The sequence below is a fragment of the Ambystoma mexicanum genome, chromosome 1p (genome assembly GCF_040938575.1).
Source record: "Ambystoma mexicanum isolate Mex_15411 chromosome 1p, UKY_AmexF1_1, whole genome shotgun sequence".
Lineage (NCBI taxonomy): Eukaryota > Metazoa > Chordata > Amphibia > Caudata > Ambystomatidae > Ambystoma > Ambystoma mexicanum.
The window spans coordinates 863,496,902-864,650,334 of NC_090921.1; positions in this window are offsets into that span (position 1 = coordinate 863,496,902).

The window sequence follows — 1,153,433 nt, forward strand, 5'->3', positions numbered from 1 at the left end:
CCATAGTAAAACACATGAGACCCTATGGAGTAAAAGACCCCATAGCCCATAGAACACATTGACATTCAAAGGAATTAACCACATTTCTGTCCAAGAGTGGGATAAAAGAGTCTCACTCTTGGCAGGATGGACAAAAACAAACTCCAGAAATCCAGCAAAGCTGCTGGGGGACTCACTAGGTTAGGAAATTCAGCCTAAACAGAGAATTCTCCCTAACACCGCGCACCCCTGAAATACACGTACCCTGCTGAATTTGCGTGTGAAACTTCCCGCGCACCACTGAAATACACATGCCCTGATGGAATCGCGTGTGAAACTTCCCGCGCACCCCTGAAATACACATACCATGCTGAATTCGCGTGTGAAACTTCCCGCGCACCCCTGGAATACACATACCCAGGACAATCGCATGTGGAACTTCCCGTGCACCCCTGAAATACACGTACCCTGCTGAATTTGCGTGTGAAACTTCCCGCGCACCCCTGAAATACACATGCCCTGATGGAATCGCGTGTGAAACTTCACGCGCACCCCTGAAATACACATACCCAGGACAATTGCGTGTGAAACTTCCCGCGAACCCCTGAAATACATGTTCCCCGCTTGGCGTTTGCTGTTTGGCAGCCCTGTGGTCTAGGGTTAGCGCAGACATTTGCGATGAATTGGGGATTTTGATGGCTTTTCCTTGCATGAGGGCGTTCTTGGGGGCGTAACTGGCGCTGCTGCAGGGTCGCTGCGCCACTCTGCGCCACGGCTGGTTTTGGAGGCTAAAATCCATGAACACGCTGTGCGATGAAATGGATTTTATCGCACGCGGCTCGCGCAGTGTATCGCACGGGGACACTGTGCGCCAGCCGAGTGCGCCACTTTTGTGCGAAATTCTATGAATTACCCTGATAGTGTTAAAGGTAAGTCACCTAAAAATACATATTACATAAAAAGAAAAGAAGAAGAAAAATATACCAATGATTATAATGCAATCATTGCCCACTTATGGAATGCAAACATAGATGTGCAGTACATTGCAGACAATTCCACTGCAGTTGCACGATATGTCACAGCATACTTAACCAAAGCCAAAAAGACAGAGCTCCAAGACCTTAATGCCAACTCTTGCAAGCTGTTTCAAATTCAATGAAATAATGTTAAGTAAAGAAATGCAAACAATAATGGAAATTAGCGCCACAGACAAACTAGATGTACATGGTATGACACTATCTATGTGTGACCAAGCCACAACAAGACTAAAGAGTTTAGAAAAATCAATCTCAAACACAGCATGCTTATAAAAGATATTAAAATTATCCTTAAATTGCAGAGTAATGCTTAAACGTAACCTTGAAGTGGACCAAGGACTAGTTAATGGAGCACTGGGTACAGTTGTTGGCTTTCAAACATACCCACGTGACAACAAAATTCAGTTTGTCAATATACTCTTTGACAAACTTTCAGAAATAAAAAGGATAGGATGCTCAACAGCTTTATTCCTTCTCTTCAAAGACATGTATGTAGGCAGAGAACAATTTTCTCTAACTTTTGCATATGCAGTCACGATTCATAAATCACAAGGTCTTACCCTAGACAAAGCATTGATAGGCATTGGTAACACAGTCTTTAAAGAAGGCATGAGCTACGTAGCACTATCACGCTTACGTACACTTGACAGTCTATTTCTAATCAACTTTGATGCAAGTAAAGTAAACGCTGATATTCCTTGCATTTTAGAATACAATAGACTTCGCTCACTATACACCCCCCATCTAAACACATTTTCTGTTCCACAAAAAGTAATACGTTATAAAAGAAAAATAAATCAAACAGAAATGCAACAGGATGTCACTGCAAATCCTCCAAAGAGAGTAAAAGAAACTAATACTTCATCAAGTACCACAAGCAATAAAGAATCAATTTGGGAAAGTAAACCAGGTACTTCTTCAAAGAAGGAAGACAAATTCCAAAAAATGCAGTCAAATACAGAACTACCTGGTCCATTTAAACTCTCAAATACAGTTGGTGTAAGTTGCTATGCAAATGTAGCAATGAATATTCTATTTCAATTACCACCAATTGTTGACAACATTTACTTACACAGCACAGACCCATTGTGTTTGCAAATGTTAGTACTTCATAGAAACGCAACAAACAATCCTGACAACACGTATAGTGTTTATGGAATAAGACAACAATTGGACTACTGTGCTGGAATGGTGAAATTCACTATAAACTCACAGGAAGATCCACAAGAATTTCTAATGTACTTACTACAAGTACTGGAAAACAATAACATACCTATAAATGAAATCTTCCAGATTTCATACATGTGGAAACATACATGCACTCTCTGCAACAATGTGACACAAGAACAAATCCCCAATGAACGCTTCGTATATATATCAATACCTAATTGTGAATCCATTCCATTTCAGCAACTTGTACAAAATGCAAACCATGGTAGATTATGTTCGACCTGCAATTCAGATAATCGCTCCACGTTAGAAATACAAACAGATAGTAAATACGTAATACTAATGCTTCTACGTTACAATGCAGATGGTACCAAAAACAACTGCAAGCTGACTGGATTCACACATGGTCAAATATCACTTGGTAAGAAAACCTTCACAACAATAGGTATAATCTACCACACAGGAGCCACAACCAATTCAGGGCACTACACTGCATATATATAAAAATAAAATGTGGGTGGTTTGAATGTAATGATAGTACCATTACTCTAAAGCAGAGATTACCAGCAAATCTTACAAACGCTTATTTAATGTTCTTAAAACCAAAATTTGATAACTAAACTGTACTTTATAGTAATTTATAGACCCCCAGGTCCTCTCGGTACCTTCGACGAGGACTTGCATAGCCTGATCACCAACAACCTTAAACCTACCCCCCAGCTTCTATTATTAGGAGATTTTAACCTTGGCTTTAATGACCCCACGGACAAACAAGCCTCAGACATAGCCAATACCATCAATGCATCAGGCCTGTCTCAGAAAGTCAACAGACCCACTCACTCCAAAGGGAGAATACTAGACTGGATAGCAGATTACAACTGCACAGCCTCCATCACTTCCATCTCTCCCCAATCATGGACAGATCACTCCCTTGTAACCTTTAACCTATCTACAGCCAGACCCTCTCCGACGGTCCCATTGCTAGCCCCGCCTTGTCTAACCAGAAACAAAAAGAGTATTACAGCGGAAAAAGTCATCCCTGCCATCCTACCCACGTTAAACGCTCTATCGGACAATCTAGACCCTAGTACTCTAGTTGAAGAATATAACAAAATTATGCTCAACACACTGGACAAAATCGCCCCGCTCAAACTTAGAAAAAGCAAACCCAAAGCGCACCTTAACAAATGGTTCACTCCCCAATTGAGAGATTTACGACTCCTAAAAAGAAAAAGTGAAAACTCCTGGAGACTATGTCCCTCTATCGAAAATAAAGCAAAACTATCCTCCATCTCCTCTCACTTCAAAAAAGAAGTGAACCTTGCCAAAAAGAACTCCTATGATGAACGTATCACCAACTCTAATTCTAGCATGAGAGAACTCTTCGCCATACTGAAGGAATTAGAGTCACCAATAGCCATACCAGACTTAGTTACCAAGGATAAGACCTGGTGCACAGATATTCAAAATGCGCTAGCAAATAAAATCAATACACTTCAAACCAAAATACAACAAAAAAAAGATATGCTCAACCTTCAGCACTACCCTAACACCTCTACATATAGTATCCCACCAGAGGCAAACAACAAATTTCAATTCTCCAAAACATCCCCACTAGAAGTAGAAAAAATCATTCTCTCACTCAAACCTTCTAACTGCAAGGGTGATATCTGCCCAGCACAGTTAATAAAAGACGCTGCCAGAGACCTCTCACCATTTATCTCTAAATTAATCAATGCCTCCTTCACATCAGGCACTATCCCAGCCAATTTAAAACATTCCTGGGTGCTCCCACTTCTCAAAAAACAGACCTTAGACCCACTTATCCCAACCAACTACCGCCCTATTACCACTGTGCCATTCCTCCTCAAAATATTGGACAAAGCTGCCTATATTCAGATACAAAAACACCTTGACCTGTATAAGCTCCTAGGAGCAAGACAATCTGGTTTCCGTCCACTTCATGGAACAGAAACCGCCTTAATTGATTTAAAGACGCAGGTCGACGAGCTGAGGGATGGAGGAGGAACAGCACTCCTGCTCCTACTTGATCTCTCTGCAGCATTCGACTTGGTCGGTCACAAGGTACTCTGCAAACACCTGGATTCTGCTGCCCATTTCTCTCCTGAGGCCATCAAATGGCTCGAATCCTTCCTCAGCGAAAGAACAATGAGAGTTTTTTCCCCATCGGCCGCAGCTGACCCTACCCCTATATTATGTGGCGTTCCCCAGGGCTCCTGTGTCTCGCCTACCCTATACAATATCTTCACCAAGCCCTTGTTCGATGATCTAGACCTTCTGGGTATCACCTACACTAACTATGCAGATGATACACAGATTCTCCTCCCGCTTTCTGGGGATCATAGGAAGGACTCGGAATTGGTGAATAGGGTATATCTCGTTATTCAAGCATGGATGGCCACACATGGCTTGTGCTTGAATGACGATAAGACGGAGTTGATAATCCTGGGAACACATATGAACACCAAAAAATTAGGTCAGGAATTCTCCTCCTTCAATATTGATGGAAATCCTATCAGGGTCTCCAAGGAAGTAAAAACCCTCGGTTTCTACTTGGATTCCACACTATCTTTCGACAAACAACTAAAATCCTTGGCCTCTACCACCGCATACACCTGCAAACTGATAAGAGCAGGCAAGCCCTTCCTCTCTAATGACAGTTGCATGATCCTGGCTAGAGCACTTATCCTCTCCAGGATCGATTACTGTAATGCCCTTTACAGTGGTGCCAACAAATCTACCATACAGAAACTTCAAACGCTCCAAAATAATGCTTTGCGAGCAGCGCTTGGCATAAACAAAAGAACACACATCTCCACCATTAGACGCCAACACAAATGGTTATCTACAAACCACAAAATTCAATTAAAAATTATCTCCCTGACACATAAAGCTCTTAACAACGCCGCCCCAAGCTACCTCACGAACAAAATGCAAAAAAAACCCTCTATTAGACCTACCAGAGCTACCAATACTAACTGTCTGGTAGTACCTAGATTTAAACTTACCACGGTCGGTGGGAATAGTTTCCCTGTGAAGGCGGCCAAAACCTGGAACCTATTACCCAACAATCTAAGAGCAGACCAGCCGTACTCACTATTCAGAAGGAATGCTATCCAATATCTTATCTCCAACGACCACTAGATTTAGGCTTATAACATTCCCAGACTTGACACTTGTCCCTCTCCTCCTTCCCACGATATGTTATGCGTACCATCCTCTATGTAACTCATCGACCTGCACGATGATGGTCCTGCACATTTGTATACATTTGTACACTATTACTGTAACTTGTATAATTTGTATAATTTGTATAATTTGCACAACTTGTATATTATCTATAATATCCATTACTGTATCTTGTATAATATGTATAACTTTTACTGTATCCTGTATAATCTGTAACAATGTAAGTTTCGCATTATCCTACCTGCTGCGCCCTTCTACCTACGGGTCTGGAGCGCATTAGAAATAAAACAAACAAACAAACAAACAAACAAACTTAAACCTTAAGTAAACTTGTAGTAAAAAAATATAAACTGTTAGAATTTTGCAAAAGCTATCTAACTGCCCAAAGATTTGACAACAACTAATCAGATAAATGAATACCACTAAATTAGAGCAAACAATAGACAGTTAGAATATGCCAATTGGTATCTAACTGTCCCAAAATGTAACAATATCCAAACAGATAAATCAATACCACTAAAATATATAAAAAAATAGACAGTTAGAATACACCAGTTGGTATCTAACTGTCCCAAAATTTTACAATATCCAAACAAATAAATTATGTTACTGCTCCAAAAAAATGCAACAAGCCAATGTATAACGCATTAGCCAGAAACAACAAGTGAACACTGAAAACAAACAAACAAATAAACTGTAGCATAACAGAAAAAGGTTTTTTTTTATCCAACATGGATTTTTTTTTCTCCCACAGACCCAATGATTTTAGCAACGAACCCAGAAACTGAGCAAATTGCACAGTACTCGTTTGTAATCTACTAAATATGAGGGTAAAAAAGAAAATGTTGATTAAACAATGTAATAAGTCATTACAAAATACTAATACTAACATGCTATTTTCTTTTATCACAGAAATGAACAAGACATACATGTACTCCAGGTACTAAACCAAACAGTAAGTATATTATACACTCTATGCCCTGGCCACAACCATCGTAGCATATCACACCCATAGTATCTTATAACTTTGTTCCTTATGCATTTGTTTTCGACCCAACGTTACAAGTAACTATAAGTGTGATATGCTGCGGAGGTTGTGGCCAGGGCATAGAGTGTTGGGTGCATGGCCAAATGGCCATGCACACAACACTATATGCCCTGGTCACAACCACCGCAGCATATCACACCCATAGAGTCAAATATATCAACTATGGCCCATGGAAACTTTTAATGTCCGCGGACATTATGAGTGTTCTTAGAAAACTTTCAACTTGCCAGCGAACAATACGGACAGCATCTTCAGGACACCCCCTACGAACATTTCAGGACAACGCGAGAGTTCTAAGAACACTTTCAACTTGACAACGAACAATACGGACAGCGTCCTCAGAACACCCCCATTTTGTTTATATGCGAACATTTCAGGACACTGCGAGTGTTCTTAGAACACATTCAACTTGCCAGCGAACAATACGGACAGCGTCTTCAGGACACCCCCTACGAACATTTCAGGACAACGTGAGAGTTCTTAGAACACTTTCAACTTGACAACGAACAATACAGACAGCGTCCCCAGAACACCCCCATTTTCTTTATTTACGAACATTTCAGGACACCGCAAGTGTTCTTAGAACACATTCAACTTGCCAGAGAACAATACGGACAGCGTCCTCAGGACTCCCCCATTTTGTCTATTTATGAACATTTCCGGACCCCGCGAGTGTTCTTAGAACAGTTTCAGCTTGCTTGCGAACAAAACGGACACATATTGAGTCCTAGGAAGACCCCCCATTCAGTTTATTTAGAACATTTCAGAACACCCATGATGTCCGCAGACAAATCGAACACAACAAGAATGTCTACCACATAAAAAAACACAATTTTCAACCTATCTCATACTCTCCCACCCTCCCCAAACACTCCTACACACCAACACACTGTACTAAATACAAATTTTGAACCAAGATTCACTGTGCTGTCGGCAGACGTCCGCGAATCCAAGATGGCGGGCGCTACCGAAAATCTGACGCGCTTCATTCTCCACACCATCCAATAAGCGAACATGTCGCCTGTCCGCGGACACCACGCAAACTGATTGGCCAATCAGGACACTGTCTGCGGAGCGAACATGGAAGTGTGTCCGCGGACCGAACACTGATATCACTAATTTTTTATGACCTACTTTTTGGTCATTTTTTAAAAAACTACTGGACAGATTTTCACCAAATCTGCAAAAGCACGCTTTCGGGACCAAGCCGCTACTTCTTGCAAATTTTGGTGAGGATTCGTCCAGGGGGAGCGAAGTTATAAGCCTCCCAAAAAGTGCTCTTCTTATCTTCTTATGGAAACACCAATTTAACCATAAGTACATGGCCACTACATGTGATATATATATATATATATATATATATATATATATATATATATATATATATACACACACATACACACACACACACATATATATATATATATATATATATATATATATATATATATATATATATATATATATATATATATATATATATATATATTCAGTGAAAAAAACTTTGTTAAAGGAGGTTATGGTTAAGTTGCGCTACTAAAAACCTATGAAATTCAGTGAAAAAACGTTGTTAAAGGGACGTTATGGTTCCAAGTAAAACCCAAAAACCCTTGAAATTCGCCAGTTATGGTAAGCTAAGCAACCATAACTCGCGCCACCACCGTGCACTGCTAAGACTAGCACCCAGGACATCAAAGATGACATCACAAATGTCATGCTAATAGCACCATGGTCTTCCGCCAGGGTCGTAATGAGGCCCACATTCTAGTTTGCCTCACACTTGTAAGCCGGATTTTCAATTCTCTATACATTATCAGCTCCTCGTGTTAGCTTGCCCTTTAGAGTGTAATATTTCCAAGGACTGACAGTAGCATGGTTTTAAAAAAAAATGATGTGGATGCTATGGGCCTCATTCCGAGTACGGCGCTAACCAATGGCGCTATTAACGCCTTGGTTGACGCCGTACCCGGACCGGCAGCACCTTGGTGGATGGCGGAATTACCGCCCCATTCCAAGGGTGGCGGGGCGGTAATTCCCCAATCCCCATTTACCCTTCCCCATTCCCATTTTTGCCCCATAGGGCATAATGGGAGTGGGGAAGGCGTTAATTACGCCACCGTAAATTACGGTGGCGTAATTAACATCAAGGTCCCTTAGCGCCATGGTTTTTAACACCTGCTAAAAGCAGGTGTTAAAACCTCCATGGCGCAAAGGGAACTCGGAGTATGGCGGTAAGGGATTACCACCACCGCTCTCGTTAGCGGTGGCCGCTATCCCTTACCGCCATACTCGGAATGAGGCCCTATGTGTTTTTTAGTGTGTTATGAGATATGTTATAGAGGCCATGTTGCTCTAAGTAGTCAAGTGGTCTTGTATCTTGTGCTCTTTTATTAGGCAACATGGCCTGAGGGGGCATGCACCTTCCTTGTGTTGAAGCTGAGCAGGTTCAGTCCTGGATGCCTATTTCCACTGTATTTCCAGAGTATGGACTACAGGTGTGGAGTTTTATAATCATGAATATTGAAAAACTGCTGAAAAAAAAGTTTTTTTTGCCCCCCAGGACCCCACCAAGTTCCCCCCCACATCTGTGCCTGCTCCCCAGCCCCAGATAGTCTCCTCACCTCCCCTGCCCTCTCCCTTCCTCCCCAAAACACACAGAGTTTCTGTGATGCAGTTTGATTTGAGAAGTCGGCTATGTGTGTGTATAGCTGAGGGTACAGAAAAACCTTGTGTTGCAGACTCGGTCCCTAGTCCACTTCCAACTCCCACATTTCACTTGGTGTCCTCTTGCCTCCTCTAAACTGATTGCATTTGCAAGTCTTTTGACCTGCAAATGGCTTTTTTCCTGTGTTTCATTTTCTGATACCCTCGGCTTTAGCCGCAGCTATCTCTTGCATTGAGAAAAAAAAGATGGCCGCTGTCCATTTGTAAACACCCGGTTCTTGGCAATTTACCCGTGATATAGCTATTTAATTTGGAGAAGGGGGCAACTGCTTTGCCATCAGATATGTAAAAAACTACTGGACGGGATTACCACAAACCACAAAAGGGCTCAAGTCAACGCTTTGTGCCCAAGTTATCTGGCACCTGGTCCAAATTGATCAAGCTGTTTTGGCTTTGCGGTGGAGAAAAAATTGAACATTTTTGTCAATGGAAAAGGAATGGGGACTGGGTATCAACTTTATTTTCTTAATAACTTTTTGCAGTCATACCTAGTTATCTTCAGAATTTCGACCAAATCCATTTCACAAGCCAAATGTTATTGGCAATTCTTTTTTTCAGGTTTCTTATGGGAGTCCAACTCATTTCAACTATAGGGCGGCGACCGCTGCCTTATAATATATATTCCTTGCAGAAGATTGTGATCCACAAACCACAAAATTCTGAGTACAGTCACATTGTACATACAACATACAGAATATCCATAACAGCTAATGGAGCCTTTCACAAAATGACTGCTGCTCTGCCGGAGTTCAAAGTAGAGTAGTAGCTTTACCTTCTACTTATTTACAAAACGTCTACAAACGAATAGTGATTCCAATCATAAAGGTAAAACAGGGATAGCTAAAAGATATACCTCATTTGGTTTGTGTGGTAACATGGGCGGAGTGAAGGCTACACTCTCAGAAGGGGGGTGAATGTAATCTTGTAGCAACCCAAACAGCAATAGTATACATGTCCAATCAAGGCTCTATAAAAATGTATGTTTTAATTAAACACTCCAACTTAAAACTAACTAGTAAAAACACTAATAAAACCCAGCCCTGCAAATGAAGACACAGACATTTAGAATGTAAAGATGCAAGCAATCTGGATACTTAGCAAGAAGGAAAAAGTCAATAAAGTACCACAATGATATAAAAGTATACTCTTCATGATGACAAAAGTGCAAAGGGCAGGTAACAGTTTTCTAGGGCCCCTAAAAGCTGGACTAGGGTGACATGGGCCACTTCAAGGTACCTGATTCTAAATGTGGGCAGTTTGACGGTGTCAAACCGGGCTCTGGGATGTTGCAGATCCATTTTAAACCAGGTAAAGGTGTGATGAGTTGTATTTATCCAAGCAGCGAGCTGACACTGAGTCAGTTCAAAGAGGCTGGTCAGTGTGGTTTGGATGGTTTGGTTGAGTGATGCAATTCAGAAGGCTCACCAGGATTAGTTTGAAGGTAAACTCAGTTTGAGACATGGGAAACTGCTAGTTTGGTTTGTCGTGTGATGCCATGCTTCAGCAGTTCAAGTCGCGGTCTGGCAATTCGAAGCTATCATGGTCTGATGCAATGTTTGAGCAGTGGGCATTTGAGATTTGAGGTTGTCTCCAGCAGTGAGCTGGTTGTTAGAGACACACATGTGAAGTGCTCTACCTGGTATGATGTTGAAGTGAGCCGGTTCATTGGTGCAGCAGAAGCAGCTCAGAGTTTAATTGAATTCCAAAGCAGCACCAGCGAATTCTTGTTTTTTGTATGTGGTGAACATGTCTCAAATGCAGTTCAATATAGTGAAAGCAGGGATCCTGGCTGTTCTGGTACACAGGATGGTGTTACCCGCTGCAGGGGTTTCAGGGCAGGGTGAATCCTTTTAGGTTCTGCTCTCCCCATCTAGGAAAGTTACAAACTGAGTGGTGGGTCCTTGTCGTCAGCAATAGTCACCCCGGTATGCTCTGGGAGTGGATAGGGAGCAGAGATCAACTTGTCCAAAAGAGGCCCACATTTTTTTATTTTTAAATCCTGGATGGTCAAAATGTTAAAGAAGGGATTGGTGACCCTCACTATTCCAGTCAAAGGTCACCATGGTGTGGGAGTTAAGCAAGCCGGTCTAATCTTCGTCCTTGTGACAACTGGACATTGCCTATTTGCATCAAACAAAATGCCTTTTGCTAAAGGAATTGAAGGGCACAGGAAGGAAGTGGAGGTAGAGTGAAAAGCAAAATGGTGGAATTCTTCCGCAATTGTGCTGAGCTCCCTCTGACTAAACTAACCCGAGCCCTTCTCAGAACCATGGCATCAAATGTCCTTTGGTATGGAACACCTGGCATGATGCTAGTCCTTTTGTTTAGGTTGTGCACTTTGATTCCTGTATACCAAGACAGCTCCCATGGAGGGGCTATCTTGCTGTACACAAGAGTTACCTGACTTCTCAAAGAATCAAAGATAGGTAGATACCACTGGCTAGTGCACAATTGGGTGCGGCAGGGGCAGCCAGAGTAGCGGGAAGACACACAGGAGAATTATACAGAAGTGCAGAATCTACTTTAAAAAGCTACTGTCAACATTTTAAGACCAATGGGCATAAAAGTCCCTTGAAATCCTGAGTTTTTCTAACACTCCTAATATGTAATGTGGCCAATGCAATGTATTAGATAATTGAAAGGAAATAATTCTACAAAATAAGTTAATGTTAACCACTTGGAAAGTTGAATGCAACTGGCCTCTCCATCTTCCCTCCTTCTTCTACCCCAGTCTATCTACTCTGTTTTAGCAACTCCTACTCCCGAAAACCCTCCAACAACAGCCTGTCTGTGATTTGTGGCATAACAATCACTAACAAATGAATACACAAAGTCATTAAACCAGCTCAGCAAAGTGGAGGTAATGCTATCATGCAAATCATGAGCATCTGTATTTCTGCCATCACTATGATCATAAGAGCAAATGCCTGGCTAGCTTTTGACGTGTGTTATAGGAGAGCAAGAGTGCAAAAGTATATCAATTATGTTATTGGTAAATCAATGACAAGTTTTGTTAATACTATTTTTAAACAGAACAAAACCACACACTCAATTAATTTTTTTTTTTTAAAACTACAAAAACAGCTTCTAAACATGCACAATGCCAATAAAGATACATTTTCCAACTTTTGTGCAGGTGAATGGTTTCACATCAGTAGTACAGAACCATATTTCAATGAGGAAGCAAATAAACAAGAACAACATTGTCAGACAATCGTTGTCACAAAGTTGTCTAACCAGAGTGCTTTCTCACATTTTCCATTTGAGTGATGGAGGTGTGAAGGACCTGTGCTACCACAGGCTGCAACTGGAGCAGGGATGGGCAAGGGGAAATCTGGCAACTTGGATGCCATGGCACATTAATAGGGGATGAGTTGTATGAGAGAAACTGTCATGGTGAGGGGGACAAGGGGAGATGTATCATGGGGTGCCCACCCATTGGCACAGCCATCATGGGACTTGAATAGGATTACAAAAGAAGGAGGCCTCTGTAGGTTCTGCAGGGTTGACAGAAAAATATGTGGAGGAGTCAACTCAGGAGAACTAGCAGTGATCTTTAAGCATGCTTTTGTGCTGTTGTGGGCGGTATGGTGGCATGGATTATAATTCATTATAATTCATTTATATTTCATGTGTTGTTCCTTGTCCTCTTACTCCTCAAGGACACAGTGCATCTCAAAACAGTTAACCACTGCCAGTAACCCTGGTGTTTCAAACTGTTGCTGTGTCTGAACATCCAGCACCCAAGAGCCTTTTCTACTGTCTTGTTTACGAGGCATAAATGCTGCATCTGGCTTCACAGTACATTGCACATTCTCTGCATACAGGAGGATGGATGCAGGGGTTGCCCTACAGGTGTTGGCCTATGTTCTGAACATATCGTTTACAATGTGGAAAATAATTTGTGAATGGAATTTGCAATTAAATATATTGGAATTGAAAAAGTTTATATGATAACCTTGAGTTCTCAAAATAATGAACTATTTTAGAATTGAATGGTATGCATGGACGATGAATGAATGGTTTAGCTATGATGTTTTATTGAATTAGATTTGTACTTGTAGCTTCATAACCAAACAATATTTCTTTTTACATTTAACTAGAATGAAATAAAACAATGTTTAATCAGTCACAGCTCTAGTCTCTACCTTCCCAGTTTTTTCTAAGTTACATCTGGCACTATCACTGTTCTATATCTATGTTCTGAACATACCAAATATCTGTTTGGCTTTGTAAATACTTGCGCTTAATATCATAGGGTTACTGCATGTACTGCTCCTTCTTGCCTCTACTCATCATAGAGTTTGTCAATAGATTTTGTATGTGCCAGTGCTTTCTCCTGCTCTTAAAAGTGTTATCCAGAGGCTTAGTCTCAAATTCCTCCTCCAAGATGGGGTACACTCTGAAATGCAACACTGGGCCTATATCATGGGTCAGTGGAGGCATCGGTGTGGAAGTAAACAAAAATAAGGAATGCTAATGTCACAAACAGGACATGACACTTAGCACAGTATAAAAATCAACTAAGAGAAGAGTGTGGAAGAAAACGTTGTTTGTGGGAGGATTTGTCAACTCTAATATAGTCAATGGGCCTCATTACAAGTTTGCGGGCACAGTAACAACAGTACCGGTAAGCTTGACGGTACGTTGTTACCATATCTGCAAACTACAAGTTCTGCTCGCCGGTGCCTTTTTGTCCGCCAGGTCTGACCTGGTGGACGAACCGACAGCCGTGAGCAGAGCATGTCGGATGCACCAGCACAATTCACGTATGGTGCCGGTGCATCCTTCCTCCACATTCCCATTGAGCCCTATGGGGCTCAAATGGGAATGGGGAAGAATATTTTCTGGTGCCCAGGAATGGGCAATTACCGGGTCCACCGGGGTTGTAATACCCCGGTAATTGCCCATTCCCAGGTGCCAGAACCATGTGCAACTTCGGCGGCAGTCTGCCGGTTTTACCCGCAAGGCTACCGTGAAACCTGTAATGAGGACAAATGAATAGAAATATTTCCTTTGTGGTGGTTTTTCTGGGATGGTCATACCACTGAAAGGTATGAGGCTTTTTGGGGGAATGAACATTAGACCAAAGCAGGGGACAACCTAAAAGGGCATGTGACATTTAAAGTTTGGATTATGAAATGTAGATGAATATTTTTCGATTGCACTTGTTCAATTGCATTTTGTTTTTTGTGTTTCTGAATAAGTAACACATATGCACAATACTGTAAACCCACTTTAAACTCATCAATGACCAACATAATATATCCTGTACTTCAGTAGGAAAGTGGCTGGACAGAGACATTATGTACAGTAACTTACCTTGGCCATAGAATGTAATGTTGATCTTTATTAGAGATCCTGAAACTATCTTCACTTTGGGGCAATGTTTTCCTGCATGCTTTCAGGCCTTTTTCCTTTTCTACATAGACATCTTACTCACTAAAATGCACCTATCAACACACGTTGGCTTGTTTGAATGGCATTGTTCACTCAATGGCCCTCATTACGACCCTGGCGGAAATCGAAAAACGATGGCGGGAATGCAATACCGCCATCGATTAGCGCTCGGTGCGATTACGACCCGTCACCGTAAAGTACGATGCCATTAGCGACACCGTAGTGAACGCCAACGCTAACTGCACCAAGTACGCGCACGCGCGCCATGCCAAACCGTAATTACCACCATGGCGCAACGGTACGCGAATTCCGACCCTAGCGGACATGTACCTAACGCCATCAAGCATGGCGAAAAGTACTATACCGCCATGGTGAGAAGTACGGCATCGCGAATCAACCGTAAACGGCCCTACTGAGTGCCTGTACACCACTCCCTGGCCACATTGCACAACTCCTCGTAGGTGCAATGAAGTCACACAATGCAACCAGTGAAATGTACAAGTCACCCATGCATGCCAACTAACAAATGAATCCAGGGGCTCCAAGTGCCTTGTGAGTGGGCATCCATATCTGCCATGGCACCATTGCCGCACTGATGCAGCACAGGCATGTGAAGGTCCAAGTACAGCAACATGAGCAGAAAAATGAGACAAACAAAAACAGAATAGAAATTTAATGCACCACAAAACCACCAAGGGCCATACAGCCATTAGGTCATGAACTCCAAAATACATTCCAGTATTGTGGGCTGCATCCGCAAGAAATGACCAGCTTCTGCTTGTGTGACGCCCTGTTCCATCATGGTACACAGGGGCTACATTCACGTCCAAAAAGGCAACACGGAAGCGCCTACAACCGCAGGGCCGTCCCATCAGGTAGGCACTAGTCCAGCAGAAAGGACGATATGTTGCTCCTAGCCACTAGCACTGCGTAAGGGCATGTGGCCCATTGGCGATCGTCCCATAAGATCGTAATGGTGCTCCACTGATTGACACGAAGCAGCAGGTGTCGGGAGTAAAAGCCATCTGCAGGAGTGGCGTACAGATGGCAGCGGCAAAAGGGGAGGAGATACCTGTCACCCAAATGAAATGAAAAAGAATAGTATGGCCATCAGAACTACATTTGTATAACTCACTTAAATGATCACACTAAATCTACAGCCATATGCATGCTAGCCCACTCAAAAGGATTATACCCACCCAAAAATCACTTGCGAATCACAACCATAAAAATCAAGGTGAAAACACCATTACAAACGAGTGTTTGTGTGCATGCGTCTGTGAAGACAGAATCCATTAGATGGGATTAGTAACGTGCATAGACACAAGTGCCTGAAGGCGTGTCGAGACAGGGAGGGTTCAACAAGGGCAGAAAGACGATGGTCCCACTATGGCAGCTCTGCATGACATAGCGCAGGGGAGGTGGATATATTCCAAAAAGCCCTGTACATGGCAAACTCTCCATCAAATCATCTGTCCATGCATCCATACATCATTCCCTCATCCCGGTATGAAAACGCCTGATTATTTACTCACATCACATTTGAAACTTCCATTGAGTCTGTGCGTAATGCAGTCTGCAAAATCCACTGTTCTCCAGCCCGGAATTCTAGTGTTGTGAAGTAACATGTATTTGGGAACGTCCTGCCTTTTTGTCCACTACGCTATTGCGCATCCCATACTATCCATATCAATCATAGCATTCTCGCCATGGCCCCTGTCCCAAGGACATTAAACAATAGAACGTTATATTTGCAGTCAGACCTGTGGGCGTCTCCTCGCCGCTAGCTGAAAACCGAAAGCGCTGTCCTTCGAATTCCTCATTTGCAACATCACGTCGAAAAGGCATCTGTGACCGCTTGAAATCACAAATTCATCCATGTAGTGCGGCAGTGTGTGAAAATGGCAACTGGCTTCACTCACAAATGGGACGCCCCGCCCGTCGGTGGACCTCGGTACGGTGCTCGCCCAAAGGGGATTGCAGCTGGCACAGGTGGAATGAATCACCACAGGTGGAGGCTATACAGCCTGAAAACACATAAATTGCACACCCAACCCCCTCCCACAACCACACCCACTCCAAAATGCTACCGGCAGGACTAGCGATGTTGGCCCTGGGGGACCTGATAGCACTGCAAGTACTCCAACTTCAAGAAGAAGACGAACACCAACTACTACAACAACCGGCCGCACAGAGGAGACGCAGGAGGAGGAGGAGGGCAAGGCAGGGCCAGCAAGGCCAACCAGCACAGCCACTACCACCACGCAGGCAGCCCGCAATCCCACGCCTCCGAGCTCATCCGTTCAACCTCACTGCTGAGCAGATCCACACCCTCTACCGTTTGGACTGGGACACCATAACCGCCATTGTGGACATGACACAGGCTGACCTTGTCAGCATGATAGATAGCCCAACCGCCATCCCACCCCTACTGAAGGTGGTGTCTGTACTCCACTTCCTGGCCACAGGCACCTACCAGCACACAGTCGGACAGTTGCATGGCATTTCACAGCCACTGTTCTCACGGACACTATTGCAAGTGCTCGATGCCCTCCTGAAGCACGCAGACGACTACATCTCTCTACCACGCTCGGAGCAGGAAATTACGAACACAAAAGTGGGATTCCATGCACTTGGCGGCATACCGGGTTGCATTGGTGCCATCGACTGCACCCATGTGGAATTGGTCGTCCCACATGACATGGAGGCCCAGTACCGCAACCGAAAACAATATCATTCTCTTAATGTACAAATGGTGTGTGACTCCAACAGGATCATTACACATTGTTGTGCCCGATTTCCTGGATCAACCCATGATTCTATGGTCTTGAGGAACTCTACAATACCACGCTACATGGAGCGACACGCAGGGAACAGATCCTGGCTACTCGGTGAGTCTCATTTCATGCATGATAATGTGGGGTATGTGATGCGGCAATGACCTGGCAGGAAGGGGGGGGGTGCGTACGTAGCAATGTCATTCCACAAACATCCTTTATTGTCCACATACAGGTGATGCCGGGTATCCACTGAAGAGATGGCTCCTTACACCACTCCGGAACCCACAGAACCAGCATGAGGAGGACTACAACCATGCCCACTCACGTACCCGTGTAGTCATAGAACAGGCATTCGGCCTACTGAAGACTCGTTTCCGCTGCCTCAGCAGGTCTGGCGGGGCACTCCTGTACCGCCATGAGAAGGTTGCAAAGATGGTCATGGCATGTGTCATGCTACACAACATGTGCGTAAGTAGAAATGTGCCCATGCCCCCTGACGCAGAACTGCAAGCACCTGAAGATGGTCATGATGAGGGTGGGGATGTGGCAGCACCTCAAGGAGTCCGCGAGGCACAGGAGGGGCGTGACATTCGTCAGATTCTCATAGATTCATGCTTCTAGCACTCACGCCTGGTGGCTGATACATGGACACGGGACTTGTGGCACTGTGTGTGTCTGGAACATGCACAATATGGACTGTACGCCTATGAAGGCCTCGTACACAAAGATCAATGTCCACACATCTCATTGGATGATTGTGAAATGTTTATGGCATGTGTGAAATTATGTTACACACCCCATCGACCCGCCACCCAAGTAAGCCCAACACACCCCCTCCACCCTCCTACCTCCCCCCCGAACACCAGTGTCCAAAGATGCTCATTGTCAGTGGGCAGACGCTATTGCAAGCCCCCTCTCCGGGTATTAGGGGCACCCCTGCCTGTGGAGCGCAGGTTCCTCCCAGATCTACGTTGGGGGCTGCCCTGGACGGAACTTGCAACGGATGATGTCTCTGCCTGCTCACGTCCATGCATGTCCCTAAGGGTTTGTGAGAGCTCAGTGAGCACACGGCGCACAGCGGCAAGTTCAGCACATACGTCTTTGGACGTCGCATGCAGTTCCCCCCTCAGGCTCTCGGTGCTTCTCTCCATTTGTACTCTCAGGCTCTCGGTGCTTCTCTCCATTTCTTCCCTAAGCGTCTCAGTTGATGTTTCTATGGCTGCCTTAGTACCCCCACATTCATCAGCATGGTCCTTGAGGAGCGTGGCCAGTTGCTGCTGTTGCACGATCACCTGGTCGAGGGACTGTTGCCTCTGCTGTGCCATGGCCATTTGCGGTGGTGTCACAGAGGGGCTGGTCACCTCATGTTGCCTTGCCACAGGGCTTGTGGGGGATGGCCAGTCGTCGTCTTGTGGGTGTCCCTGCGTGGTATCCTCATGGTGTACGGGATGAAACAAACAGGGGGATTGAGACAGGTCATGGATGGATCTTACTTCGACATCCCCGTCTTCTGTGTCGGAGCATGCTGCCATTAATGGAGTGTCACCTATGGTGCTGCTGCCACCAGAGGCAGTGCCTTCTGTGGCATCCATTGGGGGGACCTGTGGTGGTGCTGTTGTGGGCATGCTGGCTGCTGGGGTGCCTGTTGATGTTCCCTCCTGTGTGCTGCCACTTGATTTGTGCTGCTGCCGTGTCTTGATGCGTGCAGCTGAGGTGGAGGGTCTTTGGCCGTTGGTCTTGGCCCTCTTTGCAGGTGTGCTGGTAGGGGTGTCCTGGAGCTCGTCGTTTGAATCAGACCCTGTGGTGGAGTAAAGGAGGGCGAGCGTTATTTATGGGTCTGTGGAAATTGGAATGGCAATGTATCACATGCATTGGGGTGGTACCTGAGGGTGAATTGGGTCGGGGCCTTGGAGCTGGTTTCATTTTTGTGTGGATTGAGGATGCAGTTGTTTTGCAGCCTGCAGTTAGGGTGTGCCTGCTGCACGTGTAGAGGGTGTTTTTAGGGTTTTTAATTATTTATGTATTTAATGTGAGTTTTAAAGTGCGCTGTCAGGCCAATGTATGTGGACGTTCTCCTGGACATGTGTTACTGTTGCACTATGTGGACACATGGTACTTCACATGATTGGACATTGTGGATTTGGCATTGTATTAGTTGGCCCACCTACCGGATTCTTCGGATGTCTGCACTCCTTTCTCCATCCCTCCGACTCCCTCTATACTCTCCATTCCAATGGTGGAGGCACAGATTTCTTCCCAGGGGGTCAACTTGATGGGTGATTCCGATCCTCCCCCGGTAGCTGTGGCAATGTTGCGATTGGCGGATAGTATGCTCCGTACGCGTATCCGCAGGTCGTCCCATCGCTTTCTGCATTGCTGTGGGTTGCGGGGTGCGGTCCCCACCGCACTTACCCGCTGTGCCACCAGGGCCCATATGGCCTTCTTGTTCGCAAGTGCCGTCCTGGTCATTTGCGTGGAGAAGACGACGGCAGCATTCTCCTGGAGGGTCTCTGTAAGCACGGTGAGTTCCTCACGGGAGAAGTGGACCTGCCGCTTGCGGTCGCACGCTTTTTTCGCTACTTTTCCCATTTCTATTGCTTTCACTGGGGTGGATGACGGGTTGGGATGTGTCTCAGGGTAGTATTTTTAATGGTTGTGTGGGAATTCTGATTTTATAGGTGTACGGCGTGCTGTTTCCCGTTCCGGGCCCATGTTTTTACTTCCGTTTCCGTATGTTTACGGTCACCGTACTTTCCGGTTGCTGCTCATTACGGTGACTGCTAAGATGGGTGGCGGAATTGCACCTAGGGCGCCGTACGACGGCGGTGAGGCGCGTTTTGGGGACATTTCCGCCATCGCGGACTTTGCACTTCCGCCATGGCGTAGTGCTTGTGCCCGATGGGTCGGAATTGGCCGCACTTTGCTCCGTCGTGCGATGGCGGAAACGCTATTTACGCTATGGCGGTCAGGTCAGTCACTTTCCGCCAGGGTCGTAATGAGGGCCAATGTAAATTGTCTGCTCTTCCATTTGGAGGAATTTGCCATCAACAGATCACAGCTTGACAAATAATATATTTAGGCATGTACATAAAGTAACAATGGCCCTTGAAATCGCTCACTAATTATTAAGTACCACAAAGACTATTGACAACTCAGGGGACATCCTATCAAACACACCCGTTTTTTATGTTTATGGCATGGGCATGCCATCAGGTGTTCACCACTGAGATATAGATGTACAGCCTGCATGGCAGCCACTCCAATCCACATGGATGAATCTGTTACTCATTAAAAATGTGTTTGAAAATGTAATTGCGTGTTTCAGAACCCAATGGATGGCTTTCATGAAAGAAACAAAACAATTAAACAGATGTAAAAGGAGATACTTTAACAATATGCAGTATTTTGTCTGCACAAAGTATCAACCTTTAAATACAGTGAGAAGGAAAATGGCAGTGGTGTACTGGGTGTGTTCAAATTTGGTAATAGGATGATTGCTCCGGGCAGGGGCAAAGATACACATCTGGACCAGCTTATCCTGGGCTACAAAACAGTTTTGCCAATGTGTGTAAAGACAGATATTAAGAGATTTACACAGTTACTGTATAGAAGCCAGTACAAAAAAATCATCCTATTACCTTCCAACACACAGTAGCATAATGTGTCAACATGCCCAAGTCCATCAAGTAAATACATGTCCAGGAACTAATGCTGTAGGACTTCTAAAATGCAAAAGAACATTTTGGCTAATCATCTCCTGAAAATAAATGCAGCATAGTGTAAAAGCAAAACACACTAATGGGGACTGATACTATAAGTTTAAGAACAAAGGGGCTGTCGACAAAACTGTTGTAACCCCCAAAGGTACAGAACAACCCATATCACCATAAATATTGAGAAAGGTACATCATTTTCATTTAAATGAAGGAAGCCTTTCTGTGTCACACTGCTCATTATTGGTTGTGTGCCTGCATTTGCTCAGGGGTTTTTGTTTTCAAGTTGAAAGACCTTTGTGTAGGTCTTACCAAGATGGCCGCCCACCTCAAGAGCACAGGAGTGCATTGTGTGTTTACTATAGAAGGCCTATGATTGGCTGAGCCCCTCTTATCTGGGCCAGTCACAGAGCCAGCAGGCTTAGCTGGCCAACTTCCAAAGGCTCCTGGATGTGCCTGTTCGGACCTGGAGGTCCAATCTAATTGGCTTTCAAAGGTATACTGCAACAACTTGGACCCATGGACCTCTGCTCTCCCTGCAGGTGTACCAGTGAGTGACGGCTGAACTCTCCCATGTTCTCCTCCACTAACTGTCTGATCCATGTCACTGTTCCAATGTCCTCTGCCTTCCTTGACTCAACTAACCTACCTCTTCTCTGTCTGCACGTGTGCCCTATTTATGAAAAGCAATCAATTTTAGGTGTGTGTGTGCCTTTTCAGCTGTGCCCCTCTTTGCTTTTCATTTGTGCCCTATTTTTCTTGAAATTCGAATTTAGAGTGGGTGTGCCTTTACATCTGTGCACCTCTTTGCTTTGTATTTGTGTCCTATTTCTCTTGAAATTCGAATTTGGAGTGTGTGTGCCTTTACATCTGTGCACCTATTTGCTTTGCATTTGTGCCCTATTTTTGATAATAGAATTTAGGGGTGTGCGTGTGCCTTTACATATTTGCACCTCTTTGCTTTACCTGTGCGCCCTATTTCTCTTGAAATACAAATTCCTTTTTATATTGCATTGTGTGCCTTTTGCTACTACTAAGCCACCTGGTGAGTTTTGCAAAGAACAGTGCAGCACAGTCACTCTTCTTTCATTCCTCTCCTAAACTCTGCAGCCCCTATGGCTCTCAGCATCTCACTCATCTCCTCTAACTGTTACACTATCACATATCCCCCCCTCTCATGACGGTCGGAAGGAAAAAGCACAAAAAGACATCCTAAGTGCAAACCCTAGCATTCCCATCGCAAACATCCATGTTAGCGCTCCTTCTAGAGAGGTCTTCACCAAAATCGTCTTCTCTGTCCCCTCTCCAGATCTACGGACCCACCATCTCATCTCCACTCTCTCTCCTTCCACATCCTCTCCCATTAATGGTGGCACCAAGTGGGAAGTCCGCTTGGCCAGCTTATCATCTTCACATTGATTCATTAATATCTACCACACAGGCACTATCCTATTCCAGGGCCCTCAACCCAACCTCCTTCTCTTTGATCGGACCCTACCATCTCTCATTAACTTCCTTCTGTGTCCTGCCTCTCTATCACCCCCTTCCAACTGGTGTACCACACCCCTGTACCCCATCTCAGAAAACCTTCAAAGGCAGAGGCCTCCTCCATAAGGTGACTCTTAACACACTCTCAGCTAACAAACATGCTGCCGACATCTGCCTCCTTCTTTAAGACATTGACATCGCCATTCTCGCTGTTACTGAGACATAGTTCAATGCCAGCTTGGTCACTGCTTTTGACTCCTCCTCTCTGATGCATTCTAGATCATTTCCAAGCCTCAAACATACTGTACCAGCGGTCAGGTTCCCTTAATCTTCCCTAAATCGGTTCCTTCCTTCATTTTACCACCCAGCTCTACTCTTCTTTTGAGTGCCAGGTGTGCAAATTGGTCATATCTCCCCCCTTCATCCTGACCATTGCTACCATTTACCGGCCTCCATGCGCTACCACCCTGTTCCTCTCTGAATGGGCTGATTTATGTTGTTCCTTACTTTCATCCACCTCCAATAAACTCCTCTTGAGTGATTCAGCATCCAACTAGACTCCCCTCATCTACTCTTTTCATTGACCTCTGCACCTCTATATCCCTCTCCATTCTCCCTTCTGTTCCAACTCAGCTGGACACACTCTTGATGCACTCATTCACTCTGACCTCTCTCTCTCCTCCCAACTGGTCACCTCTCTCTCGACCATTCTCTCCTCTCCTCACACCTAGGTGTCTTGGTCCCTATGCCTGCCCCACCAAAAGCCCTGCCAACCTCATTCACTAACATCCACCCGGTGAAACATGTGTCAGCTGCTGCCTTTGCTTCCCCCTTTATCCTCCATTCCCCCAACTTCAGATTCTACCAACTACTTTGCTCTCAGCAACCTCCACTTGTCCATCACCAATACTCTTGACACTCTTGCACCAGTCATGAGGATCCACCTGAAACCTGCCTCTAAGCTTAATACCTGGTATGACTCTGATCTTGCTCCCCTGAAACAAAGGTGCAGAGCCGCTGAATGGAAGTGGCAATCCTCAGGCTCATCCTCTGACAAACTGTCCTGCTGCCTGCTCCAAGGGAAATACAGACACTCCATCTGTGTCAAGAAAAGGACCCACATACAGGCACAGGTTTCCAGTGCATCCAACAACACAGCTGAACTTTTCAAGATCTTCAGGGAACTAGGCAACCCTTCTGCAGTCTCCTCACCGTCCCCTTCCAAGGCCCTCCGCAATGCACTGGTCACTCACTTCTCCACCAAAACTCAGGACATACTGAACACCCTTGTTACTTAACACCCCCTTGCCTCCCTTTGCCCCTCACCCTCCTCTTTCCTTCCTCACCTCCTTCTCCCCTGTCACACCTGAAGAAGTTACCAGAGTTGTTCACTCCATGTAGGTCTCTCTGCTCCATGAATGTCTCCTCTAAACAGGTTTCCCCTTGCTCATCCAAAACCATCAAGGACCACATTGGCTCTCTTGCCCATTCACTCGCTGATTTCTGCAATCCTTTTTTGGCCACTGGATCTTTCCTCTCCTCCCTCAAGTACTCCCTTGTGCCCCCCTCCTGAAAAAGCCTTCAACAGACCCTAGAATGTCCTGCCAACTACTGCCCTTTTTCCATCACCCTCTTCCTGGGGAAACTGCTGGAGAAGCTGGCCTTGCCCCAGCTCAATTCGCACAACAAACTTGTTGGTGGTCTCCATGACCATAAAGCTGGATTCCGAGGATCCAGAAGCCGGGAAACTGCTCTTCTAAACACCCGTGAAGAACTGCTCAGGTCTCTGGACTTCCATCCTCATACAAAGGCTTCTCCTTACCCTTGGTCTCTCGGAACAGGTACTGGACTGGCTGACATCCTTCCTAAATCACCACTCATCCAACTCATCCCGGGTACCTTCTCCTCCCCTTCTTCCATTTCCACCTGTGGTGTCCCTCAGGGTTATTTTCTCTCCCCTCAGCTCTTTAACATCTACCTTGCTGTGCTGGCATGCCTCATCTCCTCATTTTACCCAACTTTGAGTGTTATGCAGACAACACACAACTCCTATTCCAAACTTCCTGCTGACCCCCTTTCACCTTCCATCATTCCTGACTGTCTATCTACCATCCAGTCCTGGTGCACCTCCAACAATCCCTGCCTCAATGCCTGTAAAACAGAGATCCTTCCCATCGGGGTGCCCGCTCACTCGTTTTTCCCTTCACTGTGGCCTTCCACCATGGGCTCTCCCCCTACTCCTTCTTCTGAAGCCAGAAACCTTGGAGTCATCTTCGACTCCTCTCTCTCCTTCCTCCGCCACACTCAGGACATTGCCAAGAAGTCCCACTTTCAACTCTCCCCTCTCAAAAGAATTCTCCCTTTTCTCACTTTCCCCCAAAGGCTCAATGCTACCCGAGCACTGGTTCTCTCCAGGCTTGACTATTGCAATAGCCTCCTCCTGAATCTACCCTATTCCACTCTGCAACCCCTCCAGCTAATCCAGTATAGGGCAGCAAGGCTTATCTTTGTCCTCAAGCCCAGGGACAACATCTCTCCTACCCTAAAAGTCTCACGGTTGCTCCACAGAATAAATTCAAATCCCTCTGCATCATCCACACGGCTGTGTGGTCCTGGGGACCACACTATCTCGAACTTTATCTTACTAAATACTCTACCTCTAGACCGCTATGCTCCTCTGGGACCAACTTGTTGTGTGTAAAGAATTTTATTAAACAGAGGGCAGGAAGTTGTTCACTTTCTTCAGCTGGCTCCCTCCTATGGAACAACCTCCCCCTCCATCTATGCCTTGAGCAGGACTTTCTTAAATTCCGGAAGCTCCTCAAGTCTTTCCTTTTTACCTCCTCCTTCCCATATTCTCTCCTCTGCTAATCTCACAGTTGGTGCGATTGGTGTCATGAGCCCTTATGCATCTTTGGGGGCCCCTGACCTCCCTAACCCAATTGCCCCAGCTTCTGTCTACCCTCCGCACTTCCCTTGGCACACCCTGTGCCCTGGAGTCTCGCACTTACACCCAACGTGGCTCCAGGCCGTGTAGCACTCAACAAACCATGCACTTCATCTGTTGATCACCCACAAGCACAGACACTCCAGCACCTACTCCTCTGACCTCTTCATTGCTGCTTTTGCATATTCTAAATACTCACAAGGCATAGTAGGGTTGTCCTTTTTTTCCTTTTTCCCTCCACTGTGTTATGTATTTTTGTTTTTGTTTTTTAATTTGTTTCACTCACTTGTTCCCTCGCTTTGCCCTGTCGGTGCTTCAAAACAGTATGTACTCGCTGTATAAGCACCTAGCAAGTGAACAATAAATAAATAAATATCAATGATTAGAACAACAGAGACACATCTCTTGCTAACATTCTAAGTGTATTGAGACACGAATTGCTCAAGAGGAGTCCAACAGAGAAAGAGAGCAAATTCTAACTGTCCCTAAAACAGCCTCCACTTACTTTAGGGGACGACGGTGTGCCGCCTATCTACGAATGGACAGAATGAGAAAAAGGTTATATTACGCACTGCGTGTCTCAATACATATATTGCAATTGCTGTCTACAGCTCTAATGGACATATGTACACCATGCATACACACAAGAAGGAACCTGTATCAGTAACTCTTATTACAAAGTGTTTTCATCCTCAGGTATATGTAAATGTATTCGTCCTGGGGTGAAAGGCGCTGTATTAAAAATTGCAGCAAAAAAACGTTACAGTCCCACTATTTACAACAGAGACGTAGTATGGCGTCAGAGAAAAAATGCACCTTGGCAGCCAAAAGTCAAAGGTTTGTCACGATTTAGCTTACTGCTTAACTATCTGTATAAAAGCAAACAGCTGACTAACTTGCACACATTTATATTTCAATAATTGTTCATGTTGGAGGAGAATTGATACCATGAGATTATTGCGCAGTGGACTGGACCCACGGTTGTTGTTCATGATGCTTGCTTCCCAAGTGAGTTTCTAAGCACTGCAGCATGAACACTTGGTCAATGAACCATTACTGAGTAGATACAATGAATGACAAGGAGACACCTAATGTCAAAAACAATAAACAATGGCTTTTGTTTCATTGCTGGCCACATCTCAGGGATAGTTTAGTGTCAAAATAGTTGTTATTTCAGCAAACAACAGAGTGATATGTTCATATGTTTCTCTGAAGCATCGTATACCATGAGTAATTTCTCTCACTGTTTCTGTTTCCTGTTTGGTTCAAACTTAAGAAGATGCTAGGAAAGTATATTCATGACGGATTTAAAACATGATAAGGTTCTGCAACTTCTGTCTTCTGAGAAGACATTCTGGGAGCTAATGTCACTCTGCTGAAAGTTCCAGAAAGTTCCAGAGTCTCTACTGCATCATAAACCATATTTAGGAACGACTACTTAGGCAGAACACTAACATCGTATTTTTGCTCTGACATGGCACGTTTTTCCATCTATTGTGTTTCAGAATGGGGTGTATGTAGTATCATGGGCAGGGCAAACGCTAGAAGCAAGAAATATTGGCATAGATGTAAGGGAAAAGCTCAAACTGAACAACATGTCTGATTTTAATGCACACTTGACTTAGCCATGCACAAGCCGTGCAAGCTTGTGCATGGCTAATTCAAGTGCGCATTGATCTCCTATGAGATGATGTAAGGTGACACAGGCATTTGTAACCTGAAAAGGAACATTGTTGCCATTGGACAATGTGATGCCTACCAACTGCCAATTCGTATGCACTTGGTGTTCACCTTCCTCTGCAGGAATGCAATAATATGGCCGCCTTTCATGTCACCAACAATTAAATTAACTGCAGTTGTCTTTAAACAAAAGATATATTTGATCAGTCTCAACATACACTTTTAGTCAGCTAACACTGAATTAGACACTCATTCAGATTTATTATGATAAGAAGATTCAGTGAGCTAATTTCAGGATGATGACTCCTATAAATTCTTATAATTTATTATTTAGTACTTTAGCTTTTAATCATTAAGTACGTGAAGACTTTGTAGGTCAAACCTGTATTAATGAAGACAGTAATGTATTTTTCAAACTCTGCTCTTCACCCACCTTTGAAAGATTAAATTAACAGAAATGTATTTAAATACACTTTAGGCAGACATGCACTGATATGCCAATCTTGAGATGAATGTTTAACTCCAAAAGCCCCAGTTTGATTTACCGGGTGTGTGCGTGGGGAGAACGGGGGTACATCATTGATGTATTGATAATAAGTCTCCAAACTATGTGTATAACTTGAACACAATCATGTGCTGTCTTTAACCGAACCTCTATATCCAGTCATTGCTGATCAAATAAAATATGAATGTCTTTCTTTCATCCTTGACGATTTGCCATGCCAGGTTACATGAGGACTTTAACAGTGGGTTCATGAGCTATACTTTGATCAAGAAGAACGGAATTCGTTCTCTTTCTTATGTACAGAAAGGATCAATTTTCTGTGATGCAATTTGCAGGTTCTGTGGTACACCGACCATGCAGCAATGGAGTGCTCCAGCAGATTTCCTATTCAAATACAAAGCATACAACCTACAGCAATCCAGGAAAAGCTATGAAACACAATTTTTCAGTGTTTTACTATATTTTATTTTTGTATGTATTTTACTGAAACTTTATATGAGTGCATTGTGCATAAGGTGGCAAGGCCATCTAACCCATTAAACCCAAAACGTGCTAGGCATCACTCTCTTTGCCTAGTTGCCAGTTATAGAATTCTAGAAATCGGTACCAAGATTGAATGCCGCTGCAATAAAGCATGGGGCTATATACGGCGGTTTAAGCCCAGCATGAAGCAAAATACCAAATGTGTGGAAATGTGATTGGCTAGCCCTTATGTCATCACAGTATACATCATTGAACACACGTTTCGAGGTTGGTTGTTGCCAGTTTCCTAGTTAGTGAAACCAAGTTCCATTCATAGAACTACATCTGTGTTTCCACAGGTTCTGATTTCTAGACAGATGGAAGCTTTATTACACATTTCTAATAAAAACACCAATGTGCTCTGAAGCCTTAGGTTTGTTATATTCGGAATTGCTGAATCAGGCAGACAAAAAATATCAAATAATCTAAAAGTCACTAGTAATTTGTATTTTTCATTTTGAATATGGGATATGAGATGCAGAGTGAAACACTTTCAAAGAGACCCATTTAAAGGACATTCTCACTTTTTTAGAGCATGATCTTTGCCAGGAGCATCATCTGAATGTATCAGGCACATGTACCACACGCATTGGACAACTTGCCAACTTTCTTCACTGAGCAATATGTAGTACATGTAGAGGTAACAATGGTGAGTTGAAAGGCTTTTATTTGATTAAACTGTTTTCAAAATTCATAGAAATTCTTGCTCATCACTTTCATTAACCCTTACTCTTTCAGTACAGAATTTAATATTACAAGTTTTCACAGAACCCCAACTGAGGGATCCTGTCTTAACAGAGGACAAAAAGTGTGATACAAGTTGGAACTGAATTGTGAAGGAATGTAAAGCCCTGACTTGATGAGGACTGAAGGGTCAAAACACGTGTCGACATAAGGGCAATCAAAAGAACATATCATTATAATTTAAATAACTCAAAAAAGAAACCTAAAGTATTGAAGTCAAGTCATTTACTATCCAAGTGGGCTTGCACTCATCCGAGAGAACCGCTTTATGATAACTTGCAAAAGGCTTTTGAGAATGTAAACAGGGTGTAGTATACCATTATTTAGCAGATAGCTATGGCAACAGTTTTCCAATAGATAGGCGTAGGTGTTTAATTAATTCAGTGGATGGAAATATTACAGGAAACATTGGTCACATTTTCAGAATCATCTGGAACCCATTTCAGTTCTGAATAAACATATGCAAAGAAAGATAATCTACATACAGACAACAAACCTCCTTTTTTTAGTTAGCGGCCACATGCAGGGATGACAGAGACATTATTCTGGTCTGAACCTTCCCAATCAAGGCTCACCAGGTATATCCCTAAAAAGGAAAACCACATACCAATGATAATTGAACATAGTGAGCAGCCAACTTTCAATCTCTCATATAAAAATATAACAGATGTAGATTTAGCACTTCTAAGGAAATGTCTTACATTTGTTATGACCTGTCAAACAAACTGGTTCAACGTGGACATTGAGATTTTCCAACTCTATTGGAAAGTTTGTTCAGAATTATGACTAATTGAAACATAATGGTGATGCTGTCCTAAGAAATCAGTCCACCTTTTCAGCGTAGGATAGAATGGTTTCGACAGATATCCTGACCTTTGAAAAATGTGCACTGAGTGATCGCTATCTATGAAACGGCAAACCCAAATATGTGCCTACTAATCCATATAAGTAAGAAATTGAGGCATTATAATCCCATAAGTACAATGTGGATATTTTGACCAAACCTGTTGTTATAAGAGGGGGGCATATTGTTATGAACAGCAATCAATCTGAAAGTATGATACTTGACTGTTTGAACGTATATCATTATAAGAACTTGAACAAAGATCCTACTGCAGATATTAAAGCATGAACATATGTAAGATCACCTTAGCTTTGGTACAACATTTGATTTCAAAACATGAGCAAACGTTTTTGAAACCACAATTTTCATATACAACCACTTATTATGCATTACCAAAATTAAATAAAAATCAAAGTCATACTCCTGGCAGAACAATTGTACTTGCACTTGCCACCACATGGCCGCTTTTATTTATTCGTATTTATTCTTCTATCCCATGTACTGCACTTCCCCCGCTCCCTTCCCCCTGGCACTTTTCCCTTTCTTCCCACCCATGCACTTGCGCAATCTGAATGACACCTGGCCTAGTAGGATCGTTGTCTGTCTTCCCACTGTTTTCCCCTCCCTTGCCTCGTCGCGCCTTGAAACACTTGTGTATAGGCGCGTTATAAATGCCATATCATATCATATCATATCTTATCAGGTTGCTGCTGGATTTTTGAACCACTCTGCAACTTTTGGGAGTTGTCTCTACAACCACTGCACTATAAAACATACACTTAAATTCAATATAAAACATCAGCAATTCATGTACTTGAAAACATGCCATCCGATATGCAGACAGCTCATTTAATGAGTTACATTATGCATACTGCCCGTATAATAATAATAATTTAGCATTTATATAGCACTACGAACCCTCGGGTATCTGAGCGCTGCTTATTATTACCCACGGTGTGTGGTGATCATTTATCGACCTCGGAAGGACGAAAGGCTGAGTTTGGCCCTGCCAGGATTCGAACCTGAGTCAGCAGGCTCTGCACGGATGTCAAAGCGAGCACTCCTACTCGTATCGGATCGGCATACACGAATGGACTCTAAAATGAGGAATTGCAGTGCATAAGCGATATGGCATTCCAAAGGAATTCATCATAGGCTTAATTCAAAGATGATTACTAACAACATATTAAAGGAACAACAATTATTGCCAAATTTGTAATTTCGTGGCTATATGTGTATGTCCGAATATGAGAAAAACGTTCTTATTAATAACTAGCCTTTACGGTCAGTATGCCAATATATTGCTAATGTAATCATTGTTTTATGTATTTTTATTTGATTTGTATCTAGTTCTAAAACGTTTCCAAATTAAAATACATCAAAGCATCAAAACGAAATTATACACATGAAAATAAAAAAGGATCGACAATACGACTTAAAATACCAAATATTACATCACTTAATCCATGTTACATATTACACACACAAACACGGCCCCGTACAATTCGTTCAAGTAAACAAGCAGACCACTCCTTCCCACTTAGTCAATAACCCTAAGGACAACCTGGTCTAAATAAGTCTTAAAGCGGCTAGTGGTAATTCAACAGTAATGATCATCCAAGCCCAGGGTGTCGATTAGTAGTATTGAGCGCGGTTCTCTGAGCAACTCCTTAGCTACTATATATCAATTAAAAATGTTAATCTTTACTAACTTTAATATTATAACTACTAAAATGCACTAGTCATATCAACTGTGCAATTAAGATAAATACATTAATATTGCTCCAAGGGAATCCACGTCGTCAATATCTATTAAAAAGACACACACATTCCAAAATGTGTCCAGCTTTATGGATTCATAGCTGTACACAAAGCCGCCCATTTTGGCCATAATAGCAGGACCTAGATGTGGGCACTCAGAAAATAAATATTTAGCAGTCTCAAGCAGGTCCCGGGTACTACAGATACGACAAGTTCTATGCTGCAATGGGATGTTATTCTGGTTCCCAGAAGACCCTTACACAGGGAGTTGGTCAATCCTTAATCTAAGTATAAATCACTTATCAGCTGGACTAGGGCACTGTCTCAAATATCTTTGCACCGTCGCATTGTTGCAGTTTTCTTTTAAATAGATATTGCAAAGTTGTGAGACTGGTACCATGTTTAAGTCTGGTGTCCAGCCAATATTTTCGTAAAGTTTGACAGTCAAAGTATCAAATTCCTGTGATTTGGGCGACATCCCCCGCCCCATATGTGTCCCCATCAAAGTAAGCATTTGGAATTTCGGGCTGGCATTACATTTTATGTGCAACATCCCTTGTTTACTCAATGCCTGGCCTTTCAGCGATACAAGGTTCATTTCCAATCTAAGGAACTAAATCGGGGTTGAGGAACGCGATTTTAATGTCCTCTTCCAAAAATAACCCTCGATTCTATCAAGCCACTGAAGATCAGTCATGGCAAGAGCATTAAGGCCATATAGTACCGTTGCACACAGGCTCTGTCTATACAGGGCCATAATCCCATCAAGTGAGAAGCCCGCATTGTGATTAGCAAACTGTCCTATCAGGTGGGTCAAATGTTTTGCCTTTATGCTTTTTACTTTTTTTTATATGAGAATAGGATCTGGAAAAACTAATATCCAGACCTAAGTAAGGGTATTTTTCCACGTTCGATAGCACACCCAAGCTGGTGGTGAAGTCTGGGCATTTAATCTTCTCAAGTGCTATCACCATAACTTGGTTATATCCATGTTAATATATAATTAATGTGCCATGGTATACTCCACCAGTATATCAAACATTGCCTTTACTCCACTGAATGTAAAATGAAAGAGTACAAGATCATCTGCGTACAACACGCAAGGAACAGTCCGCCTCCCAACTTTACTACAACAACCAATTGCCTGATGTAAGAGCTGCAGTAGGTCGGACATTACATCAATGGTGCCAGAGTGCAGTCCTGTTTAACTCCCTTATAGGTCCGCTCTGGAATAGTTAGTCCACCCTCAACATTCAGACGACCCCTTATCAGTGTGTCATAATGAAGACCTTTAATTATACTCAGGAGCCACAGTGGGCACCCCCATTTTCATTTTAGCCCATAACTTTTCACGGGCCACTCCGTCAAAGGCCGCTCGGAAGTCCACAACAATGGTATACAGAGTAGCCCCCCGGGTGATGTAGCTTCTCTATACAGAGTGTCCATGAGCGTAATGTTATGTGGGCTGCCAAAACCCTGGCGAAAGCCCGTCTGGGTGAAACTTAGAATATTGACTTTGTCCACCCAGTGTTGCAGTGCCCCTAAAACAAAGGAAGCTAAACATTTTCCAGTAGAGTATAATAGGGACAAAAGTCTGTAATTAGCCTGTATGGCACGGTCCCCTTTTTTGTAAACAGGTATTAACACCACATGTTGCCAAGATGACAGTTTCAACTGAGATAAACACAATTTATCAAAATGAATTTTCAAAATAGATGTCCACATCTTGGGAATTCTGTTTCAGGACAGCATTTGCCAGGCCATTAGGTCCCGGGGCCCTAGAGGTTCCCAATTTTATTTTCAATGTCTTCCTCACTTAAAGTAAGGGGCCATACCCTGATCAAAAATGGAGGGTGGGGAACCCTAGGGGGATGTCGTGATCCCCCTTAAAGTGGTTAAGCCACTCAGATAATTTCCAGACTGTCTACTTTAGCTTTAGTCAACAGGGACCAGATATCCTTAGGGTTACCTTTCATAAGCAACATAATCATATTTTGCCAGTGTATATTTTTTATTGAACACTTCCAGTGCTTGAGCCAACCCCTATGATTATTCTTAATGTGTCTTATCCGACTGTATTTCTCAACTATCGACCAGTTGGCCAATTGTACAGCTCTAGTTTCTCTGTGCATTCTATGCTTGGAGTTCCATATGTCCCGGTCGAAATTACTTATTAGCTTTATTGCTGATCAACAGTCGCCTCATAAGGCATTTGCCAGTTTTAGAGGCAAGCTATATTAAGCCTATTTAAACCAAGCCTTGATCTCATTGCAACTCAGGTCACCAAAGGAATGCAGCTCTATTCCCCTTAACGCAGTAAATAATGCCCCAACCTTTTGTAAATTCCTGCTGGTCCAACATATACGGTTCCCAGCGTGGTTAGGCTGAAGTCAAGAACACCCACGAGTGTCCCCCTGTTTCGAGTTTGTGTCACCCGCTTTAATAGTCAGGGTCAACATGTCATGGTCACTCTAATTACAGGCTACAACTCTAAGCTCTCTTACAGCCAATAGGCAAGTACTGTATCCCCAAAAATATTCTAGATTGGCCTGACATGTATTTCCTACCCAGGTATACTGTCCTGGGATGTCCCCCATGGTGCTGCCACCACCTAAAAAAATCACCAATATTTTCCCCTTGTTACTTTCTCCTTGTAGAATTTCACAGTGTTTAGCAACATTGCAGTATGCCACACACTGCGAATCATCAGGGCATCTAGCACATATATCTCCCCCAAGTAGTTCCAAACCCTCCTCCCCATGGTAAGAGGTATTTAACAGCCTCCAGGATTCAAGCTTCATGCCAGACCATATCTCCACACCTTGAATATTACCACCGTGCAATGACTTCCACACCTCTCGTTATTCTTGTAATTAGTCCACCCAAGGGCCTTCCCTTGGGGCCTTTTTTGGCCAATGTTGGTATAAATGGAAGCCCTCCTGAGTGGTCAGTTACGTCCCAATGATGTGTTGTGGGGCACTTTTTTAAATTTAGGGGGTACCCAAAAAAAAACTTTGTGTCCTGAGAAGGGGCGTATATGGGATGCCTATGTAGCTGGGGGAAAATCTAAACATCTAGACCCCTGGTTTTGTCCCTGATTTGCCAGCACCCTATAACACTGCTCAGGAGGGTCAATAGTAGGTCGCACAGGTGGTTCAAACTTCGTACCACACACTAACAATCTCACCCTAAAACATACAAAACATCAACACTAGCACACAATAGGGATGCTACTCCAGGGGAGGCAAAATGTAATAAGACCCAGTTGGTGCTACTGTCCCACTTAGGTAGTTCCAACTCAATGATATCGGCAGATGTGATAGTGGACAACCAGGGGATCGTTGTCCATAGTCTAAGCAAAGTTGACCTATTCAAGAACGGACTCCTGGCCGTAGTGTTTATCTCGTCAAGCTTCACAACTCTTCCAGGCTTTATTAGTCCATGCTTAGCTCCTTCTGTAACAAAATTTGGTTTGGCAACAATCCCCTCCCCATCCACGTGATTAGACACAGTGGCCAAACCCGACTTAAAATTGGAGTCCCGTCAAAGGGCAGCGTGAGTTTGGATGTAACTATATCCTTAGGTACTCCCCTTGATGTATTAAAATTAGGATCAGAAGGTGTCCATTTTTTAATCATGGACATTTCAGCGCACAAGGCATCTAGTGCGTCTTCCTCATATTCAACAGCAATGGTTACGGAGTCCTGGGACCTCCATGTAGCTACATTATCATCAGGGGAAATGAGGAACCTAGTATCAAGGTATTCCTTGTGGGACACTGTGCTTGTGTGAAATCCCACACTTTGAGCCTGAGAGATAACAGTTATATAAACAGGGCTATTTTGTGATAGAACAGACATTGCCCCAGGCAATTGTTCAGGTTCTCTCACTTTGAATTTAGCCACAAAAATGATATGATATTGACTTTACACTCTTACACTAGAGTCATAAATATGGAAATTGCTTGGTTCTCCTTTGGAAGCAAGAGCTCCAAACATGACATCTGTTGGGGCGTTCCATGCTGCAAAACCAAGCATTTGTTCCATTCTCCTTGTAAAACAAGAGCATCAAAGATGGACATTCTTTGGTTTCAGAATACCACATGACAGCCCTAAACATGCACGTCGCCACAACATTGAAACACATATGTTTTTTTTCGTGGTGGAACATCTTCTAAGAATCACATAACATGCCAGATATTCTCAGGCAACAATATTTTATATTATCTTATATAACTTCAGAAAGCTCTCATTCAGCCACATCAAAGCCACTATGTCAAAAGTGTAGAAAACACAATAAATGATGTTCAAAGCCTGTCAAACTGAGGCTACAACTAAGAACGTCACCCTAGCTTTGACGATAACAGCAAAGTAATCAATGCTCTGAAGGTGCTGAGGTCGAGTTCTTACCTCTCAATGCCTATAATTCCTTGGGCGCATCCAATAAATTCATGAGCTACAGAAGGAAGACTCCAACATTAGCAGTTATTAAGCTGGACAATGATATCCAAAGTAAGAACATCAACAGTGTAACAAATCTTTCTGATCATGAAGCTTGCGAAAATACAAAAAGGAAACTATCTGGTGTAGTAATTCTAATCGCACACTACCATCCAAAGATTGTCAGGCCGATTCATGGAATAATTAGCGCGGCGCAAGTGGGCAAAAACGTGCGATTCGCAGTGGAATAGCGAAAATCGCAGTGCAAGTGCAAAAATCGCACGAAAAGCAGCGCACGTCGATTCATGGAAGGGCGTGCGCGAGAAAACCAGCGGATGTGCGATAAAAAAGTGCGCGGCGCACGTTGGCGCACAGGCCATCTAACAGCGTGCGCCAGGTCACAGCGAAAATCGCACAGGCCACAGCGAAATTCGCACATAGTGCGGCGCACGCAACAAAAGTAGGCGGAACACGGGCGTAACACTCGGAATGGGGAACAACTTGCCAAAACGTGGGCGTCACGGGGGAAGTACAGGGCACAAGTGCGCGGAACGCCCACACGCTCGCCTACAACACGTATTCATGGAATAGAATAGGGCAAAAAAGCGCACGCTCAAACCAGCGCACAGGCACAAACACGACCGCCACAAGAAAGCAGGCGGTAGCGTCTCTGCGGCTGTAAGAAATGTGCGCCAAAAGGTGCGCCAACAAATAGCACCTATATACTGCCATGATGAATGTCCCATACTGTGGCCCTCCAGGAAAAATGACGTGCAAAGGGGTACCCACAAACACAGACACCCGCTGACAAAAAATACGTGTGCGTGTATACCGGGGTGCGCGGGAAGTCTCACACGCGATTTCAGCAGGGTACGTGCATCACAGGGGTTTGCGTGAAGTCATTCACGCGATCGGGCCTGGGGGAGCGGGCTACGTGGATGTCAGGGGTTCGCGTGAACTTTCACACGCGATCGGGCCTGGGGGAGCGGGCTACGTGCATTTCAGGGGTGCGCGGGAAGTTTTACACGCGAATACCCTGGGCGCGTGTATTTCAGGGGTGCGCGGGAAGTTCCACACGCGAATAGCCTGGGCGCCTGTATTTGAGGGGTGCGCGGGAAGTTCCACACGCAAATAGCCTGGGCGCGTGTATTTCAGGGGTGCGCGGGAAGTTCCACACGCGAATAGCCTGTGCGCGTGTATTTCAGGGGTGCGCGGGAAGTTCCACACGCGAATAGCCTGGGCGCCTGTATTTGAGGGGTGCGCGGGAAGTTCCACACGCAAATAGCCTGGGCGCGTGTATTTCAGGGGTGCACGGGAAGTTCCACACACGAATAGCCTGGGCGCGTGTATTTCAGGGGTGCGCGGGAAGTTCCACACGCGAATAGCCTGGGCGCCTGTATTTGAGGGGTGCGCGGGAAGTTCCACACGCAAATAGCCTGGGCGCGTGTATTTCAGGGGTGCGCGTGAAGTCATTCACGCGATCGGGCCTGGGGGAGCGGGCTACGTGTATTTCAGGGGTGCGCGTGAAGTTTCACACGCGATCGGGCCTGGGTGAGCGTGCTACGTGTATTTCAGGGGTTCGCGTGAACTTTCACACGCGATCGGGCCTGGGGGAGCGGGCTACGTGTATTTCAGGGGTGCGCGGGAAGTTCCACACGCGAATAGCCTGTGCGCGTGTATTTCAGGGGTGCGCGGGAAGTTTTACACGCGAATAGCCTGGGCGCGTGTATTTCAGGGGTGCGCGGGAAGTTCCACACGCGAATAGCCTGTGCGCGTGTATTTCAGGGGTGCGCGGGAAGTTTTACACGCGATTTCTGCACGGTACGTGTATTTCAGGGGTGCCGGGGAGTCCCACATGTGATTTGACAGTGTGGGTCCTCCCAGGTGTACCCTGTACACCCTCCACGGCCCCTGCAGGCAGCCCACACCACAGGGGACTACCCTGCATCCCTGGTCATGTCCCGCAGGCAGCCCACCCAACATGGGCATGCCCCCCAGCAAAGGCACATGTCTCCTTGAACTAATAAACACCAACTCATGTCCCCTTGCACCCCCACCCCCAGTACTGTGGGGCACCTGCCAGCAGGCCCCCACCCATGTCCAACTCATGTCTCCCACCACCCCCACCCACCAGCAGTGCAGGGGCAGCCTCCACCAGGCCCCCACTCATGTCACCCACCACCCCACCCCCCAGCAGTGCAGGGGCACCCTCCACCAGGCCCCCACTCATGTCACCCACCACCCCCACCCCCCAGCCACCAGGGTCACCCTCCACCAGGCCCCCACTCATGTCTCCCACCACCCCCCACCCCCCAGCAGTGCAGGGGCACCCTCCACCAGGCCCCCACTCATGTCTCCCACCACCCCCCACCCCCCAGCAGTGCAGGGGCACCCTCCACCAGGCCCCCACTCATGTCACCCACCACCCCCACCCCCCAGCCACCAGGGTCACCCTCCACCAGGCCCCCACCCATGTCTCCCACCACCCCCCACCCCCAGCAGTGCAGGGTCACCCTCCACCAGGCCCCCACTCATGTCCCCCACCACCCCCACCCCCCAGCACTGTGGGGCACCTGCCAGCAGGCCCCCACCCATGTCCAACTCATGTCTCCCGCCACCCCCACCCACCAGCAGTGCAGGGGCAGCCTCCACCAGGCCCCCACTCATGTCACCCACCATCCCCACCCCCCAGCCACCAGGGTCACCCTCCACCAGGCCCCCACTCATGTCTCCCACCACCCCCCACCCCCCAGCAGTGCAGGGGCACCCTCCACCAGGCCCCCACTCATGTCTCCCACCACCCCCCAGCAGTGCAGGGGCACCCTCCACCAGGCCCCCACTCATGTCACCCACCACCCCCACCCCCCAGCCACCAGGGTCACCCTCCACCAGGCCCCATCCCATGTCTCCCACCACCCCCCACCCCCCAGCAGTGCAGGGTCACCCTCCACCAGGCCCCCACTCATGTCCCCCACCACCCCCACCCCCCAGCACTGTGGGGCACCTGCCAGCAGGCCCCCACCCATGTCCAACTCATGTCTCCCACCAGCCCCACCCACCAGCAGTGCAGGGGCAGCCTCCACCAGGCCCCCACTCATGTCACCCACCACCCCCACCCCCCAGCCACCAGGGTCACCCTCCACCAGGCCCCCACTCATGTCTCCCACCACCCCCCACCCCCCAGCAGTGCAGGGGCACCCTCCACCAGGCCCCCACTCATGTCTCCCACCACCCCCCACCCCCCAGCAGTGCAGGGGCACCCTCCACCAGGCCCCCACTCATGTCACCCACCACCCCCACCCCCCAGCCACCAGGGTCACCCTCCACCAGGCCCCCACCCATGTCTCCCACCACCCCCCACCCCCCAGCAGTGCAGGGTCACCCTCCACCAGGCCCCCACTCATGTCCCCCACCACCCCCACCCCCCAGCACTGTGGGGCACCTGCCAGCAGGCCCCCACCCATGTCCAACTCATGTCTCCCACCACCCCCACCAACCAGCAGTGCAGGGGCAGCCTCCACCAGGCCCCCACTCATGTCACCCACCACCCCCACCCCCCAGCCACCAGGGTCACCCTCCACCAGGCCCCCACTCATGTCTCCCACCACCCCCCACCCCCCAGCAGTGCAGGGGCACCCTCCACCAGGCCCCCACTCATGTCTCCCACCACCCCCCACCCCCCAGCAGTGCAGGGGCACCCTCCACCAGGCCCCCACTCATGTCACCCACCACCCCCACCCCCCAGCCACCAGGTCACCCTCCACCAGGCCCCCACCCATGTCTCCCACCACCCCCCACCCCCCAGCAGTGCAGGGTCACCCTCCACCAGGCCCCCACTCATGTCCCCCACCACCCCCACCCCCCAGCACTGTGGGGCACCTGCCAGCAGGCCCCCACCCATGTCCAACTCATGTCTCCCACCACCCCCACCCACCAGCAGTGCAGGGGCAGCCTCCACCAGGCCCCCACTCATGTCACCCACCACCCCCACCCCCCAGCCACCAGGGTCACCCTCCACCAGGCCCCCACTCATGTCTCCCACCACCCCCCACCCCCCAGCAGTGCAGGGGCACCCTCCACCAGGCCCCCACTCATGTCTCCCACCACCCCCCACCCCCCAGCAGTGCAGGGGCACCCTCCACCAGGCCCCCACTCATGTCACCCACCCCCCCCACCCCCCAGCCACCAGGGTCACCCTCCACCAGGCCCCCACCCATGTCTCCCACCACCCCCCACCACCCAGCAGTGCAGGGTCACCCTCCACCAGGCCCCCACTCATGTCCCCCACCACCCCCACCCCCCAGCACTGTGGGGCACCTGCCAACAGGCCCCCACCCATGTCCAACTCATGTCTCCCACCACCCCCACCCACCAGCAGTGCAGGGGCAGCCTCCACCAGGCCCCCACTCATGTCACCCACCACCCCCACCCCCCAGCCACCAGGGTCACCCTCCACCAGGCCCCCACTCATGTCTCCCACCACCCCCCACCCCCCAGCAGTGCAGGGGCACCCTCCACCAGGCCCCCACTCATGTCTCCCACCACCCCCCCACCCCCCAGCAGTGCAGGGGCACCCTCCACCAGGCCCCCACTCATGTCACCCACCACCCCCACCCCCCAGCCACCAGGGTCACCCTCCACCAGGCCCCCACCCATGTCTCCCACCACCCCCCACCCCCCAGCAGTGCAGGGTCACCCTCCACCTCACCCTCCACCAGGCCCCCACTCATGTCCCCCACCACCCCCACCCCCCAGCACTGTGGGGCACCTGCCAGCAGGCCCCCACCCATGTCCAACTCATGTCTCCCACCACCCCCACCCACCAGCAGTGCAGGGGCAGCCTCCACCATGCCCCCACTCATGTCACTCACCACCCCCACCCCCCAGCCACCAGGGTCACCCTCCACCAGGCCCCCACTCGTCTCCCACCACCCCCCACCCCCCAGCAGTGCAGGGGCACCCTCCACCAGGCCCCCACTCATGTCTCCCACCACCCCCCACCCCCCAGAAGTGCAGGGGCACCCTCCACCAGGCCCCCACTCATGTCACCCACCACCCCCAACCCCCAGCCACCAGGGTCACCCTCCACCAGGCCCCCACCCATGTCTCCCACCACCCCCCACCCCCCAGCAGTGCAGGGCCACCCTCCACCAGGCCCCCACTCATGTCCCCCACCACCCCCACCCCCCAGCACTGTGGGGCACCTGCCAGCAGGCCCCCACCCATGTCCAACTCATGTCTCCCACCACCCCCACCCACCAGCAGTGCAGGGGCAGCCTCCACCAGGCCCCCACTCATGTCACCCACCACCCCCACCCCCCAGCCACCAGGGTCACTCTCCACCAGGCCCCCACTCATGTCTCCCACCACCCCCCACCCCCCAGCAGTGCAGGGGCACCCTCCACCAGGCCCCCACTCATGTCTCCCACCACCCCCCACCCCCCAGCAGTGCAGGGGCACCCTCCACCAGGCCCCCACTCATGTCACCCACCACCCCCACCCCCCAGCCACCAGGGTCACCCTCCACCAGGCACCCACCCATGTCTCCCACCACCCCCCACCCCCCAGCAGTGCAGGGTCACCCTCCACCAGGCCCCCACTCATGTCCCCCACCACCCCCACCCCCCAGCACTGTGGGGCACCTGCCAGCAGGCCCCCACCCATGTCCAACTCATGTCTCCCACCACCCCCACCCACCAGCAGTGCAGGGGCAGCCTCCACCAGGCCCCCACTCATGTCACCCACCACCCCCACCCCCCAGCCACCAGGGTCACCCTCCACCAGGCCCCCACTCATGTCCCCCTGCCCCCAGGTCCTGACGATACTCAATCATGGCAGTAATGGGCAGCATACCCAGCACAAACACCCAGGCAAGGATTGCATCCACCCACATAGTGAATGCAATTACATGATACAACCCCAATGGCAAGTCTGTAAATGAACACATGTCCGTCACACACACATACACAATGGGTGCAAGTGAATGTCAAAACCCATATCATGACATGTATGAAACCAATGAGAAAATACCACAAGTGAAAGTTAAAAAAACATGTATTAAAGATGAAAAATAAGTAAAAAAATCAAACATACAACAATGGGGATAACAAAATAAATGGTCCATGTCCGAGAACAAATGTAAAAATAAAAAAAACAAAGTAATCCAAAAACAAATGTTGTCCGAAGCAAAATCATGTGGAAGTAAAATAAAGAATAACCATTTCCTCATGCTGAACACAATAATTAATAAAAAAAAAATGTCTTCAAAAAGCTAACTATATACAGGAAAATTCCAGGGTCCATGAGCCCAACACCATAAATGAAACCTACTACTACCTAATGAAAATAATATATACAAAAAAGTGGCCATTGTCCGAGCGGTCCAAAAATACAAAAATTAATAAAAGAAACCTAACACTAACTAACTAAATAACTATATACAAAGGCAGCGGGCAAGTCCTGCGGCTCACTCGGTGATGTTGCTGGCCAGGGCATCATCAAACTCCATGTCGATGTCCTGGAGGCGGGACTCTGTCCTGGCCCCGAGGTCTCGCAGGGATAACCCCATGTCCAGCTCAAACCCCCTGCGAGCTTCCTCGAGGCACTCAGCCCGCCTCAACGCCCGACGCATGGAGAACTCCGCCCTGACCATGGTGAGCCGCTCCTCTTCCGCCCGCTGCCACTCCGCACCTATCCGCTGGACCAACTGCTCCCACACAGAAGACACCACCATCCCAGGGTTGCCCTGCCCTCCGGCCGATGCCTGCCCCTCTGATCTTGAAGGCCCCGAGCCATGATGCCTCCCACGTCGAGCCTGCTGCTGCCTCCGACGCCACTGCCTCTGCCAGCACGACGGCATCCAGGCTGATGGAAACCACCGACGCCGTCGTGCACGTGCCCTGCCCGATGATGCTGTCACATCTTCCATCTGCTGGGGTCCAGTTGCTGTGTTGTCCACCCCTGCTGGACCTCCGACTCCCAACTGTGGCAGGGATGGGATCCCCACCGAGCTGGCTGCATTGGTGGGGGCAGGTCCACAGGGGGCCCTGGTGGCATCTGGGCCGGAAGACGGCAAGGAGAACGACTGGTGTATAGCCTGCACAGAGGAGGAGAGGGCCGTCAGATTGGACAACACATGCAGACAACCCCCGAACATGGCCGATCCCAATTGGGCCACGTCGGCACGGTGCACTTCGTGATGACGTGCGTCCTCCTCCCGGGAAGCACGCACGGCATCACGAATCACAGCCGTGCGCATCGCGACCCCAATCAGGACCTTCTCCACACGGCCAGGGGTTCCCACGTCCGCAGGTGGAGTGGAGTCAGGTGACATGGACATCCCCTCTACCTGCGGACGGGCCTGGGACGGGGCATCCCTGCTGGTGCATGGTGGTGCACTCACAGGGTCAGGGACAGCGACATGCACAGGCCCCTCCACGGTGACCTGTGCTGCCTCCTGCCCCTGGACTGCACCACTTGCACCAGCAGGGATGCCCCCACCAGGCCCCATGTGTGCCCCAGTGGCGGCCTCCTCCTCCTCTGTGCAAACCACCAACCTGGATGGCTCCTCACGGTCTCCCACCGTAGCAGGCCCCTGTGGGGGCTCACCCACCCCTTCCGCTGCAGCCGTGGGGGCATCCCCGCTGCCTTGCTCCACAGCGCCGTCTCCGCCCTCTTCTTCACTAGCCGCTGCGTAGAGGGAGACAAAGAACACAAGCATCAGGGCACTGTACAATGGTCCCCTAGACAGGAAGCAATAGCAGATGAGCACCACTGTCAAAGTACACTTCCATCATGTCCCTCCACAACACATGGGTCAGTCCAGGCAAAACACACACAGTAACAGGCATGGTGCATGCCATGGACATTTCCATGCATGTCCAATGGACTCTTGAAATATTCAATGATATGTAACTCACATGCATCATGGCTCATGCCTATCACATGCACACACTTCACCTCAGTCACATCCATCTGGCCCCAAACACACCAAACACAGCGGATACAAGGGTAATTTGGCAGCTTCACTGAATCTGTGCATTGTCACACACATGTGTCATGCATCCATGGCATGCACAAGTCACAGACACGCAGGTCAGGCACACAGACATGGATACCATATATGTACCTGGCATCAGCACCCATCCCTCACCCCCACCCATGTACAGGTACAGAGACTGGCATGCTGTCATGTTCAAAATCTGCATAGGGCTCCCCATGCGGCATTTGAACACATGCAACAACCATGTGGGTCACACATCACTGGTCGCACATGCATTACCATGATGTCCCTGCACACATACATGCATACATGGCCTATGGCACACATACAGGCAAGTATCAGACAACCAGCACACCGCAACATGCCCTGTCTCACACAGTAATGCTTGGACACTTACCGCTCAACCCCAGACGGGCCTCCCTCTCAAGGATCTGGGCGTGGAGCGCTGGGCGTACGCGTTCCAGGACCCTCATCTGGATGGAACTCATGCGGCCCTGGCCCCCTCCACGAGGCGCCGGGCCTTCACAAGGGTCCTGGACCTCAAGTCCTCCCAGCGCTTCTTGATCTTCAGGACGTTGCGGGTTGCCACCCCCTCCACGTTGATGGCAACCACACAGTCGGCCCAGATCCTCTCCCGTCCTTCCTTGCTGGCGCGGGACAATCCAAAGAGGGCATCATACTGCCCCAGGACATGCTCCACCAGGACACCAACTTCGTTGTCAGTGAAACTGGTGCCCCTCTGCCCCTCTGGCCTGGGGTTGCCACTGGTGCCAGATGTGGAAGTGCCCGACATGGCACCCCCAGAGGCAGGTGTGGGTGGGCAACTGGGTCCTGGGGCTGGGCTGTGGAGCGATGTAATCCCAGTCGGGAGTCTTCAGTTCCAGCAGGGGTGGACACAGCAACTGGACCCCTGCAGATGGCTGATGTGCAGGCACCAAATGGCAGGGCACGGTGGCAGCAGGCAGGCAGGCAGGCAGGCAGCAGCAGATGGCACGTGGGAGGCTGCTCGGGGCACTGGGGGGCAGTAACTGGGCCTTCTGGGCAGGAGCGTGGTCTTCCGTGTGTTTTCGCGTGGCCAGCTTGATACGGAGTGATTTGGCACGTGAAAATCCTGCACGTCAGCGTGAAATCCGAGGAAAGGCCCTTAGCGCGTAAGCGCGTCAGCACGCATACGCGATTCTATTGGACCAGAGTCCCTCAGCGCGTAAGCGCGTCTGTGACGTGACCCGCACGGGTGTTCCCCACTCAGCACGTGATGACGGAGCACACGTGGAAAGACTGCACGTCGGAGTCTCATCGCGTGTGATTGGTGGAAATGGCCCTACACGCAGAAGTGACAAAGCGTCTAATTGGTGGAAATGGCCCTACACGCAGAAGTGACAAAGCGTGTAATTGGAGGAAATGTCCCTACACGCAGAAGTGACAAAGCGTGTAATTGGTGGAAATGGCCCTAGCGCGTACACGCCGCGTAAGTGACGCTGGACGTGTGGGCCTGTATAAAAGGTACGCGTAGAACACCACTTCCTTGTACGTGCTTTTCGTGGAGAGCGAGTGGGTGAATTCTGTACTTCTTGTCGTTTCACACGCGATTTACTTCACGGCGTTTCAAGTTCGTATTCCCTGTTACCTCTGACAGCTTTTTCTCTTCTTTCGCTTTTACTGGTTTACCTGGGCCTGTTCCCTCAAACAGTGTTCCCTTCTAGTGTTGTCCTGTCTCCTCAGACAGCGTACAAATCTTCTTTTGGCGGGGGTGTTGCCAACCAAACGTGCTCCTTTTACACGCTCGTTTACCAGGCAGACGGTGAGTCACGCACTTATCTAACATCTGTGCTTGCCCCGTGTGTAGCCTACCCCTTCAGAGGTCATTCTAGGCTGCTTGTGACACGCATACGTTCATTCTTGTGTTACTGGGTGCCACAGCGTAGTGCAGGTTTTTCTTTCTGCACACGTGGTCTAGGAGGGGTTGACCCACCCCCCAGCAGTGCAGGGTCAACCTCCACCAGGCCCCCACTCATGTCCCCCTGCACCCCCACCCCCCAGCAGTGCAGGGTCACCCTCCACCAGGCCCCCACTCATGTCTCCCACCACCCCCACCCCCCTGCCACCATGGGCAGCCCCCACCAGGCCCCCACTCATGTCTCCCACCACCCCAACACCCCAGCAGTGCAGGGTCAACCTCCACCAGGCCCCCACTCATGTCCCCCTGCACCCCCACCCCCCAGCAGTGCAGGGGCACCCTCCACCAGGCACCCACCCATGTCTCCCACCACCCCCACCCCCCAGCAGTGCAGGGTCACCCTCCACCAGGCCCCCACTCATGTCTCCCACCACCCCCACCCCCCAGCAGTGCAGGGTCACCCTCCACCAGGCCCCCACTCATGTCTCCCACCACCCCCACCCCCCTGCCACCATGGGCAGCCCCCACCAGGCCCCCACTCATGTCTCCCACCACCCCCACCCCCCAGCAGTGCAGGGTCAACCTCCACCAGGCCCCCACTCATGTCCCCCTGCACCCCCACCCCCCAGCAGTGCAGGGTCAACCTCCACCAGGCCCCCACTCATGTCCCCCTGCACCCCCACCCCCCAGCAGTGCAGGGGCACCCTCCACCAGGCACCCACCCATGTCTCCCACCACCCCCACCCCCCAGCAGTGCAGGGTCACCCTCCACCAGGCCCCCACTCATGTCTCCCACCACCCCCACCCCCCTGCCACCATGTGCAGCCCCCACCAGGTCCTCACAATCCCCAATCATGTGCGTAATGGTCAGCCTCCACAGCCAAAAAGCCCTACCAAGTAACCCATTCACCCACATGGAAATGAAAACACATGTTACACCCCCAATGTTAATGAAGCAAATGAACCCATGTCCGTCACACACATATTTTCAAATTGAATGGGAAAACACACAACATGACATGCATGAAACCAATGAGATGAAACCACACAGTGAACAATGGAAAAAAAAATGTATTGGACAAAAATACGAATGGTAAAGAAAGAAAAATAACTACAATGTAAATGTGAAAAAATAAGCTGCATGTCCGCATAAAAACACAAAAGTAGAAAATCAAATCCAAAAAATGTTGTCCAAAGTGAAATGTAAAAACTCTCCATACAACAAAGAACTATGTACAAAAATAACAAGGGTCCATCATCACAACTGAACTAAGGAAACCTCCTAAAAAACCTACCTAAATATCAACTATATACAAAAAGTGGAGCAGTGTCCGTCGACTCCAAATCATAAGAAAAAACAAAGGAAACCTAAAACTAAAGAACTATATACAAAGGCGGCGGGCAAGTACAGCAGCTCACTCCGTGGTGTTCCGGGCCAGGGCATCATCGAACTCCTGTTCGATGTCCCGGAGGCGGTCCAGTTCCATGGCCCCGAGGGTCCGCAGGGACGACGCCGTGTCCTCCTCCAACCCCCTGCGGATTGCCTCGAGGCACTCGGCCCGCCTCAGAGCCCTCCGCATGGAGTTCTCCGCCCTGACCATTGTGAGACGCGCCTCTTCCGCCCGCCGCCGCTCCGCACCTATGGCGTGGCCCAACCGCTGCCACACGGAAGACACTCTCTGTCCTGGGTCCTCCTGCCCTCTGGCCGATGCCTGCCCCTCCGATGTCGAAGGCCCCGAGCCTTCATGGCTCCCACCATGTTGCTGCTGCTGCTCTGCCTCTGCCCGTGCACTGCCTCCTGCTGCCTACACATCCTCCGCCGGCTGGGGTGCAGTTGTTGATGTGGCCACCCCTGCTGGACGTCCGACTCCCGACTGTGGCAGGGATGCCTCCTCCACCAGCCTGGCCGCACTGTCAGAGGCAGCTCCACAGGGCACCCAGGTGACTGATGGGTGGGAAGATGGCACAGAGGACGACTGGCGCGTAGGGGGTCCAGTTGAGGAGGGGGTCGGAACAAGCCCCATCAGACGGAGGAATCCGGTCTGGGTGACCTGTCCCAGCAGGCTGACGTGGTCAACGAGCCATTCGAGATGACGTGCAGTCTCTCCATGAAAAGACTGCAGGTCACCTCGCATGGCCCGTTGACGCAACGCCACACCAGCCAGGACAGGCTCAACCCGGACCTGGATAACCACGTCCGCAGCCAGAGGAAGGCCAGTTGACGTCAGCTCATCCCCTGCCTGGAAACGGGTCTGAACGTAGGCATCCCTGCTGGTGCAAGATGATGCAGGGACAGGATCGGGGACAGGATTGCACACAGGCACCTCCGCGGCGGCCTGTGCTGCCTCCTGTCCCTGGTCCTGGACTGCACCACTAGCACCAGTGGGATCCCCACCTCCAGACCCCGTCTCTGGTGCTTGCACGGCCTCCTCCTCCACCAGACCCCCCACCAACCTGGATGACTCCGTGCCATCTTCCCCTGTTGGGCCCTGTGGGGTCCCAGCTGCCCCTTCTGCTGCCGAGGAGTCCAACTCCAACCTCCGCCTCTTGGACCTCCCCCCGGCAGCTGCGGCCTGGGACGCGGCACCGGACTCCTCACTCCCCGACGAGATGACAACACGGGAGGGGAGCCGGGCCTTGCGTCTCCGGCTGGCGGTCGGATCCCCGCCGCTGTGCTCCACAGCACCTTCTCCGCCCTCTTCATCAGTTGACGCTGCAGACAGGGAGAAACAAAACACAGGCATAAGGGCACTGTACAATGGACACATACACACATGACAGTTGCACATGAGTGGCATTGGCAAACCTCAGACATGTCATCACAATCCCCAACACACATGTCATTGCAACTCGCACACATGAGCCATACCACAGCCATATCGCAACTGCCACCACCATCCATACACATACAACAGCATGAGCAGCCAAAGGTGACCCAGACATCACATGCAACACAGGAAGTGCACCACACATGTACACACACCACCACACTTGCATGCATGTGTACACCTCTGCCAAGTGTCGCACTGTTCAGACGGGCATCCATGTCACATCTGCCAATCAGGCTTACACATACCGCTGTCACATGCATCCATGTTGCATCACTGTTGCACCCTTGTCAAATACACACACATGCACACAGTGCTCATACATGCAGCCCAAAACAACATACATGCGTGACATCACGGACATGTCTACTTACATACACATACATACAAACATGTGTGCACGCACAACTGCATTTGCCATGCAAGCCTACACACACAAGCACCATCCATGTCTCACACATTACAGCCCTCGCATGTGTCAGCCCCACGGCCATGACATGAGTGGGGGCCTGGTGGAGGTTGACCCTGCACTGCTGGGGTGTGGGGGTGGTGGGAGACATGAGTGGGGGCCTGGTGGGGGCTGCCCATGGTGGCAGGGGGGTGGGGGTGGTGGGAGACATGAGTGGGGGCCTGGTGGAGGGTGACCCTGCACTGCTGGGGGGTGGGGGTGGTGGGAGACATGAGTGGGGGCCTGGTGGAGGGTGACCCTGCACTGCTGGGGGGTGGGGGTGGTGGGAGACATGGGTGGGTGCCTGGTGGAGGGTGCCCCTGCACTGCTGGGGGGTGGGGGTGCAGGGGGACATGAGTGGGGGCCTGGTGGAGGGTGCCCCTGCACTGCTGGGGGGTGGGGGTGGTGGGAGACATGAGTGGGGGCCTGGTGGAGGGTGACGCTGCACTGCTGGGGGGTGGGGGTGGTGGGAGACATGGGTGGGTGCCTGGTGGAGGGTGACCCTGCACTGCTGGGGAGTGGGGGTGGTGGGAGACATGAGTGGGGGCCTGGTGGAGGGTGACCCTGCACTGCTGGGGGGTGGGGGTGGTGGGAGACATGGGTGGGTGCCTGGTGGAGGATGCCCCTGCACTGCTGGGGGGTGGGGGTGCAGGGGGACATGAGTGGGGGCCTGGTGGAGGGTGCCCCTGCACTGCTGGGGGGTGGGGGTGGTGGGAGACATGAGTGGGGGCCTGGTGGGGGCTGCCCATGGTGGCAGGGGGGTGGGGGTGGTGGGAGACATGGGTGGGTGCCTGGTGGAGGGTGACCCTGCACTGCTGGGGGGTGGAGGTGGTGGGAGACATGGGTGGGTGCCTGGTGGAGGGTGACCCTGCACTGCTGGGGGGTGGGGGTGGTGGGAGACATGAGTGGGGTCCTGGTGGAGGGTGCCCCTGCACTGCTGGGGGGTGGGGGTGCAGGGGGACATGAGTGGGGGCCTGGTGGAGGTTGACCCTGCACTACTGGGGGGTGGGGGTGCAGGGGGACATGAGTGGGGGCCTGGTGGAGGTTGACCCTGCACTGCTGGGGGGTGGGGGTGGTGGGAGACATGAGTGGGGGCCTGGTGGGGGCTGCCCATGGTGGCAGGGGGTGGGGGTGGTGGGAGACATGAGTGGGGGCCTGGTGGAGGGTGCCCCTGCACTGCTGGGGTGTGGGGGTGGTGGGAGACATGAGTGGGGGCCTGGTGGGGGCTGCCCATGGTGGCAGGGGGGTGGGGGTGGTGGGAGACATGAGTGGGGGCCTGGTGGAGGGTGCCCCTGCACTGCTGGGGGGTGGGGGTGGTGGGAGACATGGGTGGGTGCCTGGTGGAGGGTGCCCCTGCACTGCTAGGGGGTGGGGGTGCAGGGGGACATGAGTGGGGGCCTGGTGGAGGTTGACCCTGCACTGCTGGGGGGTGGGGGTGGTGGGAGACATGAGTGGGGGCCTGGTGGGGGCTGCCCATGGTGGCAGGGGGGTGGGGGTGCAGGGGGACATGAGCAGGTGTGCAGGGTAGTCCCCTGTTTTGTGGGCTGCCTGCAGGGGCCGTGGAGGGTGTACAGGGAACACCTGTGAGGACCCACCCAGCCTAATTGCGTGTGATTATTCCCGCACACCCCTGTAATACACGTACCTGGCCAAATCGCATGTGAGAATTCCCGCACACCCCTGTAATACACGTACCCAGCCGAATCGCGTGTAGAACTTCCCGTGTACCCCTGTAATACACGTACCCAGCCAAATCGCGTGTGATAATTCCCACGTACCCCTGTAATACACGTACCCTGGCCAATCGCGTGTAGAACTTCCCACGCACCCCTGTAATACACGTACCAAGCCAAATCGCGTCTGATCATTACCACGCACCCCTGTAATACACGTACCAAGCCAAATCGCGTGTGATAATTCCCGCGCACCCCTGTAATACACGTACCTGGCCAAATCGCATGTGAGAATTCCCGCGCACCCCTGTAATACACGTACCCAGCCGAATCGCGTGTAGAACTTCCCGTGTACCCCTGTAATACACGTACCCAGCCAAATTGTGTGTGATAATTCCCGCGCACCCCTGTAATACACGTACCTGGCCAAATCGCATGTGAGAATTCCCGCGCACCCCTGTAATACACGTACCCAGCCGAATCGCGTGTAGAACTTCCCGTGTACCCCTGTAATACACGTACTCAGCCAAATCACGTGTGATAATTCCCGCGCACCCCTGTAATACACGTACCTGGCCAAATCGCATGTGAGAATTCCCGCGCACCCCTGTAATACACGTACCCAGTCGCATCGCGTGTAGAACTTCCCGTGTACCCCTGTAATACACGTACCCAGCCAAATCGCGTCTGATAATTCCAGCGCACCCCTGTAATACACGTACCTGGCCAAATCGCATGTGAGAATTCCCGCGCACCCCTGTAATACACGTACCCAGCCGAATCGCGTGTAGAACTTCCCGTGTACCCCTGTAATACACGTACCCAGCCAAATCGCGTGTGATAATTCCCGCGCACCCCTGTAATACACGTACCTGGCCAAATCGCATGTGAGAATTCCCGCGCACCCCTGTAATACACGTACCCAGCCGAATCGCGTGTAGAACTTCCCGTGTACCCCTGTAATACACGTACCCAGCCAAATCGCGTGTGATAATTCCCGCGCACCCCTGTAATACACGTACCTGGCCAAATCGCATGTGAGAATTCCCGCGCACCCCTGTAATACACGTACCCAGCCGCATCGCGTGTAGAACTTCCCGTGTACCCCTGTAATACACGTACCCAGCCAAATCGCGTCTGATAATTCCAGCGCACCCCTGTAATACACGTACCTGGCCAAATCGCATGTGAGAATTCCCGCGCACCCCTGTAATACACGTACCCAGCCGAATCGCGTGTAGAACTTCCCGTGTACCCCTGTAATACACGTACCCAGCCAAATTGCGTGTGATAATTCCCACGTACCCCTGTAATACACGTTACCCGCTTTGCGTTCCTTGTTTGGCAGCCCTGTGGACTGGTCCAGGGTTAGCGCTGCCCTTTGCGATGATTTAGCGATTTTGATGGCTTTTCCTTGCGCGAGGGCGTTCTTGGGGGCGTTACTGGCGCTGCTGCAGGGTCGCTGCGATACTCTGCGCCACGGCTGGTTTGGGAGCCTATAATCCATGAATACGCTGTGCGCGGAAATTGGTTTTAGCGCACGTGCCTGGCGCAGTCAATCGCACGCGGACACTCTGCGCCAGCCGCTTGCGACACTTTTCTGCGAAATTCTATGAATTACCCTGTGTATTCTTTGCTTTGTTTTCGCTATCACTGTTAATATCAGCATTGTATTCAGAGGGGTCATGTTGCCTTTTCCATACGTCGACACCATTTCAAATACGCATTTTGCTTTATTCCATTAATGACAAATGATGCCATTGCAGAGTAGGGCAATTTCTAGCTACCAGCTTTTTTGATGCTGTGAATACAAAGTGCAAACAGGTATTACCTGGTGGAATACATAAGCCAATGCATTTGTGCCGTCAACTGATAGCACCCATTTGCAATCATGTGTCAACAATAAGATTCAGTAAAATGTGTCCCATTACACTATTTCCACATATGCCACACAACCTTACCCCCTTCTTCAACCTATTTAACCCCTTTGCAACTCAGAATACATTGGTGCAAACCGATTTTTGAATATGTATTTTGTTCCTACAAAACAATTGCCTTTAAAAGAGCCCTCTGTAAAATGTTGACATTGTGACCCTTTCTTACAATTGAAGAGCCCCTCCTGCAATATTTGTGAACTCTCCCTCTGAGTCCAAGGGAAGACACTTAATCATGTATACCGTTTTCCTTTCCTCATTCCCAATACCCTCTCACTTTTTCGGCACTACGAAAGCACTAGAGAATGAGCCTCCCAAGACCTGCCCCAACTAATGGTTATCTGGAAATAAAGCCATCCATGCCACACTGACACATCATTCAGTCTCTCCATGGCGGGCCAAATGTCACCACACCCACATTACTAACATCACCAGCAACACGCTTCATTGGTGCTGGTGGTGATGTTGGCAACAAAACACTGCAGGTGGATGGTGCCACTGGTGCAGTATGCGCAGATGGCATAGGCACGCTCAGGGGAAATACTGGTGACACTCATTTCTGTCCCCAATGCTGGAGTGCGATTTGGAAGAGCGGTCATGTGGCTGTGCATTGGAGTGGTTAGCATTGCAAAACCATAACATTCTATGCTGCTTTTGAATTTCCTATTATTTGGGCTGCATTTCTCAGGGTCTCCTCCTCCCTGACCTACTTTTAGGTTGCATTCTTCGGTTATATGTTATTTTTTGGACCTTACATTATCACGTGGTAATTTACTTCAACACATTTACTTCGATTTACCTTGTTTTTCTTTGAATTGTTTTTTAAATGGGGGCTCAAAATACCTCTCCTTCTCCTCACTACTTACCCCGCTCCCAGTTCCCCACCTCACCTATACCACCTAACCCCTAAAATACATATATAATCCACCCCCAGGTCATTTTGCCAAAGTACTTCAGAAAAACAATGGCAAACATTATTTCCCAAAGCCTTCCTCTTTCTTGATCTGCTTAGCTTCTAGCAAAGTAAAGCTAGCCCAGGCCTATAATACAGATACAAGGAATGGGTTTTCAGACACAGAAGTAGTTGTTAGAAAACTCAAAAAAGTAGTCTGGGGTTCTAACACAAATGGGAAGGTTTTTAGTGGTCACAACCTAGTGATAATTTTTCAAGTTGTATTTTTGGGGTAAAATATAAGGTGAGGGAAGGAAATGGGCCAAGGTTGAAAAGGTCTAGTTGGACAAACACACAGTCACATGGGGCTAGATTAAAGCACTGAAAAGTCTTGACACAGTTTGGGATTTTTGAGCTTTTCTTGTCACAAAAATGAGAAAAGACGGACAGGGAAATCTTTTTTATGTGTAATTTAAATCCTTTGCTGAAGCAAAGTAAGGGCAACATATAATATTTTTTTAAAAACATGGTAACGAACACACAAGCAACAAACATACAAAGGGGGCAATAACGATCAAAACAATCACTATCCAACTAATACATTCACAAAAGACCCCAAATGTACACTATATTCAACAAGATTACCTCAGAATTTACGTTGTGGGTTTGATTTATGCGGGCCTGCTCTTACAGCCTAACACATCCCACAAAAGGAAAGTACAAATGAGTTGAACTTTTTATAGACACACCAACCCTCCCCAGGGTCCACCAAAACATCTTGAGAAAGTGCATCCCAGCAAACGTAATCACAATTCCAGTCATTGGTTTCTAGTGCCAGTGAATCTACATATGGTTTAGGTTCAGTCACCAAAGTAAAACATTCACGGCAAACTTACACACTTACACAGCACTTACACCGCATTGATTCTATTTTCAGAGAAAACCTGCGCAATCCTTCTGAGCCTCCAAATCCGGGCCATTGGATTTGTTTGAAAATAATTATTATAGCATTTTCTTTATAACGCGCTTCATGCCACGCTGCAGCCCCTAAGAGCGGGACCGTGTATCAAAAATGTGGTACTGAGCCCGCTCTTGTTTAAAAGATGATTGTATTGCTATGTGTGTGCTATTTCTAAAGGTACAGTTATAAACAGTTGTACAAGGAGATACACAGGCTAGTTGTGAAGATTTAAAGTGAGAGAAATACCAGATCAACTTCATAAGCAGATAATCAAATCACCCATGTTGAGTTCCAAGTAGCACATTGTTGGGAATATTTGTAGAGGATGCTCTTGCAGATCTGTTTGCAGATAGATGTTGTAATGTTGAAATGGTTGATCACATTATCCTGGCATTAAATAGAACCACTGTTGATTTAAGTTAACATAGGTGACAGTGCAGCAGGTGCGGCTGAAGACAATGGCCAAAGACGCATGCATGGAAGAGGTTTGGATCAGTATATTGAAGGCAAGGGTGCTAGTAAGGTAGCTTCTCATTTAGATTTCTCCAATGTTTCTGTTAGAGAGTTGTTTCCAGATATGGATTCAAATAAGTATTCTGATAGTTGCAGTGTGGGTGGATATAAAGTGTCCTTTTAACATCAAATTTAAAGTCAACGCTGAATAAATTGGGTCTTTTTTGCATGAAATGCACTACAATTAGTAAAAGGAATGGGATTCTTTACATTTTTGTTTTGCAAGCCTTGTTTAATATTTTGCAACCATAGTCACATGACACATTCAATATTATAGACAACAGGGGTAAAGCAGGGGTGTACACGGCCCCATGGCTCTACAACTTCTTTGTCTCCGATATCCCTGAATATCTGCAGGGAGTACATAACTGCCCCCCAAAGATCGGCTCGTCCCATTGTGTGATTCTGGCCTATGCCAATGATCTGATGTTGCTTGATCATATATTCAGTGGAATACTCAGATCAGCGCAGAGGCTATGGCAGTATGCAGAAGCTAATGAACTGGTTATCAACCATAAGAAGACTGAGCTGATTCTCTATACAGCTGGTAAGGTTGTGCGTACGAGTATGCATATGGGAATGGTTGAGATAAAATACACAGAGCCTCATTACGAGAATGGAGGGAATGAAAAAAGGAAGGTGGAATGGTAATAGCGGCATCGTTAACGGGTCCGGGTCATTACGACCCGACAAACCACCAATACCGGCACGGCCCGTACCGTGTCCCCTCATACCGGCATGGGCGCGTACACGCGCCCCTTCGGGGATCAAATACCGGCATGCCGGTAATTGGAGGACATCACAACCCACGCGGGCATGCAAATACCAGCATCCCGAAGGCGGTAATCAGGGGCTGCATGATGGTGGCCATACAGGCATCGCGGACCACCCGTAAACAGCAATAAGCAATGAAGCCAACTGCCACAGGTGCACACAATCACCAGAGGTGGACCCAATGGAGTCTGGCCCAGTATAAAATGAGTACACCCACACACCACACCACTTCCTACACCAAAATGCTACCACTAGCTGTTGCAATCATGGCGCTGGAGGACATGCCTATACTGCTACAACTACAGCAACAACAGCAACTACAACAACAACTACAGCAGCAGCAACAGGCAGCACAGATGAGACGCAGGAGGAGAAGGAGGGTGAGACAGGCCCAGCAATTACCACCAGTGCAGCCAGTAGTTCCTCGTAGACAGCCGCCAATCCCTCACATCAAACCCAGTCCATTCAATCTAACCCCTGAGCAGATCCACACCCTGTACCGGTTGGACCGGGACACCATCACCACCATAGTGGACATGATACACAACAACATTGTCAGCCTGATAGAAACACGCACTGCCATCCCCCCGCTACTAAAGGTGGTGTCTGTTCTCCACTTCCTGGCCACAGGCACCTACCAGCACACAGTGGGCCAGATGAATGGTATTTTGCAACCACTATTTTCACTCATGCTGAACCAAGTGCTGGACGCCCTCCTGAAGCACGCAAGCAAACACCTATCCCTACCACGGACTGCCCAGGAGATAGCCGCCACCAAAGTAGGCTTCCATGCACTGGCAGGCATGCCCAATTGTGTTGGTGCCTTGGACTGCACCCATGTAGAATTGGTAGTCCCCCATTCCGTAGAGGCGGTGTACTGCAATCACAAGCTATACCACTCCATCAATGTGCAGATGGTATGTGACTCCAGCAAGATCATCACACATTGCTGCACCCGATTCCCCGGATCAACACATGATGCCATGGTGCTGCATAACTCCACGCTACCCTGTCACATGGAGCGACATGCTGGACCATGTGCCCGGCTGCTTGGTGAGTTGCCTGACTGGCCCATGGCAGTGCATCGGGGTAGTGATGTGTTGGGATGCATACTCCACCTGGGTGGGAATGGGGGGATGCATACTCCACCTGGGTGGGAAGAGGGGGATGAATACTCCACCTGGGTGGGAAGGGGGGATGCATACTCCACCTGGGTGGGAATGGGGAGGGATGCATACTCCACCTGGGTGGGAATGGACGGTGAGTGGAGAATGCATGCAGAGCTAATGACACCTGACCTGAACCTCCCAACCTCAACATGACACATCATTGGCACACATCTGACCATTTACGCATATCAATGACCACATGTAAGACGCACATCCTGCCCACCATGTGTATGTCAAGCAATGCATGACTAAACAGGATCACAACTGTGCCAATGTGGCTAGTGTGACCATGCACAGTGTAGTATACACAGCATAAATGGGAGGCTAAACATTGTCATACAACCACAGTACATCCGCCTCAGCATGCATTATTTCAGCCTGCATCATCTATTGAAGGCCATCCAGACCACCACACCTCATAGCAGTATAGAATGCATCTAGATAATATTTGTGCATACGTACAGGGATATGTGCATGTCCACACCAAATATCTGTGGGCATGACGTGAATCCTGAAGGTGGCAGCTCAGAGTGACACACACCTATTTGTATTTGCTCGCAGGTGATGGAGGATATCCCTTGAAGATGTGGCTACTGACCCCTGTGCGGAACCCGCGGAACAGCCATGAAGAGGAGTACAATCGGGTTCACACCTGTACCCGTGTCGTGATTGAGCAGACTTTGGCCTGTTGAAGGTGCGGTTCCGCTGCCTAAACAGGTCTGGTGGAGCACTCCCTTATAGGCCTGAGAAGGTGGCAAAGATCACCATGGCCTGTGTCATGCTGCACAACATGTGCGTCCAGAGAAATGTACCACTGCCACCTGACATTGACATGCATGCACTGTGTGAGGATGATGAGGATGGAGACAGATGTGAAGCAGCACCCCTGCCAGTATGTGATGCACAGGATGGCCATGCAGTACGCAATCACTGATTCACGAATACTTCTGAACCACAGGGACTTTGATAGACATGTTTCGGTGACACACTGGGTCCATGTGGACATGCACACAGGGAATGTTGGGAGTTGGGCACTGAACACCATCATACATTAAATGGATAGACACAAAATGAACAATGTCCAGGCATTGAATGTTTTTTTCACACAACGGGTGTATTGAATCAAACTGCAAAAATGTGACAACCCCCCCAAACCTCCCCAGTGAACCCCCAAGACCCCCAGTAAACTCTCAAAACCCCCAGTGAACTCCCAAACCCCCCCAGTGAACTCCCAAACCCCCCAGTAAACTCACAAAACCCCCCAGTGAACTCCCCCTAATGCTCCCATTCACCCCCAACACCATCTGAGCCACTCCCATTGTTCTCCCACACTATTTGCGGGACTTCTTGCTGTCTGGGGGCAGCATTTCAGTATGCCTCACACTTCTTCTCGTAGGACGCACAGGGCTGATGGGGACAGAGGAAGCAGGTGTGGTGGCTGTTGAGGAGTCAGTGGGGATTTCCACGCCTGCTGCAAGTCATGGATGCTGCATGTGCAGCAGGATGGATGTCAGTACATGTGTGATGGCCCCCAGACATTCTCCCATCAGCACTGCCGAGGCATTGACTGCGGCTGTGTTGGCCGTTATGGCGGCTGTGGTCCCCGCTATGGCTGTGGCGATCTCCCGCCTGGTGTCCTCGCCATCCGCGATGTATTGGCGCAGCAGTTCCAACATCGACTCCTGTTGGGCCTCCACCCTCACCAGCCATACCTCAAGGCTGTTGGTGGGAGCAGCAGTGGTCGAGGGTGCTGTCACAGGGCCTGCATTATCAGTGCTGTCCTCGGGGATGGGGCTCAGGTCGGAATCATGAAGGCAGGGATCAGCACTGCTGTAGGTGGGTGAGGGCTGAGTTTGGGGTGGGGGGTGGGCACGGGGCTTGGGGTGCATGGACATGCCACATGCGTGACTCCTTCCTGGTCCACATACTTCTCCAAGTCATCTTCGGTGGTGGTCAGTGGTTCTTGGGCCTCGCCTTCCACTGGTGTGAGTGTGGGCAGCTGGGTGTCGACAGTGTCAGGCGCATTGGCTGTAGGTGTTGGCAGCTGGGTGTTGACAGCGTCGGGCACACAGGCTGTAGGTGTGGGCTGCGAGGCTGCCCCGGAGGTGGTGGTGTCAGTTGCCCTTTTCTGTGGCCGGGACGTGGATTCCCTCGTGGTGGTATCCTGGCTGTCATCTTCTCAATCAGTGCCTGGGGGGGTAGAAGAGATGCAGGGCATCAGTGATGGTGCTACATGCCAGCTGCATTCTATGGTGCTGTGGAGTATTTCATTAAACATGCATTCATGTCTTACAGGTGTGTCACACAGGGTAGTATGAGGGGGCATTTTGGCATTTGCTGCATGGCAGGTGGCATGCCATTGTATTGAGATTTGTGTGATGTATTACATGGGCACCGTCCATGTGTGTTGGCTGTGTGTTGGTAATGGGATTGGCACTCAGCATGCATTTCAGTGTGGCAGGGTTTGGCCTTCCATCTGGACTTGAATATGTTCATGTGGGTGTTGGGACATGCATTGCCTTGCCTAGACTCTCTTCCACATCACTTGTGCTACGTTTCTCCTACAGGGATCTGCAGGGTCACTCACCTCCTTCTGCTGATGTTGCCGCACCCGTCTCCATCTCCCCAAATCCCTCGATGGACTCCAGATTGATGAAGGTGCTTGCCGTCTCCTCCCAGGTGGTCACTTTGGCAGGAGGGTGGAGACCCCCGCCTGTAGCCATCGCCTCCCTCCTGTTGCTTGCAAGGATATTACAGATCCTGAGGCGGAGGTCATCCCACCTCTTCTTGCAATCCTTAACGGTCCATACGGTGGTTCCAACAGCAGAGACCTTGCGGGCTACCTCCTGCCACATCTCCTTCTTGCGGTGCTGCACCTCTCACTTCAGGTTCTGATCTTTGATCACATCAGCATGTGCGGCAAGGGTGTCAGCAAGCATGTTCAATTCTGCATCAGAAATGGGTTTTTTCCGCAGGCGGGGGTAGTCTTCTGGGTTGCCTTGGACATGGTGTAAGTATTGCCACTGGTCTATCCTGTAAACAACTGTTGCTTTGGGAGGATTGCAATGGATTGTGTTTTTAAAGATGGCCGCCGGCGCATTTCCCGTTCCGACGCAATGACGTTACTTCCGGGTCTGGTATTACGAGCCCGGTATTAGCATGTTGTTATTACCGGGTCGGTATTAAGGGGTTCCTCCAAGGCGGAGGCGGTATCGGCGGGTCCCGTGATGGCACTATCGGGGGGTTGGAGGGCCTTTAGCGGCATGCCAGTATGGCCATTACCAGCATGGGGGTTCGCGCGTGCTCGCACACTCGTAATCACCTGCTATTAGTGGCGTCATATGAGCACGGACCCGCTCGTACCTCCATGCCGGTAATGACCCCGTTTTTACTGCGCTACTCGTAATGAGGCCCACAGACTCCTATAAATATCTGGGTGTGGAGTTTGACAGTAAAGGCAACTATTTCCATTGCATCCAGGCTCGTAAAACAAGGGCAGCGGAACTAACAACTATGATCCATAAGTTCACACAAGACCAAAGTGGGTTTTCCATCTGGGGAGCATGTCAGCTTTACATTCAATGTTTTGTGCCCATGGTAATTCATGGATTAGAACCCTTGATGCGCATGAATCTCCACTGGTTACAGGTACTGGAGGGAACGTTTTGGAGGCGTCTTTTGGGTCTTGTGCAATGCATTCGTGCTCCGGAAACAAGCAAAATTGTACATTCAAATACAAAATAATCCCACCAATCCCCTACTGATATCCGTAAAGGAAGACATGGGGAAAAATAGCGAGTCCAAGCTCGAGAAAGACATGAAAGCACTGTTTGAACAGATCTGCTGCTCTCCCAAAAGGGGACAAGACAGTAAATGTATGTTTTATCATCTACAGAAACGCCTATTTCTATGGGATTGGCAGAACTACTTTACACATCTAGCAACAATAAAAACCTGTACGTTTGTAACATTTGTACTTTATACCTATAAAAAGGGTCAAATGTACCTGGATCTTTGCCCAGGCCCTGCTCTTAGGCATTTTGTATTGCCGATGCGTATAAATTACTTGCCAACATTGGAGAACACTGAACTGGGGCAAGGTGCGACCAAAGCAGAGAAATTCTGTAGGGTTTGCGAGCTGGAAATAGCTACTCATATACTCACTCAGTGTCCGAACATGAGCATTAGTTATGGTAAAAATCTTGGAAAATTCATACATTGTTTTGAACATTTAAAAAACAATGAGTTTTGGTATCAATGTCTGAACACGCTGAACTCTGGTCTGCATTTAGCTCTTTTTAGAGTTTGGAGGGAAGCTGACAAAATATTTACCACCAAAGGGCAAGTTGAAATATCTCTTGTGCAGTTTGTGAGCCAAAACCGCTGACCATTCATGTAGATAAATAGCTGAAGAATGAGCCTTTTGGCCTCAGAGATTCCCTAGAGAGGTTACACTATAGTGATTGGATCAACTCATCTCTTAATGACGTGTCATTTATTATCTATTCACAATTGCACTTTTGGTTTCTATTGATTTCCCCTTCTGTTAATTTGATGATTTGATGAATTGATGAATTGAATTGAATTGATCTTTGATATAGTTTTGAGAATATAGTTGTGTTTTTTAAAAATGTGCTTGATTAATATGATTGTTGTATTTAATGTGTAAAGTTTTTATGTGTTTATAAAAACTGTATCACATTAAATAAATAAATACATAAATACATAAATACATATTTTGGTATTGATCAAGACAAACAGATAGTGATTATCAAAAGGAAATATACAACCAAACAACTAACAAACAACAATTCATCACCAATTAGTTAATGTGTTGACATCTATGAGCGTTAGCCTAAAACACCCCCAAATGAATCCCACCATGGGTACATTATCCAGTCCGTATCATCTACCTTGAGGTAAGTCAGTTGGTTAGGTATGTGCTGCCAATCAAAGTTCTTCAATCTCAGTTTGAGAGTTAAGTGTTCACAAGATCTTAAAGAACATATCACTTGAGAGAATATCCCACAAAATGCTTGATATGAATCATTAGGATTGAAGTAATTTTTTTCCATGGCTATCATGGCTCATATTCATATCCACCATTGTGCTTATATCTGGCCTGCCTCTGTTTCCTATGAGTATGGCAAGTTCTGTCTGGCGGCCATCAGGAGGTGAGTGATCACTCTATCTGTCGACCCACTTAGGGGCTATGCCCCTTCCTTATCCACATCCAGCAGAATGATTACTGATGGGTCCCACAGGAGGGTAACTATTGCTAAACACTTTATGTGTGATAGCACTTCTTTCCAATAAACGTTTGATATCTTACATGACCACCTAATATGTCTGATATTATCAATCTCCACACAACCCCTCAAACACCCTGGCAATATATTCCAATTTCTCAGTGACATATTCCATTGAAAAATCATTTTGTAAGCACATTCCTTAACATTTATGCTCTTGGAGGATTTTTGTGCCTGATATTATATTAGAAGAGAATGCCTGTCGTTCGATCCCCAGATCTGGCTCCCACTACTGCATGTATGCTTATTTTTCAGTGTCATCTGTGGGGTAAAGCAGTTTATAGCACCTGGTCATCTGCCTTTTTGTGATCCCTCTATTAGATGTTATTCTAGGGACCTGGATTCCCCAGTGCCTCTTTTCTTCACCTCCAAACGGGTGATCCAACGTCTTAGTTGTGTTTACCTCTATCTTTCCTCTTCAGGTGACGTGAATTTACTTGTATTTTCCTCAAATGGCAACAGGAGTGGGTTCTCATATGGTTGCCATATTCTAAGCTTGCCTATTGATTCCCATGCCTTAATGGCCTGACTGGTGTTTCCTAGGGTAAAGTTGGTTAGACAGGACTGGCGAAAGCAGACCTAGTCCCAATGGTATCTTAAACATGACTTGCCCCTTACTCCAATACAAGGTTTTGGTGGCAGGGAAGAGGTAGTTTCCCTGACCCCTTGCGTGATGTGATAAGAATCTTAAGTTATCTAATGATAACGGAGTGCACCCAGAGCCCCTTCAATGTTGAATGAGGTAGGGTTTCCAGGCTACTCTTGGGTGTTTTTTGCGCCACATAAATGACAATATTTTTTGCCCTGTATATGATTAATACTTTTCATGGGGATTTTACTGGGAGTGCATGGAAGGCATATAACAACTTGGGAATCATGGTTGTTTTTATTGTGTTTATTCTGCCAAGCCATTATATTTGTTGTTGGTCCTATCTATTCAGGTCCCCCTCACCTTCTCTAAATACATTTTGGAAATTGGCTTCATAAAGTATATCAAAGGATGGAGATAGGGCAATACTCAGGTACTCAACCTTCTCTGCAGCCCATCTGATTTGGAGAGTGGGTGGGATTGCATTCAGTATAACCCTACGTTCACTAATACTTATCCCCACTGACATTTTATAATTGATTGAGAATCTCGACATGGCCCCAAACTCCACTATTATATTAATAGCCCTTGGTATGGATTTGGTTGCATTTCCGAAGTATAGGATAATATCGTCTGCATACAATGCAATTTTATGTTGCATTTTCTGACATTGAATACCAGTGATAGCTTTTTCCTCCCTGATTTTTTGTGCTAGGGCTTTAAGCGCTGGGGTGAAGATTAAAGGAGACAATAGGCAGCCCTGGTGGGTCCCTCTCCTGATTTTAATAGGATTGGTGTAACGTTGATTAAGGACGGGATGATAGCTCAGGGGCAACATGTTTGTCATGGCAGCAAGACAATGCAGAGCAACACAGGCTCAAATTGCAGTCCTGTTTAAATATTCATTAATTAACTTTAATTTTTGTATAGTAGAATTGGACATTTGAAAGAATCAACTTTGTGTACCTTGGGCCAAACTCATACAAGACAAAATTGTTGCCCATGTAGGGCCAATTTTGTCTGTTGAATACCTTGTTTGTATTAAGAGAGATAAGGACTGCCTTCTGCTTTGAACCTGGCCACCAGGTGATTAGGTTAATTGAACATCTGATATTATCAAAGGTGGTGCGGCCCTAAATGAAGGCTGCCTGGTCTGTATATATTAATTTGTGTATGATTTCTATCAAGAGGTTAGCTAACATTTTGGTGAATATTTTCACATTGATGTTACAAAGCGCAATGGGCCTATAAGAATTACAGCCTGTTGTATCCTTCCCAGGGTTTCAGTATGCGAGTAATCCTGGATTTCATCATAGACTCAGAGATCTGTTCCGAACACATACAATTATTGAACCCTCTTGTCAGGTGGTGGGGGGTCAGCGTGGTATGGAATGTTTTATAAAACGTATTATGGAACCCATCTGGGCCCGTGATTTATTAGATGGGAGTTACTTCTCTTATATGTGGCCTAATGATCAAGTCCCTTATCGCTAAACTGTTCAATTGTGATTGTGAGCGGACTAGCGGAGGGGGCAATATATCTTCTAGTGCTGGAGTGATTGGTGCATGCTCAGAGATCAGTTTGGGTTCTATTTCTACTGCAATGATTTTGGAGACTAGTGTAGATGCAGTTAGGAACATATTCAACATCGAATGGCTTCTGTGGACTGCTGATTTAAATGTGTAGTCTCCCCCTTATAATGGAACCACCACGTCCCTATTATCCCCAGTTCCTAAGATCTGCTGATGATTCTGGGAAAGTGTTATCCATATAAGGGTCTATTGCACAATTGAAATCACCCCCTATTATTAGTTCTCCTTCTGCATAGGAGTTTAGCATAAGAATCTGGTGCAGTGGGAGATTGCTCTGGTTATCATTTGGCCCATAAACATTCATGTATCTCATAGAGAACACTTTTAACCATCCCTTGACCACCAGGTATCTGACTCTGATTCGTTTAATGTTTCATTTAGTTGAATTGGACACCCTGGCTCAAGAGAATAGTCACTCCCTTTGCCTTTTTCCCTGAACTAGTGAAGAGGCTATGTGAGTAAACCGTGTTCCCCAGTCATTTATTGTCTTAGCTTAATATATGAGACTCTTGATGTAGCGTGATTGCCCAATCTAACGTCTCTTTCTGTTATGAATTGACTTGTGTTCAACAGCTGAGTTTTGACCGTGGACATTCCATTGCTCTACGCACAGATAAGCTGTTGGGACTAGGATGTATCCCCTTTCATTAAGGTCAAGTGTTGCATTTGGTGGGGAGGGAACATTTCGGTGTCAGTGATTATAGCAAATTGGTGGTGCCCTAAACATGTCAACATAATCTTGGACAATCTGTTTAAAATAACCCTTCCTGGTATCAATGGCTTATAGAACCCTATCATCATGCCTTGAATGTCCGTACCAGAGAAGGAAATGATAGAAAACAAAAAGACTGCCTAACAGGCAAATTCCCTTGCCCTACAGTAGAGTCCTACCTTATTCCCCTCGGCTCCCTCTATCTCCAGAGTCCCCATTGTCTTGCCCATGACATTATCTCAGTTTCCCAACCTTTTGCTTTTCTTTCAACCAATCAAAGGCTCATATAAGACCTGGGGTTTTGATCTCCATGCTAGATGAGACTGATTTGCCCCTCCAATGAGATCAGGTCCTTGGGCAGTTAAACATGTATTCCATCCTCATCTGGATTCAATTCCTAAGCCATGGCCAAATATTTAGAGTGACTAGAGTTCTGAGAGGAAGACTTATCAAGTTGACCCTTTACTCTGGCCATCGGGAGCCTCAGTTTGCCCCTTTTCTTCATGGGATCCTTTCTTATTATTCGCTGTTCCTCAGTGTCCAATGCTGAATTAGGCTCTTCCGTGAACAGCAGGTCTGCTGCTTCTTCTTCCTTGGAGATATTGTATTTTGAACCCTTGATTTAAAAATCAGTGTACAGGAGAAGCCCCATTTGTAGACAATGTTCCTTTCTCAAAGCCATGATGTAACCACATTCAACTTCTGTCATTTGAGCAGGGTAGTCTGTGACAAGTCTTGGTAGAACATGAGTTTAGCATCCTTAAAAATGATATTTTTCTGCATCTGTGCTTCGCGCATTATCTGCTCCTTTTTTTTTTAAGAAGTGACATCCAGGAGCAGTTTATTTTTCTGTTGATATGAGGTGTAAACGCGATGGGTGCAATCTACGATGATTGTGTCACCCGTAGAGGAATGAAGGATGTGTCGGAACAAGCTCTCAACATAATCAACCAGCTCTTGGTCCTTTACCTGTCTTGGAATCCCTCAAATTCTGAAAGTATTCCACTGAGTGTGGTTTTCGATGTCTTGTTGCTTTCCAAGAAACCTCTCCATCTGCCTTCCCATGCCATCCATTCTTTCCAAGAGAAGAGCTTCTTCATGAGCCTGTTCCACCACTGTGTGTTGAACTTCGTCCTGACGAGATTCGACTGCATGATATGATTATTGAGCTCTGCTATTGATCTTGTCAATTTATCCATGCTGCACTGGATTTCCTGCTTCAACTTGAAGAGCATGGCCTTAAGGTTGCAGAGGGATTCCTGTGATGCCTGGGGAGATGATGATATGTGAACATGTGCATTAATCTGCAATGGTTGTTGTTTGTCTGTTTTCTCCTTGGATTGTAGCATCCGCTTGATGTTTCCCGCACCCACTCCCTTTGGTTTTGCTGTTGATACAGCAATGTTTACAATTGTACTCAACAAGTTAATTTCTTTCCCATGTTGGAACTTGCAGCAAATCGTCATGGATTCTCCTCAGACAAGAAAAGAATCCCAGGCTTGTTAATAGTGCTGTAGCTGTGGGGCAGGTTATCATGCAGCTAACTACTAGTGTTCTGTGTAAGTCTGTCAATGTTAATGCACCACAGCTTTTGTGCATATATTTTACTTAACTACAGATCCACACACTCCACAAAATCACAACTTTCATTACCCTGAAAACAAATTCCCCATGGAGGTCCAAGCTCTGGTTATCTCAAACATTGATCGGGGAAATGCCCTTCTTACTGGGATTCCAGCCAAACAGCTTATCACCTTAAAAACATCACACCATGCTGCAACCTGCCTCATTGGTGCTTTGTTCAAAGGAGAATTGCCTAGCATTTTGGTGCTGGATCTCTGTTGAAATGTTTAGGAACTTGAAGTTTCACCCTAAGTTACACAAAGTAATCCCTGCATGGACCCATTGCGCACTGTGCTTAGAGAGGCACAGATTCACCTCACTGTGAAGGCCAAAAAACGCCAGCACACTAGTCAGGGGTTGCTGTTGGTACTCTTGTTCAGAGGAGAATTGCCTAGCATTTAGGTGCAGGACTCCCCAGGCGGGTGGGACCAGACTGATACCCAAATCAATATTTCTTCTCTGTGAAAGGTACAGTGAGCTAAAATGTGGTTGTAGACCCTCCTGAGTCAGAACCTACCCATATAACAGGTTTGTTGGTCATGTTCGTTCTCAGAAAGGGAGCTCCCAGACCTCTAATTACAGGTCCCCTTAAAATCAACACTACATAAGCTTCACTGGCTCCACCTCCCTGACATACTCAAATCTGCATGTGTCACATACAAAGCAGTCTCAAACGGAACACCAACATACTTAGCTTGGTAACTAACCTCCACACCTTTGTAGGCTTTCCCAGCTCAAGTAGAAAAACTATCAAAAGGTTGGAGTCAAAGTTATCCCGCAAAGCAAAGACTCACAAGCAGTCCTTCTCCTCCATGCTTCGATTATCATGAACTCAGTTCTGATAGAGTCTCAAAATGCACCTACCATCCCCAGTTCTATAAGAAATGTGACTCTTTCTGCCGGACAAATACAAATCAGCATCTTCCTCCACCAACAGTCCTGTGTTACTGTGTAAAACTCCAACCAAATTCTGGCACAATCCTGATGTAAAGTGCTCTGCTGTTGTTAAACTAGGTTCACACTAAAAGCAATAAACAGATTAATTAACTTGAATAACGTAATGGTTTAATGCAGTCATTGTGCTAAGAAACAATGCAGTCATTGTGCAAAGAAACAATTCATTCTGTTACTGTATAATATCCGATTAATATTTGCAGTCGTATCCTCGGACGTGTTCTGATCTACAAATCTGTCTCTTGATTTGTTTGTGTGCCTACAACCTTTTATGCGTGTTGATATTTTTCTATTAGTCTATGTGTTTATGCTGTCTATTACTAATGTTTTGACCTGGGAGTGGTGCTGAATTCAATGTTAACCTTATCTTAAGGTAGGTAACCTAAACATATTCTTTATATATGCTTTACATCTCTTTGTCACTTGATGAAATTCTGTTTGGTAAATCAAAGAATATTAGCAATTAACATTTGATGTTGTTCCTCCAACCGCTTATGATGTTATGCAGTTTATCCTGGTTTACTAAATATACAACTGAATCAGCCGTAACACATGCACAACTCTTGCACTGGTTTACCTCCTTTTTTATCTCTTATGGCCCACATAACGCCGGCAATAAGTCACTGCAGTCACTGCTACTGATCGGTGAGTTGAGTTCAATCTCCTTGGTCTAAACAATCAAGCCTTTCATGGCCATTAGAGGCTTTAATTGTGGGGGAAATGTACACTTCTTGCTCTCAAAATCTTGGTTTGACCTCTTCATTCTTTATATAATCCTTCCCTTGTAAAATGTGCTTTATTTCCCTACTGGTCTGTAACACTGTGAAATGTAGTGCCCATCCAGCTAGTAACTCAGAGAGGCTTCCTGAGAACGACTCTGTGCAAGCCTGCGCGCTGTGCATATTCATAGAATTTTTCACTCAAAGTAACCATATAGGCGTGCTGTACGCATTCTCCTGCCACCATTTCTACTATTGAAGGCCCCCCCATTGTTCAGACCTGCAGATGCAGCCTGCATGCTACTCTGCACTGCATAGCATAGCCCAAGTAAAGAGTCATCCTCAAGCCCCAGATTAGATAATTGGGATTTATCCACAGGCTCATTCACCTCAAGTACAGATGGAAAGGGGAGGGGGGCATGTACGATGGCCTTCGTTACCTCAGGTTGAAAATAGGCAGTTATACATCTTTGCTGACCTGCAGGCTCAGTCTTCTTAGTATGGCCATCTACCATATTCTCCCCTGAGGGTGGAAAATCCACCGGACCATGATCTCTCACGAGACTAGCACGTTCACTGCGTAACTTCCCATTATTTTATGGTTGTTTACGAAGATTATAGATTTTTGCTTTTTTAACTGTTTTCCAGGCATCCTGCCCGGTATATATACAATAACCCAAGTGAACAAAAGGGGCAACAGTAGCCTGTGCCACACCAAAATTACTGGCTGCACTTTCACGCAGCAGGGTTTATTAGAAACCAAATAAACACCAATTTATTAAAGCTCAGGGGACCCTACACAATGTGCCCCACAAGCACACAGTTTAGGGAAGAGGCAAGTAGCCCAGAATCAAGTACCATCCTAACCAAATGTGTATCATATGATGTACCAAGGAACCAATGATAAGCAGACTTGTGTTACTTCGGCTCGGGGCAACCGTATACAACCGTATACAACCATATACATTGACAGAAGTTAGCAATTACGCATGGCCCAGCTGGCACCCGTAAGGCCCTTGATCCGCTGTTCTGGTATTTACAGTTAGATGACAGGCAGGAGATCAGCAACGAACGAGCGGCCCAGAACTTTGGTTATAGTCTTTTCAGGGCAGCTCCAGACTCCGTACCAGGAGCTTCATGTTACCCGCTCCAACCGCCAAGATCGCTTGAAGAAGGGAGCTAGCAACGCTATGTTGCTCTCACCGAAGGTGTCAAGCCACACCAGCGTTAACCAACGAATACAGGGAACACACAGAGACTGGAAGCACGTTCATAGGTTGGTTGGCATCTGTGTGGAAGTTGAGCATGCAATGGATAGTGTTATACCAGACAGTGTTTGGAACAATTTGATTGAAAATAAATTTCAGACTAAAGTGACAACAGTGTGCACATTTTTCACTTCGAACCTTCAGATGTGGGAGGATAGTTTTGGATGTCTGGAGGTTAAACCATTGATTTTAAGATCTAAGGCATCTAGGGCTGCAGGGGCCCAATGGTATACCAAATCTGTTTTTTAAATCAGAAGCCAAAATATGGTCTAAAGGTTTGTTACAAATATTCAGGGCAATTTTACTGAAGGGTGTGATCCCAGATTCCAGGTGTCGGACTTATATTGTGCCAATAAAAAAAAAGAAGTATTAGATCACCAGGTAATTACCATTCCATAGCTATAATGGAATCTTCATCTGAAATATTCACAGGGGTTGTTATTGAGAGATATTATAACTTGGCCTGATGGTGTAAACAAGCCTAATAAATTCCAATCAGCCTTTAGGAAAAACGGTGGAACTACACTAAATGGGCTGATCCTCCAGCCAGTAAAGAGACATCCATTTCACAAGAGGAATCCTCTACTGTTTGTGCAAAGTATAGATCTAGCCAGCACATTTGACATCTTAGATTGGTACAAACTATGGAATAAACTGCATATTTGGGAAATTCCCAGTGGTTTATTGAGACTCCTGGTGGAGCTATCCTCTAATACAAGTGTGTAAATAAGATTAGACTGTAAAGGAAAACTGGGTTTTCCAATGATGACAAATAAGGTCTTAGAGCAGGGTTTTGTCCAAGCTCCCCGCCTGATTAACTTGTACTTCTCTGATCTTGTAGAGTATTTGGTCAGTTGTCACACATTTCCATCTAAATTGTGCAGCCTAGTGGTCAGAGCTCTCCTTTTTGCAGATTACATAATTACAAATTGGGCCACAACAAGCTCTGAAACCTCTCCATGGTTACTCTTTAATAAACTGATTCTCAATGTTGAGAAAATAGCAATAATGTCTGTTGCCAGCTCTAAAATTTGAAATTATACTGTGTGAGAAATGGAAAACAACCAGGGATGTAAAATATCTGGGATTCGTATTTAGTAACAAAGACAGTTGTGGTATACAAAATATTAGGCTGAAACAAAAACTAGCACCTCTATAAACAAAGAGTAAGACATTGTTTTATAAAATATTGTAAATGTACGTTGCAACATGTTATCAGATTGTATATGGGGAAGGTGATTGCATCTATGTTATATGTTCTTGAATTCCATACAGTGGACTGGAAGAGTGTCGAGAGAACAGAAGGAGTCTTTAGTAAAACATATTGTGAATTGCATTTGCTAGTCCTCTTGTAGTGACCAGACATTAATTGGGCTTAATTTCAAAGGAGGTTATGGTACAAATTGCAAAATGAATATTATATAGGAACATTTTAGTTCCACTAAAACAATACTTGTTTGAAGTTTTAGATGTAATTAGAGTCCTTAATTCCTGGAAGGCTCTTTCACAGTTTGTTCAAGAGTGTGATTGTGAGGGATCAGGGCTCAACCAAAGCCTTCATGTTGACAACTCTTGTGTTTAGAAAGAAAAAAAAAAACTTGACCTGTGGAGTAGAGGCCCAGATGTATTGGGTAAATACAAATTATATTCTGAAACGCCTAAGCAACACAGACGATACCAAAGTTAACCTGGGCGTGTGGTTTGATTTCCACATTTTAAACACTGCTTGGTATACATGCGGTTTGGGTTCAACCTTTTATGTACACTAGAGAGATGGGGACCGGTGAGACAAGTGGAAATGAAAGACTGGTTGTGTAGGTTATGCAAACATTAGGACTGTGAGAGACACAGATTCAAAGGATACATTTTAAAAACCTTGATTTCTAAAGGTTCCTGGGTTGGTGTAATGACTAACTGGACCTAACACTAAAGGGATAGTTCCCTTAACTGATGTTTCTAAGAGGTTTCAAAGTTTAGAAGTCCAAAATAAAAATCTGTCTGTGACTAAACCTTTGCTTGCCCTCACTCTTTTGACAGAAATGTGCTAGGAAGTCTTTCAAAAGTAAAAGGTGGTGGTTCAACAAAAATACCAAACCAGGATTGGTTTCAGGTGGTCTTCTCACCAATGGTCAGCTGGGCAGCTTCAAAAGGATGAGTTCAATCAACAGGGACTGTTCATAGGACCTTCTCCATAATACAAAAAATATCAATTGTCTTTAATGTCTTGGGGTTCCCTTCGCCAAGCTTCAGTTTCTTCGGCAACACTGAATCAGCGAGACTCCACTTTCATAGGCCTCTCAGGGTTTCCTTTCCCTGGCTTTGGCCTTTTTTTCAGACCAAACACAAGTATAATTCCTGGGCCTCTCAGGGTTCCCTTCCCCAAGTTCAGGCCTCCTTGAAGTTCAAACACAAATGCCCTTCTGGGGCCTCTCAGGGTTCCCTTCCCCAAGCTCAGGCATCTTACAAGTTCAAACACAAAAACACTTTGCAGGCCTCTCAGGGTTTCTGTCCTCAAGCTCGGGCCTCTTCCAAGTTCAAACAAAAATACACTCCTTGGTCCTCTCAGGGTTCCGTTCCCCAAGCTCAGGCCTCTTTCTAGTTCAAACACAAATACACTTCTCGGGCATCTCAGGGTTTCTTTCCGCAAGCTCAAGCCTCTTCCAAGTTCAAACAAAAATACAGTCCTTCGTTCTCTCAGGGTTCCGTTTCACAAGCTCAGGCCTCTTTCAAGTTCAAATACAAATACACTTCTGGGCCCCCACAGGGTTCCCTTCCCCAAGATCAGGCCTTCTTGAAGTTCAAACACAAATGCACTTCTGGGGCCTCTCAGGGTTCCCTTCCCCAAGCTCTTTCCTCTTTCAAGTGCAAACACAAATACACTTCTCAGGTTTCTCAGGGTTCTTTCCCCAAGCTCAGGCCTCTACAAAGTTCAAACAAAAATACACTTCTTGGTCCTCTCAGGGTTTCCTTCCCCGAGCTCAGGCCTCTTTCAAGTTCAAATACAAATACAAATCTTGGCCTTCTCTGGGATCCCTCCCCCATGTTTATGCTTCTATTGAACTTCAAAGAAAACACAAGTGCAGTTTGTCAGATTTGCCTAATTTTTCATATACAGTTCTCTCCAAGCATTAACATCAGAGGCTTTCGAAACCGCCAGGTTATTATCTCCTCCAAAGCGTGACCACTCCGAGTCTTGACCCCTCGCTTGGATTTTCCTGCTCTTGACTTTCCTTCATGTGTTCACTGGCACCTTTCTTTTCTTTGCCTGCACATTTGCACTCTCTTCTTCGTGCACACTGTAACCTTTCTTTCCTTCTCTCGCACACTCGTGATTTCTTTACCTCTTTGTGCCCACTGGCACCTTTCTTCTTGCTTTCTTGTGCATTCACTTTCTCAACCTTCCCATGCCCATGGGCACCTTTTCCACTCTGCTAGTTCGCTTGCACCCTTCGCTCTCTTTTGGGGTTGCTTGCACCCTGTTTAATAGTGTCATTTTCCTTCTCATGTCTTGTGTGCTCTGCTTTCTGACTTTCTCGAACTTTCTCTAAATCTTATTATTTTTCTCTCAATATGCTTTCTTCGCAAGATTCCTTTTCTTTCCTCTTTTCCACTCCATGCAGTTTCATACACTTTCCTCTGCCTGCTTTGCTTCAGTCAGTCGCATGCTCCTGAGTCTCTCTCAATATCTCTCTCTATCTACGAGACTCACCCGGGAAGCAATGCAGTGATAAGCAGCTCCTCCTGGTTGTGTGGGCCTGAGGTCAGGGTCTCACCACCTGCCCCTCAAGCACCCTTGGGGCTGGCACAGGTCGCAAGAGAACAATCAATGTTGTACCTGCCAACAGCAGCCTGCAAGACACTTCACTCTGGTTTTCTGGAGACATGGCTCCCTAGCCACGCTGCAGGCCCTCAGAACCAGTGGGACAGCGTCCCGGCATACCTTTCTTTCCTGAGACATTGATCCTGCTGCTCTCTCCGCTGTGGCTTCTCTGGTGCCAACAATGTTGCCAGCTCGCTCATTTGGCTCTGCAGAACTACACCTTTTGCAGTTGGCAGTCAAGTAGAGTCAGGTGTGTGTGATAATTAGGGAATGCCTGACTCTGCCTAACTCTATCAATTGGACAAACAGAGTTCTTTCTATGGACAGTTTCCCTTACATTCCCCATATTATTCCTATGGGAAATATTCACTAGTCCTGGTTGCCTCTTCCTTGTCCCAGTATTTGGGGAGTGGGTGATGATATGAATTTAAACATGCTGCCTGAAAGCTGAGGGAAAGGGTTTTAAGGTAGATTGAGATTGTAGGGGAGATTCTGTTGTCAGCACCCCTTTGAGGGAGTGGTCTTGGTTTATAAGACAATCATTTAATCTTGTCTGCGTAGTGATTATAGGGACAGGAGCCTCAAGGAGATTCATGACTCCGACAGGTAGATGATGGAGGGATCTCAATACAGGAACGCTGCCCTTTTGTCACTTGTGTCTTCTTTCTCCCTTTTTGGTCACAAAGGACAGGCTAAGAATCCACATAGCCCATGGAGGCATCCGGGATATCCTTTTCCTCCCCTTTTATCCCGTTAGGATACCGTGTCTCACCTAGGGTGACCCCTTCCGAAAACCCTGAGTTCTTCGACCCAGCTGATCCTCCCTCGCTCATCCACCCACAGAGTTGGGATCCAAGAGGGATGGCGCTCCCTTGGCCATCTGAATAGAGGACTTTTAGGGGTTTGAATGGGAGAACACCCCTAGGTTTCTCACAACTGCCAAGAAAGTCTCAAGCAGTGTCCGGTTGTCCAGCTACTAACACTTTGAGGATATTGCACTTTAGGTGAATTGTTACAAAAAATGATAATTTGAACAGGGAGTGGTTATGGAATCGACTGATGTGTGCCCATGGTATGTCCTTGATTATAGTGTTAGTTAAAATCCTAGTCATAATTTGTTGGGCAAAGTGGTTTATATGAATTGGTGAGGATGTTATTTTTAGGAAAAGATTTTTTAGAACCAATAGTTTTCATGAGATGTTCTTAACATGTTTTTTTGTTATGTCAGATATTAGAATTTGTAGTAATGGTATATATGCAGTAATGCATTGTATCAGATTTTGTGTTGTGTTTATGATTTAATAAACCTGAAACACAAATAAAAATACAATTACAAAGAAGCTATTTTTGTGAGGTAGTCCTGCCTACCCAGGTAATTGCTGTTTGCATAATTGATTCTTGAAATAATTGGGGAGATGATGGCCAGGACTGTGCATGTGAAGGAGACGTATGGCATAATCCGTTGCATAGAGCAGTGATGGTAGAAGCACTTTTTGACTGTTGCATGACTTTCAGTTCCAGTGTGAGTTCATTGTCCATCAATATGCCTAGCTTCTTGATTACTTTGGATGGTTTAGGGCAGTTGCCCATTTCAAAAGGCAATGGTATAGGTCTTTCAGGCACAGCATGAGGTGAGATTATGGTTTGGGGTGTTAATTTTGTATGAGTCTAAGACAAAGGTCGTTGCTGGGTGGTCTGTTTTTATAAAAATGAAATACAAAGGTTGAGGGTGCTTCTTAAGGTCATGTTGTCTATGGCATCTGTGCTGTGATAGGCTGTGATTTTGAAGTTAACATTGGATTTTTGAGATGGTCAGGTATAAGACTTGCTGTGATAGTTCTTGAGAAATTCTGGTTCTTGTCCTTATATCTTCATTTTCTCATGGTGTGCTCTATGGAGGGTATTTGACATGCCACTACGTGGAAAGATAACATGAACCAAAGTGGGTTTTGAATCTGGCTCGTTATATCTTTCCCCAAGTATATCTCTTAACTGAAGGTGACTGGTTGCATGGAAAAATCGAATAGACCACAGTAAGCTTTTACTCTTAGGAAATGTAAGTGTGGAATGTGAAACAGTGGGGTAGTATGTGACAGTCTGGATGTTTAGGTATACCTAAATATGAACAACAAGACGGCTCAATATACAGCAATGCAATGCACTTTTAGTGATGCTTATATATGAACAGAAAGAGAAGCACACCACTCCCACTTGCCAAGTGTCAACCACCACTACCCATTGACTAGTGTTGAGTGCACATGTTGAGCCTTGCAAAGGGTAAGACTTATAAAACATAAAGCATCCCCACTCAGCGAGAGATGTGTGAAAGAGAGTGCAAAAACAAGGCAAGACCTTCAGTTCTGGGTATCTGGCTGTGGGCAAGATGGAGCACAATATGTGGCAATGTACTCTTAAAGGGACCCTCATTTATGAAACACAATAGTGCACATAATACTTCACACAAACAAGGCAGAAACAAGTTTTGATAGAGCGAAAACTACATGCTTGAAGCTCTATCCACAAGAGATGTGTTTCATTTGTACCATAGGGTAGTCAATGATGTTATGGAAGGGGGCATCAGATTCACCAAGTCACATGCCTACTCTGCTTTACACCTATTGTGCCACCACCCTTTCATCAAAGGGTGTAGGCCTCCAACTGTGTAGAATGGAAACTAGAAATAAACAGGAAAACCTCCAATGTAATATTTCCAGGCAAAGGAAAAATGAAATCTGGAGGTTTTATGTTATAAAGGTGGACAACTATATGTATTGTGTGATTTTAACTACATAGGGTTTAGATTCTCAAGTTCCTGCAGTTGGCCAGACCAGAAGTAGATGGCTACAGGATCATTAAACCAGGTATCTGGAAGATTAATTTATCTGAAAAGACACTTTGATTGTTCAGTAACCATAGAGGCCCTAAACATTTATAACATATATTTAGGGCCTTTTTCACAGAGTATTTTCTGATGGGATTGTGCCACTGTAAAATGCGTCTGTGAATCAGGCCCTTAATGTCTGGGAACCTATGCAGAGTACAAATCTCGATCAGGTTAATTCAGCTCTTCGGATCACCAAGGCAGAAAGGCATTTTTCACAATACTGCTTTTTGTGCCTGAAAGCATGGTAGGGTTTGCAAATAGGTCAGAGTTTGAAATGTACCCAATAGATAATACAATTATTCTTTGGGCCTCATCACGAGTTGGACGGTATCCCAGCGGTATTACCACCGAGATACCACCTGCTCTAATAGTGTTACCGCCACCCGGTCCGGCGCCTATTAGCGCTCGATCAAGGGTTGGGCGGTAATGGGTATTTCCCATTCCCCATTAGGTCCACTGGACACAATGGGGCATTTTCGGTGCACTTAGCACACGCTAATAGAGCCACCCTAATTGCGCCTGGAAATTGCCATTTCTCTGGTGCATTTATCCCCAGCTTTTAGCTTTTAGCTGGGGGTAAATGCTGTCAGACTCATGTTTGGACGTACCCTTAAATGCAGTGGTAATAGCGTTACTGAGGCATTTAAGGGATACCACCCAACTCGTGATGAGGCCCTCAGTCTGCTAGCTCATTTTCTGAGAACTTGGAATTACTGAGAGGGGAAATGTATGAAGAATAGTCCTTGCTGATGTTCTATTACTTGATTCAGCAGTGGACATACAGATGTTGAAATGAGTAAATAGACTTTACTGAGTTTGGTGATGATGAATCTGTGGTTGAAGTATAATTCATTAAATATCTATAATCCATCAAGAATCAAGAAATGCTTCTGGGGATAAAGTGTCAGCACCTGTGTGATAAGACAACCTTGAGCCTGGGGCGCATAACTTCTTTTGGGCACTAATGGGATACAATTGAACATAGTATATTACCTAATTTACTTGAGCATTTCATTACATGATACGCCGGGAGGTGGTGACATTTACACCAGATTACGAACAGGATTAGTTACATTAATAGGTCAATTGGTAAAGATCAAGAAAAGATACTGTAATTAGAACTTATTACCATTAATACAATTGTATAATGCTAAAATAATACCATCAATAACTTTGCCCTTTAGGTTCCTTATCTGTATGACTAGTGACTGTTATGTCTCTTGGAGGTCCTCATTTGGAAACAGATCCTCAAAGTATCTTCCTTATTACTAATGGTATTAATTAGGCATGAGTTAGGCCTTCAATAATGATGATCTATCATTTTGTCTGAAAATAATCTTCTTAAACTATCATTATACAAAGTTTTAACATAGATCTTAATTGATACATCTTCAAATATAATTAACAAATGTATTAAGGGATGTGATGATGCCTTAGATGATGCAGGCAGTAATTGTCTAACACTACTTGAATATCCAAACAAGGTGAAAATTAAAATGATGTGGTATGATTGAGCTTTCCAAGTTGAAGAAATATGAACATATTGATTGTATATGGAATATAGTCACAGATTTTGAAATGTAATACACTACGTGGATATCTAACCTTTTTTTCCACATAGAAAATCTACATATGTTTTCATGTGATTTAGATGTAATGTGCTATAACACTTGAGAGAGTAGGACCCACATTTGGGTCTAGGCAGTGAAGAGGTAGGTGTTGACTTTGTAAATCTATGACAAAATCTAACCCTAAAACATCTGATGACTGAATGTAATGTGTCAAAAACTTTAAGACATAGGGCCTAATTACAAGTTTGGTGGTAGCCTTGCCAGTAAAACCGTCAGGCTGCCGCCAAATTTAAATTGCTCATGCGCAGGTGCCGGAATGAAATGCTCCCCATTCCCATTTGAGCCCCATAGGGATCAATGGGAATGGGGAGGTTGGATGCACCGGCACCATTCAGAACCGTGCCGGTGCATCCGACATGTTCTGCTCGCTGGTGCTGGTACACCCCCAAGTTCAGACCTGGCGTGCGGGAAGGCAACCGTGAGCAGAACTCGTAGTTTGCCGGTGCGGTAACAACGGTACAGGCAAGCTTACCGGTTCCGTTGTTACCAGACCGGCAAACTTATAATGAGGCCCACAGTATATTTTGAGAATGTGTGCACAACGAGTTGCTTATTGAAACCATATATTCCGGTTGAGACTCATAAAGCATAATCTAAACTATATACATGTTGCACTTTTATCAGGTGCATTCAATCTATTCATGGGTTTCTAATGAAATCGGGACTTGTATACAAAATATGTATGTACTGTATATTTATATTGATTGTGTGTGTTCTGTAAAGTTTTATATAACCAACTAATGACTTGGTTATATAAAATAATAAATAGTACCATAGAATGATGTGGGAATTAAATATGTCTCTTTGGATTTTACAGCAGCATTGTGTGGTCACTTTACTTCAGTTTCTGACAGCATACTTTCTTGATATTTATTTGTTTTTAATATTCTGTATCTATCGGCTGTTTTTAATGCCAGTAATGCTTTATTAAACATTGTGAGGATGACACATATGACCAAATAACACATAACAGCCACATGCGTGTAAGCCCTGATAGCAGTGTATTGTTAATTTTCATTCATTTATTTTGGCAGTAAGCTCATTATTGTCATAATAAAATATTCCCAGTGTGAGCAGGTTTATTTGTGATATCTTTGACTTGAAATCTGCTGCTGCAAAAAGGAAAGGCAAGAAAACAAGCCTTCTCTGCCTATGCCCCAAGGCTATGGAACATCTTCCCCATCAGCATCAGACTTGGCTCCAAGGTCCTATAATTGATAAAAGAACTGAAGACCAAACTTCAAGTAGTCTGTCCTCCTTAACACCTATGCTATCATGTCACCCCTCATGCCACCTGACTCACTAGACACTGCCTGCCCATCTCCTCTCTGCCACACGTACAGCTGGATGATGACATATCCCGGGAAATCAGTTGTGGCATAGGCAACACATCACTATCTGTAGTGGTCTTCATTTCTAAAAAAATGACATTACGAGTGTTTGTACATGTGTCATTGTTTTGTATACCTTGTTCTCCAAGTTGTATTATCCCACCCTATTCTCTTGTGTTCTCCAAGTTTACTTAACATTCCCCATCCTATGTCTTGCAACCACCCAGTATAATGTCCTTTTTTTTATTCTCACCCAGTTTATATATCCCTGCGTGTTTCCTGTAGTGGTATTTCCTTATACTTTTTAATATTGGTGTATGCGTTTTTTTTTTTTATCCAAGATGGATTGTTTTTCCCAATGAGCCAATGATTAGTATGTGCAAAAAGAACAACAGTAATGTATGCATGAATGTTGTATTTTATACAGTGCATTTGATGCACTGTATACAAATTATGAGGGTAATAAAAATGTGTTTTGAACTGTTTATTAAAGTGTGTGTGTTCTTGAACGGATTATGCTTTATTTTTTTTCAGATAGAAGGACATTGTTTATTTTTGTAAACATAGATGAATAACCATGGCTACAGTCTTGTCCAATGGGCTGTTCAATTTTGGAGGCGTGGGTAAACCCAGCGATGACTGTGAGGATCCTAGCCATGTGTTTGATGAATTATACCCATGGCTAGAGCTGCAATGTGCAAAAAAGTACTGTTGTTACTGTCTGTTTTGTTATTAATATGTTATACTCAGTGTATTAAAAGAAACACACACATACAAATCACTGGGCGTCATTGGATATTTTATACCCCACGGCTATACTACATTTTTGAAAAAAAAAGATTGCGGACATCTATTTAGGATCTGTTGAGTGTAGTGTTTGTAAACAATGATTGTAACATTTTTAATACTTTGTATACATTAATAATACATATAATTGTACATATTTGAGAAAGGTAAACAAATATTCAAACACAGTTAGTGCAAAACAGGTTTATTTGGGTGGGGCTGTAGTTGTGGGTTTTTCATAAAATTTTAGGTGGAACACATGATACGTCTACTTTGTTGCCTAATTATCAGAATTATTTCTGACCATGATTTGTCTTAAACCTTGAGAGTCCTTTTCCATTGATTGTATTTCTTGTTGAATATTAATTAATAGTTATTTTACTTTTGTTAAGGAATATATAATTATATTTGTGGGTGCTTGTTGTGGTGATACCTGTTTGAATCTCCTTGAGACTTGAATCACTTCCCCATCTGTTTGAAAATATTTCAAATATGTTTATACAATTGAAAATATGACACACTTTAAAAATATTTGTGTTGGTTGTGTAGGCATTTGATAGTTTGATAGTAAGTAGTTAAATGATATGTGTTTGGTGAGTCATATTTGTTCCTTTAAATATTATTGTTAGTCTAATTTTAAATGAATAGATAGAATGTACTTACACAACCCTGATTGTCCAGTATTTTCTTCTGGTGCATTGTATTCAGCGTCTTCTTTTTTAATTTCTTCTTCTGTAGGATAATTGACCTCCAGCCATGGCATGTAGTTTTCCATTTTAGTGTGGTAGAAAGAAATACTGCTTGTCACGTCAGATATCAGAATTAGGAATGGAGGAAGAGTACATGAGGGGAGAAGGTGGAATGTTTGTATTTGTTTTCTCATTGGTTGTTCATTGGCTGTGTGGTGGGTGGCTTCCAATAGGATGTGAAGTACTGTGGATGCTGTTGAATTGTTGAACCTATCAGAGAATGTATTCTTTGAGTGATGTTTTTATGTGCCAATGAAACTGTAGATTATATTGTATCATTGTATAAAGAGTTTTTGTTGCTCGAGAGTGAGGTGCAGTATTGGGAGATTGCTGTATTTTTGGTGTTATATTTATTATTTGATTGGACATTTCAAACATGCCGCCAATTTCAGAAGGAGAACACTTTGATGGTTCAGAAGACTGTGCAGAAGTTGAGAATCATTTTGAGAATGGGGTTTATAATGATGTTGAGGACATAGGTGATGTGTTGTCAAAGCATTGGTTTACAAAGCTTTTTTGGTTCTATAATATTAATTTAGATGGAGTGTTTGAAATGAGAGGTTTGGGAACAGAAAATTAATCAATCATCTAAAGAAAGAGCACAGAGAAATGTTCCAATATTTTTTTGTAATAGAGGTGAAGAGTATTTCTTTGATTGAAAATATATTTTTAGATTATACATTTCTAAAAGTACGCAAAGGCTCTTTTGAGAGCCACAAAAATAACTTTGTAAGTATATTGGAAAATGCTAATTCCTTTGATGCCTTTTTTTTTAAACAGCCATGGTTATGATTGCCGCCAATGGGACATCATACCCTGTCAGATGGATTATATCCATGGATAACACCAAGCCAATGGGACGTCATGCATTTTTGGAGTGGTTAGCCACGTCTATGAATTTTGCCTTAGCCGCGGGTATGGTGATTCCAATTTCTGTGCATTGACCATATAGTTTCATTGATTTTACACTACAACATGTTATATGTGTTCCTTATTTGTACCTGTACGTTGTTTCAATTGGTACAACTTGTCATTATGACTACTGGTGGTTGACTCAATCCGCGGCTATGAATGTGCCAATGGCAGGTGGTACTTTGTGGCAGGCTTTTGTAGTCATGGGCATGAAACTGCTCATTGTACCCCCAGTTATGGGTGTTTGTAGTTTGGTGCAGTGATCATATTATTTCATGGATGTTTTAGCACAGAATTGTACATGTGTTTCTGTTTGGTTGTCATCACCTCATGGCATGTGTAATATAAATTTGAAACCTTTGCAATATGTGTTTCCAAGCGCATTTGAAAAATGTACGTGCAGTAGCATCTATAGAAGGGGTTTCACCGTGTAAATGGGGTTATAGCCACGGTTATGAAATGTATCAAATTATGAAAAGAACATGGTTTATTTAATTGTGTTTGCACAAAGCATTCTTTGGAAGGATTGTGTTGGGGTTTATTGACTGTTACAGGTTGTCAGTCCTCTTTTTGTGCGATTGATTTCTGAAAGCTATGAAAGTGACCTTTTTGTGAATGTTTGCCATTATGATTGCAGAACTCAGAGTGTGTGCATGTTCTTTGTTTGGCTATTCTGAAGATCTATTCATTATTTGGAGCAGCTGAAGGTGAGTGTATTAAGTGTGTATAGATGTCTGATTTAGTCAAGTTTATAAGTATTGTTTGAAAAGTAGGGATTTCCATAATGTAGTTCAGTGTTTTTAAAAGAGAGTGATGAAGCAGTATCACATGTTATACTATGGTTATGTGTGACAAAATGTATATTTGCAATTAAAGGTTGTTTCTCAATGATATTCGAAAATGTGATATGAATGTGGGTGCAAAACAAACCCTAGTGTCAACAAAGCAGCATAACTCTACTCTTGACAAATATTGGAGCTGTGTATGTGCTATGTAGTTGAATATTAATGTATTTTCTGTGACCCTGTTTTGGTGATTTTCTACTGTGTTATAATTGTGCAAGTGTTTGAATTTGTCTTTACATTTGTGAAATGTTACGAGGCAGTGCACCAAATGAATGCTAAATTGGTTATGATGTTCAACAATGTTCTTTTGCTTATTTGTGGATATGTGTGCATTCTGCTAGCTTACTGGGAAAGTTAATTTGGGAAAGTTCATTTGAACTAGTAAGTTTGGAGTGAACATGTTTTCTCCTGTGAAGTGGTTTGGGAATTGTACGGGGAAGATATGGCTAGAGCATGCCAGGTCTTATTCAAGTCTTTTGGCATTTCAGGCAAAATAAAGCAGGTAAATGGTTTCTGATAAATTATGAAGCAAAATGAAGAAGACAAATTAATTGTGGCTAAGTGGGTAGGGTTTTATATGTCAGTAATGTATACACTGTGGTTGACTCTTTCTATATAGTTATGAGATTGCAAATTACATGGTTTATGCATATATTTCTCTGAATATGTGCATGCTTTATCATAAATTGTTAGGTTATGAATGAAATTGGTACTGTGGCAAATAAGAATAGCTCACCTTTAATTAGGCTTATTATTAAAGAAATGTACTGTGCCAGCCACTGATATATCACAACCCAACAAACGTAATGCCCACCTAGTGAAACTTTAATTTTCTCATCTTGTTTATGCTGTATGAGCTGCTGAATAGCATGTCACATTACTAAAGCACTTAGAGGAGAAGTCTATATTCGGCATTTTATTATACCGAAGTGTTTCCACTCCCATCTAAATGTTGGTAATAATTTAGGAATACTAACCAGCAACTATATTTGGCAGTTTCACAATTTGCTTGTAAATGGGGTGCTTTGGAAGGGCAGGAATCTATGTGGGTTTCATGCTATGTAATGTAATATGTTTTTACACTATGCACTGACATAGGAAGATGTAAAATGAATAGTGGTGTATAGTAATTGGTATCATTAAATAAGCAGAATACCTCTACCCTTGAACAATATTGCTGCTGTGTTTGTGCTTTGAAGTTGGATAGCAAGCTCTCCACTATGATCCCATATTTGTAGCTACGTTTGTGTTAGATTTGTGGATGATTTTGAATGTGGCCTTAAACATGACAAGTCGTATGATGGAGCGCAGATGATAAATGCTAAATTGGTTTTCATGTTGACAAATGTTTTTTGTTTTATTTGTGGTAAATCACAGATTCTGCCATGTTACAGGGAACACTAATTTTAATTGGTAAGTATCCAGTGAACATTTCTTCTCTTTAGTGGTTTGTGAATTGGACTCTGAAGTTATGGTTACAGTATTCCAGGTATTACTGAAGAACTGTTGAGTGGGATTATTACAATTACAATTACAAGCATATTATTGATGAAGTTCGCTAGGGTAGCTTTCTGGGGCTGCCGAAGGCACTTGGCCATTCCAACACTAGTGAGAGTGGGGATGGGCTGCGGAGGGAGGATATACATGCTGATATCTTTTGTTGAGTAGCAATAGTAGCGATTAGTTTGTAGGTGAAATGCAGGACAGTGGGTCAGGCCATTGGCCTTATGATGCTTGAATAGGTGGAAATATGTGAGGTGCTTGATGTTGCATTTTTTTTTTATGAAAACACCTAAGGAGGACTGATTCAGTTGGTGGTGGGAGAAGCAAGGCTGCAGCAGGGTGCAGTTATGTGACCAGTGATATACTAAATGCTGTGTGCCTGTAGTTGGCCTACAGTTCTGAAGTCGAGGCTTGTAAGGCATAACAACTGGGGCTGGGTGGAGCAACTAAGTGACAGTTCATTATCTTGCAGCTCTCTAATCTTCTTCCTCATGAATTGAGGATACCCCAGAGAATGTGTTTGACTCTTTGTAAATAGGTATGAGCTTGCAAATGAAATTTTGTATGCATATATTTCTTTTAATATGTGGATGCTTTTTCATGAATTGTTAGGTTATGGGAGAAATGGGTACTGTGACGTAAAAGATTAGTACATTATTTATTTAGGCTTATCATGAAAAAATTGTACTGTGCCAACCACAGATATATCACAATCTGACAAACCTAATACCCAGCTAGTGAAACTCGACTTTTCTCATCTAATTTACACTTTTGAGATGATCAATATCATCCCACATTACTCAAGCACTTAGAGCAGAGGTCTACATGGGGCATTTTTGTATACTGCAGTATGTCTACTCCCATCAAATTCCTGGTAGTAATTTAGCAATAATAATCATCAACCATACTTGGCAATTTCACAATTTGCTTGGAAATGGTGTGCTTTGGAAGGGGAGGAACTTATTTGGGTTTCATGCTTTGTAATCTCATATGTTGTTACACAATGCACTGACATATGGAGATGTAAAATGAATAGGTGTACATAGTCATTTGTATGATTAAATAAGCAGCATCCCTTGAAATATATTACTACTGGGTTTGTTCTTTGCATTTGGATAGCAAGATCTTCACTATGATCCCATATTTGTAACTGCTTTTGTGTTAGATTTGTTGACGATTTTGAATGTGGTCTTAAATATGACAAGTCCTATGATGGAGTGCAGCTGATAAATGGTAACTTGGTTTTGATGTTGGTAAATGTTATTTTCTTATTTGTGGTAATTCATGGACTCTGCCATGTTACAGGGAAAGTTCATTTCAATTGGTAAGTTTCCACCGAAAACATTTTCTCCTTAGAAGTGAGGCACACTGGGCACAACCACCACAGTCGTAATATTTGTATAGTAATTATAGGTAATGTAGTAGGGGTATGGCCAGAATCACCATAGTAGCAATATGTGTATAGTAATTGTAGGTAACATAGTGGGAGTACAAAGTGCTTGTAATATGGAGGAATGATGTAATTGAACTGTATATGGTACTTATGATTGTAGTACAATTGAGGATAGTGCTCATAGAATATGTATTTGATTATTATTGCTCTGGTTACTTAGTTTTGTAGCGTTAGGAAGCTGGAATATCTGGTTTATTTTCTGTGGAAAAAAACAGTACAATTGGTTAAGAAGGATAGTTCAAAAGGTGAGGTTGTATACAATTTTACGTATAACTTTGTTTAGCCTCTCATAAACAGTACATTCTAAGTACTTTGTTTGGTTCAACATTAGTGTATGAAACAATGCTGCTGTTTTGACATTAAATAATCATTGGGTCATTGGCAAAAACAAATCTGTACTGGAATAAAACAAACTGATTACAGTGAGTATAAGGATGATAGTATGTTTGTTTGGAGTATGTTGTGATTAAGGAATTATTGAAGTAGTTAGATACCTGTTGGTGTATTCTAACTACATTAGATGTTTGAAGATGTTTTGTCGTATAAGAATTGAGATGGCATATTTGATGTGTTTTGGAATAAAGGGTGTTTTTTCAAGTAGTTAGATACCTGTTGGCATATTCTTATTAGATTGACTTTCAAAACTACTATTGTTGTATTATGGATGCAGTTAGATACCTGCTGTTGTATTCTAACTGTAAATTGTGCTAAAGTTTAATGACTAAAGTTGGGTTGAAGGAATATTAAGTATGCTTTTGTTAAATTTGCTGGTAACCTATGTTTTGGAGTACCTGAGCTATTGTTATATTCAAAACAACCACTTCATTTTTGATATATGTGTTATATTTCCCTGAGTTTATTGTCGCACAAGTGTAGTATATTATACCTACTGTTGTGAAGGTTTTCTTTCCAAGAGATACTTGGCCGTGTGTGAAGCTTACAGTTATTTTAGATTCTATCTGTATTGAACCTTAAAAGCATTAGTATAACATATTGGCTATGTGAATTTATTTGTATGGTGGAAAATGTGTCTGAATTTGCAAAAATGGCATAATATGCCATGATTTCCATTCTGCAGTTGCTGGTGACATGGACTAGATGAAGAATTTTACATGGATACAAAACGTTCATGAGTGATGTGGTCTTGTGAAACATGGTTGAAGAGAGTGCATGTATGATTCCACGTGTATGAAATCTGAAAAATGTCATTTATAGGGTTGTTTTTGGTTTCCAGTACTTGTAGTAAGTACATTAGGAATTCTTGTATATCTTCCTGTGTGTTTATGTAAAATGTTACCATTCCTGCACAGTAGTCCAATCCTTGCCTTATATCTGAGACACTGAAAGTTTTGTCAGGATTATTTGTGGTTATTTCTGTGAAGGACAAGCATTTGCAAACACAACTGGTCCGAGCTGTTTAAGTAAATATTGTGAACAATTGGAGGCAATTGAAAGAGAAGATTCATTGTCAGATTAGCATGACAATTTACTCCAGTTATGTTCATAAATTTAAATGGATCAGATAGTTCTGTTTGTGGATCGTTTGATGGGCCTGCAGATGTTTCTGGAGGAGAGAGATTTGTGTTTTTCTTTTCTGACGATATGCAGTTGACTTACTAGACAGTTTTGTGTTTGCATTGTTTAATGCAGAAGGATTTGGTTGTTGTTCTTTTAGTGGTATTGTTGGGAGATATGCTATAGCTTCTGTTTGTATTACTTGTCTTTTAATAGGTTTCTTTTTTGAGTTATAGGGTACATATCTAGATGGGGGGAGTATAGTGCCCATAGCTAGTTGCATTCCAGGATGCAAGGAATTTCAGTGTTGACTTTGTTTGGATCAAAGTTAACTAGGAATAGATCATTTAGTGTACGCAGATATGAAAGTACTATGTAACTCATACCTTCTTTAAAGACTATGCTGCCAATGTCAATCAATGCTTTATCTAGCGTTAGACCTTGTGATTTTTTAATAGAGACAAAATATAGAAGAGATAGCGAAATTTGCTCTATTCGTACATACATGTCTTCGAAAAGTAGTAAACGTGCTATTGTCTGGCCAATTTATTTTAACTTCCGCAAGTTTGTCGAAGTGGATGATGACAAAATGAATGTTGTTGTCGTGTGGAAGCCAACAACTGTACCCATTTCTCCATTGACTAAACCTTGTTCTACGTCAAGGTTACGTTTTAGAATTATTCTACAGTTTAGACACACAGTCAATATTTTCTCCAATCCGGTTGTGTTGAAGATACTTTTTTCTATGCTATTTAGTTGTGCTGTTGCTTGTTGACACATAGGAAGTGTCATGCCATGCACTTCCAGTTTGTCTGTGGAGCTGATGTGCAGTATGGGTTGCATTTCTTTTTTCAACATTGCCTTGTTAAACTGACTACAGCTTGCAAGGGTTGGCATTAAGGACATACATTTAAGATTTTAGTAAGTTAATTGTGCCAAGACATCAGGAGCAGATAAGTTTCATCTATATAGGTCATGGATTAGTCTACTATTTAAGATGGATTTTGCATCTTTAGTAAGCAGACCAGTTCTAATGCTTTTTAACATGTTAGCATATGTGATGTCTGCCGACTGATGCATGTTTTGAGTTAGCTGCCTGTAGTGAAAAGGTTGCCAGCGATTTACATTTCCATTGCTGCTAAGGGAATTGTGGCATTGTTTGTGTCCTAAAGTTTTGAAAATAGGTTAACCTTTCACTGGTGTTAACTGCAGGACGTCTCCGAAAACAATAACATGTTTTCCTACAACGAGTTCTTCGTAGTTGGTTTTAAGGACTACTTGCATTCTCAGATGAATTAAAGCCAACATGCGGTTGGACACCATGCTTACTTCATCCATCAGGAGCACTTTAATTTGTTTCAGAATTCTGCGTACTTCAGTAGCAGTTCTTGCTAATATTTTGTAGTATTCTAATTTGTTTTGGTGTTCAATGGGGAGGAGTAGTAGTTGGTGTCAAGTTACTCCTCCTATGTTGTAGGCAGCTAAACCTGTGGGGGCTTTTACTACAGCCAAAAGGTTGTTGTTTGTTAAGTTTTGTAGAAATGTGCTGATTATTTTAATGAAGAATGTTTTATCAGAACCAGTTTCACCACTTACACACAAGAGCAGATGTTTATAATGTTTACAGCTAGATTTTTTGTTTTATGTTTAAAACCATGTTAAATTTCTTGAGTGACTTATGGATAAATGGTAAGTTGTTCATTATTTAGCGATGATTCCAGCACTGACAAGTCTACCCTCCGATTGTTTATATTGATACATGACATTTTCTACCTCAGTCATAGCTATTTCTGCTTCATTTATAATGAGTAGTTCTCCAAGTGGTTCTTGGCTTCCAGTTAGGGAAGGTTGACTGCCTTCAGGAGTGTCTTTGTCTAGTGGAGCTTCAATGTCTTCTTCTTCTTGGTGTTCATTGTCCAAGATTTGTTTGTATTGTTTGAATTTGTCATTTGTTATACTGCTTTCATTTGCTTTGAATGCAGTTTCAAATGAGTCATAGTCACCCAATAATTATTTTTCTTTTCTCCAAGGTTTAAAAATTTGGAGAAGGGCCATGTAATACAGTTCTCTATGTTGTTGAGATTTAAATGATAACTTTATATGATTAATTTGCCTGGGTTTGTGAGTTTGACAAGGCTTTCTTCAGAAGTTGAGACTGAATATTTGCCAGTTGTTTGATTTGGTGTGACATTGTTTTTGTAGGTGTAGTTTTGGACAATGTCGTACAGGCACATGTTTTCCAAAGCAGTACTTCTGTTTGGGTAGTATGTGTCAATTAAATTGTGTTTTAAAATGTGCTGGCTGTTGGAATCATTTGTGGCTATGTTTTCTATCTGTTGGTAGAATTTTAGTATTCTTTTTCAGGATGAAGCTGAACCAAGATTCAGCCAGACAATATGTTCAGATGTGCCATATAAGGATCTACTTGTTAAACTGTAGCACCGTCATTCTCTATGGGATAGCATTTTTATACTGAAGTTGTTCAAATTCTGTGATTGTGTTTTGTCAGGAATAGGAGAGTTGGAGACTGCAGAAAGATGGGCCTGCTCCATGCAGATTTGAAAGAATTCAGCCGTGTTGTTAGAGGCTGCAGAGACACAGGCCTGGATGTGTACTCTCTTCCAGGACAGGATAGTGAGTCGGTATTGCCTTTGGAGAAGGTGGCAGGCCAGTTTGTCAGAGAATGCACCCGATGCCCTCCACTTCCTCCCAGCCACCCTGTCATTGCATTTCATGGTGGCGAGGTCGGAGTCATACCAAGAGTTGCACTGTGAGGTAGGCTCCAGATGGATTCTCATGACAGGGGCAAGGACATCCAGAGTGTCGGAGATAGAAAGATGCAGGTTTGAAAGGGCTATGTTGTCAGAGTGTATATTAAGGGAAGATACAGACAAATATACAGCATGTACGACAGCTTTGTTGTATACAGTATATAATTATGATCCCCACATGCACTCTCCAGTGGAAGCATCAAATCTACATGATGGATAACACTAGCAAAAGTGCACAGTGATACCAGGAAAGAACAATGAAATACCAGAGGGTGTTATGTCATGCTTCCAACTGGATCAAATAATTGTCATCCAAATGTAAAATATATCTGTGACTCCACTGAACATCAGCTGAGGCAGATTCCAATCACCACAATGATATGATATGATATGATGTGGCATTTATAACATGCCTGTACAGAATAGGCCAAAATGACCGTAACCAAATTACCGACCCCACCAAAAGACCTAAAACACATATTAGAAAACGTTTGAACTACCAAAAGTTGACAGAGTGTAGATTAAGGGATGATACAGGCAAATATTCAGCATGTATGACAGATCTGTTGTATACAGTAAATAATGATGGATCCCCACAGGCACTCTCCAGTGGAAGCATCAAATCTACATGACGGATAACAGTAGCAAAAGTGTACAGGGCTGCAAAAGGTGAAATTTCATGTTTCTGAGCAAGTACACCGCCAGAAGAATGTAATCATCAGGATTCCAATCAGCACAATGATATGATATGATATGATATGATGTGCCTTTTATAACACGCGTGTACATAATAGGCCACAATGACTGTAAGAAAATTACCGACCCCACCAAAAGACCTAAAACACATACCATGGGTCTTTTGGTGAAACACAAATGCTGCAGGGGCTGCGGGGGGTGTCCCCCGCAACACCTCACTCACTATACTATACAGAATAGTGAGCGGGGGTTGCAGGGAAAGTTTTAAAAAAAAGGACTCTGCGGCGCTGGTTCCCGATCACGAAAGTGAAAGGGTGCCGGCGCCGCAGGGACACAGCGCGTTGGAAGGAAAGTTAAGTAGGTAGGTGGGGTGTGTTGGGGTTGTGTTGGGGGTGGGGGTAGGGGTGTGAGTGGGGTCGGGGGTTTGGGAAGGGGTTTGCGCACATCAGGAATGTTCGGGGGAGAAATGACCGAAGATTATTTAGAGCAAATAATCTTCGGTCATTTCTCCATTGAACATTTCCGTGTAGGACAACTCACACAGATTTACCTGTACACAAGTGTTTCTAGGCATCTAGGCATGACAAGACAAGGGGAGGAAACAACAATCTTTCTAGGCCCTGTGTCATTTAGATAGCGCAAGTGCGGGGAAGTGAATGGGAAGAAGTACCAAAAAGGGGGGGGGAGAAGTGCAGGTAATCAGATGTGCAGCCAGCTAGTGGCTCAGTGCAGGTAAAGGAAAGTGCAGCCAATGGGTGGATCTTAAGCACAGAGAGAGGTGACATAGGATTATGATACAGACCACAAGTGCTGGGGAAGCCAAGAGTCAGTGCGAGGTGCATCTGGAAGGTGGGGAATTGGGACAAAGTTAAGAGGGTGGCCAGGTGATCAGTGTGTGGACCACACGGGTCATCAGCATGGGAGAGGAAGAGAGAAATCAGAAGTGAAGAGGAAGGTCTTGTGTTGCTTCTGAAACCAGAGGTGGTTCTGCTTCAAGTTTGAGAGAGGCAGGGAGGCTGTTCCAGAGGTAGGCTCCAGCCAAAGATAGAGATCTGCCCCGAACTCTCAGCTTGGAAAAGCGACTGACCCTCAGACAGTTGGAGGTGGATGAGCAGAGAGCTTGAGATGGGATATGTGTAGGAAGAGAGCGTTGGAAGTAGTGCAGTTCCAGGCCCCAGAAAGCCTTGTGGACGATGCAGAGCGTCTTGAACTTGATCCTTGCTGACAGCGGGAGCCCTGAAGAGATTTCAGTGCTGGAGAGATACGATCCCTTGGCTTGAGGTCAAGCACAAGTCTTGCAGCCCTGTTCTGGATAGGTTGTAGAGGACAGAGAGTAGAGGCAGGAATATTTAGAAAGAGGCTGTTGCAGTAGTTCAGCCTAAAGTAGACCAGAGCTCTAGAGACATTGAGCTTCTGGGGGAAAGTGATGAAAGGCAGAATACCTCTGAGGAGGTGCAGCTGATAGTTTGACTTCTTAGAGATGTCAGAGATGTGAGGAGAGAAGGAGAGGGTGGGGTTGAAGATGACCCCAAGGTTCTTAGCCTCCCACGTAGGGGTAGGAAGAGGGCCCAGAGTGGGCAACGTAGAGAGAGAGGAAAGGAGCGAGCTGGTGTTCCAATGAGGAGGATCTCAGTCTTACTGGCATTAAGGCAGAGATCATTGGTGGAATACCATTCCTGGATTGTGGACAGACAGCCTGGAATGAGAGAAGGAGTAGAGGCAGCCAATGGGAGTCTGAAAGGGAGTTGGGTGCCATCCGCATAACACTGAATGTTGGAGCAGAGGGCGGTGATGCGGTGGCCAAGAGGTGCCAGTTATTGGCTGAACAGCCAGGAAGAAAGGTCAGACCCCTGGGGCAAACCACAAGTAGAGAGAGAGATAGAAGAGAGGAAGGACCTCAGTTGGACCTAGGAGGGTCGATTAGTGAGAAAGGAGGTCAGCCAGGCCAGTGCCCGATCAGTGATCTCCCGGTTATCACAGAGGGAATTGACCAGGAATGCATGGTTGACCGTATCAAAAGCAGAAGAAAGATTGAGGAGAATGAGGACAGAATGAAGGTTAGAATCAAGGTTAGAGAGCAGATGTTCACGTATGTTCAGGAGAGCAGTTTCTGTTCTTCTGGCTGCTCTGAAGCCAGACTGGTGGTCATGGAGACAACCAACAGATTCAGTGTGAAGATTAAGCTGGGAAATGGCCAGATTTCCAAAAGTTTGCTCGGGAAAGGTGTGATGGATATCAGGCGACTGTTAGCCAAAGAGGAAGGATTGGCAGAGGGCTTCTTAAGGAGGGAGTGCAAAAGGGAGTGCATCACAGGGGAGGGTAAGGTTGCAGTGGCAAAAGAGTGATTGCAGAAATCGGATAGGGGTGGAGCATGGGTATCAAATTGGCCCTTGATGGTTTTGGAAGAACAGGGAAGAACCTGTTTTTATGAGACTTTAATAGATCGGACTTGTCTAGAAACGTTGTTAGGGTGAACAAGGGAAAAGAAGAGAAGGGAGGAGGAGAAGAGGCAGCATGCATGCCGGATTGAAGCGAACGCCTTGGCGAAGGCTGCATGCCGTTACCACCCATGCTCTCCTCCCCCGCCAGAGTATGACAGCCCCACACTCCCTGGGGTTCATCCAGGGTGCAAATGGCTTTCATTTTCATCTCCCCTGGATATTTGTGCTGCTTGCACAGCCAGTCTTCTGAGGGGAAATAAGAAATTGAAATACAGATGTCCACTGCCATAGGGAAAGGGGGACATGTCCCTTTTCCATTTCTATGGTGCAGTTAGAGTGGGAGGTGCGGCGGACCAGAGCTCAAAGATCCTATCCCACAGGTAAATGTGGCGGGAGGCGTGGGAGAGAGGTTTTGTTTGGCTTGGGAGGCTTGGCGGCCAGGATGGCAACAGGGAGAGGCTCCATGTTGCCTCCCCATGATACAAAAAAAAAGATGGCGTGTTTGGGATAGGTCCTCAGGTGGCTGGAACAGCAGGGTGTATGTGTATTCACACCCTCTGTCCAGCCACCTGATTGGCCAATGTTCCATTCCAATAGTGAATACTCTTTCAGAACAAAAGGAGGGTCATTCTGCCCTTTGCATGAGTGAAGGACTGTGGAGCATCTATAACAAGTTGGAGAAGCAGGAAGGCATCTGCCTAAAGCTTGGGACCATACAGTAGGATAGATGATATGATGGTAGTGGCACACTATCTTGAACATGGCTTGAAACCAGCTCTGCAAGCATGAATATTGTGGGATACATTTACAGGCCCCAACAGAAATTCCCTTCATCACAAAACCGCATTTCAACATTCACCCATAAACGGATGTGTTGTGTTCTCCTTGGCACATGTGTGGCAAGCTTTGAACACTGCCACCCCAGAAAATGGCTGCATTTGTTTTGCTTCAAACCAAGCACAAGAAAATTATCTGCATTCAAGACAGCATTTTAAACACCACAATGTTTTGCTCCATTAAACACAACCCTGCATGTGCATTTCATTTGATTGCCATAAAGTAAGGCAATCCCTCCCAGAACGGCATTGTTTTCATTAATAAAGTCCATGAAGAGCAAAGAATTGCGTTTCAGACCGCACGGCTATGAATTACTTTTATTTAACCAGCGCACAAAAATTACTGCAAAGAAAAGCAATAGTGTGGCTCTATCTCTGGCCTTGTGTCAATTGCAAAGAAACTCTTTTCAGCATATCTCTGTGTCCAGAAACTGACTGTATCTTTTAAAGCCTTCTAGAAAGTTAATTCAAATGGAACTGTGTGCAGTGAAATCACATTGGTGAAATTAACATGAAATAATATAAAGACACGTGTAAATCTGCTTTTGAAAGCAGACAAATGTCTTTTGAAAACAAAAATGTTAAATAATACAGTGGTTCGCACAGGAACACAAGTGTATAGGTGGGTGGAGAGGCTGAAAAGCTATGTAGATTATGCTCTCTCCTCCTGCCCCTAAAAAAAGACTTCAATCAGCCTGGCTGCGGCCTAGGAATTCCTGTCAAACAAGTCTGGCAGGAAGGCTTGCCTCCCAATTTCGCACTTACCAGTGAACTGGTGCTCCAAGGACATGTGCTGAGATTAACAGTGTGATAATTACTGGTTCTGCCAGAATGACAGGCAGAACTGCCTCAATGGACAAAAGAAGGGGGTGAAGCTCTGTGTTTTGACCCAGAGGTGTGATTTCCTTCTACATCCCTTCCCAGCACCCACTGGATAGCTTCAAAGGGCGTCATGGTTTAAATACCTTCTCTTGGATAAACTACTGTTTCCAAGAGCAGTAAAGTGAAATTGACTTTACTTACATTTGTAACTTTCTAGACCCAGCACACACTATCTTACAATAGGGTGATGGAGGGGTTACCTAGTATCCCCTTTGTCTAGCTTCTCATGTAAAAAATGTTATGTTACCCTTTCCTCACTGAATGGCTGGTGGCAGTGGTTTCGTTTTACTACTGTGGTGTGCCTTTACCACGGCCTGCGTTTGCAGCTGCAGTAAAGCACCCAAGGGTAACATTTTTGTCAAAATGGCCCCGGTCTTCTTTCTTCGCCGTTTCTTTGTGGAAAGGTCCTTCTTGAGATTTACTCTGCGCGCCAAACCAGGTTTGGTGCCATTGTTAGATTTGCCTTTGGCGGGATTCACGAGTGAAGCCCGCCTCTGGCTCCAGGGTGTCTGGGGTAGGCAGGAAGTGAGGGAGGTGCCCAAAACTCCCTGTGCTTAGTCTCCTAGGAGACCCAAATGCATTCTGTAGTGATTGGCTGGCTGACTGTCTGGCAATGACAGCCACCCTGCAGAGTGACTGACAGCTGGACTGGAATGAATGGGAGAGAACTGAATAAAAGGCGAGGCTTTTGGCTTGGAAGGCAGAGTCGACCACTGGACAAAGGAACCAAAGAAGAACTTGAAGAGGACACCTGCTGCAACTCCTGGACTATTGATTTGCCTGGTGAAGCCCTGCTGCTGTGCTGAAACTCCAAATACGTATCAACAGAGAAGACCCTGCATGGACGACTTTTCCCCTTGAGTTGGTGGGACCAATCATCTCCAAAGTAAGCCACCTGGACATCCATCTCGGAGCTGGTTAAATTTCCACAGAGTTGCTGCTAGAAACCGTATAGCCAGGGAGAGGAGCACCAGATTATTTGCGTTACTTTTAAGCCGACCTAGAGCTCCAGGAAGATCCTCCGGACTCCCAGGAAGCAGGACTGACCATGTCTGAGCCCCCTCAACAGAGTGCAGGACCCCAGAAGCAATGAAAGTCCATCTTGACAGCCAGGAACTGCAGTGTTGCTGTTTGCAGTAGACGCGAGGAGCTGAAACACTGAACAGCTACTGATTTGTAGATTGCCGGTTGCGAGCGGTGACCGTCCCACTGCAGTGCAGGAGTCCCCAGAAGTCCTCCCTCTTGTCCCCGCAGCTGATGCCCAGGAACAGAGAGATCTGCAGAGCTGCACAGGAACAGAAGTGATCTGCTGCACTTTTTCTTCAATGCAAAGGTACTGTAAAGTCTGAGAGAACTTACCTCTCACTGTAGAGTTGCTTGCATCTTCTACTACTCACAAGTCTAATCAGCATGTGGACCCTACATTTGATTCTTCTTTTCTTCAAAGACTTCTAAAACATTGTGCAAAGACTTTTCTACACACATACCAGAAGTGCTTCATCCTATATAAGACTTTTGCCCATTGACGCCAGTTGTACTGAAAGACTCTTCTTGGGGGAACCAAATGTATTTGCCTGCTTGAGCATATATGTGATTTTGTGTTCTAATAACCTTTTCCTTTTACCAACTTCGAAGAGTATTCTAAATGCCAACGGTAAGATATAAATATCCCAGTACCCTAGCTATTGAAATCACCTGAGGGTGTAGGTTGTGACTGTGGGCCAGCCCAAAAGGGTCTTTACTGATTTAGAAACTCAGAGTGTACAGTATTTAAGTGTATTTGTGTGTTACTGTTTATTTTGCTCCCTTCTGAAGAAGGCTTATGATAAATAACTGACTGATAAATAAATTAATAATTGCTTATTCAAGAAACGTTGGGTGTAAGAGTTTATTTGAATACTTGTCACTGTGAATCTCTGTGTAACTCCCCTACAGCTCACATTGACCCCTCTTGAGATAAGCCTGGTTGCTCAACACGCTACCAAAACTGTGCAGTAGAAGATTATACCAAAGGTTGGGTTTCCTATACCTGTAGTCAGAGTTGTGTGTAGTGTACCCAAAGGGTGCTGCATACAAACTGTGCCTAACACCTGTTAGTCTGCAATATATTACTGGATTTAAGGAGCCAGTGGCTGCAATGTCATTTTATATGTAACAATGTTAACTCGGTTTCTGAGACAATGTTGGTCATCTTGTCTTGTGATGACAGTTGTTTTATCTCTGATCTCTATGAATATGCAAATGCCTCTTTTAAATGTCAGTTAAGAATACAATTTTATCTTAGCCTAACTCAGAAAATGTTATGTATTCTGATCTGGCAACCAGTGTATTTAAATTGTTGCATGGATCTGTATGGATTTTAGTCCATATTTCTATTTCTTTGTAAATGGTGTAAACCGAATAATGTGTTTACTACTACGCTAAGCCTCCTGCTAAGATTCAGTTGGAGTTCAACCCAGAGGAATGTCCAGCATCACTTGCAGTCACTTCCAGTGCACATTGCACCAGGTGGAGATGCTAGAGTATAGAACTAAGCATGTATGGTGAATCCATCATGGAATGCAGTATTGTAGCATAGCCTTTATTCTGTTTTAAATCCGCCATATGTTTCTTCACTAGGAACAAAGGGTCCTAGCTGTATACATCTTCCCTTGCACATATCGCCTCCCGCTTAACAGGCTTGGATGGTGTGTTAAGAGTTTCGCCCAATTAAACCCTTAGAAGCCTTTACCTTCCGATGTTGATCAGCTTTTGAAATCCTCCTTATCACTGGCCTTCCTAGCATGGACTAAGTTGGCATGTTGTCGAATATTCAAAGGCATTGTCAGATCTACAGCTCACACAGTAACATAAATCAACACCCAGCAAAGTCAACAAAAAATCCACACAACCAGTGAGAAATATGCCACCCCTCAAAAACCAGGAGCAAAGATAGTCACAATAGCTCCACAAACTGTCACTGAAGAGTTTAAACAACACATTATGGAAAAACATCCAGAACATCCCAAAATACCAAACACAGGAACACACCAAAACCAAGACCGGTCCTTCTAGGTTAGCATCAAGTGCCTGCCAAAGTGGCAAATATTACACTCTATGAGCTCTGTACTCTAAATGAAAGGCACAGCATGGACAATATCAGAGATGGCATGCTTTTGTGATTGACTCCTCAGTACCAGAGATGATGTAGCATTCTCTAAGGTCTGGGTCCTTCGGTGCCATCTTCCCTCACGCCTCCTGTATTCCCTGCCTCCACGACAAGCACCACATGGCTACACAGGCATGCACGCATACATCTGATTGAAGTGGGACTCAGTCAATATTGCGTTCATTAAAGTCACGGCACATAAACGGGAAGTCGAAGCTTTGCTCCCCAATCTTCAATAAGCCTCTTGAACAGAGGGGAGTACAGTTTAAAATGTGTGGCCATTCCTTTTTTGTCTTTTATGCTTAGAATGCCAGTGAGAGTTGGAATTTGAGAATGGCTCCATGAACATGGCCGGGAGGATAGCTCAGTGGCAATGGGTTTGCCTTGGAAGCAAGTCCACACGAAGCAACACAGGTTTGATACCTGGGTCCACGCTTAGAAACCTCTTTTTAAATACGCAACTAAGACAAAAAAAACAAAAAAACAATTATACAACTAAAAAAAATAATAATAATAATTTCTGGAGCAGTGCCTCGATGAACGCGGGCTGTGGGAGAACTTTAAAAATGCAAATAAATAATGATTGTACATATAATGTTTTGGTAGAGAGTAGCAAGTCATCCGTATTATCCAAACACGTTCTTCGGACTTAAATAACTGCCACTGGCAACTAACACAAAAAAATGATGCTGCATTCCGTTAATTCAAGCAGGAAACAGTAATAGATATAGCGGTTGCATTATATTTCTAAAATAGTACATATAAAAGGAGCGACGTCGACAAAAGGCTAGATGCTCCTGTTTCAAAACGAATTTCCAAAGACAGATTATTCGAGGTCTGCTGCTTTATACTTTTCCTTAATGGCAGCCCCCATCTCTGAGTGAGCACTGGCAAACCATCTCCACTGCACATCAGGACACACGTCTTGTAATATCAGAAGTGTGCTCAAGCTTGGAGCAAAGTCACACGGGCTCAAAGTAAAGGTCTTTGAACAAGCGTCAGAAATGACATCCATATTCGGCCATTTGACTTAATTGCTTTTGGTTCAAATGCATGCAGCATGGAATTGCCTTGATGCAATGTCACAGCAAATGATACTGTGCACAGACAAAAGGAAAGTCGCTGCCAGGTAAGAAATGTGTCATCGCCCTCGTTAGCTTTGAAAAATAGAAGGGGACAAAAACATGATGAAGATAACCTCCAATTCCTCCGGAGATCTGTTTTCTTTATAGCTTGATATTTTTGATGACGACATTTATAAAAAACAATATTTTAACAAGAAGTAAGGTTTATCATGATTCTTTTTGAGTGAGTGACATAATCCCTTCTCCAATTTATTTGTGGTGTATGAACACGTAGCTAGAAGGTCAATTTGTTGGCTGTCGTGTGGGCACAATGTAAACAATATAACATATAAAACCCGTTGTACAAAATGTAAAACTAGGCATATGTATAATTTAATAACAGCACCACCATACAATGCAAAGGTAGTCATTTTACAAGTCATGGAGTACAAAGGTAATGCGTACAAGCAAGGTGTTGGACATGTATGCCTTAATTTTACACTCCACAGATTTAACACTTTAACAGAACATGATTTAATGCCTGCATGAGATGTTCCCTCCCATGCAATTAACAATATTTTTTAAACATTACCTTCAAATTGTACCTTATATATAGCTCTTGAAATATAAGGTGAAAAGAAGAGGGGCCAATATGCACTCCTGCCAAACTCCTTCTGTGATGGGAAATTGACTAGTTGTTTCACTGCCAGCACCTTAATGAGCAGGAACAATAAAATCATGCACTTCTTGCTGCCATCCAGCTCATCTGAGACAACAGACAAACCAGGAAGTGGAAAAGCCAGAGTCCCCGAGGTCCGGCATCACTGCCCTCATGGACAATGTTTAAGCAATATGCCCCGAGTGGCGGGGCATTACTGACTCAGGTAATGCCCCGGGGCTCATAGTTAACAAAGCCCCCGGGGCATTACCGGAGTCGGTAAGGCCCCCGCCGCGAGGGGCATATTGCAATTAGTACCCTGGCCCACAAGATCTGCGTGACCGGGGCACTAAAAGCAGCGTTTCGGGACAGAAAAAAAAAAGAAACAACCAAGAAAATGGCCGCCACAGAAAGGGAAAATGAACTCTGTTTTCCCTTTCCATGGTGGCCATCAGGAGCGGATGCGCTGGGAACAGAAGCGTTCCCAGTGCGTCCGCTCTCGAAAAAAAAAGAAGGTAAGTGGGGTTGGGAGGGCGGAAGGGAGGGAGGAAAAAAAAACGTACCTGGGTCCCCGGCGGGGGACGATGGAAGGCTCCAGCCGTGTGGAGGCTCGGAGCGGGAATGGCCCCACTTCGAGCGTCCTCATTGGCTGAGGGGCTGCCACGCCCCCCTCTGGGAACAATGGCCATGGAATCCCAGCCGAGGGATTCCCGGCCGGGTAATGCCTCGGCAAGAGCCAATCAGAATGGTTCTTTCATTCTGATTGCACCCTCGCCGGGTACTAATGTGGCAAATGCAGAGGCCCTCTTCAGGGCGATAATCATAGTACCAGCTAGTGGAGGAAGATGGCCATCGGGCAGGAGGTGGCTGACAAGGAGACAGCAGTGGGGATCATCCCACACACACAACATGACTGCCACAAGCGCTGAGATGACTTGCGGCTGAGGGTCTGTAACATCCTGGTCACCTATCGAAAGGAATCAGGAGGAGGGACAGTGGCTTGCCTGACCCTGATGCCCTGGGAGGAGATGTGCAGCTCGATCCTACACATGGTGCGCATTGAGGGAGTTGGGCAACAGAGGCCAGTGCAGGGACTCAAGGTGATGGTGCTAAGTACAACACACCTCATGTAAATGTCAATTTTTAGTCCAAATAAATGCATCCCCAGGCAGAGAAACAACAGATGGCCAAAGGAACAGATCCAACACTTGTCAGTCACAGCAAATGGCCCAATCACACACACATACCAGGGGTTGCAGGCAGATATAGCCATGCACAAGCACTGCAGCCAAAATGCACAGGCCCACACACAGACTCATGCTGTGCACCCATGTACACCAAGGGAGTACAGGATGGACTCATAGCCCCCATCCCCTGCACACACAAGAACAAGCCACCTTTGCAGTTCAACAGTCAGTATGCACTCCCACCACTCACATGTTGAAGCAAACATCAGAGAAATCAGACCAAATAAATAGCATGACAAGAGCAGGACACACAAAATGTAGCATGAGTGTAATGCAAGCCCGCATATGTGACTCCCTGAAGACTAACAGCATGCTCCTCTCCCCCAACAGCCGCATCCTCTCACAGCGACATGGCTGAACAATCGTCAGGCAGGGCACATTCAGGCAGGAAGTCTGCAACACCACCACCTGCAGCACAAGCACAACCACCTCCTGCAGTGCAAGCACCACCACCTCCTGCAGTGCAAGCACCACTACCTCCTGCAGCACAAGTACCACCACCTCCTGCAGTACAAGCACCACCACCCCCTGCTGTGATGGCCACACAACCAGCACCACTATCACCTCCTGTTGTTATGGCTGCACAACCAGCACAACCACCACCTCCTGTTGTGACAGCTACACAACCAGCACCACCACTGCTATCTGCCAGCAACACCACACCTGTCACCAGTGGCCCCACTGTCCATCCTGTGCCCTACACAACACCATTACCACACCAAAAACCACCCTATCATGGCAGGTACAGCACAGAGGAGGAGGAGGAGGATGAACACACCCCCTACCTGACCCCATTGTGCAGCCCAGCCACTTTGCGAAACCCCCTCCTCCACCCATGCCCAATATCCGGGACATGGATGTGCAGCTTCTTGCTATGGAGGACGGGCAAAGGACAATGACATAACTGACCCAGCAACAGCTCAATGAACTGCAGCTCCTGTTTAAGTGTATACTGACCAGCAGCCACAGGCGTACACCTGCACAGGTATGTACCTCCACTGCCCTGGTCATGCTAGCCCAAACGGGAATGAGGTTATCTCAGCCATGGCTGAATCCCTCTCCCACACACTGGAGGTCACCCTAGAGCACTTGGGGCCCCAAGGGTTTATCCCAAACTCAACCATCACCACCCCAGGAAGCTCACAGCAGGGCAGCCCAAGGCACCACTCCCAGAGTAGTTCTGCAACACCTGGGGAATCCAGGGGCCATGGGACCAGGAGGCAGAGAAAATTACTCTTCGTGGGACACTATCATGTTTGACTTTGTGACCTTTGGGTGTTTGGGGTGTGACGGGAGGGGTAGGGGGCGTGTGGGGATGGCATGTCTGGGAGGGGGAGTGGGGTGTGTGGGGATGGATTGTGTGGGTTGGGGTGTGTGTAGGGACATGGTGTGTGGGGAGTGGAAGGGGTGTGGGTGGGGCAGGGTGTGTGAGGAGGGGTATGTGGGGAGGGGGAGCAGGCGGGGCTGTGTGGGGATGGGAGATGTGGGAGGGGCAGGGTTGGTGTTGGGGCAGGGTGTTTGGGGAGGGAGAAGGGGCAAAGGGTGTTGTATTTAGAACATCATTTCATAACACAATACTTTACACTTGAAGCAATGATTGGACATTCCTTAATCTGGTGCAGGTATATATTGTGTGCATGCATCATATGCAGTAAGGTGCAAGGGAAGTGCAGAGTGGAAGGGGTACTCAAGATATCTATGAGTTCTTGATGGGCCATGCGCCCACCCATGGCCTCCATTTGCACATGCATGGATCTGGCTGGCTCTGTATCATCATCTACATCGTCTGGTGGAGGAATGTCCAGAGCTGGTGGTAGGGGTATATTGCATCTGACAGATAATATTCAACATTGCCAAGGCCCAGACTATCTTCCCCGCCTTCTCTGGCCTATAAATGAGTGCACCCCCAGACCAGTGTAGGCATCTTAAACATGCCTTCAAGAGCGTGAAGGTCAGTTTGATGATCGCCCAGGTCCTCACATGTGCCCTGTTGTATGCCATTCCCTCCTGTGTCTGGTGATCCTTCAAAGGAGTCATCAGCCATGGAAGCAGCAGGTATCCTGAGTCACCTGCAAGGAGTAAGGACACAAGGTTAGCCTTATCTTGCATGTAGCCGAACTGTGTAAATTAGCCATATTTTACACTTAGCCTGTATGTGTAGGTTAGCCACATCATGCATCTGTTCTAATAGTATGGCTTTGCCTTATGCTCCCTAGTGTGCCCTGAGACAGGCACTGTGTAACATCTGGATAATGCTGGGTTCTGCTCCTTGAGACGAATTGTTGGATGCAAGAAATTCATCACACGTAGATGGATTGTTTAGGGGTAGGTACAAATGCAACACAAACAAGTCCCAGTTTCACTGCGCCAGGTATAGCAAAATAAAAATCGGGAGTCCAAGTGATTTGTATGAAAGAACAGCCTTTAAAGTCCAAGGTTTAGTACAAGCAACAGCTGTACTTATCTCAGTGGAATTATACTGGCAGTATATCCACACTACCCAGATACCTGCAGCCTTGACGCTCTTTGTCTAATTTATACTTACAAGCGCTGTGGATCGTAACTTTTTCTGCCAATTTGTTTAGGGGTAGGAAGTGTGACACACTTGGATGGATTGCTCGGGGTTGGAATGTATTGCCACTAACTGACTGTACTAAAAACTCACCAATATGCATATGCAGTCTCACACTCTGAACTAAATACAACCATGCTTCAACCGCACCACTAACTGCATGCACTTCACAACACTGACATGAAAACAAACCATACACAATCAACACCACATCATGGCTACCAATCAAAAAACACCCCAACGCTCAGCGACCTGTTTCTCCAAACAGCCAAGCTGCCAAAAGCACATCAAGGTTTTATTGCCCTTCTTCCTCTCAATCCCACTAAAAATCCGCCCCAACACTAAATCCATTGCAGATGGGTCAGAGCGTCAAGAGACTACACAATTGGCAACAGTGCGTGGTACAAGGCCCATTGACATTGACATTAACATGTGTGAGTAATGATGCTCAGCAGTGGTCTTGCCTGTGACAAAGCAAGCTCAACTGTCAGTCTGTGCATGCATGCCCCATGTCTCAATGGAGCAGACATCTTATGGCCCTAGGTGGCCCAATGTACTGATTCACTTACATTGGAGGGGTGGAGGTGTTGCATTCAGGTACCTGCAGTGCATTGTGTGTGGATGTCCTTTTGGGTTTGAAATAGCCTGGCCAGTGACTGCTACGTCTCCAGTCATATACTACTCCTGTGTGTTGTGGCCTCTCAATTGAGGCATGTTCTGGTTGTCCTGGATGTGCAGGGTGCTTGCTGGACATGCATTTGTGACATATTTCCCCCAACCCCTTTTCCAGTCACCCATGCTGCAATGTAAGTGTAAATGTACATGTACTCATCCTATATCCAGGTATTTTGTCCTCTGTGATATGCCATGTAAGCTGGTAGGGTGCTGTTCCACAGGACCATGGAGTTATGGGTTGATATGTGGAATTGGGCACAGCAGCACATGATGGTCAGGTAACCTGAACATTCAGGGAATGATACTGTGTCTGATTCCTGTAGAACTCCTCTGAGGCATGGGGCTGGAGCACCAGCTCAACGTGCGTGCAGTGCAATGTTGCCAACACTTTAGGCATGATCGCAATCACATAGAAGTAGGCCTTGGTCCATTTACTTGTACCTGGGTGGTTGGGAGAGTGATTTGCTGGCCCATATGGCACAGGAGGGCCTCCAGTACCTGCACCAGCACTCTGGAGAAGGCAGGCTGGGAAATGTCATGCAACTGGCTCTCAGAGTGCTGGAACATGCCAGTGCCCAGGAAGTGCAGGACCGAATACAGCTTCAACAGGGGTGGTATAGCTGTCCTGATGCTGAACCTGCTCCTAATGTCATCCCAGATAAAGGTCAGTAGGTCATGAATGGTATCCCTGTTTAGGGTGTACAGGGCGTGTATCTGGCTGTCTGCAGATATGTGCCAGGTATATGGCCCTTGTGCGGGGGATCACGGCACACCACTGCCTCACCACCTGCGTCACCTTTATCCCCAACCTCATCCTCCTCCTCCTGCTCCTCCTTCTGTCTCTGGCCTCCTGTCGCCAATGCTGCTGCTCCAGTACCATTAGCTGCACATCAGCATGCAGCACCTCCAGGTCTATGCTAGCGACATTGAGCGGTAGCATGATTGTGTTGGGAAGTGTTCTTGGGGTGGGTGTGGCCCTTTAGCACTGTTCCTGTGTGCATTGGCTGCACCTGGGTGAATTGTGTGCACCTCTGTCCTTATTTCCTTCACCTGGGTTTATTTATCGGACGCTCTGATGTGGTGGTATCTCCAGCTTGGATTTGGTGGTAATACCAGTGAATATCTGCCTGTATTACTGGCAAAGCCATGCTCATAATGTGCTGGTGATACCATTGTGCCGGTATTACCAGCACATGTTTCCGACATTGCTGGTATTTCCTTTGCCTGTGCTACTGGCAACAGTAATTCTGGGAGAGGTGTTATCAGCACCGGTAACTCCAGCAAGTGAGTACTGTGAAACACATCCTTTGCCAGACCTGAAAAAGTTCTGGCAACCGGTATTACCAGCACTTTTACAGGATACCAGCAAACTTGTAATAAGACTCACTGTCTTTTTTCATAATATCCATACATTCATTTATCATTCTTTTTTCCATATCAACAAGGCATCTACAGGTTCAACCTGTATTCCCCTGTAGTAAGATGGTTGTTATTACTAGTATGGTAGAATTATCCCTTAATCTGTACATTGTTGGTTTGTAGCCTTAAAAGGGCAGTGAAGTTGCCCTCTTCGGGATCGCTGTTTGTCACATTAATATGGCCACCAGTGTGTTGCAAGTTAATTGTTACAACTATTGTGCACTAGATTTGTGAGATGCCAAAAACAATCTGGTAACGTCGTCAATGTTCCTGCTTCTGGGGTTACTTTTTCTTCTAACGATTCCCACATAGATCTTTGATTTTCATTGGTACACTCAATTGGCACAATTTGGCACCCGGTCCCAGTTCTCTGTTATTTTCATGAACCAGTTTCTGGGTCACCAATGGTATGAAAAATAGATGAATGCGTAAGATGAAGTGGTGTCTTGGATTGAGAAGTATTTATTTGGGGTAGGGTCTAGTTAAAACAAGTGTTTCTTTATAACAAAAGAGAGATTTACAAGTCATAGGGCAAGTACATTGTGAGGAAAGCAGACAACTAGGGATCAATACCAGGGAGTAGGAAGCTAACAATGAGGTTGAGGGAGAGCAGGCCATTCGGCATCAAGGGATCTACATGGAACCAGGGGGAGAAACAGTGGAGAGCAGATCACCCAGTAATGGGTTAGGTGGGAAGTGAGATGTCTGGAGACTTAGGTATGAGGAAAGGGACTTGAGCTACTTTTTCAAGAGTAGACGTGAGGGGGCTAGTCTGTTGTTCATGGGTAGGAGGATCCAGAGTGTTGGAGCATAGAAATGGGATGCCTACCTTCTGGTTCTTTCCCTCCTACCACAGTGAAGCTCAAGTGTGCACATGACCTTGTTCCCAGTGTATCATAGGCCTCCCAAATGTTGAGTTTCTCATTAAGGTATTTTGGGGACTTGAGGATAATGGTCTTGTTAATGTTGCAGCAGGATTTTAAGGTGATATGTGCTTGCAATGGTAGCCAGTGCAGTACATTGATCTTTGGGGCAATCAAAGTCCTTTGTTGAGTCACCCTGCAGCATGTATGAGTTGTCAGAGTGGTTGCCGGAAGGCTTTTCAGCAGGGCATTACCTCCATCCAGGTGGGAGAGGACCGAGGCTTGAACTGCAGATCTGAATTTGATTGGTGGGATGAAGTGCCTGATTTTCCATAAAAGGGAACATTGATACCAAGCCGTTTGTGTCATTCTAGCTACAGGCTCCTTTAAGGAGAGAAAACTGTCAATGTATGACCAAAGTGACTTGGTGCATCTGGTAGACTGAGGCTTGAAGACCTTGAGGTTCATACTGGAGAATTAAGTCTAGATCTCAGGGTGTTTGGTGCTGTTGAACAGCAGTAGCTATTTAGTCGTTGAGTGGTTGAGATTCAGGATAGCAGTAGACCTCCTTGATTGGATCAATGTGAGACAGGCCTTGTGCCTGCGGATGCCTTTGATGGAGGATATCTTGAGGTAGAGCTTTCATATGCATATTAGTTGATGTTGATGTTGAGTGGAGCAAGATAGAGTCCACAGGTGATGGGCAGTGTTGTAGATCTGGTGGAATCCATTTGCATGACTTTGTGGCATTTAGCATGGTAGTACTTAAATCAGCTGAGACCGGTACCTTTAATCCCCATGCAGCGATGTAAGATGTGGTAAATGTGAGGTGGCCTACTGTGTCAAATGGGGCTGAGAGGTACAGGAGAGAGAGATTTCCATTGTCAGGGATATTAAGGGCACAATTGTTTATCTTGATGGTAGACGCTTATGCGCTGCATCTGGGCTTGAAAGCAGATGGATATGACTTGAGGCGGTTGTTGTCATTAATGTGTTACAGTAGTTTGGCTACTGTTTACTTGAGGATCTTACCTAGGAAAATAAGATGGATGATGGGGTGGTATGTGTTGAGGTTGTGTGAGACCACTGTTGATTTCTTGATAAGTAGCAGGATTTGTCTGGTCTTGAGGGTTAACAGGAATTTGCCTTGAATAAGAGAGGTGCTGATGATTGCTCTATAATGTTGGAGTGCTTAGAAATGTCTTCAATATAGAGGCAGAGAGGAAGTCATCTATGTACATTTTTGCCTTGAGGGATGCAAAGCTAGCAGACCGTTACTCCATGGTGAGTGTCTTGAATGTTGTCCAGATAATAGTGGTTTTGTTTGATGGGATGTGTGCTGCGCTCTCGGATGTCTCAATGGTATATATGTGCTGATGGATCATGCTGATCTTGTTGATGAGGAAACAAATAATGACAGTATATTTTTCAATGGATGATGGATTAGATTTTGTGGTTGGCCTGGCTATGGTGTTCTAGTTGTTTTTGGCATTGGCAGTGCTGATCAGTCATGCACCTCGAGAGTTCCTTGAGCTTATCAAGGTCAGATGCACTGTGGGAATGTTTCCAGGTCTGTGTCTTGTCTTTTGATAGTTATTTCCCTGAGAGTGAATTCTTGAGCATAGCAGTGTGTGGAAGGCTAATAATTGAGCTCTCACTTTTTCACTGGGCATCACAGTTGATGATAGCTATTGAGATCATGGAGGAGTTGCAATCCTGTTTTGTCTGTGGTAGATAGGGCCATGTGTGGTCAAGGTTAGTGAGGTCTTTCATGATAGTGAGATGAGGTCTTTCATGAAAGCTTCCATTGGGGAACTATCTTCATGATGAATTTGCATTACTGGGGCACAGTAACTAATGTCAAAAGGTATTTCCAAATTGTCTGAACAATACAATGGAATTGGAGAGCTGTGAAAGAGGGTGGACAGGGCAGTGATAATGAGATGAGGTTATTACATTTAGTGTGCATTTGGTCTTTCATGTGGTGTGTTGAGAAGCTGGTGCAGATTGTCCTTCATGGACCTAGTTGCTGCGTTCCCAGGAACATTGACTTCACCACAAAAGATTGTGGCATGCATGAGAGATATTGTAGTGATGTCTCAGATGAATGAAGTGTTGGGTCTGTAGATTAGGTGAAATATGACTGTATCTATTGAGGAGGGTGGTAAATGGCAGGAGAAGTTCATGAAAAAGCCGATGGTGTTATCCTAGCCATGATGCCTTGTGAATGATGATGATGATGTCTCTACCCAATGTGTTTAGTAGGCCTCTTTTTCAGCTACTCTAGCTGTTGGGGATGAGAACATCTAAGATGTGGGTGGATGTCATCCAGATCTCCGCCATGAACATGGCATACAAGTTGTGTGTGGTGATGAGGTCGGCAATGCTGCTGCAAGGTTGATTTCTGAGCAGATATTTGTCATGCAGTGGAGTACAAGGGAGTCTATGGTGATGTGGTTGAGGTTTCTGAGATGCACTGTCCATAATGTTGCTGGCGAGTCATGTGGTTGTAGATAAGTAGTGTTAAAGGAAATACTTGTTGGGGGAGAGGGGTGAAACATATATTTGTGGAGGATTACCTGATGTTTGAGGAGCAGGGTCTCTGGTCATGGATCCATCCACTCCAGACACATCCAGACAGGAATTGAACAGTGTTAGGGAGAATGTTCAGTTTCCATGCTAATTTCTTTATTTTAACCTGATCGACCCCAAGCACTTTTGCTGGACTCTGAACTTGTTGATTTTAAACTCCTGAATGAGAGGAACTTGTTGCCACTCACTCATTCTTTTTCTCTGACAGGGATTTTTATTTTTACTGTTTTATGGAGTTTGTTAAACTCCATATGTTTAATAAAGGAATCTACTTTTTGCTTTGCGACAACCAGCACCCTATGTGCAGTGTCACTGAAAAGGCCCTTGCACTGCTCTTTATGTTTAACATTTTCTCGTGAGAACTACAGTTCCCAAGACTGTTGTAGGGCCCTGGGGGGTTACATTTTAAATCCTTATCTCACTCCTCATGTACTTTCTGTTACACTGACTAACTTAAATGGCTGGTGGCAGTGGTTACTTTTTTCATACCTTTTGTGCAAGTTACAAGCAGGCTGATTTGGGTGACAATTGGGTGACTAGCAGCACAATTGGGTGACAATTTTCTAAAAATTGCTCCTGTCTTCTTTTTTCCCCATTTTTTGATTGTCTTGTCCTTCTGGGTTTTTCTTTTATCCTTTAGAGTAGATTTGAGTCTTTTGTGAGTTTTGCCTTTGGCAGGCTTCATCCCTGAAGCCCACCCAGGCTCCAGTGTGTCTGGGAAGGCCAGAAGTGAGGGAGGAGCCAGAATCATCACTGTCCATTGTATGTAGGTCTGCATGGTTGAATCCACTTCTAACTGGAGGACAGCCAACCCCCAGGTGATTGACAGCTTGACAGCTCTATGAGTGTGAATGAGTAGGTACCAGCATAAAAGGGGGGGATTTCTGGACCACAGACAGAGTCAACCACTGAAACAAGGAATTTAAACCAGAAGATGAGCAGGGATGCCAGCAGCACAATCCAGGACCGCAAAAGCACTGGAGAGGCTTTAAAGCTGTGCTGACTCTGTTTTCACATTGACAGGGAAGACCCATCAAGGACTACTTCCTCCCTTAGGCTAATGGGACCAACTAGTCACAAGACCTTTTTTTTTTTATTGTGGGGGCTGCCCCGACTTGCTGCAACTTTCCTGGGCTGCAGAATTGTGGTACCTGGACCATCATCAAGTGCATCATCTTCTGAAGATCGAACTGGACTGAAACTTTGCAGACATCTGTGTGGATCTCCAGAAGCAGACATTCTTTACCAAAAGTCTCCTCACCAGAGTCCAAGACCGAGTAATTGAAGAGAATCCAACCAACAATATTAATTTCTTCTTGGTGCCAAAACCACAAAGAGCTGCTAAAGTGAGCTGAATCCATTTCTGCCGACCCCTTCTCTTGAGGGCTGCTGCAGAAGCTCACCAGAGATCCCCCTTTCATCACCACGACCCAGGAGCAGGAATCATAGTCGGCAACGTTGCACCTAGAAGAAACCCAGCCACAATGTCTTATTTACTTTTAAGGTGCTGTGGGGCTTGTGTTGTAATTACCCTGTGCCATTTTCAGTGCTTCCCTGCTTTCTTCAATTGAGAGTTGCCCTTCACACTTCTGTGCAGGTCTTGCAGTCTTGTAGGCTCTACTTAAGCTCATGTGTCTCTTCAAGAACCACTGACTGGTTAACTAATGTTTCCTCTGAAGATCTTCATCAGAACTGGAACTGTCCATTTGACTTTGGCTGCACTGGTTTCCCAAAGGTCCATCTTCTGATCCTACTGGCTTTGGCAATGCTGCTTCCACCATAGGTTTTAATTGTGAACACCTTTATTGCTAGGAAACAGACTGTCTAAATCCCTCTGGTAGAGTGTGCATTTTATTTACAGTTGCTAGTTGTGTTCTGCCTAATTTTCAAACGTTCCCTCCCTTCTCAATTTTGCAAAGGTGACATGTGCTGATTCTGACCTAAATTTTACATCACTCTCTGTGCTGGATATGTAAAACATAGAAAAAGTTAGGCACATGCATTATTGTTTCTTTTATAAATTAATTCCCTTTCACTTTGGATGGTATTGTTAGTTGCTGCATTTTAGATTTGCTTGTGTGCCTTGTGCATATACATAAATATATTTTAATATCACTTTAAGTGAGTAAGTGTTTACTTAGATACCTGTGTGAACGGATATCATTGTACTGCTCTACAGCTCATATAACTCCCTCCTAAGTTAAGTCTGGCTTCTCAGCCACTCTATGGACTTTTGTAGTACAGGCCTATATTAAGAGTTGGATCCCTAATACTAACAGATAAGTCTTATGAAATCGTACACCAAATGTACTTAACACCCTTTTAGTCATCTGCCCTTCACTTCTGATGCCCAGGCGAGAGATGCCCTGTGATCTAACAATTAAGAAAGGGAGGGAAGGGGCAAACTTAATCAGGTGGACCGGGCATAGGTCATGTGACCTAGATGAAATGCAACCATCTGACAAACTGCAAAATGAAAGGGCTTGAAGATAATTTAAGTAGGGCAGAAAGAGTGGTAAAACAAGAAGACACCAAAAGATTGGCTGTGATTGATAGGTGGATGGGGCAAAGGTCACGTCACCTAGATCCTTTTGCACCAGCTGATCAACTGCAGAAAAAAAGATTCTTGTAGTGATAATAAATAGCATTTATGAAGTTCCTTTTTTGTTAAGTACATTATTTAGTAAACAGTCTTGAGAAAACCTTTTTTCCTTCAACAGTAAATCTTGATACCATTTTTAATGTTATTTTACATCTAATGAAAGTGAGATTTTGGCTTTTTGGCAAGGTGGTGACTGAATAGTGACATTCTCATTACAACATGATTAGTTCAAACATTTTCTCGGTGTCATTTGTTTAATTATAATTTAAGTTGTTTTTCCTCCTATCGTGTTTAAAGCTGTTAATGTGCAAGGCCATTGCTTACTCTTGAATTGGGGACAAATAGGAGTGAAAGGGGAGTAAGGGTGAGTGAGTCGATGAAAGGGAGAGTGAGTGGGACTGAAAGGTGGAGTAATGTTGAGCAATGGAGAATAAAAGGTGGATGAAAGGGTGTGAAAATGGAAGTAACATGAGTGATAGTGGGAGTAGAAAGATCAAAGGAATCTAAAAGTAGAAGCAAGAGAGAGTTAAAGTGAGATTAATGGGAAAATGGAGAGCACAGGTACAAGAGAGAATTAAAGGGGGAATAAGGGAGGGTAAACGGTGTAGCAAGGGTTATTGAAAGTGGAAGCAAACAAGAGCAATGGAGAGTGGAAGAGAGCGTGATGGGGTGAAAGGGCCCGGATGACAGCAAGGGAGAATAACAAGATGAGTAAGAGAGAGTGAAAGTGAAGACTTGGAAGCAGCACACAGGAGAGGGAAAGAGTGAGCAAAGAAAAACAATAAAGAGAGACAGGGATAAAGATGGGTTAAATGTTTGAGCAAAGTAGAGTGAAAGGGGATTTGATGCTGAATGAAAGGAGATCCACGGTGAAATGAAGGGAGGTGAAAAGTGGAGAAAGTGAGATGAAAGGGACGTGAAAGAGGAAGCAAGGGAGAGTGAAAGAGGGAGCAGTTGGGAACAGGGGGATGATTCTGCAGCAAGGGTGAGTGAAGGGGTGCATGTGAGAGGGATTGGGTGGGCAAGGGAGAACAAGGGAGAGTAAAAGGTAGCAATATGGGGTGAAAGGAGGCAAAAGGGAGAGCAGAAGACAGTGAGTGAATGTGAGAGTAATGGTGGCAAGAGGGAGAGAAGGGTGAGCAAGGTAGGGTGAAATGAGGAACAACAGATGTTAAATGTGAATCACAGGGCTAAAAGGGGAAGTTACGTGGAGTAAAAGAAGGAGAGGGAAATGGGGAGTAAGGAAGAGAATATGTGGGATAGAGAGAGTAAGGGAGAGTGAAAGAACATTGTGTGGATGAAATGTGGTGAAAGGGAATGTGTGGGGGTGAAACAAGGAGCAAAAGAGAGCAAGGGAGAATAAAAAGGGGATCAAGGGAGAGTGAAATCGAGGAAGGAATTCCAAGGAACACTAAGACGAGAGAGGGACAGACTTGAAAAGGGAGGAGAAGGATGTCAAAGTGGGAACAAGGGAGCGTGAAATGGTACAAGGAAAGAAAGGTGGAGTGAATATCTGCAAGGGAAAATAAAAGGGGATCTATAGAGGGCAGGGGGAGAGAAAGGGGAGCAAGGGAGAGTCAAAGAGAGAGCAGTGAGTTTTATGGGAGGAAAGATTGCTAAACAGGAACTGAGGGGGTAAAAGTGAGTGAAAGGGGGAAAGCGGTGAGCAAGGTGAAGAAATGGAAAGTATGGGGTGAAATGTAGAGCAAGGATTTATGGGGAGAGTGAAAGGGGCAGAATGAAGTAGTTGAGAATTAATGGAGGAGTGATGGGGCTAAAAGGTAGCAAAAGGGGAAGTGAGAAGGTGAATAGGGGAGCAAGAGAGATCAAGGAAAAGTGAAAGAAGCAAAGGAGAGTGAAATGGCAAGCAATGGAATGTGGGAGGGACACCACAGGCCCATGAGAGATTGAAATGTGGAGCAAGTGAGAGTGAAATGTGAGACAAGGGAGAGCAAGGGGGAAGGAAAGCAGAATATAACTAATGAAGAAGAATTATTAGGAGAACCAAGGGGTGAAAGAAAGGGGTAAGGTAGAGTAAGAGAGGGGAGCTAGGAGCATGAAAGGGTAGCACAGGAGAGTTAAGTGGCATCAAAGGAACAGTGAATGAGAATGAAAGTGGGTGAAAGTGGAAGCATCAGGGAGAAAGGGGGTGCAAGAGGGAATGGAAGGGAAAGGGTGGGAGGGTGAACGAATTGCAAGAACAGCAGATGGAGAAAGGGAGAAGGGAGGAGCAAATTGGAGTGACATGGAATCAAAGGAGAGCAAAAGGGAGACAGGTGGCAAGATGAGAAAGAGCTAGAGGATGAACAAGAGAGAGTTAAAGAGAAATGAATGGATAGTAAAAGGGAGAAGGATATGGGATTGGATGTGGTGAAAGTAAAATGGAGAGCATTGCAGTGTTAAAGGGGGATTGAAGAAGATGAGGAGAAAGGGAGATTAAAAGGAAAACGATGGGCGTGAAAGGGGAAGGGAGAGGTGTGGAAATGGAGGAAACAGAGTAAATGGGAGCAAAGAAAGCAAGGTTGTTTGCAAGAGATTATGAAAGGGGAAAAGAAGATATGGGTCTAGAGTGAAAAGGAGAGCAAGGGAGAGAGAACTGGAGAATGGGGGCTGAAAGCGGATGCCCATGGTGAAGGGTGGAGTAAGGATAACAGTGGAGTAAGGATTAGCAAGAGTCAGGGCAATGGAGAACAAGTGAGATTGAAGGAAAGCGTGATGGTGATGGAGGACGAATGACATTAAAGGGGAAGCAGAGGGTGAATAGGGGATGATGGGTGATTAAAGGACATTCTAGGGTGAAGCAAGGGAGACTGAAAGAGAGGCAGTGTAGAGTGAAAGCGAGATCATCAGATCAAACAGAGCAAAGGAGTTGGACATGAGGTGCAAAGGAAAGTGAGTTAGCAACAGGGATTTAAGGAGACAGAAGGGAAAGCAACAAAGAGCAATACATAATGATTTGGAGAATTATAATGATGAATAAAGGCAAGGAGTAGTGAAAGATTGAGCTGGGCAGACTAAAAGTGGGAGCAAGTTAGAGTTCAAAGAGGTGTGAATTGGAGAGTAAATGGGGAAGCAGCATGGTGAGAGGGGAATCAACGGGTAGCAATGGAGAGTGAAAGGAAAATCAGGAGTGAGTGAAGGGAAGCACGTAGAGCAAGGATGATTGAAATGGGACAATAAAGACAAAGGGAGTGTTGTTAGAGGTATTTTTGGATGTGTTTTTGGTTGATAGACTTTTTGGTTGCTGGTACTTCTGGTATTTCATGGTATAGTGGTATAGTGTTGAGACTAACTTTAGAGTACCACCAGATAATTGTTCTTATACCGGATCACTAATGGCAAGTAAATACTGGACTTAGTAAACTCTCAATGATGACTTTATGCCCTTGTGGTATTATATTTGCAATACCACATTATGCCCTTTTGGCTTGCACCGCAGAATATATTTACCATGTAAATGAAACATGAACATCATTCAGAGCCTCTTAGAAGAACACAATTTACAGTGAGTAACTTTGCTTTGCCTTTTACCACACGTGAAAAATACACTATCTGATCACAAATCATTCGATCTTCATGCTCACCTGAATTAACTAAACTCACCAAGGATAAAATTGATCATACGTGTGTCCTGAACTGCTCTCAACCCCAGTCTTGTTGTCGGGCAGAAAAACTCTTTATCTGGTTCACTACCTTTGTACCTGGAACAAGCCCACAGAGTCCACTGCTAGCCTTTCTGCCACATGCTTCTCCCAGAGTCAGCCAAAGGATAAGAGCCCCTGAGACTGCAAACTCTTCTGGGAAAATTGCCAACCCAGGAACCCAAGAGTGAGAGAGAGAGTCAGACCTCCCCCCTGCCAGCCTTTTTAAACCCTCAAAAATGTAAAGGTGCCAGCATTTTTCTATGATGCAACGTGTCACAGAACCACCTCACTTTTCGTCATTCACTGTCCAGGAAGTTCTGGTGCATGTGACCAGCCTGACTGCTTAATACAGATGCAAAAGTAACATTTCTACCATGCTCTGTTCTTCCCATTCCACAAAATGAACAAAGAGCCTTCTAAGAGATCACCTGCAAAAGATCATTTTACACATTTATTTGCTTGCATTTCGAATTAACCCTGTATAGGACACACAAACATTGCACATTCAATTTATCAAATTGCACTGAAACTTGCATATAAGAGCCATGGTCTGGTTTGCCCAGGATATATGAAATGCATGTTTGAAGTTAGAAGGAAAAAGATTAGTAATTATTAGTAATTAATACATGTTAGTATATTCCCCATTGCAACAAAATCCATGAGCAAAATGCATATTGTGCAGAAACAATCTTGAATTCAGCATGTAGCTGGCATGTGTTTTATGCTTTACAAACTGACATACGTTCTTGCTAAGAATAGGATCAACTCTCATCCCTGTTGAAATGTGGAGTCCTACTTGAAATTCATAATACATTTCCCTACAGAGTGAAAGTGTGATTAAGGAAGAACGGGGAGTGGAGAAAGTGAAAGGATGAGCAAGGGAGAGTGAAAGGGAGATGAAAAGGGATGGAAAGGATGAAAGGAGAACATAGGAGAGCAAGAATATGAGGAAGAGTGTACAAAGATATTTGTTTTGACATTTAATTTTAGGATTCAAATTATGGTGGCATGTCTAATCTCATTTCCCCTGTATACATTTCCATCTCATAATTCTGGGAATTGAACAAATAGTATATTTTCAAAAACTTGAACTTTATTCAAAAGAACACAGTCACCTTCACAAAACAATTTGGTCTCCAAATTTAGCCCAAGGAAATCACTACAATATTATAGAAACCAGAACAGTTAATCAGTAAACACATTTTACCCGCCCACATGAACCTCACTGCTGGTTCTCATGAGAACATTCATTTCCCTCATTGTAAACATTTCTGTTTATTCCATCTAAGCAATGCTGTGTGCTTCAATGACAGAATGTCAACATAAAGCATAGCCTTTCTGTTTCAAGGCATCAAAGTGAAATCTTCTTTTTCCCGAATGATACCTTCAATGTATCCATTGAATACTTTCTTTATATTAAATCTGGTTGAGGGGTGTCTGAAATGTGAATACATGATGTTCTAAATATCTATGGACAGATTTAAATGAACATGGGGGAAACTCACTTTGCTTCTAAACATATGAAGAGGTATTTCTTTTATGCCACATACATTTGGATGTGAATGTGTGAGAGTAATACAATACCAATCATTGGAATCTACATGCCAGGATGAAGAACTCAAAACTGGGAATGCAATGGTGACCTGAATATTTCCTGAAATAAACTGATGTAGGTTGGTAGATATATTTTCTGGCTATAAACTGCAGTTTGTCCCCCTTGATAGGTCACACATGGCAGGACATTCAATTTCACAATATTTTAGTTAAACAAAAAATATGGATTTCAAATACAGTCATTGGAAACAAATACAGTTCTGATAATACACAAATGAAATGCACTTGGAACCCAGGGACATAACTGTGATGAAATCCCTTTCTTTTTTATTTGTGCCGTTTTCCCCAATAAATGTTAAGAAGCTTGCTGGATACTTTTGAAGTGGCAAACACTCAAAATGTCTGGGCCTTGTTGTTTCTTTCAAGGAGCACAGTTCTGACCTCCCTGAGCATCTTTCAACATGTTTTTACCATTGACAAGCCAGTCTCTGCAGAAATTATTAAAGGCCTCAGAAAAGGTTTTTGGTTGAAATTCACTCATACAATGCTGAAACATGTTCTTAGATGCGTGTGCATTTACTTGGGTGCCCTTTTCTTCATGGCAGTGAGCAAGAGGCAGCCATCTTTTACACAAAACAAACCCTTTTCTCTTTCAGACTTTTCTGTTTCCATGTTGCTGCAATGTTTCTTACAAATCTACCTCCCAGAACCAATGTTTCTAGGAGAAGGACTGAAATTTTCAGAAACCATTTTTTTTGACAATGTACATTTCTTGTTTCATTTATTTTTTGCCATGCGGTCCAGATTGGCCCCACAATGTGGATTACACTCTTAGCATTGTCTTGTCACGTCAAGGCTTACATCTTTCTTTCTTCAGTTAGTGCTACTCGTATCTTAGCTCCACTTTCCCTTTGTGTGGGGTGTGCAATTAACACCCTTTCCCTGGGATTCTTCCATTTTCCTTTCTTTGATCAGGGGACTAGAATGAAGGAAAAGTAATTACTGGAGAAAGGTGTAGCCCAGATGAAATGGGACTTTCAGAGCCTTCATGTTATTTTTAATGACACTGTAATTGCCATTATTGTCTGAGGATCTCCAGGCAGTTGCCACCATCAGCCTTGGGTGAAGGTGGGGTGCAAGGTGCTACCATCTGCATTTGTTGGATGTCATGATTAATATTTTTCACTACGGGAATGTTGACATTGATATTGTGCCTCATTTCTCTGACAATTGGATAGAGATGACCCATGCTTCAAAGGACAGGGTCTGCCAACAAGGGGGAATTCACACATGGGTGAAACTTACTATAGACCCTTGGAAGTTGGCCAGGCACTCTGGGGTCCTATATTGACTTATCCATCTCTAGAGTCGTGGCTCCAAATTTAATAGAGATTACAATGCTTTTGGATCAGCGACCCATCTCTTACTCATGTTTGCTATTTGCATGGGTGAGAGAGTGTGATGGATTCAGCATGCTAGTGGTACTGGAGGTTTGGGTCATTCCTGAGCATCTGGGAGACATGGAGCATTTTTGTTGGTTTCTATTAGTATTTTTGGCAATCACAATTGGGGGCTGTTTCAAGGGCAATATCCTTTTTGTGAACCCCATTTTTTTGACATATTGCTCAGTAATGAGATGTGTTCAAGACTTTCATTCTGGTTGTCTGTCATCTCATGTCTGATCTTTGTCATTCCCTTACTGGATGCTGGAGAGGGTTTGAATACTTGATGAGAATACCTTTGGCGGTCTGTGTTTCTATCCTATCGGCAAAGCGATATTCCGACATAAAATGTTATGATGCTCCATTTCCACCCAGTGTGTTACTGCTCTTTGCTATATGAATGTTGATTTCATTGATAGGTCTCTTGGTGATGATGTTAATGTATGTATGTATGTATGTATTTATGCTTGTAAAGCGCCGGTAGCCCGCAGGCATCAGGGAGCTTGGACAGTACAACACATATAGCAAGGCATGAAGCCTAGCCACTTCCTAAACCAGATGGGTAGCACTAAGTGAAGGAAAACTGAGCTCCTTATCTGAAAAGATGGGTCTTAAGACGTTTCCTAAATGCCAGATGATTGTTTTCTGTTCTCAGTGTCTCTGCAAGATTATTCCACAGTTGTGGGGCCAGGACCACAAAGGACCTGCCCAAACCAGATTTCAGTTTGAAATTGGGAACAGACAGAAGACTCATACCTTCCGATCATAACCGTCTATGAGGAGCATATGGCACTAAGCTGTTCTTTGGGTAACATGGGGCTTTGCCATAAAGGCACTTGTGCACCAGTGAGAGGAATTTAAACTTTATTCGTTCCTCGACTCTAAGCCAATGGAGGGACACTCTTTCATTCGTTACATGATCCCTTCTCTTCAGATTTTTGACTAGCCTAACAGCGTCATTTTGAATGACTTGGCATCTAGCCAAGTCCTTGACAGTAGCCCCGATCAAGAGTGCATTTCCATAGTCGAGCCTTGACAAGACAATGGCGCTGGCTATCATGGCCAAATTTCTTTCATTCAAGAAAGGCTTAATAGCTTTCATTAGCCTAGGTAATATGCCGTATTTTTTTGTAAATAGTTGGTCTGAGCATCAGAGTTGACCGCTCAGTTTACCATCATGCCAAGGGTTTTAACTTGGGAGGATACTTGAATTTTGACGTCCTTGATCTGAACTGACTTATATTCCCACCCAAGTTTAGCTATCTGGCGACTAGAACCGAAGAGCATCAATTCAGTCTTAGAATCATTAAGACACATCCAATTAGCCTGCATCCATTCATCTATCATCCTATAGACTTTTCCAATTGTAACACTGTCTGATCACGATTTCCCTCCAGCTCCAAAATAAGCTGTGTGTCATCTGTGTAGTTCGTGAAAAACACTCCAGCCTTGACTAGAATACTACACAGAGTGTGCATATATATATTGAAAAGCATGGGTGACAGACTGGCGGGACACCAAAAAGAATAGAGCACGAGTCGGAAAAGCTACATCCCCAATGAACTCTGGCTTGGCGGTCAGATAAAAAAGACACCAGCCACTCTATCGCTTCTTCGGAGCAGCCCACATTTTCCCTGAGAGCTTTGATAAGGAGTTGATGATCTACCAGATCGAAAGCCGCGCTTAGATCCAGAAGCATCAGCATCCCTACTTTGTTCCTATCCACCAAACTGAGCATGTGGTACTTGAGATCCAGCATAGCTGTCTCTGTGCTGTGTGTCGCTTTAAAGCCTGATTGTTGCTGATGTAGGGCAGAGAGACTCTCCACATTCAGTTGTAGTTGCTGAATGGCTATTTTGTCCAAAATGTTAATGACAAAATTGGAGTTGGTTATGGGGCGAAGATTGGCCGGGTCCTTGGGATCTGGAGTTTGAAAATGTTAATTTTATGGGGCTGTGGTGGGGATATGCAGTTACGTGCATTATTATATTGGGCTGTTGGGTGTTTAAATGAGTTTCTGTTTAGTGAAGGTTTTAGGAAATGGTCTATTTTGTTTTGGGGATTGGGCGGGTTTTGGTGGCAAATGTCTATTAGTGAGTTGTTCAGATACACATGTTATTATATGGATGGCTCTCAAGGTGTCTTATTCTGGAGATAAATGTTTGTATTTGAATATGTGGTATTCTTGTGGATAGATATGATAATATGCTAACTATTTTGTGTATGCTGTTTCAAGGGAGAATGTATTGATTGTATATGGATTGGGCATATGTTCTAAGAGTTGCATTTTAGCAGCAGTGGGTCGTTTTTTGTCTTTATCATTTGGTCCAGTTTGGACAATGTTCAATTTGATTTGGTTGATTTTGGTTCATGTTGTGTTTGTGTGTTTTATGTGTTTTATGTGTGAGGGTTTATCTTTGATGCTTTATGCCAGTTTTATTTTTGTTAATAGGATTGCTTCGATTGATGAGTCTCAGACTTTGAGGGTTTTGAATGTTTATTCAAATTACTTTTTGAACTACAGCTAATGGGGACATTAAACTTTGTAACATGGAATGTTAAGGGGTTGAATTGTCCTAGAAAAGGGAAAAACATAGTGGCAAAGTTGAAAAGGGAAAAAGCATATGTGATTTTTCTGCAAGAGACTCATTTGACGGAAAAACCTGAGAATTATTTTGCTACTTCGAGATATATGAAAGTGCTATTAAATTGTTACTCGGGGAGATCAAGGGGAGTGGGTCTGCTAATTCGCAAAACTTTGGGTATGAAGGTTGAGAATGTTTGTTATGGATGATGAAGGATGATTTATTTTGGTGGATGTTCAATATGAGGGGAAGATTTTAACGCTGGGATCTATATATAGCCCATGTACTAATGGTATTGTGTTGCTATCAGAATCCCTAAAAAACATGAATGGTGACAGAATTGTCCTGGGGGGGAATTTAATTGTGTTCTGGATGCTTCTCTTGACAGGCTATCAGAGTACAGGTTTACAGGTTCTATGTTGAGTGGTGTTTTTCAAGATTTTTTGGATGCATTTGAGTTGATTGATGGTTGGTGGTCACTTCATCCCACAAGTAGTGCATTTTCATTTTATTCCCATGTTCATGACCCTTACTCGAGGATAGATTATTTGTTCGTTTTGGATAGATCGATTGATGACATTATTAGCGTCGATATGGGGGAGAGATGTCTTTCCGATCATGCTTTAGTGAAAATGAATATTGATAAGGGAGTAGGCGACTTGAGTAGAAATAGATGGAGGCTAAAGCCATTCATTCTAAAGGATGAAAAAGTTTGTGAAGAGATGAATGTCTTTATTGAGAATTCCTTTGAGGAAAATATGGAGTCTGTAGATAATCTAGTGGTTTGGGATGCTTTTAAAACAATCGTTCGAGGGGAATGGATTAATTGGACGTCCAGAAAGAGGAAAGAGGGTGAGAAAAGGATTAAAGATCTTGAATCAGAACTTAAAATTTTGCAACACAAGTATACGCTGTCCAGTAGCAAGCGTGAGAGGTTAACAATGGAGGAGGTTAGGAAAACACTAAAGGAAGTTTTAGATGAACAGTTTTAAAGAGGTGTGTATTTTATGAAGCAGAGGTTTGGGAGAAAGGGGAGAAGAGTGGACGTTTATTGGCTAATAAACTGAAAAGTCTATCTGAAAGGTCATTTGTTCATAGGATTTTAGATGATACAGGGAATATGAAGGTTAAAAGTAGAGATATCTGCGAATGTTTTAAATCCTTTTATGCGTCTTTGTATTCTGAGGGTTCGCAGAATTATGAGGTTCTGTTGAATAATTCTTTTGCAAAAATTGAACTGTCTTTTGTCTGATGAGGGGAGGGAAAGTTTGTATGCTCAAATTTGTGAAATTGAAGTGCAGGAGGCTATCTGTCTACTTAATGTGGGTAAATCCCCTGGGCTAGACGGGATACCGGTTGAGTTTTACAAAACTTTTGGTACAGCTTTCATCCCAAAATTGTGTTGTCTATATAATCATTTTCTTTCAGATGGGAGGTTGTGTCCTTCAATGCGAGAAGCAGTCATCACACTAATTCCTAAGCAAGGGAAATACTCTACTAAATGTGGTAACTATATGCCTATATCCCTTCTGAATGTAGATAAAGATGTTTATCAAAATTATGGCTATTGGGTTGCAAAAATACATGGGGGAGTTGATAGATTATTCACAAGTTGTTTTTATGGATAAGAGATATGGATATGATAATATTAGGACTTTATTGAATATAGTTGGCTTATCGGATAAGGAAATGAATGAAGTTTTACGAGTTTATTTTCGATGCAGAGAAGGCGTTTGATTGTGTTAGCTGGTCCTTTTTAAATTATAGTTTAATCAAGATGGGTTTTGGTCCACAATTTTTGAATGTGATTGGTGCCTTACAATATAACATCTCGGCTAAAATATGGGTGAATGAGGTTATGTCTTGCTCTTTTAAACTTTTTCGGGGGAACCAGGCAAGGTTGTCCACTTTCCCCCTTCCTGTTCAATTTGGCTCTTGAGCCACTGCGGGCATATATTACACGGGAACTGAATATTTGTGGATGCAAATTAAAAGAACGTGAAATAAAAGTATTGGCATATGCTGGTGATTTAACTGTGGTTTTGACTAATCTGGCTGAAGGTGGAACTTTACTTCGGGAGATGTGGCAGGAAGTGGGACGAGTATCGGGCTATAAAGTGAATTGGGGAAAAACTGTGGTTTTCCCATTGCAAATGAGTCCGTTAAGTAGAGGGCTGTTGGATTGGGATTGTCAATGGGCATATGGCTCAGTGAAATATTTGGGTGTTTATTTGGTGCAGGATATTAGAAGGACTGTGGACTTTAATGTAGACAAATTAAAAGAAACCCTGCTGAAAGACATACGTAGGTGGGATAGATTGACTTTCGCTCTTTGGGCTAAAATCAATGCTTTCAAAATGGTATTGCTTCCGAAGGTTTTGTATTACATTCAAACCCGTCCCTTGAAGTTCACGAAGTGGGCATTAAAAAGTATTGATAACATTGTTATGGATTTCCTGTGGGGGGTGGGCAAAAAGCCTAGAATTCCTCGATTTATTTTATCATTCAATACGTAGTGTTACAGATGGGAGTTTTGGTTACCCAGTGTTGGAAAATTATTATAAAGGGTTCCTTTTGAAAAAAGCTTCTTATTATTTTAGGGTGGATGGGGGTTTTGATCCCTTTTGGCTTCGAATGGAGAGGGACAAATTGAGTCCATTTCCAGTGGACTGCTTATATTCATAAGGAAAGTTACCAAAATCAGGAGTTAGGATAGAGGCATTAGCAGCTACATAAACTGCTTTGGTTTCGTTGATTCTAGGGTGTGGGCAAAATTATTTTTTTTAATAACTCTGCATCTATTTGGTCGAACCCTGGTTTACAAATTGAGAACAAAGTGTTGAACTGGAGGGAATGGGCTAATAGGGGTATTTTGAAAATTGATGATGTGTGGAAAGATGGTAGAATGGTTTCATTTGAAGGCCTAGTGGATCAGTATAGTTTAAGCAATAGGGAGGTTGAGAGATAGAGATCACTGGAATGCTTGATGTTGGAGAGGTATCGAATGTTAAGTGAACCATTAAGTGACAAGCCTCACATATGCGTATTGAATGATACTGCTCCAAATGTAGTGTCTACATTTACTCGACTTATGCCAATTCAGGGGTGTATGCGGGATTCCTGGGAGAACATGCAGAATAAATGGGTGACTGAGTTAGGGAGGGATATATCTGAAGCTGAATGGGATTGTGCTTGGAGGGTAACAGTGAGAGCCAAAATGGACTTGAACTTGAGATACATTCATCAGCGAATTTTGGGATGTATTTATTGGACACCAGTGAAAATGAAAGAACAAGGTTTTTCATAGTCGGATTTATTTATCTGCATATGCTTTGGGAATGTGATAGAGTAGTACATTTTTGGAAAGAGGTCATGGATCGGGTAGATCTAGTGCTAGGTAGGTTGTTTCCATAAACTTTTATGTCTGCTGTTTTTCTCTCAAATGAAGGCAGAGATCTGGAAATCTGTGGTGCGTCTGATTGGATTGATAGGGCATTGTTGATTGCAATAAAATCTATTATGAGAGTGTGAAAGTCATGTAAAAAGCCACATACTGATGGTTGGATGGTGGATATGCGCACACTTTCAAAGTATGAAAGGTCTAGGTCGTCTTGGCTTCATCGAGAGGCTGAATACTGTGAAAATTGGGATTCCTTTAATGATTTGTTTGGGTAAGGTATACTATTAATACATTTGGTGGAATATAAGATTTGGTGAGGCTGTTTTTGTGCTGTGTTCTTTTTTTTGTCAGTTTGTGTGTGGGTGTGAATGTTGTTTGTGTTGTCAAAGTTTATATTAGAATGGGAGGGACATTTTGTGATGAAGGCTTACTGTTAACTGATGGTTGTTTTTAACAAAAGAAATGCAGTGTATAATGTTGCTTCTCTGAGTCTCACCAATATGTTTTGATGTTGTTAATGTTTTGAAAATTAAATAAAGTTGTTATAAAAAAAAAGAAAGGCAGGTATAGTATAACATACTAACATTGATATTTTTTTTAATGGATTTTGATACTCCTATTTTAACCTACCCTATATTACCACAAAATCAGTATTTATATTGTCAAATAATATCTCAAACATTTTTCAGACGTTCTTCCCTACAGTTAAATCATTCATACTCACTTCTTTACATGGATTTCTTTCATTGTTCAGAATTCATTTGATTTGATTTAACTGATTCCTTGCTCTGATGCAGAGCATTATGAGGGTAACAGGCTTTTAGCTGGTTGACATGGACCCAGTGTTTCCTCCATAAGTTTCCCTTTCAAATGCAATTTATGTAGGCAGTGAAAATTATCTTTTCGATGATCTCATGTGATCCCTTCCAACTGGCAAGGAATTTATATTCATTGGATTAGTTCCTTTGAAAGTTATAAAGTTGGTTTCTATCACCTACTTCATACTCCTTTTTTATGTCGACAGGTAATAGGAGGCTTTTGTACTTTCTGAGTATTTCTCTAAATTCCTCTGTGTGTAGACAACAGCATTTTGGAGGTGCTTTCATAATTCACAATGCAGTCAAGTGTTATAGAGGTGTTCATCAACTTCTATTTCTGTGTTTGGTATAACAGAATTTTTGACAAGACCATTTTCCTACCAGTGATGTCCTCAAAAGGGGACCTTTTGGTTGCAGAGGTAGGTGTGGACCTCAGAGTCAACAGGCTTGGAAATCCCAACTTCCATAAGCCACAACAAACTTCTTTAAAATTCCTACATTTATTTGATTATATCGCTGCACCACTCACGGGATGGTGGCCGGTAGGTTATATGTAATTTACATTTAACTCCAAGAATTTCCCACATTTTAGTCATCACCTTACTGGTGAAATGACTACCTCAGTCAAACTCAATCTTTTGGGAAATCCCAAAATGAGACAATATTTGATTCATTGATCACAAGCTGCTGTCTCCACCTTGACATTTGACTTGGTATGCAGTGAATTATATTGAATACAAACGGGTGGCCCATCAACTTGCAAAGTGTTAGAGGAGCTAATGTGTCGGCCACCAGGCCAAAGATTGTAGTCAGCACAGAGAAATGTATGGTATCTGAGGCAAGACAAGACGCACAAATGCTGGAGACAATATCCACATTAGAGGTTGTATGCCAGCTGCGACGCTGCTGGTGTTTGCATTCGGGTTAACGTGAGGAATATGGGGCAGAATAAGAAAAGGAACAACCATATGGTCAGACCATAGAATGGGAAAACATGGGAAGGTAGAGCCTAACGGAGTCCTGGAAAACACTTGATTGAGTGTGTTGCCAGCTGAGTGAGTCGGGGCGGTAACCAATTGACCCGGCCCAGGATCATTCATAGCTTAAAATGCCTAATAATAGTGGTTGGTGGGGCGTTGAAATAAAGATTAAAATCACCTGTATTTATCGACATTTAAGTTCAAGATCAGTGACAAATTCTAAGAATTGGTCACAGAAAAGCCTGGTACGCAGTGAGACTCTGAGGGTAGCCAATCAACCAGCCAGTATAGCAGACAGGTACATCAGTTAGGTCAGCATGGGAGGCAGAGAGAGAAAGCAGAGGAGAAGAGGAAGGTTTTGAGCTGCTTCTGAAACTTCAGGTGGTGCGGCGCAAGTTTGAGAGCGGGAGGGAGGCCATTCCAGAGGGAGGCACCTGCAGAGGAGAGAGATCCACCCTCCATTTTCTGCCTGGAAATGCAACTAACCCTTAGAGAGTTTGAGGTAGCTGATCGAAGGGCTTGAGAAGGAAGGTATTTTGGAAGAGAGCTTTGGATGTATTGTAGGCCCTGGCCCCAGAAAACCTTGAGAACAATGCAAAGGGTCTTTAACTTCATCCTTGCAGCCACCGGGAGCCACTGGAGAGATTTCAGTTCATGGGCTTGAGGCCAAGGATAAGTCTTGCAGTCCTGTTCTGGATTATTTGCAGACGGCAGAGAGTAGAGTAAGGCAGATTGATGAAGAGGCTGTTGCAGTAGTCCAGCCTAGAGAGAACTAGGGCTTTGGAAACTGTGAGCTTCGGGGGGAAATTGAGAAAATGAAGAGTGCCTTTGAGAAGGCGCAACTGGTAGAGCGACTTCTTGGCGAAGTCCGAGATGTGAGGAGAGAAACAGAGAGTGGAGTCGAAGATGACACCAAGGTTTTGCCTTTTAGGAAGGTGAAGGAAGAAGGCCCAAGGCTGGTGGCCAGAGTGAGAGAGGTTAAGCAGGGACAGGGGTGCCAAAGATAGATAGATAGAGGAGAAGGTAGAGATCAGGTGGGCCAAAGGGGTCAAGTAGAGGTTGAAAAACAAGGATGAGAGGATAGAGCCCTGGGGAATGCTAGAGGTAGAGAGAGATGTGGAGGAGAGAAATGGACCAAGTTGGACCTGGGAGTTTGCCCAGGAAAGGGGTGATGGAGATTGTGTGATAGTTAGCCGGGCAGGTAAGATCGATAGATGGCTTCCAGAGGAGGGGGTGCACAAGGGAGTGCTTAAGGGGAGAGGGTACATTTCCAGTGGTGAAAGAGTGATTACAAAAATCGGCCAAGGCTGGAGCAAGGACAAAGGCCATGGCAACTGGGCCATGGAGAGGATATAGTATAAGAAAACCCTTGGAATTCATGTTAGTTAAGAGAGAATTATGATGAACTAAATGATGACACAACACTATGAATTTTGGCGGGTATGAGAAGTGATAACACGATAAGGGGAGGAAGGATAGCTCAGGGGCAACACAATTGTCCTGAACCAAGGCAACGTGGCACAACACAGGTTAGAATCCCGATCCCGTGCTTTGAAACCACTATCAGGTATTAAACATGTTATAAATGAACAATACAATAAAAAAAAGAAATAACAATCTTATCTTGGTTCTTCCCTATGAAGCAGTATTGGTGCTGTTTGATGGACCTGCATGAACATTGTCCGTAGAAATATGCATGCCATTTTGATGTCTCTCATTCTTATATGATGTCATCAATGATGCCATTGACAATGCCATTTGTGATCTCATCTGTAATTGTGTGTGAGTGTGAGCAATGCATGATGGGGTTGTGAGTTATGGTAGTGTAGCTTACCATAACTGGCAAAAGTTATGCTTTTTAAAATATATGTCTTTATTGGCATTTTGATGTATTACATCATCAACAAAAACGTTAACCAAACTCCTAACCCCCCCTCCTCCACTGTGTCGCTGCCAGCCCTTCCCTTGTGCAAAACTTGGTGATGGTGTCCAATGTCCGTTATTGGCCCATGAGTCGCAGTGCGTGAGGGCAGTAAGGCTCATTATAGTCCTCCTGTAGGAAGGCCAGCACTAGCTCCCAATCATTAGAGAATTTAGCTTGCTCCCCCTGTATTGCAAACATAATCCATTCCATGGATACAAAGAAGAGATATTTTGATTTCCATATTTGAGCTATCACTAACAGTAGTGCAACGTTTAGAATGACAAATGCTTTACGATAATGTACTGACCATACCGCGTTGTCCTGTCCACTCATGCCAAGAAGTCTCTCTTTGTGGTTTCTGTCACCCCGAATATCGAATATTCTTATCATGTTATTGCAGACCAGTATTGTTTCAGCGTTGGGCACCCCCACCATATATGAAGCGAGTGCCCCCTTTCTCTGCAAAAAGTTATGGTTTTAATATTTAAAATGGGTGCACTGAAAATATAATGTCCCTTACAAATTTAATTTGCATGGTTTTTAAACTGCAGGCTTAGCCATTACATCCCTTCGACTAATGTTTTTTTTTGTTCTTTTTTTGTTATTGAACATATTAGACCAGGATTTTCTTTTTTTAAACAGTACTCACCAAATTTCTCTCCTTTGTTAATCAGTCGAAAATGTCCTATATAATGCTTCTATAATTCTGGTCTCACTAGCAGATACACAGTAGCAAATTCAGATAGCTGAATGTCCTGGAACATATTAAGAGTATGCCATGATTTCAGAGACTGAACATCGACATTATTTCTTCCCAAATCGCCCACGTTTCCACACTTTGCTGTTTGTTAGGCAACATTGTATGCATTACCCTGTGGGAGACTGCACCAGCCTTGTCCTCTTGTCAATAGTTATCCCAACCTTAGAGCATGTACTGCTCAAGTTGGTAGAGTGACTGAGCAGCCAGGCTTATCTCAAGAGGGGTCAATGTGAGCTGTAGAGTTTTAACATAGAGATTCACAGTGGCAGTTTTCAAATAAACACTCTCAAGGTTTCTTGATTAAACACATATTTATTAATTTAATGGTCAGTTGAATAAGCACAAAAATAACACAAAAACATACTTGAAAATACACACTCTCAGTTTCTTTAGATCAGTAGATACCCATTTGGGAGGGCACACAGATACTTCCTACACTATGATGTGACTTAAATAACTAGGACACATGGACATTGATATATCATGGGCACATTTAGAACAATACTGAGCTTAGTGTCAAAAGGAAAGTATGAGCCAATAAAACAATGTTTAACAAATATTTTTAAGCATGTAAGTACTTTTGAACCCCAATGTAAAGTTTCCTAGCTACACAAGCTATAGAATATGTGCCTTTTGTTGAGGGATGGTTTAAGCACAACGTCAGAGGTTAGAAGAGTCTTTCAGGGAGCCAGGACAACCAATGTTAATTGAGCAAAAGACTAGGTGAGCTGAAGCACTTCTTGCAGGTAAGTAAAAAGTCTTGCACAAAGTTTTAGAAGTCTTTGTAGAAAATGAAATCAATGTTGGGCCACAAGCTGGGAGGCTTGTGAGGGGCAAAGATGTAAAGAACTCTGCAAAAGCAACCAAAACAAGTCTCAACTGATAGCTAGCAAGGCTACATGACAAAAGGTTAAGTCCCCCTTGGTTTACAGTACCTTAGGTCTGAAGAAATTGGTTTCAGTTGCCTTCTGTTCCAGTAGTAGTATGGCAGATCCTTTTCTTCCTGGGCCTCAGTCGTGGCGACAAGAGGGAGGACGTCTGGGGACTCCTGCACTACGGTTTGAAGCAGCAATGGGCAAACTTCAGATCAGTGGCACTTTGCGGTTTCAGCTTCTCGCAGATAGCACTGCTGCGGTTCTCAGATACCTTATGGGCTTTCCTCGCATCTGGGGTCCAGCACTCTATTGAGGTGGTTCAGGCTTGATCAGTCCTGCTTCATGGAAGTTCGGAGGATTTTCCTTGAGCTCAGGTCCGACTTAAAGATGAGACACTCGATTCTGGTGTTCCTCTCCCTGGCAATCGTTTCCTGCAGCAGCAGTGGAAGCACAGCCAACTTCAAGAGGATGACCACATGAGTTTGTCTTCGGGTCTATTGGTCCCACCAATCCAGGGGGAGAAGTCGTCCTCTGCAAGGCTTCTCTAAGCGAGGCCAATTCAAAGCTTCAGCACTGCAGCAGGGCTTCACCAGGCAAACCAATGGTCCAGAAGTTGCAGCAGGTGTCTGTTCCAAGTTCTTCTTTGGATTCCTTCCTCCAGTGGTCGACTCTGCCTTCCAAGCAAAGACCTTGCCTTTTATGCAGGTTTCTCCCATTCATTCGTAGCCTATCTGTCACTCACACAGCAGGGTGGCTGTCCTCCAAGGACAGCCAGCCAGCCAATCACCTTTGGGTGCATTCCTGTAACCAAGGGGATTAAGCACAGGGAGTTTTGGGCACCTCCCTCACTTCCTGCCCTGCCAGACACGCTAGAGCCAGAGGCCGGCTTCACCAGTGAATCCTGCCAAAGAATAAATTAACAAAGGGACCAAACCTGGTTTGGCGCACAGAGTAAATCTCAAGAAGAGCCTTTCCAACACGAAATGGCAAAAAAAAGAAGAGTGAGGCCGTTTTGACAAAATGGGCACCCATGGGTGCTTTACTGCAGCTGGAATTGTAGAACGCGGTAGAAACACTCAATGGTAGTAAAAAGTAAACCACTGCAACCATCCATTAATTGACGAAAGGGTAACATAAACATGTTACATGAGAAACTAGACAAATGGGATACTAAGTAACCCCTCCAGCACCCTATTGTAAAATAGTGTGTGCTGGGTCTAGAAAAGTTACAAATGTAAGTAAAGCCAATTTCACTTCACTGCTCTTAGAAACAGTAGTTTAACCAAGAGAAGGTATTTAAACCTTTTGGGAAATCTGAAAGACTTCCCTGTGCCACTGCACTGAAGCTGCTGTGTGTCACAATGTAAAAAGATGATGCCTATGGAGTTTGTCAGGCTCCAAAGTCACAAGAAACACAGTTTTCAAATTAATGAAAAATGCATGAGAGAATGGGGAAAAGGATTCACTCTCTCCAGGATAAAAATTCAAAGTCCTAAAGTCCAGAAAAAGAGCTTGGGGTCTCTAATGTCTGAGAATTCTCCTTAACACAGTTTAAGACTTCAGCATTTTCATAGTTGTTACTTGTACCGACTTCTGCACTTTGATACGTTGTTTTTTTTTTTAATAGAACATTTTATACCTATGCAAAACCTCTGGATATTACTGAACAGACTGTAGAATGTTCTTTTAAAGAGACGGGAGTGTTGAGCCGTTTTGGGAACTCTGCTTCATTTTGCTGTGGCTGAGGACCGGTGGATAGGAGTCTTTCTACAGTGTATGTTATTCCTGCCTGACATTCATGACTACATAGCCTGCCCACTAGCAGAGCGATGCAGAGTGAGGCAGGAGTGTTGAGCTCTGTTGGGAACTATCCTTCATTTTTCTGGCATTACTGTCTGTGGCTGAGCCCCGTGGATTGGAGTCTTTCTACAGTGTTTGTTATCACTACCTGATATTCACGGCTAAATGGCCTGCCCACTCGCAGTGCGACGCGGAGTGAGGCAGGAGTGTTGAGCCATGTTGGGAACTCTGCTTCATTTTGCTGGCGTTACTGTCTGTGGCTGAGGACCCGTGGATTGGGGTCTTTCGACAGTGTTTGTTATCCCTGCCTGACCTTCACGGCTAAATAGCCTGCCCACTCGCGGAGCATCACAGAGTGAGGCAGGAGTGTTGAGCGGTGTTGCACGGGGTTCGTGGACTCTGGACTTGTCCCTGCTTTGCTTCACTTTCCTCCTTTTTTCTGCCAACCTATTGTGAACCTACTGCAAATTCACATTGCAAGAGTGTTCATTGTCTGGTGCATGGACTAGGACAGTCTCATAGGGTGAGCCCAGCCTATGACCATAATTTTGTGATTGTGGCAGCGGCTGCTTTGAACTGTGTCCATGTCCCACGCTTGCTCTGTGTGCCCAGAGACTCTGGTGAACTTAGTCAAATGTCTTCCGCCGACCCCCATTTCCTTTTACCATACCTACGTCTTCCTTTGTTTGTTTTCCCTCGCTGGTATGCCGGGCAAAACACAGAACCGCAGGAAAGATGTGGCTTGCCGTATTAAATTAAAAAGGCCTACGGTCTGCACTCTGGAAAGTATGCCGCAGTGAGAATACCTGCCCTGGAAGCCACTGGACAGCGCATGACCACCCTCCCTGCAGTGGAGGCACCGATTGCCCAGAAAGGTCCAATAGACACCTACTTTCCCACTAACTTACCTAGTGCTCCAGCTGTATTGACAATAGTGGAGGAACGTAACCATTCTTCACAGGGCGACATCAGCTCTCAAACTCTCGATCTTGATAACGACTCTTTACTGCAACTGTGCTATGCTGTCCGGGGCAGTGACCCATCTGCCTTGGTTACTTGTGAAACTGGGCCAGTGGCTCTGCCTGTGGTTCTGCAGATGATTTATCTGAAGCCGGTGCCGGCTCTGATCTGGGTTTGGCTGTTGCTGCTTCAGCAAATAAGGCTGGAGACTTGGGCCTTCCCTCCACCCCTCAACCTCCATCTTTGGTTCCTTCATCACTTTCCTCTTTCTCTATTCCACTGCTAAACCAAGCATGCCTACTAACCAGAGACTATCAGCTAGCCCTAACCTGCTTCATAGGTTTGGAACAGTCCACATGGACTCAGTCCTTGATGCTTATAGTACACACAAAACATCTGGGTCTTTGCAAAGTAACGGAGTGTTACACTGTGCTGTCAAGATCTTACTAAAACTCTGTGGGGCAATGCATGAGGACCTTAAAGAGCAGGGGTCAACTATATCAGCGATGCATGATTTGTTAATTAATTACAAAGATGTTGATCTGCCGCCCTCTTCAAGACCTCAGGAGCAACAAAATGAAAATAAAAATGTGCCATCAACTATACCAACCACCCCCTACAGATCTTAATTTCTGATCAGGCTCAGTTTCTTGACAGCGAACCTTTGAACATTAGTGAAGCTGCGGTGAGCTCTTCAACTTACTTTGCCTCCAGGAAACAACTTGGATTGGCCAAAAAATTACAAGTAAAAGCCATTAAGCAGTCTACGTGTAGACCTATACCATCCGGACTGAGCTCACCCAACCTTTATATTCTACCTTATCTCCACAAAACAACATTTTGTTGAAGAAACAACGGAAAAGAGTGCCCCAATGCAAGAGAAGGTCTGCACAGACTGTGAGAACATTAACAAGCTGGTTGGTGGCAGAGGCTCCAGCAAAAGATTGAATGTCGCTTGAGCGGCAAATTGTTCTGAGCAATGTCAACATTAATCACTCTGAAAACAAGATCATTGCGAGTGAGGATAATAGGTTACCAGACATTTCATCGAAAAAAATTGGTCGACTGGACAAATGGTCGAACCAATTTCGTCGAAAACCAAATGGTCAAATTTTTTATTTTTTTTATTTTTACCCTTTTTTATTTTGGGGGGGGGTCCCCCCCAAACCCCTTTTTTTCTAAAAAAAACCCCTTTTTTTCCCTAAACTAAAACCTTAAAAATAAATATATAAATTTTAAAAAAAATCGACCATTTGGTTTTCGACAAAATTACGTCGACCAAATGTCCTGTCGACCAATTGTTGTCGATGAAATGTCCGGACACCAGGATAATAGTATACCTCACTTGGCTTTGTATGATCTTGGACAACAGCAAAGCTCTAGAAAAGATCCACCAGTTGCTCTGGATGCAAAAAAACATACTATTACCCCGTTCGATGAAACTAAAGGGTCTTGCCAAATCAATTGATGTACATTAATGGCACTGTTCAACAAGATACCGTCACTGAGGATTTTGAATTGAGGGGACTTTGACTTTGGTGAACCTCTTTGAAATCTGCGTTGATAAACAATGCAGATCCACTGCTGTCTGCCGGACACAGCAGCGCTTATCCGACAGCATCAGACATCCCTGGTCCACTTGGGCTTTCTATTGGATAGTCCATTTCTTTCAGAAGAGAGGCCATTGCGATGTAGCGAATGCAAGTGCTCACGGGCTGGTGTAAAATCCCGAACCACACAAATATCTCTCAAGTGGCTGCAAAGTTTGATGATACCCAAGGATGGGAATGGCTTCAGAGAATGATTCCCCAAAGGAGATTGAACCAGTGAAATAACTCCATCTTAATTTGGAAGACTCAGGGTTTCAATCAATGGCTTCATCAGGGTGGGTCTCGGTATCTCCTTACGGCAAGTGACATTTTTGTGCTGCAAGAGACCTGGGAAACCTTTAAAATAGACATAGATGGTTATGTAATATTTCAAACACCAGCCATAAAAGGTGTCCATGGACGACCAGCTGGTGGCCTCTTGATTGGAGTAAAAAACTTTAATCCAAGAATCATCCATCTGGGTCCACTGGGTGGGAATATATTGGCTGTGGAAGTATCTGTACCTGGGGGGCAGGGGCAAGGACTTGATATTGTCTTCTTGGAGTAAATCTTCGACTTGTAACCTGGTTTTTCTCTCTGTGGAGAATGGAATGCCAAATTGGTAGATAAAGCAGGGTATATGAAAATTTATTTGAACACTGTGTAATGACGAGCCAAAAATCTAATGACAGGGGAAGGTAGTAGTTGGATTTCCTAAAAGAATGGAATCTGACAATATTAAATGGTCATACTATTGGAGACCAACCTGGTTGTGCAACCTGGTCAACGGGCTCAGAAGAGGCGACATTGGATTACATCGCTGGCAATGCTTGTTTGCTGAAATGAGTAGCATGCCTAAAAGTGACCCCTAACGACTACAGAGACCATGCTACTCTCTTGCTGGCTGTTAAGTCCTCTGCCAACACCACAGAACCCACTTTTGTGGGGACATGATCCCTAATCATGCAGGGAACAGAATTTGCTTGAGTCAGAATCAAATGGACAGGTTTTGCACCTTGGCTTTCCCCTCGGGGACTGTTGATAGGCACAGCCTCAGAGGCAAAGACCCAGAGGCTATTGAAGCCTGGATTCATAGGCTTACCCATTCAATTGGTAAATTCGGTGGAAAACCCAACTTGGTTGGGAAAGGTGAGGGTGATAAACCCCTTCATATAAACATCAGCGATCGTAAGCGCAGGATGCACAGGGAGATCTGGGCTCTTAGGGCACATAGCCAGCACCAGGGCTCGGTATCCCAGGCGCACCACGCAATTCAATCTGTAAAGGGAAAATTCTGCATCTGTTAAAACATTATCAGCTTTCAGAACAGAAGTCTGCCTGGCAGCGCTTTGTCCAGGTAATGACAACTCGAGACTGCCATGAAATATGGAAAGTCTTGACGACTGCCAGGGATGACAGACTGACCAAGATTTTAAATCCTTTATCTAGTGCTGAATGGGTTGCACATGTTACTGCAACATTTGTTACCAACAAAATACCGCCACTGATCGACCATTCTTTTGAACCATGGCCTTTGCCCTTGAGCCGTGGGATTTTGACTGTCGTATTTTTCAAGCTTAATTCTGGCTAATACAGTGTTGAAGAAAGATCCTGCCAATTGGTCAAAGGTTCTGTTGATCCTTTTCTATCGAATCTGTAGACAAAGTAGGATACCGGCCTCATGGCAGCAGTCAGTGCTTATTGCGGTTCACAAAAAAGGGGACCCGACTAACACTAACAACTACCGACTGCTGTCCATGCTGGATATGACTGGAAAAATCTTTGCATCTCTGGTATTAAAGGAACTCCAAACCTGGGCAGATACCAATAACATCCACCATCTTGTGCAGACTGGCTTTCGGTTTGGTTCTGGCACTTGCAACAACATTAGTATATTGGATCAGCTTACCCAGACTACTCAGCGTGGTAGGGATGTCTCACTGTACATCGCGTTCATCATCTTTAGAAGTGCCTTCGACCAGGTCAATAGGGACGCACTCTGGGCTAAGCTTAGGGATCTAAAGTGCCGAGACTGTCTTGTACATATACTGATTCTCCTGCACAGTAACAACTATGCCAGAGTAAGATTGAGCAATGGGGTGAGGGGGTGGATGGGTATAACCATAAACATGGGAGTTAAACAAGGGTGTGTAGCAGCCCCTTTGCCGTACAACTTGTGTATAGCCGATCTTCTCCCCCGTTTGTTTGCAAAGGCCAATTGCCCCCCAAGGATAGGTGATCTGCCAGTGGTGGGCATGTTGTATGCCAATGATTTGTTCCTGTTCGATCCGACCTATACTGGCATGAAGAACATGCTCAACGAGTTGTCTAACTATGCCACCAACAAGGCTTGACTATCAACCTGGAGAAAACCAGCGTAATGCTGGTCTCTAGGAATAAGGTTAATAGGACCAGGATGGATACTTTAATCGGTACAATCAATTATGCTCCATCCTACTCCTATTTGGGCCTAGAGATCAATGCCCGGGCTGACTGTAGTCACCTAATCAACATCAAAATACGAAGAGAAACCATCTGACTCTCCAGGTGTGCAAGTTTGCAAGAGGTCATGCAGGAGTCAGTGTATTCGGGATTATCATGCTCTACAGGCAATATTTGTTTCTCTCCATCCTGTACGGCCTTGAGGCACTTGCAATCCAGGATCTTTCCTGGCTAAACAGGCTGGAGGGATATTTTTGGCACTCGACATTGGGCCTACGACCTTCTTGCTCAATGGAATATCTGCATCTTGTACTGGGCCTAACTTCTTTCTTTGTGCCAGGGGGTGCCTTTACCTAAAATCTCAATCTGGTTCCATTTGCAAACTACTAGCAGCTCTGGGGCAGAATCATGATGTGGAAAGGGTATTTAGGGGCACCAACTACAAGACCCGAAATGAGACACTCTTCACGGAGATAAGTTGGACTCCTGACTTCAGTAAAAATATGGCTTATTACGAAGTACGGGGTACGAAGCAGTGTCGCACGTGGTTCATCGATATAGGAAAACTCAACCCGACCCGCTTCCATGCCCCGACCCGGCCATAAGACTTTTTTTACTGTAGTAACGCACAAACCAATTGCCAGTCCGATCTGTTTCAGCACCTCGATTAGGCCTAGCTGCTGAGAACAGGTACTGCTGCATATACAGAATAAAACGAAAACTGGAATCTGCCAAGCACATGGTCACGCAGTGTTCTTAATTAGGGCCTCTGTACATGTGCAATTTGGGTGGTTTTGTACACAGCTATGAGGGAATTGTAGCAGATTCCTTTTGGGAATACTGATTAAATGCAGATACTACTTCTGCACAAATTGCTCTATATCGTGTATAGCTGCATGTTAAATATCTGGTGACTGAATGGGGAGATTCACTCTCTAAGACCTGTGGCTATAGTGGCATGTGTACTATGGAAATTAGCTGTAAAAACTGTAACAATGGTGGGCGTTTTTTTCTGGGAAATGGGCTTTGAAATGGCAGAAATATCTTGGCATCAAGGCATCTCTGTTCCTATGTTTATTCCTCATTGCTTTTGAACTGGAATTGGTGTATGGTAAGGACAACGGAATTAAGAAAGGAGTTCTGTTAGCTGGGGTATTGCGCCCCAATATTAGGAATAGAAGGTGATTGATGTGGCAGCCCTTTACAGGATTAACAGAATCTACAGTCCCAAAGATAGTTTATGAACTTATGAGTTTATGAATTTTTATGAATTTCGTCTAACTGTCTAATTATTTAGCTTAATTTGATGACTAGACCAACATTTAGTTTAAATTATGAATTTGAAGCAAGTTAGGGTGCTGCTGCATGAATTGTTCTATGGGTGAATTGTTTTGTGTGCAAATTGTTTATGCGAGAATTGGTTTATGTAAGATTTGCATTTAGTTGTATTTGTATTTGTATTGATTTTCTGATTCTGTGTGTAAAGTTATAGAACTAAATCGCAATAAACTCATTATTATTATAATTATTAAAATAATATCATACATGTACGTCAATTAAATGTGTGCAAACGTTGGACCTTCGAAGTAGAAATCATCACTTATTAAAACACCAATCGTGTAGTACCTAATACAATGCAAGATTTATTTTATTTATTTATTTGTTTATTTATTTATGCATTTATATAGTGCTACGAACCCTCAGGCATCTGAGCGCTGCTTATTACCCACGGTGTGTGGTGCTCATTGTGCTATCTGACCGGCCATCAGATAGATTTAATTTAAGAACACTAACAGTGGTGCATGTACTATTTTGTTGTAATTATTGCATGGGGGCTTTGACCTTTTTTTGTAAATAAATCTTAATCCAAGAACGCTCACTATCCTCTACCCGCAAATGCACACACATGTGTTGTGGTTACACTTCTTGTCAGGGAGCTTCAAGCAATATTTTCAGACAGTCCATGTTTGTCCAAAGAAGTTTGCACAGAATCAGAACGGAACGCACGTGTTTCAATTTAAAATATAAAAATACATTTCTACTGCCATTGGCTGAATTGTTTAAATTCATTGCGGAAAATATAGTTTCAGGATGTATGCATCATTATCCCTAGAGTCAAAGAAAACATTGAAAAGTGAGAACGGAATCGATTCATTCTGTCATTTAGAAGCCTGTCTTGAAGTGTACATGATACTACTGCGTTTAAACCATACAGAAATGCCTAGCTAATAATAACCGCACACACACACTTCCCCTTTTTACCACTGAATGTATTTTTATTTTTCATTTGCTAAGGTGAGCTATTTTCCATAAATATGATAATCATGCCACTGCTCTTTCAAATGCGAATCTTTGACAAACGCATATTTGTCCGCCATTTCGAGAGCTGGAAAGCCATAGATAACATCATGTTTTTCCTTGAAACAGAAATAGCTCGTATTTATATTTTTAGAAGCAGAGTTAGCACCCAAAAGCCTGTTTTTTTTTTCTTCTCAAGATGAATGTTTTACAGCCACTTGGGCGTCTCCTTTTCCATGGTCTCCTGCAAGGTCATTCGATTCAGTAATCAATAGTGTAATCTGAATACGCAATATATACTTCATAGTGTATTTTCGTAATGTTACAAGAATAACAACACTCAAATACTTCAAATGGAATAGGAATTCTGAACAGACAGCGATACGTGTTTACGGGTTGAAATATCTCTTAAATACAGAACAGCAATGCGCATGCGAGCAGAATGGCAGCCATATATCATTAGCTCATAAAGCCCCCACGTTATAGCTCTAGCATGTGCCTTTTGTATACTGAATTAACCAGTTGAAGCACATTTTTCAAAGTAGACCTTTTTCCTAATTTTTAACATTTGTTTGTATAGCGGCTAAAAGGCACATTTGGAAGACTGGGCGCGCAATGAAGTGGGAGCGCAAACTAACACATTCTTACTTCATATTTTCATGTTGTCAAAATGAAAGCATTCCTGCACTGCCCACCTGACAAACCTTGCACTCGGGTCTGTATCTGCAAACCCTACAGTCCCCTTACCTGCACTTAATAGACAATTGTTGTCTGCACTTTTAACCCTCCAACTTGCCACCTGCTGGCCGCGCTACTGTTTTTGATCTTGTGTCTGTCACTTGCCCTTCCTCCCGTTCCCTGGCACTTTTCCCCTCCACTCTCTCCTGCACTTGCGCGATATTAATGTAACTTGGCCTAGTAAGTTTGTTGTCTTTGTCATCCTTCTGTTCCCCTGCCTTGCCTCATCACGCTTTGAAACACTTGTGTATAGGCGCGTTATAAATGCCATAGCATATCATATCTTGGTTTCCCAGTCCTTTGTCGCTGTCATCTTAATATGTGTTCAATCATTCATACTGCACACCTTTTTTACACCAGTTTCTTACAAAACCTTCTGTGGTAGCCATGTTCACTGCCATCCATTCACATAAATCATGTTCAGTCATTAAAATTCGGTCACTGTTGCCATCAAACTGTATCCTGCTTGAAATCCTTCACAAAACTCGCCCTTGCATTCAAGCCTTTAGTAAACTGATGCGTCCAGTCATTCACAGAATTCTTGACACAGATTATTCTTAATGGCAGTGAATGGAAAATAAACCTCTCCGTGAAATGACTGCTCACAGTCTCCCTTTAAATCATTAATTCGGAATGATCGTGCAGTCATTAACCCAAATAACAAGGGGGGTCCTGGGAGACTCTCTGCCAGACTTGAGTCCTGGTTACAAGAGCCTTACCCAGAGTCTTTAGCTCACTATCTTTCACAGAGAAGAAATATCCTAAACATATCAGTCTTTGGGCCTCATTAGGACCTTGGCGGAGGACCATGGCGCTAAGTTGCCAACTCCGCCATGGTGGTTGGCGGACTTACCGCCCCATTCCGACCTTGGCGGGGCGGTAAGTCCCCAATCCCCATTTACCCTTCCCCATTCCCATTTTTGCCCCATAGGGCATAATGGGAGTGGGGAAGGCGTTAATTACGCCACCGTAAATTACGGTGGCGTAATTAACAACAAGGTCCCTTAGCGCCATGGATTTTAACACCTGCTAAAAGCAGGTGTTAAATCCGCCATGGCGCTAAGGGATCTCGTACTCAGGCGGTAAGGGTCGGCGCTGTTTACGCTGGCGTAAACCCCTTACCGCCTGGGTCGTAATGAGGCCCTTTGTCCTGCCCTGGGGCAGTCCAGCACCAAAATGATAGGCAATACTCCTCTGAACAAGAGTACCAACAGCAACCCCAGACACGTGTTTCGGTCTGGTTGAACCTCATCAGTAGGGTGTAGTCATTAACCCAAACAACATTATAGTCATTCACTTAACCTTCTCTTGCTTATTGAGAAATATTTTGAAGTTAAACAACTCACTATCACACTGTTTTTCACTACTGACTTGCCTGCAGATCTCTAGCCATCCCTCACTCAGAGACAACAATCCTGCCATTGGATGCCCTTCATCTATAGTTCTCCTCTTGTCATTCTTCCAACCAATTCTCTAAGAAAATTGATTCAAATCCCGTTGACAATAATTGTTCAAGGACATTCTTCCTAAACGTTCTATTGCAGCAATCCACTCAAACCACTCTGAAAGTCTTCCACACAAATGTCTACCCCACCCCTTCATCCAACACTCTTTACACTCTGCACAGAAAATAGCCAAAATAACTGTATAGTAGCTAGATTATTATGGCTTTCACGTCCGAGCAGGGAAAATGGCTTTTCCCAGGAGCTTCGTGATTCTTGCTCACCCTGTAAAATTTTTAAAACACTGCACACTCCAGCCAGGAACTCTTTGCACTGGCAATGGATGTGGCGCACAATAAAAACACTTTTTATCTTTATTGATTCTCAGATTCTACTCTGAGAAGGCCCCCAACCCATCTCACACCCACCTTAACAAATACCCTGTGTTGCATGGACTATGAACCAGGCCAGCGTGTAACAATGAAATATTTATTAATAATTTATTACAATTCAATGAAAATCAAGCAAATCAAAATTAGGGCAGCAGATGTTTATTTATTTATTAGCAATTTTATAGCGCACAGCAGCCCTCGGGCATCGTGGCGCTGTTACAGTAAACATGTCTGGTTACAGAGATCATAGCAGTCAAACAGATAAATGCAGTGAACAAACTTAATTCCAGATGTTTGTTTGGTTATGCATACTTAGTTACAGTCAGAAGCAAGGGGAGGGGGAAGAGAGGGAGTATCAGTTGAAGAGTGTGGTTTTTAGCATTTTGCAGAAGGAGGTGAGGGAGGTTTCAGCTCGCAGGCATTGGGCAAGGCGTTCCATAGTTTGGGGGCTAGGTAAGGGAAGCCTCTGCCCCCTGCTTTTGCTCTTTTGATGGGTGGGATACGCAGTTGGTTAGCGTGGTGTGCTCTTTTGGGGCGCATAGAGGTGTCTCTGTTGATGGTTGTGATACTGGAAATGCATTGGAGGGACTGGGCCTCCCTGTCCTTGTCCTGTAGTCCTTTTTCATTTGTGTTCTGTATTGCTTTCTGCCCAGGAGTCCATGTGGGACCCCTGGCAGTGCAGCTCTTCCTGTTTTTGGTTTGGTGTAGAGACCCATGGGATACCCTTATGGCACCCATGGGTGGGGGTATAACCCTGTGCCACTAGTGTATATTTTTGGACACCTGTGTGTGGCCCACATAGCAGGGTATGGGCTGGTGGCAGCTCCATGCTGAATTTGACAGGTGCTCTGAGTATCCTCCATTTTGGGATACCCAGGCGCTGCAATTGGAATCAGTTGATTCCTGATAGGAAACAAGATGGCCCCTGTGGCCTCTGGCTTTCTATCGCCTGTTACTTTGTTTTCCCAAAGTCCTGGGAAGCCCTGACTCTGTCCATTCCCCCTGAATGGCTGTTGGGTCTAAGTTCCATATATGGTGTTGTTGTGAAGTCCAGGCCGGACTGGCTGGAGCCTTCCCAGTGACTGTATGTTGTGGGTACACCCTGTGGGTAGGACCTGGGTAAATGGAGTGGGTGACCAATATGCACTTCTTGTTGTGGTTGTCTGGTTTCTGGTGTTTGACACAATGACTGAGACAGCCCTGCCCGAAACTGGTATGAATGCAGTGTTTAGTGTTGAATGGCTGGGTACTTTTCCCAATACACATTCCTTGTTGCGAGTGTCTGAGAGGGAGTAGTATGGCCTGAATGCACTGTATGACTGATTGGCTGACTGACTGCTGAATGCCCTTCTGAGTGATTGGTTGCCTGAGTGTTACCCAGCAGAATAAATGAGAGATCAACTATTATATCTGACAGCCTCTGACTGCTAGAATTCGTTCAGAAGCTGAAGTTGAAACTGACGCTTAATCTCGAAGCCGAGCCTGAAGAAGAAGGTTGACTGCTGTCTCCCTTCGCCGAAATCCAAAAGCCGTCAAGACTGATCCAAGAGAGGACCTGGTTAGGCACCCTATTCCGGTGCTCCGAGGGACCATCGAGCACCACGAACCTTCACCGAAGCGCCCTGGAAGTCAGACCATCGAAAGGCTGCCGACCGGAGACTGGGACCGCCAAGGAGAACGAAGACCAGCACCGGACATTCTGTCCACCGTCGTCGAGCAGGGTTCGCATGTTTGCTGTAACCGCTAGAGGCCCGTCGAAGCCTTGTTGCCCACAAGAGGGGACCGCTTGACGCCATGCCACTGACAACCAGAGCCGCACACTCCTTTGCCTAAGAGTTTTGATTCACGGATGCACTTGTCCGCACTGCCGCCTGCCTTATCCTGCCAGAGAAGGCCAGGCTGTCAACGTGCCGAGGAGCATCTGCTGGTGGGTTTCCTGCCCCCCAAAGACTGTAGAGACGCCAGACGACTTGACACCCTTGCTGGGCCACAGTTATTCACAAACTCTTTGCGGTCCTGAACTATCGACATCGAGGTGCCCCGCACGCTTCTTCCTTGCAGGACGCCTTCGCTCCATCGTCGAAGAGCTCTGCTGGGACTGAATTTGCCGCCTTGATGCTGAGTTCACTTTCTTTGAGGGATCTCGACGATCCGTGGCTCCTGCTTTAAAGGGAGCCACTCAAGAAGGACCCATTGACGACCCAAACTCTGCTATTCCAGGTACATTGGGGTGGTAGAAAACATTATAGAAGGAAATGAGAACAATATATGGACTGGGCTTGTGATATATCTTTACTTTACAGGTTGCCCAGGTGGGGGGATCCCCACACAGAACTGTGTCTAGGTAACAGGGCCAGTAATCTGCCAATTGTTCTAACCAACTGCTTTCCTCTTATGTCTATTGTTGGTTAAGTTTATTACGTGATTTGTGTGACATTTAACCAAAGTAAAGTTGATGCCCTTTAATGAAATCTTATAATAATTGTGGTACCACTTAGCACTGTATATATCTGCCATTGTAGATTTACTGAGCACAAAGTGAGTTATTGTGATTGTGTACATAACCTTGAACTTAATTATATAAATACTGTGTCTTAACTAATACAGTGTGTGGACATTCGTTTGTGGGGGCTTGGGCACTACACTGTACTTAAGAACCAGCCTGCATCACCTCCTGAGAAGCTCGGGCTTGATTGCTCGTCCATTGCTATCAGCGTAGAGAATCTTGGTTGGGGTCCTCTGTGCCTCTCCTCTACCATATAGAGAGCAGAAGTACAGGCCCCCCCTCCAGTCTTTACAATGGTTTCAGATAGGTAAGAAGGGGCAGAAAGGCTAAGGCATTTATGGGTTAAGGTAAGAGTCTTAAATGTAATTCTTTCCTTGATTGGGAGCCAATGGACATCTCGTCTAGCTTGTGTGATGTGGTTTCTTTTAGGGATTCTGAGTGCTGCTCTGAGCGCATTGTTCTGGACAACTTAGAGTCGTTTTAGGTTTTTTGCTGTTGTTACCGCAAGAAGCACATTGCAGTAATCTAGGTTGGCACCAATGGTGACTTGAGTGAAAGAGCGTCAGTTTTGGTTAGAAAGTTATGGCTTGATGACGTTGATTAGTTTAGTGGTGTGGGCAGAGGTGGAGGCAATGGCACTAACCTGTTTGTTCATGGATGGAGTGTAGTCAAGATGGACTCCAAGGGTTTTACCTGAGGTGGAGACGGAGATGGTGGTGTTGTCAATGACAAAGTTGCTATATTTTTGGTTTAATTTGTCAAGTATTTCTTTGGGACCTACGAGGATAATCTCTGTTTTGTCTCCGTTGAGGCATAATCGGTTGGCTAACATCCAGGCTTGAATGGAGGATTATATTTGAAGAAGGTCTGCAGAGTGATGGTCATAGGAGCCAGTGAGGGGAAGGAGGAGTTGTGTATTATCATCGGCATAGTTGGTTTAGGCTATAAAGAGGAAGGCCAGTTTGTCGTAAAAAGGGGCTTGGTGGACAGGTTGTATAGGGTGGCCGCAGTGCAGGAGCCTTGGGGCACACTGCAGTGGATGGTAGTGGGAGCAGTGTTGCTGCTGTGGGAGAGGGCCTCATACCTGCGGGGGCAACTGCATGTATTTCGTGGGGTATGGAGATAATTCTGGAAGTCAGCCTTTGAGGGGCCCTTTGAGCCGGTGTACCATAAATTTGTTGACCGTAACTGTACCCATCCACGGTCTACCTCTACACTCTCTTGAAAAATGCTCCCATTTTTCATAGTTCCAACATTGTGTCAGCCCCATTCTTCCTCCCCTGAGTTCTAATCCTCAAAATCCTCCTCGGAACCCACCTCTTCCTCGCTGTTGTCCTCCCTGCCACTGCAGGCTGGATTACTGTGTGTTCCCAACCCACTGTCCTTTTTCTCCTTCTAACCACGCTGCTGCTATTCTGGCATTTACAAAACTAGCAGTGTATCCTGCCACTTCTGTCTGTGCTGCCGTTGATTTTGATGCCTCCACGGCAACCTTAGCAATTTGTTTTACATTTTTTTATTTGATTTAAAGGCATAGCAATTTTTACAAAGAGCATATTTAAAGTCTATGCTCAAGACAACTTATCCCTCCCTTTCTGCTAGTGGGGTCATTTAATTAGTTACAGTTTGTCCATTTATCCCGATGGGCTTTCAGTGTTCAGATCCAAATGTCTTAGAAACTGGGTAACACCAATCACACATCCGGTGTCCTCCCCACTTGAGAGCAGAGCCCAACGTTCATTGTCATCCAAGGTAGAGTAGTTTGTTAGGGCTCTTTCAAGATATTTAGATCTGGGCTCTTTTAGGGCACTACATTCCAACAACAGGTGACGTCTGGTTTCCACCTCGTTTTGCCTAGAGCAGAATGGACAAGTTACTGATTCCGACTGTTTTCTCGCGGCCAAGATTTCCATTGTTCTCACCTGGTTGAGACGGAATCTTAGGAAGTGTCCACTCATCTGTTTGTCTGGACATTTCTTTAAGTAGCCTCTGACCCCTTGAATTTTCATTACTGGTGTCGGAATGGCAGTGGTCAAACAATATCTACTGGCAGAATCCAACGTTGCTATCCAATCGTTCTAGTACAGCTTCTTTGTGACTCTGTTGGGATTTTTTACCAAGAACTCTTCAGAGCAGTCCAAGTCAAGCAGTAGTTGTTGGTTGACATCCTTCTATTTATTTAGCATTATATTGGAATCTGCATCGATTTTCTTCTTTATCAGATCCAAAGCTTTTGGCTTCGAAATACACAACAGTTTCCTGAAGAGCAGTAGCGAGGGTCTTGCTTTTGTACTTGCAAGCGATGGTAGACAGAGTTCACACCTAATTAGAGCCATTGGTGTTGATTTTGACAGACCTAAGATGGATCTCCAAAAGTAACTCTCCAACGTCAACCAAATTCCATCAGGGAGACACGGCATAGCGTCAACCCCATAAATTAAACACGGTAGCACCTTCGTCTTGAAGAAATTCAACACCTGGACGTGCGAGAATCGTCCAAACTTACGGTCCAATGATTTTGCTTGTGCTGTCACAGACCGCAGCTTTGTCCAGAGGAATTCTTGCATCGCTGCCTCATTTAGATGGTTAGACAGCATAACTCCAAGGTATTTGAAGGCCAGGACCTCCTCCAACACTTGGCCCTCCAGCTTCCAGGTGAATTTTCTTCTGTTTTTCTTCACCTTTCTCATCACCATGATTTTGGTCTTAGCTTTGTTTAGTTGTAAGTTGTTGGTTTTAAGGTAAGAAATCAGGTGCTCTAGTTGACGTTGCAACCCTATTGGGGTATGGTCTAGGAGGATGATATCGTCCGCATATAAAAGCCTCAATGTTTTTTCCCCGCCCATTGTTGGTGGAAAACTTCAGACATCTCCCTCAGTCTCTTCATAATCGGCTATGTATGCATTATAGAGAGATGGAGCCAGCGGGCACCCCTGTTTGACTCCTCGAAATGTCTTTATTTCTTCAGATGAGACGCCATCACCGCTTAGGCGAACCCTCATCGAGGTCCCTTCATGCAATGCACGGATTGGTTCCAAGACTGATGCTGGACAATGTCTGATCTGTAGTTTGCTCCATAGGCGTTCCCTGTTGACCTGGTCAAACGCTTAAACCAGGTCGAAAAAAGCCATGTACACAGTTGTACCGCTTTGGAACGCCTTTGACTTAAGAGTGTTAATCGTCAAGATGTTCATCGCTGTTCCAGCGTTCTTGATGAAGCCTGATTGGAACTGATCTACATACTTCACTTTTCCAAGCCAGTTTTGGAAACTCTCCAAGGCCAAGGAAGCGACAACCTTGCCGATTACGTCGAGCAAAGCGATGGCTCGATAATGGTTAGGGTCATCCGGAGCCCCTCGCTTAATTGGAACTACTATGGCTTTAGTCCAAGAGGACGGAATCGCACGATTGATGTTACAGTTTACAAAGATCTTCCTTATCATCTTGGTCCATAGTTCGGGATATTTTTTTAACTCCAAGTTGCACAGCCCGTCGGGTCCAGGGGCTTGTGAATTGTTAAGTTTCTTGATCTTATTCAGGATGATTGTCTCGTCACAACAGATGTTCCAAGAACTCAGTGCTTATTGACTTTAGATGTTACAGTAGGCACAACAGGGATTCTTTCTGACGTTGGCCTAGAGTAAAGGTTAGAGAAATGTGAAGACCATTGCTTTTCCGCTACATGATTTTGGATTTTGTTGTCTGAATTCATTGTCGTTCCTTTAATCAAGTTCCAAAAATCCTTTGATTTTTTTCCTTGGAGTACACAGAGCATCTTTTGTGCATCTTATTGATACAAGGTATGACGGTGTTGGAATAGCCAATTTCTATATTCCCTTTTGCCAATTTCCATCTCTTTTAATTTTCTTCTGAGGGAACTTTTTTAAAAACTCTGCTGAGTTGACGAACTGTTCTACGTCTTTTGACCACTTCTTGATCATATTGATGGATATGGTTTGAAGACTGGTTCCTAAATTTTCCATTAGGTTTTTAAAATCTTGTGAGAAGAGGAGCATAGTCCAACCGTTCCATAGTGAGTTTTCTAGAGCTTCCCTCCTCAGTGCTCCTATATTTCTTTGATATTTCCAAAATAGCACCCTCTGAAAGTTTCAGCCGTGTTCCTCCACGTCCGACTTCTATTTCCAGAGGTGCGTACAGTCTCTCATCTTGTGGAGCGAACCAAGTGGCAGGCAAGATGTTGTGATCACTGTGCTTTGTTGCTGTTACTGATGACGTCTTCATGAGCGTCAATAGATCTTTCGATATATACATATGGTCAATGGTCTTCTGTTGCTGGTCTCTTTGCCATGACGGAGTTTTTAGGTTGCTTTTCCCTCTTAGCCAATGTAGATTGTGCATATCTCTGTCTGCCATAAAGGCTTCTAATAGATTACCTCTGATTATACCAGGTCCGTCTGATTGACCTGCGTTGCTGGCAGTTCCCATTCCTGCACAGATAGCATTGAAGTCTCCATTTAGAATGGCATGTTGCCAATGATGGACTAACGCTGATGAATCCCTGATATCTGCGATCGCTTTTAGGACGTCTTCATTTCTGATCAATGCCGGGTTCCAATATACGTTGGTTACAAGTCATTTCTCAATTACGATCCTCCCCGTACTTTCTTGGGACCGAGAACAGTTCAAAATGACTGCTTGAATCAGGTGAGACGAATGTACGACCTTGTGTACCTCAAGGCCGCATCCTAACCGGATTGCCATTAACAAACCTGCTGATGGTCGACCCCTCAGGCCTTTTTGAGCTTTAGTAAAGACAACTTCATATCCCTCTAGTTCCGGTTTCTGTGTCAACCAGATTTCCTGTAGGGAGAGAAGATCAAATGATCCCAAGTTCACGTCGCTTTTCCCTAGTAAATGGTGAAACCCTCTTGTGTTCCAACATCCCATAGTTAGGCTTGTTCTGAATCTTTTGGGCCTTGACAAAAGACTTGCTGTGTCGAAATGCCCCAGCGGGTCTGTTCTCTCAACTGATGGCTAATTTCTATGATCCTGGGAGCAAATTTATTTTGTACTCGTTTTGCTTCGTCTGCTTGCCGCTTCTGAGTCGTTGCCTTGTACCATTCCTTTGTTTGTCTGCAGTGGTTTACTTTTATGCTCTGTATTTCAAGCCACCCCTTTGACTCAACATGAACAATTTTGTCTCGTGCCTTCTGCATATCCTTCGGCAAGCCCTGCTTAACAATGAAGAAGAAAAGGGGTATTGATTGGTATAATGAGTTACCCGTTTCTGTTCTCCACATCTCCTGAACTTTAAGAATGAATTCAGCAGCATTTTCATCATCGCACATAGTACATTGCATGATCGACTGTAAGTCGTGTGTGTCAGCCTCAGAAAATGTTTGCCACAGCGCATCCCATATTTCTGCTTGAAACTTATTAAAGGATGCTCCATCTTGTGTGTTGTTTCCAGAGTTATGATTTGATATCATGTGGCATTCTTAATGCACCTGTACACAAGTGTTTCTAGGCGTGACAAGAAAAGGAGGGGGAAACAAAGGGAGGACAAAGTAATGATCTTACTAGTCCTTGTGTCATTCAGATTGTGTAAGTGCAGAGAAGAGGGAGGGGGTGAAGTGCCACAGGTGAGGGGAAGGGGCAAGTGCAGTTAACTCACAAGTGTAGCCAGCGGGTGGCTCATAAGTGGAGACAGAAGGGGCTGTATGGTTGCAGATACAGACCCTTAAGTACTGGGGAGCCCGGAGGCAGTACGAGGGCAACTGGACATGCAGGAGCCTGGGCCCAGGTACAGAGAGTGACCAGGTGACCAATGCGTGGAGCAGTCAGGTGGATCAGCTGGGGAGAGGAAGAGAGAATGCAGAAGCGAAAAGGAAGGTCTTGAGTTGTTTCCAGAACTGGAGGTGGTTCTGCTCAAGTTTGAGAGAGGCAAGGAGGCTGTCCCAGAGGGAGGTCCCAGCCGAGGAGCTAGATCTGCCCCCAACTTTTGCTTGGAGAAGCGTCTGACCCTTAGACAGTTGGAGGTGGATGAGCGAAGAGCTCGAGAAAGAAGATGTTTTCGAAGAGAAAGTTGGAGGTAGAGTGGTCCCAGGCCCCAAAAGTGCTGTGGATGATGCAGCGGGTCTTGAACGTGATACTTGCAGCCACGGGCAGCCAGTGAAGAGACTTCAGAGCTGGAGAAATATGATCACTGAGCTGCAGGCCAAGGACAAGTCTCACAGTCCTGTTCTGGATAAGTTGTACATTTTGAAGAGTAGAGGCTGGAAGATTGAGAAAGTGGCTGTTGCAATAGTCCGCCTAGATAGGACCAGCGCTCTGGAGATAGTGAGCTTCTGGGGGAAAGTAAGAAAAGGAAGAATACCGCTGAGAAGGTGCAGCTGATAGTTTGACTTCTTAGAGACGTCAGAGATGTGAGGAGAGAAGGAGAGGGTGGAGTCGAAGATGACACTAAGATTCTTCACTTCACAGGAAGGAGCAGGAAGAAGGCCCAGTGTGGGCAGCCAGAGAGAGAGAAGAACAGAGGGAGTGGGTGTCACAATGATGAGGATATCAGTCTTACTTGCATTAAGGTGGAGATCACTGGCAGCACTTGAACATTCCTGAAAGGTGGCCAGATAGTCTAGTATGAGAGAAGCAGCAGAGGTGGCAGAGGGAAGCCTGAAAGAGAGCTGAGTGTCATCCGCATAACATTGAAAATTGGAGCAGAAACTGTGGATGTGGTGGGCAAGAGGTGCCAGGTAGTGTCTGAAGAGCCAGGGAGAGATGTTAGACCCCTAGGGAACACCACAAGTAGAGAGAGAGATAGAAGAGACCAAAGAAACCAGTTTGACCTGAGAGGGTGAGTCAGTGAGAAAGGAGGTCAACCAGGCCAGGGCCTTATCAGTAATACCAAGTGTCCTGGAGGTGATTGAGCAGGATGGCATGGTTGACCGTGTCAAAAGCAGAGGATAGATTAAGGAGATTGAGGACAGAAGGCCTTCTTGACAAAGAGTCAAGATTGGAGAGCAAGTCATCATGGGTGTTCAGGAGAGCGGTTTCTGTGCTTCTGGCATCTCTGAAGCCAGACTGGTGGTCATGGAGGCAACCAACAGATTCAGCATGTAGATTAAGCTGGAAGATGGCCAGCTTTTCCAAGAGTTTGCCCAGGAAAGGAGTGATGGAGACAGGGCGATAGTTAGCCAGTGAGGAAGGATGGCCGAGGGCTTCTTTAGAAGGGGGTGCACAAGAGAGTGCTTAAGGGGGAGGGGAAGGTTCCCGTGGCCAAAGGAGTGATTGCAGAAATTGACCAAGGCTGGAGCAGGGATGTCGATGTGGTCCTTATTGGTTCAGGATGAGCAGGGAAGAACCTGCTTTGACAAGACTTTCATAGATCGGACTTGTCTATAAACATTGCCAGGGGTGAACAGGGGAAAGGAGGAGAAAGGAGGAGAGACGGCCTCAGACGGGCCCGGAGTGGTAGACGAGGAGGAAGGGGAGGTAGAGGAAGAGAGGGTGGACAGGATGTCCTGAATTTTAGTAGTGAAATGAGAGGCCAAGGCCATGCAGGGGGTCTTGGGCGAAGCAGGAGTGGTAAAGACTGCAGCAGGATTGTCCTTCTCCTTGCAGATTTTTAAACATTTGGCCTAGTTGTTAGATGCTGCAGAGATGCCGGCTTGGAAGTAGGCTCTCTTCTTAGATAGGACAAACAGGCCAGTTTGACAGGGGGTGCTTCTGATGCCCTCCACTCCTCTCTGCCGCCCTACACTTGCATTTAAGGGTGGCTAGGTCAGAAGAGTTACTCCTGGGGACCCTGCTTTTACCCACACATCGGCATCATGAACTCTGATAGTAGCGACCAATAGGCTTTTGATGTCTCCGACTGCTAGGAGCACTCCCGATGCCTGTTTTTCAAATACATAGATCCACTGCCCTGTGCCCGCCGAAAGGGCTGGGAGCGCTTTTATTAGATTATTTTTGTCCATCTGTGCCCATGGCGCTTAATGAGGCTTGCATGTCCCCTTATGTATGTTAGGCATTTGCAGTTATGCTTTGTACCCCTCAGTCTTCTTCCCACTTCCCCTTTTCCTTGCTACCACCATCCAGCCAAACGTACTCCTTAACCTCCCAGCCCATAAACTTTCCACCCTAGAAGTTTGTTCGGGTGCCTTTTCTGCCTCCTCATCCTCGTCATCCTCAAACTCATCGATTGTACTCCACCCGTCAGCAATGTCATATCCTTGGCAGTCTGCCTGTTCACTACACTCTCTCTCCTTTTCCACATGCACGTTTTTTATGGGTGTATTATCTAGCCTAAATAGGAAGTCTCCTGCCTTCCATCCATCTGGTGCCTGTTCTTCCTGTCTCTGAGCTTTCACTTCATTTTGCACTGTTCACAGTCTATCAAATTCTGTTCTTGCTGAGGCCAGTGCCACCTCTAAATCTTCCTTATTGACATCAGCATATCCTGGGGCATCCGGAGGGGACACATGGGGGCGGTGTGGCTGTCGCTCCTGTAGACACGTAAGTTGGGTTGATGTAGACTACAGCGGGGCAGGCTGATAGTGGGTATATCCCTCTGCGCTCTTTCGCTGCCCCGCCCTCTCATCCTGGGCAATCACCCTTGCTACCATGTTGTCTGTCCATTACATTCTTCTTTGTCTTTGAACATCTTCCAAAGTTCTAATATGTCCTTCCTTTTTTGTAACTGTTTTCCCTTATATTTGCTTTTAGGAATATGGACATATGTTCTAGCATGCCTTTATTACGGGACCCCTGATCTGGCCACAAGTGGGGCATCCCCAATCCTCTTGTTTCTGTCACCCACTGCTTATGGTACTTCTCAGGTATGCCTCAGTACAGCAGTAGGGCCTTACACATATTTTCAATTGGGGTCCCTCCTCCCATGTTGGCGGTGAGTGTGCCCTTGTTTCCCTTATGCTTGTACTAGTGTGCTGCACACGATGTTACAGCTTGTAAAAAAACACGTTCACTTTACACCTCCTACCGTTTGTCAAAGAAATTCAAAAAGTGTCTCACCCCCACTTTTTTTCTCTCCACACTGTCGTTCACATGCTGAAATATAACACAGATCACACAACGTCCCCCCTGGGCTTCCACCCTACACAATAAAAACACCAATAAAACAAGCTAAAATAACAAGCTAAAGTAACAAGCTAATATAACACCAACTACTATTCCCGAGCCATCTAATTATGCAGGGCTCCAATGTATTTCCTCTTTCCTTTGTTGAGTGACACCACCTTCTCCCCTCACTCGGGGAGGCTTGCTACCATTCCATTTTCCTTTCCTGAATATTTTCCTCAAAAAACGAATAATACCAAAAAACAAAATGATCTATATGCATGCCACACCTACAATTTCAATATCTGCGTGTTCACACTGTTCACAATCTCCCATACGAGGCTATACTCACATGCACTGTTCACCCAAACTCCTCCATCACATGATTCTAACAACATCTGTCTGCACTTCTTCTCAGAGCAGTGCCGCGCTCCAAAGAGCAGACAGAAATTCTGAATAGATGGCTGCTGCACGGCCACTGGGAAATGCACTTTTTTTGGGACTGGTCACTGTATGTGGGTGGGGTACCTTCTGAGAGGCTGCCTGTACACTTCAGCAGGTATGGGGGCCCAGGGATCACATCAGGGTCAACAAATGAAGCACACCCACAAACACTCATGCCAGAAAAAATACAAACCGCTAGGGAAAAAAGGCCAAGAGATTCTTGCAAGGATAACAAGTTTTAATCACACAAAAATGAGTATGCCAGCAAAGAACTGTGTTGCTCGAAAAAATTCTGCCGAAAAATGGTACAAGCAGAATGTTATAAGGAAACAAATCATTATCAGTGACGAAAGAAACATACAGTAAAAACCTGCGTGGCTGGCTAGTGAGACCCTATACATGGTCATCCCGCTCCATAGATGATGCCAAGCCATTGGCCCCAGCCCCATCCGTCCATCTTCCATCACATGGGGTCTTCTGGGCTCATCATCTCCATGGAACCAAGGTCAAGTTCGCAATTAGTTACTGTGTAAGACAATGCTACTCTATCATTATGGTATGCACCTGGGATGCTCGGGGACTGGCACACGGAGAGGCTTAAAATCGAGCTGACTCACACATTCTTCACTCATTCATTATCACACTGTCCACACCCAAGGCTTCCACACTCGCTTTGGACATTAATTTATTCCACCCTATACCTCGCATTACCAATCTTGTCATTATGCAATGAGGTGGAATGGTTGTGTTCTTTTACATCTTTTATAACCAGTGGGTATATGGTTGGTGGTCTGGGGTCACCTATTATCATGCAATTTAGGGGGCTTGGACTGGGACAGTTGTGGGTGTCATAACTCATGGTGGATTGGATGGGGGTCGGAGGACTGCTTTGGCATGGCTGCGATAAACATGCACTGTGAGGTGCTTGTTACTGTCTCGTAGCCTTGCAGGTGTCAGGATCCGTCCATGGAAGCTGTGGAGCTCATGGCGTCTTTAAGAATAGTATACTTCGGTCTAGTCCTCACCCAACATGGCGTCGCTGGACTATAAGACACAACCACGCCCCCTTTCCGGCGCGTTGTATCTGTGTTTCCTTCAGACTCTTCAACGCTGCGAGCTACGGATCGTTCTTCCAGAGTTCCCGCTTAGCCTTTGGCTTTTCATCCCTCCGTTCATTCTGCCCTTCATATCTTGTATTCTCTCCCTTCTCGCCTGTGTTCCAGTTTCTGCCTTCCTTCGTGTCTTTCTTTCTGTCCTGTCCGCTCGTTCTGTATTTCGCACTTTCTCGGTATTGTTACAGCGGTATTGTTTCTGTTTTCTTTCCCTGACCGCGGCACTGTTTCCCTTTTCATTTCACAGCGCCGCGGCACTCCTGTCTTGTTCGTGGTCGCAGAACTGTTTATTTTAGGCATCCGCGATCACGACTTGGGTACCTTCACTCTCTGGGGTCTGCCAGAACTCTCGGTAAGTGGGAAGTGTTTCTGTATAATAATTCCCTTCTTCAGACTCCTATCGAAGTCCAAGCTTCCTTATACCGTTTTCCGCATCAACACTGGAAGTTGCTAAGAAAAGACTCCAATTCATCTACAGTCTTTGACTATCCATCTCAAGGAAGAAATACATCCTACCAGGGTTTTTTGTGCCTTTTCGGCTTTTTCCCTGCCATTGGAGGTTTGGCTCCTCGGGGTTCCCCTTGGGCAGGTGTTCCTTCCCTGTCAAGGTGGCCTCTGAGGGAGCCAGGCCTTATTTACGCGATAAGAAGAAGAAGACATTCCAAAGGAAGTTGCCTGCCGAAGACAAGAAAGCAAAGAGAAGACCCACCACAGAAACCAAGGACAACATCTCCGAAGGTTCAGGTGAGGAGGAGGTTGGGAAAGGAGGTTACTCACCTGGTGATTTTGACAGTATACAACGCCAGACGACACCCATGGTGTCCTTGGAGCAGTATCAGGAGTTGGTGGTGGCTATGCAGAACCTTACGGTTGAAGTACAGGCATTGAAAGCAGAGAATGTCGCTCTAAGACAGCAGGTAGTCCTGCAAAGAGATGACCGGGGAGATTTACCCCCTATGGCCCTGTCGTTTGGAAAATATGATGGGCATCCTGGAACTCTCAAGGAGTTCTTGGATGCCTGCCAGGTATATTTCACATTCCATCCCTACGCCTACCAGACAGCCCGGTCCAGAGTGGGATTCATCATAGCTAACCTGATTGGTAACACCCTGGCTTGGGCCACTCCGTTGGTCACAAATAATGACCTTGCGCTACAGGATTACGACCGCTTCATACAATTGTTCAAGGAGAGATTCGATCGGCCGGAGGTCCTGTACACTTCTTTAGAGGCCATTTTGGATGTGGTACAGGGCACTTCAGATGTCCAGACCTACTTATCCCGTTTTATCCGGCTTGCGACAAAGGCAGACTGGCCGGACTCTGCCAAACAGACTATATTCCGGAGAGGTCTTCATGAGGATATCAAGGACGAGCTGGCTCGGATTGCTCGCCCGTCGTCTTTTCAGGAACTCACTACTATAGCCTTACAGATTGAATTCCGTCTTAACGAACGACGAAAGGAAAGGAGAAGACCTCGTCCACTGACTACCACACCTCTTTCCCTACCTTCCCGAGAAAACACCGGAGGGGATGAACCCATGCAGATCGGAACAACCAGGGGGCCTCTAACTCCAGAAGAACGAAGAAGACGCCGCGAAGCAGGACTGTGTATGTACTGTGGCTCTTCTAAGCATCTACTTCGCAACTGTCCAGAAGTACCACCTTGTCGAAAGGAAAACTCCAGCCCCCGAACCTATGCAAGGGAGGTGTCGGGGGAACCAGCTACAGCCCTTGCTTCATTACAAGACCAATAACAGGGGGCGAAGACAATAGACTCATGGTATTCAAGGTCCAACTCTGGATAACGAGTCCTGAGCCCATCGAGGTGTTGGCCATGCTGGACTGCGGGGCCGCAGGGAACTTTATTGACATCGACTGGGCCAGAAGGAACAAGGTGCCCGAGCGCCTCAAGAATAAACCTATTCCAGTGGAAGGAGTGGACGGTACTCCTCTGTCCTCAGGGCCCATAGTCAAGGAGTCCGTTCCCTTACGAATGAAGATGGAACAGCATACAGAAGACATGGTATTTGATATGATTAAGGCGGCACACTTTCCGTTGGTCATCGGAATTCCCTGGCTCCGAAGGCACAACCCTTCAATTGACTGGTACACAAACAAGGTATGTTTTGATTCGGATTATTGTCAAGTACATTGCATGGAGGTCCCTAACCTCCAGATCGGAGTAGAAGAGTTAAGTAATCCAATAAAGAAGACAGTGTCTTCTATCCCACTCCAGTACCAGGAATACGCTGAAGTCTTCAAGGATATATTGCCAAGAGTACTTCCTCCCCACAGGTCGGAAGATTGCGCCATCAACATCGAGCCTTCCTCTCAAGTTCCGTTTGGTCGGATGTACCCTTTGTCTTTGCCTGAAAAGAAGGCTTTAAGAGATTACCTAGACGCTCACCTCCAGAATGGACTGATCCAAGAATCCAGGTCATCTTGCGGAGCTTCACTGTTCTTTATACCAAAAAAGGACTCAGCAGAACTCAGACCCTGCATAGATTACCGGGGGCTTAATCAGGTAACGATTAGAGACCGCTACCCCATGCCCTTGATAAGGGACGTTCTGGAAGCAGTTCAAGGAGCACAATTCTATACCAAATTGGACCTCAGAGGAGCCTATCATCTTTTGAGGATCCGTAAGGGTGATGAGTGGAAGACTGCTTTTCGGACACCTTTAGGTCTCTTCGAATACAAGGTGATGCCGTTCGGGCTTGTGAACGCTCCCGCCATTTTCCAGCGGTTTATGGACAGGATATTTTCAGACTTATTGTTTGTGTCAGTAGTGGTGTACTTGGATGACATTTTGGTCTACTCACGCAGCCTTCCAGAACACAGGGATCAGGTCAAGGAAGTATTATCCCGTTTACAGGCAAACCAACTATTGGTCAAGCCCGAGAAGTGTACTTTTGAAGCCAGGTCAGTAGCTTATCTGGGCTTTATTCTCTCTGCGGCAGGAGTACAGATGGACTCAAGTAAGATATGTGCTATCCAAGACTGGAAAGAACCCCAAAATGTCAAGGAGATACAGAGATTCCTAGGGTTGGCGAACTTTTATAGACAATTCAGTCCAAATTTTTCCCAGCTAGTATAACCCATCACTCATTTGCTTAAGAAGGGCATCACGTTTTCATTTGATCAAGACCAGAGGGAGGCCTTCAAGCGTTTAAAGGAACGTTTCTCTACAGCCCCTATTCTAGTCCAGCCAGATCAGAACCGACCCTTTGTCCTTGAGACCGATGCCTCAGCTGGAGCAGTAGGAGCAGTGCTATTACAAGAAGCAGAAGACGGACTGGAACATCCAGTTGCCTACTATTCAAAAACGTTGTCTAGCAGTGAGCAGAACTACTCAGTCCTTGAAAAGGAACTATTGGCCATAAAGCTGGCATGTCAAGAATGGCGCCATTTACTACAAGGGGCAAACCATAAGTTCCTTGTTCGCACTGACCACAGGAATTTAAAGGTACTCCAACAAATGGAATGCACCAATTCCCGCCATGCCCGCTGGGCATATTATTTCTTACAGTTCGATTTTTGTCTTACCTACATACCTGGTACCGAAAATCATGTTGCTGATGCCCTATCCCGGAGCCAAGGTGAAGAACCCACCAAGATCCAGGGTCATGAATTATTGCTCTCTAAGGCACTGGGAGTGTCCACCGTGATCCCTTTCTTGCATAAACTTATGGAACAATATAAGGAGGAAGAAGCACTGCCCCGGTCAGTCATTCAAGACCCAAATGGTTTGTACTACCTAGGGAAGGCTCTCTATATCCCTTCTAAGACCCTGCAGAGACAGATACTCAAGTGGTGCCATGACTCTCAGTTGTCGGGTCATCCTGGCATACGCAAGACACAGGATCTCATAGGTCGACAATTTTGGTGGCCCACTCTCCGCAAGGACGTAGACAAATACGTCTCTTCGTGCCCGGTGTGTGCCAGTAGCAAAAATCCTACAGGGAGACCGATTGGCTTGCTACAACAGCCAAAAGTACCAGGAAGGGCTTGGGAACATATCTCCACAGACTTTATCGTGGAGCTACCCCTCTCAAAGGGAATGAATACCATCATGGTAACTATCGATTCCTTTAGCAAACTGGCACATTTTTCAGCCTTACCCCACCTACCATCGGCTCCAGAGATGGCAGCAGTATTCCTCAGGGACATTGTCAGACTACATGGCCTGCCTAAGACTATAGTCTCGGACAGAGGATCCCAATACACCTCTAAATTCTGGACCACCTTATGCCAACAGCTAGGCATCGACAGAGCGTTGTCATCGGGTTACCATCCGCAGAGCAATGGTCAGACCGAGAGGCTAAACTCCACCCTTGAACAGTACCTTCAATGTTTTTGCTCTAATAAGCAAGAAGAATGGGCATCCTTTCTCCCTCAGGCGGAATTCGCCTATAACAATGCTCTTCATACATCCATCCGAATGAGCCCATTCCTCTGTACTTACGGGTACCATCCTAACCCATTGCCATGGTTAGGTATACCTTCCACCAGGACACCTGCTATTGATAGCTTGTTTGCGGAACTCCTAGAAGTTCAGAAGACTGCCAAGAGGGCACTAGAGTCCAGCAGACAGACGCACAAGAAGTGGGCAGACCGATAGAGAAGTAGTAATCCGGCCTGGAAGCCCAACCAGTTAGTCTGGTTGTCCACAAGGTTTTTGCCAAGATGGGTCCATGCTGGCAAATTTGCACCACGATATATAGGGCCTTTCTCCATTCTCGCACAGATCAACCCGGTTGCTTACAGACTTAAACTACCGGACAGACTCCAAAGGGTGCATCCAGTCTTCCATGCCTCTTTGCTCAAAGAATACCAGACGGACCCGTATGCACGAAAGCTGCCTAACAAGATCCCTTTACACCCACCTGTTCAAGAGGAGTATGAGGTGGCTTATCTGGTGGACTCACGATACCGTAAGGGAAGACTTCAATATCTGGTACACTGGAAGGGTTATCCTCAGGAAGAGAGAACGTGGGAAACTAGAGGTCATCTCCATGCTCCTAGGCTCATTCAATGTTTCCACCGCCTCCACCCAGGGAAGCCCGGAGGGCCCCCGAAGGGAAGGGGGTATACTGTCAGGATCCGTCCATGGAAGCTGTGGAGCTCATGGCGTCTTTAAGAATAGTATACTTCGGTCTAGTCCTCACCCAACATGGCGTCGCTGGACTATAAGACACAACCACGCCCCCTTTCCGGCGCGTTGTATCTGTGTTTCCTTCAGACTCTTCAACGCTGCGAGCTACGGATCGTCCTTCCACAGAGTTCCCGCTTAGCCTTTGGCTTTTCATCCCTCCGTTCATTCTGCCCTTCATATCTTGTATTCTCTCCCTTCTCGCCTCTGTTCCAGTTTCTGCCTTCCTTCGTGTCTTTCTTTCTGTCCTGTCCGCTCGTTCTGTATTTCGCACTTTCTCGGTATTGTTACAGCGGTATTGTTTCTGTTTTCTTTCCCTGACCGCGGCACTGTTTCCCTCTTCATTTCACAGCGCCGCGGCACTCCTGTCTTGTTCGTAGTCGCGGAACTGTTTATTTTAGGCATCCGCGATCACGACTTGGGTACCTTCACTCTCTGGGGTCTGCCAGAACTCTCGGTAAGTGGGAACTGTTTCTGTATAATAATTCCCTTCTTCAGACTCCTATCGAAGTCCAAGCTTCCTTATACCGTTTTCCGCATCAACACTGGAAGTTGCTAAGAAAAGACTCCAATTCATCTACAGTCTTTGACTATCCATCTCAAGGAAGAAATACATCCTACCAGGGTTTTTTGTGCCTTTTCGGCTTTTTCCCTGCCATTGGAGGTTTGGCTCCTCGGGGTTCCCCTTGGGCAGGTGTTCCTTCCCTGTCAAGGTGGCCTCTGAGGGAGCCAGGTCTATTTACGCGATAAGAAGAAGAAGACATTCCAAAGGCAGTTGCCTGCCGAAGACAAGAAAGCAAAGAGAAGACCCACCACAGAAACCAAGCACAACATCTCCGAAGGTTCAGGTGAGGAGGAGGTTGGGAAAGGAGGTTACTCACCTGGTGATTTTGACAGCAGGGCACCTTCCTTCTTGGGATAACACGTATTAGCAACCGTTGTGGAAAAAGGAACGTTTCTATGAAGGGTAACAGCGTGGGTCTCTTTACCATCAGAGCTTGGGCCTATTCAGGTTTTTTCATTAGGTTTGTCCTCTCTGTCTACTGTGCAGCCATGCAGGCCCAAATACTTCAACCATAGCTACACAATGGCGCTTGTTTATATGCATGCATTATTTCTAAGCATCTACATTTCACATAATATTGTGTCGGAGCAGGGTCCTTTAACATGCCCCCATGCCCCATGGTACATCACAAGTGTATTTATGAGATTTGCCTTACTCTAAAGCACGTAGGGGTGTGGGATAGGTTCTTCTCCTTCCCAACACCTCTCCCATATAAGTATACAAACTGTAACTTCGCACCCCTGTGAGGAATCTCTCAAATGATCCCCAAGAGTCTCTTGGAAATGTCTAAAACAGAAATGCAAGTCTGACATGATTGTATACATAAAATTGTCAAAGTTGTACTCAGACAGACCATCATTGTTCAGGCACGTACATTTTTATTACAAATATAACACCTGAGCGCCTTCCCTATTAACAACCTTCCAATTGTATATTAAAAAAGCAATATCCTACAAAATATTGAAAATGTATATAAATGGTTTTTGTATAGTATTGTGCAACACATTCATTTAGTGCAGTAAAGACTGAGGACCTGATTTACAATGTGTAGTGGAGGACTATTTGGCACACTATTGTTGGGACAGTCCTGAAATAAAAAGAGCATTACATTGCATGCAAATAATGTTTCTTATTCAAGTGACTGCTCACTCATAAGAAGGGATATCTAGTGTAGTATCATGATGGTATCATGATAAGAGTCGTTGGATGAGGAGTATTCAGTTGTGGCTGGATTGCCGTCTCAGTGACTATGAGCCAGCTGGACCACCTGTTTTCTATGGGACACTGTGTTAAAGGTGGAACGATGGCTAGTCTACAGCAACATGTCAACCCCAATGGAAACTGCCTACAGTTGCGTGTCCTGCCATATTTCACATACATAACACATGCACAATGAATAACATGCCATAACATGCATATTATGTGCACATTTGTCGATGCATTCCCACTTGTAAAGCCATATTTGATAATGACTGGACCCATGTGACATACAAAGGCCAGTTAGCTGGAATTAGCCATTAACACATACAGTATGATATATTCAAACAATGCAATTAAAATATTTCAGTGGGATGCTTCATAGTAAGGGGTTTGGGGGTTTCTTATTTCTATGTTCTGGGAAAGTGACTAGTCAATGTACCATTTTCAGAAGGATTTAACTTTATAGTTAGATCTATACAAATTGGCATAGTGTAGTTGCTATGAATGTAACATTTTCAGACTTTGCGCAGAAGAAAATGTAGTCAAAAGAAGGGATTTGATATTCCCCTTATTGGCAGGACAATGCTATTGTTGTGGTGGTATTACGTAACTCATTCTGTGGATGTGTGTTGGCATTCAGGTTTGCTGAACATTTCATAAGTGTTGGAAGGGATACTAAACAGATAACCATAATGGATAGCCTCCCACTGATAAGCTAAACAATGTTCTGGTAAAGCTAATTCCATTGAAAGAGGTGACAGAGCCAGGAATTGGCTGTGTTCAGAATAATTCCTGGGTAAACAAAAGGAAAGTTTGACAAGAGAATCTCCTCACACAAATCATCCCAGATCGGCCACAAAGGGAGATGAGCAAAGGTGTGTTGCCTTTGATGTTAGCTAATTGGTAAACATGCCACTGGAATGCTGTATGCGAGAATACACTTAGACGTAAGGTTTTAATGTAATGGATGGCAGGATTGCTGGGTCACAGAAACATTGAACATTAAGGACAACGCTCTAGGAGGACAATTGTCCATCATAAGTTCAGTATGTGATGGCTGACTGAAACCTCAAAAAGCAGAGGTTTTGAGGCCTTCATCCACTGTCTATGTGTATTCCCGAAATGGTGAACAGTGCAGGAGCACACATACACTATTTCACTACCTCTCTACCCCCAAACAGACAAGTTCTTGATTACCAACCAATCATACGATACAGAGTGGCTAGGGAAGTGAAAAAGGTTAGAACAAGGCATGGTTAAAACAAAATAAATGAACACTGTGCTAGTTACCACACACTCTTAAGTAACAGAAGAGAACCCTTTATAGTCACAACAGGGCAGTGGCTAGGATAAAAGAAATGCACATTGTCCTGGTTACCACCAGCATACGGAACATAGGGGGAAAAAAGCACTTGGAGTCAGAAAAATGCGTTTTCATTATAGATGAAATGAGTAATGTTCTGATTACCACTGAATTATAAGAAAAGAGGAGGCATGATAGCTTAGTATATGTCAAATGTTGGTTTGGGACTTATTCATTATCAATTACAAGTAATTCATTATCAATTACAAGTCCCATCTAATGTTTGGCCTTACCAAGGTATGATCTGCACTCTGTTTTGGAAAGAACCAGGCAGAGATGGTCCAGGGTTAAACATCACCAGCTTTTTTTATGGCTCTTGGATCTAGATTAACCTAAGGCCCCTCCTCTGCTACATGAACATGCACTGTCAAATCAGATTCTCAGGATTATGAGCTATTGGCTCTAGTATTTCACTCTATCTGAACGTAGCTTCATTAGAACTGAATCTAAAAAACGTGCAGAGGTTGTTTTTCTTCCCCTTAAACCACAGACACTTGTGCCTTTATGACAGGTTGCAGCCATATGTGTTCAAGAACAAAATTGGGGGAATGTCAGTGTAATCCAGAGAGTTCAGAGAAGAGGGAATGAAAATTTACATTCTTGTTTACTGTGCAGTATCTACATCAAGCGAAACAGAGAGATGAAGTCCAAGACATTGGTGGTGTCAGATAACACCATGCAGAACTCATTAACCTTTAATTGGCTAGGTTGAAACAGGATTTTCGGCCAGTCTTAGTTATCCCTGGACCATCTAGTCATGCTGTTCATCCCCACACTTCAATTGGGTGATAAATCGAAGGATCTAATTTGTTCCCCTTTCTTTTTTTAAACAATATAGTTTTATTTGAGTTTTTTGACAACAAGGACAACTTCAGGTACATCATCGCAAAAATGTTTTTATAGAATAATCAGCAAGTGCAGTATACATATAACACGCTCTCTTTAAATAGTAACATTGACCATCCTCTCTTCCCTCTCTTCTGGTCAATATGAAAAACAAACAAATGAATATCCTTGTCTCCATTCCCTGTTACAATTATCCTGTTAAAAACCCATTCCCGACCCCCTCTCATACCCCCCCTCAGAAATAGCATCACCCACCACCTACCCTGACTCCATACGGTCAATCCTATGTTCAACCAATTCTTCAAGGTATGTTTCCTTGCCATCCCATGCCTCTCTGTCGTTTCCCCGTCCTTACATTTAACTTACTTGTGCACCTTTTATCCAAATGTTGTTCTACAAAGGCCAAGCATTCATATCTGGATTGACTTTGGGCATTCCTGTAGGATAGCTGTCAGGCTCTCCATGTCATATATTATCTTTACCTTACCCGCACAGTCCCTGCATGAGTTGAGCCATTGTCTCTTCCAATGTATTGTGAGGCATACCCTGGCAGCTAGTATCACATTCCTAGGCATTTGCCCTAATTTACAGAACTGGTCTTCATGTTCCTCTATCCCAAATAGCAACATGAAGGGCAGTAATTCTCTCTCTTTCCCATCTACCTTCTTAATCTATCCAGGTTCCTCCTTCCAATAAGCTTGCACCATGGGACAACCCCACTGCACATGTGAACATGTTTCTGTTTCTCCACATCCCCTCCAACAGGCCTGATTAATTCTAACATACATCTTGGCCAAAATTTGGGGGTCATACTGGCATCTACTCAACAGACAATAATTATGCTTTTTATATTGCATGGACAACAACGCATTCCATGCACCTGCACAGATCTGCACCCATACCTTCTCATCTATGTCTGTCCCCAATTCTTTCTCCCAACGGGTCTTCGTCATATTCTCTTTCACTTCTTTTGCATCTCTCAGGGCCTTGTATGGAGCAGAAATCAGCCTTGTCATTGTTGTGTGTCTGTCTACTACTAACTCAAAATCAGCGAGTGACGTGCCCCCTCTCCCTTCCCATTTAGAATCTAATAGAGCCCCCTTGAGTCCCCAACAATACATGCAGCTGATCAAAGGCTATAGATAGTTTCCCTTTCTGTGAGAAACCTGAAGGTGTCTCACCCACTAGTCACCTGGGATCTGTCATCCAGGTGGCCAGGACACGGCCATCGCCATCGGATCCAGTTCCTGGGGGTGGACCAGTGAACTATGGTCCACCCCCAGGTGGACTCAATGGTCTCAACTATGTATCCCGACTGGTCAACAGGATCTGTTGTTTAAAACTCAAGTATTATTAGACACACTTCCTCTCTCCCATTATAATATGCAACAGTGGGATCGAATAATACAGAATATTTGACCAGCCTTTACCTTTATTAGACCTAGTACTTTAACCCCCCCCCCCAACCTCCACGCTCCTTAACCTTTCTTTTTGTTGGTACCCAATTGTCAAATGTTGCGTGTCCATCAGGGTTAGAGATCAACCCACCGAAGTCAATTCCTCCCACACACTCAGAATCAGAAGAATCAGATGACTATGAAACTTTATCCAAGGGAGTTGAGACCTGTTTCTTTTCTGATAAAAAAAAAAACACAGAAGGGACCCTTACCACCGTCGAAGAAATGGCCGACCTAGCAAATGTCATCGCCCAGTTGGCAGCACATCAAATGCAGGCCGCAGCTAGGATCCAAGAACACTTTACTAAGTTGGTTGAATTCCAAGCTAGACCCTTACTAACCGCAGGGGGTACTTCAACCATACCTAGAAGGCAAAAATCTAGGACATTTATTCTGGAATTTTGAATGCCTAGCCGAACAACTAGGATGGGAACAGAACCTTAAAAGGTGCTATTTGGCTCCTCTGTTGAAAGGTGAACTGAAAACAGCCTATCAACTATTTGATCTTGCCCAGGGTGCCACCTTTCTATCAACCAAGGAAGAGTTGTTAAAAAGAGTAGGGCAAACCTGCAATTTGTATCGACAGAAGTTGAGGGTCGTTAGGTTAAACCTAGGAGAAACCCCCTAGAAATGGGTTAACGTGTCAAAAACACTGTGGCCCCAAGGATCAATGACCAATCTTTAGAAGAGCTGATGGAGATGATCCCCTAGAACAATTCACTAATTCCTTTCCCACTTTTTTGCAAAAGGCCGTTTTACAGTTAAGTCTACCTACCCTGCCCATGGCCATTGAAACTGCACAAAAGCACTCAGATTCAGATAAACACTTCCACTTGGCACATCGAGGAGAGGAGCAGAAGGATTACAAACATATCCACCGACCTCAACCTCAACGAATAGATAAAAAAGGGGGTTTGTATAGAATCATGGAAGGGAAACCAAGAGAAAGAGTAGAAATCAATCAAGAGTTCTGATCCTAAATCCAAAGATGAACGTAGAAGGGAGGAAACTAAAAGAAGAAGACCACCCCCTACTGTCTGCTTTTCCTGAAGAGAAATGGAGCATTTATCTATACACTACCCGAAGGGACACACCTATGGAAATAAGCTGTTTAAAGGGTGAAGAATGGGAAGAACCCGAAGAAGAGCTAGACACCTTTAGCATATGTTTATGTCAGTCTTCTGCTGATTTCACATATAAAAAGGCTTGGGTGAATGGGAGGCAAGTAAGGGTCTTAATCAACTCGGGTAGTAAGCATACAGCTATACGAGCTGATTTAGTCACAACAAAGGACCTCAAAAACGATGTCCTAGTTAGAGTTACCTGTATTCATGGGGACACTGAAGTGTACACATTAAATATCTGAGGCAAGTCCTGTGTAATATTTTCAGCCATCATTCCTGGACTCCGGAAGGAAGTTATTCTGGGTTTGGATTTCCCTTCCTTCTCTACTCTCTTGCAGGAAACCCCACCTTCCTTTGGAGATTTTCTACCCCAGAATTGCTGGCAGTCAATTTACTATTCTCAAAACTCTCCCATATGGGACTGGGAAAAATCAGAATTAATGAAACCTGAGGCAGCCCTTAGAAACCACTTCATAGGTTACTGTTGAGAGACCAATAATACCACTCCACCTCTACCTACACCGGACACAGAAAATCCATGGAATATGCGAGAGTTCTTGGACATCTCTCATCCCTGTTCTCTCCCAGGTCTTAACAACAAAGAACCTGGACAAAGAACAGGCATATCCATCTTGCATAGGGGAAGGGTATGTGAGAAACCGGAAGCACCCGCTAGTCCCCGTTGATCTGTGATCTAGGTGGACAGGACATGGCCACCACCATTGGGTCCAGTTCCTGGGGTAGGACCAGTGTGGGAAGATCACCTGGTTTGGGGGTCCTCAGGGAGTGTAAGTGAGACACTGAAGGGTGAGGCACAGTATCCCCTACCTTATAACACCTTTTCCCCATCCTATCAGGTAGGATACCTAGAAACCCTGCCCCTTCACCAACACAAACACTTTCTCACAGACAGTTCATCATGAGCGACAACGGACTAACATATGAGTCATATACCTGCCATGTCCCAATGCAAGTGTCAGGCAGAATCAGGCAATTACTGATAATTACACACACCTGACTTCCATCACACTTCCCCACACAGATAAAAGGCGGAGCACGAAAGCATGAGGTAGCAGTGACTCCGACATCGCAGTTAAACTAAGGAGAAAGGCGACAAGCCAGAGAGGACGACAAGGAAGGACCGCGACTTTCAAGAAGCCTCAAGGTAAAGATACATAAGACCCGGAATTGCAGCTGACGAATGGTGTAGCGTCTGGCAAAGGTACACAGGGTCCATGCACATTGATAGCCAAGCAGGGGAGAATCCATTGCCACTGTGATACTGTTCTTGACTCCGACAGCAAAGCAACGCCAGTGAGTTCAGCACCGCCGGTGAGTTGGAGAAACTGATAGCAGACCGGACTTTGTTATGCTCAAGGTTACAAGTGGCAACATTGTATGAACAAAGGAAACGTGTATATGATTGAACTTTATGAAACTGAAATAGGTACCAGATACAGAGTAGTCTGGTACCACGTGGGTGCTCACTCAAAGGTCTCTGTTGGGTAGCCCCTCCCTGAGTGTGTAAAATGTATTGAACTGTGAAATCAAAGTGGTCCTGCAGCGGGTTAATTTCAATCTTGTGCACATTCGAAAGTCTTTGACTGCCGTGAGCTGGAATTGGACTGAGCCCGGTTGAAGGGGACTGATTGTCGAAAGGGGGTCTTCTGAGCCCAGAAGAGGTGAATCCTGGGAAAACTGTTAACTCACTGAGAAGATATTGATGTGGTAAATGCGAACCAGATAGAGAGATGCCTGTGAATAAAAGTTGCTCTGAACCCGACTGAGTGAGGTAAATTTCTAATGAAGGATGTGAGCCTGGCTGCAGGGGATCCAGGGCGAAGAGTGAATCGCCCCAACTTGAATATTTGGAAAGGCCCTTTTCTTTGTTATTTGTGGTACATTAGGCCCTCTCAAGCAAGATGCTTTGAACAAAAGAGACTTGGGCACAGAAGGCCCTGATGCTGGTAAAAACCCACCTTGTCCCGTGCTAAAAACATGGAGAAGGGAGGCCAATGGCCTAAACATCCTGACTCATCATTTTGTGAACACTTATTTCTTTTTGTGAACATTATCCCATACTATTTTGTAGCATAGTGGTACTTTTTTTAGTGTAGGACCTTTTCATTTGACTAGACTCCACTAGGACTGTATTGTTATTATTTGATGGTTGTAGCTTGCTCCCATCTTACTTTTAGATTTAGATAGCCATTTTTCAAACCCCTGATAAAGTTCAATAAACACCCTTGAACTGTGATCACATGTGTCTGTCTTAATTTGATACTATGCCTTCCTTATATTTTACACAGCTGCCCGCTCTCACCAGACCCTGCTCAGACCACAATTAAAAGCACAGCAATTCCTGTATGACCTCTCAGATTGGGGGTGCCCATTTGCAACTTAGATATGACGGCCAAGATGTTATCCCTGCCATACTTTTCTGCTTCTTTCAAATGTCCTAGAGCACCACGAAGAAAGGATGTCTGCGGATCTTAGGCGGGAGCTCGGCTTCTGGGACTAAACAGCTACTCTCCCAGTTGCACCGCTTTAAACAACAGATTTTCCAGGTTTACCCATTGTTGATCCTTGTTCTCCCTAAGATGATCAGCAGTCCCTCTTAGCTGGGCTGCCATGTAATAATGCTCTTTTCTAGGGAGTCCTGTTCCTCCCCTTTCCTTACCTTGGATCAGCATGACGTGCTATGCTCAGTTTTTTCCCCCTGGCACAGTAATTTCATCCACACCCTTTTATTTGTTCCCCTTTTTGAATATTGGAACAATATGTGAAGTCTTCAAGTTCATTGGGGCAAGTTGTCCCACAATTATTTTTTTGGAAGATTATGAACCCATAGTGCTGTTAGACTTAAATACTCTATTTCAAAGTACGGTCGGACCCAGACCCGAGAGTTTCCAAAATTCTTAATGATACTGATGATGCTGCCATTGTCAAAGAACAAATCCCAGGCATCCTATGGTCAGCATGGTATAAAGGGAAACAAATTGAGTCACTCACATTGCCTCTGTTGGGGTGCTCAGGAAAGTTCCACACGAGCAAGGGTGGTTTATGCTGGCCATGCCGTATTGATGACTGGGGGCACGGCAAACTGAGTGTGATGTTGCAATTTCATATATATCGAGTGCAGTTAATTATGGATGGGATATGTAACTTTTTAAGTGTTACATTTTGTTTAGAACTGATGCATATTCTAATAGTGCAGAAAGGTACAATGTTAAAACCACCAAATGTGACATAAACATGATTCACAGCTGGGGTGCTTAGAAGTACATGGAAACTAAGGACAGGGAAGGGTTTTAATGTGCATTCAAGGAAGAGGACAGTGTATAGAAAACAGGTATTGAATATACATGCACATTTGTACAAATACATGGGGAATTCCTGAATCTCAATATATTGGGCTGTTTACAAATTAATCAAAACACGGTAGTCTGGGCTGTTTGTGAAGTGAACTTTGACTGTTGAGAAACTGATTCTGTGAGGTTTCAGAGGCCAGGGAATGAGTGAATACGTAACTTTCCAACCTTTGCAGTCAGCTCAGCTGCAGAAACTGGCCATGAGTTTTATGGTTTGATAATATCTCAGACGGCAGATGTAATCTCCTGATGCATGGGAGCTTGACAGAATGGGTTTCACTATTTGTTTTGGCTATGACTACAACACAGGTTGAGTCAATGTCCAAAACTAATGTAATGGGTAACCAGGAGCTTCAATTTTATTTTCAGATTTACTATGTGCAATATGTCAAAGGACAAATCCCAGGCATCCGATACAATCTCTGTCACGCTCCCTATGGTCAGCAGGGCATAAAGGGAAGAGAATTGAGTCACTCACATTGCCGCTGTTGGGGTTCTTAGGAAAGGTCCCCACAAGCAAGGGTGGTTTATGTTGCATGTGCCGCATTGATGACTGGGGGTGTGGCAAACTAAGCATGATGTTGCATTTTATATATATCGAATCCAGTTAATTATGCATGGGATATATCACTTTTTAAGTGTTACTTTTTGCTTATAACTGATGCAGAAAGATAAAATGTTAAAACCACCAAATGTAACATAATCATGATTCACACATGGAGTGCTTTGAAGTACATGGAAACTAAGGACGGTGAAGGGTTTTAATGTGCATGCAAGGAAGAGCCCCTTTGTTGAAAACGCTCCTGCAGTAGATCACATTCTGTTTCGAAATCAGTGACGCGATTACAGTTACGTCTGGCCCTAATGAACTCCCCTGTTGGAATATTCCACTTTACTGGCCTATGATGGCAGCTTTGCACATGTTGGAAGGCCGAAACACGTGTAAACAACCATAGGGGCAATGAAAAAATAAAATCTTTGCTGACTGCAATCACAGTGACCAAAGGCAATTATTTTTGGAGCAGACCAGATTGTGGTGGCGCGGTTTTGGTGCGTCCCACTGACATTACTTTTATTTAGGTTTTCCTATTTTGCGAAACCACAAAAAGAATGTATTAAAGACATGGATGGCAATATTGTTGAATCAATTGCGCAGATTTGATGGCAGGTATGGTCAATTTTCCTTGATTCCTGCCTTGAAATTTTATGAGGGGAAAATTGACCCCAACATTTTATACGGGTTGGAAGTTCAGGCAACTTGAGTACTTGACTTCCTAACCTCTTTGGAAAGTTATATCTGTAAAAATATGTTGCGATTACCCATTTGTACATCTGTCGCACTGATTCGATATGAGATGGGCAAGTATTCTCTTATAGCTAGGGCCAGCTGGACATTTTAAAATGTTTAAAGTATCATTTTAAATCCAATTAAAAACTCTCTCTATGTATACTTGCATCTCATTTTAGACAACGGAGGGGATGGTTTTGCTAATGAGTTTTTAAATTTCTGCAGCAATTTACTCAAACAAATGCATGTCGGAATTGTCCACTAATCCTTGGAAAGTTAAATGACAATTATTTCATCATGATTGGGTGGTTACCATTGAAGCGATGCATGCTGACAAATCTCTGAGTCACTTAAGTGGAGACAAAAGCGGGTAGTCGTGGTTCATATTTGACAATATACCCCATATAAGACTTAGAGGTAATTTGCTCAGTTTTCGTTGGAACTTGCTACCTTCCACAGAGGTTTTACTTTGTTATGGGCAGTTTCATCCTGATTTGGACATGTTCCGGTTCTGTCAGGCAGAGAAGGACATCGAAAACGTTGAAGCATTTTCTTACAACTTTCCCTGCATTGATGGCCAAAAGACTCATTTACTTTAACAGATATGTGAATCTATTCATTTTGTGTGATTATGAGTCGATTGTGCAGCTTTGTTTTTTGGGGAGAACGGCTGTGATGTGATTGCAGTGACACATTTTATAGAGGCTTTGTTGTTAGAGCCTTCAGCATAGGAATAACGCATGCTCATCACTTTATCTTTTACTTTTTAAAGTCAGATAAGATAAAACAGTCTCGTTTTTTATTGGTTTTATTTTGTTGTATTGCAGAAGTATGAAATTCTATTTTAATTTGAAATATTAGTAATCTTATTTATTTACTGTTTAGAATGAAATGGAATGTCACTGTTTTACTTACTATGCTGTTATTAACTGTGGTTTTTAATGTTATTTTTTCCTTTCAATTATCTCTTTTATAATTGGTGTTGTGTATAAGTAATCTTGATGTATTAAAACAAAACTACATGTTGTTAAAGGGTATTATATAACAATACAACAATAAAATTAAAATAAAATTACATGCCCTAAGCAGTTAATGGGGTAATGGAATTCATAGATATCCATTGTAGTTGGGGTGCCTTCATTGACATACATGCTCTGCCACATGCCACACTATATTTCTACAAGATGTCTAAGGAAGTAATCCTTGCTTTGAACCAGTTGGATGTAATCACTGGGTCTGCACAAGCATTCCAGCACCAACGTCAAATCATCCACTGTTTAGGTGATTTGGAGAGGTTGTACAGTTTGTCTAAAGTACTAACCACATGGCATAGAGGGGGACACATGTTGTTTGATACTCTTTTTAGTTCTAGACACCTATAAGGAGATCGCAGGTAGACTTTTGAAATTCAGGGAAGGATGAATAAACTTGAGCGCATTTAGAGTAGCTGAGTAGAAATAAAGGTAGGGGGTATTGAGTGATTGTGAACCTATACAGAGAGTGAAATCTAGAGCATGAAGTGGATGAACAACACAAATGTCATCATCAGAGTTTTGGGTATGTGGGTGGCACACCAGTCAGTGTCATTCTCTTGAAGTGAATAGGCAAGACAATGTGCAAATGACAACTGAGAGGAGGTGTTGGGTGAAGTTATAAAGACATAGGTCAGCTAATGGAAGAGACACACACTTAATTTTGCTGGGATGAAGCAGAAGACCCTTGGGGAGGAAGGTGACACACCAGTCAGTGTCCGTCTCTTGAAGTGAGTGACTGAAACATGCACAACCAGGTGACAGCTGGGAGGATCAGGAGGAGGAGCTGTGAATCCCTGAGGGATGCTTCTGTTAGACAAATGCTCACCTGATTTTTCAGAGAGAGAGAGAGAGAGAGAGAGAGAGAGAGAGAGAGAGAGAGAACAATAGAATATGGGAGGCAGGTAGCACACCAGTCAGTGAGTGCCTAACACATTTGATACAGCATTTCTGCACCTAAACATGGCAGTGGCAAGCACAGGCTGCTTGTGGTTTTTTGTCTCATACAGCATCACTTTCTGTGCATGGTGAATGTCAGATTTGCATGCATTCAATTCAATGTATCATCCACTCAAACTCTATAACCGCCCATCACAAGGATCTCTTGAATGCATGCACTAGTGCTGGTAAGTGCATTGGTAATGCTGCATTGTAATGAACATCAACCAATATCAGGGGAAAAAGGGAAGTTGTTCAAATCTTATCCCTTGATGATCAACGAAGAACAACCTCTGAATTATTTGAACAGTAAGATGAGTTGGAAAATATCGGTTCTCTGTCACCAATGCTCCATCCACTGATAATTCATACAATGATTATGATGATTATATGAATAATGATTAAAAGTAAGATTATTATCTACGAAGGGTAGATAGAAAGATAGATAGATAGATAGATAGATAGATAGATAGATAGATAGATAGATAGGACAGACTATTGCTCCTAGAAGGCTTTGTTCCGCACACACTCACCCTACCCCCATTCACTCTACCCCACCCACCCTAGCCCCACTCTCTCTATCCACACCCTACCCCACTCTCTACACGCTCACCCCTCACCCTTCCCCCACTCCCTGCCACCCACAATACCCCACCCAGGCTACCCCCACTCTCTCTATCCCCACTCTACCCCACACTCTCCACCTCCATCCACTCACCCTACCCCCTCACTCTAACTCACCCACCCTACCCCCACTCTCTCTATCCACACCCTACTGCACTCTCTACACCCCCACCCGCTCACCCTACCCCCACTCACTCTACAACACCCACCCTACCTCCACTCTCTCTATCCACACCCTACCCCACTCTTTACACCCTCATCTATTCACCCATCCCACACTCTTTACTGGTACCGGTTGCCAGTTATAGGATCGACAGTAAAAGGATCGAATGGTCAAAGGATCGCCACCAAAGGGTCGAAAACCAAAGGATCACATTTTTTATTTTCACATTTTTTGGGGGGGGGGGTCCCCTCCGCAACCCCATATTTTTTGTTAAAAAACGCTTTATTACCCTAAAAGAAAACCCAAAAAAAAAATTTCATTTTGAAAAAAAATCGATCCTTTGACCTGTCGACCCTTTGGTGTCGATCCTTTGACCTGTCGACCCTTTGTATTCGATCCTTTGACCAGACACCACTGGCACCCACCAACACTACCGTTGCTCTCTTTATCCCCTCACACCCTATCCCAGCTCTCTCTACATACTACCTCTCTCTCTACAGACACCCACCTACCAACTCTATCCCTGCTCTCTCTAACCCCACACACCCACTGTACCCCCACTCTCTTTACCCCACCCAACCTACATCCTCTACGTCTGTACCCACCAACTCTAGCCCTGCTCTCTGAAGCCCCCAACCTACCCTACCCAATACTATTGACCCCCACCCACTCTACCCCTATGCTCTCTACCCTCACCAACCGCACCCCTGCTCTCTCTACCCCAACCACCGACACTGACCCTGCTCCCTCTACCCCCAACCACCCACCCTGACCCTGCTCCCTCTACCACTAACCACCCTACTCCCACCCACCTTACTCACACCCTCTCTACTGCCACCCACCTACCCTACCACAGCATGTTCTATACTGCCACACACACTCACCCTACCGCCACTATCTCTACCGCCACCCACCCATCCAACCCACACACTCTACCCCCACCCAAACCTCACTCTCTCCCTCCCAACTACCTACCCTTCCACACTCTCTCAACCACTACCCGCCACCAGACCCCACACTCTGGACCCCCATACCCACCCTATCTCCACTCTATTTACCCCAACGCTCTCTTCCAGAGCCCCCCACTCTCTCTACCCTCATGACCTCATGGTCCCCACTCTTTCTACCCCCACCAACTCACCCTATCCCCACTCTCTCTGCTCCCACCCAATCACCTTACCCAAATCTCTAGCACCACCTTACAAAACTCTCTCTACCCCCACGCTCTTACCCTGCCCAATTCGCTCTAACTCCATCCACCCTAACAACTCTCTCTACCCCGTCCACCCAGACAAGCAACTCTCTCTACGTGCACCCACATTACCAACTCTTTCTACTCCACCGACCCTCCCCTCACCCTATCTACCCCCACCAACTCACATCACCCCTCTTTTTCTACTCCGTCCACCCACTGTACCCCTCTCTCTCTGTCCCCAACCACCCTTCCCCACTCTCTCTACCCCCACCAACCCACCATACCCCACTCTCGGGACCCTCATACCCACCCTACCCCCACTCTATTTACAACAACCCTCTCTCCCAGAGCCCCAACTCTCTCTACTACCACCCACCCTTCCCCACCCTCTCTACATCCACCAACTCACCCTATCCCCACTCTCTTTACTCCCACCCACCCACCCACCTTACCCAACTCTCTCTGCCCCCACTCTATTACCCTACCCGATTTGCTCTTCCTCCATCCACTCTACCAACTCCCTCTACCTTCAACCACACAACCAACTCTCTCTACCTCTGCCACCCTACCCTCACCCTCTCTACTCCCACCAAGCCACCTCACCCCGCTCTCTCTACTCCATTCAACTGCCCTACCCCTCTCTCTCATTCCCCAAACACCCTACTCCCTCTACATCCTACCTCCTCCCTCTCTTTACCCAACTCTTCTACCTTTCTTTACCCCATCACACACCCTATACTCTTTATTCCCACACCCTACTCCATCCTACTTCCTCTATTCCCTGACCCACTAATTCTGCCTCCTCTTCCCATCCTCTCTCATCCTTCCTCTTACACTCTCGCTTTATTTCTTACCCTCTCACTCTCACCCTTTCTCGCTCATAATTTCTCTTGCCCATCATCGATAGCATGCTCTATAAATGGCTTCCTCCAATTTTCTATTCCCCTTCTCGTTGTTTTGCCCACCTGCACCCCTTATTGCATACCCCTTTGAAACTTTGCACTCTCCTCCTTGCAGCCTGGTGACTATAAAGGAAAAATGCAAAGTACAGCAGTAAACGCCAAAACTATTGTCATTGTCAATGCTCGTTTTTGTCGAATCCGACAGACGGGAAAACGCCCTCCAGTTTGCCTTTTGCACCATAGAAAGCTTTTTTCAGTTAATATATACATTAATTTATGACCTTACAAAATATCTCTCTGCAAAGCTCATGCGAATTGCACTTTTCTCCTGTCAGTCATTGCCACAAAGCGTGCATCTTAGGTACAATCCTCATGTCTGTCTTCCTGCAAGGATTTTTAGTTAGCCGCTTTACAGAACCTATATCCCAGCATTAGAAACGTCTCAGAGGTAAGAACGAGCAGGAGCTTGGAAATCCCAGGGGACCAGTCGAAGCTCAGATGTTGCCTCCAATCCACACTGATGACATCCCACACTGTCCAATAAAACCGAACAACACAATCCAGATATGTGACCAGAACTGTCAGCACTGATACATACCGAGCAAATTGAATTAGGAAGACAAATATGCCATGAAATTCAATTTCTAGATTGCACAAAGGAATACTATAGTGACCTTGTAGGCTGCCTCTAAAAGTACAAGATAAAAAAGAGGAGGAAACAGTTTGTTATTTTTTCAGGTCTAAAATAAACAATGTTTGTTGTTTCCCGGATGTTCACATTTATTGTTATGTATGTACACAGTTTCAAGCAGTACAATGGGTGGCTTTTTAGCGTGGACTCTGGACAATGTCTTTGCACGAACATTTACACTGCACTTGAAACTAACATGCACCTTTCTAAGTCACATCTCCAAGTTTAGAGGGCACAGAGAGACTGGCATCAATTCTTGAACTCCTTCCAACTTTGCGCTAAAATTGGATTACTTTTTATTTCAATTTTGATGACTTATGCAGGGTTAATGAACAGGTGTTTTATAATCTGGACCGTACTGGTTTTTCTCAAGGTTCCTGACAACGAAAGACACGGCTTAAGAAGTGGAAAGTCTTTTTTCGGGTCGGATGCATATCCTCCATGCATTGCACAAGTCAGGGGCGGGTGCACATAGTGTTATTGCCACAGGTTCAGACACATTTTGAATGCGCTCTTACTTGCCACTCTTATGATCTCATAATTATATAACGTGGAAAATGCATGCAGATCGTATGTGCATATTTCCTCCGGACTGCAAGGACGCCAGAGATGTTTTCCTTGCTGGAACCTCATAATATAGGATCGCATGCCGATAGCGCGCATTTAATTGCATTTGAAGGTGGAGAGTGATGCATCACCTCAGGTTTTTCACAATGCAGTCAACAATTGGTGATAAAGGCCTACAAGCTATGGCTACACACAGCTCATTCAAAGCTCCGGGCGTAAGCAGTGCAGTGCTTGCTGAATAGAACGACAGACATGGTGAGACAGTGGAAAAGGGACTGCTTGTCAATCCATATGTTATGGGAATGATTGCATGTCAATGGGTGTACACTCATGGTTTAAATTCGCTGACATAGAGTAACACATGTGAAATATGACCACACCACTAGTGGACAGAATCGTATACCTGAAAGATTTTGAAATGTCATTTAACATTACCGGGGTAGCAGCTCACATCATTCTCGTATGCAATATGCCAAGTCTAATTTTCACCTCAAGAATCCTCGGAATTATTGCCAATTACCTACCTTCATTTTAAATGACTGGCTTTCCCTGTTTCACACCAGAAGCATCCAAGGTAGTAACACATACATTAGTCCTGCTTGAGCGAGAGCTTTTCTTTGCTCCTAGATCCATAACGTTCTACAAATATTCAATTATCAATTGCTTTTGTTGTGAAAGATCTTCCAAAGAAGCCTCAGATTATCAAACTAGCCTGAGTTCTGGTTCTTTCTGATATGGAATATTGCAAACGTTTCTACCTGAAATCAAGCAATGTCACCAATAGACGTCTCCAGTTTATAAAAAGCAGAGCTGCCAGAATGCTCCCGGGCACCGAACACTGCAATGCCATCTCTTTGGGGCCTTTGAGCTCCTAAATGTATTTCAGATTAATGCAAACCCCGACATACATGGACCTAGTAATTATACACTGGAAGTGGAAAGAATCTAACCAGCTTTCCAAATTCCTAAAACCATGCAGTTCAGGCCAATCACTTAGCTGCAAAAACAACAATAGCATCAACGCCACCAGATGCCATAACTACTGTTGGTTGGCAGGGCTTGCACCATTACCTCCCAGCTTATTGGAATAGCTTACTGAGAGACCTCTGACTCCAAGCGTACTACTACTACTACCTCATTATAGCCAGTGGGCCTCATTACACGGACGGCGGTAAGGGTTAACGGTCACCGTTAATGGCAACGGTGACCGTTAACCCTTACCGCCGTACTACGAGGTCCCTTTGCGGGTTGGAGGATTTAACGCCTGCTTCTTGCAGGCGTTAAAATCCAACCCGCTAAGGGACCTCGGAGCTAATTACGGCACCGCAAAATTGCGGTGGCGTAATTAGCGCCTTCCCCATTTCCATAGAGCCCTATGGGGCAGAAATGGGAATGGGGAAGGGCAATGGCGGAAAGGGGATTTAACGCCCCTCCAACCTTGGAATGGGGCGGTAAATCCCCTTTCCGCCAAGGCGGTGCCGGTATTTTACCGGCATGAGCCATGGCGCTAATAGCACCATGGCTCACCGCCAACCGTGTAATGAGGCCCAGTGTCTTTCTCTTTTTCTCCAAGGAACTGCTAGCTCACGAGCCTTGGCTGAATCATCACCACCACCAGTGCTCCATACATAGAAGGCGCTGAACACCCAAGATCCTGGGGAAGTTGTGAAACAAACTGAGAGCCACCAGCCACTGCACAACCTAATTCAGCCCTGTTTTGGTGCAGAGAGCGTTAGCCAAGTCTGAATGTATGGGAGTGTGTTACACCCACACCATTACAGTGTGAGTCTGGGCACTGAGCACCTATCGGAATCAGCCTGCTTCAGAACATTTCACATACCTATGTGGGAGCCACAGAATGCTCAACAGACTCATTTTCTATCAGGGAGCTCATTAAACAAGTTGGGACCTTGACGTTGGTGGGCTAACGTTACTGAGCACTGCTGGACCCTCATACACCTTTTGAATATTTTGATGTATTTAACACCTCCCCAGGCAAAAGGCCGTCAGTGGTTGACCTGTGTAACTGGAAAAAAGAAGGTAGCCAATGGAGAGGGAAGTGGGAGGATAATAGGGAGAACAGGAAACAGAAAAGTGGGGTTGTTTAGTCGAGGTGATGGTGAAACAGGGGGAACAAGGGGAACACGATACCAGGTGGAGGAAGATGGAGCAGAGGAGTGGAAAGAAGATTTGTTACAGGGATTTCCACAGTGAGGTGTTAGTTGATCGGAGAGAGTGTTAATGGATTTGGGATAGATGTTAACAGTGTGTGAGTGAGGACATTAGAGGAAGAGTAGAGACTGAATGAAGAGTGACTGGATAAGTGAAAGTAGGGTGATTGAGGGAGAAGGTGTGGATGGAGTAGTAGTACTATTGTGAAAAGGTATTAGTATTAGTCTGGAGGTGGCAGTAACAGTGTGAGGGAGAAGATTTTATTATATTTATTTATTTTGGCATTTGTTGAGCGCTCCCAACCCTGAGGCATCTGGATGTAATAGTGTTGATGAGGGGGTAATAGTGGGGTTGGAAGTGGTAGTGTAGAGCGGGAGAAGTAGTGATGAGAAAGTAATAGTATTGTGGAGGGGCAGTGGTAGTGTAGAGGTGGAATAACAGTGTGGAGAGGGACATGGTAGTTGAAGTAAAGGAGAGGAAAGACTATTAAGGAGTCAAATTGGAGGTTGGAGGTGGACAGACAAGACAGAAACATTAGAGGGACAGAAGAGTATGTGTCAGGGAGAGAGATGCATGTTGGTGGATGGAATAGGAGAAAAAGGAGCAGATGGAGACATGGGAGAGTATCTGTGAGGTCTAAGGAGAGCACCTATTTGGGCCTAAGTGTCTGCAAGGAACCCCACTGCCTAAGTCATTTTGTCAGGCTAAATTGTTCCCTTATGGAGACTTAGATAGTTAAGGCGTTCTGCCTTTAGGACCTCACCATTAGATAAGACAAATCTTAGACAGTAGGTTTTACTGATATCTAGTGACCATCCTGGGGTCTCTAAATGAGCGATGACCCTGAGAGAGCCCATTGACCACAAACATAATAAAAACCCTTACATTGTCTTCAGGAGTTTGCTGTGTTCTTGAGTCCATCTGTGACAGAATCATGAATCTCTGTTTGCACCCCTGTACTTTTCTTTATCCCAGTCAAAACCCACATCTTGATATACTGCACTATCCACAATCAAATGAGCGGAGATTCCCTGTGTACTCTATTGACCCGCTGCATCAGTAATGGACTCAGAATAACAAAGAAAAAGGTATTCAAATTGCACCATTAGCAGTATATAGTTAGGGTACTCCCAAAATGTGCATGTGTTTGGTTAGGGACACAAGAGAGAGGGTGGACGCAACAAACGAGGTACACTTATGATAGTATGGGTGGGGAATTTGTTATCATAGGTGTGCCTTCTTTGGTCCCTTGCCAGCATCTGATAGGGTATATAGGTATGAGGTTTCCAGGAAGGTGCACCCTGTAGCAAAACCTAAACTGAGATTTTTAGAGGATCATGGATTTAAAATGGTGCCATGGTTCAGTCAAGGAACAAATGACTTAATTCTGAGCAATCTATGAATAGTTAGTATTATCATACATGAAGCTGCACTTAAGACAGTTAAACTACATGTGTGGCTTTTTGAACAGGTACCTGAAAAATAACTTTGGACTGACCATATTAGATTATTAGGGACTAGCAATTAGTGCATGTTAGGCAAATTATATTTTCCGGATCACACACATCGGTTAATTGGTGAAGCTGTGATTTAAGCCCAGTCTGTAATTTTGACATTTGACCCCATTACTTTCTAGGTGTTGTCATGTAGCAAGAAAAGGGAACAAGGTTAGAAACGTGACATTCTGACAGCAAATAAAGGCCATAGTCAAAGCTGCACCACTGCTGCTACAAATTCAAATAAGGTACTGGCTTACATCGCCAGTGAAATGGCACTTCCACTCAATAGTGCCTCTTAATCCATTGCTTTGCAGAAGCTGTGTGGCAATTCAATGTACACATTTCATACAAAAAGCATGTTTCTTTGAACTGCTACTGAAGCACCATCACCAATCTCTCATTCAGTGATTTGTAAGAAAATGAGGTAACTCCCTCTACCGTTTATCTGGCCTTCATCACTGACATTTGAATAGAATTGTGATGATTAGCTGTGCATCACATTTAGATAGATTTATGAAGCTTAGCCATGAGCCACAATTAGATACATATTTGAAGATTAGCCATGCGTTACACTTAGACAGAATCTTGAAGATTAGCAACTGAGAAAAACTTTGAGAGTACCCAATTTACTAACCACCCCACTCTTGCTCCCCTCCTACACACAACCCTTGTACTATACACACCCATGGCCTAACCAAACTACACAGAAACACACATCCAACATAACTAACACTAGCATACAACAACAATCACAGGCACTGGACCTAACCCCTATGGACACAACAAGCCAGTGCACAGAACCATAACCTTAAAAGACACCAGCCAAAGTACACATAAAACACACAAACACACACCCAACATAACAGACATTGACATACAACAAACAACCCAGGCACTATGATTCACCCTTACAGATACAACAAGCCAGTGCACGCAAACAACCCATCTGCAACCCAACACACACAGCCCCCACTTTCCCCTGGTTCTGGATCTATCATATCCCACTACCCTCACTAACCAACCCCGTCTTCTTTCTTGTAGAGCCACATGAGTGCCTGGAGACTGCCTCTGGGAGGTAGCAGCGCACAGTATAAGTCAACATAACATAACATCATGTAAGTGGAGAGACACAAATTTGTCGTCTAATTGAACTGAATTTGGAGAAAGACGAACTTTATAATCAGAACTTGGTTACAAACTTTCCTATTGCAACTGTTGATAGACAGTCCTGATTTTAATCTGGGAAGGGAATCCAACCCAGATCACCAGGAGACAGACGCAGTTATTGAATTTGAGTTGAATATAACTGTTATTTCTATTAAATTTGACTTGCCATTGATTACCTTTATGAGTTTGATGTATGCACAAGTGTGAAGGGCATTTGTTAGAGTGTTTTGTTTTGTTGTTTTGACAGGCAGGGAAATCCTCTTTAGCTTAGGGATGGTGAGGCATTTATCAACCCCTTTTGAGTTAATAAAACGGCATCTTGTGAAAAACCTTCACCAAGTTGTCCTCCTCACATTTCTGACCCCTCACATATGGTGTGAGGTATGGGATAAGAATCAGTTGATACAATCTGGGGATCCAATGTAAATATGGTAGATACTAATCCTATTGATATTGAGACAGAAGAAAATTGGTGTGGACATCATTTTCTGTTGTTTAGGTCATATGTCCCATCATTAGAACCTAACTCTAAAACCTATACTACTGGAGAAGACATGAATTTTGATCCCATAGTCATCAATGGATTGGGAGTATTAGAAGAGAATTCTGAAAATAAATTGCCTCAGGTCTACAATTTGATAAAATCTCAGGGCAGGCCATTAGTCATGTTTACGATCTATTCTTCCCTCACAAATACATGATTTCAAGAAAGGATAACTTGTAGTTTCTCTATTGTTAGAAACAGAGTGCCCTGTCTAGATATCTGCCTGCATAAGGCCATGGCAAAGGAAAGGGTTACAAGTATATCCCATGGTTTCAGGTAAGGAGCTGATGTTTATGTTACTCTATATTTCAACCCATCTACAAGAAATACACAGAGGTGACAGATTTAGAAGTTGGATTATTTTAATCCCTATTTTTTAAAGTTGGGAGTACAATGTTTTTTTTTTTTTAGGGAGTACACATTTAAATCCAATTCCTAATGAGAGTGTTTTTTAAGCTATTAAAAATGTTTTAACTGCAAAAAAATAAATATGTTTGTAATATGTATTTGTTTGCATCTATTTACTCATGCACATTAAATGATACATGGTTACTTCTTGCAATCAGTCAGTTAAAATAGTAGTTTCTTCCTGTGGTTCTACGTGTAGTACTGGTCCAAACATATTCACCGAGCTGTGGGCATGAAACCAGGGGCGCAAGATTCTATATGTCTTTTTCCTGATTTTTCTTAGGAGTATTTGCCAATTTGTAAGGAGTAAAAGTGGCTGATGCACCTCTTATCTATTGGGGTGGGTGATAGAGTAGGAAGATTGATATATGATGTTGCTTGGGAAACACAATCCTCATAATAATATTTTTGACAGTACATTTAGAAAAAAATGTCCTTCTTGTTCGATGAATGAGGCTAAATGAGAATGTAGTGCTCAAAAGAGAGAAGAATCATATACCAGGATGACGTGTTTTGAGCATGAATTAAATTCACTCCAATAGTAGAATACCAAAATGTGAGCCTTTAAAATCCTCATGGAGTTCAGATGAGAATCATAATCAGAGACAAAATATAAACTTAGCCCGTTATGAACATACTCAAGAAAATGAGACAAATGTTCAAAGAAATCCGAACACCTCATATTTTAGAGATTTAGATTTCACAGAAATAATACTTCTCGGGAGTTGGGATGTTTTATATGTGGGACTTTTGAACATCCCACATATCAAAGTGATTCACACATTCCATCCATTTTAAAAAGAAGACAGGAAGACAATTGTGAGCTTCCCAGCTGAAATGCTATCTCGTCCCATTCTACCAAAGTCCTGTCTAATGAAAAACCTGATGTGATATTTTGTACAGGGGAGACCACTTGTTATAGAATCCCAGAGGTAATTCAGGGAGAGACAGCCTGGGCCCAGTTGGAAACATTAGGTTAAGGTTCTGCAGTAAAAATGGATATTCCTCCTACAGATTGGGCCCACTAGCCCTTATGACCCAGCCTCAGAAAGGGACTGACAATGGCAGAATCAACAAGACATAGGGACGACAATAGACCTGCAATTCGCTTAACCCAATAAAGATTAATAATAGGGCAACTCAACACCGATGACACTGCCAAGCAGGCAAAGACATCCACCAAGCCTTGTAATAAAAACACCTCCACACTAGACAGAGAATTTCTCTTGGAGAACCAATGTTCTGAACCGTTTGAATAGCTATGGTCAGCTCAGCAGGCATTAGAACATAATCAGCATTAGGGGTCTTCCACCTATCCGTATAGACACTGACATATATGCTCACTTTCTCCTCAACACCAACCAACAATAGAATGCAGCTAAGCCCCTAGGTCAATGTTGGCCTAGTTGCACACATACTGACACACCACCTTGACTACCTCAGTAGTCTTTAGAACACAGCTATAACCCACACAATAAATTGGCCTAGCTCCACACATAATCTCATACACAAGTTCCACCACCGCTGGAATGCAGACTCTGAGGTCAACAGCCTTGCTGCACACAACCACTGCACCACACCTAGCATTGGAAGTCAGCTACTCACCACATAAACCGCACTTGCTACACACATACTGGGGGCACCCAATACTATTTACTACCCTACACTCACCACTAACTTGGTCTGCAGACCCCCAGGGCATTCAACCCACAGTGCTTTGAGATCATACCAATGGTATATAAGTTGCTATACAAATGCAAAATAACATAACATTGTCCAGATCCGGAAAATCGTTCATGATATTTTGTTTGATGGACGAATATATCAAGAACATCATCAGGCTAATGTTATGTTTTGAAAATATGCTTTTATACTGTGTCAAATCACCAGTATAAAAGATCTACACTATTTGGATGTAAAACTAGAAATCAAAGAAGACATTTTAGCAACAAACAGCTTTCATAAACACACTGACGTAAACTACTCCGTACACTATTTGAATCAGCACCCAAGGCATCTAAAGGATAATCTTCCTTTCAGCCAATTCTTAAGGTTGAAACAAATTGTTTCAGATGACAACACATTGGAGGTTGATAACAATAACGTGACTACAAAGTAAATACAAAGAGGCTAACCTAGCACCATAATTAAGACAGCTAAGACTAAAGCAAGCCAGGTGCAACGTGAAGATCTCTTGAAAGTTAAACCCAAATCACAGGAAATCCCCTTTCCCTATACTTTGAAATATTCCAGGCAGAGTCACCATGTGGCAAGACTCATTAAAACAACTGGGTTTAATACAACAGGACTCCCATAGCCTACAAGTGGGATATAGATGTTAGGGATCAGCTTGTCAAGGCAGAAAGAATAAAAACTAATTATCAAACCACACTGCAGAAAAAGAAGAGTGGTATATTTCCTTGCCTCCATTGCAACAACTGCAAAAATATTATGAAAGGCAGTTACGAGAGACACCCCCAAATAGGGGCTAAAATTAAGCTTAGAGACTTTGCAAAATGTGACTACAGTTCTGTTATTAATGGTCTGAGTTGCCCCAGTGGGATTATTTACGTGGGACAGACAGCAAGAAACGTGATAGACTGATGAAATGATCATATGAGTAATATAAGAACAAATAACAGACGCTCACCCATTGCTAGACACTTTACTGAACAAAGGCATTCAGTAGCCCAACTTACATTCATGGTACTTGAAATGGTGCATAGATCCAAAAGAGGTGGGGGTCTGGCCAGGAAATTGAATTAGAGAGAACTATATTGGATTGAAAAGCTGGACAGTCTGAGTCTGAATGGCATGAATGAGGATTTGTATCTAGGAGCTTTTCTGTAACATGTTCTGCAATATTCTCTCTGAAAGCCAGAAATGTTGGTAACAATTGCTTTGTTTCTATTATTTTAATGGAAATAATATGTAGACTGTAAGCATGTTCACCTTTCTGAATCATTTACCTGGAGTAGTTTTTATTGTATCCTTTTATAATCTAGGTTCTGACACAAGTGGCCCCCCTTAGATGGCAAGAACATCTTTATTTGAGGACAGTTAACAGCATCATATGCTCAACACAAGTATACGCACTGAAGTGGTATATACATATCTATAGGACTATTCCCCCTAGAATACATTAATTATATAGAGCTTGAATAGATCTCATAATTTTGGTTGGTAGTCTCCACATTGTGTGGTTGGTTGCATAATAGCATATATTCTAAATTACTATTAGGTACCGACCAGGTCACGCGATACCAACATACATCACACTTCCCTCTAATACTGCAATTCACCATCCCTTATGATGTTTCCATGATTTACTTTGAAAAATATCCTCCTAACCTATTGATAATTCAAGATTACTTGGATATTCTTTGTATATTGGTATGAGCACACTGTACTACATGCTACATCATTTGTTTATCAATGATGTCATCATGCGAGAATGTCACGATGACGCTATGCAAATAGTGTCCATTTTTAGCCTAGTGTCCAAGATCAGGAACAAGCAGATGCATGAGCCAAACTGCATTAATCAGATGTTAAATCTTATGGACCAGGATGTTTTAGATAATTTAGATGTTTTGATACTGAGTCACACTGGGGTCTAGCAGACTATGGGCAGCAGTTTCATTTTTACCTATTCTTGCTTCTGATGTTCATAGGTTCTTAGGAACCCGGCACATCGAAATAGGATTATCCCTACTCTCCACACTACATAGTGTTATACTAACACATCATTAGAGATACCAACAAGAGGTACACCTCTGCATATCTTCACTATCACAATGCCTCTGATAACATAAACTGGTATTAGTTAAGGTTAGGCACCTCTTTTGCTATTTCTATTGTTACAGTCCCAGTTGCTATCACTTCCCTTTATATCCAACTTGGACATTATTATTCGCACAAGTGGAAGTGAAGGTATGTTACAGAATTATGAGCAGTTATTACCTATGACCATGAGCAACATGATACCTTGGGCAGTATGACTTTAAGAATTCATAAGACATTATTCTCAACAAGGAGAATACAGACAAGGCCAGTACAGACAAATAGACAATATAGCATATTTGACACCAGACTGTCTATATTCAAGGTGAGAAGACTTGTATCCCCTGACACAGAATATTCTGTACCAATAGTGTTTATCAAAGTCTTAGATAATTGTAGTAATTTTATATTTAGTTGATGAAGAACCTTCTACCTTGTGCATAAGAATTGACAATACCAACATGGAATAGCATATCCTGATCTACACCAGGTGAATGAACAGGGATGGGTCATGATAGACGCAATCTGTGATTACATTATCATGTATTAATATATGAATTCCCTACACTAAAATAACTTTATTATTTACTCTCTATCTGAAATTATAGATTACTGTGAAAGTTCCCAAATGAAATAGTGTGAATTTTTGTCCTGAAGAAGGGACGACAGTCCTGAAACGTGTAGAGCAGATACCTTTTGAATTTTATGTTTTGAATACACTTTGAGGACTAGATTGTGAAGAATCGTATGTCAATCTTGTGGACGTCATAACTACCGCAAAACGTTTTTTGAATAGAATAAACCAATGTGTGATTGAATTCAATACCAATTGAGAATAGCAATCACACATATTGTTTGTTACACAAAAATTCTTGGTATGCAGGGAAACACAAATGATTCACAGACAGTAGACACCAGTTTTTTTTTACCCTCAAATCACCAGTATATACATTTCAGAGCACATAGACTTGTCCTTGGAGTGGCATAATATTGATGCTCATTATGGTTTTGGCCGTTTAGGAAAAAAGTGGAGGTAATAAAGTTTGCCTCCATTTTTCCTGCACTGCCAAATTACAAGTTTACCTGTATTACCTCTGGTGGTATTACTGGATGGTATTATCGTATTACCATCCGTAATACAGCCAGAGGTAATACTGGCAAAAATCCCCAATGCAGTCCTATTGACTCCGTTAAATAGGGATTTACACCAGTAAACCACCAAATGTAATCAGGTGGTATTACCACTGCAGGTCATATCTCCAGTGGAAATATATCCTGACCAAGTACCAGCATCAGTAATTCTGTTTGCTGGTTTTTCAGCTGATTTAATGCCAGAAAACCAGCAAACTCACAATGAGGCCCAGTGTGCTCAATGTGAGGGGTATCCAGACCTAAATCTACTGGAGGAAATAAGATGATAAAGGAAAGGTAGGAGGATGGCAAAGTGGGAAATAGATGCTACAAACACAGGGATTGTGCAATACAGGAGAAGACATATGTTTGACATTACCATAGGTGCATGCCAAACCTAATAGGGATCATAACTCTGGAAAAAGGAACAGACAGATATCCCATAAAGTGTTTTCATCATTTGCTTGTGTTTCCAAGGCAAGTTTGGACAACTGTAAGTTAATGTAATATGCATTGTTCAGTGCCTGAGGGACTGAAGAGTTTTCTGGGGAAATGCATGAGGTTTGGGGGTTATTTCCTGGGGCATGTGTATACTTTGTATGCAGGGACACACTCCAGAATGAACATTCTGCGATTACCATGTCTGAGCCAACAGTGGCATAGTCAAGAATAGATAGTGTATAATGCTGAATAGTTTTGGTAACATAATTTAAGGGAATGGAGATGTCAAACTAGTACAGTACATTTGAAAATGTATGAACCTGCGGTGTCAAAAAGGTTATAGTTAGGAGTTTGCTGTATCATGTCATATTAGACTATATTTTAGTTTACAGTGAGACAGTGTAGTGTTTTACATAATTAAAGTAAGCTAATACCTAGCCATCTATTTTGAGAACATATACTCTGGGTTCCCTATGCAGTCTTTGTTCACTAGACTGTGTAAAGGGCAGATGTGCATGTCCAGCAAACAGGTATGTGGGTAGAGAAGGACCAGATGCATGTACTTCTGTATGCAGTGGCAGTCTGATATTCGTCTGTTATGTTATGATATGGGATGCTAATGTGCTTCTACTGTAACCATAAGGGTATGATATATGTACTTCCTTGTATAACTATTTATGCCACAGTAAGGCAACCTCAGAGGCCTAAGGAGCAGGGGGAATATCTCATGATCAAAAGTATGTTCGACCATGAGGTGATTGAGCCGTTCTCTAGTCCGTGACCCAGTCCAGTGGTTTGGATAGCAAAATCAGGCACCACTGATTGATTACTGTGTGTACTATATTGCTCTGAATGATATCATTGAGACAGATGCACATCCCCTTCCACATACAGATAGGATGATAGATATACTTGGTGTTTCAAAGAACATAAGCACCGTTGACCTCACTAGGATCCATGCAGCACGACACAGGTAAATCGACCCCCTAATTTACCTCCTTCTGCTTTTTGCCAAAATCTGTTTCTTTGAATGGCCCCTCCATCCTCCCAAACATCCTTTACAATCATTTTGTTGTCCACACCGCATTAATCTGCAGCAGATGCCACGAGACAAAAGCCACTCTAAATTGGCCACCGCCATTTCTTTTTGGCCATCCTTGTGGCTGATCCGCATTGGCTGCTATTCTCTTCTTTTGGACCAATCGCGAGTTGGCAGGCTCGAGCCGGCGCTCCCACAAAGGCACGAACACCAAGGCTACTGCCAGTCGGGAGCCTGTCTGGAGCTGGATGGGCACTGGGCCCCCACACGCTTGGCCCCACCCAGTAAGGACTTCCTCTCACGCCTCTATTCCAGAGACTACTTGTATTACGTACCCATGTAAGCTCCTAAAGAGCACTGTTTATGCTACCGGAACCATTTGCTGTTGCAATTCCTACAGCATTCTGTATACATCATGATCATACACAAATATGCACACCTGAATCAGGATAGCACTGTATACCCAATTTACTACTGCTATGTTATAATGGATATATAATGTTACCACTGCAGACCGGCATACTAGCTCCCATAGTAGCTCCCATGTTTATGCCGGCCCCAGCCTCTGCCACCATTAACAGTCCTATCTAAGATATCGTACTCTTTTCTCAAATGCAGAGTTTTCCGGCACCTGTGCTACTTAACCTCAACTTAACCTCAAATGCGCATTTGTTACCATACTAGCTTTGTGTATCAACACACCTATGCCCATTTTTAAGCTACTTTCACATGCACTGATACCTAAATCTAATCAAGATATATGTGCATCTCTGCCTACTGTTGTTTTTAGGCCCTACTGCTGAAATTCTAATCTACCTACTGTGTTTTTTAGGCCTCACTGCTGAAAATTGAATCAGCCTACTGTTGTTTTAGGTCCAACTGCTGAAAATCTAATCTACCTACCTATCTGCTGAAATTTGAATCAGCCTACTGTTGTATTTTAGGCCCTACTGCTGAAAATCGAATCTACCTACTGTGTTTTTTAGGCCTCACTGCTGACAATTGAATCAGCCTACTGTTGTTTTTAGGCCTCACAGCTGACATTTGAATCAACCTAATGTTGTTTTTAGGCCCTACTGCTGAAAATCTAATCTACCTACTGTTGTTTTTAGGCCTCACTGCTGAAATTTGAATCAACCTACGGTTGTTTTTAGGTCTCAATTCTGAAGATTGAATAAACCTACTGTTGTTTTTAGGCTTCTCTGCTGAAATTTGAATTAGCCTACTGTTGTGTTTTAGGCCACCCTGCATACAATGATGCCCATAGCCACCAGCAAACTCTCCGCCCATCCCACCACAATGCTCACCCTTCTTATCGCACTCTCAGCTCTCTCATTTCTCACCACCCACCCCCTCCCTAGGTGAACACCACTCAGCCCTGCCACCATTCCCACTCAATTTACGACCATATATACCCCTTCAAAAACATACCCATCACTTGCAGAGGCATGCTTTGCACCACCTTGTATCACAACTATGCGCAGATTGGAAAGACTCAGAGTTCGCACACTGATTGCAGAACTAAGCACTCAACCCATTTCCACAGAAATCAGAAACAACAGACTAGGCTCCCGCACCACCCACAAACACACCCTTTGCCTTGAACACTCGAACACAAGTAAACAGTCACCCACCAACCACAAAAGACCCCACACTGCCACTACACACGACACACCAGATGTCACCTACACCACAAAAAAATCACACACACCTCACATCAAATGTGCTCTCAATAATGTATGCTCCCTCCCAGCCCATGCAACTGAGATTCACAACCTCATAACCGACAACAACATTGACCTACTAGCCATCATAGAAACTTGGCTCCATGAAGCCTCTGGCCCCGCCATCGCACTTGCACTACCACCAGGCTTCACCATCCTCAGATAAGATAGACTAGCATGAGTGGGAGGCGGAGTAGCCATCATCTACAAAGAGAGCCTCCACCTTTAACTTATCAGTCACCCCTAGACCAGCAACTCTGACCTTCTATCTGGTAAACTCACACTGTCCCCCAACAGCACCATCAACATTCACGTACTGTACCACCCCCAGGCCTCCCCCTAGACTCTCAGAAACACCTCACCCACATACTCATTAATAACATCAAAAACTCCACCAAGACCGTCCTATTAGGAGACCTCAACTTAGGATTTAGTGATGAGAAAGACAAAAACGCAGATACCTTCACTAAAGAACTAAATGACTTGGGATTCACCCAAAAAGTATTAAGTCCCACTCACTCCAAAGGCTGCATCCTAGACTGGATTGCAGACCATAACTGCCTATTAACCATCACCGCTAACACCACCATGCCATGGACCGATCACAACTCTATCGAATTCACTATACCCATCACCAAAAGCATCAAAACCCTCACCCCTTCTACCGCAGCACAAGTGAGAAGCTCCAAAAAGCTCACTGAGGACAACCTGCGCCCTTACCTCAACATCCCTGAACTAGCACCCCCTTTCGCCAAAGACCCTAACACCATAGCTAACATCTACAAGGATATTATCACTAAAGCAATTAACAAGATAGCACCTCTCAAAGCCAAAAAAGATAAGAAATCGTTACACACCAATTTATGGTTCACTGAAGAACTTCAGTCACTTCGCACATGCAAAAGGGTAGCACTGAAAAACTGGCAAACCAATCCTACTGTCAACGCCAAAAACAAGTTCAACTTAATCTCCCACCAATACAAAGCAGCCATCACCTCATCTAAAGCGAACGCTTTCAACACACGCATCTCCAATGCTAAATCACACTCTAGAGAGATCTTCTCCATCTTCAATGAGCTCATCTCCCCACCCAACACACCCGATGAAATAGTAAAAGATGAAGCATGGTGTGCAAGCATCCAGTCGGCCATGTTACACAAAATAGACCTCCTCCAAAAGAAAATGAAAGACCACTGCAAAGCCCTACCACCGCAGAAGGGACTAAATCCATCAACTCAACTCCCTACTCAACCAACTCTACCAAACCTGTGTTATCCTTAAGGGATATCACTGAACAAGAAGTTTTAGATCTCCTTAAAAACATCAAACCCTCTCCCTGTAAAGGGGACATATGCCCACCTAAGCTCATCAAGGACTGCACAGACAGACCACTTCGCTCCATTCTTCACGGCCTTCATCAATGCGTCTTTCAAATCAGGCATCATCCCAGCCAGTCTCAAAGAGGACTGGGTCCACCCACTCCTAAAAGAAACAACTCTCGACCCTCTACAACCTAATAACTACAGACCAATAACCACGGTGGCATTCCTCCTGAAATTACTGGACAAAGCTTCCCATTGCCAAATCCAACACTTTCCGGAAACCCACTCCATCCTAGGGATCAAGCAATCTGGTGTCCGGAAAGGACACAGCCACGAAACAGCTCTGGTGGATCTAAAGAATCAGATCACCCAAATCATGGACAAAGGCTAGCCAGCCTTGCTGCTTCTGCTAGATCTCTCAGCCACTTTCGAACTGGTTGGCCACAAGACTCTCACATCACACCTCACACATTCAGCTAACTTCTTCAAAGAAGCAGCGCTCTGGGTCACCTCCTTCCAAGAAAGAATATCCATGAAAGTCTTCTCGGATATAGTAAACGCTACACCTACCACAATCCACTGTGGAGTCCATCAGGGATCCTGCACAGCACCCACATTATACAACATGTTCACGAAGCCCCTCTTCGACAAGCTTGACTCACTTGGTATCGCGTATACGAATTACGCTGACGATACACAAGTACTTCTACCCGTCTCAGGATCATACTACAAAGATGCCAAGGCACTCCACAACATCTACTCCACCATCTAGGATTGTATGGCGGTAAATGGCCTCTGCCTCAATGGGGAAAAGACTGAAATCATGATACTAGGCCAAAAGAACACCCTAACCAAGCTTGACAAATTGTATGCCAACTTTAACATTGACAACTACACTATCCCTGTATCTACAGCAGTCAAGACGCTGGGAGTATACCTAGACTCCTCACTAACCATGACCAGACAGGTTAGCGCTATCACCTCCTCCTCTGCACATACCACCAAACTAAAAAACTCCATAAAATCTTACCTATCCAAACCCAATTGCCTATCAATGGCTAGAGCAACCATTGGAGTAAAACTAGACTATTGTAATGCCCTTCTGGCAGGCACATCCGATAAAAACCTAAACAGGCTTCACGTCACACAGAACAATGCTCCCCATGCTGCCCTAAGCATCCCAAGGAGGGAGCATATCTCCCAGGCTAGACAATCAGCTCATTGGCTCCCAGTCAAAGAATGCATCACTTTCAAAATCCTCACCCTCACACATAAATGCCTCACTCTATCCACACCCTCATACCTATCTGAGACTATCTCCAAGTCCTCCTCCACACGTCCCACCAGGACACAATACAATAACTAACTCCACATCCCACGTATCAACAGAGCCAAAGCCGGTGGCTTAGGCTTCCCATATATTGCTGCCAAACTCTGGAACGCACTACCTACAGAAATCATAGCAGAAAACTCACTCCCTGCATTTCGTAGGAAACTCAAGACCCAACTCCTTGTGCAGTAAAATGTAACCTTCTCTGTAAATATGTAAAATATCACATTACCTGTAACCTTATGTATCATCATGTTTATGTAACTAAGCTATGTATGTAACAAGCTCCACGATGCCCAAGGGCTGTGTGTGCTTTACAAATCTGAATAAATGAATAAATAAATAAATAGTGGATACTGAATGAAAGTGCCAGGGAAAAGAGTGCATGTTCTACCCATAGGTTCTTTACTAATTCACAGTAATGTATTTTGAGTTAAATAATGCTCCAACCACATTTCATAGACTTTCCCAATATGTTCTGAATGGGTTAGATGACTGTTGAATCGCATATCTGTATGATATTGCTGTCTTCAACTTTGCTTGGGCGGGACATATTGAATTTCACAGGAGAGTGCTACAGGACTTTTGACAGGCACACATGACCATAAAGGCAACCAAGTGCCAGATTTGTCAGGGTTCAGAAACCTATCTCTGACATGCGGTCGGTGGGTGCATGATTTAGCCTCTAGCCAGAAAACTGCTGGTTCTACATGACAGGCAGATCCACACTATCCAAAGCCAGGCCAGATCGTCAAGACTCACTGGATATTACAGGAATTCCATGTCAGACTATTGTGCCATAGCTACCCACTTGAATGCTCCCACCACCACCACTAAGATGTTTCTAATATAAACAGGTCTGTAGAGTACTACAATGCCTTTCACAGCATAGAATATTATTTTTTTAAAGCCCACTTACTCAAGGATCCTGATTGAAAGAGACCTTGTATTGTCCCGATGGATGCCTCATACAAAGGTACTTGAGTACTTGTATCCCATCTGGATGAGAAGAACATGGCACACCTTGTATGCTTCATCAGCAGGCAATTTAAGGACAGAGAGTTGAGGTAGGACAACGTGGAGAAGGAGTACTCATGTCACTGTACAGACTTGTCATAACCCTCCTTAGATAGGCTGAGTATGAGCTATAAGTTTTCAAGGCTTTGAAGACACCATAGAGCATAGCCCTGGTTCTAAAATAAGAATTCTGATGCTCTTTCCAGGATTTATTCCTGATAGGAACAAGACACCATTGAGGGGTGGTCTCCCTTTCGCTAGCTTGCAGCAGAGGAGGGAGTGTTAGGAATGATTTTTGATTTTGCAACTTTAATTCAATTGGCTTATGGGAATGTGAGGAATCTATTTGAGGTACTTGTGACATATAACTCTGCGCCCTCTTTGTTCTCGTACTTAAATTTTAAAAGTTGCATGAAACGGGGTAACAATGGAGTCCTCGATTCCTCTACTCCATTGGGAAGGGGCAATTTGAAAAATGGTTACTCTTGGTGTGTGGTCATGCGCCCATTTGTTTGAATTCAAATGAGTTGTGGCTTACCTACGAGGACTGAAAGGCACAACTCGAAGAACACAGAGGGAAACAGGGATTAACCCATGACTGGATGAATAAGCTGCTAAGGATAATTAAAGCGACGTTTTATATTGGCCCTGATTTGAAACAGACGTTGTATACGTCAAAACACGTGTTATCACTAAAGGGCACTGAATTTCTACATAAATCGACACTGTGAATCAAAAACAAACTTTGTGTGATTTTTAATTTTCAATGGAATTCAAACAAATGGGCGCATGACCACACCCCAAGGGTAACCATTTTTCAAATTTTCTTCAATTGGAGCTTGCAGCTATTTGCTATATCTTGAACCCTGTCCTGATTTTTGTTGGTAACTAAAGCCTTTTTGATTCACTTCCCTTCCTCAACTCACTCATTTTGGGGGCACTGTTCAGCACTAAGATCTTATGGATGGGAACACAGTGCTGGAAATGTGTGCCTTAGGCGGCTGCCATAATACATTTCTTTGGTGAAGTACGAACTACTATAACATTGTCAGGTCACATCAGTCTGAGCGAATGGTGGCCAGGTGGACTGTTGTTTGTTCGGGTACACTGTGTGGTGTGCAGTTTGATTGTGTAGGACGCGCTGCTGCACCAGCAGCCAGCATCCACCTGTGGGTGTATGTACACATGGTTTGTTGGTGTCTAGATGTGAGTGAGACTGATGCATGCAAATGATGCTGTTATGGTAGAGGGTGGGGAAGTGGATTTCATGTGTGGGCTAATATGTTAACAGAGTTTGGGATTCCTTGGAGTTTCCTGAGTTGGTATGTCGGAGCGACTAAGTAAAGGAAGCTGGCATAGTCTATACACGAGAGGATGATTGCAAGGATGGAAGAGAATTGGTGTGAGTAAGAGAGGTACGGGAAGATGCACCTGAGAATCAATAGGTGGAACAGGCAGGTTCTGGACACAGAGTTGATGTGCTTGGAGAGAGATATATTTGAGTCCATATTTTTTACAGAAGTGGATGCTGCAGGGATAGGTACTAGGGAGTGTGGTCAGAGGATAGATTGGGGAAGGAGATACAAGTTACTGCATTTCAGGATTTCCATTTTCCCAGAGTTGAAGAAGGAGTGGTTGACTGACATCCCGTGGTTGATTTCAGAAAGCCAGGAGGAGAGGTCAGGGTGGGGGAAGGCTGGAGACTTGGGGATCTTGTGGATGATCTGAGTGTCATCTGCATAGTTGTAGCACCAAAGTTTATGAGATTGGATGAGTGCAGGGAGTGGACTAAGATACATATTGAAGAGGAGGGGATAGAGGGAGGCTTCCTGCAGGACCCCTTTCAGAACAGGGCAAGGGAGGGAGGAGAAAGAAGGGATGTTCATAATTTGCATGCATTTTGAGAGGAAGGAGTGGATCCATGTTAGTGCAGCGTCTTTGATTCCTAGCGAGTGTAGCCTGTCTGCAAGTATGGTCTGGTCAATTCAGTCAAAGGCAGAAAATAGGTCTAAAAGGACGAGAGTAGCACATCCCTCCAAATTCGTTGGCCTTTTTCGGTCATCGACAACCGACACAAGAGAGGACACAAGAGGGGACTCAGCTCCATGAAGGGGTCTGAAACCTGTTTGGGCTGGGTCAAGAAGGTTGTTGTTTCTGTGAAGAGGCAGAGCTGTTTTTATGCAGTGCAGTACAAACTTTTGGCAATGAAGGGGGTGTTGGAAATAGGGCGGTAGTTGGAAGGAAGGCGGGGGATAGGCAAGGGTTTCTTGATGAGAGGTTTAACGTCTGAGGTTTTGAAGGCTTTCAGGAAGATACCAGAGAAGAGGGACTGGATAAGGATGGCCTGTGCAATTCCGCCTGCACATGTTGTCATTGGGATGTTCTTAAGAAGAGCGGTGGGACAGGGGTCTTCAGGATAGCCTGAAGGTCGGCTTTAAGCTAGAAGTTCAAGGAACTCATGGTGTGAGATGGGGGAGAAAGAGGAGATCGGGTTAGAGTGGGGGAGAAGGGCTGGTATTAGGTGGAGAGTTGAGGAATGTGGGGGCGTCGAAGCTAGCTTGGAGAGGATGGTGCGGTGTCTATAAATGGCGATATTGTGAAAGTGTTTGCACAGGGCATCACAAAGTGATTAGGACTTGGGTGGGGAGGGGTTGAGCAGTGATGCATCTTAAATTCCTTGATGATTCTGACCAGTTCCTGTTTAATGTTGTTGGAGATTCAGTTCCCATAGAATGTTTCTAATTTCTGACCCATAGGCACTTGATTCTCCAAGTCCACTCCAATCATTGCTTGAGGGTTCTGATAGATTTGAGGTGGGCTTTGTACCATTTGTTGTTTGGGCCCAGCGTCTGAGAGGGACGTCTTGTTAGAGTCAGCGGGATGAGGGTAATTGCGAGCCAATGATCGAAAAGGTTGATAGAGGGGGCACCTTCCTGGAGTGAATGAGCTGGGAAAGAATTTAGGAGGGAGTTGGTAAGATCACAGTTAATAGTGAATTTATTCCAGAGAGGGACAAAGGAGATGGGCTGGTGTCCAGATTAGAGGGCTTGGTCAGGGTAAATAACAGGTTTGTGGTGCTTGAATACAGCATCAAGGTTTAGGCCTGCCAAATGGGTGGGAGAGATATCAAGTGCCCAAACTTTGGGTCTTCTCCTGGCATGTTCGTAAAGTTGGAATACAGAGAGCTCTCATTTCTACGCTCTTCCAACATTTTCAAATAAAGAGCACTGTTAGCCAATCTCGTTTGTGTATTTTATGAGATAATGCCCATTTCATAACATATTTCTTCAATCAGGGTAGATATCAATAAGCCTAGAGAAGAACACCATAATTTACACTCTAAGAATTTCAACCACCTGGTTTCTTTTGCATAAACATTTTCCAAACAATATAATGCACAAGGGACAATGCTTGAAATCTAACGCTCTCTATAGAAAATTCCCCACTGTCGCCAACAAAAGTCTTGCTAGCATTGAATTGTCTTTGAGTTTTATCCATCAATACCTTTGCCAATATCTTTACAATTAAGGAAATCGGTATTGAAACACCTAAGTATACATATGGTCTGAGTATGTTAATTACCATATTATCTATTTTCCAGACAAAACCTGAATACTTAAAAAAAAATAATGATTAACCATGATCTTCATTTTCCTTAAATTAATTTTCAAATCATTGCCAAGGAGTACTTTCATAAAGCATAAAGACTACGCGGAAGTCCAACGGGGGTTCGATCCAAAAGGATTGTATCATCAAAGTATGAAAGCCAAGCAATCAACTGTTGCCCAATATGTGGTGGAAAATGATTGTACTCCTGGAGGGACTAATCAAATACAGACATATATTAATGATATGAAAGGGGGGGTGGGGGGGTCAGTACACAACCATCTTTTAGGCCATAATTTGTGCAAATAGGGACAGAAAGCAATCCTCATTGATTTAAACTCAACAGAGAGCAGGTGTATGTATATACAAGTTTAATAACATGTAAAATAGACCAGTCCAAACACCACTGCTCCAATTTGGCCCACAATGTCTGTCTATTGACTGTGTTGAACAATCCTGCATAGTAAACAAAAAGTAGATATACAAAGAACTGTCCTTTTTGGCAAGCGTCTGTCGGATTAAATACACTAGGCACCAAAGGTTGGTCAGTGTATTTACACCTTTTTGGAAACCATTTTGGTGATTTTTAATAATCTTATATTTTCCTATCGAAATATTAACCATAACCTTTTTGGATCAAGGGGTCATCCCTTTTCAAATGTACTGTACTAATTTGACCTCTGCATTCCCTTAAAGTCCATTACCAAAAACATTCACCATTATACACACAGGTTTTTATTATTAAGCTTTATATATTGTTTTTGCAAAGTGTTTTTGACCATCTGGTAATATGACAAACAGTTTTCTCTAGCTGCTCTCTTAGTCTACCAGGGCATTCTTTCATCCCAGCCCAGGCATCCCTAACAAATAATATCATCTTAAAAACTAGAGCTATGCATCTCCTTTGGTCTACTGTATCATTCCTGACATGGGAGGACCTTAAATCAGCAGCCTTACCTATCCTTCTTCCTCAGGGACTACCATACTCTAATAGTCCCCAAATGGTTGTAGTCAAGAATAAAAGGTCCCTTTATTTTCGCATTGACTCTCACATTCACTCTCTACCTCTCAATACCATGTATTCCTCCCCTGATTTCATGTATCACTGTTTCCCAACTCCCATTCCTTCTTTCTCCTCTCTCAATGGCCATCCTCCCTTCCTATTTTCACACTTTCTCCTCTTTTCTCCTGCTCCTACCTGTCTCCATTCAGTGTCCCTCCTTCTACTCTATCACCTTTTCTTCTCACATCTTACTCTCCCTCTCTCTCTCCTACAACCTTCTGTCGACTCTGCCCTTCCAGTGTTCTCACACACTTCTCCCACCTACCATTAAAAATGTTGTACCCTCCTACTTTCTACCTTCTTCCCTTCACTCTATACCCACCACCACTCCTCTCACTCTCTAACTATTGAACGCTCTCTCCCTCCACTCTCTCCACTCTCCCACTATCCTTCTGTTACCTTTTACAATTCGCTCCCTCCACTACCATTCACTCTCTTGCGCACTCTCACAACCACAGCTGCACTCGTTTTACTATGTATCACTCTTTAACACACATTTTTCACCTACACACCTATTCAACTGATCAAGAGACTTGTCAGTGCTCTGCTCCACCTTCCTTCCTCCTTCTGGTCTTTTAGTCCACCTGCATGTATCCTGAACTCAGTCAAACACACCACAATCTTTGTGACTCTCACAAGTCTTTTATACCCATATCTTCTTCCTGCTGACGTTTCCCCCTCCCCATTATTTGTAGGTTCCACCTGACTCTGGGGTCCAATCAAGTATTTTACCATATTTGGCCATGGCTTTATGAAGTAACAAAACCCTTCATTAATGTCACCCCCTCTGTGTATGAAACAGTTCAAAACGTCTCTGGCATAGGGTTGACCTGATGCTCTATCAGCTTTCCCTCCTTCCAAGCGGAGATGAGCAATGCGGTTCTATTGAGACTGATGCCAGAGCATCAGACTTGGTATCTCTGTCATTGTTTTCATTCAGCATTCTGCTCTGCTTGCACAATATGACAGGACATGCAGTGTTGGAAGTCCTGTAAAAAAAGCAAACCTCAGGTCAGAATGGAGGGTGCATGCATTGGTTGATCAAAAGTAGTCCATGTCATTACACACAAGGCACATTCAGTGCGCCCAGCCATTGGAGCCCTCCCAATTCCCTCAACCCACCTCTGAGGTAGAGCTGGCTCTGGCAAGTGCCCTAATATGCCTCATACAGCAGTCTGAAAGTAATGTGCTCCCTCCTGGCAGGGTCAAATCCCTGATCCTGTCAAATAAGTAATGCACTGCCTTTCTCTACTGTGTTCTAAATGCACTCATTTTTATTAAGCCTTCCCTAAATATCCTAACAGTTGAGAATGTGTCCAAAGAAAGTCTGGGGAAGTGAAAGGTACCCATTGTGGGAAATCCAAAAGATGTAGTGAAATTGTATGGGTGATGTGTGTCCAACACTCCAAAGAGCACTGAGACCCTGACACATCTAGGAAACCAAGGACAAATTGAGGTTGGTGCAGGAGCAGAAGTGAATTACTCAATTGATACTTTATGGTGGTTGTGGTTCAAAACCTGAAAAGACTCTGAAGCATATGCGAGTCAAGGGAACCAAAGAAAAATTGTTGTGCGCACAGAGGCACCCATAGAATATCGGACATTGATAAAATTGTCCTGTTAAAAATGGTCTCTACTACTGTAAGGTATGCAATTGTTCTGACAGTAGTTCTGACAAGACAATAAAACCAAGAGGGCAGAAATGTATGTGGCAATGCACTTGTGAACATTAATGGATCAAGAAAACTAGCACTAATAAAAGCAAACAAGACAAGCATACAGGCCCTATGCCAATGAAGTGACTCTAGAGACCAATGCCAAATAATCCAAGTGAGCCACATGTACCAGCAAAAACCTGATCGAGGAAAACTGGAGTTCAAGCATTGAGTAAACTACTAGAGTCACATGTGAACACTAACAAATCAAGGAGATAAAATCATTAAACAAATATATAACTAATTCAGTTATTTAAAGAAAAGATTAAAAACACACATAAACCCAGACTATCATTGTTGACTTCCTGCAAAGAAGATGGCTTCAACCAAATTCAAACAATGTCTGTCTGAGGCCCTATCATTCAATGCCCACATCGCCACATCCACTGCTGATAAGCATGTATCTCTCCTTTGCCATCGGCCTGACTGTGTAATGATACGCACTCTTTGAAAGGACTCACCCTGTCCTCTCTGCAAAAACTGGTTTAATGCTCACATGCTCAAAATCAATTGTCAAAATTGTCAGACTGGGAACATTGTGAGATCCTTAAAGCAAAACAAACAACCAACAAATGTAAAGCCATATTTGTGACACCAAAGGGGTTCTACTCCATACACATCGAAGCTGAAATAAATTATCATTGAGAGTCCTTTAAAATTGAGTCATATTTCATCCTCACTTCTTGATCCCTCACTAACATCACACAGAGTTAGGACATGTGTGACAAAAATGTGTCCCATTGTTCTAGAACACTCAATTAAAGAAGAACAGGCTACTTGAACCATTCATCTTGTAATTCGATCGTAAAAAAGAAAATGTATGTTCAACGCATATGATTGCTAAATTTCCTTCTGCAGTGTTTCTATTTCATGAAATTTTGCATGATTAATGGACAACTGAAAGGAAGTAAAATGGATTGCGTATAATCACCATTTCCCTTTTGTCTTGAGAAATTCATCACTAATAACATGGTTCTGCTTGGTTGTGCACCGAGGGAATGACTTCAATCACATAATTTGTCTAAGTAAGCACACAGTGAGCTGTCCTTTTGACTCCAAAATATTTTGTCTGTTCTAGATGTTGAGAGAAGGAGAAAGGAGATTGCCTTGTTTACACACCATAGAACCTATTCTATCAAATATGCAATTCCAAAAGCCCAGGAACTTGTGAAATATTCCCTAACTTTTAACAATTTACTGTCCATTTACATTACACCAACCTCTCAGTATTTACAAATGACAGGGGCCAGGGTTTAACCCATAGCCCTTCTTGGTATTGCTCCCCTCAGTATTATTACCCTTTGATAATATACATACACATTAATTTATTTTGTCTGTCTCACAGTTAAGTTGACACCTATATTAGCAATGGTTCCATTCCACCTCTAGGAACTGGTGGGCATGAATCTGCAAGTTGGGGTCAGTTTCCCCATCACAGCCTGTCTGCTGTCTCTAACACTGACGAGTCCTAGGAGTTTAACTCCAGGTAGGCCATACTTACATTGCTCTGTTTATAATACAAAACGGGTCCAAAGGAAAGCAATGTTCTCCATTCTCTTTTCTCTCTTGTCAATTCTCCTTTCTCTTTTTCTTCCAATCATCAGTAAGTGAGTCAGAGAGTGACCCTCAGAACCTATGGGTTTGAACTTTTATAGAGCAGAAACCACACCACTTAAAAGTGTGTATCCTGTCTGTAATCTAATTTGTCAATATATGTGATTGGATAGTGCTCCAAAAGTGACATCACACTAATCTAACCCCTCTGTGCTCATTGGACATAACAATGAAAAAGGTGGTCTGTGAAGCAAACTCCCAAACCTAATTTACGTCCCATTTGACGTGATGTCATCTTAGAGATGTCTTCATTAAACCTTTCCACAAATATAATCATGTTACTAATCAATTCATCAAGTTACTCTCATGTAGGCACATCAAATAATGTAATTTTCATCTCAATACAATTTATGGTAGATGAGTTATACATGTTGGCATTTTACACTCTCATACATTTACACAAAAATGATTTCACCATCTCAAAGTAATAAACTTGCCAGCAGTATATGAATAACAAACGTGCACCATTTCTGCACAAGACTATGCACATGTGCTTTATTTACATAACATAATATGAACAAAAAATGTTTTGGATTAATCTAATAGAGCCTTTAAAACTGAACATTTTTTTGTTTTTATTATGTTTGGGCCTCCCATTCAAAATTTAGAAGGGAAAAAGTGAATCCCATTGTAACTTTTATGATGCATTATTTTTCCAATGGACAAAATATTAGATAGCAACTTCTTTTACAAAACATCTGGAATGAATTCCTTCCAGCTAAAATTTAGGGAATTTATTACTCCTGTGAATGTTGTTGTCATGTCAAATGTTCTCTGTAGTTAATATAGCAGGGAAATGTATGATATTAGTCCCACCCCTTTGAATGTTTCCAGGATCTGGCAGACCCTTAGATGAGCCATCAAGTCTTACCAGGGCTGAAGAGTTTTCTTCAAGAGAGGGTTGACTGATTGAAATATCAGATTAGATGTGAGGGGACAACTACTGACTGCAGCTCAGAATAAATTAAATGTATATTTAAGGATTTAATCCCAAACCCAGAAAAAATGGGTATCATTTGTTTTTTTTTTTACAGGGCCTAAATCCTGTGATGCAACTCCGGGTACAGTCTTAATGTTTTATTGTTCAGCTTCCTAAGCATTGATTTTCATTTATTTAATGGGAAGGAAATCCAACCCCTTAAGTCGTGTTCTTGCTGTGTTGCTAAGGGTTGGGGGAAGGAAGGAATACCATTTCACAGTTCAGGCCAAGTTTCATTCAGGTTGGTTTCAATCACAATTATAGCCTTTAAAGTCACTATTTATTTTCCCTTTGCTTTAATATTTCCATAAAACAGGGCAACATCATACATCATACACTGTATTTGCTTATCAAACTCCTATCAAAGGTCAACCTGTTCAACATTTGTAGTTTTCATGATACTTATTCTTAATCCAGAAAAGGAAAATATACACAAAATATACACAAACACCACCAGACGAATGCAGGCTCAGATTCCTTTTTGGATCTTCCATGAAAGGCTGTGATTTTAATCGCAAATTTGAAAAGGTTTTCCATTTTAATAAACGTTCACTCTATTCTTCAATGTAACACTATTTCTTGTTTGTGCCGTGTCAAATAATGTTGAACATTTGCTATTATTTTAGAATGGCTGCACACATTGCACATTTCCTGAAACCTGTGTTTTTAAGATGATGTGCAAAGGCTGCAGCTCATATGATTGCTTTGAAAATTGCAGTATAGATGTCCCTACAGCCCATCCGTACCACAACTGAATTGCTAATGAAGTACTGATTGTTCACAAATCATGCTAAAGTTTCTGTGAACCTGGTGACCGCAGTTCGAGTCCTGAGGACAGCATAAGTTCTCTAGTTTTACACACAGCCTCTAAAATTTGCAAGGAAATGGCGTCTGACCTCAGAAAAAGGTGGGGGGATGCGTCCACCCATGTGCACCCTCGATTTGAGCCCTGTCTTGGTCCTTTCATCTGTGTATCCATTTTAGTCTTCCATTGCCCTAAATAAGACTAGTCCAATCTAAGCTATCTATTAAAACTCAACATAGGAAGTTACTTTCAAGGGAAAACGTTTCTGAGAACATGTCCACGTATCCTAGGAACAAAGACTATTTTACTGATCCAAGCTTTGTATTGGCCACACAAGAGGAACACTAGAGCAATATGCAGTAAACCTTTTTTTGATTCCAAAACGCGTGTGCTGCAAACTCTCATCTAAGAACAGGTTATCATGCCATGTTCTTTCTGGAGAGGAGCGCATGCTAACTTTTTTGCATTATTTGCAAGGAACTTGGGGTTGGTAGCCCTGAGTTACCTGGGGGCAACCAGACATGGACTCCCTGCTCACTATGCTCATAGAGGCACAGCTTCACTTCACCGATGAGGCCCAACAAGGCTGAAACACATGTATAAGGTTGCTGGTGGTACTCTGATTCAGAGAGGAACTGCCATAGCATTTCGGTGCTGGACTGCCCATGTGGGCGGGACAAAGACTGATATGCAAATGGATATTTCTCATCTGTGAAAGGTACAGTGAGCAAAACACATGTGCTGCAAACTCTCATCTCAGAACAGGTTATCATGCCATGTTCTTTCTGGAGAGGAGCGCCTGCTACCTTTTTTGCATTATTTGCAAGGAACTTGGGGTTGGTCACCCTGAGTTATCTGGGGGCAACCAGATGTGGACTCCCTGCTCACTGTGCTCAGAGAGGCACAGCTTCACCTCACTGATGAGGCCCAACAAGGCTAAAATACGTGTATGGGGTTGCTGGTGGTACTCTTGTTCAGAGAGGAACTGCCATAGCATTTCGGTGCTGGACTGCCCATGTGGGCGGGACAAAGACTGATATGCAAATGGATATTTCTCATCTGTGAAAGGTACAGTGAGCAAAACACATGTGCTGCAAACTCTCATCTCAGAACAGGTTATCATGCCATGGTCTTTCTGGAGAGGAGCGCCTGCTACCTTTTTTGCTTTTTTTGATTCCACAGCTCTCTTAAAAAAGTACAAAAGAGATGTGTATGCAAATTAAAAATTGGTTCTTAGATGGTATCAATGTGCACGAACAGAAATCTTGAAAGACACACCCTAACTGAAAATTCTATTTACATAAAAACAACACCAACTCTATAAGAATGAGTTTCAGAAATCCAAAAAGTAATATTTTAGAAAGAAGATTGAGATAGCCTCTAATCAATATACGTATATTTAAATCTTTTTAATAAACTCACCATCCTGTTGGTGGCTGTAGATATGATGTTTATTTCCCAAAATTTGATCGATAATCTGTCTATTGTTTTCATTTACAAAATTGAAAAGACCAGATCCAAGTTTTAAATTCAATTTTCCTAGAAAAAACCAGGACAGCAAAGACACTCACTCGATTTTTGACTTGTTGATAGAGCTTAAGAAAGAAGCTGTATTTTATTTATTAAAATATTTCAAATGCTTTGGCTCTCTGAAGGACAACCTGCCAACTAAAATTACATATAGTTTATTTTTATGTTGTTGTTTAAAGCACAGAAAAAAGCAGAGCGCTGTTCAGAGTGTTCATAGCCAGCATTTGGGATGGCATATTTTATAGGAAGGCAGTACTGTGAGTTGGGGTCTGTGAGTCGGTATGTGGGTCCATTGGAATTTGTTTTTGGTCAGGTGTTGTTGAAACAGCATGTCTTGAGAGATTTGGAAATTGGAGAATTGTGAGAGCATTCCGAGCTGACACCGGGATTGAGTTCCAGAGGGTGGGTCAATTATGAGAGAAGGATTATTTGTGTGTCATCTCTTTGCAGACTAGTTGCGATTCAAGACAGTTGGTAAATCTGCTGCTCGAGGAGCATGTGCCACCATATATGTGGAGCTTAGCTACCAGGTGTGCTGCTCATGCTTGCTTGTTAGATGACACATGGAGCCTTGAACACCATCAAGGCCTGAAGACAAAGCCAATGTAGTTCTCATAAGATGGGGGTGATTTGGTCAAATTTCCATGCACCCATAATAAGACATAGTGCAGTGCGGTGGGCTGTTTTTAGGGGAGCAAAGTGAGCAGATAGGAACCAGGTCAGGAGGATATTTGTCCAATCAATGATCGAGATCACAAGGGCCTGCACTACCATCTGAAGCATACTTATTTATGTTACATAACATAATCATTATTCCATACCTCCTAGTGAGTTTCAGGGTATTCACAATGGCTGTGAAACAATCAGTGGTTGGACCCCCATCAGAAAAGGACTTTCCTGGATCTGAGAGAACCATGACATTTTAGACCATTTTCACAGCTGCTATATCTCACTAAACTACTAAAGCAAGTGGTATGTAAGCTACAAACATTTGCAGAGCAATCATTTCTGCTAGAACTTGTCCAGTTAGGATTTCGACATACTGGCATCAACAAACAAATTACAACAACCATTCTGGGTCAGCTAGGAGAGTAGGTTGAAGGAAATGCCAGAGCCCTGATTTTGCTTGATCAAATACTGGCTTTAAACTATGTTGAACATCAAATTCCTCTACAGGCTAAACGAACAGGAGTTCAAGATATAGCCTTAACATCTTCCTCTTTAACTGTACACATCTAGTGGAACTGGGCTCGGTTTCATCTGAGCCCACTCAACTCCATTGTGTTGTACCACACGGGTTGCTACAATCAGCCTTGACTTCAACCTATGCATACACCTGCTGATGGATATATTTTGGCAGTGTGGTCTTTCATTTTTTAACTATGCAATGATGCTCAAACCATGGTGAAGTTCCTAGGGAGTAAAGATTCAGCATCAGTCAGAGTGATGTTAACCCTTTTGTCTTTAAAGTGATAGGTGGATGATTGTTAAGATAAATCATAATCAACCCAAGGTTCTAGATGTTAATTCTACCTTGAATACTTGGAACTCACCCTTCAGGCTCACCTCCTTTGGCCCCTTACCTAACACACCTTCAAAGGTTAGAAATCTGGGAACCATTCGTGATATAGAACTTACCTTAAACGGGCATATAAACACTGCATCTTATTCCTGTATTTTTAACATGCAAAGGCTAAAGAGATTCCTTCCCCTGCTAACATTTCACAAACGAGAAATGGCTGTAAATGCCTTCATCTGATTTTGCTGTGATTCTAACAACTCTTTTCATCTTGGTCTCTCAGCTAAGCTGCTGCTATAACTACATATTTGTTAGAAAATTGGTATTTGTGTTGCTCAATTTAATATACAATTTTAACACAATTCATATACATACAATACAACAAATTACTGATAATATAATTAAAGAAACCAAAGAAATCGAGAAAAAACATAATGTCTTAAACTCACATATACATTCCTATGTGTCATATTATTCTCACTTAAAACACATTTAATCAAAACATTAATCCTTGCAAATGGCATTTAGTGTTTACCAATACCAGGACAATCGAAATTTTCTTTAATACAACTTTTTTGGCGAAAAGCCTTTCAAACATTAGTCATCACAATTATCATGCTATGTACTGAGACAGAATTTAGCCAGACATATTCCTCTCCAATGTTGTGTAAGGAATCCATTTGTTTCTTATAATACACCAAATAAACGACCCAATTCATGGAAATATCTGCACAGGAAATAGGGACTTTGCGCGGGGGAAATCCCATTTGTCTATTCATGGAATCGACTGCTCGGTACTTTTTCATACATTGTGAGGCCAAGTGCCTTACATGAGACACCATGAAGAGCATGGGCGTGGCTTGCGCAGAGGGCAGGGTAGGGGGCAGAACTCAGAAAATGAGGAAGAAAAAGGGAAAATATGGGCGTTCTGAGGGACGGCCCGCAGGCAATCCATTGCACGCCCACTATTGCATACATATTCATGGATCCAAGCATGCAACCTCTCACCGGGGAAATGGCCATGCAAGGCCCACATACTATCCACCACCCAAATGGAGGCGTGCAGACATTTGCGCATAGGCTTCACCATGTAGAGGTAAGATCGGGCGTTGGATTTAGGGGTATGTGTATGCAGACGGTGTTCCGATCTGACTTAGGGGTTCACGTATGCAGTGTAGTGGAGTGCAGGAACGGTTTATGGTCGGGGTGCCAGTAACAGTTATGTGGGACCACGTGCAGGGTCCGCGAGGTGCAGGCCTGCTTGCGGGGGACCACACACACTGTTTGAAGGGTGCCTGAATTTGCGTCCACGGAAGCATGAAAATGTAGCTGTTCTGGCTGTATTTGCTTTACGTGGTGGTGTGTCAGGGGCATTCCAGGCTTGCTTTGCGGGATCTCTGCACACATTTCCATGAATCGGGCCCAAAATCTCCCCATAGCTGAACATAAAGTTAAGGTATGGCATATTGTTTCAATTAAATGCATATTAATACAGAGCCGACATATTCTATTTTTCTTTTAGAGCACCTTCCCAATTCCTGATAATTTATTTAGCCGTATTAGAATACATATACTCCTTAGTGAAGGATCTAACCACATAATCCACATTCGGGGCCCAATCCCATAGCTGCGTCCGCCTCTTAAGGCTAACCCTTAGAGCACCATACCTACATCTTAAACATCTTAAACTAAGCCAATATCATCATGTATCACCAGATTTGGCGAAATTGGCATTGGCTTCCGATCATAAACAGGGCCTTAGCTCCGGATGACTCCAAACTTGTTTTTGTTAACATAAGCGTCAACCTTACCTTCTTCTCAGCCATTAAGGTCACAAGGAGATAGAAAATGAGAGGCTTGTTGGTGGTAATTCTTTTGTGCTCGCCACGATGCAATAGAATTCTGTACAACCTTCCTTATGGAATCTTCTGTCTTTCAGGAAAATAATTAAAACGTACCTTTTTTAATTTTAATTTAAATTTACCATAAACACGTGTGTTATTCATGCCTTCCTGATGGTACATGTGCACTCGTACTTCTGCTTCAAAATTTATGTGATGTGTGTCCATAAAACCACCATCACATAACATACATACAAACAAAGAAACTGGAGAAAAAAGGTCCTGGAAACCACTGACCCATCTCTGCAGTGAGTCTCTACAGGTCCAAAAAGAGCATAAGACAACTGCCACCAAAACCACCTTCAGTCAGGCCCCCACCTTCACCACACTACAGAATCAGGTGTGGGACCACATAATTTCTAGAATGGGAAAGGCTACCGAATTCCAGAACGGTATATTTTTCATGATTTCTAAGTAACCTGTATGTATGCAAGTTCACCCAGGCTTTTCTTCGTCTCGCAAAGTGTAGCGGCCTAAATTGAAAAATTAGAGCAAATGTGGTGGGAAACGTGTCAGTTAAAATATCCTGTCTCTGAAAATTACCATAATGAACCGGCTGTCTGAACTTGTCATACCTGATGTAGACCATTTTAAAACAAAATGTATATTCAGACGGTTTCTTCACGTGTTAGGTCATTTGATTTGTGAGTGGTAGCTTAGGCATAATTTTGTCTCATGCTCCATATTCTTGATAAGTATCATGCTAAAAACAAGATATTTTTCTTAGTGCAATCTTTGATCGCTGACTGCGGTTTAAATTGAGTCATATCAATAAGGACACGTATTGTTAACGTTTTGCTCTCCATTAGCCATTCGCAGTTAGGTGATCTTCCCACAACAACTGAGTTTCGAAATGAACAACTGCCAGAAACAACTTACTTTTTCTCTTTACACATTGGAGGTCATTCAGCTCATTCATATTGTTAGTAGCATAGAATGTGTGCAGGTGCACATATCCCACAGGGATATCTTGCATGAATGCAACTGCATTTCCGGATCAGAGCCAATCATAAGATATGTTAGCATTTTCAGCTTAGATCTACTTGAGTGTGTTAGTGTATGCCAGTAAGGAACCCATTGTGAATTTGATTACACAGTTGCAAACAGAAGTTTCTGCTGCAGAAAGACTGTTACTGTACATTGCTTCGATTCACTTTAGTATGAACTCTAACAGCAAGACATCAACTGCAGAGTCAAAGCCAACTCCATGATTGGGAACTGAGCAAATAGACTGTCTCCTGTTCCACTGCTATCGGCCCATAAAGCAAACCCTGCCGTCCTGCCATCTGTAGGCTTTTCTCAACATGGTAGTTGCACCAAACAGCAGCAGCAGAACTTGAACCAATATCGCGCCTGGCACAAATGCGGATAGCTAATAGGGTTCGTTTACTTTAAATAGCCCCACCCCCCACATGTCTCAGTTGCAATAACTGTCATGAAAACACATATTAGTATGTTCCTGTTGTGTACCACCTTCCGAAATATTGTATTGCGGGAGTCTACCCATGATTCTGAAACATTGTATTGCTGGAGTCTACTTAGGACTCAGACAGCGTCTAGTGAAATTGAACATGTGTTACTTTGTTTTTAACACAGGCTACGATGGAATACGTGTGTGATGAATAATGGTACTATTGCAAGCCATCATCATTTGTTTTTTTTAAATGGCAGTTGAATGAAAAAGGAAACAGAACATCAAGGCTATGACATTATGCCATGGTCAATGTTATCTGAAGTTTACATTTCAGAAAATGGTTTAAGAAAGCACTTTTCATTTTTTTTTTATTTTTGTTTTACATTGAAGTAATATCGGAATAAAACCTTTCATGAACAATTTGTATTTAAACTATTTGCCTTAGTCTCCGAGGCCATCATATCTCTGTATTTACTGCATTGTTATTTTTTAAAAGAAACAAAAACAAACCAAGACACAATCCCATACATATATAAACTAAAAAACGTTTAAAAACACTTTGTAAGACTTGCTTTATTTTTAGGCCTTGCTCTGTTGAGTTTTTGTTTCCAGGCAGGGCGTTGGCGAATCTAAAATGAAAGAAAATAAATACTGAAAAAATAGCGCTGTTGAACTGGTAGTAGGTGGATGATGACATACATATGCGAAGCATTCTTCACTGACGTGTCAGTGCAAAGTGTTGATTCATCTGTGATTTGGTCCATCTCCCCCAAAATAATAGTCCTAGTGCAGAGTGGGAAGGTGGTTGCAACAGTTATCTATTATTCCCTCAAACAGTTCTTCACTACTACTAACTTGACTGGTTGAGGCCTGCATGAACCTTTCCCAAATTGTTGGTGATTTGTCAAGGACGAACCACAGATGAACTTTTGGAAAATGTAATCTGAAGATAGTCCACATATTTTAATGGGGAACACTTTCCCAGATCTCCAGGCGTTTTCAGTAATGCACAGGGCTGGATGTAGGATTGAGATTTTTTTGTAGTTTAGGGAAACTGAGAGTAGGTGTTGAAAGGAGAGTACAAAGCTGTAATCATTGACTCAGATAAACTCATGAAGTGGGATTTAGCGCTGCTCTGGCTTTTGCAGAACTGTAGGACACTTTCACTAAATTGAAACAGTTGACCAAGACAATTGTCATCTCTTGAGATTTAGGACCCACTAGTCAATGTACAACTGTCAAATCAAGTAGACAAGATAAACGCCCTCCAATGACATCTTGGAGGAGAAGTGGGAGGAGCTGGGAATCAATGAGAACTGGCAGTGGGAGAGTCATGCTCACCTAATGTTCCTTGAAGGGAGAAGCAGAGATTTATGGAGGAGGAAGAAACATAAGTGTCTGCCCCGTGAAGTGAATGAATGTGACATGTGACATTGGGTGATTCCAGGGAGACAGCGAGGCAGAAAACAGGCATCCCTGAGGGCAGATTGGAGAGCTTTGCATCCCTGATTTTGTTGGAGGCAGAAGCATATTTTTGGCGATGTGGTTGACAAACCAGCCAGTGACTCTCACTTAAATAATTGTTCAAGATGTGCCATTGTGTGACACCTGGAAAGAGACAATTTGTCAGAGAGACTTGCTCATCTAATTTTGCTGGGAGGGAACAGCAAATATTCGGGGATATGGGTTATACACCAGCCACTTGTGGCCTCTTGTAGTGAGTGGATGAAACACTGCCCATCAGTTCACTCATGTTATTAGTAGAAGGAGGAGAAACCCATCCACGAAGGCAGCTTGTGGTAGATTAATGCTTGCCACATTTTGCTCGAATGGAGCAGCAGAGATTCAGGGAAGTGGTTGATACATCTATCAGTGTCCAGTTCTTGGTACGAGAGAATGAGACCGGTGTCATTCGGTGGAACCTGCAGATATTCAGGGAGTCGGGTGACTGACCAGTAAGTGTTCATCTGTTAAAGGGAGTGAAGAGAGGGAGCTGACAGGAATTCCTGTGTGAAATGTGGGGAAGAGTTGAACTTGCTTAATATTGCTGTGGGGAGCAGCAGAGAATCAGGAGGTAGCAAGTGGCACACCGTTGACCACATTGGGACAATGAGTGAGCACCCAAATGAGTGAGAGAAGGGGGAGAGATGATGTTTGTGATTTTTCACTCCTGCAGTACCACCTATTGTGCGCTGTAAGTGATTTCAATTTGGCACACACCCAAGTCAATGCCTAGCGTGTAATGCACAACTGAAATACTTATTTATTTTTGTCTAAACCTGCTTTGTTCTGAATGATGTACCACTCATATGACGCCCCTCTCCTGGAACCCCCCCCCCCCCCCCCGGTCACACAGAACCAGGAATCAGGCTGGTTTGCAAAGTTAAAATATTTATTTATGTATTTACAATTTAATCACATTATGTTTTAATGGGTACGCAATAATCACCAATGGGGTGATGTAACGCTGAATAATTTCTTTAATACACAAGGAGTAATAGTGAGCAAACAAACAAAGAATACTTTTGTGTGTGTGTGTGCAGATAGCACTGTGGTTAAAAGTTCCCCCTGCACACCCATCAACCCCCAATAGGAAATATAATGAGAACAGGGGGCAGGTATTTAGGAATGGCAGAATTCAAACAAAATATCAATCCCACTTTCCCCCAGCAAACACAAGAGAAAAACGGAATTGACTGTCAAGCTGTCAGAATGGCTTTTAAAGTTATCTTAGAATGGACTGGGTAAAAACACTTGGAGGCCGATTCATGGAATAATTAGCGCGGCGCAAGTGGGCAAAAACGTGCGAATCGCAGTGGAATAGCGAAAATCGCAGTGCAAGTGCGAAAATCGCACGAAAAGCAGCGCACGTCGATTCATGGAAGGCCGTGCGCGAGAAAACCAGCGGATGTGCGATAAAAAAGTGCGCGGCGCACGTTGGCGCACGTTGGCGCACAGGCCATCTAACAGCGTGCGCCAGGTCACAGCGAAAATCGCACAGGCCACAGCGAAATTCGCACATAGCGCGGCGCACGCAACAAAAGTAGGCGGAACACGGGCGTAACACTCGGAATGGGGAACAACTTGCCAAAACGTGGGCGTCACGGGGGAAGTACAGGGCACAAGTGCGCGGAACGCCCACACGCTCGCCTACAACACGTATTCATGGAATAGAATAGGGGAAAAAAGCGCACGCTCAAACCAGCGCACAGGCACAAACACGACCGCCACAAGAAAGGAGGCGGTAGCGTCTCTGCGGCTGTAAGAAATGTGCGCCAAAAGGTGCGCCAACAAATAGCACCTATATACTGCCATGATGAATGTCCCATACTGTGGCCCTCCAGGAAAAATGACGTGCAAAGGGGTACCCACAAACACGGACACCCGCTGACAAAAAATACGTGTGCATGTATACCGGGGTGCGCGGGGAGCGGGCTACGTGTATTTCAGGGGTTCGCGTGAAGTTCCTCACGTGATCGGGCCTGGGGGAGCGGGCTACGTGTATTACAGGGGTTCGCGTGAAGTTCCTCACGCGATCGGGCCTGGGGGAGCGGGCTACGTGTATTACAGGGGTTCGCGTGAAGTTCCTCATGCGATCGGGCCTGGGGGAGCGGGCTACGTGTATTACAGGGGTTCGCGTGAAGTTCCTCACGCGATCGGGCCTGGGGGAGCAGGCTACGTGTATTTCAGGGGTTCGCGTGAAGTTCCTCACGCGATCGGGCCTGGGGGAGCGGGCTACGTGTATTACAGGGGTTCGCGTGAAGTTCCTCACGCGATCGGGCCTGGGGGAGCGGGCTACGTGTATTTCAGGGGTTCGAGTGAAGTTTCACACGCGATCGGGCCTGGGGGAGCGTGCTACGTGTATTACAGGGGTTCGCGTGAAGTTCCTCACGCGATCGGGCCTGGGGGAGCGGGCTGCGTGTATTACAGGGGTGCGCGGGAAGTTCCACACGCGAATAGCCTGGGCGCGTGAATTTGAGGGGTGCGCGGGAAGTTCCACACGCGAATAGCCTGGGTGCGTGTATTTCAGGGGTGCGCGGGAAGTACCACACGCGAATAACCTGGGCGCGTGTATGTCAGGGGTTTGCGTGAAGTTCCTCACGCGATCGGGCCTGGGGGAGCGGGCTACGTGTATTACAGGGGTTCGCGTGAAGTTCCTCACGCGATCGGGCCTGGGGGAGCGTGCTATGTGTATTTCAGGGGTTCGCGTGAAGTTTCACACGCGATCGGGCCTGGGGGAGCGGGCTACGTGTATTACAGGGGTTCGCGTGAAGTTCCTCACACGATCGGGCCTGGGGGAGCGGGCTAAGTGTATTACAGGGGTTCGCGTGAAGTTCCTCACGCGATCGGGCCTGGGGGAGCGTGCTACGTGTATTTCAGGGGTTCGCATGAAGTTTCACACGCGATTGGGCCTGGGGGAGCGGGCTACGTGTATTACAGGGGTTCGCGTGAAGTTCCTCACGCGATCGGGCCTGGGGGAGCGGGCTGCGTGTATTACATGGTGCGCGGGAAGTTCCACACACGAATAGCCTGGGCGCGTGAATTTGAGGGGTGCGCGGGAAGTTCCACACGCGAATAGCCTGGGCGCGTGTATTTCAGGGGTGCGCGGGAAGTACCACACGCGAATAGCCTGGGCGCCTGTATTTCAGGGGTTTGCGTGAAGTTCCTCACGCGATCGGGCCTGGGGGAGCGGGCTACGTGTATTACAGGGGTTCGTGTGAAGTTCCTCACGCGATCGGGCCTGGGGGAGCGTGCTATGTGTATTTCAGGGGTTCGCGTGAAGTTTCACACGCGATCGGGCCTGGGGGAGCGGGCTACGTGTATTACAGGGGTTCGCGTGAAGTTCCTCACGCGATCCGGCCTGGGGGAGCGGGCTACGTGTATTACAGGGGTGCGCGGGAAGTTCCACACGCGAATAGCCTGGGCGCGTGAATTTGAGGGGTGCGCGGGAAGTTCCACACGCGAATAGCCTGGGCGCGTGTATTTCAGGGGTGCGCGGGAAGTACCACACGCGAATAGCCTGGGCGCGTGTATTTCAGGGGTTCGCGTGAAGTTCCTCACGCGATCGGGCCTGGAGGAGCGGGCTACGTGTATTACAGGGGTTCGCGTGAAGTTCCTCACGCGATCGGGCCTGGGGGAGCGTGCTACGTGTATTTCAGGGGTTCGCGTGAAGTTTCACATGCGATCGGGCCTGGGGGAGCGGGCTACGTGTATTACAGGGGTGCGCGGGGAGTTCCACACGCGAATAGCCTGGGCGCGTGTATTTCAGGGGTGCGCGGGGAGTTCCACACGCGAATAGCCTGGGTGCGTGTATTTCAGGGGTGCGCGGGAAGTTCCACACGTGAATAGCCTGGGCGCGTGTATTTCAGGGGTGCGCTGGAAGTTCCACACGCGAATAGCCTGGGCGCGTGTATTTCAGGGGTGCGTGGGAAGTTCCACACGCGAATAGCCTGGGCGCGTGTATTTCAGGGGTGCGCGGGAAGTTCCACACGCGAATAGCCTGGGCGCGTGTATTTCAGGGGTGCGCGGGAAGTTTTACACGCGAATAGCCTGGGCGCGTGTATTTCAGGGGTGCGCAGGAAGTTTTACACGTGATTTCTGCACGGTACGTGTATTTCAGGGGTGCCGGGGAGTCCCACATGTGATTTGACAGTGTGGGTCCTCCCAGGTGTACCCTGTACACCCTCCACGGCCCCTGCAGGCAGCCCACACCACAGGGGACTACCCTGCATCCCTGGTCATGTCCCGCAGGCAGCCCACCCAACATGGGCATGCCCCCCAGCAAAGGCACATGTCTCCTTGAACTAATGAACACCAACTCATGTCCCCTTGCACCCCCACCCCCCAGCACTGTGGGGCACCTGCCAGCAGGCCCCCACCCATGTCCAACTCATGTCCCCCACCACCCGCCCCTCAGCACTGTGGGGCACCTGCCAGCAGGCCCCCACCCATGTCCAACTCATGTCTCCCACCACCCCCACCCCCCAGCCACCAGGGTCACCCTCCACCAGGCCCCCACCCATGTCCCCTATCACCCCCACCCCCCAGCCACCAGGGGCACCCTCCACCAGGCCCCCACTCATGTCACCCACCACACCCACCCCCCAGCCACCAGGGTCACCCTCCACCAGGCCCCCACTCATGTCTCCCACCACCCCCACACCCCAGCAGTGCAGGGGCACCCTCCACCAGGCCCCACTCATGTCTACCACCACCCCCACACCCCCAGCCACCAGGGGCACCCTCCACCAGGCCCCCACTCATGTCACCCACCACCCCCACCCCCCAGCCACCAGGGTCACCCTCCACCAGGCCCCCACTCATGTCTCCCACCACCCCCACACCCCAGCAGTGCAGGGGCACCCTCCACCAGGCCCCCACTCATGTCTCCCACCACCCCCACACCCCAGCAGTGCAGGGGCAGCCTCCACCAGGCCCCACTCATGTCTACCACAACCCCCACACCCCGAGCCACCAGGGGCACCCTCCACCAGGCCCCCACTCATGTCACCCACCACCCCCACCCCCCAGCCACCAGGGTCACCCTCTACCAGGTCCCCACTCATGTCTCCCACCACCCCCACACCCCAGCAGTGCAGGGTCACCCTCCACCAGGCCCCCACTCATGTCTCCCACCACCCCCACACCCCAGCAGTGCAGGGGCAGCCTCCACCAGGCCCCCACTCATGTCACCCACCACCCCCACCCCCCAGCCACCAGGGGCACCCTCCACCAGGCCCCCACTCATGTCTCCCACCACCCCCACACCCCAGCCACCAGGGGCACCCTCCACCATGCCCCCACTCATGTCTCCCACCACCCCCACACCCCAGCAGTGCAGGGGCACCCTCCACCAGGCCCCCACTCATGTCTCCCACCACCCCCACACCGCAGCAGTGCAGGGGCACCCTCCACCAGGCCCCCACTCATGTCTCCCACCACCCCCACACCCCAGCAGTGCAGGGTCACCCTCCACCAGGCCCCCACTCATGTCTCCCACCACCCCCACACCCCAGCAGTGCAGGGGCAGCCTCCACCAGGCCCCCACTCATGTCACCCACCACCCCCACCCCCCAGCCACCAGGGGCACCCTCCACCAGGACCCCACTCATGTCTCCCACCACCCCCACACCCCAGCCACCAGGGGCACCCTCCACCAGGCCCCCACTCATGTCTCCCACCACCCCCACACCCCAGCAGTGCAGGGGCACCCTCCACCAGGCCCCCACTCATGTCTCCCACCACCCCCACACCCCAGCAGTGCAGGGGCACCCTCCACCAGGCCCCCACTCATGTCTCCCACCACCCCCACACCCCAGCAGTGCAGGGTCACCCTCCACCAGGCCCCCACTCATGTCTCCCACCACCCCCACACCCCAGCAGTGCAGGGGCAGCCTCCACCAGGCCCCCACTCATGTCACCCACCACCCCCACCCCCCAGGGGCACCCTCCACCAGGCCCCCACTCATGTCTCCCACCACCCCCACCCCCCAGCCACCAGGGGCAGCCTCCACCGGCCCCCACTCATGTCTCCCACCAACCCCACACCCCAGCAGTGCAGGGGCACCCTCCACCAGGCCCCCACTCATGTCTCGCACCACCCCCACACCCCAGCAGTGCAGGGGCACCCTCCACCAGGCCCCCACTCATGTCTCCCACCACCCCCACACCCCAGCAGTGCAGGGGCACCCTCCACCAGGCCCCCACCCATGTCTCCCACCACCCCCACACCCCAGCCACCAGGGGCACCCTCCACCAGGCCCCCACTCATGTCTCCCACCACCCCCACCCCCCAGCCACCAGGGTCACCCTCTACCAGGCCCCCACTCATGTCTCCCACCACCCCCACACCCCAGCAGTGCAGGGTCACCCTCCACCAGGCCCCCACTCATGTCTCCCACCACCCCCACACCCCAGCAGTGCAGGGGCAGCCTCCACCAGGCCCCCACTCATGTCACCCACCACCCCCACCCCCCAGCCACCAGGGGCACCCTCCACCAGGCCCCCACTCATGTCTCCCACCACCCCCACACCCCAGCCACCAGGGGCACCCTCCACCAGGCCCCCACTCATGTCTCCCACCACCCCCACACCCCAGCAGTGCAGGGGCACCCTCCACCAGGCCCCCACTCATGTCTCCCACCACCCCCACACCCCAGCAGTGCAGGGGCAGCCTCCACCAGGCCCCACTCATGTCTACCACCACCCCCACACCCCGAGCCACCAGGGGCACCCTCCACCAGGCCCCCACTCATGTCACCCACCACCCCCACCCCCCAGCCACCAGGGTCACCCTCTACCAGGCCCCCACTCATGTCTCCCACCACCCCCACACCCCAGCAGTGCAGGGTCACCCTCCACCAGGCCCCCACTCATGTCTCCCACCACCCCCACACCCCAGCAGTGCAGGGGCAGCCTCCACCAGGCCCCCACTCATGTCACCCACCACCCCCACCCCCCAGCCACCAGGGGCACCCTCCACCAGGCCCCCACTCATGTCTCCCACCACCCCCACACCCCAGCCACCAGGGGCACCCTCCACCAGGCCCCCACTCATGTCTCCCACCACCCCCACACCCCAGCAGTGCAGGGGCACCCTCCACCAGGCCCCCACTCATGTCTCCCACCACCCCCACACCGCAGCAGTGCAGGGGCACCCTCCACCAGGCCCCCACTCATGTCTCCCACCACCCCCACACCCCAGCAGTGCAGGGTCACCCTCCACCAGGCCCCCACTCATGTCTCCCACCACCCCCACACCCCAGCAGTGCAGGGGCAGCCTCCACCAGGCCCCCACTCATGTCACCCACCACCCCCACCCCCCAGCCACCAGGGGCACCCTCCACCAGGCCCCCACTCATGTCTCCCACCACCCCCACACCCCAGCCACCAGGGGCACCCTCCACCAGGCCCCCACTCATGTCTCCCACCACCCCCACACCCCAGCAGTGCAGGGGCACCCTCCACCAGGCCCCCACTCATGTCTCCCACCACCCCCACACCCCAGCAGTGCAGGGGCACCCTCCACCAGGCCCCCACTCATGTCTCCCACCACCCCCACACCCCAGCAGTGCAGGGTCACCCTCCACCAGGCCCCCACTCATGTCTCCCACCACCCCCACACCCCAGCAGTGCAGGGGCAGCCTCCACCAGGCCCCCACTCATGTCACCCACCACCCCCACCCCCCAGCCACCAGGGGCACCCTCCACCAGGCCCCCACTCATGTCTCCCACCACCCCCACCCCCCAGCCACCAGGGGCAGCCTCCACCGGCCCCCACTCATGTCTCCCACCAACCCCACACCCCAGCAGTGCAGGGGCACCCTCCACCAGGCCCCCACTCATGTCTCGCACCACCCCCACACCCCAGCAGTGCAGGGGCACCCTCCACCAGGCCCCCACTCATGTCTCCCACCACCCCCACACCCCAGCAGTGCAGGGGCACCCTCCACCAGGCCCCCACCCATGTCTCCCACCACCCCCACACCCCAGCCACCAGGGGCACCCTCCACCAGGCCCCCACTCATGTCTCCCACCACCCCCACACCCCAGCAGTGCAGGGTCACCCTCCACCAGGCCCCCACTCATGTCTCCCACCACCCCCACACCCCAGCAGTGCAGGGGCAGCCTCCACCAGGCACCCACACATGTCCCCCTGCCCCCAGGTCCTGACGATACTCAATCATGGCAGTAATGGGCAGCATACCCAGCACAAACACCCAGGCAAGGATTGCATCCACCCACATAGTGAATGCAATTACATGATACAACCCCAATGGCAAGTCTGTAAATGAACACATGTCCGTCACACACACATACACAATGGGTGCAAGTCAATTTCAAAACCCATATCATGACATGTATGAAACCAATGAGAAAATACCACAAGTGAAAGTTAAAAAGAACATGTATTAAACATGAAAAATAAGTAAAAAAATCAAACATACAACAATGGCGATAACAAAATAAATGGTCCATGTCCGAGAACAAATGTAAAAATAAAATAAACAAAGTAATCCAAAAACAAATGTTGTCCAAAGCAAAATCATGTGGAAGTAAAATAATGAAAAACCATTTCCTCATGGTGAACACAATAATTAATAAAAAAAAAATTTCTTCAAAAAGCAAACTATATACACAAAAATCCAGGGTCCATGAGCCCAACACCATAAATGAAACCTACTACTACCTAATGAAAATAATATATACAAAAAAGTGGCCATTGTCCGAGCGGTCCAAAAAAAAAAAAATTAATAAAGGAAACCTAACACTAAATAACTAAATAACTATATATAAAGGCAGCGGGCAAGTCCTGCGGCTCACTCGGTGATGTTGCTGGCCAGGGCATCATCGAACTCCATGTCGATGTCCTGGAGGCGGGACTCTGTCCTGGCCCCGAGGTCTCGCAGGGATAACCCCATGTCCAGCTCAAACTCCCTGCGAGCTTCCTCGAGGCACTCAGCCCGCCTCAACGCCCGACGCATGGAGAAGTCCGCCCTGACCATGGTGAGCCGCTCCTCTTCCGCCCGCTGCCGCTCCGCACCTATCCGCTGGACCAACTGCTCCCACACGGAAGACACCACCATCCCAGGGTTGCCCTGCCCTCCGGCCGATGCCTGCCCCTCTGATCTTGAAGGCCCCGAGCCATGATGCCTCCCACGTCGAGCCTGCTGCTGCCTCCGACGCCACTGCCTCTGCCAGCACGACGGCATCCAGGCTGATGGAAACCACTGACGCCGTTGTGCACGTGCCCTGCCCGATGATGCTGTCACATCTTCCATCTGCTGGGGTCCAGTTGCTGTGTTGTCCACCCCTGCTGGACCTCCGACTCCCAACTGTGGCAGGGATGGGATCCCCACCGAGCTGGCTGCATTGGTCGGGGCAGGTCCACAGGGGGCCCTGGTGGCATCTGGGCCGGAAGACGGCAAGGAGAACGACTGGTGTATAGCCTGCACAGAGGAGGAGAGGGCCGCCAGATTGGACAACACATGCAGAAAACCCCCGAACATGGCCGATCCCAATTGGGCCACGTCGGCACGGTGCACTTCGTGATGACGTGCGTCGTCCTCCCGGGAAGCACGCACGGCATCACGAATCACAGCCGTGCGCATCGCGACCCCAATCAGGACCTTCTCCACACGGCCAGGGGTTCCCACGTCCGCAGGTGGAGGGGAGTCAGGTGACATGGACATTCCCTCTACCTGCGGACGGGCCTGGGACGGGGCATCCCTGCTGGTGCATGGTGGTGCACTCACAGGGTCAGGGACAGCGACATGCACAGGCCCCTCCACGGTGACCTGTGCTGCCTCCTGCCCCTGGCCCTGGACTGCACCACTTGCACCAGCAGGGATGCCCCCACCAGGCCCCATGTGTGCCCCAGTGGCGGCCTCCTCCTCCTCTGTGCAAACCACCAACCTGGATGGCTCCTCACCGTCTCCCACCGTAGCAGGCCCCTGTGGGGGCTCACCCACCCCTTCCGTTGCAGCCGTGGGGGCATCCCCGCCACCTTGCTCCACAGCGCCGTCTCCGCCCTCTTCTTCAATAGCCGCTGCGTAGAGGGAGACAAAGAACACAAGCATCAGGGCACTGTACAATGGTCCCCTAGACAGGAAGCAATAGCAGATGAGCACCACTGTCAAAGTACACTTCCATCATGTCCCTCCACAACATATGGGTCAGTCCAGGCAAAACACACACAGTAACAGGCATGGTGCATGCCATGGACATTTCCATGCATGTCCAATGGACTCTTGAAACATTCAATGATATGTAACTCACATGCATCATGGCTCATGCCTATCACATGCACACACTTCACCTCAGTCACATCCATCTGGCCCCAAACACACCAAACACAGCGGATACAAGGGTAATTTGGCTGCTTCACTGAATCTGTGCATTGTCACACACATGTGTCATGCATCCATGGCATGCACAAGTCACAGACACGCAGGTCAGGCACACAGACATGGCTACCATATATGTACCTGGCATCAGCACCCATCCCTCACCCCCACCCATGTCCAGGTACAGAGACTGGCATGCTCTCATGTTCAAAATCTGCATAGGGCTCCCCATGCGGCATTTGAACACATGCAACAACCATGTGGGTCACACATCACTGGTCGCACATGCATTACCATGATGTCCCTGCACACATACATGCATACATGGCCTATGGCACACATACAGGCAAGTATCATAGAACCAGCACACCGCAACATGCCCTGTCTCACACAGTAATGCTTGGACACTTACCGCTCAACTCCAGACGGGCCTCCCTCTCAAGGATCTGGGCGTGGAGCGCTGGGCGTACGCGTTCCAGGACCCTCATCTGGATGGAACTCATGCGGCCCCGGCCCCCCTCCACGAGGCGCCGGGCCTTCACAAGGGTCCTGGACCTCAAGTCCTCCCAGCGCTTCTTGATCTTCAGGACGTCGCGGGTTGCCACCCCCTCCGCGTTGATGGCAACCACACAGTCGGCCCAGATCCTCTGCCGTCCTTCCTTGCTGGCGCGGGACGATCCAAAGAGGGCATCATACTGCCCCAGGACATGCTCCACCAGGACACCAACTTCGGTGGCAGTGAAGCTGGTGCCCCTCTGCCCCTCTGGCCTGGGGTTGCCACTGGTGCCAGATGTGAAAGTGCCCGACATGGCAACCCCAGAGGCAGGTGTGGGTGGGCAACTGAGTCCTGGGGCTGGGCTGTGGAGCGATGTAATCCCAGTCGGGAGTCTTCAGTTCCAGCAGGGGTGGACACAGCAACTGGACCCCTGCAGATGGCTGATGTGCAGGCACCAAATGGCAGGGCACGGTGGCAGCAGGCAGGCAGGCAGGCAGCAGCAGATGGCACGTGGGAGGCTGCTCGGGGCACTGGGGGGCAGTAACTCGGCCTTCTGGGCAGGAGCGTGGTCTTCCGTGTGTTTTCGCGTGGCCAGCTTGATACGGAGTGATTTGGCACGTGAAAATCCTGCACGTCAGCGTGAAATCCAAGGAAAGGCCCTTAGCGCTTAAGCGCGTCAGCACGCATACGCGATTCTATTGGACCAGAGTCCCTCAGCGCGTAAGCGCGTCTGTGACGTGACCTGCACGGGTGTTCCCCACTCAGCACGTGATGACGGGGCACACGTGGAAATACTGCACGTCAGAGTGTCATCGCGTGTGATTGGTGGAAATGGCCCTACACGCAGAAGTGACAAAGCGTGTAATTGGTGGAAATGGCCCTACACGCAGAAGTGACAAAGCGTGTAATTGGTGGAAATGGCCCTAGCGCGTACACGCCGCGTAAGTGACGCTGGACGTGTGGCCCTTTATAAAAGGTATGTGTAGAACACGTTTTCCTTGTACGTGCTTTTCGTGGAGAGCGAGTGGGTGAATTCTGTTTCACACGCGATTTACTTCACGGCGTTTCAAGTTCGTATTCCCTGTTACCTCTGACAGCTTTTTCTCTTTTTTCGCTTTTACTGGTTTACCTGGGCCTGTTCCCTCAAACAGTGTTCCCTTCTACTGTTGTCCTGTCTCCTCAGACAGCGTACAAATCTTCTTTTGGCGGGGGTGTTGCCAACCAAACGTGCTCCTTTTACACGGTCGTTTACCAGGCAGACGGTGAGTCACGCACGTATCTAATATCTGTGCTTGCCCCGTGTGTAGCCTACCCCTTCAGAGGTCATTCTAGGCTGCGTGTGACACGCATACGTTCATGGGGTTGTCATGTCGGGGCAAACACCATCTGGGACCACTGACAACCCCCGGCCAGAGAGGCAGAGGGGCACCAGCTTCAGTGCCACCGAAGTTGGTGTCCTGGTGGAGCAAGTCCTGGGGCAGTATGATGCCCTCTTCGGAAGTTCCCGCGCCGACAAGGAAGGACGGACTCGGATCTGGACTGACATTGTGACTGCCATCAACGCGGAGGGGGTGGCAGTCCGGGACTTACAACATGTCAGGAAGCGCTGGGAGGACTTCAGGTCCAGGACCCTGAACAAGGCCCGGCGCCTCTTGAAGGCAGCGGATGCCAAGGGGCGCCGGGGCCACTTGTCGGAAGAACAGATGGGGGTCCTGGAACGCATATCCCCAGCGCTCCACGTCCAGGTCCTGGAGAAGCAGACCCGTCTGGAGTCGAGCGGTGAGTGTACATGCATCCTGATTGTGAGCAGTGCGTGTGGTGATTATTCGGTATTGTGCAGGTTGCACATCTGTTTGTATGGGGTCGAGTATGGGTGGGGGTGTACATGGCCGTGGGGCTGACACATGCGAGGGCTGTATTGTGTGAGACATGGATGGTGCTTGTGTGTGTAGGCTTGCATGGCAAATGCAGTTGTGCGTGCACACATGTTTGTATGTATGTGTATGTAAGTAGACATGTCCGTGATGTCACGCATGTATGTTGTTTTGGGCTGCATGTATGAGCACTGTGTACATGTGCATGTGTGTGTATTTGACAAGGGTGCAACAGTGATGCAACATGGATGCATGTGACTGCCGTATGTGTAAGCCTGATTGGCAGATGTGACATGGATGCCCGTCTGAACAGTGCGACACTTGGCAGAGGTGTACACATGCATGCAAGTGTGGTGGTGTGTGTACATGTGTGGTGCACTTCCTGTGTTGCATGTGATGTCTGGGTCAACTTTGGCTGCTCATGCTGTTGTATGTGTATGGATGGTGGTGGCTGTTGCGATATGGCTGTGGTATGGCTCATGTGTGCGAGTTGCAATGACATGTGTGTTGGGGATTGTGAAGACATGTCTGAGGTTTGCCAATGCCACTCATGTGCAACTGTCATGTGTGTATGTGTCCATTGTACAGTGCCCTGATGCCTGTGTTTTGTTTCTCCCTGTCTGCAGCGTCAAATGATGAAGAGGGCGGAGAAGGTGCTGTGGAGCACAGCGGCGGGGATCCGACCGCCAGCCGGAGACGCAAGGCCCGGCTCCCCTCCCGTGTTGTCATCTCGTCGGGGAGTGAGGAGACCGGTGCCGCGTCCCAGGCCGCAGCTGCCGGGGGGAGGTCCAAGAGGCGGAGGTTGGAGTTGGACTCCTCGGCAGCAGAAGGGGCAGCTGGGACCCCACAGGGCCCAACAGGGGAAGATGGCACGGAGTCATCCAGGTTGGTGGGGGGTCTGGTGGAGGAGGAGGCCGTGCAAGCACCAGAGACGGGGTCTGGAGGTGGGGATCCCACTTGTGCTAGTGCTGCAGTCCAGGACCAGGGACAGGAGGCAGCACAGGCCGCCGCGAAGGTGCCTGCGTGCAATCCTGTCCCCGATCCTGTCCCTGCATCATCTTGCACCAGCAGGGATGCCTACGTCCAGACCCGTTTCCAGGCAGGGGATGAGCTGACGTGAACTGGCCTTCCTCTGCCTGCGGACGTGGCTATCCAGGTCCGGGTTGAGCCTGTCCTGGCTGGTGTGGCGTTGCGTCAACGGGCCATGCGAGGTGACCTGCAGTCTTTTTATGGAGAGACTGCACGTCATCTCGAATGGCTCGTTGACCACGTCAGCCTGCTGGGACAGGTCACCCAGACCAGATTCCTCCGTCTGATGGGGCTTGTTCGGACCCCCTCCTCAACTGGACCCCCTACGAGCCAGTCGTCCTCTGTGCCATCTTCCCACCCATCAGTCACCTGGGTGCCCTGTGGAGCTGCCTCTGACAGTGCGGCCAGGCTGGTGGAGGAGGCATCCCTGCCACAGTCGGGAGTCGGACATCCAGCAGGGGTGGCCACATCAACAACTGCACCCCAGCCGGCGGAGGATGTGCAGGCAGCAGGAGGCAGTGCACGGGCAGAGGCAGAGCAGCAGCAGCAACATGGTGGGAGCCATGAAGGCTCGGGGCCTTCCACATCGGAGGGGCAGGCATCGGCCGGAGGGCAGGAGGACCCAGGACAGAGAGTGTCTTCCGTGTGGCAGCGGTTGGGCCACGCCATAGGTGCGGTGCGGCGGCGGGCGGAAGAGGCGCGGCTCAAATGGTCAGGGCGGAGAACTCCATGCGGAGGGCCCTGAGGCGGGCCGAGTGCCTCGAGGCAATCCGCAGGGGGTTGGAGGAGGACACAGCGTCGTCCCTGCGGACCCTCGGAGCCATGGAACTGGACTGCCTCCGGGACATCGAACAGGAGTTCGATGATGCCCTGGCCCGGAACACCACGGAGTGAGCCGCTGGACTTGCCCGCCGCCTTTGTATATAGTTCTTTAGTTTTAGGTTTCCTTTGTTTTTTCTTATGATTTGGAGTCGACGGACACTGCTCCACTTTTTTTATATAGTTGATATTTAGGTAGGTTTTTTAGGAGGTTTCCTTAGTTCAGTTGTGATGATGGACCCTTGTTATTTTTGTACATAGTTCTTTGTTGCATGGAGAGTTTTTACATTTCACTTTGGACAAAATTTTTTGGATTTGATTTTCTACTTTTGTGTTTTTATGCGGACATGCAGCTTATTTTTTCACATTTACATTGTAGTTAGTTTTCTTTCTTTAGCATTCGTATTTTTGTCCAATACATTTTTTTTTCCATTGTTCACTGTGTGGTTTCATCGCATTGCTTTCATGCATGTCATGTTGTGTGTTTTCCCATTCAATTGGAAAATATGTGTGTGACGGACATGGGTTCATTTGCTTCATGAACATTGGGGGTGTAACATGTGTTTTCATTTCCATGTGGGTGAATGGGTTACTTGGTAGGGCTTTTTGGCTGCGGAGGCTGACCATTACGCAAATGATTGGGGATTGTGAGGACCTGGTGGGGGCTGCACATGGTGGCAGGGGTGTGGGGGCGGTGGGAGACATGAGTGGGGGCCTGGTGGGGGCAGCCCATGGTGGCAGGGGGTGGGGGTGGTGGGAGACATGAGTGGGGGCCTGGTGGAGGCTGCCCCTGCACTGCTGGGGGTGTGGGGGTGGTGGGAGACATGAGTGGGGGCCTGGTGGAGGGTGCCCCTGCACTGCTGGGGTGTGGGGGTGGTGGGAGACATGAGTGGGGGCCTGGTGGAGGGTGACCCTGGTGGCTGGGGGGTGGGGGTGGTGGGAGACATGAGTGGGGGCCTGGTGGAGGCTGCCCCTGCACTGCTGGGGGGTGGGGGTGGTGGGAGACATGAGTGGGGGCCTGGTGGAGGCTGCCCCTGCACTGCTGGGGGGTGAGGGTGGTGGGAGACATGAGTGGGGGCCTGGTGGGGGCTTCCCATGGTGGCAGGGGGGTGGTGGTGGTGGGAGACATGAGTGGGGGCCTGGTGGAGGCTGCGCCTGCACTGCTGGGGGGTGGGGGTGGTGGGAGACATGAGTGGGGGCCTGGTGGAGGCTGCCCCTGCACTGCTGGGGGGTGGGGGTGGTGGGAGACATGAGTGGGGGCCTGGTGGGGGCTGCCCATGGTGGCAGGGGCGTGGGGGTGGTGGGAGACATGAGTGGGGGCCTGGTGGGGGCAGCCCATGGTGGCAGGGGGGGTGGGGGTGGTGGGAGACATGAGTGGGGGCCTGGTGGAGGCTGCCACTGCACTGCTGGGGGTGTGGGGGTGGTGGGAGACATGAGTGGGGGCCTGGTGGAGGGTGACCCTGGTGGCTGGGGGGTGGGGGTGGTGGGAGACATGAGTGGGGGCCTGGTGGAGGCTGCCCCTGCACTGCTGGAGGGTGGGGGTGGTGGGAGACATGAGTGGGGGCCTGGTGGAGGCTGCCCCTGCACTGCTGGGGGGTGGGGGGGGGTGGGAGACATGAGTGGGGGCCTGGTGGGGGCTGCCCATGGTGGCAGGGGGTGGGGGTGGTGGGAGACATGAGTGGGGGCCTGGTGGAGGCTGCCCCTGCACTGCTGGGGGGTGGGGGTGGTGGGAGACATGAGTGGGGGCCTGGTGGAGGGTGCCCCTGGTGGCGGGAGGTGGGGGTGATAGGGGACATGAGTGGGGGCCTGGTGGAGGGTGCCTCTGCACTACTGGGGGGTGGGGGTGGTGGGAGACATGAGTGGGGGCCTGGTGGAGGCTGCCCCTGCACTGCTGGGGGGTGGGGGTGGTGGGAGACATGAGTGGGGGCCTGGTGGGGGCTGCCCATGGTGGCATGGGGGTGGGGGTGGTGGGAGACATGAGTGGGGCCTGGTGGGGGCTGCCCATGGTGGCAGGGGGGTGGGGGTGGTGGGAGACATGAGTGGGGGCCTGGTGGGGGCTGCCCCTGCACTGCTGGGGGGTGGGAGTGGTGGGAGACATGAGTGGGGGCCTGGTGGAGGGTGCCCCTGCACTGCTGGGGGGTGGGGTGGTGGGAGACATGGGTGGGTGCCTGGTGGAGGCTGCCCCTGCACTGCTGGGGGGTGGGGGTGGTGGGAGACATGAGTGGGGGCCTGGTGGAGGGTGCCCCTGCACTGTTGGGGGGTGGGGGTGGTGGGAGACATGAGTGGGGGCCTGGTGGAGGCTGCCCCTGCACTGCTGGGGGTGTGGGGGTGGTGGGAGACATGGGTGGGGGCCTGGTGGAGGCTGCCCCTGCACTGCTGGGGGGTGGGGGTGGTGGGAGACATGGATGGGGGCCTGGTGGAGGGTGCCCCTGGTGGCGGGGGGGTGGGGGTGATAGGGGACATGAGTGGGGGCCTGGTGGAGGGTGCCCCTGCACTGCTGGGGGTGGGGGTGGTGGGAGACATGGGTGGGGGCCTGGTGGAGGCTGCCCCTGCACTGCTGGGGGGTGGGGGTGCAGGGGGACATGAGCAGGTGTGCAGGGTAGTCCCCTGTTTTGTGGGCTGCCTGCAGGGGCCATGGAGGGTGTACAGGGAACACCTGTGAGGACCCACCCAGCCTAATTGCGTGTGATAATTCCCGCACACCCCTGTAATACACGTACCTGGCCAAATCGCGTGTGATAATTCCCACGTACCCCTGTAATACACGTACCCTGGCCAATCACGTGTACAACTTCCCACGCACCCCTGTAATACACGTACCAAGCCAAATCGCATCTGATAATTCCCGCGCACCCCTGTAATACACGTACCTGGCCAAATCGCATGTGAGAATTCCCGCGCCCCCCTGTAATACACGTACCCAGCCGAATCGCGTGTAGAACTTCCCGTGTACCCCTGTAATACACCTACCCAGCCAAATCGCGTGTGATAATTCCCGCGCACCCCTGTAATACACGTACCCAGCCAAATCGCGTGTGATAATTCCTGCGTACCCCTGTGATACACGTGCCCTGGCTAATCGCATGTAAAACTTCACGCGTACCCCTGTAATACACGTACCCTGGCTAATCGCGTGTATAACTTCACGCGTACCCCTGATATGCACGTTACCCGCTTTGCGTTCCTTGTTTGGCAGCCCTGTGGACTGGTCCAGGGTTAGCGCTGCCCTTTGCGATGATTTAGCGATTTTGATGGCTTTTCCTTGCGCGAGGGCGTTCTTGGGGGCGTTACTGGCGCTGCTGCAGGTTCGCTGCGATACTCTGCGCCACGGCTGGTTTGGAAGCCTAAAATCCATGAATACGCTGTGCGCGGAAATCGGTTTTAGCGCACGAACCTGGCGCAGACAATCGCACGCGGACACTCTGCGCCAGCCGCTTGCGACACTTTTCTGCGAAATTCTATGAATTACCCTGTAAATATGGTCAGATTTGATGAAATTGCTGTCAATTCTTATGGGAGCCGCTTTGGATAGTTATACACAAATACAAGCAATGATTTAAGGCCAGTAAACAATTTGAAATCTTAAAATTCAAGTCTGGAGCAATCAAAAGCTGTTTTACACATGTCAGAATTTCCCAAAAACGAAATTTGTGGCAAACTTTTCACTGCACGATAATCGCAATAACGGGAAAACTGTATGGATTTGGGATGCGATTTTAGATGTGATTTAAAGCTGTGGGTGCTAGCTACAAGCAGAAGTTGAAATTGTTTCTAGCACAAAAACTGAGGAAGTTATAGACGTTTTAGTGGAGGTCGTTTTTTCAAGATAGGCGCAAGAAGGGAAAACAGGAATGCACTTTTAAAATGTCAAAAAGGATTTCTTACGCTATAGGATGACTATGAACAAACAAATACCCTACAACCACTTGATCAGGGTGACTGCTTGCAGAGGAAACTCGCCTTTTTCAGATGAGAAAAGATCAGCGCAGAGATAGTTTTAGCAATACTAGTACAGAGGAAGATATGATGGATTGGATAGAGAGTTCAGACAATTCAAAAATACTCCTAACAACATAGGTTCTGAACACAAGAAAGGATGGGTTTAAGATATGGATTAACTAAGAAAGGTACATATCCTAGTGACACAGTTCTTTCTATAGATACTCACTAGATATGTTTAGGATTCTGATCTGTCAAGTTTCCGGTCAGGGAAGGGGATATGGTTCTAGGACAGGCACCTTGGCTCATCGGATTGGGTCTGCAATCAGCAAGGCGCTCTGGTCACAGCATGGCACAGGACTGGACTGGATCTGCAATGGCTCTGGTCACAGCACGGCACAGAACTGGATTGGATCTGCCCTTCTTGGTTCTGATGATAATTATTTTAGCAGGCAAGCAGTATAGCGTATCCCAGCTGTATTTTGATGCTTCCCCTTAGGTTTGTGGGATTCTGGTTATGGAATTTGAGGTGTAGCTGAAAATGGTTCAGCTATGCAATGGATTTCTGCTTTGCCAAGTTTCTGGAGTCTGGAGCAAGGAAGATGTAAAGTTCATTAGCAGGGTGCTCCGCCAGCATCGGGATAGTGAATGAATCTGTCTGTCCTTTTGAGTGGTGAGCTGTCTCTATTTATGCTATGATAAAGGGGTGTGTGGGCTGGTTTATCCTAAGCTCACCCCTTTGACAGTTGATTGGGTCAGAGTCTCCTCTCTGCCTTGATAGGAGTAGAGAAACAGGGTGTCACCTTTATGGTGTGATTTTATGAGGCTGAGGATCCACCCCTGGCCCCTTAAACATAAAATCTACTTTTGGCACCATACATATTTACACATGTGCAACCTCTATGAGAATCACATATACAGATTACATATTTGATATAGCAGCTATCCCTCCAAACCCCATAGCGGTGGGATCTTGTCTCGGCTTTTCACAGAATTTTTCCCTTTTCATGAGGAACGCAATTTCCAATTTATAAGCAAATTTCTACAAGTGTGCATGTTTAACATGGGCATACGTTTATAAAGTTTCATACTTCTAGCAGCAATACATTTTGTGTAAAATCACATTTTCTGCCATTTCTTTCCAGAACATGTCACACGATTTTGCGCCTCTTGAAACGTGCAGCCAAAATTTAGATTCACAAATCTGTCACTGCTATATTTTACACAATTTTCACTGGCAAATTATAAGTCTTTTAAAAAGTGTTCTTTGTGAAGGTTCAGCCACAGATGGTTGTTTGTCTCTGCCTCCTTCTGTCTCCCTGCAGTTCAGAAGCAGTCTCCTCCCTGTTTGCTCTTGGCAGAGGCCATTTACGACTGTCCACACACCCCGCATTTCCTTAGTGGCAGCTGTTCATTGTTCCCTTTTGCCTCTGTAGACCAGGTTCTTTCCAAACCCTATGATTATCACTATGTTGTGATTTCCTGGTGGGGGGAAAGGCCATCCTTCTGTGGAGAAACCTGATATTCCGGTTTGGTAGCTTTTAGCCAGGCTTGATTTAATTGTTAATTCTGTTGCATTTTCCCTTAGCTTAAAACAAACCTGTGATTTCAAAATAACCGCTAGAATACTTATTCAAGGTTTTAAACCATGGGATCAAACAATTACAACATAGGTTACTTTCAGTAACAGGCCTCTTAGATTGCAAACATTTGATTTCAGTTTATATACATGTTTAAAGTTTAATCAGGCCGGCTCCTGACAGCTGTCATTCAGGCAGCCAGGGTACTGCACCCAGATTTTTTACATATCCACAGACAGGCCACTTTTGCTCTGGAATTTTCTTTATGCTCTCAGCTTTTCAGGGCCTTGCAAGTTCACAATGATTTCTTAAACTAAGTGAATTTTAGTTTCCAGCAAGAATTTTGGGTTTTTGAGGGTGTTTTGTACCCGCATTATGCAGTTTCCGTAACAAAGAAAAAAGGATTTAAAGGAAGATTTTGGGGTTTCATTTAGAAACACACTGCTTTTTCCTTCTGTACTCCATTTTTACTTGTTGTGGAGCCCAGTGACATATTCCAGGAGTGAGATCTCTATTCCACCACTGACAACATGCGTGGCAGATTGGGCAGCCATCTTTTTGTGCGTTGCAAAGCGCGATTTCCAGATGTTTTGGTGCGCACAACGGTTTTGTGGCCATTTTATTATGTTTCTGGCACCATCATAACACAGTCCTGCAGCATAGCAGAGCAAAAATTGGGTTAAAACATCCCACAGCGCAGTGGGATGGCCAGAATTGTATGTGGTCATTTGGAGTCATCATTTTAGTCATGTTCAAACCCCCCATCAAATGTCACACAGGGAAACATAAGCCAGTACAAGAACATGCACAGATTTTGACCCCACTATGGAACATCCACCAAGATTGAAAGAGGAGGTTGTACTTTAGGTTTCTCCAAGCAGTTCATGCCAGAAAGGGGAGACGTGCAGATCTTGTCTAATGAAGATCATAAGGGAAGAACAAGAAATGGAGTAATTGAACTGGGAAAGCTATTAATGATGATGAGAAGGAGGATAATCTAGACAAAGATTATGCTCCAAAATAGACCAGACAGTAACAATCGCTGTTGGAAAGCAACAATACAGAGGTGGAAGAGGAAACAACATTAACATAGATGCAGAACTGTGCAATTACTAGAATGTCTACCTGAAAGAAAGACTCCAAGCTGAAACCTGTGGACACCAGTGGTACATAACAGTGATTCCTCAATTTGCTCAGGCTACTATGTAAGAGTTTGAACATTCTCAGGAATATTAAAAGTACCTTGACAGACAGTGCCTGCTCGATGCTAACTTGGCTTTGCTATAATGTTAGAAACAGATTTCGTGGCTTACTCTTTTGTGGAAAACAGTGAATTCTGGAACTTTGTCGGAAAATGCAATCATTGCTTGTAAATTCCTGACTAATGTTTTTTTCTCTCACAAGCCGATCCCAGAATTGTACAATGAGGTAAAGGCTATATTGAGGGGTTGGGTGTACTACAGCAGTCCATGAGCCAAAAGGTCCACTTCACGGTGGATATGTGGACCAATAGTTAGAACATTGATTACATGGTCATCACAGCACACTGGATGATATTTCCTTCCTCTAACTCCCAAAAGGGGTCCCAACGTATTTAAGCAGTCCATGGTTTGTATGCACCAGATTCATGACAGAATCCACATGGGATTTCACATCTGGGAGAATATGGAAGAGGTGGAATTACAGTGGCTAGGTCCTCACAGTTTGAATTGGGCCTCTGCTGCATCAAACAATTGTTTAAATCTCATTGCTACCTTAAGAACTGGCAAGGCAATGCACGTCTCCTGCTTGGCACATGTCCTTCATCCCATTTTCACAAGCAATATCAGTGATAGTAGGAATGTCAAAGGAATGGCTGCTCTGGTTTTAAACAACAGCTATCATATCAACTAGGCTTGCCAGGGCAACATTAACATGTGCTAATTTGAATTGCACCACATATTGCCTCTGCTCAGCATGAAGACCTCGGTGACCACACATTGAAACTTTGCACTTGCTAGAAGCTATGTAAGCAGTGCAATGCCATCACAGATTATGGCAAACTGGGCCTATATATGAGCCCCTTTAGCCACTATGTCATGTCTTTTGTGGAGGCCACCAAGCGTGCTAGCTGATTCAATCTATCGCAGAGTGAGTTTTTTAAAAAAAAAATGATTTACTGGTGTACCTGTTTGAGCACAACCTGCCAAACATGGTGAGAGCCTGCGCCATTGCGGGTGATGCTGATGTAGCACAGCTGGTGGTGGACCAGCATTCAGCATTGTGATCCAGGGGCAGGAGATTTAAAGGTAACGTCGAGTACATGTTGCTTTCATTTTTCGCCCAAGTTTCAAAATAAAAGTTCACTCTTTTCATTTGCACGCCTCAGGGGTGGAAAAATCATAACACGCATCACAAGGAGAAAACTGTATGCAAATGTGCAAGTTTATTTTGTTTCAGCATTTGAAACATCATTCATGCACTGAATGGAGGCAGCACTAAGAACACCGACCTGCACAAATGTTGCCACCTGAACCGGGCTCACCCTCAAATGATGACATGGGCAGTGCAACACTGACACGTGTTCGAATCCTTTGGTGCAATGTTGGTGCAGCCTAATTTGGGAGGTTGCAGGTGGCAAAGGCCAGATGATGATGCTAGGAGCTAGAGGGCTGCACATCAGTTAGGGGATAGTGCTGACACAGAAGTTGGGGGGGCTGTACAGTGGAAGGAGTGCAACAAAGAGGGTTCAAGAAAATGTGTTTCAAGAATAAACAAAGACTCTTGCTGTGGCAGGTGCCACGCCTGTGTGCTGACTTTTGGGGTCAGTGGGACACATATGGCCTATATCAGGTCATTGCCGGTGCTTAGGGGCATATATACATAATGTTTTTTGCATTGCCAGATCTTTCTTCATTATTGGATATGCCTGGCATTAGAAACGCCCCCACACTGTCTGCTGATGCAGATTGGACGCCCATAAGGATGATGTGCTTTTGTATGATGCAGGTTTTTCAGTCTATTTAAAAAGTCAGCTTCACACGCAGATGCATTACAATGATGCAGAGGCACCAGCAGCTCCCCTCGGTGGTAGCGGCTGAGCTATTGCATGTTATGTTATTTCATTCTTTAAGCGCCAAAGCCCGTGGGCATCCAGGTGCTGTCACAGAAAAGAAGAAACACTAAACAAGTATATAGTTAAAATATACAGTTTACTCGTACAATCTGGTTTTCAACAGTTTTCTAAAGGTTGAACGATCTTCCTCCTTATGGAGACTCTCTGGCAATTTGTGCCAGGTCCTTGCCACTTGGAAGGGGATGGCAAGGCCATTTCCCCGGGCCCTTTTTACACGATCGACACTGAGGACAAACTGTCAATACTTTAAAAGTAATCCTAGCGGAAATCAGGAGTCAATGCAGCTCCCTCCATGCTGCAGATGTGGGTTCATTTCGGCTCAGTTGATGGACTACTACATGCACAAATAACTGTTGGTTAATATTCAATAATTTACTGTTGAAGGATAAGGGATGTTGGGTCTGAACAACTGAATTCCTCAAAGTTACGATTTGATGATTTGACAATATTGACTGGATTGTGGTTTCAAACCTAAGGGCCTTTATACCCACAAGATTCGTTTGCTTTACAGAAATGCAACACATTCAGTGTAATGTGCTTAATATTAAACGTCCTATGTTGTCATTAAGCAGTATGTTTACTTTCATTTGTATTTTTTTTTCTCTCCAGAATGATATGGCACTGGTTGATTACACCCCAAAGGACAAGCCTGCTTACTGATTTAGTGTTGCCATAAACCTTCTTTGAAATGATAAGTGTTTAATTCCCAAAAATGATCCAAACGACTGCTTGTCGTCGAAGATGGATTTACATTATACACTGTAAAACTATAATTACATGTTTGACATGTATATTGGATGAATCACACCAATGTTTACAGCGATTCTGAGAGAATAAATCGTTCAGTAGCTAGACATGAACTATTTTTAATTACATTTAAAAGTGAATTGCTGTTTTGCAATTTTATACATTTTGTTGGTGGTTTTAATCACTCCTGTTTGATGATAAATGTAACTTCTTCATTTTCTCTGCAAGCACGTGCGCTATATCACTAATATGTGTCTATATGTCACTTTCTAAATGAGTCTAAGATAAGCGATCTACTGTTATCAACAATATCCTGTACATGGAATGTAAACATTATTTTAACCATTTACATTTGTAGTATAACATCAACTACCTGGTATTTTGAATGGCTCTTTTGTTGCTTTCATTATAACATTTGCTACATGTTTTTACACTCCTGGCTCTCGCATGGCTCTTCCATGGTGCCTTCATCATATATCAAAAGCTCTGATTCTTTCGAACATAGCCAGGGCTTCTTGGGAGGATAGCTCAGGGGCAAGGTGCTCGCCGTGGAAGCAAGATGTCACGGAGCACCACAGGCTCGATCCCCGGGTCCGCGCTTAGAAACCTCTGGGTATTAAGCACATTATAAATAATCTATCATATCATTTCATAACACAATCTTTCTTAACCTATCCTCATTTTCTATGTTTTGTTTTGCATGTCTCTATCAAAGGCCCACTCTGCTCCTTAGGAAAGTTTCTCGATAATTGTGTAATTTAAGTCATTTAAACTGCAGAGCACCGGTTATGTGGCATCATCATATGGCATTTATTGATCGACCTGATACTTCAAAGTAAGACTGCGCACGATGTCGTAGACGAAGCCTGTCGTCTCCTGTGGAAAGGGATAGACTACACAGTGCTACTTCAAGCTAAGGGACCAAACTCTTCATTGTGTTTAGAATGTGGAAACGACCTTTTAGACACATCTGTTATTAAGTTGACTGCAACACCATAGGAAGAGGGTTTCCATATCAATGGGAGTCATTACAACCCTGGCGGTAGGGGGTTAATGGGGCCATTAGAACTGCTGGCCCCGTTAAACCCATACCACCTCATTACGAGGTCCGGTCGGGGGACACGCCAAGGACGCCTGGTTTGGTAAAACCAGGCGCCCTTAGCGGGTCCCGCGAGCGGCCCAGCATGCTAACAACGGGCCCGTCATTAACGGGCCCGTTGTTAGCATGCTCCCCATTCCCATTGAGCCCTATGGGGGCTCAAAATGGAATGGGGATGCACAGGGTCTGGGTTTCCTGAATAGGGAAATACCGGGCCCTCCAAGGTTGGAATGGCCCGGTATTTCCCCATTCAGGGAAATCGGACCCGGTAGCGGCATGTCTACCTCCATACTCGGAATGACTCCCAATGTGTATGAAGTTGCTAGTTTCCTTTAATCATGCCTCACTTCGTGTACATCTTCAGAGCTTGATGACAGAGCTATAAATGCAGAGGGCCTGATTCTCCCAAAGTAATGCACACAGGCAAATGAAAAGAGCACAGCGGAGTTGTTACTTTTAGAAATGCACAGGTCATCATATTCTCAAAGGTGCTTTGCCTATTTCTTGGCGGCAATGCATAGGATGCGCTTGACAACTCCCTTAAATGCATTAATTTTGGGAGTATCGTCCGGAATCTAATATGTGTCTGTCTCTCATCACCAGTGTGCGTTCTGGTAGAGCATTTCCTGATAACGGGGCGCATAAGGGTTCATCACTGAGAAATGTCAAACAAAAATAAAGCATGTCTATCCTTTCGGATGCGGTTTGAACTGGGGCAAAACGAAAAGGAGATGGCTGGAAGGTTTTGAATAAATCATAACCACGGGCAAAGCTCTGGGCAACCCTCCAGACCATCGTTTTTCAGTCTGCCAAGCCATTACAGAAGGGGAAAAACCATATGCAAATCAGGCATGGTCCTACCCCAAAAGGGGCAGTCCAGCCCGAACTGCTAGGTCACATCCCTTCTGCACGAGACCACAAGCATCCCCAGACATGTTTCAGCCTTGTTGGGCGTCATCAGTGAGGAGTAGCTTGGGTCTCTAGGCCCAGCAGGCTCGGGACCCACGTCTGGGCATACCCGTCCCACTCGGGGTGACTTTAGCAAAACGAAAAGGAGATGGCTGGAAGGTTTTGAATAAATCATAACCACGGGCAAAGCTCTGGGCAACCCTCCAGACCATCGTTTTTCAGTCTGCCAAGCCATTACAGAAGGGGAAAAACCATATGCAAATCAGGCATGGTCCTACCCCAAAAGGGGCAGTCCAGCCCGAACTGCTAGGTCACATCCCTTCTGCACGAGACCACAAGCATACCCAGACATGTTTCAGCCTTGTTGGGCGTCATCAGTGAGGAGTAGCTTGGGTCTCTAGGCCCAGCAGACTCGGGACCCACATCTGGGCATACCCGTCCCACTCGGGGTGACTTTAGCAAAACGAAAAGGAGATGGCTGGAAGGTTTTGAATAAATCATAACCACGGGCAAAGCTCTGGGCAACCCTCCAGACCATCGTTTTTCAGTCTGCCAAGCCATTACAGAAGGGTAAAAACCATATGCAAATCAGGCATGGTCCTACCCCAAAAGGGGCAGTCCAGCCCGAACTGCTAGGTCACATCCCTTCTGCACGAGACCACAAGCATCCCCAGACATGTTTCAGCCTTGTTGGGCGTCATCAGTGAGGAGTAGCTTGGGTCTCTAGGCCCAGCAGACTCGGGACCCACGTCTGGGCATACCCGTCCCACTCGGGGTGACTTTAGCAAAATGAAAAGGAGATGGCTGGAAGGTTTTGAATAAATCATAACCACGGGCAAAGCTCTGGGCAACCCTCCAGACCATCGTTTTTCAGTCTGCCAAGCCATTACAGAAGGGGAAAAACCATATGCAAATCAGGCATGGTCCTACCCTAGCAGTTCGGGCTGGACTTCCCCTTTTGGGGTGGGGCCAAGCCTGATTTGCATATGGTCTTTCCCCTTCTGTAATGGCTTGGCAGGCGAAGAACGATGGTCTGGAGGGTTGCCCCGAGCAATGCCAGTGGTTAAGATTCAGTCTAAACCTTCCAGCCATCACCTCTTTGTTTTTGCTTTGTCACCCCGAGTGGGACGGGTATGCCCAGACGTGGGTCCCGTGCCTGCTGGGCCTAGAGACCCAAGCTACTCCTCACTGATGAGCCCCAACAAGGGTGAAACATGTCTGGGGATGCTTGTGGTCTCGTGCAGAAGGGATGTGACCTAGCAGTTCGGGCTGGACTTCCCCTTTTGGGGTGGGGCCAAGCCTGATTTGCATATGGTCTTTCCCCTTCTGTAATGGCTTGGCAGGCGAAGAACGATGGTCTGGAGGGTTGCCCCGAGCAATGCCAGTGGTTAAGATTCAGTCTAAACCTTCCAGCCATCACCTCTTTGTTTTTGCTTTGTCACCCCGAGTGGGACGGGTATGCCCAGACGTGGGTCCCGTGCCTGCTGGGCCTAGAGACCCAAGCTACTCCTCACTGATGAGCCCCAACAAGGGTGAAACATGTCTGGGGATGCTTGTGGTCTCGTGCAGAAGGGATGTGACCTAGCAGTTCGGGCTGGACTTCCCCTTTTGGGGTGGGGCCAAGCCTGATTTGCATATGGTCTTTCCCCTTCTGTAATGGCTTGGCAGGCGAAGAACGATGGTCTGGAGGGTTGCCCCGAGCAATGCCAGTGGTTAAGATTCAGTCTAAACCTTCCAGCCATCACCTCTTTGTTTTTGCTTTGTCACCCCGAGTGGGACGGGTATGCCCAGACGTGGGTCCCGTGCCTGCTGGGCCTAGAGACCCAAGCTACTCCTCACTGATGAGCCCCAACAAGGGTGAAACATGTCTCGGGATGCTTGTGGTCTCGTGCAGAAGGGATGTGACCTAGCAGTTCGGGCTGGATTTCCCTTTTGGGGTGGGGCCAAGCCTGATTTGCATATGGTCTTTCCCCTTCTGTAATGGCTTGGCAGGCGAAGAACGATGGTCTGGAGGGTTGCCCCGAGCAATGCCAGTGGTTAAGATTCAGTCTAAACCTTCCAGCCATCACCTCTTTGTTTTTGCTTTGTCACCCCGAGTGGGACGGGTATGCCCAGACGTGGGTCCCGTGCCTGCTGGGCCTAGAGACCCAAGCTACTCCTCACTGATGAGCCCCAACAAGGGTGAAACATGTCTGGGGATGCTTGTGGTCTCGTGCAGAAGGGATGTGACCTAGCAGTTCGGGCTGGACTTCCCCTTTTGTGGTGGGGCCAAGCCTGATTTGCATATGGTCTTTCCCCTTCTGTAATGGCTTGGCAGGCGAAGAACGATGGTCTGGAGGGTTGCCCCAAGCAATGCCAGTGGTTAAGATTCAGTCTAAACCTTCCAGCCATCACCTCTTTGTTTTTGCTTTGTCACCCCGAGTGGGACGGGTATGCCCAGATGTGGGTCCCGTGCCTGCTGGGCCTAGAGACCCAAGCTACTCCTCACTGATGAGCCCCAACAAGGGTGAAACATGTCTGGGGATGCTTGTGGTCTCGTGCAGAAGGGATGTGACCTAGCAGTTCGGGCTGGACTTCCCCTTTTGGGTTGGGGCCAAGCCTGATTTGCATATGGTCTTTCCCCTTCTGTAATGGCTTGGCAGGCGAAGAACGATGGTCTGGAGGGTTGCCCCGAGCAATGCCAGTGGTTAAGATTCAGTCTAAACCTTCCAGCCATCACCTCTTTGTTTTTGCTTTGTCACCCCGAGTGGGACGGGTATGCCCAGACGTGGGTCCCGTGCCTGCTGGGCCTAGAGACCCAAGCTACTCCTCACTGATGAGCCCCAACAAGGGTGAAACATGTCTGGGGATGCTTGTGGTCTCGTGCAGAAGGGATGTGACCTAGCAGTTCGGGCTGGACTTCCCCTTTTGGGGTGGGGCCAAGCCTGATTTGCATATGGTCTTTCCCCTTCTGTAATGGCTTGGCAGGCGAAGAACGATGGTCTGGAGGGTTGCCCCGAGAAATGCCAGTGGTTAAGATTCAGTCTAAACCTTCCAGCCATCACCTCTTTGTTTTTGCTTTGTCACCCCGAGTGGGACGGGTATGCCCAGACGTGGGTCCCGTGCCTGCTGGGCCTAGAGACCCAAGCTACTCCTCACTGATGAGCCCCAACAAGGGTGAAACATGTCTGGGGATGCTTGTGGTCTCGTGCAGAAGGGATGTGACCTAGCAGTTCGGGCTGGACTTCCCCTTTTGGGGTGGGGCCAAGCCTGATTTGCATATGGTCTTTCCCCTTCTGTAATGGCTTGGCAGGCGAAGAATGATGGTCTGGAGGGTTGCCCCGAGCAATGCCAGTGGTTAAGATTCAGTCTAAACCTTCCAGCCATCACCTCTTTGTTTTTGCGCGGTTTGAACTGGGGCAGAAATTCTCCTGTCATGATTCGCACACACACCCCTGCGCCTGTTTCCAAAAGGCGCAGGGAAATGCTCTTAATTTCTGTGCATTTCAGTGGGCATCCCATTTGTGAATGCGGGAAGCGTGTTGAAATGTGCAGAAGGGGATGGAAAGGGCAATTGAAAGTGATCATCTGTGATACTCCCAATCAGATGCCCTTTGAGAATAAGGCACCCATTTTTTGCCACTTGCTCCCACAATAATGTTAACAATCTGGCCTATACTGTCCATTATTTTTATCCTATGAAGTTAGGAGAAAATAACTGTAAAACGTTAATCTATTATAAATAGCATCAATCTCCCAGTCTCCTATGAGTGGACACGATAGCAACTAGTGCTTTTATTCACTGTACAGTTCCTGCACCGGTATCGTACCACACATCGGACCATTTTACTGTGATCCCCATAACATGGGATTTTTAACATTGAATTTAACCGAATTAATAGATGGGGTGGGGTCTACATTAAGGTGGGGAAATGTGGGAAGTGTCTCTGGGGGGCCTTCGCGGCATCTGTAGGTGTAGAAATGGGTTAAATGGGACTTGCAGTAAAAAAAAGTTTGATATTTTCAGGTAGATCCCCTACACCAGTTCACCAACTGATGCAACAAAATACATTTTCTTAGATCATTAACAAGTGTTAAGTGTACCAAATTACAAATGTGTTGCTGTAATCCATGGAAAGAAATATAGTATTGTACATATATATGCAGCTATGTGTAACAGCTTCTCCTAAAAGCCCTTACCCCTTGTGATATCATGCACACAGGATAGAAGGAGCTTGCACAACCAAACACAATTCCCCTATACCACCATAGACCCAAAGGGGAACAGATCCCCGGACACACACTCTAGCATTCATCTTCTAAGGCTTTCATCTTCGGTACTCTGCAGCCTGGCTGGACAAAATGGACGTGGCTTTTCCCCTTATTTTTGACTTTTCATTAAACATACGCCCCCCAGGTGGGGAAGACGGGGATGGATTGGCCAGGGAGGGCTCACATTCTAGGAGAGTAGGAAGGATAAAAACAGAACAGGGAGCAAGAAGTGTGGGTTACTAAGGTGAGGCCAGAATTGGAAGTGGAGGAAAGAGGTGAGAGTGGGCATCTTAGAACCAACCTGCGATCAACCGCCTAATTGCAAGTCACTGTTCCAACATCACAGTCGATTAGCAACAACGTGATAGAGTTGGCACAGTCAGACAGCCCATTAGGGGTATAGACAGCTGGCTTTAACTCATCACCTCTAGTACAAATCTGTTTCAGACAGTAGGGGTCCATCTTCAGTGCCATTACGGATGCTTGTTTCATGGAGTGGGGTTAAAAATAGAGAAGTGAGCAAGAGCGAGGGAGGGCAGTAGGCCCCATAACACCTCTAATTAAGACCGGTGTACTGACTCTGAGAATGGGAGTCATTCGTGTGCCATCTTTGACTCTACACTAGGACAGACCCTTCTTCACATAAATCAGTTGCATGTCATGCTTAATGTCTGCAGTGTGCGACAACTCTTTTGAGAAAGCTGCACATCTTCCAAAAACGCATTTTGTGGTTTAGTGATGTACTTATAGTTTTATACTTCCTGGAAGTGGATCTGTGCAAAAACGCAATGGAACATGTAAGCACAGTAAATTCAGACATCCATCTTCTCGTGTATGGTGTGCACATTTTACATACAACTCGAGGGACTCACTTCCTTATTCGGCATTCTTCAACATGCCTGAGCCAGGATGTATAGCATCTCCTGTTTCAGGCCCACCACTGCACAGACGCTGAGGCATAATTGAGTGACACAACACAGACCAGAAACAATGATGACTCATTGCAGTATTTGTTCTCCAAGTAGTCTGTGTGGCAGGCAGCCATTGTCCGTGTTGGCATTGCCTTCCCGAGTTGCCCTCCAGCTAGAGTGCAGCTGTAAAACACTTTTGATGCTGCTGAAACAATTGTCTCTGACAATAGGAGATGTTGTTCTGTACCTCATGTTTAACAAGTGATATTCATTACAATGAATGAACAGCACATTACACCAGATTATGGCCTTTTCCCAGTCTTGTGTAAAAGTGCAACCGTCTTCACAAAGTCAGCTGCTGCTCATAATTGAATCAAAGTATGAACACTTGCCCAGTGGAAGGCAAGTCAGACAAGGCAGTTGAGTAGGTGATGGTGAATAGTGTTGTTATTATGAAAACTAAAAGTACAGGTTTGGAGTGCAGTGACGTGCAGTTTAGCTGTATGAGGCTCTCATTGCAAAAGAGAGAAAATGCATATGTTACTGTGAGCCCAGTTGGAGAGTGTGCACTGTGACTGAGTGTTCTCCTTACTGGATTGGAAAGCGTTGCAGACTACAGGGAGTCATTTTGCCATTTGTACCACGCCACCTGATGCCGTACTGAAATGACGGAAGACTGCTTTAAAGCCACACGTCCTACGCAGAAGCATCCAGAAGTGCAGTGAAGTGCAGTTTAGCTGTGAATGGATCTGATTGCAAAAGAGAGAACATGTGTCTGTTACTGTGAGCCCAGCTGGAGCGTATGCACTGTGGCTGAACATTATGCTAAACGGATTTAAAACCATTTTTTCACAGACTACAGGGAGCCCTTTTGCCATATCTTCTATGTCACCTGATGCCATAGTATACTAATGGCAGACTGCTTTAAAACCCCATCTCCTATGCTGAAGTGCGCAGAAGTGCAGTGAAGTGCAGTTTAGCAGTTCAGCAGGACACACAATTTGGGACTCATGAACTTCTCATTGAGAGAAGCACCAGATCCAAATTAAAGGTAAAACCTCATTGAGAGACTGTAATTGAAGTGGTGCCACTTTCCTCAGCGAGTGAGTCCCTGTTGTTAGTTTATGTATGACCTAAGGAGTGAAGCAAGGGCGTAATATGACTGCAGTTTCTAGAAGTCACCACTTGACGATATCTGACCAGGAAATGCTGTTGGCGCTGAGCATTCCACTTCCAGCCTAGCCCAGGAAAAATCCTACGTTGCTAAATCAGAACTTGACAGTAGAGGAAGTGCTTACTGATATGGCTCTTGTTCTGCAATCTGCCACAACAGGGTGTGGCCTTTGCTTCCACTCATTCACTGCTCCCTGCTGTAAAGAGCATTGCACCTTCCTTGGCATTGCCCCTGGCCCGTTGGCAGAGTATGGAACTAACTGTCCTGCCATGGATGGTTCCTGAACGGTTGATGTCCAATGAGTCCCAAGAAATACATGTTGAGGATTTGACCCTGGGGCATGGGAGTCCCCCTGCATTCCTCCCCCAGTATTACTGATCCTTACCTTGGGCCCACAAGATTTGGACTCCACCATCTCCTCTTTCATGTCCACCCCAAACCGAGTGTCACCGAGGAGGCTGTCTGCACATTAAGAAATATGGACCTAAGGCTTGGTGGTGGGGCTAGAGGGGCAAGATGACATTCTGAGAATACCCAGATTCATTCTATACTGGGCACCTTATGTCAGGGTATTAAGGCTTAGTCAAAGGTCCACTCCGCCTTATTGTAACGTCTTAAGTTTAAATTTGACAACAATAAGGTGCGCAGTGATGTTTGTGACCTTTTGTTCACCCGGACCCAGTCTCTGTGCTGGGGTGATAATGGGAAAGCTGCCCGTATTGGATTGGACTGAGCCCCAGTCCCAGGTGTTATGGATTGTCCTGGTGGTTCTGTGACCTTAGGTCCAAGGTCCCCTTAGAAGTCAATATTATTCTGCATTCACATCTTAATGCGAATATTGATGCCCCACTTGGAGGTGTGTGTATTAGTGCTGTGTCCCTCATGGCCCTTATGGAAAATGTGTATAATATTGATAACAGTTGTACAATGCTGGCACGAGATGTAGTCCTTGTTGGCAATATGGAACAGAGGGGGTAACACGTGGGATCGTCTTATGAGCAAGGGGGGGTGAAGAGGGTTATTTTAAACAAACTTAAGGAAAAACCTGGTGTACAGGGGAAAAAGCCTAAAAACATGTTAACACAAAATTATTTAAGCAGGCTTTTAAAACATTTGTAATTCCCTGCTAAATCAACCATCAGTGAAGTCAATCCTGGAGTCATCAGTGGCAGTTCCTAGAGTTGTCAATTTAGAACCCGATCCTGGCTCAATGGTGGCAAGCATGGCTGATTGTGTGATCATAGAATACACACTCACGTTCACCCATAGTAATCCTATTCCATCAGAGGCCGCTACAGGGGGTCTACGGGAGGGAGATGCCTCATGGGTAGGAAGCCAGAGAAACACAAATGTCTTTCCTGCTCATAGGCAAAGTGGAATCTGTATGGCTGTGAGCCCAATAGGCACTCAACAATCGTTGTCTAGTGGGAGGTCAGTTGTTCAGACCTGGGGGGTGGGGGGAATGCACAAAGGGATGCATACTCAGAGGAATCTCCCCATAAGGGTGGAATTGGAGCATCTGAATAAATATCTGATGCAACAGGAAGACATGTGCTCTGGGAATAAAACCATCCAGACATACAGTGTCCTGAGAGGCTCCAAAGACTGCAAGGGTAGTTGTTTCACCCTTGATGCCCGAGGCTCAGTATGACTGAGAGCTTTGCAAACCGGAGACATGATGGTTGGTAGGGTGCCCCCAAAAGGGGGTCAGAAGGAACTCACATATGGGATCCTCGTAGAAAGTGTTCTTTATGATAATAGGCATCTAATTTTAAACCTGGCTAACATCCTTCGACTTTTGATTGCGATTCCCAACTAATGAGACCTTGACAGCGTGGATTTCATTGATCATTTTAGAAATGACTGAGCTGTATTATACATTAGCTCTAATATCATTCTTGATTTCATTATGAGGGAAAAACAGACATTGCCAGACTTGGGTTTTGATCTATCCCTCCTTCAAGAGACAGAACATAAAGTAGGGTGGGGGGATTTTCTTCATCCCTCCCTTTGTCAGATATTATGATTTCGGTGAAGGCAAGCAAAGGTCTGGTACAAGAATTTCAGGTACTCAAAAATGGTATGACTGGATTAAACATAGTGAAGGACTGGTCTTGGCTGGCAGCTTCTTTGGGTGGTAGGGCCGAGAGAGAATTTGGGCAGTCCTCCTAACATAGAAAGCACTGATGGTGTGTTGAAGTTCCTATCGTGGAAAACTAGAGGGCACAGCCATTTGGCAAGTAACGTGGTAGTTGGTCTCCTTTTAAAAACGTACTGTATCATCTCCCTGCAGGAGAAGTGGCTGCTAACGATCCCGGCATTGGATGGGTATGTCGTCAGTGCTCAGGTAGCAAATGAGGGGACTTGGGTCACCAATTTGTAGGCCTACTGATATTGATTAAGTCAAGAAATGTGTGTGTCGGGATCTTGGCAACACATGTAAAGTTATCCTCACTCCATGTACAAGAACCTTTAATATTGCTTCTATATTGGGATGCTCGTAAGAGCGATCTAGACAATTTTATTAACCACTTGATATTTAATATCATCGAGTGGTATGATCAATGCCCAGGGGGACAGATTATTTGATCGGGGGATCTGAATGCTATCTGCCCGATGCCTGACACTGATCGGGATTTCACTTTGCGGTTATATGGGCGGAATTGGTGGAAAACCTGTGCGGTCTTGGTTTATGTCTGTTGAATGGGTCCATAAAGGAAGACTGTCCATGAAACCATAATTGGTCTAATGGAGAAACACCCTCCACATTAGACAATATTTTTGTAGGGTACGCCCTGTTTTAAACATGCGAAAGACTCCAGATTGTGCAAACTGAATTTAGTGACCACTGTACGCTGTTGGCTCTTTTTGACCATGGGAAATCAAGTGTAGGGAGGAAAGATTGTATGACTGCAGGTGTAAGGGTGAATCAGGCTAGGTATAGAGTGTAGTGGAACCCTGTTCCAGCCTTGCAGGTAAACAAGACGCTTGCAAATGATTTGTCTTTCATGTCCCAAGATTGGATGTATGAAACATTAATGGGGCCATGGTACAGTGGATTCTTGGAGATCTTATTATAACAAGTGTGGTCACACTAAAAGGCTCCAAATGAGGATTGGTAGGCACCACATGAATGTTTACAATGCTGAGGTGGCAGTGAAAAAGAGAGACTTGAGAACTCAATTAAAAAGGAGATGGGGCTCTTGTACACAAAACAAAAAAACGGAAGCAAAGTTATAAGACACAGATTAGCGGAAATCATGCCATTAGATCTTAATGTGACGCACAATATATGTTACAGGTATTACATAACAAAAATTCACAGGTGTTCTGGAGATTTGTAAATTATTCACAAACTCTGCAAGCCCAAGTTGAGATCAATGCGGCCTCAGAAGCGACCTGAGAAGCTGATTCGGTATCCCACTATCAGAAGGTATTTGCATTTCCTGAGGTTGAAGGGAGTCATGATTGTGGCACACTCCCCCTAAAATTAGAGGTTGGAAGTTGTGGATGGAAAGAAACACGTAGAAGAAATAATCTGAAATATCAGTACTTCTCGTGCTGCAGGACCGAATCAACTTTCTAGTCTCCTTTTTAAGGGTAATCCAACCGTGTGAGCATCCACCATGGGGGCCTTGTTTAATCATATAGGGGACTCCTATTATTTGCCTAAATCATGGTCCACCATGTTTGTTGTACCCATATTTCAGAGGGGCCTTCGCTCAGATCCACAAAGCTACTGACCGGTTACTATTTATAATGTGGACTGTAAGGGCATCAGCCTTTCTGTTGTAACATCTACAGAACTGGCAAAGCGGTTAAGGTAGAATTCAAAAGTGGTAGACAGGATTAAGAAAGCTATTAGGTACCTCCCTTAATGGATTTTGTTAAAGTCAATCCTGAGTCAGGTTTTGGTTCTGACAAATACATCATAGGCAATGGGTTATAAAGATACACAGCATCACAAGTGATGTACATTACATAGGTTACAAATCCATGTAGTCGGTTGGTGCAACCCTATATACATATATCCTGCTCCATACATGATGCCAGGCGATTGGTCCCAGCATCTTCTGTCCATCCCCATTCACATGGGTATCTTCTTCCTCTTCTTCCATCATCGAGTACATAGACTCCAATTGGAATAAATCATTATTTGTATAGCTCTACGGTGCCCCTGGCACCAAGGACATGACTGAGGAGGATAGCTTCTACAGAGCTACGTGAAGCCCTGCTCCAATCCCAGACATGCCGGCACTTCCACAGCTTTCAGACCCGCAATTCTAAATGTGTTACTTTCTCCCTGACACCTCGCAAAACAAATTACATGAACCAAAGGTGGGGGCAGCACATCACCACTCTCTGATCTTCCTGATCGATTGGCCCTTTTACAGATGTATGGCCAGGGATCTTGGGCTGGTCAGTGCACTCAAATGCATGTGTCCTGGTCTTGTGGGTCCCGGGCGGCTATAACTCAAAGATCTGGACTGGTTAAGCCCTCAACCCCCACCCCTCCTCGTGAGATAGCTCTTCAAAAATGAATTCCGACCCTCTCTAGGCCTTTCAGGACACATTCCTTCTGGGTTACATGCACTAATGATTAGACACTATGGAGAAATGTGTGTGAATTAACCTTTTGCAGCGCTGCCAGGGCTGCGAGCAGAAGATGAACGCACACCCTTCTAACCCTCGGGAAAGGATTAAGCGTACTAGCATAACTGTGGCAACAGGCCTCAATTTCAAAATGGCGTCTAACTTCTAAAATGGAGTCTCATTAAATGTGTGATATTAATACCAGGAATCACTACGTTTCCACTACAATACAGCTTCTGTGGGTGACACCCTCCATTCTCCCAGCTACCCTTCACCATCTCCTTCTACAATCGCCTCGTCCTAAATCGCAGAGGGGCCTGGAACATCCGACCCAACTCTGCCAACATTATTGTGGGCAAAACTTGCCCATGGGATATATCAGAAGGATTATAGAACCTGATAATAGGACTTCAAACATCCAGATAAGACTGGACCACAGAGGATCCTTATCCCACAATGTCACCACTTTTAGTGGTGTCAGGCAGGGGTGTGTCTTGCCTCCCTGCCTGTTTAACCACTACTTATCTGAAATTGGTGACAGTTTAGAAGCAGCTGCATGTGTCACTCCTTAAATCCATTGGCTGAAGCCAATGTGGCAAACTTATGCACACAACTTCCTACTGTGTGACTTTATGCCAATAGGCTTGCAACATCTGCTTATTGCATTTACTAAATATCCACAGGTGCGGTGCATTCGTGGAGAATTCGATAAAAACTAAGATCTTGCATTGCTCTAAAAGCAAAAACAAATTTGCATTTAACTGGAATGGGGGTGGTGATCACCTGGAAAATGTAGAAAGTTTCATCTACCTCAGTTTCCCCATCACAACGAAAGTGAACAAGCCACAGACAAAAGAATGGTGTAAACACACTTTAATCAACAGGGTGGACGGTACATTTTGAAAGTACTCAGTGATGCCCACCCTGAAATTGTATGAGGGGGAAAATAGTCTCAAGCTCCTATATAGAATAGAAATACAAGCAACTTGGATTCTAGATTTTATTCCATGTTTGGAAGGAATGATTTGGAGGCAAAATCTTAGACTGGCAAGTTCAGTACCTATAGCAGCAATACGATTAGAGCTGGTCCTTTACACGTAAAAATGCAAGGCTCAGTGAAAGTTCTTATCCTTCTTTTTCAAAATGTTAGTACCAGTGAAAATTCCCTTTTTTATGAATTCAAAGACTTTAGTGGATCTAAATGGAGACGACTTTATCTCTGAGTTCTCCACTCACTAAGCCACCCTGCTTGAGAGAGTTGCGGTATCTAGAAATGATCTAATCAAGAATCCTGGGTGGGTGAAGCGGGTCCTTTATCAAAATGATTGGGCCTCTAACATGGATGAAATGCATGGTTATAACTCCTTGAAACATCGGGCTTTAGAGTATAAAAGTCTGTAGGTCCTGGCACCGTACTTGGCAATGTATCTGGATAAAAGCATCAGGCAGATTTTTAAAGATTAAAATGGAACATGGTCTTAACAAAGGAAGTATAGGCAAGGAATGTTCTACTTTCACCGGGCAAGGCAAACTGTGATCGATCCACCTTGAAAGATGTGCCAACTCCTTTCTTATTGGCCATGTCGAGGTAGTGTGGGATTTATGTCTGGCTGGAAGGACAACTTCCTCTGTTCTAGCATTAATAGGATTTTTAAAATCACTTCTGCTAGAACCTCCAGAAGTGGATAAGGCAGTACAGGTCATTGAATATACGGAATATTGAATTTTATATTATGTTTGTATTCAGGCAGTGGACCAGCAGGGTCGGAAATAGGTGGAAAGACTTGGTTAATAAAATTGTGTGTAATGGTTGTACCTGCTTTTGTCTGAATTTTAGGGAAATGGCGAGTTATTCGTCATTGAAATTAAATGACTAATGTAATTGTATATAATTTGTTCTACTGTTTGCTTGTTTGTGTTTTAGGGAAACTCTTGTTCACATGATTTTGCGTTTAGTGGTATTTTAGGAATGTGCAGGTTTTTATGTATTATTTTGTATGCATTTATTCTATTTTATGTCTGTTTCGAAATACTTGTTTTTATCTTAATTTATGAATTATAGTAGAATGTCATCAAATATGTTAAAAGTAATGTTTTATAACTGTATGATATAATAATTTGTGGCGATGATGATGATTGAATGTGACTTTTCTATGGAGGAGTATAATATGTTATTTATGCCACAGGATATGAGGTAACATGTCTGCTACACTCTGTATGTCTATGATCGGAATGTAACACAGGGGTACATTAGAAATGCATCTGCTAAGATGTACCACGTACCGCATAAACTGACTGAGTCACTCACACATCTGATATTTGGCACACTTACATAGTGAAGGAAGTACAATGCAAATGTTGTATGTACGCCATCTGGAAAGGGGGCACACACCTATACACACACACACACATTTCTACTACACTCCACCAGAGGGATACAGACATAAGGTTTTCTGCACCCCCGTGGTGAAGGGGGCACAGACACAATTACAAATGCTGTTATGTCGGGTAGAGGTAAACACATATTTAAAGCCACAGTACAGCAAGGAATTTGGTTCACTTCTCAAGGGGGAGCACACCTCATTTTCGTCATACTCCCCTAGGAAACAGACTTGACATAGAAGGTCTAATCTACTCAACCCCAAACCAACTCCACTTTTAGGTATGTGATTTGAAATTGGTACCAATATTGGAACTGGAGTGCTTGCTATGGCTCGATGTCTTGCCATAGTCTTCTATAATGTGGAGTGGGTTCATTTTAATTAATGCTACCTGTTTAACATTTGGAACAGTGAGGCTTTACCTATGGTCAGATACAATTTCCCTGGCAGCACTAAATACTTGGTCAGACTGTGAACGAACAGACAGGCAGCGTATGGATTCTATTGCAACTCTCGAAATTGCTTCTGGTCAAGCTGACAGCTTACTACAGTAGTACTGCAGTGGATAGTCCAGCCTACAATCAGAGATATGTCAAATAGATATGCATCCATAATCTGAGTTGCTGAGCATCTGCAAAGTCTTCTTGAAAACACACCCACACTGAACATTCCCAAATGAGTGAGGTGTGTAGCCAACAGGCTCGGTATTTCCAGCCTATCACTAAAACTAGAGGTTTTCACAAATAGAAGGATAAGATGGCATATGCAACAAGATCGACATACCTCCTGATGAAGAGGACAATGTTTTTGAATGCTATGATGCTGTGTTAAGCACTGGTTCTATTTTGATTAACCCAAAACATTGTGAAATTCATCTGTTTCACCAATTAGTCCAACAGACCGAAATTGACCATATTGGGCCTTTTCATGCCAGAAATGTAGTTTTTGCCAGAAATGGTTCAGGCTTGTAAACATTAATAGCCTGATTCATGGAACGTTTTCCTATGGGATTGCAGCATTATGAAACACTTCCATGAATCAGGCCATAAATTTGATTGTGTTCCTTCATAAAAATGAATTTTTATCTTGAAATGTCATTTTTGTCAATTGGGGCTAAAAAAATGAAATGTTGAATGCAAATAAAATTTAACATAAACACAAGGAAACCTGCCGAAAATGTTGTGAAAAAGGTGCAGAAAGCAACACACCAGCGAAATTGGATTGAAGGGAATTGTCATCAATTTCGTTTCTCGGGCAGTCATTTCATCCACCTCTAGTTTAGACAGTTCTTTAAACTATAGTATTCCCACTTACTGTGTCTCAGTCTGATGGTTTGTTAGAATGCTGTAGTCACTTGAATAAAGCTTGAGATATTTGACGATCATACATTCAGTGTGATCATTCATTGGCTATGTGCCACTGCATATGCAAGGTTGATCGCACAACTGTGCTGTTTCTGCATCACCAGCCACATTGTGTATCATTATTGTACTTGACAGGCCAAGTTCTAACAGGTATACTAATTGCAGAACTTCTTTGTGTGATGCACTGTACTGACTAACGAACTTGTTGACCTTGCCAAAATGCCATGACATAGAACAGACATACAAAATAATCAATGTATTCTCATCTGTGAGTGTTGTAACACTCCTTAAAGGTATTGCATCATTTACTTAGCTGTTCCAAAATGTGCAAAAAATAATTCCAGGGAGTGTATTCATGTTGTGCTGTAGCATAGCAACGTATGGTGCATTTACAATGCTTACAGGACCTTTCTGCAATTTAGACCCAAAGGATATGTGATCTGATCTTCTGGAGCACAGCAACCTTGTCCTTCACCGGCTGCAAATTGCTATTGAAACATGTCACCACATGTAGTTGGGCATGAGCAAAGCAAGGAACATATATTGCCATGCTAATTCGAAGGGCAGCAAGAAGGGCATTGCACTTGCCACTTGTTGGCCGTTACCTATTATTGTTATCATCTTTCTCATGTACTGCACTGTCCCTGCCCCCTTCCATGCACTTGCGCGATCTGAATGACACATGGCCTAGTAGGATCGCTATCCGTCATCCCTTTTTTCCCCTCCCTTGCCTCGTCGCGCCTTGAAACACTTGTGTATAGGCGAGTTATAAATGCCATATCATATCATCATATCATATCATATCAAAAGTCAACCCACTGTCCACAACAATAAAACACGGCTGACGGTATTTTGATTTAGCTACTTTGCCAACAGCTCTCCACGCCCTCTCCCAAATATCAACTCCTCTGTGGCCTTCATATCCTTACACTCACAAACCTGCCTCTGACCGGATTACAGGCACTTGCGATCCTCTAGGATTACATAGGAAGCTGCACCCTCTTCCACTGCTTGCAAATGAGAAGATTGCCCAGTGCACCATCAACTCCATGTAGTCATATAGTCAAAGATCTTTCCAGGCTCTGATCCAACCTTTCTAGAAAATGTATACATTTTTTAACGGTGTTCGATTGTAGGTTTTGTCAAAAGCATAAAAGCAAAAAAGTCCACAAACAATATTAGTGAGATGTGAGCAACCTGTAAAATGTGTACGTTGTACGTAAGCTGATATGCATCCACTAGATAAACCTATCACAGTGGGAATTAAAGCTAGGACCAGATGTCTGGAGCAATTATGGCAGAACTGCAATATTTTATGTGGAGAATATATAGGTGTGGTGGTGATATGGTACTTGGCTGAGGGCTTATGTTTGCATCCCTCTCCCATGCACAGAGTGGAATTGTGTATTTCTTCAATAGGTGAAATATGAGAAAGTAACAATGAGATTAAAGAACCCTTTTTGTTATCAGTAGCTCCCAGTTAAAGTTAGGAATACCTATATAAAATGTCTTCAGTAACTTCAAAATACAAACAAATCAGTGTATGTATTATTCTCCATACAAAAATACATTTAAAAAATTGCTATTGGGTCAAAAGACCTTTTTTTATTTCCAACAAGAAAAAAAGATTGATTTAGAAAGACTGCTCTGTGACCCCACAGAGCGGTCTTTCTAAATTGAACTGTCATGCCCCTTCCGCACACGAGTGCGTGCAGTGGCTGACAGTGCAAGGTAAGTGTCTGTGTGTCTCTGTGTGCGTGTCTGGGTGTGTGTGCGAAGAGGTGTGCGTATGTGGGGCCGTGGTGGGTGCGTCGAGGAGCAAAGGGGGAATTAAAAAAACAAAAACCCCTGTAATGTCGTTATCCTGCAATCTGTTTTATATGCACCCTTCAGAAAGCGCAAAAAAATGACATAGAACCAAAATATCTCCTACAACCTAAGTGTACACATTTGTGTTGAGATATTTTTTTCATTCACTTTTTTCATTATTTCATGCAAAGAAGGTAACTTTATTTGCAAACAGAATCAACCACAAGTACACCAAAATTGACTAAATAAAAACACACATATTTAAATATTAATGACACAGGCACAAATTCACCAAAATCACATATAAAAATACAGAGAAAACCTTGCAGTTTTTAGTATTATTGCACAACGGAGCACTTTATTGCACAGAAGAGCCCAGACAGGTGCATGATTCTTTCCTTGTTATAGCTCCTAGCAACTTGGACTTTCATCAGAGGACAACATAGTACAATATTCCTTAGCACTCTTCTGATAAAATATGAAACATGAGCTGCCTTCACAACTAAGAGGTAGTTTACACCTCTATTAAATATATACATCATAACAAAGTTCAGAAATACTACAAAGGAGAAATATAATTTCACTTCCTACCTGATCTTAGTTCCAATGAATACATATATCAACTTTCTTCTTATCGTTTTGAGTAGGCTATTATTTATTACGCTCTATGTTAATGTCAAATGGTCACATTTCACTCCATCGTCATTATGACAGAAATAAAAGGCTTTTCTAAATGTGTGTCATGCCTTCCTTTTAGCTGTAGAATTACACACCCCAATGCATAGCAACTCGCATCTGGATTGTTGCGCTTATAAGTGGCATACAAGTTGGTGACACAATCAAGCATGCTTCCAGTGCTAGGGGATGAGGCAGTCCCGGTGACCATCTTACATGACAAGAACACAAGTGGCAATTCTTGTCAGGATGAGGACAATAACATTACAGATTGGTTTGGAGGAGGACAGCAGATTGCATGCATTGGTTGAAATTAAATGTTCATTATTTGAGTGATGATTGAAAATGTATGTTGCTTGCCACGAAATATTCATGTAGTTCTTTGTAGTCAGGAGAAGATTATTATCTACTCCTTATGAGAGTATTGATAGAAAATCGTGAAGGATTGCAAATGAAAAATATTTGAATTCTTTGTATAAAAGGAGAAATTGTATTTAGTGACTTATCAGTACATCATTTATTAGTTGAGGTGAGAGAAATAGCAGATTCTTGCTAAGGGAATGACTTATATATCTTCATATGCAGGATGAGATTACCTTCATTAATTGTAGATCAGTGTTCCATCTTTTTGTGGTGAGACAAAATACTTGCTGCTTGTGAAATTGTGACTATGAAAGCCTTATAATTGGCCTCATTCCAACTTTGCCGGTATCCTGGCAGCTGGCAGGATATTGGCAAATGTAGATACCGTTTCCGGCACCCGGTCCGCCGGCATTGCTGTCAGATTATTACAGGTGCCGGAGTGATGATGTAGCGGATTCCATGAGGGGGTTTGCCATGCCACTGAAAGAGAGGGCCTTTTCCTCTGGTAAAACACCTGGCGGCTTACCTCAAGCTCTTAGCTGGAGGTACCCTCGCTGACCCACTGTCAATCCCGGACTGGCTGACATAGAATGAGGACCAATGTTGTTTGTTCAAGAGAATGCATTCTGAGGCTGTAAATGAGAGCCTCATATTTGAATGACTACTCAAGATAGTGGCGGAAAAAGAAAAAAAAGTGCAGTGCTGTAATTTGTGATTATATACCCTAGCTGTAAATGTATGTGTTATGTTTTTTGTGATTTGACACAATAGTAGTTATATGTCAATTAAATGTCTATGCATACTTTGGAGGTAGAAGAGTGCATTCAGTATGTTTAACTCAGGGGCTTTTGTTAGGCCGAGTTTGAATGCAGTACCCTTTGGGACCACTACACACAACTAAGACTACAGGTGTAAGCAAAACCAACCTTTGGTATAAGTCCGTACTACACAGTTTTATGATAGCGCTGCTGAGCAGTCAGGCTTATCTCAAGAGGGTATTCGAGCTGTAAGGATGTTACACGGAGATCTATAATAACAAGTATTCGAATAGACACTTATACTCAAGGTTTCTTGGTAAAACACGTATCAATTTATTATACAGTCAGTTAGAAAGCATACACTAGAAGGAGGCAATCTATATCACACAAAAATATACTTCAGTACTTCACAATGTCAGGTTCTGAGGCATTTGAACTACTTTGAAGGAGGAGCAAAATGGCATTCAGAGCACTTGAAGTAGGAGCAAAAAGGCATAAGTTAATAAAACGGATATTACAGTTACTCATAAACAGTGCAAATAGTTTGAGTTCGCCAGAGGAGCTGATTCAATGCAATCGGTTAGGCCAAAGTCAATGGGCTAAAGTCTGGTATAAGATAAAGCAGTTCTGGAAGATAAACGGAAAAGTCTTTGCCAAAATTCTCAGAAGAAGTTTGTAAAAAAAAGATTCATATTAGGCCTACAAGTTGCCAAAGTTTCAAGCACCTTCGCGGTTAGAGGTAAATTCTCTCAGTCGGGTTTTCACAGTACCTTAGAATGAAGAAAAAGATGCAGCTGAAGATGTCTGTTCCTGGCAGTTCCTGCAGATCTCCCTGTTCCTGAGCCTCAGTCGTGGGGACAAGAGGGAGGACGTCGGGGGACTCCTGCACTGCATGAGGACTGGTCAGAAAAGCTGGCAAAAGCAAATCTTTGATTCTGGTAGCTGTCGTCAAGCACACAAACAGGTGTCTCGCTCCATGGCTATTTGGTTTCCTGCATCACTCGGAGGAACATACAACCAGCTCCAAGAATGGCGTCCAGGTGGCTTACGAGTTGATTGGTCCCACCAATTTAAAGGGAGAATTTGTCTTTGAAGGGCTTCTCTGTCGAGATGGACTTGGTGATTCGGATCTGCAGCAGGGCTTCACCGGGCAAACCAACGGTCCGGGAGTTGCAGCAGCCGTCCTCTTCAAGCTCGTCTTCGGTTATTTCATTCCAGTGGTCGACTCTGCCTTCCAAGCCAAGAGACTCGCCTTTTAAAGAGTTTTCTCCCATTCATTCCAGCCTAGCTGCCACTCACCCAGCAGAGTGGCTGTCCTTGACGGACAGTCAGCCAGCCAATCACGGCAGAGTGCATTTGGGTCTCCTAGGAGACTAAGCACAGCGAGTTTCAGGCACCCCCCTCACATCCTGCCCACCCCAGACACTCGGCCGCCAGAGGCAGTCTTCAGTCCTGAATCCTGCCAAAGGCGTAGGAACAAAGGGACCAAACATCATTTGGCGCCCAGAGACAAACTCTGGAAGGACCTTTCCAAAAAGAAATGGCGAAAAAGGAAGAACGGGACCTGTTTAAACAAAGGAGGCTCAGACGCCACCTTGAAAAACATGGCTCCCACGATTTAATGCTACCGGTGTTTGCAGCCGTGGAAAATCATGGTAGTTCATTGTAAAACCACTGCCACCAGCCATTTTGAGAAGAAAGGGTAGCATTTGACTGCTACATGAGTTTCTAGACATAGGGGATACTATGTAACCCCTCCAGCACTCTATTGTAGGATAGGGTGTGCTGGGTCTAGGAATTTGAAAAGACTAGTAAAGTCAATTTCACTTTACTTTCTCTGGGGAACAGTAGTTTGAGGGTGCTTTGTGACACAAATTAAAAGATGATGTCTATGGAGTGGTCTAAAACTCCATAATCAAAGAAATAAACACAGAAAACAAACAGAATTAAAAGGACAGTGTCCCAAAGTTCAGCAAAAGAGCTGGGGGTCTCTAAGGTAGAGAGGAATTAGCACATTTATGAGAATTCTCCCTAACAGCTTATAATAAGTGTGTGGAAATACAACATCCCCTCCTACCCCAGTTTCCAACACCATCATTATGAGGTGAGTGGCAACATTGGAGGGGAGATGCGGTGCTTTCCAGCAGCAAAAGCTGCTAAAATCACACGTTGGAGGGGAAACGTTTGCCATTGACATTGTAAGCATTTCTTTATAGAATGCCACTTTTCTAATTTAAGAAAGTTTTCTCACACGTTCCTTAAACTAGAAAAGTGGTATTGCAGTCTTAGAAATGCATTGTTTCTAAAGGGAAAAAAAAGTGTGCACTGTAGCTTAATGGCACCTGAAAGGTACCGTATTTTCACTAGTTGTGATGTTGTGCTAAACCAGTGATGCTGGGAGGAGAATCCCCTCCATGTGGTTGATCTACATTCCTCGTGGTTGCTAGGGCTGTTATCAAGCTTTAAAATGGGCACATGCAGAAGCTGAGGCTTGTGTCACTGCACCACATTCTTTCACTGTCAGAATATGGTTCATGTAAGAAAGGTGTTGTTTCTGCTTGGAACAAAACATTTTGATTTTTACATGGACCTCTGAATCAGGCCGTGAGTGAGCTTTTTTGGGGGGTTAGGCAAAGCAATTCTTGATTTTGAATACCATTTCTCAAAATACTTCGTAACAGAAGGATATTATATTTTCTCTCTGTGAATCAGTGTGCGGGACACGTGCCAACATTTAAAGTGACAACCGTTATACACGTTTATGACACTTCTTTTCAGATCGAGGAAACACATCTCACATATTTGTTTGTGGCAGGCATTAGACTGCATTGGGTATCTATAATAGTGTCTGCAAAGCAGTGCTCCCTCCTTTTGTTTCTAGGAAACAAAAAACATCTTTGAATGTTTAAATGAAGAAGCGTGCGTTCAAGGCATATAGTATAGCTAACTGGGTTTGTGTGGTGATACAAAATGCTAATTGTAAAAGAAACACTGCATAATTGTGTGTGGGACAGATGAAATTACAGTCAGTGGCTGTAAATCAGTCTGACTTCCTTTTTTGTGATGACATCAAGCGTGTGCTGTTTCTGTAGAAAATTACTTGCAATTCTTTTTTGGCAGGAGGAGATTGCATTCAGCGGTTGTAAATCAGTGCACCAAGTTTTATATAAAAAGCAGAATACATGATGTATGTGGTGTTTTAATTTAGGCATTTCAAAGATTCATTCATATCAAGCGAGATCATTCAATGGCTGTTGCTAAGCATCTCATCGTTTCGTGCTGAGACTAAGTACTACTTGATGACGAGAAGATTATATTGAATGGATGCAAATGAGTGTGCTTTTTCGTGATGAGAGGAAATACCTGATATTTGCATAGGATAAGTCTTAGAAATCATTGTAGTCAGGAGTAGGCCATATTCAGAGGCTGTAAATCAGTGTCCCTTTGGTTTGTAGTAGGACAAAATATGTGTTGCTTGCCAAGGTCAGAATATACATTTTTATCCTTGCTTTTATAGACAAAGTATTTCTTGCAGGGAAAAAGTATTTTTGTGAGCTGGGAAAATAGGTATTTCTTGCAAAGAAAAAGTCGTTGATTTCTTTTGAGGGAGACAAGTGCATTCAGAGTGCATAACAAAGTATGCTATCTATTTTTGGTTAGGTGAAATATTTATATGAAGACAAAATCCAGTGTGGCGATATTTCAAACAGGATACAGTTCTGAGGTTTAATCTGTGTCTTTTCAAGGACAACCACGCTTCAATGTTGGCAATAGATGTACTCCTCTGTACCTTTGTAGAAAGCAGTGGATTGAGGCATTCATTGGGATCGCTGATCCCTGCTGGGAAAAACTGTGTCTTCCCTACTTCACTTGAAATTGATTAGCATACTTCTACAAGCATGTTGTTGAAGCACTAAGCATAGCAATGGGCCACTGTGAAGGTAAGTGTGCCTAACTATGTACATGTTGACCAGTGTTTAGGGCACAGATTTAATGGCTATCACTGTGTACTGGGTCGCTATCCTCATACCTCTCCTCCTCCAAACCAAGGACATCAGAAAACCAATGTCATTTACCAGCAGACCACCTTTTTTATAGAAGGATTTTAGAGCAGGTTCACCAGGGGAGTTGATTTTGGCGTCAAATTAAATGAGCTGGTGGCACATTAGCTCACTCTTTATGTTTTACAATAGGAATCTATAGCAGCTGTGGCTATCTAATGCTGTATCTGAACTGACAGTAAGCAAAACCATTGTAGGCAAATCCATGCATGTGTCTGCTTTGTCCATGTCTTCCATTTTGTGGTGATAGGCCAGTGTTCAACACTAGATAAGATAGTTAGTGTGGCCTACAACAGGTACACCCACTTAATGTTCTCCTACAGTGCCCAGAACATGTTAGAAAAACTGCAGTTGCTGAGGTTAATCTTTCAAACTAGAATTCGAGCCGCTCATGTAGATATGAATATTTGATGGTTTACCTCGGCTCTAATACACCTTTTTGGTAATATTAAATTATAGAATACTAGATCAGTATCCTAGAATTCATTGTTAGTGGCGCCTAAGGAAAATATACAACAGAGACATAAACACGATTGTAAATAAATAAAAGTGCATAGGGTGTAATTTTTATTGTGCCTGCAATTTAGAATTGCCCCGATCAATCTTTCCACAAAGTTGACTTGTGCAATTCTGTTGTGGGCTGTGTGGCAGCACAATGATCCACTAGACAACCTCCTGGCATATATGAGGGCCGGCACGGCACTTGTACACACACAGTGTACGTACACTAATACTTGACAGGCACCCACCACCCTCAAGGTTGCTTTTGGCACATTTCACAATGACCTAACAACTACTCCAAAACACTCCAATACTCTCCTAAATTCCCAATAAATGCTCAAAACTTCCTCTAAATCCACCAGTTAGCTAGAATGTCCTATCCTCTCCTTACAAGAGAGTCACACAAGAAACATGAAACAAACTGGGCCTTTTATTGACCCTGCAATTGTTTATAGAATGGGTTAAGGTCTCCGACTGGCTAGTTGAACTCCTCTCTTGAGTGTCGGTCCTTGCATGTAAACATGAAACTGTGTACCCTAACATGAAGCTTAAGGCAGTGTTTGCCCTTCTGCAGATTCCTCCAGAATACTGCTAGATGCGTCTAACCCACCCCGAAAAGCTCAATTCCCCCCTGTGGCACATTTTAGAAAGGTTTAAACAACCCACATTTTAACCTTTAAATATAAATTAGCATCAAATAATCGGAAATTTGTTTCATATTCTTCTTCATTGGGGAGTCAAAATGAAGCAATGTATTGCAATGTGACCACATTCAACACAGAAAATTGGGGGAAGGTCATTTTAAGCAAAAGGCTTGACTACATGATCTGTCATCCTGCAGACTGACGACATGTGAGAAATAAACAGAGGAGAAACGTGATGATGGTCTGTAGCTTGCTACAAGGTGATGAACAATATGTACTCAGTGTATTTAAATCCTTTATCTCTACCACATGTCATACTCAGTCATTGGAAGTGTAAAATTTAACATGCTTTAAGTAAAATCTAATGGGAGGCATGATTAGATGATTAGGGACTTTTTCAGTGCCATTCAGGCTGTAACATAGACTTTCTCATACTCAAAGTGTAAAAGGAGTTCTGCTCAGTTCTATTTTTAATGTGTGTTGTGCCCTATACATGGCCCATTATTGCATGTTATTGCAGTTCACTATTTCTGACAAACAAACGTATCAATTGCTCCGAATCTTTCAAAGAAGACCAACTGTGGCAATGTCTCGGTCTACAAAGGAATCCATTTGTATAAATCAATTGCCAATAAGATTTGGATTTTTTAAGTACATACAGCTTTGGCAAAGGTTTCAAAAACAGACCTTGGGACCTGAATTGGCGAGCTTCCCTGACGTTCTGCAGAAACAGAGAAAAGCATTTGGAACTGATACACAAAGCGTTTAACATAACATCATAAATAGTAGTTTATAGTCTCACTTTACCGTAGGTGCTCAGGCTAATTTTCACTTGCAGTATCATAACTTATCAGCATATTTTACACGGCGGGGGAGCACCACGTAGAGAGGAACCATTTTGAGCCAGTTCCAAGTACCTAGTTCAGAGTGAGGGAAGGAGGTTTTTGTTTACAGCTCTGCTGTTTTTGCAACAAGCTCATGTATCTACTCCGGAGTCCAATTAAAACATCTATTTGTGTTCAATTCATTTCCACTGTAACAATTTAATTTGGCTCTGTTCCTTATTTAAAGATAATGAAATGTGTTTTTACGCAGTAGCTGAGCTCCAGTGTGTATAAAGTACATTCGACCAAATTGTACTGTGGCAATATTCCTCTCCTGGGCCGTGTACAGAAGCTTTTCACACAGCAGCAACGCATTGCTTGGTTCTGTCATGAACAGTAGTTTTGTTGTACTCTGAATCTAACACAATTCAATTAATGTTAAACACACACATGTTTGTCTCGGGTTACCAAGATTTCCTTTTAAGATCATAGACTTACAGTTCTTCTTAATTCTTCAAATGTCTTGCATTAGTTAGTAAGTCATAGAATTTCACACAAAAGTGGTGCACGCGGCTGGCGCACAGTGTGCGCGTGCGTATGTCTGCGCCAGCCGCGTGCGCTAAAATCGATATCCGTGCACAGTGTATTCATGGATTTTAGCCTCCAAAACCAGCCGTGGCGCAGAGTGGTGCAGCGACCCTGCAGCAGCACCAGTTACGCCCCCAAGAACGCCCTCGCGCAAGGAAAAGCCATCAAAATTCCCAATTCAGCGCAAAGGGCTGCGCTAACCCTGGACCAGTATACAGGGCTGCCAAACAGCAAACGCCGAGCAGGGAACGTGTATTACTGGGGTGCGCGGGAAGTTCCACACGCGATTTCAGCAGGGTACGTGTATTTCTGGGGTGCGTGGAAGTTTAACACCCGATTTCAGCAGGGTACGTGTATTACAGGGGTGCGCGGGAAGTTCCACACGCGATTTCAGCAAGGTACGTGTATTACAGGGGTGCGCGGGAAGTTCCACACGCGATTTCAGCAGGGTATGTGTATTTCTGGGGTGCGGGGAAGTTTAACACCCGATTTCAACAGGGTACGTGTATTACAGGGGTGCGCGGGAAGTTCCACACGCGATTTCAGCAGGGTATGTGTATTTCTGGGGTGCGGGGAAGTTTAACACGCGATTTCAGCAGGGTACGTGTATTACAGGGGTTTGGGGAAGTTCCACATGCGATTCCAGCAGGGTACGTGTATTTCTGGGATGCGGGGAAGTTTAACACGAGATTTCAGCAGGGTACGTGTTTTACAGGGGTGCGTGGGAAGTTCCACACGCGATTTCAGCAGGGTACGTGTATTTCTGGGGAGCGGGGAAGTTTAACACGCGATTTCAGCAGGGTATGTGTATTACAGGGGTGCGCGGGAAGTTCCACATGCGATTTCAGCAGGGTACGTGTATTTCTGGGGTGCGGGGAAGTTTAACACGCGATTTCAGCAGGGTACGTGTATTACAGGGTGCGCGGGAAGTTCCACACGCGATTTCAGCAGGGTATGTGTATTTCTGGGGTGCGGGGAAGTTTAACACGCGATTTCAGCAGGGTACGTGTATTACAGGGGTGCGCAGGAAGTTCCACATGTGATTTCAGCAGGGTATGTGTATTTCTGGGGTGCGGGGAAGTTTAACACGCGATTTCAGCAGGATATTACAGGGGTGCGTGGGAAGTTCCACACGCGATTTCAGCAGGGTACGTGTATTTCTGGGGTGCGGGGAAGTTTAACACGCGATTTCAGCAGGGTACGTGTATTACTGGGGTGCGGGCAAGTTTCACACGCGATAGGCCCTGTGCGAGTGGGGTACCTGTATTTCGGGGGTGCAGGGGAGTCCTACACGTGAATGGGCAGTGTGGGTCCTCCCAGGTGTTCCCTCTACACCCTCCATGGCCCCTGCAGGCAAACCACACCACAGGGGACTACCCTGCACCCCTGGTCATATCCCGCAGGCAGCCCATCCACCATGGGCATGCCCCCCCAGCCAAGCCACATGTCACCTTGCACTAGTGATCACCAATGCATTACCCCTTGCAGGCCCCCACTCATGTCCCCCAGCACCCCCACACCCCCAAGCACTGCAGGGCACCTGCCAGCAGGCCCCCACTCATGTCCCCCAGGACACCCACCCCCCCATCAGTTCAGGGCACCTGCCAGCAGGCACACACTCATGTCCCACTCATGTCCCCTTGCACCCCCACTCCCCAGCAGTGCGGGGCACCTGCCAGCAGGCCCCCACTCATGTCCCACTCATGTCCCCTTGCACACCCACCCCCCAGCAGTGTGGGTCACCTGCTAGCAGGCCCCCACTCATGTCCCCTTACACACACACCCCCCAGCAGTGCGGGGCACCTGCCAGCAGGCCCACACTCATGTCCCACTCATGTCCCCTTGCACCCCCACTCATGTCCCCTTGCACCCCCACCCACCAAGCAGTGCAGGGTACCTGCCAGCAGGCCCCCACTCATGTCCCCCAGCACCCCCACCCCCCAACAGTGCAGGGCACCTGCCAGCAGGCCCCCACTTATGTCCCACTCATGTCCCCTTGCATCCCCACCCCCCAGCAGTGCAGGGCACCTGCCAGCAGGCCCCCACTCATGTCCCCTTGCACACCCACCCCCAAGCAGTGCAGGGCACCTGCTAGCAGGCCCCCACTCATGTCCCCTGGCACCCCCACCCCCCAGCACTGAGGGGCACCTGCCAGCAGGCCCCCACACATGTCCCCTGCACCCCCACCCCCAGCAGTGCGGGGAACCTGCCAGCAGGCCCCGACACATGTCCCCCAGCCAACACGTCATCACAATCTAGATCCCTGGCCCTTATGGCCAGCCTCCACATGCCAAAGACCCACCAAGTATTGCATCCACCCACATAGAAATGCCACTTACATGATACAACCCCAATGGCAAGTATGTAAATGAACACATGTCCGTCACACACACACAATGGGTGCAAGTGAATGTCAAAACCCATATCATGACATGCATGAAACCAATGAGATGATACCACAAATGGAAGTATAAAAAAATATATATTAAAGATAACATGAACGTAAATCAAATTAAACACACAACAATGGGAATAACAAAAGAAATGGTCCATGTCCGATAAATTATGAAAATCAAGAAAACATAAGCAAAAGAAATCCAAAATGAAATGTTGTCCAAAGTCACAGTTCAAAAAATCTAATCCAAGGGAAAATAAAAGTAAAAACCATTGCTCCATGGTGAACACAAAAAAAATATATTAAAAAAGATGAATCCAATGTAAAACTATGTACAATTGAAGAATCCAGGGTCCATGAGCCCAACTTAAGAAATTAAACCTACCAAAAACTACTATCTAATAAAAAAAACTATATACAAGAATGTGGTCCATTGTCCAAGCGGTCCAAAATAAAGAAAAAACCAATGGAAACCTAATACTAACTAACTAACTAACTATTTACAAAGGCAGCGGGCAAGTCCAACGGCTCACATGTTGATGTCCCGGGCCAGGGCATCATCGAACCCCTGCTCGATGTCCCGGAGGCGGTCCTCTTCCATGGCCCCGAGGGTTCGCAGGGACGATGACATCTGGAACTCCAGGTCCCTGTGAATGGTCTCAAGGCACTCGGCCCGCCTCAAGGCCCTACGCATGGAGTTCTCCGCCCTGACCATCTTGAGCCGTGCCTCTTCCCGCTGCCCGCTGCCGCTCCGCATCTATCGCATGGCCCAACCGCTGCCACACGGAAGACACTTCCCGTCCGAGGTCCTCCTGCCCTCCGGCCGATGCCTGCCCCTCCGATGTTGATGGCCCGAGCCATCATTGCTCCCACCTACAGCCTTCTCCTGCTGCTGCTGTCCATGTGCCCTGTCCGATGGTGCCTGCACATCCTCCATCTGCTGGTCTCCAGTTGTGGTGTCCACCCCTGCTGGACCGCTAACTCCCGACTGTGGCAGGGATGGGATCTCCACCAAACTGGCTGTGTTGATCAGGCCAGGTCCACAGGGGGCCCTGGTGGAATCTGGGCTGGAAGATGATGTGGAGAACGACCGGCGCATAGCCTCCACAGAGGAGGAGAGGTCCGCCAGGGTGCGTGTCACATGTAGGAACCCATTGACCAGGGCCCCTCCCAGCAGTGTCACGTCACGACGCTGCTCTTCGTGATGGCGTGCGTTCTCCGCCCAGGGAGAACGCACGTCATCACGAATGACATTCGTGCGCAACGCGACACCCACCAGGACGGATCCTGTACGGTCGCGGGACTCCTCGCCCGCAGGTAGTGGAGAGGCAGGTGATATGGCACTCTCCCCTACCTGCGGACGGGCCTGGGACGGGGCCTCCCTGTTGGTGCATGATGGTGCAGTCACAGGGTCAAGGACAGCGACATGCACAGGCCCCTCCGCGGTGACCTGTGCTGCCTCCTGACCCTGGCCCTGGACTGCACAACTTGCACTAGTGGTACTACCCCCATCAGGCCCCATGTGTGGCTCAGTAGTGGGCTCCTCCTCCTCTGTGGAGACCACCAACCTGGATGTCTCCACACCATCTTCCGCCATTGGAAGCCCCTGTGGGGGCTCACCCGGCCCTTCCGCCACAGCCGTTGTGGCAGACGCAGCACCAGCCCCCTTGCTCCCGGATGATGGTAATTCCTGGGAGGGTGGCTGGGCCTTGCATCGCCGCCCAGTGAGGCATCCCTGCCGCTTGGCTCCACAGTGCCGTCTCCGCCCTCTTCTTCACTTGACGCTGCGTAGAGGGAGACATAGAACACAAGCATCAGGGTACAGTACAAAATACCCTAGACAGGAAGCAATAACACATGAGTGGCACTGTCAAATGTCACTTCCATCCTGTCATTCCACAACACATGGGTGAATGCACACAACACACATGCAGAAACAGTCCTTGCGCCTGCAATCAACATCAACATCCATGTAGAAGTGCCCCTGTAAACCAAGATGTTGCCTTCAAAGTCACATGCATCCATGGCGTTTCAAAGTCACACACACACTTCTCAGGCACACACACACACATGTGCACCATACATGTACATGACATCAGCACCCATTCCTCACCGCCCCTCCATGTCCAGGAACAGAGACAGCCATGCTTTCATGTGTGCATTCCACATAGAGCTACCCATGTTGCATTAAAACACATGCACCAACCATGTGGTTCACACATAACAGGTCTCACATACATGACCATGATGTCCCTGCACACACACATCCATACATGGCCTATGTCACACATACAGGCAAGCTTCAGACTACCAGCACACTGCAACATGCCCTGTCTCACACAGCAATGCTTGGCCACTTATCGCTCAACTCCAGACGGGTCTGCCTCCGAAGGATCTGGGCGTGGAGCGCTGGGCCTACGCGTTCCAGGACCCTCATCTGGATGTTACTCATGCGTGCCCGGTCCCCCTCCGCGAGGCGCCGGGCCTTGTGGAGGGTCCTGGACCTGAAGTCCTCCCAGCGCTTCTTGACGTGCTTGATGTCACGGGTTGCCACCCCCTCCGCGTTGATGGCAACCACTACGTCGTCCCAGATCCTCTCCCGTCCTTCCTTGTTGGTGCGTGATGTTCCGAAGAGGGCATCATAATGCCCCAGGACATGCTCCACCAGGACACCAACTTCGGTGGCAGAGAAGCTGGTGGCCCTCTGCCTCTCTGGCTGGGGGTTGTCAGTGGTGCCAGATGGTGTAGTGACCGACATGGCAACCCCAGAGGCAGGTGTGGGTGGGCAACTGGGTCCTGGGGCTGGGCTGTAGAGCGATGGAATAGCAGTCAGGAGTCTTCGGTTCCAGCAGGGGTGGTCACAGCAACAGCACCCCTGGCTGACGTGCAGTCAGCAAATGGCAGGGCACGTGGGCAGCAGGCAATCAGGCAGCAGCAGATGCCAGGTGGGAGCGTGCTCGGGGCTCTGGGGGGCAGTAATTCGGCCTTCTGGGCAGGAGCATGGTCTTCCGTGTGTGAACGCCTGGCCAGCTTGATACGGAGTGATTTGGCACGTGAAAATCTTGCACGTCAGCGTGTAATTCGAGGAAGGGCCCTTAGCGTGTAAGCGTGTCAGCGCACGTACGCGATTTCATTGGACCAAAGGCCCTTAGCGCGTGAGCGTGTCTGTGATGTGACACGCACGGGTGTTTCCCTCATAGCACGTGATGACAGAGCACACGTGGAAAAGCTGCACGTCCAAGTGTCAGCGTGTGTAATTGGAGGAAAGGACGCGTAAGTGACGTGTACGTGTGGGCCGGTTTAAAAGGTACGTGTAGAATGCCATTTTCTTGTACGTGCTTTTCGTGGAGAGCGAGTGGGTGAATTCTGTACTTCTTGTCGGTTCACACGCGATTACTTCACAGCGTTTCAAGTTCGTACTCCCTGTTACCTCTGACAGCTTTCATTTTTCTACTTTTTTTGGGCCTGTTTCCTCAAACAGTGTTCACTTCTCCTTTTGTCCTGTCTCCTCAGACAGTGTACAATTCTTCTTTTGGCGGGGGTGTTGCCAACGCGCACACGCGTGTATTTTTCACGTTCTTATTCCAGGCAGACGGTGAGTTCCGCACGTACTTAGCAACTGTGCTTGCCCCGTGTGTCGCACTCCCCTTCAGAGGTCATTGTAGGCTGTGTGTATTAAGCGTACGCTTATTTTTGTATTTCTGGGTGCCACAGCGTAGTGCGGGTTCATTTTTCCACGCACGTGGTCTACGAGGGGTTGCGTGCACGTTTATGTTTGTTTTTGGGCTGCCTGTGCGTTGAGTGACCCGTCATCTTCCCCCAGGGGTCACAGACAGCCTTGTTAGAGCACTAGGGTACGAATTCCATCTAGTACCCTACCCCTTTGACCCCCAATTGCCCAGGACAATAGTTTTAGTTTACTGCTCCTCCCATACGCACAACAACATCATTGCCATGGTTGGGAGGCGACCAAGCGGTAAGGGAGGCAAAGGTGGCCGACCTTTAAAGGGTGGACGTGGTGGGTGCGGTAGCAGACATGGCCAGGATTTGCAGGGTGCCCCTAGACCCCCATGTGTGGAGGACCAATCAGGGACACCCATGCTCCCCCCCATGGTTGAGGGAAACACGGCTGAGACCATCCCAGCTCAGCCCCTGTTGGACCAGCCCATTGTGGCACCTGACCTGGCACAGGATGACTCCCTGGCTGACTTCCAGGTCATCAAGTCTAGGCCACGTGTGGCGGTGAAAGTTGTCACCAAGGCACGTGGATCAGGGGCAGCTATGTCATCTGCTGCCCCAAGTATGCAGGGTGGTGAGGCTGCAGGGGCAGCTGCAGCTCCATCCGCCCCAGCTCTGACTCTCCCAGCCAGGACAGTGTCGGTCCTGGTCCATCCTACTGATGTTCCCCCTGCCAACAACACACTTCAGACAATGCCTGCACCAAGTCCTATGGTCAATGTGCATTCGCACACTCCAACAACCGAGTCCACCGGTGATTCTGCCCCTACTGACCAGAGCGGTGTTAGCCACTCTGGCTCCGCTCCACCTTCTAAAAAGAGGAAGAAGGGTGCTCTGGCACGACAAGCTGAGACCCCAGGCCCGGCTACACACTCCGGCACGTCAAGGAAGCCTTGCTTTAATGATGCAGAGCTTAATGCACTTGTGAGCTAAGTGTCGCAACATAGCCACGAAATGGTGGTGACTGCAGGGTCCAAGACCACACCTGGTCAACGTAAGGCAGACTGGCAGACCATCGCCAACCACATAAGTGCCCTTGGATTTGTGAGGCGCTCAGCTGATGATTGCTACAAGCGGTGGAATGACCTGAAACGCAGAGCAAAGGACAAGCTGGCCTCAAAACATGCCGCTACTCTGGTGACTGGCGGTGGGTCTCCAAAAGAGGACAACGAACTCACTGAACATGAGTCTGTTGCTGGGACCTTCTTCACAGAGGAACAGATCTGAGGTGTGGGAGAACTACCTGATTACGAAGCATTGTCCGGTGAGTGCCCATGCGTGTGTGTGTGTGTAGTGCATGTGTATGTATTTTGGGTGACGGGTTCTGATTGCGTGCCAGGTGAGGGTGTGTACTCCAGAGTGTTATGGGGCACCCATTTCCTTCCTCACATGGGATCACGTGCCTTGTATTTGGCTATGACTGCATCCCTTCTGCCCACAGTATCCTATTAGGTCCACAACTTGCAACTAAATTGGTCAGAATTTGTAACTGTGCCTTCAGGATAATATTTTCCACTCTCCCCTTTTTTGCTAGACATTTATCAACCATATTGTGACATATGTGATATGCTTCGGTCTTTGTTTACTGGCCACACTGGGGAAATGCTTTACCTGGTTATGTACACAAGGAGACCATTCAGGCTGATGGAGTATTGGCCAGCACAAATGTTTAGATGAGTGCCTTTTTGCATGTGGAAAATGACAGATGTTTCCTGCGATGTCAATGTGAGGAAAAATAGATCAGCCAACTATTACTGAATTCTTGTACCTTGCATGTGCTGCAGTGAGTGGCACATGTGTACTTAGTCCTGGTATGCAGCATTATTCATGTCATCATGTCCATCTCACATGGATGGGTGACAGTACTGAACCACTAACATATGGCTGTAGTTGTCAAATGTACCATGGCTATGCTAAATGCCATCTATGCGCTGCCATGTGTCATGTATGTGTATTGGATATGCCACTCACAGGCCAATGTGTGATGGCAGTGCTTGTCATGATGCCTACCTCCAAGGAGCCAGACAGGGCCCGGCACCCTCAGAGGCAGGCAGCATGTATACTAGGGAAGTCCCAGCCACCCCAGATAGGGGCTCTTTGGACTCAGTCCTGGCGCCGTTGGCGTCAGGCTCATAAGGGATAACAGTCCTGGCACCATCGGCGCCAGGCTCATACAAGATATGGAAGGAACAGTGTTTGGTGCAAACTTACCTGGCAGACCATGCTGCAATTTCCTTACCTGGCAGATCATTCTACAACTTGCAGATGAAAAAGGAACTACTTAACCACATGGGTGTGGCTGGTGGCAGGATACATACCTTCAGTGGAAGGATACATACCTGGGACTACTTGAAAGGCTATTTAAGCCACGCCCAGACAGCAAACCACGCTTCGCGTTGTTCTGCTCATAGCAGCTGGACGCTCACTGTGCCTGCTCCTGCTCCAGTCCTCGACCACGCCTGCCAGCATCATGGAAACACCTAAGGATAGAAAAGGGAAGAAGAAACAGGTGAAAACAAACCTTACCTGTTAAAGCTGCATTCCGGATTCAGTGCGCCAACGTTCCTGCAAAAAGACATCATTTTAAATACTCACGCGTCGCATACATCTCGGCGCACTTCTCTTACCTGCACGTGGCGCCTTCGGCTCTGCGACGCCCATCCGGATCTCCTGCAGCATTCCAGCACCTACGGGGAGACGAAGAGAAGAAAGCAAGGTGAGAAGGGGAAAATAACCAAGAAGCACTTACCCGCCAAGCTAATTCTTCTTACCTTCGGGTCGATGCCATTCCTTGGGCATTTCAGCACCCCAGCCCCTATGGGGAAAAGGCAAACATCACATTAGTGAATGCAAGAACCGTAGCAAACGAACTATTTTAAACTTACCTGCTTACAGGTCGGACTCAGCTTCTGCTTCGTACCGGCTCCATTTCTTCGGCATTCTCGAACTCCGGCCCCTAAGGAAAAAGAGACAGGAAAAGACAGTAGTGGGCCTACACCAAAACTCACCTGAAATCAGGTTTTTGACGGAAATCGCCCTCAGCCCGGAGTCTAACATTACCTGCAAAAGAGAAGAGGAACAGTTTAGACTCAAGTTTGCCATAAACATTTACGGTACTTACCGGAACAGACAAACGAACTCGAACTTACTATCCAGTGACGTAACTGGATCCCAACGTGCCCCTGCATTAGAAGCAGGATGGAGAGCTCGCCTTTTCAATCCCTAAGGTGAGTCTCCACAGGGAATTACAGAAGGGTTGCAAGGAGGGTGAGAAGGGGAACGGGAGATCAACACAAAACCTGCAGAGTATTAACCCTTCCTTTTCGCTCACAGAAGGGGATTCATCCGAGCCAGACAAGCTGGATTTGGGAACCCAGCCCACTCCATCTTCAGGGTGCTGAACATCTCCTTCGAAGAGGCCACTGCCGTCCAGACCACGCCCGCGCCTCCGTGGGAACCAGGTGAGCGTTACAGAACGCGAAGCCTACCCACAATTACCCACCCAGGCGCCATGGAGACTTCCGAAACAGACCAACTGGCCCAACTATTGGGGGAATTACAGGCGGAAGTTCACGCCGCCCGCCAAGAAACCAACGTTCTTCGAAGAGAACTGATCTTGTCCAAAGAACGAACCGATGACCTGGCTAAATAGCTTTTGCAGAATCAGGCTGGACAAACGCTATTACCTGCTTCCGGGAGAGAGTCCACTCCTATGGCTTCCACCAACCCGGTGCAAATTAACCTGCCGGGAAACATGCCTTTGGCCCCACCTGAACGTTTTGCGGGGGACCCCAAGAAATACGCTGTTTTCATGAACCAATGTCGTTTACACTTTTTATGTAGACCTGGGGCCTTCCCTAATGACCAAACTAGGGTGGCTTTTGTTTTATCGTATCTCAGCGGCTGTGCAGCCGATTGGTCTATTCCGTTGGTAAATCAAGACGATCCTATCCTTCGTGACTTTCAACGCTTCCAGGCTAGTATGGAGAGATTATTTGCCCGGCACGCCCAGGGTGAGGCCTTGGATAACGAACTTCTGTCTTTGCGTCAAGGGAACCAAGACCACATTTAACAGACTGATCATGGAAACTGGGTGGCCTGAGAATAAAAGAATCACCTTGTTTCATCGAGGACTTCGTGGAGAGCTAAAAGATGTTCTGGCTCAAATTGTGAATCCACCCCAACTCTGTGAGGAATACATTGATTTAGTGATCCAACTTGATCATAGACTCCAGAATAGAAATACTGATCGGACTAGATTTGAAACTCGGGCTTTGGTAAAAACCCACGCAAACCCGAAGAATACCGACACTTCAGAGCCAATGCAAATTGGGGGAGTAAAAGGACCCCTAGCGCAGAAAGAACGAGAAAGAAGACGGCAGAACCAGTTATGTCTCTATTGCGGAGAGTCTAGACACTTTCTACAAAATTGCCCGGTAAAACCACCAAAGAAGGGGGTGGGAGCCACAGACCAAAACCTTCCAAAATCTGATTCGGGAAACGATCAAGCCCGACAAGCGTAGAGGTCCGCTTGCCGAGCGTGAAGTCAAACTCTTTGACCTCGCATTTCATCATGCCAATGACCCTCGTGGATCCAAAGCAGCCTCAATGATTACATGGCATAAAGGCCTATCTCGACAGTGGGGCTATTGGGAATTATGTTGATCTTGAATTGGCTTCCAGGATTGGTCTCCCTCTCCGACCAAAAATCACCAAAGATGTCATTACCACGGTTGATGGGACCGAAATTGCCTCTGGGCCGGTAACACATTCTACCACAGAAATGACACTGGTTGGCCAAGATGGTCATAGGGAAACCATAGTGTTCGACGTAATCAAGGCTCCAAAATTTCAGGTAATCTTGGGGATCCCTTGGTTAGAAGCACATAATCCTCGAATTGACTGGCGAGCACAGAGTATCGCCTTTCCTAACTGCAGACAAACTTGTTATTCCGGAAATCCACAAGTGGGTCTAGCCTCAGTAACCTCTGTGTCAGCACAACTACCACTTGAGTATCAGGACTTTCAGAACGTTTTTCAAAAAGAACAGGCCAACACCTTACCACCTCACCGGCCATATGATTGTCAAATTGATCTGGTACCCAATGCTCAACCGCCTTGTAGTAGGATTTATGCCCTTACCGAACCAGAGAATCTTCATTTACGCCAGTATTTGGATCAGTATCTTGCCAATGGGTTTATTCGCCCGTCAAAGTCACCGGCTTCTTCAGCTTTGTTCTTCGTGCCGAAAAAGGAAGGTGACCTTAGAACATGTATTGACTATCGCGCCTTAAATCAGATAACGGTTAAGAATCGTTACCCCCTGCCTCTGATCCCTGAACTCCTCGACCAGGTGAAAGATGCCTGCATCTTTACCAAGCTGGATTTAAGAGGGGCTTACCATCTGGTGCGCGTTAGAGAAGGTGATGGCCTTCTGCACCAAATACGGACTCTTTGAATACCAAGTGATGCCCTTCGGGTTGTGCAACGCACCTGCTGCCTTCCAGTATTTTATGAATGACATCTTTCGAGAACTCATAGATGTTTGTGTCATCATATATATTGACGACATCCTAGTGTACTCTTCCTCGGAATCTGATCACCGAAAACATGTTAAGGCCGTCCTGGAGAAACTACGCCAGCACAAACTATTTGCAAAGCTCGAAAAGTGCATTTTTTACGTCACAGAGGTTGAGTTTCTTGGTTTCGTCCTAACGCCAAAGGGAGTTCGAATGGACTCACGGAAAGTGGACGCGATCCTCAAATGGCCATCCCCTAGTTCTGTGAAAGGGGTTCAGAGCATGCTTGGTTTTGCCAATTTCTATCGAAGGTTTATCCCGGAGTTTTCTCGAGTGGTTCAACCCATCACAGCCCTTTTACGGAAAAACAAACGCTTCGAATGGACTACGGAAGCAGAACAATCATTTCAGGAACTAAAAACTAAATTCACCTCTGCACCTGTGTTAAAACATCCCCGTCCAGATCTCCCTTACGTTGTGGAAACTGACGCATCTAGTTTAGCCATGGGAGCGGTTCTATCACAGAGGGACCCAGTCTCAAACCAACTGCATCCTGTGGCCTTTTGGTCCAGAAAATTCTCAGCTCCAGAAGTTAACTACGCAATCATAGATAAAGAACTATTAGCTATCAAGTCAGCTTTCAAGGCTTGGCGTCATTACCTTCTCGGCGCAAGACATGCTGTTACCGTAATTACAGACCACAGGAATTTGCAATACTTAAAAACGGCCAAAGCTCAATCCTCACGCCAACTCCGTTGGGCCCTGTTCTTTGCAGAATTTGACTTTGTGATCACCTATCGCCCCGGCTGCAAGAATGGCAAGGCGGACGCACTCTCGAATAGGAATGGGCGATTCTACCCCAACTCTTGATCCAGTTCCGATTATTCCCGAACAGAGAATTTTGGGGATGATCTCCTCACAAACTCTAGAGGATATTCAAACTAGAGTTACATTGCTTTTCGACGCTGCAGCCTTGCAAGAATGGATCCTGAAAGATCCCAGATTTTCAATTAATAACGATTTACCTTATTTCCAGGGGCGACTGTTCTTGCCTCAAAAGGATTTGCAAGATCTTGTTATTGCCCATCATCATGAGACACTAATGGAAGGACACCCGGGCATCGCTAAGACTGAAGAAAAAATTAAAAGGCATTTCTGGTGGCCCTCCTGGCGAAAGGATATCAAATCTTTTGTGATGACATGCGCAGTGTGCGCCCAAAATAAAAGTCAAAAGCAAAAACCAGCCGGTCCGTTACGACCTCTGGATATCCCACCGGCACCTTGGCACACTTTATCGCTGGATTTTATAACTGACCTACCTCATTGCCATGGATTTAATACTATACAGGTAATTGTAGACCTCTTCTCCAAGATGGCCCATTTTATTCCCTTGAAAGGGCTGATTTCAGCCTCGACCCTAGCCAAGGAATTTCTTGAGAACGTCGTTCGTCTACATGGTTTTCCATCCATATTAATCTCCGATCGGGGAAGCCAGTTTATTTCTCGGTTCTGGAAGAGATGTTGCCAAATGGCACAAGTTGATGTGCGTTTATCTACCCGCCACCATCCTCAGACCGACGGCCAAACCGAGAGAACAAACCAGACATTGGAACAGTATTTACGGTGCATGTTGCATCAATCAGAATATAATTGGAAAGACCTTTTATGGATTGCTGAATACGCATACAACAATTCTGTGCATTCAGGAATTGGCCAGACTCCTTTTTATACCTGATTTGGCCACCATCCCAGAACTTTGCATCTTGAACCACCTCAAGACCTTGAAATGCCCGCCGTGCATAACTTACATGCCACCATAACCCGAGCCTTCAAAGAAGCCAAGACTCATTTACAGCAGGCCAAGGACAAATATAAGGAAAATGCTGACTTACATCGGAGCGAAGTACCTCCTTACCAAGTTGGAGATCAAGTGTGGCTGGTGACTAGACATCTACCACTTAAAGGCCCGCAAACTTTTAACCCAAGATATATAGGGCCTTATCCAATCAAGGCTGTAATCAACCCGGTAGCCTTCAAACTCGATCTGCCCCCCAACATGCAAATCCATCCGATTTTTCACGTATCACTGTTGAAACCTGTACAACCCGGAACCAGGCTACTCAAGCCACCAGAACCAATCCCAGTAGATGGGGAACTGGAATTCGAAGTTAAAGACATATTAGATTCTAAGATGTCCAAGTCAAAGGTTTTTTACCTAATTGATTGGAAAGGATATGGACCTCAGGAGAGATCTTGGGAACCAAGCGATCATATACATGCACCTCGTCTAATACAAAAATTTCATCGTAAGTTTCCACACAAACCAAAGCCTCCGGACAGTACATCCTTGGGAGGGGCCTTGGGGGGAGGTACTGTCATGATGCCTACCTCCAAGGAGCCAGACATGGCCCGGCACTCTCAGAGGTAGGCAACATGTATACTAGGGAAGTCCCAGCCACCCCAGATAGTTGCTCTTTGGACTCAGTCCTGGTGCCGTTGGCGTCAGGCTCATAAGGGATAACAGTCCTGGCACCATCGGCGCCAGGCTCATACAAGATATGGAAGGAATAGTGTTTGGTGCAAACTTACCTGGCAGACCATGCTGCAATTTCCTTACCTGGCAGATCATTCTACAACTTCCAGATGAAAAAGGAACTACTTAACCACACGGGTGTGGCTGGTGGCAGGATACATACCTTCAGTGGAAGGATACATACCTGGGACTACTTCAAAGGCTATTTAACCCACACCCAGACAGCAAACCACGCTTCGCGTTGTTCTGCTCATAGCAGCTGGACGCTCACCGTGCCTGCTCCTGCTACAGTCCTCGACCACGCCTGCCAGCATCCTGGAAACACCTAAGGATAGAAAAGGGAAGAAGAAACAGGTGAAAACAAACCTTACCTGTTAAAGCTGCATTCCGGATTCAGCGCGCCAACGTTCCTGCAAAAAGACATCATTTTAAATACTCACCGCGTCGCATACATCTCGGCGCACTTCTCTTACCTGCACGTGGCGCCTTCGGCTCTGCAACGCCCATCCGGATCTCCTGCAGCATTCCAGCACCTACGGGGAGACGAAGAGAAGAAAGCAAGGTGAAAAGGGGAAAATAACCAAGAAGCACTTACCCGCCAAGCTAATTCTTCTTACCTTCGGGTCGATGCCATTCCTTGGGCATTTCAGCACCCCGGCCCCTATGGGGAAAAGGCAAACATCACATTAGTGAATGCAAGAACCGTAGCAAACAAACTATTTTAAACTTACCTGCTTACAGGTCGGACTCAGCTTCTGCTTCGTACCGGCTCCATTTCTTCGGCATTCTCGAACTCCGGCCCCTAAGGAAAAAGAGACAGGAAAAGACTGTAGTGGGCCTACACCAAAACTCACCTGAAATCAGGTTTTCGACGGAAATCGCCCTCAGCCCGGAGTCTTCCATTACCTGCAAAAGAGAAGAGGAACAGTTTAGACTCAAGCTTGCCATAAACATTTACGGTACTTACCGGAACAGACAAGCAAACTCGAACTTACTATCCAGTGACGTAACTGGATCCCAACGTGCCCCTGCATCAGAAGCAGGATGGAGAGCTCGCCTTTTCAATCCCTAAGGTGAGTCTCCACAGGGAATTACAGAAGGGTTGCAAGGAGGGTGAGAAGGGGAACGGAAGATCAACACAAAACCCGCAGAGTATTAACCCTTCCTTTTCGCTCACAGAAGGGGATTCATCCGAGCAAGACAAGCCGGATTTTGGAACCCAGCCCACTCCATCTTCAGGGTGATGAACATCTCCTTCGAAAGAGGCCACTGCCGTCCAGACCACGCCCACACCTCCGTGGGAACCAGGTGAGCGTTACAGTGCTACCCAGCATGCAGCAAATGTGTTGCTCTCCCATATTGGTGTCATCAGTGTCTGCCTTTTGCCTCCCCTTACTACTCAGTGACAGTGCAGGCATGGGAGGGTTATAGTCATGTGGGACATGTGTGAATCATGTACTGGTTCTGTAGCTTGACAGGCCTATTTGTGTGCTATGGCGCTAATGCCTGTTTCCATTTTTTCTCTTTCATGTTTTTGCAGGGGATGACGCACTTGATGCTGTTGATGTTCAGAAGATGGTGCAGACCCAGGAGGAATCCCAGGCATGACCGGGCACCAGCGGGGGGACGTGGTGTGGTGGTGGGTGAGAACCCAATCCTCCTGCAGACCGTACTTTCCAGGGATGTCTCTGGGTGCACTTCCCCAGTCCTCTATTCAGGTGCTGATTCGGATGATGAGACCTATGTAGCGTCACAGGTAAGTGTTTCTGGCAGAGATTCTGTTCTGGCCAACCCACCTGCACCAGGGGTAGATCCCTCTATGGGGATGTCAGTGTTGGTAGAGGTGCCTTTGGCGGTTACGGATGCAGGGTCACACTCCACAGCATCTGATCCTGTTCCTGGGTCAGCAGATCAGAAGGGGAATGCAGTCCTGCAGCCTCAGGCGGTGCCAGCACAGCAAGGTGCACATCGCCTTGCCCCAAACAGGTGTGGTGCCCGTCGACGTGGTGGCCGTACACCACCAGGAAATAGCGTATGGGAGAAATCCATGTACGCTATGGCAACCCAACAGTCAGCATCAGTTGAAATGATGGCTCAGGCAATGGAGAGGGTGGCCACTTCCATTATCCCCCCTGAAAGGCAGATGGAGCAACTACAGCAGGCAACAGAATCCATTTGCCAATCACACAGGGAAGACATGTTGGCATCCAACAGGGACCGACGGGCGGCACTGGAGACTCTGCACCACTCCATCTCAATAGAGTCCCAGGCCCACAGGGAAGCCCTGAGTGAAGAACTCCATAACCTCAGGCAGACTCTTCTTGAGCTTGAGACTTCCGCTAATTTTAGGGCAGAACAGCGGCTGGAGCCCCTCACAAGTACGCTCTCAACTGAGATGCGGGCAACTCGGGAGGAGATCCGGGCATCACGTCAGGACGAGATCTTCCACACCCGCATGCTTGCTGCCATGGAGGACCATACCAGGGCTTTGCGTGGGCTGCCTTCCATAGCACCACCACCTCCTGATGCAGCAGCAGAGGGTCATGAGAGCGACGGCAGCAGTTCTCCCACATTGGCATAGCCGGGCAGGCCATGAGCCCATGGAGGTGTTTTTTTTCCCAACATCCACACAGGTGGCTGTTGGTGCGCACCCTGTCCTCGGACCTCCTGGGTGGCCTCCCCGCCTGCCCCCCACATGGACATTTTTGATTTATGATTTTTGATTTTTTTTAAAAATAATTTGACAGTGTGTTGCCTTGTGTGGCTGCCGTGGGCATCCACTTTATTTCGGCTGGGCACATGCAGGCTTGTCCTGAGTTTGGGTTAGATGCTTGGGTTCATGAGACACACACCCCTCCTGCTTCCCGTTTCCATGGGCTTGCAAAGGGTGTGACCAAGTGACAGTGATGGACACACTGACGTTGGGCTTCCATGAGGGTAGGCACTGTCCCCTGAGGAGGTGGCGATGGGTACCATGAGTGGGGTTGTGACATTACTCAGTATCTGGCATGCATGCATGTGCTGTGGCATTTAACTCACCAAGCAGCCATGTATCGCCATGCCGCCCAGCTTCTAGGTCCCGGTTTAGGGTTGACATTCTGTAAATGAAACTGTCGTGGGTGGACCCTGGATAGTTGGCATATACTGAGGTGATGATTCCCTTGGCATCACATACTACCTGCACGTTGATGGAATGCCAGTGCTTGCGGTTTCTATAGATGTGCTCTGATGCCCTCGGGGGACGTAGGGCCACATGGGTGCAATCAATGGCACCTAGGACTTTGGGGAATTGTGCCACCCCGTAGAAATCCTGGACGACAGCCTGCCTTTCTGCAGGTGTTCTGGGCAGGTATATGTGCCTGCACACTAATGGGCGTGCAGTCATGATGGCCAAGAACTGGTGTAGGCAGCGTTACTGTGTGCCCCCCACTATGGCACTTGTCCACTGAAATGATCCGGTGGCCAAAAAGTGCAGTACATTGAGGACCTTCTCCAGGGGGCTGAATGCTTGGGTGCAGAAGGTGGGTGATGTGAGGTCATCCTCCCACTCACTGACCAGGTTGAGTATTATGTGAGGTGGAAACCTGTACCTCCCATACACCTGGTCATCAGGCATGCCAAAAAGGCTGGTTCTGGTTGTGAAAATTCTGGCCCTGACTATCCTCCTCCTCCTCCTGCGGTATCCCACGACCACTGCTGCTAGGAACTTTATGTTCATCCTGGCGTCTGAGCTTGCTTGTTGTTTGCGCACACTTTTATGCTGCGCGGTTCCACCTATGCCTGCTTCCTGCTGACGTACGTGTTTCCGGATTAGCGTGTCTTTTTTGGCGCGTGCGTGTGGGCGTTCCGCGCATTTGCCTCCTGTACTTCCCAACCCACCCCAGATTTACACGTAGCCCGCTCGCAGAGGCCCAATCACGTGTAAAACTTCCCGCGAGCCCAACTTCCTGCAAGCCCAACTTCCCGCAAGCCCCTGAAGTACACGTACCCTGCTCGCCCAGGCACAATCGCGTGTGAAACTTCCCGCGCTCCCACGGAATACACGCTATTGTTGACACAGCGGGTGTCCATGTTTGTCGCGTACCCCTTTGCACATCATTTGTCCTGGAGGGCCACAGTATGGGAAATTCATCAGAGCTGTATATACAAGCTTTTTGATAGCGCACATTTTTTTAATGCGCAGGGACGCTACCGCCTGCCTTCGTGTGGCGGACATGTGATGATGTACATAGTTGACTTTTGGTTTGTGTCATGGAATCGCCATTTCACTGCTGGGGGTGGGGGTGCTGGGGGACATGAGTGGGGGCCAGCTGGCAGGGGCCCCTGACTGCTGGGGGGTGGGGGTGCAGGGGAACATGAGTGGGACATGAGTGGGGGCCTGCTGCCAGGGGCCCCTGACTGCTGGGGGGTAAGGGTGCAAGGAGACATGAGTGGGGGCCTGCTGGCAGGTGCCCTGCACTGCTGGGGGGTGGGGGTGCAGGGGGACATGAGTGGGACATGAGTGGGGGCCTGCTGGCAGGGGCCCCTGACTGCTGGATGGGTGGGGGTGCAAGGGGACATGAATGGGAGCCTGCTGGCAGGTGCCCCTGACTGCTGGGGAGTGGGGGTGCAGGGGGACATGAGTGGGGCATGAGTGGGGGCTTGCTGGCAGGTGCCCCTGACTGCTGGGGGGTGGGGGTGCAGGGGGACATGAGTGGGACATGAGTGGGGGCCTGCTGGCAGGTGCCCCTGACTGCTGGGGGATGGGGGTGCAAGGGGACATGAGTGGGGGCCTGCTGGCAGGTGCCCCTGACTGCTGGGGGTTGAGGGTGCAGGGGGACATGAGTGGGACATGAGAGGGGGTCTGCTGGCAGGTGCCCCTGACTGCTGGGGGGTGGGGGTGCAGGGGGACATGAGTGGGACATGAGTGGGGGCCTGCTGCCAGGTGCCCCTGATTGCTGGGGGGTGGGGGTGCAGGGGGACATGAGCGGGACATGAGTGGGGGCCTGCTGGCAGGGGCCCCTGACTGCTGGATGGGTGGGGGTGCAAGGGGACATGAATGGGAGCCTGCTGGCAGGTGCCCCTGACTGCTGGGGAGTGGGGGTGCAGGGGGACATGAGTGGGGCATGAGTGGGGGCTTGCTGGCAGGTGCCCCTGACTGCTGGGGGGTGGGGTGCAGGGGGACATGAGTGGGACATGAGTGGGGGCCTGCTGGCAGGTGCCCCTGACTGCTGGGGGGTGGGGGTGCAAGGGGACATGAGTGGGGGCCTGCTGGCAGGTGCCCCTGACTGCTGGGGGTTGAGGGTGCAGGGGGACATGAGTGGGACATGAGAGGGGGTCTGCTGGCAGGTGCCCCTGACTGCTGGGGGGTGGGGGTGCAGGGGGACATGAGTGGGACATGAGTGGGGGCCTGCTGCCAGGTGCCCCTGATTGCTGGGGGGTCGGGGTGCAGGGGGACATGAGTGGGACATGAGTGGGGGCTTCCTGGCAGGGACCCTGCACTGCTGGGGGTTGGGGGTACAGGGGGACATGAGTGGGACATGAGTGGGGGCCTGCTGCCAGGGGCCCCTGACTGCTGGGGGGTGGGGGTGCAAGGGGACATGAGTGGGGGCCTGCTGGCCGGTGCCCTGCACCGCTGGTGGGTGGGGGTGCAGGGGGACATGAGTGGGACATGTGTGGGGGCCTGCTGGCAGGGGCCCCTGACTGCTGGGAGGTGGGGGTGCAAGGGGACATGAGTGGGGGCCTGCTGGCAGGTGCCCCTGACTGCTGGGGGGTGGGGGTGCAGGGGGACATAAGTGGGGGCCTGCTGGCAGGTGCCCCTGACTGCTGGGGGGTGGGGGTGCTGGGGGACATGAGTGGGGGCCTGCTGGCAGGTGCCCTGCACTGCTGGGGGGTGGGGGTGCAGGGGGACATGAGTGGGACATGAGTGGGGGCCTGCTGGCAGGTGCCCCTGACTGCTGGGGGGTGGGGGTGCACGGGGACATGAGTGGGACATGAGTGGGGGGCCTGCTGGCAGGTGCCCCTGACTGCTGGGGGCGGGGGTGCAGGGGACATGAGTGGGGGCCTGTGTTTGATCATATTGCAAGGTGACATGTGCCTTGGCTGGGGGGCATGCCCATGGTGGATGGGCTGCCTGTGGGACATGACCAGGGGTGCAGGGTAGTCCCCTCTGGTGTGGGCTGCCTGCAGGGGTCGTGGAGGTGGTAGAGGGGACACCTGGGGGGACCCACACTGCCAATTCACGTGTAGGACTCCCCACGCACCCCCGAAATACACGTTCCCTGCTCTGACAGCAAAATCGTGTGTGAAACTTCCCGCGCACCCCTGAAATACACATACCCAGGCCAATCGCGTGTGAAACTTCCCGCGCACCCCAGATTTACACGTACCCCGCTCACCCAAGGCCAATCGCATGTGAAACTTCACGCGAACCCCTGAAATACACGTACCGCGCTCACCCAAGGCCTATCGCGTGTGAAACTTCACACGAACCACTGAAATACACGTACCCCACTCGCCCAAGGCCTATCGCGTATGAAACTTCCCGTACACCCCCGAAATACATGCACACGCTATTTTTCACACAGCGGGTGTCAGTGTTTGTCGCGTACCCCTTTGCACGTCATTTGTCCTAGAGGGCCACAGTATGGGACATTCATCATGGCTGTATATACGCCCTTTTTGTTAGCGCACATTTTGGCGCACATTTCTTTCATGCGCAGGGACGCTACCGCCTGCCTTCGTGTGGCGGACGTGTTTAGGCCTGTGCACGTCTTTGCCCGTGCGCTGGTTTGCCCTATTCGATTCCATGAATACGTGTTGTAGGCGAGCGTGTGGGCGTTCCGCGCACTTGCCTCCTGTACTTCCCCGTGACGCCCTCATTTTCACGCGTTGTTCCCCATTCCGCGTGTCACGCCCCGTGTTACGCCTACTTTTGTTGTGTGCGCCGCGCTATGTGCGCTTTCGCTGTGCGCTTAGCGCACGCGGTTTGAAGACGTGTGCGCCAGCGTGCGCCACGCAGTATTTTGGCGCACATCCTGGAATTTCCTCGCGCACGGACTTCCATGAATCGCTGTGCGCAGGTTTCGCTGCGATTGTCACACTGGCACTGCGATTCGCACGCTTTCGTACGCTTTCGCACGCTTGCGCCGAAAATGTCAGCGCACATTATTTCCATGAATCAACCCGGTAATGTTTTGCACAATGTTCCATATTGTTTACAATTTCTTCAGTGCGACAAGGAAGGACATGGGATAGGGGTAATCATCAGCAGAGGTTGTGTTCTCTTTAAGCAAGCACTGTCTCTCTAGATAGCAACAACAAATCGGGAACTCCTTGACAGTGGTTGTCATTCCAAGAAAATCTGTCGGAACAGCCCACATTTAATGTCATTCCTCCCGATTTGTTATGGTCATTTAAAACTCTCTGTGCTCCAGGGTTTGGGACACTTCCTGACCGAAATCATACTGCAGCCAAAAATGGAGGCCATGAGTAAGAAGAGGAGAAAGAATGGAATGCTCAGATGGATACATCTGTCAGTGCTGTGGCAATTTTCACACCAACTCAACATTGTCATTGTTTGTACATTGAAAAAATACATAAGTAGGGAATGCATTTATCAACATAAATGGTCTGTGTTATAGAGTGGTGATAGGTGTGTCTTTACCAGTGTGTATGCTGTACAGAGATGTTATTAATTGTAAATATTTGTGAGCAGCATTATTCAAATGGCATGCATGCTCCAGGTTACTGTAAGGTGTATACCAAGTTCCCAGGCTGCCTGGAATGTTATTATCTTAGATGTTTACCAGGTCACCAGGCAGCCTGGAATTTTATTATCTTAGATGTTTACCAGGTCACCGGGCTGCCTGGAATGTTATTATCTTAGATTTTTACCAGGTCACCAGGCAGCCTGGAATGTTATTATCTAGATGTTTACCAGGTCACCGGGCAGCCTGGAATGTTATTATCTTAGATGTTTACCAGAAAACTGGGCAGCCTGGAATGTCATTATCTTAGATGTTTACCAGGTCACCGGGCTGCCTGGAATGTTATTATCTTAGATGTTTACCAGGTCACCGGGCTGCCTGGAATGTTATTATCTTAGATCTTTACCAGGTCACCAGGCAGCCTGGAATGTTATTATCTTAGATGTTTACCAGGTAACCGGGCTGCCTGGAATGTTATTGCAGTTATTTAGGAGATGGCATCTCTGCCCAAAGTTCCAATCATGGATATAAAGCAATCAACCCATGGAATTGAGGACAGTTACCCATCTCACGGAAATGTACCAAAATGTCACCCCCAGAATTCCGACTCCTGAAAATTCTGACTTTTTTCTCTGACACATCTTATCCCCATATATATGTGGGAGTTATAGAATATAATAGTTGTATGGGGGGCTGCGGGGCATCTCCCCCCGCATATGCATGAGGTGTAAGGGGGGGTTGAAAAAGAAAGTCAGCATTTTCGTGAGTCGGAATTCTGGGGGTCGCAGTGATCACATAGATCCTTTTCACATTGTCTTACACTGTAGACTGCTTTGTGATAATTGATTGTGTGTCGATTATTTGTAACCTCTATTTAAAAGCATAGTTTTAATAAAAACACTTGTTGATTTGACAAAGGCACAATCCAGGTAACAGTTTTAAACCGTTTATTTAAGATACAGTAGTATGAGGCCTCCTGCAATAAGATGATCACAGCGACCCCCAGAATTCCGACTTCCGAAAAGGCCCACTTTCTTTTTTCAACCCCCCTTACACCACATACATATGCAGGGGAGATGCCCCACACCCCCCTCATACTACTATTATATCTATAACCCCTACATATATATGTTTGGTAAGAGGGGTCCAAAAGAAAAGTCGGACATTTCGGGAATACATCATAAAATATGTATGTATTGTAAAAGAAACAGAGAATCATGCAAGAGTAAAAGCCAGTTTGATTACAAACAATCTGTGCATTTGGGAATCACATGCATCCACTTTTCCAACAGTGAAAAATGCAAGGGTAAAGTACTGTTTAGTTGCAAATAATGCTGATGTACTCTAAAGGCCCCGCCAATATTTTAATGTTGATTGGGAGAAGCAAATCATCTAGAGCACTGGGCTGTGATGGTGCATGTAGTACCTAGATTAATTCGGACCCCATTCACTGGGCTAGTGCCCTTAATTGGCTCGCCCACTGGATTGGAGAAGCCCAGTCGGTCCCCCTGTCGTGGTGTAAAAGTATTATTCTGCCCATTTGGAAAAAGGGCAGCCGTAGTGACCCTAGCAATTATCACTAGTTAGCGATGTTTTCTGCTCCTTCAACAATCTTCTCTGACTTATTGCCAGATGAACTATGGAATTGCGCTGAAAGTTCCAGCATCTTTCCATTTATCCAGACAGGTTTCCAGAAGAGCTTGAGTACGACTAGCAACTGCCTCGCCTTGTCAACAACTATTCAACAAGCCAGGAGCATCTGCCGGAGGACAGTGTATGTAGCATTTATTGACTACAGCACAGCTTTCGGCTTAGTTAATAGGAGCAGGCTCTGGAACAAACTTGTCAGTTCGAACATCCCTGCTGGGCTTCTCACTATGATAATTGCCCTTTATGATAGGACTAAAGTTAAACTCGGGCTTGATAAATCCGGCAGGGACTGAAACAGGGGTGCATTCTTGCCCCCTTGCCTTATAATCTATACCTGGCAGCCATGGGAATGGCCGTGAGCAACCCTACTTCAATACCTCCAAAAGTGGGGAACTGCTCGCTCCAGTGGATGGGGTATGCAGACGATATATTCCCTTTCAACCTCAATCCTGCTGGGCTCCAGGCAGCTTTAAATCAACTCTGGAAATCTCTGACATCAATTCCCTGACTATCAACATCAATATAACCAAGGTTATGGTTATAATGCGCCTTATGGCAAGGTTCAATCTTTAAACTGGTGGCTGGATGGGAACAAACTGGAGGTGGTCAATGAATATAAGTACCTAGGTGTCCTGTTCGACAATAAATTATCGGTTACCCAACACATTGACCACCTCCAGATTATGGGTGGTTTGGCTAAGTTGGCCATCAGAGGAGGTGGATATTCCTTGGGGATACTGTACCAATTATACACTGCAAAGATACTTACGTTCCATCTGTATGGAGCCGAAAAGTGGGAGTTCGGTAATATACAGGATGGAAACAGGCTGGAATCTAAACTATTGAAGATATTGTTTTGACTACCAGCTCGGTCACAGTGGATTTGATCCACCTCAAATTTGATATGGCTCCATGTGAGGCGAGTTTTAAGTTGTCATGTGTTAATACAAATTTGAAACTGGCGAATGCCCTCAGTGTCTCCTTGAACTATTATATCTTGAGGTGGGATGGTTAAAGGCAGGTTTTATGCCAAACAGCAATATGGTTAACATCATTGTGATGGCGGATCATGACCAGCAGGAAGCAAAGCTATTCGGGAAGAGTAACAGTGCTTTGTTCTTTGATTATATCCTCCTAAGGGAACGGTACCCTGAATACATACATCAGTTTGTGGGTAACACCCAGGTTTGGGATTATCTGAGGATTAAAATAAATGCAGTTAAGACTCTTGAAATAACCGGAGCCTGGTCTAACATTCCACAGGCCCTTCGTCACTGTAGGATCTACGGGGAGCTTCAGCTTGAAACAGTCAAACATCTTCTAATGAACTGTGAAGCAGTAGTGACATTAAAGACTGCGGCCTGCCAGGCTACCAGAATGTATGATGGTGTAAATAAGGGGATGTGGATGCTGTTCTTGAAAGGCAATGATGAGACCTGTATTATTTTTTTCACAATTATGTGGAAGAAGTTGACTTCAATTTTGAATACCCTTTATGTGTATTGAATGGAGGTGTGAGTCAGTGCATGGATGACCTTGTTGGAAAGGCATTAATGGGATTTTCTCTTTTAGGACTGTGTGATGTTTCTTGTTTCTCTTGCATGTGTTGAAAACTTGTCAGTATCGGATAACCATGTAACAAGTTAATAAATAATAATAATAATAATGCAAAATAAATGTATGCATACATGTAGACATTTCTAATGCATCCGTTTTTCCAACATGTTTCTGTCATAATAGTTGAATTTTTACATTTGTCAGGGAGAGCAAGTATACAATACTGAATTTTTGTCTGGCATGTTGTCCCAATAACTCTATTTTAAAAAACAAACACAAACATAGATAGGAGGGAGAAACAATCCCAAACTAGAAAAACTTCAAATCTTGATATCCTCTGATTGGATCATGTTCATACAATTGTAAACATTGTTCCATTTTTCCTTATCAATTAATGTCAACACAATTGAACAAATCCAGATATTAGCAACTGCAATAAGAAGGGAGTGGGTGGTGATTGAAGCAACTTGCGAAACCTGTATTAATATAGTGCAGCAATTAAGAAAACAAAATGCCTTCGATTTCTTAGCTTGTGGGTAGCAAAATATATTCACTTTATCCGTATCTCATAATTTACTCCAAAATCACAATTTGTCCTACACAAACAATGTTTTGATGTAAGGTATGTTGGTCACTTGGCTGCAAAAAGACTTTACCTTATGTGGTATTCCTTTGAAAAATAAGAGGACAGACTCAATTGCATCTGGCCTAATATGGGTATGTCAAATGTTTTTATTTGAGCAAAATCTAAAATCGAAAATGAAATAGTCTAATTTTAAATCCCACAGCTAATTTGTACACCAAGTGGCAGAGAGGTGTCCCCAATTTGGAGATATTCCCTTGGTTTTCTTACCTACTGTAATGGCACTTAATGCAGAACACAATGGGCCTGATCACGACTTGGGCGTTACCTCCGGCAGTATTACTGCCGGCGGTAATAGCCCTACCGCCGAACTCCCCGGCGCTAATAGCGCCGGATCATGAGTTCGGCAGTAAATTAATTCCCCATTCACCATTGAGCCCATTCGGGAATGCCCCATTCCCCATTGGGCTCAATGGGGAAAATTCCCGCTCTTACCGCCAGTGGATTTCCCGCTGGTGGTAATAGCGCAAATTTCCAGCGGATTTCCCCCCAGCTAAGAGCTGGGGCGAAATCCGCCGAAGTCCTGATTTGGCGGACCCTTAAATCCGGCGGTATTAACGCTACCGCCGGATTTAAGGGTTACCGCCAAAGTCGTGATCAGGCCCAATATCCATTATGAACGAAACAACTTGCCGACTAGCAAAACTGGCATAGATCCTGTGGCAAATGTTGCAGAATTCCTTTAGCATTAATCAAACTACATTTTGGTCCCATCATGAGCATCACAATCTCACACGTACAAGATGTTGACTAAATGTTTCCCTGGTAACATAACGTTAATGCCAGACTGAAGTGCCACTATTTAATTTCCATGTTTTCACTGGGTTCATTTGTATTTATCTTGAGCAGTCTTTGATGTGATATAATAATAGTTGTCGGGCATTTTGTGTTAGGGCCCTGCTAGAATTAGTGGCAGTTAAATTAATTGCTTTTTATTTGGAGTGCTATATTTATGCACTGCAAATATTCGGTTTGGGTTACACTGTCAGATTTATTTAGCAATCTTTTGTTAGTTGAGAAACAGGGCTATCTCTGATACTAATAATTGCTTTTCATATTTATATATCATGTATTTCTTTATAAGTTGTCAGTCAATTTTAGCCTTTTTCATAGAACTTTGTCTGTTGGGAGCATTACACTGTAACAATTTCAGAGCTCTGTTTGGTATTTTTACTTGTCATGTATTATGTTTTAAATGTTTATTAATATTCATTTACTTTATTTTATTTTAATTGTTATTCCTAACTAGAGGGTCTCAGTGCAACTTACAGGGTTCAAAAGCTCAAAACGAGCAGATAAAACAGAAGTAACTAAATGTATGCGGATAGACTAGGTAGATCAGAAAAAGACAGGCGGTAGCAGGGAAGGTGGAGGGAATGGATTATTTGTTGAGAGATCTTGGTGATGAAGGCGGAAAACCAATCAATGATGGTGCCTGAGATTTTCATCCTGTGAGATAGGATGTTGAGTAGAATGGTGTGGCTGATGGTATCAAAGGATGCATGAAAGTCACAGATTATAAGTAGGGTAGTGTCCAGGACGAAAGCCAGATTGAAAGAGGTTTAGCAGGTTCTTTTTGTTGATGTGTTGTTGCAGTTGGGTTGTGACAAAGAGTTTCATGATTCTGGTAAAATATGTCAGTATATAAATGGGGTCATATTTTTCAGGTAGTGTGGGATCAAGATGTGGTTTATTGAGGAGGGAGATTTTCCCACCTCTGACTGCAGAGCATTTATTACAGTAAGACAGGTGGATGCTGATGATTATAAGCCTGTGGAGAGCAAGGGTGGTGATGCAATTGGATGTGGCCTGAGGTGGGCATGCGTCATCCAGGATGTCTGCTGGTTTTGTTTTTTATTCAGTTCGATGAGTGTGTCTCTGTTGAATGGGTGGAAGGTGCCCCATGTTATGCAATCTTGGCCGTTGTGGGGGTGGTTGTGGGAGAGCAGAGGGGAAGACTTGTCTGATGTGTATTTAAGAGTTGAAGTAGTTGTAATGCTTACTTGGGCTCTGGTTCTTGCGGGGGTGCTGTGGAGGTCCCCACCAATCCTACAAAGGTTGCAGTTGGGCAACTGTAAAGATGAAAGAGATACATGCACAGGAGGTGTAGTGTTGTGCCAGTACTTTTTCCTTCAATTCCCATGGTTCAGTCAGGGGTTCTGCAAGGCAAGACAGGGGTGTGAGTGAATGCTCTAGGGGACCCTTTCTGTTTGTAGGGTGTAGTGTAAGCCACATGTTTAATTTGATGGAGCATGAAGGCGGCCTGAAAGCTGACTTAGACCAGTTGCTTCACTTGGTCTAGTGATGCAGTCCTGGTGGCATACACCTCATTTGGCAATGAGTTGGATAAAGTCTTTCTTGGTGGCTGTCTCATCCTTTTCTGTATTCTGAATGTCTTCAGTGCTGAATCATGATGGCCTGCTGCTTCGTCTTATGCCTTCTTCTTCCCTCACAGGGCAGTGCCCAAAAAGAATCCTGGATGTATTTGACCAGAACAGAAGCAGGATCAGATTGATAAGGGTCCTTAGGCTTATTGGCGTGTTTCCAAATGTCTTCAATGGTGTCTGGAATCTGTGTACTGTGATACCAGGTGTTGCACTTTCCCAATGTCTCTTTCCCGAACCTTGCTTTTCTTTCCCTCACATGGAGAACCCCAGAGGGTTTGCCAGTGAAGCCAGGTGGTCTGGAACCAGAGCATGTGGTGCCTGATGGCCAGAGCAGGAACAAAATCAGTTAATGATGCAGTTAGAGGTGGATAAAAAAGGAGGCCCCAGCCAGTGTGGTAAGTGTTACTTGTCAAAAACGCTAAGCATGGCTGGGAAGCAGGTGTGGCTTATATAGCCTTCCTGGTTAAATAGCCACTGAGACTTTCAATCCCATGAGATTGTGTAATGTGTCGGGATTTTGGAGGAAACAGGTTTTGGCCTATGGTGCTGTTCTTTTGGGATAGTCTTTCCCACAAGGCCTGCCTCAGCCTCGCATCAGGTCCTGCCATGACCTGACCTCAAGGGGGGGTCCTGCAGTGGGTGTAGAGTGTCAGGGGCTATGGTGGCATGACATCAATTCCCCCTAACAGTCTCTCCCCTGGTCCTGACTTCTTAGGGTGTTCCCTGTGGAATCGTCTAACTAGGTGTGCAGCATGCACTCCAGTAGTTGTTCCCATGAATGGTCTGGTACCCCCTATCTTTTCCACTCAATAATTTAGTGGATGATTCCACTAAAAGACTTGGATTCCTGTATGGCACGCACTTCATATTTGGGCACTCCATTTAACAGCTGTGGTGGTGGAGTGTGCTGGTTGGGACACAGGTTGGGGCATACCGGTTTGATTAAGGATACATGGAACACAGGGTGCATAAGGAAGTATTCTTGGAATTTGAGTCATACTGCAGCCACACACATTAGGGTTCTTATGGTGTGAGGAGCAATGTACCGGGGAGAAACCTTTGAGGGCACTGTAGGTAAATATTCTTGGTGCCCAAATACGCCTGGTCCCCCACTTGATTACTATGGGATAACCTGCGGGACCAGTCCGCAAAGTACTTGTACATGTCTTTGGCATGCTGGAGGTAAACCTTGGCTTGGGCTAGTGTGTCGTGGATGTTTGTTGCACGGCCTAGACAGCAGGCATCTTCCAGGGTTCCACAGGGTTGTAAATGGAAGTCTGCGGAGGCCATCCATGTAGTAGGTCATAAGGGGTGTACCCCTTCAAAGTGTGAGGAGTGTTATTGTATGCATATTACTCTACCCATTCCAATTCTGTTGGGGATATCATGTACCGGAGGTACACTTCTAACCACTGCTTTACCCTCTATGTTTGCTAGTCATTTTGTGGGTCATCGCTGGATAGAAGAACATCTATTTGGGCCAGAGAGCAGCAATGAGATCAGGTGTGAGAACACAATTGGCTGCCTCGATCAGAGATGACAGCAGATGGGAATCCATGGAGGCAGACAATTTGCTGAAGAAAGGTCTGTGCTAGGGTCAATGCACTGGACACGCCTTTTAGAGGAACAAAATTAACCATTTTGGATAAATGATATACCACCACTAGGATGGTGTTGAACCCCCAACAGAGGGGTAGACCTGTGATAAAGTCCATTCACAGTGTGTGCCACGGGGGGGAGGGGGGATATTGACAAAGGTTTTAAGAGCCCTTGAAGTTTCAGCTCTTGATAATTGCACTGAGCAGAGGTGTAACAAGCTGAAACTTTCTGTGTGAAGTCCTTGGTTAGAGGGGGCCACCAGTAACTCAGTTGGACCTTTGAAAGTGTCTTTTTTACGCGGGTGGCCTGTCCAGAGGGTGTCATGGTAGATTCATATGATCTGTTCTTGCAGAGCATTACTGGGCAGATAACAACGGTCAATGTGATATGGTAATCCATTTGTTATGCTATGTTCGTACATCGTTCCACATAGATCATGGTCCTTGGAAAGAAGGAGTTTGCGGATTTCCAGGTGGAGTTTAGACCCTTTGTCCATTCCCACTGGAATTCCTTCAGTGGGTTTGATGGGAGGTTGCTGAGGAGGTGTCTGTACCCATTCCACTTCATCCTTGATTAGACCCATCCTGGAGAAAATATCAGCCTTGCCGTTGCAGGCCCTGGGCAGTGTGTGATGAGAAAATCAAATTTGGAAAAGAAGAGTGTCCAACATAACAGAAATGCCGAAAGAGCACTTGGCTACTTCTTCTTTTTTTAAAATTAAAATATGTATTGGTTTTACTTACTTGATCACAAGAAAGACGGTCAACCATTTGCTTTAACATCAATCCTCCTAATTTAAAAGAAAAAAAGACAAGATTTCATCACGTTTGCCCATCTTCACAGTTTAAAACACAATCCTATTTGATCATCATCTCCTATTATGAGGAAAAAACATGGAAAGCCACATCTCACCCCATTCTGTGTTTATCAGGATTCATTAGCAATGGAGAGGCCACCTACTCTTCTAGGCAGATCAAGGAGATATTATCACATGTTCCACCAATTTCATCACCGCTAGGGCAAGAGTCGGGGCCTGATTCATGGAATGTTATCCTATGGGATTGCGCCCTTATAAAACACTTCCATGAATCAGGCCCCATTCTTTCACCCAATAGTACCCATTCCCACCACTGTACAGTCTTCATTGTTGGGGGATAGCTAATGTGTGCATTCAAAACTTTCAATCGCAGCTCTGTGCACTACAATAGATGAAAAGATGGCATAGTGTTTCAACCATCCCTGGCAACCCACAATATCTGCATTACAAGTTTTCTCGATTGATGGGCTTTTTTGATAGTTCTACCTCTCTAGTAGTCAGAATGTTTAGTCGGCATCTCAGTAGAAGATCCTTATAATGTGGGGATGGACATTTCAGAAGGTATGTACGTTCCCTATCTAAACTTGGCCTCAATTTATCCATATTCCTCCTGTTGACCGTTTGCATCAAGTCCATATGCTGGATGTTTTTATTTAGCTTTCTGAGGATTTGAGATGACATCTTCAATCTCCATGTTCATGTCTCCCAAAATAGCTTCCATCTTTGATCTTCATCAGGTTAGGCCTTTATCAAGGGCACTATCATCTAGCTTGAAGATTGCTAAGGGTAGCACCAACTCTGCCAACCTATATTTTCTGAATAGTGTTACAGATTTGCAGAGTACTATCGACTCAAGCGACTCAAGTCGTAGTTCATGTCTAATCGTTGACACCGTGAGGGATCCTGGAAGTTTGAGTATCCTGTGCCAAAATAGGACATCAAGCAATGCCCAGATTTTCCAAGATATATTGAGCATCGCTTCGGAACCATATGTCAGCACTGGCACACCTTTTTGCTAATAGAAAGTTATTAAAGGAAGTAGGGAGTATTTACAATATTGCGGTGCAGCACGACACCTTGGCCCACCAATTTCTTCACCTTTGATCCAAGGGATGTATAGTGAGCCCTATCATCTATATTCTTGTTAATAGTTACACCCAAATAAACCATTGTGTCAACCACCTCGAGATCCTCACTCGCAACTTTCCAGGTTAGTCCCGACTTGGGATTCCCATACTGCAAGCCAACAGGAGTTTGGTCCATAAAAAACAGATCATCGGCGTATAGGATCCAGGAAACTTCTGTACCATTCACCTTTCGAGGGAATACTCTGTTTTTTGCGACCCTCCAAGGTCAGACACATAAAAACTAAACTGTGAGTGCCAATTATTTTAGATAATACCCCGTGGCCGACAGTCAGATTCGTATTGAGGTGTCAGAATAGATCGCCCTCATGGCCTTCAGCAAGTCCGCTGAGCAGTTCCAGGTTTTTAGTTTTTCCCAAAGACGCTCTCTATTTACAAAGTCCAGTACCTGTACAAGGTCCATAAAAGCCATACAGAGACAAGTCCCCGACTCTAGAGCTCTTTTTTTCAAGATGCCAATAATAAACAGATTAAGTGGGGTCCCAACTCCCTTCACAAATCCAGCTTGTCTGGGATCCAACCTCCCAGTTTTAGTTGCCCAAGTACTAAGGTCACAAAGTAGGTATGAGGCAAATAGTGTCCCCAATGAATCAAGAATAGCAATTGGGTGATAGTTTCTTGGGTCACTATGATTGCCCTTCTTCAGAACTATAATAGCCTCCCGCCATGTCGTTGGCAGTTGCTTCGTCTGCAATATCTGTTTGAATGTTGATGTTACCAACTCTCCCCAAGTGACAGAGTTGTCTTTTAGCATTCGATTGGAAAGACCGTCCGAGCCCACCGCACTGGAGGATCTGAGTCTGTTGATAATGAGACCTATCTCATCTTCCACGATTTTAATAGACCAGCTTGGGAGACTCCCTCCGACATTGGCATTGGTCCCTTGTGGCGCCCCAGGATCAGCAAAGAGAGTAGAGTAGTGAGACATTCAACATGCCGCGTTTACTTGGCCCAGCATGTGGCAATATCTAAGGTTACCACCATTATTTAAGAGTTCCCACAAGTTTCTTGTATTTTTTGGCAAGCTGCTTTCAGCATTTGCTCTGCATCTCTTTGAGTTCCAGGCTTCTTGTAATGAGAGTGATAGAAGCCATGTCTGAATGGGATGAACCTAATGTAGTTGTTTGTGGGGTTTTGAATGTGCGCTTGTTAAATGAGATGGGATGGTCACTGACAGATCGAGAACTGGATGGAAGAGTGTTGCAGTGGTTCCAGGAGACAACTACTCGAGGCGTATTGATGTTGAATGCCAAAGTAGAAGTAGAGCATCATCACGTTGCTGTGGTTCAAGAACGGTACATTCAAATCTAAAATTCTTTCCAAATAAAGCTTCTGGTTTTGCTCTGGAGTGGTTGTAGCCACTGAAGGCATCTTTTTAGTTCTTGTCTGTCTTTTGGTTTCTGTATTGATTACTCAAAGGGATTCCAATCAGCGTCATTTTTCTTCCATTGTAAGGAACCTTGCATATGTTTGATTGACTGGGGCTTGCTTGACAGTAGCCCTTATGCCACTGTTCAGACACGTAGAGGGTTTATGACTGACTTGATCAGCCTGTCGTTCGATTTTGGCCCACTCAGAGTGACTCAGATTATCCCAATCTGCGTTGTCATCTTCTTCTTGATTGATTTCTTCCACAGGTTTCATTGATCAAGTCAATCTTCTCCTAAGTTTTGTCGAGCCTTGATGTTATAGTAAGGCTTGTGTGATTCGGTATTTCACATACTTCAACTGCCAGTGTCAGCTCCTTTCTAGATCGTTTTGGAGACTGCCTTATGGTGAATGGTGGAGGTTTTCTTAGGTTGTGCAGAAAAGATCTTGACCAATTTGATTTGTTTTTCAGCGTAAGAGTATGATTTTTCCTTTTTGTCCCTATAGGGAATTGAACTTCTTTGGGGCCCATAGGTAATGCTTCTAAGGTTGACCTCCCTTGAAACATTTGTCTCCTTTCCTTGTTCAAGGGTGATAGGTAATTCTATAGCCAGCACTTTAACCACCCCCTGTTCTTCTGGTGCTCATTAATTTAGCTGTATGTGAGGTCACAGTCTGCTCTTGCTTCCGTTTAGATCGCATCCATTTGCAGTCCTCTAGCATAACCTCCATTATAAGGGATTTTTCCATAGACTCTCTTCACGCCATGTCTCAAAGGCGATTCTGCCACTGTAATGAGGTTTCTGCTTCTTTGTTTAGTTGATCTTCCACTTTGGTAGCAAGGCCTTCCAATGCACTAATTTTTGATTGGATCATTGCAATCAATGTCGACTGTCTTGGAGGGAATTGTGAATAGACTTATATAGTTTGGTGAAGGGCACCAATGATGTTGAAAGTGAAGCCATTATCACCAGCTGAAGTTGATTTGGGTCCATTGCCACCCTTTGGGCCCTATTCTGAATATCTCGCTTTCCCCATGAAGAGTTGGCATGGATCATCCCTGAGGTGTCATTAGAGTGGCTAGCTGAGATGCTTTTATCCCGTATGTGGGTGGTCTGCGAAGTAGACGTCGGTGCTAGCCGAGGCATCAACAAGGGCGTCCGATCCTCTACGTTCATAATCCTCCTCATGTATCATTCTACTCGATGACCATCCTTGGTTTCCAAGTTGTGAGTTTAGAGCACACAGATCATCATTTGACAGATTGAATTCCAGTGCTGTTAACCAGTCTTGAATAGTTGCTAGGATTTCTCTTTTCAGTGTTGAAATTTTGGCTGTTAGTTCAGTTAAGTCTCGAGATAGTTGGGCAGCGAGTTAGGAGTTTTTAAAGGTATTTGTAGCTTGCAGCTCCAATTCGGTTGGGGTGGTACTTCTATGTGCCGTCTTTCCCCGTTCCGTATCCCATTCATTCTCTGCAACGGCTTGGGGCCTATGATATTCCCCTATTTTGGGCCCATTGCAGCTAGTCTCTTCCATGGTCATATTCAGTTTTACAGGCAATGGTTATTGCTTGAAGCTTCCAATAGCCCCCATTTCCACCCCTTCCATCAGTTCAGCTCAACTTGATCAGAATTTTCAGCTGTGTGGTTTTGTCGCTCCTTTAGGTTCCCCGCAAAAAACCTCTCCCTGCAGCCTGTAAATTCCTTGTGGTTTAATCACCATAGCCATTCTTGCTGCCAAGCTCTCAGATGAGGTGAGCTGGTGCCCAAATCCCCGGTACAGGGGCGGGGAGCACTAACTCAGTCCTTGCTGTTTGGTAGAGCATATAGTCATTCAGGGTGGTCGGTCTTACCTGCTGTCTGCTTCGTGTTCCCACTGGACTTTTTGGTGCATCAGCATTTCTTACCCAGCAGCAGCTCCACAGCAGTTCAGGTAGTTCAGATAGTTTGTAAGTGAAGTTTACTCGATTGTACCAGCCTCTGCCTGATCCCGACCCCAGAGCACCAGAACACCAAAGCACTCTGGCACTCTGCGTGCTCCACGGCAAAAACAGTAATTCAATGCTCCTTCTCAGTAATAGGCAACAAAGACAGACTTTGATGCAAGGTCCTCAGCATTGCGAAATGTGTTGTTTCAGCCAGAAGCCAAGTATTTCTGCTTTAACACTAGCCCGCAAATATGAAGTGTCCAATTTCCCCCTTCAAATTCAGTAATTGCAGGTTACGATGGTCGGTAAGGACTGTAACTTTTTTTTGGCCCCGAGCAGGTGGCGTTTCCACTTTTTGAAGGCCGCCTTTATGGCCAGCAGTTCTTTGTCAATGATGGGGTAGTTCAACTCAGGGGGGAAGGTCTGCAGTCTTTGTGTTTTGTTGAGACAAGACCACCTCCATGGCAACATGCAAGGCATCTGTTTCCACCACAGCGGGTTGTTCGGGATTAGTATATAGCAGTACAGGGGCAGTTGTGAAGTGTTCTTTTAAGGTTTTGAAAGTGTGTTTTCAGCTTTTGGGTTCCAGGCAAATGGCTTATTGTTTTGCTGGAATGAGATGGTGATGTGAACCACCTGCAAGAACCCTGGCATGAAATGCCTGTAAATGCTTGGGAAGCCCAAGAAACTCTGCACTGACTTAACTGAAGAAGGAAAGGGCCATTGAAGGATGCCTTCCCCCTTCCTGTTATCTGTAATGATGCCTTGGGCTGTCAGGACGAAGCCCAGAAATTCCTCTTTGCATATATGGAACAAACACTTCTCCAACTTCGCGAAGAGCCGATGTTTTCATAGTCGTTCCAACATGGCCTTCACGAATGCTGTGTCTTCATGGGTGGTTTTGGAATAGACCAAGTTGTTGTCTTTGTAGACAATGGCACGTATATCTATTAGCTCCCTTAATATGTCAATCATGAAAACTGGAAGGCCGCTGGGGTATTGCAGAGCCCAAAGGGTATGACTTGGTACTCAAAGAGTTCATATTTTGTGCAGAAAGCTGTTTTCCACTAATCCTATTCTTTTACACACACAAGATGGTAGGCCCCATGTAGGTCGAGCTCCACACCAACTGCTGCTTTTTTCACCTGGTCCATTAGTACCGAGATACGAGGGAGAGGGTTCTGTTTTTTTATTGTGATCCAGTTCAGGGCCTGATCATCAATGTATGTTCTTAGGTCCCCCTACTTTGTTGGGATGAAAAAGTTTAGCGAGGCCGGTGGGGAATTGAAGGGTCTGATAAAGTCATTGGCGAGATATTGATTAAGATATGTTCACAGGTGTTCATTCTCTGGGGCTGTAAGAACAAAGATATAACTGCATGGAATCTGGGAACCTTGCACAAGATTAATCTGACAGTCATATGGTCGATGAGGTGGTAGCATGTTGGCTTGATCCTTCTGGAACATGTCCCGGTAGTCCTGGTAATCACTTGGCAAAACTCCCACCAATCGCAAGGTGAAGTCTGTCATTAATTGTGGGATAACGGTCAGTGCTTGAGCTTTGGTCTTGGTGACTGGGTAGCAGGTATACCTGCACGACGTTGAGAAGGTCAGGGTTCTTTCTCTAGAGTTAATCATGAGATTCTGTTGTTCTAACCAGGGAATTCATAGAATGATCAGGAACTGAGGAGTACTGAACGAATCAAAGGTGATAGCTCATTGATAAGTGTGTTGGAAAAGCAGGATTATCTCTTTGGTACTGGAAGTCACTGGTCCGGACGTCAGATGTTTTAAATCTACCAACCTTATATTTTTTGGCATTGTCTTGCAGCGAGTAGGTACCTGCAGCTGACTGGCTAGGTGGATATCCATTTTGTTCCCCACAGACACACAATCAATATAGGCGTCCAATCCATGCATCCATTGGTGTCTGATTTTGGATGATCATAGTGACAGTATTAATGAAATGCGAGGCATATACCTTCCTTGGACTCGACAAACAGACCACTATGTTTATCAGTATTCCTTGTTTCCTGACACAGACCCCTTTGGTTCACCACAAAGCACTCCAACTGCCTTTCTGGTCAGTTTATCTAGACACTCCCATTAGAAGTGGCCCACATTGCAGCAATAGAGGCAGAGTCGTTGTCTCCAGTGCTCTTGTTCATCCTTAGTAAGAGGGCCCCGAAATCCACCCAACTGCATTGGCTCAACTGGGGGCTTGCTGCTTCAGTGTATGGGCGCTTCCTTTGGGTGTACGTACAGGGGTCATGAATCATAGTGAGTACTGTTGCCCTCTCTTTCAGACAAATGGGGGCCCAGTTGTACAACTAGATCTATAGAGTCTGGCGAGCGTATCAGCGGGTTTACCACTTGTGCCATCACAACTTTTAGTTCTGCTCTCAATCCCCGATGGAAAAGAGCAGTATGCTTTTCTTCAGGCCAATTTGTTTCTGTTACCCGGCGGTTGATTCTCCCTCAATGAGTGTGGTTCAGTCTGGGTTTCTTCAAGGCAAGGGTATGAGTGAATGCTCTAGGGAACCCCCTTTCCATCTGTAGGGTGTAGGGTGTAGAATAAAGTGTAGTATAAGGTGCAGGCTTACCTTTATGGAGGCTGAAGGTGACCTGGAAGTTGGCTTGGACCAGTTGATTCACTAGATCCAAAGATGCAGTCCTGCTGGTATCGGCTTCATATGGCACCAGGTTGGATAAAGTTCTTGGTGGCTGTCTTGTCTTCCAGTGTAGAGTGAATGGGCCTCATTACTAGGTTGGATGTAGCCTTGCCGGTTTTACCGGCAAGGCTACCTCCAAACTCACATCTGGCTCCGACACCCGTGAATGGGCAATTACCGGGCTATTCAGGCCCAGCCGGACCCAATAATTGCCTTTCGCGGGTGCCGTGCCCAGTACATCCCCATTCCCATTTTGGGCAAGGGGTAGGGGTAGCACCGGTTCCGTTAATAATGTTACCAGTGCTACCATCATGTTCGTCTCACGGGTGACCTGGTGGCTGCAAGGGCACCCGCAAGCAGAACCCCTAGTATGGCGGTACAGTAGCAACGACGCTGATAGCAATACCGGCACCGTTGTTGCCTTACCGCCATACTTGTAATGAGGTTATTGCTGGATCAAGATGGCCTGCTGATTCTTCTAATGCCTTCTTCTTCTTCCTTCCTCACAGGGTGGTGACCAAAGAGAAACCTGGTTCTTGACCAGGACAGGAGCTGAATGAGATTGGTAAGGGTCTTTATGCTTGCTCTGTGTGTTTCCCAACGTCTCTAATGATTTCTTCAATCTGTGTGCTTCAATACGAGGTGGTGCACTTTCCAATTGTCTCTATCCTTAACCTTGCTTTTCTTTCCTTTACAAATAGGACCGCAGGTTTATCAGTGAACCCAGGTGATCCGGAACTAGAGTGGGTGGAGTCTGATAGTCAGAGCAGGAGCAAGATAAGGTAAAGATGCAGGTAGAGGTGGAGGGAATAGGAGGCCCAGGCCAATGTTTTAAGTGTTAGTTGGCAAAAACGGTAAGCACAGACTGGGGAAAGGTTGTAGCTTACATAGCCTTGCCCAGTAAAATGGCCCTCCAGTCTTCCTGATCACGTGAGATTGTGTAATCTTGCTGCATTTCATAGAAAACAGATTTTAGACTATTGTGCTGTTGTTTATGAGATTAGCCTTGCCCACAGGGCCTGCCTATGGCCTCGCATCAGGTGCTTCCAAGGCCTGACCCCAAGGGGATCCGTGAGTGGGTTGATGAGGTGTGTGCGGTGTCGGTAGTCAGGCCCCTGGTGGCATAACAGTAGTCCACATAGGAGTTGCATACTGAGATGGATGAGGTTGTGAACGGCATGAATGATGGTTTGGCGAGGGATGCGACAATGCTGAAAGGTTTCTGAGCATAAATAGCAGTGGTGTGTGTGTGTTCTTGGAGGTAGGCAAGGCATATGGCAGAGTTGTATGTGTTGCAGCAGTGTTTGAGTGATGTCCTGGTGGCAGAGCATAGTTTCTTCAGCAAGTCTATGTTGTGATACTTTGCTTCCTACTTTATAGGCAGGTGGAAACTGTTATACCATTGTTTATGGTGATAGTTGTTTAGGTTTTGTGATATGATGGGGCTATTTCTTCAAGTGCCGGTGTGATGATGGTGTTGCAATTGTTGAGGAGAATGAAGAGATGTGTGTATGGGGATGATGTGGGTGACATGAATGGTGTTAAGGCTGTTTCTGGAATTTGTTTGGTTTTTCTGGTGGGGGCAATGTAGATATGTGGCAGGTGGGGGTATCTTGTCTGGTAGAGTGAGTGTAAATGAGATTGCAAAGTTGTCAGACCATGACAGCCACATTTGATTTTCAAAGGTACATTTGTTTGAGGTCCTATGAGGTGAGCGGAGTGAGGATACTGTTTAGAATGGGGTTGCTGTTTGGATGGAATCAACCACTATTGAAATTGTCATGGTAGATATTGGTGCCAAGGTAGATAGTGGTGCAGAGAGGGCTGTGGTTGTTAGTTGTGAAGTCAATCCTGTCAGTGTGGAAGTTGGGATTGTGTTTTGGGGGCAGTCAATGAGGTGGACAAAGATGGGCCATAATGGAGGGGATCAAGTGAGAGCGAGGGCTTTAAAGGAACTGTACGGTTGTGTGTGGTTTCTAAGTCTGAGTGAATCTGTGTAAATAGGAGAAAGAAGTGGTTGATCCTAAAATTTAGGAACTCCCGTCCCCTGCACACTATCTGGTATCTGCAGAGCAGATCAATAATTTTCTAGTATTGTGTATTGCTACATTTCATAACATTTTTTTTCAATTGACAGTTGAATAGATGGAGCAATCAGAGAAATAATAAGTTCACCAAACTTATATAGACAACAGACAACAATTTATTGTACAATATCTCTGAGCCCGACGCGTTTCGAGTAAAAACTCTTCTTCAGGGGCAAAACTCATATTTCACAATCAATTTCTAGAAAAAGATAGCGAAAGATACAACTTAATATCTTATTAACCATGTAATTAAATTATTGATGAAAACATTTTTAAAAAAACATTTCCAAAAAACATTTCAAAAAGAACAATTCAAAAGAAATATTCAATCATAAGTCTAATTTAGAATACCTGAAAAAAGGGGGGGCTGGGATACTACCTAATAACCCTGTTTATTCCGAGTGAAAAACATTAGTCCAGTCAGATCAATAGTCATTCAAAAATTATTATGAAGAAAGAAGAAATATCATTTCTCAACTGAACGTGAAGTCAGCTATCTAATTGTCTCAGAGATGAATCAAGAATAAACTCTGCAGTTTTAGATATATTAAAAAAATAGGTGTAACATGCAACTTACCAACTATGGGATAAGCATAGTTGAAGCATGCACTATGTCCAGAAGATGGCAAGTGTTTAAGAGAGGAAGCGTATGCGTCCGCACTGTATAAATAATATGTAAACTATGAAAAAGTAAGCAGTACACTCGAAGTGTCAATAGAGAAAGATAACAGTGCTAAATCCACACTTACATAGAAATCTGTATAAATTCCAGCGAGTGGTCCGTTGACAGAGTCAGACGAATGCAGGCGGTACGTGCTAGTCAATAGTTCTACATAGAAAAAGAATGCAAGAGAAAGTAAGTAGTTATAGGAAGGGTCCGGGGGACACAGGTGTCCATAGACCAAGAGAGCACTTTGTTAGGGAGAATTCTCTGTTTAGGCTGAATTTCCTAACCTAGTGAGTCCCCCAGCAGCTTTGCTGGATTTCCGGAGTTTGTTTTTTTCCATCCTGCCAAGAGTGAGACTCTTTTTCTCCCACTCTTGGACATGAATGTGTGTAATTCCTTCGAATGTCAATGTGTTCTATGGGCTATGGGGCCTTTTACTCCATAGGGTCTCATATGTTTTGCTATGTGTGTTACACTGCACCCTCCATGCCGTAGCACTGGGGCGTGCCTAGCGGACCTCCATCATAGACTCCATACCCGGGGACTGACTACTGTCTCCCCGGGCATGTAAAGTCACCATTGGCTTTACTAGACCTAAATTTACTAACAGAACTAGTACAAACCATCCTATTGTGGACGTACTAATAGGGGTAATTCGATTACTCCTGGGTCTGTTATTCGAGGGGGCACTGTCCCGTCCCCCATCGTCGAGTTTTGGCTGGCGGCAGTGGAAACTACTTGTTATGTTCAACCCCTAACATAACCCTATGGGATTCTTCCCATTGTTGGAGATTGATACTTTTCCTTGTTAATCTCTAACATACTGTGGGATGTATTTACCCATGCATCCGAGCCCTACCTCAAAACTGTGCAGTACTGACATGAAAACATCATGATGGCCAGAGCTTCCCAGAAAATGCCCAGGGCTGCCACCCATTTTTGCCGATGTTATGGGCACAGAAGGACACTGCCTAAAACCACCATTGGACTACCCACACAGTAGTCTGAAACCATTGGGAATGGCAATGCTGATTGCCAAAAGCAAACCCATAACTGTTGGGAATTCATTTTCTTAAATCCCAAAAATGGGTGCAGTACCAGTACTCACCACTATCCAAAAGCCGGCATTTTAAAACAACACCAGATTTTACTTTTTGCAAAACTGAATAAATGAACCCAAAACAGGCCAAAGAAAGACTTACTGAGAGGTGGATACAATCTAAAGTTATATTCTGAAGTGACTTGAAGGTTTATAACAAGACTGGATGAGCTGTGATTTCAGCAGTTTAAGTAAATTTGGACTGAAAGACACTACAAATCTAAATGTTTAAAAGAAATGAGTGACCTACTTTGAGTGTCACATAGGTTGCAATTGTTTAAATGTCATAGTTTTAAACTTAGAATCAGCATTCTAGCTGCATATGTAAAAAAATGTCTTGACTTAAACTGGGGAACAAAAAGTGACATTTTATCTGTAACCTGGCTTAAGGAACTGAATTCTGCCTGGCAACTACCCCCATCAGGAGTGAAACTTGCGTCACAGATGTGTTCCCAGGCCTAGCTGCCCTTTTGCTGCTCACACCAAAAGGGATATGACACTTCCCTGATTGAATTACCTGGGCTCTGCAGGAAATTGAACAAAGCCCTGTCCTGACTCAGGCAAATGTTTTATTGGCGGGAGTCGTAAATGGAGCTTCCTCTTGGCAGAAGCTGGGAGGGGCAGGGTCTCTGAGCTTGCCAGAAACTGGAAAGACTGGTTTCTGTACCATGTGACCTGAAAAGACACACCTCTATAGCCAGAATATGGTTTTAGAAAAAGATGAATAACTCATAGTTCGGACATGTGAAAATTTTATAAATGACACCATAATTCTTGTGATTTTTCTGCCCACATTTTAAGAGGTTTTTAGAACCGGTGGCATGTTCAGGGGGGTTTTAGCGGAAAAGAGGATATTACTCAAAATGTGTGCATGTGAAAAATCTGACACTTCATCAACTAATGTCCATACTCCTTGCGCACATGTGTGTAAATTTGGGGTAATGTCCGGAATTGCAAACCAGTTAAAAAGTGCAAAATATTGCCATTTCTGAATGCAAGCTCCCAGGAAGAGCAAAGTTTGGACAGGGTATATCTCCTGTGATATGTGATGTGTGCATGTAATTTTAAACCAATGTTTACCTGTGCAAATATGTCTTTTGTTATTAAATATAGAATGTGTGCAAGTTGACAGGAGGAGTGGACTCTCTGCAGGCTATAAAATGACATCACGCTGACACACACTTCCTCCCCCAATCAAGTGAGAAATGGAAGTTTGACCAATTAGAAGCTGAGAGAGGGGTAGGGTCGGTGATGCTAGAACACACCCACATTCTAAACACATAAAAGCAGACAGACAGGACAGATAGGGACTTTCAAATCCATTTGCAGCTGGAAGCTCTGCCGGGAAAATCCATACTTTACCTCCATCAAACCTCCAGAGAGACAAACTAGAGACTTCAAATCCATCAATCTCCAGAATCCAGAAGCAGTGCTGTACCCAGAGAGAGAGCAGAGCTGACCCAGACCCATGTTAGCAGTTCCAGAGACCAGATCACTGTGAAGTGCAGAGACCAGAGTCCCGTTTAAAACCTGACCAGATCCGTGGCGAGGCCCATTTCACTCAAGAATATAGTGTGAGTACCTAGAAAACTGTGCAGAACCAATCTCCTAGTTAAAATAATATAATTCAATCCTATTTTAATCTAAGTAGAACTGTCTCCTAACTGTCACCTGTCAATTGTAAAGCTGTCACTTGTCATTTTCTAGTTGCAAGCTGCACTTGTCTTTTTGAACTTTAAAATTTCAAATCTGAAAAACGACCTTTATTCAATCGCTCATATCTCCGCAACCGTTTGTGCTAGAGACTTGCAGTAACTTTCATCTGGAAGCTGAGATCCTAGGCTTTCTTAGGACCCCAAAACGATAGTGGTAGTCCTTGTAGTTCCTCTGTAATAGCGCTCGGCGCATTCGCGAATTTTACCGCGATTTGCAAATCTCTCCACGTGTAAAAAGACAGCAGTTTTGTTTTTCCTTGCCAAAAACTTTGTTACCTGCTAGTTACTACTAAAGCATTGTTAAGGTGATCCTGAATTCATAGAGAGTAGCTATCACTCACCCTGAACCTCTGAAAGGGAATTAAAAGCATTTTAACATATTTTCACTCCATTGCCAGCACATATCAAAGCATTTTGCCTGTGTTTTCAAAACTCCTATCTGTTTTCTTTAAGCGTGCTTGGGGGGGATTGAACTGAATCACATTTGATTGCATTTCTGAGAACTGTGTGCCTTCCTTCCATTTCCTTGCATTGCATAAAGGGGGGGGGGGGGTAAATTGTCCAAGAAAGTGATTACATTGTCTTTTGCTGGAATCCTATCAAGTTATTTTCTGTACTGTATTTCATTCCACATTGCATCTATTTGAAACTATAAAAGTATTGTTGCTATCTTATCCATTTCATGTCAACTCCTTAGTGATTATCAAGAAGTGTGCTAGTGCCAGATTCTCCGTTGTTAACCTTTATCATACCAGATTAAGTGTGATATCCAATTATTAATTTATTATAAAGCATGATATAATATATATTGTTTAAGTTATCAAATAAACCTTTAAACTTGCAAAACAGAACTACTTCTTGGCTCAGTGGGGTCAGGGGGATTCCAAGGGAGGGGTGTTATATAGGGGTAGTCATCCAGAACGCATGAACTGGACATAAAGATATATCAATAAGGGTTTTCATTCAGTATTCTAGACTAGGCGTTGACTTGGCTGTAGTGCTGAATTGAATCCTCTTACAAATTGGGGGCTCGTGCCGGACGTTTGGGTTAGATCTACCATTTGTGCAGATTAATACAGCGTGCCAGCTGACCAGATACACATATCCGGTCGGATCACCACGCTGTGTTACGCTGTAAAGCATTCCTCAAAAGGGACACTCCAAGAAAAGTTCTGTTCTGCAAAAATAAAATACTAACTTCTGTAAGTCAGGACAGAGACCAATCTCTAGAATGACGACCTTGGTAGACATGAAAATAGCCAGAGAGCACCTCTTGCATAAGCTATTTGTGAGAGGTGAATGGACCGAACAGGGCCAGGATGCGTGGTTGCAGGCCATCACACAACAGGTCACTGAAACAGGGTCAGATATATATAGAGATCAGGGTCCCTTACATGTGGCCCTGAGTGAACTATATATGGCTCCTAAAGCCAAAGAGGAACACAATAAGATTGCCAGGATAGCAGCATACCTGTACCTATACATGGGAGACATGCAGGATAGATGTGCTGAAAGCCAAAATCTGGCAAATAGGCAACAGATGGCATTACAGAAGGCCCAATCTGATCTGGACTCTTCTGAGCAGAGGCTGCAGAGGAGCCAGGAGTCAGAAAATGACAGCAGACAGTACATCACTAAAATAAAGGAGGATATGGATGTGCTGCAAAAGGAAAAGTCAGAACAGGATACCAGATTTCTGGCCTTGCAGAAGGAACACCAAGAAGGTTTGGACTCCCTACTGCAAAGCCAGAAAAAGCTGGAGCAACAACTGGACTTCAACAGGGTATGTGCTGAGCAGGTAGTCACCCTGCAAGGCCACCTAGATAGGGAAAGGGCAGAAAGCAATAAACTGATTCTGAAAGACCTGGATACCCAGGCAGAGTTTGATGAAGAGCGCCGGAAAGCTGGTGCCCTTCAAAGGCAGAGGGACGACCTGGCAGCACAGATGCAGGCTCTCAGTCAGGAAAGAGACACTTTAGGCCAGGAAGTCTGCCACTTAAAAAAGGAAATTGAAGAAAATCACTTGGCCCTCCAGGGGCTGGGTGACCTCCAAAAAGAAAACCAGAACTTGGTAGAGCACACCAGAAGGGTGGAAGATGCTCTGGCAAGAAAGGAGCAGGCCAGTAGGGATGGGACTCAGGAGGTAAACCTCCTGCAGCAAAGACTGGCCTAGTTCTCCAGGACCAACCAGGAAGCACAGAGGGAAAATGAGGCTCTCTGCCAGCACAATGAGAGGCTCCAGCAACAGGTAGCGATGCAGGAGAAACTGATAGAGTCGAGTAAGGCCTTAACAGAGGAACTGAAAGCACAAATGCAGGCTCTTGCATTGCAACAGGGAGCAGGGGCGGATAGAGATGAGGTCCGCTGGGAAAGAGAGATTCCTGACCATAACCGCAGGAGCCCTAACACCAGGGGCCTTCATCTCCCCCAGTCCCTGGACTCTACCACCCCCATGTCCCCTGGCGCACATGAGCACAGGGCCACAGGGATGGCAGATTACTATCCAGCTAAGAGTATGGGGCTCATAGGCCAGTACCACTCAGGAATGGAGGGGTGGGCATCTGGGTATGGGCACCCAAGTACAGTATAGTTCAATGGGGAACCCCAGAAGAGTAGGCCCATTAAGGGCATCCTGAAAACCTCTGCCCAGTTAGGTCAGTGGAGGGGGTACCCATCAAATCCTGGCAGCAAGGAGGAATCTGAAGACTCCTCTGAACTGCGCAGGACACAGGAGACCAGGTCCCCACATTCTGCCAGCCATTCCCAGGCTCGCAGAATCCGGGAAAACCTGGAAGAACAGACGGGATCCTCTGGGAGCAGTGCCTCTGAATCCGAGGATGAATGGACAAGGGTTACCCGAACCAAAAAGGCCAATAAGGCAAAAAGGGCCTTGCTTAAGGACCCCTTAAAGCAGATTAAGGCGATCAGGAGCGTCATCACGCCTTACCATAAGAACACTAAGTATTCTGTTTGGGAGCACTTAGAGTTGTTTGAACAAATGATGGAGACTTTCCATTTGAAGGACAGCCAAAGCTGTATTCAATATGTAAAGTGGACCTTCTCCCCGGAATACTCCAGTTTCTTTGCGGGGCTGGAGGACCAAAATCATTTAAGATGGTCCACCTATAAGGCGGCCATCTTGAAACATTTTTCTGTTCACAGAAATCCTCAAGAGGCTCGCAAGGCAGCCTACAATTTGCAATGTGGGGAGGATCAGGCCCCACAAGAATTTGTGCAGGAGTTAAAGCGTGCTTTTGCACAGACCACAAGAAGGGTGCGCACGGATAGCAGGGAATTTATTAATACGTTTTTCCATGCCTTACCCAAATATATCATGACCCAGCTCGTGAGGGATTTTCACGAGAAAAGATCTTTAGACTGGGTCATTGAACAGGCTACCCGGATCTATGAGGTGCAGAAACCGATAGATAGCAAAAGTAATGCCCAGAAAAACCCCAAAGCCAACAGCACCCCTGCTGCTGCCAAGGTGGCAGAGGTAAAGGTCACCCCCGTTTTGGATTTGGAGATGGGGGGGCCTAAAAACCTACCTGCACCTAATAATGCTAGGCCCAGAAGGTCCTCGGGTCAGTCACAGACAGGTAGCCAAGGAGGCAGCCCCACAAATGGGGTCCCTCGCTCTCCTGATTATGTAAGTCCCCGTTACAAGGGAAATCGACCCATCCTGGGTTATGTGTGGACTCCTCCAGCCCAAGGGGGGGGGGATCCAGCCAAGCACCTAACCCAGGGAACGTCCCTCCCAACTTCCCACAGGAGGGCAGAAATTCTCCAAATCCTGGGCAGAACTTTTTCCCCAGGTATCCACCCAATTTCCAACCCCAAAATCATCCATCCTTCTTTCCCCAATTCTCTGAGCCCAGACAACCTAATCCGGGAGAGGGGAGGCCAAGGGTGGAGGGGTACCCAAATCTTCCCAACCCGGGGTATTACCAGAGGAGGGACAGCTACCCTTCCCGGGATCAGCCCAGGGGAGAAAACAGGGCCCCGTATCAGCCTGAGCGGGTTTCCCAGTTAGAGCGCCAGGTTCAAAACATGGCGCGGGATCTGGGTCACATACTGAGGGCTCAGCAGAACCTTCAGATCGGCATGCCGGAGCAGAACGCACCCAACTCTGGACCTGGTGCCCCAGAACAATGACGGGGGCAGCACCCCGATAACTCACCGGTTCCCAGGGAGGAGGCACAAAGGGAAGGGGGGTGTAAAGCCTTGGAGGAAGCTTCCTTCCTCACTTGTAAACAGCCCCTGGAAACCCAGGAACCGGAAACAAAATCTCTTGCCCCTGAAAGTCTGCCTCCTAAGGAGCAGAGGGGGGGTAGGAGAAACAAAAGACCCAAACAGACTCAGTTTGAGGAGGAGGTACAGATCTTCCAATTTGAGGGAGAGGGATCCTCAGAGGATCCTGGGAAAAGGATCTTCTCCTTCAGAGAGGGGGGAACTCCTCCCAAAGAAAAATGGGTCCCGAGGGATGCAAATCCAGACTGGGGAGATGTGGAGACTGAGCTACCGCCGCCCACCATCTCATCCCAGAACCAACAGCAAGAAACTCCCCTGGTTCAAACCCACCCTGGGGACTGCCTCCAAAAAGGGGGGGGCGGCCCAGAACCGGAACCAGGGGAACCCACAATGGCTCTGATCTCCAGTTGCCAACTTTTTCTTTCAGATTCCCAAGGCTCTCCACAGAATTCTGCCCAAATCTCTTCGCTAGCGATGTCCAAAACCAGAAAGTTAGCCCGCCAGTTGTCCAAAAATGTGCATTATCTGTGCCCCCTTGAGGAGAAGGAGGGAAGATACTATGCCCCGGCACAAGTACAGGGACAGGGTACGATTTTGGCACTGGTGGACACTGGATCTCAAGCTACCCTTCTGTCCAGAAGGGCCTTTGACGAACTGAATGCAGGAAGGGGAGAGAATTACCAAATTCCTCTCACCTCCCTTCCTGGACAACTCCAGAACTTTGACGGGAAGGAAATTCCCGTCGAGGGGACGGCAGATTTGGACATTAAAATCGGGCGACACAAGTTGAAACACCCAGTCATAGTTGTGACTCCAGAGGGCACCCCTTGTTTACTAGGGAATGACCTCCTGAGAAGGTTGTCACCCCTAATAGATTGCGTAAACAAGGTCCTCTGGACCCAGACTAGCCGACCAATAAAATTAAAACGGAGTGTCAACCATGTTAGTTTAAACGGCACCTGCCACATGGTTGAACAAAAATCTGACCAAGTAGAATTTCTCTTCCAGAATAGCCAAATTCCAGACGTGACAGTAATAGCAGTAGGACAACAGACTGGTGATGCAGGGTCCTCTCTATTTCTGAAAATCAACCTTCCTTCCAGTCTAAAGTGGTACTCCACGCTGGAAGGAAACACTCTGAAATTCTATACTAATCCACAATCAGAAACTCCCACTCCTATAGTCCAGAAAGATGTGAAATCAGCTCAGAGCCTGGCTGATATTCAGCAAATTGGAGAGCAGTTGTTCATCCCTGTTCAGTTAAATGATGGGAAGGACTCTGTTCTCGCTCGAGTTTGTGTGAGCAACGGTAAGAGCTTCATCAGCGAAGCCATGTTTCGCCAACTCCCAAAAGATCCAGCCATTCCCACCTTCAAACTGATAGACAAATGGGAAATGGACCTGGAAGCACCTGATTCCAAACATCTCCTGCCAAGCAGGTGTATGCTCAAAATCTCCATTGGCAACAAGAGCATAGTCCACAATTGTTGGGTCGTGCGAGACGTCCCTGCCGCCTTTTACTTAGGCAGTGACATTCTCAATCGCTTTGCCATTAGTTTGGACCTAATAAACTTCAAAGCTTGGTCCCGATTAGCGGATAATCCCATGAGCTTTGATGATCCAGAAAAAGCATTTAGGTCAGCTCAATTGCTACCTTATGCGGTTGAAATTCAGGTTAAAGAGGAAGTCACCATCCCAGAAAGGACCCGACAATTCTCCCTGGAAGTGAAAGCTAAAAGAGGACAATATTTGCAAAACCCTGATGCTTACATGCATCTAAATGCTTCTCTCCAACAGCAAGGGTTGGGGGTAAACCCAACACCATTAGTCAACATAGAACATGACACCATTCTAATAGAGGTGGATAACAGCGACTTAAAGAGTATTACTCTAGCCGCAGGCACCATTATTGGAATGGCGGTTGATGACCGACATTTTTCCATCGACTTAGTAAATGAACTGTTAGGACCAATCCCCAAGGACTGTTTTGACAGTGACAGTGATGACAATACAACACCAGACAGGATTTTTACCCGGCATGGGGGGAACTTCCTGGTGTACACTTCCTGCCCCTATGGTAAGGAAGATGTGACTTGTGACTTCAGGAGGGATGAGGTGATTTTCCAGGTCCATGAGGGCTGCCTTTCCCACCTGAAGCCTCCAGTCCAAATCAGCACTCTGACCAGGGACTTCTCCACCCAGCTGGAGGAGGCCGCTGAGATAGCCAAGCCAGAAGTCTTTCCAGGCTTCAGGCAGATGGTGGAAGAGAGAGTCAACCTAGCTGATGCCTGTGTGACTCTGGAACAAAAGCAAAAGTTGAAACAAGTTTTCTTGGATTTCCAAGATCTCTTTGCGGTAGACTCATATGACTGTGGTCGCACCGACATCCACACAACCACAATCCCCACGGACCCTGGCATGACTCCTGTGTTTGTGAAGCAATATCGCTTGCCTCTCGCATCAATGGAGTCCCTTACTGAAATAATTAAGAACCTTGAGTCCAGGGGAATAATCCGTCCAGTCCACAGCACCTTCAATAATCCGGTGCTGGGAATATTGAAGCCAAACGGCCAGTGGAGACTCTGTGCTGACCTTAGGGAGCTCAACAAACGGGTCCATACTTCCCGATGGCCTCTTCCCTACATTGACTAAGGGCTGGCCCAGATTCAGGGGTCACAGGTATTCACTGCAATAGACCTGACCAATGGATACTGGACTGTGCCTGTCAGTAGGGAGGACCAATACAAACTGGCTTTTACCTTTGGGGGCCAGCAGTACACATGGACCCGGACTCCCTTCGGATACCTCAACTCCGGCAATGAATTCAACATTTTCCTACATAAGGCCATGCCCAACCTGGGTGCAAGGGGTAACCTGGCTTATGCAGATGATGTCCTCATTAAAAGTTCATCTGTGGAGGAACACATAGCGGAGATCCATTATGTTCTGACGCAGTTGAGGGCCGCCGGAGCAAAACTTTCCTTTCAAAAAGCACAGTGGTGTAGAACCCGTGTTAATTTCTTGGGGCATGAGATTACTCCTCAGGGTCTCTGTCCCCAGGAAAAGAAAGTGGAAGCACTTCAGAAACTGAAAGACCCCACAACTCTGCGAGAACTAAGGAGCCTCCTTGGACTGACTAATTACAGCAGAAAGTTCATTGAGGGCTACGCAGAGATCACCAGACCCCTGATTCATCTCCTGAAGGGGGGGGTCAAGTGGGAATGTGGTCCAGAACAAGCCGAGGCGGTAAAACAACTCAAAAGAAGCCTCTCACAAGCGCTTTGCCTAGCTTACCCGGTCAGAAACAAGGAGTTCTTCCTGGAGACAGGGTTCTCTAATACGTGCTTGACGGCAGTATTATACCAAAAGCATGACAAGGTCAATAAAGTAATCTCCTATGCGAGCAAAACTTTATCCTCTGTGGAGGAAAAATTCAACGATTGTGAGAAGGCACTCCTGGCAACGGTGTGGGCATTGAAGAATTACCGCCCGTTTATCCAGGGGGAACACATCATAGTGGAGACTCCACACCAGCCTCTGCAATATCTCCAAAGTGACAGAATCCGGGCCGGAAATGTGAGTAATTCCCGAATTACTTCCTGGATTCTGTCAATGCAAGGCTTTCCTGTGGAGGTCAGATATGGCCAAAACAAGAAGAGTCACCTCGCGCAAGGTCTGGCTGACTTGCATGATTGTGCCAGAGAAAACTGTCTCGAGGACGAGAGTCTAAAAATAAAGGACAACACGGAGGCATACCTTAATTCCCCACACAAAGTCTTTGAAGAGGACAAGTGTGAGGGAATGCCCACTGTCTATGTGGATGGATGCTCTTACCATGTTGACAACAACGGGGAGAAAGAACTGGTGGCCGGCGTAGGGAATGCATGGGTGAATGAGTTCCCAGAACCCTCCGCTGGATACAAAATTGGTCCCCGAAGTAGTCAGGTGGCAGAATTGATGGCTGTGCATCAGGCCATCCTCACTGCTGTCCAGCATCAACTCCACGAACTGGTCATAATCACAGATTCGGATTATGTACGGAACGGGTTCGTGGAGCACCTGGTTAATTGGAAAACCAGAGGCATGTTATGTGCTAACAACAAACCCTTGAAACATGGGAAGTTGATCCAAAACATTGATGATCTGGTCACCTCGAATGAGATGACCATCTATTGGAAAAAGATCAAGGGTCATTCCAAAGTAGAGGGACCAGACAAAACTGGAAATGACTTAGCTGATCAGCTGGCCAAAACCGGGGCCATCCAAGGGGATCTAATTGAGATTGAGTCCCTGTTGGGGGAAATCCAGGTCACTGCTATCACTAGGTCCCAGACAAATGCTCACAACGACCTTTCAATTGCACAATGGAGTAAGGAGACCCCTGATGCTGATTTGATTACAGCTCAGAAGGGGGATCCAATAATTGGTAAATTTTACCAGCACCTTGAGGACCCTGAGAACTTTCCCCTGACGGATACCGATTACATTGGGAAAGAGGACCTAAGAGTGTTGATGAAATGTCCAAAAATGTTCCGAATCCAAGACGGTTTGCTGGTAAGGAAATCCAAAGCTGGCCACGATCAGTGGGTGGTTCCTACCTCATTCCGAAGCCTGATGTTAAGTCACGCCCATGATGCGGCCACCGCCGGTCATAGGGTGTTTCACACAACATTGGAAATCTTAAGAGAGGTTGCATACTGGCCACACATGGGGCAGCACCTCGACCAATACTTGAAGGGGTGTCTTGTGTGTGCACAATTTCAGCCATCATCCCTCACGCACCACGCGCCTCTCCAAAAGCGGGGGATGACACTGCCAGGGTCAGATTTACAAATCGACTTTGTAGGCCCTGTGATTCGCTCTGCTAGGGGGAATAAGTACATGTTGACTGTCACATGCTTGTTCACCAAGTGGGTGGAATGTCTCCCAGCCCCAAATTGCAAGGCAGAAACGGCAGCTGCCTTGATGATTAACCACATCTTTTCTCGTTTTGGTCTACCTCAAAGGATTGAGTCAGACAGGGGTAGCCACTTCACCAGTGAAGTAATGACAAAGATGTGGGAGATACTGGGGGTCAAAAGGAAGTTGCATATTGCTTACAGGCCAGCTTCTTCTGGGGCAGTAGAGAGATATAACCGGACAATTGTGAGCATATTAAAGAAGTTTGTGGCAGATTCTGGGCCAAGTTGGGATATCCGATTACCTCTGGTCCTAATGGCCATCAGATCTACCCCTTCATCTGCAACCAAAATGTCACCATTTGAGTTGATGACTGGGCGCAAGATGGTGCTTCCGCAGCATTTGCTCTACAGGACCCAAGAGCAGACACTGATAAATGCCTCCACAACTCATGAGTATGTGGAGAATTTAAGGAAACACCTCCAACATGCTTTTGCTTACGCTCAGCGGAATCTAGAAAGATCGGCTGATAGCATGAAGACCCACTATGACCTGAAGACTTCCAGGAAGGAATATCAGGTGGGAGACCGGGTCTATCTATACAACTTCCAAAGGAACCAGGCCAAGCAGCGCAAATTTTTGCCTACATGGAAGGGACCCTTTGAGATCATCGACAAGATCTCTCCTGTGGCGTACAAAATCCACATCCCCAAAGGTCCTTTGGCAGCGGGGGAAGACAAGTGGGTCCACATAAACCAGTTGAAATGTTGCCATCCCAGGCACACTCTGCAACAACTGGAGGAATCCTCTGGAATCCTAGCGGGCACTGTCTCAGACTAATTCAGTTCCAACCATAAAACATACCACATCTAGTCTCTAAAATATTGTGATTTGCATGAAACTGTCTCTTAGTTATACTGTTTTTTTTTCAAAATAAGAATGTAATGTTTCGTTATGATGAAATGCATATGCTGCCCCACTATATCAATGGTGGGGGAAAAATGTCTATGGATAGGTATTGCCGCTCTTCCTTTGTCGTCCTAGGAGAAAGAAAACCTGGAGATGGGACAAGGAGGACGATCCGGAGACCGGGAGCAGAGACGCAATGGGCCCGGGGTACCGCCCAATATTCCCATCAGGACCGGCGAGGAGAACCGATCGACCAGTACCGGATGGAGGAAAAGATGCTGAACTGTGCCATCTATTGGAAGAAGATGAGAAAAACATCCCAGATCTTGCGGGTCCCACCAGTGAAGGATCAGATGGCCACCGCAAGAAGGGGGGCTTGTGGGATGTATTTACCCATGCATCCGAGCCCTACCTCAAAACTGTGCAGTACTGACATGAAAACATCATGATGGCCAGAGCTTCCCAGAAAATGCCCAGGGCTGCCACCCATTTTTGCCGATGTTATGGGCACAGAAGGACACTGCCTAAAACCACCATTGGACTACCCACACAGTAGTCTCAAACCATTGGGAATGGCAATGCTGATTGCCAAAAGCAAACCCATAACTGTTGGGAATTCATTTTCTTAAATCCCAAAAATGGGTGCAGTACCAGTACTCACCACTATCCAAAAGCCGGCATTTTAAAACAACACCAGATTTTACTTTTTGCAAAACTGAATAAATGAACCCAAAACAGGCCAAAGAAAGACTTACTGAGAGGTGGATACAATCTAAAGTTATATTCTGAAGTGACTTGAAGGTTTATAACAAGACTGGCTGAGCTGTGATTTTAGCAGTTTAAGTAAATTTGGACTGAAAGACACTACAAATCTAAATGTTTAAAAGAAATGAGTGACCTACTTTGAGTGTCACATAGGTTGCAATTGTTTAAATGTCATAGTTTTAAACTTAGAATCAGCATTCTAGCTGCATATGTAAAAAAATGTCTTGACTTAAACTGGGGAACAAAAAGTGACATTTTATCTGTAACCTGGCTTAAGGAACTGAATTCTGCCTGGCAACTACCCCCATCAGGAGTGAAACTTGAGTCACAGCTGTGTTCCCAGGCCTAGCTGCCCTTTTGCTGCTCACACCAAAAGGGATATGACACTTCCCTGATTAAATTACCTGGGCTCTGCAGGAAATTGAACAAAGCCCTGTCCTGACTCAGACAAATGTTTTATTGGCGGGAGTCGTAAATGGAGCTTCCTCTTGGCAGAAGCTGGGAGGGGCAGGGTCTCTGAGCTTGCCAGAAACTGGAAAGACTGGTTTCTGTACCATGTGACCTGAAAAGACACACCTCTATAGCCAGAATATGGTTTTAGAAAAAGATGAATAACTCATAGTACGGACATGTGAAAATTTTATAAATGACACCATAATTCTTGTGATTTTTCTGCCCACATTTTAAGAGGTTTTTAGAACCGGTGGCATGTTCAGGGGGGTTTTAGCGGAAAAGAGGATATTACTCAAAATGTGTGCATGTGAAAAATCTGACACTTCATCAACTAATGTCCATACTCCTTGCGCACATGTGTGTAAATTTGGGGTAATGTCCGTAATTGCAAACCAGTTAAAAAGTGCAAAATATTGCCATTTCTGAATGAAAGCTCCCAGGAAGAGCAAAGTTTGGACAGGGTATATCTCCTGTGATATGTGATGTGTGCATGTAATTTTAAACCAATGTTTACCTGTGCAAATATGTCTTTTGTTATTAAATATAGAATGTGTGCAAGTTGACAGGAGGAGTGGACTCTCTGCAGGCTATAAAATGACATCACGCTGACACACACTTCCTCCCCCAATCAAGTGAGAAATGGAAGTTTGACCAATTAGAAGCTGAGAGAGGGGTAGGGTCAGTGATGCTAGATCACACCCACATTCTAAACACATAAAAGCAGACAGACAGGACAGATAGGGACTTTCAAATCCATTTGCAGCTGGAAGCTCTGCCGGGAAAATCCATACTTTACCTCCATCAAACCTCCAGAGAGACAAACTAGAGACTTCAAATCCATCAATCTCCAGAATCCAGAAGCAGTGCTGTACCCAGAGAGAGAGCAGAGCTGACCCAGACCCATGTTAGCAGTTCCAGAGACCAGATCACTGTGAAGTGCAGAGACCAGAGTCCCGTTTAAAACCTGACCAGATCCGTGGCGAGGCCCATTTCACTCAAGAATATAGTGTGAGTACCTAGAAAACTGTGCAGAACCAATCTCCTAGTTAAAATAATATAATTCAATCCTATTTTAATCTAAGTAGAACTGTCTCCTAACTGTCACCTGTCAGTTGTAAAGCTGTCACTTGTCATTTTCTAGTTGCAAGCTGCACTTGTCTTTTTGAACTTTAAAATTTCAAATCTGAAAAACGACCTTTATTCAATCGCTCATATCTCCGCAACCGTTTGTGCTAGAGACTTGCAGTAACTTTCATCTGGAAGCTGAGATCCTAGGCTTTCTTAGGACCCCAAAATGATAGTGGTATTTCCTCTGTTGTTAACCTTTATCATACCAGATTAAGTGTGATATCCAATTATTAATTTATTATAAAGCATGATATAATATATATTGTTTAAGTTATCAAATAAACCTTTAAACTTGCAAAACAGAACTACTTCTTGGCTCAGTGGGGTCAGGGGGATTCCAAGGGAGGGGTGTTATATAGGGGTAGTCATCCAGAACGCATGAACTGGACATAAAGATATATCAATAAGGGTTTTCATTTTCATAGGCGTTGACTTGGCTGTAGTGCTGAATTGAATCCTCTTACAATACCACCGGTTTATTTATCTTAAATAAGTCTATCGGATGGTATTTTCTGCCAGAACTCGGTTTTTAAAATGGCATCTGTGTTCGTCTGTGTGACTCCTAAACCAAAGATTGAGCCCTTTGTCCCACTTTTGGCAGGCTTCTGTACAGAGACCCTCCAAAGTGGTGCCATTCTGTCTGGGTTACCACAGGGGTGTGGGAGGGGATTAGGCACCCTGGACCGAGTTGCCTTGCCAACTTCGGTCGCACTCTGGTGTGATTGGCCCAAGTGGTGAGCATCCCCGCTCACCACTTAGCGTGTTGTGAATGACAGCTAGGCTGAATGAATGGGGGTTTTCTGCATAAAAGCAGGGCTTTTGGGACTGGATCTTCAGAAGTCGCCACAGGACCTAAGAATCCGACGAGGGTAAAGCTGAGCCGACCTGCAATGACGACACCTCCGGTGGAGCCCTGCGGAACCGACTCACCACTTCTCGACGACAGAGGAGATCTCCCTGCCGGAGAGTCTCTTCCCCTGACTGGTGGGAACAACCAGTCCCCTTTGCTTTTTCTTCGCTCCAGAACGCAGTGGTCGAATTGCCCGTGCAGAGCACCTCTGCAACCCGATAGCCACTACCCCTGTACCGCGACCAAAAGGTGGTGCCTTGTGACGGAGCACTCCTCGGCTGGTCTCTTCCCTGGTGGTGCACCGGACTTCACTTTTCTTCGATGATGAGATCTTCTCTACTCTTGGCAAAGACCCGACGTGCATCCACCACCAGGAACAACTGCCCCCGCCGGAGCTGTCTCTCCACAAACAAGGTACCGTGTCCGCCTGGCTTCCCTTTCTGCCGGATCGAGTGAGGTGTCTTCATCCTCGTCTTTCCATTGGGTCGCCTCCAAGCTTTCTTTAACGTGTTGTTGTGAACTGGTCCAATCTTTCCATAACAATTTTGCGATTAAGGCTCGAAGCGCATTTCCACTGAGACACTTTTTGGGACATATCGCCTTGCCTCTCTCCGAGTGGGCCTGGCCTCTGAACTTTGTGATCTGCAGTCGACTTTGCCTTACTTGCCTTGCATTTGTCAGAAAAGTATTGGTACCGAGTTGACTTCATAACCTGCCTTATTTTTCTCTCCCGTCCTAACGAATACTAGAATACCATCTAGGTTAAAGCATACACCTCTGTCTGCAAATAAGTGATGCCGGTGAACCTAGACTTGTTAAACTATTATTAGGGGGATTGATCTTTTTCTTCGTGTAGTAATTGTGATTGAAGTTGTTTGTCGTATTAGTGCCAGAGTGTTTTCCATAGATGTGTTGTTATAAATAAATACCTTTATATCTTTACACCGAAGCCTTGTTCCGTGTTTGCTTGTTCTACTGTGTAGATTGCCCTATATTGTATACTCCACATACTGCCTAACTCTTCTTGAGGGACGTCTGACTGCTCAGCCACAGCTACCAAGTGAATCTGTGTGGTACAGACTGCTACCAAGTGGGTTTACTGCCAAACACCTGTAGTCCTAAATCTTTTGCAGTGGTCCCAGAGGGAACTGCACAGGTTTCCGCCTAACACACTTACTTTGGAATGTGTCAGTACTTCAACGGGTAGATCATGGTGAACCTCCTCCTGAGCAAGCGGATGGGGTTTTTTCATGATGCTGCTCTTAAATACTGTCTGAGATGATGATGTACGATCGGGCATGCGTGGTAGCCGATGGACCGCCGCGCATGCGTTCTAACGAAGCAGTAAGTAATTGGTGTGCGTCATGGGTCTGACGACATGGCACAGCCGGCGTCAGACTCATATGTAAACAAAAGAAGTCACGCATGCGCGAGAACGACGGCATGAATGCCTGAGCAAAAAAGAACTTTGAATTGCAATTAATGTAAATGTAGACATGAAGATATATATAGTAGAGTGATGGAAATAAGAATTAACCATCACGGGAGTTGTTAGCTAGGTAGGTAAAAGAGTGAGTCACGTGGTGGGTAGGTCAGACAGTACTTTGTCAGTTAGTAACACAGTGAGCAAAAAAAACATATTGTTCTAAAATAAACAATCTAACAATTTAGACATTAGTGTGATATTCATTTGGTGGAACTTCATGTTAAGATAAACAAGTAAATGATAATGCACATTGAAACATAAATGTGGCACATTTTTCAAAAAAGAGATATTTCAACCATTCAACAACCCAAATGTGGGGTATTTTTTAACTATTCAATCCATATTATTACATTTTTTGAACAAACACATGTCTGCATGTCAATATAATATGCATAAAATAACTAATTTTAGAGGTTACTAATGCTGCACAATATGGAAATTGTGGTCTACTTAGATGTGAATAATGTGCAGTAGTGAAAAGAAGGAATTGGGATGGGTTATCTGATCTTCATAAAAAGGGGCCAAGATAGTAGTCCTCGTTCATGCCTAGTGGGGCAAGTGAGTCAAGACAATGTATCCAGTAGAGTTCACGCTGTGATAACAGTTTTTGTAAGTCCCCTCCTCTTGGGAGTGGGTGTATGACTTTGAGGATCACCATTCTCAGTTGTGCCACTGTATGCTGATAGTCTCTGAAATGTCTGTATACAGGAGATTTGGTATTCTTAGTATGGATATTTGACTTGTGCTCAGTCCAGCGTTCTTTGGCTTTCCTCGTTGATTTTCCTACGTAATATTTCCCGCAGGGACAACGTAGAGCATAAATAACATTTTTTGAATCACAGGTAGCAAAGTGTTTTAGTAGAATTTTCTTCCCAGTGTTAGCATGTCGGATGTGGTCTCCTTTTATTATATTAGAACAATGTTGGCAATTCAAGCACGGATAGGTCCCCCTTTAAGGTTTGGACAAGAAAGTTTGGTTATTTATTTTCCATTTTTCAGCTCTAATCAGTTTGTCACGAAAGTTCTTCCCCCTCTTATACGCCAGCATCGGTGGTACAGGGAAAAGTCGATTCAGTTGTGGGTCCGTTTTGATTATGTCCCAATTTTTGTGGATTATTCGTTTCACCTGAAAACTCTGACTAGAGTACTTTAGTGAGTGTATCAAACTCCTTTTTTCAATTTTGATCTTTGGGTCCAATAGGTCTTCGCAACTTTGTATTTCTGTTCTTAGTATTGCTTTGTTGATTAGATCGTCCAGAAAGTTTCTGTCTTTGAACCTGGATTTCATAATGCAATATTCGTCTTGTAGTATGTCAGCCTCTGATGTTATTCACTTGACCCTGAGGAGTTGACTGTACGGTAAGTTTTCTTTTAAATGTTTCGGATGAAAACTTTGAAAATGTAAAGTACTATTCACATCTGTGGGTTTCCTGTATTTTTGAGTTCTGAGTCCTGTATTCGTTATTCCAATAGTAACGTCCAATAAGTTAACCTTTGGTTTACCAATATCCATTGTAAACTGAATTCTTTTGTTGCATTTATTAAGGTATTCCCAAAAGATATTCAGTTAATCCTCGGTGCCTCTCCAAATTCTAAACATTTTGTCGATATATCTATACCAACTTTTGATCTTATCTTTCCACCTGGGTTCAGTTAGGACATGGGTATACTCAAAGAAATACATGAAAATATTTGCATAAGAGGGTGCAACTGGTGACCCCATGGAGGTGCCTGAGGTTTGTAAAAAGAATTGTCAAATAAATCAGAAATAATTATTGAAAAGAATGATGTTGATAAATTCAATTGCCAATGTTTTATGAATCTTGATTTCTTCATGTTTCAATAAAAAACCATTCCAGTGCTTCGATACCCTGGTTATGGGGGATCGAGGTGTATAAACTGCTTACATCCATTGTAAACAGTAACAAGTTGGGTTCATCCAGTTCCAGTTTATTGATGTTTTGTAAAAAATGTGTAGTGTCCTTTAGATATGTTTCAGTTTTCTGAATCAGCGGTTGTAGTGTGGTGTCAAGATATGTAGCCAAAGGGTGAAAAATACTGTCTGTTCCGGCAACAATTGGTCTGAAAGGAGGGTCTGTTTTATTCTTATGTATTTTGGGAAGGGCGTAGAAGACCGGTGTCACTGGGTTATTGTTGGTCAGAAATGTTCTTGTGTTTCCAGAAATCCAAACCGACTCTTCTGCTCTGGAGATGGTCTTCTCAATGATTTCCTTGATATTGATGATAGGGTCATGATCTAATTTGAGATAAGTGTCCTGATCCGATAATAATTTAAAACCGCCTTCATTGTAAAATATGGTGTCCATGATAACCAAAGCCCCATCTTAATCAGCTTTTTTGATAGTTTTACTATTGTCCTCTGCTAGATCTTTAATGATTTTGAGCTGATGTTTCTTAATGTTTTGCTTGTTAGATTTGTTGTATTTGAGGCATTTGAGTGCTCTGGTGGTCTTAGTTTTGAATAGATTTACTAGAGGATGATTAATTTGAGGATGAAAGTGGCTTTTATCTTTCATTTCAAGATATGGACATTTATCTCTCTCACTTTAGTTGATTGTTAGGTTATCAAAAAAGATTGTCAACTCATTTTTGTGGATTAGATTGAAAAGATTCACTTCTTCTTCAAACAAACTTGTACTATTTGTTGGTATAAATGATATACCTAAATTGAGGGTTTTCAACTGAGATTGTGAAAGTGGTTTAGAAGAAATGTTGACTATTATATGGTCTTTCAATGTTTGTTCTTCTGTCGGGCTTTTTTTTCCCTCTCCTGGTTTTTCTCCTTCTCCTAAAAAACGTTCCGGTGTTGGTATTGGTGTTGATGCAGGCGGTGGGGCAGTACTTTGCCCTTCAGTAGATGTAGGTTGTAGTACTGGGGTGCTGACGGTTGATGGAATTTCTTCTAATTCTCCGCTGGTCACTTCACTACTGTCAGTATTGTTGTAAGTAGGTCGCGGTTTGGGTTGTCTTGGAGCAAAACTTGTCTGTTTATTGTTATAAGATTTTTGCCAAGAATAAACAATATCCCGGGCGTAAACTAGAGTATCCTGTCTGAATTTTCTTATTTTACGTTGTTCAATTTCTTTCTTATAGTCGTCTAATTCGTTATTGGTATCTTCCAGTATGGTTTGTAATTCTGTTGCAGTTTTAAGTTTGGATAATTGAGAAGAGACTTCTTCAATTTCTTGATTAATCTGAGATAGAGACTTTAATAATTCCTCAATTGTAAGTAGGATGAGGTCCAACAAGCATTTGATCAATATTTGCTCCCAGCGTTTCAAAAATTCCAGGTTATCTTTACATAGTGTAGATCGAAGGTATATCCAAATCCTCTTGGTATTCTTTTGGATTTGAAGTATTGTGCTATGGTAGTAGTGTGAAGTTTTTGAGAAATTTCTCTTCGGATCAATCTTTCTAGTTTTTGGATTAGATTTTGTGGATTGTCTATGCTCAGTGGTTCCTTACTGGTATCTTTGATGAGTCCAAGTATTCTCACTGCTTCTTCATCAGAGAAGGCCAAAGTGGTAGCTGATTTATCAGTAAGGGTGTTCATTTTAGAAAATGACATATTATTTTAGTGTGGCTGGGTGCCAGTGTTAAAAGGAGTTGCCAACCCCTCCCCAAAGCTGGGAGGAGAAACAAACAGTAAGGACAAGGGCAAGAACACAAGGCACAGCAGTAGTTAGAAAAGGGAAATGTTTAAGTATTTTTTTAAGTGATTTTAGTAAAATTAAGAATAATTTGAGGTGCGGGGGTACAGAGCTCAACCTTGGCAACTAGGATGGAAGAAATAGGAGAAAGAAGTTGTTGTTCCTAAAATTTAGGAACTCCTGTCCCCTGCACACTATCTGGTATCTGCGGAGCAGATCAATAATTTTCTAGTAGTGTGTATTGCTAAATTTCATAACATTCTTTTCAATTGACAGTTTAATAGATGGAGCAATCAGTGAAATAATAAGTTCACCAAACTTATATAGACAACAAACAACAATTTATTGTACAATATCTAGGAGCCCAACGCATTTCGAGTAAAAACTCTTCTTCAGGGGCAAAAATCATATTTCACAATCAATTTCTAGAAAAAGATAGAGAAAGATATAACTTAATATCTTATTAACCATGTTATTAAATTATTGATTAAAACATTTTTAAAAAAACATTTCCAAAAACCATTTAAAAACATTTCAAAAAGACCAGTTCAAAAGAAATATTCAATCATAAGTCTAATTTAGAATACCTGAAAAAAGGGGGAGCTGGGATACTACTTAATAACCCTGTTTATTATTAGTCCAGTCAGATCAAGTCATTCAAAAATTATTATGAAGAAAGAAGAAATTCTCAACTGAACGTGAAGTCAGCTATCTAATTGTCTCAGAGATGAATCAAGAATAAACTCTGCAGTTTTAGATATATAAAAAATAGGTGTAACATGCAACTTACCAACAATGGGATAAGCATAGTTGAAGCATGCACAATGTCCAGAAGATGGCAAGTGTTTAAGAGAGGAATCGTATGCGTCCGCACTGTATAAATAATATGTAAAATATGAAAAATTAAGCAATACACTCTAAGTGTCGATAGAGAAAGATAACAGTTCTAAATCCACACTTACATAGAAATCTGTATAAATTCCAGCGAGCGGTCCGTTGACAGAGTCAGACGAATGCAGGCGGTACGTGCCAGTCAATAGTTCTACATAGGAAAAGAGTGCAAGAGAAAGTAAGTAGTTATAGGAAGGGTCCTGGGGACACAGGTGTCCATAGACCAAGAGAGCAGTTACTTTGGAATGTGTCAGTACTTCAACGGGTAGATCATGGTGAACCTCATCCCGAGCAAGCGGATGGGTTTCGTTCATGATGCTGCTCTTAAATACTGTCTGAGATGATGACGTACGATCGGGCATGCTTGGTAGCCGAAGGACCGCCGCGCATGCGTTCTAACGAAGCAGTAAGTAATTGGTGTGCGTCATGGGTCTGACGACACGGCACAGCCGGCGTCAGACTCATATGTAAACAAAAGAAGTTGCGCATGCGCGAGAACGACGGCATGAATGCCTGAGCAAAAAATAACTTTGAATTGCAATTAATGCAGAGTAAATGTAGACATGAAGATATATATAGTAGAGTGATGGAAATAAGAATTAACCATCACAGGAGTTGTTAGCTAGGTAGGTAAAAGAGTGAGTCACGTGGTGGGTAGGTCAGACAGTCCTTTGTCAGTTAGTAACACAGTGAGCAAAAAAAACGTATTGTTCTAAAATAAACAAACTAACAATTTATTTAGACATTAGTGTGATATTTATTTGTTGGAACTTCATATTAAGATAAACAAGTAAATGATAATGCACATTGAGACATAAATGTGGCACATTTTTCAAAAAAGAGATATTTCAACCATTCAACAACCCAAATGTAGGGTATATTTTAACTATTCAATCCATATTATCACATTTTTTTAACAAACACATGTCCGCATTTCAATATAATATGCATAAGATAACTAATTTTAGAGGTTACTAATGCTGCACAGTATGGAAATTGTGGTCTACCTAGATGTGAATAATATGCAGTAGTGAAAAGAAGGAATTGGGATGGGTGATCTGATCTTCATAAAAAGGGGCCAAGATAGTAGTCCTCATTCATGCCTAGTGGGGCAAGTGAGTCAAGACAATGTATCCAGTAGAGTTCACACTGTGATAGCAGTTTTTGTAAGTCCCCTCCTCTCGGGAATGGGTGTATGACTTTGAGTATCACCATTCTCATTTGTGCCACTGTATGCTGATGGTCTCTGAAATGTCTGTATACAGGAGATTTGGTATGCCACTTCTTTCTCCTATTTCTTCCAATCTAGTTGCCAAGGTTGAGCTCTGTACCCCCGCACCTCAAATTATTCTTAATTTTACTAAAATCATTTCACAAAATAATTTAACATTTCCCTTTTCAAACTACTGGTGTGCCTTGTGTTCTTGCCCTTGTCCTGAATCTGTGTAAATGACACCACCTTGATTGTGTGTGCTGCTCTGTTGTGGATGAAATATGGTGATGTAAGGAAGTCAGGGATACTATGTGTGTGGTTGGGTTTAAGCAATGTTTCTGTTAGAAATAGTATGTCTGGGGAGCACTTAGTAATTTGCTCATTGATTCTGAGTATGTGTCTGTATGTGTGCAGGTGCAGAGTAACAGTTGAGCAGAATGCAGGTCTATGTGATCGGTTGTTTCAGCGGAGTGGTGTGTTGGGGTTTGATTTGAATATTGTTTGTGTGTTTTGTAAGGGATAAAACAGGGGCCAACATGTAGCAAAGAATGAAACAGAGCCAAGATAATTGCAGGAGCTGTAAGCTCTGTCTGCCCTTCACAGGGGATACCAGAGGACAAAGACTAAAACTGATGAAAGCTAATTGCAGGATTCCTTAGTTCTGTAAGCCCTTTGTTCTGGAACCATGGTGAGTGGCCAACTGTGGGAAAGTCTTAAATGCCCAAAGTAACCAAGGTTTAGAAGGAAACAGCTGTGAACAGGAAGTGCACGCTCTTTTTTAAGTGAAAGCAGCAGCAGCATATCACAGAATGCAGTTAAAGAGCTGGAAGAAGGGCTAAAAAGGGAGCTTCAAGCTGCACAATGGAGCTCTTTAGGGAAGGGGGGGGCTACCCGTGCCTGTGAAAGAGAGGAAGAAATAACTGTGTTGTTTGTAGGGATACAAATGTATGTGTCAGCTAACTGACAACTAAAGCCTACAGGGGCAGACCTAAATAATACAGGAATGGGGATCAAGACCTTTTTAGAAGTCATTTCAACACTTTCTGTTGAAACGATCTTTGACAAAGTTGAAAGCTAAAAGTCCTAACCAATGAGTTCATTCATGAATTGAATCTTGTTGTACAACAAAATAATGTTTGTAGATAGTTTATGTGCCTCAATGTGATGTTGTGAACCCTTGATGTTATGTTAGGCCACTTGTAAAGTGCAGCTTTCACCAACAAGGGCATCAAGGTGCTAGGCAGACAGAATGGAACAAGACAGCAGGAGGCAGAGAGCACAGCATTAGTCACGAGAAAAAAGGCACAGTTTTGAGTTGACGGTGGAAAGTGAGATGGTCCTGAATCTGGCGCAACGGAAGAGGAAGTGAATTCCACAGCCGAGCAGCACAGACAGAGTAAGAGCGACCACCAAATTGGGCACGTCGGATGCAGGGAACAGGGATAGCAAGAGAGAGGGCAGAACAGAGAGAACGGGTGGAACGTACCGGGCAAATTTTGCCTGCAGATAAACAGAACCACTTTTGTAAAAAGCATGATGAACTATACACAGGGGGCCTCATTCCGAGTAGGGCAGTAAGGGTTAACGGTCACCGGTAACAAGACCAGTGCCGTTAAACCCTTACTGCCCTACTACGAGTTCCCTTTGTGGGTCCTTCCTTAATGCCTGCTTTTAGCAGGCATTAAGGACGGGACCCGCAAAGGGACTCCGGGGTCAATAACGGTACCGTAATTTACAGTACCGTTATTACCGCCTTCCCCCTTCCCATTGAGCCCTATGGGGGCTCAAATGGGAATGGGGAATGGCCCTGGTAAATGAGGAATTACCGGTCCCTCCGACCTCAGAATGGACCGGTAATTACTCCATTCACCAGGCCAGAGTTTGGACGAGTTCAGAGGCAGCCATGCCGCAAATAGCGGCGTGGTTACCTTCGAACTCGGAATGAGATCCAGGGACCTGAAGTTAGTTGAAATTAATATAATGTAATACATTGAATTTTTAAGTGACAACTAGTGTTTGTTTGTACTCATTTGCAACGGTTCTATTAAACATTAATTGACAGTAATTTGAAGCAATTGCTGGACCAAGATTTATTTTGTTTGTTACCTGTATTTCACCTCCCATGTATTTGTATAGGGTGTCCAATTTGTTTGCCACATTGCTTCTTTTGATGAACATCTGACTAGCATTTCTTTTTTAAGTAAACAACAACATCTGGTGCATGTAGATTGATGTCTCTTTTGGCAGTTACATCTGTGGATCGTCAATGTTCGGTTGTAAACCTTTTATTTAATTGGGGGAAGAAAAAGTATAGTTTAGTTTAATTTCCAATGACCAGAACCATGTATACCCACAGATGGTTGTGGATCCAACGAGTCAACGAGTCAAAATGGAGTGCATTTTGACTCGCTGTGCACTGTCTGAAAGTTTTGAAATGCCAGTCATCTTAGATCCATGTTTGCTTGTTGAACGTGTAGACAATAAAACAGTGTAAAACGATTGTACCGTGCCTTGTAGGTGCCCAGCAAGGCATGCCCTGACTTCAGGGTGGATGAGGGATTGTCCCATAGGGATGTGGGCCTCATTAAGAATTTGCCGGTATCCTGGCAGTACTACTACCAGGATACCAGCAAACAGAATTGCCATTAATGACACTTGGTCAACGGAATTACTTGCAGATTACAAGTGTCAGCACGGACAGTAAATCCCCATACCATGGTGTCCCATAGGACTCCATGGGGGGATGTTGCCGCTATCACCGGCCGTACCAGTAATACAGATTGTTTTTTGCAGGAGTCAGATTTGCCTCCAGCTCTTAGCTGGATGTAAATCCTTCACCCCTACTGGCAAAGTTGTAGTTGGCCTGTCCGGTAAAAGTGTCAGTAGTCAGTAAAAGTTATTATCATCAGTTTTACTGTGTACCGGCCAACTCATAATGAGGCCCAATTTAATTGTCTCCTGTTTGCAAATACTGGTGATTTGTGGATGCAGGAACTGTTAGTTGGAGACAGATATGTTTCTGGAGCTTCACTGTGGACAATTTTTAAGTGTATTCTTTCATTTTTATGTGCTATCCACAGACCAATACATTCGTATCTGTTGCGACTTGGATCAATGATCGGTAACATCACTTTCTGCAGCCATTTTTAGTCGATCCACTCGCCAGCTGAAGGCCACAAGACATTCCCCAGAAAAACAATTCAGGAAGTTTTTGCCAATCCCAGCACCAGTGGGGACAAAATCAGAGAGACCAACCACTGATGTACGCAGCGATCCTATGACTTCTGGTGTTTGGCTTCACTTTCTGTCCATAACATCACTATATATGCCAATCTTGGATCAGTGACATCACTTCCTCTGACCATCTTGGTCAGTGACATCACTTGCTTTGGCCATCTTGTATTAGTGACATCAGTTACTGCAGATATTTTTAGGCAGCCCACCCTCCAGCTGAAGGTCACAAGAGACTCCTCTAGGAACACCAATTAGGAAGTAATCACCTCTTCCCAGCAGCAACAGGGACCATGTAAAAGGGGCAAAATCAGAGAGAACAACCACTGATGGAATAGGCGATCAGGTGAAGAGAGAGTGTGTGTCAACACTTCTGAATACTCTAGGAGCATCCAGCCTGGGACGGTGCAGTGAATGTTGAAAACCAGCCTTTCACCAGCCTCTTTGCCGCTTCACCTATGAGCCTTTGCTTTTGGCTTCCTATCTGCTGCACCTGTGAGTATTTCAGCTTGCTAATTACTGTGCCTTCTCTCCATACTGCGATACTCACCTATAATACATTCATGCATGTTCTTCCTGCTGCTCCTCCTACTCACCTCTCCTTATGCTTTCTCCAATCACGCTACAAAATCCTCCCTTCCAATCCCTATCATAAAACTCACATCTCAAAACTCCCTCTACTCAATCTCTCTTTCACCTACTTTTTTTTTTTTTAAACAATTTTATTGGTTTTATTCAAACAACAAATAACAAACCCAACTGGGAATACAGTGGTTACATATCTTGCTCGTAAATACACATACATTTTGCTTTTTTGCCCACTGTCTTCCCCGTCCCACCCCCCTCCCAAGCCTACCATCTCCCATTGTTAGTCTCCACCTTCTGCAGTGGTGGGGGCCTCTCCCGCCACGTTTATCGAATCATCATCACTTGGTCCATCATAAGTGGGCCCAAACAGCTCTGCTATTAGCTGTCTCCAACTCACTAGGGCCCCGGCTTCACCCTCTATGTCTCCTTTACATGCTTCCTGCCATGCCACTGTTTCTGCCTCCGCCCACTTCTGCAAGTCCCTCCACCACGTCTCCACTTTGGGCTTGTGGCACGCTTTCCATCCCATCGCAATCCTTCTCTTCACCAACACATATGCCAGATCTTTCAATTTGCTCACATGTTTAAGCTTCCACGGTCTGGGGAACCCTCCCAACAAACAAGCCCGCGCCATATCCACCTTCATACGGATTCCCTTGTCTTCCATTTTCTGCGCTATATCTCTCCAGTATTTCGCTATCTGTGGACATGCCCAGAACATATGCACCATCCCTGCATTTTCTTCATTGCATTTGGGACACACCTCGCTTCCAGCATTCTTAAATGTGGCCACCTTTAATGGCGTCAGATATGCTCAGTGCGTTATATATAACTGTATTTGTTGCAGCCTAGCGTTTCTCGACACTTTCTTGTGATACCCTTGAACCCTTTCCCACATCCCGTCACTCATCACATCTCCCACTTCCTCTTCCCAGGCCAGTCTAAGCTGCACCACTTCCTTGCCCACTTGAGTCATCATCATCTCGTACACTCTAGACGTTTCATGCCCCCCTTCCGCTATATCATATATCACATCTAGTGTGGTGTCCGGTTCCTCTGCGAGTTCCACTTCGGACCAGGTATCTTTAATTCGTTGTACCATCCTGTGATATGTAATATATTGCCCAGTGCTCAACCCAGTTTGTTCCACCAGATCCTCAAATTCCAGTATTTTCCCCTCTTGCCACACGTCCCCCAATGTTGCAATTCCCAACTGGTTCCCAATACTTCCTAATCCTTAACCTAAGTTGCTCTTCTGTTCCCATCATTGTAACCAATGTGATTTGCGGAGAGCACAGGGCCGGCTTATCCATCAACCGGCACGCCCTCTGCCACATCTCCACCCAAGACCCAACATCTTCGGGCGACCTCTTAGCTCCCGCTTGGGTAACCATATTATTTCTCTCAAAAAGTATGGAGTGCAATCTCCCTGATGCAGCCTATGTTCTAAGGTGGGCTCAGCAGAGAGCCACTTAGCTACATGTTGCAACTGGCTCGCTACATAACATACTTCCCAGTTAGGTAATTTGATGCCTCCTTTCTCATGCGGGTTTTGGAGTTTCCATAGGGCTACTCTGTTCCTCATCCCGTACCATAGGAATTGCCTGCATATACTATCTAGTTTAGTAAAGAATTGCCAGGGTATGGAGTATGGGATGTTCACAAAGCAATGCAATAGTCTGGGCAATGCCACCATCTTGAGCATCGCCCCCCGTCCCATCATTGCTAAGGGGAGTTTTGCCCAGAACTTCATGCTGTTTTCCAGTTTCTGAACCGTTCTTACTGTATTATGCATATGTTCGGCTTCTACTGTATGATGTATATCTATCCCCAGATACCTAAAGGTTGTGGTCTCCCACGGTATCTGGAGTACCGGCAAATTCTTCGCCAAGAGCCCTCTGTATCTACCCAGCGGAAACACACAGGATTTATTTGGGTTCACAGCTATACCTGAGAGTTCAGAAAACCTATCTATCACTTCTAATACATACTGCAGATTCTCCTCTGGGTAGCGCAAATACAATGGCATGCCGTCTGCGTATAGAGAGATTAAGTGTGATGTTTCCCCACCAACAATGCCTATTTCATCATATTGCTGTCTCAGAAAAATCGCCAGGGGTTCTAAGGCCAGAATATATAACATAGGGGACTAGGGGCATCCCTGTCTGGTCCCCCTACCAAGTTGCCACCTTTCAGAAATCACAGTTCCTGTCTTCACTCTCGCTAATGGCTCGCTATAAAGAAGTTCTACCCAGTGAAGATATCCTGGCCCCATACCATAGCTGGCTAGGGCCGCCTTCAGCCAGGGCCTCTTGACCGAGTCAAATGCTTTTATCGCATCCAGCAACACTATCGCCATTTCACTAGTGTTCCCTTCGGTATGTTCAATCACTCGATGGAGTCGCCTTAAATTGTTCGAGATATTTCTATTCGGGACATATCCTGTTTGATCAGGGTGAATTAATTTGGTTATGACCTTTTTCAATCTGTTTGCCAACACCGCTTTTAAAATCTTACTATCTTGGTTTAACATAGATAGGGGTCTATAGGAACCACAGTCACTCCCAGGTCTATCTGGCTTGGGGAGTGGTATAATAACTGCTTCAAGCAGCAATTCCGGTAGTCTCCCAACTTCATATGCTTCGTTAAGCATTTCCAGCAATGGGGGGAGAATCTCTGCTTTGTATGCCTTATAAAATTCACTCGGGAGTCCATCAATTCCTGGGGTTTTGCATGTGGGCAGCTGCCTAACTACCTCTTCTAGCTCTTCTAGAGTGATCGGGGCATCCATCATCTCCCTTTCTTCTTTACTAATTTGGGGCAGCCCAATATCTACCAATACATCTCTTATTTCCCCTCTCTCGCTTCCCTTCTCATCTCCATACAAGCGTCTATAGTAGTCTACAAATTCTTGGTTGATCCCCTCCTGCGTATCCACTACGTCGCCATTATCTCTCACCATTGTTCTAATTGGGGGCCTAGGAGTCTCGTTTTTGTAAAGCCATGCCAGGAGTCTTCCTGGTTTGTCACCTCCAGCGTGCTTTCTTTCTATGTACTTTTTATAGTTAAGGTTACATAATCTCTCCCAACATCCTGCACATTTCAGCTGCAGGCCCAGAGCCTTTTCCATATCTGCCATAGTGTTACTGCCTTGTTCTAATACCCTCTCCAATTCTTGCTCGGAGTCCAGTAGTTCGGTCAGAATCCCGTCCTGCAGTCCTTTAGACTTGGCTATGGCTATTTCTCTCACCACCACTTTAAAAGCTTCCCAGAGTGTGCCCGCTGTCTTTACACTGCCAGTATTTATCTCAAAATAACTCATTATTTCCTCCCGCATGTTCTCCCTGAATACGCTGTCTTTAAGAGCTTCTGCACGCAATCGCCACGTGGGTATCCTCCCCCTAGGGGGTCGGTATTGCCATGTTAGCAACAGTGGCGAGTGCTCCGAAAGGACTCTAGCTTTGTATTCTGCCTGCGGTATTTCGGTCAGCAACAACTGCGTGACAAATACATAGTCCAATCTTGTATGTAGGATCTGTGGGGCCGCATAATGTGAATAGTGTCTATCCTGCGGATGCCATGTTCTCCATACATCTGTGAGCCCAAACTCCGCCAATAGAGCCTTTAGTGCCTTTGCAGCCGGGGTGGGTTTAACTATTTTAGTGTCTGATCTATCTATGGTGGGGTCAACGCACAATTGAAGTCTCCCCCCCACAGTATAGCCCCTCCCACGCTGCCGCTGAGCTTACTATACAGGGTCCTAAAATACACAGCTGTATCTTGGTTCGGAGCATAAGTATTCACACTGCTCTCGCACTCGTTCGGCTACCATTCATTTCATTGCCAACACTAAATTGTCAAACCTTTGCCGCGCACCTGTGCAACACCTCCCACCTCCCGTTTTTAATTCCTCCCCCCTCCCTCACAATTTCACGTTGCTTGTTGTGCGTGGCATGCTCACCAAGTTCTCTTGATGCGGGGCCGCTCGACTGCATGCACCCCTCCAAGCGGCTCGCCACCTCCCCTCGTCTGGATCACGTCTGGACACTCGCCAACCGCGGGCGGGATACTTCTCAACCGGCTCCCGAAGGCCAATATCCGGATTGCGCTGTCTGGTCTTCTCGCAGTTCCGCGATGGTCCTGTAGTCCTCAGAAGGGGGCAACGGCAGAGGGGGCCGCGCCGCCGGGCCTCCTCGCAACGAGAGTACCTGGAAAAAAATAAAAATAAAAAACAGATCTTAAACAGATCTCAGCAGTGCCTCCAACTTGTCCGGGGGGAATTCTGCCGGGGTCGGCCGGGCCGTCCGTAGACCTCCGGGCAGGGAGGCCCCAACTCCTCCCGTATATCCCAAAAGAGATAGAGTATGAGACACACGCAAGAAGCAAGGTGACTCTGCTGTTTATTAGACAAAACGGCAGGGATGGGTCAAGGATCGTACGCGTCCGTCCTGACACACACACAATCGTGGGGCTCGCAGGCCCTTTTTACCTTAGTACGACGCACTACTTGCATCATCTTACAAAGTTTAGCAAAAAACCTATTTCCACTCTGGATTGGTTACTCGAGTGGTAGGGTTAGTATAGCATACATATAGAGAACGGTATTAGTGGTTGAGGGTTAGTCAGGTGATATACTTGGGCTGTCCCTTCAATTTGATACATGAAAATTGTTACATGAAGACCTCTGAGGATTGGTCAATGTTAATGGCGTCAATAATAAGAGCCCCATGTTCTGATTGGTCCACTCGCGAGCCTCCCAGTCTGGGACTATCGCTGTTCCCAGCTCGCGGTGCACCTGTCATTTGCAACAATGTTTTTACTATGGGTAGGTGTAAACAATGTGAGGATTTATTCATATGTTGGGAGGTCGACTACTCCCACTGCTGCAGATGTCCAATGAGTCTTTTAATTGTATCTGCCTGTGTCTTGAAACGTGGGATTCAGGCGTCTCCTTCCTCCTGGGCTTGGCATCCTGTCAGGTTTGGCTTTGTCACGTGAGGTGGGACCGTGTTTGAGGCAGAATTCAGCACAATTAATATTGTTTTTCCCACTGTGCGCCTGGTTTATCTTGCAGGTGCGACCTTGGCGTTGGCTTGCGGCGTGCGAGATTGCAACATCGTGCCCTTGGCTGTGTGCTTTCGCCGGGCTCATTCTGCAGGGTCAGCAACCGAGCTCTTGCTCATTCAATGTTCATGGAAGCTTTTGCTTGCGGCCTACTTGGGCCTGGTGCATAGGTGGAACCGTTTGATGCAGGGCGCTTTAGGTTATGGTATCATATTGCTCTATCCTCAGTATCGTGTCTCCGTTATATTCTTCATTATGGTGCATGGTTCTTAGAAGAAGCGTGAGCAAGCCTTTTTTGATAAGTTCATTATGCGTCTTGCGTTTCTGCATTTTGAGAGCCTATGTGGAAAATAATAAAGATGCACGTCCGTGGGTATGTCTGTCGCCTATGTCATAGCACTGAGTATGTTCTTCGTGTGGATTGGTGTGGGAGTGTCCGGTGTGCATGTGTGCACAGGTGTGCTGACCGTTGGCTAGGTCGTCATGGCATCTCTAACTACGTGTAGGTTTAGTCGAGTTGATCCATGCCGCAGGTGTCGGCATGGACAGGGCAGGCTGCTGGGCAGGTAGGTGGGCACATCCGTATGTTCCTGTACCAGGGTATTTGGTCGTCTTGTAGATAGGCAAACTCCTCTCGTGGCGGGTGTCTAGGCCGTGATCCTCTAGGCCAAGCGCGAGAGGGGAAGGGCGAGAGCCTGTTCTTCCATTCTCCCACTTCACCACATAGTGACATTGCGAATGTTCTTGAATGGGAAGGCTGTCCGCAGGACGCGTATTGTGCGTAATACTTTGTGCGCATGTGGATAGGTGTCCTATGAACAGGGTTGGCCTCTCCGGACTTATTAAAAGTGCGACACATGTCCGGCGACCATTTTCAAACAAGCTGGGTGTTTGTAGGCTACAGCAAGTGCACTGTTCATGTGCAGAACTGTCCATAGGACGTGGTAGATGCCGCAAACTACTGAAAGTTTGTCTGAACTTTTACGACTATGCTGGACAGGGGCGGTATTACCAGGACACAGAGGATGAGATATGCATGCATATAGCTGTGGAACGGACAGACGTGTACTCCCACAACTAATTAAAGGTGCATCACAAGATACAGACATACAGCCACTTCTGGCATCCTACGGAGGATACCTGCATTGTGATTGTGCATACGCCAGGCAGGTGCGGTGACCGTAGGAAACCTCCATTTTGCTTAACTGCAGCCATCCCTGACAGTACTGTGCGCCGCAGACTCATAATGCAATTTTAAAATAAAAGTAAAAGCCACTCACACACTCTGTAACACTTTACATCTATACCTTTAATTTTTAAGATACATAAACACTATTAGGAATGGGAAGGGGTATCATGAATGGATACATACACAGGGGAATTGGGGATTTGTACAAGTTCGTCATGAGGGGAGCCAAGGATTGATGTCTCATCATAACATCTCTGATCACAGCGAATTTGTGGGGATGGTGGGCTGTGAAATGGGGTAAGGGTACTCGTGCAAGTGGGGCAGTGGTATTTTATTTTTTCCATAATATGTCCTTGTACAAAATCTTTTGAGGCAGAATTCTTTTTAGATTTTTAGAAATTGTTCCATTTTGGCATCCAGGCTGTCTAGTTTGTGATTTACAGAGTTTTGGTCATTTCCTGTGGCAGTATGCTATTGTGGAAAAGGTGCCACATGTGGTGCATTCCTTTTATTTCCAGTATGTCCTGTTACAGATAAAAATATCTGTTAGGTGTATCTGAAGGAATACATATTAACTGCCTTACTTTCAGACTGTGCTGCTGGGGGTTGCTATCGATACTAATTTCGTCATGAGGGAAATTCTCTTCCAGCCACTGTAGTGTGCTTGGCATTTCTGTGTACAAAAAAACCCATCTTGGTTTTATACTATTGTACACTGCACAAGCTGTGCAATTATAGGAGAAACTTTAGTGTACCTACTGTGTTGTAGTGACCTGCTGCTCTCACTACTTTGCAGTCCTTACTCTGCCACTTCCTTCTTCGTTCCTATGTAAAGCAGCAGTGTGGTAATATGGACGCAGACGTTATTTCACTTGTTGGTGCATTCCCTCATGGTGCATACCCTATACCTTTGCTCTGTTTGTTTCACAAGTACAGAGTTTGCAGACCTACTCCATTTTCCCTTCCAATGCACGTACATGGTGCTGTTTGTATATGTTCCTTGTATTTGCTGACTGTTACCACTATGTAAGAGCACCCCTGCCTTTTTCAGCAGTTTGAATGCTACACGATATCCGTGAACAGACGCACACTCCCTGGTTACTGTGCCCATCGGGATGCAGTCATACATTTGGTATGCTGTATGGTACATCTATACAAACTAAGGGTATCTATACAACCTATGAAATTCAGTGAAAAAACGTTGTTAAAGGGACATTATGGTTAAGTTGTGGTACTAAAAACTATCAAATTCAGTGATTTTTTTTTTCTTAAAGGCACGGTATGGTTCAGTTGCCCTAAGAAAAACATAGGTTACACCAGAAAGATGTGGTTAGCCAATGCTTTTCACAAACTTAGCCTAGACCTTCTACATCACTGGTAGTTCCATTCACTATGGTTAATTGTCCTTCACAACCTTCAGAAACATCAGAATCTTCACTTGGTAAGCCAGTGAAGGAGTTGTCAGAATCTGTTGGTGAAATTGCATTCATTTTTTCACCTCCAAAATGATAGATTATAAATTCCCACCAATACTATGTATAGTCTTCAACTCCACATCTGCAGGTATCAGACCTCTCTCTTAAACTAAGACAAAAGAAATACCACCTTTCAGTACCACAACTTCTTGTAGAATACACCTTCTATAAATCAATCACACATTCTTTTTCAAACTCATAGGGCCTCATTACGAGTTTGGAGGTAGCCATGGAGCTAATAGCTCCATGGCTACCTCCAAACTCGTAATGCCTCCAAACCGGGCTCCTTTTCCGGGTTCCTGCAATGGGGACTTACGGGGTCATTCCGACATAGGAGGACCCGGTAAGTCCACCTTGCAGGAACCATTCCCCATTCCCATTTGAGCCCCCATAGGGCTCAATGGGAATGGGGATGGAGATAACAACGGGCACATTATAAGTGTCCCATTGTTGCCTCCCTCTTCCCCTCGCGGGACCCGGAAAGGACGCCTGGTTTTACCAGTCATTCGATTTGGGTCCAGCGATGGGAAGCTCGTAATCAGCCCTGACAGAATGAAGGGGGCCGGTCCCATACCGGCCCTCTTCATTCCGTCAACGCCTACATCGTAATGAGGCCCATAATCTCATTGGTGTAATCCATTGGTTGCCGTGGTAATGGTAGCCCATCAAAAATACATGACGTGCTCTTGGTGGAGAGATAGCTGCAGCTATAATTGGTGTGGTGTTCCCGATGCAACTCGGATGTCCGCAGGAAGAGAATTCCAGGCAAGTTGAGTACGATGAGAGAGAGAAAAGAAGAGGGTGCACGTGGAGGGTGAGGTGCCACAAGGGTAGTCAAGGAGGCAGAGCTTATATTACAAGAAGGCTTTTAGAGTTGGATAGAGAATAGATAGAGAATAGATACAGTGGTGCTTTACTGTGGATATATTTTACTGAACCAGGAGTACATTTTTAAATCAGACCCTTTTTTACATCATCAGCATTCCAGCCTGTTGATGGTACAAGGGAGTAGGTGCGAAGTGGGGAAATTCAAAGAGAGTCCTGGTAGTGAAGTTAATGATCTTGTTGAGAGGACAGAAACTATCGTTGTGGAGACAAAAGTTGATGCTTGCACAGTAGTCCAGTTTAGAGAAGACAAGTGTGGCCAATAGATGGTTTGCAGTGTGGAAAGGAAGGACATGCCTCATTTACTTCATATTTAGGAGTTTGAAGTTAGCCCCCATTGCTGTTCTGTAGATGAAAGTAAAGAAAGTGTGAGAAGGGTCACAGATGCAGACGTTTCTAGCTGAATAAGAGTAGGGAATAGTGTAAGGTGGGAACTAGATAGGCGGGGGGATAGATGAGAGTGGTGGACAGTTAAGAATAACACCTCTGTTTTGGTAGAGTTTAACATCAGACAGTGCAAAGCAATCCAACATTTAATGGCAGTGAGACGGTTGGACATTTTGATAGAGAGGTCATTGGAGATTTCATAAAAAGAGAAGAAGATGTGGTTGTTGCCGCTAAGAGTTGGTACAAGAACCCAAAGGAGGCCCCAAGAATAGAGGTGTAGAGTGTAAAGAGGACCCAAGACTGATCCATATCGAACACTAACAGTTAGAGGAATGAGTTGAGAGGTGTTGTTGCTGGTGGTGTAACAATAGAGTGATCAGATAAGGATGTGTGACATTAGTATTAGTGCCTGAGAGACCAGTGGAGATGAATAAGTGAACCAAAGAGTTACTACTGATGTCGGTGGGTAGATTGTCGGTGGGGAGTTTAGAGCGTGGTCACTAAGAAAAGACCGAAGTTTAGATTTCTGAGAAGTGGTAGAAGCAGTAAGGTTAAAGTCTTCTAAGGGAATGAGGGGATGTTTAGTGGAAACCATATCAAGTAGTCTTCTGAATTCATCAAAGATAAGTCCAGTGGAACGTGGAGGTCGATAGATGGAGATGTTGTGAACCAAGTGAGGCAGAACTATTGTAGAGATGGTAAATTCAAAAGCGGTAGGAGAGTACATGGCTTAGAGATTTGTGAGGCCTTGAAGTGAGAAGAGAGTAGATGTCTGAAGCCTCCACCTCTTCCAGTCAGGCGGGGAGAGTTAATGACGGATAGTTTGGAGTTGTGTTGTTCATTGATAGTAAGAAGGTTTAGGTGAGGATCGCGGGTGTGAAAATAGTTAGTGATAAAGGACGGTTTGTTGCATACAGAATGAGCATTCCAGAGTGAAATTTTTAGTGGATATGGTACGAAAGAATAGAGAAGTTGAGTCTCAGAGGAAGAAGGTGAGGTTGATATGTGTTAGGGGAGGTATGCTTAGTTCATTGGCTTTGTTTGATGGAAGTAGGTGAAAGAGGCGGGCGTGGCTTGGCAGCTATGGAATAGGCTGGAAATACCGCGAGCTCCGTGATCCAACAAATTGATCCGACCAAGAAACGCATATTTTCTGGATCAGTGGTGGCCCAAAAGTATGTGCAGGTGTGGGAAGATACAGAGCAGAGTATGAGTGGGTCGACGGCAAATTTGAAGCAAAGAAACGGTTGCATCGTTACTTTGAGCTGAGAAGGGGGCTGCGGAGAGAGCACCAAAATGGCCTCGGACGAGAACAAAGAGATCCCAAGGGGCGCACCCCTGAAATGAAGGGCTGTCTCTGTCTGACAACAGCAGAAGAAGATCGCCAGAGATACGAAATAACTATCACATTGCCCAGTTTGGGTGGCCGCGAAGAAGGAAAACGAAAGGGAAAACGCTGGTGGAGTGCTTCGAACGGAGCGTGGATGATCAAAGAAACTAGCAGACACCACTGGCCCTTCGAGGACAGTGAGAATCCACAGTTGCTGGTATTGAGGCTGATTTGTGACTCTTAGGCACAGCGCCATGTCTAATAAACCCCCAAGACTGAAGAGTAAGCAACCTACACTAGAGGAATATACAAAGACGCCACCAGGCCCGGAAGGAGCCAGGAGCAAAGACAAAGCCCAAGCTGGGAGCAGTGCCACCATGGGCGCGAATCAGGAGGTCCTCGAAGCGCTCGCCGATTTGAAATCAGCTTGGGAGACCAAGCTCGAACTGGCGGTGGCAGAATTAAAAACAGCACTGAAGCTTCAGGTCGGGGCAGTGCAGGAGGATGTGAATCTGCTACAACAAGATGTACGGTCTCTGGCGGAGCGCGCCTAGAACCTCGAGAAGGAGATGGGCCCTAACACAGAGGACTGTGCTTCTAACCGATCAGAACTTCATGCCCTGGTACAGCGAATGGGTAACCTGGAGAGCAGAGTGGAGGAGGCAGAAGGGCGGGCACAGAGAAATAATATCCATATTGTTGGACTACCAGAGGGAGCGGAAGGCCATAACCCCACGGATTTTGTTGAAACAATGTTGCTACAGGAAATCTTTGGGGAGTGCTGTCTCAGGGGTTCGCAGTGGAAAGGGCGCACAGGGCCCTAACGAGGAGACCACCCCCAGGAGGCCCACCTAGGCCGGTGATCACTAAAATACTTAATTACAAAGATCGTGAAAGGATCCTGGAACACTTCCGCAAAGGTGGAACAATACAGAAAGGCTCGGCAATTATAACGGCTTACCCAGATTATACCTTGGCGGTGCAGCGGAGCAGAATGAACTTTGGGGCAGTCAAAAGGAGGTTGCGAGAAGCGGGCCATAAATATATGTTGCTCTACCCGGCCTCACTGAAGGTTTTTCATAAGCACAGAACTTTGCTTTTTGAAACTCCGGAAGAAGCCATGGGATGGCTCGACACCCAGGGTTGCCCCCAGGAGTCGGACGTTCAGACAGGAGAAGGTGGTGACGCAGACAAGTAATGTACGAGAGGGGTACTGGGGGTCTCAGAACTTAAGACTATGGGACTCGAATATAGTCACCGCAGTAGCCAGCGGAATGGTGTTGTCGGGATTAGATACATTCATGATCTGCGAACATTGCGATTTAGGCTTTAACTAGGAGCCTTGCAGGACCAACCTGTACATCCCCCATTTATAGTTTAGTTAGGTTACCGATAGTGCGGTGACGCCCTGCTGGGGTCTTGCCCGGGGTACCAGGGTAGGCCCAAATGCAGCAGAGCCTGAGATCCAGGGATGGAGCTGGGCAACTGTTGGGGTTGGCGTAGGGTGGGTAGGAGGGAGGGAAGGGGTTGTGGGCTGTGGTTTGTTATAGTTGGGGTAGTGTTAAGGGGTAAGCCTACACCTCATGGGAAACAAAATGAACCATGGGAGACCTTAAGATAGTCACTTGGAATGTTTGGGGTCTCAACAGTTATCTGAAGCAGAACAAAGTAATGATGTACCTATGCAGACAGAAAGTGGATATAGCCCTGTTACAAGAAACTCATTTAACGAAAGATAAACTAGAAGTGATACGGAAGAGAGAGGGGGTTGGAGCACGAAAACATCACGTGCGGCCGCTCGTAGACACTGATTGGCCTAGGTTGCGACTACGTGTAAGGGTGTGTGTGTGGTTTCCTACGATTTGGCATTTATTGATCAATGAGTAGATGAGGATCCCTATTGTTCGAGCAAGAAACTCGATAGGTAGATGACGTTTCACTGTAGGCGGCAGCTAGTTAGTTGCCCAATACGGAAGGTAATTGGCTGGTAAGCCCTACTGTCGAGGGGCGTATCACACGCGAGGCGACGCAGCATGTGCAGTCCGATTATATTATTGATTACCTTGTTCCAGGAGTGACAGGAAGACAACTGTGAGGTTAATGGGGGTAGATTACAAGTGTATTTTGGACTTAAAGAATATATGAAGAACTTACCAGTAGCTCGAAGAGATCGGTGACGTCACCAGTAGGGCTTTCATAGGATATCCCGAGCACAAGGCATCTTTCTTTCTGAGAGTGGTGGGGAAGAGAACTGTGGTAAGGGAGTGGAAACGGAGATAAAAGGTAATGAGGTGATCGGGGAAAGGCGAAACGGGGGACGTGGCTGCGCACGGAGAACACCGTCCACGGCGAGGGTAGAAGAAGGAGGAGGAGCAAATGAAAATAGGGCGACTGTATAAGAACGTCACAAGGGTTACGCAGCCGCAGGGGGCTACGTGCGCCTCGGCCGCAGGGGGCCGTAAGGGTGTTGTGTAAAGGAAAAAAGAAAGAAGAAAATATAAAAATGTAAATACTATATTTTAACAATTTTCCTTAGCGGACTATCGCAAGTCCCCAAATCTACGGGGCCAGGTAAAGGTATAAGGTGTATTGTAAGTGTTAGCAAGATAATAGCTACCAAATAGGGGAAGGATAACAAGTGGAGAGCTACTATGTTACACGGGACAGGATCGGGAGGGTGGGGGAACACCCTCACTACCCCACTACAACACATATGTACCACACTGTCACCCCATAGGTAGAAACTGATCAAGTATAGCATAGAATGGACACAGGGGACGGACAACAAAATGATAACACCATGGCCGCCTAATGGTAGCTTTGATCCATATACCCAACATTCACTATTAAACCATCTGCATAATACATACAAAGGGAAGAAGTTGACAAACCACGTGGAGGTGTTTAACTTATGGAGGATGTTCCAAGGGTCCCGACCAGGACCGAATGGAATGTTCACTGTGGGGGAAATATCGGAAGAAAAAGAGATTAAGGAGGAAGGAGAGAATGGGAAAAAGGGGAGTGAAGACCCAAAGAACACGGGGAACGGACAAGAGGGAGGAGAAAAGAATAATAACTCAAAAGAAAATGAAATAAAAAAGGAACAGAGCAACGATATACCCCTAGCAAAGGTAGTGAAAACAGAGGGAGGGGGGTTGTACCCTTTAAGAGAATTAGGAGAAATAGAAAGAGGACAGTTAAGGGCGCTGAGGGGTACTCGAACCCGGCATACAGCCCGCCACCATATGTGGCTCATAGGAAGATGCCAGCATGGGAGGGGAGGACTGGAGAAGAGCAAACTGTGGAAATAGGGCATGATGAGTGGGTAGCTGCGCAGATACTATTAAAATTACGAGGTTCATTAACAGGAGAAGAGAAGGAGGTAGTAAGGAAAATAGACGAGGATAATACCAGGGAGAGTGGAATGAGAGGGGAAGAGCTGTTACGACAAAAGGAAGAGATTTTGGAGGAACGACTAGCAGAGTTAAGGGATGAGCAGAATGAACTGATCAAACAGCTCGAGAGGGAGGAAAGAGAGAGAGCGAGGGGAAGGAAAGAAGGTAAGAACGAATTGGAAAAAATAAGGGAACGAACTGAGGAGCAAAGGAGAGAAGCTGAAAGGGTAAAAGCAGCAGCAGAAAGGGTATCAAGAGCAGTGCTACGAGAGGGGAAAAGGGAAGAAGAAGAGAAAGAAAAAGAAATGGCAATGTGGAAGAAGAGATTACTATCAGAAACGACTAAGAAATACGAAGAAGGGAGGGTGATAGAGAGTATATTAGAAAGGGAGAGGGTGAGATGGGAAAGGAAGAAAGAGGATGAAAGGATATTGGAAAAGGTGAGTAGCGAAGTAATGGAGGAATTAAAAAGGAAAAGGGAGGAAATTGGTAGAGAGATGGAGGAGAGAAATGAAGGGGAAAGAGAAGATAGGAGAAGGGAGAGTGAAGTAAGGGGGTATGTGTATAGAGACGCAGAAGTAGCAACAACATCAGCGCAAGGGGGAACGGTTGGTAAAGGAGAAAAGGGAGAACCGGACCTAATAGACTTAAAAACAGTAACAATCAAGGGGAAAAAGAAAGAGTGGGGGCTGCCGTTTGTGAATTACTTTTGTAGTGAGGAAGAAGAAGGAATGGAGAAGGAAGGAAGAAACAGTGAAAGGGAAAGTCTAGATAAACTATACACCACCCGGACCAATACAGACTCACCATGGATCTGTAGGAGAAAGGATGAATTGGAGAGAAGTGAGGAGGAAGAGCAAGGGATAGCGGAAAGACAGACACATGAAGCCACACCGTCACCATCACACCCTCTCCCATCCCACCCCACATGCTCAACCACCTCACGCTCATTACGCACAATCAAACTTGCGCCCTTCACAAACGAATTGACACCCTATGCAGGTCGGCTTAGAGACCTCCCTAGACGCAGGCAGGAAGGACGTATACACACGCCCACATTAAATACAGGAAATGATGGAAGAAGGGGTAAAAATGGAGAAGAAAGAGTTACGAGCAGGGGAAATACGGACGAAATTGACGATGTAGGAGAGAGGGAAGAAGAGGAGGGGTGTGAGGACTCGATTTTATGGAACCCAAGGGATAAAATGAGACACAACTTAATGCCACTTCTGGAGAGGGGAGGGGTTAGACCACAGTACAACCCTTGGAAGCATACAGACAAAGAAAATATAAAATGCAGGCTCCCATCATTAAGTGGAGGTGCGGGTAAATGGATATATGAAATGGAAAAACACACCGCAGGACAGAAACTGGCAGTGGGAGATGTAAAGGGCCTTCTAATATCGATATTAGGGGATGCAGCGGATGACATTTAGAAGAGAGCGGGATTCTCTGGGGTAACAATAGCAAACACATCGAACGATGGGGCACGATTCGCAAACTGCAGACATGCACTATGGCAGGCACTGAGGGTACAGTACCCAGACACATCAGACATAGGAGCAATTACCTCACGCAAGATGCGTGAGAATGAAGATCCTGTTGATTATATCCAGGAAATCCAAGAGAAGTGGCGCATGGAAACTAGAGAACAATGGGACAAAACACCAGCAATATTTTATCATATACTAGTACAAGGGCTCCCAGAAGGAGTTCAGAAACAACTGAAGAAAGTAGTGGGAATGGAAGCAAAAGCATGGACAGAAATACAACTGACAATAATGCATCATTGCAGGACATGGCAAGGAAAAATGAAACAAAAGGAAGAGGACAGGAAAACGGAAGAGACTAAACTAGTACAGAAAAAACTTACTAAATACACAATGGAAGGGGCACTAATAACTACACCTACAACAATGACCCAAAGCCCCACACAAGTAGTGGCTGCACAAGATCCCTCCCAAATACCACCCTCACAGACTATAACACAACAGGTGCCGCCACTCCAACCATACACGACCAACATGGGAGGAGGATACTCAATGCCAGGAGCTGGGTATTATAATTACAACAGGGGACGAGGGGGAATTATGAGAGGGAGAGGATACGGATATAACACACTACAGTAGGTGGGAGGACTTAGAAATTCCTACCCCACCGGACAACCAGTATACCAGGACAACACAGGAAGCTTTCCATGGCAGAGTAGGGAACCACCGGTGTGTTGGAGTTGTGGATTAGTAGGGCACATGTCACGCACGTGTAGAGTAAGACCAGGAACACCATCATGGAGCGAACAGGGACAACCAAGGCCCACACAGGAACAGCAGGGCATACAGCAACAGCAGACGTTGCAACAGGGAAATGAACAGCAACAACTAATAACACAACAACAGCCACAGACATATTCACTGCCACAACAACAGGTAGCGATAACACAACAACCCCAAGCACAACAAACACAACTGGGTAGGGTGACGGTCCTGGGACACAACCCTTACACAGGAAATGGTCAATCGTTGTACCCTCAATAGGACAGCCCACAGACGGCCTTGGTGTGTCCCATCCTGTCAGTAACACCTAATAGTGCGGAGGAACCATGCATAGAGGTAACGATAGGTGACAAAAAATTATCATTCCTTGTTGACACCGGGGCGACCCGGTCTTGCATAAGGGAAGGTAAATTTAAGATGTCGGGCGAAGCCATGAACACCCAAGGATTCTCTGGGGCTAGAGGGTTGGTTCCCTTTACTGATAACATTCCCTTATCTATAGGAGACTATGACATGTCAGTCCCACTTTTATGTTATAGTGCCTCACCAGTAAATATACTGGGGAGAGACATCATGAACAGGTTGAATATGACGATCTCCTTTACGGAGGACGGCATAATTTGCTCTACTCCAGGAATTAACATACTCACAGCACGACAGATTATGCAAGCATACTGCGGACAGACAGCGATTAGGGCTGAGCCAGTAGATGGTGAACTATTCCAGTACGGGACAGACATGGCATTTGCATGGATGCCAGGGATAGAGGGAAAGATCTGGAGGAGGCCAGCCGCCTATTTGTTCAGACCAGAAACACCAGTCAATGAACCAGAAGGAAAGGTGGTTCCAGTGGACATTGAGAGCATTATAGCAACAGCTGATTACATTGCGGTACATGCCCAAGACAGAGAAGGAAGAGCATGGAGGGCAGTGATAGCACTAGCAGAAGGATGTAGACTCACCCAGGTGTCAGATGAGGAGCTGTTCCCAGAAGAAAAGGAGGAAGGTGAAATGGTGTTTATGATGAGTGTGGAAATATGGCTAAAAGTGGCGTACAAACAAGTGGCACAGAAAATTGCAATGGCACTTGAGGCTCCCACATCCACCCCAGTTCCCTTCTTTGAGGAGGATATGACAAAAGTACCCACATCATTATGGACTACCGGCCCCTATGACGTGGGGTGCATAAAAATATAGGGGGAGTAAGGATACAATTGAAGAAAGGTGCAATACTCCCCAGAGTGAAACAGTACCCACTATCAAAAGAGGCAGATGAGGGCATATATGAAACCATAACGGCCCTTATAAATAATGGCATATTGGTCCCCTCAGAATCACCATGTAACACGGCTGTATACCCAGTGCGCAAGGCTAGAGGGGGTCTTGGCGCTTCATACAGGATCTCAGGCCCTTGAACAACATAGTAGAAGCAGAATACCCTATAGCCGCAAACAAGGCCACAATATTGTGTTTCATTCCAGCAGGAGCATCACGATTTACAGTGATCGACCTTAAAAATGCTTTTTTCTCAATACCATTGCACCCAGACTCACAAGATTTGACAAGCTTTACTTACAGAAACACAAAGTGGAAACACACCAGATTGCCACAAGGGTACTGCGAATCACCCTCAATATTCAACAGAGTAATACAGATGAATTTGGGTAACATTGAAGTGGAAAGCAGCGGCGACATAATAATTTGCAGTACAAACGAAAGAACATGCAGAGAGGACTCATTAAAGATGCTGACAATACTGGCTGAAAAAGGTTACAAGGTAGACATGGAAAAGTTACAGTACTGTCAAGAACAGGTACTTTACATTGGTCAGCTCATATTCCAACATGGAAGAAAGATTGCACCACAAAGAGCACAGGCCATTTCAAAAACGCCAGTACCACAAACAGTGAGGGAACTGCAGCAGTTCCTGGGCCTGTGCAACTACTGTAGAGCATGGGTATTTGATTATAGCTCATACATAGGACCCCTGCTTGAGGCGTTAAAGGAAGCTAATAAAGGGGAGAAAAAGTTGGGGTGGACAATGGAAATGAAAGAGGCTTTTGATGAACTGAAAGATGCAATATCAACTGCTCCGGTACTGGCAACCCCAGCCTATGAGCGACAATTCTGAAAGCAGTGTTGGCTCAAAAAACAAGGATGGGCTACAAACCAGTAGCATTTTACAGTGGCCACTTAGATCCTGTGATGTTAGGTCATTTCCCTTGCGAACAAGGTCTCGCCGCAGCTGCTTTTGCGGTAGGGAAAGCATCAGCAATCACCATGTGGTGCCCGACTACACTGTTTGTGGAACATGCACTATTTGCAATATTGAATAAACCTAAGTCCACCCTAAACACGCAAAGGGCATCAGGTTATGAGATCATCTTATCCAGAGCTGAACTATCAATTGTTAGATGTAGCACGGTCAACCCTGCAAGGTTCCTAGCAGAAGTACTTGAGGAAGGAGATTATGCACACGATTGTACGCAAATCACTGAAATGTACTCATGTACTAGAAAGATTGAACAGAACGCACTAGAGGGAGGTGAGCTCCTGTTCATTGATGGGTCATCAACTATCGATCAAAGGGATGGAATAAGGAGGACTGGGGCAGCAGTGGTTAAAATGATGGAGGTACCGGTGTGTGTGGCAATGAAATGTGTACAACTACCACAGCATTATTCCGCTCAAGCAGCAGAACTAATTGCACTAATCTTGGCGTTGAAGGAAAGCTTTGACAAACGAGTGACCATATATTCCAACAGCGCATATGTTATGTCCACTGTCCACTCAGGGCTGTCGAAATGGAGAAGAAGAGGGTTTAGGAGAGCTGATGGCACTCCAGTGCAACATGCCCTCCTATTGGCTGAACTAATTGAAGCAATAAATGACCCCCAAGAATTAGCTTTGGTCAAATGCACCGCACACACCAATGGTGAAGACTACATTTCAAAAGGGAATGCAGCAGCAGACGCACATGCGAAGTATGCTGCATATTTTGGTGCAATATGGAACCCCCCAGAGTCAGAGAGAGGGAGAGGGAGGGGAATGGCTAAGGAGATGTTGATAAGAGAAGGGTACACCCATCTCCCAGCCACACAGATAATGGAGCTACAAGCGGCTGCACCAATGGCAGAAAAAGAATTATGGGTAAAAAGAGGATGCACAATGTCACCAACTGACGCACTATGGCACCAGGATGACACTGGAAAGATTGTAATACCACTGGCACTATTGAACACCGCCCTGAGCCAACTACACCACCCAGCCCACACAGTCAAGGAAGTAATTGCAGCACAAATTAGGGAAGACTGGTTCTGCCCTGAGTTAAATTCTCATGTGTCAAATTTTATCAGCAATTGTCTCACATGTCAACAGTTTACGGCTGGTCACACTCTGAAGGTGATAAGAGGTACTATACCCCGGCCAGAGGGACCCTTCTGACATCTCCATATTGACTATGTTGATATGATCAACGTATGTCAAGGAAATAGGTATATGATTGTAGTAGTATGCCCATTCTCGAGGTGGATTGAAGCAGGGCCCTGTTCACACCCAGATGCATTCAGAGCAGCTAAATTCCTAGTGAGGGAGGTCTTCCCCAGGTGGGGAGTGTGCGAGGTACTGCGGTCAGATAATGGCCCACATTTCGCAAACGAAATGTTCCAGCACATCACATCCTTACTGAACATCAAGCATAAATTTGCATGTGCATACCACCCACAGGCCAACGGTATATGTGAACGCCTGAATGGCCTATTAAAGGAGGCAATTGCAAAAATACAGCAAACAACAAAGAAGTGTTGGTTGTATTGCCTTCCACTAGCCCTATTTGAGCTAAGGAATAGACCAGGTTCCGACCACCACCTCACCCCTCACGAGGTGGTTACCGGACATCAAATGCGCCTTCCCCTAATGCCAACATCAAGAGCATTCTTCCCCTAACGCCAACATCAAGAGCATTTACCGATCACGAGAGTACTGCAAATGTCCTTGGTGATGAAATGTACCAATATGTGTCTTCTTTGATTACTAGTGTAGTGTTTGTGTCTCAACAGCTCGAGCGCACACGGGGCGGGTCTAACAGCGATCAACAAAAAGACGCGGATAAAGAATTGGAAAAGGAAAGACTGTGCAAAGTTGCTAAAGGTGACCACGTACTACTTCGCAATTTCAACAGAAAGTGGAACAGACCACGCTTCACTGGCCCCCATCTGGTAGAGGAGGTATCAACGAGAGCAGTAAAGCTACAGGACAAACGTGCCTGGAACCACCTACACGACGTAAAGATCTACAAACTCCAGACCCGCCCCAGCACCACCGACAGGGCCACTGGAAGAACAACAACAGCGTCACCAACGGAGGAAGAGACTTCTACTACAACTAACGGCCTAAGTGTCCCCATACCCTGCCACCCCTCAGATTCTCCACAGACAACTACTAGAAAAGAAAGGGGTGATCCCCATATCGCCCACCCCATGGTTACACGATTAACGAGTAAAGAGACTTCCGCCAGTTGAGCCCCAAACCGTCTGCCCATTGACCCTCTACCCATTGTAGTAATAACTGAACTGAAGGACATTGTCTTGCACATATACACATGTAAACACCTGAATGTTCTCTTTCTTTTCTCTCGCACATGCAGGTACAGCGTATTATTGTACTATTAAGAAAGTAGATAACTAACCAATTCACTGCCCAGGAGTAGATGGTACCCTCAGACGATAATTACCTGGAAGAATTGTCACACCAATTTGTATATGAAATAAAAAGGCCAATGTACCTGAAAAGAAGGAGGGTACGTGTCTACTACACAGCATTCCTCTTGGCCATAGAACATTCAATGCCCCACCTCCAACCATACTTGCCTGCCCTAAAAGATCGCTTAGATTGGCGTGGGAACAGCTCTTCGCCTGGGCACTGAATGACTACTTGATAGGGAGAGCTTAAAAACAACAACTAACATTAATAACGAGCATATTAAGAATTTTCAGGCGGGCAACTGTAACGTTGCAAGAATAAGCTGCCGGACTGCAGCAAGGTAAGAGCAAAATGCCGGTGAAATTAGCATTTGTAATAAAATTGATAGGGATTTTAATGATCACCGGATTCTTGGCTGCCTCTGTATGGCAGTACAGCTATGTTATCAATATTATTGCTGTACCCAAACCTAATACACCCCCACCCCAGCTGCAACAGGTGTTATGTCAGGTGGTACTAGTAAAATCCCACACAAGGAAAATAGAGTTAAACGCAGCACATACTCAGATAATAAAGGTATTGATGATTACATACAAGATTCAGCACACATCTCAAACAACATATGGTACCAACACATGACCCACATAGGTAAGCAGACAACAGAAGACAGCTGCTACGTTTGCTCATTAATCCCATACGCCATGAGCGCTTCTCGAACATTTGTTGCCACGGAGATAGATGAAAAAATAGCACGATGTATAATATACCTGGCACTGTTCCAGACGAAAGGAAGATTTCAAGGGACAGTGGTGCAACTGGTGTGGAAAACACGAGATACATATCCATATGAAAACAACTTCCTCAAGACTTATTTGAGTTACCACAAGAGCAGTTTACATGCTGAAGGATTCAGATACATAACAAGTGGTCCTGAAAAAGGAGAAACAAAGAAAGTAACACTACAGTACCTACCATGTGATTGGTACACCACTGAAGTCCTTGGTAAACACGGATGTTGGGAAAGACCACTGGTGATAATAACAGGGAAGGTGTACATGAAGAACAAATGGGACATAGGAGTGGTTGGCAGCAACATGGTAAAAATAGAAAATATTTCAACTATTGATGGACACAACCATAGATGTTGGACGACTGGGGTCAAGTACTTACCCGTGCTCACATGGATGGAGAAGGATGAAGACCCAATAGCAATGCTGCCACTAACTGTGCCTAAGGTATGCTACCAACATAAAGGGGAGGTGGATGTAGGATACAACACCAACTGTGAAAGCGTGATGGAGTTACCTGAGGGGGGAGCAGGAACAGCAGTAGTAATGGACCATTACTGGGCCTGTGGAGAAAAAGCATACCACACACTGCCCCCTCTGTGGAATGGTATATGCACAATGGTGCACGTTAATGTACCATCACTAGTGGTACCCCAGAAACATGTCAAGATGGCGAACTTCCCCAAAATGGATGAAGGGAACAAGAGGAAGAAGAGATCTGTACAACCTCAGAAGGGGCCAGAGAGCAAAACCAACGGCAATAATACTGTCCTGAATAGAAAGAAAAGACAAGGAGAACCGCTGACAGGAAATTACCTATGGGGAAGGTCGGAAACAGCACTCACTTCAATCCCACCAGAACACAGACTATTCAGCAGAGCAGCAATGTTCTTCTCCTCAATAATACATCCAGGACTACAGGCTTACGCAAACGCAAAATGGCTCCAGATAACTCGATGGGAACTAATGATGACTATTAATTCTACGGTAAATGGATTCAACGCAATAAAAGAGGAACTGCGAGCTGTGAGGATGGTAGCACCTCAGAACAGATATGTACTGGACCTCCTCACAGCAATGGAAGGAGGAGTTTGCGCTAAGATAGGACAATCATGCTGCACATTCCCCCCTGCCAACGATGCTGACAATGGTACACTGACAGAAGCAGTTTTACAATTGGCCCAGATGCACTCAAAAATGATGGATGAAAGTAAAGGTGTGAAAAAGGATGAGAGCTGGTTTTCAATATTATGGTCATGGATGCCATCTTGGCTGTCAGATGGACTGAAGATTATAGTTGGATGTACTATTTTGGCTGGAGCTACACTGATCATAATAAGATTTTGGAAGGCCCGGAAGGCACGCACCACAGACGAGATGATCGAAATGGTTGGCATGCACCTCTTGATGCCAACAGAGGACGGCCAACCCACAGGCACAATCATAAAAGAGAGAGAGAAGTTGCGCAACCAGATCATCACCAACCACCTGGACCCACCATCTGTGAAGCTCGAAAACCCAAGAAACCCAAGGAGCTACATAAGGAAATGGGTATACTGCACTCCTGGGGGAACCTGTGCATATATGTATTGGTCATTTGAAGACCATGTTAACCACTATGGACATTTGGGAGGAATAACTAAAATATGGAGAGTAAGAGGAGATAAAGAAAAGGATGTGTGTGTGGTCGACAAGTCAACCAGAGGGGGGACTGAAGTGGGAGAATGGAAGAACAGGCTCCCGCCCTTCCCCTCTCGCGCTTGGCCTAGAGGATCACGGCCTAGACACCCACCACGAGAGGAGTTTGCCTATCTACCAGACGACCAAATACCCTGGTACAGGAACATACGGATGTGCCCACCTACCTGCCCAGCAGCCCGCCCTGCCCATGCCGACACCTGCGGCATGGATCAACTCGACTAAACCTACACGTCGTTAGAGATGCCATGACGACCTAGCCAACGGTCAGCACACCTGTGCACACATGCACACCGGACACTCCCACACCAATCCACACGAAGAACATACTCAGTGCTATGACATAGGCGACAGACATACCCACGGACGTGCATCTTTATTATTTTCCACATAGGCTCTCAAAATGCAGAAACGCAAGACGCATAATGAACTTATCAAAAAAGGCTTGCTCAGGCTTCTTCTAAGAACCATGCACCATAATGAAGAATATAACGGAGACACGATACTGAGGATAGAGCAATATGATACAATAACCTAAAGCGCCCTGCATCAAACGGTTCCACCTATGCACCAGGCCCAAGTAGGCCGCAAGCAAAAGCTTCCATGAACATTGAATGAGCAAGAGCTCGGTTGCTGACCCTGCAGAATGAGCCCGGCGAAAGCACACAGCCAAGGGCACGATGTTGCAATCTCGCACGCCGCAAGCCAACGCCAAGGTCGCGCCTGCAAGATAAACCAGGCACACAGTGGGAAAAACAATATTAATTGTGCTGAATTCTGCCTCAAACACGGTCCCACCTCACGTGACAAAGCCAAACCTGACAGGATGCCAAGCCCAGGAGGAAGGAGACGCCTGAATCCCACGTTTCAAGACACAGGCAGATACAATTAAAAGACTCATTGGACATCTGCAGCAGTGGGAGTAGTCGACCTCCCAACATATGAATAAATCCTCACATTGTTTACACCTACCCATAGTAAAAACATTGTTGCAAATGACAGGTGCACCGCGAGCTGGGAACAGCGATAGTCCCAGACTGGGAGGCTCGCGTGTGGACCAATCAGAACATGGTGCTCTTATCATTGACGCCATTAACATTGACCAATCCTCAGAGGTCTTCATGTAACAATTTTCATGTATCAAATTGAAGGGACAGCCCAAGTATATCACCTGACTAACCTTCAACCACTAATACCGTTCTCTATATGTATGCTATACTAACCCTACCACTCGAGTAACCAATCCAGAGTGGAAATAGGTTTTTTGCTAAACTTTGTAAGATGACGCAAGTAGCGCGTCATACTAAGGTAAAAAGGGCCTGCGAGCCCCACGATTGTGTGTGTGTCAGGACGGACACGTACGATCCTTGACCCATCCCTGCCGTTTTGTCTAATAAACAGCAGAGTCACCTTGCTTCTTGCGTGTGTCTCATACTCTATCTCTTTTGGGATATACGGGAGGAGTTGGGGCCTCCCTGCCCGGAGGTCTACGGACGGCCTGGCCGACCCCGGCAGAATTTCCCCCCAACAGTGGCTGCACCATTGGTGCACGTGGGCCCTTATTTGGCGGACAGGATCCGGACCCCAGGACATCGGAAAAATACTGTTTTCTGCAATGTAAGGAGTGTTACTGTGAAAGTACACACTGTGCCATTGTACATGTAACTATTTTTGGAATGATTTAGGCACGCTTTCCAGTTTCAAGTACTCCACAGGAGCCCTATAAAAGGCCACACCCCAAAGTTGCTCCACATTCTGTTGTTGGCTTTCCAGAGCAGAGCAGCAGTCCACATTGCTTTGCAACTAATGGCAACCATGGCTGCTGCTACTGCCTCTAAATCAGCAGCACCCACACCCTCACCACCACCACCATCTTCCGAAGGGCCTGGACAAGGGAACAGGGGTGGTGATGTAGAAAGGGCTCAAGAGGAGAATGACAATGAAGTAGAGCAAATACCCATTGCCTGCAGCCAATGTGAGTGCTGTGTGTGGAAACTGTTTACCAGTGTAGGAGACGTGCTGAAATCTCTTGCTAACCAGGTGAGATGCACTTACTCCATCGCAAAAAACCTGCCTTATATAGCCACAGTACCACCTCCATGCGGCAGCACCTCAAATCGAACCACAAGGCAGCAGCTCGGACGGTAGTGCCATTCGAACAAAGCAGTAGGTTACTTTCCTCTACGGAATCATCTGCATCTGCTGCTGCCACTGCCACTGGGACAGTGGATCCCTAAACCAGCCTTGTAGGCCATATGCACCGCAGCAGACCCTTACCTTTCAAAGGTCACTGTATTGCGCATGTACTGCGATGTGGTACTCTGCAGGGGGGAGCAACTTCGAAATGCTTTCGAGGCTTCCATCTGGGAGCATGAGAATGACTGCCCCCTACCTAAGTGAGGCCCACCCAACAGCTTCCTCTCTCCACTTGCCCTATCGTATCCCTGTGAATGGTGCACCTTCTCTACCCTCCCTTCCCTTCCTTTCCTGCTGTGTCGCGTGTTACAAGAACAAGAAAAATACAAAACCACCAAAAAAGAAAAAAAGTTTAAAAAAGGCTCTTTTCAGAGCCACCTTTCAGAGTTGAAAAAGTAGAATTGCCAATGAAAGGATGTAGGCCGCCTCGCAGCCTATAAGCTTTGCGGATACTGCGTTAAGGTATGGGAGGCTTGGCTCCTTCAAAAACATTACACTCATTTCCAGGAGAAAGTGCTGGCTGTAAAAAGCGGGTTTTTGTGCAGCATGTTTGTTTTTCGAAGGGTTGAAATAGGCAACACCTACTAGAAAAATGCTTGCTGTACTTGCAAAAAGGGCTGCAAAGCATTTTGGATAGTTCACAGAAAAAGCTCATTGCCAGCATCTTTAAGATGGTCTCCATCTTTGGGAGAAATGTTCATGCTACTAAAAGTAATATTTGCATAGTAGAAGTAGGACATGCCAACATCTCTCAAAAAGGCACAAGCAGCCTTGTTGACATTGCGCCTCGCTTTCTCCATTTGCGGACCAAATGAAAAAGAATGCAAAAAAGAACACAGCCACATCTGTCGATGCGAGAAAAAATTACTCGGGAATTTGGAAACATATCCATAACCTGCCCAAGAGCCTACTTCATCGCAAACTGCAGAGAAATTCCGGTAACATGTCCTAAACTGTTCCCTCCACAATGGAGAATAATAATGTATTTATGATCGAGCATCATCAAATTGGCACAATAAGGAACCAAATTCAGGGACTTCATTGCACGTATTCCATACCAGTGCACATCCTCATAATAGAATGCAAAATGTGCAGCCAGTCCACAGAGTTCTGCATGCACTTTTAACCAATGTATCTAGAATTCCCCCAAAATCCATACACTAGGCCTCCTGAATGACACAACCATAACCATACACATCTGCATTCCCCTGTGCAAACAGACCTTCTGCCACAGTCTCTGTGTACACACCACACCCAGAAACCTTATTGACCATTCCCTTAGCCTCCACAGTCCCATTTCCATGCCTGCCATCCTCAAAAGCCCCGGATGTGGAACGCGCGATCCTGTAACTACTGCGGTGTCCGCTGACATATGTGCTGTGTATAGCAGTGGGGGAACATATTTCAACCAGGGTAGGGGATTTTCACTGTAGTGGTGGCTCTGAAAAGAGCTTGTTTTTGTATGTGCTTGTAAACAAACACTTTTCTTTTGTTTTTTTGGTGGGGGTTTTGTTTTCTTCTCCTGTAGATTGTAAAATAAAATAGCATTTCCAATGGCAGACAAAGAAATGCCATTTGCACTGAAAAAGTACACATTACAAGAATTAAGGATCTCATTGTCACAGGAGAACATTCCACAAGTGCACAAAAATTCAGACATGTCTCTGTTTATGAGACACCTTCCAACCTCTGGCTGGGGACAAAATAGATTTAGATAGTCCCATGCTCTTCTAGGTGGTATGCATGAGAAAACCACCTTGGCAGTGGGAAAAGCCTGCACCACTGCTTTCACCAAGTTCTTCAGTCAATGGAGCAAATGTGCACAAGTGATGTAGCCCAAATGCAGGGCTCCATAATGCACTACTACAAGATGAACAGTAGTGACAGTGGCCACATCTCTGCAAAGTGCAAGCACATCGTTTAAACTGCACACAGGCACACTGTGCCACAAAGCTACATTCCTTCCTAATTAAAATTGCCAGCAATGCCTCTTTCCTGGCATACCTGTGCAGATCATGCACAAAGGCATTACCCACAATCCTCACTTTGAGTCTCTCCATCTCTGCCAGCCTCACTACACAGAGCAATGAAAAAAAGAATTACCGCCCCTTCCTGTATAGCACACCCTCAACACCTGATTGGATAATCCCCACAGTCCCTTTTCCATGCCAAGCATGCTGAGAACGGCAGGATGTAGCACGTGTGCTTCCCCAACTACCACGGGGGCCTTGACCCAGTAAAGCAGGGGCAGTCCTTTTTCCCTTTCCACTACTCTTTTTCCAGCACTCACCCATTGGGTACTGTTAAACAGTCATACAGGCATCCACCAATCACATCCAAGACCTCTGCATCTAACACTGTCATCTCTGTCGAACACTCCATATGTACTGTTAAACACTCAGAGTACAAGTCTCTTTTGATTCAAAAGCACCTCCACTAGATAGTTCTGTAAAACTATCCAAGATTTCTGCATTCAGATTCATCCACATTGGCACCCAGCACCCCAAAGTACAGGTATCAATATTTTGTATACAGTACTTTTGCGACTATGTTACAAGTGCCTCTGAGCAGGGTACCTGCCATTGAACCTCCATAACGTACTCAAAAAGCATACTGCCATTTCTCCCATCACCTACCATCAAATGGCACTTGCAATTGTATGTGCTTTAAAAGTTTTTATTTACCCATATCAGCCGTTGTAATAGCCAAACAGTTACTCTCTTCTTTCCGTCTGTCAATTGTACAGCTTTTTTTCCGCACTCACGCATGTCCTGTACAATTTGTAAAATTGTCTCAGAAAAGGACCACTGAATGTATCCTACCAACCTAAACCAAGTACATACATTGCATGCATCACAACAGGGTGCCTGCCACTTATCTTGCAAACTTGTCAGAATGCAACATTATTTAGAAAGGCCAAACAATGTATGTGTGCAATGACAACAGTACCAATAGTAAATGTGAATAAATAAATCCAACAACTGAAATGATTGCTATACTCATGAAGAAAGCATATATGTGCAGAAAAGTTGGAATTTCACACACAAAAACATTTTCTTTTCCAAGTTATACTTCTTTCCAAACCTTTTTCTCACCCTTCTCCAACTAGGACTAATCCATTTGCAAACTAAATACTCCTACACCAATACACACACTTGGTAAAGTGTACGTCATATGGCATATTTACAAGTAAAGCACTTACCTCCTTACAAACAATGCTGATGCTTCCAATTCCTCATTCATATACAAAGCCATCCATTTACACACACACACACTATGTATTCCTGCCAACACATCCCCCTAACCTTTTAAGTAATGTATTCTCCAAATGCAATCAGTATCCCATTAACAGACGCATTTTCTTACTATCTTCTTCGACAGTTGCAGTATCCACCTCTTTCCTAAAATCCAGTGGTGTGTCAACTTGAAAATGCAACCTAGAGTAAGCCTACTCTCGACAGCCAACAAAGTAAGTGCAATGCTATTGTGGAATTTCACCTTTTACTGAGACAGTGCAGCGTTCGTGTATTTTAAGGTACACATTTACATCAACCTACTGGTATTTGCTTCATTCTTATTCATTGCACCACAACAGTTGCTCATTTTGTGTTATCATGTGGCAGCCATTATAGTAACTCCCAAATAGCAATATAGCATCCAAACCCTACACTAACACGCCATTACACAATCACACAGCTCTATCTATATTCCCACCCTCATATTTATCCATTCATGCACAACTGCACACATATACATCACACATATACATCACAGTTTCCTTTTTTCTTTTTCCAACAACTACTCCAGAATACCTAGCAAAAAGGAACTCTGTAGAACACAACGCAGAAATAGATCAGCTCCTGCTACAAGCATAGAAAGTAGTCATCCAATCCTAGCAGATTTTGTACAGAAAGATGAAAGAGAACAGCTAATACAATCACTAATGAAAATAAAAGCACATACCAGTAAGGACAATGTAATGCCTCTATCAAAATGTAGAAATGAAAAGAAAGGTAGTAAAAACAGTGCAACTCTCACTACTGGTAATAGAGCAGGTACAAATGCTCATGTCACCACAAGGAATCATTCCAGAAAAGTTCCTTCAGAACCTTATAAGTAGAGGGGCGAATTCACACTCAACCCTTAAAACTTACCACAGAAAAGTAGTCCTGGAAGCTCTTGTAGACAGTGCAATGCTCCTGAAACAAAAATGATTTCTGTTAATTTTAAACAGAATGAAACCACTAACAAAATTAATTTGTAAACTACAACCACTACTTTGAAACAAGTGCAATATCAGCATAGACACCCTTGGCAATATCTGTACAGGTGAGTGGAGTCACAACACCAGCACAGAGCCATACTGCAATGAAGAATCATACAAACAAGAGCAAACAGACCGAATAGCCATACATAGCACTGCACGAGGGAATGAAAAGGTAGACAATACCATAATGGAAGAAGAAACACTGCTTTCACAAATTTCCCCATCAAACATAGATGCCATTTCCATGGTATCAAACCAATATGCCCCATCTACAAATGGCCTTGCCCATCAATGTGTAACAGTCGTCATAACTCTATCAAGTCTTTGCAGTTGTTCTGCAATCACCATATGAAAGGCAACGCCAAAGGAAAAAGTAAAGTATCCTTAGCCTGCATTTCTGGACCTGCTTGCAAAAGCACCTTCCACCATATCAAAATGTTAGCAACACACAATTGTAGTGTAAGAAATCTTGTTTACAAACTGTACTATGCAAAAAGTACTCAGACCCAAAACTGCCTGGTCCATTCAAATTTTCCAATACAAGTGGTGTAAATTACTATGCAAATGTAGCAAATAATTGTGTATTGAAAATGGCAACAAATGTTGATAAACATTTATTTAAAACGGCTCAGACCAGATGTGTTTACAAATGATAATCCTACACAGTAATGCAGCAAACAATCCTCAAAATAGGTACAGTGTCTCAGGAATAAGGCAGAAGGGGTACTACTGTGCTAGAATGGTAAACATACAAGGAGAACCACAAGATGTTGTGATGTACTTACTACAAGTAGTGGAAAGCAAAAGCATATCCATAAATGAAATCTTTCACATTTCCTACATGTAGAAACATACATGCACTCTCTAGGAAAAAGTCCCTAACAAACGCTTTCTTTATGTATCTATACCGAACTGTGATTCCATTCCATTTCCCAAAGTGGTACAAAATGCAAACCATAGCATATTGTGTAGGGCTTGCAATTCCTATAATTGTTCCACCTTACATATACAATCATATAGGCAATACGTAATATGAATGCTTTCAACATACAATGCAAAAATAACTGCAAGCTTACTACCTTCAAACCATGTATCACGTGGCAAAAAACCTTCACAATAGCCATAATCTACCACACAGGTTACACAACCAGTTCAGCTCACTATACTGCATACATTAGAAAGCACTTACAATATTTGAAGAAGTTCTAAAGGAATGTGTTTCATTTCATGAACGAAAGCCCAAAAATCTCCTTGCCCAAAGGCACTAAAGTGGAAAGATGGCCCTGTCACCCACACATGCGCAGCCATCGCATACACAGTCTGCCAACATACACAGTTGATTCGTAAGACACTGCAGATATAAATAGTAGATAGAGCCTGTAAATGTGCATTTATTTATTGTGTCAGCTGTACATTCATTGCACCACGTATAAGGTACCAGCATGTCTCCATGTACATAATAGTCAGTTCTACGTAACCACAGTACTTACAATCGGAAATGTACGATGAAATCGTAACACGTTTTCGCCTGAATTTGTTTTTTTAGTCGCATGGTGGCTGGAAATCGAAACCTAACATACCTCTCTATCAACAGGAGAAATGCTCATTGTAGAATAGGCTTGAGAGGCCCGCATGAATTTCTCCAAATGCAGACGTTCTATGAAATTTAGAAAGAAAATGAAAGATAACTTAGTGTCATCGCAGTGCACATTTTCTGTAAAGGTAGTCTGCAAGTGTCCAGTATGGCGTACAGAGCAATTTCCTAGAGACACAGTACAACCATGGAATTTGCAGAAATTATGTAAGCACAACTGTACAAAACATGTTTATAAGGATAAAGTAGTAGGATACAGCTCTGTGTGCATAACTATTAACGTACCATCCCATACTCTTTGTCCGTTTGCAATGTACTGGGTTTTGTAAGAATACTGTTGTACGCTGCATTACACTGCCATCTCTGCAGCTTTCAGCCTTAATGAGTACTATGGGCCTCATTCCGAGTACGGTGCTAACCAATGGCGCTATTAACGCCTTGGTTGACGCCGTACCCGGACCGGCAGAGCGCCTTGGTGGATGGCGGAATTACCGCCCCATTCCAAGGTTGGCGGGGCGGTAATTCCCCATTCAACAAGGCTCTTCCCCATTCCCAAATGAGCCCCCATAGGGCTCAATGGGAATGGGAAGATGCAAATAACGGTGACCGTTCATTACGGTCACCGTTATTGGCTTGGAGACCCCTTTGCGCCCTCGACTTTAACACCTGCTCAAAGCAGGCGTTAAGGGCGAGGGCGCAAAGGGAACGCGGAGTATGGCGGTAAGGGATCACCGCCACCGTTCTCGTTACCGGTGGCCGCTATCCCTTACCACCATACTCGGAATGAGGCCCTATGATTGTTGTTTGTTTTGTTCACATGGTTCTCCAGGCCATTCACACCTATATGTAGAGCACAACAGTGAAAATATACACAACTCCTGCACTGAAACAGCACACCGTATGTTCAATTGTGTGCCAAAAGATTGACTGTATTGTCTTTACAATGACCTTTCAAACACTGACCAGTTTTACATGCCTTCATTGTATTAAAATTAATAACGGTCAGAGACGTTTTGGAAAACCAGCTCCTCCATTGTCCTGCAATCGGAGTGGTCCCGTAGGTGCTTTTTTTTCTTTTGTATGTTTCTTTGGACACACACAAATAGAATGTGCTGTGGGTCTGACGACAATCGCTGGCACTGACATCTTTTGTAAAAAGCAAACACATGAAAGAAGGGCCTTTTGGCAACGTTTGAAAGATGAAGCACATGTGTGTAGCTGTGGAAGGAGATTGGCACCTACAAAACAGACAGCAAGCCTGTGGGTGAACATCCGACAGTGCTCAATAACACACAGTAGCTCACCCTAAGGTGCATGACCCGGCCATCTACGGCTCTTTGTAACATAACATCCTTCCCTCAGAGTCCTTGTCCTTTACGCTGCCACTGATAATGGCTACTTAAATGTATTCTTATTCTTCTTCGTTTGCAGATACCTGATACCTTACTGCCCGTGTCACAACTTCCACAGGCCAACAGACGGATTGTGGAGCAATCATTACAAGGTTACCGTAAGTGCTGTGTTGACGCTCATCATCATCTGGTACGACCGCTATGGCCTGTATGTCCATTTGCATTTCCGGCAATAAGAAGCAACATGCATACCTTTAAGATGTAAGACATCACAAAGGCAGCAACTGTCACCTTTCCTAACTTAAAAAGAATGTGTGTTCTCCAACACGAACCACCAAGGACCATAAATTAATCCTTTTACTGCTTTGCTAAACAACAAATGAAGTACACAAAAGCACACACAGCATTGTACACTGGAAGTTACCCGTCAAAAAGAAAAAAGTGTGCGTTTCAGGCAGCTTACACTTTCTTGTGAACATTCTATTAAAAATAAAACCACTGGCGACAGTGCACAGTGTAGTTCATAAATTATTCAAATATTCTCTGACCAACTACTGTGTATAAGAAGACAGGAACTTCTTTGTGTGCATGTCTGTTTTACCTTGTGTTTATTTTCCTGTTGTCCGGGTGCTCACATGGCACGTTGGGCTACGCTGGGCACGAACGTTATGAAAATAGCAGTAGTACACGGTTTGAGCAAGTGATGCACACATAAAAGTAGCACAAAATGGCAATGATGAGTGCGTTCTTTGTGCATCTGAAAGAGCACACAAAACAAAGGTAATAGTAAAATGGCCAACCGTCCTGTATTTTGCAAGAGTTCACTGAATTGATGGTTTTGGCCGGTGATTTGATGGCACTCTGTGTGGACCTGTAAACATGCGAGTTTGCGAGTTTGCCTGAACCCCCTGCCGGATTAAAGCCTTTTGTGCCCTGAGCGTAATAATGGAACACCAGGGGAGAAAGGAGGTATGGGAGCTTTGCCTAGATATGCAGCATGCAGCTCTCCCATGTTGCTCTGTGTAAACAGAGCATGGTATTGGCAGCAGATAAACATCAATAGGGGCCAGGGGGGGATATTAGCAAGCACTATTGTCCTTTAAGAAATGTGATCTCAGAGTGATTACAAGCGACAGTGCAGCATGCTGTCTTTCAAGTAAGACTGTAATTGTCAGAGTGAAGTGTGCATTATTTGCTCACACAGTAGTGTGTCCAGTACTAATGTACCTTCCATGCTGGATGGGGGAGAAAAGAATAACAGCATACGCATGTAGCTGAAGATATTTGTATAACCAATTATGTAGTGCAAGGGTAGGTCATTGTGAAAAGCTTCTTTTGTTGTAATGGGATATGTTTTATTCCAAAGCATTTCTATAAAGAAACATTTAATAAATATGTATGTGAAGTACACCTTCAACTGTATGTGGGTGGCTGCGTACATTGTCCATATTTAAAATGTGTGATGCTAAGGAAATCTTTTCATGTCGCAACATCTTACTGCACTCCCTAAGCAAAGGGTCTCATCAGGGGCAAACCATAGCAAACGCAAATGGTGTCATGTCGCTCCCTACACCATATGGAAGTGTATGCATGCCATCTCTACCAAGTCTAAAATCTCCTCCAGAAGCATCTGCAAAGGTGACCACCCTCGGAGAAATGCAGAGTTAAAACTGTGTACAATGCAGCAACATATGGTTACAACAATTTACCAGAAGGATCAAAGGAAAACAAAATTCACTACATAAGCATGTTTGTCAAATCCATATACCAGTATCACAGTGTTGGCATGCATGGCTGCATTTTGTTGTGGTGGGTGTGGCCAAGGCCTAGCCTCTTGGGTGCATGGCCTACCTGCTTTGACCATGCGCCCAAGGCTAGGCCTTGGCCACACCCACCTCGACACAATGCAGCCATGCATAGGAACCTGTCAAGTTAGCGCCTCTCCCAACATTTGAAGGGTTAGCCCCCACAAATTGTAGGTTTTGTTGTGCCCCTGAACAGAAGCACACACACCGTTCACCATATACACACATAAACACAACCAGCCATCCCTACATTTAAGTGTGCACTATTCCACCATACAGACACACCCAGGCAGCCATCCATACATTTAAGTGTGCACCCTTTCACCATACAGGCACACACAGGCAGCCACCCTTACATTTAAGTGTGCATCCTTCCACCATACACACACACAGGCAGCCACCTATACATTTAAGTGTTTACCCTTTCACCATACACTCACACATGCCCTATCACTTCAAAAAGAAATTGTTTCTTTTTTATGTCACTCTGACTTCATAAAGAAATTATTTCCGGTAAGGACCGCACCATAACAGAAATAATTTCTTTGTGAAGGCAGTGTGACTTCAAAAATAAACTATTTCTTTTTGAAGTCATAGGGCTCCCCCCCCCATGACTTGGAAGCCCTCTGGCCTAGGGTCTTCCATGCCATGGGGTGGGGAGAGCCCTCAGATTTCACAAAGAAAGTTTCTTTTTGTAGTCACTCTGCCTTCATAAATACATTTAAATTTTGGAAAGACAAATATTTTTCAATTTTTTCTCCAAGTGGGGCCCCCTCCCAGGATATGTGCTGGTGGGGCCCCCAGCACTGCAGGGGCCCCCATAATGGCAGTGAGCCCACGTCGTGTGGATTTGTAGTCCATAAGATATTTGGTACCTTTTCCAAATCTTCCTGAAAAAATTGCGGTTTATTTTTTACCAATGCCATTCTCTGTGGTATTTCTACATCCTCTATTTTGATCCAATAAGTAAGATTTATAAAAAAATACTGACGCATCTTCTGAATAGTCATCCTTAAATAACTTCTTGTCAGTCAAGTCTGTCAATCAATATCCTACATCAAGGGATATCACCATTCTCCATCCCCTTCCCTCATCGTCTATCCCATGAAGCATCATCCTTTCTTCTTTAACTATTGCTGCTTCTAGTTATAAAGGGATAATTTGCCCTTCCTCATCATCCATAGGGATCTCTGGCCTGAACAAAAACCTATCTGGTATTCTTAATAGCTTACCAATCAGTTTAGGCAACCATGACAATAAGACAGGCACTCCATTCAAAAATACTTCCTCATTTAGAGGCACTCCTCGTAAAGATTTCCTTCCTGTAAATGCTAATATAAGCTCTCTCAAATTTACATAATGTGTCCCTGGAGTTGAACACACTATTCTCTCATCAGTAAAAGATATTGTTATTTTAAGTTTTTTCATGAAATCACACCCAAGTATGTTTACGGCGTTTGTCTAGAGTATAATAATGGCATAGCCATATTGGGTTCACCTATAGAAATTGGTAATTAGTCTGTGAAAGGAAGTAAACTCATTGCCAGAGAACCCTTAAACATTCACGGCAGTGCCTGACATTGGGTATTTTCCCTCACACACACAGGAACGAATGGGTCCACTGTCTATGAGAAATGAAAACATTTTGCCTCCTATCGTCACCTTGATACTTAGTTTCTCTCGGGGGTCTGGTGTCACAGATAGTACTGAACACATCAGGTCACTCTGTGGATATAAATCCATACCCGTACCTGTGAAAGGATTTCCTCCTACACCAGTCAGATTTCCTGATTTGGGTGCGGCCACTTGTGTGGCTCCGTATCCATGTGCCATTGTGATGCACCTGACAGTTTCATTGGAATATATTGTGCTTGCTGTGTCGGTGCCTTCTGTTGTTGCCCATGCGATGATTGCTTCTGCATTGGGAGTTGATGTATTTGCTTTGATAGCGGCACATATGCCTGAGGTTGCATGTGATCTTGGGCATGATATCCTTGTGAATCAGTATTATACTGTGGAGCATATCCCATCCCCCCTCTTGGAGATTGCCAATTCTGTTGTTGCATGCCTCCCCTGCTTCGGCATACTCTAGCTAAATGTCCTAATTTACCACAACTCCAACATACCAGTGGCTGTTTGCTGTTAAATCCTCCTCTTCCTTGAGGGTTATGAAATCCACCTTGTGGTCCTCCTCGAGGCCCTTTCCTTCAGCCTCTTGGAATAATGTTATGCCCATTCTGATCCATGACATATGTCGCATTATCCTGCTGTAGTAACTGCACTATTAGTGTTGTTGCTCCCTCATTATGTGTCAGTACCGCTCCTTCTATGGCATACTTTGATAATTTGTTCTGCACCAACTTAAGCTCTTTCTGTTTTCTACTCTCAGCTTTTTTTTAATCCTTCTCCCTTAATATTCTCATTGCCAATTGTATCTCTGGCCAAGGTTTTGCTTCCATTCCCACCTGTTTCTTTAGCTGCCGATGCACCGGCTCTGGCAGTCCTTGATATAAAATGTGATAGAATAATGCTACTGTCTTATCCCCTGAGAGTCAAATGACTTAAACACAAAACACAAAAACGTTATTAAAAATGGACATTGAGAAACATTAGATATCTCAACCTCGCTGTTGTCCATGTCTATGTCAGGCCAGTAATACATTGAATTTGGCTATTTCCTAATTACTTATATTGGATCCAGTTGCTTATAGCTCCTGAAATATTATTTAGATAGCTTTAGTGGTGCTATGTGTCACTCCCTGTTTGCCACACCACTCTCCCTCGCTTTGTCCATGTATTTGTAGTCCTATCCCTTGTAGCTCTAAATTGTCACTCACTCCTCAGTTCTCTGTTTGCCCGATAAGCAGGTGCCCCTTTCCCTTGCTGCTTATTGGTAGAGCAGCAAGGTGATGCTACTATCAGGCTACTAAAAAGAAAGTGTCGACATACAGCAAATACAAATTATAATAGCACGATCATGAAACACACATGCACAATTGAGTCGGCAGGGTCAGTAAACATGGAAGTCATTTTTCCTCTGATGTCAAAAATATGAATTTGTAAATAATAGTTTTAAACCCTATTTAAAAGGTTAGTTTCTTCCTGGGATGTAGTGAATATAGTGCTGCTACAAAAAAATACATTAACTCACCTCTAGAGAAAAGGGCACTCATGCAATTCACAGCTGCTAAATGAATGTATCCATGGAAAACATATATATGCTTACCTATATAGAACCTTTGTGCAGGCTACTCCTATATATGCTTATTTGTTCAGCACTCTTGTGCAGCACATTAGCATGCTAGTTGGAGCTGAATGTGGGGTTTGTTCAAAATATAGGAATATGATGACATTGTTTGGGCTCAGAATATGGCCTTGACAAAATTATAATAACAAGAGCATGAAGCACATCTGAAACATTTGGTTGGCAGGGTCATTTAATAAGGAGGACATTTTTCGCTCGCAGTCTGGGTTAAACATTTACATTGTGAGAAGGCCTGATTCTGAGTTTTGAAAGTAGTGTAGCAAGTCAAAATATATTCTCCTCTCCCATTTTCCAGCACAACCATTCAGAGGTGGGCGGAAGGATGTGAGAGGACATGTCACACTTTCCAGCAGCAAAAGCTGCTAACATCTATCGTTGTGTGGGCAGCTTGTGCAGCAGTATCACTGCAAAACATGTCTTAAAATACTGCCAATTTTCTGATTTACAAAAGTGTCCTTCAGCTTTCAATAAATTAGGAAAGTGGTGCTGCAGTCTGGCAAATGCCTCAAACATGAACCAACAGTAACCCTCCACATTATATATAAACATGCATGTAACTTTTGTAAATACATGAAGTTTCTATATAAACATAATGGAAAGTACCTATAATTTTCTGTTTTCAAATCACTGTTTGAATATACCACGCGTTATTATTTGCAATAATGTGCTTCATACTTATACATGAAAATATTATCGAAAAGTATATAGCTGTAAGATTATTTTTTCTCAAAACAACAAGGTGTATTATTTCAGATATATATATATGAATACATGTATTATAAAACAATATCATTACTTAGGAAAAACGGTACTGATACATCTATATTGTGTTAAAAGTATATCTTTTTTTATGAACATGCATCTTACTTTATTTTCCATAATAGATATGACAAGTACACTACAATGGCTGGAGTTACACTTTCTGAAAGACGATTTCAATAAAGAAGACGACACTGGAAATTATTCTGTTTTTTTGCATGAAATAATGTACTCTTCCTATTTACATATAAACTATACATTTGAATGTATTATGCATATTTTATATTTCACAGTTTAGAACAACATTAACAATAACAGAGGAGAGGAATATGCACAAAATAATCAAGAAAATATAGAATCTGGACATTTTGAACAAAGATTTACAGAATATAGAAAACACTATTAATTATGTATGTGAGAATTCAAGCAAAACAAAAAATCATCGAATACAATTATGTAAAGATACAAAGAACTATTTTATCAGAAAAAAAATAATATCATCATAACACTTGTAAATGTGGTCATTGCCTGCAACAACTCCCTCAATCAAGTACAGAGGAAATTAGTAATCTACAATTTGATGACGTTTGAATCCTTCCTTCCCCTAATCATGTACCTGTATTGCTTCCTAATTTTATCATTGTCGTTACCCATACTGATTCTTCTTCTTCATGTTAATTGTAACTCATGTATGTAAAACAATTTTTTAAACAGTTTAATATATTGTAAAAATATATACCTCATGGAACAGTTAAGCTTAAGACAACATCTCTATGGAGTTTTCTGCAAATAACATTTTTCAATATCTTTCGAACCCTTGCATGAACAAATCTGAACATATTATTAACATGTGGTTTTCCTAAAGGAAAATAAAATGTGTCCTAAATATCTCAGAATTGCCTGCTTAAATGCTTCCAATTCTTTGCATGCACATAGATTTAATCAGGAAGTGGTGCACTGAAAGCAAATTTTGAATATCGACTTGGCCAAATTTGAGATATAAACATGTTAATATTTATTTATATCTGACACATGCACAATGACAACAATGTATTCTTATAAAAAATATGAACAACCTGTGATCTGTTAAAAAACACACCACACACTATGGGCCTCATTACGAGGTAGGAGGTAGCCATGGTGCAATTAGCACCATGGCTACCCCCTTACTGCATTCCGGGTCCGGGTTCGCGGAATAGGGACTTACCGGGTCATTCCAACCTTGGAGGACCCAAGTCCCCATTCTGAGAACCATTCCTCATTCCCATTCGAGCCCCCATAAGGCTCAATGGGAATGGGGATGGAGCTAATAACAGGCCTGCTAATAGTTGGCCCGTTATTAACTCCAAGGTCCCTTTGCGGGTCCCGTCCTTAACGCCTGGTAAAACCAGGCATTAAGGGAGGACCCGCAAAGGGAACTCGTAGTAGGGCGGTAAGGGATTACCGGTACCGGTGCCCTTACCGGTGTCGGTATCCCTTACCGCCCACCTCATAATGAGGCCCATTGCATACAATCTTCGGTATAGATCTTGTTCCAAATATTATGATTTATGCAGTACCTTGAGAAGCAGCTTTGAAACAATTGTCTTCAGATATGTGAAACCAGAATGCTCACTTCTCAAGACTAACATCCATAATGGGCATGGAGGCATCCATCCAGTGGCCCCCTTACCGATTATGGAGGAGCCGAGGAGCCAGCCCAGTGAAACACTGAGCATTCCCTCCGCTGCTTTTTCCAGATGGGGGAGTGCTCCTGGGCTGGCTGAACTGTCAAAGGGAAACACTGTTTCCCTTTGACAGTTCAGTTCACATCCCCAGCTGCACATGCTCACTGAGCAGTGCAAGGCTAGTGGTGTTTTTCTTCTACAGCCTTGCATAGCTCATTGGAAATGCTGGCTGGGGCACTGCATGTCTGTATGTGCGAGGGGGAGCTCCTGCGCCACCTCGCACATACGATAGAGCAGCCTGGTGTGGAGAGTTTCAGCACCCACACGCAGGCCCCTGCAGAACATATGTTTATGTTAATTTATTGTTTATTTAAATGTGTATGGATGTGTGTATGCTTGTGTTATGAGTATGTATACAGGATGGGTGCTCGTGTGAATGAGTGATTGCTGTGTGAATGTGTGTGTGTGTCTGTGTGTGTGTGTGTGTGTGTGTGTTTCTTTTGTCCATAGAGCTGATTTTGGTGAGTGGGGGATAGAAGGGGGAAGGAGGGTTGTACAACACCCTACCCACCTGACTAAATCATCTCTCCTTTGAGGCACTGTGGAGCACAGAGGACAGGAATGGTATTTTCTTTACTGGATATCTATCATAGATGTCCAGTCAAAAATAACATGCATGCTTTCCCCCATGGCTCCTCAGCACCTTGCATACACACATGATCATGGTGATTGTGTTAGGCACTGTGGGGCCCAGGGGACAGGGATGGTATCTTTTTACTGGACCTCTATCATAGATGTCCAGTAAAGAATATCATGCCTGCCCCCTGGACCCCCCAGCGCCAATTGCAAACTGTTTGGCTTTTTACCCATTTTTTTTTTTAAGAATGCTCTAAAATGCAACATTTTAACCCATTATATTAAATAAAATCATGGGGGTAAACCCCCCCCAAACCCCTCTTGATTGGTTCTGGGGAGCCACAAAATGCTCGGTCACAATGGCATATCTGGTGGAAATATTTATGCCCCTTCACTTAAAAAATTCACCAGCCACCACTGGCTCTGAGACTGTGCTGGGAGCAGGGTGGGGAAGCCCAGGGACTTTGGTGGGAGCAAGATGGGCGGGAGCCATGGGATAGTGGTGGGAGCAGGGTGTGGAGAGTCCAGGGTCTGTGGTGGGGTGCAGATAACACAGGGAATGGGCTAGGAGAGGGAAGAGGGAGTGCAGAGACTGTAGTGGGAGCAGGTGGGGGAGCCCAGGGACTATATTGGGAGTAGCATGTGATAACGGCGGGCCATTTGAACTTACTGACCATTTGGCATTTTGGGGGGGGCACAGGATGCCCACATTTCGCTCGGGGGTGCAAGGCCTAAAAAGTTTGAAGACCACTGCCATCGACTATAGACTTATACCGTTCTATGTTTATCCATGTGCAAACATTGAACACGTGCAACCACATTTGCACAAATATATACATTTGTATTCTTACCGCTAATAATGCTATTATGCAAGCCCCAAATGATTTGGACATGTAAAATCCTACTCTATCGCCTCTTTTAATGGAACAAAATGACATTAAATTGTGCCTATACATTATGCCTGTGCAATTATAATGTTACATTGATGCACACACATAGATCAAATTAATTTCTCGAAATAAATATTTGTAATCGTTTAATTATTTCTTCATTAATATGGTAAACGTTTCACACGTCGGTGCATTTAAACACCAGGAGCATACAACCATCTATTAATGTAAGCAGCGGTCTTCTGCGCCGAAGACAAACCACACAAACCGACAAACATTGGGAACATGATACTGGTAATATTCCGCAAAATAGGGGGATGATTAATTCGACTTAATTATTGTGCGCATAATGCTTGTTAAATAAAGATTAGTTCACATATATCTGTTTTAAAGAAGACCTCCTAGAATATTAGCTCCTTTTGTTTTGATTATATGGTGTATGCAACGTGGTCTGTTTTCTTTTTCGGATGCTAGAAGTTCTAGGACTTTCAGAAGTTCAAGATTTGTTTGTGGAGAAAAGACGCATCTACATTAGGAATTAATTAATTAAGGCAGGCAGCTGCACGTGTGTATCCTATCGTATTTAGGAATGTGTGTAGCCTATACACAGGCATATTTTTATTCAAATATTCTCAACATTAATATTCGTATAAGTATCATAATTTTCACATTCGTGGACCCATTGCCCATGGGGATTCAGAAGTTGACAAACCTGTGTTTTTTGCCTGCAAGATCTAATAATTTGATGCCTGGGGCCAGATTACAGAATTTTTTCAACAACACAAATGTAAAGTTGCACGGTATTAGCACTAAGGGAAACTTTGCCCTAGTTCAAAAAACATTGCTGCCATATTAAAAAAAAAAAAAACAATTTGCACCATGACAGAGGTTGAGTTATTGGCAAAATTGTACAGTCTCCTAGTACATGCAACTTGAGAAAAATGCCAAATTGGCATCCATTAGGGTTTATTTATTTTTATTTATGTATTTGTCATTTATAAGGTGCGTATACAACAAAACAGTGTTTTAAAGCACCACAAGGCAAAAGGGAAGGGAACAAGGGAGAAAAATAAACAATGGAAATAATAATGAATAAATAAAAAGAAATTGAAGTCCTACTAAGCTTTGTGATATTCGGACCCTGCAAGTGCAGTGGAAAGAAAGAAAAAAGAAAGGGGGGTGGGTTCAGGGTAAGTGCTATTAGGGTCCCATAGGGAAGGAAGTGCCAGAGGTGCCTGTTGGGGAGGCAACAGGTAAGTGCATGGGTGCAGACAACCCAGGGGAAGAGTGAGGTCTGCCGCCCAACAGGTAAGTGAGGGGCTGAGGCGAAACCATCTGACAGGCATGTGTGGGCCCAGTGGGCAGTGCAGGGGGGTGCTGGGTGCTATTGGACAGAAATCCAAGACCCTGCTGGACTCTTGAGGGAGCAGGCCGCCAATCTCAGTGACAGGGGGGGCTGGTTAGCATGGGAACAGGAGGGTAGAGGGAAGGAAGATCCTGGTCATCTGGTCAAAACATTAATTCCTATGGCCAACTACCAGATGGCCCAGCTAAGAGAGTGGCCATCTGGTAGTGCCATGAATTCCAATGGGCCTGGGCTGAAAGGTCCCTCAAGCCTTTATGGGCCTGGAAGACAACAACCAGGGTCCCCTGGCTGGCAAGCTCCAAATGAGTTAGAGGTTTGTAGGGTAGGAAGCCTCCTGGGATATGCAGGGACCCATACTGAGCAGGGAGGTAGCCACCACCCATCACCGATGGGGATGGGATTGCAGCAGCCAGGATTCCTCCATCCTGGGTCTCTAGCAATCGTGGATTAGAGCTTTGTCTCTGGGAGAGGGTGTGCAGTGACCACCGCTGGGCAGAGCAGCCGCCACCCAGCATTCAGGGCTGGTGACCAAAAGAAGGGCCAGGACTCCCAGACATCCAGGGATCTGGCTGGATGCATTAGAGCTTTTCACTCTGGAGCGGACTGAGGCCCCCACCATGGGAACACAGGGACCTCTGCTCAGGAGGGGCGCAAGCACCCGACAATGGAGGCCAGTGCCCACAGGCAGCGGAGGCACACCGGGCCACGCCAAGGCACTGGCTCAGGTGCATTAGAGCTTCATCCTCCAGAGAGGGCCAGAGTCCACACTAAAACATAAATGATTGAATTGTGCCAGACACAGTCTGCTGTTTAGCACTGAGTCGCCAGGCTCAGACTGGCCTGTAGGGCAATAGGGCAATGCCTGTATCAAAAATGCTAAATGCTAGTGTGGGCAAAATGGGCCACTTTTTTGGCCCAATGTGTGCCACTTTGATGAGTTACTTCACTATGCAGCTAGTAGTTTTGACCAGTGTTGCTGAATAAATATTCTATAAATATCACAATTTGCTTACATTTTAACAAAAAACACCCCCATGGTTACTATTTAAACAATCTGTGACTAAAGGAATGACCATGTGAGACACCCATGCCAATTTCCTACTAACTAAAAAAAAATATATTTTTTTTTGTGCATTTTTTTTGCATTTCATACTGGGCATTTCATACTGGGCACTCCTACCCCACCACCTTTCTCCCTCTGGATGTGGCCGCGCCCCACAGTTTGAAGACCTCTGGACTATGGTCTATGGTCACTTCAGAGCCTTAACGGCCTAGGCATCAAAGTGCTGTTTCACCGATATTGACACGTAGTAATTTCTGTTTTTTTATGACTATTTCTATTCTACTTACCTTTCTTCTTGAACACTCATAGAATTCCTGAGAAAATAATGAAGTTCAAAAAATATTTTTGCAGTCAATAATGTTTTCTACACTAAACACGTGCAGCTCGGTAGTGCCAGTTGATTTTAACTAATTCCGAGTGACCTTTAGCCAGGAAAGAACGTGTTCCAAGAGGACGCTCTAGGGGCAGTGGCTTACAAATCACCCCGCGTCTGCTACAAGCGAACAAGGTTAAAGCCGCTACAATATTAATTAGAAATGTTGTTGAAATAAAAACATTCTTAATAAACCAAGGGAATAAATGTTGAGCCTGTCGGTTTTGCATGGCCCTGTGATTCAAAGATTAATGGTGCTTAAAAGAGTCATAAAATGTCAGGGCTCTTTTAGAATTGTGTTTGCTTGTGCTTCAGACAGCCGCCCTTATATTTCACGAATTCAATGGGGCACTGCAAGAACACCTACTCGGCCTGGCATCATGCGAGCTTCTTGTTATGCTTTTTCACACCATCTTTTATTGCTTCATATATAAGGAACAACAATCGTGCTGACACGATCTCGAATATCTGTATTTATTCTATATTGTGCATATTTACCTTTTTGTTTCTTTCAACCCAAGATACTGTTCTGATCACATTTTGCCATTCTGCAGCACTATTTCTTCTTTTTCATTCTCATTCGTGTCTCCCATTATGGTTCAACATGGGCACCACCAGATTGCTTTTCCTTGTATCCCCTGGATTTGGTTTGTGGATCGTCCCCCTGGTTACCTTTTCCCCAAACTAGCAGAGTTTGAAGTTTTGATGCCGCTGGATTGCTTTTTTGTCCCCACCCCTTAAATGTGACACTGGACACCCCTGGATTTATTTCAGCTCCACCCCCTCATACTATGACCATGCGCACCACTTTCTTGCCTTCTGTACATTTATTGCAGATTAAATAAATTTTCATTTTGTTTTTCAGCCACTTACCTACGTTGGACACATTACGTGTGTGGATATGTATAGGTGGCCCCCCACAGCCATGTTCATCTAAATTCTCTTGAGTGCCAAACCACGCATGTTGGAGAATGTTCCAATTTTTGTATATAAGACAAATCATTGCTAGAGGTGAATAGTACAGTTCCCACTAGGGCAAGGAGTGGCCGAATGTGGATTTGCTACACAGAGTGGGAATGGAACTGGATCTCCAGAAGAGATCCCAGTTCCCAATAATACTCAACACTAATTAGACCATGTGTATATCAATGGACACAAGGGGGCGTGGCTAACTGCCATGTGAAGAGGACGCATCCCTGGCGAGCTCCGTAGGATGTGATCAACATTTGCTGCCGAATATGAGTTTTTGAAGCACAATAACCCTGTACGTTGCTATGATCACTGCTAGAACATCCGTAAGACCCACCTGGGCAAGCTCCGTGGCTTAGAACGCCCTGCAGAGACCGGGTGCCGTCCGGCATATACCGCAGAGCCGAGCAAAAATGGCAGCCGCCGCCTAAAAACCAGCGGCGCACAGAAGCCGCCAACAAGGAGCCACAGGCCGAGCCGGAACAGATCATGGACTCCGGGGTGCAGAGTGGAGACCACCGCACATGGCCAGCGGTTGGCGCTAACTGGACACCACTCCGTCTGGCGGGCGAGAGCAGCGCTCCGTGTGACGCAGACACATAGACCCTTTGTGCCCCATGTACAGGGCTTCCCCCGTGAAGCTGGACAAAACACTGTGTAGGGCCAGATGTACCGCAGGACCGAGGCCCGCATTCTGGGCGAGGACGTGCTGGGTGCTGAGAGGCACGGGGTGCGCTGCTGCTAAGCCGCCCACCGCCCGTAGACGATATTGCCTCGCCCAGACTGCGAGTAGTGTGGCTCAGCGCCAGTGAACCCAGCCTCCCACCCGAAGGTTGGCGCCCTACTTGGCTCTAGGCTGCAGGTGGGGCGCCAGTGAACAGCGAGTAGGACGGCTTAGGATGGCGCCTGGGCTGAACGGAACGAAGCCAGCTGCGACGCAGGAGTGGCGAGGAACGAGGCCGCTGTCGCTGGAGAAGGATAGCCTGCCTGGGGAGCAGGATCACCGAAGCGTGGGAGCGGAAAACTGGCGCTGCGGAAGCCAGGGCTCAGTGCCCGAGGTCAGAGCTGCCCCTCCGGGTGGTCTCAGGAGGTGAGGAGTCAAGAAGAGTGAACCCACCTGGCCACCATATCACAGCTCCTGCTCCCCTCCTACATATAGAGGAACACGCTGCCAGCAGTGCCCAGATCGCGCCCTGGATGGGGGAAATACAACATAGGCCAGCAGCTGGGTGGCCTGCCTGCCCTGGCCACCGGACATACTGCGTGCCGTACTAGGCCGGTCTGCACCCAGTTGAAAGCTAGATTTGACCTGCCTGCCACAAGGCAACTATCAGCCCGCTCCTGGGCCACTTCACTGGGCATTGCGGACAATAACAATCAGACCATAAGGGGTTGACAATGCCCCAACAAAAAGCCTGCTTTCCAACTCGCGTGCTTTGGAAAGCACATACACAATAGGCGCCAACACCACTGGGTGCCTGCGGCGCGGTGCCACCACCCCAACACTTTACAACAGGTTAAAAGCCACATCGTATAGCTAACAACGGACTAACTGCAGCCCCCGTCGGCTCTGGAGAGATGTCTGTGAAGGGAGCTAAAACCAAACAGCGCCAAACCACAATAGAAACCTACGCTGCCGGAGGGCACCCAGTGGCACTGCAAAAAAAAGTGCAACGGAGGTGCTCTCGGATTCCACTGAGGTGGCGGACGAACTAGCCAATTCCTAGATCCTTCAAGCCATCATGACCCTCCGAACTAAAATGGAAAACAAAATTGATGCAGTAGCCATAGACTTGGGACTCCTGCAGCAGGATGTCTGCGCCATATCCGGCAGGACCGAGGTTCTATAAACCCAGGTCCGTGAAAATACAGAGGCAAAACTACTGCTCCTAAAGGATGTGGACACACTACAACAAAGGGTGAAAAACCTGGAAGACAGGGCTGAGGAGGCGGAAGGGCGGGCACGCCGAAATAACATCAGGCTCTTAGGGTTGCCGGAGGGCATTGAAGGAGCGGACCCCACAAACTTCATTGAGAACCTCTTGATTCAGGAGATTGGAGCAGGGAAACTCTCACAGGGCTTTACAATCAAAAGAGCCCACCGCTCGCTTACCAAGAGACCGGCCCACGGGGCCCCGTCCAGACCAGTGATAGCAAAAGTGCTAAATTACAAGGACAGAGAGACTATATTGGCTTTCTCGAGGTCAGGCGGCCAAATTCAGAGAGATTCAGTGAAGATTGCTATTTACGCTGACTATACATTCCAGGTTCAAATGAAAAGAGCGCAATCCATTTATTCCAAAGCCAGACTGAAAAAAGTCGGGTTGCGCTACATGCTCCTATTCCCAGCAAGACTAAAAGTAATACAGAACAACAGAGCGCACCTATTTGACACCCCCTCGGAGGTTTGGGAATGGATGGACAGGGAGCAGTTCCCGAACATCAAAGACAAAGGGCGTAGCTCGCGCCGAACTGCGTCATGAGCGATCACACACTGGACTGGCAACCTACAAATGCACAGAAGCAAATAGCAACTGCATTGGAGAGAAGCAGGAATGATCCTCTAAGAGAGCAACGCCGGGAATGGAATGTCAATTCTTCAACCCCCAGAATAGTTTTTTCTAGGGTGTATTATACCCGCCCGTAGGGCACCAGGAGACCACTGCCCGGTCGAATGGAGCGGAAACGGGGGAAACCTGGCTGGACTGGTTTTCAGTTGGAACTGTTTGCAGGCATTGGTGGGAGGGAACAGGGACATTGGGATTAAAGTTCAGGTTACAGTTGAAAAAGTTTTTTTTTTAGGGAAACAAACAAGACCACCCAGGATGCCAAACAGCACCAAAGCCGACAAGGAAACAGCACTAAGGAAGCTACTACCGATTTCATCCGGACACCTATAACACATGGCAGACACGATTAGAATCATGTCATGGAACGTCAGGGGAATGAACAACTTTGTGAAACAACGCTGTGTCCATGCCCTCATCAAAAGAAGCAAGGTCAGGATTGCCTTATTGGAAGAGACACACTTGAATGGGCGTAAGCTAGAAGCTTTAGCCAAATTTTGGAGAGTAACCCTGGTAGGCTCCTCTTACTCCTCTTATGCTAGAGGAGTCCTGATCTGGATTGCCCCCTACATCCCCTTTAAGCTAATCTGCACTAAAACTGACGACGAAGCCAGAATGGTCCTGATTCATGGCACTATTGAGGGCAGGGAGACATGCATAATCAACACTTACGCACCCAACCATGATGCCACAACCTTCTTTCACTCACTACACAAGCGACTCAGCCCTTATAGAGAGTGCACCCTTATTTGGGGGGGAGACCACAATTGCACCCTTGATCCCCGAATGGACAGATCGGACGATAAACACACACACACCCGTCTCCACCCACAAAAATACTATTAACCCTGATGCAACAACTGGGCCTAGCAGACCTTTGGAGTAAACAGAACCCCGAAAAGCAGGAGTATTCATTCTATTCCCCTCACCATTCTGACTCCACTAGGTTAGATTACCTATTAGTCAACGAAGAGCGCTTAGCGCAGTTTGAAGATGCTCATTACCTAGCCAGGGTACTTACTATCTGACCATTCCCCATTAGTGACCAATTGGGTGGTTTTCCCACCCAGACCCCCCGTTCCCACATGGAGGTTAAGAAGTTAAGCACTGCTTGAGCCAACTTTTCGCGAACAAGTTAGGAGCAGCACTACCAACTTCTGGCAGGTAAATGAAAATAGCATGCAGCACATAGGCACTGTTTGGGAGGCCTACAAAGTTGTCATGAGGGGCAAAATGCTAGCAAATATTGACGGGGCCCAGAGATCACTTCTAACCTCTCTCACAAACGCGGAAAAAGAACTAGCCAAATTGGAAAAAAAAGACATCCTAGAGCCAGGTCACATACAAAAGGTGGTGGAACTCAAACAGGCCTGTCTAAAGTGCTGGGACATGCTGGGGAAGCTCAGCTACACGAAATACATTGAGAGAACCCATGCCCTCGGAGACAAACCTGGGAAATTATTAGCATGGCTCTACAAACGGGAAACCCCAGATTGCCTATCTGCCATGTCTGTGGGCCCGACGGCGCCGCAGCACATACACAGCTGGGCATAAATGCGGTGTTTGCCGGATTTGATCAAGAATCGTATGCCAGCACCCCATATCCCCCTGCCGTCGAAATTGACAATGTACTAGACATCATTAAACTACCCAGCTTAGACGTGCACTTGACAGAGGCCTTAGACGAACCAATCACCCCGGAAGAGATAATAGCCACCATTAGGTCTATCTCCTCTGGGAAAGCCCCAGGTACAGACGGGCTCCCGGGAGAGTTCTACAGAGCATATGAGGATATACTGGCACCCCTCTTGGCCAGAGTGTTCAATGAGGCGTACGATGTGAGCATCCTCCCAGACACCATGAAGGAAGCCATCATCATCCCCCTATTAAAACCAGGGAAGGACGAGAGGGAATGCGGCTCATACAGGCCCCTGTCCATGTTGAATTCAGATAACAAAATTCTAACGGCACTACTCGCTAGAAGGCTGCGTAGAGTAATTCCCCTCCTGATCCACCAAGATCAAACGGGCTATGTGTCCGAGCGATCCATCACTGAAAACCTATGTAGATTACACCACGTCTTCTATAGCACCAAGGACAGACCCGAGAAATGCGCCGTGGCATCCTTAGATGTCACTAAGGCCTTCGACTCGGTTAGATGGGAATGGTTATTCGCAACCATGGCAACAATGGGGATATGCCCGGCCTTCCTAAAGTGGACCGAACTGATATACACAGACTCTACAGCCAGAGTGCGCACTAGTAACACCTTCTCCGATAAATGGCACCTACATAGGGGCACTCGGCAGGGCTGCCCACTTTCCCCCATGCTCTATCTACATCTTAGCAGCTGAACCTGTGGCAGCTTATCTGCCCCAGGAATACGGCGACAGAGGTATAGTGATAGATGGGGTAACACACCTGGTGTCAATGTATGCCGACGATACACTTCTATATCTAAATAACCCTGAACACATCCTACCATACATCCTGGATACACTTGAGGGTTTCTCTAGATTCACAGGGATCCAGATTAACAAGGAAAATTCATGCCTATACCACCCAGCTGCCCTAAGCAAGGACTCCCCTGACACCCTTCCCCCATTGGCCTTTCAGTGGATGGCCACATCCTTCAAATACTTGGGGATCACCATTCACCAAGACCCCAACATGGAATACACTTTAAACACCATTGAAGCCAAGGAAAACTTGTTAAAATGTATGGCCTTTTGGGGGAAGTTGCCGCTTTCTGTGGCGGGCAGAGCTGGACTCCTAAAAATGGTGGCACTCCCCCGCCTACTACACTACTTTACCAATGTCCCATTCAACATCCCCCCATGCTTCTTTTTCTGGCAAGGAGGCAGGAATAGAGTCTCAGTAGAAATGCTGCAAAGACCCTACGACAGGGGTGGACTGAAAATTCCCAACTTCGAACTGTATACTTGGCAGCCCAACTAAAGCATGTCATACAATGGATGGCCGATGAAACCACGCTTGACACCCGGCTTCTGCAACCTGCTATCCCCCAGTTACTGCTCAGTGACTTATTTTGGATCCCAGCGGAAATGACCCGTAACTGCCTCTACCTGGTGAAACTGGGACTACAGATCTGGAAACAGACCTGCAGGGCAGCCAAGATGGAAGTCCCATATTCCCCACTGATCCCCATAGCGGCCATCATGGTTAGTGGACCCTGGGGGCAAAACGAAGTAAGGCTAAAATGGGAGCCCTATGGAGTGGCCACCCTGGGCGACCTTGTAGACGACCAGGGGATACTCACATTCGATAAGTTGCAAGAAACCTGTGGATTGCAGATGGGACAATTCCTGCTCCACAAAGCTGTGGTGCGTAAGCTTTTGGACCGGTGGCCAGATGAGGAGAACTTAGAGACCGGACATGAGACCGTTGAGAACATGCTTGCTGCAGTCGAGGGAGGGCACGAAACCTCCAGGCTTTACGACACACTACTGAACAGCACAACCAGCACTAGCCTCAAAAGCAAAGCTAAGTGGAAACACGAATTGAGACTGGAGTTCGATGACAAGGAATGGGAACGCATCGCCCACTACCACAAAAAGGTTTCCAGGAACGCCGGACTGCAGCTCATCCAATATTACATAATCAATCGGGCGTGTCTTACGCCAGGGGTGATCTCCAAATTCAATGGGGCAAGTATCATCGAATGCCCTAAGTGCCGTGAACCCCGCGCGGACATGACACATGTTTTGGGGCTGCAGGGTGATACAATCCTTTTGGGCGCAGATAGCTGCTAAAGTAGCGGAAGCGGACATAATTCTGCATGTGCAAACACCTGCAGCATGCATCCTGGGTAGCTACAAAAGAGGCAAAAAGAATAAGCCCCTTAATAAACTTAAGGACCTAATGTATATCCTATCAAAAAAGACGCATAGCCATAGGATGGAAGAGCATTGGAAGTCCTAGCATCGAACTGTGGTGGGAAGACCTCCGCAAATGGACAACGGCAGAAACTGGAGCATGGGAAAAGGCACTACGCAAGCAGAAACTGGACACCAGCAAAGACCGACATCAATGGGTGGTGATTACAGCACCACTATTAAACCCCAGGCAAATAGAGGACGCTTCAAGTGGCACAAACAGCTCTTGATCGCAGTTTGGCATGAACTATATTGAAGAACTGACAGTGGTCTTGAGAGGGGAGGGGTGGGCGGGATGGGCGGGGGGTTATATATATGTTTTACAGAATGCATATTATGGTTGTATTATTGTATTCTGTGTTATTAAAAATTAATAAATATATTTAAAAAATAAATAAATCAATGTACACAAAACTCCTGCAGTGAATAACGGTTAACTGGTGTTTGGGGTTAGAGTACAGTGGGGTGTTTTGAGGGATAATAGATCTACTGCAAGAATGAGCATTCCTCCAAATAATTATGCATAACTTATCTCTTTTCATGACTTGTCTATGTTGTCCCCATTGCAGCTTAGCTTACATCCATATACCCCACTATAGCATCCTGCTCATGAATGGGAACCTAATGGAAATAGTATGTAGCATACAACACATTAAAGTGATCAGTCAAACCAAATCAGGTTGCTAGGTTTGCACTGTAAGCCTAATTCTGTGTCGAAATCTGAAATGGTGCTTGAGCACGCAAAATGGCAGGTTTATGCATTTGAAGGTGCTGATGCGTGTCTACGTGTGTCATTGCTACTTGGTCCAAACTGGGGCAGTGGTGTCTTGAGTTGTTTTCAAAGTGGACATTGAGAATCACCTGTACAACGGAGCAGAGCAGGGTATGAATAATGGGCATGCTTGGACGATAGGCTCCATTCTGGCCTGCATTTTATGAAGTAAGGGCACTTTCTACGTGTTAAGGTGACTCTGGCTGCTTTGAATGGGTCCATCTACTTTTGTAGTGCACAACCAAGAAATTAAAACGGAGTGTTCATCAAAAGTCAGGGATTGCCAGGAAGGGCTGAGTTATGTAATTTAGAGAGGTGTTCGGGGGACCTCACTGAAATCCCTTTCATTGACCTAAATGTATCAATGTTTTGATCAAATAAAACTGTGTGGTCATTAGCAGGTGGTGGAATAATGTTTCTGTTGTTGTATGTGATTGGTTTGAGTGACTTTGCAGATCACAACCCATTGCCTCCCTGTCGCCTCACAATTAAGTGCACAATGAAGGCTTTCAGATAAGAAGTAGGCCATGTTAACTTTGTGATGACGTGTTTCTGTATAGATAATGTACTGACATATCTAGCTCGCATTGCTGTAGTTACTATTTAATGTATGGAAAACTGCTTTTGCACATAATCTTCAAGTCATCTATTAAGCCTGGGAAGAAATAACACCCATGTGTGAAGAGCAGCGCTATATCACTAACTAGTTTCATATTTAGGCTGTAAGTCAGGAATTACCTCAGTTTCTCATGCAGGACTCAGTGCCCATTAATAGGAATCAACAGTTAAACTTATCTGGGTACTGATTACTCTTTACATGTCGTCCAGCCCCATTGGTGTTCTACTACACAGTTACCCATCTAATGACGTCTTGCCTCCACACCTCACGCTTGTGAAAGATGCAGGCTCCTGCCTTGGCTAGAGGATTTCAGCTTAATCAAGTTCCCAACACACGGTGTGCTATCCAGGGAATTGTTTGGGAGTTGAGAGAGCCAATCCCAAATTACATTGTGCTTTTGTAGAGCTCAAAATATGTCAATTTGCAAGATTAACTTTTTACTGCACCTGAACTGATAGATCTTTTCTGTGGTGCTTCAACATTAACATCCCAGCTGGGATAAGTTCAAACAGGGGCCACAGCCAGACACTCAACTGCTTATGTGGATCAGTGAAGACCCTGAAGAGAAAAGTGAAAAAGAAACCCACAGGGTGCTAAGGCCAGTTCTTTGCCATCTTTAGTGGCACTCTTCAATACAGTATACCGATATGCAGGATATTGGTAAGCTTCTATGGAGATCGAAATGTGAATGTTATCAAACACACTGTCTCCTACATGTCGTAATGAAACCCTCCCAGTTCCAAAATAAGCAGCGCAAGGTTATATACATTATGGAACACTTGTGGGTGAGGTGACAAATTAACCTGGCCACTTCGAATTGATAGTGTATTCTGGACCATCAGTCTAAATAAATAACATTTGCATAATTTTCTGACCACGCTTCCAATTCTTATAAATATTGAGGTCAAATAAAAATTAATTTCCATGGAGAATGTTTGCCTCAAAAGAGCAGAATAAGGGATGCTTGGAAGGCCTTTGCATGCCAGCATCTGGAGATAACTGGAAACTTCTCTAATAACGTGTCTAATTCTCTCTTGTGTGCACTTTTTCTACTACATATAATATCAAGCATTCACTAATGCGTTCTCACCACCTGAACTTCCTCTTCACGCCTATGATTGTGCAATAGCCTTGATTCCAGCTCAGATGGTTCCGCACAAGCAAAACTACTGCTTTTCTGTAGACGAGCATCAGTTGAAATTTGACCGCACCCACTCGGTCACTGATGGTTTTGTAGAGAAGCAATCTGGAGGATTCCAGCTAGGAATTGACTACTCTGAGTTAGAGCAGATCATGTTCAAGAAACAGTATTCACTACCACTGGTTCCCTACCGGTCGAGCAATTTGGAGATGTCCCCTGATTCACAAAGCTGAATTTATGAGAAGCACATCATCTGTGATGGATCCAAAAAGGAGACAAGTGGAAGACAATATTTAAGACCAGGTATGCCAACTTTGAGAATACAATTATGGCACTCAGCCTTTGTAACAATCCTGGTGAACAGCAATAGTCGATCACCAGTGTGTTTCATGGCATAACCAGCATGTATGTAGCTCTTTATCTTGATGATATGCTCATATAACATACACGACCATGGCCACCTTGTACAGGATGCACTCATTTGAATGGGAAAACAGTGTCCTTATGGGAAATCGGACAAGTGCCAGTTCCACACAAAGGATTTGAAGTTCATGACCTATATGCTCAGCCCCAATTGGAGTAAAGATGGTTCACATGAAGGTGCAATCTGTGATGCATTGAACCACACCTACTGCTCTCAATGAACAACTGCTGTTCTTGGGATTTACCATCTTTTATTGTGCAGATTTGTCAAAGATCATCTCACGCATCCCATAATCAACTGACTCTTTCTTTGAAAGGAAGACCCACAGGAAGCCATCACCCAGCTCAAAGAAGCCTTATGTTCATCCCCTTTCTTGATCCAATGTAAAGTTCACAACCCATTTGCACTAGAACCTGATGTATCCAGTGGTGCTGCAGGAACTTTGCTGTCTCAAAAAATAGAGTAGGTGCTCCTTCTTCATGTGGCATTCCATGCACACAGATTGACCACAGCATATTGCAATTACACCATCTACAGTTACAAACGTGTAGCCATGAAAGATATTCACACAATGGTATTTTCTGATGTTGAAGTGCTTACAGATCTCAAGAACCTGGTATTACTGAAGAAGGACAGATGTCTCAGCCCTTGGTCAGCATGCCGATTGCATGCTTGAGTTTTGCTCTTTTCGACTGAACTTTTTCTAATTTCCCAGGTTAATTTCAATTCAAAGCCAATGCTTTGCACAAATAACCCCAAACTCCACAAATCCAGTTGAACCTCTATCTGTATTTGTGTTTATTTGACAAACAGGGATGTCAATGTTGATTAGAAAGCAATTACAGTAAAACAATATTGGTGGAAATATTCTTATGAAGGATGCCTCTACAATGGCATAAAGATGCGAACAAGTAATGATCCAGTTCATGTGGTTGTAAATAAATATTACATTTACCTGAGGCAAAACAAAACAAACAGAAATAAAGTGTATAGAATAAAACAGGGAAATTTCAAAGGTAACATTAATCTAATGGGGCAATTGCTAAAAGCGCCAAAGGAGACTAATTAGATATAACAAATTACATTATTAAGCATTACTGGAAGCAGTGGTGAGTCAGGTAGGGAGGATGGTTAACAAGGCAAGGGGGCACCCTATTTAGTAAGTGAGTGAAGTTTAGGCTGAGATTTGAAGAAATCCACAGTTGGGAAGGCTTTGATTGTTATGGGGAGTGGGTTCCAGTGGAGGGGTGAACAGGGAGCAGAGAGGAAGGGAGAGGAGGCACAGGGAGGGTATGCAGTGGTGAGGTTGTGGCCAGAGGAGGATCAGAGGGAATGAGATGTTGAGTAAACTGAGATGAACTCTGACGAGTACTAAGGAGCAAGCCCATTCATAGGTTTGTAGACTAGGATAAAGCACTTGAAAAGAAAGTAGTTGTGTATGGAAAGTCAACCAGCATGTTGTCAGGAGTTAAAAGTGGGGGAGGATCTGTGTAGGTTGTAGAAAGTGCAGGTAGAAAACTTAAAGGACGTTGTATAGAGACAGGAAAGCCAAGGAGCAAACATGAGCAATAGGTCAATTGTATGAGCACAAGATAGCAGATTAGAAATGGTTATTAGGAAAAGGACTAATTTTCCAAATTTTGAGGCGGTTAATATGACCAGCCAAGGCAACGGTACATATGAATTGTTGCAGTCGTAGGTTGCTGTTAAAGAGGACTCCAAGATTGTGAGCCTTGGTTGAGGGATCAAGAAGGTCATCATACGGGAAGGAGAAATCAGAGTGGAGGGATGGCATTGGAAACTGGTGGAAATATAGAATATAAATAAATATAGATAAATAGAGTTCAGTATATGACAGCAGAGAGCCATCTAGCCGTCAATTGCAGTGAGACAGTTATTAATCTGTTCCAAGATAGCTGGTGTGAAGGAGGAAAAGGAGGACACTGTTGACGGTCATCAACAAAAAGGTGATAGTGAAAGCCAAAGGATGAGATAATTCTATTCTGAAGCTTTTTCCAGACACCACCATTGGGGTCTTTTGGGGATTGAGAAGAAACTCACAGTATCACTTCAAGCCTCTAATGTAATCAAGCTTGAGAAACAACATCCAGAGTTGCAACTGACTGCTGAAGGCATATTATACTTACAGGATCATTTATATATTTCACTGAAGGAAACTTATATCAAACTTCTTAAGTGGTGCTATAATCCAAAGGTCTGTGGACACCAGAGACAGAAAAAAGTGAAACAAATGTTGCAGCAAGGATTCTGGTTGCCCCACATTATGAAAGGCCTTGAAGCCTTTATATAAATAAGCACGGTAGGGTCACAACACAAGAACCTAACAGACACTGTGGGTCAAAACAACAATGGATTCTATGAATGAATATTCCCATAATGCAAGCACATTGTTATTTGGGATGTGACCAACATCTCTTATAATATGGGGCATGTTATCCCACTCACAATTCTTCCATCTGTAGAAACCCATTCCACTCACTTCTAACATCTTATTATCCACTTGCATCGGTTACCAGACAGGGCGGTATTGGATCTGGATCTCACTGGATCTCACTGAACTGCTAAGATTTGGCATGCTCTATCTGACCAATTAGGTTTTCAGTTTCATCATTCCAGAAGAGGGTCTTATTTTTTTTTTTAATTTAAGGGGCATATTTGGTTTGCAATTGAACCTTATACACTATATTTACATAACAAAACTGGTAATTGTTAAAAGATAAATTCATGTTTAATAGTACATTTTACACAAAGTTTACAAACATTAAATAATCAAACAGTACGTATGTATCAATGCATTGTACACACAATTTCATATAACAATAACAAATCAGTTTGCTTGAATCAAAATCATTCAAGTGTAACCCCTTAAGTGCAAAGGACAAGCAATCTCGTCCTCCACACTACATTCATAGTGCGGAGGACGAGGTAGCTCGTCCTCCAAACTACTCACTTCTGGTGGGATGGCCCGCCCCCCCCTGCTGCCGCACTGCTGTCCCCGACCCCCAGGTGTGAAGGGGAAGACCTCCCCTTCCGTGCCTCGGGGTCTGGGTGCAGACGTGATGGCTTTGGCGCATGCTACATGTGCTGACGTAATCATGAAAAGGCTTCAGCATGTACATTTCACAGACACGCTTTTGCATGCTGCTTGGGCATTTATAGCCCAATTTCCTTGAGTAAGAGCATGCTGGAAAGGGTAGACTCTCAAGGATATTGCTGGTTGAGGATCATTCGATCTTTGACCAGCAATGGCCACTAGACCACCAGGACATTGATTTTGGGGGAGGGGGACCCCCACCAGGCCAAACAGCCCCCGACCAACAAAGAAAGGGTCTGGCCCTGTACCCGAGGGCCACCCCCCAAGAAATCCCCCCAGGGAGGGGCAGAACCTTGCTGCTTCCCTGGGGGGTCAACATGTAGGCTCTGACTATATTTATTCATCCCAGGGAAGCAGCAAGGACCACTAGGCCACCAGGGATATGATCTTGGGGTGGGGAGCAGGGCAATCATCCCCCACCCCTAACTCAAGAAAATGCCAACCAGATGGCATTATGTTGTTTTGCCTTTTCTGGGGGCAAATTGGTGCATATTTGCACTGATTTGCCCCCAAGGAAAGCAAAAACAACATTATCTGCATATATAGTGGAACGCTTGAAGTATCAGGGGGTTGGCCCCGTGTCTATGGGCCACCCCCCTTAGTATTCCCCCAAAGGATGGCCAGACCCTTGCTACTTCCCTGGATGGGTGGTAAATTAAGGTTATGACCCCATTTTGCCACCCTTGGGGAGCAGCAAGGATCACTAGGTCACCAGCGATATGATCTTGGGGGTGGGCCCCCCCAGGCCAGTACGTCCCCCACAAAATGCCAACAAGATAGTATAATGTTGTTTTGCCTTCATTGGGTGCAAATTAGTGTTGTTTTGCACCCATTTGCCACCAAAGAAGGCAAAACAACACAGGGCAATGTTGCCCTGGAATCCCCCCATGTAGGGGCAGATCTTTTCTGCTTCTCTGGGGGGCAAATGTGAGGGTCTGGTCCCATTCTGCCAACCATGGGAAGCAGAAAGGAGCACCAAGCCACCAGAGAAATGATTTTGGGGTTTTGGGCTGTTTTGCTCGTTGCCCATCGCAGTACCCTCAGCTCTCCTGGATCTCTGGCCAGGCCATGTTAGAGCTTTTCCCTCTGTGGAGGGATGGAGGCCCTGCAAGGGCTCCCTGAGACTGCCAGGCAGATGCCCTAGGCTAGGGGCAGTACCCCCGGCTGCCTTAGAGCTTTGGCTGGGCTGCCTTACAGATGTACCCTATAGGGAGGGATAGGGACACTGCCTGGGCTCCCTGGGAACGCCGTTGGGCTTGGGTATGGTCGACACACATTGGAGCCAGGTTCCCTAAACTAGGGACAGCCCCCCCGGCCATACTGGAGCACTGACTCTTTGTTACAGCTTTTGCCTCAGTGGAGGGATGTGGATCTTGCCGGGGCTCCCTAGGATCGTCACTGGATTTGTGTATGGTTGATCCACAGTGGAGAGAGGCACAGAAGGCCGGGGACAGCACCCCTGGCTGTCCTGGAGCTCTGGCTGTGCTGAATCACAGCTTGGGATGGTGACCCTGCCAGGACTCCCTGAGACTTCCGCTGGATTTATGGATGGTCGACCCACATGGGAGACAGGCACCCAAGGATGGGGACATCACCCCCAACCGTCCTGGAACTCTGGCCTGGCTATGTTACTGGTTTTCACTCCAGGGAAGGATGGGGACCCTCCCGGGACTCCCAGGTACTGACGCTGGACTTGTGAATGTTTGACCCACATTGGAGAAAGGTGTCCAAGGCTGGCACCCCTGGCTGTCCTGGAGCTCTGGCTGAGCTACATTCCAGTTTTTCGCCCTGTGGAGAGATAGGGTCCCTGCCGGGGCTCCCAAGGGCTGCTGCTGTACTCGTGGATGGTCAAACCACATGGGAGACTCTTGCGCAAGGCTGAGCGCTGCACCCCTGGCTGTCATGGACCACTGGCTGTACACAGTTGTTGCCTGAACTGGGCAAATGACCCCCTCTTGAACTTGAAATGTTGTCTACTTTTCAGAAATGTATCTGTGTCCACAGTCAGCTTTCCTACCCTCCTCTTACATTCCATCAATGCATGACCTATTAAAAAAGGGGAAAAAAACACCTACCTCTAGCAAGACTGATGGTAACCTTATGAAAAATATGTTTTTGTTTCCACTCAACCTGTTCTTGAAAGCTTGGGAAATCGCAAATTCAGAACTGCAAACCATTTGTTCCTAGCTCTTACAAGAAAAAAAAAACAGGCTTCTCTGTACATCATTTTATTTGCATTTTCTGAAAAACCACAAAATGTGGTTAATGTTTTGTTACTTTCTCACTACCCACTACAGCAAATGACTGGTGGCATTATGACTGCCTACATGTCGGAAGAAAAGTGTGCAAATTTGGCAGGATATCACTTGTAACAAAACAGTTACAAGGGATTGAATACGACATACCAAAAGATTTCCAAAAAAGGGCTCAGCATCGGGAGCCAAAACCTCAGCAGTTAAGGGGTTAAAAGGGTAATCATGCTTTATTCTTAACTTGCAAGTGGTAGCTACACAATCAAATGCCTTCATTAGTTTTAACCAAAAAGCTCCCATTGCTTAATTTTTAAACTCACTTGTATCCTCCCCTTGAATCTTGCTCACAAACCAACTCATTACAAACTCTCTTTGTTGTGAACCAATCCCCTAAATATTTAGCATCTCCCATCCCTTAAGCTTGAGAATTCTATGTACAATTTTCTATGTGTTACATTTTTTGCCAATCCCACAGTTGTACTTTTCCTCATCAGTTTTTATTTTTTTCTGAGATGTTAGGGGATCTGTAAAATTCCAAATGAATTTGATTTCTTTAAAAATAAATTGCATGGAATCTCTGAAAAAGTTCAGCTGTGAATCAACACCTAAGGAGGAGGCACCTTTTCAGGATATCTGGAAACACATTTGTTTCTGATAGTAGACGTCTCAGGTAGAAAGAGGCAATCCTAACTGTTGCTTCAGTAGATAACAATGTCATCCCCATCTTGCATTGGATCAAACACATTGGAGTAGCTTAGGATAACACATTTCCAAAATTGCATTTCCAGCCTGTCTAGCCAAGGGCTAACATCGACAATATGTGCCTATAAGAGAAATATGCCTGTGCAGGAACTGCACAGAACACAGTTGCACACCCCAAACTGGTGAACCAGAGGTTCAATATTAAAAACATATATCTTCTTTTTTCTTGCACTTTACTTTCAATGCATGAAGCTGGTCTACATGTCTGAACCCACCACGCTTCTTCTCAGGTATTGGAGTCACTATATATTGGCACGGGTGACAGAACTTTGATTTTCTTATTTTGGACCGTATGTTTATATTGTTTTTTTTATCTTGCTTTCTATAGGTCTGTCTGATAAGAATTTAATTATCTTGTAACTATATAACCTGTAATGAGTTCTTGACGTCATTGACCTGAAACGTGCAGGATTGTTCTACTGTAACTCTCATTTATGTTGAACATGTTATATATACTGTGGAAACCCTTTGTACATTTGAGTGATGTTTTGTTTTTTATTTCTTTAGGCGATTATTGGCATATGTATGAGCTGATACTTGGTTTTCTTACATGTGACTATGTACTGCAATGCATTGCACTATGTTAATATATTAAATAGTATGCTGAACTAACTTTGAAAACAGAGTATTGAAAACAGATTTTAATATTGAACCTCGGGTTCACCAATTTGGAGAGTGCAATTGGGATCTGTGAAGTACTGCTGAGACACATTTGCACTCTCCCCACCTCTTCCCCTCGAGCATTGGGCTCCCAAGGGGTCTGTTTTGGGTCTGTTTCTATTATCTCTCTTTACCTCTGAGCTCTCATCCATAATCTCCGCCTTTGGTCTCTCTCATCACCTTTATGCAGACGACACACGACTGTTTATATCCTTCTTGTCTTTTACTCACGAAATTCATCATACCCTCACAGTTTATCTCTCTGCCATCAAATCCTGGATGGCTTCTCATTTCCTTCCTTTAACCACAGAGATGACTGAAGTGCTATTATTCCCTGCTAACACTATTCCACCTCACCCACTACCACCCTCTATTTCTTTTCCACCTGCTAGTCTTACTATCTCTCCCACAGCTCGGAATCTTGGTCTACATCTCGATTCTAATCTTTCTTTTGATCACTACATTTCTCTTAGTTCTCACTCTTGCGTTTTCACCTTAACAACATTCGTAAGGTTCGCTCCGTTCTTATCTTTCAGGCCACTAAACATCTTATCTCCTCTTTAATTTTTTCTTGACTTTTTATACTGCTCTAACACTCCCTTTGGTCTCCCAAGTTCTTGCCTAATTTCCTTGAAATCAATCTATAACTCTTTTGTTCATGTACTTAGCATTCTTTCCAAGGGAGACTCCATCTCTTTCACTCACTTCACTTGGTTGGCTACCCTTTCATTCTCAACTTAAATTCCATTTTCTATGCTTAGTTTTCAAATCCCTCTATCTACTTGATCCTTGCCATCTTGCCTCTCTCCTTTCCTTTTATTATCCATCCACCCCTTGCATTCTTTTACTCTTTTTAGACTAAATGTTCCACGTCCACCTTGTGTCCAGTCCTGCTTTCGCTCTTTTCAGCTTCTCGCCCCACCTTCATTGGAATGCCCTCACTGCGGCTATTCGTTCTATTATTGACTATTGTACTTTCCATTCTTCTTCGAAAACTCATCTTTTACACACTTCCTGATTGTTTGCTGCCAGCACTGATGGTCTGATGTGTAACAACCATTATTATTATACAGTTTTGGACAAAAGCGCTATATAAAACATAATAAAATACAAATACAAATACACATTTATCATGTTGTTACATAGAGCTTTGGAGTAAACCCTTTTCCAGGTAGCACCTATATGACATTTATGAAACCTTATAATTGTTATACCTATTTTGATTATAGCATTGTATCCTGTGTGCAGTGCCCACCTTGTGCTTTGTCAATATTTGCCACTCAACCATATTATATTACAGGCACACATTTTTGTTTGTATAATGTTATTGCCAGTTTGAAGGGGAAGTCACTGAATTGCCTTTGGAGAATATTTAGTCTGGAGGCTAATCTGTACCCACTTTGTTATTTACCTTCCAGTAACTTTCTGTCAGAGTACCTCTTGTGCATTATCACACCCTAATATATATATTGTATTGTTACTTTGAGAATTGTCGATTGAAAATTCAATATATAATTTTATCTGGAGGTCTTATTTCCAGATTTTGTCATTTTGATTTTTTAAAGTACTTCAACGTGATTTTTCTTGGAGCAATGTATCAAGGCCTTTAGCGCTAGATGTAATTCCATTTCAGTGAGATCAAGAAGGCAAACGTGTTATCCAGCCTAATCTGTACTCGCATGTTGGTATGTAGTTGTATTAGGCATTTTAGACATAGAGGGTTATCCACCTTAGTGTCTAGTTTTTGTCAGACACACAGTCGAAAGATGTTGAATATTCTATATAGGGCCACAAAAGGAGGGTGGGGGGTAAATTGAGCATATGGGCTGTTTTACATAGGAGTTTCAATGTTAAAATGTTGTGCGCCATTGAACACTCTAAACGTCATTTGCAAATCAGAGAATATATTCTATTTATCTGCCTACCTCTGCAACCTTCCCAGCAGAACAGATGAACATATCTTGCTGACTATACTCATGAGGGCAATAATGTGAAAAGAACTAGAATCTTTGCCTCAGCCCTTTTTATAAATTGAAATAATGTATTATGCTTGCCATGCTGGCGGGTTTCGACCAGAAGCGATTATCACATTGAACATTGGATTTAGGAACTTGGCCAACCATAGTGGTTTAGATTTTAATAGTGTGATGTTTAACCTCTCCAGAACCGGTGCCCTTAACCTTTTCATCTTTCCCATAACATTTAGTATTTTGCTCTGTTAAGATACTGATTTTATTCAAATTCCAACAAGTTTACTTTTCCTCTAATTTAACACAGTCAAACAGACCAAATTCTTTCACAATGAAGTCGCTCCAGCTCTTCGCCCCACTGGGCATGTTTTGAATCTTCATTATATCCTCTTGTCTTTCATTAATCAGTTTCCAAAAGTAACGGGTATCTCTGGTTAGAATACAAGTTATCCGTTTTTCATTTGCTTCTGCCTATTCATTAACTTCTGTGAAATTAGCCTATGTGTTATGTCTGCTCTAGCTTCTTTTGTTCAAGTATGAGGGTGTTCACAATCCAATGTCCTTATTTCTTTTCTATGTAACAGTTTTTATTTATTAAGCACGCTTATAAGATATATTATCTAAACGGATTCTTGCATATTTATCATGTGATACTTCAAAGGCGGCAGATATCCAATCCTTTAATGTATCTAAGAAATCTTCTATAGGATTCTTCTCTGTTGTGTTGTTAATTAAAGGTCTTACTAGGTCAAGTTCTCGTTGCCTTCAGAATGGATGAAAGGTGGCAATTTGTTTGCTCAACCAATTCAGCCTTGTACACTGAACATTGGGACAGACTTCTCCAATTGATCGTACAAGATGGAGGGAGCTTTCATACTATGTTGGTTTTCAAGGTTAATAAGACAACATTTCTATGTTGTGTGTATTGTATCTTAATTAACAAGGTGGGTCCTGGGAGTCTCTCTGCCAGACTTTAGCCCGGGTTACAAGAGCCTTACCCAGAGTCTTTAGCTCACTATCTTGCACAGAGGAGAAATATCCAAAACATATCAGTCTTTGTCCTGCCCTGGAGCAGTCCAGCACCGAATTGCTAGGCAATTCTCCTCTGAACAAGAGTACCAACAGCAACCACAGACACATATTTTGGTCTGGTTGAACCTAATAAGGTTCAACCAGACCGAAACAGGTGCTGTGCCTTTCTAAGAATAGTGAGCAAGGTATCCACGTCTGGATTCCCCTAGTAACTTAGGGTGAGACCCAAAGCTACTTAAATTATGCAAATTAACAAGGGGAGTCCTGGGAGTCTCTCTGCCAGACTTTAGTCCTGGTTACATGAGCCTTACCCAGATTCTTTAGCTCACTATCTTGCACAGAGAAGAAATATCCAAAACATATCAGTCTTTGTCCTGCTCTGGGGCAGTCCAGCACCGCAATGCTAGACAATTCTCCTCTGAACAAGAGTACCAACAGCAACCCCAGACATGTGTTTCGGTCTGGTTGGACCTCATCAGTAGGGTGGAGCTATGCCTCTCTAAGAATAGTGAGCAAGGGATCATCGTCTTCCCATGTTCTGTCATTTCACATTAACATGTCACATGTGCCTTAGTATTCCCCTGGCATGTGTGGCTAGTTCACAGTTCAATGTCTCCTCATAGCGCATTTACGAAAGTGTTGAATGTCAATGTGCCCAGTGCTGGCATGGACATGATGGGGGCGCGGGCACTTGTCAGAAAATTCCATGCATCAGTTGTTTACTGGACCAAGTGTGCGCATTCGCAATGTCTGATGGGTGCATGTAATGCCATTCTTGTCAGAGTACTCCTTGGAGCATATGTACATTGTTGTCTCTTTTGACACATATCAATATGTCTTTCTATCTCCATTTGCAAGTGAGGATGCGCCAGATGCAGGGGTGGAGGACGAGGAAGAGTCAGATGTGCGGCAGACTACCAGTGGGGGATGTGGTGTGGTAGGTCCAAAGAACCGACTTGTGCTGCAGACCATCCTGAGTCATGCTGGAGACTCTTCAGACTCTTTGGACTCAGATGTCTGTGATCCTGAACTGGATGTGCATGCCTCAAAGAGGCCAGAGGTGAGTGCCCCAATTTGTGGATCAGTCGGGGCCCGTGAGTCTGTGGCAGGCGACTTCACTAGGCCAGTCAGTGGTGGCACCCATGTCTGCGGTGTTTATGGCTACTAGGACACCCTTCCCTGATTTGGTATCGGGTTCTGGGCCTGATGTGGAAGCGGGGGATGCAGACCTGAAGCCAATGACAGGGGCATCACAGTAAAGGAGTACGTGCCGTGGATCAGACCACCTCGGGCCGCTCACGTGGGGGATGTATGCGGGCTGGGGAGACAGAGTGGGAGCAGCAGATGCTGCGAGCCACCCTCAAAAATGGATATGTGTTGGCTAAGATATCTGAGGGCATGGATAAGAAGTCCAAATCCATGACCCGGGTAGAGCAACAGCTGCAGGTCATATGGTCCTCATGCTGCTCCCACGGACTGCACATGGAGGCTGACATCAAGGGCCGACGGGCTGATCTGGGGTGTCTACAGGCTTCCCTGCATGCAGATGCTCAGGCACACAGAGATACCTTGAAGCTTGAGATGGAGGCCCAGCGGACAACCCTCCATGAAGAACTAATTGATATTGACTTTGATATTTCTTTCTATCATGCTCGTACACAAGTGTTTCAGAGCACGACAAGGCAAGGGAGGGGAACAGGGGAGAACAAAACAGCGATCTTACTAGGCCCAGTGACATTGAGAACCCGCAAGTGCATGGGAGAGGGGCAGAGGAATAGTGCATGGAAGGGGGAGAAGTGGAAAGTGCAAAGCAGAGAAGAAACACATAAATAATAAATACATAAATAAATACATAAATAATAAAGGCAACCAACAGTGGTAATGCAGCCAGCAATTTGCAAGTGCTAGGTTTAAGGGAGCAGAACTGGTAGGTCTGATAAGTACAAGAAGAAAAACGGGGGGCTGTATGGGTACAGATACAGAACCCAGTGCAAGAGGTGGCCCACAGGCAGTGTGGGAGGGTGGCAGGGTGAGCAGGTACCTGGTCCAGGAGGACAGAGGGTGGCCAGGTGCACAGTGCCAACAGAGAACATATCAGCAGGGGAGAGAGGGAGCAAAGGCAGAAGAAAAGAGGAAGGTCTTGAGGTGCTTCTGGAACCGGAGATGGTTCTTCTCAAGTTTTAGAGAGGCAGGGAGGCTGTTCCAGAGGGAGGCTCCAGCCGAAGACAGAGATCTACCCCCAGCCCCTTTCTGTGAAAAATGACTGACCCTGAGGGAGTTAGAGGTAGAGGAGCGAAGTGCTCAAGAGGGGAGTTATTTGGAGAGGGATAGCTGAAGGTATTTTGGACCCAGGCCCCAAAATGTACAAAGCAAAGGGTTTTGAATTTAATGCTTGCATCCACTGGGAGCCAATGGAGAGATTTCAGATATGGAGAGATATGATCCCAGGGCTTGAGACCAAGGACACGTCTCGCCATCCTGTTCTGGATTAGTTGCAGAGGGCGGAGAGTAGAGGCAGGTAGATTTAGAAAGAAGCTGTTACAATAGTCCAACCTAGAGAGAACCAGTGCTTGGGATACCATGAGCTTCTGGGGGAAGGAGAGGAAAGGCAGAGTACCTCTGAGGAGTTGCACTAAGAAGTTTGACTTTTTACAGACCTCAGAGATGTGGGCGGAGACGGAAAGGGTGGAGTCAAAGATGACCCTGAGTTTCTTAGCCTCACAGTTGGGGGTAGGAGGGTAAAGGATGGTGAAGGTGTGCCGATGAGGAGGATCTCAGTCTTGCTGACATTCAGACAAAGTTCATTGGCGACACACCAATCTTGAATGGCAGTTAGGCAATCAGAGATGGGAGAAGGAGAGGAGGTGGCCAAGGGCAGCCTGAAAATTAGTTGAGTGCCGTCAGCGTAGCACTGGAAATTCAAGCAGAAAAAGGCAATGCAGTGGGCGAGAGTTTCCAGCTATTGGTTGAAAAGCCAGGGTTAGACCCCTGGGGAACACCACAGGTAGAGAGGAAGATAGATGATAGGAAGGACCCAAGTTGGACCTGGGAGGGTCGATCAGAGAGGAAAGAGTTCAGCCAGGCCAGAGCCTGATCAGTGATACCCAGGTTTTCATGGAGACGGTTGAGCAGGATGGTATGGTTGACCGTGTCGAAGGCAGAAGAGAGATCGAGGAGGATGTGGACAGAGGGAATGTTAGAGTCAAGGTTGGAGAGCAGATCTTCAAGGATGTTCAGGAGAGCAGTTTCCGTGCTTCTGGCAGCTCTGAAGCCAGACTGTTGGTCATGGAGACAGCCAACAGAATTGGAATGAAGGTTAAGCTGAGAGATGGCCAATTTTTCCAGGAGTTTGCCCAGAAAGGAAGTAATAGAAATTGAGCGATAGTTAGCTGGACAAGAATGATCAGCTGTGGGTTTCTTGAGAAGAGGATGCACAAGGGAATGCTTCAGAGGGGAGGGGAAGGATCCTGAGGCAAAGGAGTGGTTGCTAAAATCAGTAAGGGCCAGAGCGAGGGTGTCAATGTGGTCTTTGATGGTTTTAGAGGAACAAGGATGAACCTGTTTTGAGAGGTTTTCATAGATCGGACTTGTCTAGCGACCTCATCAGGGGAGAAAAGAAGAAAGGACGAGAAGTTTGGTGGGGGCGGGTGGCTAAAAGAGGGTCAGCAAGCGCAGATGGAGAGGGGGGAGGGAGTGGGGTTGAAGAGGGTGGGCAGGATGTCCTGGGTTTTTGAAATGAAGTGAGAGGCAAGGGCATTGCAAAGAGCCTGGGATGCAACAGGAGGGGTAGAGACTGCAGCAGGGTTGGCCAGATCCTTGCAGATTTTAAAGAGTTTGGCCGAGTTGTTAGATGCCACAGAGACATGAGCTTGAATCTGGACTCACTTCTTGGTGAGGACAGAGTGTCGGTTTTGCCTTTGTAGCCAGCAACATGCCAATTTGTCAGAGGATGAACAGGAAGCTCTCAATTTCCTCTCAGCCGCCCTACACTTATGTTTAAGTGTAGCTAGGTCAGAGTCATACCAGCAATTGCACTTGGATTTGTACTTCAAACGGATCCTCATGAGAGGAGCAAGAGCAGCAAGAGTGTCAGAAATTGAAGAGTAGAGCAGAGACAGGGCTGTGTCAGGATGTGAGACAGCCAGAGGTGGAGGGGGCGGGAGAAAAAGTGGCAGCAAAAGCCTCAACTGACACACGCTTCATGGGCCGGATGTCCAAGAAGGTAGGTGGCAGTGTTGGGGTAAGCTTGGCTTGGGGGGGAATAGAGGGATAGATGAGAGGAGAGGAGAGAGTGATCACTCCAGGAGAGAGGAGTGGTCAGATGGTTGGAGAGGGGGTGGTCAGAGGAGATCAAGACATCGATTGTGTGCCCTGCAGAGTGAGTTGGGACAGAGGGGAGGATGGGCAGGGAGAGGGAGTCGCAGAGGTCACGGAAGAGAACAGAGGAGGAACAAGGAGAGTCTAAATGTATATTGAGATCACTGAGGAAGAGGAGTTGAGTGGTAGAGGCCAGGAGGGAGGACGAGAGGCCCGCCCACTCAGAGAGAAATAAGATGATTTGACCAGTAGGCGGGTAGATGATAGCCACAGTAAGAGAAAGGGTTGGCAGAGAGAAAGTCTACAGACAAGGCTTTCAAAAGAGGAGTAGGTCTGAGTGGGAATGATAGAGGCAGGAATCCACTCTGGAAATATCAGGGCTACCCCCCACTGGACCGGGAGGATCTGGGTGCAGAGAGGATCTTGTAGCCATCAGGGAAGAGAGTGTCAAAGCTTATGACAGAGATGGCCGTGAACCATGTCTCAGTAAGACCAAGGACATCAGGTCCAGCTCTTCAAGGAGGTGGCAGATGTCAGAGGAGTGTTTGACAGCAGAGGGAGAGTTCAGAGTGGCAATATGAAGAAGGTTGCTAGCCCTAAAGACATTATGGGGAGGGGTACAGATCAGAGGTATGCCCTGCAGAGGAGAAAGTGCCCTAGGAGGTGCAGAGGAGGAGGAGAGAGAGGGCAAGGTAGCCAAGGGGGGAGAGGAGGGGACAGCAGGAGATGAGAAGAAATTGATTAGTCGAGGGAAACACCTATCAAACAGGAGGAGATTAGCCTGAGGGTCTTGGACCATGACAGTGCCATTTTGGTAGACATTAATGATGACTTTAGAGGAGTCAAAGGAAGCCATGAGAACTCCCCAGCAAGTACCACCATTAATGGGAGAGGAGGAGATAGGACAGAGCACAGAGATCATATGAGGAGTCGATAGATCTGGTGAAGGAACGACAAAGAGGATGTCGGTGAGGGTCTGTCTGGAGGAAGCATTGGAGTAGATGTCGGCGATAGGAAGACCAGGGTTAGAGGCCAAGCTATCCTTTTTGAACTTCTCCCTACCAGAGTTAGTGAGAAGGGAAGGATAGTCAATGGAGAAGCAATTGGAAAAGATAAGAGAAACAGAAAGCGCAATGGGGGTGGAAGTGAGGAGAGGATGGAGAAACTGGGGGGCTTAGGTAGGTAGGTGTTGGACAAAAGAGAGTGGTGAGGTCACTGAGCTGGCAAGTTACAGAGAAGCATCAGTATACAAGCAAAATACAGAGAATTTCGCAATGGGCAGCAAGATTTGACTTTTTAGCACAAAGTAAAAACAGCAAGATTTGACTTTTCAATCTTGGATTCAGATGTTACCAAAGTGTTTTATGAAGACCTGCACATCAGGATGACAACATGGGAGTAAAAAGAAGAAATAACAGTGATAGTCAAAGGTGGTAGGAATGAGTCCATAAGGAGGGAACTAACCCATAGTTCTGCTGGAGGCAAAAGTCAAGGCAGTCCAGATTTCTTAGAGGAGGTGGCAGCATCATTGTGCTTAAGGTGCAGGAAGGACCCCAATTAGCGTTCCAGAAGCGGACAGGGTGCAGACAGGGGCCTTAGAAGTGGGCCTTCGAAGTGGGCCTTGCTGAGAGGGCCCGCTAAAGCCTGCCGGTCCCTGATTACATGCAAGAAAACACTCAGCAACCAATTGGAGTGCTACACACTGAGAGGTGGTTCAGCACAGCTTGCCTACACAACAAAGAAAACCATGGTGGCCATCTTGGAGAAGGGCCAGAAAACTGTTAGATAAGCAGGCGATAGTGGGGAAACTTGTGCTTTCAAAATAGCAAGGCAGCTCCAGGTATTAAAAAGCTTAAAAAATGGCAGCACAATGAAAATGCCAAATAAAACAGTCCTTACCAACAAATGTATGCAAATTATGTTGTTTTTTTGCTTGATTTTTTCTTTCAAATTTCAATTTTTTCAGGTTCAATAATTCCCCTGGAGGTGCAGTAATGCACAGAAAGTGCACCTACCTAATGGATTGGTCAGCAGCCAGCCACAAACTCCACGTGTGCAGGAAAACAAGAGATGGCCAGGAGGGTGGAAACAGGACCTCACTCTCAGTGAAAAGCAGATGAAAGAAACCAGTTCCAGCCAGTGGGCCTTGCTGTGAGGGCTGGCTAAAGCCCGCAGGTCCCTGATTGGATGCAAGAAAACACTCCGCAACCAATGGGAATGCTGCACAGGGAGATTTGGTTCAGCACAGCCTGCCTACACAACAATGAAAACCATGGTGGCCATCTTGGAAGGGCCAAACAACAGTCAAATAAGCAGGCAATAGTGGGAAAACTTTTGCTTTCAAAATAGCAAGGCAGCTCTAGGTATTACAAAGCTCAAAAAATGGCAGCACGATGAAAATGCCAAATAAAACAGTGCTTACCAACAATTTTATGCACATTTTGTTGTTTTCTTTCTTTTCTCTTTCAAATTTCTGTTTTTTAGGTTCAATAATTCCCCTGGAGGTGCAGTAATGCACAGAAAGTGCACCTACCTAATGGAATGGTCAGCAGCCAGCCACAAATTCCACATGTGCAGGAAAACAACAGATGGCCAGGAGGGTGGAAAGAAAACCTCACTCTCAGTGAAAATCAGATGAAAGAAACCAGTGCCAGCCAGTGGGCCTGGCTTAGAGGGCTGGCTAAAGCCTGCCGGTCTCTGACTGGATACAAGAAAACACTCAGCAACCAATGGGAGTGCTGCACAGGGAGAGGTGGTTCAGCACAGCCTGCCTACACAACAAAGAAAACCATGGCGGCCATCTTGGAAGGGCCAAAAAACAGGCAAATAAGCAGGTGTGTGGGATTGAGGGGCCAGTAGGCCCCACGTCTCTCCTTTCCTTAGTACAAACTTGGACCATGAGCCTCCAATGGTGGGGAGTGCCCCCATTGTCCTTATGCGATGTCAGCATTGGTTGGCACTCACGTAGATAGGGCCGTTGCGCAGGACACAGGGCATCCATTTTTGTACCCCCTTGACTCCATCTTGGTAACCAGGCCTCATTGCGATAATACGAAAAGGCTTCTCTCCCCTTTGCAGCGCCGCGCACACAGCAGGCATGGCCCCCACCTTTTCTCTCACCATGTCTGGAAAACTCTGCAGCCCCATTCCCACGCCGAAGCCGGAGGTAATTGCAACAAAGAACAAATGTAACATATCACTCTTCCTCTGAGATCACTGCCCTGTGTGTGAACCGGCTTGAGCCAAGCGCAGTTGCTCATCCATCTCCACAAATCTGTCCATGCCCCCTCGCCCTCGCCATTGGAAAATTACTGACAGTGTAACCCTGTGTCCCTGCAGGGTTTTCTCTTGATGTACCAGATATGCAACCTCACCATGATGCCTACCAAGCAGACCCCCAGCTAACATTAGACCCCTGTCACAGTATATTGTCTCCCACTGCTAACAAATGCCAATGTACCTTAGATCTTTTATGAGTCCAGACCCTAGCTTCAAACAACGTTATCATGATGGTCAAAACCCTTTAACCTGATGCCATTATAAGCTTCTGTTGTTAATAACGTAGATATATGGATGTAGTTTATAGTTTATAGGTTTACCATGAATTGTTCAAACAAATTGCAGATGATCATTATTTAGTGCATGCTTCACAAAGAGGTATTATGTTAGCTTAGTTAGTTGTCACCCTGCTTCACAGCAACCTGACCTTCACCTCTCCTGGACACTGACAATGGGGTCATGTGATGTCCACCCTCCCGGCAAAGGAGCAACCAATCCGGATGGAACAGTGAAGCCGCAGCAGTACTATAATGACTGTCCAATCCTGTACCAACTCAACACCCTATGTTAATTGTGTCATCTATGACGATTTTCTTCTTTATAATGTGAAGTAATTGTGATATTTGTCAGAGCGCTCTCGGGCAGCAGAGTTCTTTGGATGCCATTTAGATAAAGGTATTTTTTTAACTTTGCAACTGGCATTCTTAGCCTTATTCCCCGTCAGGGGGTGTCTCATTTATTCTTTCTGCACATCTAAAGACGGGGAGGGCTCTTACATTTGGTGACCCCCACAATGTGATTTGGGACAGGTGCCTCAAGGCCCGAGCAGTGCAGCGAGATTCGGGACGCCCCCCAGCAAAACCATCGCCTGTGCGGTCAACCAACCTGTACGCACAACGAGAAGGGGCCAAGGGTTCCCGGTTAACGAATACCCAATTGTAAAAGCTGCTCGCCGAGGTGGGCCACGGCTTGGTTGGGGTGCGGACCAGATGTGGATAGACCGTGAACGGTGACTCTCGTACCACCCGACTGAACACGTGAGTATCGGTTGCGAAAGTTCCCAAGAGGTAAGGGAAGGGTTAAGGAAGAAGGGGAACAGGTGACAGTAGACTAAAAGAAAGTTAGGGTGGGTGTGAATGATACTGAGGCTTTTCTGATCTATCCTTTATATGGCCATTAGGTTTTGTGGAGATAAAGAAGTAAGAGAAGAGTGAGGAAACCTAGCCCGAACGGGGTCGAAGGCAGAGCCGCGTAGCATTGTCTCGTCCAGTGCAGATAAATAAGTGAAGATAAAGAGAAAATAGTAGGAGTCTCGTATATGTAGTAGACTTGGAGTAGTAATTTAGAATATTCTTTTTCCATATGAGTAGGATTCTCGGTGAGGTAGCGAGAGGGGAGTAAGATGTGGGGAGTGCATGACAAAAAATAGAACAGGGGGTAAAAGAAACTAAAGTAAGGGGAAAAGGGGAGTAAAAAGCGCTCAGGTAGTATTTGTTAAATGTTATATGTTTTTATGTTTTATGTTTTCACGTGTGTCAAAGGTATTATATGTTGAACGGTTAGTAAGTGTTTATGTGCATACAAATTGAAAAAGGTAATTAAGGTTCATCAAGAAAAATTGAAAATGCAATGTATACGAAAATGTAATAGTAAAAGACAGATATCCACAAATGAAATAATTTATGGTTTAAGTAAATAGTAAAAAGAAAAGGGTTGTCCAAAAGATGCTGATACAAAAAGTAAGAAGAAGGTTGCATAAGAAATTGAGGTGAGAAGGGTGTCAATCAAGTGCCTGTGCGTCGTGGGAAATTATATAACCATGGGGGGAACAACACCGTTAGCGCACATCTGCCAACATCTCCCATTGTATAGTGAGAAAATACAGAAGTATCATGACCAGTGGATGGCAGAGATAAAGGGATATAGCGTAAAACCCATATGGCCTGAGGGAGGTTCTTTCGATAAAAGGGTGCTGGATCTAGTATCCACACATTTGCTGGCGAGATATAAGGGAAAACAGCTACAGAACAGAAGGGAAGTGCTAGATTTGTGGCGGATGTTCAAGGAAATAACTCCCTCAGGTGAGGTAAGTACAGACAAAGAGGCCGAGAAAGAGAAAACGCCAAAAGAAGTAGGTGGGACAGCGAAAGGAGAATGTACGACAACCACAACTGAGAGTGATACTACTAAAATATACCCGTTGATGTCAAGGCCCGCGGTAGGATACAGCGAGCCCCGATATGTGCCCACGTGCCCTACCCTGACCACCCCAGCAGAGGCAGCAGCCACTGCACCACCCCCGTATGACAAAGGGAGGCTGTACGGCCCAACTAGTGGCCCACCAGTAAACCTATCACAGTTAACTGGGGACTTAGACAGACAGCCTGCACACGCAGAGATAGAAATAACACGAATAAGAGCGTTATGCGATAGGGGACAGATGCTACCAGGGGAGGGGAAGGGCCACCATTGGCAGCGGCAGACCTCACGCACCCACCAAGCGTCGCAGGAGAATCGGCATCAGCAACGCCAGTACCATCACATTCAGTGCCATCACAATTGGCACCCATACCAAGAGGGCAAGAGCAAGAGTGGCAATCGGGATAGTTCCTGTTCCATTTAAATGGTAAACCAGTGAGAATAATACGCCCAAAAACCCCAGATAGCCAGCGTGGGGAAAGACAAGAAGAAGAAAGGGAGCAAGAAGAAGAAGTAGAAGAGGCGTGGAGTGATCTCGATGAATATGAAGAAGGGGTAGCGGCGGTGGAATCCCCACTGCCATTCCATTTCGATGACTTAGATGAAAGGTCGCCGCCAAGACAGGTGATGAGCAAGACAAAGAAGGGGACGGTAAGTAAGATAGGAAGAAAGCACAATTTACAAATGCCACTGATACACAAAGGGACAGGAAGGCCACACTACATTCCGTGGGCCCAACTGGATAAAACAATTTATTGAAACTTCTCCCCCCACTCTCGGGAGGGGCGGAGAAATAGTTACACATGTTTGAGAACACAGCAGGAGTCCCATTAGCAATAGGGGACGTGAAAAGTTTGTTGGTGTGAACTGTTGACGATCAAGCAGACGCTGTAAGGGTGAAGGCGGGGTTCCCGGGAGTGACAATGAGCTGTGACCGCCATGATGGATCGCCATTTAATAAAGTTACAGCACAATTATGGGATGCATTGCGGTGCATGTTTCCAGAAATTACAGATTTACACTTAGTGATGCAGTGCACAATGGGAGAGGAGGAGGAGCCTATGCAATTCATCCTCCGGGTGCAAGACCTGTGGAAAAGTGAAATGGGTACGGCGTGGGATCAATCCACCGCCCTGTTTTATTTTATAATTAAAAAGGGCCTTCCGAAGGAGGTACAGAAGGCCTTGGATACAATAGCTGGGATAGAAGCGAAGGGCTAGCCTGAGATCCAAAGCATAATTGTACACCACTGTAGGAGGAGCAAAGAAAGAAAAAAGGATATAGCACAGAAAAGACTGGCAGACAAAGCAAAATTAGTACAGAATAAGCTAGTGAAGGTCGCAGCACTGAACGCAACTACATCAACTGATAGAAGCAGTGAAGGGGATGACAGAGCAGGAAATGCACCAGTGAGAATGGCCGTAGCATGGGCTGCAGGAATACAAGAACAGTGGGATGGAGAAGAACAATACGGAGGGCCCCAGTGGCAAGGAAGACCAACAAGAGGACGAGGTGGGTACAAGGGGCCACGAGGGGGATTTGGAGGAATAGGAAACAGAGGTGGGCCTGGGATGAGAGGAGGACCACAAGGGTCAGGTTGAAATTGTGGAAGATGGGGGCACTATTCAATAGATTGTAGAATGTGACCTGCGGGGTACTTTCAAGGACAGCCTCCTATGGGAAATGAACAGCAATACGGACATCCACACCCAGGAAGCCCCTATGGGTTACCTATGGGAGGGGGCGGGCAAGGTGATCAATATTATAATGAGCCCCAAATGCAGCAAAGACATCAACCCCGCAACAACAGCCACAGCAGAGGGGAGCACAACAGCTTATGGCCAGACAAAATACAGTAGGGAACGCAAACAATAACATTTTTGCGACATCTGCTAATGGTGCACCTTTTCGTGGCACGGCAGTAGTAGGAGATAATGTTTTCTCAGTGCCAAGAACTGAGATTTATGCAGATTAGGACAGCCCACAGAGAGCACTTGCGTGTCCAGTCCTATCCACTACCCTACGTGGAGAAGAGAAACCACTAGTGGGAGCAGAGATAGGAAACAAGCAGTTTATCTTTATGGTAGACTCAGGAGCAGAACAATCATGTCTCATGGAAGGGTTGTTTCCGCTCTCGGGAAGAAATATGGAAACACAGGGGTTCTCTGGGGCTATTTTAAAAGTTCCTTACACAAAAGATGTTGACATAACAGAGGGGGGAAAAACAGTGCGTGCACCCTTACAGTATCATGAAGACGCGCCAATCAATTTGTTGGGAAGAGATTTTTTAGTAAATTAAATATGACTATCTCCTTTACCGAGCGGGGAATAGTGTGTTCAACCCCAGGAGTATGCCCCGTACGAGCAATGCTAATGATCAGTAGTATGACAAATGAAGTTGCAGAAAGAGGGGTGCCCATTGACATGGACATGTTCATTTACGGCATCAGAGTGTTGGCCCGGCTGGTGCCAGAGATAACAAGAAAGGAATGGAGGGTACCTACAGATTTTATCTTTCGCCCAATTGTGAATACAGACGTTGTGCCATGAACCATCTTGTCTATTGATCTAGAGGTGGTTCAGGTCTCAAGCAAATGTATCGCAGTGGTAGGACTGGACACCTAGGGATGCGAGTGGAGAACCGTACTATGCATAGACCCAAACATAATGTTGCACGATTTAACTGATGAAGAACTTTTCACTGACAATGAGAGTGATGGAGAGATAATAATGGAAATAAGTATACCATGCGACATCATGGTTCAATGCAGGGAGATACATAACCCACTCATGGCCAGTGTTAACGTGCCACCTACAATTTTTAAGGAAGATGTGGAAAGATTACTGCCTGAGATCTGGACCACAGGTCCCCATGATGTAGTGTTATTGCATGAAGTAACACCCATTAAGATAACATTGAAGCCAGGTGCCAGACCCCCAAGAGTCAAACAGTACACACCATCAAAAGAAGCAGAGGAGGGAATAAGAGAAACAATAAGTATAAGTGCTCTGTTAAAACAAGGGATAATAGTCCCGTCCAACTCCCCATGTAAAAAAGCAAAAGGAGGGGCATGGAGAATGATACAAGATCTCCGCCCACTCAATGACGTCATTCAGAAAGAGTTCCCATTAGTCCCTAACCCTGCATAAATACTGTGCAGCATACCCAAAGAAGCAACATGTTTTACAGTGGTAGATTTGAAAAATGCTTTCTTTTCTATACCACTTGATCAAAGCTCCCAGTATCTCACGGCGTTCACGCTAGGAGGGAACAGGTACGAACACTGCAGATTACCGCAGGGATACTGTGAAAGCCCAAACATTTTCAATAGGCTCTTACACGAAGATCTTGGAAATATTGATGTAGAGAGCACGATAATACAATACGTAGATGATCTGCTCATCTGCAGCAAAACTGAAGAAAAATGCAGAGAAGACTCTGTAACACTGTTGAATTTAATAGCTACGAAGGAATATAAGGTAGATAAAGGAAAATTGCAATTCTGCCTAGCTGAGGTCCTATACCTACGACAACTAATATCTAAATATGGCAAAAGAATACTTCCCGACAGGGCAGCGGCTATACGCCAAATGGTAATACCAAAAACTGTAAAAGACATGCAGAAGTTGCTCGGCATCTGTAATTACTGCCACGCCTGGATACTTGATTACGCAGCCTACACGCACCCACTGCAACAAGCACTGAATGAGTCCCAAAAGAATAATGTCCCAATAAAATGGACAAATGAAATGATGACACAGTACTTCAAGCTACAAAACCTGATCGCGCGCGACCCAGTTCTCGCAAACCCAGATTACGATAGGGAATTTTACCTATTCTCTCATTGCAATGGCATACTGATGACTGCAGTATTAACACAGAAAATGTCCCTAGGCCACATGCCATTGACCTACTACAGTGGAACGCTGGACACGGTAATGCAAGGTCACTTTGCGTGCGAACAAGCTCTCGCTGCAGCAGCCTTCGCCATTGAAAACAGCGCCACAGTTGTAATGGGCTGCTCAGTGACGTTGTACGCGGAGCATTCACTCTTTGCAATTTTAGAGCGATCCAAATCAACGCTGACAACACAGAGGGCAACAGCTTATGAGATAATAATCTCCAGCCCAAATGTGCATGTAGTGAGATATAAAACAGTAAATCCAGCCACGTTCATTACAGACCCATGTACTGTAGAAGACATGCAGGAGCATGACTGTGCAACATACGAGGGAGAGGAAGATGATATCCCCAAAGCAAGTGAGAAGGCATTACAGGAACGAGAAATATACTTCATAGATGGGTCAGCATTCATAGATACTGAAACAGGGGAAAAACATGTGGGGATGGCCGTGGTAAGAATGGAAGAAGACAGCTATGAAACGATTGTCCAAAAACACCTCCCTTCTCATTATTCCGCACAAGCGGCAGAAGTGGTGGCATTAATTGAAGCACTGCATACAGCAAAAGTATGTGCAGTGACCATATACTCAGATTCGGCATATGCCACGACAACAGTACATTCATGATTATAGCGATGGCGACGAAGAGGGTTCCGATGGGCAGATGGGTCGCCAGTTGAACATGCAACATTAATAAATCAATTAATAGAAGCATTAGCAGAACCATCAGTAGTGGCGGTGGTGAAATGCCAAGCTCATACTAATAACACATATGCAATCTCATTAGGAAACACGGCAGCAGACGCAGCAGCGAAAGACGCCTCGTATTTCAATGTACCCCCAACAATTGAATGCAGTGTCAAAACACCCACCGCACAACCATTAGAAGAAGGGTATAGCAATACACCAATTACACAAATAATAATGTTGCAGAGGAGAGCAACAATAGAAGAGCAAGAGTTATGGGCCAAACGAAGATGTAAGCAATCACCAACAGATCTGATCTGGAGTCAGGCAGTGACTGGGAAGGTAGTGATGCCAGTGGAATTGTTGGAGGTAGCATTCCAACAGATGCATTTCCCAGCACATGTAGCAAAACAACTTATTGCAGCAGACATACAGGTGCACTGGTTTGTTCCCAATCTGCAGGAGCATTTGTCAAAATTCACCAAAGAATGCACCACATGCCAGTCATACAGTTCAGGAATGACCCTAAGAACATTGCGAGAAACTTTACCGCATCCTGTGGGGCCCTTCAGCAAGCTCCACATTGATGATGCGGACATGGGGTAGAGATGTAATGGGACAAGATACTTGATTGTGGTGGTATGCCCCTTCTCAAGATGGGTGGAGGCAGAACCATGCCCCCACCGAGACGCGAAGTGTGCTGCCAAGTTTTTAGTGCAGGAGGTGTTCTCCAGGTGGGGAATTTGTGATGTAATAAGATCAGACAACAGCACACATTTTGTGAATGATCTCTTAAAGGAAGTGACGTCTCTCCTAGGTGTTAAGCACAAACTGTGTTCTATTTAACAACCAATGGCTAACGGGATGGTGGATAAGATCAACGGCCTGCTCAAAAGTAAATTGTCAAAGTTGTGCAGCACACTCAAGAAGAATTGGGTGTATTGCCTGCCCCTAGCACTGTTCCAACTCAGAACACAACCAAGCAAAGACCACCATTTGAGCCCCCATGAAATTGTAACTGGCAGGCGCATCCATACGCCACTCTCCCCGATAAGAAAAGCATCCGATGCGCACCAGGCTGCCACAGTGCTCCGGAAAGAATTTAAAGAATAACTTACCCAGTTGACGCGCACAGTGCGTATCATAGCGTGACAAATTGCACCACCCTTTACTGAGAATGCTGCAACAGACACTGTAATGCCAGCCCCAGACAGCCCAAGTGACCCATTAATGCCAGGAGATAATGTATACGTAAGGAGTTTTGTTCGACGGTGGAACTCGCTGAGGTTTCATGGACCTTATTAGGTTGTCTATTGCACACCTACAGCAGTTAAAGTGAAGGGACTGAAGTATTGGGTGCATCTCTCGGATGTGAGGAAGGCACGTGATACAGCACCACTGAAATAGTGAATGAAAGTGAAATGTAATTGCAAGGAGGGTAAAAGGAACAATGCACATGAATGTGCTTGCATCTCTCTCTCTCTCTCTCTCGCTCCCGTTCTCTCTCTCTCTTTTCTCTCATCCTTTCTTTCTATCTCTCATTCGTATGTAAAGTGAATAAAAAGAAACATAAAGTTTGTACATACAGAAATGATGTTAGTAGCTTAATACAAGTAAAGTGCATAATCAGTAGAAAAGCTTTATTGTAAAAGATTCATAGTAATACGTGACTAATAAGAAGACTATCACAAACAGTAATGAACTATGCAATGTAAAAAGTGAATGTATGCTCGTCACTTAACTATTTTATATCGCCCCTCCAGGTAATACAATGGCCGAAAGGAGCGCGCTCACAGACAATGATTTAATATTAGTTAGCAATAGGTTTGCCACCAGAGCCAATAAGTATAGTAATGTTGAGTGTGCTTTTAAGTTTTCTGCGGTCTTGTTGTCTGTGATGCTATTCTTGATGGCATGGTACTACACACTCCTATATATTATCCACAATATGAAAAAAGTTGGGAGCGGGGCAGAGCTAATACGAGAAGGGTCAGTACTAATATGGACAGGGATAAAAACAATGTGGAAAGAAAAGTATTCTGCCAATGATAATGATGCTAATTTAACCTACACTATGATGCACTTTAATGACACAACTGCCCCTCTCCTACCAATTGCCGCTATAAGCATGTATAATAACAATGAAACAAACAAATATGATGACGACTATTTTTGGTCAAAGGAACTAACCAAAAAGAATATTAATGCACAGATAACCAGAGACCCTACCTCATTTTATGTTGCTGCTACTCATGAACTACCAGGACCTCTAGCTGAACACACAGTAAATAATGTTAATGACACAGCATGGACTGGGGTGTTCCCAATACATTATCGAAAGGTTAGAAGTTATCGCAAGGGGAGAGGAAAAAGGGGGGCGGATGGAAAAAGATATGACATCTATCATGGCTTGGGATTAGACGAAATAGAAGACCCCCGCCATCCCAACCAATCAAATAAATGGTACTCAGACATGAGTGCCACAGCAAAGCAAGCCACAAATGAGAGCTGCTATGTTTGCTCTCTCATACCACACGCATCAGGGACGCCCAAATTACTGGTGCCACAAGAGGTGCCCTTGTCAGACGCCCAGTGTTTAATTCATCTCATATTGTGTAGAATTCAGAGCACCTTCTAGGCACACAGAGTTAAAATAGAGATGCTTCAGAATGAGAGAACATGCACAAGCAGACGCCAAGGAGTAATATGCATCAAAGAACCCTTCTTCGTCATAAAAGGAACGAGATTCGCAGAAAATAAATGGCATGATGAAACGATCGAGTGCAAAGCTGAGGCACTCAGAGGACTGACTGAAGAGAACTTTCAATGGGTAAAAGAAACATGTACCCCAATCTGGTCCCAGCACATTGCCAAACTCACGTGGGTCAAAGCACTAGAAAAGCCAATCAAGACTCAAAAAGAAATACCACATGAACTATGCTTTCACGGAGAAGGAAAAGTGCCCATGGGTGCGGATAAGCAATGCAATAAGACAATCATAATTACAGACATGAAGAAGGGCACAGTGGCCCTCTTGGATTTGTATTGGATCTGTGGCAAACAAGCATACCTGCATCTCCCGGCGTCATGGAAGGGCACTTGTGCCCTAGCCACCCTACATTCAGCTCTGATGGTGATCCCGGAAAGTCATATCCAAGGTGGAAAAGGAGAATCGGCTGGCATATCAGCAGCAGGAGAATCGGCTGGCATATCAGCAGCAGGAGAATCGGCTGGCATATCGGCAGCAGGACAATTGGCTGACATATCGGCAGCACCCCAACCAGAAGTAACAGAGCCTCCAGCATATGAACTGTTGTCAGAAAACAACTTAAAAGACAAACTCTCTTGCAAAAGGAGATCATCCAATCACATCTCCTCTGAATCATCTGCTCTTCTTGCCGCAATCCCACCGAAGTACAAGCTCTTCAACTTCACAGAGACATTCTTTGCATCGCTCCTAACACCAGGGCTCCAGTCCCGAACTAATGCCAAGTGGTTACAGATAGTGCGCTGGGAGCTGATCCAACTCGCCAATGACAGTAAAGAAGGGTTCAACATGTTAAAAGTGGAGCTCCGTGCCTTGCGCCTATTGACAATGCAGAACCGGTACATCTTAGATCTCCTCACGGCGATGGACGGCGGTGTTTGCCAAAAAATTGGGAGCGCATGTTGCACATTCGTGCCATCTGAAGATGCAGATAATGGAACACTTTCCCATGAAATATCAGCAGTATACAGCATGGGAGAAAAGATGTTGAAATAGGGGGGAGTAGAACCAACCACCTGGTTCGACATCATGTTCAGCTGGATACCATCCTGGTTCAACACAATGATGAAAATTGTCATTCCTATCATCTTCTTAATGCTATTTTTCTGTGTGTGCCAATTAGGTATCCGATGTTGTGCAAAATCTATGCCTAATTCAACTATGATGATGGTAACGATGGGCCGACAGGCAATGGTACCCACCATGATAGATGCGTAGATGCAAACTGGGGAACTTAACCCACCAAAATATTGCATGACAGCAGTATACCGCCAGAATGGGGACAGGGTTGACACTCTATATCATACCACCATAAAAGAACCCAGAGAGCTGCAATGGTACAATGAAGTGTGGGTTGACCTGGATGGGGATGAAGGGATATATATGACATGTACCAATGATGAATATGCAAGCAAACGGCACAGCCTGAAGAGCGTATGTAGGGCATGGATTCCCATCAAAGGTACACCAGTCTGGGATGAAGCAATAGCTGAAGCTGAGTATTATCGAAGAGAGAACAAAAGAACTGGTAGTTTGTTACTTTAGATGTAATGAAAGGGTGGAATGGGTGGGAGTGAGGGGCCAGTAGGCCCCCCGTCCCTCCTTTCCTTAGTATAAACCTGGACCATGTGCCTCCAATGGTGGGAAGTGCCCCCGTTGCCCTTATGCAATGTCAGCATTGGTTGGCACTCACATAGATGGGGCCATTGCGCAGGACACAGGGCATCCATTTTTGTACCCCCTTAACTCCATCTTGGTAACCAGGCCTCACTGCGATAATACGAAAAGGCTTGTCTCACCTTTGCAGCGTCGCGCACACAGCACACATGGCCCCCACCTTTTCTCTCACCGTGTCTGGAAAACTCTGCAGCTCCATTCTCACGCTGAAGCCGGAGGTAATTGCAACAAAGAACAAATGTAACATCTCACTCTTCCTCTGAGATCACTGCCCTGCATGTAAACCGGTTTGAGCCAAGCGTGGTAGCTCATCCATCTCCACAAATCTGTCCATGCCCCCTCGGCCTCTCTTTTGGAAAATTACTGACAGTGTAATCCTGTGTCCCTGCAAGGTATTCTCTTGATGTACCAGATATGCAACCTCACCATGATGCCCACAAAGCAGACCCCTGACTAACATTAGACCCCTTTAACCTGATGCAAATATAAGCTGCTGTTGTTAATAATGTAGATGTACGTATGTAGTTTATAGGTTTACCATGATTTGTTCAAACGAATTGCAGATGATCATTATTTAGTGCATGCTTCACAAAGAGGTATTATGTTAGCTTAGTTAGTGGCCACCCCGCTTCACAGCAACCTGACCATCACCTCTCCTGGACAGTGACAACGGGATCATGTGATGTCCACCCTCCCGGCAAAGGAGCGACCAATCCGGATGGAACAGTGACGTGTCAGCCATATCGTACTATAATGACTGTCCAATCCTGTACCAACTCAACACCCTATGTTAATTGCGTCATCTATGACGATATTCTTCCTTATAATGTGATGTAATTGTGATATTTGTCAGAGCGCTCTCGGGCAGCAGAGTTCTTTGGATGTCATTTAGAAAAAGATATATTTTTAACTTTACAACCATCTCTCGTGGCCTTATTCCCCGTCAAGGTGGTGTCTCATTTATTCTTTCTGCACGTCTAAAGACGGGGAAGGCTCTTACACAGGCAATAGTGGGGAAACTTGTGCTTTCAAAATAGCAAGGCAGCTCCAGATATTAAAAAGCTAAAAAAAAATGGCAGTATGATGAAAATGCCAAATAAAACAGTCCTTTCCAACAATTTTATGAACATTTTGTTGTTTTTTTCTTCTTTCAAATTTTGATTTTTCAGGTTCAATAATTCCCCTGGAGGTGCAGTAAAACACAGAAAGTGCACCTACCTAATGGAATGGTCAGCAGCCAGCCACAAACTCCACATGTGCAGGAAAACAGATGGCCAGGAGGGTGGAAACCGGTCCTCACTCTCAGTGAAAAGCAGATGAAAGACTGACTGACTAACAACCACAAGGAGAATGATCCACAATGAGGTGGGTGCCTTCAGGCAGTCACTTTTGGAGGAACTCCGTGCACATGCAGACTCTGTTGCCTTCCGTGATGCAATACATACAGACATCACTGGGCTAACTGTTCTGGTGCATTCATCAGTGTCACACATGGCCCCTGCCTCTGAAGTCTAGGCCTTGGCACTGCATGGTATGCCTCCAGCACCATGCCCACTTGCAAATCAACCACAGAATGGTCCACCATTGCCATGAGGTCCATAAGCGCTTGGAGGTTTTTTTAAAACATTTTTTTCTTCATAGGCCATGACGTATGCAGTGGTGGACATGCAGCCATGCTCAGTGATGGCAACTGCCATGGTTGCATTGTGGTGTATGGGATGGCATGTGCAGGTAACATTGGGTTAAGTGAATATTGACACATGTATGCAGCGTGTATGGTACTGTTCTATGGCCCTTACAATGCCTTGTCCCATGTTGTTACAGTGCTCCAGAATGAGGTTGTGACTGCACTCACAGGGGAGACACTCTGCACGCTTTGATGCCCCAACTCCCCATGCCCTCTGCCAGGCATTGAACCACCTGTCACACAGTTGGATGCTCAGTTACCAGTGGAGGTGATGCGGGAATCACATCATGATGGCTCAGTCAGCAGGTATGCACGTACAGTCTCTTGCATGTTTTGTCAATGTAATTGTGCCCCATGGTTTCTGCTGCAGTACACATTGGGATCATCTGGTGGTGCTCACCTTGTATCACGCAGAAAGTCTGTGCTGATGTGTGTCTTTACACATACATTTGTGTGTATGTGCATTTGCACTTCTATGCCAGTGGCTTGTTTCTTTCGATGCACTCATGATGTTGACTGCATGTTTGGAAGTGATTGTGCAGCTTTATTGTCACATTCCTCATCGTCAGTGTTTCGTTCTGTGTGTCTGCACATGCTGCTTGGCCACATGCATTGTTGGTACTTCTGCACTCTGGTGGTTTCTGTTCTCCAACACTTGTCACACTGACTGTGGTGATGTCTCCTTGCTGCCACCCTTCTTCGCCCCTAGTCCCTATGTTGTATACCGTGCCCTGCAGGTGTTCTCCCTATTCACACTACTCTTTGATGGTTGCCAATCCTAAATCCACTTCTGTCTCTGCTTACATGTCCCGCCCAAACAGGCCAGTGGTCACCATGAGCCATTCACATTGATAGGCATGTATGCACAACCTACAATGAAGCACTTCATGACATGGGCTCTGGTGACTCTGTTGTGTAAATATGTGTGTATTATCTGCACAGGACATGTTTCTCACACTTGATGCATGTTGGTTTTGACAGATATGCACATGTGTACCTTGAACTGACTACTTCTGTATTACGCAGTATGGTGATTGTTTGTACATGTTTTGGAACTGTTGGTTATCATCACTGGTGTGTATTACTTGTTTTCTGTTTTTACATTCTTCTTCATGTGTACGTCCACAGCATGTGGGTGTACATTGCATTGACACACTGTAGTTGCATGAATGTCTGACATACTCCACTTCCCAACACTTGACTTTATTTTGTGTTCCGGTGTCAGGTTCAATAGAGCCCTGGAATCCATGCACACTTACTGTGGCTGTATCACTCATGGGTGTGGTATGTTGGGGGGGGGGGGGTGAAAGTACAGCTGCATGTCCATTGGCTGTGTTGTCCAACATGGGTATATTTTGGCTGATGTAGGGTAGGGGTATATGCTGTAAGTGCCTTAGTTGGGGAAGAGGGGTAATTGTGTCTTGTTGTGTAATGCATGCAATTGCGGGATTTTGTCTTGGTTTGAGTGAGATAGGGCTACTGATTGACCCTACACGCATGCTTATTATTTGCATGTCTGTCTATCACCGCCCACCAGATTAGTCCTTTATGGCCTCATCATGTGGATATTTTCCTGCTATGTTGGGCATGTCCATCCCTGTCTCCACTCCAGACAGTGTACTCCTTGATATGGTTTTCACTTGTCCCTCTCTCTCTCTCTCTCTCACTCTCTCTCTCTCTCTCTCTCTCTCACTCTTTCTCTCTCTCTCTTTCTCTCTCTCTATCTCTCTCTCTTGTGCTACTCTCCACTCCTAGGCAAGTTCCAACCTGTGTCCTGTCTCCCTCATGCACCATGTGGTCCTTCTGCACTGGGTGGTCTATACCTGTTTTCTGATTCCCTAAATGGTTGTCATATATCTCCACTGTCTTTAAGTTGATGCAGGCCAGGTGGGTACCCTGTGCAGGTAAGTGAAGGGCACTCAGAGTGTCACTTGTAGTGCAGTGTTTAGCAGGAAGTCTGGCACTGTGTGCATCTACTTTTGTTTAACTTGTTTTGCGGGGCACAGGTAAAGGTCGTGGGTGCAAGTGTCACATGGTGTTCTTATTGTCATGTGTTTGTACATGCTGTTTTATAGTCATATCATAGAGGCACAGGTTGCAGGATCGTAGTTGTGGGGGGGGGTATCTGTAGGGCCTTTTTGTCAAAGTAAGGTGAGAGGACCAGCTGTTTGTGGGCTGTGACACATGTTGGTGGTGGTGTGTGTTTCCTTGCACTTTTCCCATGTGTATTGCCTGAGACATGGCATCCCATATAATGATTCAATGATATTGATTCATGTACATGGAAGACACTATTAAACATTTCATGGTCAGGGTTCACCATTCTTGTTTTGCAGTCCTAAGAATGATCCACACACAACACCATTTATGCACATGTTTGGAATGCTATGTTGTCAACAGACACCAGGCATACTACATTGAGCTGGGTTAGTTATTTGCAATGCATGTGCCATGCATGCTGAATCCTTGGGATTACAGCGGCATGTTGGCAGCTGCTGGGTGCATGTCAATGCTACTTTCAATTTAATGCACATTTGACCAAATGCAATTGAGTCACAGTGAAGTCTGCATTACCTTGTACTTTCGAGTTGTTGGCTCCGTTTTGTGTGCTTTTTACTTTGTCTCTGTGTCTCATTGCTTTGTCATGTCTGCTTTTGTGTTTCATGCCAGTTACTTCGGTGCCCAGCATTCCGGTCTGACATCTGACTCTGTGAAGTGCTGCCATTTGCAAGATCCTGTCTTCAGTGCAATTGGTATTTGGTTTCAGATGTTCTTGTCTTTGCATCATCGGCTCCCATGCCAGTGTTCACTGAACTGTCCCTGTGCTACGCTGATGATGGTATGCCATGGCATGGCATGGAAAATACTTCCAGGGTGATCCAGCCTTTAATTGATCTCAGTGATTTACTTTTTTTGAGTCCGATCATTGTCATGCTGACTGTTGCCAGATGTATATGTTGAGTATGTATCATCAGCTGGATAATGGGGTAGGTGTGACGTGGACATTCACTGCATGGCACTTGGGAGTTTAGGCAGTGTGTGCGTTGTGGGTGGGTGTTTGTCAGTATGTTTGTTATGTGTGTTTGATCTGCATGCAGTATGCAGATCTGTCTGCATGTGTGCCAGGACACATGTTGATGGTCGGCATGTAAGCTGTTTGCTCTTTTTGCATGTTACTCAGTGGGGTACATTTTTCTGTGTGTTTTGGTGCATGAATGTGTTGGCTGCACTCACATTAATTTGACTTTCTCTTCAGATCTATTTGTCGTGATGAGATGGATGACGGGCTTGAGAGGATACTTGAAGTTGTGTGCATGCACAGGAAACAGGTAAGAAGTGCATTTCTCTTACAGTGCACTGTTGTTGCTCTTTGATTGTAAATATTGAAAATAACTACTTTGTCACTGAATATATTATGCGTTGTTGCAGTCAGGGAATGGGTTGGCCAGTGTACGTGTTTTTTGTTGTGTAACATGTATTGTGGGTCCAGGGCTTTCCTTGCATGGTTTAATTGGCTTCTAGATAGTACTGTACCTTACTACTTGTGGTCAGATGTGTGAGTTTTGGTGTCCACATGCAGTACAGTTTGTCTATATGAGAGTCATCTGGTAGTTTGTCTAGTGCAATGTATTGTTTTTGGTGTACTACACTGTTATTTGCAGTAGCTGTGATTGTATTGGCAAATCGTGCAATGGTCATGGTCATGACTTACTGTTGATGTTGCTATGGAATGTCTATGCTACTTGCTGCATCTGTGCCTGTGTCCATTTGGGTGTGTCAATCACTTTTTCTCAATTGTCAATTGTGTCCTGCATGGTGCGTTTTTTGATATGGGGTGCATTGTCTCCATGTATGTCACATGTGGATACTGACAACACTGCATTTTCGTCACAGCAATAAGAATATATTTGTGCCTGTCATGCACATTCCCACACAGGTGTGAAACCCTATTGCATTGGCCTTATGGGGAATGGTGTAATTGATACTTTTGGAGTCCATGAATGCCTGGCTGCTCATAATTGATATTTGGCAAGTTGATGAATTTATCTGTGGCAACACATATTCTGGGGGATAATTTCTTGGACATTAGTGATGTTTTTGTGCCTCAGGAGAGGTTTCACTACATGCTTACCGCGGTGGTGGTATACTATCACTAACATGACTTTTATTTGGCCACACTTTGTGCATGTTGGTATATGTCTAATGAATGCACATAATATTGCACTCCCAGGGGCACAATCCCAGAGTGTTTTTCTGTGCCTGGAGAATTGGCCGATGGTAATCATTGAATGGCACGTTGGATGTGGCTGGATCGTGTGCACTCCACAGAGGCACGATTTTAGGTACAGTAGGATTGCACCAGCTGGGTATGTGCAGCCTCTCCACATGCCTTTTGGCCAGCCATGTGCAAGGGTCGTGCCTTTGGGTGTGGGCGGTGGCCCATCAGCATGCCCACAGCGACACCATGACGTGTTGTCGACATTGTTCAGGACACATGCTGCCACAATGATCCTGCACACAGCTGGTGGTGCTGTAAGAATATTCAATTCAACACTACAGCTAAGTCAATGCCTAGTCTGGGATACTGAATGGAAACCCTTATTGATATATCTTTATGTCCAGTTCATGAGTTCTGGATGACTACCCCTATATAACACCCCTCTCTTAGAATCCCCCTGACCCCACTGAGCCAAGAAGTAGTTCTGTTTTGCAAGTTTAAAAGGTTTATTTGAGAAATAAGACAAAATATAGATACCACGCTTTTATAATAAATTAATAATCGATATCGCCCTTATAAATATAATGTTAATCAACAATGGGTAATCTGACACTAGCACAATTCTTTATAATCAATGAGGAGTTAGTATAGGATGGATCAAGTAGCAAAAATACTTTTATGATTTCAAGGGAAAAGCAATGAGGAATAAAAGGCAGTACAGAAATACTTGAGATGATTTTAGCAAAAGATAATATAATCACTTTTTCTCTGGCAATTCACCCCACTCCCCTATGCAATGTAAGACATGGAAGTAGATGGAAAGAGGAGCACACAGTTCTCAGGAAAGCAATCAAATACAATACGAAATTCAGTTCCCCCCCAGCAAGCTTAGAGAAAACCGGTATGAGTTTTAAAACACAGGCCCAAGTGCTTTGAATGTGGTGGCAATGAAGTGAGAAATATGCTGAAAATGCTTTTAATTCCCTTGAGGGGGTTCAGGGTGAGTGAGAGATACTTGGGATGAGTTCAGGCTCACTTTAGCAATGATTCAGAGATGGTGATTAAGAGGCAAACGAATTTTAGCAAGGAAAGAAATGACTGCTGATGGTTACACGTGGCTGGATTTTTAACCAAATCGCAAATCGCGGTAAAATTCACGAGTGCGTGATTCGTGATTGCGGAAAAAGTATAAGGAGTAGGAAGTCGGTTCTAGACTTGTTGGAAAGCTTTGATTCAGAGTAGCCCAAACGATTCCAGAGATATGAATGATTTTGTAAAGGTCGTTTTTCGGATTTAAAGTAAACTCAAAATGACAGGTGACAGCTTGCAGCTTCAGAATTGACAAGTGACAGTGGTGCAGCTTTACAAAATGACAAGTGACAACTTCTAGGAGGCAGTTCTGGTTAGATTAAAATAGTTTGGATTAGATTATTTTAAACTAAGAGCTTATTTCTGTCACAATCTGACCTAAGAACTCACAATATATTTTGGAAGGACTGGACTTCATCACGGATCTGATCAATCAGGCTAGCGGCACTTCACAGCGATCTGGTCTCTGGGTCTGCGGTTCTGCACGGTCTGGTCTGGTCTGTTCTGGCACTGGTCTGATCTGTTCGGATACAGCGGTTTCTGCACGGATCCTGGATCTCTCCACTGGTCCTAGAAAAAGTTCTTGGCAAGGGATTCAAGCAGCTCGCCCGGCTGTGAGTAGCTTGCAATAATTTGAGGCCTGCTGCAGAGAATTCAGCTTGTGGTTTTAGGCCTCTGATTTAGGTTCTAAAGTATAAGTTCTAGGTTCTGGAGTATGTAGCTGGAGTCAGTCTGGAACTGGTATCTTCTGGATGTTGTGTGGTCCGGCAAAACGCTCCGCAGCAACTGGATTTGAATGTCCTCTCTAGCTTCCAGTGGCTCTTTTTATGTCTTTTGAAAGTGGGTGTGTGCCTGGGCCTAGCTAAGCCTGCCCCTCTCTACTTGTCATTGGCCCAATTCTCCCCTCTCCCATGTTTGGGGGAAGGAAATGTGAGTCAGGGTGATGCTGTAGGTTTTATGGGTCAGAGGATCCTCCCCTGGTCAGTTTGCCCACAAATCTATATTTGATTCAAATACATCCTTCCCAGATATACAATTTGTTGAAATTACATGTGCACATTATGTATTCCTTATGGTCCATGCTTGTCCGCCTCTGATCTTCCTGGGGGCTTGCATTCAAAAATGACAACATTTTGCGCTTTTTAACTGGTTTTGTAATATCGGACATTTACCCAAATTTACACACATGTGCGCAAGGAGTATGGACATGAATTGATGAAGTGTCCGATTTTTAACATGCAGACATTTGGAGTGAGACCCTATTTTCCGCTAGCAACCCCCAGAATACACGACAGGGTCCTAACGCATCTCAAAATGTTCACAGAAAAATCACAAAAATAATGATTTTACTTATATAATTCTGACAAGTCCGCACTATGAGTTATCTATCTTTTTAAAATTATGCTCTGGCCCAGATGGGTGTGGTTTAGGTTCCAAAGCACATGGGGGAAGCATCTGCCTGTCCCCGCCTCCAGCTCGGGTGGCTCCCAGAGGCACTTCTCCTCCCACATCTCCCAAGAGGAAGCAACTTTTATGACGCCCCCAATATAACATTTGCCTGAGTCCAGGACAGGCCTTTGTTCACCTCCCTGTAGTCCCCAGCTGCTCCACCCCTAATCTAATCAGAGAGGTGACAACTCCTTTTGGCAAGGGGAAGAGTGGCTGAGCAGGTTTTAACTCCTGTGGGGGTAGATGTCAGGCAGAATTCAGTTTCATTAAGCCAGGTTTCAGCTAAAATGTCACTTTTTGTTCCCCAGTTTAAGTCAATACAATTTTTACATATGCAGCTAGAATGCTGATTCTAAGTTCAAAACTATGACATTTTAACAGTTACAAACTATGTGACACTCAAAAGTAGGTCACTCAGTTAATTTAAACATTTGATTTTGGTGGTTTTAATCCAGTTTCAGTTAGGCTGCTGACATGCATAGCTCAGCCAGTTTTGTTATGAACATTGTTTTGGGCTCTTCATCTTCCCAGATATTGTATGCACACATACTTCATTCTGCCAGATGTCCGCTGGTGTTCAGTGAGATTTTTGGATGTGTTGCAATGTTTGAAAATAGGCATTTTGAGCTGGCATTCAGAGAAACCAAAGGTAATTTTAAAGTGTTTTTGAGCTAACAGGCGCTGCTGTTTTACCTTTGGCACCCATTCCACTCATGGCACCCTGGCTCATCATGCTCCCACGGGTGGGTGGCGAGTTAGGCAGCCATTTTGGTGTACGCGCAAACTGCGTGGTTCTCCTGGATTCTGGCGCACATGTGGGCTTTTTGGCCATCTTGGATTTTCTAAGCCCACAGCACCAAATGTTGCAGCATGATAGCTCAAACGTGGGTCAGGACACCCAACAAGGCCCCCCCACGTGACGGCACTTTGAATTTGAGTCGATGGGGAGTCGGATGCACAGAAGGTTTTGACCCACGCACTGGTATGTCCGCATAATCTTCTTCCAATTCTGCAAATGGCACAGTTCAGCATCTTTTCCTGCATCCGGTACTGATCGATCGGTTCTCCTCGCCGGTCCTGATGGGAATATTGGGCGGTACCCCGGGCCCCTTGGGTCTCTGCTCCCGGTCTCCGGATCGTCCTCCTTGGCCAGTCTCCAGGTTTTCTTTCTCCTAGGATGACAAAGGAAAAGCGGCAATACCTATTCATGGACATTTCTCCCCCACCATTGATATAGTGGGGTGGCATATATATTTTAGAACTCAACAGATATGAACATGCACATTTTTTTAAATTAAGCGACAGGAACACATAAACTTGAGAAACACAGAATTTGATAGGCTATATGTAGGATATTTTAGGGTTGGAATTGAATTACTCTGGAGCGGTACCCTCTGGGATTACAGAGGACTCCTCCAGCAGCTGCAAAGTGTGCCTGGGATGGCAACACTTCAACTCGTTTATGTGGACCCACTTGTCTTCCCCCTCTGCCAAACCGCCTTTGGGGATGCGGATCTTGTAGGCCACAGGGGAGATCTTGTCTATAATCTCAAAGGGTCACTTCCATGTAGGCAGAAATGTGCGCTGTCTTGCCTGGTTTCTTTGGAAGTTGTATAAATAGACCCGGTCCCCCACCTGATATTCCTTCCTGGAAGTTTTCAGGTCATAGTGGGTCTTCATACTCTCGGCTGATCTTTCTAGATTCTGCTGAGCATAGGCAAAAGCATGTTGAGGGTGTTTCCTTAAATTCTCCACATACTCATGAGTTGTGGAGGCATTTATCAACGTTTGCTCTTGGGTTCTGTAGAGCAAATGCTGGGGAAGCACCATCTTGCGTCCAGTCATCAACTCAAATGGTGACATTTTGGTTGCAGATGAAGGGGTAGACCTGATGGCCTTTAGGACCAGAGGTAATCGGATATCCCAACTTGGCCCAGAATCTGCCACAAACTTCTTTAATGTGCTCACAATGGTTCGGTTGTATCTCTCCACTGCTCCAGAAGAAGCTGGCCTGTAAGCAATGTGTAGCTTCCTTTTAACCCCAGTATCTCCCACATCTTTGTCATTACTTCACTGGTGAAGTGGCTACCTCTGTCTGACTCAATCCTTTGAGGTAGACCAAAACGGGAAAAGATGCGGTTAATCATCAGGGCAGCTGCAGTTTCTGCCTTGCAATTTGGGGCTGGGAGACATTCCACCCACTTGGTAAACAAGCATGTAACAGTCAACATGTACTTGTTTCCTCTAGACGAGCGAATCACAGGGCCTACAAAGTCGATTTGCAAATCTGACCATGGCAGTGTCATCCCCCTCTTTTGGAGGGGTGCACGGTGCGTGAGGGATGATGGCTGAAATTGTGCACACACAAGACACCCCTTCAAGTATTGGTCGAGATCCTGCCCCATGTGTGGCCAGTATACAACCTCTCTTAAGATTTCCAGTGTTGTGTGAAACCCCATATGACCGGCGGTGGCCGCATCATGGGCGTGACTTAACATCAGGCTTCCGAATGAGGTAGGAACCACCCACTGATCATGGCCAGCTCGGGATTTCCTTACCAACAAACCGTCTTGGATTCGGAACATTTTTGGACATTTCATCAACACTCTTAGGTCCTCTTTCCCAATGTAATCAGTATCCGTCAGGGGAAAGTTCTCGGGGTCCTCAAGGTGTTGGTAAAACTTACCAATAATTGGATCCCCCTTCTGAGCTGTAATCAAATCAGCATCAGGGGTCTCCTTGCTCCATTGGGCAGTTGAAAGATCATTGTGAGCATTTGTCTGGGACCTAGTGATAGCATTGACCTGGATTTCCCCCAACAGGGACTCTATTTCGATTAGATCCCCTTGGATGGCCCTGGTTTTGGCCAGCTGATCAGCTAAGTCATTTCCAGTGTTGCTGGTCCCTCTACTTTGGAATGACCCTTGATCTTTTTCCAGTAGATGGTCATCCCATTCGATGTGACCAGATCATCAATGTTTTGGATTAACTTCCCATGTTTCAAGGGTTTGTTATTAGCACATAACATGCCTCTGGTTTTCCAGTTAACCAGGTGCTCCACGAACCCGTTCCGTACATAATCCGAATCTGTGATTATGACCAGTTCGTGGAGTTGATGCTGGACAGCAGTGAGGATGGCCTGATGCACAGCCATCAATTCTGCCACCTGACTACTTCGGGGACCAATTTTGTATCCAGCGGAGGGTTCTGGGAACTCCTTCACCCATGCATTCCCTACGCCAGCCACCAGTTCTTTCTCCCCGTCGTTGTCAACATGGAAAGAGCATCCATCCACATAGACAGTGGGCATTCCCTCACACTTGTCTTCTTCAAAGACTTTGTGTGGGGAATTAAGGTATGCCTCCATGTTGTCCTTGATTTTTAGACTTTCGTCCTCGAGACAGCTTTCTCCGGCACAATCATGCAAGTCAGCCAGACCTTGCGTGAGGGGACTCTTCTTGTTTTGGCCATATCTGACCTCCACAGGAAAGCCTTGCATTGACAGAATCCAGGAAGGAATTCGGGAATTACTCACATTTCTGGCCCAGATTCTGTCACTTTGGAGATATTGCAGAGGCTGGTGTGGAGTCTCCACTATGATGTGTTCCCCCTGGATAAACGGGCGGTAATTCTTCAATGCCCACACCGTTGCCAGGAGTGCCTTCTCACAATCGTTGAATTTTTCCTCCACAGAGGATAAAGTTTTGCTCGCATAGGAGATTACTTTATTGACCTTGTCATGCTTTTGGTATAATACTGCCATCAAGCACGTATTAGAGAACCCCGTCTCCAGGAAGAACTCCTTGTTTCTGACAGGGTAAGCTAGGAAAGTCGCTTGTGAGAGGCTTCTTTTGAGTTGTCTTACCGCCTCGGATCATTCTGGACCCCATTCCCACTTGACCCCCCCGCTTCAAGAGATGAATCAGGGGTCTAGTGATCTCTGGGTAGCCTTCAATGAACTTTCTGCTGTAATTAGTCAGTCCGAGGAGGCTCCTTAGTTCCCGCAGGGTTGTGGGGTCTTTCAGTTTCTGGAGTGCTTCCACTTTCTTTTCTTGGGGACAGAGACCCTGAGGAGTAATCACATGCCCCAAGAAATTAACACGGGTTCTACACCATTGTGCTTTCTGAAAGGAAAGTTTTGCTCCGCGGCCCTCAACTGTGTCAGAACATAACGGATCTCTGCTATGTGTTCCTCCACAGATGAACTTTTGGTGAGGACATCATCTACATAAGCCAGGTTACCCCTCGCACCCAGGTCGGGCATGGCCTTATGTAGGAAAATGTTGAATTCATTGCCGGAGTTGAGGTATCCGAAGGGAGTCCGGGTCCATGTGTACTGCTGGCCCCCAAAGGTAAAAGCCAGTTTGTATTGGTCCTCCCTACTGACAGGCACGGTCCAGTATCCATTGGTCAGGTCTATTGCTGTGAATACCTGTGACCCCTGAATCTGGGCCAGCCCTTGGTCAATGTAGGGCAGAGGCCATCGGGAAGTATGGACCCATTTGTTGAGCTCCCTGAGGTCGGCGCAGAGTCTCCACTGGCCGTTTGGCTTCAATATTCCCAGCACCGGGTTATTGAAGGTGCTGTGAACTGGACGGATTATTCCCTGGGACTCAAGGTTCTTAATTATTTCAGTAAGGGACTCCATGGATGCAAGAGGCAAGCGATATTGCTTCACAAACACTGGAGTCATTCCAGGGTCCGTGGGGATTGTTGTTGTGTGGATGTCGGTGCGGCCACAGTCATATGAGTCTACCGCAAAGAGATCTTGGAAATCCAAGAAAACTTGTTTCAACTTTTGCTTTTGTTCCAGAGTCACACAGGCATCAGCTAGGTTGACTCTCTCTTCCACCATCTGCCTGAAGCCTGGAAAGACTTCTGGTTTGGCTATCTCAGCGGCCTCCTCCAGCTGGGTGGAGAAGTCCCTGGTCAGAGTGCTGATTTGGACTGGAGGCCTCAGGTGGGAAAGGCAACCCTCACGGACCTGGAAAATCACCTCTTCCCTCCTGAAGTCACAAGTCACATCTTCCTTACCATAGGGGCAGGAAGTGTACACCAGGAAGTTCCCCCCATGCCGGGTAAAAATCCTGTCTGGTGTTGTATTGTCATCACTGTCACTGTCAAAGCAGTCCTTGGGGATTGGTCCTAACAGTTCATTTCCTAAATCGATGGAAAAATGTCGGTCATCAACCGCCATTCCAATAATGGTGCCTGCGGCTAGAGTAATACTCTTTAAGTCGCTGTTATCCACCTCTATTAGAATGGTGTCATGTTCTATGTTGACTAATGGAGTTGGGTTTACCCCCAACCCTTGCTGTTGGAGAGAAGCGTTTAGATGTATGTAAGCATCAGGGTTTTTCAAATGTTGTCCTCTTTTAACTTTCACTTCCAGGGGGAATTGTCGGGTCCTTTCTGGGATGGTGATTCCTCTTTGATCTGAATTTCAACTGCATAAGGTAGCAATTGAGCTGACCTAAATGCTTTTTCTGGATCATCAAAGCCCATGGGATTATCCGCTAATCGGGACCAAGCTTTGAAGTTTATTAGGTCCAAACTAATGGCAAAGCGATTGAAAATGTCACTGCCTAAGTAAAAGGCGGCAGTGACGTCTCGCACGACCCAACAATTATGGACTATGCTCTTGTTGCCAATGGAGATTTTGAGCATACACCTGCTTGGCAGGAGATGTTTGGAATTAGGTGCTTCCAGGTCCATTTCCCATTTGTCTATCAGTTTGAATGTGGGAATGGCTGGATCTTTTGGGAGTTGGCGGAACATGGCTTCGCTGATGAAGCTCTTACTGTTGTTCACGCACATTCGAGCGAGAACAGAGTCCTTCCCATCATTTAACTGAACAGGGTTGAACAACTGCTCTCCAATTTGCTGAATATCAGCCAGGCTCTGAGCTGATTTCACATCTTTCTGGACTATAGGAGTCGGAGTTTCTAATTGTGGATTAGTAAAGAATTTCAGGGTGTTTCCTTCCAGTGTGGAATACCACCTTAAACTGGAAGGAAGGTTGATTTTCATAAATAGAGAGGACCCCCCCATCACCAATCTTTTGTCCTACTGCTATTACTGTCACGTCTGGAATTTGGTTGTTCTGGAAGTGAAATTCTACTTGGTCAGATTTTTGTTCAACCATGTGGCAGGTGCCATTTAAACTAACATGGTTGACACTCTGTTTTAATTTTATTGGTCGGCTAGTCTGGGTCCAGAGGACTTTGTTTACGAAATCTATTAGGGGTGACAACCTTCTCAGGAGGTCATTCCCTAGTAAACAAGGGGTGCCCTCTGGAGTCACTACTATGACTGGGTGTTTCACCTTGTATCGCCCAATTTTAATGTCCAAGTCTGCAGTCCCCTAAACGGGAATCTCCTTCCCGTCAAAGTTCTGCAGTTGTCCAGGAAGAGAGGTGAGAGGAATACGGTAATTCTCCCCCCTTCCTGCATTTAGTTCCTCAAAGGCCCTTTTGGACAGAAGGGTAGCTTGGGATCCAGTGTCCACCAGTGCCAAAATTGTACCCTGCCCCTGTACTTGTACCGGGGCATAGTATCTTCCCTCCTTCTCCTCAAGGGGGCACAGATAATGCACATTTTTGGACAACTGGTGGGCTAACTTTCTGGTTTTGGACATGGCGAGAGAAGAGATTTGGGCAGAATTCTGTGGAGAGTCTTGGGAATCTGAAAGAAAAAGTTGGCAACTGGAGATCAGAGCCATTGTGGGTTCCCCTGGTTCCGGTTCTGGGCCGCCCCGCTCTTTTTGGAGGCAGTCATCAGGATGGGTTTGAACCAGGGGATTTCGGTATTGTGGGTTCTGGGATGAGATGATGGGCGGCGGTAGCTCAGTCTCCATATCTCCCCAGTCTAAATTGGCATCCCTTGGGACCCATTTTTCCTTGGGAGGAGTTCCCCCATCTCTAAGGAGAAGATCTTTTCCCCAGGATCCTCTGAGGATCCCTCTCCCTCAAATTGGAAGACCTGTACCTCCTCCACAAAGTGGGTCTGTTTGGGTCCTTTGTTTCTCCTACCCCCCCTCTGCTCCTTGGGAGGCAGGCTTTCAGGGGCAGGAGATTTTGTTTCCGGTTGCTGGTTTTCCAGGGGCTGTTTACAAGTTGGGAAGGAAGCTTCCTCCAAGGCTTTACACCCCCCTTCCCCTTGTGCCTCCTCCCTGGGAACCGGTGTGTTATCGGGGTGCTGCCCCCGTCATTGTTCTGGAGCACCAGGTCCAGAGTTTGGGGCATTCTGCGGTGGCATGCTCATCTGAGGGTTCTGTTGAGCCCTCAGTATGAGACCCAGATCTCGTGCCATATTTTGGACCTGGCGTTCAAGTTGTGAAGCCTGCTCAGGCTGGTACGGGGCTCTATTTTCTCCCCTGGGCTAATCCCGGGAAGGGTAGCTATCCCTTCTCTGGTAGTACCCCTGGTTGGGATGATTTTGGTACCCCTCCACCCTTGGCCTCCCCTCTCCCGGATTAGGTTGTCTGGGCTCAGGGAATTGGGGAAAGAAGGATGGATGATTTTGGGGCTGGAAATTGGGTGTATACCTGGGGAAAAAGTTCTGCCCAGGATTTGGAGAATTTCTGCCCTCCTGTGGGAAGTTGGGAGGGAAGTTCCCTGGGTTAGGTGCTTGGCTGGATCCCCCCCCTTGGGCTGGAGGAGTCCACACATAACCCAGGATTGGTCGGTTTCCCTTGTAGCGGGGACTTACATAGTCAGGGGAGTGGGGGACCCCATTTGTGGGACTACCTCCTCGACTCCCTGTCTGTGACTTGCCCGAGGGCCTTCTGGGCTGTGAATTATTTGGTGCAGGCAGGTTTTTAGGCCCCCCCATCTCCAAATCTAAAACGGGGGCAACCTTTACCTCTGCCACCTTGGCAGCAGCCGGGGTGCTGTTGGTTTTTGGGGTTTTTCGGCACGTTATTTTTATTTTCGATAGGCTTCTGCACCTCATAGATCCGGGTAGCCTGTTCAATGACCCAGTCTAAAGATCTTTTCTCATGAAAATCTCTCACGAGCTGGGTCATTATGTATTTGGGTAAGGCATGGAAAAACGTATTGATAAATTCTCTGCTATCCGTGCGCACCCTTCTGGTGGTCTGCGCAAAAGCATGTTTTAATTCTTGCACAAACTTTTGTGGGGCCTGATCCTCCCCACATTGCAAATTGTAGGCTGCCTTGCGAGCCTCTTGAGGATTTCTGTGAACAGAAAAATGTTTCAAGATGGCCGCCTTATAGGTGGACCATCTTAAATGATTTTGGTCCTCCAGCCCCGCAAAGAAACTGGAGTATTCTGGGGAGAATGTCCATTTGACGTACTGGATGCAGCTACTGCTGTCCTTCAAATGGAAAGTCTCCATCATTTGCTCATAGAGCTCCAAGTGTTCCCAAACGGAATACTTGGCGTTCTTATGATAAGGCGTGATGACACTCCTTATTGCCTTTATTTGCTTCAATGGGTCCTTAAGCAAGGCCCTTTTTGCCTTATTGGCCTTTTTGGTTCGGGTAACCCTGGTCCATTCATCCTCTGACTCAGAGGCACCCAGAGGTTCCTGTCTGATCTTCCAGGTTTTCCCGGATTCTGCGAGCCTGAGAATGGCTGGCAGAATGTGGGGACCTGGTCTCCTGTGTCAGGAGTCTTCAGATTCCTCCTTGCTGCCAGGATTTGATGGGTACCCCCCCCCCCACTGACCTAACTGGGCAGAGGTTTTCAAGATGCCCTTAATGGGCCTACTCTCCTGGGGTTCCCCACTAAATTGCACTGTGCTTGGGTGCCCATACCCGGATGCCCGCCCATCCATTCCTGGGAGGTACTGGCCTATGAGCCCTATACTTCTAGCTGGATAGTAATCTGCCATCCCCGTGGACCTGGGCTCATGTGCGCGAGGGGACATGGGGGTGGCAGAGTCCAGGGACTGGGAGAGATGAAGGCCTCTGGTACTAGGGCTCCTGAGTTTATGCTCAGGAGTTTCTCTTTCCCAGCGAACCTCATCTCTATCCGCCCCTGCTTCCTGTTGCAATGCAAGAGCCTGCGCTTTCAGTTCCTCAGTTAAGGCCTTACTCGACTCTATCAGTCTCTCCTGCATCGCTACCTGTTGCTGGAGCCTATCATTGTGCTGACAGAGAGCCTCATTTTCTCTCTGTGCCTCCTGATTGGTCCTGGAGTACTGGGCCAGTCTCTGCTGCAGGAGGGTTACCTCCTGAGCTGTGTCCCTATTGGCCTGCTCCTTTCTTGCCAGAGCATCCTCCACCCTCCTGGTGTGCTCTAACAAGTTCTGGTGTTCTTTTTGGAGGTCACCCAGTCCCTGGAGGGCCAGGTGATTTTCTTCCATTTTCCTTTTTAAGTGGCAGACTTCCTGGCCTAAGGTGTCCCTTTCCTGACTAAGAGCCTGCATCTGTGCCGCCAGGTCGTCCCTTTGCCTTTGGAAGGCACCAGCTTTCTAGTGCTCCTGATCAAACTCTGCCTGGGTATCCAGGTCTTTCAGAATCAATCTATTGCTTTCCTCTTTCTCTCTGTCTAATGGAATTTGCAGGGTGGCTACCTGTTCTGTGCATGCCCTGTTGAAGTCCAGTTGTTGCTCCAGCTTTTTCTGGCTCTGCAGAAGGGAGTCCAAAACTTCTTGGTACTCCTTCTGCAAGGCCAGAAATCTGGTATCCTGGTCAGCCTTCTCCTGTTGCAGTCCATCCATGTCCTCTTTTATTTTAATGATATACTGCCTGCTATCATTTTCTGACTCCTGCCTCCTCTGCAGCCTCTGCTCAGAAGAGACCAGGACCAGGTCAGATAGGGCCTTTTCTAACGCCAGCTGTTGCCTATTTGGCAGATCTTGGCCTTCAGCACATTTGTCCTGCATGGCTCCCATATATAGATACAAATATGCTGCTATCCTGGCAATCTTATTATGTTCATCTTTGGCTTTAGGGGCCATATATAGTTCACTCAGGGCCACATGTAGGGGACCCTGATCTCCCCATGTATCTGACCCTGTTTCAGTGACCTGTTGCGCGATTGCCTGCAACCAGACCGTTTGGTCCTGATGAGTCCACTCACCTCTCACAAATAGCTTATGTAAGAAGTGCTCTCTGGCTATTTTGATGTCTACCAGTGTCGTCATTCTGGAATTTGAGTTCCTTCCTGACTTACAGAAGTTTGTATTTTATTTTTGCAAAACAGACCTTTTCCTTAGAGCGTTCCTTTGAGGAGTGCTTTACAGCGTAACACAGCGTGGTGATCCAACCGGATATGTGTATCTGGTCAGCTGGCACACTGTATTAATCTGCACAAATGGTAAATCTAACCCAGAATATCCTGGCTCGAGCCCCCATTTTGTAAGAAGATTCAATTCAACACTACAGCTAAGTCAATGCCTAGTCTGGGATACTGAATGGAAACCCTTATTGATATATCTTTATGTCCAGTTCATGAGTTCTGGATGACTACCCCTATATAACACCCCTCTCTTAGAATCCCCCTGACCCCACTGAGCCAAGAAGTAGTTCTGTTTTGCAAGTTTAAAAGGTTTATTTGAGAAATAAGACAAAATATAGATACCACGCTTTTATAATAAATTAATAATCGATATCGCCTTAGAAATATAATGATAATCAACAATGGGTAATCTGACACTAGCACACTTCTGTATAATCAATGAGGAGTTAGTATAGGATGGATCAAGTAGCAAAAATACTTTTATGATTTCAAGGGAAAAGCAATGAGGAATAAAAGGCAGTACAGAAATACTTGAGATGATTTTAGCAAAAGATAATATAATCACTTTTTCTCTGGCAATTCACCCCCCTACACTACGCAATGTAAGACATGGAAGTAGATGGAAAGAGGAGCACACAGTTCTCAGGAATGCAATCAAATACAATACGAAATTTAGTTCCCCCCCAGCAAGCTTAGAGAAAACCGGTATGAGTTTTAAAACACAGGCCCAAGTGCTTTGAATGTGGTGGCAATGAAGTGAGAAATATGCTGAAAATGCTTTTAATTCCCTTTAGGAGGTTCAGGATGAGTGAGAGATACTTGGGATGAGTTCAGGCTCACTTTAGCAATGATTCAGAGATGGTGATTAAGAGGCAAACGAATTTTTAGCAAGGAAAGAAATGACTGCTGATGGTTACACGTGGCTGGATTTTTAACCAAATCGCAAATTGCGGTAAAATTCGCGAGTGCGTGAATTTTGATTATGGAAAAAGTATAAGGAGTGGGAGTTGGAAAGCTTAGATTCTAAGCTTTCAGATGAAAGTTAAACCAAGTTGGTAGCCCAAACGGTTCCAGAGATATGAACGATTTTGTAAAGGTCGTTTTTCGGATTTAAAGTAAACTCAAAATGACAGGTGACAGCTTGCAGCTTCAGAATTGACAAGTGACAGTGGTGCAGCTTTACAAAATGACAAGTGACAACTTCTAGGAGGCAGTTCTGGTTAGATTAAAATAGTTTGGATTAGATTATTTTAAACTAAGAGCTTATTTCTGTCACAATCTGACCTAAGTACTCACAATATATTTTGGAAGGACTGGACTTCGTCACGGATCTGATCAATCAGGCTAGCGGCACTTCACAGCGGTCTGCCGTTCTGCACGGTCTGGTCTGGTCTGGTCTGGCACTGGTCTGGTCTGTCCGGATACAGCGGTCTCTGCACGGCTCTTGGATCTCTGCACTGGTCCTAGCAAAAGTTCTTGGCAAGGGATTCAAGCAGCTCGCCCGGCTGTGAGTAGCTTGCAATGATTTGAGGCCTGCTGCAGAGAATTCAGCTTGTGGTTTTAGGCCTCTGATTTAGGTTCTAAAGTATAAGTTCTATGTTCTGGAGTATGTAGCTGGAGTCAGTCTGGTACTGGTATCTTCTGGATGTTGTGTGGTCCGGCAAAACACTCCGCAGCAACTGGATTTGAATGTCCTCTCTAGCTTCCAGTGGCTCTTTTTATGTCTTTTGAAAGTGGGTGTGTGCCTGGGCCTAGCTAAGCCTGCCGTTCTCTACTTGTCATTGGCCCAATTCTCCCCTCTCCCATGATTGGGGGAAGGAAATATGAGTCAGAGTGATGCTGTAGGTTTTATGGGTCAGAGGATCCTCCCCTGGTCAGTTTGCCCACAAATCTATATTTGATTCAAATACATCCTTCCCAGATATACAATTTGTTGAAATTACATGTGCACATTATGTATTCCTTATGGTCCATGCTTGTCCGCCTCTGATCTTCCTGGGGGCTTGCATTCAAAAATGACAACATTTTGCGCTTTTTAACTGGTTTTGCAATATCGGACATTTACCCAAATTTACACACATGTGCGCAAGGAGTATGGACATGAATTGATGAAGTGTCAGATTTTTAACATGCAGACATTTGGAGTGAGACCCTATTTTCCGCTAGCAACCCCCAGAATACACCTAATGCATCTCAAAAGGTTCACAGAAAAATCACAAAAATAATGATATTACTTATATAATTCTGACAAGTCTGCATTATGAGTTATCTATCTTTTTAAAATTATGCTCTGGCCCAGATCGGTGTGGTTTAGGTTCCAAAGCACATGGGGGAAGCTTCTGCCTGTCCCCGCCTCCAGCTCGGGTGGCTCCCAGAGGCACTTCTCCTCCCACTTCTCCCAAGAGGAAGCCACTTTTATGACGCCCCCAATATAACATTTGCCTGAGTCCAGGACAGGCCTTTGTTCACCTCCCTTTAGTCCCCAGCTGCTCCACCCCTAATCTAATCAGAGAGGTGACAACTCCTTTAGGCAAGGGGAAGAGTGGCTGAGCAGGTTTTAACTCCTGTGGGGGTAGATGTCAGGCAGAATTCAGTTTCATTAAGCCAGGTTTCAGCTAAAATGTCACTTTTTGTTCTCCAGTTTAAGTCAATACAATTTTTACATATGCAGCTAGAATGCTGATTCTAAGTTCAAAACTATGACATTTTAACAGTTACAAACTATGTGACACTCAAAAGTAGGTCATTCAGTTAATTTAAACATTTTGATTTTGGTGGTTTTAATTCAGTTTCAGTTAGGCTGCTGACATGCATAGCTCAGCCAGTTTTGTTATGAACATTGTTTTGGGCTCTTCATCTTCCCAGATATTGTATGCACACATACTTCATTCTGCCAGATGTCCGCTGGTGTTCAGTGAGATTTTTGGATGTGTTGCAATGTTTGAAAATAGGCATTTTGAGCTGGCATTCAGAGAAACCAAAGGTAATTTTAAAGCGTTTTTGAGCTAACAGGCGCTGCTGTTTTACCTTTGGCACCCATTCCACTCATGGTACCCTGGCCCATCATGCTGGCACAGATGTGTGGCGAGTTAGGCAGCTATTTTGGTGTACGCGCAAACTGCGTGGTTTTCCTGGATTCTTGCGCACATGTGGGCTTTTTGGCCATCTTGGATCTTCTAAGCCCACAGCACCAAATGTTGCAGCATGATAGCTCAAACGTGGGTCAAGACTCCCAACAGTGCACATAGCAACACACAACCAGAGTGGTCAAGGGAGCGGAAATGGGACTTAAGCACTCTGAATGCGCGCTCCACTATGCCCCTAGTTGCTGCATGGGCATTATTGTACCTTACCTCTGGTGGTGTTGTCAGATTCTGTATGGGTATCATCATAAATGCGCTCAGCAAGTAGGCACTGTCCCCTTTAAATGTACACATTTTCATTATCACGTCTTATCAGTGTCTATTGGTAAGTTTGCAATGTGCATGCATGTGTGTGTCCAGTCATATTCACCAACGAGCCATGCGTTCCCGTGCTTGCCAGGTAGCAGGTTCCAGTGTAGTGTTGACATCCGGAATATATAACTGTTGTGTGTGCTTCCTGGATAGTTGGCATACACTTCAGTTGTGATGCCCTTGACATCGCACACAACCTGAACACTGATTGAGTGCCAATGTTTGTGGTTGCGTTATATGTGCTCAGCTGCTCTGGGGGGGACGTAGCATGACATGGGTGCAATTTATTGCGCCATGCACTCGTTGGAAGCACGCCATAACAATTAGGTCCTGCATGACTATTTTCCTGTCTGCCGGCATCCTTGGCATATAAATGTGGCGGCGCACAGAAGGTTGTGCAGTTATTCATGCAAGCACCTGGTGTAGGCAGAGTGACTGTATGGCCTGGGAGATGCCGCATACCATGGCAGTGGTACGATGGAAGAATCAGGTTGCCAGGAAATTTAAGACAGTAAGAACTTTTTCTAGGGGCTAAGGGCCTGGGAGTACATGGTGGGTGATGTTAGCCCATCTTCCCACTGCCTGATCAGGTCTAGGATGATATGGGTGGGGAACCCGTACCTTCCATAGACCTGGTCATCTGGCGTCCCGAAGAGGGTGGTGCATGGGTTGAAGATGCCAGCTGGCAATCCTCCTCCTGATGTGTCTGCGCACAATTGCTCTGACAAATGCTGGATTCATTGTGGTTGGATATGTTTCATTTGGTGTGTATTGCATGCTTTATAGAAGCGTATTGATGTTTACGGCTGCTATCAGGTGCGTGAACTTTTTCGCGACTCGATATTCAGAGTTTGAATCCATGAATATGTGTTTATTTGTGCTGGTATGGGCGTGCGATTGCTTGTCAGTTGACCGTCCCTCAACACGCCCATATTTTCACGTGTAAATCCTCATTCTGCATGTTCTGCCCCCTATTTTGCTCGCTTCATAGGACCGGCCCACAGTCTGTTTGGAGTCTCGCGCAAGGCGTTCCTCCACTCGCAGATAATTCCATGAATCAAGTCCCGAGAAGCTGAGCCTAGTGTACAGGATGGTTGGTACAACAAAATAAGATTATAAAAACAGACTGGAAACATCTCATTAATACATTTAAATATAATACAAATAAAATGAAACTCAAATTTATTCTGTATGGGAAACCAGTGAAGTTGAGCCAAGTATGGTGAAATGTGCAAAGTATAATTGAAATGTTATAAGATCCAAACCGCCAAACAAGGAATAGATTAAAATGGAAAAAAGGCATATTTATATAACCCGACATACGATAAACAACAATTATTTATTAGGGATAATACCAAAGTAGGTAACAGGGTTTTTGTGGCAGAAAACATAAAAGGTGACAGATTCTCTAAACATTAAAAAAAGTTGAAACTGACAAGCTTTGGTCACTAGCAAAATTTGATTCTGTAGATTAAATGCTGACTTGAATACACATTCTAAATAACGGAAAGAAATACAGCATTCCAAAGTAATTGTGGAAATGAAATGAAGCTACTGCGTACAATATTCTGAGTAGCTGGAAAAAACAAGATCTCCATTTTTTCAGAGTTTAGTCATTAAAAATGAGATGCCATTCAATTTTTCTAAAAATGAACGACAGCGGGAGAGTTGCTGATGTAACGAATAAGCCACTTGAATCACCCACTTTTGCAGGCCTAGGTGACGGTCTACAGAAAAGTCAAAAACACTTTTGTGAATCTCTCATATGTCTTTTTGAGACTTGTAATTGACTTACTCATGAGTAAATATAATATTCCTAAATCTGGGAGGCCAAGGAAGGGTGACCCTATAATTCGTGTGGTAAGTAACGTTATGGTAGGCTATTAGGTACATGGTTGTACAGGTCTGGTAAAAGCAGAGGCATCCTTACCCAACATAGATAGCCAATAACTGTCTCCCCAACTGTAAGATTCGGAACCTTGACACGAGGACACAGCTGTCATTCACCCAGGGCACCCTACATCCGACACCAAGAAAAACAGGATACAACACCACTTCCCTCTTTTCATTGTCAAAACAGGACCCAAGATACAGCCCACCGTTTTGTATTAGCACGTTTGGCTTATTATTACGAAAAAAAGTTTTTCTAAATTGGCTTTCAAATTCAAGAGAAATGTTAAAGTCCATCCATCGCTGAGTCTTAGCTTACAATAACTATTGCTCCTTGTCTGCCATGTTTAATTCAATTGTATAAACTGACGCCGTTAAACCTGACACATACTGCGGCAAATATCCTATTCGAAATCGACGTATATTTTCAAAGTTTGCAAGAGGTGTGTCTGTTTTTCCACCTTTTGCTGTCAGATCGTAGTTATTTTCTAATAATGAACACGGGTTCACTATTTCAATAAAGCACTGCTTTAAAACCACAGTGGTGTGATGCACTTGAAAGGCAACATCCGAAACAACGCATATAAACGCAGTTTAGTAGCAATGCCTTCATCTTGTCTCTCCTTTGCGCTGTTACTACCAAGGCAAGTTCTGTGTTGTAAACACCAATTCAAAATGATCCGAAAGCTCTCTTGATATTTTCGATATGACAGTTACATGGACGAGCCAGTCCTCCTACAGCAATAGGACTATTTATTACAAAGTAAGCACATTTGAGGATAGGAAAAGAGCCTTTTGATGAGTGGCTTGTAATAGTGGCCGGTGTTTGGGAACTGCAGGAACTGAACGCCACATCCCTAATGGAGCTCCCTAGTTAACACTCCCTAGTGAAACACTCGTGTATAGGCGCGTTATAAATGCCATATCATATCATATCATAACAACACGTGCTGACTATGTGAGTGTATTTACATGATGAAATACAACTATATATTAAACATCTTTCATTACCATTTCGGTTCTCTTCTATTATTATATGTACAGGCCTGATGCCTTTTTCTGCTACCTACAGGAGCTGTTCATTTTTGCTCTCTGCTGAGCAAAAGTCAAAGGCAGAGTCTAAACAGCTTGTAATGAGTTTTCAATGGCCCATCTCACTGAAATTGAGGGCAAAGGAGCAGCAGACTTAGACACTGTCAGACCTGTGAATTTATTATGGAGGGTGCAATGTGTTCAGCGGAGAACACGCGGAGGAGGGGCCGGAAGATCAGTGTGGGCTTGATTAAAAACTCTGCAACGAGATGTATATTGGCCATTTACATATTTGAAGGCAGCCGCTTTGCACTGGTCTAAGTGCTGCGGGAGACCATCACCTTGCGTCAATGGCAAAATAAAAATGAAGCATAAATAAAACACACGGAAGTGGAAAATTCACAAGGAACACAACGAAAAACCGTTTAAAATGTAACACGAACTGAGAAGTGAGCATGGCAGGCAGTACCACTTGGTCACTGATTCAAAATTGCCTCATGGGCAAAGCGTTGCCCGTGTGCATCTAACCAGGTCGTCATTGTCTTACTGCAGGTAGGCCACTAAGTGCCTGATTGACAAACGCGTTTTTAATGGGAAAATCCTATTGAAAACCACATTGTAAATCAGGCCTTTATTGTGGCCTGCTCTTTACACCCTTGCCAGAAGGTCAACACTTTCAACAATTACTTTATACTACAAGAGTGCATCTTCAATGTTACCAATGCAGAGGCAAAACTCTGATTAATCTATGCATCCTCTCAACTCACAGGAGTTATTTCGCTCACACAACAATCCCCATAACTCTCCATAGATTACAATGAGCTCTCATCCACCAAAACGAAACACATCTGATGTCATCCACCCTAGTGTCTCAAAGGGTTGACAGGTATGGCGTGTGCGTATACTGTTGTGGTTACTGCATCATTTAAAAGGCGGTTTTCTCAGCATTTCCAAGCAAGAGTGTAGACTGCCATGCATGTAGTAGGATGTCGCGGAGAGGCAGCAAGGGCGAATTAACCCCACGGTTCAATTTAGAAAGGGGCTCTGTGCCAGGGCTCAGTGGAGAGCCTCTCATCTAAAAAAAAATATATAAAACAGGAGCATCTGGATGTTATGCCAGGGTCTTAATTCGAATAATTTTGGGGGCAGCAGAGTTTACTGGGTGATAATGAACCTCACCCCAAGTTAAAGGTATTCTCTATTGTCGTGCTTATTTAATTGGTTGCGGGTCATTAGCAAGCAATACCCCTCACTACTATTGCACAGCATTATTTTATAATTGAATACCAGGTGTCATTGATAGTGCACCTACTGTACCTGAACATGATCTGGAGAACTCTGTATAATTCCTGTGGTTTGTCATTTTAGCTCTGCTGTACTTTTTTTCTTTTCTTTTTTTTTTACATACCTGCATGCTCCTGTTATCAACTTGACACAGAGGACCTGGTTCACAAAACAGTCTACACTGCGCAAATTGACTTTGCACCATAATCGTGTGATTTACAAAGTTCAAGGTGCTGATTCACAGAATTTCTTGCGTGGAAAAATCGGGACTTTGGGTGTCAATTTTCCCGCAACCCCCCCTCTAGGTCGATTCATGGAATCGACTTTGCATAATTTTTCTGTATAGTCTGTAGCCTTTGCGCTGGTTTGTCCCTGCGTGCAGTCGATTGCATTGCGCTAGACTCCTCGCAGAGTGTGAGTGTGGCCTGCGCAGTGACCAGAGTAGGGGGCAGAACATCCAAAATGAAGAAGAACAAGGGAAATTGTGGGCGTTCCAAAGGGAAGGCCCGCGCAAGGCAATCACACGCCCACAACTGTGCAAAACAAAGCGTATTCAAGGATATGACCGCGCAACCTCATGCCGGTGAATTCACGACGCAAAGTGCTCGATCTAACCAAAACAAAGCGTATTCAAGGATATGACCGCGCAACCTCATGTCGGTGAATTCACGACGCAAAGCGCTCGATCTAACCACCACCGAATGCAGGCATACAAATACTTGCACATAGGAATCACCACGGAAAGGTTAGATCATATGTTGGATTTAGGGGTGCGTGCATGCTGTCATTGTTCTGATTGAACTAAGGGGTAAGCAGTGTATTGGGGTGCAGGAACGGTTTATGGGGTTTGCAGACATATTTACTGGGAAATTACTACTTTTACTAGACATGACATGCATGTTTAGGGATTGCTTGGACTAGTTACGAGGGACCGTACACAATGTTGCCAGGGTGCTGCCTTGGTTGTCGGGTTTTGCATGCAATTTTCCCTAGGTGCATTGCTTCGCGGATGAGGAGTACAAAAAGTTCTGTATACGCAGCTGGAATTGCTATGCGTGGCGGCGTGTACTGAGCGTTCCAGCCGCAACTGGCACTTAGGGTTAACTTTGCAGAAATTATTCCATGAATACGTGGAGCACGCAGCAAAAATTATTTTGCATGCAGGGACACGTAAAGTCATTTTTGGCGCACAAGCTTTGCCAGATCAATGCACACATTTCCATGAATCAGCACCCAAGTAAGATTCACAAAAGGCACATTGCTCTGACGAACCAAATGTGGCCAATAGCCCAACTGCACCGTGCCCTACCACATTAATGCAAAGAAATGGCTAACAGAAGGGTGGAAAATTAGATGGAATATAAAAGGATCCTCAATATTGGTGATAAAAGTGACCGTAATGCATGTGGGTAGGGAGGCACCTGGCAGACTTCCAAACACACCCACCAAAATGCGAAAGCAACCTAATTCACAAGTATAATAACACAGCTGTCCCACATACCCCTACCACCCTAAAGCTTATTGCCTATCAGGACCGGATGAAAGTATAAATACAAAATGCAAGCATAGCCAAATCATTTGACAATGGCGGATCATACAATGCTCACACTGATGCTAGCTCACAATGCTATAAGGAGGAGTCCCAGAGTTTCCACAATTGCATGACTATATTTGGAATGGCAGTTGAGGAGTTGTATAGAACCTACATATTCCCCACATGTTATCCTAGGCATGGTGAAGGAGTGGGAGAATGATTTAACCTTATGCACCATGTAATTGCATGATTTACCCTCACACGTGAAGGTTTTAGTAGACCGACACTTTCTCGCAAATTCTTTATTTCAGCATACTACATTGGTCACAGGGGGTATATCCCATCCCACATAACTGCAGTGTCTGACTCAGTTGTTGTAGTACACCATTGCATTTCTGCACAATCACATTGCCATGTGCGCACTGTGCAGGTAAGGCAAGCAGTCGCCCAAGTCTTCGATGCCATAGCACCTTCCCTCAGGGTCCTTCGAGCCATTGACTGAACTCATTTGGCACTGCAGCAACACCACCCACCCAGACGACATATACAGGAAGTGGAACAATTGGCTTTCCATCGATGTGCATGTAATCTGTGACTCAAATGGACAGATGATGCCTGTAAATGCCAATCACGCCTTATTCATACTGTATAACTGCATCCTCGTGATTTCCCTCTTCATCAGGCCCTGTCATCCAGAACATTTGGCAATATGGGCCTCATTACGATCCAGGCGGTAAGGGGTTAACGGCGCCGTAAAAGGTGGCGGCGCCGTTAACACCTTACCGCCTAATTACGAGGTCCCTTTGCGGGTCCCGACCTTAACGACTGGTTTTTAGCAGCCGTTAAGGATTGGACCCGCAAAGGGACCTTGGAGGTATTTATGGTACCGCAATTTGCGGTACCGTAACTACCACCTTCCCCATTTCCATTGAGCCCTATGGGGGCAAAAATGGGAATAGGGAAGGGCCAATGGTGAATGGGGAATTATCGCCCCACCAACCTTGGAATGGGGGGGTAATTCTGCCATTCACCATGGCGCAATCGGTAAAATCCCATAGGCAACCATGGTGCTACTAGCGCCATGGTTACCGCCTGGGTCGTAATGACCCTCTATGTGTCTGATTGTTGAAAATGACTAATCACACACATTTTACCACCCCACGTTTGGCAGCATCTAGTCACTCTGGAAAGACCAGCCATGCACCCATTACATTGACCTATGTGGACTTACCATGCATCACCCCAGATAGTTAGGGTAGATCTGTCACATATCGCTTCCAGAAGATTTGTGAAGACCAGCCATTTGTCACTTTAGCTGGCAATCTTACAGCACGCTGAAGCACAATTATACTGAATAATTATTTCTGAATAACTAGAGACCAATTTTGAGCAGCCAATTTGTTGCACTCAGAGGAACCAGCGGGAGAAGCTAGCCCTCTGAGATCGGAGAGGTGGTGGGGATGGCCAGGGGACGTCAGCTGGATGTGTTGGAGGGTACCACTGAGAAGCAACCGGATGAGCACTGAGAAATACTTGGAGGGACAGTTGAGAGTAACCCAGGAATTAACTAATCTACCCTACTCCTTCTCCTCCAACATAATTCCACAACCACTATACATGGCTATGGACTAACCATAATACACATATATACACCAAGCATTAACTAACATTTGCACTCAACACTTCCCAGACACTCGACTTACCCTCAGATGGAACATACCAGTGTACAGAATCCATATAACATCAATCAAACCACACACAAACACACTGAAATAGACACCAACACAACATTCTCATGCATTCAACATACAACCACAACACTAGACTCCCCCTTATGGATACAACAAACCAGTGTGCATGAGTATGCTTCCACCCTAACCGCACATGACTCACACAACCAACAAAAACACTAGTACACAACCAACTTCATGAGTCATACCCTTACGTTTACAACAAGCTGGGGCACACAACCTCCTGGTTCTGAACCTATCTTATCATCCTATCTTTACTAACATATCCCACCTTCTTTTCATCTGAGAACCTGGAGACTGCCCCTGGGGGGTAGCGGTGCACAGTATAAATCAACATAACATAACACAACACACACATGCAAAGCATGCATTTATCACAGGCAGAAAATTAAGTAAAGGGGTAGACCTGCACTCAAGTCCCTGATCCTTTAGGTATTGTACAGTTATCACAAAAAATTGGATCAGTACAACGGGATGAATCTGGTTAGATTTAATACATATCACATTTTATTCAATTAATTCATCACAAGGAAAATTCATCCTAATGTCATAAAATCTCATAAAAATCAATCGATTCATACCATCATTCATAACTGCATACAGAACTCATTCAGACATTAGAATATAAAGCACCCTAGTGTTCCCTACATCAATAGGTATTGAGACTGTTATTACATCAAATATTTTCCATTATCATGTTCAGCAGTGACCCAGTCCATAGTATCAGGTGTCATTGTATAACTGGTATAAAGTTTAACCAGATATCTTTTGCAGGCACGTGTTTCGGTCAGAGACCTTCTTCAGGATGTCGGGCAATGGAGCAAATACTCCGCCCTGTTCTTAGCGTATATGGGCCAGTAATCAATCCCCAAGTTACAATTCTCGGGATTGATTATCTTTGATTTAAGCGGTATAAACCTGTTGTGCAACGCCTGGTTGTGTTGTGCTCTTTTTCCAAAGGTTAACATAAGTTAACTCGAGTCTACCTGAGTGCTACTATTTTTCTGACATACATTTGAATGTACTCATTCACTGCTTGTGGGGGGGGGTTGGGTGGCAAGAATATAATGTTGGTGTTTCTATCTGGTCAGGTCGTGTGATATTATGTTGAGGTTTCATTATAATGTTTTGTTTTACATGTCTAAAGTACAAGTGTTTTTGAAGCATCCATAAGTCAGAAGATAACACCCTCTGAACAATCAAAAAAAGGAACAGAAGGTAGACCTGGACATCTAGTGTGTTAACTAGACGCAACACCACTGTTTTAAACTAACATGCAGATGCTACCCTCTAATAACAGGACACAAAGTATCTGTAAGTCAAAGTGAGAATGCGAGTCAAAGGCAGGTTTTAAATGAACTCCCATAAGTGCCCGGCCTCCTCAGCTTTAGAGGATTTTTTTATCACACACCAATATAACCATTCCCATAAAGGTCCTAGCAAGACCCCCAGGGAAGCCATGGTAGACACCGTCCCTCAAGTAAATGTACCCATATTTCCTTCCAGCTTTCTCTTTTAGGATAGGGGGCAAGCAGAAGGCTTTATCTCACAGTGTTGTGGGCATGGGCTCAACATGACACTGTGGCAGGCTCAAAGTCTGACCACGGCAGAGCAATAGATATGTGTTGTGTCTTTAAGCATCTTGCACTGAAACACAAGCTTGTACTGGTAAACAAAATCGTTTTGGTAAGCATGACACACACAGGAAGTACAAAATAATCCAGGTTGTTTTGCTCACTTTTCAGGGAGATGTTTCAATCTCATCAGGTTCGGATTTCAGACATGCACCCCTTTCCAAATGATGTTTGGGGGAGGAAGGAAGGGAGGAAGGAAGGAAGGAAGGAAGGAGGGAGGGAGGGAGGGAGGGAGGAAGGGAGGGAGGGAGGGAGGGAGGGAAGGAGGGAGGTGTGGAGGGAGGGAGGGAAGGAGAAGGGTATTGTTCTCTGTGTTTTTTAGGGAATGGCTTCAACATGCCTTGGCTCTATATGACCTTTGGAAAGGCTCAAAGCCTGACCACTGAAGAGCAATAGACAGGATTTATGTCCTTAAGCACCTTGCACAGAAGCACAGGGTTTAGCCAAAAAAAAAAAACATCCTTTTGGTAACCATGACATAAACAGGAAGCCTCTCCCCCCACAAAAAAAATCAAGGTTGTTTTGCTTGCATTTCAGGGAACTTTTTTCAAACTTTGTAAAGAAAGGATTTGCTTTCTGTGTCTTCTCCGGCATGGTTTCAATATGCTTTTGACTCATCATGAGATGAGCAAATATCTCGTCACCACTGGTGATGAGATACCTTTCTCCAGCTGTCTCTTTTGGCAGTGCAGTACCCCAAAGAATACAATTCAGTTCCATAACAAATGTGGTCCAATTATACACATTGTTCCACCACCTTCTTGAACATCTTATTTATCCCTCACCGTCATATCAACCTGACTTTGCTCCTCCATACCCCTGCTGAATGTTCTATTATATGCCTCCATTGCCTCACTGTCAGGCTTCAACACCATAATCTATGGCAGTAGATGCCATTCCAATGCAAGATAACATATCAAGAGACCATACACTGCAACCAACCCATGAAACCCTCAACCAGCAAATCACTATGCCACACTGGCTATGTAATAAGAAACAATCATCCTAACCACACATCACACAGACATAACAGTTTATTCTTCAATGTGGGGAGACTATAATCCAGACATTTGTTGCAAAAATACATAATCTACACTCCTGATCGTGCCCTTGCAGGGCACTCTCTGAGACTGAACAGGCTTCAGGTGACTGATCAGAATGATGCCTGTGCCATAGACATGGCATGACAGGTATTAGGTAAAGCAATCAATGTAGACCATATTTCATGCACGCCTCCAAAAGTAAAAAATAAATAAAAGTAATACGTAAAGATGACACCCGGAAACATGGCAAACAAAAATAAATATGACAGCAGCAGACATCCCAAACCCCACCATCAAAATTAACTGAACATCAATTAAAGTTGTAAAGGAATCAAGTAAAGGTGTTGTGTCTCCGGTCACAGGGCCTCTTCCTCTCGTGCAGCATGCAGGCCTGGGAGCCCACTAAAAAGACGCAGTCCCAAAGCCTGATTCTTCATGACCACTGTAAAGTGTGAGAGATAGCCATACAAAATAACACATATGGCACCTATGCAGGTGTGATAACAATGGCCTGCTCTGTTGTAATGAGCCAACTGTCTCTGGATGATGCCCTGTACCTGCCCTAGTGTTGGCTTCCAACACTAAGGACTCCAGTGAGGCTTTACATGGTGCTGACCATGAACCAGCCCCTGCAGTTCTGGATACAGCAGGGAAAGGTACATTTGTGTCTATTCTCACATGTGTCCATGCATGCCGTGTACAACAAACAGATATCTCATGTTGTGGCACGGTATCATAAGTATGGAGTAAGATGGAATGGGTCTGTCCCACTGACACAGCCCCAGACATGAAGTGGAGGAACTCCTCCTCCTTCTGGTTGGCTCAGGCTTATGCAGCAGTTACCCAAATATGTCATTCACATCAGTAGTGACTTCCTCAAAGACGAAGGAGTTATCAGGCCTCTTCACAATTGCATCGCCTGCAATCTTTGAAAATGTTCACTGGACACTGCTTCTTGGCCAATGCAGGTAGAGGGTGCAGCCTGCCCCTCTACTGAAGAATCATCATCTATAAGAGATCTCATAACTCGTATCATCAAACTCTCCAGAGTGGTTGGAGCAGCAGCTGACTGAACGGCGTCACTGAAGACGCCTTACTTCTACAAGCCCACCACTGATCACATGTTTTCTACATCTTAACTGTGCTTGGCTTTGTGCCAGCAAGCGCAAGCTAAGCGCTAGTTAAGTGCAGCTGTTGTGCAGCAGCTGACTGCATGGCATCGCTAAAGATGCCTTACTTCTACAAACCCACCTCTGATCATAAGGAGGAGGAGTTGTCTACATAATGACTGACATTGGCTTCGCGTGAGAGAAGCACAATCCAAGCATGGTTGTTGTCAGTTGTTGCAGGAGGTGCAGCATACAGCATCAAGCTGTAAAGGTGAACCACTACTCCAACAAGCATTGTTAAAACCTCCTTGAGTAATATTACAAACAAATGTCAAGTTATAATCTATGTAGCAGTGTGGCCATTGTTTAGAAGGAGACAGAGATGAAGTCAATTTTTTATCTGACCCTGACAACAAAATTCTCTCTTCCTCCATCCCTCACGAAGTCATGATCAAATCATCTGAGAAAAGGCAAAAGAAAGAACAAGGAAAAATAACTGTGTCCTATGAAGAAAATATGCTGACTAATCCCTCCTTGACCATGAGCCTCCCCACCCCGCATACAATAAATAAGGTTTCAGTGTGATTCATAATAAGGCAAGTCCAAATGCCATTAAAATGATGTCAATAGAACCCATATCTTTTGCCCTAGTAGCAGATAGAAGCAGAGACAGTACCAAAGCAAGGGCATATAATATATGTGATCTGTGTGACTTATCTCTACATTCTGTCAGCAACTCCTCACCTTCAGAAGCACATCGTAAGGACGATTTACATTTTTTGGCTGATGTGGCAAATGTACTTAATTTTACTGGCTTAAAAGACTCTCCAAATTTACATTTTTTACAGAGGCCACCTCTTTTCCTAGCCCGAGAGCACTGGTTCCCTCTACATTGAGGGCATTGCAACTTTTATTAAAGGCATTAGTCAAGCAATTTGAGCAAACAAAATATGAAGTAGAGCGACAAGGGGTCTTAATAGAATCAGTAAATGCCATGTGCAAACAGGTACTAGGAAGGATGAATAAAGATGCGTATGAGAACCCTGAGAAATTTCAAGTCATAGACCCTGTATCTAGGGCTGACTCAGCATTCTTATTTGATCAACAAGTGCAGCCTACTATGAGCAACCCACTAACTAATTTGATAAATGTACCAAATGACAAAGAACAGATGAGCTCTGCCACTATTTCCCTTTCACAAAAGGATGAATTCATTTTGAATGAAGATTATTTTGTTGTAGGAAAACAAACAAGAAAAGGGACCCAGAGGGAATAAACATGAGAGACCATTTTAAGTGTGTAAAAGAAACACCAGGAAGGCCAAAGAAAGACAATAAATCAGGGCGTGAATGGAGAAGAAGAACCAATTTGTGACTAAGTGAGACAACAGGAAGGTTGAACGTCTGATCTTCTAGAATCGGAATATAAGGCGATTAATATGGAAAAGTCTGACACCATCTTTTTAATTAAAATTTCAAAACAACAGCCTAGTAATAAAAAGGAAAACAAGCAAAACAAAAAAGTCTTGAATTTAAAGAATGGAGACTTAAGGACTATTTGGGCCCTACACAAACACAAAAAACAGACCTGTAAAAACTCTCTGAATACATGTTAGCAAAAATATGTACAAGCCCCATGAATGTGAGTACAGATGATACTAGTCAGGTGCAAGCAACAAAAGATCATCCAAAGAGGCCAAAACCGAAAGAAGAATCGAGTGAATGAGAGTTGGGCAATTCCTGCCACTAACTTCAGTAAAAAAAGCTGGAACAAGAAAAGAGACAGATTTCAAAATACTCAATAAGACTGAATTGTTACAGAATTATAAGCTTCAATGGTATATGAAAGATATAATTGGAGAAAAACATTTGCCCTTGACTGTTCCAGGGTTCTTACTATCTTCAAAGCAATACTGAAGTTGTGCATAAGTATTTTGAGTAAAGCTATGATCTGCGCTTGATCAAAAATCGCTTTGTCTCAGCTTTTGTTACTCGCTCTGCTCTTGGAAATCTTGAAAATGTTCATACAATCAGTTTTGACGTGTACCCTTTCTTGGATTCAAAAGAAGTGAAATAAAACAAGATACTTCCTTCAGTAGATACCCAGTAGATAACAACAATACAAGACAAGTGGTACTACAGTGAAGTCTCATCTTAAAATCCCAAAAAGTAACATATTAGAACCGGCTACCCAAGTTGTTTTCTTCTTCAAGGAATCATCAGTCCTGACCGAGGGACCTAAAAACATACAGATTTTTTAGGGGATCTCTAGGGAACAATCACATCTATAGGGAAAGAAAAGATGTCATTAAGACATAATGCTCTCAAAAATGTTTTAAATTAGGGAATCCTGGCTGTTTGGAACTTCGTCAAACGATGGTTACTACACATATTGCAGTTTAGCTAAACAAGGCCGTCAGGGTCACCACAATGGAGGCTAAATTAGAAGATTCTATAATAGTTTACATTCAGAGACTTTTTAAGAACATCTCTGGGGTCATAACTGTAAGGCAGTACTACCCAAGGAATAAATACACATGCATCATGGCCGTACAGGTTTAGTTATTAATGTGATTAATGTGTTGCATAGGAAAACAAGTAGAAGATTACTTACATGACATGTTATTAGAGAATGTACCTGAATCTATTCTGATGCTAAATATGGGCAACCGTTTGGGTTTAATCTGGAGTGACTTTCTGTAACACATGGTATATGGTAATGGTAAATGGTAGATTATGGGGTGACAAATCCGGAAACCATACACATGTTGATGCTATGTCTAAAACGACAATAGACATTTTTTTGAAGTCGACATTAAACTATGACATGTTTTCCAAGTAAGTTATTACGGAAAATTCTTATAGCGCCCATGCTTTTTTATCTATGAATTTGAAAGCGAGTCTCATAAAATAGATAATAATTCACACCTTGTGGAGGTAAAGGCCGACTTTAAAGGGAATGCATTTTCAGGGTCTGACAGAAATATAAAAGCCTTATTTTGCCTCATATAGTGTCAAGCATATGCTGCAATATTTTACATTTCCTCAAAATGAGATTATAGAGGAAGCAATCCAACTATACGAGGCCAGATTTATAAGTGGATATCTAATTTCCAAGCTGAGCAAAATTCCCAAATAAAAACAGTGATTAAATATATAATGCATGGCCTGCGGTAGTGGCCCCGTAGTTATGGTTAAGTTGCTCAACTCATAGAACAAACACTTTTAGGGTTTCTTATTAAATTGACCCCCAAGGATGAATCCTCACCAAACTTTGTGAAAAAAGTATACAGCCCCCTAAGAATGATTCTATGAAGTTTGGTGTGGTATCTTCCCGGGAGGGGAGGGGGGCAAAGTTATAGGAGGGGTCCCAAAATGTGTGGAAATCCTCAAAGACACAAAGGAAAATATGTTTTGTCCAGCCCAAATCACTGAGCAGATTTTTACCAAATTTGCGATAGAAGCAGCGGCTTGGTCCCAAAAGTGTGCTTTTGTAATTTTTGTGTAAATCCATCAAGTAGCTTTGAAAAATGGTCAAAAAGTAGGTAAACAAATGTGTGATAACTGGGTCGAGCCCAAAGACTAATTTCCTGATTCTGGGTCCACGTGCATCTCTTGGCCAATTAGGATCTGGTGTGATGTCTGCGGACACTGGAAGTGCCCACTGATTGGATGGTGAAAAATGTGAGCTACATCATATTTTTGGGAACGGTCGGCATGTTGGATCTGCAGAGAAACGCCAGTGTCTGCGGATAACATGGTGAGGAAATGGTGTGGAAAACACATTTGGGGTTATTTGGTGGCCGAAAAAGGGTCTGAAATGGTTTGGGGAGTGGAATAAAGTTGACATGGACTGTCTTTATAGGTGACAAAAAGGTGTGCAAGTGCCACCGAGTCCTCGGACATCACTGCTGAATGTGAACACCGATGTGAGAAAAACGTCTTGAAAACACATTTTGAGTTATTGGTGGCTGAAAGAGGGTCTGTAAAGGGTGGGGGTGTGGAATAAAGTTGACATGGAGCTGTTTTTATAGGTGAAAACAAGGTGTGCAAATGCCGCCGGATCTGCGGTCACTTTTATTTTTTTTAATGTGCTGGCTGTTGGGATCATTTGTGGCAATTGTTTCTATCTCTTGGTAGTATTTTAATACTCTTTTTTGGGATGAAACTGGACCAAGGTTTAGCCAGACAATGTGTTCAGATTTGCCATATTAGGCTTTACTTGTGAAATGGTCTGCAGCTTCATAGCACCTGCTTTCTCTATGTGAGAACATGTTTATACTGAAGCTATACAATTTCTGTGACAGTGTTTTGTCAGATCACATGTCATCCCAGAGGTCTTTTAGCTGTGTTGTCTCAGCTTTGGTGAAATAGGCTGTGACATATCTTGCAACTGCAGTGGAATTGTCTGCAATGTATTGTATGTCTATATTTGTATTCCACAAGAGGGGAATGATTGCAATGTAATCATTGATGTACTTGGATGCTTCATCCCTTTTAATGTTGTATGTGTTTTAGGTGATTTGCCTTTTACGCTCTGTCTAACAGAGACATCAAGCTATTTACATGTCCTTTTTTGCAAACTGGTCTTGGGCAGCCAAAGTGACATTTGGCATAGTATGTACCTTTGTTTTTATAACTATTTTGACAGTAGTTGCCACACGTATGTTTTTGGAAGTGTAAGATTTGTGTACATAGGTCACTGTGTGTGGTTTCTGAAGGGATTTTGCAGGTGATGTATTTTTCAATAAACTGTAAAACAGTGGCATCACTGCCATGGCCAAATTTGTTAGCATTTTTATCCACAAAAGCATGTGGATGTGTGGTTCTCCTCTGGATTGATATTCTTTTCTCCAAAAGAAGTGCTCCACTTCTCTGAGTCGAGGGGTAGTTTTATTGCAGATGAAGTGCAGCACAGCAATGAAGCGATGATGAAAGTACCTTGATCCATTGACATGGTCAGGAGAACAGAGTTCTCTTGGTGTTTTTATATCTATTCACTCTTTATTTTGCTTTGCAGTGTGTAAGAAGTCATGAAAGTCATCCCATGCATATTCTGCACAAATTAAAGTAACAAACCATGTAGGGGGGCCTAGGTTCATTAGCATAGAATGTGCATCAGCGAGACGTCTGAACCAGTATTTAGTTATATCACACATGTTTGCCAAGAGATTTGTGATACTTGACTGCAAAACTCCTTGCCCTGTTGGAAAGAGTAGAGGAAACAAATGTGCTTCTACACTTTTCTCCCACATGCTCATTGGGGATTCTTTGGCTTGACACATTTGATATTTTTGTAACTCATCTTCTATGGTGTCTTTGGAGTGCATTGGGTGAATTGTATACTGGTCTAAAATGTTGGCTGCAGTAACAGGATCTACACATTCAAGTGGTCAATCTAGAATGTTGTGAGTGGTTTCTCTTAAAGTTTTCCTCTATGTTTCCTCATCTGTGTTGTACTGATTGTTTTCTTTGAGATATAGTAGGGCTTGTGAAACTTTTTTTTACGTTGACTAGCAGTTGCCAAATAATTGTGTCTTTATTGTTACACCATTAACTAGTGCAATCAATGATTGATGTATTGGCTGTCCTACTACTAGAGTTTCTATATTTTCATTAAGATCTAATGGCAAATATACTACTTTGTCACAAATGCCTTTTAATAACTCAGATGGAGGCAATTTGGCCATTGTTGGTTGAAGGTGTGTCATAGCTTGAAATGGGCATACTCTTTGGATTATAATGCACTCATACAAGTTAAGTCATTGAGGAGCCTTTGGAAGTGGGAATATTTTTTAAATAATTATTGATAGCACTTGATGGCATTAGCTTATTGTCCAGCTTTGTATTTCAGTATGTGCCAACTATTGAGGGGTCAGTTATTTTGTATTTATGTCCCGTTGTTAGATATAAAGCTAATTGGAACCATTGGGAGTCCTCGTCCTCTATTTTGCAGGCCATGTCTACTATTTGTGTGCTTTTTTTATAAAATGTTCCGCAGCAATAGACACATACTTGGTCTGGTATTTCAGCAGATGTGTTTTGAAATTTTCCGATTTCTTTTTTGTGTGTGTTATTCAGAGGTTGTTGTTTGTGAGTTTTTCGCTAATGTTTTGAGAAATTACTGAATTTACTACGTCAACGTAAGATCCAAAATATTTACTTTGTATGTGCTCTATTTCTCAAAGGAGTTCTTTGGTTGTTCAATGTAGGAGAATGTTATTTACATTTTGTAGTTGTAGAGCAGGACTTTTTGCATAGTACAGTCTATGCACAAGATTTTGTATAAACGAATGGTGGACTAACATTTTGGTTGAAGGTGCTTTTGCAAGCAGTTCCTGAAATGCAGGCTAATAAATGTCCTTTCAGTCCAGTATGGCTGCGCACTGGGCAGGAGTCAATGGTTTGTAAAGTTTTCATTCTACTTTTGTCTTTTAGTTTCACCTAGTGATTGAGGAATTGTTGTAAAGATTTTAACAATTGTTGGCATACGTTACATATTGAGCTGCATGTCCATTTTTACACTGGACAGCTTGTTCGGTGAAAGGGACATCTGGTGAAAGTGTGTTGGGGATCTTTTTTCTTGCCATCCGGGTTCTTTAAGCATGCCAGGCATGGAAAGGGGACTGCAGAGACCACGGACAGTCGTGGATGTCTGTGGACAACAGGAGATCAACCAATCAGGTTTTGTGGGTGTGGAGGGAAGGAAGACTAGGTAGCAAGTGGTATCTTGATTTGTGCAGTGAAGATGGCTATGGCTTTTTGGAAGCAGAGTGTTTGCATCCTGGCCAATTCTTGGGTCCATTGGCTAAAGGTGTATTCTGAGAAAAGTGAATTATCTGAGAATCTTGGATTAGATGATGTCAAGCTCCATGGTGTGGAGTTCAAGACATGAAGTGGGCGGAATTCCTCTCATTTTGTGAGAATATGGTTAACTTGCAGCATCCGGACATCATTGTAGTTCACTGTGGAGGCAACAGTTTGGGCTATGTTACTGACATTCCTTACAGTTTGTCATGAAGTATACATTTGGAAAGTTGATGGAACTGTTTCCACATTTGCAAATGAATATCAAATGTTGTATTGTCAACATCTTTTGAAGAGTTGGAGTGCATCTGACTGATTCAGGCAATCAGATTGTTCTTGAAAAGGTTTGAAATGCATTGAAGCAGGTGCTGTGAACAAATACAACATGGATTCACATATTCTTTAGTAGTTGAAGTAAAAAAGGAAAATCAGAAAAACAATAAGAAGCGTTGTGAAAGCAAGAAAAATAATTAAGTTCAGTTAGAACATTTGTGAGTTCAGTACATAAAACTAAATAATAAAAAAATGTATATAAAAACCCCTAAGAAAAACAGGGTTCTTTTAAGAGCCACCATTTCTGAACGAAAAACAATTAAAATGATGTTCATTCTCCCAACCCATGCCTGGAATTTTCATGGTGTCCTCGGACAACCGCACTGTCCGCAGGCTATGAAGACTGCAAATGGTCCTGTGATTTTGTTTTAAGTTCTATTTTATAACTGGGAAATGTGGCTCCTAAAGGAACCTGTTTTTTTTATTTTGTGATTTTGTATTTCTTTGTGACTTTTCTTGTTTTTTACAGGAAAGGCAAGGTAAGGTGAGGGAGGGAAGGAAGGGAAGGGAGGTAAGGGGCACCAACCACAGAGATGGTGGGGCAAGTGGACAGGGGAAGATGTTAAGTGGGCCTTAAATAAGGTAGGTGGCAGTGTTTCTCATGCACCATGACGTGGCCTCGAAAGCACTATGAAACTGCTCCCCTTGCAGGTCAGTTCACTGCAGTACAAACATACTACTGTGGCCCTGAAAAGGTAAGGGTCATCAGCATTCTGTATGCGTTGAGGGGCAGCCAGCAGGATCCTCTGCCCCACAGGCATAGCATGTGTGGTGGCAGGAGCGATCAAAGAAGATGGGGTAGAGGCTGTCAACCTTTGTCTCCCTGAGAAAGGAAAAGCCTTTCTCAGAGCACCCAAGTGGTTGGATATGGTGTGACAGCACATGGAGGTGGTCCTGTAGGAGTGCAGCACAGGTTTTCCACAACTGACTACAACCCCACATGCAGTGCATCTCAACTAGGCTGTTTGAGCCTTCTGTAAACCCCCAATGTTGCTGAAAAAATTTGCCACACCCATGACTCACTCCTAGCGCTGGAGGTAGGCACTTCCTCTACCTCACCATGCTCTTCTTCTTCATCCTTTACTACCTTGCAATGCCTGTTCCCTTGTCCAGGTGCTCCAGGTGGTTGTTGTGGTGGTGGAGGTTTCTCCTGGGAAGGAGGAGGGATGGGCATGAGTGAAGCCATAGATGCAAGCAAAATTATCTGCAAAGCAGCTGCTCTTTTTTGGTGCTCTCTTCTGGTCTGCCAGATTGCGAATGACTAAAAGTAATGGGTGGGTCCCTTCAGAGGAACCATCCACAGGTGCAACAGTCCGCAGACTACTGTGAAGAAAATATGCCTTGAAAACTTGTATAAAGTTGACAGATCAACAAAGAATGGGTCTAGGAGCTCTGCAATGGTGGACTAATTAAAAGTGTGCCATGTCACCAGACATAAATGGGAACAGCCTGCTTATTCCACAATATATGTGCACCATGATCTGAATAAAAATATTCTGACTGTCAGTGAACAAAAACACCTGTCCTAGGTATGTCAGTGAACAATAACAAGTGGCCTAGATAAGTGATGTCATCAGTGATGTCATCGATGACATTTGAGATGTCATCTTTGTTGTCCAGGGAGTTAGTTTTAGCAGTGCACAGTGGTGGCATGCGTTATCGTTGCTTAACTTACCATAACTGGCAAAATGCAAGGGTTTTTTGGTTTTACCTGTCACCATAACAGCCCTTTAACAAAGTGTTTTCACTGAATTGCATAGGATTTTATTTGTGCAACTTAACCATAACAACCCCTTAGAAAGTGTTTTCACTGAATAGTGAAAATACTTTGTTAAAGTTCTGTTGTGTTTAAGTTGCACTAATAAAAACCAATACAATTCAGTGAAAATACTTTGGTAAAGGGACGTCATGGTTACAAGTAAAACAAAAAAACACCAGAAATGTGCCAGTAATGGTAAGCTAAGCAACCATAACTCGCGTTCGTACCATAGTGTCACTCAAATATATTAATCCGTATAGAACTTTGTTAGGCAAAAAGTTTACAATTGTGGCATTATTCCCCCAATCCTGACTACAACTACCAGTATACAATTCAGCAAAAGGTAAAAGAATTGTCTCTGAGTGTGAACCTTTCAAGGTATGACAGTAGCACGATTTAAAAAAAATAAAGCAGATGCTGTGTGTTATGAAATATTTAACACTAAGAAAACACACAGCATTTGGGACTGTCTACCATCCATGCAGCAACACGGACCGACCCTGCATAGTTTCAAAGCAAGGAAGGATCCCGCTCCCTTAGGCCATGTTTCTCTAAGTGGTCTTGAAAAGTGGGCTCATTTATTAGGCAATATGGCCTTAGGGGGCTAACCCCTTCCTCCCTTTGAAGCAAAGCATTGTTCGTCTCAGTTACTGCCGGGATAGGAAATCCACTGTTGCTGTAAAATAACTATTTGTTTTCATTATTGACTGGGAGACTACAAATACCAGAATGCAATTCAGAAAATGTCAAAAATAGTCTCTGCAAAACTTTCAAGGGCTGACAGTAGTACGGTTTAAAAAAATAATAATTTGGATGCCCATTTGGTTGTCCATCCATGCCCTAACCGGGACTGACCCTGCTTAGCTTCAAAGAAAGGAAAGGGCCTACCCGTTTCTCTAAATGGTTTTGTAAGTTTGGCTTATTTATCAGGCAACATGGCTTGAAGAGTCTGGCCCCTTCCTCCCTTTGAAACTAAGCAAGGTTTGTGCTGGTTACTGCATGGAGGGGAGACCTGGATGGCAATTGTTTCACCCATGGCCAGTGTGTTTCCACTGCAACGTCATTATAGCTGTAAAAATATCTTTAAAAAAAAATGTAACTGCGGGTACAGAACTACACATAGCCTCGCTATCCGTAGTCCTTTATAGCTGTGAATATTGGAAAAACAGCTGAAATAAATGTTTTCCTGCCCCTCACCAAGTGCCCCCCTCACGCAGTTTACTTTGAGACTATTTGAGTCAATAGCTGAGGTTACAGAAAGCTTTGTGTTGCAAACTCAATCCCTAAAACCCCTCCAACTCCCAATTTGCACTTGGTGCCGTCTCACCCCTTGCACCGTAAGCCTGATGACATTTGCATGTTTTTTGACCTGCAAATAGATTTTTTCCTGCGTTTCATTTTCCCATATCCTCGGCTATAACCACAGTTATCTTTTGCATCAATAGTAAAACAAGATGGCGGTCATTTCATTTCTAAACCCCCCAGTTTCGAGAAATTGCAGAGCTATAGCTATCTATTTTTGAGAAGGGGGCACCCCTTCTCCGTCAAATTTTGAAATAGTTATTGTACAGAATAACCCCAAACTGGCATGGATCCCGAGTCAACGCTTCGTGCCCAAGTTGTTTCTAGACCTGGTCCAATTCCGTCCAGCATTTTGGGCTGTGCACTTTGACAAAAAAGGACCTTATTTGTCTATGGGGAAATGAATGGGAAATAGGACACACTTTTTGAAAAAAAAATGTCTTCTTAAAACCTTTTATTTTATTGACACATCTTTATGAAACTTTGCAGTCTGCGGGGGCGCAAGTCCTTAATTACTTTCGAAATTTCAGTCAAATCCGTTACTCAAACCAAAAGTTATTAACAATAGAATTTGGGTTCCTTTGGGAGTCCGACTCAGTTTAACTATAGGGTGGCTATGGTTAGGACATGTGATCCAGTAATTAAAAATATGAAGAAGGGTATCAGGAAAGATCTAAGAAACCTGAGAGGTCAGATATAATTATACAAAAAGGAGAGACAGGGCATTTTTTGGGGTGTTCTAGCCTACTTGTTAAAATCTATCATTGGTTTACACAATGATACTTTTGTTAAAATCAAACTAGACAATAACAGGAACTGAACGCATCCCAACTATTGAGGATGCCAAACAAGGCAGCATTCTGGCCTGCTGGTATGGAGCTCGGATTTCCCCTCCTAAATAAGGAACATATCATTTGGCATGGTCTACATAAGCAGAAGACAATTCCCTGGATTGTACACCCATTTGTCTACAGAGGACATGGTCACGAGGACTTTGCAACAAAAGAAAACACTTAATAATAAAAATATATAAAGGAAAAACTATCTTTTTTATGGCTCAAAGTAAAAAATAACAATCTAAATATAAATGCTCTTTTGGTAAACAAATATTGGAGGTAGTCTCCAAGATAAAATACCTTGGACTGGAAATATAAGTGGGTAAATCTGATAGAAAGTTATTGCAAAAAAGTGGGAAAAAGCAAAGGTCCTGGGAGCCTTTTTGAGGGGCATAAATCTTAAAATAGCCAGAACGTCATACCGGATATAACATATGGTCTTGCATTCCTTACCTCTAATATTGATGACCATCTAAATAAAATAGAGGGAAAATGTTGGCGCTCTTCCTTTGCCTGCCCATTAATACTCTGATGCCACTGATCATGTTGAAGTTACAACAACTGAGTACAGTAATTCAAATTAGAAGTGGATCCTGTTACATTTAAATTCAATCTCGCGCCTAGAAACACTTGTGTACAGGAGCATTATAAATGCCATATCATATCATATTATCGAAGCAAAACAAGGAGACAAAAAATACTTATTGAGAACAGCCATGACTGGAAACATTGAAAGAGAGAAACAAATAATTGTTTAAAATAATATTTTTTAATTATAATGAGATTGATCCGAGTAAAATTAACAAAAAAATATTTAAAACTAAGGCTAATTATTGGAAATGGATAGATAGTTGGTCCATTACAGAATCTAGACCAGGGGTCTGAAGACATACTTTATACCCATCTAAATAGGGCCGGTCTCAAAAGTATATTTGTTTTTTCCACACATTGTTTAGACGTATTGTTTCAAAGTTCATGCAGTGGTCGAAGTGAGCGGGAGCGGTTGGGAGCGGTGCTTCTCTACTTTTTAATGAAGTTTTACTGTTCCTATACTTTTATTTTAAAAAGAAACCGTTCCAGAATGGTTTAGTTTTAAAATAAAAGTGTAGGAAGAAGTTGAAACTTGCACTTTCAGTGCACTGCACTGAACGTTCCCTTAAAAAGCAGGTTCATGTGATTGGGAGTTTGCATTGTGTTTGGAAGGGTGGGTGGCAATGGTGTTTGTGGGGAATGGGTGCAGGCCAGCAGGGAACATAGTTCCACTACTTCTTTTCGTACACTTCGACCACTGAGTTCATGTTGAATCTACTAGACACACTGAAATCAGCGGACCGAGAATAGGAAGAAAACGTTCTGATTGCCTCTGTCGAGTCTGTAAATCAGCTCAGGAGTTAGAAACATATAAACATTTACTCCTGAATTGCCATGCTACTATGTCCAAAATAATTACCTCTTTTTGTAATTTTGTGAATCAGATTGGATTTTTGACAACAGAATCCTTCTGAGCACACTGCTTAAATGGCCAATAAACCAGACTAAACCTTTTGTTGTGCTGTTGGATGCATATACACCAAAAACATATTTTGAAATAATTTGAGAAGAATGCAGACCTGGTGTGTACGTTTTCATTTTATAAGTAGGTGTATTTAAATGTCATCATGGTTGTTAAATAGAATTGTTTGTTCTGCATTCTATTTCGTCTTTTTATTTTGTATTTTATATATGTAATCAAATAATTGTGTAAAAGGTTATTTTTAACTGAATTACACTTTTACAAAAAGAGCACATTCAAGGTACCTCAGGAAACCAGCACTATATGTATCCAAACTGGCTAATGAAGCCCTAGGCCCATCACAGATGACCTCCTCACAGACCTCCTCATCTTTGTTTGCGCTGTGTGGGCACCATTGACTGTGTGGGAGACCAGTTTAAGGGAACTAGATATTGAAATCATTGTTTTTACCACATTTGCTTATTGTGTGTGTTTATTTTAAAAATATTAGGTTGACCTTTTAGTAATTTTAAAAATCGAAAAACTGCAACTCCCAGGTGTGTAACATTTATTAGGTAGCTGTGCGCTACACTTCCTCGCTGAAGAATGTATTACCGCAGGGACTTTATACTCACTATTGCCGGCCGACCCGACACGGTTCTTGGGACTGCAGTTCCCAGCAGTGCTCACTTCGGGCGCCTCTGTCAATGCATCATCTTCTCACGCTGCAAGCCTTAACTGGCCCGCATCAATGAAAAGTGCTGACTTTAAGCCTGTTTAGGCCTGTTTGCGGCCGGGGCGGCAGGCAGCAGGACACGCTGCCCATGTGTGACTGCAGGTGTGGACCATTTCAACTGGATGTGGGACGCCCTAACTTGCCGGGATTATGATTTTGAGCTGTTTTTTGTTTCTAGTTGTGGCTGGGTAAATATGGTGGGTTATTAATATAATGGTCCAACCTTGCAGAACTAAACAACAACGAGGGTAAGTTTACTCTCCATGTGCTGAATAAAACCCCCGGTATGGGGATTTTAAAGCATGTAAACGCTGTGTGCCCAGTATCTACTGCTGCTGCTAAATTGTTATACAAGCACCTCTGATTAATGCCAGGTCTGCTGTTGCTCATGCAACTGAAGTGTCTTAGTTTATTGACTGTTTTATCCGCCTTAAGTCCCGCTACGCGGTGATGTAAGGTGTTCTAAATAAAAGCCCCGCCCCCGCTCAGAAAGAGCAGTTCCGGGCAAGACAGCAACACGTTTGGTGTCCGTGTCAAATCATTGCTCCCGCCAGAGCTGTGCAACGGGGCCTGGGAGCCTAGGGCCCTGTTCTCATGTCTCCTGCCGACGCATCGGCAGGGAGACACAATCTAACACTGGCGACGGGGCAAGTGATATGAACGGCACACGCAACGGCCATTAAATTAAGCCCTCCGCAGGGGCACAATTTTTGGAAGGAAGGTGGGGGGCCCATCCCCCACCAGAAAAACAAAATTGTATTTCCCTACAATCTCAACTGGATGAATTGTGGACGCATCCAGAAGTTGTCACAAAGTGGCCATACATCCATTCCTGAAGCCCCCAGTCCAGCTGGCAGATGTTTTGGGCCCAACTGCCTGAAAAGGGTGACAGACAGAGAATCGCGCCCAGACCCACATCACACGATGCGAGAGCCAAGCAGGGCAACAAACACCAAGGTGAGGGGGCATCGCAACACGTGCACACAGGCAAGCACCAGAACCATGCACCATGGTGACAGGAAGCTCCACTCCCAGGCCCAGCACGCCTTCCAGACTTGCCGCAAATCTTTCACCATCCACACCACAGGTACACCCACAGCGGGGAACATCGATCGCACTCGCCCCTTTCGACCCATACACCGACCCTTCATCGGTTGGCTCCCGGTGGCAGCTGTGGTTGCAAAAATGTGAAATGGCTATGGATTGTAAAGACATTACCACGTCAAGGAAAATGAGGTCGCACCTTTTGCTGAATGTCGGGGACGAGGTTCTGCGCATATTCAACTCGTTGTTAATAGCAGATGGCCTCGACGTCTACCAACAAACCAAGGATGCACTCACGGCCCACTTCATGCCCCAGCTCAATCCAGACTATGAGACATTCATTTTCTGTACTACCATCCAACTGGAGGACGAGACACTGGATGCCTATCACACCAGGCTACGGAAACTCGCAATCCCATGTGAATTTACCAACATCGAAAAGGAAATCCGACGAAAGATCATTAATGGGATACATTCAGAGAAGTTGAGGAGAATGGTGCTCAGCGAAAAAGGCATTGTCTCTCACCAGAATCCTGGAACTTGGGTGCCATAGTGAGTTGGCCCATGTCACAGCAGCGCACAGTACACGAGGGAAGGGGCCTGCGGCAATAACGCATACTCCAGATGGCAACCAAGAACCCCGGGACCCACGGAATGTGGGTGGTGCGGAGGATCTCGCCACGTCAGACGCAACTGCCCCACCCAAGGCACCACGTGCAGGGCATGCGGCAGAAAGGACCACTACGCCAAAGTCTGCAGATCATCGGGGCTGCCACAACAACCCCAAACTCCCCAAGACAGGACATCAACCTCAGGAAAGAAGAAGCAAGCCAGTGCTCACCGAGTCGAGACCACAAATTCATCGATCGAGGAGGAAGGGGACGATATGACACAATCCCAGCAAGAGGTTGCAAAAGAGCAATGGAAGAAAGGAAAACAAGTATACCTGGTCTCAGCACTAAACTACGGGGACAACACGCCCAAATGAAAACTGAGAAGGTGGAAATGCCAAATAGCCTTCCAAGGACAAGACATGCAAATGACCATAGACACCGGGGTGTCCGTCAATGTGATGCCGCTGACCGCATTTAGGAGACTATGACCCCCACCCGTCCTCAAAACAACGGACACATTGTTGTTTGCTTATGGTTGCAAGACTCCACTGCCCATAGTAGGTCGATTCCGGACCACACTCAGCAAGGGTGACAAGTCGCTGCAGTCCAAGATCTATGTTGTAAACGCCAGAGTCGAGTGTCTACTCAGCGGAGACATGGCAGAGGACCTCGGTCTCATAATCTTCATATGCGAGGTGACCGAGTCACAAGACATCGACAGCATTCTCGGGAAGTACCCGAATCTACTCAAGGGGATTGGATGCCTCAAAGGGAAGTCCATCAAATTGAACTGTCCAACCACGAGCAGTACGACACAGAAGAACGCCATTCCACATATGGAACCAGGTGGAGAAAGAGCTCCGGGCACTCGAGAAAGCAGGCATCATTGAGGAAGTGACCGGACCAACACCATGGGTGTCACCCACGGTCGTCACGAAAAAACCCAAACAACCCGGTAAAGTGAGAATATGCATTGACATGCACCTCCCTAATGCAGAAATAAAGCGGGAGTGCCACATCACCCCGACCTTTGATGAGATAGTGGCAGACCTCACAGGATCCAAGATATTCTCGAAGGTCGACCTCAACGCCGGATACCACCAACTTAAACTCCACCGTGATTCCAGGTACATCACGACATTTTCCACTCACATTGGCCTGCGCAGATATAAGCGTCTCAGCTTCGGGATCTCATCTGCAGCCAAAGTATTTCAGCAAACGATCTAGGAGGTGATACGTGGCATCCCAGGGGTACTAAACATCAGTGTTGACATTGTCATACACACAGAAAACAAGGAAGAACACATACAATGGCTTCACATGCTACTTAGCAGACTCAAGAGTGCAGGGCTTACAATCCACAAGGACAAGTGTGAGTTCCTAAAGGAGGAGATCTCTTTTTTTGGATACACCTTCAAAAGCGCAGGCATCTCGGCAGACCCACAAAAAGTAGTAGACATCCAGGCTGCCTCTCCCTCCACCACACCAACGGAAGTATGCAGTTTCCTAGGAATGGCAACCTACTGAGGAAGGTTCATCCCCAACCTGGCCACACTATCAGAACCCCTAAGAGAACTCACAAAGGCCAGTACGAAATGGGTGTGGGGCCCCACCTGCCAAGAGGCGTTCAAACAAATCAAGGCATCGCTCTCGGCAGACACCACCATGGCATATTACGATTCCAAGTTGTCGACCGAGCTGTACATTGATGCCAGCCCAGTGGGCCTAGGAGCCATCCTAATACAAGTGGCCAACACAGGAGAGTCAATGCCGATCGCATATGCCTCCTGCGCCCTGACGCCGATGGGGCAACGGTACTCTCATATCGAAAGAGGCGATCGCAGTGCTGTGGGGCTACCGCCATTTCCATCTATACCTCTACGGCAGAAAGTTCAAGGCCTACACGGATCACAACCACTTCTTCCCATCTTCACAGGTTCATACACCTTCAAAAGCGCAGGCATCTCGGCAGACCCACAAAAAGTAGTAGACATCCAGGCTGCCTCTCCCTCCACCACACCAACGGAAGTATGGAGTTTCCTAGGAATGGCAACCTACTGAGGAAGGTTCATCCCCAACCTGGCCACACTATCAGAACCCCTAAGAGAACTCACAAAGGCCAGTACGAAATGGGTGTGGGGCCCCACCTGCCAAGAGGCGTTCGAACAAATCAAGGCATCGCTCTCGGCAGACACCACCATGGCATATTACGATTCCAAGTTGTCGACCGAGCTGTACATTGATGCCAGCCCAGTGGGCCTAGGAGCCATCCTAATACAAGTGGCCAACACAGGAGAGTCAATGCCAATCGCATATGCCTCCTGCGCCCTAACGCCGATGGGGTAACGGTACTCTCATATCGAAAGAGGCGATCGCAGTGCTGTGGGGCTACCGCCATTTCCGTCTATACCTCTACGGCAGAAAGTTCAAGGCCTACACGGATCACAACCACTTCTTCCCATCTTCACAGGTTCATCCTCACATCCCCCAGAAAGTGGCTACTACACTTACAACAATATGACTTTGAATTGGCGTATCAGCCAGGCAGTGGAAACCCGGCTGACTTCTTGTTGAGACACCCGAGAGCAGCCACACAGGGGGAAATAACACGCAGCGGAAGAAATGGAGGAACACATTTGCCAGGTAATCCACACCATGAAACCAAGGGCCATCGGCATTGAAGACATTGTGGAGGCCACGCAAGCCGATCCATGCTGTGACCTAGTGAAAGACACGATAATCTCGGGGAATGGAAGTCTTTGCTACGGAACATCCACAATCGGACAGCGGAAGCAAAAGAATTCCTAACTGGCATCTTCACAGTGAGACAAGATCTCTCAATCACAGAGGAAGGGCTCATCCTAAGAGGGACCTGTATCATCATCCCCGCAAGCATGCAGGACATAGTCGTGGCATTTGCGCACAAGGTTCACCAAGGGATGGTAAGAACCAAGACCCAGATCAGACACTGGGCCTCATTACAACCCAGGCGTTAAGGGTTTAACGGCGCCGTCGGCGCCGTTAACCCTTAACTCCTGATTACCATTTTAACGCCTGCTTTTAGCAGGCATTAAAATGCAAGGCGCTAACCCGCCTTGGTGCTAATTACGGCACCGTAATTTACGGTGCCGTAATTAGCGCCTTCCCCACTCCCATTATGCCCTATGGGGCAAAAATGGGAATGGGGAAGGGTAAATCCGCCATCCACCATGGTGTAAACAGAGTTTACACCATGGTGGTGAAGTAGGGAACTTACCACATGGGTTGTAATGAGGCCGACTGTGTCTGGTTCCCACAGATCGATGGGAAGGTGGAGCACCTTATCAACACATGTCCCCCATGTCAAATAACTGGGGCGCCGCCCAATACTGAATCTATACTATCAGCAGAGCCAGTGTCCTTTAGATGGGACGCCATTAGCATAGACTTCTGCAAGGTACAGGAAGGAATGTACGTACTGGTGGTGATCAATGACCACTCCAGGTACCCGGAGGTCGAAATGGTAACCTCCATGGCGGCAGAGGTGGTCATACCGGCGATGGAGAACATGTTTGCCACTGACGGCCTCCCAAAGCGAATTCGGAGCGACAATGGCCCACCATTCCAGGGAGAGGAGTTTAGGAAATATAGTTTGGAAATACCTCACCGAACTCAACATTCAGTAGCACCACATTATGCCCAGGTGGCCGCAGGGAAACGGCGACATCGAACGATTCATGCGAACAATAAACAAAGTCCTGCACCTGTCGCGCGCAAACTCAAGCCCTGGAGAGTGGACCTCTACAGATTCCTGAGGCATTACGAGTAACACCACACAGCACAACAGGGATACCGCCGGCGGACATAATGTACGGAACGATCATCAATTCATCCATCCCACATCACCCGAGCAGAAGCACAGACACATACGACAGTGCACGCAGAAAACTAAGAAGAATCGTGGCCAACAAGCATATGAGCAACAAGAGGAACGCCAAGAAGTCCCATCACTGTGTAGGCAACCAGGTGGTAATGGTGAGAAACCCATTCAAGTTTAAATTGGACACACAATACGACTCCATCCCATGGACCATAACCCAAAGGCATGGGACTATGGTAACAGCCAGGAGGGGACAAAGACAAGTAACAAGAAACACGTCTTGGTTCAAGACAGTCCCAAAAGATCTATGGACGGATGGCGAACCGCAACCTGAAGAAGAAGACAACCAGCCAACGGGAGAAGAGTGAAGTAACCAGGAAGGCGAAATGTCCAGGGACGACAGGGTGGAAGAACTGTCGAGTGAACCAGAGCTGGGTGAGCCCAACTATGAAGGTGAGCAAGCCGAGGGGAGTCAAGGGATAGCACCCATGGGTGGACCGTATGAACTAAGAACTGCGCCCCGGCCCCCAGCCAGGCTCAGAGACTATGAGTGGTAGAAGACCAGCCCGAGAGACTACTGAACTCACTGTCTTAAACAGTTGTCCAAGTTAGTATTGTTGTGTTAATGTTTGGTTATAATAAAGGAGGAATGTTATATCCACCTTACGCCCCGCTACGCGGTGACATAAGGCGTTCTAAATAAAAACCCCACCCCCGCTCAGAAAGAGCAGTTCCGGGTAAGACAGCAACACATTTGGTGTCCGTGTCAAATCATTGCTCCCGCCGGAGCTGCGCAATGGGGCCTGGCAGCCTAGGGCCCTGTTCTCATGTCTCCTGCCGACGCATCGGCAGGGAGACACAATCTAACATTGACAAACATAAAGTCAACATTCTTTTGATTACAGAGATGTGGTTTTCTGATATCTCTCGGGCCTCCCTCCATTATTTGGTGACAGAAGATTTCCAAATAAAGTCTGCTAATTGGGTGGGAAACATACAGGGAGACAGCGTTCATTTATAGATCCTCCTTGCAAATTTCTCACTTAGATACATTAGACTGGGCTGATATGTCACAGATCAGTCAGCTGACTGTCTGGATGTCACCCATGTTCTCTGTTAAAATATTGTGCTGGGATATAGAACCACAGGACCAGCCAGAGCTTTTTTTAGAGTAGTTGTATTTATTTCTGTTCCTTAAAGGGAGCAAATATAGAGAAGCAATCTACCTGGGTGATTTTAATGTATGGTTAGAAGAAGACTCTACGCCAGACTCCAAGCAACTCTGGGAGATTATAGATAACCATGGGTTGACATTGCTGTCCACTTCTCGATCTCACATTAAAGGTCACTGTCTAGAAATGTTGTTGGTGAGAGGAAATAGTGTAACCCTGACTGATCTGTTGCCTTTTCAATGGTCAGATAACTTTGTCCGATTATTCTTACTGAATCTAGCCATGGAGAGCACATTTCTCACTAAGGTAGGCCCATGTTATTTCCTTGAACATTCTATGGCCTAGATCACATTTCAGGATTTGCAGTGAAGCGTGCATTAGCTACTATTGATCCTTTACCACAAAGTGATAATTTCTTTACCTCCAGTGCTATAAGTATCGATGAGATATGTTCCAAAACAGCACCTTTGAGACCTAAAATGATGAAATCATTAAATGATTTTCCCAATATTGAGTCCCTTTACATAAACAGGTTAGAATAACATATCGAAAATGGAGGGAATCCAGAAGAGCAGATTGGGCCCTCAGGGTCAAATTGGTCTTGAAGGAATATAAACAAGCCATCTTTAAAGCTAAAACAGATTTTCTCCATAAGGAAACGGTGCAGGGAAAAATCATCTGAGAGAGCTGTGTCCAGTTGTCTCAAAGTTTTCTAATCCAAGCTGTATTTTCTATTGAACCCTCTTTAGTACAGGCCAAAGTATTTAATACCTATTTTAAGGATAGCATTTAAATTATTGAGGAGAACATTTTGTTAAACCTTCGGTCTTGTTCGAAGAGTATCCCAAGACAGATGATACAACCCTGTCCAGTGCAAGCTGGGATAGCTGGGCATGTTGTTCTGTTCGATTTTAGACCGGTGTCAGAGGACTATTTTCAAGCCCTCAAACCCACTGATGACCTATTTTTCCCAATGCCAGCATGTGCAGCGAGGTGGTTGGCTCTGGAGATTACTTAGTCTATGACCCATTTCATAAATAAATCACTTGAGCAAGGCCCAGTGACCTTGAATCTAAAGAAAGCCATTGTTGTGCCCCTTCTAAAAAAAATGAATTTAGATCCAGCTAGTCTTCAGAACTTATGGCCCATAGCTGATCTCTCATAGCATGGGAACATTCTGCAGAAGGAGGTTTCCGACCGGCTTCAAAATTACATGAAGAAGGTGTCACTGTTAGACTCTTTTTAATCTGGTTCCTGGCCCAAATTTGGCACTGAGATGGCTCTGCTGGCCATATACGATGATCTTTTAAAGGTCATGGATGGAGCAGAGTTATCACTGTTTGCAGCCTTTGATGAGGTTGACAATCACATTCTACTCAGTCGTTTGAGAGATGTAGGTAATGTCTCCAAGCAAGCAATCAAATGTTTTTGATCCTTTCTATCTGACCATCAACAACAGGTCAAATTTGGGGGATTCATTTTGGACCCCATATCTTTGGGTTGTACCACAAGGCTCCTCATTTTCATCTCTGCCCTCCAATCTGTACTTGCGGCCCTTAATTTACATCCTTACGAATCATAGGTTGAATTTCCATTCTTATGCCGCTGACATCCAGGTCTACATTAAAATAGGAAACAATCGAGAAAACATACCTTAGGGTCGTCAAACAGTGACGTGATGTAGTGAGTGAGTGGATGTTGGAATATCAGCCCCTACTCTACCCAACCAAGAACGCAGTGGCATTGTTTGGACCTAAAAACCTACACAATGCAGTATAGTGCTCCTCTATTTCTAGCTTCCTCAGCACAGAGATGAAGTGTGCTTCCAAGGTTACAAATCAGGGATGCATCTGGCAGGATAACCTTGGAAGTGAAGGCCAGTTTAGCACCAAGGTGCAGGCGATCTTCTACTCATTGTGATTATAACTGCAAGTTCTGCCATTTATCCCAGGAGAGGACCATGCGATTGTGGTTGGTGGCCTGGTGAATTCACACCGGGATTATTGTAACAGCTTCTTGGAGGGTATACTGGCCAAACATCTGTAGAGGCTTCAAAAACACAGAACCCTGCTGTAAGATTGGTTTGCCATCTAGCTAGGTCTGCCCATGTATCGGCCTTCCAGTGAACACTCCATTGGTTGTTTGTGGGGATAGAATTAAATTCAAGGTGGCATGCCTGATCATTAAATGCCTGACCTGACTTGGCCCTGCCTATCTGGGGGACAAAATCAGCCATTACCAGCCAACAAGTTTGCTACATTCAGGAGATCAGATGTTTTTCACTGTCCCCCCGTCTTCATTTGTTTCAAGGGGAGATAGGTTTGCTCCAGATTTCATAACAGTCTTCCTTGAGATATTAGAGCTCCTCGAGATATTAGAGCTCCTGAGTCTTTGTATCAGTTCCATAGGGCCCTTAAGACCCACCTTTTCAAATAATGGAAAGGTGTTCATTGGGGAATTTAAGGGGTGTTTTTTTTTTTCTTCTGGTGACTGGATCATTTTGCATGGTCCCTTGGTGTCTCCGCTTTGTGTATCACCTGCAACTTTAAACGGTTGAGTACATGCTGTGTACGTTACAAATGCTAAAAATCAAAATCAAATCAAATCAGATCCAATGCCAGAGAAACAACCAAACATGATACAGGCCAAGCCTCCTCCATGCATATTTAATTCACACATTCACATATGGCCCTAGGGAATCACTGCCATTAATACAGTACAATCACCACACAACCGTACATGCAACCACTACAAACCCACTTACAATCTTTGGGCATACCATACAGGTCCAATATTTTAATGCCATTCCTTCTACATCTAAATCACACCTGCCAAGGACACTGACAATAATCCCTCAGCCCAAGCATGCATGCCACTTTATTTCCACATTTCACTGCCTGTTGTCCCTGTTCTAAAACCATTCCCTTCTCACAAGACATGCGCCACCCCATTTCACAGGCAAATATGTTGGCTCCCTTACAAATGCCAAACCAAGCCTTTCAGCCAGAATCAAAGGGTAGAAGGATCACTGTACACAATCTATAGACTTTTACCAAACACCACAGATGGTCCCTTTTGACGAAAGCACTTGAAAATGCAGTGACTGCTGATATGCCTGCTAGGTCCTCTCCCTCCAATTAGATCAGATTTATTCAGGTGAAAGTGTGCATGATCTGAGCATGTCCATGCCAGTCACCCTGTTTTTCAGGACCAATTGTTGACTGTGCCTCCCCTGAACACTGCTCAATGTGTGTGCCAGTAACAGCAGCAATGCATGCCAGACTGTCATGGGGACAACATGTCTATAGACAAGTAATTAGGTTGGCATCTATCTGCTTGTCATGTCCCATACTCCTAACTGAATCAACAAAGCGCAGTATACACCCACGTGAACAGGAGAAAACAGGTCCTACTCATGCACACACTCTGGGTTCCTGAAAGCAAGACACTTAGAGGACTTCTCTATCAACCTACCCTCACACAAATGCTATTATGTGATGGAAAATGCATGTTCTATATCAGGCCGTCATGAATTAACACCTGATTGGATCACAAGTCATGTGGGACTTACATCAACTTTACCACCTTGTCCTTATACTGTTCATAACTTTTACTGGTGTCCCTGCTATTTCTCCTCTGCAACCACTACATGTTTGTTGTGAGTCAAAGCTGTACATGGCCAGAGTGGTTGTCATTATGGACCATGATGATTGACATTCAAACACTGCAGCCTTAAATTGGTTGGTGAGCACAGATCTCCAGATGCGCTCTGAAATATTATTTTGATTAACTCCTCAGCCAGTGGTGTCCAGAGGCTCTGTAGACATGATTTCTACATGGCCATTATTAAAGTGAACCCTATATGAAGTAATGTGTAGTGTCACCAGAGGGCTATCGCCTCTTGTACTGGCTATGGTAACCATTGTGTTGCTTCCCAAGATCAGCTTTGTCAGATACCACATTTCTCTTGTGGCAATGGCTGATTTCATGATGAAAGGAAAGCTCTGCAATACTGCCCCTGGGATGATGCCTTGAAACGTATGTGCCAGAGCACATTACATAGGAAAAGTCATGTTCATTTGACAATAGGAACATGGAGAGGAAGCAAAGGGCACCGAATAATAGTATAACTGATCTGGAATCAGACCTGCTGAAGGTGAAAGACCTTATGCAATTGTACATTTTGCTGAAACCCTTATCCAGGAATTCACAATCACAAGAGACTCTCTCAAATGTTGATGTGGCACATACACAAGCATGGCAAATGAAACACACAGTTATGTGCCATAGATCAAGAAACAGGCATGTTTGTCTGGAACAATAAAACATTGCACACTTCACCCTTCCATAGCAGAAGGGAATGTCCATCCCTGGCATACAAACATGAACACGCCCATCGATCCCATCAGCCATAAATACTGCAGTCCACTGTAGAATAGCTACAATGGAATCAATAATCTACAACAAAGTTTTCATGCAGACATGTCACTCACCAGATTTGCCGCATATGTATCCATGCCTCCCACATCAACGCCATGCTCACTAGAAATAATGCCACCGACTAATATTTCACTGTGTTTAGATCCTATGTCTAGGATGATCCTCCACCAGTTGCCTTGGCCAAACCAACATTCATGCCCAACCTTTTCACTGGTTCCTCTACTAAGATCGCCCATGTGTTTATGTACCTCCTTGGAAGTACAATGTTTCACTTCAAAGGCAATTATCTCATTGATCACCTGCTGCCATATTTGAGCACATTCTTTAACTGAAAGGATAATGCGAACCAAAGAATTCAGAATGTCCAGCTGTGCATCCATGAATGTCTCCCTCTCACTCATACCGCTTCACACGCTGCAATTAGTGCACACATCCACTGTTATTGCACAATGGAGATACAATCCATGCGAATGCACGGCGGAAATGTAATTCAAATAGGTGCCTCCTTCTCATAACATTATACTTCATGAAAACCACTAGCACATGCCTTTCCTCTACATACTGCCTGGTAGTGTTCCTTGATGCCACATGTATCTTGTTGTTCCTCCTTACTTTATAAATTTTCATACTCTGCCTGCCGTCTCTAAAAGATAGCCCCTACTGCCTGGTTGTCATCATTGGTGGCTGGCCACTTGCACTGTCCCAGAGTGATTATTTGATCGACACATCCTGTCATCTCCCCCTGGTGCATTGTGCACCAGTCTAACATGTATCCCCCTGTCACCTCAGTTGTCTCATCTGGAGACAGAACACCTCCATTGGACCATCAAAGACCCTCAGTCCAGGTGCAATCAGGACAAACTCTCTCTGCTACCCGCCTCACCTCTAAAATAGCTGGAACATCATCAGAACCAGCCATGGTGGTGAGGCCAAGGAATGCAAGCCTCTCTGCCAATGAAGTTCAGATCCTGAGTGACCATGTCCTGAGGCATTTTGAGTCCTTCTTCAGTACTGACAAACAACTTGGGACCACAGCCCCTCCAGTGATCTGGGAGAGCATTTAAGCTGCCATCTAAATTGATGTGCTGGCAGCAAATACTATGGAAAATCTGAAGAAGCACTAGGATGACATGAAGATCTGGAACCAGAAGAATGTGATGATGCCCATTAAGGTAGGACACTGTGTGGAGGTCAATTCTTGTTTCTGCCAACAGTGAATCTGCTACAGGTCCTGATGCTAGGGAAGGTGAATCCTGTACTTCATGCCCAGGTGTTTGGCTTGCAGACCCTGATCCAAGCTGCTGGTAGATGCACAAAGGAAACCATGCCATGCAACGCCACTTTTGAATGGATGACACTGCATGAGTGTGACATCATGAATGGGGGCACCTATTGTTTGAGATGCTCATCCAAGCCATGTCCCTGGCTGCACCCATGCTTTACCATAAATTAAGATGACGCATGATACATTTGAAAGGTGTCAGGGAACATGGTGATATTTAGTGGATGTGTGATGAACAGTCCAGAATGCTGGCCTCTGACAGTGACTCTTGGCAAATACACACGTGTTGCAGAGGGTTCTCCCAGACTGTCTAGCATGCTGATAGCAAGATGGAAAGACAGGTGGATTGCAGGTCAATTGATTGTGTGGCGAAGTGCTCTGTCCATTGCACTCTCTATGCAGACATGAATGTGAGACATGCATCTATGTCCACACTTCATTTGCAATAATCTCTGCAGGGCCACATGTCACAGTTTTCATTATGCACATGTATTACACATTCTGACAATTATGTATTCCCTCATCCTTATTTCCTATCTCAATCAGCTAAAGAGGGGGCTTCCCCTGAGGTGGCGCTGTAGGCCAGGACAAGTTTACAAAAGTTTTCTCAGGCAGCATTAAATGCAGTCAAATTCGGTTTAAAGGCATACTAGCAAAATTTACCTGTTCTCCGAGCGGGTTCTGTAGACAGACATGGAAACACTCTCATCAATTGTTGAAAATCTCTGCTCCTGTACGTTGCTGTTCCAATTCACTTTTTCCTTGATGTGCATTGCACCCTGAAGTAAACTGCAATGAGAATGGGTGCATGTGGCTGGCTAAAAACAAAAAATGAGAACTAGGAAATCTTCCTAATCCATGGTTGACATACCCCTAAGCAGACTTTGGGTGGAGAAGAGAGTTGGTGTGCTACTGCATATTGGGAACCTCTGTGTTCTCACCCCACCTGTCACCTCACGCTGACGTTGTGCCGTTTGTTACTGTGCATTGCAGGGCAATTATCTCACAAACTGTGCATACTAGGGCCTTGAAACATGATTTTACAGATCCCATAGGGACCTCCAGTTTTGTTCCTGGTGTCGAGACCAGTCCTTTTAGCACCACATCGATATTTCGCCCATATCAGACAACTGTCTCATGCGTGAAGGTGCTGAAATCCGAGGAAAGGGGTGGGGTGTTCAAATTCCATGTAGCAAGTAATGTCCAGAGGCTCTTAGCAGGTAACTATGCACAATTTGGTGCAGATTGATGAAATGGCATGAACGTGTATAAGGATCAACGCTTTGTCAAGCCACAAACCCAGCCAAAGACCCATACATTTTTACTTTTATAAATATAGATACATATGCAGAAGAATGGGTCACTGAAGCACTGCTCTTTTCCCCTCCACAAATATCTGTTGCTAATGCTATTTGCTAGTCCAAAGAAGGGAATGTGAAACATATATGTTTGCTGGCATTATTTCCCTCGACCCAATTACTTCCAGGTGAAGAGGATGGCAGAGATGAACATGCCAGGCACTTCTAGCAGAAAGCAGGCGGGACAGTATACCAATGACGCGTCATGTTTTTTTTCTCATGACTTTCCTAGCTACCCTGTGTGGGAGATTGATTACATTCTCATGACTAAATGAATCTCATTGTACTATTTGGTAGTCTGTGAAATCATCATAGTTGTCCCATACTGAAACACATGTAAAATTACACATTAGATGTATCTGAGCTAATTAGTGAACTATTGGTAAACATACTTTTTTGTGTGGAAATGCTGTCTAATGATGGCTGGTGAGTGTGGAGGAGGTACAACAACATGAAAGGACGGTATAGGGGGGTATAGCAGGCTCGGACAAGCGTTTGCAGGGAGAAGGGCTGGAGGGTTCATTGGACCTGATGGGACTGGATGCAATTTTGTTTTGTCAGCCATTTTCTTTGTTTAGGTTGCTGGCAAGCTAGCGACTGCAGGCACTCTCGTTTCCATTTGGGCAGGTTGAGCAGCCGGGAGGGGGTTTAAATTATATGTAAGATTATTTAACTATAATTATAAGATGTATCAATGAAGATATAATGTTACATTTCATTACAAGTTTAGTATTATGTTAGCATTTGTCAAAAATAAAAAAGTAAATTATATACTTTTAATTGTGTATGTTTCTGAAAATGTGTAATATTATGTATACTGATAATAATAATGTGCTATTTATATAGAGGTCTCATCCAAAACGCTTTGCATAGGACATATTTACATGCATTGTTATTTTATTGTATTTATTGTATTCATTAATTTTAATTTTTAATTTTTATTCTGTATCTGGTATTTCACACATTCCTTGATTTCTTCTTCATTATTTCATTATCAATGAATGTGTGTGCCTTTCTGTAAATAAAGTCAATATTGTTGGTTTTATTTTAAAATAATAACAGTTCATGTTATATATTTATTTCCTTAAAGTTTTATTGAACTCGATTATAGCTATTTGAAAATGTTGACTTGTATTTGTTTTTGTTAATAATGTATTTTCCATGAGTTTATAAATGCTTTATTAATCCTGAATATTGTCAGGTTTGATCAACATTAATATTATTTGTGTTACTATTGCACTAGTCATGCATTATATTTATAGTTATTACATCTGATCAATAGTCATTCATTTTGTTACTCTTGTCTGTCCACAAAACACTACAATTTTGCTTTTATTATTATTATTATTATTATTATTATTATTATTATTATTATTATTATTATTATTAGTGTGGTTTGGATGGATTACATGTCTTTTGACCTTGCAGGATGATGAAACAAAATAATTATTTGGAACACAATTTGATATCTCTTTTTTGGTCTATATGTTCACAACACAACTGCAACACTGAAATGCTTCATAGCATTTTTACTTTGTGTTGTGAATACAATTAATGTTAAGTAATTTCAAGAAAAAATGTCCATCAGTGTCAATGAATAAATATATGGTTTAGAGCAGCATCAGCCGACTTACTCACCATTCCTCAGCTCAGGTACCAGAGGTAGGTTGGATAATCTTTCTCTGTCCATCTGGCAAAGCTCGGGTTTGGTTCCCATCCATCCACCCGCTCTTTGAAAAAGCACTTGGAGTTCAGACTTTGTTCAAGAAATGTCAGTTCCCTTAAAAACATACCTGAGATGACAGTAATCCAAAACTAGCACCCAACTAGCTTTTGTGGTTTTGGCACTATACTAATCCCAGTACCACACCGCCATACCATGAATGTTTGTTTGTTTGTTTGTTTGTTTGTTTGTTTGTTTATAAACTGCTGCTCGCCCAAAGGTATCTGGGCAAGTTACTAGAATGTGCGGTTTCTTAGTTACAATACAAAAGATTGCAGGTTATAATACAATACAGTATAACGCATAATAGGAATGTGTAAAGATACAGATTTTGGCATAATAAGACATACAGTCAATGTACAGGGATAATATACAAAGATACAAAAATGGCATTACCATTGTTAGCGAGGTCTTTGTAGAGGATATCTCACAAGGTGGGAGGTCTTTGGAGGTGAGCCAAAGTTTGGTGTTTTTCCTGAATTTTTAGAAGGATTGGTCAACTCTTAAGGTGGTGGGTAGGGAATTCCAAAGTTGGGCAGCCATGAGGAAAGCTGTTGCCACCTGCTTTTTTCAATTTGAACCTGGGGAGTCTTAGGCAGCCGAAATTGGTAGTCCTTGTGGGTGGGCAGCCGGAATTGGTAGTCCTTGTGGGTTGTGAAGAGTTATTCTTTGTGAAGGTTTTGGTGAGGTAGTTAGGGGCTGAATTGTTGAGGCATTTGTAGGTCAGGGAGGCTGTTTTTAGTTGAATTATGTCCTTAATGGATAACCAATTGTTGTCTCGTCTGAACATGGATATGTGTTGTCTTCTGGAGATGCCTAAAGCTGTTCTAAGTATGTTGTTCTAGAGGATCTGGAGTTTATTAATGGTCTATTTTCTGGCACCTTGGTATAGTCCACTACGGTAGTCTATTTTTGACAGAACTAGAGCACTAGCCAGCGTAATGCAACTATCTGTGGAGAGAAAGGGTTTTCAGGCATGGATTAGCTTGCAGGTGTAAGCTGTCGCTGACGCCGTGGCACTAATTTGTTTGCACAGGCTTAGGGAGGAGTTTAGATAGAAACCCAATGTTTTTATCTCTTTAGCCCCCTTGATGTCATTGCCATCACAGATATTGATTACTCAGTTTCTTCTGATTGGAGGAAGTGGCTAATCGTAGCAGCTCTATCTTCTCATCATTCAGACACAGACCATGAGTGGCCATCCAAGCCCCAAGGACGTGATAGATTTTGTTTACCAGGGCTAGATCTTTCTCATAGTCGCCTGTCAGAGGTATGAGGATATGGGTGTCATCTGCATAATTAGTTTAGGTGACACCCAGATGGTCTAGGTCATCAAACAATGGTTTGGTGAACACATTATACATGGTGGGCGATACACATGATCCTTGCGGGATTCCGCAGGTTTGAGGATAGGATCGGCAGCTGCCGATGAAGGAAAAACTCTCATCAATCTGTTGTTTAAGAAAGATTGGATCCATGCCATTGCTTCTGCTGAGAAACAGGCCACTGATGACAGATGTTTGCTAAGCACCTTATGATCGACCAAGTCAAAAGCGGCTGACAGATCTAGTAGAAGTAGGAGGGCAGATTTTCCTTTGTCTTTCAGGTCATCAATCTGGATCTTCAAGTCAATCATGGCTGTTTCTGTGCCATGTTGGGGTCTGAAGCGAGATTGTCAGAGTCCTAGTAAGTTATTGGTCTCTAAGTATGATTGTATCTGACTATAGGCTGCTTTATTGAGGATCTTTAATAGGAAGGGGACTGTTGTGATAGGTCTAAAGTTTGTGGGGAACTCAGGTCTAGAGAGGGTTTCTTTAGAAGCAGGAGTACCTATGAGTTTTTCAGGTTGGTGGGGACGGTACACGTGCAGAAGGATGCGTTGATAACTATGGTGATAAAAGGTTCTAGTTCATGGGCAGCTTCTTTAGTGGTTGATGCGGGGCAAGAGTCTCCTCGACAATTGAGGGGTTTGAGTGAAGCTACAATATTTTCCACTCCGAGGGTGGATACTTGGGTAAACTTACATCATTGAGGTGGTTTAGGAAGGTTAGGACAGGATTTCGAGCTATTTGTTTGAGCTGGGAGGTTACTTTTTTGGCAGTTATTTTATTTTGTAGTAAAGCGGTCTTGTTAGCTAGTGCATCTTGGATCTTGGTGCAGCAGGTTTTGTCCTTAATGCAGTTATCCACTGGAGGGATGGGAGATTCCAGTTCTCTTAACATGGTAAATTGTTCTCTGGCACTCAAGCTAGATTTGACAATCCTATCGTTATAGGTGTTACGTTTAGCTGAGAGAATTTCTGTTTTGTAGTTAGACGTGATTTTGAGTAGGCTATCTTTGTTGGCTGGGGTGGGATTATTTTTCCAGGTCGGTTCCCATTTCCTCTTTTCCTTTCGCAGGGCTTTGAGGTTAGGTGTAAACCAGGTGTTCAAATGTGCTTTAGGTTTGCCTTTGCGCAATTTGAGCAGAACAATTTTGTCTAGAGCTAGGGTGATTGTTAGGACACTTACCTGGCCTTCTCGTCGCATCCGTCCCCGGACGTGGCAGTTGTACCCATATTACCGGCTTGGGAAGCGTGGCTGTAGGCAGCGGGCCGGCGCTCGACACCTTCGCTTGCATGCGCGAACCTCGCGGGTAACCAGGAACGGGCAGACAAGCTTGTGTTCCAAGCCTCGTTCTGGTGCCCGCTCGGCCACTACGCATGCGCAGCCCCGCTAGCGTTCCAAGCCTCGCTTTCGTGCCGGACGCTGTAAATAGCGTCCGGCCCTCTACAGATCGTGTCTTAACGCGGTTTGTTCCCCACTTACCGTCGCTTGGTGCCCTTGCATCAGGTTCCTGCTCCTTGGCTCCTGCTTCCTTGTCCGGTTCTCTGGCCTCTCGGGCTGCCTTAGCTTCTGTTGGGTCCCTTCCTTGTGGTTCCTGCCTTCCAGTTTCCACTCTCCTCCTGGGTTCAATTCTATTGGGATTAGTTTCCCTTGGCTCTGTGGCCCTTAGGAGGTTGTGGGTTCCCCCTCCTGGCTTTCTCCCCTCTCCTTGGGCCTTCCTGTTCCCTGGGTTCCACTCCCTTCCTGATCTCCTTGTTTGCCTGGATCTTCCTTGTCTGTTTGGCTCTGGGTGCCAGCCCTCCTGATTATCAACTGCCTTGGAGGATCGTGCCTGGACATCTTTGAAGACCTTCTCAATCCTCCAGTTTGTGAACCTCTACCGGACCATACCAGCTCAACACCTCATCACCTCCCTGTCAGTGCTTGCACTGTCCCGACGTCACTTTAATCCGCAGGGAGGTGAGCCAGTGGCGTTGGGAGGTGATTCCAATCCATCCCTGTTCCATTAGGGTTGGGTCGGGGTCGCTTCCTAGCGTTACAATTTCTGCATTCTATTTGACGGTCTACCAGTCTGGCGTCACCGGCGAGACCAGCAACTGAAACTTCAGGTACGCAGCGCTCCAGAGACGCACAGCTTAACAGTGATAGTATTATTAGTTTAGAGTTCCACTAATTCTGCCGGATCGGAGGAGGCCAGTAGAGGATAGAATAGAGGTTGGAGAAAAGGCTTGGAATTGTCCACTGTGATATTTCTTTTGTTTCTGGTCAGGATGGGTGGGGCAATAAGGTTTTGTTTATTCTGAAGTTTGCAATCTTGGATAGCAAAAGTGAGTAGGGAGTGGTCAGTCCAGAGGTATGGTTCAATGGAAGTTATGGTGGTTTCACAATTAAGGTTACCTACCCCATCTGAGGTTCTTCCTTTTTCATGCGTAGGGTGGAGAGCTCTTTGGGTGAGGCCAAGCTGGGGCAAGGAATTTGCTAGAATCATGGCAGGTTGGTAATTGGGGTCATTGAGACCAAGGTTGATGTCACCTAATATTAAGATTTGTGAGGAAGGTTTGGTATTAGTGGAGAGAAGAGTGATGATATCTTCCTCGAAGGAGCCGATGCGTCCAGGGGGTCTGTAAACCATGTGCATCGTTATAGTGCGTGAGTTTGTGAGAGGAAGTTTAACTGTCATCAATTTGCATGACTTAGTAGGAGAGTGTGAGGCTATTCTAAGACCCAGGGTAGATTTGGCAATGAAGGCAATTCCACCACCACTAGATGTTTCTCTGTCGGATCTTAGGACAGTCTAGTTGTCTTGAGTGGCAATGAGGAGGGAGGACCCTGCGGCTGCATGTAACCAGGTCTCCGTTATAGCTACGAAATCCAGATTTTTATCAATAATTAGGTCGGAATTTCTACTGCATGTGCTACCAGGTATCTGGCATTGATCAGTGCACCACTGAAAGTTGTGGGACTGTTGCTTTGGTCATTGATATCAGGTGTAGAGATAGACATACTGGCTTTCGTGCAGACTTTGTGGATTTTAGGTCGTTTTTTTTTTGCCTCTAGCGTTTCTGATGGCTGTAGGGCATGGGATGATTTCTACTGGTCTGGGGGAGATATTCTGAGGTGATTGGGTGTATTCTAGTCTACTAGGCATATTGGCAAGTTGGTTAACATGAGGGTCACTCAGGTTATTAAGGGAGATAAGCTATAATGGAGGTGGAGTGGTTCTGACGGTCATAGAATTCAAAGGTGACCGGAATAACATGGGGTTGATCCAATCCGGGAGGATCAAGGGTGGTAGAAACAAGGTAAGCTTGATCCTGTTAGCAATGTTTGGAAGAATAGGCATAGGGACAGGACTATTGAGTGTTGGATTCAGAATTTTTGTAAATGAGAGCTGGGATTTAGGTTGGTTGGCTGTATCACCTGATAGAAGAATGGCATATTGACTAAACTGGAGTATAACACTGATGATAGCGAAGGTGACATACAATGGTGATAACATAAAGGTGAGCTTATGCAGGTCATAGGTAATAGATGCATGGGGTCTCATTAGAAGTAACTCAGTGGGCTAAATGTGAGGCTCACAGTGGGCTAGATGTGAGGTTCAAGGGCAATAGAATATCACAGTGGGCTAAGCATTTCACACAATAGCACAGTGGGCTAGATGTGAGGCTCACAATGGGCTAGGTGTGAGGCTCACTCACAGTGGGCAGGGCATTACAGTCTAAATCAGTCAGTAACACAATGGGCTAGATGTGAGGTTCAAGGGCAATAGAAAATCCCAATAGGCTAAGCATTGCACTCAATAACACAATAGGCTAGATGTGAGGCGCAGGGGTGCTCAGAGATTATAGTGGGCTAGGCATTGCAGTGCAGATCACTCGCTAACACAATGGGCTGGAAGTCAACATAGGCTAGTTCATACAGATGTTAAGTGTAAAGAGATATACATGTGATTGTATGTCTCATAGGTTCCATAACATAGTAAGTTAAAAGTTATATTATACATGTATGGTAAGTTGTACGGCCACAGAATGGCATATGGTCGCAAAATGGTCAAAGGCAGCAGGAGTGGATGGCTCACGTAATGATGTTTGACATTGAGTGTTGATGTTGGGTAGAGCGGTGGTTGGACTACCGCGGTATTCAGGCGACCAGAGAGTGAGTCTGATACAATAGTCAGAGGTGCTGTATAGTTGGCAAGGCATTACACGTGTGGTGTGAAGGCTACATATAGGAGGCTGGAGTAATAGAGATTTAGACGCGGTGGACTCTTTGCGCAAGTAGGTCGGGCAGAATGCAGAACAGAGTTTAGGAAGATATTGGGCAAAGCATGTCGTTTAGGGTAATATTGAGATGTGGAGAGAGAATGTCGTGGGGGTACGAGTGCTCTCACCTGGGCAGTAATAGGAGCATAGCACACCGTGACGAACAGGGGCAAAGAGGGGCCTCCCGGTGGTTTCCATTGGGTGAAGTAGGTCTCAGTTGCTTGGCAACGAGACAACAGCCTCGTTATGAGGCTGCGTTGTGCCCGCCAATTTGAAATCAGGCGGCAGATCGCAGTGTAGATAACAGGCACGTTGCTGGTCAAAAAAAGCTCTGAATAGTAATGGTAACACGCTGATGTACTTAAAGCATTAAGGGATGATCAATTGTTTGTAAGCCTCTCCGTTACATCAAAATAGGAGTCGAAGTAGAGAACAGGCAACCAGTGAACACGGAGGGTGCTGGGGTGCTGCAGATTGCATGCATCACATGGAGATCAGCAGGCAGCTCGTGCAGTGGTAGGATACGGGCTCCTGCCCTTTCCCCCTCGAAGTGAGGATACCTCTGGTGATCTGGGGGGCAAACACAGCCTTTTTCTTGGCCTTCTTTGTGGTTCGGCGCTTCCACCTGCCAAAGGTTTTTATTGGGTGAAATAGGTCACAGTTGCTTGGCAATGAGACAATAGACGCGTTACAAGGCCGCATTGCGCCCACCATTTTGGAATCAGGCATCAGATCCCAGTCTAGATAACAGGCACTTCGCTGCTAAAAAAGAGCTCTAACTAGTAATGATAACACGCTGCTGTACTTCAAGCATCAAGGGATGATCAATTGTTGGTAAGCCTTAACGTTACATCAAAGTAGGAGGCGAAGTAGAGAACAGGCACACAGTGAACACAGAGGGTGGTGGGGTGCTGCGGATTGCTTCAGTTGCACAGAGATCAGCAGGGAGCTCCTGCAGTGGTAGGATATAGGTTCCTGCCCTCTCCCCCTCGAAGTGAGGATACTTCTGGTGATCTGCGGAGCAAACAGGGCCTTTTAATTGGCCTTCTTCGCAGGCCGGTGCTTCCGCCTCCTGGCGGTTTCTATTCAGTGAAAAAGGTTTCATATGCTGGACAACAAGACAACAGCCTCGTTATGAGGCCGCATTGCGCCCACCATTTTGGAATCAGGCCGCAGATCGCAATGTAGATAACAGGCACATCACTGCTCAAAAAAAGCTCTACATTGTAATGGTTACGCGCAGCTGTACTTCAAGGATGAAGGGATGATCAATTGTTGGTAAGACTCACTGTTAGAGAGAATTCTCATTAATGTGCTAATTTTCCTTACCTTTTGAGACCCCCAGCAACTTTGCTAGATTTTTAGCACTTGAATTTTTACCTGGAAAGAGTGTGAGCCTTTGTTCCCACTCTTTCATGTATTTTGATGTATGTTTTACTTTTGTGTTCTTTGGATATGGAGTTCTAGACAACTCCATAGGCATTATCTTTTCTTGTGTGTCACACAACACCTTCAGTGCAGAGGCACAGGGATGTCTTTCAGACTTCCCAATGTTTAAATACCTTCTCTGGGACTGACTACTGTCTCACAGTGAATGTAAAGTTAAATTGACTTTGCTAGTCTTTTTAAATTGCCAGACCCAGCACACACTGCCTTATAGCAGAGTACTGGAGGGAAAACCTAGTATTCCCTATGCCTAGAAAACTCATGTAGCACTCAAATGCTACCCTTTCCTCTTAGAATTGCTGGTGACAGTGGTATTACCATGACGTTCCCGACCGCAACCCGTTTAAATGCTTTGGTAGTTAAAATCAACCGGAGCCATGTTTTTCAAGATGAGATCTGAGCCCCCTCTGTAAAAACAGGTTCTGATCGAGTTATTTTTGCCATTTCTTTTTGGAAAGGTCCTTCTAGTGTTTGTCTCTGCACGCCAAACCAGGTTTGGTCCCTTTGTATGTTTGCATTTGGCAGGCTTCTGTACTGAAGACCGCCCCTTCGCCTGAGTGTCTGGGGTGGACAGGAAGTGAGGGAGGTGCCCAAAACTCCCTGTGCTTTGTTTTCTAGGAGAGCTGAATGCACTTTGGCATGATTGGCTGGCTGACTGTCCGGCAAGAACAGCCACCCTGCTGGGTGAGTGGCAGCTAGGCTGGAATGAATGGGAGAACACTGTTTAAAAGGCAGGTCTCTGGGACTTGGAAGGCAGAGTCGACCACTGGAATAAAAGAACCAAAGATGAGCTGAAGGAATATGACTGCTGGAACTCCTGGACCATTGGTTTGCCCGGTGAATCCCTGCTGCAGGTCCGAATAGCCTGAAACTCCCTCGACAGAGAAGCCCCTTCAAGGACGACTTCTTCCCATGAACTGGTGGGAACAACCAACTTGCAAGCCACCTGGAAACCATCTCCATACTGGTCAAATTTTCCTCAGAGTGCTGTTGTAAACCAGATGGCCAGTGAGAAGAATACCAGTTTGTGGACTTTAAGGCACTCACACCTTAAACCGATGTTTTGCCAAGCTTATGGATCCGTTCCTGTGCAGTGCAGGAACCTCCCAACATCCTCCCTCTTGTCCCAACGACTTAGGCCCAGGAACAGCGAGATCTACAGGAACTGCCAGGAACAAATGCCTCAGCTACAGCTTTTCTTCATTACCAAGGTACTGTGCAAACGTGGTTGAGAAATCCTCTCGGCCGCTGTGAAAGTTCGTGAAACTATCCCAACTTTGGAGTCTTGTTCGCTCCTAATCTAACATATAATTCTTTTTCGTGCAAACTACTTCTAAGAACATTGGCAAAGACTTAACCGTTTAGTACCAGAACTGTGCTATTCTATCCAACTAATAGAATCCATTGATCCATTAACTTTTGCCCAGGCCTATTGAATTGAACTGCCTCTAGTAGTGAACTGAAACTATTTGCACTGCCTAAAGTAAGTATTTGTGTTTAATTCTTATAACTTGTGTCTTTTACTCCCATTTAAAGTTACTGAAGTGCCATTTTGCTCCCACTTCTGGGGAGCCTAACTTGTTCAGAAACGTATTGGTTTGGTACTGGAGTGTATTATAGTGTGATATTGAGCTGCTTATTGCTAGTGGAATGTTTTCTAAATGACTGTGTAAATAAATTAATATTTATTTACCAAACAACCTTGAGTAATGTTTGTTTGAACCACTGTGATTGCAAGTCCTTTGTGTAACACCTTGAACTGCTCACATCCCTCGTGAGATAAGCCTGGCTGCTCAGCCCTGCTGCCACAATATTGTGTAGTACAGACTTATACCAACGATGATATTTTGCTTACATCTGTAGTCTTCATTGTGTGTAGTGTTGCCAAAGGGTACTGCATGTAATTCTGCCTAACACTGGTGGCAAGTGGTGAGGATAAAGAATAGTTGTTACATTGAGAGTGGTGCTCTTACTGTTGTTCAAATAACCTTCACAAGGCTAAGCACCACTAGAAAACCAATTGTTGTATCATGCCAAGATATGGATAACTATAGACAGATGGCCCTAGTCATTTTAACAGTTGATCAACTAAATGAAATGTGTAAAACTAGGAGCCTCACTGTTAAAGGCAAAAATAATGAATTGATAGAAAGATTGTTGGAATTTCAAAGTCTGAGAACTAGGTCTGCTACACCTACTCCTGCAGCAAATCTGGAAAATGATGATGAGGATTATAATGTTTCAGAGTCCAACTCAAATGTTATTGATGAGTTAGAAGAGACAGAGGAGTCTCAAGATGTAGGCCAGACTGCACCTCTACCTGCTCTTAGGCCTCAACATTTAGTAACAGGGACCCTACCAGGTCCAGTACCGAGTCCAGAATGTGTCTCTCTTGAGAAGATGAGACTTGAGTTAGAGTTCAAAAGCCTACAAGCAGAAACTGAAAGTAAACATCAAGAACTTAAACTAAGGGAAATGAAATTACAACATGCTCTTGAAATAAAGAAATTGGGCCTCATTACATGGTATGCGGTAGCCATGGTGCTATTAGCGCCATGGCTACCCCCTTACCGCATTCCGGGTCCGTGTTCCCGGAATAGGGACTTACCGGGTCATTCTGACCCTGGAGGACCCGGTAAGTCCCCATTCCGGGAACCTTTCCCCATTCCCATTGAGCCCCCATGGGGCTCAATGGGAATGGGGAAGGAGCTAATAACGGCACCGCAATTTGCGGTACCATTATTAGCTCTGAAGTCCCTTAGCAGGTCCGCTACCGTGTAATGAGGCCCATTGTCTCTTGAGTCTGGTTCTCTCCCAGACTCTTCTAGGTCTTCCCGTCCTAAGATGCCTCACATGCCCAAAGATGCAGTAAGTATGTGTGAGGGTATGCTTGATATTTTGGATTGGCTGACTGCTTTTGAATATAACTATGGCATTGAGGAAATTACAGGGAATCAGCTGATTCCTTGTTTTTTGTCTAGGCTACCCAAGGATGTAACTGATGCTGTAATGGAGGTGGGGGAAATAGACAGGATGGAGTATGAAAATGTGAAACTAGCTTTGATAGCTAGGTTTGGGAAAACTCTATCCCAGTATTTTAAGAGTTTTAGAACCCTCAAAACGCATTATGGTACCCCTTGGGCTACCTGGGTGTGTGAATGTTTGAAAAACCTAGATGGTTGGGTTAAGGGTTACAGAGTTAATACTTATGAAGGTATGAGAAATCTGTTCATGTTAGACCATATCTATGATGCCTGCTCTCCTAAGCTCAGACAGCACTTGACTGATTACAAGAAAATTGATACAAAGAACTTAGCAAAGGCTGCTGACTTGGGGGTTGCCAACAGGGCTACTCACCGAAGGATTCTGTGGCTACTCAGAAGAAGGATGAGAGAAAGCAGCACAAGAAAGATAACAAAGAGAATTCCAAAATCTCCAATCCAAAAGAGGGCCACAAACATAAGAAGGGTAAGCCACCTCGGAAACCGAATCAGGCTAGTGAAACCACTGGTGCTAAACCAGAGGGAGGTCAGACCAAACCTAAATGTATCAAAACATTTGGAAAATGTTTTTCTTGTGAGTCAACTGACCATGTGAAAGGGGATCCCAGATGTAAGGGTAAACCTTCAGGGATCCCCACTGTCTCCTTAGCCTTCTCCCCAGAGGAAGAAGTACAAATGTCAAGTGGAAACTTTCACCTACTGGCTGAGAAACCCTTGAGAGTCTCAGCCAGTGTTTCTTTAGTGCCCCTGGGTCTGTGGGAACAACAGAACGTAGATGTCTATAATTCCATCCCAGACAATACCAAAGGATATTACAAAGGCAGTGTACTTGTGAATGGTCAAGAGACCCCTGCCATCAGAGACACTGGGGCCAGCATTACTGTAGTTGATGAATATCTTTTCAAAATAGATGATGTTGCTAAGGCACCCACATACCTCATGAAGCTTGCTGGAGGCCCTGTCCAAATGCTTCTACAGTTTCCAGCTCTCATCCAGTGCACTGACATGACTGTCAAGATACCTGTTAGTGTGCAGAGTGAAGTACCTGGAAGAGTCCTGTTGGGGAATGACTTAAAAACTTTTGGAGTTGTATCAAGCATCCTCAGGCCTCACAGCAAAAGGAAACAGGAGCAGACAAGGAAGGACAGAGAGAGTACCTTAAAAGGATCTCAAGGGGAAATTATAGAGGAAACTATATACCCAGTCCACAAGAACTTACTGACTGCTATTTCGAAGAAGAAGGACGAAAAGGGGAAACCTAATAAACTCCAAGAAAAAGCCATCAAGCACTCCTGTGCTACCTACAAGGACATCTGCGAGAGGACTGTCCAAAGACATACCTGTGACTCTCCACCAGCTGATAAAGAACCAGGATTGGTTGAATCAGCTGCTGAAGATTCAGAGCTGGAAGAAGACCTTCCCCCTGTTGGAGACCTGGATCCTGCAGACCATCCTGAATGCCGTCTTTACTGGCAGAAGGTGGCCCCTGTAGAGCAGACTTCAGCAGAAGTCAAAGAGAGTTTCCTACTCTTGAAGGCCTTCGCCAAGAGGCAGCTTCCCAGCTAGAAGGGCAAGGGCCATGGAAGCATAAATTATACTGGGAAGGTGGCCTCTTCTACAGTGAACCAACTGAGTCTATCCCAAACGACTACAGGAGACTTGTAGTGCCTCTAGAGACTAGATACCAGTTCCTACAGTTAGCCCACAAGATTCCTTTGGCTGGTCACTTGAGTTTCAAGAAGACTAAGGAGAGGCTTTCTCTGTATTTCTACTGGCCTAAGATGGGGTCTGATGTAGATAAATTCTGTAGGAGCTGTCACACTTGTCAAACAACTGGCAAGAGTGGAGCCAAGAATGTGGCACCCTTACCTCTCCCAGTGTTGGGAGTCCCTTTAGAGAGGTTAGGAATCAACATTGTTGGTCCCTTAGACCCTCCAATCTCTTCAGGCAACAGGTTTATCCTGGTTGTAGTAGACCATGCTACTAGATACCCTGTAGCTATACCTATGAGGACTGCTACAACTCAGGCTCTTGCTAAGGCCCTACTTGGTATTTTTACCAGGGTAGGTTTTCCTAAGGAAGTCATCTTTGACAGGGGATCCGATGTTATGTCCAACTACATGCAGGCCATATGGACAAACTGTGGAGTGACGTACATGTTCTCTACTGCTTACCATCCACAGGCACATGGATTGGTAGAGAGGTTTAACAGTACAATGAAGAGCATGATAGGTGCTTTAGAGGAAACCCTTAGAAGAAAGTGGGACCTTCTACTGCCATGACGTCTATTTGCTTATAGAAAAGTCCCTCAGGAGGGAGTTGGATTTAGTCCCTTTGAGCTTCTCTATGGCCATCCAGGTTGAGGTCCCTTCACCCTAATTAAGGAGGGGTTGGAGAGTGTTCCTTCCCGCAAGCCAGTGAGAGTCACTGACGATATGATAGGTCTCCGGGGGAGAATGTCACACATGATGGCAGAAGCATCAGATAACTTGAGGGCAGGTCAGGCTCTGGTGAAGCATTGGCATGACCAGAAGGCCAACATGGTTGAGTTTACTCAACACCAGCAAGTTTTACTTATGGTACCTAGAAGGCAGAGGGCCTTACAGGACAAATTGATAGGACCCTTCAAGGTTGTGGGAAAACTTGGAGAGGTCAAATATCTGGTGGACTTAGGCAATCCTAAGGAGGCTCCCAGAGTCTTTCATAGCAACCGTCTAAAAGCTTATGTCTCAAGACCAGAAGCAGGAGCTTTGCTTCTAGCTTCAGCTCAAGAGGAGGAGGAGAGTTAACCTCTACCTGATCTACTCAGAGGACAGCCTTTAGATGAGAAGATAGGAGTCAATCTCTATTCTAATCTGACACTGGAACAACAGGAGGAGTGCAAGTTTAAGTTAAATCAGTTTGCCTCCCTGTTTTCACTATCACCAGGCTTGGCCCCTTGGGGCCAGCATGATATTCTCACTGGTGGCTGTTTACCTGTTAAAAGCAGAGATTACAGGATGTCAGATCTTGTAAGAACCAACATAAAGGAAGAGGTCAACAAGATGCTTGATCTCAGTGTTATAGAGCCATCTACCAGTCCATGGTCTAGTCCAGTTGTACTAGTGCCAAAGGCCGGATCCAAAGAGTTGAGATTCTGTGTGGACTATTGAGCTCTGAATGCAGTCACAAAGACTGATGCCCATATTCTGTCCTACTGTTGCATGGCATGATTTTTTGGGCATCAGTGGTAAAGCAATTGTGTTGTTATATGCTAGACTGGTATGTTTTGGTACAGCATGTGTGACTATATTTCATTATGTTAAAAGGAGTGTGAGAGCCCCTCTACTGAGAATGAACATGGGTCATATACCTTGTTCTATAGAATTTTATCTACTTAGGAGGGTCTGCAACCACGTGTTAGATCACTGCACCCTTCACAGAGGAAAAATAACCATTTGCATATCAGTCTTTGTGCCACCCACAAGGACAGTCCAGAAATGCTAGGAAATTCTACTCTGAACAAGAGTACCATCAGCAACCGCAGGCACATGTTTTAGCCTTGTTGTGCCTCCTCAGTGAGGTGAAACTGAGGCTCTCTAAGGCAACGTAAACAAGGAGTCGTCATCGGGTTTCCTCTTGTTACTAAGGGTGAAACCCCAAGTTTGACAAAATTGGAAAGCAGTGTGGGTGCTGTAGTATAATTTATTGTGTCTTTGAGTACAGCACCACTGAATGTGATCAAATTATTTACAGCAATAATGTGGCACATATAGCCAGCCCTATGTTGCTAGCATAACATATGAATATACAAATGGAGACAGGCTGCAGATTTAAAAGTACACCAGAATAGTTTTTCTCTCTTTTTCTCTTACTTGAAATGCCTCATTCACAAGAGACTACATTATCTGTCTAATTGACTGACTTAATTAACAAATACTAATACTACTACTAACTCAATGACATTATAATGTAATTTCTATGTGGAAAAGAGGCAGAAAGACATGCTATGCTATTCATTTTAAACGGCCATTTGGATTTCCTTTTTCTCTCTCTGTTCATTGTGTTTGCAGGAAGCAAAATCTGCATGCCAGGAAATGAGTTTAGCTACAGTTTCTTACTGTACAAATTGAGCTATTGTGGAAGGAAGGATGATAGGGTCTTTGAATTTGATTGGTGCAGAGTATCTGCAGTGGTTCCACGTAGGCAGAGGGGGACGAGACAGAGGTTTGCTGGAAGAGGCATTGCTATGAAGAGGCATTTCTAGTCTCACTTAGCACCAGCTTGAGAACTGCATACAGAATGATACAGAAAAACACATCACCACTCTTGCTGAAATGCACTTCAAACTTCAACGTTACGAGGACAACCCTGGGCCCATTCCTCGGAGGCGAGCGAAGGGAGGTCGCGTGTGGGAGAGCTGCAGATAGCTGGTAATTATCCAAGTGAATTGAGGTTGTGTGCTGTACGGATGACCTTCTATAAATATCAGGCAGGGAGAGTAGCAATAGGGAATCCCCTGTGTTTAATTGCCACACCATAATGTTGCAAAGTGAATATTGTTCTATCGCTGTAATTTTTCCTTCTTATTGTTACAAATAATGTGGAGTGAATTTCGTTTTATTGCTGCAATTGTTTTCTGTTTGTTAGACAAGGTGGCAGCAAGAAGGGTAAGGTATTATTTTGAAATGCAACTCTTTATAATACAAATGTTATGGACACGAACCGTGAAGAGCGTTTTTGCTTTTGTCTTCTCTTGGTGCATTTAGGATAATATTTCGGGAGAGGGGGAAGAATCTTTTTAGGTAATACATGTGTCATGTTTCCCATGCAGATGGAATAATAGCACTAGCAATTATAAATAGCTGTGTGCGTGTTTCCACTCAGTGTGTGGTGTCTGAGTGGAATTTAATACAATAGACATTGCTGGGTGTACATGAACCAGCAAAGAGGCCTATGGAAACATAGTTCGCTAATGTATATAAATTAGGATAATACCACAGGTTAATGCGAATACTATTTGTGAAGCTGTGGTGTTTCTGAATGTAAGTCTGAGGCCTCTATAGATCACAAGAACAGAGTTTGTGTATATTGGCGCCACAAATAAAACAGAAAAATTATGCTCACCAAAATACCACCAACAATAATGTATACCACTGACTGATCCCATATAATGTAATAAGTAATGGTCACTGAAAGGAAATAAGGCTAAACACAATCTAAATGCAAGGAGTAGTCATCGCCAAACTACCATTATTTTTGGTGGTAAGAAAATACCGCCAGACCCCAAATATACACAAAATATCCAACATATTTATGGTGCGTTGGCCGGGAAAGTGATCATGGAGCACCTGCTGGGCGTGACAAGTGTGTCTCACATTTATACATTAGAGGGGACCCATTTCATAATAGCAGTGTGTCACTAAAAACGAATTTCTGAATGTCTCAAATGGATCCACATTCTCTGAACTAGTACAATATTTGGAGGCAAAGTTATATGCACATGGGATGTGGTCATCGAATAATGCCATAGAATAGCATGATCGCATTTATGGTGAAGTGCAGAAAGAACCACTAGACAACATTTTTGCAGAAGGCAGTATAATTCAGGTCTGCCTTCTGAGATTATGAAATGCAGCTGATAAACATGCAGAGAAAGATTGTCTGATACGGATATGCGCCAAGCCATGTTTTATTTTGAATAGGTCCCTGTGAATGCAAGAAAGTGATACTAAGCTGGTGAACAGGTTAAAAGTCGACCTAGATGGGGCAAGTAAAAAGGAAGAAATGTTAAGAGCAGAATTAGAAGGATGTAAAAAAGACATGCAGTTAAAATGCAGAGATTTTGATATTCAACTGTCCAAAAGCAAGAAACAGTTTGAGGACAGTGAACAAGAATTGTTACACTTAAAAGCGTTGGTGGACCACATTAGACAAGATAAAGATGAGATTGTTTTAGAAATGCAGATTTTACAAGAAGAAAAGGAAAGTGATCTCCAAAATGCAGAACAGGAAATGGTTAAAATGTTTCAAGAAAAAGACAAGAGAAACAAATAATTCAATGAATGCCAAATGCAAATGTGCGACATGCAGGAGGTAATTAATAAAATGAGTGATGAAAACAACTATTTTCGAAATGAGGCAGACAGGCTCCTTAGGAAGTGTAAGGATTTGGAACAGCAGATATGTATTTCCAGATCCCAGGATAGACGGCAGGGCACCACATTCAATGGAGTTGAGGTGAATTCTATTTCTATCCAAAGAGCTAGTGCCGCAGTGATTGGGACAGTGACTGAACTTGGTTGCAGCACCCTTGGGGGATTTGATACACCCATTGGGGGTCGCCACCAATCCCATACACCTGGAACCAGGGTTGAATAACCAAGTAGTGCAATTCCATGCATTGCAACAAGTAGCCCCATAAAGATAATGAAATCCATCAAAGCCCTGATCAAACCATTTAAAAAGGGAGGGGAACGCTGCATAGAGGATCACTTAGAAGTGGTCCATGACATATTTAAAGCCCTCCAGATACCTAAGGAACAATACAGACAGTATTTTCATTTAACTCTAGATGCCCCCACCGCCAGTATCATAAGGGGATTGAATGAACAGCAGAATACGACATGGGCAGAGTTTGAAAAAGAGATTAGGTGCCATTTTTCTCCTTTCCAGTCATTGCAGGAGGCAAAGAATGTTGCTTACACAATCACTGCTGGGCCTAATACATCCCCTCACCAGTTTTTACAAGCCTTAAAAAGAGCATTTTCTCACTTTGATGTATCTTTTGACCCCAATTCTAATGAATTTAAAACTGCCTACTTCTATGGGCTACAGAAAGCCATCATATCACAGTTGGTCCGTGAATTTGATCGTGACAAGTCCCTTGAGTGGATTGTACACCAAAGCACAAAACTATATGAAGTACTGTATTGTCAGGGTAGACAAATTGATAAAATGAAAGACACTAGATCAAAAGCTAAAGAACCCTCACCAACAGTGATGGAAATCAGGTCAGCCAAAATGTCCCTTGAGTCTGCTCAAAGTCTAGGTAAAAATAATTTGACACCTGAACAAAGGGTAATCAACAAAGGTCGTCAAATCCTGTGCCAATGTTTCAATCACATGATCCTAGTAATAGGGAGAGCTACATCAGCCTAGATACTTAGGAGATAGGTCCCCAGGCAGGCTATCGGCCTGATATGTCAGGTATGAACAATAACCAGAGACAAAATCAGGATCAAAGAAATAATGGTCCCTATCATACATTGGGGACACAGAGCAGATTTGATCCCAATACCATGATATATGGTAATCAGGATAGACCCCGATATGCGGATCGATTTACTGATAATGGGAGTCAACATAGGGGTCAGTACCCACAACGTGAGAGACAGGACATGAGGCAGAATATGAATTACGTTCCATGTCAGTACAATGATTCCCCACCAGGGGACTACAACCAAAGGATGGGTGCACCCCGCTCCACTCCACATATGAATCAAGATTTCAGGGACAATCCCAGTAAAAATCATTCCCCTGAGAGGTATCAGAATAGATCCAATCAGGGGAAAAACAACCAATATCGATCTAGGCCACAGAGAGAGGATTCTAGAGAGATTCCAGTGTCTCGAGGCCCAAGGGAAAATGTTAGCTGAGCAAATAGGAAAGCTCTGTACAGCACAAAAACAGTCATCAAAGGAGGGGGCAGAAGGCCATAGCAATGACCGGGTGATTTCTGAAAAGTGACTAAGTACTTATAATACCTGCAGTGCAAAGAAAACAGATTGCTCTGATGTGATTTTCCATAATGACTCTGAGATGTATAAGGATTCAAAAATAAAGATACTGGTAAATGAACATGTGACAGAAAGTGCAAATACCCTTATGAAAGAAGTTCGGTGTAACCTAGAGCCAGCTCAAACATTGGAGATTTGTACAAATAAAAAAGGAAAACCTGAAATTCCAAAGGAACAAAGAGACAGACGGGCCTGGGACGGGGCATCCCTGCTGGTGCATGGTGGTGCAGTCACAGGGTCAAGGACAGCGACATGCACAGGCCCCTCCACGGTGACCTGTGCTGCCTCCTGACCCTGGCCCTGGGCTGCACCACTTGTACCAGTGGTACTACCCCCACCAGGCCCCATGTGCGGCTCAGTAGCGGGCTCCTCCTCCTCTGTGGAGACCACCAACCTGGATGTCTCTGATCGTCTTCCGCCATTGCAAGCCCATGTGGGGGCTCACCTGGCCCTTCTGACATAGCTGTAGTGGCAGACGCGGCACCAGCCCCCTCGCTCCCGGATGATGGAAAGTCCTGGGAGGTTGGCTGGGCCTTGCGTCGCCGCCCGGTGGAGGCATCCCCACCGCTTGGCTCCACAGCGCCATCTGCATCCTCTTCTTCACTTGACGCTGCGTAGAGGGAGTCATAGAACACAAGCATCAGGGTACAGTACAATATTCCCCTAGACAGGAAGCAATAACGCATGAGTGGCAGTGTCAAACGTCACTTCCATCCTGTCCCTCCACAACACATGGGTGAATGCACACAACACACATGCAGAAACAGGGACTCTTCTAACCAAAATGTTGCCTTAAAACTCACATGCATCATGGCTCAAACTGATCCCATGCACACACATCACCGGAGGGTCATGCATCATGGCTTGTACACCACAGGCACAGTGGGTAGACACAGTGGATACAACGGTGACGGCACTGCATGAGTGAATCTACACATCATCACGGACATGTGTCATGCATCCATGGCGTTTCAAAGTCACACACACACTTCTCTCACACATACACACGTGCACCATACATGTACATGACAGCAGCAACCATCCCTCACACCCCCTCCATGTCCAAGAACAGAGACTGGCATGCTTTCATGTGTGCATTCCGCATACATCTCCCCATGTTGCATTGGAACACATGCACCAACCATGTGGTTCACAAATTACTGGTCTCACATGCATGACCATGATGTCCCTGCACACACACATCCACACATGGCCTATGTCACACATACAGGCAAGTATCAGACTACCAGCACACTGCAACATGCCGTGTCTCACACAGCAATGCTTGGCCACTTACCGCTCAACTCCAGACGAGTCTGCCTCCGAAGGATCTGGGCTCTTGGGGGCAGGAAAATGGCCTTCAGGGCAGGAGTGTGGTCTTCCGTGTGGCCAGCTTGATACGGAGTGATTTGGCACGTGAAAAAATTGCACATCAGCGTGTAATTCGAGGAAAGGCCCTTAGCGCGTAAGCGCATCAGTGACGTTACGTGCGCTTGCGTTGCCCACAACACGGGTGCATCGTGAATCAGCACGTGAGAAAACTGCACGTCACCGTGCTATTGTAGGAAAGGGCCTTAGCGCGTAAACGCGTATGTGACGTTTCACGTGTGGGCTGGCTTAAAAGGTACGAGTATCACGCTATTTCCTTGTAAATGCTTTTTGTGGAGAGCGGGCGGGTGTATCTTGTACAACTTGTCAGTTCACGTGTGATTACTTGACAACGTTTCGAGTTTGTACTCCCTGTTTCCTCAGACTGCGTTCTTTTCTTCTTTTGGCGGGGGTGTTGCCTATGCGCACACGCCTGTCTTTTTCATCTTCTTTTTCAAGGCAGACGGTGAGTTGCGCACTTATTTTCCAACTGTGGTTGCCCCGTGTGTCGCGTACCCCTTCAGAGGTCATTGTAGGCTGTGTGTAACACGCGTATGCTTATTTTTGTGTTTCTGGGTGCCACAGCGTAGTGCGGGTTTATTTTTCCACGCACGTGGTCTACCAGAGGTTGCGTTCCCTTTGTGCTTTTGTTTTTGGGGGCCTGTGCGTTGCGTGACCCGTCATCTTCCCCCAGGGGTCACATACAGCCTTGCTAGAGCACTAGGGTACAAATTCCATCTAGTACCCTACCCATTTCACCCCAATTGGCCAGGACAATTGTTCACTGCTACTCCCATACGCACAACAACATCTTTGTCATGGTTGGGAGGCGACCAAGCAGTAAGGGAGGCAAAGGTGGCCGACCTCCAAAAGGTGGGCATGGTGGGCGTGGTATTGGACGTGGCCAGGATTTGCAGGGTGCCTCTAGACCCCCGTGTGTGGAGAACCAATCAGGGACACCCATGCCCCCCCCAATGGTTGTGGGAAACGTAGCTGACACCATCCCAGCTCAGCCCTTGTTGGACCGGCCCATTTTGGCACCTGAACCGGCACAGGATGACTCCCAGGCTGACTTCCAGGTCAGCAAGTCTAAGCCACGTGTGGCAGGGAAGGTTGCTGTCACCAGGCCACGTGGATCTGGGGCAGCAATGTCATCTGCTGCCCCAAGTAGGCAGGGGGGGAGGCTGCAGGGGCAGCTGCAGCTCTATCCACACCAGCTCTGAGTCTCCCCGCCGGGACAGTGTTGGTCCAGGTCCATCAAACCGGCGTTGGCCCTGCCAACATCACCCTGCAGCCAATGCCTGCTCCAAGACCTATGGTCATTGTGCCTTTGAACACTTCTAGTACCCAGTCCACCTGCGCTTCTGCCCCTACTGACCAGAGCGGCGTAAGCCACTCAGGATCCACACCACCTTTGAAAAAGAAGAAGAAGGGTGCTTTAGCACTACAGGCTGAGACCCCAGACACGGCTAAACACTCCTGCACGTCAAGGAAGCCTAGCTTTAATGACGCCGAACTTGATTCACTTGTGCAGTATGTGTCGGCACATAGCCGCAAAATGGTGGTGACTGCAGGGTGCAAGACCACACCTGGTCAACGTAGGGCACACTGGCAGACCATAGCGGACCACATTAGTGCCCTTGGATTTGTGAGGCGCACAGCTGATGATTGCTACAAGCGGTGGCATGACCTGAAACACAGAGCAAAAAACAAGCTGGCCTCAAATTATGCCTCTACTCTGGTGACTGGCGGTGGGTCTCCACCACAGGACAACCAACTCACTGAACATGAGTCTGTTGCTGAAACTTTCGTCACAGAGGAACAGATCCAAGGCGTGGCAGACCTACCAGATTACGACGCATTTTCCGGTGAGTGCCCATGCATGTGTGTGTAATCAATGTGTATGTTGCTTGGGTGACGGGTTCTGATTGAGTGCCAGGTGTGGGTGTGTACTCCTGAGTGGTATGGGTCACCCATGTGCTTCCTCCAAAACATTAACTGGCCTTGGATTTGGATATGACAGTATCCCTTCTGACCACAGTAGCAAATTAGCGCCACATTACTGCAGTTGCCCTTGAACTGTCACCTTGCAACAACATTGTTCAGAATTTTTCAGTGTTCATTCAGGCTGATTATTCAATTCTCCCATTTTCGCAAAACATTTTTCAGCCCTACTGCCACATATGTGACATGTATCTGTCATTGATTACACCCCATATTGGCCCACATCTGTTACCTTGTTATGTGAATGATTAGACCATTCAGGCTGATTGAGTATTGGCCTGCTCACATTATTGTTTGGGGCCTGTTGATATGGAACATGATAGTTTGTTCATGTCATGTTGAGGTGACCAACCATTGATGTGTACATCTGCCTGCAATCACTGTATTATTGTACACTGGATGTGTTGCAGTGTGTGGCACATGCATATTTTGTGACACTATTTGGCATTTTTCATCTAATCATGTCCATCTCACATGGATGGATGACAGCACTCATTCACTGACATATGGCTGTACTTGTCAAATGTACCATGGCTATGCTACATGCCATCTGTGTGCTGTCATGTGTATTGGACATGCCACTCACAGGCTAATGTGTGATGCCAGTGGTACCCAGCATGCAGCAAATGTGTTGCTTTTCCATCTTGGTGTCCTCAGTGTCTGCTTTTTGCCTCCCCTTCCAAATCATTGACAGTGTAGCATTCCAGGGTTATAGCATGTGGGACATGTGTAAATCATGTACTGGATCTGTGGCTTGTCAGGCCTATGTGTGTGCTATGGTGGTCATGCCTGTTTCCATTTGTTGTATGTCATGTTTTTGCAGGTGATGACGCACTTGATGCTGTTGAGGTTGAGGAGATGGTGCAGACCCAGGAGGAATCTCAGCCACGACCGGGCACCAGTGGAGGATGTGGTGTGGTGGTGGGTGAAAACCCTTTCTTACTGCAGACCATACTGTCCATGGGTGTCATTGGGTGCACCTCCCCAGACCTCTATTCAGGTGCTGAATCGAATGATGAGACTTATGTAATGTCGCAGGTGAGTGTTTCTGGCAGGGATTCTGTTCTGTCCAACCCACCTGCATCAGGGGTAGAACCCTCTATGGGGATGCCAGTGTTGGTAGGTCCGCCTTTAGCGGTTATGGATGCAGGGTCACACTCCACAACATCTGATCCTGTTCCTGTGCCAGCAGATCAGAGGGGGAATGCAGTCCTGCAGCCTCAAGCAGTGCCAGCACAGCAAGGTGCAGATCGCCTTGCGCCGAACAGGTGTGGTGCCCGCCGACGCAGTGGCCATACACCACCAGACAATACTGTATGGGAAAACTCCATGTACGGTATAGCAGCCCAACAGGGAGCATTGGTTGAAATGATGGCTCAGGCAATTGAGAGGGTGGCCACTTCCATTCTCCCCCCTGAAAGGCAGATGGAGCAACAACAGCAGGCAACAGACTCCATGTGCCAATCACACAGGAAAGACATGTTGGCGTCCAACAGGGACCGAAGGGCGGCACTGGAGACTCTGCACGAAGCCATATCAATAGAGTCACAGGGCCACTGGGAAGCCCTGAGGGTAGAACTTCAGAACCTCAGGGAGACTCTGGTTGAACATGAGGCTTCCCGAAATTTTAGGGCTGAACAGCAGCTGGAGCAGCTCACATGTTCGCTCTCAGCTGAGCTGCAGGCAACCTGTGAGGAGATCCAAGCATCACGCGAGGCTATACATGCAGAAATGCAGGCAACCCGTGAGGTGCTGCATGGGGATCTCTGCACTATCATCCTCCAGAATCAGACCTTCCAGACCTGCATGCTTGCTGCCATGGAGGACCATACCAGGGCTTTGCGTGGGCTGCCTCCCATACCAACACCACCTCCTGATGCAGCAGCAGAGGGTGAAGCGAGCAACAGCAGTTCTCCCACAATGGAATAGCCGTGCAGGCCAGGAGCCCATGGAGGTATTTTTTTTTCGCAACATCCACGCATGTGGGTGTTGGTGTGCACCATGTCCTCGAATCTCTTGGGTGGCGTCCCCCACCGCTGATCCCCACATGGCCATTTTTGATTTGTTTTTAATATGCTTTTTTTTTTCTCCAGTGTGTTGCCTTGTGTGGCTCCCGTTGGCATCCACTGTGTATTCCAGCTGGGCACATGCAGGCTTGTCCTGTGTTTGGGTTAGCTGCTTAGGTTCCTGACACACCCACCCCTCCTGCTTCCCATTTCCATGGGCTTGCAAAGGGTGTGACCAAGTGACAGTGACATTGGGCTCCCATGAGCTGTGTGGGCAGTCTGTAGTCAATACTGTGTGGACATCCCTAGTGGGTATTGTTGTTGTATTGAACACTGCATGGTGTATTGATATGTGCTTGTGCATCCATGTCTTCCTCCTTATTCGCAGGTACCTTCTTCATGTCTTCACAAGGCCATCTCCTTTGCAGATGCAGTTCATGTTGTATGCAGTACACTGACACATTTGCGTGACAGCAACGCTCTGCAGTTGGAAGGGGTCGATGTGCTGGCTTATTCAGGTTGTAAGACTTTCACTACTTTGACTTTGTACTGTCATATTTTTGCACTGTTTCATGCTGTATTGTGTTGCTGGTAAGTATTTGGTCATGTGTGCTGTTTGCTATTGATTACTGGGAGCATATTGTCTGTGGCCTGTTTCCATTTGAGACAGTGCACTTTGTGACACTTGTGTCAGGTGTCGTGCATTCCTTTGTTTGCTTTCACATTGCATGACATGCCATGGTGTGTTGGGTGGCGGAGATGGGGAGGGGTTGGGTGACATGGCACTATTTTCATGTTGTATTTTGCAAGGGGGTAGTCATTCATGCAGCATAAATGTATGTCTTTTAGTGACACAGCAATGGTTGACTTTCGATAGGTAGGGATGCACACAATGTGACACTTCCAGCTGACCAATCTCATTCAGGCTGGTATGGCTGTGACAGTTGACTGTTCATTTTGTCATCATCATTGATTGTCAGCTGGTATGTGCCAGGGCTGTGTGCACTCCAGAGCGGTGTGATTTTAGGTGAAGTAATTAGCCACCAGCTGCATACGGGCTGCCTCACAATGTGCCCTTTCCCCTCCCATGCGCAGCGGCCATGCATGTGGTTGGGGATGTGGGGGCACCACCATGTCCACCGGCAGGCCCCGGCGTGTTGCAACGTTGTGCAGGACACATGCTGCCACTATGATCCTGCACACTACTGGGGGAGCATATAGCAGCTGCCCACCAGAGCGATCAAGGGAGCGAAAGCGTGACTTGAGCACTCCAAATGTGCGCTCCACTATGCCCCGGGTTGCAATATGGGATGTGTTGTATCTTACATCGTGTAATGTGGTGGGGTTCCAAATTGGCGTCATCATGTGGTGCTCAGAGTGTAGGCACTGTCCCCTGGGGACGTGATGATGGGTATCATTAGTGGGGTTGTGACATTACTCAGTATCTGACATGCATGCATGTGCAGTGGCATTTACACTCACCAAGCAGCCATGTATCGCCATGCCGCCCAGCATCTAGGTCCCGGTTTAGGGTTGACATTCTGTAAATGAAACTCTCATGGCTGGACCCTGGATATTTGGCATATACTGAGGTGATGATTCCCTTGGCATCACATACTACCTGCACGTTGATGGAATGCCAGTCCTTGCGGTTTCTATAGATGTGCTCAGATGCCCTGGGAGGACGTAGAGCCACATGGGTGCAATCAATGGCACCTAGCACTTTGGGGAAGTGTGCCACCCCGTAAAAATCCTGGACGGCAGCCTGCCTTTCTGCAGGTGTTCTGGGCAGGTATATGTGCCTGCGGACTGATGGGTGTGCAGTCATGATAGCCAACACCTGGTGTAGGCATCGTGACTGCATGGCCTGTGACACACCCCCCCCCACTATGGCACTTGTCTGCTGAAATAAACCAGTGGCCAAGAAGTGCAGTACATTGAGCACCTTTTCTAAGGGGCTCAGTGCTTGGGAGCACAGGGTGGGTGATGTGAGGTCATCCTCCCACTCACTCACCAGGTCGAGTATTATGTGGGGTGGAAACCTGTACCTCCCGTACACCTGGTCATCAGGCATCCCAAAAAGGCTTGTCCTGGGTGTAAAAATTCTGGCCCTGACTATCCTGCTCCTCCTGCGGTATCCCACGACCACTGCTGCGAGGAATGGTATATTCATCGTAGTGCCTGAGCTTGTTTGTTGTTTGTGTGCACTTTTATGCTGCGCGGGTCCGCGTATGCCTGCTTCCTGCTGGCGGATGTGTTTCCGGGTTAGTGCGTCTTTTTTGGCGCATGCATTAGCCCTGTTCGATTCCATGAATACGTGTTGTAGGCGCACGTGTGGGCGTTCCGCTCATTTGCCTCCTGTACTTCCCCTGTAATGCCCACATTTTCACGCGTTGTTCCCCATTCTGCATGTTACGCCCCGTGTTACGCCTACTTTTGTTGTGTGCGCCGCGCTATGTGTGCTTTTGCTGTGCGCGTAGCGCACGCTATTTGGTGACATGTGCGCCCGCGTGCGTCACGCAGGATTTTAGCACACATCCATGGATTTACATGAATCGATGTGCGCAGCTTTTGCTGCGATTTTCGCACTTGCGCTGCGATTCGCACGCTTTTGCACGCTTGTGCAGAGATTTTCAGCGCACATTAATTCCATGAATCGGCCTGTATATGTGATGATCATTAAAAGAGGGTTGAAACTAGTTATATTTTACAAAGTTGAAATATATTAAATGATCAATGATGGTTTATGTATGTTTGTTTTCTCTCTAACATGTGCTTAATCTCAGAAGGCGAGAGGAAAAGGGCAAAGTGTTTTACAAAGTGCATGGATATTTTTTTGTAGTAAAAGGGTAAAATTAGTATAGTGTTATATACTTAATTTGTTTCTTTTCTATTTGATTTAGAATACTAACAAATCTTTGGTCGGAGGTCACAGGACCGGAGGACACGGGAGACGATGGAGTCCTGGAGTCCCCTGGATGAAGATCAAGTGATACATACCTCCGGGTAGAGGTGAAGACAAAGTAACCGTTGTTGGTGCATGAATTCCGATATGTCCTGGAGTATGGAGTTCCACATCTTTATTGTTTTAATTAATTATTTTAATTTGTTATGTTAATTCTTTGTTTTAATTATTTATTTAATTTTATTGTTTTATGATTGATTTCAAGTATAAGAACAAGACTCTGGACTATAAACACCTCGATTGGGAAGATATATGTAAAATATGTTATGAGGACGGACTGATGGCCTCAGAAATTAATTTCAATATTACGGTGGTTGAACAATGATTTATTGTGAAATGTGTGAATATTCATTTTGTTGAATTGCTATGATTTAAAAGAAGAAAAGGAGTGTGTTTTGAGTTTCTTCCAATTGTGCCTTGGACCACTGCCAAATTCTCAGAAAAAGGAGGGATAATGTAGTATAATTTATTTTATCTTGGAATACAGCACCAATGAATGTGATAACATTATTGACAGCAATAATGTGGCACATATAGCCAGCCCTATGTTGCTAGCATAACATATGGATATGCAAATGGAGACAGGCTGCAGATTTAAAAGAACAGCAGAATATTTTGTGTTCTCTTTTTCTCTTACTTGAAATGCTCATTCACAGGAGACTACATTAGCTGTCTAATTGACTGACTTAATTAACAAATACTAATACTAGTACTAAATCAATAACATTATAATGTTATCTCTATGTGGAAAAGAGGCAGAAAGACATGCTCTGAGATTCATTTTAAACGTGCATTTGGATTTTTTTTTTCTCTCTCTGTTTGCAGGAAGCAAAATCTGCATGCCTTGAAATGAGTTTAGCTAAGGTTTCTTACTGTAAAAATTGAGCTATTGTGGAAGGAAGGATGATACGCTCTTTTGAATTTGATTGGTGCAGAGTATCTGCAGTGGTTCCACGTAGGCAGAGGGGGACGAGACAGAGGTTTGCTGGAAGAGTCTGACAGAAAAACATTCTATTTGCTTTTTGCTGAGCTGCTGACACGGACCATCAGAGATTGGGCTATGAAGAGGCATTCCTAGTCTCACTTAGCACCGGCTTGAGAACTGCAGATGAACTGCATGTTCTCGCTGTGCACTTCAAACTTCAAGATTACGATTACGAGGAAAACCCAGGGCCCATTCCTCGGAGGCGAGCGAAGGGAGGTCGCGTGTGGGAGAGCTACAGAAGTAATTATTCAAGCGAATTGAGGTTGTGTGCTATACGGATGATCGTCTATAAATATCAGGCAGGGAGAGTAGCAATAGGGAATCCGCTGTGTTTAAGTGCCATGCCATAATGTTGCAAAGTGAATATTGTTCTATCGCTGTAATTTTCCTTCTTATTGTTACAAATAATGTGGAGTGAATTTCGTTTTATTGCAGCAATTGTTTTCTCTTCTGTTTGTTAGATAAGGTAGCAGCAAGAAGGGTAAGGTATTATTTTGAAATGCAACTATTTATAATACAAATGTTATGGACACGAACAGTGTAGATTGTTTTTGCTTTTGTCTTTTCTTGGTGCATTTAGGATAATAATTCGGGAGAGGGGGAAGATTTGTGCGTGTTTCCATTCAGTGTGTGGTGTCTGAGTGGAATTTAATACAATAGACATTGCTTGGCGTACATGAACCAGCAAAGAGGCCTATGGAAACATAGTCTACTAATGTATATAAATTAGTGATAATACCACAGGTTATTGAGAATGCTATATGTGAAGCTGTGGTATTTCTGAATGTAAATCTGAGGCCTCTATAGATCACAAGAACAGTCTAAGAAAAAGAAGAGTTTGTGTATATTGGGGCCACAATAAAACAGAAAAATTATGCTCACCAAAATACCATCAACAATAATGTATACCACTAACTGATCCCATATAATGTAATAAGGAATGGTCACTGAAAGAAAATAAGGCCAAACCCAATCTAAATGCAAGGAGTAGTCATCGCCAAACTACCATTATTTTTGGCGGTAAGAAAATACAGCCAGACCCCAAATATTCACAAAATATCCTACAGTGCCCTTCTACTAAGAACGAACATTCAATGTAATTTCTTCCACTCAGGAGGGTCTACAACCACCTTTTAGCTCACTGCACCCTTAACAGAGGAAACATTTCCATTTGCATATCAGACTTTGTCCCACTCACAAGGGCAGCCCAGCACCAAAGACTGATATCCAATTTGTGGTTGTAGACCCTCCTGAGTGGAAGAAATTCCATAGAACAGGTTATTTGACCCATGTTCATTCTCAGCAGAGGGGCTCCCACACTCGTTTTCATATTTCCTTAATGTGGCATGGCATTTTTTACTGGTCATCAAGTGTAAATCAAATAATGTCAGATCTATTATGTGCAAGACTAGCCTACTCTGGTACAGCCAGCTTCCCTATATTTTCTTAATGTGGAATGGCAGTCTTACTGGGCATCAGCGGTAAAGCAAAGATAAGCATTACTAGATGCTACACTGGCCTGCTTTGGTGCAATGAGCCTGGCTATATTTTCCTAATGTGGAATAGCATGTTTTACTGAGCGTCAAGCTTAAAGCAAACATGATGAATGGTCTCATGTGCAATATTGACCTACATTGGTTCAGTCAGTTTGAACATGTTTTCTTATTGTGGCAAGATACTTTACTGGAAAAGCCAGCAGGAGTTTGTTCTTATGTGGAAATACTGGCATATAATGGCAGATCCAGCATGTGCATGTGTTTGTATAGTATTATTACTGACATTATAGGCATAGCAAACATGAGTATGTTCTTCTATGGAAATAGATATATATATATATATATATATTGGGGCAGCATTTCTGAACTTAAATGGGCACAGCTGCCATTATTATTTTATTTTTTTAGTACTGGCATATATTCTGAGAAAGTGCACCATGAAAATGTGTTGCAAAATGTTTCTCTGCACTGATTATGAGTTGCATCTATTTGACTTTATTCATAAGTTGCCCTTCACCATTCTCACCTGTTATATTTAAAATTTTCTTGGGGTGTGTTGTATATGTGTCTTATCTGAATGAATCAGTGATGTCACTAGTGGAACTTGGAATGTTATGTCAAGTGAAAAGATGCCCACCCCAGAGCTCTAGGAGTGTCAGTTGGAAATATATAGCCTAGGTGGTGGGATCCAGTGGGTCCAGCTCCAATTTAACTGCTATAACTTGTACCTTATGAAGATGTCTAATAAGTCTACTTACTAGGAAGCTTAACTGGATCCTCATGGGAGTCACTTTATAACATTGTATTTGTATTTGTATTTGTATTTATTAATTTATATAGCGCTGTACGCCAAAGTGCTGCACAATTGAACAACTTGATACAAAGAACATAACATAACAATATAACGGTAGAAGCAGATTACAATATGAATCAATCAAATAACAAACCATTAAGAAGAGCAATAAGACTGGAGGGAATAGGGAGAGAAGGCAGTGGGAATATGGGGGAGAGGAGAGGAGGGGGGAGCAGGGGGAGAGGGGGGAGGGTGAGAGAGGGGTGGTAAGGAGAGGAAGGAGGGAATCAAGGGAAAGGAAAAAGAAAGGAGGGGGAGCAGGAAGGGGAGGGTTTTGAGTTGTTGGCTATGAGTTGTTTGTTAAAATAACACAGGAAAAGGATTGCAGTTCATTTGGAGTGTACATTGAGTGAGCTCGGGTGGGGGGGGCAGCCATATTAGATCATCTGCCCCCATATAAGGTTTCACAACCCAGGGCAGACTAGGGAAATGAAGGGACCCTGTGCTGTGCAGAATTTGTGTTTTAGTGGAACACTCTGGTGACATATGGACAAAGATAGGGCACGTGGTTTGGTACTATATAGCACTGTGAACTACAATGGCAAGAGTTATAATGAGCCAGGAATTTGATACACCATGGGATTTGTGCACAGAACCATGTGAGGCTTGAAGTAGGCCCTGGATGTTGTGATTTTGTGTATATGTAATAGTGTGAGGTGCAGTAGATGCATTCAAGGAGCGCTGAAGAAGGATCTTATATGTGCTGCAAGCACTGTGACGATCCTCCAGATTATGTAAATTCTCCCCAGTGTGGATCCCATTTGCATGAGGCTAACCAATAGATCCCATAGGGGTTGAAATTTGCAGGAGGATCTCATGGGGGTGGTCTTTGCTCCTGCAGGCAAGGATGTACATCTGGAACACAGCCCCTTTATCTCCCAATCACACAGGGTAAAAACGCAACCTATGGTAAAGGCTCAGACTATATATTACTGTAAACTTTCAGACACTCTCACTAGGATAGGTACTGGGACAAAGAAGAACCGATGAACGATACCATCAAGCATGAAGAGTGTTCAACCAGCAAATGTTACCCTGGGGCAGTCCCAGCTACTTTACCTCAACAGTAAATAAAGACAAGGAGAGCAGCTTTCTTAAAAAGAGTGTCATCTGAAAGGAGAAGTCAACGAGCAAGGATGCTGCCAAAAAGCCTGCCAGTTGGAAAAAGGGCATTCAAAGGCTGTGTCGAAACAGCAGTGTGAAGTGACAAGAATAAACTAAGGGACGTGAGGTAAGCATCTCGTCCATCTGCTGTGAGATGAAAATCTTGAAGCTAAGAATCAGTGTGGTGGTGGCATGACTTGTGGTGGGTGGACCTTGTAGTCCAAGAGCTATACCAAGACAACCAACACTAGACTACCACAGAGCTGCATAGGCAATTCCATCGGAAGTACAAGCAACACTGTGGTGGTTTTGTGACCTGTAATGTTTTGTCTGAAAAATTGTGCCCAGACCACCAATGGAAACAGACCACAAAGTCAAGTGGGCTGAAGAAGAGCAGGAGCTGAAAGAGAAGGAACAAACCCATGACCCCTGCCAAAACCGTTAACGAGTTCCCAGAGAGAAGTTAACAGGAACAGTAATAAGTCGGGCGGGTCGGGAAAACTTGAGAAGGGGATACAAAAAGACAGGAACGAAGAAGATAATTTTGGGAGGCAACTCACTTCTCATTTCCATAAGAATGTGGTATTGAAGAGTCTAGAAGGACTTGGGTACACTCTTCCTCATCCATTGGGGGCAGTCTGAAGAAAATTGGTAACACTTTGAAGAATCAAGGAGAGCTCTGGGAGACCCTCCATCCTCCTAATGGGAGAAAGTTGAAAGACAGTGTGCAAGTCAAAAAAAAAGCCTGCTAAAAGCTGGTGGTAAACTAGGAGGAGGGAGTCATACTCCTAGTCCCATAATATCTTTGGAGCTTTGTGATACAAGAACTGTGAGAGACGTTTAACCAGGAGAAGGGAGTCGTTCTTCTGTTAGAATAAGAACTCTTCTGTTAGCTGAGTGATTTGTGTTTAAGTGACAGGGATAGAATAGGAGTTTTCACTAGTACAGTACCTTTGCCTTGGACATCAGACTTCCTGACAGAACTGTGTTTTAATTTTGTTGAGGTAAGGAAACCACCTCCAGCTTCAGGAATCGATAGGATTGCATTTATTTAAACTCAAACAAGACTTCACTTGGTCAGACTCCTCATTCCAGGTTACCTTGCAGGAAGGTGGAGCGGCAGAGCCCTGAATGGGCAGTACAGAGGGGCTGTGCAGCTCTGATGTAACCTCAGTTTGGGGGTCCTTGCTGCAGAGATTTGACATGTCTGTTTGGATGCAGCAGTGCATGGCATCAGCATGGCATGGAGGCAATGCTAAGGGAGAGAACCAGGAAGCACTCCCAGGTCAGAGCTAAGGACGTATGTGAATGTCTTGCTGGGGAGATGAGTGAGCGCTAAAAGCAGAAGGAATGAATACATGACTTTCTTGGGCTGACCCCATAGATGGAGCTTCACTGGAGCAGAATGGTGTGCAATGATGGTGACGAGATATTACCAGGTGGACATGGACAGGTGAAAAGGGTCAGTGAGAGGGTTGTTAATTATAATGCTTTTCTAGATTAGGGAGTTTTAGAGTTGTCAACTTCAACAAGGAATGTAGGGGAAGTCTAAAGTGATGGTAGTTTCAATTGTGCAAGAGGTTCGGATGAGATTACTGCTATTCACATTTTAGTGTTCTTTGACATGTGTAATGCACATCGTTGAAATGTTTTAAAAATTTGGGAATGGATAGGCATAAGTGTAATGCCGGAGCTCAGGTTGCTTCGGTGGCAATAGATGTCAGAGGACATGTGTGGAAGGTTTTTATGGCATTTTTTGATGATATCGATTTAACAATCTATACATATAAAACACTTAAGTATATTTCCGTAATCAGCTGATGCAATTCGTCAGTGTTAGGTTGCCTCTGGTGTCCAGATGGCAAAGTGCACCTCTGTGTGCCCTTCCACTTCAACAACAGCTATCGTTTTTAACAAACAGAAGCAAAGTCCTATGCAGTCACCTTCACCGTCGACTATCGCAAACATTCAAAATAATGTGAAGTTAGTTCTTGCCATCCACACTTCTCTTCACACAGGGTACAGTGGTTCCAGTGTCAATGAACAATTAATTACCGGCTCAACGTTGCAGTTTCTAAAGAGCAAAACGCTCTAGGATGAATGCCTCCTCATGAGCTAAAACTGAAAGTAGATGCTGTAATTATACTACTGTGCAATCTTAATCCTTCACAGGGACTCTGCAATGGAACAAGGTTGACAATTACATATCTACAAAGACACATCATAAAGGCCCATGTAATCGGAGGAACTTGGATACTGTTCTGCTACCACACGTACCTCTCATTTCATCTGATACAAATATGCTTTTCAAATTCAAAAGAATACAATTACCTATCCATTTAGCCTTTTCAATGACCATTAATAAGTCACAGGGACCTATGCTCCCTTCCTGGAAGCAATCAGTGGTAAATCCAATATTTAAGAAGGCGGACAGAAGAGACCCAGTGAATTACCGACCGATATTGACCTTGAAGATCAGATAGATTGGTGATAGATAGATATTCTAATATTTTTTTAGAAATTGCAGGTTTATGGGTTTTATAGAGTTGCACCTCAACTATGGATGTTTAGGACTGGAAATGTGTTGATTTAAAACTCTATATCATACAGGAAAAGTTTGAAGTATTTAATGTGTTAACCTGTGAATGACGATGCATAACAGTGATCGTACAATATTTAGATGGTCTGCGGAAATATGGATGGGTGTAGAAGGCAACACAGGCAGTAGGTTGTCCAGATATCGTAACATGAGTGTGATTCAGAGGTAACGCATGTATGGATATTATAGTGATTGAAGAACTGTGTGTGTCTAATATGTGACAGGTACTTCTTACCCAGTGGTTATGGATGTATGCATAAACTAGTAGGCAACACAGGTGACCCAGGAGTAGTGGATATTTGGATATTGTTGTGGGCAAAACAGGTGTGACCCAGATGTATTTATTCTTCATTGAGGCACTTTGTGTGTCTAGCAAGAAATGAATTCATGTTACCAAGAGGTCATAATTGTATGGATATAATAGGGGGCAAAACGTATGTGACCAAGAGGGTATGGATGTATTCCAAAACACATTATGTGTTGTGTGATGGTGTGTGTGTGTGCTAGTGACATTGGATGAAAAGACTGAAATTGTTATTAAGGCACTGTGGTTGTGCTCTACTACCATTGGATCTGCTAATTAAAGTGTTAATGAAGCACATGTTAGATGTCTAACATGTTAATGATGCATTGAATAATGGGAGGGGTGGAGGTGTGTTGCATTTGTGTTGATATATGTGCAAATAAGTGAGTTGTGTTGTATCTGTGTTTATAAATGTGGAAAGAAGGGTGGTGTAATGAATATGTGTCTTAACTGAGTGAATGAGTGATGTTATTAGTGGAGCTTGGAATGTTATGTCAACTGGAATGATGCCTACCCTAGAGCTCCAGGAGTTTCAGTTGGAAATATGTAGCATGGGTGGTGGGCACCAGTGGGTCCAATTCCAATGAAACTGCTGTAGCTTGTACTATAAGAAGATGTGAAAAAAATGTATCTGGAAATGTGACTGGAGCTTCATGGGTGTCACTTTATAACAGTGGAAAATCCCTCCTAAGACCCACTTGGTTGTTTTGGCTCCCAAACTATGTGTGTTCATGCCTGCATGTTTGTGGGAAACATTTACACACCACCAATTACAAAATGTGCTACGAATCAATGGCACAGCCACATACCCATGTCCAGTGGGCACCACAGGTTTGTGCATTTACAAAACAAGAAAGCCTATCATACAATATTAAAAAAAAAAAATCACTGAAAAAATCTTTGTTGATGGCACCTTGCAGTGCACCTTAAAACATCAAAACCACAGGAATTCACCAATTGTGTTTATAGTTACGAATTTCTTTGCCGGGTTTACTATAGCATGGCCAGAACAATGACGCAAGGAGCCTCTAAACAACAAGGTGACGCACAATGAACTGTTCTTCCAATGTTATATTCAACATTGTCATCTTATATAGGTGCCACATTGCAAACCTGGCATTTATCACCACAGGTAGTTTGGTCATACGTTATTGAAATATGTCTCAAATGGGTCCCATGCTTATGACATCATCTAAAAGAGTTGTTATACATGATAGGCATACTGCAAATGTGCCTGTCTGCTTTCAACATTGAAATTAACCTATTTGAAAAAGATGCTTAAAAGCACAATTAATGTTGACATTAAAAATGAAATTGACATGAACTACTAACATGATAAAAAGATATATACAGACATATATACAAACATGGTAAATATATTTGCAGCAAACAAAATGTCTCAGATTTTGACTAATTATCATGTGTCTTTTTTAGTTTATTGCTATTAATATAATAATCATCTCTCATTATGAATCATTCCTTATCTACCTCACTGATACATCAATGTATTGTTAATCCCCAGTGCAACTTTGATTTCATCAATCATTCTTGTATATGTTAATAATAACTAATAGGATAGTGGGACAATCATAAGATTATTTTATAATGTTGCTATTGTTGAGGGGGAGTTTTATAAATCACATCGCCTAACTCACATATTTTAGCTCTTAGATTAATGCTGAGTCCTGTTATTGCTTGCCATGTAAACTGTCAAGTTAAAAGAAGATTTTAAACCTTTCATTTATCCTCAAGAAGCATTACACCAATAAGAAGACGTGATATTTTCACCAAGAGTGAATCGAGTATGCGTTTTCCAGCTTTATAGCAGCAGCCAAGGTTGGACATGGACCAATGTGAGAAGTAGTAGGGGAACCGCCTTTGAGAAGGGACATCTACAATAATCAGTATCCTGAAATAGCTAAGATTAGTTGTGGACCTACTATCCGGAGGTGTACGGTTCTTGTGATAGACTCCAAAGTAAAACAGTTAACAACTCCCACTCAGACATGTCAGTAATTCAGTCAATCATTACACAGCCACGTAGCTCTGTAGTTATGGTTAAATTGCTAATCCCATAGGAAGAGCACTTTTTGGGCGGTTTATAACTTCGCTCTCCCTGGATGAATCCTCACCAAACTTTGCAAAATAAGTATATGGCCCACTCTGAATTGTTTTTGCAAAGTTTGGTGAGGTTTGGTCCGGGGGGGGACAAAGTTATAGGGGGGTCCCAAAATTCCTTTTTTTCCCATAGACTGAATGGGGAAAAAACTTTGCACATGCCTACAGCAAAAACCGCTGCACGGATTTTCACCACATTTGTGGTAGGAGTAGCGGCTTGGTCCCAAAAGCGTGCTTTTGTAAATTTGGTGAAAATCCGTCCAGTAGTTTATTTTAAAACGATCAAAAAGTATGTCTAAAAAATGTAATGATATCTATGTCCGCTCCACGGGCACACTTCCCTGTTCGTTACGCGGACAGGAACCCGATTGGCTGATCGGCTTGCGTCATGTCTGCGGACATGTGATGTGTTCGCTGATTGGATGGTGAAGAGCGTGAAGTGCGTCAGATTGTTCCGATGCGCCCGCCATCTTGAATCCGCCGATTGCACAGCGGCGAACAGAGGCAAAATGCTATTTTTGGGAGTGTTTTGGTGTGCAAGAGTGCTTGGGGAGTTTTGCGGAGTAAGAGATGGGTCAAATACTGTATTTGTTTAGGTGGCAGGTGCCCCGATGTGTTGGCCATGCCCGCGCTGGCCGGGATGTCCATGATAAGTCAAAATGAGGGGTGTCCTAAGGACACTATTCCCGTCTGTGCAGTCTGCAGGCAAGTTGAAACTGTTCTAAGGACACGCACGGTGTCCACGGACATAAATATACCCATATGGCATAGTTAAAATGTTTGATTCTATGGGTGTAATCTCTGCGTGTGATATGCTGCGGTGGTTGTGGCCAGGGCCTAGAGTCTTGGGTGCATGGCCGAAGGCCGTAGGCCATGCACCCAAGACTCTAGGCCCTGGCCACAACCACTGCAGCATGTCACACCAATAGATCACACCCATAGAATAGAATATCAAATATTTGCAAATCTACAGTTTGTGTACTGTTTGATTTGTATAGTTTGTATGTGAAGTTTTGGCTTTGTCATGTCATTAAGATTATATAGTTTGGTAACAAGCACTGCAGTATAACATATCCATGGAAGTAAACATTTTGTATTGTGGTGTATGGTTAGATGTTTGCTTCAATGGTTCTGTTATGCAGCAGTATTTATGCATTCTATTAGAATATACTTACTCTTTGATTTTTTGTGATTGGATATATTTTTTTCATGAGTTGGGTAACTGGAGCAGATGTTCTTTTTCAATTTCTGTGATAAAAGAAACGATCATGTTAGTGTAGGTATTTTATAACGACTTATTACATTGCAAAATAGACATTTCAGCATTGTTTTGACCCTCATATTTAGTAGTTTACAAACCAGTGTACTGTGCAATTTGTTCAGTTTCTGTGTTTGTTTTTAAAATCATTGGGTCTGTCGGAAAAAACTTTTTTGTTATGCTACAGTATATTTGTTTGTTTATTTTCAGTGTTGACTTGTTGTTTCTGGCTAATGTTCTATCTTTTAGTTTGTTGCAGATTGTTAGATACCTGTTGTCGAATTCTAACTGGTTATAGTATTTTATTTATATTCTCAAATTGCTAATCTATCTGTTGGGTTGTTGCAGATTCTTGGGGCAGTTAGATACATGTTGGCATATTCTAACTGTTTATTTCTTTTTATAATTTAGTGGTATTGATTTATCTGTTTGTTTGTTATAGAATCTTGGGGCAGTTAGATACCTGTTGGTGTATTCTAAATGTTTGTAGTTTTTTAATTGACGTTTTATTAATGTTTATGCACAGATTAGTTATTAGGGGTATTGATTTAATTGTTTGGTTGTTGAAAAATCTTGGAGCAGTTAGATACCTGTTGGCGTATTCTGCTTATAGTTTTCTAATTGAAATTTTATTAATGTTTAAGTACATATTAGTTATTACATTTTGGTTTTAAGAAGATTAAATAAGCGTTTGCAAGATTTGCTGGTAATCTCTGCTTTAGAATAATGGTACTATCATTACATTTGAATCATCCACATTTCTTTTTTTATATATGCAGTGTAGTGACCTGCATTGGTTGTGGCTCCTGCATGGTAGAGTATACCTATTGTTGTGAAGGTTTTCTTACCAAGTGATACTTGACCATGTGTGAATCCAGTCAGCTTACAGTTGTTTTGGTACAATCTGCGTTGTAACATATAAGCATTAGTATTACATATTTACTATGGCCCTCATTACGACTCTGGCGTTAACCAATGGCGCTAATAGCGCCATGGTTAACACATGTAACTTACCGATTCCGCCAATGGTAAATGGGGAATTACCACCCCATACCAAGGTTGGCGGGCGGTAATTCCCCATTTACCATTGGCCCTTCCCCATTCCCATTTTTGCCGCATAGGGCTCAATGGGACTGGGGAAGGTGGAAATTACAGTACCGCAAATTGCGATAGCGTAATTACCTCGAAAGTCCCTTTGCGGGTCCCTACTTTAACGGCTGGTCCAAACCAGCCATTAAGGTCAGGAACCGCAAAGGGACCTCGTAATCAGGCGTTAAGGGTTTAACGGCGCCGACACATTTTATGGTGCCATTAACCCTTTAACGCCAGGGTTGTAATGAGGGCCTGTGTATTTGTATTAGTAAGGTGGAGCCATTATCTGAATTGTAGGTAGTACATAATCTACCATGGTTTGCATTTTGTTCAAGTTGCTGAAATGGAACGGGTTCACAATTAGGTATGGATACATACACAAAGCGCTCATTAGGGATCTGTTCCTATGCCACATTGTTGCAGAGAGTGCATGTATGTTTCCACATGTATGAAATTTGGAAGATTTCATTTATAGGTATGTTTTTGTTTTCCAGTATTTGTAGTAAGTACATTAGACATTCTTGTGGATCTTCTTGTGAGTTTATAGTGAATTTCACCATTCCAGCACGGTAGTCCAATTCTTGTTTTGTTGCATGAACACTATATGTGTTGTCAAGATTGTTGGTTGTGGTTCTATGAGAAGGACAAACATTTGCAAACACAATTGGTCTGTAGTGTGTAAGTAAATGTTGTCAACAATTGGTGGCAATTGAAATAGAATATTGATTGCTACATTTGCGTAGCAATTTACACTAGTTATATTTGAACATTTGAATGGACCAGACAGTTCTGTGTCCAAGTCATTTTTTCGGAGTGTGTGTTGCTTCTTTGAAGAAGTAACTGAGTTACTTTGAGTAATAGATCCTTCTTTGTTTGTGGTAATTGATGAAGTATTAGCTTATTTTACTCTCTTTGGAGGATTTGCAATGAGATCCTGTTGCATTTCTGTTTTAATTAGTTTTCTTTTCCAACTTTTTCCTTTTTGTGGAACAGGATATTTTTTAGATAGGGGTGTATAGTGAACATAGTCTATTGTATTCTAAAATGCAAGGAATATCAGTGTTTACTTTACATGCATCAAAGTTGATTAGAAATAGACTGTTAAGTGTACGTAAGCGTGATAGTGCTACGTAGCTCATGCCTTCGCCTGTGTCCCCAATATCTATGAATGCTTTATATAGGGTAAGACCTTGTGATTTGTGAATGGTGACTGTGTATGCTGAGTTAGAGAAAATTGTTCTTTGTGTACATACATGTCTTTGAAAAGAAGGAATCAAGCTGTTGAGCGCCCTATCCTTTTTACTTTTGAAAGTTTGTCAAAGAGAATCCAAGTCAAGGTTACGTTTAAGCATTACTCTACAGTTTAAGGATAATTTTAATATTTTCTCCAAACCAGCTGTGTTGGAGATAGAATTTTCTAAGGTATTTAATCTTGTTGTGGCTTGTTGACACATGGGTAGTGTCATACCATGTACGTCCAGTTTGTCTCTGGAGCAAATTTCAATTATTGGTTGCATTTCTTTTTTCAACATTGTTTCATTGAATTTGGAACAGCTTGCAAGAGTTGGCATTAAGTACATACAATTGACATTTTTGTGTGCTAATTGTTCCATGACATCAGTAGCACAAGAGTTATGGCCATAAAGTGCATGGATGTGCCGGGGTTTTAATATTGCTTGTGCTTCTTGAGATAGTACACCAACTCTAACACTTTTTAAAATGTTGGCGTAAGTGAGATCTGCAGATTGGCACATGTTTTCTGTTAATTCTTTGTATTGGAAATGTTGCCAAAGGTTGACATTTCCTATGCTGCCAACAGTTGTACGGCAGAGTTTGTGTCCTAAGGTTTTAAAAATAGGTTCACCTTTCACTGGTGTCAATTGAAGAAGATCTCCGAAAATAATAATGTTTTTTCCTCCAAAGAGCTCTTCATGGTTTGTTTTAAGTAATTCGTTCAATATGAGGTGAATCAGAGCAAACATTAGGTTGGAGACCATGCTCACTTCATCTATTAGTAGCATTTTCATTTGTTTTAACACTCTGCATAGTTCAATTACAGTTTTGAAGTTTGTAATATTCTAATTTGTTTTGGTGTTCTACTGGAAGGAGTAGTAATTGTTGTAAAGTGACACCACCTATGTTGTAGGCAGCTAAACCTGTGGGAGTAGTTACAACAGCTGACAGTTTGTTGTTTGTCAATTGTTGAAGGAACTTGCTGAGGATTTTGATTAAGAACCAGTTTCACCGCTGAAGTATATTAGTATAGGTTTGTAATTTTGGCAGGTACATTCTTTATTTTCATGTTGTACGCCATGTGCAATTTGTTTTGTTACTTCTTGAAAAATGGTACGCTGCTCTTTGTTCAATTTTGATTGTAGTACAATTAAGGGGTCGATTCATGGAACAAACATGCGCCAAAAATCCCAGCGCAAGCAGGCGCAAGGAGGCGCAATCATGAGAAATCAAGCGCACACGCACACGTGCGATTCAGGGAAGGCGCTGCGCTAGTTTCCCGCTGGTTGTGCGCCAAATCCATGCATGTCACACACGGGCACACACATCATCAAACGGCGTGCGCTACGCGCAGAGAAAAAGCGCACATAGCACGGCGCACACAACAAAAGTGGGCGGAACAGTGGACGTAACATGCGGAATGGGGAACAACGCGTGAAAAAGAAGGCATAACTGGGGAATTACTGCAGGGAACTACACGGAACGCCCACACACACGCGAACAACCCGTATTCATGGATTTGAATACGGGAAACCCATGCACGGCAAAAGACGCACAGGCGTCAACGCGTCCGCCACAAGAAGGCAGGCGGAAGCGTCCGCGTGCACAGTATAAAAGTGCGCACAAACAACAAACACGTATATACAGCTACGATAAATGCCACATTTGTCGCAGCACTGATCGTGGGACACCGCAGGAGGAGGAGAATAGCCAGGGCACGCATTTTCTTACCACGGACAAGTCTTTTTGGGATGCCTGACGACCAGGTCTACGGCAGGTATAGGTTTCCACCCCACATCATCCTAGACCTGGTCAGGGAGTGGGAAGATGACCTTACATCCCCCACCCTTTGCTCCCAAGCATTGAGCCCCTTGGAGAAGGTGCTCAATGTCCTGCATTTTTTGGCCACTGGGTCATTTCAGTGGACCACTGTCATAGTGGGGGGGGTCTCACAGGCCACACAGTCACGCTGCCTACACCAGGTCTTGGCAATCATGACAGCGAGCCCCTCAGTCCGCAGGCACATATACATGCCCAGAACACCCGCAGAAAGGCAGGCCGTGGTCCTGGATTTTTACAGGGTGGCACACTTCCCCAAAGTGCTCAGTGCCATAGATTGCACCCATTTGGCCCTACATCCACCTAGGGCCACTGAGCACATCTACCGAAACTGCAAGCACTGGCATTCCATCAACATACAGGTGGTATGCGATGCAAAGGGAATCATCACTTCTGTCTATGCAAACTACCCTGGCTCCACCCATGACAGTTTCATATACAGAATGTCTGCCCTGAGCCGGGCCCTAGAAGCTGGGCAGCATGGTGACACATGGCTCCTAGGTGAGTACAAATGCCTGTGCACATGCATGCAAGTCACACACAGACAAATAACCAAACCCTAATAATCTCAACTATAATCACCTCCCCAGGGGACAGTGCCTACCCTCTGAGCAACCACATGATGACGCCAATCCGGAACCCCACCACATCACCCCAGGTAAGTTACAACGAGGCCCATATTGCCACCAGGGCCCTAGTGGATCGCACATTCGGAGTGCTCAAGTCACGCTTCCGCTCCCTTGACTGCTCTGGCGGGCAGCTACTCTATGCACACCCAGTAGTGTGCAGGATCATTGTGGCAGCATGTGCCCTGCACAATGTTGCAACACGGCAGGGCGTACCAGAGGACATGGTGGTGCCCCCTCATCTCCAACAACAGGCACAGGCGCTGCCCATGGGAGGGGATAGGGCAAGTGCCGAGGAAGCCCGGACCCAGCTTGTGGCCACATTTTTCAACTAAACTCCCACCCCTGCGGAGTGCACACAGGCCTGGCACATACCAGGTGACAATCGATGATGACAAAGAGACAGTCAACTGTCACAACCTTACCACCCTGAGATTGTTGCCATGGAAGTGCCACATTGTGTGCATCCCTAGCTACTTAAACACAAGCTATCCTGTGTGACCAAAAGGCACACATATGATATATGATATGATATGATATGGCATTTGTAACGCGCCTATACACAAGTGTTGCAAGGCGCAACGAGGCAGGGAGGGGGGAACAAGGGAAGACAGACAACGATCCTCCTAGGCCAGGTGTCACTTAGATCGTGCAAGTGCAGGGGTAGGTGGAAGGGAAAAGTGCAAGGGGAAGAGGAGGGGGAGTTCAGTACAGGGTAAGTAGAATAAAAAATAAAGAAATAGGCCAGCTGGTGGCAAGTGCTGGGAAGGGGGGCTGTAGGGATACAGAGACAGTGCCGCAGTGCAGGGGTTGTCAGGGAGGCAGTGCAAGTGGAGAGTGGCTGGGCCAGGGACCGAGGTCGGTGAGAGTGGCCCAGTTGCAGATTCAGTGCAGTTTCAGTGAAGAAATTAGCAAGGGAGAGGGAGAGAGAAAGCAGAAGCAAAGAGAAAGGTGTTGAGGTGCTTCCTGAAGCGGAGATGGTTCTCCTCACGTTTCAGGGAGGCAGGAAGGCCGTTCCAGAGGGAGGCCCCTGCCGTGGAGAGAGATCTACCCCCAGCTCGTTGCTTCGAGAAGCGGCTGACCCTGACGTGCAAGGTGTGAATCACACACACCTGAAAAACAGGCCATGACCATCACTGTTATGTCACTCACACCCTCCCAAACCACAACATGACATGGCAAGCAATAGCCATACACCAACACAGTACAAATAAGGTACACATTGCCAGGTGAAAAATGTAAATTGGCATCAGACAATGATGCCTGACATGGAATCAGATGAAATGACTGACCAACAACCTCCCACCCAAAATAAGTCATTCCCAAATGCATCACAAAAGTAGTAGCCGCAACATAACAAAGAATGCCTGTCTACATGCACATACTGCATTGCAAAATCAACACCGCAGCTTCTGTGTGCTGTGTCCAACTCCTGCAACACACTGCTCAGCGCATAGCACAGTGAACAGCCATTTTGTGTGATGCACACCCTGAGCATCACATCTAAGCGACAAACCAAATCAAAAAGAAAATAGGCATGTACAGGATCCAAAATTGGTCACAGAACATGTGCTGCAGGGACACAGTGGGCAGCAGAAGGCAAACAGAGTGTACATGTGGATATCGAAGGGTTGTTGTACATGTAGTGCATCATAGTGCGAGTGTGCGGGTCAGCAAGGACATGCACTCAACATATGCATGTGCAATCAATTGACCATCAGTTTCCTCTACACATCACATGTGAACATTCACCATGTGTACACCCCAGCATGTCAACCCACAACTATCCCCTCACACCTGAAAGGTAAATACAACACATGAACATGCATTGATTAGCAGAACACATCATGTACATAGGATACCACAATTACAATGTCAGGGTTCCCATCACACTGCAGGGCAAGGCAACTATCAACAACAAAACACCCCCCCTCACAAATGACCATGACCCACTGAACAACTGCACCTGGGTCATGGAGCCTTCAACCCTCAATTTCACCTGGCCACAGGATCACTCTTCCCCTTCGTCACCATCTCCCACCTTGCGTGTTAAAAGTTGCCTGCACCCTCAGAGTCCACCTTCCTTTGCAAAGACACAAAATCCAAGGCATAAAAATGAACCAGAACAGCCTCCAGTAGATGACTTGAAGTAGCAGTACCTCACAAAGTCCAAGTACTACCACAATGATGTAACAACCAAGGTAGCACAGTAAAACAATGTCACAACAGGATGTGAACCATGTGTGGTACATAACATAGAATGATGCACCACGAATGGATGTGTACTGTCACAGCTCCCGTGTACAGGCGCAGGAGTGGCACGAAACAACCAACCCCACCGTGGCCTGGGTGCCTGCAAGGTCAAACTCACACAGTCCTCTGAGACCCTGGTGGGGAAGGAGGGTCAGGGATATGCAGTTGGGACAGCCCTTGGCATACTGGATAACTGGAATGAGGGGCAGGAAAGGGGAGTAGGAATGACACGTGAAAGTAGGGAATGCACTAAAATGGAGTACTTGCATTAACACATACACAATCATAACAAACTTGTACATCATTGTCAGGGCCTTCCAGAGTCCAGGTGCAGGAGTGGCACAAACCAACCACCCCCTCTAGGGTTTTGGCGCCTGCAAGCTTGTGGCTTACACAGGCATCTGCAACCCCAGCGGGGAAAGAGGGTTAGGGAACGTTGGTTGGATAGGTACGGGAAGCAGGAACACCGGGTAGAGGGTACAGGGTTTAGAATTGGATAGGACTCGGGGTGATTATGGAAAAAAAAACATACCGAATTGAATTACACCTTCATCCATGCATCAGTGCACCCCCCAGCAAGCCTATGTAGAGCAGTTTGAAAGAAAAACAACAAGACACTCAGGTTTTGAGTGCTGGCCTCCTGCCTGCGCACTCTCAGGTCCAGTTAAAGGAGCACTTCATTGCTGCAAAGAGAGCCACAGTTAATAATCTGTGCGTGCCCATAACACACAAACACACCACCAAATATGCCCCCTAGCAATAAACTACTCTACAAACAGACAATCTGGTGTGGATGCTTCGTACCCATACATAACATTCCCCCAGTGATGGTTCATACACAGTCAATGCAGTAAGTCTGGCGCTGGTGGGTGCGTGGCAAATGGAACACCAATGTGTCACGATTCACACAAGATGCAATGTTCCCTGGGTAAGCAGACAGACGCATATGGCAAGGTATGACTTCAGAAAAAGTTGTGTCCCACCATGACCGTAAAAAAATAGGCAGTGCATGTTTCAAAGTCTACATGGAAATGAAATGCACTGCATCTGAGTCTGTCCCTTGCTGTATGTCCCTGTGAGCTGCTCCTTTCCATGTCTCGTAAGGCAACATGGGTGATACAAGTGCCTCAATGGCCCATGGTGGACTGGAGGGTATGTGCCACTGCCCCTGCAGGTGCCCCAGACAACCTTACAATCAACTAGCCATCAGTCCACCAACACATCTGAGCTGTATTGTGTGCTTCAACACCAATATTCGTCCAAGCTCACCCTCAGTGCTGCTACTAAGCCTGCATGTGCAACTGGCCTGGTGGAAGCTTTGCTGTGTTGTGGCCCCCCTGTGCTGCTCACCTTGCCTGGAGTTCCTTGGAAACGTCAGCAGCTCTAGGATGTATGTCTGCAGTCCCTGTGCCTCTGCTTGCGTACACATGTGCATGTGGGCACCAACAAACGTGTCCAGAATCCAGACGTCCAATCTGCTGGCAAAGGTGGTTTGGAGGCTCATCACCCTGCAGAAAGGGCATGAAACATGATTAATGCTTTAGAGTCATCTGTGTGAGTCTCTTCAGGCATCTCATTACTGGACCATGTCAGAGACGTACATCAGAAATCACACCATCAGTCCGTCCTTCACATCCAAAGTGTGGAACACACTATCTACGGCATGAATTTCAACAAGCAGGTGTACAGTAAAGACAAGAAACATACTACACAATGCATAGCAATGAATGTACACATTAATCATGAAACACCCCATCTAGCAAAAGCAGAACAGTGGTCAATAACACCGCAATCATCCCCACTAGGGGTGTTAACACAAGTTACACAACACCAGACATGCCACAGATATGACAGTCCAAAGCCCTTGTGTAATAGGCTGTTACACCGAACCATCCTTGCGAGCCCATGGATAAGGGAGGTAGGAGTGGCATATGTGAGTCAAGGACTCCAAGCAGCAAACACATACACAAGACAAGCCTGAAGGGCCCAGCTGGAACAGACAGTGGATGCTTTCAAAAGCCACAAAGCACTGCACCGTCACATAAAAGCACAATAGACAAGCAATTTTAAACTATATTAACTAATTACACTAACTATGAAAAACCTACATTACCTAATTAAACTAACTATCAAAAAGAAACTTAACTAACTAAACTAAAAGAAAAATCAAAAATGGTCACATACGACCCGGGGGGGAGGGGAGGCACCCAGGAGGGGGGAGGTACAGGGTGCTGCTCAACACCCACATGTGATGATGCTGAGCCAAAAAAAAAACCTCCATGGGCTCAACGCCTGCACAGCCCGACCTATGTGGGAGATAGATGGTCGTCCGAGTCTGGCTCATCCTGGAAAGGAGGACGTGGCACAGTAGCCTGGCCATGCCTTGCTGCAGCTTGCCCCTCGATGGCAGCAAGTCTGCCGGACGGGTGAGCCTGGTTCTGCGTGGCGATGTGACGTAGGTTTGCTTGCAGAACCTCATGTGATACACGTGCTTCCTCTTGCAAGGTAGCACGTGTAACAGAGAGTTCCTCCTGCAAGGCCTGGCTGGACAACCGTTACACCGCCCGACAAGCCTGTAGCTCAGCCGAGATGGTACGCTCAAGCTGTGCAAACCTCTCTCTGCCCGCTGCCTCTGGCACATCAGAAGGACACCCAGGGTGGATTTGAGGGAAGCATACTCCTCCCTCAGGGCATCCATCTGTGCCACTCCGTGAGCAGCAATTGCTTGACACAGAGACAACATTTCAGCTTGGCGTGCCCTGTCTGAGGCCGCCATGCCCAGCCTGAGCGAGCGGGCCGTGGACCGTGCCGCCTGCTGCTGGAGAAGCACCTGCCTAGCAGGGGGAGCACAGATCGGGCCACACGCTCCATGCTCTCAGCGATGTTCTCCATTGCTGCCCCCTGCCGTTCTGAATTGGCAGTCATGTCTTGCTCCCACTCAGTATACTGTGGTTGCGCGCGGCGACCGCGTTGCTGGGCTTGACCCCTGCGGGAACCAAGGACCGGGTGTCCTCGCTGTGTTGGCACTGCCCGCGGCTGCACAACTACATGCCCCCGTCGACGTGATGTCCCAGGCACATCAGTGACTGGTGTGGAGGGTGACCCTGCGTCCCGATCCACCATGGGCGGAGGAACCAAGACTGTCTGACCCCTCAGTGCAGGTGTCGCGGACAGAGTAGTGTCCACATCAGAATCACTCACCCCTGACACATGGACTTGATGCTCATCCAACTCGACATGGACGTCAGAGTCGTCATCAGGGCTGGACTCATAGGCAGGCAGAGTCAAGATGGACTGTAGCACTTGGGGGTTTTCGTGGCCTACCACCCCATGACCCCCACTTGTGCCGGGTTGATGTAGTGGTAACAACCCTGTGTCTGGCATGACAACATCATCCTCTGCCTCCATTGCATCATCACCTGAAAAATAGAGAGAAAAAATGTCACTACACATGTCAGAAGCACACGACACACACACACACCGATGACAAACACATCAGGCAGACATGTGACACACAAAATAGAACCTGCCATGCATGCTGGGTCAACTTTGAATTGCTTCTGTGATCAGACCTGTTGAAAGGTGGCAGTTTGCATAGAAGTGGGTCTATGCAGTGCAGCAAATGTGTATGTCACCAACTACCTACATGTACAAGGACTCCATGGTTTGTGTCAGGAAATGTGAAGGCAGTGCAAGGTCAAATTCAGGCATCACGTGCAATGTGCATTCAATGGGTAGCATATCTACAAGCAAAGCACCCCTCCACCCAAGTACAAAAGCACGGATGCCTAGCATGGTATCAAAAGGCTGACCATAGACCTGTGTATTGACAGGCAGTGTTGACTGGCATCAACAGCTTAATGTGATTCAAGTGACAACACTGCAATGATGATGGGACAGTAAGCAGGACACATGATGAAAACTCTGGAGGCCACCCACGTGTGAAGAAGACACTACAACAGTCGGACAGAGTCATTGGCCATTAAACAGGCTGAGGCCTGTGACCCACACAGATTGTCAGACCCTAAACATGTGTGCAACGCAGTACTGAGCCACAGTTGACATGGGAAGGCTGATGAAATGCCATGCAATGTATGTCACCCAGGACTTGTATTACAGTGATCATCCAGTCAAGGACACATAGGGGCATGTGTGCAATGCACATGGAGCATGAATGGGCACTCATGTCCCTGCGGGGCATCTGACCTATGCACAGTACAAGTGAGATACCCTGCATCAAGTACTAAGGCTGTACCACACAACATATGTCTGGCAGATTGTACGCTGGAGGTCAGCATGTACACAGGACGCATGAACATGAAAGTACCCAATGGCAAGATTGAAGCAGACCAGTGCAAAGGTGGAACTGGGGTGCAGAGTGGCGGAGGAGGGGCAAGGGAGCATGCCTACATGGAGTACCCGCTTGCAGGCAGAGGACACATGCACATCAGTCATGCTATGACATTGTGGCTGGGCTGAGAGGAAGATCACCCCACGCCACATGCAGAAGGGCCAGTGAGCTGGAACATGGACCGGAGGGGTATACTGGTAACCAGCATGTGACTAGGGTGCAATAGTGGTGATGCGGACAGTCCCCGTCTGCTCCACATGTCCACCATCCAGCAGAGCAGACATGCATCACGGAAGCATTGCATTACTTGCACATCAGAACCATGTACATGTCACATGTAGTGGCAATCATGCACAACACATCCCACAAGTAAAACGCACACGTCCTCAACTAACACGCATCAACACTCACTGGACTGGGCATCAAAGTCCAGCATCTCTCCCACTCCTTTGACCGATTCAGGTGGTATGAACGCTGCAACGAGTGACTTATGCAGAGTGAGCTCTTCCTCCTCTGGTGCAGGCCCACTGCCAGAGTCAATTTGTAATTTGAGGCACGCTTAGCCTTAGCGCTGCGTTTGAGGTCATTCCAACGCTTTTTGTACTCTTGCACTGGTCGCACCTCATGGCCGAATGACCTGACATGCTCTGCAACTTGCTTCCAGTGGGTGTCACGGTGGGCAGCCGTAGTCTGACTATTGGCACCCACTAGCATGTCACGGCTGTGGCCCCGCACGTAGTCCATGAGGAAGTCCAGTTCCTGCTTGCAGAAAGGCTTCTTCCTCGACGTGCAGGAGTTTGTGGCTGTGTGTGGGGTCCCAGCCTGTGCTGCAGGTGCAAACTTCCTCCTCTTGGACTGTGGCGCAGACCCTGGCTGGCTAATGCTGCCCTGACCAGTATGGCCAGTGGGTTCGGTGGATTGAGCCAAGGGAGTGGCAGGTGGAGGGACGACCAAAGGCCTGACTTGTGTCAGTGGCAGCAGGGTGCCCTCTAATGGACCCTGCGCAGCAAAATCCGCTGTGGCAGGGTCATTGACCGCAATGGTCTTGGTTGGGAGACTCACAACGAGGGTGTTGTTGGGTGCATCTGCCCCTGCACTTGCCAACACCCGGCTGTTCGGGACAGCAGATGACATAACTGCCCCAGGGACACTTGTCTTGGTCAGAGCAGCCCTGCATGCCCCTACGGTTTCCCTCCCGGCCTGTTGTAAATCTTCCAAGGGCCCCTCAAGTGCCAACGCAGCCTGTGCTGGCAGACCCTGAGCCTGGGTGGCGGTGTCCACAGCTGCACCTGCAGCTACCACTACCCTTGGGCCCGTGGCAGTCCATGTAACAGACTGCCGGGTCACCCAGGTGCCAGTGACAGATGCAGAAGCTGCATCTCCCGGAACCACATGGGGTGGTGGCATGACTGCACCGACACATGGCACAACATTGTGCTCAAGTGGCGCACCCCTGTCTCTTCCCCCTCTGTGGCCGACCTGGACACCCTGGAGTCCCCCTACTCCCTGGTCACCAGGGCCACGTCCCCGACCAGACCCGCCAAGAGGAGTACACCCAGCTGAGGCGCCCCTCACCTTTGCTGGCCTCCCAACCATGGCACAGATGGAGTAGTGCCGGCACAGATGGAGTAGTGCCAATGGGATGTGTACAGCACAATTGACCTGGGCAATTGGGGTGAAGGGGGTGGGAAGCAAGATGTCAACAGCCCCCCTGCACCTGCAAGGCTGTATGTGACCCCGGTGATGTTGTGACGGGTCACGCAATGCTCAGGCACCCCAAAACTGCAGTAAAACCGTGCACGCAACCATGCAGCATACGTGCGTGGAATCAACCTCCCGCAGTACGCGGTGGCATCCAGTAACATGAATAATGTGTACGCGTGGGACACGCAGGCTACTATGACCTCGAAAATGGGTCCGATACACAGGGGCACCCGCAGTGGGAAAAATAGCGTGTGCGACTCACCGTCTGACTAGCGTGATGCAGAAAAACATGCGTAGCCAATACCCCCGCCAAAAGAAGAGATAAGTCCTTGATACCTTGTAAGTTGTGATGGCGCGTGAAACAACAGGAAGCAGCAACACACATCGGTCTCCACGAAAGGCACATTCAGCGAACTGCTGCCCCCACTCACCTTTAACCTGTGCTGAGGGAAACTCCCGCGCGCGTCACGTCACTTACGTGCATGGGCCCTTTCCTCAGATTACACGCATTCACACGCGGACGTGCAGTTTTTTCATGCGCGCTGAACTACTATGCTAACGTCACGAGGGAAACGCCCACACACGCCCGCGTGTGTCACGTCACAGAGGCGCTTACGCTTGAAGGGCCTTTGGTCCAATGAAAGTGCGTACGAGTGCTGATGCGCTTACGTGCTAGGGGCCTTTCCTCGAATCACACGCTGACGTGCACATTTTTCACGTGCCAAATCACTCTGTATCAAGCTGGCCACGAGGTTCACACACGGAAGAACACGCTCCTGCCCAAAAGGCCGAATCACTGCCCCCCAGAGCCCCGAGCATGCTCCCACCTGCCATCTGCTGCTGCCTGACAACCTGCTTCCCACGTGCCCTGCTATTTGCTGCTTGCACATCAGCTAGGGGTGCAGTTGCTGTGACCACCCCTGCTGGAACAGAAGACTCCCGACTGGGATACCATTGCTCCACAGCCCAGCCCCAGGACCCAGTTGCCCACCCACTCCTGCCTCTGGGGTTGCCATGTCGGGCACTACACCATCTGGCACCAATGGCAACCCCCAGCCAGAGAGGCAGAAGGCCACCAGCTTCACTGCCATCGAAGTTGGTGTCCTGGTGGAGCAAGTCCTGGGGCAGTATGATCCCCTCTTCGGAAGTTTGCGCGCCGACAAGAAAGGACGGACTCGGATCTGGATGGACATTGTGACTGCCATCAACGTGGAGGGGGTGGCAGTCCGTGACTTCCAACATGTCAAGAAGCCCTGGGAGGACTTCAGGTCCAGGACCCTCAACAAGGCCCAGCGCCTCTTGAAGGCAGCGGATGCTAAGGGGCATCGGGGCCACCTGTTGGAACATCAGATGAGGGTCCTGGAACGCATATGCCCAGCGCTCCACGTCCAGGTCCTTGAGAGGCAGACCTGTCTGGAGTCGAGCGGTAAGTGTACATGCATACTGATTGGAAGCTGTGCGTGTGGTGGTGTGTCAGTAGTGTGCAGGCTGTACATGTGTTTTTCTAGAGCCATGTATGGATGTGTATGTACAGGGCTGTGTGGCAGACACATGCAAGTCCTTTCATGTGTGAGACACATGGATGGTGTATGCGTGGGTAAGCATGCAAGCCAAATGCAGATGTGTGAGCACACATGTTTGGATTACTGTGTATGTCAGTTGGCATGGTTGTGGTGTCACACATGGATGTTGGTTCCTGCTGCATGCATCTGCACCGGGTACATGTGAATGTGTGTCTATTTGACAAGGGTGCAACAGTGATGCAAAATGGATGCATATGACACTGATATGTGGAAGACTGATTGGCAGATGTGACATGGATGCCGATCTCAACACTGTGACAGTTGGCAGAGGTGTAAACATGCATGTAAGTGTGGTGGCGTGTGTGCATGTGTAGTGCATTCCCTGTGTTTCACGTGATGTCTGGCTCACCTTTGGCTGCTCATGCTGTTGTATGTGTATGGATGGTGCTGGCTGTTGCAATATGGCTGTGGAATAGCTCATGTGTGTGAGTCAAAATGACATGTGTGTTCGGGATTGTGATGCCATGTCTGAAATTTGACAATGCCACTCATGTACAACTGTCATGTGTGTATGAGTCCATTGTACAGTGCCCTGATGCCTGTGTTTTATTTCTCCCTGTCTGCAGTGTCAACTGATGAAGAGGGCGGAGAAGGTGCTATGGAGCACAGCGGCAGGGATAGCACCGCCAGCCGGAGAGGCAAGGCCCGGCTCCCCTCCCAGGTTGTCTTCTCGTCGGGGAGTGAGGAGTACGGTGCCGTGTCCCAGGCCGTAGCTGCAGAGGGGAGGTCCAAGAGGCGGAGGTCGGAGTTGGACCCCTCGGCGGCAGAAGGGGCAGCTGAGATCCACAGGGCCCAACGGAGGAAGATGGCATGGAGTCATCCAGTTTGGTGGGGTGTTTGGTGGAGGAGGAGGCCGTGCAAGGGACAGAGACAGGGTCTGGAGGTGGGGATTCCACTGGTGCTAGTGGTGCAGTGCAGGACCAGGGACAGGAGGCAGCAGAGGCCGCAGCAGAGGTGCCTGTGTGCAATCATGTCCCTGATCCTGTCACTGCATCATCTTGCACCAGCAAGGATGTCTATGTCCAGACCCGTTCTCAGGGAGGGGATTGGCTTACACCAACTGGCCTCCCTCTCCCTGCGGATGTGGCTATCTGGCACCAGGTTGAGCCTGTCCTGGGTGGGGTGGCGTTGCGTCAACGTGCCATGCGAGGTGACCTGCAGTCTTTTCATGAGGAGACTGCACGTCTTCTCGCATGGCTCGTTGACCGCGGTGACCCACTGGGACAGCTCACCGGGGCCGGATTCCTCTGTTTCCTGGACCTTGTTCCGACCCCCTCCTCAACTGAACCCCTTATGCCCCAGTCGTCCTCCATGCCATCTCCCCACCCATGTATCACCTGGGTGCCCTGTGGAGCTGCCTCTGACCCTGCGGCCAGGCTGGTGGACAACAGATCCCTGCCACAGTCGGGAGTCGGACGTCCAGCAGGGGTGGCCACCTCCACAACCCAGCCGGAGAAGGATGTGCAGGCAGCACGAGCCAGGACACAGGCAGCGGCACAGCAGCAGCAGCAAGGTGGGAGCCATGATGGCTCGGGGCCTTCATCATCGGAGGGGCAGGCATCGGTCGGAGGGCAGGAGGACCCTGGATGGGAAGTGTCTTCCGTGTGGCAGTGGTTGGGCCATGCGATAGATGCGGAACGGCAATGGGCGGAAGAGGCACGGCTCAAGATGGTCAGGGCGGAGAACTCCATGCGTAGGGCCCTGAGGCGGGCCGAGTGCCTCGAGGCCATTCACAGGGACCTGGATTTCCAGATGTCATTGTCCCTGCGAACCCTCGGGCCATGGAAGAGGACCGCCTCCAGGACATCGAGCAGGAGTTCGATGATGCCCTGGCCCGGGACATCAACATGTGAGCCATTGGACCTGCCCGCTGCCCTTGTAAATAGTTATTTGGTTAGTATTAGGTTTCCTTTGGTTTTTTCTTTATTTGGGACCTTTTGGACAATGGACCACATTTTTCTGTATATTTTTTTATTAGGTAGGAGTTTTTGATAGGTTTCATTTCTTCAGTTGGGATCATGGACCCAGGATTGTTCATCTGTATATAGTTCACTGTTGGATTCTACTTTTTTGTTTGGATTTCCCCATGGAGCAATGGTTTTGACTTTTGTTTTGCCCTTGGATTTCATTTTTGGAACTGTGACTTTGGACACCTTTCCTTTGGATTATGATTTGTTGTTTTTCATTTCAGACATGCCGTTTTTTTTTTATTTCCATTGTCGTTTGTTTGATTTTAATTCCATGCATGTTGCTTTTAATACATTTTTTTTCATCCAACTTCGATGTGTGGTATTATCTCATTGGTTTCATGCATGTCATGATATGGGTTTTGACATTCACTTGCACCCATTGTGTGTGTGTGAGGGACATGTCTTCATTTACATACTTGCCATTGGGGTTATGTCATGTAATTGGCATTTCTATGTGGGTGGATGAAATACTTGGGGGGGTGTTTGGCATGTGGAGGCTGCCCATAAGGGCCAGGGATCGAGATTGTGATGACGTGTTGGCTGGGGGACATGTGTCGGGGCCTGTTGGCAGGTGCCCCGCACTGCTGGGGGGTGGGTGTGCAATGGGACATGAGTGGGGGCCTGCTGGCAGGTGCCCCTCAGTGCTGGGGGGTGGGGGTGCAAGGGGACATGAGTGGGGGCCTGCTGGCAGGTGCCCCTCAGTGCTGGGGGGTGGGTGTGCAAGGGGACATGAGTGGGGGCCTGCTGGCAGGTGCCCCTCAGTGCTGGGGGGTGGGGGTGCAAGGGGACATGAGTGGGGGCCTGCTGGCAGGTGCCCCTCAGTGCTGGGGGTGCAAGGGGACATGAGTGGGGGCCTGCTGGCAAGTGCCCCTCAGTGCTGGGGGTGGGGGTGCAAGGGGACATGAGTGGGGGCCTGCTGGCAGGTGCCCCTCAGTGCTGGGGGTGCAAGGGGACATGAGTGGGGGCCTGCTGGCAGGTGCCTCTCAGTGCTGGGGGTCCAAGGGGACATGAGTGGGGGGCCTATTGGCAGGTGCCCCACACTGCTGGGGGATGGGTGTGCAAGGGGACATGAGTGGGAGCCTGCTGGCAGGTGCCCTGCACTGCTGGGGGTGGGGTTGCAGGGGGACATGAGTGGGTGCCTGCTGGCAGGTGCCCCGCACTGCTGGGGGGTTGGGTGTGCAAGGGGACATGAGTGGGGGCCTGTTGGCAGGTGCCCTGAACTGCTGGGGGGTGGGGGTGCAAGGGGACATGGGTGAGACATGAGTGGGGGCCTGCTGGCAGGAGCCCCTGACTGCTGGGGGGGTGGGGGTGCTGGGGGATGTGAGTGGGGGACTGCAGGCAGGTGCCCCACACTGCTGGGGGGTGGGGGTGCAAGGGGGTAATGCGTTGGTGATCACAAGTGCAAGGTGACATGTGGCTTGGCAGGGGGGGCATGCCCATGGTTGTTGGGCTGCCTGCAGGACATGCCCAGGGGTGCAGGCTAGTCCCCTGTGGTGTGGTCTGCCTGCAGAACCCGTGGAGGGTGTAAAGGGAACACCTGGGAGGACCCACACTGCTAATTCACGTGTAGGAATCCCCTGCACCCCCGAAATACATGTACCCCACTCGCACAGGGCCTATCGCGTGTGGAACTTCCCCGCACCCCAGAAATACACGTACCCTGCTGAAATCACGTGGTAAACTTGCCCCCACCCCAGAAATACACGTACCCTGCTGCAATCGCATGTGGAACTTCCCGCGCACCCCAGAAATTCATGTACCCTGCTGAAATTGCGTATTAAACTTCCCGCGCACTCCTGAAATACACGTACCCTGCTGAAATTGCGTGTTAAACTTGCCCGCACCCCAGGAATACACGTACCCTGCTGAAATCGCGTGTTAAACTTGCCCGCACCCCAGAAATACACGTACCCTGCTGAAATGCGTGTTAAACTTTCCCGCACCCCAGGAATACACGTACCCTGCTGCAATCGCGTGTGGAACTTCCCGCACACCCCAGAAATACACAGACCCTGCTGAAATGGCGTGTTAGACTTCCCCGCACCCCAGGAATACACGTACCCTGCTGAAATCGCGTGTTAGACTTCCCCGCACCTCAGGAATAAACGTACCCTGCTGAAATCGCGTGTTAAACTTTGCCGCACCCCAGAAATACACATACCCTGCTGAAATCGCGGTTGAAACTTCCCGCGAACCACAAGAATACACGTTCCCCGCTTGCCGTGTGCTGTGTGGCGGCCCTGTATACTGGTCCAGGGTTAGCGCAGCCCTTTGCGCTGGATTGGGGATTTTGATGGCTTTTCCTTGCGCGAGGGGCGTTCTTGGGGGCGTTACCTGCTGCAGGGTTGCTGCGCCACTCTGCGCCTCAGCTGCTTTTGGTGGCTAAAATCCATGAATATGCTGTGCGCTGAAATGGATTTTGGCGCATGCGGGTGGTGCAGACTATCGCACGCGCACACTGTGTGCCAGCCGCGTGCGCCACTTGTGCGCTTAATTCTATGAATTACCCCCTAAGTCTTCTGTTATCTTCTTCATAGTGACACATGGTGTTCTCTACTTCTGTCATAGCTAATTCTGCCTCATTTTCTATTAGTGGCTGTCCCAGTGGTTCTTGGCTTCTTGTTATAGAAGGTTGACTTCTGTCGGGAGTGTCTTTATCTAATTGGGCCTGGCATACTTCTTTATGTTGCTGTTCATTGTGCAACATTGTTTTGTACTGTGTAAAGTTTATGTCAGTTATAGTGCTTTCTTTTGTTTCAAAAGTGTCTTCATATACAGTCATAGATATCTAGTAATTCTTCTTCTTTTCTCCATGGTTTAAAAAGTTGTAGCAGGGACATATAATAGAGATCTTTATGTTGAGGAGTTTTAAATGACAATTTCATATGATTAATTAAGCTTCATTTGGTAAGTTTCACTAATCTGCATTCACAATTTGTCACTCTGTATCTACATTTATTTTCATCTGGTTTTATATTATTTTTGTATGTGAAGTTTTGGCCTGTGTGGTATAGAGACATGGTTTCTAAAGTGGTATTCCTGTTTGGGTAGTATGTGGCCAGTAAATTGTTTTTCAAAATGTCTTGGCTGTTGGGAATCATATTTGGCTATTGTTTCTATGTTCTGGTATGATTTGAGAACTCTTTTTTTAGATTTAGCTGGACCAAGACTTAGCCATACTATATTTTCAGATTTTCCATACAAAGCAGTACCTGTTAAACAATCTGCAGCTTCATAGGAGCCACATTCTCTATGAGAGAGCATTTTTTATGCCTAAGCTGTACAATTTCTGAGATAGTGTTTTGTCTGATGATAGGTCATTCCAGAGGTCTTGAAGCTCTGTTTTTTCTGCTTTTGTTAAGTAGGCTGTAACATATCGTGCAACTGCAGTGGAATTGTCTGCAATGTACTGCACATCTATGTTTGCATTCCAGAAGAGGGCAATGATTGCATTGTAATCATGGATATATTTGCTTCTTCTTTTCTTTTTATGTAATATGTGTTGTACTGTCTTGACCAAATTTATGAGCATCTTTAATCCATAAAAGCATGTGGATATGTGGTGCTCCTCTGGCTTGGTATTCTTTTCTCCAAAAGAAGCGTTGCACTTCTCCCAGGGGAGGAACAGTTTTATTACAAATAAAGTGTAGCATAGCAATGAAACGATGATGGAAATATCTTGAAACATTAACAGGATCTGGAGAGCAAAGTTGTCCAGGTGTTGTTTGATATGCGTAGGAAATCATGTAAATCTTCCCAAGCATAGTTTGCACAACTTAATGTAACAAACCAAGTGGGTGAGCCGAGGTTTCTTATCATACAACGTACATCTCTGTGACGTCGGAACCTGTACTCTTTGGTACCACGCATGTTTGCTAACAGATTTGTAATGCTTGATTGTAAAACCTCATCTTTTTCTTGCACTTTTTGTATTAATTGCGTAACTGACATATTTTGAAAGTGGGTTCCTGATTTCAATGTGTGTGCAATTCCGTAACATAGAGTTGCTAGTTCACTTTCAAAGAGTAGGTGGAATATGTATTCCACAATTTGTCTAAATCGGGGATCTTCAGAATACATTTGTAACAAGCGGTATTTTGATGCTGTTATCTGAATAGGTCTATCATCGTTCCTTCCTGTTTTGCAAGTAGGAAAGAGTAGAGGAAAAGCATGTGCTTCTATACTTTTTTCCCATATGCTGATTGGTGATCCTTTGGTTTGTAGCATTTGATAAGTTACTAGTGTATCATCTATTGTGTCATTAGAGTGTAATGGATGAAATGTATAATGGTTTAAAATATTGGATATTGTAGCAGGACCTAGAAGTTCAAATTGACCAGTTTGTGGTGACTATTGAATTATTTCAGTTGTTTACCTTAAGTTTTCTTCAATATTTATTTCTTTGTAGTATTCATTATTGTCTTTTAGATATTGCAAGGCTTGTCTAACTTCATGTAAGTCTACGAGTTGTTGCCAAATTTATTTGTCTTTTGTAGGTACACCATTTACTACGACAATTAAAGATTGCTCTGTTGGACGTTGCACTCCCAGAGTATGCACATTTTCTTTTAGATCTAATGGTAAATAAACTACTTTGCCACAAATCCCTTTCACCAATTCCGACGGAGGTCAGTTTGGTGTTTGGTTGAAGGAGTATTATTGCTTGAAATGGGTGCACTGTTTGAATTATGATGCTCTCATATAAATTGAGTTGTTGGATGGGTTTTGGTAGTGGGAATAATTCCAAGGTATTTGTAACAGCACGTGTAGGAGTTTGGTTGTTGCCAAGTTTTGTATTGCAGTATCTGCAAATTATTAAGGGGTCAGTTATTTCGTATTTCTTTTCTGCCATAAGGTAGAGAGCTAATTCAAACCATTTGGAATCTTCATTGTATTCTATTTTGCATGTTACATCTATAGTTTTTGTGTTACTTTTATAAAAGGTTCTGCAGCAACACACACACACATGGTTTGGTACTTCAGCGGATGTACTTTTAAATGTTAGTATTCTTTTTTGTATGTGTGTATTATAAGGTTGCCATGTGTAGAATTGTTGCTAGTCTGTTGTAAAGCTATTTTATTTTGTAAGTGGCTTTCACTTCCAAAATATTTTTTCTGGATATGGTTGATTTCTTCAAGTAGGTATTTGGCTGTACCATGTAGAAGCTTGTTATTTGAATTGGCTAGTGCTAAAGCAGGACTTTTAACATAGTATAGTTTATAGACTAGATTTCTTATAGTTGAATTATGTGTTGATATTATTTTGATATGATGGAAGGTGTTTTTGCTAATAGGTCCTGAAATGCAGTCTAATGAATGTCCTTGTAGTTATGTGTATTTGCGCACTGGACAGGTATCCATATTTTGCAGTAGTTTAATTTTGATTTGGTCTTTGCTTTGCAGATACTGATTGAGGAACTGGCGTAAAGATTTGAAAGATTTTCTGGGAATGTTACACATTGACGTGCATGGCCATTTGTATACTGGACGTTCTGTTTCAGTCGAATGGAGAGGTAATTCTGACTTTTCTGGGGATATTTTTGTAAGCAGTATTTCTTGTTGCATTATGGTATTAAGTTTTTCATAACCTTGCCCACTGCTATGTATGGCAATTGTGTATGTTTGGTTTTGTTGGTATGTTTCTTCATTAAAATATGGTTCTATTCTCATGGTGTGACTTTTTATTGACATTCCGTTTATTGAGAAGTCTTTTTTAGTTAGTTTTGTTAGTGGTTTCATTCTGTTTAACACTAAAATAAATAACTTTCTTTTGAGAAGGATTGCACTATCAAAGCTTCTAAGATTAATTTTCTACGGTAGGTTTTAAGTGTTGTGCATAATTCGTCTACTGATTTTATAAGATTCTGAAGGACTTTTGCTAAAATTGGTATGTTTTTTTTGCTATGGTTACTTGCTAGTATATCAAGATTTATAGGAGCAGTTTTAGCAGTAGTGGTAGCTGAATTCTTGTTAATCATTTTCTGTTTCATTTTACAGAGGCAAAGTTTCTGTACTGGAAGCTTGTTTTGTTTTGTTAAATGACTGTATTAGCTGTTTTGTTTGAACTTTTTGTACAAACTCTGCTAGAGATGGATGCTTATTTTGGACACTTGTATTTTCATTTGCTCTATTTCTGCATTTCTTTGTACAGACTTGCTTTTTGGTATGCATTCTTTGGGGTCTGTTGAAAAAAAAAGAAGGTATGGGTTGGGCCGTTCTGCAATGTATGTGTGCTGTGTGCATGAGTGTCTGAGTATGATGGTAAAGATGTATTTGGTGGTGTGTGATTGTGCATTGGGCAGCTACAATTAGTTGGGAAGGTTATTCTTCTATTTGTGTGTTACTATACTGTGGTTCAAATGACAGTAGAAACTGAGCTAGTGGTGAGGAGAAGCACTAATAGTAAATCTAATGGTATGACATTAAAACAGTTCTTTGTTTTGTAATACTAACATTCTAGGGGTGAGTTATGTTATTTGTGTTCGAAATCACAGGGATTTGTGTGCCATTCTGCCTGCTAATCCCTGTTAAATAAATGGGGATTTGTGGGCAGAATGGCTCAGAAATATCTGTTTTTTTGGTGCGCAAATTACATGAATGAACTATACAGTGTTTTTGAGTAACAATAGGAATATTAAGGTAGTATTGTGCTTACTTTTTTTTGTGGAATGAGAAGGTTTCTTCTGATATGTTGTTTGTAGTTCAGTTGCTGCTGATTTACAGCAGTGTGGTCTTCACTGCAATTGTAAAAGAAAGAAGTTAGTAATTTTGTGTGTTTATAGCACTGATGTTAATTTAGACGTTGATTTTTATGTTTTTGTAGTAGTATTCTTGTTTGATATCTGAACATAATGTATGCATGCATTTCATTTGACTATGTGTAGCCTTTATATTTTATTTACAATATGTTAGTTCAACATGGTTTGCAAATGAGTAGAATTTTAAGTGTATGAAATTCACTTGGTTTTTTAAAGCTGTGTTGTAGATAGCAGACAGGTTTGGAAGTGACAGTTGATTATAGTAGATGGGAAAAATTGCAATATGTTCATTTTATAGGTTATGCAGGTTTAGTGGCATTACTCTGTTTATATGCATTAATAAGAGTTGTACATGTACTGTGAATAAAATGTGCATACCTGTAGTTTGTATTCATGCATGTGGATATGCATGCAGCTGTAAGTAGAAATCTTGGAGACTTGTAGAGTAGTTTTTGTAGTAGGTGCTTTCCAATGATATGAGACTTGTACTCAGAGTGATCAACAGTACATTTGAAATGCGGGCTCTGATGATGAGGTTAGATGTAGAGGTCTTGGATGTGATTGGTGGATGGTTGTGTGACTGCTTAGCTGTATCCAAGAGGAAATGGCACGAGAGTGATGTGGAAAGGGTAGAAGGGATGGCTAAGAGTTACGCGCTCCGCGGACACCGCGGCTGTCTGCGGGCAGGGCGTGCCACGTACAGGGTTTTCCAGCAAATCCAGCATGGAAAGGGAACTGTAGGGATAAGCCAATCAGATGTTGAGGTTGTGGATTTGTGTTGAAAGAGACTGAGTGTAGTGAAGATGGCAGAGGTGGAGAAAGTCAGGGTGTTGGTGCTTGGGGATATGTTTGTGCATGCTTTAAAGCAGTATGCTCAGTGCAGGCATGTGCCAAACAATTTCAATGTTAAATGAGTGGAGGTGGTGTGGAGCACTGTGCCTGATTGCAATGTACAGGGAATTGTACAAGTTTGTGAAGATATGGGCAGGATAAACAGTCCACATCTGGTAGTTTTGCACTATGGTGCTTTCCATTTGGGCTACGTCAGTGCCCCTACTTTGTTGGCAGATTTGGAACACTTGATTCAAGCAGTAATGAACATCCTTCCAAATGCCAAAATAACTTTTTTCTGGATTACTACCTAGGGCATATGGGACAATAGTTCTGTTTGTTGTCCTCAGCAAAACATTGGTAGGTGTGAAATCAACCGAGGCATGTGTGCTTTCATGCTTAGAGCTGGTATGTTTTTCTGTAATGATAAGAATATTGATTCCAGTAATGCTGTTTATTTTAAAGAAGATGGCATTTCCTTATCTTTTTTGGGAAATGCTATGCTGTTTTGGAATATAAGGGTTGCTTTGGAGAAGGTTATGTGAAGAATTTAGTAGTAAAGTAAGAAGAACACAACCCAAAAAAAAAAATACAAAATAACAGGTGTCTGTCAAGCATCTGCAACCCCCCCCAAAAACAGATCTTTTCAGAACCAACCTCAAAGGGGAAATGGGGCACACTATATAATTTTACATTCACCACGCTCAGGTTTTCGGTATGTCCGTGGACATGGCGGTAGTCTGTGGACAGCGCGTATGACATACAGAGGTTTTGAGGTGGAGAGGCATGCAAATGAGAATAAGCAGAGCTAGGGATTGGTCAGTAAAGTTTACTGGGTGTGTTGTGTAAGGAGTTTGTCAGATCGTCTTTTTCCTGAGAGAAGAACATATAGCTATGGCTGTGTGTTTCCAAAAACAGATTATCTGGATTTTGGTAGATTCATGGATACATTGGTTGGGGGTGCATGCAGAACGCTGTGGAGTAGCAGCAGATCTTGGATTCCCTCATGTGGAAGTGCACTGGCATGGAGTAAATGGAATGAAGTGGCTGGACTTGGTACCTCTCTGTGCTACTTTAGAGACAGAGTGTCACCCAGACATAATTATATTTCATTGTGGAGGGAACAGTTTAGGACATGTGTCTGGAATTTCTTTGCAATTTGCAATGAAAGAAGGACTTGGGAAGGTAATGGACATGTTTCCAAATTCCCAAGTAATTTTTTCTTGTATTGCGCAAAGACAAATGTGGCTGCGTTCTTCTTCATTTGGTCCACAAATGGTGAAAGCGATGCACAATGCCAATAAGGCTGTATGAGCCTTTCAAAGAGATGTTGGTATGTCTTCTTTTCACAATGAAAATATTATGTTTCGTAGCACATACATTTTTCGCAGAGATCGAGTCCATCTTACTTATGCTGGCAATCGGATTTTTTGAGAAATGTACAAAAGGCATTGCAAGCTTTTTTGGAATTACAGTCATCTGTTTTGCAGTAGATGTTGACGATTTCAAGTTTTTCAAAAACACAAAAACACCACCAAAAGCCTGTTTTCAGAGCCACCACTTCCTCCCAGAGAAAAGTGCATTGGTTTTGCTAGGGCAGCACCGTAGAACTTTATATGTCCTAGACCTGTCCGCGGACTTCTAAAAATGCACAGGACCCTGCACTGCTTATTTGCCACTTCTATTTTTAAACTGTGAAAGGTGGCTCTGAAAAGAGGCTTTTTTTATATTTGTTCTTTTATTTGTTTTGGTTTTTTACACACGACACACTAGGAGAGGAGGGAAAAGGAGGGTAATGAAGGGACACCAACCACGGGATAAGAAAGGGCAGGTGGAGAGAGGAAGATGTAGGGTGGGCCTTACTTAGGTAGGATGCAGGTCTTCTGGTGTTCCGTGACTGCCGTTACTTCGAAGACTCTCTCCCCTGCAGAGTACTGAGGCAGCTGGAGGGATGCGCTCTCCCACAGGAGTGTCTCTTTTGGTGAGAGGAGCGGAAACGGAGCATGTGGTAGAGGAACTCAACCTACTACATTCATCACATGGTACAACCTTGCGAACAGCCCCACCATGGAACAACCTTAGGTGTCGCTTCATGGATGTCGTACCAAAGCTGTATGAACCAAGTCTCCCACGACCATTTTGCACTGGTTGCAGGAGACTTTGTTCGCACGTGCTTTTGGTTCGTTACCATTAATGGTAAACAACCGCCACACCCAAGACTCCCGGTGAGTGCTGTTAGTAGGGCATTCCTCTACCTCATCTTCTTCATTCTCTTCATCCTTGTCCTCTACATCCTCACGCCTGTTCCCCTCTGCAGGTCCTTGGGGAGGTGGTGGTGGTGGAGGGTTTGGGGTGGTGCTGAGGCAGATGTAGCAACAGCCGCCATGGATGCCATCAGGCTTGATGAGATAATCTCAGCAAGAGCAGCAAAGGCAGAAAAAGTCAATCTGCAATAGCCAGAAGCACAATGAAGATCAGCTCTGGGGTCTGGCCTTTTATAGTGGTGGATGGGTGCATTTCGCGGACAGATCAAACACACCCAAAAAGGTTCAAAAAGTTCCAAAAAGTATGTGGGAAACCAGGGTCATTGTCTGGTACATGTGCAATGGTGAATTTTTACTGTAAAATAATGTGGATTGTCTGAAAAAGTTCTTTTAAAATGTTGGGGAACCGGACAGTGTCCGCAAATCAGGACACATGCTCAGCATGGGTGCAGTCCCAAGATGACGTCGGGAACACATTCGCGAAGGGAATGGGTGTCCGCAGGACACCAAATGCACGGGAATGGTCATGAGCATGCGCGCTGGTGTTCTACGGACAGTGTTCGGGTCCTCAACAAATTAAAAATGCGACACAATGAGATGGACAGTTACGGACAGGCACACTGTTCGCAGGACTTATGAGTGGGGTGCGTATGTGCATAGATGTTCCACAGACTGTACGGACAGGTATAGTGTCCTTAGGACACCTCCATTTTGTTTAATTACAAATATTCCGGACACCGCGTGTTCTTAGGACAGTTTTACCTTGCCTGTGGATGGTACGGACAGGTATAGTGTCCTTAGCACATCTCCATTTTGTTCACTTACAGACATCCCGGACACCAAGTGTGTTTTAAGAACAGTTCCATCTTGCTTGCGAACGGTACAGACAGGTATAGTCCTTAGGACCCCCCCATTTTGGCTGATTACGAACATTCCGGACAGGCGTGCTGTCCGCGGACACCCCAGCTGATTTTAAAAAAAAAAGACATAAAGGATTGAATTAAAAGACACATGCTATTTTGTTTTTATCATATACAGATACACAGTTTATGAAAGAGAGGAGGAAGCAGAAATGGATGCAAATATAGGTGAAATAGGGGCTTGAAGAGGATGGATGGAAGGAGATGAAGGGATTGAAGTCTCATCAAAACGTTTTTCTTGGTGTTGCAGGTTTGGGGATAATTGACTGGGACATGGAGAGGGGGAACAGGTACATGTGGTACAATGGTATTTATTTTTTTCTTTTATGTGGTCCTCCACAAATTGTTTCAAAAGATTGACATTAACTATGAGCATGTCCATTTTTTGTTCCATGCACTGCAGAGTATTTTCCAATGTGTCTTTGGTGTATTATTTTCAATGTTTGTATGGTCTGTTACAAAAATATATATATTAAGTTCACATGAAGTAATGATTATTAATTTGCTTATAAAGAGAAGTGTCTACCATTAGTATTACTGTCTTCAGACATTTCCTCGCGTGGGAAATTTTCCTCAAGCCATTCCAAAGTACTGGACATTTCTGTGTAAAAAATAAAAAGTTTAGAAATATATAAGAAAAATAAAGTTTACTTACTAGTTTCTGGTAAGTTGTATTCTTACTGTTGTGTCGGTCTGCTGTTGCTCCAAGCTGTGCAGTTTCTGTGAGGTAATAATGTTGGAAGCATTTCTTTTTTGTTTTGGTATATTCCATTTTAATACATGTGGTATTTAAATGGTTGCTTGATGTGTTAGATATATAGGTTCCACTTCTTATTTCTTATTACATATAATGTGTTTATGTGCTGCTTTTTGAACTTGTGCAGTTTTTATATGGCACGCTAGAACAATTTAAGATACCCCCTGAGTATTTGGGTAGAGTTGATGTTGTCCGCGTCTGGTCGCGGACATACGCACAGTCTGCGGACATCAACATCATTAGCAGGGGGTTCAGTATGTTTTTGTTACATTTATATAAAGTAAGGGATTCCTAGTAAACATCTATCAAGTTCACACTATGAAAATGTATATTCAGTAAAAAAACATTGTTAAAGGGATGTTATGGTTAAGTTGCGCTACTAAAAACCTATGAAATTCAGTAAAAAAACTTTGTTAAAGTGACGTTATGGTTAAGTTGCGCTACTAAAAACCTATGAAATTCAGTAAAAAAACTTTGTTAAAGGGACGTTATGGTTCCAAGTAAAAATGAAAAAAACCCTGGAATTCGCCAGTTATGGTAAGCTAAGCAACCATAACTTGCGCCACCACTGTGCACTGCTAAGACTAATACCCAGGCCATCAAAGATGACGTCACAAATGTCATTGATGACATCACTGATAACATCACATGTGCATTTACTTGTCATGAAAACTCTGTACAAGGGATTCTTATTATAATATTGACAGAAAAAGTGTCAAGGATAATTGGAATAGATATCTTGAGCTATGTAGTGCATTAGGCAATGCATTGATATAAATAGCATACTATTATGAAGTTCTTTACAGTATACTAAGCTACTCAAGTATAAATATAAGCATTGTGTGCAGCATACATGATGGAGGTGCAATATTCATAATCTTACCATGTTTAATAGTGAAATGATAAATGCTTTCTTATAAGAGTTTTGTGTACTGTGCAACATGTAATACGTAGCTAATAAATCCACTCACTACATAATTCCATTATTACATACAAAACACAAAGACACAACAACACATACAAATATGAGTATATATAGAGAAAGTAAAGTATGCAAAAAAGCAGCAGTAGAAGCAGAAAGTGTTCACAACCTAACTGATTATCTTTATGCACAGAAAGGGTTGCTCTGGTTCAAACCTAGTACTTCCCTATGTACAAATATAACATTATGTGACTGCACCCTAAAGAAACTAATGCAAATACAAATATGAGCACATCCAGAGAAAGAACAGTAAGAAAATAACAACAAAACAATAAGAAAGTGTTGATAACCTTACTGATTGTGTATTTTTCCTATGTATATGTTTTATATGCTGTGAGTGGACCCTAAGTGAATTATTGTAAAACATATTTAAAGTATAATTCTATAAATATACTACTTTTTGATTTTTTTGTTCCTAATTATTACTGTCTAAGATATATCACTAAAGGAAAAAAACAGCGAGTCAGACATGTGCACAATTATGCATTTGGTAGCCCTTTTTCTTAGGGGTAAAGCTACCCTCAAATAAGAGTGCAAAGTCCAGGAAACAAAAGGGGATTCTGCTTTCAAAATATATAACATAGCAGGCATTCATTGTCTAAAATTAAAATTGTGCCATCATTGAACTAGTGTGCATTTGCGAATAATGTCATGTGATAAGCAGAAAAAAAATAAATGCACTCGATCTTCTGGTCCCCCTTTAAATATCTGACAAGTTACGTTATCCAACTTAAGCTCTGTCCAATATGTTGTTACCGCGCTCAGAGGAAGTGTGTTGAACCAGGCTCTCGTTATGAGAAATCGTTCACTGAGGTATTTAGGAAAACCCCGGTATTATATCAGTGAATTAGAACTAATGATCACATGAAGTCTATTGACAGTTTATGCAAGTTCCTATGTTCTCTTTGGATGGCCATGGACTCCTGAAGCATTCTCTTAGACACGTGTGCATATCTTGTGTTAATGGATGATGGGATTACAAATACGAATTCAGCATCTGCCCTAATAGACTTTTTTATGTGCTTGAGCTAAGGGACATAACAGATAACGTAAGCAGCCCGAGTCATGGAATACTTGGGGAAAAAATGGACTTTGCGGGCCATTCTGCTTGAAAACCCCCTTTAGTCAATTCATGGAATTGACTTTGCAGGACTTTTCCTGACCTTCCAGGGACTCCATGCTGGTCCAGCAAGTCTTTGTGTGCAATTGAGTGGATTGTGTGAGACTTCTTGCAGAGAATGGGTGAGGCCTACCCAGAGTTTCATTTAGGGAGCAGAATGTGCATATGCCCCATTTACCATGCAGAATGAGGAATAACGTGGGCGTGCTGAGGGACGGGACATGCAAAGCAATGGCACGCACAATCCACTGCAAACCCAACAGAATTCATGGATTCCAAAATGCAACCTCACATCGGGAAAAGTCACAGGTAAACCCTGTGATCCAACCGCCACATGCTATCAGGAGTAAAGCTCAATGTGCAAAGGATCCAATGTGTATAAAGCACACAATGCACCCTATACAAATGCTGCAAAGCCACAATGAATGCTGAAATAATGGGATCCATCGTACATGGACACAGAAAGAGGAGGAGGATGCCCAGACCCCAGATTTTCTTTGCAACATGCACCACGTTGTTTGGGATGCCTGATGACCAGGTGTATGCTAGGTACTGGTTCCCACCCCATGTCATCTTAGACCTTGTCAGGGAGTGGGAGCAAGACCTATCATCACCCAATATCTGCTCCCGAGCACTTATCCCCCTTGAAAAGCTGTTGACAGCATTACATTGCCAACACTCCTTCCAGCGCACCACTGCCATAGTTGTTTGGATATCTCAGGCTCCCAAATCTAGCTGTCTCCACCAGGTCTTGTCCTGCATAATATCGCATATGTGTATGCATAAGCATATATATATGCCGAGAACATGGGAGGAAAGGCAGAGAGTACTTGTAGCCATTGACTGTACACATGTTGCACTATGGCTCCCCCGAATGATGTAGCACATAAACCATAATCGCAAGCACTGGCATTCCATTAAGGTGTAGGTCATCTGTGACACCAATGGAGTGATCATGCAATTCAATGCCAATTTTCCTGGCAGCATGCATGACAGCTATATTTACCACCAGTCACCACTCTACCGGGCTGTGTCATTGGGAAAATATGGCAACACGTGGCTCATTGGTGAGTTTGAACTGTCATGCACATGCATGCATGCATGTCACACAGGGAACAACATACCATGACAATAAGTGCCAATAACAACAATGTAAACATGTTCATGAGAAAGTGCCTACCCGCTATTACCGTTCAAGATGACGCCATTCAGGAATCCTGCCACACCAGTTGAGATGGCCACAAGATGCATAGTGGAGTGCACATTCAGGGTGCTTAAATCACATTTCTGCTCCCTAGAATAGTCTAGTTGGGTATCGCTAAAGACCCCAACAGTAGTCTGTAAAATCATCATTGCAGTATGTGTACTGCACAAAATAGTCACAGGTATACCAGTTGATATGCAGGTGGAACCTTGCCATCAGCCTCAGGCACCACCCTTGCTTTTGGATTTTCCAAAGGGCACAGGTAGAGGCTGCACGCAACCAGCTGGCGCAAACATACGTTACCTGAAAACCTGCCCCTGTGGAAAACACACAGTAAGGCCACAGCCCTGGTGCCATTGCATGATGAATTGGGGCCTATACTCTGTGCCAATAGCAATACCCTGAGAATGTGTATCTGTGACAGGCAAATTGTGTGTGTCCACTAGACTAAATATGACATGCACCAAATACCAACACAGTCATAGCATAGGAAACAACAGTATCCATTTTGTTGTGATGAAGCACATTCTGATCCCAGCCCCTCCCAAATCTGATTGTGGAATGATCACTAACATGCAGGGAATGCATAGGGGTAGGAATAGGGGGCGGGGGCAATCTTTTGGATAGAGGTGACTGACAGGAGACATGGTATTGTAGAAGCATATACATATTCAAGTGAAAAGAACATTTTGCTTTGCGCTAGTGTCATGTACAATATATTGCATGCACATGATATACAGAACATGACCTAACACTGTTTTCAACAGTATGCCTCAATCCTTATAGGCTATGTTGGAAACACAGAACAACAAGGCCACTTCTCGTGCTTTACAATCATACCCCAATAACCAGGCAAGGCAGGGAACACGCACGTACACACACATACAAATATATCAAGTTGCATGCTTTTGTGGGAACGCTGATTGAGAGTGTTGATTCTGCCGGTCTCCCTGCTCTGCCAAGGATTACACTTCAAAGACTTGTTACCTTGGAGATATGTCTGAGCGGCTCCTCCCATTTTCCCATAGGGCTATTTCAGCTTGTGCATGCGTGCTTTTGCGTGCACTCTTTTGTGGGAGTGCTGATTGAGAGTGCTGTTAGCGGGTCGGCGGGGCAGCCGGGCAGCACTCTCGGTCGACAAATCCCCACGTTGCTTCTGATATTGTTGAATTTGTTTGTTTAAACAGTGAGTGTACGCCCATCTCAGTTTGGATCGAGATGTACACTCTCACCACCCCCATGCCTGTAGGGTCCAGTGAACTCATGAAATCATTAACAGCTGATGTGTGCGCTGACTCTCACAGGAAGCCAGTGGTTTCAAAAGCATCTAGAACTAAGAGAGGCTTTACTCGCCCACTGATTGTGGGCGCAGACCTTAGAACCTTTTGGACCCTGTGGCCCTCATTCCAACTCAGGCGTTAAGGGTTAACGCCGTCGTTAACCCTTAACGCCTGATTCCAATTTTAACGGCTGCTTTTAGCAGCCGTTAAAATCCATGGCGCTAAACTGCCTTGGTGCTAATTACAGCACCGTAATTTACGGTGCCGTAATTAGCGCCTTCCCCACTTCCATTATGCCCTATGGGGCAAAAATGGGAATGGGGAAGGGTAAATGGGAAATGGGTATTTACCGCCCCAATCACCTTGGAATGGGGCAGTAAATCTGCCATCCACCATGGTGTAAACGTAGTTTACACCATGGTGGTAAAGTTGGTGTACTTACCGCCTGGGTCGTAATGACCCCCTGTGTGTCAAATAAAAAAACGACTTAGCTAAATTGGATTCCGGCATTATTTTACATTGGAAACGCCCATACCCATGCCTGGCTTAACACAGGAGAAAATGCAATTTGGGGATATGCATATTACGGACGCTGAAATCCTGTATAACTTGCGGGCTGTTTTTGGAGTTAATGCTGATCAAACCTTATTGCATAGCAGCGAAAAAGTGAGTAATGTAGACACAAATGCTTTGTTGGTTAGTACTGTTATTACAGCTTCACAGGTACGTGGCAATGATAGTCTATTCGTTCCAGGACTATTTTCACAGGTTGTGATTGATGGCAATGCGGATCCTAAGAAATATGTGAAAGAAAAAAAGAAAATAGTTTCGAAATGCATAATAATATGAACATGAGACAGGAGGAGAGTATTGTTGTAGATGTGTTATCAAGTATGGTATGCCCTGATTTAGAAATTAAAAAAGCTGCACAGCCCTATTATTCTGATGTTGGTCATAATCTGAAATCATGTCTGGATACTTGCAGGGTAATTCATGCAATTTCGCACAAAAGTGGCGCACGCGGCTGGCGCACAGTGTTCCCGTGCGATAGACTGCGCCAGCTGCGTGCGATAAAATCCATTTCATCGCACAGCGTATTCTTGGGTTTTAGCCTCCAAAACCAGCTCTGGTGCAGAGTGGCGCAGCGACCCTGCAGCAGCACCAGTTATGCTCCCAAGAACGCCCTCGCGCAAGGAAAAGCCATCAAAAGTCCCAATTCAGCGCAAAGGGCTGCGCTAACCCTGGACCAGTTTACAGGGCTGCCAAACAGCAAACGCTAAGCGGGGAACGTGTATTTCAGGGGTGCGCGGGAAGTTCAACACGTGATTGGGCTGGGTACGTGTATTTCGGGTTGCGCGGGAAGTTCCACACGCGATTGGGCTGGGTCCGTGTATTCCAGGGGTGCGCAGCAAGTGCCACACGCAATTTCAGCAGGGTATGTGCATTTCGGGGTGCGCGGGAAGTTCCACACACGATTCCAGCAGGGTATGTGTATTTCGGGGTACGCAGGAAGTTTCACATGCGCTTCCATCAGGGTTAGTGTATTTCAGGGGTGCGCGGGAAGTTTCACACGCGACTGGGCCTGGGAGAGCGGGGTACGTGTATTCCTGGGGTGGGTGGGAAGATTTACACGGTCACCTACAATGCGCCAAAAAAGACGGTCCAATCCGGAAACACGTACGCCAGCATGAAGCAGGCGTACGTCGACTCGCAGGAAGCAGGTGTATTTTGACACGCACAGCATAAAAGTGCGTGCGATAAAATCCATTTCATCGCACAGCGTATTCTTGGATTTTAGCCTCCAAAACCAGCAGTGGCGCAGAGTGGCGCAGCGACCCTGCAGCAGCACCAGTTACGCCCCCAAGAACGCCCTCGCGCAAGGAAAAGCCATCAAAAGTCCCAATTCAGAGCAAAGGGCTACGCTAACCATGGATCAGTTTACAGGGCTGCCAAACAGCAAACGCCAAGCGGGGAACGTGTATTTCAGGGGTGCGCGGGAAGTTCAACACGCGATCGGGCTGGGTATGTGTATTTCGGGTTGCGCGGGAAGTTCCAAACGCGATTGGCCTGGGTCCGTGTATTCCAGGGGTGCGCGGGAAGTGCCACATGCGATTTCAGCAGGGTACGTGTATTTTGGGGTGCACGGGAAGTTCGACACGCGATTCCAGCAGGGTGCGTGTATTCCGGGGTGCGTGGGAAGTTTCACACGCGATTCCATCAGGGTACGTGTATTTCAGAGGTGCGCGGGAAGTTACACACGCGATTGTGCCGGGTACTTGTATTTCAGGGGTACGCGGGAAGTTTCACACACGATTCAAGCAGGTTAAGTGTATTTTGGGGTGCGCGGGAAGTTTCACATGCGATTGGGCTGGGTACGTGTATTTCGGGGTGCGCAGGAAGTTCCACATGCGATTGGGCTGGGTCTGTGTATTCCAGGGGTGCGCGGGAAGTGCCCCACACGATTTCAGCAGGGTACGTGCATTTCGGGATGCGCGGGAAGTTCCACACGCAATTCCAGCAGGGTATGTGTATTTTGGGGTGTGCGGGAAGTTTCACATGCGATTCCATCAGGGTACATGTATTTCAGGGGTGCGCGGGAAGTTACACACGCGATTGTGCCGGGTACGTGTATTTCAGGGGTGCGCGGGAAGTTTCAAATGCGATTCCAGCAGGGTACGTGTATTTCGGGGTGTGCGGGAAGTTTCACACGTGAATGCAGCAGGGTACGTGTATTTCAAGGTGCGCAGGAAGTTACACACGCGATACGCCATTTGCGAGTGGGGTATGTGTATTTCAGGGGTGCACGTGAACATTCAGACGCGGCTGGGCCTGGGAGAGCAGGGTACGTGTATTCCTGGGGTGGGCAGGAAGAATTACATGCGATTGGGCTGGGTACGTGTATTTCAGGTGTGCGCGTGAAGTCACACATGTGATTGTGCCGGGTACGTGTATTTCAGGGGTGCGCAGGAAGTTTCACATGCGACTGGGCCTGGGAGAGCGGGGTACATGTATTCCTGGGGTGGGCGGGAAGAATTACACGCGATTGGGCTGGGTACGTGTATTGCAGGGGTGCGCGAGAAGTCACACATGCGATTGTGCCGGGTACGTGTATTTCAGGGGTGCGCGGGAAGTTTCACACGCGATACCAGCAGGGTACGTGTATTTTGGGGTGCGCGGGAAGTTTCACACGCGACTGGGCCTGGGAGAGCAGGGTACGTGTATTCCTGGGGTGGGCGGGAAGATTTACACGGTCACCTACAACGCGCCAAAAAAGACGGTCCAATCCGGAAACACGTACGCCAGCATGAAGCGGGCGTACGTCGACTCGCAGGAAGCAGGCGTATGTTGACACGCGCAGCATAAAAGTGCGCGCAAACAACAAACAAGCTCAGACGCCAGGATAAATATACCGTTCCTAGCAGCAGTGGCCGTGGGATACCGCAGGGGGAGGAGGAGGATAGTCAGGGCCAGAATCTTCACACCCAGAACCAGCCTTTTTGGGATGCCTGATGACCAGGTATGGGAGGTACAGGTTTCCACCTCACATAATACTCGACCTGGTCAGTGAGTGGGAGGATGACTTCACATCACCCACCCTGTGCTCCCAAGCACTCACCCCCCTGGAGAAGGTCCTCAATGTACTGCACTTCTTGGATACCGGATCATTTCAGCGGACAAGTGCCATAGTGGGGGGTGTCACAGGCCACGCAGTCACGGTGCCTACACCATGTGTTGACCATCATCACTGCACGCCCATCAGTCCGCAGGCACATATACCTGCCCAGAACACCTGCAGAAAGGCAGGCTGCCGCCCAGGATTTCTATGGGGTGGCACAATTCCCCAAAGTGCTAGGTGCCATTGATTGCACCCATGTGGCTCTACATCCCCCCAGGGCATCTGAGCACATCTATAGAAACCGCAAGCACTGGCATTCCATCAACGTCCAGGTAGTATGTGATGCCAAGGGAATCATCACCTCAGTATATGCCAACTATCCAGGGTCCACCCACGACAGCTTCATTTACAGAATGTCAACCCTAAACCGAGACATGGAAGCTGGGCGGCATGGCGATGCATGGCTGCTTGGTGTGTATAAATGTCACTGCACATGCATGCATGTCAGATACAGAGTAATGTCACTACCCCACTAATGATACCCATCACCACCTCCCCAGGGGACAGTGCCTACCCTCAGAGCACCCACATGATGACGCCAATTCGTAACCCCATCACGCCTCCAGAAGTAAGATACAACACAGCCCATATTGCAACCCGGGGCATAGTGGAGCGCACATTCGGAGTGCTCAAGTCACGCTTTCGTTCCCTTGACCTTTCTGGCGGACAGCTGTTATACGCTCCCCCAGTAGTGTGCAGGATCATAGTGGCAGCATGTGTCCTGCACAATGTTGCAACACGCCGGGGCCTGGCTGCGGACATGGTGGTGCCTCCACATCCCCAACCACATACACGCCCGCTGCGCATGGGAGGGGAAAGGGCACGGGGTGAGGCAGCCCGTATGCAGCTGGTGGCTAATTACTTCACATAGAAATCACACCCCTGTGGAGTACACACAGCCTTGGCACATACCATCTGTCAATCAATGATGCCTCAATCAGACAACGATGATGAATGAAGGGACAGTCAACTGTCACAACCATAGCAGCCTGAGATTGTTCACCTGGAAGTGTTACAATGTGTGCATCCCTACCTACACAAACACCACCAATGCAGTGTCATCAAAAGACACACTTCTATGCAGCAAAAATGAATACCCACTTGCAAGATACAACATGAGAACAGTGCCATGTCACCCAACCCCTCGCCGGCACCGCCACATAACACACCATGGCATGTTATGCAATGTGAGAGCAAACAAAGTAATCCCCACAACATGACAGTGTCACAAAGTTCAGTGTCCCTAATGGAAACTGGCCACACATGAAATGCTCACAGTAATCCAGGACCAACAACACAGCAAATATTTAGCAATAATACAAATCAGCTACACAACCTCAAATCTACCATAAACATGACAGTACGAATTTTAAAAAATTGGTAGTCTCACTACCTGATAATGCCAGCACTTCAACCACTTCCAACTGTACAGTGTTGGCGCCACGCAAAAGTGTAGGTGCACTGCTTACAACATGGACTCCATCTCCAAAGTAGACGGCCTTGTGAAGAAATGAGGAATGGACCTGCAAATCAGGAGGATGAGATGGATGCAGAGGCACATATCAATACACCATGCAGTGTACAATACAACAACAATATGCACTAGGAATGTATACACAGTATTGGCTACAGACTGCCCACACAGCACATGGGAGTCCAACATCACTGTGTAAGTCAATGTCACTTGGGCACACCCTTTGCAAGCCCATGGAAACGGGAAGCAGGAGGGGTGTGTGTCTCACAAACCCAAGCATCTAACCCAAATTCAGGACAAGCCTGCATGTGCCCAGCCACAATAAAGTGGATGCCCACACAAAGCAACACACTGAAAAAAAAATCAAAAATCAAAAATCAAAAATCAAAAATCAAAAATGGCCATGTATGGGCTAGAGGGGTGGGGGAGGCCACCCAGGAGGTCTGAGGACAGGGTGCACACCAAAACCCACCTGTGTGGATTCTGCGGAAAAAAACACCTCCATGGGCTCATGGCCTGCACGGCTACCCTATTGTGGGAGAATCGCTGCTGTCGCTCTCCCAACCCTCTGCAGCTGCATCAGGAGGTGGTGGCACTATGGGAGGCAGCCCACGCAAAGCTCTAGTCTGGTCCTCCATGGCAGCAAGCATGCGGGTGTGGAAGGTCTGTTTCTGGAGGATAATCGTGTGGAGGTCCCCATGCAACAACTCACGGGATGCCCGGATCTCCTCCCGAGTTGCCTGCATCTCAGCTGAGAGCGTACGTTTCAGCCACCCCAGCTGCTGTTCTGTCCTCGTGTCAGTTGAAGCCTCAAGCTCAACAAGAGTCACTCTGAGGTGACGGAGTTCCACCTCAGGGCTTCCCTGTGGCCCTGCGACTCTATAGAAATGGCTTTCCGCAGAGTCTCCAGTGCCGCCCGTCTGTCCCTGTTGGACGCCAACATGTCCTCCCTGTGTGACTGGCAAATGGAGTCTGTTGCCTGCTGTAGTTGCTCCATCAGCCTTTCTTGGGGGACAATGGAAGTGGCCACCCTATCCATGGCCTGAACCATCATCTCAGCAGATGCTGCCTGTTGGTTTTCCATACTGTATATGGATTGCTCCCATGCGGTATTGCCAGGTGGCATACGGCCACCGCGTCGGCGGGCACCACACCTATCTGGGGCAAGGCGAACTGCGCCTTGCTGTGCCGGCACTGCCTGAGGCTGCAGGACTGCATTCCCCCTCTGATCTGCTGGCCCAGGAACAGGATCAGATGTTGCGGAGTGTGACCCTGCAATCGTAACCACCAAAGGCGGACCTACCAACACTGACATCCACATTGAGGGTTCTACCCCTGGTGGAGGTGGGTCAGACAGAACAGAATCCCTCCCAGAAACACTTACCTGCGACCGCACATAGGTCTCATCATCTGAATCGACACCTGAATAAAGCTCGGGGGAGGTGCACCCAGAGTCACCACTTGAGAGAATGGTCTGCAGCAAGTGTGGGTTGTCACCCACCACCACACCACGTCACTCACTGGTGCCCGGTCGGCCCTGAGACCCCTCCTGGGTCTGCACCATCTCCACAACCCCAGCAGCATCAAGTGCGTCATCCCCTGCAAAGACATGAAAGAAAAGAAATGGGAACAGGCATTAGCACCATGGCACACAATTAGGGCTGAGAAGCAACAGAACCAGTACTTCATTGACACATGTCCCACATGACTATAACCCTCCCATGCATGCACCGTCACTGCGTATGAAGGGGAGGCAAATGGCACACATTGATGACACCAAGATGGAAGATCAACACATTTGCTGCATGCTGGCTAGCAGTGCCATCACACATTGGCCTGTGATTGGCATGTCCAATACACATACATGACACATGCCATCACACAGATGGCATGTACCATAGCCATGCCACACATGTGACAATAGGACTGAGAAATGCCTAGTGAAAGTGGTGGAATGCAAACAATCAGCCTGAATGAACACAGAAAATTATGCAACAATGTTGTGGCAAGATGACACTTCAAGGGCAACTGGCGTGATGTTGGGCTAAATGTCTACTGTTGCCAGAAGGGATACTGCAATACCCAAATCCTGGTGCGCAGAATGTATTGGATGAAGCACATGGGTGACCCAAACCACTCTGGCACACACACCCTCACCTGGCACTCAATCAGAAGCCCTCACACACACACCATACACATGGATGACACACACATGCATGTGCACTCACCGGACAATGCCTCGTAATCTGGCAGGTCTCCCACACCTTGGATCTGTTCCTCCGTGACGTAGGTTCCAGCAACATACTCATGTGGAGTGAGTTCAATGTCCTCTGCTGGAGACACACCTCCAGTCACTAGAGTAGCGGCATGACTTGAGGCCAGCTTTTTCTTTGCCATGCGCTTCAGGTCATTCCAGCGCTTGTAGCAATCATAAGCTGTGCGCCTCACGATTCCAAGGGCACTTTTGATGTCCACGATCGTCTTCCAGTGTGCCTGACTTTGAGCAGGTGTCGTCTTGCACCCTGCAGTAATCAACATTTCCCGGTCATGTGCGGACACATACTCCACAAGTGCATCACGTTTGGCCTCACTGAAGCTAGGCTTCCTCGAGGTGCCGGACTGTGTAGCGTGTCTGGGGCATCAGCCTCTACTGGACGAGCACTCTTCCTCTTCCGCTTGGAAGGTGGTGGGGATCCTGAGAGTCCTACGCTGCTCTGGACACTAGGGGCAGGAGCCCCGGTGGACTGTGTACTAGGAGTGTGGGAATGAACACTGAGCATGGGACTTGGTTCAGGCATTAGCTGAAGTGTGATGTAGTCAGGGGGAACGTCAGCAGGATGGACTGGGACCGACACTGTCCTGGCTGGGTGAGTGAGAGCTGGGGTGGATGGAGCCGCAGCTGCCCCTGCAGCCTCCCCACCTGCCTACTTGGGGCAGCAGATGGCATAGCTGCCCCTGATCCATGTGGCCTGGTGACACCAACGTGCACCGCCACACGTGGCCTAGGCCTGCTGACCTGGAAGTCAGCCTGGGAGTCACCCTGTGCCAGGTCTGGTGCCACAATGGGCTGGTCCAACAAGGGCTGAGCAGGGATGGTGTCAGCCACGTTACCCTCAACCAGGGGGGGCATGGGTGTCCCTGACTGGTACTCCACACATGGGGGGCTAGGGGTACCCTGCAAGTCCCGCCACGTCCACTACCGTATCCACCACGCCCACCTCTTGAGGCTCGGCCACCTTTGCCACCCTTACCGCTTGCTCACCTCCCAAGCATGGCACTGATGTTGTTGTGTGTATGGGAGTTGCAGTAAACTATTGTCCTGGGCAATTGGGGGTCAAAGGGATAGGGTACAAGATGGAATTCATACCCTAGTGCTCTAGCAAGGCTGTATGTGACCCCTGGGGTAAGATGACGGGTCACGCAACACACAGGCACCCCAAAAAAGGGACCCCTCCTAGACCACGTGCGTGGAAAAATAAACCTGCACTACGCTGTGGCACCCAGATACACAAAAATGAACATATTCGTGTCACACGCAGCCTATAATGACCTCTGAAGGGGTAGGCGACACACGGTGCAAGCACATATGTTAAATACTTGCGCGACTCACTGTCTGCCTGGAAAAATAGCGTGAAAAAGACGCGCATGTGTGCGCTGGCAACACCCCCGCCAAAAGAAAAATTGTATGCTGTCTGAGGAGACAGGACAACAGAAGAAGCGTACGCTGTTTGAGGAAACAGGCCCAGAAAAAAGACAAAAAGAGAAAAAGCTGTCAGAGGTAACAGGGAGTACGAACTTGAAACGATGTGAAGTAAATCGCATGTGAACCGACAAGAAGTACAGATTTCACCCACTCTCTCTCCACAAAAAGCACGTACAAGGAAATGGCGTTCTACACATGCCTTTTAAACATGCCCACACGTCCAGCGTCACTTCCGTGTATACGCGCTAAGGCCCAATCCTCCAATTACACGAGCTGACACTCTGACGTGCAGTCATTGGACGTGTAACATGCACCCGTGTACAGGGTAATGCCCGCGCACGCACGTCACAGACGTGCATACGCGCTGAGGCCCTTTCCACCAATTACACGCATTGACACTCAGACGTGCTTATTTTTTCCACACGCCATGGAAAACGCCCATGCGCGTAACATCATAGACGCGCCTACACGCTGGGGGCCTTTGGGCCAATGAATTTGCGTATGTGTGCCGACGTGCTTACGCGCTAAGGGCCTTTCCTCAAATTACACACAGAAGTGCTGGATTTTCACGTGCCAAATCACTCCGTATCAAGCTGGCCACGCGTAAGCACACGGAAGACCACGCTCCTGCCCAGAAGGCCGAACCACTGCCCCCCAGAGCCCTGAGCACGCTCCCACCTGCCATCTGCTGCTGCCTGACTGCCTGCTGCCCACGTGCCCTGCCATTTGCTGCCTGCACATCAGCCAGGGGTGCTGTTGCTGTGACCACCCCTGCTGGAACCAAAGACTTCTGACTGGGATTCCATCGCTCCACAGCCCAGCCCCAGGACCCAGTTGCCCACCCACTCCTAACTCTGGGGTTGCCATGTCGGGCACTACACCATCTGGCACCACTGGCAACCCCCAGCCAGAGAGGCAGGGGCACCAGCTTCACTGCCACCGAAGTTGGTGTCCTGGTGGAGCTAGTCCTGGGGAAGTATGATGCCCTCTTTGGAAGTTTGCGCGCCGACAAGGAAGGATGGACTCGGATCTGGACGGACATTGTGACTGCCATCTACGCGGAGTGGGTGGCAGTCCGACAATTCCATCATGTCAAGAAGCGCTGGGAGGACTTCAGGTCCAGGACCCTGAACAAGGCCTGGCGCCTCTTGAAGGCAGCGGATGCTAAGGGGCGCCGGGGCCACTTGTCGGAAGATCAGATGAGGGTCCTGGAACGCTTATCCCCAGCGCTCCACTTCCAGGTCCTTGAGAGGCAGACCCGTCTGGAGTCGAGCGGTAAGTGTACATGCATACTGATTGTAGGCTGTGCGTGTGGTGGTGTGCCAGTAGTGTGCAGGTTGCACATGTGGTTTTATGGGGCCAAGTATGAGGTGTGGGTACAGGGCCGTGAGGCTAACACATGCGAGGGCTCTCATGTGTGAGACATGGATAATGCTTGTGTGTGTTGGCTTGCATGCCAAATGCAGATGTGTGTGCACACATGTTTGAATGAATGTGTATGTAAGTAGGCATGGTCGTGATGTCACACATGGATGTTGGTTTCAGCTGCATGTATCTGCACCGTGTACATGTGCATGTGTGTGTATTTGAAAAGGGTGCAACAGTGATGCAACATGGATGCATGTGACACCAGGATGTGGATGACTGATGGGCAGATGTGGCATGGATGCCGATCTCAACACAACGACAGTTGGCGGAGGTGTACACATGCATGCAAGTGTGGTGGTGTGTGTGCATGTGTAGTGCACTCCCTGTGTTGCATGTGATGTCTGGCTCACCTTTGCCTGCTCATGCTGTTGTATGTGTATGAATGGTGCTGGCTGTTGCGATATGGCTGTGGTATAGCTGATGTGTGCGAGTTGAAATGACATGTGTGTTGGGTATTGTGATGCCATGTCTGAGGTTTTCCAATGCCACTCATGTACAACTGTCATGTGTGTATGAGTCCACTGTACAGTGCCCTGATGCCTGTGTTTTATTTCTCCCTGTCTGCAGAGTCACCTGATGAAGAGGGCGGAGAAGGTGCTGTGGAGCACAGCGGCAGGGATCGCACCGCCAGCCGGAGACGCAAGGCCCGGCTCCCCTCCCAGGTTGTCATCTCGTCGGGGAGTGAGGAGTCCGGTGCCGCATCCCAGGCCGCAGCTGCCGAGTGGAGGTCCAAGAGGTGGAGGTCGGAGTTGGACTCCTCAGTAGCAGAAGGGGCAGCTGGGACCCCACAGGGCCCGACGGGGGAAGATGGCACAGAGTCATCCAGGTTGGTGGGGGGTTTGGTGGAGGAGGAGTCGTGCACGTGACAGAGATGGGGTCTGGAGGTGGGGATTCCACTGATGCTAGTGGTGCAGTGCAGGACCAGGGACAGGAGGCAGCACAGGCCGCCACGGAGGTGCCTGTGTGCAATCCTGTCCCTGATCCTGTCACTGCATCATCTTGCACCAGCAGGGATGCCTACGTCCAGACCCGTTTTCAGGCAGGGGATGAGCTTACAAAAACTGGCCTTCCTCTGCCTGCGGACGTGGCTATCCAGGTACAGGTTGAGCCTCTCCTGACTGGTGCGGCGTGGCGTCAACGGGCCATGCGAGGTGACCTGCAGTCTTTTCGTGAGGAGACTGCACGTCATCTCGAATGGCTCGTTGACCGCAATGGCCTACTGGGACGGGTCACCCAGGCCGGATTCCTCCGTTTGCTGGAGCTTGTTCCGACCCCCTCCTCAACTGAACACCCTATGCGCCAGTCGTCCTCCGTGCCATCTTTCCACCCATTTGTCACCTGGGTGCCCTGTGGAGCTGCCTCTGACTGTGCGGCCAGGCTGGTGGAGGACACATCCCTGCCACAGTCGGGAGTCGGACGTCCAGCAGGGGTGGTCACATCAACGACTGCACCCCAGCCGGAGGAGGATGTGCAGGCAGCAGGAGCCAGGGCATGGGCACAGGCACAGCAGCAGCAGCAACGAGGTGGGAGCCATGATGGCTCGGGGCATTTGACATCGGAGGGGCAGGCATCGGCCGGAGGGCAGGAGGACCCAGGACGGCAAGTGTCTTCCGTGTGGCAGTGGTTGGGTCACGCCATAGATGCGGAGTGGCAGCGGGCGGAAGAGGCATGGCTCACGATGGTCAGGGTGGAGAAGAATTCCATGCGGAGGGCCCATAGGCGGGTGAGTGCCTCGAGGCAATCCGCAGGGAGTTGGAGGAGAAAATGTTGTCGTCCCTGCGGACCCTCGGGGCCATGGAAGAGGACCGCCTCCGGGACATTGAGCAGGAGTTCGATGATGCCCTGGCCCGGAACATCCAGAAGTGAGCCGTCGGACTAGCCCGTTGCCCTTGTAAATAGTTCTTTAGTGTTAAGTTTCCTTTCGTTTTTTTTTTTTTGGGGCGGATGGACAATGCCCCAACTTCTTGTATATAGTTCTTCATTAGGTAGGGTTTTATTTCATAGGTTTCATTTAAAGGATTGGGCACATGGACATTGGATGTTCACTTTGTAAATAGTTTGACAATGGATTTGGATTATTGATTTTTTTTCCCATGGATCAATGGTTTTTTATTATTTTTGCACCTTGGATTTATTTTCTCAGACTAATACTTTGGAGACTTGCTTTTGGATTGCTTTTCATTTGGATTTCATGCATCTTTTTCATTTATTGGACATGCAGGATTTCATTTCTTATTTCCATTTTCTTCTGTTCCATTTCATTCCCTTGATTTTCTGTTTAATACATTATCATTTGGTACTTCAATGTGTGGTATTCTCTCTTTGGTTTCATGCATGTCACAATGTCTGTTTTATCATTCACATGCTCTCACTGTGTGGGTTTGACGGATATATGTTGATGTACAGACTAGCCATTTGGGATGCATCATGTGGTGGTGATTTCTTTGTGGGGTGGATGTCATACCTGGTGGTGTGTTCGGACTGGGGTGGCGTGGGGGGTGTATTCAGGGGGCATGGTGACCATGATTGTGGATCGTCATGAGGTAGTGGGGGGACATGTGTGGGGGCTTGCTGGCAGGTACCCTGCACTGCTGGGTGGTGGGGGTGTAGGGGGACATGTGTGGGACATGAGTGGGGGCCTGGTGGAGGGTTCTCCTGACTGCTGGGGGGTGGGGGTGCAGGGGGACATGAGTGGGGATCTGGTGGAGGGTGCCCCAGACTGCTGGGGGGTTTGGGTGCAGGGGGAAATGAGTGGGGGCCTGCTGGCAGGTGCCCTGCACTGCTGGGGGGTGGGGGTGCAGGGGGACATGTGTGGGACATGTGTGGGGGCCTGGTGGAGGGTGCCCCTGACTGCTGGGGGGTGGGGGTGCAGGGGGACATGAGTGGGGGCCTGGTGGAGGGTGCCCCAGACTGCTGGGGTGTGGGGGTGCAGGGGACATGAGTGGGGGCCTGCTGGCAGGTGCCCTGCACTGCTGGGGGGTGGGGGTGCAGGGGGACATGAATGGGGGCCTGGTGGAGCGTGCCCCTGACTGCTGGGGGGTGGGGGTGCAGGGGGACATGAGTGTGGGCCTGGTGGAGGGTGCCCCTGACTGCTGGGGGTGCAGGGGGACATGTGTGGGGGCCTGCTGGCAGGTGCCCTGCACTCCTGGGGGATGGGGGTGCAGGGGGACATGAGGGGGGACCTGCTGGCAGGTGCCCTGCACTGCTGGGTGGTGGGGGTGCAGGGGGACATGTGTGGGACATGAGTGGGGGCCTGCTGGCAGGTGCCCTGCACTGCTGGGGGGTGGGGGTGCAGGGGGACATGTGTGGGACATGAATGGGGGCCTGGTGGATGGTGCCCCTCAATGCTCGGGGGTGGGGGTGCAGGGGGACATGAGTGGGGGCCCGCTCGCAGGTGCCCTGCACTGCTGGGGGGTGGGGATGCAGGGGGACATGTGTGGGACATGAGTGGGGGCCTGCTGGCAGGTGCCCTGCACTGCTGGGGGGTGGGGGTGCAGAGGACATGAGTGGGGGCCTGGTGGAGGGTGCCCCTGACTGCTGGAGGGTGGGGGTGCAGGGGGACATGAGTGGGGGCCTGGTGGAGGGTGCCCCTGACTGCTGGGGGGTGGGGGTGCTGGGAGACATGAGTGGGGGCCTGGTGGAGGGTGCCCCTGACTGCTGGGGGGTGGGGGTGCTGGGAGACATGAGTTGGACATGAGTGGGGGCCTGCTGGCAGGTGCCCCACAGTGCTGGGGGGTGGGGGTGCAGGGGGACATGAGTTGGACATGAGTGGGGGCCTGCTGGCAAGTGCCCCTGGATGCCGGGGGGTCGGGGTGCAGGGGGACATTAGTGGGGGCCTGGTGGAGGGTGCCCCTGGATGCTGAGGGGTGGGGGTGCAGGGAGGCATGTGTGGGACATGAGTGGGGGCCTGCTGGCAGGTGCCCTGCACTGCTGGGGGGTGGGGGTGCAGGGGGACATGTGTGGGACATGAGTGGGGGCCTGGTGGATGGTGCCCCTCACTGCTGGGGGGTGGGGGTGCAGGGGGACATGAGTGGGGGTCTGCTGGCAGGTGCCCTGCACTGCTGGGGGGTGGGGATGCAGGGGGACATGTGTGGGACATGAGTGGGGGCCTGCTGGCAGGTGCCCTGCACTGCTGGGGGGTGGGGGTGCAGAGGTCATGAGTGGGGGCCTGGTGGAGGGTGCCCCTGACTGCTGGAGGGTGGGGGTGCAGGGGGACATGAGTGGGGGCCTGGTGGAGGGTGCCCCTGACTGCTGGGGCGTGGGGGTGCAGGGGGACATGTGTGGAGGCCTGCTGGCAGGTGCCCTGCACTGCTGGGGGTGGGGGTTCAGGGGGACATGAGTAGGGGCCTGCTGGCAGGTGCCCTGTACTTCTGGGGGGTGGGGTGAAGGGGGACATGTGTGGGACATGAGTGGGGGCCTGCTGGCATGTGCCCTGCACTGCTGGGGGGTGGGGGTGCAGGGGGACATGTGTGGGACATGAGTGGGGGCCTGGTGGAGGGTGCCCCTGACTGCTAGGGGGTGGGGGTGCAGGGGGACATGTGTGGGGGCCTGCTGGCAGGTGCCCTGCACTGCCAGAAGGTGGGGGTGCAGGGGGACCTGAGTGGGGGCCTGCTGGCAGGTGCCCTGCACTGCTGGGGGGTGGGGGTGCAGGGGGACATGTGTGGGACATGAGTGGGGGCCTGCTGGCAGGTGCCCTGCACTGCTGGGGGATGGGGGTGCAGGGGGACATGTGTGGGACATGAGTGGGGGCCTGGTGGAGGGTACCCCTGACTGCTGGGGGGTGGGGGCACAGGGGGACATGTGTGGGGGCCTGCTGGCAGGTGCCCTGCACTGCTGGGGGTGGGGGTGCAGGGGGACATGAGTGGGGGCCTGCTGGCAGGTGCCCTGCACTGCTGGGGGGTGGGGATGCAGGGGGACATGAGTGGGGGCCTGGTGGTGTGTTCGGACTGGGGTGGCGTGGGGGGTGTATTCAGGGGGCATGGGGACCATGATTTTGGATCGTCATGAGGTAGTGGGGGGACATGTGTGGGGGCCTGCTGGCAGGTGCCCTGCACTGCTGGGTGGTGGGGGTGTAGGGGGACATGTGTGGGACATGAGTGGGGGTCTGGTGGAGGGTGCTCCTGACTGCTGGGGGTGCAGGGGGACATGAGTGGGGGCCTGGTGGAGGGTGCCCCTGACTGCTGGGGGGTGGCGGGGAAGGGGGACATGAGTGGGGATCTGGTGGAGGGTGCCCCAGACTGCTGGGGGGTGGGGGTGCAGGGGGAAATGAGTGGGGGCCTTCTGGCAGGTGCCCTGCACTGCTGGGGGTGGGGGTGCAGGGGGACATGTGTGGGACATGCGTGGGGGCCTGGTGGAGGGTGCCCCTGACTGCTGGGGGGTGGGGGTGCAGGGGGACATGAGTGGGGGCCTGGTGGAGGGTGCCCCAGACTGCTGGGGTGTGGGGGTGCAGGGGACATGAGTGGGGGCCTGCTGGCAGGTGCCCTGCACTGCTGGGGGGTGGGGGTGAAGGAGGACATGAATGGGGGCCTGGTGGAGCGTGCCCCTGACTGCTGGGGGGTGGGGGTGCAGGGGGACATGAGTGTGGGCCTGGTGGAGGGTGCCCCTGACTGCTGGGGGGTAGGGGTCCAGGGGGACATGTGTGGGGGCCTGCTCGCAGGAACCCTGCACTGCTGGGGGGTGGGGATGCAGGGGGACATGTGTGGGACATGAGTGGGGGCCTGCTGGCAGGTGCCCTGCACTGCTGGGGGGTGGGGGTGCAGAGGGACATGTCTGGGACATGAGTGGTGGCCTGGTGGATTGTGCCCCTCACTGCTCGGGGGTGGGGGTGCAGGGGGACATGAGTGGGGGCCTGCTCGCAGGTGCCCTGCACTGCTGGGGGGTGGGGATGCAGGGGGACATGTGTGGGACTTGAGTGGGGGCCTGCTGGCAGCTGCCCTGCACTGCTGGGGGGTGGGGGTGCAGAGGACATGAGTGGGGGCCTGGTGGAGGGTGCCACTGACTGCTGGAGGGTGGGGGTGCAGGGGGACATGAGTGGGGGCCTGGTGGAGGGTGCCCCTGACTGCTGGAGGGTGGGGGTGCTGGGAGACATGAGTGGGGGCCTGGTGGAGGGTGCCCCTGACTGCTGGGGGGTGGGGGTGCTGGGAGACATGAGTTGGACATGAGTGGGGGCCTGCTGGCAGGTGCCCCACAGTGCTGGGGGGTGGGGGTGCAGGGGGACATGAGTTGGACATGAGTGGGGGCCTGCTGGCAGGTGCCCCTGGAGGCTGGGGGGTGGGGGTGCAGGGGGACATGAGTGGGGGCCTGGTGGAGGGTGCCCCTGGATGCTGAGGGGTGGGGGTGCAGGGGGACATGTGTGGAGGCCTGCTGGCAGGTGCCCTGCACTGCTGGGGGTGGGGGTGCAGGGGGACATGAGTAGGGGCCTGCTGGCAGGTGCCCTGTACTTCTGGGGGGTCGGGGTGCAGGGGGACATGTGTGGGACATGAGTGGGGGCCTGCTGGCATGTGCCCTGCACTGCTGGGGGGTGGGGGTGCAGGGGGACATGTGTGGGACTTGAGTGGGGGCCTGGTAGAGGGTGCCCCTGACTGCTAGGGGTGGGGGTGCAGGGGGACATGTGTGGGGGCCTGCTGGCAGGTGCCCTGCACTGCCAGAAGGTGGGGGTGCAGGGGGACCTGAGTGGGGGCCTGCTGGCAGGTGCCCTGCACTGCTGGGGGGTGGGGGTGCAGGGGGACATGTGTGGGACATGAGTGGGGGCCTGCTGGCAGGTGCCCTGCACTGCTGGGGGATGGGGGTGCAGGGGGACATGTGTGGGACATGAGTGGGGGCCTGGTGGAGGGTACCCCTGACTGCTGGGGGGTGGGGGCACAGGGGGACATGTGTGGGGGCCTGCTGGCAGGTGCCCTGCACTGATGGGGGTGGGGGTGCAGGGGGACATGAGTGGGAGCCTGGTGGAGGGTGCCCCTGACTGCTGGGGGTGGGGGTGCAGGGGGACATGAGTGGGGGCCTGCTGGCTGGTGTCCCTGACTGCTGGGGGGTGGGGGTGCAGGGGGAAATGAGTGGGGGCCTACTGGCAGGTGTCCTGACTGCTGGGGGGTGGGGGTGCAGGGGGACATGAGTGGGGGCCTGGTGGAGGGTGCCCCTGACTGCTGGGGGTGGGGGTGCAGGGGGACATGTGTGGGACATGAGTGGGGGCCTGGTGGAGGGTACCCCTGACTGCTGGGGGGTGGGGGCACAGGGGGACATGTGTGGGGGCCTGATGGCAGGTGCCCTGCACTGCTGGGGGGTGGTGGTGCAGGGGGACATGAGTGGGGGCCTGGTGGAGGGTGCCCCTGACTGCTGGGGGGTGGGGGTGCAGGAGGACATGAGTGGGGGCCTGCTGGCAGGTGTCCCTGACTGCTGGGGGTGGGGGTGCAAGGGGAAATGAGTGGGGGCCTACTGGCAGGTGTCCCTGACTGCTGGGGGGTGGAGGTGCTGGGAGACATGCGTGGGGGCCTGGTGGAGGGTGCCCCTGACTGCTGGGGGGTGGGGGTGCAGGGGGACATGAGTGGGGGCCTGGTGGAGGGTGCCCCTGACTGCTGGGTGGTGGGGGTGCAGGGGGACATGTGTGGGGGCCTGCTGGCAGGTTCCCTGCGCTGCTGGGGGGTGGGGGTGCAGGGGGACATGAATGGGAGCCTGCTGGCAGGTGCCCTGCACTGCTGGGGGTGGGAGTGCAGGGGGACATGAGTGTGGGCCTGGTGGAGGGTGCCCCTGACTGCTGGGGGTAGGGATGCAGGGGGACATGTGTGGGGGCCTGCTGGCACGTGCCCTGCACTGCTGGGGGGTGGGGGTGCAGGGGGACATGAGTAGGGGCCTGCTGGCAGATGCCCTGCACTGCTGGGGGGTGGAGGTGCAGGGGGACATGTGTGGGACATGAGGGGGGGCCTGGTGGAGGGTGCCCCTGACTGCTTGGGGGTCAGGGTGCAGGGGGAAATGTGTGGGGGCCTGCTGGCAGGTGCCCTGCACTGCTGGGGGGTGGGTGTGCAGGGGGACATGAGTGGGGGCCTTCTGGCAGGTGCCCTGCACTGCTGGGGGGTGGGGGTGCAGGGGGACATGTGTGGGACATGAGTGGGGGCCTGCTGGCAGGTGCCCTGCACTGCTGTGGGGTGGGGGTGCAGGGGGACATGAGTGGGGGCCTGCTGGCAGGTGCCCTGCACTGCTGGGGGGTGGGGGTGCATAGGGACATGTGTGGGAAATGAGTGGGGGCCTACGTGCAGGTGCCCTGCACTGCTGGGCGGTGGTGGTGTAGGGGGACATGTGTGGGACATGAGTGGGGGCCTGGTGGTGGGTGCCCCTCACTGCTCGGGGGTGAGGGTGCAGGGGGACATGAGTGGGGGCCTGCTCGCAGGTGCCCTGCACTGCTGGGGGGTGGGGATGCAGGGGGACATGTGTGGGACAAGAGTGGGGGCCTGCTGGCAGGTGCCCTGCACTGCTGGGGGGTGGGGGTGCAGATGACATGAGTGGGGGCCTGGTGGAGGGTGCCCCTGACTGCTGGAGGGTGGGGGTGCAGGGGGACATGAGTGGGGGCCTGGTGGAGGGTGTCCCTGACTGCTGGGGGGTGGGGGTGCTGGGAGACATGAGTGGGGGCCTGGTGGAGGGTGCCCCTGACTGCTGGGGGATGGGGGTGCTGGGAGACATGAGTTGGACATGAGTGGGGGCCTGCTGGCAGGTGCCCCACAGTGCTGGGGGGTGGGGGTGCAGGGGGACATGAGTTGGACATGAGTGGGGGCCTGCTGGCAGGTGCCCCTGGATGCTGGGGGGTGGGGGTGCAGGGGGACATGAGTGGGGGCCTGGTGGAGGGTGCCCCTGGATGCTGAGGGGTGAGGGTGCAGGGGGACATGTGTGGAGGCCTGCTGGCAGGTGCCCTGCACTGCTGGGGGTGGGGGTGCAGGGGGACATGAGTAGGGGCCTGCTGGCAGGTGCCCTGTACTTCTGGGGGGTGGGGGTGCAGGGGGACATGTGTGGGACATGAGTGGGGGCCTGCTGGCATGTGCCCTGCACTGCTGGGGGGTGGGGGTGCAGAGGACATGAGTGGGGGCCTGGTGGAGGGTGCCACTGACTGCTGGAGGGTGGGGGTGCAGGGGGACATGAGTGGGGGCCTGGTGGAGGGTGCCCCTGACTGCTGGAGGGTGGGGGTGCTGGGAGACATGAGTGGGGGCCTGGTGGAGGGTGCCCCTGACTGCTGGGGGGTGGGGGTGCTGGGAGACATGAGTTGGACATGAGTGGGGGGCTGCTGGCAGGTGCCCCACAGTGCTGGGGGGTGGGGGTGCAGGGGGACATGAGTTGGACATGAGTGGGGGCCTGCTGGCAGGTGCCCCTGGAGGCTGGGGGGTGGGGGTGCAAGGGGACATGAGTGGGGGCCTGGTGGAGGGTGCCCCTGGATGCTGAGGGGTGGGGGTGCAGGGGGACATGTGTGGAGGCCTGCTGGCAGGTGCCCTGCACTGCTGGGGGTGGGGGTGCAGGGGGACATGAGTAGGGGCCTGCTGGCAGGTGCCCTGTACTTCTGGGGGGTCGGGGTGCAGGGGGACATGTGTGGGACATGAGTGGGGGCCTGCTGGCATGTGCCCTGCACTGCTGGGGGGTGGGGGTGCAGGGGGACATGTGTGGGACTTGAGTGGGGGCCTGGTAGAGGGTGCCCCTGACTGCTAGGGGTGGGGGTGCAGGGGGACATATGTGGGGGCCTGCTGGCAGGTGCCCTGCACTGCCAGAAGGTGGGGGTGCAGGGGGACCTGAGTGGGGGCCTGCTGGCAGGTACCCTGCACTGCTGGGGGGTGAGGGTGCAGGGGGACATGTGTGGGACATGAGTGGGGGCCTGCTGGCAGGTGCCCTGCACTGCTGGGGGATGGGGGTGCAGGGGGACATGTGTGGGACATGAGTGGGGGCCTGGTGGAGGGTACCCCTGACTGCTGGGGGGTGGGGGCACAGGGGGACATGTGTGGGGGCCTGCTGGCAGGTGCCCTGCACTGATGGGGGTGGGGGTGCAGGGGGACATGAGTGGGAGCCTGGTGGAGGGTGCCCCTGACTGCTGGGGGTGGGGGTGCAGGGGGACATGAGTGGGGGCCTGCTGGCTGGTGTCCCTGACTGCTGGGGGGTGGGGGTGCAGGGGGAAATGAGTGGGGGCCTACTGGCAGGTGTCCTGACTGCTGGGGGGTGGGGGTGCAGGGGGACATGAGTGGGGGCCTGGTGGAGGGTGCCCCTGACTGCTGGGGGTGGGGGTGCAGGGGGACATGTGTGGGACATGAGTGGGGGCCTGGTGGAGGGTACCCCTGACTGCTGGGGGGTGGGGGCACAGGGGGACATGTGTGGGGGCCTGATGGCAGGTGCCCTGCACTGCTGGGGGGTGGTGGTGCAGGGGGACATGAGTGGGGGCCTGGTGGAGGGTGCCCCTGACTGCTGGGGGGTGGGGGTGCAGGAGGACATGAGTGGGGGCCTGCTGGCAGGTGTCCCTGACTGCTGGGGGTGGGGGTGCAAGGGGAAATGAGTGGGGGCCTACTGGCAGGTGTCCCTGACTGCTGGGGGGTGGGGGTGCAGGGGGACATGAGTAGGGGCCTGCTGGCAGGTGCCCTGCACTGCTGGGGGGTGGAGGTGCAGGGGGACATGTGTGGAACATGAGTGGGGGCCTGGTGGAGGGTGCCCCTGACTGCTGGGGGGTGGGTGTGCAGGGGGACATGTGTGGGGGCCTGCTGGCAGGTGCCCTGCACTGCCGGGGGTGGGGGTGCAGGGGGACATGAGTGGGGGCCTGCTGGCAGGTGCCCTGCACTGCTGGGGGGGTGGGGGTGCAGGGGGACATGTGTGGGACATGAGTGGGGGCCTGCGTGCAGGTGCCCTGCACTGCTGGGGGTGGGGGTGCAGGGGGACATGTGTGGGACATGAGGGGGGGCCTGGTGGAGGGTGCCCCTGACTGCTTGGGGGTCAGGGTGCAGGGGGAAATGTGTGGGGGCCTGCTGGCAGGTGCCCTGCACTGCTGGGGGGTGGGTGTGCAGGGGGACATGAGTGGGGGCCTTCTGGCAGGTGCCCTGCACTGCTGGGGGGTGGGGGTGCAGGGGGACATGTGTGGGACATGAGTGGGGGCCTGCTGGCAGGTGCCCTGCACTGCTGTGGGGTGGGGGTGCAGGGGGACATGAGTGGGGGCCTGCTGGCAGGTGCCCTGCACTGCTGGGGGGTGGGGGTGCATAGGGACATGTGTGGGAAATGAGTGGGGCCCTACGTGCAGGTGCCCTGCACTGCTGGGCGGTGGTGGTGTAGGGGGACATGTGTGGGACATGAGTGGGGGCCTGGTGGTGGGTGCCCCTCACTGCTCGGGGCTGAGGGTGCAGGGGGACATGAGTGGGGGCCTGCTCGCAGGTGCCCTGCACTGCTGGGGGGTGGGGATGCAGGGGGACATGTGTGGGACATGAGTGGGGGCCTGCTGGCAGGTGCCCTGCACTGCTGGGGGGTGGGGGTGCAGAGGACATGAGTGGGGGCCTGGTGGAGGGTGCCCCTGACTGCTGGAGGGTGGGGGTGCAGGGGGACATGAGTGGGGGCCTGGTGGAGGGTGCCCCTGACTGCTGGGGGGTGGGGGTGCTGGGAGACATGAGTGGGGGCCTGGTGGAGGGTGCCCCTGACTGCTGGGGGATGGGGGTGCTGGGAGACATGAGTTGGACATGAGTGGGGGCCTGCTGGCAGGTGCCCCACAGTGCTGGGGGTGGGGGTGCAGGGGGACATGAGTTGGACATGAGTGGGGGCCTGCTGGCAGGTGCCCCTGGATGCTGGGGGGTGGGGGTGCAGGGGGACATGAGTGGGGGCCTGGTGGAGGGTGCCCCTGGATGCTGAGGGGTGGGGGTGCAGGGGGACATGTGTGGAGGCCTGCTGGCAGGTGCCCTGCACTGCTGGGGGTGGGGGTGCAGGGGGACATGAGTAGGGGCCTGCTGGCAGGTGCCCTGTACTTCTGGGGGGTGGGGGTGCAGGGGGACATGTGTGGGACATGAGTGGGGGCCTGCTGGCATGTGCCCTGCACTGCTGGGGGGTGGGGGTGCAGGGGGACATGTGTGGGACTTGAGTGGGTGCCTGGTAGAGGGTGCCCCTGACTGCTAGGGGGTGGGGGTGCAGGGGGACATGTGTGGGGGCCTGCTGGCAGGTGCCCTGCACTGCCAGAAGGTGGGGGTGCAGGGGGACCTGAGTGGGGGCCTGCTGGCAGGTGCCCTGCACTGCTGGGGGGTGGGGGTGCAGGGGGACATGTGTGGGACATGAGTGGGGGCCTGCTGGCAGGTGCCCTGCACTGCTGGGGGATGGGGGTGCAGGGGGACATGTGTGGGACATGAGTGGGGGCCTGTTGGAGGGTACCCCTGACTGCTGGAGGGTGGGGGCACAGGGGGACATGTGTGGGGGCCTGCTGGCAGGTGCCCTGCACTGATGGGGGTGGGGGTGCAGGGGGACATGAGTGGGAGCCTGGTGGAAGGTGCCCCTGACTGCTGGGGGTGGGGGTGCAGGGGGACATGAGTGGGGGCCTGCTGGCTGGTGTCCCTGACTGCTGGAGGGTGGGGGTGCAGGGGGAAATGAGTGGGGGCCTACTGGCAGGTGTCCTGACTGCTGGGGGGTGGGGGTGCAGGGGGACATGAGTGGGGGCCTGGTGGAGGGTGCCCCTGACTGCTGGGGGTGGGGGTGCAGGGGGACATGTGTGGGACATGAGTGGGGCCTGATGGAGGGTACCCCTGACTGCTGGGGGGTGGGGGCACAGGGGGACATGTGTGGGGGCCTGATGGCAGGTGCCCTGCACTGCTGGGGGGTGGTGGTGCAGGGGGACATGAGTGGGGGCCTGGTGGAGGGTGCCCCTGACTGCTGGGGGGTGGGGGTGCAGGAGGACATGAGTGGGGGCCTGCTGGCAGGTGTCCCTGACTGCTGGGGGTGGGGGTGCAAGGGGAAATGAGTGGGGGCCTACTGGCAGGTGTCCCTGACTGCTGGGGGGTGGAGGTGCTGGGAGACATGCGTGGGGGCCTGGTGGAGGGTGCCCCTGACTGCTGGGGGGTGGGGGTGCAGGGGGACATGAGTGGGGGCCTGGTGGAGGGTGCCCCTGACTGCTGGGGGGTGGGGGTGCAGGGGGACATGTGTGGGGGCCTGCTGGCAGGTGCCCTGCGCTGCTGGGGGGTGGGGGTGCAGGGGGACATGAATGGGGGCCTGCTGGCAGGTGCCCTGCACTGCTGGGGGTGGGAGTGCAGGGGGACATGAGTGGGGGCCTGGTGGAGGGTGCCCCTGACTGCTGGTGGGTAGGGGTGCAGGGGGACATGAGTGGGGGCCTGGTGGAGGGTGCCCCTGACTGCTGGGGGTAGGGATGCAGGGGGACATGTGTGGGGGCCTGCTGGCACGTGCCCTGCAGTGCTGGGGGGTGGGGGTGCAGGGGGACATGAGTAGGGGCCTGCTGGCAGGTGCCCTGCACTGCCGGGGGGTGGAGGTGCAGGGGGACATGTGTGGAACATGAGTGGGGGCCTGGTGGAGGGTGCCCCTGACTGCTGGGGGGTGGGTGTGCAGGGGGACATGTGTGGGGGCCTGCTGGCAGGTGCCCTGCACTGCTGGGGGGTGGGGGTGCAGGGGGACATGAGTGGGGGCCTGCTGGCAGGTGCCCTGCATTGCTGGGGGGGTGGGGGTGCAGGGGGACATGTGTGGGACATGAGTGGGGGCCTGCGTGCAGGTGCCCTGCACTGCTGGGGGTGGGGGCGCAGGGGGACATGTGTGGGACATGAGGGGGGCCTGGTGGAGGGTGCCCCTGACTGCTGGTGGGTAGGGGTGCAGGGGGACATGAGTGGGGGCCTGGTGGAGGGTGCCCCTGACTGCTGGGGGTAGGGATGCAGGGGGACATGTGTGGGGGCCTGCTGGCACGTGCCCTGCACTGCTGGGGGTGGGGGTGCAGGGGGACATGAGTAGGGGCCTGCTGGCAGGTGCCCTGCACTGCTGGGGGGTGGAGGTGCAGGGGGACATGTGTGGAACATGAGTGGGGGCCTGGTGGAGGGTGCCCCTGACTGCTGGGGGGTGGGTGTGCAGGGGGACATGTGTGGGGGCCTGCTGGCAGGTGCCCTGCACTGCTGGGGGGTGGGTGTGCAGGGGGACATGAGTGGGGGCCTTCTGGCAGGTGCCCTGCACTGCTGGGGGGTGGGGGTGCAGGGGGACATGTGTGGGACATGAGTGGGGGCCTGCTGGCAGGTGCCCTGCACTGCTGTGGGGTGGGGGTGCAGGGGGACATGAGTGGGGGCCTGCTGGCAGGTGCCCTGCACTGCTGGGGGGTGGGGGTGCATGGGGACATGTGTGGGAAATGAGTGGGGGCCTACGTGCAGGTGCCCTGCACTGCTGGGCGGTGGTGGTGTAGGGGGACATGTGTGGGACATGAGTGGGGGCCTGGTGGTGGGTGCCCCTGACTGCTGGTGGGTGGGGGTGCAAGGGGACATGAGTGGGGGCCTGGTGGAGGGTGCCCCTGACTGCTGGGGGTAGGGATGCAGGGGGACATGTGTGGGGGCCTTCTGGCAGGTGCCCTGCACTGCTGGGGGGTGGGGGTGCAGGGGGACTTGTGTGGGACATGAGTGGGGGCCTGCTGGCAGGTACCCTGCACTGCTGGGGGGTGGGGTTGCAGGGGGACATGAGTGGGGGCCTGCTGGCAGGTGTCCCTTACTGCTGGGGGGTGGTGGTGCAGGGGGGCATGAGTGGGTGCCTACTGGCAGGTGTCCCTGACTGCTGGGGGGTGGGGGTGCTGGGAGACATGAGTGGGGGCCTGGTGGAGGGTGCCCCTGACTGCTGGGGGTGGGGGTACAGGGGGACATGAGTGGGGGCCTGGTGGAGGGTGCCCCTGGATGCTGGGGGGTGGGGGTGCTGGGAGACATGCATTGGTGATCAGTAGTGCAAGGTGACATGTGGTTTGGCTGGGGGGCATGGCCATGGTGGAGGTGCTGCCTGCGGGACATGACCAGAGGTGCAGGGTAGTCCCCTGTGGTGTGGGCAGCCTGCAGGGGCCGTGGAGGGTGTAGAGGGAACACCTGGGAGGACCCACATGGCCAATTCACGTGTAGTACTCCCCAGCACCCCCGAAATACACGTACCCTGCTGAAATCGCGTGTGGAACTTCCCACGCACCCCGGAATACACGTAGCCTGCTGAATTTGCGTGTGGAACTTCCCACGTACCCTGGAATACACGTAGCCTGCTGTGATCGCGTGTGGAACTTCCCGCGCACCCCGGAATACACGTAGCCTGCTGAATTCGCGTGTGGAACTTCCCGCGCACCCCGGAATACACGTAGCCTGCTGTGATCGCGTGTGAAACTTCCCGCGCACCCCGGAATACACATAGCCTGCTGTGATCGCGTGTGGAACTTCATGCGCATCCCGAAATACATGTACCCTGCTGAATTTGCGTGTGGAACTTCCCGCACACCTTGAAATACACATACCCTGCTGCATTCGCGTGTGGAACTTCTCGTGCACCTTGAAATACACGTACCCTGCTGCATTCGCGTGTGACACTTCCCGCGAACCTTGAGATACACGTACCGTGCTGTATTCGCATGTGACACTTCACGCACACCCCGAAATACACGTACCCAGGCCAATCGTATGTGGTACTTCCCGCGCACCCCGAAATGCATGCACATGCTATTTTTCACGCAGCGGGTGTCCGTGTTTGTCGCGTACCCCTTTGCACTTTTGTCATTTGTCCTAGAGGGCCACATTATGGGACATTCATCATAGCTGTATATAGGTGCTTTTTGTTAGCGCACATTTTGGCACACATTTATTTCAGGCGCAGGGACGGTACCGCCTGCATTCTTGTGGTGGACGTGTTTGGGCCTGTGCGCGTCTTTGCCCGTGCGCTGGTTTGCCCTATTCGATTCCATGAATACGTGTTGTAGGCGAGCATGTGGGCGTTCCGCGCACTTGCCTCCTGTACTTCCCCCGTGACGTCCATGTTTTCATGCATTGTTCCCCATTCCGAGTGTTACGCCCTGTGTTACGCCTACTTTTGTCATGTGCGCCGCGCTATGTGCGATTTCGCTGTGGCCGTGGCGCACGCCGTTAGATGACCTGTGCGCTGGCGTGCGCTGCGCACTTTTTCAGCGCACATCCAATATTTTTCTCGCGCACAGACTTCCATGAATCGATGTGCGCTGGTTTCCCTGCGATTTTCGCACTTGCACTGCGATTCGCATGTTTTTGGCTGCTTGCGCCGATATTTTCGGCGCACATTGATTCCATGAATCGGCTCTTTTATCTGATGTGGGACAGAGACCCAGATAGAGGACGAGAGTATGCAACTGATTAGACATTTAAATGATGATTTCAATCTATCAATTTCACCCATCCTAAATCAAGAGGTGAACAAACAAATATTATATTTAATTTCCTCGTTTGTGAGTGCTATGTAAGACCCACACTGAGAACATCATTTGGTTTTAAAAACCCAATGCCTCCAGCTTATGAAGTTTCTTTAGCTGCAATGAGCACTGGTATTTTTAGTTTTACTAAAATATACGAGCGCACGGGAACTAAAGTGGAGTTACACTCCACTATGTTGTCCATAATTAACACAAATTTTGATCAGGTATATGCAGAATTAAACCAAATAAATATACGACTATTGGAAATAAAACAGGAACGTCCTCTATCTACTTCCCTGTGCAAGAAATGTATTCAAACACTGGACACAAAAATGAAACTCGGTTTGTGCTGGCCGAATGTTTTTGTGCACAAAACAGGAAAATAACTATTGACAACATTTCCATACCTATAAAGTTGCAGGAGTCATGTGTAATTGTTCAGCAAGTTCCGTCTCTATCTGTGAATCCAGCTTTGCCCTCGATGAGTGAAGATATAGCCAAACTTGGTAAACCTGCTATTGAATCGACGTACAACTTATTTATACCACAAAAAATAACTAAAGAAAAAATAACTTCACAAAACAAAAAAAAATATTTTAAAGCAGAACAAGAAAAGAAAAAAATCAGATTCATGCTAAAAACTTAAGCACAACGGTATCTAGACAAAGATTTCCACAAGCTTTGTTCTTGCCATTTTAAAGTGTTAAAAATAAAAAAGAACGGAGCTTAAAAAAAAAAGGAAGAGAAAAGCTCACTTAGGGCAATTGAAACTGATATGGATCAAAATGTCATGGAGAATCAGATCACAAAAGATACTTCTGTTCTGTCAGTGCACGAAGATCTCAACATGAGCACTCTGATGAATCTTACTACTCATTGGGCCCCATTACAACAATTGCAGAATGGGTTAACGGGCGCCACTAATGGTGGCAGCGCTGTTAAACCCATTCCGCAATATTACGAGGTTCCCTTGCGGGACCCGATGTGGGCGTCTACTTTTACCAGGCGTCCTTACCGGGTCCCGCGAGGGGACCAGGGAGCTAACAACAGGCTGGTTGTAATCGGCACGTGTTAGCTCCCGCACCCATTCCCATTGAGCCCTATGGGGGCTCAAATGGGAATGGGGAAGTTCTGGGCCCGGGTTCCCTGAAGTAGGAATTACCGGGCCCTCCAAACTCGGAATGGCCCGGTAATTCCCCATTCAGGGAACCAGGACCCGGACCAGATTTTGGAGACAGCCATGCCCTTAATTAGGTCCTGGCTACTTCCAAAGTCGTAATGAGGCCCATTCTGTCGTTTTTGATGAGCATGAATAAGATATTGAACAGGGTTCCAATGTGCCTAATAAAGCACTTGCTTTGGTTAATCCTAATTTGGTAGTAGAAACACAAGTGTTTGAAACACTGGAACAGCGTAGAAGGGCCCCAGTAAATCGGGGCTATGATAATAAGGCAGCAGCCTGGTCCAGGGATGTTAAAAAGCAAAATGCCCTGGGAGAAGTTAGACGGAATGATCCATGCTCCTCATGTTATCTCAGTCTAGAGATGAAGATTAGACACCATGGAGATCCCTACCCAAATAAAGCTATGCTTCTTTCGCTTTTCCATGCTATCCATTCACTTGTAACAATTCAATCAAAAGACATACTGCCTCATCATGAGTTTGGCGGTAACCCTTAAATGCGGTGGTAACGCTATTACCACCGCATTTAAGGGTCCGCCAAATCATGTGCTTGGCAGATTTACCCCAGCTCTGAGCTGGGTACAAATCCACTTCGATTTTGCCAATTTTCCACTTTATTACGGCCGCTGGTAATAGCGCCGAATATTCCCCATTGTGCCCAATGGGGAATGGGGAATTCCCGAATGGGCCCAATGGGGAATGGGAACGTACCGTTCCGCCAAATCCGTGGTCCAGCACTTATAGCACCGGGGGGTTGGCGGTAACGATAATAGCCCCGGCTGTAATCCCGCCGGGGTTACTGCCCAAGTCGTGATGAAGCCCAAAGACTCTATTACCATCTCTAGAAAGACACTTATGGAAATGTGGCGACAGTTAAAATCTTATCTCAGATGGTTCGACAGGTGATCTGGGATGCTAGAGAGTCTATATATGATAAAGGATTTGATGTACAAATGGGAAAAATGTGTAATTAAGACACTTATAAATATGGTAAAAGTAAAGACTGTAACAATAATAAAATCAGAAGGAATACTGATATTGAATATGTCCCTCTTATACTCAGTTGCCAGGGGTCGAAAGGAAAATTACAACGTGATGTGTATTATCAAGAAGCATCCTGACTTCCCTTCACATAAAAATAAGACCTGGACATGGCTATCTAATAATAAAACACAACATAAATTAGACATGCACAAACAAAATAGAACCATCTGCAAATGGACCATTTTAAAATTGCTGTGTGGAATATATATGATGCTATACAGACTTGCAGAAACATCTGCATGGATGTCTGTGAATGTGAAGTTGTTGCATTGACATCTCAGGGAAAGGGTTGCGATGTGTCATTACACTGCATTTGAAGCACAAGTGTATGTGTATACATGCAATATGTGCATGCTGGCCACATAACGAGCAATTGATATAGATATGTGTGGCTGTACATGTTGCTTGCTTGCAGGTCAGGTTGTCATAGATGCATGTTGGTGACTGTGTTTTTCTGGGCAGGTGCCCTTCTGCAGTTCCCATGCCCCTGAATTCATGTCATACTTGTGTTGGGTGGTCATTGGTGTGGTGGCGTTGCATGTTTTTGGTGATGTGTCTGTGGCCACACAACAATATGCTGTGTTCACATGTGCTTTTATCATTACTGCAAATCATCCTTCATACAACACTCATGCGGCAGTAGACCTACACTTTGCACGGGTGCGCGTGTGTGTGCGTGCATGCGTGTGTGTGTGTATATGCGCATGATTGGTGATGATTGGTGATATTAATGTTATGTATGCCACACATGCATTGAAAATGATAGCTGATCAATGTCTTTTGGCAATTTTCCATAGTTGCTGCAGCTTGTGAAGAGGTTGGAGACATCACTGTGGAGCAAAAGGGCAGGGATTGGGCCACCAGACCCATGTGCACATCCCTGTCAGCCCCCAATGACACCACCTCATCTAGGGAGAGTTGGCTGGGGGAGCACAGGTAATATCAGGTAAATTTACTGGGGGAATTTCCCAGGAGGTTGTTGCAGTGGGAGACTCCTCAGTGGCTGTGGTTCAGGGTGCAGGAACAGAGGGGCTATGCAGAGAGGAAGACTCTCATGAGTCATCCAGGGAGATAGAGGTGGCATTTTAGGAGGAGGCAAGTGAAGGCCACCACACAGAGTCTGGTGGGGGCATACAGGAGGGTTTTCACGGTGCAACCCTTGGTCAGGGACACAAGGATGAGAAGTGCACCATGGAGGGAGCTACACAACATCCTGTGCCTGGTCCATATGAGGCAGCAGTGACCACTGTCATGGATGCCTACACCCAGAATGAGCCTTTCCTTCTGCCAAGGAGGCCAGCCCAGAGTTGGTGTGCACCCGGCTGGCTGGTTTGGCGAGGCAGACAGGTACGATTCGAGATGCTGTGACATCATGTACTCATGAGGATCTGGCACAGCATCATGGTTCTATGTGCCTCTACCTGGGTCAGCTGGCATTTACACTACTCTCGGGTGGTCTCTTTGCGCTGGCACATTGACTTGCCCCCTCGTCAAATGCCTCCTCAGTGCCCCAGTCATCCTCTGGGGAGCCTTCCTTGCTGGTTAACATAAAGTTCCCCTCTATGCCAATCACACCCACACCGCCCGGTCTGGCGGTGAGCACATCCCTGCCTCCAGTGGAACTACCAGAAGAGGCAGTCACTGTGCCCGCCCAAACACCAACACAGGGACAGGCAGCAGTGGGACAGCCAGCACCTCAGGAGAGTGCTGGCAATGTAGCCCCCCCCCAACATGTTACATCCAGATGGTGGGGATACCTGTGCAGACTACGCTCAGCGAGGCAGCAGCAGATTAATCTCCTAATCAGATTCCCCTTTTCATATGCTCCAGTCCAAAGGTATTGTGTATGTGTGCCTTGCTGCATCAGTATCCTGATTTGCAGCACCTGCTCTACCAGTGGTACAGAGCAGGTTCAGAGGTCGCAGGTGCCCTCCTGACAGCTGCAGTGACATCCACGTCTCTTCAGCACAGGGGCTGCATTTCAGATATGCACCCCAGTTCCCAAAACTACATAACTCTGTAGATTCTGTCCTGGTGGCATACTCAAATTTAAATATAGGCCATACCTAAATTAGGGTATGGTGGACATCATCTCTCAGAGTTAACCCTGCCATATTAAATTGATAATGCACATGTTTCAGCTATGTGGACCCAGTTCAACTGTGGAAGGTTTATGTGAATTCCCTCAGTCAGGCTAGACTGTGCGCTACTGGCAGGAATGTAGCCTGGTGGGATAGCTTCTCTTTGTTCCTTTGTAAGGGAAGATAACACCCTTCTCCCAGGGACAGCTGCTTCACAGGATGTTGACCAGGGACAAGGAATCAAAGGGCACAACCATTCGCAAAGAGCCAAGCCTCACATAGGTGGGCTGCATTTCTAAAGGCCTTTGTTAGAGAGAAGTGGAGGGGGCAGAGTTTGAGTAGTCAGGGGAACTGTGCCCAAGAGAAGGAACATTCTAAAATGTATAATCTCTCTGCCTCCCTTTCCTTTTCCATTCCCCTCCATTTTCTGTGGAGCAAAGCACTTTATGTGTGACATCAGAAGGGCAATATCCATTTAGTTCAAGGGTAGTGACTGAACCCCTGTAGCAGACTAGCTTTAGTCCAAACACCTACATACCTTTGCCTATAAAGGAAGGAGTCTCCAGCCACTTTTTTTTAATAATCTTGAAGCAGCTTTGGATCATCCTTTATGAAGATTTAACTGGACCCTGCTTAGTGAGCAGTCCTTTCTAAAGTCCTACAGTTGTGAGGTGCAGCAGGTCTTCCAAGGCAGAGGCACGCTTTGTCCCCTAACCATCCCCAGGGTCCATTGGGGTGGTACTCTGCTGCTGGACCATATTCCTGGTTGGCCTTTAATACATCCCGAACACAAAAGAGGGACAACATGCATCCTATACCAGACACTCAGGTTAACAAATCAATCACCTCTTGTATGGAACAACTACCATACAACTGCATATTGAACATACAGCAAATAACTATTGGAAATCCCAGAATATCAAATCTGAGTTAACTTAAATTATGCATTAATGCAGGAGATTAAGGTTTGAGAGAATGATTCAAAAACATCACATTTAACTTGTCAACTAAGAAGTGATAGACAGACTTTAGGCATCAACCTGCAAAGACCAACAGGGCTACCAATCAATCTTATCTAACAAAAGTGAATTATATAATCTAGGTCTCATTTCTACAAGGCTAGTAAAATTTTACTTAAAAAACACCAAAGTTATGCTTTATGCCAAACTTATATTACCCAGAGTGGAAAACAATGTTTCATACCAAGCAGGCTTACTACTTGTATCCAGCAATGCCCATCAGGCTACACAATCCCCCAACCTCATTCCTAATTTTACTGAATGTAGTATTCCTATAGATCATAGAAAGATACATCCTGATGTATCTTAACTGCACCTTTGTATATTCAGTGAACTTTCAGACACTTAAAGGAAGTTCATGACTGATTAGGGGGGACTAGATTGTATGCTAAAATATCCTTATGGGCCTTTAAACAGTACATGGTGGCATCCTTGTGATACATCTTAACAGCTGGAGGGATATCCATCAGTTGAAACAGGGTTGTTGACATTACGGAGCGATATGCCTCCCAGAACATCAAAGAAATTTCCAGGATTCATCAAGTATTACAGGTTCCTTATCTAACCTCTTATATATGTGTGCCAATTATGCTCCAATTTAATTAACGTACAATCAATTTGGTGAAGACAATGTCTTACTTTAAGTATTAAAAGAACACAGACACTGATGGATGTGTAAGAAATGCTTAATTCAGAGTGTTCATATACAATGTATAGCCTGTAAATAGAAACTTAGTCAGAAAAGATACAAATATGTAACAAACGTGCATATTTTGGACATTATACACACACAATTACAAATAAGTGCATTTGTTAGTTATTCTAAAACTATGTTTCAATTTTCTTGGGAGATTTATGGCCTATTCCATATTACATACAGGCTGTCAAAGTGTACTTGACAGAAATAGCTTAGAATCGGTCTGTGCCCCTGATCACTGCTGTTACACTAACTCAAGTAACATATGAAAACTATGTATGGAGAAAGTGGGATGAAACCAGATTTAGCGATGTTACGGTCAGACTTGAGTGGATGTGAGTGTGTTTATAAGAAGGTAAGGCCAAAATGACAAAGTGTCAAGTCATGGAATGATATAGAATGTTGTGAATTTCTGGAAACATTCATATCAATACTGGATTTAGAGTTGCAGATAATTTTCTTCTCTCGTTTTAGGTGTACTACTTGGATTACAAATTTCTGCTAATTGGAATTCTTAGGAAAATAGATCAGGTATGACTTTTAAATAACTTTGGTATCTTCTTGAAAAAAGGGTTTCTGTAATGCTTCAGGTAATTTGAAATGGTCTGATTTTTATAGTTGTAACACATTTGAGATCTCAACAAGTTCACATGCTAGTAGTTGTATAGGAGTTATATTGTCCCAAGTGTATGAAGACAACACAATGATGGTTAAATGATACATCCTACAGTCACCTTTTCTCCTATTAGCTCCCTTACATATGATCGGTAGATATAGAAGAGTATGTCCAAAATGTTGGTTTGATGTACACATAAGCTCTGCCACTAGCACAGGGGCCTTTAACCTGCAGCTCTCCAGCTGTTTTAGACTGCAACTCCCATAATTTCTCACCATTCAATCTGATGGCTAAGGTTGCTGGGAGTTGTACTACAAAACATATGGAGAGCCAAAGGTTTCAGACCCCTGTTTTAGCACCTGACATCAGTACATTTCAGATACAGATTTTAGGTAGAATAATTTCACAATTTTAGGAATACAAGTTCTTTATATCTCACAGTTATAAAATCGTGTGTCAATGGTTCTTTCGCTATGCAAAATGTGTATCAATCGATCCTATGTTTCTAGGATATACTGTTTGTAAGTTATGATTGTAATTCACATCTGAACGTTACATGAGGACAGTCTACTAAAAATGTTTGGATGTGGTCTAAGCTCACCATAAGGCACTTATGCTTGTTTTTAAAATAGGACACTGGGAGGACAGAAAATAGCATTTTACAAGGCTCTGCTTTTAACACATTACTGCTACCACAACCACATTTCACTTCCTTTCCTCTTAAACCATTCCCTATTTCCAGCCTCTCATGCAACCTGGCTTAAAGTGAAATTGTTCCAATGCGCATGCTTTTTTGGAATGCTTGTATACTTAAGGCCTGTTTAATGTAGTCACCTGTGGTAAATTACAGCTTTGGTGACCAAAGGAATTACTGCCGTATTACAAAGTGACGGGAGCACTAAATTGACGTTAACGATAATTTTGCCTGGCAGATTAACCACTGTAAATCAACCAGAGATGGTAATTACGCCCAGAATCGGCAGAGTTACCATCATCGCATCGCCAATTTGGTGCAAATTTCAGCGGTGATCTTTGAAAATACAATCCACCCTGATTCTACCATTTCCGGTTGCCATCAGAACAAATGAGTCCCAGGGAAGATGACACAGGATAAAAGGCAAAGGCACGGCGCCAGACAGGCGTTCGCAAGCTGAAGATCAGTGAGGGTGAGCTTCAGGTGCTTGCTGATGAGGGGGTGGGACATGCTGATGAGCTATATGGCACCAGACACCGGAGAACGGTTGGTCAAAGGAAGTGTGCCATCTGGTCCAGTGTGAGGGACAAGGTTGCAACAGTGCACAGGGACCCACAGGACATTGAGGAATGCTGCAGCAGCCTCCATGACAAAAACACAGGCACAATACTTCAGCCACAGGAGGCGGCACAGTTGTGCCCTTTGTCCTGATCCCACGGAAGGCGAAAACCATCAGCATCCTCCACATGGAAAGAATAAAGGGTATTGGGAGTGCAGATGTGGGAGCATGCAGTCAAGGCTATGTTGGTTAGTATGAATGTTCCCTCTCCCATGAGAGGGAGAGGAAACATTCTCCAAACGATCATCTCATGCATCTTGGGATAGACGGTCCCAATGTACAGGGGAATGGCTACCCACATAGCAATGTGTAAAAAGTCAAGGTGGGATATTGTGCAAACACACATGCACTGTAGGGGAAATGTGCATGTGAGGCCATTCAACCAAGAGAAACAACAATGTGTGCTGTGAACAGCCAAGTGGCAAAGTGTAGCCCCTGAACCACCACATGTCAATACCATATTGGCAGACCAATAGGCAATGATCCCATGAATGTGCTTTGTACATACTCAGCAGGCACTACTCCCACATCACACGAGTTGTTCACACTGGCCTGCAATCCACCCTGTCCATCAGACAAAATGTGTGTAGGATGACCATTCATCATATTGCATGATTGCCTTGCTAGACCACGTACAAGTATGTATGATGACTGGCAGCATGTCATTGTCCACCCAACAGGTTTGCAGTCTAATGCAGCTGATAAAGTGGGGCACTCTACTTGCCAGGGGACTTCCATTTGTGGCAGCACATCAACCTCCACCCCTGCACAAGCCAGCCATGGGAAAAACCATAGGAAGAGCAGGAGCGATGCACCAGGGCCAGAGCACAACCATGCAAAGTGATGAGATGGCCACAGCCCCCATAAGTGTGCCCAGTGGGCACTCCAACAGCAGTGCACATATCACAGCTGACACACAACCTGATGGAGGCACAACACATGCCAGCAGGTGCAGCACCCCCAGCAGCCACAACTGCCACACCACAGCCACCCCTGTGAGCCTCCCTCAGGAGAAACAACCAGCCACTGGAACACATGGCTCAACACCTGCACCTACCCATCTGCTGCCTGACTCCCCCTCGTCACCTTAGGCAGACTGCCATTCTCATTGCCAGTGTCATTTGGATTCAGGATGCAGGGTGTAATGGCAGTAGATCACCTGATGAAGATTATACTGGGTTCATGTCCTCTTGCTTCATCCCAGCCCTCTCCATAGCCCACAGTGTGTGCCACATCATTCACTAGATGCTGTCCAGAGGAAGATGGACAACATGGAGCGCTGCCAGTTGGACATTGAAACATAGTGGAGATGCAGGTGCATCATCTGCTGGCCATATGCAATACTGTGCATGGTTCCTCACAGAGAATAACTAGATCATTGGACCTGAAGTGCTGCCAGTTGCCAGTGGAAACTTCTGAAAATGCAGCTGTGGCTCAAAGGGTGATGGAGGTCATAGCATTTCGTTATTTTGCCAAATCTATGCACGTCAGCATACTCTTTAACCTGCAACGCATCTGATCCCGGGTGTCTGAGCCTTCCATTTTCATCACACCGTGGGGTAGTCATTGACGGGTAGCCCATGGCACTGCTCCTTGTGCAATGGGGCCCGGACATTGCCAAAGCAGGCTGGCAAGGGCAAGAGGTCATGAAAAGTACTTAAATAATCATTACATAATTTCACTGGGCACAAGGGAAGTATGTTGGTACAGGTGTTGGGATGGGGAGGGCTGTGGACTTGGGTGTTTGGGGACGAGGAGGTGGGTGGATAAGGGTGTTGCAATGGGGAGGTGGATGATTATCAGTGTTATTGATGGGGAAGTGGGTGTTTATGGGTGTTGGGGATGGATGCTTTGCACAGTTCACTTAAAATACAAGATCACTTGAACAAATGCAAGGAAACTTATGTTTGTGTGAAGGGAATGTATTCAAAATGTAGCTATGTAAAAAAGTGAGCACAGACGCCTGTCCCTGCAATCCTCACACTCGCAGGGTAATTCATAGAATTTCGCAGAAAAGTGTCGCAAGCGGCTGGCGCAGAGTGTCCGCGTGCGATTGTCTGCGCCAGTCACGTGCGCTAAAACCGATTTCCGCGCACAGCGTATTCATGGATTTTAGGCTCCCAAACCAGCCGTGGCGCAGAGTATCGCAGCGACCCTGCAGCAGCGCCAGTAACGCCCCCAAGGATGCCCTCGCGCAAGGAAAAGCCATCAAAATCGCTAAATCATCGCAAAGGGCTGCGCTAACCCTGGACCAGTTTACAGGGCTGCCAAACAAGGAACGCAAAGCGGGTAACGTTCATATCAGGGGTACGCGGGAAGTTTTACACGCGATTAGCCAGGGTACGTGTATTACAGGGGTACGCGGGAATTTAACACGCGATTGGCCAGGGTACGTGTATTAGAGGGGTACGCGTGAAGTTTTACACGCGATTAGCCAGGGCACGTGTATTACAGGGGTACGCGGGAATTATCACACGCGATTTGGCTGGGTAGGTGTATTACAGGGGTACACGGGAAGTTTTACACGCGATTTGGCTGGGTACGTGTATTAGAGGGGTGTGCTGGAATTATCACACGCGATTTGGCCAGGTACGTGTATTACAGGGGTGCGCGGGAATTATCACACGCAATTTGGCTGGGTACGTGTATTACAGGGGTGCGTGGGAAGTTACACACGCGATTAGGCTGGGTGGGTCCTCACAGGTGTTCCCTGTACACCCTCCACGGCCCCTGCAGGCAGCCCACAAAACAGGGGACTACCCTGCACACCTGCTCATGTCCCCCTGCACCCCCACCCCCCAGCCACCAGGGGCACCCTCCACCAGGCCCCCACCCATGTCTACAACCACCCCCACCCCCCAGCCACCAGGGTCACCCTCCACCAGGCCCCCACCCATGTCTACCACCACCCCCAGCCCCCAGCCACCAGGGGCACCCTCCACCAGGCCCCCACTCATGTCACCCACCACCCCCACACCCCAGCAGTGCAGGGTCACCCTCCACCAGGGCCCCACTCATGTCTCCCACCACCCCCAAGCCACCAGGGGCACCCTCCACCAGGCCCCCACTCATGTCACCCACCACCCCCACCCCCCAGCCACCAGTGGCACCCTCCACCAGGCTCCCACTCATGTCTACCACCACCCCCACCCCCCAGCCACCAGGGTCAGCCTCCACCAGGCCCCCACTCATGTCTCCCACCACCCCCACACCCCAGCAGTGCAGGGTCACCCTCCACCAGGCCCCCACTCATGTCACCCACCACCCCCACCCCCCAGCCACCAGGGGCACCCTCCACCAGGCCCCCACTCATGTCTCCCACCACCCCCAAACCCCAGCAGTGCAGGGTCACCCTCCACCAGGCCCCCACTCATGTCTCCCACCACCCCCACCCCCCAGCCACCAGGGGCACCCTCCACCAGGCCCCCACTCATGTCTCCCACCACCCCCAAACTCCAGCAGTGCAGGGTCACCCTCCACCAGGCCCCCACTCATGTCTCCCACCACCCCCACCCCCCAGCCACCAGGGGCACCCTCCACCAGGCCCCCACTCACGTCTCCCACCACCCCCAAACCCCAGCAGTGCAGGGTCACCCTCCACCAGGCCCCCACTCATGTCTCCCACCACCCCCACCACCCAGCCACCAGGGGCACCCTCCACCAGGCCCCCACTCATGTCTCCCACCACCCCCAAACCCCAGCAGTGCAGGGTCACCCTCCACCAGGCCCCCACTCATGTCTCCCACCACCCCCACCCCCCAGCCACCAGGGGCACCCTCCACCAGGCCCCCACTCATGTCTCCCACCACCCCCACCCCCCAGCCACCAGGGTCAGCCTCCACCAGGCCCCCACTCATGTCTCCCACCACCCCCACCCCCCAGCCACCAGAGGCACCCTCCACCAGGCCCCCACCCATGTCTACCACCGTCCCCACCCCCCAGCCACCAGGGTCACCCTCCACCAGGCCCCCACCCATGTCTACCACCACCCCCACCCCCCAGCCACCAGGGTCACCCTCCACCAGGCCCCCACTCATGTCTCCCACCACCCCCACCCCCCAGCCACCAGGGGCACCCTCCACCAGGCTCCCACTCATGTCTCCCACCACCCCCAAACCCCAGCAGTGCAGGGTCACCCTCCACCAGGCCCCCACTCATGTCTCCCACCACCCCCACCCCCCAGCCACCAGGGGCACCCTCCACCAGGCCCCCACTCATGTCTCCCACCACCCCCACCCCCCAGCCACCAGGGTCAGCCTCCACCAGGCCCCCACTCATGTCTCCCACCACCCCCACCCCCCAGCCACCACAGGCACCCTCCACCAGGCCCCCACCCATGTCTACCACCACCCCCACCCCCCAGCCACCAGGGTCACCCTCCACCAGGCCCCCACCCATGTCTACCACCACCCCCACCCCCCAGCCACCAGGGTCACCCTCCACCAGGCCCCCACTCATGTCTCCCACCACCCCCACCCCCCAGCCACCAGGGGCACCCTCCACCAGGCCCCCACCCATGTCTACCACCACCCCCACCGCCCAGCCACCAGGGTCACCCTCCACCAGGCCCCCACCCATGTCTACCACCACCCCCACCCCCCAGCCACCAGGGGCACCCTCCACCAGGCCCCCACTCATGTCACCCACCACCCCCACACCCCAGCAGTGCAGGGTCACCCTCCACCAGGCCCCCACTCATGTCTCCCACCACCCCCAAGCCACCAGGGGCACCCTCCACCAGGCCCCCACTCATGTCTCCCACCACCCCCAAACCCCAGCAGTGCAGGGTCACCCTCCACCAGGCCCCCACTCATGTCTCCCACCACCCCCACCCCCCAGCCACCAGGGGCACCCTCCACCAGGCCCCCACTCATGTCTCCCACCACCCCCAAACCCCAGCAGTGCAGGGTCACCCTCCACCAGGCCCCCACTCATGTCTCCCACCACCCCCACCCCCCAGCCACCAGGGGCACCCTCCACCAGGCCCCCACTCATGTCTCCCACCACCCCCAAACCCCAGCAGTGCAGGGTCACCCTCCACCAGGCCCCCACTCATGTCTCCCACCACCCCCAAACCCGAGCAGTGCAGGGTCACCCTCCACCAGGCCCCCAATCATGTCTCCCACCACCCCCACCCCCCAGCCACCAGGGTCACCCTCCACCAGGCCCCCACTCATGTCTCCGACCACCCCCACCCCCCAGCCACAAGGGGCACCCTCCACCAGGCCCCCACTCATGTCTCCCACCACCCCCAAACCCCAGCAGTGCAGGGTCACCCTCCACCAGGCCCCCACTCATGTCTCCCACCACCCCCACCCCCCAGCCACCAGGGGCACCCTCCACGAGGCCCCCACTCATGTCTCCCACCACCCCCACCCCCAGCCACCAGGGTCAGCCTCCACCAGGCCCCCACTCATGTCTCCCACCACCCCCACCCCCCAGCCACCAGGGGCACCCTCCACCAGGCCCCCACCCATGTCTACCACCACCCCCCCCAGCCACCAGGGTCACCCTCCAGCAGGCCCCCACCCATGTCTACCACCACCCCCACCCCCCAGCCACCAGGGTCACCCTCCACCAGGCCCCCACTCATGTCTCCCACCACCCCCACCCCCCAGCCACCAGGGGCACCCTCCACCAGGCCCCCACCCATGTCTACCACCACCCCCACCCCCCAGCCACCAGGGTCACCCTCCACCAGGCCCCCACCCATGTCTACCACCACCCCCACCCCCCAGCCACCAGGGGCACCCTCCACCAGGCCCCCACTCATGTCACCCACAACCCCCACACCCCAGCAGTGCAGGGTCACCCTCCACCAGGCCCCCACTCATGTTTCCCACCACCCCCAAGCCACCAGGGGCACCCTCCACCAGGCCCCCACTCATGTCTCCCACCACCCCCAAACCCCAGCAGTGCAGGGTCACCCTCCACCAGGCCCCCACTCATGTCTCCCACCACCCCCACCCCCCAGCCACCAGGGGCACCCTCCACCAGGCCCCCACTCATGTCTCCCACCACCCCCAAACCCCAGCAGTGCAGGGTCACCCTCCACCAGGCCCCCACTCATGTCTCCCACCACCCCCACCCCCCAGCCACCAGGGGCACCCTCCACCAGGCCCCCACTCATGTCTCCCACCACCCCCAAACCCCAGCAGTGCAGGGTCACCCTCCACCAGGCCCCCACTCATGTCACCCACCACCCCCACCCCCCAGCCACCAGGGGCACCCTCCACCAGGCCCCCACTCATGTCTCCCACCACCCCCACCCCCCAGCCACCAGGGTCAGCCTCCACCAGGCCCCCACTCATGTCTCCCACCACCCCCACCCCCCAGCCACCAGGGGCACCCTCCACCAGGCCCCCACTCATGTCTCCCACCACCCCCAAACCCCAGCAGTGCAGGGTCACCCTCCACCAGGCCCCCACTCATGTCACCCACCACCCCCACCCCCGAGCCACCAGGGGCACCCTCCACCAGGGCCCCACTCATGTCTCCCACCACCCCCAACCCCCAGCCACCAGGGTCAGCCTCCACCAGGCCCCCACTCATGTCTCCCACCACCCCCACCCCCCAGCCACCAGGGGCACCCTCCACCAGGCCCCCACTCATGTCTCCCACCACCCCCAAACCCCAGCAGTGCAGGGTCACCCTCCACCAGGCCCCCACTCATGTCACCCACCACCCCCACCCCCCAGCCACCAGGGGCACCCTCCACCAGGCCCCCACTCATGTCTCCCACCACCCCCACCCCCCAGCCACCAGGGTCACCCTCCACCAGGCCCCCATTCATGTCTCCCACCACCCCCACACCCCAGCAGTGCAGGGTCACCCTCCACCAGGCCCCCACTCATGTCACCCACCACCCCCACACCCCAGCAGTGCAGGGTCACCCTCCACCAGGCCCCCACTCATGTCACCCACCACCTCCACCCCCCAGCCACCAGGGGCACCCTCCACCAGGCCCCCACTCATGTCTCCCACCACCCCCACCCCCCAGCCACCAGGGGCACCCTCCACCAGGCCCCCACCCATGTCTCCCACCCCCCCCACCCCCCAGCAGTGCAGGGGCAGCCCCCACCAGGCCCCACTCATGTCCACTATCACCCCCACCCCCCAGCTACCAGGGGCACCCTCCACCAGGCCCCCACTCATGTCTCCCTGCACCCCCATACCCCAGCCACCAGGGGCAGCCTCCACCAGGCCCCCACTCATGTCTCCCACCACCCCCACCCCCCAGCCACCAGGGGCAGCCTCCACCAGGCCCCCACTCATGTCTCCCACCACCCCCACCCCCCAGCAGTGCAGGGGCAGCCTCCACCAGGCCCCCACCCATGTCTCCCACCACCCCCACCCCCCAGCAGTGCAGGGGCAGCCCCCACCAGGCCCCCACTCATGTCCCCTATCACCCCCACCCCCCCAGACACCAGGGGCAGCCCCCACCAGGCCCCCACTCATGTCCACTATCACCCCCACCCCCCCAGTCACCAGGGGCAGCCCCCACCAGGCCCCCACTCATGTCCCCTATCACCCCCACCCCCCAGCAGTGCAGGGGCAGCAGGCAGTCAGGCAGCAGCAGGTGGGAGCGTGCTCGGGCTCTGGGGGGCAGTAGTTCGGGCTTCCGGGCAGGAGCGTGGTATTCCGTGTGCGTACGCGTGGCCAGCTTGGTACGGAGTGATTTTGCACGTGAAAATCCTGCACGTCAGCGTGAAAACTGAGGAAAGGCCCTCAGCGCGTAAGCGCGTCTGTGACGTGACCCGCACAGGTGTTTTGTGATTGGTGGAAATGGCCCTACACGCAGAAGTGACAAAGCGTGTAATTGGTGGAAATGGCCCTACACGCAGAAGTGACAAAGCATGTAATAGGTGGAAATGGCCCTAGCGCGTACACGCCGCGTAAGTGACACTGGACGTGTGGGCCTGTATAAAAGGTACGTGTAGAACACGTTTTCCTTGTACGTGCTTTTCGTGGAGAGCGAGTGGGTGAATTCTGTACTTCTTGTCGTTTCACACGCGATTTACTTCACGGCGTTTCAAGTTCGTATTCCCTGTTACCTCTGACAGCTTTTTCTCTTTTTTCTCTTTTACTGGTTTACCTGGGCCTGTTCCCTCAAACAGTGTTCCCTTCTACTGTTGTCCTGTCTCCTCAGACAGCGGACAAATCTTCTTTTGGCGGGGGTGTTGCCAACCAAACGTGCTCCTTTTACACGCTCGTTTACCAGGCAGACGGTGAGTCACGCACGTATCTAACATCTGTGCTTGCCCCGTGTGTAGCCTACCCCTTCAGAGGTCATTCTAGGCTGCGTGTGACACGCATACGTTCATTCTTGTGTTTCTGGGTGCCACAGCGTAGTGCAGGTTTTTCTTTCTGCACACGTGGTCTAGGAGGGGTTGCGTGCACGTCATCTCCCTTTTTTGGGCCTCCTGTGCGTTGCGTGACCCGTCATCTTTCCCCAGGGGTTACATTCAGCCTTGCTAGAGCACTAGGGTACAATTACCATCTGGTACCCAACCCCTTTGACCCCCAATTGCCCAGGACAATAGTCTACATCCACTCCCATACGCACATTAACATCAGTGCCATGGCTGGGAGGCGAGGATTCCGTAAGGGTGGCAAAGGTGGAAGAGCCACAAGTGGTGGCCGTGGTGGATCCGGTAGGGGACGTGGTCGTAACTTGCAGGGTGAGCCTGTCCCCCCATGTGTGGAGGACCAGTCACGGGCACCCATAATCCCCACCCTCCCCCCCTCCCATTGAGGCTGATGTGGCTGACACCATCCATGCTCAGCCCTTGTTGGACCAGCCCATTGTGGCACCAGACCTGGCTGACTCCATGGCTGACTTCCAGGTCAGCAGGGCTACGACACGTGCGCTGGTGCACGTTGATGCCATCATGCCACGTGGATCTGGGGCAGCAAGGTCATCTGCTGCACCAAGGAGGCAGGGCGGAGAGGCTGCAGGGGCAGCTGCGGCTCCATCCACCCCAGCCCTCACACACCCAGCCAGGACAGTGTCGGTCCTAGTCCATGCTGCTGACATTCCCCCTGACACCATCACACTAGAGCCAATGCCTGCACCAACTCCCATGCTGAGTGTGCAATCCCACACTCCTGATACAGAGTCCACCAGGGCTCCTGCCCCTAGTGTCCAGAGCGGCGCAGGACACTCAGGATCACCACCACCTTCCAAGCGGAAGAGGAAGAGTGCTCGTCCGGCACAGGCTGATGCCCCAGACACGGCTACACAGTCCGGCCCGTCCAGGAAGCCCAGCTTCACGGATGACGAACTGAATGCACTTGTCGAGTATGTGTCCGGACATGACAACGAGATGGTCATTGTTGCAGGATCCAAGACCACACCTGCACAACGCCAGGCACACTGGCAGACAGTTGCGGACATCGTAAGTGCCCTTGGAATCGTGAGGCGCACAGCCAATGATTGCTATAAGCGCTGGAATGACCTAAAGCGCAGGGCAAAGAGTAAGCTGGCCTCAAGTCATGCCGCAACTCTAGTGACTGGAGGTGGGTCTCCAGTAGTAGACATGGAACTCACTCCACATGAGTCAGTCGCTGGGACCTACGTCACAGAGGAACAGATCCAAGGCGTGGGAGATCTGGCTGATTACGAGGCATTGTCCGGTGAGTGCACATGCATGTGTGTGTCATCCATGTGCATGGTGTGTGTGTGAGGGCTTCTGTTCGGGTGCCAGGTGAGAGTGTGTGCACCTGAGTCGTATGGGTCAGCCATGTGCTTCATGCAATCCTTCCTGCGCAGCTGCATTTGGCCATAGCAGTATCCCTTCTGCCAACAGTAGACATCTAGCACAACTGCACGCCAGTTGCCCTTGAAGTGTCACCTTGCCACAACATATTTGCTTCTTTTTCACTGTTCATTCAGTCAGTTTGTTTGCATTCCACCACTTTCACTAGGCATGTTGCTGTCCACTAGTCACATGTCTGACATGGGTATGGTAAAGTGGAGTGACTTTGTTACCTGGATATCATTTGTACACACATGTCCCTGTGCAATTTGACCATTTCAGACTGGCAGCTACAGGTGAAAAATCTGACCTGTTAGAATTAGAAAAGAAATTACATGCGGGAACTGGACTGAATGAATAGGTGCTGCCCTCCTCTCCATCTTCACTCAATAGCAATGGTACATGCCATCTGTGTGATGGCATGTGTGTTTCACCTGCCAATCACAGGCCAATGTGTGATGCCACTGCCAGGCAGCATGCAGAAAATGTGTTCATCTTCCATCTTGGTGTCATCGGTGTGTGCCATTTGCCTGCACTTCATACACAGTGAGGGTGCATGCATGGGAGGGTTTTAGTCATGTGGGACATGTGTCAATCAAGTACTGGTTCTCTTGCTTCTCAGCCCTCAATGTGTGCCATGGTGCTATGCCTGTTTCCATTTCTTTGTTTTCATGTCTTTGCAGGGGAAGACGCACCTGATACTGCTGGGGTTGTGGAGATGGTGCAGACCCAGGAGGGGTCCGAGGGCCGACCAACCACCAGTGAGGGACGTGGTGTGGTGGTGGGGGAGAACCCAAAAGTGCTGCAGGTCGTGCTCTCAAGGGGTGTCTCTGGCTGCACCTCCCCCGAGCTGTATTCAGGTGTTGATTCGGATGAGACCTACGTGCCGTCGCAGGTGAGTGTTCCAGGGAGGGATTCTGTTCTGTCTCACCCACCTGCACCAGGGTCAGAACCCTCCATGGGGATGTCAGTGTTGGCAGCTACGCCTTCGGTGGTTACGGATGCAGGGTCACACTCCACGACATCTGATCCTGTTCCTGGGCCAGCAGATCAGAGGGGGAATGCAGTCCTGCAGCCTCAGGCAGTGCCGGCACAGCAAGGCGCAGTTCGCCTTGCCCCAGACAGGTGTGGTGCCCGCCGACGTGGTGGCCGTACGCCACCCGGCAATACCGCATGGGAGCAATCCATTTACGGTATGGCTACCCAACAGGCTGCATCATCCGAGATGATGGCTCAGGCCATGGATAGGGTGGCCACTTCCATTGTCCCCCCAGAAAGGCTGATGGAGCGACTAGAGCAGGCAACCGACTCCATCTGCCAGTCACACAGGGAGGACATGTTGGGGTCCAACTGGGACAGGCGGGCGGCACTGGCGACTCTGCAGGAGGCCATCTCCATTGAGTCCCAGGGCCACAGGGAAGCCCTGAGGCAGGAGCTCCTTCACCTCAGGACGACTCTTGTTGAGCTTGAGGCTTCAACACACCAAAGGACAGAACAGCAGCTGGAGCGTCTTACCCGTACGCTCTCAGCTGAGATGCAGGCAACGAGGGTGGAGGTCCGGGCATCCCGTGAGTTGTTGCATGGGGACCTCCGCACACTCATCCTCCAGAACCAGACCTACCACACCCGCATGCTTGCAGCCTTGGAGGAGCAGACTAGGGCCTTGCGTGGGCTGCCTCCCATAGTGCAACCACCTCCGGATGCAGCTGCACAGGGTGATAATAGCGACAGCAGTGATACTCCCACAATAGGGTAGCCGTGTGGGCCATGAGCCCATGGAGGTGTTTTATCTTCCCAGGATCCACGCAGGTGGGTTCTGGTGTGCATCCTGTCCTCGGACCACCTGGGTGGCCTCCCCAACCCCCCCGGGCCCATCAATGGCCATTTTTGATTGTTTCTTATTTTTATTTTTATTTTGATTTCTTTTATTCCCAATGTTTTTGGGACGATCTGTTGGCTTCCGTGGTTCCTGTGGGCATACGCTGCATTGTGGCTGGGCACATGCAGGCTTGTAATGTATTTGGTTCAGATGCTTGGGTTTGAGTCACACACACCCCTCCTGCTTCCCGTTTCCATGGGCTTGCAAAGGGTGTGCCCAAGTGACAGTGAATTACACAGTGACGTTGGACTCCCATGAGCTGTGTGGGCAGTCTGTAGTCAATACTGTGTATACATTCCTAGTGCATATTGCTGTTGTGTTGTACACTGCATGTTGCATTGATGTGTAACTCTTCTTCTGTGTCTACCTCCCAATTTGCAGGTCCCTTCCTCATGTCCACACAAGGACCTCTAGTCTGGAGATGGGGTCCATGTTGGCAGCAGTGCACCTACAACTCTACATGGCGACAACACTGCACAGTTGGTAGTGGTGGGAGTGCAGGCATTTCCAGGTGGTGAGACTACTAATATGTAACATTTGTGATGTCATGTCAATGGTACTACGTGCTCAAGTATGTTGTTGGTCCGGCATTGCTGTGAGCATTTCAGGTGTTGCAGGTTTCTAATAGTGCCACTGTACATAGTGAGACTGATGTCATGTTGTGGGGATTACTTTGTTTACCTGCAATTAGCATGACATGGCACGGTGTGTCGTGTGGCGGTGCTGGGGTTGGGTTGGCTGACATGGCACTGTCCTCTTGTTGCATTTTGCAAGTGGGTATTCATTTTAGCTGCTTCAATGTGTAACTTCACAAAACTGCATTGGTGGTGTCTGTGTGGGTAGGGATGCACACATTGTGACACTTCCAGGTGAACAATCTCAGGCTGACATGGTATTCCCGGTTCATTCTCCAGACATTCAGGATCAGTGTCAGGTTGAGTCATCATTGATTGTCAGATGGAATGTGCCAGGGCAGTGTGCACTCCACAGGGGTGTGATTTCTATGTGAAGTAATTAGCCACTAGCTGTGTACGGGCTGCCTCCCCCCGTGCCCTTTCCCCTCCCATGCGCAGCGGCTGTGCATGTGGTTGGGGATGTGGGGCCACCACCATGTCCACGGCCAGGCCCCGGCGTGTTGCAACGTTGTGCAGGACACATGCTGCCACTATGATCCTGCACACTACTGGGGGAGCGTATAACAGCTGCCCGCCAGAACGGTCAAGGGAGCGAAAGCGTGACTTTAGCACTCCGAATGTGCGCTCCACTATGCCCCTGGTTGTAATGTGGGCTGTGTTATATTTTACCTGGGGTGGCGTGGTGGGGTTCCGAATTGGCGTCATCATGTGGGGGCTGAGAGGGTAGGCACTGTCCCCTGTGGAGGTGGTGATTGGTATCATTGGTGGGGTTGTGACCTTGCTCAGTATCCAACATGCATGCATGTGCAGTGGCATACATACTCACCAAGCAGCCATGTATCGCCATGCCGCCCAGCTTCTAGGTCCCGGCTTAGGGTGGACATTCGGTAAATGAAGCTGTCGTGGGTGGAGCCGGGATAGTTGGCATATACTGAGGTGATGATTCCCTTGGCATTACATGCTACCTGCACGTTGATGGAATGCCAGTGCTTGCGGTTCCTATAGATGTGCTCAGATGCCCTGGGGGGACGTAGAGCCACATGGGTGCAGTCGATGGCACCTAGCACTTTGGGGAATCGTGCCACAGCGTAAAAATCCAGGGCGGCAGCATGCCTTTCTGCAGGTGTTCTGGGCAGGTATATGTGCCTGCGGACTGATGGGCGTGCAGTGATGATGTTCAAGACCTGGTGTAGGCAGCGTGACTGGGTGGCCTGTGACACCCCACCCACTATGGCACTTGTCCGCTGAAATGATCCAGTGGCTAAGAAGTGCAGTACATTGAGGACCTTCTCCAGGGGGCTGAGTGCTTGGGGGCACAGGGTGGGTGATGTGAGGTCATCCTCCCACTCACTCACCAGGTCCAGTATGATGTGTGGTGGAAACCTGTACCTCCCATACACCTGGTCATCAGGCATCCCGAAAAGGCTGGTTCTGGGTGTGAATATTCTGGCCCTGACTATCCTCCTCCTCCTCCTTTGGTAGCCCACTGCCACTGCTGCTAGGAACGGTATGTTCATCCTGGCGTCTGAACTTGTTATTGTTAAAGTCCGCAAATTTATGCTTTGCGCGTGTTCTAGGCGAGCGTGTGACCCGCGCACCCCTGGAATCCAGTTCCCAGTCCAATAGCGTGTGGAAATTCACACGCACCACGGGATACAGCGTGTGACCCGCGCACCCCTGGAATCCAGTTCCCAGTCCAATAGCGTGTGGAAATTCACACGCACCACGGGATACAGCGTGTGACCCACGCACCCCTGGAATCCAGTTCCCAGTCCAATAGCGTGTGGAAATTCACACGCACCACGGGATACAGGTTCGCTGACGTACTTGCGTGTGTAAGTGCCCGCGCACCCATTAAATACACGTACATAGGCCAATCGCGTGTACGCGCACTTTTGACCAATTACACGCGATGACACTCTGACGTGCAGTATCTCCACGTGTGCCCCGTCATCACGTGCTGAGTGGGGAACACCCGTGCGGGTCACGTCACAGACGCACTTACGCGCTGAGGGACTCTGGTCCAATAGAATCGCGTATGCGTGCTGACGCGCTTACGCGCTAAGGGCCTTTCCTCGGATTTCACGCTGACGTGCAGGATTTTCACGTGCCAAATCACTCCGTATCAAGCTGGCCACGCGAAAACACACGGAAGACCACGCTCCTGCCCAGAAGGCCGAGTTACTGCCCCCCAGTGCCCCGAGCAGCCTCCCACGTGCCATCTGCTGCTGCCTGCCTGCCTGCCTGCCTGCTGCCACCGTGCCCTGCCATTTGGTGCCTGCACATCAGCCATCTGCAGGGGTCCAGTTGCTGTGTCCACACCTGCTGGAACTGAAGACTCCCGACTGGGATTACATCGCTCCACAGCCCAGCCCCAGGACCCAGTTGCCCACCCACACCTGCCTCTGGGGTTGCCATGTCGGGCACTTCCACATTTGGCACCAGTGGCAACCCCAGGCCAGAGGGGCAGAGGGGCACCAGCTTCACTGTCACCGAAGTTGGTGTCCTGGTGGAGCATGTCCTGGGGCAGTATGACGCCCTCTTTGGATCGTCCCGCACCAGCAAGGAAGGACGGCAGAGGATCTGGGCCGACTGTGTGGTTGCCATCAACGCGGAGGGGGTGGCAACCCGCGACGTCCTGAAGATCAAGAAGCGCTGGGAGGACTTGAGGTCCAGGACCCTTGTGAAGGCCCGGCGCCTCGTGGAGGGGGGCCGGGGCCGCATGAGTTCCATCCAGATGAGGGTCCTGGAACGCGTACGCCCAGCGCTCCACGCCCAGATCCTTGAGAGGGAGGCCCGTCTGGAGTTGAGCGGTAAGTGTCCATGCATTACTGTGTGAGACAGGGCATGTTGCGGTGTGCTGGTTCTATGATACTTGCCTGTATGTGTGCCATAGGCCATGTATGCATGTATGTGTGCAGGGACATCATGGTAATGCATGTGCGACCAGTGATGTGTGATGCACATGGTTGTTGCATGTGTTGAAATGCCGCATGGGGAGCCCTATGCAGATTTTGAACGTGAGAGCATGCCAGTCTCTGTAGCTGGACATGGGTGGGGGTGAGGGATGGGTGCTGATGCCAGGTACATATATGGTAGCCATGTCTGTGTGCCTGACCTGCGTGTCTGTGACTTGTGCATGCCATGGATGCATGACACATGTGTGTGACAATGCACAGATTCAGTAAAGCAGCCAAATTACCCTTGTATCCGCTGTGTTTGGTGTGTTTGGGGCCAGATGGATGTGACTGAGGTGAAGTGTGTGCATGTGATAGGCATGAGCCATGATGCATGTGAGTTACATATCATTGAATGTTTCAAGAGTCCATTGGACATGCATGGAAATGTCCATGGCATGCACCATGCCTGTTACTGTGTGTGTTTTGCCTGGACTGACCCATGTGTTGTGGAGGGACATGATGGAAGTGTACTTTGACAGTGGTGCTCATCTGCTATTGCTTCCTGTCTAGGGGACCATTGTACAGTGCCCTGATGCTTGTGTTCTTTGTCTCCCTCTACGCAGCGGCTAGTGAAGAAGAGGGCGGAGACGGCGCTGTGGAGCAAGGTGGCGGGGATGCCCCCACGGCTGCAGCGGAAGGGGTGGGTGAGCCCCCACAGGGGCCTGCTATGGTGGGAGACGGTGAGGAGCCATCCAGGTTGGTGGTTTGCACAGAGGAGGAGGAGGCCGCCACTGGGGCACACATGGGGCCTGGTGGGGGCATCCCTGCTGGTGCAAGTGGTGCAGTCCAGGGCCAGGGGCAGGAGGCAGCACAGGTCACCGTGGAGGGGCCTGTGCATGTCGCTGTCCCTGACCCTGTGAGTGCACCACCATGCACCAGCAGGGATGCCCCGTCCCAGGCTTGTCCGCAGGTAGAGGGGATGTCCATGTCACCTGACTCCCCTCCACCTGCGGACGTGGGAACCCCTGGCCGTGCGGAGAAGGTCCTGATTGGGGTCGCGATGCGCACGGCTGTGATTTGTGATGCCGTGCGTGCTTCCCGGGAGGAGCACGCACGTCATCACGAAGTGCACCGTGCCGACGTGGCCCAATTGGGATCGGCCATGTTCGGGGGTTTCCTGCATGTGTTGGCCAATGTGGCGGCCCTCTCCTCCTCTGTGCAGGCTATCCACCAGTCGTTCTCCTTGCCGTCTTCCAGCCCAGATGCCACCAGGGCCCCCTGTGGACCTGCCCCGACCAAAGCAGCCAGCTCGGTGGGGATCCCATCCCTGCCACAGTCGGGAGTCAGAGATCCAGCAGGGGTGGACACCAGAGCAACTGGACCCCAGCAGATGGAGGATGTGACGGCATCATAGGGCAGGGCACGTGCACGACGGCGTCGGTGGTTTCCATCAGCCTGGATGCCGTCGTGCTGGCACAGGCAGTTGCGTCGGAGGCAGCAGCAGGCTCAACGTGGGAGGCATCATGGCTCGGGGCCATCAACATCAGGGGTGCAGGCATCGGCCGGAGGGCAGGAGAACCCTGGAATGGGAGTGGCTTCCGTGTGGGAGCGGTTGTGCCAGCGGATAGGTGCGGAGCGGCAGCGGGCAGAGGAGGAACGGCTCACGATGGTCAGGGCGGAGGACTCCATGCGGAGGGCGCTGAGGCGGGCTGAGTGCCTCGAGGGTCTTCGCAGGGAGTTTGAGCTTGACACTGCGTTATCCCTGCGGGACCTCGGGGCCAGGGAACATGCCCGCCTCCAAGCCATTGACCAGGAGTTCGATGATGCCCTGGCCCATGACAACAACCAGTGAGCCTTCCGAATAGCCCGCTGCCTTTGTATATAGTTGTATAGTTAGGGTTAGGTTTCCTTTGTTTTTTTGATTTTTTTTTGGTTGCGATTGGACAATGCACCACTTTTTTGTATATTGTTCAGTTTTTAGTTAGTAGTCATAGTTAGGTTTAATTTGGTTGGGCTCATGGACCCAGGATGATCTTCTTCATGGTTCTTCATTGGCTTATTTTAATTTTTCAGATTATTTTCTTGGACATTCATCTTGTTTTGTTTGATTTGCTTTGTGTTTTTTCTTATTTCATTTCCATTCTACTTGCTGTTCAATACATATTATTTTTTTAATCTTCAATGTGTCGTATCATCTCATTGCTTTCAGGCATGTCATGTTGGGTGTTTTGTCATTCACTTGCAGCCATTGTGTGTGACAGACATGTGTTCAATTGAATTATTTAAATTGGGGGTGTAACATGTAATTGCCTTTGATATGTGGGTGGGTGTGATAGTTGGTTGGGCCTTTTGGCAGGGGAGGATGGGCATTACGGACATGATTGGGGAATGTTGGGACCCAGGTGCAGGAGGGCATGGATTGGACATGGGTGGGGGCCTGCTGGCAGGTGCCCCACAGTGCCGGGGGGTGGGGGTGGTGGGGAACATGAGTTGGACATGGGTGGGGGCCTGCTGGCAGGTGCCCCACAGTGCTGGGGGGTGGGGGTGGTAGGAGACATGGGTGGGGGCCTGGTGGTGGGTGCCCCTGGTGGCTGGGGGTGGGGGTGCTGGGAGACATGGGTGGGGGCCTGGTGGAGGCTGACCCTGGTGGCTGGGGGGTGGGGGTGGTGGGAGACATGGGTGGGGGCCTGGTTGAGGCTGCCTCTGGTGGCTGGGGGGTGGGGGTGGTGGGAGACATGGGTGGGGGCCTGGTGGTGGGTGACCCTGGTTGCTGGGGGGTGGGGGTGGTGGGAGACATGGGTGGGGGCCTGGTGGAGGATGCCCCTGCACTGCTGGGGGGTGGGGGTGGTGGGAGACATGGGTTGGACATGGGTGGGGGCCTGCTGGCAGGTGCCCCACAGTGCTGGGGGGTGGGGGTGGTAGGAGACATGGGTGGGGCCTGGTGGTGGGTGCCCCTGGTGGCTGGGGGGTGGGGGTGCTGGGAGACATGGGTGGGGGCCCGGTGGAGGCTGCCCCTGCACTGCTGGTGGGTGGGGGTGGTGGGAGACATGGGTGGGGGCCTGGTGGAGGGTGCCCCTGGTGGCTTGGGGGTGGGGGTGGTGGGAGACATTGGTGGGGGCCTGGTGGAGGCTGCCCCTGGTGGCTGGGGGGTGGGGGTGGTGGGAGACATGGGTGGGGGCTTGGTGGAGGCTGCCCCTGCACTGCTGGTGGGTGGGGGTGGTGGGAGACATGGGTGGGGGCCTGGTGGAGGCTGCCCCTGGTGGCTGGGGGGTGGGGGTGGTAGGAGACATGGGTGGGGGCCTGGTGGTGGGTGCCCCTGGTGGCTGGGGGGTGGGGGTGGTGGGAGACATGGGTGGGGGCCTGGTGGAGGCTGCCCCTGCACTGCTGGTGGGTGGGGGTGGTGGGAGACATGGGTGGGGAACTGGTGGAGGGTGCCCCTGGTGGCTGGGGGATGGGGGTGGTGGGAGACATGGGTGGGGGCCTGGTGGAGGCTGCCCCTGGTGGCTGGGGGGTGGGGGTGGTGGGTGACATGAGTGGGGGCCTGGTGGAGGGTGACCCTGCACTGCTGGGGTGTGGGGGTGGTGGGAGACATGAGTGGGGGCCTGGTGGAGGCTGACCCTGGTGGCTGGGGTGTGGGGGTGGTGGGAGACATGAGTGGGGGCCTGGTGGAGGGTGCCCCTGGTGGCTGGGGGGTGGGGGTGGTGGGAGACATGAGTGGGAGCCTGGTGGAGGGTGACCCTGCACTGCTGGGGTGTGGGGGTGGTGGGTGACATGAGTGGGGGCCTGGTGGAGGGTGACCCTGCACTGCTGGGGTTTGGGGGTGGTGGGAGACATGGGTGGGGGCCTGGTGGAGGGTTCCCCTGGTGGCTGGGGGTGGGGGTGGTGGGAGACATGAGTGGGGGCCTGGTGGAGGGTGCCCCTGGTGGCTGGGGGGTGGGGGTGGTGGGAGACATGAGTGGGGGCCTGGTGGAGGGTGACCCTGCACTGCTGGGGTTTGGGGGTGGTGGGAGACATGAGTGGGGGCCTGGTGGAGGGTGCCCCTGGTGGCTGGGGGGTGGGGGTGGTGGGAGACATGAGTGGGGGCCTGGTGAAGGGTGACCCTGCACTGCTGGGGTTTGGGGGTGGTGGGAGACATGAGTGGGGGCCTGGTGGAGGGTGCCCCTGGTGGCTGGGGGGTGGGGGTGGTGGGAGACATGAGTGGGGGCCTGGTGGAGGGTGACCCTGCACTGCTGGGGTTTGGGGGTGGTGGGAGACATGAGTGGGGGCCTGGTGGAGGGTGCCCCTGGTGGCTGGGGGGTGGGGGTGGTGGGTGACATGAGTGGGGGCCTGGTGGAGGGTGACCCTGCACTGCTGGGGTGTGGGGGTGGTGGGAGACATGAGTGGGGGCCTGGTGGAGGCTGACCCTGGTGGCTGGGGTGTGGGGGTGGTGGGAGACATGAGTGGGGGCCTGGTGGAGGGTGCCCCTGGTGGCTGGGGGGTGGGGGTGGTGGGAGACATGAGTGGGGGCCTGGTGGAGGGTGACCCTGCACTGCTGGGGTGTGGGGGTGGTGGGTGACATGAGTGGGGGCCTGGTGGAGGGTGACCCTGCACTGCTGGGGTTTGGGGGTGGTGGGAGACATGAGTGGGGGCCTGGTGGAGGGTGCCCCTGGTGGCTGGGGGGTGGGGGTGGTGGGAGACATGAGTGGGGGTCTGGTGGAGGGTGACCCTGCACTGCTGGGGTTTGGGGGTGGTGGGAGACATGAGTGGGGGCCTGGTGGAGGGTGCCCCTGGTGGCTGGGGGGTGGGGGTGGTGGGAGACATGAGTGGGGGCCTGGTGGAGGGTGACCCTGCACTGCTGGGGTGTGGGGGTGGTGGGTGACATGAGTGGGGGCCTGGTGGAGGGTGACCCTGCACTGCTGGGGTGTGGGGGTGGTGGGAGACATGAGTGGGGGCCTGGTGGAGGGTGACCCTGCACTGCTGGGGTGTGGGGGTGGTGGGTGACATGAGTGGGGGCCTGGTGGAGGGTGACCCTGCACTGCTGGGGTGTGGGGGTTGTGGGTGACATGAGTGGGGGCCTGGTGGAGGGTGACCCTGCACTGCTGGGGTGTGGGGGTGGTGGGAGACCTGAGTGGGGGCCTGGTGGAGGGTGACCCTGGTGGCTGGGGGGTGGGGGTGGTGGGAGACATGAGTGGGGGCCTGGTGGAGGGTGCCCCTGGTGGCTGGGGGGTGGGGGTGGCGGGTGACATGAGTGGGGGCCTGGTGGAGGGTGACCCTGCACTGGTGGGGTTTGGGGGTGGTGGGAGACATGAGTGGGGGCCTGGTGGAGGGTGCCCCTGGTGGCTGGGGGGTGGGGGTGGTGGGAGACATGAGTGGGGGCCTGGTGGAGGCTGACCCTGGTGGCTGGGGGGTGGGGGTGGTGGGAGACATGAGTGGGGGCCTGGTGGAGGGTGCCCCTGGTGGCTGAGGGGTGGGGGTGGTGGGTGACATGAGTGGGGGCCTGGTGGAGGGTGACCCTGCACTGCTGGGGTTTGGGGGTGGTGGGAGACATGAGTGGGGGCCTGGTGGAGGGTGCCCCTGGTGGCTGGGGGGTGGGGGTGGTGGGAGACATGAGTGGGGGCCTGGTGGAGGGTGACCCTGCACTGCTGGGGTTTGGGGGTGGTGGGAGACATGAGTGGGGGCCTGGTGGAGGGTGCCCCTGGTGGCTTGGGGGTGGTGGGAGACATGAGTGGGGGCCTGGTGGAGGGTGACCCTGCACTGCTGGGGTGTGGGGGTGGTGGGTGACATGAGTGGGGGCCTGGTGGAGGGTGCCCCTGGTGGCTGGGGGGTGGGGGTGGTGGGAGACATGTGTGGGGGCCTGGTGGAGGGTGACCCTGCACTGCTGGGGTGTGGGGGTGATGGGAGACATGAGTGGGGGCCTGGTGGAGGGTGCCCCTGGTGGCTGGGGGGTGGGGGTGGTGGGAGACATGAGTGGGGGCCTGGTGGAGGGTGACCCTGGTGGCTGGGGGGTGGGGGTGGTGGGAGACATGAGTTGGACATGGGTGGGGGCCTGCTGGCAGGTGCCCCACAGTGCTGGGGGGTGGGGGTGGTGGGGGACATGAGTTGGACATGGGTGGGGGCCTGCTGGCAGGTGCCCCACTGTGCTGGGGGGTGGGGGTGCAAGGGGACATGAGTTGGTGTTCATTAGTTCAAGGAGACATGTGCCTTTGCTGGGGGGCATGCCCATGGTGGGTGGGCTGCCTGCGGGACATGACCAGGGATGCAGGGTAGTCCCCTGTGGTGTGGGCTGCCTGCAGGGGCCGTGGAGGGTGTACAGGGTACACCTGGGAGGACCCACACTGTCAAATCACATGTGGAACTTCCCGCGCACCCCTGATATACACGCGCCCAGGCTATTCGCATGTGGAACTTCCCGCGCACCCCTGAAATACACGCGCTCAGGCTATTCGCGTGTGGAACTTCCCGCGCACCCCTGAAATACACGCGCCCGGGCTATTCGCGTGTGGAACTTCCCGCGCACCCCTGAAATACACGCGCCCAGGCTATTCGCGTGTGGAACTTCCCGCGCACCCCTGAAATACACGCGCCCAGGCTATTCGCGTGTGGAACTTCCCGCGCACCCCTGAAATACACGCGCCCAGGCTATTCGCGTGTGGAACTTCCCGCGCACCCCTGAAATACACGCGCCCCCAGGCTATTCGCGTGTGGAACTTCCCGCGCACCCCTGAAATACACGCGCCCAGGCTATTCGCGTGTGGAACTTCCCGCGCACCCCTGAAATACACGCGCCCCCAGGCTATTCGCGTGTGGAACTTCCCACGCACCCCTGAAATACACGCGCCCAGGCTATTCGCGTGTGGAACTTCCCGCGCACCCCTGAAATACACGCGCCCAGGCTATTCGCGTGTGGAACTTCACGCGCACCCCTGAAATACACGCGCCCCCAGGCTATTCGCGTGTGGAACTTCCCGCGCACCCCTGAAATACACGCGCCCAGGCTATTCGCATGTGGAACTTCCCGCGCACCCCTGAAATACACGCGCCCAGGCTATTTGCGTGTGGAACTTCACGCGCACCCCTGGAATACACGCGCCCCCAGGCTATTCGCGTGTGGAACTTCCCGTGCACCCCTGGAATACACGTAGCCCGCTCCCCCAGGCCCGATCGCGTGAGGAACTTCACGCGAACCCCTGTAATACACGTAGCCCGCTACCCCAGGCCCGATCGCGTGAGGAACTTCACGCAAACCCCTGTAATACACGTAGCCCGCTCCCCCAGGCCCGATCGCGTGTGAAACTTCACACGAACCCCTGATATACACGTAGCACGCTCCCCCAGGCCCGATCGCATGAGGAACTTCACGTGAACCCCTGTAATACACGTAGCCCGCTCCCCCAGACCCGATCGCGTGTGAAACTTCACGCGAACCCCTGAAATACACGTAGCCCGCTCCCCCAGGCCCGATCGCGTGAATAACTTCACGCGAACCCCTGTGATGTACGTACCCTGCTGAAATCGCGTGTTAGACTTCCCGCGCACCCCGGTATACACGCACACGTATTTTTTGTCAGCGGGTGTCCGTGTTTGTGGGTACCCCTTTGCACGTCATTTTTGCTGGAGGGCCACAGTATGGGACATTCATCATGGCAGTATATAGGTGCTATTTGTTGGCGCACCTTTTGGCGCACATTTCTTACAGCCGCAGAGACGCTACCGCCTGCTTTCTTGTGGCGGTCGTGTTTGTGCCTGTGCGCTGGTTTGAGCGTGCTCTTTTTTGCCCTATTCTATTCCATGAATACGTGTTGTAGGCGAGCGTGTGGGCGTTCCGCGCACTTGTGCCCTGTACTTCCCCCGTGACGCCCACGTTTTGGCAAGTTGTTCCCCATTCCGAGTGTTACGCCCGTGTTCCGCCTACTTTTGTTGCGTGCGCCGTGCTATGTGCGAATTTCGCTGTGGCCTGTGCGATTTTCGCTGTGACCTGGCGCACGCTGTTAGATGGCCTGTGCGCCAACGTGCGCCACGCACTTTTTTATCGCACATCCGCTGGTTTTCTCGCGCACGGCCTTCCATGAATCGACGTGCGCTGCTTTTCGTGCGATTTTCGCAATTGCACTGCGATTTTCGCTATTCCACTGCGAATCGCACGTTTTTGCCCACTTGCGCCGCGCTAATTATTCCATGAATCGGCCTGACCGTGTTTTCAAGCACGTCATCTACAGACAGCCAATCATTGTCCGGTGGAGAATGCATGCTCTAATCAGGCGGACATTAAGCATGAGATAGAGGTGGTGTAGCATCGCACAGGCTACACATATTTGGCCAACATTCTATGGCTTGTACACCAGGGTCCCTGTCGTCCAGAGGAGACACAAGAATTGTCCCCTCAGCAGGCTACATATCTGCTCATTTCACATCCTGGCCCTAATGTGTGCCTCATAGTAGGCCACCTCCTATGGCATACTTGGATTGCATACAGATATCATCAACCATGCAATCTTTGTGTAACCAGAGTCAGCTGGAAGTGCAAAATTCACTGATGTCAGTCATCATAGTGCATTGAGGATGCGTGGCGTATTACAAGGCATGTTGATGGACACTCTTTTGAAGCAGTAATGGTGCATTGTTGTACTAGATGGTTTTCCATCCCAGTAATTGAATGAATTGTTATATACTACAGGGGTACATATCCACTGTCACTTTGAGATGCACCATGCACACAGCTCACAAACACCAATTGTGAGAAACATGGATTATGATTGGATTTGCAATGTGCATGTTGTCTGTGTTGGACCAGTGTATTTCTATCATGCATGTGCCCTGATGGGTGACTGGTTGTTCTTGTGCATGTCTGCAGTTTCTGCATTCCTTCTGTTATGGCTTCACATACAGGGTTTGCAGAGTACATTCCATTACTGTCTGCTAGTGTTGCATTGCCATTGTGCAGTGTTGAACTGTGGCATTTGCTTTGTGTGTTCCCTATGCAATATGGTTCCTGTAGTCATCTATGTATTACTTGTTGGGGCAATATTCATTACTGACATAATGCTGCACATTGTCCTGCACAGCCTACTCCTGTGGGTTTCTGGATGTTATGTGCGGGGTAAGAGTTCTGCTTGTAAAGGGCATTGCCACGGAATGCATTGGTCGGTAGTATGTTCCCACCTTCGTTCACAAAGAATTTCACTTGTGATTTGCGAATATTTTGTGTGTTGGCCTCTGTGGCTCTCCTTGTATGCAGGCAGTGCGCTCTTCCGTACTACCGTGGCATCATGGGTGGAATCAGGAAAGTAAGTACAGCAGTGTGTGATCATGACCTGAACATTCATTGAGTCATACTGCTTCCTGTAATGGCATGCCTCTTCGTATGACTGGATGACTGGGGGGGTAACCAATGCTACATGGGTGCAGTCCAGAGCAACAATTACATTGAGCAGGTTGGCTCTTGGAAAAAAACATGACCTTGTGGCATTTGTCTGTGCCGGGGTGGTGGCAGGAAGATGTGCCAGGGTTTTTGGTGCAGGAGTGCTTCCAGCACCCGCCCATGCACAACTGAAAATGTGGACTGAGACATACAATGCAGTATGTCCGCAATGTACTTGTAGGGGCCAGATGCAAGATTATAAAGCACTGACACAAGATACAGCAGTGGGGATAAGACAGTTCTAATGTTAATCCGGCTGTGGATGTTTTCGTGGATCAGGGAGAGTAGCTCTGCAATGGTCTCTTGTTCAGCCAGTACAGGTTTATTAGCTGGACATCAGTTAACACCCAGGGTGAGGGCTTGAGCCGGGGAATGACTGCTCACCTTGCATGGCGTCTCCTTCTCCTCACTGCTCCATGTACTCAGTGGTGCTGCTCCTGCCTCTACACCTCAATGTAGAGCAGGAGGTACTGCATGTACCAGTTTGCAACTGCTAGTGACAGCATGGTGCTGGAAAATATGTGTGGGTCAGCTGTCGGCCTTACATACTTTCAGAGTGGAGTGGGTGCACCTCTGACATGGTTTATCAGCTATATGCATTTAGCTCAACCCTTTAAGTGGAAGTAACAACACTGTGTTTTTGGCAGCATTTCGGCCCATTTTCAAAGGTATTCTATCTGTATTTCAACTTGTGATACCACGGGTATACAATTTTGCCCCTTAGCAGTATTTCCATCAGCAGAACTAGCGCCCACCCCTAATTCGGTTGTGTGGTAAAAGTGACAGTAATTCCATTACTGCCACTTTTACTGCATACCGCCTAACTCGTAATGGGCCCCACAACCATTTATTAATTCTAAAGTTGAACAGTCATGCAAGAAGCAAGTATATCATAGTATAAAAACACTCCATGTATTTGAGGGCATCCCTTTTTGCTTCATCCAATGGGCTGCCCATTGTATATTGATCTGTATGTCATGCAGCTGTCACTTCATCAGATGCTTTAACAGATCGGCTTACTTTTAACTAAACCTCCTTTGAGGAATACATGGGGCCATACATTAGGGAAAAAGGGGTTCTTTACAGAACACTATTCTTCCCAAATACAAATTTGATTTTGATATGCATGGTAGACAACCGGTACAAGAAATTACATCAACTTTTTACATATATAACATATTTTCTAAGAGAAAAGTAACTAAGGATTTTATCGTTTAGTCTGTTTAACATGAATGACTTGCTATTTCAGTGTAATGCATCATTATATGTTTCTGTCACCAAGTAGAAGGCATTAATCCAACCAAACAGAGGCGGGAACATGAGGAACATCAAATGACATGGGAAGGAGGTGGAAGAATTCATAGCAGCAGAGATTGGAGATAAGGAGTGAAGAAGAGGCAGTCGTGAACCAGAGGATAAAGGTAGTACCCTTGGTTCCGGAGGAAGAAAACATCTTGGACCTCATTATAAGTATTGTGGAATGGGTTAACGGGTGCCGCTAATGGTGGCGGAACCGTTAAACCCATTTTGCAATATTATGAGGTTCCCTCGCGGGACCCGATGTGGACGTCTGGTTTTACCAGACGTCCTTACCGGGTCCCGCAAGGGGACCAGGGAGCTAACAACGGGCCGGTCGTAATCGGCCCGTTGTTAGCTCCCACGCCCATTCCCATTGATCCCTATGGGATGGCCAAACTCGGAATGGCCCGGTAATTCCCCATTCAGGGAACCTGGACACGGTTTTGGAGGCAGCCATGCCCTTATTAGGGGCATGGCTGCCTCCAAAGTCGTAATGAGGCCCCTTGAGTCAAAATGCCTGGGAAGAGAGAGAGAGAATGGCGACGTTGGCTGAAGAAGCAGAACTCTGGATATCTGGACGATAAAAAAACAGGATGAAAAAAAAACAGCATAGTGAATAACCAGTCCCGACATTAAGTCAGACTGCTGTCATGCTAGGACTCTGATCCTTACTGTAAAACAACCATATTCTGGATCGTACCCATCCTGACAAAATTATGAAAATGCAGACGTATCTTGTTTTTCATTTTGGCCCCAACTTGCAAATTTTGGCTAATAAAATATAGCATGTTCCTTTGTTTATAAATATCAACATGGGGACAGGCGGAGCATTCAAAAGAAAGCATTAGAAGACTTAGAAAAACAGAAGAAAGGACAAGCAAGGCAGAACAGCATTTTCTACTACTCGCTCTCTGACCACAGTACTCTGCCAATACTCCAATCTCTCTCTCTCTCTTTCTCTCTCTCTTTCTTTCTTTCTCTCTCGCTCTCTCTCTCTCTGATACATTATAGACCATGTGCAACAAGGATATATGATAGGGCAGATGGAGAAGTGACAGTCTAGAGGCCCCACTCATTACCATAAGAGAAATGCCATCGGTTATTTTCCTTCAGAGAAAGCACTGCTTGAAATATTATTACCCCGGGAATTGGACACCATTTGACCTTTCTTAGTCCGCTGGTTGACAATCTGCAAGACATCTCAAACCTGACCCTGACTTGCTTATGTGCTAAGCTCACTGGGCACTGTGTTTGGAAGAAATCGCTCACGTATAGTGCATTTCTTAAAACATAGAAAACATCTTCGAGCAAAAATGAAAGTGATCGATATCTAAGTGCAATGGTGAAATGTTTTCTCTTGTGTTCACTGTGCACTGCCTCAGCCACAAGGTTCTGGAACACGTTAGTTCTTACAGTGTAACCTGAACGTGGCACATTAGTTAAAAATGCCAACTTTAAAACTGAAAGTATTTTACCATAAGTTAACAGTGACATCTTCTAATATGAAAAAAGAGGTACGGGTGTGCCTCTGCGAGGACAAACATAGCTGGATGACCTGTTCTATGGGAAGGTGCCCACTCGAGAGTCTGTAGCCACATTTTACCTCACTGTACCTTTTACAATGGAGGAATATCCAATCAGCATATCTGTCGTTGTCCCTCCCACTTGAGCAGTCCTGCACCGAAATGCTAGGTAATCCCCCTTTGAACAAGAGTACCAACAGCAACCCAGGCACGTGTTTCGGCCTAGTCGGGCCTCGTCAGGGAGGTGGAGCTGTGCCTCTTTGAGCACAGTGAGCAAGGCGTCCACGTCTGGATAACCCTAGATAACTTAGGCTGAGCAGCCCTAAGTTCTTTAAACATAGAAAAAGTGGTATGCGCGCCACTCTGCAAGAACGAACACAGCCTATTGAGCTGTTTTTTGGGAAGGTGCTCTCTCAAGAGTCCACAGCCACATTTTAGCTCACTGTGCCTTTCACAAAGGAGGAATAAACATGTGCATATCAGTCTTTGGCCAGTCCACTTGAGTAAGTCCAACACCGAAATGCTAGGCAAGCCACCACCTGTTTCAGCGTAGTCGAGATTCATCAATGAGCTGGAGCTCTGACTCTCTGAGCACAGTGAGCAAGGGACCCACGTCTGCATAACCCAGGGTAACTTAGGGTGACCAACACTAAGTTCCTTAAACATAGAAAAAGAGGTACGGGCGCCCCTCTGCAAGAACAAACACAGCTTAATGGACAGTTTTATGGGAAGGTGCCCAATCAAGAGTCTGTAGCCACATTTTAGCTCACTGTACCTTTCAAAAAGGTCCCCATGGGCGGGGACGCCCATTCCTCTTTTTCTATGCTGTAATATGATGCCGGAAACACGAAGGTGAACAATTACAATATTTTGAAATGGGAAGCGCTATATTTGGGTCTTGCAAAAAAAAAACAGGTGTATAACAGACACGACTTTTGAAAGACGAGATATCCTGAGAAAAGAAATTCAGCGACTTGGACATTTTCCCATTGCGAAGACGCTCTGATCCAGGGACTCATGAAATCAAAGTCCATTCTGCTCCCGAGCCTTTTCCTTTCTGCAAACATTTCCGAGGAGCAAAATGACAGAGGGTATAACAGTATAGTTATTGTCACAAAAAGGAGGGAACAGGCATGGCAGACACAAGAATACATAAATGAAAAGCATAGCACTGGAAAAGCATTTGGCTCACATTGTCATTTACGGCCTCGGAATTAATAACGCAGGGAAGTCACCACAGGCACCAACCGAATGCAGTAAAACCATTGGCAGTCTGTGAAGTCTCAAAGTTGAATTCCCCCGGGGAGAAAAGGACACCGCCTAATCTGTATTCAGTCCTGACATTGTCCACATCTGATATGGAACATTAGCTACTAACTCTCTCAATAGAGTAGTGTCCTTCAGTTTATATTACTTTATGTTAATAGTAAAAAAATTACACACAACATCATTTATCATTGTTATACTGTACTGCACACTACAGAGCTGATTTTAATATATTTACCATGCCAGGAATATGGATGCGCACAGACACACAAACACGCACACGAAAATCAGAAGAGATGGGCTCAAGCTAAATAATGCTGCAGAACAGAGAGGAACTATGGTTCTCCCTCTGTGAGGTAACCAGCTTGATCAAGTAATCTAATGTTGGAAGACTGATTGAATAAAATGTATTCCATGTGTAGTGCATTAAGGGGATATCGTATTTATAAAGTGATAAAGAGTAAATCACGGCAGACCTCATTAGAAGGCATCTGCCTCAACCTTATGTAACCGTGTCTCTCCACTGGGAGAACTAGATGATAAACAAGTGTAAAAAGAGGGGATGAATATGATTTTGTGTGTGTTTGGAAAAGCCTAAAGTGTTTAAATGGTGCCAATTCACACACAACAGGTGAGTGGTATGCTCTAATAACCGAATGCAAAATGAATTATGGAGAGGATTAGAAGACGTCTGAAAATTAAAAGTAAACTTTGAAATATCGTAGTCAGCTCTCTCTGTGATTGATGATATGATATGATGGGTTATTTATAAGCAGACTCGGGGTTCGAACCTGTGTTTCTCCGTGTCGAGCACGTTGCCCCTGAGCTCTCCTCCCGATACCCTCCCGAGCGCGCGGATGTCTGGATCTGACAAAACATTAGAACCAACCAGATGCAGATAACCTATTAAAAGCGCACTTCACCTATGTAAAACCTGTAAACCTACGGTTCTTTAGGTGACGGTATTAGTTGAATATGCATCTTTCCATGCGGAGAGTAGGGGTAGACTCATGCTAAAGCCGAGGTTTTCTTCCAGAGGATCTCATCAGATATACTGTGCATGCTTCTGTCTAGCAGTAAAAGGGATTTGAACCATCTAAAGGATTCCCAATGTTCTTCTTGGATAATGGACCATGCTGGCTGAGTCTCTTCTTCAGTAGTGCAATTGAAAGCAAACCTTTCAAACTCACATCATAATATAGGTTTGTTTATTTTATATAGGTTCCTTCATTAATAATATCGCTGAATGTGGTGTGTATTGCAGATTATATGTACATCCTGCATTTTTCTGATGAAATTTACTTCAGGATGCCAAGGGGAAAACTAGGCTAACTAAATTTGAGTTGATTGGCTGCAGGAAGAGTGGGGTTGATAGTCTGCGTGCAACTTGAGCAACATGCACTTTTGAAAGACAAATATGTTTATCTATTCTGGAATATGACCTCAGAAATTTAATAAAAAGATGTTTTGCCCATGTAATGGTGATATCATATCTCACAAGGTTTAAAAGGAATGAAATGGCTTCCACTGGCGGAACGAATTATACCCTAACGGCCTGATTTGCAGAAAGAATTGTGCAGTGCAAATGTAAATAGCGCCAATAAAAGGCACTATGCGCTAAGCAATAATAAACCCAATTATTTACAGATCTGCCACTGCACTGGAATCCAGCACCATGCCCCACATCTGCATGCCTTCTGCGAGGCGCACGGGACTGGCCACCGCAAAAGACAAGAAGGGGACGGAATATGCAAACCACCTCATTAAAACAGAATAATGAGGGATAACATGGGCGTGGGGAGGGGGGCACCCAGTAAATGCACAAACACGCCCCATGAAATGCAAACAAGGTTGTATTCCCAGAACAACCTCTGGACCTGCGCCAACCAAAATGTCACAAAAACCCACTGGCATTCATGAGCAGGCGCAATGTGAGATTGCGCCGTGCAATCGCCGGAGACAGAACCCGCCGTGCAAACGTACTAAAAGGCCCGCACCATGCTGGTCCCTGCACTGCTTGCATACCTACTGCTACATGGAAGGAGAAGGTGAAGGAGAAGGAGGTGTGGGATGTTTTTATCCACGCATCCAAGCCCTACCTCAAAACTGTGCAGTACTGACATGGAAAACATCATGATGGCCAGAGCTTCCCAGAAAATGCACAGGGAAATGCATGAAGAATAGGCTGCCACTCATTTTTGCCGATGTTATGGGCACAGAAGGACACTGCCTAAAACCACCATTGGACTACCCACACAGTAGTCTGAAACCATTGGGAATGGCAATGCTGATTGCCAAAAGCAAACCCATAACTGTTGGGAATTCATTTTCTTAAATCCCAAAAAGGGGTGCAGTACCAGTACTCACCACTATCAGAAAGCCGGCGTTTTAAAACCACCAGATTTTACTTTTTTGTAGAAAACTGAATAAATGAACCCAAAGCAAGCCAAAGAAAGACTTACTGAGAGGTGGATCCAATGTAAAGTTATATTCTGAAGTGACTTGAAGGTTTATAACAAGACTGGCTGAGCTGTGGATTTCAGCAGTTTAAGTAAATTTGGACTGAAAGACACTAAAAATCTAAATGTTTAAATTGACTGAGTGACCTACTTTTGAGTGTCACATAGGTTTCAATTGTTTAAATGTCATAGTTTTAAACTTAGAATCAGCATTCTAGCTGCATATGTAAAAATGTTTAGTTTTATTTCAATGCAGAAAACTGGGGAACAGAAATGACATGTAGCTAAAAACTGGCTTAAAGAGATTCCCATTTTGCCTGGCAACTACCCCCCATCAGGAGTGAAACTTGAGTCACAGCTGTGTTCCCAGGCCTATCTGCCTTTTGCTGGCCACACTAAGGATATGCCATCTCTCTGATAATTGAATTAAGGGGAGCCCCCACAGAATACAGGAGCTCTGAACAAAGCCATGTCCTGACTCAGGCAAATGTTTTATTGGCGGGAGTCGTAAATGGAGCTTCCTCCTGGAAGGACAGGGGAGGAGCACTGCCTGTGAGAGCAAGCTGGCTTGGCAGAACTGGAAAAAACAGAAATTCAACCTTGTTCTGGGGGGAAACCACACCCCTTTGGGGCCAGAACATAACTCTAAAAAGATGAATAACTCATACTACAGACTTGTGAAAATTATTTAAATGACACCATAATTCTTGTGATTTTTCTGCCCACATTTTAAGACGTGTTAGGACCCGGTGGTATGTTCAGGGGGGTTTTAGCGGAAAAGAGGATATTACTCAAAATGTGTGCATGTGAAAAATCTGACACTTCATCAACTAATGTCCATACTCCTTGCGCACATGTGTGTAAATTTGGGTTAATGTCCGAAATTGCAAAATCAGTTAAAAAGTGCAAATATTGCCATTTCTGAATGCAAGCTCCCAGGAAGAGCAGATTTGGACAAGGGTATACCTCCTGTGATATGTGAGGGGTGCGTGTAATTTTAAACGAATATGTACCTCTGCAAATATGTTTTTTTTTATCAAATATAGATTGTGAGCAATTTGACAGGGGAGGATCCTCTGACCCATAAAACCTACAGCATCACTCTGACTCACAATTCCTTCCCCAATCATGGGAGAGGGGAGAATTGGGCCAATGGCAAGTGTAGAGGGGTAGGGGCTAGTGATGCTGCACACACACCCATTTTAAAAACAGATAAAAGCAGACAGACAGGACAGATAGGGACCTTCAAATCCATTTGCAGCTGGAAGCTCTGCCGGAAAATCCATACTTTACCTACATCAATCTCTAGAGAAAGCTTTGCAGAAAGATCCAGACTTCAAATCCATCAATCTCCAGAATCCAGAGAGAGAGAGAGATGACCCAGATCATTGTGCAGTGCAGAGACCAGACCAGAGTCCCGTCTAAAACCTGACCAGATCCGTGGCGAGGACCATTTAATTCAAGAATATAGTGTGAGTACCTAGCAGAACTGTGCAGAACCAATCTCTTCGTTAAAATAATCTAATGCAAGCTATTTTAACTGGAGTAAAACTGTCACCTGTCATTTCTAGTTGCTAGCTGTCATTTGTCTTTTTGAACTTTAACATTCCAAATCTGAAAAACGACCTTTATTTAATCGCTCATTTCTCCGTGACCGTTTGTGCTAGAGACTTGCAGTAACTTTCCTCTGAAAGCTGGGAATCGTGGCTTTTCTACGAACCTAGAACCGCATTCCTACCCCCTATGGTTTTGCCGTAATCGCGAAAGACGCACTCGCGAATTTGCTGCGATTTGCAAAATTTCTCAATCCTTGCTAAAGTGAGCCTGAACTCATCCCAAGTATATTTCACTCACCCTGAACCTCTAGAGGGAATTAAAAGCATTTTAGCATATTTTTCACTTCATTGCCAGCACATATAAAAGCATTTTGGGCCTGTGTTTAAAACTCCGATCTGTAGTCTAAGCTTGCTGGGGTGAACTGAATTACATTTGATTGCATTTCTGAGAACTGTGTGCTTTCCTTCCATTTCCTTGCATTGCATAAAGGGGGGAGGGGATTGCCAGAGAAAAGTGATTACATTGTTTTGTTGAAATCATATTGAGTATTTTCTGTATTGCATTTTCATTCAACATTACATCCATCTGACTTATATAAAGCATTCTCTACCACCTTATTCTTCTGTTCCTATTCACAAGTGTGCTAGTGCCAGATTCTCCGTTGTTAATCTTTATCATATCAGATTAAGTGTGATATCCAATTATTAATTTATTATAAAGCGTGATATATGTATATATATATATATATTGTTTAAATTATCAAATAAACCTTTTAACTTACAAAACAGAACTACTTCTTGGCTCAGTGGGGTCAGGGGGATTCCAAGGGAGGGGTGTTATATAGGGGTAGTCATCCAGAACGCATGAACTGGACATAAAGATATATCAATAAGGGTTTCCATTCAGTATCCCAGACTAGGCATTGACTTAGCTGTAGTGTTGAATTGAATCCTCTTACAGAGGGCCAGAATCTAGCATACACGCACAATGCTATTTGGCACGCCCGATGAAGATGTTTATGGCACATACCGCTTCCCCCCATTTAATCCTTGAGTTGGTCAGGGAGTGGGAGAATGACCTGGTGTCACGAACCATGTGCTCACAGCCAATACCACCCTTGGTGAAAGTCCTAACAGCACTACATTTCCTGGGCACCGGCACATTCCAACGGACCACAGACATAGTTAGTGGTATCACACAGCCCACACAGTCACACTGCCTCAAGCAGGTCCTAGGCTGCATCATTGCATTTGTGCACAGCCACATTGACATGCAATGCAATGTACAGGCAAGGAAAAGAGTGGCACAATAATTCTATGCCATTTGCCCAGTTTCCAAGGGTACTCGGGGCAATAGATTGCACACATGTTGCAGTACAGCCCCCACGAGCCACCAAACACATATCCTGGAACTGTAAAAACTGGCATTCGCTTAACATACAGGTCATTTGTGACACCAAGGAATACATAATGCATGTGAACGCAAACTACTCTGGATGCACCCACGACAGCTACATACTATGCCATTCCCCCATCCACCAGGCACTGGCATCTGGAACATTTGGAAACAAGTGGCTCATTCGTGAGTATCACCCTGCACACGCACAAAAATGCCAGATTGTGGTCCATATCAAATCCAAACCACCATACCATGACATTCCAAAACCTATAAATATTCTCCGTCATCCACAGGGGAAAGTGCATACCCGCTCTCACCATTCCTAATAATGCCTATCCAAAACCCCACCACTCCATCGGAGGTCCGCTACAATACAGCACACATTGCGACCAGAGGCATAATCAAATGCACATTTGGAGTGCTAAAATCACGCTTCCACTGCCTCAACCATTCAGGTGGAGTAATGCTCTATGCACCAGCTGTATCATGTAAGATAATATTGGCATCTTGCATCTTGCATAATATAGCCACGCATTGTGGAGTATCAATAGAGGTGCATGAGGGGTTGTACAGCAGCCATATGCAGGACCCATACCAATAGCAGGCTAAAGGGCCAGGGGCCAGAAAATACAGAACCAGCTCGTCCAAATATACTACACATGAAAACCATACAATGTGACAGCCACACCATAGCCACATCCCAGAATGCCTTTAATGATGAAACATGCAGAGGCGTAGACAGGGTAGTGCCTGAGCGGGCAAGGCCCACCCAAAAATTCTAAATGCCCGCGTTGCTCTGAGCTGGAGTGGTGCCGACTCTTCACAGCATTTTTTGTTTTTTTGTTGTTGCACACCTCCTCCCTCCGCTCCACATTGCTTTGCAAGGGAGGAGGCCAGTGCAAACCTTTTTTTTAAAGTTGTTGAGCGCACACCTGCCGCGCTCAGCACTGGCTTCTATGCAACAACTTTTTCCATGCAAAGGTCAGTCCCAGGCCAACCATGCCTGCACAGGAGCGCCGGGCAGTGTACCGGCTCCTTTTTTCTTTAGGAAACCAGGTCTTCAGATTGCAAAATCGCATCCCCCTGCCGTCTCTTTCTCTGGCAGCTGCTCTCTGTGTGCCGAGCAGCTCTGTGTCCAGGCTGCTGCTGCCACCATGCCTGTGCCGACCGACTGAAGAAGAAGACTCTTCTTATGAAGGTAAGCACTGCAGTGCCAGCAGTGAGCCAACCATTATTTTAATATTATGTTAATGCTATGTGTATATGCCTGTGTGTCATGAATGCTGGTGCCTGCGTGTTTATTATGTGTGTAGTGTCTGATATGTCTGATTGAGTGAGTGACTTGTGACTGAGGGACTGTGGTGTTCTTGTGTGTGTATGTTGTTAGCAGAGAGTTAGTATAGTGTGTTTGTGCAAGTGTGTCTGAGTGAATGTAAGCTCATGGGTCCCGGGTTGACTGAATAAAGTAGGCATCTATACAATATCTATTGTTACTACTACTGTAGGATAGACACTGCATAGATGTCAACCAACCAAGTATGCATTAAGTTCCTAAGTTTTTCGGCTGAGAGGGGGGCTAAGAGGCCTCACGGCGCATAATTCTGTGAGTGCTTTCATGCCTGCCCATTGCCCTCCTTCAATCACAGCCAGCAGGGAAGTATCCATCATTGCAAAAGTGGGGGGAGGGCAGCGGGGTGAGCCACGAAAAAAGTCCTGCTACAGTGACTTTTTCCCACAAATAAAGTGCACGGAATTGCATACAGTCTCATTCACACCCACAAACTACCCAGCTTTGCCCCAATCTACTTTTGTTTTAACATTAGTGGCAGATGGCTTTTTAACACATAACAAAAAAGTTAAACTGCAGGATCATAACAGATGCAAGAAACTAATCTATTGGAGCTCTTTCAGGCGCTCTGTAGAAAAATAAATGCAAACCTCTTAATTTGCATATGAACCATAATCAGTCTTTGATACTTGGACGCACCATGGAAGTCAGATCAAGTGACTAAGTGGCAAAGTGGAAGTCAACTTAAATACATTAATTTAAGGAATAAGTTCACTGTTTCTCATTTTACCAGGGAGGAAGACTGAGTCCACCCTCTGTAAAAAGTGAGTGGACTCCATACACCCACGTGTACACTCGCCTTTAGTCCTATAAGCAGTCCCTCTCCTGCAATGCCACAACCATATGGGACACAATCAAGGCAGAAGCTCAAAATGCTCACCATCATCCAGTTCCTCAAACACTAAAAATGTCTCTTTCAACACTATATGCCTCCATCCACCAAAAATACTCTGCCACTGTAAAGAAATGCCAATACCAATGCTGGCACCGTGCTGTTCTAAAGCACTCTGCTTATCTGAAACTCGATTCACCCTGTCAGTAATACAATTAAAATATAATTCTACCTACGTTACTGTTGCAAGGATGACCTTTTCGGCTGTTGCAGCGGCTTCTTCAAAACAACAAGGCAGCATGGAGCACGCTGCATGGAGTGTGGTGCAAGGAGTGTGGAGACTACAGGAGTCTGCCGGAAGAAGTGGGGGCATGGCCCATTTGCTTAACGGTACATTGCTGGTGTTTGTGGGGTGGGTTAATGCAATAAGACGACCTGCCATTCAGTCCTTTGTCCTGGGAGGATAGCTCAGCGGCAACGTGCTCGCCTTGGAAACAAGATGACACGAAGCAACACAGGTTCGATCCCCGGGTCCGTGCTTAAAGAAAAACCTCTGGGTATTAAGCGCGTTATAGATACGCAACTAAGACATAGGCCCTCATTACGACCCAGGCGGTAAGTATCTGACATTACCGCCACGGCTTAATGAACGTTTATGCTGTGGACCGATGGCGGAAAGAGTGTCACCTTCCGACCCTACCGGCATCGTACGCCACGCAAGGTGCACTACCGCCACCCATCTTAGCGGCGACCGTAGTGAGCGGACACCATAGTTAGCGGTGACCGTAATTAGCGGTCACCGTAAATAAGCGGAACCGGAAGTAGCGTCATCGCGGCGGAACGGGAAACAGCACGGCGGCCATCTTGAAAAACACAATCCATTGCCATCCTCCCCAACCATACCAGATCCAACCAAGAGACCTGTCCCAACCCATCACCCACCCAATTACCCACCTAAAAATGCCCAAAGTTGTGAAGAAGGCATGCGATCGGCAGCGCCTTACCGATTTTCTCAGGAGGAACTGACCATGCTTGCTGAGACTCTTCAGGACAATGCTGCCGTAGTATTTTCTAGGCAAATGACCAGGCTGGCAATAGCCAAAAAGAAGGCCATATGGTCCCTGGTGGCAGAGCGTGTCAGTGCGGTGGGGACTGTACCCCGCAACCCACAGCAGTGCAGGGAGCGGTGGGATGACCTGAGGCTCTGCATCAGAAGCATCATCTCCGCTAATCGCAACCTGGGCCTGGCTACCGGGGGAGGATCTGACTCCCCAATCAAACTCCAACCATGGGAGGAAATATGTGCCAGCACAATAGGCATGGAAGGCATCGAAGGTGTAGGAGGGATGGAAAGAGGAGCGCCGACATCAGGCAAATAAGGTAGGTGCCTCAAATCAAGACATGCTATAGTCACTGAAGTCCAATCATGTGTAGCACAATGTTGCCCTATAGTGTAAATGCAACACATCAGCTGGACACTGCCCACAGCCACATGCAACCTCCACCCTGTATACATGTAGCATGCACACCCTAACTGCAGGCACCCACATACCTCCATCCTTATTCCACACAAAAAGGAGACAACCTTCATGCCCCTGCCTCAAATGTGCCTCATCTAGTGACCAAAATCATGTCAATCATTGCCATTCCAATGCCCGCAGACCCATCAATAACACTCTCCCTCCTTTGCTCCACCACAGGCTCAGAATCCAACCCCGAGGATGAGGATACCCCTGCCACAAAAAAAGCCAAGAGGGCCAAGACCACCGTGCACAGACCCTCCAACTCACCTCCAGTTAGCCAGACACCGCAGCAGGCAAAATCCTCTGCCAGCACACAGGACGGGCCACCGACAGGCACCCCAGTAGGCAGCAGGCCAGCAGCACCATACGTCCCCACATTGTCCGCCACAGAAGGCACCGGTTCTGCAGGCAGCAGCACCATAGGGGAAACAGCTGCCATTGCAGCATGCTCTGACTCCGATACAGAGGAGCCCGATGTTGGACACCCCACTGACCTGCCTCATTCCCCCTGTCCATCCCATATCAGCCCCCATGAGGATCCCACACAGGGGCACCCAGAGGAAGAGTACTCGCCATCCACCCTATGCCCCGCTGAAAGTCCACAGGAGGGGAGCAGCCCCTCCGTGACACCACCTGCAATGGGCATGGCCCAGCAGAGTCAACAGTCCCTTGAGGATATCATTGCACGTCAGCAACAGCTGTCCACGCTCCACAATGAGCATGCTGCGGAATGTGGAGGGGCTAGGACAGCCATAGAACAATCTACGGAGACCCTAAGGGCCAAAATTGAGCAGAGCACGGAGACCCTGAGGGCTGCAACGCAGTCCACCTCAAGGGACATTTGTGGGGAACTTGCCGCCGTGCGCCGTGTGCTCTCTGAGCTGTCCCACACCCTTCAGGACATGTATGCACGTGAGCAGCCAGGGAATCCTCTGCTGCCAGTTCTGCCCAAAGCAGCCCCGTCCGACGATCAGGACGGAACCTGCGCTCCACAGGCAGGGGTGCCCCGGGGGCCGGGAGAGGGGGCTTGCAATAGCATGTGCCCACTGTTACAGGCATCTTTAGCCACTCACAGGGTGTGTGTTGGGTTGTTCAGGGGGGAGGGGGTGTGTTGGGGTGTTCAGGGGGGAGGGGGTGTGTTGGGGTGTTCAGGGGGGAGGGGTGAGGGAGGAGGGGGTGTGTCACAACAATTTACAATTGAAATACACAGTTTCCTTTTTCCCAAATCAAATGTGTGGACATTTTCATTGCGTATGTGTGCTTTATTGGTGTACAGTCCACAGTGTGCATGACCCAGAGACACACAGTGCCCCAAGTGCCGTCTACATGTGATACACACCAGCCATGTGTGCTAGAAGCATTGGTTGATTATATTTTGACGCATTTCACGCCCCTCCTGTGCATCGCCTCCTCCATGAGGTGCGGTCCCATCTGCACCCTCCTCATCATCATCGTCAGGTGGTTGCAGTTCTGCGTCAGGGGGCAGGGGCACATTTCGTCTGCCGCACATATTGTGTAGCATGACACATGCCATGACCATCTTTGCCACCTTCTCATGGCGGTACAGGAGTTCCCCACCAGACCTGCTGAGGCAGCGAAACCGTGCCTTCAATAGGCCGAATGCCTGCTCAATGACCACACGGGTACGTGTATGTGCATGGTTGAAGTCCTCCTCGTGCTGGTTCTGTGGGTTCCCGGACTGGTGTAAGGAGCCACCTCTTCAGGGGATAGCCTGCATCACCTGTATGTGGGCGAGAATGTATGTGTCAGTCATGACGTCTAATTCAGAACATGATGTGCCACCATTGCTTGCATCCAACTGTTACTTTGGACCACTTCTAAATGCACTAATTGATTCACACTATGCGACCGGTATATGCTCATGGCTCTCATGGCCTGTTTTGCATGCCATCAACCAATGTATGCAGAGGGGTCGAGTGCCTTGTGAGTGCCCATCCACTGTGTTCGTTCATGCCGTTTGTTTTGGTAGCCTGGCATGTGTCCTGTGATGTCAATGCTCACATCATTGCAACATTGCTGTCGGCCTCATCATGACCCCAGTGAGCAATACTGATGTTGATAGGGACATTTTGGGGGCCCTGCTGTCTGTGTAATGGTGTGTTGATGTTTCTGTCCGTCATGTGCCTCCTTTGTGCGCGGCTATGGGGGACAGGCCTTTCGGTTGATGGTGTTTGGTAACGTGCATGTAGGTGCATTTCGTTGTAGTCAATGTGGTCTGAATTGGTACAATGCACTTGCAGATGGTTGTGTCATGGTTGGGACACGACCTTATTCACATGGTAAGGCTGCATACATAATGTATTGGGTTTACTGGTGTTGGGTGAAGTTGGGGTTGCTTTAGGGTATGATCTGGCTCTGTTGTCTCTGCTACTCATAGCCAGGTGGAGCATGCATCATTCCCCCCCTTTCAGCCAGGTGGAGTATGCATCATTCTCCCCCCCCTTTCAGCCAGGTGGAGTATGCATCAATCCCCCCCCTTTCAGCCAGGTGGAGTATGTATCATCCCCCCCTTTCAGCCAGGTGGAGTATGCATCATCCCCCCCTTTCAGCCAGGTGGAGTATGCATCACCCCCACCCCTTTCAGCCAGGTGGAGTATGCATCATTCCCCCCCCCTTTCAGCCAGGTGGAGTATGCATCATTCCCCCCCCCTTTCAGCCAGGTGGAGTATGCATCAACCCCCCCCTTTCAGCCAGGTGGAGTATGCATCATCGGCCTGCATGTCGCTCCATGTAGCGTGGTATTGTGGAGTTCCTCAGGACCATTGAATCATGGGTTGCTCCGGGGAATCGGGCACAACAATGTGTGATGATCCTGTTGGAGTCACAGACCATTTGCACGTTGATTGAGTGGAATTGTTTCCGGTTGCAGTACGGTACCTCCATGGCATGTGGAACCACCAATTCCACATGGGTGCAGTCGATGGCACCAATGCAACCAGGTATGCCGGCTAGTGCATGGAAACCCACTTTGGTGTTTGCAATCTCCTGGGCAGTCCGTGGTAATGAGATGTGGTCGTCTGTGTGCTTGAGGAGGGCATCGAGCTCTTGGATAAGTGTACGTGAGAATAATGGTTGTGAAATGCCATGCAAGTGCCCCCACTGTGTGCTGGTAGGTGCCTGTTGCCAGGAAGTGGAGTACAGACACTACCTTCAGTAGGGGTGGGATGGCGGTTGGTGTTTCGATCATGCTGACGATGTCGTTGTGTGTCATGTCTACGATGGCGGTGATGGTGTCCCGGTCCAAACTGTACAGGGTGTGGATCTGCTCAGCAGTGAGGTTGAATGGACTGGCTCTGATGCGTGGGATTGGGGGCTGCCTGCGTGGTGGCACTGGCTGTGCTTGTGGGGCTTGCTGGCCCTGCCTTGCCCTCCTTCTCCTCCTGCGTCTCCTCTGTGCTGCCTGTTGTTGTTGTTATTGTTGTTGTTGTTATTGTTGTAGCACTTGCATTGCTATCATGTCCTCCAGCCCCAACATTGCTAGTCCTATTGTGGAGTGTGACTGGGTATGGGAAGGGGTGGGGTGTGCTCTTTTTGTACTTCCTGAGTCTGTATTGCCTCCACCTGTGCTGTTTCTGTGCACCTGTGGCAGCTGGATTCACTTTACATTGGCCATTTACGGTTGGTTCACGATAGCATAATTAGCACCATGGCGGTAAGGTACTTAATGGGCTGGGTGATGGCGTTAGGTGCATGTCCGCTTGGGTCGGCATTCGCGTACCTTTCCGCTATGCCGGTAATTACGGTGTGGGAAGTCGCGTGCGCGCGTCCTTGGAGCAGTTAGCGGCAGCGTTAACTACGATGCCGCTAATGGCATCGTAGTTAACGGTCACGGGTCATAATCAGACCTAGCGGAAAACGATGGCGGTAATCATTTACCGCCATCGTTTTTCACTTAGCGCCAGGGTCGTAATGAGGGCCATATTCCTGTAACAGCGCCTTGATGCCCCCGGGCTGTGTGAGCGCTTTAAAAAAAAAATGCAAATTAAAATAAATACATTGTTTTAATGATGTATTTCTTAAACAGCAAACAGGGAGAAAACTCAGAGCACAGGACTCCTTTTTGGACGTGACCGTTTCCACAAGTCTCCACATTTGACTGGTAATGCACTTAGTGGGGAACGGATAGCCCCCACAGCTGGCACCCCCCTGTCCTCCATCCATGATTTTACGATCACATCGACATACATAAAAAAAGGATAACTGACTCCTTTAGGATTCGAAGTGTCAGCATGGGTGAGTTGCCTGGAGCATGTGGGCGCCCACTTTGTGAATTCTCCCCATTGATGAGACCAACCAAGGGCCTAATTTACAAAGGGTTTTCCAATGGGAATGCACCATTATAAAATGCTTCTGTGAATAAGGCCCTTAGACTAGCCCGAGGAATTGCCCTTCCCCTGCTCCTGTCATTCGACCTAGGTACTAGGTCCATCTAAACACAGCTCGACCTTCAGCCGTAACTCTTCTGTAATTTTTCTTGCTACTATGGTGTATCATAAACTGGTCTCTTATGTGTTCATCCAGCTTCACACCAAACTTGCATGCTGCCGCTAAATGGCGAAGAGCAGTGAGATATTCCTCCACACTTTCACCATCTTGCAGTACCCTTACCCCACAATTGAATCTTTCAAGGAATGCGCTAGTTTTAGGATTAAAATGGGTATCCAGTCTAAACAACGCCATGTCAAATTCATCAGGTAGATTTGTTTGACTCATTCAAATTAGATAGAGTCTCATATATACACTGTCCCCACATAGCCAAGAGAATGCATTAAAAGAGACACTTTGCGATCAGTAGAAATAATAGTTACACACTCAGGACACATGTAGTGTAGGAACCCTTTTCTCCATTGGCCCCACTTAATTTTCACAGAACCCGAAAATGCCATGAATATGTGGGGCAGAGGGGCAGGTATACCAGGCATTGCCATATTGTACACTACAGAACCCAATTGCTCAGCCCAAAGAGGAAATATAAAATAAACCGATTTTATTATTTCCATTCCCATATATATATATATATATCATTTTTTAATCTTTTCTTTAGCCAACTCACTCACTTTACAACATTATCTGGATAGCAAAACGGTAGCTGGCGTGTAAATGTCAGCCAATTGCAACCATTCCCACAGCTGACGAGCTGATTAATTAATATATCTTCCTGCCGCCTCTAACATGTTGACAGTCACCACACATCCATGCAGGATGTTCGCTGAATATCTCTCCTGTGAGTGCTGGGTCTGAAGACTCACTGTGCCAGCATTCTGAAATCCAACCTTGCAAGGAAAGGACCTGCCAGGGACGTCATTTCACCAAAATGCCAGGGGTAGCGGAAGTGACATGACACGATCCTTATCCTCTGATGACATCACAGGAAATGATGTAATTTGACCCCACCCCGAAGTGATATCACGGGAAGCAATGGAACATGACTTTTAACCCCTTGACAATGCAGGAATTTGCATCACATAGCATTGTTCCTAAGTACACTACGAAAAATATGATTACAATATTACTATAATGTGATATAAATTTCATACAAGAATGGATCGCCATATGTATCGTTAAGATCAGTGTGTATAGGCCCATATTACCAAATTCCTATGAATGCAAGCAGACGTCCATGGCCAAATAACAATTATGTGTTATTATATAGCACTTACGCTTAAGCGCTTTATATAGAAAAAATATACTTACAATATCACCCAACCTGTGTTGGTACTCATTTATCGACCTCAGAAGGATGAAAGGCTGAGTTGAGGTGTTTAAGAACAGACTAAATCAGCGACTCACCCCCTGAAGTGTGCCTGAAATAAACCTTTAAAGAGTCTAGAAATGAGCCACGGGCCAGGAGGTTGCATTTAAAAAAAAAAAAGAGAGACCACTTTTTCCCCCAAATTTTTTTTTAGGGGTAGCATGGGAGACCACAGGAGTAGCAAGGGAGAACTCAGGGGTCGTACTTGCGACCCCTGGTGACCCCTAAATGACGTCCATGGGACCTGTGAGAGCAAGTTAAGCGTAGGACATACGTAACTTCGCTTAAGACATCAGTCTCTCCATCCCCTTCCCCAGAGTGGACACCTCTGGCAAACGAAACACTGGGGACTCCACACACCTGGCCAGTACCACAAAGGGGCTCCCCCTCTCAGTAGAACGCCAAAGCAATACAGAGACATGGAGAAGGACGAGCAACCAGCAACTCAACAGCTGAGGTAGCTTAATGGAAGCACTAATTCATGGACCCAAAGTGGCAGCCACCAGAGGCAGATATGAACCGGGGGTCACCCAGACAAGGCTCAAAGTTTGTCACTAATGAAATAAAGTGCTTTAGACACCAAGTGAGCAGTTTTAATATTTATTGCTCACAAATATCTGCAAAGCGACCCCCAGCTCCCTGTCTCACAAACTCCAGCAGTCAATTGGCACAACACTCTCTGTGCTTCAAACACAAACATTCGAACAGCATGTGTTGGTTCCGTGTAGCTGTGGAGACGCATCACAAACGTATTTCTGCTTTTTTTTCTTCTTTAATTGACACATGTGTGTAAGGTTCCTTTTGTAAACCAATCACATAATAAACAATAAATAAATAAACAGCTGACATATTCTGTTGATTTTTGTGTTGATCAATGTCCAGGAAGTGGTCATGATCTGTTGATTTTGTCTATTTGATCCCTCCTGGAATTGGTAGCAGGACCACCGAGTAATGGTAATCAGACAGTATGTGCTGCCATGTTGCCCTTTTTAGAAGCCTATTTAGATAAATAATGTATCTCTAATTAGATTATTAATGCTGCTTTCGCCAGCTATTGAGGTTTGTCCTACCAGATTTCCCTTTCTTTCTTGCATCTTAAATGCTTTTGATAACGTTATGTTGGTGGCTAGGGAATTTCTTACACCCAAGCGCTGAACGTGTACTCAGCCCAAGCTTTTTCCTATATGATACACAAATGAATCTCGAACACAGAAGCAGTGAAGAACTTTAAATAATACCCTCAGGAATATGTTTGCTGTGGCAAGATCCTGCAAGAACTACAAAAGTCTATATGTGGGTGTGCTGTCTAAATGTTCATATGCTGCACGTGGTCCATATAAGATTGATTTCTGCAAAATTGTTTCACATAGGCTGTGGACACTACAAAAACATGATAGTAAGAATTATTCTCAATCAGTTTGGGTGAAATATTTTACCATGCGTTCGAATTCTCAGCTCCATCTCCATACTCCAATTATTTCAACTATTTAATGGTCAGTGATTGTACTGGCGTTGAATAACAGCTCGTCTTTCACATTTTCATGTATTGAAGTTCAGGCAAAAGCGTGTCTGTCAGCCAACGGGAAAGCTTGAAGTCTATACATGATTTGTCTGGCTGTATTCAAATAAGGATATGCAACTGAGTACTGGTAGTCACCCACATGTTCAATACATTTACTCAAGTAATGTATTTCCGGCTACTTGGGGACAGCAAATATTATTCCTTTATTTGTGAAGGGAGACACTAGTGGTGACCATCCAATTTCCCTAATTGACTCCTCAGAAAAATGGTAGGGCACACTGATTCATAATAGATTCCTTGATTGGGTTAAAACGAACACAATCCTCTCAGAGGAGCAGTATGGCTTCCAAAACGAAGTAGGAACCTTTGAGCAGCCTCTAAACCCCAGGTTAAATTTAGATAAATATACAAATACACACTTGGCTGTAGGAGCCTTATTTTCTTGGATTTAGGGACCTGAGCTCAGATTTTCACCATGTTGGATGCCCAAAATGATGGCAGTTATAGTGTCTAGTAGGCATGCCACGGGCTTAACTACCGGTGTTGGTGGTGATTCATGAAACTTTCTATGCAAGGATATATTTGATGAGGTGGGAAATCAGTCTGCATTTCCATCATCCCAAGAGTTCAGGTCGGGATGTGTGTTAGCCCCATTGCTCTTAACCACTATGTTTTTTGTTTATTTATTTATTTATGCATTTATAGCAGCACACCAAACCCACAGGTATCAGGGTGTTAGTTACAATAAGTGTGAAGTGGCAATCTTAAAAGTGCCAGCCCACACATGCATTAAGGCGTATAGATGGTCCTTGCGGGGATAGTCTAGCAAAGCCACACCTCATGGTACATGGGGCTACATTAGGCATACAGATACATGATAGTCAAGTTAAGGTAAGGGCACATCTAGCAAAGCCGTGCCAAATGGTACAGGTGGGCTACATTACGCATACAGATATGTGATAGTCAAGTTAGGGCAAGGCACATCTAGCAAAGCCACGCCTCATGGTACTGCAGATTACATAGGCATACAGATACATTATAGTCAAGTTACGATAAGGGCACATCTAGCAAAGCCACACCTCATGTTATGGGGGCTACATTAGTCATACAAATACATGAGAGTCAACGTGGTGTGATTAAGTTGATGCTACTCCAGAACGGCTAAATCCTTGATCTGCTCACTGCCATGATAGGCAGGTTTGTTGGGCAATCAGACTATCTTGCTGTACCTACATAACACCAAATTACCCCGAAAATGAGTCCCTGATGTACATTACAGAGGCCCTGAATAATCTGAAGACAAATATGTAAACAGAAGGTGGAATTGACGCAGATGATTGGTTCGATAACATGTTCTCATGTGTGCCAACCTTGATGGGAGCACTGCTGAATATATTGGTCCCCAATCAGAGAGTAGTGGCTACATAAGAAAGGTGCTAAAATGCATCCCTGTTTCTCCCATCGATCATAGGGAATCCCTCCAATAGTTATTCATTCCCATTCAACATAATTTATCAATATTTATATTAATATAACACAATTAATTTAAATAACCCATTCAGGATCTTGTAACATAACAAGATCTTCCACAGGCTCTCCCTCTCCTCTCCAATGAATCAAATGCTGCCTTGATATCCGAAAAGGCCACATACAGAGGTAGTTTCTAATAATGGCAATGCTCTTCAATCAGACAGTTTAGAGTGAATCCACATAACTGGGCGCCAAACCTCTTCCTAAACCCCAATTGACAAATCTGTTTTTTTGCCAGGACCAATCTTTTAGGCATTTTAGAATACAATGGGCAAAACATGTTCCTACAGAATCAAGAAGGAATATTGTCTATAAGTATATGTCTCCCCTTTTGAACCCGTTTTGTGAATATGTACTATAATATATGTCTATCACAATTCTGGTTAAGATTCAGTCTAAACCTTCCAGCCATCACCTCTTTGTTTTTGCTTTGTCACCCCGAGTGGGACGGCTATGCCCAGACGTGGGTCCCATGCCTGCTGGGCCTAGAGACCCAAGCTACTCCTCACTGATGAGCCCCAACAAGGGCGAAAAAACTGTTTGTGGATGCTTGTGGTCTCGTGCAGAAGGGATGTGACCTAGCAGTTTGGGCTGGACTTTTTTGGGGTGGGGCCAAGCCTGATTTGCATATGGTCTTTCCCCTTCTGTAATGGCTTGGCAGGCGAAGAACGATGGTCTGGAAGGTTGCCCAGAGCAATGCCAGTGGCTAAGATTCGGTCTAAACCTTCCAGCCATCACCTCTTTGTTTTTGCTTTATCACAATTATGGAGCCTCTACCTATTAATGCAATTTTTAAAAAATGTCAGGATTGCGTTTAAGATTCCAAGGTGGGAGTCCATCTGTTCCATACTTGAATTATTCATGCTTTTGATTGTGCTACTTAATTCATTGAATATAAATGTCTTCTCCAGCTTTGACAGACTTATAATGTCCAATGACTCCCAAATTTCTCCTGTTATCCCAGATTTACCTATGAAAAAAACACCCATCTTTACTCCTCAAAAGGCACAATTAGGGAGTATTTTAGCCCCCTAAACTGTCAGAAAACATTTTCTAAAATTGTTTTGAATTCTTCATGGCCATTATCCTCAATAGATTATCCTCACTAGAATCCCTACATCATTGATTGTTGGGATTTTTTAAGAGCTATTATCCAATTTGTATAGGCTTGAGGATTAACAGTTTGTGTTCCTTTTGATGTTTTTGAGCCAGGGATCATCTAGGTTGTAGGCTTTTTGAGTTCCTTCCATGTTATCTTTTCTCTCTCCTAAATTAACTTATTAAACTATCTTTACTTTTTTATGCTTTTTTCTATGCCGCACCAGGCCCTCTCTGTTTCCAACACTTTCAGTACTATCCATGAGAAAAGAATAGGATCCTTTAAATACCTGAATATCTCACCATGAATCAATTGCACTAGAGCTTTGATCTGCAGAATGCATTGTGTGTGTTAAAATTGGACCTCTTAAGGCAATTCCATCCTAATTTCAATTCTAAAATTGCTGTATATGCTTCTCTATTTGCACATTTCTTTGCCTATTCCACTTTTACTGTTAATTGTTTATGATCACTTGGTCCAAAATCAGTAATCCTGAACTCTTCTACATTATCTAAGTGCTAAGAGGAGACACAAATAATGTCTAATCTATGCTTAATATTATCGCTTGACCAGGTGCAAGGACCTGGTATGTCCCCTTTATAGTGCCCTTCAGCATTTACATATCCGAAGACTGGAACCAGTCTGCCCACACTTTCCCTCTCTCATTAACTGGTTGCCAAGAAAACACACTTTTCCACCTTTACTGGTCAATAATAACTTTTTCTCATTTGAATTGTAGATATCAAGGCATCACGCATTAAAATCACCAAGAACTAACACATTAAACCTTAAAAATAAACCAAATACTCATGAAGACACATCCTAAATCTGACATACAATCTTCCTTTATTAAATTTAAGGATTAAATAGGTTAATATTTAATAAACACCCTTCTTTCCCTGACATCACAACACCACAGAATTTGTTCATTATCACTGCCAAAAGCTTAAATGTGAGATTTAGTGAATAATTAATCAATATTAAGAGATCCTCCACTCTGTGTCCTCTGGGGCTCTGAGATGCAGGGTTAAAAAAACACATATAACCATCACAATTATATCATCTCTCAACCACACCTCCTGGATACATATGATATCAAAACATATACAACACATTGCCAGTTTTGAATTTCTTAAGAAGCTATTGAATCCCATAGAGTTCCATTATACGTTTGACAGGTGATTATCATCACACACTTAGACTTGCTAACAGTAGGGGAGATAACGTGGAAACATAGGCATTATCTTTGATAGCCATGACCAATATGAGGTTACCACATCTCTAACATTACCCAACAAAACTTTATCTCAAGGGCCTAAACTGTTTATAGTACTAATTTTCAGATTTATTTCATACATGTCTATACCTTTTGAGCCACCATACAATTTCCTTTATTGACATTTTTATTCACCTCTCACAAAGCGGCATTGTTAACACACCAATTGCAAGTATTAAAAACTGCATTATGATCCTAGTTTTAATGTACACAATAACCGAACCCAACAAACGATCCTCCTCAAATGCCACCCAATCTATTTCAGAAGAGATGAGAATATATACTTTTGGGATTAACTTGAACAATGATAATGGGCCTCATTATGAGTCCGGCGGTAACTGAGGCGGTAAATCCGCCTGGTTACCGCCAGACTCGTATTACCATTCCGCCTCTGTGATTCCCAGAATTACCGGGGCATTACAACCCCGGTTTCCTGGGAATCATGGAGGCGGAATGGTTTTAGTCCCCATTCCCATTGAGTCCCATGGGACCCAATGGGAATGGGGATCATGGAAACACCGGCCGCATCTCGTAATGCTGCTGGTGTTTCCTCGTCCGCCTGCAGGCGGGCAGTGTTAAACCCGCCAGGTCAGACCTGGCGGGAACATCACCTCCTGCCTGCAGGAGTTGTGATCGCCCGGCATGGAAACAACGGTGGCGGCGGGTTTACCACCACCGTTGTTTCCATACCGTTCAATTTGTAATGAGGCCCAATGTCTTACACTTGTTCAGCTAAACAGAGTTTTTCTCAAATATGGGTTGAAAACGTAAGCAAATAGATTTGACTCTTCGGACCAAAATGGGCACAGGACATGTTTATTATAGCCAATGTCAATCACACTATTCTCAAAATCCACCAAACAATGTTCCTCCAAATCCTAGTGGCACTCCATTGTTCACTATACTAGAATTGTTCAAAGTTTCATAATGATTTAACTTTGTTTTGGCTGGTTTCGAAAAAGTTCTTATCTCTTTTGATCTAGCCATTTAAGAAGAAGCTCTTTATTAAGTGTTGCCTGCTTATTATAATAATTAGTCAACAACTGTCCACCTCGACTTTTTATGACTTCTGGTGCATCCCGCTCCCCTTCAAAACTTCCTGAGGCATCTCTATCGAGTTCTTACAATTTTCAGGAAAATTCACCTTCCTTTTCCTTTTTTTATTTTTTGTGCCTTCTGCATTGAAGCCTCTTCTGTTTATTTTTCCTCTTATTTCCTTTAGAGGAATTGGCAGATTTCAGTGGCGTAGAAGGATAGGACACTATTAAGTAAAACAGTGGTCCTTAATCTACTGCTGGTTATTTAATCCTTATGTCTAATCCAAAGGAGACCTATTTGAATCAGCTACTACTAAATTGCTAATGTATGTAGATGATTTACTGATCTTGCTACATATTGCAATTACAGAATCAGGTAATGTGCTTTTTTGAACTCAATTGCTATGAATTACAGAATGGACAATTTATAATCAACCATACAAGGCTTGATTGAGGAGAACACAGTGATTGTTTGCATCAGAATTACTGTAGCCATGGCAGAGCCTTTCAAATTGCCAGTAAATCTGGGAACCCTGCCGTCTCCTGCATTCGAAGCTAAAATCCTGGGTATTATGTTTGACCATTTTGAAACATATATTCCTCAAATTAACAATCTTACAAAAAATACTATCAGTTGCATGTGGTTAGAAAGGCTCTCCATACATTTAAATGCCATAAAAATCACATCCCCCAAGACAGTGCATTGCCAGATTGAATTATATCTACAACACCTATATCAGCCTCAATAAACTCTTAGTTCACAGATTACAACGTTCAGTTAAACAGGACGGCAAGAGAGGAGTTTTCTATGAGAATATGGCACTCAATATCACTGGCTTTGAATGTACTGCACTTACGTCCAATCAAAATGGGCCTTATTCAAATCCTGCATGAATACTAGACAATTGTACTTAAAATCAGGCAGGTGTAGATACGAACCAAATATAAATTTCAAAAGTCATAGAAGCTGAACTCTGTTAGTAGTAGCTCAATGCATTGGAATAAACCTTCCATTGACATCAGAGTAGCACTGAACCATACAAGTTTGAATAAACTTAACAAGACCTTACTAATCCAAAAGGCATTTGCTCAGTAATCTCAAGACTCCATATTCTTGCCTGTAAAAATCTCTTAAAGATTATCCTGCTACACATATTGTAACCCACCTCTCCTCTTTAACATATATCCACCCTCAGCAGCACTTAGGTGCTTCATAGCTAGATTCATGCTATATAAAACACAAACACAATCACAAAGAATACATTGCTATGCAAATTTAAATATACATGTTTACTCACATTGTGGCTGATTACAATTTCACTCTCTTTAACCTGTTTCCTGCTCCCCTCTTCAGATGCTACAACGCAGCTTTGTTTGCTATCAGCTGGGTGTGCTAGAAAACCTAAACATATAATGAAGTAAAAATAAAGGCCAAGAAAGACAATACGGGTATTTAAATGTCTGGGTCACAAAGATACAAAGTGAATCTTAACCCATGAACCCCTCAAGTAAACAAAAATATATTCAGATACAATGTAAATTATATTAGCATCCAGCGAGGGGGTGTAGCAGCCTCCCAGCCAATAAGGAGGCTCAGAACGGGGGCCTTAACACATGGTAAATCCCCTGCTCCAAACCTCCTCGGAAGCGGGACCTGCAATCCTCCCTGTCAGGACTCAGATAAGTAAGCCCCCACGGTCCCCCCATCGCCCTCTGCCCACCCCCCATACTCCATTTCCACATATCTAACCTACCCCCAGCCCATCCGACGTACCTGTTCTCCTCGCATCCCCATCACAGAAATGGTCACCATGGAAAGGGAGAAGGAGTATGGGCCTCATTACGAGGATGCCGTCAACCCCGTAACACTGAATCCGGCGCCTGACTTCCCAGTGCCTTCAGGACATTACAAGTCCCGGAGGAGCAGGAAGTCAGGCCCCGGATTTTGTAACTCCCCATTCCCATAGAGTTCCATAGGGCTCTATGGGAATAGGGATCCGGAAGCCCTTGTTTCTGGACTGCTGCACTTGTAATGAGGCCATATGTGTAGTTACCTTAGCCCTCTTCCATGGCCGCCATTTTGGCTTGTATTTTTCTCAAGTTGAGAAACGGGGAACACTCTGTTTATCAACTTGAACAAAAACCGATTAGCTTGCCGGTATAACAGGCTGGAACGCTAAGAGCAATAAACCCCTACTGGAGGGGTATTACCAGGTCAGGTAATGCGATGGTGCTATTGTTAACTTATGTCACTGCACATTACCTCCCATTTTGGGGTTCATTGCTTAAATGTGTGAGCTACGGATGGGAAATGAATCACTTACCTAGCAAATGAATTACTGTAAAGTATCTGCATTACCAAACTTCCCTTGTTGGTGTGATATTCACCCAGGAGAGCAAATATCATGTTTGGGGCACCCGCATATGATTGGAAAAAAGGACAAGATACATTTAGGGAGAAAACAAACTACTGGATCAAGCCAGATCTAAATGTCAGAATGTGTAAGGATCACCTAGGCAAGTCTCTACAGCACCCAGATGGTATTTTAAAATGCAACAATCTTTATTGAAGAAATGCAATCTGTGGAAAAAACAGATGCAACTTGTAACAAGGCATAACAGATGCACCCTTTGCTGAAAGCAGATGGGCATTTTGAAACTCAAAAGACTTTAGTGAAGAAATGCAGCCTTAGTATATAGTTATTTATTCTCATTTTGCGCCTGTAATACTTGCTCATACAAGTCACATTTATTAAAATAAAAACGTTCCCTGTAGCGTATATTGTTTCACACAAGAAATGTGCTTTGTCGTTTTTACATTATCTATTTTGGCTCTGGTTCAAAGTGGAAAAAAGAGAAAAAAAACAATTGCGACGGGCACCGTTTTAGCCTGTTTGCTGCAAGCGTTCTTTTCTGATGATTTGCAAAACTGTCCTTGTGCTTCATGAACTAAGGGCCTGCAGGCAAATGCTCATGCAAATGTTTGTGAATAAAGGAAATGATGTACATCAACATTTACCATCAGGTACACAACAACATTATGTGAGCCGGTTATGGCAAAGTCCCCTATGAAAAAGAATTGCCTTCATCAGCCCCCTTCAGATGAAGCACAGTATGAGCAGTGTTTCTCTGCAAGGTAAAGCTATTGAAAAATGGGATGTAATTATGTATAGTTTGGTCATACGGATGGCCAAAGGTATGCCATGTTGAGTCAGGGACAAGCCAAAGCCATTCAAATCCGGAAACAAATCACCTGCTCCAGTTTTGTAAATCAGTTTCAGAAAGTATGTCATCTTGTTTCTATTCCCTACAGCCACAATTCCTCACAGTTTTACCTCAACAAAGGCTTTTGGGGGTGCACATCATTTGCGTGTTGTGTTTCCGACTTTCTAGCCAGTAAAAGACAAAGCAAGGTTTCTTCATTGTGTGCTACACAAGATTTCGCAAGTGCTCATTTTGATACTGTAAAGACTTTGAATAGAGAATATGCAGGCAAACAACTATAATCTGCATTAGTACCCGACGAGGGCGGTGTGACGGCCTCCCAGCCAATCAAGGGGCTCAGAATGGGGGCTTTTCCACACAGTAAAACGTCCTGCTCCAAGCCTCCTCAGAGCTGGAGGCTGCCATCTTCTCTCACTGGGAATCAGGTGAATGCTACATGCAGTTCCCTTCTTCCTGATCCGTGGATGCCACCTTGTTTTGTCATTTTTTCGCAAGTTGAGACAACATGCTGTTTTTCAACTTGAGAAAAACATGCTATTAGTATCCTGGTAAAATGTGTCAGGGTACTAATAACTATATAACCTTGTGGGGGGCATTACCATTCTGGTAATGCCCTGCGGCTAACCTTAAAGCCCTTGCTTCACTCTGGCTTCTAACTTATGCCCCGGGCATTACCTGACTGGTTATGCCCCCCTGCCTGGGTTATATTGCTTAATTATGAAGTTCTTGTGTGGGTCCAGGCATATAACATGGAACATGAGGTTATTATACACATTAAAGAATTCTGGATTTTCCTAATGAAAAATTAAAAAAGAGGAAATCGGGATTTCAGACAACCCACTTCTTTGATGTAAAAGAAAATGAGACAGGCAAAGAAAATTCAGGGTTTGATTTACAAAAGGGTTTTTTAATGGGAAAATCCCAATGTGAATAAAACATGCCAGACCTATTTCACCATAATCGGGTAAACAAAAAATTGGCAAAATATCCATACTTTTCATTCATAATGCAATGCAGCGCTTTTTTGTATGAATTCCATTTCCAAAGGCAAAAATGTTTAAGCTAAACACAGGAAAGTCATCAGTTTTGTTCTATTGTGACATATCTTTGAATGTCCTCCCTTCTCCCCTAACAGCTGGCATATATACAGACGCGGACACCTCAACAGATGCAAGTGATACCACAGGAGCAACTGCAATTGCTTCCCACACAGGCTCAGGGTATACCAGCCTATGAACAAGTACAAGCGCAAGGTGGGGAAATGGTGGGAACATAAGGTACAGTGAGCATACTTCAGGCCCCAGCACAGACAAAATTAAAAGAAAAAGTTACAATACTGGGACAGAATACTGTGCTCCAATACACAAGAGTGGCAGTGGTCGGTGGCAGTCCATTCACGTCTTCCACAAATGCATTTTCCCAATAGGGGTGCCCACGGAAAGTGTGAGTGTGTGCTGTCCTGGCAGTAACTGAACACCCTGAGCGGGAGCCCATGAAGCAGTTCAAATAGGACAGAGGGGATTTTCCTTGCTCATAGATACTGGGGCAACCAGATCATATATAAAAGAAGAGGGATTCCTATTATCCAACAGAATGTGGACAAACAAGGCTTTTCAGGGACGATTTTGAAGGTTCCTCTGACTTAAGATTTACCCTTAACAATAGGGACACATCATAGTGCAGAACCATTATTAGATTCAAAACACACACCTATCAACCTTCTAGGAAGAGACTTGCTCAGCAAACTGGATGCCACAATTTCATTTTTGGAGAAGAGGATGGTGTGCGCCACCCCTGGGATGTACCCAGTCAGGGTGAAAGTGTTGATACAGGCAAACCTTCCCCACAGAATGATAAGAGGGATACCCACACACACACACACACAGGTGTTTCTGTATGGGGTGCAGGTGCTGCTGGGATGGGAATGAGGAGTTGAAGGAAAGGTGTTTGATTGCCCAATGAATTTCTGTTCAGACCACAGTACCCCACCACAGTTATTTCAGGCCCACACACACTGCTGTACCTAGAGGAAGTAGTGGTAAGAAACGACATGATCATATTGGTCGCTACCGAAGACGACAACATGGAGTGACGATCAATATTATGTGTCAATCCCAGTAACAGACACAGAGTTATTTGCTACAAAAGACGATGAGGAAGGAGAGGTAGTATTTGAACTGAGCATACCATGTCCAGTACATATAAAAGAAAGAGCAGTGTCTCAGATGCTGCAATTGGCAAAGAAAGAAATCAAATATTTGTAGGAATGTCTGGAGAAAGTTCCAAAGGTCCTGTGGACAAAAGGATCCCATGATGTGGGTATACTGAAAGGGGCTGGAGAAATACACATTACACTTCATTCGGATCGCCTGATCAGGCAGGAGCCCCTCCTCAGCTCCATTCATCCAGGAGCTGCCTCACTGGATTACGATTGCCTGCATCGAGCTGCAAAGGACAGGAGTTCTCTGTGCAGCGTTCACTGAAGCGATCCCATTGACGACTACAGCTACATTCCACCTCAGTGAGCAACGAAATAACCTACGCTTTTTACTTGCATCCTGATCAGCTGGTAGCCGATCAGCTGGAAGCACTCGCTCCCGCCAGCCTGATACAAACATGGGTGACCGTAGATGCGGCCATCCTATGGTTGCTAAGCAACTTCCTAATGAATCCCCCACAAGCCACAGCCGGCAGGAGGATGCCGGCCCTCCACAGAGAATGCCCGGAAGGAAAAGGCATGTTTCTGTGCCTGTTCCGAGCACAGTTAAGCAGGGTAGCCAATACTTTCTCTGCTACTTTTGACTGGCCCAAACCTACGTGAGACTTGCATAAATCTAACAATGCCCATGCACGAACTACAAAAGTGTATGTTCTTTTAGTTGTGGAAGCTGCCCTCAATTATAACTACAACACGGACGGTTGCCAATACCTTGAGCTCCGTTCACGCCACCCGAATACCCATAAACATTTTGTTTGCAAATGCCTCATTATATGCTTATATGTATTGCATGATTTTGAAAATCGATTCATGGTTTCAATAATTGTTGCCTGACTACGTGTCCACCTATATTAAAAATATTACCGCCTAAATTACCATACTTGACTGCATACCATGTTAACTTACTATGTAGCGGCTTGTATATAATTGAACTAGTTCACATGTCGATATTGACACGTGCATTACTTAAATATATTTCCATTCATTCACTGCCTTAGCTCATCTACTGGTCTGCTAACAAATGGAACAAGTTTATTGCATTATACTTTCTCCATTTTTGATTTTGCTCATACTTCACAGCATCCTCTGCAATTTGAATCAATCTCCTATATTAACTCTAGCCTTGAATCAGTACACTTTGCTTACCTGTTACCGAGCCTGCATACTTCATTATTTCTTAAGCTACGTAAACGTGCGTACATGCATGGTTCTATTGTAACTTGGATTAGCCTACCGGATGTATCTAGCATTGAACGAGTCAATTTCTGCATTTGTATGAACTAAACTAGCCTATGTCTGCATATTTCTGATAAATCAAATTAGCCTACTTGTGATTCCAGTACTAAGCCTCTCTTGTATTCACTACAATTGAACTAGTACCCCATACAAATGAACTTGCACACTCTTGCTCAATGGTAACAAGTCTATTAATATTAAGATATAGCTTGATAAGCCTATCTAATTATTGTGCCATTACAAAATGTGTGCTTTAGGGCTATTTTTACTCTTCTCTGTTCTAATTACAGCCTTAGTCTGCTTACTTAGGACCTGCTTAGTTGTTTACCACTTCTTAGTCCAAAATAGAACTATGACCCAGTCCCCCCAGACAGACCTGCAATTCCCAATTAATATTAACAATATGGCGAAAACTTCACGCTAGACTTCGCGCTAGACTAGCTAAATTATTCAAACCATTGGCTAGAACTCTTCCCAATAAAAATGATAGGAAGACTACCCCACTTAATGAAACATCCAACAACTGTACCAAAAAACCATGCAGCGTACTGAAGGCACATGTGACAAAAATACACCCCACTCCCAAAACTATACCTTCAGGAATTTCCGGTAACCTGTTACCTATTAGTTCTCACCTCAAGGGAGCCTTAATAAATGCTGGATCTTTGGTAGCACATGCCATCGAAATAGCCAACCTTATCCAGAATGACCACCTTGATTTTTTGGCCATTACCGAATCGTGGTTGCACAATGCGGCAGACCCAGCCCTTATGTTAGCCATCCCTGAAGGCTACACTATCCTTAGATCAGATAGAAATGAAGCACGTGGAGGTGGCATAGCCCTTATCTTCAAATCTAACATTTCCATTAGATTAGTTCTGTTATCTGATACTCACTCCTGTGAAAGACTCACAGCCAAGTTACATATTAACAATTTGCAGACTCTCATCATACACTTAATATACTGACCTCCAGGCCCTATGGGAACTTTTGAGGAGGACCTATCAAATATCCTATCACACACCTAAAAAACTCTTCACAAGTCATTTTACTAGGGGACTTCAATTTAGGCTTTAATTACCACAAAGACCTTCACGCAAATAGTGTGGCCAATATCCTGACTGAACTCGGCCTTACCCAATGAGTTCTTCATCCTACACACAATAAAGGTAGAATAATAGATTGGGTTGCAGATTACAATTGAAACATCTCCATCTCCTCGATCTCCCCCCCTCATCTGGACAGATCACTACCTTTTGACATTCTCTCTAGTAACCAAAAGACCGTTCCCTATTCCCACTCAACTGGCTCTGCCTATTCCAGCTAGAAACAAAAAGAATATCACCACTGAAAACTTACTCCCCCTGATTCTCCCCAAACTCAATTCCTTGCCTGACACCCTGGCCCCAGAAACACTGGCGAACAAATATAATAATATTATGTCACTTCACTGGACTGAATTGCACCTATTAAAATGAGGCAAGGCAAGCCCAAAGCTCACCTTAATTTGTGGTACAAACCATACTTAAAAACATTACATACAAAAAAAAGGACAATGCAAGGTATCCTGGAGATTACTACCCTCCGATGAAAATAAAACTAACCTAAGCAACATAACTGCTCGCTACACAAATGAAATACTATTGGCCAACCATGACACTTTTAATACTAGAATATCCCAAACTAACTCGAGTAAAAAAGAACTTTTCATTATTTTGAAAGAACTAGAAACTCCCACCCCAGTACCAGACAATTGTGTCAAAGATAAATCCTGGTGTTCAAATATAAAGCAAACACTGGTCAATAAAGTTATGACTCTACAAACCAAAATTGCTAAGAAAAAAGCATCACTTACCACTATACCTGCCTACAACAGTTCCCCATCACCCTGCATTAATACCATAGGCCACCCTCGATTCAAGTTTTCTAAAGTTTCTATCATTGAGACCCAAAAAACGATTCTATCACTCAAAACTTCGAACTGCAAGGAAGACATTTGCCCTGCCCAACTAATAAAGGATGCAGCCAGAGAATTAGCCCCCTTTATTACCAAATTGATTAATGCCTCATTTTCCACGGGTACTATAACAAGCAATCTTAAAGAATCTTGGGTGCTACCTCTACTTAAAAAATTGACATTTGACCCTGCCATATCTACCAACTACCGTCCTATCACTACAGTGCCATTACTCCTGAAAATCATAGACAAAATTGCCTACATACAAATTCAGAAGTATTTGGAATCTTACCATTTGCTAGGAGCTCGACAGTCCGGCTTTCGCCCTCAACATGGAACTGAAATAACTCTAATTGACTTAAAGGCCCAAATTGACAAGCTCAGGGACCAGGGAAAGCCAGCCTTATGCCTCCTCCTGGACCTATCTTCTGCATTCGACCTTGTGGACCATTAGGTCCTTTGCTGTCACCTGGACTCGGCCGTTAATTTCTCTAACTCTGCTATAGTGTGGATCCAATCCTTCCTCAATAATAGGACTACGAGGGTCTTCTCCCCTACAGCAGCGGCAGACCCCATATCTATTACTTGCGGAGTGCCCCAGGGATCATGTGTCTCTCCTTCATTATACAACATCACGAAGCCCCTTTTCGATGATCTGGACCATCTTGGTGTCACCTACACTAACTATGTTGATGACACCCAGATTCTCTGACCACTTACTGGGGATTATGACAAGGATTATAATCCTGGGCACCTCCTCCACTATTAAAAAATTGGAACATAGATGTGCTTCTTTTAATGTGGACAACAACCTTATTCCTGCCACCTCAGAAGTGAAAACTTTAGGTGTCTACTTGGATTCGACCCTTACCTTTAATAAGCAGGTCAATGTGATGGCTTCCACGACTGCATAGACTTGTAAATTAATTAGAGCAGGTAAAACTTTCCTATCCAACATGAGCTGTATCACCTTGGCCAGAGCACTTATTCTGTCGAAGCTGGATTACTGTAATGCTCTTTCCATTGGAGCTAACAATGCTACCATTAAGAGAATCCAGCTTCTCCAGAATAACGCTTTGAGAGCAGCACTTGGGATTTCAAGGAGAGGCCACATATCTGAAACCAGAAAATCAAACAATTGGCTTTCAACTCAGAAAAAAATCCAGTTAAAAGTCGTTTCACTTGTATTCAAATGCTTAAATGAGGCCGCACCCCGCTATCTCTCAGAGAGATTCACCAAAACCATCCCTATCAGATACACCAGATCATCTTGTACTAACTGCCTTACAGTGCCTAGATTCAAACTCTCTAGAGTTGGGGGATGTAGCGTTCAGGTCAAAGCAGCTCTCCTTTGGAACTCACTACTGCCCTCTCTGCGAATGGATCAATCATACTCTAAATTCCGTCAGAACATAAAAACGTGGCTTAAAGACTCAGACAAGTAATATTGGCCCTGGATTCCTACGTACCATCCTATCTGACTACTGTGTATATATGTATATGATCTTTTTTTTACTGTGTAACTATGATGTATATTGCCTATGTTTATGATATTTGTGTAACCAAGCTGTAAGTTATCTTTTAAAATGCACCCTGATACCTAAGGGTCTGGAGCACAATACAAGTAATAATAAACAAAATAAACAAAACAAACTAAAAGAAGGAGCTTTGTTACCAAGAGTAAAGCAATACCCCCTCTCCTGAGAAGCAGACAAGGGAATATATGAGCAGGGTGTAATACACGATTCAACGCCACCTTGCAACAATGCTATGTATTTGATCAAAAAATCATAGGGAGGGGCGTGGAATTTCATACAAGTTTAACGCCCCCTTAACAATATTATTGAGATGGAATGCTCATTAGTTCCAAACCCCACAACATTTTTTTGCAGCATTCCCGCAGAGGCACACTATTTCACAGTGGTAGATTTGAAGAATGCCTTTTCTCCATTGCCCTTCACCCAGATTCCAGGAATCTCACTGCATTTACGTATCACAGAACCAGATTCAAACTGAAAAGAATGACTCAAGGGTACTGTGAGGGACCCAGCATATTCATCACAGTAATATAAATGGATATGAACAATTTAAAAGTTGCTAGTACAATGATACAATACGTGGATGACCGTTTAGTGTGTAGCACAACAGAAAAGAAAAGCAGGAAAGACTGAATGACACTACTGACATTGCTAGCTGACGAAGGATACAAAGTGGACAAAGAGAAATTGCAGTATTGTCAAAAAGAATTAGTTTACTTGGGCCAAATTGTGTCAGTAGATGGCAGAAAAATAACACCTGAGAGAGTTGAAGCAATACATACAACTGCCAGACCAAAGACCGTGAAAGAAATGCAGCAGTTTCTAGGGCTGCACAATTATTGTAGGGCATGAATTTTTGATTACTCCAATTTCACTAGGCCATTACTACAAGCACTAAAAGAGGCTCAGAAAAACATAAATCACATAAAATGGACAGCGAAATGGGTGAAAATGCTGATGGACTCAAACACGAATTAGCACATGCACTAGTATTGGCTACGCTCAATTACAAAGAGAAGTTTCACTGGTTTTCCCATTCAGACGGTAAGGTAATGAATGCTGTACTGGCACAAATGAAGGGACAGGGACACAAACCACTGGCCAATTAGAGTGGATCTTTAGATCCAGTAATTCAGGGACGCTTCCCATATGAGAAAGCACTTGCTGCTGATGTATTCGCAATTGAGAAAGCTTCCACAATTACTATGGGGTGCCCTGTTATTTTACACATGGAACATGCACTGTTCACAATACTAAAAAGGACCAAATCAACATTGACAACTCAGAGATTCTCAGGGTATGAAATAATACTGACAAACCCTGCTACAGAAGTGGTGAGGTGCAGAACAATAAACCCAGCAGAGTTCATTGCAGAAAAAATTGAGGAGCGAGATTATGTACATGATTGCATAAAAGGTACCCCACTGGTAAAAGAGGAAGTGATTGAAGGGGGGGGCAAGATTTTCATTGATGGAAGCTCAACCATTGATCAAGGTACGGGACAAAGACATTCTGGTTCAGCAGTGGTGGGACGCAAACATGGAATACACAAGGGACAGGTGTTCATAGTCTACTCAAAGACATATTTGCCAGCTCACTACTCTACAGAAGCAGCAGAATTAGTGGCACTAATTGAGGCACTAATCATGTCGGAGGGTCAGGCAATTAACATCATTTCCCACACTGCAAACGTACCATTCACTGTGCATTCAGAGCTGGCAAGGTGGGAAAGGAGAGGGTTCAAAAAAGGGATGTCACACTTGTACAGCATGCAGCATTATTGAGTAAACTATTAGAAGTGTTACCACTTCCAGAAGAATTGGCTTTAATAAAGTTAAAGGCCCACACAGGAGGACAAGATTGCATTTAATTAGGTAAGGGAACAGCAGACAAAGCAGCAAAAGAAGCAGCATATCTGCCAAAAGGGACACATGTGCTGTTCCCTGGTGAAGAAGAAAACATAGCCCTAATGGCACTAATAAAAACCAGCAAGGAAGAAAATGCATTGCCAGAACATTTCAATACAACCCCAATAGTACAAATAATAGTATTGCAGGGAGAAATACCAGATGAGGAAAAAGAGTTGTGGAAGAGACGAGGATGTTCTTTGTCCCAACAGATTAATTTGGGGGCATGATAGCACAGGAAAGGTGGTAATGCGAAAAAAGTTGTCAAAAGTAGCACGAGAACAGTTCCACTATCCTACCCACATATCAAAAGTGAAGACTGTTTTGTGCCAAATTTATATAAGAATGTTTCTATATTTGTGAATAGCTGTATGATATGCCAGAAATTTCTGCCAGGTCACACTTCAAGAGTTGTGCGGGGAACGTTGCTGCGGCCGGTGAGGCCCTTCCGGCACTTGAATATCAACTATGTCGCTATGCAAGAGAGATTTGCCTTTTACAGATACATGCTTGTAGTTGTATGTCCATTTTCACGTTTGCTTGAGGCTGGTCCTGTGCCAAAATGACACCCACTCAGCTGCAATATTCTTGGTGAGGGAAGTTTTCCCATGGTGGGGGATCCCAGATGAAATTCGTTCAGACAATTAGCAGCATTTTGCAAATTATTTTATTAAATAAATCACCGCCCCCCCTGGGGATAAGGCATAAATTATGCACGGTTTACCACCCACAAGCCAACGGACGATAGAGAAGATGAATGGCCTTTTAAATATGTGCTTAGCTAAGCTTATGCAAACTCTGGGAAAATCCTGGTTTCACTGCATGCCTCGTGCACTTTCAGCTTTGCGCTATTCACCTGGAGGAGATCATCATCTCACTCCTCATGATATTGTTACAGGGTGGAGAATGCATGCACCTATACATCTGTCATGTATAATCTCTGATGCTCAATCCTCTTCTAGTATTCTAGGGGGAGGGTTTGATATGTAACTCACAGAACTTACAAAATCGCTTCAATATATATCCCTGCAAAGAAGGCCGAGAGTGCACACAAAGTAAACGACTGATCAGAGAGGGCAATTTCCACAAGCAGCACTTCTCTACCCAGGAGACAGGATGTACATAAAAAGTCACAACAGGAAGTGGAAAGAGGAGAGTTTCACAGGTCTTCATTCTTTGACGTACTCAACACCAACACGGTAAAGATTGAGGGACGGCGAGGATGGGTCCACATCACCAACTTGTGCAAGGACAAGAGCACCGCATCCCAATGACAAGAGGAGCAGAGCAAAGCATAATGGGAAGTATTTGTGATATTTCATTAAGCATAATGGGAAGTATTTGTGATATTTCATTAACTTTTTTTTCAGCAATCATACTTTACAAAAGGCCAGCAAAGGAGGAAGGTGAGAGTGTTTCTAAAGACAAATTTGTCATGATTAGACGGCAAAGATTTTATTTCTTTTGGAGTGTGATAATATTAACATATTTTTTCTTTATTTGGTTTTAAAAGGAAAACGTGGTACACAGTAAAATGACAATGTGAATAGAGGAAATATGAGTTTAATGGATGAAGAGAGCTTTCATCATGACACTGAGAAAGGGTAAAGTTTATCATCTGGAAATGTTTGGTATGATGAAATGTTGTGGGTGGGAAGAGAAAGGGAAAAAGGCAATTGTTATGTCTGTTTACTCATCCCAAGCTTGTCCTGCCTCACGTTGTGTTTTATGAGGAAGCAGGATGCCTAATGCACCTATCTGTCTGCAAAACTAGAGGATTTCTCCAAGTAGCACATTTCACAGTACAGTGGGTGGGTGAAGGGGAAAAAGGTTATGGCGATAATTACGTGAAACTAAACAAAATGCCTGAAAATAGGGAGACACAAAATATGGTGGTGAAATATATAATGGAATGCTCTAAAATGGGGAGCTAAATAATAAGTGAACAAAACGTTGCAGTGCATAAATAAGAAGGGGCAAATCATTCCCTGCTGTCACACAAGACCACTAATGAGAATAAAATGGGCCGTGTGGTATGATGGCAAATGGGAGGGGGAATAATGGTGTGTCCCGAGTCTGCCGGGCCAAGAGACCAAAGGTACTCCTCACTGATGATGCCCAACAAGGCTGAAACATATGTGGGGATGTTTGTGGTCTCGTGCAGAAGGGATGTGACCTAGCAGTTTAGACTGGACTTACAGCATTAACACATGAGTACCACTTGACTTTCTGGAGTATTTCGAGTGACTGTCCCCATATAGGTCCTTATTCTCATCACCTTGTGCATTGGCAAACATCTTTTGAGACGTTATACTAACAATTGAAGAGGACAATTAATGTTGCCCCTGAGCATTAACAGGGATAATTGAATAAAAGATGCGCGCTAATGAACTAATTGTGGAAAATGCAGAGGACGATATTGATGAGTGGGTCCGAACACAGGGCAAGGATTTAGAAAACTATGAACAATTTTGGATCTCATGTCGTAAGGATGGACAGGGGTGTATATGGGTGGCGACTGATTGGATGGTTGGGAGGAAGCTGGGGGTTACATGATGAGATTAGAAAATATATGGATTCACAAAAATAAAGTAGCAGAAATGGAACAGCGTGGGGAAATGAGCTAGTTATTGATAGATCAATAAAAGTGGGGAACAATGTGGTAAAAATGCAAGTTCAGCACAGTAAAAAGGAATGAACTTACCAGCTGCTGGAGTAGTGCTCTGAAAGGGGAGGAGATTCATTGATAGCCATACAGTAATTTGAACTCGGCTGGAGAATGCCTTAGATAACAGTGTCTCACTTTTAAAGAAACATAGATAATAAAGATGTGTCACAGGTAAGTATAACAAGGTTTAGCATTAGGCTGAGAATGTTAAGCATTAGGCTGAGGCACGGGAGACAGGCCTCAAAGCATTCTTTTTCAGAAATGTTTACTTGTTTCTTTAATTTGTTTAGAAACCACAGTGGCTGGTAGCACATTGCAAATCCCACAATTCCAGGATTGCATGTTAGGAAGCAAACAACGTTTGTTACTTTCAAGGTTATAAACCAGAGCTCACGGGTCCTGGCAAAAGGCAGTGAATGCACAACCCTTTTAAAATTCGGCACATTTAATTTACGAAGCCTGGTCTACTGGCGCTTTCAGAAAGCTCATGGTAGTTTCAAATTTCCCCTGAATACATTTCTGCCTGGGAAGAATGTCGAAGAATTCTCAATGTGCTACATTTACACAGTAACGTGTTCTTGGTTCAAGGCTCTGACAGTGTCATGGTAGAAGGCTTTCTCGTGAGAACGAAGATGAGATGACCAGGACAGATGAATAAAGTTCCGCTGGTCATCCCAAATGTTTCAATGAATTGGCACTATGATGTGGGAATTGGGGGTTGGATTGTGACGTCACAAGCGGAACCAGGGGTTATGTGGTAAGGTCTACAGGGCCCAATCATAGAAAATAATGTATGCCCTTCTATAGCGGTCTGATATGCAATCACCAATTAGCTTCTTGTGGGGAGACTTTTTATGTTGCAAAGTGTCTGATGTTAATTAGTTTAGACGATTATAAAAGCTTTTGATTTAGGGGCGTTTCTTTGACAGTGCCTTTTCATGCATTTCTGTTCCGTGTTCTGTTTGAATATTGCTGTCCCAGCAATATGTCTGGGGCCCTGAATAAAACTTAGTTACTTCTTGCCTGGAGTACACTCCTTTTTGACTACTTTTGTAATTCTTTTACTGTTAAGTTCCAAGGTGAAACCCTGTACACGGCCATCAGGATCACATGTTGATGATGAAAGACCTATCAATAAGATATATGAAATCATCCAAGCATGGATGATGGAGAATGATCTGGCACTCAATAAAGACAGAGCTGACGGTGATAGCCACAGGCAACAAAATAAAGAGGTTGGGCATAGACTGCAACCGTTTTCTAGTGGCAGGTTGCAATATTGAAACTAAGAAGAAGGTGATGACCCAATACATTGTCTTAGACCAGACTTTGAATATGAGGGCTCAAATAAATAGCCTAGTGTCTTCCACTGCCTATTACATCGAATTGCTAGTTCAACTTCAACCTTACATCTCTCAAACAAACTGTGAGACTGTGGCCAGGGCAATTGTATCATTGAAAATCGACTACTGTAGCAGCCTTTTGGTAGTGATAGCCAAGTCTACCTTGCACGTCTACAAATGCTACAAGACAGTGTGGTCAGGGTTATTGCCATCCTAAAAAAGAGAGAGCACATCTCAGCAGCTGGACATAACCTGCAGTGGCTTCTGATCGAAGCTAGGCTTCACTTTCGGTTGTTGTTGATTATGCAAAAATGTGCCCTCGTTATCTAGCTGATGCTCTGATTAACAAGAATAGTGTTAGCACATTGAGGTCCAACAACACTAATTACTTAAAAATTATGCTTTGCAATCTTACCCAGGTTATGAGATGTGATTTATTTATGGCTGCGCCCAAGGCTTGGAATACCATTCCGCCGGATCTCAGAAATAAAATCAACAGCAATTTTCAGAAAGAGGCTTTCGACATTGTTATTCAGTTAGAGGGGGCTGTTTCCCTTTTCTTTCAGACTGTTTCTATTTTATTTTGGTTTATTTGTGTATGCTCATCGTCATGTTGTGTATGTTCATGTCATGTTACTCGTTTTTTTGTTGCACCATTAAGCCTCTGGGTCATATGACTCACAATATAAATGAATAAGGTAAAGTAGAGTTCCTCCAGTCTCCACCTCCATGACCACTGAATAGACACTCAAAGTTTTCCTCTGACCCATGAGCAAATCCCTGATGACATGGAAGTGCATGCCAGCCTTCCTAACAGTAGATCAAAGGTGAATGCTATATGTTTAAAGGTGGTAGAACCCTGTCCTTAAAGACTCACTAATGGTTCCATCTTTCTCAAGTGGGCTTTTGTGAGAACAGTGCTATTGGCAATTTCCATTTGGTACCAGGTTTGGGGTCGCAGTTCAGTGTTATTTCCACAATTGGTCCTCTACATGTTATTCCAGATTTGATGGACTTTTGTGCGAGATAAACATTTCGGCAGCAATGGGGTTGTAACAAGGGTTTTAGTAGTATGTGTGGAGGAGGTACAGAGTAAGTGGCTGGATTAGCGCAATGAGTTGAAATAATCCCTGATTTTTCTATGATTCCTTAAAGCATGCTTCATTTGATAGTTATATAGGTTTCAGTGGACATAACCAAGGGATGATGGGTACATTGGGACGACCATGCTTCTTCTTTCTCGAAAGAATATGCTCCACCCACTGGGCTTCCAGATAGTTTCCTACATCTCGATTCAGTGCTCCCTGGTCTTGGTAACATACCTTCTTTTATCAGCATACCTTTTATGTCCAGGACCAATTCATTCTATCTCGGGCCCTTTCACCCCGCACCCCCCCCCCCCCCATTCTCCTTCAAATCTAAATCATACAGCAGCTGGCCCCCATTTTCCCCCAGATTCATTCATCACCCAGCCTAAACACTGACACTTTGTCACACCAACTAGGCAGCTTGGAGAACCAATAGTGCAGTGGGATAATATTCTTTTTGAGATCTGATGGGTTTCTCAAATATGCATCCACTATCATGACACGAGTTGTTGAGTACCCATGCCCAGACAAATTGAACAGAGGAAAATTGGTAAGGGATGCTGTAAAGATGTGTTTAAGGTGTGTACACCCTGCAAGGTTTCCATTGTACCTGACAGCATTGCAGGTGAGAAATTGGACTGCTAATGACAGACTTCTAACTTTCAACAGTATGGAATGCAGAAATATTCACCACAAAGCGAAGGACACAGAAAGATTCCAAACGATATACAACGTTTGATTTCATGTGTTTTGCATGTGAATCATCAAATAAGATTGCCCTTGTTTGTCTCACTAGCTTCTCAATGCCCGACTCACCACTGTTTGTATGTTCCATTGCATTTTTGTAGACAGATTATTGTTCAGTGAAGTAATCAATTGAATCACCTCACTAAGTGATACAGGGCCATGGTTCAATGGGCCAGAGTAGACAGCAGCTATTGAACATTAGCTGGCAATGGGTCAGTGTTAAGAAGATCAAACACAATAATTGACTTTGACTTTGTAGACATTTACATCATTCTTTTACTCCCATTTGTGTTTGAGCATATACCCTGTTGAATTCCAATGGGGTGACACAGAGTGTTATGATATTTATATCAGGGACAGGGGAGCAATAGTTGAAAACATATGTTACCAAAAGCACAGGATAGGCATACAATGCCCCAGATTTAGGCATCACATCAGAGAAATGTTCCTATGACAGACAGGTGCAAGTTATCTGCCAGAGAATTAGACACTCTGCTATCACCTCTTTCACGTTATCCTACATGATTGCTCTTGCAAAGGTTCTTACGTCAAAGCCTTACAGTAACAAACTTATTTTGTGGATGAAATACAATTGCTGTCTAAACATGCAGTCAGTGCATTGCCCTCTTGTACACATCTCCATGGTAAAATGGACATTCCTAAACTCTGATCTGTCTGATGCCTTTCATTCCAAATGAATGTCTATACTTCGTCATAAAGCTAAGGTATAGATTTGTGTGAATAATAAATAATTAGCACCTACCATGAACTCCTTAAAATATTTGTTTTTAACGAAGGTCAAGGGCAGAAGGTCTATATCTCTGTATAGTTCATATGAAATGCCAGCATGTGATGAAATAGCTCATGGAAATTGTTATGGCACATAGTGAATGATCTCCTGTGACTACTGTGTGCATAGTACAGCTCACAGTAACGTTCTGCCAGAATTACACACCTTGCTGTTCTTGTAGGTATGTACAGTACTGCCATGTGTTAAGTGTGCCATAGTTCTTGTTGTGTTGCTTCATAGTTCTGTCGCATTCCTGTACGTTATTTGATTTCATATGGCCTATTATTGTTGAGCATTGATGAGTATCCAGATTAGTCCATTGCTTCCCATGGAACTCAAGTATTTGGCAACATGTGCAGTTGGCAACATGCAGCTATTTAAACTGCACAATGAATTATCACAAAACATGTATGTGCTGCAGAAATTCAGTAGGTGAAATTGGCCATTGCATAGTGGTGTGAGTACAGCAAAGATGCCCTACCCTAAATGTTACTAGTGGCTGGAATCGCATGGATGACTCTGTAATTACTTGATCTCATACTAAACAGACACTTCACGGACTCGGATACATGTGGGTTGTGATGGCAGGTCCCCTTTCAGAGTTTGCCTATTCCTCCATGCAGGTGGCAGGGGTTAGACTAAATGCCAGTTTTCTAAAATGCCTCTTTCAACTGTCTCATATCAAAGAGGGCATTGTCAACCTCATCATCACCACGAGTGCTATCATTGAAAGCAGAAGACCCCAATGACTAAAATGGGTAGGAGATGCATTGGGTGTGTCTTAACAGAAACATTTTATTCCTCTAACATGGGTGATTAACCCTGACCTTTCTGTCTTCTGTCTACTTATCTGTTATTATTTATTTTTACTCATGAGAGCTTTGAATCTAGAACCTTCTCAATAACACCCGATTCTGACACAGATTAATTGGCACAATCCCCTGCTGACTCCTCACCAGATGCCTCTGGAACATAGATACATTGCCCGGACTGTTGTGGCAGGGCCTTAATTCCTGGTTGTTCTATACTCTTACCCTTAACAAGTGTGGCATGGCTTGGCTTTAGTAAAGTTAAATGCAAAATCCTGTTTTGCACAGAGCACACCAAACTGTTCAACCATTTGCAGTATCTATAAGATAATTAGTGGGGTGCCGGGGAGAAAAACAACCTTGACACTGGGTTGTGTTCATCTATGCGAAACCAACGGATGCCCATAAACTTATGGATCCCTCCTGTCCCATGCACACCCTTTTAATTGCAAATACAATCAATATGTGTTACATTTTTAATGATTACTGTGTATACATTCTTAGGAAACCAGTTTTTTTTAATACAAAATTGTGTATTCAAATCAATTGTTGTTATAACTCACAAATTCATTTCACTTATATACAGCAAAACGTTTGTTTCTGTATTAATGGCATACTGAAATCAATATACTTTGAAAATAGTGTACTAAATGCAACTTCTGGCTTGTACAAATCTATCCTTTGTGACCAGTTTTCCTCATGGGTAAACAATGTTTCCAACACAAATTCCTTACATAAGTGTTCAGATGTATAGTTCACATATTGGTCTGGAAAATATCAAAAAATGAAGACCTTTTCTCGACGCGTTTTGGGGTTTGACCCCTTCTTCAAGAGTTGTTCACCCACTTTTTTCTTTTCTTTCTTTTCACCTTAATCACCTATAACATATAATATTATGATCAGATATGGTCTGTTATATTACTATAACCTCTTAAATAGTAATAATCATATGGATGTTCATTTTTATATAACGGTATCATTGTATCCTGGTATCATTTAGTCTAGATTCTAATAATAAATAACATAGGGTGTCCACGGTCTCAATAGTAAGCAATCTCAAAAATAAATAAGCCAACTATAAAAAGGATATATGAGGGTCTCTTTTAACAAGAAGCTAGAGAGTTTCCACGTTTATCTTCAGTTCAACCTACTTGTAATCAAGAGTATTCCTAGGATAAAGTTACCTTGGAGTCTGTAGTGGCTTGCCTTGACTTTTCCAGATGTAGCTATTACCAAGTTTCTGGTTTGGTGGGAACTAGAATCACTGTTATTTTCACAATTTTCTGAAGCTGCCCCTATGGGATATATACACAAATTATAAGCACCCCCTGGTTTTAATTGCAGAATTTGTTCAATAATAATTAATAGGATATGTGGAAAAACGTACCCACTCTCATATGGGTCTAGTCAGCAGTCACTGATATGGATTATTCAAAAACAGTCCCTCTGGGGTGGATATGTCTAATTAGGATTAGAAATGATAAATCTATAAGAATGTGTAAAGAGGACATGTATGGATCCCCAAATTGTTACTTTGGTTCAATCAGTGGATCAATAATGGTCCATCCTGTTTTACCTTTGCTGTTTGTATCGGTGAGCACCTTCGGGGGAAGCCGCACTACACCTCGCGGTGTCTGTACTATAAACATCGGCCATCTTGAGGAATAAGCACGGACAATTTAGGGATCCATACATGTCCTCTTTACACATTCTTATAGATTTATCCTTTGTAATCCTAATTAGACATATCCATGGAGACAGCATAACTAGATAGAATCTTTTCTTATGCTAGCCAGTGCTTCTGTGAGCCCATTTAGAGCAGACACAATGAGAATATCTTTTTCAGTGGACAGCTATGCAAACACGGCCAGATAGTGAAATCACACTGCCTTTGTTGTCAGAACTCACAGGGCACTACCACTTCTTCTTAAAATGCTGCAATTGGTCCTTGCCAGTGAAAATAGCGTTCCATTTCTTTTCCACAATGCAAATTACTTTGTGGTAATTCACTTAATGGAGATTACTTTGACAGTTTACATTTAAAATTATACTTTTATGGAGGGAGTCACACAAATCCTACTTCCCTCTTAATTTCAACCCATACACCCAACCTATGCCCACCCCCTTTTTACTCCTTAAACCACAAAGACTTTACACATAAAGGAAAATAAAAAACATCATAATAAAATAGAAAGAAATAAAGGCAATTTTAAAAAGTACCATATATGCATACAGTACAGCTCATAAATCATAAAATGCATGAGATACATAGATAACAATTCATACAGAATTCATACGAAGTTTACGGTCAACATTTCAAACAAACAAACAAAGCAAAATTACAATGTTTCAGGCAAACAGACAGAGAATCAGACAGGCAAGACAATCACACACACGCTGGTAGGATTTCCATGGCGGACCTCACTAACAACAGTAACTCTACACATGTCAAGGCTCTTTGTGAGACTCCAGCAGCTGTTCAAATGATAACCAAACACTATAGAGGGCCAACTGCAGACTCTTATTTCCTGTGTTCAGACACCGGAGCCAAAAGGTCCTCTCATCAATTGAGGACAGGTTGTGAACATAGTCACTCAGGTTTAACTTAACCACAGGAAGCATAATGGGCACTCTGTCAATATATGCTTTCCAGTTTCAGGGCAACCATGATTTTTGCAAAGTTGACAGAATCTTTCGGTCCGCTTCAATTTCTTAGCAGGCCCAGTGTTCACCAATACTGGCAATCTGTTTATACGGAAAAGCAATAAGAACCTGCAAAGATGTTTTCAGGGACATAACATAAGGTAACGCTGCGCTCTCCCAGGGCTATATAACGCATATGATGTGAACCCATATGACTTCAGACTCAGGAGATGTGCATGATACTTTAGCCTATCCCAATCCATCATTTGTCTCTTGAGCTCCTTCCGGAGTTCCCAGTAGCCAAGTTCACAATCAGGGGCCGAGTCAAGAGTACTAAAAAGACTTAGGGTGGACTTAGCAAACCCTGACTTTGCTTTGTTTGCCATGTCCGAACCCAACAATCTTAATAGATCGCACTGAGGATTGGTAAGGGTCTTTAAGTATTTTAGGCCACGTTTCAGCAGGAGCATAGTAGCCATCAAGTAAGATGCCCAATTCCTGGGGAATGATTTCCATCAGGAGACAGGGAGGGAATCCCAGTATTTGGTGCCAGAAATGGGCCTCAGCCCTGACTGTGGAATCAGAAATTACAATATTAAGGCTTTTACACCATGCAAAGAGAAATACACCAACACAGGCTTATAAAGATTCCCAGAATCTTTATTGCAATACTGAGCAGTTTACAAAACAAAGTACACAAATAGCTATTTGGCCATCAGTACTTCACAGAGACCACCAGAAGCTTCAATGTGAGCAGTGAACAGGAATTGCTAGCTGGACATCAGCATGTTTATACAGTTTTCTTCATAACGATGTCCAGCCTCCTACAAGTTAATCATGTACTGGGCTAGGGTCGCGCCAGGTTCATTCCTAATTTACATATCTCGTGCATGCGGTTTACTTCGTAATACATTTTACTAACAAGCACTACTATTCTCTGGGTTTAACTTTACACTCTTTACACATTTGTTTCAATGCAGGTCAAACAGATGTTTTGAATGTCATGTTTAGATAGCATTATTGTTCTTTTATACTTGTAGGTTAACATCGCCGATTCAAGTAAACCCCTGATCCCGAGGTCAACAAAGGACAAGGTCTACATGACCCTAACATGTAGCCTGCAGGCAGGTTGGACATTAACTCGTCTACAGAGGTCGAAGAGGTTAAGTTAGAACAAGAGAACAAAGGTCGGCCATTTAAGGCCACGGGGTGACTTTGCACGAATAACTAAAATGTCGGCTTTGACCTAAAAGGGAGGCTTGATTAACTTAAGGTTACAACCTTGCAATGTGGATTTCCTCGCAGAGCGACTGGGCATAGGCCAACATATACAATGAGGAAAAAAACAATATTATATCAGTTTTAACAAACCCTCCTTTTGGCCTATGCTAAGCGCTAAACTACTTCCAATCACTTTACGACTAACTCCAAATTTCAACGTCTATACACCCGAATCATTATCAGACATATCTATTGCCATCAAATCAGACACTAGAGTTTCTTTCAACACATACTCCTTAGAAACCTTATCTGGGACGTATATTTTATGCCCTAATACACTTGTTGTTTGTGCGCAACACCCCCCTAATACTGAACATATACCAGGGAGACACTGTATACAACAACAAAGGAATAGAAAACTACCCAAGATAATTAGCAGGGCCGAAAACAACTTCCATCCCCATATCCGTAGGAGGTCCCAAAACCATGTACTAAGCTCCCAGTTTCCCTCAGGAACATGTACTTCCGAACTAAGAACATGTAGATTTTGGATCGCCCTAAAGATTGTTGGAGATGAGTCTGGTACGTAAACGCAGCAAGCGGACCCCACTAATTTACATACTCCTCCACGCTCTGCCAGAATGACATCTAATGCCATCCGGTTCTGAAGAGCTACTAATCTTATTGCTTTGTGTTCTAACGTCATATTATAGAGTATATCAGTGGTCCGGTTGATGGTTTTCTCCAGTACTCTCGCTAGTCCCCTGATATCTTCTGAATTCATAATTTGCCCAAAAAATGGCACAAAGGATTTCATAATGTCTCCTAGAGTTTGCGCTGGAGTATCCCCCTTCACATCACGTCGTGGACGAGTCTTCGAAATTTCCCCAGTACTGGCAATAAATACACCAGGTAATAGAATCCCTACATAGCAGGTTCCTTGCCAATCCCTGGGCAACCATGGAAATGCCACATTACCGCAAACGAAATAGACAGGTTCACCTACATACAGAGGTCTGTTCTCACTAGTCAAATTTGCAACGTTGGCGCATCTCCTAAAATCACCCATTGACCGTGTTCCATTCCTCTGTATGCAGAAGGAAACTGAATCGGGGCTATGGTTACTAGAATAAGATGGAGACGTGGCATCCTTATTGCCTATAGGAGCCATTTTGAAAAAGATCAAAGACTGGAAAGGAAGAGACAATCTATCAGAGGGCCTAACAGAAGCAACGTTTGGCTTACGCCTATTTGCAAACAGTGAGCATCCCAGGGGCATCAAAACACGTTTTTCAAAACTATTCAAATTTGTACCATCTAAGTTCCCTGAGATGCTGTCATTCCAATTGCCAAAAAATAGTGCTCTAGGAGAAGCATAACAAGCAGTTGTCAAAGGTAAAGGCTGAATGTACCAACCTAGCCCCTTATCCCCATGTTGCAGTAAATGTGAGCAAATCCAGCAGTTGGTTCTATTAAAAATTGCATGAGTGGCATTCATTATTAACATAAGAGTATTATTCTGATAGTTCCGTCTATGCAAAGAATCTCTAGGCGACAAGGTATGCAATTGCATGGAAGGAGTAGGTATAACAGATACATTTTGAACAGGTAAAAAGTCCTCTAGCGGATATGCTTCCTCCAGGTATCATAACCCAAAACAAATAGTTACTACAAACCCAGTTATTATTACTAAAAGGCAACAATACATTTTCGGGGTCCCCTTATACGCTTGATCATTGTCTCTGCTAGTCACATATTTATCTAAAAGTTCATTGCGAGTGGTAGCGGGTGCAGGCATCGTAGTCTTCAATCGAAAAACACCAATTGTCCGTTTGCTGGCAACTCCAGTCGCGCATCTTCTTAATGTCTTTCCCACAACCCTTAGCCAACAGAATCCTTTCGTACAGTCGGGCCAAAAGGCAAGCCCTCAAATGATTTCCTCAATCGCACAGTCAAACCGTGCCGTACGTCTATCTTCTCCGATGTAAATTATATTTCAAAATTTCCGGTGCTGAAGGATCAGAAAAAAGTATGTCGTCTCTTCCCACTGGAGGTGGCGAATGAACGGAAATGGGATCAGAAAATGGATGATCCGGAAGTAACACTGTTGGAGAGTGCAGAGACAAGATGGCCGTTTTGTCTGGCCTTACGAACTCTGGAACGGTCTCCGATACACTCTTGTCGATTGTTGCTGTTTCGGGCACGTTGGTTACAGCGTTGGAAAGGGATACTGTGTCTTCTGTATCATATGGCACGGGCTGCGGGATCCGTTTGGTGTGTGTTGCATGAATCTAGTTCTTTCGCCCTGCTACCCGCACAGCAGTTTGGGTGACTAGCAGGACCTGGTAGGGACCCCTCCACCGAGGTGCAAGGCAAGACGGCCTTTCAAAAACTTTCGTGAGGATCCAGTCCCCTGGTCATAGACTGTGACCGGGACCCTCGTATCGTACAGGTAATGCCTCTCGCACCTGCTGATAAATTGAAAATAGATTTTTAGTCAGCTGGTTACAGTAATCTGAAAGAAGCACATTCTCTATCCCGCAATGAGTGACTCTTTGGCATACGCCAAATATTAGCAGGTCTTCCCATTACCACCTCAAAGGGAGAGAGCCCAGTCTTAGTTTGAGGGGTTGTTCTCATCGACAGCAACACGATCGGTAAGGCATCCGGCCATTTTAACTTGGTGCCGGCACACGTCTTAGCAAGCTTGTTCTTTATAATGCCGTTGTGCCTTTCCACTAATCCGGCACTTTGGGCATGTCTGGCCGAATGGAACCATTTATCAATCTGCAATCCTTTGCATATTTGTAGGATTACGGCAGCGATAAAGTGTGGCCCATTATCCGATCAGATGACTCTCGGCAGCCCGTACCTTTTCCTACATTGTGCTGCAAACAGACCATGCACCCTTGGACAAAGCGCTCTGCAATTTTGAAAATGTTATCATTGGCCCATACACTATGCAACATTTTAGTCAATTTACACGCACAGACATGGGTCGGACCATGAGCCATAATGACCATCATTGTAATGTAGGCGTCTGGGAGTAACCATTTTCCTTCAACATTGTCCACCCATCACCATCCAATCTACCTGCACCCTCGATCCATTTCTTGGTCTCCTCTGCAGTAGCATCTGCTTGAATGTCTCTTACAGAATCGATGCTTACACCAAATGTACAAACATTTACAGTTTCCCTTACAGCATACATTTCTGAATTAAAATCAGTAGCAGTTTGTTTAATTATCTGATCAGCGAAAGCATTCCCTTTTCCTACATTGTCTGTAACCTTTTGATGTGCTGTACATTTTACAATGGATAACTGAACAGGGAGCGCGAGCGCTGAAAGTAATTGCACTATTAAAGTGCTGTGCTGTATTTTTGTGCAATGTGAGGTCAAGAAACCTCATTCTTTCCAAAGCCTACCGAAGTTGTGAACTACCCCAAAGGCATACTGACTGTCGGTATATATATTCACTGTAAGCCCTTCAGAAAGTTCACAAGCTCGAGTTAATGCTATAATTTCTGCGGCCTGCGTGGAATTATGCATTATTCTTTTGGTTTCCACAATCGTGCTTAAGGTGATGACGGCATAAGCAGCCGTGGATGTACCATTTGGAAGTTTGAAACAGGAGCCATCACAAAATAGCTCTCTTTGTGGACTATTCAAAGGCGTGTCTTTCAAATCGATTCTACCTTTAGTCTCTTGTTCTGTAGTGTAAAGGCAATCGTGTGACGTTTCGGCATCTTCTTGCGGGACAGGTGAAAGTTCAGCCAGATTTAGTACACAACACCTCTGAATTTGAATGTGGGGAGCAAACAAGATCAATTTGTATCTTGTCAATCATGCAGAAGTAAGGCACACCTGCTGATTGCTGATTGGGTACTGCCTGCGATTTTGAACCTGCCTATTGTGATATGTGCACTGCCTTAGTTAAAAGCACACCTGCTTACTGCTGAAAGTGCACTGCCCGCACTGATTATGAACCTGCCTATGGTAAATTTAAAAGTACACTTGCTCTCTGCTGACTCTGTACTGCCTTAGTTGAATTCAAACCTGACTATTGTGATATTTGCACTGCCATAGTTAAAAGCACACTTGCTCACTTGTTTGCACATTGTACCTTAGACCATTCTGTGATTGTTTAATTTAGGTGGACCTGCAGCTAGAGCTGCCCCCGCCTGTTTGCACATTGTACTTTAGACCATTCTGTGATTGCTAAACTTAGTTGGACCTTGCAGCTACAATTGTCCAGTCGCCAGTGTTTTAGGCATTTTGCGCTAAAATTGAATCTAGATGCCAGTATGCTTGCACATCCTCAGTGTATTTCTACAATTTAAATGTACTGTATGCTAGCTCACTGTACTCCCTAGTCATTAGTGCCCCAAGTATTAGCATTTAAGACACAACACTACTTAGACAGAAATGTCCCCTACCTGCCTCATCACAGTCACCTTAATCCTAACACTCTTCCCCGCTATACTTAGCATAATGGCCTCTACTATCAAAAGTAGCCCCCCCAAGGATAGAAACTTGAAACAGACTGCCCAGTTATTACGAACCTGCAAGTAACCATCCGAATAATGCCAATAGACATACTAATACCCAGCCCAAAAACATAACTCGATTAGTCAAGCAATCCACTTATACCGCCGCTCAATCCTCTACTAAAGTACCCACAACCTTAGAGACCATACTACCTAAAACTTGTCAAACTACTAAACACAACAACTCTTTGACACTAATAGGATCCCCTATTAATGCAAGATCAGCGGTGGCCCACGCCACAGAAATTGCTGACATCCTAAATAATGACAATCTGGACCTACTGGCCATAACTGAGACCTGGCTTCAGGATGCAGCAGGACCAACACTAATGCTAGCAGCAGCGGACAAATACCAAATTCTCAGAGCTGACAGGCCAAATGCCAGAGGCGGTGGACTAGCCATCATCTTCAAATCTACCCTTCCCATCAGACCCGCCATTCCAGCCTCCTACTCATCCTGTGAAACATTCACAGCCAAAATGTCCCTCTCTAATAATCGTACGCTCTCAATCCACCTGATATTTAGACCTCCGGGGCCGCTAGGCACCTTTGAAGACGATCTAACCAACCTCATAGCCAACAATACTAAAGATCACTCCCAAACCCTACTGTTGGGAGACTTCAACCTTGGCTTTAATGAAACTGACAATAAACATGCAGAGTCAGTCGCAGCCCTGATCAAGGACCATGGGCTTGATCAAAAAGTCCTCTCCCCTACCCTCATCAAAGGAAGGACCCTCGATTGGGTATCTGAACTGAATTGTAATATCAGTATTACAGATATTGCTCCTCAAACCCATAACTTTCTCCGCCACACTAGATCTCCTGAGCCCCAAAATCAACTACACGGTTCCTCCTCTGCCAACTAGAAGCAAGAAGGATATGACTGCTGAAAATATTATCCCTCTCCTCCTTCCAGCCATATCGGGACTGGAAAGTCACAACCCTGACGCCTTAGTAAATACTTTCAATGATGCTATGATTAAAGCCCTAGACGCTACTGCCCCACTCAAACTGCGCAAAGCAAAACAGGAAGCCCACCTAAATGCCTGGTTTACGCCCCACCTCACATCTCTAAGACTACAAAAAAGAAAACTCCAATCTATCTGGCGCCCCTCACCCACTGAAAGTAACAAAAATACTCTAACTGAATTTGCCAAAGCCTACAAAAAAGAAATAATCAAAAACAAGAAGAACACCTTCAACGATAGGATTGAGAAAGCTAACTCTAATACTAAAGAGCTATTCGCCATCCTCCGCGAATTGGAATCCCCCATTCAACCCACAGACAATGCCCCCAAGAACAAAATCTGGTGTACCAACATCCAAACTGCCCTCTCTAACAAAATTTCCTTGCTCCAAAGCAAAATTGCAAAACAAAAGGCCACACTGTTACCCTCTGACCAACGAATACCCCAACCTCAGGAGAAGAAGTCTACCGCACCCTTCAGATTGAAGACTATCTCCATAATTGACACAGAAAAAATAATATTGTCCCTCAAACCATCCAACTGCAAGGGGCGACTCCTGCCCTGCACAAATAATAAAGGATGCAGCTAGGACTTAGCCCCCTTCATTAGCGAGCTCATAAACTCCTCCTTTAAATCCAACACAGTAACTACCAACCTCAAAGAATCATGGGTCCTCCCACTACTGAAAAAACAAACCTTAGACCCCACTATCCCTACCAACTACAGACCTATCACCACTGTGCCGTTTCTACTTAAGATCTTAGACAGAGCCGCTTACATACAAATCCAGGACTACCTGGAAGCCAACCACCTGCTTGGCTCACGGGAATCTGGCTTCCGCCCACTCCATGGGACGGAAACAGCTCTATTAGACCTCAAGACACAAATTGAGGAACTAAAGGATGTTGGAAAAACAGCCCTGCTCCTCTTACTGGACTTGTCGGCAGTGTTTGACTTGGTAGACCATGCAGTCCTATGCAACCACCTCAAATCTGCCGCCAACTTCACTGGAGATGCCATTGCTTGGGTCTAATCCTTCTTAGCTAATCGCACTATGCGAGTCATCTCCACCTACGACTCGGCTGACCCTATCAAAATAACTTGTGGTGTCCCACAAGGATCTTGTGTCTCCCCCACCATGTATAACATCTTCACCAAGCCTTTGTTTGACAAGTTGGACAGACTGGGTGTCACCTATACAAACTACGCAGATGACACCCAGATCCTCATACCCCTTTCGGGCGACCACGAGACAGACTCAGCCTTGGTGAGCAAGATATACACCCTCATTCAGGTATGGATGGCCTCACACGGCCTCTGCCTGAATGACGATAAAACCGAGATACTAATCCTAGGCTACGAAGCTAATATCCAAAAACTAGGCCCAAACTACACATCCTTCAGCATTGATAACAACCCTATCAAAGTGATGCCTGTGGTTAAAACCCTTGGATTCTATCTGGACTCCTCCCTCAATCTCAAGAAACAGGTCAACTCCCTCACCTCCTCTACCACCTACACCTGCAAACTCATCCGTGCAGCCAGACTGTACCTCTCCAGCTCTAGCTGCATCACTCTAGCTAATGCTCTCATCATGTCTAGGTTAGACAACTGTAATGCCCTGTACTCAGGAGCTAACAAATACATCACAGACAAAATTCAAAGACTGCAGAACAATGCCTTGAGAGCAGCACTAAATATCCCCCACAGAGAGCACGTCACCAAATTCAGGAAAGAGGTTAATTGGCTAAAAATAACGGACAGAATCTTACTCAAAACAGCTTCCATCACCTCTAAATGTCTGAACAAACTAGCCCCCCCCGTATCTTATGGAAAAAATTACAAGGAAAACTTCCACGCGACCCATGGGATCGGCCAACACCTTTAAACTAGAAACTCCCCGGTTTAAGCGATCGACCGCGGGAGGAACTAGCTTCCCAGTCAAAGCTGCTCACTGTTGGAACAAGTTACCTCTCGACCTTAGAACTAAACAACCGTACCCTAAATTTAGACAAAAATAATTAACTGGTTGCGGGCCAATGACACATAACCTGACTAACACCCACCTACAAGTATATGATACCTATCTTTATAGTTTGACCTATAAATTTAATCATATATTCAGCTACTAGACAGTCTTGTTAGAATGCTTCGTACTCCTTTAAGCTTTGTCTTGTACTTCCACACATGTTTGTATACTTTACTGTATTTATTTCTTTTTACCTTGTGTTCGGTATACTCACGCCAAATATTGTATTACTGTATATACTTCTTTTTGCCTTGTGTTCGCCATATTCATGCCAAATATTGTAACAAGCTTAAGTCTTCATGTACATTGCTGCGCCCGGTTACCCAAGGGTTTGGTGCGCATTACCAAATACATAAACAAACAAACAAGGTGTTGCGTTTGAGTTCTATTCAATAAAATAACTACAGAGTGAGGTAACATTAGGGTTAATGCATGATCCAGGACCATTCCCTCGCTCTGTTTTACAGATGCAGCAGCAGCAGCGACAGCTCTCAAACATCAAACATCAAACATAGCCGCACGGCCTATTCTTCCCTCCATGTTCCTGCGTTAACACAGCCAAAGCACATCCATTACATTCATGCACATACAACACAAAGGCCTTTTCATAATTTGGAGTTCCTAAAACCGGTGCCCAACACAGCACGGTTTTGAGCAAATCAAATGCTGTCTGGTGTTCCAAAATCCATGGCAATGGCAAAGGAATTTCCTTCTTTGTCAAAGCCAGCATTGGTTTAATCGTTAACGAAAAGTTAGGGATCCACAATCTACAATAAGAAGCCATACCTATCAGGGCTCTAACTTCTTTCTGCGTATTTGGGACAGACATGCCAGAAATAGTTTTTATCCGTTCAGGTGTCAACCTTCATCCCTCCTTTGGCAGGAGATAGCCTAAATAGGCAACCTCCTGACAACAATATTGGAATTTCTTGAGTGAAGCTTTGTGGCCATGTTTTGCTAGATGACAAAGCAACAACACGGTGCCTTCTTTACAGGCACTCTCAGAATCAGCAGCCAAGAGGAGAGCATCTACATACTGTAGTAACGTGCAAGTAGTAGGCAACTCGAGAGTATCGAGTTGCTCTTTCAATGCTCTACTATAAATACTTGGACTCTCAGTGTACCCTTGTGGTGCACAATTGAATGTGAACGAGGGTCCACCTAGGGTAAACGCGAACAAATAACTATTATCCTTATGTATAGGAATACTGAAAAAAGTGTTTTTAAGGTCAACAACGCTAAAGTGAGTGGCAGAAGCCAGAATCATAGTTAGCATCGAGGTAACATCAGGTACAATGGGAAATTGAGGAGCCACAATGTTGTTAATAGCACGCAAATCAATTATAAATCGAAAAGGAATTGCATTATCACCTTTTTTATATACTGGCAAAATCGGGCAGTTACACACACTACCTGTAATTTCCTCAATTACTCCACGATGTACAAAATCAGAAACTATACATTTCAAAGCCTGTTCGCCTTCAACTGAGATCTTATATTGCGGGATGCGAGGCAATTTTACTCCATGTTTCAGAATAATTTTAACAGGTTCAATTTGAAGAATGCCCACATCATTATCATCAATTGCCCATAAGCATTCCGGAATGTTACTGAATTCTGGAGGTAAAGGTTGAGTCAAAAACTGAGAGGTGAGTGATTGCTGAGGTGAAATTGTTAACCAAACTCCATCCGGGGAGCAATATATTACTGCATTCAATTCCTTGAGCAAATTTAACCCCAGCAAATTCTCCCCACAGTTCGTAGTAAGTAGAAATGGACACTGCTCCGTGAAGGGACCCAGTGTTATCGGTACCGGCAAAGACACTCGACAAACTACAGGTGTGCCTAAAAACCCTACGGAGACGTTGGACTGCCCTGAGAAGGGAATGTTTGGAACCCGTGAATGGTCAATGGAACACTTTGTGCTCCCGTATCTACTAAAAATAGATGCTTCCTACTTCCCACCGCCATCTCAATGTAGGGACCGTTCTGATGAACGGGAATAGGCGTTGGTTCCAAATACTGCTTCGGGCAATCCTAACGAAACAAAATGTTGTCAAAAGGAAGTTCTTCAGAGAGGTACACAGCAGAAGGATGATCAAAAATGTTTCTATTATCCACACTCGAAACTTGCTTATCCTGTGAGGAAGGTTGCTGTGATTCTGGTGCAAACTGACCTCTGCCAGGGCCCCCTGCACCTGGGCGAACTCTGGATTGTCTACCCATGTTCCCAATCGACCTTTGCTGCATGGTCGGACATTGTGCCCGCCAGTGACCTTCCTGTCGACAATAGGCACACTGGTTAATGGTTACTGGCGCCAGGGGCGTACTTCCCTGTGGAATGTATTGACCTCTAAATTGATTACCCCCTCTAGGGTTTCTAACAATCTGTTGCAACAGTTTTGTTTTCAGGTCACCTTTTTTTTTTCTCAAGTTTTTCATTTTCAGTATTTACACGATTTTCATAGTACTGAGCCATGTGCAGTACTTCTGATTGAGACTTCGCCTGACAAGCGCTTTCAGAGGACATAATCTGTAACTGGATGTCAGGCAGCAATCCTCGTACAAATTTGTCGACAAACAGCCTTTTCCCTGACTCTGTGCCTAAGTCTTGCCACTGAAATCAGAAAATACCTTTTCAAACCAATTGAAGAACTCAGTGGCACCCTCAGACTTTCCTTGGACACAGGCCGTAAACTTGTCCCAAATTATTCTTTTTTCAGGAACTATAGTTTTTAATTTTACAATAATCCTATCGGGCAAAGTTAATATCACTTGAGGCGGTCGCTCGGCAGCTGGTCTTTCTCTGTCGAACCTAACCATGTTATCCCATGCATCTCCTAACCCAGGTACATCATCTACAGTCCTAATCTGTTTCCACAAATCAACTGGCAGGAGTACGGGAAATAATAAATCGATATCACTTAAGGTGAATACCGATGATTGTAAGACCAACTCTATTTCTTTATAGAACCCCGTCAGATTCTTTCTTATATCAAGAATAGATTGCTTTATGGTGTTCACTTCCTGTCTCGAGAACGGGACATGAACAAACTGCGATACATAATGTGCAGGAATGTCCACAGCGACTATACCTCATGCAGCATCGGCCGATATCTCAACTTTTGGGACAAATGTCGGAGGGACCTCTCTCATAGGCAACTGAGAAGTAGGCAGCTCCAAACGCTTACTAAGGAACAGAGCCAAATCAAGCATTAATGCAATCGAAGAGGTATCCATCGGCTCTCTTATAAACACTCAACAATTCTGCGGGACAACAAATCTTTCTTTTTACACACTCATTCTGCAGGTATTCTTCCATAACCTGAATCACTTTCTTTTGCATTTCTAACGTATACTGACCATACGTGTCATATACTTCATCTGGAGTTATCGATATATCCGAAATCCATCTTATTGCATCCTTTGTACAAATTCGTGCCTCCTCACCTATCAATTCACGGCGAGGTGAAAACCGTTTCTGTAAGAACATAGTACCTAAACTATCATCATCTACTTCTTCATTCTGTAACTCTTCCAACTCCTTCTTATACACAAAAATCCTCTTGACATGCTCATATACTTTCTCCGCAGTATCTCTAGACAACGCTAAGGCGTTCAAATCCCGTAACCCTTGTGGGAGATCTACATCGTTTAATCTATTCCACATTATGCTCAATTGAATTCCTAACCCTTCAATAAAAACATTCTTTTCCGGAATACTTTTCAGGTTTTCGAGTGTGGAAAAAACATCAGCTTGTTCACCCTTCTCCATACAATGTTTAGCCCAAGCAATTAATTCATTCTTTTTATCTGAGGACACAGTATTACGAGTCACAACCCTTGACCCTGCTCCCTGGTCTACTACAAGCGATGCAGAATCACTTGGAAGAGGAAGAGTAGGCACATTCTGAATGTCAATAGGTGGAAGCAACGGGGCAGGCAATGGAGCAACAGCTGGAAGAACAGCAGGAAGAACAATAGGAAGGACCGGGGGGACAATAGGAGGAATAATGACGGGAATGGGCAAAACACCAGGAGGAGGGACGTACAGGGTGAAGCAGAGGCATCAGGCCTTCGTTCATGCAAAAGTGTATTAATCAATTCATCGTACGTATGAAAATCTTTTGAAGGGTACATTTTCTGAATGCCTAATTGAAACGCTCTGTCCGTATTCCTAACTGATTCCAATCGTTTATTTTGATCATACAACAGCGCCTTTTCGGCATTCGTCATATGTCGACGCATATGTTTCTCTCTACTTTTTTGTTGCTGCAAAGCTTCTGTTTTCCAACTGTGCAATGCGTCAAATGCTGCAGGTCTAGCCTTTTTCTTTACCAATACAGTCGGCCACCGAAGATTAGAATTATGTCTGGTCAGTCTGTGCCAAATATCGTTAAATGCTATACTACCAAAGCCTTTCTTACAGTACATAGTACATGCGGGCAACCCCTCCTGTGGTGCGGGATGGCTATCTTCCAAAGTTTGTCTGTCGCTGCGGAATAATGCCCTGAAGCAGGCAGACAATTTCCCAGGCATATCAGAATTCTGGTGTTACCTGGTCAGATAATTGTGCTTGCGAGTACAATGCTCCAAATTCAAATTATCAGGGTTAAATTAAGAATCGGGTCATGATTCACCTGACCAAAGGACTGGGAGGCCTAATCGGGTTACTAAGAACAGGTCTAAGGACCCACGTGTCTGGTGATTTCGGCAAATGTACCCACCTTGATATATGGACGTTCAGGGATCGGATCATGCTGTTCTGTCGAGGAATTTGCTTCTCGTCCAGCGGGGTCGTTTTGTTGGCACCGTCCAATCCCGGTCCAATAGCCGAGCAAACCTTCAACGAGACGAAGTCGATCTTGAGGGTCCCTATTCGGGCGCCATCTGCGGAATCAGAAAATACAATATTAAGGCTTTTACACCATGCAAAGAGAAATACACCAACACAGGCTTGTAAAGATTCCCAGAATCTTTATTGCAATACTGAGCAGTTTACAAAACAATGTACACAAATACCTATTTGGCTGTCAGTACTTCACAGAGACCAACAGAAGGTTCAATGTGAGCAGTGAACAGGTATTGCTAGCTGGACATCAGCATATTTATACAGTTTTCTTCATAGTGATGTCCAGCCTCCTACAAGTTAATCATGTACGGGGCTAGGGTCGCGCCAGGTTCATTCCTAATTTACATATCTCCTGCATGCGGTTTACTTCGTAATACATTTTACTAACAAGCACTACTATTCTCTGGGTTTAACTTTACACTCTTCACACATTTGTTTCAATGCAGGTCAAACAGATGTTTTGCATGTCATGTTTAGATAGCATTATTGTTCTTTTATACTTGTAGGTTAACATTGCCGATTCAAGTAATACCCTGATCCCGAGGTCAACAAAGGACAAGGTCTACATGACCCTAACATGTAGCCTGCAGGCAGGTTGGACATTAACTCATCTACAGAGGTCGAAGAGGTTAAGTTAGAACAAGAGAACACAGGTCGGCCATTTTAGGCCACGGGGTGACTTTGCATGAATAACTAAAATGGCGGCTTTGACCTAAAATGGAGGCTTGATTAACTTAAGGTTACGACCTTGCAATGCGGATTTGCTCGTAGAGCGACTGGGCATAGGCCAACATATACAATGAGGAAAAAAACAATATTATATCAGTTTTAACATGGCAACCCAGGACAGATCATCCAAGGTTAAGGATTCTAGACCGTACAAGACAGCCGGACAGAAGCACTGTTTGTACAGTTTCAAGATGCCATTGAGACTTAAACCCTGCAGAGTTATTACTGAAGGCAACAATCAACGCTGTTAGTTGAATTGTCTTCATTTCTCTGGCAGCTTAACATGAGGGATAGTTTCACTACTCTCCAGCTCCACCCCCAAGTACCTATAGCTCTCAGAGTAATCAAAACAAGTCCCCTACATTAGCAAAGCCGGGTGGGCTACTCTTTGTTGAGTAAAGAGCATAACCTCTGTCTTTTGCCTAGCTTGTTTTCATCTGCATAGCTCCACAGCCCCTCTGCTAACTTTCTGATACCCGGAAAGGTCACATCCATAAGGAGAAAGTCATAGGTATAGACATGGTATTTATCAAGCGCTGAGCCAATCCTAGGCGGACAGGTGTCCAGCATCTCAAGATATTCTAGCAGATCGGCTAAGTACATGTTAAACAATAACAGGGCCATTCTATACCCCTGTTTGCCCCCTCTGGAGCTAGCCATAGGCCTGGATAGTGTCCCTTCATTGTTCGGCGTAACCTGCATGGAATTATTAGAATGAAGCAATTTTATGAAGCGTAGTTTAGCCCAAAGTCTTTCCCTGGGGACCAAATCAAAAGAGGACGTGAAGTCCACAAACAGTGCCTGCAGACCATGGCCACCCCTAGTTCTTGTGCCCTCAATTAATCAGTCCATAGCCCTCAGGTTGTGAATAGTGGAGTAACCCGGCCAAAAGCCTGTCTGGAAATGATCCAGAATCTTATTGTAATCCGACCATGACTGTAGGCGATCTAATAGGAAGGAGGCAAACAACTTTCTGGGATCATCTATGATAGCCAGTAGGTGATAGTTAACTGGTAACAACCGGTCTCCTTTCTTATACACCAGAATAAATATTGCTGACAGCCTTGAGACCAGGATCCTACTTAACCACATCACCTTCTCAAACAGTGTTTCCAGATTTGTCTCCAGTGCTCAGGAGATTTTTGGCTCAGCATCCAGTCCATCAGGGCCAGGGGCTTTAGAGTATTTAAGCTTTCCAATCTTAAGGGAGATGGCTTGCCGGTGTATCCTGAATCGACCCTCTGAACATGGGTGATTTATTGAGCTTGGCTCACAGGATTGATAACGTTTTCGCACAGGCTTCCTTTTGCCGCCCCTAGAGCCTGCCATATCTTCCTCATATCATCCGAGCAAAGCACAGCAGCCCTCTTATGATAGCTTTCTTGTTTTAAAGAATAACACCACCATTTGACCCAGTGTAGATATTGTTGTTTTATCGTTTTAAATTGGTCAGGGAGTTTGAGGACAGAGATCTTTTTTTTTGCCTCAAAAAATTCCCTTCTCTTTTCTCTTTTCGATCTGTGAGCCTTTTGTCATAGTGCTGGCGTTTGTCGGACTGGAATACTGTGCATGGTGAACCCTCTTTTACAACTGCTAATATGGTGGTTGAGAACTGTCCCTCAATTTCATCCATCATCATATTTGTTAAATTAAAAGGGGTCATGTAGTGGCCGGGACAAAAGAGGCTTTTTGCCAGCAGGATATTTTTCACGGACCAGCTCACTCTATTACCAGTATGGCTCACCCGTAGCTTCCTAAGCTGGAGGTGAGTAGCAGTAGACACATTCATTTCAGCCTCTAAAGTTAAGATGGCATGGCCACTCATTAGGCTGTATTCTCATCTGAATGGAGTGCTGAATCAGCGCTGCATTGGCGAAGAAATAATCAAGCGTAGCTTGGTTATTGCTTACCTTCCACATAGGGAGACCCGGTATATCACCCTTAAAGTGACCATTCATCATAAACAAGTTCCAATCAGTGAGAAAATTCAACCATTTATCACCCTGTACATGCTAAGGCAAGGATATTCTGTCAATGCTAGCAACATTACTGCCAGGGTCAATACTATGGGGCATCTCCATCGTGCATTAAAATCCCCCCCCCAATGAAATTTGAAACCCTCTCTTTTCTTCCACATAACCATCTGGCAAATACATTTGCTAAAGATTTCTCAATACCGTCCGTCTGTGTGCCCCCAGGACACTTACCAGTAGTGGAGACTAAGTGACCCCAAAAGTAACTGCAACTTCTACAACCAAGAAATAGTCCATGGAGTCATTCTGGATGGTTTTAAGCAGTTTCAGAGGGTGACTGACCCCCACCTAGAGGACACCATATATCTGTCCACGTAACCCTTGTTGGCAAAAACCTGGGTGGTATCAAAGCCATCAACATGGTAAGGGTCCCGCAGCCAAGTCTCCTGCAGCATAATGATATGATTAACAGCCAAGCAATGCTGTCAGATGAGTAAACCCCCTGGTGTTCCAGGAGGAAATAGCAAGTCTTCATTGGTCCTTTGTAGTTATTGCAGGAAGGGTTGCCGCTAGCTTCTTTGTATTTCGTCGACATTTGCCTCACCCTCCAGCCGACTTTTCGACTTCCACTTAGGTATCAGCTGGTTGGGAGAGGTTTTGCTCTATGGGATCGGAAGAGCAGGTTCAGGGGTCTAGGGGTCAATGTCCAATTCAATACTGAATTCATACAGTTGATTTTTGCAATTGCAGATTCAGCAGGATTGAGTCAGTGACCCTTCTATGGATTCTAGAGACATGTGCATTGAGGCATTTAAGGGTTTAAACAAATGTGAAATCTTCTGAGACTAATGCCCTGAGAAAAGGTATTTGATGTAACGGGGTGAGCAACTCAGAACGATTAACCCACTTATCTCGCTTCTGCTGACGGATACATTTGATGGTGAGGATAGATATGTCTAAGTCGGTCTTTGCCACCAAGCTGCCCCAGATGTGCAGCCTACCTGCAGGTGGACAGGGAACATCATCAGGCTTCATTCTGTCAGGAGTGGAATAGGCATTCAGCCTCCCTTTGCCATGCCTATTGACAGTTGGAGTTTCCACTACAGCCACAGAGTTGTCATCCAGATCACAGCCATCTGTTGACTTGCCACTGGACACGATCCAGATAGTCAGAGTGCCAGTTCTTTTAACCATCTTTCTTTTCTGGTGGGGCACTTTTTTGTGCTTTTTTAGATTTTTTTCCCCCTGAGTGGCCAACTGCGGTGGGCAATGCCAGCCTTTTTTGACCATGAGATTTGTTTTAGGGAGGCTTTTCTAGCCTGTCGCTTTTGTCTACATGTGTGGTAAGTAGGATAATGCTCAGGACCGTCCCTGGTGGCAGCTGCCCCCAAAATGTTGACTAAAATGTTGCCTATCTCTTCTCCCGTTGTGGTACTGCCCGCTACGCTCTGCCCAATGCCTATTACCTTTGGGCTATCATTTGTGTAGCAGTAGTTTGGCAGGGCTTTAGGAGGCAGAGCTGAGAGAGGTGGGGTGGGAGAACAGGGGGACCAACATTTAACGGGGCGGAACTCTCCTCGTTAGGCCCCATATGATTGGCATTTGAGTGAGATCTTTTGTTGTGCCTGAAGTGGCCTCCAGGTTGGTGTTACAGGGAGATTTCGGATTCCCACCCCCTAGCAGGCTCTCCTGGACAGAATAGCAGAGGTCCAGGAGGGAATTATTGTCTATGTCGCTCAACTTAGAGCTGACTTCCAGCTCTATGGCATCTGTTGAGACCGACAGGTCTGGGGGCTCATGCTCAATGTTATTAATTTGCACCACCATTTCAGTCCGTGTTATGGGAAAGAAAGCTGTTAGCAACCCTGGGGGTAATCAATTTGGTTGAGCCATGGGCTGAATCCCCACCGAGCTGTTACTAGTTTGCAGGCACATAGCATTTTTTGCCGTTTTGTTGTTTTTGCAATTTACCTTGGCCCCAGCAACTGCGCGCGTGCATGTGTTTACGGGCATTTCCAAACGGACACAGAGTGTTAAGAATTAATTTGCGAACTGTCAGCGTATTGTAGGTCCTCTTGGGCAATGAACAAACATACTACTATGAGGACCATGCAACAGGAACTCCCAGGGTAAGCAATCAGAACATAATCGGCGGGGACTAAGCGGGAGACTCTCATTACATTTTGCAGGTTCACATAACAGTCTCACCGTTGTGCTTTTATGTAGACTTCTGGGGTAGAGTAATTCAGGAGAATATATATCCACAGGAGCCATCGCCATACGCCTTCTACAGACTGCATACTATCACTTGTTTGCCTCGCTTCTCCAGTTGCACTAGATTCACCAGTCGCAACTGCAGCACTGGTGGTATGGTATGAACCCAGGAAGCTCCATGAGATCAACAAAGTGCCGGCACTGGAGCTGGAGCAAACCCTGAATGTGGACAAACACTCCTGACCACTAGAGGAACGGTCCACTAGCGTAGCATGCGTCCATATGTGTCAAGCCGCACTGAGGGAATCAGGAAACATTCAGCTGCTTCCGTTCACACATTTTGATGTAAATGGTCAAAATAATTTCCACAACATAAATGACCATGAAGTAATTTTACTTTGTGGAAACGTGAGACCAAAACGAGACCTTTTTGTTTCTAAAAAATGCTTTGTTTTCACTCATCATTCTTACCAGCTACTGTACCAACTGAGCCTAAGCCACAACATGCCCATACCTCAGGTTGTTTTAGGAGGGTGTCTTGGGTTACACAGAGAATTGAGTAAACACCAAAATGGTTGCTCCAACTTATGAAGTCTTGGACCTGTATGTCCCAAATTCCAAACAGAGCAACCAATTGGGAACCTCCAGTCATGGTTCTTCACTGATTGAACTTCACAAAATAAGCCCTACAACACGGGAGGGGTGCACAGTTATATAAACCAGGCCCCCAGGCTATATTTGTGGGTTTTAATGTATGTGCTGGGGAAATGAGGTTGCAGATGTTCAGAGAGCAAGTAAGGAGTTTGGAGAAGGCTTGAAAGAAAGGATGTAATCTGGAGGAGGTTATAGCTCAGTGAAAGGAGGAAGTTGTAGACTATATGGGTAGGCAGGTTATCTGGAGGATTTTGGTTTAAGAGAGAACAATTCAGTTTGGTGTCATCTGGAGGTTCTAATATGAGAGAAAGGGGAGATTGGAAGTTACCTGAGGGTGGTTGGTGTAGAAAGGAGAAAGGAGGTTGGAAGTTATCTGAAGAAGCTTGGCAAAAAAGAGATAGATATTTGGAGGAAGTATTAAATAAATTCAGGCGGAGTTTGTGAGAGATTTGAATAAGGTGCAATAGAACATCAAGAGGAATGGACGAGAGATTTGGAAGTGTCAGACGAACATCAGAAGGGGGTGGAAAGAGAACTGAAGGAGACAGAAAAAAACCAGCTATGGAAAGACAGGGATCACAGCCATTCAGGCCTGCAAGGTTTGAGATTGCAGGGTTAGCCTAAAGTAGGATTTGGGGTGAAACCAATTTCAAGTTGTCAAATCGATGATGGTAGTTGTAATATGAATGTGATCTGGAATTGAGGAAGAACAGGTCCATAGCAGAGGTAGTAAGCTGGTGAAGGGGGCAAGAGTTAGGACATTAGTTGAAGAAGTTAATGTAGGCCAGCATTGTGACAAATTGATGTCTGCCTGGAAGGAGTGCATGGATGAAAGGAGTCTAAAGGGCCAACTCAGCCCTCACACTTTTACAAAACAAGAGTGAACCCAATCTTAAACGTAAAACAGGTAAAGTTAAGATAAATGCCTTTTTTTGTATTAATGTGGGTTGAAGGAAGGCTATACTCTCAAGCGGGGTGTGAATTTTATTTTTAAAAAAATTTAAATATTTGTATCACGCACCTAACCCTGAAGTAACTGGGCACTGGAAAACTTCACATGTTACAGACAAAGGCATAAAATACATAATAGGATATACTTATACACAGCAAGGCAAATGGGTCGACATGGGTTACATATTGATCTAGCCTTCAGAGAAGTACAGATAGGGTGAGAGAACAGCAGGATACTGGTCAAACAATGGGGTAGTGCTGTAGGGTAGCTTGGTCTAATCAGTTGAAAGTTGTGTCCGTAAGCCAGGATTTAATGCTGGTTTTGAAGGTATTGAATTACGGTTCTAATCTGATGGTAGGTGGTAGGGAATTCCAGAGGTTGGCAGCCTGCACCGGGGAGCTGGCACCACCTGCAGATTTGAGGTTGAATCTGGGGACTGTAAGGAGGTGCATAAGTGACGATCAGCTTGATGTAAGGAGAATTTGTCAGAGAGGTATTTAGGTGCAGTGTTGGAGATACATTTATGGGAGATTGCCAGGGTGTAGAGTGAGATTCTGTCCTTCACTGGGAGCCAGTTGTTTTTTGCCTGTGGCAGGAGATGTGGTTAGATCTGGGGATATTTATTGCAGATTTTAGGGCGTTATTAGTGAGAGACTTGTAGTCTGTTGAGATTCTGTTAGGAAGTTCCTGAGAAGAGCGTGTTGCAGTAGTCTAGTTTGGAGAGACCCAGGGCTCTCTCTCGTGTCATGCAGCTGGTAGGAGATAAATAAGACTTAAGGGCATTGCTTAGCTTGTTAGTGTAAGCTCTTGATGAGGCGATGGCGCTCACTTGTTTTTTTAGTGATAAGGTGGAGTCGAGGTAGACACCTAGTGTTTTTATTTCTTTTGCAACTTTGATTGTATTTCCGTCAATGATGAAAGATGTGTACTGTGGGTCGAGTTTATTGAGGCGAGCTTGAATGCCTACAATCAGGAGCTCTGTTTTTTCATCATTGAGGCAGAGGCTGTGTGTCGCCATCCATGCCTGTATTTCCAGGTAGATTTTGTTAATTAGTTTGGTATCATTGTCATAGTGTCCTGACAATGTGATGAGAACCTGGGTGTCATCTGCATAATTTGTGTAAGTGACACCCAAGTTGTCAAGTCGGTCAAATAGGAGCTTTGTAAAGATGTTGTATAATGTTGGGGGATATACAAGATCCTTGGGGAACTCTGCAGAGGACGCGGATTGGATCTGCTGATTCAGATGGCGAGAAGACTCTGGTGGTGCGGTTAGCTATGAATGATTTAATCCAAGAGGAGTTAGTGGAGAAGGCTACTGCAGAGGCTAGGTGACCAGTGAGGATCTGGTGGTCGATCAGGTCAAATGCAGCGGATAGGTCTAACAGGAGGAGCAGGGCCAGAATGCCTTTGTCTCTACTCTCATCCATCTGTATTTTCAAATCCAGGAGTGCGGTCTCAGTGCCATGCCTGGGTCGAAAACCTGACTGACGCAATCCAAGTAGATTATTGTCGTCTAGGTGTTTCTGGATTTGTAGGTAAGCAATAGGGGTGTCACGGTATTCGTTTTATGATGGTACGATAACCTTCTTGCCAAATGACGGTATATCATGGTTATCGCGGTATAGCAGGTGGAGTTAACTGATCTTACCAAATATTTTCTAAAAGGTCATAAATTGACAGAAGTATCATCACAAACAAAACCAGGCACCCAGGGCCAGAATTGGGCTTTTCAACATACTTTCCACTGAAATGCCTTGCTTCCACCAAACACAAACACATTTGTGGGGACGAGGGGTTGGGGTGGAGGCCTGCTGCAACTGGCAAAGCAAACTGAATAGTCTGTTGCTGGAGGAGAGAGCTGCTTTTCCTGAAAGAACGTTAATTTGTTGAAACATTTTCCTTGGCACTGCGAGCCACGGAGGGCTCTTGCCGAGGCACACTCGCTTCCGGGAGGAGGCGGAGCCAACCGGCGATCGCGTGGGTAATCACGTGACTTTGTGCTGCCTCATAGAGCAGCCCAAACCGCCTGAGCGGTGTATTCTGTTGCTGGAGGAGAGAGCTGCTTTTCCTGAAAGAACGTTCATTTGTTGAAACATTTTCCTTGGCACTGCGAGCCACAGAGGGCTCTTGCCGAGGCACGCTCGCTTCCGGGAGGAGGCGGAGCCAACCAGCGATCACGTTGGTAATCACGTGACTTTGTGCTGCCTCATAGAGCAGCCCAAACCGCCTGAGCGGTGTATTCTGTTGCTGGAGGAGAGAGCTGCTTTTCCTGAAAGAACGTTCGTTTGTTGAAACATTTTCCTTGGCACTGCGAGCCACGGAGGGCTCTTGCCGAGGCACGCTCGCTTCCGGGAGGAGGCGGAGCCAACCGGCGATCACGTGGGTAATCACGTGACTTTGTGCTGCCTCATAAAGCAGCCCAAACCACCCTTGCGGCATTAAGCCCGTCTGCGGAGTAAAGGGCTGTGCAGTCTATCTTTAGCTGCACTGTTTTGCTGCTGTTTGGCTTGGGGTGGCGCAAGAAGACTTGCTGGGTTTAGCTCACTAAGGTGAAACAACAGGGGTCAACTGTTGCTCTTAGCTGGACACTGGGGAGGAGAGACGGACTCTGGCTGCTCCTCAAGCCATCGGGCGTTCCCAAGGTGATGCTATTATACTACATATAAATTCATTCTCATAAAAAAAAAAAGTATATGTGACAGTGATTTTAAAAAACAATTGATAAGCACTTTATATTCTTTTAACCGCATATCTTTTGTTCCCAGCTATTATTTTCATTGATATTGCTAATAGCCATTTTGGAGATATTATCATTAATGCCTAGAGGCTGCGAGCTGTTCTCCCCTTTGTAAGTAATATAGTATCTGTGCCTTTACTTTTAACATGCCCGCACTTAGAAGTGGGTTTGAAACTGTTGAGAATCAAGCACCTATAATAGTAGAGGTTCAACCTGGCTCCGGGATGCAGAATGAGGCACCTGTGTACATAAATTCTACTGGAAATATGCCTAACCCTATTTTAGCTGTGGGTAAGACTAAAGAAAATTCAATTTTTAGTGCTGAAGGGGGTCAGAGGGGTTCCTTTTTTACCGACCCCGTAGTGTCCGATGTTGTAGCTCCTAGCAATGGGGATATGGAGTTAGCAGATTCTAAATCTAATGGGGCTCACAGGGATGTTCCAGACTTTACACAGGACCTTACAGATGAAGAATGCCTCCAACAAAGTTTTATTGGTACTAAAAGGGTAGTTCGCTACCACGCTTCCACCCCTCTGCAGAGGAGGATTTTGAATGGTAAAATACAAGCTGGAGAAGGTTTAGAATCGTTAACTTGGAAGGGAATAAACCCATCCGGATTCATGCAATTTTCACATATTTCGCCAGCTACATTCATTTGTGGAAAGGAGAATAAGGATAATGTGCAGTCTTCCCTAGATTCTCCAAGGTTAGAAACCTTTAAGCAAAATGATGGGAGGGCCCATTCTAAAGGGACTTCTAGTCGCCCTAAGTATAACCCCAATTAACCTATTGGGGAAAGCGATTTAGATGACTCTTTTTTACTATGGCAGATGCTACGGTGTTTTGCTTAAAGAAATTGTGGATTTAGAGATACCAGCATGTAGATCTGTGCGTAATGGAAAGGGGGCAAGGAGTCTATCAGAGGGTGTGCCTTCTAACTTACACCCATGGGATGAAAACAACTACTTAACTGGGAATCAACCAGTGGGTATGCAACAATCTCTGGTTAAACTGATTATAGAAACAGACAACTCGCCCACACACAATAAAATAGCCTCTACTCAAACTGACAAATGGGAGGATTATATAGTGGAAATGGAGGACAAAGCAACGGATCCTCAGCAATTTCTAGGAGAAAACCATGTAGTAGAGGAAGATAAACAAGAAACATCTGGTTTAAGCAGGAAGGAGAGAGGTGATTATTTGTTACCACTTCTATCCAACTTACATATTAGTCTAAATTTGGCCTTGAAAACTCTGGGGGAGTCTCAAGAGACTATTGTTGGCTCTATGATAGGGCAACAAGCGGCTTTCAATCAGCTGGTGACTCGTCTGGCATTTTTGGAGGGAATAGTAGAGGGCAAGACCATGAATGAACAGATCATTAAAGAACAGAATCGATGTGACAAATTTAGAAAGGATCAAGATATAAGGTTAACTACCATAGATGCAAAAATTACCACTTTGTTGGAAGTTATGCTTACAGGAGACCGTCCTACTTCATCTAAGAGAGAGCTAGGGGAACTTGATTCCCAGGGCCAAAGAGACAATGAGGACAACAATAATAATTACGGAAAGAAAATGGTTTCTCCCGATAGTCCTTCTACCCTCTTAGATGTCATAATGATGGCAACTGAAGGGTGCTCCGAAGAACAGGAGTTGGATAACCTTAGTGCACAGACGCACGCGAGTGTATCTCTTAATGACGAAGAACCCTTGAACATCAGTAGTGAAGATATAAGATCTCCTCAACACACTACACCAATAAAAGGGCTAAAATGTAAACATAAGACCAAACATAGAGAGAAAAAATCAGTAAATCAAGATCTGGAATTAGAGGCAAAGACTAACAATGATGGAATAGGCCCTGTGAATATTTCCGAATATAATATAAATGAGATGCCCCAATCCCCAGTTGGTAGACGCAAAAAAACAAAAAAGCAGGGTAGGATACTTAAAAAAAGCAAAAATATGCCCAACACAAAAATTAAAGGTAGAAATGCCAACCTTAAAGGAATTAGAAACATCCCTCTCCAGGAAGAGCGGGAAGTTAGGGGGGCTCCCAAGGATGCTCATAAGGAAGAGAATCCAGTCCAGGGCGGGTTGAATAATAAAGGCCTGGTGGCTAGTGGGAAAACTACTATCGACTCAAATAAGGAAAAGAATAACTTGCTGAAATGTGGCCTTGAGCTTACTCAAACCAAACAAACAAAGATGACAGCTTTTGGCACAATAATTAGTACCAAAAATGCAAGAACATCCGTAGGCACACAACAAGTCAAATTCCCTACGGTTTCCCAAGAAACACTGCCAGCTATAAGTAATACTACCCATCCCGTTAAGGGGCCGACTGAATTGTTTGGTAGGGATAGGGGTTGTACCATCAATATTATGGGAAGAAATCCCCAAAATACACAACCTTCCAAACTACAAGATCCGGAAGGTAATGTTATGATCAATTCTGGAGTAGATCACACAAAGAAGCAATCTACTATGATTCAGGCTCCTACTAAGCTCTGTACAGGGAAAATCGTGGGTTGGATTAATAATAATATAACAGACTCACAGGTTAGCTTGAACAGAACTCATCTCTTAAATCTGTTTAAAAAGATCCCCGTGTTACGAGCTATAACAACAGACAATATAGATGCCATATCTCTTCCTAACTGTAATAATCACAGAATGGTAAGCTGTTTTCATTCGGTGATGGTAGCAGATATGGTGCGTGCCCAAGAAAAAAACCTTAATTCTTTGGGCTACGATCTATTCTCATTAGTAGATAATAAAGAGGCCAACAACTTTCTTGAATATAAGGAACCGAACAATATTCAAAATAAACAAACTACTCAATTTGATAATAATAAATTAGAAAATTTGGGTCCAGGATTGGCACTTATTTCAAGCCTCCTGAATAATAATCAGGATTGGTCATGGCTACAACCGGCACTCAAAACCTTGGAAACATTTAGACAGGATAAGGGGTGTTCCTAACTATATAGAGATTGAGGTGATCTCTTGGAATTCTTGTGGGGGAACCCATCTCAACACGTTTCTGAATAAAAGGGAAAATTATGTACGCCCCCGTATCTATTTCTTACAGGAAACTATGATGCTGTCGGATATGCACATAGAAGGCTTCTATACTTTTTCTTCAGTAGCTATTAGGGGTCAGTTGGGTAGACCCATTGGAGGTCTGATTATTGCCATTGATCGTAACTTGGGGTTCCTAGGTGAGGTGATCTGTAGGAGTAACTGGCTTCTGGCTATTATGCTCTCTATGGAGAATAATGTAGAGCCGATACTCCTCTTCAATCTCTATTGGAATCCGTTAAAAGTAGATATTGAGGAAGTGGAGGACTCTTTAGATATGATCCTGGGAAGCTGGTTTGAGAAAGGGTTTGGAAATCGCATTATCTTGGGAGGGGATTTTAATTCAGCCTGTGCCGACGGTGCAGTGCTCAACGAAAGAGGGGTATTACCTAGACTTCTCAGTACGACTATTAAAAGAGGTATAAGGTGGGATAATTATTTGGACAATTGGGACTTGGGTCTTTTAGACCATGCCCTAGATTGGAATCCTCCTAAAAATACTTGGAAAAGAGGAAGTAATAGCTCTAGAATTGACTTCTTCTACGTATCTAATGGCTGGAAGCAAGCTTGTGGAAAACTGTCACTTATGGAGGTCGAGTTCAGTGATCATGTTCCCTTATGTTTTTCTCTCTTCATCCCCGACACGGGCATTTATATCAATCCCATGTTGCAGGGTTTAGAGGTGGGAAACAATGGGAGAAGGGTTACTTGGAATAAGAAAATAATTAAGAAATTCAATACCTTGGTGTTGGAAAGTCTGCCCAAGGTGCAGCTTCAAATTATTAGGGGAGATGACATTGAGTTGGGAGGTTCCTACTACAATATTATATTGTCATGTGTCTATAAAATTAGTATGGCCAGAGATCTGGGGGTTCCGAAACCAAGGGTGCGGGCGGCTGATCCCAGAATTCAAAACGCCAAGCGTACTAAATATAGGGAAATCAAAGCCTTGAACAAAGTGTCCATTCCTTTCTCGGAACATAGGCTGAGAAAGAAAAAAATAATTCAGAAACACAAAAACTTTATCAAGTCTCTGAGAATGGATCATTATCACGAAACACACCAACTGATGATGTATAATCTATGCAAGAGCAGAGATGTCAAATTTTGGTCTACCATTAACTCTATACTCACGCCTGCAAAAGATAAATTAGACTGCCCCATTCAAGCGGATGTGTGGACTCTCTTCTATAAGGAAAAGTTCGCTCTACCCTCTAATCTCTCCAGGGAACAGGATGTGAACTTAGGCCCTCCAGTCGTAGGTGAGTGTCTGTGGGATATAGAGGATATTAAATGGGCCATCAACAAGCTTAAATCTTCTAGAGCACCGGGCCCTGATGGCATTCCCCCTTTCGTTATAAAGTCGGCCCCGGAAATGTGGGCTAAGTTACTCAAACCCATATTCGATGATGTATTTAAATATCATACCATCCCTAAAACCTGGTCGCAGAGCATCATAATCCCTATCTATAAAAAAGGGGACGCCCTTAATCCACAGAATTACAGGCCTCTAGCATTGTTAGATGCAGTGAGCAAAGTCTTTGGTATTTTGCTTTTGAGGGACCTTAACAAGGTTATTAGTGGGAAGGCTTGCTATAGTAAATTCCAGGTTGGTTTCAGAGAGGGCTTGGGAACCGACCTGAATGGGATGATTTTGGCTCATTTAAGAGATACAGTTCATCAAACTAAAATGGGAGATGTATATATGGCTTCCCTGGACCTCTCTAATGCCTTTGATGGGGTTATTAGAGCAAGATTGTGGACAAAAATGTTAGCTATGAATGTTCCACGCAAGATTGTCCAAATCTTGGCTCTTTTACATAGGAATACCTCCGTCAGGGTACGTTTATCACAAGAAGGTTCCCTATCCGATGCTGTTGATACTGAGGTTGGGGTCAAGCAGGGCTGCTCCCTTCCACCCACGCTCTTTAACCTGTACGTTAGTGATGTGGAGGACATGTGGCAGGGCCCTTCCATTGCTCCGGTTAGGTTGGGTAGCTTGGCTATCGAGTGGATGGCCTTCGCAGATGACTTTATCCTTTTTGATCGTACCCCGAGAGGCCTTCGCAGAAGGATGGATATTTTTTACCAATATGCACTGGCGAATAATCTTTCCCCCAACGCTTCGAAATCCCGAACAATTGTAATTTCTAGGAAGAGAGTTGTTAAACCATGTAGCTGGAAGATGGGAGATAATTCAGTGGAACAGGTTCAGGCCATAACCTATCTAGGTTATAATTTCTCCAATCAATCAAGCCTAAAGATGTGGAAATTGAATCTTGGGGATAAAGCAGCTAAACTAAAGATTCAGATGAAATTTCTGAGGGCAAAAGTATGTAAATTTTCGCTCCTGCCTATTAGACGTTTCTATCTTGCGAAATGTGAACCGGTTCTTTTGTACGGTTTGGATATTTGTACAAAGGACTTGAGTTCCTATCTAAATGTGATCCAGGGGAAACTGTGGAAGGAAGTAATGGGCCTTTCTAGGGCAGTCCCCAATTCCATTATTCGGCACGAGTTATGTCTCATATCACTTAAAGCCAGATACTTGTGGAGGCAACTCTCTTCTTTTAGAAAAATACATGATCCTCCGATAAACACCTTATATGAGCTGGTGAATAGGGTAGTCAAATCGGGGGCTGTACTATCTATCAAGAGTTTTAGCGATAGAATGTTTTCTCTGTTGGAATCGCTGGGACTTTGCTTAGATGATCTGATTCAACGACCGGGATTAGTTAAAAAAAATGTATTTAGGTCAGACTGGGTAGACACAGTAAATGATATAGAGTCCCATGTAACCTACAAGGAGTATGCTAAATTTTTGCATGCAAGGGAATCGATTCCTTTATATATTCAAAGATTTCCTTGCCAGAGGGTGAGAACCACATTTATGCGTTTCAGATTTAACCAGATGCCCACCCTAGAAAGAATTTACCATTGGACCCATAAAGAAAAAGGGTCGAATGAAAATTCTAAAAGTCTCTCATGTCGATTTTGTGGAGCGACCGACATGACAGAAACACTTAGGCACCTTCTCCTTACATGCACCCATTTTGGGACTACACAAACTCTCTACTTTACAGATAGATTTGATGGGGATTGGGAAATGTCGAAGAATCTGTTCTGGAGTCGCTGCATGTGGGGTGTAAATATCTCCCTAATCCTCGCATTGAACTCACTCCTACTTAATATACAGGAGGAACTGGAAGTAAAAAATAAGGAATTCAATGCGCAGAGACTGGAGTAGACCTATGGTATATGAAATGATCTACGGTATATGAAATGTAAACTGTATATAATACGTATGGAATTTGATTTTATGTCTGGGAACGATTTTAAAGGCTGATAAATGCGTTGAAATCTTTTTATATATAGATAATTGTATATTTGTATATCTGTTCATAAAATGAAATGTATTTTTCTTATTTGTTTGTAATGCACTTTATGTTGTATAAGGTTTTATGTAAACTAATCATACAACAATAAAATAAAAAAATAAAAAAAGCAAACTAAATAGCTTTTCTTAAGTGGTCATTTAGGCTTTTTGCTTCCCCACTGGCTACTGGTGAAGATGAACATGTTGCCATCTTGATAACCTGCATGCCACAGATCAATGGAGGCTGATGGTAGTATACGCTTGTGCACATACACACACACGCACACACACACACGCACTTTCTCTTTACGTTACAGCCTTTAGTTTACTTGTGGGCCAAAAGGTGTTCAGTAATCACTGACATGTTACCCTTTGGTATGGCAGCAGGGAATACCCACAGAGATGAGTGAATTTCGCAGTGTGACTTATTATATGTAAATTCAATGATAGAACCAGGGAAATCCCCCATTGCCATATGTTTAGAGAATATTATCCATTATAAATATATAAACCCCAAAACCGCCTCCCCAAAGTAAACCCTATTCCTTCTTGGCACTGTATCTATTCTTCCTATTACTACCATATTGATTTTGTGTAAGGCACGTGTGGTTTATGGAATGGCATTAAAAACTGCTCCAACTGAAACTACTTGGCAGACGGCACATCCAACAGTGCAAAACCAAGACTGCGCAGCAATTGCTTACTGCAGCCTTTCCAAATCAGATTGAAAAGCACACTTAACGGTATGAACGGTATAACGGTATAAACAATGTGACGGTTATTATTGTTCAATTAAGTGGTTCACGGTATCTTTAACGGTAAACCGTTATACCGTTACATCCCTAGTAAGCAACGATATCCATAATTTTTAAGAGGAAGGGGACGGTAGTGATTGGCCTGTAGTTTGTTGGTATGTTTGGGTCTAGATAGTTTTTTTTTAGAAGCGGCATGACCCAGGCCTCCTTGAGGTTTTTAGGGATGAGGTCTTGGAAGAGGTATTTATCAGTGTGGCGATGAATGGAGATAATTCCTTGTCACAGTCCTTGATAGAAGGGGCTGGGCACGTGCAACCCTGGCATCTTGAAGGCTTATGGCCTTTAATGATGTTTTCCACTTCCCTGGGTGTGATCGTGGAAAATGAGAATGGCGGGCTTTGAGGACGCTGGGGCTTATGTGGTCCTTTATCTGGTGAACTGTTTGTCAGGCTATTCTTTTTGGCTTCTATTTTAGTTTGGAGAGCGGATATTTTGTCAGCTAGGGCTTGTTGAATTTTGGAACACCAGGCGGCATCCTTTATGCAGTCCGAGGAGGGCAGTGCTGGGGATTCCAGTTCTCTTAGAATTCTGAATAGCTCCTTGGACTTTGATTTGGCATTGAGTATTCTATTGTTATAGATTTCATTTTTGGTAGTATGGATGGCAGAGTTGTATGTTGCTGCTGCAGTTGAGAACAGTGCCTTGTTGTGGGTGGAGGTTGCTTTGTGCCAGGTGGATTCTGCTGTGGGATTCAGTGGGATCTAAGGTTTTGTAAATGGTGTTGTCCAAGATGTTGTTAATAAGTGGGTATAGATTGGGTGGTGTTATGTTACAGGTGTTCCTAGAAAGAGAGGGGGAGTGATGGAGGGGCTGGGTGGAGCAGTTCCCTGAATGGCAAAGGATATGTAGTGGTGGTCTGTCCAGGCGATTGGTTCATTCTAAAGAATTTTTATGGAGCAATTCAGGTCTGATAGCCAGTCTAGTGTGCAACCCTTGGCATGGGTAGGTTCAGAAATTTGATGTTTGAATTCAAGTTGGTAGAGGGAGTTTTCGAGAGCTAGAGCATTGGCATCATTGGTGTCCTGGAACCCAAGGTTGAGGTCTCCAAGGAATATGATGCGGGAGCCTGGTTTTGTATTTGAAAAGAGGAGGCTTGTGATGTCTTCCACGAATGTGGTCCTGGGGGTCGGTAGATTAGGTGAAGGAGGATGGTTTGTGTTGCTGTTAGAGGGATTTTAGCAGAGGAAAGTTCTGCTGAAGGTAGGCTGGCGAAGGTAGTATCTCTAATGCCAAAAGTAGATCTTGCTATAATGGCAAGGCCTCCTCCTCTACCTGAGATTCTGTCAGATCTGATAATCGTGTAACCCTCTGGGAGGACTAGGGAGAGGGCAAAACCTTCTGCCTGGTGGAGCCAGGTTTCAGTGATAGCCAGGAAGTCGAGGCTGTTTTCAGAGATAAGGTCTGCAATGTTGGGACCATGGGCAACTAGGGAGAGTGCATTAATCAGCGCCCCTTTGATGGAGGGAGGCATTGCTGCTGAATTTGTCTCATGTGGTTTGGTGCATTCAAGGCTGAAGGTGTAGTTGTGTGAGTGGTGGTGGGCTGTTTACGAATCCCTAAGGATGCTGTGGGTGGAGTGGCAGGAGTGTGCACTCTGGATTTAGGGGTGCATTTTGAGGAGTGGGAGGGTGACCTGGAGGTCTGCATAAGAGTGGTGAAGCGTGAGCCTAGTCTCCAGGTCCTTATGTTGACAGGGCGTGGAATCAAGGGTGTCGGGGGTAGCGTACCGAAGGAACCATTCCAGTGGGCTGAGTAGGTTAGATAAGGTGTTACTTTCTTGAGAGTAGATGGAGGGGTTGGGGCAGTTGTTGGCTTGGGGTGGCAGGAGGAAGTTGGTGTGCGTAATGGATTGGATGAGTGGGAGGATTGAGGCCATGGTGAAGGTGAGTGGGCACAACACAGGGTCAATGCGGTTAAAAAGGTGGGCGCAACAGTGTATAATAATCAATGGGAACAGGAGGTACAAGATGTCAAACACTGCAGTGCTAAATTGTTAATCATGATGCAGTATGACGAGGTTACAATGGCAGGGAAGTAAAAGCAGTCATACACAGCAGTGTTTGAGCTATTAAGCTTTGAGTAGTGTCTCGCATTTCACACTGTAGTGGTTAAAAGGCTAGACAAAACAAGATTTAACATTCACAAAGAATGAGATGCAAAGAGACACAGCAGAGCAGAGCTGAGACTGATAGCCTAAGTACATGCATAGTTATACTGTTTACAGTCAAAAGGCATTGCAGTTTACAGGAAGAAAGGGTTGCGCAGCAATCTGTGACAATAGGGGGGATTCGACAGGCTGGGCACAACGTGTCACACTTTAGCAAAAGTCGAGGGTGGGTAGTAGGGGTATGATACATACGTCGAGTAGTTGGGCATTGCGAGTAGGCCTGTGATCAAAGTTAGTTGGGTAGTGTAACATACAGTGGGGCTGGTATGTAGGTATTATGCTACAGATTGTGTTGCAGACACAGATTGGTGAGTCTAGGCCGGATGATGGCATGCAGAGTCTAGGCCGGATATTGGCATGCAGAGAAAAGTGTGTGGACCCGATGGTACTCACATGAAATATACAATATAGACTGGTGCAGATGGAGAGTTTGGTGTCCGGGATGGGTTGGGCACCCGGCCTCTCACCCTTCTGGATGGAGTTAGGCTGGCAGTAGGGATCTTAGCCTGGCCAAGGTAATGTAGAACTTATTCGAAGTGAGAGCAGATTGGGCAGAGAGACATGGCACCGGCCGCTGGACGTCCCTGGTTAGACACGGGACAGGCACCTTAGTGTGCATCTTGTTGGGGGCCGGCTCACTCCTGCCGGTGCCCCAGGAAAGGTTAAGTAGGCAGGGAGGGGCCAGGCAGGTAGACACTGACGATTCCTCAGCTCAGGTCCGATGAAAAATGTAGGCGGCCATTTTGGACTGACTTGTGGATTTCAGCACAGCCAGATGAAATGTAAAAATGTAAAACATTAGCAGCCCAGACATCAAAGTATAACAGTCAAAATGGCCATGCGAACATGTTCTCTGCTTCCATACATATATTTGGGCCAGTAGAACACATAGTGCCACAGGAAAAAACTCTTGTATTATAACTGCCTGATTAGAAGCAGTAAAACTGTATAATTTTAAGGTGCTGAAATACATTTGTGCAAAGAAATATTAATTACAACATATTTCTATTTTATCTTTAGAACCTATTTCTAAACACTTATAAAATACTCCCATTGGGAATGAGACTTAGTTTTTAACTCCCCCAAAACATCCTTTTACTCCCAATTTAGCAAAATAGTCTCACTTCAAAATCTTATCGGTAGCACTGATAACAGAGTAAATAAAAGGAATGTCCAAACAAGCTTCTATAAAAATACATATATTTTAATTAAACACACCATATGCAATAATAACGAACTAGATAACACTATAAAAACTCACCCATGGAGAAAGAACCCAGCATATGTAAGATAGCAAGATGCAGCACTCTGGGTAATAAGACAGGAGAGAAAAGGCAATAAAAAACACAATGTTCAAAAAGGATATAGGACTTCATTACGAGTTTGGAGGTAGCCATGGTGCTGCCTCCAAAATTGTGTCCGGGTCCGGGGTCTGTGAGGAATTACCGGGTCATTCTGACCTTGGAGGACCCGGTAATTCCTCATTCACAAAACCATTCCCCATTCCCATTCGAGCCTGACCAGACGTTCTGTGCGGGTCCCACAAGGGAACCTAGTAATAGGGCAGAATGGGTTTACCGGACCATTGCCAGTGCCGGTAAACCCATTCTGAAAACCTCGTAATGAGGCCCATATTCTTTTGTTGCAAATGGGATTAATGTGACCTAGCCAGTCTCTAGCCCCCAAAAAGGACAAGAGGACAGACACCAGGCAATTATACCTTTGCAGTCTATTGGTGGTTTGGCAGTGGAAATCCAGGCTTCTCAGTACTTTTCAGGGGTTCAATTTGGTTTGTATTGTGGATTCGAACTGAAGAAGGCCACAGTTCAAAGCAGTGCTCGATTGATGCAGATCGTGGGTGTCACATGGTTCAGTTCAGTCGTCAATGGTTGATGGCAAAGGTGCTGAAGGCAGGATCCGCAGGTGATTTGGACGGATGGTGGGGCTTTAAGGATGCAGTTTGGAGGCAACTCTTGTGATGAAATGCCTTTTGCCCCACAGGAGTACAAGGGTGAGTCGTGGTTTACAGCATCCCTAACCAAAAGATAGCAATGACAGTTAGTGGAGCACAGCGCCTGAGAGCATCAAAGGAGGGGGCACTTGAGGGCTGTGACCCTGAGGCTTCTTCGGCCAGATAGCACAAGAGACAGTTCTCACCGCTAGCTCCCCATCCAAGCCTGAAGTCTCCTGGGGCACCTACCCTTGTGTGAGAGGGCCCAGTGATTGGTCAAAAGCAAGCCTGCTTTAAGTGTCCAATCCCTGACCTTGAGACATGTGCTCTTTACCTTCTGACATCACACATTTGTTACATGAAGAGGGGGGACAGGAAGGAAAGATAGATGGTGAAACCTTCCTGTAGCTGTAGAGACCTCTTTCTACAGTATCCATGCCCTCTTCCCTTTTCAATAGAATCAAAGGCCCTTTTGGTATGCAGCATCCTGGTGTGAGATCACTCCTTTTTCGAATGGGAGTGCTCTCTGATTCCTGTACCCAGGACAGCATCCTATGAAGTGGCTCTCTAAATGGTTAGGATTTCACCTGCCCTCACAAAGGAACAAATAGAGGCAACCCCTAGGGCTACAGTCTTGCTTGGCAGCAGCAGATAGCCTGGCTGCAGGGCAATATTTATAAGCTCTTCACAGCTGAGTAGGTCTCACAGGTCTGACACGTGTGATATCAAATTGATGTGGCTTGAATAATTATGAGAGATGATAGCCACCATACCCAAACTCAGCTACGGATTATATTTAAAGTTAAATGCCTCCAGGTTAGGATTCTCATAATTATATCATATGGAGTTTATGTAACAGGGGTGAATAACTTAAATGTTGGCCCTACACTGCAGTGACTGGACTGTCACAGCAGCTGTTAAATGGGCACCTTTGTCATCTGACTTGCTCTTTGCCATTGCAGATCAGGATAATGATCCAGCGGGGCACAGGTGTACACTATGCTTTTAGCATGGAGTTCATGAAAGGGGAAACTGACTAGCAGATTACCCATCCTGGGAAGAAATTACCTGTATAATTGTATTAATGTAATACAAATTAAAATCGCAGGGTTTCTACAACATTGCCAGATGGCAGTCAATCAGAACCCCAGGATCTATTTGTTTGTTGGAAGGATTGAAGATGAAGAGGCTATATGTTCCTAAATAATGTTTCTTTGTTTGAGCCGAGGCTGGCATGGTGCAGCGGCAAACTTGTTAGAATATGCGGAACTGCAGTTTGAATATCAGTGAGTGCCTAAGGCAGCTCTGGAGGGTCCTATTGATTTGATTTGATGATGAAAGTAAAGGGATCTTTGCTATCGTGTATCAAGGGAGCTGTGAGACTCAATCCAAGGTCACAGGGGCAAATGTTGACAATTTCATGGGCTCCCAAACACAAGGGAGTCTAGCACACACCTGCAGGGTTCCTTCATTAAGGTGAGGTCCTGGATACAAGTGTGGCTGGCAGAGAAGTGGGTCTTGCTACATCCACAGATCACCTTCAATGTGCCCTGGGGATGGTTTGGGGACATGGCTTGCCTTGGACTTCATGTCTTCACCTCACAACTGGAGGACTTTGGAAAGGACTGTTCTCCTAAAAGGGTCCAAATGAAGACTTCTCCAAGGGTTGGAGCTCGGAGATGATTCATAGAAGAAGTGGGAGACCCCTTATTTTAAAGGCAAAAGTCTACTGATGATTGCATGCTTTAAGGGTCTATTCCATGTTGATGTGGCTTGTTTAATTGTGAGAGATACTAGCCACGATACTTTAAACACAGGTATGGCTTATATTTACAGTTTGATGGGCCACTGGGATAGTAACTCTCATAGGTACATCATGTCTACATGTCTTCAATGGAAACCCTACGCTGCAGAGACTTGGCTGTCACTGCATCTGTCAAGAGGGTATTTGTGACCCCTGAACCTGTTTTGTGCCACCAGAGAACAGGCGCTGCACATCACAATACTGATCTAGCAGGGCATGGGTTTGCACTATGCTTTTGCCATGGATCTTAGGACAGAGGGATCTGATTTACAGATAACCTTTTGGTATTTTGTATTTATTGGTATTTATTGAGCAATTTTGCGGGTCTTGACAAATAAAATGTGCAGCGGTACAACAAAATCAAGAGCACATGCCTGGAAAATGATCAGGGTATGTTTGGGGTCAAAAAACAGAGATAAGATGTGGTTCTTAACATAAGTATGGAAAATATGTAAGTAAGAGGTAAGGAATTTGAATATTTCAGGCAAAGGATCAAAAGTGTGGTGCAGCGCACAGGGGCTTGCGCACAGAGAGGAGGTACTGTGATTGAGATTTAAGGGAATGTGAATGAGAATAGAAAGACTAAGAGATAGGCGATAAGGGGGCCAGACCAGATCTTGAGCACAGTTAAAGAATATACAAACGAAGTGAAGGCATAGACAACGGTATCAGAGAAGCAGATCAGAGAGATGAGGAAATAGAGTAATGGGGAGGTAGAAGAAAAAGCAGGTGGATGGCAGAGTTCTGGGTAGAGTGAAGGGAGGTGATGTGAGAGGCAGGTTGACCAACAAGAAGGGATACACAAGGGTTGAGGTGTGAGACGATACATGAGGTGTTCAAAAGCTTAGTGGCATGAAACAATAGTACAGGATGAGCTTGATATCTACAATCTTGACAAAGATTGTAGATATGATAATAGATGCATGCAATGTTAACGACATGAGTTGAGATAGATAGTGTAGAGTCAAATATTACAGCATGGCTACAAGAAGTAGGGGAAACTAGGAAGTGTACAGCAGCAGAGAATACCAGAAGGCACAGAGGAGGGAGGGGGATAGGATGGAGAAAGAAGATCATTTGAGTTTTATTGGGGTGCAAGTGAAAGAAATGAGAGGTCATTCAAGACTGGATAGAGAATAGTTCGGAGGAGTCTGCAGAATGCAGTGAATCAGAAAAAGAAAAGATGGAAAGGAAATTATGTGAGTCATCTGCGTAGAAATGACAGGAATGGTGGAATAATTGGATCAAGGCAGTGAGGAGAACAGTATAGAGGAAGAAGAGTAGTGGTCAATAGACAGGACCTGGAGGGACACTGCACACTAGAGGGCAAATAGAACAGATGTTACCACCCCGGAGACAGAATATTAACATTCTGAGAGATAGAATAAAAACCAACTGAAACTAGAACCCGAAAGACCAAGAGAGTAGACATAAGTGGGGAGAGTGGGGTGAACAGCACTGTTAAAAGATACAGAGAGGTCAAGGAGAATGATTATTGAGGTAAAATGGTTTTGACAAGAGGTATTAAGGGTGTTTGAGACATGAAGAAGGGCGGGTTAAGTGGAATGTGCACGATGGAAGCCATAGTGAAGCGGAGGTAGAAGAGAGTGAACTTGTAAAAAGGAGGAGGCTTAGGAATAGACAATCCCTTTAGATATAAATCTGAGAATCTGAGAATAGAAAGAGGATGCACGTTAGAGGGAACTGTGGGGCCAGGGAATCATATTGCCCTCAAAGACGATGCATTCTGGGAACCAACTGAACTGCACATATTTGGGTGCCCTGCTTCCTTAGAATGCTATGGGGGTGGTAGGTTCTATGGGTGCAGGGAAGGGAGTTGGGGTTTGCAACAGTTTCAAGTAATTAAAATGCCTATAAAAAGATGTTAAAAAGGATAGACTTTTTTAAATATAGGGATGTTAATTGCATGTTTGAAAAAGGTGGGGAAATAGAGGAGCAGAGAAAGAGATTAAAGAGGGGTAAGATGGGGAGTAACTTTGGGGAAGTTGGATAAGCTTGATTCAGGAAATGAGAAGTATCAGAGTCAGCGATAGAAGAAAAGGAAGAGAGATGGTGGGGCAAGATGAGAAGGCATAAATGTAGGAGGTAGGAGTGGGTAGAGTGGTGAAAGAAAGAAGCCAAGTGTATAGATGAGACTTTGCTGGTAAATTAGTCAACAAAGTTAGAGGAGGAAATTGGGGAGGCAAGGGAAGGTTCCAGAGGTTGGGATCAGAGGATATAATTGAGGATTTGGAATAGACAAAGTGTATAATGGGAAGTGAAGAAGTATTTTTTTAGCAGCTAGAAGAGGAGAGCTGTTGGAAGAGTAAAGAGCATAGAGAGTGTTCATATCAGGGTTAGAATGTGATTTTTTCCAATGACGTTCAGCCCTGTGAAGGGAAGAACAAAATTATTTGATGTGAGGGTTTAGCCATGGTTGAGAGGGTTCACCAGAAGGGAGAAAATTGTGGGTGGGATTGAGAGAGCCACAAGTCGACAGAAGAGACTTTTGTATGTCAGAAGCTGCCTCGTCATCAGTTGCAGCAGTGATGGAGGAGTTTTGAGGTAGAGAAGAAGAAAGTGTAGAGAGGTAGAGTGAGGGTTTGAAGGATTGAAGTTCATGCTGAGAGAACTTCATAGTTGCAGGAGATGGGTTAGAGATGGGTTAGAGCTGGGTGGGACGGAGGTGGAAAACGATAGGAGGTGATGGTTAGAAGAGCAGATAGTGTAGGCGTTAAACAGAGGGTGGGAATTTCTCACAGGTGTAACATCCACAGCTGGATGAAGACAGGGTGCAGGTTTCCTTCACGCCCTGTGCTGAGAACCAAAATAGGTGAGAAGCTCAAAAGGACCATGAGAAAAGGGCGTGGGAACCCCTTTAACCTGGTACTAAAAAAACTAATGGAGACCAGAGCCAAAAATACTGAAGAGAAGAACAATACTGGAAGCCCTTAAACGGGAGACTGACACTGTGTAGAAAAAAGGACACTGTGGAAGACAGAAAAGAAGGGGTTAGGGAAAATCAAATCTCGAATTATGCCATATGTGGAACCCTCCCTTAAAATGATAGGGCGGGCAAAGAGTATGAGAAATCCTAAAACCCAAATTGAGACATAAAACAGGGTCCCTGAAGAGAAGTAACAAAGGATTTGGGAAACAGTAAAGCCTGATTCTGGAAACAAGGGAGAACCCCTGCAGAAAGTGAAGAACATTTCTCTTGCCATAAGTTACAACATTCTTGTTAGAATGTTGAGTTACATTTGTAATGCTTTTAGTTGTTTCACCAACTAAACTTATCTTGAGAAATATAAAGAAACATAGTTTGGTTCACACTTCCGTCTTAGACTGGATGACGATTGCTGTCACCCACAGAGCATACAATCGTCTCGGGCACCAATGAAAATGTGTCCAACAGTTGCAAATGGCAATTCAGTCTTTTTGTGACACATTGCGTGAATAATATCCAAGGTTTAAAAAAAAAATGTAATGCAAATTGTGCATTGTAAAGAATATGTATTCAGCAACACTTGTCAAAACTACTAGCCGCGTGGTGAAGTAACTCATCAAATTGGCCATAAAGTGGCTCGCTTTGACCCAAAAAACTGGTCCATACTAGTATTTTGCGTTTTTTGTTCCGGCATTGTACTTTTGCCATTCAGCACAGTCTGAACGTGGTCACTCATGTGCCACTCCTTTTACTGAACACCCATTTCTTTATTAAATGGCCTTCATTCAATACTTAAGTGGTTGTTCAGAACTGTCTTCGATGCACTACATTTTTGCAATGCTGATCCCCTGACTATCAAAGTATTTCCCTGAATAACCTAATTCAATATTTCTGTGCCTCGTCCTCATGCTCGTTACAGAAAAGTGCAGCTCCACGTTTTCTGTTTTCTGTTTACTGGCCCCCAAAATAAATATCCCTCTTTGATGCTTCATTTGTAGTGTTTGCTTACTGCAGTACTCATTATGTTATAGAGCCTATCTGCCAACTAATAACGCAATCCAAAGTCCTTTTGCAACTTCCTCACCTCCCACACTACTGATGTTGTAAACAGTGCCAACTTTCTTTGCAATGCCTCACAATAATAACCTAAACTCTACTCTTCACACTTTTCTGACCCCCTACTTGCTATCAGTATATGCTTGAGCTAAATATCGAATGGTGACATTTGCAGCTGTGTGTACTTAACAATGGCCATACTACGACTGTTCTGCTCTCTATTATACTTGCACTGAAGCTCAGCTTGTTTTCTAAGCTTACGACATTCAGTTTTGATTGCTAAGAGGTTTCTTTGCTAAAGCATGCCTACCTTCCGTTGGATTTGTGAAAGAAACAAAGAACCTCTTTGAGTGTGTTTGCTAACAGTGTCCTTTCAAATTACTGAAGTATCTCTTTAGTCTAGTTGTGACATTACCCACCGTCCTTGCAGGCAGGTTGCTATGCTGTAAACGGAGCTAAACTTGTTAGGCATCTATTGATCTAAAGGTGTTTTTTTAATTCTGTACATCTTTGATATAACTTCAATTTGCGGATCTCAATGGAACTATTCTGAGGCTACCAATGGTTGGTAGTTTCCATTCCATATCTCTGATCCCTTAATACCCAACACTCACTCTTTTGGACAACAGAGAGACCCTGTGTTAGGCAAACTTTCTATGCAGTTCCCTCTGGGACCACTACACACAACTAGGACTACAGGTGTAAGCAAAACCAACCTTTGGTATAAGTCTTTACCACACAGTTTTTGGTAGTGAGCTGATCAGCCAGGCTTATCTCAAGAGGGACTGTGAGCTTGTAAGGGTGTTACACAGAGGTCTAAAATTACATGTATTCAGATAGACACTTATACTCAAGGTTTCTTGGTAAAACACTTATTAATTTATTACACAGTCAGTTAGAAAACATTCACTGAAAGGAGGCAATCAATATCACACAAAAATATACTACAGTACTTCACACTAATCGGTTCTGAAACATTTAAACTACTTTGAAGTAGGAGCAAAATGGCATTCAGAGCATTTAAAGTAGGAGCAAAAAGGCATAAGTTAATAAAAACGAATAATAGAGTTAATCTTAAACAGTGCAGATAATTTGAGTTCACCAGAGGAGTTGATTCAATGCAATAGGTAGGCCAAAGTCAATGGACTAGTCTCTTGTATAGGTAAAATGATTCTGGTATTTAAATGGAAAAGTCTTTGCCACGGTTCTCAGAAGTAGTTAAAAGAAGAAAGGTTTGTATGTCGGGTCACAAGCTGACTAGGCCTGCAAGTTGCCAAAGTTGTATGCACTTTTGCAGTGAGAGGTAAGTTCTTTCGGTCAGGTTTTCACAGTGCCTTAGCTTGAAGAAAAAGATGTAGCTGAAGACTTCTGTCCTGGCAGTTCCTGCAGATCTCGCTCTTCTTGAGCCTCTGTCATGGGGACAAGAGGGAGGACATCAGGGGACTCCTGCACTGCATGGGGACTGGACAAAAAGCTGTCAAACTGGCAAATCTTTGATTCCGGTAACTGTCTTCAAGCACACAAACTGGTGTCCTTCTCCCTGGATATTCGGTTTCCTGCAGCACTCTGAGGAAAATACAACCAGCTCTGAGAATGGTGTCCAGGTGGGTTACGAGTTGATTGGTCCTACCAACTCAAAGAAGTTGTCCTTGCAGGGCTTCTCTGTCGAGATGAACTTGGCGATTCGGACCTGCAGCAGGGCTCCACCGGGCAAACCAATGGTCCAGTAGTTGCTGCAGCCATCCTCTTCCAGCTCCAAGAGACTCGACTTTTCAACAGTTTTCTCCCATTCATTCCAGCCTAGCTGCCACTCACGCTGCAGGGTGGCTTTCCTTGCTGGAAAGTCAGCCAGTCTATCACGCCAGATTGCATTTGGGTCTCCTAGGCGACTAAGCACAGGGAGTTTCGGGCACTCCCTGACTTCCTGCCCACCCAAGACACTCAGGCGCAAGAGGCGGTCTTCAGTCCTGAAGCCCACCAAAGACGTAGAAACAAAGGGACCAAACCTAGTTTGATAGGCAGAGACAAACTCTAGAAGGACCTTTCCAAAAAGAAATGGTGAAAAAAGAAGACCGGGACCTGTTTAAACAAAGGGGGCTCAGACACCATCTTGAAAACCATGGCTCCCGTGATTTTTAGCTACCGGTGTTCGGGGCTGGGAAAAATCATGCTAGTTTGTAAAACCACTGCCTCCATTTCAATAGGAAAGAGTAGCATTTGACTGATTTGACTGATAGGGGATACTAGGTAACTAGGTAACGCCTCCAGCACTCTATTGGAAGATAGTGTGTGCTGGGTCTAGGAATTTAAAACTTTACATTCTCTGGGAAACAGTAGTTTATCCCAGAGAAGGTGTTTAAACCTTGGGACAGCCTAAAAGACTTCCTGGTGTCACAGCACTGAGGGTGCAGTGTGACACATGAAAAGATGATGCCTATGGAGTTGTCTAAAACTCCATAATCAAAGAACACAAGAGTAAAACACACCTCAACATACATTACAGAGTGGGGAAAAAGGCTCACACTCTCCTGGTAAAAAAAATCAAGTCCTCGAAATCCGGCACAGTTGCTGGGGGTCTCTAAGGTGAAGGGAATTAGCAAGTTTATGAGAATTCTCCCTAACACTCTTCCACCCCCCCCCAGACTAAGGGACAGGAGGATTTAATCCACCCCTGGATGAATCGCCTTACTTCAGTCGGTCATACAGTCTGGAGAGACCATCAGAATTTTGGTGATTACACCCTGACCTGTGTTCAATGGTAAAATAAAACCCATGTCGGCTGATTGACCATTTTAACAATTTAGGATTTTCCCCTTTCATCTGCATTAACCATCTCAAGAGTTGGTGGTCTGTCTGAATCAAAAAAGTAGATCCATATAAGTATGGTCTAAACTTCTTCAGAGACCACACAATGGCAAAACACTCACTTTCTATGGTTGCCCACCTTGTCTCAGGTTCCTTCAGCTTCCTGCTGATGAAGCAGATTGGGTGTTCCCTATCTTTCTCATCCAGCTGACACAGAACTGCACCTATACCTATATTGGAAGCACCTGTTTGCACAATGAAGGTTTGGCTGTAGTCAGGAACTCTTAAGACTCGAGCTTGACAAAGGGCTTTCTTAAGTCCTTCAATTGCCTTAGTGCACCCCTTATTCCACCTGACTTTCTTGGGGAATTTGGGTGAGGATACCACATTCAAGGGAGAATCTATGGACCCATAGTTCTCTATGAAGTTCCTATAATAACAAGTGAGACCTAAGGAGGCTCTCACTTGGGTTTGAGTAGTAGGGGTGGCCCATTCTTGTACAGCTGGTACTTTACTAGGCAATGGTCTTATTTCACCTCCTCCTACCTCATGTCCAAGGTAGACCACTTTGCTCTGACCAATTTGACATTTACTTGCCTTTATGGTCAGATGTGCCTGCTCAAGAGCCTGCAAAACATATCCTAAGTGGTCAACATGTTCTTTCCAAGTAAGGCTGAACACTGCAATGTCATCCAAGTATGCCATGCAGAAGTCCTCCATCCCATTCAGAACTTGATTAACCATCCTTTGGAATGTAGCAGGTGCATTCTTTAATCCAAAAGGCATTACCTTAAACTGGTAGAGGCCTGCTGGGGTTGAAAATGCAGTTTTCTCCTTGGCATGGTCTGTCAGGATTATTGCCAATAGCCTGACAGTAGGTCAAATGTACTGAGGTACTTGGCTGAACCAAGTTTGTCCACCAGTTCATCTTTCCAAGGTAAAGGTTGGGCATCAGTCTTTATGACTGTATTTAGAGCTCTACAGTCCACACAGAATCTCCACTCCTTGGATCCTGCCTTTGGCACTATTACAACTGGCTAGACTATGGACTTGTAGATGGCTCTATTACTCAAGATCAAGCATCTTGTTGACCTCTTCCTTTATGTGCGTTCTTACAGGTCTGGCATCCTGTAACCTCTGCTTTTAACAGGTAAACAGTCACCAGTGAGAATATCATGCTGGCCCCAAGGGGTCAAACCTGGTGATAGCTAAAACAGGGAGACAAACTGATTTAACAGAAACGTGTACTCCTTCTGTTGTTCCAGTGTCAGATTAGAAGAGAGATTAACTCCTTCTATCTTCTCATCTAAAGGTTGTCCCCTGAGGAGATCAGGTAGAGGTTTACTCTCCACCTCCTCCTGAGCTGAAGGTAGAAGCAAAGCACCCACGGTTGGTGTGGAAGACTCTGGGGGCCTCCTTAGGATTGCCTAAATCCACCAAATAATTGACCTCTCCAAGCTTTCCCACAACCTTGAAGGGTCCAATCCACTTGTCCTGTAAGGCCCTCTGACTTGTAGGTACCATAACTAGAAATTGCTGGTCTTGAGTAAACTCAACCATGTTGGCCTTCTGGTCATGCCAATGCTTCACCAGAGCCTGAAATGCTTTCAAGTTATCAGATGCTTCCGTCATCATGTGTGTCATTCTTCTTCCGGAGACCAAGCACATAGTCAGTGACTCTCACTGGCTTGGGAGAAGCAGCACTCTCCAACCCCTCCTTAATTAGGGCCAATGGGACTCTAACTAGATGACCATAGAGAAGCTCAAAGGGACTAAATCCAACTCCCTCCTGAGGGACTTCTCTATAAGCAAATTGAAGGCATGGCAGTAGAAGGTTCCATTTTCTTCTAAGGGGTTCCTTTAAAGCACCTATCATGCTCTTCATAGTTACTATTAAACCTCTTTAATCCATTTGTCTGGCGATAGTAGGCAGTTGAGAACTTGTAAGTCACCCGCAGTTCTCCCGCATGGCCTGCATGTAGTGGGACATAAAGTTTGATCCCCTGTCAGAGATGACTTCCTTAGGAAAACCTACCCTGGTAAAAATATCAAGTAGGGTCTTAGCAACAGCTTGAGCTGTAACAGTCCTCATAGGTATGGCTTCAAGATACCTAGTAGCATGGTCTACTGCCAACCAATACAAATTGATTGCCTGAAGAGGATGAAGGGTCAAAGGGACCAACCATGTCGATTCCTACCCTCTCAAAAGGGACTCCCACTACTGGGAGAGGCACCAAGGGTGCCATATTCTTGGCTCCACTCTTGCCAGAGGTCTAACAAGTGTGACAGCTCCTACAGAATTTATCTACATCAGACCCCAACTTAGGCCAGTAGAAATATAGAGAAAGCCTTTACTTGGTCTTCTTGAAACTCAAATGACAAGCCAAAGGAATCTGACGGGCTAACTGTAGGAACTGTTGTCTGATCTCTAAAGGTACTACAGGTCTTCTGTAGTCCCCTGGGATAGACTCAGTTGGTTCACTGCAGAAGAGGCCATCTTCCCAGTACAACCTGTGCTTCCCTGACTCTTGCCCGTCCAGCTGCGAAGCTGGCTGTTGGCGAAGTCCTTCAAGAGTAGGACACTCTCTTTGACCTCTGCTGAAGTCTGCCCTACAGGGGCCACCTTCTGCCAGTAAAGACTGCAGCTCAGTATGGTCTTTAGGATCAGATCTCCAACAGGGGGAAGGTCTTCTTCCAGCTCTGAATATTCAGCAGCTGATTCAACCTTTCCTGGTTGTTCCTCAAATTCAGCCTCAGCTGGTGGAGCAGTCACAGGTGTGACTTTGGACAGTCCTCTCGGGGATGTCCTTGTTGGAAGCACAGGAGTACACTCTTCCTTTTTCTTTGAGACCTTGGTTTTCCTCCTTGTCTCTTTCTTCTTAGAATTAGCAGTTAGTAGTTCCTGTGGATTAGGTGGTATAGACATTTCTGTAACATCTTCTGGAGAGTAAGTTAAGGTACTATCTATGGCCTCCCTTGTCTGGTCCTGTTTCCATTTTCTGGGAGGCTTGGGTTGCTTGATACAACTCCAAGAGTTTTTAAGTCATTCCCCAACAGGACTCTCCCAGGCACCTCACTCTGCACCCTAACAGTGATGTTGTTGCACTGGATGAGAGCTGGTAATCTTGGAAGCATTTGAACAGGGCCTCCAGCAAGCTTAGTGCAGCATGTGGGTGTCTTAGCAACATCCTCAGGTTTGAAAAAAGATTAATCCTCCACTATAATGCTGGCCCCAGTGTCTCTAATGGCAGGCATCTCCTGACCATTTACAAGTACACTGTCCTTATAATATTCTTTTGTGTTATCTGGAATTGAATTATAGACATCTAAATTCTGCTGTTCCCAAAGACCCAGGGGCACTACAAAAACAGAGGCAGAGACTCCAATGGGTCTTCAGCCAGTAGTTGAAAGTTTCCACTTGCCATTTGTACTTGTGACTCTGGGTAAAAGGCTTAGGAGGCAGTGAGGACCCCTGAAGGTTTACCCTTGCATCTGGGATCCCCTTTCACATGGTCAGTAGACCCACAAGCATAACAGTTTCCAAATGTTTTGACAAATGGGGGTTTCTGCTGACCTCCCTCTGGTTTGGCACCAGAGATTTCACTAGCCTGATTCGGTTTCCCTTGTGGCTTACCCTTTTTCTATTTGGGGCCCTCTTTTGGATTGGAGGTATTAGAAATCTTTTTTTCCATCTTTCTTCTGCTGCTTCCCTTCACCCTGTTTCTGAGTTGCCCCAGAATCCTTGTTAGTAACCCTGTTGGCAACCAACAAGTCAGCAGCCTTGGCTAACTTTTTTGGATCAATTTTCTTATAGTCAGCCAAGTGCTGTCTCAGCTCAGGAGAGCAGGCATCAAAAATAGATCCTAACAAAAATAGATTTCTCATTCCTTCAAAAGTGTTAACTCTGTAACCCTTTACCCATCCATCTAAATTCTTCAAACATTCACACACCCAGGTAGCCCAAGGGGTACCATCATGCTTTTTGAGGGTCCTAAACCTCTTAAGGTACTGGGAATGAGTTTCCCAAATCTAGCTATCAAAGCTAGCTTCACATTTTCTTACTCCAATCGTTCAAGATCCCCCACCTCCATTACAGCATCAGTTGCAACCTGGGGGAGTTTAGAGACCTATGTAGTTGGAATGTTGTGCCTCGCAATGGTCGCACGCGCTCTCTGTAGGCTTGTGAGCGAGAGCCGCGCGACCGGAGGCGAGGCGGTTAGAGTTTGGATGAGCGGTGGATGGGGCTCCGGGGAGCTCCTTAATAAAGTGTACCTTTACACTAAAATACTGGGTCAGCGTGCTTCCTACATTTGGCAATGAGGAACGGAGCTCGCCACGGAGCCGGCGGGGTGTCCCTTCGGAGGACAGCAGTCGGAGAAGAACGGCCGCGTTGGTGAACGGGCCGTCTGAAAAGAAGGCCGCGCATTACGGAGAAGGTGTGGGGCCGCAGGGGGACTGTCTCCGCAGCAGTTGACAGCGAGTTGCTGCAGGAGGACAGTCTCCGCGGCGGGCGAGGAGTGTGGCGCTCTTCGCTATCCCTGCCTCGGCTCACTAAATAGAGTTTGAGCCTGCGCAGCTGTCCCGGATTGGTGCCGCCCACCCCAGCCCTCTTTGGATGTTAAGGTGAGGAGCAGAGGGGGAGTGGGGACTGGGCTGGACAATCAACAAGAGGGGGACATTCAAGAGAAAGGATTTGTCACTGACAACCTGGAAGATAGAACTGTGCCACCCAGAGGTTATACCATAAGAAGAAAAAGAAAGGGTATAGTGCCATCTAGTGGACAACTTGGATTCAAGAAGTTTGAAAGACTATTGAACTGTAACCAGAGCATACAAAGAAGCAGAGACATTATGAGAGGAGGTTGTGGAAGGAAGAGCCAGCTAGAGATTGGCAAATATAGAGGATACAATAAGAAGCTCAAGTCTGTGAAAGTGAGCAGCGTAGTTAGGGAGTAACTACAACCAGATAAAAATAAAGATGGCTGCAGCGAGTATGTCACCGCCACCGCCGTTCCTGTAAGAACCAGGTACCCCGCCAATAAGATGGGACAGGTGGAAGAAGTTGTTTGATACTTACCTGATTGCCATAGGAGGTGATAAATTTGCATGTGCAAGGAAAGAAGCAATTTTGCTCCATAATTTAGGAACTGAGGGCAGAAGCGTCTATGATGGACTGCCTGATCTTCCGCAGCAGGGCCAAGGAGAAATGGATCAATACTCTATGGCAGAGAGGAAGTTGGAAGTACATTTTGAAGCTAAGAAGAACATAACGTTTGAGAGGCATAAATTCTTCCAGAGGGTACAAGGTCAACAAGAACCAGTAGAGAATTTTATTGCAGCACTGAGGTCGCTTAGTCATACATGCGAGTTTGGACCGCTCGCAGACTCTCTGATGGTCTGATGCACGAATAATGTGAAGATACAAGAGAGGCTGTTATCAAAAGATGCATCATAGAGTCAGCCATAGACACGGCAAGAAGTATGGAACAGACCCATAAGTACATGTCAACTATGAAAGGAGACAAGCCGGAAGGGGAAGTGGCGGCGGTGAAGGGGTTCCGAAAGGGGGTCCCGAACAAGGAAATACGGTGCTACAAGTGTGGGAGCAACCGCCACATTTCTACAAGCATGTTTTGCCTGGCCAAGAATATCTCCTGTCTGAAATGCAAGAAGAAGGGTCATTTCGCGAGAGTTTGTCGTGAATTGGGAGTGGTGCACAATATTGAAGCAAGTGGGAGAGTACCCGAACAAGAGGAAGAACAAGTAATGGGACTAAGGGGCCAAGCAAAGCATGTGCTGGAGATATCGGAAGTCTCTAATAAAGGAGGTGCGCCTACGGATGTGTTCATGATCAATGGAAGAGTAGTGACAATGAAGGTGGACAGTTGTTCACCATGGACTTTAATGTCAAAGGTAACATTTCTGGGTTGCATGCAAGGAGATATGAGACTGTTGAGGGAGCACAATATTGAGCCCTATGCGTATGGGAACGTGAGAATTGAAATTGTGGGGATGTTCCAGGCTTCCACTAAGTATAAAGGAAGAAGCTGCGAATCAGAAATATATGTTACTCAAGAAGGTTCATCACTCCTGGGATGGGGTGAACAGTGGAAGTTGGGAATAAGGATACAAGCGAATGCAGAAAGACCAATTGATGTTGCAGAAGTAAAGGACAAGTGGGAGAAAGAATACCCGAAAGTGTTTCGAGAGGAATTAGGGATGTTGGAAGGATTCGAGCATCAGATTCAGCTGAAGGTGGGCGCCAGTCCAAAGGTGCACAAGGTGAGGCCGGTGCCTCAGGAGCTGGGTGAGAAGCTAAAAGTGGAAGTAGAGTTGTTACTTCAAAGAGGGATAATAGAGAAGAGTGAAAGCTCGGAATGGCTGTCACCGGTAGTGGTGGCCATGAAGTCGAATGGAGACATTAGACTGTGTGTAGATCTGCGAGATCTCAATAGGAATATCTTAATTGATAGACATGCCCTGCCAATAATTAGTGACCAGTTATCTGTGCTTAACAATGCCAAGGTATTTTCAGTTATTGATCTTTCTCAAGCATATCATCAGATTCCACTAAAGGAGGATTGTCAACACCTGACGGCATTCATTACAGTGTTTGGAACATTCAAGTATTGCAGGATGCCGTTTGGACTCGCATCGGCAGCAGCGGTATTCCAAAGGGTGATGGAGACAGTGATGAACGGAGTTAAAAACATTATTGTGTGTCCAAGATGATATTATGATTTATGCTAATTCCATAGAAGAGCATGATGATGTGTTGAGACAGGTGTTGAACAGGTTGAGTGAGGCAGGATTGACGGTAAAAAGAAGCAAGTGTAAGATTGCGGTAAACAAGGTAGAATATCTCGGCCATGAGATAGATGAACAGGGAGTGAGACCTAAGAGGAGTCTAGTAGAGGCAGTACAATGTGCACCAGTGCCAAAGGATAAAGAACAAGTGAAATCATTTTTAGGTTTGGCCGAGTATTATCACAAGTTTGTGAAAGATTTTGCCAAAGTGTCCATTCCTCTTAGAATGTTACTCAAGAAGGGTGCGAGGTTTGAATGGTCAGCAGATTGTGAAGTAGCTTTTGAATATATTAAGCAAGCGGTAAGTGGGGCATCATCCATAGGTAGGTTTGATCCTAAGGACAAAATTGTTTTGGTGGTTGATGCGAGCATGTTGGGGCTGGGTGCAACATTGGTGCAGTATGACAGAGACAATACAGAGAGAGTGATTGCGTTTGCGTCTAGGACACTGAGAGGTGCGGAGTGCAAATATTCCGTCATTGAAAGAGAAACCTTGGCCATGTTCTGGACTGTGAATCATTTTAAGTACTTCTTGTGGGGAAGAAGATTTGTGGTCAGGTCGGACCACAAGCCCATGGTTCAGCTTTTTGAGAGTGGAAGGTGGGCCTTGGGTTCCCCAAGAATAAGCAGGTGGGGTTTAGGACTTCAAAATTTTAACTTTGATGTGAGCTATTTGCCAGGAAAGAGAAATGTGGTAGCGGACTGCCTGTCCAGGCTGCCGGTAAATAGTGATCTGGTGGAAGAAAAAGAAAGGGAGGCAGAGGAGGAGTCAGTAGTGGCAGAAATACAAAATGCAGTTAGCAAGGAAGAGTGGACACGTGAAGAAGATTTAGATGAGGATCTTAAACTTGTGAAGTGTTGGACTGTGAGGGGATGGCCGGAAAAGAAGGAATTGGATAGTAAATTCAATGCCTGGTGGGAAATAAAAAACGAGTTGAATTTGTGTGACAACAGGCTAAGGAGGGGTAGGTGCATTGTTCCCCCACAATCAATCAGGTCTATGCTAGTAAATCTGGCACATCAGGGACATCCTGGAGAAGCTGCAATGAAAAGGAAGTTAAGGCAGAACTATTGGTGGCCAGGGATAGACAGGAGTGCGGAGAGGTTTGTCAAAGATTGCATGGATTGCCAAACCAGTCACAAATGCAGGGTGGTGAGAGAGGCGCCATTAATACCGAGTGTAGTGCCAGACCAGCCTTGGAGCAAGCTAGCAGTGGACATAATAGGTCCGGTAGCAGGTTTGGGAGATGGGTTAAAGTTTGTATTTGTGGTGGTAGATTACCATTCCAAATGGTTCGAATGGGAAGTGGTGAGAGAGGTCACGGCTAAGAATTTGATTGTTTTTTTGGAAAGTGTTTTTCTTAATGAGGGAGTACCTGTTGAAATTGTATCCGACAATGGGGTACAATTTGTATCGGTGGCAATGAAGAAATTTCTTGCAGGATATAGTATAAAACACACGAGGACAGCATTGTATAGTCCCAAGGCGAATGGGCTTGTTGAAAGAGTTAACAGGTATATAAAGGGGGCCCTACAAATGGCCATGAAATCGGGACAACCATGGAGGTAGGTATTAAAGATGTTAACCTGGAATTATGTCACTACACCACACTCTGTGACTGGAGTATCTCCATTTGTGTCTATGAAGGGTAGGGAACCTGGAACAAGGCTATGTCCAGGATGGTTAGGCATGGCCATGGTAGTCAATGTGGATCGGGTCAAATAATGAAACTCACTGCTTTGAGTCAAGAAAAGAATAAGAAATTGTTTGATGACAGAATGAGAGTGAAGGAACAAGAATGGAAGATTGGAGAGTTGGTGTATGTTAAAAATCTCAGGTTAGTGAACAAATGTGTAGAAAGTAAGTTCCTGGGACCGAAGAAGATATGTGCCGTGAAAGGCAATGTTGTTATCATGGAGGGAGGAGAAGTTTGGTCAAAAGGAAGATTGGCAAAGGTGGGGGACGGGAAAGACAATGCGTTGGATGAGCAGGTGAAAGGAAGGAAAGTGAATGTGAGCAATGAAAGGGAAGTGGAGGAAGAGAGGAAAGAAGGAGAGGTAGTTGTAAATATGATAATACTGGTGTGAGTGGCAATGAAGAGGGTTCGCATAGGTTTAGGTCAAAGCCTGTGTGGATGAAAGACTATGAAACTTGATATTCTATTATAAATGCATATTAGATTGTAATGCATGAGTTTAGATTTTAATGCACATAATGTTTACACTTAACTTCTGTTTTAGCTAATTTTCTCTAATGTGACTATGTTGGTTACATTGGTTATGTGTTGTTGTCTTTATTGTTCTTCTTTTACGCTGCTTTTAGTTTAATTGCTGTAAAAGGGGGAAGATGTGTAGAGACCTATGTAGTTGGAATGTTGTGTCTCGCAATGGTCGCACGCGCTCTCTGTAGGCTGGTGAGCGAGAGCCGCGCGACCGGAGGCGAGGCGGTTAGAGTTTGGATGAGCGGTGGATGGGGCTCCGGGGAGCTCCGTAATAAAGTGTACCTTTACACTAAAATACTGGGTCAGCGTGCTTCCTACAGGGAGCCTAGACAAAAGCCAAGGAATCCGCTGATTCCCTGTGAAACCCTGAATCCCATAGTTATACTCAAAAGCAGCCACACAATCCAAAATATCAAGCTTCACCTCATAAATACTCACAGCTTCCTTAGGCATGCAAGGTCTCTTAGGACTGGAAGACCTAGAAGACTTGGCTTAGAACCATTTACAAGAGACAATTTCTTCATTTCAAGAGCATGATGCATTTCAATTTCTCTGAGTTTGATTTCTTGATGCTTACTTTCAGTTTGCATTTGGAGCCTATTGAACTCTAACTCAAGTCTCATTTTTCAAGACAGACACATTCTGGACTCAGTACTGGGCCTGGTAGGGTCCCTGTGGCTAAATGTGGAGGCCAAATAGCTTGTTGAGATGCAGAGGGGCTTACATCCTGAGACTCCTCTAACTCTTCTTGCTCATCAATAGCATTAGAGTTAGACTCTGAATCATTATCATCCTCATTAACATTTTCCACATTTGCTGAAGGAGTAGGAGTAACAGACCCATTTCTCAGACTTTGAAATTCCAACAATCTTTCAATCAATTCATTTTTCTTTCCTTTAACAGGGAGGTTCCTGACCTTACACATTTCTTTCAGTTGATCTACTATTAAAATGGTCAGGGCCTCCTGTCTGTAGTTTTCCATATTAGGCATGATAAAATTGCTTTTCTAGTGGTGCTTAGCCTTGTGAAGGTTATTATTTGAACAAAAGTAAAGCAGAACTCTCAATATAACAACTATACAATTTATCCTCACCACCTGCCACCAGTGTTAGACAAAGTTTGTATGCAGTGCCCTCTGGGACCACTATACACAATTAGGACTACAGGTGTAAGCAAAACCAACCTTTGGTATTAGTCTGTACCACACAGTTGTTGGTAGCGAGCTGAGCAGCCAGGCTTCTCTCAAGAGTAAATGTGAGCTAGTAAGGGCATTGTAAAATGGCATTCAGAGCATTTGAAGTAGGAGCAAAAAGGCATAAGTTAATAAAATGAATAATAGAGTTACTCTTAAACAGAGAAAATAATTTGAGTCCACCAGAGGAGTTGATTCAATGCAATAGGTTGGCCAAAGTCAATGGACTACTGTCTTGTTTAGGTAAAAACGGCACTGGTATTCAAACAGAAACGTCTTTGCCACGGTTCTCAGAAGTAGTTAAAAGAAGAAAGGTTAGTATGTCGGGTCACAAGCTGACTAGGCCTGCAAGTTGCCAAAGTTGTACACACTTTGGCGGTGAGATGTAAGTTCTCTCGGTCGGGTTTTCACAGTACCTTAGATTAGAGAAAAAGATGCAGCTGAAGACTTCTGTTCCTGGAAGTTCCTGCAGATCTCGCTGTTCCTGAGCCTCAGTATTAGGGACAAGAGGGAGGACATCAGGGGACTCCTGCACCGCACAGGGACTGGCCAAAAAGCTGGCAAACTGGCAAATCTTTGATTCCAGTAACTGTCTTCAAGCATACAAACTGGTGTCCTTCTCCCTGGCTATTCAGTTTCCTGCAGCACTCTGAGAAAAATACAACCAGCTCCGAGAAGGGTGTCTAGGTGGCTTACGAGTCGATTGGTCCTACCAACTCAAAGGAAGAAGTTGTTCATGAAGGGCTTCTCTGTTCAGATGAACTTGACAATTTGGACCTGCAGCAGGGCTCCATCGGGCAAACCAACGGTCCAGTAGTTGCAGCAACGTCCTCTTCTAGCTCGTCTTCGGTTATTTCGTTCCAGTGGTCGACCCTGCTTTCCAGTCCAAGAGACTCGACTTTTAAACATTTTTCTCCCATTCATTCCAGCCTATCTACCACTCACTCTGCAGGGTGGCTGTCCTTGCCAGACAGTCAGCCAGCCAATCACGCCAGAGTGCATTTGGGTCTCCTAGGATACAAAGCACAGGGAGTTTCGGGCACCTCCCCCACTTCCTGCCCACCCCAGACATTCGAGCGGCAAAGGCGGTCTTCAGTCCTGAAGCCTACCAAAGGCGTAGAAACAAAGGGACCAAACCTAGTTTGGCGCGCAAGGACAAACTCAAGAAAGACCTTTCCGAAAAGAAATGGTGAAAAAATAAGACCGGGACCTGTTTAAACAAAGGGGGCTCAGACGCCATCTTGAAAAACATGGCTCCCGTGATTCCGTGTTCGCGGTCGTGAAAAATCATGGTAGTTTGTTATAAAATTATAAAACCACTTACACCAGCCATTTCGATAGGAAAGAGTAGCATTTGACTGCTACATGAGTTTCTAGGCATAGGGGATACAAGTAACCCCTCCATCACTCTATTGGAAGATAGATAGTGTGTGCTGGGTCTAGGAATTTAAAAAGACTAGTAAAGCCAATTTAACTTTACATTCTCTGGGAAACAGTAGTTTATCCCAGAGAAGGTGTTTAAACCTTAGGACAGCCTAAAAGACTTCCCTGTGTCACTGCACTGAGGGTGCTGTGTGCCATACAAGAAAATATGATGCCTATGGAGTTGTCTAAAACTCCATAGAACACAAGAGTAAAACACACATCAAAATACATGAGAGAGTGGGAAAAAAGGCTCACACTCTCTCCAGGTAAAAATATCAAGTCCTCAAAATTCAGCAAAGGTGAAGGGAATTAGCACATTCACGAGAATTCTCCCTAGCACCCTGCTTCCATGGTATACCAGTTCCTACTCTGGCCAGACTATCCAGAAACATCATGCTAGCAGAGATTCCTTCTTACCATATGGTGGACACATAACTGCCTAACCCATCAAGTGGGCTTCACATATGAATTTCAAATAAATGCACCCCTCCCAACTGGTTGATAAAACTCTTCCGCACACTATTCTGCAGATTGTTGAACGGGGCATCACCAGAGTGCTAGGCACCTGGGCCTCTATCTTTCGGACACTGATGAATTTCCTACAAAAACTACAAAACTATTAAAATTAGCAACACGAGATATTGCAGTGAATCATTCTCAGGACCAACCAAAACATTTGATGGCAAGTAACACTCTGACCAAAAAGACAGGCAATATGCATTAGGTGCCAACGAGGATACAAAACATACAGTTAAAAAAAGAATGCCAAACTGCATTTCTGTGGTCAGATATTTATGATCTCCAAGGAACTATGAATTTATTCTGAACGTGACTCTACCACTCCCTCCTTCAAGCAACTCGCTAACAATGTGAAGACATTCTTCCAAGATAGGGTCAGTGCAAGCTCTTTGCAGTTCAGCCCAGATAGATCGAACTACCCACCCTGGAGTATGATGCCTTGTAATGGCATTGTATGCACTGTTAGTCCTAACGCCTCTGAAGAAGTCATTAATATTTTTGAAATAACAAAGACCTCTTCCATGTTACCACCATCAAGGACAATGGGCCTCATTACAACTCAGGCGTTAAGGGTTAACACCGTCGTTAACCCTTAACGCCTGATTCCGATTTTAACGGCTGCTTTTAGCAGCCGTTAATATCCATGGCGCTAACCCGCCATGATGCTAATTACGCCACCGTAATTTACGGTGGCGTAATTAGCGCCTTCCCCACTCCCATTATGACCTATGGGGTAAAAATGGGAATGGGGAAGGGAAAATGGGAAATGGGGATTTACCGCCCCACTCACCTTGGAATGGGGCGGTAAATTCGCCATCCACCATGGTGTAAACGTAGTTTACACCATGGTGGTAAAGTTGGCGTAATTACTGCCTGGGTCGTAATGACCCCCAATATCATCACACTGGCGCGAGCATCATCAAACCTGGCCAAAACCTCCCTCATTTTAGATGTTCTTCCAAATGGTTTTAAGCCTGTCGCCATCTCTCTGCTGTTTAAGAATCAGATCATAATCTGCTAACAAACCTTTTTCCCATCATGAATACCAGGTGCATTGGGAAAATACCAATGAAATGAGCTGTGCAATAACTCCTGAATTACAGCAAATCAAATATACCACTGCATGGTAAAGCATCTAGTGACTTGCCTTCTCATAGCACTGAGACAGTCATACTTTACATGAATGATATGTTTGTCATACTATGATGGAAATGTTCCCTTGGTCCTTTTCCTGTTCAATCTCCCAACTTTTGGTACTGTCAATCACCCAGTACTGTTGCAGAGACTTCACCAAGTACTGAGTATCTGGGGCACCACCCTCAAATGGATATTTTCCCTTCTTAATGGATACAATTACCACAGTCAGGTTTGTTCCACTCGCAGCCCTTTACCTTCAGATATGGTGTTGTGCAAGGTTCAATGTTCTCCCCATGGCTGTTCAACTAGTACATACACATTTGGTGAGCGTTAGGGATGTTCTCAATGCCTTTGAAGAGCTAAGTTATGAAGAGAAAGTGCAATCAGAACATTGACTCTGGTTGAAACTATTCGTGATATCTCCTTTTGACTAGTTGAGTTGCAAATTGAATCTTTGACAATCACTTTCGCATCAATGTATCAAAATAAATTAAACATTTTCTTCTTGGGTACATGGATTCCCAATCCTCTTTCCTCTGAATGGCCAGCCAGAAAGTGCCCTCCCCCAACTCTCATAATTGTATGATTACCTTCAACAGACAAGTCAGGGATCTCTAAAAAATACCACTTCCACTACAACATAATAAATTGTAGCTTATCAACCCTCAATTTAAACGAAAGTGACCACAGTGATGTCACTGGGCAGATTGAACTGTTGCAATGGTTTGAATTTGGGCCCCTCGCAGCATCCAATAGATCACTTGCATCACATCCAGAATATAGATGCATGCCCTATCATGAGAATACAACCTTGTGATGAAATCAATCCAGCTCTGAAGGGACTGCACCTTTTCCCCTTGAAAGAAAGGATGGCCTTCAAATCCCTACATGTTATGTATAAGGCGTTCTTAAGGGGTGGACCTTCCTACCAGAAAACATACTTTAGGATGTACATTTCAAAGTGAATGCTGTGATTGACAATGGCCAGAAGGTTATCCCTTTCATTTGACAAGAAAAAGAAATTAGGATTGCAGTATACAGGGTGCAATGGAGCACTAGGGGTGGGCATAGTTATCACCTGACTGTAGAGACCCAATCACAATCCTATCCCCTATACCAAGCTCTTTCCCTTAAGCCAATCACAATGCCAAGTAAATTATCTTAGTTTGCCACGTAGTATTTCGTCAATGATGACGAGTTTTACTATAATATGTCTTTTTTATGAAATGTTCAGAGTGCGACGTCCGTTGATATCTGCTGTATTCCCTATTTTAGACAACTGTGGTTAAAACAGTTTTGTTTTGCTAACTTCGTGAGTCGGTCTTATTATTTGGTGTAAGAGTAAAATTCTGCATCCCCATCCAACTAATAAAGAGCTACTTCACATGAAAGGACCTTAACGGTTCACGTGGTAGCAAAGGATGGTTAGACCCATCTACTAGTAGGTTTCCAGAGATTCGGACAATCGGACACCCTCCGCCATCTAGCTGGAAGATCGCAAGGTTTCTTGTATAGAGTGGCCGACATAGAATACTTGCAAGAAAATCGAGACCTTGGGACGGGTCTCTCTTTGACGAAATCCCTCCTGGTTTCCACAGGCGCTTTGCGTATGGAAGGCGAAAGTGGTCAATTGGAGGAGGGGAGACAATACTGAAGGCCTTGAGCTGAAGAGAAAATGGTGAGTAGACTGAGGGAAATGGCAAAAAAAGGGGATGGGATGGTGGTAATATAGAAAAGAAAAAATGTTTTTAAAAGTATAACAAAGAGCGTTTAAGGTAAAATGAAGAGAGTTTTTAAGGCCCAGATTTCCTAGCTCAAGGAGCTTTAGAAGAAGTCATATCAAACCCCAATCGGGATATAAATAGGAGGCACATAAACAGGTTCATGAGAGGTAATGACTTCCACTCCAATCTGAGTATTTTTAGGGGCGAGACGATGAGAAGGAGTACCTTGGTTTATAGTTATAAAGACTAGTCTTGTCTGTCTGTGTGTTTTGTGTGAGTGACACAAATAAATTGTGTAAAGGTTGAAGCTAGAGTTAAGGGCCTATTATCTTTGTAGCGTCATTATCTGCGCCAATCCAAAGATAGACTGAGATCATTGAGAAATAGAGGCTTTGAGCAGCAAATGTTGGAGCGTGCTGATATTTGCTGGATGGCCTGGATGTTGGGACTGAACACAGGTTTTAGTTTATGGACAAGTGAAATCCACAAAAGGATGGGAAGGGGGCCTGATGACCTGCACAGCTCATCTATTGAAATCAGAATATCTGCCAGAAGTACAGAGAATTAATGATGCCTGTTTAACATCATGGGCTAATCACGCCAGATTTTTGACATGGGTAGAAGATGAATCAGGTCCAATGATGATGATTCCATTGATAAATGCAACCCTATGCTGTCACAGAAAGGGAAAAAATTACACAAGAAACAAAGGGTGCAAAACTACAGTTGATCTTATTAGGATGGGAGTAGGGACAGCCCTCATGATGGATCAACACTCGGCCTATGGATTCAGAGCCTACATGAAGCTACCCATGGTTCGGAGGGGGGGGGACATGCTCCCTAGTGATCATTCATGTTCCAGCATTAGTGATTCCAAAGAGTGACCTGAACAGGAGGCAATATTAAAATGCACCACCCACACAGGAAAATAAGATAGGATATCAATGGGAACAAAATGGCTGACAGAGTGGCAAAAAAAGAGGGAGTTCAGAAATACCCCAGTGATGGAGAAAAGGTGCCACTCATCAATTCAGCAGAAAGAAAGAAGAGTGGGAAGGAAGAAAGGGAGGAACACTTTAACACATTTTTTTTTAGTACACATAATAGAAATACAAGGAGAGGTTCCAAAACAGGAAAAAAGATCTATGGATAAAAAGAGGAGGTTCACTGTCACCAGCAGATCTGATTTAGTGGCAGACTAGCACGAGAAAGCCTGTGATGGCCAGAAAATGTTTAAATGTAGCTTAGCACAGCTGCATCTCCCTACCCAATGCGTCGAAATAAAGCATAGCTGCAGAGCTGAGTGAGGGATGGTACATTCCAAACATGCATGAATGAGTGAATGAGTTCTTGGGAAATTGTATGGTTTGCAAACAGTGTCTGTCTGGCCACATTTTAAAAACTTTATGGGGTCCAATACCACGGCCGGAAGGGCCCTTCTGACACTTGCATGTCGATTATGTTGACATGCAAGAAAGATGTACCTAATTTTAGTGGTCTGTCCATTTTGATGTTTGACGTTGGCTTGAGGTGGGGCCCTGTGCAAAGAATGATGCACAATCTGCTGCAAAGTTCCTTGTGAGGGAAGTATTCCCAATGGGTGTATGGGAGGAAATAAGGTCAGATAATGGCCAATACTTCGCCAACGATCTCTTTGCTGAGATAACACTTCTCTTAGGGAACAAACACAAACTTTGCACAGATTACCGGCCGCAGGCAAACAGGATAGTGGAGCGAATGAATTAATTAGGAAAAGAGCGCATGGCTAAGCTAACAATTACTATGTGCTGAAATTGGCTTTTTTTTGCCTCCCTTTTGCACTTTTCGCCCTTCGAAATTCATCTTCTGTGGATTACCACCTGAATCCACATGAAATTGTAATGGGGAGGAGAATGCATGCACCTGTCCCTCCATCACGTTCAATTTCAGACGCTAACCATAGCTCAGAAATCCTTGGCCATGAAATGAAAGAACATTCAATTTAGATGACCAATGTGCTTCTCTACATCTGAAGTGAGCTCCAGCAATATACAAGTGAGCCGACCATTGAAGAATTTGCACAAGCATGGCAAGCATGTCCCCAAACACAGCCTCTTGATCTGGTGATAAAATACTTATATATATATATATCCCAAATCACAGAAGTGAAACGTGTGTTACAGAGACATTGGAAAGTTTCAACAATCGATAAGGACATTGGAGGCCTGCTGAAATAACATCCAGACATCAGTTACAGAAGAAATACTTCAATCAAGGATAAATTGGTCCACAGTTTCATGGATAAAGAAGTAGCCAAGGACATGAGTGCCTGGTTGACCAATCGGAAGAAAGGTTTCAACAAATGCACAAGATGAAATATGTGTAAATTTCCAAAGAACTGCACCACCAATAACAAAATCAACTGAATATATCAATGAAAAAATCACGTGTGATACTGAATGTGTAGTATATATTCTGATGTGCAAATTTAAAAAGTGGTACATGGGCAGTACCAAATGCAAATTAAAAATAAGGGTACAACAACATGTGAGAGCCATACAAAACAAAGATGCCAACTATCTGATGGCAAAACATTTTACTGAATGCCATAAAAGCAATATGGACAGTTTTGCTTTCTTTGGTATCCTTGCAATTGAAAATGGCACGAGAGGGGGTGATCGAGAAGAAAAGCTCTGACAACAAGAAACCCGTTGCATCTTGGACTTCGAAACAAAACAACCGCAAGGCCATAACATAGACGAAGAACTATATACTTTCTTAGGGCACTAGTATAAGCATCATCTTACACAAAAAAAACCTGGCACTTCTTACCAATAAGGACTGACTGATATAACGTGTTTTCATAATTGGGTTTTAAAAGTGAAAATCCATTATTGTTGTGTATTTTTAACTGCACTTTTTGATAATATGTTGTTGTGATTTGGGGTTTTTATGCACCTTTTTTAAATTAGTCACCATGTATGTTTTCTTCTGGCTATTGTGAATGGATTTTACTGCAGACTAGAGACATTGAAGAAAAACCGGGGATGTAACTTAGTTTAAGAGTAGAAATAGATTTCTACACTGAATTGAAGTTGAAAGCACTAAGCACTTTATGATAATCGGAGGCTGATATGCACTAAAGCACTAGGCTCTTTAGTAAGCTGCTAGCACTAGGCACTTTTTTCATGCACTATGCACTTTATGTACAAAGGCACAAGGCACTTTATTTAAAGAGATTGTGCAGATTGGACCGTGTTGAGGGACTTTTTTAAGGAACTAAGGTAATGGATTTGTTGGTTGGACAATTTATACTGAGTGAAAAGTAAATCCTTACATGATTACTCAATCATGGATTAACGTAGCTTAACTTTGTAGGGACTAAGCCCTGTTCAAAGATGTCCGCCGGCTGTACCAACACAATTAAGTCCCCGTTCATGGTCGTTGGATCCCCATGTCCCATTGCTATGTCTGCAGGCATGTTTTATGCATTCAAACACTATGGTGGTAGCACTTGGGTGTTGTGAGCAAGCAGCAAGTAACGTCCCGGAACGCGTCGACTTTTCTGGGAAGCTACAATGCTGTATTTTAACTAATAAAGAAGCCATTTAAACCTTTAATCACATATTTGAACTTCACATGAATACAAAATATATAAAAAACTAAACATCACATGAATGAAATACACAATATGATAATGTCCTCTAAATTGATCTTGGAAGCTGACTCTTTATGATAATTAACAATTTGACCAAAGATAAGGTTATGGGTGTCTTCTCATTGGATAACAATATTTTCCACCATATGTCCTTTGATCTGTATCGATACTTTTTAATGACATCACACATTATCATTGTTCTCTGGCTCGCAAAAATTGAGCAGTCCATTACCAGATGCTGTAAGTTTTCAACAGATTTCTCTTCATTGCATAAACAACATGTCTGCGGTCCTGCTTTTACAGATTTACACCAGACAGTTTCTTTAGTATGGATCGGATTTCATTTGAATCATAGAAACTGATCTCGAAAGAACCAATGAGGAAATATTTTTAAGTAATTGGGGATTTTGAATGTGGTTTTTGACTGACTTCCCACAATTTCCATTATCCCTTATACTTACATCTTTCTTCTTCAGTATTTAACCAATCCAATAAGTAGAGTTTCCTTTTGATTTTATCAGGATTATTCATTAAAGTGTCATTGGTTTCTGCAAAGAATTTAAGATGGTCAGACACTTTTCTTCCCATTTGTTCAATGTCGGCTCTGATTGAAATGCTAGAGCCTCTTTTAGGCATAGAAAACCTCCTTTGGCTGATCCTCTCTGCATTTTCTGTAAAAGGCAAGCATCTTCCATTCCGCAATTGCTGCCAAAGATGTCAGCCCCAGTTCCATTCTTATTGATTGTATGGGGGTTCCTTTTGGAAGTCTCATTACTGTTTTACAAAAACCTCCTTCCAGTAGTGACCAGCTCTTTACTTCAAAATTAAATGAGGTCTCTGCTCCATATGTTAGAATGGGAACAACTTTGGCTTTATAGAAATGGATTAATGGTATAAGGCTAAAGTTACAATACTTTTTTATCAGAATTTTAGCTAGATGTGCCACGTTTGTTGTTTTCGTGATCAAAGCCTGCTGTCTTGGTGCATCTATCTTGCTTGAATTCAGGCAAACTCCCAAATAGAGAAATTACTGTACTACTGGAATATTTGTTCCGAGTAGCGACCACTTCAGATTTTTGGCTTTTATTTGATGATGTTGCAGACCCAGGGGTAAGATGGCTGAGTTTTTTTAGGGTGATTGTGAGGCTATTTGTTTGTAAATAATTATGTAGAGCATTCAATTGCCGTTGGAGGCCTACTGGGGTCTGGTCTATAAGGACCACATCATCAGCATACATGAGCCTGTTTACTTTCGTGTTAGCTATTGATGGAGGAAAGTGTCTGATGTTTTGAAAGGTGTTGCCAATATCTGAGGTGAAGAGATTGAACAATTTGGATGCCATGGGGCACCCCTGCTTCAATCCTCTATTAGTTGTAACAGACTTCGTCAGCAACCCTGTTTTGTTGAGTCGTATTTGTCCAGTGGTATTTTGATGAAATGCTTGAATTGGAGCTAGTATAGATTGAGGACATTTCCACTGAAATAATTTTGTCCAGAGTTGAGGTCGAGATATGCTATCAAACACTTGCGTAAGGTCAATGAACGCAATATAGATTTTGTGATTTCTATTTCGTTCAGTTCTGCTCTTCAGTAGGATTAAGATTAATATATTAAGGGACGTCCTAATTCCATGAACAAATCCTGCTTGCCATATGTACACGTGATCGAAATTTTTGCCCAATGAAATAATGCTTTAAGTATAAGAGTGCCAAAGATCTTGCCAGCGGCATCAAGCAACGCTATGGGAAGATAGTTTATGGGTTCGACCTGATCACCCTTTTTGTGGATAGGGGCTCTGATGGACTTCTTCCAGGATAGTGGAATTTGATTGACCTTAACAATGTAACTGAACAAAGTTGATAGAAAATTTGCACACTGGGCAGCATCAGCTTTTAGCATTGTGTTGCTAAGACCGTCTGGACCGCAAGCTTTTGCGGTAGATAGCTTATTAATGATTTCCACAATGGTTTCACTAGATTTATCTATTAAATGCCATTCTATCGCAGGTTTTGGCACCAGGGGTGGATGTTCACTTTTGTCCAAAAAGGAATTGAAGTGGGCAACCCATTTCTCTGGAGCTGTAGGTGTCATAAATAAGGAATCTTGCTCTACTTCTGAATTGTTTATTATTTTCCACATCTCCGCTGTATTCTTATTTTTCAATGTAGACAGCATAGTTTCTGCATCTTTTTGGATGAGGATCTTTTTGTAACGCTGCATCCAATTTCGATGATATTGACAGATTTTGTGTTTTTGCATCGAGGCTGTCAAAGTTCTATCATATTATAGAGCATTCAATTGCCGCCTCATTAACTTTTTTTGGGCTACAATTTGCTCATCAAAATTATGAGTCGAATATCGATTTACATTTCCCAAGTCTTTGAGTTTCAAAATTTCTGAATAAATTCATATACTCAAGTGTATCGGTTGGTCCTTTTACTTGTAATGAATTGATCAAAGTTGTCAGTGCATTAGTCAACTTTGGTATTTTTGATGCCGGAAATCGCAAATGAGTTTTGCCCATGGTTACTTCAAGAGACATTGGGACAATTGTCTCTATAGGTGACTGGAAATAAGGTTGCAGACAACAGATTATGGTCGCTATCCTGCATATTAACCACTCTCATTTTCTTGTCCCCAGAGAGTAATGAGTCTGAGATGAATATGTAATCTAAAATCTGACCTTATGTAGTGTTTTTTCTTGTAATTTGCGCAGCCGAGTCATCCATGGTGGAGCCATTAAGAACTGACAGGTTTTTTTCTTCCATGACCATATTCCACTGCATGCCTCTTCGTTCAGCCGAAGTAGCTATGACGTTATTAGAGATGATAAGTTCACCATTAGTATTTAGGCATTTACAGTTGAAATCTCCACAAACAATAAGCATCGTGGTCACCCAATTTTTTCTACAGTGATCAATCCACCTTTCAAATTGCCCTGGAAATTCCCAGCTAAGTAATGTGTTTGGATTCCAATATAGGTTAAGTATGGTGATTGTGCGATTGATCTTGTCTTCAATGTTTGTCAATTTTCCCACAAGTATTTGAATTAAAGAGGTCGCATTCAGTTCAGACACGATCTTCAATTGTAAATGATTTTTGTTTATAATCAAGAGACCTGACATTGGGCGGCCTTTCACGCCTTTGGTGGCAGGATTTAAATGTGTTGAATAGCCTTCCACGATTGGTGTCTCACAAGCCAGGTCTCTTGTAAACAACATATATCATGGTCTTCAATCTGGTCATTCTGCTGAACAAAAAGATGCATAAAACCCCTAGAGTTCCATGATGCGATTGTTAGGGGTTTATAGGCGATTATTGACCTAGCCTATGGCATTTGAATTTTGTCCGCCACTAGGTTCATTAGCCATTTCCAATTGTCTTCAGTACCTTTGACAGGCAATCTTTGGTCCTTTCTTTTGGGGGATCTCTCCTGTTGATCTGAAGCTCTGTATGAGGGTGATCTAGGTCGACCTCTTTGACCTTTTCATCCCGGTGATCTTCCTTGACAATCTGATATTCTATATAGAGGAGATCTGAGTTTCTCTCTGTGAGTGGACCGTCTATGATATTCAACTGATCTTTGTTCAGGTGTTCTGCGCCTTGTGGTATATTGATGATGGTCACGTCCTTCTCTTTTGTGCACATGATTTTCATCACTGTTATAATGCGTTAATGTTCCTTTTGGCACATTTCTTCTTGGAGATTGTTTTCTTAAATTTGATACATTCTTACTTGGTAAAGTTGTTGATCTAGCTGCAATCAGCTGATCTATGACATTAAAGCCCAACAATCTTAATTGTGATGTTCCTTGCTTTAATAATTGAGCTTTTAGTTGAGTTGTGGGATGGATTAGTACTCTGTCCAATCTTTCTTCATCCATAAATTCCACTCATGCTATATCATTTGATCTCAGTTATCTCAGTGAAGGAACGTGATGTAAGAGTCTGATAACATTTGCATGATTCAGGATAAGACCATCTTCTTCCGGACAAAGTCTTTCAATTAGTAATCCATCTTCATAATGAACTGATCGGACCTGTTGTTGAGTTGTCAGTTCCTGATGTTTAACTTGGGGTTGTTTAAACAATTTCAAAGGGGATATGTAATGAGAGTCTGCAGGAGTCGCAATCGGAGGTGTCTCACTGACTGCTGCAGTGGACTGTGGTGCTATATGTGCTTCCTCACTTGTTGGTGACGCAGAGTCAGGTTCTAGTGCGACTGGATTTTTTGATTTTTCCTAATTCGACTCTGGCATTACATTCTTGACTTCATCTAAGATGCCATGATTAGTTGACTGCAAAGTTTAATGTGTAGTGCAAGACAATGTTAATTTAACTTTGTTGATATGTAAACAATCTTTGCACGTACAAATCTCTTCAATACGAAGTTTAGTCGGTCCTTTTGGCGCACAATTCCATTGCGCTTTTCCTTTGGGAGTTAGGCTGTCCACCGCATTGTCAGAGTCTGAAGTAGCCATAGATATGGCATCTGTTTCCGCTTCAGTCTTCAGTCTCACTGTCTCTAGTAATGGAATATGTAGATAACTCCATTAATTCTAATGTGACATTTTCTCTCACTTGTTTTTCTGAAATTGGCTCTTTTGAAGTGACTTGTTTGTAGTGTCAGAGGCAACTTGATTCACTTCTGTTTCAATTTGTTGCAGACGTTTATCGGTCATTTTCAGATCTTTGATTGAATTAGTGGTCTTAATTTCATCATTCTTAGTGATTCTTTGATTTGCTAGAGGTTGGAATTTCGGGCCATTAGCCTTAGCATGAACTGACCCACTTTTGATTTTTGGTGCTTTGTTAAACTTTGGCAATGTTTTTCCTGGTTTCAATTTTGGAACTATTGTTCCCTTCACAAATATCGAACATATCTGTGGTTTTGGCAGATGCACTTCAGGTTCTGATAGAATGGCGTCGTCGTTTGAATTTATCACTAGTGTGTCGTCACTTGGGCCCATCACTGATACAGTAGATGTCTTTGAATCAACATTCAAATTGATTGATGGACTGTGGGGTGTTTTAAACACCCATTGCCGTTTATTTGATTATCAGTTGGCTTTTGAACTACATCAAGATGTTGTGTCTTTTGAACCTCTGGTCAAAAGGGTTCTTCATTGATGTTAGATGTTTTTCTGTTAATGCTTCTAGGTCAACTGATCCCAGTCGTCGTGACAGGCGTCGGGTCTCTCTGTCTTTAATTACTGGGTCCATGAAGTAGAGTGGTTATTTTTGCCTGACTCATATCCATTTCTTTTTGTATTGCAGTTACAAAACCTTCTACGAAGATCACCTTGGAAATTAACATAGCAAGAACTGTCATCTGATCTTTCAGTTGCTCGGTCATTTGTTCATGCAGTTTCATGAACGGTGTAGTTAGTGTGGACACAATTGTGAAATTTTGGTCACTGGTAGATTGAATTGAAGTATCATTTGGCTGTTTATAAATTGAAGTCTGAGTTGCAGCGTCTTCAGGCTTTGCTGAATTTGATTGTCGCTGCTTTCGTTTTGTGGCGTCCACATTTGCATCTTGTTCTGTTTGTGATTTTGATTGTCTTGTGTCTTGCGATTTTGACATGTTGATTCCTAGTGATTCCAAACAGGTGGTAGATTCCAAGAGTAATTGTTCAGGAATCTCAGTGTCACATTTGCCTCTGTTTTGAATGGTGTATCCTCGTGAGGCGTTGGTGCAACCTTTGTTAAACTGGTGGCGTTGAGTAAGCCTTTCCAGTTTCTACTCCCCCGGGTTTCCAAATGGACTTTTCGGGAAAGTAGTATGGCATGGAAAGTTGTTTTCGTGGTATGGTATATCATTGCTTTATTTTGCCTCTGCCCATTACTTATCTTTATCCATGATGTTAAAATCACCTTTCGGGACATCAGACGAGTTAATAAAAGATTTGGAATAAGAACTGGACACAGCTGTCGTAGTATGTGTGCATGATGCTAGTAATGGCTTTGTCACTAAATCATGAGTCACAATGTGCTTTGGTATGTTTAAAGCAGACAGCGGTGTACTGCTTTGAACAATTGTTACAACGTCTGTAGATTTTGTATGTCTAGTCGTGGGTGTTGTGTCAGATGTTATGTCAGTACTTCGATAGCCAGCTATCATAACTTCATCACTTAGTAAGTTTGAATGTTCAGCGGTCGTTTTAACAGGTAATTGCAGTACTTCAAGTTCAACTGTTTGTCTAATTTTCTCATTTGTTTCTGTATCGAGTAATGCACCTGCTCCTTCTGTAGACACGGATACTCGCAGTTCATTGTCAACAAGTGTTCGCATTACAAGACTTAACTTAGATGTAATTGGATCCACATGCACATCAAAGTTTGCAATGGTCGACAGTTCTTGGTGGTTAAGTGATTCTGGGGCAGCAACGTCAGGAGATGTTGGAGTCAAGCAATTTATCAATTCAAGTTCTAAAGATTTAGACGACTGTTGGGGTGGGATATAGGGCATCATATCTGGCGATTTGGTAGAGGCAGTGATTATTACTTTTACAATGTTCATGGGGCAAGATAGGAAAACACTTGGCTGACAAATAACTTCTTGCACATCACTCACCTTCGTGGTTGTTAAAGTATCTGAGGTGTTTGGATTCACTGGTAAATCACTTGCGTGTTCCCTAGTGCACCTCGCCGGGCCTCCCAATCCAACAAAGTGACTCCAGTATGGATGCACAAGGCTCACACCCTGGCCGAACACTCGGCCAAACACTCCGCCATGCTCCGCTTGTGGAGAGTGTTTTGGCAAGTTTGGCTCCTCCATCTCATGACAACCAGCAAAGAAAGACCTCCAGTTGCTGGATTACGGTGCAGTAACATTTCTCAATGTGACCAAACACTGGCCAAACACGGCCAAAAATACTTATACGAGACACAGTGAGATAGTGGAATATGCCTCGATTGTGTAGCCCTTTTGAAGTGGTCTATTCAACACCAACAGCAGTGAAAATGAAAGAACGACGTTCATGGATACATCAATCAGCCGTTCAACGAGATACCAGTAGCACATCGAGAAACAGAGGAATCACTTAATGGGAAGTATTAGCCAAATTACATTAACATTTTGTACTACAGTAAGGTGTTACAGAAGACCCCCAACAGAGATGGAGGATGGACAAGGAAAACAAAGACGCTGTGGGATTGTAGAGAAAAGTGGGGTAAATGTAAAAATGTATTGTTCTGTATCTTTGTTTTCTGTCTACTTCTTCTTTTCTCGTATTTAGCACATAAGGATGAATTGGGCCCATCAGCTGATGGTGATGGGTAGACACACACTAAGTGAGGTATAACTAGCCCAATAGGATTCTACAATAGCACATGCTATGTGTGCTCATTCATCCTACACTTCACAACAACGCCTAGGCAATTCTTGGCATGTGAGGTGTCAGCAGAAAAGGGAGGATGTCTGGTACATATGGCCTTGTGCTGGATTAGGGGTATGCTCCAGGGGCATACAGTGGAAGTAAAGTGGATTGATATGTGGGAGGAGGTGTATGAGGACCACTTTATATAGCTAAAAAGTATGGCCCAGGAGGAGAAGAGTAAGCTAATTATTCTGCAATATATAACAGAGTGCTGAAGGTATAGTTGACGTGAGCTAGGCAGATTTGGAAAAGAGGTTTTCTGCATGCCCTTCCATCATTTTTAATGCTCTTATCATCACCACTAATTCTGCTGCTTGTGCTGGATAATGGGAAGGTAGTGGCAGCTGGGGTGCTATTACATATTCCCTGTTTATGAAGCACACTACTTCCACACCAGTATGTCTCCTTCTTGTCTCTAGGTCAATGCTTGATGACCCGTCAATATATACCATATCTGCTCCTGCAATTATTTCCTCTTTTACCTGTACATTCCCTTCCAACCTGTCCATGTGTGATGTACAATCATGTATGTATTCCCCTTCCTGTATGGATTCTGCTAGGTTGATTGCTGGGTTAATAAATCAGCACCTTATCACCTCTATGGGCGAGTTGGTTGATATGACCTTGTATCCCAATGCTCTTTGTGTAGTTAGTGTGCTTTTTGATTTCTCAAGAATGCCGAATAATGAGTGTTCCATGTACAATACTACGAGACACCCCATGGTAATTGTTGATGCCTTCTGAATTGCAAACTCTGCAGTCACAAGCGATTGTTCGCAAGGGAAGTGTCCTTGCATAACTGGGTCTAGGCTTCCACTCTAATAAGCTAGTGCTTTGTGTCCCCGTGGTTTCTTTTGTGTGAGGACAGCCGTCATCACTGAGCCTTCTGAATGTGAGAACAAATAAAACATTTCGCTGTTATTTGGGGTGGTTAACACTGGTGCATGTGCCAGTGCATCTTTAAGTTCTGTTAAACTTTCATTAATCTCTGATGTCTATTTTATGTCCCTCTACTATTTTTGGGCTTCCTTAAGGCCCTGCAATAGGGGTTCAGTAAATTTGGCGTAATCAACTATTCATGCTGCTCTGCAGTAATTGCAAAGACCTATAAACTTCTGCATGTCTTTCAACGTTCGCGGGCGCATGGTGGAATGAATGGCCTGTGTCCTTTTGTGTGTTATTCTATGCTCTTCAACAGATACTATTTGCCCCAGGTAGACAACCACTTCTAGGCAATACTGTAGTTTTTCCTTATCCACCTCATACCATTTCTCTGCAAGTAGTCACAAAACATGTACTGAGTCTATTCTACACTCTTCTGTCTCACTGCATATTAGCAGGTCATCAACATATTGGGCCTCATTACGAGGTAAGGGATTACCGGCACCGGTAAGGGTGCCGGTGCCGGTAATCCCTTACCTCCGTATTCTGAGGTACCTTAGCAGGTCCCTTCCTTAACGCCGGGTCTGACCAGGTGTTAAGGACGGGACCCGCTAAGGGACTTTGGAGCTAATAACGGTACCGCAAATTAGCTACTTCCCCATTCCCATTGAGCTCTATGGGGGTCAAATGGGAATGGTTCTCAGAATGGGGAATGACCCGGTAAGTACCCATTCCGAGAACCCGGACCTGGTATGCGGTAAGGGGGTAGCCATGGTGCTAATAGCACCATGGCTACCTCCTACCTCGTAATAAGGCCCATTGAATCACAGTGCTTGATGGTTGCACATTGCATAGATCCATTTGTATGATCCTATTGAAAATACTGGGTGATTTGCAGTACCCCTGCAACTAATGAGTGTGTTCGAATCTAATTCCGTGATACGTGAAGGTGGTCAGATATCTTGAGTCTGGGTGCAAAGGTATAGAGAAAAATGAATTTTTCAAGTCAATGACCATGAAGTACTTCGTCTTTGCTGGGATATTGCACAATATTGTGGTGGGGTTTGGGGCCACAGGAAATTCTGCTTCCACCACTTCATTTACGGGTCGCATTAACTGGATAAAATGCCATGACCTGCACTTTGATTTCTTTATCGAATAGATTGCTGTGTTACAAGTTGATGTGGATGTCTGAATTATGCCTTACTGCCATAATGCATGCAAAGTGGAATATATCCCTTCATCTGCCTCTCTGGTCAATGAGTATTGCATTGCCTGGGGCAGTAGGGCCCCTTGTTTCATTTTATTTTGACTGCCCCAATTCCTTTCAGTGCCTCCACATCGTGAGGTCCCTTGCTCTGCAACTCATCCGCTACCCTCTTGAGCTCTCCCTCTGTGTATTTATTTTCCTTCTTCACTAATTGTGTCAGAATGTTTTCCAATATGTCTTTGCGTATTACTGCTTCTTCCAGCTGTAATACCATTGTTTTCAACTTTAAGTCATCCTTTTGGCACTGTGGACTAAATAGGAAGTCCAAGGCCAGTTGGAATGCCTTCCCCTGTATTCCTGGGACCCATCCTGGCAGAACTTTGACCCCGTAAAGGAACATGCTGTAGTATAGTGACTGTGCTCGCAAGGTGCTTTGCACGTGTGCTGCCAGGAGAAGAGCTGTTACCTGGGCATAATAAATGCTGGGCGTGAAGCACACCATCCCTTTCTCTATGAATGATATGGTTGTATTCATGTTTCTGAGCAGGTCTATCCCCAAGATATCAATGGATGTGTCTTTGGAATACAGTAAGGGAGCTACGAGGTGTTGTGTCCCTATCGTTAATGGTAAATCTTTTATTACTGGTACCGCAACCACCACCCAGAAAAGCCATGCATATCCATTACTCTGTGAGATAATGGGAATCCCCCCTCCCTAATGCAGGATTTAGTTGTCCTGTATCTATGAGAAACAAGAACTCTCTTGGTCCTATTTTCACTCCCACCATGGGTTCCTCTTCGGGATCGTCAGTTACTTATAGGACTGGACACACTTGGGCTTTCTCTGGGCCTCCTATTGCTGTGTGTTATTCTACAGGAAGGGGAAAGAGTTCCCTTCTACCACACTGACCCCTGTGTAATGACGTACCACATTTTGCCCTAGCACCCCTGCGGTTCTGCCTGCTACTGCGGGTTGCTCATCCATTGCTGGGATTGTTGCCCCGCTGATGGTTGTTCTTCCTTAGGGCTGCACTCCTCCCTGCTGTGCTGGCACTTGCACTGATTGTACCTGCCCTGGAGGGCAATGCATCTGCTGCCACTGGAGCACCTGCTGTTGTGCTACTTGTGTTGCCTGTGCATGTTGTAAAAATGGACAGGTGCACTTTTACAACATGCACAGGCAACACAAGTGTTCAGACATATGTTACACGGTTCAAAAACCCTATATCATGTTCCTCAACACTGCCTCATCCCTGTTGTGAAAACCCCCTTCCTACAGGGAAGTTTCCCGCAGGCATGTAGCTGACAACACAGCTGTGGCGTCTGTCACTAACAGTGCTCCTTCCATAGTGTATTTTGCCAGTTTATTTTGTACTAATTTGTTTTATGCCTTTGCAGAATTCTCAGTTTCCTGCCTCTCGCTTTCCTGCTTCCTCTTACATTAATGTACTATTGTAGCTTGTTTTTCGGGCAGCCCTTAGCTTCCATACCCACTACCTTATCCAATGAAGCCTGTACTTCTATTGGCAGTCCTTTTACTAGTTTGTGATAGGACAATGGTGTGTATTTGTCCCAGGACTTCCGAGTCTCTTTGGTCCATAAATGCTGAACTTGCTTTATATATTCAGCTGGGTCATCGGCACCATTCATTTTATACGCCATTGCTGTCCCCAGGCCATAGCTATCTGGAAACATGCTTCTAAGGACCCCGCAGACATGCGCTTGATAATTGTTAAATGGAGCTCTGTCATGAGCATTGGTGCTCAATTTCACTCCTTTATAGCCAGCATGATTGTACATTGTGTCTGCCTGTTCTCCTACAATTGAGGCAAACAGACTTTGCACATCCCCTATGGCCAGCGTCACCCGCTCTGTCTTTTACTGGAGTTCCTGTATCCATTTACTGGCCCCTGCTACGAGGGAGAGCAGGCTATATATTAGGTTGTCCCGGTCCACTGTCTGCCAGGGCACATAATGGGCTCCCCCCGTACCCTTCTGTAGTAACACCATTATCAATGTCTTTGGTCCGGTCCCTCCCTCTCTGACAGCTTATATTAACCCCATGTTTACCTTCCCTACCCTATTATGTAAGGAGGTGGACCAGTCCCTGTCACAATTGTCACTGTCCTAACATTTCTGTTCTTTTTCTCCCCTTCTCCTTAGTTTTTCGAGTGCCCATTTGTTACTGTCCATGTCACTCCATTCGTCTCCTAATAACCCTTCATCTGAAGCTGCGTCTTCCACATCCCACTCATCATCTTTTTTAGCTTCTGCCTCTCGGTCCTCCCCATCTAATCTGAATTGTATTCTTCCCAATAGCCACTCTCCCTTATTCCCCTACCTCTTCTTCCTCGCCTCCTCTATCACCCATTCTGCTTTGGCACATATTTTTTTTTATGTGTGCTAAATAGTTTCTTTTGCCCCATATGTGCATCTCCTCTTTTTGTGCTTCTTTCTCTTCCCCCCATTGCTTTCCCCTGGTTTGCCTCAGGTTAGTATAAACTGTGACTGTCCGCAAGGTGGGAAATAACCCATACGGTGGCAGTGGTGAGCTTGGTCTCTTCTTCTTTAATGTTTGCCCTTTAGTCTCCTTGTATAGTTTCCAGAGATCCAATATGTTTTGCATGCTTTTTAGCTTAGAACCTTTATTTTTCATCAGTTGGTACAGTACAAGAACATATTCTCTATTAGCTTACTGTCAAATGTCCCTTCCTCAGGCCAAACATAGAAACACTGCCCTGCAGTCTCCCAGTCCCACTTACTGAAAATGGTATATTTTCGTTACTGGGGAAATTTATGGCATGTATGGTCTAGTTTGGCTGTCCATATAAGCCATTATTTCCTTTTCCTTTTATCCTACTACCGTGTTCCTCCCTCACATCTCTCATTGTTCACTCTGGCCCTCTCCACAGACTCTACTAGGCACTCCACTCATTCGCAATGGCCCTCTCCAGAGGCCTGACCACTCACTCAATGTTAGTACTTGACAGCCCACTCCACAGGCTCACTATACCGTATGTTAACATAAGAGTATCTAACCATGCGTCACCGGTACACACCTGCTGTTAAAATGCAAAGCCTACTATTTTCCAATGAGATACCTCTTGGTGCTGACTTGTCCACCTCGAGCCCTTAGACCTGAATAACGCTTACTATTGCACGCGTGCACCTCGCTCTATAACAACAAAAATACCCCAACATAATTCATACCCCCAATGATGCAACTATACAATCGCATGAACTAAACACCACTCCTGTCTAACAAAGTTTGCCACACACTACACACCCCTCATGATCTACCGCAGACGTGCCCACACCAGCACCCACCCCCTATTGGGTGGTACCGTCTAACACTACTACGGCTGATCATCCTCCTTTCTATGCGGATGCGTCCTATACAGCAGAAAGAGAATCTATCCCTCCCCCACTGTAGGCATGCACTGCTGTGCAGTGTCTTCTTGAATGGTTATATTCACGTCCTGAATACTCTTGAGTCCCCTCCGTACTGACTCTCCACCACAGGCTCAACATTCAACTCAGTGCGAGAAAGTGCTCGGGAACTGGCTTACCTTTGTGAACTTGGCATCTTCATAGCCTCCTCTGTAATGTGCAGTGTACAGGTCTACAGTGGCCAGACCCGTGCCCCCAGGGAGGACGGCCTGGATAATACCCTCAGTGTTCCAGGGACGACTGACAGATCTCGCTGGGGCCTAAAAAATTTCATCAGGGTTCCACCAATTAGAGCATAATGAAAGAACCACATACTCAAAAGCAGAGCAAACACTTTGCAAGAAGCAGCACTGTTTATTACAGCTGGGTGAGCACAAATCAAACAGAACAGCAGATAGGGTCTGATTGAAAGGCTGACATCTGAATGGAATACGAACAGTAGTTTTATACCATGAAATACAATAGTCGGACATACATCTAAACACTTGCAAGTTAGAGAGTTCACTTTTTTCTATGTTTCCCAGGGATTCTATCGGTTCAAGGACATCGCTCCTCGAAGTTTACGTTGATTAGTGATGCGTAATTGAAGCGAACAGTTTAACAGATTCCCATTACAATGCCTCCCCATGTGGTACCACATTTATTCACACTCCACCCTGGAACAACTTGTTATTTTACTGAAGTAACATTTGTGCTGACCGCCAGAACTTTAATACAAGCCATTGGTCAGCACCATTGAGAACGAAACACGATTCACCCTGCAGCTGGTGGGAAGGGGTACATTCACAGGATGCCTGTTGGATAATGACCTTCGTAAACTCGTTAGTAGATACTTTAGAGGCTGGCCACCTCATCAGAGCTCAAGAACTTACTGTCTGATTGGTCCTCCCAGGAACACCACTTTGTCAAGTGTTTCCGTTCCCACAGACACCTACCAATGGGCATCGGCGCTCATGTGACCAGCAAACTGGTAGAGGGCAACCCTCCCCATTGCCATGGAGGGCGGCTAGTTTGGCTGACCGCCCTGTAATTACATTACCCAGTTTTACTTACGTTGGCTCGTAATGAACAGCTTGGTGCCCCAGCGCCCTTTGCATATCCCTGTCATATTGGTCACATGCCCCCACCATCACCCTTCTGTACTCTCGCAGTTGGTAGGTGCTATTAAGTCCTCTCATGCCAGTGCGCCGGTGGAAGTGAGACTGCAGCAGGCCTTGCATGGAAGGCTTGGCAGGGGGAGATCAAACACACACACGACACGCTTAGTAACAGTTGTGCCCGGAACTGCCTTGCTCGTGGCGGGGCATACCCTTTATTCTTAGGCGCCTTTACATCACTGCGCTCACGGGACGTAAGGCGTACATAACATTCCTCCTTTTACCCAACAATTCTAATAGTTCAAAACTCTCTGTAACTGTATGGGACCAAAACACTTTAACTATACTGTGCACTCTAGTCCAGCACAGTTTTGCCCACTTTCCAATGTCACTTTAGCACTCATAGGGCCTCATTACGAGGCTGGCGGAATGGGTTTAACGACACCGGTAATGGTGCCGGTGCCGTAGAGCCCACTCCGCCCTATTACAAGGTTCCCTCGCGGGACCCGGAAAGGACATCTGGTAAAATGCCCCGCAAGGGGACTAGGGAGCTAACAACGGGCCTGTTATTAACAGGTCCGTTGTTAGCTCCCTCTCCATTCTATTCCCTATGGGGATCAAATGGGAATGGGGATCAATTTTTACCGGGCCCATGGAATGGGCAATAACCGGATCCGCCAAGGTTGGCATGACCTGGTAATTGCCCATTCAATGGGCCCGGTAAAAATCATTACCGCCGGCAGTTGTGCCCTAAATAAGGGCATGGCTACTGCCAGACTCCTAATGAGGCCCATAGTCTTTCAACTTTTCTGGGGCTCTACGTACTGTTCTTAGGGCATAGTGCCCTTGTCTAGGGGCTGTCCCCAGACCTGTGTCCCGTGGTGGCTCACCTTCTTCATTCGGGGACGCCTCACCCGGTCCATCCGGTGATCCAACTGCCTCGTGCCTCAAGTTTGGCTCTCCCTCGGGTTGGTGGTTCTCAATCTCCAGCGGCAGCTCCGCTTCCTCCGAGAGCTGCTGGTCCCCATCAGTCCCCATTCGCTGTGGCACCTTCTTGAACCACAAGGCATTTCTGGTGATCCGGTGGTGCCCTCGTGCAGCTGTCATCATCGTTCCCTGTCTTCGGGTTACGTCCAGGGGACCAAGTCATATTGTGTTTCGAGATTGGTTTTCATGGGATTGCGCATCACCAATACTTGGTCACCGACCTGGTGTTCTGAGTTCTGTGCATGTATTCTGATGCTCATGCGTTCGTTTGCATTTGTTCCCCTGCGATGGGTGTGATTCTTGTTGTATGCGTCAGTGCCCCTGTTTGGGTGGTGTGGGATGCATGAGTTGATTACTGTCCCTTACATTATGTCTGCCGGTGGCAGCCTGTGGTGCTGTGGGGTGTTACCCGATAGTTTCATAAGAATCGGTATAGATCCACTCTCCAGGGGTTGGAGTGTGCCCTGGATAGGCTTAGCACCTTGTTGATGGTTTGCATGAACCTTTCCACGTCGCCGTTGGCTTGAGGCCATCTTGGTGTGATGATATTGAATGTTCAACTCATCCAGGTAAGTCTTGATCCCTGTACCCTGGAATGGTGGTCCATTATCACTTTTAATGCATTGTCGCAGGTCATGGTTAGCGAACATCTTCTCGAGGGCCGGTATCACCGATTCGGCTGCTGTGGATGGCACAATCTCTATCTCGGGTATCTTGAAAAATCATCAATGGCCACTAGCTGATACGTTCGTTCCTGGACAGTGCAAAAGTTGATGCTGATTGCAACCCACCTTGATGATCCCTGTTCTGCTGACTATATGGGTTCGGTGAGGCACTTGTTATTTGGCAAGGGAGGCACGCTGTTATGAGTTGTTCCACCTTGGTGTCGATGTGTGGGAACTACACTCAGTGCCGGATTCTGGCTTTAGTCCTTACCATCCCTTTGTGGCCTTCATGGGCCAGCGCTATTATTCTGTCCTGTAAGCTGTTGGGGATTACGATCCATGCCCCTCTCAGGATTAGTCCTTCACTGGTGACTGATATTCCTTGTCGTACTGGGAACATGCCCTCTCTTGCTTCGGGTGTGCATTTGTGTACATTGCGGAGGAAGGATTTCCACTTGCCTGATATGACAGAGTCTTTGGTCAGGTCACAGCAGGGGTCAGTTTGTGTGGCTTCTGCGATGTCCTCGATAGTGACCGCTTTGGGTTTCATGGTGTGCACGACCTGGCATATGTGCTCCACGGTTTCTTCTGCCACATCCACTTCCCCTGGGCTGGCTGCTCTCGGGTGTCTGGACAGGAAGTCCGCCGGGTTGCTGGTTCCTGTGTTAAATCAGCTCAAACTCGTATTGCTGAAGGTGTAACAGCCACCTCCCTATCCTGGCTGGGTGGTGCGAGGAAGATCCCGTGAATATGGGGATTAGGGGCTTGTGGTCCGTGTATGCTCTGAACTTCCGTCCATATAGGTATATGTGAAAATGGCGGCAGCCCCACAGTGCAGCGATGGCTTCTTTCGCACCATCCACATTCTGAGTGCCTTAGAAAAGTGTGGTGCTCATGTGTGCCGCCCTCACGTGTGACATTTCTCTCTGACACCCATACTCGAGGATCCTGGCCAGGGAAATGCCTTTTTCGCTCAGCACCATTCTGCGCAGTTTCTCAGATTGCATGCCATTGATGATCTGGCGCCTTATTTACTTCTTGACGTTGTCAAATTCACGCGATAGTGAATGCTTTCTGAATCATACACGTTGAGTGTTTCTTCTTCCATCTGAATGGTGGTGCAGAATATGAAAATCTCGTAGTCTGGGTTCAATTGTGGCACGAAGTGGGCTGTGAGAGCGTCTTTGGCCAGTTGGTAGATGTCTGACCCATCTCCGATTACCAGTGAGTTGAAGATGTGGAGGACCTCGTCACCCACATTGAGTAGAAGGTGTGACCACATCTTCCTGGGCATTGTGATGTCTTTACAGTCCATCGCCATTTTGAACTTCTGGATCCACAACATCCAGCAGGGGTTCACTGACGATGGGTCGGTGTAGGGGTCAAATGGTCCCAACGCCATTGTTGTCCCGCCCTGTGGTCTAGGGGATGTTGTCATGGGTGATAGTGACGCTGCTATTCTCGACGGCGTTCTAGTTCTGGGTGTGGACAGGCCGGTCGCCATGTTGCTATGATGTTGTGGTTATCACTGTTAGCGTGTGTGTGCGGCGGGAGGATTCCTCACCTTCGTGGTTCTTACGTCACTGGTGGGTCGTGGTGCCCAGTCGCTCTCCTTCGTTGGTGTCTGCAGTGCTGTGTTGGCCAGCATTGACTGGCCCGATGGTGTGTCCCTGGGCAGGCCCCAGATCTACGTTTGTTCAGAGCATGTACATGTTGGACTTCTGGGTGCTGTGTGAGGGGATGCAGTAGAGGATAGCAGGAAAATGAGGGAAACATTTTTTTTTTCTGGTGGGGGATGGGCCTCCCACCATGTTTCCAAAAATGGGCCTCTGTCAGGGCTTGTATGCTGCTGTGGCTTACACACGTGGTGCCTGATTAGTCTCCAGTGTCCTCGTCGCCAGTGTTAAGTACTCTCTTGCTGGTGCGTAGGTGGAAGAGAGACTGCAGGAGGCCTTGCATGGAAGGCCTGGGTGGGGGAGAGCAAACACACACACGACACGCTTAGTAACAGTTGTGCCCGGAACTGCCTCGGTCGTGGCGAGGCGGGCCCTTTATTCTTAGGCCCCTTACATCACTGCGCTCGCGGGACGTAAGGTGTACATAACAGGTGCTTCCCCTGGTGTGGTGCTGAATTAGTACCTTAAACACATTACCACAAAAGGCGAAGGAGGTATATCGCTAAACTGTCCCTGTTTCGCTTTATGAATGTGTTATGTTTTGGTCTGTATTAGTGTAAGGGCAGAGTTGACCATTTTACCCCTAATCATCCTTGCACTGTGGCAGAGCAGAATCCAATGAATTACACATTGCAGGCTGCCATGCATTATATCATTATAAAACTGCACGAATATGTTGAGATTGCTGATAAGTAGGAGAAAAAAGTAGCGTTGGTTCCAAGTATGTATTATATAATTATAATACTGCTCGACTATGTTGAGGTTGCTGATAAGTAGGAGAAAAAATTTGCATTTTCCAAGCACGTCTTTTTTCTGGGGTTTTGAGTTTGTAGGGCACGTGCTTGCTCCATTCCTTCCCATGAACTCGAGCTCTTCAGTACTAAAGCTTGTTAGTGTACAGTTCGGATGGATTGCTATAGCTCTGTCTCTAATGTTAACTGTATCTGTCTGTCTATGTGAGAATTTGCCTCGGGCGACCCAGCTTGGTAAAATGTAGCAAAGATACTTCTTGACAATTTGCAAATATCGAAAACTGCGGCTAATACACAAGGAACAAGACGCAATCTGCCTTTTTGAAAACTAGCAGTTTAACATAATTTGCCAGGAAAAGGGTCTAATGATGACATTGTCAGCACGCTGCTGTAGGGTCTAGTTTGAGATGTTTTAGTGCAGGACACAATTGATTCCTTTTGAAGAAGCGGAACAACACCTGGATAATCACTCTGAGGTTTTCATTACGTGTTCACGGGACCGTAAATTGCGGGAGAAAGGCTGCTTTCTTCGCTTTACCTGATGTACCATCCTCGTCTCCCAACTGACGTTAGGTTTGACGTCCTTGTGCATGCCTTGAAGGAACTTGAAGACTATCAACCAAGGTATGGAGGGAAACGTCTTCAAGGTTCAAGATGATATGTGCAAAGAATTAAGGCGGCATCTGCCTGACAGAGCCCACCGACAAGAGGCAATTATATATGCTACGCGCATGCCTAGCCCCAGGCTGGGTTACAAAAAGAATGATGCTGTATATATACGCTGCCAGTACATACGCCTGGAACATCATAGCCTGGTTTTAATGTCCTGTTTTTCTCATTTAGCTATTCATCACGTATTGGCAGCCTTAAATAGACGCCATTTGAGCCGAGCATAAAACTGTTCCCCGAGTAGCATGACACACGATCTATTACTAGATTTAAAACCCGAATTGGTGTTGATAACTATCTACTTGCGTTTTTAATCACATTTTCTGCTGTTTCGATTTTTGTCACCGCGGCGAACTCCCACGCTGTGTATATATTTGTCCGGAAGATATTGAAGCGGGACCGTGCACATCTCAGTGGTATGTTCTGAAACTCGCTCTTGCAGTACATGGCGGAACTTCACCGCTTTTCATTATGAAAAGCGACCGCAGCGGACTAGGGGGACGAGTCACAGGCGAGCACATCCTGTTTAACGGACTGTGCGCGCCTTTTTCTGGTGGTTTGTTCAGTTTCCAGACAGGCATCATTAAACTGCATTGGGGGATCCCCGTTTACATATATCCAAAACAGCCCTGGACAGCTTTTTAAATCACGCACATAGCTACGCCATCGCTTAAAGGGGATTCAGCAGGGCATCACTTCTGTTCTCGCTATTATAAGAGCAGTTCCTATGATGTTACGAATTCAATGGGCACAGCATACCTCCCTGCAGGCCCAATAGCTCACAACAAATAACAGACATTTTAAAAAAGTGTTTTAATGAAAGGACGCCTTTCAAACAAGGTATATTTGCATAACTTTTAACAGTCAAAGAATAACAGTTTCAAAGTGTTTTCTGCGAAATTGCAATTTTCCACGAATGACCAGCCATGTCTAAAATGTGGTCACTTCTTTTTGATAGTTCATTTTAGATGGTGGACAGTTACAATTGTGATAGTTAGAATACTGTAGTAGGAAGTCAGCAAAACAACGTGGCTGGTCCTGTGTAAACCAAGGCAAGTGCTCCATTGATTGTGCTTACGCTACATGTTAACATGTTTTGTGAACGGAACGGACACCTCGTGCTGTGTTAGTGATAGCCCTATTTGCATGTTGTCTCTCAAAAACACATATTAGAGTTATCAGCTGTGGCGCACACACCACTCCTCTCACACTGACGTGGTGGTGTCTTCACAACCATCTTCAGGAATTGTGGGGGTTGGAAAGTAGATGGTATCTTCATCTTTAGTTTAGTGTTCAGATGATAGCTCAGCGGCAACGTGCTCACGTTGGAAACAAGATGACATAGAGCAACACAGGTTCTATCACCGGGTCGCCTTAGAAACCTATGGGTATTAAGTGTGTTATAAATATCATATATTTATTTGTGTATTTATGGTGTTCTTCCTCTATATCAATTTTTATTGTTCCTGTTTTTTTTTAAATTTTGATTGCCTATATATTTCTATAAAGTATTATTAAACAAATAAAAATAAAATAAATGATGCAAGAACTCTGAATACTTAGCAGGGAGGAAAAGGCAATAGATCAGTTCCATGAAAAGGTAGGGTGCTACAGGAGGGGCTTAACCAGTCTCGAGGGTCACAACAAATGGACCAAGGGGCTGACTTTGCAGTGTGCAATGTATCAAAGGGCTCTGTTATTATATATGAAGCAACACTGTTGGCAGTTAAACCATGAATTAACCTTTTTTGAAGAGCACACTGTGAGCACTAGATTACGCTTAGGAGCTGACAATAGTACCAGGTAAACCACTACGAGATTCAATGTGTTGCCCAGAATGAAACTTGTTGGCTAAAATGTGAAGATGTGATTCAAGCCCAAACTGTAATCTTTGTTTAGTTTCCCAGTTGTTTTTTAAACATTTTTTTTTATCATAGATCAATGTGCAATTGTTTGTGTGTATTTGACTTTCATGAACTAACATACTCTCCTGTTATGTATACAATTCACATATAGCCTAACATGCTAATATTTAAAAACAAAACTGTACAGTTGCAGAGAATAAGCCTTGCTTCGTTTTCTCCATCTGCCACACAAGAATAAAACTACCAGAATATTAACTGAGGTGAGCTTAAAATACGTCCACTTGGTTTTTATATTGTATTTTAAATCTTTAAATGCACCCAACACAAACTTGTAGACTGTTCTTTATGATGTGCAGATGTACCTTTGAAATTATATTAAAAAAGCACAAACAAGTTTGTGCCAAACATGCAGATCTGTGTAAATACACTCGGCAGAGGCCTTTGGCATTTGGTGAGCTCCCTTCTGTCTAGGAACACTCCTACTCAAATGGCCTACATCATGGAAGACAGCACAACACTCTATATAAAGTGAGATAAGATGATTTGTCCAAGATCATTGTATCGTCCCCATGCATGCAAGTTTGTCAAACTCGGACATAGGAATGGGTGAGTCGGCCTTATCAAATACTGTGAGCTGGCGTATGAACACATGACTTTGTAAAGAGTGCTTAACACACTGAGCAATCTTCGGAATAATCTTGGTACTCAAATGTATCAATATTCATTTCAACTTTCGATATTTAACTTAGTCAATATATTCCTCACAGAAGGGAGAAAATGATACAGGAGTTGTGTTGTAGTGAACAGAAATACTGTATGTACTCCTGTGAACACAGAAAGGGTTTCAGGATTAATTGTTCAGGGTAGAGTGCACTTGGAAAAAACAGCGAGGCAGCAGGGTCAGAACCTCACCAGTGCCCCATAATACATTCTGGAATGTGTTCTGTTTTTCTTTTTTTTTAAAAGGCACTGATTTGGTTGAATCGGCCAGCCATATGGGCCTCCACCCCAGTGTGACAGCCTAGAGCATCTGCCAATTTTTCTATAAGGGTGTGCCGGAGGCCTCATTTATCTATCAGTGCAGGCAGGCCACACAAAGGGCCTCATTACGACCCAGGCGGTAAGTTACCGCCTGGGCCGTGACTTTACCACCATGGCGTAAACTATGTTTACGCCATGGTGGTTGGCGGACTTACCGCCCCATTCCGACCTTGGCGGGGCGGTAAGTCCCCAATCCCCATTTACCCTTCCCCATTCCCATTTTTGCCCCATAGGGCATAATGGGAGTGGGGAAGGCGTTAATTACGCCACCGTAAATTACGGTGGCGTAATTAACTCCATGGTCCCTTAGCGCCATGGATTTTAACACCTGCTAAAAGCAGGTGTTAAAAGCGCCATGGCGCTAAGGGACCTCGTACTCAGGCGGTAAGGGTCGGCGCTGTTAACGCTGCCGTAAACCCCTTACCGCCTGGGTCGTAATGAGGCCCAAAAACAGTTTCTGTCCAAGACTGCATCAGACCTTGAGCATTGTTCCATCACTAAAATATTTGCTGTGGGCTGCCATGTTGGATGGAGTGCTGGATGCCTCTTCTATTTCCTACGAGTAATTAATTGGCATAAGATGGAAAAGAAAGGTATTTGATGCTGTGTTGAAAGTGTATCATCGGCAGCTATGGGATAAATAAAACTTGTTTGTGAAGTGAGTCATGTTTCTTTAGTCCCTGTGAGAGCCTGTGGTAATAGATTGCCAATTTCAATCCCACAGACCCTAGACTGACTCCTCCTGCTTATAACAGTTCAGAAGATCTTAGTGATTTTCAGGTTCATGGTTATTATGTTTCGACCGGGATTGTGAGTTTGATTTTGCACAAAATATCACTGCCTTTTCCTTCTGATGTGCATATTTGATGAAATTACTACTGATCTGATTAGAGTCAGATCTTCTGGAGTCAGGGTCGGACTGAGACAAGAAATAGGCCCAGGCCCCCACCCCCAAAAAAACCTCCCTACTCTGTGAATCCAGAGAATTCACAATCTTAAATAATAAGCTACTTTTGGGGGTTATGAAGGGTTGATGGTGTTCATTGCTTCGAATGTTTTGGGCAAACACTTTGGAAAAATCTGAAAACATTCCCTTTGTTGTTTGTATAAAAAAAGGAATTGCATAGCTTCAATGCAGGGCAATGTAAGGTGGTCCTGTACATCTCACTTCAGCCACGTTGGCGCCCTCTATTTGTCACCCCAGGGGCTACCTTAGGCTCCAGTCTACTGTATACGCAGCAGTAACCAGGCAAAATGTCTTTCCTATTCCAACATAGGGAGAAATGGCATATGAGGAGGGACACAAAGCTTGCAGTAATTGTTTGGTTATTTGCCCACCAACTGAGTGCCAATGGGCATGCTAATCCCTATGGCCATTCCCACCGAGTTCCTACCCGTCAAGGCCCAAAACACATCCTAATGGGAACTCTTTGAGCTCACATTATTCACGCCTAACCATCAAACTTCGCACTTGAAGTGCCTGGCATTGTTTTTTTCAAAAGAGTCTTCTGAGAGCGGTAAGGCGGACCTACAAACAACCAGACACACACTCTTCTAAGGAAAAAAGCTTGATACACCTATTGAAAGGATAAGAATGTTTTAATTCTCAGAGGCAAAAGTACATGTCAGCAGGGGCATTCAAACACTACTGCCACAGAGCACACTGGTTAGTAGAAAGCAAGCAGGACATTTTAAAGGTCAGCCGTGTCACTCGTGACATAAACAATATACAGTACTCCTCGTCCTCATTGGTGGGTCCCTATATACATATGGGGCCCGATTCATGGAATCATTTGCACGTAAAATACCAGATTTGTGCACCATTCTGCGTACAAAACCCTGTTCGTCGATTCATGAAATCGACTGCCCCACACTTTTTTGTAACTTGTGTGGACTTTGTGAAGACTCAGTGTGTCTCTGCGAGTGGTTGTAGTCAGAGTAGGAGGCAGATCTTGAAAAATGAGGAAGAACAAGATAAAAAGTGGGAGTTATGAGGGATGGCTGCAGGCAGTCCATAGCATGCCCACAATGTGCACAACAAAGCGTATTCATGGATATTACCGTGCAACCTCTCACCTGCAAAATGTACACCCAAATCCCTTCTTCTCTCCGCCACCCAAAGGCTGGCGTAAGTACACTTGCGCATAGGAATCGCAGCATGGAGGCGGGTTTGTATGTTTGATTTATGGGTGTGTGTGTGAAGCCAGGGATCTGATCGGACTTAGGGGTGTGCATACCCAGTGTAGTGTGGGTCAGGAATGGTTCGCACACAGATGTTCAGAGTTTTTCCCAAGTTACAATACATTGTACACATGTAGTTGGGGTGCCAGTAACACTTACGGGGGACTCCGCAGAGGGTCCCCGAGATGGTATCCCGCTTGCGGGTGACCCCGCAAAGTGTTTGAAGGGTGCCTCTATTCGCACCTAGGGGAGCACGCAAAGGCAGCTGTTGTGGTTGTTTTTGCTTTGCGTGGGGCCGTGTCAGGGATATCCAGGCACAACTTGTGTATACGGTTGCTTTGCGCAGAACATTCCATGAATATGTGGGGTACACATATTTTATTCAGTGTGCAGCCTCATGCAGTGTCGTTCTCGGTGCATGGCCTTTGTGGGACAAATGTGTACTTTTCCATGAATCAGGCCCATAGTTTGCTCAATGGTTAACACCAAGTGATTAGATACAGTTTCTGGTGTCAATCTTCTTACACGTAGTCCTCAGCCTTGCTGACTTTAGGCCCTTACAAGACAATTGGTTTGTCAACTGAGACAGCTTCTCCCCCCACATACCGACCACATGATGTGGACCTGGCAATTAGACATGAGCTCAGTGGATACTCTTGTGGTCAAAATAGCACTCTGAAATGCAAGGAGCTTTGTTTGATCCCAGACACTCTGGCAACCCCACCATGTCTCCCTATCATTGACCTAAATGTGTTACTTTCACCTCACGCACCAAGCAGTACAAATCACAGGGCATTCTACTTGTGCTCTCCCCTTGCCATTTGCCACCTGCCTGGGCTGCCCTCTGTGGACACACCAAGCAATGAAACACTGAGGGATTTATGGGCTCTGTTAGTGGGCATCTGGTAGTTCAAATATATAGGCTGTGGGTCTGGGGTCATGGGTGTTTTGGCAGCTCAAGATCTCTGCTCTGCCTCCCATGAGAGTGTCCTTCAAGGACAGGCTCTACCCGACCCAGGCTTCATTATTCACATTCCTTTTTTGTGAACCAGTGAAAGTTTATGTCTTAATTGGTAGAGTGACCTTCTAGTCTACCACCTGAGATGGGACCTGAAATGAGAGTATATTACTGCTGGGACCTACATATATTATTACCTGGTACTGTGTTCTGGCCATTGAGAGCCTAGCTTCCAAAATAGCGGTGGTTCAGTATATTTTGCCGCTTAGAATACCTAACTTCTACAAACTCAGCACTAACTAAAAATATCAGCATCTGATGGTCCCTTGTGTCTGCTTTCCCCCTACTCGCCCGCAACCTTGTATTACTGTTGGCGACCACTCCTATCGTATTGCTCTCAATCTAAACCGCTTGAGCGGACAGGGGAGCTCGACATGCATCCCAAAAGAGATAATGACTTAATTGGACTTCCAAATGCACTACTGGTGTAATACAAGGGCCTGATCACGACTTTGGCGGTAAACCTTAAATCCGGCGGTCGCGCTATTACCGCTGGATTTAAGGGTCCGCCAAATCAGGACTTCGGCGGATTTCGCCCCAGCTCTTGGCTGGGGGGAAATCCGCCGAAAATTCACGCTAATACCGCCGGGGGAATGGGGCATTCCCGAATGGGCTCAATGGGGAATGGGGGATTACATTACCGCCGAACTCGTGATCCGGTGCTATTAGCGCCGGGGAGTTCGGCGGTAGGGCTAATACTGCCGGAGGTAATACCGCTGGCGTTACCGCCAAAGTCGTGATCAGGCAGGTCTGCCTTCCACCACTCAATTTAAAAGCACTATATGTGTCCTATATGTGTCCTTCACTGAAGTGCAGGTAAATGTGTAAATATAATCCATGCATGGTGAAGCCATGATGACTGATACAAGCACATACTTACTAGCCACAGAAATCTGATATCACACGAGTGTCAGTTCTATGAGCAGGTCTCAGACAAAATAAGTTAAAAAAAGCCAGGGAGATAGCCATGCCTGAGAGGATATAAATGCATTACTTGAGAAATTAACACAGAAAAGGCTGTATTAAACGAAGTAGTTGACAGTCATCTGTGATTTCTTTAAAATACCTGGTTGATCTTTTGGCTCATTCAGACGTTTAAACTTTTCCCAAGGAGGGAATAGTCACAGTGCGAATTAGTTAGGATTGAAATAGGTTTGTGTCAGAGGTGCAAGGTAAAAATGTTTGGTGCAATATAGTAATAGATCGAATTATCATATGGGCATAGCAAGATATTTAGCCCTGTTTCCGCATCTTAAGAAGAGACAATGGGCTCTATAAGAACCTTGGAGGTATCCCGGCGGTAAATCCTTCGGGATACCGCCAACGCAGTTAGGTATTGCTGTAAGTCCCCATTTTTTCAAGAGTCTATAGGACTCTACGCGGCATGCTGGGGGCTATTACGGCTGCACAATTTGTGCTGTGGTAATATTTCCCTCCAGCAAAAAGCTGGAGGTAAACCTCCCACTTTCCACCCTAACTCGGGATTGAGCAGAGTGGTAATGCAGCGGTAACATCATTGTCACTGTATTTTTACCACTCAGCCGTGATGACCCCCAATAAATGTGTTTGACTGAACTATCTTCATTTGAGATAATAAGTGCACCGGCAAGCATACTGCAGGCGCTAAGACTCTGTACATAGTGTACAACAAATGACGTTGAAACTTTAAAACAGCTTTAGTCTGACTGTTCTGAAGTAGGTATGTAAAGATATTTAATCGGTAGGTCCAGGAGGTGCATGGCCTTAAAAAAAGAGAATGTGTGGGAACTGTTGCTGGCAGGGCAGGGCAATGGTCTTACTTCATCTTTGATTTGGTATAAGGAATCTATATGTATGTAGGTACAATTATTTCGTATCTGATGTGTCACTATTGTTTATTTATGTCTGTAATGTCTTAAAAGTTCTTTGTTTCTATAAAATACTGTAATAAAAACACGTTTGACTGTGGCATAGACGTGGCATATTATGAGAGCTGAAGGACATCTTGTGCTGCACCATGCATATCATGAATACATCTAACATAAAAGACTTTATCCGACAATAGATGGCAGGGCTTGCACATATGAAGATGCAGTTGCTATATAATGACAACACCTATACATGTGAGTCTATACCAAATATATATCTGCCATATCAGACTTTATCTGGAATAATATTGTAGTATTGGACATTTGGGATTCATGTGGTGTTGAGATTAATCTTCCAAGCAAATTAGGTGTTACCTTACATTTCATGGCTACACCTATGATATAAGGCTTTGCCTGGCATAGAATGGCAGTACATGGGTATCTGATGCTGCCCTTGGCACGTGATTGTCATAGCTCAAGATGTGCTCTATTGTGCATATGACAATAATATCAGGCATATATGTGCACAACTGTTGTCAGATGGCGCTACTGGGACATTTATGGCAGCACTTAGAATATAATGGCAACGACCGGACATGTGAGGCATCTTTCTCATGGCTATTTGTAAACTCAAAAAGAAGTGAGGTGCTCCTTACGACAGTTTAAGACCTTGAATATGTGCACTTATCACACATACACCTAAAAGAAACTAAGTGAAGTACAACAACTCAAAATGTTCCACAGTGCCCATGTTTGGAGATTTAGGCCTACCTAGCTTGTCACATTTACCCCACGCTTTTAGGTTAGCCTTTGAATTGCTAACACCTGTTCTTATACAGGACAGAGTAAATGGCAAAAGGGCTAACTGCGTACCTCACAAATGTATTGACTATGTCTTAGGGAACTTTTGAGGCAATGATATAAGAGATGAATGTCAATGGTATACATATTACAGGCAATAAAAAGGAATGATATGTCAGAATGCCATACGGAAGATCCGTCTGATGTTTACATTTGTATAAGATGGTGTCTCTGGCAATTTCTGAACAGTTGAGGCTATATCTGACTTTGAAGGCACCATCTTTACATGTGAGGATGTACTGTGCATTTGATGCACATGCCTGACATCCTAGGCTTCACTGGTGTGCAATAAGATATGATTTGGGAGTTTTAGGATTTACAATTTATATTGCCATCATATTGCAAAGGAATTAGTAAACCTAGTGTCGGGATGATTCTCCCGGGGCCGGCAGAGCCGTCCACAGGCCTCCGGGCTGGGGAGGCCCCAACTCCTCCCGTGTACCCAAAAGGAGTATGAGACACACACAAGAGGCAAGGTGGTTCTGCTATTTATTATAACAACGGCAGGGATGGGTCTCAGAACGTACGCGTCCGATGAGACTCTCAATCTTAGTGGGGCTTGCAGGCCCCTTTTTACGGCAGTATGACGCGCTACTCGCGTCACCTGGGAAAGTTAGCACAAAACCTATCGCCACTCAGGATTGGTTCCCCGAGTGGTAGGGTTAGTATAGGTAACATATGGAAAGAAATATTAGTGGATGAGGATGGGTCAGGTGGTACACTTGGGTTGTCCCTTGGGGTTTGTTACTTTAGAATTGTTACAGGGGAACCCTTGGCGATTGGTTAAGGGTAATGGCGTCAGTAATAAGCCCCCCTGGATTCTGATTGGTTCTCCCGCAAGCCCCCAAGCCTGGGACCATCGTCGTTCCCAGCTCGCGGTGTACCTGTCATTAGCAACAATGTGCAACTATGTGTTTGTGCAGGCAACGGACAGGTCTGCTCATGGCTTGTGAGCGGCTCTTTCCCATCGCTGTAGGTGTCCATCTTGCCGCTTTGTTGTTGCAACCTGTGTCCCAGACATGGGACCCTGGCGACTTTCTGTCTCGTGAGCTTGGCACTTTGTCAGTTCGGCTTAGTCACGTGTGGAGAGACCGTAGCTGGAGCAGAATTATGAGCATTAGATTTGTATTTCGTTTCTGTGGACTTGTCATTTTACAGGTATAACCTTGGCGCTGGGCTTGTGGCATGCGGTTTGCAACATTGTGGCCTCGGCTGTGAGCTCTCGCCGGGGTCTTGCTCTGCATGGTCAGCACTTGCACTCTTGTTCTGGGAGGATTTTCATTGCTAGGCTCCTGCCTGGGGACTCTTGCTTGTGGCCTGCTCAGGCCTAGTTCATGGGTGGCAGTACAAAATCCATAGTTTGGAGGTCGCGGGTTGACAGGGTGTCACAAGCAGCATTAGATATACATGATGGTGTCGTCATAGGGGTGGGTGGTGGGAGAAGCGTCAGCAAGCATATACACAAGCTCTTCAGGCGTCTTGCATTTCTGCAGTGCTGTAAAAAGGCCTATGTGGAAAATAACAACAATGCACGTCAGTGGGTGTGTCAGTCACCTACGTCATAGCACTGTGTATGTTCTTCGTGTAGGTTGGTGTGTGAGTGACCAGTGTGCATGGTGGCACGTGTGTTCTTGGCAGTTGGCTATGTCGTTATGGCATCTCTAACGATGTGGATACTTGTGGCTGTTGTTCTAGTCGAGCTCATCCATGTCACAGGCGTCGGCTTGAGCCGGGCGGGCTGGTGACAGGCGTGCTGGTGGGCATACTCCTCTTATGTGTAAGTTTCTGAACCAGGGTATTTTGTCATCTGGTAAGTAGACAAACTCGTCTCGTAGTAGGTGCCTGGGTCGCGATCCTCTAGGCCATGGTCTGGATGAGATTGGGGGGGGTATTGTCCCATTCTCCCACTTCAGTCCCCCCTGTGGTCGACTTGTCGACCACAAACTCATCCTTTACCTTATCTCCTTTCACGCTCCATACTTTAGTTATTCCAGCCAAGTGCCCATTATGGTTGACATGATCTTCAAATGACCAGTACATGTAAATGCAGCCGCCGTTGGGTTTGCAGTATACCCATCCTCCGATATAGCTCCTCGGGTTTCTTGGGTTCTCCACCTTCACAGATGGTGGATCCATGTGTTTGTCAAGAATCTGTTTGCGCAACCTCTCTCGTTCCTGTATTATCATGTCGGTGTGCTTGCCATCATCGGCCGGCAGTAAGGCGTGCATGCCGACCATCTCCATCATTTCGTCCGTTGTGCATGCTTTTCTAGCTTTCCAGAACTTTATTACAATCAACACAGCTGCAGCTAATATTATACATCCTACTATTAGCTTCAGCCCATCTGACAGCCATGATGGCATCCATGACCATATGAAGGAGAACCAGCTGGTATCTTTCTTTACTCCTTTACGTTCATCCTTCATTTTGGAGTGCATCAGGGCCAGTTGTGATACTGCCTCAGTAAGTGTTCCATTGTCTGCATTGTTAGCAGTGTAAACGTGCAACATGATTGTCATATTTTGGCACAAACTCCCCTTTCCATCGCTGTGAGGAGGTCTAGGACATACCTGTTTTGTAGTGCTACCATTCTTACCGCTCTCAGTTCTTCTTTTATTGCGTTAAATCCATTTACTGTCGAATTTATGGTCATCATCAGCTCCCATCTGGTGATCTGTAACCATTTTGCATTTGCATATGCCTGTAGTCCTGGGTGTATTATGGATGAGAAGAACATTGCTGCTCTGCCCCTTGTCTTTTCACTCTTGGCAAAACGTTATTGTTGTTATCCTTGTCGCCGTCTTGTGATTGTGAAGATCTTTTCCTCCTCTTTTTCCCTTCGTCCATCTTGGGGAAGTTGGCTATGTTGACATGTTTCTGAGGCACAACCAGGGATGGCACATTGACGTGTACCATAGTGCATATTCCATTCCATGATGGAGTCAATGTGTGGTGCTCCTTATCACCGCAAGCCCAATAGTGGTCCATTAGGACTGCTGTGCCAGCACCCCCCTCAGGTATCTCTACCGTGCTTCCACAGTTGGTGTTGTATCCCAAATCCACATCACCTTTGTGTTGATAGCACAGTGCGGGTGCAGTCAGTGGTAGTATGCTTATTGGATCTTCGTCCTTCTCCATCCACGTCAGCATCGGTACATATTTACCCCACGTCGTCCAGCATCTGTCATTGTGCTCTTTTATGGTGGTAATATTTTCTCTTGTGATCATGTTGCTCCCAACCACTCCTATTTCCCATTCATTGTTCACATATATTTTCCCAGTTATTGTTATTAGCGGTCTTTCCCAGCACCCTTGTTCACCAGCAACTTCAGTCGCATACCAATCACACGGCAGGTATTGTAGTGTTACTTTCTTCATTTCTCCTTTGTCGGGGCCATCTGTCATGTATCTGAAAGCTTCAGCATGTAGGCTTTGTTTATGGTAGCTCAAATATGCTTTGAGGAAATTGTTTTCGTATGGATATGTGTCCCTTGTTTTCCATTTAAGTGTCCCCACCGTCCCTTGGAATCGTCCTTTTGTTTGGAATGGCGCCAAATATATCAGGCATTGCACTGTGTTTGCTGGCACTTCGGTAGCCACAAATGTTCTTGATGCGCTCATAGCGTACGGGATCAACGAGCACACATAGCAGTTGTCCTCAGTTGTCTGCTTACCAATTTTGGTCATGTGCAGATACCACATGTTGTTCGAGACGTGTGCTGAATCTGTGAGATATGTGTCAATTCCCTTCTCTTCTCCATATGTGCTGCATTTAACCCTATATCCCTTACCTCTAGGGTTGCTTGTACCACCTGACATCATACCTGTTGCAGCTGTGGGGGGAGGTAGGTTAGTTTTGGGTGCAGCCATAATCTTTAACGCATAGTTTTTCTGCCAGACAGAGGCAGCCAATAGACCAGTGACAACCAACACGCCTATTATCTTTATTACAGTAGCTAATCGCACTGGCATTTTTGCTCTTACCTTTGCTGTGGTCCAGCAGCTTATTCTTGTGATGATAAAGATGCCCGCCTGAAAATTCTGAAGGTATGCGTTATTTCGGTTAGTGTTTTTAGTCAAGCTCTACCTATCAAATAGTCGTTTAGTGCCCAGGCGAAAAGCTGCTCCCACGCTAATCTCAGTGATCTATCCCTCAGAGCCGGCAAGTGCTTGTGGAGATGGGGAAATGATTGTTCTATGGCCAAAACAAACGCAGTGTAGTACACGCGTATCCTTCTCCTTTTCAGATACTTTGGCCTCTTTTTATGGTATACAAATTGGTGTGATAGGGCCTCAGGCGTGTTATCATCTGTGGGTAGCATTTACTTCTGGGCAGAACACGACCTTAGTTACTTCACCTTCTAAACAACACAGTAATATGTGTTACCTGCATGAGCGAGACAAAAAGAAAAAATAACATACAAGTGTTTATATGTGTGTGTATCATTCAGGTTTTTATACAATGTCCTTTATTCGGTGATGGCAGGGATGGGGCTGAGCGGGGCAGAGGTTTGTTTGCTTCGGGATCTTGTGACCATGAGGTGAGCTACGGGCGATTGTCCAAAGTCTATGGTGGTGTTTGTGGCTGGGGAGGGGTCAGGGGCAGTGTCACAGTTGTCCTTTTTTGCAGTCGTTGTGTCTTTATCTGTCGCTGGTGTTGCTGATGCTGTTGTTTTTTCGGTGGCCCTGCCGTCGACCCTAGGGCCGATCTGGCCTTTGTAGGGCTTGACGTCATGCAGGTGATTCCAAGCTCGTTTGTCTTGTAGTTTAACAACTCTAGGAGCCACTGCTTCTACCAACTGGGGCCCCGTAAATCTGGGGCTGTTCCACTTCCTGTTGAAATTGCAGAGGAGAACGTTGTCTCCTTCCGCAATAGTCCACTCTTTCTGCTGCTCTAGTTGTTCGTTTGTATATTCTGGTTGGGTGATCTTTGACCCGCCCCGCGTGCGCTCGAGCTGTTGGGAGATAAAGGCGACACTAGTAATCAAGGAAGACACATATTGATACATTTTATCACCAAAGATATTTGCAGTACTTTCATAATCTGTGAGGGCTCTTGATGTTGGCGTTAGTGGAAGGCGCATCTGGCGTCCAGTCACCACCTTGTGGGGAGTGAGGTGGTAATCAGACCCTGGCCTTTTCCTCAGCTCGAATAGGGCCAAGGGAAGGCATTACAGCCAGCTTCTCTTAGTTGTCTGCTGTATTTTGGCTATCTCCTCCTTTAGCAGGCCATTTAGGCCATTTAGGCATTCACAGAATGCTGTGATGTGCTCAAACATTTCGTTTGCAAAGTGCGGGCCATTATCTGACCGCAGCACTTCGCAAACACCCCACCTGGGGAAGACTTGCCTCACAAATAATTTAGCTGCTCTGAAAGCATCCGCGTGTGAGCAGGGTCCAGCCTCAATCCACCTTGAAAATGGGCACACCACTACAATCATGTATCTTTGTCCTTGACATACGTTGATCATGTCAACGTAGTCAATGTGTTAGTGTAGGAATGTTCTTCCGGTCGGGGTATAGTACCTTTATCACTTGCAGCGTGTGACCGGTTTTAAACTGTTGGCTCGTTAGACAATTGCTGATAAAGTTTGCAACATGGGATTTTAACTCGGGACAGAACCATGCTTCTTTTATTTGTGCTGCAATCACTTCCTTCCCTGTATGTGCCGGATGATATAGCTGAGCCAGAGCTGTGTTCAACAGTGCCAGTGGCATAACCACCTTTCCTGTATTATTTTGATGCCACAGTGCATCTGTGGGAGACATTGTACACCCTCTTTTTACCCATAGCTCCTTTTCTGCCATTGGTGCAGCTGCCTGCAACTCCATTATCTGGTTTGCAAGGAGATGGATGTACCCATCCTTCATCAACATCTGTCTTGCTATCAACCTCCCTCTGCCTCTCTCGGATTCTGGGGGGATCCACATTTCGCCAAAATATGCAGCATGTTTGGCATATGCGTCTGCTGTTTCATTATCTTTCGAGATAGGGTCATCTCCATTAGTGTGGGCCTGACACTTAACCAAAGCTATTTCTTGAGGATCGTTAATTACTTCAATCAATTCAGCCAGTAAAAGGGCATGTTGCACCGGTGTGCCATCAGCTCTTCTAAATCCCCTTCTTTGCGATTTTATTAATCCTGAGTGCACCGTTGATGTTACATATGCACTGTCACAGTATATAGTCACTCTCTTGTCAAAGCTTTCTTTTAGTGCCAAAATTAGTGCTACCAATCCTGCTGCCTGAGCCGAATAATGCTGTGGTAGTTGGACACACTTCACTGGGACATACATCAAAACCTCTGTCATTCTAACCTCTGCTGCTCCCGTTCTCCTTATCCCATCACTCTGATCAATAGTCGATGACCCATCAATGTACATTATCTCACCCCCTTTTAGGGCATCCTCCTCAACCTTCCTTGTGCTGGAATATATTTCAATAGCCTGTGTGCAATCATGGGTATAATCACCTTCCTCAACTACCTCTGCTATGAACCTAGCTGGATTTACATTACTGCACCTGACGATCGTCAACTCTGGTCTCGATAGGATGCTCTCATAACCCAATGCCCTCTGTGTGGTCAGGGTGGACTTGGGCTTGTTCAAAATTGTGAACAGTGCATGTTCCACAAATAGTGTGGTGGGGCACCCCATTGTTATTGATGATGATTTTTCCACCTGCAAATGCTGCGGCTGCGAGACTCTGTTCGCAAGGGAAGTGACCTAACATGACAGGGTCCAAGTGGCCACTGTAGAAAGCTATTGGCTTGTGGCCCATGCTTGTTCTCTGAGTCAGTACTGCCTTCATCACTGCTGAGTTGCAATGTGAAAAAATGAAAAATTGGTGCTCATAGTTTGGAGTGGCTAGCACGGGCACAGTGGATATGGCGTGTTTCAACTCATCAAATGCCTCCTTCATTTTTCTTTTCCACCCCAACCTTTTGTCCCCTTTTTGCGCTTCTCTTAGTGCTTCGAGCAGGGGTCCTATGTATGAACTGTAATCAAAAACCCATGCTCTGCAGTAGTTTCATAGGCCCAGGAACTGCTGCAGTTCCCACACTGTTTGTGGTTGTGGTGTGTTAGTTATTGCTTGTGCTCTCTGTGGGACAATGTTTCTTACATGCTGGGAAATGACTTGGTCAATGTATAGTACCTGTTCCTGACAGTACTGTAACCTTTCCTTGTCCACCCTGTACCCCTTCTCAGCCAACACTGTCAGCATCTTTAGTGAGTGTTCCCTGCACCTTTCTTCAGTGGTGCTGCAAATTATTATGTCATCAACATATTGCAGCACTGTGCTCTCCATTTCAATGTTTCCCAAGTACATCTGTATTACTCTGTTGAAGATGGAGGGTGACTCACAGTACCCTTGAGGCAACCTTGTGTGCTTCCATTTTGTGTTCTTGTATGTGAAGCTTGTGAGGTCTTGTGAATCTGGGTGCAGAGGTATCGAGAAAAAGGCATTTTTGAGGTCAATTACGGTAAACCGTGATGCCTCTGCTGGTATTCCACACAGTATTGTGGCTGGGTTTGCGGCTATGGGGTACTCTGCCTCTACAATGTAGTTCAAGGGCAAAGGTCCTGGATGAAACGCCAAGACCCTCCCTTCGCTTTGTGCACTGGGTACACAGCCGTGTTGCATGTTGAATCTGATGGTACCAATATGCCATTGTTTATCAGGGCTGTTATTGTTTCGTATATCTGCCCTCATCTGCCTCATTTGATAGTGGGTACTGCTTCACTCTAGGTAATACTGCTCCCTTTTTCAACTTTATTTTCACTCCTCCAATGCTCTTTATGCAGCCCACGTCGTATGGATTGGTGGTCCACAGTGATGCTGGAACTTTTGCCATGTCTTCCTCATAAAATGATACCGGGGTAGGGGCAGGTGCTTCTAGTGTCACTACCATTTTTAGGGCCACTTGCTTGTATGTCACTCTTAACCAGATGTCAACACTCATCATAAACACCATCTCCCCTCCTTCTTTATCATCTGAGAAGAGCTCCTCATCTGATACCTGAGTGAGCCTGCACCCCTCAGCCAGTGCTATTACTGCTCTCCATGTTCTCCTCTCCCTGTCTTGGGCATGAACTGCGATGTAATCTGCAGTTGCCATGATACTCTCAATGCTCACTGAAATCACCTTCCCCTCTTGTTCGTTTGCTGGTGTCTCTGGTCTGAACAAATATGCTTCTGGCCTCCTCCAAATCTTGCCCTCAATCCCTGGCATCCATGTGAATGCCATGTCTGTTCCATTTTGGAACATCTCTCCATCTACTGGCTCAGCCCGAGCTACTGTTTAGCCACAGTAAGCTTGCAGTATTTGTCGTGCTGTGAGCATGTTTATTCCTGGTGTGGAGCAAATGATGCCATTCTCCGTGAAGGAGATTGTCATGTTTAACCTGCTCATTATGTCCCTCCCAAGTATGTTTACTGGCGACTCCTTCGAGTACAGGAGCGGGACAGACATATCATTATCTCCTATAGATAAGGAGATGTTATCAGTAAAGGGAACCAACCCTCGAGCCCCAGAAAATCCTTGAGTGTGCATGGCCTCGCCTGACATCTTAAATTTACCCTCCCTTATGCAGGACCTAATGGGCCCTGTGTCAACAAGAAAGGAACATTTTTTGTCACCTATCGCTACCTGTATGCGTGGTTCCTCCGCACTATTAGGTGTTACCGATAGGATGGGACACATCAAGGACATCTCTGGGCTGTCCTATTGCGGGTACAGTGACTGGCCACCCCCTGTGTAAGGGTTGTGCCCGAATATTGTCACCCTCCCCAATTGTGTCTGTTGTAGGGGTGAATCAGTTGTTGATACTGCATTGTCCTGTATCTGTGTGAGCTGCTGGACTGGTTGCACTTGATGTTGTTGTGTTGCTATCGCTTGTTGTTGTGGTAGTGCGTATGTTTGTACCTGTGCTGCTTGTTGCTGTGGTGGTACGTACATTTGTATCTGTTGCTGCTGTGGCGAGGGTGTTTGCACTTGTATCTGCGGCTGCGGTTGTTGTAGTGGCACTTGTTGTTGTGGGGTGCACTGCTGTGTTCCCTGCTGTTGCTGGTATACTTGTTGCTCCCCCATATGCCCTTGTTGCCCCTATGCCCCCCAAGCTGGTGGGGTGGGTCTCATCCTACATGTGCGCGACATGTGCCCCACCATTCCACAAACCCAACATGTTGGTGGTTCTCTTGCCTGCCATGGAAAGTTCCCTGTGTTATCCTGATACCCTTGTTGCCCGTTAAAGTGGTGGCCTCGGAACCCTCCTCCTTGTTGTTGTGCATGCTGGCCAGACCCTCTCCCTTTCATCACCCCCCCTACTTCTGTAGCTGTTATAATATCCATTTCCCATTGGCATATATCCCCCCCTGCGGTTGCTGTGTGTGGTGTGGGTGGGGGCATTTGCTGTGTTACCATTTGTGCTGGCTGATGAAGTTGTGCTACGTGTTGTTGTGCCGTGCCTTGTGCAATTATGGCCTGAACAGGTGCTGGTGTTGCTACCAAGGGCGCTGTCAATAATGCTCCTTCCATGGTGTATTTGGATAGTTTTCTCTGTACCAATTTTGCCTCCTTTGCCTTCCTATCTTCCTCTTTTTGCTTAATCTTTTCCTGCCACATCCTACAGTGATGTACTATAGTTAGTTGTATTTCTGGCCAAGGCTTTACTTCCATCCCCACAATTTTCTTCTGATGTCTCTGCACTGGTTCGGGGAGACCTTGTGTCAGTATTTGGTAGAAGATGGCTAGTGTTTTATCCCATGGTTCCCTAGTTTCCAAGTGCCACTTCTCCAAAAATCGTGTCTGGGTACTGGACCCTTAATGCCTGCCATAGTGCGTGCCTGCAGTTGGCAAATGGCACCCCGTCATGTGACGTGTCTGTTGTTGTGACCCCTGGGAAGCCTGCCCTTTTCCAGATGTCATCTGCAGCATCCCCTAGTATTGATATTAGGAGCCCTTTCACATCCCCTACCGCTAGTTTTTGTCCTGCAGTATGTTTCTCCATCTCCATCTCATATATCCATTTCCCAGCTCCACCACTTAGAGATGGGAGCCTGCACTTTATGTTTCCCTTATCAGCATGCTTCCATGGGACATATTGTGGTCTGACCCCTCCCTTTTCCAGAAGTGGCATTAAGTTCCCCCCTTCACTTCCCCTAATGCTTGTGGGGCTATGTCAGTGTATTCGTCCTCTTCCTCCGTGTCATGTGATCCTATCAATACATCATTACAGTTATCTGTTCTGTTGTCCCCTTCACTCCTCCTCCCTCTTATGTTACCCTCGTGTTTTCACCGCAGGCGTGCTCGTCCTGTCCTCCTGTCTGCGCCCCGGGAGATCCCTAAGTCTGTCGACATATAGAGTGTGTGCAGGGGTTGGTATCCGAGGGCGTGGTGCTGGTGTCACTGGTTGTGGCGCTCTCCCTGCTACTTCTCTTACCTGTTCTTCGCTCATCTTTTCCTCCTCCCTTTTCCTGCATGCCCAGGGTGATTCGAAATTTACCCGTGTAATGTATAGTTTGTATAAGCTTTCCCTGTTGTCATCTCCTCCATTCCTTCCCGAACATCCTTCCTCCTCGCTACAAAATTCATCAAGGAAAGACAATCTCCAGTCTGCTAGTTTTTCCCCCACTGTAACTGTCTTTAAATCGATCAAGTTTGCCTCCTTGCGTTCTCCTCCTTTAGTGGTTGCCCCCAAGGTTGTAGGCACCTCTGAGACCTGGCGAGTGCATGTTCTTACTTCATTCTCCGTTCTCCTATGCCCCTTCTCTTTTCCCTCATTTCTCAATATTTCACCCCCTATTTCCTCTCTCCTTTTCCGTAATTCTTCCATTACTTCGGCACTTACCTTCGCCAGTATTCTTTCGTCTTGTTCCCGTCTTCCCCATTTTGTACCTCCTCTTTTCAATATGTTCTCTATTACTTTACCTTCTTCATACTTCCGTGTGCTTTCAGACAATATTTTCTTTTTCCACATTTCCATTTCTTTTTCCTTTTCCTCCTCCTTCCTTTACATTTCCCACTGCTCCATACGTGACACTCTTTCTGCTATTGCTTTCATTCTTTCCGCTTCTTTCTTTCTCTCCTCCAGTCTCTCCCTCATCCTCTCCTGCTCCTCCCTACTCTCCTTTCTTTCCTTCTTTCTCCCCCGCGTTTCTTGCTCGTACTATCTAATCAGGTTGCTTCGTACTTCTCTTAGTTCAACCAACCTTTCCTCCAGCATTTCTTCCTCCACCTGTGACAGCCGTTCTTCCTCTGTGTTACTCAACTGAGTCCCTGTCAATGTGTTTTCCATTCCCTCCTCTTTCGCTCTCCGCACCGCGTCCTCTTCTTCTTCTGTTAGTGTCCCTCCGAGTTTTAGGAGTACCTGTGCTGCTATCCACTCATCTGGTCCTATGCTTGCAACTAGCTCCCCACTTTTTTTCCCTCCCCCCGTACCGGCCTGTGTTGTGTTGAACTCCGGCACGCCCGTTGCTGCCACCGCCCTCCTCTGGTAGCTATCCTTAGGGGCGTAGGGTGGAGGGCTGTACGCGTGGTTTGAATACCCTTCAGCCGCTGTTAATTGTGGCCTAGCTGCTTCTCTTAGTTCCGTCACTGGGTACAATCCTCCCTCTTCTTTTTTTACTACCTTCGCTAGAGGCATATCGTCTGTCCCTTCCTTCTCCACCTTTACTTCTGGTACTGCAACCGGTCCTCCTCTCCTTCCTCCTTCGTGCCCTCCTCCATACGTGGGTCATTGCTGCTCGCCGTGCTCATGTCCCCATCTTCTTCCTTCACCTCCTTACCCTCCTTTGTTTCTTTACTCCCCTTCTCCTCTGTTGCCCTTTCCATAGTAAACATCCCTGTTGCCCCTGGTCTCAATCCCTGGAACATCCTCCACAAGTTGAACATCTCTACATGATGAGCTAATTTCTTCCCTTTGTATGTGTTATGTATGTACGTCAACAGCGAGTGTTGGATGTATGGGTCGAAGCTGCCGTTAGGGGGCCATAGTGTCGTCATTTTGTTGTCTGTTCCTTGTGTCCAATTTATACTATACTTTATAAGTTTTTCCTTGTGGGGTGATAGTGTCTTACAGATGTGTTGGAGGGGTGTAGTTAGAGTGTTTCCCCACCCTCCGAATCCAGACCCGTGAGACATTACTAGGTTATATTTCAACTTCTTCAGTAACTACCTTCTTTACCTTGCCCCGTAATTGGGGACTTCCGACAGTCTGCTAAAAGGTAAGGCAGTGCAAATGTACAGTTCTTTTCCTCTACTTGTTTTTCCTTGTGTGTTTTTTTTTATATCACTCGTATGGCCCCCTGCGGCCGGAGTGCACAGAGCCCCCTGCGGCTGCATGCCCTGTGTGACGTGCTAGTACAGCCACCCCACCTTTCTTTTCCCCTTCTCAAATCTCTCCCTCCCCTTTTCAACCACCTTGCTCACGTGACCGGCGTTCTCAGTGTGCGGCCTCCCCACCTCTTCTACACTGCCCCCTCCCCGATGCTTATCCCCTGGCAACTCCTCGTATCAACACGGTGTGGCGGCAGTGTCCTATGGAAGCCCTACAGGTGACATCACCAACTTCTTCAACCTACTACCGGTAAGAACTTTTTATAACACTAGTGGAGCGTGCAATATGTTTTATCCTCTGTCCCCCTCAACCCCACAGCTGTCCTCTCGCCTCGCCCGGAGCAAGGTATGCAACAAAAATTCTTATAATCGGACTGCACACGCTGCGTCGCCTCCCGTGTGATACGCCCCTCGCCAGGGGAGCTTAACCAGCCAATTATCTTTCGCACTTGGCAACAATCTGGCTACCTCCTACGGGAAAACGTCATCTACCTAACGAGCTTCAACACTCAATTAGTAGGGATCCTCATCTACTAATTGATCTAAAACGACAATTCATAGGAAAGCCACACCCCTTCCCTACTGGTGCTCACGATCTAGATGAACCAGTGCCTTCGAGTACCCGCACGTAGTGCCTTCTGGCTCCACCCACCCTGTTTCTGGGACACGGTACAAGATGGCCCTCGTGCCTGTCCTGCTACCATTCACTCGTCTGTCAACACTTGTTAATCAAATCTTTACAACACACTGTAAAAACACCTCCCGCCGCCCTTATTACAGTTCCTCCCCCCTCCCTCACAATGTCACATTGCTTGTTGGGTGTGTCATACTCACCAAGTTCCCTTGATGCGGGGCCGCTCGACTGCGTGCACCCCTCCAAGTGGCTTGCCACCTCCCTCGTCTGGACCACGTCTGGACACTCGCCAACCGTGGGCGGGGATGCCTCTCAATTGGCTCCTGAGGGCCAATATCCGGATTGCGCTGTCCGGTCTTCTCGCAGTTCAGCGATGGTCCTGTAGTCCTCAAACGGGGCAACGGCAGAGGGGGCCGCACTGCTGGGTTGTCTCACTGCAAGGGCCTTGGTATGTAGTTCCCGTGTACCCCAAAGGAGTATGAGACACACACAAGAGGCAAGGTGGTTCTGCTGTTTATTATAACAACGGCAGGGATGGGTCTCAGAACGTACGCGTCTCATGGCTATTTGTAAACTCAAAAAGAAGTGAGGTGCTCCTTACGACACTTTAAGACCTTGAATATGTGCACTTATCACACATACACCTAAAAGAAACTAAGTGAAGTGCAACAACTCAAAATGTTCCACAGTGCAGTTCTAGGCACAAATCATGTGCCCATGTTTGGAGATTTAGGCCTACCTAGCTTGTCACATTTACCCCACGCTTTTAGGTTAGCCTTTGAATTGCTAACACCTGTTCTTATACAGGACAGAGTAAATGGCAAAAGGGCTAACTGCGTACCTCACAAATGTATTGACTATGTTTTAGGGATCTTTTGAGGCAATGATATAAAAGATGAATGTTAATGGTATACATATTACAGGCAATAAAAAGGAATGATATGTCAGAATGCCATACGGAAGATCCATCTGATGTTTACATTTGTATAAGATGGTGTCTCTGGCAATTTCTGAACAGTTGAGGCTATATCTGACTTTGAAGGCACCATCTTTACATGTGAGGATGTACCGTGCATTTGATGCACATGCCTGACATCCTAGGCTTCACTGGTGTGCAATAAGATATGATTTGGGAGTTTTAGGATTTACAATTTATATTGCCATCATATTGCAAAGGAATTAGTAAACCTAGTGTCGGGATGATTCTCCCGGGGCCGGCAGAGCCGTCCACAGGCCTCCGGGCTGGGGAGGCCCCAACTCCTCCCGTGTACCCAAAAGGAGTATGAGACACACACAAGAGGCAAGGTGGTTCTGCTATTTATTATAACAACGGCAGGGATGGGTCTCAGAATGTATGCGTCCGATGAGACTCTCAATCTTAGTGGGGCTTGCAGGCCCCTTTTAACGGCAGTATGACGCGCTACTCGCGTCACCTGGGAAAGTTAGCACAAAACCTATCGCCACTCAGGATTGGTTCCCCGAGTGGTAGGGTTAGTATAGGTAACATATGGAAAGAAATATTAGTGGATGAGGATGGGTCAGGTGGTACACTTGGGTTGTCCCTTGTGGTTTGTTACTTTAGAATTGTTACAGGGGAACCCTTGGTGATTGGTTAAGGGTAATGGCGTCAGTAATAAGCCCCCCTGGATTCTGATTGGTTCTCCCGCGAGCCCCTGAGCCTGGGACCATCGTCGTTCCCAGCTCGCGGTGTACCTGTCATTAGCAACAATGTGCAACTATGTGTTTGTGCAGGCAACGGACAGGTCTGCTCATGGCTTGTGGGCGGGTCTTTCCCATAGCTGTAGGTGTCCATCTTGCCGCTTCGTTGTTGCAACCTGTGTCCCAGACGTGGGACCCTGGCGACTTTCTGTCTCGTGAGCTTGGCACTTTGTCAGTTCGGCTTGGTCACGTGTGGAGAGACCGTAGCTGGAGCAGAATTATGAGCATTAGATTTGTATTTCGTTTCTGTGGGCTTGGCATTTTACAGGTATAACCTTGGCGCTGGGCTTGCGGCATGTGGGTTGCAACATTGTGTCCTTGGCTGTGAGCTCTCGCCGGGGACTTGTTCTGCATGGTCAGCACTTGTACTCTTGTTCTGGGAGGATTTTCATTGCTAGGCTCCTGCCTGGGGACTCTTGCTAGTGGCCTACTCGGGCCTACTTCATGGGTGGCGGTACATAATCCATAGTATGGAGGTCGCGGGTTGACAGGGTGTCACAAGTAGCATTAGATATACATGATGGTGTCGTCATAGGGGTGGGTGGTGGGAGAAGCGTCAGCAAGCATATACATAAGCACTTCAGGCATCTTGCGTTTCTGCAGTGCTGTAAAAAGGCCTATGTGAAAAATAACAACGATGCACGTCAGTGGGTGTGTCAGTCACCTACGTCATAGCACTGTGTATGTTCTTTGTGTAGGTTGGTGTGTGAGTGACCAGTGTGCATGGTGGCACGTGTGTTCTTGGCATTTGGCTATGTCGTTATGGCATCTCTAACGATGTGGATACTTGTGGCTGTTGTTCTAGTCGAGCTCATCCATGTCGCAGGCGTCGGCTTGAGCCGGGCGGGCTGGTGCCGGGCGTGCTGGTGGGCATGCTCCTCTTATGTGTACGTTTCTGAACCAGGGTATTTTGTCATCTGGTAAGTAGACCAACTCGTCTCGTGGTGGGTGCCTGAGTCGCGATCCTCTAGGCCATGGTCTGGATGAGATTGGGGGAGGGTATTGTCCCATTCTCCCACTTCACTAGCATATGCAACATTTAATCTGACATAAAACACTTGTACTTGGACATTTGAGGCTATGCTTGAAATATAATGTTTGAACCTGATTATGTGAGACTGTACTTTAGATGTTATGATGATGCCTGGATAAAAGTAAAACTGAAATAAGATGTCCATAACTGCTTAGAAGAAACTGCTCGGGAATACGGTTTTTCCGAGTAAACCCTGCGTTATCATAACTGTACACATGGCATAACCAAGAAACACCCTAATTAATATGTAGATGATTTTCAAATATTTAGTTTGATCAATAACTTTGTCATTAAAAGACATTATAAAAACATAAATACATATTTGGCAACACACTTGAAAATACCAATCAGTTACAGTATGTAACCAAATGCCTTTAATAATTACTATATGCATACCCATAATATATAAATTCCTTGAAATGTTAGAAATATATGCTTATGGGTCATATCATCTTACATCACATCTGAAGTGCTATCAATAGATCTCACATTGTGAATTTAGAATTATTATCACAATAGTCATCATTACTACCCAGGCGTTAAGGGGTTAACGGCGCCGTAAAAGGTGTCGGTGCCGTTAAACCCTTAACGCCTGATTACGAGGTCCCCTTGCGGGTTGCACTTTAATGCCTGCTTTTAGCAGGCATTAAAAAACCAACCCGCAAAGGGACCTAGGAGCTAATTGGGGCAAAAATGGGAATGGGGAAGGGCCAATGGTGAATGGGGAATTACCGCCCTGCCAACCTTGGAATGGGGCGGTAATTCCGCCGTTCACCATGGCGGAGTTGGTAATTTACCGGCGTCAACCATGGCGCTAATAGCGCCATGGTTAACGCCAGGGTCGTAATGAGGCCCATAGTCAGCAGTCCTAGGACTATTGTGTTACATATCATTACGACGCAGGCAGAAAACCATGGTGCTAATAGCACCATGGTCCATGCCGGTAACTTACCGACTCCACCATGGAGAAAGGGGGAATTACCACCCCATTACAAGGTTGGCGGGGCGGTAATTCCCCCTTCCTCCATGGCCCTTCCCCATTCCCATTTTTGCCCCATAGGGCATAATGGGAATGGGGAAGGCGGTAATTACGGTACCGCAAATTGCGGTACCTTAATTAGCACCAAGGTCCCTTTGCGGGTCCATTCCTTAACAGCTGGTAAAACCAGCCGTTAACCCTTTAAGTGCCAAGGACGAGGTATCTCGTCCTTGGAAGTGCACACGCAGTGCCAAGGACGAGATAGCTCGTCCTTTTTGGCACCTTGTTTTGAGCGATCCCTGCAAAGCAGGGATCGCTCAAAACTGTAATCCAACCCCCGGGCTATGCGAGGGGGAGGTCCCCCCTCACTGCCCGGGGGTTGGATTTCCTTCAGTTTCACGCCGACGTGCGTTACGCACGTCGGCGTGAAACGGAAAGTATTTCCAACGCAGCAGCCATTTTCGGCTGCTGCGTTGGAGAGAGAAGGTGAGTGCCCTTCTTGTTCCGCCTCGATCTCCGGCTGTATTTCAAGCCGGAGATCGAGGCGGGTACCGTTGGAAAGGGGAGATTCTCCCCTTTCCAACGGTACCCATTGTGTGACTTTGCTGCCCGCGGATCGGGCGCAGGGTGCCTCGATCCGCGGGCAGCAACGTCACGGATCAAACGAAGATCCTTTTGTGACGCGTGGGGGAGGGGGGGCTGCTTACTAGGTAAGCGGCCCCCTTCCCCCGTGGCCCCAAAGCATGGGGCCACAGCGCCAGGGACCCCTGGGGGCAGATGATCACTGCCCCCGGGGGTGGGGGGAAAAAAAAAAAAAAAAAAAAAAAATCGAGGGAAGGAGGGAGGTGGGAGGGGGTTTTGGGCCCTGGGGCCCACTGGGCCACCAGCGATTGACCTAAAAGTGGTGTCCCTGGAAAGGGGACTTTCTCCCCTTTCCAGGGACACCACTCATATGCCGCATTGCTGGTCACGGATCAGCGCAGAGCGCTGATCCGTGACCAGCAACCCACTGAACCACCATGGATCTGTTTGCGAGTTGGGGGGGAGGGGGGCTGCTTCAGGTAAGCAGCCCTCTCCCCCCCCCCCCCGGCCCCCAAAGCATGGGGACACATGAAAATGTACCCTGGGGGCAGATGGCTGGCCATCTGCCCCCAGGGAAATATATATAAAAAAAATAATAATAATCTGAGGGATGGGGGGAGGTGGGAGGGGGTTTGGGGTCCTGGGGCCCACTAGGCCACCAGGGATTGAACAGAAAGTGGTGTCCCTGGAAAGGGGACTTTCTCCCCTTTCCAAGGACACCACATATGAGGCATTGCTGGTCACGGATCGGCGCAGAGCGCTCGATCCGTGACCAGCAACCCACTAGACCACCATGGATCTCTTTGTGAGGTGGGGGGTGGGAAGGGGGCTGCTTCAAGTAAGCAGCCCTCTCCCCCCTCCCGACCCCAAAGCATGGGGGCACGTGTATGTGAACCCTGGGGCAGATGGCTGACCATCTGCCCCAAGGGAATGTAAAATAAAAAACAAAAATGAAATGATGGGAAACAGGGTTGGGGGAAGGGGTGGGGGCCACTAGCCACCATGGATTATTTACTGAATGAAAGGGAGGGGGTGTCCCCCCATAGGGGCGGGTGCCCCCCCAACCAAAGTAGAAAGGGGGCACCCCTTGTAACCCTCCCTGGGGGCAGATATCTGTTCCTAGGGAGGGCCATCTGACCCCAGGGAGGGATGCATGAGGTGGGGCCCCCCCTATCTGCCCCCAGGGAGGGTTGCATGAGGTGGGGCCCTCCATTTGGGGTGGGGGGGGGTTGAGGGCCACCCCCCGTTGCGGTACATCATGCGCTGCCAATTTAGGGTGGCCCTCAGCCCCCCCTAAAAAGCAGCCTGTGGTTTTGTAATTTTTTTTTTGTTTACCCAACTTTGCTTGGTGCAGATGGCCACATTAGTGTGGCTATCTGCCCCCAGGGTGCCCAAACCCTACTGCCCCATCTATTGGGGGTCCAGCCCCACCTTTTGGGGTGGCCCTCTCCCCCCTCACCCCAAATGGAGGTGGGGTGTACCTCACGCAGCCGTTTGGAGGAGGCCCAGGGAGGCCTGCATGAGGTGTGTCCCCCAGCCATTGGGGGTGGGGTGGGGGGGGGGCACCCCAAAAGCTGGGGCAGGACCCCCAATAGATGAGACAGTAAGGTTTGGGCACCCTGGGGGCAGATAGCCACACTAATGGGCCCATCTGCACCAAGCCAAGTTGGGTAAACAAAAAAAAATATACAAAAAAACAGGCTGCTTTTTAGGGGGGGCTGAGGGCCACCCTAAATTGGCAGCGCATGATGTACCGCAACGGGGGGTGGCCCTCAACCCCCCCCCACCCCAAATGGAGGGCCCCACCTCATGCAACCCTCCCTGGGCGCAGATAGGGGGGGCCTCACCTCATGCATCCCTCCCTGGGGTCAGATGCCCCTTCCTAGGAGCAGATATCTGCCCCCAGGGAGGGTTGCATGAGGTGGGGCCCTCCATTTGGGGTGGGGGGGGGTTGAGGGCCACCCCCCGTTGCGGTACATCATGCGCTGCCAATTTAGGGTGGCCCTCAGCCCCCCCTAAAAAGCAGCCTGTGGTTTTGTAATTTTTTTTTTGTTTACCCAACTTTGCTTGGTGCAGATGGCCACATTAGTGTGGCTATCTGCCCCCAGGGTGCCCAAACCCTACTGCCCCATCTATTGGGGGTCCAGCCCCACCTTTTGGGGTGGCCCTCTCCCCCCTCACCCCAAATGGAGGTGGGGTGTACCTCACGCAGCCGTTTGGAGGAGGCCCAGGGAGGCCTGCATGAGGTGTGTCCCCCAGCCATTGGGGGTGGGGTGGGGGGGGGGCACCCCAAAAGGTGGGGCAGGACCCCCAATAGATGGGGCAGTAGGGTTTGGGCACCCTGGGGGCAGATAGCCACACTAATGGGCCCATCTGCACCAAGCCAAGTTGGGTAAACAAAAAAAAATATACAAAATCACAGGCTGCTTTTTAGGGGGGGCTGAGGGCCACCCTGAATTGGCAGCGCATGATGTACCGCAACGGGGGGTGGCCCTCAACCCCCCCCACCCCAAATGGAGGGCCCCACCTCATGCAACCCTCCCTGGGCGCAGATAGGGGGGGCCTCACCTCATGCATCCCTCCCTGGGGTCAGATGCCCCTTCCTAGGAGCAGATATCTGCCCCCAGGGAGGGTTGCATGAGGTGGGGCCCTCCATTTGGGGTGGGGGGGGGGTTGAGGGCCACCCCCCGTTGCGGTACATCATGCGCTGCCAATTTAGGGTGGCCCTCAGCCCCCCCTAAAAAGCAGCCTGTGGTTTTGTATATTTTTTTTTGTTTACCCAACTTTGCTTGGTGCAGATGGCCACATTAGTGTGGCTATCTGCCCCCAGGGTGCCCAAACCCTACTGCCCCATCTATTGGGGGTCCTGCCCCACCTTTTGGGGTGGCCCTCTCCCCCCTCACCCCAAATGGAGGTGGGGTGTACCTCACGCAGCCGTTTGGAGGAGGCCCAGGGAGGCCTGCATGAGGTGTGTCCCCCAGCCATTGGGGGTGGGGTGGGGGGGGGCACCCCAAAAGGTGGGGCAGGACCCCCAATAGATGGGGCAGTAGGGTTTGGGCACCCTGGGGGCAGATAGCCACACTAATGGGCCCATCTGCACCAAGCCAAGTTGGGTAAACAAAAAAAAATATACAAAATCACAGGCTGCTTTTTAGGGGGGGCTGAGGGCCACCCTGAATTGGCAGCGCATGATGTACCGCAACGGGGGGTGGCCCTCAACCCCCCCCCACCCCAAATGGAGGGCCCCACCTCATGCAACCCTCCCTGGGCGCAGATAGGGGGGGCCTCACCTCATGCATCCCTCCCTGGGGTCAGATGCCCCTTCCTAGGAGCAGATATCTGCCCCCAGGGAGGGTTGCATGAGGTGGGGCCCTCCATTTGGGGTGGGGGGGGGTTGAGGGCCACCCCCCGTTGCGGTACATCATGCGCTGCCAATTTAGGGTGGCCCTCAGCCCCCCCTAAAAAGCAGCCTGTGGTTTTGTATATTTTTTTTTGTTTACCCAACTTTGCTTGGTGCAGATGGCCACATTAGTGTGGCTATCTGCCCCCAGGGTGCCCAAACCCTACTGCCCCATCTATTGGGGGTCCTGCCCCACCTTTTGGGGTGGCCCTCTCCCCCCTCACCCCAAATGGAGGTGGGGTGTACCTCACGCAGCCGTTTGGAGGAGGCCCAGGGAGGCCTGCATGAGGTGTGTCCCCCAGCCATTGGGGGTGGGGTGGGGGGGGGGCACCCCAAAAGGTGGGGCAGGACCCCCAATAGATGGGGCAGTAGGGTTTGGGCACCCTGGGGGCAGATAGCCACACTAATGGGCCCATCTGCACCAAGCCAAGTTGGGTAAACAAAAAAAAATATACAAAATCACAGGCTGCTTTTTAGGGGGGGCTGAGGGTCACCCTGAATTGGCAGCGCATGATGTACCGCAACGGGGGGTGGCCCTCAACCCCCCCCCACCCCAAATGGAGGGCCCCACCTCATGCAACCCTCCCTGGGCGCAGATAGGGGGGGCCTCACCTCATGCATCCCTCCCTGGGGTCAGATGCCCCTTCCTAGGAGCAGATATCTGCCCCCAGGGAGGGTTGCATGAGGTGGGGCCCTCCATTTGGGGTGCGGGGGGGTTGAGGGCCACCCCCCGTTGCGGTACATCATGCGCTGCCAATTTAGGGTGGCCCTCAGCCCCCCCTAAAAAGCAGCCTGTGGTTTTGTATATTTTTTTTTGTTTACCCAACTTTGCTTGGTGCAGATGGCCACATTAGTGTGGCTATCTGCCCCCAGGGTGCCCAAACCCTACTGCCCCATCTATTGGGGGTCCTGCCCCACCTTTTGGGGTGGCCCTCTCCCCCCTCACTCCAAATGGAGGTGGGGTGTACCTCACGCAGCCGTTTGGAGGAGGCCCAGGGAGGCCTGCATGAGGTGTGTCCCCCAGCCATTGGGGGTGGGGTGGGGGGGGGCGCCCCAAAAGGTGGGGCAGGACCCCCAATAGATGGGGCAGTAGGGTTTGGGCACCCTGGGGGCAGATAGCCACACTAATGGGCCCATCTGCACCAAGCCAAGTTGGGTAAACAAAAAAAAATATACAAAATCACAGGCTGCTTTTTAGGGGGGGCTGAGGGCCACCCTGAATTGGCAGCGCATGATGTACCGCAACGGGGGGTGGCCCTCAACCCCCCCCCACCCCAAATGGAGGGCCCCACCTCATGCAACCCTCCCTGGGCGCAGATAGGGGGGGCCTCACCTCATGCATCCCTCCCTGGGGTCAGATGCCCCTTCCTAGGAGCAGATATCTGCCCCCAGGGAGGGTTGCATGAGGTGGGGCCCTCCATTTGGGGTGGGGGGGGTTGAGGGCCACCCCCCGTTGCGGTACATCATGCGCTGCCAATTTAGGGTGGCCCTCAGCCCCCCCTAAAAAGCAGCCTGTGGTTTTGTATATTTTTTTTTGTTTACCCAACTTTGCTTGGTGCAGATGGCCACATTAGTGTGGCTATCTGCCCCCAGGGTGCCCAAACCCTACTGCCCCATCTATTGGGGGTCCTGCCCCACCTTTTGGGGTGGCCCTCTCCCCCCTCACCCCAAATGGAGGTGGGGTGTACCTCACGCAGCCGTTTGGAGGAGGCCCAGGGAGGCCTGCATGAGGTGTGTCCCCCAGCCATTGGGGGTGGGGTGGGGGGGGCACCCCAAAAGGTCGGGCAGGACCCCCAATAGATGGGGCAGTAGGGTTTGGGCACCCTGGGGGCAGATAGCCACACTAATGGGCCCATCTGCACCAAGCCAAGTTGGGTAAACAAAAAAAAATATACAAAATCACAGGCTGCTTTTTAGGGGGGGCTGAGGGCCACCCTGAATTGGCAGCGCATGATGTACCGCAACGGGGGGTGGCCCTCAACCCCCCCCCACCCCAAATGGAGGGCCCCACCTCATGCAACCCTCCCTGGGCGCAGATAGGGGGGCCTCACCTCATGCATCCCTCCCTGGGGTCAGATGCCCCTTCCTAGGAGCAGATATCTGCCCCCAGGGAGGGTTGCATGAGGTGGGGCCCTCCATTTGGGGTGGGGGGGGGGGGTTGAGGGCCACCCCCCGTTGCGGTACATCATGCGCTGCCAATTTAGGGTGGCCCTCAGCCCCCCCTAAAAAGCAGCCTGTGGTTTTGTATATTTTGTTTTTGTTTACCCAACTTTGCTTGGTGCAGATGGCCACATTAGTGTGGCTATCTGCCCCCAGGGTGCCCAAACCCTACTGCCCCATCTATTGGGGGTCCTGCCCCACCTTTTGGCGTGGCCCTCTCCCCCCTCACCCCAAATGGAGGTGGGGTGTACCTCACGCAGCCGTTTGGAGGAGGCCCAGGGAGGCCTGCATGAGGTGTGTCCCCCAGCCATTTGGGGTGAGGGGGGAGAGGGCCCCCAAAAATGGTGGGTCAGGCCCCCCCAGTGGGTGGGGCAGTAAGGTTTGGGCACCCCGGCGCCAGATTGGCACACCAATGTGACCCTCTGCACCAAGGGGAGTTGGGTTACCAAAGGAAAAAAATGAAAATGGTGGTACGCTTTTTAGGGGGGGCGGTGGGGCACCCCAATGGGTCAGGGAATTTTCTAATGGGATGGGGCGTTGACCCCCCCCCCACCCGCAATGGAGTGGGTGCCAAGTCATGCAGCCCTTCCTGGGACCAGATATCTGCTCCTAGGAACGGACGCCTCAGCCCAGGGAGGAGTGCAGGACAACCCCCCCCCCCCTATCTGCCCCCGGGGAGGGCTACATTTTGCTGGTGTGACCATAGGTAACACATGTTCTTTGTTTTGTTTACAGCTTTTTCTACCCGAGCAGCTGCAACGTTATGTGAGTACTGTTTTTTATTATTCTATGGTTAGGGCCCACTGTCAGTGGGGTGGGTGAGACTGGGGCTGGATTGTTGGTGGTGTGGGTGGGAATGGCCCGTCTGGGCAGATCACCTCCAACTGTCCTGGAGTTGCGGCTTGGCTGCATTACAGCTTTTCCCTTCGGGGAGGTATTGGCACACTGCCGAGACTCCTTGGTGGGGAGAAGCTGTAACGCAGGGCAGCCAGGGCTCCAGCAAAGTCGGCGGTAATATCCCTGGCCTTGGGCACCCTTCTCCCATGTGGGTCTTTGCTGGTGGTTCTGGGTATTACATTCTGGGCCGATTTGCGTAAGTCAGACCTCTGTGGATTCCCACGGGTGTCCTCTTTTGGGAAATGCATGGGGTTCCCTGTTTCCCTTGCTGGCTGCGACACCCTAGGCCCAAATCTGTAGGTTGCCCACATGAACAAAATGGGCAGTGGCGAATGGCTTGGGGTTCCCAGTTGGTTACCCTTTTCCTTTTGCGCCCCCGGTAGGTGCACCCACACATGTGAGGTACCGTTTTCATCGGGACACATGTGGGAACGCGGGACGGTAGGCCATGTGTTGTGGGGGGCGCGTTTCGATGGGTGCGGCGAGCGAAATGTGCGGAAAAAGCGTTTTTTTCCCCACATTTCCGAATTTGCAGGGCTGTCTGGGTAAAAAAATCTGGGGCGATGGGCGCAAATCACACCTCTGCGGATTCCCACGGGTGTCCTCTTTTCGAAAATGCATGGGGTTCCCTGTTTTCCTCGGTGGCTTGGACACCCGAGGCCCATATCTGTAAGTTGCGCCGGTCGGCAGAATGGACAACAGACTTGGGGTTACTTGTGTTTTAGGCTTTCCCCTTGGCGGCCAGGTAGGTGCACCCACACATGTGAGGTACCGTTTTCATCGGGACACCTGTGGGAACGCGGGACGGTAGGCCATGTGTTGTTGGAGGCGTGTTTCGATGGGTGAGTCGAGCGAAATGTGAGGAAAATGCGTATTTTTTCCCACATTTCGGACTTTGCGGGGGTGTCTGGGTAATAAATTCTGGGGCGATTTGGGCATATCATACCTCTGCGGATTCCCACGGGTGTCCTCTTTCCGGAAATGCATGGGGTTCCCTGTTTTCCTTGGTGGCTTGGACACCCGAGGCCCATATCTGTATGATGTGAGAGTGTGACATTTCCGGTGTGAAAACAGACTTGGGATTACTTGTGTTTTAGGCTTTCCCCTTGGCGGCCAGGTAGGTGCACCCACACATGTGAGGTACCGTTTTCATCGGGACACCTGTGGGAACGCGTGACGGTAGGCCATGTGTTGTTGGGGGCGTGTTTCGATGGGTGCGTCGAGCGAAATGTGCGGAAAAAGCGTTTTTTTCCCCACATTTCGGACTTTGCAGGGGTGTCTGGGTAATAAATTCTGGGGCAATTTGGGCATATCATACCTCTGCGGATTCCCACGGGTGTCCTCTTTTCGGAAATGCATGGGGTTCCCTGTTTTCCTCGGTGGCTTGGACACCCGAGGCCCATATCTGTACATTGTGCCGGTCGGCAGAATGTCTGAGTTTTCCCTCTGAAAACAGACTTGGGGTTACTTGTGTTTTAGGCTTTCCCCTTGGCGGCCAGGTAGGTGCACCCACACATGTGAGGTACCTTTTTCATCGGGACACCTGTGGGAACGCGGGACGGTAGGCCATGTGTTGTTGGGGGCGTGTTTCGATGGGTGAGTCGAGCGAAATGTGAGGAAAATGCGTATTTTTTCCCACATTTCGGACTTTGCGGGGGTGTCTGGGTAATAAATTCTGGGGCGATTTGGGCATATCATACCTCTGCGGATTCCCACGGGTGTCCTCTTTCCGGAAATGCATGGGGTTCCCTGTTTTCCTTGGTGGCTTGGACACCCGAGGCCCATATCTGTATGATGTGAGAGTGTGACATTTCCGGTGTGAAAACAGACTTGGGGTTACTTGTGTTTTAGGCTTTCCCCTTGGCGGCCAGGTAGGTGCACCCACACATGTGAGGTACCGTTTTCATCGGGACACCTGTGGGAACGCGTGACGGTAGGCCATGTGTTGTGGGGGGCGTGTTTCGATGGGTGCGTCGAGCGAAATGTGCGGAAAAAGCGTTTTTTTCCCCACATTTCGGACTTTGCAGGGGTGTCTGGGTAATAAATTCTGGGGCAATTTGGGCATATCATACCTCTGCGGATTCCCACGGGTGTCCTCTTTTCGGAAATGCATGGGGTTCCCTGTTTTCCTCGGTGGCTTGGACACCCGAGGCCCATATCTGTACCTTGTGCCGGTCGGCAGAATGTCTGAGTTTTCCCTCTGAAAACAGACTTGGGGTTACTTGTGTTTTAGGCTTTCCCCTTGGCGGCCAGGTAGGTGCACCCACACATGTGAGGTACCGTTTTCATCGGGACACCTGTGGGAACGCGGGACGGTAGGCCATGTGTTGTTGGGGGCGTGTTTCGATGGGTGAGTCGAGCGAAATGTGAGGAAAATGCGTATTTTTTCCCACATTTCGGACTTTGCGGGGGTGTCTGGGTAATAAATTCTGGGGCGATTTGGGCATATCATACCTCTGCGGATTCCCACGGGTGTCCTCTTTCCGGAAATGCATGGGGTTCCCTGTTTTCCTTGGTGGCTTGGACACCCGAGGCCCATATCTGTATGATGTGAGAGTGTGACATTTCCGGTGTGAAAACAGACTTGGGGTTACTTGTGTTTTAGGCTTTCCCCTTGGCGGCCAGGTAGGTGCACCCACACATGTGAGGTACCGTTTTCATCGGGACACCTGTGGGAACGCGTGACGGTAGGCCATGTGTTGTGGGGGGCGTGTTTCGATGGGTGCGTCGAGCGAATTGTGCGGAAAAAGCGTTTTTTTTCCCCACATTTCGGACTTTGCAGGGGTGTCTGGGTAATAAATTCTGGGGCAATTTGGGCATATCATACCTCTGCGGATTCCCACGGGTGTCCTCTTTTCGGAAATGCATGGGGTTCCCTGTTTTCCTCGGTGGCTTGGACACCCGAGGCCCATATCTGTACCTTGTGCCGGTCGGCAGAATGTCTGAGTTTTCCCTCTGAAAACAGACTTGGGGTTACTTGTGTTTTAGGCTTTCCCCTTGGCGGCCAGGTAGGTGCACCCACACATGTGAGGTACCGTTTTCATCGGGACACCTGTGGGAACGCGGGACGGTAGGCCATGTGTTGTTGGGGGCGTGTTTCGATGGGTGAGTCGAGCGAAATGTGAGGAAAATGCGTATTTTTTCCCACATTTCGGACTTTGCGGGGGTGTCTGGGTAATAAATTCTGGGGCGATTTGGGCATATCATACCTCTGCGGATTCCCACGGGTGTCCTCTTTCCGGAAATGCATGGGGTTCCCTGTTTTCCTTGGTGGCTTGGACACCCGAGGCCCATATCTGTATGATGTGAGAGTGTGACATTTCCGGTGTGAAAACAGACTTGGGGTTACTTGTGTTTTAGGCTTTCCCCTTGGCGGCCAGGTAGGTGCACCCACACATGTGAGGTACCGTTTTCATCGGGACACCTGTGGGAACGCGTGACGGTAGGCCATGTGTTGTGGGGGGCGTGTTTCGATGGGTGCGTCGAGCGAAATGTGCGGAAAAAGCGTTTTTTTCCCCACATTTCGGACTTTGCAGGGGTGTCTGGGTAATAAATTCTGGGGCAATTTGGGCATATCATACCTCTGCGGATTCCCACGGGTGTCCTCTTTTCGGAAATGCATGGGGTTCCCTGTTTTCCTCGGTGGCTTGGACACCCGAGGCCCATATCTGTACCTTGTGCCGGTCGGCAGAATGTCTGAGTTTTCCCTCTGAAAACAGACTTGGGGTTACTTGTGTTTTAGGCTTTCCCCTTGGCGGCCAGGTAGGTGCACCCACACATGTGAGGTACCGTTTTCATCGGGACACCTGTGGGAACGCGGGACGGTAGGCCATGTGTTGTTGGGGGCGTGTTTCGATGGGTGAGTCGAGCGAAATGTGAGGAAAATGCGTATTTTTTCCCACATTTCGGACTTTGCGGGGGTGTCTGGGTAATAAATTCTGGGGCGATTTGGGCATATCATACCTCTGCGGATTCCCACGGGTGTCCTCTTTCCGGAAATGCATGGGGTTCCCTGTTTTCCTTGGTGGCTTGGACACCCGAGGCCCATATCTGTATGATGTGAGAGTGTGACATTTCCGGTGTGAAAACAGACTTGGGGTTACTTGTGTTTTAGGCTTTCCCCTTGGCGGCCAGGTAGGTGCACCCACACATGTGAGGTACCGTTTTCATCGGGACACCTGTGGGAACGCGGGACGGTAGGCCATGTGTTGTTGGGGGCGTGTTTCGATGGGTGCGTCGAGCGAAATGTACGGAAAAAGCGTTTTTTTCCCCACATTTCCGACTTTGCAGGGGTGTCTGGGTAATAAATTCTGGGGCAATTTGGGCATATCATACCTCTGCGGATTCCCACGGGTGTCCTCTTTTCGGAAATGCATGGGGTTCCCTGTTTTCCTCGGTGGCTTGGACACCCGAGGCCCATATCTGTATGATGGGAGAGTGTGACATTTCCGGTGTGAAAACAGACTTGGGGTTACTTGTGTTTTGGGCTTTCCCCTTGGCGGCCAGGTAGGTGCACCCACACATGTGAGGTACCGTTTTCATCGGGACACCTGTGGGAACGCGGGACGGTAGGCCATGTGTTGTGTTTGTGTGGTTTTCATAACGTTTTGACCCATTTGCTGGAGCCCTTTGTCTCACAACCCTTTCTTTTCCCAAATGTGACCTACATTTAGTCGCTGCTTTAGCCACCATACACTTTTGTAACCTGCACAAGTCACCTACACTTGAAAAGGTCTGCCTGTGCTCTTTCAAAAAATGTATGGCTGCCGTTCCTCACCACATTGGTTTTCCCAATTTACACATGCTAAGTGCGTCTGGTCAGACCGTGAGCGTAAAACTCCTGTGTACCATGGCTCAGTGTTTGGCTTGTGGTATTGCTTGTTTTGTACAAACACTACAAAAATGGTATGCTCTCCTAACTGCAAGAGTCGGGGGAATGTAGCGGAGCATTGCTTTTCTCAAAATTCATAGAAGCCATTGCCGTACCAAGCCAACCATGTCCAACACATACCTTTTTTTTCAGTCATTTTCCCGCTTTTCCCCCATTCGATGGCAGTTTCCCCTACCTAGTTGTTGCCTGACCTATACAAATCACCCCTTCCTAAACTTGGAATTTTGTCTACTTTTCAGAAATATATGCCTTTCTGTCCTCCAATTTGGCTTTCCTGCCCTTTTCTTCCATTCCGTCCATGCATGTCCAATTGGCAAAAATGGCAAAAATCGCCTACCTCTCACAAAACGGTTGATATCCCCATCAAAATATTTTTTTTCCATTTCCACTCAACCTGTTCCTGAAAGCCAACACATTGGGGAACTCAGCACAGCAAACCATTTGTTCCTAGCTCTTACAAGGAAAAAACCACTGGCTTCTTTGTGCATCATTTTATTGGCATTTTTTGAAAAAACCCAAAATTTTCGCACATTTTCCTTATTTTCTCTCACCCCCCTACAGCAACCTGGGATTCCTGGGTGGCGTTACGACCGCCTACATGTGGGAAGAAAAGGAGCCAAATTTGGCCGAGATATCTCATGTAACAAAAAAGTTACAAGCCATTGAATGGCCACATACCAAAATCACCAAAAAAGGCTCTGGCACTGGGGAGAAATACCCATGGCACTTAAAGGGTTAAGGTGGGAACCCGCAAAGGGACCTCATAATCAGGCGCTAAGGGATTACCGGTACGGGTACCCTTACCGGTACCGGTAATCCCTTAGCGCCAGGGTCGTAATGAGGCCCATGTCTATCATTTCTCACACTATGCATGTCATCCTATTTCATGTACACTTTTCTTTCTGTCCTTAGGTTTTCTAGATGCCATAATTAAGAACACATCCATGTTTTATTTTTTTGACTAAAGGCAATTTAGGAAAGGTGGTGAGCGTGAGGTACTTCATGTTATGTCATGTTATGTTACTGTGCATTTGTATACACCCTATATACCATTGGTATGATCTCAAATCACAGTGGGTTGAACGCCCTTCGGGACCATAGTCCCGGTCAGTGGAGAGAGTATTTGATAGTATGTAGTGCTCGGGTCTCTCAATATGTATGCAGCCAGTGCGGTTTGCATAGTGAGTAGCTGCATTGTAATGCTAGGTGTAGTGCAGAGGTTGTGTGAGATCAGTAGAATGTGTGCAGCAAGGTTGTTGACCATGGAGTCTGTATTCTGGCGTGCTGGAGCTTGTACATGAGATTGTGTGTGCTGCTGGGCCAATTTTGTCGTGGGGTATAGCTGTGTTTTAAAGGCTGTTAAGGTGTTCATGGAGGTGTGTACGTATGTGTGCAGCTAGGCTGAATTGTTTGAAGGGTATAGCTGCGTTCTATTGTTTATTGGTCTAGAGAGGAGAGTGAGCATTTCAGTATGTGTGAGTGTCTGTACGGATTGGGGGGGACCCATATACCCATTTCTCTTCCCGAGCCTGCTGAGCTGACCATATCTATCCTGGGGGTTCAGAGTATTGGTTTTCTGAGAGAAAAAATCCCTGTCTCATGTAGAGTTTTTTCTGATTACCAGGTTTTAGCGTGTCTTCCCATGATTAGAGTGTTCCTGAATCTGGTGACTGCTTAGATTGTCGATGACAAATGGGAACACCTCAATGTCACTTGCAGGAGCTGGCCTTGCCAGATTCCTCACCTGCTTAAGAACACATTCCCTAGAGGTGGAACAGATAAGTCCATTTTGTTTAAAGTGCTAGTGGCCCAGATTCTGGGTCCCTGGTAATTGTTTATAGTGGGTAGATGGTTATTTCTGACATTGTTTATGGTTTAAGTTGTCGGATTATATGGCATCATTCCGAGAGCTCCTTTGATTGAAGGGTGTTGTGCATAGCCTCAAGAGACAAAGAGCGAGTCCAATCAAGCCTGGTTGATACTGTGCCCCAGGTAAGGGGATTCTTGGCATCATTTCCTAGGCAGGTCAGGGTGACCGGACTTCATCAGAAACCATCTTGTGAACCCGGTGGATACGAAAATCATGAGTGTTATTAACCAGTGCACTTGAACAACTCTGCTGAACTACAGACCCCTGTATAAATCGCTATATAAAACCCTGATATGTTCAGGCTACATGATCACCCAAGCTATTGTCAAGTATATGTTCTGCATGTACCATAGGTTCCAAACATTCACATAACAGCTATGTCTGCCATTGGTTACAGTAGGAGGGTGAACAGTTTCATGAAAAATATCCACAGCTCAGGAAAATAAATACATTAAATAAATACAAAATAGCCCAGCTTACTTCGGATTCTGCTAACACCAAATGGAAGCTCCTAGTATGTAATGACTGTGGAGCTTGTTGGGTTGACACCTATTGCTGCAGTCTGCGTAGCCATTTGCTCACTTTGTATCCTTTCATCCTTGATTTCTTCTACTCTTTAGTGCTAAAATGAATGGTTTGCTTTAATATTTGTGCTAGTTTCCAAGCAGCCAGCAGCACTTGGTTTAATCACTAGGCATTCTAATCGAGCCCCACACTTGCAGGCAACCCCACAGCTGAGAGGGCAGGAGCCCATCTCCCTCATGTGCCCAGCGGACCCCTCCTGCAGCACGAGAGACGACTGCAGCCACGACGACTGCAGCAACAAAGATCCACTTGGATCTACATCTACAGCCCCAGCAGCCTGTGCCTACTATCTGCCATGCAGATCTGCACATTTTATCATGCCAAAATTCCCCCAGGCACCCGATCCCACACTGCGCTGCTGCCTGCCTGACCCTCCAAAATGGCAGGTGCAACGCAGCATGAGAGCGAGGCTCTCGGTTGCTAGGCAACCCAATACTACATCTGCGATCCCGCCCCACTGGCAAGCAGAAGCCGGTGGCGGAACAAGGCCAGGATAAAAGCCATCACCACCTGTTTGCCCCTGTTCGCCATTGTGAGCCTCCTGCCTCTGATGCTACTGTACTCTGCTACAGACCCTACGACCTCTGGTAAAATCAACAATATCACATCACCAAGGCAAACCACAGAGGTCTTGCATCACAACGGTAAGGTTCACCTCCAAACTTGAATTTACCCCAAATAACTCTGCCCTACTGCTACACTAGCGTGTGCTCCCAGACATGTTCCCCTCTACGTCAGATATATTTACGATATTTTTGGAATCTGGTCTGGGCCAGAAGACGATTTACACAACATCTATGAAATGATGAATTCAATGCATCCCCGGATCAAATTCACTACTGAGACAAGTGACATCTCTATCCACTTTTTGGATGGTGAAATATATGTAGCTAACACCTTCCTAGAGACCAGGATTTTCACAAAAAAGACTGACAGAAATAGCCTGTTGCTTGCTACAAATTCCACCCAAAGAGAACTGTCGACAGTGTGCCGTTCAGTCAATTCCTACGCGACAGAAGGATCATTTCAGAGAACATCGAATACGAACGTCAATCATTACTACTGGAGTCCAAATTTAGGTCTAGAGGCTACAATCAGTCAAGAATAACAGATGTGGCGGAGAAAGTAAGAGGCATTGACAGAGAGACACTGCTGACTCCTAAGCCCCCTAAACCAGGAGAGCCGCTAGTTTACGTTACCACCTACTCTTTGCAGAGCATGAAGATCAGGAGGATTATCAAAAAGATTTGGGCAATGCTAGGAATGGACCCTCAGTTACAGCAACTTTTTCAAGTACTCCCTACTTTCGCCTACAGGAATAGTAGGTCATTGCGCAAGAGTTTGGTCAAAGCGGAAGTACCGTCTGCCGGCACTCAGAATTTGTTTAAGGGAACTATTCCATGCTACAACTGCCAGCACTGCAATAATATTATAAACGGCAATAGTATACCACACCCTCATTCTGGCAAACCTATCTCACTCAGACATTCCTGCACATGTGACGCCCAAAATGTAATTCATGCATTGAGATGCCCTTGCGGCCTGTACTATGTGGGTATGACCACCAGAAAAGTGAAAATAAGGTGATCGGAGCATAAATCCAACATCTGTACAAAAAGTTTAAGGTCGCCAGTCTGTCTACATTTTCTAGAAGCACGTCACACCATTGTGCAACTGAAATGTGTCATCCTGGAGCAAGTGACAATGGGGAGTAGGAGTGGGGATGTTCAGCGGAAACTGTTACAACGAGAAATCCTATGGATTGAACTTTTGGACACACTTAGCCCCCGTGGCATGAACACTGAGTTCGATCTTATGTGTTTTGTGTAACCCTAAGAGACTTGTGCTTTGTTGATCTATACATGTTTGACTAATGTTTTTCTGAACATTATTTTCTCCAGCCTGTTCACTGCCAGTATGTACCTCTCTTGCCAACATTCATGTTTAGTCTTTTCTTGTGTGGTACTCATGGTTTATCAATCTGCTTTGTGTGTTTATTGATCTATGTGAAAGTATGCTTGATTCATCACTGCAATGTACGCATGTTGTGGCCAGTATTTGTAGCCCTTAATTTTGCACATAGGGTAGGTGACTGCCTTTTACGTGCTTCTCTCATGCAGTGCTCCTTGAGTCCTTTTACCATTCTATTGGCATTTCACGCCACCCCCTTGTTGGCCCTGGGTGGTGCCATGTTGGCACCGCACTTTCTCTCATGTCGGCCCCTTTGCCCCTTTGGACGGTGTCCCTGTGATGTCCTGCCGGATCTTCCTGCACGTTTCGGGTATTTTGTCCTTTTACCATTTTTTACCCATTCCATTGTCCTCGCGGTGGCCATCTGTTGTGGTTGTCCGTGTTTACTTTCCAGCGGCATGGGGGCACCCCGCAGTTCTATTGGAGCTGTGGTTGTGCCCCCATGCGCGCTCGCGAACTTGCCATACCTTTTACTTGCACCTTGCGAGCACCCTGTGGGCCCCTGTGGGCTGCGACTGTGCCCCCTTGTTGTGCTCCCATAGTTTGTTTTCTTATGGAGTTCTTTTCTCCTTCGAGTTAATTTCCCTCTTAGTGTATGCCTTGTTGCCGTGGTTACCTAGCTCCTCCTGTTGCCCACTCCAAGATGGACGTCGCCCTGGCGAGCCGTGCGCATGCACGGGGTTGCCAGGACGATGCTTAACGCCATTCTCCTGTCTGAACGCGTGTTGTGCAGCGGCCAGACTCCTCAGAGATTCTCGCACACTGAGGTAAGGTTCTAGCAGCGCGTACGTTGCTTTGTACTCTTGCCCGTATTACAAGCTATTTCAGCTGCATTTCCATCGGGTTTCTCCCGATATGTTATTCCGCCCCCTTTCAACAATGGACGTGCGTATGCCTGCTAGATTGTCACACAGCCTCCTTATTATGCTGGATCCAGCCCACAAACACCACTGTCCATGGCGCGGCTCTGCTGTGTACATGGCAATTTTTTACATGCTTTGTCCCTCCATTATTACGTACCGACTAGTAGACTGTCTCTTCTAGGTTGGTGTCTGCTTTTGACACATGGGTCTTCTATGGCTTTTATTTTAGATACTCTATTGGCCGCACCCCTCTCCGCCCTATCCTTTGGCTTGTCCACCAGAAGGCTGGCTTTTGACTGGACGCCTCGCTTCCGTATCCGCAAGGTTAGTGTATTCTTTCCCCACAATCATCCTAACAGAATTTATTAAATATAAGACATTAGACTGAATAGTGCTTTCTTTCTCTATTGTTATGAATATTGGCGTGAAATAGGAACAGTGAAAGTCTGTACCCTGAAGATGGTTCCTTGAACCGAAACGCGTCGGTCATCCTTTGTTTAACATTTTTTAAAAAAGGGACTTTTCCACTGGAAGTTGATGTTGTTTTGTACTATTGATTCTAGATGTGTGAAGTGATGCATTTTGTTTAAGATCTGTGGCTGTTTTATACAATGCCAGTTGCTGTAAGGCATTCTTTATGTCTGATAAAGGTTATGTGCATTGTATGTTACATGGACTAATATGTTCTCTATGGATCAATAGAGGAAACTGTGTAAAGTGGATCCTATCACTTCTAATAACTCATTGGATTTGACAGATTAAAAATTCAAAAGTTGCCTCTATAATCTAGGCTCTGATTTATATATACATTTTTACTGATGTTTTAAATGGTATGTCCTTTAGCTAATGTGAAATTTCTACTTACCTTTTAATATTAAGTGTCTGAATACAACCAGGTACTCCAGTACCCAAAAATCCAGTTGAGCTATTTACCTTTATATAGGGATTTCTTTCCCTGAGGAGTGCATTTGGGCTTGCTCTGTAGCAATACACAGCTCTGGTTCTGCTCCTAAGTGTCATACCACAAACAAGATGCAATCCCTCACACTATACTACCACTCGTATTGCAAATGTCTAACTGATACGTTTATTGACACAAATTCACCCCTGACGAACTCCAAAGTTGACCTGGCTGCCCGTGATGTTTGTTATGCCCCCTCCCCCAAAGTTGTGCTATTGTCACACCTTCGCATCTGCATGCTTGCCTCCTGGGACTTGGGTAGGCACCATGCACTCTCCCACTGTGGGAATTAGCTCTACAGCCGCCTGAGAGGATGTAGCCACCCTCACTCAGGATCACCCCCCTTCTTTTCCCTTCATGTACTCGTTCCCCGGGCAAGGCCGCTGCCGCCTTGCCAACCACTAATATTCTTGTAACGTAACCAAGATTATTGTGATATAACTCAAATGTGCTACTATGATGTAACTAAGTAAGCTGTCCTATGATGTAACTAAGAAAGTATGCCTGCCATGCAAATAAAAAAGTATTCTTGTAATGTAACAAACTAAGTATTATCGTAACATAAAAGAAAAGGTATTTCTATGATTTAATTAAGAAAGTATCCTACGTAACTAATGGAATATGCCTGTCCTGTAAGTATTCATTCATGTGACATAACTAAAACAGTATCGCTGTCATGTATCCCTGCAACCTCTCCCTGTAACTAAGATCCCCACAGGGTAACAGTGACGCGATGCCTGAGGGCTGCATGTGTGCTATACAAACGTAAAAATAAAATAAAAAAACATAATAATAATAATAGTTCCATGCAGGCAATGCAGGTTTCGGATTGTGGCCATGTTTTCTGGCATGTATTTTGGTCTTTTTGGCACATGGACTGGCTTGAACAGGTGCACAGTAGGCAGTGGTAATAGTGTATTTAGATCCTGTGCCTAACTGTGTAATATTTAACTACCCTGAGCACAGCTAATTATCCCTAATATTACTAAGTTACTCAATGCGATATAACATATGGTCAATAGTTTAAATGGCTATGCTGTCACATTAACAATATCTCTGTTCTCAAGTTATATAGAGCCTACCCCACAGCTTCTTGAACTAATATGCTTCAAATCTCATGGGTTGGTAAATAATTAAAATATGATCTGCACTCTTTATTACTTAAACATACTGGTTCATTTACAATGTATTCCTTGCTACTGACATTCTGCAAAACCATAAACAATGTAACGTATACTTTGATACAATATGATATAATATAACATAGTTGTGCTGTTGATGACCCATGAAATACTTGTCTCAGAACTGCAGAACATATAACTGTTCTAGGGTTTCAACCCCAAACAAGATAGAGCACCAGGCATCTGTCATGATTACTAAACTTGGGCTTGCATATAAACCTTTACCCCCTTTAGCTCTGGCAAGTGGGGGCAGGTGGGGAAATCAGGCAGGAGCCAAGTGGGTAAAAGCCTGGCATTCAAAACACTCACAGCAGTCACTCAGAACAAACGCTCCCATCACTCAGGAAGTTGCACACTTGTTTCCTAGTTTTACATCACTTCCTGCCACTCCAATATTGACATTGTGGAACTTCCTGGCATCCTGGAAACTACAGTGCATTCTGTGTTTGGGCGTGGCTGCCTTTAAAAGCCACACCCGGAGATCAGTCGGTGCTTCGTGTGCTTCCTGTAATCTCGAGAGCACACGCTTACCGCCTCCTGGTCTTCAGTCTCCAGATTTTCCCCGATCCAGCTTCTTCTGGCGGCCGGAGTCAGCGCTCGCTTCATCAGTCCTGTAACAAGAAGAAGAAGAGAGAGAAAGCAGTTAGTGGACATTGAGTTCACGCACCTGCAAATCTCTGCACAGCATGCTTTAAGGCAGAACTGTAAAACATACCTCACGCACCGCTTGCAGCAGGAACCCGCTGTCCATCATATCTCTTGCACCTTTTATCCAACTCGGGTACCCTGCAAGGAAAGAGAAAAGTTATTAGAACTCTTCCGCCATCTCCGCACCACTCACCGCTATTGCTGCAGTCCAGTGCTGTAAACTGGCACGCAAATCAGCAAGCGCCATGGCAGATCAGAAACTTCATATTTGAATAACCTCAGTGAGGTAACTGGGCAGTAATGGACTTGGTGACTCTACTTACCTGAACTTACCGGAGAACTTACCTGAACTGAAATCCCAGTGAAGTAACTGGGTAACACAAACTCGTGTAACTAAAGCAATGAACTGCTGGAGGCCGTTCTCAAGGACAGCAACTCCGGAGCAGCTGCTAAGAAATAGCGCCCCTGCATGAGTAAGATGGAGTGCGTACCAAACTAAACACACAGGTGTGACACGCACTGTAGTGAATTAGGTATCTAGGTAGGTTGGGAGGGAGAGGGAGGGTAGGCTATCCCTTTAATTCAACCCTATCCATTCACTCTTTTGGCAGGTCAGACTTCGCACTAACGGAGGGGTGGTATAGAACCAGAGAAGGAAATGGAAAACTCCATTGCTCCTGCAGAGACTTAGGTAAGCGTGACAGCATCTCCTCACAAGTGTATCCCAGAAGCAAGAGGCTATTCTAAAAAAACGTTTTTTCCACACTTTCCACATTACAGTAAATCTAGCTTAACCTGCAAGTCTGACACTGATATAGCACACAAGAAGCCAATAGATTGCTTCTCCATACTGAAGTGAGCCAAAGATTCAACACTAATCCCAGACACCACCACAATACAATTGCTTCGACTAGTTTCTTGAGATAGGCTTTTCTGAGTCGAGACATCTTTAGACCACCCATATAATTGCAGACATCTAAAACAGTCTTTGCTTTAATCTCAATAGTGGAGGTATATTACATGCTTAGGTATTATATTCAGTTACCACTCCAATGTTTGACTTCTTAGCCTTTACACTACCTCACCACAAAAGCAAATGCTTGTTGCAAGTTTAATGTTCCATTTGTGTCGGAAGGGGTAAACTAGTTATGCTGATGATCCAGTCCTGATTGCTAAAATGTTTTATGCTTAATAGAGACTCAATGATCTTTATGGTACTTTCATGAGTGACAAATATCTACTTACTATTCAGGAAATATGAAGTTATTGTCTGTAGCAGGAAGAAAACATCCTCATATATGTTCCCTCTAAATAGAGAGAAACATGATAAGGTAAAGACTTGTATCTACTTAATGTTTGTTTATTTTAACCTTAAAGTCTTCAAACATTTAAACCAGGTAGCTATTTCTGTGTCTCAGTTTATTGTAGTAATTTTAGAACTCCCATATTAGATGGTAAGACAATCAGCTAAAACTATTCTTCCTCTACACTGGGCAAAGTCCAGAGCTTTTGCTCTGTGTGTTTCTGAGTTACAGGCATGCAGAACTCTTGATACTCTTGAAAGGGTTGAAGACTTGGTTTTCAAATGAATTTTGGTGTTACCAAGCTCAGCCCCAAGTTTTGAACTATGTAATGAATTTGCTGTAGGATACTTGACAAATTAGTTTATGCTGTGACTAATCCATACATGGAACCAATCACGATATGGATGTTCGTATGACCCAATGGGAACTCTTGAATGATATTTGCCCAGGGAGGGCACCACAAGATACTGTGGCCAAAATACAGTAGAGTCTGTTTCTTTGATTACATCTTCACAATATTATAATTCTCCTAGTTCTGTGCATGAGAAATGTGAACTTATTTCCAAAAGGCTACTTTTTGCAATGCTCGAGAAGCAAAGAGAAGATATGTGACTAACCAAAAGAGTAAGACAGCACATATTGGATTATCATCTTTTGGAGCCATTGAAACATATTTGACTTGGCAGCCTTAACTGACATCAAGGACATTTCTAACCCAGCTTTGTTTGACCTTATTACAATTTGGAAGCACCTTAGACATCAGGGCACATTCAGCTGACAATATCAGTTGTTGGCCAATATGTACCAAACTGGAAGAAACACCCATGCACGTTATGCACTTTTTCATCAAGTACCAAAATAGTTGTCGCCATACAAATGTACCTATTATGAAATGAAAATGTTTGTAGAAATCTGTTCTTCCTTTCTATATCTTCAACCTATACTTGATTCACTGTGGCCTGGGCACTCTAGTTGTTCTGTGCACAGCTGTTGTGAAGAAGAGAGTATTAATCAATTGCATATGATAGATTATTGCACTTTTATGCAGTTGTCTGATTTATTATACTATGTATACTTCTATTTATTGGCTTTACCTTTGTGATGTATTGATGAACTATTTCCTTTTTTGAACAAAATAAAGTATTTGGGGATGATTCAAGATAACATTTAATGTCCTTCTGTGTGGTCTGAATACTAACACTTCTTTTCATATACATTTTCATAGTTATGGATTTAATTACATAGTATTCACCCATTTTGATAATTTCCTTATCCACTCTGGTCCTAAATAATGTTGACATTGACATATATAGAACAAGGTACATAACAGCACCAATCCCTGGTCAAATTCACCTTCCTCAACTCTACAGTAGGAATCTTTATGCAACATTCATAATTTCCATTCAAGCTGGAAAAAATTCAGATAGCTATAAACCATTACCTATTGATATACATATGCATGTATCAGAGTGTAAGGCATTAATGAATGAGTCCATCTATCTGAGTATACTTAATTGTTTTAGCATGTGATGATCAATCTTTTTAAATGCTGACATAAAAGGAATGTTTTAGGTGTACAGAGCTGCCCTTGCTTACTATAGGTTTTTACAACTAGACATACTATTGCAAAACCACTCTAATCTATAGTCTATAAGTATTCTTCTTGATATGTCGGCTGCCTTCGGCACTGCTGATCACCATACTCTTCTTAATACACTCTCTCCCTTGGGTTTCTCTGGTTTAGTCATACAATGGTTTCACACATATTGGTTGAATCATAACTTTCCTTCTCATCGGTCTGTGATTCATCTCCCTCACTTCCTCTTCAGTTTGGTGTCCCATATGGTTCTGTTCTTGGACCACTCCTGTTTTCTCTTTGCATCTCTGTCTCGTTTCTCCCTAATCTCCTCTCTTTATCCACCTCTGCTTGAAATCTTGGTGTCTTCTCTGCCCCATCTCTTTATTTTACTGTGCTCATTTCTAATGTCTCTCGATCTTGGTATTTTCATTTTTTTAACATTTGTAAAATATATCAATTTCTTTCCTTCAACGCAACCTAACTTCTCATATCTGTTTTTAAATGTTCTCACCTGAGCTATTGTTCCACCCTATTAATATGGCTACCCGCCTGCCAGTTTCCACTCTATTGGAACTTTTAAATCCATACACTTCTACTTGGGGTCCACTCGGGCATACAAAAGATACATTAGAATAGTAATCCCCAATTAAGCAGCACACACCCGTCAAGAAATAACACTGTTTACTACAGCTGGGCGAGCACAAATCAAACAGTACAGTGGAACAGAACTGATTGTTGAGGGCTGACAAACTGGCTCATGGCAAACAACACATTTATATCTCTAATACATTGTAAATACAGTTAGTAATTGTTGAGCTTAAAAAGTTGCCTCTTCTCTGTTGACTGGTTAGACTACATCATATACCTATAGCAAGAAATGCATTAGTTAAACATGATTCAAGTAAAATAGACCTGCCCTCTACGGGCTCATCCTCTCGCACTGTGGTGCCATATCACTTCCTGCTTCACCCAGCAAACAATTTGCAATTAGAAATTACATAATTGTGCTCATCTCCAGATCTTTATTCATCTGCCATTGGTCATCACCAGGAAGGAAGAAACATGAGACCCCCTTAACTAGTGGGAAGGGAGACATTCACACGGCACCTGCCTGATGAGGTCCTCTGCAAACACTATTGTAGATACTACAGGAGTTTTCTAGATTCAGGGGACACCAAGAAAGCACCACCTGATTGGTTCTTCTTGAACAATCCCTCGATCACACATCCACATCCCCATGCTACCCAGACAGAAGATCATTTAAAACCACCTTTGGGCTGAGTGAATTAATTTCTAGATTAGGGCAACTTCCCCTGCTCCCTCTGAATTGCTGTGTGGATGGCTGACCGGCCTTGATTGTCTTGTTCGGTGCTGTTTCCAGCGACTGTGGTCTGCTGGGGAGGAGAAGCATGCCTTCAGCTTCCACCCTCCCCCTCGCAGTGCACAGATTGTGTGTGCTCAGAGCTGACCAACGGGGTGGGCTTTGCTTAAGACGCTCTGTGATGTGTACCTTATCTGTGGATTTCCCTACCATGTGTTTGTGTACTAAGTTCCTTGTTGTTCATAATGTGTTATATAAAAGCAGTATTCCAGTCCTTTTACACCTTGATGGGTCCCTGGACTGACTGACTATAACATATGTCACCCCCTAGGGGGTGCCTTGGCATCATCTTCCCTAGTCCCACAGTTGGTAGGTGCGTCCCCTTATCTGGTGTTGAATCAGCTCCTTCATTACACACTCCTCTGCAATCCTCCCTGTTCCTCTATTTACTCTTTACTCCATCCTCTATTCTAGCTCTCTTTCGAATCCTATCTTCATTTTCATTTTCTTTCCAATGTATTTATATGCATTCATGGTTAAGCTATCCCCATCACTCTTTTAGTTAACTTAACCTAACTCTTCTCCAAGCCTCCTAACCTCACAATTCCAGTTTCTTCTTGCTGTTCCTACACCATCCTTCTTTTGTCCCTTCTCCCTCCTGGCTCCCAAACACTGTTTCTATTCATCCCTCTCCCACTTGTCAGCTGTTTTGCTTTCACTTTAATAAAACTATTCAACTATCTTCCTCAGCCATTTGAAATTGTTTTCCTCTAATATTTTTATGCTTACTGTTTCTATTGTGCCATTTGTATATTTCGTTCAGCTTTTTGATGAAAGTGCTTCATGATTATATACATATAAAAATAAATACAATTGTAGAAATGTACCCGCTATTCAGACAAACCTTGCCTGCTTGATCAGAAGACAGCCATAATTGACCACCCATTGGTGCAGAATCACTACTAATATTTGACAAAACATGATCAATTACATCCAAAAGGCAAGAAGTGTGCAAAGCATGGATCCACTGTTGCTTCTTGTTTGATCAGAGGGACTGTGACACTCACTTTCCAAATATTAGAGACAACAGCAATGGCCAAAACCTAATTTCTTTTAAAAATATGTTTTAAACTATTATCATTATTGGAGGCTATTTACATCAGTGCTAGTTCTTGTTTTGATGCCATTAGTATTTACTGTAATTTTGCACAACATAATGTGACATCAGTGATGTCTTTGTGTGCATGACATCTCGTCCATTGTCCTTGCTATTTTGCAGAATTTAATTAAATGTGTATTGTGCATTAATGGGGATGGTGTCCTTGGAATTGGGTATAGAGGTAAGTGCTAGCCAATGTTTAAATGTAATACTGTTGAATTATCTGATATAGTCTAGATGATAAGTTGTGTCAGCGACATTCCCAAGTGGAAATAAGAAATTCCTAAACTTGGGGGAATGTAGTTTTTTTCAAACTTGTGTAGAAAATGGCATTGAGTGAATTGGGATTGCTTTGGCATATTTTGTGTGCCTGTGTATTTGCTATTGGTTTACTCTGTGGAAGTAGGGCTGTTGATGGTGTGGCACAGTACCATGGCTAACAGAAGCAAAGTTTCTGGTCATTGGCTCTTTCCAGAATAAAACTGGTCCTGGTAGAAAGCGATTGTCTTTGATAAAACCTTATATGACATGCCTGGGACCAAAGGGAAACATTGTGGGGAATGATAAATGATCCTCAGGAAAGCATTACTGGATTAGCCCATAAGAATGCAGTGATGGACTATGAAAACACTCTGAATGGAGGATCAAGTGCCCACCTACATTAGAGTGATATGATATGCTGATGGCACTGTTACCCCTTAATATGATATTTTTTAAGCAATCAATAATCTAAAAAGGCCATCTTGATAGTGGCAACATTCTCAGTTGAATTTGGCATCTTAGATAATTATCTCAGACTGATCATCAGGGAAATAAGGAGATTTGGATGAGGCTGCCCACACTCCAGAATGTATGTTCTTCACCATACCAATGTAACAATATCTGATTGTCATCATGTGAATGTCATCATGTGATCCTTTTGATTCTACCTGATGTAAAAGATTCATGCCCCTTAGAACACATTCCCGATGTTCCTGGACTGGTGCTTCTACAACTAGGTTTTGGACATGGTACATGACCCCATCACAGGACTTTGTTAATTCAAGTTGGAAGTCAATGATGCTGGTGATTATGAGTACCACGGCATGAGAATCCAGTGATTAGGCGGGGGACACAATGTAAAACCTGTCTCATATTCTAAACAGTTGAAGACTTGTTTGTCCAGCCATCAAAAATTATTTTATATGGTTCTGGACAAAGATAATTTTCTGGAACTGGGAATCCAAAGGTGGCCAGCATTGTAAGCTGCCAAATTCTTTTAGTAATGTGGTATTGAAGGGGTTGACTGCAGGATAGCACATCATCAAGATGGTGGGTAATACAGCAGTACTGCTATCAGATTGTGGTAATGTGAACACATTTATGACACATTTAAGCCAAGCAGGAAGACAGTGAAAGCTACTTGCAAAGAGCTGTGCCGCAGAGCTATTCTGGACAGAAGGTGGTCTGCACGATTATAGGTGAACAACTACTAAAACATTGAAACATTTGCTAATTTTATAAAGTTGAGTTTATGTAACGGAACACATTCTAAATGTCTGTTTCATGCAGCCCGATAAACCACAAACTAACCTGGGGTAGACATACATATCTCAGAGATTTGCTAATATATTAACATGAATCCACTCCATCAGGCTTCAGAATAATACTGAATACCCTTTTGAATCTCCAAAATTGTGAGTCAAACAAAAAAATGTATACATGTTTCAGAAGACTGATATGTTCTTGGGAGATTCAGCGGCAGTATACATGTTTGCTAAAACTTGTGAGCATGTTCAGCAGGTGGGCTCAAGTTCAGTAGACCAATCAGAAATGTCAAGTCTTTCAGACTTCTATAATATATGGGATTCAAGGGGTTCATGGCCAAAGTCCACTTTGCGGCCTATACGTGGGAGGGATAAACAACATTGATCCAGAATAGTGAAGAGCAGAAGACCTGATGCCTTAGACATTCCGATTGTATGTGTCATTTTAACATTTCATTCCATGATTGAGGTTTATTTAATTTTGAAATGCTAGTTTTCTCAATTCCCATAAATTAGCATTCCTTTTTGAAAACCCTTTTATATAAAACACTTTCTTAATCCAATTTCTCTCAAATTTTCTCCTTCAACCCAAAAAAAAAGATAAGAATGTTGCTGTGATACACTTTTTAAAAACCTCATGAATTCAATTTTAAAGCACTTTCCCTTAATTTACCAGCTAAATACATTCTAATTTTCAAACTAGTCAGGGAAACATTTTGACCAACTTTATGTTTGTTAAACACTCTCCCTTACTCCACATGCTGGCAGTGAAGAAAGAATACATTAATACAGAAATCCTTGGAAAAGCTTTGTGACAACCTTCTTCAGTTTTGTAATCCCATCCTCCCTCCACTCAATCAACCAACAAAAAAGAAAACCTTGAGAAATGATGTCTTCATATCTTTGAGAAAATACATTTTACACATGCCATGTATGTTTTTTAAAACCCCATGCTCGCAAAACAGATAACTAATCAAACCCCATGTTCTCAAAACAGATGAATAATCAAAATTGTATGAAACCCTAAAAGTTAATGCACAAGAGTTACGTTTGGTTTCGTGTCCATGTCCTTAGTGCTGTGTTTTTGTGAGATTTTCATTAGTGATGAACATAGTGAAGGTTCTTTTAACCTTGTTATGAGCATTTGATGGAGGGAAATGTGTGTAAGCTTTACAGCTAGTATGCAGCAGGACAAGACATGTGTCATATATTGGACATGCTTTCAATTCATAACCACATACCTCCACTGTACCCACATTCATCAGTGCAGAGGAAACATCTGCCCAGGGGGCACTATAGATATATCATAGTTTCTCTCACAATTGGTGATGGCCAAAAGGAGAGTTTATACAAAAACATCCTCAGCCAGTCAGAATCCAATGGAATAATGGACCAATCCCAGGTAAAATTCAGTCCAGTCAGGGCACCAGAATCAGTACTTCTTTCCATATGGGATAATCTCAAAATGAATGCTGAGAACAGCAAACTGCTGAGAACAGCTACTGGAAATATCAGCAGTTTCTGACAACATCTGCTATTCAACCTGAATTAAGAGAGTACAAGGAGCCAGCATTCCAGAACTCTGCACTACAATAGTTACTTCCTGACTGACATAACTGAAAATTCCCACCTACCTTCTTTTCCCCGCATAAACTAGAGCCATCAATAAAGGTGTCCCACATGAATGGTGTCCCCTTCACTTCTTTTAAATCCATAAACACCTTGCTGCCTCATGAAACAAATTAAATAACAATGGCTAACATCCTACACACATGCAGAAAACACTCAACTTATTTTCAAGATGGCTATTAACACTCACAACAAATGTCTCAGTAACTGCTTCAATGAGATAAAGCTCTGGATGACCAACGCAACCTAAAACTAAACCCCTAAAAACTGAAATCTTAATCATCACACACAACAGAAATGAACTGCAGGCACCACATCCCTGGCCCTTGGAAATGGAATAAGATCAGAAACATCAACAGTGATACAAATATGGGACTACTCATCGATAGTGGACTGACCCTCGAACTTCATCTCAGCACAATAGTATGGAAATGGTTCTACCACCTATCAATCCGATCTATTCTTCCATATCTTACCTCCCTATACAGGATCCTCACCATAATTGTACTGATATTGCCAAGCACAGGGTATAATTACAGACTGCACATTGGATTGTCTGACTACCTCACCAAGAAATGACAACACATCCAAAGCAGGGCAACAAGATTTCTACTCAGAATAAACAGATGGGAACACATCCCTGTCCTTTGAAGCAAATACTCCACTTAGCATCATTCACAGGGTATCGTATGGACAAGGAACTTAATTACTTCAATCAAAACCTCTCCATACCAACTAGGAAGGACCCAAACCAACTCAGAGGTGCAACGTATGCCATCTTCATAACACAATTGTGGAACTTCATCCTGAAATGAAATCTGTTCAACAAAAGGCCATCCATTATTGTAAGAACTTTTACAAAACTGACTTTTGAACACTGAAGGACCTAATAAACCAATTAAAGAAGATGAATGCAACCAAAATGCCATAAGCCTGCCACCATCATACAATATAACACAATACAACTAATGACTAATCTCAATGAACACAATGACCACAACGGAATAAGAAACAATGCACCATGGGATCGGGGTATCAGGCGAATCCGTATGTTGTGGCGGGCCCCCAGTGACCGATGTCGTGGCTTAGCTGTGCGCCGCCACGCAGCAATGAAAAGATGGAACCAGCGAGCTCAGGTTCAATGCCCTTCTTTATTCGACTTCCAAACGTACTGCACCTGCCCTTCCCTCCCTCATCACTGTGGGATGTATTAACCCACTAGGCACTGCCCTGCGACATCCCTGTGTGCTGGTGCCACCAGAATCATCAAAATGGCAGCAAAAAGCCCTATGCGTGCCAAAACCTTTGAAAATTGCACTTTGAAACTGGAAAAGATGGCTGCCAAATCTACTTTGCCTGTTGCCAGTAGTGGAAAGGATACCTCACTGCTGGAAAATGTTGCTGGGCTGCTCACCAAGTAAAAATGAACACTGCAGTAAAGGCAGTGTTTTATTGAAGGAAACACAGAAATTGTTCTTAAATCCCCTTTTCTTGGTTGCTGAAAACACAAAATAATGGTCCAAAACACTACAAAACATCCAATATCTTTGCTGGGTGCTACCCACCACTTCATTTAAGGAATTAACATGAACACACAATGTCAGGAAAAGCAGAATCTATCATCAAAATATCAACAGTAAAAAGTGTGCTTGCCTGTGAAAATCTGTCAAAATATCGGCACAGTACCAGCGGCCACCTGTATGACAGCTGTCATTAATTGCATCAGAAGCTTAAACTTGTGTAATTGAAATCAAATGTCTATAAATTAAGTGACCTGTTATCAAAAGTAATATAGGTTGCAACTATTTAATCTCCATGGTTTAGAGACTGGAATTAGAGTTCTGGTTGGCTGTTTTAAAATTGCAAGTTTTATTTTCAAAAAGAAACATTTAACAAAGTGACTTTTAAAGTAAGCCTGATTCAAGCAAAACTACAAAGCAACTTCCCCACTGGGCAAGGCACCTCCCTTCTGCTCTCTGGACCAGGAACTTACATTCAGTTGTTGATTAAGAGGGGAGGGGCACTGGGGCTGCTCCTGGGAGAGACAATGGACCTTCCTTGGCTGAAAGGATATGCAGATTTTAAAGTGTCAACAGTGGCCTCTGCCAGAGGAAGAGGGCGGAGATTGCTGCTGAAGCTGCAAAACCAAGGAGGCAGAGAAAGACATTTTTATTGATTCACAAAGCACAGTAAGCATATTTCTAAAAAGACTGATAAAGGACTGTGCAAATTTGTAAACATTATAGAATTAGTAGCAGTGCTAATGTGATTTCTTTGTGCACATTTTAAGAGGTGCCAGGAATCTGTGCGATGTTCAGGGAAGGCACAGTGAAAATTCTGGTTTTGTAGCAACTGTATTTATGTCAGAAGCATGAAACTTCGTCCGATTATGCCCAGAAATCATGCGCACATATGTACAAAATTGTGGACCAATCAGATGTTGTGTCCCGGACAAAAAGTGCAAACATTTGTCAAATCTAGACCCAAGATCTCACAGCAATGATGCTGGGAAGAGGGTGTGCTCCACAAAATATGTGATCTATGTATGTTATTTGTATAAAGATTGTACACATGTAAAGATGTATTATATCAAAAATAGATTTTATGTGCAAAAGGCAAAGGGGAGGATGTTTAGCCTCATAAACAACATCATCATGATGACACTCTGTTTTCTCCTCCAATCAAGGGAGAGAGCAGACTTTAGCCAATAGACTACCTAGGGGGTGCGCCTAGGATAATTCAGCTAACCCACCCCTTTATCAAACACATAAATAGAGATAGCCGAGTACCTAGAAAACAGACTGATCCACCCACCATCCTGATATTGGCGAAGCACTCTGAAGGAGATCCATCCATACTCCTTGTTCCAGACTACACAAACTTTGCAAGCAGAAAGGCTCAGAGCATAGCTTATCCACTTTCAGCTGGGCCTAACTTCCAGAACCATCCCTCAACTTAAAGGGGAAACCAAAGAAGCAGCCAGGCTGTGCTGTAACTGTTTGTCTGCCAAAGAATTATCTTCATAACCAGAAGGGCAGATTAAATCCTAATCTGGTGCTGTGCTGTGCTGTGCAGACCAGAGAGCCATTGCAGATCCAGTCCAGTCGTGCTGTGCAGTGTAGAACAGAGTGCCTTGCTGTCCAGTCCTGCCGTGCGGTGTCCAGAGCGCCTTGCTGATCACTGAACCAGACCATTCCGGTGCGCCCAGCAGATTATCCCAGAACATATCCCTGACCAGAACCAGAATCCCAGACGGGTCCATTCAAAACATTGGTAGTGAGTATCCATAGTATAGAATTGTCACTAGCCTATGTATTGTCCATAGGCATCCCTATCCAAATCAAATCAATCTTATATCCAGAAATATATTGTTAGAAATCCTTTTTGTCTTGCCTGAACTCTCTCTCTTATCCTATAGTCTTTCCGTAATAATATTGTTAAAATCATCTTTGCGCTGATATATTTCATCTGAAGAAGGCAAGCGTCTCGGCGGGCAAAAACCTGATCGGAGACGTCCTGGTCTGGTGGTTGTGCTGTCATGTAGTTTGTATCTTCATAGTCTATCCCTAGTGTAAAAAAACCTTGTTTGTACTTTTAAAAGTGCATCCATGTTTTACATTTTGCTCTATCTGCAAAAACGACCTCCACAAAAACGTCCATAACTTCCTCATAATTGATGCTAGAAATGATATTTACGTGTCTACTTGAAGCTAACTTCCTAGGCTTTCGAAAGAACAACTCAACTCCTTATAATTTCTCCACAATCGCACTTACCGCGCGCAGAAACGTTTGCCACAATTTTTTTGTTTGTCTAAAATCTATAATGTGTAAAAGTTTTTCCTTGCACCCGACCTCAAAATTAAGTTTTCAACTTGCTTATTACTCTCTAATCAATGCTAGTGCTTGTCTGAAACCATACAAAGTGGCTCCCATTAGAATTTCAACCATTTCCGTGAAATAAACCAATTGCAGTGTTTTACCCATTCATTCAAAGCCAACTTTAAAACCATTTTCGACAAGTTTGCCAATCACTTCTGTTTTTCTCTGGTGTTAGCTGGGGGGAAATTGGGATTGATCTATTTTGTTGAATTCTGCATTCCTGAAACCTGTACTCTCTCCTTCTATCTCTTTGTATTGCATATTGGGGGTATTGAAGCGTGTGCAGGGGGAAATAGTAATCACATTGCCATTTGATTGAACATACCCGAAAGTATTTCTGTGCTGCATTGTTTTTTTCCCCCATCATTACTCCTGGCGATTAAAGAGATTGTGTAGTGTGACATCACCCCATTGATGATTATTGTATAACCATTAAAATAGTGTGATATATATTCTGCAATACATAAATAAATATTTTTAACTTTGCAAACCAGCCTGATTCCTGGTTCATTGTTGACCGGGGGGTATTCACCTTGAGGGGCGTGATATAAGTGGTACATCATTCAGAATAAAAGAACTTATAGACACAAATAAATGATTAAGGGTTTCAGTTGTGCATCCCACGCTAGTCAGTGACTTAGGTGAAGTGCTGGAATGAAATCACTTACAAGATTGGGGGCTCGTCACAAGATTTCTGAATTAGACATACCACTTGTGACAGTCTAATACAGCGTGCTAACTGACGAGGTACATAAACACAGTTGGGCTACCACACTGTGTTATACTGTGAAAAGCACCCTTCAATAGGAACGATCTAAGGAATTGATCTGTTTGCAATAATAAAATAACTTCTGTAAGTCAGAAAGGAAATTCATATTTCCAGAATTTGCACCATAGTAGAAATCAATATGGCAAAAGAACACTTACTGCAAAAAATTATTTGTCAGGGGTGAATGGACAGAGCAGGATAAGAATATTTGGTTGCAGGAAATCAAAGAACAGGCCACTGCAACAGGATTAAATAAATGGTAAGATTAGGGTCCATTACATATGGCACTGAGTGAACTGTATATGGCCCCTAAGGTAAAAGAAGAGCAAAGTAAGATTGCCAAAATAGCAGCATATCTATACCTCCACATTGGAGCAATACAGGACCAATATGCCAAAAACCTAGATCTGGAAAACAAGCAACTACAATCATTAGAAAAAGCCCAAACTGATCTGGACTCTGCAGAGCAAAGGCTACAAAAGAACCATGAATCAGAAAATGAAACCAGGCAGTACCTGATCAAAATAAAAGAAGATCGGATATCCTGTAGCAGGAGAAGGTAGAGTAGGATACCAAAGTACTGGTACTGCAGAAGGAGTGCCAAGAAAGTTTGGACTCTCTACTGCAGAGCCAGAAAATGCTGGTACAGCAAATACATTTTAATAGAGCATGTAGAGAGCAGGTAGTCACCCTGCAAAACCCGCCTAGACCAAGAAAAAGAAGAGAATAATAAATTAATTCTCAAAGACCTTGACACCCAGACAGAATTCGATGAGGAGCGCCAGAAAGCTGGTGCACTCCAAAAACAAAGGGATGACCTGGCTGCACAGAGGGGTACTCTTATTCAGGAAAGGGACACCTTTGGCCAGGAGGTCAGTTATTTTAAAGATAAGGGGGCTGATTCATGTATATTTGTGCCAAAACAAACAGGATGTGTGCGCCATTCTGCCCGCAAATCCATGTTTAACAAATGGGGATTTGCGTGCAGAATGGCGCACAAATCCCATTTTTTTCAGCGCAAATAATCCATGAATCAGCCGCAAGATGGAAGAAAAGCACCTGGGCCATCAGGGACTGGGTGAGCTCCAAAAAGATTACACAAAACTGTTAGAGCACTCCAGGAGGATGGACGATGCTCTGGCAAAGAGTGACCAGGCCAGTAAGGACAGGACTCAGGAGGTAACCCTCCTGCAGAAAAACTGGCCCAGTACTCTAAAATGACACACAAAGCACAGAGAGACAATGAGGCTCTCTGTGAGAAAAATGATAAGCTCCACAGACAGGTGGCTATGCAGGAACAATTGATAGAGACTAGCAAGTCCTTGATAGAGGAACAGAAAGGTCAGGTTCTTGCATGGCAACATGGAGCAGGGGCTGAGAGAGATGAGGTCCGCTGTGAAAGGGAAACACCTGAGCATAACCTCAGGAACCCTAGTACCAGAGGCCTTCATCTCTTCCACTCCATGGACTCTGCCACCTCCATGTCCACTGGCGCACATGAGCCAAGGGCCACGGGGATGGCAGACTACAATCCAATGAGGAATATGCGGCTCATAGATCAGCACCTCCCAGGAATGGATGGGCGGGCATCTGGGTATGGGTTCCCAAATGCAGGGCCGTATTCTCTGATCAGGGAGACTCCAATGAGGGGAGGGTCAGAGAAATGGATCCTCAAAAATACCATTTACCCCGAGGCCAGATGGTAAAATTTAGTGGGGAACTCCATGAGAGTAGGCCCACTAAGGGCATTCCGAAAACCTCAGCCCAGCTAGGACAGTGGGGTGGGGGGTAGTCAGCAAGTCCTGGGAGGAAGGAGGAATCAGAAGAATCCTCTGAGCGCCACAGGACTCAAGAAACTAGGCCCCACATTCTGCCAGCTATTCACAAGCTCGCAGAATCCGGGAGAGCCTAGAAGACCAGACAGGCACCTCTGGTAGCAGTGCCTCTGAGTCAGAGGATGACTGGACCAGGGTCACCCGAACCAAGAAAGCCAACAAGGTCAAGAGGGCCTAAAGGCCATTAGGAGCGTCATCACGCCCTATCATAAGAATGCAAAATATTCGGTTTGGGAGCACATTGAGCTCTTTGAACAAATGATGGAGACTTTCCATTTGAAGGACTGCCAAAGCTGTATTCAATATGTAAAGTGGATCTTCTCTCCCGAGTACTCCAGCTTCATTGCGGGGCTGGAGGATCAGAATCACTCCAGATGGTCCACCTATAGGGCAGCCATCTTGAAAAAAAATTCTGTGCACAGGAATCCTCAGGAGGCTCGCAAGGCAGCCTATAATTTGCAATGTGGGGAAGATCAGGCCCCACAAGAATTTGTTCAAGATTTAAAGCGTGCCTTTGGGCAGACCACTAGAAGGGTGCACACTGACAGCAAAGAGTTTGAAAATACTTTCTTCCACGCTCTCCCTAAATACATCATGACCCTGCTAGTGAGGGGCTTTCACGAGAAAAGATCGCTAGACAGGGTCATTGAACAAGCCACACACATTCATGAGGTGCAGAAGCCAGTGGAAACAAAAATAATCCAAAACAACCAACACCCCCGCTGCGGCTAAAGTAGCAGAGGTGAAGGTTGCCCCCATTTTAGATTTAGAGATGGGGGGGTCTATAAACCTGCCCATTCAGATTCAAAGCAACCCCAAACCCAGAAAGCCCTCAGGCCAATCACAAACCGGGAGCCAGGGAGGCAACCCCACAAATGGGACCACTAACTCCCCTGACTACATCAGCCCACGCTACAAGGGCAATAGACCCATCCTGGGTTATGTGTGGACTCCTCCAGCCCAAGGTGGGGATCTAACCAGATAGCAGCTAACCAAGGGAACTTCCTTCCTAACTTCCCCCAGGAGGGCACTAGTCCCCCAAATACAGGACACAATTTCTTCCCATGGTACCCGCAAAACTTAAACCCACGAAACAATCCATTCTTCTTTCCCCACTTTCCTGAGCCCAGACAACCCAATCCGGGAGAGGGGAGGCCAAGGGTGGAGGGGTACCAAAACTTCCCTAACCTGGGGTATTTTTGGAGAAGGAATAGCTACCCTTCCCGGGATCAGCCCAGGGGAGACATGAGAACCCTGTATCAGCCTGAGCGGGTGTCCCAACTAAAGCGCCAGGTCCAGAACATGGCACAGGATCTGGGTTGCATGCTGAGGGCTCAACAGAACCCTCAGATGAGCATGGCGGTGCAGAATGCCTCAAATCCAGGACCTGGTGCCGCAGTTCAATGACGGGGGAAGAACCATGACAACCCACCAGTTCCCAGAGAAGGGGCACAAGGGGAAGGGGGGGTGTAAAGCCTTGGAGGAAGCTTCCTTCCCCACTTGTAGAAAGCCCCTGGAAACCAAGGAACCGGAACCAAAACCTACTGCCCGTGAAAGTCTGCAACCCAAGGAGCAGAGAGGGAGTAGGAGAAATAAAGAACCCAAAAAGTCCCATTTTGAGGAGAAGGTACAAATCTTCCAGTTTGAAGGAGAAGGATCCTCGGAGGATCCTGGGAAAAGGATCTTCTCCTTCAGAGATGGGGGAACTCTTCCCAAAGAAAAATAGGTCCCAAAGGATCCAAATCCAGACTGGGTAGAGGTGGGGACAATGTTAGCACTGCCCATCATCAAACCCAAGGACCACCAGCATGAAAATCCCCTGGTTTCAACCCATGCTGGTGACTGCCCCCAAAAAGGGGGGGGGCGGTCCAGAACCAGGAGAACCCAAAACTTCCCCTATATCTAGCTGACACCTTTTTCTTTCAGATTCCCAAGACTCCAAACAGAATCCTGGCCAAATCACCTTCCTGTCAGTGTCCAAAACCAAGAAACTAACCTACGAGTTGTCCAGAAATGTACATTATCTGTGCCTCCTTGAGGAAAAGGAGGGAAGATTATATGCCCCGGTCCAAATACAGGGGAATTGTACAATTTTGGCACTGGAGGACACTGGATCCCAAGCTACCCCTCTGTCAAAAAGGGCCTTTGATAAACTGAAATTGGGAAGGGGGGAGAAATACCAAATTCCTCTCACCCCTCTTCCTGGACAACTTCAGAACTTTGATGGGAAGGAAATTCCCGTCGAGGGGACTGCGGATTTGGACATTAAAATTGGGCAACACGAGGTGAAGCACCCGGTCATAGTTGTGACTCCAGAGGGCACATCTTGTTTACTAGGGAATGACATCCCGCGAAGATTGTCACCCGTCATAGATTGTGTAATCAAGGTCCTCTGGACCCAGACTAGCCGACCAATAAAATTGAAACATACTGTCAACCATGTTAGTTTAAACGGGACATGCCACATGGTTGAACAAAAACCTGACCAAATAGAATTTCACTTCCAGAACAATCAAATCCCAGACGTGACAGTAATTGCAGTAGGACAACAAACTGGTGATGGGGGGGTCCTCTCTATTTCGGAAAATAAACCTTCCTTGCGGTCTAAGGTGGCACTCCACACTGGAAGGACACACTCTGAAATTCTTTACAAATTCACAATCAGAAAATCCCACTCCTATAGTCCAGAAAGATAAAAAATCAGCTCAAAGCTTGGCTGATATTCAGAAAATTGGAGAGCAGTTGTTCATCCCTATTCAGTTAAATTAAGGGAAGGACTCTGTTCTCGCCCGAGTGTTCGTGAACAATGGCAAGAGCTTCAACAGCGAAGCCATGTTCCACAAACTCCCAAAAGATCCAGCAATTCCCACATTTAAACTGATAAACAAATGGGAAATGGACCTGGAAACACCCAATTCCAAACATCTCCTGGCTAGCAGGTGTATGCTCAAAATGTCCATAGGCAGCAAGAGCATAGTGCATAATTGTTGGGTCATGCGAGATGTCCCTGCTGCATTTTACTTAGGCGGTGACATTCTCAATCGCTTTGCCATTAGTTTGGACCTAATAAACTTCAAAGCTTGGTCTCGATTAACGGGTAATCCCATGGGCTTTGATGACCCAGAGAAAGCATTTAGGTCAGCTCAATTGCTGCCTTATGCAGTTGAAATACAGATGGAGAGGAAGTCACCATCCCAGAAAGGACCTGGCTATTCTCCTTCGAAGTGAAAGTTAAAAGAGGACAGGAACTGAAAAACCCTGACGCATATTTTCATCTTAATGCTTATTTCCAACAGCAAGGGTTGGGGGTAAACCCAACACCAATTGTCAATATAGAACATGACTCCATTCCAATAGAGGTGGATAACAGCGACTTAAAGTTTATCACTCTAGCCTCAACCACCATTACTGGAATGGCGGTTGATGACTGTCATTTGTCCATAGATTTAGGTAATGAACTGGTAGGAGCGATCCCCAAGGACTGTTTTGACAGTGATAGTGATGATGATGCAACGCCAGACAGGATCTTCACCCGGCATGGGGGGAACTTCCCGGTGTACACTTCCTGCCCTTATGGCAAGGAAGATGTGACCTGTGACTTCAGGAGGGATGAGGTGATATTCCAAGTCCGGGAGGACTGCCTTTCCCACCTGAAGCCACCAGTCCAAATCAGCACTTTGACCAGGGACTTCTCCACCCAGCTGGAGGAGGCCGCTGAGATAGCAAAATCGGAAGTCTTTCCAGGCTTCAGGCAGATAGTTGAAGAGAGACTCAACCTAGCTGATGCCTTTGAGACTCTGGAGCAAAAGCAAAAGTTGAAACAAGTTTTCTTGGATTTTCAAGATCTCTTTGCGGTGGGCTCATATGACTGTGGTTGCACCGTCATCCACACAACAATTCCCATGGACCCTGGCATGACTCCAGTGTTTGTGAAGCAATATCGCTTGCCTCTCGCAGCAATGGAGTCCCTGACTGAAATAAATAAGAACCTTGAGTCCCGTGGGATAATCCGTCCAGTCCACAGCACCTTCAATAATCCGTTTCTGGGGATTTTGAAGCCAAACGGCCAGTGGAGACTCTGTGCTGACCTTAGGGAGCTCAACAAACAGGTCCATACTTCCCGATGGCCTCTTCCCTACATTGGCCAAGGGCTGGCCCAGATCCAGGGGTCACAGGTATTCACTGCCATTGACCTGACTAATGGGTACTGGACTGTACCTGTCAGTAGGTAGGATCAATACAAGCTGGATTTCACCTTCGGGGGGGCAGCAGTACACATGGACATGGACTCCCTTCAGATACATCAACTCCGCAAATTAATTTAACATTTTTCTACATAATGCCATGCCCGACCTGGGTGAAAGGGGTAACTTTGCCTATGTAGACGATGTTTTAGTCAAATGCTCGACTGTGGAGGAACACATAGCGGAGATCCGTTATGTTCTGACACAGTTGAGGGCTGATGGAGCAAAATTCTCCTTTCAAAAGGCACAGTGGTGCAGAACCCGTGTCCATTTCTTGGGGCATGAGATTACTCCTCAGGGTCTTTGTCCCCAGGAAAAGTAGGTAGGACCAATACAAGCTGGATTTCACCTTCGGGGGGGGGGAGCAGTACACATGGACATGGACTCCCTTCAGATACATCAACTCCGCAAATGAATTTAACATTTTTCTACATAATGCCATGCCCCACCTGGGTGAAAGGGGTAACTTTGCCTATGTAGATGATGTTTTAGTCAAATGCTCAACTGTGGAGGAACACATAGCGGAGATCCGTTATGTTCTGACACAGTTGAGGGCTGATGGAGCAAAATTCTCCTTTCAAAAGGCACAGTGGTGCAGAACCCGTGTCCATTTCTTGGGGCATGAGGTTACTCCTCAGGGTCTTTGTCCCCAGGAAAAGAAAGTGGAAGCACTCCAGAAATTAAAAGACCCCGTAGGGGCCGGCGTAGGGAATGCATCGGTGAATGATGCCCCAGAACCCTCCCCTGGGTACAAAATTGGTCCACAAAGTAGTGAAGTGACAGAGTTGATGGCTGTGCATCAAGCCATCCTCACTGCTGTCCAACACCAACTCCACGAACTGATCATAATCACAGATTCGGATTATGTACGGAACGGGTTCGGTGAACACCTGGTTAACTGGAAAACCAGAGGCATGCTATTTGCTAATAACAAACCATTGAAACATGGGAAATTAATTCAAAACATTGATGATCTGGTCACCTCGATTGGGATAACCATCTATTGGAAAAAGCTAGGTGATCAGCTGGCCAAAACTGGAGCCATCCAAGGGGATCTACTTGAGATTGAGTCCCTGTTGGGGGAAATCCAGGTCACTGCTATCACTAGGTCCCAGACAAATACTCAAAATGAACTCTCAACTTCACCATGGAGTAAGGAGACCCCAGATGCTGATTTGATTACGGCTCAAAAAAGGGATCCATTAATTGGTAAGTTTTATCAACACATTGAGGACCCTGAGAACTTTCCATTGACAGATACCAATTACATAGGGAAAGAGGACCTCAGAGAGTTGATGAAATGTCCAAAAATGTTCCGAATCCAAGACGGTTCTTTGGTAAGGAGATGTCAGGGATGGCACTCTGTCAAGAGTGGCACAGGGCCCCCAGGTAGGGTTTGGGTGGCTGTGCTGATGTAAGGTGACAAATAAGTACACACACAGCAGGAAACTCAACAAGAAAGAAAAGTAGGCAACTGTAGTTGTGAACGGAAAGGGGCAGGAAGTACAAAGATACAAACAAACTGGATTCCCTCTTGGGGTGTATGCAGAAATGGAAAAGAGTTTTCCACGGACCATTGGAAACTCCAGCCTTCTGCATGGATTACTATTACAGGGGCCCACTCTGTCTGCTCATGGCTGGGAAAAATATCTGTGGGTGTCTGTAACACAGAAAACGCGTCAAGGGAAGGGGCAGAGGTTGCCTGCCGGAAACCAACAGTCAAGCTCTGTACAAAGGATCAACATAAGACACAAGAGAGACAAGAACAGAAATAACCAGGGAAAAGGAAGACTAAGAGAAATCTAGCGGAAGGGAATGAAGGAAAAAACAGTACAATAGAAATGGGTAAACTAAAGGGAAGGACAGAGGACTCTAGGAAGAGAAGGACAGGGATCAAGAACAAGGGTTTGCAAACAAGGAAGAGAGCAAGGGAGCAGCAGCCAGAAAATAGGGGTACTGCAAACAAGGAAGCAGGGCTGCAGTACCGGATGGCACAAGGTGCAAAAAAACTGTAGTGGATTGCAGAGGACTGTAGTAGGCTGCAAGGCAGAGAGTCCAGAGGAGCAGGACTGAAAGCTGTAGTAGGCGGCAGACAGAGAGCCCAGAGGAGTAGGGCAGCAAGGAACAAACCCAAAGGAACAGGGCATCGAGGCAGGGAGACCAGAGGGTCAGGGCTGAAAGCAGAAGAGAGTAGCAGGCTGCAAGGCAGGGAGCCCAGAGGACCCGGGCTTTAGGCAGCAGAGGATTGCAGGCAGCAAGGCAGGGAGCCCAGAGGACCAGGGCAGCAAGGCAGGGAGCCCAGAAGACTAGGGCTGAAGGCAGCAGAGTGTAAACAGGCCGCAAGGCAGGGAGCCCAGAGGACCGCGCTGTAGGCAGCGGAGGGTTGTAGGCTGCAATGCAGGGAGCCCAGAGGAGCAGGGCTGTGAGGCAGGGAGCCCAGAAGGCGAGGGCTGTAGGCAGCAGGGTGTAGCAGGCTGCAAGGCAGGCAGCCCCGAAAGAGCACTGGATCAAAGCAGGAAAATGCAGCAGCAGGAACAGCATAAAAATTTGAGTCACAAGGCAAAAAGGGGCTGGGAGGACTCTGGATGCAAGAGACTGAGCTCCTGCAGGCAACTGCTTAAATACAGCCCTGCCCTGTACTGAGGCAGGCTAATTCACAGCACCTGGAGCAGCACACCAGAAGATAATCTGCCTCCTCCCTCTCTAGTCCTGAGATGGTGGAAGCAGCACTGATTGCTAGGGCTTCTGGGGATTTTGGTTCCAATACAGACAAATGTGAATGGCCAGGAATTGATAGCTGAAGCAAGGTGCATTATGGTACATGTAGTTAGCTAAATTAAATAGGAAAGTACCAATGTCGTATAAATGGGAATTAATGACCAAGATGTGAATAGGGGTTGTTTAAAAAGTATTATGAAGATAAACGAGTACCATATCGTCCATGACGGTTGCCAATGTGTGCCCCAGTGGCACAGGCGTGACAGGAGATCCAGAGTTGGCCTTGACCAGTGGGTACCTCATTCTGAAGCCTGATGCTAAGTCACGCCCATGATGCGGCCACAGCCGGTCATCGGGGGTTTCATACAAAACTTGAAATCTTAAGAGAGGTTGCATACTGGGCACACATGGGGCAGGACCTCGACAAATACTTGAAGGGATGTCTTGTGTGTGCACAATTTCAGCTGACACCCCTCACACACTGTGTACCTCTCCAAAAGTGGGGGATGACACTGCCTTTGTCAGATTTACAAGTCCCAGCCCCAAATTGCAAGGCACAAACAGCAGCTGCCCTGATGATCAACCACATCTTCTCGTGTTTTGGACTACCCCAAAGGATCGAGTCAGCCTGAGGTAGCCACTTCACTAGCACTTGACTAGCAAAGTGATGACAAAGATGTGGGAGAAACTTGGGGTCAAAAGGAAATTACACATTGCCTAGCGACTAGAGTCTAGTGGTGAGTTGAGAGATACAACAAGACAATTGTGAGCATATTAAAAAAGTTTGTGGCAGACTCTGTGCCAAGGTGGGACATCCGCCTACCTCTTGTCCTGATGGCCATCAGATGTACCCCTTCTTCTGCAACAGAAATGTCACCGTTTGAGCTGATGACTGGACGAAGAATGGTGCTTCCCCAGCATCTGCTCTACAGAACCCAAGAGAAGAATTTGATAAATACCTCCACAACTCATGAGTATGTTGAAAATCTGAGAAAACACCTTCAACATGCATTTGCCTATGCTCAGCGAAATCTAGAAAAATCTGCAGACAGTATGAAGACCCACTAGGACCTTAAGACTACTAGAAAAGAATACCAAGTAGGATTTCAGGTCTACTTATACAATTTCCAAAGGAACCAGGCCACACAGCACAAATTTCTTCCTAGCTGCAGGGACCTTTTGAAATTGTAGACAAAATCTCACCAGTCACCTACAAAATCCGTATTCCCAAAGTCAATTTGGTAGAGGGGGAAGATAAGTGGGTCCACATCAACCAACTCAAGTGTTGCCATCCTAGGCAAACTCTGCAGCAACTAGAGGATTCATCTGTAAACCCAGAGGGGGACCTTCCAGACCCCTAGAATTCCAACTATAAAACGATTCCACCTGTTGAAAATGAGTAATAAATTGCAAATAGAAAAGATTGTCATTTTATGTCAAATGCATGTGTTTTCATCCTAGAATTTGAAACCATGGATCCTAAGCATCAAGGAGGATCACTCAGGGACCAGAAGGAAAGACCCAAGGGGCCCAGGGTATTGCTCCATACTCTCATCAGGAACTGGCGAGGAGAACCTGTCGATCCAGCGCTGACGGGAGAAGCAGATGAATTTTGCCATTTGGACCAGAAAGAAAAAAAAATGAACATCCCAATCTCGCGACTTCCCCTCGATGGGTGGTCAAAAGTCAAATCGCGAGGGGGGGCTTGTGGGATGTTTTAACCCACTCGGCTCTGCCCTGCGACATCCCTGTGTGCTGGTGGCACCAGAATCAGCAAAATGGCAGCAAAAAGCCCTATGCGTGCCAAAACCTATGAAAATTGCGCTTTGAAACTGCAAAAAATGGCTGCCAAATCTACTTTGCCTGTTGTCAGTAGTGGAAAGGAGACCTCACTGCTGGAACATGTTACTGGGCTGCTCACCAGGTAAAAATGAACACTGCAGGAAAGGCAGTGATTTATTGAAGGAAACCCAGAACTTGTTCTTAAATCCCCTTTTCTTGGTTGCTGAAAACACAAATTAATGGTCCAAAACAACACAAAACATCCAATGTCTTTGCACCCGCCACTTCATTTAAGGAATCAATATGAACACACAATGTCAGGAAAAGCAGAATCTATCATCAAAATATCCACAGTAAAAAGTGTGCTTGACTGTGAAAATCTGTCAAAATATGGGCGCAGTACGAGCGGCTGCCTGTTTGACAGCTGTCATTAATTGCATCAGAAGCTTAAACTTGTGCAATTGAAATCAAATGTCTATAAATTAAGTGACCTGTTATCAAAAGTAATATAGGTTTGCAACTATTGACTCTCCATGGTTTAGAGACTGGAATTAGAGTTCTGGTTGCCTGTTTTAAAATTGCACGTTTTATTTTCAACAAAGAAAAATGTAACGAAGTGACTTTTAAAGTAAGCCTGATTCAAGCAAAACTACAAAGCAACTTCCCCAGTGGGCAAGGCCCATCCCTTCTGCTCTCTGGCCCAGGAACTTACATTCAGGTGTTGATTAAGAGGGGAGGGGCACTGGGTGTTACGCTCACCTGGTATCCACAGGGACGCCACCCAGCTGCGAGGACTCTGGTGCCCTTCTCAGCCGCTCCCTGGTATAATCAGCGGGGAAATACTGCCTGGAAAACAAGTGGGCAATGTTCAAGACTGGGCAACTGGGGTAAGAGCCTCCCAACACCCCGTATGCCCGCAGCTCCTCCCCGGACCTTTCCTCACCTTGTTATGGATTTTGGCATGCTCTCCGTCCTGCCTTCTTGGCAGGGGCGCGTTGTTCTTTGTGGGCGAGTGCGATCTAGTTACTTCACTGATGCTGCCCTTTAGAGTCTTTCAGGTAGGTCTTATTACGGTTATACTGTAAGCCTTTCTTGGATTCCATAATGTCTTTTCTCTCTCCTTAGGTGCGTGGAAGTTCGCTGTGGAACGTTGGCTGAATTTGGACTCCGGTGATGGTGTTTCGATAGCGCCTTGATGTGGTAAGTAGGCGCTATGCGCAGCGCTATGATGCCTTGCCTTTGCTAACCTGTTGTTCTTTGTTCCCGTAGGTTCCCGTAGGTTGCGGTGCTCACCCGAAGCAAGAAGTCCCAAGGCGGTGCTGGTCGATGGGCGACTTGAGAGGTAAGCTGCCGGCACAATTGTAAATGTCTAATGTCTTGTTTTCTCCTTTTGCAGATTTGACGGTCTGGGATGCTCGCTGCTCCTTGGATGCTGTTTGCAGGAGCAGAGGGCAGATAGCGGTGGAATCACAGGTAAGCTGCTGCTAATAACGATGTCCCTTTTGTTTTTCAGGTGCTGTTCTTCCAAGGTTCGCAGATGCTGCTGAACACAATGAGCGTCAAGTTGCAGGATTGCAAAGTAACGCAAAGCGTGTTCTCCAAGTTGGGTGTGGTTTAAATAGCATCAAGAAAGTAGTCCAGGTAAAATAGTCCCTAGGCTACCACACCCAAAACACTATACCGCATAGCTTGGTTCCAAGGAGCCAAGCTATGTGGATTCCTCCATGTTGACTGGCATTGAAATGATCCGACGGGCCACGAGGCTCGCTGTTACTTGGATGCTGTTAGCAGGAGCAGAGGGCAGCTAGCAGTGGAATCACAGGTAAGCTGCTGCTAATAACGATGTCCCTTTTGTTTTTCAGGTGCTGTTCTTCCGAGGTTCGCAGATGCTGCTGAACACGATGAGCGTCACGTTGCAGGATTGCAAAGTAACACGAAGCGTGTTCTCCAAGTCGGGTGTGGTTTAAATAGCATCAAGAAAGTACTCCAGGTAAAATAGTCCCTAGGCTACCACACCCAAAACACTATACCGCATAGCTTGGTTCCAAGGAGCCAAGCTATGTGGAGGCCTCCATGTTGACTGGCATTGAAATAAAGTCGCTCCCAAGCACAAGTCTTCACTAAGTATGAGCCTGGCGCCAAGGGCGCCAGGTCTGGCCCCAAGAGGGCCTAGGCAAAGGATGCCTAAGCTTGTTGGGGGCCCGAGCCGAGACCCCTCCTGGCCCATGGGCCTGAGGGGGTGTTTCAGGAAGTGGGTCGTGACACTGGGGCTGCTTCTTGGAGAGAGAATGGGCCTTCCTTGGCTGAAAGGATATGCAGATTGTAAAGTGTCAACAGTGGCCTCTGCCAGAGGGAGAGGGCAGAGATTGCTGCTGAAGCTGCAAAACGAACGAGCGGAGACAAACATTTTTGTTGATTCATAAAGCAAAGAAAGCATATTTCTAAAAAGACTTGTAAAAGACTGTGCGAATTTGTAAAAATTATAGAATTAGTAGCAGTGTTAATGTGATTTTCTTTGCACATTTTAAGAAGTGCCAGAAATCTGCGATGTTCAGGGACAGCACAGTGAAAATTCTGGTTTTGTAGGAATTGTATTTATGTCAGAAGCATGAAACTTCATAAGATTATGCCCAGATATCATGCGCACATATGTACAAAATTATGGACACATCAGATGTGTCCTGGACAAAAAGTGCAAAAATGTGTCAAATTTAGACCCAAGATCTCGCAGCAACGAGGCTGGGAAGAGGGAGTGCTCCACAAAATATGTGATCTATGTATGTTATTGGTATACAGATTGTACACATGTAAATATGTATTATATCAAACATAGATTGTATGTGCAAAAGGCAAAGGGGATGATATTTAGCCTCATAAAACACATCATCATGATGACACTCTGTTTTCTCCTCCAATCAAGGGAGAGAGCAGACTTTAGCCAATAGACTACCTATTGGGTGTTCCTAGGATAATTCAGCTTACCCACCCCTTTATCAAACACATAAATAGAGACAGCTGAGGACCTAGAAAACAGACTGATCCACCCACCATCCCGATATTGGCGAAGCACTCTGAAGGAGATCCACCCATACTCCTTGTTCCAGACTACAGAAACTTTGCAAGCAGAAAGGCTCAGAGCCTAGCTGATCCACTTTCAGCTGGGCCTAACTTCCAGAACCCATCCCTCAACTTAAAGGGGAAACCAAAGAAGCAGCCAGGCTGTGCTATAACTGCTTGCCTGCCAAAGAATTATCTTCATAACCAGAAGGGCAGCTTAAATCTTAATCTGGTGCCATGCCGTGCTGTGCAGACCAGAGAGCCATTGCAGATCCAGTCCAGTAATGCTGTGCAGCGTAGACCAGAGTGCCTTGCTGTCCAGTCCTGCCGTGCAGTGTCCAGAGTGCCTTGCTGATCGCTGAACCAGACCAGTCCGGTGTGCCCAGCAGACTGTCCCAGAAAATATCCCTGACCAGAACCAGAATCCCGGACGGGTCCATTCAAAACATTGGTAGTGACTATCCATAGTATAGGATTGTCACTAGTCTATGTATTGTCCATAGTCATCCCTATCCAAATTAAATCTATCTTATATCCAAAACGGTATTGTTAGAAATCCTTTTTGTCTTGCCTGAACTCTCTCTCTTATCCTATAGTCCTTCTATAATAATAGTGTTAAAATCATCTTGGCACTGACATATTTCATCTGAAGAAGGCAAGCATCTCGGCAGACAAAAACCTGAACGGAGACGTCCCGGTTTGGTGGTTGTGCTGTTGTGTAGTTTGTGTCTTCATAGTCTATCCCTAGTGTAAAAAAAAACTTGTTTGTACGTTTAAAAGCGCATCCTTTTTTACATTTTGCCTCTATCTGAAAAAAACGACCTCCACGAAAACGTCTATACCTTCTTCATACTTTATGCTTGAAACAAAATAGTTTTTTTGCAATCGCACTTAAAGCGCGTGGAAACGTTTGCCACAAATTTTCTGTTTGGCTAAAATCTATAACATGTAAAATAGCTTCTCATTGCACCAGACCTCAAAATTAAATTTTCAACTTGCTTATTACTCTCTAATCATTGCTAGTGCTTGTCTGAAACCATTCAAAGTGGCTCCCATTAGAATTTCAACCATTTCAGTGAATTAAACCATTTTCAGTGTTCTACCCATTCATTCAAAGCCAACTTTAAAACCATTTTTGACAAGTTTGCCAATCAATTCTATTTTTCTCTGGTGTTAGCTGGGGGAAATTGATTGGGATTGATATATTTTGTTGAATTCTGCATTCCTGAAACCTGTACTCTCTCCTTCTATCTCTTTATATTGCATATTGGGGGGATTGAGGGGTGTGCAGGGGGAAATAGTAATCACATTGCCATTTGATTGAACATAACCGAAAGTATTTCTGTGCTGCATTGTTTTTTTCCTATCATTACTCCTGGTGATTAAAGAGATTGTCTAGTGTGACATCACCCCATTGGTGATTATTGTATACCCATTAAAATAGTGTGATATATATTGTGCAATACATAAATAAATATTTGTAACTTTGCAAACCAGCCTGATTCCTGGTTCAGTGTGACCGGGGCGATTCAAAGAGAGGGGCGTGATATAAGTGGTACATCGTGCAAAAAAAAAGAATTTATAGACACAAATAAATTATTTAGGGTTTCAGTTGTGCATCCCACGCTAGGCATTGACTTAGGTGAAGTGCCGGATTGAAATCACTTACATCACTTTCCTCCCTGCCTCCCACCCCGCCCCTGTGCCCCAGAACATGATAGTCAACATGACACCCCCCCAAATTAAACAGTTAGCCAACAGGGGTTCCACTGAATTTAACATGAGGCCAGGCAGCCATTTCTTCAATGAGGCATCAAGGTTTGTTCCTTGCTCTCTGTGGCCTCGAGCTTGCCATTCCCATGGAGCATCTTTCCTCTAATCGATCACCTTTGACCTCCAGACCAGAAGCATCCGAGTCTTCTTGATCGCCTTGATAAGGGTCATCTGTTGCACATTCATCCGATATTTCAACTCTTCCACTTAGCCTGCTGGGGCTGGTTAGGGGAAACTTCTTGAAGTGCAAGGAGTTCCGAATGGTGGGTTCATGGTCCCCTTGAGCCGTAATCATAGAGGCCTTTTTTTCCATGATGATCAGTGGTTCATTTTTGAATACCGATGTCTGCTTGTATGTCTGTGGTTGTCTCACCGTCACTACTTCTCCCACCTCCAGCTGGCACTCTCAGGCTTTCCTGTGGACGTCAGCATATTCTTTCATTCGATATTTAGCTGCTGGATCTTGTTCCATCAATTCGGCATCATGTGCCTGCTCACCCTCTAGATGGCTAGTATGAGGTAGCTTGGTCTGTACATCTCTCCCAAACGTCACTTTTTCCAGACTCTTACCCGTGGAGCTATGTGCCATACGCCGGTAGTCTCTCAGTAATTGGTGAAGCACTTGTTGATAGGATTGATCAATGAGCCAGGCCACATGCAATGCCCTTTTGAGGTTGGCCATGAAATGTTTGATCATGCCGTTCACCTGGGGCCAGAGTGGCATCATTTTCTGGTGATAGAATCCCACGTATTTGCTGAATCTTGCAAAGTCTTGAACAATGAAAGGAGGCCCATTGTCTGTCTTCAACTTCCTGGGAATGCCGTACGCCGTGAAGATGTGGTCCACTACAGGGATATTATGATGGGCGGCAATCAAGGACACAATTTGAGCTTCCGGGTATCTGGAACTTTCATCCATGATAGCTCATACGTATTTCCCCCCTTCAATTGGCCAAAGAAGTCAGCAACTACTGCGTCCCATATGCCTTCCCATAATTCTGACACACACAGTGTTTCAGGGTATCGATTGGGTGTGATCAGGCAACAGGTGTGGCACATCTTCAGGATCTCCTCCACCAGAGTGTCTAGTTGTGGACACCACACCTTTTATCGCAGCATGCGTTTCATGGAGATCATGCCCCAGTGTCCTTCATGGGCTAGTTCCACCACTTTCCGTTTAAGTGATTCTGGAATTACCATTTTGTGATCCTTCAACAACATGTTTTCTTCGGAGAGAGCCAGCTCCATCTTCACTTGCAAAAGCCTGTCCACTTCCTTCTGTGCTGACCACAAAAGTGATCAGGTGGAAGGTTTCAAATGAATCGAAACCACTGGCAATTGCTCTGGGCAACCTTCCACGCCACCGTTTTTTAGCCTGCCTGCGCCATTGCAAAAGGGGACCAGCCATGTGCAACTCAGTCAGCAGCTGCTGCCACCGAAGGTAGCAGCCCAGCCCGAACTGCTAGGCCAGGTCCCCTCTGCATAAAAAACCAAGCAACCACAGACATGTTTCGGCCTTGTTGGATCTCCTCAGTGAGGTGCAGCCTGGTTCCCTGTGGCGCAGCGAGCAAGGGACCCACGTCTGGGCATACCCTCTCTCGCAAGGAAAAACAAACTGACCACAAAAGTGATGGGTGGAAGGTTTCAAATGAATCTAAACCACTGGCAATTGCTCTGGGCAACCTTCCACACCACTGTTTTTTAGCCCATCTGCGCCATTGCAAAAGGGGACCAGCAAAGTGCAAATCAGTCAGCAGCTGCCGCCACCGGAGGTAGCAGCCCAGCCCGAACTGCTAGGCCAGGTCCCCTCTGCACAGAAAACCAAGCAACCCCAGACATGTTTCAGCCTTGTTGGACCTCCCCAGTGAGGTGCAGCCTGGTTCCGTGTGGTGCAGCGAGCAAGGGACCCACGTCTGGGCATACCCTCTCTCACAATGAGAAACAAACTGACCACAAAAGTGATGGGTGGAAGATTTCCAATGAATCTAAACCACTGGCAATTGCTCTGGGCAACCTTCCACACCACCGTTTTTTAGCCCATCTGCGCCATTGCAAAAGGGGACCAGCCATGTGCAAATCAGTCAGCAGCTGCCGCCACAGAAGGTAGCAGCCCAGCCCGAACTGCTAGGCCAGGGCCCCTCTGCACAGAAAACCAAGCAACCCCAGACATGTTTTGGCCTTGTTGGACCTCCTCAGTGAGGTGCAGCCTGGTTCCCTGTGAGCAAAGCAAAGAAAGCATATTTCTAAAAAGACTTGTAAAAGACTGTGCGAATTTGTAAAAATTATAGAATTAGTAGCAGTGTTAATGTGATTTTCTTTGCACATTTTAAGAAGTGCCAGAAATCTGCGATGTTCAGGGACAGCACAGTGAAAATTCTGGTTTTGTAGGAATTGTATTTGTCAGAAGCATGAAACTTCATAAGATTATGCCCAGATATCATGCGCACATATGTACAAAATTATGGACAAATCAGATGTGTCCTGGACAAAAAGTGCAAAAATGTGTCAAATTTAGACCCAAGATCTCGCAGCAACGAGGCTGGGAAGAGGGAGTGCTCCACAAAATATGTGATCTATGTATGTTATTGGTATACAGATTGTACACATGTAAATATGTATTATATCAAACATAGATTGTATGTGCAAAAGGCAAAGGGGATGATATTTAGCCTCATAAAACACATCATCATGATGACACTCTGTTTTCTCCTCCAATCAAGGGAGAGAGCAGACTTTAGCCAATAGACTACCTATCGGGTGTTCCTAGGATAATTCAGTTTACCCACCCCTTTATCAAACACATAAATAGAGACAGCTGATGACCTAGAAAACAGACTGATCCACCCACCAACCCGATATTGGTGAAGCACTCTGAAGGAGATCCACCCATACTCCTTGTTCCAGACTACAGAAACTTTGCAAGCAGAAAGGCTCAGAGCCTAGCTGATCCACTTTCAGCTGGGCCTAACTTCCAGAACCCATCCCTCAACTTAAAGGGGAAACCAAAGAAGCAGCCAGGCTGTGCTATAACTGCTTACCTGCCAAAGAATTATCTTCATAACCAGAAGGGCAGCTTAAATCTTAATCTGGTGCCATGCCGTGCTGTGCAGACCAGAGAGCCATTGCAGATCCAGTCCAGTCATGCTGTGCAGCGTAGACCAGAGTGCCTTGCTGTCCAGTCCTGCCGTGCACTGTCCAGAGTGCCTTGCTGATCGCTGAACCAGACCAGTCCGGTGTGCCCAGCAGACTGTCCCAGAAAATATCCCTGACCAGAACCAGAATCCCGGACGGGTCCATTCAAAACATTGGTAGTGACTATCCATAGTATAGGATTGTCACTAGTCTATGTATTGTCCATAGTCATCCCTATCCAAATCAAATCTATCTTATATCCAAAACTGTATTGTTAGAAATCCTTTTTGTCTTGCCTGAACTCTCTCTCTTATCCTATAGTCCTTCTATAATAATATTGTTAAAATCATCTTTGCACTGACATATTTCATCTGAAGAAGGCAAGCATCTCGGCAGTCAAAAACCTGATCGGAGACGTCCCGGTTTGGTGGTTGTGCTGTTGTGTAGTTTGTGTCTTCATAGTCTATCCCTAGTGTAAAAAAAACTTGTTTGTACGTTTAAAAGCGCATCCTTTTTTACATTTTGCCTCTATCTGAAAAAAACGACCTCCACGAAAACGTCCATACCTTCTTCATACTTTATGCTTGAAACAAAATAGTTTTTTTGCAATCGCACTTAAAGCGCGTGGAAACGTTTGTCACAAATTTTCTGTTTGGCTAAAATCTATAACATGTAAAATAGCTTCTCATTGCACCAGACCTCAAAATTAAATTTTCAACTTGCTTATTACTCTCTAATCATTGCTAGTGCTTGTCTGAAACCATTCAAAGTGGCTCCCATTAGAATTTCAACCATTTCAGTGAATTAAACCATTTTCAGTGTTCTACCCATTCATTCAAAGCCAACTTTAAAACCATTTTTGACAAGTTTGCCAATCAATTCTATTTTTCTCTGGTGTTAGCTGGGGAAAATTGGGATTGATATATTTTGTTGAATTCTGCATTCCTGAAACCTGTACTCTCTCCTTCTATCTCTTTATATTGCATATTGGGGGGATTGAGGGGTGTGCAGGGGGAAATAGTAATCACATTGCCATTTGATTGAACATAACCGAAAGTATTTCTGTGCTGCATTGTTTTTTTCCTATCATTACTTCCGGTGATTAAAGAGATTGTCTAGTGTGACATCACCCCATTGGTGATTATTGTATACCCATTAAAATAGTGTGATATATATTGTGCAATACATAAATAAATATTTGTAACTTTGCAAACCAGCCTGATTCCTGGTTCAGTGTGACCGGGGCGATTCAAAGAGAGGGGCGTGATATAAGTGGTACATCGTGCAGAAAAAAAGAATTTATAGACACAAATAAATTATTTAGGGTTTCAGTTGTGCATCTCACGCTAGGCATTGACTTAGGTGAAGTGCCGGATTGAAATCACTTACATCACTTTCCTCCCTGCCTCCCACCCCGCCCCTGTGCCCCAGAACATGATAGTCAACATGACACCCCCCCAAATTAAACAGTTACCCAACAGGGGTTCCACTGAATTTAACATGAGGCCAGGCAGCCATTTCTTCAATGAGGCATCAAGGCTTGTTCCTTGCTCTCTGTGGCCTCGAGCTTGCCATTCCCATGGAGCATCTTTCCTCTAATCGATCACCTTTGACCTCCAGACCAGAAGCATCCGAGTCTTCTTGATCGCCTTGATAAGGGTCATCTGTTGCACATTCATCCGATATTTCAACTCTTCCACTTAGCCTGCTGGGGCTGGTTAGGGGAAACTTCTTGAAGTGCAAGGAGTTCCGAATGGTGGGTTCATGGTCCCCTTGAGCCGTAATCATAGAGGCCTTTTTTTCCATGATGATCAGTGGTTCATTTTTGAATACCGATGTGTGCTTGTATGTCTGTGGTTGTCTCACCGTCACTACTTCTCCCACCTCCAGCTGGCACTCTCAGGCTTTCCTGTGGACGTCAGCATATTCTTTCATTCGATATTTAGCTGCTGGATCTTGTTCCATCAATTCGGCATCATGTGCCTGCTCACCCTCTAGATGGCTAGTCTGAGGTAGCTTGGTCTGTACATCTCTCCCAAACGTCACTTTTTCCAGACTCTTACCCGTGGAGCTATGTGCCATACGCCGGTAGTCTCTCAGTAATTGGTGAAGCACTTGTTGATAGGATTGATCAATGAGCCAGGCCACATGCAATGCCCTTTTGAGGTTGGCCATGAAATGTTTGATCATGCCGTTCACCTGGGGCCAGAGTTTCATCATTTTCTGGTGATAGAATCCCACGTATTTGCTGAATCTTGCAAAGTCTTGAACAATGAAAGGAGGCCCATTGTCTGTCTTCAACTTCCTGGGAATGCCGTACGCCGTGAAGATGTGGTCCACTACAGGGATATTGTGATGGGCGGCAATCAAGGACACAATTTGAGCTTCCGGGTATCTGGAACTTTCATCCATGATAGCTCATACGTATTTCCCCCCTTCAATTGGCCAAAGAAGTCAGCAACTACTGCGTCCCATATGCCTTCCCATAATTCTGACACACACAGTGTTTCAGGGTATCGATTGGGTGTGATCAGGCAACAGGTGTGGCACATCTTCAGGATCTCCTCCACCAGAGTGTCTAGTTGTGGACACCACACCTTTTATCGCAGCATGCGTTTCATGGAGATCATGCCCCAGTGTCCTTCATGGGCTAGTTCCACCACTTTCCGTTTAAGTGATTCTGGAATTACCATTTTGTGATCCTTCAACAACATGTTTTCTTCGGAGAGAGCCAGCTCCATCTTCACTTGCAAAAGCCTGTCCACTTCCTTCTGTGCTGACCACAAAAGTGATCAGGTGGAAGGTTTCGAATGAATCGAAACCACTGGCAATTGCTCTGGGCAACCTTCCACGCCACCGTTTTTTAGCCTGCCTGCGCCATTGCAAAAGGGGACCAGCCATGTGCAACTCAGTCAGCAGCTGCTGCCACCGAAGGTAGCAGCCCAGCCCGAACTGCTAGGCCAGGTCCCCTCTGCATAGAAAACCAAGCAACCACAGACATGTTTCGGCCTTGTTGGATCTCCTCAGTGAGGTGCAGCCTGGTTCCCTGTGGCGCAGCGAGCAAGGGACCCACGTCTGGGCATACCCTCTCTCGCAAGGAGAAACAAACTGACCACAAAAGTGATGGGTGGAAGGTTTCAAATGAATCTAAACCACTGGCAATTGCTCTGGGCAACCTTCCACACCACTGTTTTTTAGCCCATCTGCGCCATTGCAAAAGGGGACCAGCAAAGTGCAAATCAGTCAGCAGCTGCCGCCACCGGAGGTAGCAGCCCAGCCCGAACTGCTAGGCCAGGTCCCCTCTGCACAGAAAACCAAGCAACCCCAGACATGTTTCGGCCTTGTTGGACCTCCCCAGTGAGGTGCAGCCTGGTTCCGTGTGGTGCAGCGAGCAAGGGACCCATGTCTGGGCATACCCTCTCTTGCAAGGAGAAACAAACTGACCACAAAAGTGATGGGTGGAAGGTTTCAAATGAATCTAAACCACTGGCAATTGCTCTGGGCAACCTTCCACACCACTGTTTTTTAGCCCATCTGCGCCATTGCAAAAGGGGACCAGCAAAGTGCAAATCAGTCAGCAGCTGCCGCCACCGAAGGTAGCAGCCCAGCCCGAACTGCTAGGCCAGGTCCCCTCTGCACAGAAAACCAAGCAACCCCAGACATGTTTTGGCCTTGTTGGACCTCCTCAGTGAGGTGCAGCCTGGTTCCCTGTGACGCAGCGAGCAAGGGACCCACGTCTGGGCATACCCTCTCTCACAAGGAGAAACAAACTGACCACAAAAGTGATGGGTAGAAGTTTTTGAATGAATCTAAACCACTGGCAATTGCTCTGGGCAACCTTCCACAGCACCCTTTTTTAGCCCGTCTGCGCCATTGCAAAAGGGGACCAGCCATGTGCAAATCAGTCAGCAGCTGCCGCCACCGAAGGTAGCAGCCCAGCCCGAACTGCTAGGCCAGGTCCCCTCTGCACAGAAAACCAAGCAACCCCAGACATGTTTCGGCATTGTTGGAACTCCTCAGTGAGGTGCAGCCTGTTTCCCTGTCACGCAGCAAGCAAGGGACCCACGTCTGGGCATACCCTCTCTCACAAGGAGAAACAAACTGACCACAAAAGTGATGGGTGGAAGGTTTTGAATGAATCTAAACCACTGGCAATTGCTCTGGGCAACCTTCCACACCACCGTTTTTTAGCCCATCTGCGCCATTGCAAAAGGGGAGCAGCCATGTGCAAATCAGTCAGCAGCTGCCACCACCGAAGGTAGCAGCCCAGCCCGAACTGCTAGGCCAGGTCCCTTCTGCACAGAAAACCAAGCAACCCCAGACATGGTTCGGCCACTTCCTTCCGTGCATCTTCAAACTCGAGGCGACCCCTTTCTTTGGCCCTCCTCCACTGGCCTGATCTGAGCCCTTTGTATATTATCTGGCATGCTGTGTCTGCCTCCATTTCCTGAGCTATGTGCGCTGGTTCAAAGCCCTTGGATATGGCCTGCTGGATCAGGTATCGGAGAAACCGGTCTTCTACCAACGGTTCAGGGGTGCATTCAATTCTCAGATGTCGAGACCGAAAGTCAGCGGGGTTCTCTTCTTTGCCCGGCTGGTGTACTATCTCAAATGAGTAGTCCTGTAATCTGGCCCCCCAACTAGCGCTCTGGGATGGCATCATGGCCTGAGGGATGCCATAAAAGAATAAAAGAGCCTGATGGTTGGTCACTACTTTGAATGGTTTGCCATATTGAAAAAGATAGAAATGTTCACACTTGGCTTGCAAGTAGGCCTGTTCTGTAGCTGAGAGACTTTGGCTAGTGTTGGCAACTATGTTTGTGTGACCAGGATCTGCCGAGTCAATTTGGGTCAGGATAGTACCCAGCCCAACCTGGCTTTCGTCCACTGTCAGTTCCATTTTTGCAGTTGGCATTGTAGTAGGGCATGTTCTCTGCTCGAGCTATTCTCTCCCAAATTGTTGCGAAGGTGGGTTGGCACTCCTATGACCATTTGAACACACCTTAGTTCAGAAAAGCTGGTCCGCAGTTGAGTCTTATTGAGTGCGCTGACCTTGTCTGGGTCTGGTGTCATGCCATTGTCAGAGAAGACGTGGACGAAAACTTCAACGTGCCTTTTCTGAACCTGAACTTTTCTTGGTTGAGGGTAAGATTGGCTGCCTTCAGTGCCATTCACATCCTGGCTAAGGTTTTGTCGTGCTTTCCTACATCAGTCCTGAACACAAGAATATCATTGCTTTAGTGTATACAGTTTTGTATGTGTTTAATCACATTATGGATCTCCGCCTTACATAACTCTGTGGCGGAGGACACACCAAAGCTCAATCTTTTGTATGTTTAAAGTCCGAGGTGTCTAATAAAACTTGTGATGTTCCGGCTTTCAGCGCTCATTACCAGTTGGTGGTAACCCTTTTGCAAGTCCAGTTTGGAGAAGACTTTGTCCCCTTTTAATTAGTGGATCAGTCAATCAGTCATACGTGGCGCCATATGTCTTTCTCTTCGATTTGCCTGGTTGGGTCAACTCATGTCCACACACAGTCGGATGGCATCGGAACCCTTTTTAGGAAACAGAACGATAGGTGAGTCCCATGTGGTGGGGCCTGTTGCAGGTTCTATTATATCCTGTTCTATCAGCTTGTGTAGTTTATCCTCTACTTTCCATTGGATGTTCACCAGTATGTCAGTATGTCCCTATAGTGTTGTGCCATCGCGCAGATTTCTCAGTCAATGTGCAGCTTAATTTGTCTATTCCGCAGTTTTCCTATCCCTTTGAATAGGTTTGGGTATAGTTCCTTTATCATGTGCACATGATCAACATATGTGTATACCATCAGTTTGTATAGCACACGTATTAGGCCCATGTCAACTGCTGTTCTGAAGCTGATTATGCAGCCACTTTCACTTTCTGTCACAAGCACATTATTATTATTATTATTATTATTATTATTATTATTATTATTATTATTATTATTATTATGCACATGCAGGCGCACCTTCTTCAGTTGCCCCTTGTACCTGCATGTTAGGCAAGATTTGGAGCAGTACCCTTTGGGTGCAATACAAAAACCTTGACCTCCTGGAAATAGGAACACAACCTTTGGTGTAAGTCTGTACTACACAGTTTGGTAGTGTGGCTAAGAAGCCAGGCTTATCTCAACAGGGGTCAATGTGAGCAGTAGGGGAGTTACAAAGAGATTTACAGTGACAAGTATCCAAACAAACGCTTACACTCAAGGATTCTTGATGAAGCAATTATTAATTTATTTAACAGTCAGTTAAGATAAGCCTTCTTCAGAAGGGGCAATATAATAGTAACACACAAATACGCTTAAAAATACACACTTTTAGTTTCTCTAAATCAGCAAGTACCCATTTGGGATGGCACACTGACACTTCCTACAACCTGGAGTGACTTAAATAGCTGGGACACTGTGGACATTAATATATCGCTGGTACATTTAAAGCAATACTGAGGAGAGTGTTAAAGTAAAGAGGTTTCAGAATAAAACAAGAGATCACACAAATATTCTGAAGCAGGTAAGTACATTTGAGCCCCCGATGCAAAGTAAATTAACGCTTTCCTAGAGGGAAGGTAAGGCACAAGCTGATGAGAGATTAATCATTCAGGGAGCCAGGCCAGCCAATGTCAATTGGGCAAAAGTCTAGGTGAGTTGAAGCACATTATGCAAGTAAGTAAATGTCTTGCACAAGGTTTTAGAAGTCTTTGTAGAAGAAGTATAATCAATGTAGGGTCACAAGCTGGGAGGCTTGTGAGAGGTAGAAGATGCAAGCAACTCTACAGAAGTAGCCAAGATAAGTCTCAACTGAGATCAAGTAAGATTACAACAACAAGAGGTAAGTTATCTTAAACTTACAGTACCTTTGGTTAGAAGAAATGGTTCCAGATGGCTTCTGTTCCTGTGTGGCCCTGCAGATCTGTTGTTCCTGTGCCTCAGTTGTGGGGACAAGAGGGAGGACCTCGGGGGACTCCTGCGACACAAGGGGATGGTTGCCGACAGAAAAGGACCAACTACTATTCAGCGGCCCTTTGTGGTTTCAGCTCTTTGCATCTCAGCAAGTAGCACCACTGCAGTCTCATGGATATCACTCTGGACGTTCCTCACATCTGGGGTCCAGAACTCTGTTGAGGTGGCTCAGGCTTTGTCAGTCCTGCTTACTGGGAGTCCAGGCTATCTTCCAGCAGCTGGGGTCCGTCTTAAAAGTGTCTACAAGGGGTGCAGAGTTTGGTGGCAGGACAGGTTGGTCCCCTGAGCAACCAGTTGTCTGTGGTCAATGTTTGGCCTGCAGCCTAGCACATGGTTTTGTCGGGTAGCCAATCTCCAAGGTTCCCGGAAGGTTAAGAAGTTCTGGGTGGGGTGGCAAAACCTTGTTAGTTGCTGGCGCTGGCAGGGAGTTGGTGCTGCAGTACCATTAGTAGATAATCACACTTCAGTCTTGAGTTTTTGTTGTGCATTGATGTTTATTCATTCATGTGCAACATAACATTTGGGGCATGATGTGCCGGGTTGGTGAAACAAAAATCAGCCGGCGCGCATCTCAACTGAAGTCTTTCTCAAGGCAATTGGGTTGTTGTGAGGCTCGCTTTGGAGCGTATGGCAGAGTCACCCTGGATAGGGAGCTGGCTCGTGGCTTAGTAGCTCATCTACGAATGAGGTCCGTATGGCATCGAGTGGTTCCAGTGAAAGACTTCGGTTGAAACATGTGTTGGCTGTTTTTTGTTTCACCAACCCGGCACATCATGCTCCAAATGTCATGCTGAACATGAATGAATGAACATCAATGCACAACCAAAACTCAAGACTGAAGTGTGAATATCTACTGATGGTACTCGAGCACCAACTCCCTGCCAGCGCCAGCAACTAACAAGGTTTTTGCCACCCCACCCAGACCGTCTTAAAAGTGATGCACTCCATTTGGTGTTCCTCTGCCTGGCACTTTGGTTCCAACAGCAGCAGCATTGAAAGTACAGCCAGCACTGAGAGGATGTCCAAATGAGTTTACTTTGGAGTTGATTGGTCCCACCATGACCACCGGGAGAAGTCATCCTTGAAGGGTTTCTCAAGTCGAGACGAATTCAGAGCTTCAGCACAGCAGCAGGGCTTCACCGGGCAAACCAACGGCCAGGAGTTGCAGCAGGCATCTCTTCCAAGTTCTTCTTCATATTTCTTTGTACAGTGGTCGACTCTGCCTTCCAAGCCAAAAAGCCACAACTTTTATGCAGGTTTCTCCCATTCATTCAAGCCTAGCTGTCAATCACACAGCAGGGCGGCTATCCTTGCCAGCCAGCCAATCACCTTTGGGTGCATTCCTGTAACCAAGGGGATTAAGCACAGGGAGTTTCGGGCACCTCCCTCACTTCCTGCCCCTGCAGACATACTGGAACCAGAGGTGAGCTTCACTCGTGAATCCCGCCAAAGACAAAATGAACAAAGGGACCAAACCTGGTTTGCTGCGCAGAGTAAATCTCAGGAAGGACCTTTCCAGCAAAAAATGGTGAAAAAAGAAGACTGTGCCTTTTTGCCAAAATGGGAACCCATAGGTGCTTTACTGCAGCTGCGAACACAGCCCACGGTAAAAACACACAATGGTAGCAAAAAGTAAACCACTGCCACCAGCCATTAATTGTAGAAAGGGTAACACAAAATTGTTACATGAGAAACTAGACATAGGTTATACTAAGTAACCCCTACAGCACCCTAAATGTAAGTAAAATCAATTTCACTTTACTGCTCTTGAAAACAGTAGTTTTACCAAGAGAAGGTATTTAAACCTTTGGGAAATCTAAGAGACTTCCCTGTCCCACTGCACTGAAGGTGCTGTGTGTAACAATACAAAGATGATGCCTATGGAGTTTTTCAGACACCAAAAACCAAAAAGAAACACAGAAAATGCATAGAATTAAAAGTCCAAAGTCCCAAAGTTCAGCAGAAGAGCTGGGGGTCTCTAAGGTGGGAGGAATTTGGCACTTAACTGAAAATTCTCCCTAACACGGCACATTCCCTCGAATTGTCTCAGGCATTTAAGGGGAGATGTTGCTGCATACGGGTATACATTGACTGTCGCTGGACTGGTTTCGGGGCCTGTGGTAAATCTTTGTATATCTGTTTACTTATTACGTTTACTGTAGCCCCCTTGTCTATTAGCAATTCAGTGGGCCTTTCGTTTAACCCCATCAGCCTTGTCGGGCTGTGTTCTGTCACTGTTGAGTTGCCCAAAGCGTAGACATAGCCCTTCTTTCGCTGTTCTCTTCCTGAGGAGCTGATGTCAGAAGGGGGACTGTTGCACTAGATAGCGCACGTGGCGCCTGATCTACGCTCGGTTGGTGCACGTGTGACATATCTCCTTCTCTCTCGTTCAGTCTCTTCTGTGCCTCTCATCTCCAGATTCAGTCTCCTTCGGTTCAGGATCCTTGGGTCTCTGCTGGGGTTGAGATGTCGCTCCATGCAGCAATGAAAAGATGGAGCCAGCAAGCTCAGGTTCAACATCCTTCTTTATTCCAACTTCCAAACGTACTGCAACTGCCCTTCCCTCCCTCATCACATCCCCCTTGCCTCCCGCCGTGCCCCCATGCCCCAGAACATAATTCTCAACATGACAGCCTCCCCCATAACAATGCTTTGAATTGCATTTTGCCTGTGTATCTAATGGATGTCACATCAGCTTGGTCAACCTAACTTTTCTCCCCTTTCTCTTCCCTTCCTATGTATGACATTCCTCTTTATTCTACCCCTTTCGACACTGCCCCAGCTTCCTCTGTCCTGCTCCTGCATCTTCCTCATGTTCATCCACCTGTCGCCTCTCTGCCTACTTGTATTCCATGCCATGACCCACCATGTCATCGTATCCTACATTTGTCCTATTGCTTGCTGCCCCTAACAATTAGCTTCCCAATGAAACATCTCATCAATCTCTCATGCCATCTGCCCCTGCTCAACTCACACCTTCCCATCGAAAATAAATCTAGATACTATTGCCACCAACTCTCCCATCATAATTGGGACCTCCACCAAAGACTGGAGGCTACTCTGCTGTGTTCCCAGCCATGAACACTTCCACTTATCTGTTTACAAATGAGGTGTCAGCCTCTCAACAAGCTGCACATCAAAGGTTTATGCTATCAAAAGATGATGTGCTCCAAAGAGATAAATTTGTTTATCCTCTTTTAGCAAGTATTTTTAAGAAGTGCTGCAATAGAGGTTTCTTTTGTGTTATTCATTCGGTGAAAGGTGGAAGGCTAAGGGAAAGATTTTAAAAAGAATCTACCAAGGGTTTCACTAAATTACAAAGGTCTTCACAAAGGATCATCATAAAAGATTTCAACATTTTCTTTCGTAATGGCCATAAAGGACAGAAATTAAGAAAAAAAAAACATGCACATCTTCCGAGAGAGTTTATTAAAGGAGGAGTTAGTAAATTAAAAGGAAATGTACACAACAAGCACAGTACAAAAATGTATTCAAATGTGACAAATACATTCTATGGGTGGCTGAGGCAGAAAACAAATCTGTCACTCTTAGTGTGGATGACTCCTTTTTGGGCCTCATTATGAGTCTGCCGATCATGAAATAAGGGCGCCGCTAGCAATGTATCAGCACCCTTTACTGGCATAGTTGTCACGGAAGCACTGGCACCATTAGCAATGGTGCTGGTGCATCCGTCTCCCCACTTCCATGGAGTCTTATCGGGCTCCATCGGAGGGGGGAACAACATTTTCAGCCGCCTGATATTCCGGGATGCCGGGACTTGTAATGTCTGGGTGGCACCGGGATATCATGTTTCAGTCCGGTGGCAACCCTGCCGGTAGCACCAGCGGTTTACCGCCAGACTTATTCGTCTCTTTATGAGTTAAACACAATCCACATGCAAGGACGAAGTGGACTGGACCTTTTATATGTCACTGACCCGCCCAGAGATGTGAGGTCTCTGATTGTCCCATCAAATTTCTCTGAGAGTTTCAGTAGCTCAGAATTAGCTCACTGAAGTGAGACCAACCTGCCAACCTCGCACATGAGTTTATGCTTGATTTTTGGGTGTGGGTGAATCCACCAATATCCCATGGTGGGAGTTCCTCCATGTTCAGAAATTCTTTTTGGGACAATCGTTATACTCATATTGCCAGAAGTGCTAACAACGTACATGTTGGGGGCTTCCAGTAAGTGTCAACCAATCTTGAATTATGCTAAACACCTTAACCATGTGTCGCCCTTTATCTCTTCAGAGATCTTATAGTTTAATATAAAATATGCAAACTTCACGAAATGTGCATAGTCAATTGAATATTCACGTGTGGTGTCTTGCTCTTGCCTCTACTCTGTTATGCATATGGTTTGGCCCTATCTTTACATGTATTAACATATAGATACAAGAGGGCTCTGTGATAGTGATTTCTTTGTAAGTTAGTCCTTTGTGGATTTTCCTTAACTTCCTCTCCCTCCCCACTGTGACCCACATCCCCTGCCCTTCTAGACCTTAGGGGGCATTACAGTTTTAGTGTTCCGGAAAATGTGCCAGTGACATTGCCAGTAATTCCGGCACCAGCAATTTTATCAAGCCGCAAAAACACATTTGCCAGAGGGGGTCACAGAATTACCTCCAGCTAAGAGCTGGAGGTAAATCATGCCCCTACCAGCAAATAACTGCTGGATTTACTGGTGGCGGTATTACCGGCGCCGGTATTACCGGTGCCGGCAATTCTGACACTCCCCTCCATGGAGTCCAATGCCACTGAGGAATGGGGATGTACCGACGCTTCCACCACCTGGAATATCCCGGTAATACCGGGATATCAGGTGGCAGAAACGGTAGGGTCATGGATGCTGGTATCACGCCAGAATTAACGTTGGGATACCAGCAAACTCAAAATAACCCCCATGTATATCCTGGCTTTGCCTATCCTTCATTCCCTCTATTACACGTGTATTTAAAGTTTTATGACTTTTACATTGAACATTGGTTAAGTTATATGAACATGTGCATGCATTGATTAATCTGCACCTTATCTATGAATTGATGTTCAATATAAATGTATGAACCATTAAAAAAAAAGACATGCTACAATCGTGCACTTTAAAAACGTGTGCATCTATGCCATTTCTGTTGCTTCATCTTCTTGGTGTTAATTGTTTGAGTTTGTGAACACAGACATCTTCGTGTAATCACTGCTTATATGAGAACAGCTCTTCCGAAAGTCAAGCGACCTAGATGACCTGATAGAGTTTTGGTATACATCCTTTTAAAATAAACGGCACTTGTCTAGACCAATAAAACTGCTGAGGTCAAAAACTGTTAGGCCACCACAAACCACAGATACACAGTAAGACGTCTCAGGATGTACAGGAAAGCAATGCACAAACCACAGATTCAGGCAGCACGAGATGATGTGCAGTGACATGATTTGTATTAGTCTCTTGGGGATACACGCTGAGGTAAACTAGCAAACAAAATACTCAACAACAAAAAACTGTCGCCATCAAAGTGCTTACAAAAAGGAAGTTAGAAAGACCAAACAAGTTAATAAGGACATAGACATCCGAGACCTCTGTGAGCTCCTGTTCTATAAAAGGCTGTTAATAAATATTCACTGGCCTGCAGTAATAAAGAGAGGCAATAAACTTATCACGAGAGGTTCACCGACATTAAGCTTGCAAGATGTATTCAAAACTAAAATAAACTGAAGATAGGGTCGGGCTGTGACATAAAATAGAGCATGCATCAACATAGTGTGCCCCAAAATAACTCATTGCTTTTCCTGACAAACAGAGTTGATGTATTTGTTGAAACTACTGTACTTTAAAACACATTTGCTGGAAAAACTGTCCCACACTCCCACGGTGGACACGCCCTTCATACATTGCTCATAGGCCAATCGGAGCTTCTGCTCCATGTCAGCAGTCTTAAGCAAATTCTTCTATTGCTCAGCATATTAATGAGCCAAATGGTCATACATACACTCCCTCTAGCCTTGCCGTTTCAACAGACCGTACCTCGACTGGACAGGAACAGCAGAAGCGTGCTTCAAATGGTGGGGGTTTCCACCTCAATGCCAATATTGTGAGGGGGTGGGTGTAATGCTAATTGGCGTGACATGTGACTGCCTTTGCAGTCTCTTAAATGGGACATAACATCGACTATATCAGAACCTTATTGACAAGGCTTCATAGCTTTTCAAAGTGATCCTTTAGGGTTTCCACTCACCGTATGGTGTCTTTCTTTTTTTTTAGGTCTCGTGAAGGGAAATAGACCTGTAATGTCATTATCTGCAGCTGCTCACACACTCACTCCGCTGCTTTATCTAAGATTGTGCCATGGAAAGAGTTACAAGGTGGGGCCTATGTTGGTGATTATATTCCCTAAGGAAGCATCATTCCTCACACTCTAAAGGTTTGCCACTTTAAATGTGTTCTTGCTGGCCAAAGACAGACCACTTTAAAATGTGTTAACTCATCAAAGACATGTTTTATCATGCTTTCAGCTCTTTTGTGTGGAGCAGTGAATATGATTTCAGAGTTATGCAGTTCCTCATGGGGCTTACGTTATGATATCCCTTTCCTTTGCTGACGCAGGTGAGTGTAGCTGCGACCCACGACCCCTCCATGTCCAATTCTCTAATTTAGTGCCCAAGCCCCCACGCCATCCCGCGACCCCATAGTTGCCTACATTTTTTTTAAAAGTCAGTGCCCCAGCCCCTTCGCCATCCCGCGACCCCATTGATGCCTACATTTTTTTTAAAAGTCAGTGCCCCAGCCCCTTCGCCATCCCGCGACCCCATTGATGGCTAAATTCATGTGTATAAGTGCCCACAGGCCCAGCGTGCATTGGGAATCTCCCGGCTCACCTTCCTGATCAGCCTTCTGTCCCGCCCCCACCCCTGATTGGCTGTGCCTCTGCCACACCAAGCCCAACAAGCTGCCCCCCCCACCCGCCTACCTTTCCTTTGCTGACGCAGGTGAGTGTAGCTGTGACCCACGACCCCTCCATGTCCAATTTTCTAATTCAGTGATCCAGCCCCCGCGCCATCCCGCAACCCCATAGATGCCTACATTTTAAAAAGTCAGTTCCCCACCCCCGTGCCATCCCGCGACCCCATTGATGCCTACATTTGTGTGTATAAGTTCCCCTATGCCCTGCGTGCATTTGGAATCTCCCGGATCCCCTTCCTGGTCAGCCTCCCATCCCGTCCCCACCCCTGGTTGGCTGTGCCTCTGCCACACCAAGCCCAACAAGCCGCCCGCCCCACCCGCCTCCCTTTCCTTTGCCGATGCAGGTGAGTGTAGCTGTGACCCACAACCCTTCCATGTCCAATTCTCTAATTTAGTTCCCCAGCCCACGCGCCATCCCACGACCCCATTGATGCCTAAATTTTCAAAAAAGTTAGTACCCCAGTCCTGTGCCATCCCGCGACCCCATTGATGCCTAAATTTGTGTGTATAAGTGCCCCCAGGCACAGCGTGTGTTGGGAATCTCCTGGCTCCCCTTCCTGGTCAGCCTCCCGTCCCGCCCCCACCGCTGATTGGCTGTGCCTATGCCACACCAAGCCCAAAAAGCCACCCGCCCCGCACGCCTCCCTTTCCTTTGCCGACGCAGGTGAGTGTAGCTGTGACCCACGTCCCCTCCATGTCCAATTCTCTAATTTAGTGCCCCAGCCCCCACGACATCCCGCAACCCCATCAATGCCTACATTTTATAAAGTCAGTGCCCAGCCCCCGCGCCATCCCGTGACCCCATTGATGCCTAAATTTGTGTGTATAAGTGCCCCCAGGCCCACCGTGCGTTGGGAATCTCCCAGCTCCCCTTCCTGGTCAGCCTCCCGTCCCGCCCCCACCCCTGATTGGCTGTGCCTATGCCACATCCAACTGTTCATAACCAGTACACCCAGGGCAGCCCTCTGCCCGGCAGCCCCTTTGGCTAAGGGCCCAAGGCAAAGGGCGGCTCCTATAGTAGCGGCTCCACAAAGTGTCTACAGGTGTCAGCAGGGGAAGCCAGTGAAGCCAGCAGCGGACAGACACCAACAAAACTGTAACTGTGCCATGGGTAGGGTGTAGAGCAATAACTCTACTCCAGAAAACTCCAGCCACTCTACTTTACCTTCCCATAACGTAAATTGCCAAATAATTACACCATGCACACCTAGAGAGATCCGAGCACCAACCTAATTCAATGCTGGACTGTAAATGTTGTCCTGAAAAATTTTCTAACATACATGCATTAATAATTAGTGCCACTCGCAGAGACAATAGTGAAAATTAGCCACATTGAGACGGATGTAACAATGTTAGCATGTCCCACTCTTGAATTGGGAATAATAGCATGCATCACACTCAGACGGAATTGTGAATCTTGGCATATGCCTCTCCTAGTTAGAATTATGACTAGTAGCATATCCCTCAAATAGGTGCATTGTGAATGATAGCATATCCCATTCTTAGTTGGAATTGCGAAAGATAGCATGTACCACATTTAGGCACAATTGTGATAAATAGCATGTGCCCTAATAGCGTCACTGTGTTAAAGTTGAACTTAAAAAGCGTGCTCTAATAGTGTCACTGGGCCTCATTACGACCCTGGCGTTAAGGGGTTAACGGCGCCATAAAAGGCTGCGGCGCTGTTAACCCCTTAGCGCCTAATTACGAGGTCCCTTTGCGGCTCCCGACATTAACGGCTGGTCTGGACCAGCCGTTAAAGTAGGGACCCGCAAAGGGACCTTGAAGGTAATTACGGTACCGCAATTTGCGGTACCGTAATTACCGCCTTCCCCATTGAGCCCTATGGGGCAAAAATGGGAATGGGGAAGGGCCAATGGTGCATGGGGAATTACCGCCCCGCCAACCTTGGAATGGGGTGGTAATTCCCCTTTGCACCATGGCGGACTCGTTACAATACCGGCAGCAACCATGGTGCTAATAGCGCCATTGGTTACCGCCAGTGTTGTAATTAGGGCCACTGTGTTAAAGTTGAATCTAGAAAGTGTGCCTAATAGCGTCACTGTGTTAAAGTTGAATCTAGACATTGGGGGTCATTCCAAGTTGGGCGGTAGCCATGGTGCTATTAGCACCATGGCAGCCTCCCATACCAGGTCCGGGTCCGGTCTGGTTGAATGGGGACTTACTGGGTCATTCTGACCCTGGAGGACCTGGTAAATCCCCATTCAACCAACCATTCACCATTCCCATTTGAGCCCCCCACATCCTTTACGGTTCCCGCTAAGGGACCTCGGAATTGGGCGGTAAGGGAATGTAGAGGGTATTCCCAACATCATTAAGTGTGCCCTAATAGCGTCACTGTGTTAATATTTAATCTAGAAAGTGTGCCTAATAGCCTAATAGCGTCACTGTGTTAAAGTTGAAGTTAGAAAGTGTGCCTTAATAGCGTCATTGTGTTAAAGCTGAATCTAGAAAGTGTGCCCTAATAGCGTCACTGTGTTAATGTTGAATCTAGAAAGTACGCCCTAATAGCGTCACTGTGTTAATGTTGAATCCAGAAAGTATGTGTTAATAGCGTCACTGTGTTAATGTTGATTCTAATGTATGACTGGGTTAAAGATGAACTTAGAAAGTGCTCCCTAATAGCGTCACTGTTTAAAGTAGAACTTAGAAAGTGTGCCCTATGGCGTCACTGTATTAGAGTTGAAATAAGATGGTATTCCCAACATCATTGAATGTGCCCTAATAGCATCACTGTGTTAAAAGTTGAATTTAGAAGATATTCCCAACATCAATACTCTTACTCTTACTTTCTCCTATACATCACCATTCAACTAGAACACAGCAGTACTATGACACATTTGGTTAAGCTGTTCTCATACTAACATGACCCATCAAACTACTCATCATCCTAATAATGCACAGCTAGCTAGCACATACCGGCTAGTTTAGGCGTTTCCTCAGGCGTAACGCAGCCAGAACTCAGTCTGGATGTCCACCCTCCAGACTGAACACATTCAACTGATCTCCTCAGCACCACACCTACCGCTAAGAAGCAGCTATAATGCAACAACCACACCAGCTGCACACATACCTGGTGCTCCCACACACTTTACAAATCTCTCTCTCTCGACTGACTTGAACTGCGGTTTCCCGAGGGCATTCAACCTACCAGCGCTTTGAGATCATACCAATGATACATAAGGCGCTATACAAATGCAAAATAACATAACGTAACATAACATAAAAAAGGGACATCTCGCATTGGAGTTCGTTTTCGGAAACATCTCATTTGCAATCGTGTACCTCAGAGATTTTCCAAGCTGTAGACAATGGGGCCCAAAACATAATTTTGAAACGGGCCCACCCGAGGCCCCATGCACCCCAAAGTAACAAGTCTTGAAATGTTCCAAGAAGATGGACAGGGTGTGCCATTGAAGCGACAATCACGTGATTTGTATTGCAAGGTGGTTATAGTTCAAAACAAGGGTGGACATATTGGTGCTGGATGGCACCGAGGGAGTAAGTGAAATGTGTGCGTGAAGGTTAGAGTGCCCCAGAACCTCCTGTGTGTCTGACTTCAGGCCTGCCAAGTGAAAAATATGCTGTATAGTAGGAGTATAGATAATTTGTTTTCTGACCTTCAACGTGAGAAGAAGATGAGCCCCGCAGCACCAACATGATGGAATGATGGAAGACGGACGGACTGGGCTGGGACAAATAAAACTGCAATCCCATATGGATAAAGGCAGTACCTGCATAGGGTCCATCCAATCAGCTGCGCTGGCTTTTACTGTATGTTGATGCGTCGCTATGACACTGTGTACCTCTAAACGTATCTGCTAGTACTTTTTTGGCAGACTGCTGTTGGCAGCAGAGTTCTTTGCTGTTGCTCTCATTTGCGCATGAGATTAAACTTGCTATCCTTACTAGGGTAAAAATCAACTAGGGCCTTAATTCCTTAACAGGTTGTATTCTCTCTGGTGTGAGCGTTCAGGAGCTTGCTTTCAGTACATATTTCATTTACTATGTTGCTGTTTAACAAGAGAAGAAATGCACAGTTAAATTCAGGTTAAGCAGCAAACATAGTAACAGTCCTAGTGCAAACATTTTAAGATACAACAGATTGGCTCTGGGTCATTAATAAAGCAGCAAAAGAGTGCAAAGTGTTGTTGCCAATGCCAAAATTGCCCTGAAGAAATGTATTGTGCAGCAAATTGATTTACAAAGGAAACTCTGTGCTAAACCCAACTGCGCAAAATAAAAACCATAGTGTTGAACACACACACAACACTACCAATGCACAGCCCAACACTGTACTTTGAACCACATTGCATTCCAATGGCCAAGCTAAACTGGAGAAGTCAGTGAGTGAGTGATGCTATCATAAACCAAGTCTCACTAAATAACACAACCCTCAACAGCCCAATCATAGGCAATGTTTTACTATAGAAATATAAAACATGCCTAAGAGAGGGATGGCCAAGATTAAATGACCACAACATACATCATAATGAACTGAAAGGCAATTAAATTATAATGTGCCCAAACAACCATATTGAGGCACATGAAGCAAGAACACACAACATACATTTTCCAGCTTTATAATGACCTTAAGGGATTGTCCCGGATATTTGCGCTTTTTTAGGTAAGGTTTTTTTAGGGAGGTTTTTTATCCACCCACGTGTTAGGGTGCAAACCACTTGAGCTTTTTTCTTTAGAAAACAGGCATGCTGTCCATGTGTGGTCAGCAGACACGTGTTTCGATCTCTAGGGTCTTTATCAAGGCTGTTGTTTTTAGGTATACATGTCACCAAGTGATATTTGTGACATGTGCCAGATAGTGACATATGGGTGAACATTGTGTATATGAAAAACACAACTGATTGTAATTGTGAGACATCCATGTGAATGGTTTAAACCTAAGTACAGTTGATAGCAAGCATGGTTTCATATATTATATGGGGACCTTATGGTTAAGTTGTGCTAATAAAAACCTATCAAATGAATTCCAAAAACTTTGTTAAAGGGGCTTTATGATTATTTAGCACTAACAAAAAACCTGTCAAAACCAGTGCAAAAAGTGTGTTAAAGGGATATTATGGTTACAAGTAAAATCAAAAAACCCCAGAACTTCGCCAGTTATGGTAAGCTAAGCAACCATAACTTGCACCGCCACAGTGCACTGCCAAGAAAAATACCCATGACATCAAAGATGACATTCCAAATATCAATTTCACAGGTTTTTACCAGGATACCCTTAATTTGTGTACATGTATCATACAACATACTGACGCCCCTGGCCCAATGTGATAGCTGCAGATTCTGTGGACAATGCAACTGTACGCGGACATCAGGCAGCATCTATACGCCCAAAAGCTCAAGGGTAGTCTTACATTGTTGTACCATGTAGCAAACTAACAGAAGATGTTTGAAAGGCAGCACATGTACTAGAAGGAAAAATTAACTACGTCTACAAACTCTTTATTTATAAAAGCAGCAGTGCAATTAAATAGGTTGTGCTACATAATGGAATGCACAAAGCAGAAAAATAACCTGTGCATCCAAAAAGATTACCCAAGTGCTTTGACAGTGCAGCATCAAAGTGCATCAATGATTACAATGCAATCATTGCCCTCTTGTGGAATGCAAATATAGATGTACAGTAGATTGCAGACAATTCCACTGCCGTTGCCCGATATGTCCTAGCCTACCTAATGAAAGCTGAGAAAACAGACCTGAAAGACATCTGGGATAACATACCATCTGACAAAACAATGTCACAAAAATGATACAGTTTTGGCATAAAAATGCTCTCCCATAGAGAATGTGGCTGCTACGAAGCTGCAGACCGTTTAACAGGCACAGACTTATATGGGAAATCTGAAAACATTATCTGGCTAAACCTTGGTTTTGCAGCATCCAGAAAAAGAGTGTTCAAATTGTACCAAGCCATAGAAACAATAGCCACAAATTATCCCAACAGAGGACATTTTGAAAAACAATGTATTGGACACATACTACCCAAACGGTAGTACTGCTATGGAAACGATGGGCCTTATTATGACCCAGGCGGTCCGGAAATAATGGTGGCAGTAAACCCGCCACCACCGTTGTTTCCGGACCGCCTGAGTCCGACCCCTGCAGGCGGGAGGTGATGTTCCCGCCAGGTCTTACCTGGCGGGTTTAACACCGCCCGCCTGCAGGCGGACGAGGAAACACCGGCAGCATTATGAGATGCTGCCGGTGTTTCCATGATCCCCATTCCCATCGAAAGGGGATTAACACCATTCCGCCTCTGTGATTCCCAGAAAACCGGGGTTGTAATGCCCCAGTAATTCCGGGAATCACAGAGGCGGAATGGTAATACGAGTCTGGCGGTAACCAGGCGGTTTTACCGCCGTACTCGTAATGAAGCCTCATGTGTCTATACCACATAGCCCGCAAAACCAGCCTGATTAAACATATGAAGCTATAATTTAAAACTCCTCAGCATGAATCCTATGAAGATGCTTTCAATGCAAATGAAAGCAGTATAACAGATATCAATTTCAAGCAGTACAAAAACATGATGGCCAATGAACGCAAACAAGAGGAAGAAGTGCAAGCACAACTAAATGAAGACACTCCTGACGGCAGTCAACCTTCTCTTACAAGAAGCCAAGAACCACTAGCAGAGCCACTCATAGTAAATGAAGCAGCATTAGCCATGACTGAAGTGGAAAACACCATGTGCCAGTATGAGGAATCTGAAGAAAACTTAGCTCTACTGATATCACAACTCAATGAAGAACAACGTACCATTTTCCTGGAAGTAAGTAAAATAATTGAACATGGTGTGCAGCACAAAACTAAAACTTGTAGCTATCAAAATTATAAACATGTACTGCTGTATTTAAGCGAGGAAGCTGGTTCAGGTAAAACATTCTTAATGATATGATATGATATGGCATTAATAAAAATCATAAGCAAGTTCCTCCAACAGTTGACAAACAACAAGCTTTCAGCTGTTGTAACAGCCCCCACAGGTTTAGCTGCCTACAACATAGGAGGTGTTACTTTACACAGACTGCTGCTCCTTCCAGTAGAACACCAAAACAAATTAGACTACTGCAAACTTTCAACAGAAACTGCTATCAAGCTATGCAGAATTCTGAAACAAATGTAAATGCTCCTAATAGATGGGGCAAGCATGGATTCCCACCTAGTGTTGGCTTTGATTCATCTCATATTGCAAGAGGTCCTTAAAACAAACTACGAAGAACTCTTTGGAGGAAAACACATTATTGTTTTTGGAGATCTTCTTCAATTAACACCAGTGAAAGGTGAACCTATTTTAAAAACCTTAGGACACAAACTGTGCCATAACACACTTGGCAGTATAGGAAATGTAAATCTCTGGCAACATTTCCAAAACAGAGAACTAATCCAAAACATGCGTCAGTCTGTAGACCTCACCTGTACTAAAATTTTGAAAAGCATTCAGATTGGTATGCTTTCTAAGGATGCAGAGTCTATCTTAAACAGTACACTCATCCATGAGCTACACGGGCATAACACATCTGCTGCTGATATCATGGAACAATTAGCACAGGAAAAATGTGAAATGTATGTCCTTAATGTCAACCCTTACACGCTGTGCACAATTCAATGAAACAATGTTAAAAAAAAGTAATACAACCAACAGTGCAAATTAACTCTACAGACAAACTGGAAGTGCACTGTATGACAGTGCCAATGTGTCAACAAGCCACAGCACGACTAAATAACTTAGAAAACTGTATCTCCAACACAGCTGGTTTGGAGAAAATGTTAACATTGTGTTTAAACTGCAGAGTATTGGTAAAACGTAACCTTGACATCGACCAAGATTTAATTAATGGAGCACTTGGTACAGTTGTTGGCTTCCAGACATATCCTTGCTACAACAACATTCAGTTTGTCAACAACCACTTTGACAAACTTTCAGAAGTTAAAAGGATAGGGTGCTCAACAGCCCGATTCCTTATTTTCAAAGACATGTATGTATGCAGAGAACAGTTTTCGCTGTCTCTTGCATACGCAGTCACTATTCATAAATTGCAAGGTCTAACCCTAGATCAGGCATTGTTTGACATTGGAAGCATACTCTTTAAAGAAGGCATGAGTTACGTAACGCTCTCATGGCTATGTGCACTTGAAGGACTATTTTTAATCAATATTGATACAAACAAAGTCACGTCTGACATTCCTTGCATCGTAGAGTACAACAGACTATGTGCACTATACACACCCCATCTCGATATGTACCCTGTTCCTGTAAAAGGAAAACTTGTTCAAAGAAAAGTAATGCAAACAGAACTTCCAAGAGATCTCCCAAAAGTAGCACCAAAGAAATTGAAAGCAGCTGCTCTCCATCAAGTAGCAGAACCACAAAAGGATGTAGTGCAAATGTAAATGCACATCCAACATTAAAAGTATGTCTTCTAAAAATAGGTGTAGCTCCAGCAAATGACATAGACACAGAACTGTCATGTCCATTCAAATTTTCCAACACAACTGGTGTAAATTGCTATGTAAATATAGCAATCAATGTTCTGTTCCAATTGCCACCAATTGTTGAAAACATTTACTTGACCGGTGCAGACCAGTTGTGTTTGCAAATGCTCCTCCTTCATAGAAATGCAACAAACAATCCTGACAACACTTAGAGTGTCTCAGGAATAAGGCAGGAATTAGACTACTGTGCGGGAATGGTGAGATTCACAATAAACACAAAAGAAGATCCTCAAGAATTTTTGATGTACTTACTGCAAGTGCTCGAAAGCAAAAACATACCTATAAGTGAAATGTTCCAGATGTCATATATGTGGAAACATACATTCACTCTCTGCAACCATGCGGCACAGGATCAAGCCCCTAATGAGCACTTTGTGTATGTATCTATACCTAATTGTGAATCCATTCCATTTCAGCAGCTGGTGCAAAATGCAAATCATGGCATATTATGTGCTGTTTGCAATTCAGACAATCGTTCCGCCTTACACATAAACTCACATAGCCAGTACGTAATAGTAATGCTTTTAAGGTACAACGCAGATGGTACCAAAAACAACTACAAGCTTACTAGCTTCACACACAGCGAAGAATCGCTTGGCAAGAAAACCTTCACAACAGTAGGCAAAAACGACCACATGAGTGCCACAACCAGTGCAGGTCACTATACTGCATACAGTAAAAAGAAATGTGGGTGGTTTGATTATGATGATACTTCCATTACTCTGAAACAGAGATTACCAGCAAATCTAGCAAATGCCTACTTAATATTCCTGAAACCTAAATTTACTCACTGACCTATAAAATTACCATAACCTACTTCCCGATAGGCACCAACAAGTATGTAATGGAAAACAAAATGAAAACCTTCTGCCCTGTGAAACTGTAAAAACTTAACATGCACCAACTGGCCCATGAGAACATCAGTTGCATTGCTATACAGTTTTTTCCCCAATGACCCAATGATTATAGACACTGAAACAACTGTGGAAAACACGCACTAATATTCTTTCACCCATAGTACTTAAAAAGTACTGAGTATGAGGGTCTACAGACTGTCCTCACTAACCTGTAAAACTTACAACTGTTAGAATATGCCAACTGCTGTCTAACTGTGCCCATTCCACTGCAATCATTAGAACTGGCATCTAACTGCACCCATAATGCTGCAATAACACTTTGCACTAGTGGAAAACTCTATGACCTATGGCCTCCAGCAATGCACCCAAGGGTCCAGGGGCTGGCCACAACCACCACAGCATAATACCGTCATGCACCTAAGAATCTGGCCAGTAGCCACAACCCACACACAACAAGTAACTCTTACCTTCCCAATTTGAACACCATCTGCACATAATGAAGTAGCCCATCTGCCCTATGTCCTCTCAATGCCAATATCACCATAGCTTGCAGACTCCACTCCCCTACTGTAAGAATACCTCATGTGGTCACCAAATGAGCCCAAACATGTTTCTGCAACTGGCCACCGAACACTAGGTACTACAATAGTTGTGGGTAAAGTATTGGTTGCATGGCCATATGATAGTGAAGTCATTCTGCTAGTGCCTAGAACCTTGGAAATATGGCCTATTTTTAACCTATCCAAACATCCCCCTATCATCTAGATTCCAGTGTTGCAGAGCTGTTTAACTAGGTTCCTTGGAGATGTAAGAGAGATGGCTTTGTATACGATGCAGCCAGATTTAAAATTGAGAAGTGCTACCAGTGGGAGCCTATGCAGTTATATGAGGGTTGGGGAGAAGAGGTTAATTTTACATAGTTTATTGAAGCGTAATGCTACAACATGCAGGGCATATCTCAGATGTTCTATGGTATCACTCAGGAACTCCCAGGAAGGCCTTCCTGGAGGGCATTGCCGCATCCAGGGGGTAGCTTGGACACCTGACCAGAAGTACTTTGCTGGGATGGAGCGTTTTAATACCTGCAGGAGTGAACGTTTGTAGACATTTATTAAAGTCTTCCTTTGTATGTACTCCTTGAAGGAGAGACATTGGTCAACGTAAAACACAAGGGACTTGAAGGGTGGAGGGGGTAAGTGCTGGAAGTGCCACAGAGGGAAGTGCTAAGAAGTAAGTTGCAAGCAACTGTTAAATGCCTGGCAGAGATCACTTGGTGAGAGTGGTCAACTGACAAGAAAAAATAAGTGATGCCCATGGGTACAGGTCGTGGGAGCCTGACGGCAAGTGCTGGGGGTAGGTGGAGGCTGAAGGCTATTGGGGGGAGGCCAGGACCCAGAAGGACACAGAGAAGCGATTGACATGCAGTGAGTTGGTGCCGGAGGAGCATAAAGATCTGGAAGGAGAGTATTTAGTGAGAACCAGTTGCAGATAGCATGACCCCAGATAGTCATATGGATGATGCAGATGGATTCAAATTAGATTCTTGCAGCAACCGGGAGCCAGTGGAGAGATTTTAGGGCTGGATAAGTATTGCAGCCTTTTTCTGGATGAGCTGAAGGGGATGTAGAGAGGAAGAGGGATGGTTAGGGAGGAGGCTGTTGAAGTAGTCCAGCCGAGAGAGTACCAGCGCTATGGAGACATTGAGTTTCTGGGGTAATGTGAGGAAAGGTAGGATTCCTTTGATGAGGTGGAGTTGAAAGTAGACCTTCTTAGCAAGGTCTTGTATGTGAGGAAGGAAGAAAAGAGTCGAAGATGAGTACAAGGTCTCTGGCTTCAGATGAAGGAGAAGGGGGAGAGTCCATAGAGGATGACCAGATTGAGGGGAAGAAGGAAGGAGCAGAAGTCTCAGTGGGTAGGACCTCAGTCTTGCTGTCATTGGGGCATAGATCATTGGAGGAACACCATACCTGGTTTGCAGATAAGCAGTCAGCAATGAGGGAGAAAGCAAGGAGAGGATCCGAGGGTAGTTTGAAGAAGAACTGTGTGTCATCTGCATAACACTGGAAGTAAGGGGAGAAAGTGGAGATGAGGTGTGCAAATGGAGCAAGATAGATGTGAAAGAGCTAGGGGGAAATGCTGGAGCCCTAGGGAATGTTACAGGTGGGGATTGACTATGGCAACGCTCTAGTCCTGGGTGCCTCCAAGCAATGCCTACAAAGCTACCAAATTGTACAGAACAACGCGGTAAGAATTGTCAAGCTCAAAACTAAAACAGAACATATCAGCAACTCCAGAAGGGAGCTTCATTGGCTGAAAATCTAAGATAGGGTGCATTTCAAAACCTTAACCATCGTTCACAGATGCATCTACGGAAAGGCACCAACCTACTTAAAAACTAGGATCAAACCATACGTTCCTAATAGAACACTGAGATCATCCCAACTTGTTAAAATTGCTACGTCACCTCACAAACTCAAAAGTGGCTTACGTAGAGCCTTTCCAACCCTTGCAGCCAACCTTTGGAACAACCTACCAGACCACCTTAGACTGGAAACCAACTACTCGCGTTTTCGCAAACAGGTAAAAACCCATATCTTCAAATAAACGGCCATCACGGCATATACCTCAGTTAGCTTAATTCTATGTGACTGTCCCGTCTGCTCTGTCTAATCACTATCTGTTCCGTCTGTTCTCGTGTCCTTGTTTCTGCGCCCCGAGACTCGCGAGCTACCGGCGCAATATAAATATTAAATAAATAAATAAATAAATAAATAAAGAGACCAGGATAACTTGTGAGAGATGGTCATTGAGGATAGAGGACAGCCAGTCCAGTGCCCGCTCCGTGAGATAATGGGTATTGTGGAGTCATTTTATGAGGATGAATTGGGTGACCGTATCAAATGTAGAGGAGGGATCAAGTAGAATGAGAACAGCTGGAGAGTTGGAGTCAATAGATACAAGCAGTTCTTCATGGGTGTTCAGGATAGCAGTTTCCGTGCCTCTGGATGCTCAGAATCCAGATTGGTTACTGAATTTAGGATCGGTAAACATCGGTGTGTTGCTGGATGCCAGAACTGAGTACCACAAGTTGTCAAAGAATAAGAAGGAGGCTTGGTGTGAAGATACCTGGGGCACCCTTTTGAATACAATATGCTAAGGTAGTTTAAATGGAGGTTAATTGGTCGGGGAATAAAACAGGGAATAAAACAGGGTCTAATTTATTGCAGGGCTGTTTTCTGGAGCACACTTGGATAGAACATTTTACTTGACTCGACAGAGAAGAAACGTCTACTAACATGTCCACGGATGGGGATCAGGGTTTGAGGGGAGAAGTGAACAAAACCCCTCCACTTGTATTGACCCGCAAAGAAGTAGGCAGAGCCTTAATCAGCCAGAAATGTTAGAAAGACCCAGGCCCTGATAGAGTCTAAATTGATTTATATACCAGCAAGTCAACCGTATGGATTCCATACCTAACAAAACTATTCAATGCTGTTCTTGACCACAAAATTGTACCTGTGTCATGGGTATGTGAGGGGTCCCTATTCACAAGAACGGACCGAGAGACCAGCCCAGTAACTATAGACCAATCTTGCTCCTGGATGCTCTGGGGGTAAATGTACGCAAGGGCAATATTATTCCATCTTGAATCCTGGATTTATGACAACCAAATTATTAATCATCGCCAAGCAGGATTTTGCACGGGACTGAGCACAGTGGATCAGTTGCAGTTGTGGCTGGTGTGTGACAAATACGCTGTGCTCAGGAAACTTTGTGTCTATGCGATTTATGTTGACCTGTGCACAGCGTTTGACACAGTACCAAGACATCATCTGTGGGAGGTCCTCAGGGGCTCAACATTCCGGATACCTATTCAAAATGTATATTCTCAAAACATGGCAGTGGTTTGATGGGGAATAAATGGCAGTACTACAAGACCTGTATAAATTGAAAAGGGGGTTTGCCAGGGGTGTGTACTGTCCCCCAAGTTATTTTGTATTTTCATTAATGGTGAAGCGCTACTGGCTTAACAGGTTGATGTCCCTACAATAGCTGGAGACAATGTTCCAGCCCTTCTGTTTGCCCATGATGTGATTCTACTGTCATTAACACCTACCAGCGTCTGCAAACAATTGTAGATATTGGTAGATTTCTGTAAGAAAAATGGCTTGGCACTCAATGTAACCAAATCTATGATATTTTGTACCAACAACAGGAGAAAACCTAGAGGTCTTGCACTGTCCATAGACACATGAGAAATTGAACGTCCTGCAGCTGGAATATGCAGCTGGATAAAGCAAGGGTCACACTGGGTAAGTATAGTGGGGCCCTTGCCAGGTTTACCACTGAAAATGGCAAGGGTGCCAAGTTTACCACTGAAATGGCAAGTTTGTGTCTCACTTGAGGCTTATAAAGCCCGGGCAAGACGGGCAGCAATCTACAGGGCACAGTTGTGGGGGCAGGTGAGGATCACCTCCCTGGCAACTTTGGAACATAAATACCACAAGAACATTCTGGGACTACCTCAATGCCTAATTTACCCTTGCTTCTAGAAACGGTTATGACCATATGCCAGCTTCGCCCGGTGTACTATCGGGTACGGCTGTGGTCGAATGAATTCCTGTGTAAGTACAAAGAAGTATTGATGTATGTAATTACAAGGCACAGCCGTCGTCCTTACTGTGGGTTGTTCATGTCCAGAAAACGCTAGGAGATTTGGGTCATGCAGAGTATTGGTCCAATCCAAGTACAATTTCCAATCTCTCTAAAGCTCTGATAAAGACTGGCGCTTTGGAAAGTGAGGGGGTGATATCTATAGCCCTTGTTTTTGGCTTGAGGCTGTCGAACAACAAGTGAGGCAATGGCACCTTGCCTTAACTCAAATGATATGCCAGCAGAGTATGCAACTGGAAAATAGCTTGTGTTGGCATGTAGAGTAAGAACAAAGAAGACATGACTAATTGTTAAGAAACTATTTTGCTGTTTACAGATTTAAACATCTTAACTTTGTTTAGCCATTTCACTTTTTATATGTGATTGTACGAATTAATAGTTTTACTGTTTGTATGCTCTTATGACTTATGTCGAAATAAACTGTTATGAAATAATATTATCTTATCTGGCTGTTGGGTTCATTGTGTACTGTGTTAGATTAATTGTGTTGTGAGGGCAGTGGAGAACTTCCCTCAAATACTTTTTTGCAGGTTTCCCAGGTATTTAGAAGTCACAGAAGTCACAGTGACAGATGTCATTGGTGTGAGCGAGAGACAGCATGGTGAGCAAGTCTGTGAATTCTACAATGAAAGAGTAGTTTTGCTTGGGTGTTTGTTAGATGATGTTGAAGCTAATTGTGTCTGCTGCTGAAATTTGGAAGTGGTAGGAGAATACTTTGAAAGAGCCAATGGTGACAATGCCAATTTAGCTGCATGTCCATCAAGCTTTGTGAATGATAGGGAGTTCTACTGTCAGCTTTTTTGGATGATTTATCAATAGAATGATGTAGCTCTTTGGAATGAGAATGATTCAGATTTGGTTGGAGGCGGATGTCATACATGCCTCAGTCATGAAGATAGCGGTCAAGTTGTGTGTGGTGTTGTCCATGATGTTACCTGTAAGTGTTTGGTATTATCAATGAGTGTAAATGGTGTGCATGGGCTAGGGGAAGATATAAATGTGTAGAAGCAATTACAGAGAGCTCATCTGATGTTTGAGAAGAGCAGGGGATCTGGTCGTGACACCTCCTGGTTCAAACCAATTCACATAAGAATTGGTATTTACCACATCCGCCGTGACTTTCAGGTGGCCTGGCCATGAGATTCCCAGTGTTGTCACAGTTAAGAAAGGAAAGTAAGGGGCAGGGCAAAGCAGATGGGTGAAGCAGAGGTCTTTTACCTACTTCTGCTTGTACTATCTGACATCCTACAACAACAGATACTTCTTCTTTAAGGAGCACATTGCAATACATTGAAATAAAGCATGGTAGCAACTTTCACTCTTAAGGACAATCAAGACCCTCATCGCACGAAATCTTTCATATCAGTTAGCCAATCCTTGGTCCTGTCCCACACATCCCCCCTGTAACCACAGAGATGTGTTCTCCATGCAGCATTATACTTCAAATGACTCTGCAAATCACAACACATCACAACCCCCTCATGCAACCCACTTAAAATATCAACTACTATCAACTACTAATTTACCAGTAGAATCCACAAGGCCCCCGAGCTATCCCACAAACAGCCCCTGCATCATTTGAGGCCTAAAATGTAAAATGAGCCAGAAGCAAGAACACTTCAACTGTGCTACTGCAGCAAGGAAAGAACAGGAGATCTGCAATCCTCTGTCTATGCCCCTAGAATATGAACCTCCTCCCACACCAACATTTGACTCATTACTTTACTTCTACCTGTCAGGAATGAACACAAGACCATCATCTTCAATGAATGGGTCCCCCAAACACCTAATTCCACACCCAGTGCCAAACATGAACACATGGCCTGCAGGACCATTTCAATTGCCCCAATAAGCAGAATAGTAATAGTAATACATTCAACCTTGTAACATTCATTCCACAGACTATTTAATACCAACATGATGGGCCAGGCACATTGAGACATGGTCGGTAACATGCTCAGACACCCATTCCACAATATGCTACCAGAATCAGTACATGCTCTAATAACAACGTTACATCACACATTGGAATGGTAAAAGAAATTTATAAAATTTAAAAGCATACCATTTCTGATCAAACAAGTACACATATGCCTGAACATAACAATTAACAACCCTAACTAAACATGAAACAACACTGTGCAACCGCTAAAATATAAAATGAATACAAGTCCCCCTCCTCAAATTCCGGAATTTCCAGGCCAACTCCAACTGAGCCTTGACATCGGCCTCCCTGAGATGGACTTCTCCTGGCTGTGGAGGTGATCTAAGGCATGACTCAATTTCTCCTCAATGTCTTCGGTAGCCCAGAGAGAGTCTTCAAAGATGGAACCTCAAGCAAGGACCCTAGATTCTATGGACTTTGCCAGGGCCCTGAGAATGGCCATTGCATGTGCTGCAGCTCTGGCTGTACACCTCTCCTCAACCTGCTTCCTCATATGTGCACACACAGCTAGCACCCTCTGAGTGACCTAAATTTGACAGCTGATGAAACAAAGTTGCGTTGCCCTCCTGTCTCCCATCTTTCTGTTAAAACAAATCCCTGTCCCTGGAAAACATTTTTTTTTCATTTTTTGTTTCTTCTTTTATTGGTATGGTTGTTTAAAAGTTCAACCATTCAATACAAAATTCAATTATTTCCACATATCATGATACCACAGTCGTATATGGAAAAAGAAGATAGTTAAAAAAATATATAATAATAAAACAGTTATTTCAGAAGTAAATATTGCAAATTGAGCTAAAATCGTTAATTACATTTAAAACAATTATGGTCAATAAATTAATGATGTTATTAATGCCAAAGCAGGTAATTCTAAAAATGTCATTGCTGCTAAGGTAACAGATACGCATCGACCACTAAAAATATAGGACCATCGTTCTTCAGGAGTGAAGCATTTCCGGTCTGCAAACAAATGTTGAAGATACAACTTTCTTAAATCAAGCAGTGCTGGGCAGTCTACCAAAATGTGTTTTAACATTTCTAGAATTGAACAGTTTTTGCAATATCTACAGGTCATATCAATAAAAGGGACCTTTGCTCTTATCCCAGTTAAGTCTCTAGTAGGCCATTGGTTCATTCTCGTTCTTAAGAACATATTTCTATATTTCAGGTTTGGGAATTTAATCAAGTATAGTTCAGTCTGGTTCAGGGGTTTTAAAGAAAAGCTACCTTCTTTAAACCATTGGTAGCTTAGAAACAACTGCCATGTAGTCTGCCACTCACACCACCATAGTTTGGTCTTTGCTAGGGTTGGACCATTGACCAACATTTCGGGAGATATGTCAGCAGCTTCCATGTATTGAAGTGGCAAGGTCATCCAAGGTTCCAATAGGTTATCTATGGTCAGAATAACAAGAGTAGATAGCAAGTTCTTGAAAGAAGAAGTAACCAAACATGTCTTATACAATGTTAACATTTTCCATCCAACAATAATATGAAATGATAATAAACCCAACTCATACCTTATGATTCCCATGGGCTGACTTGAGGGGAGAGATAGAACTTTTCTCCAAAATTGCCCCTCTAATATGATCCAAAAATGTGTTCCCAAATAGGACCTGGTCTCAGCGCTGTAAGCTAAAATGGGGACCACTTTCTGTTTATAATAAATAATGACAGGTTTGTATGTAAACTTCCCAAAACGTTTGTGTATCAACTTGGCTTGCAAGATTGCCGTTTGCATTTTTTTTTCTTTAGATCTAAATGGTAAGGTAGGTCAGATGGGGTGTTGTTCATATTTAGCCCTAGATAACAGTATTCATTAACTCTTTCTATGGGGTTATTGTATAGCCTCCATATAAAATTCCACGTTCATTTGTTTTTAGTTTCTCCACAAATTAAGATTTTGGTTATATCAAGGTTAATCAATAGCTGGTTCTTTGCAGCGCAATTTTCTAAGGCTGTCAATAGTTTTTGCAGTCCATTTTGGGTTTTAGAAATCAAGACCAGATCATCGGTATATAATAGCCACGTGCAAGGATTTATACCTAGTCTGGGGGATCTGATATAACTGTCTTCAGGGATTTGCCAATATCAAGGATAACAAAAAATTAAATAAGGTTACTGTCAGGATACAGTCCTGCTTAAGGCCTTTGTATGTTTTAATTGGGCATGATAGCTGTCCTTCTTGGGAAAGTCTGATATGTATTGGCGTGTCTGAGTAAAATTGTTGAATTATAGCCAGTACATATTTTGGGCAGTCTGCCTTCTACAGTCTCTCAAATAAAAGTTCTCTTGACACTGAGTCAAAAGCAGTTTTAAAATCAATAAAAGCCATGTATGTTGGTTTCTTTGTTTGCTGAGCTTGATGCGTTATCAGCGATAGCACCAAAGATTTACTGATGTGCCCAACCATGGGATAAACCCTGTTTGGAAATTACCTGTAAGGTCACTTTGATTCACCCATCGTGTAAAAACTCTCAAAAATAACCGTGCAAGTATTTTTCCCGGTATATCGAGCAGGGCTATGGGCTGATAATTTTATGGAAGCTTGTGTCACTGTTTTAAAAAATAAAAATGATGATGGATTTCTTACAGGTTGGAGGCAGGCTTTAGGATTGTATTATGGTATTGAAGAGATTAAACAGGATATCTGCCCATGCTTCTGGATGTACCTTTAGCATTAAGTTTATAAGGCCGTCATGGACAGAGGCTCTCGATCTACCGAGTTTTGCTATCTGGTACAAGAAATAGGGCCTAATTTACAGGGTGTTATGGGGTATTGCCATTATAAAACAAGTCTGTGAATTAGGCCTATAGTCTCTATCAAAAATCAGTGTATCTTCAGTGTTCCATGTTTTAGGGCACAATTCATAAATGTGGAACGTACACTATAAAGTTGTTAATAGTAGTCAACCCAGCTTAACTCTTGTACTCACCTGGAGGGGGAGTTGGTTTGTTTGATAAATGCCATTCATAGTTGCTCTAATATGGCCACTATTATTTGAAACAATAGTATTCAACATGTGTTCACCATCTTGCTTGTAAAATCTAGCTCGCCAGGCTTTACTCAAAATGCGATATCACATTTTAAGATGATGAATTTTATTTGTTTTTAAGATCAAATCCTGATAGGCAGCTACTCTAATATCTGCTCGTAATTGTGTTTTTTATTGGCCAGTTTGGGATCAAACACATGTTTATGCATATAGCATGGTTTTAGTGTATTCATTGGTTGTAATTTGAACAGAATCATTACAGCTACATATTGGCCCTCCAAGTCGGCTATATCGGAGTCAAGCTTCACATTTTGATATGCATATATTTATTAAGCATTGTTAAGTTTTCATCAGTCCATTTGAATCAATTCCTACCATCTGATAGAATTAGATTGGTACAATAATATTGTATGTTGTCATTTATTATCTGCCATTTCAGAGTACATGCTACCAGATATTGATCACTATCGAGTTGTTCAATTATGCTAAAGTTTAAAATAGCATTTTGCATGTTTCTCTGGATGAAAATATAATCTATTGTGGATGCAGAGGTACCATTCTTCTATTCCAGTTGCCTTAGGTGGAATATCGCCTTTCATTGATCAATTCAACATTAGAAATTGTCTGTCTTTCATCAAGTCTATCCATTTGTTAGCATAGTCAGTTAAATATGTTTTGTTCTTGATTGTGCATTTTATATTCAGCTGTCTTGAAATTACAATACCAATAATGGTAGGGTCATTGTTTATCAGATCTAGCATCTGTATAACATCTGTGAAGAAAGTCTGTTTTACTATGCCTGCATGATTCCAACACAGGTTGAGCAGCGCCAAATTACATCTAAACATTTTCAGTTTGGCCAGCTGAATGAATATGTTAGGAGATGCCCAAGGCTCTAATACAAGTCCTAGAGATGTTCTCATCGCTACGGACAGTCCTGATATCGGTCAGCCCATTTCTCATTTTCTATCTGGTCATAAGGTAATAACAAATCCGTCCCACACTGGGGGGTTGACAAACCAGATCTCTTGGAGCATGATAATATCGTACCTTTTGACGGTATCGTTTTTATTAAATAACAAATGGTTGAACACTCTCGTATTCCTACTGGCCAACTTAAGATGTCTAGTTTTTTTTTTCAATGAGTTATCTTTCCGCTGTATTAAGTCAAGTTGCCTGGTTTCTCACTATGGTGAAGTTTTCCCCGATTTTTAGACAATTGAAACGTGGTGATTTCCTTTAAAGGCACCTTGTATTCACGTAACGTTTAACCTGGAGCTATCTCCTTCTTTGATTACAGGATGATATTGTTTCTCTTGGCAGTCACTTTGCGGATATACATAATGTTTTTGTTGTTTCGGTGGTATCTCATTCTGTATGTGATCTTGATTTAGTAGAAATCCCAATTGATAGAGTTAAGCTCAGGCTTGCTAAAGTGAGTTTCAAATTACTCCTGATTGAATCCACAGCCTAACTATGCCAAGGTTATTTTATTTATATATTTATATCACAATTTATATCACAAGATTGAACATCCTCCAGGGCATCTACATAATTCAAAAGGTTTAAGTTGCTTGTTCTATTTAGTATATATTGTGGAGCTGGTGGAGGGTTACATTGTAATATTATGCTGTGATAGTTATATTTTGCCAAAACAACAGGTACAGGCTTTGTTTGGTATGTCTTCCCTTATTGTGCAAGATCAGTTCTTATCAGCACAGGTCTGTATCAAAGGAGGGACAGGTGAAGCATCATGTAAATGTACATTTTGCAAATATATTTGTGGTTCTTTATGATGAACATTTGCTTTGTACTTTACCTTGAGGACGTTTCTTCTTTGTTCTAATGTTAAGATGAGCATCTTGGGTCCCCAGATGTTAAGAGAGCTTACAATACTATCAGTAATATTAGATTGATTTGTGCCTATATCTTGCTAATCCTGCTTTGATTGGCAATCAGCTGATTCTATATTAAGGGTTGCTGATTTAGCTTTTCCATAGCCTTTATTAGATCATCCAGGGGTTCAGGATTTTCAATTGTCTGCACTGGACTATTGGATTCAGGGTTTGGCTGGATTGGTTTTACACCCTTCTGTATTTTAGTAGCCTTCCTTGGTTTTTATAGGACATATGTTTTAGAATAAAGTGTCTGCTTCTCTGGGGTTGTGTCAATGTGGATAAATTTGCTAGAACCATGTTGAGACCCTTTAGGAGGCATTTTTAGATTCTTAGTCTTTCTTTTAATTTGGGTTGGTTTTGTCGTAATTTTTTCTCCAAAGATTTCAAAGGTAGGTACCTCGCTATGTGGGGACAATCTACAGGGATCTAAGTTAGTAGTTTGTGATGCTACAGTCAACTTGTCTCCTAACTGATTCTTATGTATAACTTCATCTATACAAATGCATGACGTGTATTGATTACAAGACTTTGGTTTTATTTTAGGACTTAATGGCATCATTTTGCTATTACACAAAGCATTTCTATGTGTCTGTTGAGGTTGCTGAATCATCACCTGTTTAGCATTCAGATGATCAATCAACCGTTCGTTCAGATTATTTAAAATGCTAGTTTGGGTTGCTACTTTGAGCGTCATATAATTTGACCATGGACATCAGGGCAGTTTTCATTGCACCCAATGTTACTTCAAGTAGAGCAGACGATTCTTGCTTACGTGTTTCTAATTTGCGTGGCATCAGATTTACATATGAAACCGATGAACAAGAGGACAAGTCCATAGAATTAAATTAATTTCTACATAATGTGGGAGATTGAGGTAGCTCATGATGGAAGCGCAGAGGCAGTAGACCCAAGGCATTAATGGATTGTGTTTCTGGAAGTAGAGTAGTGTCATTTATTCAAACTTCCAAAGGTTCGGTCAGAGCATCCGCTAAGTTTCCAGAAGCCAAAGTGTTCAAATTTTTAGTACGCCGATACAGTGCTGGTGTTGGACAAACAACAACACAATTGCCGCCTCCAACACCAGCACCACAGTCCGCTGTATCACATGCGTGAATTTGGGCCACAACCGTGTGTAATACAGGCTGCGGTGTAGGGAATTCCATGTTGGCTCTGTTTCGTTTTTCATTGCTCAGCAGCACATGGTTAGGAGAGTTTGTTTTGGGAGGCACACCAATCAGATCCTGATCTAGTGCTATTTCTAATGCCGCCATCAGCGTGTCTAAGATATTAGTGAAATAAGTTGATAGCCTTTTATCATTAGAAACAAGCTGTGTTGCTAGCAGCATTCCTAATTTCTCAGTGAGAGCCGCTATAGATGTAATTACATATTCCTTAGCGTTACAGAACAGTCTTATATCAGATGTTAAAGATTTACATCTATTTCGGCTGTTAGATATCGGGCGGGGCAGAACGACACCCTCATTTTCCATCAAATCGTTCGTTATCACAGTCACCAAACCAGACGTTTTGTGTTTGAAAGGCATTGCTGATTTTAGTGTTTAGCTGGAACTCATGGTTAGCAAGTAAAAATGGTTTGCTGAAGGTGCAGTTTATAAACGGAGATGACTCATCATTTACTGGTAGTTGTTAGTGATGATTTTTCAGTGGTGCTCTGGCATCCAGCACCCACCAGCCCAACTGCGTAACTGCACGTGCCCAAATGCGTGTGAGTTGTTGTTTTTGTAGGGAGTTAGACTTGAGGGGGCGGGGCTAATGCGTGTCTTTAAAAAACGCTATATTAAAGCCGTTGAATGTCCGTATAAAATTAAATGTACATACAAAGTCCACAGCGAAGAACAGTAGACTCAACATTCCTCCTGCGTAACTGCACTCCCAATGCACTCGACAAATGTGCAAATGCGCGCAATTTGTTGTTTTTGTAAGGAGTTGGGCTTGAGGAGGCAAGGCTTATGTGTGTCTTAAAAAAACACTACATTAAATCTGTAGAATTTCCATATCATATGAAATGTCCATACAAACCCCACAGGGAAGAACAGTAGACTCAAGACTCCTCCTGCACAACTGCACTCCCAATGCACTCTTGAAATGCACACGTGCAAATGCGCACAAGTTCTTGTTTTTGTAGGGAGTTGGGCTTGATGGGGTGGGGCTTATGCATGTCTTAAACAAAATGCTAGCTTAAAGCCGTAGAATGTTCGTATAATATGAAATGTCCATACAAAGTCCACGGGGAAGAACAGTGGACTCAATAATCCTCCTGCAAAACTGCACTCCCTATGCACGTGACAAATGCTTGAAATCATTCTTACACTCTGGTTCTCTTTCCATATAGATGATCAGCTGCAGAGAGAAGAACCCATCGTGGGACTGCCTGGGATGTCTGTTGAACCACCAAAGCCTACCCTTCAGTAGGCACCATGGTTGCGCCAGAGTCCTGAACCCCCGTCATTCCATCCATGGATGCCACATCGCCTTTCTCTGTATGGATCTCCACCTCCACTATGGACACAAACACTTCCAAAGTGGCTGATATTGGGACAGAACCAGAGCAGCCAGAGCCAATCTCAGGTCTGGGGACCCCACTTGTAGTAGTCTGTAGCATAGAAGTGGAGGTGGAGGAGGTGGCCTTAAATATAACCTGTCTGAAGAAACCATCCCTGTCAAGTGCTGCTGCCAGGTGTGTGAAGAGCATGACCACCTCTCTGTGATGTTACGCAACCTGCTGTTGACAGGCATGTACAACATAATGGAGAGCATTGGTCCTATATAATATACCCACCAGCAGTTACAGCATTGTGGGCTCGATGGTCTCTTCAACCAATGAAGTGGGCTTTGACTTGGCGGAGCCATCACAGAATTAGGAAAGCACTGCAGCAGATGTGTCTGAGGCAGAAGCCTGTGCTTTCACCTCCACAGTGTCTAGTGCACATTCTCCTATCTCCTTCCCATTTCTGTAGCAAGCAACTCCCCTCAGATCCTCTTGGATAGTGTTATGGAAGGCTCCTTGTTTGAATAAGTACAGATAATGTTTGAATGATGTTGGTAGCATGTATGTGGTTAATTGTTAATTATTTGCCATCGTCCAGGCACTTTTTTTAATACACTAAGATTGCTGGTACTGGAAAACACCTGTACAAACTCGACTACTATAAGGCTTGAAACAAAACATCCCTTAAGTAGCAGTCTCAAAAATTATACAGTTGAACATAAATCTGTCACATAGGAACAATTATTTGTATCTTGTTAATATGTTTAGTTTAGGGGTGGATAACTACCCTATTGTTGTACAGATGTATTTGGGGAGAGATTTACCTACCAAGCTCATATTCGATATTTTACCGTTAGCCACATTTACAGGAAAATGGCATTCTAGTGGTAAATGGTTGTGTCCAAAATGTCTTATTTGTAAAGAGACCATACTGCACTTAATGTTGTTTTGTCCCCTGTTTGAGATGCATGCTATTGCTAATACCAATGTTATGTATGGCCAAAAATGTAACTTGTGCATCAAGTGTCAAGTATTTTATCATTGTTCCTAGAGTATTTTTTTACACATGCATGGTTCTTACAGACTTGCTCCAGAAGAGGTTTGGTTCTGGGGGCTTCAGAAAGTTCTGTTGATTCAGGGTCTGAAGCACGGAAGGGTTGGAAATCCTATCTTTGTGCCAACATTGCTTTTATAAATCAGGTTCATGCTCTAATACAGATCTTCTACTTTGTTGATTTCTGGCAATAGTATTCTCTTTGCATACCATTTGGGCTATGGGTTGGTCAGGTTTTATGGCATAGACAACGTTCCCAACATTGAAGTGGACCACCTTCACTTGCCCTTAGTAGTCCCCATAGATAACTCTAACACTGAAACCCAATTAATTTTTATGGGCCAATGTGGAATTTGGTGCATTTTGCTCATAGCTTTCTTCAGGTACGTTCACCCTCAATGCAGTCTTGACTATGGCATTGGCTGTATTGGGATGCAAGTGCAACATCCTAAGCAGGCAAAGAGATTTAGACTGTGAAAAACATATCAGCAGGTGGCCTAGTGCTGGCAGTTCTCGTTGGGTGCAGCAGAATGCACATGTATTCGTTTGTAGTTAGTTTTGACACATATTACAAACACCATATAGCCCCACAGAAAGAACAACAATGCATTCATGTTGCAGATGTAAAGGTTTAAGAAAGGATGATGTATTTTGCATTTAGATTTTGCAGAGGAGGAAGATGAGTGGGCGTCAGAGTCAGAGGAGGAACGGGGGAATCAGGAAGATGGTATACCACCAGTACCAGCACCAAGGGTAGATAGTCCATCTGGGCCAAAAACTTCGGGTCCAACTAGGTTGAATGGTGTGGTAAAGGGCAAGAGAGGAGGTAGAACCACACAGGTTGGACAGCCAGGAACACAGTTTCAGTTAGTGCACAAGGCCACAATATAAAACAACTTAATGAAGGCATTACCCTTGTAGGATTAGGGCCAAAAATCTGTATACAAAAAGATAATCTCATGAGCCAAAAAATTGCACGAAAGCAAGGAAAACAAATGTTTATTACATTCAACTGCAGCTGGAAACAGTTCACAAATCATTCAACATTACATCATTAAATGGCAGTATATATAGTGAGAAATTGAATTGTTTCTTACATAATGTTTCAAGATGCATGTAAAATCACATTCGCTGATTGGACAGTCTTGAATGTTCGATAGGTGATGCCTTACAATACCTAGCCCTATACCTCATGACCTTTCTAATGACTACCTCATGGTAATGATCGCATGGTGGGGACAACTAGTTTCACAGTTTTGATTGAACAGTTGACAGGTTAAAATGTTTGACATAGAACTTGGTTGCTCATTGGCTTTGTCTCTTTGAATGTTCTGGGATGGGTGGCTTCCATCATAGTTAGCCAATCATATTGTTAGGTGCACACAGTGTGGCAACAAAACAAATATTACTTCACATCCTTTCTCATGGGACTCAAAGGTTGGCACCGACTTACAGTTCTCACCCTTGTTACTGTTCAACAGACAGTTTGTATTGTGACTTCTCATTGAAAACATTGTATCCTCCGTCCTTTCTCATGATTTGTCGACATGACTTCATGTGGCATGCTTCTTGGTCTCTTGTTCCGGGACCATGTGCATGTCCATATAGTGTATTTGTGCATCTGTGAAGTTGAATGTCCCTATTATTTATGAGCACTTATAATTCAGAGGTTGTCAGGAATCAATATGTAATCTATTATATATTCCCTATTATGTACGAGGACCGCTTGGCTTCTCTAGGTCCTTAATACCAGTCTGTTCCTTGGTTGGGGAAAAATGTGATTCTGCATTTGCATTTCCACTCCTAGGTGATTTCTTTCCTACAGGGGGCACTAAGTGTCTTCTCCCTGATAAAACGTTCTCGTGCACCATTCTGCTCACTTTCTTATTCTCAATAGCTGTGACCTTCATCTTGCTAGTTTCTAAATCTCGGGATCTTGCTAGTTTCTAAATCTCGGGATAGCCATATTACTTGTTACAGCTTACCGTTGAAATTTTGCTTGTTTAATTAGTTTTACTGAAACCTTGTCCTGCTGGATTATTTTTAAGCGCCAAGATGCCCTTTGGTGTACATAGGCACGCTACAAATGTTTAACACCCTTTCTCATGTGCTCTTCACAAATTTGTAAAACCTGATTAAGTCACTGCTCCGTCGGGAGCCTGGAAATTAGCTTTGCCTCTCTGTTCTGACCAATTACAACTCAATTTTACACTCTGTCTGAGGCTGCTGACCTTGGGCCTCATTACGACCCAGGTGGAAAACCATGGTGCTAATAGCACCATGGTCCATGCCGGTAGCTTACCGACTCCGCCATGGAGAAAAGGGGAATTACTACCCCATTACAAGGTAGATTGCGTTGGACCTGTGGCAAGACAGGACACCTTGCACAAGAGTGTAGGAGCAGACTAGTATATTCCTATGATCCCTGTGTTTATTCTAGTGGGTCCACGTAAGTGCTTATACACCACCCACCGGCAAAGATGATGCCCCCATTTTCTACAATCCCCACAAGAGCCTAACCCTGGACAATCACAACAATATCTGTTCTGTTACTTGCGCACCAGCAAATGCTAAATTCATGTCCCAATCCTGCCCTGGTGTACATACAGCATCAAGCCCCAAAACCCCCATCTCAGCCCTGTGGCAAGAACCCCCTGCCACAGAGTACAGTAACCCATTACACTGAAGTGAGTGTACTAGCATGGAGCGTTTTTTCACTCCCGGGGTCAAACACCGATCCACAAACGCACAGCCCACAGAGAGGCCAGATGTGCCCAGTTCTGTCTGACACTGCTGACCCGGAAGAGGAACCCCAGATAAATGTGAGGACAGGTAGTAAAGCATTCACCTTCATGGTCGAAATAGGAACTCCCAATTCCTGTATTAAGGAAGCTCACTTCCCTTATTAGGAACAAAATGGACAGTTGGGGGTTCTCTGGGGCAATGATGTTGGTTCCAGTTGCAGAAGGCTTACCCATCAAGGTAGGTACCCAAGTGGTCGTATACCCTGTAAATATTTTCAAAAGATACCCCAGTGTACTTGCTAGGCAGGGACCTCCTGAACAAGCTAAATAATGAAGATGGTGTAAGGTGCTCAACCCCAGGAATACATTATGCTAGGTCCGCTGTGATAATACAAGCACTTTATAGTGATGGTGCTACCAGAGGTGTGCTTATACAACCAGATGTGTTCCTATATGGAGCAACAGTGTTGGTGGGACGAGTGCAAGGAATGAAAGACAAAGCATGGAGCATGCAGGCACAGTTTTTGTTTAGGCCAGTAGTCCTTCAAGAATGTGCCCCAGGAACCATTCTCACACCACATGCAACAATAATCAAAAAAGATAACGTAGTACTGTTAGGGACTGATGAGGAGGAGAAGAATAACACAAGTTTTTTTTTAATATATCCCAACCAGCCATTAAGCAACTTTTCTAATGAGGACTTGTTCGAAGATGTTGACGTTGATGGATAATCTGTGCCAGACCATGGTGCAGCATCAAGAAGTACTGACACAACACTGATTGCTATACAAGTACCTACTCACTTGCAGGAAGACCTTGCAAAGTTGCCCAGCACATTTTGTACTATTAACCCCCAATATAGGTTTGCTAAAGAGCATAGGTGCCGTTCACATAAAGCTGAAGCAGGGTGCAACATCACCTTAAGAGAGACAACACCCATTATCCAGAGAGGCAGAGGAAGGGATTTTTGACACTGTTGTGGCATTATGAAAGAAGATCATAATAGTGCCACAATGTTTGTTTGTTTGTTCTATTATTTGTAATGCACCAGAATACCCTGGGGTAACAGGGTGCAGCAGTTACATGGATTTGCGAGGCTTAGTAGCATTAGTACATTGTGATGGCAATAGTGCCATCACAATGCACATGCAAACCGGCTATATATCCTGTCAAGAAAGCGAAGGGTTGAAGTTAGAGAATAACACAGGATCTCCACCCTTTGAACAACATTGTGGAGGCAGAATTCCCAGTAGTACCAATCTCACCACAATCCTTTGGAACATACAAGGTGACCAACATATTTTATTATAATTTATTTGAAAAATGCATTTTTTATTGATCCATTGCCCCCAACTCCCAGTATCTCGCAGTATCACCCCGAATGTACATATCATGGGCAGCGATTTCAACACACATGGTTACCTTACCTCAGGGTCAGCAATTTTAACAGAGTATTGCATATGGATTTAGGTAATATATACATTCAGAGCATCATCATTCAGTACATAGATGACCTCCTAGTGTGCAATAACACAGACAAGCAGTGCAGAGAGGACTCAGTGGCACTATTGATATTACTTGAAGCTAAGGGGTACAAAGTGGACAAACACAAAATGCAGTACTGTCAGAAGGAAGTAGTATATTTAGGGCAAATTATATCTCAGCAGGAAAAAGGGAAACCCCACAGAGAGCAACTACAGTACAGCACACACCACAGCTTACCACTGTGAAGGAGATATAACAGTTTCTTGGATTGTGTAACTATTGCAGAGCATGGATTTTTGACTACACTAGCTACACAAAGCCTTTGTTGCAATGACTTAAAACAGTGCAGAAAGTTAAAGGGTCACTTACATGAACAGGAGAAATGATCACATGTTTCTAAGAACCTAAGAATTCTATAAGTAATGCTCCAGTTTTAGCAAACCCTGATTACACAAAGGAATTCTATTTGTTCCAACATTCCAATGAAAGAACAAGAAAATATCGAGGCTCAGTACCACAAAGGAAATACACCAATCACGGGCTAGAAAGATTCACAGATCTTTTATTACTGTACAGTTTTACAGAGTAACGCAGATAGCTACCTGGCTCTCAACACCCCGCAGCTTGTACCAGATCGACAGAGAGAGGTGAGAGAGTGCTGGACGTCTAAACATTCGTATTTTTATACAATTTTGTGTAATATTGTCCAGCCTCTCTTCACGTTAATAATTTGTGGTCTAGAGTTCATGCCGAGTTCACATTCAGATCATACAATATTATACAAAGGATTACACAGGTTTTCATTTCCATAGAGATACAATGACGATGTATGTTCCCAAATCCTGCAGTAAGCCTTGTTCTATATTCCTACATAATGTAGTTCGGCCTGTGTCTACGCTCGAGGTTTGTTCTACATTGTCTCCAATGTGTATACAAGGATGAATCTTGTGAGCACAGACAACACTTAAACAACAGTTCAATTGCAGTACAAGGCCTCATTGCCTAGTCTAAACAGTCGGCTCTCAGACAGTCTAAGCATTAACAGAACTCAAAGGTCAGGAAGCCTAGTTGCAAGTTCAAAACAAAGTCCACCATTTTAGAACGAGGAAACATACGGGTAGAAATCAAAATGGCGAATGAATCTTAAAATGGCAGCAAATTCAACTCAAAATCGGAACTTTGCAATGCGGTTTTCCTCGTAGAGCGACTAGGATTAGGCCAATATAAATATAAAGGAGACACTATACATTTACCGTTTAACAAACCCTCCTCTTTGCCTAAACCAAGAGCGTTAATAAAAATAGTCGCTTTACTCTTAATTGCACATTTCAATGCCCATACATCCTGAATCACATTCATCAGATATATCAATCGCCATTAGATCTTTGACAGTAATATCCTTCATCACAAATACATTAGTCATCCTCTCAGGTGTGTGCACTTCGGTCCTAATGTTACTACAGTTTGCACACAACATCCCCCTAACATCGAACATATTGCAGGAAGACATCGTATGCAACAACAACAGAAAAGAATGCCAAGGATTGCCATTAAGACTGAGAGAAGCTTCCATCCCCATGACCATAAAAAGTCCCAAAACCAAGTACTAAGTACCCAGTTTCCCTCGGGAACATACACTTCTGAGCTTAGGACGTGCAGATTTTGTATTGCTTTAAATATGGTTGTGGAGGAGTCAGGTGAAAAAACGCAACAAGCGGACCCCATCAATTTGCATGCTCCACCACGCTCAGCCAGGATGACGTCTAAAACCATCCACTTCTGAAGAGCCACTAATCTAATCGCTTTTTGTTCTAGAGTCATATTGTAGAGTATGTCAGTGTCCGGTTGATGGTTCTCTCCAGTACTCTCGCTAGTCTCCTAATATCCTCAGAATTCATAATCTGTCCCCAAAATGGTACAAAGGATTTTTCTACATCACCCAAGACTTGTGAAGGAGTATCACTGTTCTCGTCCCGCCTTGGACGAGCCCTAGAGATCTCAGTGGTACTAGCTATATACCCCTGGTAGCAGGATACCCAGATAATAAGTTCCCTGACAATCCCTAGGTAGCCACGGATACGGCTTCATTGCCGCAAAAAAGTAGACAGGCTCACCTACATACAAAGGTCTGTCCTCACTGGTCAAGTTTGCAACATTGGTACAACCCTTGAAATCACCCATTGACTGAGTACCATTCCTTTGTATGCAGAAAGAGACAGAGATGGGGCTATGATTGATAGTATAAGAAGGTGGCGTGGCATCCCGGTTGCCTACAGGAGCCATTTTGAAAGAAATCAGAGATTGGCAGGGGAGAGTCTATCGGAAGGCCTAATAGAAGCAACATTAAGCTTGCTCCTATTTGCAAAAAGTGAGCATCCCAGAGGCGTCAGGACTCGCCTTTCAAATTCATTCAAATTAGTCCCATCAAAGTTTCCTGAGATGCTATCATTCCAGAGACCAAAGAATAGTGCCCTTAGAGTGGCATAACATATAGTAGTTAAAGGCAAAGGATGAATATACCAACTCAACCCTTTTTCCCCATGCTGTGGCAAATGCGAACAGATCCAACAATTTGTTCTATTCAGAATCGCATGAGTTGCATTCATTATCAGCAGAAGTGTGTTGTTGTGATAGCTTTGTCTATGTTGGGAGTCCCTAGGAGAGAGAGTGTGCAAGTGCACGAAAGGTGTAGACATAGTAGGAAAGTTCTCAGTAGGCAAAAATGTTTCAAGCTGACGCACTCCCTCTATAATCCAAAACCCAAAATCAATCAATACTGTAAGACTGGTTAACACAATTACGAGATAACAATACGTCCTCACGGACCATGTATTTGATCGTCCAATGTCTTTGTTGGCCACACGATTATTTGATTGTTCCGTACGAGTAGGGATAACAACAGGTATTGTTCCTCAAAGATCTTTTCCAAAAAGTTCCTGCGAAAACTCTTTAGTCCGTTTGCTGGTGATCTCCTGATCACGTGGTTTCTTGATTGAAGATAGTCTTTCCCAGGCCTCAGCCACTCGTTTATACCTCAGCGCAAACGTGGCAAAGGACATGCTCAACAATCGTTTCCTGTGGGCACAGCCGTGCTGTGCAGAAAGTTTAGGGGCGTGGACGCAGATCGTGCCTTGTGACTCCTGGTACTGTGTGATCTGCGAACAGTGTGTCGTTGCTTCCTGATGGAAGTGATGAAATGACAATAGAATCGTGCAAGAGTGGAGAAGGATCTGCAGAAGAGTACAGAGACAAAGCAGCAGTCTCCCCATGCCCCACGGGCTCAGGAAGTGTCTCCGAAACACCCTTGTTGCTGTTCAAGACTGATTGTTGGGAACAGCGCAAGTGTGTTTCTTCTTATCTTCTCCGTCATGTGGCAAAGGGAAAGGTATCCTCTTGACATGTGTATCGTGGATCCAGTATCATTTCCCAACTACACGTACGGTAGTCTGTGTGGCCAATAGGGCCTGGAAAGGCCCTCTCCAGTGCAGTGCGAGACTGAATGCCCTCTCAAATGACTTTGTGAGCACCCAGTCGCTGGGTCGGATTCTGTGACCTGGCCCCACATATTTAACTGGGAGGGCTTCTCACACATGTTGATAAATCAAATACAGATTTTGAGTTAACCGATCACAATACTCAGAGAGAAGTACATGTTCTACATCCTTCAAGTGTTTAGGATTGGGGAGATTCCAAATGTTAGCTGCCCTCCCCATTATAATTTCATAGGGGGAGAGTCCAGTTCTAGTCTGTGGGGTTGTTTGCATGGACAATAGTGCTATAGGTAAGGCGTCCGGCCATTTCAAATTACTGCCGGCACAGACCTTTGCAATTTTGTTTTTCAAAATACCATTGTGACGTTCTACAAGTCCAGCACTTTGAGCATGTCTAGCCGAATGTAACCTTTTATCGATCTGTAATCCTGCGCATACTTGCAGAAAAACAGCAGCGATAAAATGTGGACCATTATCCGACCAGATGACCCTCGGCAGACCATACCTAGGAAAATATTCCTTAAGTATGGTTTTCGCCGTTGTCATTGCTGTGGCACCTTTCACAGGGACGGCTTCAACCCATTTACTAAAAGCACAAATGACTACCAATAGGTATTTAAAGTTATTGCAACGTTCCATTTCAATGAAGTCAAAGTGAATCACTTCAAAATGCACAGAGGGTGGACCAAATCTACCCCTCTGTGTCAACATACCTTTCCCCACATTATGCTGTAGGCAGACCATACAACTCTGGAAAAAACGCTCAGCAGTTTTCGGGATGTTAACATTTAACCAGACAGATTATAACATTTTGCAGATCTTCCTAGCACATATATGAGTGGGACCATGGGCCATTACACCCATTGCAGTAAGATACGCATCTGGTAACATCCATTTTCCTTTTGAATTATCCACCCAACATCCTTCTTCATCCAACCTTGCCAAACCCTCAGCCCATTGTTTAGTTTCCTCTAGAGTGGCATCTGTTTGAATATTGCTTGCGGAATCAAGCCATAGACCAAGTGTTTGTGGCTTCCCTTGTAGTATACATATATGAGTAGAGGTCAGTAGCAGTCTGTTTGGCTATCTGGTCAGCAAAAGCGTTCCCTTTTCCTACATCATCTATGATTTTCTGATGTGCTGCGCACTTCATAATTGCTAATTGAGTGGGTTGTGCAAGTGCTGAGAGTAGCTGAACTATCAAGGTGCCATATTGGATCTTCGTCCCATGTGAGGTCAAGAAACCTCATTCTGCCCATAGTCTACCGAAGTTGTGAACCACCCCAAAAGCATATTGGCTGTCAGTATATATATTCACTCTAAGCCCTTCGGAAAGTTCACAAGCTCTAGTCAGTGCAATAATCTCTGCAGCCTGCACAGAGTTATGCAAAATTTTCTTGGTTTCCACAATCGTGCTTAGTGTAGTGATGGCATAAGCAGCAGTGGATGTACCATCCAGAAGCTTGAAACAGGAGCCATCGCAAAATAGCTCCCCTTGAGGATCTTTCAGAGGTGTATCTTTCAAATCAATCCTGCCTTTAGTTTCTTGTTTTGTGGTATAGAGGCAGTCATGTGAAATTTCGTCACTGCAAGCAATATCTTGCGGAAGAGGTAACAGTTCAGCCGGATTTAATACACAACATCTTTTAATTTAAATATGCGGTGCAAACAAGATCAATTCAAGTATTGTTAATCGTGCGGAAGTAAGGTGTGGTGTTTGCGTTCTATTTAATAGAATGTCTACAGAGTGAGGTACCAGCAAGGTTAAAGCATGGCCTAGGACCATACCCTCGCTGTGTTTTACAGGCGCAGCAGCAGCAGCGACAGCTCTCAGTCATCTTGGCAAAGCGCATGCAACAGGATCAAGGGTGGAGGAAAATTAACTGCACAGCCTATTCTTCCCCCCATGTTCCTGTGTTAACACAGCCAAAGCACATCCATCACGTTCATGCACATAAAACTCAAAGGCCTTTTCATAATTTGGTGTGCCCAAAACTGGTGCTGAACACAGTGCAGTCTTGAGCAGATCAAAAGCTTTCTGGTATTCCAAGTTCCACGGTAGTGGCAAAGAAATGCCCTTCTTTGTCAATGCCAACATTGGTTTGATCACTAGTGAGAAATTGGGGATCCACTGTCTACAGAAAGAAGCCATTCCTATCAAGGCTCTGACTTCCTTCTGTGTATTTGGACAGACATGCTAGAAATGATTTTAATCCATTCAGGTGTCAATCTCCTTCACTCCTTTGACAGGAGATAGCCTAAATAGGCGACCTACTGTCGACAATATTGAAACTTTTTAATTGAAGCTTTATGTCCATGTCTTGCTAGATGTATACGCAATAACAAAGTGCCTTCCTTACAAGCACTTTCTGAGTTTGCAGCTAAAAGAAATCATCAACATATTTCAGCAATGTACAAGTAGTAGGCCACTCAAGTGTATCAAGCTGCTCGCTCAAAGCCCTACGTAAATGCTCAGACTCTCTGTGTACCCTTGTGGCGCACAGGTGAATGTAAACGAGCGTCGCCCTAGGGTGAACGCGAACAGATATCTACTATCCTCATGTCAAGGAATGCTAAAGAAGGCATTCTTAAGATCCACAACACTAAAATGAGTAGCAGACACTGGAATCATCGTCAGTATCATCGTTACAGCAGGCACAATTGTAAAGCAACAATCTTATTGATAGCGGATAAATCAATAATGAAACGGAAAGGAATTGCATTATCCCCTTTCTTCTACACAGGTAAAATCTGACTATTGCACAAACTTCCTGCAATTTCTTCAATTACCCCATGATGTACAAAATCAGAAACTATACACTTCAAAGCTTGCTCACCATCAACTGAAATCTTATACTGTGGAATTCGTGGCAACTTAACTCCTGGTTTCAAAACGATTTTAACAGTCTCAATTTGTAAAATACCAAAATCATTGTCATCAATTCCCCACACACACTCCGGAACTTCACTAAATTCCGGCAGCAAAGGTCTAGTCAGGAACTTTGAGGCAAATAATTGTTGTGGTGAAATCCCCAAACGCCCTCCATCCGAAGAACAATGAATTACCGCATTTAATTCCTTCAACAGATTCAACCCCAGCAAATTCTCTCCACAGTTCGTTGTCAAAAGAAACGGACAGTATTCCATAAATGGACCCAGGGAGATTAGTACCAGCAAAGAAACTGGACTAACCACTGGCGTACCAGAAAACCCTACAGAAACATTAGTCTGCCCTGACAGTGGGATGTCTGGAACCCGTGAATGATCTATGGAACACTTCTGTGCTACTGTGTCTATCAAAAATGGATGCTTACTATTTCCCACCATCATTTCAACGTAGGGACCTTTCTGATTAATGGGAATAGGCATTGGTTCCAGACCCTGCTTCGGGCTTTCCTAACGGAACAATATATCATCAAAGGGAAGATCATCAGAAAGATAGGCAGTAGAAGGTGTATCGAAAATATTTCTGCTATCTACATTAGGTTGCTGATTATCTTGCGAAAAGATTGGGAATTTTGAGCAAACTGGCTCCTACCACGACCTCCTACCCCAGGGCGGCCTCTGGGTCGTCTACCCATGACACCATGGGCCTCATTCTGAAGTGGGCTCAAAGGGATACCGGCCACCGGTAATGAGACCGGTGCCGGTAATCCCTTTGCGCCCTCTTCCGAGGTCCCTTAGCGGGTCCCTCCCTAAATGCCTGGTTTTACCAGGCGTTATGGACGGGACCCGTTAAGGGATACCGCGGTCAATAACGGTACCACAATTTACGGTACTGTTATTGCCACCTTCCCCCTTCCCATTGAGCCCTATGGGGGCTCAAATGGGAATGGGGAATGGCTTTTACAATGGGGACTTACCGGTCCCGGCAAGGTCGGACTGGATCATTAAGTCCCCATTGAACGAGGGCGGACATGGTCCCGTTATTGGTGCTAGTCATGGCGCTAATAGCGCCATGACTACCGCCAACCTTGTAATAAGGCCCCATATGTGTTATTCAACCTCTTCTGGGGGATCGGGTATTGTGCTCGCCAATGATCCTCTTGTCTGCAATAAGCACATTGGTTTGCTTGTACAGGACCCAACATGACATTACCTTGTGGAACATACTGTCCCCCGAAACTGTGTACTACTCCCTCCAGGTCCTCTAACTATCTGTTGCAGCAATACCTTAGTTTTCAAATCTCCTTTCTTCTTTTCAATCCTTTCTTTCTCATTATTGACTCTATTCTCGTAATACTGAGCCATATGCAACACTTCAGACTGTGATTTAGCTTGCCAAGCACTCTCAGAAGTCATAATTTGTGACTGGATATCAGGCAACAATCCAGGCATAAATGTATCCATGAATAATCTTTTTCTGGACTCAGTGCTTAAATCCTGTACGCTAAAATCTGAGAATACTTGTTCGAACCGGTTAAAGGATTCAGTAGCACCTTCAAATTTTCCTTGGGTACAAGCAGTGAGTTTGTCCCAAACAATCCTTCTCTCTGGGATTAAGGTTTTTAATTTTGCAACTATTCTATCAGGCAGTGTCAGTATCACCTGTGGTGGTCTCTCACCAGCTTTCCTCCTATTTGCTTGCTCCTATTTGCAAAAAGTGAGCATCCCAGAGGCGTCAGGACTCGCCTTTCAAATTCATTCAAATTAGTCCCATCAAAGTTTCCTGAGATGCTATCATTCCAGAGACCAAAGAATAGTGCCCTTAGAGTGGCATAACATACAGTAGTTAAAGGCAAAGGATGAATATACCAACTCAACCCTTTTTCCCCATGCTGTGGCAAATGCGAACAGATCCAACAATTTGTTCTATTCAGAATCGCATGAGTTGCATTCATTATCAGCAGAAGTGTGTTGTTGTGATAGCTTTGTCTATGTTGGGAGTCCCTAGGAGAGAGAGTGTGCAAGTGCACGAAAGGTGTAGACATAGTAGGAACGTTCTCAGTAGGCAAAAATGTTTCGAGCTGACGCACTCCCTCTATAATCCAAAACCCAAACTCAATCAATACTGTAAGACTGGTTAACACAATTACGAGATAACAATACGTCCTCACGGACCATGTATTTGATCGTCCAATGTCTTTGTTGGCCACACGATTATTTGATTGTTCCGTACGAGTAGGGATAACAACAGGTATTGTTCCTCAAAGATCTTTTCCAAAAAGTTCCTGCGAAAACTCTTTAGTCCGTTTGCTGGTGATCTCCTGATCACGTGGTTTTTTGATTGAAGATAGTCTTTCCCAGTCCCCAGCCACTCGTTTATACTTCAGCGCAAAAGTGGCAAAGGACATGCTCAACAATTGTTTCCTGTGGGCACAGCCGTGCTGTGCAGAAAGTTTAGGGGCGTGGACGCAGATCGTGCCTTGTGACTCCTGGTACTGTGTGATCTGCGAACAGTGTGTCGTTGCTTCCTGATGGAAGTGATGAAATGACAATAGAATCGTGCAAGAGTGGAGAAGGATCTGCAGAAGAGTACAGAGACAAAGCAGCAGTCTCCCCATGCCCCACGGGCTCAGGAAGTGTCTCCGAAACACCCTTGTTGCTGTTCAAGACTGATTGTTGGGAACAGCGCAAGTGTGTTTCTTCTTATCTTCTCCGTCATGTGGCAAAGGGAAAGGTATCCTCTTGACATGTGTATCGTGGATCCAGTATCATTTCCCAACTACACGTACGGCAGTCTGTGTGGCCAATAGGGCCTGGAAAGGCCCTCTCCAGCACAGTGCGAGACTGAATGCCCTCTCAAATGACTTTGTGAGCACCCAGTCGCTGGGTCGGATTCTGTGACCTGGCCCCACATATTTAACTGGGAGGGCTTCTCACACATGTTGATAAATCGTATACAGATTTTGAGTTAACCGATCACAATACTCAGAGAGAAGTACATGTTCTACATCCTTCAAGTGTTTAGGATTGGGGAGATTCCAAATGTTAGCTGCCCTCCCCATTATAATTTCATAGGGGGAGAGTCCAGTTCTAGTCTTTGGGGTTGTTTGCATGGACAATAGTGCTATAGGTAAGGCGTCCGGCCATTTCAAATTACTGCCGGCACAGACCTTTGCAATTTTGTTTTTCAAAATACCATTGTGACGTTCTACAATTCCAGCACTTTGAGCATGTCTAGCCGAATGTAACCATTTATCGATCTGTAATCCCGCGCATACTTGCAGAAAAACAGCAGCGATAAAATGTGGACCATTATCCGACCAGATGACCCTCGGCAGACCATACCTAGGAAAATATTCCTTAAGTATGGTTTTCGTCGTTGTCATTGCTGTGGCATCTTTCACAGGGACGGCTTCAACCCATTTACTAAAAGCACAAATGACTACCAATAGGTATTTAAAGTTATTGCAACGTTCCATTTCAATGAAGTCAAAGTGAATCACTTCAAAAGGCACAGAGGGTGGACCAAAACTACCCCTCTGTGTCAACGTACCTTTCCCCACATTATGCTGTAGACAGACCATACAACTCTGGAAAAAACGCTCAGCAGTTTTCGGGATGTTAACATTTAACCAGACAGATTATAACATTTTGCAGATCTTCCTAGCACATATATGAGTGGGACCATGGGCCATTACACCCATTGCAGTCAGATACGCATCTGGTAACATCCATTTTCCCTTTGAATTATCCACCCAACATCCTTCTTCATCCAACCTTGCCAAACCCTCAGCCCATTGTTTAGTTTCCTCTAGAGTGGCATCTGTTTGAATATTGCTTGCGGAATCAAGCCATAGACCAAGTGTTTGTGGCTTCCCTTGTAGTATACATATATGAGTATAGGTCAGTAGCAGTCTGTTTGGCTATCTGGTCAGCAAAAGCGTTCCCTTTTCCTACATCATCTATGATTTTCTGATGTGCTGCGCACTTCATAATTGTTAATTGAGTGGGTTGTGCAAGTGCTGAGAGTAGCTGAACTATCACTGTGCCATATTGGATCTTCGTCCCATGTGAGGTCAAGAAACCTCATTCTGCCCATAGTCTACCGAAGTTGTGAACCACCCCAAAAGCATATTGGCTGTCAGTATATATATTCACTCTAAGCCCTTCGGAAAGTTCACAAGCTCTAGTCAGTGCAATAATCTCTGCAGCCTGCACAGAGTTATGCAAAATTTTCTTGGTTTCCACAATCGTGCTTAGTGTAGTGATGGCATAAGCAGCAGTGGATGTACCATCCAGAAGCTTGAAACAGGAGCCATCGCAAAATAGCTCCCCTTGAGGATCTTTCAGAGGTGTATCTTTCAAATCAATCCTGCCTTTAGTTTCTTGTTTTGTGGTATAGAGGCAGTCATGTGAAATTTCGTCACTGCAAGCAATATCTTGCGGAAGAGGTAACAGTTCAGCCGGATTTAATACACAACATCTTTTAATTTAAATATGCGGTGCAAACAAGATCAATTCAAGTATCGTTAATCGTGCGGAAGTAAGGTGTGGTGTTTGCGTTCTATTTAATAGAATGTCTACAGCGTGAGGTACCAACAAGGTTAAAGCATGGCCTAGGACCATACCCTCGCTGTGTTTTACAGGCGCAGCAGCAGCAGCGACAGCTCTCAGTCATCTTGGCAAAGCGCATGCAACAGGATCAAGGGTGGAGGAAAATTAACTGCACAGCCTATTCTTCCCCCCATGTTCCTGTGTTAACACAGCCAAAGCACATCCATCACGTTCATGCACATAAAACTCAAAGGCCTTTTCATAGTTTGGTGTGCCCAAAACTGGTGCTGAACACAGTGCAGTCTTGAGCAGATCAAAAGCTTTCTGGTGTTCCAAGTTCCACGGTAGTGGCAAAGAAATGCCCTTCTTTGTCAATGCCAACATTGGTTTGATCACTAATGAGATATTGGGGATCCACTGTCTACAGAAAGAAGCCATTCCTATCAAGGCTCTGACTTCCTTCTGTGTATTTGGACAGACATGCTAGAAATGATTTTAATCCATTCAGGTGTCAATCTCCTTCACTCCTTTGACAGGAGATAGCCTAAATAGGCGACCTACTGTCGACAATATTGAAACTTTTTAATTGAAGCTTTATGTCCATGTCTTGCTAGATGTATACGCAATAACAAAGTGCCTTCCTTACAAGCACTTTCTGAGTTTGCAGCTAAAAGAAATCATCAACATATTGCAGCAATGTACAAGTAGTAGGCCACTCAAGTGTATCAAGCTGCTCGCTCAAAGCCCTACGTAAATGCTCAGACTCTCTGTGTACCCTTGTGGCGCACAGGTGAATGTAAACGAGCGTCGCCCTAGGGTGAACGCGAACAGATATCTACTATCCTCATGTCAAGGAATGCTAAAGAAGGCATTCTTAAGATCCACAACACTAAAATGAGTAGCAGACGCTGGAATCATCGTCAGTATCATCGTTACAGCAGGCACAATTGTAGAGCAACAATCTTATTGATAGCGGATAAATGGATAATGAAACGGAAAGGAATTGCATTATCCCCTTTCTTCTACACAGGTAAAATCTGACTATTGCACAAACTTCCTGCAATTCCTTCAATTACCCCATGATGTACAAAATCAGAAACTATACACTTCAAAGCTTGCTCACCATCAACTGAAATCTTATACTGTGGAATTTGTGGCAACTTAACTCCTGGTTTCAAAACGATTTTAACAGTCTCAATTTGTAAAATACCAACATCATTGTCATCAATTCCCCACACACACTCCGGAACTTCACATTAATTCCGGCAGCAAAGGTCTAGTCAGGAACTGTGAGGCAAATAATTGTTGTGGTGAAATCCCCAAACGCACTCCATCCGAAGAACAATGAATTACCGCATTTAATTCCTTCAACAGATTCAACCCCAGCAAATTCTCTCCACAGTTCGTTGTCAAAAGAAACGGACACTTTTCCATAAATGGACACAGTGAGATTGGTACCAGCAAAGAAACTGGACTAACCACTGGCGTACCAGAAAACCCTACAGAAACATTAGTCTGCCCTGACAGTGGGATGTCTGGAACCCGTGAATGATCTATGGAACACTTCTGTGCTACTGTGTCTATCAAAAATGGATGCTTCCTATTTCCCACCATCATTTCAACGTAGGGACCTTTCTGATTAATGGAAATAGGCATTGGTTCCAGACCCTGCTTCGGGCTTTCCTAACGGAACAATATATCATCAAAGGGAAGATCCTCAGAAAGATAGGCAGTAGAAGGTGTATCGAAAATATTTATGCTATCTACATTAGGTTGCTGATTATCTTGCGAAAAGATTGGGAATTTTGAGCAAACTGGCTCCTACCACGACCTCCTACCCCAGGGCGGCCTCTGGGTCGTCTACCCATGACACCATGGGCCTCATTCTGAGGTGGGCTCAAAGGGATACCGGCCACCGGTAATGAGACTGGTGCCGGTAATCCCTTTGCGCCCACTTCCGAGGTCCCTTAGCGGGTCCCTCCCTTAATGCCTGGTTTTACCAGGCGTTATGGACGGGACCCGTTAAGGGATACCAGGGTCAATAACGGTACCACAATTTACGGTACTGTTATTGCCGCCTTCCCCCTTCCCATTGAGCCCTATGGGGGCTCAAATGGGAATGGGGAATGGCTTTTACAATGGGGACTTACCGGTCCCGGCAAGGTCGGACTGGATCATTAAGTCCCCATTGAACGAGGGTGGACATGGTCCCGTTATTGGTGCTAGTCATGGCGCTAATAGCGCCATGACTCGCACCAACCTTGTAATAAGGCCCCATATGTGTTATTCAACCTCTTCTGGGGGATCGGGCATTGTGCTCGCCAATGATCCTCTTGTCTGCAATAAGCACATTCGTTTGCTTGTACAGGACCCAACAGGACATTACCTTGTGGAACATACTGTCCCCCGAAACTGTGTACTACTCCCTCCAGGTCCTCTAACTATCTGTTGCAGCAATACCTTAGTTTTCAAATCTCCTTTCTTCTTTTCAATCCTTTCTTTCTCATTATTGACTCTATTCTCGTAATACTGAGCCATATGCAACACTTCAGACTGTGATCTAGCTTGCCAAGCACTCTCAGAAGTCATAATTTGTGACTGGATATCAGGCAACAATCCAGGCACAAATGTATCCATGAATAATCTTTTTCTGGACTCAGTGCTTAAATCCTGTCCACTAAAATCTGAGAATACTTGTTCGAACCGGTTAAAGGATTCAGTAGCACCTTCAGATTTTGCTTGGGTACAAGCAGTGAGTTTGTCCCAAACAATCCTTCTCTCTGGGATTAAGGTTTTTAATTTTGCAACTATTCTATCAGGCAGTGTCAGTATCACCTGTGGTGGTCTCTCACCAGCTTTCCTTTCTCTATCTTCACTAACTAAGTTATTCCATGTACCACCCAGCCCTGCTGCATCATCCATAGTTCTAATCTGTTTCCATAAATCAGCAGGTAGGAGCACGGGGAACAACAAATCTATATCACCCAAATTGAAAACCGACGATTGCAAAACAGATTCTATTTCTTTGTAAAACCCTGTCGGATTTTTCCTAATGTCTGGAATGGACTGTCTAATGGTACTCACTTCCTGTCTTGAGAATGGGACGTGTACAAATTGTGATACATAATGTGCATCAATATCATAGGCAGCTACACCCGTTGCGGCATTAGCCGGAGTCTCAACTTTAGGAACAAATGTCAGAGGAACCCCTCTCATAGGCAACTGAGAAACAGGCAACTCCGAATGCTTACTAAGCAACAGAGCTAAATCAAGCGCTAAAGTGTTGGTAGCAGTGTCAGATGAAAAAGCTTTCTTATAGATATTCAATAATTCTGCGGGAGAACAAATCTTTCTCTTTATACATTAATCCTGCAGGTATTCTACCATTACCTCTATCACTTTCCTCTGCATTTCTGGAGTATACTGACTGTACGTGTCATATACTTCTACGGGAGATATTGACATGTCTGATATCCATCTAAGTGCATCTTTTGTGCAAATTCAGGTTTCTTCACTCATCGACTTACAAAGATGAAGGAACCATTTCTGTACATAAAAGTATCCAAACCATCACCATCTATTTCATCATTGTGTAACCTTTCTAACTCCCTTCTAAACTCAAAAACCCTCTTGACGTGCTCATATACTTTCTCCACAGTATCTCTTGAATAAGCTAAAACATTCAAAACCCTCAAACCTTGTGGGATATCGACACCCTTCAATCTGTTCCACATTATAGTTAAATGTATTCCCATCCCTTCAATAAAGACATTTTGCTCAGGAAGACTTTCTAGATTAGAGAGTGTAGCTAGGACATCAGATTGTTCACCTTTCTCTATGCATTGTCTAGCCCATGCATTCAAGTCTCTCTTTCTCTCTTTAGAAACTGTATTACGAGTTACGATTTTTGATTCACCACTTGCTCCGCTATCAACTACAAGCAGAACAGAACCACTTGGAAAACAGGCAGTGAAGACACTATTACTGACGCCAAAGACAAATCTACTGGGACCGCAACAGCTGGCAAAGGTGGAGGTACAGGTGGAGGAACAGCAATGGGAAACGGAGCAACATCTGGCGGCAGAGGAGCAATAGGAGGAACAACAGGAGGAGCAGGAATTGCTACGGGAGGAGGGACGACAGCAGGAAGAGGTAAAGCAACAGGAATAGGTACATAAGGAGGTGGTGCAGTGGCACCAGACCTACATTTGTTTAAAAGTTTATCCATTAGTTCATCTGATGCACGGAAATATTTAGATGGCTATATTTTCTGTATGCCAGTTGAAAAGCCCTATCCATGTTTCTATCAGACTTTGACTGTTTCTGTTGATCATATAATAATGCCTTTTCGGCATTCGACATGTGTCGACGTGCATGTTTCTCTTTACTCTTAAGCTGCTGCATAGCTTCTTTTTTCCAATTTTGTATTACATTGAATGCTGCAGGTCTGGCTTTTTTCTTTAACAATATAGATTCTAAATACTCTATATGGGAAATCTCAAAGCTACCATTGATTGGCCACTGAAGTTCAGGAGCATGTCTAGTTTGTCTGTGCCAAATATCATTGAATACTATACTATCAATGCCATATTACAGTACATGGTACATGCCGGCGACCCCTCCTGTGGTGTCGGATGGCCAAATTCCAAAGATGGTCTGTCTCTGTGGAATAACGCCCTGAAACAGGCAGACTATTTCCCAGGCATATCAGATTTACTGGTGTTACCTGGCAACGATGGTGCTCGCAAGGACAATACTACAACCACATATCAGGATACTTAGGAATCGGGGCACGGCTCACCTGATTCAAAGGACTAAGGGAGGTCCGATCGGATTACTAAGGACAACAAAGGACCCTCGTGGTTGGTGATTTCAGCAAAACTGCCCGTCTCGATATATGGACCTTCATCAAGGTGCCGTCTCGGACCGCGAGCTCACCGTCCATGGATCGGGTTGTGCAGTACTGTTGAGGTGTCGCGTCTCATCCAAGAAGGGGCCCCCTTTCTCACTGTCCGATCCCGGTCCGATAGCCACGTCAACTCTTCAACGAAGTGGCATCAATCTTGAGGGTCCCTATTCGGGCACCATCTGAAAGAACAAGAAAATATTGAGGCTCAGTACCACAAAGGAAATACACCAATCATGGGCTAGAAAGATTCACAGATCTTTTATTACTGTACAGTTTTACAGAGTAACACAGATATCTGGCTCTCAACACCACGCAATGTGTACCAGACCGACAGAGAGAGGTGAGAGAGTGCTGGACATCTAAACGTTCGTACTTATATACAATTTCATGTAATATTGTCCAGCCTCTCTTCACGTTAATAATTTGTGGTCTAGAGTTCATGCCTAGTTCACATACAGATCATACCATATTATAAAAAGGATTACATAGGTTTTCATTTCCATAGAGATACAATGGCGATGTATGTTCTCAAATCCTGCAGTAAGCCTTGTTCTATATTCCTACACAGTGTAGTTCGGCCTGTGTCTATGCTCAAGGTTTGTTCTACATTGTCCCCAATGTGTATACAAGGATGAATCTTGTGAGCACAGACAACACTTAAACAACAGTTCAATTGCAGTACAAGGCCTCATTGCCTAGTTTAAACATTAACAGAACTCAAAGGTCAGGAAGCCTAGTTGCAAGTTTAAAACATAGTCCACCATTTTAGAATGAGGAAAGATACGGGTAGAAATCAAAATGGCGGATGAATCTTAAAATGGCGGCGAAGTCAACTCAAAATCGGAACTTTGCAACGTGGTTTTCCTCATAGAGCGACTAGGCTTAGGCCAATATAAATATAAAGGAGACACTATACATTTACCGCTTAACACCAATGGGGAAGGAATGACAGCAGTGTTGACTGAGGCAAGGTCTTTATGACACAAGCATTTGGCTTCTTACAGTGGGATCTTAGACGCAGAAATTCAGAGTCAGTTCCCATTGAACAGGCACTATAAGCAGCAGTCTTTGCAATTGAAAACTCATCCATAATAACCATGTTGTAACATTATGTGTGGAGCATGCAGTTTGTGCCATTCTGGAAAGGTCCAAATCAACCTTCATTACCCAAAGAGCTTCAGGTTATGAGGATATACTATCCAGTATAATGACTGTGCAACATACGAAGGTCCAGAGAATGACTTAATTGATGCGAGGGAGAATGCACTTGAAGAAGGGGAGGTGCTCTTCATGGATGTGTCATTGACGATTAATCAGAAGACAGGCCAAATGCATACAAGGCTGTGGTAATGTGTCTCGTAGATGGGGAGTAAGTACTAGCAGTTAATCATTGCACTGATAAAGTGCTTGATGCATCACAAGGGTGTCTAGAAACAATATATTCTGATTCGGCATACGTCACATCCACAGTACTTTCAGTGTTGTCTAGATGGCGAAGGAGAATGTTCAAGAGGGCCGATGGAATGCCTATGCATCATTCCACATTAATATAAAGATTAATTTACACCTTATCCTCTCCATCAGTAGTATCAGTGGTGAAATGTTCTGCTAACACCCGGGACACAGACTTCGTTTCAGTCGGTAATGATGCTGCAGACAGGGCCACCAAAGAAGTAGCATATTTAGAAGTGCCGGATGTCACAGCATATCCTGCGCTAGCAAAACAACAATTGCACCTAGCAGTACCTTACAAAGCAGTCCTGCTCACTCATATAATTGAATTGCAAGGTCAGGCACCCCAAGAGGAGTAGGATTTGTGGATGAAATGGGGGTGCTCACTGTCACTGATAGATCTTATCAGGAGAGATAACATTACAGGTAAAGTAGTGATGCCGCAGGAATTGATTATGGTTGCTGTTGATCAAATGCATACCCAAGGCACATATATAAACAGTATACCATAGCAGATATCTAGGAGGACTGGTTTGTATCCAACTTTCAAGAATATGTTGATACCTTCATGAAAAGTTGCACTACTTGCCACCTCTACATCACCATACACACCCTCATAACATTGAGTAGCACATTGCCCCATCCAACAGGACCATTTCTGGAGCTCACACATGATTTGGATATGATAAATAGGTGCAGTAACTATTGTTATCTTGTTGCTGTGAGTCAATGTTCTCATTTGATTGAGGCAAAACCTTACACATAACCAGATGCTAAATCTGCTAGCACATTTTCAGTACGTTTGCAGATATGTGATGTCCTAAAGTCAGACAATGGCACTCACTTTTTCAAGTAATTATTTAAGGAGACCACATCCCTAATAGGGATTAAACATAGGTTGTGCTCCATGTTCCACCCCAAGTCAACAGGATTGTGGAATGCCTCAATGTTCTATTGAAACAAAAACTGTCAAAATTATGCCATACGTTGGGAGGAAATGGCTGCATAGTCTTTCTTTGGCTCCGTTCCGCCTTGGGAACCAGCCAGGTAAGGACAGCCCCTTCTCCCCAAGATATTGATGGGGAGAAGGCTGCATATGGCACTCACACATGTACACTGAATCAGATGCACACAGGCAGCTGAGATTTTGAGGGAAGAGTTTGAGGAGTTTTTGAGGGATTTAACAAAATGTATAAAAGTATTCGGCCAACAGCTGGCTCCCAGAGGAGAAGAAACATCTGCCACGCCTACGATCCACTCAGCTTCTCTACAGGTGTCTCAGATTTACCCAGAGATTACTTATACATATGTTCCTTTTTCGAGGAAGTGGAATCATTGTCGGTATCAAGGTCCATTCATGATCATCTATGCCACCCGGTCTGCTGTACGAGTGAAGGAGCTCTGGTGATATATTTATTTGATTTCTGAAAAGCAACTGACACAGCCCCTCCTCCTGCAGGCCCTCTAGAACAGTGATATTGAAAAACGAATGTAGTAATTGTTCTTGTTCTAATGTCATTCTTGCAACAAATACACCCGGCTGGCACCATGACACTAAATTGTCTTCTTCCCCACAGTGTTTCAGGATGAAGAAGTTGTGCAATGTAGGATACTTCTGTTTCTGTCTTCTTCTTTCCTTTATTTTAGGTAATTTGTATATTGTTTGTGTATATAAGGGGGTATAGAAATGACACAGAAACACTAAGTATAGGATGGCAAGAAATTAATAGGAAACAGAAAATTCAATTGAATGTAGTGATATAAAGGTGTTATTTTTGATACAGTTGTGGATGTGCACCACCTCAAAACAGACAATGGGCGTCATTATATGTTCGGTGGTATTCTGCCCGTACATCTGGTGCGATACCATCAAATAGTGATACCATACTGCCAGTTGGTCTGCTGGAACTACCACTAGATTATAAATGCCACTACTTGCTAGAATTCCCCATTTTATGAAGCCCATAGGACTAGTAATATGCAGTGCCAGTAATACCAGCATGTTTTGGTGGCGGGGTGCCAGAAATGCTGGCAGTTCTGATCTGCAGGTAAATCTAGCCACCCCACCACCAAACTTGGAGTGTGCCATTGCAGTAACATGCCTGTATGTGGCAATACCATCATGTTATTACCGCACTGGCACACTCATAATGTGGTACAACCACATGAGGGAGAAGAGCGAAGTCAAATGAGAGCTGCTATATTTGTGCCATTATACCCCATGCAACACACACACACCCACACTGTTTATCCCACAAGAAATGTCACCTCTTATCGACCAATGTTTAGTGCACCTGGCCCTTTGCAGAATACATAGACTGTTTCAAGGACACACAGTCCAAGCAGTAATAATGGACAGAGATGAATAAAGATCAAGCATGATGTAAAAAAAGACCATTATTGAAATTGGAAGGTGCGCTATTTTTCAACTACAGATGGGTGAAATGGCTAGTGAGCTGTGCAGCAGGCTGTCTTCTGGGGTTCTCGGAGGATCTAGTGGCACAGGTCAACCAGAAATATTCTAAAACTTTATGCACTTATGTGTCAAAACTGACCTGGATAGAACTTGTTGCACTTTAATTCATTTTAGTGTGCTCTCCGTTTGTAATCTAACATTGTCACCATTTTAGAAATGAAAATGTTTTAGATGCAGCTGTAGTCATTTGTTAGGACAAGTGTGTTTGTATCCATTCTTTTAACTTACCTGAATTGCCAGATTAGATTTGTAACTGCATTTTAACTCAATACACGAGCTGTCTGCTTTTTACTGTGTTGGTGTCTCTAGGTCTCCATTTCCCAGCAGACCTCTTCCGATTTATCTGACTTCAGGCACGTCAGCGCTGGCATGTCAGGGCTTAGCCAGTTCGGGCCCATCCGTCTCATCCGCAATCTTGCGTGCCGTGCATTCCTCCCTCTGATACTTTGAATGGTATGTGCACCGCACTCCTGCTTTGGTTCGCAGTGTGCATTTTTTCGGTTTATTCTTGCTAACATGCACCTGTTGGACGCATTGAACTGGCCAGGAAAAACTTGAAAAATAATGTACTAAGGGTCAGTCTGCCCCCTAAACGCTATTGATATATAGATGTAATTGCGCGTTATATGGCGTTCGAAGGTCTGCCGTTCATCCCTCCTGTGGCATTCACTTCTACCGCTATTGATATTACTCTTACAGTGAGTAGAGATTGCCTCATGATCATTCAGAGGTAGGCGCCGAGCAAATCAGGTAATTTTGAATTTTTAAAATGTATTAAAATCTCCATGCTCAGTGTCATCAGATATTCATGCTCTTGCACAGCAGGATGTTCTTATTGAGAAAGGGCAATGTAAGTCACCCATCCTCCCTGTTATGTTTACCCCCAGTTCACCATTTATTAAAGAGGAAATTACATTTCATCTTGAGCATCTTGGTTGGACTGAACCTAATAGTTTGAAATGTGCTCTTTTGATCACATGTTCTCTAGTGAGGCATGCAACTAAGGTGCTGATCTAATTATCACACAAGACCTAGACATACTTTGTCTCACTGAGACCTGGTAAACTGATGCCATCAACCACACAGCCTTTTAAGCTATCCCTACTGGGTTTAAAATCATCAGATGTGCTGATAGTAACGGAGGGAGTGCTGCGATTATAGTCAGCGACTCCCCAAAAACATGCATGTCCTTACCTCCACCCAATTCTGAACACTCCCCGATTAAGCGATATGCTGACAACAACACTACTATCTGTCTTCTGGTGTTATATTAACCCCCTGGTTTATCCCCTGTTTGAGGAACAATTTTTTACATTCATTGGGGACTTTCTCAGGTCAACCAACTGCAGGATTATACTCTGTGATTTTAATCTTTGGACACATAATAATTCTGATCAGGATGCTGTGACAAGTCTTTCCGCTCTTCAGGCCATGGGATGTATGCAACATGTTGACTGCTCTCCCACAAAGTAGGGAACGTTCTTGATTGGGTGTTAACTCACAACCGTTCAGTTACTTCTCCCGCTATTACTCTATGTCTATGGACTGATCATAACTTGATCTCCTGTGTCCTTCTCCATCCGGCTATTCGCAGTACAGCTAACACCCATCCTAGACTGGAATCAAGGGTGAGAAATGGCTACCAATTCCCTGGCACTCAATAACAACAAAACAGAGCTGGTGAAAGTGGTTCTGGCCCAACTTATGAGACAACTGGGCGCTAACTATGGCCAGTTCAATATCGCTGACTGTGTAACCTCATTCGTGAAAACCTTATGTGTCCACTTTGACTCATGTCTCACAATGAAAAAACGTGTTGCATATGTTAAAGCCTCTTACGCTTATACCACCAAATTGCTCAGACAAATTTGTCATATTTGTCTAGAGCTAATATGTCTCTTGTAGCATGTGCCTTGATTAACTCAAAAATGTACTACTGTAACAGTTTACTGGTTGGCATGTTGAAAGCCAACCTGATTGTCCTGCAGGTCACTCAAAATGGAGTGGTGAGAGCTGTATTTGGACTCGGCAGGACTGATCATGTCACTGAGGCCAGAAGGTCCTTCACTCGCTGCCTGTTCATCACTGGATATCTCAAAACATGATTTCCCTCACTCACAAAGGCCTGGCTGGCAAAGCACCTGGCTACTTGTTGAAACCGTTACTCTGGACCCCTGCCATGAGAACTCTTCATTCCAATTGTACTAATAAACTTTTCTCACCTCGGTTTCTACTGACATTTGACTATCATAAATATGCCACCCACAGCTGTAACTGAACCTCCTCCCTATCATTGCGCTAGCCGCTCACTAAGATCTCAATTATAAAAGAGGTCCTGTCGGTTCACAAAGACAGAATCATTTTTCACCTCCTTCCTTATGCCTGGCATCTAAACTGCAGCCAATGGAAAGCTGCTGCCCATTACTTAGTGGGAGATGTTCCAGATAGCGGACCAGACAAAGCAGGGTCTCAATTTCATAAAAACAGAATTGCAGTTTATTCTTCTTATGACCCTTCAGAACCAGTATATTCTGGATTTATGCACAACAATGGAAGGGGGTGTGTGCAAGAAGATGGGAACTTCAGGTTGCACCTACCCATCGCCAAATGATGCAGACAATGGATCTTTAACCCATGCTATAAGGGCCCTCCACAACTTGAGGATTGACATTGAAAAGGGAGCTGGAGTGAGTGCTGAAGGGTGGTTCGATTTGATGTTTTCATGGGCCCTGTCTTGGTCGGGAATAGCTATAAAGGTGCTGCTTCCTATTGTGGTATTGTTTCTTGTAATTTGTAGTTCCTGTCAAATGATTCTATGATGTTGCTCCTACACACTGCCTAAGAGTGTGATGATGTTTATGACAAAACTAAAGGTGCTTACCTCACAAACAACGTGCACACACAGACTAGGAAGTGAAATAGTGAAATAGAGCACAGCATGGTATGGGTAGAACATACAGTTGGACCCCCGGGGGACACTGTCCTACCCCTCACCTGACACAGAAAATTATCTGGAGCATTGGGTAGATTTGGCAAGGGAAGTGGGATGTTGCTTTATGACGTGTTCCCCAGAAGAATATGCCCAGATGTGGGAAAGTCTACATCACGTGTCCAAAGTGTGGGAGCCCAAAGACCATAATTATAATAGAAAGGAAGCTGCTTGGTTAGTTATTGGAGTATTACGTGAGGGTGGTGGAGTGTTGGGATGCAAGTGCAACATTGCATGCAGGAAAAGAGGTTTAGACTGTGCAAAACATATTAGCAGGCATCCTAGTGCTAGCAGTTCTCGTTGGGCACTGCAGAATGCACATGTATCCATTTGTAGTTAGTTTTGATACATATTAGAAACAATATATAGCTACACAGTGGGCCTCATTAGGACCCTGGCGGTAAGGGGTCTACGCCAGCGTTAGCTGCGCCGACCCCTTACCGCCAACTACGAGTTCCCAAAGCGCCATGGTCACTTCTACGCCCGCTTTTTGCGGGCGGAGAAATCCATGGCGCTATGGGACCTTGGTGTTAATTACGCCACCGTAATGTACGGTGGCGTAATTAACGCCTTCCCCACTCCCATTGAGCCCTATGGGGCCGAAATGGGAATGGGGGAGGGTAAATGGGTCAATGGGGACTTACCGCCCCGCCAACCTCGGAATGGGGCGGTAAGTCCGCCATCCGCCATGGCGTAAACGGACTTTACGCCATGGCGGAAAAGTCCGCCGATGGCGGAAAAAATCCGCCAGGGTCCTAATGAGGGCCAGTGCATTCTACTTGCAGATGCAAATATTTAAGATAAAGTGATAGATTTTGTGTTTAGAGGTAGTATGCAGTTTTTATCTTTTAAGGGATGTGCAGGTAGGTAGCTGACATAGGTAGGAGTGTGGGTGGATTCAGAGAAGTGTTTCGGTAACGATGAGGTCCAGGGACTATGGTAGGAGGAGGTCTGCAATGTTGGATATTAGGACATGCTACAGGTTATGTTTTGTGAAAGTATGAGAAACAGGCATAACATAGAGTTGTAGCTCTGTCCAGTTGATCCTGCGACAAGTCCCACCTCCTTCCCCTCAAAGAAAGGTCATTCTGTCAAAGCCATAGGTGGCCCTACTGTGCCAATAACAGCTAACTGAGTCCAGCTGGGAGGAACTTGGAAAATAACATTGCGTCCAGTGAGGAAGCGTAGGATGCATCTTTTGAAGGTTGAATTCATAAGAGCAGGGCATGACGTTTTTTATGCCAACGGCCTAGTGAATATTTAGAGCACTATTACCCTCACCCAAATGGAGGCCATCCTATTTGAACTACAGGCGCCACACTCTAGGGATCAATAAATGAGCCGAATTCAAACATAAGAGTGTTGCCCTAGCATGGCATTCATATACACCTGGGTTTCCAGAAAGATAAGGCGGGAGATGTGCTAGGACTGTACTGTGATTTGAGATGGGAGGAGCAGAGGTGATGCCAATAAATGTATCAACAAGGGCAGGGAGCTGTTTGTACATGACACAGTATCTGGTACGATGAGGAAGACCATTGTATTATCAAAGCAGAGTTGGCTCGCTCGTCACATTTTGAAAAGGATGCGACAGAGGGGTGCACATCACGTGATGGTCAAGAATATTTTTCTCATTCGAGAAATGTATTATGGTAACAATGTACCTGGTAGTTAATCAACTCCTAAGTGTCATAGTGACGATGTAGTAGATCACGTGTACACGGGGAATGTGCTTTATATAATGTATGAGCAATTGATGTAATGGACTACATGGGACAATTACAGTTGTTTATAGGTGTTAGCCAATGGGGAGACTGGGACCATGCTGAGATCTTAATTATGCATAGTTTTGTTAATTTGAGGTTTTCCACGATAAAAGATGTAACCTCTTTCTCGGTCACAGGTCTCCACTACTTCAAAACCTACCTCTTGGATAGACACCAGGCTATGAAGATGGGTAACATGGGGTCAGATCCCATCTGGGTCACCTGCAGACTCCCAAAAGGTTCCATTTGGTCCCTGGTGATCTATAATATCCTTGTGTAGCCATTGGGATCACTTTTCAATTCCACAAGTATTAATGTGTTCTACTCAGTCACCTATTTAAGGAGAATAACAATGAAACTTGCCTAAACACCATTAACATTGATGACATAACACCTCACCTTGCCCCATTTCAAAATCCCTCTAGTTTTCCATAGGTAACACTCTCTCCTTCCAACAATATATAAACAAAAAGACCCAAATATGTGGAACCAGTTAACCCTCCTATGGAAAAGAAAACCATTACGTCCACCCAATGACTTCAAGACCACAGTAAAGGACCTGGTAATGTCCCTCATTGGTACAGCAAATACCTGCTCACTAGCCTTCTGACAACACAACTGCCCCCACTTAGGGCCAGCCAGTAATTGTGGCATGATTTATAATGGAAAGCAAGAAAATCAACCACATGTCTCCCACCATAAGGTAGCTGCACTAGTCTAGTTTCCCGCCCCAGTCAGAATATCCTTTAAGACTACCTGTGTTATATACAAGGCAACCACTCTCACTCACCTACCTACCTCACTGCAAATCTCTGTATTTCCGGCAGGTTGCACTCTTCCATAGGCTAAGTCATCGATAGGCTTGAGATGAAACTGGCCTGCAAGGAAAACACAGGAAAATAGTAATCTATCGCTATGTACCTACCTACTGGAAAACCATCCCGGTGGTAATCCACGCTGCCCCAATGCACTTGCATTTCAAAACGGATTTCATGACCTTACTCTTCAGTCATACCAAGGTGTCACCTAAGCTCCTTGTGTTCCCACATCACATCCCACTCCCATGTCCTCAACATCCCATAAGCCTCAACGGCAGAGCTATGTTGCTTCTTAGCTAGGTCATGCGATATAACATTCCTTTTTTGGAAGGAACTGTTCAAACTCCTTCACAACTAATGCCATAACTATGAAGCGGTAGAAACATATATAAACATTGGCACAACATTATGTATCATCATGCACTTGGTGCAGCTAGAATCTTGCACGTATGTTGTGCAGTGTTATTCAAGCAACACACTGTTTACAGAATGTAGAGGTGATGTTAGTATTTTTTTAGAGCTATTGGTGATGGGAAATAGAAAAATCAACCGAAGGTTATTCACAGAGACAAACTGCGGCACAGAGTGAATCCAATATTATAAATGTTGATGACAAACACAGCAACTTCCTTGAGTAGTTCTAATTCATGGACTGCTGTATCCGTTGCTGTGTCATATTCAGAAAGTAGAAAACGCGAAAGAACGCCTTTTAAAGGGACTATTACAATACTTCAATACTAACTAGATGAATAAGTCTGAAGGCTAAAGAATGACCATGCCAGGTTAATTCCCCTCTAAAACGTACACATGTTATATGTATAATTGAAAAACAGCCATCGAATGCACTTGGCACGTTGGATGTGAACGGAATTGAAGTAACGTGGGATAGGCTAATTGGAACTTGAACCCCCAAAAGTATTGTCAGGACACTATGTGTCTGTCTTCTTTAGAACAAAATGTTATATTTAGGTGTTTTGTGACATTTTAGTTTTTATGAAATAAGTTGTCGCTGTGCAGGAATTAATAGTGTAAGAAAAATATACAAGAAAACACACCTCTGGTAGGTAGTGGATCCTCAGAAATATATTATTAAGCATCGATTTGTATGACTTTTTTTTTTTCTTATCCTAAATAAATACAGCCCTGGACATCTCTGAAATGACAATGGAGAGGTTGTAAATCAACTACAGACGTTATATACATTTAAAATTCTCAAATGTGCAGGCTATACCTTAATTAGTCTGAACTAAGCACATCTCCGAATCTCTCATTATAAAATTTGAAAGAGCTAGCCCTAAATAAATTAAAATCTTAGCAACAGCCGTATCCCTTGTGATAGTCAATAATGCATGCAATATATTAGAGCAGTATAACACAGTTTAAATACACTGCAATTAGATCCTTGGCACACATACCTATCAAGTCATCTACACTGAATGATTAACCAGAAGCCAATTACTTTGCATCTCAAGATTGACGTGTTTGTATGTATCTTGAAAAATATGGCTCATTATGTACATCAATCATAACGTCTTATGCAAAATTGTAATGTCTTCGTCATTTTTCATGCACAATGCTTTAGGGATGCATATTGAAGGACAGCCCTATATTATGAACTCTTGAGGGGGCCAGGAGAGCACAGTTCTAAATAATAAAAATTGTACAATAAAAAGGTAAATGCAGTGGTGATGGGAAACAATGAACCAATCCCTTTAATTAAAAAATAGCAGGTGGTGATTCATCCACTGAATATATATTCAGTAAAAAAACTTTGTTAAAGAGACGTTATGGTTAAGTTGCGCTACTAAAAACCTATGAAATTCAGTGAAAAAAACGTTGTTACAGGGATGTTATCGTTCCAAGTAAAAACCTAAAAACCCTTGAAATTCGCCAGTTATGGTAAGCTAAGCAACCATAACTCGCTCCACCTGGAAGAAAATGTTCCTCATGGTGAAATGAGTGAAAACAGTGATACTAATGGTAGACACTACACTTCTCTATATAAACAAATTATTACCCATTACTTTATTTGTACTTACCAATTTTTATTTTTATTTTTTAAACACACCATACAGACATTAAAAATAATACAGAAACAGAGACCTTAGAAAATTGATCTATTAAAAGAATAGCACGCTCAGAAATATTATTGTCAAAAGTGTTCGGGCATTTACTTCTAAGCATACGTTGATCGATCGTACAAACATTTCCTATGCACCTTACCGTAGTTTTCCTCTTTTTTACACATGCAAAATCAGGCACCAGGGCGCAGCCATCTTGTAATAATCTTATCCGTTGCCGCATCGCCCAAGGTGGACTGCCCTGGCGGCACTAATTCATATGCCCCACCCATGAGGCTGACATCAACAAACCTAGTGATATTCTCTGCCTATCTCCAGCACGTTACTGGACAGCGTAGCCAAACGCACCCAATCATCACCTACGTGATAATGTTAATTGTCGAAGAACCCAGAATATCAACACACATCGTCTCACAACACAGCACGTCCCAATTTTGAATATAAAACCATACTTTTAGAGGAAATAACAAAACTGTACAATTTGTAAAGTACTTTTATTTCATAATAAATACTCCGAGAACATTCGGCGATTGCCATATTGAAGCAAATAGGTAATTTATTTCTTCGTTCTTGTTAAGATGGATTTCTGAACTCTGTCCTGGATGGGAAGAGGTTCAGAAGGCCAGCCTAGTTTCTTGGAACAGGGTAACCTCTGGACAAGCTAAACCAATCAGGGTAGCGATGGCGGCGGTCAAGACTAGGTCTCAAGAGGGGTGAGGGTGACTGAAAGCCCGCAATGAGCACACAAAGCAAGGACGCTTACAAATTACTCCCGACAGGTGTGCTATTAAAAATATAGACACATTTATTACAAGGCCTTTGTAACATCGACCATAGTAAAGAATCACGGCAAAACTCCAATAAACCAACACATCACAGGCAATACAATATATATACAAGACCGAGGGGTCTAAAGAGTTAGAAGCATGAAATATGCAGACCACCTAGATGGGGACGAAAACAGGCAGCGCAAGTAATCGTTAGACCCAGTTCGACATCAGAGGCCACCTAACTAGAAGGAAGTCCAAGCCCTACGAAGAGTGGACCCTTGTGCTCAATAGTACCTGCACACGCGGGTGCCAACGGGCAAAGGAGAGTCTCTTCAGGGAAATCAGGCAGTTCAGAAAGGTGGACAAAAAGATGGTGAACAAATCCCCGTGACTCAGGCAAGGCCTCCACTTGGGGGCAGAAGCAGGGCGTGAGTGCGGGAAAGGGTTTGCTGTTTACAACAGTGGTGGAAAGCCACAGGCTCCTGCGGGAGGGCGACCGGTTAGGGTATTGACTACTCACCGGTCCCCGATGCAGGCAGACCCAGGCTTCTCCGGTTCAGTTTCGGTCTGGCAGGTTCGGATGCGATCAGAGGGACGTCTCGATGCCATGTAGATTCCGTGACAGCAGGAGACAGGGTCGAGGGTGTCCCCGATGCAGCAAACACACACAGGGTTGTTACCACAGCAGGGCAACTCGACAACCGCGTGTATTCCGGTCCCAAAGCACACATCTCACTTCAGACCTGGGAACACCAAGTGTACGAATCGTGTGAGAGTGCCGAGGACACGGGATTAGCAGTAAGCCAGACGGTGGTGACAGAGCAAGGTTACTGTGTAGGCTGGTCAGTCCACTGGATGGCCCAGGGACGCTTCTGAAGGCCTATGTACAGGATTTGGTGAAGATGCCGAGAATAGTTGTTCCCACTATTCTAAAGGATCGAAGCGCCTTTACAGCCCTTCTCATTCGATAAGAGGCCGAGTGGTCTCGCAGGCCGACAGCAGTGCAGGGTGCCAAACCTTCAGCGGGTCACCAGCTATTCCTCGACTCAGCTTCTTAGTTGCAGGATACTTGGCTCCTGATCCTTTGTTCGTGAGAATTCAGGAGATCGACCTGGTAGTGGTGTTTTCAGCCTCCTCTTATCCAAAGTTCCCTTCGCGCCAAAACAGAGAGGGCCCAATGGGAGATCCGCTCACAAACACTCACACCATACATGGACCTATCATGGACCACGGTGGTCCCAGGCATTCAGGACACTCTAGACTCTCTGGCACCCAGGATGTGTATTGGGAACAGACATCCCAGCCCACATCCTGGAGGCACACACAAGGCATGCAGAAGCCCACGAAAGCATCTGTGTTTCGCGGAAAAGTACATGACCAAATAAGGACTGCCCCGGATCGGCTCGACCTGGGTGAAGGTGAAGGGGCAAGACGGTCAGCAGACAGGACAAAGAACCTTGTGGCATGGCCATTTTGGAGGCCAGGCCACCCATTTGGGCCAAACGCGGGAAGTGCGGTTAACATGGCAAAAAGGGGTTCAAAACACAAAGAAACGATAGCTGCCACCAGTCCCGTCCGTGACACACTTGCACATTTCATAATAAGTCCAGCGAGAGTTTCTAGGCCTTTGGAATGACTAGAGACCCAAGAGCGCGGTAATGTAAGTTACGGTGCACTCTTGTTTCATGTTGCTCAAAAGCTGCAACATGACGAAAGGACTAAGGGAAACAAAGTCTCCCAGTACTGACTGTCTTAAGGGCATGTCAGTTTCCCCAGAAGAATTGAGCGAAAGCCCAGAGGAGTGTGGTGGAAGGCTGCGCTTCTCCAGCAAAGTCTAGATCAGGGTGTAAAACAACAGCAAAAAGTTTGGGGGTTGCCACATGGAAGGAAAATTACCTACAATTATGAAATCTTTCCTAACAGTTCTCAATCCACAATGTTTATTGTGAATCATGCAGTGTTCCTTTTGCGTATAAGAAGCGCATTGGACGCACTGTGAATTGCAAGGCTTTGGCATCAGCTTGGCGCTCAGGTTGCTCCTTATTGCTGGTACCGCGTAAGGGCATATCGGCCCATGGCAATCGTCCCAAAAAAGAGTCACTGTGATCCACCCATTCACCTGTATCTGCAGCTGATGGTTGAAAAATCCATCAGTTGGTATCTGGAATCAATGACAATTGCAGAAAGGCAGGATGTAGCTGTTTAAAAAAGATAACAGAAATGTGTCTCAGTAGCCGATCTTTATTACAGTTTATCATTTTAACCATTAATTTGGCACGTTGTTACAACTATTGATGAACACGGACGTGAAACAATGGGAACACAGAGAAAACAAAGTGAAAAGTACTCTTCAATTTGCTTCAGAAGTTAGTGCTATGGATTATGGTCAGCTCTAAATGGGATACGGAGGCTCACGCTACAATCAGGGAGCAAGCTAAGGCCAAGAAGAACACATAGATGGAATTTTAATTAAATATTAGCATTGAATTACGCGTTTGTGGAACCTGGGGAACCCACTAGTGGACTACAAGCATCTCGATGCTGGACTGCCCATGTGCCCAGGACAAAGCCAAGTACACACACAAGTTGTAATTGCGAGTCATTGCAATATGCCACAAACAACAACCAAGCACAATGTAAGCCACCAATAATGGTCGGCGAATGATAAGTTGACTAGTTGGTCTATAAAAGCGTCGAAAGTAAAACTAACATAATATTCAGCATTTCCATTCTATTGGCGTAACGCAGACACTCTGTTCAGGTCAACAAATTTTCATAAAATCAAATTACATGTTCCTTTGTCCAGTTTTGGAATGGTGTACCTTATCAAATTTGAAAGTGTTACATCCCTCCCTTCATGCATTCCTTTTGGAATCCTCCCCTTTTTTCAAGGTCAAAAAACAATTGAACCTTACTGTGTACGATGCGTGAGTTTGCTCAGCACGGAAACACAACTTCAATAGCGCTGACCTTCACTCATAATGGGAGCCAATAGCTCTTTAGACCAGAGTGGCATTACAAATATTTTTTAAAAACATATGAATTGTTTGCTACCATTCACTAATGCGGGCGACATTTCTACGGATTTATTTTGTTCCTCTGGAGAACTTTGCACGCTCCCAGCGACTCCCACTGCCAGGCCACACCACCTCTCAGCTCAGCCCATCACCTCTTCACACAGCAAATCACATAAACATTTTTCAAAGGAGCAAGTCTCGAGCCCTGACAACATCTGCAAACCCTGCTGCAACCCCCTCCGGACAGGCCGCGGTCCTCTCACCCCAATGACTGCAGTTATATATTAGAGGCCTACAATTTGCACACCTGTGTTTGTACTATCCCATTTTCGGTCACTAGTGAGATGAACGCTGTGGCGGTCTTGCCTCCTTACAAATACAGACACATAGTAAATACGTAATGGTAATGCTTTTACATTATAATGCAGATGGTACCAAAAACAACTGCAAGATATTCACACATGGTAAACTATCACTTGGTAAGAAAACCTTCACAACAGTAGGTATAATCTACCACACAGGAGCCACAACCAATGCAGGTCATTACATTGCATATATAAAAAAGTAGTGTGGATGGGTCAAATATAATGATACCAACATTACTGTAAAACAGAGAATGATAAGGTCTGCAACCTACCTCAATAAAACCCACCCTACATCTTCCTCTCTCCACCTTCTGAGGACAAAAAACAAAACTGTTGTCCCATATTGCCCTAGGTACTAAACCAGAAAAACTAACCTTGGCATTTGGAAGTATTTTCATTACTGCCTGAACCAAGTGTTCCAAATCTGCCAACAAAGTAGGGGCACTGACATACCCCAAATGCAAAGTACCACAGTACAAAACAACTACATGTGGAATGTTAACTCTGCCCATATCTCCACAAACTTGAACAATCCCCTGCACATTGAAGCCAGGCATAGTGCTCCACACCACCTCCACTCCTTTAACATCAAAACTGTTTGCTACATTCCTACATTTAATACTCCTGTATATGAATGTGATCAGAACTACGTTCTTGTTTCATGATTGATTTATATGTGGTACTAAAACCTTCAAATGTTTGATTACCCAAAAGGAATACACCTATTCTGTGTTGCCTTACGATTCCTTTTTTCATTTTTTTGAATAACACCAATATTAACCATCAGCACGGTGAAATAATGTCTTACAGAGGTTTGGTGGCCGCAGTCTGTGAGGTCAGTACCTCTTAGTTCATACATTCCTACATTTAGCATACTGCTCCAAACCATGCACAAACATATCCCCAACCACCAACACCCTGACTTTCTCTACCTCTGCCATCTCCACTACACACAGCCTCTTTCAACACAAACCACAATCTCAATATCTGATTGGTTGATCCCTACAGTCCCCTTTCCATGCTGCATTTGCTGAGAAACCCTGGATGTGGCATGCCCTGACAGCTAACAGCCGCAGTATCCGAGGGGTGCATAACAATGGGGCAGCCCTTCTACCCTTTCCACTTCACTCTCTGCACCATTTCCTCATTGGCTACTCACACAGCTATCTAAAATAAATGTTATTTCATATTAAAAGATGGGAGAAATAACAGTATAATTATGAAAAAGGCTGTCCAGTGTGGGATAAAATTACACGCAGCCAGGATGAGTACATGCATCTTGATTCAAGCACACACACAGACAATATCATTAGAAAGGCTCCCAGCTCAAACAACACCATTGCCTCTATATGAAATCCTAATGCTTTATTTCCCAGACCTTCACAAATGCATACGTTGCATGCTTTTCTGTACAATCTCTGCTGTTTACCCTGTATAAATAGCAAAAAATGCATATGATTATTTCTTCTATCTCTTAACATCCAATAACATAACATTAAAAAAAACAAGTGCGCTCTATACATTTACTATTATACTCATTTGTCAAACATATTCAACTAACAGATTCTAAATAAAATATACAGGATGCACATAGGCAAAGGAAATTGCATATGCATATTATGCTCAGTTGCAAAAAACACAACTACTACAAAAACAAAAACAAAAAAACAATGTCTACATTAACAAAAGTGTTATAAACACACACATTAACTGACTTCTTTCTTTTACAATTGCAGTGAAGAACACTCTCCTGAAAAGCAGCAGTGTCTGAAGTACGAACACTGACTTATAAGAAACCTACACTTTCCATACAAAAAAAGTAAGTACAATACTAACATAATGTTCTAACTGTTACTCAAACACACTAGAATTTTAGTATTGTAGAACAAAGAAGTGTATTAACCCTTTCCCATTAGAGGTAGTATTAGTGCTTCCCCTTACCAGTTGCATACTTTGTATTGTCATCTGAAGCCCAGTATAGTAACACACAAATACAAGAATAGCCTTCCCAACTTGATGTGCGTGCCCATTGCACAATCACACACCTCCACAATCATCCTTACCATCATACTCAGACACTCATGCACAAAGCATGCATACACTGCACAACAGCCCAACCCACACTTACTTTTTTTCTCCAACAGACCCAAAAGAATGCCTACCAAAAAGCAACTCATAGAAAGCAACGCCGAAGTAGAGCAAATCAAAATAAAAGTGTAGAAAATAAGCATCCATCTCTTGCAGATTGTGTACAAAAAGTTCAAACAAAACAGCTAACACAGTCATTAAGCGAATCAAAACAAGCTTCCAGTACAGAAACTTTGCCCCGCTATCAAAATGTAAAATCAAACAGAAAGTGATTAACAAGACTTCAGCTACCACTACTGCTAACGCTGCACCTATAAATCTTGATATAGTGCCAAGTAACCATACCAAATAAAAATGACAAAAAATGTTCTGCCACAGAGTCCTTCAGAATCTTATAAAAACAGGAGAGAAATCATGCACACCCTTAAAACCTACCGTAGAATATTAATCCTAGAAGATCTCATAGACAATGCAATCCTTCTCAAAATGAAGTTATTTATTTTAGTTTTGAACAGAATTAAACCACTAGCAAAACTAACTACTAAACTACAAAAAAAGACTTCTCAATAAACGGAATATCAACAAAAATAGCTTCTTAAACATCTGTGGAGGTGAATGGAATCACACCACGAGCACAGAACCATATTTTAATGAAGAAGCCTATAAACAAAAGAAAACAAACCCAATTCCCATTCATAGGAGTGGACGAGGTTATGAAAAAACCTAATAACACCATTATGAAACAAGAAACTCTGCTCACAAAAATATCCCCCGAAAACTCAGTATCACCTCTCCATTCTACTGAACCAAACGTCCAGTCTACAAATGGCCGTGCACATCAATGTGTAACATTGCCAAACAATCTTTCAAATCTTTACGCCAGTTCCTCAATCAGTATGAAAAAAGGAAAGACAAATTCAAAATGAAACTACTACAAAATATGGATGCCTGTCCAGTGCGCAAATACACAGGACTACAAGGACATTCATTAGCCTGCATTTCAGGACCTATTTGCAAAAGCACCTTCATATGAAAACGATATCAACACATCATTCAACTATAAGAAATCCGGTCCATAAACTCTACTATGCTAAAAGTTTTGCTTTAGCACTAGCCAATTTAAATAACAATCTTCTACATGGTACAGCCAAACAACTACTCGAAGAAATAGAGCATATCCAGAGAAAAACTTTTGGAAGTGAAAGCCACTTACAAAATGCATTAGCTTTACAAAAACTAGCAACTACTATACAAAGAGCAACCTTATATTAAACACATACAAAAAAGAAATACTAAAGTTTAAAGTACCTCCGCTGAAGTACCAAACCATGTGTGTGTGTTGCCGCAGGACTTTTTATTAAAGTAGCACCCAAACTGTAGACATAACGTACAAAATAGAAGACAATGAAGATTCCAAATGGTTCCAATTAGCTCTCTACCTTATAGCAGAAAACAAATACAAAATTACTGACCCCTTAGTACTTTGCAGTTACTACACTGCAAAACCTGACAACAACCAAACACTTTCACATGCTCTCACAAATAACTTGGAATTATTCCCACTACCAAAACCCCTGCAACAATTAAATTTATATGAGAGCATCATAATTCAAACAGTGCACCCATGCCAAGCAATAATACGCCTTCAACCAAAAACAGCAAAATTACCTCCCTCTGAATTAGTGAAAGGCATTCATGGCAAAGTAGTTTATTTACCATTAGATCTCAAAGAAAATGTACACTAAACCTTCAGCCATGCACCCAAGACTCTAGGCCCTGGCCACAACCACTGCAGCATAACACACCTGTGCTACCAAACATTTTGACTGTGGTATGTGGGCTGCTTATAGCGGATATTAATTACAATCAATGCTCTACTAACAACCCAAAACCAACATCATACTAAAGTAAAATAGCCAGTAGTGCATTCATTATGTCCGCAGACAGCTGCAAACACATCAGGGGCACCTGCCGCCTAATCAAATACAGTATTTGACCCATCTCTTACTCCCCAACCCTCCCCAAGCACTCCTGCACACCAACACACTCCCCAAAATTGCATTGTGCCTCTGTTCGCCACCGCACTGTCCAGATCCAAGATGGCAGGCGCATCGAAACAATGTGACGCACCTCACGCCTCACTCCAGCCAATCGGCGAACACGTTGCGTGTCCGTGGACATGACACAAGCCGATTAACCAATCGGTGTCCTGTCCATGGAGCGAACAGGGAAATGTGTCCACAGAGCGGACATAGATATCACAAATTTTTTTGCCTTACATTTGGTCATTTAAAAAAAACTACTGACGGATTTATACCAAATTAACAAAAGCATGCTTTCGGGACAAAGCCACTGCTCCTGCCACACATTTGGTGGAAATCCATCCAGCGGTTTGAGCTGTAGGTCTGAGAAAAGTTTTTTCCCATTATGTCTATGGGAAAAAAAGAAATGTTGGGACCCACCTATAACTTTGCCCCCAATGGACCAAACCTCACCACAATTTCGAAAGAAAATTCAGAGTGGGCCATATACATTTTTTGCAAAGTTTGGTGAGGATTCGTCCAGGGGGAGGGAAGTTATAAACCGCCCAAAAAGTGCTCTTCCTATGGGATTAGCAACTTAGCCATAACTACACGGCCACTACCGTGGGACGTGTAATTCATCGAAAAAACGTTGTTAAAGGGACAAGTAAAAGCAAAAAAAACCTCTGAAATTTGCCAGTTATGGTAAGCTAAGCAACCATAACTTGCGCCACCACCGTCCACTGCTAAGACTAACACCCAGGACATCACAAATGTCATTGATGGCATCACTGATGACATTAAATATCTGGGCCACTTGTTTTTGATCACTGACATTTCTAGGCAGGTGGGTTTGTTCACTGACAGTCAGAATATTAAATATTCAAAAGATGCTGTATATCTAGACGTTAACCTTACCCTATTTTCTTAAAGTACTTTCCTTAGGGTTTGGTCTCAGATCATGGTGCACATACATGGGTCAATGAGCAATCCTCAAACACACAATTCATTTGTATACATGAAGATAAACTTCTGATAATGATGTTTCTTTCTTCCTTACTTTAGTTTCCCAGTTATGTGCCTCTGATTTGTAAGCATTGTGGGTCTTCATATGCATTGTTTGTACTAGCACACGTGTGTAGTAAGTCTTCAATTGTTAACTAGTTATTACATGCTTAACATTACTCAAAACTCTGATAAGGTAGCATTCATTATTGTACTATCCAAAATTACAAGATTATAAAAGTACTTCTTTGGCACATGCTGAACCCATTACCTATGTTTATGTATGATTAGGTTCCTGTATTAACAACAAAACTCTATTATCATTTTGTTTAGATGAGTACATTCTTTAATAGATTAAGTAGTTCATGACAGGTCTCCCGATCACCCCTGACATATTGTTACCAACATTATAAACACAACCGCCTGTAGGGACTTTTCATCAAAATTAATTTCACATGTGATGTCATCAGCAATGTCATCAATGACATTTGTGATGTCATCTTTGATTTCCTGGGTGTTAGTCTTAGCAGTGCACAGTGGTGGCGCGAGTTATGGTTGCTTGGCTTACCATAACTGGGGAATTTCTGAGGTTTTTTGGTTTTACTTGTCACCATAATGTAACTTTAACAATTTTTTTTTCATTGAATTTCATAGGTTTTTATTAGTACAGCTTAACCATAATGTCCCTTTAACAAAGTTTTTCAATGAATTTCATGGGTTTTCACCAGTGCATGCTATTTTAATACAACTTACTAATATCATACTTACCCCAATATAGTTTCACCTTAAAACTCAATTTCCTACCTTCTAGCATCATTTTTAACACTTCTATAAAATTTTTGCAACTGTTTCCTCAGTTTTTTCGTTCGTTGATGTCCGCGAACATCTGACGTAACTGGGGAACTTCTGGACAGTGCCAAGTGACCATGCACTTGCGTGCGGCATGATGACGTGTCCGCGAACGCATCAGCACTTTGCGATCGGGTCCGTGCTTCGAGGATAGTTCGGAACTTTCATGCTCAAAATGTACCCTTACACAGCTCCCACACCTAAACTCATTATCCATTCAAAATCTAGTACAAAGCACATACTTGGATGAATGTTAGCAAAACTGCTAGTTATCTTAGGACAGGCATCAGCTATTGCCATCCCTCCTCCCCAAGGGCCACCAGCACCAGCTAGAGGACCTACATAACAAAAACAGCACAGTAGTTCCAAAGGCAATGAAGACAACCAAGAACATGAGGTAGAGGAAGTGCCTATCTCTAGCACCCAGAGAGAATCATGGGTGTGGCAGTTTTTTACCACTGTTGGGAATGTAGCAAAGGCTAAAGCTACCAAAGTGAAATGCACTGAGTGCAACTTTGTACTCAGTCGTGTGACCCTCTAGCCCAATTGGATGCCTGTCCGCTGCCCGAACAGGGAAGTGGGTCTGCGGACCAAACCCAGATATTACTATTTTACCTTCTTTTAGCCCGTTTTAAAGAAAACTACTGGGCGGATTTACACTACATTTAGAAAATCACACTTTCGGGACAAACCGCCACTCCTGCCAGAAATTTGGTGTAAATCCATCCAGTGGTTTAGGCTGTAGATGTAAGCAGAAAATAAAACAATGTGGGTGCCCCCTTATAACTTTGGCCCCCCTTCACGAAACCTCACCAAACATACCAAATAAATTCAGCGGAGGTCATATACTTTTTTTGCAAAGTTTGGTAAGGATTCGTCCTGGGGGAAGTGAAGTTATAAGCCGCCGAGAAAGTGCTCTTCCTATGAGTTGACCAAATTAACCACAACTACACGCCCACTATCCCGGGCTGTGTGATATATTACACGGACCACAGTAGCGGGCATGTAGTTATGGTTAAGTTGTTCAACTCATAGGAAGAGCACTTTTTCGGTTGCTTATAACTTCACTTCCCCCAGGACGAATCCTCACCAAACTTTGCAAAAGAAGTATATGGCTAGCTCTGAATTGTTTCACCAAGTTGGGTGAGGTTTTGTGCAGGAGGGGCAAAGTTATAGGGGGCTCCCAACATTTTTTTTTTCATAAACTGAATGGGGAAAAACTGAACCAAATTTGCGGCCGGAGCGGGGGCTTGGGTCAGAAAGCGTGCTTTTGTGTGTTTGGTGGTAATCCAACTAGTAATTCTTTTGCAAAATACTGAAATGTACGTCCCACAAAATTAGTGGTATCTTGCCCCGCTCCGCAGACCCATTTCCCTGTTCGCTCCACAGCCCAAAATCTCATTGGCCTGCGGTACGGCATGCTGTCGGCGAACAGTGCACGTGGCGGGTGGTTGGCTGGAGGGAAGAATGCTGTGCATCAAAGGCTTTGGGAAATTCCACCATGGTGTATCAGAGGATGGTGTTGCAGTGTGTGTAGCAAGGCTGTAAGCTATTCTGTGCATGGCTGGGCATCTTGTACGTAGCAGTGCGTGTACTAAAATTAGTCATATCTGGCTCCGCTCTGGCGTCCCATTTCCCTGTTTGCAGCACGGTCAAAACTTTGATTGAACTGTAGTGTGTGGTGACAGGATGTGTTCCATGACAGCAGTATGTTGTATCGGAAGACAATGCGGTGGCAAAAGGATCTGAAAAACATAGTGTACAGCATCTGGTGGTGGGAAGAAGGGATGGAAAGGGTGCAGGAGTGAGAAGTGCTTTATATGATGTATATCATTATACAAGAAGACTGAGGTCTGGCAGCACTGTCTGTGCATGCTCCGCCAATGCGCAGATACCTCAACAGGCAACTATCTTGTGTGGTCATTGTAGGCAGCCTGCGTTATGTCATAAGAGCTACAGCTGCAATGTCTTTCTGTCATGATTGGTGGCAGGCATATTCGCAGAAGAGGAGTGTATTCCACGACACATGAGGATTTAAACATAGCATGTACTATGGTGTGCTCTGTGAGGTAAGTCCGTAGCCCCTTGGATGCATGGCTGCAGCCCTAGCACTGAAAATGATGTGCACTGGTTGAAAAGGTATGTCCACTGGTTGAAAGTAGGTGCCACATTGTTGCTTATTGTGTACGATTTGGCTACCGTGCACACAATGGTGGTTGCATGTGTGTGGTGATTGGTAAAACCACCTACACTTGTTGATGTATGGGTGGAGATGGTGCAGTGACCAGTTGTGCAGTGTGTCCAATGGGTGTATTAACGGAATACTGTACATATGGAAGAGGTCCCTTATAAAACTTGCTTGAGGAAGTGTTTTACCACATTGCGCCATGAAATGAAGTGATCAGCATCGTCCATTGCACCTCTTAGTAAGTGTTACAGTGCAGTACGCACCATTGGTTCTATGCACGTTCTAGAGTGGTGGGAGCAGGCTCAATGTTGTGAAGATTGTCTTGTTTGGTTGGCATGCTTATAATGCTTTGTGATTGGAAGTGGGTAGTGGTGCCAAACGCAGCGAGATGTTTCTGCATTACGGTAAGTGGAACATGTGTTTTTGTGTCCCTGCTTTATGGTGTGGCACTGGGGTGGAAGTGCTGGTGCGTATGTTGCCTTTGTGATTCATGGCACATATGTACCTGGTCGCCTGCATGCTCTGGTACCTTGTGGTGAGTGTGGACGAGGCCTAGTTTGTTTGGTGCATGGCCGAAGGTCGTAGGCCGTAGGCCATGCACCCAACAGCCCAGGCCTTAATCATAGCCTCCACAATACAATGCAGTGATGCAGTTGTTAATGTGCATGCATTTGGAGTTGGTGAGTAGCACACAATGGTTGCGGAGGACTTTGTGCACTGGGTGGAACAGCAGAAGTGAGCTCCTATGTGTTCATTACCATATGGTGTACATAATTGCCCCTGTTGCACAATGGGGACACACATGTCACCATGTGCTTTTGCTACGGTTTGGAGCTTATAAAACCCTTGCTTGAGGAAGTGTTTTACCACCTTGCGCCATGAAAGGAAGTAATCAGCATCAGAAAGTTGCAATATAACACTGTACACAGCCACTCATATACCGTTCAGCACAGGCAACGAAACGTTGTTGAGCCTTGTATGCAAAGATGTGGCCAGGGTGAAAGTTGGCAGGTGCACTTGCAGATGGGGCCTGATTTACACATGACATGAGAAGTAAAACATGGGTTGTACTAGGGTGTGCTGTGTGTGGTGAGGCCCCAACGGCCAGTGATGGTAGAGCAATGGCAGACTGGGAGTACAATGGAGACCACATGAAACTTGCAAAGTACACTGGAATTGCTGGTGCGTATGTTGCCTTTGTGATTTCTGGCACATGCGTACCTGGTCGTCGGCATGGCTCTGTTATGTTGTGGTGAGGCTTCATCACAGCCTCCACAATATAATTAAGCAATGCAGTTGTTACTGTGCATTCATTTGGAGTTGGTGAGTAGCACATAATGGTTGCGGAGGACATTGTGCACTTGGTGGAACATCAGAAGTGAGCTCCTTTGCGTACATTACCATATGGTGTACATCATTGCCCTTGTTGCAGAATAGGGAGCCACATCTCACCATGTGCGTTTGCTATGGGTAGGCCCTTATAAGACCCTTGCTTGAGGAAGTGTTTTACCACAGCCTAGCCTATCATCACAGCCTCCACAATACAATGCAGCAATGCAGTTGTTACTGTGCATGCATTTGAAGTTGGTGAGTAGCACACAATGGTTGTGGAGGACATTGTGCACTTGGTGGAATAGCAGAAGTTAGCTGCTATGCGTACATTACCATATGGTGTACATCATTGCCCCTGCTGCACAATAGGGAGCCACATGTCACCATGTGCGTTTGCTATGGGTAGGCCCTTATAAGACCCTTGCTTGAGGAAGAGTTTTACCACATTGCGCCAAGAAAGGAAGTCATCATCATTAGAAAGTTGCAATATGGACAATGTACACAGCCACTCATATACCGGTCTGCACAGGCAACGCAATGTAAATGAGTCATGTATGTAAAAATGTGTCCAGGGTGAAAGTTGGCTGGCGCATTTGCAGATGGGGCCTACATTGCATATGACATGAGAAACATAATTTGTACTAGGGTGTGCAGTGTGTGCTGAGGCACTGCGGTCAGTGATGGTAGAGCAATGGCATAAGGGGAGAACAATGGAGAACACATGAAACTTGCAACGTACACTGCAGTACGGTGTGTTGCGTGTGCTAAAATGTTGGTTTTATGGTTGTGGGGATTGGTTGCAATTCTTACCCTGTGTAGTATATGCCTGGACCTGATGGAGCGACAACTTCTCCAGTGTGTCCTGTGGGAGGAGTGGTGAAGTAGAGGATGCTTAGAAGTGGCTAGGGGTGACCTGCATGTACCTGGCCACTTGTTCACCTGCATAGCTCTGTTATGTTGAGCTGGGTGTGGCCTAGGGCTACACTGTTGGGTGTATGGCAAAAGCCCGTAGCCCGTAGGCCAGTGACCAAAGAGGCTAGGCCTGCCCCATACCACACCACCATAACACAGACATGCACTTTTAAGTATTCATGTCCACGATGGTTGTGACGTTGAAACAATGGTTGTGCAGGACCTTGTAGATGTGGTTGAATAGCACAAGTGACCTGATATGCGTCAGTTACCATGTGGTACCCGTTTTGCCACCACCTTGGACATTAGGGAGCCACATGGCGCTATTTGTGGTTGCCATGAGTGGCCCTTTGCACCACACACCAAATGTTACGTTTGTGGTTTGTGGTATGTGGGAAATGTTCCCTTTCATGTGGCTATTATGTTGTGCTGGGTGTAGGTAAGACCTACAGTATTGGGTACATAGCCCGTTGGTTATGCACCCAAGAGTCTATCTCTTGACGACAGCCAGCACACCATACTGCAGCCATGTAGAGTTGCATCTGTTTCTCTCTGATGATGGAACAACAACCAAAGTGAGGTGCTATGTGTTCGCAAGCACATGCTGTAGGTAATTGCACGTATTGCACATTAGGGTGTAATTTGCCCACAGCTAGAGGTGTTTTATAAACAGAAGCATGTGTGCCTTAATGTTCAGTGCTGGAATGTTCAGCACCAACTATGACAGCATTAAGGAGCAAGATTTGCAGTGGGTCCAAGGAAATGGAATTTGTTTGACCGTCATTGGCAATGCTGTTTTGCTTACCACTCTGCACGCAGCATTAAATAGAATCCTGTAGAACTGTAAGAGAAGTGTTGATGTTCAGTCCATACAAATGTGAGGAGCAGAAGGGAACAGAGACACATCAAAGACATAAAAAACAAAAACTTTGTAAGCAAGAAACAGCAGACGCAAAGAGAAAGACTTTGAGGTGCTTCCGGAACCGGCGGTGATTCCCCTCAAAGGTCAGGGAGGCAGGGAGCCTGTTTCAGAGGGAGGTGGCAGGCGAAAAAGCACATCTACCAACAACTGCTTTTTTGCAGAAGCCTGTGACTCTGAGGGAGTTGGAGACGGATGAGGGAAGAGCTTACACATGCAGATATATAGGGAGTTAGATTTGAAGGTATTGTGGTCCCAGGGGCCAGGAGCCTTCTGCATAATGCAGAGTCTTCTCACTTTATTCCTTGTAGCCACTGGGAGCTATTGGCAACATTTCAGTGTGGGAGAGATACCATCCCAAGTTGCACACTCCTCTTGAAGATGCGTTGCAGAGGGCGGAGAGTAGAAGGGGGCAGATTTAAAAAGAGCCTGCTGTAATAGGGCAGACTACACAGAAGTACAGCTGTGAAGAGAATGATCAACCAATGGCATTGGTGGAATCGTGTGTGTCCATTTACCCAGGAGGTGATGCTGGACAAAAGATAGTGGAAAGGGAAGAAGGACTGCTCTAGTTTTACTGAGGTGCGGCCCTCGCGGTACTTTGGGAACCACACGTGCCACAATCTGTGGTTTTTACTTACTTAGCTGTCCAATGCATATGGGATGTTTGGAATTATCCAATCATGTACTGTGGGTGGTTCACAGGAAGGGGCGTTCAAACTGCTGTACATTATACTCTGTGTAGTGAGGCTAGCTGACATGGCGAAACCCATTGTGTTGCCCATAGGTGATGCCTTTCTACTCGATCTGCACAAGTGTGCTCTGGAAAGAAACTTTGATGGCATTGTGGAACGGTGTGTATGAGCGCAGTTTCGCCAACATGGATGCGCCTTGCAAAGACCTGGTGACTTTCGGTAGAGGCGATGTTATTGTCATCCATTACGGCGGTATGCATATGGGTTACATGTCTTGTTTAGGCTTGTTCCATCGACTAAACATGTTGCTTAAGTTAGTGAAACAGCTTTTTCCCACAGCCAAGGTGCTGTTCTCATCTATAACACCATGAACAGTGTGGGCCACTGCTCATGGACATTGTTCCGAGCCGGACGCAGGAAGATGTCTCATCAACAGAAGCATGAATACTTTTTTGTCGCTGCTGGGATGTTCTTCTGCAACAATGACTTCATTTGTAGTGGAAATGTGGAATTTTTCCAACAAGATGGTATTTCTTTGTCGCCCATTGGTAATGCTGTTTTGTTTACCCATCTACAAGATGCGGTGAAGGGTTTACTGTAACAATGTCTGCACAAGAAAACACGAAAGCAATTCAAAAATAAAATAAAGATGTTCCTCTAGAAGCATCTACAAAAATAACCAAAAAAAGCTCTTTTAAGAGCCGCCCCTTTTAACAAACTTCCTCTACACTGGTTGCACATTGTGCCCCCATGCTTGCACGCAGCAGGAAAGCTAGATCTGGAAATATTCAGGATGGCAGAGATAGAAATGGGACTGTGGAGCCACAGGGACTGCACCATAATGTTTCTGTTCAGAGTGTGTACGCAGAGGAGTGTGGTAAAAAACTGATACTGTTACATGGAGAGCTCTTCAATGTCATTGGTGGAAGCGTGTGGAACTTTTTAACAGTATGCAATGATGGCGTGCTGCAAAGAAGAAACTGGAAAAGGAAGAAGGAATGTTTCTGCTTCATTGGGACACAGCCCTCGCCGTCCTTGGGGAAACGCATGTGCGCTTACTCCCCTTTTCCGCTGTCTACCCATGAGACAATGGGGAATATAGCATCTGCGGTTGCGTGTGGCACAGCAAGGTCCGTTCATGATTTTGTCCATTACTGTGCGTACTCAGCCAGATTAACATGGTTGCTTTTAGTTGGGAATGCACTGTAGCACATCAGATTTGGTGTAGGGCAAACCTATGTGGCCTGCTAGGGTTGCTGTGGACAACTTTCACCCAGAAAGCAGGCCTACATTGTTCCAAACCATACATACATGTGCAACGGCCCATTGTGGTGTGTCTGTAACCGTGTACTTTCCAAAAAACATTCCGTAGTTTGCTCAACCATGCCCTTTCCCGCTGTTCGAGGGTCTGGCTTGTGTCCCTGCAATAAGGGCCAAAGCGCAGCGTGGGTGCGGTCGCATGATGACATCGCCACTGTTCTCCTTTGGGATGCTGTCTGCTGGGCACGTTTTGAGCAGAATATGTTGTGCGCATGTGCATGGCTGTCCTATGTACACCATTGCCTTTTGTCTACTGACTAAAACTGCACCACATGTGCACCAATAATTTAGGGAGACGTTGGGTATTTATAAGGTACAGCAGGTGGAATGTTTATTTGCATAGCTACCTGTAGGACGTGGGTGGACACCCAACCTAATTAACGCTCCCTCACATATGCTGCACAGTGGCGATGTCCACAGGACACAGAGGAACAGACACACATGCATGTATTTGCACTACGCATAAACGTCCGGGCATACATGCATTGATTGGTGGTGGACAACATGCAGACGTGCAAAGCATGCTGGGGGTGTACGGATACCTCCATTGTCATTGCGGATAGGCCGGACAGCTACAGTGTACGTAGGACACCTACCTTTATCTTATTTGTGGTCATTGGAACAAGGAATGTGTGTTGCTGAGTCAGAACTCCATTTCAGATACAAAAGAAATTTCCACTAAAACAGTCAGCAACATTCTCAGTATTATTGTTTCCTTTTACACATGCATACACCCCATTTGAAAAGGAAGGGGTAGCTGAAGTACTTATTTTGGGGAAATGATGATTTGCACAATTTGGTTGTGAGGGGAGGAAGAGATTAATGTATTACCGTAACATCTCCCATGAAACAGTTTTGAGGGAATGGGGGGCTACGACATGGGTACGGAGTACGCATGCAGGTGTGCCAGTGTTGTGTTATTTTGTCCAAATGACATCCTTTTACGCAACCTTTAAATCAGCACAATTGTTCACCAATTTCTCCACTTTGACTTCCATGCTGTCCATTTCCCTATGCACAGAGTTTCTTTCCTTTCCTACGCCCGTATGCTGTTCTGCAAGAGTTGCCGCTTGTACTGCCTTGCTTTCCTTTCCAATATGTTGTGTTACCAAAATGAAAATGTGTTTGATGTACATGCAGCAATATATTTTACATTTTTTATGGTTCACAGCACTGTGCGTACCAATGGGGTTACTATAGAAAGTGCTTGCGTCATGAGGGAAATGTTCCTCCTGCCACTGTAAGGTGCTTGCCATTGTTGCATTACACCAAGAAACGTTATGCTTCTCTATTATTGCATACTACAGCACCGGTGCAATTATTTTACAAAGTTCAGAATCCTTACTACATTGTACTGACGTTCAGGCCTTTGCATTTTCTAGTAGTTACTCTGGCAGTTCATTCTTTCTTCCCCTTTACAGTAGCAGTGTAGTAAGATTTGTGAAGGCAGTCGCCCCTTTTGTTGTTGATGCATTCCGTTATGGTGTACTCCCTATGCCTTTGTCCTGTTTGCTTCATAAGTGCAGAATTTGCAAATCTACTCTATTTTCCTTGCCAATTTTTGCACATGGTGCTGTTTGTCTATGTTATTTGCGTTTAATGATTGGTACTACTATGTAAGAGAGCACCTGCCTTCCTCAGCCAGTTGTATGCCACACTATCTCTGCAAAAAGACGCACAGTCCGCGACTGCTGTCCGCATTAACATCCACTTTAAAATGCGTGCTGCAGACAATGTGCCTCATTATGAGTTTGGAGGTAGCCATTGTGCTATTAGCGCCATGGCTGCCTCCAAAATCGTGTCTGGGTCTGGGTTCCTTGAATGAGGAATTACCGGGTCATTCCAACCCTGAAGGACCCGGTAATTCCTCATTCAAAAAACCCATCCCCATTCCCATTCGAGCCCCCATAGGGCTAAATGGGAATGGGGATGGAGCTAATAACGGACCGTTACTAACGGGCCCGTTAATAGCTCCCTGGTCCCCTTGCGGGACCTGCAAAGAACGTCTGGTCTGACCAGACGTTCTGATTGGGTCCCTCAAGGAAACCTCGTAATAGGGCAGAATGGGTTTACCGGCACCCATTACCGGTGCTGTTAAACCCAGTCTGCCCAACTCGTAATGAGGCCCAATTACTAAGTTTCGGCATGACTTGTTTCCTATACTGTAAAGAACTTTGTACTGCAATGCTGTTTATAGCAATGCATTGTATAACAAATGACGTAACTCATGAGAGTTCTCCCAATTATCTCTGATAGTTTCCTACCAACATTATACTGAAAATCCCTTGTGGAGGCTCTTCATGAAATGTAAATGTGATGTCATCAGTGATGTCATCAATGACATGTGTGATGTCATCTCTGATGTTATGGGTGTTAGTCTTGCAGTGCATAGTGGTGGCGCGAGCTATGGTTGCTTATCTTACCATAACTGGCAAATTTCTGAGATTTTTCGGTTTTACCTGTAACCATAACGTCCCTGTAACAATGTTTTCCCATTGAATTTTATAGGTTTTTACTAGTGCAACTTAACCATAACGTCTCTTTAACAACATTTTATGTCAGTGAATATATAAACCAACAATAAACGTTGTTAAAGGGACGTTATGCTCCAGTTATGGTAAGGTATGCAACCATAACCTGTGCTACCACTGTGCACTGCAAGGACTAACACCCATGACATCAAAGATTACATCACAACTGTCATTGATGACAGTGGTAGCGCAAGTTAAGGTTGTGTACCTTACCATAACTGGTGAATTTCTGGGGTTTTTCGGTTTTACCTGTAACCTTAACGTCTGTGTAGCAATGTTTTTCCATTGAATTTCATAGATTTTTTAGTAATGCAACTTAACCATAACGTCCCTTTAACAACGTTTTTTGTTGGTTGTATTTGATTGTTTTTTTAGTAGGGCAGTGGCTCTAGAATGTTCCTTCAGTATAGATTATTCAATGAGGTTTTCAGTAGCGCAACTTAACCATAATGTCCCTTTAACAATGCTTTTTGTTGGGGTTTTTTATAGGTTTTTAGTAGGGCAGTGGATCCAGAAAGTTCCTTCAGTATACATTTTTCAGTGAAGGTGATAGGTTTGTAGTAGCACAACTTAACCATAATGTCCCTTTAACAAAGTGTTTTCACTGAATTTAGTAGGTTTTTACCAGGAAGCCATTAGTTTGTGTAGATGTTCCATGCAGCGTACAAAATTGATGTCTCCATACTGATGAGCACACTAACCACAAACTGTACGTCTGTGTGCATATAGTGGCTAGCATTCAAACTGCTGGAAACAGCATGGTTTCTCTGACATACCGCTACCATTCACCAAAGTGAATAAACATGTACAACTAGCACCATGTATGTACATTGCAAGGAGAATGAAGTAAGTTAAGTGTGCAAACTCTGTACATGTGAAACAAACAGACGAAAGACATAGAGTATGCACCATAATTGAATGCACCAGTACACAAAGTGATGTGTGTGTCCAACAATGTTACCACACTGCCGCTGTACATGGAAACGAAGCAGCAAACAGCAGAAAAAGGAATGCAAAGTCTTGAGAGCAGAACGTAGCTGCAAAGTGGTAACTACATTGAAGTCTCTCCTATGAATACATAATTTCTGCAGTGTACCAGAATAGCAAACCATGGTATTTGTTTTTTTACGTAACAAATCAAGCACCCTAGAATGGCTGTAAGAGAGCGTCCCTCTTCACTAAATTAGTAACGGTAGTAACTGCATTGCCAAGCAGCACAGTCTAAAAAGTAATGTAGTGTATATGTATTGCTTTATGTACACTTCACATGTATGTTTGTGTGTAACAGGACATACTTTACATTGAAGGAATGCATCAGAAGGGGCACATCTTCCGCAACAGCATGTAGCCACACAAAATCAATGAGACGCTGTGAAAAGCAACGTTCACAGCCTGTATGTACAAATTCTACAATTGCTAAACAATTTCTAGTACTCCTACCCTGTCCTAATACTGGCAATGTTTCTTACAAATTAAATGTGTACATGTTAACTGTTTGTGAGTGTGTGCATATTTGTTGCTTCAGTGCTGTAATTGCATTGTGAATCTGTAGTGCACAGTGCTGCCCGAGATGCCTGCAGATAAGCAACATGTAGGTTTCCTACTGAGAGTGCACCTGCCTGTTGTATGTCCAATCACAATGGAGGTGTCCATAGGACTACAGGACTGGCCTCATGTCCGCATCTCCTCATTCTCTTTTGATTAGTCATGGGACCGGACGTCTGTCAGTTGCGCAGCTATACGTATGCTTATTTCATCCTCTGTCTCCTGGTAATGCCTCCCCTGTCGCCAACCCTACCGATTCATGCGACAGGCTACAGCATTTGAAACAGTCCTGCCGCCTGCGGATTTCGTGTTGCAAAGCTACCGATTTATGACTGCATCATGCCTGCCTGCCTGAGGCCCATTGGGAGCAAGGAGCAGGATGCTCCAGTGTACAGTGGGCATGTTAAATGGCCCATTGCCTTGATTGATGAGTTGCTTTCCTTTCCATGATGCGTGAAACTGACACACCGTCTCTGCACATAGCACCGTGAGGTTATGTAGCAAGTTGCTCACTGTGGTTTGTACAGGTGCATAAAAAATTGCACTGCACATATGACATTCCGTAGTGAGTCTGGAAAATATGAACGATGTTGCTGCTTGCTAACTCACAGACAGTTAAATATAAGCACAGCTAAGTAAACAACAAAATCTTCGGATTTCAAAGATTATCAGTGCCGGTTGCAAAGGTACTGTGGCCGCGTGCAGCTGCCCCAACAACTGTCTTGTTGCCCTCCCTAATGAAACTGCGTGTCCCCTGATGAAAAGCCTTCCTATGTGGCAAAATGTACTCATCTCCATGAATACTACAGATACGACTAATGGCGTGCCATCAAGTGACGGTACGGTCGCTTCGATGCACAGATTGCTGTATTTGAAGACTTACAAATAGCAGTTTTTTTGGCATAATACATGACATACAATATTCTGCAGAGCAATATCTGCGAGAACACATTACCCGAGGTGAGGCATTCATGCATATGGCAGCGCCACTGCACAAGCTGTTTAGGACTAGTGCATCAGAGGTTGGATATATCGTTGGATATATACATTCGCTATTGAATTGTACTGTTCATAGCAACCTGTAGAGTGGCCCTTTGTTCACAGGCAAGAAGAAAGGAACACAGTGGGTATTGGGACCGAGTTGCATTCGACGGCTTTCATTCACAATGTGTGTCCAAGTCCCTGTCAACCCTTTGCAGTAGCTATTGCTATTACCTGCAAGTAAGATTATATACAGTGCTATAATATTTTGTTGGTGACTATTTTGCAAACGTTACGCTTCCAACACATTATTGCTCACACCACACCCAGAAGCCTTATTGCACAATCTCTTAGTTTCCACAGACCCATTTCCATGCATGACATTCTGCAAATGGGACAGATGTGGTGTGTGGAATCCCACAAGTAACTGGGTATCCGCATACTTTTTCTGCTGTGTGAGGGCGTGGCAGAATACATTTCAACCAGGACAGCGGATTTCATGTGTAGTGGTGGCTCTAAAAAGAGCCTTTTGTGGTGTTGTTTTTTTTAGATGCTTTTAAGGAAACACTCTTTTTGTCTTTTTTATAGAGATTTTTATTTTTCTGCACTCTGCCATTCTTACAGTAAACTCCTCACCACATCCTGACAAAACACCATTGCCAATATTGGACAAAGAAAGGCCATTGTCATGGAATAAGTCTGCATTTTTGGAATCAATGCTGTCATTGTTGCTGAAGAACATTGCAGCATTATACAAAAAAGTAGACATGCTTCCATTGATGATACACCTTCCGCTCTCTAACTGCGAACAAACTGCATTAGAACAGGTGCATAATCTTCTTAGTGGTATTAATAAGAAAAGGATGTTCGCTTGTTAAACAGATGTTTCTTTTTCTGTCCTCTGCACGCTCTTACAGTAAGCTCTTCAACACATCTTGTAGATGGAGTAACAAAATACCATTGCCAATGTTGGACAAAGAAATGCCATTGCCATGGAAGAAAACCGCATTTTTAGTACCAATGATGTCATTGTCGCAGAAGAACATTCCAGAATTACACAAAAAAGTAGCAATTGTTCCATTGATGATACACCTTTCACCCTCTGGGTGTGAACAAACTGCATTAGAACAGTCCCACCTTCTTCTTGGCTGTAAAGAGGAGAATACAATTTTCGCAGTGGGAAAAAAACGCTTCAGTGCTTTCACCAATCTCTTGAGTTGATGCAACACATATCAACAAGGTGCATAACCCAAATGCCTAGCTCCATACTGTACCACGACAACATTGGGGCAACTTCAATAAATATGCACACAGCACACTACCCAAGCACGTATTAGCTGCACTTCAACCATACCCTCTTCCATACTCACATTACATAAACTGTGCACCCTGTGTCCACACTGCACAACTTCTCACTGCACCATCTCCTGCCGCACACCAAATACTGTAGCATGTTGCAACTATCACCACAACCATGGAACACACAATAAATGCTTTTCAACTCACTTGTACTGCTGTAGCACATATACAATGTGCTCTACACCCATTCTCCAAAGCTCACCACCCTGTGCCTGATGCACTGTCAAACCTGCATTACTTCAGTGGGTGTCCGCCTTACACACATTCCCCACACTATAATGCAACCATACATGTCAGCATGTCACCAACTACCACTATGCACATACACACCACTGGCACCAGCACTCCTACCCAACATCTGCACCACAATGGAGCTACACAGCTTTAAATGCAACAGTTACAATAGTCTACAAACATTACACTATCCACGGCACACCTACACCCTTTCATTCACATAGTATGGTCTTACCCACTTCCACTCACAAAGTATTGTGTCACTGCCAACCAAACCATAAAATGTTCACAACATTGCCCCTACTCCAAAATATCTACACACAGCACACTATCCAAGCAAATATAAGCTGCACTTTAACCAAACCCTCTTCCATACTGACACTCTGCAAACACTGCACCCAGTGCCCACACTGCGTGAGTTTTCACTGCACCATCTCCAACCACACATAAATACTTTACCATGTTCTAACAGTGACCTCACCTGTGCAACCAAACATACACGGATGCCAGCTCACTTTTGCTGCTCTATTGCGTCTGAAATGTGCTCCTCACCCATTCCGCGCAAGTCACCACCGTCTAACTGATACAGAGTCACAAATGCATTACTGCTGTGAGTGGGCTCAAGCACTAGGCTCTTCAGTGCATGCTCTACGACCTAAGGCCTTCGGCCATGCACCCAATAGTCTAGGCCTTGAACACACCCACCGCAACATAATGCCACCATGCATGTCACCATGGCACTAAGTACGACAACCCACATACACACCACTGACACCAGCACTCCTTCCCACCCTGTGCACTGTCATGGAGCTGTGCAGCAAAAAAGTGGAACTGTTACCATAATGTAGAAAGAAACCACTGTCTCATGCACCCCTGTGCACTTTCATTCACATACTACAGCTGTACCCACTTGCATTCACAAAGTATTCTGTCACTGCCAACCTACCCACATACGGTTCTCAACATTGGCCCTACTCCAACCTATCTGCACACACCACACTATGGAAGCACCACCCTCTTCCAAATGCAGAGTAAGATATGCATTGCTGCAGTGGGTGTGCCGAAGTCCTAGGCTCTTGACTGCATGCCTTACGGCCTATGGCCTTTGGCCATGCACAAAATAGTCTAGCCCTTCAACAGACCCACCATAACTTCATACACCCATGCTTGCCACCATGTGCTGCCCAACTACCGCAATCCATCCGCAAATCCCAGCCACGGGCCCTCCCATCCAACCTATGTCATGTGCAAATCACTTTCCTTCTGATAATCACCTGCCACCATACACCACAAAAACATGTTGGCGCAAACAGGTCGTGGCACAAGCTATTGGGCCATTACGACAGATGCCTCCAATCACCACACAAAGTAGTCACCTGTCTAGGTACCCGCAATTGGGTGCAATACGCATAAATACTGCAGCCACTCCTCCGTCTTCTTCCACCTATTCACATATCACACATGAACCACTTCTCACTCCCCCACCTTTTCCCTCCATTCTTGCCGCTAACACATGGGGCCTCATTACGAGGTCGGCGGTAAGGGGCTAACGGCAAGGGTAAGGGTGTTGTTGCCATTAGCGGGCCCGTTATTAGCTCCATCCCCATTCTCATTGAGCCATATGGGGGCTCGAATGGGAATGGGGAATGGTTCTCAGAATGGGGACTTACCGGGTCTTCCAAGGTTGGAATGACCCGGTAAGTACATATTCCGAGAACCCAGACCCGGAAAGCGGTAAGTGGGTAGCCATGGTGCTAATGGCACCATGGCTACCTCCAACCTCGTAATGAGGCCCATGGTGTATGGTATATTTTCCAGACACTTCCGCCGGTGCACTCTCCTCCGATACACCATGGCAGCGTTTCCCAAAACCTTGACGCACAGCAATTTTCCCTCTAGCCAACCACCGCTGTGTCCACTGTTTGCCGACAGCATGGCGTACCGCAGACCAATGAGACTTCGGTCCATGGAGCGAACAGGGAAATGGGTCCGCAGAGCCGACCCAGATATCACTAACTTTTTGAGACGTACAGTTCAGTTGTTTGCAACAAAAGTACTGATCGGATTCAGCAAACACACAAAAGCACACTTTCTGACCCAAGCCCCCGCTCCACGTAAGTCACCACCCTCTAACTGATACAGAGTCCATGTTTGCCACGCGGTCAAAATTTTGATTGCAACGCAGTGTGCACTGACATTTTGTATGTCAATAGTTTTCGATAACGGCGGTATGTTGTATAGAAGGAAAATGCGGCGCCAAAAGGGCCTGAAAGAGCTAGTTTATGTCATCTGGTGGTGGGAAGAAGGGATGGAAAGGGTGGGGATTGAGAAGTGCTGCAAGTGATATAATCATTAGAAGAATACAATGGTTTGCCAGCGGTAGCTGTGCATACTGCGTCAATTTGCGTTTACCTCAACAGGCAACAATCTTGTGTGGTCTTTGCAGGCATCCTTCGTTATGGCATGCCAGCTGCAGCAGCAATGTCTTTCTGTGAGGAGTGGTGGCAGGTACATTTACAGAAGGGGAGTGCATTCCAAAAGACATGAATATTTACAGATAGGGTGTACTATGGTGTGCTGTGTGGTAAATCTGTAGCCCCTTTAATGCATGGCTGCAGCCCTTGAACAGAAAAGTATGTCCACTGGTTGAACAGTTATGTCCACTGGTTGAAAGCCAGTGCCACATTGTCGTTTTGTGTGTGTGGTTTGGCTGTATTGCACACATTGTTGGTTGCATAGGTGTGGTGATTGGTAGAAGATCCTACAGTTGTCGGTGTATGGGTGGAGATGCTGCACTGACCAGTTGTGTAGTGTGTCCACTGGGTGCACTAATGGAAAGGTTACATATGGAAGAGGTTACGGTGCAACTGGATCTTATATGTGCTTGCATAGTGTGCAATGTGCAGATCAGTAAGTGTTGCAGTGCACTATGCAGTATTGCTTGTATGCACGTAGTAGAGTGTGGAGAGCAGGACCAATGTTGTGAATATTGTGTTGTTTGGTTGCCATGATTACAATGCTTTCTGAATGGAAGTGGGCAGTGGTGCCAAACACTGTGGTATGTTTGTGCATTACAGTAAGTGGAACATGTGTGCTTGCATTCCTGCTTTAGGGTGCAGAGGTTGGGTAGAAGTGCTGGTCCCTATGTTGCCTTTCTGAATTGTAGCACATGCCTACATGTTCGACTGCATGGCTTTGTTATGTTGTGGTGGGTGTGGGCAAGGCCTAGACTGTTGGGTGCATGGCCGAAGTACGTAGGCCGTAGTCCATGCACCCAACTGCTTAGGCCTTCATCACAGCCACCACAATATAATGCATTTATGCACTTGCCAGTCTGCATGCATGCCAGGTTGGTGTCCTTTACGCAATGGTTGTGGAGGACATTGTAGACTTGGTAGAGCAGAGGAAGTGAACTGCTATGCGTACATTAGCATACGGTGCACATAATTGCCCCTGTTGCACAAAAGGGAGCCACATGCCACCATTTGCATATGCTATGGTTAGGCCCTTATAATACCCTTACTTTAGGTAGTGATTTAAGATATTGCATCATGAAAGGATGTTCTGAGCAGCACACATGTAAATTATGGCCAATGTACACAGCCTCCTACATACCGTGCACCACACCTGCACCCAACAGCCTAGGCCTTCATCACAGCCACCACAACTTAATGCAGCCATGCAGTTGTCACGCTGCATGCATTTGAAGTTTGTGACTTTTACACAATGGTTGTGGAAGACATTGTAGACTTGATAGACCAGCAGAAGTGGGCTGGTATGTGTACATTAGCATATGGTGTACATCATTGCCCCTGTTGAACAACAGGGAGTCACATGCCACCAGGTGCATTTCCTATGGTTCAGCCCTTATAAGCCCCTTGCTTTTCGGAGTGCTTTAAGAATTTGCAGCATGAAAGACCGTGCTCAGCAGCACACATGCAAACTATGGCTAACGTGCGCGGCCTTCTACATACTGTTCAGCACACTCAACGCAATGTTATGCATCCATGCATGCAAATATGTGCCCGGGGTGAAACCTGGCAGGCTCAATTGCAGATGGGGATTGCAGTGTACATGACATGAGCATTTAACCATAGCGTGCACTATAGGGTGTTTTCTGTGGGGAGGGCCTACCACCTTGCATGGATGACTGGAGTGGAAAGGGACAAAGGGTCCAGCACTCACAGTAGGTGGAAACGTTGATGTGCCACATCCTGCCCTTTTAAGGATGGCAGGCATGGAAATGGAACTGTTCGATTTACCCAATCAGGTTTCGAGGGTGTGGTTGACAGGAAGGGGCAGTGAGATCATTCCCCAAAAGTCGATGCAGTGAGGTTGGTAGAGATAGAGAGATGCAGAGTGCTCATCGTGGGTGATACCTTTGTGCAAGATCTGCACAGGTAAGCTGTGGAAAGAGGCTTTGTTGCTAACTTTCAGTTGGAAGCAGTGGAGGCTTTTTGGGGTACAGTATATGAGTGAGGTTTTCGGTGCCATGGTTCTCTTGTGAACATGTGTGGCTTCTGTCGGTACCTTTGAGTTAGTCATCATGCTTTATGGAGGCCTACATTTGGGCTACATGACGTGCTCATGTTTGCTCTGTCACCTCAAGAAGTTGATGACAGCAGTGATGCCTACTTTTGTTGTGTGCGCCGCACTATGTGCGCTTTCGCTGTGCGCTTAGCGCACGCTGTTTGAAGGCGTGTGTGCCAGCGTGCACCGAACAGGATTTCAGCGCACATCCATGGATTTCCACGCGCACGGACTTCCATGAATCGCTGTGCGCAGGTTTCGCTGAGATTTTCGCACTGGCACTGCGATTCACACGGTTTCGCTGAAAATTTCAGCGCACATTAATTCCATGAATCGGCCCCTTAGTCCTTCTATCGGCAGGTTCATTTTCTACAATTCTAGGTCTCTCAATTCTTTTTGATTTGTTTCCTCAGGTCAGATGTATTTTCATTTCCACTTCTGTGCCCTCCTGAAATACTGAAGTATGTGCCCTCCCTGTTCCAGCTAATGAGGAATGTTCTACTTCCTGATCAGAAATATTTGGGGCAAGTGATGTTAGACACCTCGCAGCTCCTTGGTCACTAGAGAGTTTAAGCAAATGATGTCTGCATATGGGAAATTATAGATAGGTGGAGTTAGACAGAAAGCAATATTCCCCCTTTTTTCCAAAGCACCTATCTCTTGTAGTGTCTGCTGTGTGGTTGTGTGGTCATTTTATGGTCCCTTATGTCCTGGCATAATTTCAAGTTTTTCCATTTCAGTTATCATTTTCTGCTTACAATATACTAATTGTTCCCTTAAATCACACTGGCCTGAATAGCTGTCAGTGTTTTACTGTGGAATAATAGCATGCCCTTTTTAGCTTGCAGTTGCTGTTGTGAGAATAATTTCTCAAGCTCGCAGTTTTGAAATACGCTAGACCCCTCACAATTTAGCTCTTCTCAGTGCAGCATTTGCTTTTCAAAGAAATTAGACTGTCTGTTGCATGTCAGTGTCTATTCCAGGTGATCGTTTTGGTTCACATTTGGACCTTTTTACATTGAATTGTTCTTGGGAAGAGATGTGGCTCAAACCCTCATTTTCATGTGCCTAAATTAAGTTCTGAATCAGTTGCTGTTTCTCATGAATTAAAATATCATGTTCTTGTCTGAGCTGATCTCTCTGTCATGTTATTATACAATACTTCTGATTGCATTCATCGAATTAGTTGTGGGGCTGAACTTCTTTGAAAATAACTTCATGCTCTTGTTTTAATTCAATATTGTGTGATGTCACTGTCAGAATCTTATCTAACAGGGCATTGTTATGTACAGTCTGGTCATTATATTTTCCGTGAAGCTTATTTTTGATGTCCGTTTGATGATTATAAGTATCCTTGAGATTCAAAAACGGGGTGACTTGGTTCTGCAGCTCATCATGATATGTCTTGATTTCACCTTGCATTTGATTAATGACATTTTGCTGTGGCAATGCTGAAATGGCACTTCTGTGCTAATCTGCCCTCCATCAGCTGAAGGTGGAAATACAGAGCTGCATAGAGATATATCAGTTTAAAATGTTCTTCTTTTACTCTAAAAGTCATGTATAGCATCAGTAGGGACTGATTTAACTGTCCATTTTCATCCAAAGTATCTGAACCTACAGACACAACTCTTTCCATCATTTCTTTCTACTATATTTCAGATTCTGTGGCAGTCAAATCCCCCTTGAAATATACATTTGAAAGAACATAGGCTTTAACCACAGACATTCTTCCTATGTCAGACTTCTCTCTGTTTAAAATGTAGTGATCTGTCTCAAAATTTCTCGATAAATGGAAAAATTAAAACCTTTCGTATGATATGATATGATATGATATGATATGATATGGCATTTATAGTACTTCTACATTGACACTGTCAACCACTTCCAACTCCAAATTCAAACCTTTTATACTTCTGCACACACCTTGGTATCTCCTTACAAGGTTGTGTGAGTGAGTTAAAAGGTTTCGGTTGCAATCACACTAGTAATCCCAGAAATCAGTTATCAATGGGTCTAGTTTTGCAGGATGTGTTTTTATTAGTGTGTCAAATAATTCGGAGCATTTTCAACCCACCCCAAATCAGGCGCACACAATTTTTCATTTATTGAATAAAGATCTTTTTATGAACCTGGGACCACTAATTTAACACTAACTGATTCCCTACAGCCTCTCACCACTTTCAGGACAAGAACCATGCAGGGTTGCACAGACGGCCCTATTATTCATCTCTTCTGGCTGCTAAAATCTCTATTTCTACTCTCTCACCTCTTCCTTTTCTCAACACCCTTGTTGGTTATTTCACTTTATCAATTAACTCATTTACCCTATCCTGATCCGTCAATCTTTTCTATGCATTCTGCCATCGACTTTGCTAACTACCTTATATCTAAAGTCTCCACTCTTTGATCCTCCTTTTCCGAGGCCCTCCTTACCCATCTCATTCTCCTTTTCCTGACCATCAGTCTACCACTGTTCCCTCATTGTCTTCCTTCTCTCCTTTGACTAACACCCTCTGCTTTTCACTCACGTACTCACCCTACTGCATCTCCTCTCAATCCTATCCCAGACTCCCTTGTCCTTCATATTTTTCCCTTATTATTCCTTTAACTTAATGCCATTATAAACACGTCTTTCTGGATTTTTACTTTTGCCTTATCTTTCAAGCATGCCATCATCATTTCCAGACTTACAAAACCCTTCCTAGGTGCTTCCACTCGTTCTGACTTTCACTCCACCTCCGTTTTTCCCTTCATCACTAAACTCTTGCAAAGAGTTGTTTTCTCCTAAATTTCTTCACATCCTAAGCAGTATGCTCTTCTGCCCTGCACTTACTCTGGTTTTCCCTCAGCACATTCAACTGAGACAGCTCTTCTTCATGTGTCAAACTCTAGAATGTGTTCGGCTCTACATAATAAATGTTCATCTATGTTGATTCTTCTGGATCTCTAAGCAGATTTCAACACTGTTGACCACCCTTCTCTCATTTCTGCCCTTTCTTCCCTTGGCATTTCTGGTCTGGTTCTATAATGGATCAACTTGATCTTTACGCTCTGACCTATTCTGTCTTCTGGTCTGCTAATACTATTTCCCTCTCCCCTTTACTTTATTAAGTTTCTCAAAATTCAGTCCTGGGCACCACCTACTATCCATTTACACCATCCCTTTTGCCTACCTTATTTTGTCCTTCAATCTTTCCTGTCACTTTCATGCCGATGACTACCAGATATTTTTATTCTTTTCTTCCTTATCTGACTCCCTTCACTCTTGTGCCTCTTGCTCCCTCCAGGAAATGTAATCCTGGATCTGTCCCCTCTGTATCTTCCTTAACTCTTCTAAAACCAAAGTCCTTTATTTCCCACCACTGCATGCTTCTCTCCAATCCTTTCTCTTTTATCTTTTCCCTCCCATCATCCATCCCACTATTCCATACTGCCTCTAACTTGGGTGTTATCTGTGATTCTGCATTCTCCTTCATCCTATTTCTTTTAAGGCTCACTGGTATCCCTTTCATCGCTTTAACGTACATAAGATCTGCCCTTTTCTCTCTTTTCCCACTCATAAACACATAATTTTTGGTTCTATTTTTCATGCCTAGACTTTTGTTTTTGCCCTGTCGCTGGGCCTTCCTTTCACGCATCTTTCCCTTCTTTGTTCCATTTTCAACTCTGCTGTTCTTTTTCTCTTTCAACTGCCTCCTCACTCCCCTCTTACTCTTTTCTCTCAATCTCCCTTCTTCCTTTCTACTCCCATCTTCTTTCCCATTATCTTTGCATCATCTTCAAATGCTTTCATGGTCTTTCTCCTAATGTTTCCTCTTTTATATCTCCTTACATTCCCCCACACTCTTTCGGCTCTCAACATCTTTACTTCTTACTTCTCTTAAGCCTCTGTGTTCTCCATCGCAGATCTGTCCTTTTTTACTTCTGGGTACTAAATTATGTAATGCCCTCCCTCCTGAAATGTTGCTTCTCCCTTCCTTCATACTTTCTGTTCCCATCTCAAGGCTCCTCTTCCGCTCTCACTTTCCTTTCCCTAACTGTTCCTGTACATATGATCAATTATTTGTACCAGCTTTTAATTAGTTATGTACAGAGCTTTGGAAAAAGTGCCCAACAAATACGAATAAAATACAAAAATAGAAAATAAAGGCCTGTGTATTAATAACATAGAATCAATTTAAATTTAAAGAAATCAAACATCAATCAAATTCCAATATCAATGGTCACACCCATGAACAATGATGAATACACCAGTCACCTCAATTTTCAATGCTACATCAACAGGAATAGAAACATTTAAAAAAAACACATCACCACCTATATCTTTGCTTACCTGGATAATTATTGGTTGGCTGTAAAACATGCACATTATTTCACAGCCTCATTTGTGGAAACCGCAGATTCAAATGTGTTTGCCTTTGTTGCAAGGGACTGCACCCCCTGTTGAGAAATTCTATTGTGTTCCACTTTAAATGTGTCTTCCCTTGGCTTTGAATATATTCAGAAAATGTGAACATCAGTATTCTATACTCTCTGGCCTGTCCTCCAAGAAAAGAGCCCACATTCAATCCTGCATCTCTGCGGCCTCTGACAACACGGCCAAACTCTTTAAAATCTGCAAGGAACTGGCCAATCCTGCTGCCGCCTATACGTCGTATGTTCTCTCCCAGGCCCTCTGTATGGCTCTGGCCACTCACTTCACCAGTAGAATGCAGGACACCTTATCCTCTATCTCCTCTTCCTCTTCCCCTCCGTCTTCCTCTCTCAGACCACCTTTGGCAAACTCTGCCTCTCCTCCTCCTCCTCGTCTTTTCTCCTCTTTCTCTCTGACAATAACTGATGAGGTTTTTAGACAAGTCTGATCTATGAAAGTGTCATCCAAACAGGTGCTCCTTTGCTCCTCCAGAACCATCAAGGACCATGTTGATGCCCTCGCTCCAGCCTTGGGGTATTTCTGTAATCACTCTTTTGCCACTGGAACTTTCTCCTCTCTCCTCAAGCACTCCCTTGTGCACCCCCTCTTCAAGAAGCCATCTGCCGATCATACCTGTCTGGGAAAAACTATTGCCCGATCTATATCACCGATCTATATCACCCCTTTCCTGGCAAACTCATGTAAAAGCTGTCTGTCTCCCAGCTTACACACTGAATCTGTTGGTTGTATATATGACCATCAGTCTGGATTCAGAGCTGACATAGGCACTGCTCTCCTGAACACCCGTGAAGATCTGCTCTCTAACTTTGATTACAGAATTCCTTCTGTCCTCATCCTCCTGGATCTTTCCTCTGTTTTTGACATGGTCAACCACACCATCCTAATCAATTGACTGTGTGAGAACCTGTACATCAGAGATCAGGCCTTGGAGTAGTTGAACTCCTTCCTCTTGGACCGCCTCTCCCAGGTCCAACTTGGGTCCTTTCTCTCTGCCACCTCTCTCTCCACCTGTGGCGTTCCCCAGGGCTCTATTCTCTCACCCTGGTTTTTCAACCTCTACTTGGCACCTTTGTCCCACCTGATCTCTACTATCTCCTCTAACTATCAGTGCTATGCGGATGGCACTCAGCTTTCCTTCAGGCTCCCCTTAGCCTCCTCTCCCCTCTTGCTCATTCCTGACTGTCTGTCCACGATTCAGGAGTGGTGCACCTGCAACTATCTCTGCCTTAATGACAGTAAAACAGAGATGCTTCTCATTGGGAACCCTGCTCCTACTTTGATACTGTCACTCTAGCTGCCCTCCTTGAGCCCTCTTCCTTCGCCTTCCATTGAGGCTAAAAACATGGGTGTCATCTAGACTCCACTCCACGTCGCCAGGAGGTCCCACTACCAGCTGCACCTCCTCAAAGTTACTCTTCCCTTTCTCCCCTTTGCCCAGAAGCTCACAGACTCCGGAGCCCTGGTTCTCTCTGGGCTGGACTACTGCATCAGCCTCTTTCTCAATCTCCCTTCCTCTACTCTCCCCCTCTCTAACTAATCCAGAACAGGACTGCAAGACTTATCCTTGCCCTCAAGCCCAGGTACTGTATCTCTTCAGCCCTGAAATCTATCCACTGGCTCCCGGTGGCTGCAAGGATCAAGTTCAAGACCCTCTGCATTGTCCGCAAGGATTTCAGGGGCTGGGAACCGCACTGCATCCAATGCTCTTTTCCAAAATACCTTCCTTCTCGAGCCCTTGGCTCAGCTACCTCCAACTCTCTAAGGATCTGATGCTACTCCAGGCAGAAAGTGGGGGGTAGATGTCACTCCGCTACAGGTGCCTACCTGTGGAATGGCCTCCCTGACCCTCTCAAACTTGAGTTGGACCACCGGAAGTTCCGGAAGTAGCTCAAATCCAAAAGTAGCTCAAAACATTCCTCTTCTCCTCTGCGATCACTCTCTCCCTACCCTTCTGACCTATCTGATCTACCTGTCTTCTGTACTAACTGATTGATTGGCTACCCCGGGTGCCAAGCTCTTTCCTGATCAGTCACTCCTTCACTATCTACGGGCCTACCACGCACTTAGGGTATGTAAATGTAACCTCTACAGTCCCTTGCCTCCTTGCACTTACTCAGAACCGTGCTGCCCTGGTTGCACTTACTCAGAGCCATGCCACCCTGTTTCCTCTTCCCTCTCCCTGGCTCCCCTCGTTTCCCCTTGCACTTCTCACACTTGCACAATATGAATGACACAAGGCCCAGTAAGATTGTTTGTCTTGTCCTCCCTCTGTCTTCTCTCCCTTGTCTTGTTGAGCCTCAAAACACGTGTGTACAGCTGCGTTATAAATTACTTATATCATATCCATTTAGAAATCATTTATCAACTCCTGACCTCTGTTCACAGAACAATTGTACATTTTCTACAAGAAATCAAATGTTCCTGGGTTTTGAATATAATGAAAAATCATTGTTTACTGTCATAATAAAATGTCAAAGTATTCTACATGGAATGAGCCTTGCACCCCTTGCAGCAAATAGCTTCACAGGTCCCCATTATTCTCCTGGTAATTAGCAGAGAAATGGTTCTAGAAGCCTATGTCATATTACATTTGGGGATTTGTCATACTTAGTTTTAAATAATTATTTAAGTCACAAAGCTAGCACGGGTCCTCAAGTGTTGAGGAATGTCGCAATCAGTTAGCCTCTATTCATCCCTTTGCCCCTTTTCCATGAAAACAGGTCTGCTTCAGGTTAACCTGTTTAAAGCTCATTCAGGGACCTATTTTATCTCCAGATATTATGCAAGTTCAACAGTCATCCATTTAAAACAGCTCTTCCTCTTCTTGGCAGCATTTAAAATACTAGCTCTCCCTATTAACACTGTGCTTCATCTTTTATAAGTGAAATTGCTCCCACACCATGTCATAGAGTACTCATACTTTTTGAGTTGTCAAGTATTTCCAGTGGCTTGGTTAATGGGAGAATACAACCAGAGAGTACACTCCTTTACATTTCAGAATTTGATCACATGTTCAAAAAATATGAGTAGGTGGGGGGCTGTATACTCTGACACTTTAGAATTCATACTCGCGCTTTATTCCTTATCTCACCATAGCGTCACAAAACATTGTTGAAATATGATATTCTGCTTTCCTATGGTCCTACAAATTCGGAGAGACCAGACTTGAATTTGTGTGATTATGTTTGATGGAATATTAATATTAATAGTTGTATTAGTTATTAAAAATAGTAGTAGATCAAATATGGGGTTAATTTGTAGATGAGACTCTCATGGTGTTAACACACATTTCTGTTTGATTCTAGGTCATATGGTAATGGTTTTATGTGGAGAATAGTGTGTATTTGCTGAGGCCTGTAATAATATGTTTGATTTTCCTAAAATATGAAACCCCCATGCTCAGGCATGCTTTTAAGGTAATGCTTAATAGAGTTTTCTGACATGCCTCCTTTGTTTGTAAAGCATTCTGTGGCTTCTGATGGGTGGTTTTATTTGAAGCCTTTCAGCTGTAGAGGAAGTGCCTGTGTCACCCTTACTGCAGCTGCCCCCCTCCCATTACCTATTGAGTTCATACCAAAAATATGTGACGTGCGAAGAACAAATCAGCAAAGAGCTGCATATGGGCTCTGCCCAGTGCCTATCAGAATAACAGCACCTATTAAAGTACCGACACATAAGAAAACTTGGACAGTAAGGTATCCATTAAGAAAGCCATATTCACAATCGAGACAATATGAAGGTTGTCAGTAGGGAATACCCGAAGAAGCCAAGAAAATAATGAAGGAAGATGAATGGTGACGTCATGAGAAATCGGACTGATGCACATATAGAAGATATGAGGACCTGAGAATGCTGGCGAGAGACTATGGCAGGATGACATCTTGAGCCCGCAATGAAGAAGTTGATGTCTAAATGAAGAAACTTATGTGACATACATGATGAAGATATTCAGTCAATTTAAACGTGTACAGATGCAAATAACTGCAAAAGGCAAAGAAATCGTGTAGCTTGCTTATGCCTAATAGTAAATAGATTGCGGCAAGCGCCAACATGTATAAATATATAACTCAAAAGCACTTTTGGGGTAAGTATAATTCCACTACACACATGAGGAGAATTGAACAAAAGTTTACTAAGGACCTCAAAAGGGGTGTGTCGCAGTAAGAAAATCGAGAATCAAAGTAGAACGAAACCCAGCTGAGAATGATCATGCCAAGAAGCTGAGGTCTTATCTGGCTGGAAAAAGCCGACATTGGATACAATTAAGGAAAAAAGAACAGAAGATCCTTTTCAAAAAGGTCAAAATAAGCCACAGATGGTGGAGGACTGGTAGAATTAAATCAAATATACAAAAAGACACAGAAAAAAAGCCAATTTCACAGTGTCCAGTCACATGACAAGGCAGGCTGGAAGAGTGAGACTTTCACACCTACGCATGGATCCCCGCCATGCTCATACTCCTTAAAATTTCTCAAGACCACAGAGCAGTCTCAAGGCCAAAATACAAAGCAGTAATTTACACATGGCTACTGAGGTGATGATTGATTGTAGCATAATTGGTGGGGAGCTGGGGTGAAGGCGAGCTCCTCTGCACCTGGATGTTCTTTCGGCGTGCTGCTGGACATAGATGGAAAAGTATGAGTGGGGTGGATGCCAACCCAATTATAGTGGACCATGTAATCTAGGGTCCTATAGTAAGTAGAGCCAATGGGTCGTTGTACTTTTAGTGACGTTCGTAGTGACTATTTAGATGGGAGGGCTTAGTTGCCCCACCTGATAATGATTATCCAATCCCCTCTCTCTGTTACCACATACAGATATAGTACCTATGTTAAAATTACCTTCCTATAACCAATCACGTTGCATGCTAGGTTTTTACCAATTGCCACGTAGAATGATATCAGCAATGACAAATTATTGCTATAAATACTGTGTTTTTTTCTAAACGTGAAGAGATCGAGAAGATTGAGCGGTTGCTGATGTTCTTTGTACTCCCCGTTTTATGAACTTGTCATTAAACAGACTCACTTTGCCAAACTATTGAGTTGTCATAGTTATTTGATGCATTAGTATAAATCTGCATCCCCATCTATCTCGAGGGTACTGCTACTCATCTTAAAGCGCTGTTTAGAGATCATCCAGTTCACTTGGTAGCAGAGATTGATAGTTTGATTAAATAAGATACCCATCAGCTGTCGACATAAGTAACTTCGGGTCCTCAGCAATATCACAAGTCCTTTGCTATCCGTCTGATATAACGAGAAGCTCCATGTAGATAGTGGTTAGATTAATTGAAAACCCTGCAACGGGACCTTTGCTTTCTCCCTAAAACCCCTCCCACATCTACGAGTAGTGGTTTGGACCAGCAGCACGGAGAGGCGGTAACGAAGCCGGTAATCCAGAGTCTCCATAGATGAAAAGCATGCGAACGGTGAGTAAAAGAGACTAAATGTGTTGGCAAAGCTTGTATGCCTTGAAAAACAAGTAAAGGGAAGGTAACGGAGGGAGGCGGGACAAATATCATGTCGGAGTAAGAGTGTAACGTAATGTATATATAGGTGAAAAATATTGACTCGAGCGTGGCCGAGCAATATAAAGAGCTATCATTAGTGTGTCCGCGATAAGAGTATAGGCCCAGTGCTTAGGTTTTAAAGAGCGCTAGCAGAAGCGTTCATTTAAAGTCCTGTAAACGGGATGACGTAGGAGACCGGAATCGATGAAAGACGATCCAAAAGAGATGGGCTTAAATTCCATTTTTGGAATAACCATAGGGGTAAAATGGATCTGAGGAAGAAGACGGCATAACATTTGTGTGGCTGGCCAGAGTCTGTCTGTCTGTTTTATGTGTTTAAGTTAACTTGTGACGTCACAATTGAAAACTGTTTTTGTGGGGAAAAGAGCATGAAAATTGCATGATCGTAAAGGAAAAATGTTGCACGGGATTGATTGAAGGTTGTTTTATAGCAAGATTAAAGTAAAAAATATTGTTGAAATAACGGGATTGTAGCTTGCAACGATTGGTGCTTGCTCACACTGTTGATTTTTTAAACACAAATATAATAAAGTGATAAATAAATAGAGGGTAAACGGGTTAAACATGGAAGACATTACTCAGCTGATACACTTGTGCAAAGAGTTGCCAAAGCACGCACCTTAGCTTAAACAGTACAGGGCAGAATGTGTTAAAGGGACCGTAGACAAAATGTTTATGCCGTGGCCCCAAGTTGGATCACTATCTAAAACAATCCTACAGCACATGATGACATATTTACATGCTACATACACTGGTAAAAAGTTAGACAAGCGCCTGGCTAGTTTAGAACTTTGGAAGATGTACCAAGAAGAAAAGGAGGAGGAGCCGCCGTTAGATTGGATACTGAATATATGCAAAGAAAGGGGTGAAGATCCTTCTGCACCACCCTCCCCGTCTGTAACAAAAAGCAAAGCTAGTAAAGACGAAGGATTGTACTAATTGAAGGAACTTAAAGCAGCAACGGGATATAGCAACTCATCATATGAGTCACCTACGCAAAGTAGTGACAAAAGCCCAGAGAAGGACAAGGAAAAAAAATATCACATCCAAAGTCCCCAGGGACGAGAGACGCGAAAAAGAAAAAGGTGATGAATCACAAGCAAGTACATCTCTAGGTACGGGAAGAGGGGTAAAGAGATGGAAAGGAGATGAGGATAGAACTGATGAGATGACATTTACACAGAACAAATGGATGGTAGGTCAGATTTTATTGAAACTTGATGGTAAAGGCATTGAGGACATGAGACAACGGGGAGAACAAGATGCATTAGAAGGAAAAGATAAGGAAAAGGAAAGACGATTACGAGACATAGGAGCAAGGAAAAAAAGATAGGCAGAAATGAGAGCAGTTATATCAGGACAAGCAGGTCATAAAACAGGAAAAGGCAGAAGACCAGAGAAAATGTGATAATAAGCAGAGAACAGCTGATGATCAGGATAGAATAGAACAAAGGAGAATAGAAGAAGAAGAACAAAAGATATGAGAGAAGAGAATAAAAAGACGGAAAGATGAGTAAACACGAAGGGCAAATGAACAAAGAGATGCAAGGAAACAAGAGGAAGACAGGGTTAGAGAGGAAGCAAGGAAACATAGAGAATTTGATGATGCCATAGAACGTAAATGAAGACAGAGAGCGCGGGATCTCGAATGTCTGGAAAGAGAGGTTAGAAAACCTGATCCAGGAGTAGAATGGGAAGATATAGAAGAATTATTTCCTGAGTACGATTTAATACCAGTCACGTCTAGAGTAAATCTAGAAGATGACTTTGACACCAGAAGTATCGGAGAGACAATCGATAGAATATATGATGAGATAGGACTAGAAAATAAACCCCAAGGGAAAGGAGAGGATGAGCACCTTGAAAGCAGTCAGTTGTACGATACTTAGGACGCTTCACGAAATAGCAGACATAGAGAGCTGTCCTTAGATAGGCTGACTCTAAATATACATGAGGAGGATGAGAGAACTTTCATGAGTCCAGCACAGACAATATCAGATGCAGAGGGAGAAGAAAGTGAAGAAAGAGAGGTCACGAGAAACGCTTCTCTAGGGGAAAGGGAATAAGATGGTCGGATTCTACTGGGTCTGCGCTTAAAGCACCAGTGTCACTAACACAATCAGATCGGCATGAAGGATTGGCACATGGTCAGAGGGGGTGTCTCCAGGTTAAGGACGTTGCCGGGTAGATGGCGATGTGGGAATATTACCCCTGCGGTAGATAGAAAAATGATGAGAGAAGAAAAGGAGTTTAGTGCGTCACAGTTCACCTTATTACAGAAAGGAGGAACAAGGCCACAATATATACCATGCCCACAGATGGATAGAGAGAACCTAAAAAACAAGCTCCCAATGTTGACATCTGGAGCCGGAAAATGAATACATGAGTTAGAAAAAATGACGGGAGGTAATAAATTGGCTATAGGGGATATCAAGGGTCTTTAGATTGCCATACTTGGTGATAGAGCTGACGTGTTTGGACATGTGCAGGTTACCCTGGTGTGACTAAAGTTAATACTGCGTATGTCGGAGCGCTATTTAACAATTGCAGAACCGCGGTATGGAAAGCGCTTCGAGTGCTATACCCGGGCACTTCTGATATGGGAGCTATAATGACACGCAAGATGAAGGAGGGAGATGATCCGTTGCTTTACATCAAGAATTTCCAAGATGCATGGCTGCTGGAAACTAGTGAATCTTGGGGGAAATTTATACCAGTGTTATGCCATATATTATGTCAAGGGCTGCCAGAACAGGTGCAGAAGCAGCTCAAGAAACTGGTAGGAATCGAAGCTAAACCATGGTCAGAAATACAACTGACCATTGTGCATTATTGCAGGCTGCTGCAAGAAAAAAAATCACAAAAAGGATGCTGTAAGAAAGGGTGAAGTGGCTAAATTAGTGCAGAAAAAAGTATCAAAGTATGCCCTTGAAGGGGCAATTATAAATAGCACAGATGGATCAAAAACATAGCAGGTCAATAATCAAAGGCAGTTCGATCAAGGCGATAATGGGTTTAACACCACAGAAAGAGGCGTCCGAGGAATGGGATGGCAAAATAATCAGGTAGGCTTTCAAAATATGCAAGGCGGAAATCAAAATATGCAAAATGGGCAAATAATCAGACCACCGCCAACGTGTTGAACATGTGGCATGACAGGGCATCTAGCGCGTATGTGCAGAAGTCAAGGGATGATGCAAAATTACCAATTCACAAGAGGAGGGATGATGAATCCACCAGCGTTTTCGCAGCAGAAAGGAGATGGAGTTGCGCAGAATAACACTGTGCAGCAGCAAGCACAAAGAGTGCAGGAAAGCTTGCAGCCACAGCAGCATATGACCAATTTTCCGCAAGTACAGTCTCAAAAGTCCCCATTGCAACTTCTACAGATGACAGGCACAAGACAGGTACTGAAGTCAGGATTAGGAAATACCACTGGTGATGGAGGAAAACCATTCACTAATTGTGGGACGAGATTATATATGCACTAGGACAGCTCACTGGGAGACCTGATGTGTTCCATTCTATCAGTGACACCAAACCCTCACAAGGAACCAAGGGTATACTATGGGGGATAAAGAGTATTCATTCTTAGTGGACTCGGGTGTGACACACTTGTGTATATGGGAATGCAAGTTTTCTTTATCTGGCAATGCCATGAATACCCAAGGTTTTACAGGAGCAACAAGCCAGTTTCTATAGGAGAATGTGACATGTCAGTGCCACTATTGTATTCAAGACAAACACCTGTCAACATACTGGGACAAGATTTGATGACAAAATTAAATATGACGATCTCGTTCACGGAGAAGTGTATAGTATGTTCAACTCCAGGAATGCATTATTTAAACGTGTACGAACTGATTAGAGCACACGCAGGACGGATGGCCATGAGAGCTATTCCATTGGAACCTGAGATATTCGCATATGGAGTGTGCATATTAATATCAGGGCTATAAGGCCTTGCAGACAGAAAAATGTAACCACCAGATGATTTTCTGTTCACACCAAGAATACCTTTGCATGAGGAAAATGTATGAGTGTTTCCCCAGACAATACATGCAGCCATAGTGCGAGGAGAATTGGCTTTGCTTAATGGCTGTGATGATGAAGGCAGACAATGGTGTGCAATAATCGCCATTGGGGAAGTTTACAGATCGACAGACGTCACTGATGACGATCTGTTCAAAGAAAAATCAGGTGAGGATGAAATGACATTTGAAGTAAGCCTCATTTATTGAGTGAGAATTATTAAAAGAGAGGTGCCCCAGAGAATGATGCTGGCACAAAAATGTCCTGAATATTTTGATGACGACATGCCAGAAATGCCTGTCTCAGTACAGACTACAGGCCCTTATGACATAGGCTTACTGAAAGGAGTCAGAGAAGTGATGATTAAATTGAAACCTGGAGCAATACTACAAAAATCATGACAGTATCCCATGTCTAGGGAGGCAGATGAAGAGATTTTTAAGACAATTTCTGCCGTGATGCATCAGGGCATCTTAGTGACGCCAGAGTCATCATGTGATACTGCGGTTTATCCAATCAAAAAATCAAATGGAGGGTATTGGCATTTAATACAAGATTTAAGTCCAGTAAACCAGATAGTAGAGGCTGAGTTCCCTCTAGTCCCTAACCCGTCTACAATTCTATGTAACATACCTGTTGAGGCACGGTATTTCACGGTTATTGATATGAACAATGTGTTTTTCTCATATCCCATTGCACAAAGATTCGCAGCATTTGACATAATTTACGTTCAGACAGGTTTGTCTGAAAAGTACAAGGCTGCCTCAAGGATATTGTGAGTCCTCTTCGATTTCCAATAGGGTCCTGCAGATGGACTTGAGCAATATTGCATTAGAGAGTGTTGTCTTGCAATACGTGGATGACATTCGGATTTGCAGCACAACAGAGGAAGAGTGCAGATGTGATTCCATTCAGCTACTGATGATACTTGCTGAGAAAGGATATAAAGTTGACAAGTAGAAGATACAGTATTGTCAACAAGAAGTGTTGTGCATAGGCCAACTGATTTCACATGAAGTGAAAAAGGTCACCCCTGAAAGAGCTAAAGCTATTTCAAAAACAGCTAAGCCACACACGATAAAACAAGTGCAGAGTTTTCTAGGGTTATGCAATTACATCATGGCATGGGTCTTCGACTACAGTTCTTATGCCAGGCCCTTATTACAAGCCTTAAAGAAAGCACATGCAAGGAAAGAAAAGATCATGTGGACTAAAGCCGTGGAGGAAGGGTTTGATGAACTAAAAAAGGCCATTTGTACGGCCCCAGTCTTAGAGAATCCCAATTATGCAGAGGAATTCTACCTGTTGTCACACACGAATGGCACTGTTATGACAGCAGTCCTCACACAGAAAACTGCGTTAGTGTACAAGCACAAGGCATACTACAGTGGGGTTTTAGATCCAGTGATGAGAGGTAATTTCCTGTGTGAACAAATTTTGGCTGCCGTAGCGTTCACCATAGAGAAAGCCACAACCATTGTTATGGGGTGCCCAATGACGTTATTCATTGAGCACACATTATTAGAAATCGAAAGGCACATTGACATCACAAAGAGCTTCTGTTTATGAGGTGGTCATATCAAACCCAACGATTAAAATAGTTTGATGCAGAATAGTGAACCCAGCTATGTTTATAGCAGAGCCAGTCACTGAAGGAGAGCCAATACACGACTGTGAAAACCTATGAAGAATTCTAGGATGAGATCCCCAGAGTAAAAGAAAATGCATTGGCAGAAGGAGACATTGTCTTCATTGATGGTTCCTCTAGAATTGATCAAAATGATGGAAAAAGAGGTGCCGCTGTAAGGAAGCACAGAGCAAATGGGTATTCAATGCACATATACCCTTTCATTATTCAGCACAGGCTGCATAATTATTGGCGCTGAAACTCGCGCTCGAGAATCACGCAGACCAGAAAGTAACGGTGAACAGTGACTCTGCCTATGTGATGTCGACAGTACACGCAGGCTTAGCGTGCTGGAGAAGGAGGTGCTGCCTCCGAGCAGACAGAACGCAAGTACAGCACACTGCCTTATTTGACAGGCTAATTAAGACACTACAACTCCCAGTGGGCATAGCAGTCAGGAAGTGTGCAGCCTACATGAAAGGGATGGAATTAATCTCACACGGAAATCAAGCAGCTGACACTGAGGCCAAGCTTGTGGCAACCGAAGATGAAATAATGATGGAGGTGGAAGTGCCTGGTGTGTATGAGAAAATGATTGTTGTAAGAAGTGAGCCAGAGGCTACAGCAATATGCCAAATACTCAGTTAATGGAGCTCCAAGGATACTCACCAGAGGAAGAAAAGAACCTCTGGAAGTAAAGAGGGTTTTCTTTAAACCCCTCCGAGGCTTTGTGGTGACAAGACAGCACTGGTAAACCAGTGATGCCTAAAGCCTTATTGAAGATAGCACTGGAACAGTTACAATATCCAGCGCACATAACAATAGAGAACCTAGCAACAACAATTGCTTAAGACTGGTGTTTACCGAACTTGGCAGAACATGTTGCATATTTATGATAAAATGCATAATATGTCATAAATTCACAGCTGGGCATACACTACATTTGATCAGGGGAGTCATCCCAAGGTCTAATGGGCCTCTTCAGCACTTGAATATCGACTGTGTGATATGATTCAAGTATGTAATGGGTACAGGTACTTAATTGTTGTAGTGTGTCCATTCTCTAGATGGATAGAAGCACTGGCACTGCGATTCACACGGTTTTGCTGAAAATTTCAGCGCACATTAATTCCATGAATCGGCTCCTTAGTCCTTCTATCGGCAGGTTCATTTTCTACAATTCTAGGTCTCTCAATTCTTTTTGATTTGTTTCCTCAGGTCAGATGTATTTTCATTTCCACTTCTGTGCCCTCCTGAAATACTGAAGTATGTGCCCTCCCTGTTCCAGCTAATGAGGAATGTTCTACTTCCTGATCAGAAATATTTGGGGCAAGTGATGTTAGACACCTCACAGCTCCTTGGTCACTAGAGAGTTTAAGCAAATGATGTCTGCATATGGGAAATTATAGATAGGTGGAGTTAGACAGAAAGCAATATTCCCCCTTTTTTTCCAAAGCACCTATCTCTTGTAGTGTCTGCTGTGTGGTTGTGTGGTCATTTTATGGTCCCTTATGTCCTGGCATAATTTCAAGTTTTTCCATTTCAGTTATCATTTTCTGCTCACAATATACTAATTGTTCCCTTAAATCACACTGGCCTGAATAGCTGTCAGTGTTTTACTGTGGAATAATAGCATGCCCTTTTTAGCTTGCAGTTGCTGTTGTGAGAATAATTTCTCAAGCTCGCAGTTTTGAAATACGCTAGACCCCTCACAATTTAGCTCTTCTCAGTGCAGCATTTGCTTTTCAAAGAAATGAGACTGTCTGTTGCATGTCAGTGTCTATTCCAGGTGATCGTTTTGGTTCACATTTGGACCTTTTTACATTGAATTGTTCTTGGGAAGAGATGTGGCTCAAACCCTCATTTTCATGTGCCTAAATTAAGTTCTGAATCAGTTGCTGTTTCTCATGAATTCAAATATCATGTTCTTGTCTGAGCTGATCTCTCTGTCATGTTATTATACAATACTTCTGATTGCATTCATCGAATTAGTTGTGGGGCTGAACTTCTTTGAAAATAACTTCATGCTCTTGTTTTAATTCAATATTTTGTGATGTCACTGTCAGAATCTTATCTAACAGGGCATTATTATGTACAGTCTGGTCATTATATTTTCCGTGAAGCTTATTTTTGATGTCCGTTTGATGATTATAAGTATCCTTGAGATTCAAAAACGGGGTGACTTGGTTCTGCAGCTCATCATGATATGTCTTGATTTCACCTTGCATTTGATTAATGACATTTTGCTGTGGCAATGCTGAAATGGCACTTCTGTGCTAATCTGCCCTCCATCAGCTGAAGGTGGAAATACAGAGCTGCATAGAGATATATCAGTTTAAAATGTTCTTCTTTTACTCTAAAAGTCATGTATAGCATCAGTAGGGACTGATTTAACTGTCCATTTTCATCCAAAGTATCTGAACCTACAGACACAACTCTTTCCATCATTTCTTTCTACTATATTTCAGATTCTGTGGCAGTCAAATCCCCCTTGAAATACACATTTGAAAGAACATAGGCTTTAACCACAGACATTCTTCCTATGTCAGACTTCTCTCTGTTTAAAATGTAGTGATCTGTCTCAAAATTTCTCGATAAATGGAAAAATTAAAACCTTTCGTATGATATGATATGATATGATATGATATGGCATTTATAGTACTTCTACATTGACACTGTCAACCACTTCCAACTCCAAATTCAAACCTTTTATACTTCTGCACACACCTTGGTATCTCCTTACAAGGTTGTGTGAGTGAGTTAAAAGGTTTCGGTTGCAATCACACTAGTAATCCCAGAAATCAGTTATCAATGGGACTAGTTTTGCAGGATGTGTTTTTATTAGTGTGTCAACTAATTCGGAGCATTTTCAACCCACCCCAAATCAGGCGCACACAATTTTTCATTTATTGAATAAAGATCTTTTTATGAACCTGGGACCACTAATTTAACACTAACTGATTCCCTACAGCCTCTCACCACTTTCAGGACAAGAACCATGCAGTGTTGCACAGACGGCCCTATTATTCATCTCTTCTGGCTGCTAAAATCTCTATTTCTACTCTCTCACCTCTTCCTTTTCTCAACACCCTTGTTGGTTATTTCACTTTATCAATTAACTCATTTACCCTATCCTGATCCGTCAATCTTTTCTATGCATTCTGCCATCGACTTTGCTAACTACCTTATATCTAAAGTCTCCACTCTTTGATCCTCCTTTTCCGAGGCCCTCCTTACCCATCTCATTCTCCTTTTCCTGACCATCAGTCTACCACTGTTCCCTCATTGTCTTCCTTCTCTCCTTTGACTAACACCCTCTGCTTTTCACTCACGTACTCACCCTACTGCATCTCCTCTCAATCCTATCCCAGACTCCCTTGTTCTTCATATTTTTCCCTTATTATTCCTTTAACTTAATGCCATTATAAACACGTCTTTCTGGATTTTTACTTTTGCCTTATCTTTCAAGCATGCCATCATCATTTCCAGACTTACAAAACCCTTCCTAGGTGCTTCCACTCGTTCTGACTTTCACTCCACCTCCGTTTTTCCCTTCATCACTAAACTCTTGCAAAGAGTTGTTTTCTCCCAAATTTCTTCACATCCTAAGCAGTATGCTCTTCTGCCCTGCACTTACTCTGGTTTTCCCTCAGCACATTCAACTGAGACAGCTCTTCTTCATGTGTCAAACTCTAGAATGTGTTCGGCTCTACATAATAAATGTTCATCTATGTTGATTCTTCTGGATCTCTAAGCAGATTTCAACACTGTTGACCACCCTTCTCTCATTTCTGCCCTTTCTTCCCTTGGCATTTCTGGTCTGGTTCTATAATGGATCAACTTGATCTTTACGCTCTGACCTATTCTGTCTTCTGGTCTGCTAATACTATTTCCCTCTCCCCTTTACTTTATTAAGTTTCTCAAAATTCAGTCCTGGGCACCACCTACTATCCATTTACACCATCCCTTTTGCCTACCTTATTTTGTCCTTCAATCTTTCCTGTCACTTTCATGCCGATGACTACCAGATATTTTTATTCTTTTCTTCCTTATCTGACTCCCTTCACTCTTGTGCCTCTTGCTCCCTCCAGGAAATGTAATCCTGGATCTGTTCCCTCTGTATCTTCCTTAACTCTTCTAAAACCAAAGTCCTTTATTTCCCACCACTGCATGCTTCTCTCCAATCCTTTCTCTTTTATCTTTTCCCTCCCATCATCCATCCCACTATTCCATACTGCCTCTAACTTGGGTGTTATCTGTGATTCTGCATTCTCCTTCATCCTATTTCTTTTAAGGCTCACTGGTATCCCTTTCATCGCTTTAACGTACATAAGATCTGCCCTTTTCTCTCTTTTCCCACTCATAAACACATAATTTTTGGTTCTATTTTTCATGCCTAGACTTTTGTTTTTGCCCTGTCGCTGGGCCTTCCTTTCACGCATCTTTCCCTTCTTTGTTCCATTTTCAACTCTGCTGTTCTTTTTCTCTTTCAACTGCCTCCTCACTCCCCTCTTACTCTTTTCTCTCAATCTCCCTTCTTCCTTTCTACTCCCATCTTCTTTCCCATTATCTTTGCATCATCTTCAAATGCTTTCATGGTCTTTCTCCTAATGTTTCCTCTTTTATATCTCCTTACATTCCCCCACAACCTTTCGGCTCTCAACATCTTTACTTCTTACTTCTCTTAAGCCTCTGTGTTCTCCATCGCAGATCTGTCCTTTTTTACTTCTGGGTACTAAATTATGTAATGCCCTCCCTCCTGAAATGTTGCTTCTCCCTTCCTTCATACTTTCTGTTCCCATCTCAAGGCTCCTCTTCCGCTCTCACTTTCCTTTCCCTAACTGTTCCTGTACATATGATCAATTATTTGTACCAGCTTTTAATTAGTTATGTACAGAGCTTTGGAAAAAGTGCCCAACAAATACGAATAAAATACAAAAATAGAAAATAAAGGCCTGTGTATTAATAACATAGAATCAATTTAAATTTAAAGAAATCAAACATCAATCAAATTCCAATATCAATGGTCACACCCATGAACAATGATGAATACACCAGTCACCTCAATTTTCAATGCTACATCAACAGGAATAGAAACATTTAAAAAAAAACACATCACCACCTATATCTTTGCTTACCTGGATAATTATTGGTTGGCTGTAAAACATGCACATTATTTCACAGCCTCATTTGTGGAAACCGCAGATTCAAATGTGTTTGCCTTTGTTGCAAGGGACTGCACCCCCTGTTGAGAAATTCTATTGGGTTCCACTTTAAATGTGTCTTCCCTTGGCTTTGAATATATTCAGAAAAGGTGAACATCAGTATTCTATACTCTCTGGCCTGTCCTCCAAGAAAAGAGCCCACATTCAATCCTGCATCTCTGCGGCCTCTGACAACACGGCCAAACTCTTTAAAATCTGCAAGGAACTGGCCAATCCTGCTGCCGCCTATACGTCGTATGTTCTCTCCCAGGCCCTCTGTATGGCTCTGGCCACTCACTTCACCAGTAGAATGCAGGACACCTTATCCTCTATCTCCTCTTCCTCTTCCCCTACGTCTTCCTCTCTCAGACCACCTTTGGCAAACTCTGGCTCTCCTCCTCCTCCTCGTCTTTTCTCCTCTTTCTCTCTGACAATAACTGATGAGGTTTTTAGACAAGTCTGATCTATGAAAGTGTCATCTAAACAGGTGCTCCTTTGCTCCTCCAGAACCATCAAGGACCATGTTGATGCCCTCGCTCCAGCCTTGGGGTATTTCTGTAATCACTCTTTTGCCACTGGAACTTTCTCCTCTCTCCTCAAGCACTCCCTTGTGCACCCCCTCTTCAAGAAGCCATCTGCCGATCCTACCTGTCTGGGAAAAACTATTGCCCGATCTATATCACCGATCTATATCACCCCTTTCCTGTCAAACTCATGAAAAAGCTGTCTGTCTCCCAGCTTACACACTGAATCTGTTGGTTGTCTATATGACCATCAGTCTGGATTCAGAGCTGACATAGGCACTGCTCTCCTGAACACACCATCCTAATCAATTGACTGTGTGAGAACCTGTACATCAGAGATCAGGCCTTGGAGTAGTTGAACTCCTTCCTCTTGGACCGCCTCTCCCAGGTCCAACTTGGGTCCTTTCTCTCTGCCACCTCTCTCTCCACCTGTGGCGTTCCCAGGGGCTCTATTCTCTCACCCTGGTTTTTCAACCTCTACTTGGCACCTTTGTCCCACCTGATCTCTACTATCTCCTCTAACTATCAGTGCTATGCGGATGGCACTCAGCTTTCCTTCAGGCTCCCCTCAGCCTCCTCTCCCCTCTTGCTCATTCCTGACTGTCTGTCCACAATTCAGGAGTGGTGCACCTGCAACTATCTCTGCCTTAATGACAGTAAAACAGAGATGCTTCTCATTGGGAACCCTGCTCCTACTTTGATACTGTCACTCTAGCTGCCCTCCTTGAGCCCTCTTCCTTCGCCTTCCATTGAGGCTAAAAACATGGGTGTCATCTAGACTCCACTCCACGTCGCCAGGAGGTCCCACTACCAGCTGCACCTCCTCAAAGTTACTCTTCCCTTTCTCCCCTTTGCCCAGAAGCTCACAGACTCCGGAGCCCTGGTTCTCTCTGGGCTGGACTACTGCATCAGCCTCTTTCTCAATCTCCCTTCCTCTACTCTCCCCCTCTCTAACTAATCCAGAACAGGACTGCAAGACTTATCCTTGCCCTCAAGCCCAGGTACTGTATCTCTTCAGCCCTGAAATCTATCCACTGGCTCCCGGTGGCTGCAAGGATCAAGTTCAAGACCCTCTGCATTGTCCGCAAGGATTTCAGGGGCTGGGAACCGCACTGCATCCAATGCTCTTTTCCAAAATACCTTCCTTCTCGAGCCCTTGGCTCAGCTACCTCCAACTCTCTAAGGATCTGATGCTACTCCAGGCAGAAAGTGGGGGGTAGATGTCACTCCGCTACAGGTGCCTACCTGTGGAATGGCCTCCCTGACCCTCTCAAACTTGAGTTGGACCACCGGAAGTTCCGGAAGTAGCTCAAATCCAAAAGTAGCTCAAAACATTCCTCTTCTCCTCTGCGATCACTCTCTCCCTACCCTTCTGACCTATCTGATCTACCTGTCTTCTGTACTAACTGATTGATTGGCTACCCCGGGTGCCAAGCTCTTTCCTGATCAGTCACTCCTTCACTATCTACGGGCCTAACACGCACTTAGGGTATGTAAATGTAACCTCTACAGTCCCTTGCCTCCTTGCACTTACTCAGAACCGTGCTGCCCTGGTTGCACTTACTCAGAGCCCCTCGTTTCCCCTTGCACTTCTCACACTTGCACAATATGAATGACACAAGGCCCAGTAAGATTCTTTGTCTTGTCCTCCCACTGTCTTCTCTCCCTTGTCTTGTTGAGCCTCAAAACACGTGTGTACAGCTGCGTTATAAATCACTTATATCATATCCATTTAGAAATCATTTATCAACTCCTGACCTCTGTTCACAGAACAATTGTACATTTTCTACAAGAAATCAAATGTTCCTGGGTTTTGAATATAATGAAAAATCATTGTTTAATGTCATAATAAAATGTCAAAGTATTCTACATGGAATGAGCCTTGCACCCCTTGCAGCAAATAGCTTCACAGGTCCCCATTATTCTCCTGGTAATTAGCAGAGAAATGGTTCTAGAAGCCTATGTCATATTACATTTGGGGATTTGTCATACTTAGTTTTAAATAATTATTTAAGTCACAAAGCTAGCACTGGTCCTCAAGTGTTAAGGAATGTCGCAATCAGTTAGCATCTATTCATCCCTTTGCCCCTTTTCCAGGAAAACAGGTCTGCTTCAGGTTAACCTGTTTAAAGCTCATTCAGGGACCTATTTTATCTCCAGATATTATGCAAGTTCAACAGTCATCCATTTAAAACAGCTCTTCCTCTTCTTGGCAGCATTTAAAATACTAGCTCTCCCTATTAACACTGTGCTTCATCTTTTATAAGTGAAATTGCTCCCACACCATGTCATAGAGTACTCATACTTTTTGAGTTGTCAAGTATTTCCAGTGGCTTGGTTAATGGGAGAATACAACCAGAGAGTACACTCCTTTACATTTCAGAATTTGATCACATGTTCAAAAAATATGAGTAGGTGGGGGGCTGTATACTCTGACACTTTAGAATTCATACTCGCGCTTTATTCCTTATCTCACCATAGCGTCACAAAACATTGTTGAAATATGATATTCTGCTTTCCTATGGTCCTACAAATTCGGAGAGACCAGACTTGAATTTGTGTGATTATGTTTGATGGAATATTAATATTAATAGTTGTATTAGTTATTAAAAATAGTAGTAGATCAAATATGGGGTTAATTTGTAGATGAGACTCTCATGGTGTTAACACACATTTCTGTTTGATTCTAGGTCATATGGTAATGGTTTTATGGGGAGAATAGTGTGTATTTGCTGAGGCCTGTAATAATATGTTTGATTTTCCTAAAATATGAAACCCCCATGCTCAGGCATGCTTTTCAGGTAATGCTTAATAGAGTTTTCTGACATGCCTCCTTTGTTTGTAAAGCATTCTGTGGCTTCTGATGGGTGGTTTTATTTGAAGCATTCTTGGTGAGGGACTGTTTGTGATGACACATGCTGCAGTACCTACGCGCCCCGTTAAATTAAAAGGGTTTGTCCATGAGAGTTGAGGTGATGTTAAAGATCTTGCGTCGCACCAGGTTTAGCTACTACGGAGACTTAGAGTCCCTCCACTCCGTTTGTGACAATATATAATGGTTGTGTTGAGCTATCCCTTGATAGTGCGCCGAAAAATAATGGAATGGCAAGTAGTGATGATTAATCAATTCCAGTTTATTTTTGTGATGTTAGAGCCTTTGTGGATGACACGTGTTTCGCCAGAGCTGCCTTTATCGAATCCAGGCTATATAGATAGCTCATAAGTCACTGCATAATGCATAAAGGTGCTGAAGTTCACAGGGATGAATCCCTCCTGATACAAAGAAGTCCTCCGTATGTACGAGTGTACATACGGAGGACTTCTTTGTATCAGGTTTTATTTGAAGCCTTTCAGCTGTAGAGGAAGTGCCTGTGTCACCCTTACTGCAGCTTCCCCCTCCCATTACCTATTGAGTTCATACCAAAAATATGTGACGTGCGAAGAACAAATCAGCAAAGAGCTGCATATGGGCTCTGCCCAGTGCCTATCAGAATAACAGCACCTATTAAAGTACCGACACATAAGAAAACTTGGACAGTAAGGTATCCATTAAGAAAGCCATATTCACAATCGAGACAATATGAAGGTTGTCAGTAGGGAATACCCGAAGAAGCCAAGAAAATAATGAAGGAAGATGAATGGTGACGTCATGAGAAATCGGACTGATGCACATATAGAAGATATGAGGACCTGAGAATGCTGGCGAGAGACTATGGCAGAATGACATCTTGAGCCCGCAATGAAGAAGTTGATGTCAAAATGAAGAAACTTATGTGACATACATGATGAAGATATTCAGTCAATTTAAACGTGTACAGATGCAAATAACTGCAAAAGGCAAAGAAATCGTGTAGCTTGCTTATGCCTAATAGTAAATAGATTGCGGCAAGCGCCAACATGTATAAATATATAACTCAAAAGCACTTTTGGGGTAAGTATAATTCCACTACACACATGAGGAGAATTGAACAAAAGTTTACTAAGGACCTCAAAAGGGGTGTGTCGCAGTAAGAAAATCGAGAATCAAAGTAGAACGAAACCCAGCTGAGAATGATCATGCCAAGAAGCTGAGGTCTTATCTGGCTGGAAAAAGCCGACATTGGATACAATTAAGGAAAAAAGAACAGAAGATCCTTTTCAAAAAGGTCAAAATAAGCCACAGATGGTGGAGGACTGGTAGAATTAAATCAAATATACAAAAAGACACAGAAAAAAAGCCAATTTCACAGTGTCCAGTCACATGACAAGGCAGGCTGGAAGAGTGAGACTTTCACACCTACGCATGGATCCCCGCCATGCTCATACTCCTTAAAATTTCTCAAGACCACAGAGCAGTCTCAAGGCCAAAATACAAAGCAGTAATTTACACATGGCTACTGAGGTGATGATTGATTGTAGCATAATTGGTGGGGAGCTGGGGTGAAGGCGAGCTCCTCTGCACCTGGATGTTCTTTCGGCGTGCTGCTGGACATAGATGGAAAAGTATGAGTGGGGTGGATGCCAACCCAATTATAGTGGACCATGTAATCTAGGGTCCTATAGTAAGTAGAGCCAATGGGTCGTTGTACTTTTAGTGACGTTCGTAGTGACTATTTAGATGGGAGGGCTTAGTTGCCCCACCTGATAATGATTATCCAATCCCCTCTCTCTGTTACCACATACAGATATAGTACCTATGTTAAAATTCCCTTCCTATAACCAATCACGTTGCATGCTAGGTTTTTACCAATTGCCACGTAGAATGATATCAGCAATGACAAATTATTGCTATAAATACTGTGTTTTTTTCTAAACGTGAAGAGATCGAGAAGATTGAGCGGTTGCTGATGTTCTTTGTACTCCCCGTTTTATGAACTTGTCATTAAACAGACTCACTTTGCCAAACTAGTTGTCGTAGTTATTTGATGCATTAGTATAAATCTGCATCCCCATCTATCTCGAGGGTACTGCTACTCATCTTAAAGCGCTGTTTAGAGATCATCCAGTTCACTTGGTAGCAGAGATTGATGGTTTGATTAAATAAGATACCCATCAGCTGTCGACATAAGTAACTTCGGGTCCTCAGCAATATCACAAGTCCTTTGCTATCCGTCTGATATAACGAGAAGCTCCATGTAGATAGTGGTTAGATTAATTGAAAACCCTGCAACGGGACCTTTGCTTTCTCCCTAAAACCCCTCCCACATCTACGAGTAGTGGTTTGGACCAGCAGCACGGAGAGGCGGTAACGAAGCCGGTAATCCAGAGTCTCCATAGATGAAAAGCATGCGAACGGTGAGTAAGAGAGACTAAATGTGTTGGCAAAGCTTGTATGCCTTGAAAAACAAGTAAAGGGAAGGTAACGGAGGGAGGCGGGACAAATATAATGTCAGAGTAAGAGTGTAACGTAATGTATATATAGGTGAAAAATATTGACTCGAGCGTGGCCGAGCAATATAAAGAGCTATCATTAGTGTGTCCGCGATAAGAGTATAGGCCCAGTGCTTAGGTTTTAAAGAGCGCTAGCAGAAGCGTTCATTTAAAGTCCTGTAAACGGGATGACGTAGGAGACCGGAATCGATGAAAGACGATCCAAAAGAGATGGGCTTAAATTCCATTTTTGGAATAACCATAGGGGTAAGATGCATCTGAGGAAGAAGACGGCATAACATTTGTGTGGCTGGCCAGAGTCTGTCTGTCTGTTTTATGTGTTTAAGTTAACTTGTGACGTCACAATTGAAAACTGTTTTTGTGGGGAAAAGAGCATGAAAATTGCATGATCGTAAAGGAAAAATGTTGCATGGGATTGATTGAAGGTTGTTTTATAGCAAGATTAAAGTAAAAAATATTGTTGAAATAACAGGATTGTAGCTTGCAACGATTGGTGCTTGCTCACACTGTTGATTTTTTAAACACAAATATAATAAAGTGATAAATAAATAGAGGGTAAACGGGTTAAACATGGAAGACATTACTCAGCTGATACACTTGTGCAAACAGTTGCCAAAGCATGCACCTTAGCTTAAACAGTACAGTGCAGAATGTGTTAAAGGGACCGTAGACAAAATGTTTATGCCGTGGCCCCAAGTTGGATCACTATCTAAAACAATCCTACAGCACATGATGACATATTTACATGCTACATACACTGGTAAAAAGTTAGACAAGCGCCTGGCTAGTTTAGAACTTTGGAAGATGTACCAAGAAGAAAAGGAGGAGGAGCCGCCGTTAGATTGGATACTGAATATATGCAAAGAAAGGGGTGAAGATCCTTCTGCACCACCCTCCCCGTCTGTAACAAAAAGCAAAGCTAGTAAAGACGAAGGATTGTACTAATTGAAGGAACTTAAAGCAGCAACGGGATATAGCAACTCATCATATGAGTCACCTACGCAAAGTAGTGACAAAAGCCCAGAGAAGGACAAGGAAAAAAAATATCACATCCAAAGTCCCCAGGGACGAGAGACGCGAAAAAGAAAAAGGTGATGAATCACAAGCAAGTACATCTCTAGATACGGGAAGAGGGGTAAAGAGATGGAAAGGAGATGAGGATAGAACTGATGAGATGACATTTACACAGAACAAATGGATGGTAGGTCAGATTTTATTGAAACTTGATGGTAAAGGCATTGAGGACATGAGACAACGGGGAGAACAAGATGCATTAGAAGGAAAAGATAAGGAAAAGGAAAGACGATTACGAGACATAGGAGCAAGGAAAAAAGATAGGCAGAAATGAGAGCAGTTATATCAGGACAAGCAGGTCATAAAACAGGAAAAGGCAGAAGACCAGAGAAAATGTGATAATAAGCAGAGAACAGCTGATGATCAGGATAGAATAGAACAAAGGAGAATAGAAGAAGAAGAACAAAAGATATGAGAGAAGAGAATAAAAAGACGGAAAGATGAGTAAACACGAAGGGCAAATGAACAAAGAGATGCAAGGAAACAAGAGGAAGACAGGGTTAGAGAGGAAGCAAGGAAACATAGAGAATTTGATGATGCCATAGAACGTAAATGAAGACAGAGAGCGCATGATCTCGAATGTCTGGAAAGAGAGGTTAGAAAACCTGATCCAGGAGTAGAATGGGAAGATATAGAAGAATTATTTCCTGAGTACGATTTAATACCAGTCACGTCTAGAGTAAATCTAGAAGATGACTTTGACACCAGAAGTATCGGAGAGACAATCGATAGAATATATGATGAGATAGGACTAGAAAAGATACCCCAAGGGAACGGAGAGGATGAGCACCTTGAAAGCAGTCAGTTGTACGATACTTAGGACGCTTCACGAAATAGCAGACAGAGAGAGCTGTCCTTAGATAGGCTGACTCTAAATATATATGAGGAGGATGAGAGAACTTTCATGAGTTGGGCACAGACAATATCAGATGCAGAGGGAGAAGAAAGTGAAGAAAGAGAAGAAGAGAGAGGTCACGAGAAACGCTTCTCTAGGGGAAAGGGAATAAGATGGTCGGATTCTACTGGGTCTGCGCTTAAAGCACCAGTGTCACTAACACAATCAGATCGGCATGAAGGATTGGCACATGGTCAGAGGGGGTGTCTCCAGGTTAAGGACGTTGCCGGGTAGATGGCGATGTGGGAATATTACCCCTGCGGTAGATAGAAAAATGATGAGAGAAGAAAAGGAGTTTAGTGCGTCACAGTTCACCTTATTACAGAAAGGAGGAACAAGGCCACAATATATACCATGCCCACAGATGGATAGAGAGAACCTAAAAAACAAGCTCCCAATGTTGACATCTGGAGCCGGAAAATGAATACATGAGTTAGAAAAAATGACGGGAGGTAATAAATTGGCTATAGGGGATATCAAGGGTCTTTAGATTGCCATACTTGGTGATAGAGCTGACGATGTTTGGACATGTGCAGGTTACCCTGGTGTGACTAAAGTTAATACTGCGTATGTCGGAGCGCTATTTAACAATTGCAGAACCGCGGTATGGAAAGCGCTTCGAGTGCTATACCCGGGCACTTCTGATATGGGAGCTATAATGACACGCAAGATGAAGGAGGGAGATGATCCGTTGCTTTACATCAAGAATTTCCAAGATGCATGGCTGCTGGAAACTAGTGAATCTTGGGGGAAATTTATACCAGTGTTATGCCATATATTATGTCAAGGGCTGCCAGAACAGGTGCAGAAGCAGCTCAAGAAACTGGTAGGAATCGAAGCTAAACCATGGTCAGAAATACAACTGACCATTGTGCATTATTGCAGGCTGCTGCAAGAAAAAAAATCACAAAAAGGATGCTGTAAGAAAGGGTGAAGTGGCTAAATTAGTGCAGAAAAAAGTATCAAAGTATGCCCTTGAAGGGGCAATTATAAATAGCACAGATGGATCAAAAACATAGCAGGTCAATAATCAAAGGCAGTTCGATCAAGGCGATAATGGGTTTAACACCACAGAAAGAGGCGTCCGAGGAATGGGATGGCAAAATAATCAGGTAGGCTTTCAAAATATGCAAGGCGGAAATCAAAATATGCAAAATGGGCAAATAATCAGACCACCGCCAACGTGTTGAACATGTGGGATGACAGGGCATCTAGCGCGTATGTGCAGAAGTCAAGGGATGATGCAAAATTACCAATTCACAAGAGGAGGGATGATGAATCCACCAGCGTTTTCGCAGCAGAAAGGAGATGGAGTTGCGCAGAATAACACTGTGCAGCAGCAAGCACAAAGAGTGCAGGAAAGCTTGCAGCCACAGCAGCATATGACCAATTTTCCCGCAAGTACAGTCTCAAAAGTCCCCATTGCAACTTCTACAGATGACAGGCACAAGACAGGTACTGAAGTCAGGATTAGGAAATACCACTGGTGATGGAGGAAAACCATTCACTAATTGTGGGACGAGATTATATATGCACTAGGACAGCTCACTGGGAGACCTGATGTGTTCCATTCTATCAGTGACACCAAACCCTCACAAGGAACCAAGGGTATACTACGGGGGATAAAGAGTATTCATTCTTAGTGGACTCGGGTGTGACACACTTGTGTATATGGGAATGCAAGTTTTCTTTATCTGGCAATGCCATGAATACCCAAGGTTTTACAGGAGCAACAAGCCAGTTTTTATAGGAGAATGTGACATGTCAGTGCCACTATTGTATTCAAGACAAACACCTGTCAACCTACTGGGGCAAGATTTGATGACAAAATTAAATATGACGATCTCGTTCACGGAGAAGTGTATAGTATGTTCAACTCCAGGAATGCATTATTTAAACATGTACGAACTGATTAGAGCACACGCAGGACGGATGGCCATGAGAGCTATTCCATTAGAACCTGAGATATTCGCATATGGAGTGTGCATATTAATATCAGGGCTATAAGGCCTTGCAGACAGAAAAATGTAACCACCAGATGATTTTCTGTTCACACCAAGAATACCTTTGCATGAGGAAAATGTATGAGTGTTTCCCCAGACAATACATGCAGCCATAGTGCGAGGAGAATTGGCTTTGCTTAATGGCTGTGATGATGAAGGCAGACAATGGTGTGCAATAATCGCCATTGGGGAAGTTTACAGATCGACAGACATCACTAATGACGATCTGTTCAAAGAAAAATCAGGTGAGGATGAAATGACATTTGAAGTAAGCCTCATTTATTGAGTGAGAATTATTAAAAGAGAGGTGCCCCAGAGAATGATGCTGGCACAAAAACGTCCTGAATATTTTGATGACGACATGCCAGAAATGCCTGTCTCAGTACAGACTACAGGCCCTTATGACATAGGCTTACTGAAAGGAGTCAGAGAAGTGATGATTAAATTGAAACCTGGAGCAATACTACAAAAAGCATGACAGTATCCCATGTCTAGGGAGGCAGATGAAGAGATTTTTAAGACAATTTCTGCCGTGATGCATCAGGGCATCTTAGTGACGCCAGAGTCATCATGTGATACTGCGGTTTATCCAATCAAAAAATCAAATGGAGGGTATTGGCGTTTAATACAAGATTTAAGTCCAGTAAACCAGATAGTAGAGGCTGAGTTCCCTCTAGTCCCTAACCCGTCTACAATTCTATGTAACATACCTGTTGAGGCACGGTATTTCACGGTTATTGATATGAAAAATGTGTTTTTCTCAATCCCATTGCACAAAGATTCGCAGCATTTGACATAATTTACGTTCAGACAGGTTTGTCTGAAAAGTACAAGGCTGCCTCAAGGATATTGTGAGTCCTCTTCGATTTCCAATAGGGTCCTGCAGATGGACTTCAGCAATATTGCATTAGAGAGTGTTGTCTTGCAATATGTGGATGACATTCGGATTTGCAGCACAACAGAGGAAGTGTGCAGACGTGATTCCATTCAGCTACTGATGATACTTGCTGAGAATGGATATAAAGTTGACAAGTAGAAGATACAGTATTGTCAACAAGAAGTGTTGTGCATAGGCCAACTGATTTCACATGAAGTGAAAAAGGTCACCCCTGAAAGAGCTAAAGCTATTTCAAAAACAGCTAAGCCACACACGATAAAACAAGTGCAGAGTTTTCTAGGGTTATGCAATTACATCACGGCATGGGTCTTCGACTACAGTTCTTATGCCAGGCCCTTATTACAAGCCTTAAAGAAAGCACATGCAAGGAAAGAAAAGATCATGTGGACTAAAGCCGTGGAGGAAGGGTTTGATGAACTAAAAAAGGCCATTTGTACGGCCCCAGTCTTAGAGAATCCCAATTATGCAGAGGAATTCTACCTGTTGTCACACACGAATGGCACTGTTATGACAGCAGTCCTCACACAGAAAACTGCGTTAGTGTACAAGCACAAGGCATACTACAGTGGGGTTTTAGATCCAGTGATGAGAGGTAATTTCCTGTGTGAACAAATTTTGGCTGCCGTAGCGTTCACCATAGAGAAAGCCACAACCATTGTTATGGGGTGCCCAATGACGTTATTCATTGAGCACACATTATTAGAAATCGAAAGGCACATTGACATCACAAAGAGCTTCTGTTTATGAGGTGGTCATATCAAACCCAACGATTAAAATAGTTTGATGCAGAATAGTGAACCCAGCTATGTTTATAGCAGAGCCAGTCACTGAAGGAGAGCCAATACACGACTGTGAAAACCTATGAAGAATTCTAGGATGAGATCCCCAGAGTAAAAGAAAATGCATTGGCAGAAGGAGACATTGTCTTCATTGATGGTTCCTCTAGAATTGATCAAAATCAAGCACAGAGCAAATGGGTATTCAATGGACATATACCCTTTCATTATTCAGCACAGGCTGCATAATTATTGGCGCTGATACTCGCGCTCGAGAATCACGCAGACCAGAAAGTAACGGTGAACAGTGACTCTGCCTATGTGATGTCGACAGTACACGCAGGCTTAGCGTGCTGGAGAAGGAGGCGCTGCCTCCGAGCAGACAGAACGCAAGTACAGCACACTGCCTTATTTGACAGGCTAATTAAGACACTACAACTCCCAGTGGGCATAGCAGTCAGGAAGTGTGCAGCCTACATGAAAGGGATGGAATTAATCTCACACGGAAATCAAGCAGCTGACACTGAGGCCAAGCTTGTGGCAACCGAAGATGAAATAATGATGGAGGTGGAAGTGCCTGGTGTGTATGAGAAAATGATTGTTGTAAGAAGTGAGCCGGAAGGCTACAGCAATATGCCAAACACTCAGTTAATGGAGCTCCAAGGATACTCACCAGAGGAAGAAAAGAACCTCTGGAAGTAAAGAGGGTTTTCTTTAAACCCCTCCGAGGCTTTGTGGTGACAAGACAGCACTGGTAAACCAGTGATGCCTAAAGCCTTATTGAAGATAGCACTGGAACAGTTACAATATCCAGCGCACATAACAATAGAGAACCTAGCAACAACAATTGCTTAAGACTGGTGTTTACCGAACTTGGCAGAACATGTTGCATATTTATGATAAAATGCATAATATGTCATAAATTCACAGCTGGGCATACACTACATTTGATCAGGGGAGTCATCCCAAGGTCTAATGGGCCTCTTCAGCACTTGAATATCGACTGTGTGATATGATTCAAGTATGTAATGGGTACAGGTACTTAATTGTTGTAGTGTGTCCATTCTCTAGATGGATAGAAGCAGGTCCGTGTAAACACCCAGACTCTATCTGGGCAGCTAAATTCATGGTGAGGGAGGTGTTTCCCTAATGGGGAGTGTGTGAAGTGAGGAGGTCAGATAACGGTCCTCATTTTGCTAAAGCGGTATTTGAACAGATCAGCTTGTTGCTTGGTATAAAGCACAGGTTTTCTTCAGTGTATCATCTGCAAGGGAATGGAATATGCGAGAAGCTCAATGGCTTGTTAAAAGAAAGAATAGCCAAGTTGAAGCTTACTCTGAAGAAGGGATGGTTGCACTGTCTTCCACTGGCATTATATGCACTCAGAAACCAGCCTGGTTCTGACCACCATCTTACACCGCACAAAATCGTGACAGGCAGAAGGATGCGGACGCCTTTAACACCTCAAACTAGATGTGATGCTCAGCCAACCGGAGAAGTGTTAGGATTTGAAATGCAAAACTACCGGAGCTGTATGACTTCCAGTTTTTCTGTAATTTCAGGACAGCTGCAGCGATAACAAGAAGGGTGTAGGGCAGTACAAAACACAGAAGGAGATGCTACAACAGATAAGGTTCCAGAATTTTGTATACCTCAACTATTCCCTAGTTCAGATTCACACAAGGAAAAAATGGGATGAGCTAAGGTTCCACGGCCCGTTTATGGTGGAGGATATTACAGCATCTGCAGTCAAGTTGCAGGGAAGAAGAGCTTGGATCTTCCTTAGAGATATCAAGCCATATATCGGAGAGACCCCTTTGCCTGCACCCTACTGCAAAGAGAGTACAGACAATGGGGAAGAACCACAACATGTGCAGATGAGATCTATGACAATGAAAAAGGATGCATGACCAGTCAAGTGACAAGCAAAGAACTTTGGTGTTAGGTTGTGGCTTAGATCTGGACATTTCCTTTGAGCAAAATAAGGGAAAAGGGACACAAATACAAACATTCTGTGCATCCTAGTTGCAGAGTGAAATAAAGAGAATTATGCTCATAAGCCACAAATGGCTGTTGACTTTGGACTGAGTGAAATAAAGAGAATTATGCTCATAAGCCACAAATGGCTGTTGACTTTGGACTGAGGCACACTGAAGCCTTGATAAGAAAAGCTATGCCAAATTTTGATCGAGGATATATAAATTGGAAAAGAATACAGTATCCAGAGTCCTTCAACACAGAATCTTTGTTTGGACTTACTTATGGTGTCACACAATAGGTATTGAGGTCCTATCCGTCGTTGGTGGGGAGACTTACAAGCATAACAGAGTTTCTTCAAGATCGTGAGAATGAAAAGACAATAAAAGGGCTGATCACAGTGATCACAGCACAATTTATTTTACTTCTCGAGTACAGAGAGGACGACAAATGTCCCTATCACAAGAGAATCGTAGATAAGCAAATGTGGTGTTCTTTTGCTTAATCAAATACTTTCCAGAGCTTGTGGGGAGACATGCCAATGTTGACGTTCTCATTTCATCCGAGACCCAGCTAACACTACGCATCTGAGTTTGCTTTTGCACAGTATCGTGATACAGGTTGCACTTTCTGATCACCATCAAAATCACAGAAGAGTGTATAAACTTTCATTTGAGGGACAGATCGTGAATATGTTGTCAAAGACTTCACTTTTGTTCATGCTGACAAGCAACATGTCATCTGGAGTGAAGCAGATTCGAAGCATTGCCTGGGAATTATTTTACATGGAGTATGCAGTATACCACTTACTGAACCTTTGCCTCATTTGGAACTTTCGTTTGTGGAAAAGGAACTGTTTCCATAGACATGAGATAGTCTATTATTCAGATCAAGAGAACAATTGGTCCAGCACTATTGATCTACGAGCAGAGACAGCAGAGTCCAGAAGAAGTGATAATGACAAAAATGTATTAAATAACCAGTTCTTGCTTCCTTAGATGCTTCCTTAGATGATTGAGATGGGAAGCCAGAACAGCAGCATCATTCTCCTCCATGAGGAGAGACATTCATATTGCCCCAGGAAAAAATGCTGTAAACTCACCTACAGGTGTATAATTTATACCTACATTGTATTCATTATCATACTGTTGTCATTGACGTTTAGAACTGCATTTTTTATAGGCGCCCAAATTGTTCAGACCCCCGAGCATCACTTACATGGAATTATAAAGTAAAACAGCGTCATAGATAACGCAACTAACATAGGGTGCTAAACCATTGCAGGATTGGCTGGAGAGTGGAGGCACCTATATCGTTGTAGGCGCTGCTTCATCCGGATAGGTTGCCCAGTTGGCGGGAGGGTGTGTGTCACGAGGTCCAGCTGCCTGTGTCCAGGTGGGGTGAGGGTTATATCACGGCGAGATAGGGTAGACACTAACTAAGCTAGCATGAAAAACTATCACTAGACACAAAATAAACAATAATCATTAGTATACCGTTGAGTAAATCTCTACAAACCTATAAATTACATAAACATAATTACATCATCGTTCATTAAGACTTATATGAAGTACCGGGCTTAAGGGGCTTGGTGGTGTGATAACCTTGTTCATGGGGCGGGACTGCACACAACAAGACAGTTAGGGGGCACACTGACATTTGTTAGTTTTAGGGTGCAATATACGGTGACAGAGGTCTGGTTTTAGTAGGGGGCACTCTGGGGTGGGCAGTACAGTTCTGGTACATCAAGAGACTACCTTAGGAGGGGTACGAGGTTATATTGGCAGTAATTTTCGAACAGCAGGGGTAAGAGGGCACGGGCGGGTTTGTGGAGATGGATGGGCTACAAGTCATGGTTCGAGCCAATTCACACACAGGACACTGATCTCAGAGGAAGAGTGAGATGATACATTAGTTTATTTGTTTCAAATATCCCTGGCGCATCATGAGAAAGGGATCTGTGAAGCTTTCAGACAGGGAAGAAAATGTGGGGCTATGAGCGCGCTGTGCGCGACACTGCAGAGGGGAGAGAAGCCTTTTTGTAGTATCGGAGTGTGGCCTAATCCAAAGATGGAGTCGAGGGTGCAGAAAATGGAAGCCAAGTGTATCCCGCAATAGCCCAACTTATGCTAATGTTAGCATACGGGCAATGGAGGTGTCCCCCGCTAATGTTTGAGCAAGTGAGTTACTTCGTGCTGAATGTGTGAGGGGGGCCCAAATGACCCTTCACTTCCACAAACTGCATTGTATTCATTATCATACTGTTGTCATTGACAATTAGAACTGCATTTTTTATAGGTGCCCAAAGTGTTCAGACCCCCCTGCATCCACTTAAGGATGTGCGCATGAGACCTACAAAGGTGCCCAGACCTTACATAATCATTCCTGTTCCTAGAAAGAATGATAGAGTGACTGAGCTTGAAATGGACGTGATGAGTAATGACACACACACAACACTTGTGTTAACAGATGAGTTGAAACGCCGGAGACAGAGTCGGCAAAGTAAACCCAAGAAGAGATTGATGGAAGGTACACCTACACAGATAATGAATACATACACACCTGGTCTAGTGTCAATGATTTCAGAATCACATTCCAGAAAATGGGGAGAATTTGGACAAAGCACAATGAGAAGCTTTGTGCCAAAAGGAGAATGGAATGAACGAACAAAGATTACTCATGCAAAGCCACCTGATCCTGCAAAATATTATATCAGGACAGTGCCTGGGAGGACATAAGCAGAAATTCTGAGACATTTCCATGCCATATTTTTATGTTGAAAGGATGAAGTTTATTGCACTTTCTTCTACTCAAATAATACAGACAAAAATGCCCAGATCAGTGATGGAGATGCCTGAGAATCCTCCAGCAAGAAGAAGCCATACAGAAGTATTATGTGATATGCTTGTGGAAGCTCATATCAAAAGGATAAGAGCCAGAAGGAGCACATAAGAAGACAATAAGAAACTGAATGATTATCTGGATAGCACAGCACATATGGGAACCAACATATGAGAGCAACATACGAAGGAAGTTGGAAGGCAAACTTCAGATGAAGAATGTTTGTTTGTGCACTTCTGCCGTACAGTATGGGAAAGTCAAAAATATTTGTAGCTGTTGAAATAAATGTTAAGTCATCAGTCTGTCTTTCACATATAGCAATGTGCATGACCAGAGGTCAGTTTACTGGAAGTGATGCTTTGCTCAAATGTGTGACTGCAGCAACCAAACCAAATGAAGAGGATTATGTCCAAGACAGAAAGGCGAGAAATAATAACAAAACTAAGAATACTGTGATCAGATACAAGAAGCCTGGAGTAAAAGGAGCAGAGATCAGAAGAGAAGCAAACAAAAAACTGGACATCAAAGGAAAATCTACAGAAGAATCTCACATATGGAAGAACAGAGGTTAAATGCAGATCTGGGGAACAGTGCTTTCACCAGATGGATGGGAAAAAAAGAGTAGTGATCAGCACAGCATGGATGATCATTGGATATCACAAAGAAACAATTGAAAAAGCACAAATGATAAAGACAGAGAAGGACCCTTACAGATAGTGCCATTGGATAGTTCCAAGCTATGTTTCAGAAACAATGGTACAAGAAAAATGGGAGAGAATCAGAACTGTGGATGAATATTCGATGCAACAGGAATGATGCATAGAACTGCAGTGATCATGGATCACTATTGGGCATGTGGAGCCAAAGCATATATCAGATTGACAAAGAATTGGGGAGGTATACATACATTGGTGAACGTCCATGTACCAGTGTTGGTGATTCCAAAAAGTGATCTGAATATTGACAATTTCCCGAAAGCAGATGCTCACCTGAGAAAGAAAAGATCTGATAAGCTGAATGAAGAGAGAAAATTACTTCCCTGCCAAATCGATAGAAGCCTTTGATGCAATCCATATGAACATAGGTTGTTCAGCCTAACCTCATCTGTGTTCACGACAATCCTGATGCCAAGAATTCAGGTTGGAGCAAATACTAAATGGTTGCAGATAACCAGATGGGAGTTACTGTAGACCATCAACATGACCATAAATGGATTCAATGCCATCTGAGAAGAATTGAGAGCAATCCGACTGATGACACTCCAGAACAGATATGTTTTAGACATGATCACAGCTATGGATGGAGGAGTTTTTGCAAAAATCAGAGACTCATGTTTCACATTTATATCTTCACACAACAACGAGAATGGAACCTTAACAGAAGCCATAGGCATGCTGACAAAATTACAGTCAGATGATGGATGAAGTTGACAAAGTTGGCAATGACAGTTGGTTTGGAGCACTGTTTTCATGGGTTCCACAATGGATAGCAGATGCATTCAAGTTTTAGGTGCCCTGTTGGTGATTATTTTACTTAGATTCTGTGTGATCAAGCAAATAATCTCACAATGCCAGAAGACTGCAAACAAAGCCATAGGGATGAAGATTTTGATTCATGTTGAGTCAGGATGGAAGCGCAAGGACCTAACCGATGAAGAAATAAGAGACTTTGTGAAGACCAGCATTTATGCACCAGAGGGAACACAATTCCTGTATTCAAAGAATCATAGAAAATATGTGGGAAGATAGGGGAGTGAAGAGGAAATGCCAAGTGTTGCCCCCACTCCAGCTGCACCCCTCCCATTACCTATTGAGTTCACACCAAAATATGTGACGTACGATGAGAAGTTAAATCAGCAGAGAGCCGCATATGGGCTTTGCCCAGTGCCTATCAAAATACATCACCCATTGAAGTATTGACACCTAAGAAAACCTGGACAGTAAGGCATCCATTGAGAAGCCATATTCACAGTTGAGACAATATGATGGTTGTCAGAAGGGAATACCCGAAGAAGCCAAGAAAATAATGAAGGAAGATGAATAGTGACATCATGAGAAATCAGACTGACACACATATAGAAGATATGCGGACCTCTGAGAATGCTGACAAGAGACAAGAGACTATGGATGAATGACATCTTGAGCCTGCGATGAAGAAGTTGATGTCAAAATGAAGAAACTTATGCCACATACATGATGAATATATTCAGTCAATTTAAACGTGTACAGATGCAAGTAACTGCAAGAGGCAAAGAAATCGTGAAGCTTGCTTATGTCTAATAGTAAATAGATTGCAGCAATCGCCAACATGTATAAATATATACCTCCAAAGCACTTTATGTATACGTATAATTCCACTACACACATGAGAAGAATTGAACAAAAGGTTACTAAAGGCCTCAAAAGGAGTGTGTCGCCGTAAGAACATTGAGAAACAAGGCAGAAGGAAACCCAGATGAGGATGATCATGCCAAGAAGCGGAGGTCTTATCTGGCTGGAAAAGGCCGACATTCGATACAATTAAGGAGAAAAGAACAGAAGATCCTGTTCAGAAAGGTCAAGATAAGCCACAGATGGCGGACGACTGGTAGAATTAAATCAAATATACAAAAAGACACAGAGAAAAAGACGATTTCACGGTGTTCAGTCACGTGACAAGGCAGGCTGGAAGAGTGAGACTTTCACACCTACGCATGGATCCCCGCCATGCCAATACTCTTTAAAAGTTCTCAAGACCACAGAGCAGACTCAAGGCCAAAATACAAAACAGTAATTGACACATGGCTACTGAGGTGATGATTGATTGTAGCATAATTGATAGGGAGCTGGGGTGAAGTCGAGCTCCTCTGCACCTGGATGTTATTTCTGTATGCTGCTAGACGTAGATGGAAAAGTATGAGTGGAGTTGATGCCAACCCAATCATAGCGGACCATGTAGTCTAGGGTCCTATAGTAAGTAGAGCCAATGGGACGTCATACTTTTAGTGATGTTCATAGTGACCATTTAGATGGGAGGGCTTAGTTGTCCCACCTGACATTGATTATCCAATCCCCTCTCTCCGTTACCAGATCATACAGATATACTACCTATGTTAACATTACCTTCCTATAACCAATCACGTTGCATGTTAGGTTTTTAAGAATTGCCACATAGAATGATGTCAGCAATCACACATGCTTGCTATAAACACTGTGTTTTTTCTAAAACTGAAGACAGCGAGAAGATTGAGTGGTTGCTGATGTTCGTTGTACTCCCCGTTTTATGAATTTGTCATTAAACGGACTCACTTTGCCAAACTATTGAGTTGTCATAGTTATTTGATGCATGAGTAGGAATCTGCATCCCCATCTATTTCGAGGGTACTGCAACTCATATTAAAGGGCTGTTTGGAGATCATCCAGTTCACAGCGTTTGGAATTGTTAGTAAATAATTTTCATTTTGAAGCTATGTCTATGTAATAAAGTAGATTCCCAAAACATCATAGGTAGATTTCCCCTAAGTTGCTTTATTCAGATACTTGATAAGTTACACCTTAAATCCACATAACAAGAGCTGGACCCACCATTGCCCTCCATGCAATCTACATCCTTCCAACTGCTCTGGGTTGAACGCCTGGGTCAGGACAATAATAATGATTCCACACCAAGCCAGCCATTCCACTTCCGACATCAAACACTCTAATATCACCCACACATCCCTTAGACACAACGGACATTAGAATACACATACAGCAGTCTGGCTTTCTCAGGCCATGTTTCCAGTTTATATTTGTATCATCTCAGGACATCGTGGATTAAGGCTTGCTTGAATATAAAGATGTATTTAAAAAAAAAAAAATCTTCTGAAATATGCCCGTTTGGGCATTGGCGTGGGCATCTCAGTAACTGTGGGGCCATGTCCAGATGTTTTTCTGATTGCGTGAGCTAATCCAAGGGGCCTTAACTATCTCCACATCAATCTTGAGTTGAACACGAATTCAGCTTGTTGTCATGTTTTACTTAAGAGCAAACAAACCCAGCATTGTTCAGTTCCATGAATGTTAAATGTACACTGAAATCCATGTCATATGTTGTGTGCTGTCCATTAGAGGAGGCAACATGTGTCTATTCACTTTCTCTGCACAATAGTTTTCATCACTGTTAAATATATTGTACCACACTTGAAAGAATCAGTGCTGCTTTTTGGCATCACACAATATATTGGAATTTTTCAGATCCCATGTACCACCAAACTAACTATGTTAAGGAGTGGGTATGACCGGAGTGTGGTTCTATGTTAATGCAAAATGTATCACCCCATCTGAATAGTGAATTCCACTACAAGACCAATTTAGGTAATGATGACTAATATATCATGACATTACACACATTTATAATATTTGGGTGTGATTGGTTTGTGGTCAGATAATGTACAGATTTACTTAATTTTTAAAGAATATACAAGCACATTAGAAACAGACATTCAAAACTATGAACATTTGGCTAGTGTCTTGGCTCAAATGTATAGCACACTACAAAATACCTCAGCACTAAATGTTAGCCGAACTTCCAGATGATTGATGTTGGGAATTCAATAAACTCATTTAGCTGGAATTTGCAAGATTCACAAGATTTGGGGAGATACACTGGCAGCACATACATTTGTGTGAGAGTTTGGTGTGGGAGGTTCAACTTCTGCAAGCCAATCTAATTCCCTCAAGGGGGTTCCACTGGCCAACCTGAGCCCTTGAATATCTGCGGATGTGTGGACATACTAATAACTAGTGCAGTTTGGTGGTCTTTAATGTGAGTTTAGGAGTTTATAGTGCTTGTGGATCCTTGTTTGCTCCCTTTTCTTTCTGCTGGTTTAAGCTCTCTTTATAACCTATAATTTCTGAACATTACGTTGCATCATAAAAAAAGATGAAGAAACACCCCAAAAGAAATCCTTTCCCTAGATTCTTTTCTCCTTAGTGTTCCACAAAATATATGAAAACAAACGTTTCCAACCCCTTTCACTGTGTATCTGAAATGTTTGCGAACTAAAAAAATTGCTATTTCCCTTTTTTGTTTCTCCTGAGATTTGGTTGTGTGTTTGTCCTATTAGGCTTTGTGTAATTTCATCCATTTGCTTCCCTTACATTTCCTTTGTATTCCCAATTCTCAAAATGTAAATAGCAAAAAAGGATTTCCAATCTTCTCTTTATTTTTACTCAAAAACGTATCTAAATAAAAGGATCTCTTTTGCTTTACTGCTTGTATATGAAGCATAAACTTGTATATCAACTAAAGAAATATTCAGAGGGCTCATTTACTGGCTGGTGTAATGTAAACAAACATGTCAATACATTATTAATAACACATTTACACATGCTTTCCAGCAGACATATATTGATTTTTGTGGCAGTTAAGCGGGCACAGAGTGGAATTACCACTTCCACCATCCCCATCCGCTCCACCATACAAATCCTCATGCATTACCACTGGTTTTGTTGCTGGTGGTAATGCATTGGATTCCTTCGGTACCTGATTGCTTTTTACACCTGCTAAAAGCAGGCAGATTCCATGAGACCCCTTCATAAATGCTGCCTCTCATGACTAAATGGGAGGAAACATTTACACAACATTTCAATTCAAAGTGCAAACGTAAGGTGTGAAAATGATTGTGTCTGATCTATGCTCCTTCATATTGCACAAATTAGTGCAAATGAAAATAAAAACGGCATGGAGGAGACATGTTTGCATGTTTCCTGCCTGTACTTTACATGGTTTAGATTGGAAACTAACCTCCCCTGTGGTTTTCATCACATTCCTTTGACTTTCAATATCTGAGGGCCATTTCCAATTGACTTAACGAATCTCATGTTTACCAATGTTTTAACCCTAGTCATTTGTTTACGTTTTGCCTTGTTTGAGTTGTTAAAGAATCAAATTGAAATTATAAAGTGTGGGGGGGGGGGGCATTTGCACTTGTAGGGAGCAGGAAGTAAATGTTCAGTTATTTGAGGACAATGAGTTTTGCAAGGTCTTTGAGAATGATGGTGTGTCTGTTGTATTTGTGGAGGTAGGTCATAGTATCATGTGCCCACAGTCATAGCAGGTGTCAACTGAGGTGTAAAACAGAGGGGGGTCTGTGTTGGAAGGAAGTGGATAGAAGGTAAGAATAACATAAGAGGGTGTCCATATCATCAGGGGAGAAATATAGAGATGATGTAGAGGATGAATTGGAGGAGGCTAGGCTATTGTGTGGCATTGCCAGAGCATGGAGCCCTTGTTCCAGAGCAAGTGGAAACATATGTCAAATTTACTAGGAGGCCATTGGTATAATGTCATCAGGGGAGTAGGTTTTGGAAGGAGGATGCACTACAGTGTTTCCTGGATGATTTCTGAGTAGATCAGACTCAAATTTAGAAAGTGTTAGAAGAAAATCCCCAGGAAGAGGGGTGACTGAGAAATGTAAGCAATGGGGCACCCTGGATGAAGATGAGAAGCACATTAATGCAGTAGTCCTAGGAGAGACTGGAGAGAAACAGGCGAATAAGGCAGTTCTGGTACCCCAGCAGATGTCTCAGAAGAATGAGATTGTGGCCTCTGCATCTGTGCATCCCCTTGAAGATGGATGAAGCAGGTTCAGGAATCCCTTGTCAAGTATCAGGCAGGACAGGAGATATCCCCTTCCATGACATTGCCTATCTCATTATTGGTCTTCAAGTATTTAAGCTTGCCATATGGGAACACTTTTAAAGGGGAGGAATACATTCTTCATCAGCACCCACCAGTATTGATGGCAACAACTAAGGAATGCCAATAAGTTCCTCTATGCAGGACACGTCTTCTCATCACCAGACATTATAAAACAACCAGTCTTCAGTCCCCTGACCCTCTGATACAGCCATGTACATCTGCTCTTTGTGCATAGCAATTCTCATTTTGCACAAGTGGAGCATCCACCAGCAGTATTACCATCACCATCTGCACATCAGCTTGTTAGTTATGGTAAGTATAGCTGTTTTGGCAGTCACAGACAGGCTGACTGATGGGACATGCAGGTGCATACATGCTGTGTTGCTAAAAGTCCATACATCTGCAGGAGCTAAACTCACAGCAGTGAATGATGCAGAGAAGTGATGCATGATCCAGCACCATCTGACTTTCATGTAGGCAACTTGCCACTACAATGGGAACAAGGCAGAACTGGGTGAGTGATTGCCCTCAGAGTGATAGCAACAGCGACAGTGCCAAAATATTGCAGGGGTGGTTCTGTGATTTAGGATAGTGACTCAATTGGCTTTCTGGTCAAAATCTACATCAACTGTAGAAGTATCTTTCATGATCTTTTGTTTTTCTGAGCATTGCCTTGAAAAAATATAAAACATACTTATACTCTAATCTGTAAGTAGCACCAATCTTGTAGAGTTGACATCATTTTGTTGTGCCATGTTTCGCCGAGTCCTTTTGTTGGACTATGAAAATCTAGGTTTGTGATACTGTTATAATATACTCTAAAGGCAGACATCCACCTGTGTCACTGTGTTTTCAATTTTCATCCACCTATTGTAATGGGGTATTGTGCTGCACCTTTCTCATTAAAGAAATAAAGAGAAATGTGTTTTTGAAATGGTGATAATTTAATCATCAAGCCACTGAATACTGTGCTGATAACAGGGCTGAATAAAGAAGAAGCCAAACATGTAACACTTTGAATGGGATGTTATCTGATACTAACAACACTGGGTATAGTATTAAAACTGCTTTAATGCCACACTTTACTAGTTGTAAGAATTAACCATCTTGTCATTCATGGAGTTGATGGTATATTTTTCAGAACAAACAGTTCACATGTTAACAATTGTTGATGTGCACAAGAAAACAGTTAACGTGATAGAGCATGAAAATATTGTGTGAATGTTGGTTTGTATCTGTACATTCTTAACTTAGGTGGAACATCACAAAAACCTAGGCATGGTTTATGCACCCTTATGTATTACTAAAGATTCACCCAAAAGATATTGGTGGAAGTAGTTTAATAGCTATGGTCGATTCGTAGTCTAGCCATGCAAAAACACTTATCATGTTTACTTTACTCTGGATCTCCAGTAGAAAATGTCATGCCACGGTACAAATATATGGCCAGACCTGCACCACCAATGCAGGTAAGGCTAGCCTTGTAATAAAACTCATTATGTTTGCTTTAACCTCATTGATGCCCAGTAAACAATGCTATGAATAATAAGGAGGTATATTCAGACTGGCTGTACCAACTTAGGCCAGTCGAGTAATGTAATACTGCTTATCGTGTTTGTTTTAGCATTGATGCCCTGAAAAAAATTCCATGTCACAATAAGAAAATATATCCAGACTGGTTGAACCAATGTAGGCAAGTCTAGCCATGCCATAACACTTATCATGTTTGCTTTACCCTCTGTGCCATTAGCCCCATCTCCTAAAATTGGAGACACAATCCCCCTTCACAAACACAGTCACAAACACTCATAGAGCACACATGCTTCCTTTCATTCTCATGCTTACATACAACACACACTTTCTCATTCACCTGCACATGCAAACAGCATTTAGACAACTCCTTGCATGCACACATACATCAAAATAAACACACAACCATACACACAGATTCATACATACGCTCTCAAACATGCACACATACATACACATTGCAAACAAATTACACATTACATTAATACTTCACTTACCTGTTCGCACCCTAATGGCCTGCCTCTCTTCTGCACTCAGCATGCTGCCAGGAGAGGAGTGTTCCCCTGTCATTCAGCAGATACAATATTATTGCAATAGTGAGATCTGACCACCCTATAGGACGCTCATTATTGTGCTCCACATTGGAAATAAATAAAACAAATATGTAGTGGGGTATGGTGCCCTTCTAGCTGCTGCCACAGGCCACGCCTAAAAGGGACCTGGGTCTAAGGTGCCACGCCGAATAAAAAGCGAAGCCGAAAGGGGTTCACCCAAATAGGGAGTGCCATGCAGGTTGACGCACTTTTTCTAAAGAACACTATTAAGGATGAATACAACATGTATTCCAAATTATAAACAATGAGATTTCAAAAGAGAATTCTTTGGTCGACATCTGCTCCTGGTGTAGGGCGTAGCAGCGCAAAACAACATATATATAATTTGTATTAGATGAATGATATTTTGTCAGTGATTAATAGGATCCTATCTTGATATCCATATTTTACAAAGGCCAGTCCGGACACGGTAGGGTCCAATTACATTTAACGAGCAGGGGCGTCTACACAGAACCTGTGAACCGGAATGCACATCTCGGTGCTTGTATTCAGACAGATAACACCATCATGGCACTCTCTCTGATCACTGCCTGCCTTCAACGAGTTAATCTTGTTTTCCAGATGACTCGTTATTTTCTCTCTTATGGTTTGTGTTAACCCGCGGGCACCGGGCCCTTCAGCAGCAGATTCCACATTCAGATAACCAGCTAGCAAGATCTTTTTTCCATTGAATTGTTAAGAATGGCACGAGCATGAAAAACTGTGAAATGACAACTAAGATAAGCCATTTAAGGGAGTTTAGAAACGCAATGAGGGCAGGGGAGCACATTATCGCCGCAATTCTAACACTGCTTCTCACTAGAGAAGACACATTTGAACTCTGGAGCAGACAGCCCCAATCTTTAACGCAAGCCCGGTTGTAAAATGTTGCAAAGGCCTGCCTATGGACGCTTAGCATTGCTTTGATTCTGAAATGGCTTAAAACTAGTCATATAAATAGAGCAGGAAGTGGGCCTCATCACGACTTGGTCGGTAACGCCGGCGCTATCTGCCCTACCGCTAAACCCCCCGGCGCTAATAGCGCCGGATCACGAGTTCGGCGGTAATGGTATTCCCCATTCCCCATTGAGCCCATTCGGGAATGCCTCATTCCCCATTGGGCTCAAGGGGGAAATTTCACGCTCATACCGCCGGCGGATTTCCCGCCGGCGGTATGAGCGCACATTTTCAGTGGATTTCCCCCCAGCTCAGAGCTGGGGCGAAATCCTCTGAAGCCCTGATTTGGCGGACCCTTAAATCCGGCGGTAATAGCAATACTGCTGGATTTATGGGTTACCGCCAAAGTCGTGATGAGATCGCCAAGCAACGGGAGCCAGGGCAAACTATAGCACACACACATTCTGGGCCATTGAAAAGAACCGTTTGCAGCAGTGCAAGTGCAAGTAGCATTCAGTAAAAAAAAAATACCTGTTATTTTAACGTATATTTGTACCATTGTAGATTTCATCCACTTGCTCTTGTGAAAATATTGTAACTATATGTTATTGCACTATGACATGTTTTGTACTCTAGTACTAATTGCTCATTCTATAATACTCCCGCCTGTTGTCCATACATAGGATAAGCCAAGTATATAGGATGACACATTTTTTTTATCTTTTTGTATCACAACCTAAATGTTTACAAATGTAATTATGTTGAGACAAGGTCGTTTTCTGTTTCATTTATTTCAGTAAGTTTCAGCTTAACTTGCTTTCAAATGCTCTTTGAGAGGTCTGGATAAGAGTCCCAAAGAAAATCAAAGTCAACAAGGTTTGCAACAGTGAATCTTAAACAAGCGATATAACGAGCAGATGCTCCACACATTAAGGGGCCGATTCATGGAACAAATGTGCGCCGAAAATCGCGGCGCTAGCCGGCGCAAGCGTGAAAAAGCAAGCGCACGCGCATGCGTGCGATTCATGGAAGGGCAGGCACATGATTTCCCAGGGACGTGCGCCAAATCCGTGCGTGGCGCACACGGGCGCACACGTCATTGCAACATCCCGAACGCCGAAAGCGCACAACGTTAGCGCACACACCAAAAAGGGGGAGGAACAGGGGGCGGAACACGCGGAATGGGTAACAACGCGTGAAAAAGAAGGCGTAACTGGGGAAGTACTGTAGGGAAATACACGGAACACCCACACCACGCGAACAACACGTATTCATGGAATCGAATACGGGAAATCCACACATGGTAAAAGACGCACACAGGCGTCAACACGTCTGCCACACGAAGGTAGGCGGAAGCGTCCCCGCGCATAGTATAAAAGTGTGTGCAAACAACAAACACGTATATACAGCTACGATGAATGCCCCATTTGTCACAGCACTGATCGTGGGACACTGCAGGAGGAGGAGAATAGCCAGGCCACTCATTTTTTTGCCCCGGACCAGCCTTTTTGGGATGCCCGGTGATCAGGTCTATGACAGGTATAGGTTTCCACCTCGTATCATCCTAGACCTGGTCAGAGAGTGGGAAGATGACCTTACATCACCCACCCTGTGCTCCCAAGCATTGAGCCCCTTGGAGAAGGTGCTCAATGTCCTGCATTTTTTGGCCACTGGGTAATTTCAGCGGACAACTGCGATAGTCGGGGGTGTCTCACAGGCCATGCAGTCACGCTGCCTACACCAGGTGTTGGCAATCATGACAGCGCGCCCCTCAGTCCGCAGGCACATATACATGCCCAGAACACCCGCAGAAAGGCAGGCAGTGGTCCAGGACTTTTACAGGGTGGCACACTTCCCCAAAGTGCTTGGTGCCATAGATTGCACCCATGTGGCCCTACGTCCACCTAGGGCCACTGAGCACATCTATCGAAACCGCAAGCACTGGCATTCCATCAACGTGCAGGTTGTATGGATGCCAAGGGAATCATCACCTGTCTATGCAAACTACCCTGGCTCTACCCATGACAGTTTCATATACAAAATGTCGGCCCTGAGCCGGGCCCTGGAAGCTGGAAAGCATGGCGACACATAGCTCCTAGTTGAGTACAAATGCCTGTGCACATGCATGCATTTAACACACATACAAATACACAAACCCAACTAATCACAACGATTATCACCTCCCCAAGGGACAGTGCCTACCCTCTGAGCAACCACATGATGACGCCAATCCAGAACCCCACCACACCACCCCAGGTAGATACAACGCTGCCCATATTGCAACCAGGGGCATAGTGGAGCGCACATTCGGAGTGCTCAAGTCACGCTTCCACTCCCTTGACCGCACTGGCGGCCAGCTAGTATATGCACCCCCAGTAGTGTGCCGGATCATTGTGGTAGCATGTGTCCTGCACAATGTTGCAACATGGCGGGACGTACCAGTGGACATGGTGGTGCCCCCACATTCCCAACCACATGCACAGGTGCTGCACATGGGAGGGGGAAGGGCACGTGGCGAGGCAGCCTGGACCCAGCTTGTGGCCACATTTTTCACCTAAACTCCCACCACTGCGGAGTGCACACAGGCCTGGCACATACCAGGTGACAATCGATGATGACAAAGAGACAGTCAACTGTCACAACCTTACCATCCTGACAATGTTGCCACGGAAGTGCTACATTGTGTGCATCCCTAGCTACTTAAACATAACCAATCCTGTGTGACCAAAAGGAACACATGCAAGGTGTGTATCCCACCACCCCCTGCAAAAAAGGCCATGACAATCACTGGTATGTCACCCAAACCCTCCCAACCCACATCACCCTTGTCTGCCACGCCATGACATGGCATGTAACAGCAAAAGCCCAACACATGTCCAATTACATACAAAGTGACATGTGATCAATGGAAAGAGGCCCGAGACAATCACGCCTGACATGAAATCAGATGAAATGACTGACCAACAACCTCCCACACATACCAAGTCATACAGAAATGCTTGCCACCAGTGGTAGCATCAACAAAAGACTGAATGCCTGTTCTCATGCACATTGGCCAAGCCAAATCTGCTAATCCCTAACCCGTGTGCTGTGTGTGTCTCCTGCAACACACTGCTCAGAACACAGCACAGTGAGCAGCCATTGTGTTGGGGATACACCTTGAGTATCACATAAAAAGGACAAGCAACAAAAATAACCTATTGACGCATGTACACAATCCCCAAATTGTAATTGATCATGTGCTGCAGGGACACAGCGTGCCAGAGAAGGCAATCTGTGTGCACGTGTGGGCATGGAAGGGTGGTTGGACGTGTGGTGGAGCATTGTGTAAGTTTGTGTGTCAGTAGTGACATGCACTCAATATATGCATGTGAAATCAAGTCACCCTCAGTGTCCTCTACACATCACATGTGAACATTGTCCATGTGTACACCCCAGCATGTCAAACCACAACAATCCCATGACACCTGAAAAGTAAACACAACACAGGAACAGCCATTGACCAGCAGAATACATCATGTACATAGTACCCCACAATGACAATGTCAGAGAGTGTCCTAACACTGTAGCTCCAGCTTACTCTCCAACAACAAAAGGCCCTCCCTCATTCACACATCACCATGACCTTCTGAACAACTGTGTCTGGGGTCTGTAGCCTTCTTCCTTCTAGTCTACCTGGCTTCAGGATCCCCTACCCCTTGGTCTCCATGTTCCACCTTGCATGTAAATAGGGTCTAGCCCCCTCAGAGGCCACCTTGACTGGAAAAAATACCAAATCGCAGAGAACTCCAAGGAGCCAAACCCCCAAACCAGGGAAATAGCCTGTAGCCACCAAAAAACCCTGGAAGAGTCTCCAGTAGATGACTTGAAGTCACAGAAAATGTCCAAGCACATGTCCAAGCAGAATGATAGAACAATCAAGGTAGCACAATTCAACAATTGTTCAACAGGATGGGTAGCATTTTCAGTGCACAATATACAATGGGGATGCAACAACTGATCGGTAGTGTCACAGCTCCGGTCTCCAGGCACAGGAGTGGCACAAACCAACCACCCCCTCCGTGGGCTGGGCGCCTGCAAGGTAAAACTTACACAGGCCTCCGAGACCCTGGCGGGGAAAGAGGGTCAGGGACCCGTTGTTTGGATAGGCATTGGTATTCAGGATAACCGGAAAGAGGGGCCGGAGAGGGGAGTTGGATGGGCAAGGGAAAGTAGGCAAAATACAAAATACAACTATTGACAATAATACATAATCAATCAGAAAAACCATGTTCTTCATGCACTTTGTACTAAATGGGTCAAATGCAAGCCAACGAGAGAGTTATCTCTGGGGTGTGTGCTGGCCTCCTGCCTGCACACTCTCAGGTCTGGTAACTGGAGCAGTTCAATGCTGCAAAGAGAGAGTGAGTTACTATTCTGTGTGTTTTTTCACCACACACACACAACACCATTCATGCCTCAAACTAAGTGACTCAGCGAAAAACACTCATGTCTGCTGCTTTGTTCGTATACATTAGCTTGCCTCTGTGATGGTTCATACACTGTCAATGCAGTAAGGCAGGCGCACATGGCCACATGGTAAATGGAAGACCAATGTATAAAGAATCACACATGATAGAAAGGTCCTTGAGTGAGCTGCAAGACGCGTATGTCGAGGTCCGACTTCAGAAAAAGTCGTGTTCTGCCAGCCACGGATTTCAATAGGTAGTGCACGTGGCAATTTGCACATGCAAATGATATGCACTGCACTCGAGTCTGTGCCTCGCTGGGTGCCCCCGTGTGCTGTATTAGTTTCTGGCTAGGAACGCTATTGCGCTAATTACACAGCTTCTATGGAGCATGAGGGACTCGAGGATATGGCCGACGGCCCCTGCGTGTGCCCCTGACAACTTGTAAAGCTACTTGGCATTTGTTCCTCAACGCATCTTATCTGTACTGTGCACTTCTTCCCCAATGCCTGGCCAAGCTCCCCAGCACTGGCGCTACTTAGCATGCATGTGCAAGGGGCGTGGTGGAAGGTCAGCTGGGGTGTGGGCCCTTGTGCTGCTCACCTTGCTTGGAGCTCCTGGAAACATGTCTGCTTCTGCCGGACGTCTGAGCACAAGCCCTGTGTTGCTGCTTGCACACGCATGCGCACGTGTGCACTACCCAACATGGCCAGGTTTCAGTAGTTCTTGGGCCCTTGTCTGCTGGGAAAGGTAGTCTGGAGTCTCATTTTCCTGCAGAAAGGGCATACAAGCTATTAATAAGGCTAGAAAGTTCCCTGTGTGTGTGTCCTCATGCTGGTTGTCACTGGGCCATGTATGAGACCTATGTCCAACCTCCTCCCACCATCATTGTGACTTTGACAGCCAAAGGGTGCAGGCTACTGTCTACAGCATGAAGTGCATCAAGAACAAAGAACATACATCACAATCAACATCAATAAATGAACATATCAATGATGTACTCACCAAAATTGATTGCAGACATGCCGTGGAAAAAACCTACTTAATCCCCACTAGGGGTGTTAACACAAGTAGTACAGCAGCAGACAGGCCACAGTTATGACGAAAGTCCAATGCCCTTGTGTAAATGGTTGTAACACCGAACCATCCTTTTGAGCCCATGGTTGGGGAAGCAGGACTGGCATATGTGAGTCAGGACCCCAAGCTGCAAACACATACACGAGACAAGCTTGAAGGGCCCAGCTGGAACAGACAGTGGATGCTTTCAAAAGCCACAAAGCACCACACCGTCACATGAATGCACAATAGACAAACAATTTTAAACTATATTACCTAATTTAACTAACTATAAAAATAAAAAATGGCCACATATGACCCAGGGGGGGAAGGCACCCAGGAGGGGGAGGTACAGAGTGTTAGGGAGAATTCTCCGTCTAGAGCTAATTTCCCTCACCTAGTGAGTCCCCCCAGCAGCTTTGCTGGATTTCTGGAGTTTACTTTTCCAGCTGGTAAGAGTGCACATCCTTTTTCCACTCTTACATGTGTTTTGGGTCTATGTGTTTTTACTCATTGTGTGATCTTGGGCACTGGAGCACACCACCCCAAGTGCCCCTGTTCTTGTATGGATTACACAGCACCTTCAGTGTAGTAACCCAGGGTTGTCTTTTAGACTTCCCTCTGACTCCATTTCCCCTGGGCTGACTACTGTCCCCCAGAGAAAGGTAAAGTTGCCATTTACTTTACATAGTCATTCTTAACACAGACCCAGTACACCCCATTTTACAAGGAGTAATGGAAAGGGCTAATCGCTACCCCTGTTCTGTCTGTACCTCCCTGAGCATTGTTTCACTCTTTTAACAATTAGACTTGGCTGGTGGCAGTGGTATCTACCCTAACTTTTCTACTGCGATGATATTAGATAAACGTGGTACTGTTCTTGGCTATTATATTAGCCTCGAACATAAACCCGCTTGACCAAATTGTCTTTCTTTTGGCTCTGGTTGGGTTTATTCGCCATTTCTTTTTGGTAAAGTCCTTCTTTTGTTTTTCTTTGCGCGGCAAACTAGGTTCGCCTTCTTTGTTCACCGACTTTTGGCGGCCTTCTGCAGAGAAGCCCTTCTCTTGGCGCTTGGGTGTCTAGGTAGACTGAATGTGGGGAAGGGGTGTAGTCACCTCCTGCAGGGTATCCATGGAAACCTGAGTCGCACTTTGCCACGATTGGCTGAGGTGGTTGTCCCGGCTGGACAACCCCCCTGCTGCGTGATTGACAGCCAGGCTGTGTGAATGGTTTTTTGCGCATAAAAGGCAGGTCTCTTGGGCTAGAAGTCGGAGTCGCCTCTGGAACTACCCGGTGAAGCCCTGCTGCAGTCCTGAGCTATCTTCCCTTCAACGACTAAGAGGAGATCCAGTCCGGAGTCTTCTTCCCTTGAGCCGGGTGGGGATAACCAGCTCACCTTCTTCAGCCAGAGATCTTCGCCGTGGTCGAAATCGCTGCACACTGCTTTAGTGGTCCGGATAGCCACCTGCTGAGCCTCTCCTGTTTTTAAGGAGCACACCTTTTCATTGTCGCTGCTGCCGGCTTCAGCCCTGTGTGGTGCAGACACCCTTCAGACGTCCTCCTTCACGTCGAAGCTCCAGGAATCGTGGGTCTGCGGGAAACCAACAGGAACAACTGCCAGGGCACCTGCTGCATCGTTGGAATAATGTACTGTGTTCTACTCGAGGTAACTGGGTGAATCCCTTTTCTTCATCTTCAAGGCTCATCCTTGTCTTCCCTCCTTCTTATAACTTTTGCTTCCGAACATTGACAATATCCAAGTACTTTTTGGCTAAACTGAATCGTGAACTGTCTAACGGTGTGATCTTCGGCACAGGTCTCCGGCGTCACCTAACCCTTGCTCCGACCCTTTGACTTTTGAACTCCTGTTTCTGAGTGTTTCTTGATACTGTCTGCCTAACCTAAATATTGCCTGTGATTTTTGCCTCCAACTCCCTCTGGGTATCTCGGGTGCTAAGTGTGTTTTTGCCCCGGTAGCATTTCATGTCATGGATATGCGTTTATTTAGTAGACCGAACTGTCAAAAAGTTATCGCAACCGTATCCGCGGTATCGTGTTTTGTTCATAACACCGGTTCATTCCAACACAGGGTACTTATCTTGAGACTTATTGTACAAAGTGAATTGGTTAGTTGTAGTATATTTAACGTGTGGTTTTGTTTAAAGTTTAATAGAGGTGTTGTGTTTATAACTGATGGTTTAAAAATAAATGTACTTATATTTTTTTACCTGAAACCTTGAGTCAGTGTTTGCTTGAGTCAAAGTAATTGTGGTCCCTTTGTGTAATCTCTGATACTACTCATATACTCTTGAGATAAGCTTGGCTGCTCTGCTACTGCTACCACTATAACTTAGTAGTACGGGCTTGTACCAAAGGTAAAACTTGTATTGCCACCTGTAGTCTTAATGAGGTGTAGTGGTCCCTAAGAGCAACGCACACGATTCTGTCTAACACAGGGTGCACCTCAACACCCACATGCGATGATGTTGAGATAAAAAAAACTCCATGGTCTCAATGCCTGCACAGCCCGACCTGTGTGGGAGATAAATCGTCGTCCTCCTCACCCTCTGACTCTATAGGTTGACGTGGCACAGTGCCCTGGCCACGCCTACGTGCAGCTTGCTCCTCGTCAGCAGCAAGTCTGCGGGACAGGTGAGCCTGGTTCTGTGCGGCGATGACACGTAGGTCAGCATGTAGAACCTTATGTGATACGCGTGCTTCCTCTTGCAAGGTAACATGTGTCACACTGAGTTCTTCCTGCATGGCCTGGTTGGACATCTGGTACACCTCCCGGCAAGCGCGTAGCTCAGCCGAGATGGTATTCTCCAGCTGCTCCAACCTCTCCTCTGTCCGCTGCCTCTGGAACATCAAGAGCACACCCAATTGCTTGATGCAGAGACACCATTTCAGCCCGGCGTGCCCTGTCTAAGGCCGCCATGCCCAGCCTGAGTGAGCGGGCCGTGGACTGTGCCACCCGCTGCTGGAGATCCACCTGCCTAGCAGGCGGGACCACGGATTGCGCCACACCCTCCATGCTCTGAGCGATATTATCAATTGCTGCCCCCTGTTGTTCGGAATTGGCAACCATGGCTTGCTCCCACTCAGTATACCACAGTGAGTGCGCGGCCATCGCGTAGCTGGGCTTGACACCTTCGGGGCCCAAGGAGCCGACATCCTTGTTGGGTTGGCACAGCCCGCGGCTGCAGGACTACATTCCTCCATTGATGTGATGCCCCAGGCACATCAGCAACTGGTGTGGAGTGGTGTGACCCTGCATCCTGATCCACCACAGGCGGAGGTCCCACCACTGTCTGGACCCTCAGTGCAGGTGTCGTGGACAGAGGAGCGTCCACATCAGAATCACTCACCGTTGACGAATGGACCTGACGCACATCCAACTCGACATTGTCGTCAGAGTGATCATCCAGGCAAGACTCATTGCCAGCCCTAGACACGATGGTCTGTAACATGTGGGTTCTCGTGGTCTACCACCCCACGACCCCCACTTGTGCCGGTTTGCTGGTGTGATAGCAACCATGTGCCTGGCATGACAACACCATCATCTGGCTCCATTGCGTCATCATCTGAAAAGGGAAAAAAAAACATGAGTACACATGTCAGAAGCACATAACAAACACACACACAAATAGACATCACATTGACAGCCAACACAAGAAGCAGACATGTCACACACAAATGAGAACCTGGCATGCATCCAGTGGCCTTGATATGCAAATACATCCCAAAAGCAGAAATGGATGTGTCTAAATAGCAAAGCCTACACAAGTACAAAATGTAGTATATCAACTCCCTCAGACACCACCTCGGTCAGGCACATGTCACAGGCAGAAAAGACAGATGCAACAAAGAGATGGCACATTCCATAAGCATGTCTGAACTGCAAATTGACCACTGCTGCAAGTGAATCCAAACACACAATGACACACGCAATATGCATGTACACATGCATCACTAAACCATCATCACCAATATAGCTCCATCCATCTGCAGCTCGGCCTGTACCGGGTGGCATGGGCCATGTAGATATAGTGAATGTACCAAGCAAAGCAAGGGCCTGCATCCAGGCATGAGGGACCATAACGCCCAGTACGGTCGGAGCTGCAGGACATGAATCCCCCACAACACCCCTCAGGCCCTGATTGAGCACATTGTGCTATTAATGTGCCCTATTCCATCATTCCTTGTGTAAAATCTCCACGGCCACGCCCCACCATATTAGCTAAGTCGTCCTAGGCATACAGATACTGCACAACAGTACACATTCAGGATTATGCCAGTTGAACACAACGTGCGCAATGCAGAAATCTCACCAGCATTAACATCAACTACATATTAGTCAGTCAACAAAAAAGCTGCAGAAGTCACATGTGTAAATGAACACTTTCACACACACATAAGTGAGTAGTCGCAATGTTTCACTACCCAACGTTGAAGCTGCTTGCATATGTACATGTGAAAGCGTTCTAAAACACCCCTTTCCCCATACACCTGTATTGTGAACATGAACAGCATCCAATACAGCAAAGCATGCAGCTACAACGCTGCTTGCTTTGATGTATGTGGAAGTGTACACATACACACCTGAAGGCAGCTCCCCAGTCATTCTAACCTGCTTGACAGGCTACATTCAATCTGCCCCCTATGCCAGTTGGTATAGGCCGCAGATTGACCAATCAACTTTTCTAAACAACCACTAGGGAGTTCCAACACTGAGTACATGTGTCACAGGATGCACCCGTTCCCATGGCATTCATGACAGAGAAGGGATGAAAATCTGACCATACATGCCAGGTCACTTTGACATTGCATCAGTGAGTAGGCATGTAGAACGGTGTAACACGGCTCAGAAGTGGGTTGATGCAGTGCAGAACATGTGTATGTTACCCACTATCTACATGAACTAGTACATTATGATGTCTATCAATAAACGTGAAGGCAGTGTAAGGGCAAGTTCAGGCATCACATGCAATGTGCATGCAATGTGTTGCATGGCTACAAGCAAACCCCCGCCCCCTAAGTGAAAATGCAGGGAGGCATTGCATGGCAGCGAAAGGGTGACCAGAGACATGTGTATTGGCAGACAGTGTTGACTAGCGTCAATTGCATCATCTGAGTCAACTGACAACACAGCAGATGATAATGGGACAGTAAGCAGGACACATGATGAACCCTCGGTAGTACACCCATGTGTGCAGAAGCCACTACACCAGTTGAACAGAGTCAGGGGGCCTGAAACAGGGGGAGGTCTGTGCCCCACACAGACTGTGACACCCTAAACATGTGTGTGATGCAGGACTGAGCCAGAGTGGGCATGGAATGGATGATCAAATGCCATGAAATGTAGGTCATCCTGGACACATACTACAATGATCATCCGGTCAAGGACACATAGGGGCATGCATGGAATGCACATGGAGCATGAATGGGCGTCCCTGCAGAGCATCTGCCATCTGCACAGTCCAAGTGAGACACCCTGCATCAAGGACAAAGGATGTACCCCACTGTATGTGTCTGGCAGGTTGGCTGGGGGAAGTGTGCATGTAGGAGCCTTGAACAGGCCATTGCAGTACTCCTACACACCAGTGCCATGGTGAAATTGGGGTGCAGGGGGTGGAGGGGCAATGGAGCATATATACGTGGAGTACCAGCATTCAGGCTGAACACACATGCAAGTCAGTCATGCGATGACATAGTCCCAGTGCTGAGAGGAAAGACTACACAGGCTACATGCAGATGGGCCAGTGAGCTGGAACATGGACTGGAGGGGCAGCCATGTGACTAGCATGTGAGTAGGGTGCAAGTGTGGTGATGAGGACAGTCCCCGTCTGCTCTTCATGTCCAGCATGCTGCACAGAAGGCATGCATCAGTGAAGCATTGCATGACTCGCACATGAGAACCATGTACACATGACATATAGTGGCTGTCAAGCACAACACATCACACAAGCAAAACACACATGGTCTGGACAAACACGCGACAACACTCACTGGATGGGGCATCTAAGTCCTGCATCTCTCCCACTCCTTCGACCAATCCTGCCGGTATGAACCCCACAACGACTGACTCGTGCAAAGTGAGGTCTTCCTCCTGAGCTGGTGACCCACCGCCAGTCAACCCAGTCACGGCATAGTTGGAGGCTCACTTCGGAGGTCATCCCAACGCTTTTTGCACTCTTGAGCTGTGCGCATCTCATGTCCGAATGCACTCACACAATCTGCAACTTGCTTCCAGTGGGACATACGATGGGCAACCGTAGTGTGACAATTCGGCCTCACTAGCATATCACGGTTGTGGTGCCGCACGTAGTCCACAAGGAAGTCCAGTTCCTGCATACAGAAAGGCTTCTTCCTCGACGTGGTGGAGGCCGGCGCTTTGTCTGGGGTCCCAGCCTCTACTGCAGGTGCAACCTTCCTCCTCTTGGACAGTGGTCTGGACCCTGACTGGCAAATGCCACCCTGATCATTATGGGCAGTGGCGCTGGTGGATTGAACCAAGGGAGTGGCAGGTGGAACAAGGATGGAAGCCATGACTTGCGTCGGTGGCTGCTGGGTGCCCCTGAATTGACCATGCGCAGCAACATCTGCTGTGCTAAGGTCGCTGACCGTGACTGTCCTGGATGGTAGACTCACAGCCGGGGTGGTGGGTGCATCTGCCCATGCACTTGCCGACACCCTGCTGATCGGAGCAGCAGATGACAATACTGCCCCAGGGACATGTTCCTCGGTCAGGGCAGCCCTGCGGGCACTTACCCTGTGCCTCCTGAACTCCTAGAAATCATCCAGGGACTCTTTCGGTGCCAAAGCAGCATGCGCTGGCCCACCCTGAGCCTGGGTGGTGGTGTGCACAGCTGCACCTGCAGCTACCACTACCCTTGGGCACGTGGCAGTTGATGAAATGGACTGCAGGGTCACATGGGTGCCAGTGCTAGATGCAAGAGCTGCATCTCCCGTAACCACAGGGGGTGGTGGCATGACTGCACCAACATGTGGCACAACATCGTGCCAAACTGGCGCACCCCTGCCTCTTCCCCTTCTGCGGCCACCCTGGACTCCATGGAGTCCCCCTACTCCCTGGTCATCCTGGCCACATCCCTGACCATGCCCGCCACGTGGAATACGCCCAGCTGCGGCGTCCCTCACCTTTCGTGGCCTCCCAACCAATGCACAGATGAAGTAGTGCCGGCACAGATGGAGTAGTGCCAATGGGAGGTGTACACAACAATTGTCCTGGGCAATTAGGATGAAGGGGGTGGGATACAAGATGTTAACAGCACCCCTGTGCACCTGCAAGGCTATATTTGACCCGGTGATAAAGTGATGGGTCACGCAAAGCTCAGAAACCCCAAAACTGTTGTAAAACCGTGCACGCAACCCCCGGTACCCCACGTGTGTGGAATTAACCTCCCGCGGTATGCGGTGGCACCTAGGGACATGAAAAACACGTACGCGTGGGACATGCAGGCTACTATGACCTCGAAAATGGGTACGCAATACATAGGGGCACCCGTAGTGGGAAAAATAGCGTGTGCGACTCAATGTCAGACTAGCGTGATAATGAAAAACACGCATAGCCAATACCCCCGCGAAAAGAAGAGATACGTCCTTGATCCGCTGTGAAGTTGTGATGGAGCGCGAAACAACCAAAAGTAGCAACACATGTCGGTCTCCACGAAAGGCATGTACAGCGAACTGCTGGCCCTGCTCACCTTTAACCCATGCTGAGGGAAAAGCCTGAATGCGTCACGTCACTTACATGCCCCGACACGTGGCCCACCACACAACGTGTCCTGACAAAACAGACCCATGTCCCTAATGCCAACCCTATTTCCCCTTGCCCCCCAGTACAAGCATGCAACCATCCACAGAACCCACTCCCAAATTACCCATGCCATGACAGTCTTAAATGGACCACCATGCCCATGCAGGAATGCACACGGAGCCACATGGTGGCAACACATGCCTGAGGCAATGTACATTGAGACATGCACAAAAACCATGATAGTACACAACACCAATCTTGAAGTTATCAAAGATGTATTAATAACTTTGTGAACTGACATTGACGAAATTAAACTTGAAAAGCAATGTACAATGAGAGATGTTGTTGAGACTTGATTGTCGTGAAGATTAGAGGGTCTCCGTCCCCAAGTACCACACAGGGAGAGATAAACTGACTCTCTATGCGATCCTTGAGGCCACAGGTGGGAGATTCTGGAACGCCAGAACCACGTAGCACTGGAAACCCCAAGGCTGCTTTAAGGCAAACAATTATTAGTACAAACAATCACAGTTGCAGTATACAGAACGGACTAGTACTGTCCAGGAAGAAGCTCACCTAAGTGTAGTAGGAAGGTCACTGCTAGCCACACAGGGGCCTGAGATATGGCTACGTGGGGGCACATGAGCAGCACCTTCAGATGATGGTAATGGTGACTTGGGATGGTGGTCAGAGTAGTCACCAGTTGCTGAGCCCACCTGCAGTTGTTGACGTGGAAGACGTGGTTATACGTAAGTTTGTGAGAAGTAAAAATCAATCCAGGGAAGAAACAAAAGAAGTCCGGTATGAAAGTCCTGAGGTCAAAACAGCCAGATATGCACAAGAAAAAGAACCAAATCCAAAGGGAAAGCCAAAAGGAGTCTGTAGTTAGAGGTCCGAGTGCAAGTAATCCAAGCATTTGAAAAAACAGCATGTCAGCGTGTAATTCGAGGGAAGGCCCTTAGTGTGTAAGCGCATCTGTGACGTAACACGCATGGGTGTTTCCCTCGCCACAGGTTGAAGGTCTCACGTGGGTTTCCATCGCTCTGTATGTGCTCTTCGTGGGATGCGGTACGTGTATCATGAGGGTGCGCCTGGACTTTTCCACGCGTTTTGGCTGGCACGAGCAAGGTATGTATATTCCGAGGGGTGCGCAGGGAGTTTTACACGTGATTGGCCTGGTGGTAGCGGGGTACGTGTATTCCGAGGCGTGCGCGTGGAGTTTTACATGTGATTGGTCTGGTGTGAGCGGGGTACGTGTATTCCGAGGGGTGCATGGGGAGTTTTACACGCGATTGGCGTGGCGCGAGCTGGGTATGTGTATTCTGAGGGGTGCGCATGGAGTTTTACATGCGATTGGCCTGGCGCAAGTGGGTTACGTGTATTCCGAGGGGTGCACAGGGAGTTTTACATGCAATTGACCTTGCTCAAGCGGGGTATGTGTATTCCGAGGGGTGCGCAGGGAGTTGTACACGCGATTGGCCTGGCGCGAGCGGGGTCCGTGTATTCTGAGAGGTGTGCGGGGAGTTTTACATGTGATTGGCCTGGCGCGAGTGGGGTACGTGTATTCCGAGGGGTGCACGGGGAGTTTTACAGGTGATTGGCCTGGCGCGAGCGGGGTATGTGTATTCCGAGATGTGCGCGGGGAGTTTTACATGCGATTGGCCTGGTCGCGAGCGGGGTACATGTATTCCGAGGGGTGCGTGGGGAGTTTTACACGCAATTGGCCTGGCGTGAGCGGTGTACGTGTATTCTGAGGGATGTGTGGGGAGTTTTACATGTGATTGGCCTGGCGCGAGCGGGGTACGTGTATTCTGAGGGGTGCGCGGGGAGTTTTAGACGCATTTTCGTGGTTGGGGGGGCTGTATGCTGGTCCACTGGCCTTTGCGCCATGTACTGGATTTGTGCAATGTTTTTGGTGCATGGGGCGGGTTTGGAGGCGTAACTGGCGCTGCTGCAAGGTCACTGCACCACTCTGCGCCATGGCTGCTTATGGATGTATAAATCCATGAATACGCTGTGCGCCAAAATGGGTTTTGGTGCACGCGGCTGGTGCAGACTACCGCATGCGCACTCTGTGCACCAGCCACGTGCGCCACTTGTGCGCCGATTTCTATGAATTACCCCCGAAATGTTATATATTGCTGTATTAAGTTGCAAAAGCCTTGCTTGCCGCTTTATAAGCAAGGCTTGGTGGCTTGGGGTTATGTCACTGATGTCTATTGTCAAAAAACGTCTATCAACCATGGGTGGATTGTAGACATTGCACACCTGAGCAAATGACACACTGTACCGGTTGCCCAGCGGGGTCTGGAGTATGTTGCTACGGAAGGGCACGTAATACAAAATGGGGACCTGATATTGTTGCAGGTATGCATCATAAGGAATTTGTGAATTTGTCATTGCTGGTTAACCTAAGGTGTTACTATTGCACGTATGCATGCTGAATACTGACTCCTGGAGGACTCCTGGATGAGCCAGGCAGCTTCTCCATATGCACTGATTGAGGAGTTTGGTGACAGTTCCCTTGGCTAACTCATTCATTTTAGGTGATTTGGGCAAACGCCACTCCGATTGAGACCGCAAATCCCTTGTATTTGATGTTCCTCTTGCATTTGTTTGAGGAAAAAATTTTAAGGATTTTGAAAGATTTCCATGAGGAGAGGGAGAGGTTGGCCAAGCTTTTTTTGATTTTTAAAAAGTGAAATGATGCAGGTCAGGGGTCAAGTCCTCAACAAACGCAATTGGATGCGACGTCGCCATAAATTAGCATATCAAGGTGAAATATACACATTTCATTAAATTGGCTTTGCATAACCACCCAAATTGCACAGGACAAATGGAATTTGCCTTTCATAAAATCAACACACACACAAAACCAAGAGAGGATATTTAACTCTAATAGTGTTTTTTAAAACTTTAAAAGGAGTCCATGTTTTAAACTCCAAGAACAAATAAAAATATTTTCCTTGGGACTTGCAGTACTGAAATGCGACATTTGACCTTTAATTGGTTGTTATTTTTCATCAGGTTATATAGTGCAGTGGTAAAGTCTCCAGCCTACAAACCTAACGACTGCCTGCGGTTTGATCCCCGAAGTCATCTTTAATTCATAAATTCATAGAGGTCATTCAATGTTTCTCATTTTAGGTGGGGGGACTGAGTCCACCCTCTTGTGATGTCATCTTTGATGTCCTGGGTGTTAGTCTTAGCAGTGCATGGTGGTGGCGCGAGGTATGGTTGCTTAGCTTACCATAACTGGCGAATTTCAAGGGTTTTTCGGTTTTACTTGGAACCATAACGTCCCTTTAACAACGTTTTTTTCACTGAATTTCATAGGTTTTTAGTAGCGCAACTTAACCATAACGTCCCTTTAACACATTTTTTTCATTGAATTTCATAGTTTTTTAGTAGCACAACTTAACAATAATGACTTTGACTTTATATACATGTCATATGGAACTGACTAGATCTCTTCTTATGAACTTGATGTCCGCAAACTTATTTAATGTTCGCGGACATGTTCGGAGAACAGTACCACTACCTAAAAACTGTGGGGGGGGGTGGGGGGTATGTTTGATTGTTATATCATAATATAGGAACATTTAACAAATTCAAATAGCAGCACACAAACACATTATATATAGTAATACATAAGAAATGTAACCCATATATGTAACACACTAACCATTCATTTAAATACAATATGTTCTGAAATGGAATATACCACAAGAAGATAAATTGGCTTCCAACATAATTACCTCACAGACACAACAGAACTGAGAACAAGACCAGACCCACTGAATACATAGGACTTATCTTACCAGAAATAGTAAGTGTACTTCATTTTACTCATATATTTATAAACTTTCTGTATTAGATTAAAAAATATATTATCTTTTTTTTTTTCTCACAGAAATGTCTAGTACTCTAGAATGGCTAGAGGACAATTTCCCACATGAAGAAATGTCACAAGATAGTGAAACTAATGGTAAACACTTTATAATATAAACCATTTATTTATTATTTTTTTTATATACATTTAACATATATATTATTATTTTGTATAGAGCATACCAAAATAGAAAAAACTTCAGAGAACCCTGTTATGGATAACAGTCTTCACAATATAGAAGAAAAAATGGATGTATTGTTGGCTAATTTTAATAATTTAAAAACTTTTGTAGAAAATCATTTCAAACCAAAAACCTCGTACCATTGCCCCACATGTACTTGCCCCTCCTCACCATATCCCAGTCAATTATCCCCAAACCCTCTCCATAATCCAAAATGTTTTGATGAGATTTCCACCCCTTCTTCACCTAATACCAATCATGTTGAAACCCCAAATTCTCCTGTTTTTGTTTCTGTTTCTGCCTCACCTTCTCTGTCATAAATTATTAATATATGTTAAATAAAGTTTAATTTTTATATTGTATTGTGAATAGTTTCCGTTTTTTTTTTTTAAAAACAATAAAAGTGTCCGCGGACAGTACGAGTGTTCTGAAATGTTCGTACATAAACAAAAATGGAGGTGTCCTGAAGAAAACCACACCTGTTCGTACTGTTCGCTAGCAAGTTGAAACTGTTCTAAGAACACACGTGGTGTCCTGAAATGTTCGTAAAGAAACAAAAATTAAAGTGTTCTAAAGAACACTATATCTGTCCGTAATGTTCGCTATCAACTTAAAACTGTCCTAAGAACACAATTGGTGTCCTGAAATGTTCGTAAATAAACGAAAATGATGTGTCCTGAACAACAGTACAACTGTTCGTAGTGTTCGCTAGCAACATGAAACTGTACTAAGAACACACGAGGTGTCCTGAATTGTTCGTAAACAAACAAAAATTAAAGTGTCCTAAAGAACACTATACCTGTCCGGTACTGTTCGCTAGCAAGTTCAAACTGTTCTAAGAACGCTATTGGTGTCCTGAAATGTTCGTACGGAAACGAAAATGGAGGTGTCCTGAAGAACACTATACCCGTTCGTAGTGTTCGCTACCCAATTGAAATTGTTCTAAGAACACAATTGGTGTCCTGAAATGTTCGTACATAAACTAAATTACACGTATCCTAAAGAACACTATATCTGTCCTTACTGTTCGCTACCAAGTTTAAACTGTTCTAAGAACACACGCGGTGTCCTGAAATGTTCGTTTCACGTGTGACAGACTTTTAATTACTTCAGAACCCGAACAGTGTCCGTAGGACATCAATGCGCATGCGCTAACCAATCTCCGTGCACTTGGTGTCCTGCGGACAGGCGCTTCCTTCGCGAACTAGTTCGCGAATGGATCATATGACCGCGCCCACGCTCATCGTGTGTCCTGAATTGCGGACACTGTTCGTGTCCCCGAACAATTTAAAAGTACATTTTCAGTTAATCCATAATATTTTTCAATACAATCTCACCATGGCACAAGTTCCACATAGCAATCTTGAGTTTCTATATACCTTTTGAAACTTTCCGATCCTTTTTTTGTGTTCGATCTGTCTGTGGACAGTGCGCATGTCCGCGAAACGCGCACAAGCACCCCTATAAAAGACCACGCCCAAGAGCTTATTCCCATTGTGTTTCTGGCTATTCTTCAGAACACAGTGATTTTTGCTGCCACCTGCAGACTACACCATCATCGAGATGGCATCCTTGGCTGCTGAACTGCCACTTGGTGCTGCACCTGCTTCAGCACCACCCCCAACCCCTCCACCACCACCTCCCCAAGGGCCTGAAGAGGGGAACAGGAGTGAGGATGCGGAGGAGGAAGAAGAGGATGATGAGAATGAGGTAGAGGAAAACCCTACTACCCGCACTAGGCATGAGTCTTGGGTGTGGCGGTTATTTACCATTCATGGTAATGTTCCTAAGGCTCGTGCGAACCGTGTTACCTGCAATGAGTGCAAAATGATACTCAGTCGCGGGAAGCACGGTAAGTACAGCTTTGGGACCACTACTATGAAGCGACACCTGAGGTCATTTCACTCTGGGGCCATTCGCTGGGTTGTACCTTGCGAAGAACGTAGCAGGTTGATTTCCTCTACTTCATCCTCTGTTTCTGATCCTGTCACCACAAGGACCACCTCTGTGGGACAGCGTCTTCCTCAAGCTGCCTCACAGGCCATACAGAATGCTGATGACCCTTACCTTTCGAGGGTCACAGTTGTATGTATGTACTGTGACACAGTACTCTGCAGGGGGGAGCGACTTCGGAGTGCTTTTGAGACTATCGTCTCAGAGCACGAGAAGACCTGCTCACTACCCAAATAAAACCCACTCTACATCTTCCTCCCTCAGCTCGCTCTTTCTTATCCCTGTGGTTGGTGTCCCCCCTTTACCCTCCTTTACCCTCCTCTCATAGTGTGTCGTGTCTGAAAAACCAAAAAAAATACAAAATTACAAAAATAAAAAAAAAATAAGGCTCTTTTCAGAGCCGCCTTTCCCAGTTAAAAAATAGAAGTGAAAATAAATGAAGCAGGGCTCTTTGTATTTTTTAGAAGTCCGCGGACAGTTTGCGAACATTAAAAAAATTGGGTTGCTACTCCATCACCAACATTGTAATTTTCTCTGGAAAGAAGTGGTGGCTCTGAAAAGAGCCTTTGGGTGGTGTTTGCAAGTCAAAAATTGTAAATGCTTAACATCTACTTCAAAGTCGTTGTTGTAATTCCAAAAAAGGTCGCAATGCATTTTGTACATTTCTCAGAAAAATCTGATTGCCAGCATAAGTAAGATGGACTCCATCTCTGCGAAAAATGTATGTACTACAAAACATAATATTTTCATTGTGAAAAGAAGACATGCCAAAATCTCTTAGAAAGGCACAAACAGCCTTATTGATATTGCGCCTCCCTTTCTCCATTTGTGCACCAAATGAAGAAGAACGCAGCCACATTTGTCTCTGCGCAATCCGTGAAAATATCACTTGAGAATTAGGAAACATGTTGATAACCTTCCTAAGTCCTTCTTTCATAGCAAATTGCAAAAAAATTCCAGTCACATGTCCTAAACTGTTCCCTCCAAAATGAATTACAATTATGTCTGGATGTTGCTCTGTCTCCAAAGTAGCACAGAGAGGTAGCAAGTCCACCACTTCATTCCACGTACTCCATGCCAGTGTACTTCCACATGTGGGAATCCAAGATCTACAGCTACTCCACAGCTTTCTGCATGCACCTTCAACCAATGTATCCACAAATCTCCTAAAATCCAATCTGTTTTCTGAAACACACAGCCATAGCTATCTTTTGTTCTCTCAGCAAAAAGAGTATCTGAGAAAATCTCTCCTGGCACAACACACCCACCAAACTTTCCTGACCAATCCCTTTCAGTGCTTATTCTCATTTACATGACTTCTGAACCCAAAAATCCCCGGATGTAACTCCCGATGTCCGCGAACTACTGCCATGTCCGCAGACATATCGTAACATGAACAGCCCTTCTACCATTTCCACTACACTCTCTCTGCCATTCCCTCATTGGATGTACCTCAAAAATCACATGACCATGCACCAATCACATTCAAGACCTCTACATCTAACTGCATCATCATAGATCAGCACTGCAAATGTACTCTGAATCTCTCTGAGTACAAGTGTCATATCATTGGCAAGCACCATCTACCAGAAATACTGTACAAGTCTTCAAGATTTCTACTTGCAGCTCCATGCATATCCATATGCATGAACACAAACTTCAGGTATGCATATTTTCTGTATAGTAGATGAACACATTTTCAAACAGACTTTTACCTTGTAAAATCTGTAAAATGAATTTACTGTACTTTTTTCAATTTCCTAAAATCAACTATCACTTATAAACCTTTATACTATTTACTTTCTTTATACACACACACTCAAATCATGTTAAACTAACATTTTTTAAATGAAATATATAGACTACATATATTCAAACAAAACTGCATGCAAACACAATCTATGTTTAAACCTTCATAAAAATACTTATACAATTTCATATTTTTTGTTTTTATTTATTTATTTACTTAATTACTTTAAATTAGACATGCCATTGAGGCGCTATTACCTAGAACAGTTTACTTACAGAAATAGTGGTATTCACTAATATATTATAAATTTCACAAGACATAGAAAAGATATTTTTTTTTGCTACAGTTAGTCATTCAATACAATTTGTTCATTAAGAACATATCATATGTACTGAACTGATGCAATGTACCTTATGTAAATAAATTAGTTTAATGGTTTTACAGAAGGCACTGAGGATTTCAATTAAAAAAATCAATATCTAAATTAAAAACAGTGCTATATACAAACAAAGTTACTAATTTGAAGCTTTTACAATTGCAGTGAAGACCAGTTTCCTGAAAAGAAGCAGCCGAATTCGAAGAAGAAAGAAAAACTAAGAAGTTACCTGTTAATTTAAAAAAAAAATATTTGTATTATTAATCAAATATACTATAACATTAATACGAGCTATTTTGGTTTCTAAAAATAGAGATTTTGTACCACTTTGTCCAAAAATGTCCATGTCTTAAACAGCGATTTACAGCCAGATTGGCCCACAAATTTCTATTTTTGGACACACAAATTACCCAACTGAACCACTACAATTTTCATATTATAGAACAAACAACTGTTTTAATTGTATACATTAGATTTACTATTTGTACTTTTCCAAACCACTAGCTTACTTTTTTTTTGTCATCTGAACCCCAGTTTAGTAACACATAAATTCAAGAATACCTATCCCTACTAGTTTTAGTTCCCAATGCACAATCACACACCATTACATACATCTTTATCATCTTCCTCAAACACTCATGCACACAGCACACATACATTCCAGAACACCCCAACCCATATCTTCTTTATTTTTTTCAACAGACCCTAAAGAATGCCTACCAAAAGTCAAGTCCATAGAAAGCAACGCAAAAGTAGAGCAAATGAAAATAAAGGTGTCCAACATAAGCATCCATCTCTAGCAGAATTTGTAAAAAAAGTTGAAACAAAACAGCTAATACAATCATTTAGTGAAACACAAGAAGTTTCAAGTACAACAACTTCGCTTCCTCTATCAAAATGTAAAACAAACCAAAAAACAACTAACAGAAAATCAGCTATCAGTACAGATAAAACTACTTCTTCAAATTTTAATATAGTGCAAAGTAAGCATACCAAGAAAAGTATTTTAGCCAAAATATACTGTCACAAAGTCCTTCAAAATCTTATAAAAATAGGAGAGAAATCAGGTTCATAGCTTAAAACCTATCGTAGGAAATTAATCTTAGAAGCATTGATGGACAGTGCAATTCTTCTCAAAAGAAATGTATTTATTTTACTGTTAAACAAAATGAAACCACTAACAAAACTAATAACTAAATCGCAAAAAAGACTTCTCAATAAGCGAAATGTCAACAGAAAGAACTTCTTAAGTATCTGCGGAGGTGAATGGAATCACACTACGAGCACAGAACCATATTTTAATGAAGAAGCGTACAAACAAAAGCAAACAAATACAATTGCCATAAATAGCAGTGGTCGAGGTTATGAAAAAGTGAATAATACCATAATGGAACAAGAAGTACTCCTTACAAAAATATGCCCTGAAAACTTAGAATTACCCCTCCAAACAACTGAATCAGAACGTCTAGTGTACAAATGGCCATGCACGTCAATGTGTAACATTCCCAAACAATGTTTCAAATCTTTACGCCAATTCCTCAATAAATATGTAAAAAGCAAAGACAAAATCAAAATTAAATTACTGCAAAATATAGATACATGTCCAGTGCGCAAGTACACAGGACTATAAGGACATTCATTGGCCTGCATTACAGGACCTACTTGTAAAACCACTTTCCATGATATCAAAAGGATATCAACACATCATTCAACTATAAGAAATCTAGTCTATAAACTGTACTATGCTAAAAGTCCTGCTTTAGCACTAGCAAAGTTAAATAACATCCTTCTACATGGTACAGCAAAAGACCTACTTGAAGAAATTCACTATATCCAGAAAAAATATTTTGGAAGTGAAAGCCATTTACAGAATGAAATAGCTTTAAACCAATTAAGCAAAAATTCTACACATGGCAACCTTTTGCTAAACACATACAAAAAAGAAATACTCAAATTTAAAAGTACATCACCTGAAGTACCAAACCATGTATGTGTATGTTGCCGTAGAACTTTTTATAAAAGTAACACAAAAACTGTGGACCTATCATACAAAATAGAAGACAATGAAGATTCTAAATGGTTTGAATTAGCTCTCTACCTTGTAGCAGAAAACAAATATGAAATAACTGAGCCCTTAATACTTTGCAGTTATTGCACTACAAAACTTGACAACAACCAAACTCCTTCACATTCTATCACAAATAATTTGGAATTATACCCAGTACAAAAACCTCTACAACAACTTAATTTATATGAGAGCATCATAATTCAAACAGTACACCCATTTCAAGCAATAATACGCCTTCAACCAAAAACAGCAAAATTACTTCCCTCTGAATTGGTAAAAGGCATTTGTGGAAAAGTAGTTTATTTACCATTAAATCTAAAAGGAAATGTGCATACTCTAGGAGTGCAACGTCCAATGCAGCAATCTTTAATTATATTAGTAAATGGAGTACCTACAAAAGACAAAAAAATATGGCCACAGCTGGTAGATTTATATAAAGTTAGACAAGCCTTCCAATATCTTAAAGAGAATAATGAATATTACAAAGAAATTAATATTGTAGAAAACTTTAAAGATACAACTGAAATAATTCAAGAAACACAAGAAGCTGGTCAATTTGAGCTACTAGATCCTGCTACAATATCAAATACTTTAGACAATTATACAATTCATCCTTTGCACTGTAATGACACAGTACAAGATGTACTGGAAACTTACAAATGCGTCAAACAAAAGGATCGCCAATCAGTATATGGGAAAATGTATAGAAGCACATGCTTTTCCTCTACTCTTTCCTACTGGCAAAGGAGGAAGTTATGATGATAGACCTATTCAAATATCAGCTTCAGAATACCGCTCATTACGGATGTATTCTGAAGATCCCAGATTTAGACAAAATGTGGAATACATATTCCACCTACTCTTTGAAAGTGAACTAGCAACTTTATGTTACGGAGTTGCACACATATTAAAATCAGGATCACACTTTCAAAATATGACAGCTACACAATTATTAGAGAAAGTGCAACAAAAGGATGAGGTTTTACAATCAAATATTACAAATCTATTAGCAAATATGCGTGGTACTAAAGAGTACTGGTTTCGACGTCATGGAGATGTACGTTGTATGATCAGAAACCTTGGCCCACCCACTTGGTTTGTTACATTAAGCTGTGCAGAAGATGCATGGGAAGATTTACATGATTTCCTGCGCATATCAAATAAAAACAAAACAAACATAGATATTCTAACACCTGGAGAACTTTGTTCTTTGGATCCTGTTAATCTTTCAAGATATTTTCACCATCGCTTCATTGCTATGCTACATTTTATTTGTAATAAAACTGTTCCTCCCCTTGGAGAAGTGCAACACTTCTTTTGGAGAAAAGAATACCAAGCCAGAGGAGCACCACATATCCACATGCTTTTATGGATTAAAGATGCTCCTAAATTTGGTCAAGACAGTGATGCCACTGTTTTACAGTTTATTGAAAAATATGTCACTTGTGAAATTCCATCAGAAGCCACAAATAGTGATCTTCATGCACAAATTTTACAATTTCAAAGACACAAATGTGGAAAATATTGTCGTCGCAAATACAAAAACAAAGGCAAATACTACACCAAATGCCGATTTGGTTTCCCTAGACCAGTTACAAATACAGGTCAAGTAAACAACCTCATGTCTTCAGTTAGACATAGTGTTAAAGGTAAGTCACCTAAAAATACATATTACATAAAAAGAAAAGAAGAAGAAAAATATATCAATGATTATAATGCAATCATTGCCCACTTATGGAATGCAAACATAGATGTGCAGTACATTGCAGACAATTCACTGCAGTTGCACGATATGTCACAGAATACTTAACTAAAGCAGAAAAGACAGAGCTCCAAGACCTCTGGAATGACCTGTCATCAGATAAAACAGTATCTCAGAAATTATACAGCTTGGGCATAACAATGCTCACCCATAGAGAATGTGGATTTCATGAAGCAGCTGATTGTTTAACTGGTACTTCATTGTATGGTAAATCTGAAAATATAGTGTGGCTAAGTCTTGGTCCAGCTAAATCTAGAAAAAGAGTTCTAAAATCATATGAAGATATAGAAACAATAGCCAAACATGATCCCAACAGCCAAGACATTTTAAAAAACAATTTATTGGACACATACTACCCAAACAGAAGTAATACTTTGGAAAACATGTGTCTATACCAAATAGCCCAAAACTACACATACAAAAATAATATGAAACCTGATGAGAAAAAAGGTAAATATATAGTGACAGACTGTGAAGGCAGCTTAGTTAAACTCACTAAACCAAATTTAATTAATCATATCAAATTGTCATTGAAGACTCCTCAACATAAAGAAGTATATTACATGTCCCTGCTACAACTCTTCAAACCATGGAGAAAAGAAGAACAATTACTAGATAACTATGACTCATATGAGGATGCTTTCAAACAAATGAAAGCATTATAACTGATGTAAACTTTACAAAGTAGAAAACAATGTTGCACAATGAACAGCAACATGAAGAAGAACTCCAAGCCCAACTAGATAAGGATACTCCTGACAGTAGTCAACCTTCTGTAACAGGAAGCCAAGAACCACTGGGAGAACCACTAATAACAAATGAGGCAGAATTAGCTATGATAGAAGTAGAAAACACCATGTGTCAGTATGAAGATAAGGAAGAACTAACTATACTACAATCAAAACTAAACAATGAGCAAAGTAGCATTTTTGAAGAAGTAACAAAACAAATTGCACATGGTGTAAAACATGAAAATAAAGAATGTTCCTGCCATAATTATAAACCTATACTACTGTACGTCAGTGGTGAAGCTGGTTCTGGCAAAACATTCCTAATCAAAATCATTAGTAAGTTCCTTCAACAATTGACTAACAACAAACTGTCAGCTGTTGTCACTGCCCCCACAGGTTTAGCTGCCTACAACATAGGTGGTGTTACATTACACCGATTACTACTATTAACAGTAGAACACCAGAACAAATTAGCCTATTACAAACTTTCTGCAGAAGCTGCAATGGAATTACGCAGAGTATTGAAACAAATGAAAATGCTACTAATAGATGAAGTGAGCATGGTCTCCAACCTGATGTTAGCTTTGATTCACCTCAGATTACAAGAAGTACTCAAAACAGACTATGAAGAGCTCTTTGCAGGAAAACACATTATTGTTTTTGGAGATCTGCTTCAATTAACACCAGTAAAAGGTGAACCTATTTTTAAAACATTAGGGCACAAACTCTGCCGTAAAACTGTTGGCAGCATTGGAAATGTCAACCTTTGGCAACATTTCCAATACAGAGAATTAACAGAAAACATGCGCCAATCTGCAGATCTAACTTATGCCAACATTTTAAAAAGTTTGAGAGTTGGTATACTTTCTAAAGAAGCAGAAGCAACATTGAAAACCCGGCACATAAATGCACTTTATGACGATAATGCATGTGCTACAGATGTTATGGAACAATTAGCCCACAAAAATGTCAATAATATGGCCTTAATGCCAACTCTTGCAAGCTGTCTCAAATTCAATGAAATAATGTTAAGTAAAGAAATGCAACCAATAATGGAAATTAGCACCACAGACAAACTAGATGTACATGGTATGATACTACCCATGTGTGATCAAGCCACAACAAGACTAAATCATTTAGAAAAATCAATCTAAAACACAGCAGGCTTAGAAAAGATGTTAAAATTATCCTTAAATTGCAGAGTAATGCTTAAACGTAACCTTGACGTGGACCAAGGACTAGTTAATGGAGCACTGGGTACAGTTGTTGGCTTTCAAACATACCCACGTGACAACAAAATTCAGTTTGTCAATATACTCTTTGACAAACTTTCAGAAGTAAAACCGATAGGACGCTCAACAGCTAGATTCCTTCTCTTCAAAGATATGTATGTACGCAGAGAACAATTTTCTCTAACTCTTGCATACGCAGTCACGATTCATAAATCACAAGGTCTTACCCTAGACAAAGCAATGATAGATATTGGTAACACAGTCTTTAAAGAAGGCAGGAGCTATGTAGCACTATCACGCTTACGTACACTTGACGGTCTATTTCTAATCAACTTTGATGCAAGTAAAGTAAACGCTGATATTCCTTCCATTTTAGAATATAATAGACTTCGCTCACTATGCACTCCCCATCTAAACACATATTCTGTTCCACAAAAACTAAAACGTTGTAAAAGAAAACTAAATCAAACAAAAATGCAACAGGACATCACTGCAAATCCTCCAAAGAGAGTAAAAGAAACTAATACTTCATCAAGTACCACAAACAAAAAAGAATCAATTAGAGAAAGTAAACCAGGTACTTCTTTAAAGAAGGAAGACAAACTCCAAAAAAAGCAGTTAGATACAGAACTACCTGGACCATTTAAATTCTCAAATATAGTTGGTGTAAGTTGCTATGCAAATGTAGCAATGAATATTCTATTTCAATTACCACCAATTGTTGACAACATTTACTTACACAGTACAGACCCTTTGTGTTTGCAAATGTTAGTACTTCACAGAAATGCAGCAAACAATCCTGTCAACACATATATAGGCCGATTCATGGAATCAACGTGCGCCGAAAAAACTGCGCACGCGTGCGAAAACGTGCGATTCGCAGAGAAACAGCGAAAATCGCAGTGCAAGTGCGATTATCGCACAGAAAACATTGCACATCAATTCATGGAAGTCCGTGCACGCGCGAAATGTGGTATGTGCGCTGAGAAAGTGCGCACGCTGGCGCACAGGTCATCGAACGCCGTGCGATGAGGCCACAGCGAATTCGCACATAGCACGGCGCACATAACAAAAGTAGGCGTAACACGGGGCGGCACACGCAGAATGGGGAACAACTCGTGAAAATGTGGGCGTCACGGGGGAAGTACAGGAGGCAAGTGCGCAGAACACCCACACGCTCGCCTACAACACGTATTCATGGAATCGAATAGGGAAAAACAGCGCACGGCCAAAGACGCGCACCGGCCCATACATGTCCGCCACACGAAAGCAGGCGGTAGAGTCCCTGCGCAGGAAAAAAATGTGGGCCAAAGTCCTACACGCGCGAGAAGGCCCACACGCGATCGGGCCTGGGGGAGCTTGTGCGTGTATTTCAGGGGTGCGCGAGAAGTTTCTCACACGCGATTGGGCTGCGTGCGGGCATTTCAGGGGTGCGCATGGAGTTTCACACGCGATTGGGCTGCGTGCGGGCATTTCAGGGGTGCGTGTGAAGTTTCACACGCGATTGGGCTGCGTGCGGGTATTTCAGAGGTGCGCGTGGAGTTTCACATGCGATTGGGCTGCGTGCGGGTATTTCAGGGGTGCGCGCAAAGTTTTACACGTGATCTGGCCTGGGGGAGCGTGTGCATGTATTACAGGGGTGCGCGTGAAGTTCCACACGCGATTGGTCTGGGCGCGTGTATTTCAGGGGTGTGTGAAGTTCCACACGCGATTGGCCTGGGCGCGTGTTTTTCAGGGGTGCGCAAGAAGTTTCTCATACGCGATTGGCCTGGGCGCGTGTATTTCAGGGGTGCACGCGAAGTTTTACACGCAATCTGGCCTGGGGGAGCGTGTGTGTGTATTACAGGGGTGCGCGTGAAGTTCCACACGCGATTGGCCTCGGCGCGTGTATTTCAGGGGTGCGCGAGAGGTTTCTCACACGCGATTGGCCTGGGCGCGTTTATTTCAGGGGTGCGCGCAAAGTTTTACACGTGATCTGGCCTGGGGGAGCGTGTGCGTGTATTTCAGGGGTGCGCGTGAAGTTCCACACGCGATTGGAAGGGCACGTGTATTTCAGTGGTGCGCGAGAAGTTTTACACGCGATCGGGCCTGGGGGGGAGCGGGGTACCACTCACCGTCTGCCTTGCATGTAGAAGAACGCGTAGCCAACACCCGCTGTGAAGTAATAGCGTGTGAACCCGAATGGATGGAAAACACACGCACCGCACGAAAAGCACGTACAGAGCAGTGTAAAGGCACACGTGATCTCCAAGCCCTGCCAGGGCAACGCCTGTGCGCGAAACGCCACAGATGCGCTTACGCTGTAAGGGCCTTTGGTCCAATGAAATCGCGTATGCGTGCTGACGGGCTTACACGCTAAGGCCCTTTCCTCGAATTTCACGCTGACGTGCAGGATTTTCACGTGCAAAATCACTCCGTATCAAGCTGGCCACGCGAAAACACACGGAAGGCCACGCTCCTGCCCAGAAGGCCGAATTACTGCCCCCCAGTGCCCCGAGCAGCCTCCCACGTCCCATCTGCTGCTGCCTGCCTGCCTGCCTGCCTGCCTGCTGCCACCGTGCCCTGCCATTTGGTGCCTGCACATCAGCCATCTGCAGGGGTCCAGTTGCTGTTTCCACCCCTGCTGGAACGGAAGACTCCCGACTCGGATAACATCGCTCCACAGCTCAGCCCCAGGACCCAGTTGTCCACCCACTCCTGCCCCTGGGGTTGCCATGTCGGGCACATCAACATCTGGCACCAGTGGCAACCCCCGGCCAGAGGGGCAGAGGGGCACCAGCTTCACTGCCACCGAAGTTGGTGTCCGGGGGAGCAAGTCCTGGGGCTGTATGATGCCCTCTTCGGATCGTCCCGCGCCAACAAGGAAGGACGGGAGAGGATCTGGGCCGACTGTGTGGTTGCCATCAACGCGGAGGGGGTGGCAACCTGCACCATCCAGAAGGTCAAGAAGCGCTGGGAGGACTTGAGGTCCAGGACCCTCATAAAGGCCCGGCGCCTCGTGGAAGGGGACCAGGGCCGCATGAGTTCCATCCAGATGAGGGTCCTGGAACGCGTACACCCAGAGCTCCATGCCCAGGACCTTGAGAGGGAGACCCGTCTGGAGTTGAGCGGTAAGTGGCCAAGCATTGCTGTGTGAGACAGGGCATGTTGCAGTGTGCTGGGTGTCTGATACTTGCCTGTATGTGTGACATAGGCCATGTACGCATGTATGTGTGCAGGGACATCATGGTAATGCATGTGCGACCAGTGATGTGTGAACCGCACGGTTGTTGCATGTGTTTAAATGCGACATGGGGAGCCCTATGCAGATTGCACACATGAGAGCATGGCAGTCTCTGTTCCTGGACATGGGTGGGGGTGAGGGATGGGTGCTGATGCCAGGTACATATATGGTATCCATGTCTGTGTGCCTGACCTGCGTGTCTGTGACTTGTGAATGCCATGGATGCATGACACATGTCTGTGACAATTTACAGATTCACTGATGCAGCCTAGTCATCCTTGTATCCACTGTGATTGGGGTGTACGGGGCCAGATTGATGTGACTGAGGTGAAGTGTGTGCATGTGATAGGCATGACCCATGATGCATGTGAGTACCATTACATTGTATGTTTCGAGAGTCCATAGGACATGTATGGAAATGTCCACGGCATGCACCATGACTGTCACTGTGTGTGTATTGCCTGGATTGACACATGTGTTGTGGAGGGACATGATGGACGTTTACTTTGACAGTGTCACTCATCTGCTATTGCTTCCTGTCTAGGGGACCATTGTACAGTACCCTGATGCTTGTGTTCTATGTCTCCCTCTACTCAGCGGCTAGTGAAGAAGAGGGCGGAGATGGCGCTGTGGAGCAAGGCAGCAGGGATGCCCCCATGGCTGCAGCGGAAAGGGTGGGTGAGCCCCCACAGGGGCCTGCTACGGCGGAAGACGGTGAGGAGCCATCCAGGTTGGTGGTTCCCACAGAGGAGGAGGAGGCCGCCACTGAGGCGCACATGGGGCCTCGTGGGGGCATCCCTGCTGGTGCAAGTGGTGCAGTCCAGGGGCAGGGGCAGGAGGCAGCACAGGTCACCATGGAGGGGCCTGTGCATGTCGCTGTCCCTGACCCTGTGGGTGCACCACCATGCCCCAGCAGGGATGCCCCCTCCCAGGCCCGTCCGCAGGTAGAGGGGATGTCCATGTCATCTGACTCCCCTCCACCTGCGGACGAGGGGACCCCTGGCCGTATGGAGAAGGTCCTGATTGGGGTCGCGATGCGCACGGCTGTGATTCGTGATGCCGTGCGTGCTTCCCAGGAGGAGCACGCACGTCATCACGAAGAGCACCGTGCCGACGTGGCCCAATTGGGATCGTCCATGTTCGGGGGTTTCCTGCATGTGTCAGCCAATCTGGCGGCCCTCTCCTCCTCTGTGGAGACTATACGCCAGTCGTTCTCCTTGCCGTCTTCCGGCCCAGATGCCACCAGGGCCCCCTGTGGACCTGCCCTGACTAATGCAGCCAGCTCGGTGGGGATCCCATCCCTGCCACAGTCGGGAGTCAGAGGTCCAGCAGGGGTGGACACCACAGCAACTGTACCCCAGCAGATGGAGGATGTGCCGGCATCATCAGGCAGGGCACGTGCACGACGGCGTCGGTGGATTCCATCAGCCTGGATGCCGTCGTGCTGGCACAGGCAGTGGCGTCGGAGGCAGCAGAGGAGTCAACGTGGGAGGCATCATGGCTCGGGGCCATCAGTATCGGAGGGGCAGGCATCGGCCGGAGGGCAGAAGAACCCAGGACGGGAAGTGTCTTCCGTGTGGCAGCGGTTGGGCCAGCATGTAGGTGCGGAGCGGCGGCGGGCGGAAGAGGCGTGGCTCACAATGGTCAGGGCGGAGAACTCCATGCGGAGGGCCCTGAGGCGGGCCGAGTGCCTCGAGGCAATCCGCAGGGGGTTGGAGGAGGAGTCGGCGTCGTCCCTGCGGACCCTCGGGGCCATGGAACAGGACCGCCACCGGGACATCGAACAGGAGTTCGATGATGCCCTGGCCCGGAACACCACGGAGTGAGCCGCTGGACTTGCCCGTCTTTATATATAGTTATATAGTTAGTGTTAGGTTTCCTTTAATTTTATTTTTATTTGGTTGCGATTGGACAATGCGCCACATTTTTGTATATAGTTCAGTTTTTAGTTAGTTGTCATAGTTTCATTTGGTTGGGCTCATGGACCCGGGATTATCTTGTAAATAGTTTTTCAATGGATTCTTTTATTTTTTCATCGCATGGAGCAATGGTTTTTGTTTATCATTTACACTTGGATTTACACTTGGATTACTTTTCTGACTGTGACTTTGGACACCATTCATTTTGATTGTGCTGTGTGTTTTTGATTTTTTTCATGGACATTCATCTTCTTTTGGTTGTTTTGCTTTGTGGTTTTTCTCATTTCATTTCCATTCAAGTTGATTTTCAATACATTTTTATTTTCATCCTTCAATGTGTCGTATCATCCCATTGCTTTCATGCATGTCATGTTGGGTGTTTTAACATTCACTTGCAGCCATTGTGTGTGACAGACATGTGTTCATTTGCATTATTTACATTGGGTGTGTAACATGTAATTGTCTTTGATATGTGGGTGGATGTGATAGTTGGTTGGGCCTTTTGGCAGGGGTGGATGGCCATTACGGACATGATTGGGGATTGTTGGGACCCAGGTGCAGGGGGGCATGGATGGGACATGGGCGAGGGCCTGGTGGAGGGTGCCCCTGCACTGCTGGGGGGTGGGGGGTGGGGAACATGAGTTGGACATGGGTGGGGGCCTGCTGGCAGGTGCCCCACAGTGCTGGGGGGTGGGGGGTGGGAGACATGGGTGGGGGCCTGCTGGCAGGTGCCCCACAGTGCTGGGGGTGGGGGGGTGGGAGACATGGGTGGGGGCCTGCTGGCAGGTGCCCCACAGTGCTGGGGGGTGGGGGTGGTGGGGAACATGAGTTGGACATGGGTGGGGGCCTGCTGGCAGGTGCCCCGCAGTGCTGGGGGGTGGGGGGGTGGGAGACATGGCTGGGGGCCTAGTGGCGGGTGCCCCTGGTGGCTGGGGGTGCAGGGGGGCATGCGTTGATGGGAAGTAGTGCAAGTTGACATGTGGGTTGGCTGGGGGGCATGGCCATGGTATATGGGGTGCCTGCAGGACATGTGCAGGGTAGGCCCCTGTGGTGTGAGCCACCTGCAGGGGCCGTGGAGGGTGTAGAGTGAACACCTGGGAGGACCCACACGTGCAATTCACGTGTGGTGCTCTCCGCGCACCCCTGTAATACACGTACCCTGATGAAATCGCGTGTGAAACTTCCCGCGCACCCCTGAAATACACGCACGCAGCCCAATCGCGTGTGGAACTAATCGTGCACCCCTGAATTACACGCACACGCTCCCCCAGGCTCGATCGCGTGTGAAACCACCCACGAGCCCCTGAAATACACGCGCCCATGCCAATCGCGTGTGGAACTTCTCGCGTACCCCTGAAATACACGCACCCAGGCCATTAGCGTGTGAAACTTCCCGCGCACCCCTGAAATACACGCACGCAGCCCAATCGCGTGTGAAACTTCCCACGCACCCCTGAAATGTACGCACGCCGCCCAATCCCGTGTGAAACTTCCCGCGCACCCCTGTAATACACGTACCCTGATGAAATCGCGTGTGAAACCACCCGCGAGCCCCTGAAATACACGCGCCCAGGCCAATCGCGTGTGGAACTTCTCGCGCACCCCTGAATTACACGCACACGCTCCCCCAGGCCCGATCGTGTGTGAAACCACCCGCGAGCCCCTGAAATACACGCGCCCAGGCCAATCGCGTGTGGAACTTCTCACGCACCCCTGAAATACACGCACACGCTCCCCCAGGCCCGATCGCATGTGAAACCACCCGCCAGCCCCTGAAATACACGCGCCCAGGCCAATCACGTGTGGAACTTCTCGCGCACCCCTGAAATACATGCACACGCTCCCCCAGGCCCGATCGCATGTGAAACCACCCGCGAGCCCCTGAAATACATGCGCCCAGGCCAATCTCGTGTGGAACTTCTCGCGCACCCCTGAAATACACGCACACGCTCCCCCAGGCCCGATCGCGTGTGCAACCACCCGTGAGCCCCTGAAATACACGCGCCCAGGCCAATCGCGTGTGGAACTTCTTGCGCACCCCTGAAATACACGCACACGCTCCCCCAGGCCCGATCGCGTGTGAAACCACCCGCGAGCCCCTGAAATACACGCGCCCAGGCCAATCGCGTGTGGAACTTCTCGCACACCCCTGAAATGCACGCGCCCAGGCCATTCGCGTGTAATACTTCTCGCGCACCCCTGAAATACACGCACACGCTCCCCCAGGCCAGGTCGCATGTGAAACTTCTCGCGCACGCGTGTTCCCGACACCCGTAATACGCGTTCCCCGCTTTGCGTTTGCTGTTTGCCAGTCCGGTAAACTGGTACAGGGTTGGCACAGCCCTTTGGGATGGTTTTGCGATCTTGGTGGCTTTTCCAGGCGCGAGGGCGTTCTTGGGGGCGTAACTGGCGCTGCTGCAGGGTCACTGCGCCACGTCTGCTTTTGGAGGTGGGAATCCATGAATACGCTGTGCGCGGAAATTGATTTTATCGCACACGGCTGGAGCAGACATTTGCAAGGGCACGCTGTGCGCCAGCCGCGTGCGACACTTTTGAGAGGAATTACATGAATCGGCCTGATAGTGTTTTTGGAATAAGACGACAATTGGACTACTGTGCTGGAATGGTGAAATTCACTATAAACTCACAGGAAGATCCACAAGAATTTCTAATGTACTTACTATTAGTACTGGAAAACAAAAACATACCTATAAATGAAATCTTTCAGATTTCATACATTTGGAAACATACATGCACTCTGTGCAACAATGTGACACAAGAAGAAATTCCCAATGAACGCTTCATATATATATCAATACCAAATTGTGAATACATTCCATTTCAGCAACTTGTACAAAATGCAAAACATGGTAGATTATGCTCTACCTGCAATTCAGATAATCGCTCCACATTAGTAATACAAACACATAGTAAATACGTAATACTAATGCTTCTACGTTACAATGAAGATGGTACCAAAAACAACTGCAAGCTGACTGGATTCACACATAGTCAAATATCACTTGGTAAGAAAACCTTCACAACAATAGGTATAATCTACCACGCAGGAGCCACAACCAATTCAGGGCACTACACGGCATAAATAAAAAAGAAATGTGGATGGTTTGAATGTAATGATAGTACCATTACTCTAAAGCAGAGATTACCAGCAAATCTTACAAACGCTTATTTGATGTTCTTAAAACCAAAATTTGATAAAGAAACTGTATTTAAACCTTTAAGTAAATTTGTGTTAAAAAAATATAAACTGTTAGAATACTCCAAAAGATATCTAACTGCTCAAAGATTCTACAACAACTAATCAGATAAATGAATACCACTAAATTAGACCAAAAAATACACAGTTAGAATACGCCAATTGGTATCTAACTGTCCCAAAATTATAAATTTGTGTTAAAATAATATAAACTAAAGCAAAGTGAAACTGTTCTAAGAACACTCGCGGTGTCCGGGGAGTGTTCGTAGGGGGTGTCCTGAGGACGCTGTCCGTATTGTTCTCTGTCAAGTTGAATGTGTTCTAAGACTCCAAAAGCTATCTAACAGCTCAAGGATTCTACAACAACTAATCAGATAAATGAATACCACTAAATTAGGCCAAAAAATACACAGTTAGAATACGCCAATTGGTATCTAACTGCTCCAAAATTTTATAATATCAAAACAAATGAAGAATCTGCTACTGCTCCAAAAAAAATACAAAAAAGCAAAGTATAAAGCATTAGCCAGAAACAAAAAGTGAACATTGAAAACAAACAAACAAATAAACTGTAGCATAACAGAAAAAGGTTTTTTTTTTAATCTAACATGGATTTTTTTTTCTCCCGCAGACCCAATGATTTTAGCAACAAATACAGAAACTGAGCAAATTGCACGGTATTCTGATTTGTACTCTACTAAATATGAGGGTCGAAAAAATTATATGTATATATGTATATATTGCTTATACAATGTAATAAGTCATTACAAAATACTAATACTAACATGCTATTTTCTTTTATCACAGAAATGAAGAAGAAAAACATGGACTCCCATTACTAGACCAAACAGTAAGTATACAATAATAAGGACAACCATAGCAGCATATCACATCCATAGTATCTAATACCTTTGTTCCTTATACATTTGTTTTTCACCCAAAGTTATAAGCAAATATGAATGTGATATGCTTCGGTGGTTGTTGCCAGGGCATAGAGTCAAACATTTCAACTATGATCTATGGGAAACTTTTAATGTCCGCGAACAATGTGAGTGTTCTTAGAACACTTTCAATTTAACAACGAACAATACGGACAGCGTCCTAAGGACTCCCCCTACGACTATTCCAGGACACTGGGAGAGTTCTCAAAAACGTCTTCAGAACACCACCATCTTGTTTATTTGCGAACATATCAGGACACCGCAAGTGTTCTTAGGACACATTCAACTTGACAGAGAACAATACGGACAGCGTCCTCAGGACACCCCCTACGAACACTCCCCGGACACCGCGAGTGTTCTTAGAAGTGTCTTCAGAAAACCCCCATTTTGTTTATTTGTGAACATTTCAGGACACCGCAAGTGTTCTTAGGAAACATTCAACTTGACAGAGAACAATACGGACAGCGTCCTCAGGACACCCCCTACGAACACTCCTCGGACACCGCGAGTGTTCTTAGAAGCGTCTTCAGAACCTCCCATTTTGTTTATTTGCGAACATTTCGGGACACCGCGGGTGTTCTTAGGACACATTCAACTTGACAGAGAACAATACGGACAGCGTCCTCAGGACGACCCCTACGAACAATCCCCGGATTCCGCGAGTGTTCTTAGAAGCGTCTTCAGAACACCCCCATTTTGTTTATTTGCGAACATTTCAGGACACCGCGGGTGTTCTTAGAACACATTCAACTTGACAGAGAACAATACGGACAGCGTCCTCAGGACACCATCTACGAACATTCCAGGAGACGGGGAGTGTTCTTAGAAGCGTCTTCAGAACACCACCATCTTGTTTATTTGCGAACATTTCAGGACACCGCAAGTGTTATTAGGACACATTCAACTTGAAAGAGAACAATACGGACAGCGTCCTCAGGACACCCCCTACGAACACTCCCCGGACACCGCGAGTGTTCTTAGAAGTGTCTTCAGAACACCCCCATTTTGTTTATTTGCGAACATTTCAGGACACCGCGGGTGTTCTTAGAACACATTCAACTTGACAGAGAACAATACGGACAGCGTCCTCAGGACACCCCCTACGAACACTCCCCGGACACTGCGAGTGTTCTTAGAAGCGTCTTCAGAACACCCCCATTTTGTTTATTTGCGAACATTTCAGGACACCGCGGGTGTTCTTAGAAGACATTAAACTTGACAGGGAACAATACGGACAGCGTCCTCAGGACACCATCTACGAACATTCCAGGACACCGGGAGTGTTCTTAGAAGCGTCTTCAGAACACCACCATCTTGTTTATTTGCGAACATTTCAGGACACCCCAAGTGTTCTTAGGACACATTCAACTTGACAGAGAACAATACGGACAGCGTCCTCAGGACACCCCCTACGAACACTCCCCGGACACCGCGAGTGTTCTTAGAAGCGTCTTCAGAACACCCCCATTTTGTTTATTTGCGAACATCTCAGGACACCGCGGGTGTTCTTAGAACACATTCAACTTGACAGAGAACAATACGGACAGCGTCCTCAGGACACCCCCTACGAACACTCCCCGGACACCGCGAGTGTTCTTAGAAGCGTCTTCAGAACACCCCCATTTTGTTTATTTGCGAACATTTCAGGACACCGCGGGTGTTCTTAGAACACATTCAACTTGACAGAGAACAATACGGACAGTGTCCTCAGGACACCCCCTACGAACATTTCAGGACACCGGGAGTGTTCTCAAAAACGTCTTCAGAACACCCCCATTTTGTTTATTTGCGAACATTTCAGGACACCCCGGGTGTTCTTAGAACACATTCAACTTGACAGAGAACAATACGGACAGCGTCCTCAGGACACCCCCTACGAACACTCCCCGGACACCGCGAGTGTTCTTAGAAGCGTCTTCAGAACACCACCATCTTGTTTATTTGCGAACATTTCAGGACACCGCGAGTGTTCTTAGGACACATTCAACTTGACAGAGAACAATACGGACAGCGTCCTCAGGACACCCCCTACGAACACTCCCCGGACACGGCGAGTGTTCTTAGAAGCGTCTTCAGAACACCACCATCTTGTTTATTTGCGAACATTTCAGGACACCGCAAGTGTTCTTAGGACACATTCAACTTGACAGAGAACAATACGGACAGCGTCCTCAGGACACCCCCTATGAACACTCCCCGGACACCGCGAGTGTTCTTAGAAGCGTCTTCAGAACACCCCCATTTTGTTAATTTGCGAACATTTCAGGACACCGCGGGTGTTCTTAGAACACATTCAACTTGACAGAGAACAATACGGACAGCGTCCTCAGGACACCCCCTATTAACATTTCAGGACACCGGGAGTGTTCTCAAAAACGTCTTCAGAACACCCCCATTTTGTTTATTTGTGAACATTTCAGGACACCCCGGGTGTTCTTAGAACACATTCAACTTGACAGAGAACAATAAGGACAGCGTCCTCAGGACACCCCCTACGAACACTCCCCGGACACCGCGAGTGTTCTTAGAAGCGTCTTCAGAACACCACCATCTTGTTTATTTGCGAACATTTCAGGACACCGCGAGTGTTCTTAGGACACATTCAACTTGACAGAGAACAATACGGACAGCGTCCTCAGGACACCCCCTACGAACACTCCCCGGACACGGCGAGTGTTCTTAGAAGCGTCTTCAGAACACCACCATCTTGTTTATTTGCGAACATTTCAGGACACCGCGAGTGTTCTTAGGACACATTCAACTTGACAGAGAACAATACGGATAGCGTCCTCAGGACACCCCCTACGAACACTCCCCGGACACCGCGAGTGTTCTTAGAAGCGTCTTCAGAACACCCCCATTTTGTTAATTTGCGTACATTTCAGGACACCGCGGGTGTTCTTAGAACACATTCAACTTGACAGAGAACAATACGGACAGAGTCCTCAGGACACCCCCTACGAACATTCCAGGTTACCGGGAGTGTTCTTAGAAGCGTCTTCAGAACACCACCATCTTGTTTATTTGCGAACATTTCAGGACACCGCGAGTGTTCTTAGGACACATTCAACTTGACAGAGAACAATACGGACAGCGTTCTCAGGACACCCCCTACGAACACTCGCCGGACACCGTGAGTGTTCTTAGAAGCGTCTTCAGAACACCCCCATTTTGTTTATTTGCGCACATTTCAGGACACCGCGGGTGTTCTTAGAACACATTCAACTTGATAGAGAACAAAACGGACAGCGTCCTCAGGACAACATCTACGAACATTCCAGGACACCGGGAGTGTTCCTAGAAGCGTCTTCAGAACACCACCATCTTGTTTATTTGCGAGCATTTCAGGACACCGCAAGTGTTCTTAGGACACATTCAACTTGACAGAGAACAATACGGACAGCGTCCTCAGGACACCCCCTACAAACACTCCCCTGACACCGCGAGTGTTCTTAGAAGCCTCTTCAGAACACCCCCATTTTGTTTATTTGCGAACATTTCAGGACACCGCAGGTGTTCTTAGAACACATTCAACTTGACAGAGAACAATACGGACAGCGTCCTCAGGACACCCCCTACGAACACTCCCCGGACACCGCAAGTGTTCTTAGAAGCGTCTTCAGAACACCCCCATTTTGTTTATTTGCGAATATTTCAGGACACCGCGGGTGTTCTTAGAACACATTCAACTTGACAGAGAACAATACGGACAGCGTCCTCAGGACACCCCCTACGAACATTTCAGGACACCGGGAGTGTTCTCAAAAACGTCTTCAGAACACCCCCATTTTGTTTATTTGCGAACATTTCAGGACACCGCGGGTGTTCTTAGAACACATTCAACTTGACAGAGAACAATACGGACAGCGTCCTCAGGACACCCCCTACGAACACTCCCCGGACACCGCGAGTGTTCTTAGAACAGTTTCACTTTGCTTGCGAACAAAACCGACACATATTGAGTCCTTAGAACACCCCCAGTCAGTTTATTTAGAACATTTCAGAACACCTGTGATGTCCGCAAACAAATCGAACACAAAAAGAACGTCTGACACATAAAAAACACAACTTTCATCCTATCTCATACACTCCCACCCTCCCCAAACACTCCTACACACCAACACACTCTACAAAATACACATTTTGAACAAAGTTTCACCGCGCTGTCCGCGGACGTCCGCGAATCCAAGATGGCGGGCGCTACCGAAAAATCTGACGCGCTTCAAGCTCCACGCCGTCCAATCAGCGAACACATTGCATGTCCGCGAACATCACGCAAGACGATTGGCCAATCAGGACACTGTCCGCGGAGCGAACAGCGAAGTGTGTCCGCGAACCGAACACAGATATCACTAATTTTTTTTACCTACTTTTTGGTCATTTTAAAAAAAAACTACTCGACGGATTTTCACCAAATTTGCAAAAGCACGCTTTCGGGACCAAGCCGCTGCTCCTGGTCTAAATTTGGTGGAAATCCGTCCAGCGGTTTGGGCTGTAGGCGCGAGCAAAATTTTTTTCCCATTCAGTCTATGGGAAAACAAAAGTTTTGGGACCCCCCCCTATAACTTTGCCCCCCCTGGACGAATCCTCACCAAACTTTGCAAAAAAATTCTGATTGATCCAAATACTTTTTTTTGCAAAGTTTGGTGAGGATCCGCCCAGGGAGAGCGAAGTTATAAGCCACCCAAAAAGTGCTCTTCCTATGGAAACAGCAACTTAACCATAACTACATGGCCACTACTGTGGCCATGTAATTCAGTAAATAACTTTGCAAAGGAACGTTATGGTTCCAAGTGAAACCAAAAAAACCCTGAAATTCGCCAGTTATGGTAAGTTAAACAGCCATAATGCGCGCCATCACTGTGCACTGCTAGTACTAACACCCAGGACATCAAAGATGACATCACAAATGTCATTGATGACATCACTGATGACATCACATGTGCATTCAATTTTCATAAAAACTGTGTGCAATGCATTCCTACTATAATGTTCACAAAAAAGTGCAGTGCAGTGAGGGGCACCTGCCAGCAGGCCCCGAATCATGTCCCCCCTACATGACATAAAGATGCACAATCATGGTCCACATCTGCACCAAAATACCACAACATGCCACCCAAGTCTTGAGACACAATGATTTCCCAATCCACCCCACACTGACATGCCTATCTCAAGACACAAACCAAAAGTCAACTCTGTACATCAACACATGTCCGTCACACACACACACTGGTTGGCATTGGTTGTTTAAACCCACATTTTCACATGCATAAACTCAAAGAGCGAATTACACACATGGAAGTAAAATATCAAAATGTATTCTTGACAAAAATAAAGCAATGAAATGAAAGCATAAAAAACTGAAATGAAAAGCATGTCCAAAAGATGAGTACATGAAAAGTATAACCAATCCAAAGAAATCCAAAAGGAAAATAGTAGAAACTCTCCCTCCACCAAAGCAAATCCAAAGGAAACATAAAAAGTCAAATCCATTACTCCATAGTGAAATCCAAAGAAAAAGTTCCAATAAATCCATTGTCCAACTATGTACAATCAATTGTCAAGAGTCCATGAGCACAACGAAAGAACAGAAACCTATGAAAAAAACTACCTAATAAAAAAACTATATACAAATGTGTGGGGCAAAGTCCAAACACCCCAAAATAAAGGAAAACGAAAATGAAACCTAACACTAAAAACTATATACAATGGCGGTGGGCTAGTCCGACAGCCCACTTTCCGATTTCCCGGGCCAGGGCATCATCGAACTCCTGCTCAATGTCCTGGAGGTGGTCCTCTTCCATGGCCCCGAGGGTTCGCAAGGACGATGCCATGTTGGACTCCAACTCCCTGCGAATAGCCTCGAGGCACTCGGCCCACGTCAGTGCCCTCCACATGGAGTTCTCCGCCCTGACCATTGTGTGCCGTGCCTCTTCTGCCCGCCGGGGCTCGTCATCTATACGCAGGCCCAACCGCAGCAGCACGGAAGACACACCCATTCCAGGGTCCTCCTGCCCTCTGGCCGATGCCTGTCCCTCTGATGTCGATGACCCCGAGCCATGATGGCTCCCACCTAGAGCCTGCTGCTGCTTCTGCTGTCTATGTGCCCTGTCCGATGATGCCTGCACATCCTCCATCAGCTGGTCTCCAGTTGTTGTGGTGTCCACCCCGACTGGACCGCCGACTCCCGACTGTGGCAGGGATGGGATCTCCATCAAGATGGCTGTGTTGGTCAGGCCAGGTCCACAGGGGGCCCTGGTGGAATCTGGGCCGGAAGACGGCAGGGAGAACGACTGGCGCTTAGTCTCCACAGAGGAGGAGAGGTCCGCTAGAGTGCACAACACATGTAGGAACCCACCGACCAGGGCCCCTCCCAACAGTGCAACGTTGCAATGCTGCTCTTCATGATGGCGTGCGAGCACCACCCCGGAACACGCACGTCATCACGAATGTCACGTGTGCGCAATGCGACACCAATCAGGACGGAGCCCATACGTTCATGGGACCCCTCGTCCGCAGGTAGTGGAGATGCAGATGACGTGGCACTCCTCCCTACCTGTGGACGTGCCTGGGACGAGGTATCTCTGCTGGTGCATGGTGGTGCAGTCACAGGCTCAAGGACAGCGACATGCACAGGCCCCTCCACGGTGACCTGTGCTACCTCCTGACCCTGGCCCTGGACTGCACCACTTGCACTAGTGGTACTACCTCCACCAGGCCCCATGTGCCGCTCAGTAGCGAGCTCCTCCTCCTCTGTGGAGACCACCAACCTGGATGTCTCCACACCGTCTTCTGCCATTGCAAGCCCCTGTGGGGGCTCACCCGGCCCTTCCGCTACAGCCGTAGTGGCAGACGCGGCACCAGTCTCATCGCTCCCAGATGATAGCAATTCCTTGGAGGGTGGCTGGGCCTTGCGCCGCCGCCCGGTGGAGACATCCCCGCCGCTTGGCTGCACAGCGCCGTCTCAGCCCTCTTCTTCACTTGACGCTGCGTAGAGGGAGACATAGAACACAAGCATCAGGGTACAGTACAATATTCCCCTAGACAGGAAGCAATAACACATGAGTGGCACTGTCAAATGTCACTTCCATCCTGTCCCTCATCAATACATGGGTGAATGCACGCAACACACATGCAGAAACAGGCACGGCGCCTGCAATCAACATCAGCATCCATGTACAAGGGCCTCTTTTAACCAAAATCTTGCCTTCAAACTCACATGCATCATGGCTCACACTGATCCCATGCACACACATCACCGGAGGGTCATGCATCATGACTTGTACACCACAGACACACTGGATAGACACAGTGGATACAACAGTGACCGCACTGCATGAGTGAATCTACACATCCTCATGGACATGTGTCATGCATCCATGGCATTTCAAAGTCACACACACTCTTCTCAGACACACACACATGTGCACCATACATGTACATGAGAGCAACACCCATCCCTCACCCCCTCCATGTCCAAGAACAGAGACTGGCATGCATTCATGTGTGCATTCCGCATACAGCTCCCCATGTTGCATTGGAACACATGCACCATACATGTGGTTCACACATTACTGGTCTCACAATCATGACCATGATGTCCCTGCACACACACATCCATACATGGCCTATGTCACACATACAGGCAAGTATCAGACGACCAGCACACTGCAACATGCCCTGTCTCACACAGCAATGCTTGGCCACTTACCGCTCAACTCCAGACGGGTCTGCCTCCGAAGGATCTAGGCATGGAGTGCTGGGCCTACGCGTTCCAGGACCCTCATCTGGATGTTGCTCATGCTCTCCCGCCACCCCTCTGCATCCTCTGCCTTTGCGAGGCGCCGGGCCTTGTAGAGGGTCCTGGACCTGAAGTCCTCCCAGCGCTTCCGGACGTGCTTGATGTCACGGGTTGCCACCCCCTCTGCATTGATGGCAACCACTGCATCCTCCCAGATCCTCTCCCGTCCTTCCTTGTTGGCGTGTGATGTTCCGAAGAGGGCATCATAATGCCCCAGGACATGCTCCACCAGGACACCAACTTCCTTCTCACTGAAGCTGGTGGCCCTCTGCCTCTCTGGCTGGGGGTCGCCAGAGGTCTCAGATGGTGTTTGCCCCGACATGGCTACCCCCGAGGCAGGTGTGGGTGGGCAACTTAGTCCTGGGGCTGGGCTGTGGAGCGATGGTATCCCAGTCGGGAGTCTTCTGTTCCAGCAGGGGTGGACACAGCAACTGGACCCCTGCAGATGGCTGACGTGCAGGCAACAAATAGCAGGGCGCGTGGGCAGCAGGCAGGCAGCAGCAGATGGCTGGTGGGAGCGTGCTCGGGGATCTTGGGGGCAGGAAAATGGCCTTTTGGGCAGGAGCGTGGTCTTCCATGTGTTTTCGCGTGGCCAGCTTGATACGGAGTGATTTGGCACGTGAAAAAAGTGCACGTCAGCGTGAAATCCAAGGAAAGGCCCTTAGCGCGTAAGCGCGTAAGTGACATTACGCGCGCAGGCGTTCCCCACAACACGGATGCATTGTGAATCAGCACGTGAGAAAACTGCATGTCACCATGCTATCGGAGGAAAGGGCCTTTGCACGTAAGAGCGTAAGTGACGTTGTACGTGTGGGTTGGCTTAAAAGGTACAAGTATCACGCTATTTTCTTGTACGTGCTTTTTGTGGAGAGCGAGCGGGTGATTCTTGTACTTCTTGTCGGTTCATACGCGATTACTTTACAACGTTTCCAGTTCGTACTCCCTGTTTCCTCAGACTGCGCTCTTTTCTTCTTTTGGTGGGGGTGTTGCCAACGCGCACACGCGCCTCTTTTTCACTTTCTTTTTCAAGGCAGACAGCGAGTCGCGCACGTATTTTCCAACTGTGGTTGCCCCTGTGTGTCGCGTACCCCTTCAGAGGTCATTGTAGGCTCTGTGTAACACGTGTACACTTATTTTTGTGTTTCTGGGTGCCACAGCGTATGCGGGTTCATGTTTCCATGCCCGTGGTCTACCAGGGGTTGCCTACATGTGTACTTTTGTTTTTGGGGTGCCTGTGCACTGCCTGACCCGTCATCTTCCCCCAGTGGTCACATACAGCCTTGCTAGAGCACTAGGGTACAAATTCCATCTAGTACCCTACCCCTTTCACCCCAATTGCTAGGAAAATTGTTTACTGCAACTCCCATACGCACAACAACATCCGTGCCATGGTTGGGAGGTGACCAAGCAGTAAGGGAGGCAAAGGTGGCCGACCTCCAAAAGGTGGGTGTGGTGGGCACGGTAGGGGACGTGGCCAGGATTTGTAGGGTGCCCCTAGAGCCCTGTGTGTGGAGGACCTATCGGGTCCACCTATGCCCCCCCAATGGTTGTGGGAAACGTAGCTGACACCATCCCAGCTCAGCCCTTGTTGGACCGGCCCATTTTGTCACCTGAACCGGCACAGGATGAAAACCAGGCTGACTTCCAGGTCAGCAAGTCTAATCCACGTGTGGCGGTGAAAGTTGCTGTCACTAGGCCACGTGGATCTGGGGCAGCAATGTCATCTGCTGCCCCAAGTAGGCAAGGTGGGGAGGCTGCAGGGGCTGCTGGAGCTCAATTCACCCCAGCTCCGAGTCTCCCAGCCGGGACAGTGTCGGTCCAGGTCCATCACACCGATGTTGGCCCTGCCGACATCACCCTGCTGCCAATGCCTGCACCAAGACCTTTGGTCATTGTGCCTCTACAGGCTTCCAGTAGCCAGTCCACGTGCGCTTATGCCCCTACTGAACAGAGCGGCGTAAGCCACTCAGGATCCACACCACCTTACAAGAAGAAGAAGAAGGGTGCTCTTGCACTACAGGCTGAGACCCCAGACACGGCTACACACTCCAGCACGTCAAGGAAGCCTAGCTTCCATGACGGCGAACTTGATGCGCTTGTGGCCTATGTGTCGGCACATAGACGCAAAATGATGGTGACTGCAGGCTGTAAGACTACGACTGGTCAACGAGTGCCATTGGATTTGTGAGGCGCACAGCTGATGATTCCTACAAGCGGTGGAATGACCTTAAACATAGAGCAAAGAACAAGCTGGCTTCCAATCATGCCTCTACTCTGGTGACTGGCGGTGGGTCTCCACCAGAGGACGACCAACTCACTGAACATGAGTCTGTTGCTGGAACCTTCGTCACAGAGGAACAGATCCAAGGCATGGGAGACCTACCAGATTATGAGGCATTGTCCGGTGAGTGCCCATGCAAGTGTGTGTAATCCATGACTAGGTTTCTTGGGTGATGTGTAATGATTGAGTGCCAGGTGAGGGTGTGTACTCCTGAGTGGTATGGGTCACCCATGTGCTTCCTCCAAACCATTCACCGGCCTTAGGTTTGGGTATGACAGCATCCCTTCTGACCACAGTAGCCAATTAGCGCCACATTACTGCAGTTGCCCTTGAACTGTCATCTTGTAACAACATTGTTCTGATTTTTCAGTGTTCATTCAGCCTGATTGTTTCAATCCTCCCATTTTTGCAACAGATTTTTCGACCCTAATGCCACATATGTGACATGCTTCTGTCAAATATTACAACCCTCATTGGCCCACATGTATTACCTTGTTATGGGAATGATTTGACCATTCAGGCTGATTGAGTAAGGGCCTGCTCACATTAATTTATGGGGCCTGTTTGAATGTGGAACATGATTGTTGTTTCTTGTCATGTTGAAGTGACATACCATTGATGTATCCACCTGCTTGCCATCACTGTATTATTGCACACTGGATGTGTTGCAGTGTGTGGCACATGCGTATTTTGTCACACTATTTTGCATTTTTCATCTCATCATGTCCATCTCACATGGATGGGTGACAGTACTCATTCACTGACATATGGATGTACTTGTCAAATGTACCATGGCTATGCTATGTGCCATCTGTGTGCTGGCATGTGTCATGTATGTGGATTGGCCATGCCACTCGCCACTCACAGGCTAATCTGTGATGCCATTGGAATCCAGCATGCAGCACATGTGTTGCTTTTCCATCTTGGAGTCCTCAGTGTCAGCTTTTTGCCTCCCCTTCCAACTCATTGACAGTGCATGCATGCCAGGGTTATAGTCGTGTGGGACATGTGTTATTCATGTACTGGATCTCTGCCTTGTCAGACGTATGTGTGTGCTATGGTGCTCATGCCTGTTTCCATTTGGAGTCTTTCATGTTTTTGCAGGTGATGACGCACTTGATGCTGTTGAAGTGGAGGAGATGGTGCAGACCCAGGAGGAATCTCAGCCACGACTGGGAACCAGTGGAGGACGTGGTGTGGTGGTGGGTGAAAACCCTATCCTCCTGCAGACCATACTGTCCACTGGTGTCTCTGGGTGCACCTCCACAGACCTCTATGATTCAGGTGCTGAATCAGACAGTGGGACGTATGTGCTGTCGCACGTGAGTGTTTCTGGCAGGTATGCTGTTCTGTCCAACCCACATGCACCGGGGGTAGGCCCCTCTATGGGGATGTCAGTGTTGGTAACTCCGCCTTTGGCGGTTACGGATGCAGGGTCACACTCCACTACATCTGATCCTGTTCCTGGGCCAGCAGATGAGAGGGGGAATGCAGTCATGCAGCCTCAGGCAGTGCCAGCACAGCAAGGTGCAGATCACCTTGCCCCAAACAGGAGTGGTGCCAGCCGACGCGGTGGCCGTACGCCACCAGGCAATACTGTATGGGAAAACTCCATGTACAGTATAGCAGCACAACAGGGAGCATCGGTTGAAATGATGGCTCAGGCAATGGAGAGAGTGGCCACTTCCATTCTCCCCCCTGAAAGGCAGATGGAGCAACAACAGCAGGCAACAGTCTCCATTTGCCAATCACACAGGGAAGACATGTTGGCGTCCAACAGGGACCGACGGGCAGCACTGGAGACTCTGCACGATGCCATATCTGTAGAGTCACATGGCCACAGGGAAGCCCTGAGGTTAGAACTCCATTTACTCAGGGAGAATCTGGGCGAACTTGAGGCTTCCCTGCTGAATTTTAGGTCAGAACAGCAGCTGGAGCAGCTCACACGTTCGCTCTCAGCTGAGCTGCAGGCAACTCGTGAGGTGATCCGGGCATCACGTGAGGCCATGCGTGCAGAAATGCAGGCAACCCGTGAGGTGCTGCATGGGGATCTCCGTACTATCATCCTCCAGAACGAGACCTTGCACACCCGCATTCTTGCTGCCATGGAGGCCCATACCAGGGCTTTGCGTGGGCTGCTCCCATAACACCGCCACCTCCTGATGTAGCAGCAGAGGGTGAAGAGAGTGACAGCAGTTCTCCCACATTGGCGTGGCGTGCAGGCCATGAGCCCATGGAGGTATTTTTTTTTCGCAACATCCACGCAGGTGGGTGTTGGGGTGCACCCTGTCCTCGAACCTCCTGGGTGCCCCCCCTGGTCCACACATGCCCATTTTTGATTTTTGTGGGGGTTTTTTTTAAACAGTGTGGTGCCTTGTGTGGCTCCCATGGGCATCCACTGTGTATTCCAGCTGGGCACATGCAGGCTTGTCCTGTCTTTGGGTTAGATGCTTGGGTTCATGACACACACACCCCTCCTGCTTTCCCTTTCCATGGGCTTGCAAAGGGTTTGACCAAGTGACAGTGACTTACACAGTAACATTGGGCTCCCATGAGCTGTGTGGGCAGTCTGTAGTCAAAACTGTGTGGACATCCCTAGTGGGGACTGTTGTTATATTGAACACTGCATGGTGTATTGATATGTGCTTGTGCATCCATGTCTTCCTCCTTATTCACAGGTACCTTCTTCATGTCTTCACAAGGCCGTCTCCTTTGCAGATACAGTTCATGTTGTATGCAGTACACTGACACATTTGCCTGACAGCAACACTCTGCAGTTGGAAGGGGTCGATGTGCTGGCTTACTCAGGTTGTAACACTTGCACTACTTTGATTTTGTACTGTCATATTTTGCCACTGTTTCATCCTGTGTTGCTGTATTGTGTTGCTGGTAAGTATTTGTTTGTGTGTGATGTTTGTTATTGATTACTGGGAGCATATTGTCTGTGGCCTTTTTCCATTTGGGACAGTGCACTTTGTGGCACTTGTGTTATTTGTTGCGCATTCATCTGGTTGCTTTCACATTGCATGACATGTCATGGTGTGTTGGGTAGCTGAGATGGGGAGGGGTTTGGTGACATGGCACTATTTTCATGTTGTATTTTGCAAGGGGGTAGTCGTTCATGCAGCATAAAAGTGTGTCTTTTTGTGACACAGCATTGGTTGTCTTTCAGTAGGTAGGGATGCACACAATGTAACACTTCCAGGTGACCAATCTCAGGCTGGTATGGTTGTGACAGTTGACTGTCCCTATGTCATCATCATTGATTGTCAGCTGGTATGTGACAGGGCTGTGTGCACTCCACCGGGGTGTGATTTTAGGTGAAGTAATTAGCCACCAGCTGCATACGGGCTGCCTTACCACATGCCCTTTCCCCTCCCCTGCGCAGTGGCCGTGCATGTGGTTGGGGATGCAGGAGCACCACCATGTCCACCGGCAGGCCCCATTGTGCAGGACACATGCTGCCACTATGATCCTGCACACTACTGGGGGCGCGTATAGCAGCTGCCCACCAGAGCGGTCAAGGCAGCGAAAGCGTGACTTGAGCACTCGAATGTGCGCTCCACTATGCCCCGGGTTGCAATATGGGCTTATCTTGTATCTTACCTCGGGTGGTGTGGTGGGGTTCTGAATTGGCTTCATCATGTGGGTGCTCAGAGGGTAGGCACTGTCCCCTGGGGAGGTGATGATGGGTATCATTAGTGGGGTTGTGACATTACTCAGTATCTGACATGCAGGCATGTGCAGAGGCATTTATACTCACCAAGCAGCCATGTTTCGCCATGCCGCCCAGCTTCTAGGTCGCGGTTTAGGGGTGACATTTTGAAAATGAAACTGTCATGGGTGGACCCTGAATAGTTGGCATATGCTGAGGTGATGATTCCCTTGGCATCACATACTACCTCACATACTACCTGCACGTTGATGGAATGCCAGTGATTGTGGTTTCTATAGATGTGCTCAGTTGCCTTGGGAGGACGTAGAGCCACATGGGGGCAATCAATGGCACCTAGCACTTTGGGGAAGTGTGCCACCCCGTAAAAGTCCTGGACGGCAGCCTGCCTTTCTGCAGGTGTTCTGGGCATGTATATGTGCCTGCGGACTGAAGAGCGTGCAGTCATGATGGCCAACACCTGGTGTAGGCAGCGTGACTGCGTGGCCTGTGACACCCCCCCCATTATGGCACTTTTCTGCTGAAATGAACCAGTGGCCAAGAAGTGCAGTACATTGAGCACCTTTTCCAAGGGGCTCTGTGCTTGGGAGCACAAGGTGGGTGATGTGAGGTAATCCTCCCACTCACTAACCAGGTTGAGTATTATGTGTGGTGGGAACCTGTACCTCCCATACACCTGGTCATCAGGCATCCCAAAAAGGCTGGTCCTGAGTGTACCAATTCTGGCCCTGGCTATCCTCCTCCTCCTGCGGTGTCCCACGACTACTGCTGCGAGGAATGGTATATTCATCGTAGCGTCTGAGCTTGTTTGTTGTTTGCACGCACTTTTATGCTGCGCGGGGCCGCGTACGCCTGCTTCCTGCTGGCGTACTTGTTTCCAGATTAGCGCGTCTTTTTTGGCGCACGCGTTTCCCTGTTCGATTCCATGAATACGTGTTGTAGGCACGCGTGTGGGCATTCCGCGCATTTACCTCCTCTACTTCCCCCATTACGCCTACATTTTCATGCGTTGTTCCCCATTCCGCGTGTTACGCCCCGTGTTATGCCAACTTTTGTTGTGTGAGCTGCGCTATGTGCGCTTTCGCTGTGTGCGTAGCGCACGCCATTTGATGACATGTGCGCCCGCGTGTGCTTTCAGGTGACTGACTTTGGCGGCCAGAGTTGTTGTGCTGTCATCGAGATTTGACACTCGTTGTTCGACCTCGTAGAGGCGTTCTGTGTGAGTGTCCATTCTGTGTTGCAGGAGGTCAACCTTCGAGGAGAGGCCATCCATTTTACTGTTGAAGTTTCCAATGCCGACCTTGAGGTCTAGTAAGAGGCTCTTGATGTCTGAGTTGGGGGTTCCCTCGTCAGTCTGGGCCATGTTGCTGGTTGGGGGTTCTGGGTCTCCTTGGAGCCTCAGGGTCTTGGGGAGTGCTCCGGATTCAAAGGTGAGTTTCCTTTGAGATCTGTCTGTTTTCCCCATTCAGGTGGAGTGACGGGAGACCTCTCGTGGGTTGTAGTATTAAATGGTGGTTGTATTCCGCCGATTGACTCTGGGAGATGGGGTTTGTCTACTCGTAGCTGAGGTGGTTCGCAGAGGGAGACGTTCTCGATTGGGCTTGTTTATCTTGGAACCTCTGCCGGGAGGGAACGCGGTGACGGCGCAGCAAGTGGCCCTCTCTTTGTTGGAGGGATGCGTAAGGTCTCTAAGGAGCTCTGGGCCGAGGTCAGAGGGTTGCGCGGGTGCCTTCCAGGGGCGCGGGGGGATTTGTCCGGCATGGAGGCTTCGGATGGGTATCGTGGTCTCGCTGGTAGAGGTAGGTATACGGAGGGGGGAGGAGGCGAGTGGCGAAGAGCCTGCGGCTGGCGGTCAGATGGGAGAGGGAGTCTCAACTGAGATGTGTGAGTTTGGGGAGATCTCCCTCTGCCTGCCCAGTGCCCTAGAGCCGAAGTAGGCTGTGGGGCATGTTACTGTACTCGCTCTGCCTCTCCAGATCCTCTCAGGTACCCCGTTGCCACATGACAACTGCCGGATTAATATGCTGTGCAGGGCTGGGCTTTTGATGGAGATGGGGGGGGCAGCTATTTTTTCCTTCCGCTGTCCAGCAGTTTGCTGTTGCTTGTGGTAAAGTTGAACGCACTGGCGCGTATCCGCCGTTGCTGGGCTGGCGCGGTGATCTCGGCCAGTATTTGTGCATTGTTAGTGCCAACATCGGATCTTGTGGGGAGGTAGGGCTCCGGGGGGTAGAGCGGGTCTTTTATCTCCTTAGTTTATAGCACGCTGGGTCCGCCTTGGTTGCGCAGGGGGGGCCCATGCCGGGCTGCAGACAGTTCAATAAGCCTCCCCCCCCAGTGCACTCCGTACCTGCAGGATCTGGAGAACTTTGTCTTCACCTCGTAGTCCCTGTCCAGTCTCCCGATGCCCAACGCTGCGTTTCCAGAGCCTGCGTGAGGGGAGGCGGGGGATCCGGGAGGCAGCGCGGAGCAGCTTCTTGCTCCGGGGCCGCCCTGTGCTGGTGAGCCGGCGTTCGCTCGACTCCTGTGTAGGTTGCGCGGTTTCAGGGCAGCCACCTCGGCCTGGGCCGCAGTTGTTTCAGCTGGAGGGCTGGATCAGATGAGGGTCGGGGAGGGGGGGAGGTCCACTCCGGCCCCAGCCCGGAGTCTGCGGGCACCCCCAGCAGCGCCGGCCACCGGGATTCGTTCGAGGGATAAGTGGGTCTCCCTCTCTGGATCGTAGCTGCTGTCTCGGTGGTCTGCGCTTGCCGGGGCGCCGTGCGGGCCTGCGAGGAACTCCCGGGCGCGGGTTCAGAGGGGGAGGCTACATTTAGGGCTTCTCGACCACCGATTTCGCCCCAGGTCTCACGGGGTGGCAGAGCAGGGTCCTAAGGTACCGGTGGTTGACGGTCCGAGACTGCTTAACCAAATTTTGCGGATGATTAAACCGGATTAATTAAGGACGTGTGGGAGCTCTCTAGGAGGCAGCCATCTTGTTTGGCACTCTAGTGCCCTCAATACCTGGTCATGCTTTTGATATCATACTGCTGTCAAGCATGTATTCGAGAACCCTGTCTCCAAGAAGAACTCATTGTTTTTGACAAAAACCTGATCATAGTGAGTTTCATTTCCAGAAAAATCAAATACCTGACATGACAGTAATTGCTGTAGGGCAACAAACTGGAGATAGGAACTCCTCTCCATTCTTGAAAATCAACCTTGCTTCCGGTTTCAAGTGGCATTCCACACTGGAAAGAAATACTTTGAAGTTTTATACTGATTAACAATCGGAAAATCCCAATTCCATAGTCAAAAGTGATGAGAAACCAGCTCAAAGCTTAGCTGATATAAATTAGAGAACAGTTGTTCATCCCTATTCGGTTAAATGAGGCGAAGGAGGCTGTTCTCGCTGAACAACGGTAAGAGCTTCATCAGCGAAGCCACGTTCAGGCAGCTCCCAAAAGATCCAGCCATTCCCACATATACATTGATCGATAAGTGGGAAATGGGCATGGAAACTCCCAATTCCAAACCTCTCCTGCCTAGCAGGTGTATGCTCAAAATGTTTATAGGGGACAAAAGCATAGAACACAATTGTTGGGTGGTGCGAGATGTCCCTGCTGCATTTTATTTAGGCAGTGACATTCTCAATCGTTTTGCTATTAAGTTCGACCTGATAAATTACAAAGCCTAGTCCTGACTAGGGACTAGTCCCATGGACTTTGATAATTGTGAAAAAGCATTTCGGTCAGCCCAATTGCCGACGAATGCAGTTGAAGTTCAAATTGGAGAGGAGGTCACCATCCCGGGACAGACCTGACTATTCCCACGTGAATTAAAAATTAAAAGAGGACAGAAACTGCAAAATCCTGACGCATGTGTACACCTCAACGCCCATCTCCAACAGCGGAGGCTGGGGTTAAACCCAACACCATTAGTCAATGTAGAACACAACACCATTCCAATATTGATGAATAACGGCGAATTTATCAATCTGGGCGCAGGCACCATTATTGGAATGGCGGTTGATGACTGAAATGAACTGATAGGATCAATCTCCAATGACTGTTTTGACAATGACAGTGACAATGACCTACCAACAGACAGGATCTTTACCCGGCAAGGGGGGAATTTCCTGGTGTACTCTTCCTGCCCTTACAGTGAGGATGAGGTGACCTGTGACATCAGGCAGGATGAGGTGATCTTCCAGGTCCACAATGACAGCTTCTCCTACTTGAAACCCTCTGTCCAGGTTAATACTCTAACCAGGGACCTCTCCACCCAGCTGGAGGAAGCTGCTGAGATAGCAAAACCGGAAGTCTTTCCAGGCTTCAGGCAAATGATTGAAGAGCGGGTCAACCTAGCTGATGTCTGTGAAAATCCGGAGCAAAGCAAAACTGAAACAGGGGTTCTTAGATTTTCAATATTTTCTATGCAGTGGACCCGTATGACTGTGGTCACACCGAAATCGACACAGCAACAATTCCCACGGACCCTGGAATGACTCCAGTGTTTGTGAAGCAATACCGTTTGCCTCTTGCATCCATGGAGTCCTTGACGGAAATCATCAGAAACCTTGAGTCCTGTGGGATAATTGGTCAAGTCCACAGCACCTTTAATAATCCGGTGCTGGGGATTTTAAAACCGAATGGCCAGTGGAGACTCTCCGCTGACCTGAGGTAGCTGAATAAACAGGTCCACATGTCCCGATGGCCTCTCCCCTAGATTAACAAGGGGCTGGCCCATATCCAGGGGACAAAGGTATACACTGCCGTTGACCTAACCAATGGGTACTGGACCGTGCCAGTAGACAGGACCAATACAAGCTGGTCTTTACCTTCGGGGGGGGGCAGCAGTACACCTGGACGCAGACTCCCTTCGGATACATCAACTCTGGCAATGAATTCAACGTCTTCCTATATAAAGCCATGCCCGACTTGGGTGAAAGGGGTCACCTGGCCTATCTGGATGATGTCATGATAAAAAGCTCAACTGTGGAGGAACACATAGCGGAAATCTGTTATGTTCTGACACAGTTGAGGGTTACCGAGCAAAACTATCCTTCCAAAAGGCGCAGTGGTGCAGGACCCGTGTCAACTTCTTGGGGCATGAGATAACTCCCAGGAGAAGAAAGTGGAAGCACTCCTAAAAGTGAAAGACCCCACCACTCTACGTGAGCTAAGAAGCCTCCTTGGACTGACTAATTACAGTAGGAAGTTCATTGAGGATTACGTAGAGATCACAAGACCCCTGATCCATCTGTTGAAGGGGGGTCAAGTGGGAGTGGGGTCCAGAACAAGGCAGTAAAGCAACTCAAAAGAAGCCTCTCACAAGCGCCTTGTCTAGCTTACCCTGATTTTCGCACACATCCCAGGATTTACACGCGCACAGACTTCCATGAATCGATGTGCGCCGCTTTCGCACGCTTGTGCTGCAATTTTCGGTGCACATTAATTCCATGAATCGGCCTGTAAATGTAATAATAAATAAGAAGTGTAACCCATATATATAACACATTAACCATTCATTTAAATACAATATGTTCTAAAATGGAATATACCAAATGAAGAAAGATAGTCTTCCAACATGATTACCTCACAGAAACTCCACAACTAAGAGCACCAGCAGATCTACAGACCAGTAAGAACACACCTTACCAGAAGCTAGTAAGTGTACTGCATTTTACTCATATATTTGTAAACTTTCTGTATTAGATACAAAAAAAGTGATATTATATTTTTTTCTCACAGAAATGTCTAGTACTCTGGAGTCTCTAGAGGAGCATTTCCCACATGAGGAAATGTCGGAAGATAGTGAACCTAATGGTAGACACTTTACTATATAAACCAATTAATAAATATTATTTTATATGCATATAACATATTGTGAAAACATAAAAATTGATATGGGGGTGGGAAGCCCAAAGGAAACACACCAATACAGGTTACAAAGGACATACAAGTGCTTTATTTAAAAGCTACAACAGTTACCAAAAGTCAATTGACAAACGGATAGCTATTCGGCTCTCAGAGTAACGTAACAAACTTCAACGAGGGTTCGATGCATTAGTAGAGAGACCGTACATTGGAATACTTGGGCTTTTATATCCTTTATCCAGCCCTTTGCCAACCCCCTTGCAGGTTAACCATTCTTGGGACTAGGCCTAGGGTTCCTTGCCAGGTCAATCCTATAATCAGTTCAGTGATAGGACAAGGTCTTAGTTCGCGACCCCGACAAGTGGCCTGCAGGCCTATTAATTATTCGTGTGTGCGGAGGTTACAACGGCCAGAATCTCACTCAGAATGTCATTCGGCCTCCATTTTGATGTTCAGGGTGACTTCCACTTTACAAGAGAACCTAAAATGGTGGCTAAATCCAAGATGGCGACTTACATAACTTTTCGTTAAGGTCAAGACTTTGCCGCGGAGTCTATTTACATGATACTTTAGACAACTTGGCGTAGGCCAATACACATTCAAATACTGCGATAGGAGGCATAATATAATTTCAATTCCAACAGACCCTCCTTTTGGCCTATGCCAAGTGCTAATATCATTTCTAATACTTTTGCAAATAACTCCATGTATTGTCATCCATACATCCCGAATCATTGTCTGTAATATCTATAACCATTAGGTCGTTCATCAGAACCTCTTGTAACACAAACTCTTTGGATGCTGTATCTGGGGCATATAGTCTATGCCCTATTGTGCTCACTGCTTGGGCACAACATCCCCCTAGCATTCCACATATACTCGGAAGACATTGAAAACAGCAACAAAGGAATAGCAGGATCCCCAAAATAACCAGAATAACAGAAAGCACCTTCCAACCCCAAGATCGTAAAGAATCCCAGAACCAGGTGCTAAGATTCCAATCTCCTACAGGGATATGTACTTCAGAACTAAGAGTATGCAAGTTCTGTATTGCTCTAAAAATTGTCGGCGAGGAATCTGGCACGAAAACACAGCGAGCGTACCCCACCAATTTGCATACTCCACCTCGTTCTGCCAAAATGACATCTAATGCCATCCGATTTTGGAGTGCTACCAATCTTATTGCTTTTTGTTCTAGTGTCATATTGTAGAGTATGTCCGTGGTCCGGTTGATCATTCTCTCCAGTACCCTTGCTAATCCCCTAATGTTCTCAGAGTTTGTTATTTGTCCCCAAAAGAGCACAACTGATTTTGCTATATCTCCCAATACTTGCCCAGGGGTATCTCCATTCTTGTCCCGCCGTGGGCGAGCCTTAGAAACCTCCAATGTACTAGCTACAAATACCCCGGGTAACAGGATTCCTAAATAACAGCTTCCCTGCCGATCCTTGGGCAACCAGGGAAATGCTAAACTACCACAAACAAAATAAACAGGCCCCCCTACATACAGAGGCCTGTTTTCTCCAGTCAAATTTACAATGTTCATACAACCTTCAAAATCTCCCATTGGCCGAGTGCCATTTCTTTGTACACAAAAGCGGACCGAATCAGGGCTATGATTTATAGAGTAGGAAGGAGGTACGGCTTCCTTATTGCCTATCAGAGCCATTTTAAAGGAAATTAAAGTTTGAAAAGGAAGAGACAGTTTATCAGACGGGCTAATGGAAGCGACATTAGGTTTACTTCTATTTGCAAAAAGCGAGCATCCCAGGGGAGTTAATTCATGTTTCTCAAAATCATTCAAATTAGATCCATCAAAGTTCCCTGAGATGCTATCATTCCAACGGCCAAAGAATAGTGCTCTAAGAGAGATATAGCAAGCAGTTGTTAAAGGTAAAGGATGAATATACCGTCCTAGCCCCTTGTTCCCATGAGTGCAAATCCAACAATTACTCTTATTAAAAATGGCATGCGTTGCATTCATTACTATCATTAGAGTGTTATTATGATACTTTTGTCTATGTTGGGAGTCTCTAGGGGACAGAGTGTGAAGGTGTACAGAGGGAGTCAAAGCAGTTGGTACAATCTCGGTCGGTAGTAGAGGTTTTAGAGGATAGATTTCTTCAAAATACCAGAGTCCTACAGCAGTAGTTGCAAAAATAACAATTATCATTATCAAAACACAGCAGTACGTTTTTGGGGCCCAGGCACATTGTTCATTGTCCAAGTTGGTCACCCCCTTATTCACAAGTCCAGTGCGGGGAGCAGCAGTGGAGGTGGCAGGCATTGTAGTTCCTCAATCGACGACCCCAATGTTCGTTGCTGGCGACGCTACGGTCGCGCGATTTCTTAGTCCTTCCCAACCCTAGCCAGCAGAATCCCCTTTTTTCCCTTTTGTTCAACAGAAACTTTCTTATACAAAAGAAAACTTTCGATCACTTCTCTTTTCCAAATGCACGGAAAGACCTGTGCCGTAGTTCTATTTTCTTCGTCAAAGGTTGTACCTGGTGGTACCCAAGATTGTTTTATCCGAAAATAAGGTGTCGTCACTTCCTGAGGGAAGTGACGTGTCGAAGGCGACGGAAGTCGCAGAGCTTGAAACAGTGTTTTCCGGAAGTGATTTTTCAAAAGAGTGCGAAGACGAAATGGACTGTTCCCCAAGCTCCACAAGCTCAAAGAAATTCTCCGACGCACTCACAGCGCTGTTTGCTACTCCAAGATCAGAGACTGTAGCATCAGCGGGGGGCTCTGCTTCGTCTGTAACGTGTGGCGTCGGGTGAGGAAGTTTCTTGACATGCGTCGCGTGGATCCAGTGTTTCTTCCCATCCACCTGCACTGCTGTCCGAGTGACCAACAGCACCTGGTAGGGTCCCTTCCAACGAGGAGCGAGACAGGAAGACCTTTCGTAGGCCTTCACTAGGACCCAACTTCCAGGCTGTATATCGTGTCCTGGGCCCGTGAACTGTACAGGTAAAGCTGAATGCACCTGGTGATAAATGAAATACAGGTTTTTAGTTAACTGGTTACAGTAGTCTACAAGCAATACATGTTCCACCTCTCTCAGGGCTTTAGGTTTTGGGAGACCCCAAATGTTAACAGGTCTCCCCATCACTACCTCAAATGGAGAAAGCCCAGTCTTAGTTTGAGGTGTGGTACGCATAGCCAATAATACAATAGGTAAGGCATCTGGCCATTTCATTTTGGTATCGGCACATGTTTTTGCAAGCTTATTCTTTAAGATACCATTGTGTCTTTCCACCAAACCCAGCACTTTGAGGATGTCTAGCTGAGTGAAATCGTTTTCTCAATATGTAAAGCTGTGCATATCTGCAAAATTACTGCTGCAACAAAATGAGGACCACTGTCCGACCCAATTACCCTTGGGAGCCCAAATCGAGGAAAGAATTCTTTTACCATAATCTTTGCAGTGGTCATTAACGGGGAAAGCCTCGACCCATTTACTGAAGGCACAAATAATTACAAGAACATATTTCAGATTGTTACACCGTTCCATATCAATAAAATCAAAGTGAATGACCTCGAAGGGAACAGAAGGGGGCCCAAAGCTTCCCCTTGGAGTTACTGTCCTCTTACCCACATTGTGCTGTAAGCAGATCATGCAATTCGGAACATGATGTTTGGCAGTCTCCGGAATCTTGTTATTCACCCAAACTTGTTCTAACATTTTCGTGATCTGCTGAGCACACACATGTGTAGGACCGTGCGCCATCGTAACCATTGCCAGTACATATGAATCAGGGAGCAACCATTTTCCTTCAGATGTATCCACCCAACACCCATCATCATCTAGTTTCCCCATTCCTTCGGCCCACCTTTTAGATTCTTCTACTGTAGCATCAGTTTGAATATCTCGCACAGACCCAATACCTTCATCCATTATATAAGCATCTTTCATTTACCTCCAAGCATACATGTCCGTGCTAAGGTCTGTGGCCGTTTGCCTGGCTATCAGGTCCGCAAAAGCGTTCCCTTTTCCCACATCATCTATGACCTTACGATGTGCTGCACATTTCATGATCGCTAACTGCCTAGGGAGTGAGAGTGCCGAGAGCAATTGCACTATGAAGGGGCCATGCTGAATCTTGGTCCCATGTGAGGTCAGGAACCCTCTTTCCGACCAGAGCCTCCCAAAGTTGTGAGTCACCCCAAAGGCGTACTGGCTATCAGTATATATATTTACTATACGCCCTTCGGAGAGTTCACAAGCTCGGGTCAATGCTATAATCTCTGCGGCCTGCGCAGAGTTATGCGAAATTCTCTTAGTTTCAACAACTTTACTCAATGTAGTAACTGCGTAAGCAGCTGTAGATGTACCATCTGAGAGTTTGAAGCAGGAGCCATCACAAAACAGCTCCCCTTCTGCATTGTCCAAAGGAGTATCTGTAAGATCTATCCTGCCCTTTGTTTCTTGTTCAGTGGTATGCAGGCAGTCGTGTAATTCTTCGTCACCGCAAACAGTGTTTTGCGGGAAAGGTAAGAATTCAGCCGGATTAAGAACACAACACCTCTTAATTTGAATGTGCGGGGCAAACAGAATGAATTCATACCTTGTTAACCGTGCAGAGGTGAGGTGTTGCGTTTGGGTTTTGTTCAATAGGATATCTAGAGAGTGAGGTACCATCAAAATCAAATCATGGCCTAGGACCATTCCCTCACTCTGTTTTACAGACACGGCAGCAGCAGCGACAGCTCGCAAACATCTTGGCAAAGATCATGCGACAGGATCAAGGGCGGAGGAGTAGTAGCCGCACAGCCTATTCTTCCCTCCGTGTTACTGTGTTAACACAGCCAAAGCACATCCATCACATTCATGCACAAACAACACAAAGGCCTTGTTATAATTTGGAGTACCCAGAACCGGTGCAGAGCATAACGCGGTTTTGAGAAGCTCAAATGATCGTTGATGTTCCGATTTCCATGGCAGTGGCAGAGAAATGCCCTTCTTCGTCAAAGCCACCATCGGTTTTATCACTAGCGAAAAGTTCGGGATCCACAACATACAGTAAGTAGCCATACCTATTAAAGCTCTGACTTCCTTCTGTGTATTTGGAACAGACATGCCAGAAATGTGTTTTATTCTTTCAGGTGTCAATCTTCTCCCCTCCTTTGACAGGAGGTAGGCTAAATAGGCGACATCCTGACAACAATATTAAAACATTTTTAGCGAAGCTTTATGACCATTTTTAGCTAGATGAACAAGCAACAGTACAGTGCATTCTTAACAAGCACTTTCAGAGTCTGCAGCCAAAAGCAAATCATCGACATATTGAAGCAGTGTACAAGTAGGTGGCAATTCAAGGGTGTCGAGCTGCTCTTTCAAAGCTCTACTATAAATGCTTGGACTTTCAGTATACCCTTAAGGTGCCCTAGTAAATGTAAATGAGCGTCCGCCCAAGGTGAACGCAAACAAATATCTACTTTCCTTATGTATAGGGATGCTAAAGAAAGCGTTTTTTAAATCCACAACGCTGAAATGCGTGGCCGTAGCAGGGATCATTGTCAATATCGTCGTCACATCAGGCACGATTGGAAATTGTGGGGCGACAACTCTGTTAATAGCACAAAGATCAATTATGAACCGGTATGGGAATGCATTGTCGCCTTTCTTATATACAGGCAAGATCGGACTGTTACACAAACTACCTGTAATCTCCTCGATCACCCCACGATGCACAAAATCGGAGACAATGCATTTCAAAGCACGCTCGCCCTCAACCGATATTTTATACTGTGGAATGCGTGGTAGTTTCACTCCATGTTTCAAAACTATTTTAACGGACTCAATCTGTAGTACCCCGAAATCATTGTCGTCAACCGCCCATAAACATTCCGGGACAATGCTAAACTCGGGAGGTAAAGGTCGAATCAAAAACTGAGAATTAGGAAGTTGCTGTGGTGAAACCGTCAGCCGTACTCCATCAGAGGAACAATGAATTACTGCGTTCAATTTCTTTAACAAATTCAACCCCAGCAAATTCTCTCCACAGTTTGAAGTCAGAAGAAAAGGGCAATGGTCCGTAAAGGGAACCAAAGAAACAGACACCGGTGAAGAAACCGGACAGACAATTGGTATGCCAGAAAACCCTACGGAAACATTTGTTTGCCCTGACAGTGGAATGTTTGGAACCCGCAAATGATCAATGGAGCACTTCTGTGCTCCAGTGTCTATCAAAAACTGATGTTTCCTATTCCCCACTAATAATTCAACGTAGGGGCCTTTCTGATTAACGGGAATAGGTGAAGGTTCCAAACCCTGCTTCGGGCAGTCCTAATGAAATAGAGTATCGTCAGAAGGAAGCTCTTCAGAAAGGTAGGCAGCAGAAGGGTGATCAAATATGTTCCTCGAGTCCACACTCGAGGTCTGATTTTCCCGTGAAAAAGGTTGCTGAGGATCTTGCAAAAACTGACCTCTATCAGGGCCCCCTGCTCCATGGGGGCCCCTAGGTCGTCTACCCATACTCCCAAACGCACTGTTTGACCTTGTCGAAGGACGGGGCACTGTGCTCGCCAATGACCTTCCTGGCGGCAATAAGCACATTGATTAATATTCACAGAACCCAAAGGAGCATTTCCTTTTGGGAGATACTGACCTCTAGTCTGTGTCGTGCCTCCTCTGAGGCTTCTAACCATTTGTTGTAATAATACTTTGGTTTTCAAATCTGCTTTCCTCTTTTCTATTTTGTCCTTCTCATTATTAACACGGTTCTCATAATACTGAGCCATGTGCAAAACCTCAGATTGAGATTTTGCCTGCCAAGCGCTCTCTGAGGACATAATCTGTGACTGGATGTCGGGCAACAATCCACGTACAAATTTGTCCACAAACAACCTTTTCCTAGACTCTGTACCCAAATCCTGCCCACTGAAGTCGGAAAATACCTGCTCGAATCTGTTAAAGAATTCGGTGGCACCTTCAGTTTTCCCTTGAACACAGGCCGTTAACTTGTCCCAAATAATTCTTTTCTCTGGAATTATAGTTTTTAATTTTGCGCCATTTCTATCAGGCAAAGTAAGTATTACCTGTGGTGGTTTCTCACCTGCTGGTCTTTCCCCATCAAACCTAATCATATTAGCCCACGTATCTCCCAACCTTGGCACATCGTCTATTGTCCGAACCTGCTTCCATACATCTACGGGTAGGAGTACAGGGAATAGCAAGTCAATATCACTTAAGGTGAACACAGAGGACTGCAAGACGGACTCTACCTCTTTGTAAAACCCTGTCGGGTTTTTCCTGATATCGGGAACTGATTGTCTAATAGTGTTCACTTCCTGTTGTGAAAACGGGACGTGAACGAATTGTGATACATAATGTGCAGGGATATCCACAGCGGGGGCACCAGTCGCAGCGTTGGCGGGAATCTCAACCTTTGGGACAAAGGTCGGAGGAACCTCTCTCATAGGCAACTGAGATATAGGTACCTCTGGCCGCTTACTAAGCAACAGAGCCAGGTCGAGCGCTAAGGCAGCCGAAGAAGTGTCGGGGGCGAAAAAGCCCTTTTACAAATCCCCAACAATTCTATGGGGCAACTAACCTTCTTTCTTACACATTCTTCCTGCGGGTACTGTACCATTACCTGAATTACCTTTCTTTGCATTTCTGCTGTATACTGACTATACGTGTCATATACTTCGTCTGGCGGAATCGATGAATCCGAGATCCATCGAATCGCATCTTTGGTACAAATTCGTACTTCCTCAGGTGCCGATCTACGACACGGAAGGAACCGTTTCTGCACATACATACTGTCGTCTTCATCATCCCCATCTCGTGCTTTCTCAAAGTCCCTCCTATACTCAAACAATCTTTCAACACGACCATGTACTTTCTGCTCTGTGTCCCTCGAAAGTGCTTGTAATCTACCCCACATCACACATAAATGAGTCCCCAAACCTTCGATAAAAACATTTTTCTCGGGAAAACTGTTCAAATTAGATAATGTGGAAAAAACATTAACTTGATCACCTTTCTCCATACAGTGCTTAGCCCATGCAAACAATTCATGTTTCTTATCTGCAGAAACAGTATTACGAGTGACGATCTTTGATCCTGCACTTTGATCAACTTTAGTCAATACAGGACCACTCGGGAGTGGAGGTGCACGTAAATTTAATAAAGGTGCAACTATCGGCGCAGAAGGAAGGGGCGGTGCGATAGGTGGAGGAACAACAACTAGAGGTATAGGAACAATAGGTTGTACAGGGGGAACAGAAATAACAGCAGGAACAACAGCAGGAATTGGCAGAGCGCGCAAGAAAGGATCATACGGAGGCGGCGCAGAGGCACCAGGCCTGCGTTCGTTTAACAATTTTTCAATAAATTCTTCGGAAACATGAAAATCTTTAGAGGGATAAATTTTCTGGATTCCAAGTGAAAAGGCCCTATCCATATTTTTAACTGATTCTGAATGTTTTTCTTTATCATATAACAACGCTTTTTCGGCATTTGTTTTATGACGGCGTGCATGTTTATCCCTACTTTTAAGCTGCTGTAACGCTTCTTTTTTCCAATTCTGTAAAACATCAAAGGCTGCAGGTCTAGCCTTCTTTTTTAGCAAGACTGATTCTAGGTATTCAATACGGGAGATCTCAAAACTGCCATTGATTGGACACTGAAATTCAGAGGCAGGTCTGGTCTGTCTGTGCCAAATATCATTAAATACTATACTACCAATGCCATACTTACAGTACATAGTACATGCCGGCGACCCCTCCTGTGGTGCCGGGAGGCTAAATTCCAAAGATTGTCGATCGCTGCGGAACAGAGCCCTAAAGCAGCTAGACAATTTCCCAGGCATTTCACCAAAAATTGGTGTTACCTGGTCAATAATTGTGTCTGCAGATACAATACGCCAAATTCAAATTGTCAGGGTTAAATTAAGAGCCGGGTCACGACTGCACCTGACCAAACCTAAGGAGGACCGTACGGTTTATCAAAGAACTTACCTAACGAATTTTACCTTGTGTTTGGTGGTTTCGACAAATCTGCCCGCCTCAAAAATGGACCCTCGTCAAGATGCCGTGTCAGACCACACGACTATCGTCCAAGGATCGGATCGTGCAGCGCTGCCGAGGTATCGCGTCTCGTTCGGTCGGGCCCGCAGAATCACACCGTCCGATCCCGGTTCGATAGTCTGCGTCAACCTTCAATGATCCGGCATCAATCTTGAGGGTCCCTATTCGGGCGCCAACTGTGAAAACATAAAAATTGATATGAGGCTGGGAAGCCCAAAGGAAACACACCAATACAGGTTACAAAGGACATATTTAAAAGCTACAACAGTTACCAAAAGTCAATTGACAAACGGATAGCTATTCGGCTCTCAGAGTAACAAACTTCAACGAGGGTTCGATGCATTAGTAGAGAGACCGTACATTGGAATACTTGGGCTTTTATATCCTTTACCAGCCCTTGGCCAACCCCCTCGCGGGTTAACCATTCTTGGGACATGGCCTAGGTTTCCTTGCCAGGTCAATCCTATAATGTATGCATTTTGATCAGTTCCGCTGATACAGTTGTTCATTTATGTTATGTCCGGCCGTGACTTGCCCCGTCGTGTAGCCGAAGAGGTCTTCCCTACAATGTACCCCTCTAACTTGAATAATCAAATAGACAAGCTGAGGGATCCATTCCATGAAAGACAGGATGCAAGACGAGACGCAGGAGGTGCAGGCCTGGATTTCGGGATTCTGCGGTTCCGCTGTTACAAACAATGGTTTAACAACAAAACGGTTACCGTCACTAAACAACAAGACCAGTTGGAAAACAAGTGTAACCATATAGTAACTGAAGTTACCACTGACCTGATGACCGCAGGATACGGAAGCAACCAGGGAGGTTGAAGTCTGTGCAATAGCTTCCTGTCTAGGTGTTGTAGATCAAACGATGCGCTGGAAGAAATGTTCAAGCAATTCCAAATGCTGAAAACCCAACTGGCTATTCCCGACGGCACGAGGACGCCTCTAGACTTCAGGCACACCAAAGAAGTCTCTAGTCCGTGTGCCGAAGTCAAAAAAATCACTGATTGGGTTTGTGGGTCTTGGCAGAAAGTTCGAAAGCAATCCGTATGAGTTCCGTAGTCGGCAGGATGCGGGCAGCAGAAAGCAGGACGTGTCCAATTGCAGTCCGTTCAGAGTTCCGTAGTCGGCAGGGGGCGGACAGCAAACAATGGCAAAAACGTGTCCTGAGGCAGTCCGTTTGGAGTTCCGTAGTCGGCAGGAGGAAGGCAGTAGAAAGGCAAGGAAGGAAGGAGTGCGGGTAGGAACAGGAGCAAGAACGAGAGAACAGGAGCAAGGGTTAACAAGGGACCAAGCAAGGGAAGCGCTAACTGTTCGAAACGAAATTCAGAAGCACCGAGACTGCAGTGGGAGGTGCTTAAGTCACATGAACCGGCAACCACGCTCGAGTCGAACGTGTCATGTGACGGAAAACAGGCTTCCAGCGTTGCCATGCCAATTTCCAGGCGCCGGGCTGAGAACGTGGAACACTTTGTTTAGTACACACCGGGACACCTGGATTACGGTGTTTGTAAGGTAAAGCCCGGGCTTCCATGAAGCGTGTGCGAGGCTTGACAGATTCCTCCCCCAAAGATAGCTTCCTCCTCCGGGAGGACCAGAACTGTGATAGAAGAGCCGGGGCATGAATGTGCTCAAAGGGTTCCCATGTACGCTCCTCGGGGCCGTAGCCTTTCCAGTCCACGAGATAAAGACGTTTGCCCTTCCGAACCTTAGTGTCCAAGATACCAGCTACCTCATATTCATCAGAACCCTGCACCAGTACAGGAGGGGGACGTGACAACAGTCGGGTCGCAGGGTTACAGGGTTTAACCAAGGAAACATGAAAAACAGGATGGGTCTTCCATGACGAGGGGAGTGCCAGACGAACCGCCACGGGGTTGACGACCTCCGAGATCCTGTAGGGGCCCACAAAACGTGGAAGAAGTGATCTGCGACCCGGTAATCGGAGGTTGTGAGTGGACAACCAAACCATCATGCCTGAGTGGTACGTCGGGGCTGGTAAACGGTGACGATCGGCACCTGCCTTGGTTAGCTCCTGAGCCTTCAGCAGATGTTCCCTTATTGAGGAATGTAATGCAGACAAATCCTTAATGCAGGCAAGAGCGGCAGGAGCATGTAGGGGAAGTTCAGGACTCAAGGGCAAGGAACGAGGGTGTCTCCCATACGAGGCGAAAAAAGGGGAGACCCCTGTTGCGGTGTGCAGAGAATTGTTGTATGCGAACTCTGCCAGAGCCAACACCGATAGCCACGTGCCCTGTAGTTGCAAGGTGAGGCAGCGTAAGTACTGTTCCATGGTTGAATTTAGACGTTCGGTCTGACCGTCGGTTTGGGGGTGATAAGCACTAGAACACCTTGCGTTGACACCTAAGGCAGTAGTCAATGCCTTCCAAAAGCGTGAGGTGAATTGCGGCCCCCGATCCGAAATGATGATAGAAGGCAGGCCAAAAAACCTAAAAACATTCCCCATGAATAGGTCTGCTAACTTGGGAGCCGAAGGGATACCCCGACAGGGAACGAACAAGGCCAACTTGGTAAAGTAATCTATTACAACCCATATGGTGTTGTAACCGTCTACCACAGGTAATTCAACGACGAAATCCATGGAGATCATCGTCCAAGGTTGATCCGGGACAGGCAAAGGATGCAATAATCCAACTGGTTTACCATGGGATGCCTTGCATTGTGCGCACACTGCACAAGTAGAAAGGTACTCGGTAACGTCCTTCTCCATTGAAGACCACCAGCACCAGCGTTTTAGGAGATCCATCGTTTTTCTGATACCTGGGTGTGCGGCTGCTGCTGAGTCATGACACCATTTCATTGCGGTAAGCCTAGTGTCGTGATTAGGTAGGTATAATTTACCCTGTCTGTAGGGGAGTGAATGGAACACCCTTAGGTCATGTTGAACCACCTCAGAAGGGTCGGTTTTTATCCACTCTTGTAACTGATCCCTGAGAGACGCACCTAGAGTACAGCCGCAAACCACTTGATGGGGTAACACAAGTTCCCCTTTATGGTGGGTTGTACCAGGGTCTCCGTGTATACGAGACAAGGCATCCGCTTTGGAATGCAGTGTACCTGGGCGATAAGTTATCTTGAAATTAAACATCGAGAAGAACTCATGCCAGCGGGCATGCCGAGCCGTGGTGCACTTCACTGATTGGAGTGCCAATAGGTTCCTATGGTCAGAGTATACTTGAACCGGATCAGGGGTACCTAGAAGATGATGTCGCCATACCAAAAAGGCGTCGCGGACCGCCAGTAGTTCTTTCTCGGTGATGGTATAATTCTTTTCATAAGACGTGAGTTTTCTTGAATGGTAAGCAACAGGGTGTAAACCACTGGCGTCCGGACACTGTTGTGAAAGAATGGCTCCTAGAGCCACGTCTGAGGCGTCGGCCTCCACAATATAAGGTAAGGCGGGATTAGGGTGTTGGAGCACAGGAGCAGTAGTAAATGCGGTTTTGAGAGCATCAAAGGCTTGTTGAGCTTGGTGGTTCCACTGAAATGCTCTTTTGGGGCTGGTTAAAGCAGTAAGGGGGGAAACAACGAGAGAGAAATCCTGGATAAACCGCCTGTAAAAGTTGGCGAAACCCAGAAAAGACTGCAGGGCTTTAAGACCGTTGGGTATTGGCCACTGAAGAATGGCAGACACCTTGGACTGGCTCATCTGGACTCCTCTACTCGTGATGTTGTATCCCAAAAACTCTACCTCTTGGACATGGAACAGACATTTTTCCAGCTTGGCATATAATTGATTGTCCAATAGACGTTGCAATACATTGGTAACATGGGATACATGAGTCTCATACGAGGGAGAATATATGAGGATGTCATCCAAGTATACCACCACGTACTGGTCTAGCATATCATGGAACACATCATTGATGAAATATTGAAACGTAGCCGGTGCATTGCAGAGCCCAAACGGCATAACACAGTACTCAAAAAGGCCGTATTTGGTTTTAAATGCGGTTTTCCATTCATCTCCTTTGCGTATGCGCACCAGGTTATAAGCCCCTCGCAAATCCAACTTTGTGAAGATCACTGAGGAGCCTAACTGATCCAAGAGTACAGAAATAAGAGGGAGTGGATACTGGTTCCTGATCGTAACGGCGTTTAACGCACGGTAGTCGATACAGGGGCGGAGATCTCCTTCCTTTTTAGGAACAAAAAACAAAGGAGCTGCCGCGGGGGACCGGGAAGGACGAATGAAACCGGAGCTCAAGGATTTGTCGATGTACTCCTTTAAGATGGTGTCTTCCTTTTGGGTCAAGGAGTAGATACGCCCAGATGGTATTTTGGCCCCCGGAACCAATTCGATTGGGCAATCATAGGGCCGATGGGGTGGCAGGACCTCAGCCCCACCAACATCAAAGACGCCTCTCAATGCTTGATATTCTTTAGGAAGGACAGTGCTGACCGCTGCCCCAATCGTGGAAGCAGTGTCCAGAAGAGCGTGACTGGGACTGGAGACCTCCTGGATCTTACTGAGACATTTCGCTTCACAATTCGCAGATGGGAAATCTACCTCCCCTGTGAGCCAATCGATAGCTGGATTGTGTAACCGTAACCAGGGAAGACCAAGAATGATACGGTATTGTGGGGCAGTGATTAGATCGAACTGAATGTTCTCCTGGTGGCCGCATGACGTTGCCATGGATATTTCCACAGTGGAATCCGTAACGGGGCCAGACACTAACATGGTACCATCAACGGTTTTGATCATTTCAGGGCATGGTTTAGAGACATATGGGATCCCTAATTCATGAGCGTAGGCACTATCGATGTAGTTGCCCGTGGCCCCCGAATCAAGAACGACCGAAACACCTGTTTTTACCTTCCCAGAAAAGGCAAGGGTTACAGTCAAACGGTATGGAATTAAACACCTGGAGTCGCCTTTCGGAGTACCCGGCAATACGACTCCCTCTATTGCCGGGTTTTGGAGTTTCCCTGTTTCTTGACAGGTTTTTTGGGACAGGCACGTAATAGATGGTCCGATCCCCCACAGTAGAAACACAAACCGTTTTTCCTTCTATGTTCTCTTGTTTCTGCCGACAAAGGACCTCGTATGGCACCGATTTGCATGGGCTCTGAGGTACTTGGAGCAGCGGCCGGAAGACCGGTAGGTGTTAAGGGAAGTGGCCGTTTTTCCCCTTTCCTCTCTGCGCGCCTCGAATCTATCTGTAGAACAAGATCCAAAAGCTCAGGAAAAGCGGTGGGTATGATCGGCACAGTAGCAAGGGTGTCCTTCAATGAGTCAGACAACCCCTTGTAAAACAGGGATGCCTTTTTGTCTTCAGGCCATCCTGTTTCAGCTACCAATTGGTTAAACCTTGTAAGATAGGAAAGGAGAGGCGTGTCGCCCTGTTGTAGTCCCAACAACTCTAAATCCGTAGCTTGTGTAGCATACCGGGTGTCAAAAACACGACTCATCGCCAATATTAGGGCATCACAATCGTAAAGGAGGTGACTGCCTTCTTCTAGAAGTGGATTAGCCCAAGCCGCGGCAGTTCCCCCCAAGTGGGACAATAGGAAAGCGGCTTTAGTAGTAGAGTCAGGGAACGAAACCGGACGACACAAAAAATGAAGTCTACATTGATTCAGGAAAGTTCTGTACGTTTTTGGGTCACCATTGAATCTCTCTGGTGGTGCCAAAGGAAACTGGGCGGTCATATACACCGGGCCGGGGTCTTGTCGAGGTGGTTGTACCCCTGACCCAGAAGCCATGGCCTGTGGTAATGCATCAGCGCCAATGGGCGCCTGGAGCCCGACCTGTAGGTCGTCTATGCGCCGTTGCGTAGCCGTATGAGCTGCAGTCATATCGTTACGCAACTCTGCCACCATTTGCAAAATGGTGGCCAAGGTCTCGTTTGCATCCATATTATATAAGGCTTCTGAATATGTTATGTCCGGCCGTGACTTGCCCCGTCGTGTAGCCGAAGAGGTCTTCCCTACAATGTACCCCTCTAACTTGAATAATCAAATAGACAAGCTGAGGGATCCATTCCATGAAAGACAGGATGCAAGACGAGACGCAGGAGGTGCAGGCCTGGATTTCGGGATTCTGCGGTTCCGCTGTTACAAACAATGGTTTAACAACAAAACGGTTACCGTCACTAAACAACAAGACCAATTGGAAAACAAGTGTAACCATATAGTAACTGAAGTTACCACTGACCTGATGACCGCAGGATACGGAAGCAACCAGGGAGGTTGAAGTCTGTGCAATAGCTTCCTGTCTAGGTGTTGTAGATCAAACGATGCGCTGGAAGAAATGTTCAAGCAATTCCAAATGCTGAAAACCCAACTGGCTATTCCCGACGGCACGAGGACGCCTCTAGACTTCAGGCACACCAAAGAAGTCTCTAGTCCGTGTGCCGAAGTCAAAAAAATCACTGATTGGGTTTGTGGGTCTTGGCAGAAAGTTCGAAAGCAATCCGTATGAGTTCCGTAGTCGGCAGGATGCGGGCAGCAGAAAGCAGGACGTGTCCAATTGCAGTCCGTTCAGAGTTCCGTAGTCGGCAGGGGGCGGACAGCAAACAATGGCAAAAACGTGTCCTGAGGCAGTCCGTTTGGAGTTCCGTAGTCGGCAGGAGGAAGGCAGTAGAAAGGCAAGGAAGGAAGGAGTGCGGGTAGGAACAGGAGCAAGAACGAGAGAACAGGAGCAAGGGTTAACAAGGGACCAAGCAAGGGAAGCGCTAACTGTTCGAAACGAAATTCAGAAGCACCGAGACTGCAGTGGGAGGTGCTTAAGTCACATGAACCGGCAACCACGCTCGAGTCGAACGTGTCATGTGACGGAAAACAGGCTTCCAGCGTTGCCATGCCAATTTCCAGGCGCCGGGCTGAGAACGTGGAACACTTTGTTTAGTACACACCGGGACACCTGGATTACGGTGTTTGTAAGGTAAAGCCCGGGCTTCCATGAAGCGTGTGCGAGGCTTGACAATTTACACATAGGTCAGTGATAGGACAAGGTCTTAGTTCGCGACCCCGACAAGTGGCCTGCAGGCATATTAATTATTCGTGTGTGCGGAGGTCACAACGGCCAGAATCTCACTCAGAATGCATTCGGCCTCCATTTTGATGTTCAGGGTGACTTCCACTTCACAAGAGAACCTAAAATGGCGGCTAAATCCAAGATGGCGACTTACATAACTTTTCGTTAAGGTCGAGACTTTGCCGTGGAGTCTATTTACATGATATTTTAGACAACTTGGCGTAGGCCAATACACATTTAAATACTGCGATAGGAGGCATAATATCATTTCAATTCCAACAATATACATTTTTTTTGTACAGACCATACAAAAATTGAAAATAGTAAAGGAGTATTGGATAAGACTCTCCAGCATATGGAAGAAAAAATGGACCTACTCATGGCAAATTTCAACAATTTAAAAAACTTTGTGGAGGATCACTTAAAACAAAAAACTAGATACCATTGTTCCACGTGTACCTGTCCCCCCTCGCCATATCCCAGTCAATTACCCCTAAACCCTCTCCATGAACCAAAACATTTTGATGAGACTTCCATCCCTTCTTCACCTCATATAAATCCTATTGAAACCCCCAATTCTCCTGTTTTTGTTTCAGTTTCTGCCTCACCTTCTGTCATAAATTTAACATCCATATAAAATGAAGTAAAATTATTATATTGTGTCCTAATTCATTTCTTGTCTTTTTTTAAAAAGCAGTTCAGGTCTCCGCGGACAGCGCGGGAGTCCGGAATTTCTGTAAAGAAACAAAAATGGGGGCGTCCTAAGGACACTATATATGTCCGTATTGATTGCATGCAAGTTGAAACTGTTCTAAGAACACACCTGGTGTTCGGGATGTCCGCAATCAAACTACCATATGCAGTGTCCTGAAATGTTCGTAAATAAACAAAATGGCGCTGTCCTGAGGACGCTAGACCTGTCCGTATTGATCACAGGCGATTTGAAACTGTTCTAAGAACACAGGCAGTATCCTGAAATGTTTGTAAATAAACAAAATGGGGGTGTCCTAAGGATGGTATATTTGTCCGTATTGTTTGGAGGCAAGCTGACACTGTCCCAAGAACACACACCGTGTCCTGAAATATTTGTAAATAAACAAAAGGGGGGTGTACTGATGACGCTATACCTGTCCGTATTGTTCACAGGCGAGTTGAAACTGATCTAGGAACACACGCGGTGTCCTGAAATGTTCGTAAATAACCGAAATGGGTGTGTCCTGAGGACGCTATGCCTGTTCGTATTGTTCAGAGGAAAACTGAAACTGTCCTAAAAACAAACGCTGTGTCCTGAAATGTTCGTAAATAAACAAAATGGGGGTGTCCTGAGGACGCTAGACCTGTCCGTATTCTTCGCAGGCGAGTTGAAACTGTTCTAAGAACACAGGCAGTATCCTGAAATGTTTGTAAATAAACAAAATGGGGGTGTCGTGAGGAAGCTATACCTGTCCGTATTGTTCGGAGGCAAGCTGAAACTGTCCTAAGAACACACACGGTGTCCCAAAATATTTGTAAATAAACAAAATGGGGGTGTCCTGAGGACGCTAGACCTGTTTGTGCTGTTCGTAAGCATGTTCAAACTGTTCTAAAAACACATCAAGTGTCCCGGGATGTTCGCAAATAAACAAAATGGGGGTGTCCTGAGGATTCTATGCCTGTTCGTACTGTTCGCAAGCGAGTTGAAACTGTTCTAAGAACAAACGCCTGTTCGTAACTGTTCGCTTCACTTGTGATGCACTTTTAATTAGTTTCAGGACCCGAAGAGTATCCGTAGAACACCAAAGTGCATGCGCAAAACAATTTCAGTGCATTTGATGTCCTGCGGACACCCGCTCCCTTCGCGGACATGTTCGCAAAGCTATCATATGACTGCACCCACACTGAGCGTGTGTTCTGACTGCAAACACTGTTCGTGTCCCTGAACAATTTAAAACTACCTTTTCAAGCAATCCACAATATTTTTCAATAATAACTCACCATAGCACAAGTCTCATATAGTAATCCTGAGTTTCTACATACTTTTTGGGACTTTTTGAACCTTTTTTTGGTGTTCGATCTGTCCGCGGACAGCACGCATGTCTGCGAACCGCGCACAAGCACCCCTATAAAAGCCCACACCCTAGAGCTCATTCTCATTGTGTTTCTGGCTATCTTACAGAACACAGTTCATTTTGCTGTCAACTTTCCAGATTTTCATCTGAAACCTGATGGCATCCATGGCTGCAGTACTGCCACCTGGTGCTACATGAAGAGGATGGCGAGAATGAGGTAGTGGAAGTCCCTACTACCAGCACTCGGCGTGAGTCTTGGGTGCGGCGGTTATTTACCATTCACGGTAATGTACCTAAGGCGCGTGCGAACCGAGTCACCTGTAACGAGTGCAAAATGATACTCAGTCGCAGGAGGCCTGGTTCAAACTAGCTTTGGAACAACTACCATTAAGCGACACCTAAAGTCATTGCACACTGGTGCCATTCGCAAGGTTGCACCTTGCGAGGAGCGTAGTAGGCTGACTTCCTATACTACATCCTCCGTTTCCGATCCTGTCACCACAAGGAACACTCCTGTGGGACAGCGTATTCCTCAAACTGCCTCACAGGCCATACACAATACTGATGACCCTTACCTTTCAAGGATCATAGTTGTGTGTATGTACTGCGACGCAGTACTCTGCCGGGGGGAGAGACTTCGAAGTGCTTTTGAGACTCTGGTCTCAGAGCACGAGAAGATCTGCTCACTACCCAAGTAAGACCCACTGTACATCTTCCTCTCTCCACCCACCTTTTCTTATCCCCGTGGTTGGTGTCCCTCCCTTACCCTCCTTTTCCCTTCTCTCCTAGTGTGTCGTGTATAAAAAACAAAAAAAATATATAAAACAACACAAATAAAAAAAGGCTCTTTTCAGAGCCGTCTTTCACAGTTTAAAAATAGAAGTAAAAATAAATGAAGCAGGGCCCTGTGTATTTTTTAGAAGTCCGCGGACAGGCCGCGAACATCTAAAATTTTGGGGTGCTGCCCTATCATAACCATTGCAGTTTTTGTCTGGGAGGAAGAGGTGGCTCTGAAAAGAGCCTTTTGGTGGTGTTTGTTTGTGTTTGAAAAATTTGAAATGCTCAACACCTACTACGAAATGGATGCTGTAATTCCAAACAAAGTCGCAATGCATTTTGTACATTTCTCAGAAAAATTTGATTGCCAGCATAAGTAAGATGGACTCCATCTCTGCGAAAAATGTATGTGCTATGAAACATAATATTTTCATCGTGAAAAGAGGATATACCAAAATCTATTAGAAAGTTGGCACTGTGTACTTTTGTTTTTGGGGTGCCTGTGCATTGCGTGTCCCATCATCTTCCCCCAGTGGTCACATACAGCCTTGCTAGAGCACTAGAGTATGAATTCCATTTAGTACCCTACCCCTTTCGCCCCAATTGCCCAGGACAATTGTTTACTGCAACTCCCATATGCACAACAACATCAGTGCCATGGTTGGGAGGCGACCAAGCAGTAAGGGAGGCAAAGGTGGCTGACCTCCAAAAGGTGGGCGTGGTGGGCACAGTAGGGGACATGGACAGGATTTGCAGGATGCCCCTAGAACTCTGTGTGTGGAGGACCAATCGGGGCCACCGATGCCCCCCCAATGGTTGTGGGAAACGTAGCTGACACCATCCCAGCTCAGCCCTTGTTGGACTGGCCCATTTTGTCACCTGAACCGGCACAGGATGAAAACCAGGCTGACTTCCAGGTCAGCAAGTCTAATCCACGTGTGGCGGTGAAAGTTGCTGTCACCAGGCCGCGTGCATCTGGGGCAGCAATGTCATCTGCTGCCCCAAGTAGGCATGGTGGGGAGGCTGCAGGGGCAGCTGCAGCTCAATCCACCCCAGCTCCGAGTCTCCCACCTGGGACAGTGTCGGTCCAGGTCCATCACACCGACGTTGGCCCTGCCGACATCATCCTGCAGCCAATGCCTGCACCAAGACCTATGGTCATTGTGCCTTTACCGGCTTCTAGTAGCCAGTCCACGTGCGCTTCTGCCCTTACTGAACAGAGCGGCGTAAGCCACTTAGTATCCGCACCACCTTACAAGAAGAAGAAGGGTGCTCTTGCACTACAGGCTGAGACCCCAGACACGGCTACACACTCCAGCACGTCAAGGAAGCCTAGCTTCAATGAGGCCGAACTGGATGTGCTTGTGGCCTATGTGTCGGCACATAGACGCAAAATGATGGTGACTGCAGGCTGTAAGACTGCGACTGGTCAACATAGTCCCAGGGCCCTCTGGCAGACCATCGCGGACCACATTAGTGCCCTTGGATTTGTGAGGCGAACAGCTGATGATTGCTACAAGCGGTGGAATGACCTTAAAAGTAGAGCAAAGAACAAGCTGGCTTCCAATCATGCCTCTACTCTGGTGACTGGCGGTGAGTCTCCACCAGAGGACGACCAACTCACTGAACATGAGTCTGTTGCTGGAACCTTCATCACAGAGGAACAGATCCAAGGCATGGGAGACCTACCAGATTATGAGGCATTGTCCGGTGAGTACCCATGCAAGTGTGTGTAATCCATGAGTAGGTTTCTTGGATGATGTGTAATGATTGAGTGCCAGGTGAGGGTGTGTACTCCTGAGTGGTATGGGTCACCCATGTGCTTCCTCCAAACCATTCACTGGCCATGGGTTTGGGTATGACAGCATCCCTTCTGACCACAGTAGCCAATTAGCGCCACATTACTGCAGTTGCCCTTGAACTGTCATCTTGTAACAAAATTGTTCTGATTTTTCAGTGTTTTCATTCAGCCTGATTGTTTCAATCCTCCCATTTTTGCAATGCATTTTTCGACCCTAATGCCACATATGTGACATGCTTCTGTCATATATTACAACCCTCATTGGCCCACATTTATTACCTTGTTATGGGAATGATTTGACCATTCAGGCTGATTGAGTAAGGGCCTGCTCACATTAATTTTTGGGGCCTGTTTGAATGTGGAACATGATTGTTGTTCCTTTCATGTTGAAGTGACCAACCATTGATGTATCCACCTGCTTGCCATCACTGTATTATTGCACACTGGATGTGTTGCAGTGTGTGGCACAGGCGCATTTTGTCACACTATTTTGCATTTTTCATCTCATCATGTCCAACTCACATGGATGGGTGACAGTACTCATTCACTGACATATGGCTGTACTTGTCAAATGTACCATGGCTATGCTATGTGCCATCTGTGTGCTGGCATGTGCCATGTATGTGGATTGCCCATACCTCTCACAGGCTAATCTGTGATGCCAGTGCTATCCAGCATGCAGCACATGTGTTGCTTTTCGATCTTGGAGTCCTCAGTGTAAGCTTTTTGCCTCCCCTTCCAACTCATTGACAGTGCATGCATGCCAGGGTTATAGTCGTGTGGGACATGTGTTATTCATGTACTGGATCTCTGCCCTGTCAGGCCTATGTGTGTGCTATGGTGCTCATGCCTGTTTCCATTTGGAGTCTTTCATGTTTTTGCAGGTGATGACGCACTTGATGCTGTTGAAGTGGAGGAGATGGTGCAGACCCAGGAGGAATCTCAGCCACGACTGGGAACCAGTGGAGGACATGGTGTGGTGGTGGGTGAAAACCCTATCCTCCTGCAGACCACACTGTCCACGGGTGTCTCTGGGTGCACCTCCACAGACCTCTATGATTCAGGTGCTGAATCGGAGAGTGGGGCGTATGTGCTGTCGCACGTGTGTGTTTCTGGCAGGTATGCTCTTCTGTCCAACCCACCTGCACCGGGGGTAGGCCCCTCTATGGGGATGTCAGTGTTGGTAACTCTGCCTTTGTCGGTTACGGATGCAGGGTCACACTCCACTACATCTGATCCTGTTCCTGGGCCAGCAGATCAGAGGGGGAATGCAGTCCTGCAGCCTCAGGCAGTGCACAGCACAGCAAGGTGCAGATCGCCTTGCCCCAAACAGGAGTGGTGCCCGCCGACGCGGTGGCCGTACGCCACCAGGCAATACTGTATGGGAAAACACCATGTACATTATAGAAGCACAAAAGGGAGCATCGGTTGAAATGATGGCTCAGGCAATGGAGAGAGTGGCCACTTCCATTCTCCCCCCTGAAAGGCAGATGGAGCAACAACAGCAGACAACAGACTCCATTTGCCAATCACACAGGGAAGACATGTTGGCATCCAACAGGGACCGACGGGCAGCACTGGAGACTCGGCGCAAAGCCATATCTGTAGAGTCATAGGGCCACAGGGAAGCCCTGAGGTTAGAACTCCATTTCCTCAGGGAGACTCTGGGTGAACTTGAGGCTTCCCGGAATTTTAGGTCAGAACAGCAGCTGGAGCAGCTCACACGTTCGCTCTCAGCTCAGCTGCAGGCAACTCGTGAGGCGATCCGGGCATCATGTGAGGCCATGCGTGCAGAAATGCAGGCAACCCGTGACGTGCTGCATGGGGATCTACGTACTATCATCCTCCAGAACAAGACCTTCCACACCCGCATGCTTGCTGCCATGGAGGACCATACCAGGGCTTTGCGTGGGCTGCCTCCCATAGCACCGCCACCTCCTGATGTAGCAGCAGAGGGTGAAGAGAGCGACAGCAGTTCTCACATGTAGCCGTGCAGGTCATGAGCCCATGGAGGTATTTTTTTTTCGCAACAACCACGCAGGTGGGTGTTGGGGTGCACCCTGTCCTCGAACTTCCTGGGTGCCCCCCCCCCTGGTCCACACATGGCCATTTTTGATTTTTGTGTTTTTTATTTTTAAACAGTGTGTTGCCTTGTGTGGATCCCGTGGGCATCCACTGTGTATTCCAGCTGGGCAAATGCAGGCTTGTCCTGTCTTTGGGTTAGATGCTTGGGTTCATGACACACACACCCCTCCTGCTTTCCCTTTCCATGGGCTTGCAAAGGGTTTGACCAAGTGACAGTGACTTACACAGTGACATCGGGCTCCCATGAGCTGTGTGGGCAGTCTGTTGTCAAAACTGTGTGGACATCCCTAGTGGGAATTGTTGTTGTATTGAACACTGCATGGTGTATTGATATGTGCTTGTGCATCCATGTCTTCCTCCTTATTCACAGGTACCTTCTTCATGTCTTCACAAGGCCGTCTCCTTTGCAGATGCAGTTCATGTTGTATACAGTACACTGACACATTTGCCTGACAGCAACACTCTGCAGTTGGAAGGGGTTGATGTGCTGGCTTATTCAGGTTGTAAGACTTGAACTACTTTGATTTTATACTGTCATATCTTGCCACTGTTTCATCCTGTGTTGCTGTATTGTGTTGCTGATTAGTATTTGTTCATGTGTGCTCTTTGTTATTGATTACTGGGAGCATATTGTCTGTGGCCTGTTTCCATTTGGGACAGTGCACTTTGTGGCACTTGTGTCATGTGTTGTGCATTCATCTGGTTGCTTTCACATTGCATGAAATGTCATGGTGTGTTGGGTAGCTGAGATGGGGAGGGGTTTGGTGACATGGCACTATTTTCATGTTGTATTTTGCAAGGGGGTAGTCATTCATGCAGCATAAATGTGTGTCTTTTTGTGACACAGCATTGGTTGTCTTTTAGTAGGTAGGGATGCACACAATGTAACACTTCCAGGTGACCAATCTCAGGCTGGTATGGTTGTGACAGTTGACTGTCCCTTATGTCATCATCATTGATTGTCAGCTGGTATGTGACAGGGCTGTGTGCACTCCACAGGGGTGTGATTTTAGGTGAAGTAATTAACCACCAGCTGCGTACGGGCTGCTTCACCACGTGCCCTTTCCCCTACCATGCGCAGCGGCCGTGCATGTGGTTGGGGATGTGGGGGCACCACCATGTCCACTGGCAGGCCCCATTGTGCAGGACACATGCTGCCACTATGATCCTGCACACTACTGGGGGCGCGTATAGCAGCTGCCCACCAGAGCGGTCAAGGCAGCGAAAGCGTGACTTGAGCACTCCAAATGTGTGCTCCACTATGCCCCGGGTTGCAATATGGGCTGTGTTGTATCTTACCTCGGGTGGTGTGGTGGGGTTCCGAATTGGCTTCATCATGTGGGTGCTCAGAGCGAGGCACTGTCCCCTGGGGAGGTGATAATGGGTATCATTAGTGGGGTTGTGACATTACTCAGTATCTGACATGCATTCATGTGCAGAGGCATTTATACTCACCAAGCAGCCATGTTTCGCCATGCCGCCCAGCTTCTAGGTCCCGGTTTAGGGGTAACATTTTGAAAATAAAACTGTCATGGGTGGACCTTGGATAGTTGGCATATACTGAGGTGATGATTCCCTTGGCATCACATACTACCTGCACGTTGATGGAATGCCAGTGCTTGCGGTTTCTATAGATGTGCTCAGTTGCCTTGGGAGGACGTAGAGCCACATGGGTGCAATCAATGGCACCTAGCACTTTGGGGAAGTGTGCCACTGCGTAAATGTCCTGGACGGCAGCCAGCCTTTCTGCAGGTGTTCTCTGCATGTATATGTGCCTGCGGACTGAAGAGCGTGCAGTCATGATGGACAACACCTGGTGTAGGCAGCGTGACTGCATGTCCTGTGACACCCCCCCACTATGGCATTTGTCCGCTGAAATGAACCAGTGGCCAAGAAGTGCAGTACATTGAGCACCTTTTCCAAGGGGCTCAGTGCTTGGGAGCACAGAGTGGGTGATGTGAGGTCATCCTCCCACTCACTCACCAGGTCGAGTATTATGTGTGGTGGGAACCTGTACCTCCCATACACCTGGTCATCAGGCATCCCAAAAAGGCTGGTCCTTGGTGTAGAAATTCTGGGCCTGGCTATCCTCCTCCTCCTGCGGTGTCCCACGACTACTGCTGCGAGGAATGGTATATTAATCGTAGCGTCTGAGCTTGTTTGTTGTTTGTGCACACTTTTATGCTGCGCACACACGTTTCCCCTGTTCGATTCTATGAATACGTGTTGTAGGCGCACTTGTGGGCGTTCCGCGCATTTACCTCCTCTACTTCCCCCTTAATGCCTACATGTTCACGCGTTGTTCCCCATTCCGCGTGTTACACCCCGTGTTCCACCCACTTTTGTTGTGTGCGCTGCACTATGTGCGCTTTCGCTGTGTGCGCAGCGCACGCCGTTTGATGACATGTGCGCCCGTGTGCGCCATGCACGATTTTAGCGCACATCCCAGGATTTACACGCGCACGGACTTCCATGAATCAATGTGCTCGGTTTACGCACGCTTGCGTTGCAATTTTCGCGCTTGCGCTGGGATGCGCACGCTTTCGCATGCTTGCGTGGCGATTTTCGGCGCACATTAATTCCATGATTCGGCCTGTAAATGTAGTAATAAATAAGAAGTGTAACCCATATATATAACACATTAACCATTCATTTAAATACAATATGTTCTAAAATGGAATATACCAAATGAAGAAAGATAGTCTTCCAACATGATTACCTCACAGAAACCCCACAACTAAGAGCACCAGCAGATCTACAGACCAGTAAGAACACACCTTACCAGAAGCTAGTAAGTGTACTGCATTTTACTCATATATTTGTAAACTTTCTGGATTAGATACAAAAAAAGTGATATTATGTTTTTTTTCTCACACTAGAAATGTCTAGTGCTCTGGAGTGGCTAGAAGAGCATTTCCCACATGAGGAAATGTCGGAAGATAGTGAACTTAATGGTAGACACTTTACTATATAAACCAATTAATAAATATTATTTTATATACATTTAACATATACATTTTTTTTTGTACAGACCATACAAAAATTGAAAATAGTAAAGAAGTATTGGATAAGATTCTCCAGCACATGGAAGAAAAAATGGACCTACTCATGGCAAATTTCAACAATTTAAAAAACTTTGTGGAGGATCACTTAAAACAAAAAACTAGATACCATTGTCCAACATGTGCCTGTCCCCTTCACCATATCCCCGTCAAATACCCCAAACCCTCTCCATGAACCAAAACATTTTGATGAGACTTCCATCCCTTCTTCACCTCATATAAATCCTATTGAAACCCCCAATTCTCCTGTTTTTATTTCAGTTTCTGCCTCACCTTCTCTGTCATCAATTTAACATCCATATAAAATGAAGTTAAATTATTATATTGTGTCCTAATTCATTTCTTGTCTTTTTTTAAAAAGCAGTTCAGGTCTCCGCAGACAGCGCGGGTGTCCGGAATGTCCGTAAAGAACCAAAAATGGGGGCGTCCTAAGGACACTATATCTGTCAGTATTGATTGCATGCAAGTTGAAACTGTTCTAAGAACACACCTGGTGTTCGGGATGTCCGCAATCAAACTACCATATGCAGTGTCCTGAAATGTTAGTAAATAACCGAAATGGGTGTGTCCTGAGGACACTATGCCTGTTCGTATTGTTCAGAGGAAAACTGAAACTGTCCTAAAAACAAATGCTGTGTCCTGAAATGTTCGTAAATAAACAAAATGGGAGTGTCCTGAGGACGCTAGACCTGTCCGTATTCTTCGCAGGCGAGTTGAAACTGTTCTAAGAACACAGGCAGTATCCTGAAATGTTCGTAAATAAACAAAATGGGGGTGTCCTGAGGACGCTATACCTGTCCGTATTGTTCGGAGGCAAGCTGAAACTGTCCCAAGAACACACACGGTGTCCTAAAATATTTGTAAATAAACAAAATGGGTGTGTCCTGAGGACGCTAGACCTGTTCGTGCTGTTCGTAAACATGTTCAAACTGTTCTAAGAACACATCAAGTGTCCCGGGATGTTCGCAAATAAACAAAATGGGGGTGTCCTGAGGATTCTATGCCTGTTCGTACTGTTCGCACGCGAGTTGAAACTGGTCTAAGAACAAACGCCTGTTCGTAACTGTTAGTTTCACTTGTGATGCACTTTTAATTAGTTTCAGGACCAGAACAGTATCCGTAGAACACCAACGCGCATGCGCAAAACAATTTGAGTGCATTTGATGTCCTGCGGACACCCGCTCCCTTCGCGGACATGTGACCGCACCCACGCTGAGCGTGTGTTCTGACTGCAAACACTGTTTGTGTCCCCGAACAATTTAAAACTACCTTTTCAAGCAATCCACAATATTTTTCAATAATAACTCACCGTAGCAATCCTGAGTTTCTACATACTTTTTGGGACTTTTTGAACCTTTTTTTGGTGTTCGATCTGTCTGCGGACAGCGCGCATGTCTGCGAACCGCGCAAAAGCATCCCTATAAAAGGCCACACCCTAGAGCTCATTCTCATTGTGTTTCTGGCTATCTTACAGAACACAGTGCATTTTGCTGCCAACTTTCCAGATTTTCATCTGAAACCTGATGGCATCCATGGCTGCAGTACTGCCACCTGGTGCTACATCTGCCTTAGCAATACCCCCACCCCCTCCACCACCACCACCTCCCCAAGGGCCTGAAGGGGAGAACAGGAGTGAGGATGCAGAGGAGGATGAAGAGGATGGCGAGAATGAGGTAGTGGAAGTCCCTACTACCAGCACTCGGTGTGAGTCTTGGGTGTGGCGGTTATTTACCATTCATGGTAAAGTACCTAAGGCGTGTGCGAACTAAGTCACCTGCAACAAGTGCAAAATGGTACTCAGTCGCGGGAGGCCTGGTTCAAACAGCTTTGGGACAACTACCATGAAGCTACACCTAAAGTCATTCCATACTGGGGCCATTCACAAGGTTGTACCTTGTGAGGAGCGTAGTAGGTTGACTTCCTATACTACATCCTCCGTTTCCGATCCTGGCACCACAAGGAACACTCCTGTTGGACAGGAATTCCTCAAACTGCCTCACAGGCCATTCGAAATACTGACGACCCTTACCTTTCACGGATCATAGTTGTATGTATGTACTGCGACGCAGTACTCTGCCGGGGAGAGAGACTTTGAAGTGCTTTTGAGACTGTGGTCTCAGAGCACGAGAAGATATGCTCACTACCCAAGTAAGACCCACTCTACATCTTCCTCTCTCCACCCACCATTTCTTATCCACGTGGTTGGTGTCCCTCCCATACCCTCCTTTTCCCTCCTCTCCTAGTGTGTCGTGTATAAAAAAACAAAAAATATATAAAACAACAGTTTAAAAATAGAAGTCAAAATAAATGAAGCAGGGCCCTGTGTATTTTTTAGAAGTCCGCGGACAGTCCGCGAACATCTAAAATTTTGGGGTGCTGCCCTATCATAACCATTGCAGTTTTGTCTGGGAGGAAGTGGTGGCTCTGAAAAGAGCCTTTTGGTGGTGCTTGTTTGTGTTTGAAAAATTTGAAATGCTCAACACCTACTACAAAATGGATGCTGTAATTCCAAACAAAGTCGCAATGCATTTTGTACATTTCTCAGAAAAATCTGATTGCCAGCATAAGTACGATGGACTCCATCTCTGCGAAAAATGTATGTGCTACGAAACATAATATTTTGATTGTGAAAAGAGGATATGCCAAAATCTCCTAGAAAGGCACAAACAGCCTTATTGATATTGCGCCTCGCTTTCTCCATTTGTGCACCAAATGAAGAAGAACGCAGCCACATTTATCCCTGCGCAATACGAGAAAAAATGACTTGGGAATTTGGAAACATGTCTATGACCTTCCCAATTCCTTCTTTCATTGCGAATTGCAAAGAAATTCCAGACACATGTCCTAAACTGTTCCCTCTACAATGAATTATAATTATGTCTGGATGATGTTCTGTCTCCAAACTAGCACAGAGAGGTACCTGGTCCACCCACTTCATTCCACGCACTCCATGCCAGTGCAGTTCCACATGAGGGAATCCAAGATCTGCTGCTACTCCACAGCGTTCTGCATGCACCTCCAACCAATGTATCCATGAGTCTCCCAAAATCCAGATAATCTGTTTTCTGAAACACACAGCCATAGCTATCTGATCTTCTCTCAGGAAAAAGACTTTCTGACAAACTCTCTCCTTACACAACAAACCCAGTAAACTTTACTGACCAATCCCTTGCTCTGCTCATTCTCATTTGCATTCCTCTCCACCCCAAAATCCCTGTATGTAATACGCGATGTCCATGGACTACCGCCATGTCCGCAGAAAATCTGAGCGTGGTGAATGTAAATTTAAATAGTGTACCCCATTTCCCCTTGGAGGTTGGCTCTGAAAAGAGACATTTTTTTGTTTTTTTTGCAGATGCTTAACAGGCACCTTTTTTTTGTATTTTGTTGGTGTTTTTTTTCTTACTTTACTCCTAACATCTTCACATAATCTTCTCCAAAGCAACCCTTACATTCCAAAACAGCATGGCATTTACCATACAAGATAAGGAAATACCATCTTCGTTAAAATAAATAGCATTACTGGAATCAATATTCTCATTATTACAGAAGAACATACCAGTCCTAAGCATGGAAGCACACATGCCTCGGTTGATTGCACACCTAGCAATGTTTTGCTGAGGACAAAAAATAAAAAATATTGTCCCATATTTCCCTAGGTACTAATCCAGAAAAGATTACTTTGGCATTTGGAAGGATGTTCATTACTGCTTGAACCAAGTGTTCTAAATCTGCCAACAGTAGGGGCACTGACATAGTCGAAATTTAAAGCACCATAATGCAAAGCTACCACATGGGTACTGTTCATCCTGCCCATATCTTCACAAACTTGTACAATTCCCTGTACATTGCAATCAGGCACAGTGCGCCACACCACCTCCACTCCTTTAACATCAAAATTGTTTGACACATGCCTGCATTGAGCATACTGCTGTAAACCATGCACAAACATATCTCCAAGCACCAACACCCTGACTTTCTCCACCTCTGCCATCTTTACTACATTCAGTCTCTTTCAACACAAATCCGCAACCTCGACATCTGATTGGCTGATCCATACAGTCCCCTTTCCATGCTGGATTTGCTGAAAATCCCTGGATGTGGCACGCCTTGTCCGTGGACAGCCATGGTGTCCGCTGACCGCGTAGCCCTTGGGCAGCCCTTCTACCCTTTCCACTTCACTCTCTCTGCCATTCCCTCATTGGATACAGCTAAGCAGTCACACAACCATCCACCAATCACATCCAAGACCTCTACATCTAACTCCATCATCAGTGTTCAGCACTTCAAATGTACTGTTGATCACTCTGAGTACAAGTCTCATATCATTGGAAAGCACCTACTACAAAAACTACTGTACAAGTCTCCAAGATTTCTACTTACAGCTGCATGCATATCCACATGCATGAATACAAACTACAGGTATGCATATTTTATTCAGAGTACATGTACAACTCTTATGAATGCATATAAACAGAGCAATGCCACTTAACCTGTATAACCTATAAATTGAATTTACTGTCATTTTTCCCATCTGCTATACTCAACTGTCACTTCCAAACCTGTCTGCTATCTATTTCTTTTCTTTACACACACCTATCTAAAAATTATACTATTATAAAATGGGAGAAATAACAGTATAATTGTGGAAAAACACTTAGTAGTGTATTATAAAATTACACACAGCCAGGAAAAGATCTTGCATTTTCATACACTCACACAGATAAACACTATCATTGAAAAGCTCCCAGCTGCAATAACATCACTGCCTGTAAATCACATCCTTCTACATTATTACCCACACCTTCACAAATGCATACATGCCATGCTTTTCTATACAGTTTCTGCCATTTACCTTATAAAAATTGCAAAATAAATATATCATTATTTCTTCTTTCTCCTAACATTCTATAACACAGCTTTAAAAAAACAAGTGCGTTTCATACACGTAATATTCTACTCATTTGCAAAGCATGTTGAACATTGTAAATAAAATATAAAGGCTGCACATAGTCAAATACACTATGTTCAGATATCAAACAAGAATACTACTACCAAAAACTTAAAAATCAACATCTAAATTAACATCAGTGCTATAAACACACAAAATTACTAACTTCTTTCTTTTACAATTGCAGTGAAGACCACTCTCCTGAAAAGCAGCAACATCTGAACTACGAACAATAACTCAGAAGAAACCTGCTCAATCCACAAAAAAAAGAGTAGGGTCAATACTACCATAACATTCTTACTGTTATTCAAACCCACTGTGTGGTTGATTCATGTAATTTGTGCACCAAAAAACAGAGATTTGTGCACCATTCTGCCCACAAAAGACCATTTATTAAACAGGGATTATCAGGCAGAATAGCACACAAATCCCCGTTTTTTGGAACACAGATAACATAACTCAGCCCCTAGAATGTTAGTATTACAAAACAAAGAACTGTTTTAATTTTATACCATTAGATTTACTATTAGTGCTTCTCCTCACCACTAGCTCACTTTCTACTGTCATCTGAACCGCAGCATAGTAACACACAAATAGAAGAATAGCCTTCCCAACTAATTTTAGCTGCCCAATGCACAATCACACACCACCACACACCACCACATACATCCTTACCACCATACTCAGACACTCATGCACACAGCACACATACATTGCAGAACAGCCCAACCCATACCTTCTTATTTTTATCAAGAGAACCCAAAGAATGCCTACCAAAAAGCAAGTCCATAGAAAGCAATGCAGAAATAGAGCAAATGACAATGAAAGTGTCCAAAATAAGCATCCATCTCTAGCAGAATGTATACAAAAAGTTCAAACAAAACAGCTAATACAGTCATTAAGCGAATCAAAAGAAGCTTCCAGTACAGAAACTTTGCTTCCTCTATCAAATTGTAAAATGAAACAGAAAGGGATTAACAAGAATTCAGTTACCATTACTGCTAAAACTGATCCTATAAATCTTGATGTAGTGGCAAGTAACCATACCAAAAAAAGTATTTTAGCAAAAATGTTCCACCACAGAGTCCATCAGAATCTTATAAAAACAGGAGACAAATCATGCACAACCCTTAAAACCTACCGTAGAAAATTAATCTTAGAAGCTTTGATAGACAGTGCAATCCTTCTCAAAAGTAAGTTATTTATTTTAGTGTTAAACAGAATAAAACCACTAACAAAACTAACTACTAAGCTACAAAGAAGACTTCTCAATAAACGGAATGTAAACATAAATAACTTCTTAAATATCTGTGGAGGTGAATGGAGTCATACCACGAGCACAGAACCATATTTCAATGAAGAAGCATACAGACAAAAGCAAACAAACACAATTGCCATACATACATTCTGCCTGCAGAGGTTGGAGCAGGAGCTCCCTCTTCCACCTAGCTGCTGGAGCAGCCCCATGCAGCCCCAAGCACTGGCTAGCCAAAGGTAAGCCTGGAGGCTCCACCATTGGCATTAGGCACTGCCTTAGCATCATTTCGAAAATCATCATTTTCATCTCCTAAATAAGGCTGGCTGGCCCTTGCTCCTGCCCCAGCCCGCCCAACAAATACACATGAGCCGTCGGAGGCAATAGCGACAGTCCAGGCAAATAAGAACGCAGTAAAGTCGGCAGTGAAGTCGACATCCACAGGGAGGGTGGAAGAGGTGGAACGGATAAAACCACAAAGTTTCAACACAACGAGCAGGGAAGCCCCTGAGGGCGACCCATCAAAAGAGGAGCCCAGACAAACAAATCTGATGAACCAGGAAAGGAGGGGAAAGTTACAATACAGATAACAGCGCAAATTCTAAAACTAAGGATGCAAAATCCAGATGATTCAATAATTGACATAACAGAGGATAAAGACTTGTCAGCAAACGCTGACCCAATAAAATGACCAGTGGTTAGAGAAGAATTGGTCGAACTTGATCCAGCAAGTATGGAAGAAAGACAAGCGAAGGAGCCTGAGGGAAACCGATCGACAGTTTCCCCAAAAACGTCTCAGGCAAAGCCAACGAAAATAACTACCACCAAAAGACAAAAGGAAAAGGTGCCAAAAGCAAAAAGAATAGTAAAACCTATTCGAAATATGTTGACCAGTAGCAGAGGCACGGATAAAATGAGTGAAGTTAAAGATAAAAAACTAGACAAAAAACGGGGGGAAAAAAGAGAGGTGAAAACCAAACAGACACTCTATCAAACCCACTAATTTCAAATGCTCTGTTGAATTTCTTTAAGAAAGAACAATTCAAACGAAAACTGGACTCAGTAATAGAATTGACCGACGCAGAAATGCTAGAAGTGGTAGAAGGGATTCTACCTGCAAATAAAACAAGAAAAACTGAGGACTCGAAAGGCATCAGAAGTCCTGAAATCGAAACTGAAACGGGACCTGACAGGCCTCTAAAGCTACTTCAGGAATCAATAACATCGGATACCACAATTCAATTAGAAGAAAAAAATTCAACGGTTTCATCAAGGAAAGAAAAGGAGAGTCAGCATTCTAGCAAGATGACGAAAGAATCGACACCTCAAATTTTAAATGAGGAGATCCGGCCACGGGAAAATTCCTCTCCCGTCGTCGAGGTGAACTCGCAGCTAGAGGGGAGTCCACTACAACAGGAAATACTAGACCCCACAGATAAAAAATCGGTTCAAGATTCCCAGAGGCTTAAAAAGTTGCAGGAAGAGGGGGGGAAGGTCGCTTCCCCAAATACAATGGGCCCGGAGGAAAATCAGTGAGCAGCCTTGGACAAAAATTCATCTGCACAACTTAAATAGAAGTGAAACTCGACCATTCCAAACTGCAGGAAAAACATTGCTATTAATAGATACCACCGGGGAGCACGGAATGTATCAACCAACCCCATCTCCCCCATGGACTCCGGGTGGGCCGGAAAACATGTCACAGGCCTACCTCCATTCTCACACCCAAGAACAAACACCAAGGAAGAACAGAAGACACAGTGAAATTTTGATGGATACACAAAAAAACTCACCAAATAGAAAACAAGATATGACAACAATTATGGCAGCAATAACGATCGCTCTTGCCCCTTTTGCCAAATTGTACGAAACAATGAACAAAGCAACAAAAGACAACACAACTATCCTAGGGAAATTACTATCCAAATTTGAATTTATGGAAGGCTACATAACGACGGTAGAAGCCAAAAATGAAAAACAAATATCAAGGCTGGAGGCAAAATGGGCACAAATGGAGATAGACTCCAGGGAAGGGACACAAAGAACTAAGCCACTAAACAAGACCGTGGAAAGTTCAACCCAAACATGTCCAACAAAGGAGAAAGATGATATGGAACAGACTCGCAGCAACCACAGACAATCTATACAGCCAGAAGAGACCCTAAATCCTAAAAGCAATAAAAAAAAGATAGCCCTACAGTTGGCAAAGCAAATAGACACGAAGAAGGAGACAACCTCACGACCAGTACACAATAAAGAGAGAATCAATGTGGATTTAACTAAAAGTCCTAGCCGAGATACCGAAAAGATGACAAAGAAGCAAAAAGAGTTTATCCACATAGAAAACTCGCCAAAAACGACAGAGGAGTTCCAAATGACAAGCTCATTAATGGATATGTCAGTCTACTCTGAGGTGGAGACAGATAAAGAAACCGCCCACGAAAAAGATCATGAACAGATACCACAAGAAGAGCATTTTAAACAAGACCAAATTGAGACAGTGATGTGTACGGAGCACAAGACATACACAAAGAAGGGGCAAATATCTGGTGAAAAACAAGCTGAAAACCAAATGGAGCAAAGTCGTCACAAACACCCAAAAGAAAAACGAGAATGGAATTGAAGAAACGAGAACAGACGGTCGCCAACACCGAAAAAACAAAAATTACAACGAACGTGGGAGGAAAGGACAAGAAGGACACCAAGGAGAGAGCGAGACTAACTAGATGAGAAAAAGAACCGGAAGAAGTCGGAGTGTTAAAACTGGAACAATCGTCGTGTAAAAGTGAGTACATCATCCTAAACAGGAAAACAGTGCTAAAAACACTGAATAAAATCAACTCACTAAAACACCTGAACACAGCCGACTTCCTATTGATAGAACCATACCACTGTGACCAGAAAGCAAAAACATATCTCCACATTAAAAGCAAGGCTTTAAAGAGTTTGACACATGAACCTCATAAAGAATTCAAAAAGATAGGCTTCACATTGACCGAAATCATGCAACAAGAAAAACAATTGAGTAGAAGGGGAAGAAATAAGGAGAACGAAGAGGGTATATTTCAACAGATGACAAACCCTCGATCTCCGGGAAAGCAGAAAAGATACAAAGGAAGATTGGAAAAGAAAGAGGGAAACTTCAGAAACAGGAACTACAGCAATCACGGAGGCAGACGGGAGCCAAGCGGTAAAAGAGAGCTCTACCGCGAGGGGCAAAGGCAGAAAGCACCCGCATGGAAAAATGAGAGACTCTATAACGACAGTCATGTTTCAGAAAGAAAGGAACAATATCAAAGACCAGCAAAAGAGGGCATGAAAGAAAATAGAAGGTATGAAGAGACCAAAGAAAGAGGAGAGGATGAGCCAGAAAGGGAAGACCTAAGAAAACCAAAAGGCCAGTGGAAATGGTTGAAAGCGGCACTAAACTCTAAATTGGATAAATAGCAACCACTAGGAGGTGAGTCGGGAAAACGACCTCCTCGAGTCGAACTTCAGCAAACGAAGATAAAGAACACCTTGACAATGGCCTCATGGAATACGAGAGGTCACCATCACCTAACGAACCCCGATAACCAAGATCTCGGGGCTTTTGATATACTCTGTCTTCAGGAAACATGGTTAATGGAGAAACCGGCACTGGACGGTTTCGAAATAGCATTCTCGGCGGCAACTAAAGGAATCTTTGGCTGCCTGTCTGCAGGGCTACTTGTAGCAGTCCGAATGGGTTCAGGAATTGAAATTACCAAGATAATCGTAGAATCATATGGTATTCTGGCGGTTTTCATCACCAGGACAAAAGAACAAAAGGGAACCAGTCGCCTAGAAACAGAGAAGATAGCAATTGTGACAATATACTGGAACCCACAGAGAAAGTTCTGCAAAACAATAGAAGACGTGCTGGATATCATCTCAGTGGAAGATCCACAAACACACATAATCATATGTGGAGATTTGAATTCCAATTGCAACCAAAATATGGAAAATAGTGAGAGGAGGAACGTGCAGACGCAAGCAGAAGAAAGAGGAGCCAGATGGAATGCCTTAATGAAATCAAGGAACCTACAGAATGTCGCAACATCGAGAACATGGGGGGAGACGATACCAACCTGGGAGAGAGGTGAATCAAAAGCTACCCTTGACTATGTTTTTACGTCGGAAAGTATGCCACACTACACAGAAAACTATGCAGTAGTTAGAACCACAGAGAGTGACCACAATTTGGTAACCATCCCATGGTCATCAATAAGCCATCTCACCCAAACGTATCAACACTCGATAGAGGCGAACATCCAGCTAACTCACCTGCGCCTAACAGCTTCAGACATCGCAAACATTACGGAGAAATCTCAAAGAGAAGTCCTTACCACGGACCAGAAAACAGCACGACCAGACTATCTACCCTTCCTCTTGCAGCACAGACAGAAAAGGAAAGGGGGAAACCCTGCTAAAACAAACAACACACACGCATACGATAAAGAGCAAGTTGAAAGAAGAGAATTAAGAAAAACAAAAAACAAGCTAAGAGGCTTAACACCACGACAGGGTGGAGAAACTTGCAAAAGGCAACAAGGGCATACAAAACCTGGATTGTAGGACACCGTCACATGCAGTATCAAAAGGATGCAGAGGCGATGCTTAGGGCCCTAAGCTCCAAGAAATGTAATGATTTTTGGACACTCATCAAAAAGCCCATTAAAGAAGCAGTCAACCAACTGACCAACACAGTGGGTGAAGAAAAATGGGCCACTTTTTTTTGAAGATTTGTTCAAAGTTCCGTCATCATCTACGACGCAAATACAAAGAACAAAAGGTCCACGTTGGCTTGATGTGTTTGATAAACAAGGGATAAGTTCAGCAATAACAAGACTCAAGAAATCAAGGGCACCAGGCCTGGATGGCCTGAGTAATATAGATATCAAACAAAATGCTGACGTGTAGACAGATTTCATCAGTACACTCTTTGAGCACTGCAGAGATGCACAAGCGATCCCGACATCATGGACAGAAGAGGTAATTGTACCGATTTTCAAGCAAGGCGACAGAGAAGAACCGGGCATTTATCGCCCAATGGCACTCTTGGACATAATTGGGAAAATCGTCGCTACTATACTGTTAAGGCATTTTCAAACTTGGGCCAAGACATCACCGGCAAACGACCCCTTTCAAATGGGTTTCCTCAAGAACAGAAGCACCATAGTAAACATTTTTATGTTGAACATTATAAAAGCAAAGGTAAAGCAAGGAGCGGCACCAGTACATATGGCTTTCATAGACCTGTCACAGGCATTAGACAGAGTGGACAGGGAAAGACTATGGAGCAAACTGGAAAGTTGGAAATGCCCATGAGAGCTACTGGACCCAGTGAGGGCCCTTCACGAGAACACCAGAATAAGAGTTCGCCTCAACACCCAAGGTACACTAACGCGTGACATTACAGCCAACCGCGGAGTAAAGCAAGGCTGCCCATTAGCCCCGGCACGTTTTATCGCATACCTGGGTGACTTTAAAGAAACAGAACTCTCAGTAAGGTCCTTCCCGCCTAAACTAGGAAACACAACTATTTCACGGCTACTGTATGCAGACGACCTTATTCTACTGGACCAGACAGAGATAGGCCTACAGCGCCAATTAAACAACTTGGCGACATACATGGAACAAAACAACCTACAACTTTATTAGAAAAAAACTAAAATTCTGACATTAAGAAGGAGAGATCCAAAAAAAACAGAAGTCACAAATGGTATCTGGATAAGGAAAAAATCGAGGTGGTTACTGACTATAAGTACTTAGGAGTCCTGATAGATGCCTCAAACCAAGAGGACTCCACGCAAAAAACTCTTTGGAAAGAAGCAAAAAACCTGGCAGCACAGATGAGAATCCTGGATAGACAACACGGGAAATTTTCCATCACTCCGGTCATCCAATTCTACAAAGGGAAAGTAGTCCCGACCATCACCTATGGGATGGGTGCCATGTTGAATATACCGAACACCATATGGCAGAAATTGGAAGGGTACCTGTGGAAAACTCTGCTAGGTCTACCTAATTCAGTTTCAATGGACCTTATTAGACGAGAATTAGGCCTGCTCTCTCTAGAACAATAAGTAACATTGGGTGCTATGCAAATCTTAAGAAATACTTTACTACCAGAGGCCCCACCAACATATAAGATTATCAGAACTGAAATATCAAGTCGTAAACTGACCGCCTTAAACAGCTGGATGGACAAGCTAAAAGAGAAACTGGAGGAGGTGGCATGCACAGAAGCAGACCCACAAGCAAACCCAGAAAGAGTAAAAGACAAATTGAAGGCCCAAGACTGGATAAACACCCTGGAAAAAGCACATGGAAATAAATTGGCAAAACATCTCCCACCGACCTTCAATAGCCTGAATAAACCGCTACCATACTGTACAAAGTTTCCGGATAAAAGATTAAGAGAATTCTACATGAGAGCACGTTTAAATCTCCTCCCGACACGAGAAATTCAGGCAATCCGACTAAAAACTGAACCTTAAGATTGCAGACTATGTGGAGAAACCAACAAACTGGAAACAATAAGACATCTGTTAATGGAGTGCCCGGAGCTAAGAAAAATACGGACGAACTTCCTCAACAACCTGTGTACCAGCTGGGTAGGCGTACAGGGTGAGGAACAAGCCACCTGGTGGAATAGACTAATGTCAGGTGAAAAGACCCCCTGGACCTTGGCCGCAGCAAAAATTCTGGAAGCAGCCTTCCAAAAAGTAAATTAACAAATTGAACAGAGACCCACCGGTGCAGCCAAAGACCCTGATGGAGGCAATTAGCTTAATCTAGTAACATTTCTTCTTCTTCTTCCTCTTCTCTCCTGACTTCTGGGCGCGACCTTGCCACCAGGGCTTTGCTCTGCTTGACTTTTGGACTTATCTTCGTTCGTTCTTCCTTCTTCTTTTATGTCTGTAATTTCTTAGCTCCTAGGGAATACTGCAAGATTCTTGTAAAAATTGCTAAAGCAATTATATACGAGTAAATAAAATAAAAAAAATAAAAAATAACAAGAAATAAAGAGTTAGAATACGCCAACAGGTATCTAACTGCCCCAGGATTTTGCAACAACCAACACATAAATAAATACCACTGAAAAATAACAAGAAATAAACAGTTAGAATACGTCAATTTGTATCTAACTGCCCCAAGAATCTGCAACAACCCAACAGATAGATTAACAATTTGAGAATATAAATAAAAAACTATAACCAGTTACAATTCAACTACAAGTATCTATCAATCTGCAACAAGCCAACAGATAGAACATTAGTCAGAAACAACAATTAAACACTGAAAACACAGAAATAAATGTACTGTACCAAAACAAGAAAAGTTTTTTTTAATCCAACATGGATTTCTTTTTCCCACAGACCCAATGATTTAAACAACAAACACAGAAACTGAGCAAATTGCACAGTACACTGGTTTGTAAACTACTAAATATGAGGGTCGAAATGAATCAGAAATGGCTATTATTCAATGGTATAAGTCTTTATAAACTAACTACACTAACATGATCTTTTCTTTTATCACAGAAATTGATAAATAATATATCTGCTCCAGTTACCAAACCAAACAGTAAGTATATTTTAATAAATACAACTCATAAATACTGCTCCATAACACAACCATTGAAGCAAACAAGTAACCGTACAACACAATACAAAATGTTTACTTCCATGGATATATTATACTGCAGTGCTTGTTACCAAACTCCACAATCTTAATGAAATGACATAGCCAAAACTTCACATACAAACTACACAAATAAAACAGTACATAAACTGTAGATTTTCAAACATTTCATATATATTCAATTCTATGAATGTGATCTATGGGTGTGATATGCTGCATTGGTTGTGTCCAGGGCCTAGAGTTTTGAGTGCATGGCCTACGGCCTACGGCCTATGGCCTTCGGCCATGCACCCAAAACTCTAGGCCCTGGCCACAACAACCGCAGCATATCACACCCATAGAATCAAACATTTTAACTGGCCATATGGGCTACTGCATTCATTTTTTCATGTCCACAAACAGCACGGCTGTCCACGGAAATTATGAACACATCGGGGGTGCCTGTCACCTAAATAAATACAGCATTTGACCCATCTCTTACTCCCCCACCCTCCCCAAACACTCTTACACACCAACACACTTGCCAAAGTTGTATTTCTCCCCCGTTTGTCACCGCGCTGTCCTCGGATCCAAGATGGCGGGCGCATCGAAACAATATGATGCACCTCACCCTTCATTCCAGCCAATCAGCGAACACGTTACATGTCCGCGGAAATGATGCAAGCCGATTAGCCAATTGGAGTCCTGTCCGCAGAGTGAACAGGGAAGTGTGTCCGCGGAGCGGACATAGATATTAATAATTTTTTGTGATCTACTTTTTGGTCATTTTAAAATAAACTACTGAACGAATTTTCACCAAATTTACAAAAGCACACTTTCGGGAGCAAGCCGCTGCTCCTCCTGCTATTTGGTGAAAATCCGTCCAGTGGTTTGGGCTGTAGGCTTGAGCAAAGTTGGGAAAAAAAGAAGTTTTGGGACCCCCCTATAACTTTGCCCCCCCTGGACCAAACTGCATCAAACTTTGCAAAACAAATTCAGAGTGGGCCATATACTATTTTTGCAAAGTTTGGTGAAGTTATAAGCCGCCCAAAAAGTGCTCTTCCTCTGGGATTAGCAACTTAACCATAACTACACAGCCACTAACGTGGTTATGTAATATATATATATATATATATATATATATATATATATATATATATATATATATATATATATATATATATGTATATTCAGTAAAAAAAATGTTGTTAAAAGGACGTTATGGTTACAAATAAAATTAAAAAAAACTGAAATTCGACAGTTATGGTAAGCTAAGCAACCATAACTCACGCCACCACCGTGCACTGCTAAGACTAACACCCAGGACATCAAAGATGACATCACATATATCATTGATGACATCACTGATGACATCACATGTGCATTTACCTTTCATACAAGGGGTTGTGAATGTAATGTTGGCAAAAAAAGTATCAGGGATTATCGGGAGATGTGTAATAAACTACATACTTCATCACACAATGTAGCGTTCTAAAGAAAATTCCATTGCAGTGTTCTTTCTAGTACAGGTACCTACTCACACAGAAATGTAGGTATTGGCTGCAGCATACACCACAGAGGTGCTATATTTGTAATTTCCAAAGTTATATATGAAAACGGTGAATGCTTCAGTATCAGACTTTTCCGGTCTGTGAAACATGTACTAAGTAGATAATAATGCATCACTTATTACATATTTCTACTAATACACACAAAACATAAATAGACTACAATGCACACAAATATGGGGCTTATATATGGAGAGTAAAGTAAGCAAACAAGAGGTAGTATCATTAGCAACTGAGTATAATCTACATGATTGTATTCACGCACAAAAATGATTGCTGTGTTTCAGGCCTGCTTCTTCCCCTATATATTTACATCATAAAATGGAATTAAATTCTAAGGAAAGTAGTTTAAGAACATGTGAGAATAGCAATATCTATAAATGTAATACCCTTTGAAAGTTAAGTTTCTGATTGTCAGTAAATAGACCCACCTGACCTAGATATCGCAGTGAACAAAAAAAAGGAGCTAGACATGTGATGTCATCAATGATGTCATCAATGATATTTGTGATATCATCTTTGATTTTGTGAGTGTTAGTCTTAGCAGTGCATGGTGGTGGCGCGAGTTATGGTTGCTTAGCTTAGCATAACTGTTGAATTTCAGGGGTTTTTCGATTTTACTTTTAACCATAACATCCTTTTAACAATGTTTTTTACTGAATTTCATAGGTTTTTATTAGTGCAACTTAACCATAACGTCCCTTTAACACAGTTAGTTTTTTCATTGAATTTCATAGGTTTTTATTAGTCCAACGTAACCATTACGTCACTTTAACAAAGTTTGTTCAGTGAATTGCATAGGTTTTTATTAGTGGAACTTAACCATAACGTCCCCTTAACAAAGTTTTTTCACTGAATTTCATAGGTTTTTATTAGTGCAACTTAACCATGACATCCCCTTAAAAAAGTTTTTTTCATTGAATTTCATAGTTTTTTATTAGTGTAGCTTAACCATAATGTCCCATTAACCAAGTTTTTTGATTGAATTTCATGGTTTTTTACCAGTGCATGCTATTTTCCTACAACTTACTAATATCATACTTACCAAATATAACAATGTTTGTGTCCAATTTACAAAGTGTCACCTTAAAACTCTGCCTGCCATTTCCCACCTTCTAGAAGCATTTTTAACACTTCTATACACTTTTTGCAACTATTTCAACTAGTTTTGCCTCCGTAGACATCTACGAACATCTGACTTCATTGTGGACCTTCCGGACAGTGCCACCTGACCATACGCTGGCGCGCGGCATGCTGACGTCTCCGAGAACCCGTCCGCACTGCACGATAAGATCTGTCTTTCTCGGACAGTTCGGAATTGCATTTTCTACTGATCATCGGAACTTTCAACTTCAAAATTTCTCTAGCACACCCCCAACACCTTTTCGTACTCATTATCCATTACCAATCTAGTACACAGTACATACTTGTACGAAATTTAGCAAAACGCTATTTATCTTAAAAATGGCATCAGGTATTGCCATCCCTCCTACACAAGAGCCACCACCACCACCAGCAGGAGGAACTTCACAACAAAAAAAGTGCAGTACTTTCAAAGACAATGAGGAGGACCAAGAAGATGAGGTAGAGGAAGTGCCTACTTCTAGCACCAAGATAGAATCATGGGTGTGCCAGTTTGTTGCTACTGTTGGGAGTGTACCAAAGGCTAAAGCTACCAAAGTGAAATGCACTGAGTGCAATCTTTTACTCAGTCGCAGACTACCTGGACAGTACTCCTACGGTACCACCTCCATGCGCCAACACACCAAATCCAATGACCGCAATGCTCTCAGAAAGGTTGTTCCTTTCTCAGCAAGTAGTAAGCTGCCTTCCTCCACCTCATCTTCCTCAACAAATACTGTAACCACACAGCCTGATGTTACGGGCATTGGTGCATTATAAATAAATAAGGAGGGCTACGGACCATTATCGTCCATTGCAGCCCCTGAAATGGTGGATAAAGGCCATTAGCACCCCTGGTTCCCAAAGCGGGAACCCAGGGTGCTAAAACATATATTTTTCTTCCGCTGTAAGAAGGAAGGATTATTCTTCCTACATCGAGACGCCTGCGGCGTCCGGCTGTAGGAAGGAATATTATTTTCCAAGACAGCCAACATGGAAAGTGAAGGTGGGGCTCCATACACAGCCCTTCTTTCCTTGCCATGGCAGCCCACAAAACCATATGAACATATTACTACAAGCACTTTTTTTCCCTTTCAAACCTATCCCACCTTTGAATAACTTTATCACATAGCCGGTCCCAGGTAGACATAGCCACATAACACCATTTTTTTCGTCCCTAGCGGTCATGGCCAGCAGCCAGATTGTCTGTGTCATAACCTTAAGCCATGATCCAGACAATCTGGCTACTGCCCATGGCTACAGGCTATACCTCAGTCACCAAAGGTATATGACTATTTTTTGTACCTACATTATTACACTTGTCCAAAAATAAAACACAGGCACATTTGCACAACCATGCTTTAATGTCCTTGCCAATGAAATCCGCCCATGTTTTATTTTTTTTAAAGTGTCAAAATGTGTGTACATACAATAGTCATATAACTTAGCCCCCACTCGAGAAAATCCCTTCAGTCTTTACACAAACATTGAAGGTGTGGTTTATAATCTTTCTCATAACTTTTGTCCACATTCGTCTAATAGCGACAAAAATATAAGCCATCAAAAAATGTTGAGACCCCCACTCTAATTTCAACCCATCCTGAGAAAATTCCACCAAACTTTAGAAAACCATTTATATCTAGATCCAAAATTATTTTGCCAAATGTTGTGCAGATTCGTCAAATGACACCACATTTAAATGCCTTTACAATATTTTGGGACACCCCCATCTAAGTTTGCCCCCTCTTGACAGAATCCCAAAATATTTTGCAAAACCATTCAGGATTAGTTCTAGAATAAAATTGCAAAATTACATGCAGTTTCATTGAGTGGCGCAAAAGTTATAAGCCATCCAAAAACTGCTTTTCCCCAACCCTGTAATGCAGAAATAGGTACAGATGTCCTAGGAAATCTGAAGTGTCCGTTAACACCACAGGACTGTCCCAGGACATCCAGAGTGTTCGCAGACTTTCCGGGGGGGTGAAACAACCCATTTTTTGCCTTCTTATGGCCATATCACATCCAATCCTCATTCCCCCACATCCCCAGAGATTGTTTGTCGAGTTTGACAAGTGAAATGCTGCTTTTTTAAAAAAAGTTTTCACCTCCCTGTTCGCGGACCCCAAAAAAGTCAGCAAATCCAAGATGGCGGTCATTTCAGGAAAACAGACACATTCCACATTTTTGCACCATCCTATCAGCAGCTTCGTCTCGGTGTCCGCGACCACACTAAAGTCCACACATTTTTCTGGCCAATTGGAGTCAAGTCCGCGGACCGAACAGTGAAGTGAGTCCGCGGAGCAGACATAGATATCATTAATTGTTTTGCTTTACGTTTTGGCCATTTAAAAAAAACTACTGGACGGATTTACACCAAATTAACAAAAGCACGCTTTCGGGACCAAGCCGCTGCTCCTGCCGCAAATTTGGTGTAAATCCGTCCAGCGGTTTGGGCTGTAGGCGTGAGTAAACATTTTTCCCATTATGTCTATGGGAAAAAGAAGACATATTGGGACCCCTCCTATAACTTTGCCCCCCCTGGACCGTCCAGACGGAGCAAAGTTATAAACCGCCCAAAAAGTGCTCTTCGTATGGAAAGAGCAACTTAACCATACCTACACAGCCACTATCGTGGCTGTGTAATATATATATATATATATACATTATTTTTTTTGATACAGGAAGTCAGTGTGCTACCATCTGAAGAAGGGACAGAGCCATCCCAAAACACATAGTGAATACAAGAGATATATTGAAGATCCACCATTTTTACACATAGATGACATTTGTGTAACACACATTGTCATAATTTAGTGGATTAAGAAAATGTATCAATGTTTTCATGTCTGTACGATTGTATTATCCCCATTATTTGTGTACTTTGAATCTACATTGTTTGAAAATTGATGAATTGTGAATTAATGCGTTGTTTATGATTTGAACAGTGTACATGAACATCCATCATTGTTTTTTGACCCACTATTATAGTGGGACTATAAACATATTTATTTTCACACAACAAAGATTGTACAATTATTTTAGTATTTTTTTTTTAGAATCAGCAATGTTTATTTGAGGTGTTCCCCATAGGAGTGCCTGGTAATTCCATCATGGAGGACTTCATTTTTGGTTAAATACACTTCAAGAATAATCCATACATGTTTTTGGTATGGTGCTTGATAAGATTATGATGGTTAGCAATCTGGGGAGGTTGTAGAAGCCCTGGCTTTTTTGATTTCTTGTAAATTAATACATTGAAATAGGTAATTCCAAATTGGGAATAAACTCCATGCGAAAAGCATAGTATACACCTACGCCCTCATGAATCTGTATCCTGATCTGAAGTGCCTGCTCTTCAGTGGCAAAGAACAGGTTCAGGGGTCACAGTTGTCCATCTGACAGCAGCAGTGGCAGCCAAGTTACTTCAGTACAGGAGCTGCATTCAAGTTAATCATCCATTTCAATAACTACCACAATATAAAAGCTGTTGCCCTGGTAGCACGTTAAATGTGTGCCCTAGCTGAGTTTGACGCAGGGTGGCTCTCATAATTATCCATGACACACCAATTTGATATGACACATATGTCACCCATTTCAGTCACAACAGTACCTAGAACCTCACAGTGCTGAAGGACACATACAGTTGTGTGCCATCTCCCCGTGTTTGGGAGCCCCAAAACAAGGGATGCATTAAATCCATCTACCAAAAACTCAGACATTAGACTGCGCAAGTTTCTTGTGCAGATAGTTATTTATTAACAAAAAATGTGTTCAATCGAAAGGTCAAAGTTGCCCTTGGTGATAAATTGACTTATGCAGTTGCTCTTTATGATAACACGTGTTTCGGCTAATGGAGCTTTCTCAAATCAGGACTTGTACTCCCATTCTTTTTTATATACAAATTGTTACATGTTGATACGTATTTACACAAATAAAGTAATTAATGGTAGTTACCGATCAAGTAAATGTCAACAGTTTAATTTATACAGTGAATAACGGTTGTTTAAATGATCACAGATTGTTTAAAAGAACATTTGCAAACAATGGCACAGAGAAAAAGGGTTGGTGAAGGGTAGGATTGTATAGGTTTAGAAAAAACACAAATGCGAGTAAATAAAAGAAAAGTAGATTGTTAGTTGCTGAATGCGTGAGACTAACTTAATATTCTGTTCCAGAATAGTCTAAGGTTTCCCAATACTAGAGTAGCTAGGACAAAGTAATGGGAAGTGGTAGTTTACCTTATTATTTGAGTCTTCTTTCTAAAATTCTTGGGTCTTTGCCAAAATCAATGGGTTAAATCCCTGTGAACAAATTGAATATAAGTAGTAATTTATACTGTATTTGGCTATTTAAATTCACAATCGGAATTCTAATTTGTATCAATAAACCATTTAGCCTATTTTACTGTTAGTTCAGGTATTTCATCATTCAACTGTTCTCTTTCTAAAGTTTATTGTCTATGTGTCCGCAAAAGTGCAACTCTAGATAAATCTGTATCCACATCAAAAGTATGTGCTGCTAATTTAAAGTTGTGGGAACTAATAATTGTGCATTTCAATAAGGTCCAGTACTCTGTATACATCGTTACCACGCCAGTGTTCTCGCACTGTTTTAGAATTTAAATCGGTATGTGCAAACATTTCGGTGTTGATTCATAGCATTTCAAGTACAAATAATCACACCGTCTCCACAGCTGCGCTCCTCACACTCTCCTATTGCTCGCTCCCGTTCGTATAGACATCATTTAAGTAAGCTTGTAAATGGCAGATGGTCTCTTACCTTCTGCTCTGCCATCCGATCAATCGCACACGTTGGCTGGTTGTCAAAGACGCCAAAATGGCATCTCGTTAGTGTATTTAGTTTGTTGGTGTGTTGTCATGGCAACGCTTCCACTCGGAGTACTTTGTCGCTTTCTATAAAGGTTCACTTAACTGGCGAGCGCCATATTTTTGGCATGTTAAATCGTAATGCTTTGTATTGGATTGTTTGGTCCCCAAATGTGTAATAACTATTAAAGAATAATTATTAAACTGTAAGTATCTTATTAAATCATTCAGTTATACTACATATTAATTTGTGCTAAAACTAGCAAAGTCCATTTAAATCCTTTGGCTAAAAAGATATAAATAGTACACTGCACACGATTTATTAATATGTCCATACATGCCCTCAGTGAACTAGCCATCTACAAAACGTAGTTTGTACTTGTACGCACGTGCAATGGTAAAACCATTATTGTTGGCGCACTTTGGTTGAATCCGAGGTGCCACTGAGTTTTCAGTCAAAGTTTAGTTCTCACTTGGTGCCATGTTTGAAAGATGGAAATAACATATGATTTATAGATCAAAATTAGACATTGTAGAAACTCGTTATTCATTCAGGTACATGTTACCAGCCGTAATACAGTGCACTTTAGGAAAGTTTCCACAATACAAATCAGGTGATTGTCACTAGACATGATACACATTTATCTGTCTCAAATGGGAAATCAGTATTATTCAAATCGTAGTAATTACAAGATGGACACCATTTCACTGTCCGAATTAAGACCCATAACTGTAGTATAAATTGACAAATCAGTCTTGCTTCTTGCAGTCTCTCTGTTTCCTCCTCTTTTGCCCATTATAATATGACGAAGACCAATAAATCTGATGTCTGTTTTGCTTTCCATTTGGTGTGTGTTTTGCCAATTTAAGGCAAGGGGAAGAAGGGGATCTTGGCTCCCTATTTTTGCCAAATGCTCTCTGATGCGGATCCTTAGCTCTCTGATTGTACTGCCTATGTATACCTTATTACATATAAGATAAGAACAGAAAAGAGACTGACTACCCCTCTTTATGCTACTTGGCCGATGGAGCACTGTTTGCATGTTACCATATGTGGTGAAAAATACCTATGTTCCACATAAAGAATCACCTCTCCACAACAAAAGGATGTTGTCAATATATCGCAACCATTTTAGAATATTGTTGTTAAATGGATTAGTGTCATGATAAATTGACGATGCCTCAAAGGAGTCCATAAAAAGGTTTGCTAGGTCAGGGGCAAATGTGGGGCCCATACTCGTTCCATGTATTTTACAGTAAAAAGAACCATTATACAGAAAAAAAGTTTTCCGTCAGCGCTATTCTGATGCATTCCAGAATAAAATTGGTGGGTACTTTATTGATGGTAGATGTGCACTTAATCCATTTAACAACAATATTCTAAAATGTTTCTGATATATTGACGACGTCCTTTTGTTGTGGAGAGGTGGTGTTCTAAGTCTGGAAACCTTTCTTAAGTGGCTTAATAATCAAAACGCATGCATTCAGTTCACCATGTCCTATGACCCGGCCCAAGTCTCATTTCTAGACCTCCTGATTAAAAAGACTACGGCAGGTACTTTAACAACAACACTATACCGGAAGCCAACCGCCAAAAATACGCTCCTGAAATACACCAGTTTCCACCCACTAAGTCTTTGTGACAATCTTCCAGTGGGACAATTCCTCCGAGTTAGGTGCAACTGTAAATCCATGAGCGACTATGTTTACAAAGGAAAAGATCTGAAATTGAGGCTGAAAGCCAGAGGAAAACAATACACCATGCTGACAAACGAGCACAAATTGCAAATAGGGATAGGTACCTTCATCCTGAAAATCCCAGAAAGGAAGACAAGATCACGTGCGTTAGCACCTACAGCCCCATAAGCAACGGAATAAAACATGTTATTAAGAAACACTGGCATATGTTAAAAACCACAGATGTCAGTCCGGTAACCCTCCATTTTGCCTTTAAAAGACAAAGAAATTACAGGGACATCCTAGTACACACATACCCGATACCACCCAAGCCTGACCAACAAACCACATTGTGGGCCCTGGACCGGTTAGTAGGACATTTTAAATGCGGACAGTGTTCAGTTTGTTCCCTGACAAAAGACGTTGCGTCCCTTGAGCTTAACAGAAAAACTTGGCAATTACGAGAATGGTCTAATTGTAAAACAGACTGCGTTGTGTATGGAATAAAATGCCCCTGCAATATGCTATATAGAGGGAAAACTCAAAGACCAATAAAACAACGAATCTGTGAACATCGATCGTGTTTAAAAAATAAGGTATCTAAGAAACCCTCGGTAGCCCATTATGAGCTTAAAAAACATAAATATATCGATTTATTTTGGTTTGTGATTCAAAGAATCCCGAAAGCACCAAGAGGGGGCAATGGAGAGAACTTGCTGGCTCGTTGCGAGCAACGCTGTATCTACACTCTAAAAACCATCACACAGGGCCTCAATATTTCATTGGGTGGAACACCCTTCTATAATCTGGCATACATAATCCATGGAGGCCACTTACCCCCTTAATATCAGTGGTCACGCAAATCCACCTTGAAATAGGACTGTGAAGTTATGTAACATGTTGTTGCAATTGACATGACCAAATGACCAAATGAGACATTTGTCTCATAGTGGGGAAGCGAAACCCAGATACATCCTGGCCCCCCTGCAAATTTATACAGCTCCTCTTCTTTCTTCCCTTTCATGCAGTTATTGCACACACACTGTCCTGCCACTTTTTTCTGTGTAAAAGTCATTTGAGAAACTTCTACATACCGCGTAACCTTGCACTGTCCCTTTGTTAGAGTACGATCATAGACGCCCTGACTCGCGCAGTTACCAGTGTAGGATTTTCTAAAAAACATGGAGGCCATTTTTTATCCCATCTCTTTAATCACACCGTCTATGGTAAATCACACAGTGTGACCTTCAACCACCTATAAATAGGAATGTAAAGTCAATCAGCATGTTTCTGCAATAGAGATGTGTGTCCAAATGAGACATTTGTCTCTTAGTGGGGAATAGAAACCTATATAAATTCCCCCCTTGTTCTGCTGATAAAATCCTGTGCACAAGCCATTTAGAGACATTTTATGAACCGCTCGGCCTTGTGCCATCCATTTCTAAGCAGATGACCAATAAGTGCTCTGTGACTTTCACACTCACCTGTGAAGGAACTTAAAACTACAGCAAGAAAGGTAATTAATTTCTCTCTGCTGTTTGTGATCGGACATACGCACCAACGGTGACAGTTAACTTGAGATATACTCATGCCCAATCAGTTTTTGTGCAGAAGCCATGCCTTTATGTAACACGTGTTCTAATCTCTCAGTACGCAAGCAAGGAACAACAACCGACAAAATTAATATACACGCACTCGAGCAGCGGTTTTATCTACCCTCTCACATGACTTGCCATTTTCTCGCATCATGTGATCATGAACTCGGGTATTTAAGAATGTTGTGAATAGGCAGTCAGTCTTCACCTGGCAGTGACAGCAGATGCCTAGTCGAGCCATGCCCGCTGGTAAGTTTGTTTGCTTTTTTTCCCTATTGTGTTGGGAAGCCCTAGCTGCACGTAGTTACTCGCTCAGTCCTCTCCTCGATAGGACTTGTGCGGCTCTTTTACTTCGACCTAATGCACTAAAACGCTCTTTCTTTTTGCAGTGACCTATCCACTACTAGTTCAGTGCATAATCAGAAATCCAAGACGCCTGGCAATCGATGATATAAACTTACCATCACCTACTTTGAATAACAAACCTTTGCTCAATATTGCTTGTAAGTTCCCTTTCTTTACTAATCAATGTAAAAGCACCTTGTGGGTTTAACCTTTGAAAAACAACCATTGAAAAACAACCAATTTCGCCTTTCTGTATTCAAAGAACTGGTTCTCATGCAGGCTGCTAGCAAACACCGTATACCTCCCCCTTTTTCTGAATTTCGCACCAGCTTTCTAAAGTAAACCTGGAATAAAAATGCATAAGTAAGTCTGTGATAATACATTTCTCGTGTTGTGAATTAGCCATAGCTAACTATACCCTTGTTTTAACCAATGGTACTATGGGCATTTTAGGTATCCCACCTCGAAACGGGATCCTGCCACCCATTAGATGCCTGTGTGGCCTTGTACGGATAATCATCACTCTGCCAAGATGACTCTCTCCTGATCGACTTAACACGATCATTGTGTTAAATGTAAGTTTGACATCTTTTCTTTCGCAATTAAACATCTTTTTGAAAAAAAGAGACAAAGTCACAGCTCTGACATCTAATTTCATAGACTTCTAATACCAACATAGATGACGCTAAGTGTCTATTTACTGTGGAAGTATTCAGATTTGCTTCTTGTTTCTCCACAGTGTCACTATATGAATGAATGTAGGACATAATAATTGCAAAATTGTAGTCAATACAGTCCTTTTTCTTACGCTACTAGCACTATGTCAATCCAGATAGCACATGTTTTGTGTCTCACCTCGTGGAGTGTTTCATGTATGTGTAGATTTTTAAGTAACAGAATATTCATGCTCAAATGTTAAAGAAGACTAGAAGGCACTAATAACTGTACTAAATGTTACATTTGTCAATCTTTCAATTTCTGATATTTGTTTATATGTTTTTTAGACTACTCTTTTATGAACATGTACCAGGGGTAATAAAGAATTATCGTGTCCTGAAGAGGGCCACTAACTATTGAGCTAATGACACTATGGATAGTGTCAAAAACATCTAAGCAGGCCGAAATATGTTGACTATCCAAATAACCCTTCGGTTCTTCTTCTTTTTTCTTAGCATTGTGAACCAATTTATTTGTATTTTTTTGTATTTTCTGTGATTTATTCATAGTTTGTGTAAAATATTTACCTGTGTTTTTCAAGTTTTGTGACAGTGCACCGATTTTTAGTCTTTTTTATCAGTGTCAATTATGTCTAAAACATGATTTCAAATTGTTTGTTTTGATGTCTCTTAAAAAGCATGTTTTATGTAATAGAATGAGAACTTAATAAAATTCTGTTTTTTTTTATAGAAGTTTAGTGTGGATTCCACTATATTCTTTATGTGGAACATAGGTATTTTTCACCACATATCGTAACATAAAACAGTGCTCCATCAGCCAAGTAGCGTAAAGAGGGGTAGTCAGTCCCTTTTCTGTTCTTATCTTTTATGATATAGTTCCCTCCGAGCACTGATACACCCATCAAAAAATTGGGAATTTACCTGAGTAAGGTAAATACCTTATTACATATGCATACAATCCGATAAACCACATACATGGTCTTGCAGTTAATTCCTTGTTTTTAATCTCTGTTTCATTACCCTGGTAGTCTTTAAATGTATTAGTTTTTTCATGTGCAAGTCTGCACATAGTGCAGTTGCCACACTTCCTAAATCCCATATTAGATGGTTGCAACCATGAAGTACTGATTGGTCTTTCAATGTCTGGTAAGAGCGATGGGCTCAATTTATTCTTGAATGTCTCTGCTCTTTTCAAAATCATTCTGGATTTCAGCTCTACAAAATTCATGATATTATCATCTCACTTCAAAAGATGCCAATGTTTTGTAAGAATTTTATTGACAGCTTTGTGGTCACAGCTTTATTTAGTGGCAAAGCCCACTTTTACGTGTTCCTCTGTTGCTTTCTTTCTACTGCTGGGTTCTAGTGTCATTAAATCCATGCGTCAGTGGATTCTGACTCACAGCAACCTGAAAGCAAAGACAACCAGGATCCCTGTGTTTTTGTGGTCAAACTGATTCAGACCACGATTAAAGCTTGTACAGCCCAGTCGAACCAGCCATTGGCACTCACCTCTTCTACGAATTGCAGTGCTGTACCTTTTGAACCAATTCACAGCAGCACTTTGCCTGCTGAGCACATCCATGACTCAACTCAAACAAAAAGTCATTCCTGTACACACAAAATGAACCACTCTTCTAACCAGCAGGGTCTTTGTTACTGATCTTCATAAAATTCGATCTGATCCTGTGGGTGTGCCATTTGAGATATCATCTTTGATGTTCTGGGTGTTAGTCTGAGCAGATATTGGCAAGGGTGCAAGCTATGGTTGCACATCTTACCATAACTGGCAAGTGTCTTTTTACAAAAGGTTTTCATTGAATTTCGAAGTTTTTTTTGGAGCAACATAACCATAGCATCCCTATAACAACATTTTTGCAGTGAATTTCAAAAGTATTTATAAGGGCAACTTAACCATACTATCCCTCTAACAGATTTTGTTTTCACTGATTTTAAAAGGTTTTTAGAATTGAAAATGTTTCATTATGTTCCAGCACTGTAGGTAAGTTATTAATAATTCCATTTTTAACATATGTGAGTGAACTATAATTTTCTTTTAACAAACACTTTTTGAAGAACAAACTGATGTGTGCCACTGTGAGTAGCACATGTTGGGAATGCAAGTCATGTTTTAATTGCCTAAGGATTGATGTTGATCCATGACTCCAGCCCCACAAAACTACCCTCAAAATCCACTGGAAGTAGCATTCAGCCAGGTCAAGTGTCCACTATACCCCATAATGGCATTGGAGGCCACTGTTCATGGTTTGCCCCCTTGGCGGCTCTCCCCTCCACACTAATCAGTCGTATAGTGAAGAATGTGGGGGTTCTATTGATGGGCATCTGGAGGTTCAAATGTTGTTGCTATTACCTTGGGGGCCTAGTGCCCTAAATCTGGGTTGGGCTATTTTACCAGCTCAGGACCTCTGCCCTGGCTCACAGCAGAATAACCTTCAAGGAGGAGTGCAGCTACGTGCTTGGCTCTTCACATTCCTTTCTGATTGTACAGGCCGGCAACATGAGACAATGGAGGGTTTATTTATCTGTCTCAAAGGCTCTCTACCTACAATCTGGGCTAGAAACATGGATAGGAAAATGTGTTGGTGCTGATTACCTGCATACAGTATTACTGTTACTGTGTCCTGGAACTTATTGTAGGCTGTATCTTCAAAATGGCAGGATCTCAGTGTGTTCTTTGGGCACCCAAACCCTACATACATCGCACAAGATTTCACGCACTTGAGCATACTGTTCTGCGGTACATGAAAGGTAAATACACCGTCCATCACCATATGGATCAACCCAATGCTCTGCGTACTTGTATCGGTCTGGTGAGGGCGTGTTACTGTCCATGGGGGATTTATGGCTCTCTTAATCCTCAACATGGAAGGCTTAGTGGGATCCTCTGTTTGAGCATGCCCACAAGGTGCACTACATGCTCCAATTGAAACCATCATCATCGCACTATTCAGAAGACTCTATTCACAGCACCGAAGGACCATCTGGCAGGCACAGAACATGAGTACTATGATAGGGACCAGTATCTTGACCAGTGCTCCAAACCACAATGGGGCCCACGAAAAGAGTGTAGCAAACCAATCATCCGCTTCAACTCCTCTTGCTCTTTCCATGCCAGTCTTCAGCTAGGTAGGGCCCTATGATGTGCAACAGGGACCCATTTTCTTCACATTTCGGGGGAGGTATATGCAACAGGACAGTCCAATCATTTTGCACCCCCCAACCCCATGGCTGACAATAGATCTAATGTATATCTCTTTTGAAGAGTCATCAATCTGATAGCCAACATTTCACTCTGGATAGCATTCAGTCCTTGATCGGTATCATTTGTCAACTGAATAATTTCCCATCTCAAGATCTGAAGCCATTTAGTATTGGCTGCATCCTGGACCCTGGCACCAGAAGGAATGACAAGAACTCTGGCCTTGGTGTACAGCTGACATTTAGCTGAGATTTCTTTCAGCAATTTAGCAGAGTCTTCGGACAGGTAATTGGATCTCCTCTTCTGTCTTTGCACTGACCGCATCTACCTTCTTGTTTGTGGAGACTGAGATGGGGGCTGTCTTGGCTGGGTTACAACAGGAGCTGGAGCTGTCATGAGGTAGTCCTCAGAAACAATAAGAGTGTTTCACTCATGTACATGTACAATAAGAGTGTTTCACTCATGTACATGTACTGGGTGTGTGTACATGTACTGGGTATGTGGTCTTAACTGCTGACCACACACCCAGTACATGTACATGAGTGCTGCAGTCCCCTGCTGAAGTCTGGAATGAACAAAGTCTTATTACATTTACTGTTGGTGCCACTGGAACAGTTGCAACTACTTGAAAGCACACCTGGTAGTCATCTAATACCTCCACTATTAATGGTGTTTCATTAGACCCAATCAATGTCAATTTAAGAAAATATGCAGCTCCTATAGCTAGGTACCTATTTACATCCCAAATTACTTGTTCGTAGAACCCCACCAGTCCCCCATCAATACAAATTATGACCGCCTTTTGCCACTGGTCTGACACAAAATTCCACCTTTCATCTTCACGAGTGGGTGTGGTCTGCAGTGTGGGTCTACATTGTTCTTGGCACATTTTGCAATGTCTTTGTCCATCAACACCAGCTGTACTCTATGCCCCTGGAACAATCTGTAGACCTGACATAGCACTAGGTGGACTAAGCACTGTTCTTCTAGAGATCATATTTCCTGGGGCAATAACATTTTGGGTGCTCCTGATGCGTGGGGTATCTAGAAGCAGACATAGCAGCTTTCCTTTGCCCTCTGTTTCCCCACTGAGCGCATGTGGCCATACCAACCATTACTGAATTCTGGATGGTGGAGATCCACCATTGTATCTATGCCAAGCCCTCTATATCCATTATATTATATTTTCCTTAATCCGCCTCCCATTTTACCCTACATGACCCTTTCCATGCAACAGTGTTAGTCACTTGTGTCTCCTGCACATCAATGAGTACATCAATTTACATAATACCTTCCTCAAATAGGGCCCCTTCCATATTTACACACCTGCCCCCATGCCCCCCTTTATCACCTCAACCATATATCTCCAGTACTTGTATAAATGACAAATCCTAGAAGAAAAAGAAACATATTCATATTACTATATGCATTATTCTACGATAGTGAGAAAATTGCAATACTTCTGCTGAACATGGACATATCAGTGGCCCCTGGTTAGTGTGACATAATTCAAGCAGTGCAGCAAACACAGCATTAAAACAGGCACTAGACATTTTAACAGCTAGCCCATTCAAGGTAGGGGTGGTGACATTACAAGCTGATATGATGTTCCAGTGATGAGGTAGAATTGTTGAAAAAGATTTACCAAAACTACACATGTAAGTATGTCCATACAAGATAAATTCCACTATACTTTGCAATGTACAATCATCAACAGGAAATGCTTTTCATACAGTTTTTAAAAAAGAGATTAATTTTGACACTGGGGAATTTGACGATACTGCGTCTGCATCTGGCACAGGAGGTGCAGTATGGGGGGACCGCCAAATGGAGTGGCATATGTGACCGTAAATGTACTGCTATACCTAGGATCACTCCACCTGCGGACAATGTTCCTTATATGCACAGCATCCCCTGGGGTCAGCTGGAGATGTGGTGAGCACGCAGATTCAGGTGCAGCTCTGGGGTTATCTTCTGATTGTTGTGGTGCTATCTCTCGAGAAATACGCTTGGTTGATTTAATCAAAACAGACAGATATTTTTTAAACTCATCCCCCAAGATGGACGCAGCCCTGTGAGAATCAGAAGTGCTTCTTACTGGTGACAATGGCATATGGATGCCCCACCCCATCACTATCTCATGGGGAACAAGTGATGATCCTTACAGGGTTGCGTCCACATACTGAAAAGGACCATGGGCAAACAGTGGACCAAATTATTCTTGAGGGTGACGCATAACTTTGACAACTTGGCCTTCAAGATGCCGTTTATCCATTTGACCATGCCATTGCCTTGAGGGTGGTAGATAGAGCACAGTTTATGGTTTATCCCTAGCAGAGTTGTAATTTCTTTGAACAGCTTGTTGAAAAATGTCTTCCTTTGTCTGACCTTAGTATTTCACACACTCCCCATCAGGGAAAATCCTCTCTTACTAGAAATGTGGCTGCTGACTTGGCATCAGGATGTGAACATGGTCCAGCATCAACATAATAGGAGAATGGGCATAGCACCATATTCATACATATGTAGGTGTTGTACCATTCTCTCATGTCAGCGTAGTAAACATGGAGCTCACGAAACAGCCGAGTAGGGTGGGGCAATGCACCTTGTAATATCTGTAATGTTTTCCCAGTGTTATAGGTCTGACACACAACACAGTTTGAAACAAATTAATTTAGTAACTCCAGGACGTTGGGCACGTACCAGTCCACCTGTATGTCTGCAGCAATATGCTACTTAGACACATGAGAAGGAAAGTGTAGTTGCTCAAATGCAGCCATCAGCAACTCATGGGGCTTTACCATGTTACCAGTAGTACCCTGCCTGCATATCAAATGTGTGGGGAATGCATAGACTGTCTACTTTGCCATAGTAACTTCTGCTCTTGTGGTACCAGACCTTGCAGTTCAATTACATGGGTAATTAGTAGAGATGGATAGGGAGCTGGCAGTTGTTCTTGCATACTTGCAATCTCAGAATAATCTGAAATATCAGCATGGGAAGGCAGGTTGTAAATTCTGCTGCTGCCTCCTATGCAGCATTTCTGAGGGACATTGTGTTGCTGTTGTTAGTATGTGCGGCACATTTCACCACTGCTACTAGAGTGGTCAGGGACAGAGCAAGAATCAATCTGTCCAGTAAGGCTGTGTGTTATACAGTGGACCCATGTTCTATTAAAAATACCCTCCTTTTCCACCTGGACAGCTCTGAATGGACTGTGGTCATAACATATGCTGAGTCTAAATAGATAGTTACTTTGCACCGCTGCGATGCTTCGAGGGCATTAATTAAAGTGGTCAATCCACCTGCTTGCTCTGAATAGTGCAAAGGAAGCTTTTTCTGCACTATGATTTCCTATTCTCCGTCCATTAGATGAAACACTGCTGCCCCAGTGTGATTCCTCCCTGTCTCCTGGTCAAAGGTCACTGACCGTCAATGAAGTACACCTCCCTATAATTAAGGGCATATTTCACATGCTTTTGGAATGTCATTGCCGGGTCCCTCATAGGTTACACAGTCATGGACCTCATCATTGTCAGTAATGGATTCTGTTAGAAAAGTGTATCGGTTCACAGTTTTACACTGTACTATGTGGATGTTAGGACTGGAAGGTATGACCTCATAGGCTGACACTTGTTTGAAAAGAGCTAGAAGTCTTGGGTATAGTCAGGTCTAGTTAGGGCAGGGATTGTGGCAATAACAATGTTTAACTCTTGAAAACTAGTCAGCATGTCCTCCGTCCATGTGATTGGGCACATTGCTTTCTATTAATATTTGAGTGCTTGTAACAGTGGTCATGTGTAAGTGGTGTAGTTGAATATTCAAGCCCTGCAGTAATTACACAGCCCCAAAAATATCTGCATGTCTTGAACTGTTACTGGTTGGGGTGTACTGTGTACAGCTGCGCAGGTTCTGGTGTTATTTTCTTGCCATAATAGAGACAAGCTGACCTAGGTATAAAACCTCCTGCTGACAGTATTGCAACTTCACCCTATCCACCTTGTACCCTATGACTGCAAGCAATTTTAGCAGAATGTTGGAATTGTCCCGGCACTGTTGTTCATTGGCGCTATATACTAACAAATCATCCACATATTGGATAATGGTGCTCGGCACATGCATGTTAGCCAAATCTGCATGTAGCACCCGTTAAAGATACTGGGATACTCACAATACCCCTAAGGCAGTCTTGTGTGCTGGAATTGCTTTCCACTATGCATCAACACTGTGAGATATTGGGAGTCAGGGTACAATGGAACTGAGAAGAATGCATTTTTCATGCCAATGACAGTAAAATGGGTTGATGATGTAGGTATGTTGCATAATATTGTGAGAGAGAGTTGGGCATTACAAGAAATTCAGCTTGCACTATGTCATTCAAAGGGTGTAAATCCTGAATTATCCTCGAACTAGATCCTTTCAATTTCTTGAATGGAATATATGGCCATGTTATAGGGAGAAGTGTGGTGATAGTATAATTTATTCCCTCCTCTGCTTCTTTTGAAAGTGGCTATTGTTTTGCTCGAGGTAATATGGTCCCTTGCTTAAGGGTAATTTTAATTGGAGCCATGCTCCGCAAGAGCCCAATGTCATGAGGGTTGGTTGTCCACAGGATATCGGGGACCTGTGCTGAATTGCCCTGGGCAAATGATGGGACGCTTTCTGCTACAAACATGGGACACAGGACCGGGCGATACTGTATCATGATCTCGCAGGTAACACACAGAGCTAACACTATTTTCCTGTTATCGTGCTTGTTTTCAAACAGGTCACAATCACTCAATTCTTTAAGCGTCTTAGTTGGCTCTATGCACAAAAACGTACTCCACTGTCCACCATCTGTATCTACCCCAATTAAGACAATCCTCATTTTTGACACAAACACCCCTTCAATGTCCATCATAAGATTCATCCCTGCAATGTTCTTGAGGCTGAGCCTGAATAAAAAAATCATGGGGATATTCACCAACACTCTTTTCCCACTTGAGATACTGCCTGTAACAGCACTGTAACACCATAAACAAATAGAGCTGGGCAAATTGGAATTGCCCAGGCTGCTGATTCCCTAATGCATGAATAACCATCATGTCTTGCATATGGGCCATCCCCGGTTTGAGCACACCACTCCTCTCTCCGTAAATAATATAGTCATGTTCAGTCTCGTCCTAACAAGTTGACAAAGGAAAGTTCGGAAAACAACAAGGCCCTCAATACTTTTCCCCCATCTTTGATGGCTAATTCTTCTGTAAACAGAAACGTTATCATCACCTCAGAGAAGCCCTGCATGTACATAACCTCATCTGACAAAGGAAAATATCCCTCCTTAATGCATGATTTAGTTGCACATGTATCCACCATGAAAATGAAAGGTTTGTCGCCACGCCCACCAAGGGTTCTTCCTCTGGGTCGGTAGTGACTGACCAGACTGGGCACGCCAGGGTACTCTGCGCGCTGTCCTAATATGGGTAGGTGTTCGTCCAAGGGAAAGTGAAAGTATTCCCCCCAACATACTTGTCTCTTGGTAGTGTGTAACGGTACCATTGGGAACTATATTACTGCATACAGGGCTGAACTGTTAGGCACTTGCACTTGCAACTGCAGTAACTGTGGATAGGGTGGTGCACCGTATGAGACTGCAGGTGCCCAGCGGCATACTACTGTTGGTATGGGGCTGGTGGTCCCGGGGCATATGGAGGCATCCATTTGTAGGCAACTGCTGGCCTACTTCTACATTCCAGTGAACGAAATGCCATCAGGACTCATTCCCCCAAATCCTCTGCTTTTCCCCCAGAACCTGTAAAACCCCTCTTCGCTGGGGGTACCCTCCTTGGGGCCTCCCTTGCCACTGTGGCTGACTCCCACTGTTCAACTCGTATCCTCCTCCCCAGGTGACACTCTCACAACTGCCTGTACTGTCCTGTGCTCTGTCTGTGCATCATGTAAGGCTGATACTATCACACCTTCTACTGATATCATCGCTAACCTTTTCTGCACCAGTTTTGCTCTGTTGTACTTGTTAAGCAATTTACGGCATAATATAACACAAGTGTTTCAAGGCGCGACGAGGCAAGGGAGGGTGAGCAGGGGGGAGACAGACAGCGATACTACCAGGCCAGGTGTCATTCAGATCGTACAAGTGCATGGGAAGGGGAAGGGGGAAAGTGCAGTACAAGGTATAATAGAACAAATAACAATACATAAAAGTAAGGCCAGCAGGTGGCAAGTGCAAGGGTAAGTGCAGACAGCAGGTGTCAAGTGCTGGAGGTGGGACTGTAGGGATACAGAACAGTCCCCAAGTGTGGGGGTTGCCAGGAAGGCAGTGCAGGTGTGTGTGACTGGCGGCAGAGGGACCTGGGCCCCGTCAACAGGTGGGTCAGGTAACCAATGCAATTTAGGTTTCAGTCAGGAGGTCAGCAGGGGAGAGGGGGAGAAAAAGCAGAAGCAAAGAGAAAGGTTTTGAGGTGCTTCCAGAACCGGAGATGATTCAACACGAGTTTCACGGAGGCAGGGAGGCTGTTCCAAAGGGAGGCCCCAGCCGAAGAAAGAGATCTACCACCAACTCATTGCTTGGAGAAGCGACTGATGCTGAGGGAGTTGGAGGTGGATGAGCGAAGAGCTCGAGAAGGTAGATATTTAGGAAGAGAGAGTTGGAGGTCTTGAGGCCCCATGCCCCAGAAGGCCTTTTGGACAATGCAAAGGGGTTTGAACTTAATCTTTGCAGCCACTGGGAGCCAGTGAAGAGGTTTCAGTCCTGGAGAGATACGATCCCTGGGCTTGAGGCTAAGGGCAAGGCTTGCAGTCCTGTTCTGGATGAGTTGCAGATGGCGGAGAGTGGAAGTAGGCAGATTTAGAAAGAGGCTGTTGCAGTAGTGCAGGCTAGAGTGAACCAGAGCTCTGGAGACAGTGAGCTTCTGGGGGAAGGAAAGGAAAGGAATAATACCTCTGAGGAGGTGCAGTTGGTAGTGTGACTTCTTAGAGATGTCAGAGATGTGAGGAGAGAAGGAGAGTTTAGAGTCGAAGATGACCTCACAGGTGGGAGCAAAAAGAGGGCCAAGAGAGGCCAGCCAGAGTGTGACAGGAAAGGAGGGAGCGGGTATGCCAATGAGGAGAATCTCAGTCTTACTGGCATTAAGGCAAAGATCATTGGAGGCACACCACTCCTGGATAGCAGTCAGACAGTCAGAGATGAGAGAGGGAGAAGAGGTGGCTAAGGGTAGCCTGAAAATGAGCCGAGTGTCATTCGCATAGCACTGGAAGTTGTGGCAGATTGTGGCAATACGATGGGCAAGAAGTGCCAGGTATTGGTTGAACAGCCAGGGAGAGAGGTTAGACCCCTGGGGAACACCACAGGTAGATATAGAGATAGAGATCAGGAAGGACCCAAGTTGAACCTGGGAGGGTCAGTCAGAAAGGAAAGAAGTCAGCCACACCAGGGCCTGACCGTTGATCCCCAGATTATCACAAAGACGGTTTAGCAGGATGGTATGGTTGACCGTGTCAAAGGCAAAGGAGAGATCAGGTAAGATGAGGACACAGGGGGTGTTGGAATCAAGGTTGGAGAGCAGGTCTTCACAAATGTTCAGGAGAACAGTTTCCATGCTTCTGGAAGCTCTTAAGCCAGACTGATGATCATGGAGACAACCAACAGATTTGGTGTGAAGATTGAGCTGGGCGATGGCCAGCTTTTCCAAGAGTTTGCCCAGGAAAGGAGTGATGGAGATTGGGTGATAGTTAGCTAGGCAGAATGGGTCAGCAGAGGGTTTTTTAAGAGGAGAGTGCACAAGAGAGTGCTTCAGGGGTGAAGAGATGACTCTGGTGGTGAAGGAATGGTTGCAGAAGTCAGCCAGGGCAGGAGCCAGGGAGTCGATGTGGTCCTTGATGGTTTTGAGGAACAGGGGTGAACCTGTTTTGACAAGACTTTCATAGATCGGACTTGTCTAGAAACCTTGTCTGGGGAGAACAGGGGAAAGGCAGAAAAAGAGGGAGGGGAGGTGGTCGTAGAAGGGCCAGATGGAGAGTAGGGCATAGAGGAAGTAGGGTGAGAGGAAGAGAGAGAGGACATGAAGTCCTGAGCTTTTGAGATGAAGTGAGAAGCCACGGCCATGAAGAGGGCCTGGGAGGCGACAGGTGAGGTAGAGACGGCAGAAGGATTGGCCAGCTCCTTGCAGATTTTAAAAAGTTCGGCCGACTTGTTGGATTAAGCAGAGGCACAGGCTTGGATGTGGGCTCTCTTCTTAGTGCGGACAGAGAGCCGGTATTGCCTTTGGAGCAGGCGGCAGGCCAGTTTGTCTGAGGATGTACATGAAGTATGACATTTCCTCTCGGCCACCCTGCACTTGTGTTTAAAGGTGACGAGGTCAGAGTCATAGCAGGAGTTGCACTTGGCTTTGGGCTTCAGACCGATCCTCATGACAGGGGCAAGGAAATCAAGAGTATCAGATATAGCAGAGTGGAGCATGGACAGGGTTGTGTCAGGGTGAGAGTCAGCTACAGGGGAGGGGGGATGAGAAAGTTGCGGCAAAAGCCTTAACTGACACACGCTTCATGGGTCGGATGACACAGAAGGTGGGTGGCAGTGATGGAGTTGGCTTGATCTGGGGGGTAGAGAGGGTGAGCTGAGAGGAAAGGAGGAAGTGATCACTCAAGCAGAAAGAAAGTGGGACGAGGGACAGAAAGGGCAAGATCTGGGGAGATCAGAGCATCCAGAGTGTGTCTTGTAGAGTGAGTTGGGCCAGAGGGGAGAATAGAGAGTGAGAGAGAGTCGCAAAGGTTGTGAAAGAGTCCAGAGGAAGTTCAGGAGGCATCCAGGTGGATGTGGAAGTCTCCAAGAAGGAGGAGTTGAGTGGTCGAGACCAGGAGTGCGGAGGAGAGGTCCGCCCACTCTGAGAGGAAGGAGGAGATCTGACCAGGTGGCGATAGAAAGTAGCCACAGTAAGGGAGTGGCTAGGAGAGAGAGAGAGCCTGCAGACGAGGCATTTGAAAGAGGAGTAGGCCTGCGTAGGAATGACAGAGGCAGGAATCCACTCAGGAAAGATCAAGGCTACACCCCCTCTGCAATGCTTGCACCTGGGTGTGGAGAGGATCTTGTAGCCATCAGGGAGGAGAGTGCCAAAGCTTGTGACAGAGCTAGCAGTTAACCATGTCTCGGTGAGACTGAGGACATTGAGGTCAAGTTCCTCCAGAAGGCGGCAGATGTCAGAAGAGTGTTTGACACCTGAGCGTGTGTTAAGAGTGGCAATATGGAGATGGTTATTGTCTTTGAAAAACTTCCGGGGAAGGGTACAAATCAAAGGTAAGCCCTGCGGAGGTGTAGAAGAAGCCCGAGGGGGTGCAGAAGAGGAAGGATGAGAGGGCAAGGTAGCCAAGGAGGAAGCAGCAGGGGGAGGCGAGGAAGCCGTGGAGGGGGGAGAGTGGACAGCAGGAGAAGAAAAGAAATTGATGAGGCACAGAAAGCGTCTATCGAAGAGGAGAAGGTTGGCCTGAGGGCCTTGGGACTTGGACCAAAATTATGAACTGTATCTCTGGCCATCCCTTTGCCATGATCCCCACTATTTTATCGAGGGCCTTTTGCACCCTGTTGGGCAGTCCCTATTTAACCATGAAATAAAAGAATGGGATTGTTCGATCCCATGACTCGCCAATGTCTGCCCTCCACATCTCCTGTGTCTGTAAAATATAATGGGCAGGGTTTTCCTCCTCTTGCATCGTGCATTGCACGATGGACTGAAGATCTGGGGTGTCTGGGTAGGCCCATCCCAGGGCTGCCCATACCTGTGTCCTAATATCATTAAAATGTGCCCCATCATGAATGTCATCCCCCAATCGGACTCCAGCATACCCTGCTTTAACATATATATTGTCTACCTGTCCCCTAGTATCATAACTAATCATCTTTTCAAATCACCTACAGCCAGATTTTTGCAACAACTCTGTTTTTCAAATGTGTAAATCCATTTCCCATCCATGACAAATTGAAGGGCTTTCATTACATTATTTGTATCCATGTACGGCGATAGAACATACTGAGCTCTTCCCAGTCCCTTATGTAATAAGGGGAACTGAATTCCTGTCACCTTCTTCACCTTCCTCTTCTCCGCCAATCTGCCTTTTTTTGCCGCTACGCACTCATACTGATTCCTGAACCTGGACCGCCATAGACTTTCCACTCATGGTGAGATCACAGGCAGATCCTCCCCCTCTCCCAGCTGATCCACTGTATCCCATTCATCCTCCCCTGGGTCTCCGTCTATCTTGCCCTCTGACTGCACCGTCCCATAATCCAAACTTCCTGTATGCTGCCCTCCTCGTCCTGTCCTCCTTTTCTATGTGCACATCCGTGATTGCTTTACTGTCAATCCTAAAAAATATATCCCCTGCCCTCCATTTGTCTAAATCACTAGATGCTTTCTTCCAATCCCTACAATCCTTTCTCAATTGTGCCAACTCCTCTTGTGTTTTCTTCAATGCCGCTTCCAGTTCTTTCTGTGGTGTCTTTTCCTGGCCCCCCTTCTCTTGCCCCTTTAAAGCTGTGAATGTCATGGGATTCAGGAGGTTCTGATACTCATTCCGCTCTCATTGGCCACTCGCTATGTATCTACCACCCGCTTAATGTATGATACTCAATGATTGGCAATGGTTTGTATGTGTCAAGCCCCTTCCACGTGGTCTTAGGCCTTGCTCCCTTAGGTTCGAGAGACTTGATTGGGGGCTAACTTCAGAATGTTTCTCTCCTCATGGACACCTCACGTGATGTGGAACTGGTAATTAGACATGAGCTTAGTGGATACTCGCAAGGTCAACTTAGCCCTCTGAAGTGCAATTCTCTTCTTTGGATCCCATACATGTAGCTGCCCTGTCATGCCTCCCCGGCACTACCCTAGATGTGTTGGCCACACCCTGCACACCTTGTTGTACAAATCACAAGACATCCTCCCCCTGGGCAGCTGCCATCTTCTCAAAACAGGGATGGGAGAATGTATTGGTGCTGAATGCCTGCATGCCGTATTACTGTTACCGTGGCCTGGACCTTTTGGTATGCCCTGACTTCAACATCCTGGCATTTCAGTATTTTCTACTGTGGACCGGGGGGCTATTTATTACATGGTTTGTTTATATCACTTACCACTATACTTCCAGTCTCAAAAGATGTGTCTCCATCCCATGGCCCTTCTTAGGACTCCTACCCCATTATTCTGATACCCCACACACTATCCTTATGTTGTCTATGGCTTATCCGCTCTTCCTTACAGCCGGGCTTCCTCATTTCTTAGGGTGCTCAACATATTTTCCATAACTTGAATCGTTTTGGGGAGCAGGGCACATGTACATGCACCCCAACAGCCCTGCTAAGCATCTCAGAGAAGTCTTTGGGCATTGCCACCGGCCCAGCCCAGTGCCATACTGAACCCCATAGCCTGTCCCTCGTGGCCACAGACTCACTCCCTGATTTGGTGTCCATGGAAGCCTCTGGTCCAATCACTGTGATGCGTAACATTCGCTGACATCATGCTAAGGCACTGATTGGTCAATCAGGACATGTGAGGTGCTCCAAAACCTTTGCAACTGACACCATGTTGGATTTGCACATTGAGAACACTGTTTGCAGACCCCAGAGTATAAAATGGTTTTGAAAAACATTTGTGTCTCTGTTGAGGATTAAAGAGAGCTGAGGATTGTGAGGAAAGAACAAAGGAGTATACTATATGTGTACAATTGGTTGCATGTTTCCTTTTGTTTTTGTGGTCTCTTTTCCTGTTCACAGCCATCACGGATGGCCTTTGCTGTCCGTGGACATTTGTTGACAAATGGTGTAATGTCATATGCTATAACAAAAAAAAAAGACTTTAGGTTTAATAGTTGTCTGAACAATGTGGCTACTGGCGATGAACGGAGACATACTAACTTTCAGTTTAATTTGGCCAAGTCCTGAACAATCTGAACTCTGGCAATTGTTAGGCAGAATTCTCATAAATGTGCTAATTCCCTCTACCTTAGAGCCCTTTAGCTCTTTTACCAAACTTTGTGGCTTTGAACGTTTTAATTCTGTTGGTTTTCTGTGTTTATTTCTTTTTGTAAAGGAGTTTTAGACAACTCCATAGGCATCATCTTTTTTATGTGTGTCACACAGTACCCTCAGTGCAGTGACACAGGGATGTCTTTTTAGACTTCCAAAAGGTTTAAATACCTTCTCTGGGATGAACTACTGTTCCCAAGAGAATGTAAAGTGAAATTGACTTTAATTGTCTTTCCAAATTCCTATACCAAGCAGACACTATCTTACAATAGAGTTCTGGAGGGGTTACCTAGTATCCCCTGTGTCTAAATACTCATGTAGCAGTCAAATGCTACCCTTTACTATCGAAATGGCTGGTGGCAGTGGTTTTACAACAAACTACCATGATTTTTCCTGACCGCGAACACCGGTAGCTATAAATCCTTGGAGCCATGTTTTTAAGATGGCGCCTTAAGCCTTATTGTTTAAACGGGTCCCGGACATTTTCCGCCATTTCATTATGGAAAGGTCCTTCTAGAGTCTGTCTCTGTGTGCCAAACCAGGTTTTGTCCCTTTGTTTCTATGCATTTGGCGGGCTTCAGGACTGAAGACCGCTTCTGGCGTCTGAGTGTCTGGGGTGGGCAGGAAACGAGGGAGGTGCCCGAAACTCCTTGTGCTTAGTCTTTTAGGAGACCCAAATGCACTCTGGCGTGATTGGCTGACTGACTGTCAGGCAAGAACAGCCACCCTGCTGGTTGAGTGGCAGCTAGGCTGGAATGAAAGGGAGAAAACTGTTTAAAAGGCAAATCTCTGGGACTGGAAAGCAGAGTCGACCACTGGAACGAAAGAACCGAAGACGAACTGGAAGAGGACAGCTGCTGCAACTCCTGGACCTTTGGTTTGTACGGTTTGCCCGGTGAAGCCCCGCTGCAGGTCCCGAATTGTCCTTTGAGTTGGTGGGACCAATCAACTCGTAAGCCCCCTGGATACCATTCTCTGAGCTGGTTAGGTTTAACCAGGGGGAAGGACACCAGCTTGTGTGCTTGACTACAGCTACTCGAACTAAAGTAAATCCATTTTGTCAGTGTTTTCCGATGATCCCGTGCAGTGCAGGAGTCCCCTTATGTCCTCCCTCTTGTCCCCAAAACTGAGGCTCAGGAACAGTGAGATCTGCAAGAACTGCCAAGAACCAACATCTTCTGCTGCATCTTTTGCTTCTATTAAGGTACAGTGGCAACCCGATTGAGAGAAGGCATCTCTCGCGGTGAAAGTTTGTGGAACTTTCCCAACTTGCCGGCCTAATCAGCTTGTGACCCAACATATGATTCTTTTTCGTACAAACTACTTCTGAGAACTATGGCAAAAATGTTACTGTTTACTACAAGACCTGCTCTTTCCTATCCAAGACACTAGCCCATTGACTTGGCCTAGGCCTATTGAACTGAATTTAGTCCTCTAGTGAACTGAAACTATTTGCACTGCCTAAGAAAGTATTTGTGATCTATTCTATTAACTTGTGCCTTTTTACTCCCATTTAAAGTAACTGATATGCCATTTTGCTCCTATTTCAGGGGAGCCTAATTTACTCAGAAACTTATTGGTTTTGTATTGAAGTATATTTGTGTATAATATTAAGTTGCCTCCTTCTAGTGAATGTTTTCTAAATGACTGTGTAATAAATTAATAAGTGTTTACCAATAAACCTTGAGTGTAAGTGTCTACTTGAACCACTGTGATTGTAAGACATCTGTGTAACATCCTTGTACTGCTCACATTCCCTCTTGAGATAAGCCTGGCTCCTCAGCTCGCTACCACAAACTGTGTAGTACAGACTTATACCAAAGGTTGGTTTTGCTTACACCTGTAGTCCTAATGGTATGTGGTGGTCCCAGAGGGTACTGCATGCAATTCTGCCTAACAGCAATGACTCACAGCCACACATACTTTGGGTTCAATAATTATGTAATGGGACTTTTGGAGTGTGGGTATAGTATTATAAGTCAGAGTAAGTGTGGCTGTGGCCTTGGCAAGTGGACAGATTATAGAGGGCATGGTTCCATGCACTATAACATCTGACCACTGGTGAAGGCCACAGTGTGCTTAGAATCTGGCCACTGGCCATGGCCACAGAATGCTTACTTTTGGTGTAATAGTTATGTGATAGTAATCCAAACAATCTGACCCATCGCTATGGCCGCTGTACTCTTACTTTGACTTTAATAATGATATGGTCACTAGTCCTGGGTACAGACATGTGTACTTTGGGTTTAATAATTATGTAATGGGACTTTTGGAGTATGGGTAAAGTAGAAGTAGTAGTCAGAGTAAGTGTGGCCATGGCCATGGCCAGCACCAAATTATTTGGGGCACGACCGAAGGTCACAGACATGATTACTATGGGTTTAATAATTATGTCATTGGACTTTTGGAGTGTGGGTATAGTAGGAGTAGTCAGATTACGTGTTGATGTGGCCATGGCCAGTGACCACTGTACTCTTACTTTGGGATTGCAAGTTATGTAAACAAAACAATGTGAGCACTGACCATGCATACAGACACATTGACCATGTGAATCTATGTATTATGGAAAGATTGTCTGATTTGCAAAATGAGCCCAATATGTCATGATTTTCATTTTGGAAATGGAATTGTATTACAATTTGGTACAGATACAAACACACATCGTTAATTGGGCATGGTTGCAGAGACTGCATGTATTTTTCCAAGTGTATAAAAACTGTAGGATGTATTTCATATGGCTGTATCCTCTCTCTAGTATGTCTAGTAAGTTTAGTAGGAATTCTTGTGGATCTCTTGCATGTTTATGGTGAATTTAACAATTCTTGCGCATTGGTCCAATTCCTGCGTCATCCCTGATACACTGTAGACAGTGTTAAGGATGTGTATGGTAGTCATGCGCAGGCTGAGAAGTTCTTCATAGGACCAGAGCATTTGGTCTTGGTTTGATGTGAAGGTCCTTCATTTATTGTTTCCCTTTAATGGGGATTATGTGGTGGTCTGCTATAGTTTCTGTCTGCACTCGTTTTTTATTTAAGGTTTTTATTTTTTCAGGAACAGAGTACGTATCCAGATGTGGCATGTACAGGGCACATGGACAGTTGTATCCTAGGAGGGAAAGAATGTCAGCGATTATTTTGCATCAACGTGAACTAAGCATAGACCAGTGAGTGTTCAAAAATGTGAAAGTGCTAAGTAACTGATACCTTCTTTGAAGACTGTACTGCCAATTTCCGCAAGTGCCTGGTCGACGGTTAGATATTATGACTTGTGAATTGTAACAGCATATGCATATTTTTACAATGAAGCAAACATGTGTGGTGTAGTTTTTATTTTAGTTTGTTCAAGATTATCAAACCTGTTGATGACAAACTGGATATTGTTTTCTTTTAGCTGATTTGGAAATACAACAACTTTTACAATTGCTCAATTGATTAAGCCTTGTTCTACGTTATGGTTGCATTTTAGTATCACTCTGCAGTTTGGGCAGAGAGTTAATACTTTTTCTATTAGAAATGCTTTTGAGTTTTTTCTAGGTTATTTAGCCATGCTGTTGCTAGTTGACATATAAGGAGTATCATGCCATGCACTTCTAGATTGTCTATGGAAATAATGTGGATTATGAGTTGCATTTCTTTTCTGAGCATTGTTTAAATCATAGAGTTTGCAAGGGTTGGCATTAAGTACATGCAATATTGATTTTGTTGTGATCATTATTCAATAACATCAGGGGCAGATGAGCTTTGACCATACCACTCATTTATTAGTCTACTTTTCAAGGAAGATTTTGCGGCTTCAGTAAGCACACCAATTCTAATGCTCTTTAAAATGTTGGATTGTCTGTCTGACGCATGTTTTGGGCAGGAACTCTGTATAATAAATGACCCCATAAATTTACATTGCCTATGCTGCTAATTGTATTACAACATTTTTTGTAATATGAGTTGGCCATTGACTGGTGTTAACTGTAGAAGATGGCTAAAGACAACATGTGTTTCTTCAAACAGTTCTTTGTATCCAGTCTTTAGGACTTCTTGCATTCTTAGATGAATTAAAGCAAGCATCAGGTTGGAAACCATGGTTGCTTTATCACTACAAAGACTTTCATTTGCCACAGAATTCTGTGTACTTCACCTGTAGCTTCTGGTGACAATTTGTAATATTCTCATTAGTTTTACTGCTCCAAATTCTAATTTGTTTTGGTTTAAAGTTACACCTTCTATGTTGTAAGCATCTAGACATGTGGGAGCTTTTAACAACAGTTAAAGGTTATTTTATTATCTTCTAAGAATATTTGCATTTTTTAATTATTAAATCATGTTTTGACAGAACCAGCCTCGTCACTTACATACATGCAGAGGTTTGTAATTTTTACAACTGCAAATTGTATGTTCATGTTTTAATCCATGTACAATTCTTCGGTGACTTCTAGGTAAATGGTGAGTTGTTTATCATTTAACTTTGATTTGTGCACTGACAAAATCATCAGATTATTTGGATTGATAAATTATGTTTTCTACTTCATTCATTGCTATTTCTGATTAATTTTGAATTAATGGTTCTCCTAGTGGTTCTTGGCTTCCTTTAAGTGGTGACTGACTCCCTTCAGCAGTACCTTCATCTAGTTGGCTTTCCATGTCTTCTTCCTGTTGGCGTTACTTATCTAACATGTCTTTGTATTGTTAACAATTCTGCTTTAATTTCCTTTGAATGCAGCATTAAATGTGTCATGATCACCTAACAATTAGTCCTCTTTTCTCCAAAGTTAGTACAGTTGTAGTAGGGCCATATAATAAAGGTCTCAATTTCCTATAGAATTTAAAGATAATTATACATGGTTAATTAGACTGGGTTTTGAAATTCTTATAGACTTCCTTCACAATTTTATATTGAGCATTTGCCATCTGTCTCATTTGGCATGCCACCATTTTTGTGTGTGTAGTTGTGTACTATGTTAAACAAGCAAATGTTTTCAAAAGCAATACTTCTGCTTGGATAATATGTGTCAATCTAATAATGTGTTAAGATGCATTGGCTGTTGGGATTTTCTCTAGCTATAGATTTGATTTTCTGGTAAGACTTTAATGCTTTGTTTCACACTGATGCTAGACCAAGGTGGAGCCAGTTTGATATTGTATGGGTTTTAGAGAGATATGCCTTTTTCACTGTGCCTAATAGAAGACATGAAAGTATTTACTTGACCTTTGGTACAAACTGGCCTAGGCAATCCAAAATGACTTTTGGTGAAGCATTTACCTTTGTTTCTGTATTGATGGCAATAGTATGTCCGCACGTATGTCATTGTAAATATAAGGTTTTTTTCTGTAGGTCATTATTTATGTCATCTAAAGGGATGTCACAAGCAATAATAAGTGTTCTTGTTCTACAAGTAGTGGGATTTTTTTTAATTACAGATGAAGTGTAACATTGCAAAAAAAATGTGGTGAACGTATCTTGCAACATTTGCAAGATTTTGTGATAGGAGCTCTCCTGTGATTTTTAGATCTTTTCCTTCTTTATGTTGGTTTGCAGTGCATATGATGTCATGTAAATAATCCCATGCATATTCTGGACAACTGAGTATAACACACCATGTGCAAGGCTATGGTTCTCTAACATGCAGTGAAAATCAGCATGATGTCAGAGCCAGTATTCCTTTACACCACACATATTTTCCAAGAGATTTGTAATACTTGAATCCAACACTTCATTGTTGTCTTTTAGCTTTTGAAGGAGTTCACCAGCAGACATGTTTGAAAAGTGGTTTTCAGTTTTCAGTGTGTGTGCTACTCAGTGACATAGAGTTGCTAGTTCGCTTTCCAACAAGAGATGGAAGATGTATTCAATAATTTGCTGGTATTGTGGATCTTCAGAATCCATTCTTAGAGAACAATATGCTGATGCACTGATATATATATATGTGTCTTTGATTGTGTCTTCTGCCTTTTTTTTCTGTAGGGACTAGCATTGGAAAACAATGTCCTTCTAAACTATGTTCCCATATACTCATTGGAGACCCTTTGGCTTGATGCATTTTAAATGTTTCTAATGCATCTTCCATGGTGTTTCTGGAATGTAGTGGGTACATTGTATACTGGTCAAGAATGATGTCTGTAGTGCTAGGTTCTACACGTTCAAATTGACTGGTTTGTAGCATATCTTCATATACTTGTAATGTTCCTTTTAAGTTGCATTCCATGCTGTCTTTTGTGATGAACCCATTGTATCACAAGTAACTACACAACACAAAAGAGAAAGTTCAACAGTGTTTATTATACACTTTTAAATGGGTTAGAGACTTCCTAACATTCTCTAATACTAAAATGGAAGAAAATGTGACCATTCAAAATAAAGAAAAACAGTTATAGGGGTGGTAATTATGATCCTGGCGGTAGCCGTGCTGGTATTTACTGGCATGGCTACCGCCAGGGTCATGAATTTACTGGCACCCGACAATGGGGACTTACCGGGGCATTACAGTCCTCCGTTCCCGGTAAATCCCCATTGCCGGGTGACGGTAATTATTACTCCCCATTCCCATTTGAGTCCCATTTGACTCAATGGGAATGGGGATGCCGGATGCACCAGCACCATTCATAAATGGTGCCGGTGCATCCATCGAGGTCTGCACGCGGGGGCCGGTCTGCCTGCCAGGTCAGACCTGGCAGGTAGAAAGGCTCCCGCTCGCAGAACTCGTAGTTTGCCAGTCCCAGAACAACGGTACCGGTAAACTTACCGGTGCCGTTGTTTCCGGACCAGCAAACTTATAATGAGGCCCATTGTCAGTCTTAATCCAAAACCAATAATAGTTAAACTAAGACACCTATTACCTGCCCTAAGCATAGGCAAACATTTGTAATGGGAAATATGTAAACAAAGGAAAGTCAGTGTTATAACAAAAACAATCAAGGTGGCTGAAACACCTCTCCTCCCCATGTTGGACATCATGGGGTAAGGCAGCAAACATAAACAGGATGACCCACTGTGGCTCAAGACACCAAATGGCAGTTCAAAATGTGGGTTGGGCCCCTAACTTATTTCACATTCCAGGACTCCCTCAGTCAGGATTGGACCTTTCACTGATGTCAAAGACTTTCACAGGACCACTTATAATTTCACATCAGCTCTCCCATATGTTATTTACCCCAGTGTCTCTTGGACTCGGTAGTTCCATCAGCAAGCTAGGATGGATCAAAGAAATCTTTCTCTTTAAAGCATTAGCATTTAACTTCCCCTGTCATCAGGATTAATGTTGACCAGTGCGCATTTTAGAGTTCATTCACTTTATTGCTTTATAACAAGACATCAAACATTTTGCGGATACTTTCCAGTGGGCTATTTCCTTTCGTTGGACCACTTCGCTACTCTGTATCACTGGCTTCACAGTTATCAGTACGTTTAAAGTCCACTATTGGTTTACTTTTTTTTGCATCTCATTAGCGGACTGGCAAACTTCAATTCTGAGATTCTGAAACTACAGTCCCATAATGCTACAGTCACTAGTCACTTTGTTTCCTATTTCAATTCGATATTCAGGTCCCAGCTCTAGCCACACTTACGTTCACCTGCTTCCCTCTCTTTCTTGTCATGAGACTCACCGGCTTGCGTGGTGCTGGCAAGCAACTTCTTGGGGATCTCTGGGTTGAGGTCATGGTCTCGCCACCTGCCCCTTCTTCCTCCCCAACACCTTCATTCACCCAGGAGGGAAATTAGTGCCTCCAGGAATGTTGGTTCTCTCCAACTCTGTCGTTCACCTGGGAGGCAGTGCACTACAATTGCCAGCATGTACTTCTTCCACTGCTCCTCAATTCCCCAGAGGAACAAGCACTGGGCTGGACATTGCCCATTCGCAGCAGCTCTTCCTGTTCTGGTTCTTTGGAGATACGGCTGCCTCACCCTGCTGTAACCCTTCAGACACCCCAGGCCAGCGTTCCAGTGTGCCGCTCTCTGTTGGTCCGAATAACAATTCAGCCTGGGTTTTTAGAAGGATACCCTTGCTGGATTCCACAAAACAGCCTCCCTTCTTCTAGCCCAACTGCTGCTGCCTGAGTGCTTAGAATTTAGGTAGGGATCCTCTCAGGTAAGTCATTTCACCAAAATGCCAGGGGTAGCGGAAGTGACATCACATGACCCTTTACTCTGATGACATCACAGGAAGTGATATCATTTGACCCCACCCCGAAGTGACATCATGGGAAGTGATGGAACACGACATGTCACTCCTCGACAAAACAGGAAGTGGCATCACATAGCATTGTTTCTAAGTACACTACGAACAATATGGTTACGATACCACTGTAAAGTGATATACATTTCATGCAAGAATGGATCACCATATGTATCATTAACATCAGTGTGTATAGACGCATACTACCAAATCACTGTGATTGCAAGCAGATGCCCAAGGCCAAACGATGATGATGTGTTATTATATAGCACTTACGCTGAAGCACTTCATAGAGAACAAATATACATACAGTATCACCCAACCTGTGTTGGTACTCATTTATCAACCTCAGCAGGATGAAAGGCTGAGTTGACCTTGCTGGGAGTCAAACCTGCTATCTGCAGATCACACACACATTACAGCAGCCAGCGCCCAACCAAAACTGAGCAACCTTACCGCTATGGCTACCATAAAACCAGCCACTCCAGAAACAAAGAGCCACATGCTGCTGGCCACAGATCAGGAGCCTCAATCAAAAAAAAAAAAAAAAACGGATACCACAGTGGTAGCAAAGGAGATCCTAGGGGTCACAGTTGTGACCCTTGGCAACCCCTAAATGAAATCCATGGATCCTCTGTCAGACTGAGCCTTGCAGCCTCCCTCCTGTCTTCTCAAGAGCAACTGCCTCCATTTCCCCTGCCATCTCTCTTTGTACACCTCGGAGAGGTTAATTGTCTGCAGTTGTTTGGTCAGGGTTGGGTCTGCCTGACCTTGCCACAAGTCTCTCCCCTTCTCACCTGTTTTTCCTTGCTTATGACCTTCTTTGATGATTTATTTCGCACGGTCCGGGATTTGTATAGACCTGTGTACTGGTCTTTGGGTTCCAGCGTGAGGATAGCAGTCCTACACCAGATGTCCAGGACCGGGAACCAGGAAGGAAACAATGTCTGAGCTCAGAGGCATGGAACGCCGTGACCCGAGCGCAGGCATGGATCCAGGAAGAAGCTTGAAGGTAAGTTCAAGGAAAGGAAAGGAAAGGAAGTTGATTCAAGGAATTGGGAAACAGGACTCAGAAGGAAGCTCCGAGCAAACTCCGGCAAAACACGTCAGACTACTCCGAGCAGTAGCGTTGAGACGCGCAGAGCCACGGGGGCGTGTCTGTTTTGTAGAATGTTGAACGTAGCACGTAAAGACTGGCAAGCTGCGTTATGAACAAACGGCCATGTTGGAAGGATCACGGAATTCAGTCATCTATGGGTCAGGGACCACGAAGTCCAGAATGGGCACGGGCGGTGGTTCATGACAGTATGCCTCCTCTGAAACCCAGCTCCTCCGGGTTTGCCTGGATGGATGAGATGGTATCTTCGTATCAGCCGGGGGGCATTCATGTTTGAAACGGTTTCAAAGGTGCACTCACTGGGAGGATACCCTTTTCACTCAACCAAATACTGTAGTTGACCACATCGCTACCTAGAGTCACAAATTCTGGAGACCTCATATTCGAGTTGGTCATTGACAATCACTGGGTTAGATCTTGGCGCAGTTCGAGAGGGCTGAACATATGGTTTTAACAGAGAGGTGTGGAAGACTGGATGAATCCTTTTCCATGGCTCTGGTAGTCGGTGTCGAAAGGCCACTGGATTAACAATTTTTTTTATAGAAAAAGGTCCACAATACCTGGGAGCCAATTTACTTGGTTGTAGGTGACGAGGAAGGAGTTTTGAGGATAACCAGACCTTATTGCCAATTGAATTGGAAGGCTCAGGCCTTCTTTTGGAGTCTGCATATTGTTTCACGTCTTGTTGGGCCTTTTCTAGGTGTTCCTTTGCTTATTTGTGCACATTGATTAGTGTTTCAATCCAGGAATCAACCGCAGGAACTGGGGTAGGATGTGGGAGAACGGATGGTAGGACTGAAGGATGAAATCCTTGACTACAGAGAAAGGACTGGTCTTGATAGCAGAATGATCCGAATTGTTGTATGCGAATTCGGCCACAGGTATTAAGAGTGACCAATCATCCTGGACTTTGGTGGCGAAACAACGAAGATACTGTTCCAGGGTTAGGTTTACTCGTTCGGTAGCTCAATTGGTCTGTGGATGATAACCCAAAGACAATGCACGTTGAATTCCCAATATACGACATAGCTGTTTCCAGAACTGGGATATGTACTGGGGTCCTCTGTCGGAAATGATTTTGGAAGGTAGTCCATGAAGCCAGAATATGTGTTCTAGAAAAATTCCAGCAAGTTCAGATGAGGATGGTAGTTTGTATAGAGGCGTAAAATGAGCCATATGTGTGAACAAATCAATGGTAACCATTATAGTCGTGTAGCCTCTGGAAGAAGGTAGTTCTAAGATAAAATCCATGACAATGATTTCCCAGGGTCTTGTTGGTAGTGCTGGTTGGTGTAGGAGACCTGCTGGTCTTGTATTGTCATGTTTGTTCTGATTACAGACAGCACAAGTCTGGACATGGATCTTGATGTCATCCTTCATCCTTGGCCACCAAAACTGTCTTTGTATAAAATGGAGGGTGTTGATTATGCCACAGTGTCCTGAATGGAGAGTGTCATGGCATAAGATTGTGATCTTTTGTCTCAATCCAGGAGTAGGGATGACCAGCCGATTGTCCTTGAATAGATATCCGTCTTTTGTTTTGAGATTCCACCGATTGTTTCTCTTAAACTCCTTCCAGGGTTCAGAGGACTGAGTTTGAGCTTGAATATCCTCCAGGAGAGTAATTGCTTGAGCAACAAATATTGTGTTGGGAAACATCCTAGGAAAGGTCCGGTCCTCAAGGGTTTCGTAATCAGGACATCTGGATAAGGCATCGGCTATAATGTTATGTGCTCCAGGAAAATGATGGATTTGAAATTGGTTTGGGCAAAAAAGAAGGCCCAACGTGCTTGGCGACTGTTTCTACATTCCAGGGATTGTAGGACTTGAAGATTCCGATGGTCCGTGCGGACTTGTACCTGGTGTTTGGCTCCCAGAAGGAGATGACGCCAATCAGTGAAGGCTTGATGAATGGCTAACAATTCCTTCTCCAAGACGGAATAATGAGTTTCACTGGGAGTCAAGGTGCGGGAGAGATAGGCAATGGGGTGTTCTAACTTGTCACCAAGTTCCTGTTTCAGGACTGCCCCGATGGCGTAGTTGGAGGCATCAGTTTCAACACGGAAGGGTCGGTCAGTGTGGGTTGAGCTAGGATGGGAGCTTGTGTGAACTCCGACTTCAACCGTTGAAATGCCGAATCTTGGGCTGAGGTCCACTGAAAGGGGGTATCTTTCTTTAACAATGTGACAATAAGGTGCACAATCTCAGAGAATGCGGGTATACATTTCCTGTAGAAATTAGCAAGCCCCAGGAAGGATTGAATTTGTTTTACAGTGGTCATAACAGGCCAAGATAGAATGGAGTCAACCTTGGAAGAATCCATTCCAATCCCCTTTGGGCTAAGAACGAATCCGAGATAGTGAACAGTTGATACATGGAAAAGACATTTCTCAGGTTTGGCCAGGAGCTTATGTTCTCGTAAACGTTGTAAGACTGCCCTTACATGCTCTTAGTGTTTCAGATGGTCCTTGGAGTAGATCAGTATGACGTCCAAGTATACAATGACGAAGAGGAACAACATATCAGAAAAGACCCGGTCCATGAAACGTTGGAAAATTGCAGGGGCATTAGCAAGTCCAAAGGGCATGACCAAGTATTCAAAATGGCGAAAGGGTGTTCTAAAGGCTCTTTTCCATTTATCACCTTCTTTCATACGAATAAGATGGTAGACACCCCTGAGATCTAGTTTTGTGAAGATGACTGCACCTCTCACTTCTTCCAGGATGTCTGATATGAGAGGCAATGGGTAACAGTCCTTGAGAGTGCATTGGTTAAGGCCACGTCAATCCAAAAATGGCCTAAGCTCCTTGGAATCCTTCTTAGGGAGGAAGAAAAGGGAAGCAACTGCTGGGGACTCGGATGGTCGAATAGTTCCATTTTCCAAGTTGGTGTCCAGGTATTCCCAGAGGGCCCTTTTTTCAGGTTCTGACAATATAATCATTCTTCCGAAAGGAATCATGGCTGAAGGTTCAGTGTCAATGGCACAATCCTCAGGTCTGTGGGGTGGTAGAGCTTGAACAATTGCTGTTGAGAATACATTTGTGTATGCCTGGTAGGCCCTGGGAATCCAGATAATGTTAGAGATGGTGACCGGAATTTGCTGAGTTTCTTGAGAGTCTTCAGAGGAACTTGGTAAAGTGATTGGGGACAAACAATGGGACATACAATGTTCTGAACCAAGAAATAAGGAGTCTGCTGCCCAGTTGATGTAGGGGTTATGCTTCTGTAACCAGGGCATGCCTAGAACAATAGGATAGTGGGCAGATCTTATGATATCAAATGTAATCCTTTCTTGGTGGTGGTTTATAGAAAGAAGAATCTCTTTGGTTTGAAGGGTTATGGGTCCTGAAGATAAGGGTCTCCCATCAATAGCTTCAACAGGTTGCATAGCCTCTCGTGCTTTGTGGGGGATGTTGTGACTAGTGACCCAGTCATGATCTATGAATATGGCCATGGCTCCGTAATCCACTAATGCCAGGATGGGGTAGGATTCTTTCTTGTAAGGCGATAGGAATGCCTGTAGAATCACAAGATTGTTTTGTCCAGGAGAGTTCAAGGAAGGAATTGATGAAGAGCAGACACCTTTCTCCGACACTGTGCCCCATCTAGGATCGGGAGCTGGCGTTTCCAGAACGATGTGGTGGAGCGATAGGGTACTCTCTCACAAGGTGTTTATCGGAGGCGCAGTACATGCACAGTCCAGGGTGAATCCAGCGCATCCTTTCTTGTGGGGTAATGGGTCCACGGAAGGCCCCCAGTTGCATGGGTTCTGGATCTGAGGTTGGAGAAGCTGCGAGCTCTGGTCTGTATGATGGTCTTTGTTGACTTAGACTTTCTTTTCTCTGTCTTTCTTTCCTGGATACGAAAGTCGATTTGTAGGGAGAGGTCCTTGAGGGCCTGGAATGAGCTTTTGGCGAGCTACCCTGGCTAACTCGTCCTTTATTTCTTCATTTATGCTTCTTCAAAAGAGGGTGAAGCTGGCTTCTTGGAACCAATCAGCCTCTTTTACAAGTTGTTTAAAGCGGGTCACATAGGTTAGCATATCCTGGGATCCTTGTTGAAATTCAAGTAGTTGTTCTTGAGCGCTGTAAACAAGCTCTGGACGATCAAACATGGCTTTTAGGGCTTCCACAAACCCATCATAATCATCCAGGAGGGTGTTGCCCGAATCGACTAGGGGGGTTGAACAGGTCAAGGTGTTACCTTTGAGGTGTGAGATCATAAACCCCACATTTGCTCTTGGGGTGGAAAAGTAGTAGGGCTTGAAGGAGAAATGTACCAAACATGAATCAAGGAAGGCACAAAGGTTCTTTGAAGAGCCATGATATTTGTCCACTACTCCTCCCAATAAGACACTTTCTTTAGTAGCAGAGTCACGAGACAAGACTAGCTGCTTTAAAGCAGCATTCTCTGCCTTAAGGTTCTGGACTTCAGTGATTAATCCTGCATACCTCGCATGAGGTCTTGAACCGCGGCTTCCAACTCTGTATTCGCATCGTTTTTTAGGCATCTCAATCTGTCACAAGTCTCTCCCCTTCTCACCTGTTTTTCCTTGCTTGTGACCTTCTTTGATGATTTGTTTCGCACGGTCTGGGATTTGTATAGATCCGTGTGCTGGTCTTCGGGTTCCAGCATGAGGATAGCAGTCCTACACCAGGAGGCGTTCAGATGTCCAGGACTGGGAACCAGGAAGGAAACAATGTCCGAGCTCGAAGGCACGGAACGTCGTGACCTGAGCGCAGGCGAGGATCCAGGAAGCAGCTTGAAGGTAAGTTCGAGGAAAGGAAAGGAAGTTGATTCAAGGAATCGGGAAACAGGACTCAGAAGGAAGCCCAGAGCGAACTCCGGCAACACACGTCAGACTACTCCGAGCGGTATCATAGAGACGCGCAGAGCCGCGGGGGCGTGTCTGTTTTGTAGAATGTTGAACGTAGAGCGTAAAGACTGGCAAGCTGCGTTCCGCACCAAACGGCCATGTTGGAAGGATCACGGAATTCAGTCCTCTATGGGTCAGGGACCACGAAGTCCAGAATGGGTGCTGGCGGTAGTTCATGATAGACCTTGCCTGTCCTTGTTAACCAGACAACCTGCTGTCAGAATAAGAGAGTCTGTAATATGTGTCTTGGTGTGTTTCTTGTTGGAAATCTTTACTCCTCTAGGTTGCCTGTGTTGTATTTATTTTGTGCTATCAGATACCAGGCTAATTGGAAACATTGTGTTACCTCAGTGTCTTCTATTTTGTAGGACAGCCCTACCATTTTTTGACATTGCTTATAGAAGGTTCTGTGACAACAGACACATACTTTATATGGAATTTCAGCATATGTGTTTTCAAAATTCCTTTTTCTTTTTTTGTATGCGAAGGGTACTGGTTGCAAGTTTTTGGTTAAAATTTTCAAAGTTACTTGTGTTTTTGTAATTCTAATTCAGTTTCAACATATTTACTCTGTATGTCTTCTATTTGTCTCAGTATATCTTTGGCTTTCCTATTTAGGAGACTGTCATTAAATTTGTGTGGTTCGAGAGCAGGGCTTTATAATTTATGCACTAGGTTGTGGGTGGAGAATTACATATTGCTAACATTTATATGTGATGAAAGGTGCTTTTACAATATGCTCCTGAAATGCAGGCCAATAAATGACCTCATAGTCCAGTGGGGATGCACATTGGACAGGAGTCCATATTTTGTAACATTGTAATTATATATGTGTCTATTATGTTTAATGTATTGCTTGAGAAATTGTCATACATATTTTAATGACTGTTGGCACACATTGCATATTGAGCAGCATGTCCATTTGTAATCTGGACGAGCTGTAATGACATAAGTAACATTTGCTTAAAAATGTGTTGGAGAAGGTTTTTCAATGAAAGTCACTTTTGTCATAATGCAATCTCCTACTATGTCATAGCCTCTTTGTTATTATCTATGGCAATTGGGCTTCTTTGTGGTTGGTCGTATGCTTCTTCAATTAACTACGTTTTTGTGCTACTGTTCTGGAACCATTCACCTGCACCAACTTTACAAAAGTTAGTTGGTATGTTCGCATTGCACATGCTTTGAAGTTTTGCATGTATTTTTCTAATTCATGTTGGGGTGAGAAAGAGTGGTGTATGGATAACGATAAGGGTTCATGTTGGGTACTGGGAAAAGCAAGAGGGGTGTTGTGATAATGATATGATATCTGCAAAATGACTTCCTGAAGAGGGATTCACCGGTAATGGATATTGTGCGCTAAAATATTTGTAGAGTGACATGTTGTAGATCTATAGTTTGACAGGACAAGGAAGAGGAGTATGGGGGTGTTGATGTAGAATATAATTAGACAGTCAGATTTAGAAGAGGGATGTATTAGTAATGGGAGTTGTGGCCTAAAACATGTGTAGAGCAAGAAGTTGCAGACCACTGGTGTAGTGGCATGAGAGAGAGGAGTGTGTGCGTAATGCAAATGTATGTCATATCAGTAATGGCATGAGGAACAGGGAAACACAGTAATGAGTGGATTGCTGTTAGTGTACTGATTAGGAGTGGTGTAAGCATAATTATATGGATTCATATTGGGTACTGATGCAATGAAGCAGAGAGATGTATTGGTAATAGGAGGTATGGGTGAAAACCTTTTGTAGAGTCACAGGTTGTAGAACTCTGGTGTACTGGGACAAGGATGAGTGGTCTAGGGGTAATGATATGGATTGAATAGAGGAAGTGGTTTGTGGAAGAGGGATGTATAGGCAATGGGATATGTGCGTAAACATATTAGTATTGTAATAGGTTGATATGATATGATACAGAATTTAAACACACCTGTACACAACTGTTTCTAGGCATGACAAGACAAGTAGGGGTAAACAGAGGGAGGACAAAACAACTATCTTACTAGGCCTTGTGTAATTCAGATCACACAAGCACAGGGAAGGGGAGAATGAAAAGGGGGGAAGGAGAATTGCAGGTAATCGAAAGTGCAGCCAGTGGGTTTCTCAGTTCAGGTAACCAGAAAGTGCAGCCAATGGGTGGCTCAAAGTGCAGCAAGAGGGGACTGTAGTGTTACAGATGTAGAACAAAAGTGCTGACAGAGCCAAGAGGCAGTGCAAGGTGCAACTGGACAGGCAGGGACCTGGGCCCAAGTTCAGAAGGAGGACATGTGAACAGTGCATGGAACAGACACATCGTCAGCAGGGGTAAGGAAGTGAGAAAGTGGAAGCAAAGAGGAAGATACTGAGTTGCTTCGAGAACCAGAGATGGTTCTGCTCAAATTTGAGAGAGGCAGGGAGGCTGTCCCAGAGGGTGTCCCTGGCCAAAGAAAGAGATCTGCCCTTACCTCTCGGCTTGTAAAAGTGACTGACCCTCAGACAGTTCGAGGTGGTTGAGCGGAGAACTTGAGATAGGAGATACTAAGGAAGAGAGAGTTGGAGGTAATGCGGTCTCAGGCCCCAGAACGCCTTTTGGACTGTGCAGAGGGTCTTGAACGTAATCCTTGCTGCCACTGGGAGCCAATGACGAGATTTCAGTGCTGGAGTGATACAATCCCTGGGCTTGAGGCCAAGGACAAGTCTTGCAGTCCTGTTATGGATAAATTGTAGAGGACGGAGAGTAGAGGCAGGAAAATTTAGTGTTGCAGAGTGCTAGTGTTGTAAGTTGACGAAGAGTGGTGTGGGTGTAATGCAAAAGAGTCCGATTGGAGTAATGGTATGAGGAAGTGTGAAATATGACAGAGTAAAGCATGAATGGATACGTTTATAATGTCAAAACAGATTATGGTAATACACTGTATAGCTATGTTATCAGAATTGCAATTACATATATACTGCAATAATATACTTACTTTTTAGAAATGTACAAGCGTGCTTTGTTGAGTAGGATTCTTTGGTAATCTTTTTTCTGGATATGTAAAAGAAAGTATGTTGGCAACTTTGCTATAGTTGTGGTAGAAGGCAGGGCATTTATTAAAACGTCATTTTTTGCATTCTAGCTTCTAATTGAGATATGTGTAATTATGGAATTGTGCACTGCTATTCGTAGTATGATATATTGCAGTCACTATGTAAGCAAACATAGTTTTAAAAGCACTAATGAACTATTGAGATGGATGCAACCGTTATAGTTGCAGTATTTTATATAAAAAAGGTGGTATATAATATCACATTTGAACATGTTTAGATGTTGATGTCTGTAGATCCTGGAAATAGAAATGTGTAAAGGTTTATAAAGCAGGTTGCAATAGAGCAGGCTCTGAATCACAGCGCAACAGCACTCTCAGAGTTGAAAGACACATTTGAACTGTTGAACTAAGCTGAGAAGTTTAGATGTAGTGTATGTGTCTGTGATTGGTTTATTGGTCTGTAACTGTTTGAATGTAGCCAATCAAGGAGTGGTACAGAGATAAGGGAAAAAAGGGAAGAAGGGATGCCCTGAGCCCCATGTCCATGGAGACACGTGACTGTTCACTGACAGGTTGAATGTGCAAGTCTGGCATTTTTACCATGCCCTGCAGGGAACGAGGACTGTAGAGAGTGCATACATTACAGATGTCCACAGATATTGGGAGGCTCAACCAATCAGGCCTTCTGTTTGCAGAGGAAGATTTGAACTGCAGAGGACAGTGCAACACGTGTTTAATGTGATGTTTGAATTGCTGAAAGCAATGAGCTCAATAAGAAGACTGCTTAATCATAGGTGATTTGTTGGCTTATTGGCTGTAGATATATGCAAAGTAGGTTGGTATTTCACATAATTGTGGCTTTGAAAAGTTGGAGTTGGTATGGTACAGAGTTCATGGCATGAAATGGAATTCACTGTCATTATGATGTGAAGATATGGTAAAACATCCAGACATTATTATAGTACATTGTGGAGGTAATAGTTTTACATTGCTTATTGGGGGGTTGAGGGGGTTGCAGGTGTAACCTTTAACCATAGTGCCATCTGTCCAAACCAACACAAAAGTCTTCTTTTCTGTGCTGCATATGCTTTGGTGCTCATTACTTGATTCATAGTGCATTAAACATATTATTCTGTGTTCTGTCACCCCACTGGTGATTGTTGTTTATCTGTTAAAACATACTGTGATTAAATTTTAAATACATGAATAAATAATTACCTTTGCAAACTAGCCTGATTCCTGGTTCAGTGTGACCGGGGGGATGGGGGGGTTCCAGGAGAAGGGTGTGATATGAGTGGTATATAGTTCAGAATATTGAACTTATAGACACAAATAAATAAGGGTTTCAGTTGTGCACTACATGCTGGGCTTTGACTTGGGTGTGTGCCGGATTGAAATCAGTTACAGATAAAATACAAATTCCCCTAATTTGCATATTAAAACGCCATTTAAAAAGATTGTTTTGCTCCATCTAAAAGGGGATTGTCAGCTGAATGTTTTGACACCTAAATCAGTTCGGTTAGAGGTTGGGTTCCAGAGATGCAGGTGATATAAACAATTCAAAGTACATTTAGAGGGCTTTTTCCTTCACACAAAAATGTGGCATTACAACTACAATTCTTCTGCTTAGATATAAAGACTATAAACATGTCACTGTTCTATTGAGTCAGGGCTGGAATACTGGCCTTGTAGACTCAGTCCTTGCCCATATAGTTGTTGTGGCGGATGGTCTGGCTGATGAAAGAGCCTTTGTATGGTGTTACTTCTGTCTCCGCTTGAGAAGTTTCCAGACATGCAGTAATGTCAAGTGTTAAATTCTTACATTCAGGAAGGCCTATGAGATGGTGTTAATAGATGTGACCGAGCAGGAGCACATATTAATATGAATTGAAATTATTTCATTTAAATGTTCAGCCCTAACACACCCACAGAGCAGGTAATAAAACTCAACAATTAAACTTCATGGCACAGTCTGGTTTGCTTTACCTGTTTGAAGGAGGATCCTTCTCTGAAGTAAGCAGGCCAAAGAGAGTTGAATAGCTTGAGAAGGGAACTTATCCTCCATTCAAATATGCTGTTAGTGTGGATCTTTGTGAGTTGAAAGGATTCCCTTATGTCAGAGAATTCAGTGCTGGCTCCATTCAAAGTTGGTTTCAGCACAATTGCAGCATATTCCCCCATTTTAACAAAAACTGCAGGTTATATTTTGGTACTTGAAATGTTCATCCCAGGCCTTTTCAGCTTTGGTTTGAGGGGACTTGAAAATATTAGACATTTTGCTTGCATGTGTGTTTTTTCTCAAACTGCTGGTCTCATGCTGTAGCGTAAATAGTGTTTTTAAAATGACGCCTTGTTCTGTATCATGTTTTATCAATTACATTTCCCTACAGGTTAGTTAACATTATGGACTGTTTGATATTGTCTTACACTCAATCACTTGTTCAAGAGTATGATCATGCAATAAAAACCTTTAATTGGGAACTTTAAAGATTGTAAGCAAAAGCATTTTTATTGTAATTTGTGTTTGGATTTGGCTTTGCTTAATATGAATTTAGACAGAAACAGCTTTCAGCAGTGAATTATAACTGTTATAATGATTTGTAGTGTGAGATATAAAACCTAATAAAAATAGTCAACTTTCATTATTAGATGTAAACAGGGTTTACTTATATATACGTATTGCACCTGCCACTGTTGATGCAAACTCCATAATACAATAGAGGGAAACTCACATTTAGTATAATGTGTGATCACTGTATAAGGATAGGTTTCTCTAACAAGCGGGCCATGTTTACGCTAGAATGATATGTATGTTAACATCGTGTCTGTTCTTGAGTGTCAGCGAGCCACAGTGCTTTCAAAAGCAGTTCTAAAATACTACTGTAACCAATTATGAATTGAGCAAACTATGTGAAACTGGTTTCTAAACTAAGTTGTTAAATAATTCTGTATGGTTGATAAAAAATTTCGATGCATTTCATGAACATAGATCTTTGAATATTCAATGGTTTCAGTGTACTGGCACATTGTTACATTTACATTGTGGGCCCAATACACAGCAACATGCATTTGTCAGGTCAATTGAAATGAATACTTGCCACTTGCATTTCAGACTACACTGGACTGTTTCTGCATCAACGCCATGACGAATGGCAGACGTTGGAAGCACCACTAGAGTAAGGAGCCAAGGATCAGGGGTCAGGCGGCACGGAGGAAGAGAGTGGAAAGGGGTGAAGAGTGAGCGCTACACACAAGGGACACAGTGGAGAGCAACAGGCTACAAGGAAAGACCAGGGGAGACCAGGATATGGGGGAGTTTCACCCCATTAATGGGAGGGAAAATGATGGAAAGAATTAGGAGTGAAAAAGCAGAGGGCACAGCGGCAGAGGACAGATACAAACAAGTGTTGTCGGAAAAGGAAGTCACTGAAGAGTAGTGGTGGTGACTCAAAGGGGTTTTAACATGCACTGAGCAGGGATATGAAAAAACAACCACTGGCAATCCCAACAGTTTGGGCATTTGTGTTGGGATGGGGGAGAAAGGCACTTGCCAGGCACTGTCGTAATGGTATTAACTGGACATTACTGGTGGCAGGTGCAAAATTGTGCAAGTACCTGGGTATCTAATAGGAGTGCCTGGCAAATTACTAATACTTCTACAAAAGCAAACCCTGTTGGCTTTGCCAATGTTTGTTTTTAAAAGGACTTCAATGAAGGACACGAATGGTGCTTATAAAGCGAGTAGCTAAAGGCAGACCTTGGTAAGACATTTTTGTTACGCCAGTAGCCTATTTACAGCTCCACTTAAGCAATTAGCTCTCAGAAGACTGCTTTGAAAGAAAAACTAGCCGGCTCCTACAGTGCAAAATGTGATGGTAAGACGTGATTAAAGCGAGTTCAAAGAGTTACCATGATTAGCTGTTTTGGGCGATGAAGGTCAGGAACTGGGTGAGAATGGCCATAGAGATTAGCATGGCCATAGGCAGTCAATGGGTGGGCAAATAACCAAACAACACCTGCAAGCTATTTGTAGACTAATGTCATACTTTCGGCTTCTAGGCGGCACAAGCGCAACCCAATAGCCTTAACTAATCAGGCATGTTGAAAGAGTGCTGACGAAACAGAGTATGATGTGAGCAGGGGCCGAACATTTATTCCATGCATCCTATAAGGTTTTACTGCAAATCTGCAAACCGATTTGCCTCGTATAAATGTATTTCAATAAAATGTATATAGTTTATATGAAACGAAATAAATGAAGGTTTAAGCCAAACTTAAAACATTCTTTGTTAGACGGGTAGGGAGGGGCGGAGAATAGCATTCATTTCACAAACGTATCCCTTCATCTATAAACGTTCTCTTCTAAGAATACAATAATGTGCTATGACTAGTTACAGTACACGAAGAGAGTTAATGAATATCAATACTTTAGAAAATCAAGACAAAACAGTGGTCGCAAAAATGTAGATTAAAGCCACCGTTTTTGGTGGGGTTATTTCGGGATAAAAGCGGCCGCACACTGTGACCTAGTAGAGCCACAGTTAGAACCAAGGCATCATTTGAAGGATTTGAAGATAGTTCATAATTGGCGTCGATGCATGTTCTCTTACAGAAGTGTAAAACTCCATCAAGCCCTGTGCCCACTTTCAACTCATTCTGTTTCCTAAGATGGTCAAGCGTAGGGTTCACCATATGCCATTGACGTGCTTCCTTCCCATCACAATGGCCTCATGTGGATTGTACTCCACAAAGTGCTAGTCAGTTTAGTTTGATAAATAATGCAGAGGCCAGAGAGGCCCCGGATAACCTTTAGCGCTGCTACGTTTGTGAAAGCCTTTCTCCTTAGTTAGTACAGCACTCTCTTATTTTGAAAGGATTCTAAATACGCTCTACAAAAGGAGTAAGTGGTGCATTCAGAAGTGAAGGGGCTTCCAAATGAAGCAGTACAATGTCAATGGCTTGAATTTGTTCCGACTCCGTTGTTTTCCAAGCCGACGCACAGGGCTGTCTTGCTTGAATACAACCGGTCAATAGAGAGAAAATAAATAGAGCATTTCTAGTATGCATCCAGCAAAACTAAAATCTGCCTGCCCACTAGGACGAGGCTTGAACATGTCATGATCATTTTCGCAGTAAAAGAGACACGTTCCACCGCCTGGCCCAGGACTGCTTGACTAATTCCCTAGTGCCATTTTAAAATATCACTTATAGATTTCCTTTTCAGACACTGGAGGAAAAATGAATGTGGTTTCTCAAGTTATTTTCCAAAGTATAAAAGCCCGGCCAAGAGCCTACTTAAAATACACGATGGCTAAGAAAGCATGATATCCGTTCAAAAAGCCCACGGAGTTAATGGTGTGCAATACATAAATACATAACATTTCTTTCATGGAAAACTGGGACTTGAAGCATTACATTATACAAGGAACCTTTTTAAATGAATACACGTGCCATCAATACAACAGCTGCTGTACGTTTTCTGAGCGTTCTTCGAAACACGATTAGGCTAACCTTTTTCTTCTAAAATAACAATTCTTCCACCGATGTAAAATGGAGGCTTCACAATTTTTTTATTGGTAAAAAAATAAAATATAGTATGGGGATATGGTTAAAATATTCTCTCACACAGAGTTTTAATTAGCATGGCGTTTTATTCGTTCAATGGTGACCTTTTGACACTCCAAAGGAATACAACTGTGTCTTTCCAGCTAAACAAACACCATTCCTAATCACCTATATGTTTATTGTCTCGAGTCTTTTGTATTAGTGAAACTTTTATGGCGATGAGTTTAAAAAGGTAAGAGATCAAGCAGACCTCAACTATGAAGTCCCGATGAAGGAGGCCAGGCTACTGCCGTACCATGCAGCAACCTATGTAACACGTTGCATTGCTCTTCTTGGGGCTTGAAAGCTCAACGCATGGAATTGAGCAATGATAAACACACCTAGGTTTCCTGTTGCCCCCTCGCATCCTTTGACCTTCGGACCTGAAGAAGCCGCCTGCAATGCTTGCTTCCGCCACATTCAATTTTACTGTCAAGTGTACCTGCCCTCTGCATAGGGAAGTTATTTCTATTTTCTTTTGTTGGTGAACACTCTCTATGCAGGTACAACCAGCAAGCGTGCCTCCAACATCTGTGAATTACATAACATTTATTTCTTCATCTGCACCAAGATTTAGTTCCAGGGATGGTCTGTCTATAATGGGTGATGGGACGCCGGGCTTCCAACCATAATGGAGGAGCCAGCCATTAGTCAGGTCAGCCCATAGCAAACACTGAACAAGTGTCCAGCTGCTTGTTGCAGCTGAGGATGCAATCCTGGTCTGGTTATTACAGTACTGAGACCCCGGCATCCATGCCCATTCCGCCAGGCAAAGTCAAGGGTGCTTTGCATCCCCAGCCTTGCATGGATCATTGGAGAGGCAGGCTAGGGTCTGCAGGGTCGAATCTGCTTGGGGTCATTCCTCCATCTCTCTACTCATTCAGAGGCCCAGGGGCTGCATGATGCAGGTATTATGACACTGCCAGGCATGTTCAGGAATCTCTCCCTGATTCCTTTTCGCAGGCAGTGTCTGGAGTCCAGACCAGGGCTTTTGGAAAATGAAATATGAATGTGTTGATCAATGTATGTAATGCAAGCAATACTTTGATTGAATTTAATGCTTTCCATAGAATAATGTAAACTCAGCATTCTATCCTACACTGGAAAATCATGTAATTAATGTTACACATAACAAGCCCAAATATTTTCCAGAAAAGAAAAATGTGCTAATCCAGGAACTAAGATTGTTATGCTGCTCTGTGAAAAGTGAATGGAATTTACTCAGTCACTTACATTTTAGTATTCTGCAAAAAATTAATAGATACTTAATTTGAAAATACATGAGAGGTTTATTACATTTATGAACAGAACAATTTACCATTTAAGTGATATCATGTACCAGGTGCATGTGTAATCGTTGGCTGTCTACAGGCCAGTGAAACACTGTGTATTTTGATGGACTGCATAGCCGACACCTCAACTGAAACTGCATCACAGAAATTAGTGTTATGGGGGAGGGGGAGGGCAGGGGAGATGTGCCGGTCATCAGGGGAGTGGGTGGGAGATGGTAGAGATGTGGGGGGCACTTGGTGAGGGACTGGGAGAGCAGGAAAGCATTTGTTCACAATTTTTCCCGATAGCCGCTATTACAGCAAACAGAAACTGACAATTTTTTGGGTGTTCTCATACGTGTAGGTATGGAACAATGTGCCGGCTGTAGCTTCAGGTATACCTGCGGCTAGCCCACATTTTGATAGAAATTGCATCACAGAAGTGACAAGTGTTATGGGGGAACGGGAGAGGGCAGGAGAGGAGAGGGGGCCCTCTGGTGTTTGGGGGGAGCTGGCATAGATTTTGGGGCACTTGGTGAGGGCTTGGGAGAGCAGGAAATCAATTATGTGTTTTTTCCAAAAAGCCACAGCTTCAAAAAACTGAAACAGACCATTTTATTGGGTGTTCTCATACGCGTGGGTAAAGAACAATGTGGCAGTTATAGCATCGGGTATACCCAGGGCTAGATGACATTTTAATCAAAACTGTGTCATAGAAATTACCAGTGTTATACGGGGAATGGTAGAGGGCAGGGGAGATGAATAGGCCATTGAAGGAATGGGGGGGAGATGGCATAGACATTGGGGGCTCTTGGTGAGGGCTTGGGAGAGCAGGAAAAAAATGTTTCTCACAATTCTTCCAGATAGCCACGGCTATGAAACAAACAACACCTTTTAGTGTTGGTATACCAGTGGGTATACAGCGTGCAGCCAGGTGTACGTAGGCAAGTTGATATATCACATCAGTTGATTGTTTGCTACTGTACACGTGGCTGTGTAAATGGTTGCAGGTTTAAGCCACACATTTCTGTGAAATAATCATACTATTCTGTGGATATTAGACCACATAATTTTAAAACTATTTCAGATTCCATGTCCTCATATCTACCCTTGTCTCATCTGAACATTGAAAGGTTGACAAAGTGGGTTATTGAGTTATAAGAAATGTACGCATGGAACCGGACTATTTGTTGATTGAAGACTGATGTTCCCAGGCTGTGTGATTGCACGTTGTGAGGTCCACAGCATAGAACCTTCTTGCAGAACTTGCACAGCACTTTTTTGATCTCACTTTGACATGTACATCTTTGACAGTCTATGGGGGAATGGTGTTGCAACTCAGATGTTATTGATGCTGCTACTTGTCTCGGGAGGATATCTCAGGGGCAACGTGCTCGCCTTGAAAGCAAGACAACACAGAGCACCACAGGTTCGATCCCAGGTCCGCGCTTAGAAACCTCTGGGTTCAAGCGTGTTATAAACAACCTATCATATATCATACTACAATGGTGAGACATGTTGGACAATGTCTGAATGCAGAGGTTGCCTTAGTGGTTGTTGGTGCAGAGGTTGATGCCATGGCAGCTGTTGGACACCATACAGAGAAAGGCTCATGTGATTTTATTTCATTTTGCTCATGAATCTTGCAAAATGTCCAGCCCCCCTAACTCCCATCCTCTCTTCCACCACCTGTGCTATCTGCAAACCCTTTAGTCCCACTCACCCTATGCTACCCTGTCTACCTTTATCCTCTCTACCTCCTCTTACTGATCTTACTTAGCCTATCACATGCTTTGTTCAGCCAACCCTGCCCTCTATCCTTGCCCATGCATTGTACCCCAACCTTGGTACTGCTCTGCAGCATACCCGACTCTTTATATCCAACCCATTCCATCACCTCCCTTCTAACCTCACCCACCCTACCATAGTCTCAGTTCCCCCACCCACCGTACTTGCAGCCTCTGTACTTTCACCCACCTTACTGCACCCTGGGCACCCTGTGTACCCGTATCCACTCACTGAATCCCCACCCATTCTACTCTCACCCATTTGATTATCAATCTCTTAGACAGTGTTTCTTCTTTTTATTCACGTTGGATTTTTCCCAATTACCCAATGATTCTATGACAAGACTGGAGGCGAGCATTATGATTCAACTTCTTTTTTTACTACCCTTCAGCAGTTTCAACAAACTATATCAAAAATCAACAACAAAGAAATGTCCACATGACTTTCATTTTTAAAACTACAAATCCCATAGTCTCTGTAGTCCTTCACACTCCAGCTCAGCTATGACCACATCCTGCCCCTGAGCTCCTCCTCTTCTTTTACTGCTCTTCAAGTAGATAAGTGACATTTTCTTTACCTCCCGATTAATGTACATTTCTATAGCATTGATGTATGGTTTAGATATGTTTTTGACTTAGAGTGCCTCTACGGCAATATTTCACAGACTAGGGAGTGAATTTAGATACTGGGCATAGAGCGCGCAAGCGTAGCCTCAGACGGCGCGTTAGTGTCGATGAGCGTGTTGGGAACAGTTATACATGTAGGACTTTTTGTCCGTGACGAGAGCGCGTCGGCCGCCGTACAGATCCGCCGAAGGTTCTCAGTCAACTCGACGGCTAAATATTAGTAGTGGGAGCTCCATCGGCTGCCTTGGCCCTGTACTGTATTACCGGCACAACAGGGGTGCGCTATTGGGCCGCGGCGCTCCCTTGATCCTCCATCAGGCCCCCTCCCTTGCGGGTAGAGCGGGTTCACTTCAGCGCGGGCCCCCTCCCTTGTGGAGGCGGGGCCAGATGCCGAGCGCATCCAGCCCTTGCAAAGGGCTGACACGGAGTACTCTGGCCCCCACCCTCACGGGGGCAGAGCTTGCCGGATGCCCGTGCTGCGTCGTATTCATTCTGCGACACGGCCCGAGGCATCCGGAGCGAGAGCTTGTACGAGCTGAACGAATTAATTCGAATTTAAAGGATTTAATCCCTCCCTACGCGCGCTCTGAAAACGCAGACCGGGCTGAGAGAAGCACAGCCTCGGGAGAGAGAGGCTGAAGGAGAAAGTGAGCAAATAGCACAGCTCACGAAGAGAAGTTGCCAGCAAGCACACACACGAGGCTGTAGCCTCCCAACAAGTAATAAGAGACCATAAGCCACCACAGGCATAGAGAACTAATAAAGTCCAGTGCAGCCACAAGAAAAATAAATACATAAATAAATAAATAAATAAATAAATAAATAAATAAATAAAAGAGATCAATCTCTGAAAATCACCCACTAGGAAATGGGCAGCAAAGACAGCTTCACACAGGTATTAAGGCACACAGCACCCCTTAACATGTCGGAATTCGAATGGAGCGAGGAGGAGCAGCCTCTAGACTTAGCCACCAGTTTCAAGGAGGTGCTGGGGAATTCCCTAGTAGATGCACTGGCTCAAGGGGTGAGACCCCTACAGGAAAGGCTGGAGATGTTGGAAACGATGCTTCATCAGCCTAAAGAAAGCACCATAAGGACACACAGCTTGCCCATTGAACCCTCTGAATCATATTCAGGCCCGCAAGAGAAAAGCCTCTGCAGACTCCCAGGACCAAATGGATAGGGCGGAAGATAAGGGCCCGGAGGTCGCCTTCGCCTTCGGAAAGCTTAAGAAAGCATATTTGCAGCATCAGGCAGTGCCGGACCTCACAACCCCTTCTCCTGGGGAAGAAAATGAAGGAGATGAAGACCCAGGCTAGGAAGAGGAGCCAGAGGAAGGGGACCTACCCCCGCAAGAGCCGGAGGAGACAGTCGAGGAGGAATGGGCGAAGCCCAGCGGGGGCAAAATGACCTGCAAGGAAAAGCACCTCGAAGAGGAGCAGGACGATATGTTCGATTTGGAAGGTATTAGGAATCCGAGATCTTCCAACTGGCAGCCTTCTCCGAGAGTGGCTCAATATACGACAGCAAGGCTAAGAAAAGCTTTAGATAAGGAAGTGCGACAGCGTCTCCGAGCGGAATGCCCCACCCAGACTTGCCGGGGAAAGTGGCAGAAGCTCCCACATTGGACCCCAAAATGCTCACCTTTGTCTCAAAGACCAGTAAGGACCCCCGTAAAGTTGCCAGGAAAAGATACTGGACTTGGCCAGTCCTCTCGCTAAGATCATGGACTTTGCAGAAAGGGCGAGGGACACAGGCGAAGAAGTGGACCCAGAAGCCCTGGCAGGATGGGCGCAAAGAGCGGTTTGCCTTCTAGGGAACGCAAATTGCGCTATAGCTTCAGAGGGAAGAAGAGGGCTTCTATTGAAAATATACTCGAAGCTCAGTGACCTAGTATCCTACGAGGCTGGCGAGGCAGCCCAAGGACTCTTGTTTGGTGAGACTTTCGGGGAGGAGATGGGCCGCTTTATAAGCACATACACATCAGAAGGAGAAGGCGCAAGCATCCATACGTAAGATCTTCCCTCAGAGAGTTTTTGCCTAGATGGGTCATTACAGGGGTCACTCGACCGGTCGCTAACAAGGAGGTAGAGGACCCCCGAATCACAGAGCCCAGTACTAGGACAACAGGCAGCAAGACACATTCTTTCCAGTCAGAGGTTGCAATACCAGAGGGTGCCGAGGAAGAGGCTTCGGACGAGGCCAGGGATTTACACCAGGTAAGAGCAGAAACTTACCCTCCAGTACGAGGGAGAACAAGTATGTTCTGGAAAAACTGGCGCGCGCTTTCCAACGATGCCTGGATTTTGCAAACCGTCAGAGGTCTGCAGCTAGAGTTTATACAGGCCCCAGTGCAGACCAGAGTACCATAACGCCTTCGCCTAGCGGAAGCGGAGCAAGCGGCCCTCAATACCGAATTAGAACTATTAGTGAGGAAAAGAGCCATAGAAAGGTGCCCCAGGGACCCGAGCTTCATCAGCATGTTTCTCGTTCACAGGAAGGAGAAAGTGCGCCCAGTAATAAATTTGAAGGAGTTGAAAGGATGGATAGTTTACCATCATTTCAAAATGGAAGGGATCCATCAGCTCAGAGACTCCCTGAGAGAGGGAGACTGGCTGACCAGGTTAGATCTAAAGGATGCCTACCTTACAGTTACAATGCAGGAGCATTTCAGGAGGTTCCTAGCTTTTCACTGGAAGGGACAGCTCTGGCAATTCAGGACAATGCCATTCGGGCTGGCGTCAGCGCCTTGGGCATTCACGAAAATGATGAAACCAGTAGCCGCGGCTATCCGAGAGAAAGGAATACGGTTGATAATATACTTAGACAATCTGTTGCTTCTGGCAGAAGATCGAGGAGCGCTGGAATATCAAACAAAGTGGGTACTAGACCTGTTGCAATCACTGGGGTTTCTAGTAAACATGGAGAAGTCAGATACCAAACCAGCGCAGAGGCTGGATTTCCTCGGCTTCATTCTAGATACGAGGAAAGCCATCCTGGAACTACCAGCAAGTAAGATACGAGATATCAAGAGAGAGATCAGAACATGCTTGAGGAAGAAAGTGATTGCTCTGAGAGTTCTAGCAAGAATAGTGGGCCTCCTAGCAGCCTCCAGACAAGCCATTTTTCCAGGTCCCTTACACTATCAAGTCTTACAAAGGTTGAAGATAAGACACCTGCAACAAGGGTTGAGATATCATCAATCGATACCGCTAGATCAGGAGTCTATCACAGAACTGGAATGGTGGTAGCAGAATATGGACGCCTGGAATGGGCGTGCCATATTCGGGGACCGGCCGGACCTTATAATAGAGTCAGACGCCAGTCGTCTAGGATGGGGAGCTCGGTGCGGAGAGTTGCAGACAGGAGGCAAATGGAGCGAAGAGGAGCTGAGCTTGCACATAAACTGTCTAGAGCTTCTGGCAGGCTCCTTCGCGATAAAGACGTTCACGAGAGACAGAGTGAAGTCTTGCGTCCTGCTAAAGATGGACAACATTTCGGCAGTACGTTACATAAACCACTTAGGGGGGACGAAGTCCAGGATGCCAGCCGAGCTAGCTAAGGATTTCTGGCACTACTGCCTGCAGACAGGGACGTCAGTGACAGCAGAGTATCTGCCCTGGGCACTGAACGTAATAGCAGATTGGTACTCTTGATACCTCAAGGACTCCAGCAATTGGAGGCTAGATCCAGCAGTGTTTCAGATATTGGATCAGAAGTGGGGTCCATTACACACAGATCTGTTTGAGTCTCACCTCAATGCACAGATACCCAGCTATTTCAGCTGGAGGCTAGACCCAGACACAAAAGGTACAGACGCATTCCTGCAGAATTGGGAAGGCAGGCCCGCATTACGCGTTTCCTCTGTTCATGATGCTGAGCAGAGTGCTGGCGAAGTGTCGGAGGGAGCGCGCGGAGCTGGTACTAGTAGCACCTTTGTGGAAAGCTCAAGTATGGTTCCCGACGCTGATAGAACGCTTGATAGATCTGCCGAGAGTCCTCCCGGAAGGAGAGCGACTGCTCACAGACCCAGCTGGGGGGCAGTGTCATCCTCTGAGAGTGGGACACTCCCGCTCATCGCGTGCAGAATATCAGGAGACTATGGGAACTGCCAGGCATTTCGATGCAGGTGGCAGAACTCATTGCCGAATCCTGGGCTCCATCAACTAGGATGAGCTACGATGCGGCTTGGGCCAAGTGGACGAGTTGGTGTAGAGGGAAAGGTATTCATCCCATTTCTGCACCTGTAGTAGCCGTACTAAACGTCCTAGCGCAGCTGCTGCAAGATGGGAAAGCATTTCGCACTATAGGAGTGTACAGATCAGCGATCTCCGCAGGTCACATACCGATTGAAGGAGTGCCAGTGGGTGAACACCCGGCAGTTTGTAGGCTCATTAGAGGAGCTAAGTTTAAAGCACCACCAGCACCTATGTACACAGTCTTATGGGACGTGACGAGATTATTGAGATTATTTGAAAGCTGGCCGGTTGATAGATATTTATCTCTCAAGCAGTTGTCCGGCAAGCTAGCGATGCTGTTATGTCTCATATCCTGTAAAAGAGTATCGGATATTAAAGCATTAGAGATTAATAGAAGGACATTTGGGCCTTAAGGAGTGACCTTTGTAGTAGTACAAAGGACTAAATCAAGCACATCCACAGTGCACTATCCCTATTTTCCAAATAATATCAAAGGGTGCTTAGCAAGCTGTATCAAAGAATATGAACCCAGGACAGCAGAGAATAGAGCAATAAGTACAACGCAGTTACTAATAGCGCGTAGGAAGCCTTTTCAGGTGATAAAGACAGCTACCATAGCAAGATGGGTCAGAGAAATAATGCTAGCAGCAGGTATTCATTTACAGAAGTATGGTGCTCATTCAGCGACACGGACCATGGCGTCCAAAGCATATAGGACAGGAGTTTCATTGCAGGATATTATATCAGCAGCAAACTGGCCGAATGATCGTACCTTCAGGGAATTTTATTTCAAACCGGCTGAGAGTATAGCGAGTACAGTGTTGGGACAGCTTTGAACAAGCAGAATGCTCACCTCCAGTCTTGTCATAGAATAAAGATTACCCCTGCTAACTGCGCAGGGAGTATTAATTCTATTAAAGACTAGGAGGCAAGCATTAGTTCCTACCCATTGCTATTTGGTAATCATATTGCATGTAATGGTGTAAGGATATGATGACAAGCTAGACTCCACCTTGATATTATATTTATGTTTTTCCCTAGGGGAAGAGCAGAAGAACAATTCAGGGAGTCGACTAGAAGGAAGAAGGCGAGAATTCAGCCATTGAGAAGTTAATCTGTTGGAGTACAGGAAGTCTTCGCTCGGTTGGCGGGACGAGAAAAGTTATGGTTAAAGAGTATTCAGAGCATGTAAAAGAGAGGAGGAGCTGAGGGACAGGATGTGATCATAGCTGAGCTGGAGTGTGAAGGACTACAGAGACTATGGGATTTGTAGTTTTAAAAATGAAAGTCATTTCTTTGTAGTTGATTTTTGATATAATTTGTTGAAACTGCTGAAGGGTAGTAAATAAAGAAGTTGAAGCATAATGCTCGCCTCCTAGTCTTTAATAGAATTAATACTCCCTGCGCAGTTAGCAGTGGTCATCTTTATTATTATATATGAAAAAAAAACAACAGTGTAGTAGCTACACATGCTGTATCAAACATAGTGCATATGATGCACTACATATGAAGGTAAAAAAAAATCAAAATAGCCCGCAGTCCGTCACTATATCTAGTGCAAACTGACTCACCAGGTGTCCACTGTCCGTCAAGGGTCCATGCGCGTTAAAAATAGAACTCGCATGTTTTTGTGCGGCAAAATACAGAATGGCATAAATTGTAAGTATAAAGTGTGGAGGAGACTACAGAACCCCGATAAACGTGAGCAGGATGATGGAATATGGGGAGAATGACTGGAAAATGTTTTTACACAAAAAAGCTAGGCCTCAAGTTTTGTAAAGGTCTGCAGAGCTGCAGTGTGTTTTTGCATAGTTAGCAAAATGGAGGGAAGCATGACCTACAGTGTGTTTTTTCATAGCTAGCAAAATGTAGAACAGCATTCCCTGACAAAATCGCTGACAGCACAGAAAGAAAGCTTTGGAGCATCCCTATTATGTAAAAAGGATGGATTGGGATTTAGCCATGATCCAGCACCAGTGACAACACCATGGCAAGACTGGGACAGGAGATGACCGTTCAGGCAGCAGAGTCCTTTGCTACCATCCTCATTTGTAAAGATTAAACTTGTTATCCTTACAAGATCGCCTTTTTGCCTTATTTCCATAGAGGGGTGTATTCATTCTGGTGTGAGCATAATTAGGGACACCCTCAGAAGAGTATGGCATTGTTATGTAAGGAAAAATGCAAATTGTGTTAGTTTAAACATGTTTCTTTTTAGGAGCATTTTGTTTAAAGTTAAAAAATGAATATGTGTATTTACAGCAGCACTGTGTGTAATTTATTTCTATAACCAAGGCAAATGCAGTGGCAAAAGATTTGTATAACATGGCTAAAGACCTCTTCAGCCATGCACTTCGGACTGTCGATATTTGTACCTTACTGTCCATATATGTATGCTCCCATTTCTCATTCATGTCTAAAATCATGCCTGCCTATTGTATTGTATTAACTGAATTCCTGCATCATATCATGTGTCGTATGTACCATTCTGTATGAACTGTAACATGTTACCGTCTTCTTATTCACCAGCACCCAGATACCCCCGGGACAGGCGCACTATACAAGTAAAATAAACAAACAAACAAACTGGTAAGTGGAAGTTGGTGTGTGAATGTTTGATATGTTGGCTGCACATGTAAGTAACTGCCACTTGATGTGACCAGGTGCAAAATGTTGCAATACATATCATTTGAGAGCAGTGGTTAAAAAAGAGAATATTCTTATTGAGAGGTATATTACAGGGTAAGTGACAGCAACTCTGCATATATATATTTATAGAGGTGTTTAAAAAATACTTAAAAACATATGAGCATACCTGTACTTTGTTTTCTTATATGTAGATATTGTTGAATCTGCAAATAGAAATCTTGGAGAGTTTCAGAGTTTTTGATGTAGGAGGCTTTGACTAACTAGTTTAAGGGTACATCTGACGTGTTGAACTGAGATGACAGGGTTACATTTAGAGTCTTTAGATGCGATTGGTGGATGAATGTGTGACTGTTTGAAAGCAGCCAGGATTGTTACGATCATAAAAGTAAAAAAGGTTGAAGGGCTGCCCTGTACTACAGCATCTGTGGATTATTCTCGGACCTGCACGTGCCATCTGGAATGGGAAGGGGACTGCGGATACCACGGACAGTTATGGGCATCTGTGGACATCAGGGGATTAGCCAATCAGATGTTGTGGTTGTGGTGTACAGGAACACAGGGTAGCAAGTATTTTCTTTCTTGTGTCGAGTGAAGATGGCTATGGCTATGGCTATAAAGAAGCAGAGTGTGTGGATGGTGGGAGATTATTGGATGCATTCTTTGAAGGTTTACACTGAATGAATATCTTGGCATCTCTGCTACTGTTGGATTGGGAGAAGTGAATGTTTTGTGGTTTGCAGTTTGTGGGTTAAACTGGGTGACCTTATTACAATTCTGTGAGAGTATGGCTATCTTTAAATGTCTAGACATTATAATTGTGCATTGTAGAAGCAACAGTTTGGGCTAGTTGACTGCAGTATCCTTACAGTTTGCCATAAAGAATATGTTGAAAAGCCTAATGGAACTGTTTCCAGCTGGGTAGATTATTTTTTCAGAAATGAATTCAAGGCAAATATGTAGACGTCGAAATTTGTTTTGTCCACAAATGGAAAAAGCCAGACAGCATGTCAATAAAGCTGTATGTGCTTTTTTACATTGTGTAGGAATGGCATCTTTTAACAATGTTAACATCAAATTTGATGGCGTGAATATTTTTTGTGGAGATGGAGTTCCTTTGACAGATTTTGAAAATTAGATTTTATCTATTCACTGTTCAGAATGCATTGAGATTGTGTAAAAAATAAAAGGAAAGATGTGGAGTGCATACTAAAGCATTTGTTAGTAGGTTTAGTTCATACAAATGAGAAAAGTAGAATAAAATGTGAAGCAGTTTTTGTAGAAGTTATAACTTTTTTTAGGAGCCACCAATGAAGAATAAATGATTCCCTTTAATTGGCTATTTATTCCGTGGACAAGGTGGGAGCCTGCAGACCTGCCTGTGCCATCTCTGTATATAAAGATGCCTGGCATGGAAAGGGAACTGCCTGGACTGCGGACAGTCACACATTTCTGCAACATCAGGGGATTAGACAATCAGGTTTTGTGGTTGTGGTTTACAGGAAGACAGGGTAGCAAGTGTTTTCTTTGTTGTGTGCAGTGAAGCTATGGCTGTGAAGAAGCAGAGTGTCTGGATGGTGGTAGATTATTGGATCCATTGGTTATAGGTGTACTGTAAACAATGTGAATTATCTGTGAATCTTGGATTAGTAGAATGTGACATTTTTTGGTATGGAGTTCAAGGATTGAAGAGGGTGGAATTTCTACCATTTTGCTAGAGTATGGTTACTTTGAAACATCCAGACACCATTATAGTTCACTGTAGAGGCAACAGATTGGGCCCTATGACTGGAATATCCTAATAGTTTGCCATGAAGGATACATTTACAAAGTTAATGGAACTGATTTCACGTTTGACATTTCTTTTTTCTTAGATAGCTCAAAGGCAAATGTGGAAACATTCTAAATTGCTTTGTCCACAAATCAAAAAAGCCAGGCAAAATGTAAATAAAGTTGCATGTGCTTTTTTGCAGGATGTCGGAATTAAATCTTTCCATAATGAAATTATCAAGTTTGATGGCGTTAACATTTTTCGAAGAGATGGAGTGCATTTGACTGATGTTGGAAATCAGATTTTTCTTTTGAATGTTCAGAATGCATTGAGATTGTGTAAAAAAAATGAAAGATGTGGAGTGTATACTAAAGCATTTGTTAGTAGGTTTAGCACATACAAATGAGAAAAACAAAAGAAAATGGGAAGCAGATTTTGTAGGTTATAAAAAAAACAAATAATTACAGTACAGCATGTATAGTCCTTACAAGCAAGAACAAGCAAAAAAAGGTATTTTTAAACAAACCCAAAACCCCCCATAAAAGGCTCTTTTAGGAGCCAACATTGAAGAATAAATGATTCCCTCTAATTGGCTATGTAGTCTGCGGTGGAAGTCTGCAGACCTGCATGTGCCATCTGTGTCAATTAAGGATGTCTGGCATCGAAAGGGAACTAAGTAGTCCGTGCACAGTCACACATTTCTTCAGAAATCGGGGGATTATCCAATCAGGTTTTGTGGTTGTGGTTTACAGAAAGACAGGGTAGCAAGTGTTTTCTTTGTTGTGTGCAGTGAAGATGGCTTTGGCTATAAAGAAGCAGAGTGTATGGATGGTGCGAGATTCATGGATCCATTGGTTAAAGGTGCACTGTAAGCAGTGTGAATAATCAGTGAATCTTGCATTAGAAGAATGTGACTTTTTGGTATGAAGTTTGAAGATTGAAGTGGGTGGAAATGCTACCGTTTTCTAAGAGTATGGTTAATTTGATATATCCTGACATTATTATAGTTCACTGTGGAGGCAACAGATTGGGCTATGTGACTGGAATATCCTAATAGTATGCCATGAAGGATACATTTACAAAGTTAATGGAACTGATTCCACGTTCAAACATTCTTTTTTCTCGGATAGCTCAAGGGCAAATGTGGAAAGGTTCTAAAATGTTTTGTCCACAAATCAAAAAAGCCAAGCGAAATGTAAATACAGTTGTTGTGCTTTTTGCAGGATGTTGGAATGACATCTTTCCACAATGGAAATATCAAGTTTGATGGCGTTAACATTTTTCTAAGAGATGGAGTATATTTGACTGATGTTGGAAATCAGATCTTTCTTCTGAATGTTCAAAATGCATTGAAACACGTTCTGCAAACACATACAATATGTAGTGACATATTTGTTAGGAGTTGTAGTAAATAAAAAGGAAAGAGAGAAAAAAGTTAGAAGCAGTTTTTGTGAGTTATAAAAAACAATGACGTACAGTAGAACATTTGTTAGTTTAGTATATAAAACCCCCTAAATATTTTTAAAAAAAGTTCTTTTAAGAGCCTCCAATTCTTAACCAAAAACAAATTAATTGATGTTAACTTCCCCTCCCCCTGCCTGGAATTTTCCAGGGTTCCGCGGACTGGAATACTGTCTGTAGACTATGCAGGATACAAAAGGTGCTTAGGAAACAATGGTCGTAATTGTATGCTAGAGAAAAGTATTTGGGCCCAAAAATTGTTTTTGTCCTTTTTTCTTTATCTCTAGTATATAATTGTCCATTATTTCCATTAGCATAGAAAAAAATCCTCATGGAAATGTTAGAGAATCTTATTGAGTCTAACTACTTTACTGACAATTGTAAAGCAGATGGAGTCTATAAGATTATGTTTTTAGTTCTATTTTTTAACTGTGAAAGATGTCTCCAAAAGGAATCTTTTTTTGGGGTATTTTTTGATTGTGTATATTTTCTTTTCAGTTTTTCACAGGGAGGGAGGAGGTAAGTTGGGGGAGTCAAGGGAGGGAAGCGGCACCAACCACAGATACACGGGCACAGGTGGACTGGGGAAGATGTTAGGCTTTCCTTAAATATAAGATAGGGGCAGTGTTTCTCATGCCCCTTGACAGCAGCCTTCTAAACTGCTCCACCTGCAGAGTGGTGTGTCACAGTACACACAGAGTACTGATGTCCTAGAAAGATAAGCCTCATAAATGGCCTTCAAGACAGCTGGTGGGAGCCTCTGTCCCACAGGACTAGAGTGTGTGGTGGCAGGAGTGGTTTAGGAAGATGGGGTAGAAGAAGACAGCCTATTTCTTTAGAAAGGAAGAGACTTTGTCAGGGCACCTAGGTGGTTTGAGCAGGTGTGGCAGCGCATGGAGGTGGTACCAAAAGAGTAATGTCCATGTCTGCGATTGAGTATGACTCCACACTCAATGCATTCAACATGGGCAGCCCAAGCCTTTGATACCCTTCCTATGGTCTTAAAGAACTGCCACATCCATTATTCTCTCTGGGTGCTGGAGGTAGGCACTTCCTCTACCTCATCTTCCTCATCCTCTTGATTATCCTCTGCATCATCGCGCCTGTTCACCTGTCCAGGCCCTCCAGCTGGTGGTGGTACCGGTGGCCCCTGGGGAGGAGGGATGGCCATGACTGATGCCATTGATGCAGGTTGGAAGGTTTTCCAAAGTGATATGCAAAGCAGGTGCTCTCGCCAGAACTGCAAGATTGAGAATGACTAAAAGTAATGGGTGGGTCCCGTCCACAGACATTTCTCCTGTCTGCGGACTACTGAGTCGAAAATAGGCCTTGGAAAGTAGTAAGAAGTTGTAAGATAAACTAAGAATGGGTTTAACAGCTCTGGAAGGGTACACTTTCAACTTGAAAGTTACATCATTGTTTATACTGAAAGATGTATTGTTTACCACTTCTTTGGAAAAGTTTTCTTCTAGCCATTCAAGTGTGTTTGCCATTCTGTCAAAATAAAACATGGTGATATTTGCTTATGCGAAATGTTTATATATTAAATGGTAATAATAGGGAAATAAATGAAGTGTACGTACTATTTGCTAAGAGGTTCTTTTGCAATGAGCTTCTGGTGTATCTCTGTGTGTATGAAGATAATATGGGATGTTCAGTTATGGTTTGTGTTTGGTGCATTCCATAATGTGTTGTGCTAAATGAAAGAAGACTTCTTTACATTTCGAAATGTTGAATAGTACAAAAAGGTATATTTGCATGTAGTAAGTATAAGTAATGTTGTTTAAATATATGTTTTGTTGGTAGAAGGGTACAACATGTTATGTTGTACCCTGTGTTTCTGTGTTTTGTTGATACTACCTGCAGTCCACATTCTTTATACTGTCTGCGGACTCTAGAGCTGGTACATTCGAGGTGGCCATGCTTTTAAGGTGTAATCATTAAAAATAGGTATAAGGAACTGGTAGGAAATTAGGGTGAAATTCAGTGAAACAGCTTTGTTAAAGGGACGTTATGGTTAGAAGTAAAACCGAAAACCCCCAGAAATTCACCAGTTACGGTATGCTAAGCAACCATAACTTGCAACACCACTGTGCACTGCTAAGACTAACACCCAGGACATCAAAGATGACATCACAAATGACATTGGGCCTCATTACACGGTAGGCGGAGGACCAAGGTGCTATAAAATACCGGCTCCGCCTTGGAGGAAAGGGGAATTACTGCCCTATTCCAAGGTTGGCGGGGCAGTAATTCCCCCTTCCCCCATTGCCCTTCCCATTGCCATTTTTGCCCCATAGGGCTCTATGGGAATGGGGAAGGCACTAATTACGGTGCCGCAAATTGCGGTACCGTAATTAGCACCCTGGTCCCTTTGCGGGTTGGTTTTTAGCGCCTGCTAAACAGCAGGCGTTAAAGTACCAACCCGCAAAGGGACCTCGTAGTAAGGCGGTAAGGGTTTACCGGTACCGGTGCCCTTACCGGTACCGGTAAACCCTTACCGCCGTCCGTGCAATGAGGCCCATTGAAATTTGTCCTAGGTCCTTTGCAGTGCAATCAAGCTCCTTGTTATTTAACCATATTGCTCATTGGGAGGTTTTTAACCCGCACACAGACTGCTCCAATGAGGAAATGCAGACTGCTAAGCCGCCAAAGGTATTGGTATCTGCGAGGAAAGAGAATGAGAGCTAGTGAAGAGTACAAATTGCCCTGGAAGGAAAAGTGAAGGTAGAAACATGGCCATTGCTGGGAAGAAGCACACCAGTGAACAAAAGGACGAAGCAGGATTTCAAACGAAAGATGAAAAATTCAGCGACAGCCCTATGTCTTTCTCACCTGAGTGACTTATTTTGCATGCGGAAGCATGGCCAGTCACAACCTGCAGGCTCCAATCAGAAGCATGTTATGCCTCACAAGTCTGCTTATTAAAAGCAGAGCCCTGTGGTTATGCATATGTAGTCGATCGGAGTAAAGAGAACGTTCATTCAAGCTAGACCTAAAATTATATGAAGACAAAAGACTTGATTTGATTTAGGAGTATGTCTCCTATTGTGTTAAACATTTGAACACAATAGCTTGTTTTTACTCATTTCTGAATATGTGTTCGCTGGAATGACTATTGGAATGAAGACTCAATGATATGATTATCAAGCCTGAACCTTGTTTGACAATGCCGCTGGATAATGTATTAATCCACCGTACTTAAAATCATGCTTACACAATAAAAATTGGTTTCCCAATGTTAGCTACTATAATAGCCAATTCCAATCTACAAAGGTCTATTAAATTATACCACAGGGCATTTTTTTTGTAACCAATGTGATGTTAACAACAATTTTGCTTTTCACCTTGTGTACTGCTGCATCAGTATACTTCTCAAGGATAGTGAAAAAGCGATCACATTAAGGTGTTTTAGGCACAAATTACTGTAATTTGCATAACATCTCCTCTCCATGATTTTTGCGTGTTTCACATGCCTACAAATACATGTACATTAAACAGCTTTGGTGTTTGTGCCTGATTTAGAAAGTGTTTTTCAATGGGACTAATCCATTGAAAACCAATTTCTGAATTAGGCCCATTGTTTCACAACAATGTGAGTTGCACTTTTGGCATCAAACAAATTACATATCTTCCTTATATTCTATAGCATGCTCTTTGTCACGATGTGTATGGTTTCGAAAGCAGACACTGAACTGGGAAAAACTGATTTCTTGAGGCATGAAAAACAATGCCCAGAGCACGTTCTTCTAATTGCCACACAGTTTATTCAATTAATTGCCGTCCAGGCTATACCCTCTACACCAGTTTACCGTACAGTGCTATTTACAACTACCCCATCCAGCCAAATTGCCTCTTCATCACGAAAGGATGGTTATAAGATCTAACTTCTCAGTGGCGCCACTATTTAACTGCAGTATCAGATGAATTGTGCACATTTTGTTCTTTATTTTCTCCTTAAATTGTGAAAAACGTTCTTCTATTCTGCTGACATTGTCATTTTAACAGCCTCAACTTGCAAGATTAGAGTATGCTATTTTATATTTTGAGCCGTTAGCCAACTGTGTGCAGTTTAGAAAGTTAGAGTTGTAATTTCAAGGCCTTGGCCCCTGAACTTTAAGTACACAACACTGACCAACTTTCAACAATAACAATATCTTCCAACTCACCTATTGTAGTGAGTGCCACCTATTGCCTGTCGGAACTGTTTAGCAAGCATTTCTTTGCATGCTGGTATGTGTAGTTCGACACTGGGAGTACGGACGGAGAACACTGGGGGACAACGCTACCCCGGCTATGAACTAGCATCATTAGCTCACCTACAGCTAACACCAGCCCAAGGAACACCACGAGGTGTTCAATCGGGGACCGTTTATTTGGCAACGGAACACGAGACAAATACGTCCGTGCGGAACGAGACGGCAATATACTGTCCTATCGACCATGAATAGTTAAACGCACTAGGAGTGGGTAAATAACAGCCAGCCTTATCTGGTCTGGTGTTTTCCCGCAGCTACACAGGACCAAGGACTGTGAAATCCAGGAGATTGTACTTCGGAGCGCTTCCGGAACATTTTCCTTCTAAATATGGAGTCCTTTTTGCTGTTAAGTCCCAAACGAATCTTGGACCACTTACAGGACTTGTAAAGTTTGGACAATTCAACCGCATGAATTTGTGCATTAAGCCTATGTAATTGGAATTTGGCTTTCTTTTCTTCTTTTTTTTGTTGAACTCGCAATAATCAATTGTGGATGAAACTAGAAGAAATGTACCATGATAGCTACTATTATTAGGCTATAACTGGTTTGGTAGATGGCAGACTACCCCTGATGAATTTCTGTTTACCCTGTTTACACACACGATCAGAAAGAAACATGTTGGGAATGTAATGAAAGAATGAGTATGCTTGAATTGAAATTGGAATGAATGTAGTGTGTAATTAAGTTTATTTTGGTGACACTTGCACCACACTACCTCGGAGTGACCCCAATCTTGAATCACTTCTGGTTTTCACACAATTTGTTATTATTGGACATATTTTTTCGTTTGTTTGTTTATTTTGCTGGTTTACCCTCTAACCCTTAGGGGTACATGTTATTTGCATTTGCACTTTATTCCAGATGTCTGGATAATGAAGTTTTTACTATTTGTTGTGAACACATTTTTAGCGTTGCTAAGCATAAAATTAATAAATGACATATATTTTTGCAAACCCGTTTGGAATCTGATTTGGAATTGCTGATTGATTCTCTAGGCATTGGGACACATACCGGGAAGGGAACAGATAAGCCCCTTGGCACTGTTTTGTTTGTTGTTCTAGGCTCCGCCTAAAGTTGTTGAGGATGTGCTAAGAAGAGGGCTAATAATCCTCTTACCTCCCTTAAGGTGTTTTTTGGTATGTGTAGTTCCACATTTCCCATTGAACCAGTTGACTACAAGAGCCTACATACAGAGTGATGTTGGGGGTTGTAGGAGTCCTTTAGGAAGTGGTGCCATGCCACGTGACAACCATGAGGTTACTCGCAAAACAAAGTTGTGTTAACGTTCAACAGATTTGCCTGTTTAGCCCACCCCTTCTCTTTGGAGATTTCACAACTATTTAGATCAGTTTGTTATGTTATTGTTATTATTTTTGTCATGAAACTCTAGTACAGAAAGATGACGTGGTAAAGTGCACAATGACTGAAATAGAAGATTCACAACGTTTGCTCACCAGAATGTTTTATCTTGCAAATTCTTGCAGATGCAACGAAAAGTCAAGTCATAGCTTCAAAGAACGAATTTCTGACCCGAGCTGCGCGTTAATTAAAAGCTTTCACTCCAGCTAAAGATTTCCATATATTGAGTGGGCCCCAGCAAGTGTAATTACATTTTACATTCCATTTTGGTTGTTTGAATGTGTTTGCCCGAAGGCCAGAAAACAATTGAATGCTTCGGTGCAGCTTCCTGTTTCATCCTCAACATGATGAATCGGATTCAGAGCTTGTCTTCCTCCAACAAATCTGTCAATCTGCACATTAATATATTTTATGAAGTCAGAATTCATGAGAAAATGCATATCGAATTTCTATCTTCAGTAAAAGTCATTCAAGCAAGCCCAAGGAAGGTCTGTATGGATTGGGATATAATCTGACGAATAGATATTAGCCTTACAAAGTCGATAGCACAAACTCTTCTGCTTCCCGTGATATTAGAAAATAATCAATGGTTGATGTAATAGCATAAGTTGTAAAACACCAAGCAAATTCTTTATGGCCAGGAAGATAAAACGTCCCTCTACATGTGTACAAGGCATTTTACATCAGTGATTTGCAGGGTTTAACGGGTTTAACGGCTACACAGAAGGTTTTATTGACTGCAGGAAATGATATCCACAGGGCCCCTGGCCACAGCATTATCTGCTTCCTTTTCTGCTTCTGAACACGCTGGGGGTGGTCTGCAGTTACAGTGAAAACATTATACCGTGGTATTAACATCAAAGGTTTGTGGTGAACACGTGTTATGGTCAAATGCATGTGGTCTACACACACACATCCCACCTTTACACTTTTATGTGCTCATTGTTTTTACAAAGCAAATGATCGACATTTGAAAACGTGTAAATGTTGGGGGTCGTACTAGACTGTGACACATCTCTCTGGCGTTGATGATGTGTTCGTGTGGGTGGTTGTGTGGCTGTCAGAAATGCACAACGACCTGCATGCATTTAAAACCGAAAGCAAGTGACCGTGAAATGTGTATATATGTAACAGTTGCTTTGGGACGCGATTGTGGATTCAATGTAGATCTTAGTCCTCTTTAAAACCAGCATGTTGGTACATGCCAATCTGTTGCACTGTGCCAGCATGTTTACTGGGGCGATGTACACCGCGGCGGAGGGCTGACCCTGTCAGTAATCGCCCACGGCCCAAGTTATGGTCCCAAGCAAAGTGCTGCTGAGAAGTATATCGCCATTAGCACTGTGTAGTTCCCTAAGTGCTTAGTTTATTCTAAAAAAATTATAATAAACATAGCTTGGTACGTGGCCCGGCACCACGCCATGGATTCCCAAGTCCATTTTCAATGTTGATGACCGTGATGTCATCAACATTGGGAAATCAAAGACTTGGAAAAATATGGTGCAGCTCCGGGTCGCACAGAAAGGTTATTTTTATTTATGTATTTATTTATTTTTAATGACACACTCGTACCACCCCTATAGGAAACTACACAAGTGCTAAGAGGTGAGGGCTGCAGGGATGGAGGAGCAGGGAAGGGAAGGAGGCGCTGGCTAGCAGCACCCAGGCTGCACAGAATGTGGGCTTGCACCAGACAATACAGTCCATCTACTGAGCTTCATTGGCCAGCACCCCCTTCCAGGTTGCCTATTTATGTGCTAAGCACCCCTTCATATAGAAATAATCCGTTTGTCTGTATAGTGCTTTGCAGGTTCTGTATAAGTAATCACAGAGTGGTGGATTTGACCCTTTTCAGGATAGATTTCTAGCAATCGTTTCTAGGGCAGATAGAATTATTGACTATTAAGAGGAGGCACGCAACCCTACTTTAAAATACACAATTGGGAGAAGCAGGCCGTGACCAGTTCGGACATGAGTTGACCGATTGGCGTTGGTAATTGCGACTCATGTGCTGAAGCTGTAGGCTCCCAATGTAAGCACACATGGTCTAAGTCTAACAACCATACTGCCTCAAGCCAAATCTGACCTCTACTGCCATTCTGTGTTTTATAGAGAACCAATGTTCGCAAAATGAGACTTATAGCAACACCACTCCATGGCATGCATGAACCTAAAGTAGCAGGATGGAAAGTGCTGAGTCATGCAAAGAATACACTGGCTTCAATAGTAGCACCTAACGTACGGCAATATGACACATGGTTTGCTCAGTATCACAAGACCATATTAACAGGTGCACCCTTACAATGACAAGGAAAAGTTATCCAGGATAGAAGTGAAGAGGTAAACAATTACATTTAAATTAGAAAATTTAGGAATATCAATTAACATGAACGAAGATGTAAAAACACATGTATTCATCAAGGATAACATGTTTGTATTTATGTGTTAATGATACAACCGAACCGTACGATATGCAAATTATCCAAATAAGGAAACGATTATCAATCATTGGTGGGATTGGGGGAGTGTCTAAGGATATGTCACCCCATCTTGTAGTGAACTCCACACTTTGACCATGTTAAGTAACGATGAGCCATAAAGTAGTCCCTAACAAAGTAACTTGACACTTTGATATAGCTGACACCACACATGAACCCTTAAAATGTATGAGTAGCTCATTAAGTGCTGAATTAAATATTTGAATAAGGCAACTTGTAGTCATGCGTTCCCCATCATAAATGAAGGACTACAAGTCCCTACATGCGAATAATGAGGTCCTCCTGCAAGGCAGCGAGAAATGTGATGGTTTAGCATATCGCAGGCAAAGTATATATAATGAGAATGTTTGATAAATCTATATTTCAATTTACTATTAATATACTTACAGCCAAAAATGCTTTGTATATACAACATAAAACAAAAAATAAATGCAACACCAATACATATAATACAATTCATCCAATTAAAACAAAGCGTCATTAAAAGGCGTAAAATTCTACAAATAGATATTCTACATGTGAACATTTGCAGTCAGGTTTAGAATACAACTAAAAAATGTAGCACAAAATATAAACCTAAACGGTATTTCATGATTCATAGATTTCAAATATTTCAATACATTTGATATAAAATCTAATCATATAAAATATAAAATTCACATCATTTCCACCCATAAACATTTTCCGCATAAGTTTAGGATCATCACAATTAAAACTGTTACAGTAAATTTTATACATTGATATCTGATAAGATGCAGACTTGGGCATTCAGTCATTATGTGCTCAAGAGATTCATACGTGTTTTCTCCACATAGCCTGCAGTTACATCTATTGCGAGGCCGATAGCCACTAGCACCAAAGTCATTCGCCAGCTTGCTTTGATTACATTTCAATAATAAATAATCTCTAACCACCCAGGCCTCAGGAACACACAATATATTTTGGTAAGCAATTTCTCGCTGTGATCTATTCAATAAAGGGACCACTTTGTGAATTGGCACTAAGGAAGACCACGTTATTTTCATAGTCGTACAATTTGATCTTCTTTTTAAGCCAATGTCTAATTCGATTAATTTTATTAGGTAATAAATTAAGTACACATCCTTGTTTCCATTTATTAAAGGCTGTAAATATTTTTTCCCATATCTCAAATTGAATAAAGTTGTCAAGGCTTAGAAATGCTTTAGCATAGTCACCAGTGATGGTCTTATTATCCAGAGTCATCACATCAATGGCACACATGAATGATCTGTTGATTACAGTAGACTGAATACATGTGAGTCCAAACTCAAGATAAAAGAATTCAGCGGACACTGCTTGGGGCATACGGAACAACTTTCTAAGCATTTTTGCTTCAAATATTTTTAGTTCCTTGATGAAAACATGCACCCATATCTCAATCCCACATGTCAGCACAGGCACAATTTTCATCGTATAAAGCAGCAAGACAGTTTTTATCGATAGTCCCCCATTTCGTCCAATGAAGCCACTCACTAAGCCAACTAAATTCCAACACTTAGTCTTTGTTCTTTCCCAATGTGCCTTCCAATTCAAATTCTCATCAATAAGCAAACCCAGATATACATAACTGTCAACATGCTCCAATTTCTTCAAATCCAAAAACCAGCTCAAAGACGTCTTAGCTTTAGATGTGCCTGAAAATATAGTTATTTTACTTTTTTTTGGTGTTTATCTGCAGACTATTCTCATTCGCAAAACTGCCTAAGCTATCCAGCAGGCATTGGAGACCTTTAGGTGTGTAATCCAATAATAAAAGATCATCAGCATAACTGAGCCAGCTAATACGCTGTGTCCCAACCTTTATCGGATGTAATAAACTTTGGTTAAAGGACAATTCTAAGTCAGCAAAATACAGATTAAACAGGGTCGCTGCAACTATGCAACCCTGTTTAACCCCTGTCCCAGTCGGAATGGATGCGGGAAGAAGTCCAATACCATTTAGCCGGACCTTAATACTTGTATCAGTGTGTAGAAGGACCAACATCTTTAGCAGGCCACTGGGAGTATTCCAATTTCTTAATTTGCGCCACAGGATATTCCTCACTACAGTATCAAAGGCGGCACTGAAATCTATATACGCTGCATAGACCTTTATTTTTAGACATACCCATGAATATTCGACTGATGACACTAGTGCCAAAATGTTATGACTCGTGCGTGACTTTGCTCGAAAGCCCGTCTGGTATTTGCTCAATATGTCATGGTTATTTATCCAGGTATTTAGCTCAGCAAGTAAAGTCCTTGCAAACACCTTTGCTGGAATATCCAGCATAGCCAGTAAACGATAATTTCAATGGGTCACTGTGTTGTCACTTCTTATAAATTGGAAGAATGTGACTCTCTCTCCATGGCAATGGTAAAATGCCAGACTTTCCTATATCTTTAAATAAATGCCATAAGGCTTCTGCCCAAGTAGACAGACTCATTTTCATCAGCCCATTAGTAATCCCATCAGGGCCGGAGGCCCGAGAGACATTTAGACGTTCAATTATAGCCTTATTGTCAGAACAAGATGCTTGGCATATCCATCGTATTTCAGGATTTACTATTTCTATATTGCTTGCTTCAGATACACCCAACGTTCTAGTTATGTGAACAGCCCAGACCTCTTCAGGGATACTATTTATAGGTAACTGAGACCTTTTCTTCCCCCTCAGTTCTCTCCATATTGCGACGAAGTTCCCCGTATTTGCCAAATGAGTAATATTGGGCCATTGTTTGTTTTCACAAGTACGTTTGTGAGCTTTCAGCCATCTTCGATAGTCAAATTTGGATTTTTTAATTGCCAAATTAAAAGCTATTACATCCATTTGCCAACTAGGAGATAAATTCAATATTGAAATAGTAAGACATACTTTTTTCTTTTCCCCATTAATTTTTTTATCTAAATTGTATCTCTTGTTCGTCCTGTCTCTATTAGTTCTTTCATGGACAGAGTTGTAACCTCGCCTGGATGCAACAAGCACCTTAATGTGTGTGATTGTGTCACTGAATAACTCACTTAGTCTGGTAATGGTGGCGTCACCTTGTTGGCAAAGCACAACAAAATTAGGCAGCAATTGTTCACAGGCTATTTTTCCCTTTGCCAGATTGGCAGGGTGCCATTGTATACGGTTGCCTCCATCATTTACAAAAATATTGCCACATTCATCATAGTTCATATCACGAACAGTAGCATCATCAGTTTTGAATAATACACATATAGACGTAGATGGTCGCTCTCATCTCTTGCAGCTATCCCCATATCAACCACCTTCTCAAGACCACTAGAATTGCAAAATACATAATCAAGAGTAGATGCATTCTTACCACCAATCCGAGTGAAACCTTGTTGCGTATCGCTGCGGCATAAGCCATTTAGGCTCCTCATTTGATCCTCAATGAGTATATTAACCCATGGACTATGCCTGGGCTTTTTTTTAGTCAAACAACTACAATTGGATCTCAAAGTACCAACAGATTCAACCTCCGGTAAAATAATGTTCGCATTGAAGTCACACATCAAGAAAAAAGGAAACTGTTGTGCATATTTCGACATACTAGCATCGGCCACTTTCACAATAGCTTTACTCATCACTCTAGCAGGTGGATCATAAACATTGATAATAAACACATGTGTGCCGGGTTTGGATAGTTTACTTATCAGCACATATGCAGAGTCACAAGGGATCTCAGGAATAGACCAGGGAGGACACACCGAAATCATTAGACCTCCCTTTGGCCTACCACGTGGGCCCTTTAATGCATTCTTTTGTATCATCACTCTACCATCTAATAACACATTTTCGGCGAGCCAAGTTTCTTGTAGCACAATGATCTTAAAAAGATGCATATGGCACCATAGGCCATCACCAGCGAACAGGTGATTGAATCCTCTTGTGTTCCATGTGTAGAGTAGGTCTGTGTCATCAACTCAACTGAGATAGGTGAGATTTAAAGGCAATGGGTAACCATTGCCAATAACCTGTTTCATCAATTGGGTCACCCTTAGAGTTCACGTTTGTTGATTCGCTAACACTAGATCCATTTTCCACACCATTTGTCCGCTGTGCAGGGTTGCTAGAAGATATTACAGGCTCTTTATTTGTGCAGACAGTAACAGTACACAAAGACTTGTCTAGTGTCAAAGGTCTGATCTTATTTGTGATACTATTATTCCTATCATTAGGGTTAGTTGGTCGCATTTTCTCAGAGAGAATTTCAACTATCTCACATGAAAAACCCAATTGGAATATCTCAGATTCATATTTAAGAACATATTCCAATGTTGTAGTGGAGACAAACCAGATATTCGCCGTCCTAGATTTACTATTATCAACTTGGTCAACTATTCGGATATCCTCTGAACGTATTACACACAGGCCGACGATACAATAAAAGATTTTCAAAACAGCAGACCTATTCAAAGGGGATAGTTTACATCCACCGAGAGAGGTTTTAACCGGAGGGCACTTTAGGTGTCCTTACTAGTTGACACAACTACAGGTTTTAACCAGTGTTCATTTACTGTCATCTTGCCTATCTCAACTAAATCCAACTATCAAGTTGTTATTCATACAACTCAATGTATACTTCTTCATTATAACCTTAGGTTATTTTATCTGGGTCCCACAAACATGTTTCCACCATGAACACTAATTATACTGTAAGACAAAATCACACTACCGAATGAAACAGTCTATAAGTGCAGGTATAGCCATACCCAACATGCCTCATCATCTACTGTCATTCAGTGTAGTCGGTGCATGCAGTGCCATCCTAAAAATAGCTCCCAGTGGAGACGGGGGCATGGTGTTCTGTTTTCTAATTCATACATGCATGGTAACCAGAGCATTGGTAGCCTAGTGGTTTGAACACTCACCTTCGAAAAAGGGAACACCTTATAAGCTGATTTGTTCATAGAACTGTGATAGGACTGGGATGCGCTGCATACAATTATCAATCAATTATCAATCATATACACACATATTCTTAATAAATGAAATATTGGACCAGAAACCATACTGACCATAGTCAGCAAATAGATGCCACAAACTATGTTGTAGACATCTGTGTACCAGAGCAGCAGTCAATATTTTCTATAGCCTGTGCATGCACATGTTCTCTCTTTTTTATTTGGGCTGCTGTACATACATGTATGTACATTTGAAATAAGAGTTACTTTAAAATGTACTTTTTAATTTCCCATACAAACAAAAGCAAATAAATTTAAAAAATTCAACCGCAGCTCTTAATCATGGATTGCAGGTGTAGCTCTTTGTATTGCTTGGCGAGAAACTTAGTCACACCTGTTTACAGTTAAGGTTAGCCCACCAAAAAATGAACCATTGATATTCAAGGATCCGCAACTTGAAATTAGTTTACCTGTAAATAAGTGCAGATCACAGATCAGTGTGAACATTTCAGACCCCAGTTCACCCATGCCCCAAAACACCACTTTTGTTCATGTATCTCAATAGCCCCCAAATCACCACTACCATTCCCACTGCAAGCACATCTGTGGCAACCTTTCTCCACTTTCAGAAAAGAATCCACAGTTTCTACCTCATCATATACTTAAGTAATCTTCTGGAGGAAATGCTGTGTAAAGCCTCCTATTGTAACGCTTACCTCTGTTGCCTTGCATGAGCACCTGGTCCAGGTCGTCGGAAGTGTGGCCCTCTGCGAAGGGATGTGTAGTCCAAGTCACTCCCTTCACATTGTTCCACTGAATGGCTATTGCCCAGCGTTTGGTGCAGTTGGGAGTTGTTTGGTAAGGTTTCCCAGTACTGCTAGGAATAGTAGTGGTACAGCCGGGATGAGAACCTATGGACAAACAAGTGAAGGGCATTAGTGTCTGTCTTCCTGCTTTACCCCCACCTCCCTTTCTGTGCCCCCAAGGTTTGCTGGCTGGCGAACCAAGCAGACTGGCTCACCATTAGTATAGAAGTTGAGCAGCCAAGGTGCCAGATGCATCTGCTCCAGTTGCGTCACTGGTGAGTGGTGGCCTAGTCCACCTGTGGTGCACAAGATGCTCTTATGAGTAAGTGTCCATGTAGCATCGTGATTGTCCTTCTCTGCTCTGTGGCAGCTTGCGGTCTGAAGCCCGATTAGTACTCTAATAGCGTTCTTGTATCTGTTTGTTGTTTTCTCTGCTCTCTGCAGGTGCAGGAATGCTGTATCCTGCTGGAGCCGCTGCACTGGAGTCACAGGATTGCTAGTGACTGAAGTGCAGTATTCATAAATCCACAACCACAGGTAAGTGGGTTTAAAGGTGGGGATCAGAGAGCACGTGGTTCTGAGTCATTTAATGCTTATTGAGTGTTTTCTTTACTCTAGGAGCAGAGCGGCACTGCTGTGTAGGATCGATGAAGCGTTCCGTCCCTCAGTCAGATCCGGGTAAGTATGAAAGTCGGCGAGGAGTCCGGAGCGCGAGTAAACAGGAGGAGTCTTTTGAAACCTGGAACCAGGTAAGCGGAGGCCCCAGCAAGCATGGTGGAGCGGTAAGCATTACACTGCTTACAAAATCAGCAGAAGAAACGCTAAGCACAGGGTGTGGCTCAGGGGGTGGTTTTACCCTGCATCACTAGACAACCAGGGACCCTGGAGGCATGGGCTATCTGGGGGCCATCTTGAGTTCTGTACTGAGTCTCAACCTGGCAGCCATCTTGGTGGAGACTGCAAGTGGTAGTCAATAGATGTCTAAGCCAGCCAGCAACCTTTAGTGTCCAGATCATACCGTTGTTAGTCTGCCTTTCCCTGCTATTATGTGAGGGTGTGTCCTGTATCCTGCTGAGGGTCATGACACCTATGGGGAACAATGCTTTGCTTTTCACGACTAGTGAGGTAGGGGATTCCTACACTAGAAATGCAAATGCAAAACCAAAATGTGATGGCTGGAAGGTTTTGAACAAATCATAACCACTAGCACAGCTCTGGGCAACACTCCAGACATCGTTTTTCAGCATGCCAAGCCATTACAGGAGGGGAAGGACCATATGCAAATCTGACTGGGTCCCATCACATCCCTTCTGCACGAGACCACAAGAATTTGCAGACGTGTTTCAGCCTTGTTGGGCATTATCAGTGAGGAGTAGCTTGGCGTAGCAGACTCAGGACCCACTTCTGGGCATACCCATCCTACTCAGGGTGACTAAAGAAAAACCAAGATTTGATGGCTGGACATTTTTGAATAAATCATAACCACGGGCAGAGCTCTGGGCAACCCTCCAGACCATTGCTTTTAGTCTACCAAGCCATTACTGAAAGGGGAACACCATATGCAAATCAGGCTTAGTCCCACCCCAAAATGGGCAGTCGAGCCAAACTGCTTGGTCACATCCCTTCTGCACGAGACCACACACATTCCCAGACATGTTTCAGCCTTGTTGGGTGTCATCAGTTAGGAGTAACTTGGGTTTCTAAGCTCAGCAATCTCGAGATCGACATCTGGGCATACCGTTCCTGCTTGCCTTGACTAAGCAAAACAAAAGAGATGATGGCTGGAAGGTGGAGATTTAATCTTAACCTCTGGCATTGCTCTGTGCAACCCTCCGAACTATCAGGCTTTGCCTGCCAAGCCACTACAGAAGGGGAAAGACCATATGCAAATCAGGCTTGGTCCCACCCTAAAAGGGGCAGTCCAGACTGAACTGCTTGGTCACATCCCTTCTGCACAAGACCACGATCACCCCCAATCATTTTTCTGAGCTTTTTCCATTCAACCTCACTCGGGGTAGCATCTGTATATAGAGAAGTCCCACACTGCCCAAACATCTGGGCCCAATCTTTAGTATTAAGTGGAGCCTACACAAGTACTCCTGGTAAGTCTTTTGGGAATTAACCTGTTTTGTTCCTGCTTCAACAGATCTTGTATAGCCTAATCAAGCAGGCCTGATGAGAGTTTGGTCATTAAAATGTGTATTAATGTCCAGTGTTTTACCCTATTTAGGTATGAGACCCACCATAGTTTTTCTGAGGTCATCCAGCAACGTACAACTGTCCCTGACATCTTGGAGCATATCTACTATGGTCTTTATTGTTCTACCTGTTATGCATTTTGGGAACTCGATAAGGAATCCTTTGTATTGTTTCCTTTCCCAGTTGCTCCATTAAGTTTTCTTTGCTTTCTATCTAATCTGCTTTCAAAGTCAGTGCTCTTTTTTAATAGGCAAATTACCCTTAAAAGCTGCACATTCTTCTGTAACTTTCTCTCTGTATTATATCTAAATCTTGATAAAATTCCACAAAGTTTGACCCAGTAGCCCTATCCTCTACCTGCAGTCATATTTTATTCCAGCAACAAAACAGTCATTCTCGTTTCTATGTGCTAAGCAGTCTCACAGGACCACCACCCTGCAGCACTTGGAGGTGGTTGAGTCCCAGGTAAGAGAAGTTGCTAAACCCATTAAGGTCAAGGGTGGTGTAGTGCATACCCTTTCATCCCCAAACCAGTTTTGAGAGGACCTGGTACGTAGTTGGAGGAGCAAACAAAGAAGCACAAAGCAGAAACAAACAGCCAACATACACTTTCACCAGAAATCATGTTCTCCAAGAACTTTTACGGGACTTGGAAGTTTCATTGGCTATTTTGGACATCCAAGTATATTTAAGCACCGCGTGCCTGCCTGCACATCCTCAGTGTTTTGTATTCATCAATGCGCGAAGTCGTGGACAAAGTCAAGTTGCTGCAGTTTTGTTTTGCCCTGCGTTCTGGTCGGCATTAGCTGCATTGTGGGAAAGCAGCCTTACTGAGCATTTGAGCATTGCATCTGGCATCACCTATGCTTGGGAGCTTGTCGAGCTTGGTGAGGTAGGCGCTCTGCTAATCCCTATTGCCTACTGCTTTCACAAAAGCCCCACCAAGTGCGAAGCATGCAAAAGTCATGGTCAAAGTCAAGTTGCTGCAGTTTTGCAGTTCTGCAGGTTAGAGGGCTTGGTCACTTTTCCCTGTAATACTCTTTTCTTTGGATAGCAGCATTGTTCATTAAGAGTAAGGTGAACTATAAGGGTTCGGAAAGTGGTCCATTTAAGCATTGGGATAGACATTTATTTAAGTTTCAATTTATCAGTATTTACAAGCATCAAATTGATCCCATAAGTATTCTCAAGTGGAATAGTTTCAGTTACACTCTTTGAAACGTGGTTCCTAAAATGGGAAAACATGGCAGATCAAGAGCCCTTTTCTAAAAAAAAAATATATGATTTTGAAGAGTGGGGCTAAATTAGGAGTAACACACAGCTTGATGGCTCAGCAGCATTGTCTCTAGCAATGGAACTTCTGTTTGCTTTCTCTCCAGTTATGGTGAATGTCCACATCTTACATGTGCCTGTCCTATCTATCACCTTGCCACTGGCTAGGCCAGTGGTGGGGTGGTGACTCAGCCACTTCACGAGAAAAGACCTTGGTTTGTATATCCATTGCCTCCTATTTTTCTACAATACAAAGGAGTAAAGTGAATGACCACCAACAACCTAGTACATTGGCCGAGGAGAGAGGACCTAAGTATAGTGATCCCTTGTCTCCCTTTGCGCACACTTTTGGTGACAGACCGAGACAGACCAGGAAATCTCTGCAGTACTGGAGGTAGAAGAGGAGTCTTGTACAGAGGATTTTATTCTTAATACTCCACCAATTTTCTCAGAAGCTGCAGTCTCGGACTCCTCAATAACATCTTACTCTTCAACTCTGGCCCCGGCACAGCACAAACGCTTGTCCTCAATGATCAGGAACATTAACCATTCAGTTGGAGGGGCTACTGACACAATATTACTGGAATTAAACCAGGTTCTGAGTGTATTACTGGCCATATTTGAAAACCTCCAGCGGGATGCACAATCACACTCCTCTCTTTTGGATTTAATTTTGGAATAACTGAATTGCTTGGGTTCAATCCAACGTCGACTTGCCATGAACATGTCCCGATAGGGAGCACACAAATTCTTTAGACACTCGGACAATCAAATCTGAGCATGTCTCAGCCATGGGTCATCTAGGTTGCACCAGAATAGAGGATGATTATATAGTTGAAGAAAGAGAGGAAGTAGAAGGGTTCTGCCCTGAACCTTACTGTTCTCCTTCCAAATGTTTTGAAAAATTTGAAGGAAAACAGCAAAAAAACACTAAAAACGTCAAACAAATAAAGGTCCCAAATTCAAGTGCAGTTTTTTTTAAAGCTTTGTCGATCCTGGTCAAGCATATCCAGGTTTCAAAGCCAGTTGAGAGGCAGGATGATCCTATACATACTGAAGGTGGGGAACGAGTAGAAAGATTTCAGCAAAGGACCCTAAGGTCCGAAAAGTCGGTACCTTACCTTCAATTAATAGATCTATTTGTAAAAAAGAAGTGATCTGCGCAAACACTTCCCCTTTGGGAAAAAGAAACACAGCGTGACATAGATTTTGTAGCTCCTATTCGGGTGATTAGTGAGAAACGTTCTGGTGATAAAACTAGGGCACAAATGGCCCCTGTTAGTGTGGAGAGAACAGTGAATTAGGGTCCTCGCCTTAAGAATTGTGTGTGGGGTAAAAATACTCAATTTGCAAATATGGAGAAGGGGAAAGGGAGGATCAATTGGGTCCAAGAGGATGCATCCCAAGAAAGCCAAATGCACAAAGAGCCTCTGGGCCAGTCCAACTGTTTTAGTGAGGCACCTAATCACTTTTTGTCTGCTAGAGACCTGACATAGAATGCAGGAATAAGTAAGAATCATGCTTCCTCTTGCATCCCGCATGGTGCCAAAAGCCCGGAGGGGAGGGATTCAAGGAGTATGATAATTTGCCTTTGGCACCGCAGCCTAAATGGCAAGAAGTTAGAAAAAAATAAAAATAGTCACTTAAATGGTAAGCAGAGGGGCTGGAAGCTGACCATTTTCAGGGTAATTCATAGAATAAATGTATGCCGAAAAGGGGAGCGCAAGCGTGAAAATCGCAGCGCACGCGTGCCAAAGCCATGCACGCAGCCGTTCATTGATTCATGGAATGCGCTGCGCTAGTAAAACCTGGGAGGTGCACCAAATCCGTGGTTGGCGCACTCGGGCGCACACGTCTTTAAATGGCGTGCGCTACGTGCACAGGGAAAGCGCACATCATGTAGCGCACACAAGAAAAGTGGGGGGAACACGGGGCGTAACACGTGGAATGGGGAACAATGCGTGAAAATGTGGGCGTTACGGGGGAAGTACAGGAGGTAAATGCTCGCAGCGCCCACACGCGCGCTAACAACACGTATTCATGGAATCGAACAGGGGAAAGACGTGCGCCAAAAAAGACGCGCTAATCCGGAAACACGTATGCCAGCAGGAAGCAGGCGTAAGCAGCCCGCAGAAGCATAAAAGTGCATGCAAACAACAAACAAGCTCAGACGCTATGATGAATATACCGTTCCTTGCAGCAGTGGTCATGGGACACCACAGGAGGAGGAGGATAGCCAGGCCCCGCATTTTTTTTTACCCAGGAGCAGCCTTTTTGGAATACCTGATGACCAGGTGTATGGGAGGTACAGGTTTCCACCACACATAATCCTAGAACTGGTCCGGGAGTGGGAGGATGACCTCACATCACCCACCCTGTGCTCCCAAGCACTGAGCCCCTTGGAAAAGGTGCTCAATGTACTGCACTTCTTGGCTACTGGGTCATTTCAGCGGACAACTGCCATAGTGTGTGGGAGCGAGGGGCCAGTAGGCCCCTTTCTGCCTTCACTCCTCAGTACAAAGCTTGGACCAAGTGCCTCTTCGCCCCTTGCCCTTATGCGAAGTTAACTTTCGTGTAGCTGGGACCACTGAGTAGGACACAGGGCATCCATCTTTTGTGCCCCCTTTCGACTCCATCTTGGTGACCAGGCCTCACTGCGATAGTACGAAATGCTTCTCTCCCTCTCCCCACTGCGATCAAGCACACAGAGCACATGGCCCCCACCTTCATTCCCACTCTGACTGGAAAACTCTGCGGCTCCATTCTCACGCTGAAGCCGGAGGCATTCGCAACAACTAATAAATGTATCACATCAGTCTTCCTCTGAGATCACTGTCCTGCATGTGAACCAGCATGAACTAAGCACATAGCTCGTTCATCTCCACAAACGTGTCCTTGCCCCCGCACCCTCACCGATGGAAACTTACTGCCATTCTGACCCTGTGTCCCTGCAAGATATTCCTTTCATGTGCCAGAGCACCGACCATTTCATGATGCCCACCCAGCAGACCCACAAATAACATTAGACCCCTGCTGCAGTATATCGTGCCTAATACTAATACGTACCTGTTATCAAGGCCTGTGTTTAAGGCCTCTGCCATTTGTTTCTGTCGGTGATGCCAGCGATGCCGTGATGCCCTCAACACCACCACGCATCCTGCAGCTCCAACATCAACAACAAACACAATTCAACAGGCGGAAGGAGAAGACAGAAAATAAAGTGGGGAGGCAAATGAGGGAAGGAGCGCCAACCACAGATATGCAGGAAAACTATATATAGAGAGTCGTTCCATCCCACGTGAGAAAATTTAGAAGATTTATCTAAATGAGGAGCGGCACGGGATAAAGTCAACTATTAAATAGAACAGGAATCCACAAAGTAATCACGCTAGGAATGCCTCCCAGTGATCGCAGATAGTGGTATCCAGTTGAGAGCCAAGCACACCCCAACATCAGACAGACTTTAACTAGGAAGAGGATTGTAAATCGAGGGGGACCCCCCAAGAAGACACATAAGAAGAAGTCAGCCTGTAGAAGTGTATACGTTTTTGAAGGTTGGACCCTAAAGAAAAGTGCGATGGGATCTCATTGAAAGCTGACCCCGCAAGAAATTAAGTCTACAAGAAGACTGATACGATTGTGCATTTAATTGAATGTTGTGTAAATTTTACCCCTGAAGAATTTCCTTGTCAATAGTGTGTAAGTGTGTAAGGAATGAAACATGTCGGGTATGGTATGGATGTGGTATGAAAGTAAGCATGATTTTTAGGAAGAATAAGTGAAAGGTTGTTACGGACTGGGTTGCTTGTCTCGACGATAGGGGTGAGCAACTTGTAGATCCAGGTTAAGAGATGAATTTTTGCTAATTATTAAATGGTCAACTGTTACATGAGATTAAATGTATACAACGATATTGCATGGTAATGGTGCAGATATTGTGATTTGCATACTATCAGAAATACTCCTTTTTAAAAAAGATTAAAAAATTGGAACTGTGAAGAAGAAAAGATAAAAGAAAAAACGTTTTTTACTGTTGAAATATGAAAAATAAAATACTATTTTTTGATACAATGTGGTGTAGTATGAGAATCTAATGGCTATTAACCTCATACAGTAAGGTTCAACCAAATATGGACTTGGGGAAGCAAGGGACCGAGTGAACATTGTGTATTGTTTAAGAGTTCTGTTTATAGAGGGCTGTTCACTATCGGTCATAGGAAATATTACCTCTAGTCTCTCTTAAGTTTATTGTGTGTAATACTAACAAATGCCACATACATGAGATTCTTGTGAGACTAACCCTACCGTTCAATGAGAGTATTATAGTGGTCAAGACCCTTAAACCTGTGACCTGTATAACCCAAATGTTATAGATGATATAGACAACTGTGTGATTTGTATAGTGACATGATAAACTACTGAGAGTCTTTTGATCAACCATTATTTAGTGCACGCATTATTTAGAATGTATTCATTAGCTTAGATAGTGACCACCCTGCTTCACAGTAAATTGACCTTCACCCATTCGGAGCACAGATATCTGAAGTCCATCCTCCCGCCAACCAAGCAACCAACCAGGAGGAAGAGATGATGCCCACACCTAAGACACCACCCTGGCTGACCAATCTGGTTCCAACGTAGCATCATATGTTAGATATGTCATTGTGCCTATATAATATACTGTAACATTAATCTTGCCAGAGCGCTCTCAAAGATCTAGATAAACTTTTCCTTGAACTCTCGCAGCCTGCTCTCTTTGCCTTATTCCCCTTCTGGGGAGTGTCCATTTTATTCTCTTGCACGTTGAAGACGGGGAGGGCACAAACATTTGGTGACCCCCTGCAACGTGATTTGGATAGGTGCCTCGAGGCCCGCACTGTGCGGCAAGATCCGGGACGCCCCCCAGCAAAACCAACGGCTCTGCGGCCAACCAGCCTGTACGCACTACAAGAAAGGGTCAAGGGTTCCTGGTTGACGAATACCCGACTGAAAAGCTGCTCGCCGAGGCAGGCCACGGCTTGGTTGGGGTGTGCACCTGACTGGGGTCGGACCGTGAACGGTGACCCTCGGATCACCTGACTGAACACGTGAGTGCCGGTTGGAAGGTTACCAAGGAAAGGTAAGGGGAAATAGGAGGGAACAGGGGAACAGGTGGTAATGGGTTATAGCGAAGAGTAGGGTCTGTGTGAGTGATGATGAGGCTTTTCTGATCTGTCCTTTATATGGCCATTAGGTTTCGTGAGAAGTGAAAAGAAGAAGAGAAGAGGTATCCTAGCCCGAACAGGGTAGAAGGCGGCGCCGCTTATCATTGTCTCGTCCAGTGCAGATAAAATAAGTGAAGATAAAGAGAAAATAGTAGGGGTCTCATATATTGAGTAGACTCGAGTAGTTATTTAGAACATTTGATTTCCATGTAAGAAAGAATTCTTTGAAGAAAGGGAGAGGGTGTAAGAGGTGGGGAGTGAATGAGTAGATTAGATGGAAATGGGAATGGGTTGGGAATGGGTTGGTAACGGGAACAAAGAGGAAATAAAGGTGCGCAGGTAGTGCATGTGCATGTTATATGTTATATGTGTTTTCATGTTCTGTCTATTTGTTGGTCAAGAATATCAAAGAATTGTAATTGATTTATTGGTAAAGTAATACACATGCGAAAGTGAACTATTGAATTTGAAAATGCAATCATTACAAAAGTAACAGTGAATACTGATCCATAAAAACCAGTAGTAATTGGGAAGTACTTGATATATTGTTGGTCTGAAAGAAAGGATGAGTGGGTGGAAAGGTTATTAAGGGGAGAAAACATCGTCATGGGGGGGGAATAACACCACTAGCTCATATTTGTCAACACCTTCCATTATACAGTGAAAAGATAAAAAAGTACCATGATCAGTGGGTGACAGAGATAAAAGGAGACAGTGTAACGCCGATTTGGCCAGAAGGAGGGTCATTTGATAAGAGAGTGTTAGATTTAGTGTCTGCGCACTTGCCAGCAAGATATAAGGGGAAGCAGTTCCAAAATAGAAGGGAAGTGCTGCACCTATGGCGAATGTTCGAGGAAGTGACCCCAACAGTGGAGGTAGGTAAAGAAAGCAACTGAAAAACAGAAACCACAGTAAGAGGTAAGCGGAACGCCAAAGTGCGAGTGCACAACAACCACAGCTGAGGGCGATACAACCAAAATATATCCGTTAATGACAAGACCAGCAGTAGGATACAGCGAGCCCCTGTACATACCAGCATGTCCCACCACCCACTCCCTCAAATGGAGCGGTAGCTACAGCACCACCACCCTATGACAAAGGAGGTTTGTATGGCCCAACGAGCGCACCCCCCGTGAATTTAGCACATTTTACAGGAGAGTTAGACCACCAGCTAGCGCATGCACAAATGGAGATAACACGGCTAAGGGCACTCTGCGACAAGGGCCAAATGCTGCCTGGGGGAGAGGAGGTGCCTCCATTACCCGTAACAGATCTCTCACCCCCACCAAGCACAACAGGGGAACTAGCACCAACAACATCAGAGCCAGCACGATCCATAATGTCCCAAGGGACACACATACCACAAGGGCGAGAAAGGGAGTGGAGATCAGGGGAGTTCCTGTTCCATCTGAATGACAAACCATTGAGGATTATATGTCCAGCTACTCCAGAAAGCTTGCAAGGGGAAAGACAGGAGGAGAATGGCAGAGAAAATACAGAAATAGAAGAGGTATGGAGTGATCTAGATGAATACGAAGAAGCAGCAGCCGCTGTGGGATCTCCACTACCATCGCAGCCTGACGATTGGGACGAACCATCACCGCCGTGATGCAGGGTAGATTAAGACAGCGAACAGGGAATATGTTGGTGAATAAAGTGAAGAAAGGGACGGTAAGTAAAACAGGAAAGAAACACAAGTTACAGATGCCACTGATACATAAGGGAGCAGGTAGGCCACACTTTAACCCATGGGCCCAAATGGACAAAAATAACTTGTTGAAAGTTCTCCCTCCACTATCGGGAGGGGCTGGGAAATGAATACACGCGTTTGAAAAAACACAGCAGTTGTGCCACTAGCCATAGGCGATGTAAAAAGTTTGTTAGTGTCGGCAGTTGGCGATCAGGCAGACACAGTATGGGAGAAGTCAGGATTCCCAGGAGTAACAATGAGTTGTGACCGCCACGACGAATCACTGTTTAACAACGTTTGAGCGCAAGTATGGGACGCATTGCGGCGCACGTTTCCAGACATTCCAGATTTACATTTAGTGATGCAGTGTACAATGGAGGAAAACGAGGATCCTACGCAATTCATACTACGGGTGCAAGATTTGTGGAGAAGCGAAACTGGCACGGCGTGAAACCTTTCCACCGCCTTGTTCTATTTTATCATCAAAAAAGGGCTCCCGAAGGAGGAACAGAAGGCCTTGGATAAAATAGCTGGGATAGAAGCCAAGGGTTGGCCTGAGATTCAGAGTATAATTGTGCAACACTGCAGGAGGATCATAGAGAGAGAAAAGGAGATAACACAAAAAAGGCTGGCTGACGAAGCGAAACTGGTGCAGAACAAATTGGTGAAGGTCGCCGCTGTAAACTCCAGCGTAGCCGCAGATAGAGAAAACGAGGGGGATGAAGGAGCGGGAAGTAGGCCAGTGACAATAGCAGCGTTGAGGACAGCAGGAGAACAAGGACCGTGGAACGGAGAGGATTCATACAGCGGACCACAGTGGCAAGAAAGACAAGCAAGAGGAAGAGGTGGGTACCGTAGCCAGAGAGGGGGATTTGGAGGTATGGGGAATAGAGGGCTTGGTGGACAAGGGATGAGAGGAGCACCACAAGGGTCTTGTTGGAACTGTGGGAGATGGGGACATTATTCAAGAGATTGCAGAATTCAGCCTTCAGGGTATTTCCAAGGGCAGCAGCCCATGGAAAATTAACAAGGATGGGGATGCCCACACCCAGGTAGCCCCTATGGATTACCAATGGGAGGGGGAAGACAACAAGACCAGTGCTATAACGAACCCCAAATGCAGCAAAGATAGCCACCCCCACAACCGCATCACAGCGCACAGCAACCCATGGCGAGACAAACCGCTGTAGGCAATGCAAATAGTAACTGTTTCACAACGGCTGCAAATGGCGCGCCGGTGCCATTCCATGGCGTGACAGTGGTCAGAGACAATGTCTTTTCAGTACCAGGGTAAGAAAGGTATGCAGAATAGGACAGCCCACAGGGAACACTTGCGTGTCCAGTCCTATCCACCACCCTACGTGCAGAAGAGGAACCACTAGTGGGGGCAGAGATAGGAAATAAGCAGTTTATCTTCATGGTAGACTCAAGAGCAGAGAAATCATGTCTTATGGAAGGGCGGTTTCCGCTCTCAGGCAGGAATTTGGAAACGCAGGGGTTCTCTGGGGCTATTTTAAAAGTTCCTTACAGTAAAGATCTTGATATAAAGCTAGGGGGAAAAACTGTGCGCGCACCCATACTGTACCATGAAGATGTGCGAATCAAGTAAATTGAACACAACCATTCGGAATCAAGTAAATTGAACACAACCATTTTGTTTACTGAGCGGGGAATAGTGTACTCCACCCCTGGAGCAATTTTGATGATTAGCACAGCGATGAATGAAGTTGTAGTGCGCGGAATACCCATTGACATATACATGTTTATCTACGGCATCAAGTATTCGCCCGAGTGGTACCAGAGATAACGAGACTCCGAGCATCAGATTTTATATTCCACCAAATTGCACACACAGATGTTGTGCCAGGCACGATCATGTCCATAGACATTGAGGCAGTTCAGGTACCAAGTAAATGCATTGTGGTCATAGGATTGGACACGCATTGGGTGTGAGTGGAGAACTGTGTTATGTATAGATCCAAACATTATGCTAAGAGACATAACTGATGAGGAATTATTCACTGATAACGAAGAGGACGGAGAGATAATAATGGAAATAAGCATACCATGTGACATCATGATCCAGTACAGAGGTACACAACCCACTTATGGCTAGCATTAATGCCCCACCGACAATATTTGACGGAAGACATGGCAAGGGTGGCGCCTGAAATTTGGACTACAGGCCCCCACGATATAGGATTACTCCATGAGGTGACACCAATAAAGATAAAACTAAAACCAGGTGCCATACCCCCACAAGTGAAACAATATCCCATATCAAGAGCAGCAGAGGAAGGGATTAGGGAAACAATAAATGCACTCCTAAAACAAGGTATTATAGTGCCGTCAAACTCCCCCTGTAACACGTCTATCTTCCCGATCAAGAAAGCAAAAGGAGGGGCGTGGAGAATGATCCAAGATCTCCGCCCACTCAATGACATCATTCAAAAAGAGTTCCCATTAGTGCCTAACCCGGCATCAATACTGTGCAGCATCCCCAAAGAATCTACATGTTTTACTGTGGTGGATTTGAAGAATGCTTTCTTCTCCATACCACTCGACCCAGGCTCGCAGTACCTGACAGCATTCACACTAGGAAACAACAGGTATGAACATCGCAGACTCCCACAGGGGTATTGCGAAAGCCCGAGCATCTTTAACAGAGTATTGCGTGAAGATATTGGAAACATAGTTGTAGAGAGCACAATTTTAAAATACGTAGACGATTTACTCGTCTGCAGCCCTACAGAAGAAAAGTGCAGAGAAGACTCCATAACACTATTAAACGTGTTGGCTGCCAAGGGTTATAAAGTGGACAAAGGAAAATTGCAATACTGCCTGGCCGACGTTGTATACCTCGGACAGCTAATATCAAAAGATGGAAAACGGATACTCCCAGACAGGGCAGCTGCTATGCACAACATGATCATACCTAAAACAGTTAAAGAAATGCAAACATTCCTTGGCATATGTAATTATTGTCGAGCATGGATCCTTGATTACGCAGCATACACATGCTGACTGCTACAAGCTTTGAAAGAAGCACAGAAGAGTAGGGCCCCAATACAATGGACACATGACATGATGGCACAGTACTTTAGATTAAAAGACCTCATTGCAGATGCTCCAGTACTCGCGAACCCAGATGAGAGGGAATTATTCTTATTTTCACACTGCAATGGAACACTGATGACAGCAGTGCTCACAGAGAAAACATCATTAGGACACAAACCATTGGCCTATTACAGTGGAACATTAGATGCAGTGATGCAAGGACACTTCGCGTGCGAACAGTCCCTCGCTGCAGCAGCTTTCGCTATTGAAAAAAGTGCCACAATCGTGATGGGATGTTCAGTAACACTATATGCAGAACACTCCTTATTTGCAATTCTTGAGACGTCAAAATCAACATTAACAACACAGAGAGCTACAGCATATGAGAAAATCATTTTGAGCCTCAACGTACATGTTGTCAGGTGCAATACAGTAAACCCTGCAACATTTATTACAGAACCATGCACCACAGAGGACATGCAGGAACACGACTGTGCCACCTATGAAGGGGAGGGCGATGACATTCCCAAAGTGAGCAAAAACACCCTGAAGGAAGGAGAGATGTATTTCATAGATGGGTCAGCATCAATAAAATCCTGAAACAGGGGAGAAGAAATGTAGGAATGGCAGTAGTACGCATGGAGGATGGCTATGAAACAATTGTCCAGAAGCGCTTCCCGTCCAATTACTCCGCACAAGCAGCAGAACTAACTGCATTGATTGAGGCACTGCATACAGCCAAAGGATGCACAGTAACAATATACTCAGACTCAACATACGCAACAACCACAGTCCATTCAGGGCTATCCCGCTGGCGTAGGAGGGGGTTCAGAAGAGCGGATGGCTCACCAGTACAGCACGCAGCACTATTGACTGAACTGATAGATGCATTAGCAGAACCATCGGTAGTGGCAGTGGTGAAATGCCAAGCCCATACCAACAACACAGATGCAGTCTCATTGGGAAACGCGGCAGCCGACGCAGCAGCGAAGGAGGCTTCGTATTTCAATAAAACACCAACACTAGAAAGCGTTGTAAAATCAGCCATTACAGCACCATTAGAAGAGGCGTACAGTAACACACCAATAGCGCAGGTAATAGAACTACAAAGGAGAGCACCACAGGAGGAGCAAGAGTTGTGGAGCAAACGGGGGTGCAAACAATCAGCCACAGACCTAATTTGGAGACAGGAGACAACGGGAAAAGTAGTGATGCCAGTAGAATTACTAGAGGTAGCATTCCAACAGCTGCACTTCCCAGCCCACGTAGCAAAACAACATATTGCTGCAGACATCCAGGAACATTGGTTTGTCCCCAATTTACAGGAACATTTGTCAAAATTTGTAGTAGAATGCACAACATGCCAAACATACAATTCAGGAATGACATAGAGAACACTGCGTGGCACGACCAGTAGGACCATTTAGAGAACTAAAAATAGATTACGCTTACATGGGAGAGCGATGTAATGGAGCAAGGTATTTAATGGTAGTGGTATGTCCCTTTTCAAGGTGGGTGGAAGCGGGTCCATATCCCCACCCAGACGCGAAGTGTGCGGCGGAGTTCCTGGTGCGAGAGGTCTTTTCTCGTTGGGGAATATGAGATGTGATAAGATCAGACAACGGCACACACTTTGTGAATGACCTTTTCAAGGAAGTGACGTCACTCTTGGGGGTGAAACACAAACTGTGTTTCATTTATCATCCGATGGCGAATGGGGTGGTGGAAAAGATCAACGGATTACACAAGAGTAAACTATCAAAATTGTGTAATACGCTGAAAAATAACTGGGTGTATTGCTTACCCCTAGCACTGTTTCAACTCAGAACGCAACCATGCAAGGACCACCATCTGAGCCCCCATGAGATTGTGACTGTGAGGCGATTACACACACCGCTCTCCCGATTAGGAGAACATCAGACGCACACAGAGCTGCCACAGTGCTGGGGGAGGAATTTAAGGAATACCTGACCCAGCTGATGCGCGTAGTACGCAGCATAGCGTGACAAATTGCACCACCATTTACTGAGAATGTAGCAAATGATACTACCACGCCAGCTGCAGACAGCCCAAGTGAGCCACTGATGCCAGGAGCACAGGTCTACGTTAGGAGTTTTGTGAGGAGATGGAATTCACCAAGGTTTCATGGCCCCTACGAGGTAATTTATAGTACGCCCACCGCAGTTAAAGTTAAGGGACTGAAATATTGGGTGCACCTCTCAGATGTGAGGAGGGCACGCGATAGTACACTCCCTCAGACTGAACAGGAATGTGCAAGCGGCACCGCGGATGAGGTTCAGACACAATGATAATGTGATTTAAGTAAAGAGAACATGTAAAGGGCGAAAGTGACGACACGCCCTCTGGTTAAAGTGAACTATGTCCATGTCATTTTTCTCCTTCCACTTTCTTTTTATCACTATCTCTCTCTCTCAATCTTGATATGAAATGCTTAAAGCAAAGGACGCAATTAGGGATAGCGGCCACCGGTAAGTATTCCCTTACCGCCATACTCCGAGTTCCCTCTGCGCCCTCGCCCTTAACGCCTGCTTTGAGCAGGTGTTAAAGTCGAGGGCGCAAAGGGGCCTCCAAGCCAATAACGGTGACCGTAATGAACGGTCACCGTTATTTGCATCTTCCCCATTCCCATTGAGCCCTATGGGGGCTCATTTGGGAATGGGGAAGAGCATTGGTGAATGGGGAATTACCGCCCCGCCAACCTTGGAATGGGGCGGTAATTCCGCCATCCACCAAGGCGCTGCCGGTCCGGGTACGGCGTCAACCAAGGCGTTAATAGCGCCATTGGTTAGCGCCGTACTCGGAATGAGGCCCGTTGTTTTGAATGGCCTGGTATTATACACTTTTATCTTTGGTTAATGACATGCACAAGGGGGAGAGCGGGGCTTACCTGATACGAGAAGGTTTGCACTTAATATGGCTTGGAGAAAAGACAATGTGGAAAGAAACATGTGACATTAATGCTAATGGTACAAATGCAATGCAACCTTCAGAACACTCTGCCGCCGCTCCAACAAGTGTGTCCTTGTTACATCCGAGTATAAATATAAGTAATGATTATGAATTGAATGTATACGATGGCGACTACTATTGGCCGAGCAATGTAGCTAACACAGGTTCGCATGCACAAGCAACAGTAGAGCCCACCTCATATTACGCTGCTGCCACTAATGAGTACACACATGATAATATATTTAATGGTAATAACACAGCTTGGGCGGGCATGTTCCCAATACACTACCAAAGAGTGAAGAGCTACAAGGAGGGAGGGAAAAGGATAAGGAAGAGGGGGGCAAAAGCGAAAAGATATGACATTTATCATGACCTGGGGTTAGATGAGATAGAAGACCCCCATCACCTAGATCAATCAAACAAGTGGTATTCGGACATGAGTGCCACGGCAAAGCAGGCGACAAACGAGAGCTTTTACGTTTGTTCACTTATACCACATGCATCAGGGACACCGAAAATGTTAGTGCCACAGGAAGTGCCCTTGTCGGAGGCCCAATGTTTCATTCATTTGGTTTTGTACAGGATAAAAAGCACCTTCCAAGCACACACCATCATAATGGAAAAACTGGAAAATGAGAGAACATGCACAAGCAGACGCCAAGGAGTAATTTGCCTTAAGGAACCATTTCTTGTCATCAAAGGGACGAGGCATGCAGAAAATAAATGGCATGAGGAAACTATTGAATGCAAAGCAGAAGCACTCCAAGGCCTATCCAATGATACCTTACAATTGATAAATTAAGTATGTGCCCCCATCTGGTCGCAACATGTCACGAAGTTAACATGGGTCACAGCATTGGAAAAACATATCAAAATACAGAAAGAAGTACCACATGAACTGTGTTTCCATGGGGAAGGAAGAGTGAACATGGGGGAAACAAAGAAATGCAACAAGACGGTAATCGTACCTGACATGAAGAAAGGCACCGCTGCACTAATGGACATGTACTGGATTTGCGGCAAACAAGCCTGTCTACACCTCCCAACAGCATGCCTGGGCCACCCCACACACAGCCCTGATGGTAATACCAGAGAGTCATATATACGGAAAAGCAGGAGAATCGGCTGGCAAAATCGGCAACAGGGCAATCGGCTGAACCATCAACAGCGCCCCAACAAATGATAACAGAAGCTTCAACTTACGAACTAATGTCAGAATTTGAACTGAAGAAAACACTATTACGAAGTAAAAGGTCCTCCAATTACATCTCATCAGAATCATCGAAACTCCTTGCTGAGATCCCGCAGAAATACATGCTCTTTTCATCAGCAGAGACATTTTTCGCGTCACTCCTTGTACCGGGACTCCAAGCACGAACAAACGCCAAATGGTTGCAGATAGTGCACTGGGAGCTCATCCAACTGGCTAACGACACTGAAGTAGGGTTCAACGTTATAAAAATTGATCTCCGTGCACTGTGCCTAATGACAATGCAAAACAGATATGTCCTAGATCTCCTCACGGCAATGGACGGTGGTGCTTGCCGAAAAACTGGGGGGGCGTGTTGCACATTTGCGCCAACTGAAGATGCTGATAACGGGACACTCTCACATGTGATAACAGCAGTACATAATTTAGGAGAGAAGATGAGAACAGAAGGAGGCGCAGAGGAACGCACAGGGTTTGACAGTCTTTTCAGCTGGATACCATCATGGGTAAACTTAGCAATGAAAATACTCATCCCCATCATCGTTTTTGTGCTCCTATTCTTCTTGTGTGCAAACTGGGACTCTGGTGTTGTGAAAAGAGCTTGCCTACATCAACTATGATGATGGTAACGATGGGCCGACCGACAACGGTAGCTACTATGATAGATGCACAAATACAAACAGGGGAATACAACACACCACAATACAGGATGACAGCCATTTACAGGCAATACGGGGACAGGGTGGATAATATGCACGACACAACAATAAAGGAACCAACGGAGCTACAATGGTACAGAGAGGTATGGGTGGACTTAGATTGAGATGGTGGGATCTACTTGATGTGTAGACCAGACGAATATGCCAGAAGAGGGAATAGCTTAAGAAGTGTATGCAGGGCGTGGATGCCAATAAAGGGCACCCCAGCGTGGGATGAAGCAGTTGTGGAGGCTGACTACGACCGAAGGGAGAATGAAAAGGTTTGCTGACTGGCGAACCAAGCAGACTGGCTCACCATTAGTATAGAAGTTGAGCAGCCAAGGTGCCAGATGCATCTGCTCCAGTTGCGTCACTGGAGAGTGGTTGCCTAGTCCACCTGTGGCGCACAAGAAGCTCTTATAGGCAAGTGTCCATGTAGCATAGCGATTGTCTTTCTCTGCTCTGTGGCAGCTTGCGGTGTGAAGCCCGATTAGTACTCTAATAGTATTCTTGTCTCTGTTTGTTCTTTTCTCTGCTCTCTGCAGGTGCAGGAATGCTGTATCCTGCTGGAGCCGCTGCACTGGGAGTCACAGGATTGCTAGTGACTGAAGTGCAGTATTCATAAATCCACAACCACAGGTAAGTGGGTTTAAAGGTGGGGATCAGAGAGCACGTGGTTCTGAGTCATTTAATGCTTACTCACTGTTTTCTTTATTCTAGGAGCAGAGCGACACTACTGTGTAGGATCGATGAAGCGTTCCGTCCCTCAGTCAGATCCGTGTAAGTATGCAAGTCGGCGAGGAGTCCGGAGCACGAGTAAACAGGAGGAGTCTTTTGAAGCTTGGACCCAGGTAAGCGGAGGCCCCAGCAAGCATGGAATCCTTCCCAGCCCCCCTCCCCAGCACTTGTCTGCACTTACCTTGCACTTGCACTTGCACTTGCCACCAGCTGGCCCTATTATTTATTTTTATTCTTCTTACCCTGTACTGCACTTCCCCCCTCCCCTTCCCCTTGCACTTTTCCCTCCCCCCTACCCCTGCACTTGCGTGATCTAAATGACACCTGGCATAGTAGGATCGTTGTCTATCTTCTCCTTGTTCCCCCTCCCTGCCTCGTCGCACCTTGAAACACTTGTGTATAGGCGCGTTACAAATGCCATATCATATCATATCATATCATATATCATGTGAAACCAGGCGGAGCGGTAAGCATTACACTGCTTACAAAATCAGCAGAAGAAACGCTAAGCACAGGGTGTGGCTCAGGGGTTGGTTTTACCCTGCATCACTAGACCACCAGGGACACTGGAGGCATGGGCTATCTGGGGGCCATCTTGAGTTCTGTACTGAGTCTCAACCTGGCAGCCATCTTGGGGGAGACTGCAAGTGGTAGTCAATAGATGTCTAAGCCAGCCAGCAACCTTTAGTGTCCAGATCTTACCGTTGTTAGTCGGCCTTCCCCTGCTGTTATGTGAGGGTGTGCCCTGTATCCTGCTGAGGGTCATGACACCTATGGGGAACAATGCTTTGCTTTTCACGACTGGTGAGGTAGGGGATTCCTACACTAGAAATGCAAATTCAAAACCAAAATGTGATGCCTGGAAGGTTTTGAACAAATCATAACCACTAGCACAGCTCTGGGCAACACTCCAGACACCGTTTTTCAGCATGCCAAGCCATTACAGGAGGGGAAGGACCATTTGCAAATCTGGCTGGGTCCCATCACATTCCTTCTGCACGAGACCACAAGCATTTGCAGACGTGTTTCAGCCTTGTTGGGAATTATCAGTGAGGAGTAGCTTGGCCTAGCAGAGTCAAGACCCACTTCTGGGCATACCCATCCTACTCAGGGTGACTAAAGAAAAAACAAAATTTGATGGCTGGAATGTTTTTAATAAATCATAACCACGGGCACAGCTCTGGGCAACCCTCCAGACCATTGCTTTTAGTCTACCAAGCCATTACTGAAGGGGAAACACCATATGCAAATCAGGCTTAGTCCCACCCCAAAATGGGCAGTCGAGCCAAACTTCTTGGTCACATCCCTTCTGCACGAGACCACACACATTCCCAGACATGTTTCAGACTTTTTGGGTGTCATCAGTTAGCAGTAACTTGGGTTTCTAAGCTCAGTAATCTCGAGATCCACATCTGGGCATACCCTTCCTGCTTGCCTTGACTAAGCAAAACAAAAGAGATGATGGCTGGAAGGTGTAGATTTAATCTTAACCTCTGGCATTGCTCTGTGCAACCCTCCAAACTATCAGGCTTTGCCTGCCAAGCCACTACAGAAGGGGAAAGACCATATGCAAATCAGGCTTGGTCCCACCCTAAAAGGGGCAGTCCAGACTGAACTGCTTGGTCACATCCCTTCTGCACAAGACCACGATCACCCCCAATCATTTTTCTGAGCTTTTTCCATTCAACCTCACTCGGGGTAGCATCTGCATATAGAGAAGTCCCACATTGCCCAAACACCTGGGCCCAATATTTAATATTAAGTGGAGCCTACATAAGTACTCCTGGTAAGTCTTTTGGGAATTAACCTGTTTTGTTCCTGCTTCAATAGATCTTGTATAGCCTAATCAAGCAGGCCTGATGAGAGTTTGGTCATTAAAATGTGTATTAATGTCCAGTGTTTTACCCTGTTTAGGTATGAGACCCACCATAGTTTTTCTGAGGTCATCCAGCAAAGTACAACTATCCCTGACATCTTGGAGCATTTCCACTATGGTCTTTATTGTTCTACCTGTTATGCATTTTGGGAACTCGATAAGGAATCCTTTGTATTGTTTCCTTTCCCAGTTGCTCCATTAAGTTTTCTTTGCTTTCTATCTAATCTGCTTTCAAAGTCAGTGCTCTTTTTTAATAGGTAAATTACCCTTAAAAGCTGCACATTCTTCTGTTACAATCTCTCTGTATTATATCTAAATCTTGATAAAATTCCACAAAGTTTGACCCAGTAGCACTATCGTCTACCTGCAGTCATATTTTATTCCAGCAACAAAACAGTCATTCTCCTTTCTATGTGCTAAGCAGTCTCACAGGACCACCACCCTGCAGCACTTGGAGGTGGTTGAGTCTCAGGTAAGAGGAGTTGCTAAACCCATTAAGGTCAAGGGTCGTGTAGTGGATACCCTTTCATCCCCAAACCAGTTTTGAGAGGACCTGGTACGTAGTTGGAGGAGCAAACAAAGAAGCACAAAGCAGAAACAAACAGCCAACATACACTTTCACCAGAAATCATGTTCTCCAAGAACTTTTAGGGGACTTAGAAGTTTCATTGGCTATTTTGGACATCCAAGTATATTTAAGTACTGCCTGCCTATCCTCAGTGTTTTGTATTCATCAATGCGCGAAGTCGTGGACAAAGTCAAGTTGCTGCAGTTTTGTTTTGCCCTGCATTCTGGTCGGCATTAGCTGCATTGTGGGAAAGCAGCCTCACTGAGCATTTGAGCATTGCATCTGGCATCACCTATGCTTGGGAGCTTGTCGAGCTTGGTGAGGTAGGCGCTCTGCTAATCCCTATTGCCTACTGCTTTCACAAAAGCCCCACCAAGTGCGAAGCGTGCAAAAGTCATGGTCAAAGTCAAGTTGCTGCAGTTTTGCAGTTCTGCAGGTTAGAGGGCTTGGTCACTTTTCCCTGCAATACTCTTTGGATAGCAGCATTGTTCATTAAGAGTAAGGTGAACTATAAGGGTTCGGAAAGTGGTCCATTTAAGCATTGGGATAAACATTTATTTAAGTTTCAATTTATCAGTATTTACAAGCATCAAATTGATCCCATAAGTATTCTCAAGCTGAATAGCTTCAGTTACACTCTTTGAAACGTGGTTCCTAAAATGGGAAAACATGGCAGATCAAGAACCCTTTTCTAAAAAAAAAAAATAGGATTTTGAAGAGTGCGGCTAAATTAGGAGTAACGACTGTATCCACACAGCTTGATGCCTCAGCAGCATTGTCTCTAGCAATGGAACTTCTGTTTGCTTTCTCTCCAGTTATGGTGAATGTCCACATCTTATATGTGCCGGTCCTATCTATCACCTTGCCCCCGGCTAGGCCAGTGGTGGGGGGGTGACTCAGCCACTTCATGAGAAAAGACCTTGGTTTGTATATCCATTGCCTCCTATTTTTCTACAATACAAAGGAGTAAAGTGAATGACCACCAACTACCTAGTACATTGGCCGATGAGAGAGGACCTAAGTATAGTGATCCCTTGTCTCCCTTTGCCCACACTTTTTGTGACAGACCGAGACAGACCAGGAAATCTCTGCAGTACGGGAGGTAGAAGAGGAGTCTGGTACAGAGGATTTTATTCTTAATACTCCACCAATTTTCTCAGAAGCTGCAGTCTCGGACTCCTCAATAACATCTTACTCTTCAACTCTGGCCCCGGCACAGCACAAGCGCTTGTCCTCAATGATCAGGAACATTAACCATTCAGTTGGAGGGGCTACTGACACAATATTACTGGAATTAAACCAGGTTCTGAGTGTATTACTGGCCATATTTGAAAACCTCCAGCGGGATGCACAATCACACTCCTCTCTTTTGGATTTAATTTTGGAAAAACTGAATTGCTTGGGTTCAATCCAACGTCGACTTGCCATGAGCATGTCCCGATAGGGAGCACACAAATTCTTTAGACACTCGGACAATCACATCTGAGCATGTCTCAGCCATGGGTCATCTAGGTGCACCAGAATAGAGGATGATTATATAGTTGAAGAAAGAGAGGACGTAGAAGCGTTTTGCCCTGAACCTTACTGTTCTCCTTCCAAATGTTTTGAAAAAGTTGAAGGAAAACAGCAAAAAAACACTAAAAACGTCAAACAAATAAAGGTCCCAAATTCATGTGCACAGTTTTTTTTAAAGCTTTGTCGATCCTGGTAAAGCATGTCCAGGTTTTAAAGCCAATTGAGAGGCAGGATGATCCTATACATACTGAAGGTGGGGAACAAGTAGAAAGATTTCAGCAAAGGACCCTAAGGTCCGACAAGTCGGTACCTTACCTTCAATTAATAGATCTATTTGTAAAAAAGAAGTGATCTGCCCAAACACTTCCCCTTTGGGAAAGAGAAACACAGTGTGACATAGATTTTGTAGCTCCTATTTGGGTGATTGGTGAGAAAGGTTCTGGTGATAAAACTAGGGCACAAATGGCCCCTGTTAGTGTGGAGAGAACAGTGAATTGGGGTCCTCGCCTTAAGAATTTTGTGTGGGGTAAAAATACTCAATCTGCAAATATGGAGAAGGGGAAAGGGAGGATCAATTGGGTCCAAGAGGATGCATTCCAAGAAAGCCAAATGCACACCGAGCCTCTGGGCCAGTCCAACTGTTTTAGTGAGGCACCTAATCACTTTTTGTCTGCTAGAGGCCTGACATAGAATGCAGGAATAAGTAAGGGTCATGCTTCCTCTTGCATCCCGCATGGTGCCAAAAGCCCGGAGGGGAGGGATTCAAGGAGTATGATAATTTGCCTTTGGCACCGCAGCCTAAATGGCAAGAAGTTAGAGAAAAATAAAAATAGTCACATAAATGGTAAGCAGAGGGGCTGGAAGCTGACCATTTTCAGGGTAATTCATAGAATAAATGTATGCCGAAAAGGGGTGTGCAAGCGTGAAAATCGCAGCGCACGCATGCCAAAGCCATGCACGCAGCCGTTCATTGATTCATGGAATGCGCTGCGCTAGTAAAACCTGGGAAGTGCGCCAAATCCGTGGTTGGCAAACGCGGGTGCACACGTCTTTAAATGGCGTGCGCTACGTGCACAGGGAAAGCGCACATCATGTAGCGCGCACAAGAAAAGTGGGCGGAACACGGGGCGTAACACGCGGAATTTGGAACAACGCGTGAAAATGTGGGCGTTATGGGGGAAGTACAGGAGGTAAATGCTCGCAACGCCCACACGCTCGCTAACAACACGTATTCATGGAATCGAACAGGGGAAAACCATGGGGCAAAAAAGACGCGCTAATCTGGAAACACGTACGCCAGCAGGAAGCAGGCGTAAGCGGCCCTGTGCAGCATAAAAGTGCAAAACAAGCTCAGACGCTACGATGAATATACCGTTCCTTGCAGCAGTGGTCGTGGGACACCGCAGGAGGGGGAGGTTAGCCAGGCCCTGCATTTTTTTACCCAGGACCAGCCTTTTTGGAATGCCTGATGACCAGGTGTAAGCGAGGTACAGGTTTCCAC